Source organism: Carettochelys insculpta, chromosome 2 (genome assembly GCF_033958435.1).
Source record: "Carettochelys insculpta isolate YL-2023 chromosome 2, ASM3395843v1, whole genome shotgun sequence".
Taxonomy (NCBI): domain Eukaryota; kingdom Metazoa; phylum Chordata; order Testudines; family Carettochelyidae; genus Carettochelys; species Carettochelys insculpta.
Window position 1 is genome coordinate 19,545,848 of NC_134138.1, and position 1,153,433 is coordinate 20,699,280.

The window sequence follows — 1,153,433 nt, forward strand, 5'->3', positions numbered from 1 at the left end:
TCACTATCAGAAGGGAAGGAATTTAGCAATTAACAGGCAAGGAGGCAATGATGTATTGTCAGATGAGATTTGAAAAGAGATGAGATGAGCAAGATGTGTCAGCACAAGTGTGTTATGGAAAGAAATGCAGAGGAGAAGGCTCTTGCACTAGCAAGGGTGAGGATTGTATGTGAAACAGTTAAAAGGAGATGAGGGCTAACAGAAGAAGGAATAAGGAGGGAAGGAGAGGGCAGGCTACGAGGGTTTAAAAGCAAGAAATGTAGTTTTGAAAGGGACTCTGAAATGACACCTGTCCCCTGCGGATTTAGTAAGGAGAGGTGGGGAGGGCTTGTTTCTATGAGAAAGGAGGTCAGGGTGCTTAAAGCATTTCCTGAACTGAGGGTGAACTACTGCAGGAGCTGAGTTCGGATGCCTTGTGGGTTTTGATGGCTTTGATGAATTTTATCCAAAGGAAGCAGTTTTGCTATTACCTTCTGTGCCCAAGACCCAGGACAGGAGGGCCAAGACCTGCTCTGGCTTTGGCAGTGCAGAAGAAAGCTTCTATGCTATGTATGGTAGAACCCCCAGCAGCTTCAGAAAGCCATGTAAAAGCTGACTACAGCACATACCCAGCTGAACCAGCCAGGTCATTTGTCCAAACTGCTCACTTCTTGAGATGTATTTGATTCACAAATGGAGCCATTTGGGTAGATTTTATGGGATCACTGATACCACTATTACTGATAGTTCCTCAAAACATCCCCTGGATCATCCCAGTTCAGCCAACACCAAGACAGAAACCGTTTCAGAGAGACCTGACTTGGTGAGGTCTGGCACTCAGCAACACTTGAGCAGAGCTAGAGCTGCGTCAAAGCCCAGCCTGGACTCTCAATACAGGGCATGTTCAATGGGATGCAACAGCTTGCTGGAACTGGGGAAAGTTGTTCACCATGAAATTTGCGCAATCCACATTCTTCCAAAAAAGCACTTCAAGTCTGTTGCCAGCCTGAAATTCAAAACAACTGAACTCCAGCCAGCGGAGCCAGGGTGGATTAGTATTGTCATCCTCTCAACACTCTGTGCATGGCAGATCGATGTGCCCCCTTAACTAAGTGTAGGAAAGGGGTCTCCATTCACTTTTTAGTAGCCCATATTGGCCAACTTCATTCCACTCTAATGATTCAGAGGCCATTCACAGTTACCCCGGGAACAGTTTCTTAGACTTCCTGTAATGACTAAATAAATGAAAGAGCTGTTCTTGAGCTCTAGAATATGGGCTTCATTGGGTCATTTCTTCTGGGCCTGGGGAAGAAAGGGAATGGAAGGTGCATTGATATGATGACTTATTCAAACCATGAAAACTTTAGGGATAAATTACTTGGTTTTCCATGCAGCCTCAACTCTCCACATATGCATGCTCAATTTTGCACGCACTTTCCTACTATAAACACGTCTGTGGGGTTGCGATGGGTTTCCATGAACAAAACTGCATTGGGTAAAAGGTGTTTGTGCATGAAAATGTTATCACTGGTGCCTGTGGGTGTCTGGCTGTATGCCAGCAGTGTACAAAGTGAGGCCTCAGTCCAATTTAATGAGCCAAAGACAATGGGAGACTCCAGTGTGACATAGAGAGAACGTTTACTTTTGCGACTCCAAACAGCCACCTTTGTCAAGCAATGCATACGCAGTGGCTCTTTTAAAAAAAATGTCACTACTTTCCCAAATTCATGAAACTAAAAAAAATTACAACTGAGGGAACAGGTCCTCTCCCTATTCTGATGAGTCCAGGGAAAGTAAAATTGTAGAGTGGTGGTACTCAATACCACTGTCAGAGCTCACAAAAGGAGGAATGGAAAGATGCATGTTGTAGCAATGGCCATATTGTTAACAGGCAGCGGGGAGATGTGTTCCTGAGCAAGTATCACTTTCCCCAGATTCTTCTTGCCAGGTTTGGTTTCACATTGATTTTTCATTCTACTATATTAATCAATCCAAGAGACTTTACAGTACACTATTATATTGCATAATGTAATGGTCATTTAAAAGGCAATTAAAAGTAAACAAGAAACACCAGAAATGACAGTAGCCTCTTGAGTACAGCAATTTTACAGCAATGTTTGGAAGAGAGATCACCTCTTACAAGTGGCCACTTTTGCTAACTCCCATGAGTGGTCGTCCTGTACTACAGCCCTCAGGAGATTAAATTTTGTGTGCCACAGGTAGAGAACAGGAGGGACCAAAGTGCACTTATGTGAAGACCCTTGAACAAACCGGGAACTGAGATATACCCAGAAGATCCTAGCAAATGACCCACACACCATGCTACAGAGGAAGGTGAAAAAACTCTAAAGATCCCTGCTAATCTGACCTTGACAACACCTCATATGTGATCAATTAGACCGGGGATTCCCAACCTCTGGATCCCAACCCAGACGTGGGTCACTATTGCTAAGGGTCGCCTGCTGGGTGGCTCCGAGCCACATGTGGCTCTTTAAGGAGCCATTTGCAGCTCCAGACGTTGACACCTGACTCCTCCTTGGGCTCCCAGTCCATTCCCTGCAGTGCTGAAATGGAACTCAGTTTAATTGGTTTAACAACTGGCAGGAGGGATCCAGATGTTAAATTAATTAATTGAGACCCATTTCAGTGTGGCAGGGCATGGTACTGCTGGTGCTGCAGTTGGAGGAAGGGAGAAGGAGGGCTGGGGGTAGCCACGCAGAGGAAGCAGCTGTGGCCCAGTGAAGGAACGGTGTGGGGCAGCAGCAGAGCCTATGTGAGGTAGGTGGAGGAGGGGCAGTTTGGGGCTGCCTGGGGTTTAAGCCTGGGGCTGAGGGCAGTTTGGGGCTGCGAGGGGTTTAAGAACACCCAACCCCCAGTTTTGAATTGCCTTGGGTCACAAAGTCTTTGTCAAGATGGGTCGCCCTCTCAAAAAGTTTGGGAACTGCGAGTTAGATCCTGAGTATGCAAGCATGAACCAGCCAGCTCAGCACCTACAGCCGCGATCCCCTCTGATGTTTCAAAAGGAGAGCAAGAGATACAATGCCTTTCCTCTCCTATAACAACTTGATGACCTTGTGCAGTTTTTCAGATAACTAAAAGATGCATGCAGAGGCAATTAAAAAAGCTAAATGTATAGAAATATATCACCCAAAGATACGTCTGAAAAGGCAAAAGAAGCAGAATGCACTGGAGTGTCAACTCAAATAATGAACCAGATGCACCTCCACTCATTTCAATAACGTTACTGCTGTGTACAGTCAGGCCAAATCTTCCAGATTTCAAAGGCTGTTTCGTTTGAAGGTTCCCTCCTATTTTTCATCTTGACAAATTTGCTTGAAAGGAGGCAAGTATTAGAATGGTTAATTAGACTTGACGCCAAGTACTGTAATAGTTAACAATGTCAAATTGTTGGGGCTTTAATAAATGTCAGAATTTGACCCAGCTATATGGCCTATTGTTCTTTATTCTGTGGGGGGAGAGAAAGAATGTGCGCTAACATGAGTGTTTGATGCTTCTACTGTGGCCAAGAGGATGTGTTTATCTGGTGGAGTTTCTTTTATTCAGAGATGTAGGGAAGAGAAATTGTTCCTTTTATTCTTGGATAAAAATCAGATTTCTCCCCTTTTTTCTGAAATAGAATGGAAGTGAATGTACAGGGCAGGATTGTTCCCTGCTAGATGATCGTTATATTAGCTATCATGCTTACTGTTAACGGTTGGTGCAGTCTAGGTTAAGCATGTCCTAAACAATGGGATATTTAACTAGCATTAGGAGCAAACAAAGAATGGCCTAAGCCACAAATAAAACTCTCATTACACAGTGCCAATATTAGCACCTAGAAGTTCAACTTAAAGTTAATGTTAAATTATGTTGGGACAATGTAACCTCTGGCAGACAAAAACTAAGCAGCACTGGTTGCATTTTCTGTAAGATTCAGGGCACAGTCTCACTACCACTGTCACAATAATGCTCACTACTGCTCTAAGAAACATCCAACAACTTCAGGGTAACCAGCTTATTCACTTCACTGGGTTCATGATGTTAGATATACATTTAGAAAGGAAGTGGATGGCTGTCATCACTGTGTACCCATATTATCTGATCCCACTGCTCCAGCAACCTATTTTTATTCACAATGTGTATAGCCTACCTGATGCGGGGTCTGGTGCAGAGACTTTTATGGTGTCTGCTATAATGGGGATCTGATCTGGGTCTACAGGCACCACAGTGGTGAGAAGTGTGAATAGCAGATTAAACTATTTTGCATATCAACACTATATAAATAACAGTTATGAAATTATTTAGAGATTTGCCTGAGCAAGAAGTCAGATCTTGCTTAAGAATGAGCAGCCTCTGAAATGCCAAACAACTCCAGAAATTATATTGCAAACCCAAACTTTAAAATTAAAAATACCAAAGTGAAATAGTTTAACAGTAGAACAAAAGACCAGTGACAACCTGTGTCACTTCTACAAAAAATGCCTGGAAGTAAGCAGTGCTGTTGCTGCTGTGTTAGTACCAGGGTATTAGAGAAATAAGGCAGGTGAGGTAATCTCTTTTAAGCTACGTCTGCACTAGGGCTCTCTTTCAAAACGCGAACATTCGATTGCATTCGATCTCATTTGAAAGATCGTTTATTGAACGAGTGCATCCACACACAAAAAGCAGACGGAGCCCACAACCCCCTTTTTCGAAAGACAGGTCAGCTTTTTCGAACGGGAGCATCCACACGTGCACGTGTGCTCTTCCGAAAGAGCCAAGTGGGAAATGGCACAGACGGGGCTCGCAGCCAGCCGCACCCTTAAAGATCCCCTCTCAAATTCCCTTGCTCTTCATTTGCTCAGGCTCACAGAGGTTTCACAAGCCCCACAGATCCTCTGCAGGGGCCATACGGTGCTTGGAAGCCTGTTCCTGATGGATCCCCGCAGCAGCTCCTTCTGTTGGAGCTGGACACACTTCACACCCTGGTTGACCACCTGTCCATGGTGGCCACAGCCGCCCTCCAACTCCTCCTGTTGTTGACTGCCAACGACAGGGGCCTGAAGCTGCTCAACCCAGGATGGTGCTAAAGTTCCCCCTGAGTGCCGTGGTGCTTCTGGAACCACGGAAGCAGCTGGAACTGGTGGGAGCCGCTGATGCTGGGGTGCTGGAATGATGTTTGCTGGCTGCAGAATTTCAGAATGAGCAAGCGGACGCTCCAGGAGGTCTGCCACTGGCTCACCCCCAGCTTGGCTCACCAGGACACCCTCATTAGGCCCACCCTCCCCCTTGACAAGCAGGCAGCGATCGCCATCTGGAAGCTAGCCACCCCGGACAGCTACTAGTCTGTGGGTCACCAGTTTGGAGTGGGCAAGGCCACTGTCAGGGCTGTTGTCACGGAAGTTAGGCTTGCTCAGCTCATGCACTTGCTGCAAGGAGTGTGGAGTCGTAAACCAGGAATGGAGGAACCTTGACAGACGGGGATGGGGGGCAAGGGTATGGGGGAGGAAGGCTGGGGGACAGGGCCATGGGGTACTGGGACCAGGAACACCCCCTGAAGCCCTCATGACACCACAGGCCCTTCCTCCCATACAGGTTGTGTGCACCATCAGTGCAATGCTGCTGCACAGGATCATTCGTGTGGGGGATGAGGATGCGGCCGTTGTGGGATTCACAGTGCTTGGCTTTCCAAGCTACTTTGGTGCCTTGGACAGGATGCACCTCCCCATCCGCACCCTGGAACACAGCGCCAAAACGTACATCAATAGAAAGGGCTACCAGTCAGTAGCGCTCCAAGTGCTGGTAGACAGCAAGGGCCACTTCATGGACATTTATGTAGGCTGGACAGGATCGATGCAAGAGCCCATGTGTTCCGTAATTCCAGGCTCTGCCACTGCATGGGGGCCAGGACATTTGTTCCCTGTTGGGAGATCAGGGTCGGGGACATGATCATATCAGTGTATGGTGGTGGATGCCACCTACCCCCTCTGCCTTGGCTGATGTGGCCAGACACCAGCTAACCCAACCCCTCCCAGAAGGCATTTAACGCTCACCTCAACCGAGCCCGAAATGTGGTGGAGCCTGAAGGGCCAATAGCAATGCCTCCTCATGTGCTATGGAATGTTCCTGAAGTGGTGGGTACCTGTTGTGTCCTTCACAACATTGTGGAGGGCAAAGGTGAGATGTTCCCTGCCCCCGTGGTAGGTGGCGGAGTACAGTACCAGCCTCAAACAGCCGGTCTCCACTCCAAGCCACCAAGCCCAATAGGATGGGGTCCGTAGTCAGGCCGCTTTTTGGGGGATCTTTGCCTGTGGGCCTCAGCGACCCTAATCCACAGTCAACCCATGCAGACACCCCACCATGCATAGACCCCCTCATACCCCGCCACCACTAGACCACACACCCACATCCACCCCCAGATTTCCCCCCTACCAAGGTTACAGTACATTAGGTTGTTTCAAAAATAATGATTTGTTTCAACAAAAACTGTTTGATTTAAAACTTTAAAAACATTTTGCATAAAACAACAGGGGGAAACTATATACAAGACTGACCTGAGCAGGTGGGGTGGTTTGAAAGGACGGTGGCATTCAAGCCTTACTGGAGAGTGGGGAGCCGAAACTTGGAAAGGGGGGCAACTTTGCTAGTTGCAGGGAAGAGCAAATCTCAACTGGGATGGCGGAAGATCAGGACCTAAACCAGGAGGTGGAAACGGAATATTCTGGGGTGGGGTGGGGATACTTAAGCAGGAGCAGGGACGGGGTGAATATGATGAAAGGGTAACAGGGAATTTGACCAGTAGGGGAAGAGGGAATATTCGGGGGGTTGGGCCAAATAAAGCAGGGGGAAGGAGGGAATATGATGAGTAGGTAACGGGGAACTTAACCATGATGGAGGAGGGGTGTGCTACTGTGGAGTCGGGGTGGATGGCCCCATGTAACCCTCACACCTCTGGTATCGGGTCCATGGCGGGGCTGTGAAGGGGCGGGCAGCACAGGAAGGTAGGGCCAGGAGGATGGTCTGGCAGTATTGGGCAGTGCAGGGTGGTAATCTGGGGGTGGGGGAAGGCGGGGTCCTGCTTGGGAGGGTGAGCAGCATAGGGGGAGCGGGTGCAGTGGAGGGGCCAGGAATTGTCTGAAGAGCCCAGTGTTCTCCCTCAGGACCTCAGTGACATCCCTGAGGTGCCCTGCCATGTCTGCCCATGCCTCTCTCTGCCAGGTGTACTGGCCATGGTCCCTTTGGAGGCACTGCTGAGCAACATCCATGAGCTGATGGGGTGCTTCTGTGGCGTCAGCCCGCCATCTCAACCTCCGGTCGTGAGCTCCTCTTCTGGCAGGGTGGCGACCGTTCCCTCTCCTCCCTTTCATGGACATGGAGCACCATGTCATCGGGGGGTCTCCTGGTCCTCCTCCAGTGCGTCTGCGAGAATGGAGAGGAAAAGAGTCAGTCCCTTGCTGGTGGCTGGAGGTCCATGCCCCCCACCCCCCTGCAGGCACCAGCCTCCACCCCAGCACAAGGCATCCTTGATGTATGATGTGTCCTGTAGGGGTTCCCAACCATTCCTTCATGGTCTAGCACCATACCCAACTCCCCGCACATGTGGCTGGCAATGCTGTCCCAGGGGACCTGTGTTGTGTCTGGCACAGATGCACTGGGCATCAGGGTGGCCTGCTGGCAACTGGGGTGTTACCACCCAGTGCCCTCGGGTGCATGCCCCATCAGGTACTTACCAGAGGAACCCTTTGCACGGTCCGCGGATGCCCAGCTGGCTGTCGCCTGGCTGGAGGAGCATGACGGGATGTCAATTATGAGGTCCCCCTCATCACCAGAGACCTCGGTGGTCAGTTCCATCCCAGGCTCCTTCGGGCGTTCATCTGCTCCAGACCCCTCCCTCTTCATTGGGGTGTAGCTCATGCGACTGTGTCCAGGAGGGCTGCTGGGGCGTGGGGGAAAGATTTCCCTGGGCCCCAGGAGACAGTGGAGCTCCCTATAATAGGACAGGTTGTGGGACCCGCACCCGATAGGCTGGTGGCACCCCTGGCCTTGGCATATCCCTGCCATAACTTTTACTTTACTACACACCTGGTCAGGGATGCAGGGAGGGTGGCCTCTGATGGCAAGTTCCTTTGATAGACCAGTGAATGCAACCGAATTATGCCGCTTCCTCCCCGCCCCCATTTCCTTCAATACCTTCTTGTCCTTCTAGAGCTCAAGCAAGTCCCTTTTCTCCGGAGACTGCTCAGAGTCCTGCAGCCTCTGAGATGGATCAGGGCCGGGGGGCTTGGACTGCTCTAGAAGCTAGCTGTTTGCTATTGTTGTTGGGTTTTTTGGGCTGCCCATGGGGCATGTTCCTCGAGCTCTTACTAGAGCTGCTGCAAGCACGCTCTCAGCTTCCAGCAAAGGGCTTTCTGGGACCGTGGGGCTTTAAGCATGGCTGGATGCACACACCATAGAGCCCCGCTACAGCAGGGCAGGATGTCTCCACAGTCCTCCATGGCTGCTGCCACGGAGGACTCCTCCTTCAAAAGAGTGGAACATAGAGGCTGTGGCCAAAAGTGGCCAATTGAATATTCAGTGCCTCATTAGCATTAGGACGCTTCCGGCCACAGCACTTCGAAAGCACTGCTTTTGAAAGCGCTTGGCGTGGCTACACAGGGGTCCTTTTAGAAACGACCCCACTCCTTTCAAAATCCCCTTATTCCCGTCCGCTGAGAGTGGGGTCCTTTCGAAAAGGACCTCCGTGAAGCCGCACCGAGTGCTTTCAAAAGCAACGCTTTTGAAATGCCGTGGCCGGAAGCGTCCTAATGCTAATGAGGCGCTGAATATTCAACTCAGCGCTTCATTAGTAATCTTCGAAATAGCCACTTGCATGGTCATTTTGAAGTTTTGGCCAAGTGTGGCCACAGCCAGAAGGTCCACACGTTCTCTTTTAAAAGAGTATTTCAAAAAGGGGCCTTCTTCCTAACATGGGAACACAGGAGCAAAATCAAAAGCTGCCTCGTGTTCCTCCGATTTAATTTCGAAAGAGCGCTTTGTGTGTGTAGATGCTCCATGTGCTCTTTCAAAAGGCAGCCAAACTGTTTGATTTGCAATGCAGTGTAGACATAAGAACATAAGAACATAAGAATGGCCATACTGGGTCAGACCAAAGGTCCATCAAGCCCAGCATCCCATCTGCCGACGGTGGCCAATGCCAGGTGCCCCAGAGAAGGAGAACAGAAGACAAGTGATTTATCTCCTGCCATCCATCTCCTGCCCTTGTTATGAAGGCTAGGGCACCATACTTTATCCCTGGCTAATAGCCATTTATGGACCTGACCTGCAAAAATTTATCAAGCTCTTTTTTAAACCCTAATAGAGTCCTGGCCTTCACAGCCTCCTCGGGCAAGGAGTTCCACAGGTTGACTGTGCGCTGTGTGAAGAAAAATTTCCTTTTATTAGTTTTGAACCTACTACCCATCAATTTCATTTGGTGTCCCCTAGTTCTTGTATTATGGGAAAAGGTAAATAATTTTTCTATGTTCACTTTCTCCACACCATTCATGATTTTATATACCTCTATCATATCGCCCCTCAATCGCCTTTTTTCCAAACTGAAAAGTCCCAGTCTCTCTAGCCTCTCCCCATATGGGACCCTTTCCAAGCCCCTAATCATCTTAGTCGCCCTTTTCTGAACCTTTTCTAATGCCAATATATCTTTTTTGAGGTGAGGAGACCACATCTGCACGCAGTACTCGAGATGTGGGCGTACCATAGTTTTATATAGGGGAAGTATGATATCTTTTGTCTTATTATCGATCCCTTTTTTAATAATTCCTAACATCCTATTTGCCTTACTAACTGCCGCTGCACACTGCGTGGATGTCTTCAGAGAACTATCCACTATAACTCCAAGATCCCTTTCCTGATCTGTCGTAGCTAAATTTGACCCCATCATGTAGTACGTGTAATTTGGGTTATTTTTTCCAACATGCATTACCTTACACTTACCCACATTAAATTTCATTTGCCATTTTGCTGCCCAATCACTCAGTTTGCTGAGATCGTTTTGTAGTTCTTCACAATCCCTTTTGCTTTTGACTGTCCTGAACAACTTGGTGTCATCTGCAAACTTTGCCACCTCACTGCTTACCTCATTTTCTAGATCATTGATGAACAAGTTGAACAGGATCGGTCCCAGGACTGAGCCCTGGGGAACACCACTAGTTACCCCCCTCCATTGTGAAAATTTACCATTTATTCCAACCCTTTGTTTTCTGTCTTTTAACCAATTCCCGATCCATGAAAGGACCTTTCCTCCTATCCCATGACCACCTAATTTACATAAAAGCCTTTGGTGTGGGACCGTGTCAAAGGCTTTCTGGAAATCTAGGTATATTATGTCCACTGGGTGCCCCTTGTCCGCATGTTTATTAACCCCTTCAAAGAATTCTAATAGATTAGACAGACACGACTTCCCTCTGCAGAAACCATGCTGACTTTTGCCCAACAATTCGTGCTCTTCTATGTGCCTTGCAATTTTACTCTTTACTAGTGTTTCTACTAATTTGCCTGGTACTGATGTTGAACTTATCGGTCTATAATTGCCAGGATCTCCTCTAGAGCCTTTTTTAAATATTGGTGTTATACTGGCCGTCTTCCAGTCATTTGGTACCAAAGTGGATTTAAAGGATAGGTTACAAACCACTGTTAATAACTCCGCAATTTCACATTTGAGTTCTTTCAGAACCCTTGGGTGAATGCCATCTGGTCCTGGAGACTTGTTACTATTCAGCTTATCAATTAATTCCAAAACCTCCTCTAATGTCACTTCAATCTGAGTGAGTTCCTCAGATTTGTTGCCTAAAAAGGCTGGCTCAGATTTAGGAACCTCTGTAACATCTTCAGCCGTGAAGACTGAAGCAAAGAAATCATTTAATCGCTCCGCAATGGCACTGTCTTCCTTGATCGCTCCTTTTATATCTTTATCATCCAAGGGCCCCACTGCTTTTTTAGCAGGCTTCCTGCTTCTAATGTATTTAAAAAACATTTTACTATTGTTTTTTGAATTTTTGGCTAGCTGTTCCTCAAACTCTTTTTTGGCTTTTCTTACTACATAGCTTTATTGTTCCAACGTCTGTTAATGAGAGAGACAAGCTGTTCAGCACACCTCTACCTGTCATCTACCACCTCACATTTGAAATCATACAAAGTATCTTCAAACAACCACCACCCAAATTTGATCCAGAAATAAATCTTTCCTGGAGCCCACAACCTCTCCAGGCTCCACAGTAGAAGGAAATTCCCCACAAACCAGTGCACACAAACCCACAATGGCACCAAACCCTACCAGAATAACACATTCAAACACCTGTGGATATATTGCCACAGCTCCTACAATAACCAACACCTTCCACAATGCATCTTTCTAACCTATGGGTCCCACAAATGCATACTACAACAGGTGATGTACCTCATCCAGTGCGCTGAATACCCAAGTATCTATATGGGTGAAACCAGGCAATCACTATGTATTGAATGAAATCACACTGGAAAATGATAAAAGACAAAAATGCCACATGATCTGTGGCCAACACTTTTTACAAATCAATCACTGTATAGCTTACCTATCAATCCTCCTCAAAGGAAACACACACACACACACACACACACACACACAATCATGTTCTCATTAAAGATACTGAATTTACGGCTTATCACAACCTGCAATTGGCTAATCACCCTTTAGTCCTATGACTACAAAGGTGCTAATAGGCCACATAACCTTGAATGGTCCCTCAGAATACGTGCTAAATATTTATGATAAACTACATGTCTGATTATGTTTAACTGTGACACTGTGAATACCTTTCCCACACCTGAGGACCAGCTCTAAAGCTTAAAGTCTTGACTCTCTCTCACCAACAATAGTCCAGTAAAAGATATTACCTCAACCACCTAGTCTCTCTGACCATAATCAATGAAGGATGTGTACACAAAACTAGTTGATGAGCTTTACACAATAAAGTCATACAATTAATGCTCCAGAGTATTCAAAGCATCGATCAGCTTGTAAGTGTTAGTTCACCAAAAGGGAGCCAAGGCACTTAACCAATCTCGGTAGGCATTTATTGTGAGTATATTAGAATGCAATTAACATTATTGCTATTATAAAACAGATCATAAAACCATAGCTTGCTTCTCTTACGGCAGAATTTAAGCAGTTCAGTGCCACCCCTTTCAGACCTTTCAGTGACAATACATTGAGAAGCACTAACTGAATGGAGATGGTTGTGAGCAACTCTAAAAAAGAGACAGAGTAGCTGCTGAAAGCAAATTAAGTGATTAGGCTAGATTTTAGTTAATCAACCAATTCCTAGAAAAATGTTAACTCATCTACTGCTGATAGCATCCCAAACACACATACACGCTGTCTCGATTATAGGCTGTTTTGGAAGTTCATTATATTCACGTTTTTGCACTATTTTACATTTTTCCAGTAGTTGGGAGTTGCTCAGGCTGGTGTAGAATGTCTGCCACACAAACAGTTTTTTTTTATTTTACTGTATTTTCACCATTCCCAAGTGCTCCATACCTATTCCCCAAGCATAATAAATACACACAGTGTATACAATGCTTATTGCTAAAGTCAGACCTCTCCCCGCAATCCCTGGGTCACCACAAAGTGTAACAAAACCATTTTAAAATATACATGAAAGCACTTGTAACAAAAATCACCCTTGTTACAAGTGATCAACTATGCCCTTACACGGTGACTCAGTACAAAAGATAATACATGGTCAAAGGTCATCCCCAAAATAAAAAAAAAACTGTTAACTTTAACAGGTGGTCTGCAAAAGTAGGGAACACGCCCAGAAAGTTTTCACAAGGTATAAAGTGAGGGAGAGGTGGAAAAGAGGTTCCATACTTGAGATTATTTTTAATGAGGGCACAGACAGGTCTTGGGATCTTGTACATTTTTACTTACTGTCCGTGACCTACTGTGGCTGCTACTAAAACCAAACATCACAAAATCCTCGCCTTAGCCATCATATACAATGACGTGCTAAAGGTAAGGAACATAACTCTTTACAACCATATAGTCAAAAGACCACAGCAAAGGTACATTGTGGTATGAGGGCAGATGTGCATCAGCTTACCAAACCCATTGGGACCTGAAATAAAGTTAAGTCTGACTTGCACTTCCTGTTACAACCATGCTATTGTCAGCCCCTAATAACTTCAAAGAGGAGCAGAGCAGGACTTTATCTCGCAACTGCCTCCTGCCTTCCCTCCACCTGCCAGAGGCTGGTGGGGAACCAGAACAAAACATGGAAAACTCTCCAATGTTTTAAATGGTTTCCAAGATGACATCCAGGCAGCAGCATGAGGACACAACCTAACTTGTCTGCAAAAGCCTGAGGAGAAAAAGAGGGTAGCAACGGTAAGCAGAGATGGGGAAAAGCATAAGCTAGAGAATGGACAGGAACAACATGACAGGAATAGCCTGGAGCACAGAAAGAAGATAACTGGGGGCATGCTAGCAGATGAACAGAATGGGCCAAGCTGGGAAATGAGGAAAAGCAGCAGTACAATCTGTATCCACTTGAGAACACACCTCTCTAAAATGTTAAAGAGAACACAGTGACCTGGAGTCACAACACTCGCTGTCGAGCAAATATCCAGGAAACCCACTTCCAGCTTCCTTAGTAGCTAGGTCCAAGGAAGGTAACAGCCAGCTACTCTTTCTTGATGCGCCACCGGCTCAAGTGGCAGAAGTCTGTTGCGGGTCTAAGGGTTCTAACACTGCTAAGCAGCTGGCAGTGTTAACAAATGAGAGGTTTGAATGCTGCTGAGTTGCTATGGCTGCATCACAGGATGGCACTACAGGATGGAATTCTTTTACCATTTACTTTTTTAAAAAAAAAACCAAACCATTATGTTAAAAATAATAATCACTACATTAAAAGAAGACTTTAGAAGACTGTTAAGTCAGCAGTCCTGAAGCTAAGAAATGGAAGAATTAAGCTTGTGCAACCTTTATTCGGCCCTTATGGGCATGTGCATTGTGAAAGTCTTCAGTTACAGCACCACAAACTATTTTTTTTTTTTAACAGCGCTTCTGCCTCATTCAGTGCACCGCAGCACACGAATGGTACATTAGGAACGAAAGAGAGTCACAGAGGCTACATCTATACTAGCCAAAAACTTTGAAATGGCCATGCAAATGGCCATTTCAAAGTTTACTAATGAAGCACTGAAATACATATTCGGTGCCTCATTAGCATGCAGGCAGCCGCGGCACTTTGAAATCGACACGGCTCGCAGCCACACGGCTCCTTTCCAAAAGGACCCCGGCTACTTCGAAGTCCCCTTATTCCCATCTGCTCATAGGAATAAGGGGACTTCGAAGTAGCCGGGGTCCTTTCGAAAAGGAGACCCGTCTGGATGAGCTGCGCGGTGGCGAGCCGCGTCAATTTCAAAGTGCCGTGGCCACCCGCATTCTAATGAGGCGCTGAATATGTATTTCAGCGCCTCATTAGTAAACTTCGAAGTGGCCATTTGCATGGCCATTTCAAAGTTTGGGGCTAGTGTAGACACGGCCGTAGTGAACAAGGTAGTTGCTGGTAAGAAGCCAGCCTCAGTGGTTGAGGACACTGGAAGGCATGTGGTAAGTGAGGCAAAGCACTCCAGGAGGAGAAATCATAGTCTTCTGATCAATGACATTCTGAGAACTGGAACCTGCCCCTGCTTCTGCCATAGAGTTCCAAAGTAAATGAAAGCAAAATTCACAAGTGGCCATGAACTGTGTTTCTCTTTTTTCTAGGTGCCCCCCAGGGAATGTCTGGGGCCTGATTTGCAGAAGTGTGGAGCACTTTCGGCCATAACTGAAATCAATGTGTGCACTGAACCTGCAAAGTGCCACAAAAATGCTAAATACTCCGAAAAAAATCAAACTTGGATGCCTGTCAATTTTGGCCTATCACCAAGTTTCCCATCTTTAAGTGAGGTTGATACCAACTTGCCATATAAGGTCTTTGCAAACATAAAATTAATTAAAATTTGTAAATCATGTGGAGACTACAGTGGTGTGTGTTATATAAAAGTCCCTGGGTAAAAATGAATAATTTCCTATGCAGTGATGGATTTAAATAGCATGTCGTAAATATTATCTGTTTATCTATAAAATGAACAAGGATAAAAAGAAATTTTGAAAAGTTACTTATTCAGGAGACACTATCTGTACTGAAAAAGGCAGGATCCTGTTGGATAAATAAATGTGACACCTTGTAAGTTAAAAGACTAGCATAATGCACATGGCAGAAGAATGCTAAACTGCATAGCCAACTTTAATTCAGACATTGCCTAACTTCTGATTACTTAACTCTGAAACCATGTAATACTTTATAATAGGTCTTTTAATGTAATGTAAATGTAAAAGTGTAGGCCCTGGCTACCTTCTAGCATCTACATCTATCACCACCTCCAGGTCTTTAGATCGGACAACACCCACCTTTTAGGAATAACGGTCTCACATCTCATTGTAACTTTGCTGTTATGGGCCCACAGCATGGAACCTCCATCCCACAACTTGAAATCTCAGTTAATCTCTCCCTTCATTACATTTACAGTTATAAGGTATCACACATGCGCATACACACATTGTGTAACACAGCACCAGTATGTATTGTATCTATTATGTAAATACTATATACTTTGTTTCAAACTGTATATGAAGATTTACAATTATATACAATACATGCAGTACCACATTGAAGGATATGCAGCAAGTGAATAATATGTAACAGTATATTGCATATCCAAAGAGCACGTAGACCACTTTCAACAGCTGTTAATACTGTGAAATGAGTCTTAAGTAGTCATTTAAGCATAAAATTATATTGTACAAAACATCAGGATATTCTGTTAAACATACTAGTGGTTGTCATAAAGTCAGCATTTCTTGACAGATTCCTCATTACTGTATTTCCTCTTCGATTTACGGAGGTACCAATCCCTGATATGTAATAAAGATTAAGTTCAGTTCTGGAATTAAAACAGAACTGCAATATCTTCAATACAATTGTGTGGTAATTGCTGTTGAAGAGATCTTTTAAATAGGTATCATTTTATAATTGATGTTGAGATGTTTGTTTTAGAGTTAAAATATTAACAGCATTAAACTTTAGACATGACAGATAAATCAAAAGTTTAGCATAGGCATTTTTCAATAGGCACCCGGGCATGCTACTTTCTTTCAAAATAATGGTTCTATGAAAGCACTAGTTTCAACATCTTTTGTACATAATCCATCTTTGGCACATTTTTCAACTGTGTGAATCCTCAAAGGCATTCCAATTTTTTTTTATGGTCTATACATTATTTTAATCACTTTTATACATTTCTGTATAGGACAGGAAGAAAAATGGAAAATGTAGAGTATGCAGAATAGTTTTAATAAACAGTTTTACATACAGTACCTTACATATAGAACAGTGTGTTTGCAAATTTAAATAATTTTTGAATGTACAGTGGCTTGTACTCTTATCAAAAGGTAATTCAAGTTTACTGTCTATCGGTTCTAAAACGCATTTATACAGAAAACTAGAACTGATAAACAGTTTGAGGCATAAAATGTTCAAGTATCTTATGTCATCGATTAAATAGCCTCCTTTTAACAGTCATATTTTACAAATTCCAAAACCTGTACATACATTATTTTCAATTTTATAAACTGCTTGTTAAAAGGTAAAATTTCACGTTAACCATGAGTTCTTATAGTCTACAGTCATAAAACTAGACATGTGTAGATATAAATATGTATATAGTATGTACATATGAATATGCATGTATATACACATATACCTACACATATGTATGTAGCACTGGGTACAGAGACAACTTACATGAGCCCAGGCCAAGAGAAGATCCTGAGCTCAAGATCCAGCACGAGCTAACAGAGCAACTAGGTTGCCTTTGGTTTCATGATGTATTACTCACTTACACCAAAGCTAAATGTTTTATAAAAACATAAGAAAATGTATCGTTGTGATATTTAATCTAGTGGTTTAGTAAACCACAAACAACTTTGCTGCTCTTGTCATTCCTCATCCCAGCTGAGGTTGGTAAAGATTCAGAAGGCTAACACCAAGCTGAGCTATCCAGGACAAAAAATGTTCTTTAAATCCTGAATGCTGCAATAGAACGTAAAAAAATATAAACTAGATACAATTTTGGCTGGATTGCTGGCACCAGGTAGAACTCAGGAAAAAAAAACTTCATGTATTTCACTATCTTCAAACTCTCAGTGGTTTTTATATTTTTGGCACATCTGACCACTGTTTGCCACTTACAGTTTTAAAAGAGCCTAAGGGTGCTGTAATAAGTATTTTCATTTAAAAATATTTATAAAGAGCCCACCACATCCTGTTTCTTTCACAGGTGAAGCTAGTGTTTTCATTTTTTCTGAATAACACTTATTAGGTAAAGAAATAGTTCCCGGTTTGGAAAAGATTAGTTAACTCTCTAAAACTTAGGGGGGTGGACCACTGTAGAGAGGATATGAATCTCTCTGTGTCTGTATTTTCACTAGCAATGGGAGAAAAAATAATTATGAATGTGTATGGTTTTTCATGTAACTTGCTTTTTGTCCACTAACATTTGTCAGTTTCTCTCTTTCTGCTACTAGCCATTAAATTATAGCATTTTCAATTGAAGAGATTTCTTGAACCTTCTTGTATGACCTGAAGAAACTCTGCCACTTCAAGTGCCTTACTTATCGTATTTCAGATCGTATAAACGTTCCTTAATATGTGACATACTGTAATTTGCATTTTGGACAGAGTATTCAGATATTCATCAGTGTCTATATGCTAGATCTCCTCTCTTCTTCAAAGCTTCAAGCTAAAACGTAATCAGCACAGAACTAGACAAATGTTTGTCTTTTTGCTGTGTTCCTGCCAGTCTTGTGGCTAATATAAAATTCACTGTAGAGAGCCTATTTTTCTTTCTTTATTCTTCCTTTTGTCATACAGAGCAGAGTGTGGCTATCTGCTGTACTTTTCCCATGTCAATTAAGAGCTGTTTGATGCGTCGCTTGAGTTGAGGCAGTCTTGCAAGAGGATCTGGTGGTTCCAGTTCTCCAGTGAAGTCAAGCCAGCTTTCTAAAACTACATTGAGAAAAATATGAAAAATAGTTTAATCAGAAAGGGATCTTTGGGGAAAAAGCACTCTACCTTCCAAACCTTGGTGCGTTGAAATGCAGAAAGGGCCATATCCTAGTGCCACTGAAGTCACTGGCATAATATTTGAGGACTTCAACATAAGATTTGGTCTTAACCTGTCAGCCTAAATTAAAATTTTAACTGCCGCACCCAGAGCTTCAGGCAAACCAGGCACCTGATGGTTAATGATGCACGTCAGAATATTTCATGGCCAAAGTCTCTGCCCAGATCGAGAGCAGCCTATAATAAAAATTCAGTATACTTACACCATCTCTAAATACTCTATATTTGGATTTTTAGGCCTACACTTACATGATTCCAAACCTACTTCTTCCACATGGTATTGGACGTAAACAAGCACCTAGCTTTGTAAACAATGTTTTCTGAGATATTGATTTAAGACAGGGAAATCCAAACTTTGTCCAAAGGGCATAGCATTAGCAACTTGCCAAGCTTGAAGGCAGTAGATAACCTGCATAAAATAGAGCCATATGCATATTTAATATGCATGCCACATGCATGTTTAATATGAAGATGCAACCTACAGATATTCAAGTTCATTATTTAAATGAAGATACGTTTTCAGAAGAACCATATTATTCAGCGTTCCATGGGAATTTTGATTCTTCTAAGCTGTGTAAAATAGTCCTCCTTGCTAATCATTTCAATTGCCTTGATGGCTAAATGCCAATAATATAAAGGTACATTAGGACAATTATTTCCCTAGTCAACAACATGTTCATGACACACATAAAAAGAAGAGACCCCAGCTCAGTTTGTCACATGTCTGAGGGAGTAAAAACTCAGACATAAAAGGCTGTGAAGAGATGTTTGCCACTAGATTTGGCATATCACTAAACGAAAATAAGGAGCAGGTGGTATATGGTGGCTCTATTTTTACCCAGGCACATACAAAGTGGAACCACACTAACTTCAAAGTGAATTTCAATGCTAACGAAAAAAGAAACATGGCAAGAATCAAATCCCACTTTACCAGAATTTTTGTCAATGTGCAGGCAATCTGTTGAAACACTCCATCAGTGTGAACTCTTTTGTTTTAGACTTAACAAAACAAAACAATAAACTATCCTTTGTCCATACGGATTCTTATTACGTTTTGACATGTATGTAATTACCATCAACTTCCTTTTCAATAAGGTCCATTCGAGTGCTGACTTCATTCTGTACATTCTCTATGTGGGTAAGGAGATTTAGCTGCCACTGAAGATGTGAATCTACTTGTTCTGATCCTTTTTTTTCATTACAAGCACACATCACATTTTCTTCAACAGCGTTCTTCTCCACAGCAAAAACAAAAAAATAAAGTTAGCACTTAATAAATGTTTTATTTTCAATTTACCACTTGGATTCTGGTTTTGATTTCAATATTTGCTGGAAATGCCTTGAATGATAGAGTTATTAATTGCACCACTATTTCACAAAAACATAAATATGCATAACAGTATACAGTGTTAAGTAACATTTGTAGAGAACAGACACAATGAACAGGATTACCACAGAGACAGAAGAGTGTTAGCACAAAAAAATGGGAAATGTTATGTTCAACACCTTTTGTATTCAGTTTATTGCAACAGGAGTGGCCCACTTCTTGCCCCTTTGCTATATAAACTTCTAACTCTTAATTTAGGAAGTGTTGAATGTTCCACTAAGCCATTATTCAATATAAACAAGAGTCCAGGATTTTGTTGTTTGCTGACCAATAGCACATGAAGTGAAAATACAAAAAGTCCAAAGTCGTCCTGCTTAATTTCAAAGTTCATAGCATACCAACAGTCAAATTTAAGCTAAAAGTACATTCCCTCTTCATACTGCTGTCATCATGTGTAATTTACTATCATGAAGTCTAAAAGGGGTCAAATAATTGTGCGAACAGGTATAGTTATGAGAACCAAAAGCAAATCTAATGTTTTTCGTCACGTGTGTATTATTCCATAATATGTCAGGTACACCCCTGTGAAGTCTCAAGTAGTACATATGACCAAAGACAATGTACCTGATTTAACAGTTCAATGGGCTGAGCCAGAAGAGCAATTTCCATAAATGTATATAAATAGTTGATTTTAAGTGTAGATGCCATAATCCCACATATACTAAAACTACCTATCAGGAGATTATTGCCCTTCACAGACAAACTAAAGACAGTGTTAGTTTGACAGTATGCTTGTTAGTGACTATCAGTGCAAGCCAGCTGCCACAGAAAGAAGCAAAAGGTGGGTTTCCTCAAACATTTCTGTCTTCCATCTGATTTATTTTTCCTTGAAAAGTGACCTGAAATTATTTATTTATACATTAAAGAAAAAAAGTTGTTTTTTCTTAAACTTCAGAAATATAAAGAATATCAAATCTGGATTTCCCTGCTTTTGCTTAAAGAATCTATGGGTGGGCCCTGGAGAATGTTGGGATTAAACACCTGTGACAATTAGAGCTATGTAACAATTGGAGCTATTTAAATTAAGGGATAATGCTGACACAAGAAAAAATGAGAAGGATCTACGTAACATCTGAGATCAGGAAGGTCATTGTAGCAACAAGGGACAATGCATGAGAAACGGTGAAGAAAGATACAAAAGAAACACAATGGAAGAATACAGGGTGGGCACAGCTGTGTAAAGCCTTCAGAGTCGAGAATGAGGAAATAATGTCAATGTCTGTCTAGAAATGGCATAACATGATATGGTGAGGCAAGATAGGTAAAGCAAGATTTTTGGATCACCTTCTGTTGGTGAAAGAGACACACTTCTGAGCTCCACACAGCTCATTTTTTGGTAATTTTCAAGACCTCCAGCTCCCTGTAACACTTTGTAACACGGAAACAAACATGCAAAATTAAGGACACACCAATGCCCTGATGCAGGGCCATAATCTGATATTTTGACCACTATGCACGGTCCAAGGGCTGGTGATACTTTTTATAAGTCACTAATGGTCCTATTTACAACACCTTCATTAATAAAGATGCAGAGCTTTACTGTTCAGATGGTGGTTGGTAGCATTAGCTGGTCCACAGGTTTGTTAATCCATAGCTTTGAGCAAGCTCTTGGATGCACTGGGGAGGAGAGTTAGGCTGAGCTCCCACCTTGTGTGCCAGTCAAAAATCGGCTAGCACGCCACACTTGGGCTGACCCCTGTGCTAATGAACTATTGTAATTTATGAACAACTTACGTTGTTTCAGAAGAAGAACTAAAAAATGTGACTCAAAATTGGATATCAGCTGAGTGTGTGAAAGAAGATCTACAGCAGAACAGTGGATAGACTGGAGATGTGGAAGCAAGTATCTAAAAGGGCAAACAGTCTACGAAGGACATTGTCAAAACACAGTCAAGGGTCTGAGTAATAGGGATAAGAGGAGAGAGCAAAGATGAACGCTACTGAATTAGTTTAAAAACAGCTAATTCAATAATAATTATTATTAATAAAAATAATTCAAATACCTCAGGCCAACTTGAAAAGTCAAAACTAGAGTAAAAGCAAAACAGTTTACATTGGAAAGAAAACACATTCAATAGCGAGGTTAAACAGACAGCTATGACTCAGGGGCTGGTATGCATCAACAAAAAATTATGCGATTCCAAATGAAAAGTACTCTGTGGCGTTACAACAGTAGCAGAAAGGAAAGGCCTAGCTAACCCAACAGGTTCCCTTCCAAACCTATTAAGTAGTACATAAAAGCCAGTACACTCATAGTCAAGCTTCCCAAAGTAACCTGAATTCTGCATAAATTGACATACAGATTTTCTTCCCAAGATACGACACTATGCAGCACTAATTCATATTGCTACGTGTCCTGGCTGCATATGCTCAACATGTAAATATTATATAATAAGCAATTATCTATAAACAAGGCGAACTGTCACCAGAGCCCTTGAAAAAAAAATTGTTTTAATGGGGGAGATAGTTGGTTGAGTGTGTTCTATTTTCTAATACTTGAGTATCTCAAGAAACTGAAGAGTTTGTTAATTTTTTTAAAAATTTGTGTAGTTGTTTTTGTTTTAAAAAAGAGTTTTAGAGTTGAACCAGACACTTTCAGCCTCCTGCCCAATTCAACAGTTTCAGGATATTACAAGCAACCAAAACCAGATGGCAGTGTGGGCACAACATCACAACAACACTGCTGGTATAAAACTAAAGTAAAACCTGTAGCGTATATATAAGATAGGATTTAGCTTTCAAGGAACTCTGACATTGTTAAAAATCTTTACATGAGCAGAAAGATTTGTTACTTGTTAACCTATGTGACTGAATTCTGGGGAGGAGTGGGGAGTTTGGTGTTAAAAAAATATGACCAACACTAAATGTAACTATAAATCCAGGTTTTAAGAACCATTAAGTGACCTAAAAACAGTAGACAGAAATGAATAATTTATAGTAAACCCTCGAGATACGTGCAACTTGATTGTGTATATCTTGGGTTAATGCAACTGACACTCCTGACAGGGAAACCACTCCTGTCAGGGGCAGCAGATGCGAGTCAGGCTGCCGCCCCTGATGGAACCAGGAAACCACTCCTGTCAGGGGCAGCAGCCTGACTCTTGCCACCACTGACAGGAGTGGTTTCCCACTCCTGTCAAGGACAGCAGCTGAGAGTCAGGCTGCAGTCCCTGACAGGAGTCGGGGGAAAAACTGCTCCTGTCAGGGATGGCAACCCGACTTGGGGCTGCTGCCCCTGACAGGAGTGGTTTCCTGTCAGGGACGGCAGCTGCGAGTCAGGCTGCCAACCCTAACACACAGCTGCTTGCAGCGCTGGTTCTCCCAGCTGGGGAGCCTGGCGGGCACACAGCTGCATGTGCTATGGTTTCTCAGAAATCACACTGCAAGCAGCTGTGTGCCCCCCAGCTGGGAGAAGCTAGGGCTGTGTGACTGCCCCCTCACTTCCCCAAGCTGCTCACTCCCCCAACCTCTTACGAATTTACACAAAATTAGATATACGTGGTTGCCCAGAACGCAACCTCCGCATAAATCAAGGGATTACTGTACTCTTCAATCAATCTGTTCCTCTATGGCCATGTCTACGCTAGCCAAAAACTTCGAAATGGCCATGCAAATGGCCATTTCAAAGTTTACTAATGAAGTGCTGAAATACATATTCAGCGCCTCATCAGCATGCGGGCGGCTGCGGCACTTCGAAACTGATGCAGCTTGCCGCCACGCGGCTCGTCCAGACAGGGCTCCTTTTTGAAAGGACCCCGGCTACTTCGAAGTCCCCTTATTCCTATGAGCAGATGGGAATAAGGGGACTTCGAAGTAGCCGGGGTCCTTTTGAAAAGGAGCCCCATCTGGACGAGCCGCGTCAATTTCAAAGTGCCGCGGCTGCCCGCATGCTAATGAGGCGCTGAATATGTATTTCAGCGCTTCATTAGTAAACTTTGAAATGGCCGTTTGCATGGCCATTTCAAAGTTTCTGGCCAGTGTAAACGTAGCCTATAAGAAAAACAAGCTCCACATACTCATTTTAAATACACAGAATCTTTCTAAACCTAGCAGATATTTCAAAACGGAAAAAAAAGGTGCAACCACAAACTTTCCTTGAACAGAGGAAGAAAGAAATCTAGGTGTATTGTAACTTCTCAGTTATATCCACAGAACAATCTCCCCATAAGCAGAAATAAATAGAAGGGGGTGTCGCACAATTTTCTTATCAATAAAATATGAAAAGCAACTTAGACGGAGCCACTATAAGGTGGGTGCATAACTGGCTGTATGAACTTTTTGAGAGAGTTGTTATTAATGGTTCACAGTCATGCTGGAAGGGAATAACAAGTGGGGCTCTGCAGGGATATGTTTTGGGACCAGTTCTATTCAATATCACCATCAACAATTTAGATATTGGCATAGAGAGTACGCTTATTAAGTCTGCAGATGATACCAAGTGGGGAGGGGTTGCAACTACTTTGAAGGATAGGTTCACAATTCAGAATGATCCAGACAAACTGAAGAAATGGTCTGAGGTAAACAGGATGAAGTTTAATAAGGACAAATGCAAAGTACTCCACTCAGGAAGAAACAATCAACTTCATACATATAGAATAGGAAGTGACTGCCTAGGAAGGAGTACTGCCGAAAGAGATTTAGGGGTCATAGTGGACCACAAGACAAATATGATTGCAACAGCATCATACTGTTGAAAAAAAGCAAACAAGATTCTGGGATGCCTAAATAGGAGTACTGCGAGCAAGACACGAGAAGTCAATCTTCTGCTTTACTCAGCAGGGCTCAACTGGAAGATTATGTCCAGTTGTTGGCACCACATTTCAAGAAAGATGAGGAGAAACTGGAGGTCCAAAGAAGAGCAACAAGAATGATTGAAGATCTAGACAACATGAGCTATGAGAGAATACTGAAAGAACTGGGCTTGTTTAGTTTAGAAAGGGGAAGACTTTGAGGGAACATGAGAGTAGTTTTCAAGTACCTCAAAGAGGGTTACAAGAAGGAAGAAAAATTGTTCTCTTTGCCCCCTGATGATAGGACAAGGAGCAATGGGCTTAAACTGCAGCAAGGGAGGTTTAGATTAGACACTAGGAAAAAATTCCTAACTGTCAGGGTAGTGAAAGACTGGAATAAATTACCTATGGAGGTTGTGGAATCTCCATCGCTGGAGATATTTAAGAGCAGGTTAGGTAGACACCTACTGGGAATGGTCTAGATCAGGTGTGTCCAACCTGTGGCCCTGGACAGCTAGTAATGCGGCCCCACAAGATCGTAAACTTTTAACATTATTATGTGATTTATATACATTAACTATATTATATATTTTGTATGCGGCCCAAGACTATCCTCACTCATTGCAGCCCAGGCAAGCCAAAAGGTTGGACACCCATGGTCTAGATGGTGTTTGGTCCTGCCAAGAGGGCAGGAAACTGGACTCAATGACCTCTTGAGGTCCCTTCCAGTTCTAGTGTTCTATGATTCTATGGTTACAAATCTGCAACTAATTAACGCAACCTACTTCACCATCATTTCCCTACATTAAACTTCATTTAAGTATAATACTGATCTATATCTGCCTACCAATAGCACACACATCAGCTGATATATAAGAATACATGCCCATTACTGAACTATTTTGTAAGTTTGATCTTTATTTTCCAAATAAAGATACTTTTTAAAAACTCAATCCATGAGATTTACCTGCTCACTTGTGCCATCTTCTTTTAAAGAATATTGTAAACAGTTTTTATTATCTGAATGAAATTCCTGATCTTCCTCAAAACTACTCATATCTTCCTCATCTGAGCTCACAGGATCAGTAACTGATCTGCAGTCTTGACCAAAACTTTGTGGTTTCTGGTAACTGTGCTCGCTTATGATGTATGTTTCTTTCATTTTCTGGGGTAAGCTAGGGAGTGGCTCTTTATGGCTTTGATTATGACATGTCCTTTCAGATGGATTAACAGTATCTGACAAAGTCACTTTTTTCTTCTCTACTCCAAGAGTCACTTGTTCTGACTCTTTTCGCACTCCCGAGCAAGCCCAAAGATGAAGATCAGGGTGATATGTATTTCTGTAAAGAAAGGAAGGAGAAAAGTTAGTACAGAATCATCACTTCACCCATTAAACATTTTAAAATTTTCATTTCTGCTGAACTGTATTCACTTTAACAAGCAATTTTCTAGGGGAACATCACTGCCAAATCCAGAATTGTGTACTTCTTATTTTGCATAAATCCTGTGTGCCCCAGACATGTTTAATGTGTGCTATCGTAACCCACACATCTACTGGATGTAGTTCACCGTGCCATGTAGCAGCACTTAGACCACTTACACGGAAAAAGAATGGGTCTCCGCTACAGCCTTAACTGAGAGCCAGCAGCAGCTGGCTTTTAGCCCCAACTGTAGAGGCTCCTCTGTTAAGCTCCAGAGGTCCCAGTTTAAAGGCTGCCTGAGGACAGTTCACTACGATTAAACAAAAATGCTAATACTCCCAAACAGTTGAATGCTGTCAAGTGCTGAGCACTAGAAACTGTCATTGAAATTGAGGGTTTTCATCGCCTGGCATGGTTTACTGGTTGAACCAATAAACTCTTCAGTGAAAGCATAATTAGAAAAAAAAATGCCCCAAAATCAAGTTTCTGAACAAAATTACTATATCCCAAATTAACCAATGACATAACAGATTGATCAGAGACATTACATGGTCTACAGGCCTTGGGCTACTGACAACCAATTCGTGACTTAGTTTCCTCTTCTGTAAAACTGAGACATCAATATCTAACTTTACACCAGTATTGGAGAGAATTAATTTAATCCTATTCATTCAGCATGTTACAGCAATTAGATATATGAGAATAGATTATAGGTGGCAGATTTAGAAGCTCAGAAGATTAGTTTCACTTTCATACTGGACTTCACAGTTATTATCTCATGCAAATTTTAAATTAAAAAATAGTATTTAGCCTTTTCACATATTCTTTCTTTCTTTCTCTCAGTATTCATCAATAAGAGTAATGATAGGATCACAAATTCACATTCTCCTGTCTGATGGAGAAAGTACCTATATTCCCCCTTGAAAGCAATTTTTTTTCTGAGGCTTCATCAAGAAGTGCACACCCTAGATTCCTCCTCACTGAGCTGAGAGGAAGAGGAGGAACGCAGCATCTGCTCTGTCACAGACTGAGCTCCAGAATGCACCATCATTTATGCATGACAGTTGTGCCATGACATTTGCAAGAACATACTATGTAAATGTGTAGTGACATACTTCTGTTTGGTCTTGAATACAAGTTAAAATAAAAATAATCTTGACATACACACTAAACTTTCACCTCCTCCATCTAAGGGTACACAGATGGGGAGGAAACACCTGACCCATACTTACTTTAGTATCCCAATCTTCAGCTGCAGTCCATGTAATATTTCAGTTACACCATACACATCTGCCAGCAGGTGGTGTGTTGACACTATTTTTTTGGCATTAAGGTGAGAGTAGTTTTCTTTTATAAATGATAGTCCACACATATGCCCTTTGTTTAACCAGTCCTTATCGTAAAGATATTTGGCACTCCATCTCTGACCTATGGGTAATCAACAATCAGAATTTATTCTCCAGAAGTAACTACAACAGTCATGAGTGCTATCCTTAAAACATCTTCTGACATTCTAAGAGAACATTTCTTCAATCACGGGCTTTCAAAGAAACTGACATCAATTGCGACACCATCAATATGTGACAACATACCATCTGACATCTATAAACGGCATTTTAAATGAAAATCAAATCAGTTCAGTAACTAAAGCATCAGGAGGCAGAAAACATTCTATAACATGATACACCTGTGAGCTAAATTTGAAATTCAAGTTTTGAAGTAGAAAGGCCTTTTTAAAAAATATCTGCTTACTAAAAAGATAAGACACCAAAAACTTAACATTCAAAAAGAGATGGCACAGTTAAATAGGTATCTACACTATGAGTGATGATAATTAACACAAAAATTTGGAAAGCTATTAAATGTCACGTTTCAAAACAAGACAGTCTAACCTTTAGAAAAGAATTTAAAGCAGGATTCTACATTTTCCTCTTAAGCATTTCTTATTGACCCTTGTCAGAGACAGAATATTAGACTACACAAACCTTAGGTCTACTCCAGTCTGACAATTGCTGTTTCTATAATGCAAATATAAGTGAGCACTAAGTAACTTTACTAATTTTTATACCAATCTTATTTTTACACCAATTTAATAATCATAAAAATAACTGCATCCCTAATTATTCCTAAAACTGCATATTACTTTCACTCTATATCTGTTAAAAATGGTTATTAACATTCTTGCTATTGTTGTTCTTTCAACTGTATTGCATATGTCCATTATGCTGTAATATGTGTGCAGATATGTGCTGGAGTGTTTTTCCTAGGAGTACTTGTATGGGAGGCCCTGGGATAGCCGCTGCAACCATGCTTCTGTTCCTTTGCACTGGGATGCTGGTTATAGAGTCCAACGCTGGAATCTGAGGATGGGCCATGTAATGGATATATGCAAAACATCTTAAAGAACAGTTTCGAGAAGATGAGTATTTGAATTTTCTTCTTCGAGTGCTTGCATATGACCATTACACTGCTAGTGATTCCCAAGCCATTGTCATTGACTCCAAGGCCAGAAGAGACCATTGTGATCACCTAGGTTGACTTCTTGTGTAAACACAGGCCACAGACCTGTCCCATTAATTTCTAGAATAGATCTTAAAAAAAAAAACAAAAAAACACACCCAATCTTGATTTAGAAATGGTCAATGATGGAGAATCCACCACACATCTTGGTGAATTGTTCCAGTGGTTAATTATTTGTATTGTTAAAAATGGACATGTTATTTCTAGTCTGAATTTGTCTAGAGTTAACTTGAAGATGTGGCATCATGTTACACCTTCCAGCAGCAGTGTGGCTTGGAGTGTGAGGGACTGCTTTCCCACATTTATGACTTGCCTTGATGCTTCAGTAATTGCACAATGCCTAAAAGAGAAGACCATATCGTTGCTTTGCAGATGGCCACAACAGAAACATTTCCCCACAAATGCTGCAGGAGACAGAAATAAAGAGTTCTTGGGTCCACAACATGGACCATGGCAAGGTTGGAGGTATGAGGATTGTTGTGTCTTGAGCTTGCTTCAGCTTAACAAGGACTCTAGTAATGGGTGGCACTGGTGGTATTTTGTCTCAGAGGAGCATGAAAGCATCAAAGACTGATCTGGAGCAGTGATCTACTCTTGAACAGAACAGAAGACATTTCCTGTTTTGCCAAGTTGCTAAGAAATCAACTGTCTGAAAACCTCGTGTATGAAACACTGAATCCTAAAACAGCTGTGTAGTCAGACAGTTTGTGATTGAGGCTGAAGGATCCACTTGGATGGTCTGCTGTGGCATTTTCGGTGAGCATCTGGATGGAAAAGTAGCAGGAAATGCTGATGCAGAGAATACTGTGTGCAACCAGAGAACCTTTTAAGTGGAAGCTGGCCTCATGGGTGATCCATGAATCCTGAGCCTGTAGATTGCTCAAATAAGTTCCCCCATTCCATGGCTGATGTGCTTGTTACCAAGGTCATAAACAGGCAAGATGTACAGAGAAAGAACATACCCCCCACAAGTAGTTTTGGATTATCCACCCAGTCAGAGATGACAAAACCTTTCCTGGAACAGTGAACCTGAGGATGGTAAATTTATTTGGGTCATGGTGCATTCGCCGGAGGTGCAGCCTGGATGAGAGATATGCAGACAGGGTCTTAGGGAAAACTCCTCTCTATGGTTTATGGCTGATCTTTGAACCATGCACACAGGTCTCATATCGCCTAGAGCCTGGGATGAGGCAAGAAAGCCCTGGCAGAGGCTAAGCCAAGGACCATGCTAATGAATCCTGTTTTTAGGAGTGATAATAAAATTTACTTTTCAAAGTTTATTTTTCAGGCACAGACTACTGAACAAGTGGAGAGTCTGATGGACAGTGGTGTCTATTTGGTGACAAGAGTAACTTTATGCCATCCAGGTAGGGGTACATGTAGGTGGTCTGTTAACAGAGAATGGCCATGACCACTGCCTTGCAATCGGTGAAACCCTTGGTGCCAGCAACAGACCAAAGGGCAGAACAACAGATTCACAATAGAAGGAAATAACTGTCAATCTTAGACACCTTCCGTGGCCAGGATAGACTGGTATTTGAAGACAGGCATCCTGTATGTTGAGGGCAGCTTATCAGTCTCTCTGACCTAGACCAAGGGTAACAAAAGGAAGGCAAACCATATGGTGTTTTAGGTTTTTTTTATATATATGTTTTGAATGCCTGGAATGGGTTTAACACCCCCTCCCTCTGGCTTTAAGTATTAGGAAATATCAAGAATAAAAACCCCAAGGAAGAGGCAACACTTTCTCTAAAATCTCCCAAAGAACACAGAGTCCACATTCCCTATCTTAAAGATTCATGAGCTGGCTGCCTGAGAAAGAAAACAAAGGGGGCAGGAGGGGTACAGAATGGAACTGTAGGTTATATACCAATTCCACTTTATCACCCAATTGACCAAGGTGACAGCCTGCCACACACTTAGGAAATGGGTTAACCTCTTCACAAAGGGAAGTAAAGGGACAGTAAGCTCTAAGATGGTGCGCTATCCTCAGTGGAGAAACCAAACAACGCTACTTATGTGACTTGTAGTTGCCTGGATGGTGACTGAGGAGATAGATGGCAGAGCCCTCGCCTCCTCTGATTTTTCTTTGTGCCTAGAATAGTCAGGCTGTCTATATCAGCAGAATTGCTGTCCAACCTGAAATAGACAATATTTAATCCTCTCCAGCAGGTGCTGATATACTGAGGGACTTAAGATTGCTCTAGATACTTTTAGTGTATGCAAAGTCTCATCAGTTTGGAGACAATAAAAGCTCTTAAAATGAAGGTCTTTGAATGTCTACTGTGCTTCTGCAGGAATCCATTTCAGCTGGGACCACAAGAAAGAGCATTGTTACTAGCACTTGCTATGGCTGTAGCTTCAGAATCTGTTGTGCCCAAGCAAGCCTGCTAAGCTGATTGAGAAACTAGAGGGCCTTCCATCAAGTGGAAATAGATCTGTTTCCTAGAGTTTTCAGGCAAATCACAAATAGAGAGATTGCCTCCCAGTTTGACTAGTCGACCAGGGCCAGTGCAGTCCTAAGATGCATCTGGTGAGATATTTCCAGTAGAGATAGGGAACTGTTAGTACTATTATCTACAAAATACTGGTGAGACTTCATCTGGAATACTCTGTGCAGCTCTGGTCTCCCGTGTTTAAAAAAGATGGATTCAAACTAGAACATGTAAAGAAGGGCTGCTAGGATAGTCCAAGGAATGGAAAACATATATATCAGAGGAGACAAAGAGCGTGGCTTGTTTAATCTAATCAAAGGAAGTCTGACAGGAGAAAGATTGCTCTCTATACATTCATCAGGGGAGAAATACCAGAGAGGCAGGGAAATTATTTTAAAAAAGGACAAATATATACATAAAAACAAATGGATATTAAACTGGTCAACAAGTTTAGGCTTGAAAAGAGTGAAGTCCTAGAACAGCTACTAGTGTGATCAAAAGGGACCAAAAAACTTAACCAGACTTAAAGACTGAGGTTGACAAGTTTACAGAGAGAATGGTATGATGAGACTGCTCGTAACAGCATGTGTTTGATATGGGACTGCTAGCAGAAAATCTCTCTAGTGGTCAGTGATAAGATACTAGATGGGAAAGGCTCTGATTTACTACAGTGAATTCTTTCCCATGCCTCTAGCTAGTGGGTCATTGCTTACATTCTCAGGGTTTAACTGACTGCTATATTTGGGATGAGGAAACAATTTTTCCATAGGCCAGATTAACAGAAACCTATTTTGTTTGTTTGTTTTTCCTCAGCACCATAGGGCCTTGACAACTTTCAGGTTTAAACTGCAGGTTGAATCTCTCTAGTCCGGCAACCTCGGAACCTGACTGCTGCTGAATGAGGGAATTTGCTGAACGATGGGAGGTCAATACTGCCTAACATCATTACTAACACTTCTACTGCTTACTGGGCACTTAGAAGACAGGGGTAAGCTACAGATAAACAACAGCACAGAACACTGAGAGCCAGAACTGGTGGCTGTAAACACACTTTATGGGACCGTGGAAAACTTGGACACAGCCATGCTTACTAACATCATGCTGGATTATGGACATTGCTGGATAAGAGAGCTCCCAATTAGGAAGGTTCAACCTATAGTGTAAATTGTGCATTTTCTATAACTTATGTTTAAATTGTTTATCCTTTAAATTGTTATTTGAGGACTTCAGTAAGTTACCCAGGGGTTACAGATATATTACAGAAGAGGGTGGGAGGGATTCTGTGGTGTGCAATGTGCAGGATGCCAGACCAGATGATCATGATGGCCCCCTTCCCGGCCTTTAAAAGTCTAGGAGGAAGCACTAAAGGCTTCCTAGCTATCAGTATTATGCAATAAGATTAAGTTTTAGATATTGTCACAGAAGAGGCAGACTAATGGGGTACTGGACCAATGAGGACAAAAAAATCCTGACTGTCAGTGCCAAAATCTACGGCACCAGCCACAGTGCTGATGGAGGATCTTTGCCCTAAATGTCAGCACTCAAAGACACAACAGACCTCTTGCAGACGCACAGGCCTCTAGTATTGTCACCATGGGCTCTAACACGAGCCTTGCTCAAAGCTCTTTAAACAGGGGAGTGGGGAGGCTACTGACAGGCACTAGCAAATTATAGCTGGTGCAGGGCTTAAGAATGGGACCTTGGCATAGGCTCTGAAGGTACTGGGCAGCTCCCCAAAGCCAGACAGATTCACAAAAAACAAAATAAATTGGATTAAAGACAGAAAAGAAAGTTGAAAGTATGAACACCGATCAGGAATAGTCGACATGGATTCACCAAGGGCAAATCATGCCTGACCAATCTGATTGCCTTATATGACAAGGTAACTGGCTCTGTGGATATGGTGAAAGTCTGTAGCCCCCTTTTCGTCTTGAGAGATGGTGGTTCCAGTGGCAGTGAGGATCTCTGGGCAGTGTTTGAGTATGCAGCTTCTCTCCTGGCTTATGCATCCAATATTGGATTTGCATGGTGGATTGCACTGTGTTTCTGAATTCTGGAGTCGGAGAGCTTTTCCTTCTAAGATGAAGTTCTTTTGTGTGGCTTGCACATATACTATCAAAGGATGATGTGCCCTATCGTAGCAATTGTTGCAAAGTATTTCGATCTAATGATGTATATTCCCATGATTTTGGATCAATGTAGAATTTTTTTCATGGTGTTTTTGTATGTATCCTTGAATCTCAGCTTTGGTTTTCCTCTTATTCTCAACTCACATGACAGTACATCGAAAAGCATTTCTTTAGGAAGATGTTCGTCACCCATTCTTCTCACATGACCAAGCCAATGTACTCTTCTCCTGTTGAGGATCACTGTGAGGCTGGGTATGCCAGATCTTGAAAGGACATCTGCATTTGAAACTTTATCTTGCCAGTTGATATTCATAATTCTGTGGAGGTAGCAAAGATGGAAGCTGTTCATTTTTTCCTCCTGTTTCGAGGAAGTGGTCTGGGCCTCAGAACTATGTAGCAGGATACTCAACACATATGGCTGGTAGATTAGTATCTTTGCGTTCACTGTCACCTTAGGATTGTGCCATGCTCATTTTCTAAGTCTGACAAAAATAGTAGCTGCCTTCCCGATTCTGAGGTTCAGTTCTTTGTCCATAGAGAGGTTTGCAGTGACAGTAGATCCAAGGCAACAAAATTGTTGAACCACAACTCATGGGCTGTTATCCAGAATGACATTGGGTCGCTGAGGTATACCTCAAGCAAATACAGCAGTTTTCTTCATGCTTATGTCAAGGGAAAACAACTTGCGGACTCTGGATAGAGAATCCATCAGTGACTGTAGCATGTCTTCATTATGAGTGACGACAGCTGCAACATCTGCAAAGAGGAGTTCCCTAATGAGGACTTTCTTGACCTTAGTTTTGGCCTTGAGTCTTGCCAGGTTGTAGAGACACCCATCTAATCTTGTGTGGATAAATACGCCGCTGTGTGAGTTTTGAAATGCGCAATTGAATAGAACTGAAGAATATGCTGAAGAGAGTAGGGGCGAGAACACACCCTTGTTTGACTCCACCATTCATTGCACACAGTTCCAAGGTAGATGCATCATACCGCACTGTTACTTTCATGTTTTTGTGAAAGGATGTTAGACACTTAAGTAGGGTCGGTGGGCAGTCAATCTTAATTAATACTCTGAATAGCCCTGATCTAGTAACTGTGTCAAATGCCTTTGTTAAGTCCACAAATGCTATGAATAATGGCTTTTCTTGTTCTCTGCATTTTTCCTGTAGTTGTCGAAGAGAAAAAATCATGTCCATTGTTGACCTTTCAGCCCTGAAGCCATACTGTATTTCTGGATAGACTTGATTTGCGAGTTTTTACAGGTGTTTGATAATGACACAGGCAAATGCTTTTCCTGTGATTCTGAGTAACAAGATGTCTCTGTAGCTGTTACAGTCACTTTTATCACCTTTGTTTTTATAGAGTGTGATGATGTTGGCATCCTTCATGTTGTGTGGGACATCTCCAGCTCTCCGACATTTTAGGAGTAAATCGTAGAGGCAGGGGAAGAGCACTGCCTTGTTTGCCCTCAGTACTTCAGCTGGGATTCTATTATTTCCTGTCACTTTTCCATTGGAGAGAATATCAAGAGCTTGAGAAAGTTTCTTCTCCATAGGCTCAGCATCTATTTCAGACATTTCTGGAAGAGTTAAGATGAGGTTGTCAAGTTCAGGTTGTATTGTACGCTTGTGGGAATAAAGACTTGAGCAGTGTTCCACCCATCTGGACATCTGCAGCTTTTTGTCTGTGATCACCTGTCCATTTAAATGCTTCAGTGGGGCAACTTTGGTAATGTTCAGTCCAAGTGCTTTCTTCAATCAATCACGCATGGTTTTCATGTCGCCCAAATCAGACACCTGTAGAATATTAGAACATAGGTCAGCCCAATACTTGTTCACACACCAGCTGGACTCTCTCTGAGTAACAGACCTTGAGTGTCCAAGTTACTTTCTCGTGCTTAGAGATGGATTCTATATGCCTTGTGTTCTTCTTCAAGAAGAGGCCTAAGAATGTCAGCATTTTCATCGACTCAGTCTTTGTTGGAGAAAGACAGGTTACTCACCATAGTAACGGTGGTTCTTCGAGATGTGTCCCCGTGGGTGCTCCACAATAGGTGTCGGGCTTGCCCGGCGCCGCAGATCAGATCTTCCAAGCAGTTTCTGCCGGACCGCACATGCGCCGGCGCGCGCCGCTCCCTTGCACGCTCCTGGCCACGTGTGCGATCCGGTCCCCGCCAGTTCCTTGACCAACCGCCTCGGATGCTCCTGCAAAACACTAACAGAGATCCGAAGCGGGGAGGATGGGTGGGTAGTGGAACACCCCCGGGGACACATCTCGAAGAACCACCGTTACTACGGTGAGTAACCTGTCTTTCTTCTTCGAGTGTCCCTGTGGGTGCTCCACAATAGGTGACTACCCAGCAGTAACCCAAGATAGGAGGTGGGTAATCGGATTATGTGCAGCTTGTCCCCGAGAGGACCGCTGTCGAGAGACGGGTATCCTCTTGGAATACCCTGTGAAGGGCGTAATGTTTGGCGAAGGTGTCATAGGATGACCAGGTCGCCGCTCTGCAAATGTCTTTTAGCGCAACGCCCTTGAAAAAGGCTGTTGATGCCGCCACCACCCTAGTGGAATAAGCCCTGGGAGTGGCCAATAAACGAGTCTTTTTGAGTTCGTAGCACATTTTTATGCAGGATACGATGTGCTTCAAGATTCTCTGTGAAGAGAGACCTTCTCCTTTCGATTTGGGAGCGAGAGAGACTAGGAGTCTATCCGTTTTCCGGAAGGACTTGGTCCTGTCTACATAGAAGGCTAGTGCCCTCCTCACGTCCAGGAGGTGTAGGCGCGCCTCTTTGTTAGAGTTATGAGGCTTTGGATAAAACGAGGGTAAAACAATAGGTTCGTTAATGTGAAACTCAGAAGACACCTTGGGAACAAAGGCTGGATGCAGCCGTATGGTTACCGCCTCCTTGGAAAAAACAGTGCAGGGTGGAGTTGCCATAACTGCCGCAAGCTCGCTCACCCTGCGAGCTGACGTAATTGTGAGAAGAAAGGTGGTCTTTATCGTAAGGAGGCGGAGGGAAACCGTGGCCAAGGGCTTGAACGGTGGTCCCGTTAGCGCGTTAAGCACCAGGTCCAAGTTCCACGAAGGTGGAAGCGGTTTCCGAGGGGGGTACAGGTTTACCAACCCTTTGAGGAACCTGGTAACCATGGGATGGGCGAACACCGTGTGCCCTTCCTCCTCGTGTCTGAACGCCGAAATGGCGGCAAGGTGGACCTTTAACGAGGATAGTGAGAGTCCCCCTCTCTTGTAGTCCAGTAAATACTCTAATATTACAGGTATAGGCACTGAAAGGGGGGCCAGTTGTTTGGTAGCACACCAAGCCATGAAGCGAGTCCATTTCTGCTTGTAGGTCTTCCTGGTGGAAGTCCTCCTGCTACTTTCTAGGACTTGCTGCACTTCCTCTGTGCATGCGATCTCTAGGGAGCTGAGCCATGGATTAACCACGCTTGTAGTCGCAGGCCTTGGGGGTGCAGATGCACTATGGACCCCTGGGCTTGCGTGAGCAGGTCCGACGCCACCGGAAGAGGCATCGGTGGACGGTCCGACATGCGCAGGAGTAGGGGGAACCATTGCTGTCGATCCCACGTTGGGACTATCAGGATCATTCGGGCTCCTTCCCTCCTGGCTTTCTGCAAGACTTTGTGGATCAGCACTGTGGGAGGAAAAGGGTAAAGCAGGGGGCCCCTCCACGAGATCGCGAACGCGTCCCCCAGGGACCCCCATCCCAGTCCTGCCCTAGAGCAGAATCGTGGGCACTTCTTGTGTTGAGTGGCAAACAGGTCTATCTGGGGAAAACCCCATGCGTGGAAAATCGGTCGTAGCAGATCGGGATGGATCTGCCACTCGTGCGTGAGTGCAAAACGCCTGTTCAGCTGGTCTGCCTTCACACTGTGAGCGCCTGGTAAGTACGAGGCTTTCAAGATTATATTGTTGGCGATGCACCAGTTCCATAACCGGACTGCTTCCGCACATAAGGCACGGGACCAAGCTCCTCCTTGCCGGTTTATATAAAACATGGTGGAGGTACTGTCTGTACTGATCCCGACGACTTTGCCTTGTATATGGTCTCGAAAGTGTCTGCAGGCGTTGAACACTGCTTTGAGCTCCAGTATATTTATGTGCAGTGACTGCTCCGTGGAGGACCACAGCCCTTGAGTCACCTCTTCGCCCATGTGTGCTCCCCACCCTATGAGGGAGGCATCTGTAGTAAGAAAAACCGATATTTGTGGTTGGTGGAAGGGTACCCCTGTTAGCAAGTTCTTGGGGTTTACCCACCATTGCAGGGATTTGCGCACCTCTGCTGTGGGCGACACCACCCTGTGAACGGTGTGTGCTGCCGGTTTGTATACGCTCGCCAGCCAGTGCTGCATGCTGCACATGTGTAACCTGGCGTTCTGTACTACAAACGTCGCCGCTGCCATGTGGCCCAGCAGCTGTAAGCACGTCAGGACCGGCACCGTAGGGCTGAAGGTGATGACTTGCACAAGGGAGCCGATGGCCCGAAAGCGAGTCTCTGGTAGATATACTCTCGCTGTAATAGAATTTATGCGTACCCCTATGAACTCTATGTCCTGTGTGGGGTCTATCTTTGATTTTGCCAGATTGATAACCAGGCCGAGCGAAGAGAACGTGCCTGCTGTGACGCGTATCATGCGTAGTACCTCCTCCTTCGAGGCCCCTTTGAGTAGGCAGTCGTCCAGATACGGGAATATAAATACCCCCTGTCTGTGCAGGTAGGCTGACGCCACTGCCAAGGTCTTGGTGAAGACTCTGGGGGCCGAGGAGAGGCCAAACGGTAGGACCTCGTATTGAAAATGTTCTTTGCCTACCATGAACCGGAGGAATCGCCGGTAAGCCGGATGGATAGTTATGTGAAAATACACGTCTTGTAAATCGAGGGCTGCGAACCAATCTCCATCGTCCAGTGCCGTAAGGATGGAGGCGATTGTGATCATCCGAAAGCGTTGCTTGCGCAGGTACCGGTTGAGGCCTCGAAGATCTAAGATGGGCCTCCAGCCTCCTGTCTTTTTCTCTGTGAGGAAGTACCTCGAGTAGAACCCTTTCCCTTGCAGTTGCTCCGGCACTCTTTCCACTGCCCCTATGAGCATGAGATGGTCTACCTCCTGCTTGAGCCTCGCTATGTGGGAGGCCTCCTGGAGGTGGGGCCTGGGTGGAGGTCGTGGCGGTGGGAGCGACTGGAAGGGGATGGCGTACCCCGTGGCTATGATCTCCAGCACCCATTTGTCTGTGGTGATCCTTTGCCACTGGTCGTAGAATGGTTGGAGGCGATGGTGGAATAGCCGCTTCGAATGACCTTGTGCGATGGTAGTGATGGCGCAGCCCTGAATCTGTGTGTCAAATTTGTGGCCTTTGGCCCTGCCCCGAGGACGCACGGCTCTGTTGTGAACGTCACCTGGGAGTTCTCTACTGCTGGTGCTGTTGATGTCGCCCTTGCTCGTAACCCCTGTGGTACTGGGGACGCTGTTGCTGGTACTGGTACCGTCTTTGTTGAGGGTAGTACTTTTTCTTTCTGTATGGAGGGGTGTAAATCCCCAGGGTCCTAAGTGTGGCTCTCGAATCTTTACTGGAATGAAGGACCGAGTCAGTTGATTCAGCAAACAGCTTCTGCGAGTCGAAGGGAAGATCGACTATCTTTGCCTGCAGATCCCTCGGTATACCCGAAGTCTGGAGCCAGGACGCCCTTCGCATCACCACTGCCGTAGCTGTGGAACTTGCTGCTGTGTCCGCAACATCCAGGGCGATCTGAACTCCCGTCCTCGAGGCCGCGTAGCCTTCTTGCACAATGGCCTTGAGCACCGGTTTCTTGTCCTCTGGAAGCGAGTCCATGAGGGAGGTTAACCTAGTGTAGTTGTCGAAATTATGGTTCGCTAAATGCGCTGCGTAATTTGCCATTCGCAACAGTAGAGTGGAGGAGGAGTAGACCTTTCTGCCGAACAGCTCTAGCTTCTTGGCATCTTTGTCTGTTCCCCCTGTCCTGAATTGAGATGTCTTTGATCTTTGTTGCGACGACTCCACCACCAAGGAATTTGGTTGTGGGTGGCTGAACAGGAACTCCATGCCCTTCGCCGGCATGAAGTATTTCTTATCCGCTCTCTTGTGGACAGGCGGAATAGTCGCAGGGGTCTGCCATATCATAGTGGCGGACTCCAAGATTGCTTCATCAAGCGGTATTGCTATTTTGGAGGAGGCCGGAGGTCTCAGATTTTTGAGGAGCTTATGGTGTTTCTCTTGCACCTCTGCTGTCTGGATGCCTTGCGTGAAGGCCACCCTCTTAAACAGCTCTTGAAACTGTTTGAGATCGTCCGGAGGATGGACGTCCACCGGGGCCGTAGCCTCGTCCGGGGAGGAGAGCGAGGAACCGCTGGGGTACGCCTCTCTGGACCCTTCCGGTTCCTGTTGGTGATGGTACACCCTCTCGCTAGAGGCTTGCGAGGGAAAATCTCGGGGTTCCATAACCAGTCCCCCCTGAGATACTTGAGTCTCTGTCCCCGTTCGCGATTGCCCTCGGGGATACGAGATCGTCTGTGGGGATCTTTCCCTGGTAGATTGCCAGTGGTGTCTATGCCCCGCGTGATAGGGGCGACCATGGCAGTATAGGCACTGTTCTTGGGAAGGTGACCTAGACCACTCCCTTGGTGCATACCCTCTGCGTCTGGGGGAGCGAGATCGTCGAGAGATCTGGGACACTGGAGAGAGCGATTTTGGATAGTATTCCAGTGGCTCAAACCCCAGGAAGGGTGAAGGTGGTCCCAGCCAGGGCGAGGCTGGTTGTAAAAATGGAGACGGGAGCTCCGGGTAGGCTAGGGGGGACCCCTGCCTTCTGGTTGGAGTCTGCAGCATAAGTGGAGGGCTGAAAGAAAGCAACTCCGCAGCCCTGTCTGGAGAGGGGCTGCGGTGCCTCGTTTTGTGTGCAGCCTTCCCCCTCCCTTGAGGAGGTAACTCCGCCCCCTGGCGTGTAGGGGATCTCTGCCCCGTCCGCGCCGTGCTCGGCACGCTCATGGGCGGTGCCGCACGGGCGGTGTCCTCCGGTGCCTGCAGGCTGCGTGCCTGTGCGCTCTGCACCGCCGGTTCCCCAGGGGTCGGTGCCGCTGCTTGCGGTGCCGCCGGTACCGGCGCTTGTTTAGCCACCGCCCTGCCTGCGGTGCGGGGCGGCTGTTTGATTATCGGCGGCTGAGCTGCTTCCACGTGGCTCTCCGTGCCGCTGCCAATCAGTTGTTGCTGCGGCTGGGGGCTGCGCGCTCCTCCCGTCCCGCTCGCTGTTGCTGCCGGCAGGGATCGGGCTGGGGAGGCTTTCCTCCGTTTTTGCGCTGATGGGGTGAGGGAGGCGGCTTTCCTTTTATGAGCCCCGGAGGCTCCCTCCTGCTTCGGCCGCTCCGGCACATCTGGCTGGAGGGCCTTGTCGAAGAGCAGCATTTTAAGCCGCATCTCCCTGTCCTTCCTTGCTCTGGCTGTTAGTTTTGCACAGAAGGAGCATTTCTGCGTGACATGGGACTCCCCCAGGCACCTTATGCATAGACTGTGCCCATCAGACGCTGGCATTGCCTCTCGGCAGGACTCACATTTCTTAAATCCCGAAGAGGACATTGTTGGTGAGTCTTTCAGTTGTTAACGGGTACTTAGCACCTTCTCTGTGCTGTTTTTCCCCTTGTCCGATGGCCTGCCACGGCAGGAGGGCTGATGGCCCTAGGCTCCTGGCCTCCGGTGTTCCGCTTGTTACTGGGACTGGACTGAATGCCGTCCCGCTTGGTTTTTGTTTTTTTTTTTGAAAAATAACAACTGGCTAACTTGCAGTAGCCTAAGAACTTGAAAACTTTAAAGAAAAAACAGTTAAAACCATTGAATACGCTAACTTGGCCTTAGCCTAGTTCGGATTCCGTCTGCAGTCGACGGCGGTTAAGAGGAACTGGCGGGGACCGGATTGCGCACGTGGCCAGGAGCGCGCAAGGGAGCGGCGCGCGCCGGCGCATACGCAGTCCGGCAGAAACTGCTTGGAAGATCCGATCTGCGGCGCCGGGCGAGCCCGACACCTGTTGTGGAGCACCCACGGGGACACTCGAAGAAGAATTTACATGTTCCAAAAATAGAATTGGCACATCTGTATATTGCTTCTCTCAGCACAGACCATGTTTCATCAATGGTTTGTTGGTCAGGTTTGTGCTCCATTTTGGAAGTGAAATCATCTGCAAAGACAGAGCATTTCAGCGCACCTCTGGTATTGAACTTTGGCTTGCTGCATTCCTTTGTCATATAGTTTCTTTGGGATGATTTTCACTCTGCTGATGATCAAGGAGTGGTGGCAATCTGTGCTGTGGTACGCGCGTGTAAATTTGACAGCATTGAGATGTTTCCTGTGTACCAGTACAAGGTCAAGTTGATGCCAGTGACAAGATCTAGGGTGGTGCCACAAAACCTGTTGACACTCTTTCAAGTTAAAGACCTTATCAGTGATGCAGAGCTGACGCTGAGCACTGAATTCGAGAAGGCTTTGACCATTTTCGTTCATTTTCCCAAACCGTGATGATCAAGGCAGATGGGCCAGGACTAATAGTCGTGTCCAAATCTTGCATTTAAGTCACCAAGGATATACAGTTGTTCACCAGTTGGAAAGGAGGCGATAACTTTCTGAAGATTATTAATAAAAACGGTCCTTGTCTTCGGTGCACAATGCCAACGTGGGTGCATAAACACTGATGATGTTGACATACCCTGACTTGGTGCAGAGATTAAAGGATATAATGCATTCTGATTCAGCCGTGGGTATATGGATAGATTTCAGCAGATTGTTCCGAACAGCAAATCCAACTCCAGAGAGGCGGTGTTCCTCTGAACTCAAGCCCTTTGAAAAGAAATTGTAGTTGGTTTCTTTCACTAACCCAGCATCTGCCAGCCTGGTTTCCTGGAGAGCAGTGATATCAATGTTCAGTTTGTGTAACTGTTGATCTGACTGCTGTTTTGCAAATTGAGTCCATGTTTGTAAGGTCTTCAGCAGATTCAAGTACCAGACACATGGTCCGCGCATGCCAGCTACTGAGCTTGAGGCAAGTTGATTTATTATTTCTTTTAAAAGTGTGTATGTCATTTACATCTACTTTTTGATTTCTGGTCTATCTCCATGCACCCAATGAGGAAGGCAGATGTGGCGGGTCAGCACCTTATTGACGGGGGGCTGCCAAGCTTGAGGCAGGCAGCTGATTACCAGTGAAGCGTAATGACTTCTCCCACTGATGAGAGTGACCTGTGGCAGCATCGTCTTTGCCAGCTGAGGAGGGTTTATAACCCCTAACTGCTACTTCCCATGTTGTTTCCATGCTATCAGCAATGATGGAGTGTCCTCTCCATTTGGCACCCTATTATGCATTGCATTGCCTGGGCTAGTATTCAGTCACCCCAGCTGAATACAAAGGAAATAGTGGGCATAATATACCCTAACTTCAGCAAAACTTATGATATAGTCTCCCACAGTATCCTTGCCCGCAAGTTAAAGTAGTATGGACTGAATTAAAATGGGCTGTAGGCAGAGAGAACACTGGCTAGATTTTCAGGCTCAACAGGCAGTGGTCAACAGCTTTATGTCTAGTTGGCAGCCAATATCAAGTGGCATACCCCAAGGGTCAGTTCTGGGTCTGGTTTTGTTCAACATCTTTACTAATGACCTGAATGAGGGCATGAACTAAACCCTCAGCAAATTTGCAGATGATACTAAACTAGGAGGAGAAGTTGATACGGTGGAGGGTAGGCAGAGGATACAGGGAGACCTAGACAAACTGGAAGTGTAGGCTCAACAATATTTAAGGAGGTTCGATAAGGACAAGTGAAGAATCCTGCACTTAGTACTGAGGAATCCCAAGCACTGCTACAGGCTGGGAACAGACTGGCTAAGTAGCAGTTCTATAAAAAAAGGACCTGAGTATAACAGTGGATGAGAAGCTAGATATGAGCCAACAGTGTGCCCTGATAGCCAAGAAGGCTAACAGCATACTCAGGTGCATTAGTAAGGGAACTGCCAGTCGATCTAGGGAAGCAATTATTCCCCTTTATTTGGCACTGGTGAGGCTGCATCTGGAATGTTGTGTCCATTTCTGGACCTCTCCACTAGACAATGGATGTAGACACACTTGAGGGAGGTCAGTGGAGAGCAACAAAAATTATTAGGGGGCTGGAGAACATGACATAAAGAGAGGCTGAGGGATTTGGGCTTATTTAGTCTGATGAAGAGAAGAGTGAGGGAGGATTTGATAGCAGCCTTCAGCTACCTGAAAGGGGGCAGGCAGTTCCAAAGAGGATGATGGAGATAGGATGTTCTCAGCGGTGACAGAGGACAGAACAAGGAATAATGGCCTCAAGTTGTAATGAGAGAGGTCTAGACTGGATATTAGGAAAACCTGTTTCACCAGAAGAGTGGTGAAGCTCTGAGATGGGTTACCTATGGAGGTGGATGAATTTTCCTCACTAGAGGTCTAAGTTCTGGCTTGACAAAGCCCTGGCTTGGAAGATTTAGTTGGAGTGGTCCTGCTTTCAGCAGGGAGTTGGACTCAATGACCCCCTAAGGTCTCTTCTAACCCTACGATTCTATGATGAAACTGTAACTAGCAATGTTTAAAAGCAAATTAACTAACTTTGTTTACAAAGAAAATAGGCTGTAAGCACAGAATCAGTCTCACAAGCAACCCCAGGCAGTAAGAAGGAACTAAAGGACAGGTGGCATGGCTTCACTCTTAATACCCTCCACTCAAAGCCCCATGAAGCTGCAGTGTGGGAGGGGCTGTCCCACAGGTGTTGCTAGGGAAAACTCTCCAGTTATGGAGCACAAGAAGTATACACACCTGTAACAACAGAAATGCACAAGCACTAGAAGAACAAAATTAGATGGAAACTTGCCATTACACTAAAATGGTATGCACCAGAATTGTTTGTAGTTAAACATGGTAGCCATTAACACCTTCCAGCATAGCACCACCTTCCATTGACAAACAGGGTCAAATGCTGACATCCTGAATGACTCATCTCCTACAGAGAAAGCACAGAAAAGTGGAGTGGGAGGGGGCAAGTGGGCAGGGAGGACTGGTGGTCAAACTGTGTCATCCAATAAGCAGTTCCAAATACTTTGAAGTCTGTGGCACACACTAATTTAATACCTTCAAATGCAAATCAACAGCGTCACACACATACACCAGATTATAAAACTCAAGTGTCTTACAATCAGAAACAGAGCTAAAAATTTTCAAAATTTCTCTGTTTAAAGTTAAGACCCCCTAAACCCATAATGGAGGCATCCAAATTAAATGGCCTTTGTTTCAGAGGTACTAAGCATCTTCACCTCCCATGGAAGCTAGTGGCAGTTATGAGTACTCATCTCTACAAATTAGCCCACTTTCTTAAGACACCTAAATATATATTTTGTCCTATGTTTTCATGCTATCAGAGGAGAATAAACTATTACACAAATCTCTAAATGAGTGGGGTAATGGGGCATGTGTATATAACTTGCCAGAAAGAACTTGAAATTTTCCATCAAAAACATGTTTCTGCTTTGAAGAGGAACAGTAAAAATGGTACTGTGAAGTTATTTCTATTGTTTCAATTACTCCCAGATAAAATAAACTCAGGAAATAAGTAAAAATGTTTCCAAATTGCCAGCCCTGGAAACTCATCTTAAGATTGAAAAATCAAGCTGTGTTTCTTCTGACTTATGCACCATCATTTGCAACACAGATTCTACAGGTAAAATCCTACTGCTGGTTACACAATGAGGTTGAATAAATGTAACTGAACGCTAAAAGCTGTCCTTCAATTTGCACCTGTGTAGAATTCATGTCCACTGCAGAAAACACATTTTGCCCAATAAGCACTGCAGCTCTGCTTTGCAACCACCAGATGCCACTGTTATACCAGGACAGAAGCTCAATGACAAGTATAACAATCAGCAGCAATCATCACAGCATTCTACCTGTGGACCCAGGAGGCATGAGATGTGGGAGGGGACAAAGAAAATGAGGGCACACAGTGCTACTGGGGATAGGGGAGGGGGAAGGTGACAAACTGGGGTTCAGAAAGGCTAGTGGCAAGACTGGGGAACAGGCTCAGGCACTAGCGGTGTAACAGCACTGAGCCATGAGCTGATGGGTGCAGGGACTGCAGATACACATATGAATGGGGGCAGTGGTGAAGAGACAAGCAAATAGGCCTGTAGGAATGGAACAGACTATGGTCAGCATGGGAGAGGCTGCCCAACTCCGTAATAATCCTGAAACAAAAAAAAGAACAAAACGAAAACCCAACCACTATTCCATACTTCTCCCACCCAAACCCAACTAACCTCCAGCTTGATCACAGGCTCAATAAAGTTTGAGGAATAAAGGCACTTCAAAGTGCCCGCGGCTACACAGCATGCTGGCACTTTGAAGTCTGACACTTCGAAGTTGCTGCGGGGTAGAATTTGCCAAATGAAGCGCTGCATATTCATTGTAGCACTTCATTAGTAATCTCCCATCACCCTGATTACCATGCCCCCTTTGAAGTTGGAGACAAGTATAGACATAGTCATACAGGCAACACATTTGGGGAGTAGCAAGGTACTATTTTTACACAAAAGAGACAATTTTCTGAGTAGAAATTCTCTTTAAGAGCCTATTCTTTGTGGGAGTTCATTTCTCAGTAAGAGAGCAGAACTAATTTCTTGTAAACACATAACAATGGCAAGTTAAATTTGAATCAAATTCAAGAGTTTAGTAACAGAAAAATAAAAAAGTTGCCTTACAGAACAATACAGAAGAAAATGTTATAAAAATCACCCAGAAAAACAGCGCATGTCAAACACACAAACATGTGAAATCCTGCTGAAATCGTGACCAATGATTACACAATATTTTGTTACTGGCAAACATGTAACAAGCAAAAAGAGTTAAGAATTTTGAACAAATCAGTGATTTAATTCATACCTGGTGGGTCCCTGCAGATGTAACAGATGTACTGCTCTGGGATGCTGTCCTCAAATAATCCCATACATACGCTATGTTGCCAACACAGGCATTCTTCACACTGCCATTCAAAAGAAACAAGGTACTTAATTATTTATAAGCCACTTCTATTTCCAGCTTGTTCAAAATGCAATGAATAGCTACTTTCCTTTAACAGCAACGAAGCGTCCTGTGGCACCTTATAGACTAACAGAAAAGTTTTGAGCATGAGCTTTCGTGAGCACAGACTCACTTCATCAGATGCTGTGAGTCTGTGCTCACGAAAGCTCATGCTCAAAACTTTTCTGTTAGTCTATAAGGTGCCACAGGACCCTTCGTTGCTGTTACAGATCCAGACTAACACAGCTACTGCTCCGATACTTTCCTTTAGTAGCCAACTTGAATTATGCTATCATACTCATACAATCCGTATTTTCTGCAGCAAAATCAAGCCAATATTAAGCACAATTTTAGCTCTGAAACTGAGCCCCTGGCTACAAATTCCTGTCTGGAAAACAACATTGACGATTTAACATCTAGCAATTATTTCATTATAATATTAAATAATTTAACACTAATTATTTAACAGCTGAGCATTAGCATACCCGTATAGAACTATGGCAAAATAGAAGTACAGAATGATTCTAGCATAACAGAAAACTTCAGTTTCATTTACAAAGCACCTCTCCCTTGCCTAAGATTTTTAATATTACAGTGCCGAAAATATTTTTAAAAAAATGATGAAAAGACAAAGATGACAGGAAGGGAAGAAATACTTAAGCTAAAAGGACATAGCAGCATAAGAACAATTGGCCAGTTGATTTGCATTAAGACTAAGTGTGAAAAGTTTTCAATTGTCAGCTGAATTCAGAAAAGGATAAACAAAACACAAATGGAGTACTATTTAATGATGGGGACCTTTTGAAATGAACACTGCTCTAGGTCTAAAGCGGTAGATGGGGTATTTGAAGACAAAATGACTACTGGATGACTCTGGAAATTGACAATGGCTGGAGCACAGAGGCTGTCAACTCTAGGATGTGGATGCAAATGTATCCCAGTTAAGTCATGACTGTAAAACAGCCAATATCCACCTGACTTACAGATGTAAAATCCGGTTTAATTAGTTAACTGGTTAAACGCTAGGTTTAACTGGTTAACTGATTAAATAGATGCAGGGCAGCTGGGAATCTGGGCTGGAGTGTCCTCACTTCCAGCACTGCTGTGGGTGGAAGGTGAGCCTGGGGCTCTCCGCACCGGCAGGGGCACTCCAGCCCAGCTGGAGCACCACTACTGGCACCAGTTCAAGAGGAAAAAGGGGTGTGTGTGTCTGGGATGGAGAAAGGGGTGCCAGCTCCAGGCCCGTGTTGCGTGGGGGGGCTGCTACAGCCCCTACCAGTTAACCATAACCAGTAAGCTTCATCCACTAAACAGTAACGTCCCTAACCTCACCCTTTTCATAAATTCAGCTGCTCTGCCTTCATAGCACATGTAAAATCCTTCCTTTCCTTTCTGTCTCCATCACTGCATTTCTTGCCCATGTTCTAAATATCTATTGTCTTGACTACTGCAGCTCTCTCAGCTCTGGTCTCTGACTTCCACTTTGACCCATCAGTCTAGCTAAAAATGCTACAACCAAAGATGCCACTCTCTCCTACTATGACTACATCAATCTTCCTGCTTCCCCGCCCCACTCCCAAATATCTTCCACAGACCATCTTAATTTTTTATGATGAGTTCAATCTTCTTGTTCTCTTCTTCAAATCCTTCTGTCATTCCGTGCTCACTTATTTATCCAATCTGGTCTCTTCTTGTCTTCTCTGCCACACATCTACTCCATTCTAACCAAACCAGCCTAGATACATCCTCTCGGTTTTTCTCACTCAGTTCATTTGTCCTCTTCCATACTGCCCCATATTCTTCAAGCAGTTTCCAGCATCTTGTCACCAAGACACTATCCTCACAAGAAATGTCATCTTGAGTGAGCCCAACAGCCATCTAATCTAATATTCTGTCTTCAGACAACGGCTGGTGCCAGATGCTTCAGAGGAAATGAACATAGCACAGTAACTATCAAGTTGTCCTCTCAGTTTGTGGCAGTCAGAGGTTAAGAGACACCCAGAGCATGGAGTTGCTTCTCCAACTAACTAGTATAATGGCCATAGATGGACCTATCCTTTGTGAATTTATCTAACTCTTTTTTGAGCCCAGTTTTACAGTTGGCCTTCACAACATCCCATGCCAAGAAGTTCTACAAGTTGACTGCACATTGTGCGAAGTAAGTCCTTATGTTTGTTTTAAATCCACTGCATATTAATGTAACTGGATAACCCACTGCCTCTTGTGCTATAAGAAGGAGTAAATAACATGTCTCTATTTTATTTTCCACACCATTCTTTTGTAGATATCTATGATAGCTCTACTGAATCTATTTTCTAAGATTAATTGTCCCAGTATTTTTAGTATCTCCTCATATGGAAGTTGTTCCATACCTCTAACTTTTGTTGCTGTTCTGAATTTTTTTGTTCTAATGTATCATTGCAACTGCCAGCGCTGTTGGCATATTCTGAGGTACCATGTAGAGAATGCGCACAAAACTGTACCAGCATCAGTCTTAGAGAGGTGGTTGTGCACAGAAAGAACAGAAGCATAGTGTAGAGTGCAGACAGTGTTAACTGCTATCACCCCCTTCTTTAAGAGATGACAGAAGGCAAAAATTCACAAAGATTGTGGAGCAAGGAAGTGTCTTACCTGAATCATGAAGCCATTTTCCTCATCCATTTCACAGATGCATCTAACAATTTCATTGAGTGCATCCTCTTCATCCTGAGATTCTTCAAAATTTGTTGAATCAAAGTCCTGATTGTATTCATCACCACTCAGTAATAAGCTTTCTGTAGAGGAATCGTCTAAAAACTCCACATCTGAAAGGTCTAGTAAAAACAAATAAATCCGAAGTTGCATATGCAAACAGATTTAATGTGTTACAAGAAAGTAGGATCTTAGATGCTGAATGATCCTGCACTACACATAATGGAAGTCACTCACAGATTTACTGAAGAAAGATTACACTTCTTGGTGACCTTCACTGTATATACAGATATGCAATGTAGCCACCTTAGAGGTAGGAGTGGCAACATCCAATCAGTGACCAGAACAAAAGCATGAGGAAGTTAAACGTTTTGTTCAGTCTGTCATGAAAGTATATACATGTTGATTTAACAACATACCAGCAAAAAAATTCATATCTGTATGCCTAAATTAAATTATTTAGTTTGAATTTGGCCTTTTTTCATTCAATTTATTTGGGAAATAAGAGTTTTTAAAACAAAATATTCTAAGCCAACCTACTTTCTCCACTAAGGTCAACAGACAGAATTGCTCTTGGATACTGGTATGAACTGTTCTTTTCTGAAAACATGCTTCGCAGAGTCAGAGAGCTCCCAGAAGATCGTGTGAGTGGGGAGGAGCACCCTTCCAAAAACTCGAGAGAGCTATCTTCATAATCTGAATAATCTACAAAATAACATGAACAAAGGTTATCTGATGTTACAGTATTCAAAAAAGTATGTTTGTAAAAGTATAAAAGTCCTGAGAATGACAATTATGTAACTGTGATAACATTATGTATAAAAAATAAAGAATACACATTAGTGCATAATATACCAAAACAAAGGGAAACAAACTCCTAAACTGTCTTATTTTATACATGTATTCAATGTAAGCAATATTAAGAACATTATCGTTACCAAAACAGCAGAGCTAAAAATTACCAATTTAAAAATTTCATGACTTCAACTCTGCCTGTTTTATGTACATACACTGCAACTTACTATTTCTCACTTCATGCATATCTGAGATTGTGAAAAGTATCTTCTAAAACTATAACAAGAGAAAAAAAAAAAAAGAGAGAGAAAGAACACTGCACTATACCATAACCAGAGTTGTCTCCATCTGATTGATTGAGGCTTTTTGGGTTTTTTGTTTTTGTTTGTTTTTGTCTTTGCATGCAGGGCAGGGTTGTTTTTTGGTCAGTTCTTTTCTATCAAACTTTATTGTGTGTACTGGTTACGTTTGAAAGGATTCTCATAAATCATGCCTCTTTTGTTGCACAGTTTTTAATTTCCTTCTCACAGACAAACAGTACCCTTGTAGCAACTGCAGCAGACTTACCTGGAAAATAAAATTAGTGTTCTAGAAATTATGAGCCCCAGTTCTCATGTTTTTCATGTTTTGACATTTGGGAAAAACAGGATCCTTTGTATCTCACATTTCTCTCCTGCTTTCCAAATTTCAGGCCTAAATATATCCAAATGACTGCTGTTACGATGCTCTTCCTCTTCCAACATATTATGAGTATGCACTTTAAAAACGTTCCCAATTAAGCTATGAACTTGAGGTCTGCTGAAGGGGTATGAGCACATTTCTGAGCATTTTAGGTAAATTTTTTAAAAGATAAAACACTCAATTTTCAGAGAAAAAGAATGACACCATTGTGTGATATTGTCTTCCCTTCCACACCCACCCCCATCACCCCAACTCAATAAACTATCAATGAGAGAGCTTTAAAAAGTTCTGAAGTTTGGATAAATATCTAATTTAGATGTCTCATTGAAACTACAAAACGTTTCTGAATTCTGTCCTCGTTATCCATCCTACTGGTAACTTCTACAGTATCACCGATACATTCTATACCGTTAGTGTCCTCCTTCTTTCCCCTAGAAATGATCCTCTACACTCCTCTTATTTTTATCTCTACTCCCACCCCAGATTCATTCGGTACCTCTCCCCAGCTCCGTGCCTGCTGCTACCACCTTCTCTCCTTTTTCCTTTTATACCAGCTGGAGCTATCAGAAAGAGCTGAGACAGAAGCACTACAAAGAACACCTCTGCAGAGCCAGCCCAAGGCTGATAAACTGAAGGTTTCAGCTGACATACGTAAGAGTTTTCGAAAATACTTTAGTCCTCAGGTAAACTCAGAAAAGTAGCCTTAAACTTAAGTTAGCTGAAGTGCATACCACTTTCTATGGGATAATTTTTGCCTGTGTGTGTGCGTGCGTGATTTCAATGAATGAGCATTCGCTCACTTGAAAAATGTGCAGCATATCCTCTAAAACAGTGGTGAGCAAACTTTTTATGTTGGGCCCCACTTTTCAGCCCTGCAATTAGCTGCCCCTCACAAAAGCAACCTGTGGGAGGATCACAGGAAGGGATACGAGGGTTGGGGTGGTGTGCTCAGGAAGCGGATGGGCACCAGGGGGCACCCCAAAGCGGGAGAACCCCAGGAGGGTATATGGGAGACTCAAGGGGACTCACGGCTATGCCGTGTTGACAACTGGTAGTGGCACCAGGCTGAAGGCAGCCCTGTACCCACAGAGGCAGCAATCAGGGGACTCCTGGGGGGTCAGCGTGACACAGCCTGTCAGGACCCATGTGGCCACCTTACCAAGTCAGGAACTCACTGGCTTGGCCCTGCTGTTTGACTCGGCCTCTGAACATTCCCACTGGCTAAGCAGCAGGACAGGCATTCCCTTGGTGACAGCAGTGGTGGAGGCCGCAGGGGAGAAAGCAGAGGACTGAGGAGGCAGTGGAAGCCATGAGGGGGAGGGAGGAAGCTGAAGGTGCTGCGTGCTCCCCTACAAAATATCGCGCTGCCCACTTTGTGCACCCCTGCTCTAGAAAACCATGGTCAGAAACTGTGATGAACTAGGAAGGCATTTTCAACACTAATTTGATCACAATTCTGTTTTATTACATTGAAGCAGCAGCAAAGAATGAGTCTCACGCACATATGTTAAGACATCATCAAAAGTTGTTCCATCACCACCACTGCTTCCCCTCAATCTTTTATTTTCTTTTTTTTTTTTTTTTAATATAAAAAGAAAACCTTCTGTGGCTTTCCTTTTGCTGTCTGTTACTTGCCTAGTTAGATTGCAATCATCTCAAAAGCAGGCACTTCTGCGCCTTGAACATCGTTAGGCATACTGTCTCTAACCAAGAAGCCGAGAATTTGTACAGAAAAACAGGACAAGAAATATTGTGACATAGAATATTAAAAACAAACATGAAACCACAAGCTTAGGGCAGAAGTATGCACTAAAAATCCTTGTCTTGGGAGTTCTTAAATTATCCAGGGAGCAAAAAAACCCAGAGTTTCAGGAATCTTGTCTGGATTACACTAAATATTTCAGTCAGGAATACTATGACTGACATCTATTAAGGTAAACTGTTTGTTACATGAAGTAAATCAGTCCTGAGGGGCTTGGCTAAGGTAGTCAGTAGTTTTTGTTTTCCATTTCACAACTTTTATGTTACAGAGAAAAGAAAAGCATATGCTATAACAAAAAAAGCAGCAGAAAAGGTAATAAAAATACGTGGTATAAATTAAATGCTAAATCCCAAAACATTTATGGGAAATGGATATTTTTCACAAAATCAATATCTCATCACTGAAATGAAGAAGAGATCAGAGAAATTTGGCATAATTATTATTTGTATTACCATAGCACGTACAAGGCCTAATCACAGCCCAGGACCTTAATGCACTAGTTTTTGTACAAGCACAGAACAAAAGGACAGTGTTTGCTCAAAAGAGTTTACAATGTAAGTAGACAAGAGACAACCGATGGGACAGACAGTGGAATGCATGGAAATAATGTGACAAAATTGGGCAGCAAGACAGCCCTCACCACATCAGTGCAGCGGTCTAGCTGTTCATCATAAGCAACAAGCAAAAGGAGAATTTTAAAGCAGGATAAGTTGTTTTTGCAAATGTTTAGTGGGGGAAGCTATTCCTAAGCATAAGTGAGAAGAATGGGAGAAAGCACAGTAGTGCTTGTCTTGTGCTTTTTCTCCCTCTCTCTATTGTATCACTGTCAGAAGTCTAGTACTCCCAGCAGGGTTACCCATAGTAGCAAGGTCAAGGGGTAGGGTCTAGATGAAGGATGATAGTAAAAGTCCTCAATGACAGAATAGGCAGAGGGTAGAAAAGGTAACTACAATGGCTGTGAAGGCAGATGAAGGCTGCAGTGGACAGGAGACCCCCAGTTGTTGTGGATCCCATGCCACTAGACCTGAGCCTTCTATCTGTCGAGAACCATGTGGTGGCTGCAGTGCAGCAGTCCCCCCACATTAAAAGAAATCATGCACAGGCCTCATCATCTGTGTACTATTTTCCTAAACTTAAACCCTATGGTGACTGGTGAATAGTGACAGGAGCAGGATTGTGCAATCTGGAAGCTTTTTAGTCATAGACCAGCATGTAAGCAATGGATGTATGTATCGGTTGTTCCGTTTTGAGAACTGAGGTGGCAGAATGGTCTAGCTGCTGCATTCACAACTGAGCAGCCCGATCTGCGATTCACTCTGCTCAACCCACATGGCAAGGGGATTGGAAAATGTGCTCTAAATATAGTCTACCTCAACCCCTCTGACTGGATAACCATGTCCAGTGGGTTCACCTCTATGTGGTCAAAATCACACCGTCAACTTTGGAACATGGACTATTTGGTCTCTAATGGACAACCTAGACAGCGAGCAACCCAAAAGAGACAGTAATTATCGTCCACAAGCTGCAACCATTCAACATTGGCAGATGTGCCCTGGCGGAAACTTGTAGACCAGGAGAAGGACAGCTAACAGAAGGCAGGGGAAGGCACATATTTTTCTGGAAAGGAACCCTAAAGCTAGAAAAACAAATTCATAGAGTAGGATTTGCCATCAAAAACAAACTGAAAGATCCTATCCGAGGTCCCTGGCACCATCAATGAGCATCCCAGGACATTTCGCTTGAAGCCTGCCAAAAAAAACCAGGCAATTGTCATCAGTGCTTATGCACCACCTCTAGATGCCAAAGGGACGATCTTGCAACACTTCCTACTCTGAGTGAGGTCCAAGCTGCCATCAAAGCAATAAAGTGCAACAAGGCAACTAGACTAGATGGAATCCCCGCCAAAGTCTTCAAAGAAGGTAGGATGGAGTGCCACGAACTCCACCTCCTTATTGTCAAGATCTGGGATAGGAAGCAGATGCCATGAGATTTCAGACACGCTGATTGTCAATCTTGCCAAGAAGAGTGACAAGTCAGACTTTGGAAACTATCGTGGCATCTCCTTCCTGGCAATAGCAAGGAAAATCTTAGCTTGAATCCTTGCAAATCGAATCCTGCCACTCTCAGAAGAAATTCTCCCAGAATCCCAGTGTGGCTTCTGCCCATTCCCAAGAACAGGAGACATGGTCTTCGCTGCCTGGCAACTGCAAGAAAAAAGGTGGTGAACAAAACCAAGCCTTATAAATGAGTTTCACTGACCTGACCAAAGCATTCGATTCAGTCAATCATAGCGCTCGGTCAATCAACTTCTCAAAGATCGTCTACCCCATATAATTCATTAGCATCTTGAGGGTTCTTCACGACAACATGACTGCAACAGTATTGAGAAACAATGAGGGTCAAACAAAGCTGCGTCATTGCCCCATCAGTGTTCTGCATCTTCATCGCCATGACCCCTCACCTCATTGATGGCAAGCTTCCAGATGTCATGAAGATTGTCTATAGAATGAACGGGACTGAAGGCTAAAAGCAAGACCTCCATGACTTCAATCATGGAGGTCCAGTACACAGATAATATGGTTGAGGCTCTTCAGACCACAGCCATTCAGACTATCTTAAGTGCCTTTGCTGAAGCATATGAGAATCTCAGCTTCATGTTGAGCATCAAAAAGACCTAGGCGCTTCACCAACCCTCACCAATGGGACAATCTTAAGGACTTTCTACTGAAGTGAATGGAGAACTTGGAAGTCATCTTTCCACTAAAGTCATCACTGATGCAGAAATCCAGCATCATCTGAGCTGTGCAAGCTCTGCTTTTGCCTGCTAGGACAAAGGGTCTTCGAGAACGGGGACATCTATCACAAGACAAAGCTCCTTGTATACCGTGCAGTGGTTCTTCCAACACTACTGTACGCATGTGAAACCTGGACAATACACAAGCGTCATTTGAAGGTACAAACAATATCATCAACACTGCCTCAGGAGAATCCTAAATATCTCTTGGGAGAATAGGCACATGAACACTAGAATCCTGGAAGAGTTGAACGTGCCTAATATTGAAGCCATTACCATTCATCAACAACTTTGTTGTACCAGTCACGTGGTTCAGATGTCTGATCAGCACCTCCAAAAGCAAATTCTGTTTTCCAAATTGGAGAAAGGACATAGGAGCACTGGGCCCAGCAGAAGCAATATAAGGACATGCTGAAGGCACACATGAGAAAGTGCAGCATTCATGTCGACATCGGGGAGAACCTTGCCCAAGACCGTCCCTAGTGGAGAATGGTAATCTGTGAGGGCGTGGCACAATCTGAGAAGCCCCAAAGCAATGTAGATGAGGAAAGGCGGAGAAGAAGAATTTCAAAATATGCCTTGCACTCCCCCAACAGCTACCAACACCTGTCCCTTCTGTGATAAGATCTGCAGCTCCAGTATGGGGCTAATCAGCCATCAACGGATTCACAAATAAGAGGCTGACACGAAGATGAATGACCACCAAGAGCTTGCTTAAAAACAATGAGTGAGCTATGAAGGCTGGCATCAAGGACTGCTCAGATGCAGAAGTGAACACCTCAAAAGTGAATGAGAGATGAAAAGAGAGTAAGAGCAGGCCTTCAAGAGCCTTGACAATGAAGACAAGTAACTAATGTTGGACACAATAAAAGGGGGAACCATTGGTGATCTGCAAAGACTCAGATGAAAAGATTTAAGCAACAACCGGGGAAAATGGGCTTAGCAACAGCATTCTGACCGAATATGAGTGAGGCAATACTACATTTGTGAAGGACAGCCAAAACAACGTTGGTGTAACTGAGAAGTGAGATGATGAGGACCTATCTTCAAAATTCAGCTATCAGGATGGATAGCAATGTTATGTGGCAAGATTTGGCAAGATTTAGACAACCTAAATGTGAAGATAAATGTAAATGGTAAGACAGTCAGGATGGGACACAAAAGAGAGTCTAAGATACAGAACTGGACGGAGGGAGACTGGAGTGGTGAAGTACATCTACATGTCATTGATGTGAGAATGTTAGTTGAAGCCATGAGCGGACATGATCACCCAGAGACAGAAAAGACAGGGAGAAGGAGAGGACATCCCAAATCAAAATGCTTTTGCTATGTGAAACTTCAACACCATTTTGGTAATTTATGAAATTTCAATATTAAATATTCCAATAAGTTACAGCCAATCAGAACCAGAAGGATATCTGATCTTTACTTTTTGTCTTAATCTCTTTCTTACTGGACTCACCATGCTGTTTAGATTTCTTCTTCTTTTTCTTCTTCTTCTTTTGTTTTGATTTATGATCCTTTTCCTTTTTCTCTTTTTTCTCTTTCTCCTTTTCCTTCTTTTTACCTAATTGCAAATGAATTATTTTAAAAAATTGCCATAATCCTCAAATACCTTCTTCTGTGATTTAGCCTAAAAGTCACATTTAAAATTTTAAATATGCTGTTCCAGTCACCTGCCCAGAATGGAGTGTTTCAATTAGTTTTTCGGTGTCACATATAATGCCCTTGTATTATCTGATTCTGGGATAGCACTGGGGTTCCTCCACAGCTGAGACACCTAAAAGTTAACACTTTATTTCTAAGAATCTTCCCAGCAGAGCAACACAATTCAGCTTCTCAGTATCAAGAAGTCAACTGTATCCCCCATCTTGACAAGTAACATTATGCAGAATTCTAGGTGTGAGACACACACACACACACACACAAAAACCCAACAGATCCAGTTTAAATAAAGCTTACATTTAAAATGTGTATTTCTACATAGATACATTAGTAATACATGTGTTAGTTGGTAAAGAACAGAGTAGAGAACCCGTTTATTTTCCCAGGTTTGATCATTCTGTAGAAAAATGGAAGATCAGAACAGGAAGAACTCTTAATGGGCTATTTGAAAAGATTACGTCTGTCAGCAAAGCAGTCTAGGTGGTCAAGTATGGAGTTTATTGATAAACACCTGAAACTGCTACTGCCATAAATGCATTTAACAGCTAGCTGTCCTCTCACCCAAAACTTCATCAGCAGAGTTTGTTCTGAATAACATTAAAGCTACATTTCTGTATTTCTACTGCTTTTTAAACATTACTGACATTCTGCATAAGAATGGAGGGTTTTTTTTCTTTTTTTTTTTTTTTTTATAATCTGTCTCTGCTACTTGCTTCCCAGGTAAAACCATAATCCACAGCTTCTAATTTCACAGTGATTTCCAAAGCAGTCAATTGTGAGGTAATAAAGGGAGATTTGACTTCACTTAGAAAATAAACATCAAGAACTGACTAAGATAATACTCTTTTTTTTGTACGCATTTCTCTTAGACACATAGAATAAGAACAGATATATTGAATTAGAGCTAATTGTATTTATTTCTATTTCTCCTTCTCCAACCCCCTCCACAGACCGATCAGCAATTAAGAGACATGTAGAGTTGAATCTGTACCAAAAATGAATTTTTTGGGGGAGGGAAAATAGTCAATTGTGACAAAAGTGAGACTTTGGGAATGAGTTCTTATCTGACCATGGCCGTGTCTACACTAGCCCCAAACTTCGAAATGGCCACGCAAATGGCCATTTCGAAGTTCACTAATGAAGCGCTGAAATGCACATTCAGCACTTCATTAGCATGCGGGCGGCCACGGCACTTCGAAATTGACGTACCTCGCTGTAGCGCGGCTCGACCCAACAGGGCTCCTTTTCGAAAGGACCCCGCCTACTTCGAAGTCCCCTTAATCCCATGACCTCATGGGACTTCGAAGTAAGCGGGGTCCTTTCGAAAAGGAGCCCCGTTGGGACGAGCCGCGCGGCGGCGAGGTGCGTCAATTTCGAAGTGCCATGGCCGCCCGCATGCTAATGAAGCGCTGAATGTGCATTTCAGCGCTTCATTAGTAAACTTCGAAATGGCCATTTGCGTGGCCATTTCGAAGTTTGGGGCTAGTGTAGACGTAGCCCATAACTGTAATATTTTGAAGAGTGAATAGCCAAAACTTCCTTACATTATATTTCATTTTAGAAGGTACTGCATATTCTGTTGGACATCTAAGCCACTGGACTGTTCCTTTACTTATTCCACCTCTAGGCACAAGTTAAATACCACTAATTTGATTGATAAAGATTATAAACAGTACCCTATCATTATCCCTATCCTATTTGGGTTTTTGTCCTACCTAGCTAGTTTGGCAATGGACACATGAAATTTCTACCAATATTGTCTCTCTTGTGTAGTTAACAGACAATTTCTTAGGAATACATTGTCATGCAAGTTTATTTATGCCCATGAAGACCTTTTTCATCTATTTAAGTGTTTGGGCTTCAAGCTTTTTATTTTTTTAAAGCTGGTTGCTTTAGAAATACTAAAACCACTAAGCACTTACACCTAAAAGAGCATAATATTTTCTGTGCATACCAAATGATGATGAGCTTTTCTCTTCCAATTTCACTTTTTTTTCAGTTTTCAATACACCTACAGATTTAAGAAAAAAACACAGGCTTAGAGGGACCAATTACAAATGATGTACTTTCTTGCAAAAGTTACTTGGCTGCAATCATTCCTAATAATGCATAAATGAAACAAAGGCTCACGTAACTCACTGATTTTTAAAAAGACATTTTACAATTACTTTTTCAGCCTTAAATACTGGAAACAAAAAGCATGTTAAGTTGCCAACTTCTGAATGTTTGTCTTTCTCAATGACCTTTAACCTTTTTTCCTGAAGATTCTCAAATCATTTCTCGTTTAGAAGTACAGAGAAAAGTATCTCTCTGTCCCTTCAGAGCTGACTGAAGTAGAAGACTTTTTTTTTTTTTTAAATCCCTGCAGGTAAATTTAAGCTATTGGTTAAAGGCATTTTTAAGGCAAGTACATGGAATGAGGGTGCTGAAAATAAAAAGACAAATTTATAGGGCATTCAATAAGGATTTAATCCTGTATAGCAGCCATATATCAGGTGACTGGCTGAGTCAGGCTGCTGAAATGACAAGTACACGAAATATTTTCATTATTGTGAACATATTGTTAGGTTTGACTTACTAGCTCTTAGTCTATTTACTAAATGTTATATTCCAAAAAGGTCTGTTCTCCCTCTCTCTTTAAAATATATCAATTCCAAAAAGAGATGTTAATTTCAATTTAATTCTCTGCTATTAGACAAGTTTTCTCACTTGTCTTTTTATTTCACTGCAGTGGAAGTCACTGGTGACAGTTAAGAGGTTGATTTTACCTCAATGAATTCATTATTTTATTTTGAAGGCACAGTTATCACTACTAGATTTAAGCCTTCCATACAATTAAACTTAAAAAAAATTTTGGTTCAACAGAAATCCTACAAAAATTAAAGTTTTTACATTCAGGAGGTTTTTAAAAAAATGCTTTTTTACCTCTAATCTAACAGAAGTTTGTTAGGTTACTGCTAGAAATCACTGTCCTTTAAAAATTTAAATGAAAAGAAAGTAAATTTTAAGTGTATGTCAAGAAAGCTTTATATATAAATTAGAATTTGATGCTACACTTTCAAACTAAGCGCTTTCACAGACTTCATATTTTTTATTATCCCCTAAAGTTCTAGGATTTAAGACTTTAACTTACAATTTCCTAGCACAAAATAATGAGCAATTAACTGAGCAGAGATGAAAAAAATATATTTATGTTGCAACTCAGATATTCATAATCAAGTGCCATCAAGGCAATTTTCAAATAATTTCAACAGATAAGACCCAGAATTATTTTGATCTAACAAGCATTTCTATTTTACCCTCTGCCACAGGGAAAAAATACATTGCTCAATAAAGAATTACCAGTATCACCCAGATTTCCCACCTACCTTACCAGCCAAAGCAATGCAAACTAATTCTCTTCCCTAACTGCACAAAAGAAAAGATATAGGTGCAATCTAAATCCTCGGTGGGTAATGCTGGAAAACGATAAGGAAGATAGTCTTACAAAATTATAAAGTGGTATCTGAATTTCATAAACATTTAGAAATCCATTTATCACTCTTCAGTTTAACCATGAGGATCATAAAAGCAGCTTGACTCAATGTGTGGTTAGGATCCTCTGATTCCCCCTTGGCACAATAACAACTGTTAGCTGCTTAAATCACTCTGTTGGGTGAAGTTTGTGTGTACACCTTCTGGTAACATTCAGGCCAAGTTTTCCAGAATTTATTAGTGATTGTGGATACCACTTACAATAACACTGAATGGGGCCCACTTCTCAGAAGGCAGGTGCTCAGCACTTTCTGGAAAATTAGGTACCATTATGGTGTCTGAAAAGTTGGGCCCCCAAGAATTGCAGCACTAAAATCCTTAATGAGCATCTAGCAATAATGTAAAATATTAGCCCTACAGGAAACCTTAAAGCAGTCTGAACACACTACCTTTCAACAGAGTATGCTACAAATCAAGGACAGGTTCTTTTGGTGTTCGAATCCCCTTTCAGAGAGTTCATTAGCATAAAAATGAATTTAGTGCTCTTGAGATAGGCTAAGAGGCCTAAAAAGCAAAGTCTCCTGCTTCACAAAAGAGACTCATTATAGAAAGTGGTAAAGTTCTAGAACATGTGTGATGAGAGAGCACAAAGCCAACTCTTGGGCTAGTCATCTCTCTGCAGACAGAGCATCTCGTGCTCTATAGCACCTTCCTCTTAGCATTCCAGCACCTAAGAAGCCTACTCCCTCACATAGTAGCCAAGTCACTTCATAATGAACAGGCAGCAAGAAGAGACAGGTACACAAAGAAGCAGCAACTCTCCAACACAGAGATTGCTGGACTGTTTCAGCTGTCTGAAGTAAATCCCACTCCCCATCCTGCAGCCGTGGTCACCAGTTCTACTGGCATTAGGAAGAGAGAAGGAACCAAATTGCCTCTAGGTCTCAGGCTACTGCTTGGAGGTATTTCCTCCAGTTGCTGTTGTTATACCCTTCCAATGGCTTCAGCAGACTATTCCTGAGGCCCAATACCCTTGACACCTGCCCCAGCTTAGGCCACTCTTAGCAGCAATGATGACAAGGGAAGGAGACACATATGAAACACACTGGTGCCTAAATACCCCCACTAAATATTTTTATTAGCTATGCAAAGCATTTAAACCACCTCTTCCTTTGGGCTTCCCAGATTCTCTTTGTCTTGTAGGACTGTAAAGCTCTCCAAGGAAGTAACACTCTTCATTTGGTATTTTTACAGAGTCAGGAGCACACACTTTCAGCACATATAAAAAAAAACAAAAACAAAAACAAAACAAAACAAAAAAAAACAAACAACCCCAACCATGCTGAAAACTACTCACAGCCCATCTTACCAAAAGGCTTTGCCCTAATTCACAAGAACCATCTCTAGGAATGGAAGCTTATTTTCTGTATTCCATGAACAATTAACTAAGGCTAACTAAGATTCCATTTAGAGCCAATGTGGTGGACATACTACTATTTTTTTTTTTGGGGGGGGCGCAGCGGTTGGGGGAACAGACATTTGTAATGCAGAATCTAAACTGAGCCCAAATAACACATATTAGATAATCTGGATAGGCCACTACTAGCTTGACACAGGACACTGGGGACTCCATATCTGAACAGTCTATTGAATAATCAGGTCCCAAGCTATCTTCACCCAAAATAGGTCTGAGTTTAAACAATTTTCCTATGTTAGCTGTATAAACCCATTATTCAGAACATTACCTTAATTTTCAACATTCTAAAATTACACCACTAAAGCTTAAATATCATCTGACAACTAATCAGCTGGGTGACTAAGAAAGCTAGATGATGGCTAGGCATTTTGTTGAAGAAAGCATCATTGTAACAGAATTCTAATACCCTATCAAATGATTCACCCATGTAAACTCCATCACTACAGCAACAGGAAAGGAGAAGATAGCACATACCATTACATCAGGAGTGAACAAACTTTTCATGTCGGGCCCCACTTTTTGCCCCTGAAATTAGCAGGGCCCTCCCCACAACCTGTCTAATATAATTCAAACTGATGGAAATTTCAGTTACGGTCATATTGAAAAAAAAATTGGCATATGTAAGAAAATAAGTGTAGAACATAAAACTTTATCAATCAGCACATGAATGTGAATACACATACAAAAGAGCAACATATTTCAACATTTTTAACAAGATGGATGAGCCTGAGGTCCAACCACCAATCTTGCTGTGTCCCACCTTATGAAATTTCATGCCCCTCCATGGTGGCCCCCCACTTTGTGCACCCCTATGTTACACTGTTCCTAGTGAACAACTTCATCTAGCATTCATTTAGAGGTGCTTAAGAGGAAGTGGAGAATAATATAAAAGTAGTATATCGAGGCTTCTCTATCTGTACGTTTTCAAAATGATAATTTCATTTGTACTTAAAATAATTATTTCATAAACCCAAATATTTTAATTTCAAATATGTAAGTTACCACACTTTATAAAATGAAATGATTTGAAGTAAATAGTTGTAAAATTAAGTAAGAGGTTACCATTCTGATCCTGAAACCAATTTAACCAACAAAGCAACATCATTTGTAACATAATAATTTTGTAAAAACTAAATACTGATAAAAATGAGACCATAGCAGTTTTGTAAAAGGAGTTTTAATTGTCATTTGCTTCCTGTTCAGGCAACCAGATACCACCTCCTAGCCACACACAGCAGCAGCATCTCTGAAGGACCAGATGTGAGCCACCAATGTCTACATCGTTTTTGCCAAATTCCATGAAGTAATGGAAAGACTGATTTTAGCTCAAATATATGCAGACTACATCTGTTTTGCACTTTTAATTATACTAGCATAGTTGAAGTAGCATAGACTTTGAAATGAAAATACATGTATATTGGTACAAAACAGCTTATTCTGATAAACCCTATTCCAATTTGGCAATGCCTAAGAAGCTATACCAGTTTTGAGTGACTCATACTGGCATAACTGATTTATATAGAGGTATAGAAAAACTGGATATGAGTAAACAGCGTGCGTTTGTAGCCAAGAAGGCTAAAAGCATATTAGGGTGCATTAGGAGGAGCATTTTAAGCAGATCTAGAGGAATGGTTGTTCCCCTCTATTCGGCACTGGTGAGGCCACATCTGGAGTACTGTGTCCAGTCTTGGCCCCCCCCCCAGTATAAAAGGTACATGGACGCGCTGGTGCAGGTTCAGTGGAGGGCAACAAAAATGGTTAAGGGGCTGGAGCACATGACCTGTGAGGAGAGGCTGAGGGATTTGGGCTTGTTTAGTTTACAGAAGAGAAGACTGAGGGGCAATTTAATAGCAGCCTTCAACTTCCTGAAAGGGAGCTCTAAAGAAGATGGTGAGAAACTCCTCAGTGTGTCAGGAGCAGAACAAAAAGTTACAGAGGGAGAAGCGTGGGTTGGACATTAGGAAAAACTACTTCACCAGGAGGGTGGTGAAGCACTGGAATGCGTTGCCTAGAGAGGTGGTAGATTCTCCATCCCTCAAGGTTTTTAAGTTCTGGCTTGACAAGGTCCTGGCTGGGATGACTTAGTTGACCTCCTGAGGTCCCGTCCAACCCTAACATCCTCTGATTCCTGTGATTCTATGAACTGTGTTTAATCCAGGGCTTGTACCAAAATAACTGTGACAGTTTAAAAAAAAAATCAATGAATATATTAGTATATATCAGGGGTCAGCAAACCCCAGGCACATACAATCATGGAACACTAGGACTGGAAGGGACCTTGAGAGGCCATCGAGTCCAGCCGCCTGCCCCAATGGCAGGACCAAGTATATGTACCAAAAGTGGCATGTGAGCAAATTTTCACTGGCACCCAAGGCAGAAGCTCAGCCCCGTCCCTCCTCCGCAATGCAGCTGGAAGCTTGCTCAAAGCCATGCCATCTGTGGATTAACAGAAGACTAGCTAATGCTACTAACCACGACCTAAATAGTAAAGTTCTGCATCTTTATTTACTTATTTATTAATAAAGATGTTGTAAGTTGGACTATTAGTGACTGTAAAAAGTATAACTGGCACTCTGGCCATACATAGAGGTCAAAAGGTCAATTTTTGGCACTCTGCCACAGAAAGGTTGCTGACCCCTGGTATATTTGCTACTTTTCAAAATTGCTGCTCTTGATTCTTATCCATAGTGCAAAACCAGATCCACCCTCAAGAACATTAGAAACACAGCACTAATGTAGTTAGTTCAAAGATGGGAGAAGATAGAAAATCCAAAAGGACCCCAAGAGGAGTGAAAGACTTGAAAGCTTATAACAGAAAATGCACCTTTCATTTTGTATGAGTAAACCCAAAGAATACACTTAGAGCTTGTCTACACTTACCCCCAACTTCAAATTTTGAGGAGTAAAAGGGACTTCGAAGTAGTGCAGGCACTTTGAAGTGCCCACAGCTACACGCACACTGGTACTTTGAAGTTTGAAACTTTGACATTGCCATGGGTAAGAATTAGCCTAATGAAGTGATGCATATTCACTGCAGCACTTCACTAGTGATCTCCCATAGTGCTGATTAGCATGCCCCCTTCAAAGTTGGGGGCAAGTGTAGACCCAGCATTATATACCCAGCTGCTATAAACCTAACAGCTTGTAAGCTGAATCTCTTTACCTGACACTGTTGTAGCTATGCTTCCATCAGTTACTGCTTTCGAAGAATGATATGTAATCATCTGAGTGTCTTCCTTTTCTTTACTGGGGTACTCGTTACGGGAAGTTGAGTCTGTGGATAACGGTGATGTAACTTCTAAACTACGGCTTAAGTCAAGAGGGAGATATGGTCCACGCTTCTCAAGTGACTTATGAGCAACATCAGGTACTATACAAAAGAAAGAATGTAATATTAACAAAGACACGTAGGCCCAATAAATAACAGTACAGGTTGCAGTGTTACAATAAACACATATAGCTAAAGGTACGCAAAGTTTGTCAAAGATTTCATTAAGTGAAAAAACGTGAAAGGTCTTATATTTCTATGATTCAGATTCTCTTGGGTTGTTCTTTATTAGATTAAATACATTACCCTCTGATATTGATGGCTGTTGATTTTGAGCACTGATGGAGAACACTTTCCCATCAGTGACTGGAGAGGGAGAAGGAAGTTTTTGTATAGATTCATCAGGCAACGAGCAAGTGGCTAAACGCTGTGATCTTCTTCTCCTCTGGCTATATTTGTAGGATCTAGGGGGATTCACTGGCTGTGATGGACCTAAAAAGAGATCTTTCAATGTTCATGAAGTAGAGATAGGTCATAATCTTATGGAAATATTTTAAGATCTAGCGAAGGATCATGCTTTACATAATTTTCTTCGGCAGAACTGCTAGTCACACTGTGCTTTGTCAAAGTGATTAAAAACTATGAATATCGTATGAGTGATAATGTTGGAGGCAAGACTTTGTTGTTTGCTTAATATATATGAATTTGGGGATCTAGTCTCCATTGAGACTAGGTCCTTATGCAAATAACCTATCTGCATTAAGGGGAGCCACCCATAAAACCAATGAGAAAGTAGACAACTTATAGTGTAAAAAATAATAGGATTTTCAGTACAGCAAAAAACTGTCAGTTAAGAAGACTTTTAAAAAGCATGAAACTTATCAAGTAAATTCACAAAAAGTAATGTTTCAGTTTAGTTCTAATCTCTCCACTTTTAGCTAAACGAATATTAACACCCTGGTAACTGCAAGTATCAAAACACTGTCAAGGCACTATATAACAAGAAGTCTAAATCTCAGCAAGAAGAACCTCAAATGAAGAGAAATATAAGTAGATATGATAGGCCTGATTCATTTAAAAAAATAAAATCTAACTCACATACGTTTCATATATTGTTCTTGGGGAAATGTGTTTTACCAGCATAAATTAAAGTTTTGTAAATCATTCTTTTTCATCTTTGTTTTATCTAGATTCCTTTGCCATACTGAAGACTTGCCATAACAAAAATTACAGGTATATTTAAAAAAAAAAAATCAAAGAGGTGTGAATTGCTACAAACCACAATACAAAAATAAGTTATCTAGGCAACGAAATAAAAAATGTCTTATTAATGAAGACATGATGTGTAGTAGCTTCAGTCCAAAATACAAAACCTCCTAAAGCAAAACTACTATCCGACATCTGGGAGTATTGTGAAATGTACAGCTGATAGTGTTTTGTAGGGGGAAACTTATAACATGATTTTAAACCACTGACATTTAGTGAGAGAATACAGAAAACTGTATCGGCTTTACTCCCTCCACCAATCAATTAAAATTTGGTGCACAACTACGGGACATTTATCTCCTAAAGAAGATGTCAATTGTAGATGTAAGGATGCAACATGTGATGCAGGAATCCTCACCACCCCTTATTTTGGCACAACTCTGGGAGCAAAGCAAAAAACTTAGGCTTCTGCTTTACAGAAACCTATGGAATTTGTAAAGTTGACTTGGCCTTCTTTGAGCAACGAAGTGTCTTTAAGAGGTGAAGCTCAAAAAGAATCTGAAAGGCTACACTATCCCTTTCCAGCAAAAATATACATATTGAAAGAGCTTTTAATTGCTCAAAAATGTTATAAAATAATTCAAGGATTTTATGCAGCAGTTAACTTTCCCCAACCTATCTGTCCCCCAACAATATCTTGAAATTTTGCAAACCAGTCCCATATTTTAAAAAAGCTTAACTAGTAAGATGTTTACACCCTACACAGGACAACTTTCCTCTCATAGCACATTTAGCGGAAATATTATGCAATGTAAAGGACAGTACAGTGAACAGGTAAAGCAGTACAGTCCACTAAAGGCAAAGAAAGCTCCTCAATGATGGAAAAGAAAGATCCACAAGAAAATATACCATATTTTTAATGAATCAGGCCCTTTAAGTAGAGGTGGTTGCCTTCTCCTTTATCACTATTATTGTTAGTATGAGATTTACACAGTGGAACTTAAATCATTAAAAGCCACAACTTTCTTCAACCATAGTAATGCCACTATTACTTGCACCATAATTCATATACTGCAATATGTGACTTCACTTTTTATAAGTTTGAGCTATCCCTAATGTGCCCACTTACGTTTGATTTTTTAAAAGCCGATTCACTTTAAAAAGCAACATTAATTTACAATCAGTTATTTTTCTGTATACTTCTTATAGCTATAAGAAATTATTGTATTTTTTAAAATGTCTGTGCTCACTAGTTTTATTTATCACAGAAGAAGGAAGCTGAGAGACCAGCGTCAAATCCTCGACTTGTATTAACTCTGGGGAAAGTGGTGATTTAAGGGGCTTTATACACCCAGAAGAATCTCCAGATTCTTGTTTGCATTTCTTGCTGCACGCCTTTCCTGAAGACAAAGTTGAGGGTAACAGTGCAGGTTTCTGAGTGTTGGCAGCACTGCTAATATCAGCTTCATTTTTTTTCTGACTTTGAGGTTTAGGTGAAATCTCCTGGATAAATATAAGAAATTGATACTTTTATTTCAGTTTCTTCATTGTGGTTCTTGTATTCTACTTTGATCTTTTTAAAGCATCTTTAGTCTTCAAAAACATTTTAAAGCAACATTTAACATTTCCAGTACAAATGGAAAACAGATTCAAATGTATCAGCGTAGAAGTGCAGCGATCTGTTTTTAAAGGGACACTGCCAATAACCTTCATCCTTAAGTTGCTCTTCATTTCTCATTGCTTATAATACCCTCAAAAAAGCTTTAAAACATTATTTGCTCTCACCATTTGAACTCCATTAGACAAATAGTGCACTTTGCTGCATTCCTAATACAATCCAATCCTTTTCATGTCCATCTCTCTCACATTATCTCATCATTACCAGTGATTTCAACAATAATAAAGAATGACTTAAAGAACATTGTTGCTATTTACCAGAATGGGAAGTAGATAAGCTAGCTTTATTGTGATCACACCACAAAATAGAAGTCCAGTTTGGCAGTCATTAATTTACAAGTTAGATATTGTTTTTCACAAATTTACTTCAATTTTCATGAAGGACCTGAAAAGGTTGACAGTGCCCCTTTCAGGGAAGTCCTAGAACAACAATAGTGAAATTTGAGCACAACCCCATTCAGTGCTGGGAGTCTGGATTTCACCAATTGCTTGTGTTAACATTTCATGAAATCACAACTTCTAGCACCACAGGGTTAAACAGATTGCTAACTGTAAAAAACACCCAGGCAGAGAAAATGTAAGTTGAACACTTTTTGAAAAGAAAAATATGCTGCATATTCTAAAGCTGGAAGTTTTCACTCTTCATTTCAATGCATCTACTGAAATATTTAATAACAATTCATCTGAATTTACAGCAATTAGCATTTTACCTTTTTTGCTAGAAAGAAGTTCTGCTATGAGCTGAGTAATCTGTAACAGTGTTAGTACTTGCCCATTGCTGGCAGTTTGAAGGCATAACCTCACATTTGTTCCACCTGTTGTCCAGTTAAATATGCACTGCAGTATTGTTAGCTAACAAAACTGTATCTATTCTCCAAATAAAGATTTCACACCACTGACGATTTGGGGGCATTTCCCAGTTTCCAAACCTCCATACTCCAAAAAACTACATTTTTGGTATTGAACAGGAACTCTTTTCCACCAAAACACAGGAGATGCAAGTTCCAGTGGAAACATAAACAAATGAGCATATGCTACATACTTAAAAAATGGCACACTTGCACACTGTATAAATGGTAGGCTGGAAGTATCATGCGATATTCCGATGCAAAGTGTCACATTCAGTTATCCCCAGTTTTATTCTTGAATTAGCTCTTTATATACATGATTTAAGTGCAGTTTTTTCATTTAAATAAAATATTCCATGAACCATAGAGTACAACTATGCTGATTACAAAAGTGATTACCAGAAATTAATTAGAGCCATAACTTGTAAATAAACAATTTTATTTTTCATCTTCACATATGTGAAAGACATTACTACAGCATCCATTACTTTCAAATTACAAAGTTATTTAAACAAGATTTTAAAATTAAATTAATATTTAATAAGGTGCTCAACCTCTCAACAAGGACAAAGGAACACTGAAGAACTTTAATATATTAAAGTTATTCATCTAAGCAGGTCTTGCTCAAAGGAAATACAACATTACATAATCGTAATACACTTAAACTACTGAATCTACCTCTAATAGTCTGAGGTTTCCAGGTTTAAGACAGCTGTAAATTTTTTTTAAAAGTTATAAATATGATTTCACCAGCACAGTATGTTTTTGGCTGTTGGCTTGAATTACTACATCCTGTAGTATATTATTTAAAAACATGTTGCAGGTTGAAGCTCTCCAATCTGGGACCCTTGGGAACTGACCAGTGTTGAATGAGAGAATTTGTTAAAACCATTGGAGGTCAATACTGTCTAGCCACATAAACAACCCTTCCACTGCTCACTGAGCTCTTTGAAGACATTTATTTGTAAATTAGAGCTAAATAACAGCACAGAACACTGAGAACCAGGACAGGTGGCTGTAAACAAACTTTATGGGACTATGGGAAACCAGGCCACACCCATGATAAACAGATATCCAACTAACTAAAATCATGCCAGACAGTGGATATTGCCGAACAAGAGAGTGCTAGACTAGAGAGTTTCAACCTGTACGTGATATTTTACCCAATCAGTATTACAGTGGTAGCAAACAGTACTTTTGTATTTAAGGTCTGTCAGTTTTGCCATTTTAGGGGTTTCTAACTCAGTCATTTTAATTTATATTTGAACTGAAACGTAGGGAAAAACTGAGCTCACACATTCCTCTTCTCCCTCCCCCTCACTTAATCAGAGTCAATACGATTTCGTTATTTGTTTTTCTTTTCAGTTAGAAGGGAAGAATTAGTACATTTGTTGGGCTTTGGCGTTTTATTAAGAACTCACAACTAAAATAAATACTTTCAAAAGTTACTTGCAGACAATAAGTCAGTGAATTTTGACAATGCCTTCTGGATTTTTTGTTCTTTCTAATCAACAGAAGTAAAAATAGAACCAGCCAAGTTATTTTAGACCAAGAAGTTACTATTCAGAATTTTCTTTTAAATATGCACTGTAATCTAGACTGTTGTATACAGTCTTGGTAAATGGCAAAATCCCATGAATTTCAATGGAATTCTGCACTGTAAGATTTACAGTGCAATGATTCTTCCAGAAATGTCATGCTTTCAGACATTTTACACTGAAAGTATCATACAAAAAGTCAAAGAAATTATAGCATCTTTAATATGTAAAAATTTGGGAAGTGGAATATGTCAATATATCATAAACCATTATGCACAATATGAGTCAATCTACTGACACCATAATATCTCATTATAGTGGCAGCATTAAAAACCAGACCATAGCTTTCCACTGACAGCAACCATGATTTATGAAACTCTCAGATCTAATATAATGTCAATGGAAAACCCATAGCAAGGCCACTACATAATCAGGACTAAGGAACGAGTTATGAGCAACTTTGTACCCAAGTTTGGGGTAGGAAGAGTTTTAAGAGTGTGGTGGGGCTTACAAAGAAAGGAAGTGCTCTTTTTAGATGGTTTGTTTAAAACAAATTGTTAAAGAAAAATGAGAATTAATACAAAAAGCCATATTAAAACTATATTAAGGATCTTATTTAAGTCAACAAAAGCAAACATATCAAGAGCTAAGGGTGCCACTTCATCCTTAGCTTGCCTTACTGTGCTTAGGTAATCAGCCCTTTTAGCATGCGAGACCATGAACAACTGCGACTCAAGTAATACCTGAACATAATGCAATGGAGCCAGGGACAGAGCCAACCTTCAATTTTTCAAGTAAGTGGTTTTAAAGCAGATCCCTACCATTAATAGTAAAAGTTTCTTTTTTGTATGTATTAAAATATACACATCTTAGCAAAACTTATGGCTCATTGAACAGTTCATAAAACACAGTGTACAACACCAATTCTTACAATAGAAAAGAAACTTCTGGCAAAAGAAGTTTTACTGGAGACAAAAAAACCCTGCTTCAAACCACAAACTAAATTTGTGTAAGGGTCTTTTTCTTAGCCAACTGCGGGCAAGGTTCCAGCTATAAAACTCTAAAACTGCTGCTTCCAAGCCTTTGATTCCTTGAAGACAGTAACTCATTTACGAAAATTAAAGTTAACACTGTGATTTATGTCAATTTACTTGTATTCTTCTGGTTATGCAGCCATGTAAACATACAAGCAAACATTTAGTTCCCTATTACTATTTCTGAGGGGATGATTTTTTCATGAATACTCTATCTCCATGGTACACTCCAGTAGAAACCTTGCAAAACAATCTAATGCTACTATTTCATACCTGCTCCAGGACTGGAGCTGTTTCTTTGTTGCCTTCCTTTTTTTCAGCGCCATCTGCAACAACGGCTTTGGATGCCAGCAAACCTTAAGAAAAGTTGCACAGAGATTTTTATTTAGAACAGACTGGATTTTGATTTTACAGTTTGCTATTATGAGGATTTATAAAAAAGATTAAGTGGGGAAAAACATTTTCATGTATCAAGATGCATTCTGAAACCCTCTTGTACAGAGTCTTTTAAATAAAAAGCAAAACATATGAGGCCTGGACTACAATTTAGAGGCCCTGTATTATAAATAAGAATTAGCACTAATCACTCCAATTCCACCACCAAAGAAGGAAAAGGTGCCCCTCATTGTATTGCCACAATCCTCGATCCCAAAGTAGTTTTGCTTCAAAAACAGGCCTACAATTACAAATTAAAACAAACAAGCAGTCATGCAGCACTTTAAAGACTAACAAAATAATTTATTAGGTGATGAGTTTGCGTGGGACAGACCCACTTCTTCAGACCGTAGCCATACAAGAACAATCTCAACATATAAAGCACAGAGGTCCAAAAATTGTTGTCAAGGTTGTCAAATCAGAGGAGCAGAGCGGCAGCACAAGGGGGTGGAGGGTGGGGAAGTTAAGTGTTAGATAAAACAAAGTATGTAAGAGTCCTTATAATGGGCCAGGTAATTGCTGTTCCAGTTCAAACCACGTGTTAATGTGTCAAATTTGAATATAAATGACAGTTCTGAGCATTTCCTCTGTAAATGATGCTGTATTTCAAATACATTTGTATTTAGCAGCATTATTTCAAAATAAGTTCTTCTGAAATCGCTTATTTCAAAATAAGGCTGCTGTGTAGACAAACCTCCAGTCTCCTTCCAGCAATGCAACCGCCATTACTTCATAAGAAACTGAGACAGAACGTTTGGTTATCTCCAAAGCCAGTGGTAATGTTACTCCGCTGATCTACTAGCCATCATTTAGTGCATGTAACATCCAGAGCCCATGTAGATACCCTTCCCCAAACAATGCAGGGAATTGCATAGGAGATAAAAGCGGGTGTCAAACTAATGAAGACACTTGTTCCAGGAACAGATTTATTCAGAATGATAAAATTATAAGGACGCTGTAGTGAAGACACAGATCAAATCTTAGACCTCGTCAAAATCCTGGAACTAGGCTGGCTTTATTACTCTTTGTTAAGTGCTCTGAGAACCTCAAAAACAACAACTGCTAAATATTAGTATAATAAACAGACATGTACTGATACACTATAGCATTCTATGAACAAACGTAAACATTTGGCTATAATAAAAACAACGATTTTCTCAATAAAAAGTTAATTTACCAGTGATCTTGTTAAGACGAGCTCTCTTTGCCTGAAATGAGTTGCCTAGATTACTCTTCCTCTTGTGTGATAATGCACTCTCTGCCCTCACAAACGCCATCTTTGGAACATCCACTACTGGGAAACCTATTTTCAACAGAACAGACGTGGAAGAGTTCATCTACAAGTTCACATTTCATAAACATTTCTTATCAACTGTAAAATGTCCAAAGCAAAATTCATTTTTAAGATGAATTAATAGGCTTTTATGTGCCACAACTGGCCCTTTAAAGGCTTACAATTACAGTATGCATAAAAATACTAAACAGAAGTTATCTTGGAATTTTAAACGCAATTCTACAAGTTATAAAATGACAGATATTAACTACAGTGTAGTGAACATCAGAATTTACTGGTTCAGAGGTAAAATCCATACAGCCCTGTGGTAAGGCAAACCTTGTTCCTGGGCTCCAGGCCTCTGTTCAGTCCACTAGCTCCAGTCAGGATGCTGTTGCCCTTCTTGAGATGGGGGAGGGGGCGGGCGGAACCCACTCGTTCCAGGTTCTGGCCCAGGGACTCTGTGTCTGCTACTGGTAGGGAAGGGCTCCCCTCGCCATGGACACTGCAGCTCTTCTCCCTTGGACACTTCCCCAGACAATTCTCCCCATACCTCCTCCAGGTAGTGGTGACGGCGGCAGCAGCAGCAGGAGCTCATTCCCCACTCCTGGATTGGCTCCCCGTATGTGATCAGTCCATTCTGGCCTCACGTCGAATCCCAGGGCTGCCTGGACAGGGGCCTTAGCCTCTTGCTGCCGCTGCTCCGCCCCTCCTCTGCTGTTTCTGGAAGATCCCCCTTGCTTCTCTCCACCCACCTCCTATGCTCTCCTTTATCACCTCCTCTCCCACTGGGCAAAAGGTTTTTTTTAAAGGCAGTTTTAAGTGGGACCAGCTGTCCCCAACTGACCCAGGGCAGCTTCCTCCCTAGCTGCTCCGACTCTGCTTGTTTGCCAGCCCTGCTCTACCCTCTTGTTCTCACCCCCGCCTACCTCCCAGCCTTACCTGTCACAAGCCCCTAAAAATGGAGGCATACATATTACATTGCCTTCAAAAATATCTAGAAGTTTCCATTATAAAAAACGAATCTTTAGCATGTTAGTTTAAAAAATATTAAGGAAAATGAAATAAGATCTACAAAAATACTAACCCCTGCAGAGACAATTTGGGAGCAGAAATTTGTACATAAATCTAAGTGATTAACACTGTTCCAGATCTCAGTAGTGAAGTCTACTATGATACAAATACCACCTTCCTCTAGTCTCGAGCCACTGGCCGTACCATTTTACAAAAAGAACAAAAGAGATTCTGAGGCCAAGAGTCACTGGACAGGCAGGAAAAAAACCAAAACAAAACAGCATTTGTAGCCTTTAGAAGAATAAGCACTAGAATACGTTTTGTACCAAATGTTTCACTAGATGTAGACTGCTCTTCTTTTTTCTGGACTTCCTGTATGATTGCAGAAGTTGAGGTTTCTTCCTTTTTTGAGGGTAGTTTAAACCATTTTCTCTCCTCTTTATCTTTATTGCTGTTTGCACTGGTCCGAGGTTTACTTCCTACTTTGTTCTTGGCTGCTGCTGCCGCAGCAGCTTTGACCAAAGCAATCCAATCCTCCAAAAAAGAAAACAAAGGGGGAGCAACATTAGTAGCTATTTGTGGCATTCAAACAGAATACATTAACAAATACTGAAATAGTCAAATATTTTTATGTTTAATTTTATGATTATCCACGATTCAGTAAAATGCATTTCCCAAACTGCCTACATACTGTAACTAGAATCTAACTCATGAATTAAAAAAGCCCTGCATATGGAAACCACTTCCTATGATTAGCCTATCAAGCACGCTTGTGCCCTAATAACTAATCGGTATGCTACTAGATTTACAGAAATACAGGAACTATCAGATTTGAACAGACAACTAGACCTTTAGTGCCATTATCCTGTCTCTATCTGTGGCCTATGCTAACTTAGCTATTTCAAATGGAAGACCAGTCCCTCTGTATCCCATACATGTCTATCAAGCTACAAAATCCATGGGCAAGAAAATTCTTTCTAACCTAATCCAAGGAAAGGGTAATGACCTGAAGCAATGGTAACTTTGGTACAACAATTTCTAAAGTAATTGCAAATACTATTCATATAGTATTAAATTTTGAAGTTTCATCCAATAATCCTAAACGGCTGTATAAACAGCAATTATGTGTCACAATCCACTTTCATGGTAGGAAAAGATTAATATCCATTTTACAGATGAGTAAAATGGCACACAGGGAACTCAAGTGATTCTCTTCACCACACAGTAAGCAGTAGCAGAACCTGTGTGTCTTGACCCCAGTTCCCTCTTCTAACCACCTGACAAACTCTACCGCCCTACGTATGCCATTTCTCTTGACACTTTGCAGCAGTTTTTTCCCACAGAAAATGTGATATAAAATAACTATTGTATTGAGCAACTCAATACATTTTCATACTTTTTGGAAGATTTGACCACGTGACAATTGATCTCAAATATTTTATATCAGTACTGATCATGTCATGTTTAATTGTAGTGTGTGTGTGTGTGTGTGTGTGTGTGTGTGTGAGGGGAAGAGAGAGACAGAGAGAGAGAGACACAGAGACAGAGAGAGGAACGTGTTAGAAGACCCTAAGAGCAAAGACTACATTTTGTTCTGTTTCATGGGGAAAGCCATCAGTAAGTAATAAAATCTTTCTTTTAATTCATTTTAAATGTGCTGAATTTAATATGGATTGTTGCCCTGTTACTGTATCATAACATGCCTTTAAAAAAAGGCACCTGACTGGCCTTCACTCTTCCAATCATATTTCATTTCTTTCTAAGCAAGCCCAGCCTTTCTGTTTTCTTTACATACAACACCTTTTTCTACCCAATACCTCTGCAACTTCTTACAATTACCGTTCAGTAGACTTTTTCTATTTTCTGTGACCGCTTCGAGACATCCTGAGGACATACCTTAAGCTTAGACCTTTCTCATGAATTATTCTTTATCCCTTCCTCATACACTCCAAGCTTTAATACATATTTCTACCACCATCTTGCACTGAATATGTATTTCCACTGTGTAATAAGCCACACATTTTGTGACAGTGATAGTTTCAACACAATAGTAAGCAAGGTTCCCCCCCCGGAAGTAAGCCACAAAATTATATAATACAACAGATCTAGATGATACTTGACAGATGGGAAAGAAAAGAAAAGTCTAGTGCCAAAGAGCTTACAATTCAATACACACAACCCAGAAAAAAACAGCAAAAGGGACAGATGTTATAAAAATATTTGTCATTTAAATTAGTGATAGTGATAGTTTCAACACAATAGTAAGCAAGGTTCCCCCCCCGGAAGTAAGCCACAAAATTATATAATACAACAGATCTAGATGATACTTGACAGATGGGAAAGAAAAGAACAGTCTAGTGCCAAAGAGCTTACAATTCAATACACACAACCCAGAAAAAACAGCAAAAGGGACAGATGTTATAAAAATATTTGTCATTTAAATTAGTGATAGTGATAGTTTCAACACAATAGTAAGCAAGGTTCCCCCCCCAGAAGTAAGCCACAAAATTATATAATACAACAGATCTAGATGATACTTGACAGTCACCCTTTTGTAATTTATATTTAAACTTGTATTTAGTGCAATTTAGGTCAACAAGTTGATATACAAATGGGTGGTGGGGGGTAGAAAAAAAAGGAAAAGGAAGAAAGAAGAGGTGGTACTCAGACAGTTCCCCACCCCCTCAGCTAATGCCATGGTTGGGGCTGCCGAGGTTCCGAAACTCAGTACCAGCACATACCAGTATAAAAAAAACACTGAATATAAATAAGACTACAGGATTCATGTGCTGGATCCTTTGGGACCCCAGAGATGACACTGCCCCAGTGACATCCATAAGCTAGGGGTCCAACTGAGCCAGCCAGTGGCATGTTAATGTTGGTGTTGAAAGCCTGACCTTGATGGGATTTATATTTCCATACTAAAGTGCCACCATGAAAGGAAGGTGATTTGGTCTTGGTTTCTACCTATCCCCAAAATGGTGCACAAGCTTTTTTATGCCCAGTGCCATACAATGTTTTGGAAATGCAGGTAAGGAGGAACCACATGGACGCTGTATGACCAGAAGCCATGATAGGAAAATACAGAGACAAGACATGTCCTATTTATACTGTTTTGTTTTAGTGTTTAAAGAATGTAATACACAATGAAGGAAACTGATTAGAGACTTTGAAAACCTATTTTTATTTTGGTTGAGATCATTTCATGTTTAAGAAACTAAGGGATATATTCTTCTCTTGATAAGCACCAAAATTTCTGTTCCAAAATAAACCATCTTCAAATAATAGCAAATAGTTTATTACAACCCTTTAGAAAACTCATATAAAGAAGAATAAAAGATGAAGAAAAAAGATGGGAGTCATACCAGGTTTCTAACCTAACAGCCAGCACAGATGCAAACAGATTCTCAGTAACCTGCCACTGAAACAACTGTAATCTCATCACCAAGAGCATCTTTTTTGGAATGCGCTGTTTACACACAGCCCAGGATTCAGGTATTACCAAGTCACAACGGAGCAATTTCAAGCACAGTTCACCTGAAATAAGTTCATCCCTTTCTTCTAGAGGGCTCTAAATTAACTATTATAAATCCCTTTGTTTTGACTAGTGACTGACCTCAGAATTTCCTATGATCAAACTGTAATCAACATGGCAGTCTCCAATTCTGAATCACAATGTTCACACCAAATAACCTCCCTACACCCTGTATTTCCTCCTGCTGGATGTTCCCCCACCCCTTAAGAAAGAAAGTAAGCCTTTCACCTGCTACTCTCCTATAAACACCTTTTTAAATTAAGCTGCATACATGGCTATATGATGAAACAGAGTAATAAGAAGCAGTCAGAATATAAAGCAACAATTCCAGTTTTGGACACATGGATGGGATTCTGACAAAAGTCAAGCAAAAAGATTTCCGTAACAGCTTATTAAGGAAACTGCTGCACTCTACCTGGTTACAAATGGCCCTTGCTAGAGCTCAGGGCTACAGAGAAAAATCACATAATCTTTAAAAAAGTCAGACCAACCAAGTCAAACTTCAGGAAACTGATTAATGAAGAAATAAGTTAACAGGAACTGTCCAGCATTCCTATACACTGATTGACTAGAACAATTGTATTTTAATACAATTAAGTTTATAATTTTATAACTGCAACAGTGGGAAGGCAAAAAGCAGTAGCATTTCTAAAACCCATCCCTTCTGCCAACACCTGGACTTGTGTCTTGCTAACTATCTCTTCAGCTGTCACAACTACCTCTTCACTTCTCTATCCAAAATGCTGCAGTTGTCTTTCTCTTCTGCCACTCCTAACACATCACCTCTCTCACACACGCAAGCCCATGCACACGCACACACATTTTCTAAATCAAGACTAGATTCCTGGCCCCTGTTCAACACCTGGTACAACACTGCCCCACCTACAGCTCAGTTTGTTTTCTCGTGTCCTCTTCCATTGTCTCTCGCCCAACTGTGCCTGTTTTCCTCAGCTTCCTCTTCCTATGTAACAAGTTCCCTCCCTCTCCTTAAAATCCCTCCTCAAAACTCACTTCTTTTGGTTCGATTTCCGTCACTAATCTCAGCTCCGGCGCTATCTGCTCCCTCTCGCACGCCTAATTATATTGAAGATAAAACAAAGAAACATGAAACAGAACAAATAAGTTATCTGAATTATTGTAAGTGCTCCCCAAGGGCAGTTTTCATTCTCTCCCTTTTCCATTTCTTCTCTTCCCCACTTCAGATGCATTTCTCTCCAAACTTTAAAATGCAGCTAGTCCAAGCAGGAACCTGGTCTGTAGTTTCCTTATAAATAAGAATACAAAAATGTTTGTATAGTTTTTGCCTTTCCACCCTCACAGATGAAAATTCTGAATACACACAAATACTGTAGTATTAAAAATGTACTTCGAATGTTCCAAGTTCTATGGTATAAATGTCCTTAATCTGTGCATTTCTCAGTACATTGGGTAAAACCACTTTCACTGTTCTGATGGTCACCTGAAACACTCATGCATTGTTTTTAGATACATACAAAAACAAAAACAAAGGGAGCAGAAAGCCCCATATACAAAAATGTTAATGAATATTGTATTTTATATGAATTTACTATTTTAAAGGTGCTAGAAAATGAATTTTTAATCAACTTTTAGTGAATTAAAAATATGAAAATGCTGCCCTTGTAACGCTCAGGTCAGTTTGCACAATAAGGAAGGAATTAGTTTTGTGCACATTCAACATTATCAGAAAAAATGTTGCATGTTAATACCTTCTTATTTTAGAATTAATACAATTTTAAATATAAATGCCAGCAGTCTCAATGTGGCGTTTCTATGTACTTTTTTGGGGGTTTTTTGCAGGGAGAGATTAGAAAAGGGGAGTAATCCCAAAAGGAAAAATGTTCTGGGTCTGAATTTAACAAACAGTATTATAGGTTCATCTGATGCATGACTTTCATATCAAATTGTGTGGTTTTGGGCAGGGAGAGGTATTCTTTGGCAGAAAAAAAAATTGCACAAAACCATATGCTTGTCCAATAAGTCCTGGCAACTGCCTTCTTTTAGTGCAAAAACTGTTTTAGTTTGAAATGAAACTTTAATTTTAGATAACTTTGACCTTCAAACTAATATTAAGATGTATATTTATTTTGGCAAAACAAATCCTTTTTAAATAAAGATGGAGTATTTTTGCCATAGCATAATATGTTTACCTAGTCTTCTATCCAACACTTATACTACTACTTAAATAATGAAACCCAGAGCCTGCTTTGGGACCTACCTCCAGTTTTGAGGACTTCCAAATGTCAAGTTTTTTCATGTCTTTCATTTTATACCTGACCATTTTCTAGGCTGTCTAGAAATCAAAATTAATTACCAAAAATACAAGTTTGTGCCAGTCATTCTTCCTAAAGACCTCAATTCTTAACCACTCAGGTTTGTCCTTACCAACATAAAATTCAATACCACTAGTGTCTGAATATTTGAAGAAAACCAAAATAATATATCGCGATTATAAAAGTCCTACTGGGGCTACCATCTATGGTATTAGCATGCCTATAGACTTCATCCCAGTTACTGACTGGTTGCCTCAGCTGAGCATGTTGCACTGTGAAAAGCCACAGGGGACTTTAGCTACAGAGTAGTATTTCAGTACTGCAGTGAATAACATGACTGAGTTGCACAAGCGCAGAACGGAGAGCAAGGAACTTCTGAACTCTAATCTGAACTGACTACTCCTTTTTATTCAAATTGCAACCTTCTTGACTTACGTTTCCTATTTGTAAAATCATGTGAATGCACATAAACATGCAGCAAAGGCTCAAAATAATGAAAATATGGATTTCTGTGCTTAGCTATTTTTTTTAAAAAAAGGATTAAGTCTGAAGATGCCCAAAACAATCCATTTCTGTCCTCCAAAGTTCTACCACGCTTTGCACAACTGTCACATAATGGAGTAAAGCTATCATTCACATAGAAGCAATCACACATTATTTCGAAGGCCTTCTCATTTCTCCATTTGGAAGTATTCACATAAAACCAAATCCAGTAACTAATTCACTTTTATAAGTAATTTTCCAGAGTAGATTAGACATTTAAATTCTGTTCTTCCAAGTAAAAGAAAAATTTCTTGAAAAACTAGGTCTATTAGCATTTTACCAATTTACTAGCTTCTTCTAGTATGTTTCAATAGGCAATTACTTTGGTTTTTTTAAATTAGCTACAATATCTCATTACCAGAACAATCATTCTAAAAGGGTCATTGCTCAAAGCAGATTTCAGACAACTCAGAGACTGGACAAAACTCTTAAGTTATGGATCTTAGATTGTATCACTGTATCTCACAATCTGCCTTCCTTACTAGTTGGGTGCTACTCACTTCTGTGATACCACTGAGACTATCACATATAAAGGAGTTACTGCCCACCTGCAAAAGGGCTGGCATCAGGAAAGAAAAAAAAATAAGAACCAACTGTGAATTAACATAAGAAAGTGGCAGAAATCTGACATTATAACAAATCCACCAGTAGTAGCCCTCTGATGGACTAACACTTCTTCTAAATGGCCATAAACACCAAGGAGAAAACAATCTGTTAGCCCTGCTGTGGTCCTGAATTGGGACCATTAGAAATAGAATGGTCAGGGAACAAATGAGCCAGTGAGGAGAACATACTGCACCCAGAAGTTTCATGATTCAGATGATATCAATAGCACAGTGCATGCTAGGGCATCCCCAGAAGGTAAGAATTGGTGAACCAATGTATTGAGGTATCTAAAGAGAAGGCAGAAGCAAGTTTAAAATCACATGTGTTAAATGACCATTCCTCCATGGGGCATTCAGCAGATAATTTGTTCTCAGGCCACTGTTAATCCCACATGACCTATTCAGTAGTCAACAGAAACAAGCAAGAAAAGACGCCTAATATCCTCACCTGTCCTTTGGCATCCTCAGGCATAGATTTGATATGCATTCTTTTTAGACATCGAATAACACCATCATAGAACTGTACTGTGAAGGTTCCTAAAATAGGATTGATGCAATCACTGTGAGTTATTAGAAACATAGCTTCCTCAGGGCTTCCGCAAAATGTTACAAATACAATCATTTCAGAGCCAGTTCTGCATCTGACATCAGTAAGCGCTTTGGCTCTGAAAATACTAATTAAAAATCGTTCCTTTATAGTTACAGTTCCAAATCCTCCTTAAAGCATAAGATTAAAAGGGACACAAGACAGAAGCATTTAAAAAATCCCTTTATTCACAATGAAAAACTCAGTGTTGAGGTCTATGACATGAGGAGTAAGGGGACTTCGAAGTACCAGTGGGTGAGCCACGGCTAGACACGTGCCGGTACTTCGAAGTTTAAAACTTCGAAGTTGCTGCAGGGGGGAATTTGCTTAATGAAGTGTTGCCTATGCATGGCAGCACTTCATTAGTAAACTCTCAACACCCCAATTACCATTCTTCCTTTGAAGTAAGGTGGTAGTGTAAACAAGCCCAAAGTTTTTGTGATTTCAGGACCTTGGACAGTTGATTTAAAACTGTAAAACCTACTTTTTATGCTTACATGACACATTTCTCACAGCTTGGACAATAAGTAATGCTTCATATTGTTTATACGTTTCCAGCTTATTACATAAATGATGCCATGTTATCAGTACAGTTAAACCCACATACAAAACCAATTTGCATTAGCTTTTAAATAAAAGCAAAGCAGTGCTTTTATTCTAAGTTTATTGACAACAAACTACTTTAAACTTTGTGCCTAAGCTAGCTGGCATTTTCCTTTTAATACTGCATTTACTTTATCTTAGTTCACCGATCACCTAAGATGAAAAGTGAGATCTGGAATATTTGTAAAAGAATTGAGGTACGCTAAGGATATAAATGTTAATGCAAGCCAAGAGTTTTACGAAGGGGTCTATAATATTGAGGCAAGGGTGCTCTTCCAACTACTATAAATCAAAGCTACATTACAACTGATAGGAGGAGATTTTTAATTTCTCAGCAATAGAAGATGGTAAACACTAAATCAAATCCTTTCCTCTTCTGATAAACCATTGAATAAAACTCTATGTAAACAGATTTTGATTTTAAATGGATTATGGCAGTGCTCTTGGCAAATAAACAGAAGTACTTATAGATGCATTGAATATACATACACATACCTTCCTTGTTAATTGCTTCAATCTTGGCAGGATAATATCGACAGTCCGTCCAACGAGCCAGCACCTCTTCTCCAGCTTTAAAATCCTAATTTAAACAATTTTAATTGTTAATATCTTGCTCTGCAAACTCTTCCTAAACAAGGTTGAATTGTATAGCTTAGCAATACCAAAAAGTTAAACCTTCATAATTGTTAAAACACAAATTAGCAACTTCACCATTTCAAAATACACAAATTAGAATTTACAAAGTAAACATCCTTAAGTTCTCAAGCAGTATTTTTATTACTTTGTTTATGTGTAAGTTTTGATTACAATTAATGGAAATATTTTGTCATCAGTTTGTTTTTGCATCGTGAAATTGATGTTTACAGACATTAACCCATAAAAATCTAACCCTTCCAAGCCTAAGTACAGTTATTTACACAAGAGCTGCGTCTACACGTGCACGCTACTTCGAAGTAGCGGCACCAACTTCGAAATAGCGCCCGTCGCGTCTACACGCGTCGGGCGCTATTTCGAAGTTAACTTCGACGTTAGGCGGCGAGACGTCGAAGTCGCTAACCTCATGAGGAGATAGGAATAGCGCCCTACTTCGACGTTCAACGTCGAAGTAGGGACCGTGTAGACGATCCGCGTCCCGCAACGTCGAAATTGCTGGGTCCTCCATGGCGGCCATCAGCTGGGGGGTTGAGAGATGCTCTCTCTCCAGCCCCTGCGGGGCTCTATGGTCACCGTGGGCAGCAGCCCTTAGCCCAGGGCTTCTGGCTGCTTCTGCGGCAGCTGGGGATCTATGCTGCAGGCACAGGGTCTGCAACCAGTTGTCAGCTCTGTGTATCTTGTGTTGTTTAGTGCAACTGTGTCTGGGAGGGGCCCTTTAAGGGAGCGGCTTGCTGTTGAGTCCGCCCTGTGACCCTGTCTGCAGCTGTGCCTGGCATCCCTATTTCGATGTGTGCTACTTTGACGTGTAGACGTTCCCTCGCTGCACCTATTTCGATGTTGGGCTGAGCAACGTCGAAGTTGAACATCGACGTTGCTGGCCCTGGAGGACGTGTAGACGTTATTCATCGAAATAGACTATTTCGATGTTGGCTGCATGTGTAGACGTAGCCAAGGAGTCATAAAAAAGTTAGCTTGTTACTTACAACAAATTCTTCATCATCTTTTAGTCCTTCCTTCCTTAGTGCAGGTCGTTCCAGGGGTCGTAATCTATTGCTGTCCCAATAAATCCACTCATCGTAGCGATGACTCCAACGTTCAAAATGAACCAACATCTTCCCCTCTTCATAGTCTATTTTCTCAATGCGAGATGGATACCTTAAAAACAACAAAAGAAAAAGGTTCAACTGTGCAACTTTTTCCAGGAACATTTTGCATAAAGACGTACTCATGTAACATATACTACTTTGGTGTTTTGAATCTGAAAGAAATTGTAAGCCTGTTAAATTGTTGATATAACAATAGCTAGCCAAAAACCCCGCTGCATATGTTAAAGCTGGGTTATCATTCTGTCTTACCACCACAAAATAATTCCTTAAATCTGATTTTGCACTACTTGCTAGGGACTGTTAAGATGGATGCTTTATTTGGGTTAAATGTTGGCCCTTTCATGCCTAGCTTTGTATTCAAGGTTTTGTTGATTAAAGCAAGAAGAGATGTGTTGTTTCTTTTCCAGGAGGAACACAGGGATGGTGAACTTGATTTTAAAAAAGTGAATTCATTATTATTAATCTGCATAATAAACATTCCACATAATTGCTTCATTGATTACAGACAAATCAAAACTCTTAATTACAAACAACTGAAGTTGACAGAGCATTCCTTTTGATTTTAAACTGTTGACTAATTTGCAGATCAGTTCCACTGATTTTGTCGCTACCATTACGTAATGAACAGCCATTTTTCAGTATATTTTTAAATTGCATATTTATTAAAAAAAAGGACAGGAGCATTAATTAAGGGCTGTTGATTCTATTTGTCCCTCAAATTTACATATAATCAATAGAACCAGCTACACCTGGCCCTCAATCAGAACAACTCTTCTTCACCTAAGGTTGTTTTTTTTTTGGGCGGGGGTGGGAGTTGTTAGGATCTAACACGGATTTTAAGTATCTTCTACTTTGGGATATATATAAGCAAAATGATTACAATTTGCAAAGAGATTTCCCTTTTTTTTTAAATCTATAGTATTTATGGGAATACATAACGATCTAGGTACTGCATTTAGATACCGCAGGACACAACATCGTTTAGTTTTGGCAATGGGGGAACAGGGGATGGTGTTGTTTGTTGGTTTGGGGTTTTTATAACGGCTCTTTTGGATTTAGAGAACCACTAGTTCAGTAGAAATAAGGCAATAACTAGTATACTGACCATCAACATAACTAGATTGAATTACTTAAGTTCCATTAAGGGCATAAAAGATCGATGTGCTAAATTCTACTTTTTAAAACCAATGAATAAAAAAATAGAGCTGAAAGCAAGGAACCTTCTAAAAGTATCTGGTGAATGTTTTAAGTTTAGGACATTTCCTCCCAAGTTAATAGTTTGGAAATCCAGGTTGAAATTACCAAAACATTTATTAAAAAGAAATGTTACAGTGAAAGGAGGCCTACCTAATTCCAAAGCAGAAAACACACTCTATATTCTCTAACAACAAAATGTTCCCTCAATATTAAAGGATTGCAGCTGCTGCAGACATTTTCTATTTCTACTCTGTATTTCCTTACCCAGAAGCACTAAGCCACATGATATTGAAAGAGAGACTATTAACTTTTTTTCAAATTCCACCAGCAACTTTTCAATAATAAATCCTGACTAGAAAACAAAAACCAAAAACGTCTTCTGTGAAGTTTAGGGATTTTCTTTTCCCTTGCTACTTATCAAATTATTTTTCAACAAGGGGGAGCATACAGACAATACAGTATGTGCCTGGGCCTGTCTCACTCAGTTCCCTACTTTTTCTGTACTTATTTCTGATTGTCTTTTCTTCATCATCAGCAACTAAGATCTTCCAATATCTAAACTCCAACTACAGACCTGCACAAGGACTGAAGGATGTGAAGAACTCCCACCTCATTTACAATTACCCTAATTCTATTTTCCAGATTCCTATTGTTCCCTAGTCCCTGGAAGATATCTAGAAAAGGAAGAAAGCATTCCCAGATCAGACACATCAAAGCAGCCCTGCATCTGATGAAGTGGGTCTTTGCCCACAAAAGCTTATGCTCGTACATTTATGTTAGTCTTTAAGGTGCCACAGGACCCCTCGTTGCTTTAGCTAAGCAGATAGAGCTCTACAACTCCCAAGCTCCTGTCATTCCTCAGCCCTGTGTGTGTTTCAACAGTGCAAGATGTTTTCATTGCTGTCCTCCAGTTTTTGTTGCTCAACTTCTTACAGGTGTTCCCAGAAAAGGAGACAACATCCTGGACTCAAACTCAAAGAGCAGCAGCTTATATGCTGTTACTGCCAGAAAACTTTTTGCAGGGATGGGGAAAGAGTACTACTGAGTGAAATCACTGTCACTTGCACTTCCCGTGTCATGCAAGAATACAATCAAGGGAACCGTGAAATTGATTACATGCATTAATTACAGTGGAGTGCCATTCCTGGAGCATGAAATCAGCACACACTGGTGGGATCACATCATTTTAGTGGTCTGGGACAACCATAGTGGGTGAAGAACTTCCGTATGGGCAAGGCCATCTTAATGGAATTTTGTGATGTGCTGTCCCTCACCCTGAAGTGCAGTGATACCAGAATGAGACCTGCTTTGACAGTTCACAAGCGAATGGCAATCGCTCTGTGGAAGTAATCAACACCCGACAGCTATTGGTCTGTGGAAACTCAATTTGGGGTTGGCATATCTACAGTGGGAGGCACGGTGATGCAGGTAGTCAATGCAATCTGTCACCATGTCATGCAGAAGACTATGAACCCGGGAAATATCCAGCAAATACTGTACAGCTTTGCTGCTATGGGGTTTCCTAACTGCGGTGGAGTGACAGATGGAATTCACATACACATCATGGCCCCGGACCACCTAGCCTCAGAATACATAAACCATGAGGGGTACTTCTCCATAGTGTTGCAGGCATTGGTGGATCACTGAGATGATTTCACTGACATCACCATGGGATAGTCATGAAAGGTGCATGATGAGTGCATCTTTAGAAATTCAGGTCTGTACAGAAAGTTTCAGGATGGGTCTTTCTTCCCAGACCAGAAAAATCAAGACTGGCCACGTGGAGATTCCTAATGTGATACTGGGAAACCCTAATTACCTCTGCTCCCTTGCCTCATGAAGCCATACACAGGCACCCTATACTGCAGTCAGGAACACTCCAACTACAGACTGAGCAAGTGCAGAATTGTGGTAGAATGCGCTTTTGGTCATTTAAAAGCCAGATTCAGGTGCGTTTTGACCCACCTGCACCTCTCCCAAACCAACGTCACTATTGTGGTTGCAGCATGCTTTATTCTACATAACATTTGCAAATCACGGAGAGAAGAGTTTCACGTCAGCTTGGGCTGCAGAGGCAGATGCCATGAGCAGGGCTTTTGCACAGCCAGACACAAGGGAATTCACCAAAGCACATGCAGAAGCAACGGCAATCATGGAGGCTTTGAAAAATAGCTTTATGAATGAGCAGACAGATATATGATTCTGCTGCATTTAATTGTTGTGATACCACCTTTACCCCGCAAAGTGATGTGTGCAAACCACCCCATGTGAACCAATAAATGCGACTGGTATTCATAAAAATAACTTTTTATTTGGCAGGGAGGGGAGGGACTAAGGTGCAGAGAAAAGAAAGGATGTCAAGAGCGGTGGAATAGCCTTTTGCAGTAGAGAGGGGTCATGGGGGTGGAGTGGTGACTGTCCTTGTCCCCCTCTCCCCCATGTTCAGGGACCACAGTTGAGCTATATCAAGGGAAGCCTGGGCAGCAGGGTGTGGAGTCCACATAATGAATCCTGTGTTGGGTGTCCCTCTGCAGCGCCAGTATGGAACATAGAATCTCTGTTTGGTCTCTGACAACCATCAGGAGCTCTTCTGAGTCCTCTTTCCTGTACAGGGAGCAGCGAGAAAACACTGAATCAAAATTCTTGTGCTTCTTTAGGATGCCAAAAGAGACATCAGCCTCCTAAGAATAACAGAGTGTGAAAACTACAAGACTGGAAAATTTGCCAAAAAGCTGTGTGACACCATGATACCAGATTACTTACTGGTTGACAGGCATGGCAACGTGTGCTGTCTTGGAAGCTACAGTAAGTCAGGCCTCCCAAAAATCTCATATCAAAAATAAAAGAGTACTTGGCTGAGACCTTCACGGAGATGTCCAAAAAAGGATAAGCACTCCATCTCCAGAAATATTAACAAGCTGTTCTAAGAGGCATAGATCCACCATGCCTGCCCCACAACCCACTTGTAGCAGATAAAAAAATGTGCTCCACAGAAGCATATCTATGCTTAAACCCTGACGCAATCTGCTTTTAGCATTCTAAAAAAAAAAAAACCTACTCACCAGAAGAGCTGGTGCCCAGAAATTCAGGTGTCAATGAGGGGACCGGGTCGAGGTGAAGAGCTCCAGGCTGGCAGAATCAGCTTCGTTGGGCCCCTGCTGATGACTGTTGCCTTTCTCCTCTTAATTGGCCTCCTCCTCCTGCACCCCCTCTTGGCTCAGCTCCTCTAAGGTCGCACCAGAGTCCTCAGTAAGGCCTCCAAAAGAGTCCCATTTAAGCTTGGGGACCATGGTTGGGTCCCTCCCAAGAATGGCATCCAGCTGTTGTAGCCAGACAGAATCCCCCTGCTCTACTCCATCTTGCCCCTCTTAGGTGCCTCAGAGCACAAAGGACAAAAGGAAACAGCACAGTCTTTGATGCCTGGGAGCACAGATGTGCTGCCTCATCACGACCCTGGACAACAGAACAACACAGATAAGAGGGCTAACAGGCCAGCCGATGACCAAAGGGCCTCAAACTGCCCTTGGCTGGTACTGATAATTGATACACCTACACATCGTCCCAGGAGAGGAATCTCACACCCATACGAAAAGAATGCCCTGTCTTAATGTTTTAGTTATCTCTGTCTTACAAGTGTAAATTAAGTCACAACTCCCTTGTGAGAGCCGACGTCACAAAGGCAAACCAGTACAATTGGCACCTTTAGATAAGGAAGAGGGTACGTGACCTAAGGGGTATAAAGAAGGGTCTGGCAGCCCACTCTAACTGAGCTCCAGTTACCTATACCTGCCGGTCGGGTAAGGTCATTGCCTCCCGAGGACCCAGGGGGGACCCTCCTCGTACTCCTCTTCCCGAGGAATTGAGTGAACAACGCTGGCTATGCCGGAGTCGGAGGACGCAGGCGTGAGAATTATACCTGCAATGTACTTTTGTGCACATTTAATAGTAAGAGCTCTGTAAGCTAAGGCGTTTTGTCCTTACATGTGTAACTTGTAATCTAATTGGTATGCCATATGTATCATCCTACTAGTAGTTAAGAAGACAGAGCAATAACCTTGTAACCACTAAGATTCTTATTTTTGCTTTTAATCAATAGAAACCATTTAAGCTTCAGCCTGACTCCTTCCAGTTACTATAACTCGGCCAAACACAAACAAAGAACCCTAGCCGGTTTGGCTATATTAGCATGGTCAGCGGTAAGGTGCAGTGAGAGCTGAGCGCTGAGTCGTGTTGCCTCCATGGGACAGACTCCTGGGGCACCCGTCAGCCACCCTGGCTGCCTGCTGCGAAGGGACAGTCTGTCCTAGCAATTAAAGACTCAGGTGAAATAAGCTCTCTGCACCAACCTTTGGGAGCATCCATCAGCCACTCTGGCTGCCTGCTGAGAAGGGACTGCCGGTCCTAGCAGTTAAAGACTCGGATGTAATAAGGCTCACAGACCACTCATTACCCGGCCCTCGGCTAACAGCTGTTCATAGTACTGGCACACCTTGGGAGATGGTGGAGATTGCCCATTTACTTCTCAAACTTTATGATAGCTCTGCCAGAGCTCCTTCACCTTCACCCAGCATTGCTGAACATCCCAGGAGCAACCTTTTGCGATCATCTCCCATGAAATCTTCTTACAAATGTCCACGTTTCACTTGCAGATTCAAAGTCTGCCCAGCACTGACTCCACTCCCCAAACAGAAATGAGACCCAGGATTTCATTGGGGATCCATGCTGGCGCTCTCTTGTGACCCTGAGAACTCAGATCAGAAGAACACTGAATACTCAGGATGACAAGATTAGATGGCTAGATATGCAATAGATGTGATGCCTAATGCAACGATGGCTCCTGAGGTGCACTATCCATGCCAGTCAGAAAGAAAATAAATTTAAATTCCCGGGTTTCCTGTTGCCTACCTTTTGTGCACCTGGAGAGCACTCGAGATGAACACGGCCAGAAAGGACAACTGTGGGGCGTTGTGCGATACATGTGGGACACCTCTGGGGACAAATAAAATCAATTCTAAAGAAACGCTTTTTCCATACTAGCATTATTTCGAGCTTTTAAATTCTAACTTAGCGTTACACTGACTCAGATGGTCGATGTAAGAATGTCAACCTTAGCACTCCCTAAAATCAACCTACTGATATTTGCAGTGAAGATAGTGACATTGTAAAATTGAGCTAACTGCCTTACAACTGACTTTATACTCTAGTATACACAGCCTCAGAAGCAATAACTTGAAAATATTTGGAAGAGGAAGATGGGTGACCATGAGCTCCAGTATGCCACTCTGGCCAAAAGAGCTAATGTAGTCCTTGAATGCCTGAACAGGAAAATCTCAAGTTGGACTACAAAGATCAGTTTAATTTTCTATTTGGAACTGGTATAACCACTTCTGAAATACTGTATCCAGTTCTGGTACTACCATTTCAAGAAAAATGTTGATAAATTAAAGAGAGTTCTGAAAAGAGCCATGAGAATGATTAGAGGAAACCGTGTTTTGTAATGATAGCCTCAAAGAGCACAGGCTATTTAATTTAATCAGAAGGTGAAGGTGTGACTTGATTACAGTCTACCGGTATCTACTGAGGAACAAATATTTTAACAATAGGCTCCTCAATCTAGCAGAGAAAGGTAGCATGTGTTCAAACGGCTGGAAGCTGAAGCTAGACAAATGCAGAGTAGAAAGGTGACATAAATTTTGTACAGCAAGAGTAATTACCATTCAAACAATTTATTGTAGTGGATTCTCCATTACTGACAATTTTTACATCAAAATTGAATATTTTCAAATAAAAATATTCTGAAAATTATTTTGGGGAAGTTCTATGGCCTGAGTAATAGAGGAGCTCAGACTATATGATAATAATGGTTATTTCTTGCACTGGAATCTATTTATACATTTGTGAACGTACTACCCAAATTTCACGTTGTTTTACAGAACTGGACTATTATTGTTGAATAATAGCATCTGCCAGTTTTACAAATTGTTTGCTTTTCTCTCTCATGTTCTAACAGTTACATCCCATGAGAACTACAGAAGCTGCAGGGTGAAATTGGTAAGGACTGCTCGACATTCTCTCTCCAACCTTAATATTCACTTTCAAGTGTATTAATACAGAAACTTTATTTTCACAGTACAATAATTAAGGTTGCGAGTCTGTCATGGAAGTCACAGATGCCATGACTTTCCAGGACCTCCGTAACTTCTGTAGGGGCTGGTAAGCCCAGCCCACAGGCCACCTGAGTAGGTCAGGTAGACCCAGGGCCATCCACATAGGACATTTCTAGAGCAGTCACAGGCTGGGTGTGGAAAGGGGCTCAGAGCTAGGGACTGAAACATGGGTGGGGGTTTTGGGAGCTCCCTGCAAGTTGTGACATCCGCGTCCCTCGGTTTCTAGGGAAAGGCACAGCCTGACAACTGCCTGGACAAGACTCCTCCTAGAAGCTGAGAGATGGGGATGTCGCCGATTTTGGGAAGGTGTGGAGTCAGGCAGTGAGCCTGCTAGCCCTATCAACTCCTCCCCTCCTGTCTCTCTCTCCCACCATACCTGTACGGATACCAGGAGTTCCCCGCACCTCCACTTACTGCACCTTTGGGACACTTTGCCCCCCTCCATAAGATTTAGTCAGGGTACATACAAGTCGTGGACAGATCAGACTGCAACCTTTTGTTTACTGCCTGTCACCAACCTATGACTTTTACTACAAATACCCATTGCTAAAAATAGTCTTAGTAATAATGCATAAAGGTCCCCTTTCTGCAGTACAGCCAATATGAACAATATTCCTTATGTAAGAATAAAACTTTGAGGCTCAAAATACAAGGCACTGTAGAAATACAAAAATGTCTATAAAGAATTATTTTTCCCTAATGAGGTGGAAAAGGAGCTCCATTTTAAAGATGGGGAAACTTACGTACAGAGATAGTAGTCAATCACTCAAAGTCATATATGAAGACCAGGTAAAGTATAGAAATAGACCCAGATCTCCGATTACCAGTCCTGTGCATTGAACATAAACCCATCCTTCCTCCACATGGTATATAACCCTATATCTGTTCCCTGGACAGACCTCCTTCGTGGACAGGTCTCTCATATTCACATGCTTCTCCAACCACCTTTTCTACCCAAGCCTCTAACTCGAGTTAATTTTCTCAGTACAAGACAGATTTTTTTTCCAGATTCCTTCTTCAGTCCTATACCTTCCACCAAACAGCAAAGACAATCATGGTTAGAGTCAGATAAAAGACAAAGCAAGGACTGTATGGAACTGCTTCCTGTTTGTTGCTGTCACTTCAGATCCTACAGAAAAGATTTGGGCATCCACCCTGTGAGGAAATAAAAATCAGGACAGACAATATAGCTGCTTCAGTCAGTTCCGTAAACGAAAGATAGCATTTTTCTAATAGGCACATACTTTTTCTGCTTGGCACTTACTACTTCAGCCAATTGTCCCTTTCCTATGTCTCCATCACTACCCTCTTCTCCTGAATTTATATTCTGACATAATTATTATTTGTACTACCATAGGACACAGAAGACCTAGGCATAGACAAGGATCACCTTGTGATAGGCGCGGTACAACCACAGACCAGAAAGATAGTCTCCATCCAAGGAATAGTCAATCTTGGTATGTGAGAAGAGATGACAAATAGGAGAAAGATCAGGAATTATCAAGTTGTTCATGGGAGAAATAATGCATGCAGAGTATCAAGAAAAAAAAACCCAATAAAGGAAGGGGAAGTTGCATTAGTTTTATAGCACCCATGTGCAAACTGTCTGTCTATGCCAAAAACCTTAAGTTTAAGGCTTGATCCCATAAACATTTAAGTATCTGCAAAATCAGGTCCTGAATGGATACTGTCACAGACCAAAGCAGAACCAAAAAAGGACTTTTTAAAAACCTCAGGCCTAATGTGTACTTGCTTTGAATTGAATTTGAATTTGAAACTAAACTAATTGTCAGACTGTATTTTGTTCTGAAAACTACCTTGTGTCACAGCCATTAATAAATAAAAGGTACTCAGCTGCATGAAAACTATTGTGGCTATGTCTATGAAGTGATGAAACCATGTAAGCAATAACGACATATAAAAAAGCTCACCAACTTCATTGTCCATTGTGAAGAAGACTTCCCAGCAGTCCCAAGCTAACTGTATCAGTCATCAACTAAGCATATGACAGTTGTAAAACAGTACTTGTTCATTACAATCAAGGAAACCTAACATGGCATCAGCTAGTATATAGACAAGGCCTACGATACTTAATAAGTATGAATGGCCTCACCTAACAAAACAAAGCACAATTCATGAGATGAACTGTAAATAACTCAAACAAACTTCAGAATTTAAGATCTGATGTAGCAAGCACCAGCAACCAGGTGGAAGCTTTCCTAGAAATTTCCAGTTCTTTATTAAAATTTACATATAATTAGGCTCAGGAGCATCAGATTATATTGGTAAATACTAGAAAAGATTGATTCCAGGGTATACAAATTATCTAATGTTTTCATTTGATAATGGAAATTTACAAATAAGCAAAGTAAGAAAAAAATGTTGCTTGAGAACAGTTTAAGAATAGTTACCTCTGATGTTGACATTTTAACAGTTACAAGTGTTTAACTTTTAAATCTCAATGTCTGTCATTAAATATTTTTTAATCTTACCCAGTGCCTGAAATACATGCTGTAATTACCTGTAAATATGAAAAATTTTATCACATCAAATATTTTAAATGCAGCAAACCCTTGATTTAACGGACCTCGATATAACAGGTTTTGAAAATAATGGACACCATCTGCCAGCCCCCCAGCTCCCCTCCTAAATAAATGCTGGAGACTCACCAGGGCCGCTGCCAGGGCTGGAGGAGATGCTGGAAGGGTTGGGGCTGCCAGGGCTGGAAGGACCACCAGGGCCAGAAGAGCTGGAGGAGAGGCCTGCGACAGGGCGCAGGACCTCTCCTCCCCCAGCCCCATGTGCATGGAACATATTGGCGCCTGGCCGCCGCCATCTGAACTGGTGCTGTGCAGCAGCCATGCTGTTGGAGGCTGCTGCTTGCTGGCAGGCTGGGTGCAGCCATGCTCTACCTTTGCGTGGGCAGCTCGGAGCTCAGGGAGCCGCAGCGCTGAGAGCTGCAGGAGGTGGAAGGGGCCAAGCCAGCATTCAGCTCCTCTCCTGGTAATTGGGAGAGGGAGACAGAGATGTGAGGGGAAGAATGGGGCAAGAGGGAGAAGGGCAGGGGGGCAGATGACAGGACTGAGTGATGGGCAGGGAAGGTCAGTGCATTGTCATACAGCATAACCATCTGGATATAACAGATTTTCGGCATTAACGGACACCCCTTCCCCACACTAGTCTGTTAAATCATGGGTTTACTGTGTTTACAAATAAACCTTGGTATCTGTCTAAATTTAAAAAAAAAATTAATTCTATGAAGCTCAATTATATTTAACCTTGGATCAATTTGAAAACAAGTGTAAGGCTTAAAAACGCATGTATAAATTCAAAGGATACCAAATCTATTTTTGCGCAACTAAGAGTTGACAAATAGAAAAATTTAAATTAAACCCTAACCTGACATGCGTTAGGCCCTTCAAGAAAATATTTGTTAGACAGAAATGCAACAGAATAATTATTTGCATAAATTATATTTTTTTCTAGTAAGCTCAGTACAATTTCTCTGTATATAGGTGAGACTGATGCCTTTTAATTGGAAAACAGGCAAATTTTAAAGTCAGCATATTAGTCAGAAACCACATGGACTACTAAAATAAAGCATATCTTGGAGTGGGTCAATCTTTACAGAAAGAAATCCTAACAAGGGGTCCCTCATTTGCATAACTCCATGTTTCTTCAAACTAAAGAAGATATGCATTCTAGTTTCCACCGTTGTTCTAGCTGAACAATTTCAATATCAATTCCTGTTTCTTTGTCTACACATAAAATTTTACACTTATTTACAGAATTATGTATGTCCTGGAGATATAGGCCACATCTACATGAGCCACTTTTCTCAGCAAAACTGGGCTTTTGTCCGAAAAACCTGCGGAGTGTCTACATACAAAATGTGCTTTGTCGACACTTTCTCAACAAAACCCAGCACAAATGGCAGCAGGGTTATACCTCTCCCTGTTCAGGCAGAACGCCTCTCTCGACAGCGTTCTGTTGACAAAACAGCCATTCAGACCCTCAGAAGCCCTATCTGTTGACAGAAGGGTCCCCGTTCACCAGGCAGTCCTGTTTGCAGAGCTTCTGGTTGGCTGCTCTGTAAAGAGAGGGACGGGCACTCTGGCTGCGCTGTCAACAGAGCAGATTGAGTCTACACACAAAAGCAGGTGGAAAGAGCAATCAGTCGACAGAGGTCCTGCCAAGAAATCTCTTCTGATAGTGACAGCTGTTGACAAAGCTTCCTGTGTAGGTGTGGCCATAGAGAACCTATTTTGATATTAAATTGAAGCACAAATAGGCTATGAGGGAAAGATAGCTTAGTGGTTTGAGTATTAGCTTGATAAACCTCAGGTTCTGAGTTCAATCCTGAAGGGGGTCATTTAGGGATCTGGGGCAAATAGATTTTTGGGGGCTGTACTTGATGACCTCTCAAGGTCCCTTCCAGTCCTAATATTCTAGGAACAGCTAAAGTGCTAAAAAATGTAAACTATGAGGGGAAGATTGAAGGAATTGGTCTCATTTAGTTTAGGACAGAAGACATATGATAGCAGCTTTCAAGTACTTAAAGGAGTGCTCAAGCAGGAGGGAGAAAATTGTTCTCCTTGGCCTCTGAGGATAGGACAAGAAGCAACGCGCTTAAACTGCAGCAAGGGAGGTTTAGGGTGGCCATTAGGAAAAACTTCCTCTCTTGGTGGTTAAACTTTGGAATAAATTGCCTAGTGAGGTTGCAGAATCTCCATTACTGGAATAAATTGCCTAGAGAGGGTGTGAAATCTCCATCACTAAAGATATTTAAGAGCAGGTTGGATAGACATCTACCATGGACGGTCTAGACAGTGCTTGGTCCTGCCACGAGGGCCAGGGACTGGACTCAATGACCTCTCAAGATCCCTTCCAGTTCTAGTGTTCCATGATTCTATGGTGTCTTCAAAAAGTTTCCGTGCAGCTTGCAGGGATTTTACTTTTAGCACTAAACTACTTAACTTCTATTTAATTAAACTCATGGATATGTAGTTCCCTCTCCTGAAATTAAATGCCACAGGATTGGGCTGTTGCACGTTTTTTCCCCACCAAAAGGGATACCATACTCTCTCTAATATCTCTTAGTATTTCACAGTCACTATCACTATCTTGGTCAGGTGGTCACTACCATTCCCCTCGTGCTATATTCATATTATTAGAGCATAAAAATTACTACCCATAGAGATTTTATGGAACAGTGTGGTTCATTTCAGCTTTTTACTTCATTTGAGTCTATATTTACTTTCACATATGTTGCCACTCCCCAACCACCACAACTCTCTCTGTCCTTCCAATATATTTTGTACTCTGACATTAGCGTGTCCCATTGATTATCTTCATTTCACCAAGTTTCTACAATGCCTATTACATCTAGAGCCTCATTTTACATGAGGCACTCTAGCACACCCAAATTATTATTTGGACGTCTAGGCTGTGTCTACACTAAAGTTTAAACTACAGTGCCCTTTTGAAAGCAGAATGCAAATGAAGCAAATTGGAAATGCAAATGAAGCAATGATTTACATCTCATGCTTCATTTGCATAATTACATTTTCAAAAGAGAGTCTTTTGAAAGAAAAAACCGCAGTGTATATGGGGGTCTTTCAAAATGAAACCCCATTTTCGAAAACACACCTCTTCATTTGCATTTCCAATTTGCCTCATTCGGATTCCCCTTTTGAAAGGGGACTGTAATGTAGATGCAGCTCTCGTGTCTGTATATAAGCACTTTTAGTACTTGTCACTATTTAGCTATTCTAGGTCTAACACAGTTGGGCTACGTCTACACGTGCACCCAACTTCGAAATAGCTTATTTCGATGTTGCGACATCGAAATAGGCTATTTCGATGAATAACATCTACACGTCCTCCAGGGCTGGCAACGTCGATGTTCAACTTCGACGTTGCTCAGCCCAACATCGAAATAGGCACAGCGAGGGAACGTCTACACGCCAAAGTAGCACACATCGAAATAAGGGAGCCAGGCACAGCTGCAGACAGGGTCACGGGGCGGACTCAACAGCAAGTCGCTCCCTTAAAGGGCCCCTCCCAGACACACTTTCATTAAACAGTGCAAGATACACAGAGCCAACAACTAGTTGCAGACCCTGTATATGCAGCACGGACCCCCAGCTGCAGCAGCAGCAGCCAGAAGCCCTGGGCTAAGGGCTGCTGCCCACGGTGACCACAGAGCCCCGCAAGGGCTGGAGAGAGAGTATCTCTCAACCCCCCAGCTGATGGCCGCCATGGAGGACCCCGCTATTTCGATGTTGCGGGACGCGGATCGTCTACACGTCCCTACTTCGATGTTGAACGTCGAAGTAGGGCGCTATTCCCATCCGCTCATGGGGTTAGCGACTTCGACGTCTCGCCGCCTAACGTCGATTTCAACTTCGAAATAGCGCCCAACACGTGTAGACGTGACGGGTGCTATTTCGAAGTTACTGCCGCTACTTCGAAGTAGCGTGCACGTGTAGACGCAGCCTTGGTGTGTGACCTGGCCACGTCACAAGTTTCATACCCCATTTAAATGCACTTACCTACCTCACAGTGTTCAGAAAGAATTAAAACAAAAAAAGGCAGTCATATAGCACTTTAAACACTAACAAATTTATTTATTACATGATGAGTTTTCCTGGGACAGACCCACGTCTTCGGGTCTGGAAAATTCTGATAAGGAGATTCATAAAATTAGAATATAAACTGATTGATGATGTGTTCATTTTTAATACAAACCATAAACTGAAGCTGCAGACAGCTTGTGTTATGTCAAAATAATTTTTGGCCTTAAGCACTGCATTATGTCTTCCTTACCATTTCTGTAGGTAGTCCAGTGCTTCTAAACGAGCACCAATCTCGAATGTGATCCCTGGACGACTTGGAGGCTTTTTACTCATCCTGGTAACTTCTGTTTTCTTTTTTCCCCCACTACCTTTAGAGAAAAATGATTTTTTAAAAATATTACAAAGCAGAAAGCAGTATGGTTTAAAAATGCAAATAGCATTACAAGTGAATATATATTTAACCATGTGAAGTGATACATTTTATACATAATAGCACTTACAACTGTAGGATGCAGTGGTGCACTAAAACTGGAAATGTTTAGACTGCTGTGCCTAACATAAAAAGTCAAAAGGACTACATATGTAGCATTTCTTAATCTTCAGACACATGCACACACACAAATAGGTACACCATCAACCTGCAATCAATTTACTTTAAAAAAAAAAAGGGGGGGGAGGAGAGATAAAAATGTATTCTAATAATACACTTGGCCCTAATTTACAATCAGCTTTTATAATTTTACAATCCCTTTTCCTTAGGTTTGTGTTTTCCCCTGGCCACACAAACAAAAGGGGAAAGTGACTGACTATACAAGAAAGAAAGATGACTACAGAAACATACTGTTTAACTCAACAAAATAAAATTACAATACGTAGAATATACTTGTTTCCCACCAATCTTTCTGTCAGTAATCTTGCGTTTCATGTGTCTCCACAGCAGGTAAGAATATTTAATCCAAAAGGACCACTTCTTAATTTAACAGTATCATTATTCAAAAATCATATGGTGCAAACACATCCTCCCCAGGGCACAGGCTGGTAGGTTTTTGTGGGGGAACACCCAGGCCTGGGTCTGGTCTATATCCAGGGGCACAGAAGGAAGAGCCCCAGAAGCTGGACCACTCTGTTTAACAGTGGGATGAGTGTGAGGGGAGGCTCCCCCAGGCCCTGGTCTGCTCTGTGTGGGTGTCTTTCTGGGGGGGTGGGCGGTGAAGCAGAGCACCCAGCCCCTGGGCCAGTGTGACTGGGTTGGGGGCTATAGGGGCTGTCCCGCACTCTATCTCTGGAGAGGAAAAGGGGAGCCCCCAGGCCGCCCTTGTCTCTGTCGGACGTGAGGAGGAGAAGGAGCCCCAAGCATCGGCCAACCCTGGGGCAAAGGGAGGTTTGAAATCCCAGGCCCCGGCTAGCACCGCCGGGACCGGCCTACTGGTAACCTGAGGCCACGGTGCTGCCTGCAGGGGAGGCGGGAGACAGGCGGGGTCGGGGGGAGAGAGGCCCAGGAACCCGGCCCGAGCCACAGCCCCCCACATTCCTCACCGCCTTCGCCGTCTCTCGGGGAGACACCTGGGCCTGTGGCGGACCGGCGCCCGATTCCGGCCCGGAGCCCGAGCCGCGACCCCAGCCGACTCCACAAGCCGTGGCGCCTCCCGCTCCGACCGGGATCGGTGGGTGAGCAGCTCGGTGCGGGGTGCGCCTCCCTCAGAGCTCCATCGTCCTCCTCTCCCTACGCCCCGCCCCTCGCGCCCCAGCGCCCAGCCGCAACGTCACCACCCTGCGACAGCCTGAAGCGGACCGACGCCTCCATCGGCCGCTCACGCGATTGGGGGGCAGCCGCACGACATCCGCTTTACGGCGGGGGAGGGGCAAAAGGACTGGGAGGTGGGGGAGAGTGATGACGAATGAGAGTGGGGCCGCGTTCGAGGCTGGGTGGCAGAAGGGGTCGTTAGTTGGGGGGCGGTCAGGGCTGTAGGCCAGTAGTGCGGGGAGCTGCGCCAGTGTCGTGGGGCGGGGGAGCTTTGGGTTATGAGTTACTAGGGCGATGAGGTCAGTGTTGTGGGGAGGAAGTGGTGGAGTGGGGTGTAACAGCAGTGAGGGGGCCTGCTCAGTGCTGTGGTGGGGGGAGAGGCTCTGGGTGGAACAGAGCAGTGAGGGGGCCTGTTCAGTGCTGTGGAGAGGGAGTGGGTGAGGGTGTAACAGCAGTGAGGGGGCCTGCTCAGTGCTGTGGTGGGGGGAGAGGCTCTGGGTGGAACAGAGCAGTGAGGGGGCCTGCTCAGTGCTGTGGAGAGGGAGTGGTGGAGTGGGATGTAACAGAGCAGTGAGGGGGCATGTTAAGTGCTATGGGGAGGGAGCGGCCATGTCTACATTAGCCAAAAATTTCAAATGGCCATTTTGAAGTTTACCAACGAAGCGCTGAAACACATATTCAGCGCCTCATTACCATGTGGGTGGCCGCGGCACTTCGAAATTGAAGCAGCTCACAGCCGTGCGGCTCATCCAGACGGGGCTCCTTTTTGAAAGAACGCTGCCTACTTTGAAGTCCCCTTATTCCTTTTTTTTTAAAGGTAGTAGGGGGGAAAAAAGAAAATAGAAGTTACCAGGATGAGTAAAAAGCCTCCAAGTCATCCAGGGATCACATTCGAGATTCGTGCTTGTTTAGAAGCACTGGACTACCTACAGAAATGGTTACATGTGTTATATGTATTTCAGCGCTTCATTAGTAAACTTCAAAATGGCTATTTGCATGGCAATTTCAAAGTTTTTGGCTAGTGTAGATGTAGCCAGTAGGTCAGGGTGTAACAGCAGCGAGGGGGCCTGCTCAGTGCTATGGGGAGGGAGCGCATCTGGTGTAACAGAGTGTTGAGAAACTTGTGGAAGGACAAAAAGCAGTCAAGTAGCACTTTAAAGACTAGCAAAATAGTTCACCTAATAAACTATTTTGCTAGTCTTTAAAGTGCTACTTGACTGCTTTTTGTTTTGATAGTGTATAGACTAGCACGGCTTACTCTCTGTTACTACTTGTGGAAGGACAGTGGATTTTTAATTATTTTCATAAAATGACTACCATATCTGACCAGGCCTAACTAGAAGGGGGCTTCAGAATTGTTGAATAGCAATGTTTGATTGACAATGGTTTGTGCTCTTTGGTAGGAGGATGCTTATAGTATGAGTATAGGTGAGAAAAGTGCTGAGGGTGAGGAATAGGGTTTAATGTTCTTGTGTGATGGATTGGGGGAGGATAGAGAGAAGCTAATGGATTAGGACTTTTGGTATCTGAGGCTAGGTTTGGATGACACGAGGAAGGGACTGGGAATAAATGTATGGTTTAATATTGTGTGTTGGACACCAATGTTTTAATTTTTTTCCTGGCTCATGGTAAATAGCAAATTTACAGTAGTAGGATGACAGATAGCAGTCCATGGAGTTTTCTAGATGCTGAAGTCAGGTGAGGAAAAGGTGCAAAAGCATTTAGGTCTTCTATTGTCCCTTGAAACAGTAGCAGGAAAAAGCCTCAAGTTTTTTTTTGTGTGATCCTGATATGGCAACTTCCATTATTAAAGGATTTCACAACATGGATTAAGGGTTGTCACAACAAATTTGTGGTAGTCTCATAGTCTGGCCCAGGAGAAGCAAAGACTTCCTAAAAGGAGAAAGACATGAGCCCCTGCACCCTCCGTGGGTCCCCCTCTCCACTTCTGCCTGAGGACCTATCCTTCTTGTCAAGGTCCCTCCCCTGGCCAAATTGGAGCAGGTACAGAGCTGTGGACTTTCCTCCTGCCCAGAATAGTCTCCAGCCATATGTACCTGCTGGCCCTCTACCCCAGCAGGCTGGAGGGCTTGCAGCTCCACATGACTCTCTTGGACCCTGTTCTGCCTGGGATGGGATTTTGGAGCCTCAGTTCAGCCATGGTAAGAGCCAGGTAACCAAGCAGCTGTGGGAGGCCCTTGCGCTAGGTGGGGAGTGCAGGGGCTGGGGAATGGTCTCAGGGCTACTCAGCCATCTATCCCAGCCAAACAGGATATGTGGTGTGGTGCCCCATGCAGTTCAGACTGCAGCCAGGCTCTTGCTGCAAGGCATGCTGCATATGGGTAGCGGGGGAAAAGGCAGGGCCAGGGAGGACCAGGGTGAAAGCTGGACAGGTGAGTGGGGCTTGCTCCCTTCCCTTAGGTTCCAGTGACCTTGTGTGGCCACCAGTTCTTAAAATACTTAATTCACAATAGGGGAAAAACACAAGCATATGCACATACAGCTGTCCAAATCATTGTAATTTATGTGTAGTGTGTTTGCAAGGTCAATAATAAGTGTACAATTATCTCAATTATTTACTGAACCTGAATAGAGTAGAAAAAAGATGCTTTGAATGTTCTTGTTTCTTTTGCCTGTTTTTGTTTGTTTGCTAAATAATAAATTTGTTTGAAAATATTTGTGTGTTTGTTGTCATTTCACAGGAGCAGACTTGGTAGGTAGCTGGGAGGCAGTGAAAAGTGATATTAACAAACAGAAAATACCACATTTCACAACAAACTTATTCAGCCCTGGCAAGCATGGGGTTAGGGGAGGGGCAAATTAGTGGAGATGGGTAGGAAGCTGCAGGGAAACATATTGGGATGAATGAATTTTGAATGTTTTTTTCCTCCACGTGAGAACTTAGAAAATGTGGTAAAAGAGGATAATTAACCTCTTTAAAGAAAGAAGAAAGAAATACTTGTGCCAGGTTGTAGCCACAGCTCCCACTCAACTTACCGGGAATGACAAATTAACTCTATGTAGTCACTTTCTAGGATAATCATATACAAGATTTTTTTTTTTTTAGGACTTGATGCTACAAGGTGATGAACATTCTATTCTAATACAATTGAGCTTTAATCTATGCTATGTTTTAAGCTTATGAGTAGTTCTATGACTATTCAGATGCTTAAAAATAATCAAATGCATATGTGGTTTATTGGATCAGGTTAGAATATCCAGCATCTTGTACAAATGAGTCCTAGTTGATTCTTCACTAATTAAAGTACATTAAAGAGTTGTTAAAGGAAGTTAATTTCTTTATAGTTTCACACAGTTTAATACAAGAAGGGTCCATTAGATCTCCTAGTCCAACCTTCTATATATGAGAGGCTATTATTTTCACCAGATACCTCTATATTAAGCCTAGAGTCTTCAGTTAAACTAAAATGTTACAGTGCCTGAAAGACCTACGTGCCTTATGGAGAGACCAAGGTATCACTGGTGCCCAAGACTCTGCAAAGGCAGGGAATTGAATAGGTGAGGTAGGTCCAGATAATCCAAACAGATGAGTGACACACCATGCTGCAAAGGAAGGTGAAAAATTCCTAAGGGTCCAACCAATCTGACATGGTGGGGAAATGCATCCCAACTTCAAATCAGGTGACCAATAAGATCCTCAGCATGTGAACAAGGCACCATTTAGGCACCTAGAAAAAGGAGTGCTGTATCCAACTGTGGTCAATCTCATGCTTCATAAGAAGATGGAAAAAAAACCAACACAGAGCTCTATCCAGTTGTGCAGTAGAGAAAACATTCCTTCCTTGCAGCTGATCAGCTAAGACTGAACCATGAGATTTGATTAGTCAGATTTATGCAGGGTTGCAGATACTAGCATATGAAGTGCTATGCAGGAAAACCCATGAAAGAAGGGGATTGAATGGTAATTGCAGATTCATGAATTCCAACGGCCAGAATGGCCACTAGAACCATTCAGCCGGAACTCCCAATGCAATCTGCAGAACTCCCAGAAGATACATTAAAGTGTATCTTTCCAAAAACATTTTAAAGACAGCAAGTGATGGTGCACTGACTACTCCTGGTAAGTTGTTCCAATGCTTCATTACGCTCATTGGTAGGAAATAGCATCTCATTCCAAAGTTGAATGTGACAAGTTTCAACTTTCAGTCACTGGATCCTGTTACGGCTTTGTCAGCAATGTTGAAACACTCGCTCTTACTGGCAGATATCTTTTCCATCTCTAAGTACCTATATAAAATGGTAAGTCACCTCAAGGTTCTGTTTGTTTGATAATAAATGAGCTCCTTCGTAAGGCTTCTTCTCCAGTCCTTGAATCATTTTTATGGTCCTTTAAACTCTCTCCAGTCAGCCTACATATTTTTTTTCCAAGAGTGGATACCAAAACTAGACACAGCATTCAACTTTTACTTGGTACTTCCCTCTGTACATACCAGGATCTCACTGGCCTTTTTTGCCACAGCTTTACACTGAGAGCTTGTATGAAGGAAACTATCTCAGAAGACCCCAAGACCTCCTCTGAGTCACTGTGTTCTCCATACTGTGGGCATAGCCTATGTTCTTTTTCCCAAATACATTATTACCTTCTGTTTGGCTATATTAAAAACTCTTATTTTTTTGTTGTGACCATTTAGTTGGGAGATTCAGATCACTGCAACAACAGCCTCTCATTATTTACTATTTACCTTATTATTTAAAGCTTCAGCAAAGATTTTTACAGTGTTATTTAGATGACTGATCAAGAATATTGCTGCTCACCTACAACCAGAGATGTCTGGAGCAGGCAGGCTCCAGGGCAACACCTCATTACCCCAGGCATAGGGCTCCAGGCAAAACCCCAAGTGCTGCCTGCCCTTCCCCACTCTGCCCCCACCCTAACCACTGGGCCCTTCCACAACCAGCCAGATGGGCGATTGCCTGGGACAGAGGGGGCAGTAGCCATCTTCTCTCCCCCCAGGCTTTCTGCCCCCTTGCATTCACCATGCAGTGTTCTGCCATGTCCTCTGGGCCAGCTGAGCTTCACTGTTCTACAGGCAGCTGGGGGTGGAGACCTCCCAGACACCTGTGGTGTAGCAGTGCTCAGCAGGCTGGGAGGCAGCTGTGGAGCAGAATAAGCTGCTGCCCACTCCTCGTGGTGAGTGCAAGACAGGTGGGAGGTAGAGCGGAGGTGACCCCCTGCAGCTGCCGCTTCTACTTGTCCCCCCAATCTGCACCCTGCCGCGGGCCAGGTAATCCTCCCTTCCCATTCATAGGACAGCTGGGGTGGTTGCAGGGCCCCCAAAAGCATGGGGTCTGGGGTGGCCTCCCCACATCTTGTGGATGAGACAGCTCTGTCTACAAATGGGCATACAAAAGAGCTTGGTTTGGTTTCTCTTTAGGCATGAACAGTAGTTGTTCCCAAACTGTGGGTCATGACCCCATTTTAATGGGGATGCCAGGACTGGCTTTGACTTGCTGGGGCCCAGGGCCAAAGCTGAAACCCAAGCCCCACCACCTCAAGCCAAAGCCTGAGGGTTTCAGCCATAGGCAACTGGTTCCTGTGAGGGCCATCCAGAGGAATAGGAAGGGAGCAAGAGAGGGCACCCCATTTAGCAATTAAAATTTTGTCAGGGATGTGCTGTACCTCCTGAGTGCCACCAGGAATCACCTATTGCCAACCCTGAGGTGGCAGGGCTCAGTTTACAGTACCTCAGGCTTCAGTTCCCTGCTCCTGGATCATGTAGAAATTGCTGTTGTCAGAAGAGTGTCGTGTTGCGATGAGGTTTGAGAATTCCCAACCTAAGATAAAAATGGGCATATATTCAAAAATTCTCAGCACCCAGCAGTGCCAGTAAGAAACTGAAAAGTATTAAAGTAGTCAAGAGCACGCGAACAGGAAAATAGAACAAGAAATCCTTTCACTGGACAAGCTGAGAGAGAAGAAATCTCAAATGCAACCCAGATGAATCAGGGAAGTTAATAATCGAGCTATAAAATAGAATATTAAAAACACTCTATTATGCACCATGACTACATCTGCACTAGATCTCGTGACAGTAACGTCTGTCGGCAGAGTGCATCTACACATGAAAGCATATCTACAGAGCAATCAGCTTTGTCAGCAGAACGCAGCCAGGCTGCCTGGCCCTCTGTCAACAGAACAGCTGACTGGAAGCTCTGCAAACAAGGCTGCCTGGTGAACTGGAAGGCCTCTCTGTCGACAGAAGTGTCTGCATGGCACTGCAGGAGCGTTATTCCTCAAATTTTCACCTCAACCCCATGCCCCAGGCTTGAGTTGCTTCCCTGAGCCAGCACTCTGCCCCACAACCTGACACCATTGCCCCAGCCCTGAGCTTCCTCCTGCACCCAAACTCCCTCCAAAGCCTGAATGCTGCACTCCCTCCTGCATCGCACTCCTTGTCGCAGCCCAGATCCAGCACCCGACCCCAACCCCTGCACCAGTCCTGTGGTATCCAGTCCAAAGTTATTAACCTGATCCATTCAACGTTGCAAAAACGGGAGGAGTGAGTTGTGGGAAAAGGTGGAATGAGGAGGCAGAGTTATAGCAGAGGGTGTGTGGACTGTGGTGCACTTAAGCACACACTTCACCATTATCGTAACTGCATCACAGTCCACTCCCCCTCTGTCATAACTCTGCCTCCTCAATCCACCTTTTCCCACACCCCCGTTACCAGTCAACCCTTCGCGTGTACACACACACACACACACACACACACATACACACACACACCCTCCCTCCTAGAAATGGAAGGGACCTCAGGAGCTCATCTAATCCAGTCCCCTGCCCTCTTGGCAGGACCAAGCACCATCCCTGACATCTATTTGCCCCAATCCCTAAATGGCCTCCTCAAAGATTGGACTCACAACCCTGGGATTAGCAGGCCAATGCTCAAACCACTGTGTGTTGTACTGAAACAAGGTAACTTGGTAAAGTGGGTGGCAGGCAGCTGACATTGCAAAAGGGGCATAGTTATGACGGCATTTCAGGGATTAGGGTGTACAGCTGTCAGCAACAACTAAGTGCGTGTCTATGGGAGGAGTACGGGATATGTACTGTTTGTTGTCGTAACCTTTGATTTTGGCTTTTGTGGTTTTGTGTCAGATATGGTGTGTGTACAGAACCTGCTTAGTGATTCAACACAAAGCTTTTCATAAGTGGTGTACCTCTTTTTTTATTGCTTAAACAAAGGGTGGCCTTGCAAGTGTGAGGTGGCTGGGGGCACCCCACGGGGTAAAACTGCAAGTTGGCATAAACCTTCTCCTAGTGTAATGTTTCTGAACATGAAACTGTTTTCTTGTGTGTCTGAAATAGAATGTAAAATTCTTCCCATCTGCAGATAAAATTGAACAGAAAAGCATAGCTTTGGAGGAAGAAGCACTTACACATGAGAAAGCATGCAAAGTGTAAGTAACAGCAATCCTTGGTGCATTGATTATCATAACCGAAAGTTAAGGGCTCACATTGACCCTAAATCCAAATGATCTTTTCAAAAACTACCCATGGCACCCAGCCATTGTAAAAATGCACATACCTGCCAAATTTTGTGCTGATGGGCAATATTAAAAGATATCAGCCAACAATGAAAGATCAGGCTACCAAAGAAATAAGTCACCCAGAGCTCACTTTCAAAGACTTCCTACTGAAAATATATCAACTAAATAAAATGAAAACTACACAGAAAATTCAAAGGCCATAGAAAACATATCTACAGGCCACCTTTTTTTAGGGAAGAACGGGAATCTTTGCCTTATTATAAAATTCAATCTTAACTGCAGTAAACTCTTTCATATCTGGCATTCTTATAACCGGCATTTTAACCATAAGTAAATTTTAGTCATGTTTTCCATAAGTATGGTATAGTACAAGTAAATACAAATAAATATAGCAAATAGAGAATAAGTGTACAGTGTACAATACTACTCTTGTTGGTAAATAAAGTACTCTGTGTACATTTTTGTTTGTTTCTTAATACAGTAAACCTGCAATACAATGGACTAATGGGGCAAAGGATGTCCACTATTACCGAAAGTCAACTATATGCAACTGTTTACCTGCCCACCCCGCCTCAGATTCCCCTAGCCCCAGTCTCAGCCTTCCTCCCGCCCCCACCAAAAGCCCTGCCACTCACCAGAGGAGCTGTGGGACCAAGCCGTGTCACTGGAGGTGCCCAGCAGTGCAGCTGGAGGCGCTCCGCCATGTGGCCGGAGGTACGCTGCTGCCCGCGACTGCTGGAACCCCACCACGCATCTTGAGCTGCTTTGCCACCTGCAGTTTGAGGTGCCTGGCTTCATGGCTGCACCTGTCTCACAGCCAGAGCTGTTTCACCCTGGAGGAGCTGCCACCAGAGCCACCACGTATGCATGGCGGCTCCAGCAGAGGAGGTGGCATCTCCACCAGGCTGCACCAGGTGTATAAGTCCTTTAATTTTTTTGTGGGGGAGGGATGATTTTACGGACCCCAGAGGACTTCAGGAACAATAGGGGGACGTCCATTGTTCCTGAAATCCACTAAATCAGGGTCTGTAAAACTGAGGGTTTACTGTGTCTAATCTTGTTTTTCTTTAGTGTTGTGCATTGCTGGGTACATCTCTCTGTTATCCAGAATATTTGAATATCTAGCAACCTCCCAGTCCCAGGGCTGCCAGATATGAAAGAGTTTACTGTATAATGTCATTACCAGTAGTCCCCACAATACAGGTAAATTTTTTACAGATTGAAATTCTATAAAAAAAAAAATTGACAGTGCACTTTAACATAGATGTGTATTTTAAAATCACATTAAAGACATGTTATTCTGAACACAAGACAGATCAAAATAGATAATGGTTTTCTTTGTGTTTGTTCTACTACTGAAGAATTCATGCTGTTGGTGTTTTATTCAGACTGCAGTGAAGTTCACGGAACAAAGGAAGCATTATTCATAGGCTATGTCTACACTAGAGTGAGCTGTTGACAGACGTTGCTGTCAGAAGAGATCTTCCAACAAAACTTCTGTCGACAGAGCATGGCCACACATGAAAGCAGATTGCTCCGTTGATCCACTCTGTCAAGGCCCCCACAGAACATCCACATGGCTTTTTTGTTGACAGATTCTGTTGAGAAAGGCGTTCTGCCTCATGAGGGAGAGGCAGAAGGCTATCAACAAAAGTGCGGAGTTCGTATGTTGACAGAAGGCATTTTTCGGGTGGATGCTCCATGGGTTTTGTCAACAAAACCCTCTAGTGTAGACAGCCATATTGGACTAAGTTTAATCATTGGGGTACATCCACTGAAATCAAGGAAGTTTGACTAACAAAGAATTTGGCCCTCTGTTTTTAATATGGAATAGATTTTAAGTAAAACATTTCACATGGGTGAGACAATAATGAAATTATTTTGCAATAAACAATGCCAGATTACTGCTGTTTTTTTTAACTCAGCCACTTGCTTTCATTTATTGTGAGTATATCGACAGAAGGCAATTTTTTACCTTTTTTTCAGGAAGAAAATGAAGTCAGATATTACATATTTATTACCTCTCTCTCAGGACGTGAGTGGTGCCAAACAAGAGAATTTGCTGGCCACGATAGGTCAATAGTGTCTAGCACATTACCAACACTTCCACTGCTTACTGGGCTCTTAGAAGACATTTAGGGTAAATTACAGCTAAATAACTACACAGAACACTGAGAGCCAGGGCTAGTGGCTGGAAACAAACTTTATGGGATCACAGGAAATGTGGCCACATCCATAATAAGTGGTTGCCTGGCTAACTACAATCAAGCCGGATTACAGATGTTGCTGGATGACAGACTGATGGACTAGGAAGGTTCAGCCTGTAGTACTAGTCGTCTGATATCCTTCTGTCTCTGACACATAGGCTGTGGCCATACTTGGCTAAAACTTCGAAATGGCCATGCAAATGGCCATTTCAAAGATTACTAATGAAGTGCTGACTTGAATATTCAGCACCTCATTAGCATTAGGACGCTTCCGGCCACGGCGCTTTGAAAGCGCTGCTTTCAAACGCTCATGGCTCGGCACGGCTACACGGGGGTCCTTTTCAAAAGGACCCCACCAACTTCTAAATCCCCTTATTCCTCTCAGTGGAGGGGAATAAGGGGATTTCAAAGGGAGTGGGGTCCTATTGAAAAGGACCCCCGTATAGCTGTTTCGAGCCATGAGTGTTTAGTCGTGTCTACACGTGCATGCTACTTCGAAGTAGCAGCACCAACTTCGAAATAGCGCCCGTCACGGCTACATGTGTTGGGTGCTATTTCGAAGTTAACATCGACATTAGGCAGCGAGACGTCGAAGTCGCTAACCCCATGAGGGGATGGGAATAGTGCCCTACTTCGACGTTCAACGTTGAAGTAGGGAACGTGTAGTCGTTACGCGTCCCGCAACATCGAAATTGCGGGGTCCTCCATGGTGGCCATCAGCTGAGGGGTTGAGAGACGCTCTCTCTAGCCCCTGAGCTCAATGGTGGCCACGTGGAGCGGCCCCTTAAAGCTCCCCGCCCCCTCCCTTCCTGTGCAGGAAGCTGAGAGAGCGTGCAGGCAGCAGCAGTAACACGCGGCCAGCCTGCATGCTCCTCCGCAGCCACACACACCCCCACCTGCCGTGATGGTCGCCCCCCAGCCCCCCCTAGTGCCCCCAGAGGACCCCCCCCAAGGGGAGCCAGGGCTCCCAGCCCAGCAGCAACGCGGGGAAGTGGCAGCAGGGCCCCTCCTGGACGGAGGCTGAGCTTCGGGACCTGCTGGGGCTCTGGAGCGAGGAGGAGGTGCTCCAGGTAATGGGGAGCAAGAGGCGGAACGCGGATGCGTTCGCTCGGCTGGCCGAGGGCCTGGCCACCCGGGGTCACCCTGCCCGCACTCCTGACCATGTCCGGAGTAAAGTGAAGGAGCTGCGGCAGGGTTACGCCCAGGCCCGGGATGCAGCCGGCCGATCTGGGGCCGCCCCCGTCACTTGCCTCTTTTACAGGGAGCTCAGGGCCATCCTGGGCCCCCGGCACACCTCCTCCCCTCTGACCACTCCTGATACCTTGGCCAAGGAGCCCCAGCAGGCCCCAGAGGTGGCGTCCGCCCGGGAGGCAAGCCCCACACCCCGGGGGCCCCCCCAGGAGCCCACCCCCGGGGCACCGGAAGAGGAGGAGGAGGAGAGGGACTCCTCCTCCAGTGACGCTGGCCTCCACATCATCCTCCCATCCAGGAGCTCCAGCCGGGCGTCCGCCCCCCGGGTGTCCCCCAGCCATGGGAGTGGACCGTCAGGTATGTACCCTCCCTGGTGCACATCCCCGGGGTTGAGGGGCGGTGGTAATAGATATGGCCAGGGCCCTCCACATGCCCAGATGACCATGGCCCCAAGGACAGCAGTGGCATGTCCCTCACAGGAGTGCATCAGCCCCTGCCCCCCCCAGCACGATAGTGCCATGCCCCATCCCCGGGGCTGGGGGGAGCGGAACCACTAGGGTCCCCCGGGGGGAGGGGGTGGGACACCCAGCAGCAGCAGCAGCAGCATGTGATGGAGGGGGGGGGGAGTGCAAATGCGAGACTCAGACTAGATATGAGAAACAAGCTGAATAGCTCCCAGTGGCTAAGGATGATCCTGGGGCTACAACTGGCAGGTTACACCTCTGCCCTGAACAAAGAGGAGGGAGGAGCCGAGCTGGGCTTGAATCGGGGGCGGCAGTTAGAGGCTAGGGGAAGGGAGAGCTAGAAGGCAGCCAGCCTGAGGAGGGGGAAAGCTACACCCCAGAGGGGCACCCCTCGAGGTCTTCTCCCCAGGATGGGTTGGAAGGACTGTCTCTGACTACTGTACTGTCGCTTCTGTGAGAAACTGGTCATCTGTTGCCTAATAAACCTCCTGTCGTACCTGCTGAGTGAGAGTCACTCCTGCCAGCGGATGGGGTGCAGTGCAGGGGGACCCCAGAACCCCATCACAGCAGCATCTCCTGGGGACGGGGATGGGGAACCTGCAGCAGAGGGGTGGGGGGACAAGGGCCACGGCTCAGGGCCCACACTAACGGCTGTCTCCACTCTTCTTCCCCCCCTCCTGTGTTCCGCAGCTGCACCATCGGAAGGACCGGAGAGCGCTGGCGAGGCGTCAGTGGTCCCAGAAAGCCCTCCGGGGCCATCACTCCAGGCCAGCCCCTCGGCAGAGGACAGACCGGCCCCACGGCGGGGAAGACGGCAGACGCAGCACCACCAGCCAACGGCGACGGACCCCCAGCTGCTGGCCCTCCACTGTCGGCAGCTGGAGGTCGCCGAGCAGCAGCTGCGGGTGGAGGAACACCGCCTCCACCTGCAGGAGCGGGCACTGGCCTGGTGCCAGGAGGCATGGGGGGCCTACATGCGGACCCTCAACCGCATCACAGACTCCCTGGCCCCCCAGGCTGCGCCGGCCGCTGCAGCGCCCACCCTGCCTGCTCCACCCTCTGCTCTAGCCACTGCACCGTCCGCCATCGCACCGCCACCCGCCACCGAGGGCCATTCCGCCAAGGGGGACCTGGGGCCCGCTGACACTCACCGGCCATATCTCCCGGTCCGCCCGGCCCCCAGCCAGCCCCAGTCAGGGCTGCGGCCGAGGCGGGGATCCCGGCCGCCCACCCCCAGTGCTGGACTGTAGGGGCGTGGGGCCCAGGACATGGCCCCCCCCGCCTTTGTATATATTCCCCCCAGTTTATTGTTCTTCTCTTGTAAATAGTTTGTATTTGTGACCCATTACTATGCTGATCCTTACCCCCCCATGTAAATAGTTCTCCCCTTCCTTGTCTTCCCCTTTCATGTTATCCCGATTTTTATAATGTATATATATTTATCAGTTTGATTTCCCCTGTACATAGTTTATCTTGTTCAGAATATTTATAATAATAATAATAATAATAATAAGAGTTGTAGTAAAGATGTTTGATTTGACAAAGAACTGTCTGCTTTTATTTTTACAAGAAAGGTGGGGGGGTGTGCTCTTGGGTGCTCTGTGGTGTGGACGTAGGGGCAGGGAGTGTTGTGGAAGATGGAGGGGGTGCAGTGGGGGGGGTCTGCCAGCGTTCACCCCGCGGCCTCATCGAACTGGGCCCGCAGGGCCTCCCGGACCCGGGTCCCTTTGGGGTCCACCTGGCGACTGGGGGCAGCGGGTGGCTGCACATCGGCCCTGCCGACCTCCACAGCCCAGCTTTGAAAGAAGGCCTCCCCCTTGCTCTTCACCAGGTTGTCTAGGGCACTGCATGCACCCACAATCTGGGGGATGTGGGTGGGGCCCGCATCAAGGCGGGTGAGGAGACACCTCCAGCGCCCTTTGAGGCGGTCAAATGTGCACTCCACCACCTGGCGCGCGTGGTTCAGGGGCTGGTTGAAGCGCTCCTGGCTGGCAGACAGATGGCCCGTGTACGGGTGCATGAGCCAGGGCCATAGGGGGTAGGCCGCATCTGTGATGACGCAGAGGGGCATGGTGGTGTCCCCCACAGGGATCTCCCGCTGGGGGATGTAGGTCCCCGCCTCCAGCCGGCGGCACAGGCCCGAGTTCCGGAATACCCGGGTGTCATGGATGCTGCCAGGCCAGCCCACATAAATGTCCAGGAAACGGCCCCAGCTGTCCACCAAGGCCTGGAGGACCACTGAGTGGTAGCCGTTCTGGTTTATGTAGCGTCCTCCACTGTGTTCCGGGGTGCGGATGGGGATGTGAGTCCCATCCAGAGCCCCAAAGCAATTGGGGAAGCCCAGGGTGGCAAAGCCCGCAATGGTGGCATCCGGGTCCCCAAGCCTCACGAGCCTGTGGAGGAGCAGGGCATTGATGGCGCGGACGACCTGCAGGGGAAGCACATGAGAGAGCACCAATGAGGGGCGTGCAGGGTGTGTGTGGCCCTCCCCTCCCCTCCCCTCCCCTGCCAGGGCTGCCTCCCCCCTCTCCCCCCGTGGGTCCTCTTACCTCCACGAGGACAGCCCCGACGGTGGCCTTGCTGACGCCAAACTGCTGGCCCACAGATCGGTAGCTGTCTGGAGTGGCCAGCTTCCAGACAGCGATGCCGACCCATTTCTCGACGCTGAGGGCACGCCGCATGGCGGTGTCCTGGTGCCTGAGTGCGGGGGTGAGCCACTGGCATAGCTCCAGAAATGTCTGCCGGCTCATCCGAAAGTTCTGGAGCCAGCGGTCGTCGTCCCACTCTCCGAGCACCAGCCGCTCCCACCAATCAGTGCTGGTGGGGTAGCTCCACAGCCGGCGGCATGTGCGGCCGGGGGGGTGGGGGGGCGGCAGGGTGCTGCAGGGTTGGGGGTTGAGTCCTCCTCCCCTGCGGGCAGCTCATCCTCTGTGGCAAGGAGGTGCTCAGCTGCCTCCTGCATGGCATCGAGCAGGGCGAGCACTGCTCCTGCAGGGGCGGCTGTGTGGACCTCTGGCTGCTGCTGCTGCTGCTGCTGCTGCTGCTGGGGGTCCATGACTGCATCGCTTGAGGTGTGCGTGCCTATGGCTCTGCAGACCGCGTGCTGTGCAGGCTGAGTGTGTCTGGGAGGGGCCCTTTAAGGGAGTGGCTAGCTGTTGCCCCGGAAGCGCTAGTCCGCCCTCTGACCCTGTCTGCAGCTGTTCCTGGCACCCTAATTTCGATGTGTGCTACTTTGGCGTGTAGACGTTCCCTCGCAGCGCCTATTTCGATGTGGTGCTGCGCAACGTCAACATTGAACGTTGACGTTGCCAGCCCTGGAGGACATGTAGACGTTATTCATTGAAATAGCCTATTTCGATGTCGCTACATCGAAATAAGCTACTTCGATGTAGCATTCACGTGTAGACGTAGCTTTTGAAAGCAGCACTTTCAAAGCACCGTGGCTGGAAGCATCCTAATGCTAATGAGATGCTGAATATTCAATTCAGCACCTCATTAGTAATCTTTGAAATGGCCATTCACATGGCTATTTCGAAGTTTTGGCCAAATGTGGCCACAGCCATAAAGTCAGAGACTGAAATTTTTCATCGGATCACTTTATTCCTCTGGCTGAATAGGATTGCACCCAGCAGTATAGTAATTTGAATGGACTCAAATGCTGGGGTTTCCCTTTGGAGACCAATCCAATAATTCTGACTGTTATAACTAGTCATTCAGACTAAATGTATTCCAGTTGGAATTAAGTGTTCTTTCTTCTGTCATTTCACATATCATTATAGTGGCTATGGTTTTGTTTATAATGTTTCACTGATTGTATTTATTTCACCTCTGAAGTTCTCTTACCTAATATTTGCATAACTCTAACATGATTAGGGTGACCATCTGTCCAGTTTTGGGTGGAACAGCCCCATATTACAGACACCATCCTGGTGTCCTGATTTATTTTGCTGAAGGGGCTAATTGCCCTGTATTCCACCTTTCCCCTGCAGCTCGGGGAGCCAGGAGCCGCGACCTGGACCAGTGCAGCTGCCACCCAACTTCCCGCTGCTGAGAGAGCTGGGAGCCAAACCAGCATGATGGTGCAGCTGCCACCTGGCTTCCTGCAGCTCAGGGGAGCTGGGAGCTGGACCAGCGTGGCCGCCACGCAGCTTCCCACAGCTGGGAGAGCTGGGAGCCAGGGCAGAGCTGCTGCCACCTGGCTCCCCGCAGCTGGGGGAAACCAGGAGCTTTGCTTGGAGGGCAGCAGCCCCGCTCCCAGCACCCCAAGTCATGGGGAAGCCAACAGCCACAACTACCCCCCTCAGCGGGGAAGCACCCCCTTCCCCCAGCAGGGTGGCAGCCCCCACAGGGCAGACACCATCTGACTCTGACATAGGTGACCATCTGTCTTGTTTTGGCCAGGACAGTGTCATTCCCCCTCTCCCTCCACCCCATATTTGGCGAGGGGAGATACGGTCACCCTAGATATGATCAGCCAGGCAGTGTGGTTACTGGAAAATAACTGACCTGCTACTGAACTGCAAAATAGTAACAGAAGTTTCCTCTCTACAATAGCGATCTTGCATGGGACTTCATTAGCATTCAGGGATTTTCTGGGAGAGGGTAAAATAGGATTATTTTAGGCATAGCGATGCAATCAAATCCTTAAAGTTTCACAACATTAGTGTTATACTAAGCGATAGGAAACAAATTACCAGAAATATAGCACTTTAAAGAGTAACAAAATGATTTATTCGGTGATGAGCTTTTGTGGGACAGACCCACTTCATCAGATCCATTTTGTTAGTCTTTAAAGTGCTATATTTCTGCTGCTTTGTTTTGTTGGAGTACAGACTAACACAGCTACCTCTCTGTTACTAAGTGATATGAATACATTTGTAGATTATGTGGACTAATAAATGTATCTGATTTATAAGTAAAAGATATGCTAAAAATTGTATCAGTTGTTTTTACAAGCATCACAGACTGTTGGTTTTGTGCCCCTTGCTATAAATAGACTAAACCGTTATTTAAAGCTTGCATAGCTAGTAGTTTGAAACACCCTGCAGGGTTGTTCCGTTGCCTAATCTTAATCGTCAGGTTAGTCTTCAGAATGAATGCTTCTGATGTGAGGCTCCTTAACAGGAAAAATGACCTCATTCTGCCTCTTTGCTTCTGATTGCACAGTCTGTTTTCGAAAGGAAACAAGGGGCTTTATAGACCTGCCTTTTCAAAGACCTGAGAGCTACTCGGTTCCAGGAAGCTGCATAAGGAGCAATCTGCAGTTGCATTTGTGATTACGATATCTTTTAGATGAAAAACATCTTGCATACTTTTGTTAACAGTGAAGTGGCTTTTCCATGTTTGGAAGATTTTACACATCTTGAAGTTTTATTACCTTGATCAACAGACGAATAACTAAGCCTGGGATTTCTCCATTTACTGGCAGCTCTTCAAGAAGCTTTACATTTCTATGAATGGTTTCCTCACTACCAGTAAAGAGAAGAGACTAACATACCCTTCCAAAAGTGACATGTATGAACAAATGAAATTATTTTAATATACATTATTGTATTTCAAAAGATAAAGAGAGTAATATTTGTTATATGAATTGGTTAAATACTTGGGCTAAAATAATGTTTATTGTTGATAATGTGTTTTGGTATAAGTGTGTGTGTGTGTGTATATATATTGTTTATATATATATATATATATATATGTATGTTTACAGTGTAGGATGCAATATACGCAAGGGGTTGGCTAGCTACCAGCTGAGGAAATCATTGGTTTAAGGACCAGTTTGATTATCACCAAGTGATTAAAGTAAATTGTTTTGGACTGTGCTCATTTATGTACACTGAGTAGAAAGACACTTTCATGCTCACATTTTAGTGATTTAAATTTCAGAACTGGGCAGTGTTGCATTCTTACAAAACTTTGCTTTGAATAATTGCCATTACATGTTGCTGACTTTCTTTTAGCTTTGTTTCATTTTAAGGTAGGTTGTTTGATCACATTTGGCCATTTGTCATGTGTTACTTTAAAAGGCTTTTGCTGAACTACAGGCCTCGTTTTAACATGTTGTAGATCTCAAGTATTACTAAAATTAATTGCAAAGTGTCAATTGACATACATTATAACAGTAGTTTAAGATACTATAAGAGCACAGAAACTTTAAATCATGAATAGTTATCTTGCAGAACTGTGTTTATTTTACAAAGTGGGTGAGACAGTATCTTTTACTAGACCAAGTTCTTCTGGTGAGATAGACAAGTTTGGTCCAATCAAACAGATCAGACAGACGTTGGTCCAGTAAAAGATGCCATTTCACATGCCTTATCTCACTAGTATACTGGTACTGGCTTGGGTACAACTACACTGCATACAAGTAAGCATTTGTTAGAACTTTTGTCCATGTACATTTTCACATTTGCATGAAATTATGATTTAAGCAATTTTCTATTTTTATTTAAATTTTTACAGTGGTGAGAAATTATATGGAGCACCATGCCTTGGGGGGGCAGAAAGTTATTTACATGATAGTATTCTTTATGATTCAATACAAAAAAGCTTTATAACCATTAAAACACAAAATAGTCCTTCCTAAGTGGAATACTTTGCATTCATCCATATTAAACTTCATTCTCTTTATCTCAGACCATTTTCCAGTTTGTCCAGATCATTTTGCATTCTGACCCTATCCTCCAAAGCAGTTGCAACTTCTCCCAGCTTGATATCACCTGCAAACTTAATAAGCATACTAAATCATCCTTCAAATTATACAAAGTAAATATCCTGAAATCAAATGCTAGTAAGGTCTCATGTAGCGGTTTTCTGACTTCTACTATCTGTAATTTTGGATGTTTTTCAGTGAAAATATTTTTTCATTTACATGTGTTACAGTAAAGGCAATGTCTACTGACAGTCACAAATAAAAATCTATTTCAAGCCAAAAAATAAATAAAAGCGGTACACTCATCCCTTGCTATATGAGCACAATTGGTTCCCAAATTTCTGCTTGTAAGTGAGAACTCATAAGACTGACGCTAAATTCCCATTAAAATACATGTAAAAGTCTCCAATTCGTTCCAAGTGTTTGTAACTTGACATAAACCAACTGAGTGTAGGTACTTTTCTGATGTATTTGAATAGTTTGGCACCAGAAGTAGAATGTAGTATATGTATGTAAAGCAGGGATTTCCAACCTTTGGGTGGGGACCCAAACACGGGTCCCATTAGATTTGTTAAAGGTCACCAGCTGGGCAGTTTCCAGCTGCATGTGGCTGTTAAAGAAGCCATTTGCAGTTTCTTAACACTGCTGCCTCAGGCAGATATCTGTCAATAGCAATAACTGCTGGAGATGGCCGCGATCTCTATCACTAGGGATAGCAATTACCTTATGCCTACATGTTGAAACCTTAACACTTGAGTTAATTGCTTGGAGCAGGAGGGCTGGGGAGCCACCCAGCCTAGCAGCACCAGTGAAGAGGCTGCGGGAGGAGGAGGAGTGTCTAAGGCTGGGGCTGTTGAGGGCTGCAGCGTCTAAGGCTGGGGGAGGTTTGGGGTTGCAGGGAGGTGTAAGCCTGGGGGCAGTTTAGGGCTGCTGGGGGGTGTAAGGCTGGGGGTGGTTTGTCGCTGCGGGGGGGTGTAAGGCTGGAGGAGATTTGGGGCTGCTGGGCAGGTTTAAGGCTGGAGGCAGTTTGCGACAGTGGGGAGCAGTTAAAATCTGGCCGAGGTCTGCAGGACAGATGGTGGGGGGCTCTGCAGGGTGGGTGGTGGTGGGGGGTCTAATACAGTAAACCCTGGAGTTACTCAGAGGTTGTTCCGGCAACCCCTGCATAACTTGAATTTTCCTGCAAGGGGAGGGGAGCCAGGAACCACCAGGGCTGGTCAGTTTCCTGGCTCCCAGAGTAGCAGGAGCTTGGAACCAGGGGCAGGCTGGTTCCAGTCTTCCCATGGCTTGCAGGGCTGGGAAACTGATCAGCTCATGGCTGGTCAGTTTCACACTCCCGGGATTGCAGGGGAGGGAACCAGGTGAAAAGCCTTCTCCTTCTCCTCTCCCAGCTGAAGGGCTGTCAAACAGCTGCATGTCTGAGGGAAGGGAGGGAGAAGGCTCCAGCTGCAGGTGTCCCCACCTCCCCAGCCAGGGACCCCGGTCATATAAGAGGGGAAAGTTCACTCATATAGTGAATGAAGGTAGGTATATATGTTCCTTGTTCTAGCGAGTACTCATAAGTAAAGTACTCATTAAACGAGGAATGAGTGTACTATATGAGGAGCTGTCTACAAAATGAAGTGCACATACTTTCTCTAATATTTTAAGACTGTGGGAAAGCAATTCTGTATAAAATCATGGCACAGAAATTGCTTTGAAAATCACAAGTGCTCTTAGAGTGTTCTTGAGGTATACATAAATGAGAGAAATACATCACGTTTGCACTGATCTGCATACTGAGACGTGTGTTCTCCCTCACACCTTATCCTAAATGGATTTGCGGTGTGGCTGCCTGTTGTTAAACAGCTGTTATGTTGTCCTGGCTCTCACTGGTGGGTAACGTGATCCCTACATATAAACCACGGGCACATCAGTAATCTTAAAGAGACTACTTGCATGAATAAATTACAAGCCTAAGTGTTTGCAGGGTAAATGCCCTAGATTGTATACCAGTTGGTAAAGTGCATTGTGATACTTTCTAATGCAAGGAATTAGACACATGTAAGATGTATGTATACTTTATTTCTCACTCAGTGCTTTTTATGTGGTATAATAGTGGTTCAAAAGCATGTAGTTGAGAAAATAAAGGACATGCTATAGTACACATAGGACAACTGTAAGTCTATTTATAATATACATCATTGACTTAAATATTAGGAAAGAGATCATCGTTGCAGACTGCAAAGGGACAGTGACTGAGCAAATCTAGTTTGAGCCTCGTCTTGGTCCTACAGACCCTACTTGCATACATGGGCTTTTGAAAGTTTTGCGCTTTCTGCCTGAAAGGATGGCAGGATCAAACTAAAACTCACTTCCAACTGGAAGGCAGTATAATAAATGTACTGTCCATTCCCGATTGTGTCTACTACTCTCCATCTGCAATAAACATCAACTTTGCTTTAAAATTTCTTGCAGGTAATCGGTGACGCTTGAAGCTCCAGAGTGCGTGTAACAGACCTATTCGAGATGTATCAGATATCCCAACTAATGTCAACACCAGCAGCAAGTAAATGTCTGAACATTTCTCCAGGCTTTCTGAATTGGGATTTTGTTATTTGGGTTTTATACTGGAATTTGTTAACCACCTGTCAGGGATTATGTTCTTACACATCAAGGGTTGCCTTCTGATGTGAATATGAATTTCTTCCCCTGAATGTAATGTCTTCCCATTGGTTGAAAAAGCATGATTTTGCAGACCTTTTTGTACAAAATTGTAAAGAGGAGTGTAGCGTAGCAGCCACCAACATATGTAAAATACAAATCTATAGTGTGTAAAATTGTGTAAATATGGAAAGCACTATTCCATGCAAACAGTTCCATACAAACAGCTGAGGGATAGGCTGACAATTGCCATTCAATGTGTTTGCATTTGTTACAGGAGCCTTGTCTCATTGCCTTTTTCCCCAAAATGTCCCCCTCCATTCTTCAGTTTACTTATCCATGAGCCCCAGTACCATCTCTGGAGCAATCTCTTTTTATGGATGAATGACTCTATAGGAGTGTTCTCTGTTCAGTCCACAGGTCTAGTGGCCTAGTCTCTTCCTATTCAATGTATCAGGGATGCTCTGAATAGGGTTCAGCTGGGCCAGCCTGTAACTCCCTATTCTCCAACCCGCTCCCTCAACCCACAGCTAGGAATAGGGAATCTGGGGTGGTTAGAGGAACTATTCTACTTCACCAAGGCCTTGGAAGTATGATGGGATAAGCTGGCTTCTCACCTCCTGTATATCTTCCCCTGGATCACTTCCTACCCCACCTGTTGTCTGAGTGCCGGTCTGGGTTGCTGTCTGATGATGGTCCTTTACTCCAAACCCCAGATTCTCAGCACTGATGCAGGTTTGAATCTTGACAAAACATTTAAATCATGCTTGCTAGATATCCACAGAGTCCTGTGATAAATCATTATCCGCAAATTTTTTGCCATTGTTGCCAGATCTGCTCCTGCAGTGCCACATCTCCAGATGTCTACTTGCACAATCCATTGTGGTATTTTTTTCCACCATATAATTGTTACAAGACAGCCTGAGCCCTGCAGATAGAATCAGTGAGCAAGCTATTCATGATGCAAATCAGGCAATGCCATTAGAAATGCTGAACCTATTTACTTGTATGTGCCTGGATTTACTTCCCACAAGTCACTAAGATGTACAGTATATTGGTACTGGGATTACTGTCTGTAATCAGCTTTGATTTGTGCTACTCTTTTGGGGATGATGCTATATAAGTCTAAATTGTATGATTTTTGTTTTTATCTACCCATCATCTTTCTGTTTTCTTTCCTTTAGTGTCTCTTTTCCGAGTTTCCTCCTCCTTTTTTGCTTCTTGCAGTTTCATCAGGGCATATTGTTAGTCAAAATCAGTTAGATGGTTCAACAATCATTTGCAATGACTATGTGATGAGCCTTTGCTGGGACTTCTTGTTAGCTGGTATTTGTCTCAACAGGTTCTTCTCTGTTTGATAAAGAGCCCAGACAAAGTATATCTCCTGGAAACCTTTTGCCAAGGTATGGAGGAAACTATCTTTTGTTTCATTTTTTCCCATTGTGTTTGAAAATCATTTCTAAAATACCAATTAACACTGCTTATGATTTGGCTGCTATCATCACACTAACGCATAGCCACCTTGCATCTCACAGGTATCGCTATGCCGCAATCCCAGCCACTTGAAACTTTAAAGCTGCAGTAGGCGTAGCATTCACATACTCCTGCTGGAAAAGCACAGCCCTCAGCCACTTGAGCTAAAGCAGAGTGCCCCTGAAGTGACTGTAGCAGATGGTACATAACACAGTTGTTCATGTCAAACTCTGTCCGACAGAGGACAGTGGTGCACATCCACCTCTGATCTTTGAATTATGATGTTGTCATCTCTTGTCCTTAGTAGAGATCTTTGTATGACACGTCTTTTCCAGTTTTCAAGAACTTGATAAGTTTCTCACTGTCTTTGAGACTGTTTGCTATGCTTGCTTGTATTGATACTGACAAATGTATATCTGGATTAGTGCCTGATTCTGCAAAATGCTGAGCACCTTCAAATCCCAATGAAGTCACTCAGGACTGTGTGTACTTAGAACCTAACAGGACTGGCGCACAACTCCAAAATCAGAAATATACCTTACCTCTACCTAACAGTCTCCTTGTGTTCCAGTGGCAAAGGTTACTCACTTCTGTCTCAAACACTTGCCTAGTGTCATGTGTTATTCAACTGTTGCTACATTTCACTCCAGAGGTGGTTTCATTTCCACAGTGGGTGAAGTGATCTCTGTGGAGTTTGTATAGCTTCTCTTGGAGTGGTCTCCAGCAGCCTCATAGCCGCAACATGGTGCTACAAGCAACCCTTTGCCTCAGTTTTTCCCTTCAAGGGGCTTCTTAGATAAAATCCACACAAGCTTCCATGAGTCCTATAACAGCCCACCTTAGGCTCTGATTTTGTTCACAAGATGTTCACAAATAAACAGACTTCATTCATCCCAGTCTTAAGCTGGGAACAGCCCCTCTTCCTGAGTGCTGTGTCTTTCATCTCTCTGGGCAGCTGGAGACAGCCTGGCCTGTATTCTTCTCATGAGAAAATAAAACTTCCAGGAAGAGGCTTCTGCCCACTTGTGACTCCCAGCGACTCCAGATGGAGAAGAGACCACAGCCAAAGACTCACCTCCTCAGTTCCTGAAGCTTCTTCACACTGTCCACATCTCCTTGAGCTTTTCCCACTTCCCTGAAGCTTCTTGTTGCCCTTTAGAGGGGAATTAGGTGAGCCCTGCTCTAGAGGGCCTCCTTAGTCATCAAGACTGGCTCTCCCCATGCCTCTAGTCTGTAAGGGCAAGACATCCTGTTACACAGCTATGTCCTGTTCTGGGAACTTTTAAAATAAAAAGCAATGCACTCCTAAAACCGTTATATTTCAATCATGCTTCAACATTTATTCCCCTGTGCAAAACAGACATATACTAATTAGAAGGGTTTATTTCTTTCCTTTTCAGTTACACTTACACCTTTCTGGACAGTAACACCTCATATGAATGTTGCTCCATAAACCCCTTGACGGGCTCTCTTTTCACATGTCGCCGCAGTCCTCGGCTCCTTACAAATGGCTACTACATTTTGACGGAAGACAGTTTTCTGTCTGATGAAGATGGTAATGTAACACTGACCCCATCACAGACAAGTATTACTTACAAGGAGAAATTAGTGAGGTAAGTGAGTCACACATATTGTTTTTAATATTCAATATTGGCTTTATATCTCTGGACTTAACTTGGAAATTTCTGATTGGCTGTCAGGGCATCACTATCATGCTCAGTACATGGTCGTATCTAGTTCCTTTATCTCTATACCTAGATGCCATTTCCTAATAACAATGGAACACACCACATAGTATAATTTTGAGAGACTGCAGAGGTTAAGTCACTTGGTCTTCAGAGCCATGCCTTATCATCTTAGAAGTGTTAAGCACAGAGATGTTACTGTGGTCGGATATATTTGGTTGCCCAGGAATTCATGGTTTTGCTCTTATTGCTGAAATCTTTACTTATGTATATCAAGAGTGACTTCAGTTCTGTGCATAAAAAGGAAGATCAGAGCAAGTCCAAAAGTAGCTATCACAAAATGTTTTAACCTTTTAAGAAAATTCAGTTTTTTGTTTGTAAAAATGCCAGGATAAGCAACTGGTGACAGAGGAGGTTTTACAAGCAGAGCCACATCTACACAGCCTCGGTACTTCCAGCACCCCGCTCGCTGACAACGAAATCTCGCACAGCTATGTTAATTAGCCATGCAAGTTTGCAAATGGGCAACAATTTGCAATTTCTAGAAACCTCATTGGCATAGTGCTGCTGGCAGCAGCGCTGTGCTAAGTGCCTGCGTAGACATGGCCAGGCAGAACAGTAAACAAAAAGCTGCAGTTTTTAGAAATATAGCAAAACAAATGGTTTGCCCAAGGAAGAGGGACACTCTCTTCAGAGAAAGAAGTGTAACTCTCTGGCTCATAAGAGGTTACTACCACAGCAGAAAATAAAATGAAATGTAGGTTCTGCCCTGCAGTTCTTATGCAGGTAAAATTCCCCCATGATTTCAGCTGTGGTGTTATCTGAGGAAGGACTGTAAAATTTGGCTCTGTAGTGTTACAGTGTCTAGTGGTTTTGTATCCAAAGAGCTTAGTATGGAAACTAATAAACCTTGTATCACCCTTGTGAAAGAAATAAACATTGTTAGACCCATTTTAAAAATGAGGAAACAATGGCATTGAGAAATGTAATTACAAGCCTAAGAGTGAATGTGTAATACAGCCTGGAGAATGCCTGACTCTTAGGCTGGTACTCTAACCTCTAGAACATGTTGCTGTTTTATAAATAAAAGTCATTTGCCTGATCCTGTTGAAACATGATTATTTCTTTTCTTTCTAGAATATTCAGGAGAAGGAAGAAAATACGTCGCTCTCTCACTGGTTTTTTCGGGCTCGGGGATTCGGATTCATGGCTCAACAGCACTGTCCTTAGCCATATGGATTCTTCTCATGGAGAGGAGACTTGGAATGATGGAGATAGTAAACTAGGTGCCAGTCAGCGCCATAGCAACGGTGAGCCCACAGTAACATATCTCATATGTTCTGTCTTAGATGGGTTTTTCTGTTCTTAATGATCATTCTAGGTGGATAAGGATTTGCTGAAGGTTTTTTTTTGGGGGGTGGGCAGGAGGCTTTGCTTGAATCAGCATTTAGAAGACAGACTGGAGGCAGAATTTTGAGGAACAAATATTGAACCAGTGACAAGAAAATAAAACAGTGTTTGAGCCCATGGAGATCTTTGTAACTTAGGACGGCCTTTGAAAATTGACTTTGGATGGAAAGCCAGAGAAGGAGAGATTTACTACAATATTCAGTCTGATGATTTGGCATTTGCTGTTTTCAGGTTGAGCTTTTTATATTCCCACTGTGTCTTAATATTATGAAGTTTTGTCCTTAGTCTGCGTCTTTCCCTTGCATTTTCATACTTATAATAGGTCTGCTAGTTCTATGTCACTAACAGTTCAGGAAAATATTTGTGATTGAGTCATTTTTAGGCCAGATCTGCATTAGGAGGTAAAATCAATTTTTTGCCATCATCCACACAGTGGGAGGTTAACAGGAGAATGTCTCCTGTTGATTTCCCTTATTCCTCGTGACTGCCAGGAGTACAGGATTTGATGATAGAGACATGACAGTTCCATTTGGGGCAGGCGTGTCCAACCTGTGGTCCACGGGCCGCATGCGGCCCTGGACAGCTAGTAATGTGGCCCCACAAGATCGTAAACTTTTAACATTATTATGTGATTTATATACATTAACTATATTATATATTTTATATGCAGCCCAAGACAATTCCTCTTCACTCAATGCGGCACAGGCAAGCCAAAAGGTTGGACACCCATGATTTAGGGCATCCCTTCTAGGCAAACTAACTTAAACCCTGGAAGATCAACCATCAGCAGGTCAATCTTCCCCTAAGTGTAGACTAGTCTTAGCTTCTTTAAAATCAGCATTGATTTTTCAGTCCCTTTCCTTTACTATGAGCCCAGAAAGTTACAGATGTGTTTCTTGCAGACAACTCTGAATTTTTTTCTGAATGCAAAAGCTGGATGTCACAAAGGCAAACACCAGGAGCTGATGAATCTTCTTTTTCTAAAGATGTGGTGTTCATTCAGTCAAGAAAACAGCTCAGTAATTCCTCTCATTTCTCCCATCTTATGGCAGATGAGTATTTCCACGAAGAGACTTTGGATTATTCAAGTGAGTTATATTCTTTCCTTTCAATTTATTTTTTGAGCTAATTGAAATTTTTTTTGTTTAAATTGTATTGAAAAATGGCCTTTTTAGAAACTGGAGAATTTTTACAAAACTTTAATTTGGAAAAACAAAACAATTTTTTCACTGCATCTAAAAATGAAAAGTTTTCATTGTTCTCCCTTCTCTTATAGCACTCTTTTCCCTTGTTCCCCCAGAGTCAGATGCAAAATTGAAAGAGGAAGAACCTCAGGAAATGGAGAGGGTAGGGTAGAGGAGAGGAAGGGAGCAGACTGGAGATTTAAGAGGGGACTCGGAAAATAAAAAAACCGGAGACCAACATTTTTTGCGAAAAACTTTAAATATCCCAAAATGTATTCCCGGTGAAACCCACTGAATAAACTCATTACCTTTGTGACCAAGTCTAAATTTCATTGCAACAAAAGTTGAATTTAGGGCTTGTCCATTTGCCATTTGTTTAGTTAGAATCAACATATCAGAACCTACTTTTTTCCCTACTATAGTCCAGGCCTCTTTAGGCTCATGCCAATGTCCCTTACTCCATGTGATAGCATGGAATACGGGGGTTGACAGCTGAGCCCAGAGAGGTCAATTTTCCTGCTTCTATGCCAGACATGCAAAATCAAACTCTGGAAGATTACCCACAACATGTCAGTCTTCACATAAGTATGGATTCACACTCAGATATTTCAGTTTCTAACATTAATTTTTATATTGCATGTGTATATATATAATATAACAAATAATATAAACTATTAAATTAATAATAATATATAGATGTCTTAACTGCTTGTTAGACAGGCCTATGTTGAGATTTGCACTTTAGATTAAATGCCTTATTTAAGATTTTTTTTAATGTATGAACAGTGCAGTGTATCTTCCACAATTTTCTGGCATATTGTATGGAAGCTTAGCTCTGCTGAAGTCATTGGCAAAAGACCAATTGATGTCAGTGGAGCTAAGATTTCCCCCTGGTCTTTTACTGCAAACATATTTTTGATAATTTAAAAGTGAAATCTTTGAATAAAAATAAGTCAGTTAATTTGTTTGAGTTATGGGCATTTAAAAATGACCACTTGACATTTTTGCTTAATTTGAACTTTTTCTTAGACCCTTAGGAAGTGAATTTCCAGTTTTTGATATTTGCAAATTCACACAATTCTAGTTTTTAAAAAATCTAAAAAACAAGTAATGTTTTATATTTGTTAAAGTGATCAGTTTGCATTTCTGAATACTTCTCATCGTCATTTCAGTGTACATCCTGATGTCCATTGTTAGAAATATCTGTCAATTTAAGGAGGATTTTGTGGGAGAATATATTTTTATATAACACTTGGCTGGAGGTTATATTACAGCTTGATTCAGAAGACTTTACAGCTTTCAGAAAAGAGAATGCAGATGTATAGTCTGTCAATATAGCATATACAATAATTGGATTTGCTTGTACTGGATTTGATTTAGCCCACTGAAGACTCCCATTGTCTTCTGTGTAGCTGGTCCATGGTGAATACTAGGTTAGAGCTTGGTAAAGCATCTTTTATATCACAAATACTCCTTCTTTACTGAATTGCACAGTTAAAGGGGTCGACAGATGGAAGTAAGGAGCTACTTCTTGTTTTCCAGTATATCCAGAAAGAAGAATCATTATTTCTGATTTGTTTCTTTTCTTATTAGAATGGAATGCAGTGAGAAATGTCATTTATCAAATGATTATGCTGTCCATGTGTTTAATCATTTCCGTGTGCACAAGGTAATTTTGATTTCATCTTCATTATTATCATGCCTTAATATATATGTGAACCGGTGAATAGAACATGACATTTAAGTACACATTTTCAAAATTAGACACGCAACATTGCAAAGGTGCATTTGCAAGCAAATATTTGTCTGTATGTGTGCAAGTTAGGTGGTTGGATGCAGATTTGATACCTAAGTGGCCCTGTACAAATGCAGGATCTATATGCACGCATCAGCCATTAGCTGCATACATTAGTTGTGCAGATATATATTTCAAATTGTGCACCATAATTTAGCATCTCTGGCATATGAGCTGTGCAATCAGTTATATAGGAAATACTGTTGGAAAACACAACCATTTGCAATTTTTACTTTAATTTTATTAAGTTGTACCATATGTCTTTCAAATAAAATGTATACATAAATATCCTCTAAGATTGAACTAAATTGTCTAGTTAAGCTACTTGGCCCTTTGATTTGAGATTAGTCAATTCTAATAAAATTAAGAAGTGCAGTGTTCTGTATCTAATTTTAATTTTTTTAAATTTTAGAGAACAATTGTAGAGAACAAAGATGATCTTTGAGAGTTATTTGCTGCATGTAGTACAGAATTTCATTTTTTTAGCTTGATGCATAACCAACATCCTAATTGGCAAATTTTCTTTAAAATACACAAAAGAGAACTGGAGCTTCAAGAAATCAGCTCTTGCTTCCTTTTACATTCTTGGTACTAATTTGCTATCTGCTGTCTGTATGGTTTAGTTTATGTTTTGCATTTTTATTATTATAGGTGCAACATAGAGCACTGCTTATAGTTGAGATTGTCTAAGCAATTTCATTCTAATGGGTCATTTCAGATGCTTGTTTTGTTAAACCATTATTTTTAGGCTGAATTTTTGCACATTCATTTATGGTCTGTGAGCACTTTTTTGTTATTTGGAAGTTTGAGGGGGAAAAAGAGTTTAGCTGTTTTCAAGACCCCATGAAGTGACACCCCGACCTCTTCATACACACACTTTTGAGATTATGAACCCATTTTGGAGCGGTAATGGATCACACCCTAGTGACCCCAGCAGTGTTGGAAACTCTGAGTTTAAGTCCCTGGGAAAAGATCAGTATCAGAGAGGTAGCTGTGTTAGTCTGTAGGTTCGAGAATAAAGAGAAGTCTTGTGACACCTTATAGACTAACAGATATTTTGGAGCATAAGCTTTCGTGGGCAAAGACCCACTTCATCAGATGCATGAAGCGGGTCTTTGCCCATGAAAGTTTATGCTCCAAAATATCTGTTAGTCTATAAGGTGCCACAAGACTTCTTGTTGTTTTGGGAAAAGATTAGTTTCAGTGTCAGAGATGCAAATAGAAGAAATCCATTGAATCTAGTGTCACTTGTAATGCCAACAGATTCCAGTCAGCAGCAGACAACATCAAACCTGGGACCTTTGGAACTTAACTAACTCAGAGCTACTGCATGAGCTGAAGGACATGCATCTCTTCAAAGCTACAGCAGATGTATCAATCTCTAGCAAGCCTAGCCATCACTAAAGGAGACAAAGAATGACACACTAAGGCTGTGTCTACACTAGCCCCCTTCTTCGAAGGGGGCATGGAAATGACACGGATCAGGGAATATCAATGAGGCACTGCCATGCGTATGCAGCACCTCATTGGCCTCATGGAGGCCATGCAAATTTCGAAGCTGCTAGCTTCAAAGTGCAGACATCCAGTCTAGCCATGGGCGCTCCGAAATATATGCCCAACTTTGAAATTCTCTTACTTCCAATTTGTTTTGGGGATTATGGGTGTGGCCACATTTCCCACCATCCCATTCAGTTTGTTTACAGCCACGAGTCCTAGCTCTCAGTGTTCTCTGCTGTTATTTAGCTGTAGGTTAGCCCTAAATGTCTTCTAAAATCCCAGTAAGCAGTGGAAGAGTTGGTAATGCCCTTAGACAATACTGACCTCCTGTAGACCAGCAAATTCTCTCGTCTGGGACCTATCAGGTCCTGAGAGTGCTGGACTAGAGAGGTTCAAACTGCACAATATATTTCCTGACATTGGTTTTTTCTTAATACATACTAACCCAGATTCAGTATACAAGAATCTTATCACATGATATAAAAAATAATATACTTGTGAATGCAGAAGGGATGAGCATTGTAATGGAATTTCTGAGATACTTGTCTGTAGACAGGTGCCAAATTTTAAATTTCAGTAACGGCTTACCTGAGCCTCATAAACTACAGATTTCCCTATCTGCCATGACTTTTATTTATTTCTCCAGGATTTTGTATATTAATTACAACTAGCATTAGCATTCAGATGCTATTTTGGGATTCTGCAAGATATATATTTGAAGAAGAGGTTTGACAGTTTGCAAAGGGACCCTTGTCAGTGTAACAAAAAGTCCAACGAACAAATGTTTGAAGCCTTGCATCAGGTCTTCAGCCTCAACTCCATGTCCCATCATCCCCCTTCACTTTCCCCTTCTCCAGCCATGTACTACCATACAGTGTGCTGGTTGGGGAAACTGGGTCCTTCCAGTACATTAAGCTCCAGCCCTGGACTCTAGAATCAGCAGCTCAGTCCACATCTTTGCTGCTGATCCCCTGTGTTTCTCCCTACCATGGTCTTTCTCATGCCTACATTAACACTTCCCTGGCCTGTGTGGGGTAAAAATTCCATCACATTCCGTGACATAGGTCTTTCCCCCTAGTCCCTGCTTCACATTACCCATTCGGGAATACTGAGGTGCTTCACGGAAGGACCAGGATGGTAGCTTGCTGCAGGCTGATCTGGAAGATGTGTGTAGTACATGTTTTTTTGTGTTGGTTCAATATCTGTGCATCATACAATTTAAAAACTATGGTATTTATTTTGATTTCAGATGCTTTCTGGGAGGACGCTTTGGCACTTTGTTGGTCTTTTTGCTGATGATAATTTTAGTTTGTAAGTAGAGACTTTCTTTATACTTGACATATAATATTGTACTGGATTAGATTCAAAGGCAAAATTCTATCCTTAGATGTGCTTGCATAGTCCCCTGCCTTCTGTAAAAGCTGCACATGTGCATCTGAGGGCAGAATATTCCCTTTAATCACACGCAGAATCATAAATTTAAAACTGACTGTTCTTTTGCTCCAAAGATGCTGCCAAGTCATGTTTCATCATTCTTGCCACATCTTTCAAAACCACCACGTTACGGTAAGCGGTGGAGGAATATTTCAATATACTGAAAAGCTTTAGCTGAAGAGGAGATTCTGTCAATGTTCCTTGTGGTCAAAATGATGACAATGAGTGAACAGCAGGTATTGAAAGAGGCTTTGGCTATACTTGCTACTACTTTGTAGTCATGAAAATATTCTCCTTATATCTGAATGTTGCCTTTGCATGCTTTGCAGTAAAATCAGTAAAAAAGGAAAAAAGTAAACCTGTTAAATCATAGTCTAGTGCAGGGGTCAGCAAGTCCCCAGCACTGGTGCCAAGAGTGACATGGGCGCTGATTTTCATTGGCATGCAAAGCAGGAGCTCTGTCCCATCCCTTCTCCCTCTGGAGCCTGAAGCTTGCTCAAAGCCCATGGATTCCCCAAAAAAACAGCTAATGCTACCAACCACCACCTAAACGGGCAATCTCAGCATCTTAATTTTTTTACTAATGAAGCTGTTGTATGTAGGAGTATAGTGACTTTTAAAAGTATCGCTGGCACTCAGACCCTACATGGAGGTCAAAAGGTAAAATTTCAGCACTCTTGCCTCAGAAAGGTTGCTGATCCCTGGGCTAGTGAGACAGCATGAATAGTATAGAAGGAAGTGGTAAATTAGCCTGAGGAGCTGAAAAAGTCTGTTTCTTGATTTTTATTTGAGGCTCTGTTTCAAACTGATTTAATTCAAAGTTCTGTATATAGGCATGTCTACACAATATAGTTATTTCCAAATAATGACCATTATTGCAAAATAACTATCCTAGCATCTACACAATGCAACTGCTATTTCAAAATAATTTTGAAATACCAGTTGGTCAACCTCATTACATGCGGAACAGCGCCTATTTTGAATCAGCTATTTCAGAATAGGTGCTCTTACAACAGGGAATAGAGCCTATTTCGAAAATAATCTTATATTACAATCAGCCTCCGATGAGGCTTTTCATTTTGCTACGTACAATTAGAAGATCAGATGTCTTCTTACGTCCCAACTCATTTTGAATACTACTGTGCTCATACAGGTATTTCTGTGGAGTAAAATGCCACTGCTTGTGTGAGTAAGGTACTACTCCACATGAGTAAAGCTGGTGGAATTGGGCTTTCTTTGGCTATGTCTACACTATGGCGAAGTTTCGAAAGAAGCCCTTCTGGAAGATCTCTTCCGAAAGAACTTCTTTCAAAAGAGTGCATCCACACACAAAAGAGTGATCGGCTTGTTTGAAAGAGAGCATCCACACAGCCCATCCACTCTTTTGAAAGAATGGGCCAGGGATCAAAAAATAAGGCGCCATGAGGACTGCTCTTTCGAAAGAAGGGCTCCGCAGGGTGTCTACACATGTTTTCTTTTGAAAGAAGCTTTCAAAAGAAGGCATTCTTCCTGAAACAGACTGCTTTCAAAAGGAGTACTGCATTCTTTTAATTTAATATCAAAAGAATGCTCTTTGTGTATGGTTGCTCTGTGGGATATTTTGAAAGAGCTCCTTCTTTCAAAAAATATTTCAAAAGAACTTGCTAGTGTAGACGTGGCCTTTGTGTATTGGTCGTTACTGCAAATCCCTGTGTTAATTCCCTTCCTCCGTAGATTTTGGAAAGAACAAGAAGCTTTGAATTGCGCTGAGCATGACACCTCTGCATTAAGATGATGATTATAACCTAAGATCATGCTTCAGCTATACACCTGTATGGATCAGGAAGAAATTTTTTCTTTCCATTTACAATAGGCCAGATGTACTCAGGTGCAGATTTGCCTTTATTTGAAGCATCAAAAATTGGCTACAGCTGGAGACAGGACATTAGACAGGGCTGACCAGTACTCTGAAGTAGTACAGAGAAGCCTCTTTTCTTTAATGCCTGATTGTGAACTCTTGCTCACATGTTTAGGGTCAAACTGGTCACTAGATTTGGGGTTTGAAAAGAATTTCCTATGTCAGGTTGTCAGGAATCTTTAGCAGTTTTGTCTTCATCCAGGATGTGGTGTGGATTATCTGCTAGGATCATATAGGGATATGTCAATTTTCTGCCATTGCAGAGGCCTTGGAGTGTTGGTGGCATCTTACTCCCTCCTGCTCTCTGACTGTGGCATAACAGTTTAGCCTTGTGAGAAATGAAATATTTTGTTCTGTCTAAAGTCACTGGGTGAAGTTTAATGGTCCGTGATAGAGCTGAGCAAATTTTTTACATCAGGCCCCACTTTTCAACCCTGCAATTAGCAGCTCCACCCCAACCTGTCTAATGTAATCCAAACCGAAGAAAAATTTGGTTATGTTTGTATGAAAAAAAAGAAGCTTTTAGCATATTTAAGAAAATAAATCTGTAGAATGTAAAAACTTTATTAATCAGTGTATAAATGTGAATACACAAACATGAAAACAGTAACATATTTCAACATTTTTAATGAGATAGATGAGCCTGAGAACCAGCAGCCGATCATGCTGCCCCCACCTTATGAAATTTCACACCTCTCCATGGGGGCTCACCCCCACTTTGTGCACCTCTGGTCCATGATATTCAGGGAGAGAGATTAGATTGTCTAGTGGTCCATGTTTGTGTTAAACTATACAAAAACAGTTGGGATATGCAAAAATGTACACATTAATTTTGATATTTTCTTGCAGGAAATAATTGAAAGAATGAATCGGTGAGTAGAATGCCATAAAGGATTCAAGGGTAAGGAAAAAAACACATACTTCAGAGAAGAGTGAACCATTAGTTCCAATAACAAAGTCTGCAGACTCACCAGCTGAGCTGCAACTTTGTCAGATTGTATGAGCTAAGTTAGACTTGCTCAGTACTGGAATGGAAGGTCTTCAAAGACAAATCAGGTACTTAAGAAGTGGTTTGGAGGATTAATAACTTGCAATCCTGACTCTAAATTTGCATTATGCTAATATAATGCCATACAGCTAAAGTCATGTCCATTTGTGCTGAAAAGATCCCACAGAACTTTTCACCAGAAATGGGTTTTAGTCCTTGTAGCCTCATCAAATTTCAGTATAACCAATTCCATCTAAATCTCCTTTCAGGTTTCATTTGGATAAAGTATTCTTTATTCTCTGAAGTTAACTACTGAATAGTGTGAGCTGTTAACAGTTGCTGTGTCTCAAACAAGAGGCTGTTTCATTTCAGTGTGATTTAGAGATATGGGGTCAGGTCTCTGTGCTGCTCTATATCAGTGTGGCACCACTGAATGAACAGTTACAGTAATTTACACAAGCCAAAGATTTGGGACCCTAATAGTTTAAAAAGCCCTTTGATATTCTTCTCCCCTTTAACTTCTCTTCCTTCCAGTCTTAGCTCAACCCTGTGCCTTATTTCCAGCTTCCAGTTCTGCGGCACTTCTAATGCTGATTCAAGATATTAGATCCAGGATCCTGAAATCCGTTTCCCACAATGAGGGGACAGAAACTGTCCCTTGCAGTGTGGCCATCTTGCTCCCCATTGGAATGAGACACAGATGCAATAAAGTTAATAATCAAGATAGCCTCTAGTACTTCCTCCTCCTTCCATTCTTGGTGTAATGAGAAGCAGAAGGAAGAGTGGGGTTGTGGTCAACATTCTCAGTAAGCTGAGCACTTGGGCAGCCACCAAGGAGAAATTCAAGTGCCATCCAGCCGATTAGCAGAGCACCCACAGCCACCCATCAGTTGCATGTTTCTACTTGCAGTGCACATCTGCACATGCGTCAGTGCACAAAACAAATTATTTTCTACATATGGTTGGAAAAATTTAGAGCGACCTTTGGTTGTGGTCCAATTTATATTCCTCCAGCGCCTAGACATATCAGCCCTGTTTTATGCTCCCTAGTTATGCTCAGTTGAAAACCTGATCTCTGGTTGCATACTTGCAGATCACACTTGGAGAATCCTTGAGTCAGCAGATATGGAAAGGACTTATAGCCTGAGACTGACGCATCTGAGAATTTCACACAATGATTTGAGCCTTCTTTCGGGCTTCCTCAAGCCTAGGAAGAAAAATGTGCAACCCAGTCCTCAAGTGGCCAATTAGTTTATAGCATGTCTTGTTGTAAATTAGATTGCAAACTTTGTCCTGCAAACATTGTCCTTTGCTTTTCATAGACATGAAAGAGCAGACAGGTTCTCAATGTAATGTGTAGTATTGTTTAATTAACAAATTTCACTCTTCTCTCCTCATGAAATATAGGCTTCAGCACATACAATCGGCTAATGAGATCCATTTTTCTTTTGCCAGTGATCAACAAGCAGATTTTTCAAGGTTTTTTCTCCCACTAGCACAAAATCATTTTAATTGGACTATACTTGGATTCTTTCACAGTGTATTTTAAAGCCTGGCTTTTTAGCACTCTGTTTGAATGCAGTCCTGCAAGCAAAACCATGCAGGAAGAACTCTGGGCTCCCATGAAACCTCTTGATGCCAGTCGGCTCCGTGTAGGCACAAGCATCACTAATGCTTTTTAAAATGCTTGTTAAATTGCAGAATTTGGTGAAAAAAATGTGCGACAAGCTCTACAAATCCATCTTTTGTTGACATTTAAACTATTTTGTTTTGGTCGTAGAATATACACTGTAGTCTTGAAATAACCTGTTGTCAAATTGTTTAAAAACTGCCCCTAGCCTTTGTTTGTCAGAAGCTGGAAATGAGTGACAGAGGAGGGGTTGCTTAATGATTACCTGTTCTGTTCATTCCTTCTGGGGCATCTGGCAAGGGCCACTGTCAGAAGACAGGATACTGGGCCAGATGGATTTTTGGTCTGACCCAGTGGCTATGTCTACAGTAGCCCCTTACTTTTGGAAGGGGCATGGTAATGAGCGAGTTGGGAAGATGCTAATGAGGTGCTGTCATGAATATGCAGCACTTCATTAGCATAATGGCAGCCACATGCGATTTGAAGTCCTATTTAGTTTTAGGAAGAAGGGGCTTTCAAACTCCAGGGGGTACTTTCGAGAGGCCCCCATCTACACAGGTGGTGCACGATGCTAAAGCGGCACTTTCGAAGTGCATGCAGTTGCCATTATGCTAATGAGGTGCTGCATATTCATAGTAGCGCCTCATTAGCATCTTCCCAACTCGCTCACTACCCTGCCCCTTCCAAAAGGTAGGGGCTAGTGTAGACATAGCCAGTATGTCCATTCTTAGGAGAATGGTTCTGGATAACAGTGAATTGGAAAATACACTTTAAACTCTTCAAGGCCTTCATTGTCTCATCCTGCCAGAGCCTGTTGGCCTTTATTTCTGTCCTGGGTTCTTTCTCAGGGATTTTGAAAGCAGAAAATGGGTGTTAGAAACACAAGGATGGAAATTAATTGTGCAAGAATAGTGCTTCCTGTCACTAGAGATCAGAAGTGCTACCTTCCATCAAGTCAGGTCTTGAAAGGGTTGGACGAGAAGTTGGAGAGGCCAGAATCATATTGTTAAGGTTACAAAGAGTCCATGCCTTTATTTTTAAAGTACTGAGCTTCATTTTTCTGATATTAGGTTTAATAGATGATGCCAAAAATCCCCTCAGGTGACCAGTAACCACTGTTCTTTGACTATGTTATTTCATAACTAGTTTGTTTCACTTGCCAAATATGCCAGTTTAGACAACACAGTGTAGAATTTCATCATCCCATGCTACAAAATCATGACAATATGATTAGTAATATCGTATTGTCTACAAAATCTTTTTCTGCCACCCCTGCTTTTGGTCTGCTTATTCCCCATTGGGCTACAGCTGCCAAATCTGACCAGTAATGCCACCCGTGGAAAGGGTGACTCCACAGGTGGGATGCAAATAGGCTGGCAGCCACAGTAGAAGTATCTGTAAACTTTTGTAAAAAATAATTTAAAAAATGTAAAGGTTCAGCTGAAGGAAAAGAAGGGAAATGATAAATCAGTGCTCAGATGCCTTTTTGTACTTTTATAGTTAGTTTTATAGCCATTCGCAACCAGGATACCTCAAGTCACCAGGGCCTGATGAATTGCATCCTAAAATACTCAAGGAGCTGACACAGGAGGTATCTGAGCCCCTAGTTATCATCTTTGAAAAGTCATAGAAATCATGAGAGATTCCAGGAGACTGGAAAAGGACAAACGTAGTGCCCAGATATAAAAGGGAAATAAGGGCAACCCAGGAAATTGCAGACCCGTCAGCTTAACTTCAGTTCCAAGACAGATAATGGAGCAAATAATTAAGGAATTCCTCTCCAAATATCTGTAAGGTTATCAGGTGATTGATACGTAAGAGTCAGCATGGATTTGTCAAGAACAAATCAAATCAAACCAACCCAATAGCTTTCTTTGAAAGGATAACAAGCCTTGTAGATAAAGGAGAAATGTTGGATGTGGTGTACCTGACTTTATTAAAGCATTTGATACAGTATTGCATGACTTTCTTATCAGTAAACTAGGAAAATGCAACCGAGATGGGGCTACTATCAGGTGGGTGTGTAACTGGCTGGATGACCATTCACAGAGAGTAGTTATTAATGGTTCACAGTCATGCTGGAAGTGGGGTTTCACAAGGGTCAGTTTCACAGCCAGTTCTGTTCAATATCTTCAGTAGTGGTTTGGATAAAGTCATACCGAGTGCATTTATCAAGTCTTTAGCTGGGAGGGGTTGCAAGTGCTTTGGAGGATAGGGTCAGAATTTGAAATTATCTGGATACACTGGAGAAATGGTCTGAGGAAGGCAGGATGAAGTTCAATAAGGAAAAATACAAAGTACTCCACTTAGGGCAGAATAGTCAGTTTCACATACACAGAATGGGAAGCAACTATCTAGGAATGAGTACTGCAGAAAGGATGTAGGGGTCATAATGGACAACAGACAATGTGAATCAACAGTGTGACACTGTTGCAAAAAAATGCAAACATGATCCTTGGATACATTAACAGGGCTACGTCTACACGTGCAGCCAACATCGAAATAGGCTATTTCGATGAATAACGTCTACACGTCCTCCAGGGCTGGCAACGTCGATGTTCAACTTCGACGTTGCTCAGCCCAACATCGAAATAGGCGCAGCGAGGGAACGTCTACACGTCAAAGTAGCACACATCGAAATAGGGATGCCAGGCACAGCTGCAGACAGGGTCACAGGGCGGACTCAACAGCAAGACGCTCCCTTAAAGGGCCCCTCCCAGACACAGTTGCACTAAACAACACAAGATCCACAGAGCTGACAACTGGTTGCAGACCCTGTCCCTGCAGCATAGATCCCCAGCTGCCGCAGAAGCAGCCAGAAGCCCTGGGCTAAGGGCTGCTGCCCACGGTGACCATAGAGCCCCGCAGGGGCTGGAGAGAGAGCATCTCTCAACCCCCCAGCTGATGGCCGCCATGGAGGACCCAGCAATTTCGACGTTGCGGGACGCGGATCGTCTACACGGTCCCTACTTCGACGTTGAACGTTGAAGTAGGGCGCTATTCCTATCTCCTCATGAGGTTAGCGACTTCGACGTCTCGCCGCCTAACGTCGAAGTTAACTTCGAAATAGCGCCAGACGCGTGTAGACGCGACGGGCGCTATTTCGAAGTTGGTGCCGCTACTTCGAAGTAGCGTGCACGTGTAGACGCAGCTCAGGAGTGTTGTGAGCAAGACAACAGAAGTAATTCTTCCACTCCACTCTGTACTAATTAGGCCTCAAATGGAATAATGTTTCCAGTTTTGGGCTCCACAATTTAGGAAAGATATGGAGAAACTGGAAAGGGTCCAGAGAAGAGCAACTAAGATGATTAAAGGTCTAGAAAATATGAGCTATGAAAGAAGATTAAAATAACTGGATTTGTTTAGTTTGGAAAAGAGAAGGCTGTGAAGGGACATGATAGCAGCTTTCAAGTACCAAAAAGACTGTGGCCACACAAGCCCTTCCTTTCGAAAGGGCTATGGTAATGTAGCACTTTGGGATATCCTAATGAGGCACTACCATGAATATGCAGCACCTCATTAGCATAATGGCGGCCACACGTGCGTTGAAACCGCCGGTTTCAAAATGCAGCCACCCATGTAGCTGGGGGGGGGGCCTTTCGAAACAGACCCCTGATTTTGAAAGCCTTTATTCCCATGTGGGTTTGGAAAGAAGGGGCTTTCGAAATCAGGGGTCTGTTTTGAAAGGCCCTCCGTCTACAAGGGCAGCTGCATTTTGAAACCAGCAGTTTTGAACCATGCTTGGTGACCATTATGCTAATGAGGTGCTGCATATTCATGGACGTGCCTCATTAGCATATCCCGAAGCGCCACATTACCATAGCCCCTCCAAAAAGAAGGGCTAGTGTGGCCACAGGCAAAGGGTGTTACAAGGAGGAGGGAGAAAAATTATTCTCCTTAGCCTCTGAAAATAGGACAAGAAGCAGTGGGCTTAAATTGCAGCAAGTGAGGTTTTGGTCAGACATTAGGAAAAATTTCCTGTCAGGGTAGCTAAGTACTGGAATAAATTGCCTTGGGTGGTTGGAGATCATCACTGGAGATATTTAAGAACAAGCTGGATAGATATCTAACAGGGATGATCTAGATGGTACTTGCTCCTGCCGTGACAGCAGAGAACTGGACATGATGACCTTTTGAGGTCTCTTCCAGTTCTAGTATTCTATGATTCTATAACATTGTTGCTTGTGAGAATGATGTGTGGAAATGAGGGAAAACATAGATGCAATCATTTAAAATGAACTTGTTAAGGACTAAATATCATTCTGGTTGTATTCAGAATGTAAGACTTAGCACCAAGAACACAAGCAGAGAAAACAGTCATGTTATTTATTTTGGATATTGAAATACTGTTGCTGAATATGTTAAATATTTCCATGATAAAAAATAAATAAGAAGGGAAACTAACAGTGAGTATTTGTAATTTAAATACAACAGGGCATACTTTGGGCAGAGAATCCTAAAGCAAAGGAATATTGCTTCATATGATAATAATAAATGACAATACAATTCTAACCAAAAATAAAAAAATTGAGAGGCTCCACACAACTCCATATTTTTCTTGTAGTACAGATAAGCTTGAATAATTCTGTGAATATTACATAATTCAGCTCCTTTGTTCACTTTAACACTCCAGTCTACTAAAAATGGACAGATTACTGCATGGTATTTATATATATTTTGTGTTACTTATGATATGGTAGTTATAATTGGCCTTCTTTTCAATGCACGTTTTAACCCAATGAAAAGAAAATTCTCTTTATTTTAAAAAGTAATTTTTAAAAATCAATCATAAAGATAGAATCAAGCTAAAAAACAAAACAAAACAAAACAAAACACTGACTCACAGATAATCAAGGTTGACGAAAGAGGAAAGGCAACCCATTGTAACCTGGGTGCCTAAATCCAAATTTAGGCTACTAAATAAAAGTATTTTTGAAGTGCTGAACATTTGGAGCTTCTATCAATATGAGAATCAGGCTCAGGGTATTTTAAACAGTATTTACACCTTCAGTAATTGAGTTTTTCGTCCATTTTAATGTATTAATATATTTAATTAATTAAAATAATTAAATTAAGTAAAATTATTAATTAAAATCCAAAGAGGAATTTTCAAGATGCACAAGTAACAATAAATTTATCACTTTTTGCTCCTGTAATCCTTGTTCACCAAGCTCTGACCTTTTGTTTGATCATTTCTTCCCACGTACAATCAAATTCTAGGTCCAGTCCTTCAAACACCTCATACCAGATGTACCTCTCACTGTAGCAAGGAGGCTGGGTTCTTAATGGTAGCAAGCCTTATGCCTGGCAGTGTTTGCAGAATTCCTTAGATTGGAAGCTTTTTGAAGTACAGACAAATCCATCTGTGGCAGGTCATATACACCTATGGAACTATACTAACAATAACTATACCTCTCAGAACTAATGGGGGTAGTAAAAAAGAGTACAACTACATAAAATAAGTACAGACTTTGGATCCAGGTCTATGGGATATGGCCCTTCACTAGTTCTATACCCGTATTTTATCATAAAATGCTTATATGTTAGAATGTAAATAGAGAATAATTATTACTTCCTCTTGTTTGGATATCAGTAAAGAATCTTGCTAAGAATTGTACACATTTGTCACTTCCATGTGCTTTGTCATTCAGACTGTATGCTTTCTGAGGCAAGGAATGTTACTCACTCTGGCTACAGCTACACTGTTGCCATAACTCGAAATAACTTACACAACGCAAATTACGCAAATTGCGTTAATTATTTTGCATTAACTTATTTCAAACTTGGTGCCATCCAAATGGCACAATTTGAAACAAGCAGCTGTTCTGAAGTTTCTGCTACCCATCTCATGACGATGGGTAGCGGAAATGGAATACCACCCTCAAAATAGCGCTGCTAGTTCAGGCACGTTGTTTAGCAACAGAGTTGCTATTTCAGGTTATATTTGTATTCTCTGTTCAGCTATTGTGTAGCCATAGCCTCTGTGTTTAGAAAGCAGCTAGCACAAGAGGGTCTGATTTGGTTGGGTCCTTTAGGAACTACCACAATAGAAATGTTAAATAGTAATTAAAAGTCTAAGAGATTTTATGAAAAGAGAGAGGCCCAGATCATGCACTGGCATACACCCAGTGATGGCCACCAGCTAAGGGTCTAACCCACAGTATTTTAGCAATGGATTGCAGAGCCACATCAACTGCTATAGGTCTCTGTCTTGCTGTTCTTATTCAAATGAACAGTGTCACGATGGAACCCAATATATAGTCAAAATATGCCTAATACAGAGTGCCATTAATACGATAAAGCTTATTTTGTCATGCTGCAATATAATGGTACTTAATGTTACATTGTATCGTTTGTTTTATCAAATACACTTTTAATATATTAAAATTATATAGTGAATTTATTCAATTAGTATGTACCTGCTGTGAGCCACGATGTGACCATATCACTGTAGAACCTCCATTTGCATTCTGCTGGTTGTCACGCTACTCATTGTGTCTTCTTCGACATCTGAACTGTTAGATCTCAGGGGCAACGATTATGTTGTTCTAAGCCCTCAGGGGGTGACCCCAAGATTTCAGTAAGTGGTCCAGGGACGTACATTTCTGTGGAGGGGGTACCGGGTTTGGGATGAAGGTTGTGTGTGGAAGGGTAGGGCACTGGGGTGCTTGAGATGGTGTGGGGTCTGCAAGGCAGTTTGGATGAAGGAGGGGGTTATGGCCTGGGGCATGAGATTGGGGTACAGGTCCCGGAGGGGGTCTGGGTGTAAGAGAGGATTTTGGCCTCTGGGAGGAGTACAGGAGGGGGGTGCAGGATGTGGGAGGGAGTTGTGACCTGTGGCAGGGGATTGGAGTACAGGAGGTGGTGCAGGGTGAGGGACGGGGTATGGGTACAGGAGAGGACTCTGGCATGGGGGAGCAGTGTAGGAGGGGGTGCAAGGTCTGTGAGGAAGTTGTAACCTAGGGAAGCGGGGTTTGCAGGTTGGGGTGGTGACCTGGGGCAGGGTGTTCGGGGAAAGGAGGGGCTGGGGTACCAGAAGCAGGCACTGGCCAGGAGGTGCTTATCTAGGTGGCTCCTGGCCAGCAGCCCCAAGCTCAAAGTGTCTGGCTGTTCCATGTGGCTCTCTGCACCATGGGGTGGGGTGTGGCTTTGTGTGCTTCCCCCAACCCTCAGCACAATCTCTCTGCTCCCAGTGGCTGGTTTCCAGACAACAGGCACTGAGAGACTGTGCGGGGGCGGGGTGGGGGGGGTGCAATATACAACCCCTTCCTCTCCAGCGCAGAGAGTCACACGGAGCATGTGGTTGCTCCATGCCAGAGGGTTCTGGTGGGGTGGGCTTGGATTGAAAGGCTTGGTGGGCTGGATCTGGCCTGCAGGCTGTATCTTGTCGAACCATGTGTAACAAAATAATAAGCAACAAAAAATAGATTTATGTAAATATTTAAAACTGTTTGAATATGAAAGGCCAAATATCTTCAAAAAACTTTGCATGAGTACATACAGTATAGTATTAAGTTTTCTAATTACACTAGGTTATATTATTTTATTATGCTATGTAGAAGGGCCTACAAACCACCAGGAAGTTACACATGAATCCTAGGAACAGGGTAAAGGTGGGTGCCTCTGCAGTATGTCAGTGACTGAGGATTTTGTGTGGTAGCCCCAACCCAAATTAAGGCCCTGTTGTTCTAGGCACTGTACATATATATGGTACAAAAAGTCCCTATGCTGCAGGATTTACTACCTAAATAAGGTTCTGGCCTGCACAAGGCTGGATACAGGCTCAGATGAACCAGTTATTTGATCTGATGAGATAACCAGAAGATTCTATTTCACATGTACATTTTCCACAACATAGTCAAAACATTTAAGCATGCTGTGCTTGATCTCCTTTTCCTGATCAGCATGGGACAGCCACTAAGGAGAACCTTATTACTAGAGACACTGAAATAAGATTGGACAAAACCCTATTAATTATTATTATTTATTATTTTATTACTATGTGAGCATCAAAAGGCCTTGTTGTGCTAGGTCGCATACAAACACACACATACAGACTCCCTGCCCCGAAGAGCATACAATTAAGTTTGAAAGATGTGGATGTGACAAACAGTAGAAGACAAGGGAGGAAATAGAGTATAGGGAACAATCCTGCACAAGCAGGGCATGGTCTAGCGCATGGGTCAGCAACCAAAATCGTAAGAAAAGCCATTGAAAAACTCAATAATTCAAGTCATGATGCATGTGAATACGAGCCAATGCTTAATAAATAACATCAACCCATACTTTTGTTACCCTTATTTTAAGAACTGCGCACACACAATGATTTTAATGGGATACATGGTTACTGCACAATATTCACAAACTTTTTACATATTTGATTTTCTCACACTTTACATGTGTGTTTGTATCATTATCTTCCTGATATTCATCCCCAAACCCACTTTAATTATGCCAATTTTACTTCACATTTAATTTCAGTTTTCTTTCTTAAAATGCATGTTGCCCTTTACAGCTTTTAGATGTTCATCATTTGTCAAAAATAATCAGGAGGTTTTTTTTTTAACTTTGCAATTATAGTGTCAGGAGCCACAAAGAAGTCCTCAAAGAACCGCATGCAGCTCCGAAGCTGCAGGTTGCAGACCCCTGGTCTAGCCAGTGGTGAGCAATCTGCAGGTTGCATGTGGCCCACAGATCCCCAGCTGGATCCCTTGCCCACATACCTCTCACACACCAGAACACCAGAGCCCCACACTTTCTATGCCTACCTCCTCCCTCCCAGCACTTTTGGAGGGGGTGCAAATCACCTGAATCACACTCCTTCCCTGTCCTACCCTGCCCTCGCAGAGGTAGAAATGCCACAAATCAGCTGTTTGTGACATTCCAGCTCTGCAAGGGACAGGGAAGAGGGGGGATGGAACCTGAATCAGATGATTCATGTGCTCTGAAAGCAGTGGGAAAGAGGGTCGGAGCAGGTAAGTGCAGGCTCTTGTGCCCCAGTGTGCAAGACGTGTGGGAGAGGGGGCAGATGGGGGGCCATGGAGCTGCAGATGGAACCTCAGTGGGCTGTTGGCTGCTGTGGCTTGCTGAAGTGAAAGAAGGTGGCTCATGCCGCCTGTCCCCTATTGCTGGCTGCCCATCCCTGCTGTAGGCACCTGCCATTATCTATGGCTCTGTAAAGTATACCTTGAATCACCAGATGGAGCCATACAACTATTTTTCATCCTTTATGAGTAACAGAGAGATAGCTGTGCTAGTCTATATACTGTGAAAACAAAAAAAGCAGTCCAGTAGCACTTTAAAGACTAACAAAATAATTTATTAGGTGATGAGCTTTCGTGGGAGAGACCCACTTCTGAAGAAGTGGTCTTCTGATCTGAAGAAGTGGGTCTGTCCCACAAAAGCTCATCACCTAATAAATTATTTTATTAGTCTTTAAAGTGCTACTGGACTGCTTTTTTTCTTCATCCTTTATGAGGCATTATTAGTTTTAGGCCAAATAGAGAGAACCAACAAAGTTAAACCCAGTTAGTCTGTATCTTCACAAAAAAAAAAAGAAGTCATATATCACTTTAAAAACTAACAAAATAATGTATTAGGTGATGAACTTCTGTGGGGCAGACCCACTTCTGACCCAGCCAGATTTTCTTGATTTGTACACATACCTATCTCTCATCCTCCTCAGATCTCATCAGCTGTGCGAAAGAATAGAACATTTATATCAGTGACCTCTTAAACCTTATCCACCTGTGTGGTTATATGAGCAAAATGTTAAATTAGAAAGCTGAGTGGCTTCTTGTTTGTCACTATTTGCAAACAATTTAGGGAGTGAATTTGCATATCTTCAAAAATAAGTTGCCTATAAGTTTACTGCAGTTAACTAAAGCCATGTGGCTTTATTACTAATGAAAGGTATTGACATGGCCATCTGGAAATCCTCAGTTTGCAAGGCAGCAGTAGGGCACGTTTTCAACGTTCATTGATCTACCAACATGTCTCTAGAAATAAGGGTTCAAGAAACAGGCAGTTTAGTTTCCACACAGCTTCTGTTGCGAATTTACTAATACAAAGGTTGGTGATTATTTTGCAGTGTAGATAGTCAGGTATTATGGTGATGAGTGCAGCATAAATACAGCATTGGAGCTGAAACTGAGATCCATAAACGTATCTAATTCAGGGTGAACCAAACATCCAATAGGTGGCAACAGTTTTTATTACCTAGAGATTTGAATTAGATTCAAACTGGTGAAAGGCCCTATAGATTTTTAGTAATATCTTGAGCTGTTCAGTCTCTCAGTAAGTGTTGAGATGCTCTTTGAAAATGAGTCTTGCTTTCTTGAAAGATATGTTTATTAAATCAAGTTCTAACATTTTTGGACATTACACAGGCAGTGTTTTCCACTCTGTGTATGCACAAGCAAAATCTCCAACAACTGTTTTTAGTATTCTATAAACACACTCTACAATCACTTGCCCTACCGTGTTCTTCAAAAGAACAATTTCCATTAATCAAAACACAAACAATAAAGGTATAAAAATAAAATAAATATTAGTGCAACATCCAAAGCCATTGCTAAACATAAGAATTTGCAATTTAAAATAATTTCAACAATTTCAAATATTCCAGTATCCTATATCTATGTTTTTTGTACTTTTAAGAATATATCTAAATAAAAATATTTAAAGTTGTAAAATCAAGACTCAACCCCCTACTGCCCCAGAAAATGCAACAATTATGATCACACAGCAGCCCCAATACTATCCCCCTATACACATAAAAAGGATACAGTTTTTAATTACATGAGCACATTTTATTTTTCTCCACATGAATGCTTATAAGGTAAGATTTCCAACTTTCTTTTTGCAGAAAATTGAGCAGCCTTGCCCCTGCTCCCACTGCAGCCCTTTCGCAAACCTCACCCCAACCCACCCTTCCTCAGGCCTTGCCCGGCTCACTCTGCTCTCACCTACTTTTACTCACTAGTGCATTTTAACAAAGCTGGGGCAAGAGACTGGGGTGTGGGAGGAGGTGTGGGCTCTGGGCTGGGGGCAAGAATGAGAGGTTTGGAGTGCAGAGGAGGGTCCTAGGGCTGGGGTATGGGCTTGGGGTGCAGTGTCCAGGAAGTACTTACCTCAGGCACCTCCTGGGAAATGTTGACATGTCTCTGCAGTGCAGGGATGGCCACAGAAGCTGCATGTGCTGCCCTCTAGTGCTGGTTTCACAGCTCCCATTGAACTGGAACTGCAGCAAATGAGAATTGCAGGGGCAGAGCTGGCACTCGGGGCAGTGTGGACAGCCTCCCTGACCAGCCCTGTGCCTAGGAACCGCAGGGACATGTCAACACTTTTCGGGAGATGATTGAGGTAAGTGCTGTGGGGAGCCCAGACCTGGAACTTCCTCCTGCAAAAGGAACTCCTGTCCCATCCCACCTGCTTCTGAATGGAGGGTTTGAGGATTCACAGAATCCTTGCCTATCACTGTGATAACCCTAGCAAATCGCTATTGGGTTACACTGTGGATTACGTATATCCATACAGTTTAGCGCTTCTTAAAGGTAATATGACTAAGTGGATAACTTTTGTCATTGTCATTTTAGAGGCCAAGGTGCCAGTCCCAGTACTTCCTAAAGTGACTTTAGGCAATCTTTTACTTCTTGTCTTTCCAAAATGAAGGAATAACAGTGGATTGTCTTCTGGGAAGGGGGTGAGATCCTGCTTGACAGTAGGTGTTCCCATCTGCATAGAAAAATAACCACCAATGAGAAGAAACTTGAATTTGCAGCCTCCTGGGCCCCATCTCACAGCCCTTTCCTTTGAACCAGTGGGCATTGCATGGGATTGGTTTGTCTCCAGTGAATGACATTTTTCCTGAGATGTGACAGGCTGATATGACTGCTAAAAGCCTGTCACTTAAGATGCATGACAGCAAAGATGGCTGAGATAATATCCTTTATTAGACTAACTTCAGTTTGTGGAAGAGACAGAGTGAAGCTTTCAAGCTACACAGACCTCCTTTTCAGTATGTGAAAGGTACTCCTAATGTCAATGTGAAATACAAGGTGGAAAAGCATTTCAAGCATAAGTAGTCCTAACTGATATTTGCATTTAAAATAAAGTGGGCTATTAACACTTTTGCAAGGTCAACAAAGAGCTAGTGGTTTACACATTGTTATAAATGGTCATATCACCAAGTACCCCTATTGAATCCATGATTTTTAGCATCTAGCAAAATAATGAATTTGAACTCCCAAGCTTGTCTTTTGAAGGTGGTATGTAGGGGTGTGTCTACACAGCAGTCTTACTCTGAAATAGGCAGCTCCAGAACAGCTATTCTGGAATAGCTTATTTACAAAAAACACTGCTACACACAGGCTGTATCTATATTAGCCCAAAACTTCGAAATAGCCATGCAAATGGCTATTTTGAGGTTTACTAATGAAGCGCTGAAATACATATTCAGCGCCTCATTAGAATGCCGGCAGCCACGGCACTTTGAAATTGATATAGCTTGCAGCCACGCGGCTCGTCCAGATGGGGCTCCTTTTCTAAAGGACCCCGGCAACTTTGAAATCCCCTTATTCCTATCTGCATGGCCATTTCGAAGTTTTGGGCTAGTGTAAACACAGCTACAAAGTCTGTGTCTACACTAGCATTGCACTTTCAAAAAGAAGCATTGCACTTTCGAAAGAAGCATGCAAATGAGGGAAATCAAAAATGCAAATGAGGTGCATATTTACATATCTGAAGTCTTATTAGCATATTCTTCTTTTGAAAGAGCTTCTTTCGAAAGAAGAGCAATGTAGACACAGCTCTTTCAAAATAAACCCCATCTTTGAAAGAACCCTTCCTCCCATTTTTTATGTATTCTCAACTGGCCATCCACGAAGGGTGTGTCTATACTTGCATTCCTCTTTAAAAAGAGGCATGCAAATGAGGTAAATTGAAAATGCAAATGAGGCATAAATGTGTATATTTGACACCTCATTTGCATATTATAATTTCGAAAGAGCTTCTTTCGAAAGAAGAAAGCCAGTGTAGACATTGTTCTTTCGAAAGTAAATCCCATCTTTGAAAGAATCCTTCTTCCCATTAAATAAAGGGAAGAAGGATTCTTTCAAAGATGGGGTTTACTTTCGAAAGTGCAGTGTCTACAATGGCTTTCTTCTTTCAAAAGAAGCTCTTTTGAAATTAGAATATGCAAATGAGGTACCAAATATGCAAAGTTATACCTCATTTGCATTTTCAATTTACCTCATTTGCGTACCTATTTTGAAAGAGGAATGCAAGTACAGACACACCCTGGCTGGGTCTACACGTGCCCTTTCCTTTCAAAAGGGGCATGATAATGAGCAGGTTCAAAAGATGCTAATGAGGTGCTGCAATAAATATGCAGCACCTCATTAGCATAATGGCAGCTGTGGCGATTCAAAAGTGTGGCTTTTCGAATTGTGCGCCACCCATTGAGATGGGACCTTCCGAAAGGACCCCCCCCCAGTTTTCGAAAGCCCTTCTTCCTATCTGGTGTTAGGAAGAAGGGCTTTCGAAAACTAGGGAGGGGTCCTTTCGGAAGGTCCCATCTCCACAGGCAGCACGCAATTTGAAAAGCCGCGCTTTCAAATCACCGCAGCCATCATTATGCTAATGAGGTGCTGAATATTTATTGCAGCGCCTCATTAGCATCTTTCAAACCTGCTCGTTCACATGCCCCTGTTGAAAGGAAGGGGCTCGAGTAGACACAGGGCAAGACTCACTGCTCCTGCTTGGAAATTCACAGTCCTCCTTTTTCTGGACAGCACCACCAGAGAGGAACATTGAGAGAGGCATTATGGGTTACATACAGGACACCTCTGGAGGCTAATAAATTCGCTTTTAAGTTGTGGCACTTCAGCACTTGCCTTTAATCGAACTTCTGAATTTGAGCTTGATGCTATACCCATCAGGTAACTGTGATTTTGTAATCTTGAAATTAGTGCTCACTAAATCAAGCTAATCATATTTACATTGAAGAAAGTCACATGGGCTGTGTCTACACTAGCCAAAAACTTTGAAATGGCCATTTCGAAGTTTACTAATGCAGCGCTGAAATACATATTCAGCACCTTATTAGCATGCAGGCGCCGGGGCACTTCGAAATTGACCCGGCTTGCCACTGCACGGCTCGTCCAGATGGGGCTCCTTTTCGAAAGGACCCCACCTACTTCAAAGTCCCTTTATTCCTATCTGCTGATTTTGAAGTTGCCAGGGTCCTTTGGAAAAGGAGCCCTCTCTGGGGCTGCGTCTACACGTGCACGCTACTTCGAAGTAGCGGCAGTAACTTCGAAATAGCGCCCGTCACGTCTACACGTGTTGGGCGCTATTTCGAAGTTGAAATCGACGTTAGGCGGCGAGACGTCGAAGTCGCTAACCCCATGAGCGGATGGGAATAGCGCCCTACTTCGACGTTCAACATCGAAGTAGGGACGTGTAGACGATCCGCGTCCCGCAACATCGAAATAGCGGGGTCCTCCATGGCGGCCATCAGCTGGGGGGTTGAGAGATACTCTCTCTCCAGCCCTTGCGGGGCTCTGTGGTCACCGTGGGCAGCAGCCCTTAGCCCAGGGCTTCTGGCTGCTGCTGCTGCAGCTGGGGGTCCGTGCTGCATATACAGGGTCTGCAACTAGTTGTTGGCTCTGTGTATCTTGCACTGTTTAATGAAAGTGTGTCTGGGAGGGGCCCTTTAAGGGAGCGACTTGCTGTTGAGTCCGCCCCGTGACCCTGTCTGCAGCTGTGCCTGGCTCCCTTATTTCGATGTGTGCTACTTTGGCGTGTAGACGTTCCCTCGCTGTGCCTATTTCGATGTTGGGCTGAGCAACGTCGAAGTTGAACATCGACGTTGCCAGCCCTGGAGGACGTGTAGACGTTATTCATCGAAATAGCCTATTTCGATGTCGCAACATCGAAATAAGCTATTTCGAAGTTGGGTGCACGTGTAGACGTAGCCTGGATGAGCCGCACGGCAGCGAGCGACGGCAATTTCGAAGTGCCGCGGCCACCCACGTGCTAATGAGGCGCTGAATATGTATTTCAGTGCTTCATTAGTAAACTTCAGAATGGCCATTTTGAAGTTTTGGGCTAGTGTAGAGGTAGCCAATAGTGCTTTATTCAGTTGCTCTACTGCACCTTACCGCAGTTAATTCCCGGGGTACACATGATAAGCAAAGCACTACAGGAATGTGTATATAGATGTATATATAGGTGGACAAGAGGCGATTTGGCACGTTTAAGTCTCTTTAAAGGCCGTGTCTACACGTGCCCCATGCAAATGGCCATTTCGAAGTTTGGGGCACGTGTAGACGTAGCCTTCCAGCCCAGTGAGTTTCGGTCCTGAAACGCGTCACATCAGGGTGGCGGTGGACGTCGCTCCAGCTGGGGGAAAGGAGTCCACCGTACCCTTGAGGCCGAGAGTCCCTGGTGAAACTCAGCGGGGGCAGCACCTTCCACTGCTTTTATCCCTTTGCCGTTTGCTGGATGTGCGGATACCGCCTCAGCCCCATTTTCAGGGTTCCCGGGGGGCTGAAGCCCAGGTTGCCCTGGTTACTGGCTCCGCCTCAGGTTTACACGTCTGAAGGCAAGTGTCAGGTGCTGGGGGGAGCCCAAGCGTAGGGGGGCCAAGGCTGTCCCAGAGGGATGGGACCTGGCTTGTGCCACAGGGACGGAAGTTCCCACTCTCGCCCTTGAAGCTGGCAGCCAGGTCTGAGCTGTTACATGACACTCCCGCGGGAGGATGGCGCCGGCGGCCGCTGTTCTACCCTTACCACCCGGAGGAGAGGCACCCACAGACCAGCGCCTGCCCCCCCGCCCCCCCGCGAGAGGGCGCAATGCCAGGCAGCCCGGGCGGGTGTCGCTACAGCCGCGGCGGGCGTGAGGCCAACGGGCTAACGGGGCGGCCGGAGCCAGGCGGGTGTGGCCTGAATCCTGAGCCCGGCGCTCCCACACACGGGCGATATCCGCGAGCGCGGGGCGCCGGTGAGGGGAGACGGGGCAGGCGGCTCAAATCCCCTCCGCTCTGCCCACCGCCCAGACGCGGCGGGAAGGAGGAGAGTCCCACCCCCGTTCTGAGGCCCGCCCAGCCCCGTTGCTATGGCAGCGCCGGCAGGCGTCCGGAGCCGGGCGAGGGCCGTGAAGCTCCCGTGCCACTCGGGCCGGATTGGCAGTTTCAGGCGTTACACCGGCGCCATGGTGCGGAGTGAGTGTCTCCCTGCGCCGCCCTCGTCCCCGTCGGCTGCCCATCACCAGCCCCCCACCGCCGCCACGCGTCCCAACTCCGGGCGCCTCCCCCATCCCCAGCCTCTCCTCGCCGCCTCCTCTCCAGGCCTCGCTCGTCGACCCCGCCTCTCCCCGCTTCCCTCCACCCCAGCAGCCCCCGCCTCGCTTCTCACCCTATCTCCCCAGCTCTCCCCTTCCCCATCCACTTCCCATCCATTGGCTCCTCGCACCAGCTCCCCAGCCACTACACCTCCTCGTTCTCCTCTCCTGCTCCTCGCCTCCCCCAGCTCCCCTCCCCTCTTTCCATTTCGCAGCCTCCTCTCCCCCTGAATCTCCAGCCTCCTTTCACCTCTCTCATCGCTGGACCCATCCCAGGCTTCCCTCCCCCTTCATCCCCAGCCTTGTCCCTTTCCCCCATCCCCAGTCCCCTCCCACTTCCTAGGCACTATGCCAGGGGTGGGCAAGATACAGCCCATGGGCTGCATCTGGCCCTCCATGATCCTGTGGGCTTCTGATGTCTCCCAGTCAGTGCCATGCCTAGGCAGGCTGCCTGCCCGCTGCAGCCCTACGCGCCTCTCATGTAGCCAGTTGCTGAGGCCAGAAGGCAAGTATGTCTGTGTGCATGCCTCTTGTGGTGGTGGGGGTGAGTTGAGGGGCAGATGTTTCCGCATGCTGCCCTCTCCAGCATCATCCTCAGCTCTCATTAGCGATAAACTGGCCAATGGAAACTGCAGGGGTGTTGCTTGTAGGTTTGGGTAGTAGGTGGAGACCCCCTGCTTGCCTTCTCCCATCGGGTGTACGCAGAGAGGCATGCTTGCCCTAGCAAATGGTCGCTTGGAGAGGCATGTGGGGCTGTGGCTTGGAAGCAGCCTGAGTGCCCCGTTGTGCCACCATCTGGGAGCTACTTACAGTAAGCACATTCTGGACGGAGCCTTCACCTGGCATCTTCTCCCACCTCCCAATCCCCTGGCCCAGGTCCCAACATCCTCCTGCACCTAACTCCACCCATCTCTCCCCCCACATATTTCTCTACCTCCTGCACCATTGTCCCCAGTCAGAATCCCCTCTTGCACCTAAACTCCCTTTCAGACCCCAGACTCCCTCCTGCACCCCAACACCCTGCTTGGATTGCCCTCCTGCACCTAAACTCTGTTCTGGACCCCCTCCATTAATATAGTAAAAAGGTGTGGCCTGTGACCACTCACCAAATTCTTGGAGTGGCCTCCCTTGCTAAAATTATTGCCCAGCCCTGCACTTTTCACTCATAGCCTATCCTCTGTCCCCAGATGGTGGTCTCCTGCACTCCACATCTCTCATCCCCAGACCTCCCCTGCTCATTCACCTTTATTGCCACCCTCTTCTTCCCCTCCACAGTCTCCTCAACCTCCCTTAGCTTCTGTCCAACTCCCCATTTTCCCCATCCTTTCAGTCTTCTCTTCTTCCCACTCATCTCTAGCATCTCCCCTTCAGCCATCCCTGACTTCACCCATATCCTCAGCAGCTGTGTGTTCTCAGTCACCCCTTTCTCCCCATCTTCCCAGACTCCCTCACCTCTCCAGATTCCCTGTTTCCTTCATCTCCCCAGATTCCCCCATTCCCATTCTCCCTGCCCATCTCCATTGTCCCCAGCCTCTGCCATTACCCTTCCTTCATGTCCACTTATCCCAGCCTCCTGTCTCTTCCCCAGCCTCTCCCTTCATCTTTCTTCCATCACTCCTCCTTGCCAGCCTCTCTCACATCTATTCCACTATCACTCCCTCATCCCTATCCACTTCTCAGTCGCTGCTGACCTTTCCTCCATTCCCCAGACTCTTAGCTTTTGCTCTCTCACCAGCCTTGCCCCTTCTCCATTGTTTCCCTTCAGTTCAGCCTCTCTGTTTCCAACTTCCTCATCTCATGAGAGTTGCTGAAAGGGTGGGGTTCATGATGCACTTCTCCTTGGTTGCTCACATCTCCTGTGTACACCATTGATTCTAATCCCTTAAACTAATACATAAGCACATAAAATGACAAGTCAGCAGGAAATGCTCTGTGTTTGGCAAGAATGTATGTGCCAGTGATTCTCATCACAAATTCTTCTTGCAAACGTAACTGAATTGCTAGATGGAGAGTACTTACATGTCTAGCTGTTAGTGTTTGTTTACTTCTTTACCCATTTTTTCCTCTTGTTCAGCAAAAGTGGTCAGTTTCAGAAAATCAAACAATATCTGTACAAGGATATTTGCTAATGGAAGAGCTTCAGGGTGAGGGGGAACATATGTGTTGTGTCCTAAAGATATGACACTGACTGCGTTAAGGCTCTTTCTTCTTCCAAACCAAAAATAGATCACAGTACACCATAATTTAAAATCTTACATAAAAAATTGGAAAGTAACTGTTATAATTAATTGATGGAAACAACCTGATATAGTAACAGAGAGGTAGCCGTGTTAGTCTGTATTCTAACAAAACAAAAAAGCAGTCACGTAGCACTTTAAAGACTAACAAAATTCTTTAAAAGTCTGCTTTTTTGTTTTTTTAACCTGAAATAGGTTTCAGTCAATGTGTTTAATATGAGTGTTTAGCAATAGAGTTAGGGTTCGGTTGATATAGACCAGTGAGGAACAGGGACACTGGAAGATTCCAGACTTCAGAGTTTTCCCTTACTCTATGATTTTCCACTTTTTCTTAATTTATTTTAATTGTATATTGCCACTACTGTTGTGCTGATACTCCCCTGCTGTGCTAAACTAGTGCTTTGGAAAATAACATCTCTGTGTGAAGTTGGCAGTTACATGCTGAGAGAAGACATTGCTGTGTGAAGTAGCCTGGCTTCATCTTCTGAACCTATGGTATTTTCAGTGTTACACTAATGTTTGAAAAGTTTACTGCTGCCTTAAGTCCAGGCTTCTCATTGTGTTTTGATTTACCTGCAGCCCAACACCTTCAATTTCTTTCAGCTTCCTTGCAGCTCTCCCTGATGTCTTCTTCGTTATGAATGAAATTGTCTCGTTACTGGAACCTCACTCTTAATCATCCGCAGTATCAGTTGTCACTTCCTATATATTAACATCATCACTCATTAGTGGCAATGAATCTTTTGTCTGGCATCACCATTTTCAGCATAAACTTTCACTTCCTAAATACTACCTAATTTCTCGTCTCTCTGACATTATTAAAGTTTAAAGGAATATGTTTCTGATCGCTACCTTTACTGATTTCAGGTGACTTATAATTCTTCCACAATACTAAGACTGCTTTTTCTGGGATGCTACACAAACTCAAGCACCTTAAAGACTAACAGATTATGTACTAGTTTTCCTGGGTAAGACCCACTTCTTCAGATTGGAGTAGATCAGTGTTTCCCAAACTTAAAATATTTACATACTCCTTTTGAGACTTTGGCCTTATCAGCGTACCCCCTCTCCCAGTGCCATCCTAGTATTTATCTCCTGATTGTTAGTAATTTATTTTCTACTGCGTACCCCTTTAAATCCTTTTGCGTATCCCCAGTGGTACACGTACCACGTTTGGGAAATACTGGAGTAGATAGTAAGCCAGTGAAAGAAGTAAATTAAGTCAAGTAGGTTGTGAGCCATCCCTACAAATATCAAAGGTAGGGAAATTGCCCTTGAAAGGCATGAGATAATTGAGATCTCTGTTAATCCAAGGGTTAAATGCATCAAACTTGCAAATGAATTCCAGTTCAGGCGTATCCCTCTGTTTTCTTGTGGTAAAATCCTTTTGTAGAGGAATATGTACTTTCAAATCCTTTATTGAATGTCCAGGGAGGTTTAAGTGTTGTCCTATTGGTATATGTGTATTCAAATTCCTGATGGTAGGCTAGCAAATTAATTGATTCTGGACATAGGTCTCTGTCTTTTAGATCTCAGGGTGAATTTTTATATATCCATCTGTCCAAGCAAAATCAGGAAGTCAGTAGACTCAATTCTTCATTGCCTTTCAGTTTGTGTTGTCATGTACACTTGTACAGTGAATGTAAAATGGTATCAAGTTAAGAGTAATTATAAAATGTGCAAGGCACATCAGGCTTCATATCTCCAGCACTCACCTCTTTTGTTACGTCTTTCTTTTTTGCTTTTTATTTCTAGTAGAGGCTTTATGTTTTTCTTTTTCTTAATTTGACAGTATCTCTGCTTATATCTTTATCTGTGCCATAATCGTCTCATCTTAGTTATCACAATATCACCTTTCATTTCATAACCTTTAAACTTCAAGGTATCTTGTATGCCAGTGTTCTCAACCTGTAATCTGCTGATCCCTAGGAGTCTGCAGACTATGTCTAAAGACACTATGAAAGATTTTTATTACCAGGGGTCTGAAACCTGGAGCTCCAGAGCCACCAGTGGCTCTCTAAGGACCTCTTTGTGGCTCCCAACACTGTAATTGCAAAGTTTAAAAAAAAATCCCTCCTGATTATCTTTGATAAACAATGAACATCATAAAGCCCAAAAATGAACAACTCAGACCTAAACGGCAAACAATATGCGATCTTGAAACATTGTATAACTCCTCCTAGTGTCTGAGAGAGAGAGAGAGAGAGAAGTTTTGGGTGTGAAAGTCAGGAAGACACTGGTACAAACACACATGTAAAGTGCAAGGAAATAGAATATATAAAAAGTTTATGAACATCCTTCAGTAAACATGTATCACATTACAAATGATGGTGTGTGCGCTGTTCTTAAAATAGGGGCTACAAAAATATGGTTTGATGTTATTTATTAAGGACTGTCTCATATTCACATTCATTGCAGCTCTGGAATTATTGATTTTTTTTTTTGCCAAATTGGAAAAAAAAATGGCTCTTCTTGCTCTTTTGGTTTCAGACCCCTGGTTATTACCCAAGAACAATGGTTTTCAACTTCTGGTCTGTAGAAACTGTGTCTAAGATTTCCAAAGATGTTCCCACTTCCATCTGAAATTTTTAGGGGTCTGCAATTGAAAAAAGTTAGAAACCTACTTCTGTATGCTACAGCCTGTATTCCACTCCTGTTATAAGAATTGGACCCATGTTGGCCTCTTCTTCTGTCACCTTCAGTGGTTTCATAATCTTATCCAAAACTATTTCAAAATTATCCTACAAGTATTCAAACCTCAGTTAATTAGTTCCATTCTAGCTTATGTGTATTTGCTTCCACGCCCTTCGCAGTTCTCACCTCCTGTATGTTAGATTTATTTATTTAGTGCTGAACCAAAAGTCCATTGCACTAGGTGTCGTACAAACACAGAATAAAAGGATGATCTCTCACCCAAAGGGTTTACATCTGTTCAAGACAACTGATGTATAAAGACAGTCGGAGGAGTGCAAGGAGACAATGAGACACAGACAGCATGATAGGCTATGGTATCAGCATTTCAGTAGATTAATCTTTATTGATTTTTTTAGGAATCCCAGAAAAAGAGAGTTTTAAACAAGGAGGGGTTTAAAGGACAATGAGTTAGTTTTGTAGATGTTTATAGGGAGTTCTTGCAAGTGTAAGGAAAGTGGTAGAAAGCATAAATGTGCTTGTTTGAGAATATAAAAAGTGGGAAATGGAGATTCTCATCTCAGTAGTGAATGAGAAATGATTGACAGGGTGGGTGGAGGTGTTGATGGGCCTTGAAAGTGAAGGGGTGAACCACTAGAGGGATGGGTAACAGTTAGGCTACATCTGTACTACTAGATAAATTTGAATTTAAGGCAGTTTCTTCACTGTAAATACCATTAGCTCATTTTAGGGAGTACTAATATCGATATCATCACATCGTTGAAACCGGCAGTGTGTAGCGTCAAGTTCTAATTTAAAAGTTCGAATGAAGGCTGATGTGGAAGTGCCATGTCTTTGAATTTAATTCATTAGCCTCCACAGGCTGACTGGTGCTGTTGCACTTATCTCCCAGTTCCCATGAGTGGCGGGGAGCTGGGAAACTGACTGGCACTGATGCACCTGGCTCCCTGCTGCACCTGGCTCCCAGCTCTGGCGAATCAGGCACAGAAGCTGTAGTCAGTTTCCCGGCTCCCCCACGTTGTGAGGACCTGGGAACCAGGCAGCAGGGTGAGCACTGCCGGTGCAAGGGGTGCAGTAGGGCCCAGGGAGAGGGTGCAGAATGTGGGGCTGAGGGAACTGTGGGATAGGTTACAACAATGCACTGCTGCAGCAGTCATTGTTTGGCCATTCAATGTGGAAGCACTAACTCAACTGTGTGTGGACTTTGTGAGGAAGTGAGGATACTCAAAATCAAATTTATAAAACCCAGCATTATAAAATTAAATTTTTCTGGTAGTGTAGGCATAGGCTTAGTTTTTCACCTTGCAGTGTGAGAGTCTGATGAATGTGCCTTTAAGATACCACTCCCTCTCCCTCCATGCATTCCAATCACAGTTGTTCTCCTTGGTCAGCAAAAACCGAGTTCAGCGGAGACGTACAATACCTCTTCATCTTCCACTGCACAAATCAGCCCCCAGTCTGGCCTATATTGAAGACTATGGGGCTTGTACCAGTTTATGGCCCGATCAAATTCTAACCACAGGGAAAACTGCCATCTTCAGTACTTCTGTTGTGTCACAGATCTCTCTTATTGGCAGTCACTTGATGATGAGTAGGACGTCTTCATGTCACCCACGTATTTGTGAGTCTCTTGATGGCTGATCAGCCTGATTCTGGAGCCAGAGATCTTATCACAGAAGGGGCAGGAGTTGGTATCTGTTGGAGGGGCACGGGGCAGCTTTTGATGCTCTTTGTCAATGTCAATTTGATTCACACAGTGATAGCTATTATGGCGCAATGTGCTGTGGCATAACTTCTCTTGTTAGTTTTTTAATAGTAGGAATTTCTATTGGTGTTTATGTCGGATGTCTGTTTATTAAGGATCAAGAAAAGATATGATTAAATTCGTAAGTAGATTGTAAGTAGATTACCAGACAATTCCCTCCATAAAGTCAATTTTCTTTAAACTATGTTCCTTGCAGTCACTGTAGAGCTTCTTAGACAGCGAGCAGAACATAACAACCGTGAACTTTTTTCACTGGAAGAAATCTCCTTGCACCAGCAGGAAATAGAAAAGCTAGAATACATTGAGAAATTGTGTCGAGATTTAAAAATCCTCTATCTTCAAAATAACCTAATTCCAAAAATTGGTAAGCTTTTTATTCATTGTTATTTTTTAAACTAAGTTACATGCATGTAACTGAGATCACTAATATGGCCATAATATTTTGAATTTAAGGGAGTGGAAAGAAATGCGCAGAAAGGGAATAAAAAATGTCCTATTCCTGAAAGATTCTGAACAGTGATCATTAAGGTGCTCAGCATCTAAGAAGACTGGACCCTAATAGCTGAGAGAACATACAGTTAAGAATTATCAACATTATATGGATCTTAAATTATCTTATTTTTTAAAAATATTGATAGATAAAAAGACATTTATTAGTTAACATATTGTGCTAAAATTTTTTTTTATATCTTTCGTGTGAGGAATAAAGCAAACACTCTGATGCATGGAATCAATTATTGTGTCAGGATATCGGCACACTCTCTACTGATGCCAAGAAAACTTCAGATAAAGTACAATCCTAAGAATAATTGGTTTGATCTTGCTTGTTTTTCCCTAAATCATAAGTGACATTGGAGTATGTTGATACTTAGTGATGTACAAACAGTTTGCTTTTAGCATGTGTGAGTGAAACATGATGTCTTCACGAGTTCTTATAAGAATTACTCCATATGTTTTATAGCAAAACTCACATCAAGTAAAATAACTCCTTGCAAGTGAGTGACAAAATATTGGTTATAAGCCTCCCACCAAAGGCTGTAAAGTACTAGAATAGGTTGTGTAGAGAGGTGGTAGAATCTCCATCCTTTCAGATATTTAAGGCAAGGCTTGACAAAGTCCTGGCTGGTATGATCTAGTTGGGGTTGGTCCTGCTTTGAGCAGGGGTTGGACTAGATGGTCTGCTGCGGTGTCTTCTAGCCCTAATCTTTTCTGATTCGCTGAAGAATAAAGTGTGCTTAGTTCAGAAAGTTGAGATTCCACAAAAGACATGGCTAAAGGTAGCTTCCCAGACCGGTTTCTTAGTAGTCTGTTGTCATGCTGTTTTGAACATAACCATGGTTGCATTACCGTAGTTGCATGGCTGGGGTGGATGTAGGAATTATTTGCAAGCAATCTTAATTCTCTGGTTTGGTGTAATATGGAATTCTGCTTTTTCAAAGTAAATTATATTAATCTCTCAAAAAACTGCACGTAAGAAACATTCTGAAAAAGTGTATGTATGTATGTGTGTGTCTATATAATATATACATATATATATATACACACACACAGAGGTTAAGGGGGCCACTCTTGCATTCATGGAAGTCGATGACAAAACTCCCACTAGCTTCCAGGAGTAGGAGTGCCAGCTGGGCCTTGCCCATAGTTTACTGAAGTGAATAGAAATCTTTCCACTGCCTTTTTGGGCCTTTGGACAAAGCCTTTAATCTTCAAATGATTAAACAGCTGAATAGATGTCTGTTTTCATTGTCTTTGCTATTAGATTTTTACTACAAATATTTTGTTTTCAGTCCAAAGCATTTACTTCCAGTACATTAAAAAATTAATATCTACTATACTATTATATTTATTGAGAATGTCCCAGTTTGCATGTAATTTAATTTCTTTCAGAAATAAATTAAACAATAATTCAGTTAAAGTGTTACGCGTTTCATTGCAGATAGAATGGAAATAAATATATCTTTGTTTATTGCAGAAAATGTAAGCAAACTAAAGAAGCTTGAATATTTAAATTTAGCTTTGAACAACATTGAAAAAATTGAAAATTTGGAAGGTAAGATTTTGTAATAAAATCTTTCCCTTTTTATATTGAAGCATAACTGTGGAATGTGACAGTAAAGGAGTATATGGATTATCAAATACACCCACCAATTAAGATAATATGTAGTTATTCAAAAGTGCATTTTTGTGTGTGTGGTGACAAATAGCTTGTACATGTGATATGTACCTATAGCAAACAATAGTGTCTGTTTATATTGTCACAGAGGTTCAATGAAACATTTCAGCTTTCACTGTTCTTTACACCCTTTTTCCAAAGTAGACTGTTGTGACAGTTTTATTCCTTAGTATTCTGTGTAGTGGGAATCAAAAGTCATTCCTGAATATGGGGTCGTCCATATGGTATTGTATGTGCTTGCCAAAAAGGTAAGTCTGTTACTGAAGCTGAGTAATTAGGTATGTGTTTTTTAAAAATCCCTTGAAAAATCTTACATATGCTGTATAGTCTTTTATAGTCTCAGCAGACTTCTTCATTTTAGCAGTCTACTAAGGCATCCTGAAATAGCTGCCTGCTATTTCAGGTTAACGGGTGCATTATTCTGGCATCCCTGTACACCTCATTGCATGAGGTGTACAGCGGTGCCTCGAAATAGGGCTTTATTTCAGTATATGGTGCTGTTTAGACTGTACCACATGCCAAAATAGTCTATTTCAAAATCTACTAAATATTGTGTAGTTTATTTTGAGCTTACGGAGCAGTGTAGACGTAGCATAAGCCTCGCACAGGTGGGACATCTCTGCTAATCAACAATATCTATATCATGATCTTTTCCCTGTGGAGTTGTTAACAGAACATTTCAGGAGATTTTCTTCCATTACTACATAAAAAATTATATCTGTCTTAGTCTCAACTGTACTAGTTTAAGGGTATTCATCCCTCAGCTCACATGCCTCTACTCCATTAGTCTCACGGAGCACTGATGATCTTCCACATCATGTGAGATCAAATTCTAAGCCATAAAATAACCTATAAATACATTCCATATCATCAGAATCACCTCTGTCTTGAATTCTTCCTTGTATTGATTAACAGTTGTCCAGTCACTATAGTATTACTATCTTTTGTGAAAAGAGTAAAGTACCAAAAGGATGTGAAAATTTCTGCTTGTCTTCTGAGAAAAAAATCAGTCTGGAACAGGAGCATGCTTAAAAGATTAAACAAATGGGTGGGGAAATACAAACAAAGTTTCTCAAATAGCTTAAAAAGATGTTGGGAAAAATAGGTAGTAAATTGTATGGTTAACAGTTTGTTGAGAAATATATATCTTATTTTATTCCTGTAAAGTTTATTAGTGTGATATGTCATTTACTTACAGACCAGAACCTTTGGGAGTAAGCAAAAATTTTAACTACCTAAGTCCCCTAATAAATCATTATAAAGTTTATTCTCTTCCAGCTCCATCACACACAAGGTGCATGTCAAATAACAGATTCACAGGAAAGTATTAATTGCCCTCTTTAGATTTGGACATAGTGATGAGCATAGCAACTGTTCATATGTTTTTTTACTCTTACGGTGAGTGATATGATTCTCTCCTGAGGTGATCCTGGTGAAAGGGGAGTCTGGGCATTTTTTTAAACCTATAATTCATATAACATAGCTTCATCCATATTTATTGTAAATCAGCAAGAAAAGAGGAGAACCAACCTCATGGTCCATTGGTGATTTGATGTTTCTATTGGTATTGCAGTGTTCCAGTTCACAGTGCCATTGCAGTGTTCTTTGTGATTTTTTTTGCTATACAGCCTAGAGTTTCAATTTACAGTGAATATTTTTTTCAGCCTCAGTGAAGTTTGTTTAACTGTTCACCAACATTTGCATTTTCACACTGGCTCACTCAAGCAAAATATCGTGTAAGTCAAAGATAAGTAAAATATGCATGACAATAATTGAGTTGTGACAAATCTACATTTTCTTAGAGTGGATATATATTATTCATTTTTCATAGAAATGAGTAATGTCAGCTAAGCAAAACATTTTACAGAAATATAATTTCTAACTGGCCCCGTCTTCTAAGAAAATACATGAGTGTGTTTTGGGATGAAACAGTTCATTCTGAAATTAGAAACTATGCAGAGCTTCATAGGATGTGGATGGGACTGGTCCTTGCCACAGACACTTGGAATTTTTTTCTGATTGCCTCAGTTATAGCACACAAAATTCAGCTTTTGCCTCTGAAAAAATAGAATAGCTCCTGATACCCACACTGAGTAGGTTAAGCCAATCAAGAAAACAGAACCAAGGGCGTGTAACTTTTGTAACCAGTATCAATCAACTCATCTCCTAATCGTGAGTCTGAATAAATGTACCACAAAAAGTTTTAATAGTAATCTGACTAGTAATACTCGTTAAAGTTTTTTTCATGAATTGTGTATTTTATTGAAATTTCTTCTCTTTCATACACATTTAAAACATTTTTTTTATGAAGGAAACTGAATGAAATATGAAATAAACAAATTTCAAATGGGTAGTTGTGAATTATTTTCCCAACCGTGGTTCTGAGAAACAATGTATGATATGTGTATTTGTGTGAATGAGATCAGTAAGGCATTTGTGCCTGTGTGTATGGTATGCAAGGTGAACTCTTTTTTTTGCCCCCCTCCATTTAGGATGTGAAGAACTGCAGAAACTTGACCTGACAGCAAATTTCATTGGAGAACTGTCTGGGATTGAAGTCCTAAAACACAACATGCATCTTAAAGAACTCTTTCTTGTGGGAAATCCATGCACGGAGTTTGAGGGCTACAGGCAGTTTGTGGTGGCAACTCTTCATCAATTAAAAGTATGTCTTTTTAAAACGGATTTAGGTCCAAACAAATATCTAAAAGTGATACCATCTGAATGCAAGGAGTCAGAATTGTTCACTGAACATACTCATACAAAACAAAATTAATGGTTGTAACAGGAAATTAAATTCTCCCATAAAGGACAACTGCTCCAACTGATAAACAATGTAGTTCTGATAAAGGCTTGGTGAATATATATTTTGGGTAACTTCTTTGTTTTTATCAGAGATCTTTGAATGATATCCAGGTTTTAATTTCAAATAATTCGGTCTCTAAGGAGGGAAAATGTACTAAAATATTGTAAAAATAACAGTGTATTTCTAGCTGATTTTCATGCATAGGAAGGATTTGTAGTATGAGAAATTTAAAGCATCTGTAAAACCCTATTAAAATCAGTAAAAAAAGTATGTAAATGGAAATTGGATCATATTGTACAGTGCTTTTATTCTGGTGAAACACAGTGGAATGGCATTCTGTCACCTTTTTTCCCTAGCGCCGCCATTTTGAAAGCTGGTTGGGCAGGGTGGCTATGAGCTGCAAGTGGCTCATTAATGAGTCATTTGTGGCTGTCACCCTGCCTGCCAGCTGAAAGACTGGCATTCAATTTATTTGATTTAATAGCTGGCGGGAGGACCCCGGTAGTGCTGGGGCCAGGAGCTGGTGCGGCACAAAATTTTCCATTAGGAACATCTGCAGCACCTGGGCCAGGAGCCGGCAGGGCTGGAAGCTCTGCCAGTGGGAACCCTGGCAGCACTGGGGCTGGGAGCCATGGGGAAGATTAAGCTGGAGGGGGTGGGGAAGAGTTCTGATACCTTTTATATTAGGATCAAAAGCACTAATACCATATATGAGATGGATACTCTAAGCATCAGAAAGAATTATAGTATAGACTCCCAGATAGGATAACATAAACAGACTTTCCTACCCACAACCACAGTTTCAGGCAGCAAAAGTCATAATAAACCACATATAAGTTCAGAATTTTATACACAAAGCATGCAGTACCAGAAGATGCAAAGCAATCTGATTTGCCTGTTACTTTGGGATTTGCTCATTTATTAGGGTTATTCTTATGGCGTGGGTTTAATAATTTGATCAGTGTGTTGCTTGTGCTACTTGTGTTTTCATATGAAGCTTTATTTCTCCCTTCTGCCAGTTCTCTCCCAATGAAGCTATACATCAGGATCTAGGTTCCCTAGGACTGGGTTCCTCCCACCCTTGAATCAGATGAACACACATACTACCGGACCACCTCTAAGAGGACTGGTTAATGAGCACTCACAAGCTGACCATTACATGTTCCTAAACTCGGTAGGCTGGGGTACACAGTAATGCTAAGATGTGACTGTCATGTGCCCTTGGACTCAATGGTCTGGGTTAAAAAGCACTTTAAGCTGCCATCCTCGTACACCCCCAGATTCAGCACCTTCCTATCCCCACTCTCACACCCACAACTGTTCTGCTAGTAACCTGCTTGATGAACAAACCACACTGGATCTTTAGCTTAGGTATAAGGAGCATTGTTGCAGAGTGAACAGGGAAGGAACAACAACAGCCCAAAGAGGTGCATAGTGGGAGATAGAAAGAGAAGCATCAGGCTTAAACATGAAAGTTATTTATTTCTAGGTAGTAGCCATACAAGGGGAGTCAAACAAACAAAACAGTTACAATATTAAATCTAACTTAAAGCCAATTACAAATGTTAGGGCTAGCACGCCATAAATGATAACATAATGCTCCAAGATCAGGAGGCTGTACCTAGAGAGGGAGATGGAGAAACATTTCACCACCCTGTGAAGCTTGAAATGATCAGTGTTTTCAGCTGGTGCTGGTAGCTGGGGGTTCAGAGTGATGGACAAAGGCAAAGCAGAGCCCCCAGAATGATCAGTATGGAGAAGATGAATTCTCAGTGGAATTGATGAAGCGTTCAGACCCAGAGTTCAGTACCATTTTCTTAAGGGCTTTCTGTAGAGAAAAAACAATAGTACAAGAAGGGAATGCTACATTTGTTTCTAGGTAGAATGATGCTTCAAAGGAGTATTCTCAAGGAGTTCTGTTTAGGCTAGACAATAGACACTGAGCATTACTGGCTACGGGTGATGTTCCTTTGAGGGAGCACAAAATGGAATGAGGCAGTTTCAATATTTTGGATACCAATAGAAGATATATTACTAAAACTGGTCTGATGATTACTGATCTGGGTGTGGACAGGTATGGGTTCATTAGCACCCAAAGCAGAGATTTCCCAGAAGGCGGTGCTTTCCTGCTTTCTGTATCTCATGGGCTGCGTCTACACGTGCACGCTACTTCGAAGTAGCGGCAGTAACTTCGAAATAGCGCCCGTCACGTCTACACGTGTTGGGCGCTATTTCGAAGTTGAAATCGACATTAGGCGGCGAGACGTCGAAGTCGCTAACCCCATGAGGGGATGGGAATAGCGCCCTACTTCGACGTTCAACATCGAAGTAGGGACGTGTAGACGATCCGCGTCCCGCAACATCGAAATAGCGGGGTCCTCCATGGCGGCCATCAGCTGGGGGGTTGAGAGATACTCTCTCTCCAGCCCTTGCGGGGCTCTGTGGTCACCGTGGGCAGCAGCCCTTAGCCCAGGGCTTCTGGCTGCTGCTGCTGCAGCTGGGGGTCCGTGCTGCATATACAGGGTCTGCAACTAGTTGTTGGCTCTGTGTATCTTGCACTGTTTAATGAAAGTGTGTCTGGGAGGGGCCCTTTAAGGGAGCGACTTGCTGTTGAGTCCGCCCCGTGACCCTGTCTGCAGCTGTGCCTGGCTCCCTTATTTCGATGTGTGCTACTTTGCCGTGTAGACGTTCCCTCGCTGTGCCTATTTCGATGTTGGGCTGAGCAACGTCGAAGTTGAACATCGACGTTGCCAGCCCTGGAGGACGTGTAGACGTTATTCATCGAAATAGCCTATTTCGATGTCGCAACATCGAAATAAGCTATTTCGAAGTTGGGTGCACGTGTAGACGTAGCCATGGTTCAGTGCGATTCTTGCTTTGGAATATCTGTTCTTCTACGAGCGTCCCCGTGGGTGCTCCACAATAGGTGTCGGGCTCGCCCGGCACCGCAGATCGGAACTCTTCCAGCAGTTTCTCCTGGATCGCGCATGCGCCGGTGCGCGCCGCTCCCTTGCACTCCCCCAGCCACGTGCGCAATCCGGTCCCCGCCAGTTCCTTCTCAACCGCCATCGGCTGCAGACAGAATCCGCTCAGGCTACGGCCAGAGTCAGATTAGATAGTGTTTCTACGTGTAAATTGTTGTTTTTTTCTGGTAAAAAAAAAAAAAGAGAGAAAGCAAGAGAATATAAAAAAAAATATATATATATATAATTAAAAGAGAGAGGAGCGGAGAAGATGAGTGGACGTGAAGGCCAGTAGGCCTCCCCTTGCAGGCTGGTGTCCGCGACTCTGGTAAACAGGCACGAATTAAGTGTCAAGTACCCTATTAACAGTAAAAAAGACTCACCGCGATGTCCTTTTCAGGCTTTAAAAAGTGTGAGTCTTGCCGCGAAGCTATGCCGGCCTCCGATGGACATAGTGAATGCATCCGGTGCCTGGGGGAATCACACATTACCCAGAAGTGTTCCCACTGTGCTAAGCTCACAGCCAGGGCCAGGAAAGACAGGGAAATGCGGCTTAAAATGCTCCTGTTTGGTAAGGCTCTCCAGCCAGACTTGCCGGAGAGGCCTCGACCAGAAGGGCCCTCTGGGCTCCACAAGAGGAAGGCGGCTTCTCTCACCCCCTCGGTGCAGAAATGGAGGAAGCTCTCCCCAGCCCAATCCCTGCCGGCAGGTTCAGCGAGCGGGATGGGCGGAGCACACAGCCCCCAGCCGCATACTCAGACAAGCGGCAACGCAGCAGCACACGTGGCAGAGGCTGAGCCTCCGATTACAAAACAGCCGGCATGCGCTACACCTAGAGCAAGGGCCAGGCAAGCACCGGAACCGGCAGCACCGCCACAGACAGCACCGACTCCCGCGGCACCAACAGTGCAGGGCCCACAGGCAAGGAGCCTGCAGGCACTGGGGGACGTTATCCACACGGCACCGCAACTGAGCGGGCCGAGTGCGGCGCCGACAGCGGGGCCGAGATCCCTGGTGCAGGAGGGGGCGGTGCCAGCCCCACAGGGGAGGGGAAAGGGAAAAGGGAAAACCCGGCACTGCAGCCCTTCTTCGGATAGGGCTGCACTGTTGCTATCAACAAGCCCTCCCCTTATGCTGCACACGCCACCCAGAAGGTCGGGGTCTCCACCAGCCTATCCAGACCCCCCTTCTCCGTTCCTCCAGCCAATGTCACCATGGCTTGGGCCACCTTCGCCCTTTCTGGGACTGGATCCCTTGGAGTACTATCACAAACCAGTTTCACCGCTATCTGTGTCGTCGCGGAGATCTCGCTCTCCCAGACATCGGGGGTACACACCCCGAGAGTGGTCCAGGTCTCCATCCCCTGACCCGTGCCCGTGCTGCCATGGTCGTCCTTATCATGCTGGACACGGACACCCTAGGCCTACACCCAGGGGCAGGTCCCCTTCTGCGGTCCAACACCCACGGGGACACTCCCGGCCGGGGATGGAAACACAGCGATCTCAAGGGGAGTTAATTTTAGAACCCCGAGACTTCCCTTCGCAATCCTCCAGCGAGCGGGTGTACCATCAGCCGCAGGAACCGGAGAGTTCGAGGGAGGTTTACCCTAGTGGTTCCTCCTCATCCTCCCCAGATGAGGCCATGGCCCCCGGGGATGTTGCTCCCCCGGATGACCTCAAACAGTTTCAGGAGCTGTTTAAAAGGGTGGCTTTCACGCAAGGCATCCAAACGGCAGAAGTGCAGGAGAAACATCACAAACTCCTGAAAAATTTGAGACCCCCAGCTTCATCCAAAATTGCTATCCCGCTGGATGAAGCCATTATGGAGTCAGCCACTACCATATGGCATACCCCGGCCTCCGCTCCGCCTATGAACAAGAGAGCGGATAAGAAGTACTTTGTCCCGGCAAAGGGCATGGAGTTCCTCTTCAGTCACCCACAACCAAACTCACTGGTGGTCGAATCGTCCCAGCAGAGATCAAAGACTTCTCAATACAAATCGGGGAGATCAGACAAAGATGCCAAGAAGCTAGAACTGTTTGGCAGGAAGGTATATTCCTCTTCCACCCTGCTATTGAGAATGGCGAATTATGCGGCACACCTAGCGAACCATAATTTTGATAATTACTCCAGGCTTACTTCTCTCATGGACTCACTTCTGGAAGATAAGAAGCTGGTGTTAAAGGCAATTGTGCAAGAGGGCTACGCAGCTTTGAGTACGGGAGTCCAGATCGCCCTGGACGTGGCAGATACGGCTACAGCAGTGGTCATGCGTAGAGAATCCTGGCTCCAGACATCGGGTATCCCGAGGGACCTACAGGCGAAGATTGTGGATCTTCCCTTTGACACGCAAAAGTTGTTCGCAGACTCAACCGACTCGGTCCTCCACTCCAGTAAAGACTCGAGAGCTACACTTAGAACCCTGAGTATTTATACCCCTCCGTATAGGAAGAAAAAATATTACCCTCAGCAAAGATGCTACCCATACCAACCACAGCGTGCGCAGTATCAACGGGGCTACAACCAAGGGCGACATCAACATCAGCAACAGTACAGAACGCCCAGGCGACACTCTCAACAAAGCCGTACATCCTCGGGGCAGGTCCAAAGGCAACAAGTTCAATGGGCATGTCGAGGGCTGCACTATCACCACCATCGCGCAGTGCCACTCCCATCTCTTGTTCCATCATCGCTTCAGACCGTTTCACTCCCAATGGCAAAAGATCACCGCAGACAAATCGGTGTTGGAGATCATAGCCACGGGTTACGTGATCCCCTTCCAGTCGCTCCCACTGCCGAAACCTCCCTCCAGGCCCCACCTCAGGGACGCTACCCACGAGGCGAGGCTCAAGCAGGAGGTGGACCACCTTATCTTCATAGGGGCGGTGGAAAGAGTGCCAGAACAATTCCAGGGGAAAGGCTTTTATTCATGCTATTTCCTCACAGAGAAGAAAACAGGAGGCTGGAGACCCATCTTAGATCTTCGGGGCCTCAACCGATACTTACGCAAACAACGTTTTCGGATGATTACAGTTACCTCCATACTCATGGCACTGGATGGTGGAGATTGGTTTGCAGCCCTCGACTTACAAGATGCTTACTTTCATATAACGATCCATCTGGCACACAGACGCTTCCTCCGCTTTATGGCCGGCAAGTAACACTTCCAGTACAGAGTTCTTCCGTTCGGCCTCTCCTCGGCCCCCAGAGTCTTTACCAAAACCCTAGCAGTGGTGTCAGCCTACCTGCACAGACAGGGGGTATTTATATTCCCATACCTGGAAGACTGCCTACTGAAAGGGGCCTCGAAGGCAGATGTCCTACACATGATACGCGTCACAGCAGACACGTTTTCCTCACTGGGCCTAGTCATCAATTTCGCGAAGTCAATGACCGACCCCACACAAGACATAGAGTTCATAGGGGCACGTATAAACTCTATTACAGCAAGGGTGTACCTTCCCAACGCCCGCTTTCGCGCCATCAGTTCGCTGGTGCAAGTCATTACATACAGCCCCACGGTGCCGGTCTTAATGTGCTTGCAGCTGCTGGGCCACATGGCGGCAGCGACGTTTGTGGTGCAGAATGCCAGATTGCACATGCGCAGCCTGCAACATTGGCTGGCGAGCGTCTACAAACTGACATCCCACACTGTACGCAGGGTGGTGTCACCCACGACAGAGGTGCACAAATCCCTGCAGTGGTGGGTAAACCCCAAAAACCTGCTAGCAGGGGTACCCTTTCACCAACCACAAATCTCTATGTTTCTTACTACCAACGCCTCCCACATAGGATGGGGGCACATATCGGCGACAAGGTGACGCAAGGGCTATGGTCCCCTGCGGAGCAGTCACTGCACATAAACATACTGGAGCGCAGAGCAGTGTTCAACGCCTGCAAACATTTTCGAGACCACATATACGGCAAAGTAGTCGGGATCAATACAGACAATACCTCCACTACGTTTTATATAAATCGACAAGGAGGAGCCCGATCCCGTGCCCTATGTGCGGAAGCAGTCAGACTGTGGAACTGGTGCATTGCCAACAACATAACGTTGAAAGCCTCGTACTTGCCAGGCGCTCACAATGTGAAAGCAGATCAGCTGAGCAGGCGCTTTGCACTCGCACGAATGGCAGATCCGCTCCGATCTGCTGCGACCAATCTTTCATACGTGGGGGTTTCCCCAGATCGACCTGTTTGCCACCCAGCACAACAAGAAGTGTCCCCAGTACTGCTCCAGGGCAGGATTGGGGCGGGGCTCCCTAGGGGACGCATTCATGATTTCATGGAAGGGCCCCCTTCTTTACGCGTTTCCCCCCACAGCGCTTATCCACAAGGTCTTGCAGGAAGCCAGAAGGGAGGGAGCCCGCATGATCCTAGTAGTCCCAACGTGGGACCGGCAGCAATGGTTTCCCTTGCTTCTCCGCATGTCGGATCGCCCACCGCTCCCTCTTCCGGTGGCGCCAGACCTACTCACACAGGCCCAGGGGTCCATAGTGCATCCACACCTTCAGGGTCTGCACCTACAAGCATGGCTAATCCATGGCTCTGCTCCTTAGAAAGCACATGTATGGAGGGAGTACAACAAGTCCTGGAAAGTAGCCAAAAGGCCTCCACCCGGAAGACTTATGAGCAGAAATGGACTCGATTTACAGCCTGGTGTTCCACCAAGCAGTTAGCTCCACTTGACATTCCTATATCTGTAATACTAGAATACTTATTGGACCTCAAGAGGGGCGGGCTTTCCCTATCCTCGATAAAAGTCCACCTCGCAGCTATATCTGCTTTCCGGCATACAGAGGAGGGGCCCACGGTATTTTCCAATCCTATCATTACCAGGTTCCTGTAGGGGTTAGTAAACCTGTACCCACCTCGGAAACTGCTTCCACCATCGTGGAACTTGGACTTGGTGCTCAGCACGCTAACGGGTCCACCCTTTGAACCATTAGCCACAGTTCCCCTGCGTCTCCTTGCGATAAAAACAACCTTCCTCCTTGCAATTACGTCAGCTCATGGGGTGAGTGAGCTCGCAGCAGTTATGGCAACGCCGCCCTGCACGGTATTCTCAAAGGAGGCGGTAACCTTACGGTTGCACCCAGCTTTTGTTCCAAAAGTTTCCTCAGAGTTCCACCTTAATGAACCGATAGTTTTACCCTCGTTTTACCCGAAGGCTCACAGCTCCAGCAAGGAGGCACGCCTACATCTCCTAGACGTGAGGAGGGCGTTGACCTTCTACATAGACAGAACTAAGTCCTTCCAGAAAACGGACAGGCTTCCAGTATCTGTCGCTCCCAGGTCAAAAGGAGAAGGTCTCTCTTCACAGAGAATCTCAAAGCACATTGTGTCCTGCACAAAAATGTGCTACGAACTTCGAAAGACTCCTTTGCTGGCCCCGCCCAGGGCTCACTCCAACAGGGCGGTGGCAGTGTCAACAGCCTTTTTCAAGGGCATCGCGTTAAAAGACATCTGTAGAGTGGCGACTTGGTCATCCTATGACACCTTCGCCAAGCATTATGCACTACATCGGGTATACCAAGAGGACACCCGTCTGTCGACAGCAGTCCTCTCGGGGACAAGCTGCACATAAACCGATTACCCACATCCTTACTTGGGTTACTGCTGGCTAGGCACCTATTGTGGAGCACCCACAGGGACACTCGTAGAAGAAAGAGAAGTTACTCACCGTAGTAACGGTGGTTCTTCGAGATGTGTTCCCGTGGGTGCTCCACCACCTGCCCATCTTCCCCGCTTCGGATCTCTGTTTAGTGTTTTTCAGGAGCATCCAAGGAGGTTGGTCAAGGAACTGGCGGGGACCGGATTGCTCATGTGGCCGGGGGCGCGCAAGGGAGCGGCGTGCGCCGGCGCATGTGCAATCCAGGAGAAACTGCTGGAAGAGTTCCGATCTGCGGCGCCGGGCGAGCCCGACACCTATTGTGGAGCACCCACGGGGACACATCTCGAAGAACCACCGTTACTACGGTGAGTAACTTCTCTTTCTCCATTTTGTATGTTAATGGAGATGTTTTTCTTTTCCACCTTTAATGCAAATGAGGCCAGGGCTGCTTTCTTAATCCTATCACCGTGGCCCAAAGGGGTTAGGTGTGTATTGGTTTTGATTCAAGCAGGAGCCAGAGGAGAGGGAAGGTCTTCCATGAGTACTATGCCCTGGTTTCCCAAGAGCAAAGAGCTGGTAGGTAACAGTGCTGGTACCTCATAATGGCTGCATCTACACGTGCACGCTACTTCGAAGTAGCGGCACCAACTTCGAAATAGCGCCCGTCGCGTCTACACGCGTCGGGCGCTATTTCGAAGTTAACTTCGATGTTAGGCGGCGAGACGTCGAAGTCGCTAACCTCATGAGGAGATAGGAATAGCACCCTACTTCGACGTTCAACGTCGAAGTAGGGACCGTGTAGACGATCCGCGTCCCGCAACGTTGAAATTGCTGGGTCCTCCATGGCGGCCATCAGCTGGGGGGTTGAGAGATGCTCTCTCTCCAGCCCCTGCGGGGCTCTATGGTCACCGTGGGCAGCAGCCCTTAGCCCAGGGCTTCTGGCTGCTTCTGCGGCAGCTGGGGATCTATGCTGCAGGCACAGGGTCTGCAACCAGTTGTCAGCTCTGTGGATCTTGTGTTGTTTAGTGCAACTGTGTCTGGGAGGGGCCCTTTAAGGGAGCGGCTTGCTGTTGAGTCCGCCCTGTGACCCTGTCTGCAGCTGTGCCTGGCATCCCTATTTCGATGTGTGCTACTTTGACGTGTAGACGTTCCCTCGCTGCGCCTATTTCGATGTTGGGCTGAGCAACGTCGAAGTTGAACATCGACGTTGCCGGCCCTGGAGGACGTGTAGACGTTATTCATCGAAATAGACTATTTCGATGTCGCAACATCGAAATAAGCTATTTCGATGTTGGCTGCACGTGTAGACGTAGCCAATGTTTCTTGTGAACTACCTAGATGGCTGAAGATGAAACTGTTCCAGGCTTAAATGCTATTGACTGCAGAACTTGAGTACCTTTCCTGGTACCCTAAACACCCTGTCTCTCTGGGGTCAATTCACTTCTATTACATAGAATTTGGATACTGCAGGTCATACAGAATCTTATATAAATTGAGTGTTTAATCCTTCTTAAAATGTCAGAAAGTCAACACATATCCAAGTGTTTACAGTATTTTCAATAGTGTTTTACAGGCTAGTTTTAAGATACTCTGACAGCATACACAATGTATTAATAACAATCTTAAATCTTTCTGCTGTAGTCTAGTTTACATAATACTAAGAATGTTTTGGAAATCTTGTGAATTCTCCATTTGTATATCAAAAATGATATAATAATAATTAACCTATGTTTGATAGATTTATTGATTTGTCTGCGAAGCTTTCAATTTTTGCAAAATATGTCTTTTTCTCTTTTGGCAGTGGTTGGATAGTAAAGAAATAGAACGTTCTGAGAGGATTCAGGCATTGCAAAACTATCATGAGGTAGAGAAGCAGATAAGAGAACAGGAACAGGTATACCTTCTCAAAAGGGCCAGAGAAAAAGAAGAGTCCTTAAAAAGAATACAAGATAAGCAGGAGAAGAAGAAAGAAAAACAAATAGAAACTAAACCTGGATTTGACAGCCGTTGGTACACAGACATGAACAATACCATGTATGTACATAAAAACATAATTCCTCATGTTTGTAAATTGATATGTTTTCATATTTCTGTTTTTGGTAAGGGATTTCTTTTCTTAATGAAATAATAATTGTTTGGTACGAGGGCTAGATTTCCCATTCAGTACTGTAGGCATGTTCTTAGGTGCAGCAGCTTTCTAGGGGCAACTAATATTTCAAATTTTGCCATTCCTGGGTACCAGCAGGAGTCTTCGCCAGATGAGAGGGAGGTGGCTCCACCCAGCCCCACTGATGTGCTCTTTGCCCAGCCCAGTGTACAGAGTCACCTCCCCATGAAGCCAGTGAGTTTGTCTGGGGCAGTTAGGTCTTGGGAGGGAGGAAGGTGTTTGTGGGGGTGGGGGGTTTAGTGGTAGATTTGTGGGAGTCCTGGGCAGTGTGGGGTGTGAGAGGCTTGTATGTTAGGGTGCTGGGCACTGGGGCACTGAAGTATGTGGAGGTGTGAGTCTGTTGATGCAGATGCTTTGCATGGTGAGGTGCCTAATAGTTAAGAGTGGCAGGATACCCCTACTGCTCACAGAGGTGAAGAGCACTGATCTGTTGTAGGCAATGTGGTTACCAGGCAATTCCTGGCTGTCTCTGGGTGGCAATAACACCTGACAGCTGCTAGCCACCCTTGGGCAGGGTTCAGAGCCCCTGCACCTAGGGTCATCCAGGTGTAAATCCTGTCTTGCTTTGTACATTATTTTTTCCCATTCTCCTTTTAAAATTGTGTATATTTATCTTCATTGTTGATCTTACCTCTAATAGTTACTCTCTTCATGCACTGGTCACCACAATAGGAGAGCAGAATTGATCAGAGAATAGAACAGAGAAAATGGGATTCTTTTGATGGACCACTCTTGTTTTTTGTTTCCTTAATCCAGTCTGCTTTGTGGCCCTAAAATTATTTGGACTGTGGAAAGAGTTTTCTTAGATTAGATAGATCCAAATGGTGGAAAGCCTGTTTAGAGTGAGAACTCCTTTTATAAAAGAGTGCTTCCAGTCCACTTGCCATTCATCTTATTTATGGATAGCAATCTAATATCTTGTGATACAAAGTAACCCCCTTTTGGAAATATGAGCTCATAAATCCTAATTCAGTGAAAAAGTCAATGTGCATCTCTAATAGATCCAAAAATCCTGAAGTTTACAGTGGTTTATGTGCTAGAGAGAATTATCACTGCTGAAGGCATAATAGATTGCTTGGCTACAGTTGCTACTCAGTAATTGGTAATGCTCTGGAAGCCTTATGACTTCATTTTGCAAGTATTTGCTCTCTAGGAACACTTCCAGTCTCATTCATTATCCCCATTTCTTCTTAACTGGATCACAGTCATGGAAAGTTAAAAACTGTTTAGGAATGACAGACAGGGAGAAAAGGAGGAGGAGTTGTGTTCTGTGTGAGGGAGCAGTATGATTGCTCAGAGCTCCAGTATAAGGAGGGAGAAAATCCAGTTGAGTGTCTTTGGGTTAAGCTTATAGGTGGAAGTAACAGAGGTGATGTTGCAGTTGGTGTCTGCTATAGACCGCCAGATCAGGGAGATGAGGTAGATGAGGATTTCTTCAGACAGCTAAGTGAAGCTCCCAAATCAGAGGCCCTGGCTCTCATGGGAGACTTTAATCATCTAGACATTTGTTGGGAGACCAATACAGCAGCACATAGACAATCCAGGAAGTTTATGGAGAATGTTGGGGATAACTTCTTGGTACAAGTGCTGAAGAAACTGACCAGGAGTCATGCACAACTTGACCTGCTGCTCACAAACAGGGAAGAACTAGTAGGAGAAATAGAAGTGGGTGGCAACTTGGGCTGCAGTGACCATGAGATGGTAGATTTCAGGATCTGGACAAAAGGAAGAAGGGTGAACAGTAACATACAGACCCTTGATTTCAAAAGAGCAGACTTTGACTCCCTGAGAGAACTGATGAGCAGGAGCCCTTGGGAAACGAAGATGAAGGGGAAAAGAGTTCAAGAGAACTGTCAGTATTTTAAAGAAGTCTTACAGAAGGCACCGCAACAAACTGTCCTGCTGCATAGTAAGAAATGCAAACAGGGTAGGCAACCAGCATGGCTTAACAGGGAAATCCTTAGTCAGCTTAAACTCAGAAAGAATGCCTACAAGAAATGGAAACATGGACAGTTGACTAAGGAGGAGTATAAACACGTGTCTAGAGAATGATAGGGAGTAATCAGGAAAGCGAAAGCACAATTGGAAGTGCAGCTGGCAAGGTATGTGAAGGGTAACAAGGAGGGTTTCTACAGGCATGTTAACAATAAATGGGTTTCAGAGAAGGTTACTGGATGAGAGAGGTAACGTAGTGACAGATGATGTAAGAAAAGCTGAAGTACTCAATGTTTTTTTTGCCTCAGTCTTCATGGACAAAGTCAACTACCACACTATGGTCCTAGACAATGCAGTATGGAAAGGTGGAGGGCAGCCATCTATGGGGAAGGAACAAGTTCTGAGCTATCTAGAGAAACTAGATGTACACAAGTCCATGGGTCTGGATTTAATGCACCCAAGCGTACTGGGGGAATTGGCAGATGTCATTGTGGAACCTTTGGCCATTATCTTTGAAGACTCTTGGAGATTGGGAGAGATTCTGGATGACTAGAAAAAGGCAAACACAGTACCCATCTTTAAAAAAGGAAAGAAGGACAATCCAGGGAACTATAGACTGGTCAGCCTTACCTCAATTCCTGGGAAAATAGTGGAGGGGATCCTCAAGGAATTCATTTTGGAGCACTTGGAAGAGGGGAAAATGATCAAGAGTAGTCAACATGGATTCACAAAGGGCAAATCCTGCCTGACCAATCTGATTCACTTCTATGATGAGGTAACAGGTTCTGTGGACATGGGGAAGTCAGTGGATGTGATATACCTTGACTTCAGCAAAGCTTTTGATCCAGTCTCCCACAACATTGTTGCCCATAGGTTAAGGAAACATGGATTGGATCCTTAGACTATAAGATGGATAGAAAGCTGGCTTGACAGTCAGGCCCAATGTGTAGTGGTCAATGGCTCAATATCTGGATGGCAGTCGGTTTCAAGCGGAGTGCTGCAGGGCTCGGTTCTGAGGCCGGTGTTGTTCAACATCTTTATTAGTGACCTGAATGAGGGACAGGATTGCACCCTCAGCAAGTCTGTGGATGACACAAAACTAGGGGGAGAGGTAGATACATTGGAGGGTAGAGAGAGAATCCAGAGTGACCTGGATAAATTAAAGGATTGGGCCAAAAGAAATCTGATGTGGTTCAACAAGGAAAAGTGTAGAGTCCTGCACCTGGGGCAGAAGAATCCCAAGCATTGTTGTAAGCTGGGGATCGACTAGCTCAGCAGCAGTACGATGGAAAGGGACCTAGGGGTTATGGTGGATGAAAGGCTGGATATGAGTAAACAGTGTGCCTTTGTAGCCAAGAAGGCTAACAGCATACTAGGGTGCGTTAGGAGCAGTTCGAGCACATCTAGAGAGGTGGTAGTTCCCTTCTATTCGGCACTGGTGAGGCCACATTTGGAATATTGTGTCCAGTTTTGGGCCCCCCAGCATAAAAAGGTTGTGGATGTGCTGGAGCAGGTTCAGTGGCGGGCAACAAAAATGATTAAGGGGCTGGAACACAAGACCTATGAGGAGAGGCTGAGGGATTTGGGCTTGTTTAGTTTACAGAAGAGGAGACTTAGGGGTGATTTAATAGCAGCCTTCAACTTCCTGAAGGGGAGCTCTAATGAGGAGGGTGAGAAACTGTTCTCAGTGGTGTCAGATGGCAAAACAAGGAGCAATGGTTGGAAGTTAAAAAGGAAGAGGTGTAGGTTGGATATTAGGAAAAACTATTTCACCAGGAGGATGGTGAAGCATTGGAATGCATTGTCTAGAGAAGTGGTGGATTCTCCATCCCCAGAGGTTTTTAAGTCCCAGATTGACAAGATCCTGGGTGGGATGACTTAGTTGGGGTTGATCCTGCTTGAAGCAGGGAGCTGGACTAGATGACCTCCTGATGTTCCTTCCAGCCTTGTCATTCTATAATTGTATGATATTGTTTTTATTCACAGTTCCCCCTTTCATTTCCCTAACTTTGTTCTGAGTCTTCTCATGTGTCTTGTGTGTCTTTTCATGCGTCTTATTAACTTTTTATCATACTTAATACACCTTTTCTTCATGTACATCTCAACCCTCTCCTTAGACAGCTCTCTTTCTTATGCTATCTCCATTTTTATAAGGTCTACTATCTCTTCTTGCTTGATGAATGAGACATATTCTGTTTTAGGATTTGCACTGCCAATAGCCATTGCCTACTATTCATCCTCTCTTTTAAGTCATTCTATTGTTTTAGTACTTCAGTAAAGTTTTTGGCTTTTTTTTTAACTGAACATTTATGCTCCTCCAAGGTTATCTTTGCTGTGATATCACCTTTGTGGGTATCTAATATAATTTGGATTAGAAGAGCATTATGATTCAAGCCAATGAGCTATTGATTCTCATCCAAGAAATCAGTCAAACAGACAAAGCCAATGAATTATGAATTCAATACGGGGTGCTTATAGCTGTCTGATGTGTGTCTTTGACTTAATTGGTGTCTGCATATGTTGGCATTGTCATATAGAAGAGTTGAAGGCAGTCTGAAGATCTAATGGTTTAAGCACAGGACTGTATGTTACAAAAGCAGTATTTTATTTCTTGGGCTATGTCTGCACTGCAGGTTTTTTTCAACATTACTTATTTCGAAGTTCCATTGTCTAAATAAATAATGTTGGAAAATTGCATTCACACAGCCACAGCAATTTGAAAGGGAGTGTTCTCATTTACAGCCACAGTTCACAGCCACTTCATTGTAAAATGAGCTTTCACATGAGTCAATAATAGCTGTGCTTTGTTCACACACATTGCTTTTTGACTTGGAACAGATGAGGCAGCAGAAGTCCTTTGCAGAGCTGGAGTAATTGTTTTGAAGGAAACGCCCTCTTATATTGAATTATCCAGCTTGGCCCTGTGAATGCTTTGAGGTTCTTTTCAGAAGATGTGTTTTTTAATGGCAGGGAGGTGGCAGGGCAGAGAAGCAACAACAGTGTAAACAAGCCCTTGGGCTGCCATAGACTTTCAGAAAAATCATGGGCAAAAGTCAAGATGACAAGATGGAATCACATATTTCCATTTTTGAGTCCAGCAACTTCAAAGAAAATTAACAAGAAATATAAATTAAACATTAATGGGAAAACAGAGCAGTTAGATAAACTACCCTGAATCTAATGGAATATTTTGCTAGTGGTAGAGTGATAATTAATTGCATTTCTATATAAAGTGGTGTAAGAACAAAATTGCAGTAGGGTCTATTGCCGAGCACTGCTACTCTTTCCACATTTCAAGGAATACCATTCTGTGTATTGTCTTCTAGCCCAGATCCTCTAGAAGATGAAGAAAACCACAAGCAGAAAGAAACAGAAAAGGAATACCAAGAATGGAAAATAGATAAAGATGATGAAGAGGACAGGGCTTTTTGGGAGGAGCCCACACCTTATACTCCAGAATCTAGATTAGAAGCTCACAGACATCTTGAAGAAAAACGGAGAGCTAAAGAAAATATAAGGTATTCATTTTTACATTGGCTCTAAATTGATAAAAGGGGAAATTTTCAAAGGCACAAAGTCTAGGTGGTCACCCAAATCCCACTGAAAGTCCAGTGAGAGTTAGGTGCTTAATTCCCACATGTACCAAAATAAAATTCTGTCTACTCTGTACATGGTCACATTTTTCTTTGTATTCATGGTACTTGATACTTTTTTCCAAATAATATTTAGGTTCCAGAACACTGAACTTTTAAAAACATAAACTGGGGCTGAATGTAGAACCAAACAGTTAAAATAAAAACCTGTCTTCACTACACTTGAGTGTTTTCTGGTACCATTAAAAGCATTTACAATGGGGTTGCTGAAAAACATTCTGCAGAACTTTTACAGAAAAAGCACTTATGCACTTTTTCCATAGGACTTACAAAATTCCATGCATGTCTCACCATGAAAATTGGTCCTTGAGTAACAAGTTCATGCATATTGTATATCAGGAGAACAATTTTAAGATGCATGATCCCTGAAAAGTCATCTGAGATTTTGTTTTTAGGCTGCCACTGAAATGCCACATATACAAACTAATGCATAGATATTTTACTAGATTTTTTATAACTGTAGGCCAATATTTTCATGATGAGTTCCCGAAGGTAGGTTCCTAAATTTGTATTTGGGTATCTCAACAAAAGTGACCTATTTGTCAAATAAGCTGAGCACCTTCAGCTTCCCATAGTTGTTCTTGGGCTACTCAAGTGTTCTGAAAAATCGGGTTACTTATTTAGGTATTTTAATATGGATTTAGGAATCTAACTTTGGGCACCAATCTTTAAAAATGTCTGCTACAGTATTTGTAATAATATTCATTGAAAGATTTCCTAATAATTTGTTCAGTTCATCAAACCTAAAACACTAAAACTGGTTGGATTTCATCAGTACTGGGGAGATCTCCGGAGAAAATTCATATTCTGTAGAAAGTGTTGATGTTCATTGGGTAGTACTTTTCCTAATGTACCAGTGTTAAATCAATGTCCTAGGATAGTGTTAGAAGCACACGTCAGGTGCTTTAAGTACTGTCTTGGATGAGAAGTACAGGTTGAACCTCTATAGTCAATTACTGTCGGGAGCTGACTGGTGTCAAACCAGAGAATGTGCTGAACCAGAGGAATGCAATATTGTCTAGCAGCATTACCCACACTTCCATTGCTTATTGGGCTCTTAGAAGTCATTTAGGGGTAAATTGGAGCTGAGTAACATCACAGAAAACTGAGAGTCAGGACTGGTGGCTGTAAACAAACTTTATGGGACCTTGGGAAACTTGGTCACACACATGATAAGCAGACACCTGACTAACTAAAACCATGCCAGACCACAGGTGTTGCCAGACCAGAGTGTGCTGGACTAGAGAGGTTCAACCTGTAATTAGTTCTGGCCACTTCTCATTAAAAATCCAATGACATTTTTGAGTACTAATGCCAGCATCTATTTCAAATTCCATTTTAAATAATTATATTCTTCTTTTCTTTATATCTCATGGCATTTCAGTGAGCTGATTAATCCTGCCTCTTCTAAACGAATGTCATGATTCACTTCACTTGTGTCTGGAATCAGTCAAGTAAACACTGTAGCTATGTCTACACTACAGAGTTCTGTTGACAGAAGTCACTGTAGACAGATATTTCCTAACAGAACGTCTGTCTATAGATCACATCCACACGTAATAGAGGCTCCCGCTGTCAATGCCCTCTGTCCAAAGAGAGCAGCCAGACTGTCCAGCCTTCTGTCAACAGAACAGCCAACCGGAAGCTCTGCAAACAGGGCTGCTCAGTGAAACAGAAGCCTTCTCTGTCAAGAGAGGGCCCTCCGGAGCAGCTATGCAGTTTTTGTGTTGACAGAATCTATCAACAGAGGTTCTGTGCCTCATATGGTCAGGACAGAACTCTGCCAGGAAAACGGCTTCATTCAGTTCACTGATTCTCAACAGAACACGTTTGTAGTGTTGACACTGCCTAGTTTTGTTGACAGAAGACCTCTGCTGTCGACAGAACTCTGTAGTGTAGACCCAGCTTTTGAGGGGGAATTCTTGTAGCCAGAGAGTACTGGGGGATTTTGTCACTTTAGCTGTCTTGAAGCAGTTTAAACAATTTCCTATTTTCTTTTGGATGCCTACTAATTCATTACATTTCATTTGTAAACCATGTCAACTAAGTGAATATTGGCAAGCTGTAGATAAAGAGAAAGACTGTGGTGCAATACAAACTTTATTATCCGACATCCCTGGGAAACCAGAGTTGCCGGATAATAAAATGTGCTGGATATTCCAGCTGGGTCCACTGGCCTGTGGCAGCTGGACTCAGCAGGACAGCTGCCCTTGGCCAGTCAGCTAGCCCCATGGCAGCTGGCCCTGGCCAGGCAGCTGACCCTGCAGTAGCTGGCCCCAGACAGACTGCTGGCCCCAGTCAGTCAGCCAGCACCACAGGCCCTGGCTGGTCAGCTGACCCTGTGGCAACTGGCCTTGGCCAGAGAGCTGTCCTGTTAATTTTAAATTTTGGGGAAAAATATATGTACACATCAGTCAAATCTGAGGAAAATGTAATCTGCTCATATATTCCATGAGAAGAAAAAGAAATTAAGCTGAAAAAATAATGGAAGTGTTTGCTGACATTTATTTGTTCACCTTTATTGGCAGGTTAAATTAGGTATTCTAAAGCAAAGACACATTATATAACCTGTGTTGTTACTAGAGCACCTTGTCATTTTATAATTAAAAAACTAGATCAAATTGAAGTTGTTACTATGTTTCTCTTCACTCTTTCTGTAGTGCTTTACATAGAATAAGAATGTGAAAATAAATCTTTGTTTCCTTTTCTCTCTTTTGTTTTTAAAGAGGGCAGAAAGTGAAAGAGAAGCCATCCAAGACTTTGATCACTGCAGAAGGAAAAGTTCTGAATGTGAATGAGCCTAAGTATGTGAGAAGAAATAATAACTTTAAATAAGTAAAGTAGTACTTTGCTTTTTATAATAGGTTCAGCTGTGTAACTGAAGATACGTGATAATGTAGTAAGTCTGACAAATCTTAAAATACAGTGCAGGATTTTATTTCTGTTGAAGATACACAGGTAATTATATCAATATCCTGAATTTAGGGATCAAATGAATTGTTGATCTATTCATAATATTTAGCCACTCACTCTTTAACATTTGATGAACTATTTATTCATAAAGATAATGGATATTTAACTATTTTCCATTCTAAGATAGTAAGGATCTGTCTACTTGTAGAAAGAAAGGTTAATTATCTTTGGCCATTAAAGGTATCTGTATGAACAAATGGTTTACATATACAAAAATATTGAGAGTAATGTTTCTGGACCAAATCTTTGTTTCCATTTGTAGATGGGATGGGAACCTAGCAGATCTGGGCACGGAGTGTATAATGTACTTATTAGTGCACTGTTCCTTCCATTTAACTCCATGGAAGCCCCTCTAGTGGAATCATAGGTCAGTAGCAGGGTAGAGAGGTGAAATGACAGGACATCTGAGCTACATTTTATTACTGACATTATGTAATGTTGAAATTTTTTCTGAAAGATGTGGAGCCAATGGACCCCTCATTCCATAGTAGCTATGCTGCCTTTTTATTGGAAGAGAGGGATAGGGAAAGAGTGGTGGCACAGTAGTTCCCTACAGATTGTCTTTGTTTCCAGCAGTTTCCATAAAATCAACAGGATAGCAAGCATCTTTCTCCTTTCCTGGTTGAGGGACTGAAGAAGCCTAGTGAAGGGAACCTCATTATACTTCTTGAATCCTATACAAGTTTATCATAGAATCATAGAATACTAGAACTGGAAGGGGCCTTCAGAGGTCATCAAGTCCCATCCTCTGGCCTCATGGCAGGACCAAGCACCATCTTTATCATCCCTCTTAGCTGTTTATCTGAGGCTACATAGAATCATAGGGCTGGAAGGGACCTCAGGAGGTAATCTAGTCCCGCCCCCTGCTTCAAGCAGGGTCAACCCCAACTAAGTAATTCCAGCCAGAACCTTGTCAAGCTTAAACCTTGTCAGACTTAAAAACCTCTAGGGATGGAGAATCCACCACCTCTCTAGGCAATGCATTCCAGTACTTCACCACCCTCCTGGTGAAGTAGTTTTTCCTAATATCCAACATACTCCTCACCTTCTGTAACTTCAGGCCATTACTCCTTGTTTTGCCATCTGTCACCACTGACAAGAATTTCGCTCCATCCTCTTTAGCGCTCCTCTTCAGGAAGTTGAAGACTGCTATTAAACCACCCCTCAATCTTCTGTAAGCTAAACAAGCCCAAATCCCTCTGCCTCTCCCCATAGGTCATGTGCTCCAGCCCCTTAATCATTTTTGTTACCCTCCGCTCAACCTGCTCCAGCACATCCACATTCTTTTTATACCGGGGGCCTAAAACTGGACACAATATGTGGCCTCACCACTGTTGAATAGAGGGGAACTACAACTTCTCTAGATCTGCTCACTTTGCTCCTCGTAATGCACCCTAATATGCTGTTAGCCTTCTTGACTACAAGGGCACGCTGTTTACTCATATCCAGCCTTTCATCCATCATAACCCCAAAGTCCTGTTCTGCTGTACTGCTGCTTAACAATGCTTGGGATTCTTCCATCCCCCGTGTGGGATGCTACACTTCTCTTTGTTCAACCATATCAGATTTCTTTTGGTGCAATCCTCCAATTTATTCAGGTCACTCTGGATCCTCTCTTTACCCTCCAGTGTATCTACCTCTACAACAAATTTGCTGAGGGTGCAATCCAGGTCATTAATAAAGATGTTGAACAACAGCGGCCCCAGAGCCGAGCCTTGGGGCACTCTGCTTGAAACCAACTTCCATCCAGATATTAAGCCATTGACCGCTACCTGTTGGGCACGACTGTCAAGCCAGCTTTCTATCCATCTTATAGTCCATGGATTCAATCCGTACTTCCCCAACTTATGGGCAAGAAAGCTGTGGGAGACTGGATCAAAAGCTTTGCCTAAATCAAGGTATATCACATCGACTGACTTCCCCTTGTCCACAGAACCTGTTACCTCGTCATAGAAGCGAATCAGATTGGTCAGGCAGGATTTGCCCTTTGTGAATCCATGTTGACTACTCTTGATCATTTTCCCCTCTTCCAAGTGCTCCAAAATGGATTCCTTGAGGATCCCCTCCATTGTTTTCCCAGGGATTGAGATAAGGCTGACCAGTCTGTAGTTCTGAATTGTCCTTCTTTCCTTTTTTAAAGATGGGTACTATTTTTGCCTTTTTCCAGTCATCCAGGATCTCTCCCGATCTCCAAGAGTCTTCAAAAATAATGGCCAAAGGTTCGGCAATGACATTTGCCAATCCCCTCAGTACCCTTGTGTGCATTAAATCCAGACCCATGGATTTGTGTAGATCTAGTTTTTCTAGGTAGCTCTTAACTTATTCTTTCCCCATCTGCAGTACCACAGAAGATCCAGGGTCAACCTCTATCCCATAACTCCTTTCAAGCTGCAAGGATTAAGGAAGGTCAACAAGAGGAAAGCTCCTCTTGATCTTCTTCCATGAAGTCAGCCACAAAAGTCAATGGCTGAAAAGTTGATTTTAGCTATGCAACTGGCGTAGCTAATATTGTGTATCAGCCACCGACTGCTATGTCTAGGGTAGACATAGCCTAACTTGTTCTTAAATATCTCTGGTATGAGAGATTCTACAACCACCCTAGGCAATTTATTCTGGTGCTTAACCACACTGACAGTTAGGAAGTTTTTCCTAATGCCCATGCTAAACCTTCCTTGCTGCAATTTACACCCACTGCTTCTTTTCCTGTTATCAGAGGCCATTGCTTCTTTTCATTGCATCACCAGAATTGTGGAGAAATGGCACTCTGTGGCTTTTCCTCTAACAAAGCTGTCTAACATGGCTTTTCCTGATTAATTTAGTGAGAATGTTTTCACATCTTTGGGAGGATGAGCTAAAGTTATGCAAATATAAGGAACTTGTAAACTGCCATTATATGCTTAGTGCTCCCTGTTAGGATCTTGAATGATATGAGTGCCAGCAGTATTGGTATTTATTCCAAGTACATCAGAAGAAGATCACCCTGGTATTGATAGCTCCACTTTGTTCTAAAAATGAGTTGACTGCAATACAAAAAAGAGTAAAATTTTCTGTTGACAGTCCAGAATTATGATTTTGAGAGGTATAGACATTTAAAATAATGCTCTAGCACTATTTCCTCTGAAATAATGTTGCCCCAGAGTGTTGCCTTGTCAATAGCTACAAGTGATGTGCTATTCATACAGATCTTCTGCACTGAAATTTAGTCAGTGGATTTACGTATATGGGGTCAGATTATGATAGGCATTTTCACCTTTGTATGGAAAGCATGCAGGGAGCTTCCACCCCCATATTGCGTGTCTGACATCAGTGCCTGTGCTTATTGCTCCCTCTGGTAGGGAATGGCACTGAAAAGAATTATATGAGACACATTCAGAGCAAGGTAAGTGGAAGGCATATTTCCTCCCCAGCATAGCTTCTACATGGCTTTTACTGGAAGTCTGACTTTGCTTTACTAGACTTCTGTATTGCAAAACAAAGTCAGATTTCCCTTAGGGCTTGTCTACGCTACCTCCCTACTTCGCAAGGAGGAGGGTAAGTAAGGTGTTGGGAGTTTATTAATGAAGTGCTGCGCTACATGTGCAGCACTTCATTAAGCAAATTCTCCCACACAGCAACTTGGAAGTTTTAAACTTCGAAGTACCAGCTCGCGTCTAGCTGTGGCTCATGCGCTGGTACTTCAAAGTGCCCGGGATACTTCGAAGTCCCTTTACTCCTTCATTAATAGGAGTATCACTTCATTAATAAACTCCCAGCACCCCACTTACCATCCTCCCTTCGAAATAGGGTGGTAGTGTAGACACAGCTTTAGTGTTGCCTTTGAACATATACCAGACAAATAATACATCCTACATACAAAGGAAGGATGTTTGTTTGCAATGAAGAGAATGTTGCACTTCCTTTATAAATTGTCTGTGTACTGGGGGAGTCTGCCTTATAGGAGGGAGGCCTGGAAACGTCTTTAATGTTCATGGGAAAAGAGGCATGGAGATTTAGAATTTTTCTTTTGTAATATCCTTCTCTGCACATCTCCTTCAAAAACACTTCTAATCTAGAGAGCTCACTGCTAGATAAATCCTCTTTATTCTGATTACTGAAATAGAAAGGACTGAAAAAGTGACAAATATTACTGGTACATATATTTTACAGTTGAGACCCTTTTATTAAAATGCTTAAGACCTGCATTTTTCACACAAGTTAGCTGAAATCCAGTGTATCTAAACTAGTGTTAATCTAAATAGCAGCATGGCTAGCAGCAACAGAGACACAGCTTAGCTGTGCCATGTGCATCCGCAACAGTTTCCCCTGGGTTGTTTCTGAGCACACGAAGCTGTGCCTCTGTTGCCATTACTTATACCACTGTGGCTACACGGCCATTGAGCTAGTGCAAGTATGTGTCCAGGAACAGGGGACACATATTGCAGATGAATCTTCAGATATACCTACATTATCTACAGTAGAAAAGTTTCCACTTATTCTTGTGTTGACAGTTGAATTTCAATGTAACTGACCTTGTACTCTACTTTTTAATTAGGTTTTCAGTTAAGAAAAAAACACAATCGTATAGAGAAAATGTAGATGATTTTTGAAAAGACCATATTAAATATTTTCAAAATTACATTAGTATTAATCTAAAAATATTAGTAACTGTATGGAACTGTATGATCACACATATCAGGTGTATTTATTCTGAAGATGTTTTTATTAATGTTACTAGGCTTCCTTTCTTTTTGAAAGATGATGAAGAAAACAACCAGTTCATCCTAGATCTTGCTGTTTATAGGTCAGTATTATTAATTATTCTGATATTTGAAAGTATTTGTCATCACTGTCCTATATTGATACACAGTTAAGCCTCATTTTACACAGCTTCACATTGCGCAAAACTCACATTAACGTGAGTTTCACATAACATGAAGCTGCTGGGCTGTTAGCCTGCCTAGCTTCCGCCAGCTGTGGGCAGCCAGGCAGGCTAAGAGCTCCTTCTTCCTGCTTCCCAGAGCAGAGCTAGGCACCGCTCTGGGAAGGTAGGGGGAAGGCTTTAGCTCACCTAACTGCCTGCCCCTGCGGGCAGCCAGGTGGGCTGAAACCCCCTTCCCCCTGCTTCTAAGAGCGGTGCAGCTAAACCCTCTGCTGTTAACCCCCCGCCCCACTAGCTAAACTCCCCTAAATTCCCCTGCCCCAGTGACCCAAGCTCACCCCCTCTGCATGCCCCAGCTCACCTCCCCCTAGTAGGGAACTCCAGCCACACAACTGAGGCTCACCTGCCCCATTCCGAGGGCCCCAACACACCCCGCAAGCCCTCCCTGACTTATGCATAATTCAAAGTATGCGAGGGTTGTGTGGACCACAAACTTCGCATACCTTGAGGGATTGCTGTACGGTATTCAAAATTCACTCCTCCCTCAACACACTGGGACTTTGTGAAGGGAACAAATCATGAGTGGAATGGAATCCTCCCCCAGACCTTCATTTCTTGAATAGATGTCCTCTATGCTTCTTTTAGAGACGCTCTTTGGTTTTGGATTCATGTAAGCACAGCTCCTGTGTTTCTTTCCCAAGTCCACAGCAGGTGTATTCCTTCTGCACCAGCCTATTTAAAATTATGCAGAATCCCATCTGCCTTCCTCAGTCCCCTCCAACCCTCTCCCCACACACTCTTTAGCTCTTCTGATCAAAATTACTGTCCTCTGCATTACAGTGGAAGAATTTTACCCCATGTGAGAACCGGGTGAATAAAAGCTTGTGCTCTTATCGGTGATACAACAGGAAACAATGTATGCTCTAGGAATTATTTTGAAGGAGTTATATGGTCTGTGTCATAGAGGAAGTGAGAGTAGATGACCATCGTTTTCTTTCTGGACCTTGGAATCTACAAAACACTTGTTATTTTGGAGAACTGTTTTCCTTATATTCTGGTGCCTGTTATCACAGTACAACTTTACTTTTAAGCTGTGGAAATGCTGTTCAAGTGTTGATGGCAATACAACTTTGAAGCTGGGTATAAAGTAGTATGTACACTTCAGTGAGGATTGCAAATTTTACAAAGCTTGAAAAAGTTACCCAAGAAGTAAAGAAGTCAAAATAGAAGGAGGAATTCAAAGTTATATGCTGTATTTTCAGCGATAGGCTGAAGAGTGTATAAGTTGCTCTGTCAATAGCAGGCATTAATCAAGTGGATTCTTTATAACTTACAAACCTTATTCAACAATACTGAAATGCAAAACAAGCTGATTCTGGTGTTGGTGTAGACCATTGTGGTTCTTTGATTTCCTGAAAATGGGATATAAAAAGTTATTCTTCAGTGTAACCTCATGCATAAAGCACTGGACTGTGACTCAAGAGGCCTCTGTTGTACTGTGGTCTTGGCCACCGGCTTACTTGGGTTTCCCTATTGATAAAATGCAGATAAAGATATTCTCTTCTTTCTCTCTGTCTCCCCTACCTTGTTTGTAAACCACTTTGAGATCGACTCATGAATAGAACTACATGAGAGCTAAGTATTAATTAATAATAATTGACAGCAATAATTACACTGGCTTATCAATTAAACCTCCATAAAGAAAAGTGGCAAGATGGAAGATTTTCATCTGCAAATTAACGAACATCTACTAAGCACAAAACAGGGACCAAAATATTACTGGATTAACACAAAAAACCTGCCCACTTTTCACAGTAGCTCCCACAGTCATTGTTTATTATTTGTATTGCCATAACTATCCAATGTCTAAATAATAATGTGAGTCCCATTGTGCTGGCAGCTGTGAAATGAAAGGCCCAGTCCCAAAGAGGTTAAATTCTAAGATTCTCTCCAACAACTTTGTTACACTGGAGTGATCAAATAGAATATTTTTTCATATTGCAAAACCACAATTAATGAGTTGCATAGTCCTAATTCATTTCCCCTGAACAATGATGTTAAATTACTTAAAGTAAATTCACTTTCATTTCATTCCGAAGACATCTGGACAGCTCTCTAATTGATGTTGATGTTCAGCCAACTTACCTCCACGTAACGGTGAAGGGTAAGGTTAGTATTTTCTCATTACTTTTAAAGAAAATTGAGAATTTCATTTTTCATTTCATTTTCACTTTTATTGCTAATAAAGTCTCAAATGTAAAACAAGGCAGTGTGAAGTGTGGTGTGTGCTGATTGCACAGAACATTGGCTTTTGAGAGCTGTGCCCTCTCTGCATCCAATCAAGGTGCTGCTAACGTTCAGTCAGCATACCCCGCAAATTCTAGGTGGGTAAGCACAGTTAGCAAAACTACTCTATCATAGAATCATAGAACACTAGGACTGGAAGGGACCTCGAGAGGCCATTGAGTCCAGCCCCCTGCCCCAATGGCAGGACCAAGTACTATCTAAACCATCCCTGATAGACATCTACCTAACCTGTTCTTAAATATCTCCAGCGATGGAGATTCCACAACCTCCCTTGGCATTTTATTCCACTGTTTGACCACCCTGACAGTTAGGAACTTTTTCCTAATGTCCAACCTAAACCTTCCTTGCTGCAGTTTAAGCCCGTTGCCTCTTGTTCTATCCTCAGAGGCCAAGAAGAACAAGTTTTCTCCTTCCTGCTTATGACTCCCTTTTAGATACCTGAAAACCGCTATTGTGTCTCCCCTCAATCTTCTCTTTTTCAAACGAAACAAGCCCAATTCTTTCAACCTTTTTTCATAGGTCACATTCTCTAGACCTTTAATCATTCTTGTCGCTCTTTTCTGGACCCTGTCTAGTTTCTCCACATCTTTTTTGAACTGTGGTGCCCAGAACTGGACACAATACTCCAGCTGAGGCCTAACCAGGGCAGAGTAGAGTGCAAGAATGACTTCTCGTGTCTTGTTCACAACACACCTGTTAATGCATCCCAGAATCATGTTTGCTTTTTTTGCAACAGCATCACACTGTTGACTCATATTTAGCTTGTGGTCCACTATAATCCCTAGATCCCTTTCTGCTGTAGTTGTTCCTAGACAGTCTCTCCCCATTCTGTATGTGTGAAACTAATTGTTCCTTTGTAAGTGGAGCACTTTGCATTTATCCTTATTAAACTTCATCCTGTTTACCTCAGACCATTTCTCCAATTTATCCAGACCATTTTGAATTATGACCCTATCCTCGAAAGCAGTTGCAACCACTCCCAGCTTGGTATCATCTGCAAACTTAATAAGCGTACTTTCTGTGCCAATATCTAAATCATTGATGAAGACATTGAACAGAACCAGTCCTTACACAGACCCCTGCGGAACCCCACTTGTTATACTTTTCCAGCAGGATTGAGAACCATTAAGAACTACTTTCTGGGTACGGTTACCCAGCCAGTTATGCACCCACCTTATAGTAGCCTCATCTAAATTGTATTTGCCTAGTATTTTGATAAGAATATCATGAGAGACCGTATCAAATGCTTTACTAAAGTCTAGGTAGACCATATCTACCGCTTCTCCCCTATCCACAAGGCTCATTATCCTATCAAAGAAAGCTATCAGATTAGTTTGACAAGATTTATTCTTTACAAACCCATGCTGGCTGTTTCCTATTACCTTACCACCTTCCAAGTGCTTGCAGATGATTTCTTTAATTACCTGCTCCATTATCTTTCCTGGCACTGAAGTTAAGCTGATTGGCCTGTAGTTTCCTGGGTTATTCTTATTCCCCTTTTTATAGATGGGCACTATATTTGCCCTTTTCCAGTCTTCTGGAATCTCTCCTGTCTCCCATGATTTTCCAAAGATGATAGATAAAGGCTCAGATACCTCCTCTATCAGCTCCTTGAGTATTCTAGGGTGCATTTCATCAGGCCCTGGTGACTTGCAGACATCTAATTTTCCTAAGTGATTTTTAACTTGTTCCTTTTTTATTTCAACTTCTAACCCTACCTCTTTCCCACTAGCATTCACTATCTTGAGCATTCCTTCATCAGACTTCTCAGTGAAGACTGAAACAAAGAAGTCATTAAGCATCTCTGCCATTTCCAAGTTCCCTGTTACTGTTTCTCCCTGCTCACTGAGCAATGGCCCTACCCTGTCCCTGGTCTTCCTCTTGTTTCTAATATATTTATAAAAAGTCTTCTTGTTTCCCTTTATGCCTGTAGCTAGTGTGAGCTCATTTTGTGCCTTAGCCTTTCTAATCTTGTTCCTGCGTTCTTGTGTTGTTTGCCTATATTCATCCTTTGTAATTTTTCCTTGTTTCCATTTTTTATACAATTCCTTTTTTATTTTGAGATCATGCAAAATGTCCTGGTTAAGCCAAGGCAGTCTTTTTCCATATTTGCTATCTTTCCTACACAGCAGGATACCTTGCTTTTGGGCCCAAACTGGGATACCAGTTTGGCTACAACAATCTTGCGGCCCACTGAGATGGAGGACCACTGATGTGGCCCACTCACTAGCCTAGGTTGCCCATTTCTTCTCCAGAGTTATTTGTACACATTAGAGGACTGGGCCAAAAGAAATCCAATGAGGTTCAAGAAGGACAAGTCCTGCACTTAGGACAGAAGTATCCCATTTAGTGCTACAGGCTGGGGACTGACTTGCTAAGTGGCAGTTCTGCAGGATTACAGTGGGCAAGAAGCTGGATATGAGCTAACAGTGTGCCCTTGTTGCCAAGAAGACTTAATGGCATATTAGGCTGCATTAGTAGGAGCATTGCCAGCAAATGGACGACAGAGATCATTCCCCTCTGTTTGGCATTGGGGAGTCCACATCCGAAATATAGTGTCCAGTTTCCCCCCTTGCCACACACTACCAAAAGACGTGGACAAATTGGAGAAAGTTCAGTAGGGGGTAACAAAAATTATTAGAGGACTGGGTCACATGACTTATGAGTACATGCTGAGGAAACTAGTCTTATTTAGTCTGTGGAAGAAAAGAATGGGGGAAAGGAAGATTGGATAGTGGCCTTCAGCTATCTGAAGGGGTCTTCCAAAGAGCGTGGAATGAGGCTACTCTAAGTGGTAGTGGATGACAGAACAAGAATCTGTGGTCTCAAATTGCTGAGGAAGATCTAGGTTGGATATTAGGAAAAAAACTTCACTATGAGGATGGTGTAGCACTGGAATGGGTTGTCTAGGAAGGTGGTGGAATCTCCATCCCTTGAGATTTTTAAGGCAAAGCATGACAAAACCCTGGTTGGGATGATTTAATTGGGATTGGTCCTGCTTCAAACAGAGATTGGACTAAATGACCTCCTGAGGTATCTTCCAGTCCAAATCTTGTATGTTCTGATGATTCAGTGATTCTTTCTTAGATTTTTAGGAACTGACCCAGTGCTTGGTAAAGTTAATTGGAGTCTTGCCATTGACTTTGACGAACACTCAGATACTCAATAGTAACAGAGAGGTAGCCATGTTAGTCTGTACTCCAACAAAACAAAGCAATGGAAGTGTAGCACTTTACTCAGATACTCAGTTATTTAAGTGCCTTATTCCTATTGAAATCAATCCATTCATTCAGTGGAACATAGGCACCTAAATATTTTTTGTAACCACATGGAAAAGAGCCTCTTACCACACCAGTGCTACTTGTAACCAAGACGTGAACTGGGGAGGTGTGGACAATGAAAGATACTGAATTCTCCTCTCAAAACTTTTTTACACCAGTTTTACTTGTGTGAAGATATTGCTTGTTTATACCTCTAAGGGAGATTCAACCTGTATATTTTGCTAAAAATCCCTTCCATTTTCTGTCTTGTATAGTGATTCTTGTTTGTGTTTTTCAATTTATATTGAAAACCAGAATCCCTATTTATAATTTTATGTACAAGAACAAATTTCAAAGTTAGTCTGAAACAGATTGTTAGTTTTTCTCCTTTAATTGCTAGTATAACACAAACATCATTTCATATTTTTCTTTGTAAGTGTTACTTTTCTATGGCAGCAGTTCAGGCATGCATATTAGAGATAAACATTATACACATATGTATTGTAAATGAAGGTTGTTTAACATGCAAACCAGTCATTTGGAAAAGTATTAATATATATTAAATTAGATCATTCAGATTTTGCCTGCCTTTTAGATTAAAATATATGTTAGTGGTATTTCTGTATGTTTTCCATGTGGGTAAAAATATTTTAATATGATGTATGTTATCCTGTTTTCCTTTAGTCATTTCAACTTGTACTTCCTGCAGAGGTGAAGCCAGATAGCAGCTCAGCTAAAAGATCCCAGACAACTGGACATTTAGTTATCAGCATGCCAAAGGTATGCAAATTCATTTGGACAGACACCATACAAAGTTATTTATATATCAACAGTACTTTAAGAAATATTTATGAACTGTACCTAACATACGTTACTAGCGAATGAAATAGGGTTAACATTCACTATCAGAACTCATATGTAGTCATGTAACATTTTAAAGACTATCAAAATAATTTATTAGGTGATGAGCTTTCATGGGACAGACCCACTGATTGAGCTGAAGAAGTGGGTCTGTCCCATGAAAGCTCATCACCTAATAAATTATTTTGTTAGTCTTTAAAGTGCTATATGACTTCTGAAAGCACAATAAGGACTTGCCAGACACCCACTACATCTGCAAGAGATGCAGCAAGGACTGTCACTCTCGTGTGGGTCTTTATAGTCACAATAGACGCTGTAAATGAAGTCCTCAATTGAAACTTTAAAGGGCGCAATCCATAGTCTATGCAGACTGAAGGATGCCTACTACTACTACTAGAATACAAACTAACACGGTTACCTCTCTGTTCCTGTTAGAACTTATATGTGTTAGAAAGAGCTTTACCTATAGCCAGAATAATCATATTGTTCAGATCTAAGAAATTTTCTGTCCTTCCTTCACAAAAATAATCCTATTAAAACTATTTAACGGTATTATTCATTTAAAACAAAAACTACTGTATTTAGGATTGAAATATTTAATGAAGAATTTGGAATCCATGAAAACCAGAAAATTTCAATTAACTATAAATAAGACAAGTCCACTTTTTACTCCAAGCTGAGTGAAAACATATGCATGCTTCACATATTTATGGTACTGACTACATTAAGGACCAGATATGCTGTCCTAATCAAGCTTTGTTTGACATAGAACTGCTGGGAAGGGGCAGAATTATCTTTTTGTGCTCCTTTTCCTTTCAGTTTAAATTAGAAAATTCCTCAGGGTGCTATCATTTACTATTGCATGTTATTACATGTTCTTATGCTTTGCAACCAATAAAAGGTTGTGTTAGAACTGGCTATGCTAGCTGTTCATCTTCTTATAGAAGAGAAATCATGAGCTGCCCATCTAGGTCAGTTTTCCATCTCCCTTTGTGCCATGATTCATTGCTAATGGGATGCGACTGGGAGGCTGAGGATCTGGCCCTGTATTTAAAATACTTTCAGTGCCCATAAGATATGGTGGCAGCTGTATGATACAAATAGTAATTTTTTCAAAAAAAATCTTATTTTAACAAAGTTCTTTTTAATGTTCTTATTTTTTACTCTAGTTCCATGTCTTAGATCTAGTGTGTTTCCTTCAAGTTGTATATCATGTGTCCTCCCCTGCCTGGAAAATCTCTCATTTACTCATATTGTAGCTCTAATGACAAATTTGCAACTTCACTAGTGGCTAGCAGGAAGTACACTTATGATGTCGTTCATTTGACCAACATTCTCATCTTGGAAATGTTCAAAATTCACTTAGAGGAAAGTCTAATAAAGTTATGTTTTTCTAAACTGATTTATTTGAAACTGGGGTTCTCGTTAGGCATATTGGTTGATGCAGTTCTTGAAAATTTATAACAGAATGAATCTGGCATAGATATTCATTTATCCTGTCAGTTTAAAAAGAAAATACTTACAGATAGATACTTGTGCCCTTGGTGTCCTTACAATAAACTAAATGTACAATATCCCAGATAGTCTTTAAATATATTCAAATATACTGCCTAAAATTACTTAAGAAAGCCAATCCTACAAAATTTGGATTATATTTACATGATTAAATAACTAAAACACAAAGTTACATGAGGATTTGGAATTACTATTTGCCATGGTCATTAAGGGTGAAATCACAGCAGAATCTTAAAGAATGGGGAAGTCTGCTGAATAGGGGACCAGAAAACAGGGAAGCTGCACAGCCCCCTTCACATTGAGGACATGTATTTGTTCATTCCACATATATACTCATGAGATAGGAGCAGAATGCTGACCCCTGTTGCCTGCAATTCCGTAAACTGCATGCATCCATGCGCTTCAAAATGTATGTATGATAGGGTCACCAGTGTACATTGGTTTCTCCTGCCCATACCTTGCAGCAATGGCTGCTCAGCAGATTGACACTAGCTACTCTATGTTGCAGTGGCAGATCCTGTTTCTCATCACTAGGAGCATGTGACAGAGCATAAAACTTGTTTAGGTGGGATGTAGAATTTTTCAGAATTGCAGGAGTCCAAATGACACTATAGAGACATACCCCAGAAAGGTGTCTCTGGGCTTCTTTAGATGTTTTAAAAGCATAATTAATAAAGGTTAGCAACATTAGGGAGACCATCAGCTAAGCTCATTTAGGGCTTGTCTACACTACCTCCCTACTTTGAAGGGAGGATGATAGGTAAGGTGTTGGGAGATTATTGATGAAATGCTGCGCTGCATATGCAGCACTTCATTAAGCTAATTCTCCCCCCATGGCAACTCTGAAGTGGTAAACTGCATTTTTAGTGGCAGACAGATCTTTGCAGTGCTCGTCTTTCCATACTTTGCTTATCCCCGTCTCTCACATGGGGACATTCAGTAGTGCAAAATACTCCCCCGTCTTCAAGAAATGTGCAGCCTGCAGAGCGCCGTTGCCTGTGTTGGATGGACTTGCCTCCTACGTTAAGTGCCTAGGAGAGAGCCATGTTTCATAGCAATGCTCACATTGTCTCAAAATGACAACAAGGGCTAAAAGGGATAGAGAGCTCAGACTAAAAATGTTAATGCTCAAGAAGTCCCTACAATCAGCAGATGCACAAAAGGCCTCACAACAGGGCTCTCAGGAACAATCTTGGACCACTTGGAAAAGAGCTAACTCTTCTCTGATCAAACAAGCCTCAAAGAAATGGGCATTTCCAGCGGAATCTTTATCTGCTATCCCAACTGCATAAACACTGCAAAAGCAGGAGAGACAGCATCAGGGAAAAGTGGGCAGTTGACACCGACAAAGAGAAGACTGGCTCTGCACACTCTGAGTCACCCCCCAGCACCAAAGCTAAATTGGCCTGACATGCCACTTCCATTGGCACTGGTATTGATGCCCACCATGGCACCGGTCTCAGCTCTTAAGTGTATGTCAGCACCAGACAAAAACTTTGCACTGAGACATACAACAGCATCCATGTGCTTCCTGGCACTGACTACAAGATCCCCTCCGGTGCAGTTGTGTAGAAAGCATGTAACACACTCATCCTTGGCGCCAACATGCCTCCTCACTTCAGAGGAATTGTGTCTCTCATCCATCCAATGGTCTCCTCTTTCCAGCACCGATACTTCCCCCGTTCACAACATTTCTGGTGCTTTCTCCAGCACCATCTTCCATCCACAGTGATGCTGGCGCTAAAAGAATCAGCAGATTCTCATTTCAGGATTCCTCCCCATCTTACTCCAAGCCCATATGGGAAGCACCCAAGCTCACCATGCCAAAACACACTCAATCACCCTGGTACAACCATCCATGGCCATATCCACCACCACCATATCCAACTCAGTGGCCATCCTGGGATCCATGAGCTGCAATTCCTTTTCTAGGTCCCTCTGCACAATGATAGTAAAATAAATCTTTTCCTATTCTCTTATAAAATCATTTGTATGAATATTACAAATAGGAGCAATAGCAATGAACAAATATCTCCTATTGCAGAATTCATGTTGATAAAGTACAGTTCTTACAAATTAATTTTTTTACAATTTGTATATGGTTATTTACAACCATAATGTTTTTATTCAGTTGTTTGTCCACATGAATTTCATATCTGATGCATGTGTCACCTACATGTACAAGTACAACACTCTCACTATTTATAGCCAACTCCATAGAGGGCTGAGTAGCTAGCCTGGCTTCCAAGTCTTTATTCTCTGTGGCAGCAAGACGGAACCTCTACAGAGTCCACATCTTTGTCCAATGTGTTGTGTTTTCTCTGGTTGTTAGGAGTGTTCCATAGTAAAATTAGTTTAGCTTAGTTAAGCCAGTTGGTCAAAAAGAATGAAGAGAAGACAAGACTTCTGATTTCAGCAGGTGCCTCTTCTACCTTACCCTGCTGGACACTGTGGAGTAAAAAATTGTGTCCGTCCTGTGAGACAGCTATTCCCATTGAAGATGGACACTCAAAGTGCCTCTTCTGTCTCCGTGAAGCATAAATTGTAAATAAGTGCTTTATATAATGGTTTTTTTTAAAGAGGGTACAAACAGTGAGGGAGTCCTGCCTAAACTTCTTCCACTTGGAGAAATCCATGAAGACGTCCTCTAAGCCCAAAGAGAAGAAGACTGACAAACAGGACCAGATAATCTCTGTGAGTGCTTTGTTAAACAATGGGTCCTCCCTGATCTCCAGGGTTCATTTGTCATCTAGGGAAACACACCTGTGTCAACACTAACTTCTGAGAAGAAAGGAAAGAAAAAGCACCTTTCCTAGCATGACTGTCCAGTTCAAGCACACACAAAAATATCAAGTCAGAATGTTCTCAGATTCATGATTAATATGGCCTCCTGCAACAATGTGGTCAGTTTGTCCAATTTTACCTATTGTGCATGCAAGGGTCATTAGAATCAGTGCATCTACCCAGAAGACACTACGTAGACATGATGTTTGTGATTCTCTATGAAGCTCTCTACTAGTTAAACTGTTAAAAGTATACTCTGCACATGTGCATTGTAGTATCTTTCTCCCCACCCCTACCTACCAAGCTGTTGATAACAAACACTTCCTCTCTCAAATGGGGAACTCGTCTGGACTATCTCAGATGGCTCCCCCAGGAGGTGCATTTTTATGTGAGTGTCGTGGAGCTCATAGCCATTTGCTTATGACGCGTGGTGTGTCAGCTCATGCTACAAGGACATGCAGCAGTGTAGTATATCTATGAGCAGTACATATATTACATATGCAAGAAGGTGGGGGCTACCCTGCCACCAAGCAGTCTGCCTATGGCAATGATACGTTCATCATCACATCTCACTAGATGGGGAACATCTTTTGCAAGTGGAGTATCTGAGAATGTTTACCATGAACCAGAACAGCAATTGTCAGATGTTCTGCTATTGAGAGGGGCCAACTTAGGCTCACTATTGAATGTCTTCCTGATTCATGCAGCATCAGATTTCATGTATGCATACCCACCTATTCCACTAATACTGAGGGTCCACAAGAAGGTCAGACGTGACACATATTGGTAGTTTCTGCATGACCCACACAGTTTTGACATTCAGACCTGATGAATCTATCAGCACATCCTCCAGCCACACCTCCTGTGCTATCTGATGTGATAAAGCAGAATGAAGGTTCTGCACCTGGTTGTTGTTGGCTGACGTCCAGTGACAGATCCTGCTCCATGGATGTCTGTATCTATTCTTGTTTGTACTAGAAAAGAGTCCACTAGACTGATTTGTGTAGTAAAATAGGAAAAGTGCTCCACATGGGAACACAAAACATATACGCTTTCTAAAAACTTCAGTACCAACTATTTTGGACTACTTTAAAACATTTGACACACTCCATCCATTCCACTTGGTAGATGTTTGTGCTCATCCTCTTACTGTTGAAGGACTCCCAGTTTTCTCACACCCAACAGTTGCTAAATCTGTTATTTGTCTAATTCATGTGCTTCTTGCAAATGGAGAGTCCACCTTCCTAGAACTTTAACATTGTGTTATTGGCATTCATGTCAGCCCCTTTTTGTTCCAGTGACAATCTCTTCTTTATGTCCCATGCTTATGAAACCCACTCTCTCAATGGATATCTCTTCAGCCCAAAGAACAGGAAAGACACAGATCCTCATGTCAGAACCTCCTTGTACAGTGTTCCAGAGGGACAAGGTCACAAAAAAGCCTCACCTGAAGTTCCTGCCTAAAGTTGTCTTTGACTTTTTCACCTGAATCAAGCCATTCATTTGGCAGGTTTCTTTCCTAAGCCTCATTGTTTAGTTGTTTTGAAAAAAAATGTTTATTATGATAAACCCCAGTGAAAGTTACTGTTCTAACCCTAATCCCAAATCCCTAGTGCATGTGGTGGGGGAGTGGTGGTGGGGGTGGTAAAGTGGGGAGGGCAGCTGTGGGGGTAACTGTAGGCCCCAGGCAAAGGCCTCACACAGGGCCTCCCAGACCTCACCCCATCCCTTCAGGCCTGGCGGCATGGGGCAGCAGATGGCTGCTTGTGCCTGGCCCCCAGGTCCACAGTCTAGCCCTGCATAAATGGCTCCTGTCTGTTCTCCATGATATTGTGGAGAGCACAGGAGGTGGCCCACCGCAGGCACATTTGGGAGGCTGATGTCCAGCCACATGAGGAGGCAGCAAAACCTCAGCTTTGCCCTCCAAAACACCCATTCAGTGGTCCCTCTGCCATGGCTGAGACGGCTGTTAAAAAGGTCTTGGGATGGGGTGGTGTGTCCCGTGTACGGCCTCAAGAGCCACAGGTGCAGTGGGTATGCAGCATCAGCCACAATACATAGAGGCATCGTGATGTTCCCCAGTGGGAGCTCCCGCACCAGGACATAGGTGCCCTCCTCCATATGGCATCCTAGCCATGAGTTATGAAACACCTGGTTATTATGGGCCTTGCCTAACCATCTCATGCACATGTCCATAAAGCATCCTCTTGCATCAACCAGGGCCTGGAGAACCACGGAGTGGTACCCATTCATTTCTGTTCACATTGGCACCCACACTATGGTCTGGGGCCTGGATCACAACATGCATTCTGTCCGTATTGACATAACAGTTCAGAAATCCTAGCTCTGCAAACCCGCTGAGGGTGACGTCCAGGTCCCCAACATTGATGACAGGACAAAGGAGCAAGTTATTTATTGCTTGGATGACCTGTATGAGGTGGAAGAAAAACATCCATGAAGGCAGGGAGTTGGGCGTGAGCGCATCCATGAATGCCAAGCTAGATGGTCCCCCCAATTTCTCCCCAGCAGGACCCCCTTCCCTGCCCCCACCTTGCCCTGTTGCTCCCTCCGCATGGTGGGTCTGTGATCTGAGCCAGGCTTACCTCAAGCAGGACTGCCCCAATGGTGGCCTGGCCCACCCTAAACTGATGGCCGATGGATTGGTTGCTGTCTGGGGTGGCCAGCTTCCACAACGTTATTGCCACTGTCTTCCGCACAGGGAGCACAGGCCGCATTCTCGTGTAATGGTGCTGGAGGACTGGGGGGGCGAGCCAATGGCAGAGCTTCTTGAACGTCCGCCTGGTGATGCGGAAGTTTCTCAGCTGCCACTCGTTGTCCCAGTCCCCCAGCACTAACCGGTCCCACTGTTCAGTGCTGGTAGGGAAGGCTCATCGGCACCAGATCACTGAGGGTGATGCAGCAAGGCCCAGCCCAGAGCCCATAGGATGGGGCTGATGTGACTAGGCCTGCTAGGATCCTTAAGATCCTCCTTAACAGCAGCTGGCGAGGCATCTTGTCCTGGCTAGCTCTGCTCCCTAGCACACTGTCTGGCCTGCTGTGTGCAGCCTGGAAGCCCTGAGCACATGCAAGGTGGGAGGTGTTGGGAGGGGCCCTTTAAGGAAGCAGGCTGGCTGTGAGCCTGGAAGGGCTTGTTGGCCTTGCAACCCCATCCATGTTGTTTCCTGGCTTCTTATTTCGAAATAGGGGCTATTGGTGTGTAGACACTTCCCTTCAAAGTACCAGGACACTATTTCGAAGTAAGGGCAGGGGGCTTTGTGTGTGTGGATGCGCTACTTCGAAGTCTGTTATTTCAAACTTGAACTTCGAAATAAGCAACTTTGAAGTTACTGTGCAGTGTAGACAATGCCAAAGTCTATGTTATTAGGAGTAAATTTCAAAAGCCAAAGAGGAACCATGTCCTAATGTAAAAAATCTTGAAAATAAAAAAAAAAAAATTCACACTCTCAAGTTAGGTGTTTTCAAGGCACTCATACCACAGCAGGGAGAGGATCTGATTGAGACGTTTGTAATGGTTCAGATGAGATCATTTTGTTAAAAGCTGTCAGAAAAATATTACATAAAATGTTCATGTTTCCACAGTCCTTTATTTAAAAGATTATTTAAATGCTTTTGCACATGAATCCCAGGATGTGTTGTGACAGATATGATGATGTATTTTAATTCCAGGCTCAAGAAATAATTATGGCTAACCGAAAAGTGCCCGGTTTGGTCAAACCTTCTAACAGCAACAAATTGCCAGCAAATATAAAAAGGTAATTGTGTTTTTCTTTCTTATAGCCTATATGTTTTTACTTGTCAGAATATTGCTGCCCAATGAGTATATAATCATGCAAGTATGAAAATATTGATTTGAACAAAGTAGTTTTTATGAGATCTTTAGACTAATGGCCTGTCCAGTACTGTTTATAAAGTGACCTGTTCCAATAGCAGAGCCCAAAAAGTGTTTATTACTACAGACCATTTGTGTTCAGACTATAAATTAGAATGCAGTAAAACCAAAATCTTTATCAAGAACTGCCTCTATAGATCTTCAACAGCAGAGGTGGGGAACCTCTGGCCGATGGTCCGGATCCAGATGGCGGCTTGCCTGGATGTGGACCCTGAGGCATGGAGCTCCCTACTTCACAACCATCTGGCCTGTGGTGGGGTGGGGGATGGGCAGGCCCAGGCCTCATGGGCCACATCAGGCAAGTCAGGTCCACATTCAACCCACCTGCATCTGACGAAGTGGGTCTTCGCCCACGAAAGCTTATGCTTGTACATTTCTGTTAATCTATAAGGTGCCACAGGACCCCTCATTGCTTATCCAACCCATGGGCTCTGATGGGGTGCGGTGGGGGGTGGCAGAGTAGGAAGTAGATCCATGCAGCACTGTTGCCCCTCCCTGCTGTTCCCCCAGCTGGGAAAAAGGGAGCAGCCGCACTGCCCAGAGGCTTTATCCCACTGCTCTGAATGGCTGGAACCCCTGCCCTGGGAGCAGTGAGGGAGCGTGCAGAGCCATGTGCTTGAGGTGCTACACAGGTAAGCTGCACCCCCGTTGCCCAAACCCCATGCTTCCAGCCCACTCTTTCAGCCCTTCCTGCCCAGACCCTGACTCCTCTTCTGCTCAGTGTCCTGGTTAGACCCCTTCTCCCACCCAGACCCCAAACCCACTTTCTCACAGCCCCTCCAACACTGAATGCCCACCCCAGTGGCTCCTGATTGATTTGTCTATGGATCAGCGGCCCCAACCCTAAAAAGGTTCTCCACCCCATTGTACTTTGTGCAGTATGACTCCTAGAACCACCTAGAAAGCAATAACTTTTGGGGCCATATCATGAATGCAAATGATCAGTAGAAAGTTCTCTAGGTGCTAACAGTTGGCCTGCTATACCAGTCAACACTTCCCCTCCTCCCATCACCACAAGGAATGGTTCTTGGAACCAGTACATCATTCCCACCCATCCTGTTTTGTATAAAAGCAGTATTTGGTACCAGTTTAAAAGTTTGTAAGATTAAAAATCACTTGTTAGTATTTGTAGTAGATTATGTTTTGAGTTTAATTCCACTTTTGCTTGGCTTCATTCTGTTCTAACATGGCATATCCAGCTAAAAAGTCTAGATGCCAGTAATGTCTGTCATGATAATAAGATGTCTGTGATTTGATATCTTACTTTACACCAGAGACCACACCAGGGTTACACTCATATGCATTTTATTAAAGGAAAAAGGGGAACCAACTTTCAAGCACACACCCACATGTTTGTAACCTCCTGCACTCAGATATTTAATTTGAGTGAACTCGCACAGGTGAAGAGTTACATAAGGACAGCAGAGGAAGCCAAGGCATAGCAGGTCCAGTGTGTCTGGCTGCAAGGAACTACTACTGGTCCACTGACTGCTTCTCAGTGGTCTGCAAGATGAAATATTTTAAGAACCAGACAGTGCAGATTTGTCTATATGCCCTCACTCCTCCCGTAAGAAAGATCATCCTACCACCTAAATGCCTCACAAACATTGACAGATTCATCCTCATAGCATCCCTGGGAGGTAGGGAAGTATTATTATTCTCTGTTGACAGATGCAGAGATTGAGACCAAAGAGACTAAGTAAGTTGCCAACGTCACTCATGAAGTCTGCTACCTCTAAGAATGGGGCCTAGTAGATATAGTACAGGTAACACATAGATGTTAAATATTGTACATTCAGCACTAATGAGGCCACTATTAGAGTAACACATTTAATTTTGGATACTAATACAAGTAGTAGCTGCAGCTAGTTTGCAAAGTACCCAATCCCAATTTTTTAAATTGTATTGATTATTATTACAGAAGAAGCTTATCCTTTCCTGGGAGAACAAGGTTGCTGAATAATCAGTTTTTCCAGATAGTCATGTGAGGCCATTGGCCCCAGCCAGGGGGACCAGCTCTGCTTCTCTGGCCCCAGTTGCCAGGCTGGGTCTGGCTATCCTGCTGGTAGCAGCAGGGCCAGTGGCCCAGCCGGGGCTGGCTGCCGAGCCAGTGGATCATGGTTGGCTGCCAGCTTCCAGTTGCCTGGCCAGCATCACTGACCTGGTCAGTGGCCTGCCTGGGGCAGCTGTCATGGGGCTGGCAGCCTAGTTGGGTCAGCTGCTGTAGGACCAGTGACCTGGTTGGGGCTGGCTGCTACTGAGCCAGCATCCTGTCCAGGGCTGGCTGGTATGGGGCTGATGGCCTGTCCAGGGCTGGCTGCCATGGCACTGGCAGAGCAGGGCCAGACTTCCTAACTAGGGCTGGTGGACTTTGGAAATGTGACCCACGTCAAGAACAAATGCACCAGAACCAAAGATTGATGAGTCCTTGGTACCATCTTGGCTTCAGCCCATGCAAATGATGTGGCACCTAATATGGGTTTCTCTCCCTTCAGATGTTGACTAACTATAGGCACTGATCCTGCTTCACCTCATGGAGAAATCTCCTTCCTTTCATTTGACCAAAGGCAGTTTACACACTTTCTGTAATATGTTTGGATGTTTTAACCCAAAACTTTGCTATCATCATGGTCCATTTGGTTATTGTCCAACCTCCAAGGAACCTCTTCCTTAAATCTCAGAATATGTTCCTGAGGAACAAGCTTCCATCACTTTATCCTTTTTTTAACACAGCTTGTCTTTAGCCCTTTACTATCCTTTTTCATGCAGAAGTTCATCACAAGTTATCTACAATTAGAGTTGCGAGGCCACACAATGAACCATGATTCAGTAGGTCTCCGTCATAAAAAAGCTGAGGAGTAAAGAATGAGATGTCTTGGTCATATGAAACAGTGAGACTTGGTATATATTGGCCAGAACATACAAGAACTAGTAGTTAAGGGCCAAAATTCACAAGGAAAATATAGAAAAGGGTGGTTGAAGATGCTGAAAGAGGCTCTGAAGAAAATTGGTGTCAGCCTTGAACACTCAATTGACAAAAATGCTAGGAGATAAAATGCATGAGCCTCTGGCCTCAGTTAATGGGCCAAGGTGAAAAAGAATAAATCACAAATTAGTAAGTTAGAGTTTATCTGCTTTTTCTAACAGAGGGTGTCCCTTTTTCTCTCTAGCCATCTCACGTAGGAGTCATCCAGAATGTAGAAGTAGTGTTCCTTTAAATGTGAAGTTATAATAGGAATTAATTTACATTTCATATCTGCTGAACATTCTCAGTTAATTAATCCATAAAACAGTCTTCTTAACCAATATGCTCCAGTCTGCTGATGTTTCTTCAAAGAAAGAGATTTATTTCTATGCATGTCGACAAATTAGCTGTTTAATTGAATTAATTATTTTAAAATGCTAAGTCTAAATACTGTAGTACAGAAAGGATAAAAACACTTAATCTTTGCTGATCAAGTGATAATAATATGAACGTATTCATTCAGAAAACAAATTATGCTAAGTATTTTTTCAAAAACATCCCTAACATGGATTGAATGAATGTATTCTCCATTCTAATGTTTACTGTGCTTTGAATAATTGTTTGCTATTAAGTTCCATCATTCCACAAAAATTGTTAAGAACCATATTGTGAAAACTAAGCAACAGACATAGGCAAAACACTCAGTTTAAATATAATGTATTTGCATACTTTAAAAAGGTGCTGTTCTTCTTCAAGAGATGTCTCTGGGGGTATGCCACTCCAGATATACAGGCATCACAGTGCCTTCCCTCAGAGAGTTTTACAGCAGTGTCCACCTTATGCACAGTTGCTTGTTGAAGTATCATGTGTGCAACCCAGACTTCTCAGTTCCTTCTCAACCATCCCTGGCTAGAAATGGAGATCCATAGTCCTATTCATTTACTTAGTGAAAAAATAAATAGTTAGTGGTAACTGTTTAGATTATAGCTTTGTTCTTCCACTGTTTACTGTTCCCTCAGAAAAAAAATTATCAACCTGTTAGCCCTTGTAATGCAGGGCTTATTTGGGATTTAAACACTGCACCTCATACAGGCAGTTGATGCAATGTCGGATTAGCACTTACAATGTGTCCAATGTCTAGATAAATCCCATGTTTCCTAGAATTGCTCCCATTGCAGCAAGCTCAAGGTGAGAGCATGAAGAGAGAGGAACCTGAGAATCAAATTCATACTCGTGGAAGAGTACTTCAGAGCAGCGGCCCCTGTCTGGACATGAGTCACCATCAGAGCCTCAGTCCCTGAAACCAAAAGGCACAGCAAAAAAATCTGTCATCTTCAGTGGCTTGTACAGAACAGATCTCAAAAAACAAAAAAAAGTTACCAACCAGATTGCTTTCAACCATGCCAACAGCACCACTCTGCACCCACAGTAATCTACGCACGTCTGGCACTAGTCGTAAGGCAGCCACTGCCAGCACAGCTCAAACCAGCACTGAGACTATAGGTTCCAAAACTGCCTGCCTACACTGCAGCACCGTCTGCAATGCTGCACTATGCAGGAGAGCACTTCTGCATTGGCATTGCAACCCAAGACCTCTGGTATCACAGGCTCAGCAGTAGTGTCAGTGGCACTGTCAGCCCAGATGACACCAGCCCTCCTGTTATTCATACCAGTGGTGCCACATCCCGTCTGCACAATATTGAGTTGAGTGTCATCCACACCACAGTCTTCTCTCTTTGGTACTGACATTTCCCTGAGACTATCAGTCTCACGTTGCCAACTACCTCATTCCATCAGAGTTCTCAAGTGCTGAGGACAGTGAGGCTTGAGCTGTATTTACCTTTATCACTCTTCACCTGTCAGAATACTCGTGACAGCCTTTCTGCCCATGTCTTGATAATTTTATGATTGTGACATACCTCCCTGATATGGACATTCTTGAATGGGACACCCCTATGCCCTATCCAGGCCATTGCCTTTACTGGACTCTTAGGAGTCTTTCAAGAGACATTATACCAGACAATCTAGTTATTCTAGGGAAGTGTTGAAATCCCTGCCTCCACCTACACAAATGATGGGCAACATTCAGGAAGACCCAGGCTATGTCTACACTACGAGATAATACTGATTTAAGTCATTTAGCCCGATTTTACAAGTGCATGTCTTCACTGTAAATTCCATTAGCTCGATTTACGGTGCACTAAAATCGACTAATATCAATATAATAGGGAAGTAACTTGACGGGTGTAGCATTCAGTTCGAATTTAAAATTCTGAATTAAGGCTAGTGAGGAAGTAATGTCTTTAAATCAAACTCATTAGCCTCCAGAGATGTCCTGTATGTGCCCCACAGTTCTCCGCTCTGGCCTCTTCTGTCGCCACTACTCTCAGGTGTGGAGGAATTAGGCAACAGGAATACTGTTTCAATTTAGCACCTGGAAGCCCATGGTTGTGCAGTCATGAGAGGCTGAAAAATCTTCTTTCTTTGCTATTAGCGTAGCTGTGGAGCTGTGGTTCTGCGTCTACCTCTGCCAGCTGGCTTTTTTTTTTCTTGTGCTGCCTGTCACAGCTGCTCTCCCCCTTGTGCCCTGCACCATGTGGCAGCTAGGCTGTGGGTGGGGGTCATGCTTGTATGATAGGATGAGAAACTTCTTTTTAGCCATTTACATTTTGTCCTGCCCCAACCTCCCCTCCTCTCCCTCCCTGAGAGGCGTCATGCATTCTGGAACTTTTCCCTCACCCGCATGATGTGGCAGCTGATCTGTGGGTGGGGTTAGTGCTTGGACAAGATACTTCTTTTCAGCTGTTTACATTTTGTCCTGACCCCCACATCCCCTCCTTTCTTACTCCCCAGAGGTGCTACACAGTCTGGAACTTTCCCACACCTAGCTGCATCATGTGGCTTGATCCTAAACCAATAAAAGGATGTGCTGCACAAGATGCCAGGCAGGTTGTGCATGGTGCAGGTCCTGTAGCTGCCCAGGGGAAGTCTCCCTCAGCAGACACAATTTTGGGGGGCTGGCTATAGTCGAGGGTCTTTTAGTTGTCCTGGGGAAGTCTCCCTGGGTGGTCACAATTTTGGGGGCTGGCTATAGTCTGGGGTCTTTTATCCATCTGGAGAAAGTCTCCTTCAGTGGACACAATTTTCAGGGGCTGCCAATAGTTGAGGACCTTTTATCTGCCTGGAGGAAGTATCCCTTGGCGGTCACGATTTTTGGGGCTGGCTATAGCTGAGGGTCTTTCAGCCGCCTGGGGGAGGTCTTCCTCAGTGGACACGATTTTCGGTCAACAGAAGAAAATATTTTGTCACTAGAGTGACTGTCCTCTCACAGCAAATTTTTTGTATGAGCTTTATCCAAAGGCCAGAGTGTTGGCTATGGTTGACGGGTCTTTTATCTGCCCAGGAGAAGCATCCTGTAGCGGTCTTGGTTTTCAGAGGCTGCCTATAGCCAGGAGTCTTTTAACCACCCAGGGGAAGTCTCCCTGGGTGGTCACAATTTTCAGGGTTGGCTATAGTCGGGGGTATTTTATCCATCTGGGGGAAGTCTCCCTTGGCAGACATAATTTTCAGGGGCTGGCTATAGTCGGGGGTCTTTTAGCTGTCCAGAGGCAAGTTTCCATTTGCAGACACAAGTCACAAGAGTGTCTGTCCTTTCTGATCAAATTTTTGTATGGGTTTTATTCAAAGACCACTGAAGGCTGTGTAGTAGCTCTACAATTACCACAGTTCTCCAAGTAAGGCTTGCAGTGACCAACCAAGCCATAACTGATTTTATCATCCTCATCATCAATAACCGTGGGCTCAGTGCCCATCTCTCTCGGTATTCCTTTCCATTGTCCCCTGTCCAGGGCGGAGTCGCTTAGTTTCTGTAGACTAGCTGTGGACCAATCTACTATATCATCTATCCATTCTCTGTGGGGTCTGCCTCTACTGATTTTATGATTCATTGCATTTTCAGTGTGGTGCTCGTGTCTGCTACTTAAACATGCATTTCCAGGTTTTGCAGTGGTTGCAAGGATGAAAATTCTTGTTCTGAGGGTCTCCTTTGTCAGGTCTAAACCTAGATCCAAGCCAAGGCCCACTGGCAATAGGGGCAGGTGGTGGGTTTTGCCCCGGAGTGTTGGTGAGCAACCAAAGTAGCCATAACTGATGTAATGATCCATTGCATTTTCAGTGTAGTGCCTGTGTCTTCTTAAACATAAATTTCATTTGCAAATTCTTGTTCTGTGGGTCTTCTTTGACAAGTCTAAACCTAGATCCAAGCCTGGGCCCCCTGGTAATAGGGGCAAGTGGTGGGCCTTGACCTGGAATGTTGGACAGCATACTGGGCCCAGATGTAGCCCTGCTGGAGCTCCTTCACCTTCTCTTGGACTTCCTCCATGCTGAAGCAGAGGGTGGCCTCATTTTGCTATGGCAGTGGCCATCCACCGTAGGCTTGGACATTACGGCACTTCACTTTGGGATCTTGGAGTAGATCCTACTCACCCTGCAGGTCCAGGAGGGTCTGCACCTTTTGCCCAGTCCAGGAGGGACCCGCCTGTTGGTGCCCTGACTGGCTCTTGAGCCTTTGAGACAAAATTATTGATGTGAGGATCTTCTTTGACAGGAGGTCTAAATCCAGATTCAAGCCTTCAGAGATCCATGCTTCTGCATCCTGTTTTGAAAACCTGTCAGTTGGGAAACCCGCAATCTTTTTTATAACCTTTCCTAAGTACATTACTACCCCTCCCTTCTCATCTGTTATAAAAAGCACATCTCTTATACAGGTAAGTCAGATCCTGCCTGGAAAAAGGGACATTTGGTTAACATGGCAGGGGAATGAGGGAAATGAAATACAGGAAATGAAATGTGGGAAGATGTCGTCAGATACCCACAGCCACTTGCAGGGCATTTTTTCCCATGCTGCACCAGTGAAAATAGCCAGAGTGCTACAGGGTTCAGGGAACTGTGGGATAGATTCCCATAATACATTGCTATAGCAGTCGATTTAAGCTACTTGTGCATGGCAGCAATAAGTCGATTTTGTGGGGGGAATGTGAGGATGCTCAAAATCAAATTGATAAAACCCAGCATTAAGCTATCGATTTTAATAAATTAGATTTTAGTTTGTAGTGTAGACGCAGCCCCAGTGTTACAGCAGACAGTACCCTGGATACTTCCCCACACACCAGTTCCTCCTTTTGATGAAGCTGTAATGCCTCCACCACCTACATCAGCAGGTGATTTCTCTCAATTCCAAGACCTGTTTAAAAGAGTGGCCAATGAGCCTAAAATCACCTGAGAGCAGATGTCAGAGACTCAGCATGTGTTAATCAGCATTTAAAAATTTCCTCCTCTTTTAAGATATTCCCTCTGCTATCATAGAATCATAGGGCTGGAAGGGACCTCATGAGGTCATCTAGTCCAGCCCCCTGCTTCAAGCAGGATCAACCCCAACGAAGTCATCCCACCCAGGACCTTGTCAAGATGGGACTTAAAAACCTCTAGGGGTGGAGAATACGCCACCTCTCTAAGCAACGCATTACAGTGCTTCACCAACCTCCTGGTGAAGGTCTTTCCTAATATCCAACCTACACCTCTCCCACTTTAGATTCGGACCATTGCTCCTTGTTCTGCTATCTGCCACCACTGAGAAAAGTTTCTCACCATACTCTTTAGAGCTTCCCTTCAGAAGGTTGAAGTCTGCTATTAAATCACCCCTCAGTCTTCTCTTCTGTAAACTAAACAATTCCAAATTCCTCAGCCTCTCCTCATAGGTCATGTGCCCCAGCCCCTTAATCATTTTTGTTGCCCTTGGCTGAATCTGCTCCAGCACATCCACATCCTTTTTATACTGGGGGACCCAAAACTTGACACAAATATTCCAGATGTAGCCTCACCAGTGCTGAATAGAGGGGAACACCTACTTCTCTAGATCTGCATGAAATGCTCCTCCTAATGCTCCATAATATGCCATTAGCCTTCTTGGCTACAAGGGCACACTGTTTACTCATATCCAGCCTTTCATGCACCATAACCCCTAGGTCCCTTTCTGCTGTGCTGCTGCCTAGCCAGTCAGTTGCCAACCTATACCAGTGCTTGGGTTTCTTCCATCCCAAGTGCAGGACTCTACACTTCTCCTTGTTGAACCACATCACATTTCTTTTGGCTCAATCCTCCAATTTATTCAGGTCACTCTGGATTCTCTCTCTACCCTCCAACGTATCTACCTCTCCCCCTAGCTTAGTGTCATCTGCAAACTTCCTGGGGGTGCAGTCCAGTCCCTCATCCAGGTCATTAATAAAGATGTTGAACAAGCCAGCCCCAGAACCGAGCCTTGCAACACTCTGCTTGAAACCAACCTCCATCCAGATAGTGAGCCATTGACCATTACGCATTGGGCCCGACCATCGAGCCAGTGTTCTATCCATCTTATTGTCCACTGATCCAATCTATACTTTCTTAATTTATGGACAAGAATGTTGTGAGAGGCTGTATCAAAAGCTTTGCTGAAGCCAAGGTATATCACATCCACTGACTTCCCATCATAGATCCAATGGAAATGATTTGGCAAACACCAGCCATAATTCCTCTTCCCTGCAATGTAAGGGACGTAAATTTTTGTTTACATATACAGCTCCAATATGCATTGAAGCAGCCTGCCAAAGGGGCAAGCAACAACAGCGTAGATCCATCCCTTCAGATGCACAGCAGTCTAGACCTTTCGAGTGAGAGGTCTGCGTTTCCTCTACTTCAAGATATCTAACCATTCAGCTGTACTGGCCAAATAAGCCTATATGAACTATGCTAAGTTCATGAATTTTACTGAAGACATTTCAGAGGCAAAAAGACAATGGTTCATATCATAAGTCTTTGAAGCCCAAATCATTGCTCAGATAGCTACTACAAACTTTGCTGGATGCTGCCAACAGGACAGCCAGATCTACTGCCGGAGCTGTAGTCATACATAGGGCATTGCAGTTCAGATCTTCCACATCCCCACCCCCCCATGAAATACAGAATATAGTGGAAGATCTTTTTGATGGGAAGAAGCGGTTTAAGGCACAGACCAACAAGGCTCTTCATACAATGAAGGACTTGAAAGCTAACACTCCAGTCCTTTGGCATATATGCTCCCACCACAAGGAAAAGGGAGTATCAGTATCAACCATACCAGTGCCCCGGATACCCTTTATACACTCAGAAGAAATCATACAAACAGCAGCAACCACAAAGGCAAAGGTCACAACAGTGATGCCCCCCCCACCATCAATGGTGTCTCAGCCTCCTTCCTCTAACAAAGAAATCTGAAGATTTGGTCCAGGGTCTAGAAGATCTTTGCTGTGTGTCAATGACTGGTACCACCATCCAATTCTATGGAGATTGTTTGCACCCTTTTTACACCAACTAGGTAGAAATTATCCCTGACAAATGTGCCCTAGAAGTCATCCATTCAGGCTATATCATCCCCTTCCTCTCCGTATTTTCACTCCCACACAGAGCTTTATGGCCCCATCCCTCTTCAGGGACCTCCCTTACAAACTACTGTGGTGACAAGAGGTAGACCATCTTTTCCAGCTGGGGGCAATGGAGTCAGATCCCACACAACACAGGGGAGAAGGGTTTTACTCCCACAACTTTTTAACTCAAAAGAAAAGTGGGGGCTGTCAACCCATCCTTGGTATTAGGAGACGAAACAAATTTGTAAGAAAGCAAAGATTTCAAGTGTTGCTCTAAGGTGAGTCATGCCAGCACTGGAGCAGGGGGACTGGTTTTCAGCCCTCAATCTCCAAAACGCCTATTTCTACATGATATTATGTCCTGTTCACAGGTGTTTTCTCAGATTCATATTAGACAGACCCCTACCAATACAAGGTGCTACCTTTTTGTCTGTCTGCAGTACCCCTATATTTTCAAATATTTACACAGTGGTAATAGTGCACTGGTGAAAACAAGGAGTAGTTTCCTTACCTGGATGTTATCCTTCTCAGGGCAAACTCCATACTAGCAAAGCCTCGTTCCCTCAAGAAAAGTGCAACACTGTTCAGTTTATCACAGCCACAGTTCAGATAAGCCTACAAATCATGACTCACAAATGCCTACAGGTCTTGGAACACAACTTCATGCACATTTGTGGTCAAAAATGCACATGTCATGCCTGCAGGGTTGAATGTCAGCAGTCTTCAAACCTAACACAGCATGAATATCCATTTGATGATGCCCAACAAGATTAAGTAATCATTAATTTGGTGGACTCATTCCCACAACCAGTCTTCAGATATCCCCTTCACTCAAGAGCCCCCATCACCACTCTTCCTGATGGATGCCTCCCTCATTGGGTAAGGAGCACACATTCAGCATCACACAGGTTAGGAACTGAGGTCCACAAGACAAACCAGATATTCTGTCAACCTTCTGGAAATTTGCATAACATGCAATGCCTGCTGCAACTTTCTCCCATTCGTGCTCAGTTGACACACACAAATAATAACAGACGACAAGAAGGAGCCAGAGCCCATAAAGCTCTGGAATCTATGCATCCTTCGTAACATCCACATTTTTGCTGCATATATATCTGACTGCTCCAATACCACAGCAGATGAACTCAGCAGATGGTATCCTCAAGACCACAAATGGGAATTGAGCAATTCAACACTTCAATATGTATTCCAACATTGGGGCCACCCACATATAGTTCTTTTGCCACATCCCACAACACCAAATGTCCCCTGTTTTCTTGGGGAAGAACTCCCAGGGATATGCATTCTTAATCAGCAGGAACGGGAACTTTCTATATGTCTTCCCACCAGTTCGATTGCCCCAAGGGGCCAGAATCTTTCTAATACTCCTATCATGACCGAGACAACCATGATACCCCTTAATGACATGGATGTCAGCCCACCCCACAATCACACTTCCACTTCATCCAAATCTTCTTACCCAAAGGGAAGGACAACTTCTGTACCCCAACCTTCAAATGCTGCAGCTCAGAACATGACTGCTTTATGGCTTTCTCATGACAAGTTCAGAATATGTTCAGCAGGTATTACTTCATAGAAGAAAGCCTTCCACATGTTCCACCTACATGCACAAGTGGAAGAAATTCATGACATTGTGCATTACAAAACAAGCAGATGCTGCACCTACACCACCCCTGTCATTTTAGCCTACCTCTTAGTCTAAAATATCAGCCATACCAATGCCCAAATACCCTTAACCAGTCAGGCCTTTTTCTCAGTTCACTGAAATTTGGCTGCAATCAATGTTCCATCTCAACATCCTCATGTTGGATGGATCACCAAATGATTTCTCAAAGGCATCCAAACTTTCTGCTCTATTGTGAGACTACCTGTGGTGCCTTGGGACTTAAATCTTGTACTCACCACCTTATATGGGAAACCATGCGACACTCTAGCAACTTACTCCTTGTTGCATCTCTCTGTGAAAGTCTCCTTTCTTGTCATCACATCCATGAGGGGTGTGTGTGTGTGTGTGTCGGGGGGTGATAGTGTCTCTTATGGCTGACCCAGCATACGCTATATCTTTGAAGAGCAGAGGACTCATCCCAAATTTTTACACGGGTGCATTTATTCTTCCACATCAATGAGCCTCTGTATCTCCCAAGTTTCTTCTCCAAACCAGAACTTCCTACTTTCTTCCCCAGACCACATGCAAATTTGTTTGAGGCGACCATGTGCACTCTGGAGGTTAAAAGGCTCTGGCCTTTTATCTTGACAGGGCAAATGCATTTCAGACTATTCCAAATATCTTTATATCCATATCAGATGGTCCAAGGGAGCACCCGTATCTACACAAAATCTCTCTAAATGAATTTTGGGGTGCATTTGTCTTGGCTACCAATTGTGAAGGGCTCCCAGTCACTGCCAACCTTAGGGATGCGTTCCATTAGGTTTATATCACTGTTCACAGAGCTTCTCAAAAGAGTCTTATTGGTGGACATATGTAAGGCTGCCCCGGCATCTGAACACACCTTTGCCAAACATTGTGCAATTAACCCAGGTCCTAAATAGACACTCAGCTTGGATGAGTGGTACTCTCCACTGTTTTCCATCCTATTCCAAAGTCCTGCCACACTACAGAACTCAGTTTTACAGTCACCTGAAGTAGAGCACCCACAAGGACATCTCTCTCTCAAAGAGAAGGTTACTTATCTTGTGCAGCAGCTAAGATTCTTTGGGACAAATATTCCTATGGATGCTCCACTGTCTGCCCTCTTCCCCTCTGCTTCAGAGCTTAAATAGGCTCTGTGCTAGAGAAGGAACTGAGGAGTCCAGATCACACACTTAATACTCCAGCAAGCAATGGAGCATGAGCAGGTACTGCATATGCATGACCTGTATGGACAAGCTGTAAAACTCTTCAGGTGAAGCACAGGGTGCACCTACGCTTGGTGTGGAGCACCCACAGGGGCACTCATCTTAAAGAGCCTCAGTTACTTCACAAGGTGAATAATTTTCTGTTTATTTCTGCTTTCCAGGGACTGTCTAATTAGAGTAATATACTGAGAATATTAAATAGTTAAAGTGGAATGAGTGAGCTAAATAGATCAGAAAAGAAACATTTGTGATCAAAAACAGTGCTACTCCAGCAGTCAGAAAATAGTACTAATCGATAAGAGCTATATTTAGTCAATAAACTACAAATATCAGAAGTTCTTTTTCGAGTAAAATCCGCATAGTGCTCCACTGTAGGTTTGTTTGCATCCCTGCACTGCTGATCAGAGAACTTCAGTATCAGTTTCATTAGGACCACACATTCACTATCTTCCCTCATGCCCTGCCTCAATGCCCGTCAGCATGCAGGGGCTAACTCCCTTCATGTCCTTTTCAACCACCTCTGGCTAGAGATGTAGCTTTTAACAAAGTGTTAACATCTGTTTCCTCATGCTTTCTTTGTACCCTGAACCTAAATTTTAGTAGCAGTTAACATATAATGACTATATAGAGAGTTTAGACAGAGTAAATATAGAATGCACTTTTTAATCTCTGCCCTTCATTGGGGAACCTTCCCCCTCAGTGGGGCATGCCTTGTTGTATGGGCTTCTAGAAGTGCCTCTCCTGCAGTGAGGCTGTCCCCATCAAACACACATTTATGATGTATTCATTTCTTCAGAGAAGGATAATAGACAATAGACCTTGGTTTGCAAAGACAGAGAACTGAGGCAGAAAATTATATTTATGAGGGCATATCTCAGACCTTCTCTGGACCTACATTGAGTCTTCACACAGACAGGAGTCTTCCCCACAGCCTGTAACATCCAAAGGCCATGGTGTGAAGAAATCAGCTCCTGATGCCTCTCAAGTCAAAAAATAGTGGGAAGTCCCCACCACAAGCTCACTGCAAACAACCCCCAGCATGTTCTGTATCTTTGGTACCATGGCACTGAGACATGCCAAGTCTGGTAACCGCAGCTCAGGGAAGATTACATCTGCAAGTGCTGTTGATATGCCCACAGATCCAATGACACAGGCCCCCAATAAGAGGCACCTCAGGAGAAGGATGGGAGCAAACACTCCAAGGATTCACTGGTACACAGCGCCCCATCAGTAACAATGCCTCTTCTAGAACCTGGCCAGCTGGTGCGACCAAAATCTCTGTCTCCCCAGTACTGTCAGTGACATCGAGCTACTCCTCTGGAATTCTATCACTAAAAGGATCTCTGTTTCACTGATGTACCAGTCTCTCATCGGTTTGGTACCAGGACATCTGCACTGCGTCTCCATGCAGCATGAAAGTCTTCCCTGCTTGTCTTGCCCTATCAGCTGGAGCCCCCAGACAGATATTCAGATGGCCACATTGCTGCTGTCCTGCTATGGTCATCCATCACTGGGCTCCATGCCATACTAGGACCCCTGTCCTGCATGCTTACCCATGAGTCCCTGAGACGCATTTCCTTGGATCTGGCATTCGGGGCTTTGGAGCCCCTACAGAGAATCTTGGAAGAATGTAAGGGCAGTGTTCAGGAGGAGGCAACCCCAAAAACTGTGTTCTCCTTTCCTCCTTGTAAAGCTGTCATGCCTCCTCCACAAAGCCTGGCAGATGATTTTTGCCAGTCCCACAACCTCACAAAGAGAGTGGTTGATGCTCTCCGGATACCTGTGGGGGAAGTCAAGGACATGCACCACAAGTTCCTGGACATCTTCCACTCATCTTCCTCTGCAAAAGTGGCCCTCCCTACCAATGAATCCCTTCTTGCTCCTGCAAGAACAATATGGCAGACCCCATCAACAGTTGTACTGACTTGCAAGCAAGCAGACAAAAAGTACTATGTCTGGTAAGAGACAGAGTTCTTCTCTCACCCTCCACTCAACTCCATTGTGGTGGATGTGGTCAATTCTCGTGGCTGTCCACACCGTATGAAGTCCAAACCGCACAATATAGGCTGGAAACAGGTAGATCTATTTGGCAGGAAGGAATATTCCTTGTTCACACCTCAGTTTCAAATCACCAACTACAAATCATTGAGTGAAATACAATTACATGAATTACTCAAAATGGAACAACTTTATTAAGTAGCTACCTGAGCCATATCGTGAACAGTTTAAGGACATCATCCTTAAACCACAGTTGGTATTAAAGGATAACACTACCCTCTGCTCTCAACATGACTGATACTGCAATCAGATCCATCTCCATGGATGTGTGATGTAACATGCCTCTTGGCCCCACTTGTCTGGATGCCCAAAGGAAGTTGAAGATATCTTCCCTTTGAGGGCACTAAGCTCTGTTCAGAGAAACCGGTGCCTCCCTTCACACTTCAAAAGATTCTCAGGTCACTCTCCATTTTCGAGGCATCTCTTTGTTGCGCAAAAAGAGACAATTTAGACTTCAGCCCTGCACATCCTAATACCTAGCTCAGCAATACTAGGAGCCACAGAGGAAGAAAACCAAGCATGAGGTACAGGACCTGCTGGGGTTCTGGCAGGAGGAGGAGGTACTCCGGATCATGGGGAGCAAGTGTTGGAACTCAGCCGCCAAAGAGGGCCTGACTACCTGGGGTCACCCTGCCCACACTCCTGACCAGGTCAGAAGTAAGGTGAAGGAGCTGCAGCAGGGTTACACCCAGGCTCGGGACTCAGCTAGCCAGTTGGGGGCTTCCCCCACTTCCTGCCCCATTACAGGTCGCTCAGGAGCAGCCTGGCCCCTGGGACACCACCTCCCTGGTGGGCCTCCTGGACACCTCAGCCAAGGAGCCAGAGCTGGGACCAATGGCCAGCCCCACACCATCAGTGCCAGGCATGGAGCCAGCCTCAGCCAGGGACTGGTCAAGTGAGGACGGGGGGCTGGTCATAGACCTCCCCTCCCGCACCTTCAGGCAGGCATCAGCCAGACGGCCATCCCCCAACCTCGGCAGTGGACCCTCAGGTATGTACCCAACAGGGCACACACTCTGGATCATGGGATGGGAGCACCATAGATGACTGGGGCCCCCCACAGTCCTGGAAGACCCCAGCCTGCCAGGACATGGCCACCAGTGCCTGTCAGCACCTACTCCCATGGACAACGCCATGCCCTGCCCCCAGGGGAGGGGGTGCAGACTGCACAAAGGTTCCACAAACAGGGGAAGGGGACCTGGTGCCCACATGGGGCATGGGCCACGGGGCAGGGGTGAGTACTCACGGCCTGTTCCTCTTTTCCCCCTGTTTCCACAGCTGCACCATCCAGGGGCCAGGAGAGCCCTTGGAGAGACAGCCCCCCAGAGGCAAGGGATGATGACCAGCTGGAGCCACCACCAATGCTAGGATGGGCTCAGTCGCAGCAGAGCCAGAGGTGGCTGGTGGAGGACCCCCTCCTCTCTGCCTCCATCTGGTGCTAGATGGAGCTGGCCGAGCATCAGCTCTGCTTTGAGGAGCTGGAGGCAGCCGGGCACTAGGCGGCCTGGAGGGAGTTCCTGGCCACCTTCCAGGATGTTGTAGCCACCTACCAGGAACTTCTCGCCTGGCAGTCCCCTCCTGCTACCCCATTTGCTGCCCCCCGCTGTGGCCCCACCTGCCAGCCCCCTGGAAGTGGACCCCACGAGCCCAGACTGCAGGCCTGAGGCCAATCCCTAGCCCTTTCTCCCCGTACCGCTTGCCAGGAACCATAGGTGGTGGGGGGTGGGGCATGGGACCCGGAGACGGCATGGGTCTTGGCCCTCCACCCCTGCCCCAGAGTGATGTTTCCCTTCCCTCTGTAAATAGTTAACCCGTCCTACTGTAGTTAGCCCCCCTTACTGTAAATAGTTAGCCTTTCTGTTATGTTTAGCAATAACTATTGTGCACACAGTTTTTGCAGTTACCAATACACCTGTTTATTTTTCAAAAACTCCTGTGTGCTGTGTGTTCGATGGGTGGGGAGTGCCGGGAGGCAAGGGGGAGTATGCGGGAGGTGGGGGACAGTGTGTGGAAGGCCCACCGTGAGTGGCTGGGGCGGCGCTAACAGGGGATCCTGGTCAAAGTACTGGTGCAGGGCCTCCCGGACACAGATCCCATCCTGGTGGGCCTGGTGGCTAGGGGCGGCAGCTGGCTGGGGGTAGCCTGTGCTGGCCTCTGTCGTCCACCCCTGCATGAAGGCCTCCCCCTTACTCTCCATGATATGTGGAGCGTGAAGCAGGCTCCTATGACCTGGGAGACATTGATGATGCCCACATCCAGGTGGTTGAGGAGACAGCACCACTGCTCCTTCAGGTGGCTGAAGGTGCACTCAACCACCTGGCGGGTGTGATTGAGCTGGCTGTTGAAGCGCTCCTGGCTGGGAGTGGAGTGGCCCATATAGGCCCACATGAGCCATGGCTGGAGCAGGTATGCCGTGTCAGTCACCAGGCAGAGGGGCATGGTGGTGTTCCCCAGTGGGATCTCCCTCCGGGGCATGTAAGTCCCTGCCTCCAACCAGCGGCACAGGCCTGAGTTCCAGAAGACCCAGAAGAATGGTAGCCCTTCCGGTTTATGAATTGTCCTCCACTGTGCTCTAGGGCATGGCAAGATATGTGGGTCCCATTGAGGGCCCCAAAGCAATTTGGAAACCCCAGTGCGCCAAAGCCCGCCATGGCCATGTCCAGGTCCCCGATGCGTATGACCCTCTGGAGGAGTAGGGTGTTCAGAACGTGGCCCACCTGCAGGGGACGGACGACATAGGCACCATGAGGGTGTGCAGTGTGTGTCCGGCCCCCCAGCCCCTTCATCCCCCAGTGGGTGCATGCCCAACCCTTCTTACCTCCATTACGACAGCCCCAACTGTGGCCTTGCCTACACCAAATTGTTGTTCCATGGAGCGGTAGATGTCTGAAGTGGCCAGCCTCCAGACAGCTATCGTGACTCTCTTCACAGGGAGCATGCACTGCATATGAGTGTCCTGGTGTCTCAGGGTCAGGGACAGCCACTGGCACAGCTCCAGGAAGGTCTGCCACTGAATCTGGAAATTCTGGAGCCACTGTTCATCGTCCCACTCCCCCATGACCAGTTGTTCCCACCACTCAGAGCTCGTGAGGTAACTCCAGAGCTGGCAGAGTGCCTGGGGGTGGTCACAGAGGACCCCAAGGTCTGGGGCATTCCCTTCTGCCCCTTAGAATGGGGGCCCCTGCCAGGAGGGCGCCCACTCCTCTGGTGGCAGCCAGGAGGGTGTCAAGCTGCTGCTGCTCCATGTCTGTTCCTGTAGGCACTATGTCTGTGGGGCTTGTGGCAGCTCCACAGGCCTCATGCTGTGCAGGCCAAGGGTGTTGGAGAGGGGCCCTTCAAAGGAGTGGCTTGCCACAGCCCCAGAAGGGCTTAGCCACCTTGTGACCCACTCCAGAGCATTTTGAAAGAGGCCATTGGTGAGTGTAGACACTCTCTTTCGACATCCTGGATGGCCCCTTTTGATGTGGTATGTGGCCCTTTGTATGGTGCTCGTCAACAGTACCAGCCCCGGCCCGTGTGTAGACACTCCCCTTTGGAAGAGCGTCTTTTGACCACTCTCTGTCGAAGGGAGCCCTTTCAAAAGAGCACTCTAGTGTAGACGTAGCTGTAGTGTTGTAAGGAAGGTTTATTTATAAACGTGTTCTCTGTTACAGGGAGCAAGTTGAGAAACTAGAAGTGGATCCTAGCAAATATTCATTCCCTGATGTGGCAAACATAATCCAAGAAAAGGAGCGAATTGAGCAAGGACCTATTAGGCTTCAGCAACCAAAGGTTACAGATACTAAGTATAACTGTGTTGACATTGAGGATAACCAAGATGTTCCACCCCTGATATGAAATGTTACTGTAAGGTTTGATTTTTGTTATCAATGTGACCCAGAGTTTGCCTGAGCAGTTTTCTTGATTCCAATTTTAGCAGCAGCATCTGAAGTTACAAAATAGTATTATTTCTCTTATACTTTAAACTGACTTCTGTTATACTTGTGCTTTATCTTGCTTCTGTCTTTTGTTATATCAGCTATGCCTTTAATAAATTGTTTTCCATTTATTTATTTATACAGTGGAATGGCTTGAAAGCTCTGATCAGTACTGGCATCCCGTTGAACTTGACACTGTACAAACCCACAGTCCAATTTAAGATGAGATGTTAAGTGTGACAATGGAGCATTCATTTATTTTCATGGTTAATTATGATAAAAATAGATTCTTCTCTCAAATATGTGGATGCAGCTTTTGTTGAAGTCAAATTTTGCACATGGAAGAATATTGGCAGCATCTACTAAAATCAGTGAGTCTCTTGATCAAGGACAAAGTTTGTCTTAGAAATATAAATATGTGCTTACAAGAGCCTCATCTTTTAAGTAATGGTTACTAATCCAATCAACAGGGACCAATGTTAGTTTATGACATTATTAGATTGTTATGGTACCTTTTTTTTCTCACGTCATATTCAGGAATTATTCCATCACAGTCATAAAGAAAGTAGAAGCAGCAGATTTTTAGCATATCATCTGGATATGTTTTGTATACCCCAACATCCTAATTTTAGCTCCTGAGTCTGGGTACAGCATATCTGTCATTACACTGTTGTAAAAGACAGCCATGTTTCATTACCTTTCATTATTTTCAAAGATTATCACTAAAGCCACCCTTCCCTTCATAGTTTCTTATAGGTGTACAACCAGTAGAGTCATCAAATTGCAGGTGAACTCACAGTGGCATTATAATCTGAATAATTGTGAAATTCTGATGCATGCAGAAAACCCACTTATTTATGGTAATCCTTAAAAAGAGAGCTCCCCTGCTTCTCCATATAGAAAATTCAGAAGCAAATCAACTCACTTGCATGCCCTCTTGACACTCATACACACTTTTCTAGTGGCCCAGGATGTCAGCATGTCATAATGTAGGAATAGTGCTCACCATTTTAATAATGTAAAGTCCTTGATTATGCAAAAATTCAGAGATTGGAAAGTATCACAGAATCATAGGGCTGGAAAAGACCTTAGGAGGTCATCTAGTCCAGCCTCCTGTTTCAAGCAAGATCAACCCCACTAAGTCATCACAGCCAGGACCTTGTCCAGCCGGGACTTAAGAACCTCAAGGGATGGAGAATCCACCACCTCTCTAGGCAACGCATTCCAATGCTTCACCACCCTCCTGGTGAAGTAGTTTTTTTCCTAATATCTAACCTACACCTCTCCCTCTTCAACTTCAGACCATTACTCCTTGTTCTGCCATCTGACACCACTGAGAACAGTTTCTCACCCTCCTCAGTAGAGCTCCCCTTCAGGAAGCTGAAGGCTGCTATTAAATTGCTTCTAAGTCTTCTCTGTAAACTAAACAAGCCCAAATCCCTCAGACTATCCTCATAGGCCTTGTGCTTCAGCCCCCTTAATCATTTTTGTTGCCCTCTTCTGAACCTGCTCCAGCAAATCCACATCCTTTTTATACTGGGGGGCCCAAAACTGGACACAGTATTCCAGATGTGGCCTCACCAATGCCGAATAGAGGGGAATAACTACTTCTCTACATCTGCTTGAAATGCTCCTCCTAATGCACCCTAGTATGCTGTTAGCCTTCTTGGCTACAAGGGCACACTGTTTACTCATATCCAGCCTTTTATCCACCATAACCCCTAGGTCCATTTCCATTGTACTGCTGCTGAGCCAGTTGGTCCCTAGCCTGTAACAATGCATGGGATTCTTCTGCCCCAGGTACAGGACTCTACACTTGTCCTGTTGAATCGCATCATATTTCTTTTGGCCCAATCCTCCAATTTATCCAGGTCACTCTGGATTCTCCCTCTACCCTCCAACGTATCTACCTCTCCCCCTAGTTTTGTGTCATCTTCAAACTTGCTGAGCATGCAATTCAGTCCCTCATCCAGGCCATTAATAAAGATGTTGAACAACACCAGCCCCAGAACCGAGTATTCCAGCACTCTGCTTGAAACTGGTCGCCATCCAGATATTGAGCCATTGACCAGTACACGTTCAGCCCGACCCTCAAGCCAGCTTTCTATCCATCTTATAGTCCAAAGATCCAATCCATATTTCCTTAACTTATGGACAAGAATGTTGTGGGAGACCGTATCAAAAGCCTTGCTGAAGTCAAGGTATATCACATCCACTGACTTCCCCATGTCCACAGAGCTTGTTACCTTGTCATAGAAGCTAATCAGATTGGTCAGGCAGGACTTGCCCCTAGTGAATTCATGTTGGCTACTTTTGATCACTTTCCCCTCTTCCAAGTGCTCCAAAATGGATTCCTTGAGGATTCCCTCATTATTTTCCCAGGGACTGAGGTAAGGGTGACCAATCTATAGTTCCCTGGATTGTCCTTCTTTCCTCTTTTATAGATGGGCATTACATTTGCCTTTTTCCAGTCATCCGGGATCTCTCCTGATCGCCAAGAGTCTTCAAGGACAATGGCCAAAGATTCAGCAGGGACCTCTCAATTCCCTTAGTACCCTTGGGTGCATTAAATCCAGACCCATGGACTTGTGAACATCTAGTTATTCTAGATAGCTCAGAACTTGTTCCTTCCCTACAGATGGCTGCCCTCCACCTTCCTATACTTCATTGTCTAGGACCGTCATATGGAAGTTGACTTTGCCCATGAAGACTGAGGCAAAAAAAGCATTGAGTTATTTCAGCTTTTCCTACATCATCTGTCACTAGGTTACCTCCCTCATCCAGTAACAGCCCCACACCTTCTCTGATAACCTGTTTATTGTTAACATGCCTGTAGAAACCCTTCTACTGTAGAAACAGTAAATGTTACCTTCTCTGTCTGTGTGTAGGCTAAGATAAAAAAGGCATTATAATCTTCATAAAGTGCTTCCCATTTTTTATAGATGTAAGAATTTATGGATAGATGATCTTTCTCAAAACGCTGTTGATCACTGAGAGACTTTCCAGTCTTCTTGATTTGCTGGATGTAAATTTATATTTTTTCCTCAGTTGTAATTTGAAATGGATAAAAGATGTAAGAACAGGAGTTTCATATTTGTGCTCTGTACACTACAAGTTGAACCTCTTTCATCTGGCACTCTCTCCTCTGGCAACATCCATAATCTAGCATGATTTTAATTAGGTGGATGACCACTTATCAAGGGGGTGACCAAGTTTCCTGTGGTCCCATAAAGTTTGATTCTAGCCACCCATCCAGTCTGTCAGTGTTCTGTGCTGTTATTTACTGTAATTTACCCCCTAAATGTCTTCTAAGAGCCCAGGAAGCAGTGGAAATGTTAGCAGACAATATTGACCTTCCGTGGGTTGGCAGATTCTCTCATTCAGCACTAGTCAGGTCCCGAGGGTGCTGGACTGGAGAGGTTCAACCTGTATTAGTTGAAAGGGAAATATAGGGATGAAAAAGACATTGAGCCAAAGCATTGGAAGTGTCAGTCCCTTGAATTTAACCAGCATTGAATTCAGTGTTGCAATCTCCTTTCTGATTCAGCCCTTAGTTGAGATTTTTTTTCTAATCTTAGATTTGTGTAATGTAAATCCCTCAACCCTAAAATCTCCTTAATCTGCTCTAATCTAAAGATTGAAGGCACAAATATGGCACCTTCTTGTTCAATAAACCTATAGCCTCTTGAACAGTCACTGAGAGATAGCTTCGTTAGTCTGTATCTTCACAAAACCAAAAAGCAGTCCTGTAGCACTTTAAAGACTAATAAAATACTTTTTTTAGATAGTGAGCTGTCGTGGGACAGACATGTGGGTCTGTCCCACAACAGCTCATCACCTAATAAATTATTTTGTTAGTCTTTAAAGTGCTACAGGACTGCTTTTTTGTTTTCTGTAGCCTCTTTGCATTCAGAGTCATATCTGCTGACTTTAATACCTGAAATAAGATTGTCCTGTATTTTATGGCCATGATCACCATGGAACAATTATGGCTACAATGAGAGAGATGGATTTTTCTGGCTTGTTCATCAAAACAGTTCATGCTATAGAATCTCTGTTGTTATGTCAGTTAGGAAGAACGTAGCTTACTCCCAGATCCTCGACTGAGTAATATCATGTAGAGCGTAGGTGGAGATGATCTACTGCCATACTGGAAATATAGATGGTGTATGATGGGTAAGGTAAAACACGACTTTTGTTCTATGAAGTGGGATTAGTTAGTGGCCTTGGAATTTACCACAAAAGCCACCCCTTGCACCAGAACTGTGTAATAGAGTATAAGCTTTCATTAAAAAGTAATAATTCTGTTGTTGCATTACACAGAAACACATCCTGTTTGCTCTCTCAGAGCTCAGCCGGTTGTGTTGGGCTAATTAAGAATAGAAAGCAGAAAAATATTATTTCATAAAAATTTTGAAAAAATGTTGCAAAAGTGTTTTGTTACAAAGATATTTAAAGTATATACTAAAATATCAATTGACCCATCAAAACTTTCTGTTGTCTGTAGTCGTAGAAGTTTGGCCATTGCATCACTGAATATATTTTAGGACACAAGGGTTGCTTCTACACTAGGAACTAACTTTGAAGTTAATCTCGAAGCTAGGCACTAATTTGAAGTAGCCAGCAAAGAGTCTACACACATTTTCCCTTACTTTTAAGTTAACTTTGAAGTCGGGAGCCCAACTTCGAAGTCCTTACTCCATTCCTAGGAATGGAGTAATGCCCTACTTTGACGTTTAACTTTGAAGTGTGTGTAGACTTTCAACTTCGAAGTTGCTTACTTCCAAGTTGTACTTCCAAGAAAGCAACTTTGAAGTTATTTTTGTAGTGTAGACACAGCCAAGATGTCTGTTCCGTCTGTTTGTTTCTGATGTGGATTCCCTCAGGAGCAAGCCTGTCAATAGCAAGCAACTTTTTGTTGGCTAATGAATTTTAAAAATAACCCTAAAGGTAACGTGTTGACTATTCTTTGCAGGAACACTCACAAGACCAGCTGTCAGCTTTCAAATCTATGCTGGGTTTGAAGCTGTGATCTCATTCTACTTTCCTGTTTATCCCAAACTTTTCTATTTATGCTTTAAAAGGGCAGAATTTAAAAGTGCACAGATCTAAGTTTTGGATAGACCCCCTTCAGGTACCTTTTTGTGCATGCTGCTTTATCAATATGAGCCTCTGCTCAAAGATCAAAAATCTAATGGGCATAGCAAGACACCAAAATAAACTCACCAAGATTTCTGCAATCACATCTGAATCACAGTAGCTGCGTCTACACGTGCATGCTACTTCGAAGTAGCGGCACCAACTTCGAAATAGCGCCCGTCGCGTCTACACGCGTCGGGCGCTATTTCGAAGTTAACTTCGACGTTAGGCAGAGAGACGTCGAAGTCGCTAACCTCATGAGGAGATAGGAATAGCGCCCTACTTCGACGTTGAACGTCGAAGTAGGGACCGTGTAGACGATCCGCGTCCCGCAACGTTGAAATTGCTGGGTCCTCCATGGCGGCCATCAGCTGGGGGGTTGAGAGATGCTCTCTCTCCAGCCCCTGCGGGGCTCTATGGTCACCGTGGGCAGCAGCCCTTAGCCCAGGGCTTCTGGCTGCTTCTGCGGCAGCTGGGGATCTATGCTGCAGGCACAGGGTCTGCAACCAGTTGTCAGCTCTGTGTATCTTGTGTTGTTTAGTGCAACTGTGTCTGGGAGGGGCCCTTTAAGGGAGCGGCTTGCTGTTGAGTCCGCCCTGTGACCCTGTCTGCAGCTGTGCCTGGCATCCCTATTTCGATGTGTGCTACTTTGACGTGTAGACGTTCCCTCGCTGCGCCTATTTCGATGTTGGGCTGAGCAACGTCGAAGTTGAACATCGACGTTGCTGGCCCTGGAGGACGTGTAGACGTTATTCATCGAAATAGACTATTTCGATGTTGGCTGCACGTGTAGACGTAGCCAGTGAGGGGCAAAGTCTGGCTTCCAAACTAGAGGTGAGTAAGGGCAGGTCTACACTACAGGAGAAGGTCGAATTAGGGTATGGAATTCCATCTACATTAATTATATAGTTACAGTTGACACACCTTAATTTGGGCTTCCATCCTGTCTCCACTAAGGGTGCATCTACACTAGCCGGCTACTTCGAAGTAGCTGGCACAACGTCAAAATAGTACGCGTCGCGTCTACACGTGCCTTGAGCTATTTTGATGTTGAAATCGACATTAGGTGGCGAGACGTTGAAATTGCTATTCCTATCCGAAGATGGGAATAGCACCCTACTTCGATGTTGAACGTCGAAGTAGGGCATGTGTAGACGATCCGTGTCATGCTACGTCAAAATAGCAGGGTCCTCCAGGGTGACCATCAGCTGAGGGGTTGAGAGACGCTCTGTCCAGCCCCTGCAGGGTTCTATGGTCGCCGCGTGCAGCAGCCCTTAGCCCAGGGCTTCTGGCTGCTGCTGCTGCTGGGGGTCCATGCTGCATGCAAGGGGTCTGCAGCTGGTTGTCGGCTCTGTGGATCTCATGCTGTGTAGGCTGAGTGTGTTTGGGAAGGTTCCTTTAAGGGAGCAGCTTGGGGCTTTGCTGGCCCCTTATTTTGACAGGGAGTGCTTGTGTGTGTGGACGCTCTGCATTTCCTTCGGGGTGACTCGTTTCAATGTTCCCTGTCGCTACTTCGACGTTGAACATCGATGGCACCAGCCCTGGAGGACGTGTAGATGATATGTGTCGAAGTAGCCTATTCCGATGTTCTTACGTCAAAATAGGCTACTTCGACGTAGTGTGCTAGTGTAGACGTAGCCTAAGAGAGGTCAACAGGAGACTGGGCTCCTTACTCCAAATGTGGGGCAGGAGTACCAGAGATGACAGGGGCGCCTTGTAAATTCAATTTAGCATGGTCCCACTAGGTACACTAAATCGAACTCCAGAAGATTGGCCACAGCAGGGTCAATCTTCCCTGTAGTGAAGACCCTAAGTGGGGGAGATGGCAGTATCAATACAGTGATTGGGTGGTAGTGATCAGAAGTGCTCAGCCTGTACAGAGCTAATGCACTCAGATTACTTTGAGTGCTGTGTGGAGCATGGTGAACAGCAGCAGCATTTCACAGAAATGGGCAGCGTGCATTTGGCCTCCAGCAGGTGCACAGGTGCACTGCCCCTCTGCAACGAATTGAATTAGCTCCCTTCCCTTTGAAAAGAGGAGCCTGCTGTGTGTATTGACATTGAGCCTCAAATTTAAGATCGCTGTGTTAGTAATCTGGATTCCTTCTGTATAAGTGAGCTAGGAGAGGGGACTTCAGGACTGAATATCTGAGCCTGATAGAGGGTGAGTAATTTGTAGATTAGTTAGCATGTACAGGTTACTGTACCTTCCTTTCCATCCTCCGAACGTGCGCATGCACACACACACACACACACACACACACACGCATGCACAGAGCCAGTCATTTTGTATACATAAATGATTTGGAGGTAAATGGATTTTGTCCTGTATTCCATCATCTCACACACATTGGACCTGATTATTCTCTCACTCTGAGTGGTTGTAAAGTGGGTGTTTAATTGTATTTATCACTGTATGCTTCCAGGACCAAGATACTCAGTCACTTTTAAACCACAGTGATGGAAAAACCAGCAAAACGTAGTATAAATTATTAAATGTGACGTCAAGTCCCTGCCCCAAAGAACTTTAGAGTCTGACTCTGAAACCAAGAGACAATAGGTAGGTACAAATAGATGGTGAAGTGCCAGGAAACAATAACAAAGTTGTGTCTCTGTATATCATCAGATTAACAGTTGTCAAGCTTTTTGTAGACATTGTGGCATAGGAGAGTGAGAAATCACCTTTTGAAAATTTAACTGTTTGCTGATGGAGGCTGGCATTGTGAGGCTGATTGGAGGGAAGAGTCAACATTTCTGTAGGGATTAATAATGAATGGTTGAATGATTGGTAGGATGGGAGATGGGACTTTAGAGTGAAGAAAAGCAGCTAATATTTGTTTTATACAGTAGAGAGGAGCAGCCCATGGAGGGATGCAAAGAATGGGATGACATGGTCAAAGAGATAGGCTAAGAAAATGATCTTTACAGCTGCATTATGCATGGATATCAACAAAATAAAATTGCATGTGTCGGCAGTAGGGTCGCAATGCCAAACTCTTGCGAATGTTGAATTTTGTGACTATAGGGAAGCTACAGCTGCTAGAGCGCCCCTCCTGGAGCCCCAGCTGTAAGCGCTTCTGCCCAGAGCCCCAGCAAAGCTGCGGCTGCCGGCGCTCCCCGCCCCGGAGACCCGGGATCATGAATAATTGAATTCATGAACCTGAAGTTTGTGAATGTGAGAACTTTGCTGTACTGCAGAGATTGAGCTGGGAGATGATGAGTCTGATTGAGAGATTTAGGTGTGTGGATGGGCAGGAAAAGTTGGATCATACAGATACTAAGCACAAAGAATCAATATTGGACATAGCCTGGTAGTAAAGACCTAGAGAGAGATTTCTATCAAAGATTACACGCAGATTATGGATCTGAGAAGCACTATTCACAATGATGAAGAAAAGATTTAGCAGGGAGGATTTAGAGGAGACAGTTAAGAGATCTGTTTTAGCCAGGTTGAGCATGAGGTGATGGCTAGATATCCACAAGGAGAGGTTAGAGAGAGAAGCCAAGATTTTCATTTGGACAGGATGGGTCTGGAGTCGAGAGATAGATCTGTGAGTAATCAGCATAAGATCATAAGAACAGCCATATACAAGCCCATTGATGTGGGGGCACAAAGGGGGCAACTGGCAATGCTGTGGGCCCCCAGTGACATAGGATCTGTCCTAAGGTCCATTTAGACCAGTATCATGTCTTCCATTAGTGGTTAATGCCAGGTGTTTTGGAGGGAGTGAACAGAACAGGCAATCATTAAGTAGCTAATTGATGTCATTTTTACTCCTTCCTTCTGGCAATCAGAGGCAAGGGACACCCAGAGTACAGGGTTGCATTCCTGACTATCTTTGTTAATAGCCACTGATTTTTCAAAAGCTTCAGCAGAAGTCCTTGATGAGTGTTAACCTTGACCTTCATTTTAGCTGTGTCTACACGTGCACGAAATGTCGAAATATGTGGCCCACTTTCGAAAGAATGTGAGGAGCATCTACACGTGCAACACCTTCTTTTGAAAGAAAATCAAAAGAATGGGGCACAGACATGAAAATCCGAACTCTGATCCTGTATCAGGAAGATCGTCCCCTTTCAAAAAACTAAATCAAAAGAGCACATGTATAGACGCTCCACAGCCTGCTTTTTTGAAAGAGGAGTCCACCATGGCGACGGTCAGCTGGAGTGCAGGGCTGCTCTATCCAGCAGCAGCAGGGCTCTATGATTCCTGCACCCAGCTGCGCTTAAAGCAGCACAGATGCAGGAACCCTGTGGAAGGAAGCTGAGTGTGCTAGGAGCAGCCCCAGCATGAGCTCTAGCAGCATGCCCTCTGCACAGCCCTGGAGCGGCAGCAGGCATCCATGGCCAGTAGTCAGCCCCCATAGGAGCCCCGGGGCAACCCCTCCAGGCCTCCGCAGGGCTCCTAGGGTTCTGGGGGCAAGAAAAAATATGGGCCCCCTCCTGAACCGAGTGGGAGCTGAGAGACCTCCTTGGGTTATGGAAGGAGGAGGAGGTCCTTCACTAAATGAGTGTGAAGTGGCAAAACACCACAGCATTTGCCCACCTGGCCCAGGGCCTCCTTACAAGGGGTGAACTGGAGCATACTGCTGACCAAGTATACTCCAAAGTTAAAGAACTTCACCAGGTCTATGTCTGGGCCCAGGACCAGGCCAGCCACTCCAAGGCAGCTCCAGACACCTGCCCTACTTCCGGGAGTTACAGGCCATCTTGGGGCCCCGGGTCAGCTCCCCACCCCCAGCAGTCCTGGACACCTCGGTGGACAAGCTGCAGCCAGAAGCAGAGGAGCAGCCCAGATCGGGGACCCAGGAGGCCAAGAACACCACCGAGTGCCTGAGTAAGGAGAGGTACCTGACCATCTACATCCCCTCCCACTCGTCCATCCAGATAACCAGGAGCTGGGCATCCCTAGATGTCACCAAGGGACACTCCTGTATGTGTACTGACAAGCTGGCTATACACGGGACCACCCACCACGCTTCCCAGCCCAGCATGGTACACAGCACTCTGTGGCAGCCTGCCGATGGTGGCCAGCACCCGCCCTCAGTGGACAGTGCCATGAGCCACATGCAGGGCGATGGCTGGTTGGGGTGGACAGCACCTAGGGACCACCCACCACAGACCGGGGAGATGCCCTTGGCTGCTGTGCTGTCAGATGGGATGCCAGCCCTGGGAGCGGGGTGGGTACCCCAAGGGAGGGTGCCAGCCCACAGTCAGACCTCCTTGGCCATAAAACTTTACCAACATGCTGGCCCTCTCTCCATACAGCGGCCCCATCCGGGGGGCTGGGAGAGCCCTGTGCGGTCCCTGGTCCTGGAGAGCCCCCTGATGGTTGTTGAAGGCAGCCAGGCCCACATGGTGTACTGTTGGGGCCATGGCCAGAGGGCCCCTCGGCGGGCTCAGGAGGATGACCTGGAGTGGCAGAGGGTGGCATGGGACAGGCTGCTGACCATCCTGGAGGGCATGAGCACCACGCTCTGAGAGCATGCAGCCAATGTGGCCCACCTCCTGGCCTCCCCCAGCTGCTCCCCCACCAAGCCTGCTGCTGCCCCCCACTCCGTACTGCCCCACAGCCTTACCTGCCTGTGCTCACCTCCCCCTCCCTGCACCGCTGGGGACCCCACACCCAGGGAGGCAGGGGATCCCAGGGCCAATGGGGCTCACAGCCCACCACCCCAGCCTTGGCCTGAGCCCTCCTGCCTCTCCAGTACACTGTCTTTCCCTCTACATAGTTTCACATACCCTTCATTTGTGCATAAATGTTTATTTTCCATACAACCCCCTTGTGCCGTGCTCCTTGGGGAGGAATGGTGTGTGGTGGATGTGTGGGTGCAGTGCTGATGGGGGTTGTGGCGGGGTGGGGGTGCTGGTGGCAGGGGTGCATGGGGGATGAATGTGGGTCACAGGCCTAAGGGCCTCCCTAATGTGGAGGCAATCCTGGTGGGCCTAGCAGATGGGGGCGGTACCCAGCTGCTCGTACCCGGCGCTGTCCCCATTGATCCCCCCCAGACATAGGTGTCCCCCTTGCCCTCCACAATGTGGTAGAGGATGCAACAGGTGCCCACCACCTGCGGCACATGGAGGACCCCAACCTCCAACCTCATGGGGAGGCGACTCCGTCACCCCTTAAAGCTCTCAAAAGCCCGGTCCATGATGTTGTGGGCGTGGTTGAGGCTCTGGTTGAACACCTCCTGGGTGTGGTCAAGGTGGCCCCTGTACGGCCACAGGAACAATGGCTGGAGAGGATGGACTGCATCTGCCACCATGCAGAGCAGCATGACGACGTCTTCCCCCCCCACCCCCACCAACCAGGATTTGATGCTGAGGGACGAATGTGCCAGCCCCCATGCACTGGGAGAGCCCGGAGTTTCTGAACACGTGGGTGTTATGGGTCTGGCTGGCCCAGTCCACATACGTGTCCGTGAACCTGCCCCTAGCGTCCACCAGGGCCTGGAGGACCACCAAATGGTAGCTCTTCCTGTTTATGTACTGGCTGGCACTATGTGCTGGGGCGTAGATGGGGATGTGCATTCCATCCAATGCGCTGAAGCAGTTCGGGAAGCCCAGGTCCTCGAAGCCTGTGATGGTGGCATCCAGATCCCACAGGCGGACAACCCTGTGCAGCAACATAGTGTTGATGGCTCTGACAACCTATGTGGGGGTATGGGGACGTGCTCCCTTGCGGGTATCACGAGCCATCCCCCCTGCCTGCCTGCCCACCCCCTGCCTGCCCCCTGGCCCCTGCCTGCCTGGCCCCTGCGGCCCCACCCACCCATGGGGGGCGTGTGACCTGGGCCTGACTTACCTCCATGAGTACAGCCCGATGGTGGCTTGCCCACCCTGAACTCTTGTCCCACAAAGCAGTAGGAGTCCGGGGTGACCAGCTTCCATATGTCAATTGTGACCTGTTTCTCCAGGGTGAGAGTGGGCCTCATGCAGGTGTCCTGGTGCTGCAGTGTGGGGCCGAGCCAGTGGCAGATCTCATCAAAGGTCTGCCTTGACATGCAGAAGTTCCTCAGCCACCTTACCTCACCCCACTCCCCCAGCACCAGACACTCCCACCAGTTGGTGCTGCTGTAGTGGGTCCAGAGGCACTGGGGCAACTGGTGGGGGGGGCAGTGCCCTGGGTGGGGGGCCCCACATCCCCAGGGGGGCTGCTGATCCACCCAAACAGTTCTGGGGCAGCTGCAGAGATGGTGCACAGCAATGCCAGGAAGGTCTCCAAGATGAGGGTGTCCTCGTGCAGGAGCTGCTGCTGAGACTCCATTTTGGAGTACGAGTGAGCTCTGCGAGGCTGAGGACAGCTGGGCAGCACTCAGCTCATGTGGGGTGGAGGGAGGAGCCCTTTAAGGGAGCAGCTGGGTGAGGCCCCGGAAGGGCTTGTCGGCCATGGAATCCCGTCCGTGGCATTTCTTGCTTCCCTTCTTTTGAAGCAGTGCTTGGAACCGTGTGGACGCTCCCTTTCAAATAACTGCAGCGGCCCTTCAAAAGGGCAGATCAACCCATCAATCTGCTTTTAACATGCAGTTGCTCCCTTTCAAAAGCTGTGTTTTTGACTGATCTCTTTTGTTTTCACCCTTTTCAAGGGGTGCTCACATGTAGACCCAGCTTTTGAGAAAGCGTCACAAACTGCCACCAGCACCAATGGTCTTGTGGGATTTTCTCAGAGGAATGACAGAACTTTATCTCCTATAATTCCTCTGAACTCCCAAAAGACTTTTCAAAGTGTCCCAAAACCAAATGCTGTATAGGGCACACTCCCAAGCACAGCCCTCTTTGTCCCTGCCTTTCCTGGGACCACTAAACAATGACCCCCAGCTGACGCTGATCCTGAAACCAGTGTCTAAACTTTACTATGTTTCCCAGTCACTTATGCATGTTCTTTCAGTACCCCACCAAAGGCTGGGGTGTCCTGGGTTTCTAGATTAATATTGCCGGAGAGGATATAACAGTCATGGAAGGCACACAAGCTTAGTGAAAGAATTTCTTAACAGTCCCTTTAGTCCTAAAGCACTCAAGAGTGACAGACCTTTGAAAAAGAGTGAAGTGCTGAGACACCCTCTCCTGCACTCTGAGTTCATCCCTTTTGTGAGTATTTGGTTTGTTAGTATTCAGGCTGGCCACATTCTCTCCTGCCCTTGCTCTTTCCAGCACCCCCCACTTGCATAGGGCAATAGTTACCCCTGTACTGAGCAGAGCCCCACTTTGAAATAGAGGCTCCATCTCTGTGTCATGTACTCACTCTGTACCTGCCACTCATACTTGTCCTGCCTTTGGCATGTCTGTGGAGCAAGACTGTTGCTCCAAGAGAATGGGCCATTAGCAGAGAATCATTCAAACTCAATAGCTCCAGACTATTCTTTGCACTAGTCCTTCAAGTTCGCATCAATCCCCTTTGCCAGATAGGGCAGCTATCTGACCTGCAGTACAATCAGCTGCCCTTAGTGCCAACATTTGCACATGCAGTATCACAGAGAGATCATAAGGATACAGACAGATCCCACTCTGTCACACCATTTCCCTTTCTGTGCAAAACTCCTTATTTCAAATACAACTGTCTCTACACTAGGGGGCCTTGAACTGTTTTACCAGTACAGGTCACAGGCTACTATCTATTATATATTTGAGACAGTTTGTGGGTGTGTTTGTCTGTTGGCCTGTTTATTCAAGAACTCCTCCTAAACAGTAAGAGCGAGGACACCAAATTTAATATACAGCTTTCTCTTATCATACTTTAAAGCAGGGCAAGAGTTTGGTTGTGCTAGGAAAATGGGATGTGCCTGGAATGGGATTGCTTCTCGTAAAAGGGAAAGGGAGAGCTTTGTTATATAATGGCCACATGGAAGCAGCCAGGATTATGGGCTAGAAAGCAGGGACAGTTATACAAGGGGGTAGCAAGGGGCCAGAGATGGGGACCGGGACATCTATAAACCCATTAGGACAGCAGGATGCAGGGGTGGAGAAAGCGACAGCTATCTGCTATAGATATGAGAGAAGAGGGGAAAGTGTACCATTTGCTGCATTCCTCGCTCTGGCTGGGGAGCACAGGGAGCAGATGAAACTGGACCTGTTGCAGACGGGGGACATGTATCCTTCCTACAGCAGTGCCTGCTGGAGCTACAGTGGCCATGGAGAGACACTTCTCACCTGCCCCAAGTTGCTGCAGTGAGAGAGGACTGGGGTGCTTACTGCTCTCTCTCATGGTCAGCCTGCATACTAAACCCCCAATCCCCAGTCCCCCGCCAGAGGAATGATTTAAATTGTGCCTGTACATTTTCATTTTATTTAAAAATCAAACAAAAATTAAGAACCTGAGCAATGCTGGGTAAACCTCCTAGTTTTCTAACATGGACAAAGCCTTAGTGTATGGAAAAACACGCTATAGATTTTAGGATGGGAAACCACATACATGGTTCTTCCTTTTCCATTGTCAACTTCTGTGCCCTGGGAAGCTTCCTTTAAAAAGTGAAAGTCCTTTTAGAGCATTTGATTAGAAAATCCTGAACTTTGCCTGTGGTTTGACCCTCTGTTTAATTGCTTCTATAGCTAACAATAGGTGATACCACCTACAGTATAATTATTCCCATTATACGGTGAACATAAATAGGTCTTGGCACCTCTTGTGTAGCAACCATGCAAAAGCAGTCATCTGATGCTTTAATTAAGGTTTTCACTAAGATGGGTAATAACTTGCTAATATTTCTGCTCATTTAAAAAATGTATCAGTGAGGAAAAATTGTATAGGAAAAGATCTAGGGGAGTTTTACACAACCATCCACACTGCACACTCAGAAACTAAGTGATAAGTTAACCAGGAAATAATAGCAGCAGAATTTTGCAGATTTGTAGACTGGACTTCATTCCAGGATGGGAAATACTTTCAGTGCTTGTCACTACTTGTTAATTTTATTCAGCTGTGCGTTTCACACCAATTCCAGTGACCTGGAGTCCTTGGGCTGTATTTTTAAAGGTATTCATGCACCTCAAGCCACAGATAGAGGCACAGTGGGATTTTCAAAAAGTGCTATGGGTGTAAGCCATGAAGCAGCTTAAGTGCTTAACTCCCCATGTGCAGCACTATTGCAATCCAGGAAGCTCCCATTTCGCTGCCAACAAACACTGTTGACATGTAAACCCAGTGAGCACTTAACTTTCTACTGTAAAGGGGCACCTAAGTTTTTGACCCTGCAGGAAATGCAGTGTTGCCCATGCTATGCACTGAGATGCTTATCTCCTGCCTGTCTGAGAGAGATTCACAAACTGAAGGAAGACAGATGTTCACTTACTTAAGTCACATGAAGGCTCCAATCCCCCACCCTCTCTCCATTGGGGATCTTCCACCTTCCATGACTGTCAGTATTTATCTGTAGCGGAACAGTTAGGCCACGGCTACATGGCATTCCCCTATCAGGAGAGGAATTCAAATGAGAGAACTCAACAATGAAGTGCTGATTTACATATCTTGTGCTTCATTTGCATAATCACGCACAATCGCATTGGCAGGAGAAGGTTTGTTGCAAAAAAAAAAGCCATGTAGACAGGAGTCTGTTGACAAACACCGCCCCCCCCGCCTTTGTTGCCAGAACCCTTATTCCTCATTTTTTTTCAGGGATGAGGGTTCTAGTGATGAAGGCGGGTTTCATTGACAGAACCCTGTCTATGCAGCTTTTTTTTATTTGTGACAAACCCTCTCTCAACAATGCGATTGTGTGAGATTATGCAATGAAGCATGCGATTTGTAAATCAGCATTTCATTTGCATTGTCAGGTTCCCTGATTTGCATTCCTCTCCCAACAGGGGAATGCTGTGTAGATGTGGCCTTACTGGGCTACAGTGGGAAAATGTCTCTCTAACCTGGTAGTTTTTGCACCCACCAGAGAGGTGGAGACACCTTGTTCAGCTCCTCTCTCTTCCTCTGCCAAAAAGGAGAGGAACTAAACCTGGGTCTGCTGCCTCTCAGGCGAGTGCTCTGACCATTGAGCTAAAAATCACAAGGCAGGTGGCATCGCAATTTCCTTTGGCCATTTTATTTGAAGCAAGGCAAGTGCCAAACTCATTCCCACAAAAAGTGCTTTAGGCATTTAAGCCCTCTACTTTCTTTTCATGGATCTCTAGTTGAGAAAGCCTTCCCTGCACTTGCAGCCCAGACTTAGACAGCTATCTCCTAGATAGGAGTGGAGCTTGGCATATGCCCCTCTGGTCAGCATCTCTCATTCGCTGTCTGAGGTAACTCTCTCTCTAGTTTGCTGGCTTCTGAGGAGCCTTTCTCTCCCCATTCATTGTATGAGGTGTGTGAGTGTGTGATGCTTCACCCCCCCATATTTTATGGAAATCTGTTTCTGAATATGCATAACTCAAATATGCTTTATGTAAAACAGCTCAAGTAACCTGTCATTCAAACACCTGTAATCCCCTGGCTGTGCATATTCTATATGTGTGAATGTATCATTCTTGGATGTGAAGTTTTAAATATTAATTGGAAACCTGATTTATTAATTTGAGGTCTTCTAGTGAAAGCCATTAGTGGTACTTACGGAACTTAGTAGCCCAGTGCTCAAGACAATGATCTGTAAATAATTTTGTTTTTCCTGTAAGCCTAAATGAAGGTTGGTTGAAATCCGTCTTGAATTTGATATTTTTCCATGGGGATGGGGTGAATTGAACAAAGGATTCCTGCTGTGGGGAAATTCTACTTAAGGGAGGAAGCACAAGCAAGGCTTGTCTTCAGCTGGTGTTAACAAGCTGTTCCCCTCCACAACAGGACAAGTGAATGAACTGGGGGTGGGGGGGGGCACTAACAAGGAGAGAAGCTGCTAAACCCAAACCAGAGAAAAGATTCATTTTGACTTGAAAGATTTTACCTGAAATAAGGATTAGGGTGAGAAATATGATTTGTAACAACTTTTCATAGTATCCTAGGCTTAGCTGGCATATTTTGTTTAATTTAGCTTAGTAGCTTACTTTGATTTTCATGAGCTGCAATCACTTAAATCTCAATACTGTTTTTGTACTTAATAAAACACTTATCAAGCCCTAATGCCACTAATTGTTACCTGCAGGGAATCAACAGCTGCACATATGTCTCTTCCATTGCAGCTGATTCATGGTATTCTAGCTTTGGGAAGGAGGGAATGAAGTGCAAATCATGTGATTTGTGACTCTGAAAGTCCCAGTACACAAGAGGTGCATGGGGGAGGGAACAGCCAGGGGATCCAGAGAATGCAAGTTGCCCACCATTGTATTAAGGTTAAATATCCTATGGACCTCTTGTCACGCACATACATGGCTTATCTTTCATACATTGTTTATGTTTGCTGTTTTAATAAGAGGGTCAGAAACCTTTCTCTGTGAATATGGGGTGAGCAATCTGAAAAAGTGGAAACGTCAGTACTAACGAAGTCAGTAGCTCTCCTGCCTTTGTGTCATTGGGAGTAAAAGTCCTCAGCTGAGGGTGAAAGAATCTCTGATTTAACATTTATAAGACTCATTTGATTTATATCCGTGTTGGCTGGGACAGTCCCTTTTTTAAGCCCTGTTCCAGTCATCCCAGCTTTTTGAGCAAAATGGGCTTTTGTCCCCTTTGTCCTTGACAGCTTGATCAGTTGGCAAGAGCAAACAGGAGGAATACCCACTTTTGTTAAAAGTGAGGGCATGGAACAGTACGCCGGGGCGGGGTGGTGGAAAGAGGCCATGCCAGCCCCAGGCAGAGGAGGAAGCAGGGCTCAGGCAAACCGTGATGCCAACCCCAGTCTTGAGTGAGGGGTGAGCAGTGATGCTTGGCCCATGCAGGGATGGTGGAGAGGGCCCAGGCCAGTCTCCCATGGGGTGTGGAACAGCAATCAGCTGAGCATTTTGGACTAGCCCTGCATGCGAAGCGGGAGGGCTTGGGCTGGCTAGTCTCTCACAATGGTCCACTTTCCCTTGGGGAAATAGGGTCACCCAACTTACAGATGTGACGTATCAGATCTTAAATGGGTACCAAAGATTTGCTCTGCATCAATTCACAGGAACTGAGCCCACGCTCAAGAAGTTAACTCGCTCTTTATTCGGGCAAGCAGCTCCAGCCTTGCTGCCATAGTCTGAGTTCACCACAGCATCCCAAATGCTGGTGTAAGCCAGAGGGGAAATTCTTCAAGTGATTGGCACACAGCCAGCTTGGAATGGACAGGAGCAACACATCTCAAAGAACACCAGCTACGGAACAGCAAGTAGGGGTCTGATATTCTGAAACTGGCTGGCCTCTCCTTCCGTGCTCTGGGGCTCCATCTACCTGCCTCAAGTGCTGGTGACAAAACATAGCCTTTGCTGAGAATAATTAATCCATTCATTATATTTGAGTGGGTTCAGGTATTACCAGCCTAAGAATTAATTTAATCTTAAGGACTGGGAGGGAGGGAGGAAGGGATCTGAATTTTTAATTTCATCTTTCTGTCAGGCAGGGTACTCCTCTCCCTGAAAATCCCAAAGCATGTACAGCATACATAAAGCAGGTGAAGTTCTGTGTGGTCTGTGCTATGCAAGAAGTCAGACTAGAAATGCTTGCCGGTTCCTTCTGGCCTTAATATCTGTTAATCAAATGAGCAGGGCAAACACCACCACTCTTTGGGGTCAGGTTTAGAAGTGGGAGGGATCTGTTAGGTCCATGGATCAGTCCACTGGCAAGAGCACAGTATAGTCCCCCAGGCACACGTTGGCTATGTCTACACTAGCACACTAGTAAGGACATCGAAATAGGCTACATGTCCTCCAGGGCTGGTGCTGTCAATGTTCCACGTCGAAGTAGCAACGGGGAACGTCGAAAGGAGCCGCCCTGGAAGGAAACATGGAGCATCCACACACACAAGCGCTCCCCATCAAAATAAGGGGACAGCAAAGCCCCAAGCCACTCCCTTAAAGGGCTCCTCACAGACACACTTGCCCTGCACAGCACGAGGTCCACAGAACCAACAACCAGTTGCAGACCCTGTGCACGCAGCATGGACTCCCAGCTGCAGCAGCAGCAGCCAGAAGCCCCGGGCTAAGGGCTGCTGCATGCAGTGACCATAGGGCCCCGCAGGGCCTGGACAGAATGTTTCTCAACCCCTCAGCTGATGGACACCATGGAGGACCCCGCTATTTCGAAGTAGCGGGACGCGGATCGTCCACACACGCCCTACTTCGATGTTGAACGTCGAAGTAGGGCGCTATTCCCATCTTCAGATGGGAATAGCAATTTCGATGTCTCACCGCCTAACGCCGATTTCAATGTCGAAATAGCACACGGTGCGTGTAAACGCGACGCGTGCTATTTCAACGTTGTGCTGGCTACTTTGAAGTAACCGGCTAGTGTAGGTGCACCCGTTGTGTCAGATACTAATATGATGCTTTAGCTTTCTGTAGAGTGTTTGTGCCCATACCAGCCTGACAGCAGAGGGGACTGGAGATTATACACCAGAAGAGTCATGGACAGTAGCACTCCCATTGTTTCCATTGCATCCATCTCAAACCCCATCAGTCCAAAGCTTACCTTCCCATGTTTCCTCCTAACCCCACTTCTCTCTCTATTGGGAACACCACTATCCATCTTTTCCCTCAGCTCCACACCATCCTTGACACTGATTCTTCCCACCCCCACTGCTAAAACCTTTTTATCTGTGCACTGCCTCTTATGTTCTTGACTGCTTGGGGTGGAGGGGACATAAAGGGGAAAGAACACTCTGCCTTGCACCTCTCTAGTCCGTGTAATTGCTGCTGCCTAAGGCCTCAGTTCTGCAGTTCAGCTGGCAGTTATGCCTCTAGTGCACACTGGTATTTCTGTTCTTTGCCCTTCAGCAGGAGGGATTTTTTAAAAAGGCAAGTTGCTCATACAAAATGGTAACTGTGCATGCAGAATGAACCAGACAAATTTCAACAGCTGTTGGTTGCCGGGAAAAATGGTGAGGGTGAATACCCAGTTTACATGGAATTTTAAAAAGAATCTTTGGAGGACAGTGCTTCAAATTCCAGTTTTGTCACCTTTTTTCACAAATAGTGTCATTTATATTAAACCTACTATTAACAAGAGCTTGACTGTCATATAAAATATCATCTCCTTGAAAGTGAGCTTTCTGGATTATATAAGACTCCAGTCACATTTCCTATAGTCTTCTAACGGATTAAGCCAGGCAATTAGTTCAGTGAACAGTGACTTTTTTTTAAATAGCTCAACATATTTAGTTGCTGATTAACCAGAAGCCTTTATTTTTACTGTCCTCCAGGGTGCAATGCCCAGCCATGCTCTGATAGCAGTGGATTTCAGTGTTAACATGTGGTAATAAAATAGTGAGACATCCATGTCTGGCTAACACAGCTATGTATTCAGCACACGCCCGTCGCTAATGTAGAGTACAAATCTGTGAGATGAAAGCATACAATCCCTTTATTTTAATTGAAACCCCACACTTTTAAGGACAGCTTCCCGGGTTGCCTACTTATACTCACCCAATATGTGTTCTCAACGGCCAACTCTTCACAAGCTGACAAGTCAGTCTTACCATCTGTTCAAAGCGCCACTCTTGGTTACAACCATGTCCCATAGGACATCTTTCATGATCTTTTCATGTGTACCTGCATCCAGAATTTCCAGTGTCTCTCTTCTGCTTGTCAACTGCTGGACTATCTAATTAATATATCAAAACAAAGACAGCGACTGTGATTTCCTTGGAGGTGCTGGACTCCTGGCCCTGTTTGTATTCCACCCCTTCTTCTCCTCATCCTACCTCAGCCCTGCCTCACCTTACTGTTTCCTGCTCTTCCCATTCCTTCCCCCACCCAGAACCTTCTGCAGTGGTCACTGGCAGGTGGGTGGCGCTGGCGAAGAGCAGAAGAAGCTGATCCACTGAGCTGTCTATGGGTGCTGAGCACCCACTATTTTTTTTCCTGTGGTTGCTCTGGTCCCAATGATTAAAACAATGATGCTGGTTACAATAAAAATGAACTTTCAAACCATCATTGCTAGTAAATTGGAGAATACAAGCCACTGCCACCGATTAATGTGTAATAGTGATTGTGGGGGTACCACATAAGAGAGCTGAAAGGGGACTGACTTCCAGATGGTAGGCAAAACCTGTTCTGAAGCTGAGCACACACAGTTACTGGTCACGTCTTCAAGGAAGGTGGGCTAGAGCTCTACAAACAACTCCTTCTCCTGATTCTCAAGATTTGGGATAACGAGCAGATGCAGCGAGATTTCAGAGACACACTGATCATCAGTCTCGTCAAGAAGGGTGACAAATCAGACTGTGGAAATTATCGTGGCATCTCCCTCCGAGCAATGGCAGGGAAAATCTTAGCTCGAATTCTTGCAAACTGATTCCTGCCACACTCAAAAGAAACTCTCCCAGAATCTCAGTGTGGCTTCTGACCATTCTGAGGAACAGCAGATATGATCTTCACTACCTGGCAACTTCAAGAAAAATGTTGTGAATAAAACCAAGCCTTATCCATGAGTTTCATTGACCTGACCAAAGCATCCAACTCAGTCAATCATAGCGCCTTGTGGACCATTCTCTCAAATATGGGCTGCCCCAAAAATTCATTAGCATCTTGAGGCTGCTTCATGACAACATGACTGCCACAGTATTGAGCACTACTGGTTCCCAAAGTGACCCCTTTGAGGTCAAAATGGGAGTCAGACAAGGCTGCGTCATTGCCCCATCACTGTTCTGCATCTTCATTGCCATGACCCTTCACCTCATTGATTGCAAGCTTCCAGGTGGTGTGAAGATTGTCTATAGAATTAACAGGAAGCTTTTCTAGCTCATAAGACTGAAGGCTAAAAGCAAGATCTCCACAACATTGATCACAGAGCTCTAGTACACAGATGACAACATGGTTGCTGATCTTTCTCCTACAGATCTTCAGAACATCTTAAATGCCTTCACTGAAGCATATGAGAATCTCAGCCTTACAATGAACATAAAAAAGACCAAGGTGCTCCACCAGCCCTCACTGATTGAACAATCTCATGTACTGTCTATTCAAGTCAATGGAAAACTGCTGGAAAATGTAGAGCACTTCCCATACCTTGGAAGTAATCTTTCTGCTAAAGTCGACATTGATGTGGAAATCCAGCATCGTCTGAGCTGTGTAAGCTCTGCTTTCTCCCACCTGAGACAAAGGGTCTTCAAGAACCAGGACATCTACCACAAGACAAAGCTTCTTGTGTACCATGCAGTGGCTTTCCAACACTACCGTATGCATGTGGAATCTGGACAACATACAAGCATCATTTGAAGGCATTTGAACAATATCATCAATGCTGCCTCAGGAGAATCCTAGATATTTCTTGGAAGGATAGGCACATGAACTCTAGTGTCCTGGAAGAGTGGAACATGACCAGCAGTGAAGCCATTATCATTCATCAACAACTTCGTTGGACTGGTCATGTGTTTCAGATGTCTGATCAGTGCCTGTCAAAACAGATTCTGTTTTCTGAGTTGGGAGGAAGGACAGAGGAGCATTGAGGGCCAGAGGAAGCAATATAAGGACATGCTGAAGGTGCACATGAAACAGTGTAGCATCAATGTTGGCACTTGGGAGAACCTTGCCCAAGACTGTCCCCAGTGGAGAACAGTAATCTGTGAGAAGATGGCGCAATTTGAGAGGTCCCACCACAGTATAGATGAGGAGAGGTGGAGAAGAAAAAAGCATCAAAAACTGCCCTGTGCCACTCCAACAGCTGCCTTTTCTGTAATAAGATCTGCCGCTCCATAATCTGGCTGATCAACCATCAACAGACTCAAAAATAGGAGGGTAACATGACGACGTCCTGCTCATTCTCGAGTGATGGCCAAGAAGAACTAGTCACTGAAATTCAATATTGGAAGAAAGATGCCTAAATGTCTTCAAGGATCTGAGCCCCTCAGATGAGGTTACAAGCTGTCCCAGAAACTGCATGTCAAATACACCAAAGAATGTTCACTGCAAAGAGGGTAGAGTAGGCACAAACATCAAATAGTTCATCAAAACTATTCAAACTCTTATTCCCCGTGGGCCAATTAATATAAAAGCAATTCACAAACAGAAAATAGGGCCAATTCCAATGACTAAATTGTTTGCATGATCACTTTTGTAGATTTAGGCGATACAGAAATTAAGTACCTATAACTAGTCGTTCAGCACCTTGCATGTGAGAACATTCAAGTATTTAATAACATTCTTGCCCATAAGTTGAGGAAGTATGGATTGGATCCATGGACTATAAGATGGATAGAAAACTGGCTTGATGGTCAGGCCCAACGGGTAGTGGTCAATGGCTCACTATCTGGATGTCAGTCAGTTTCACGTGAAGTGCCCCAAGGCTCAGTTCTGGGGCCAGTATTGTTCAACACCTTTATTAATTACTTGGATGGGGGACTGGATTGCATCCTCAGCAAGTTTGCAGATGACACTAAGCTAGGGGGAGAGGCAGATATGTTGGACGGTAGAGGATAAATTGGAGGATTGGCCTGAAGAAATCTGATTTGGTTCAACATGGAGAAGTGTAGAGTCCTACACTTGGGATGGAAGAATCCCAAGCATTGTTATAGGCTGGGGACTGACTGACTAAGCAGCAGTTCAGTGGAAAGGCACTTACAGGTTATGGTAGATGAAAGGCTGGATGTGAGAAAACAGTGTGCCCTAGTAGTCAAGAAGGCTAACAGCATATTAGGGTGCATTAGGAGGAGCGATATGAGCAGATCTAGGGTAGTGGTAGTTCCCCTCTTTTCAGCACTGGTGAGGCCATATCTGGAATATTGTGTCCAGTTTTAGGTCCCCTGGTATAAAAAGGATGTGGATTTGCTGGAGCAGGTTCAGCAGAGGGCAACAAAAATGATTAAGGGGCTGGAGCAAATGACCTATGAGAAGAAGCTGAGGCATTTGGGCTTATTTAGTTTACAGAAGACTGAGGGGTGGTGTAATAGCACCCTTCAACTTCCTGATGGGGAGCTCTGAAGAGGTTGGAGAGAAACTGTTCTCAGTGGTGACAGAGAGCAGAACAAGGAACAATGGTCTGAAGTTACAGAAGGCAAAGAGTAGGTTGGATATTAGGAAAGACTACTTCACGAGGAGAGTGGTGAAGCACTGGAATGCATTGCCTAGACAGGTGGTGTATTCTCCCTCCCTTGAGGTTTTTAAGTCCCAGCTTGACAAGGTCCTGGCTGGGATGACTTAGTTGGGGTTCATCCTGCTTGAACCAGGGAGCTGGACTAGATGACCTCCTGAGGTCCCTTCTAGCCCTATGATTCTAAGTAGCCTCAGATAAACAGCTAAGAGGGACGATAAAGATGGTGCTTGAGTTAAACAGGATGAAGTTTAATAAGGACAAATGCAAAGTGCTCCACTTAGGAAGGAACAATCAGTGTCACACATACAGAATGGGAAAGAACTGCCTAGGAATGAGTACGGCAGAAAGGGATCTAGGGATTATAGTGGACCACAAGCTAAATATGAGTCAACAGTGTGATGCTGTTGCAAAAAAAGCAAACATGATTCTAGGATGCATTAACAGGTGTGTTGTGAACAAGACACGAGAAGTCATTCTCCCGCTCTACTCTGCGCTGGTTAGGCCTCAGCTGGAGTATTGTGTCCAGTTCTGGGCACCGCAATTCAGGAAGGATGTGGAGAAATTGGAGAGGATCCAGAGGAGAGCAATGAGAATGATCAAAGGTCTAGAGAACATGACCTATGAAGAAAGGCTGAGAGAATTGGGCTTGTTTAGTTTGGAAAAGAGAAGATTGAGGGGGGACATGATAGCAGTTTTCAGGTATCTAAAAGGGTGTCATAAGGCAGAGGGAGGGAACTTGTTCTTCCTTGCCTCTGAGGATAGAACAAGAGGCAATGGACTTAAATTGTAGCAGGGGAGGTTCAGGTTGGACATTAGGAAAAAGTTCCTAACTGTCAGGGTAATCAAACACTGGAATGAATTGCAAAGGGAGGTGGTAGAATCTCCATCACTGGAGATATTTAAGAAGAGGTTAGATAGATGGCTTTCAGGGATGGTCTAGAAAGTGCTTGGTCCTGCCATGAGGACAGGGGGCTGGACTCGATGGCCTCTCAAGGTCCCTTCCAGTCCTACTCTTCTATGATTCTATGACGCCAGAGGATGGGACTTGATGACCTCTGAAGGTCCCTTCCAGTTCTACTATTCTATGATAAACTTGTATAGGATACAAGAAGTATAATGAGGTCCCCTTCACTAGGCTTCTTTAGTCCCTCTACCAGAAAAGGGGAAAGGTGCACGCTATCCTGTTGATTTTATGGAAACTGACGGAAACTAAGACAATCTGTAGGGAACCACCGTGCCACCACTCTTTCCCTATCCATCTCTTCCAATGAAAAGGCAGAATAGCTACTGTGGAATGAGGGGTCTGTTGGCCAATAGAAATCTGATGCGGTTCAACAAGGAGAAATGTAGAGTCCTACACTGGGGACGGAAGAATCCCAAGCATTGTTGCAGGCTAGGGACTGACTGGCTCAGCAGCAGTACAATGGAAAGGAACCTAGGGGTTATGGTGGATAAAAGGCTGGATATGAGTAAACAGTGTGCCCTTGTAGCCAAGAAGGCTAATGGCATATTAGGGTGCATTAGGAGGAGTGTTGCGAGCAGATCTAGAGAAGTGGTTATTCCCCTCTATTCAACACTGGTGAGACCACATCTGGAATATTGTGTCTAGTTTTGGGCCCCCCACTATAAAAATGATGAGGATGTGTTGGAGCACATTCAGAGGAGGGCAACGAAAATGATTAAGGGCCTGGAGTACCAGACCTATGAAAATAGGCTGAGGTATATGGGCTTCTTTAGTTTACAGAAGAGAAGACTTAGGGGTGATTTAATAGCAGCCTTCAACTTCCTGAAGGGGTGCTCTAAAGAGGATGGAGAGAAATTGTTCTCTGTGGTGACAGAGGGCCAAAGAAGGAGCAATGGTCTGAAGATACAGAAAGTGAGGAGTAGGTTGGATATTAGGAAAAACTACTTCACCAAGAGGGTGGTGAAGCATTGGAATGCATTGCCTAGAAAGACTGTGTATTCTCCATCCCTAGAGGTTTTTAAGTCCCAGCTTGACAAGGTCCTGGCTGGGATGACTTTAGTGGACACTGATTTTGGCTAACTTTGGCCACATCTGCACTAGACATTAAAGTTGATTGTTATTCAGCAACCAATTTATGATAAGGCAATTGTGTAACTAGAATTGACTTATCTACAGTCGACTTACCTGGCCATCCTCTCAGAGGGAAGTTGATGGGAGAAATTGTCCTGTTGATCTCCCTTACTCCTTGTGATATTGAAGAGTACTGGGGTTGTCATTTGACCTCAGATAGTTCAATTTCGCATGCACCAGGCACGTTAAATTGAACCCAGGAAGATCAGCCCTGACCAGGTTGATCTTCCACATAATTTAGACATACCCTTTGTTTCTTGCTGTCTAAAATGCAACGTCTAACATGGTATCTTTGTCTCTAAGTGAGAGTTTGGGAACAGTGGCAGATTAGTCACTGGACCTATGGGGTCCGTGCACAGGGGCCCCAGCCAACTGGGCTTGGGGGGCAGAGCCCTGGCTGCTGGGCAGTGGTGCAAGCCCCTGTACCCACAACCCAGCTCCCTGGCAGCAGAGTGGAGGAAAGTCCTAGTATTCCTCAGCCCTTGCAGAAGCCAGGGGTTGGCAAGGAAAGCCCCAGCCCTCCTTGGCCCCATCCCAAGCAAAAGCCAGGAGCAGCAGGGGAAGCCCACAGTGCCTCTGTCCCAGCAGAAGTGGGTGTGGGTGGGATGGAACAAAGACCAATCTTACTCTCTGACAGAAGCACCAAATAGGTGAAGCCCCAGTGCCATGACTGTGGTCCTACACAAAAGTGTGGAGGGACGGGGTGGTGGTGAAAGCCCCAGCACCCAGAACCTGGCTACAGCCCTGGGAGTGGAGGCGCTCTTAACTCCTCATTGCACCTTGGACCTGACAGAGTTTCTCCATCTGGGGGCCACAGTGGGAGAGGGGGTTGAAAGTAACAACCAGGTTGTGGGGCCACAGGAGGGGGAAAGAATGGGGGAAATCTTGGCTGGAACAGATGTGGGGCCCTGGGGAAGAGACAGAAGGGAATGGGAGCCTCAGGTGGAGTGGATTGAAAGGGAGCAGGGCCCTGGGGAAGAGACAGAAGGGAATGGGAGCCTCAGGTGGAGTGGATTGAAAGGGAGCAGGGCCCTGGGGAAGAGACAGAAGGGAATGGGAGCCTCAGGTGGAGTGGATTGAAAGGGAGCAGGGCCCTGGGTGGAAGAGATGGGAAGGGCCCTCCTACAAGCTCTGGGCCTGAGCCCCAGGAAACCTTAGTCCACCTCTATTTTAAGGAGGGTTTGGTAGTACCAGCATTTTGCCTGAAACACTCAGTTTCAGGTTGATTGTATTCTCCTCCCATGGACCAAGAAAATTAAAAGCAACTAAAATAAAGAAATTAATGCAACATGAAGCTTGAAACATGAAGCAGTCAAAAGTCAGGGAATGCTGAAAGTTTTGCTGCTAACATTAATTCATTCCCATTGCACAGTTTTCATATTTTCAATTACTAATATACGTTATTCATAAAAGCGATCAGTGCACTCCCCCACTCTCTGGATTGTCACCTGGTCACGGTGAGTGGGCTTGCATGTTCCAGTGAACCCGAGAGCGATGCCGTAGTGAGTCTCATACTCCAGGTAGGGTCACCCATGGCAGCAAGATAAAGTGGGAGGGTCCAGATGAAGAACAATCCTAAAAGTCCTCTGCAGCAGAACAGGTAGAGTACAGCAAGGGTAATGCTACAAAGGCTGTGAAGGTGGATGAAAGCTGCAGCAGAGAGGAGACTCCTAGTCATCGTGGATCCCTTGCTATTTGATCAGGTCCTTCTACTCATCAGGGGACATGTGATGGCTGCAGTGCAACAGTCCCCACACATTAAAATAAGTCACACACAGGCATCTTCTTCTGCATTAATCTGGGACAGGTGGTGCAATTTAGAAGTCCCACCACAGTGCAGGTGAGAAGAGGAAAAGTGGCAAAACCTGCCCCGTGCCCCTCCAAAAGCTACCAACACCTGCCCCTTCTGTGGTAAGACCTCTGGCTGCAGAATCAGGCTAGTCAGCCATCAACGGACTCACGAAGAGGAGGGTGACATGAAGACATCCTACTCATTATCAAGTGACTGCCAAGAGAGGAAATGTGCAACCTGGCTACATTTATACGGGAGAAGACCTCTGAACTCTAGGAACTTGTGATTCTATGCACTCGTTACGTCATCCTTGAATTAATACTAGCTCTAAAGATAAACTCAAACGATACCATGCAATAAGTAGCAGCTGGTTATCTGCATAGTGTCTGACATCCAGAAGAACAGAAAAGAAGCCATTGATACTATGAGCTGTGTGAAGAATCCAAATGCTGTCTCTAAAAATTAATTAAATCTTGGCATATGAAGTCCCTGGAAAAATTGTTCTAATAAAAATGAAGGATAAGAAAAAATAACTCATAGAGCAAAATGCATTGGTCTCCTATGCTTTGAATTAACAGCTTGCAAACAGCAGGAGGGAGTTTCCTAATTTAGCAAGGGCTATCTTCCAAGGTCTTTCAATGCCCTAGCTATCCAAATAAATACATAAATAAAAACAGGTAGTGCTACTGTCCACAGCAGCAGAATAGGAATTGCTTTGATCAGCATCCACTGAGTACTGGGGTACTACTGGGAAAAAAAGTAAAAGTAAAGCAGACATTCCTTTTTAGAGTTTTAACACTTCCGGCGACATCCTGGCCTTATTGAAGTTAATGGAAGTTTTGCTATTGATTGCACTGAAGATATCTACCATAGGCCCTAATTCAGAAGTCATCCACATTCAAAAAGTATGCTCAAGTACCTTCTTATCTTTAAGTGTGTGTTTCTCTCACATTTGCTTCAGATCCCAGCTTGAATAGTAAAAATATTACCTTTTGATAAGCTGTACATAAGACTATGTTTTATACGTAAATTTCCTGTTACAATAGTAGTTAACATATGTTTCTATATGGTATTTGGGTTGCTACTACACTGTGTTTGGCTTTATAATAAATGAGATCTCAGGACTAACACAAGGGTCAGAAAATATCATCTCTTTGCTTCAAAATACCTTGGGGTGGTGAAACGCCATCAACACAACAACAGATCTAGGGCTGAGATTTGATAGAATTCCAGTTATTCTAAATTATCATATTACCTAGACAGATTCAAAATTTATGTCTCAAGTTCAATACCTCACAGTCAACTGTGCAGTCCCATTGGGACGCAACAGTGTCACAGGGAGCAAAAAGGTCCAATTCCAACCTTAAAATAAAACTTGGATATAAAATTGAACTGATTATGAACAATCTTCAGTCCCAAAACTATTGGGAGAAATTATTTGGTGACTAATTCTGAATAATGAATTTATTTAAACAAATCATAATGCTTGTAGATAATCCACAAACATGACCGTGTTTCTGTGTAAATTATTTTCTATAAGTTATTTGCTAAGCTCAACGTAAAAATATGATTAACATTTCACTGCAATGCCTTTGAAACAACTTGACATCTTTCAGCAAATATGTTTCTCAGGTAAAAAGAAAAGCTATTTCACAGTGACCTGACACATCTTTTCTCCTGATATCCATCAAAGTGATGAGCGCCCACCTACTACATTTTGACAGCTTTTGTTCTGTAGTTGTAACAGCTACTTATGAAATCCATCTGCCAGGTGGAGCTGACAGCAACCAGGGCTGGGTTCAATATCTAGAGGTTTCTTTTCAACAGTACAACACAGAAGCAGCTTGAGTCCTCACCCAGAAACTGGGAAAATTACACATCACCCCGGTACATCTGAGAACCAATACAAGCAAGCACTGAATCTGAGTGCAGAAAAGAAACTTAATGAAAGAAGACACCTGACATTAATTAGTGGAAGTAGCAAAAGCAGAATTCATACACATCAACCTGTGTGCAGGATTCTCACCCCAGAGTGTGTGGGGCATAGTCTTCTGCCTCATGTTTTTGAGTTTTTTGACCCCATAGTTCCCTTTCTATGTCCCTCTCTGTTCCCTCACGATACCTATGCACAGTGGTTTTCCTTGATTAGAGAGAACCCAGGGCTCAGAGATGCCTCTGTGTGAATTCTCCTTCCACCTGGGGAAGAAAGGACCTTGCTTGATCCAACATCTAAGCACCTGCTTTGGATGCTGACCTCACCAGCTGCTGCTCCTCACTACCTGCTTCCTCCACCAGCCACACCTCCTCTGTGCTGGTTGTTTTGTTGTCATGGTTCCTTGCCTTAACAACCACTCACTCATTTGCCATCTGACTGTCCCCCACTGCTGCCAGCTACCCCTCTGCTGTGATCTCTGCCTGTCAGTCTCTTAGTAATTTTCAAGTCTGTGCAGGCTGGGGAGAAATACTGCCCCATCCCAAGTGATTCCAGCTGCCAGTGATTTCTACCTCTTAGCAGCTGGACAGAAACACTGCTCCACTGCAATAGATTTCAGCTCTGACTGAGTGTTTAAAAATAACAGAGAGGCTCCTAATGGAACCTATTTAGCTCTTTCTTTTAACAGTGGGGAAGACCCTGGGGATAGATCCACACCTCCTGGTTGGGGCACATGTCTCCTCCCCATCTCTTTTACTTTCAAAAGGCTCTGGCATTGGAAGCTGTGGCTTTTCAGAGTCCTTTCAGTTGAGGGTGACCCTGTCCCTGCCTACGTGGAACAGGTTAAGCACTGTTCTGCTCCCCTTTATTCATACAATAACAACAACATTGGTAATAGCATTTCACTATCCCTGCCTACTGAAGTGATGTGTAACCCAACACCAGACACAGCTGATTCCTGTGAGCAACACACCACTCTATCTGCTGGATATCTAAGCAGAGTAGGTGTGTTCATGTAAATTCAGTTTGCTCCTGCAGTCTCTCCCCCTCCCAGACAGCTGTCAGGGAAGAATTGATTCAGATCCTGCTTACATCTGCATAATAGTAATGCAGAAACTAGACTTATCTTAGCAGATGACTCTTTAATGTCCCCATGGGAGTAGAAAGCAGAGACCTTTCTTTTTGCATAATGTCAGGAATTGGGCTTACCCTGCTCCCCTTGATGTGGATGAAACTAATTTACTGGTTTTGCATCTGGCACCAGATGTGCTGAGTTTCACAAGATGAGTGGGTTGTTGCCAGGAGCTGGGAACGATTGACAGGGAATAGATCACTGTTGATTACCTCTTCTGTTCGCACCCCCTGGCCACACGTCATTGGCCACTGCCAGAAGACAGGATACTGGGCTAGATGGACCTTTGGTCTGACCCAACATGGTTGTTCTTAGGATGGCTATCAAATGTATTGTTCTTCAGTGCCTATCAATCTCTGTATTTCCGTGGCTTTTAAATAGCAATAACTGCCATCCCTTTACGAGCTGGGCTGGAATTTATTCCCAAGCGATTTCTGTTGAAATCTGGGGGCTCAGTGGTATGCTCTCCTTTGCCAATCCCCCTTGTTCCCCTACAAGGCTTGGCCACACTGCTGGATCCTAGCAGGAGGGGCGTAGCTGCTGCTAAGCTTCCACCCACGTGGAGTAAGGGGCAGGCAGACACAGGCAAAGAGCAGAAATGCTTCAGTTCCACCTTGCCGCCCACCCCAGCAACAGGCCAACTTGCAACTCAGAACCAGCTCAAAGCAAGCAGCTGCAAAAGGCTGGCCTAGCTTACTCCTCCCTGGAGCAAGGATGCAGCACAGGATAGTGTCCCTTGGGGTCAGCGTATAGTTTCTGCCCTACTCCTGGGGTGGCTTTGGCATGTTCCACTTCTTCTTCTGGCTGGATTGTCAGGTGACAACCCAGCCCAATGAGAGTTGCTTCTATCCTAAGGAGGGAGAATGTAGAGCTGGGAGATCAAGGCTTTCATCTCACGCTAAGAGCCCCCTGAGCTATCGAGTCTACCAAAGGAATTCTTTCATAGTTCATCCACCTGTGGCAATAGAACCCAGTGACTTTAGCACAGTGCGGTTCCTCCTGAAGCTGGATTGGTCCAATAGAGTTACCATCTTTGAACTTTCAGAAAAGAGGATACCCCTGAGGGGAGGGTATCTGCATCAGTAACTACCAACTCATGTTATAATAACGTCCTCTGTATCCTATAACACATTAATACAATGTGAGCTGGTAGATACAGATACAGGTACCAACATGGTAAGCCTAGGATTGGTGGCCTTCTCGGGATTGCAATCTGTAACTTTTGCTTACCAGCTAGCACAAAACCCTTCACATAGGTCCTCCTTGCCACTCCAAGTGCTCGAGACCAGCTCCATAGTAGTGTTAAATGAAAACACAGGCAGTTGAGGTGTGTAAGCTAAAGATGACAATGACAAGTATTCGGGAGAGGAAGCTGCAAAAGGAGCAGACGTGGCATCATGGTGGTAGGAGTCACATCATACACAGGAAAGCACAGAGAGGTGACATGCCCGACAATGAAGCCCTAATTTGCCTGCAGTGTAGCAGGGAAAATCTTCCTCCTCCACACACAGAGAGTGGCAGAGGCTTTTACCTGCCTTTAGCCTGTCTGCCAGGAAAATTCAGGGATGTAAGTCAGCTCCCAGTATTTACAGCCTTTGCCAAGAAGGAAATGCCGTTCTGAAACAAGGCTGGAAGCACTGTGCTGTGGTGAGCAGAAACAAAAATACAGTCTGAAATCATGTCAGATTTAGATGAGAGACTGCAGCCTGGTGCTGTGTCCTCTCGAATCGTGACTTCTCAGCTCCCACCAGGGAAAGCCAGCTGTGGAGCTTGGATTAGTGGGTGGTGCTTTTCAGTCTGAGTCAAGAGAGAAGCAATGCCCCAGCATGGTGCTCAAGGGTGCTGGCAATGCTGTCTTTCTGAAACCCAGCTATGTGCTGTATGGGAGTTTAGATATTGTATTATATTTAAACCAAATGGTTGGACTTTCTAGTCCCGAGAACAGTCCCTTGGGTACCTTCTTAAGGAAGCTGGTCAGGGTGAAAAACTTGAAATGATAAGCCTCAAAGACAATCGTGCAATGCTGGATGATTATTTTCTTTGATAATGTCCTTTGAATCCTGTGGCCAATTATAAAAGCCTTTTCATAAATCTTGTCGCTATAATCCACTACCCTCTTGTGGGCTTCAGGAGACATTCAGGCATGGATGTGTAGCACCAGTGCCTCAAGGTAGTCCTGGCCCTGCTCCCTTTAAAGGAGAAAGAGACAAGGCCCCCTCTCAATGGGACTACTGAGGTCCTGAGGAGGATCTGATTATGGCTTTCCGACTGAAAATTTGCAAATGAGGTCTCTATGGGGATTAATCAGCATAATCAAACCAAGGCATTAGAGGGGACTGCAAGGGCCATCTAGCCCCTGCCAAGCTGCAGGAATGAATCAATACATACTGTGTGCACGTGTGGAATATATCGGGGGCATGACAAATCAGAAATAAAGGTCAGGAATGGAGGTGTACACTGCATACTACCTGTCAGTGAGCTAAGAACAGTTTCAGTCAGAGGGAAATGGAGATGTTTCAAAACACTGGATGGGAAGCAGTGCATTGAAACAGGCAGTGCAAAACTGCCAGTGGAGGGCGAAGAGACCACACTGAGAAAGCGTCAGAGTTGTGGTCCCTTATAGGTTACATGCATAGTGACGAATGAACCAGCGTGTTTTGCTCAGTAGGTATTTGTGTGTGGAAAGCATCCTAATCAGGCAAGTCTACATTCATTGCACACTTCTTAGCAAACACTAGGACAGGAAGTGCAAATATCAGGGAGATTAGAGACAATGCTCAAGCAGAGTTAAGGACTTATGACTTTAATGAAGACTGCTGATGTACTGTCAGCCTGGCACAGGGCACTCAGCTTCTTGTTGACTTAGGCCCTTAGAGGCTGGAAAGATGAGCAGAAAGTAACAAAATGGGCTTCCAGCTGTGAACAGCAAATGCATACACATGTATTATGCTGCAGCATTGTCTGTTTCTCCTGTGCGTGAGGGAAGCTGTGGGAGGAGGAAGGGATCTGAGCTGCATTCTGTGCTCAGGTGCAGAGAGCAGGGGAAAGCAACTCAGAAAGAATTGTGCTTCCTGGGTCCCGATGCCTGTAATATTTTGGATACAGGTTAAGTTCTAGCTCAGCTTTCCTTACTAAGAAAGCTTAACAGCCAGTGAGATAACTGCTGTAGAGCTCCGGTTCTGTCTGAGTGAGAGACTGGGGCAGCCCCTAGTGAGGTGAGGTGAGGTGAGGTGAGGTGATGCTTGCTTGACTTAGCCGGGCTTATGGGGAGAAGATGATGCCCAGTACAGCAAGAGCCTTGTAAAGATACAGGAAATGGATATTTTGTATACTGATCCCTATCCCTCTACCTCTTCAGATACAGACTACCGACTTCTACTTCCTCAGCAGCTGAGAGGACCAGGAGATTCTGAAGCAAGGGAGTCAGTGCTGGTGGCCAGAGATGCTGGAATTGGGTGGCCAAGGCCCTCCCACTTTTGAAAGCAGACAGGCCTGGCCCAGCTATTTATTACCACGGGCCTGGCCCCTTTCCTATCCTCTTCCCCGTGAGACTCCCTCTCTCTGGCCAGGCTAGGAACCGGTGCCAAGCCCAGGTAAGAAGGGACCAGGGAGCCCAAGCAGCTGTGGGGAGCTGTGAATTCTCCAAAGGTTTTGCGGGGAAGAGGGTGTTTTGAGAGCAGCCTCTGGCTCACGTCTCTGCCCCACAGAGTTCCCCACCCAGGCCAGATGGAAGGTCACAGTTGCCCACTGCTACTCAGGGAGCTCTTACAAAGGCCCAGCTGCAGCTCTTCAGCCCCTGAAGACTCATCCACCAGGCCAAAAGCTGGAGCCAAGTGAGAGTGAGAGCCTTGCAGGTAGCTGTGTTGAGCCGCAGAATGGGCCCAAGGGGCAGGGATACAGGCAGGGGCTGCTATCAGACCCCCCACTCTGGACTGCTCCACTCTTGCTTATGACTTGGCTTATGACAGGGCCTTGGGAAGAAGAGAAGGAGCTGGGGCAGGGTCACAGAAAGGGCAGTGCCTCATGGCCCCCCAACTTTTAGGAAGACTGTCATCTCTGCTGCTGGCTGTAGAGATCCTCACGCTTTGCTGACACAGTTTTGAGGTGTGTGACAGGACTAAGACTCTGCCATTCCTCAAGCTTGCAAGAGCCTGGGTGCCTGCTAGGATCACACCATACAGACTCGGCAATCACCTCTGAGAGAAGAGCAGAGAGGCCATATTCTGAGGTGCATTGTAAGGTGCAGAAAATATTATGCTGGAAACTTACATATGCAAGTACAGAACAGAAACACAAGGGCGAAGTCTGTGTCAGGAACACAAGTAGGTTTACTTATAGCCTTAGTTTAAAAGTTATTCATACGATTCCAAACACTATTTGCAGTGTTTTATGCTACTTGCAATGTGGGTGTGTACATTATAGACCTCTTTTTCTAAAAACTGGGATATGGTACACTCTCTAAAATCATCAGGGAAATCAGTTTGCCAGGAGTTGACATGAAATAGCTCATTTGATCACTGGTCTCAGGCAAGCCCTGTCAACAAAGGGGCCACTATTGCCAGTGGTCTTGTAACACGGACATCTGTTCACAAGGAACTGGACAGATGTCACTAACTTATTTAATCTGGGCCATTGGACAGCTCACCGGTGAGGGCAGGAACAAGCACTGCCTTGCCCCTCTGTGTAACTTCTCTTCCCCAAGCCCCATCTCCACCACAAATTGGTAAAGCCAAGTCCCTATATGATTTTGCAAAGTCTTCTTGGGTGTTTCAGGTGAAAGGTCCCTTATAAGTTATCTTCCCAGAAGAATGGCATATGGAGGCAGTGGTAATGATAGTCACTGTGGGCCCAAGGGTTACGTGCCAGGGTGGGGTGGAGCTGGCTCTGCACCCTGGAGGGGATGGGGCCAAGGGACGAAGGGGCAAGGCCAAGAGCAGTCAGTCTTAGCACTGTTGGGCCCATGACACTGGGGCCCCCCACAGCCACAGAGATTGGTGGAGCAGCACGACCCGTACTTCAAAGTGGCCTGGAGCTCTGGCTGCTCCCATTGCTGAAGTAGCAGTGGCAGTGGTGGCTGGAGCTCTGGGCCCCCTTGAAAAGCTGAGCCCCAGGCCAATTGCCCCCTTTGTTTCACCCCATCCCCATCTCAGCAGGCCTCTATGGAGGTTTATGGCGCTGACACAAATTATGGTGGCCAACTTCCAATGGCAATTGTAAAAAAATCAAAATTTTGTAAGGATGTTCCTAAAATGGTGACTAATCCTATAGAGTCATGGTGGCAGAGGTAATATCTTTTAAGGTACCAACTTCATATTTTATAGATACAGTATTTTTTTAAAATCCTGTTAGCAGAGTCTTTTGTTCTTTAAAAAAAAAGAGAGAGAATTTTGTGAAATTTAGATGACAAGGTATATCTAGGATGTGTCGTTTGGGACACAGTAGAAAATGCATACCTGTGATTATTCAGGCAGCCACTGAGTGTCATATTTGTTCCACTGTCCTAACTAAACAAGCACCTGTACAACAGAAAAAAGGTTTGACCCTTAGGCTAGAGCCACACTACCACAGAAGATCGACATGCTCAGGGTTGATCTTCTGAGGTTTCACTTTGCACGCATGCAAAACAATATGTTCTGGGGTCAAAGTCGACAGACATCGAAGTCGACTGCCAAAAAGTCGATTTTAGCTATGCAATTGGCATAGCTAAAATTGTGTGTCAGCGATTGGCTTCTCTGTCTAGTACAGACATAGTCTGAAAGAAAATTTGGATATAACAACCTTCAACAGTTAAGGATATAGTTGTAGCTGAGTTAGTCACAGGATATTAGGGCTTGTCTATACTTCCATGAAGATCAATCCAGTAAGGGACAATCTTCCAGAATTCGATTTTGCGCATCTGGTGAAGACGCATGTGAAATTGATCTGTCTGGGGCTGGCACTTGATCCCTGTACTCTTCACTATCTCTAGGAGTAAGGGAGGTCGATCAGAGAAATGCTCCCATCTGCCTTCCTTAGTGAAGACAATCACAAAAGTCGATTTCTGACACATCAGTTCTAGCTACACAATTGCTGTAGCTGGAATTGCATATCTGAAATCAACTTTCAGGTCTAGTGTAGACCTGGCCTTATTAGAGAGACCATCAGGAATGCAGTTAAAATCACCACCTCACCCTTCTTGTTGTAAGTTAGGCACATTCCTCACTGGAAGTCAGGTGGCTCTAACTTAACCACCTTAACTGTCTATGACCCAGCCTCTCTGACTTGCAGATCACGCCCTGAAATACAACAGATAACCAAACGTGTACAGCAGAGAATATGGATCTTTAAAGGGCTAAATTAATCTCTGATATGTCTTGAGTTATATCAGTGATGTTACATTAGAGCTGGATTTGACCCAATAGCTCATAGAACTGGCATGAACTCAGGTTGTCTTATTTCTCCTCCCCTACAGCTGCCTTAAACACATGTCTTCCCCCAGTAACTGATTCAATATGTTAATTACCATATAAAGGGATTCCAGCTACGCTAATTCAGAGGGCTTTGGTTCATGGCCCTTTGTTCTTGCAGCTGACACAGTCTCAGATAGCATTACAGTGAATGGTGACCTAGATTCTCAAGCTTTTTTGGGGGTGGGGGTGTGGCTTGGGTTGTGGGGTTTGTGTTTTTTGGTTTTTTTTGTTGATAGGTTTTTGGTTTTGTTTGTTTGATTTTGCAAAGGCCAGATCTTAAACCATATAGAGCTATTGATTTTTAGGTAGAACTTCCATTAAACTTGGTGGAACAACAGTGTCACAATACTGACTGATATTTAGCTTGTGGCCCACTATGAACCCTAGATCTCTTTATGCAGTACTCGTTCTTAGTCACAGAGAGGTAGCCATGCTAGTCGGTACCTTCACAAAACAAAGAAGCAGTCACATATCACTTTGAAGACTAACAAAATAATTTATTAGGTGATGAGCTTTTGTGGGACAGACCCACTTCTTCAGATCTGGAAATTCTGGTCTCATTCCTAGACAGTCATTTTCCATTTTTTGTGTGTGAAAACGATTGTTCCACTCTAAGTGGAACACTTTGCATTTGTCCTTACTAAATTTCATCTTATTTAGTTCAGCCAATTTCTCCAGTTTATCCAGATAATTTGGAATTATGATCCTATCCTCCAAAGCATTTATTATCCTTCTCAGCTTGGTATAATCCACAAATTTTATAATTGTACTTTCTACATCATCATATAAATATCTGATGAAGACATTGAACAGAATCTGTCCCGAAATTGTTCCCTGCAGAACCCTACTTGTTATGCCCTTCCAGCATGACTATGAACCATTTCATAGAATCACAGAATACTAGGACTGGAAAGGACCTCGAGAGGCCATCGAGCCTAGGCCCCTGCCCCAATGGCAGGACATAAGAACATAAGAACATAAGAATGGCCATACTGGGTCAGACCAAAGGTCCATTCAGGCCAGTATCCCGTCTGCCGACAGTGGCCAATGCCAGGTGCCCCAGAGAAGGAGAACAGAAGACAATGATGAAGTGATTTATCTCCTGCCATCCATCTCCTGCCCTTGTACTGAAGGCCAGGGCACCATACTTTACCCCTGGCTAATAGCCATTTATGGACCTAACCTGCAAAAATTTATCGAGCTCTTTTTTAAACCCTAATAGAGTCCTGGCCTTCACAGCCTCCTCGGGCAAGGAGTTCCACAGGTTGACTGTGCGCTGTGTGAAGAAAAATTTCCTTTTATTAGTTTTGAACCTACTACCCATCAATTTCATTTGGTGTCCCCTAGTTCTTGTATTATGGGAAAAGGTAAATAATTTTTCTATATTCACTTTCTCCACACCATTCATGATTTTATATACCTCTATCATATCGCCCCTCAATCGCCTCTTTTCCAGACTGAAAAGTCCCAGTCTCTCTAAACTCTCCCCATATGGGACCCGTTCCAAACCCCTAATCATCTTAGTCGCCCTTTTCTGAACCTTTTCTAATGCCAATATATCTTTTTTGAGGTGAGGAGACCACATCTGCACGCAGTACTCAAGATGTGGGCGTACCATAGTTTTATATAGGGGAAGTATGATATCTTTTGTCTTATTATCTATCCCTTTTTTAATAATTCCTAACATCCTATTTGCTTTACTAACTGCCACTGCACACTGCGTGGATGTCTTCAGAGAACTATCCACTATAACTCCAAGATCCCTTTCCTGATCTGTCATAGCTAAATTTGACCCCATCATGTTGTACGTGTAATTTGGGTTATTTTTTCCAATGTGCATTACCTTACACTTACCCACATTAAATTTCATTTGCCATTTTGCTGCCCAGTCACTCAGTTTGCTGAGATCTTTTTGTAGTTCTTCACAATCCCTTCTGGTTTTGACTGTCCTGAACAACTTGGTGTCATCTGCAAACTTTGCCACCTCACTGCTTACCTCATTTTCTAGATCACTGATGAACAAATTGAACAGGATCGGTCCCAGGACTGACCCCTGGGGAACACCACTAGTTACCCACCTCCATTGTGAAAATTTACCATTTATTCCCACCCTTTGTTTTCTGTCTTTTAACCAATTCCTGATCCATGAAAGAATCTTTCCTCCTATCCCACGACCGCCTAATTTACATAAAAGCCTTTGATGTGGGACCGTGTCAAAGGCTTTCTGGAAATCTAGGTATATTATGTCCACTGGGTGCCCCTTGTCCGCATGTTTATTAACCCCTTCAAAGAATTCTGATAGATTAGTTAGACACGACTTCCCTCTGCAGAAACCATGCTGACTTTTGCCCAACAATTTGTGCTCTTCTACGTGCCTTGCAATTTTATTCTTTACTATTGTTGCGACTAATTTGCCTGGTACTGATGTTAGACTTATCGGTCTATAATTGCCAGGGTCTCCTCTGGAGCCTTTTTTAAATATTGGCGTTATATTGGCCATCTTCCAGTCATTGGGTACTGAAGCAGATTTAAAGGATAGGTTACAAACCACTGTTAATAACTCCGCAATTTCACATTTGAGTTCTTTCAGAACCCTTGGGTGAATACCGTCTGGTCCTGGAGACTTGTTACTATTCAGCTTATCAATTATGAAAGGTGCCTGCAGGTGGAATCTCTTATGTCACTTCAATCTTATCAGCTGTCCTGTGTACTGGGACAGTTACCTCAGCCGTCTCCACCTTTCATACTGGATGGTCCCCCCAGCCTGGATATCAGTGACTGGGAATTGCAAGCCACAGTCCCTTCAAAGCCACACCAGGATCTGGGTAGAGGCATCCATGGTCAGGCAGTCTGTCTGGCTACAGGCACAGGTGGAAGAGACAGTAGTAGTGCTGGCACAGGTGTTGCGGGTTTTCCTAACCATCGCAGGTGTCCCTCTGTCAAACTCCCTCTTAAACTCCCCTGTCTGCAGCTCCCTGTCCGCTTTGCTCCCCTGGTCGCCCTTGCCTCTGGCTTTTAAAGCCTAGTGGCCTGGGTCAGGCTCTCCCCCCTGTGAGTCACACGGGGAAGGCTAATCAAGGGAACAAAGGTCAGGCAGGCAGTCCCAACTGCCACAGAAACTGAAACTGAAACTCACCCACCTAAAATCAAAATGGCAGTTCAAATTCAAACAGTTAAGCACACTCACTCACTCCAAAAGGTAGCGCTCTCATCTGGTAGCTTCTGCAGCCGCAGGATCACTTGCTCTCCCTCTTAAACTCCCCTGTCTGCAGCTCCCTGTCTGCTTCGTGGATAACTGTTTTCTGGGAATAGTTATCCAACCAGTTATGCACTCACATTACAGTAGCCCTGTCTAAGTTGAATTTCCTAGTTTATTTATGAGATGGTCATGGGAGACTATCAAAATCTTTACTAAAGTCTGGGAATACCACATTTACTGCTTCCCCCTTATCCACAAGGCTTGTTATCCTGTCGGAGAAAGTTATCAGACTGGTTTGACATGACTTGTTCTCTGCAAATCCGTGCTGTTACCAATCATTTTACCTTCCAGATGTTTGTAAATGGATTCCTTAGTTATTTGCTCCATTATCTTTCCTAAGACAGTAGTTTAGCTGACCGGTCTGAAGTTTCCTGGTATGTCCTTATATCCCTGTTTATAAAGGGCACTTCATTTGCCAATCAGGTTACTAAAGGGCCTGATTAAAAAGCCCATCTAAGTCTGTGGGAATCTTTCCATTAACTTCCATTGGCTATTGATCAGCATATGAAAATAGAACTGGCTATAAGTTGGCCATGAAATTGGAGAGAAGTATTTGAATGCATGGAGGCGGGGTTTAGGAATAAATGAGTGTTGGATGCCTACATCACCATTGCATTCAGAAATTTCCTGCAAGGCTTTTCCCCTTCATGTGATGACTAACTGATTTCATTGTTCAGTGCACAAATTTGCCTTGGCTGTCAATGGGAGTTTTGACTAAATAGCATGAGTATGTGCAGCATACCCATTATTTTGTGACTACAGGTCTGACCTGTGGCCGTTGAAGTCAGTGAAAAGACTCTCAATGATTTCTATGGGTTTTGCATTAAGCCCTAGACTGGTTAATGGGTATATATGTCAAGCATTTCCACAGCTGTATAAAAATGGAGGCCTATTATTCAGGTTTGCCCTTGAGAAACATCAAATGCAGTATGATTTACAAACATTGCCTCATCCATCCACTGTCACTTCCACTGCAGTAAATATTCTCAGACGTTTGTGTGAGTCACAAGCACTTTGGGAGAGCATGGTTCCAGTCCATTCTTGCTACCCATACAGTAGGTGGAATTCACACTCATTTTAAATATAAAATGTTGCAGGTGTCTTAAGTAACATGTCAGTGTCTGCTTTACCTTTCAAGTGTTTGAAAAGCACAGAGAAAAGATTGACAGAAGGTCAGACAGCACTTGTAAGCTGTTTTATTTATTTTTTTAATTAAAAACTATAATTACACTAACGTCCCATGTCTACCCAGACTTGCCCCTGCCATTGATGTGTGGGAAGTCATAAGTCAATTAGATCACGATATGCTTAAATACTTCATGCAAAAGTCAGACTTTGGTATCTGAATTCCCAGATGTGTGTTTTTCGAAATGTCTTTTTATTATTGGTGCACTTAAAACTAGAATAGATAATTCTTTACTTTCCACACAGTGGCAGCAAGATAAAGTCTGCAAGAACAGACAGTCTGCAAGCTAATATGACAAACAAGCCTAAATGGTGTCCATGTCATACAGGAATCTTTTTCTAGTGTTGTGCAGTGGGCAAGGTGCGTCAAGGAATTGGTTCTCTTCCCTTTTCCCCAAAAACATTGCATTGAAGCTTACGTGATGGAGTATATCAGACCCTCTGAGTCCCTTTTGAAGGCCCTGTTGTCTCCAAACATGATATCAGAGAGGAGGAAAAAATAAGTCATTTGAGCAGCCTACAGTGGTGGGGAAAAGCAGCCAATCAGAGAGGCATTGGGGAGCAGCCAATCAACACCCCCAGCATGCATACATAGAAAGAACTGCAGGGACAGTCAGCCAGTTTCCTTCTGGAACTGGATATGGTGTGCCTGGAAGAGCTACACTACCTTGGACAGAGCAGCTCTGGCAGGGACCAGCGGGAGCAAGAAGGAGCTCCAGGTGGGCTGTTGGGACTCAACCAGAGCTAGGTCCTGAGGTGAAGATGAAGAATATGCCAAGGCCAGGGGGAAGTGGCCCAGGAGAATGCAGCAGCAGCACAGTTTAGTTAAAGAGATACGGTGGATGACTGCTATCTACAGAGTCTCTGGGCTTGAACGCAGAGTAATTGGCAGGCCTGGATATCCTCTCCCCATCCCACCCCTCTTTCTCCCCATTAGCCAGTAGGGAAGTGGCCTGGACCAGGCAGCACCCCAGAAGGTGAACTGAATTCTTTTAGTGGCTCATCAGGAGATTTGAGGCCTAACAGGCCCAGTCAGGGTGAAGATACTGCCTCTGGGGGTGAGAAACCCTGGAGTATGGCTCTATATCAGGGTCAATGCCAGTGGTAGATTGTGGGACAAATTAAGGCCGTAATTCCAAGGAGTGCTACAGGGGGAGAAGGTTCAGGCAAAACAAACTGCCTAGGGGGTGCTCATGAGCGGATCCCTTGTTACACTTATTTTCAAGGAATACCAACATTACTATTGACATTATGGCTGTGTCTACACGTGCACGCTACTTCGAAGTAGCGGCACTAACTTCAAAATAGCACCCGTCGCCACTACACGCGTCGGGCGCTTTTTCGAAGTTAACTTCGACGTTAGGCGGCGAGACGTCGAAGTCGCTAACCTCATGAGGGGATCGGAATAGCGCCCTACTTCGACGTTCAACGTCGAAGTAGGGACCGTGTAGACGATCTGCGTCCCGCAACGTCGAAATTGTGGGGTCCTCCATGGCAGCCATCAGCTGGGGGGTTGAGAGACGCTGTCTCTCCAGCCCGTGCGGGGCTCTATGGTCACCGTGGGCAGCAGCCTTTAGCCCAGGGCTTCTGGCTGCTGCTGCTGCAGCGGGGGATTCATGCTGCATGCACAGGGTCTGCAACTCGTTGTCGGCTCTGTGTATCTTGTGCTGTTTAGTGCAACTGTGTCTGGGAGGGGCCCTTTAAGGGAGCGGCTGGCTGTTGAGTCCGCCCTGTGACCCTGTCTGCAGCTGTGCCTGGCACCTTTATTTCGATGTGTGCTACTGTGGCGTGTAGACGTTCCCTCGCAGCGCCTATTTCGATGTGGTGCTGCGTAACGTCGATGTTGAACATCGACGTTGCCAGCCCTGGAGGACGTGTAGACGTTATTCATCGAAATAGCCTATTTCAATGTCGCCACATCGAAATAGGCTACTTCGATGTAGGCTTCACGTGTAGACATAGCCTATGAGTGGGATTTCTGTGTATTAGCAAATGGTAGTTACCCAGCAGTGAGCACAGAAATGCCTAAATACCTTGAACACTCTGCCTGGGCTGGGGACCTGTCCTTCCCTCTGTCTCTGTGTGTGTGTGTGTGTGTGTGTGTGTGTGTGTGTGATGGGTGCAGTGCCATGGTGGTGCACATCTGAACAAGCGCACATGACCCCAGTATTGGTGCACTAGACAAAACTCACTCCACTCATGCTTGAAAAACATGCTTGGAACAGTGCCCCGCACCTCAACCCCTCCCTCCTGAACCCACCCCCACCCCATCCCTCTACCCTGAACCCCCTGCACCCCACCCAACACTTCAATTTCTTACATGCACTGTTTTATCACAGCGCCCCCACAAGGACAACCCCTGAGAATGGGGTTATAGTGAGGGAGCAGAGAGGGGCCACAATAAAGGTTGTAGAACTCAAGAACATGAGGCAGAAGACTCTGCCCCACCCAGTCTGGGATAGGTGCTCTGCTCAGAGTTTGATTATTATGAATCCTGTTTGTGGCATCTTCTCTGATTAATGTTATGTGATTTCTTACCTTTTATTTCAAGTTTCTCTCCTGTACTCAGCCTCTGTGCTGGCTTGTGGGAAGGATTGCCTCTCCATGTTGCCCGGGAGTGGTGTGTCATTTTCCCAGGGTATTGGGTAGGGGCTTGTGCTGGGTCTGTGTTCCACTGTGGAAAAGGAACCCCTAGATACTGAAACTGGCTCTGATTGCTACCAGCTCCAGCTTGGGGAAGGGTTACACCTTTAAAGGGGCACAATCACAATTCATATGGTAGGATTCAGCAGGAGAAATTATTAGGTGTGATACAAACACAACACTGTATCAGGGAGCAAACAATAAGAGATACACGTCTTAGAAAAATAAAATTGCAGTGCAAGACGTAGAAAACAGAACTTTTATAGGCTCCTCCCTCAGCCTCCCCAGATGTCAGTCTCCCTCATGTAAGAGCCAGAGAAAGGGTGGCTTCAGCTAATACAGAGCCAGATGCAATACTGGTAATTCAATTGCTACATAAGCCACTTCTGCGATAAACTCATTGTTTACTCTGGAGTCCCTTTCATTCTTTGATGTGTCATTCAGAGAGGTTTATTCTAGCCAGTCTTACAGTGGGGTGATGAAAAACCATGTGTCACATCTTTATAAACAGAAATGTACTTTTATGTTTTTGGAACATGTTTCATGCCAGTAGGTCATTGCAGTATCCATATTTATGTTACTTCTTTAGCCCATATTTTTTTCACTACCTACCTATGAATTTACTAAAGGCTACGTAGAAGGGTACTATAAGGAAACTAAAGGATTCTGTGAAAATTAAGGTGGTACTTAAAGGAATCAGTCTGTGGTTTTATTGTCTACATGCTGTACCGATACACAAAAATGAATGCATTATCATTACTCTATAATATCCTAACTCATATCCAAAAAACCAGTAAGAGGAGCAAGTATGAGTGCTTATCCAGGGTACTAAAATGCCTAGTTAAGGCTCTGGGCTGTGTCTGCAGTGCAAAATGGTAAGGCTTAGAACCTGGGTACCTCCTTGACTCAGGCTTGGACACTTCACCTTCACAGGGTCCTACAACTCTGTCTTGGAAGATGCTAATGAGGTGCTAACACGAATATGCAGCACCTCATTAGCATAATGGCAGCTGAGCACGATTCAAAAGTGCTGCTTTTGGAACGCACACCACCTGTGTAGCTGGGGGTCTTTCAAAAGGACCCCCCGACTTTGAAAGCCCCTCTTCCAAAAACCAAATAGGAAAGGGCATGTGTAGACACCTAAAGGTTTGTCTACACAGCAGACTTATTTCAAAAAAAGCCATTCCTGAAGAGCTAAACCCGGAATAGGGCTGCTACACACAAAATGAATTTTGAAATAGCACTTGGCTATTTCCAAATACAGCATCTCCACACACAGAGCCTATTTCAAAATAAAACCATTGGATGCACTATGGCTTACTTCAAAATAGGTTCTATCCGCTGTTTCAATAGCCCCTATTTCAGGTTTAGCTATTTTGATATGAGCGCTATTCCTTACGCAATGAGGCTTACTAATTTTGAAATAAGCCAACCGCTATTTCAAAATTATTTTGAAATAGTGGTTGCGTTGTGTAGACATTAGGATACTTATTTTGAAATAACTTTGCTGTGTAGACATACCCTAAGAGACTTACGGACAGGTGGAAGTAAGCATGAGGGTTTGAGCATGTGGCTGAGCCCGAGGGCAATATACATACATTTTATGTGGCTAAATCTCGTAGTTGAGTTTGAAAATCACAACCTGGAGAAGGGGAATTTTCAAAAGCACCTAAGTTACTTAGGAGCAAAAGTCAGTGGGACTCTTGAATCCCTTATGCATGTAGATTAGTGTAAACTGTGGCTTAAGTGACTTACTGAAGCCCACGCTGTAGGAGTACTGGGGTTAGAAGTCAGGAACACCAGGTTCCCAGCCCTCTGCACAGTCCATTGCTCTTGTATTGCCCCTGTGGTTTCCACCCCACAATCAATGCAGTTGCAGCTACTTTACATCAGCATCATTATTCTGCAGACAGAAAATATGAAGCACAACTGAAGCAATTAGGACTAGCACTGGTTTTTCCGAGTTGCATATAAATATTTAGGGTATCCTAATAAGCCTTCATGAATGAATGCACATGCAGTTTCCTGATTAAAACAATTTATTGTGCAGACGTTTTCCTTTCAATGATTAGTGGTGTTTATAAAGAATGAAGGCTTAACAGGAAGAGAGATGGAATTCTTCTTCTTCTTTTTTTTTTTTTTAAGTCTAGCACAGTCAAATGAGCTGCTCTGAGAGTACCTTTAACCTGCTCTGCTGCTTACCTCCACAGTGAACTGCTGAGAGCATCACATCTAGATCCAGGATTATTTTAGACTCCAGAGGCTCAGTCCAGGGAGGCCTTGTACTTAATTATAGGCATTGGTTTTGACACTGAGTTTGCTACACTGTGATAAAGCAAAGTCTCAGGGTCCAGGTCAATTGACTTGGGCTCAGGCAGTGGAGTTAACAGCAGCAGTATGGTCTCAGTGCCCAGACTTCAGCCCCAACAAGCATGTGCACACTGCTCTTTTTAGCCCTGCAGACCATGTCCTGTGAGCCAGAGTCATTTGACCCCCAGCTCTGAAACTCAGCATCATGCCTCTCAAAAGCATCATCCCTAACTTGACTGCAGATTTTCTTTACCGTGTAAACACATCCACAGAAGCCAGACCAACAGGTGCTTGAACTTAAAGCCATTTCACTTATGGAGTTCATGATGGCTTCAGAGGGCTAAGAGCACCAGTTGAGTAAGGTGAGCAAGTGGTGAAGTTAGTGGGATTTAAGCATGTGCTTCAGTGGTCTGATGAACTGATGCCCCATATCTCCTTTTGCTCAACTGCAAAACAGCTGGGCTCGGGATCTGGCTTCCACTCTGCCTCAGAAAGGCAGATTTTATCCTGGAGGGTGCCCTAGAGGTTAATTTAACCAACCTCAGTTTGAGATAACATAGAGTTAAAGAGCTTTAAAGAAAGCATTTTGAAAGATGTTCCACACATATCACATGAAATGAACGAAAAAGAGTAGGCTGAGAGGGGACATGAAAACAGTTTTCAAGAACCTAAAAAGTTGTTACAATGAGGATGGAGAAAAAATTATTCCCCTTAACCTCTGATGATAAGAAACAATAGGCTTACAATGCAGCAAGGTAGGGTGAGGTGGGATGTTAGGAAAACTTCCGAACTGTCAAGATGTTGAAACACTGAAATAAATTGCCTATGGAGGTTGTGGAGATTTTTAAGAGCAAGTAAGACAAACCCCTGTCAGGGATGGTCTAGATGGTGCTTAGTCCTGCCATAAGTGCAGGGGACTGGACTTGATGACCTTTTGAAGTTCCTTCCAGTTCCATGATTTGATGATCCAGGTATTTATAGCTGCAGAATGTCCCATGTGGTCAAGTGCACGAAGCAGTATCCAGCATGTTCATGGGTTTAAAGTTACCACCTCTCTTTCATTTCAGTCTAGCCTGCTCTCCACCATGACAGCCCAGAATGCATCAAGACTTTATAATTATTGGAGATCCCAAAGGCATAAATTGGTATGTCTCACCCTATTCTCTGGGCCATTATTGCTGCTTTGTACCACTACCAGTGGTAGTAGTGGCAGGCAAATCAGACAGCAATCTTTGGGGATGGGTGATTGGTTGGTTGGGAGGGCAACTCCCTCATGGAAGGGAGTTGGGTGTTTGCTTGGAAAAGAGATACCTTTTGATCCATGAGCTGGGCATGTCTTCCTGATTGCTGAAGGGTTTCCATAGCAACTATGAGAGCAGCTCACCCCTGGCTGGTTTAGGGGGATGTAGGGAAAAGGTTTTCAGGTTGCCTCAGACTCCATACTGGCAGTGGGCAGCAGGGCATCCTGATACAGGCAGGCTCTCTCCCAGTGTAGCAGAAACTTAGCCCTTACCTTCTCCACACTGATGCAGCTGGTATCAGGCAACCCATGTTGCCCGAGAGGGACAGGCAGGTTTCCCACGAATCCCTTTTGGACCTGCTGCAGCCACAGAAAAAGTGGTCGCCGCCCCAGCGCCTGACTGAGGTGAGCAGCCATCAGCTCACTTCCCTCCAAAGTGTTCGAACCTTTGAACAAGCTGGGCCTCCCTTTGCAGGCTCCAGTGGGCTTTGCAACACAACTTTGGGCTGCATCTCTCCTCCTGCAGATGATGCTGATTCTTGTCACCTCTGATCGCACCACTCAGCCTAGGGCTGGCTGCGGGACAATGGGGGAGGTTAGCGAGACCATCTTTTCATCACTCTAGGCTGAACCGACTCTGTGGCATGTCATGGATGGTGTCAGGAGACTGATATTCCTCCTAACTTCACAATGCACAGGTGGAACCCAGATGCCTGCCTCTCATCCCTAGCAAATGGTTTCTACTCCTCTGTTTGCAAAGGCTAGGGCCTCTTTCTCTTTTAGATGTAAATCTGGGTGCTCTCACAGTCAGAGCAAAGAGAGCTGACCAAGTGGCCAGACCTCACTGTCATTTTAGCAGGGCATATTGGAGAAGGTATAAAAACAGTTTCAGTTTGAGGGCCATAAAATGCAATTGACTTTGTTAGAAAATAAAGAGACAAGATCTCCATCCTAAATGTGTCAAGGCCTACCCTGACCATCATTGCTGCCAAGCATAGTTGGGGAAGGGAACTTGCATAGAGCTTGAGACAGGATAGAGAGGAAGAAAAGTCTGATGCTTTCTCTTGGGAATGTCTCTCTGATGTTGAGAACTCTGTCAAAGGTCCCAGATCTGTTGCTGATGTTGACACCTGGCACAAGGACTACACAAATGAAAAGTTGGATTCTCTTCCAAAGGTCCATAGTTCTGTGTTTACATAGGGCTCACATGTCCACTATCTCCAGCTCACTTGTGGAAGCTAAGCATAAATAAGGCCTGTGCAGTGGGCAGCTCCCATGGACCTCTGGGGCACCAGGATGGGTCTTTGTCCAAGCACTGTGTACAATGGCTCTTCAAGGTTAAGAACCAGGACTGAATTATTGAGGCTCCTTGAGTCCAGTTCCTGGAGATCTTTTAATGACATTGAGATTTTGGATAAAGGCCAATGCTATTGATTTTTTTTCTCTCATGATATTTAGAAGGTAAGGTTTAATTCCCCCCCTCCACCTCTGTTTCTAAAGGATCTTGAAACAGTGGACCTGAACAATTTGGCTGTAGATATCCCAGCTCTAAGGATGGCATGATGTGGGAGGACAAACCTTTTGCATGAAGATGATCCTATGGTGGGCTCAACATGGCACAGATGCACTTATGCCACCTTTCCCTTTGCTCGTCGTGGTGAGGCAGCTTAGTCCTTTCAAATTTTCTATCAGTCCCTAGTTGCTGCTGGCTACATTAGAGGAGCCTTTGGCCTGTTACCAGGATAACAGTGACAAAGGAAGCTTTATGCCAGTCATCTCTGCCCAACTTTGCATTGTGTGTTCCTCAGATACAGCTAAGAATTTGACCTAGTAATTCTTTCCCTTCCAATAGAATCTTTTTTCTCTTTGGCAAATGAATTATTTCTCGTGTTTTGAGTAATGTCACATTAAGGCTACGTCTACACGTGCAAGCTACATCGAAATAGCTTATTTAGATGTAGCGACATCGAAATAGTCTATTTTGATGAATAACGTCTACACGTCCTCCAGGGCTGGCAACGTCGACGTTCAACTTCGACATTGGGCAGCACCACATCAAAATAGGCGCTGCGAGGGAACGTCTACACGCCAAAGTAGCACACATCGAAATACGGGTGCCAGGAACAGCTGCAGACAGGGTCACAGGGCGGACTCAACAGCAAGCCGCTCCCTTAAAGGGCCCCTCCCAGATACAGTTGCACTAAACAACACAAGATCCACAGAGCTGACAACTGGTTGCAGACCCTGTGCATGCAGCATGGATCCCCAGCTGCCACAGCAGCAGCCAGAAGCCCTGGGCTAAGGGCTGCTGCACACGATGACCATAGAGCCCGGCAGGGGCTGGAGAGAGAGCGTCTCTCAACCCCTCAGCTGATGGCCGCCATGGCGGACCCCACTATTTCGATGTTGCGGGACGCAGATCATAAGAACATAAGAACATAAGAACGGCCATACTGGGTCAGACTAAAGGTCCATCCAGCCCAGCATCCCATCTGCCGACGGTGGCCAATGCCAGGTGCCCCAGAGAAGGAGAACAGAAGACAATGATCAAGTGATTTATCTCCTGCCATCCATCTCCTGCCCTTGTTCTGAGGGCTAGGGCACCATACTTTATCCCTGGCTAATAGCCATTTATGGACCTAACCTGCAAAAATTTATCGAGCTCTTTTTTAAACCCTAATAGAGTCCTGGCCTTCACAGCCTCCTTGGGCAAGGAGTTCCACAGGTTGACTGTGCGCTGTGTGAAGAAAAATTTCCTTTTATTAGTTTTGAACCTACTACCCATCAATTTCATTTGGTGTCCCCTAGTTCTTGTATTATGGGAAAAGGTAAATAATTTTTCTATATTCACTTTCTCCACACCATTCATGATTTTATATACCTCTATCATATCGCCCCTCAATCGCCTCTTTTCCAAACTGAAAAGTCCCAGTCTCTCTAGCCTCTCCCCATATGGGACCCGTTCCAAGCCCCTAATCATCTTAGTCGCCCTTTTCTGAACCTTTTCTAATGCCAATATATCTTTTTTGAGGTGAGGAGACCACATCTGCACGTAGTACTCAAGATGTGGGCGTACCATAGTTTTATATAGGGGAAGTATGATATCTTTTGTCTTATTATCTATCCCTTTTTTAATAATTCCTAACATCCTATTTGCCTTACTAACTGCCACTGCACACTGCGTGGATGTCTTCAGAGAACTATCCACTATAACTCCAAGATCCCTTTCCTGATCTGTCGTAGCTAAATTTGACCCCATCATGTAGTATGTGTAATTTGGGTTATTTTTTCCAACATGCATTACCTTACACTTACCCACATTAAATTTCATTTGCCATTTTGCTGCCCAATCACTCAGTTTGCTGAGATCTTTTTGTAGTTCTTCACAATCTGTTTTGGTTTTGACTGTCCTGAACAACTTGGTGTCTTCTACACGTGCCCTAGTTCGACGTTCAACTTCAAAATAGGGCGCTATTCCCATCCCCTCATGGGGTTAGCGACTTCAGCGTCTCGCCACCTAATGTCGATTTCAACTTCGAAATAGCGCCCAACACGTGTAGCCATGACAGGCGCTATTTCGAAGTTGGCGCCGCTATTTCGAAGTAGCGTGCACGTGTAGACGCAGCCTAACATGGCTATTCTCACCCTGTGTCACCAAGAATACCAGCTTTCAGTATATAGGCCTGCAGGCACACATCCTGAACATAACAGAACCTAGAGAGGCAAAAGCTCTGGAGTGGCACTAGAGCAGCTGAATTGCACACAGAACTAGTGAAGAGTAACAAAGAGGAAGCCGTGCTAGTCTATACACTATCAAAACAAAAAGCAGTCAAACAGCACTTTAAAGATTAGCAAAATGGTTTATTAGGTGAGCTTTCGTGGGACAGACCCACTTGGGTCTGTCCCACGAAAGCTCACCTAATAAACCATTTTGCTAGTCTTTAAAGTGCTGTTTGACTGCTTTTTGTTTTGATAGAACTAGTGAAGGTATATAGTAAATGACAGGATCTGAAAAGGCAGTGGAAGGGCCAGGACCTCTGGGGATCAGGACTTTCAACTCCCTAAAACTCACCCAGTTATCAACCTGCTACCCATGTTAACCAGTGCCATTGGTACTTGGTCCCTAGCTTCTGTTGGCTTTCAGCTTACTTTGAGCTCTTCTTCACATCAAATGCCTTCCAGAATCTATTGCATCCATACTATCACCTTTGTCAGAAAACCTGATCCAAAAAATCTCCTCCAAAAAAATACCAAGTTAGTCTGATGGGGCCTATTTTTCATAAACCCATGTTGATACTACTACTACTTAACCCTTATACTGCAAGTGGAGCATAGGTCATCTACAAGTCTACTTCACTGCACTCTGTCTTGAGACAAAGCTTCTAGCTGACTCCAGGAGCATCCAAGTTGCTGTCCTTCAGTCTCAGTACGTCTTCTCCACATTGTCCGAGGTCTTCCTCTTTTGCATTTTTCTTGAGGGTTCCATGTGAGAGCTTGACAGACTATGCTGGATGGTGGTTTTCTGATAGTGTGGCCTAGCCATCCCCACTTTCTTCTCTTGATTTGGACATCAACTAGTTCTTGTCCTGCTCTCTTCCAAAGCTTCTCATTTGTGATGAAGTGTTGCCATTTGATGTAAAGGATGTACCTCCAGCATCTGTTTATGAATATCTGTAGCTTATGATTTGGAGACTTTTTAAGCATGCCAGGTCTCGTATCCATACAAGAGCACACTCTTCACATTTGTGTTGAAGATCCACAGTTTTGTCTTCATGGGGTACTATTTGTAAACTACATATAGGTTGGGGAGTCTGGAATGCAGGTGTTGATAGGCATTACTTATATTATTCTCATTTAATCCTTTATTCATCAAGTCCCATAGTAGCCACTCCATTATCTTGCCCTGGATCAATGCCAAACTGACAGGTTTATAATTACTCAGGTCATCCCATTTACCCTTTTTAAGTATTGATGCAATGTTCTGTTAGTCTAGTCTGACCTACTGTACAACCCAGACCATAACTTCTTAAAGACACACAACCTTGATGTAAAGACTTCAAGTATTATAGAATCCATCACCTCCCTTGATAAGTGTTCCAATTGTTCCAGTGATTGATTACCTTCACGTTTAAAAATAGCATATTTATTTTCTGTTTGAAGTTGTCTATCTTCCATCTCCTAACATTGGCTCTTGCTTATAACTTTGTGTGCTGAAGAGCCCTCTGGTATCAGATGTTTTCCTTGTCTTTGAACCATTCTTGTGGCTCTTTTTGAACCATCGTCACAGTTGTCAGCAGTCTTTTTTAAAGTGTGGACTCCAGAAATGGTCTCAATGTTGGTCTCCAAACACTCATTCCACCTCTGTACTCCTCAATACTCCTCTGTTTACTCATCCAAGGATGGTCTTCTTAGCTACCACATCACACTGGGAGCTCATATTCAGTTGTCTGTCCATTATAGCCTCAAAATCCTTTCCTGATTTATTTGTCTTGAATTCTGTGTTCCTATATGTATGGCCTTGCATTTCATTCTACTGAAATCCATGTCAGATGTGTACAGTTTTCCAAGAATCAGAGGTGTAGCTGCATTAGTCTGTATCCGCAAAAACAATCAGAAGTCCTGTGGCACCTTATAGACTAACAGATTTATTGGAGCATAAGTTTTCATGGGCAAAGAACCACTTTGTCACATGCATCTTATGAAGTGGGTCTTTGCCCATGAAAGCTTATGCTCCAGTTTTCCAAGTGATCCAGAGTGTTCTATGGTTGCTTTGTCTCCAATATTATTTACCGCTCTATGAAATGTTGCATCCTCTGCAAACTTTACCAGCAATGAGTTCACCATTTCTTTAAGCTCTTTGATAATATCATGCTTCTCTGTATTCAGGTCCCTCTTCAAGACCACTGCTGCCAGGCTAACCACAAGGCACCTAGAAGATTTATAACGTCTCGCTCAAGATGCAGCCAAGAATCATCTCAACCTACTTAAATCACACGCCTTCCCCTTAGTCTATGTCTGTTCCTCTGCTTGACTTTAAACTGTAAACTCCTTGCAATCCTACTTCTGTTTGGAAGGAGCATGGTGTATCCCACTTGCCAGTGCATGAAAAGTGTCCCTCTGTGCCTAATCCACTGAGGACACAAGCCTGTTATAGGTCCCCGCTACAGAGCTTAGTTCTGCAGCTTGAGCTGTAGAAACACATGTATTTAATTCTGGAAATCCCAATTATTGGCCAAGGTGCTAGCTGCCAGAAACACATAATAAATAATCATAATGGAGCATAATGCCTCATCAGGCCAAAATGTATCGTCTCTCTTACTGCTCCAAGAGGCAGACCTCCCCAGCATCAAACAAATTTTGCCAAAAGCTATACTGAAAGCTCACACCTGTTGCATCAGCACTGTCAGAAGCAGTAGTCCAGTCCCGTTTGGCCTGATACACAGCCTGCTGAAACCAGGGGATTATCCTCTTTGCTTCTTAACTGCTTCACAGCAAGTACAAATGATTGTTTGTGGCACTTCCCACACAATAATTACTCCATTTGTACAGGCCTGCAGCAGGGCAATTCTAAACATTTTTATTAACACAGTCACGGGTTTTTGAAACTGGATCATTGAGAACCTGGAAAGTTTTCTCCCTTGGGGTATAAAGATGTTAGTGCTGCTCAGGTTTAGGGCTTAAACAGCTTAAGCATTTGTAATTTAAATGAATTTAATCTTCCTTCCCTTTGTGCTGGGTAGGGAAAGCAAATGAGCAGGTACACTTGGACTATCATCATCATCCATTATCTGACGTTCCTACGTCCCTTTGCCAGTAGGGTGCCCAGATAGCAAGTTAACACTTTTTTCAGGGTGATAGTTATAGGTGACAAAGACCCCTGAGTGTTAAGATGATCCCAACAATATTGGGATGGATGGTCACTGAGCCAGACAGTGAAAGACAAGTTGGCACTCCTATGAGCAGCTGGGTTTGAACATTTGCTTTTGCCATTTGAAATGGTGATGAACTGTTCCTCATTTTTACCACTTCCTGTGCAAGGATGTGATGAAGATTCAACTTAGCACTTTGACTTTTGATAACATGGGTGATGAACATGGTACAGGCACAACTAATTCTCAGACCTCTTCTGTGCTGCTGGAAAGTATCATCCATGTTTTACAGCTGTAAAAAATGGAAGCCAAGATGATCAAAACTTCTATACACCCAGCAGCTCTCACTGAAAATCTGGCCACAAGCGACCTGTCCTATTTCTTGGCAAGCTGTTATCAGAGACTGGTCTTCCACTCACGCAGATGAGGTGCAGTCACGCCATTTGGTGTCTCACAGTGCTTTGAAGGGAGTATTAGTAAGTGTCCAACAGGGGCCAGCTACTTTGTGCTTATGAAGGTCACAGGCTGGACAGTGAAGCTTTAGTACTTTATTAGCAATAGTCCAGGTACAGCCTGGCATATGGAGGTTACTGTCAGCAACCATGAACTGGGATGGTGCTGAGATGGTTGCACGTATCTCCGGAGTTTACTGTACAAGTTTTCCTCATCAGGAGTGAGAGGCGTGGAATGCATCAGTTAATTATTATAAATACTTAAGGACCAGCTTAGTCCTGAGCGGAGGTGACTCATGAGGCCAAAACATCTCTTTCTTGTTACCCACACAGAAACTAGAGGGGCTGCAACTTGATGGGAATCTTGGCATCCACTAAAAGGTGCATTTTAGGGTGTGAATCCTGGTTTTTTGTCCAAATGACCTGTAACAAAAAAGATCCTCTCTGTGATTCCTGCCAGACTTGTCTGTAGATACTGATGACTCAATGATAAATGCCTGGTACACAGTACTTCTCTTTGGCATTTATGGTTGGGAGAAGCTGATACTCTACAGAGGTCAGTGAGGGAGGCTCCTCCTCTCTTATTGTCTGCCTTAGGAGCCCATCTTGATGAAAAACAGGCCTCAGTCCAGTGGGAGCATTTCCTAGGCCAGAGCCAAGTTTAGGTCCCTTGACACATTACCTTAGATAGGAGAGGGCTTTAGATCCAAGCAGGTAAGATGTGGCTGGACAGAAGTGGGCTTAGGAGGGAATCATGGAAGGAGATGGTCACAGCTACTACTTTGGAACAGGGTCTGGGATAGGGGGCATCAGGCATCAGCTCTGGGGCCCGGACTGAGTTTGCGCTAGGGCAGGAGGCACCTTCTCATTCAGAGACAGAACTTGGTCTGGGCACAGGGACAGGTACCTCCCTGAACAGGAAACGAACTGGATCTGGGCTGGATAGGGGTCAGGCACCTCCCCACACACGTACAGAACCGGGTTTGGGCTCGGAGAGATCCGGCGCTTCCTCAGACGGGGACAGAACTGGGTCTGGGCTGGGGGATCAGGCACCTCCGTGTACCGGGACACAGGCGGTCGTGGGCTCCTTGCCAGGCATCTGCTGTGGCGGGGGCAGCAGCGGGGCAGGGCCCGCGGCGGGCGGGCGAGGCGGCTTGTGCAGCGCCGGCGGCTGAGCGGGGCGGGGTTCGCTGCCCACCTCCCGCAGCGGCATCCAGCTCCCCAGCTCTCCGGCCCACACCTCACTCCCCACCCGCGCCCCAGCCGCCCGGGCCGGGCGGAAGCTCCCCGCGGCTGCGGCTGCGGCTGCGGCTGCTGCAGGCTCCCCCTGCCGAGCGGGCTGTTCCCCGGGGCGGGCAGGGCCGGGCCGGGCTGCGCGGGGCGGGGGCACAACCCCTCCCCGGGTCTCCGCCGCGCCGCCATTGGCTGGCGCCGTGCCAGGGGCCCCTCCCCCGGTGTGAGGCCGGGCGGCGCGGGGACCCCGGCGGCGGGTCGGCGAGCGCACAAGCTCGGCGATGGTGCGGTGCCCCTGCCGGCCCGGGCGCTGCTGCCGCCGCCCCCACCGGCCCTGCCTCGGCCTGAGCGCCGCCCGCGGCTCCCCGCCCGGCGGGCTGATGGCCTGACGGCCCGGCGCCCCCGCGCTCGGATCATGGCAGTGGAGCTGCCCGGGCTGCTGCCGCTGCTCACCTCCCGCCGCACCGCGCCGGGCCAGCCGCGAGCATGGGGCTCAAGGGCAGGAAGGCAGCAGCCGGCGGCGGGGAGCCCGCGGGGAGGAGAGTAGGGCTGGCGGCGGGGGACCTGGAGCAAGGGGCCTTGGGCGCCGGAGCCGACAAGGATGGGACCCTGCTGCTGGAAGGCGCCGGGAAGGACGAGGGCGGGAGGCGGAACCCGCAGGGCATCGGGCTCTTGGCCAAGACCCCGCTGAGCCGACCCGTCAAGCGGAACAATGCCAAGTACCGGAGGATCCAAACTTTGATCTACGACGCCCTGGAGAGACCCCGAGGCTGGGCGCTGGTGTATCACGCCTTCGTGTGAGTGGCTGGGGGGCGCTCCCGGGGCTGTGGGGGGGGGGCGGAGATGGGCTATTGTCACTCCGGTCGGGGCTCCATTCGTGCTGCCCTTTCCGATCCCCGGGGGAGGGTTGGTGGGAGGTCCAGGCGGTGCCCCACGCTTGTAAGACCAGCTGGTGCCTTGGGGAGCTTGGGGAAATCACCCCACATCCAACCCCTCCATCCCCCCTTTGCAGGGGCAGTCTGTTGCTGTGGCGGGGATACAGGCAGAGCTCTGGAAAACAGAGAGAAAGGTGATGAATGGGATTGGCTTTGTCTTGGGGCTGGTAACTAAGGTATTCACAGCCTGGATTCAGAGAGGCTGGCCCTGCAGAAATTGACAGGACCCGAATGCTGGGAGAATGTGAAGCCAGCCAGTGCACCTGTGAGCTGGCGTATATTTAAAGGCTCAGCCCCGAAAGGGGTATGGGATTTTCTCCTCGCAGATGCATATTATGGTGCTGTTTTGCTTTATCATTGTAGGCATAATGCTCATTGGAACTTGCTCTGCAGAAAGAGAAAATTACCAGGGTCTCATTATGGGCTAAAAATATGCCTTGAATTTTTTTGCTATCATCAAATGAGGCGCTGTTTTGTTTAAAAGTCTTTCTCATGTCTTTATCTGAATACATTCCCTTGGATACACATGTCAAAGACTGTATTTTATGAAAGCTTGGGAAAAGGGATGGAGCAAGGACCCATTATGACAGATTGTAAGGTTCAAACTGCTAAAAGGGACACTGTCAACTTAATTCTAACAAAAAATGTTAACTGTGGTTTTAAATAAGCCTTTAAAAAACCTAAGTTCAGGAGAAATGTCTACATGCTTTTAAAATCAATTTTAACAGTAATTTTTAAATCAAATAAACATCTGCAGTGTGTAAAGCCCAACCACCGTAATATACTACTTGAAAGTGAAACTGGTTTCACTTGTCCAGAATGAGAGAACTGCAAAAAGTACAGCATAAAGAATGGCCAGCATGCTAGATTTCTAAAATTCTTACATCTTAAAAGCATTTAAGATGTTATTAGAATCATAGAAAAATGAATTTGTTTGCAACATATGATTTTAAGATGACAGTGTCCTGAAATGCATTTGTTTTATAGCGTTGCTTGGATGCAACTGCAGAACAACGTGCCTTGTATTGGCTTTTAAAAGCTCAGTAAAGAATAGGGTACAAAATTCTGTGGTGGAAGACTGAGGAGTGATTACTGAAGTGGGTTGCTTTTAATCAGAAAGAAGTAAAGTGCTCCAGTTTGTGTAGGTTCTGGAGCCAGATTCGCAGCCTACCAACTCTTATCCGACAAGTAATGTTTACTCCTGTGAGTAGAGCCATTGAGTTTAAGGCTCTGATCCTGCCCTTGGACAAGTCTCCTGTTGAAGCTGATGAGAGTTTTGACTAAAAAGGAGTAAAATATCAGGTTTATTATGAAATAGGTTTTTGTGTAGTGGTATACTACTGACTTGGTCGTAAACTTCTCTTTCACTCATTAACTTAGTTTGGAGCTTTTCGTGGTGTATGCCACATAAATGAGGACGTTGTTCTTCTGTTTTGCTTTGTTTAAAGTACCAAGATTGAACTACTTGGAAAAACTAAGCCTTGGGTGATATTTTTTTAGGCTAGTAGGGTAGCTTGTTTGAACTGGGCATATAACTTAGGAAAGTTTATGAAACTGATAGAACATGCATTAGGTGTAAATTAGCCCTAGGAAAACCTCTTTGTATGTAGGTTACGTCTTGTATCTATTACTCTGTGTTTTATAATGTGGTGTTTTCTGGGAGAAGAGAAGGGAAGTCCAGGTGCAATCTTCTCTCACAATCACATCCACCTTCTTTTCGGCAGTCCTGTATGATTGGAATGACTGTCCAAAATCTATTTGTCCATAATCCACTCTGCCTCACTGCTATTTAAAACCCTATTTTCACAGCAGTTGTAACTGAACTGGATTTTGCAGACATGCAAAAATCAAACAGGACCTCTTTTCCTACAAGACCTCCTCCAATAAAACTATCCTACATACAAACCTTACCAGAACTAATATATACCCAGCGCATTCCTCTATTAGTCGTAAGTTTTTCTAAGTCCCATGCCCAGTTCTAACTAGCTTTCTGCTAGCCTGGAAGAATGGTATCACATGCTAGCCCGTGATCACTTTCTACAGGTTGAACTCTCTCTTCCAGCACCCTTGGGACCTGACTGGTGCTGGACAACAGAATTTGCCAGACCACAGGAGGTCAATATTGTCTAGCAGCGTTACCAACACTTCCACTGCTTATTGGGCACTTAGAAGATATTTAGGAGTAAATTAAAGATGAAGAACAGCCCAAAACACTGAGAGCCAGGACTGGTGGTTGTAAACAAATTATGGGACCATGGTAAACTTGGTCACACCCATGATAAATGGCTGTCTGGCTAACTAATATCATGCGGGATTATTGCATGGTGCTGGGCTAGAGAGGCTCAACTTGTATGTCATACCCTTTTCCTCCATCCATCGTTTGCATTTTGTTTCTTTGCCCATTGGATGCTCTTTAGGGCAGGCATGTGTTTTATATATTTGAAAAACATCTTGCATATTCTGAGCCTGTGATACATTCTTATTTTGTATTACTCATGCAATAATTTCCTGTGTTTGAAGAGGTATCCCAAAAAACTCATGAGGTCTTCAGACACCATGGGAATGAACTCTGCATAAGAAGCATCTGTCAGTTACCCAGCACATGATGGGCTAAATGCTGATGTGATCAGAGTCCCTTCAGGGAATCGTGGGTGCTCAACATTTTTCAGATTCGGGTCTGTTCATTTCAGTGAGAACTTGATGCAAGTAAGAAATGAAGATCTGAACACTTTCTCTGGGCTCATCTACACTAGCCCCCTCCTTCGAAGGGAGCATGTAAATGAGCCGGATCGGTGAATAGCAATGAGGTGCTGCGCTGCGTATGCAGCACCTCATTAACATAATTCTCTCTGCATGAACTTTGAACTTGCTAACGTGTTAGGAGTAAGGGCACTTGGAAGTTGTGTGGGTACTTTGAAGTGCCTGCAGCTACACAGCTTTCTGGCACTTCGAAGTTAGCAACTTCCAAGTTTGTGCGGTGAGAATTATGCTAATGAGGTGCTGTGTATGCAGCACCACACCTCATTAATATTCATCGATGTGGCTTGTTTCCATGCCCCCTTTGAAAGAGCGGGCTAGTGTAGACAATCCCTCTGAGTGGCATATTTAGCCTCTTTCAGGACTGAGACCTGATTAACTAATGCCATTGATCTGAATGGGAGGTTGATCAGTCTCCATATTAACTAAAGAAGACTTCCAGGGTCTGTTATTCCCCAGGTAAATAGAATAACTTTTTATAGTTTTCATGGCTTTGCATTTTTATGAGTTACTCAAGTTTTGCTGGCGAGCACCTTTTTAAAGCCCAATGTACAGCCCATAGGGCTAACTTTGCCTTGTCTTCGTTTTACTAATCTGCGTTCATTATAGTAACAGAGAGATAGCCATCTTAGTCTGTATTCCGACAACAGCAATAAAAAAATAGCAGAAATGTAGCGCTTAAAAGACTAACAAAATGATCTATTTGGTGATGAGCTTTTGTGGAACAGACCCACTTCATCAGAGCCACTCTCATTTCCAATGCAGACTGACATTTATAAGTATAGCGGACCAAAAAAAAAAATTGCAATGAAAACTGATACAGGGGCAAGGGGATGTTAATTGTCCTGCTTGAGATAATTAAGAGCATCAGAGGAAGGGAAGCAGACCTTGTAATGCATGAGGGAATTGATGTCTTGGTTCATGCTATGGGTTAATATGTAGAATTTGAATATGAATTCCAACTCACAAATTTCTTGCTGTAATCTGTTTGTAATTCTTTCTCTTTGGTCCAGGACACAAATTCTCAGGTCTTTAACAGAATGGCCCACTCCATTGAAGTTTTCACAGATAGGCTTTTGTGTATTGAGTTTCTTGATGTCTGCTCTGTGTCCATTTATTCTTTGATGAAGGCTTTGCCCAGTCTGCCCAAATGCACACAGTGGCAGGGCATTATTGGCACACAGTGGCATATATAAAGTTGTGGAAGTGCGTGAGAATGTGCCTTTCGATCTTGTAACTAACATGGTTAGGTCCAGTGATGGTATCACCAGAATAAATATGTACATAATACTGCTTCCCTTCCTTTGATGCTCATACTTATCACAGGCAGAACAATCAACATCGCCGCCGCCCTGTGTCAGATTTTATTGCTTTTTTTTTAAAATCATTTTGTTAGTCTTTAAAGTGCTACATTTCTGCAGTTTTGTTTTGCTTTCATTATATCAAGCCATAACACAAGAAACCCACAGGCCTACATACTATAAGATGTGAGCTGAAGCATAGGTTAACCCAAGTGTGATTGAGTGGGCTGTCATCCTTGGCATTGATCAATAGGAACCATTTTTGGGAACCCCTTCGGTGATAGAAGGTAGAATGTTCCCGTAAGTGTTACCACAGAGCACATGGAAGTGAAACCTGCAGATTTGCTGAAATGGGGGAGGTGGGTAAGAACATGAGCTGAAGTGGTAGTTACACATATTAATGTGCAAACTGTTAGAAGGGGTTGACAGCGTTAGTTGGGTGAGGAGATACAAATAAAGAAAAGGGGGAAAACCTCTTCTGAATGTACATTTGATATAGTGGTGTCAGGGTAACATATTATAAAAGTTGCATGCCAGCCTGTGGACAGAGGAGGGGAGAGAGAGAGAGAGAAGGATGTATTCCTTGGAATGTGCTGGAATGATGGCCATTGATGGTGAGGAGGTAGGCGAAGGTTATGAGGAAGATGATAACTTAATATTTCCAGTTTTCCCGCAAAGTATGGTGCAAGAATTTGGATGGTCAGATGTACATTCTGTAGTATCTCTGGCTGTGCTAAGTGTACTAACAAACTGACTGTAACTGAAGAAGAGTTCCCATAGTGCAAATGTTGCAGCTGTGCCCTTTGGAGTTCCCATCTATGTAGTAATTTAAATAATACTGGGCCTGCTCTTGGGACAAGAACCTGTCTACATTCAAAGTGACTACTTAAGAATTACCAGTTATCAGAATAATTCATGCACAATCTATAGATCAGGCTGCAAATCGCTCGTTGACGTCAGTGGGAGGTGGATTGGGTCCTTCATTAGGAACCAAGACACATTAAGGGTAAAATCCTTCCTGTGCTTTACAAACCTCCAGGGGGGTTGTTGGGAGTGGAGTGGGTTTGGCAGTGCCGGTGGTCCCGGGGCAGGATATCATGGCTCAGGAGGTTCGAAGGAGAATGGACTCTGTTCTATAACTTGCTGCTCTTCCACCTGGAGTCTGCTGCTGAGAAAGTGTAAAGCAGCTCTTGAGAGCTGGCTCATTGATGTGTTCCCTAGCTGCTTTGTCTGGTTCCTGCGCAATCACTCTCCATCTTTCAGTGCACCAGAATTTGGCCCTGTTAGTGTTCAATATGGGGCCTAATCTTGCCAAGGGCAGAAATATATTAGAAGCACTACAGAGGTACAGGTGCACTGGTGCAGTGCGTCTGCTGAAGATGCTTCATGCTGATGGGACATTCTTTCTGCCTCTCACAGAAGTGAAGTAATGGAGGGGAAAGTGGGAGTGTGTCCTGCTGACAGTGTCCGTGTGGCTGGCACTTGGCTGCTGTAACTTGAGTTGCGTGGGGGCTGGTCTTTTTTCATGCTCCTGAGCGAAGCAAGGTAGATCAATTTAGGCAGTAGTGTAGACAGCCCTGAGTAAAATGGATTTTAGTGGAAGTTGAGGGCGGTGGATACTTATGATTTATTTATTTATTCATTGGGGTTACTGTAACTTCTTGGAGCCCCACTGCACTAGGCACTGTGCAAATATAGAATCAAAAAATGAAAGTTGATACATCACTTCATAGAATCAGCTCTTAAAGAAGCAAAACTCTGAAAATTGAAGAAATGAAAGATTGTTCAGGAATCTTAGTGGCTTGTAGAGCTTCACTTCTGTCATGGAAAGGCGAGAACATCAACCTACTATCAGGAAGAACAATACAGTGGGAAACACTAATATTTGGAGCTCTACATTAAATTCTGGTTTCGAGTTGCTCATGATAGAGCCTTTGAAGTGAAGGGGTCTTTTAGCATTTCTTTGTAATTCTCTCCAAAATTGGATTTACAGCTCTGTCATGAAAGTAGTACTGTCCTGGAGTGCCTCATATGGTGCCTCAGCAGAGATGCAAAGAGCTGTTTACATTTTATTCGGAGTGTGTGGGTGGGTGACTGGCTCCAAAGCATTTCAGTGAGTGCCTATTTGTTTAAATTTTTATCATGTAAAAATGTATTTTAAGGAAATGTTACTGCTTGAGCAATAAAATGGACTAGATTGGGATTGAACAGCCTCACAATAAAAAAAAAGTTTTAAAATTAAAAAGGAAATTGCAGTGTGTGCAATTTATTGCCAATAAATGATTTAAAGGCCCAACTCTTGCTTTCTAATGGGAATAGTACTGATAAACCCTGATCTAAAGCCCAGTGAAATCAATAGAAAGACTCAAATTCACATCAAGGGGCTACAGTGCAGGTCCATAACACTTATTACAGTTCTAATTCTAATTAAATTGGTCAATGAGAGTTCCTAATGCAGTAAACACTGCACCGGGTAAGTGTTTGCACGCTCAGCTGTTAATTTGGGTGAGGGGAATATTTTTTGATATGTAAAATGGAGAACTGGCTCCCAAGGAATTGGCACCTTCTTTCCTTCTGAAAATATGTAGTTTCTTCTCAGTGTTTAGGAAAACTCAGATCCACTTAGCTCTGAGAAGTTCCTTGGTGGTCTCGGACTGGCATTGTCCAACCTCATCACCATATCTTAATGATGCAGATGTTTGGAAAAATAGGATTTTTAACATGGAATATTTAAATTTTTCGGTGAGGAAGAGAAACCTGAAGATTCTTGTCTGGAAACTTCCAGTTCAAAATTCCCAAAGTTGCAATTACACATTGCCTTGTGGGAGTGTGGATATGGGTATTTATCGTGTGTATATAAGAATGGCCATACTGGATCAGACCAGTAATCCTTCTAGCCCGTTATCATGTCTTCTCACCATGGCTGGTGCCAGATGCTTCAGAGGGGATGAAAAATAGAAAGTTATTGCATTATCCATCCCATGTCATGAAGTCCCAGCTTTGAGCTGTCAGAGGCTTAGGGATGCCCAGAGCATCAGACACTTTTGAAACCTTTTCAGATAGTTGAAAACCCAATCTTCCGTCGAAATTTATGGAAAAATTTCAACCAGGCCCTCAGTAGAGAGTTTGTCTTACAGACACTTCTCCTCCTATTTGCATCCTTGTAATGCTCCTGCGGCAACTACTGCAGGCATTCAAGTGGACTAGTTCAAGTAGGAAAGTATTTTAGGGTGAGATTGTTCAAAAGAACTCATAGTTGGACTACTTCTGCAACCATGGAGCAAATGGTAAACTTCTTATCAACATCTGTGGCAGCAGAGTTAGGCTATGCTGAGCTCTATTGAAATCTCAGCCTGGTTGCCACTTGAGATTCTTTTAATACCTGTTGGAGACAAAAAGGAGCCCCCATCATGTGATCAATCAGTCATGTCTTTGTGGACTGCCCAGAAGTACCTTGTCAATCTCTGCTCACTGTCAGTAGTCCTTGGTATGGTGGCCTCATTGAGGTTGTGCTGGTGATCAGCACAGCCTTGCAAATCCTTGGATATCTGCTTTGTGTCTCTGGATATCCTCATCCATGGAAGTGGATGAGAATATTCATGACTCATTTTTGTGGATGTGGGTACATATTTTCTATCTAGAATTTACAGATTTGCAGAGATCCATTGTATAGTCATGGATGTAGATATCCATGGATCATTTTTGCCAATGCAAATGTGGCTGCAGATGAAAATTTTGTATCCATGTAGGGCTCTTGAGATCAGTTTCCTGCCCATGGCTGACTGTGTAGTGCAAGTTTTGTTACATCTTCGATTAACCACTAGATGTTGCTTATCGAACGTGTGGAAACAGTCCCCTAGTGGCATATGTGCACCTATATTTTCAAACAGTAGAAGTGTGTGAGGTCCAAGTTTTCAACAGGTAGGAACTCTGCTGTTGAGAAGTCAAGAGTTAAGCATGGGGAAAAAAATGTCTGGCCACAGCTTTGCAATCATATACCGAAGGCTCCTACTTAAAACAAGCAAATGAAGAAGTTTCATTTTTACATAATTAAAAAATAATAAGACCAGAGATCTGTAAAGCCACCAACCCCCCAAACTCGGGTGCTTATTTAAAACACTATTTAATTAGCTGGACTGTTGTTTTATAAAAATTCTAGGAACCCGGTCATCTGCCTTAAATAAACTACAGATTCTGTATTGTTAATCCAAGCCATATATAGAGAGAACAAGATTCATACCCCCAAAATTGAGGTTTATGTTTAAACAGGACTTCTTGTGTTTTTTTTTTTTTTTTGCTGTTAGAGTGCTCTTGGATCAGTTTTTCTTGGCAAGTAGAAGGTCTGGAAGTTTGCACTATAAAAAGCTGACTCTCATCTAATCACATGATTCCAGGAGCTGGGAGCTTAAGAAAATACGGCATATTGTGAGAGCTGGCAAGGCAGGTTTCACGCTGTTTTTGACCTTCAGTAGAAAGTTTGGAAAGCAAAGGATGACTCATTAGAATGAAACATTGTAGGACTGAACAAGTGTGTGACCCTGTACTCCATCAATTTAGTGCTGGACTCTGTCCTTAGGGTGATGGCTGAGTACCTTTCCAAATGGCAGAACTGGTGTGGTTCTGCTGTGCAGTAGAAGGGACTGGATGTAGATTTGCACAACATGGAGATCAATTGTTTGTTTGGAGAACAGCCCGAGAGGGACAGCATGTGGAACAGGGCAGGCTGAGGTGAAGCTTGAAGTTCTGCAACTGCATGGATCTTTCCCATTCTTTTCCCCCTGCCGCATCAGGGCATTTAGGTGTTCAGATGTTAGACTGTAATAGCCTCCACATGGTTGTTTTGTAGGTGCACTGGCATAGGAGTGGTAGAAGAAGCTTTTCTTCCCACTGCCCCTTTGCCTAGTGCTTGGGCCAGCTAATCAACTTGCATTTGCCTCCACGTGCACCAACACAATTAAAAACAGAGCTGTGCCATTAGCGAATGCTCTTTACTCAGTTATTGCAACAATTCTAGTCCAACTTTAATTATTTGTGCAAATACTTCATAATACTGCAGGATATTTCTTGGCGCACACTTTGTAAAAAGATAATGAAGATTCAGTAACTGGAGACCTTGCCACACAGCTCTGCTAATGCATCTGTGCTCAGACCTGGGAAGACAGTGTGGGTAGTAAGAATGAGCTGTGCTTTGGCTGCTATAAGCAGCCATTGTTATGGTTCAGTTGTTGGCTATAGAAAGCTGGTATGTCATTGGGATGAATGAACAAAGAAAGCGGAAGCCTAGGAGGACTCACAATAATGAGATAACCACTAAATTTATAGACGTGCCTAAGTCCGATTTCCAAAAGTTTCTTAGCCACTTTGGAGACTAGCACACTTAAGCCGTGTCTACACGTGCACGCTACTTCGAAGTAGCGGCACTAACTTCGAAATAGCGCCCGTCGCGGCTACACACGTCGGGCGCTATTTCGAAGTTAACTTCGACGTTAGGCGGCGAGACGTCGAAGTCGCTAACCTCATGAGGGGATCGGAATAGCGCCCTACTTCGACGTTCAACGTCGAAGTAGGGACCGTGTAGATGATCCACGTCCCGCAACGTCGAAATTGCCGGGTCCTCCATGGCGGCCATCAGCTGGGGGGTTGAGAGATGCTCTCTCTCCAGCCCCTGCGGGGCTCTATGGTCACCGTGGGCAGCAGCCCTTAGCCCAGGGCTTCTGGCTGCTTCTGCGGCAGCTGGGGATCCATGCTGCAGGCACAGGGTCTGCAACCAGTTGTCAGCTCTGTGGATCTTGTGTTGTTTAGTGCAACTGTGTCTGGGAGGGGCCCTTTAAGGGAGCGGCTTGCTGTTGAGTCCGCCCTGTGACCCTGTCTGCAGCTGTGCCTGGCACCCTTATTTCGATGTGTGCTACTTTGGCGTGTAGACGTACCCTCGCAGCGCCTATTTCGATGTGGTGCCGCGCAACGTCGAATTTGAACATCGACGTTGCCAGCCCTGGAGGACGTGTAGACGCTATTCATCGAAATAGCCTATTTTGATGTTGCTACATCGAAATAAGCTATTTCGATGTTGGCTTCACGTGTAGACGTAGCCTTAGACATTTTTTAAAGTTTTATCCTCCTGCTACCAACGTTCCCTCTCATTTTTTCCATCCATGAGCAGAATAATTTTTATGTGCCCCGAGACAAGTATGAATGTGTACCAGCAGAAGAAACAAAAAAACCTAGCTGTGGGTGGTCTGCTAATCAGCTGGGCAGCATTTGATCTCTCTTGAGCAGCCGCACAAGTGTACAGCCTATAGGGAGCGCTGCCTGCTACTATAAGTGGTATTTCATTGACCTGTTCTGTGCTGCGTAAGCTGTCACTTGCTGTCTTCTGACTGACTAGTGCGGTAATGAGGGAGTGTACAAAACTCCACACTGAGCCTGTAGGGATTGAAAGGCAATACTGTGCCCGGATGGCCCCACATGGTGGGACCTGCTGAGCCTGCTCAGAGTGATGGAGAGAGTTAAATGGGAGCTCAGAAGCCCAGGAAGAGGATGGTGAACAGGCTGCTGGAGAGAGAGAACTGGACAGAAGGTTGAACCTGAGAGAGGACCACAGAGTGAGTAAGGCTCACAAAAAGAGCCCTCTCCATCTATTGCCCTCTTTGGGAACCAGCAGGTATTGCACGGTCCTATTGATCTGAACTCTTACTTTGTTGCTGAGCAGCTGCTGGATTGTAGGGATTGTGTCACAAACTGAAGGGCCCTGTGGGTAGGAAATAGCTTGAGGCAGTGGATTTTGGCTTGCTGTAGGAAGAACCTTGCTGGTGTTGCTTCACACAGGGCCCTGGGACCTGGAGGACATGGAAGGCCTGGGTGCCCTATCGCAGCCCTTAGAGGCCGAGGCCCAGGTGCAGCAGAAAAGCTGAAGATTCCCAGCCTCAGATCAGGAACAGATGCTGGTACTGCCCTAGCAGAGACACGAAGGTCCAGAAATGAGATGCACTAACCCCCAAGCCCTCTCGTGGATGGGTAATGGCATCAGCCATTCATTTCAGAGTGTTAGGTGTTGTGTTGGAGGGAATAAAAGAAGACACTGGAGTGCTACAGATTGCAAATAGAATAGTTTTTGACATGAAGAGTACATCTTCTAGCGCTTGATATGAGCTACTAACCCATAATACTGCACAGTGAGCCCACATACTGCATAACAGTTCAAGGTTTCAAGGGGTAGCAGTGTTAGTTTGTTTCAGCAAAAACAACAAGGAGTCCAATGGCACCTTACAGATCAACAATTTTATTATGGTATAAATTTTGTGAGTTGCAGCTCACTTTGTCAGATGCATAAAGTGAAAGAAAAAGAAAAGATGATAGGGGTACAGAGATGGGAGTGTTGCATCAGTGCTAATTCAATCAGGGAGGATGTGGCCCACTTCCAACAGTGATAGGAAGGTGCGAATACCTAAAGGGGAAAATGCCATTGTAATATGAGAGCCATTCCCAATCTCCATTCAGACCTATTCTGATTGTGTCAAATTTACACATGAATTCCAGCTCAGCAGTTTCACATTGCAGCCTTGTTTTGAAGTTTTTGATTTTATTTTATTTGAGGATGGCAACTCTCAAGTCTGTAACTGTGTATCCCGGGAGGATAAAATGTTCTCCCACCTTGTTTTCCTGTGTTACTGTTCTTTGTCTGATTTGTGTCCATTGATTCTTTTGGGCAGAGACACTCCGGTTTGTCCAGTGTACAGTGCAGAGAGGCATTCCTGGCACATGATGGGATATATCACTTAAACAGATGTGCAGATGAACGAGCTTTTGATGGTACAGGTGATGTGGTTAGGTCCCTAGTGACGCCATCATATGCGTGGGACTGTAGTCTAGGATCTGTTTGTGGGACTTGATCTATGGCAAAGAGGGTTGTCAGCTTCCTAATTGCTAATAACCAAACCCCTGATAGCTCTGTCCTGCTTCATTCCACAAGAACTTGCCCCATCCCATCTCTTCCCCACACTGTGTCCCATCCTCTGCCTCCTTCCCCAATGCCTCACTCTGTCTCTGCCTCCTAAGGTTCTCCATCGTTACCTCATCCCCTCTGTTGCTCACTGGATTGGCTCAAAGAGCCTGCCTACCTGGCAAACGAGAAGCTGGTGTGGGTTAATAATTGGTGTCTCCTCCCATCCCAAAATCACTGGACTTTTGGTTCCGGTGCTATTTAGGATTTCCAGATCCCCTCTACAGCAAGACTTTCTGGCCAAAACCTGGACCCAGGGCAACTCTAAATGGCACCCGGGCACAAAAGACAAAAACCACACTGCTTGGCTAAAACCCAGAAGGGAGCAACCATAATGGTTAAATGAGCGTCGAGATTTTGTTGTGCTACTCAGACTATCATTACAAACCAGATGAATTCAATGAGACCTGAATTTTTATGGGTGCAGCAGCTCTCAAATGGAACCCACAAGGAAAACGTAAAGGTGGAGGGTTTCAGACATAATGGAGAAGATCTACTGAGATAGAAGAAAAACAGCTGGGGTACTGCTGGAGTCAGCTTGAAGTTTTATCCCAAAACAGACTGAAATGGAGGACACTTGTAGATGACCTATGCTCCACTCGGAGTACAAGGCTTAAGACAAGTAAGTCAAACTTTGGTTAGGTGGTACTGAGGCACTCTCATCCCTGCATATATATGTTTTCTCTGTACTAAACCTTACAGGGAGATTCCACTATTGGGTGGGATGTTCCCACCTGCTTCACTTGTTTGCAGATGCATCTTTGAATTCCAGCATAATGGTAAAAACAAATATAGCACAAAGTCTGGAGAGTTAGAGGCTGTGTGTTGTTGTCCGGTTTTAGTTTTTATTAATAGTTGGATTTAAAAAAAAAAACAAAACTTTCTCTCTCTCACACACACACTTGTGTGTGTAATGCAAAAACACAATTCTGCATTACATCATTACATCATTTAAGTCGCATCTACACGTGCCGGCTACTTCGAAGTAGCTGCGCCAACTTCGAAATAGCACCCGCCACGACTACATGTGGTGGGCGCTATTTTGAAGTTGACATCGACGTAAGGCGGTGAGACGTTGAAGTCGCTATCCCCATGAGGAGATGGGAATAGCGCCCTACTTCGACGTTGAACGTCGAAGTAGGGCCTGTGTAGCCGATGCACGTCCCGCAACATCGAAATAGTGGGGTCCGCCATGGCGGCCATCAGCTGAGGGGTTGAGAGACTCTCTCTCCAGCCCCTGAGCTTGATGGTCGTTGCGTGCAGCGGCCCCTTAAAGGTCCCCACTCCCTGCCTTCCTGTGCAGGAAGCTGAGAGAGCGTGCAGGCGGCAGCACAGTCACGCGGCCAGCCTGCACATCTCACAGCAGCCCAGAGACACACCCCCCGCTGCAATGGCCACCCTCCAGCCCCCCAAGCACCCCCAGGACACCCCCCCCAAGGGGAGCCAGGGCTCCCAGGCTGGCAGCCAGCCCAGGAAGAGGCAGCGGGGCCCCTCCTGGATGGAGGCCAAGCTTCGGGACCTGCTGGGGCTCTGGAGCGAGGAGGAGGTGCTCCAGGTAATGGGGAGCAAGAGGCGGAACGTGGATGCGTTTGCTCAGCTGGCCGAGGGCCTGGCCACCTGGGGTCACCCTGCCCGCACTCCTGACCACATCAGGAGTAAGGTTAAGGAGCTGCGGCAGGGTTACGCCCGGGCCCAGGATGCGGCCAGCCAATCTGGGGCTGCCCCCGTCACTTGCCCCTTTTACAGGGAACTCAGGGAAATCCTGGGCCCCCGGCACACCTCCTCCCCTCCGGCCACTCTTGACACCTCGGCCGACGATTCCCAGCAGGCCCCGGAGACGGAGTCCGCCCCGGAGGCAAGCCCTGCACCCCAGGGGCCCCCCCAGGAGCCCACCCCTGGGACACCGGAGGAGGAGGAGGAGGGGGGATCCTCCTCCAGCGATGGGGGGCTCCACATCGCGCTGCTGTCCCACAGCTCCAGCAGGGCGTCCACCCACCGAGTGTCCCCCGACCGTGGAGCGGACCATCAGGTATGTACCCACCCGGTGCACACCCTCGGGGTTGAGGGGCGGGGGCAACAGACATGACCAGGGCCCTCCACATGCCCAGATGACCATGGCCCCAAGGACAGCAGTGACATGTCCCTCAGAAGAGTGCATCAGCCCCTGCCCCCCCAGCACGACAGTGCCATGCCCCATCCCTGGGGATGGGGGGAGTGGAACCTAGGGTCCCCCGGGGGGAGGGGGTGGGACACCCATCAGCAGCAGCAGCATCTCTCGGGGATGGGGATGGGGAACCAGCAGCAGAGGGGTGGGGGGACAAGGGCCACAGCTCGGGGGCCACACTAACGGCTGTCTCCACTCTTCTCCCCTCCCCCGTGTTCCGCAGCTGCACCATCGGAGGGACTGGAGAGCGCCAGCGAGGTGTCAGTGGTCCCGGAGAGCCCACCGGGGCCATCACTCCAGGCCAGTCCCTCGGCGGAGCACCGACCAGCCCCAGGGCAGGGATGACGGCGGACCCAGCACCACCCATGGATGGCGATGGATCCCCTGCTGCTGGCGATCTTCCGGCGGCAGCTGGAGGTCTTGGAGCAGTGCCTGCGGGTGAAGGAGCGGCGGCTCCATCTGCAGAAGCGGGCGCTGGCCTGGTGCCAGGAGGCATGGGGGGCCTTTATGCGCACTTTTGAATGCATAGCGGACTACCCGGCCCCCCACGCCACGCCGGACGCCGCTGTGCCGGCCCTGCCTGCTCCACCCGCTGCTCCACCCGCTGTCACACCGCCGTCCACCACCGAGGGGCCTTCCGCTGAGGGGGACCTGGGGCCTGCTGACACCCGCCGGCCATATCTGCTGGTCCACCCGGCCCCCAGCCAGCCCTGGCCAGGGCTGAGGCCGAGGCGCGGGTCGCGGCCGCCCACCCCCAGCGCTGGATATTAGGGGGTGCGGGGCCCAGGACGTGCCACCCCCACTTTGTACATATCCCCTTTTACTTGTGTTTTGTATATAGTTTGTATTAGACCCCTGTTATTTTATGATACCTGCCCCCCATGTAAATAGTTCTCCCCTTCCTTGTCTTCCCCTTTTTTTGGCTTAATCATCATAGAATATATATAATATTTATGTTTGTTGTAAATAGTATAATAATAATAAGAGTTCAACATTTGGTAGTTTCACGAACAACAGGTCTATTTTTATTTGCAAGAAAAGTGTGGGGGGTGTGCTTTTGGGTGCTCTGTGGTGTGGGCGTAGGGGCAGGGAGTGTTGTGGAGGATGGCGGGGGTGTAGTGGGGGGCCTGCCAGTGTTCACCCTGCGGCCTGGTTGAAGTGGGCCCGCAGGGCCTCCCGGACCCGGATCCCTCGGGGCCCACCTGGCGACTGGGGGCAGCAGGTGGCTGCACGTCGGCCCTGCCAGCCTCCACAGCCCAGCCCTGAAAGAATGCCTCCCCCTTGCTCTCCACCAGGTTGTGGAGGGCGCTGCATGCGCCCACAATCTGGGGGATGTTGGTGGGGCCCGCATCAAGGCGGGTGAGGAGACACCTCCAGCACCCTTTGAGGCGGCCAAATGTGCGCTCAACCACCTGGCGCGCGTGGTTCAGGCGCATGTTGAAGCGCTCCTGGCTGGCTGACAGATGGCCCGTGTAAGGGTGCATGAGCCAGGGCCGGAGGGGGTACGCCACGTCTGCGATGATGCAGAAGGGCATGGTGGTGTCCCCCACAGGGATCTCCCGCTGGGGGATGTAGGTCCCGCCTCCAGCCGGCGGCACAGACTCGAATTCCGGAATACCCAGGCGTCGTGGGTGCTGCCAGGCCAGCCAACATATATGTCCAGGAAGTGGCCCCAGCTATCCACCAAGGCCTGGAGGACCACTGAATGGTAGCCCTTCCTGTTTAAGAAGCGTCCTCCACTGTGCTCCAGGGCACGGACGGGGATATGGGTCCCATCCAGAGCTCTGAAGCAATTGGGGAAGCCCAGGGTGGCAAAGCCTGCGATGGCGGCATCCGGGTCCCCAAGCTGCAAGAGCCTGTGGAGGAGCAGGGCGTTGATGGCGCGGATGACCTGCAGGGGAAGGACATGGGAGAGCACCAGTGAGGGGTGTGCAGGGTGTGTCTGGCCCTCCCCTGCCAGAGCTCTCCTCCACCCCCAGGGCTGCCTCCCCTTCCCCATGGGTCCTTTTACCTCCATGAGGACAGCCCCAATGGTGGCCTTGCCAAAGCCAAACTGCTGCCCCATGGATCGGTAGCTGTCTGGAGTGGCCAGCTTCCAGACAGCGATGCCGACCCATTTCTCCATACTGAGGGCACGCCGCATGGCGGTGTCCTGGTGCCTCAGTGTGGGGGTGAGCCACTGGCAGAGCTCCAGAAATGTCTGCTGGGTCATACGAAAGTTCTGGAGCCAGCAGTCGTCGTCCCACTCTCCGAGCACCAGCCGCTCCCACCAGTCGATGCTCGTGGGGTAGCTCCACAGCCGGCGGCGGGGGGCTGCAGGGTCTGGGGTTGCTTCCTCCTCCCCTGGGGCAGCTCCTCTTCTGTGGCTAGAATGTGATCAGCTGCCTCCCACATGGCATTGAGCAGGGCGAGCACTGCTTCTGCAGGGGCGGCTGGGTGGACCTCTGGTGGCTGCTGCTGCTGCTGCTGCTGCTGCTGGTGGGGGTCCATAACTGCGTCGCCGAGGTGTGCGTGCCTATGGCTCTGCAAACCGCGTGCTGTGCAGGCTGTGTGTGTCTGGGAGGGGCCCTTTTAGGGGAGCGGCTAGCTGTTGCCCCGGAGGTGCTAGTCTGCCCTGTTACCCTGTCTGCAGCTGTTCCTGGCACCCTTATTTCAATATGTGCTACTTTGGCATGTAGATGCTCCCCCACAGCGCCTACTTCGATGTGGTGCTGCCCAACGTCGACGTTGAATGTTGATGGCACCAGCCCTGGAGGACGTGTAGACGTTATTCATCGAAATAGCTTATTTCGATGTCGCTACATCGAAATAAGCTATTTCGATGTAGCATACACGTGTAGACGTAGACTTTGTGTCATATTATAAAATCTGTGGACAATTTGGATCTCATCTGGCAACCCAGAGGGTTTTGTTTAATCAGAAGCTTGGCTGTTTGGAACAGTTCTATGTGTTGTGGCCTGAAATGCATTGGGTCGGGACTTTAGTGATATAGATATGCTGCTGGGGTAGCCAGATACTATAATGATACACCTGGGATAAACACTTATATAGCATTTAATGTGTTATCTAACAATGCTAAATACTATTTTGCATAACACTTTAGAAAGACAATGATGATATGGAGGCGATGCTCTGGCACATACGGTATTAAAAAAGGGATAACTTAAATACGAATGTCTTTATACAGAATATGGTTCAAGAATCATTAAATGTGTGCTGCCTTCTTTCTCATTTTAAAATGATCCGTAGGAGGCTTATCCATTTATGCCTGGGAAGGATATTTTAGGCTCAAGTTGGCCTGCTTTGACAATGGGTGCTCTTGAAGGAACTTCCAGGCTGGACATCTTTGTGAGTTACCGTCTCTGTGCAGTAGTTAAGCATGTGTAGTGAGTAGTCCCATCAAAATTAGTGTAAACAAAACAACCATTTAGGCTGAAAATACTTTGAGACTGTGATAGCCTGCAGTCAGAAAAGATCCCTTGGGATGTTTCCCAGTGTGCTGAGTTGGCCACTGACACCTGCCTTCTTGCTCTCGGGGGCTCCCCACCACCCTATCCTGCTGATCCAGATTCTCTGGTCTTCCCCAACCAAGGCACAGAGTTGGTGTTACCGTCCCCCTACAGAGCAATGCAGGCACTGATTAAGTACAGTTTGGGGAAGGTGCAGTTCTAAGGCACATCGCCCAGGAATCAACCCCCAGAAAGGATTAAAAGCCCAAATAGATCTGTCTCTCACTGTGCAAAAGATTTTCACAGGGAGGGTTCATTAGGTAGTAGCCCTTTATCAATGAAAGGGAGATGTGCACAGTGGTAGCTGTCCCTAGGTAATAATTTACACTTGATTTGATTATAAGCAAGAGAGTTTCTATTAAGCAAAACCAGTAAGATTTAAGGGATTAGAAATAAAAACAGGCAGATCAAAGTGAGCCAACGAATTTAAGAAAAGAAAAAACGCATGTGATTTCTTTCCCTAAATATGAGCCTTATATCAGGTGACAGCTTCAGGTCAGAAAAGATTATGTCCTTACATGGGTTTCCAGAATACTGTAAAGCTATGCTGTTTTTCATTAGGGTGCATCAAGCAATTTCCAAGCCAGGCTGAAGACCAATATGGAGGAACTCTCGGGCCTTCTTTATATCTTTCTCCCGTGTAGGGAATTCCTTTGTTCTCTTGAGCTAAAAAAAACTCAACCCCCCGCCCCCCCCCCCCCAAAAAAAAAAAAAAAAAAGAACAGATGGGTGATTCACTCATGTTACAATCTTGGAGTGTACTTTTATACAATCTATCATTGCCTATGCGCTGGTCTGAATGTAAACAGCAAAGCTCTTCAGATGTGCATTGGCTGCTAACCCCTGACAAGCTATACTCTCACCATAGGCTAGCCACACCCCATTGAGGTCTTCATGGAGACAGACATTTGGAACACTAATATATAAACAATATTTATAACTTAAACTACAAAAATAATACATACATTAAAAAATAGGATTCAAAGATCCAAGAGATTATGCCATCAAAAATGATAGGTTACAAGCAGTGTTTTGTCCAAAGTATTTCTGAGTTATGCCTGAGTTAACCCTTCAAGGTGAGTACCCTTATAGGAGTAGAATTATGCAGATAAACAGCTGTAGTTATCACAATATTACTTCCTGTGTGGACAGTCTCTTCTGGATTAAGAGTGGCTGTTTTAGTATAAATTCCTTCTCAAGTATGTACATTGTACTTGAAAAGGTATACAAACTGGAATGAACGTTCACACAGTGACAGGTACATCTGTAATGAGTTAAAGTGACACCTTATCTTACAAACATGCAGTTTTCCTGTGTAGACAAGCCCCAACATACAACCCCTGTATGCCAAATAGTTTAGCTCATTTGTTTACAATTTGGGGAAGTGCCTGTTAGTCTACTTGGATTACCTCTGCTCCGTTCTTTTCATGCAGTTTTGTGACTCAAGTGGCACCTTTCACTGTCTACATTGCATTACCAAAATGGGCTTCATCGCGGCTTCTGTGGAGCCTTAAATAGGTTTATTGGGATCCACTGGCTTCAGTGAATTCTGTTATTGTTTTTCATACTAAGACTCCTGTGGCCTCTGTTAGCAGCTTTCAGCATAATGGTAATGGTTATGCTGAATGCTCATGTGGTTTCAAAATTAGGAACATGCAGTTACTTGCCTACATGTGTAAAGGTCTATTTGCATTTATTGAATTGCATGTCCACCTGAGGTACTTACGCATGCAGTATCAGAAAGGTAGCTGTGTTAGTCTGTAGCTCTGAGAACAAGAAGAAGTCATGTGGCACCTTATAGACTAACAGATACTTTAGAGCATAAGCTTTCATGGGCAAAGACCCACTTCATCAGATGTATGAGTGTGGAGTGGTTTCAGAGGGGTATTTAAAGAGTGGGGTGCCAGTAAAAGGGAGGGACAGAGCGGACAAGGTCTATTCAGCAAGGTGAAGGTGGCCCATTATCAATAGTATGTATCAAAAGAGGAAAAAACCAGTCAGATCAGACAGGGGGATATGAGCCATTGTCAGAGTCTAATAGGGAGATATTAACACCTCCCCATTAGACTCTGACAATGGCTCATATCCCCCTGTCTGATCTGGCGTGTTTTTTTCCTCTTTTGATAAGTACTATTAATAATGGGCCATTTCTACCTTGCTGAATAGACCTTGTCAGCTCTGTCCCTCCCTTTTACTGACACCCCACTCTTTAAATACCCCTCTGAAACCACCCCACACTCATACATCTGATGAAGCGGGTCTTTGCCCACAGAAGCTTATGCTCCAAAATATCTGTTAGTCTATAAGGTGCCACAAGACTTCTTGTTCTTACGCATACAGGTTAGGCACACAGTTGCAAGTACCTTTTTCCTTGCAAAACTGCACTTACATTTTTTTTCTTTGAAAATCAGGCCTTTTGCCACTTCTGAAATTTGTTTGAAAGATTTATAATTTGTTTTTGCTGCTGGAAAGGACTATTGTGATCATTTCACCAGCAAAAACAAACCTCTCACTCAGTAATTTCTGCAAAGGCAGCGTTCATGGTGATGATATTCCTCTTTGTCAGGGTCATAAAAGTGTTTGAGTAAGTGGAGAATAATAATGTGCCAAATGCTGAAATGATGTTTGTTCATTGCAGTGGTGAGTTCTCTGTCTCCATGTGAATGTTTTTTTTACTGACCCTACTTGCCTGTGCAAACATGAAGAATGCTCCTTCATAATACAAAGGTACATTTCCTGTCTGAAGATCTTTCCTCTGAGAGAATGGCTATGTTAGTGAAGGACAGGGTGGAGATGGAGTCAACAAATTAGACATGGCCAAAGATCCCAAAGTGCCAATGGAGGAAGATGAAGGGATCCGAATTGGTTCAGTGCATGGGTATGAAAGGAAATAACTTTCCCAGAGGATGAAAGGAAAACTGACTCTGTAATGGTTGGTTAGTAGCAGAGGGTTTTAGCTGTATATGAAAGGCATGTAGATTATTGTAGCCCTAAGTAGGGCACTTGGAGAGAGAATATATCCAGCCGCCTCATGTGATGTGATGTGATGTGATTGCCACATGTGTTATGTAGAATAAACGAGGAGTTGACGAATTTATAAGGTAGCTGGAGGCTTGCGCCTACTAGCCAGATCCTGACTGGAAAGTGGAGGGCTTGGGGCCCACTAGTCCAGTGGTGTCCCAATACGCTCTCAGTTCGCCACATGTGGTGTACGGGACACTGTGGCGTGGTGAAGAGCGGCTTTGAGTCACACATGTGGAGGGTCCTCCATCCACGGTGCACACGTGCCCCACCATTTGGTGGGACAAGTGTGTGGTGGCAGCAGTTGAGGCAGCTCCTCCTGCAGCTCTTTCCTTGGTGTGGCTCTGTCCTGGAGCAGTGCGTTTCCTGTAAGCCCTGTGGTCCTGGCTTCAGTGGCAGCTCCAATGGTGGTGGCTCCAATGAGTCCCCAGAATATACAAATAGAGCGTGGGGGTGAGCGGGGGGTGCCTGTCTCTGGGGGAGGGGGAGGGCATTCATTTAGAGCTGGGGCTGAGGGTGCCTGTCTCTCGGGAGAGGGTGGGCATTGTTGGGGCGGGCTGTGGTGAATACAGAAGGAGGACAACCAAAAGTGTGGTGATCCTTCAGTTACTATTGGACACCACTGCATGAGTCAGACCCATGACTTCCACCACATATTGGCTCTGTGAGTGTGTGAGAGCCAGGGAGCGGGAGGGTCTCTGCTATCCCTCAGTGCGAGGGTGATCCTTGCCAAAAGTGTTCACTGGTGGGTTTATTACGTGGCTGAGTCCCATTCTTGTCCTGCAGATTTTCCCACAGAGGTGACAGGTGTAATCTTGGAGGAGACCTACTTGTTGGCTTGGGTATTGTTCACTTTCTTTCCTCCTTTTGTTGCTTCTCTGACTCATAAACATGTCTGTCCTCCTCACAGTGAGCTGTGCATGGGGTGGTGCCACTATGTTCTGTTCTGTGATGAGCCCTTCCAATTTGATGGGTTGATGCCGCCATTTTTAAGGTGTACTCTCAGAATGGCTTTGAAATAATTCAGCTGACCTCCATGAGCCCTTCTCCCCTGCCGTAACTGAGAGAAGAGTCCTTGCTTCAAGAAGTGAGTGCCAGGCCTACACACAGTGGCCAGACCAGTGGAGTTGGTATTTTATGGCTCTTTCTTCCTGTAAAAGTTCATCCACTTCTTAACTTTCTGCTGCTCTTCTCTGAACTTCCTCCAGTTTGTCCATATATTTCTGTTGCAGCAAAGCTGCACTGGGAACACCTCTGATTTGTAACGTGGTGCCTCTGCAGATGTAATCTAAAATGGCCTCAATAATTTTGGTAGCATCATATTATGAACTCACACTGGCATTTCTTTTGGCGTCACTGTTGTTTTCTGGTTTACTGCCTAGTGTTGAGTTGATGTAGTTAGAATTAACTTCCTCCAGAATTATCAGCTTGCATTGGTGAAGCTGAATCTCTCTACAGGTTGAACCTGTCTGGTCCAGCACCCTTGGGACCTGACCTGTGGCAAACGAGTGAATTTGCTGGACCACGTCAATTTTGTTTCACACACTACCAACATTTTCGCTGCTTACTGGGCTCTTAGAAGACATGTAGGGATAAATTAGAGTCAAATAACAGTGCAGAACACTGAGAGCGAGGACTGGTGGCTGTCAAACTTTATGGGATGACAGGAAAATTGGCCACGCACACATAAGTGGTTGTCTCACTAACTAAAATCATTCCAGATTACAGATCCTGCTGGATGTGAGAGTGCCAGACTAGAGAAGTTCAGCCTGTATGATTTTTGACCAGGTTTCTAGTGTCTGAAAATTTGTTTTCTTACTTTTCTGTCTTCACTGGTGTTTCCAGCTTTTTTCCCAGTTTGGTATCATCTGCTTATTTGATCACTGTGCAGTTCATTTCCTTTGTTGATCAATAATGAAGCATTTAATGACTGGCCCTCATACAAATCCCTGCCGTATTTTACTGGGTACCTCCTTTGTGTCTATGCTACCATGTACTATTATTCTGTTTGTAATTGTGAATTCAGTTTTTGGGTTGTATAACAGTGTTTATATTCCAGATGGCCTGCGTTCATTTTAGCAGTTGTATTTCACAAAGCTGTGTATCAGATGCTTTACTGGAATCAATACATGAACTGTCTGCTGGTTTCCTTTCTCTTGCAGAGCCCCGTTGATTTCAACGGCGTGCCAAGCAGGCACAGCAGATTGTCCGTGAGAAAGCATCTATAGGATTGTGGCATTAATATTCATAAATGCTCCAAGACCTTTATATATCTAATTTAGATGCAGTTACTATTGTACTTTGTGAGTGAAATCCTGGCCCTGTTGAAGTCCATAGCACAATTGCCATTGCCTTTAATGGGTCAGAATTTCACCGAAACTACGTCTTATAGCATGTCATATTTTGCATGGGAGTTCACACTTTTTCCTCTGTAACATGTAGGTTTTGCTTGTATTGCTTGGAGCCACATGCAAGCCCAGTTGTCTTACTCCAAGCCTCAGCAAATTACTTCTGACCACTAACAATCCATGATAACAAGTTCAAGAGGGAAATTCCCTTTAAATTAAAATCTGCAACGTGGATCATTGTCAAGCTTTTTACCGTTCCGTATAAAAAAAGGAAATGGGTATTATGCATTATGCCATATCATAGTATATAGCAGGGAGCAGCAACTTCTGGTAGGACTGCCAAAAGTGGCACATGAGCGGACTTTTGTCGGCATGCGAGGCAGGAGTTCAGCCCCATCTGTCCTCCTCCCATGCAGCTGGGAGCCTGTTTGAAAGCCGTGTTGCCTGTGGATTAACAAAAGACCAGCTAATGCTACCAACCACCACTTAAATGGTAACGCGCCGCATCTTTATTTATTAATGAAGCTGTTGTAAGTGGGACTGTTGGTGACTAAAAAGTATCACCAGCACCCAGACTGCACACAGAGGTCAACAGGTCAAATGTTGGCACTCTACCTCAAAAACTTTGCTGATCCCTATTATAGGGGCTTTCCTCTTCTAATTTATTACATTTGTTTTTATGTTTGTGGAACAGTGTTGCTTCTGGTGCATGCATTGAAGCTGTTCCAGAAATTAGACATGTCAACTGCATGCAGTGACGGAGGCCCACTGGTGGGTCCCTACTCTTGTCAGACCTGACAAACTCAGTGTACCTCACACAGTGGTGGCATAATTTGAACCTCAAAGGTGTCCTTTACAAACTGGTAGCACACTGCCTCCTGGAAATAATTGTCTGGTGTATGTATGGGAGGTGTACGAAACACTCTAAAATGTGTGTGTGACGAACAGTGCATACGCTCTATCTGCTCTGGGTAAAGCAGCGTGTATTTGCTTGTCTGAGTAGCCCTGTCGTCAGGCATGTACAATCAAGGGACGTTTTACATGGAAGGTAACCAAAGCTAATAAGTGGGAGTAGAATCTACACCTAGCAGGAGAGGGAGACTTTACATATCTCAAAGAGCTGGAAGGGACCTTGAGAGGTCATTGAGTCCAGTCCCCTGCTCTCTCAGTAGGACCAAGCACCATCCCTGACAATTCTTCCTTTAATTTATTTGCCCCAGACCCCTAAATGGTCTGCTCAAGGAATGAGCACACAACCCTGGGTTTAGCAGGCCAGTGCTCAAACCACTGAGCTATCCCCTTTGCCTGGGCTTATCTTTCAAAGAATATATTTCAAAAGTTTACTGGACTATAAAAAGAAGGTGAGAGAACCCCTTATTTATCCATGAACTGGGGGAATTCAAGAGGCCTGAACTTTTGAAATAACAGAATATTAGTCTTTGAAGCAAGAGGCTGAAGTCTCTGGCAACTAAGTGTAGGTAGGAAACCTCCTTAGGCAAAGATTGTAGCTGAAATTAGGTTTGTCTTGGAAGTCTATCTTTACTTTTGTTTGTTTATAATGATTTATGTTCCAATTCCTTCTGTTAAGCATCACTTAACTCTTTGACTGTTGGTTTACTAAATTCATTTTTATTTTACTATAAGCTAGTTCAGTGCTGTGATTGAAATAAATGTTTGTTAAACACCAGTTAAATTTAATGAAATGCTGTGTACTGATTATTTTAAAGGTAAAATGAAATTAGAAACAGCTGTGAGTGTTACAGAAGAGGGTTGGACACTGCTGAAACAGTTTGGAGGAAACTTTAGGGGCTTTGGAGTCCACTGTACAAAATATAACTGAGTGATAGAAGTCAGGGTGTGACCTCCATGCTTGTCTGCTTACATCATCTCTCATCATGTGCAGTATTTCACATTGCATCATAGAGGATTGAAAAATACTAAATTAAAAACAACTCATCCCACTTCCCTGCTGGAAAAAGGAAGCCTGGTGCTGGGTCTGACCCTCTGGTCATTTAGGAAACCAAGGCATGGGGAGGTGTTGTCACTTGCTAGGTCACACGTCAGGTTGAGGCAGAGCAAGACTAAATCCCAAGGCTCCTGAGCCCAAATCCATACCATGCCACTGCTCTATGGTGTGGGTTCATTGTCTGAGTCTGCATCTCATAAGGTGCATTATATAGTGATGGCACTTTTCATATTCTTGGTGGTTCTTTGGCATTGTTGCTATTTTGTTGACAGACATTATGAGCAAGTTGCTCAAGATGATGATATGATGATGCCCAAATTCCTATGGAAGCTTAATCCAAAACTCCTGGAAATTCTGTATGTGCCCCCAAGACTGCCACTCTTTGATTTGAGAAGATGGTTCATTGACATATTTGCTCCTGCACTTTGCAGGATAAGGTATTTTATATATGGTCATTTTAATATTCATTTTCCCTTTCCACTTTGTATCTGGGGATAATGGACAAATGTATAGGCCCAGATCTGCCAAGTACTTGGCATTGCTACTAGCTGCACATTTGGACCAACATGCTGGGAAGTTCAGCCACTGGAGGCCAACTATAGATGTAGCTGCTCGGGAGAGAACCTTAAGTTTAGACAGGAAAGGCTGTGATCGGCATCCATGAACCTTTACTTATGCTTGAACCCAGTGTAATTTGCACCAGCATAAATTGTGATTTATGGAAGTGGTGCCAATCTATGCCTGGGGTGCAGCTATAACTGTTCCTGGCTTCTTATATCTCTAAGGTTTGGTCTACATTAGGTAAGTTGATAGTAGCTATGCGATTCTAGCTATTGCAATAGAATAGCTAGAATCGACCTCTTTGCAATTGACTTATCTGTCCTTCTTCACAGAGGGAGGTCAATGGGAGAAAAATCTCCTGTCAACCTCACTTGCGTCTCATGAGATTGAGGAGTGCGGTGGTCAACTGCTGATCCCAGATAGTTTGTTTTTCTGTGTCCCTCCCAGGTGTGCAAAATCAAACTTTGACAGATTGACCCACATAGACTAGGCATACCCTTAGTCTCTCTCCACACCACCTGCACACCTGGAGCAGCGTTGGGAAGAAAGACTTTGAACTGGGGCAGAGTGCAAAGGAAATCCAGTCTGTGAATGGAGGAACTGTAACTTGCTTGTACCCTCTGTCTGGGTGAGACACTACGTGATTCAAACCCTGCTTAGTTTGTGGAATTTAGATTGCACATTTAGTTTTATTTCTTACACCGCCAGATTAGATCTCTGTGCTTGCGAGGTATAATCACTTAAAAACCTCTCTCTCCGTAGTTAATGCATTTGTTTTATATTTTACCTAAAACAGTGTTTTTTGACGGAGGTGCTTGGGAAGTCTCAGCTCAGATTGGCAAAAGCAGTTGGTTGCATGCAGTGGTGTGGACAGCAACCGAAGGGCCAAGTGTGGAAGAGGCAGGGCCAATGGCAGTTAGCTCTTGGTGCTGCCCAGACTGTGGTACTGCCCCCTCTCCACTCCCTCAGAGCTGCACATAGCTGGACAGTGTTGCTGCAATGCTTCAATGGGGCCTGGGGGCAACTGTCCTCTTTCTGCCCCCCTCCCCCCCAACTTCCCCATTAGCCAGTCTGGCTGCACTCTTTGTTGGCATGGCATACTAAACAGTGAGTCTAACCCTATGGTTAGACTTCTGACCGGTGCAAGGTGCTAGAGTTCTGGGGTACAAGACTGGGGGTGGCGGGGAGGGAAGTGGTGGTTGATGGATCATGAGCCGCTGGGAGGTCATTCATGGAGATCATTGGGGTCGTCCCTGCCTGTGGATGGCTTGTAATCACAATGCCTGAGAGAGGCTCACAGGGGTAGTCCTGATAGGTGCCTTTGGAGGGCTCAGTGGTCTCACGGTCCTGGTTTTATCCTGGAGATCCTGTCATATACATCCTTCAGCCAAAGTGTCTCATGAAAATGAGAGCAACTGAGCTCATTAAAACAACAGCAGATCCTCAATGTTATCTCAACTGGAGTGTAATGTCATTGTCTAATTTTAGGGCTAATCCATCAAACACGTTTATGTGCTTAACATTTACACACCTGAATCAGAGTCCCTGATATCAAGGGGACTGGTCATTTGACTAAAGGTTGTAGGATTGTGTTCCCCTAGGGTCACAATGTCTATTTTTGAGCAAACTGTCAGCATCTATCAGGTTAAAAAAATCTTTTTTTTTTTAATGCTTCTGCAAGTGTAGGACTGTTCCAAATGAGCAGCTGGAATTCAGCAGGGGAGTGTCTTTTGAGTTCACATTACTATTAACATTTTTCTGGATAAAATTTCCCCTTTTTACTGTTCCCATAATTGCTTTAAGGAATTAGTATTTCTGCTGTGCCTTGCGGCCCCATTGTATTAGGCACTGTGTGAACACATAGTAGGAAGCATTCCTTCCTTGAGGACTTCAGAATCTGAATAGACAAAGCAGACAAGGATTGTCATGTTATTTCCATTTTGCAACCAGGGAACTGAGATGAAGAGCACTTAAGTGACTTGCTTACTGTCACACACAATTAGTAGCAGAGGCAGGAACTGACACCAGATCTTACCAGACCACCCTTCTTCTACTGATAGCTTAGGACTGGAAGTGAACTACCAGGGGAATGGGGGAACAATGCTTGTCAGGTGTCAAAGCTGATCCCTACTCTGGGACTCTGAGTGCAGAAGGCCCACAAGAGAGCTTAAAAATACCATGACCCTATATGCTTCTGCTTAAAAGCTTCCCAAGGTCACAGATTCCCTGATCCTGGGAGGTAGCTGCCACCATCCTAGTGAGAAAACCCAGCAAGTCACACTTAGGATGTCTCCCTGTGGGGTAGCCACAAGCTCTTAACCCTACCTTAGGAGAGAGCTTTAAAACAAAGAGGAAGAAATTAAGTTGCAAACTGATAGCTGGCCTTTCAGTTTTAGGCATGGATATACACAGACCTTTCTCTAGGACACAGGATTCAAATCATTGCCTTAAAAGAAAGGTGATTTATTAACAAAACAAAAGATAAAACAAACAAGCAAAGTAACAGAGCATACTGGGTTGCTAGGTGTTACAGAGCTACTTAACAAAAAGTAGGTTAAAGCACACAGAATCAATTCCTTGGGATTCAGTTTAAAAGTTACAGTGTGCAGGGGCTATATCAGCCAGTCTCAGAAGTTCCTCATCAAATCCAAAATAAAAAATAACCCGATCACTTCTAACTAAATATTTCCTTCTACTTATGTATCTGTATGCCCAGACTGTGTTGTGGCCTGAATATTTACTGGCTTCATTAAGCCCCGTTTAGGATTAAAACATCTCTGTCTCTCTCCTCCGGCCAGACAAAAGTAAGTCCCCCTCAGCAGGTAACTGCTTCAGTTCAAAAAATCCTTCCCTCTCCCTTGGCTCACCTGGCTGCTTGTCAACACAGAACCCTCTTTCTTCTTTGAGTGTCCCCGTGGGTGCTCCACATGAGGTGTCGGGCTTGCCCGGCGCTGCAGATCGGATCTTCCAAGAAGTTTCTGCCGGACCGCGCATGCGCTGGTGCGTGCCGCTCCCTTGTGCGCTCCTGGCCACGTGCGCGATCTGGTCCCCGCCAGTTCCTCTTAACCGCCGTCGGCTGCAGACGGAATCCAACTAGGCTATGGCCAAGTTAGCGTATTCAATGGTTTTAACTGTTTTTCTTTAAAGTTTTCAAGTTCTTAGGCTACTGTTCAGTTAGCCAGTTGTTATTTTCAAAAAAAAAAAAAGAAACAACAAGCGGGACGGCATTCAGTCCAGTCCTAGTAACAAGCGGAGCACCGGAGGCCAGGAGCCTAGGGCCATTAGCCCTCCTGCCGCGGCAGGCTATCGGAGAGGGGGAAAACAGCACAGAGAAGGTGCTAAGTACCCCATTAACAACTGAAAGACTCACCAACAATATCCTCCTCAGGATTCAAGAAATGCGAGTCTTGCCGAGAGACAATGCCAGCGTCTGATGGGCACAGTCACTGCATAAGGTGCCTGGGGGAGTCCCATGTCACGCAGAAATGCTCCTTCTGTGCAAAATTAACAGCCAGAGCAAGGAAGGACAGGGAGATGCGGCTTAAAATGCTGCTCTTCGACAAGGCCCTCCAGCCAGACGTGCCGGAGCGGCCGAAGCAGGAGGGACCCTCCAGGGCCCATAAAAGGAAAGCCGCCTCCCTCACCCCATCAGTGCAAAAACAGAGGAAAGTCTCCCCAGCCCAATCCCTGCTGGCAGCAACAGCGAGTGGGACAGGAGGAGCGCACAGCCCCCAGCCACAGCAACAGCTGATCGACGGCGGCACGGAGAGCCACGTGGAGGCGGCTCAGCCTCCGATGATCAAACAGCCGCCCCGCACCGCAGGCAGGGCGGTGGCTAAACAAGCGCCGGTACCGGCGGCACCGCAAGCAGCGGCACCGACCCCGGGGGAACCGGCGGTACAGAGTGCGCAGGCACGCAGCCTGCAGGCACCAGAGGACACCGCCCGTGCGGCACCGCCCATAAGCGTGCCGAGCGTGGCGCGGACGGGGCCGAGATCCCCTACATGTCAGGGGGCGGAGCTACCCCCTCAAGGGAGGGGGAAGGCTGCACACAAAACAAGGCACCGCAGCCCCTCTCCAGACAGGGCTGCAGAGTTGCTTTCTCTCAGCCCTCCGCTCATGCTGCAGACTCCAACTAGAAGGCAGGGGTACCCCCTAGCCTACCCGGAGCCCCCGTCTCCATTTTTACAACCAGCCTCGCCCTGGCTAGGACCACCTTCACCCTTCCTGGGGTTTGAGCTGCTGGAGTACTGTCACAAATTGCTCTCTCCAGTGTCCCAGGTCTCTCGACGATCTCGCTCCCCCAGACGCAGAGGGTATGCACCAAGGGAGTGGTCTAGGTCACCTTCCCAAGAACAGTGCCCATGCTGCCATGGTCGCCCTTATCACGCGGGGCATAGACACCACCGGCAATCTACCAGGGAAAGATCCCCACAGACGGTCCCGTATCCCCGAGGGCAATCGCGAACGGGGACAGAGACTCAAGTATCTCAGGGGGAACTGGTTATGGAACCCCGAGATTTTCCCTTGCAAGCTTCCAGCGAGCGGATGTACCATCACCAACAGGAACCGGAAGGGTCCAGAGAGGCGTACCCCAGTGGTTCCTCGCTCTCCTCCCCGGACGAGGCTACGGCCCCGGTGGACGTCCATCCTCCGGACGATCTCAAACAGTTTCAAGAGCTGTTTAAGAGGGTGGCCTTCACGCAAGGCATCCAGACAGCAGAGGTGCAAGAGAAACACCATAAGCTCCTCAAAAATCTGAGACCTCCGGCCTCCTCCAAAATAGCAATACCGCTTGATGAAGCAATCTTGGAGTCCGCCACTATGATATGGCAGACCCCTGCGACTATTCCGCCTGTCCACAAGAGAGCGAACAAGAAATACTTCGTGCCGGCGAAGGGCATGGAGTTCCTGTTCAGCCCCCCACTACCAAATTCCTTGGTGGTGGAGTCGTCACAACAAAGATCAAAGACATCTGAATTCAAGACGGGGGAACAGACAAAGATGCCAAGAAGCTAGAGCTGTTTGGCAGAAAGGTCTACTCCTCCTCCACACTACTGTTGCGAATGGCAAATTACACAGCGCATCTAGTGAACCACAATTTCGACAACTACACTAGGTTAACCTCCCTCATGGACTCGCTTCCAGAGGACAAGAAACTGGTGCTCAAGGCCATCGTGCAAGAAGGCTACGCAGCCTCGAGGACGGGAGTTCAGATCGCCCTGGATGTTGCGGACACAGCAGCACGCTCCACAGCTATGGCAGTGGTGATGCGAAGAGAGTCCTGGCTCCAGACTTCGGGTATACCGAGGGATCTGCAGGCAAAGATAGTCGATCTTCCCTTCGACTCGCAGAAGTTGTTTGCTGAATCAACTGACTCGGTCCTTCATTCCAGTAAAGATTCGAGAGCCACACTTAGGACCCTGGGGATTTACACCCCTCCATACAGAAAGAAAAAGTACTACCCTCAACAAAGACGGTACCAGTACCAGCAACAGCGTCCCCAGTACCACAGGGGTTACGAGCAAGGGCGACATCAACAGCACCAGCAGTACAGAACTCCCAGGCGACGTTCCCAGCAGAGCTGTGCGTCCTTGGGGCAGGGCCAAAGGCCACAAGTTTGACGCACAGATCCAGGGCTGCGCCATCACTACCATCGCACAAGGTCATCCGAAGCGGTTATTCCACCATCGCCTCCGACCATTCTACGACCAGTGGCAAGAGATCACCACAGACAAATGGGTGCTAGAGATCATAGCCACGGGGTACTCCATCCCCTTCCAGTTGCTCCCACCGCCACGACCTCCACCCAGGCCCCACCTCCAGGAGGCCTCCCACGTAGCGAGGCTCAAGCAGGAGGTAGACCATCTCATGCTCATAGGGGCAGTGGAAAGAGTGCCGGAGCAACTGCAAGGGAAGGGGTTCTACTCGAGGTACTTCCTCACGGAGAAAAAGACAGGAGGCTGGAGGCCCATCTTAGATCTTCGAGGCCTCAACCGGTACCTGCGCAAGCAACGCTTTCGGATGATCACAATCGCCTCCATCCTTAGGGCACTAGACGATGGAGATTGGTTCGCAGCCCTCGACTTACAAGACGCGTATTTTCACGTAACTATCCATCCGGCTCATCGACGATTCCTCCAGTTCATGGTAGGCAAAGAACATTTTCAATACAAGGTCCTACCGTTTGGCCTCTCCTTGGCCCCCAGAGTCTTCACCAAGACCTTGGCAGTGGTGTCAGCCTACCTGCACAGGGGGTATTTATATTCCCGTATCTGGACGACTGCCTACTCAAAGGGGCCTCGAAGGAGGAGGTACTACGCATGATACGCGTCACAGCAGGCACGTTCTCTTCGCTCGGCCTGGTTATCAATCTGGCAAAATCAAAGATAGACCCCACATAGCACATAGAGTTCATAGGGGCACGCATAAATTCTATTACAGTGAGAGTGTATCTACCAGAGACTCTCTTTCGGGCCATCGGCTCCCTCGTGCAAGTCATCACCTTCAGCCCTACGGTGCTGGTCCTGACGTGCTTACAGCTGCTGGGCCACATGGCAGCAGCGACGTTCGTAGTACAGAACGCCAGGTTACACATGCGCAGCTGTATACAAACCGGCAGCACACACCGTTCACAGGGTGGTGTCGCCCACAGCAGAGGTGTGCAAATCCCTGCAATGGTGGGTAAACCCCAAGAACTTGCTAACAGGGGTACCCTTCCACCAACCACAAATATCGGTTTTTCTTACTACAGATGCCTCCCTCATAGGGTGGGGAGCACACATGGGCGAAGAGGTGACTCAAGGGCTGTGGTCCTCCACGGAGCAGTCACTGCACATAAATATACTGGAGCTCAGAGCAGTGTTCAATGCCTGCAGACACTTTCGAGACCATATACAAGGCAAAGTAGTCGGGATCAGTACAGACAATACCTCCACCATGTTTTATATAAATCAGCAAGGAGGAGCTCGGTCCCGTGCCTTATGTGCGGAAGCAGTCCGGTTATGGAACTGGTGCATCGCCAACAATATAACTTTGAAAGCCTCGTACTTACCAGGCACTCACAATGTGAAGGCAGACCAGCTGAGCAGGCATTTCGCACTCACGCACAAGTGGCAGATCCGTCCCGATCTGCTACGACCGATTTTTCACGCATGAGGCTTTCCCCAGATAGACCTGTTTGCCACTCAACACAACAAGAAGTGCCCACGATTCTGCTCCAGGGCAGGTCTGGACGGGGGTCCCTGGGGGATGCATTCGCGATCTCCTGGAGGGGCCCCCTGCTTTACCCTTTTCCTCCCACAGTGCTGATCCACAAAGTCTTGCAGAAAGCCAGGAGGGAAGGAGCCCGAATGATCCTGATAGTCCCAACGTGGGATCGACAGCAATGGTTCCCCCTACTTCTGCGCATGTCGGGACATCCACCGATGCCCCTTCCGGTGGTGCCGGATTTGCTCACGCAAGCCCAGGGGTCTATAGTGCATCCGTACCGCCAAGGCCTGCAACTACAAGCGTGGTTAATCCATGGCTCAGCTCCCTAGAGAGCACATGTACCGAGGAAGTGCAACAAGTCCTAGAAAGTAGCAGGAGGACTTCCACCAGGAAGACCTACAAGCAGAAATGGACTCGCTTCACGGCATGGTGTTCTACCAAACAGCTGGCCCCCCTTTCGGTGCCTATACCTGTAATATTAGAGTATTAACTGGACCTCAAGAGAGGAGGACTCTCACTATCCTCGTTAAAGGTCCACCTTGCTGCCATTTCGGTGTTCAGACACGAAGAGGAAGGGCACACGGTGTTCGCCCATCCCATGGTTACCAGGTTCCTCAAAGGGTTGGGAAACCTATACCCCCCTCGGAAACCGCTTCCACCTTCGTGGAACTTGGACCTGGTGCTTAATGCGCTAATGGGACCACCGTTCGAGCCTTTGGCCACGGTTTCCCTCCGCCTCCTTACGATAAAGACGACCTTTCTTCTCGCAATTACGTCAGCTCGTAGGGTGAGCGAGCTCGCGGCAGTCATGGCAACGCCACCCTCTACTGTTTTTTCCAAGGAGGCGGTAACCATACGGCTGCATCCAGCCTTTGTTCCTAAAGTTTCTGCTGAGTTTCACATTAACGAACCTATCGTTTTACCCTCGTTTTATCCAAAGCCTCATAACTCTAACAAAGAGGCGCGCCTACACCTCTTGGACGTGAGGAGGGCTCTAGCCTTCTATATAGACAGGACCAAGTCCTTCCGGAAAACGGATAGACTCCTAGTCTCTCTCGCTCCCAAATCAAAAGGAGAAGGTCTTTCTTCGCAGAGAATCTCGAAGCACATCGTATCCTGCATAAAAATGTGCTACGAACTCAAAAAGACTCCTTTACTGGCCACGCCCAGGGCTCATTCCACTGGGGCGGTGGCGGCATCAACAGCCTTTTTCAAGGGTGTTGCGCTAAAAGACATTTGCAGAGCGGCGACCTGGTCATCCTATGACACCTTCGCCAAACATTACGCCCTTCACAGGGTATTCCAAGAGGATACCCGTCTCTCGACAGCGGTCCTCTCGGGGACAAGCTGCACATGATCCGATTACCCACCTCCTATCTTGGGTTACTGCTGGGTAGTCACCTAATGTGGAGCACCCACGGGGACACTCGAAGAAGAAAGAAAGGTTACTCACCGTAGTAACGGTGGTTCCTCGAGATGTGTCCCCGGGGGTGCTCCACTACCCGCCCATCCTCCCCACTTCGGATCTCTGTTTAGTGTTTTGCAGGAGCATCCAAGGCGGTTGGTCAAACAACTGGCGGGGACCGGATCGCGCACGTGGCCAGGAGCGCGCAAGGGAGCGGCGCGCACCAGCGCATGCGCGGTCCGGCAGAAACTGCTTGGAAGATCCGATCTGCGGTGCCGGGCGAGCCCGACACCTAATGTGGAGCACCCACGGGGACACATCTCGAAGAACCACCGTTACTACGGTGAGTAACCTTTCTTTCTCTGGGTTTAACCCTTTATAGGCATTCATTCATGACAGCGGGGGAAGGGGGCAGAGTATAAGGGAGGCAGAAGCCAGTGGGGAGAGACTGTAACTTGAGTGGCTGAATTGAATTCCTCCACTTTGACCCAGGTTGTGATGTTAGTTCCAATAAAACGCCAGAGGAAGAGCCCTGTCTGTTGAATCACCAGCACCACTTGTACAGTTCCCTGGAGGTTTCTTGTTCAAATACAGACCCAGCTTAGTCCTGTGTAGTCTGAGAGAAGCTATGAGCACGATACCCAAGAGTTTAATGGAGCACAGTTGTGTCTTTTGCAATAACTGGAAGAGTAATTAATTGTTGGGGGAGGGGGTTGCAGAAGGGTTTTGCTTCATAAATGGCTTATGTCTCTATAGGTATGTCTGTGCTGCGAACCTCCCAGCACTCTGTTAGTGGGATTTGTGCTAATGTGTCAAAAATAGCTGTGTGGATGAGGCGGCACCAGTGCAGGCTCAGGTCAGTTGCTTGGACACACTGGGTAGGGTGGGCGGAGCTCAGTTGTGTCCCCAGCTGCTTTTAGCATGCTTGTGCAAGTCCTGTGAGTGTGAGTCTGTTCATCTGGGCTGGGTACCTTAAGAGCACATCTACACTGCAGCCAGAGGGGTAACTTCCTATTTGGGTTGGCACACCTATTTTAGCTTTAATTGAGCTAGAGTGCTAAAAATAGCAGTGCAGCCACAGCTTGGTTAACAGTCCCGAGTACAATCCCTTGTAAAACCCTGCGCTTGTGTTACCACTCACAGACAGGCTTGAGCCTGTGACCTCTGGAGCTTAGTTTAGAAGCCTCTGCAACAGGGGTCAGCAAACTTCCTGAGGCAGAGAGCTGAAATGTGACCTTTTGACCTGTGGTTCGAGTGCTGGTGAGACATTTTAAAGTCACTAGGCTACGTCTACACGTGCACGCTACATCGAAATAGTCTATTTCGATGAATAACGTCTACACGTCCTCCAGGGCTGGCAACGTTGACGTTCAACATCGACGTTGGGCAGCACCACATTGAAATAGGCGCTGCGAGGGAACGTCTACACGCCAAAGTAGCACACATCGAAATAAGGGTGCCAGGCACAGCTGCAGACAGGGTCACAGGGCGGACTCAACAGCAAGCCGCTCCCTTAAAGGGCCCCTCCCAGACACACTTGCACTAAACAACACAAGATGCACAGAGCCAACAACTGGTTGCAGACCCTGTGCATGCACCATGGATCCCCAGCTGCCGCAGCAGCAGCCAGAAGCCCTGGGCTAAGGGCTGCTGCACATGATGACCATAGAGCCCGGCAGGGGCTGGAGAGAGAGCGTCTCTCAACCCCTCAGCTGATGGCCGCCATGGTGGACCCCACAATTTCGACGTTGCGGGACGCGGATCGTCTACACGGTCCCTACTTCGACATTCAATGTCGAAGTAGGGCGCTATTCCGATCCCCTCATGAGGTTAGCGACTTCGACGTCTCGCCGCCTAACGTCAAAGTTAACTTCGAAATAGCGCCCGATGCGTGTAGCCACGACGGTCGCTATTTTGAAGTTAGTGCCGCTACTTCGAAGTAGCATGCACGTGTAGACACAGCTATAGAGTAACATAATACCCCAGACCGTCAATCATTAACGTTCCCTGCAGGCTCTCCAGTGCCTGCATCTGGTAGCTGTAATATACTGCTGGGCTAGCACTTCAGAAATGAAACAAGCACTGTACACCCATGCTCTGATGAACTATTCAAGTAGTTGAAAGAGAAAGTCAGGCACACTGAAAGCTAGACACTGAACAAAGATGCCCAAGCAATGTAGCTGCTGTGAAGAATTCCCTTGACTCTTTGGTGTGGGGGCTGACAGACGTTAATTGGGGACAGTCTAATTATCTTATGAGAGCAACATTCCAGGTTGGAGTGGGTTGGAGGATGTATGCACTGACAGAAGGCTGAACCCCACCTGGAAAGTCTTTCTGGGGCAGGAGATATGTGCCTGCCTCTGTTTTCTCTTTCTGGTAATCTAAGGACTCCGTGCCAAGCTCTCCTGCTTCTGTGGGGCCATTTATTATTAAAATCCTAGTGCAAACAGGACCATAAAAGAAAGTCTGTATAGTCCCCAATGTTCTTAATCCTTAAAATCCTGTTAACAGAATCATAGAATCCTAGGGCAGGAAGAGACCTCAGGAGGTCATCAAGTCCAGCCCTCTTCCCAAAGCAGCACCAGCTCTAACTAAATCATTCCAGTCAGGACTTTGTCAAGTTGGGACTTAAAAACCTCTGGGGATGGAGATTCCACCACCTCCTTAGGTAATACATTCCAGTGCTTCAGCATCCTCCTAGTTTTCCTAATATCTAACCTAGACCTTCCTCACTGTGACTTGAAACCATTGTTCCTTGTTCTGCTATTTGTCACTACTGAGAACAGCCTCTCTCCATCCTCTTTAGAACCCCTCTTCAGGAAGATGAAGGCTGCTGTTCTTCCCAGCAGAAACCCCTCTCCTCACTACTGCACCCCATTCTCTCTGCTGGGAGTGCATCTTCACTATATTCTGGTGTCTCCTGCTGCATGGAGGCTCACTGTTGGTCATCTTGTGTCCTCTGATGAGACTGCCACCTCAGGCCTTCCAGCTGGAATGCAGCCTCCCTCTCCTCAGTGAAACCTGAGCAGCATTGCTGCTGGGAGATCCTCCTGATGAGGTGAGTATCTGTCACTCCCTCAGCCCTTCCACTGTCTCCCGGGTTCAGCTCTCCTCTGGCAGGGTGGTGTGTGTGGGGAAGCCCCAGCTGTCTTCACTCCTCTGCCCCAGCTGTTCAGCTTGGGGAAGTCAGTCAGCCAGCTACCTCTTCTGACCTTCAGCTTACCTCCCAGCCAGGGGCCAGACACTGTCCGGCTGTTAGCTCAAGCCGTAGAGGTGCCTGTACTAAGCTCTGGAGGTTCCCATGTTTTAGGTTGCCTGTGGGCAGTTACCCTGACAAGGGAGGCTGAACCTTGGAATGTGCCTTTAGGAAAGTAATAGAGAGCAGCCTCACTCCTTTGGCTGTGCCTTGGTGTGGTGATGAGGGAAGCTCTGCCTACGCAGAGCAGATCTAGACAACTGATTGAGCAGTGCTGGGGGATGACACCAGCTGGAGTTCCAAGAGGTGAGAACACTCTGGCAGGCTGTGTTCTGTAGTGAGACTCGCCGCTCTGTACTAGAGGCGTGTCTCGGGTCCTGGATCCCTTCCAGATTCCCAGCCACACTTCAGAGCAGCCGAAAGAGAGATTGCTGGGCGGAGAGTCAACGTGAGGAATTACACAGATAAGATGAGGCTGGGAAAAGACTTTGGGATTTAGATGGATGCTCACAAGATCAGTGAAGCTTAACAGTGTGTACCTCATTGTCATGACTCAATGCTTTGCATGAATGAGATCTGGGGATCTCATTTATATTGTGGTAATACTAATGGGCCCCAACTGAGATAGTGGTGTCATGGTGCTAGGCACTGAGCAGATACAGCCCACAGGGCATCTCTGCCTCAAAGTACTTTTGGTCTACATAGGTGAGACTAAAGGGCGTGGGACAGGAAATGGCCTTCTCCTCATTTTTACAGGCAGAGAACTAAAACACAGACGTTGATGCCTCCAAGGTTATGTGGGGAATCTTTGCCACAGCCAGGAAGTAAGTCACCTAACGGGTATACATTTCTACCAGTAAACAAAATATATTTCAGTGATGTTTATGGGATGCCAACAAAAATTAATATCACAGTCATAATGGAAGGTTGCAGTGTAATACTACTTTTATTCAAATCCAGAACAATAACAGACCATGTAAAAGCAGAGAGAGATAAAGAAGGCTGCTGCCTGAAGCAGAGAGGCACAACGATGCTCCATCTTGTTCTAGGCTGCTTTTTTTTTGAGCCTGCTTGTGGTTCCCAGATCAAACACTTCACTACAGAGTTCCTTAGCCTGACTGCAAGCTGGACCAGGAAATCTGCTTTCCCACACACTCTTAAAGTGATACCTTGCAATTCCAGAGTTCTCCATATACTACAATTTCCTAGTTTCACACTGAACTGTTGTCCTATTTGGGACTTGGGCTGCTGTTTGTCTGTGGTAGTATGCAACAACTTGTGTACGTGTAGTTGCCATTTTGCTCCCTCCCTCAGGTTCTTCATTTCAGCTTCCCTCCACAGAATCATAGAAAAATGGAGTTGGAAGAGACCTCTGCAGGCCATCTAATACAACCCTCTTCTCAAGCAGGACCAACACCAACTGAATTGGTCCCTGTGCCGCCTTGTACTTATAGTACAGTTCATTTTGCCCACTACTGTTCTTATCTCTTTTCCTAGTCAACCACTCCCAATCAACACCCTCACTAAAATTAAAACAAGACAACCAATTCATGGCACTCATTTGATACTTGTAGACCCTCACTCTGCTTGTCTTTCTTCCTTAACTCAGCTCCTTGTCTGTCTGTCTTATTTATATATATGCTGTAGTACATCCTTTGGGAAAGGGACTGTCTTTATTCCATTTGACTAGCACCTGACATAGTGGTGTCAGCTGGGGTTCCTAGGCACAAATGCAATACAAATAAATGCATACTGATAGTGCAGCTTTTTAATTTCATCGCTGGTTTGTTTGTTTTTTTTTTCCTCCATTTTTTTTAAAATCAAGGCTTTTAGCCCTAAAGCATATATGGGCTAGACAGGAATTACTCCTGCCATTTTATAAATAGGTGTACTAAGATATGCATTCAGCTGAGTAAGTCACACATTTATAAAAATGTGTGCACATGCACTGTATTTAGCTGATCATAGAGGGTATTCATGTAGCTCCAGGAAGGTAGAAAATGAATGGTCTGTATATTTCCATTTAACAGTACTCCCCAGGCCTCCCCAATCTCATTCAGTGGTCCAATCCTGTAAGGTGCTGAGAGTCTCTTGCAAGGTGCTAAATTTCTTCAACTCCTATTGAAACAGATACATAGACACACCAAACCCCGACGACTAAGCTCCAAGTCAGCAGTTATAAAGCCAAGAAGCAGACTGGAACAAACACACTGTTGCCCTCTATTCCCTAGTTGGTTAGCTCATAGAATCACAGAATACTAGAACTGGAAGGGGCCTCAAGCAATCATCGTTTCAGTCCCATGCACTCCTGGCAGGACCAAGCACCATCAAAAACTTACCTTAGCTCTGCATTTCCTGCCTTTCTGTGTGTGGTGTGGTCGGTCTCATTCCTGGGCCCCAGGCCCCCTGTTTAGTCCACTGGCCCCACCGCCTGCACCACATTACCCTTGTGGGGCAGGGGGCAGTCTGGGGGGGAACCTGGTCCCCACCCACTTGCTCCAGGTTCCAACCCAGGGACCCTGGACAGCTGGTACCTGGGTGGGCTGGCTTACTTCGCCTTGGCCCCTGCAGCTTCTCTCCCTGGGTCTCTTCCCCCAAACGCTTCTCCCTGGAATTCCCTTCCTCAAGGGGTAGTCGTGGCAGCTGGACTCCTCCTTAGTTTGGCTCCTTCAGCTGACCAGTTCCTCCAGCCTCCAGTGAGGCTCCAGGCCCCTCCCTGGGTTGGGGCAGCACAGTCCCCTGGGTTGCTGAGGCTCCTCTCCGCTTTCATAGCCCTGACTGTTTCTTTCTGTCTCCTTCCTTCTCCTCACTAATCTCCCAAACTCTCCCTCACCCTCCTTTCCTTGCCTTGCGTGGAGAAGAGCTTATAAAGGTAGCCCCTGAGTAGGATCAGCTGGCCCTGCTTGATTTAGGGCAGCCTACTCCCCAGCTGTTCCCACTTCGGTTGCTAGCTCTGTCACAGCTCTTCTTACTCCTGCCTCCCCTCTCCTGGCCCCACCCTGCCACACTGTGGTTGTTCAGAAATTCCCTCTAGCTCTGTCCTTAGTCAATAAAGTGTAATAACGATGATACAGCTGTGACGGCCAAGCTTGCACGTCGTTTACTTTGAAATCCACGGAAGCTTTGGGCTGATCCTGAAACTTTTCCTGCCTGCTTTTTTCAAGAACTATGCAAATTCTTATTTTGCACTTTATAAGGTGCTTCTCTTATGACTTCACACAGTATATCAATATTTGCAGTTTGCTTTGGGAAGCTATGATAATTCTGATTTGTTTTCTGATGGTGTCACTTACTATAATACTTTTTAATGCTTGACACTAAGATATTACCTTCTCATCTGATGATCCGTCTCTGGGTGGCCTTCTGATTGTCTCTTCTAGCCTCAGTAATTGACTACCCCAGCTCAGGTGTCCTTAAACACCACTGTGCTTTATTGTATGTCTTCCGCAATAACCAGGACGGTTCCTTACAACTACTTACCGTTCCCTCCAATGGCTTTGGGTAGAGGGTACAACATTAGCAACAGATGGTGTTGGCCATTCCTGCCTTTCTGCCTGCTTATATAGCCCCAGCTGCTGGGGGTTTCATTCAACTAGCTTCTCAGCTGTATCTTTGCTCAGTTACCTGGTGTGCTCTGCCAACTTCCTGCCTTTCACACAGACTCGTATGTTGGTGAGGGTTGGAATTATGCGGGGCTGGATCAGCTGCTGACTCAGTACACAGTGTTACAGGCTCTCAAACACCTCACAGGTATGTACCTATTATCCCTGTTTTACAGTTTAGGGAATTCAAGGGATGGCTAAGTAGAAGAGTAGGGAGATGATATTACCTGTTCGTGGCATTGGCCTCAGCTGGAGTACTCTGTCCAGTTCTGATGTCTGCACTTGAGCACAAATGTTGAAAAATTGGGCGGTTACAGAGAAGACCCGCAACAACGGTCTGAACTTCAGAAAAATATGCCTTAGATTGAACTTCTCTATGTATGGTTTATTTAAAGAGCATTGAGAGATAACTGGCACAGTCTACAATCACTTAGGCAAGGCAGAGGCATGTGATCTCGCAGGCAAAGGCATAGTATGATTCAGAGGCTCGAAACTGGCATCAGCAAAATTGAAACTAGAAATAAGGTGAACAGTTTAACAGAGCGAGTGACTAATCTCCGGAATGGATCAAGGGATTCAGTAAAAATTCCATCGCTAGGAATCTTTTGGTCAAGAACAGATGGTTTTCTACAATATTTGCTCTTGTTTAATTACCGAGTAATGGGTTTGATGCAGGAAGATCTCTGAAATCCAAAATCTGGCCTCTGCTCTGTTGGAGGTTGGACTAAATAAGCATAATGGTCTCTTTAGGCCATGAAATCAATGTATCTGACTTGCCCAAGGTAAGACAGTAAGACATTGGCAGAGTTTGGAAAGGAATCTAGGTCTGTTAACTCCCACTTCCCTCATCTAACCGGTAGACTGCTGTGCTTTGTGTAACACAGATCTATAGGCAATAGGACAAAGGCTTGTATCAGCTAGTCCAGCTCTCAGTGTCATGCTGTAGCTTTCTGGTTGCACAGTCTTTGAAAAGCCAGGAAGTGTTTTTCAAGATGAATAGTTCACAGTGAGCATTTCTGACCTGATTTTTGCTATGTGCCTTGCCTAGAGAAGTTGAAGCTAGTCACTTATCACAGATGGCTTTAAATCCAGGAGGACCACATGGGGTTTCCCTGTCCTGTTGCTTTACAGATAGTTTTGGCATGCAAAGCAGAACACCTGGACTGAATCAGGATAAACCTCCGAAGTGGAGAATGTTGCCACAGCTAAATTCTGTTTATAAAATACATAATGGCGTTAGGTATTCATATGAGATAATTCGGCTCTGCTGTGGAAAGAAAAATCTAGATTTAGATGAGAGGCAATGTATTATATTAAGATGTCGATTTTTATAGTCATTTTTGGAGCTTTTTACTTTGTTTAAAGTTTAGTCCTTTAGCTAATGTATGTTTAAATTAGATATAGTATGTAATAGTGAGACGCCAAGACTTTCAAAAGCACATACTGATGTTAGTTGCCTCAATATTTGGGTGTCCAGGTTAAAGCACCTTACAGAGCCTGCTTTTTCAGAGGGAAGATGCACTTAAGTCAGTAGCAACTTTTCTGAAACTCTGGCTACTCCTTTTTAATGGCTTGAACACAGAAATGGGATTTGACTCCTAGGCTCCTCTTCTAGCTCTGCCATGGGCCTTCAGAAGTCATTTTGGCTGCATGCCTCAGTTTACTCATTTGTAATAAAAGTTTTGTATATCCTGTATCTCTCAGTTTTGTAGGTTTAATCAGTTGATGACTCCCTAGGAGTGCAGTGGACTTTGCATGGCTTGCAGTCAGTGTTCCCTGTAGGCTGAGCTCGTGGGTAGCCACCCTGGAGAGATTCAGGTGCCACCCAGCTGGTTAGCAGAGCTCCCACAGCCTTCCACAACATTCTACTGGTGGTGGTTGTGTGCGCATGCCTTGCTGTACATGACAAAATTCATTCTGCACGTGCCTGGAAAATAGATAGAACAGTTCTTATATCAGGACTGGTTGTCTAGTGAAAAAGAGAAGCTGTAGCACAGAAGGAGGCATGCAGAAGTTCTTGAGGAATGCTGTGTCGTCTATATTAGGCAAGCGATAAGCCTAGATGATCATAATGGCCCTTTTGGGCCTTGCCGTCAACATAATCTAGGTGTATAAAGTGCTTTGCAGTTACTTTCATACATGTTTGGTGCATAAGAAAACATTCAGTTAATAAGCCTATACCCATAGCGCTCATTGGGCAGCTACGCGCCTGCTGTATCATCTTTGCTTTACTTTCTTTGCTATACATAATTGTGTAGCCTGTGAAATGGAAATATTGATTCCAGTATATTGAACTGGTCAGGGCTTCCCCTATTGTGCCAATAGCAAAAGAGAAGAAAATTGCAGACAAAAGCAGCAACATTTTACAATTTGGCTCTTGAGTGTTTTGAATTGTGCTGCATATTTAAGCTTTTATACAAACCCTGGTGAGACGCTCTAACATCTTGCATATTTTTCAAATAAGCAGGTGGCAGGCAGGTCTATGCACAGCATAGGCAGTTAGTGGCAGGTGGTAGCTCTCCAAGTGCACAGCCTTGGAAGGGTGGAGATGAGCTTTTAAAGATGAATAATTTAAACTGAACCTTGCTAACCTCATACACATCTTCCAGCAAAAGATGATAATAAACTGGCTTGTCATGGATGACAGTAAATATGTGATGAAGGTGGGGGGGGAGAGGGTGTTTCCCAGTCACGTGGTGCTGCAGTTAAAGTGCAAGGCAAGTAGAAGGGAGACTCAGAACAGGGAAAACAACCCCTTTCAAAGCATTTAGACAATAATGTTAGAAACAAAATATAAGAATGCTGGCCCCTTGGCATTTTTGTCAGTGTCTTCTGAAAGTTGCAGGTTTCAGCCATGGTCTAATTGTCCAAGTACAGGAGTGAAGGTTAGTGGGGCTTGGACCAAAGGCCCAAACTGGGTCATACCAGTGGTGCATGTAATGCAACATACTGTCTATTGACAATGGCCAATAACAGAGCTTTGTGGTTGAGGTTAGGGGAGTGTACAGAACAGGGTGATTTTTGAGAGATCCACCCTTGTCTGTTTTGCTCCTGACAATGCTGAGGTCTAGGGTCATCCTGAATATGAGGCTAACTCTCTGACCACGTTGACTAATGGCTCTTAATGAACCTATTCTCTATGAACTTACCCAGTTCTTTTTTTGAACCCAGTTATTCATTTGGCCACCACAACATTGCACAGCAATGACTTCTACAGAGTATTTGTATGGTGTGTGGAAAAAAGGGTTTCCTATTAAAACAAAAAAGCAGTCAAGCAGCACTTTATTTCCTGTTTGTATTAAATCTGTTGCATATTTTGTGGGGTGGGCTTCGGTTTATGTACTGTAGGAAAGGATAAATACATTTTCCCATTCACCTTTTCTGTCTCACTGTTGATTTTTATTATGTCCTTGCTAGCTGTCTCTTTTCTGAGATGGACAACCCGATGTGGACACACCATGCAGTTGTGTGGCATTATGACATTTTCTGCCTTATTTTTTATTCCTGTCCTAATAGTTCCTTATATTAGGCTTTTTACTGCTGCTGCACACTGAGCTAAAGTTTTCAGAGAACTATCCACAATGATTCCAAATGTCTGTCTTGTGGAGTAACAGCTCATTTACATCCCAATCCTTTTTTGAGTAGTTCTGTTCCCCACCCCCCCATTGTGCATTAATTTGCTGTTATCAACACTGAGCTTCACCTTGCATTTTGGTGCCTAGCAACTCAGTTTTGTGAGATCTCCTGAAGTCATTTTTGGATTTAACTCTTTCTGTGGGCCAAATCTGGCAGTTTTTACTCAGTCCTACCCATTGACATAGTGACTGCCTGAGTAAGGATCTCAGCATTTTGACTCTGAATTTACGATTCCTGTCTCAATTGCCGCCCCGCATTACAACCAACAGCTCAGTTTCTCATAGTGGTTATTCGTGTAGTGTCCACATCTGTGAGCAGTTACAAAAGTGCAGGGTTTGGAAATCGTTCATTAGCCAACTTTATCAACCAACACATCTTGGACAGTTCAGAGCCACTTTGCTTTATAGGAGGCTTTGCTGTCTCCTTCCAGACTGAATATCTTATAATAATGAGATAAATGCAATGTCTGTCTGGAGGCGAGATACAGAAATGTGAATTTAATGATTGTAATCTGTGAGCACAGCACATTATGATTTCTTCCCCCATGGTGGCTTCCTCCTGCCCCACCCCCAACAAAAGTGAAGGTATTAATTCTTGATGCTCAGTACAAAAGATGGTAAACCTCTGCATGCAACAGTCTGTCTTGCCAATTTTAGGAATTGTTGAAAACTGTGTCTTTGCAGGGGTGGAGTACAAGGCTCACAAGCTTGGGATGGTTCAGATTTTGTCTTTTGGTTGCTATTTTTACTTTGTAAAACCATTCATATTTATTTATTTTTTTTATGTTATGATAGTGTAACCCACACACCTAGCTGTAGTTAACCATCCCATGTAGTGCTACCTAGACCATGTCACAGAGAAAGAATAAGTGTCCTCTAAAGCCTAAGCTGAGAGCCAGCTGGTCTTTAGCTCAAGATGTAGAGGTACCTCCACTAATCTCCTCAGATCCCAGGTTTGAGTCTGCCTGTGGGTAGTTACATTAGCCCTAAAGTATCACATTGTACACTGTAAACATATAGCGAAGAGAGAGTCCTGACTCTGGCAGCCTTATAGAGGAGACAGAAAGGAAACCTGTCCCTAGGTTACAGCTGGGGAATTATGACACAGACAGATGAAGAACCTGATTCAAGCAAAGCACTCGGCCTTAAGCATGTGTATAAGTCCATCCTTGTTCAGCAAAACACATCAGAATGTGCTTAATTCTCCCTGAGTGTTGATTTTCAACAGTAACTAAAATCTTAAAACTTGCAGCAGCAACAGAACCCAGGTCTGGAAACAGCACTGAAAAGGAACCATGTAGATTGAGGGGGAGGGGACAGGCCTTTTTTGTTTTGGGGACCACTGACCCACAAAAAAGCAGTAGGCGGGGGCCTTCACAGGTGTGGCACCCAACTGAGAAGCTGAAAGCAGAGACATTCACCTCATCTTGCCAAGCTCCACCCCAGAGCCAATGGGGGACCAGAGCAGGTAGATTTTGAGAGGTCCCGGGTTGTTGAGTAGGGCCAAAATAAGAGTTCAGTGTGCAGGAAGGGGCTGTGGGTTGGGGTGGAGAGTCTGGCCAGGAGGCAGGGTGCAGGAGTAGTCTGGGTGTGCTAGGTTGAGTGGAAGGGAGAGTGCAGGTGTGGTGAGGGAGTATGGAGTCTGAACAGGCAGTAGGGTGCACGACTGGGTTGGGAGTGGGGGGGTCTGGGCAGGTGGCAGAATGCAGGAGTGGACTGGGGTGGGAGTGAGGAGTCTGTGCAGAAGGGAAAGTGCAGGAGCAGGGAGGGGGTGTGGAGTCTGGGTGGAGGGGGCAGAGGATGGGGTTGGGTACCTGGTGCAGCTCCTGGGGAGAAGCAAGTAGCATTGCACAGCTCTGTGTGCTGCAAGGAAGTGCTCTGTGCCCCGCTCCAATCCCATCAGCAGCAGGGCGTGATTCTGACCAAGAATGACATGGTGGATGTCCGTGACACTACATTCTGAGAGTGGAACTGAATCGAATGGCTGTGCTAGTCCATGGAGTTTGTGTAACTTGGCAATCAGTGGAAGTTTTTCATTGTGCCTTTGTGTAACTTACCCAAATGAGAGAACAGAGCCTTGGCTTCTTGGAATGTATTTGTGATGCCATCCCACTTAAAAATGCTTCTTTTCCTCACTTCAATTAGCATTTTGCTGGAAAAAACAAAAGCTTATGTATTTTTTTGTCATATGGTACATAAAAGGGGAAACCTCCGCATTTTTCCCCTGTCATCCTTTGAAGTTGGTGGCAGGTTTTCCTGACTGCTGCAGATGCAATTAATTCAGAGCTTCTGGCTGTAAAGAAAGCTATATTTGGTGATGCGGGGAGGACAGGAAGCCCAATTAACATACAGTGGAATGTCTGTTAGTTTGCTGTGCATATTGATTTTTATTCAGTCTTACTGGCTATAGAGCTAGGAGGAAAGAGAGAAAAAGATTAGATGTGGTATCATTGTAATTCATTTTGATTAAGGTACATGACTAATACTGTGAATTCATAAAAGGCCTCTTTTCCTTCTAGTCTGCATGATGATGTAGTCACATGTATCATATGTATGAAAGTAATCAGCATCCTTTGGCCAAATTATTTCCAAAGTCTGTTGTAGGCAACTTCTAGATAATCAGTACTGAAGAAGAATTTGGTCCTAGTGTGTAGGCACAAAGGAAGTAGTACAAATAGGCGAAGGAATGTCGTATAACCTCTGTATTTGTCATTAGAGAGAGATTACTGGAATAGAACGTCCAGTTCTGGTGCAAACACTTCAGAGAAGATGTTGAAATACAGGAAAAGGTTCAGAAAAGAAAAATGATTGAAAATCCTGTCTTGCAGTGAGAAGACTTAAGAACTTCAGTCTGCATAGTTGATTGAAGGGAAAGGTGCATAGCAACTTCACCAGTTTACCGCTACCTATAAGGGGAAGAGATTCTGTTGATAGTAAGCAGCTATTTAATGTAGGAGGCAGTAAGGAATAGCAAGATCCGGTGCTTGAAAACTGAAGCTAGTGAAATTCAGAATGGAAATAAGATCTGCCTGTTATTGTAGACACAGGCTTACTGTCTACACATCTCTGGCGGGAGCTGTAATGTAGATGGAGCTACACGCCACTGAAAACATGCGGTGCCTGCTGCAAAGTGTCAGTGAAAGGCTTTTGCAGGGAGTGGGGACCGTCTGCCTTTCCTTACTGCCTTCATGCTGCCAGAGCCTTTTCCTGCTGTGGACTCTTATCCTGTGTGGGGACACACAGCTTTTGACTGCTACAGGGCTCCAACCACGGGGAGCTGACTGTCTTTTTGCCCCTGCTGGAGTCTTTCATCCATCTCTTCAGTGCCAGAAATTTTTCCTGTGATAGGGAAAGGCTCCTACAGTAGGAGGAGAGACTCCAGCAGGGGCAAAAAAGTAACATCATGCTGCCAAAAAAGAGCAGTGTGGACAGGGAGACATAGCTTAGGTGAGCCGGGAGCGGTGCAGAGTACGTAGCTGTGTACCCACACACGCCCTTCAGGCATGTCTTTAATTGCCTAAGTTGTGCTTCACCAGCTGTGCCACTGTTCTACCCATGCTACGAGAACTGTGTGGGCATGCAAGATACGTGCAACTGAAAGATATTTGCAGGGTACGAGTCCTGTGAGGGAAATTCATCTCTGGGATAACCTACCAGGGGCGCTATTGATTCTCCATCTTTTGAAGGATTTAAATCAAGGCTGGATGTCTTTCTAAAAGACATGGTACCACTGAAGCAGAAGTTACAGTCTTGAAGCTGAGATTTCTGAACGAGGTTGTTTGACCTATAATAGTTGCTTCTGTCTTTGAAATCAGTGACTCCACAAGATGATACTGTTTCTGCTGGAGCATGAGACAATCCACCTTCCTTCAAAGGGCTTTGCGGTACCAGTGCCTTGCCAGAATACACGAAAAAACAAAAATATCCTTTCCCCTCAGCCCCATATAATTTCCTTGTATTCTAAAAATCTTAAAGCAGAATGCCAGAGCCCAACCCTGCTCCCATTGGCATAAATAGCAAAGTTTCCACTGATTTCAGTGATGAAGGACCAGGTGCTCAGACTTCAGTGCTCAAGTTCTAATGTCACATTTCTGTTTCATGTATTTACTGCTGCATATCAAAACTTAAAATAAACTTGACAGTTTTCATCAAAATGAAGCATAGTGCCAATTCAAAGGCAAATGTTTCTCAGAAAATCAATTGTATGTGTTGACATTTTTCCACAGAAATGCACAAGCTCTCCTCTTGTGGTCAGTTTTGTAACTCAGAGCAGCTGAAGATCTCACTCACCTTGTGCCTGGCTCCGCCTTTTCCTCACTCAGTCCTTTTTCCCCTGGTTTGTGTAGTTGTCAGATGTCACCAGTGTGCTGTTGGGACAGATCTCCTGCTCAGTCGATGGTAGTCACACGGCAATGTGTTTGGCCCCTCTGCGTGTTGGGTTGGCTCGTGCACGTGGCTAACACAGCAGACCCTGAGAGCGCCCCAAAGGCCACCAGATCAGATAAAGATCGAAGGCACCAGGCCAGTTTTATTGTAAATGATGTACAACAATAGCTTCCCCAGATCAGAGGTCTACAGGTAGGCTAAGAATGTGTGCCTGTGACAATGGACTCAACTCAGTCAATAGCATGGATTGACTGCTGCCTCCTTGGTCTGACCAAGATAACTCTTTGGGGCACTCTTTTTATACCCAGGTGCAAACAAGTTAGACATTACATCCTGGTGTTTCAGGTTGGCACCTCCTGTTGCTTAGTTACCACCCCTTACCTTGTACATGGCGGTTCGGTCACTACCTATCATGCTGTCAGTTTAGACCCTGTCCTCAACCCTGTCTGTTATTTGTGGGGAGTGTGTTGGTACCAATATGTTTCTTCACAAGGCATTCTGTTACAAACCCTCTGAAATGTACTTTCCAGCCTACGCCTGGTACCAATTAGGTCTGAGCATTTCTGCAATATCAGCTGTGTTCGTGCCAAGTGCTGTGAGCAGGGCCTGCCTTTTGCTTACAGTCCATCCTTGCTTTGTATTAACGAAGTCCTGACTATTGCTGCCTAGGCCTCGCACAAGGATGATATGTGGGCTTATGTCTCAGGCTCTCATCTTACTACAGGTAGCCTCTGTGGGAGCTCTTCTTGTTAGGAACACTGTCCTTGTAACAGGGGTGGTAACTGTTTATCTGGCTCAGACACTGAGACAATTAGCTGTCAACCAGCTCCCTGAGTAGGTTGGTTGCTTACAAGTGGGCTGAAAGAATGGGCCCTAACACAACTTAGAGGGGCCTGCCACTTTCTGACCTCTTTCTAGAGCTTAGTTAAAATGTTATGCCTTACATAATTACCCATATACCATCAAATCTCTGCTTTGTCCTACCATCAGAGTGGGCAGGATCCAAAGTTGAGTAGTCTGTATCTATGGCCAGGATCAGCAACGCTCAGGCACCTGTTCCAAGAATGGCACATGGGCCGATATTTATTGGCATGTGAGATGGGAACTCAGCCCCGCCCCTGCTCCCCACATGCAGCAGGGAGCTTGCTCAGAGCCATGCTGCGTATGGATTAACATCAGACCAGCTAATGCTGCTACTCACCACCTAAACAGTAAAGCTCTTCATCTGAATTTATTAATGAAGCTGTAGTAAGTAGGACTGCGAGTGACTTTAGAAAGTATCGCTGGCACTTGGACAGTGCATAGATGTCAAAAGGTCAAATTTTGGCACTCTGCCCTGGAATTGTTGCTGACCCTGGTCTAGGGCCATATAACCAAACATTTTGTAGTAACAGAAATATTTCGAGTGGGTCTTACTGTAAATGACTGCATGCTTCCTAAGGGCCTGATCCAAATCTCATTTTCTTGCACTTTAATTGATTTTAGCATCCATTCCTGGCCTATTTCTGTTCCCAGTGAAGTTGATGGGAAAACTGCTGTTAACATAAGTGGGAGCTGGAAAGGGCTCTGCAACTGTTAATGAACTGAATTTCTATGGCTTAAAAAAAAAAGTCACACGTTGTATTTTGGGGAGATTACATCACTTCAAGTGGTAACAGAATTCAGTGTTCATGTGCAAGGAGTTCTGGTTCCAGCTAGACAGGAGCAGTTGGTAGGAGCATTATCCTAACAACATCTCTGTTTCTGTTTTTTATTTAAGATGTAAAATCCTTCCTAAAACAAGGGAATCTTGAAGCCTTAAACTTCAGCTTGGCCTCTGGCTGTCTAAGGCTATGTCTACACAGCAGCATTATTTCAGAATAAGCTATTACAGAAGACGTTTTTCAGAATAGCGTATTTCAGAATAGCACGTCCACACACAAAATGCACATTGAAATAGTGCTCAGCTATTTTGACGTAGAGTGCCCACAACACAATAGAGCTGCTTTGGATTAGAGCCCCTGGAAGCTTATTTCAAAATATCCCCTATGCCTTGTCTATACAGCCCCTATTCCAAAATATCTATTTCAGAATAGGCACTATTCCTTGTACAATGAGTTTACAGAAACTGAAATAACTATTTTGAAATAGCAGTTTTCCTGTGTAGATGCTTGCAAAGTTATTTTGGAATAGTGTCCGTTATTCCTAAATAACTTTGCTGTGTAGACAAAGCCTAAATGCCTCAGTTTCTCTGCCTGTAGAGGTAGGATTACAGGAGAATTAAGAGGGTTTGAGTGACTAGTGTGCTTTACAGAGGTGGTGAGTTTATATAGTTCTGGATAACTTCAGTTGGAACTGTGTGTTACTGGCAATTAGGTTCTAATGTTTCCAAAGTGCTTTGTGTTCTTTTGGTGGCAGGTGCACTAGACTTGCAAATGGTTATAGGTGGAGGTAGTAGTGATACTTATAAACAAGGTTGCTCATAATTTTTCATTACAAGACCTTATTTTTCATTCACTAAATGTTAGCTGTTTGGGCTGAAATTTACCATGCCAGGTGACTGCCTCCAGATGAATTATTTTTAAAAGTTCAGTCTTTTCTGAGCACAAGATTAGGGAAAATATATTTTTGTCCATGTTTAAAAAAAAAAAAAAAATCTTCCATTTGTTTCATTGCAAAGTTCTAGTGTTCACGGCGTGGAGCAGGGATTGGAAACTTGTCAGGAATCTGCCTTTTGCTGTTGTTGTGGAACAAACACCTTGATTTGTCCCACTTAAGAGGCTCTGAAACTCTGTTAGCACGTGCTCAGTAGAGACTCACTAGAATTCAGCCAATTAATGTTCTAAAGATTCTGAGTCTGATTATGTTGAGTATGCATCCACCCAGGGCTGCAGAGGCTGAGCACTGTGAACAACAGGTGATACACATCTCATAAAGTTGGAAGGGACCTTGGTAGGTCATCGAGTCCAGTTCCCTCTCCTCTTGTCAGGACCAAGCACCACCGTTTTTTTTTTTTTTTTTTTTAAATCTATTTTGCCCAGATCCCTAAGCCCCTTCAAGGATTGAACTCACTACCCTGAGTTTAGCAGGCCAGTGTTCCAACCACTGAATTTCTGTGGCATCAGGATTGGTACTGAGAGCAAGAGATCCAGGCCCACCAATGTGTGGGGGGGGCGGGGGGGGCGCAGGGGCATGGTGGGTGGATAGGAGGACATTGCTTCTGGGCCTGGCATTTCAAAGGGGCTTGAAGCTCCGGGCCCCTTTGAAATGCTGCATGTGATTCTGAGAGAGTATGTGGAGGCCTAGGGTTGACTGCCCTAAACCTCACCCCTTCTGCCTTTGGACACACCTCCCACCTTGCCCCTGAGCCCTGTCGCTGAGGAGGTCTCTTCTGTGGTTTCTGGTGTCTTCCTCCTGCTAGTCCAGCTGTGAAGAGGAGCAGCTGCCTGATTAACCTGCAGAGGGATCTGATTTGCCAGGTGCTCTCAGCTGCAATTGAGTCAATGGGAGCTGTGCTTCAGACGTATTTCTGTTTTTATAGCACCTTTACCAGGCCTTAGGTGTCTCAAATTAGACACGGAGAAATAATGGACACTTTTCACATTAATCTCTGCATCTGCTCTGTCTGCAAAACAGGCATAATTCTATCCCTCATCTCACAGGGGGCTGGTGAAGATAGATTCATGTTTGTGAAGCTGTTAGGTACTACTGTGATGAGCCCCATAGAGAAGCCAGTGAAAAGTCTGATTGATTAACTTGGTTTCCAGAGCAGTAAAGAAGACATGGGGGACACCCGTTTGAATGATGACAGTAAGAGGAAGTGTTGAATGTCTATAAATTGAGTGAACGCCATCAGGCCTGTGCACTGAATGGGACAAGGGTCCTGTTTAAAGCGATGAAAGACTACATCATGATGCCTGTGCAAAAGGGGCGTGAATTAAGATTGCGTGGACAGACTTATTTTTGGTACTTCCTAACTTTTGAGTGCCTGACTTTCCAACATGAATGTTCTTTTAACATAGTGGGTTTTTTTTTGTGTGTGTAATTATTATATCATGATATGAATTTGTTAAGTCCGTTAAGAACATAAGAATGGCCATACTGGGTCAGACCAAAAGTCTAGCTAGCCCTGTTGTGAAGGGGTGCTGTCACAGGCGGCTCCTTGGGATGTTCCCCGGTGTGCTAATCAAGCCATTGACAGCCATGTCCTTGTTCTCTGGGACTCCTCACCCCACTGTCCTACCGAACCAGATCCTCTGGTCTCCCCCAGCCAAGACGCAGAGCTGGAGTAACCACTCCTCTGCAGACCAACGCAGAGCCTGGGTTTAACCAGAGCTCTGAGTGGAAGTAGTTCTAAGGCACAGCACCCAGGGAATCAACCCTCGGAAGAGATCAAAATACCCAAAAGATTTCTGTCTCTTTTTATCAGTGAAAGGGAGATCTGCACAGTGGTGGCTCTCCCCACCTAATAACAATTTGCACTGGGTTTGATTATAAACAAAAGAGTTTTTATTAAGAAGAACAATAGGATCGAAGTGGTTAGAGATAAAAGGACAAGCAATTTCAAATGAGTTATCAAATCAAACGAGAAAACGCATCGTTAGTTCTATTCCCCTGAAAATCCAGTTATGTGTTAGATCTTACCCTAAACAGCTGCTTTTATATCTGGTGAAATCTTCAGGTCAGAAATGATCTTATTCTGACTTGGGCCTCCAGTGCCATTCTGTTTTCCTTAGGGTGTTTCAGGCAATTTCCAAGGCAGGCAGAAGACAAAAGATGGAGCAGGTTGAAGACCAAAAAAATGGAGGAACCACAGAGTCCCTTTATACCTTTCCCCTGCAGAAAGAATTCCATTGTGTTCTGTGTGTAACAGTATATTCCAAGATGGAGCCGGTCACATGTGCAGGTCACCTATCCAAGTCCTTTTTAGGCAATCAGTCATTTCCTTCCTGTCTGTTGGATTGCATGTCCACAGACGAGTTCCTCAGATGGGGACTGACACCCAATAAGTTGGCTTGATACTGCTATCCCCTCTCCAAGCCATACTCATAATAGGGTAGTCCCATCGCCTACTGAGGTTTTCACAGAGACCAACATTTGGAAGATGAATATGGAGAAAATACTTATAACTTCAACTACAAAAAATGATACGTGCGCAAAAATAGGATTTTCAGACCCAGCGGATTATAACATTAAAAATGATAGGTCACAAGACACCTTGCACTCAAAGCATTTCTGAGTTCTACAGATTTAGATTCGTAATCCATTTTCCGTAAAGCACGGGGGTGGGGCACAGGTCCATCACATCTATATCCTGTCTTCCATCAGTGGCCAATGCCAGATGTCCTAGAGGAATAAATGGAACAAGTAATCATCAAGGGATCCCTCTTGTCACCCATTCCCAGCGTCTGACAAACAGAGGCTAAGTATACCACTGCTGCCCATCCTGGGTAATAGCCATTCATGGACCTGTGCTCCATGAATAGATCTAGTTCTTTCTGAATCATGTTAAAGTCCTTCTCTTCACAATGTTCTGTGGCAAGGAAGTCTGCAAAGCTGACTGTGCACTGTGTGAAGAAATAGATGTAGAAGTTAATGATGGGAAAAGATCAATTCTGTCTATACTGTTCAAGACTGTTCTCATTCCTACAGCATAATGTCATTGTTCTTCGCCTAGTCTGGATTTGCTCTGATGTCCCCCACAACATTGTCATGGCTGACATCAGTTAGACAGAGTTCTTTGTCTTAATACATGAGCAAATGTTCTGTTTTTTTTGGAAGTGCTCTCTCATTTGCTTTTGGTTATGTCAGGTTGTGGGTAGAGACAGTTTCTGGAGAGAGAGGGAAATGTGCAAGCAAGGTGGGGGAGTTTGTTTTTTTTTTCCTGAGCTCTGACTGAAATCAATTCCTGGGGCAGGGTTGCTCCCTGGGATATGGGGGTTGATGTTTTGCTGACACTCCTGGAAGACAAGAAAGCCGTGCATACTGTGAGACCATCTCATTTAAAGACTGGAGTACTCATGTAAATAAAACAAGTCACCCTTAGAACATCGCCAAACTGTGTGTGTCACTGATTTCTCCTCCTTTGGGAGGCAGGGGGCAAAGCTGGTGTCAAAACAGGACAGTAGATTCAGAAGATGGGGCAGCAGTACATCGGCCAGGATTTTCATGGGAGCTGAAGTCAGTGATGTGGAAAGTCAATGGAAGCTGGGCACCCAGTTTGCTGAGGCATCTTTGAAGACATCCTCCAGACCTGGGTCATCTGAACTGGAGTTATTAAGTTCATGGGCTCTGGAAGTATTTAGTGTAATGTCCAAAAAGAAAGCTCATTAAAGAAAGGCTATTCCTAATCTTGAAAATAGACTTTTTGGAGATTAAAAAAACTCATTTAAAAGTTTTAAAATATCTTAAGAGTTTTTTATTGCAACACTGATATTTGAATCAGGATAATTTAGGCATCAGGAGCATAAAAGCTGGCAAAGAACAGGGAAGGCTCTGAGTTACTACAGAGAATTCTTTCCCAAGTGTCTGGCTGGCCAGTCTCGTCCACATCCTCAGGCTCTAGCTGACTACTATATTTGGGGCCGGGGTGAAATTTTCCCCCATGACAGGTTGAGAAGAGACGCTGGGGGTGTTTTTTACCTTCCTCTGTAGTCTACAGTGTGGGGCATGTGTCACTTGCTGGTTGGAACTAGATTAAATGGTTCATTTGTTATAATGTAAAGTCTTTAAATTGAGATTTGAGGATTTCTGTAAGAGAGCTAGAGGTCAGGGACTTAGTGTAGAACTCGTGGTAGGGACAGGGTTCAGTGGCCTGCTAGGTGATTGTGAGGGTCCCTTATGGTTTATGGGTGTCTTTTTTGGCTGCCACTCAGTGAAAGGATGATGTCATCCAAGGGAGTTCATTGGTGAGTTTTTAAGTGGCTGAGGTCTATTTCATGCCATGCAGATTTTCCCGCAGGAGTGACAGAAGTAATCTTGGAGGAGACACAGTGGTTGGCTGGACTGTTGTGCCCTTTCTTTTCTCCTTTGTTATTTCTCTCTCTCCTTGAGCCCCTCTGCTCTCCTCCAAGTGAGTTGTGGCTGAGTGGATTGGTGTGGTACCACTATGTTCTGTTCTGCACCAAGTCCTCCCAGTTTGTGGGATCAAAACCCCTTTCTAAGGTGTACTTCTACTGCCCTCTGTGAGCTCTTTTTCCCTGACTTAACTGAGGCTCTCTCTATACTACCTGTTCCAGCTACATAAATAACATAGCTGGAGTTGGTATAACTTAGGTTGGCTACCCGTGGTATAACTTAGGTTGACTACCATGCGGAGTTGATGGGAGATAGTTTCTTGTCAATTTGCTTTTACTCTTCTCCTCTGGGGTAGACTAGTGGGGGATTGACAGGAGAGGGATCTGCGGTCAATTTGGTGGGTATTCAGTAGGTCCACTAAATCAGCCATGAGTGCATTGATCTCTTCTCCATTGAGCTCTGCTATAGTGTAGATGTCTCCTGAGAGAAGACTAGTTGCTTTGGGAGGCACGTGTCAGGCATAAGTACACAATGGCCAGTCCGACTGAGTTGGTGTTTCATGACTTGCACCTTTTATATTGCTGCTGTTGGCTGCAGAGAACGCTGATGTTAGTGTGTCAGTCTTCCCAGCAGATCCTGACAATTCTCCTGAGGTAGCAGTGCCGGAACCAGTCCAGCCATTTGGGTTGTCGTGTGTAGGTTACCCAGGTCTTGCAGACAGAGATGGGGAGGCTGACTACTGCTTTGTGAATCAAGTTCTTTGTGCCTCTTTGTAGATGGCCGTCATTCAAGACTCATTTGAGTTGTCTTCAAAAGGATGTGATGGCGCAGTGGATCCTGTATTCAATTTCTATGTCAAAGCTGAATGTGGAAGACATGGCTTCCAAGGTACAGAAATGGTCCACATTTTTCAGGTGTTCACTGATGATGATTCATGGAGTACAGAAAGTCATTTGTGCAGATGAGAGATGATCAAGCACCTTGATTCTCCTGCCGTTGAAAGACGCAGGGTACAATAGGCATCTGCAGAAATATTTAGCATACTTCAAAGGTCAGCCTCTGAGTGTGCGAGAATGATGTAGTCATCTGTATCCTGAAGTCAGTGATGTCAATTTTCATGATTGTAGATTTTGTTTGGAAACGGTGGATTTGTACAATACTCAATCCCCATTCCATCAGGAATATGTCTTGAGGGAATTGCTAAGTACTCTTTACACTGTGTCATAGCTGTTACTGTGTCTCATCAGGTAGATTTAAAAAAATCCATAGGTTTCATACTGGGCTTGAGGATTTGTACCCAGATATATAATGTAAGTATTGTTGAGAACCATTGGGGCAGAAACAGCCAATTATTTTTCAGTGAAGTCTGTGATAAAGCCTGATGGGCATACAGGTTTCACCAAACAGCTACTGAATGACAGTATAATCGAATTCAGAATAAATACTGGAGAGATACATTGGCACAAAATGTGTTTTCTGGCTTTTAGGTTTAATGTAACCCGGACTCAGCTCTGTCTCTGAGATTTAGAGCTGTTGCAGGACAGGAAAGATTTGTGTAATAGGGTAGCTTGCACTGTGGGCTGGAGAGCCTGAGGCTAAGCCAACCTGATTACAGAAACAGTCCCACCTGAGGGGAATCACAGGTTCCCTATAAGAGCGGAAGATGACTGCAGTTATGGGAACAGGCTTACGTGATGATAAAACCCACCTGAGGAAGGGGCTGGAGAGGGAGCCAGTCAGAAAACTTAGAGTAAGGAAAGCTTTCCCAGTCTTCCCTGCAGGGACAGACCCTGACTCAGCAGGGAGGAGACAGAGAGGAGAACTTAAAGAAGCTGAGTAGGAAGTGTTCCAGGGAAAGATGCATTATGGGTAAAGGCCCCGACCTAGCCATGTAGTACAGGGCCCTGGGACAAAACCCAGAGTAGAGGGTGGAACTGGATTTCCCTATTGGACCAAGAAGGGGAATCCACGACAAGGGCTATTGAGCCCAGCAAGGGAGGTTGAGAAAGAGCCCCAGAAAAGGGGAAGGATTTTGTTTGTGTTAAAGACATTTTGGGTTGTCCAGTTTGGACTTGTGACTCTGGAAGGGTTGGACATAAGATGGTGAACTGGCAGGAGAGTGGAGTCACTGAGGGTATGTCTTCACTACCAGGAAGATTGGTTCAGTCAGGGTCGATCTTCTGGGCTTTGATTTTTTACGTGCCTAGTGATGATGTGGGATATCAGATCAGGCCTTAACAGTTGACCCCTGCACTTAATCATGCAAGGAGTTAGGGAGGTCTGCCAGCAAGTCGATTGTAGATTACTCATTTCCACTATGCAAACCATGAGCAAAGAGACTAAGGGTGTCATCAGAATGAAATCAATGATATCCTCTAAGCAATAAACCGGTTCTGTGACAAAAGCAAAAGAGAAACAAGCCTCACTGGACCCCCTGCTGGTCTCTCAAAGGATGGGCCCCATGTTAATAAAGCTATGGCATTGGTATGTCAAAAGGAAGAACGGACAGTTCCTGAAGAAATATACCTCTCTCCAAATGCTGACCTCAGAGATGTGTATGGCTAGCTGGGAAAAGCCTGAGCGTGAGCAGTAGCCAGTATCTTCTCATGCTACAGACTGCACTGTGTGTGCCAGAAAACAGTGCATAAAAATGTTAGATGTCAGGAGTTCACAGTAAAACATTCATACATAACATATTACAGTTTGCTGTCAGACTGGCTGTCTGTTTGCTCATTAGCTTAGCAGCTGATTCCTTTCTGCTCTAACTTACAGCTATTTGCCTCAATTTCTGAATTATCTCCATGGAAGGAGTTGCATCTGGTTTTACAGCCATTTTGCAGAAGTGTAGCTGAATCCACCAGGTTCAAAGCAGAGGAGGTTTGGATCCTCAGTCAGTAAAGGCACAAATACAAATTAGGGGTCCAGTCTCTCATTTCTTGCAAGACTCCAACGTGTAAGGAATGCAGGATTGGGCTCTGTCTGTCAAACTGAAAACTTTTTATTTTTACTAGCTAAGTGAAATGAGATTGAAACCAGTAGTGCATTTTTAAAAAAAAAAAAACAAAACAAAAAACCTTCTTTAAACAAAAAATGGTAAAGCATTACATGACAGAGAAAAAAAGAACTTAGGGCTTTGTGACGGTGTAAACCTGTGACAATAGAAGGGGCCTGATTCTGATTTTCTTTCATTGTTGGTCTGTCTCCACTGGTTACTCATGATTTATACTGTGGTGAGTTCAGAATCTGGCTCCAGGAGTTTAAAACACAAATGCTGACTGAACCATTTTTGGGCCTGCAATAAATATTATATGAAATGACTCTAAAGGCAAAAATCTTTCGTGCCACATCAATCACGCCAAGTCTGTGTTGCTGGGACATGTGGCTGTTTTGTAAATGTTAAATTATTGATCAGATAACCGATTTCCTTTTGTATGTTTTTGGTTTTGAAAACAATGTTGTGGTGCATTTAGAACTTAAAGATGCCAGGGGTGAGTTCTGGTATTACTCTGCTTCATGCTTGTTTTCTAAACTATTTATTTATTTTGGTCCCTTCTCTTTCCCATACATTTTTCCTGAGAAATTTCCAGCCTAGGAAAGAGTTATCTCCTGTCCACCTTCCCCCACATATTTACATATAAAGTGTGTATGCCCCTGACTTTTTGCTTTCTGGGACTCCAGCAGGATTTTCAAGCTTCCCAAATCTGCAAGTTTTTACTTTCTTGAACAATCCTGGCTCCCCCAGGGAGTCATGTGCTCAGCCCTTAAGTCATTTATAGTCAGTTTCACATTCTTATATTCCTGTCTGCACTACAAGTGCATGAAGGGCTTGTTATTAATCTGCAAAATAAACCCTGTTGCATAACCAAGCAAACCCAAAATTTTGAGGAGTAAAGGCACTTTGAAGTGTCGGCGGCTACATGCGTGCTGACACTTTGAAGTTTGACACTTCGAAATTGCCATGGGGGAGACTTAGCCTAATGAAGTGCTGCATATTCACCACAGCACTTCATGAGTAATCTCCCATCACTCTGATCAACATGCCCCCTTCGAAGTTGAGGGCAAGTGTAGACAAGCCCTGAGGGTATTAAGATGTGTGCCTATGACAATGGATGCTACTCAGTGAATGGCAGAACTTTCCATTCCCCCATTGGCTAGACAGAGAGACTTCCGCTGAGATACCACTTTATACCCTATTGCAAACAAGTCTGACATAGTCAGTGCCCCCAGTGTGGCTAATTATCATCCCATTACCTTGTACATGTTGGTGTGATCAAAACATCTCTATTATGTACCGTCATCCTGTCCTTACAGGAGATGGCGGTGGGTTCCTGTTATCCTTGGAGTGTTTTTTGGCCATTTTTGATATTGGGCTGTGTCCGTGTGAGCAGCCTGTGGCTAGCCCTTCTTAAGGATGTGCATTCTGGCCTCTTCAGCCCATTCCTTTCCAACTTCTGTGGGCAGCTCCTGGCTCATACAAGGCCTCTGATACAAAGGCTTATCTCTCAGTCTCTTCCTACGATGCTGGCCTGATTGCAAAAGAGTAGCATTAAGAATAGAATAACAGTTATTGTTAGACCTCAGCCGAGTTGATTGTTGTTCGTAGTTTTGTACAACAAAACTCTAGCCCTAATCGCTGCAGACTGACATTGCTGATCTCTAGCTTACAAGGTTTGTTTCTTAGCCTTGCTGATGCTACCTGGCTGGTTGCTACTAGCCCTGCTTCTCTGGGAGAAATTGAATCTGTCCTCCTTGAATACTGTCCCGGAAAATGCTATCTGACAGTATGCTTGCTTTTCACAGGCAAAACAGCTGGTATGGCTCTCTAGTGAGCAGGTGCCATCATTATGCTTTCATTTTATAGCAGAGCACCTGCTCTGAAATGAGAGTTCCTGGATTTATGGAAAGTACAACTGTATTTATAGGAGAAAAGCACTGCTCAGGTGTCAGGTTGCTACCAAGGGTTTTAAGTTTCTGAGGGGAAATGCTATGAGGCAGGGAATTTGGGAGGTGTGGATGTATCTTGTCTAGTGACGTAACAGCTCAGCAGATGTTGCTTGTTTACTGAAGACTCCTGTTGATGAGGTAAGTTGCATACATGAAGTAACCACAGTCAGTGAATGCACTGGATTAGGAAACATAAGAACTAACGGAATGAGCAGAGAGGCTGGGAACTGGATTGCTGTACAGGTTGCACCTCTCAGATCTGGGACTCTCTTGGGTCCAATCCCAACCCCCTCTGTGTTTAATGAGGAGAAATGAGGGAGTCCTGAGGCTGGGTCAGAATGGCATCCACGGGCAGGTGTCCGACAGTTCAGCTGGAGCGGGCCAGGTGAGGGCCAGAGTGGAACCAGAGCCACTTGAATGCCCCAAGGCAGCCCAGGGGCTGCAGTCCCCATCTGCCCCACAGCAGTGTGAGGTGTGGAGCTGGAGCTCCCTCGCCTTCCCTTCAGGATTTGAATTAGGTGAGCGTGGAGCAAAGCATTCAATCTGGCTGGCCCTCCTGGGTCCCTCATACTGCTCAAAGCCAATGGCTGCTCCATGTGTCTCTCTGTGTGGCATGCTGGCAGGGGCAGGGGAAAAGGAGGCGGCTTCATGCAGTGCTCCCCCCGGTGCAGAGAGCCACGTGGAGCAGCCAACTGCCTAGAGCAGTCTGGGGCCAGGACGGGCACGGAGCCTACCTCAGGGTCCTGTTTGGATTCTGGTTGAGACCAGCTTAGCTATGTGCCTCCTGGCCAGAACCTGCCTCTGGCACCCCACTCCCTCCTGCACCCCAATCCCTTGCCCCAGGTCACCACCTAAAGGCTTTTAACCCCCTCCCACAGGCCAGAGTCCTCTCCTGCATGCTTACATCCTCCCTGATCCTGAACCCCAATTTTCCACCCCAGGTCAGAACTCCCTTCACCCAAACTCCATCTCAGAACCCGCATCTCTCCTGCACCCGTCCCCTACCCCAAGCTCCCTTTTGCACACAACCTCCATCCCAGTCCCCACACCCTCACCGTAGAAAAGCGCAGCCCTTGATCACTTTCCAAATCTTGGACTGGCCCCTCATCAAAAGTTACTGTCCACTACCAGTGATTTACACAGACTGGGCAACTGAGAGCTGGGTCAGGTGCTGGGACTTTAAAATGCAATCCAGAAGGTAGCTCAGAAATTCTTAATTCGGTACCGATATGCTAGTCATTTTTGTTTCTCGGAACAGTTAGGTGGATGAGCAAATAGCTGCCTGCTGCTAGAAAATAAAATCTAATATGCAGTTAAAATGAAAGGCGTCCCCATGAGGGTGTGAGGAGCTGTTAGATGAAATTCTAAAAGAGCCAGATTTGAAAGTCTAGCTGTTTCACATATTTACAAATCAGGATACTTCAGAGGCTAAACTAAGAGGGGGTCTGTCTTGAGAGGAAAAGGCAATTGGTGGGAAACCCCCCTTCTAAGAAGCTCCAAAATGTTTTCTCTTTTCTAGGTCATTAGGATAAACATATGGACTGGCTACAAAATGGGGTGTACTGGGGACTAGTAAAATAACAACGGTCCATTAAACAAAGACAGGGAATTTAGAATACAGTACTGCTGAGTTATTTTTCCATTACACTGGTGCATAAAGGCCTCAACTGAAATCAGGGGCTCATAGCACTAAGCACTGTATAAACACAGTTAAGAGACCAATGCCTATGTAACTGCCCACCAGGCAGACTCAAACCTGGGATTTCTGGAGCTTACTGCAGGTGCCACTACAGCTTGAACTAAAGGCCATCTGGCTCTCAGCTTTGGCTGTAGAGGACACTTATTCTTTCTCTGTGATGTGGTCTAGGTACCACTGCATGGGACAGTTAACCACACAGAGGTGCGTGGGTTACACCTGTCCTGAGGTCAACATATTCTCCATTAATAGTTTCTCTTGCGACTTGGGTCCCAAACCTCGGCACAGACCATTTTTTACTGATGTGCAGGCCCAGCTGGGGTGTGGGGCAAAGGAGGCAATTGCCCTGGGGTCAGGTGATTCCAAAGGACCCAGGGCTCTGGCCTGAGCCTTTAAATTGCTGCTGAAATGCTGCAGTGCGCGCTCTGGGTGGCATTAAGGGCTGGGGGAGGGCTGGTGTGGCACAGTTTTGTCAGTGCCAAATATCGCGAGAGGCAATGCTTTTGGGCAATGTGTGTGCACTTGGGGAAACTGAGGCACGACACAAATTAATTTTTTCCAATTTTTTTGCCTCCGAGACACTTGACCACACCCTTAGAGATGCTGATGAAGTGTCTCACTGGATTTTACCCCTCAACCCAGTGCGCTGTACACGGTGGTTGCTTCCAGTGGGGTTTACAGGATTGTGCTAGGATCTAAGTCAATGTTGCTGAACGCCGTCTGCCCTGAAAGAATGAGAGAGTCTTTGTTAAAGGTGCAACCAAAAGGAATTTATTAAAAGGAAAGGTTTTACCAACTGGGATGGACCTGAGTTGACAAACTATAGGTTTTTCCCTTTTTTCTACCAGCCTCTTAGCACAGAGTTTGTTTATTTATAAACTAGCCCTTGACTTATGTATAGCTACGATAGGCAGCACCCTTAGAGTGTCCCGCTACTTACAGTGGCTCCCAGGAATTCCATGGAGTCTTCACTGCGTGCTGTAAGGGGAAAGCAGTTAAGCACAATATTACAAGACTTCCTCTTTTAAGAGACACCAGCAGTTAATGGCTAGGTACCCTGCTGTGGGGAGTTATCCCCTTACAAGCAGGGAGGAGAACCACGAGGCTCTCAACTTTATTCCAGAATCACCTCTTACAATGATCTGGGCGCTCAACCTCCCTCTCGAACAGGGGGGAGCAGATGGAATGGGACTGCCTCCTACGACAGCTCCCGAGGTTTAGGGGTCGCCTCTTACGACGACTCCTTGAGGTGGGGTCACCCCTTCACAATGACTCCCTAAAGTGGACTGCCTGGCCAACAGCTAGTCCTAAAGAGGAAACACCTGCCCGGTAATTTCCAAGTTTAAATATCTGTCCCTATCACAGGCCAGTCAAATTAATCCTTGCCTTTTACTGGCAAAGTAATTTATGCTTTTGCAATTCTTTGAGGGTTGCAGAAATCTCAGGCTGGCTATAAATAGCGCCCCCTGTGCTTTACATAGGCTATCAGAAACAAAGGGTTACAGATTGAATTGTACTGGCATCACTGGGGCAGTCCCAGTTTACCACCTATAGCGCCTTGCTGCTACTGCTTAACACATCCAGCAGCAGGCGAAGATGCAACAACAGGTATAAAACATACACATTAACCAGGTCATTTACAAGTACAGTTGTTTGTTACCTCTTCTTCCTAAGCTCTGTTTCCAGGCGCTGGGCCTGCGATCACTTCTGTCAGGAGCTAGGAAGGTATGGCTGCACAGGCACGTTTTTACAGCGCCGCGCTGGCCTGATAGGAAAGAGGATTGAAGAAGAAACCCAGGAAGAAAAGAACCAACGTGGTCCACAAAAACCTCCTGTACAAATTTGCAGGCAAGTGAACAAATTTGTAGTGATTTCAATACAGCCTTTAGTTTTCCCCACCGGCCACGGCAATGGTCAATGGAAAGAAGGGCAGGACCGCTGCTGCGGTTTGTCCCTATCGCCGGGCATACGCTTGGTAGGCGGTGCCTCCGGCCGGAACGAATTCTCCGGCTAGACCGGAGCCTTCAAAATGGTGGTGATCAGGAGCTCTTTTCTGTCCCTCGCTGACTATGGTCGCAAAGTCCGAGTTCCTGAAGGCGTCCTCTTCGGGTCTTCGACGTTCCTCGGCGGCTGGGATATGACAACTGACACGAAGCTTGTCACCTTCTTTTCTTCTTTCTTCTCCAGCTCTTTCCAGGTCCGGGTCCCGAACAAGAGTGCCTCCAGGGCCCTCAGGCTCCTAACTTTATAGCGCCTGTGAGGACCTGTTTGAAGTCCATGTTGCATTTTGGTTGCCATGGCAACCAGCAAAGTCCTGAGTTACATATGTATGAAGGATTGAAAACTAACCAATTGAACGCTAGAATTTCAAACTGCAACTCATAAATATTAACTACCCCTCATGAATATTAACACCAACTGTCATTTCCAACCGTTGCTGCTGTTTACTCTGGTTCTAGAAAGTTCTATGGTGTTCTTCAAGGGGGACTTTTACAATGAGGGTTTATAAAGCAGTTTTATGGGCCTGATAGGGAATGAAGTCATGAATTAAACAACATAGATGTTTAAATGCTCAGTTCCTAAGGCTTTTGGTTAAGATGTGGGGAGAAACACACAGACACCACAGCCCATGGCCAGGGACATATCAAGCACCTTAGATAAGGATATTTCAACACCAAAGACTGGCTGCTCTCCACTCTGCCCCTTCATCGCTCAGCCTGCCCCTTCCAGGAGCACAGAAGTGCCCCTTGCCCAGGCACACACACAGGCTGCTGGCTACCTGCTGATGTGAATAAGTGACTTCAAGAGCATAGTTACTGGAGTACAGATTTGCCGGTTCAAAACCAGCCCAAGCTTCCCACTGGAGCTGGCTGTGTACATTTAAGGGGAGAATTTAGGGACTGGTTAGAAAAGTTATAAGTGGCTTAGTAGTCACAATTTCATGTTTGAACTATGTAGCCTTCCTGGGCGAATCCAGGCAGGGTCAACTCTCTTTGTAAGATAGGCAGCTGAGTACCCAACAGCTACTGTGTGTCCTTTGTGTAAGATTTTGAAATACCCAATGGCTTACTTGTCTGTGCTCTGTGTATGTTTGATAATCCCTGGTCACATTTGTAGCAGCAGAGTTTGGGTTTTTTCTTTAGAAGAAAGGGATTGAAGCTCATGGTTGGTCCAAAAAAGCCCCAAGACCCATAGGGATGAGCTGGGAGTCTCCAGGAAATAAAGATCAATCTTTAATCAAAGATTATGGCACAAGAAGAAACCTCCCGGAATACATCCAGCTGAAATTGGCAACCCTACCTCCCTTCAACTTTGATTAAGGGAGATGTTAACATAAGAATAGTTTATTGAGTTGGATCTTTCACTTTCATTGTGTCCTCTGTTCATTTATCATCTTATTAATACCAATCAATCAAAGTATATCACCAATTCATAACATATAGAGCCTACTGTAACTAAGATGAAAGGAGTCCAAGGTACTTTAGTGTTGTATTATTAAGCAGTTGTAGCTTTTCCTCTATACGTTGTAGCTGCATTTGCTTGAGGTATGCTTTGCAATTCTTTAGGAATTATGGTCCCCATGCTGAAGTGCATCTGCAGTTTCAGGAATGTCATAGATGCTGATGCACTTGATGGGTGCCCTGGCTTTTAAATTACAACATGTATGTCCTGTACTAAATTTACTTTCTTGAGGAAAATAGTCCCTTTGAAAAGCCTTGAATAGTCCAAAGTTGGCAACGAGATGCGGTATCAGTATCTCGTGTGATAGGTGGTCAAGCCATGTGCAGCTAAGCAGCCAGCTAATGAAGGGAATCTGGATTTCAACGGTCTCCATAACTGACATGGGTGTGCTGTGTTTTGATATGGGTTTCACTGAGGCTTGCACTTCCCAAATGTGTTTGGCAATGACCATGGAGCAATTGGATCGAACAAGAATCTGAACAGAGAGGCACTTCAGTGGTTCTCTCTATTTCAGTATTTCCATCCCCGAGTTCTCACAAATCACAGGTCTTTTGCTAAAATAGTAATGATTTGTTTAAAAAAAAAAAAAAAAAAAAAAAAAAATCATGTTGAGATTTATTTGCCATCTGATTACTGAGCCTTTAGGTTACACTCAGGGTATGTTTTTAAGCTTTCTCCATAATCATAAAGGGTAGAAACTTACTCTCTCTTTTTTCAGTAAAAGCTGAAATTCACACATAAGCTATGTCTACACTGGGATGCTACATCAAAATAGCTTATTTTAATGTAGCGAAATCGAAATAAGCTATTTCGAGGAATAGTGTCTACACATCCTCCAGGGCTGATGCCGTCGATGTTCAACGTCGACGTTGGACAGCACTACATCGAAATAGGCGCTGCAGGAGAGTGTCTACACACCAAAGCGGCCCAGATCGAAATAAGGGTGCCAGGAACAGATGGAGACAGGGTCACAGGGCAGACTAGCACTTCCGGGGCAACAGCAAGCCGCTCCATTAAAGGGCCCCTCCCAGACACACTCAGCCTGCACAGCACGCGGTCTGCAGAGCCACAGGCACGCACACCCCGTGGAAGCAGCATGGACCCCCAGCAGCAGCCTCAGCAGCCGGAGGCCCACACACCCGCCCCTGGAGGAGCAGTGGTTGCCCTGCTCAGTGCCATGCAGGAGGCAGCTGACCATCTTTTATTTGAGGAAGATGAGGTGTCCTCAGGGGATGAGGAAGCAGCCCCAAACCTTGCTGCCCTTCCAGCCCCTCCCCGCCGCACACGCCACCGTCTGTGGAGATACCCCACGAGCACGGACTGGTGGGATCGGCTGGTGCTCGGCGAGTGGGACAATGACTGCTGGCTCCGGAACTTCAGAATGAGCTGGCAGACATTCCTGGAACTCTGCCAGTGGCTCACCCCTGCCTTACAGCACCAGGACACCCGCATGCGACGTGCCCTCACCGTAGAGAGATGGGTTGGCATCTCTGTCTGGAAGCTGGCCACTCCAGACAGCTACCGATCAGTAGGGCAGCAGTTCGGCGTGGGCAAGGCCACCGTCGGGGCTGTCCTCGTGGAGGTAAGAGGACCCACGGGGAGGAGGGGGAGCTTGGGGGGAGGGGGGGAGCCTTGGGGGGAGGGCCAGACACACTCTGCACACCCCTCACCGGTGCTCTCTCATGTCCTTCCCCTGCAGGTCGTCCGCGCAATCAATGCCCTCCTCCTCCACAGGCTCGTGTGGCTTGGGGACCCGGATGCTGCCATCGCGGGGTTTGCCAGCCTGGGCTTCCCAGATTGCTTTGGGGCTCTAGATAGGACCCATATCCCCATCCGTGCCCTGGAGCACAGCAGAGGACGCTTTCTGAATAGGAAGGGATACCATTCCATGGTCCTCCTGGCCTTGGTGGACAGCTGGGGCTGCTTCTTGGACATTTATGTTGGCTGGCCTGGCAGCCACGATGCCCGGGTGTTCAGAAATTCGGGCCTGTGCCGCCGGCTGGAGGCGGGGACCTACATCCCCCAGCGCGAGATCCCTGTGGGGGACACCAACATGCCCCTCTGCCTTGTCGCAAACACGACGTACCCCCTCCGGCCCTGGCTCATGCACCCCTACATGGGCCATGTCACAGCCAGCCAGGAGCAGTTCAACACGCACTTGAACCATGCGCGCCAGGTGGTCGAGCGCACTTTCGGCCACCTCAAAGGGCACTGGAGGTGTCTCCTCACCCGCCTGGATGCAGGGCTCACCAACATACCCCAGGTTGTGGGTACGTGCAGCGTACTCCACAACCTGGTGGAGAGCAAGGGAGAGGCCTTCTTCCAGGGCTGGGCTGTGGAGGCTGGCAGGGCCAACATCCAGCCACCCGCTGCCCCCAGTCGCCAGGTCGACCCTGAGGGGATCCGGGTCCGGGAGGCCCTGCAGGCCCATTTTGAGCAGGCGGCGGGGTGAATGCTGGCAGGGCCAGCTGCTGGTGAGCCACCCACTGCCCCCCCAATCCCCCACAACACTCCCTGCCCCCACGCCCACACCACAGAGCACCTGAGAGCACACACACCCACACTTTTTTTTTTTGAAATAAATGGAAATTTTGTTTGAAACAAAACAGTGCAACCTTATTATTCAAAGAAGAAGGGGGGAACTAAGTACATGGGGGGGCAGGCCCTAAATGGGGTTAGAACAGAAACTATTTACAAAGATGGGGGGAATATGTACAAAGGAGGGAGGCCTTTCGGGGCAACGTCCTCAGCCCCGCACCCCCTACTGTCCAGCGCCTGGTGTGGGGGGGGGCGCGACCCACGTCTGGGCCGGAGGCCCCATCGAGGCTGGGCAGGGGCCGGGAGAACCGGCAGATAGGGCCGGGCGGTGTCCGGAGGCCCACGGTCATAAGAACATAAGAATGGCCATACTGGGTCAGACCAAAGGTCCATCCAGCCCAGCATCCCATCTGCCGACGGTGGCCAATGCCAGGTGCCCCAGAGAAGGAGAACAGAAGACAATGATCAAGTGATTTATCTCCTGCCATCCATCTCCTGCCCTTGTTCTGAAGGCTAGGGCACCATACTTTATCCCTGGCTAATAGCCATTTATGGACCTAACCTGCAAAAATTTATCAAGCTCTTTTTTAAACCCTAATAGAGTCCTGGCCTTCACAGCCTCCTCGGGCAAGGAGTTCCACAGGTTGACTGTGCGCTGTGTGAAGAAAAATTTCCTTTTATTAGTTTTGAACCTACTACCCATCAATTTCATTTGGTGTCCCCTAGTTCTTGTATTATGGGAAAAGGTAAATAATTTTTCTATATTCACTTTCTCCACACCATTCATGATTTTATATACCTCTATCATATCACCCCTCAATCGCCTCTTTTCCAAACTGAAAAGTCCCAGTCTCTCTAGCCTCTCCCCATATGGGACCCGTTCCAAGCCCCTAATCATCTTAGTCACCCTTTTCTGAACCTTTTCTAATGCCAATATATCTTTTTTGAGGTGAGGAGACCACATCTGCACGCAGTACTCAAGATGTGGGCGTACCATAGTTTTATATAGGGGAAGTATGATATCTTTTGTCTTATTATCGATCCCTTTTTTAATAATTCCTAACATCCTATTTGCCTTACTAACTGCCGCTGCACACTGCGTGGATGTCTTCAGAGAACTATCCACTATAACTCCAAGATCCCTTTCCTGATCTGTCGTAGCTAAATTTGACCCCATCATGTTGTACGTGTAATTTGGGTTATTTTTTCCTACATGCGTTACCTTACACTTACCCACATTAAATTTCATTTGCCATTTTGCTGCCCAATCACTCAGTTTGCTGAGATCTTTTTGTAGTTCTTCACAATCTGTTTTGGTTTTAACTGTCCTGAACAACTTGGTGTCATCTGCAAACTTTGCCACCTCACTGCTTACCTCATTTTCTAGATCATTGATGAACAAGTTGAACAGGATCGGTCCCAGGACTGACCCCTGGGGAACTCCACTAGTTACCCTCCTCCATTGTGAAAATTTACCATTTATTCCCACCCTTTGTTTTCTGTCTTTTAACCAATTCCTGATCCATGAAAGAATCTTTCCTCCTATCCCATGACCACCTAATTTACATAAAAGCCTTTGGTGTGGGACCGTGTCAAAGGCTTTCTGGAAATCTAGGTATATTATGTCCACTGGGTGCCCCTTGTCCGCATGTTTATTAGCCCCTTCAAAGAATTCTAATAGATTAGTTAGACACAACTTCCCTCTGCAGAAACCATGCTGACTTTTGCCCAACAATTTGTGCTCTTCTACGTGCCTTGCAATTTTATTCTTTACTAGTGTTTCTACTAGTTTGCCTGGTACTGATGTTCAACTTATCGGTCTATAATTGCCAGGGTCTCCTCTAGAGCCTTTTTTAAATATTGGCGTTATATTGGCCGTCTTCCAGTTATTTGGTACCAAAGTGGATTTAAAGGATAGGTTACAAACCAGTGTTAATAACTCCGCAATTTCACATTTGAGTTCTTTCAGAACCCTTGGGTGAATACCGTCTGGTCCTGGAGACTTGTTACTATTCAGCTTATCAATTAACTCCAAAACCTCCTCTAATGTCACTTCAATCTGAGTGAGTTCCTCAGATCTGTCACCTAAAAAGGCTGGCTCAGATTTAGGAACCTCTGTAACATCCTCAGCCATGAAGACTGAAGCAAAGAAATCATTTAATCGCTCCGCAATGGCACTGTCTTCCTTGATCGCTCCTTTTATATCTTTATCATCCAAGGGCCCCACTGCTTTTTTAGCGGGCTTCCTGCTTCTAATGTATTTAAAAAACATTTTACTATCGTTTTTTGAATTTTTGGCTAGCTGTTCCTCAAAATCTTTTTTGGCTTTTCTTACTACATTATGACACTTAATTTGGGAGTGTTTATGTTCCTTTCTATTTTCCTCACTAGGATTTGACTTCCACTTTTTAAAAGCTGCCCTTTTCTCTCTCACTGCCTTTTTAACATGGCTTTTTAGCCATGGTGGTTCTTTGTTAGGTCTCTTACTGTGTTTTTTTATTTGGGGTATACATTTAAGTTGGGCCTCTAGTATGGTGTCTTTAAACAGTTTCTATGCAGCTTCCAGGGATTTTAGTTTAATTACTCTACCTCCCTCAGCAGCAGGCCCCAGGATGGCTGATGGTGGAGGGACGGCGGGCGGAGCGGTGGGCAGAGTGGCGGGGTGTGTGTGTGTGTGTCAAGTGCCGCGCGATGTCCTGGAACGTGCGCATGAAGGCCCCGCAAGCCTCCTGGCACCAGGCCAGCGCTCACTCCTGGAGATGGAGCCGCCGCTCCTCCACCTGCAGGCGCTGCTCGGACACCGCCAGCTGACGCTGGAGGGTGGTGAGCAGCTGGGGGTCCGTGGACGCCCGCGGATGGCTCCACCGCTGTCGGCTCGTCCTGGGCTTGGTGCGTGCTCTGCTGAGGGGCTGGCCTGCTGCAATGGCCCCGGTGGGCTGTCTGGGACCACAGACGGCGCGCCGGTGCTCTCCGGGCCATCCGATGGTGCAGCTGCGGAACAGAGGGAGGAAGAAGAGTGGAGACAGCCGTTAGTCTGGGCCCTGACCCGTGGCCCTTGTCCCCCCACCCCTCTGCTGCTGGTTCCCCATCCCTGTCCCCCGGAGATGCTGCTGCGCTGCTGCTGCTGCTGATGGGTGTCCAACCCCTGCCCCCTACGGGGAACCTAGGGTTCCGCTCCCCCCATCCCCAGGGATGGGGCATGGTGCTGTCCTGCTGGGGGGCAGGGGCTGATGGACTCTTCTGAGGGACATGCCACTGCTGTCCTCGGGGCCATGGTCATCTGGGTGTGTGGAGGGCCCTGGTCATGTCCCTTGTCCCCGCCCCTTAACCCCGGGGGTGTGCACTGGGGGGGTACATACCTGACGCTCCGCTCCCACGGTCGGGGGACACCCATCGGGTGGACGCCCTGCTGGAGCTGCAGGAGGGGAGGTCTATCAGCAGCCCGCCGTCGCTGGATGCCTCCTCCTCCTCTGGTGTCCCAGGCGTGGGCTCCTGGGGTGCAGGGCTGGCCTCCAGGGTGGACTCCGTCTCTGGGGCCTGCTGGGGCTCGTCGGCTGACATGTTAAGGGTGGCCGGGGTGGGGAGGAGGTGTACCGGGGGCCCAGGATTTCCCTGAGCTCCCTGTAAAAGGGGCAAGCGGTGGGGGCGGCCCCAGATCAGCTGGCCGTGTCCCGGGCCCGGGCGTAACTCTGCCCCAGCTCCTTGACCTTACTCCTGACGTGGTCAGGAGTGCGGGCAGGGTGACCCCGGGCAGCCAGGCCCTCGGCCAGCTGAGCGAACGCATTCGCGTTCCACCTCTTGGTCCCCATTACCTGAAGCACCTCCTCCTCGCCCCAGAGCCCCAGCAGGTCCTGGATCTTGGCCTCCATCCAGGAGGGGCCCCGCTGCCTCTTCCCCCTCTGGCTGGCAGGCTGGGAGCCCTGGGTCCTCTTGGAGGGGGTGCCCTGTGGGCTCTTGGGGGGCTGGCTGGCTGCCTGCCATGGGTGCAGGGTGGTGGGTTGGGGCACTGGGAGGACGTGCAGGCTGGGCATGTATGTGTGCTGCTGCCTGCATGCGCCCTCTGTTTCCTGCACAGGAAATAAGGGGCGGGGAGCTTTAAGGGGCTGCTGCACACGGCGACCATAGAGCTCAGGGGCTGGAGAGAGTGTGTCTCAACCCCTCAGCTGATGGCCGCCATGGAGGACCCCGCTATTTCAATGTTGCGGGATGCGGATCATCTACACACACCCCTACTTCGACGTTCAACGTTGAAATAGGGCGCTGTTCCCATCTCCTGATGAGGATAGCGACTTCGATGTCTTGCCGCCTTACGTCGATTTCAACTTTGAAATAGTGCTTGGCACGTGTAGATGCGGCGGGCGCTATTTCGAAGTTGGCACAGCTATTTTGAAATAGCCGGCTAGTGTAAGCACGGCTAGTGAGACTGATTCTATTACTTTGTAGGTAGGGTACCAAATCAGGCTGTTTAGGGACTTGAATCTGGGTCATTTCACCTCATTTTCTATGTGGGAGGGTGGAAGAAGTTTGAGCAGTCTTGGGTTCATTCCTGTGTAGAACAAAAAAGAAATCTTGATGCTTTTTGTGAAACAGTTGAATTTTTTGACAGCCTGAGTGCATCATCATCATCATCATGAACCAGGGACTCAGCGCCCGTTGGTGTCTAATGCCTCTCTCACTATTTTGTTCCTTCTTTCCCTGTCCAGTGCAGAGTGGCTCAGTTTCTGTAGACTAGCTCCACATCCGTCTCTACTATATCATCTATCTGTTCTCTGTGGGGCCTGCCTCTGCTATTCGAGCTGTCCATTATGCTGAATAACAGGGTCTTGATTTTTCATTCATTCTGCAGATATGCCTGAATAGCTGTAACTTGCATTGTATAACCTTCTGCATATAATATATATGTATAAACCTCAGTGTATCATTTAAGTAAATGAGATGCCTTCAAAAATAAAGCACATACTCATTTGAGTTACACTGAGGCTGTGTTTCACGCTGTTTTACAAACACTGAAACCAAATACAGTAAAAACAGAGAAGAATCTAGAGTAGCCATTGAGGATCTCACAATTTTTTTTGCCTACGCTGGCTCAGGTTCCCAGCTGCAGTATACTATAAATTGGCCACAGAAGAGAACCTGACCCCATGACTGTTCTCTCATATTGGTGTGATCATAAAACCCTTTCTCAAAGTCTTTGCAAACATTTATTTCCATGTTACTGTTGCCTCTTTGCAAGGAAAGCTGTTTTATTTTCTGTCTGTAGAGTGATGAGAATGTCTTTTGTTGCTAAATAAATATGAAAGACTTTATAAAGATTCCCCTGAAATTTTCCTCCCCTTTGCCCAATATTCCCCCTGTAAGTTTCCAGAAAAGAACAGCTAGCAAATTGTGCCGTGCAAATTGCTGATTCCAGGAAGTTCCTCCTCCAACCCCTTTGTAAAGTAATTTGCTCTTTACAAGGTTTTAAACGTGCAGCTGTGTCTCTGACAAACAAACAGGATTTGATTGGCTTTTGGGAAAGATACAATAATCTGTATTCCTTCTGACTCAAAATGCTTTAATTCAATTTTTATATTATGTCTGACATGAAGAATTTGAATCATACAACTATTGAATAAGTGTTGGGAAAGATGGATTGAGACATTTAAGAGTAATGTGTCATCAAATGATGGATTGCTTCTTTACCCCATCCCCACTGTCAGGAACACAAACAAAGTGGTAAATTACTTCGATTTAATGTGTACATTAATGTTTCAGAATGTTCCTCCTTTTTTCCCAGCTAAATTCAGCCTTTTAAGAGAATTTTGGTGCTGACACAATCTTCTGTAAAAGAAGAAAATGCAGAATTGTGAAGAATAGACAGAGTGCAACCATCTATCCTGCATCTGCAGTGATTTTTATGCTTTACTGGGTCCCATTTAATGGAATCCTCTAGTTTTTTTTTTCCTGGATAATGAAGGCAATATGAGAGGAAAGACGGCACAGTGATCAGGGTGCGAACCTGGCACCTGTGAAACCTGTTCCACCACAGATCGACTCTCAGTGGATCTCTTAGTTTCTCAGCGCCAGTTCCCCATCTCTAAAATAAGGATAATACCACTACCCCACCTCACTAGAGTGCTGAGCGTACATGCTATAAACCTTAAGACTCAGATACTATCATACTGAAGGGCATATAAAATATAATATTAAACTGAACGTTCATTAGAAAGAATTATCCCTTGAATAGCACTTTTCACTTAGTTGAATTCTAAAATATTTTTTCAGTGGTGAGTGGATGTGGAGAGATCCTTAAGCCAATAGTGAAATGCGACCAGCTCTGTGGCAAAACACAGCAGTCTTAAATTGTCTTACATGGACACCCAATGAAGGGAAAATCTTTTAGCTACATCTTATTAAGAAGGTTGTTTATTTTTTTTTAAAATACGGCTTAAAAAGCTTAAATCTCCCTGAAATCGATAGGACTTAAACATGCAAATTCTTGCCAAATGCTCTGAGGAATTGGTGGTTTGTTTGTGCTTGTATGAATATCACAGCTATTTGACATTCTACTTGAGTAACCATGGGTGGTATGTACTCTTACCTCACTGGAAAATTAAAAAGCCTTTCTATTGATTCAGACACATGCTTGTATCAGGACTCCCAAAGGAGCATGTGCTGAGGGTGTAATTGATGAAGGACTGGTGCATAGGCCTCTGATGTGAAAGGGGCACATTCATCAGTTTGACCCAACCAGACTTATTCAGCTCAAGCACATGGTCAGCACTGAGTGTGTAACAGGCTGCAAGGTACATATGAAAGTCTAAGGTGATATTTAGAGTCTACATTTTGGGGAAAAGGGTGGGGGGGAAATGGAAAGTAAGAAGTATGACCTGCTGCGCTCTGAGGGGCATGGCTAGTGTTCCCTCTAAACTGAGCGCTTGGATGGCCGCCTAGAAGAAATTGAAATGCCGTCCACCTGATTAATAAAGTGCCGACAGCTGGCACCTTGGGTTTCTAATGGTGGTGCACACATGCCCGTGCATCAGTGCACATAATTTATTCTGCATCTGTATGAGGAAATGAGAGGGAATATTGGTCATGGCTTGATGCATGTGTAAAGTGTCAGTGAACACTCTGGGCTCCTTAAATTCCTAAATGGGAGGTGGCTTGTGGCTGTGTGAGGTGTGGGGGTTGATGGTATGGAAAAGAACCTTAGGCTTCGAGTGATGGGCTCCTGCAGGGTGCCCCCTGGAAGTGGGATGCTACTGTGCCCCCTGAACCACCAGCCTGGGCTCCCTCTTACACTGTACTGCTGTGACAATCTGCAAAGCCTTTCAGCTTGCACTTTCACTAGCTTTCGTGAAGGTAGGAACAGACACCATTGCAGTTACTCCGGCCTAGCACCCCAAAGTAGCACTTTCCTGTCCTAATGAAATCCAGACAGTAAAGGAGCTTAATACGTGGTCTGCCTCTCCTTCAGTGTGAAGAGAAGAATGCACAGGTGTGGTAACCAAGCAGAGATTTCCCCCAAGCACTCCAGGCAAAGCTCACAAGTTTAGAGGAAAACAAATCAAGCTTGTTTGCTATCAAAGCTAGTTATTAAGGGTTTATAAGGGATAGAATCGTGGGGCTGGAAGAGACCTCAGGAGGCTACAGACTAAATCAGATTACCCAGCAAATAAACAAAATTGCAAATTACACTTAATTCACGTACAACCTTTCTAATATATTAGAGTCTCACCCTGAGAGATGAAACAAGTAGGCTGTAGACTCTTAAGGGGTGAGCTGTATGTGCAGGCTGCAGATTATTAAGAGCTGAGTTGTACTTGCTTTACCCCACTGTGCTTCTGTTTCTTCATCTGCAACACAACCACAAATCATGCCTGCCCAGCATATTACAGAGGCCTAATTAATGTTTCTGAAGTGTCTTGAGATCCTTCAGGGAGACACCAAGAGTACAGTCTTATTGAGGTTTGTCATCCTGCTCTGTAACTTGGACATCAGTGGGAGATAAACATATTGACCAGGGCTACATCCACACTAGAGTGAACTGTCAACAAAAGTTGCTGTTGGAAACATTTCAACAAAACTTCTGTTGACAGATTGTGGCCACACACGAAAGCGGATTGCTTTACAGCTTGGATGCCCCAGCTCTTTCCAATACAGGCTAGAAATCCCTTTAGCCTGGGTCCAGTCCTTCCCCCAGGTCAGTCTTTCTTCCTCAGGAGCCTTTCGGTTTGGGGCATGAAGAACTACAGATATGTTACTCCCTGCCTCTGGCTTTAGCATATTTGAAACCCTTTGTTCCAAAGCTTGGTTCCAGGCCCAGTTTGTGGAAGAGCCCTGACATCCCAAGATGGAGTCCAGCTTTGCATGGCCTGTTGGCAGTCGAGTTATAGCAGCCGTTATTTTCAGGCTACCAGTAGTGTTCACCACTTGGGAGATAAGTTTCTCCTAAGGCCTGTTGTCTTTTTTCCTAATGGCCCCTTACGCTGAATAGGCCCATCCTGACCCACTGTCTAGGTTGAACGTGTCTTGCCTAAGGGTGTTACCCACTGCATTTGACGTAGAGATACAAAGTCAGTATTTAAAACAGGGCCACCAACAGGTGGGGCGGGGGAAGGGACAGATGCCCTGGGGCTTGGCAATTTTAAAAGGCCTAGGGCTCCCAGCTGCTACTGTGGCACTAGCTGGAGCCCTGGGCTCTGGAACTCACCACTTGGAGCCCCAGAAAGTGTGGGTTGTGCAGTACTGAAGGACTGGGTGGGAAAAGCTAGGCCTCCAGCCCTGCCTCTCCCGCCCAAGGTCTTGCCCCTTCTGGGAGCTCAGGGCCGGGCCTCTCCACCTCGTTCAGGGGCATGGCAGTTCTGTCAGCTGTCCTGTTTTATACCTTTGGGCTGAAAAAATAATGATACATGCATACAAATAGTGATAATCTTACTCAGCAAATCATATCCTTTTCAATGACATCTTCCATGACCTGTCTTGCAAAAAACACATCATACTTATGCCATAATCCTATCAGGGGATTATCAGTATGAAGAATGTGGGGATGCAGTGTTACAGTTAGAGTAAGGGAGAGAGAATTGGGATTCTTGGGTTTTAGGGAATCTGCCACTTATGCGTGTTTAACCACAAACAAACCACTTAACCCCACTGTGCTTCTGTTTCTTTATCTACAGTATAATCACAAATCACACCTGCCCAACATGTTACAGAGAACTAATTAATGTTTCTGAGGTACACTGAGATCCTTCACGGAGATACCAGGAGTACAGTATTATTAATTGAGGTTTGTCATCCTGCTTTGTAACGTGGACATCAGTGGGAGATAAACATATTGATGAGGGCTACATCTACACTAGAGTGATCTGTCGATAAAAGTTGCTGTTGGAATATCTCTTCTGACAAAACTTCTGTCGACTGATTGTGGCTACACACAAAAGCGGATCGCTCTGTTGATCTGCTCTGTCAACAGAGAGTGGGCAGATTGCCCAGCCACTTTCTCGACCGAACAGCCAAATGGAAGCACAGTGCTCAGGGCTGCCCAGAGACCTGTAAGCCCTGTCTGTCAACAGGGCGGCTCCTGCATCATCCACGCAGCCTTTTTGTTGACAGATTCTGTTGTGAAAGGTGTTCTGTCTCATGGGGGAGAGGCAGAAGGCTGTCAATGAAAGTATGTTGACAGAATGCATTTTGAGTGTGGACACTGTGAGTTTTGTCCACAAAACTCTCTAGGGTAGATGTAGCCATGGAGAGCAGAGACTCCCAGTTTCAAATTTATTCTAATCTCAGCTCATATTTTCCCACTGTTTCTCACTACAAGTTACAGTTCTTTTTGATTTGCATTCCTATGTTCCTCAGTAACCTGCGGCTCTTGGATATTTTTTTTTTTGATAGCTGAGTTCTGCATAGAGTCAGAGCAAATGTAATGTTAGTCAGAGCAGCCTTTCCAATGTCTTTGTGACATGGGTCTGCAGGTATGGACAATTAAGTGCACAAATTGCTTATGTAGATAAGCTGTAGCCCAATTTGAATATGTGAAGGTACTTCTGTCTTCCAACTGGTACATGCACCAAGAGGCTGTTAAAAAAATAAACAAAAACTTAATGCAGTCACTCAGGGGATGATATGAATGTCTGAAGAAAAGGTGCCTGGCATTCTTCGGGAGAGATAACTGATGGTTGTTTTTCCCTTTGGGCTAGACACTAGGGCTACATCTGCACTAGAGAGTTCTTTTGTTGACAGAACACATGGAGCTTCTACACGACAAAATGCGGTTTGTCGACAGTATGTCGCCAAAAGTTGGCACTGCCACTGACAGCGTTCTGCTGCTCCACCATGAGGAATAGCGCCTTTGTTGACAGTTTCTGTTAACAAAAGAGTTGCGTAGATGCTCGGGGTGGGGGTGGGGTCCTCTGTCTACAGACTGGGCTTCTGGTTCAGGAGTCCTCTTCCTACCATCACCCTGCCCTCTGCTCCCATGGCACTCTCTTCCCTAGGACATGGTGTTGGGGATTATGGGGCGGGGCACTGGTGATGGGCAGTAACAGCATTCAGGGCCCACCCTCCTCCACGCTCTTTCCCTGTAGCTCCTGCTGTCACCTGGAGTGTGAAGGGCCTGACCACTGCACTAGGCCCTCCTGGTGATGCCTGAAGCTGCATCTTTGGAGGATGGGGTGCCCTGGGGGGAGAGGGCGAGGCGATGGCAGGAAAGGGCAGGGCTTGGAGAATGGTAATGGACAGTCCCTGCCTTGGCCTGCTGGTGCTGCTTTCATTCTTCATCGTAGTCCTGCCTTTCAAGATAGTTGCTATGTCATGTTCAGGGAACAAAACCAGAAATCCATAGCCATAGATTTTAGTAGTTCCTGGTGTTTCTTGATGAAAGAAGAGAATATGATCAATGAGTTAATACCGTATTTGTCGCAGGATTATCTGCTGCCTATATTAAAACTATACTCCACCCACAGTTTTAAGGTTTACCAGCCCTATCGTAAACTATATGTTTGTAGGAACTTGAGAATGCTGAATATGAAGGTCTCTGTTAGAGTTAGTAAAATCAGCTGTCCTCTCTTTTATTTTCCTTCCTTTTGACTTTGAGCCAATATGCTAATAGCAGTGATGCTTTAAAATAATTCTGTACAGTACTGGGGGTTCCATACATCTGTTACATTAAGCTCCTTAGGGCAGGGAATCTGTCTCTTTGGCAGTATATCTGTGTAACGTGGCATATGCTTCTGATTGTATTTCCTGAAAGCAAAGCTAATTTTTTTTTAATAGTAGACCCCATCTTTTTAAAACAAAAACAGTTGCCATTATTGTTCTTGTAACACCTTGTGGGAGGGTGTGATGGAGTTCAGGGGTCCCCATGCACTGCACCCTGGTCGCAGGCAGGAGTGACTCACTCAGCAGGTAGAATAGGAAGTTTATTAGGCGACAGAGGCCCAGTTTCTTACAGAAGAGTCAGTACAGCAGGCAGAGGCAGTCATTCCAACCCGTCCTGGGGAGAGGAACCCGAGGGGTGCCCCTCTGGGGTGCAGTTTCCCCCTCGCCAGGCTGGCTGCCTTCCAGCTCCCTCTCCCCTCCAGCTTCTAACTGCCACCCCCAGAATCAAACCCAGCTCCGCTCCTCCCTTCTCTTTGTTCAGGGCAGAGGTGTTACCTGCCAGCCTAGGTTATAGCCCCAGGGTCATCCTTAGCCGCTGGGAGCTGCTCTGCTTGTCTCATACACATCCAGCCTGAGTCTCACACATACACTCCCCCTGACTCCATCACAGAGGGATAGCTCAGTGGTCTGAGCGCTGGCTTGCTAAACTTGTGGTTGTGAGCTCAGCCCTTGAGGGGGCTGTGTAGGGACCTGGGGCAAATAGATTTCAAAAAAAAAAAAAGAATCCATCAGGATGGTGATAGGTCCTGCTGTCAGGGCAGGGGATGGACTTGATGACCTGTCAGGGTCCCTTCCAGTCCTATGAGATGTATATTTTGGGGCTGCAAGGATAAGCAAGATCATCTCTGAAATTTTTCCTTTCTGGAGCCAGGGGATGCTGTGGTGCCAGGCACTGGGACAGAGATTAGAGAGAAAGGGTAAGGAGGTTCTCAATCCACCCTCCCTCCTAGTAATGTCCCCAAAGGGAAAAGGAGGAACCCAACTGGCTGGAATACATGAGGTTGAAGATGCTCTTCCACCAGACCCCTGCCTCAGTGTACAGGATAGATCGGAGTGGCCAACTCATGGCTCTGGAGCTTCATGAAGCTCTTTGAGCAATGAAATGTGACTCCTGCTCAGAGCGGCATGCCTGGAGAGCTCACCGCTGCTCTGTGCATGTGCCCCAGTGCTTGGAGATAGAAGTGTATGGCGGTGGCTGTAGTGGCCTGGAGGGGGATTGGATTAGAGCAGGAAGCTGGGAGTGCCTGGCTGTGGGAGAGAGGAGGGCAGGGGCATTGGGTTAGTGCCCCCGCTCTAACCCAACCCCCCTCTCCTAGAGCCAGGCATCCCCAGCCCTCATGCTCTAACCCAGTGTGTCCACCCCTCCCCCAGAACCTCTAACCCATAATATATTTATAGATAGATAGATAGATAAAAATAAATCTATAGTACATGGCTTTTTGTACTGTATCCACAGCTATTTGGGCTCTTAGTCTCTAACTGGTTGGCTACCCCGGGATAGATGATGCCAGTGAATGAAGTGGGTGTGGCCTTAGGAGAAGTTAGGTGGAGCATGAGTGAGGCAGCAGATTGCGGGGAGATAAAAGCCTGTCTCGTGGTGAAAGGCAGTTGAATATTGGCGTAGTGAATTGGAGTCAGTCCCTGCCTCTGCTGCAGATTTATGAGGTTATGTCACGTAAACCCAAATTTGCAGCTACTTGTTGGTTCTTTTCATTTTCTGGGTGTCCCATTTGAGATCCCAGAAGTGCTGAGCGCTCACAGTTGCAACTGAAGCCTGTGAGAACTTTGAACAAAGATGCTATAAACTAGGGAAAAAATCAAGGAAATAATAGTCCACCACCATGTTGCATTGGGCACCCAAATTTAACAGACCCTTGACATCAATGTGTCTTTGTCTCTGTTCCTCATTTTTAAAAGGGGAATACTGCTATGCACAGAGTGTTGTGCAGGTAAATTCACTGTTCTTGAACCACAGAGACTACAATGGAAAATGCCACAGAAAAGCCAGGATGAAATTAGTAATTCTCAGTGGCCTTTTTTGTAAAAAAAAAAAAAAAAAGAGGAGGTGGTACTCAGCTGGCTTCCTGCCCCTCCCCCTCAGCCACTCCTATGGCTGGGACTGCCAAGATGCCCGTACCAAGTACTGGCACAAAAAAAGCACTGATGATTCTCTATTCAAAGGCAAATATACATATTGTGTAGTACAGGGGTGAGCAAACTTTATGTGGGCCCTACTTTTCGTTCATGCAGTCAGCAGTTCCCTCCCGCCCCCCGCCTGTCTAATATAATCCAAGCTGACAGAAATTTTGGTTGTGTTCATGTTGGGGGGGAGGGAACAATTTTGGCATATGTAAGAACATAAGAATAGTCATACTGGGTCAGACCATAGGCCCATCAAACCCGGTATCCTGTCTTCCAACAGTGGCCAATGCCAGGTGCCCCAGAGGGAATGAACAGAACACGTAATCATCAAGTGATCAATTCCCTGTCACACATTTCCAGCCTCTTGGAAACAGGTTAGGGACACCATCCATACCCATCCTGGCTAATAGCCATCGATGGACCCATCCCCCATGAATTAATCTACTTCTTCTTTAAACTTTACTATAGTCTTGGCCTTCATGACATTCTCCAGCAAGGAGTTCCACAGGTTAACTGCACATTGTGTGAAAAAATATTTCCTATTGTTTGTTTTAAATCTGCTGCCTATTAATTTCATTTGGTGACCCCTAGTTCTTGTGTTGTGAGAAGGAGTAAATAACAATTCCTTAACTATTTTCTCCACACCAGTCATGATTTTATACACCTCTATCATACCCCTCTCAATCGTGTTTTTTGCAAACTAAAAAGTCCCAGTCTTATTCATGTCTCCTCATATGGCAGACGCTCCATACCCCTCATTATTTTTGTTGCCTTTTTCTGAACGTTTTCCAACTTCAATATCTTTTTTTGACATGGGGCGACCACATCTGTACACAGTATTCCAGATGTGGACATACCATGGATTTATATAAAGGTAATATGACATATTCTGTCTTATTATCTATTCCTTTCTTAATCTTCCCAACATTTTGTTAGCTTTTTTTGACTGTAAGAAAATAAGCATTCAGAACATAAAAATGTTATTAATCAGCTATAATAGGAAGATACAGCTGAAAAAGAACCTACTGCAGAAGGCTGTACAGAAGGGTCTCGACATTTGCGAATGCCTCATTCGCGAATTCAATTATTTGCAAGTGGCTTCGCTTCTCTGGGGCTCCAGGGCTGGGAGCTCCAGGGGCAGCCATGGCTTCGCCGGGGCCCTGGGCAGAGAGCACCCATGGCTGCTGCTGCTTCCCCGAGATCTGAGCCCCCGCCCCCTCATTCGCGAAATCAACATTTACGAGGCTTCTGAACACAGAACCCTCATTGAGTGTTGAGACCCTACCGTACAACACAAGTTACAGCTACTCAGGCATATCTGCAGAATGAACAGTGAACGAAAATCAAGACTATGGTATTCGGCATAATGGAAGGTTCGAACAGGAGACAAAGACCCCACAGAGAATGGGTAGATGATATAGTTGATTGGTGCGGCGCTAGTTTATAGAAACAAAGCCACTCTGCACTGGACAGAAAGATGAGAAGAAATAGTGAGAGAGACATCAGACACCAGTGGGCTCTGAGCCCCTGGATGTTGATGATGGTGATGATGATGATATAAATGTGAGTACACAAACATGAAAAAGTAACAGTATGACATCTTTAATGAGATGGATGAGCCTGAGGCCCAAGAGCTGATCTTGCTGTGCCCCGCTCATGAATTTCAGCACCCCCGCTCACCTCTGTTGTAGTAAACAAGGCATGGGGCCACATATTAACAAAAGCGATAAAATGAAGTATCAAATGCTCCTACACTGAACATCATCTAGTTGATGCACTGAATGAGGGAAAGGCTGTCTTGGGGGAAAAGCGTTAGTGATTATGTAATTAAAATCTCTCTTGCTTCATGTGTATAGGGGGCTGAATTAGGGGAATATGGGCCACCTTAATTCTGAAGCTTCCTGAGTTTTTGACCATGGAATCTAAATCTTTTTGAATGTAGGTTTTTGTAAACATCTTTAAATAGTAGAGTACTGAAGACAAAAGGGCCATTTGTGGCATCCCTTTAATACTGCTTTAACCAGATATTTTACCTCCTGTGAGACTAGCTATGTGAGAAGTAGTTTTTTTTTTCTTGTTTCATGCAACTGCTGTGTGAACATGCAATAACAAACAGTGAGATATACCAGTGTGTTTGTTTTTATTCTGCTTGAGATTCTTCCATCATCCCCTACCACAATTAATAATTCTGTCATCAAAACAAAGATCACCATGGGAAACTTAAAGACAGAGTTTAAAAACATATGAGAAACTGAAAAAAATAAGCAAGCTGCATCATGGAAATTTGTTTCCCTGCAATGTGCTAACAGCATACCAACATGCTGACAGATTTGCAAGAAGCATTTGGGTAACTTCATAAATACTCCAGACAAAATTCCAGACAGACAGGCCTCACTAAAAATCAGGCCTTCTTAGAGATCCTCAGAGGAACATGTCATTTCTGGAGGCCCAGTTCTGGTTGCATTATTCACTTGGGTTGTCCCAGAGTAGCAGCAAGGTCACTTGGGTTGTCCCAGAGTGGCAGCAGAGGCATAGCTTAGCTGTGGCAAGCTCAAACCTGTGGGTTTGTACTCTGGCAGAGCTAAGCTCTGCCTCTTCTGTCTCTGCCAGTGCTACCGCAGTGACATTGCTACGTACATTCATGCTAGATTCGTGGGAGACAGCACGTGTTCATGACACTCACAGTTCATAGAGTAGATGTAAACATGGACAAGGGTTTGCAACTAAAATAGTGAGAAGAGCCAATTTTTTCAAATTCAGTTACAAAATCAATACTTCAAGAGCCACAGTGCATGAGAATACAACATCAATACAATGAATAATGACAAACCATTCTTTTTGTGACCCCTGTTTGAAGAACAGCGCACAGACAGTGATTTGTACCTGTTAGAAATTTTAAGTTCATTTCACCCCCAGATTGGAGAGCCAATGAGGACAAGAAAAACGCTGTACCTGGGGATAGGCTCTAAAGCAAGAAGGAGCAATGTTCACATGATCCCTCAATGTCTGAATTCTCATTCCCAGGCTATACCTGCTTCAGCCACCCAGACCTCCCCCACATCCCTAGGATTAACTGGCCTCAGACAATGAGCTCCTCCAGCTGCACATGCTGCTCCTGCTTCTCTGTGGCAGCCACCTCCTTCTCAGTGTGGCTGTGCGGCTCCTGCAGGAGCAGACTCGGCCAGCTCTCCTGTAGGCTTAGCACTTCCCCCTCTGGCAGTGCCAGCGGCTCCCTGCCCTGTCGCCACTGAAATAATGGAACTAAATTTAATTGGTTTAAAGGCTGGATCCCTCCTGCCACCCTGCCGGACATTAAACCAATTAAATTTACTTCCATTATTTCAGTGGCAGCAGGGCAGGGAGCCACAAGAAGAGTCAGTGGCGACAGTACCCGGAGCCACAACTGGCTCCATAAAGAGCCTCATGTGGCTCTGGAGCCACAGGTTGCCATCCCCTGGCTTTGAACTTGCTGCTAAATGTACTGTGTGTGCTGTGCTTTTTGCTTCATACTCATTCTTGCATGAAGGACTCTCCATGCTGCACAGAGTCTGGAGTTGTAAAATGGCTTGTCCTAACCATGAGAGAATCGCTCTTCTCTGTCTTATTGTAAGTGCAGTTGATGCATGGGTTTTGTTGGGGGTTCACATTCCCAACCAACACACATCTTGGTCTGTGGGCAAATGCAGAATTCTGGGTGCATGAGACTTGGTCAAATGTGATATAACCCCCTCCAAAAATATTCTATTTCTGTAAATTAACTTCCTATTTTTTGTATGTGTGCATGGGGTGGGGGAGAGAGAGGTGGTGGGGGGACTTCATTATAGTTTTAAGTAGTTCTGGGAGAGGGAGCTCTCTGGTGCAAACCACTGCGTTATACTGATAAAGTCCCCCCAAGATCATTTAATCTGTATTAATTTGCACTCTTTTGAAGTAGGAGTGCTCAAGATGGAAGCGTGGTGTGTCTTCAAGGATGTGAACAGCTAGATAAATGGAGATTTGTACTCGTAGTTTGTCTCTTCATTGACTACTAGTGATTATGGGTAAAAAAAAAGTCCTTGGTGAAAAAACACAGAATAGAGATAATGCTAACCTTACATTCTCACATCTCCAGGCTAAATAGACCAAAACCTGCCATTTATAGCAGGAGCTGAAAATAAGCTTCATAATTGGGGCTGTGCATTTTAATTATCTGCCATGCCTTTATTTGGTAACTAAATAACAACTCTCTTGGTTTGACTTTAAAATACTGATATCTTTAATCGAGAAATCTCCATTTTGATGGCTGTTACCATCTGTCTGTTAACAGAAGCAGTATGTTTTATTTTGTATTTTTATTCATCAAGCAGGTAAATATTTCATTTTAAAAAAGCATATACAATCACTGAATATTTTTAGAAACCAGTGGCCAGATACTCAGCTGATATAAGTCAGTGTAGATCTATTAAAATCAATTATAGTTCACCAAGTTATGTCAGTTGAGACTCTGGACCCAAAGAGGCTGTACGCATTTCCAAGCAACCATATACCTTCAAGTATTAATAAAAAAGCATGTGACTGCAGGTTGAACCTCTTTAATCTGGCACCCTAGTAAGCTGACCAGTGCCGGCTGAGAGAATTTGCCAGACCACAGCAAGTCAATATTGTCTAGCACATTCTCAAACTTCCACTGCTTACTGGGCTCTTAGAAGACGTTTAGACATAAATTACAGCTAAATAATGGCACAGAACACTGAGAGACAGGACTGGTGGCTGTAAACAAACTTTATGGGACTAAGGGAAACTTGGCCACACCCATGATAAGTGGTTACCTGGCTAACTATAATCATGCTGGATTATAGGATTTTCTGGACAAGAGAGTTCCAGATCAGAGAGTTTCAACCTGTAGTGGTGCTAAAATATAAAAAAGCACAGTGACTGTTTGTTTGGGTGTTTTACTTAGACTGCTCCTTAAATACAGAGACCCCATTTCTGATTTACTTTGCACCGATGTAAATTCACTGATGTCAGTGGAGTTATTCTGAATTACAGCTATTGGTATCTGATTAAACTTTGGCCCATCAAGTGTAATTTCTGTAGGCAAGGGAGCCTGCTTTTTCACTACAGGTCTAATCCAAAGTCCCCTGAAGTCTATGGAAAGTCTCACATTGTGCTTGTCAGGCTGTGGAGTTTCTAAAAGAATGTGCAGTTTCTAAAAGAATGAACTGCTTGGAGTCCATTCCTCTAGCTTTGCAATGAATATTGGCACAATTGTTCCCTTCACTCCATCATTTCTTACCTTTGTCAGCTTCAGCACTGGCAGAATATTCTTGCTGTGGAGGATTTCAGTTCCTGTAACTGAATTCCCGTTTCCTTTATTTTTAGCATCAATATGTCTTGTATTCTAGTTGAAGGACATGATGTAATGTAATCACTTGAGCTGCAGAAAGTAATAGATATTGAAAGACGTGTCTCACTGTAAAATAGGACAATCACCTCTTTCATTTTCAGTCATTCCCTTATTTCATTCCTCCTCTCCCATGCCATATATCCAATTAGAAGCATTTGAGCAATTACAAAAAAAAGAAAAGATGATTTCAAGTGGTAATCTTGCAAGGAATAAAAAATTTCCATAATTTAAGGGCTTCAAGTTACAGCAAGTTACAGAGCCTTCTCTGTGTATAGTAGGTTAAACCTGCATGTGACCTGTGCCCCAGGCTGAAGAGGAAAGTGGAACACCTCTGCGCTCTCTCTGTATTCCCTGGGTTGTCTGTTTATGTCACCTGGGAAAAAATTCCCTCTCAACGCCAGATATGATGATCAGTTACCTGTGAGTATGTGGACAATACCCACTGGCCAGATACCTGGGACAGCAGTTTCTGTAGTAAATCAGAGTCCTCCCCAGCTGGTGTCCCATCACTGGCTGTTGGAGATATTTGCTGCTAGCAGACATAGATCTGCCATTGTATAGGCAGACTTACCATACTATCCCATCCATCCATGTTTTTGATTGGATGGTTAGAAACCTTCAGTTTCTAGTCTAAACTTCTCAATGGCCAGTTTATAGCTATTTCTCCTTGTTTCTAGATTAGTATTTGTTAAGTGACTCCTCACTCTCCCTAATATTTATCCCTTTGACGTATTACAGCAAGCAGTCGTACCTCCCCTCATCCTTCTTTTGGTTAGGCTAAACAAGCCAAGCTGAATCTCCTCTCATAAGGTAGGCTTTCCGTTGCTCTAATCACCATAGTAGCCCTTCCCAGCACCTGCTCCAGTTTGAATTCTCCCTTCTCAAAGATGGGAGACCAGAACTCCATGCAGTATTTCAGATAAGGTCTCACCAGTGCTTTGCGCAATGGTACGAATGCTTCCCTGTCTCTACTGAAAATATCTGGCCTGATGCATCCTGGAATTGCATGAGCCTTTTTTTTTTTTTTACAGCCATATAGCATTGGTGGCTCATAGTTATCATTTGAGCGACCAATACAGTAAATACAGTAGCCTTTTGACTTACGCAAGGGTTGTGTTCCCACACACCCTCGCATAACTCGAATTTCATGTAAGTTGTGGGGGACAGCTTTTTTCCCTGGTGGGATGCATGTTGTGCAGCGGGGGGAAGCAGCAGGAACACCTGGAGCTCTTATTGAAAGGTAAGTCCTGGGGTTGAGGGGGGCAGTTGGGGAGGGTTACACCTGGTGGTGGGTTGGGGCCATGGGAGAGGGGTAGGAGGGTTAAGCCTGGGGCGGGTTAGGGCAGTGGGGGTTGGGAGGGTGGAGTCGAGCTGGGGTCTTGTGGCCGTATGTGTGTGTGGGAGTAAGCCAGAGCCGCGTGGTGGAGCGGAGTGAGCCAGAGCTATGCTTAGTTTTAACAGGGGCCTTGGCGGGGGTTGAACTGGGGCCAGGGTTGTTGAAGCAGGTGGGTGGGAGGAGTTTGATCTGGAACTGCATGCGGGGACCGGGGTGAGCTGGAGCCACGTGGGTTTGAACTGGGGCCGCATGGGGGTTGAACTGGAGCCGGGGGAGTGAGATTTTGAGCTGCCTTTAACTTGCATTAATGTGAGTTAAACCCTACTCAAAATCACACATTTTGAGGGATTACTGTGCACCCAGGTCTGTCTCCTACTCTGTCACTCCCAACTGAAATCTCCAGCTTATAGCAAAATGCTTATTGTTAGTGCCTAGGTGCATGACCTTGCACTGTTGAATGTCATTTCATTTCGATGCTTCTAGTTGTCATGGTCATCCAGATCTTCTTGTGTGATATTCTGAGCCTCCTCTCCATTCGCTGTACCTCCCCGCTTTTTATCATTTGCAGATCTTATTAGCACACTCCACTTTTTGCACCAAGTCATTAATGAAAAATGGCAAACGAGATTGGTACAAAAAATGTTTGCTGAAGAACTCTACTAGTAACCTTCCTGCAACCTGACAATTCACAGTTCAGCATGACCCATTGTAGTCTACCCATTTCCCAGTTCCTTATCCATTTTTCAATTCTCATATTAATCCACATCTTTTCCAATTTAACTAGTAGTTTCCCATGTGGAACTGTATCAAATGCCTTACTGAAATCCAGGTAGATTAGATCTACTGCATTACCCTTGTCTCAGCAATGATTTCTTTTCTCAAATAAATAAACTGTACCATACTAACCTGATCTGTCTTTTGTAAAACCATGTTGTAGTTTACTCCAATTACCATTTACCCCTATGTCCTTAACTATTTTTGCTTTCAAAATTTATTCAAGGCCTTGCAAGGATTTGAGTTGTAAGCAAAAGGTCTATAGTTTCCTGGGTCACTTTGTTTTTCCTTAAAAATAGGAACTGTATTAGCAATTCTCCAGTCATAGGATTGCAAAATCTTTGTAATTGAGCTTGTGATTTCACATGCCAGTTTCTTTAATGTTCTTGGATGAAGACTATCCGGGCTCTCAGTTGTTCCCACTGAGCTCTTTGAGTTTGACTTCTATCTCTGATGTGATAATTTCTACTTCTATATCCTCGCTTCCATTAGCACCACTGTCTCTGTCCTAAACTCTTCATTAGCCTTATTAAAAAGTGTAGGCAAAGTATTTGTTGAGGTGTTGGGCCTACCCTAGATTATCTTTAATCTCAACTCCACCCTCAGTGCTTAGTGGTCCCACTTGTTTCCTTTTAATTTGTGTGGCAACTGTTTTCTGCTGGTTTTAATTTCTTTGTCAGGTCTAACTTGATAAGCAGTTAATTAAAATGAATGGTTAGCTGATTGGATTTCGAGGGATGTAACAGAATGGCCCTGTTAGTTCCTGTGCTTGCATCAGTGGAATTCCAGGGCTCATCTGTTAGCAACTCATTATCATCCTCAGCCCTGATTCTCTCTTCTGTTTCTGGGGCCAGATTCTCAGCCCCATCTTCTCCAGGGAGTGATGGGCTGGACTCCCAGTAGATGTAGTGCTACCATAGCTGGTACCAATGTCAAACTCCTTTCAGCCCATGTAGAGAGGAGGTATAAAAGCATGCTGTAGTGTGGCTACTCTCAGCTGGTGGGCAGCTGCCTGGGGACTGTTGCCAGCTGGTGCTTGTTAGAGAAGCCCACTGTGTGCCTGAACCTGTCTCCAGAGTCTGGGCAGAGAGAATCAGGGAGCCATAACCAGTTCTCTACTCCACCCTAACCAGCGTGCAACAGAGACTCCTCAGTTCAAATGAACAGATGTAGTAAGTTCCTGAAATTTCCCAAGAAGTCCCAGAGAGGTTTGTTTGAAAGAAATGGAGTCTGACAAATGTTTCAGGCGATAGTTACCTAGGTTACGCATATTATGATTGCCCAAAAAAGAGTGTGTGTTGAGGGGGAGGAGGAAATATTTCAGACTGCGAAACGCATACTTTGAAGAAATCATCTTAACCTGAGACAACGATGGTGTGGTGGTTCCTTCTGACTGAACTGTGAAGAAACAAGCTTCAGAAATACATTGCTGCACCAGCAATTGCTATTCCTGCCCCTTCAGTGGGACTAGGGTTACAGTGTTTCCTCAAAGCCGGCTGCTGCTTTACATTAAAAAACACCAGTACAATTGCACAGAGTCATGAGGGAAAGAGAAGAGGCACAGTCCCATTGCATGGCCCCATCACTGCTCTAGCAAAAGCAAAACATTTAGCCTCCACACCCTTTGCAGTCATGCTCAGTCAGGAGGTGAGCTGCTCAGAAGTCTGCCTACAGATATTTTTTTTTATTTTTGGCTGCTTCTAGCTTTCTCATTTTGTTCTGAAGGGAGACCTCAAATTACAGTGGTGATGCTACAAGCCAGTCACTTGAATTATCACTTGATAACAGCATTTCAAGGTGATAAATGAGAACGTTATGGAAAAATGGAACTTTCTTTGCAAGCACCACTCCTCATGATATTCTAATGGACTGAGCCACAGCATGTGATCATCATAATTATTTGTAATTATACTTCTAAGTTGCTTCTTGGTAGCTTTTTGAATAAAGATCAGATGTAAACAAGTGAAGATCATGTTAGTCGACAAGTTAACAATTTCTTTTTTCTTTTTAAAAGGGACATTGATTCCTTATAGGGTGAATATTATTTTAAGTTACCATTTATATTTGTCGGGTAGGCATTATTGCCTACATTAAATGGCAGGGTCAAAAATCATCAGCTTTCCTAAATTCATGAAATATTTTTAAAATAACTTTTTGGTTCATTGTCTTCTGGCTCTTAGCCTTTAGGGTACACTCAAGTCACACTTTCAGGCTTTTCTCTGCAACCAGTGACTGGAAGCATAAGGGTCTTTTTAAGGCACGAAAGCTGAGATGCTCACATTACGTGAGTCAGCGTGTTGGCACTATATTAGAGGCACCAGATACTGAGAGAATTGCAGTAAAATCAGTTTCATTTCACACACTCTGGTAGAGCTCAGGCAGTTTCTCACAGGAACTCCTACTGATGGTTCAGGAATGGTAAATAACTAACGGCATGATTCCTTTGAGATAGATTAAATAGATAACAAGCAGCACACCCTGCTCTCTCCAAGTAAGGCAAGCAAATTTGGACAAGAGTGTGAAGAAACAGAATATTTTTGGCTGACCTATCCTAGAACAAGTAAAGAACAATAGCTAGACCAATTTTGCCTTTGCCATGGTATGATTTGCTGCTTGCATATAACATTGTTGCTAATGCTGTGATGGGAAAAATCAGGATACAGACCACAATAATAGTTAAAAACGGGACTAGAAGCTACCAGCTTTACATTTCAGTCCTGTCTCTTCTGTTAACTATCTACTGATTTGTTTACTGACTGCTTCAGGGAAGCACCTTACTGCTCCATACTTTGTGTGTGTCTGCACACATATTTCAGGTTAAGAATTCCAGATGGAGGCTATGTCTATACTATAGAAATCTTTCAAAAGAAGCGCTTCTAGAAGATCTCTTCTGAAAGAAATTCTTTAGAAAGAGACCGTCCACACACAAAAAAGCAGATCGAAAGAGCGTCCGCACAACCCCTGCTCTTTCGAAAGAATAGGCCGAGGATCAAAAAATCAGACCCCAGAAGGACTGCTCTTTCAAAAACGAAAAAAGGACCTGTGGAGCATCTACACATCTTCTTTTGAAAGAAGCTTTCAAAAGGGGGCTCTCTTCCTGAAACAGGAGTGGAGGAGTGATTTCGAAAGGAGCATTGCATTGCTTCGATTTACTTTTGAAAGAACGCTTTGCGTGTGTAGACACTCCCTGGGAGCCCCCTTCTTTCGAAAAATCTTTTGAAAGAACTTGCTAGGGTACATGCAGCCGGAACGTCCAAACCAGGTTAAAACAACACAGACATATTGTGCAAGTGTCCCTTTTCCCTGACAGGAGGGATGATTACTCTCCAGTGGTGCCTCACAACCTACTAAGTCCTAAATGTAGACACTGTGTCTGACAGAGACCCAAGAGGGCACATTATTTGTCCATGCAGGATACTTAAAAATCCCGTGGGACCTGTTCCTTTAGTATAAATAATGCCACACTCCATTAGTGTAAAGAGTTCTCTATGTAATTTTAGTTTCATAAGTTCCAAGGCCAGAAAGAACGTTTTTGATGATTGAGTTTAACCTGTGTAATGCAGGCTGTAGAACTTCCCCAAAGTAGTTCCTAGAGCACATATGTGGTTTTGGAAAAAAAAGTCCTATCTTGATTTTAAAATGGTCAGTGATGGAGATGCCACCTGGACTTTCGGTAAGTTATTCCAGTGGCTGATTACTCTCACTGTTACAAAATTACACTTTATTTCCAGTCTGAATTTATCTAACATCAACTTCCAGATACTGCCCATCATGTTAGATCTTTTTCAGACAGATTGAAGAGCCCATTCTCACGTTTGGTTTATGCAGGTACTTACAGACTGTCACCAAGTCACCCATTAGGCTGCTTCTACGCATGCCACCTCTGCTCAGAGGTGCCATGGTAATGAGGCAATTCGAAGCAGGCTAATGAGGCTCTAATATGTATATTCACTGTCTTATTAGCATAATGGCAGCCATGCGAATTTCAAAATGCAGACTTCGAATTACAAATTGATAGTGTAGCTGGGGGCAGCTTTGAAATAAGCACCCCACTTTGACATTCCCTTACTCTGATCTAGTTCTGTGGGAGTAAGGGACTGTCGAAGTGGGGCGCTTATTTCGAAGCTGTCCCCATCTTCACTGTCAATCTGCATTTCGAAGTCTGCACTTTGAAACTTGCGCAGCTGCCATTGTGCTAATGAGGCACTGAATATGCACATTAGCACCACATTGGCCTGCTTTGAATTGCCCCATTACCATGACACCTCCGACAGGAGGAGGCGAGTGTAGACACAGCTTCATCTTTTCTTTTTTAAGAGGCTGTCACCTTCAGGGTGATTTCTTAATCCTTTAAATGTGTTCATGGCTCTTCTGACACTCTCCAGTTTATCAACCTCCTTCTTGAGATGTGGGATCCAAAAATGGACCCAGTAAAATCACCGCTGTACTCCTACTCCTTCCCCTCTTTATGCATTCCGCATTAGCACTCTTGGCCACAGCATTGCGCTAAGAGCTCATGTCCAGCTGATTATCTGCCCCAAGGCTTAGATCTCTTCAGTCACTGCTTCCTGGGATAGAGTCCCCTGATCTGCAAGCTTGGCCTCTGTGCTTAGGTATTTATCATTGCTTTCACTATTTACCACTTCCCCAGTTTTTATGTTATCTGTAAACTTTATCAGATGATTTTTAATTCATCCCGATCATTGATGAAAATCTACTGTATATTTTAGAGAGTTCCTCTCTTTGATCAAGAACTTCTAAACAGTAAGACCTAGGACCACCACATTTGGCACACAGTTTCTCATATAATAATTTAAATCAACCTAAAGGGTTTTCTTGTGCCAGGAAAATGGGATGTGCTTGGAATAGGATTGTTTTTCCTAAAACTGAACAGAAAAAAGACAAACACCATATCAGGTACAGTCCTCAAATTGACATAATTGAGCAAATGTTGAAAGACAATGAGCTAAGGTGAGCTAGAAAAATAGGATGAACCTGGAATACAGTTGCTTCTCAGTAAACCTTACAGAAAAATGATAAAACAGAGAAATTTGAAATAGAGCTTTGTTTTGCCATAGCTAACTCAAATCTTAAAATTTGAAAACTAGAAGAAAATGTTATTGGAAACCAAACGTATGATAGCCCTTTTTTTGTTAAAACACAGCAAATGATAAGAGTTTATAGGGATGAAAAAAATAGACTTGATGGATGGAATTCCCGTTTTAAAAAATTACTAAAAAAAAATTAAAAAGACGAATTCTTCCAGGAATAACGACGATAGCCAATCTCTCTGACTGAGAAAGAAGAAGACGGCAACAAAAAGCAGAGCCGAAATTCAACAAGTCATTTGGAATGGATCTCCAGTAAATATTTTTAAACCCGCAAGTGTCTCAGTGTCTCTTGCAGGGTAGAAGACTTAAGCCCCATTTTGCCTCATGGGATTGGAGCCTTAGCACCTCCTGTGGGCTGAAGTTTTGAATCCCAGGGCTCTGGGAAAAAGCTCTGTAAGAAGTTAAACCTCAAGTAAAAGAAACTGTGTATAAAGCCTCTGTATGCTGTTCTCTACTCTGTCTCAACTTGCTTTGTCCATAGTCCAAAGGCTTTGGAGTATACCTCTTATGAGTAGTTTTTGCAATGTCTCAAAATCTCTTGCTCAGGTTTTATACTGTCTGATTTTTTTTGTAGGTAGAAATATGCTGTTTAAAATTGTCTTGGATTATTACTCTATTTTTCAATCAGGAGAAATGATCATGCAAAGAAATTTAATTAAAAAGATTAAAATGCAGTAAATGAGTTAGGTTTATATTTTTAAAGTTCAGCTGTTGGTAAGTAGGCCTCGAGATGGTTACATTAAAAGAATAAAATGCTCTGGCATGATCAGACTCTTCAAGGAGTGACTTGTAAAATCTGAATGCAGAGAAAAGATTATTCCTTCTTCCTATTTCCTGCATTTCACTGAGGAGCTGACACAAGTAATGTTTTTCTGGTGAATCCTGTAGTAGGCGGATGCAGATGGGATTGGCAAGTCTAGACAGCTGTGACAGAAGATAATCTCAGTGAAGCTGTAAGCAGATTCCTTTTTGCTGGGTTAAAACTGCTCGAGCAATCATAGAATCATAGCAGATTAGGGTTGGAAAGGATCTGAGGAGGTCATCTAGTCCAACCCCCTTGCTCAAAGCATGACCAACCCCAACTATATCATCCCAGCTAGGGCTTTGGCAAGCCTTGCTTTAAAAACCTCCAAGGATGGATGCAGAAGGTCACCCCAATGAGGAATTATATAGAAAGATACAGCCAAAAGAGAACCAGCTGCAGAAGATTATAAAATGGACGCTACAACTATTTGGGCATATTTGCAGAATGAACAATGAACGAAAAATCAAGACCCTGGTATTCGGCATAATGGACGGTTTGAATAGGAGAGGCAGACCCCACAGAGAATGGATAGATGATATAGTAGATTGGTGTGGAGCAAGTCTACAGAAACTAAGCCACTCTGCACTGAACAGGAAAGATGGAAGGAAATAGTGAGAGAGGCAGCAGACACCAACAGGCACTGGGCCCACAGTTATTGATGATGATGATGGATAGAGATTTCACCAACTCCCTAGGCGACCCATTCCAGTTCTCCACCACCCTCCTAGGGAAATTGTTTTTCCTAATACCCAAACTACATCTCCCCCACTGCAACTTTATACCGTTGCTTCTCATTCTGTCCTCTGTGATCCAAAAGGACAGCCTGGCTCCATCCTCTTTGGAACACCCCTGCAGGTAGTTGAAGGTGCTATCAAATCCCACTTCCTCCCCACCTTCCCCTTCTTCTGCAGATTAAGTAAGTTTGGTTTCCTCAGCCTCTTTTTAGAAGTCATGTGTCCCAACCACCTAATTATTTTCATTGTTCGCTTCTGGACTCTCTCAAATTTGTCAACATCCTTTTTCTAGTGAAGGGACCAAAATTGGATGCAATGCTCCAGATGTGGCCTCACCAGTGCCAAATAGAGGGGAAGAATCACTACCTTCCATCTGCTGGTAATGCTCCTACTAAGGCAGCCCAATATGTTGTTGGCCTTCTTGGCAACAAGGACATGCTGTTGACTCATATCCAGCTGCTCATCTGCCGTGATTCCCAGGTCATTTCTGCACAACTGCTGTCTAGCCATTTCGTCTCCAGCTTATAGCAGTGCATGGGATTCTCCCATCCTAAGTGCAGGACTCTGCTCATGTCCTTGGTGAACCTCATCAGATTGATTTTTGTCCCAATCCTTCAATTTGACTAGTTTACTCTGGACACTATCCCTAAGCTCTAGCATATCTCCCTGCCCCCTGCCCCCAACCCCACCCCATCTGAGTGTCAGCTGCAAACTTGCTGAGGGTGCAAACCAATCTGTCATCCCGTTCATTAGTGAAGAAGTTGAACAAAACCAGCCCCTGGGATACTCTGCTTGATACAGGTTGCCAACTAGGTATGGAGGTATTGATCACTACACATTGAGCCTGATGATCTATCCAGCTTTATATTCCCTGTATAGTCCATTCATCCAGACCACACTTGTGTAACTTGCTGGCACAAATACTATGGGAGATTGTATCAAAAGCTTTGCTAAAATCAAGGTATATCGCATCCACCACTTTCTCCATATCCACAGAGCCAGTTGAATCATCATAGAGGGCAATTAGGTTGGTTAGGCATGACTTGCCCTTGGTGAATCCACATTGACTGTTCCTAATCCCTTTCCTCTCCTCCAAGTGTTTCAAAGTTGACTCCTTGAGGACTTGTTCCATGATTTTTTCCCAGGGACTGAGGTGAGGCTGAGTGGTCTGTAACTGCCCCCCCCACCAAAGTTTCTCCTCCTTCCCCTTTAAAGCACTACATTTGCCTTTTTCTAATTTTCTGGCCAGTGGCTCTGCAATCACATCAGCAACTCTCTCAGCATCCTTGGATGCATTAGATCCATCCCCATGGACTTGTGCATGCCCAGTTCTTCTAAATAGTTCTTAACCTCTTCTTCCATTACTGAAGGCTGCTCACCTCCTCCCCATACTGTGCTGCCCAGCACATCAGTCTGGGAGCTGACCTCCTCTGTGAAGACAGAGGCAAAAAAAGCATTGAGTACTTTAGCCTTTTCCATGTCATCTGTAACTAGATTGCCTTCCCCATTCAGTAAGGGTTCCACGCTTTTCCTGACCGCCTTCTTGTTGCTAACATGTCTGTAGCAACCTTTCTTATCCTTTGCATCCCTTGCCATATGCAATTCCAGCTGGACTTGAGACTTCCTGATTATACCCTTGCATACTTGGGCAATGATTTTGTACTCCTCCCCAGTCATCTGTCTGTTTCCACTTCTTGTAAACTTCCTTTTTGTTTAAGCTCACTAAAGATTTCTCTAGTAAGCCAAGCTGGTCGCCTGCCATATTTGCTATTCTTTTTGCACACTGGGATGTTTCTTTCCTGTGCCCTCAATAAGGCTTCTTTAAAATACAGCCAACCCTTCTGGACTCCTTTGCATCTCGTATTAGCCTACCAGAGGATCCTGCCCAGCAGTTGTCTGAGAGAGTCAGTCTGCTTTTCTAAAGTCCTATATTTTTCTCCTATCTACATTTATAGGCAGGATGTTAGGTGCTATAGCTGGAAGTTGGCCTGGTAGGATGGCCCAGTGGCAGCCATTCAAGCCTGCCATAACTTAGAGCTGTCCCAGTGGTTGTTCTAAGTTAGAAGAGAATTTGGAAAGCTGAATCCAGAGTTCAGAAGGTGGAAAAAGTGACTTGAAGCCAGCATAGCCTTGCCACCATCTGGACTGAACCTTCTAACCTATGCTTACACAACGCAGACATGCAGCCAAAGAATGTAGGTACTTTGCCTTAAATCTGGGAAGCAGATTTTTCCCTGAGCTCAATCTCACTGGCCTCAATTTTTTTACATTCCCTCTTCTTGGCTTGTATGGAGAAATCTCTAGCAAAACTTGCACTTATATGAAATGGGAGGAACAGAAGGCAACCCTTAACTTCTCTGATCCTCAGATTTCCCAGCTGCAAAAGAGAGGCAATAATACTTGCCTACAAAATGAATGCTGGGGGACACCGTTAGACATACACACCCAGTGAAGTTTAACTATTTCTTTTTTAAAGAAAATTAAAACCCTTTAAAATGTATTTAAAGTTGACGGATTTTCATTCAGTTTGCAAATACTCAGCAAGGCCCCAGCAAATTTCTCTTCCCTGTTAGTTCCCAAGGATCAGATAACATGGCCCTTGAGTAAAATGGGAGCAAGGTCCTTGACATGCCACCCATTGTTACTAATTCCTAAAATTTTCAAATTTAAGGAGTTTGTTAAAGTGTAAAGGCTGAGATATGTAGGGCTGTTTGTACAGCACTGTTGTCACATGCATGCCAGCCTGGTATTTATTGCACTATTTCTGTTTTTGTGTCTCGAGGCTAAGTTTGTTTTCCATCCCACTTTACCATGCTGCCTTTGCTAAATAACATAACTGGTCTAGTTTAGCCTGTCTCCCACTGGAATCTTACAGCTAATTGCTTCTTACAAACATTCCTCTCCTACTTCTTGTGAAGAAGTGATTCTCCAAACAAGCTAAGTGGCCCAGATTTTTTCCTCTACTCAATATTCAGTCTGTGCCTTCATGATGCGAGAGTTTGAGTAAACATTGAGAACTTCCTTTTTATTGACACTCAGGATGCATTGGCAATCTCATGGCAGTGGCTGAAAAACAGCACCTGATAAACCGCCATGGTGATAAATCCAGCATGGTTTCTTCTGTTACATTAATGTATTATTCACTGAAGTAGGTCAGAATCACCATTTGACAATTTAGCTTTTTGTGAAAGTTCAGCTTCCATGTGTTATTTGACCTACATTCCTAACTGGGGACATTTGTTTTATGAAAGGCATTCAAAATCAGTTTTGTCTAGTGTGTAAGAGACTTTTATCATGCGGTTGATTAATTTATTATTAGAACATGTGCTGACATCACTTTTTAATGGATTTCTTATGGCCTATTTTCCTCTCTGTCTTTTCAAGTAAACCTTTCTTCCTAATTTACTTAAGAGGGTGGGGGACGGGAAGCAGCACGAGTGGCTGTTGGGTCTCAGGCTCATCCATCTCATTCAAAATTTTGAATATGTTTGCATTTTTGTGTGTGTATTCACATTCATATAATGATTAATAGAGTTTTTACATTCTACAGACTTCTTTTCTTACATGTGCCAAAAGGTTTTTTGTTTTGTTAAATACAAACATAACCAACATTTCCATTGATTTGGATTACATTAGACGGGGCGTGTGTGTGTGTGTGTGTGTGTTGGGGGGGTCTGCTAATTGCATGGATGAAAAATTGGGACCAATGAAAAAAGTTTCCTCACCCCGATCTAGGGCAAGCTTTGCCATTACCAGAGGTTGAGTGTAAGTGACAGGTGGAGGTATCTACAGCAAGGATGAGGTAATGCATTCAACAGTGATTTCACCTAACAGCACAAGGTTAATGAGACATCTGCACATCTTCTATGGGTTTCTTTTGTTTCATGCCCGTTTCTCTTAGTGTCAGTCACCAGATGAAAATTCATCCTAGCCTATAATTCAACCATATTGTGCTCCTGAGCTGTCAGAGTGAGTTGAGCAGTGTGCATTTAAAGTGTAGTTATAATAAGAAAGGATCTATGTAAAAATAGTACTGACTTGCTCATTCGATCTCCTGGCGTGTGATTCAGATGCCACACACAAGTTTTCACTCTTGTAGAGCTAATGCATGTATGGGTCTAATCCATAAATGGTTCAGCTAAATTCTGATTGCAAGTATTGTTATTCCTAATGGGGTGGCAAGAGGCCTGAAGGTTACAACCTGTCTTTCAGGTCTCAGATTACCTTTCTGAGGCTAGCACTTCTGAGCAGTATGGAAGCTTTCAACTTGTAAACTGAGCCCATTTCTTTTGGCGTCCCACTGCCTCTCCTTCTCTCCTTCTTTCATCTCGTTCTTCATCAGTCTCACCCAGGTGTTCTAATGTAGACCAGGGGTCAGCAACCTTTCCAAGGTGGAGTGCCAAATTTGACCTTTTGACCTCTGTGTATATGCCGAGTGTCGGTGATACTTTCTGAAGTCGCTAATAGTCCTACTTCTAACAGCTTCCTTAATAAATAAATTAAGATGTGGAGCTTTACTGTTTAGGGGGTGGTCGGTAGCATTATCTGTCCTCTTGTTAATCCACAGATAGCATGGCTTTGAGCAGGCTCTTGACTGCATGGGGGAGGACGGGTAGGGCTGAGCTCCTGCCTCAAGTGCTGATGAATATTGGCTTGCATGCCACTCTTGGCACCGCTGCCGGGGTTGGTGACCCCTGGGGTAAACCGCTTTTCAGTAGCCTGTTAACAGTGGGGCCAATGGATGCTGCAGGGTCAAGGGGCAGGACTGAAGGCAGTCAGTCCTTTGCACTGCTTGGAGAATGATGCTGCCCCCTCCACCCTCGGTAGCAGTGGCTGACAGCTCCAGGACTCTCTGAAATACCAGGCACCTATGCAATTGCCCCCTCTTGTAAGTTAAACCCTGGTAATCCTTCCACTCAGAATTGCATGGATCATCTCTCTGATGCAATGCCATAATATGCTTGTGCTAGCCATAGAGTAATAGGGTATTACTGATTTCACTTTTAGTTGACTTTGATGTCCTATAACTGCTGGAAACTAGCTGGAGTCAGCACCATGCACTTCTGTGCTTTTCTTGTGACCCACCAGTAAATACTCTGTGGACCATTAGTGACCCTTAAAACCATCATTTGGGGAGCCACTGATCTAATCTAACTTATTTACTTGGTGCAAATCTCTGTGGACGTGGGCTGCTCCTGTTCTTGTTGAAATCAATTATACATTTCTACTGACTCCAAGAGAAGCTGGTTCTGACTTTAAGTTGAAATTTCTAGTCAAGGTTCTCAAACATTATATCCAACAGTTCACAGGAGGGTTTAATGGTGGATGGGAAACTCATTGTTTTGAAAAGGCTGTTTTTCTCTGACACTTAGCGAAACTCTAGCAGCATAGGGTACACAAACGGGTTTGTCAATGGGCGAATAACAATAAATTATCATTCTGACTTACCTCAGTGCTTTGATCTTCAAAGCACTCTTGCATCATTTAGTAATTACTCCTTGCAGCACTCCTATGAAATAAATGTGGTTGCAATTGGGACACCCTAATTTGATTCCAAAGAAGTGTTACTTCTAATTCATTGGTTTGTCTTAATTAAATTAAATAGAAAAAGTTCCAAAATGATGGGAGGTGAAATAAAGTACCATACTGCATAAGCACGGACAAATGAGACTGGCATTTGTGCTATGTTCATACCAGCTTTTTTCAGAAACTTCTGGATAGACAAGTGTTGGGAATTTCGTACTTACATTCCATCTGACTAAACATTACTTGTCTCCTTGGGACAGGCTACATGCGTCCTGTTAAACAGCTGCGCTGCTGGAGTTTTCTGGACCCATAAGCAGTCAGCATCATTCACTGCATGCGTTGACACGGTAATCCCCGTGTGCAGTCACAGGTCCTGTACGCAGGCCCTAGCTAACTTTAATCGAGGTAGCTGGGGGACCAGAGCAGTGAAACCAGGGCAGCACTGGGTTTCAATGAGGGCTAGCCATGTGAGTGATTACCCAGGGGGCTTCTGGGTAGGCTCGTGCAAGCCATGCTGCTGCAGCTGCAGTGCTCCAGTACCCAAATGAGCTCTGTTAAAGCTAGTGCGGGTGTTTGCGTGTCGACATACCCGTTCTTCCCTGCAGGGGATCCCAATAAAGGGTCAGAAGTGGCCTGTCCTACAGGCCCACGCCAGAGTGTGGGTGGGGCAAGTGTGGCTATGGCAACCACACACACACCCTTGTTCAGGATTCCATATTCCTGTGTACAAGGCGGAACCCTCTCTGTCGAGTCTGGTGCTGCCCTTCATGCAGATGGGTGTTGCATGCTTCCAGCCTCGTCTGACATGCCCAGTGACACAGTTATGCCAGCTGCATGGGGAGCATATCCTGTGACATGTCAGAGTTACTGCTTTCCGCTGAGCAGGAGGGAGACTAAGAGGAAGGTTTAAATCAGTCTCCCTACTGGGCTGCTCAACAACATATCGTGAACTGACTGTCTAACCCTGGGGTGGGCAAAATGCAGCCCACGCACTGGGTCCTGCCCACCAAATAACCAGATTTAGCCCTTTACCACTCTCTCATGCCCTGCAGGAGCCTCACGCAGGCTCCCTACCTTCCACGTGCTGTAGGCCACTCAGAGTGTGTAGGGGCAGGGGGCTGAGGGTGTGGGCAGGGGTGAGAGCAGAGGATGGAGGTGTGGGTGTGGGACTGAGGGAAGTGGGTGTAGGTGTGCTGGGGGCAGGGGGCTGAGGAGAGCAGGTGTAGGGGGGCTGAGGACAGTGAGGGAAGGTGTGGGCTGGGGGCAGAGGAGGCAGGTATGAGCAGGGGCTGAGGGCAGTGGCTGAAGGTGTATAAGGGGGCTGAAGGCAGCAGGTGAAGGTGTGGGCAGGAGACTGAGTGCAGAGGACAGAGATGTGGGCAGGGGACTGAGGGCAGGGGATGGAGGTGTGGGCAGGGGGCTGAGGGCAGGGGGTGCAGATGTGGGCAGGGGGCTGAGGGCAGCGGGTGCAGGTGTGGGCAGGGGACAGAGGGCAGGGGGCTGAGGGCAGCGGGTGCCGGTGTGGGCAGTGGCTGAAGGCAACAGGTGAAGGTGTGGGCAGGGGACTGAGGTCAGAGGACAGAGATGTGGGCAGGGGCTGAGGGCAGCGGGTGCAGGTGTGGGCAGGGGGCTGAGGGCAGTGGGTGCAGGTGTGGGCAGGGGATGGAGGTGTGGGCAGGGGGCTGAGGGCAGGGGACGGAGGTGTATAAGGGGGCTGAAGGCGGGGACGGGGGGGAAATGGGTGGGGTCGGCGAGCAGAGCCCGGATTGGGCGGGGGGAGTGGGGCCCAGGTTGGGGTGGGGGAGTCGGCGAGCAGAGCCCGGATTGGGTGGGGATGGGGCCCAGTCTGGGATGGGGAGTCGGGGAGCGGGGCCCAGGGTGGACTAGCACCCTTTGCCCCACATGGATTTTCAGCCCTTGGGGCTGGTGCTGGCAGGGGCCTGGCTGCTGCGCTGCTGGAACCTGGGGCTGGGCTCGGCGGTGGCCCCATGCCATGGGCCTGGGTGAGAGGGGCGGCAGAGCCCCCACCTGCTGCCCTCCGCCCCCCGCCCTCCCACACTTCTGTCCTCAGCCCCCCGTCCACAACTTCACTCGCTTCCCTCAGCCCCCTACACAAACACCCCCTGCCCTCAGCCCACCACCCACACCTCTACCCGCTGCCTTCTTCCCTCAGCCCCCATCCACAACTTCACCCGATTCCCTCAGACCCCTACACACCAACACCCCCTGCCCTCGGCTCCCCACCCACACCTCTACCTGCTTCCCTCAGTCCCCCCTGCCCACACCTCCGCCCTCAGCCCCCTGCCCACACCTCTACCTGCTTCCCTCAGCACCCCCCTCCGCCCACACCTCCGCCCTCAGCCCCCTGCCCACACCTCTACCTGCTTCCCTCAGCCCCCCCCCACCCACACCTCTGCCCTCAGCCCCCTGCCCACACCTCTACCTGCTTCCCTCAGCCCCCCCTCACCCACACCTCTGCCCTCAGCCCCCTGTCCACAACTTCACCTGCTTCTCTCGGCCCCCTACACACCAACATCCACTGCCCTCAGCCCCCACCCACACCTCTACCTGCTTCCTGCAGTCCCCCCACCCACACCTCTCCCTGCTGCCCTCTTCCCTCAGCCCCCGTCCACACCTCCGCCTTCAGCCCCCATCCACACCTTCACCTGTTGCCCTCAGCCAGCCACCCACACCTCCATCCCTGCCCTCAGCCCCCCTGCCTACACTTTCACCTGCCTCCCTCAGCATCCTGCCCACACCTCTGTCCTCTGCCCTCCGTCCCCTGCCCACACCTTCACCTGCTGCCTTCAACCCCCTTATACACCTGCACCCGCTGCTCTCCATCCCTTGCCCTCCGTCCCCTGCCCACACCTTCACCTGCTGCCTTCAACCCCCTTATACACCTGCACCCGCTGCTCTCCATCCCTTGCCCTCCGTCCCCTGCCCACACCTTCACCTGCTGCCCTCAGCCAGCCACCCACACCTCCATCCCCGCCTTCAGCCCCCCTGCCTACACTTTCACCTGCTGCCCTCAGCATCCTGCCCACACCTCTGTCCTCTGCCCTCAGCCCCTGCCCATACCTTCACCTGCTGCCTTCAGCCCCCTTATACACCTTCACCTGCTGCCTTCAGCCACTACCCACATCTCTGTCCTCTGCCCTCAGCCCCCTGCCCACACCTCCATCCCCTGTCCACACCTGCACCCACTGCCCTCAGCCCCCTGCCCACACCTGCACCCGCTGCCCTCAGCCCCTGCCCACATCTCTGCCCTCAGTCCCCTGCCCACACCTTCACCTGATGCCTTCAGCCACCGCCCACACCTGCACCCGCTGCCCTCAGCCCCCTGCCCACACCTGCACCCACTGCCCTCAGCCCCCTGCCTCTGTAAGCACCTGACTGCCCAGCTACTCCCTCTCCACAGCTCCCCCATCTGTATTCCTGCCCCAGGTCACACTCACCTCCCAGACCTTGTACCCCCTCTTATAGGCCCTTCTCCAGGTCAGAGTCCTCTTCTGCATGTATACCCATATCCCCTGCTAGACCCTGCACACCCTCCTGCACCTCCATGCCCTGGGCCAGATCACAACCCACTCCTTCATACTGACTCCCTCCCAGACCACCTCTACTCCCTCCTTCACTCCAATCCCTTACCCCAGGTTCCCTTCTGCACCCAACCTGCATCCCATACCCTGCACCACCTCCATTAATGTCATGGAAGAGTTCTGACCATGACCACTTAGCAATTTTTTAGAGTGCCCACCCTGGTTTATCCCTAAGAGATCCTCCAGATTGCAGGCTGGGTTGCCTATCTTCTGCCCACTTAAATGAGCAGTTCCTCTGCATCGTAGTTGCCCTGATTTCTCTATATCCTCTTGGTGCCACTACGCTTGCTCATTCATGTGAGCAAAAGGTTCACAATCTGACACTTAGTGCAGTGCTCAGTATGAGCATCTCTGTCCTACAGCTAGGGAGACCAAAGCACGGCAGGCAAGCAACTTGCCCAAAACCTCAGAGAGTGTTAGAGCTGGTTAGAGATTGGGCTTAGAATTCAGAAGTTTCTAGCTTAGATCACCAGAGCTCACTGTAAGAAAAAGGGTTCCATAACAGAATAGCGATTAATCCAACAGAGAGATTTCACAGCGGGGAAAGGCTGTTCTGCCCTCTGCGTCAACTAGCTGCCAGATTCATTGTGTTCTCTCTTCCATGCTAGTGGAGACATTAGCACCTGTGAGTAACACACTGGCTGCGTCTACACGTGCACGCTACTTCGAAGTAGCGGCACCAACTTCGAAATAGCGCCCGTCACGTCTACACGCGTCGGGCGCTATTTCGAAGTTAACTTCGACGTTAGGCGGCGAGACGTCGAAGTCGCTAACCTCATGAGGAGATAGGAATAGCGCCCTACTTCGACGTTCAACGTCGAAGTAGGGACAGTGTAGACGATCCGCGTCCCGCAACGTCGAAATTGCCGGGTCCTCCATGGCGGCCATCAGCTGGGGGGTTGAGAGACGCTCTCTCCAGCCCCTCAGCTCACTGGTGGCCGCGTGGAGCGGCCCCTTAAAGGTCCCCTCCCCCGCCCTGACTGCAGGAGGCTGAGGCAACGTGCAGGCTGCAGCCTGCACACGCGGGCAGCCTGCCGAGCCCTCAGCCCCTGAGACCGGCGATGGCTGCCCAGCAGCCCCCCCAGCGCCCCCAGGGGACCCCCCCAAGGGCAGCCAGAGCAGCCAGGGCAGCCAGAGGGCCACGCAGTCTGGGAAGCGGCAGCGGGTCCCCTCTTGGACGGAGGCTGAGATGCGGGACCTGCTGGGGCTCTGGAGCGAGGAGGAGGTGCTCCAGGTAATGGGGAGCAAGAGGCGGAACGCAGATGCGTTCGCTCGGCTGGCCGACGCCCTGGCTGCCCGGGGTCACCCTGCCCGCACTCCTGACCACGTTCGCAGTAAGGTCAAGGAGCTGCGGCAGGGTTATGCCCGGGCCCGGGATGCGGCCAGCCGATCTGGGGCCGCCCCCGTCACTTGCCCCTTTTACAGGGAGCTCAGGGACATCCTGGGCTCCCGGCACACCTCCTCCCCTCCGGCCACCCTTGACACCTCGGCTGACGAGCCCGAGCAGGCCCTGCAGACGGACTCCGCCCCGGAGGCAAGCCCCGCACCCCGGGGGCCCCTCCCAGAGGCCATCCCCGGGACATCGCGGCAGGAGGAGGAGGAGGAGGAGGAGGGGGGCTCCTCCTCCGCAGAATCCAGCCTGCAGATCCTCCTCCTGCCATCCCGGAGCAGCAGCAGGGCCTCCGACCCCTGGGGATCTCCGGACCATGGGAGCGGACCCACAGGTAGGTACCCCTCTCTGGTGGACACCCCGGGGCTTGAGGGGCGGGGGGAACAGAGATGTGTCCAGGGCCCCCCACACGCTCACATGGCCATGGCCCCAAGGACACTAGGGCCATGGCCCTCACAGCACTGCAGCCATCAGCCCCTGCCCCCCGCCACCCTGCATGACAGTGCCATGCCCCATCCCCGGGCCAGGGGGGAGCGGAACCTCGAGGGGCCCCCGGGCGGAGGGGGTGGGACACCCCGCAGCAGCAGCATGTGATGGAGTGGGGGGAGTGCCAAAGGGAGACTCAGGCCACTTATGAGCCACCAGAGCCGAGGAGCTCCCAGGGCCAAAGGAAGATCCTGGTGCTACAGCTGGCAGGTGACACCTCTGCCCTGAGCAAACAGGAGGGAGGAGCCGAGCTGGCTTGGAATTGGGGGGCGAGGGCGGGGGCCACAGGTAGAGGCTAGGGGAAGGGAGAGCTGGTAGGCAGCCAGCCAGAGGAGGGGGAAAGCTGCATCCCAGAGGGGCCCCCCTTGGGGTCTTCTCCCCACGACGGGTTGGAAGGACTGTCTCTTCCGACAGCTGGTGCTGTCACTCCTGCCAGAAACTGGCCATCTGTGGGCTAAGAAAGCTCTCCTGCTCTCAGACCCTGCGGAGTGAAGTGAGAGTCGCTCCCACCAGGGGACGGGGTGCAGGGCAGGGGGACTCCTGAACCCCATCCATCACAGCAGCATCTCCCGGGGACAGGGATGGGGAACCTGCAGCACAGGGTGGGGGGGACAAAGGCCACGGCTCGGGGCCCACACTAACGCCTGTCTCCATTCTTCTTTCCCCCCTCCTCTCCTGTGTCCTGCACCTGCACCATCCGAAGGACCGGAAGAGAGCGCCGGCAAGGCCTCGGTTGTCCTGGAGAGCCCTCCGGGACCCTCGCTCCAGGGCAGCCCCTCTGCCGAGGAATGACCGGCCCCGCGGAGGACCAGACGGTGGACCCCGCGCCTGCTACCGGCGGCGGCCACGGACCCCCAGCTGCTGGCCATCCTCCGCCGGCAGCTGGAGGTGTCGGAGCAGCACCTCCGGCTGCAGGAGCAGGCGCTGGCCTGGCGCAGGGAGGCATGGGGGGCCTATATGGAGACCATCAACCGGCTGGTTGACTACCTGGCCCCCCATGCCGCGCCGGCCGAGCCACCGCCCGCCATGCCCGCTCCTGCAGCCCCACCACCAGCTGCTCCAGCCGTCGCCGGGCCGTCCGCCGTCGCCCCACCACCTCCCCACGAGGGCCACCGCGCCGAGGGACCCCTGGAGCCACCCGAGACTCGCCGGCGCCGCTACCTTCCGGTGGAGCCTGCTCCCACCCAGCCGCGGACCAGACTGCAGGCCCGGCAGAGCTCCCGGCCGGGCACGCCCACTGCTGGGCTGTAGGGGCGAGGGGTCCGGGACGTGGCCCCCGCCCCTTGTTGGACATACTTTTGTTGGACTGCTTTATTTTGGTGCCCCTGTTTGCCCCGTCCCCCCTCTGTAAATAGTTCGCCCCATTCTCCTCCCTGCTTTGCTTTTTTGTTGATGGTGCACACTTTTTTATTTGCTTTGTGGTTGTATTGTTTTATTTGTGCCCATCTTGATTTGCTTGAACGTTTGTCCCTCCTTCTTTTTGGTTTCTGTGTCAGATATTTATTTTAAAAAAAAAAAAAAAAATTCGTTAAGACAAAAAAAACGTTTACGTTCACCCACAAGTTCGTGCTGTCATTTCTCCTGGACAAGGGGGGGGGCGTGGTGGGGTGCTCCATGGTGTTGGCGTTGGGGCAGGAGTGTGGGGGAGGAAGGGGCGGGCAGTAGGGGGCCTGGCCAGAGTTCACCCCGCGGCCTGTTGCTCGAAGTGGGCCCGCAGGGCCTTCTGGACCCGGGTCCCCTCTGGGTCCACCTGCCGACTGGGGGCAGCAGGTGGCTGCACATGTGCCCTGGCGGCCTCGGCGGCCCAGCCCTGAAGAAAGCTCTCCCCCTTGCTCTCCACGAGGTTGTGCAGGGCGCAGCAGGCACCCACAATCTGGGGGATGTTGTTGGGGCTGGCATCCAGGCGGGTCAGGAGACATCGCCAGCGTCCCTTGAGGCGGCCGAATGAGCGCTCCACCACCTGGCGCGCATGGTTCAGGCGCTCGTTGAAGCGCTCCTGGCTGGCGGAGAGGTGGCCCGTGTAGGGGCGCATGAGCCACGGCCGGAGGGGGTAGGCCGCATCCGCGAGGATGCAGAAGGGCATGGTGGTGTCCCCCAGAGGGATCTCCCGCTGGGGGATGTAGGTCCCCGCCTCCAGCCGGCGGCACAGGCCCGAGTTGCGGAAAACCCGGGCGTCGTGGGTGCTGCCAGGCCAGCCCACGTAAATGTCCTGGAACCGTCCACGGCTGTCCACCAAGGCCTGCAGGACGACTGAATGGTAGCCCTTCCGATTGAGGTATCGGCCGCCACTGTGGTCCGGGGCGCGGATGGGGATGTGAGTCCCATCCAGAGCCCCGAAGCAGTTGGGGAAGCCCAGGGTGGCAAAGGCGGCGACAGTGGCCTGTGGGTCCCCCAGCCTCACGAGCCTGTGCAGGAGCATGGAGTTGATGGCACGCACGACCTGCAGAGAAAGCACATGGGACAGCCCCAATGAGGGGTGAGCAGGGTGTGCGTGGCCCTGCCCTGCCCTGCCCTGCCCTGCTCTGGCCCCCCTGCTCTGCCCTGGCCCCCCTGCCCTGCCCTGCCCTGCTCTGCCCTGCCCTGCTCTGGCCCCCCTGCCCTGCTCTGCCCTGCCTTGCCCTGTCCTGGCCCCCCTGCCCTGCTCTGCCCTGCCCTGGCCTGGCCTCCCCCTGTGGGTTCTCTTACCTCCATGAAGACAGCCCCGACGGTGGCCTTTCCGACACCAAACTGCTGGCCCACGGATCGGTAGCTGTCCGGAGTGGCCAGCTTCCAGACAGTGATGCCGACCCGTTTCTCCACAGGGAGGGCACGCCGCATGGCAGTGTCCCGGTGCCTGAGTGCGGGGGTGAGCCACTGGCAGAGCTCCAGGAATGTCTGGCGGGTCATCCTGAAGTTCCGGAGCCAGTGGTCGTCGTCCCACTCCCCAAGCACCAGCCGCTCCCACCAGTCGGTGCTGGTGGGGTAGCTCCACAGCCGCCGGCGTGTGAGGCGGGGGGTGGAGCGGGGTGCTGCAGGGGTAGGGGCTGAGCCCTGCTGCCCTGGGGGCATCTCCTCCCCTGGGGCAAGAAGGTGCTCAGCTGCCCCCAACATGGCATGAGCCAGGGCAAGCCCTGCTCCTGCCGGGAGGGCTGGGTGGACCTCTAGCTGCTGCTGCTGCTGCTGCTGCTGCTGCTGCTGCTGCTGCTGGGGGTCTATGACTGCGGCGCTCGGGGTCTGTGTGCCTATATGGCTCCTCAGACCGTGTGCTGTGCAGGCTGAGTGTATGTGGGAGGGGCCCTTTAAGGGAGCGGCTAGCTGTTGCCCCGGAAGCGCTAGTCCGCCCGTTGACCCTGTCTGCAGCTGTGCCTGGCATCCCTATTTCGATGTGTGCTACTTTGACATGTAGACGTTCCCTCGCTGCGCCTATTTCGATGTTGGGCTGAGCAACGTCGAAGTTGAACATCGACGTTGCCAGCCCTGGAGGACGTGTAGACGTTATTCATCGAAATAGACTATTTCGATGTCGCAACGTCGAAATAAGCTATTTCAATGTTGGCTGCACGTGTAGACGTAGCCACTGTAGTACAGGGCTTACATCTCATATTTGGACTGGATCCATGGTAATTAATAGTTGAATGTGCCTCTTACTTTCTGAGTCTGGAGTCTGGTTTCAGGATGAAATAAGTCACTAAAGCTGTGTCTACACGAGGGAAAGTAAGTTGACTACAGACACGCAATTCTAGCTCTGGCAACTGTGTAGCTAGAATTGACCTACTTGTGCTCGGCTTACTTGGCTGTCCATACTGAGCAAATTTGATGGGAGAGTTTCTCCCATCAGCCTCTTTCCCTCCTTGCATCTCGCAAGGAGTATAGGGGTTGACTGCAACCCAAGAGGTCAATTTCACATGTCCCCGACAGATACATGAAATTGAACCTTGGAAGATCGACCCTGAGTGGGTCAGTCTTCTGGGTTAGTGTAGATATAGCCTGAGATACAAGTCTTGTTGTTTTTAAGAAGTTAAAACCAACACAATCTAGATGGCAGTGTAAAAGCTACCAGCCTGTTCTGTCTCTGAGTGAGGTCTATGAGCGCTATCCAGTACCCATTGGAGACATTATACAGCTAGTCTTTGACTTCAATGAATTTATCAGGCAATGTTTCAACTGGGCATGAATGAGCTGTGATGTGGACATACGTCCAGTATCATCTTCTGGGTGACATTGTACAGCAAGGCTCTCCTTAGTATGAGCAGAGCACAACCAGTGAGTAGCCATAAAACACATATAGAGAATGCCCTTGTAGAAGATTAAAGTGTTTTATGGGAATATGGTTAAAATTTAGAGTTATCTAGTGCATAAATCAGATAGGCATAAAATGTCAGGTCGTTACAGAGCACTGAATCATTCTGACTCTGTCGGTGGAGACACCCAGACATGCCAGTCTGCTCGTGCTCACTCTGATTCAAAGTGAGAATAAAAGACCTCATTAGATGCCACAACTGTGGTCGGAGCTGTTCCCTCCATTAGGATGTTTGCCTGGACCTATTCTAGTTTTTCCAAAAAGACCAATGGAAATGTGTAATAGTGCTGTGAAGCATTGCACTAGGTGATGCAGTATATCCCCTTCCTTTCTCTCCCCTCCAACCTTTCCTTTTTTCCTCAACAAATATTTTTGGGTTAGAGTCACTTTACTAACAAAACTTCAAGCACAGAAAAAGCTGGTGCATCTGTATTATTTTGAAAAATGTTTTCCCATGGCCCACAAGTTACTGCTGAGTAAGGACAAATAGGTTTTTTTTGTGACCAGGACATACTACATGACTTTTTCCAATAGTGATGTGTCAGCTGAGCCCATGGGTATTCTCTTGGGATGTTGGGGTGGGGGGAGTGCAGAATGGTCATTTGCATACATACTGTGCACGTACTAGAAATGTGTGTGTTTGTGTTACCAAAAGCAAAATTTCGCTCTGGAGATGTGAGATTTTTATAAAGACAAATACTTCAAAAATTTTACTACTAACAATGGCTGGCTTGGAGACATGTTTTATTTACAGGCAGTACATTGACTGACATTTGGCAGCCCAATTTGTGACCAAACTTACAGCGCCACGATCAGACGCTGAGTAGTGGGAACAAACAGTCAGACAGCTGAGGGTGCTAGACAGCGTGCTGAATCCTCACTGTCATCTCTCAGGGACAAGAGCTGAGTGCTTCTTTCTGTGCAGAGATTTCTAGCTACCTCCACAGATATGATTTATTTCCCTTAAGACTGATTTGTCACTTTGTGTGAGCAAATCTTTGTCAGCTTTCTCTGGGGGGGTTGTGGCTGCTTTCACTTGTTGAGGTTCTAGAATGTCAGAGACCAATGCGTGGCTGCTTATGCCTAGTGGTTGGAGCAGAAGCTCGATCTACTTGTTAGAAAAGGAGTTGGCAGCCAGGAACTGGAGCCCAGGCTCAGAGCTGGAGTCAGAGGCCAGATGCTGGAGCTGCAGGGGGGCCGGACCCAAAGTCGGGAATCTGAGCTAAGAATCAGAAAAGGGTTACTGGGCAGGACTGGGAAGAGGCAGAAGCAGGAGGGGGCAAAGCATGGTCAGCTCAATGATCACGTCATTTTAAGATTCTTTAAAACAAAAACAAAACTCACACAGTCATAAGTAAAAATTGAATCTCACCCAAGTTGTGTTGGCTCTGGTATTTTGCGACCGGGTGCTCGCGAACAGGGTGCGTGCTAACAGGAGGGAGTTTTGAGAGGCTCTCCTGGAGGAGGAGAAGGAAGGAGCAAACTAAAGCACCTTGGGGTAAGTGGCTGCTATATTTGGAGGTTTTGGGCTTGTGTGTTTGTTTGTTTGGAGTTTGGAGTTTGTTTGTTTGGAGTTTGTTTGTTTGGAGTGCTGAGCTGAGTGTTTGTTTGTTTGAAAGGCCGTGTGCTCAGGCAGGCAGGCAGTTGGAAGCTGATTGTGTTTGAATTGAAACACCGTGTGCTGATTGGCTGAGCTGTAGGCAGAGGGAGGAGCTCTCAGGGAGGCCGAGCACTTAAACCCTGCTAGTAAGCGACCAGGGAGCTTTGCGACCGGGTGCTCGCGAACAGGGTGCGTGCTAACAGGAGGGAGTTTTGAGAGGGGAGTTGAGAGGGGGAGCTTGGAGGGAGCCAGTGACTTCTATTGCCCTTAAACTAAATCCTTTATAACAACCTCTATCTGAAACATTTAATTAACCTTCATATATAACTAGAGTAGGAAATGGAGGCAGAAGCCCAGCAGCAGAGTGGGGGCTATCCTGTTTATTGTGTCGAGTGCAGTATGTATGACTACCTACCCTGTGGGCGGGTGGCGTATGTGTGCGCTCGATGCAAGATGCTCCTGGCCCTCAGAGACCGAGTGCGTGCTTTGGAGGCCAGGGTGGCTGAACTGGAGGAGCTAAGGAAGGCAGAGGTGTTTGTGGATGAGACTTTCCGGGACATAGTAGGGCTGTCCCACCTCCAATCTGACAGTCCTGATGCTGTTACGGAGGATGAAAGGCTCAGGGAAGGAGAGCAGTCAAGGGGAGCAGAGGGAAACCATCCCATAGTTGGGACCCTCCTTCCAGAGGGTGCTGTTGTATTCTCTCGTGCCGAGGATACTTCTCCGGGGGAGGGAGCGCCAGCTGTTAGGAAGAAGCAGGTTTTAGTAGTGGGGGATTCGATCATTAGAAATATAGATAGTTGGGTTTGTGATGACCGGGAGAACCGTATGGTGACTTGCCTGCCTGGTGCGAAGGTTGCGGATCTCTCAAGGCATCTAGACAGACTTATGGGCAGTGCTGGGGAGGAGCCGGTCGTCGTGGTACATGTTGGTACCAATGACATAGGGAAGGGCAGAAGAGATGTTCTGGAGGCCAAATTTAGGTTACTAGGAAAGAGACTGAAATCCAGAACATCTTTGGTGGCATTCTCTGAAATGCTTCCAGTTCCACGCGCAGGGCCAGATAGACAGGCAGAACTTCAGAGTCTCAATGCGTGGATGAGACGATGGTGTAGGGAAGAGGGGTTTAGATTTATTAGGAACTGGGGACACTTTTGGGGTAGGGGGAGCCTATACAGGAATGATGGGCTCCACCTAAATCAAGGTGGATCCAGACTGCTGGCATTAAACATTAAAAAGGTCGTAGAGCAGTTTTTAAACTAAGAGGTGGGGGAAAGCCGATTGGTGCGGGGGAGCACCTGGATCGGACGGAGACTTCTCTTACACGAGGCTCCATAGATAGGGATTCCCTAGAAGTTAGTCAGATAGGGAACGTGGGAAATAATATATGGGCAAGATCAGATGTGAAACAATCGTGCATAAAAAAATCCAACGCGTCTGTGAAAGGCGGACATATAAATAGTGGCAGTTTTCTAACATGCTTTTACACTAATGCTAGGAGTCTGTCTAATAAGATGGGTGAACTGGAGTACCTCATATCAAAGGAGGAAGTTGACATAATAGGCATCTCAGAAACATGGTGGAATGAGGACAATCAGTGGGACACTATCATACCGGGATATAAATTATATCGGAAAGACAGAACAGGTCATGCGGGTGGCGGAGTGGTACTATATGTGAAGGATAATATAGAATCAAATGAAGTAAAAATCCTAAAGGAATCAAAATGTTCCATAGAATCATTATGGATAACAATTCATTCCTCTAATATGAATATGGCATTAGGAATATATTACCGACCACCTAACCAGGACAGTGATAGTGATGCTGAAATGATAAGGGAGATTAGAGAGGCTATCAAAATAAAAAACACAGTAATAATAGGAGATTTCAATTATCCCCATATTGATTGGGTGCATGTCACCTCAGGACGGGATTCAGAGATTAAATTTCTTGATGCCTTAAATGACTGCTTCTTGGAGCAGCTAGTACAGGAACCCACAAGGGGAGAGTCGATTCTCGATCTAGTCTTGACCGGAACGCAGGATCTGGTCCAAGAGGTAACTGTTACTGGACCGCTTGGAAATAGTGACCACAATATAATAACTTTTAATATTCCTGTGTTGGGAAGAACACCGCAGCGGTCAAACACTCTGGCATTTAATTTCAAAAAGGGGAATTACACTAAAATGAGGAAGCTAGTTAAACAGAAACTAAAAGGTAGAGTAATTAAACTAAAATCCCTGGAAGCTGCATGGAAACTGTTTAAAGACACCATACTAGAGGCCCAACTTAAATGTATACCCCAAATAAAAAAACACAGTAAGAGACCTAACAAAGAACCACCATGGCTTAACAGCCATGTTAAAAAGGCAGTGAGAGAGAAAAGGGCAGCTTTTAAAAAGTGGAAGTCAAATCCTAGTGAGGAAAATAGGAAGGAACATAAACACTCCCAAATTAAGTGTCATCATGTAGTGAGAAAAGCCAAAAAACAGTTTGAGGAACAGCTAGCCAAAAATTCAAAAAACGATAGTAAAATGTTTTTTAAATACATTAGAAGCAGGAAGCCCGCTAAAAAAGCAGTGGGGCCCTTGGATGATAAAGATATAAAAGGAGCGATCAGGGAAGACAGTGCCATTGCGGAGCAATTAAATGATTTCTTTGCTTCAGTCTTCACGGCTGAGGATGTTACAGAGGTTCCTAAATCTGAGCCAGCCTTTTTAGGTGACAAATCTGAGGAACTCACTCAGATTGAAGTGACATTAGAGGAGGTTTTGGAATTAATTGATAAGCTAAATAGTAACAAGTCTCCAGGACCGGACGGCATTCACCCAAGGGTTCTGAAAGAACTCAAATGTGAAATTGCGGAGTTATTAACAGTGGTTTGTAACCTATCCTTTAAATCCACTTTGGTACCAAATGACTGGAAGACGGCCAATATAACACCAATATTTAAAAAAGGCTCTAGAGGAGATCCTGGCAATTATAGACCGATAAGTTTAACATCAGTACCAGGCAAATTAGTAGAAACACTAGTAAAGAGTAAAATTGCAAGGCACATAGAAGAGCACGAATTGTTGGGCAAAAGTCAGCATGGTTTCTGCAGAGGGAAGTCATGTCTAACTAATCTACTAGAATTCTTTGAAGGGGTTAATAAACATGCGGACAAGGGGCACCCAGTGGACATAATATACCTAGATTTCCAGAAGGCCTTTGACACGGTCCCACACCAAAGGCTTTTATGTAAATTAGGTGGTCATGGGATAGGAGGAAAGGTCCTTTCATGGATCGGGAATTGGTTAAAAGACAGAAAACAAAGGGTGGGAATAAATGGTAAATTTTCACAATGGAGGAGGGTAACTAGTGGTGTTCCCCAGGGGTCAGTCCTGGGACCGATCCTGTTCAACTTGTTCATCAATGATCTAGAAAATGGTGTAAGCAGTGAGGTGGCAAAGTTTGCAGATGACACCAAGTTGTTCAGGACAGTCAAAAGCAAAAGGGATTGTGAAGAACTACAAAAAGATCTCAGCAAACTGAGTGATTGGGCAGCAAAATGGCAAATGAAATTTAATGTGGATAAGTGTAAGGTAATGCATGTTGGAAAAAATAACCCAAATTACACGTACTACATGATGGGGTCAAATTTAGCTACGACAGATCAGGAAAGGGATCTTGGAGTTATAGTGGATAGTTCTCTGAAGACATCCATGCAGTGTGCAGCGGCAGTTAGTAAGGCAAATAGGATGTTAGGAATTATTAAAAAAGGGATCAATAATAAGACAAAAGAGATCATACTTCCCCTATATAAAACTATGGTACGCCCACATCTCGAGTACTGCGTGCAGATGTGGTCTCCTCACCTCAAAAAAGATATATTGGCATTAGAAAAGGTTCAGAAAAGGGCGACTAAGATGATTAGGGGCTTGGAACGGGTCCCATATGGGGAGAGGCTAGAGAGACTGGGACTTTTCAGTTTGGAAAAAAGGCGATTGAGGGGCGATATGATAGAGGTATATAAAATCATGAATGGTGTGGAGAAAGTGAATATAGAAAAATTATTTACCTTTTCCCATAATACAAGAACTAGGGGACACCAAATGAAATTGATGGGTAGTAGGTTCAAAACTAATAAAAGGAAATTTTTCTTCACACAGCGCACAGTCAACCTGTGGAACTCCTTGCCCGAGGAGGCTGTGAAGGCCAGGACTCTATTAGGGTTTAAAAAAGAGCTTGATAAATTTTTGCAGGTTAGGTCCATAAATGGCTATTAGCCAGGGATAAAGTATGGTGCCCCAGCCTTCATAACAAGGGCAGGAGATGGATGGCAGGAGATAAATCACTTGATCATTGTCTTCTGTTCTCCTTCTCTGGGGCACCTGGCATTGGCCACCGTCGGCAGATGGGATGCTGGGCTCGATGGACCTTTGGTCTGACCCAGTATGGCCATTCTTATGTTTTTATGTTCAGTTGTTGGAACCTCATGCCATGATGACACTTCCTTGGCAGATCGTTCTATTATGCTGTCCAGATCACACTGATGTCTCATCTATCTCAGCTAGAAGAGCAGGGTCATTCAGCCATGTCTGCAACACTGTGAAGTGCATGTAGTTTGACGCATGTTGATGTGCCCATTGCATATTCAGCTATGCTTATTCCAGTAGGGATGGGAAAGTCAACACAACACTTTCATTTCTGGTAAAACATTATCAAGAGAACTTGACACTGAAATTCAAGCAATACCAGACAAGTGACAAACTGAACATGTCTGTGTCCTTTGTAGAATACTACATCTTGAAGGACAATCTTACAAACCAAGTCTAAAGCAATTATGCATATTTTCCCATCAGTTTTATAAAGAACTCTTTGAAATCTTCTCAAGTTGTATTTTGAAGTTGTCTGGGATGGTGGAAACCAAATAGAGCAATTACCTCTTGAAATCCCTCACACTGAGATTTTAGTTCCTCTCTCCCTGTTTAAGACCTCACAATATTTCCTTCTATGGTTATTCTTCGCTTCTGATACAGAATCACCAATATGCCAATTCCATATCCATGTGGCATCCTGGTTTCTTCTTGTGGCTTGGACACTTCACATTTTCAAAACCCCATCCTGGGGTTCTTTTACAATTTCCTCATTCTCTCCTTCAGATCAGAGTTTGCTGAGCTCATTCACTGTGCTGTCATATGCCCTGAGGGCTTGGAACAGGTCAGATTTCTTGGAAGGATTCCATTTCTGGAAATAAGATCCTGCACCACCAGACCAGATTGAGGTAGAACTTCTAGTCAAAGACAGGTTTTTCGTTTTGCTCAGTGTATGTCCTCACTGAGCCTGTGTTCAGCAGCATTTTAAGCTTCCATTTTAAACTGAAGGTCTCCTGTAGTCTTGAGCAGTCTGTTCAGTTTCATTCACTGCATCACATCACCATCTTCAGGGTTATCTAATGTTGAGAGACCCTGGTCATCTGCAATTGGGATTGAACCTGAGACCTCTGGAGTGAAATTCATGGGCCTGTACTGCATAGTCTAAAAGCCACTTGCCCCTTAGCTAAGGCTGTAGGAGACTCATTAATCTAAGTGGTCTCAGTGCCATTAGAGTGCGACAGAGCACCAAACCTAGGAGGTGTGTGGGTTACACATCCTCAAGCTTCTCTTTTTTTTTTTTTTTTGCAAACCTCTTCTGCCTCAGACAAGAGCACTAGCAGCAGGAACTGGCATGCTGCTCTTCCTGGATGCCCTGACTCTGGGTCTGTTGGCAGCAGCAGCAGTAGTTTGTGGCTCTGGCTCCCACGACAATGGTTCTGGCTTTGGCAGGAGCAGTGGCGATGGTCCTCGCAGCAGCAGCCCAGGCCAGCGGGAGCCAGACGCCACAGCTTGGAGCAAGGTGGGGGTGCGGAGGCAGGAATGAGTGGGAATGGGATGGTGGGGAGGAAGCGAAAGCTTATTTGTAAGTGGGACACGTAGGAGGCCCACAATAAAAACCAGCAGTGACCTTGTGTTCCTCTGCCACTAGCAGGGGGGAGGGGGGATGGGGATGGCAAACCAGCGGCCTGGTCAGCATTTGCTGACAGTTACATCTGCCACTGGTTCAGGCTCCAGTCCCGACATAGAAGAGCTGAAGGTGTTTCAGGCCTTAACCTGTGAGCAAGTGCCATCGCCCTTGGCTGATAAAATGAGAGATGTTGGGTCCATTATTAGTGGATACTGTTCAATCAGGGCCTCTTTGGCAGCTCAAGTTTAGAAAGCATCTCTGATGCCATCTCCCCTTTTCCGGTAGGAGCAGCATCCTTCAGTCTACGCAGGCTATGGATCGCGCCCTTCGTAGTTCCATTTGGGATCATCATTTGCGGCAGGATGTGTAACAAGACCCCAGACTTGTCCTTGTGGGTCCCTGCACTGAGTGGTGGTTCAAAAGCAGCCTCAGATGCCTGCTGTGTCCCTGGCTCTGTCTCCTGTGCTCGCAGGGGCTTGGACCACAGCGTCACTGGGCCAGTATCACCATTGGCTAGTCCAAATACAGTTTGTTGTGGAGGAAGCTTGCTCCTCATCCACTGTCCCATGGGGTGGCCCACTTTTTCCTGCCCTCTAGGGCTGCCCTCATGCGTGGTGTGGTCTGGGGGGAACCTGGACCCTCCCCACACATCCTGGGTTCCAGCCCAGGGACCCTAGGTAGATGCAGCAAGAGGGGCTTCCCTCCCTGGGTCCTCCTAGTGCCCCAGTCCACTTCTACCAGACCCCCATTTTCCCAGTACCTTCCTCAGACAACCACAGTGTATGGGTGACAGGCCTTCACCCATTTCTCTTGGGTGTGAAGAGCGCAGTCTCTTAGGGTATGTCTACTCTGCACACCTGTGACTGGCCCAGGAGTGACGAGTTGGGCTCACGAGGCAGGACTCTGTAGCTATAAAACTGCAGTGTATCATTCAGGCTCAGGCTGGAGTGTGGAGCCTTAGAGCCCAGAATCCAGGTCAAGCCTAAGCATCTGTGCTGCAAAACTTGATAGCCCACAGCCCAAGTTAGCTGATACTGGCTGGGTGTGGATGTTGTTTTGCTGTCTGGATGTAACCTTCAGCTTTTTCCAAGTTGAGATGGTGTCTGGCATGCTGCTGAGGCATCCCTGCTAGTCTGTAAAGGGGTGGCACTCACCTTCCATGAGCTCCTGGGTCTGGTCAAGTGTATGTACCTGCACAATCTCAGTTTAAAGCCACTTCAGCTACTCAGCCCTCTGGCCAACTCACACTCTGTGTGCAGCAAACAAAACCCCTTCTAGGGTTCACATATTGGTGCCATGTTGGTGCCCTCTGTAGTGTCTTTCCAGTCTGTTCCCCACTTGGGTAGGAGTGATGCTCCAGGGCTTCCCCTTCTGGAGACAAAGTCCTTGCCTTTATGTCAGGGCTCTCTCACCAACTGTCCAAATCTGTAGTCCAGGATCTCTTGCCAGCATTTTTCTCTGAGCTCTCCATGGTGCTGCTGCTCTCTCAGGCAGCCAGTCATCCCGGTCCTTTCTCCTTGAGAACTCCAGTGGCACTGAGCATACACTGTTCCGCCAGCTCCTTTTATAGAGCTTTTCTGGGCCCTGATTGGCCACTTCCTCCTGCAGACATTCCAGCCTTCCTTGGAGGACTTCTCTATGACTTACTGGGATATAGCATGGCAAGGCAACAAGCCTCCAGCAGGGGCTCTGGGTCCTAGTCTGCCCTGTCAAACAGTCCTTGCCCCCACTTCCCACCTACCCCTCGAGTGGAGGTACCTCACAATGGAGAGGTGAAGTAACATGACCTCTGTGTTATCTTGCACTGCTTAGGAACCTTTTCCTCTGTGCAGACTGACACGTGTGGCTTGAGAGAAGTTGATTTGCAGCTGTGCTCTCAGATGTAACATATGCAGTGCTGCATGTAACTCAGTTCACTGTGATAACCTACAGATCTTTTGGGGGACAGTTAAAGACACTGAGCTTGGCTCTCCATTACATTGGTGTGTCTGAGTTGCTCATGAGTTGCTGCTGTGTAACTGAAAGCAGTACCAATCCCCTCATCTGCATTTCTTCCTCTGTATCACCGAACTTGATATGAAAAGCCTAATATGCTTGAAGACACCAAATGTGAATGCTTAACTTATGTTTATAAGGCCACTTTCAGAGGGACTGTTACTGCTGTTCTCTTGTGGAAATCAGGCACACGTGAGGTGAAGGACAGACAGGCCATCTTTCTGTGTTTAGAGCAATGCCTTGGTTTCAATTTTGCCTGGTACTGCAGAGGCAGCAAAATGCACCAGCTGGGTTTAGAGAGTGCAACAGCTTGGAAAGAACGTGTAAGGAGGCAGTATTAAATAATATGCAATAAAGACAAACTTAAAAAAAGTCAGAGACAAAGCCTGTGCATTAGCCTTGAATAGCCCATTCCCAGCTCTGCTTACAAACTCAGTCACTCCCAGGTATAGTCAGAATTAGCGAAGTATAAGATGTGTTTAGGTGCCTATAAATCCACTAGGGATCCAAGAATAAGCCCCTTTTAGTCTCTTTAGTACTACTGTTATTGTTCTGTGCCTTGGAAAGGAAGTTTCACCTATTTGGCAACAGCTAGTAGATGATGAATTCAATCTCCACTGTAAGAAGCTAATTTGTATTTCCAGTGCATTAACATTCATGTTTAGTTGTTGTTGTGCTCCTCAGAAACCACAACTTTCCCTGTTTGTTTGGAAAAGGCAAAGCACAAGTTCTCTCCAGTCTCATCGCAATGCCCCCTAAATCCATGCTAACCCCTCATTTGCGTTAATAATTATAACACCTTGCTTTGTTTAAATGGACATAAGATATAACAAATTTTTTGCTATTTGGGCCATTGTAGTTTAATTTGGTTTGGACAGCGGAATGCGATTGCTATGTGCCTGTTACTCAGTTCCATTCTGTTTACAATCAGTTTTACTTCCCAGTTCCTGTGTTCGTCACTTGGGTGGGGTGGGGGGTGGAATTCCAGCAGAACAGGGTCATGTTCTGTATGGAGTAGATTTTCAGAAGAGTGGTGCTTCCCTTTGGACATGTGAACAAGGGCCGGATTTTCAAAGGGACTTGGCACGCAGCCAGCCTTGCTGACAGAGGGGACTAAGGGGGCAGTTGCCCCATGGCCTGGTCTTTTAAAGGGAGCTGGAGGTCTGGCTGCCACCACTACTCTGGCAGTGGTGGTGGCTGAAGCTCTGTGCCCCTTTAAAGGGCTGTGGCAAAGCTGCTCTGCCACTCTGCATGGCTGTAATTGGGGGGCGGTGGGAGCACAGCACCTCAGTTTTGGGGGTGCTGAGGGCTGGCTGCCCGAGGCCCCACCTCTTCCTCCTGTGCCCCTCCCCCCACAACCCAGGGCCCATGGTGGCTGTTGGCCGTACTGTGCGTAGCACACTCATGCTGGCACCACATGGTACATTTTCGCAACCTCAACCATGCAACATACTGAGTTTTTCTGCACAGAGGGAGAGAAGGAGGCGTGTATGCATATTTATGTGCACCGGGGGGTGAATCCGAGCTCCTAATTGGCAGAATAATCATGAAGACATTCTGACTGATGATGATTGGGAATGTGATCGCTTTCTAGAAACAATAGCAAAGCAACGGTTGTGTCACTCAAGGCCTGATTCTAAAACCTATTCATGCCAATGGAGAGAACCAATGGACTTCTTCAATGGGTGGAGTAGAATGTGCTAAACTGTATTTACTGTCCAGCCACTAGGTGGCGCCATGTGTGAAATACCTTATTTAAAGGAACCTGTACCATACCTGGAAGAGCATTAAAGCATCTTATGATGAACACATCTGGCACGTACAGCTGAGCTCTGTGACCAGTCCTTATTGGGTGAAGGCCTGTGACAGCTGGCTTCAGGAAGGGTCCCTCCCAGTATGCATTGGGTCAGTAGTTTGAGCTATTTTTTAGAGCACTGCAAGTAGCTCTGCTGGTACATCCAGTATACTATGAGCCCTGCCAGTTGCTGGGGGTGGGGCGAGTGACTCTTATCTGGGGCCCATCCCCAAAAAGGATGTGTGGAGAAGATTCTAAATGTCAATTTAAAATCCCTGTCAGTGAACCTTTTAATAGGGAGGGTGTTTTAACCCACTATTACGAAGGTTTTTAATAAATGTTGTAAATGACTTACTTAGCAGGTCAACAGTTTATTTTACTGTTTTTAATACCAGCAACTGCAATTCTCAGCACATTTTCAGTACACCGGAGAAATGCTTAAAATTCACGGCTAATAAAATATTGAAAAGCCTATTACCTAATCTCCTGGAAACTTGTCAGCACAGCACACTGGAGCCCAAGGCCACACTGTAGCTGGATTCTGATTCTCAGGGTGTCAGAAGGGGTCTTCACTTTTACGGAACAAGGTGGCAGAGCATCTGGTGGAGGAGTTGTGAACAGACTCAGCATCTCTTGGACACTTAAAGAATTTACCCAACATTTACTTAGCTCATCCCCCTTCCTTGGAAGGGAAGTGTACACTGAATACTCCACAAGGTTCTGCCTCTCTCATAGGCCTGTTAATGAAGGAGAAGCAGCAACTTCACAGATAGAATTTGGGGAAGGGGAATGAAGTGAAGATGTTCATGGATCCACAGGGAAACTCAGGGAAAATCTGGGATAGCCACATGCACACCTGAGCTTCAGAACTCCCAGTTACACTCCCCTCTCACCCAGTCTTTTTAAACCTTGGGAAATTATAATACCTGGTTTTACTTCAACCACTGTTTTGTTGAATGACTGAAAGATGTCTAATAGACTGGAGGGGCGTGAGCAAGTGACAGTCTGGCTTGTCTCTATATGGCTACATCCACACAACAGCCATCTTTCGAAAGAAGTTCTTCTGGAAGACATCTAAAAAAACTTCTTTTGAAAGAGGGTCCAGATACAAAAAAGTGGATCAAAAGAGTGATCCAGTCTTTTGAAAGAGAGCATCCACACAGCCCTTGCTCTTCCGAAAGAACGGCCCAGGGATCAAAAAATCAGGTGCCATGAGGACTGCTCTTTTGAAAAAAGGGCCCGCGGAGCGTCTACACGTTATCTGTTGAGAGAAGGCGCTCTTCCTGAAATGAGAGTGGAAGAGTGCTTTTGAAAGGAGTACCACGTTCTTTCAAAATTCATTTTGAAAGAACAGGTTGGGTACATCTACACTTGCATTCCTCTTTTGAAAAAGGCATGCAAATGAGGGAAATTGAAAATGCAAATGAGGTGCATATTTGGTCCCTCATTTGCATATTCTTATTTCGAAAGAGCTTCTTTTGAAAGAAGAAAACAAGTGTAGATGCTGCTCTTTCGAAAGTAAACCCCATCTTCGAAAGAATCCTTCTTCCTTTTATTTAATGGGAAGACGGATTCTTTCAAAGATGGGGTTTACTTTTGAAAGAGCAGTGTCTACAGTGGTTTTCTTCTTTCAAAAGAAGAATATGCAAAAGAGGTGCCAAATATGCACGTCATTTGCATTTTTATTTTCCCTCATTTGCATACCCCTTTTGAAAGAGGAGTGCAAGTGTAGACGCACCCTTTGTGTGTGTAGACACTCAGCTGGGTATTTCAAAAAAGCCTCTTTGAAAAAATATTTTGAAAGAATTTGCTAGGGTAGATGTGGCCTCAGAGTTTCATGAAGGGCTGTATACAGCTGTCTTTAGTTATTTTTCAGTCCCATTTACCTGAAACTCACAAATCTTGAATTCCCCTGTTCATCCCTAGTCCCTTTATACCAAAGACGGCTACAGTGCTGGCTATTCTGGTACTGTGGGGCAGTTTGCCTGCTGGGTTTAAATTATCTCCATTCCACTGACTTCAGTGGAGCTCTGACAATTTACCTCTGTGCCTCATTTTAATGTTATACTTTGTATTTTAGGTCCCACTCCTATTCCTATTCCCATTGAAGGTAACTGGGGGTTTGCCACTGACTTCTCTGGCAGCCAGACTGGAATTCATGCTCCTAAGGTTTTGAAATCTCAAGGAAGCTTATTCAGCACTTGCTATAGTGCATGTAACTCTGTAAAGGAAGACAAAGGCACAGAAATTTGATCAGGAAAGGAAATAGTGTCAGTTGGGAGAAGAAGCAGGTTTTGAGATTGAGAGATATCAGATCATTGTAGTTCTTCATGGCAATGGTCCTTTCATAACATCAGTGAGTCGGTTATTACTGTCAATGCACAGATTCCAACGCACATGGTGTTCAAGATGGTCTCTAAACTTTCTTAGCAGATGCTTCTATTAAAAACACAATGTTTGGCTTTAGACATCAGGTAAGTGTATCAAACCTATGGGACACACTGAACAGCACGGTATGGTTCTGAGGTAAATGCCAAATACTTACTAGGGACCTAGAGAGAAAACCCAGTGACGCTTGCAATTTGGGATCCAGATTTGTAGGCCTTAGTTTTTTTTTTTGTTTTTTTATTTTGTTATTTTTTTTATTTCTGCTTGAAATATGTCATTTAGATTCCTAAATAAGTAAGTGATTGTCAGGAAGCCAGTTGAAGGTATGGTAAAAGCAAGATTTCAGATGCTTAAGCATCCACACAGCTATTTCTTCCCATGAACATATTTACATTACTTCTCCTGGGTGTTAATGAGATTCGTGCCTTTGCAAGCAAAGCAACTTGTAATATACAGCAAAAGAATGGAAGTCTGTGCCTGCTGTGTCATCCAGACATAGGGCAACCATATACAGGACAGGGAAATATGGGGGGAGGGGCGACTCCTCCCAGCTCCATCAAGCCCTGGGGAGCCGGGAAGGAGGCAGCAACTGCTGGTGCTCCCTGGGAAGCCCCAGGGAAGCAGCAGCCACCAGCCCTGCCCTAAAGCCCTGGCGAAGCCGCAGCTGCCAGGCTCCTGGGAGGCCCCGGGGAAGTGGCAAGGATGCGGAAGCTACCCACACTCATCCCCGCTTCCCCGAGGCTTGGAGAAGTGACTTCTGCCAGCAGCTGTGTCTGCACAGTTGCTGGTGGGAAGGGTCATGGGGGACAGCCCGAATGTGGGACAATTCGTTCCTTTTTAAAAATAAATCGGGACTCCTTTCTGGAATCCCAAATGTGGGACCGTCCCACCCAATATCGGATGCCTGGTCACCTTGCCCAGACACAACCACACTTCAGCAGGTAGGGATGGTTGTCTGCTCTGAGGCATGACACAAGAAAAGGAAAAGAGTGCAGGCATCGTCAAAATAGACCAAAATGAGAGCAGTGCTGTGTGCTCAGCAATGCACAGGCGATGCAGAGATGGGAGACATGGGTGCCTATGGGTAAAATTCTGGTTTGGAAGTCAGTAGAGTTTTTGTTCAAGTCTTAGCTTTGCCACAGTCTTTCAGGGTGACCTTGGAAAATTTACTTAAAATGTTCGTGCCTCAGTGTCCCCATCTGTAAAAAGGGGCAGATAAAACTTCTCAACTTCATTGATATTTTTGTGGTAAATTAGTGGTGGTAGTGGTTTGTGTAGTTTTAAAATTGTTGTATAAATTTAGCCCCTAGAGGCCCAGCAATGAACCAGGATCCCGTCATGCTAGGAGCTGTTACAAACACACACCAAAAAGCCAGTCTGTACCACAAAGGGCTTACCATCTTAAGTATAAGACAAGGGACAATGGATGGATACAGACAGCCCTGGCAGCAGTCTCATCACACCAGCTGTGTAACTGTTGTCAAAATGTTGGTAGGTATTGTGACAAATTTGAAATTTAAGGAGGGATTTGTAGGACCACGAGGTGGCTTTGCAGATGCTGATGCCCTTTTCTGACATTATGTCACAAGGTGGCCTGGAGGTTGGCTCCCCCTGTTGGACATGGAGGAGATAATACTATCTTAGCACCTACTGGAGCCGTGAGGATTGTTTTGTGAGGTGGCTTGTACAGCACTTTAAAGGTGGAAGGCGCTATGGCCTGTACTGTCATCTTGCTGTCTGCCCTGAGTGAGATACAGCATGTAGTTGTGTGGCCTCAGGAGTAGACCAGGGACCTGCAACAGCCTTTTTCCTGGTGTAGCTTATTTCTGCCTCCTTGTTAAGCTGGCCAGTCACATCAGCTGGCTCCTGAAGGGAGGGATGAACCCTAGGCTATACCTACTCCAGGTCCTCCTACCCAGGAGGGGAATACTGGATATGCACCTCAACCCCACCACATTGTGATGCAAATGGCCTGCCTGGAGGAGTAAAGGGGTGCACTGCTCCCCCTTAACCTTCGGTGCAGGGGCATCGTCCTTCTTGTGATCCAGACCTGAGTAAGTGCAGTGTGGTGTTAGTGCTGTGTTGCCAGTGGGGGAGACTAAGGGCCTGAGGCCATTTTATATCACCCAGGTGCCTGTGTAATCTCCCCCTCCTCCCTCCCGTCAGCAGGCCCTCCAGATCAGAGTAGGATACATTCCCCCCGTTGCCCTAAGAAGCTCGCAGTGCTGCTGGCTGTGTTGTACTAGGTTCTCTGGATAAAGATAGGTCTGCGCTCTCCACAGTTGTCATCCCGGCATCTTTCATATGTTACACTCGCCCACGCGCTCTGATCTCTTATCACTTCCAAGGGATTGGTGGGTGCTCAGTGTCCGAAAGTGAAGGCAAATGTTCATTCATAATAGTTAGCACTTATAAGGCTGATAAAAGGCATTCAATGGCACAATTAGCACTTAAAACAGTTTTTTACATAACTAAGTATGGACTCAGACTCGTAGCTTGTGGCACCCATATTTAAAAATTGGGCCCTTGAAAAGGAGATTAATTGAAGTTCTTTGCCTGTGTTTGCAAGACTAACACAGTCACTGTCCTTAGGAGGAAGTCAATGAAATGTAGTGAGCAATGACTGAAATGTGATTTTTTAGAGTAGCATCTGTCTGTTCCTCACTGTTCCATCTACTCTAGCAGTGAGCAATGCTACTAGCGTTACTCCAGATGTGAACACAAATTAACCTTGTGCAAATAGACCTCTCTTTCTGAGAGCCACTGTCATACAACATTTGGATTTAATGCTTTCCCCATGTATTATGTTACCAATTATTTTCTCCTTGTTTGTGTAACGTGGAGAATGCAGCACTATTGGCTGCTACTAGCCAAATTCAGATCCACTGTAAGTTGGTGCCACTCCAGTGAAGTCAAACTGAGGTACAAGAAAAATAAGAAAAGTTAAGGTGTAGTAGCAAAGGGGCAGAGAAGGTAGAGAGTAGGAGTATCAAGAGATGGAGACCAAGCACAGATCAGCCTTGAAGTCTGTAAAATATTCGTTGTACAATCCAGAGGAAATGCTGTAATTGCCTTATTCTAGGTGTGTTCTGTTCCTCATATTTGTGTTACTGGATTATCGTTACTTGTTGCAATGAGTTTTAGTTGTAGAATAACTGTAAATAGTCCAGTGGACAAGAAGCAAAGATCATAGCACACAGGAAGACAAAACAAAAGTCCACAGCAAACAAGATACAGGGAATTCAGTGCTTTGCAAAGTGGTAAGCAGAGCTGGCACCCAAGGGGTGGTCACGATTTTGTAAAGAGGATGCATGTTAGTGGCCATCAGAGATAATATAATAGGTATGTTGAGAAGATTGGTAGTTTATAAATGTGCACAGGGTTGGCAAAAGTCAACAAACTGTGTGCTTGGGCACTGGCCAAACTAGTATCCTCAGAAGTATAAAAAGCGGCTGGTTTAGCTCACTTACAGCTTGGAATTTAATTATTTTTGTCTCTCTCATCTCTCCAGCTGTTTCATAACAAACTGTGTATATGTATCTGCCTTCAGTTCCCTTTGTAATTGGATAATAAGACAAAGGCTGAAAAAGAAAAATATCTAGATATTTGAATCTGTAACAGGAGATAAATAGTTGCTTCAGCCTGTCTAGCTTCTAATTGTACTTGTGTTGAGCTCACAATGCCTGAATGTCAAGGATACAAATCTCACTTCCCTTTTTGCTGTCCCAATATCAAGTAAATAATTCCCAGCTCAGTTCAGTAGTGTGTTGCCTTAGCTCTTGTATTGGGTTAGAACAGGGGTTGGCAACCAAAATAGCAAGAAGAGCAATTTTTTTTCAATCCGGTAAAAAACTTAATAATACAAGAGGTGCAATGCATGTGAAAACCATACTTTTTTGTAACTGCTATTTTAAGAATAATGCACACACAATGATTTATAATACAATACATGTTCACTGCAGGACATCCACACACTTTTTATATATGCTATTTCTTCACACCTTACCGTGTGTGTTTGTACAATCTTCATGATTTTCACTCCTGAACCTATTTCAGTTTTCATTCTTAAAATGTGTGTTGCCCTTCAGAGCAGGAATGCTACAAGCTTCCTTTTCCTTTTCAAAATGAAGACTTTACTAGCAATACGATCAAAACCCAATATAGTATCATATCCACAATGCACTGCACAGATTAAAGGGGAAGCTATCCAACGTTTTGAGATCACATACTGTTTGCTACTTAGACATGAGTTGTTCACTGTTGGGCTTTTAGACATTCACCATTTATTGAAAATAATCAGGAGGGTGGTGTTTTTGTTTTGTTTTGTTTTGTTTTTTTAACTTTGCAATTATAGCATTGGGAACCACAAAGAAGTCCTTAAAGAGCTGCATGCGGCTCCAGAGCCGCAGGTTGCAGACCCTGGATTAGGTAAATTCCAGTTGAGTTTTGAATTGTCTCCCTGTTATTTATTCTTGAATAATATAAAGTTTGATGCTAACTGCAGCACTTATGCAGTCAAGGTTGTCAGCTCCCGGGAGCTGGATGAGGGATGTGATTTTTTTTTAAGTCTCTGAGAGTCCAAGTGCTTTCCTTTTTCTTTGTTATTGGAGTGTCTGTGAGATCTTGGCTCAGGCTGTCTCACGCTCCTGGGCCTGCTGCTTCACCTCTGAGTGCTCCTAGGCAGAGCAAGTGGGTTTCCAGTCAGCACACAACTGCTCCCAAACCCTTCACGATACAAGCACCAAGGGGATCGAGGACAGCCAAGCATTGAGCCACCAAGGATTTGTGGTGGGACCACCCCAGAGCAGCCAGGAGATGGGGCTTGAGAAAGTGTGTGTCTCTTCAGCCTTCCTCCCTGGCATTCAGACAGGAGGAAAGAGCTCTCCATCAGATGGGAGCTGAGTTCACATTTTGCCAGGCTGACAATTAGTGGGACAGCTTTTACCACATAATCTTCAGTAGCCTGGAACCCTTTAAGCAGTTCTGCTGATGTTGTTAGAGGAGGATCTGGGGCTGTAGGGTAGCCACCCACAGGCAGAGCTGAACCTCGGACCCCTGGGCTTAGTGCAGGAGCTGTTACAGGTTGAGTTAAAATGAGCTGGCTCTCAGCTAAGGCTGTAGAGGAGAACCATTCTTTCTCTCTGAAAGTGTTCTAGGGGCCGCTACCTGGGACAGTCACAGAATGCTAAGCGTGTTCGTCTGTATCTTCACAAAACACAGAAGCACTTCTGTAGCACTTTAAAGACTAACAATATAATTTATTAGGTGACGAGAGTTCATGGGACAGACCCACTTCTCCAGATCTGGAAAATTCTACATGGGACAAGTGAACCACGTCTCTCAGTGTATGGATTACACTAGTGCTTAAAGACTTGCTGGGGCCAGAGACATAAATTGCATTGTGCAAACACATCTGTGCTGTTGACAATAAGACTGGGAGCTAAAGAAAACAATTCCGTGCCAGTTCTGTAGGCTAGATTCTCGGCTCATTTACCAGCGCACTCCATTGACATCAGTGCAGTCAGACTAGTGAACAAGGTGAGACGAGACTCAGGCCCTACGCTTTACATGCAATAACAAAAGGCAAGGGATTGAGTGTTACTAAGCCAAAGTGCTGTGCAGGACACAAGGCTCCCCTGTGGAACATTAAGTGTACATTAAGTAGTTATTTTAAGTAGAGCACCATGTTCAAGACCTCCCTGTCTCTGAAGCCTATCCCATGGGGGCCGGGGGCAAAGACACAGCTATGCCTTACAGTGAAGGGAAATTAAAAATGGAAAAGGCCACAGAGTTATTCTAAGCAGAGACTTGAAATCCTGTGTGGAATTTTCCTCCCTTTCCTCATATCTGTATCGTACAACAGTGATCGCCCCTCTGTAACTATCCACATAGATAGATAGCACCAAGCTGCGGCAGCATGCCCTCCAAAATAATAATAAAAAACCCCTTTCAGCCCGCTCTGATATTGTGTTTGTCTCCCCTCCCCTAATACTCATTGTGTAGTGACTGGCAATCCGTATTGGAAGCTCACCTGCATTTAAAAGACAGTTAGAATCCCTGTGTGTGGATCCAATAATTCTGTTTCCCTGATAGTGTCTTGGCTTCAGGGTGAACAGCCTGATATGTTTCTGAGTGTATCAGCACTGTAGCAGGAGGAGTGAATCACTTCTGTAGCCCCATGAAGGCTGACAGTGTCTCTGAAGTGATGCTCCTGTGTTCTTGATGTGGATCGAGAGGAACATTCCTACACCTCACTGCTCTCCGGATGCTCCCCATGCAGCAGAACTGGTGCAATTCCGCTACACAAGCCAATGGGCAGGATATTGAGGGTAGGGCTTCCAGAGTTTGCCTTGGACAGCAGCGTGTCAAGAGGGGGGTGCCGGTGGGGCTGCAGAGGTGTGTGCCATTTGAAGGAACCACTGTGAACGGACACTGCAGCTGTATCTGGACTAGCCTCCAGCTTCGAAGGGGGCATGGTAATTAGGGTGTTGGGAGATTATAATGAAGTGCTGCGGTGCATACGCAGCACTTCATTAGGCTAAACCTCCGCTGTGGCAACTTCAAAATGTGAAACTTCGAAGTGCTGGCTTGCATGAAGTCCCTTTACTTCCTTTTAATATGCCGTTTCTTTTCTTCAGTGCCAACAAGTGCTATGTCAGCTTCTGTTCTTCCTTCACACCACTACCTGAGTCACCCTAAGGGTGCACTAAGAAATAGTTTATAAAGGCTTGATAAATGATTAAAAGATGTTTTAAGCATGTTAAAAACAGAAGGTGTTCTATAAATGGTTCTATCAATACAACCTTTTGGACTCTAACAATCTATAATAATTGATTAACCATTTATTAAAACATCTATTAATCATTTATGGGCCCTTTGATAAACTGCTTATAAATACATCACTAATATGAAGCATGGCTTATATTTCTTTTCTTTATAACATCAGCAGAGCACCACAGTGCACCTGAAGTGCTTTCTCTGTTGCTGTTGTTTAACAGCATTTTTAAAACCTACTCTGACTAGAAATTCATGGCAGTTATTAAACTCTTCAACATCCAGACTCCCTGTACATACACATCCTAGTCAATCTATCAGCCTTGATCCTGTTCACTCGGGGGAACGCTGCAATACTGCATGTTATATATTGAAATCCTACAAGATTCCATGTAATAGATGGGTTCCAAATAAGATCCCACGGTGCAGGCATAAATTGTGTTGTGCTACTAATTGTTGTTGTATAATGGGATTATAACTCACACTGTTGTTGCCATATGTTTAGCAGTAGACCCTGTAGGCCCCAGCATGCCAGTCATTGTATATACAGCACTGAGTAGATACAAAATTGGTATCCACATCCATAGCCGCAAAAACAAGCCATGGTTGGAGAGGCTGTTCTCAGTAGTGATGGATGGCAGAACGAGGAGCCATGGTCTCAAGTTTCAGCAGGAAAAATGTAGTTTGGATATAAGAAAAGACTATTTCACCAGGAGGGTGGTGAAGCACTGGAGTGTGTTACCTAGAGAGGTGGTAGAATCTCCACACCTAGAGGATTTCAAGTCCCTGCTTGACAAAGTCCTGGTTGGGATGGTTTAGTTGGGGTTGATCCTGCTTCAGGCAGGGGGCTGGACTAGATGACCTCCTCAGGTCCCTTCCAGCCCTAGGATTCTGTGATATAATGTGGATATCCAAAAAGTTGCAGGTTCGAGGTACAAAATTTGTATTCACAGCCACATCTGTAGTCACAAAAATGAGCTGTGGCTATTGGCATCCATATCCATGGATGAGGATACCCGCAGATACAGAAAAGTTATCCATGGATTTGCAGGGCTCTAACCAGTGTTCCATGTAAGCTGAGCATTTGGGCAGCTGCCCAGGAGAGATTTAGGTGCTGCCCAGCTGGTTAGCAGAATGCCCACAGCCACCCACAGCTGGCAGCATGCATCTCTGTTGGTGGTACACATCAGCACATGCCCTGGTGCACATTCCACTCATGGTTGAGAAAAAAATAGAAGGAACACTAACTCTAAATGTATGTAATGAAAACGGAGTCCTCTTTCCCCAGTGATCTTCCATGCAGATGAGATGCAACAGGTGGCTAGAGCAGAGTAGCATATTAATTTCTTCAAGTTTCAGCAATACCCTGGGTGAGCATTAATAAAAATAAGCAATCAATCAGCTCTATTGTCATGAAGCAATAAGATCCCAGGCTGTTTTAGTTGTGGGGACAAGACTTTAAAATATGTTGTATATATTCTGCAGCCTTAAACAAGAGAGCGTGTAGTAGCATTAATTTGTTTCCTGATCCTATGCAACAGCTACTATCGTCTTGGCTCATTAAAGCTGCTTTTCCTCCTCTAAGTTATTTAATTCCTCATGTGACTTGACCCACAAATGCCCACCTGTGCGCCTCATTACATATATATTGACAAGCTAACCTTAAACTTGCAGAATAACCCTCTTAGCACCTTTTGAGCAATGCCGGTGTGTGTACCTTTCTATTCACATGAGTCAGCAGGAAAGAATATGTTGGGTAAGAGACCCTCTGGAGGAAAATAAGTAATTCTATGTAGTAATTAACAAATAAAGAAACAACATTTTCGAGGTGGGTTGACTAGTGCTCGCCACAGCTCTGCGCGTTTAAAGATCTAATAACAAGGATCTGATCTAATTCCCATTTAGACAAAAGAGAGACTCTCATTAACTAAAGGGGATTGGATCAGGACCCAGATCACTATTGGTCAATAGCTATTGCCATCTCATGGCTTATGTAAAATGTTAGGCTGGTTACTACTGAGCAAGTACAATTATTGTACAATGGCAGCCTGGTTGGTAAAGTGGGGTCTTAATTACAGGTATAAGTCCATAACTTGAGTGTATTTGGATCTGGGATTTTGACCGAGCCCATTGTAGATATAAGGAAAAGCCAGAGAATTCCAGTCGAGATCTGGATCCCATTTTGGTCCCTCTCCACCAGTTGATGTGCTCAGTAGAGAAGTGTAAGTTTTGATTGATGTGTTCTCAATTACTTGCTTAAAGAGAAGGAATTAAACCAAACCTGGCTTGCTGATGGAGAAGGGAGAAGAAAGGGAGAAAATGCATTGGGACCCAGCAATTCAAAGGAGCCAAGAGCTCCTTGGCCCCTTTGAATTGCCACTGGAGCACCACTCCATGAAGCCCCGAGTACTTGGGGACTGGGGGCGCAAAAGGATGGGCAGCCCGAGGCCCCGCCCCTTCCGCCCAACCCACCTCTCCTTCTGGCGGCATGGAGCCAGGCCCACCTACACCTTGCTCCCATGCCCATGATAGCTGTCAGCCCCACTGAACCAAACTGACTTCTTCAAGATTTGAACCAGGACAGATAATTTAATTTAGTGGAAGGCTGTAAATGACACAAGGAATGATAAAATTAAAGACTTTATTTAATAGAAAATAATTAAGTAGACAGGCATTTTAATATGACCGATCTCCATGTTTATAATCTCAAAGGTTATCTGTCCATTCTGAGGAGAAAGGATAATACTCTCATTCTGACATACCTTGATGGTGAGTGGTATGCCTAATCTAAAATTATGTTATCCTTTTCGAAATAATTACAAGAGTTCCCCTTAATTAACATTCAATCTGTCTGTAATCATAGCTACATTTCTGCCAAAAAATTAATATTTTTTACTTTCTCATTGGCTATTTAACCTTAAGCACAGCCTCAATAAACCGCTTCATAAGTGCCATTCTAGTAACTATCCCTGTAGACTGCATTCTTCCAGAATATTCACATTTCATCTGAAACAGTCATACAAACCAGTTAGGAGGAAAACATGTTTAAAACATGAACTGGGGCTATGCTTTAACTTGCTTCTGAATTGTCTCCCTTCACTTTATTCATACTTTACCAGGCTTCCCTTGACTATTGTCAAGCCTATTTTTAGGAAATGGATTTTAGGGACTACTTACAATTCAACACAGGTATCTATAAACAGAAACAACCGGCATGTCTCTAGACTAAAACAGCAGCCGAGGATCAAATGAGTCTGGAGACTGTGTTGCCTTCCTTGTCCGTTAGTATTGGCCCTTTCAGAGCAGAACTGGGAATGCTGATGGGGAATTGCAGTGCCGAAGTGGCCTAAGCCATCTATCCTCCCTTGCTGAGATTTTTTCAAAGCCGCCTAAAGGACTGAGGTGCCCAAATCTCATGGATGTAAATGGTATTTGAGCACCCAAATGTCCAAAGCTGAACTGGAAAATATTAGCCAGAAAATATAGCTTAACCCCTTTCCTTTTACATTGTCAGAATAGAAATGGGGGAAAAAATCAGAATGAATGAGACCAGTAGCTCATGATAAATAAAAGGAACTGCTACTACTTTGGAATTCATTTGTAACTTCACATTAAATGTAATTATCCATACACTTAAACTTCATTTTGCTTTTATTGAGACAAAAAATGGGCCCACGCAAGCAATCAATTATGTTAATTAAACAGAAATATTTTAAAATATATGAACACTGAGAAGATTAAAAGTTTGCACTGCTTTTATAGCTCTGTGGTTTAGAAGCAGAATTCTTTAAAATCAAGGCATCTCCAGGCCTTCAAAGGCTCTCTGAGAATCCAGGATAGAAATAGCTCTGAAAGCTGTATGGCTTTTGCAGTTCTGAAATACTATCTCTTCACAAGACCTATAGTGGGCCACATTAAAAACAGGGACACCAAGTTACGTAGATTAATCCCAAACATTGGGCCAGATTCAGGAGTTCTCTATACGCACTCCATCATGCAAGGCACCCGACCAGAGAATTTAAAATGAAGTCCATGGATCTTTTAATTTGGTCAGCTTTGTCTTACAGGTGCATCCATGCTCAACTTCCTTGAGACTGGACCTGGGTGAAGTCTGTCAGCACAAACTTTCTTTGGAGAGAAATGCAGTCTTGGCTAACGGACACTTTTTGCAGATTTGTGCTGAATCAGCCAAATTGTTTCAGCTGACAAAAAAAAAATCCAAAAGCATCACAATGTTGGTTTCCTTTTAAGGCCTTTCCAGCCATATGTATTTATAGGTTTCTAAATAAGATATTTGGACTGAATGTCTTCATTTCAAATTGTACTTCAATTCTTTTTAAATATCTCAAATGAGATGTTGGCAGCCAAATGGGTAGCAAACCAAGGCTGTGTCTACACTAGCCCCAAACTTCGAAATGGCCATGTAAATGGCCATCTGCTAATAAGAATAAGGGGACTTCGAAGTAGCCGGGGTCCTTTCAAAAAGGAGCCCCGTTGGGACGAGCCGTGCGGCGGCAAGCCGCGTCAATTTCGAAGTGCTGCGGCCTCCCGCATGCTAAGGATTTCAGCGCTTCATTAGTAAACTTCAAAATGGCCATTTACATCATTTATTTGCACTGCTTCATTGGACCCTTCTAAAAAGCTTCTCTATGATCATCAGATTTTCTTTTCCTTCAAATATTCCTTCTCCTTCCAGGGTTATCGGCACTTCACTGCAAGGGGAGGATGTGTTTGCATCTGTACATGAGTGTGTACACAGTCGTCCCTTTCTCCTCCTGCACAGATATCTGTGCAATTTGATGGAACATTGAATTGTTTGCCTCTTTAAAACTTTTGAGCTTGTTTATCCTTTCATTTCAATCCACTTGCACTGGATAAGCATGTAACATCTGTGTTCTTGATCAGATGACTGTGAAATAATTGAAATATGAACATTTAAAAGGCCATCATTAGATTTCAGAATCAACATCCTACTAAGAAGCATTCGGTACTTCTCATCTCTCTTAGGCTCAAATCTTCAGCCACACTAACAGCCCAAATACAGGTTGAACCTCTCTCATCTGGTACCCTCAGGACCTGACCTGTGCCAAATGAGAGAAGTTGTTGGACAACAGGGCTACGTCTACACGTGCCCCAAACTTCGAAATGGCCATGCAAATGGCCATTTCGAAGTTTACTAATGAAGCACTGAAATGCATATTCAGCGCTTCATTAGCATGCGGGCGGCAGCCGCGCTTCGAAATTGACGCTCCTTGCCGCCGCGCGGCGCGTCCAGACGGCGCTCCTTTTCGAAAGGACGCCGCCTACTTTGAAGTCCCCTTATTCCCCTTATGAGCTCATGGGAATAAGGGGACTTCGAAGTAGGCGGCGTCCTTTCGAAAAGGAGCCCCGTCTGGACGCGCCGCGCGGCGGCAAGGAGCGTCAATTTTGAAGCGCAGCTGCCGCCCGCATGCTAATGAGGCGCTGAATATGCATTTCAGCGCTTCATTAGTAAACTTCGAAATGGCCATTTGCATGGCCATTTCGAAGTTTGGGGCACGTGTAGACACGGCCCAGGAGGTCAATATTGTCTAGCACATTGCCCACACATCCCCTGCTTACTGGGATTTTAGAAGACAGTTGGGGTAAATTACAGCTAAATAACATCACAGAATATTGAGAGCCAGGACTGGTGGCTATAAACAAATTTATGGGATCACAGGAAACTTAGCGACACTCATGAAAAGTGGTCATCTGGCTAACTAAAATCCTGCTGTATTATGGATGTTGCCGGATGAGAGAGTTCTGGGTTAGAGAGGTTCAGCCTGTAGGTGAATTACAACTTGAGCAAATGCCCAGGGATGAAGGAGAAACTTTTTTTCCCCAAGGCTACAGAGAAGATCCACAGAAGCTACTTCATGCCTGTGGTAGAAGTAGGTCATTTCATCCCCATTGTGCTGCTCAATCCCTTGGCTCTTGTCATTGGGCATTCAAGCATACTTACTCTGATTACCCAAGCTAACCATACCCCACTCCACCTGCCACCCTTCCTGCCCTTCTACAGCCTTGTGCAATGCAATCCTATGATGCTATTGCCAGGGAACACTCAATAGCTGCGTCTACATGTGCACGCTACTTCGAAGTAGCGGCACCAACTTCGAAATAGCGCCCGTCACGTCTACACGTGTTGGGCGCTATTTCGAAGTTGAAATCGACGTTAGGCGGCGAGACGTCGAAGTCGCTAACCCCATGAGGGGATGGGAATAGCGCCCTACTTCGACGTTCAACATCGAAGTAGGGACGTGTAGACGATCCGCGTCCCGCAACATCGAAATAGCGGGGTCCTCCATGGCGGCCATCAGCTGGGGGGTTGAGAGATACTCTCTCTCCAGCCCTTGCGGGGCTCTGTGGTCACCGTGGGCAGCAGCCCTTAGCCCAGGGCTTCTGGCTGCTGCTGCTGCAGCTGGGGGTCCGTGCTGCATATACAGGGTCTGCAACTAGTTGTTGGCTCTGTGTATCTTGCACTGTTTAATGAAAGTGTGTCTGGGAGGGGCCCTTTAAGGGAGCGACTTGCTGTTGAGTCCGCCCCGTGACCCTGTCTGCAGCTGTGCCTGGCTCCCTTATTTCGATGTGTGCTACTTTGGCGTGTAGACGTTCCCTCGCTGTGCCTATTTCGATGTTGGGCTGAGCAACGTCGAAGTTGAACATCGACGTTGCCAGCCCTGGAGGACGTGTAGACGTTATTCATCGAAATAGCCTATTTCGATGTCGCAACATCGAAATAAGCTATTTCGAAGTTGGGTGCACGTGTAGACGTAGCCAATGCCTGCCAGTGGGTGGGTAGGATTTGCTCTTAGAACTGTTCCCTCTGTTGTTCCTGTTTGAAAACACAGGAAGAGTGCACTGCATTGGTTCATATTTGGAAGCTTTTCTTTGCAACTGGGCAGGATTGTAACGCATAGACAATAGCAAATACTCAGAGGCACCAAAACTGTGCAAGCAGCGCCTATGTCAGTGAAAGCTGCAGGCATTTACTGATAACAGGTTAAAGGAGGAGAATTCTTGAGCAAGTATAGATTGAGAGAGGGCAGGCAGCACAGATTTATCAAGAAAGAGAGATTCTGCCTGTAACAGACTCATTTGATTTCTTTAAGCGGTGGTGTCCAACACGCTAGCCACATGTGGTTATTTGGCTGGTTGAATGTGGCTAGTTGATTTTAACAACAAATGTATTTTCAGAATAATGTGGCTGTTTTCTGAGTGGCTGCTAGTGGGAAACCACAGCTTTCAGGGATTGGTAAGGTGGGCAGTGAGGAGAGAAGCAAGTGAGAGTTTATTTGGACTCTCGATAAAGCAGTGCATGTGGGAGTCAACATCAAGAAAAATGCAGATGAATAACTTAAGGCAAAGTTCACAGGTAGTGTATGTGGGCTTCTTACGTGGTGAGCAATCCCCTGGTGGCAGGCAGCCTGCAAGGGAGAAGTTTACTGTGGCACAAAGCTGTTATAGTCTCCTCTTGGCTGTGGAGCTGGGGAAGCTGATATAATCATAGAATCATAGAATACTAGGACTGCAAGGGACTTTGACAGGCCATCAAGTCCAGCCCCCTGCCCTAATGGCAGGACTGCGTACTGTCTAAACCATCCCTGATAGACATCTATCTAACCTGTTCTTAAATATCTCTAGCGATGGAGATTCCACACCTCCCTTGGCTACTTATTTCACTGTTTGACCACCCTGACATAAGAACATAAGAACATAAGAATGGCCATACTGGGTCAGACCAAAGGTCCATCAAGCCCAGCATCCCATCTGCCGACGGTGGCCAATGCCAGGTGCCCCAGAGAAGGAGAACAGAAGACAAGTGATTTATCTCCTGCCATCCATCTCCTGCCCTTGTTATGAAGGCTAGGGCACCATACTTTATCCCTGGCTAATAGCCATTTATGGACCTGACCTGCAAAAATTTATCAAGCTCTTTTTTAAACCCTAATAGAGTCCTGGCCTTCACAGCCTCCTCGGGCAAGGAGTTCCACAGGTTGACTGTGCGCTGTGTGAAGAAAAATTTCCTTTTATTAGTTTTGAACCTACTACCCATCAATTTCATTTGGTGTCCCCTAGTTCTTGTATTATGGGAAAAGGTAAATAATTTTTCTATATTCACTTTCTCCACACCATTCATGATTTTATATACCTCTATCATATCGCCCCTCAATCGCCTCTTTTCCAAACTGAAAAGTCCCAGTCTCTCTAGCCTCTCCCCATATGGGACCCTTTCCAAGCCCCTAATCATCTTAGTCGCCCTTTCCTGAACCTTTTCTAATGCCAATATATCTTTTTTGAGGTGAGGAGACCACATTTGCACGCAGTACTCGAGATGTGGGCGTACCATAGTTTTATATAGGGGAAGTATGATATCTTTTGTCTTATTATCGATCCCTTTTTTAATAATTCCTAACATCCTATTTGCCTTACTAACTGCCGCTGCACACTGCGTGGATGTCTTCAGAGAACTATCCACTATCCACTAGTTAGGAACTTTTTCCTAATGTCCAACCTAAACCTCCCTTACTGCAGTTTAAGTCCATTACCTCTTGTTGTATCCTCAGAGGCTAAAAATATCAAGTTTTCTCCTTGCTCTTCATGACACTCTTTTAGATACCTGAAAACTGCTATCATGTCCCCCCGAATCTTCTCTTTTTCCAGCTAAACAAGCCCAATTCTTTCAGCCTTTCTTCACAGGTCACATTCTCTAGACCTTTAATCATTCTTGTCGCTCTTTTCTGGACCCTCTCTAATTTCTGCACATCTCTCTTGAACTGTGGTGCCCAGAACTGGACACAGTACTCCAGCTGAGACCAAACCAGTGCAGAGTAGAGCGGAAGAATGACTTCTCTTGTCTTGTTCACAACACACCTGTTAATGCATCCCAGAATCATGTTGGCTTTTTTTGCAACATCATCACAATGTTGACTCATATTTAGCTTGTGGTCCACTGTAACCCTTAGATCCCTTTCTGCTGTAGTCATTCCTAGACAGTCTCTCCTCATTCTGTATGTGTGAAACTGATTGTTCCTTCCCAAGTGGAGCACTTTGCATTTGTCCTTATTAAACTTCATCAGGTGCATCTACACTTGCATTCCTCTTTCGAAAGAGGTATGCAAATGAGGGAAGTTGAAAATGCAAACAAGACATAAATTTGTGTATTTGGCACCTCATTTGCATATTCTAATTTCGAAAGAGCTTCTTTTTAAAGAAGAAAGCCACTGTAGATGCTGCTTTTTCGAAAGTAAAGCCATCTTTGAAAGAATCCTTCTTCCCTTTATTTAATGGGAAGAAGGATTCTTTCGAAGATGGCTTTACTTTCAAAAGAGCAGCGTCTGCACTGGCTTTCTTCTTTCGAAAGACGCTATTTTGAAATTAGAATATGCAAATGAGGTGCCACATATGCAAATTTAATCAGCATTTGCATTTCCAATTTACCTCATTTGCATACCTCTTTCAAAAGAGGAATGTAAATGTAGACACACCCATCCTGTTTACCTCAGACCATTTCTCGAGTTTATCCAGATCATTTTGAATTATGACCCTATCCTCCAAAGCAGTTGCAACCCCTCCCAGCTTTGTATTATCTGCAAACATAATAAGCGTACTTTCTGTGCTAATATCTAAATCGTTAATGAAGATATTGAACAGAACTGGTCCTAAAACAGACCCCTGCGGAACCCCACTTGTTATAGTTTTCCAGCAGGATTGAGAACCATTAAGAACTACTCTCTGAGTGTGGTTATCTAGCCAGTTATGCACCCACATTATAGTAGCCTCATGTAAATTGTATTTGCCTATTTTTTTAAAAAGAATACCAAGCGAGACCATATAAAATTCTTTACTAAAGTCTAGGTATACCACATCTACCGCTTCTCCCCTATCTACAAGGCTCATTATCCTATCAAAGAAAGCTATCAGATTGGTTTGCCATGATTTGTTCTTTACAAATCCGTGCTGGCTGTTCTCTATCACCTGGCCACCTTCCAAGTGCTTGCAGATGATTTCTTTAATTACCTGCTCCATTATTTTTCCTGGTACTGAAGTTAAGCTGACTGGCCTGTAGCTTCCTGGGTTATTCTTATTCCCCTTTTTATAGATGGGCACTATATTTGCCCTTTTCCAGTCTTCAGGAATCTCTCCCATCTCTCATGATTTTCCAGAGATGATAAATAAAGGCTCAGATATTTCCTCTATCAGCTCCTTGAGTATTCTAGGATGCATTTCATCAGGCCCTTGTGACTTGCAGACATCTAATTTTTCTAAGTGATTTTTAACTTGTTCTTTTTTCATTTCAACTTCTAACTTTACCCCTTTCCCACTAACATTCACTAGGTTAGGCATTCCTTCCTCAGACTTCTCAGTGAAGACCGAAACAAAGAAGTCATTAAGCATCTCTGCCATTTCCAAGTTCCCTTTCACTGTTTCTCCCTCCTCACTGAGCAATGGTCCTACCCTGTCCTTGGTCTTCCTCTTGTTACTAATATATTTATAAAAAGCCTTCTTGTTTCCCTTTATGCCTGTAGCTAGTTTGAGCTCATTTTGTGCCTTAGCCTTTCTAATCTTGCCCCTGCAGTCTTGTGTTGTTTGCTTATATTCATCCTTTGTAATTTGTCCTTGTTTCCATTTTTTATACAATTCCTTTTTTATTTTGAGATCATGCAAGATCTCCTGGTTAAGCCAACGCAGTCTTTTGCCATATTTTCTATCTTTCCTATGCAGCGGGATAGCTTGCTTTTGGGCCCTTAATAATGTCCCTTTGAAAAACTGCCAACACTGCTCAGCTGTTTTTCCCCTCAGTTTTGTTTCCCATGGGACCTTACCTACCAGCTCTCTGAGTTTACCAAAATCTGCCCTCCTGAAATCCATTATCTCTATTTTGCTGTTTTCCCTTCTGCGCTTCCTTAGAATTGTGAACTCTATGATTTCATGATCACTGTTACCCAAGCTGCCTTCCACTTTCAAGTTGTCTACCAATTCCTCCCTATTTGTTAAAATCAAATCTAGAACAGATTCCCCCCACCCCGGTAGCTTTTTCAGCCTTTTGGAATAACAAATTGTTATTATGATATTGTTATATTATATTGTTATAACTGCAATCCAAGAATTTGATAGACTGTGCCCTGCTGTATTAGTTTCCCAACATATATCTGGATAGTTGAAGTCCCCCATCACCACCAAATCCAGTGCCCTGCATGACTTTGTTAGTTGTTTAAAAAAAGCCTCATCCACCTCTTCTACCTGGGTAGGCAGCTTGTAGTAGAGTCCTAGCAGGACATCACCCTTGTTTTTTACCCCTCTTAATCTAACCCAGAGACTCCGTAATGTTAGTGTTCCGTTGATTTCAGTGGCACTCCATTGACTTGAATGGTGTACTGAGGAATCTGCTCCATTCTCGCCGAGCTTTACCAAATGGGCAGATGTGTGGCTTCCAGTGGAAACTCCAGCTCTTCTTGATGCAGTTGTGATGGAGGATGGTGCCGTCTTTGCACTTCCATATCATGCTCTCCTTCAGGGACATCCCTTGTTCCACCCTGGGTGAAGGTGGTGGGAGTACAGACTATGCAGTCAGTGCTATTTATTAGCATGGGTTAAGACAACTTACGGATTTTGAACCTCCCATCTTCAGCTGACACTAGTCCGGGCTTCACAGGCCTTGGTTTTTCCCCCTGAAAATGACTGACCCCCACCTTCTTGTCCCATGGAGTCTGTAGTTAGTTCTGTGAAATACATTTTTGCCAAAAAAAATGCAGTTTGGGGTTGACCTAAAACTATTTGCAAATTTAACTTTGTTGTTTCTGCCAGGGAAAATATTTTCCCGGACAGGAAATGCGCTGTGTGTGTGTGTGTTTGGCAAATTTTGTGGAACCAATCCAGATATTTCCCTGATGTTTTTATTTATTTAGTTCTGGCTTGCCAGGCAGATGGAGTCACTTATTTGCCTGTCTTTACATAAAAGGTGCTGCCCTGTATCCTGCTTTCCTGTAATATATGGTGCTGCATGTGGACATTGCATTTATTTTGTTCTTTTCTGTTATTTCTTTCAATTCCTTGGTGTGAATTCTGTTTCACACTGGGGAAACACAGCAGGGTGACGTCTCTGGGTGTGCCTTCAGGCTGTGATATAATTCATTTCATTCTTCCTGTAAGAATGGGAAATGAGCAAATGACCTGCGCAGCCAGCAGAGCCCATAAACAGACCCTAGAATTATTACTAATCTCCATTTTTAAAGTAATAGAATTGCTGTTAGTTTTACAATGCTAAAAGAAGGAACTTGAGCATCTGCTCCATGGGTGGAGCTCTTGTTGATGATAATTGGGAGGTCTGTGTGTGGAAAAGGTTGTGTCCATTGTTTGCAAGTAATTGTTCCTACAGGACAAAACTATAGAGGTTGAACCTCCCTGGTCTTGCACCGTCAGGACCTGACCAGTGCCAAACTAGGGAGTTTGCTAGAACAAGGGAGGTCAGCAATGACCCCCTCTACTGCTGCTAGTTGTGGGACTCTGCTTTGAAAGTAGCAGAGGTATCGGCATTGACAGAGTGGGAACCGGGGGAGGAGGTGCTCCAGGGAAGAAGTGGGCCAGCTGCGGAGCTGTTCTCCTGATGACTGCCCACTGGGCTCCTCTCCTGGTCCCTGGCTGTGGGACTCCACAGCTGCCCTGTCTCTTCCCCAAGTGCCCCCCATATCTGCTCCTGCCCCTCCCTTCATGAGCTTGAACACTGCAAATCAGATGTTTGCAACACTCCAGCAACTCTGAGAGAGTGGGGGCGGAGTTGCTGACCTGGGGGCCCCCAGCTGTTCCCTATGACTGCTCCAGCCCTGGAGCATACTACGCATGCCAGTTCATGGATGTTACTGGATTACAGAGGTTCAACCTATATTATTTTTTAATTAGATGTATTTCCTATGTATGAGAGTCCAGAACTCCCAAATTCTAATCTCAGTTGTGAGGTTGACATATTTTGCTGCAGACTAGTTCAGGTAGTCTGTGTGGTAGGTTGCAACAGCTGTCAGTTGTGGAGGTATGATCCTCCCTTCCTTTTCTCATTCAGGGAGGGGAGCACTGGGCACAGCTCAGCTCTGCAGGAGTGAAGTCCTGGTATGATATAAGGGCAACAAAAATGATTAGAGGTTTGGAGCAGGAGAAGAAAGATTAAGAAGACCGGGACTTTTCAGTTTAGAAAAGAGGATACTAAGGGGGGAATATGTCTACAAAATCATGACAGGTATGGAAAAAGTGAATAAGGAAGTTATTTATTTGTTCCCATAACATTAGAACAAGGGGTCACCAAATGAAATTAATGGGTAGTAGGTTTAAAACTAACAAAAGGAAATTTTTCTTCGTGCAGTACAAGGTGGAACTCCTTGCCAGAGTATGCGGTGAAGATCAGGACTTTAACAGAGTTCGGAAAACTAGATAAAGCTATGGAGGTTGGGTCCACCAATGGCTGTTAGGCAGGATGGGTAAGAATGGGGTCCCTAGCCTCTGTTTGTGAGAGGCTGGGAATGGATGACAGGAGAAGGATCACTTGATGATTACCTGTTCTGTTCACTCCCTCTGGGGCTTCTGGCATTGGCAACTGTCGAAAGATGGTACGAGACTAGATGGACCTTTGGTCTGACCTAATATGGCTGTGCTTATGAGAAAGGTGGTGAGGTGGGTTAATATGTACATAGTACTTTGAAGTTGAAAGATGCGGTACAGTCAAGTGGTTTTTCTTGTTTTGAAAATCAGAAATTAAATTTATTGACTCAGTCTCCCAGATGAATGGTTAGGAATACGGTATTGCCTTTATTTTGTAGAGTCTGTTTTCAGCTCTTTCTATATCAAATGAAAATATTGAATTGTTTAGGCAGAACAGAGAACACTGAATTGGCCTATTCAAGTATTTGGGCCTGTTCTGAAACGTGGTTTAGGTTGTGCATTATTGGAAATATTCAGTTTTTCTTGTTCATATGATATGCAGAAATTCTACTTGATCTCTCACCTTCATACTCTGGGAAGTATTGAGAACAGAAATATTCCCAAGAAAAAGAAGTGAAACCTGAAAATGTGGGAAGATATGAATTATCATTGGAAAGCCGAGATGCTTATACAATGCTGGCTGTATGTTGGGGTGCTTTCTGTGTGAATGAGAAGTTTTCAGAGTAATATCCTGATGCTGGACATGTTTGACACACAAGTCTCATAGTGCTAGAGAGCTAGAATTTAAATCTCAAACACCACAGACTGACTGAATGACTGGATTATGTCATATGCTATACGCAGTGTTAAAAAATAACAAGCAGTCTTGTAGCACCTTGAGCTACAAATGTATCCTGAAATAAACTCCAAGGCCAAACACCGCATTTGAAATTGCAGCACTATTTCGAGTGGAGTATTCCATTTCCGCTACCCCTCATCATGAGAGGGGTAGCAGAAACCTCAAAATAGTACTGAGTTCAAAATAAGGTAACTCAAAGTAGCTTATGAAATTTGCATTCCACAAATTGCATGAATTATTTCAAATTTTAGCTACAGTGTAGCTATAGCCTTAGAGACTAATAAATGTATTAGGTCATGGGCTTTTGTGTGTAAGATTCACTTCTTCAGATTAAAAATGGAGTAGAAAAGTAGAATCCAGGGTTTATATTGAGGGGTTTACCAGTTGCAGGTAGGACCAGTTGATGAAGCAAATTAAGTAGGATGTGTCCCATTCCTGTGAATATCAAAGGTGGGGAAATTGCCTTTGTAATGCATAAGATAGTTGAGCTCTCTGTTCAGGCCAAATTTAAATGTGTCAGATTTGTACATGAATTCCAATTCAGATGTCTCCGTCTGTAATCTTGTGGTACAGTAAAGTCTGTTCTAACCGCTATACAAACAACTGGACTTCTCAAATAACTGGCATTCCGTCCTGTGTGTGTGTGGCTGGTGGCACCTCCACTCTTCCACCCAGTACCTGCACCCCAAGAGACTCCCCATGCGACACAGCCATGCATGAGCCACCCAGAATAGCACCTCCTTCACAGCGTCTGCCCACATGGTGCAGCCATCCATGAACCACCCAGAGCAGCACCCTGCTCAGAGCATATTGTAACCTTCCGCATATCCAGTATTTTGGAATATCCTGCAACCTCTTGTTCCCAGGGCTGCAGGATGTGAAAGAGTTTACTGTAAAATTCTTGTATAGAAGAATGGCTACTTTTAAATCCATTATTGGATTGAAGGTTAAAGTGTTCCGTTTCGGCTTATGTGTAGTACAATTCCAGATGCAGTGTTGTTAAACCATGTCAGTCCCAGGATATTAGAAACATGGGATGAGTAAGGTAAAATCTTTATTTGGACAAACTTTCTGGTGGTTAGAGAGGCAAGCTTTCCAGTTTACACAAACCTCTTCTTCAGACTGTTCAATCTGATTCTGATATGGAAAAGATTGTCCTGGTTTCTGTTTGTTTTATCTGGTATATAATTTGCATTCTGACACATTTTAAAGAGGATGGGGGAAGAATCTTTCACCACGAACTAGCATGCATCGTGCAAAAAAAGAGTTTCTGTGAGGTCAAGTAAAGGCATTTGAATAGGAGGGAAAGTGTTAAAACCTTGTATCTAGAATTTAAATGGCTTCCTTTTCCAGAAGTGATATCCCTGCCAAATGGCTGCTTATATATATATGTCAAAGCTTATTTCATTATATTAAAGATGATCAAACCCCAGTCTGGGAAGCCACTGATCTACGTATAATAATGTTCAGTTTTCCAGAACTAGGACAAGCAATGACTGATACCTGAAAAGTAGAGGTTCAACTTTAGTATATATCTTTCTCTACTTCATTTGTTCCTATTTTCAGTTGCTTTTCCTATGTCTTTTCACCTAAAAGTAGCTAAGTCATTTTGGTTAATAAGCACAAAACCATCAGAGAAGTGCTTTGGTTTTGTTTGTTTGTTTTTGAAGACAGCTTTGCCTTTGAATGTGAATATCTCACACTTCCTGGAACTGGTAGGCCATTTTTAGTCGTGGTGGCTATGGTATCGCCGGCTCTGTGGAGACGCACATGTTATCCAGCTTGACAACACTAAATTGGGAAATAAAGCTGTGAAATAATGGCTCAGTTCTGCAGCATCATCAACAAGTTATGTGTGACTGGTTGTGGGACTGGAAATGAAGGGCTGTTCCAATGTGTTTTTAAAGAATCCGTAAGGGATCTGTTTGTCTTCTAACCATTTGCAAAGTTTGGGGTGCATTAGAGTGCCAAAAAAGATCAGGCATTTATAGAGTGAGGCAGAATAATGGTTGAACTGTACTGAAAAAAAAGAAAAGCCAAGATCTTTGGAAGAGATTACAACCCAAAGGTGTGTGCCAAAATCTAACTACTGGGTGTTTGGATTCCTGTCTACCTGCTAGGGTAGAAGGCTCAAAAATCTGGAGATTGTATGCCATGATTTGCATAGCTGAAGAACATTCATTATATCATCTCCATAATGGCAACAAATGTCCTTACTTTCTAGACTTGAAAGTTAGACAAGGCTGCAGCTTGGCATGAGCTGCAGTGATTGCTGTACTCCTTGTTGATTCTGGCTTATCTCCCTGTTTTGTTGGCCTTGTAACTGGCAGCTTCTTCAGTCTCTGGGTAGGCTGCTGCCTGCCCAGGGCTGGGTGGAGTGTGATGGCAGTCAGAGGGGGAGCTGCTGGGACTGTTGCTTACCCTAACCTGGGCAGCAGGAGCAGAGAGGCGCTGCTGCCTGGCCTGGATTGGGTGGAAGCAGAGGTTCTGGGCCTGATGCTTGCCTTGGACTGCGTGGTGCTGGGGTGAGGTTCTGGGACTGCCACCTGCCTTGGGTTGGGAAATGCGTGAAGGTAGGTTCACTGGGGCTGCTGCTGGCCTTAGATTGGGAGTGGGGCCTGACTGGGCTGCTGGCTGGCACCTGGGTTCCTAGTCCTGTCTGCTCCTTGTACTGTGCTCTGAGGCTGAGGGGGCTCTCACTGCTGAATCCTGGTAACTTCCTAGTATTGCTCTTGCCATAGCTCCAGCTCTGTGGCCATAGGGTATGTTGGGGGCTATGTCTTAGGATACGTGTCTGGGGCAATCCTCCTTCTAGGCAGGACGTGGCCTAAGGATCAATGTGTAATCAATGGCCTCTTCAGTTCCAAAATCAGAGGTGCAGGTTCCTGGGAGCCATCACAGGTCTGTAAGTGGGGCTGTCCCTATGTGCAGGTCACCCCCCTAACTATCTTGCAGAGTTTCTTCCTTTGCAGAAGCTGGCATGGGCCACCATCGGAGCCACAAGATAATGAACTGGATGCAATAAGGCAGCACTTCTGGATTTCTGTGTGGAATCCAGCGGGATAAACTAACCCTCATGTTCCTCTGCAAGGGAATCCAATTTCTCATCACAGTGGGGCTCTTGTGAGGAGGGCTAGTTAAGGCATCTGCCCTTCATGGTGTGGGTGACTTGCTTTGTTGCCAAAGTGAGGCACTGAACTTGTATCTGCCTTCATTTATTCACCTATGGAACACAGGATATAATACATCTGTCCCTGGCTTACAGGGTTGATCCGAGGCTTTTGTAACCACTAAAAATCAGTGGGTGAAAGGTGGTGTGGGTAGAAAAGATAGTCTCGTAGGTGAGAGATCACTAGCTCAGGAGACCTGGTTGTTTGTTTGTTTGTTTGTCTTTCCCTAGTTCAGCTACAGATTTCTTGCGTGACCTTGGGTAACTCATGTAGTCTACTCTTTGTTTCAGTTTGCAGTCTGTCAAATGGGTTCATGCGAGAGGTACACAGATGCTATGGTGGTGAGGCCGCTATGAATACCTAGGCAGATGTGCTATGCACGTGCAGTGTATTTTCCCAGAAATTCTAATGGTGTGTTCTTGCCTTCCATACCAGCTCCTAGGGGGGTAGATGTCCTCTGGGATTCCTCATCTCTTATTTTGGTTGCCAACCATGACTTGCTTTTTTCTAGTTAAGTTATCAGAGCCTGTTGCGGCAGCTGACAAGTCACAAAACGTCAAAAGAAGCTTATTCTAAACCCATGCCCCAATCTCAATTAGGTTTGCCTCACACAAGTGTGTGATGAGTCAGAACAAGTGAATGAAAGCCAGTGAACTGGTGTGCTACAAAATTAGCACAGGAGATTCTGACAAACACATCTAGCCCTCTAGTTTCCAAGCACTACCACCTTCACCTTAAAATATTTTATATTGGTCATCAGTGCCCAATATTTCGCTGTATGTAATGTTATCCAGGTCAGTCGCAGGATATTAGAGAGACAAAATGGGAGACATAGAATCTTTTACTGGACTGACTGCTGTTGGTAAGATGAAAGAGCTTTTGAGCTACACAGAGCCCTTCTTCAGACCTGGGAAAGGTACTCAGAGTATCACAGCTTTCATACAAAGCTGGACAGACAGTTTACTGTAAGTAGTTAGCCTGTATTCTAAAGGGTGATCTTACATTAAGCTGTGAGGTTCTTGGTACCTTTCTGAAACCTGAAGAAGAGCGAGTGGACATATGCATCCCACAGAACTGGAAGGGACCTTGGGAGGTCATGGAGTCCAGTCCCCTGCTCTCTTGGCAGGACCAAGCACCATCTTTTAGAGGTTCTTTTTCAATCTATTTGCCCCAGACTGCTGAATGGCCTCCTCAAGGCTCAAACTCACAAACCTGGGTTTAACAGGCCAATAGGCAACCACTGAGCTACCCCTCCCTCTTCAAGAAAAACTCAGTGTAGATCAAAAGTGTCTCTCTTTCACCAGAAGTTGCTTCAGTTAAGTATTGTACTGATTTTCAGGCCTGAGAAAAGAGTCTGTCTTGACCCGTCTCAAGACTCATGTCCTCTGTTTATCAACAGAACAGCTATTTGACAGACAGCCCTCGTTAAAGCTACCCTATGCAGCGCTACTAGTACTGTATGTCTCATTCCTGCCACAGACAAAAAGATCTCTGAGTCTGAGATACTGGGTGTTGTGATGGTCTGTTTGTATCACAGTAGCACCTATGGACTCAAGTTTAAGATCAGGGCCACGTTGTAGCAGGCACTGAACAAATATATAAGGAGAAGACAGTCTCTGATAGTTGCCTTTTTATAATATTCTTAACCTCCAAGCTGTAAATACAGATAAAAAGTTTACTTAGTCTCACTTGTGATGTAAATACCTCTCTACATGGGACTGCCAGCTGCTAGTAAATGCAGTATTTTCTGGCTTAGGTTTGATTTGGAACTGACTCCTGTATGTAGAGGAAATGAAAGTGAGACTTTTCTGTACTGGCAGGAATCATGGTTTTCAAGACATTTTATGTTGCTGGATAGCTCCCAAGTGAATGTAGCAAGCAGCAGCTGCAGCATTCTCATGGTACTTGGGTATGTTTGATGTAATGGATGTAATGCTTTATAGCATCACATAGCACTTTTGTTCTGAGTATGCAGTCAAAAGGTACTTCCCAGCTGTTTTTCTTCTCTACTGGTCTAGTCCGATCTTTTCAAAGATTTTTCCTATCTCCCTCCCAGCCCCATGTTCTCTGTCATACCCATAACAGTGAGAAAAGAAATTACAATAAAGCATGTGCGTTATGTCACATGTTAGGGATTCCCTGCTTCTGCTTACAAATATGGTGTTTGGCAAAATTTTTGTTGTCAGGTTGTATCTTTATGACAAGCCAAAATGGGGGTGTTCAGGATTGCTGTGAAGACTATGGGCATATCATAGAAGTTAGAGGTGACATAGACATAGACTTCTTTTGTCACCTGGTTAGATGGCTCTGGGGGTGAACAGGCAAAATGATGTAACTGTCTACAAGTATTTAAAGACTGCAGAAGAGGAATAGTGTATATGGCTATGAAAATTAGGGGTAATCAGGTGAAACTGAAAACAAAAATCACGCTGGATGACACTTGAATATCAGGAAGAAGCTTCTTTGCTATGTGGTCTGTGAGTCTGAATAAGTCAACTAAAGGAAAGTTGTGGAAAGTCCATCAGAGACCGTAAGAAAACAGAACTGAGAAAACACAAGCAAATGTATTATGTGAATAACTCAGTGGGCAGGGTGACTTGACTGTCTGCCTACTTTTATGGCTTACCTTGCTGTAGTATGTACAGTAAGCGCCTTATGAAGTGGGTCTGTCCCACAAAAGCTCATCACCAAATAAATCCTTTTGTTAGTCTTTAAAGTGCTACATTTCTGCTGCTTTGTTTTGTCACCTTATAAACAGTAATTTATGTATCCTCTTAACATCCCCTTAAGGCCATTTTATAGTTAGCTGCCAGTGGGAGTGAGGGGGCATGGCGGGCAGCTTTCCGGAGCCCAGTGATTCTAGTAGTGGTGACTGGAGTTGCATGCCCTTTAAATCACTGCAGGAGCTCCACGTGGTACATTCCAGGCAGCTCTAAGGAATGCTAGAGGAGGAGGACGGCATGGAGACGCTGAGGGCTGGCTGCCTTCAGCCTCACCCCTTATACCTGAGACCTCTTCACTCCACCACCTTGCCCAAGGGCCTGGCCAGTCCGTAGGCCCCCCGGGTAGGTGATTCTGACACAAAGAACTTCAGGCCCTGGTTTAACAAAGTACTTAACTCCATGCCTCAGTCTGTTGCAGTTCAGCAAACCACATGAACTCCCACATGTGCTTATAGTCTATGGGACTGTGGCAAAGCTAAAGCTAAGTGTGTGTTTAACTGAACGGAAGTGAATTTACACGTGCACATCCCTATCTTGCAGGCTAAGTGACTAGCCAGGTTGACATGGTAGTCTGTGGCAGAGTGAGGGACTGACTCCACAGCTCTGGTGCTGTAAAACCACACTTCTTTACACAAAAAGGTTTTGTCAGCCCCATTTTTAGGGCCATGCATGGATCCAAAGCATGAACCCTCATGCAATTCCTGATCCTCAAAAATTATCTCTGGATATATGCAGATTCTCAGGGCTCTAATTACCATGGCCAGGCTGAGACTCTAAGGCCCCTCATACTGGAGTCCAGTTGGGGAGAGCCAGACAGGCAGCTGTGGGAAGCCCACACAGAGTTGCAGACTCTCCACCTGCCCTTAGCTGGGAGAGCCCGGGGGGCAGGGACATGGCTGGGGGCTGCTCTTAGCTCCTGCCCCCATCCAGTACTATGGGCAAGTGGTGGTTCCATTACAGCTCCATGCTGGCCTGGCTGGGAAAAAGGGGTGACCTGTGGGGCTGCCTGAGCTGGTTAGAGGCAGGGAGCCTCACAGGGGACATGGGCCATGGGCTGCTCAGGTCCCCTGCCCTGGGCAGCTGGAGGATCTGCTGAGCTCCCCATAGTTGCCCACCTGGCCCTTACTGTGGTCAGGCTGTGGCTCTAAGCCCTGCCCTGTGGAGGGACCTAAGCTTCCCAGAGCTGTCAGCGTGGCTCTTCCAGACCCAGCTCTGACTGGAGGGAGGGGTCTGGGGGAGGGACTCAGAGCTTCAGCTCAGCCATGGTAAGCACTGAGTGAGCAGCTCTTGGGAGCTGGGGTAGACCCTCCACCTGCCCTTGGGGAGGACCTGAGCAGCCCATGTCACTAGTCTCCTGGATCTTCCAACCAGGGGAGGTGGAGGTTCTGCAACTTGGTTTGGCACAGCTGCTCTCCTGGCTCTTACCATCAGCACCTCATGCCGATAATATCCATGAGTGCTGCTATGCTCAGAAATGGGCCGTCGATAGCTGCATCCATAGATGTGGATATCCATGGATATAAAATGGATACCTGAGGATTTGTAGGGCTCTATCCATTTTCTCTGATTCCACAAAGCTATGATTTTATCCATTGCCTTGATAACATAAGGTTGCTGTCTGTAGTAGTATCGAGTGTCTTACCCAGGGTTTTCTAAACTCAAAGGTCTTGGTAACTTTTACTCTTGGTGAGGCTGTGGCAGGAAGTAAATCAATGGAGACACAGCCTATACAGCACAAGGAGCACAAAACAAGAGTGCTCTTACTTCAGCCTACTCTTTATTCAGTCTCAAGCCCTTTCGCATGTCCACAGTAGCTTAGTAAAACACTTCAGCCCTCTATAATTATGGAAATCTGGAGTGTTTTTCAAATAGTATAGTGACAAATATTCAATGGCCCATCTTCCCTGTGCTGTTTGGGGATCATCCACTGTGTCCGTGAATGGGTCCAACTAGACCAGGGGTTTGCAACCAAAACAGCGAGAAGAGCCAGTTTTTTCAAATTCAATTACAAAATCAATACTTCAAGAGCCGCAATGCATGCGAATGAGAGACAGTACTTACGCAGTAACGTCAAGCCATACTTTTTGTGACCTCTCTTTTAAGAACAGTGCACACACAATGATTTGGACCCGTTAGCAGTTTTAATTTCTTTCACCCCTGGATTGGAAAGCAAATGAGGAAAAGGAAAACACTGTGCCTGGGGATAGGCTTTTAGCAGGAAGCAGCAATGTTTGCATCAAGCCTCCATACCAGTGTTTCCTCAACCTTGTCTTTTATAAAGCACCCCTTTTTTAAAAAAAATTCTAAGTACCCCCGGGCTTCCCCCTGGTTTAATCCAGCCCCCCTCCCCTCTTCCAGAACCAGGCACCCCAGCTCTCTCCCCACTGCCACTTTAACCCAATCCCCCCTTCTCTTCTTCAGAGACATGCACTCCCAGCCCCCTCCCCACTTTAACCCCATCCCCCCTCCCCTCCTCCGGTGCCAGGCACCCACAGCCCCTTCCCTACCCCCGCTGTAATCCAATGCCGCGGCACACCGACTCTGCCGCCGCCATCACCGCTGTCACTCGCTTCTCCCTTAAAGCGCAGGGGAGGGACACGTGCACAGCACTCCCACGGCTCAGAGCACTTGATTTCTCAAAGAGCTGTGTGTGGCTGGGGCGCGCATACCTCTTGACTTCTCTTGCGTCCCCGGTCGGCAACCTGCCAGCAGCGTGGGGAGCCCACCTCAGGCAGCTCTGTGGCCAGGCCTTGCCGTGAGGGCTCTAGTCTGGGTGGCTCGTAGGCAAGCAATTTCAACGGTGAACAAGAGGTTTCCTCAGACAGCCAATTAGACAGATGTGTTTTTGGAAAGTTCTCATGCCTGGGCTTGGGGTGCCTGACAAAAACATCCCAGAGGGGAAATAAAGATCTGTTCCTGTTTTCTAAAATCAGTTCCCACAGAGATCTTGTCAGAAAGGGTTCAGGGAAAGGCTGCCTTCTTGTGATCACTCAAACCCTCTGCCCCTCCTGTTTTAGGGTACATCTCCACTTACGGAGCTGCTGAAGAGCCATCTTCTGGAGTTTGATGTAGCCCACCTAGTGGGGACGTGCTAAAGCAAATAGCCATGGCACCATTGTCGGCCCCAGTATACGTGGCAGTTGCCAGGAGTACATAAAGTTGACGGGAGAGTTTCTCCCATCGACTTCCCATTGTGTGGACAGTAGCAAAAATAAATTCCAAATACGTCAACTTCAGCTACACAATTTTTGTAGCTGGATTTGCGTATCTAAAATCGATTTTACCTCCTAGTGTAGACCTGGCCTTAATTATGCTAAGACTGATGCACAGACCCAGTAAAGGCCTATGGACTTGATGCACAGACCCAGTAAAGGCCCACTGACTTGACCAGGGCAATAGGCATGATAATTGATAATGCAGCTATCGTTAGGGGTCCAGACAATTTACCGATCCACTAAGATCTCCCTGAACAAGTGGATAGTGCTCAAATGGTCTTTGAATTATAGAAGCTCGATGTGTTTTTGAAAATTGGTCTCTCTTTACTGAACTTACCTGCCTTGCGTTTGTGTAGGAGAATAGTGTGCTCTCATTTTCCCTGACTTTCAGAGTGCAGTCATCAAGGGCATGGAGGGAGGCAGCAGCTGATTGTTTTTCTCTCTTTACGTCTCTGAGAGATGTATGGCTCAGTCCATTTCTTACAGACAGAAAATACAAGCTGAATAGTGAAAATCCTTCAGAATTCTCTTACCCTTGGACTGATTCAGGTATTTTTATGCTGCATCTTTTTACATAGTGCCCTGGCTCAGAAAACTGAATAAAAATAAATTTTGTCACCGAAGTTTTTCGATAGCACCTGTCATTATAATACACAGTTATTGAATTCATGAGCCACCTGTATATGAACATCAAATTTAGAATATTTGTAATCAAATAGATTGGGGAGTGGAGTCGGTGCCCTATAGAGTGAATACAGGCTTATTCGTCTTAATTGCATCATGATTTTCTAGGACGGTTCTTTATTATATCTGGTGTTAACCAAGCCAGACTGAAATTTTATGAGCTCTCAAAACCCCAGTGAATCAGGTGTTCAATGGGAAACCTTTAAGTAAGTGTCCAAGTCTAGAGGTTGTAATTCAGTAGATGGAACTCTTGAGTCAGGAAAGGAACTAAGACTCCAGCATAATGTGAGGGGACACTGGCTATTGGAAGACTCTTCTTTCCAGTGAGATGTAAAACTTGTTATGAGGTTGTCTTGGGATTATTTTTTTCCTGTTAGATATTAATAGAATTTGTGGAGGACGCTGGGATTGCTATACTGGTAAGTTGCACCTCCATCATCCAGACCCTATGCCCCCAGACAGCTTCTGTACCCCCTCCCACCCAGACCCTCATCTCACCCCCCTCATGCACCGTCCCTCTTGCCCAGATCCCCAGGCCCACCTCCTTCCTGACCCCTCATCCACACCAAGACCCCTCCCTCCCAGACTCCACACCCCACATTCTCCTGCACCCTTCCTCCCGCCCAGACCCCCAGACACAACCTGCTTCTGCATCGCCTTCTGCCCAGACCTGCATTCTGATCCTGCACCACCTCCTGGTTAGACCTCCACCCCCAGCCTGCCTCAGCACTCCACTCCTGGCAAGACTCTCCAATTCCCAGCCTGCTTCTGCATCCTCCCTTCCACACAGACACCACACATGAAGCCCCACACTTCCTGGCAGCTCTTTCTTCCACTGAACCCCTCATATTTGGCCCCACCCCAGAGGGTCCCACAAAATATACTAGCTCTGGCCTCCCTAGCACTGGGGCTGATGTACAAAGGCAGGGTCCGCAACCAAAATAGCAAGAAGGACCATTTTTTCCAATTCGGTGAAAAACAGTAATTCAAGAGCCAAAATGCATGTGAATACGAGACAGTCCTTAATGAATAACATCAAACTGTACTTCTTGTAACTCCTATTTTAAGAACAGCACACACACAATGATTTGTAATACAATACAGGTTTACTGCAGGACGTTCACAAACTCTTTTCATATTCTGTTTCCTCACACTTAAGCTATGTCTACACTGGGATGCTACATCGAAATAGGTTATTTCGATGTAACGAAATCGAAATAAGCTATTTCAATGAATAGCATCTACACATACTCCAACGTTGGACAGCACTACATCGAAATAGGCGCTGCAGGGGAGCGTCTACACACCAAAGCGGCCCAAATCGAAATAAGGGTGCCAGGAACAGCTGCAGATAGGGTCACAGGGCGGACTAGCACTTCTGGGGCAACAGCAAGCCGCTCCCTTAAAGGGCCCCTCCCAGACACACGCAGCCTGCACAGCACACGGTCTGCAGAGCCACAGGCACGCACACCCCGTGGAAGCAGCATGGACCTCCAACAGCAGCAGCAGCAGCAGCCAGAGGCCCACACACCCACCCCTGGAGGAGCAGTGGCTGCCCTGCTCAGTGCCATGCAGGAGGCAGCTGACCGTCTTTTATTTGAGGAAGAGGAGCTGCCCCCAGGGGATGAGGAAACAGCCCCAGACCTTGCTGCCCTCCCAGCCCCCGCCCCCCCCGCCGCACATGCCGCCAGCTGTGGAGATACCCCATGAGCACCGACTGGGGGGAGCGGCTGGTGCTTGGCGAGTGGGACAACAACCGCTGGCTCTGGAACTTCCAAATAGGCTGGCAGACATTCCTAGAGCTCTGCCAGTGGCTCACCCCTGCCTTACAGCACCAGGACACCCCCATGTGATGTGCCCTCACCTCAGAGAAACGGGTCGGCATCGCTGTCTGGAAGCTGGCCACTCCAGACAGCTACCGATCCGTAGGGCAGCAGTTAGGCATGGGCAAGGCCACCGTCGGGGCTGTCCTCGTGGAGGTAAGGGGACCCGGGGGGGGGGAACCCTGTGGGGAGGGGAGAGAGCCCTGGGGGGAGGGCCAGACACACCCTGCACACCCCTCGCCAGTGCTCTCTCATGTCCTTCCCCTGCAGGTTGTCCGCACAATCAATGCCCTGCTCTTCCACAGGCTCGTGCGGCTTGGGGACCCGGATGCCGCCATCGCGGGGTTTGCCAGTCTGGGCTTCCCAAATTGCTTTGAGGCCCTAGATGGGACCCATATCCCCATCCGTGCCCTGGAGCACAGCGGAGGACGCTTCCTGAATAGGAAGGGATACCATTCTGTGGTCCTCCAGGCCTTGGTGGACAGCCAGGGCCACTTCTTGGACATTTATGTTGGCTGGCCTGGCAGCACCCACGATGCCCGGGTGTTCAGAAATTCGGACCTGCGCCACTGGCTGGAGGCAGGGACCTACATCCCCCAGCGGGAGATCCCTGTGGGGGACACCACCATGCCCCTCTGCCTCGTTGCAGACGCGGCGTACCCCCTCCGGCCCTGGCTCATGCACCCCTACACGGGCCATGTCACAGCCAGCCAGGAGCAGTTTAACACATGCTTGAACCATGCGCGCCAGGTGGTCGAGCGCACTTTCGGCCGCCTCAAAGGGCGCTGGAGGTGTCTCCTCACCCGCCTCAATGTGGGCCCCACCAACATCCCCCAGGTTGTGGGTGCGTGCAGCGCACTCCACAACCTGGTGGAGAGCAAGGGAGAGGCCTTCTTCCAAGGCTGGGCTGTGGAGGCTGGCAGGGCTGACATCCAGCCACCCGCTGACCCCAGTCGCCAGGTCGACCCTGAGGGGATCCGGGTCCAGGAGGCCCTGCAGGCCCATTTTGAGCAGGCTGTGGGGTGAATACTGGCAGGGCCAGCTGCTGGTGAGCCACCCACTGCACTCCCCCCATCCTCCACAACACTCCCTGCCCCCACGCCCACACCACAGAGCACCCGAGAGCGCACATACCCACACTTTTCTTTGAAATAAATGGAAATTTTGTTTGAAACAAAGCAGTGCAACCTTATTATTAAAAGAAGGGGCAAACTATGTACAAGGGGGGGCAGGTACTAAACGGGGGTTGAAAAAAAACTATTTACAAAGATGGGGGAAATATGTACAAAGGAGGGAGGCCTTGGGGGGCAGTGTCCTCGACCCCGCACCCCCTACTGTCCAGCACCTGGTGTGGGGGGGTGCGATCCACGTCTGGGCCGGAGGCCCCATCAAGGCTCGGTGGGGGCCGGGAGTTCCGGCAGATGGGGCCGGGCGGTGTCCGGAGGCCCATGATTCCCCTCGGCGGCAGGCCCCAGGATGGCTGATGGTGGAGGGATGGCAGGCGGAGCGACGGGGGGGGCCAAGTGGCGCGCGATGTCCTGGAACGTGCGCATGAAGGCCCCCCAAGCCTCCTGGCGCCAGGCCAGCGCTCACTCCTGGAGATGGAGCCGCCGCTCCTCCACCTGCAGGTGCTGCTCGGACACCTCCAGCTGCCGCCGGAGGGTGACGAGCAGCTGGGGATCCGTGGAAGCCCGTGGATGGCTCCGGCGCTGTCGGGCTCATCCTGGGGCTGGTCCGTGCTCCACCGATGGGCTGGCCTGCTGCGATGGCCCCGGTGGGCTCTCCGGGACCACAGACGGCGCGCCGGTGCCCTCTGATGGTGCAGCTGCGGAACAGAGAGGGGAAGAAGAGTGGAGACAGCTGTTAGTCTGGGCCCTGACCCGTGGCCATTGTCCCCCCCACCCCTCTGCTGCTGGTTCCCCATCCCTGTCCCCCGGATATGCTGCTGATGATGATGATGGGTGTCCAACCCCTGCCCCCGCCCCGGGGGACCCTATGTTCCACTCCCCCTATCCCCAGGGATGGGGCACGTCACTGTCCTGCTGGGGGGCAGTGCCTGATGGACTCTTCTGAGGGACATGCCACTGCTGTCCTCGGGGCCATGGTCATCTGGGTGTGTGGAGGGCCCTGGTCATGTCCCTTGTCCCTGCCCCTTAACCCTGGGGGTGTGCACCAGGGGGGTACATACCTGACGCTCCGCTCCCACGGTCAGGGGACACCCATTGGGTGGATGCCCTGCTGGAGCTGTGGGAGGGGAGGTCTATCAGCAGCCCCCGTCGCTGGAGGCCTCCTCCTCCTCCTCCGGTGTCCCAGGGGTGGGCTCCTGGGGGGGGGGCCCTGGGGTGCAGGGCTGGCCTCTGGGGCAGACTGTGTCTCCGGGCCCTGCTGGGGCTCGTCGGCTGAGGTGTCAAGGGTGGCGGCGGGGGAGGAGGTGTACCGGGGGCCTAGGATTTCCCTGAGCTCCCTGTAAAAGGGGCAAGCGGCGGGGGCAGCCCCAGATCGGCTGGATGCATCCTGGGCCCGGGCGTAACCCTGCCGCAGCATCTTTACCTTACTCCTGACGTGGTCAGGAGTGCGGGCAGGGTGACCCCAGGCAGCCAGGCTCTCGGCCAGCCGAGCGAACGCATCTGCGTTCCACCTCTTGCTCCCCATTACCTGGAGCACCTCCTCCTCGCCCCAGAGCCCCAGCAGGTCCTGGATCTCGGCCTCCGTCCAGGTGGGGCCCCACTGCCTCTTACCCCGCTGGCTGGCAGGCTGGGAGCCCTGGGTCCCCTTGGAGGGGGTGGCATGTGGGCGCTTGGTGGGCTGGGTGGCTGCCATGGGTGCAGGGTGGTGGGTTGGGGCTCTGGGAGGACGTGCAGGCTGGGCACGTGTGTGTGCTGCTGTCTGCACACGCTCTCAGCTTCCTGCACAGGAAATAAGGGGGCTGGGAGCTTTAAGGGGCTGCTGCACACGGCGACCATAGAGCTCAGGGGCTGGACAGAGCATCTCTCAACCCCTCAGCTGATGGCCGCCATGGAGGACCCCGCTATTTCGATGTTGCGGGATGCGGATCGTCTACACACACCCTACTTCGACGTTCAACGTCGAAGTAGGGTGCTATTCCCATCTCCTGATGAGGATAGCGACTTCAATGTCTCGCCGCCTTACGTCGATTTCAACTTTGAAATAGCGCTCAGCACGTGTGGACACGGCAGGCGCTATTTCGAAGTTGGCATGGCTATTTCGAAATAGCCGGCTAGTGTAGACGCGGCTTTAATGTGTGTGGCTGTACCACTGTCTTCCTGACTTTTACTCCTGAACCTTCTCTCTGTGGAGGACACTGGGGGAGTCATCCAACGTTTTGAGATCACATATCATTTGCCATTTAAATCTGAGTTATTCATTTTGGGGCTTTTAGATGATTACTGTTTAGTGAAAATAATCAGGAGTTTGGGATTTTTTTGTCGTAGTTGTTTTTTACTTTGCAATTGGTGTCAGGAGCCACAAAGAAGTCCTTAAAGAGTCACATGCGACTCCGGAGCTGCAGGTTGCAGATCCCTGCATGAGGGGAATGAGGGGAGTGTCTCTTTTTTGTTGTTTTTCAGTTGGGAGTCGAGAACCATCGCAGTGAGGTTTGACAGGGTGTATTGTTTTGTTTGTTGCTTTTCACTTGTGTGGCCCCTGACTGATTTGTGTATGGATCAGGGGCCTCTGACCCAAAAATGTTTCCCCACTCCTGCTCTAGGAAGTGTCATCAAACATCTTTTATGACAACAGCAATGTTTTGGTGTTGCTAAGGGCTGGCTGGGGCAGCATGGTCTGGGTGGCACTAAGGGCTGGCTGTCCTAAGCCCCGCCCCTTTCACCTGCAGTCCCTCCCCTTCTGGGAGTGCAGCACCACCCCCACCTTGCCTATGGGCCTGGCAGTTCTGTCAGCCCTCCACCCCCCAACAATGGCACAGTGGGTATACAGGAGAAAGCACTTTGTGGATGCACCAGTGTGCCTTGCTACCCCTGTGGGTTCTCAGCATTGTTTGCCCAGCAGCAATGCAGTGTTTACTGACAAACCTAAATAGTCAAACGTCCTGGGTGAGGACCCCTGTCGTCATAAGAGTGTCTCAAAACTCGTGATTTTCAAAACAAAGCAGGCTGGGTTCTTTTCATCTGCCTTCTCATATTGGAGTCTTGCAGGCTCACGTTTTCCGACATTTCTCCACATCTATGAAGGACAAAAACTTTAATGTTTTTGTCATTTAATGAAAGCTGAGATTCACACACAATCCTATGACTCTAGGAGCTGGGATTTAAGGAGACCACCAGGAGAGCTGCCAACACTGAAAGGGTGTTGCAGTTCTTTGGGATAAATCTTGCCCTGAGGAGATTGAATGGATTTTGTGCATCTCTGCTGGGTCATGAGAGTGAATCCGCCTGCCCAGATTTTGCAGTGTGAGCCTTGTGGTGTGGGAGACACTTCAGCCTCGCCTCAGGGCTGGAATATTTTATGCCCCTTCACGCACAGGAGGCAGTCAGCCCTATATTGCCCCAGGGAATTGCCACACAGTTAGGCCCCCTTCAGGACCAGGTTCCACATCTGTGCCCTTCCTGTTACCCTGATCCTGCTCTTGGGGCAGTGATGGAAATGGGGGAGCAAAAATTGTCTTAAGTTACCTTTGTGCTCCTGAGGCCAATCTTCAAATAGGGTCAACTGTCATCGCTCCTGGAGTAATTCCAGTTTATACCAGATGAGGACTTACATCCTTCATGTTCCAGGCCCTTTTGGGGTCTGTCTTGGGGAGTGGAGAATAGCACACTCCAGCCATGCTCCTAACACGCCCCATATGCCTGGGACAGGGAGTCTGGCTGGTGGTGAGTCCTTATGCAGATCTATGCCAGATTGCAAGGAGTATTCTCAGGACCATGTCCCTTTACACCACCAAACCAGAGTAAAGGCACCTTAATGTAACTGAGGATCAGGCTTCTCTTATGTACTCCCAGAAGCCTTCCCAGACACGCAGCGGAATCCTTTGCCTAGACAGAGTTCCTCAGTGACCAGCCCAGCTGCTCGGGAAGGTGCTGTGGTGCTTCCAGTTTTGCAAAGGTGTTTAGGCTGATGTAACTCTAATAGCCCCTTCTCTATAGCCCTAATAACATCTACTGGTTAGGAACTGGGCTGTGGAGCCCAGGGCCATCCTGAGGGGTTATGGAGCCCTATGTAGTGCTATTAAACTAGTGTCCCTATTCCCGATGTAGCAGCTGTGCGGAGGGAGTATAGTTTAAGACAGAGGTCACCAACCCCCAGCATGGGTGCCAAGAGTGGCATGCGAACCGATTTTCGTTGGCATGTGAGGCAGGAGCTCAGCCCTGCCTTACCTCCCCCATGCAGCCGTGAGCTTGTTCAAAGCCATGCCACCTGTGGATTAACAAAAGACCAGGTAATGCCACCTACCACCACCTAAACGTTAAAGCGCTGCATTAATGAAGCTGTTGTAAGTAGACGTATTAGTGACTTTAAAAAGTGTCAACTGACATAGGACTGTACATAGAGGTTAAAAGGTCAAATTTTGGAACTCTCCCTCAGAAAGGTTGCCAGCCGCTGGTTTAAGAGATGTGAGTTCACACTCTTCACCAGCACACTCATAAAATATTTGGGGGCAAATTTTAAATTAAGGTCCTGTTAACTAACACAATCTATACCTGGGGTTGGGAAATGCCCGTTAAATGGATTCATCACCATTTGAATGGCTCTGTCACAGGTTCAGTGTTCTGCTAATAGGCATGGCAGGCTTTTTCGTCTTTAAGTTAAAAAAAAATCCTCTCCAGAGGAAGAAGAGTCACAGAACAGAGACAGGAAAAGGTAGGTGGGTGGACATTATGACCCAGTGGTGCCCCAAATTTTCAAGTGCTCTACACCATTGAGTATTCTGCATATGGATTACGATGGCCCTGGTGGAGCCTTCAGCTGCCGACTGCAGGTGATTTACTACATAAGCATGTTAAGATCCCTTGTCTTCTGCTGTCTGTGAAATATCTCTTTGCCATCCATCACAGAACTATAAGTGATCCAGTGAGTTATAAGTGAAGTTAGGCTTCTTGTTTTTCATATGCTGGAGTCCAGAAACTCTGGAGTGGAAAATTTGCTAAGTGTGTTCTCATTGTGTTACATGGACTGTTAATTGATCACTGGGGAAGTGTTGATTCTGCAATAAACAGGTAGGCACAGCTTTTATTTTTATGCATCAGATATTAAAAAATATTTAATTTGAGGATGTCGGTAGGGGGTTAATGGAAGCACTGCGCTGAGAAAGCTAGACTAGACTCTTTACCTTAACATATGATCTCATTCATTATTTTCAGGGCCTTGCTGTGATTGCCAACAGTCAGATTTGTGCAAATGAGCTGCAACTGTATTTTCATCAGGACAACAAACACAAGGGAGATTGTGGCACTGTGTGCTGTGAAGAGCTCAAGAAATAATATAATTAAATCTTTGTTTACAGACACAAAAATTGCATTTTTGGTAAATCATAGTAATCAAGAAAACTGAAATATACTAGAGTCTGGATGAACCTCCACAACCAGAAATGAGAGGTCAGATAGGTCAAATGATATATGTGAAGGTATCTTAGAGATACCCTGGGGGAAGCTGTCTGAAGATCAGATATTAGGTCTGAAAGACAGATGGCTTATTTTTCCCTTCTCTGTTCTTTTAAAGACACTTTGAGGACTGTAGTTAGGTCCTTCTACTAAGCATGCGAGAATACTAGTCACCCAATGCAGCTAAACATACCACAGAGGCAGGGATATTCCATACATCTGAGGTCAACGGTAGGTGTGATTCCTAGATTATGAAGGCCAGTTGGGATTATTATGGTCAACTTCTCTGACTTCCTGTGTATTGCAGGCTGTGCAGTTTCACCTAGTAACACATGCAACAAACTCACACTTTCTGGTAGAGCAAGAGCATATTTTTAGAATGACATTCCAGGTTTTGATTTAATGAGGACAAATGATGGAGAATCCACCTGGCCTCTAAACTGTCACAATACATAATTGTCTTCCTGATTTAAAAACAAAACAAAACTGCTATTTTTCAGTCTGAATGGGGCTTGTTCATCTGGGAAAATTGCACTGCAGCACTTAATTAATAATCTCTCTCTGAACTGGGTACCTAAGTTTGGCACCTGAATTTGAAAATATATGGTCAGTGACTTGCCAGTAGTCAGCCAAGTCACCAACCGGAATCCAGAAGCCCTGGCTCCCAGCCTCATGCTAAATCCATGAAACCAATGCAATCCCTGAAGAGCAACAGTTCTCAGACTCTCTAGATTTCCTGGGGCTGAAGCCTTTGCCTCATTGTCCTGGGGCTAAAGCTCTAAGGGGCCCTAGGGTTGCAGGCCTCCTGCACGGGGCTGAAGCTCATAAGCTTTGGGTTGCCAGGCTCCAGCTGCAGAGCTCAGGTGGTCTGAGGGTTCAGTTCCCCTTCCTGAGGTCATGTAGTAATATTCTTGTCAGAAGAGTGTTGTGGTGCAATGAAGTTTGAGAACTCCTGTTTAAGAGGATATAGATATTAAAAGTAAATTCCACCCTACTCTAATGAACTTAGTCCTTATGGTTCTCATCACCAGTTGATTGTTACTGACAATCTGTTCCAAATTGTAATGGAGACAAAATTACAATTACATTATCTAACAAGTCATTACTTAACAAGTAATGAAATATTGTGTCAGTTGTGAAGTGCTGAAGGCAAATTCCCTTCCCAGATATGGCTGTTGGCTTAAGACTCTGGGGTTCCAGTCTCATCTCTGTTTGCAAATAGCTCTTTGGGCCAGATCTTGAATTCCTTACTCAGGTTTTACACAGCCATTTTGCAGGCAAAATCCTGTTGGCTTTGTTGGAATTTGGCCTGAACTAAGGTCTGAATGCAAACGTGTGTTGGAGCCAGTAGGAGTTTGACTCAGTGAAATACGAGAGAGGATCATAGAATTTGGCTTGTTACCGTTGCAATTGGTATTTGTTAGAGCAGCCCAGATTCTGCAATGATTCGGGTGGAGAAAAATGACATTTCAAGAGTGTTACAGTCCAATCCTGCATGCATGTCTGGGATATCTCCCTTTCCCACACATTCCCTATGATCTTAATGGGATTGGCTGCAAATTTACATCCCCTGTAGGTCTGTTTGCAGGACCGTAGTTTCGGATTCAACAACTTTACTTCTGCTTGCACTTAACTTTTGCTTATGTCCTCTTAACTTCATGGGAGTTAAGCAAATGCTTAAAACAACGCTTAAATCTAAATGCTTTTCTGAACTGGGTCGAAAGGCAAAATCCTGACAGTGCTGAAATCAAAGTCTCAGTCATGATTTCACCAGCTTGGTGTAAGGGAGGCGGCCGGAAACCCTAATCTCTCTGAGGTACTTAGGTACTTTGCTGATAATGGCCATATAGGTACACAGCTTAGGTCTGAGTGCAGATCTGTGAATCAGTCAGTTAAAAACAGAAGTTGTATCATATGTCACAGAAAGTCGACCAATACCCTATCCAGTTCAGTGACTCAGGACACATTTAGTGACCTCCGGTCTATTTCTAATAGGTAGAGCTTTTTATTCCAGTTTAGCAAATAGCGATACGAGAGTTCTCTGATTATTGTGGAGCTTTGGCAGAAGTGACTCCCTGAGAAAAGTTGGCATTTGCTGGCCCAAGATAGGCACCTTGCATTGGTATGGTTCATTCTGCTTAATTGGAGAGCAATCGGACACCATTTGGGCAGAAACCTGAGTTTTTGTCCTAAATTTAAGTCATGACTTCAGTTGCCAAAGTCGTCATGTTTCTTCTGGGCAAGGGAAGAGAGTGGCTCACCTGGGAAAGAGAGAATGCCAGACCAGGAAGGTGCAACATGATTCGTCCCAAGCAAGAGAATTTGCTGGACCAGGAGAGGTTTCCTGCCATGGCCCCAAGTGCCTGTTTTGGGTCTCCCTCCCCACCTCCTTGCCCACTTGCTGTGGGGCTTTGGCCTCCGCCCCTGCACTGCTGTTGCGGGGCTCCAGTCCCAGACCAGGGCTCCTCAGGGCTTCAGCAGGGTTCCTGCAAGCCCTGATCCTGGAGCTTCAGCCCCAGCTGGGGCTCTGCAGGGCTGCAGCAGGGTTCTTGCCAGCCCCTCATGGAGCTCCAGCTCTGGCCCTGTGTTCTTTCCAGCCCTGCTTGGAGTACCAGCCCAGCCCTGGACTGCAGTTGGGCTCTGGTCTGCCCTGTGTATGGGCCTCCAGCCCCAGTCTTGGGCTTCTTGAGTCTGCAGGAGGGCTCCAGCTGGCCTGTGCTGCCACAAGGCTCCATCCCCAGAGTGGTGCTCCCACATTCCAGCTCTGCACTGGACTCCTCCAGGCTGCAGTGGGGCTCCATCCCTGGCAACCAGGGGCTCTGATTCTGGATTCTTGGTGGTTCAGGCTCAGGCTCTGGTTCTGCCTCCGGCTCTGGCCCTGGCCCCTTTCGGCTGTGGGATGCCCTGAGCTGCTCACCTCCTCACAGCTGGCAGCCTGCTTCTCATCTCTGGCTCTCTCATCTAGGAGCATCTGTCGTCCTGCCAGATGACAGATGTTGTCAGACAAGAGAGTGCTGGTTTTTGGAGGTGTAATCTGTAGTAAATCTGGGTTTACTGGCTGAAGATTCATCTGATAGGTAGCTATAGTTACCCTCATTTCGTGGTGCTATTCTTCATGTCCATAATGGGAGCACACTGAAGTCTTAATAAACTTGACAAATTGCTTTATAGTGTGTGTAGTCACCTGGATATTTAAAGGACCTCAGAAAATACAACTGAAAATGCTCGTATTTTGCCAGCACTGTGCCTGGGAGTTAACTCTAGAGAAAAACAAGGGTTTATGCCCTGTTTAGGATGTATTTAAAGAGCAGCATTAACTACACAGCCATTACCGAACCCTGCTGTAATACAGAATTTGATGATATTCTTATACCGATAATGCTCTGTTTCTAAACACTAGATGGATTATTCCATTATCATGAGTTCTATGGGCACAATAGATAGCTTGGGCCAGTAAAAATTAGTAATGTCATCATTCAGGAACCAATTTGCAATGCAGCTGTGGAAGTGAATATAGCAGTGAGCTCTGTTTGATGGAGATCCTGGAATGTACTATGTATTGCTTAATTGCATGCTAGTCTCTATTCTCACATTCTGTTTGCAGTGCACATTGTGGCTACGTCTACACGTGCACGCTACATCGAAGTAGCTAATTTCGAAGTAGAGACATCGAAATAGCCTATTTCGATGAATAGCGTCTACACGTCCTCCAGGGCCGGCAACGTCGATGTTCAACTTCGACGTTGCGCAGCCCAACATCGAAATAGGCGCAGCGAGGGAACGTCTACACGCCAAAGTAGCACACATCGAAATAGGGATGCCAGGCACAGCTGCAGACAGGGTCATAGGGCGGACTAGCGCTTCCGGGGCAACAGCTAGCCGCTCCCTTAAAGGGCCCCTCCCAGACACACTCAGCCTGCACAGCACGCGGTCTGAGGAGCCATAGGCACACAGACCCCGAGCGCCGCAGTCATGGACCCCCAGCAGCAGCAGCAGCAGCAGCAGCAGCAGCAGCAGCAGCAGCAGCCAGAGGTCCACCCAGCCCTCCCGGCAGGAGCAGGGCTTGCCCTGCTCTGTGCCATGTGGGAGGCAGCTGAGCACCTCCTTGCCACAGAGGAGGAGATGCCCCCAGGGCAGCAGGGCTCAACCCCTAACCCTGCAGCACCCCGCCCCCCCCGCCGCCTCACACGCCGGCGGCTGTGGAGCTACCCCACCAGCACCGACTGGTGGGAGCGGCTGGTGCTTGGGGAGTGGGACGACGACCGCTGGCTCAGGAACTTCAGGATGAGCCGGCAGACATTTCTGGAGCTGTGCCAGTGGCTCACCCCCGCACTCAGGCACCAGGACACCGCCATGCGGCGTGCCCTCACAGTGCGGAAACGGGTCGGCATCGCTGTCTGGAAGCTGGCCACTCCCAACAGCTACCGATCCGTGGGGCAGCAGTTTGGTGTTGGCAAGGCCACCGTCGGGGCTGTCTTCATGGAGGTAAGAGAACCCACGGGGGGAGGGGAGGGGAGGCCAGAGCAGGGGAGGAGGAGGGGAGGGTAGGCCAGGGCGGGGGAGGGCAGAGGAGGGCAGGGCAGGGCAGGGCCACGCACACCCTGCTCACCCCTCATTGGTGCTGTCCCATGTGCTTTCTCTGCAGGTTGTGCGTGCCATCAACGCCATGCTCCTGCACAGGCTCGTGAGGCTGGGGGACCCACAAGCCACCATCGCGGCCTTTGGCACCCTGGGCTTCCCCAACTGCTTCGGGGCTCTGGATGGGACTCACATCCCCATCCGCGCCCCGCATCACAGTGGAGGACGATACCTGAATCGAAAGGGCTGCCATTCTGTGGTCCTCCAGGCCTTGGTGGACAGCCGGGGACGTTTCCAGGACATTTCTGTGGGCTGGCCTGGCAGCACCCACGACGCCCGGGTTTTCCGGAACTCGGGCCTGTGCCGCCGGCTGGAGGCGGGGACCTACATCCCCCAGCGGGAGATCCCTCTGGGGGACACCACCATGCCCTTCTGCGTCATCGCAGATGCGGCCTACCCCCTCCGGCCCTGGCTCATGCACCCCTACACGGGCCATCTCTCCGCTAGCCAGGAGCGCTTCAACAAGCGCCTGAACCATGCGCGCCAGGTGGTGGAGCGCTCATTTGGCCACCTGAAAGGACACTGGAGATGTCTCCTGACCCACCTGGATGCAGGCCCCAACAACATCCCCCAGATTGTGGGTGCCTGCTGCGCCCTGCACAATTTGGTAGAGAGCAAGGGGGACACCTTTTTCCAGGGCTGGGCTGCGGAGGCCGGCAGGGCAGACGTCCAGCCACCTGCTGCCCCCAGTCGGCAGGTGGACCCCGAGGGGACCCGGGTCCGGGAGGCCCTGCGGGCCCACTTTGATGAAGAGGCCGCGGGGTGAACTCTGCCCAGGCCCCCTAGTGCCCGCCCCTTCCTCCACCACACTCCTGCCCCAACGCCTACACCATGGAGCACCCCACCGCACCCCCCTCCTACTTTTCCTGGACAAATGACAGCACGCACTTGTGGCTGAACTTAAACTTCTTTTTGTTTCAGAACCTTTTTTTTGTAACTGTAAATATTTGAACCAAAAACAAACTATGTACAAACATGTGGAAAAAAACTAATATGTACAAAAATAAAACAATACAAAGGAACAAGTGTCCTCAATAATAAAAAGAAAACCAGGGAGGATAAAGGGGAGAACTATTTACATGGGGGGGATGGGGCAAACGGGGGGCAACAAATAATAACTTTAAACTATATACAAGGGGGGGGCCACGTCCCGGGCCCCTCGCCCCTATAGCCCGGCACTGGGCATTGGCGGCTGGGAGCCCCGCCGCGGTCGCAGCCCTGTCCGGGGCTGGGTGGGGGCGGGCCGGACTGGAAGGTAGGATGGCCGGCGAGTCTCAGGTGGCTCCAGGGGTCCCTCGGCGCTCCGGCCCTCGGCGGTGGGTGGCGGGGCGACGGCGGACGGGACGGCGACGGGCAGAGCAGCTGGTGGTGGGGCTGGTGGAGCAGGCAGGGCGGGCGCTGCGGTGGCGGGCGCGGCATGGGGGGCCAGGTAGTCCACCAGGCAGTTAAAAGTCTCCATGTAGGCCCCCCATGCCTCCTGGCGCCAGGCCAGCGCCCACTCCTGCAGCTGCAGGTGCTGCTCCGCTACCTCCAGCTGCCGACGGTGGATGGCCAGCAGCTGGGGGTCCGTCGCCGTCGGCTGGTGGTGGCGCGGGGTCCGCCGTCTAGCCCGCCGTGGGGCCGGTCAGTCCTCGGCCGAGGGGCTGGCCTGGAGCGATGGTCCTGGAGGGCTCTCCAGGACGACTGAGGCCTCGCCGGCGCTCTCTTCCGGTCCTTCTGATGGTGCAGGTGCAGGACACAGGAGAGGAGGGGGGGAAGAAGAATGGAGACAGGCGTTAGTATGGGCCCCGAGCCGTGGCCTTTGTCCCCCCAGCCCTGTGCTGCAGGTTCCCCATCCCCGTCCCCGGGACATGCTGCTGTGATGGATGGGGTTCAGGAGTCCCCCTGCCCTGCACCCCGTCCCCTGGTGGGAGCGACTCTCACTTCACCCCGCAGGGTCTGACAGCAGGAGAGGTTACTTAGGCCACAGATGCCCAGTTTCTCCCAGGAGTGACAGCACCAGCTGTCGGAAGAGACAGTCCTTCCAACCCGTCGTGGGGAGAAGACCCCAAGGGGTGCCCTTCTGGGATGCAGCTTTCCCCCTCCTCAGGCTGGCTGCCTTCCAGCTCTCCCTTCCCCTAGCCTCTACCTGTGGCCCCCGCCCTCGCCCCCCGATTCCAAGCCAGCTCGGCTCCTCCCTCCTCTTTGTTCAGGGCAGAGGTGTCACCTGCCAGCTGTAGCCCCAGGATCCTCCTTTGCCCCTGGGAGCTATTCGGCTCTTGTTGCTCCATATGTAGCCTGAGTCTCCCTTTTGCACTCCCCCCACTCCATCACATGCTGCTGCTGCGGGGTGTCCCACCCCCTCCTCCCAGGGGCCCCTCGAGGTTCCGCTCCCCCCTGCCCCGGGGATGGGGCATGGCACTGTCGTGCGGGGTGGAGGGGGCAGGGGCTGATGCACTGCTGTGAGGGCCATGGCCCTGCTGTCCTTGGGGCCATGGCCATGTGAGCATGTGAGGGGCCCTGGACACATATCTATTACCTCCCGCCCCTCAAGGCCAGGGGTGTACACCAGAGGGGGGTACCTACCTGTCGGTCCGCTCCCACGGTCCGGAGATCCCCAGGGGGCGGAGGCCCTGCTGCTGCTCCGGGATGGCAGGAGGAGGATCTGCAGCCCGGATTCTGCAGAGGAGGAGCCCCCCCACCCTCCTCCTCCTGCCGCGATGTCCCGGGGGTGGCCTCCGGGGTGGACTCCGTCTGCAGGGCCTGCTGGGGCTCGTCGGCCGAGGTGTCAAGGGTGGCCGGAGGGGAGGAGGTGTGCCGGGGGCCCAGGATGTCCCTGACCTCCCTGTAAAAGGGGCAAGTGACGGGGGCGGTCCCAGATCAGCCGGCCGCATCCCAGGCCCGGGAGTAACCCTGCCGCAGCTCCTTCACCTTACTCCTGACGTGGTCAGGAGTGCGGGCAGGGTGACCCCGGGCAGCCAGGCCGTCGGCCAGCCGAGCGAACGCATCCGCGTTCCGCCTCTTGCTCCCCATTACCTGGAGCACCTCCTCCTCGCTCCAGAGCCCCAGCAGGTCCCGCAGCTCGGCCTCCGTCCAGGAGGGGCCCCGCTGCCACTTCCCAGCCTGGCTGCCCTTCTGGCTGGTCTGTGAGCCCTGGCTCCCCTTGGGGGGGGTCCCCTGGGGGCGCTGGGGGGGCTGCCGGGCAGCCATCGCAGCTGGGTGGGGGGCTGAGGGAGGTGCAGGCTGGCCGCGTGTGTAGGCTGCCGCCTGCACAATCCCTCAGCTTCCTGCACAGGAAGGGAGAGGGAGGGGACCTTTAAGGGGCCGCTCCATGCGGCCACCAGTGAGCTGAGGGGTTGGAGAGAGCGTCTCTCAACCCCTCAGCTGATGGCCGCCATGGAGGACCCGGTAATTTCGACGTTGCGGGACGCACAAAGACTACACGTTCCCTACTTCGACGTTGAACGTCGAAGTAGGGCGCTATTCCTATCCCCTCATGGGGTTAGCGACTTCGACGTCTCGCCGCCTAACGTCGAAGTTAACTTCGAAATAGCGCCCGACGCGTGTAGCCACGATGGGTGGTATTTCGAAGTTAGTGCCGCTACTTCGAAGTAGCGTGCACGTGTAGACGTGGCTTGTAGGCTCACATTCTATTGTTCGGGCAGTAGAATTCCCAGTTGCTTTACCAATTGTCTGTGTTTGCACTAGCCCCCTACTTCGAAGGGAGCATGGTAAGTAGGGTGTCCAGAGATTATTAATGAAGTGCTGTGGTATATATGCAGCACTTCATTAAGCTAATTCTCCCCTCCCCACCCCTGGGGCAACTTCGAAGTGTTAAATTTCAAAGTGTCGGCTTGCGTGTAGCCATGGCTAACCCGCTGGTACTTCGAAGTGCCTGGGCAACTCCGAAGTCCCTTTATTCCTCAAAATTTTGGGTAGCTGCCACCACCCAAATGGGAAAAGAAAACCTTTAAAACCCAGGAACACACACTTGGGAAGTCTCCTGTGGGGTATCTCAAAACTCTTAAGGGAGGATTAGGAGAGAGCTTGAAAACAGAGAGGAAAAAATTAAACTGCAATCTCATAGTTGACCTGTCAGTTTTAGGCATGTATATACACACACCCTTCTCTAGGACAGAGGAATCAAATCATTGCCTCAAAAAGGTGATCTATTAACAAAACAAAAGATGAAGTACACAAAGAAAGGGATAAAGCATGTTTGGTGGCTAGGTGTTATAGAGCAACTTTAAAAAGGGGAAATAAAAGCACAGGGAATTACTTCCCTGGGATTCAGTTTAGAAGTTACAGTGTAGGGAAGAGGGGTGGGGGATTACATCAGCCTGCCTGAGAAGTCCTGCACCAAACCCAACATAACAAATAATCTGATCATGTCTGACAAAACATTTCCTTCTACTTACATATCTGTATGCCCAGATTTCCTTGTGTCCTGAATATTTACTGAATTCCTTATGCCGTGCTCAGGCTTAAACATCTTTGTGTGTCTCTCCTCTGGCCGCACAAAAGGAGAAGAAAACCTCCTCAGCAGGTAACTGCTTCAGTTCAGAAATCCTTCTCTCATCCCTTTGGCTCACCTGGCTGCTTCCCAATGGAGATCCCAGTCTCTCTGGGTTTAACCCTTTACAGGCATTCATTCATGGCAAGTAGTAAGTGTCACAATCTGGCCTTTAGGAAACTGACTGACTGCTACAAATGATGCTAAGAATCAATTCAGTCCTCACCAAAATGTAAGTACCGAGGCATAAAACTTATGCAATAGTTAGGAAAAGAAAGTGAAATCTAGCTTAGGCAGCAGCTGATTTAAATCTTATGTACCCAGGGGAGAGTGGTAGTCCGTGAGTGGAGTGGCACAATTCAAGAGATGCCACTGAGGAAAGGTCGCGAAGAAGGAAAGTGCGGCAAGAACTGCCCTTCGCTCCATCTGTGATATGCCCTCCAGCTCCAGAGTCGGGCTGGACAGCCATCAACAGACTCACAATTAGAAGAGTGAGATAATGACATCCTACTTGCTAATAAGTGACTGCCAAGAAGTACACAGGTTTCCCACCCCGACTGACAGTGTAGCTGTGCGCTGAAATGTCACCTGACTCTCATATTTGTAGCTAGGGTCATATCTGCTGACTTGATTGAACAAAGGAAGATTTACCTTTACTTTTTCATATTTTTGCTGATGCAGTGAGCAATATCAATACATTTCTGGGAGAATCAGCTGGAGTCTTTCCAGCCCAGTAGGATTAGCAACAAAATTATTAACTATACTTAAAGGCAAGACCAGCTTCTTTTGTTATTTTATATGCTTCCATCGTGTCTCCTTTCTAGACTAAACAGCCCTGAGGTGAAACCCTAACCCTGTAGAAGTCAGTGGAAGTTTTGCTGTTGACCTGCTTTGGGTCAGGATTTTATTCCCAATATTTTCACTCTCTCCTTACAAGTTGGCCCATTTCTCTTATTACTTTTGTTGCCCTTGCCCAGACCTCTTCTTTTTCTAGTACGCCTTTAAAAAAATTAGATGGTATAAGCAACATTCATGTTTGTGGTACCATGAATTTACATGATGGCAGAATCTTTCTTTATTTAGTTTTCCTCTCAGTTTCACAACACATCTTGTTTGTGTTTTTGACCCTCTCTGAGCATTGAGCTGTGCATAGTGGTGCCAAGACCCACCTCCTTTAATTTTAGGAACCAACAGGGAATATGAATAGCTGAAGTTGTTCCATCAAATAAGCATTGCATTACAGTTCAGTGAATTCCATGTGCCCATCCGTTGCCTGATTGCATAGCTATAGTGCATCATTCTGAAGTGCCCACTGCCCTCTCTGAACTGAATTAATTTCAGGGAAAGTGTCTGAAAGCAAAGGGTGGTGGGTTAGTTTGGTATATGGCATACCTAAGAGATTGTCCCCAACTGTCAGCAACCAAAATTCCTTCTTCTCAGCACAACCGCCAAAGCTTAAGCTAGTTTCCGGGTGCTGTATATTTAGGAAGTATCTACTTTCCTGAGGAAAAGTTTCTCTTGCTTGACCCTGCAGTGAAGTCCTGGTTCTGTGTGCAACCCTAGAGGTAGGCCATGTAGTAAGGTGAATGAACTCTTTGCTCTACAGCCTTGGCTGAGAGCCAGCTAGCCTTTAGCTCATGTGATAGAGCACAGGGCTTTAGTTCCTGTGGTTGCAAGTTCAATGCCTTCTGCCGAAGACCTGGGTCTCCTGGGCTGTGTCTATACGTGCCCCAAACTTCGAAATGGCCATGCAAATGGCCATTTCGAAGTTTACTAATGAAGCGCTGAAATGCATATTCAGCGCTTCATTAGCATGCGGGCGGCAGCGGCGCTTTGAAATTGATGAGCCTTGCAGCCGCGCGGCGCGTCCAGACGGGGCTCCTTTTCGAAAGGGCCCCGCCTACTTTGAAGTCCCCTTATTCCAATGAGCTCATGGGAATAAGGGGACTTCGAAGAAGGTGGCGTCCTTTCGAAAAGGAGCCCCGTCTGGACGCGCCGCGCGGCGGCAAGGCTCGTCAATTTCGAAGCGCCGCTGCCGCCCGCATGCTAATGAAGCGCTGAATATGCATTTCAGCGCTTCATTAGTAAACTTCGAAATGGCCGTTTGCATGGCCATTTCGAAGTTTGGGGCACGTGTAGACACAGCCCTGGTGTTACATGTGCTTTATGATAACCAGGCCTGTTGCCATATAAATAGCCGGCATGGTCACAAATTTTGCCTGTGGCTTCATGGAGGAGAAAGATAGAAAAGAAAGAGGCAGCCAGGGAGAATACCCTTGATTAAATATCAGTCCCTGAAACAATTAGAGAACATGACCAGCTTGTGTAAGTGGTACATGGAGCCATTCAGTCTGATGAATGTGCAAGTTTCTTCCCCAGCTCAAAGAACACCAGCTTGACATTTGGTCTCTCATTTATCAATGGTGAAGTTAATGGGAAGTTTGGCTTGCTGTAAAGGATAAAAAAAAAGTCCAAGGAAGCAAATAGTTCAGCCCATTGAAACATTGAAGTCCCATAAGGCATGTGTGATGAATATAGTCTTTAGAGAATAATATGTCACGGATCTGGCAGCTGAAATTTTACTTGGGTGGGTTTCAGCAACCCATGCTAAAAGAAGCATATACATAATTCTCTAATGGCCAGATCCAACACCCAGCAAAGCTGGCGGGAGACTTTTTGTGCTCACTCTAATGGGAAGTGGATAGGATCAGTGCGGAAGTAAGAGGAATCCCTTCCTCACAGCTCCTGCTCTTAACAGGACAGTGTGCTGAGAGAGAACTGTCCCTCTGACTACTTCGTTCACTGGGATGAGATGGATATTGAAAGGTGTCTATATGTTCCAGACTTGTAGCCAGCTGCCAACTAATCTCCGCACAGAATAGACTTCAGGTTCTTTCTTTCTTTGTTTTTCTTTTCAATTTTGAGTTATGTAGCCCTGTGTGTATCAAGATTCAAATTGTGTGCTCAGTTTTTAGTCTGTGTTGAATGCTGTATAAATCTGATGGCACACTAAGGCACTATATAGCATGGTAAAAAGAGGAGCAGAACTGCATCTGATCAGAGCAAAGCAAAGAACAAGGACTGCAAAAGATGAGAGAACAAGGGTAGAACTTTCACAGGTGGCTTGGGCTTGTTCTGTGAAACACCCTAGGGTATGCAATTGCAATTGCCATAAAATGCCATAAAATACAGCTGCTAAGTGTTGCTAGGTAAGATAGTCATAGCCACTCTCAAAACAGGGCAAATTAAGCATAATAAACACTGTAAAATCTACTGCAGGAAGAGGCACATTCATTTCACATGGCATATGTGATAGGTTTTGTGTTCTCATTCATATTGTTATACTACTTGTGGAACCGCGTTTCACCCAAAGGTCTCAAAACAATTGTCATGGTGTTCAACTCGGTGCTGCTATACGCCACCCCTCATGGCAGAAGCATGTTAAAAGACTTGTCCAAGGTGATGCAATGAGTCAGAAGAAGATCTGGAAAATGAAACTCAGGAGTTCATAGCTCCTAGTCTCTGCTCTGTGTGCGTGTGCCGAAGGACTCGCTGATAATCGGCTACTTAACATTGAGACATCCCATCAAAGCAGTTACGAAAGGCAAGGCAGTGAGGCAAACCAGGTGCCACACAGTATTTGCTATAGCAGATGATGATTCTAACAGTGCGGAAGAGGGTGGTGGTGGCTATTCCACTCCTGAGTGCCCTCTCCCAGAGGAGTTCTGGCTGCATCAGCCATTGTTCTTCCAGTTAATTCTGTTATCGTATAGCTCCATGCCAGGCACCCACCCAGGAGCAGCTTGGGGCAGGAGAGCACTGGGCAGTTGTTACGCTGCACAGCGCTTTGCGTAGCTGCGGATATTTGCAGATAGTGGAGGGGATGCTCACGCAGGGCTCTCCCCATGCTCCTGCGCGTGTGTGTGTGTGTGTGTGTGTGAGAGAGAGAGAGGGTGTGCCAGGGCAGGCCTCTGCAATGCTGACAGGGAAAGAATGCAAGAAACTGCATCCTCAATCCCGTGCAGCTCCAGCCTTGCCTGACCCCTGACTTCCCCCTTTTCCCACCCACACACTCACCTGATGAGGACTGTCATGCAGAGCCACAGCCCTGGGTCCCCGCTGTCCTTTACCCACAGCCCTGTCTTTCCTGCTGCCTGCCCCCTCCTCGCTCATCTGTGTGCCCTGCCCTCTCCTTCTCCCCTCCAAATTTTTCGTGCACAAGCAAGTAAAATCCAGATCGCAGGCTGCGACTCAGAAGAGGAGTTGAGCCTGGTAGATGCAGATCGGCTGCAGATCCATATTTTTTATCCATGCAGGGCTCTAATGATTCAAACACGTGTCAGGTGTGGTTTACAGAGAAATTAAAAACACTTCTGTCCTATGGGAAACAACATCCCTGAAACCATATACTTTGTTGGTAGCCAAGATCATATTTTGCTTTGACATGTGAGGTGACTGGCTTAAAGCTACAGTATTGGGGAAAGATTTAATGGCAAAGAACATTAATGGAACTAAAATCCAAACAGCGTCCAGAAGAACATGTTGAGATGACCTTTAAGAGCACAGCTGCACTCCCTGACAGTAGTAGCTGTTCAGAACATCTGACATAAGCCTACGCCACTGGGTGATCAGTACTGACTGTTCTTCAAATACTGTGCTGCCAGGATCTGGGCAGCATTTGGAGAATCAAATAAATGGCGATCATTTATAGTGAATAAAATATTAATCACTGCAGGCAATGAAGATGACCTAATCCCTTTGAAACTGATGCCCCAGTACTAGTTGTTTTTCCTTGTGTCTGAGTTAAGTACTAAGGAAAAATTCAGAGTTATAAATTAAGGGCTATAGCCATCAAAGTCAGTTTACTTACATCAAGGCTAGATAAGGCCCTAAAGATTTTGGCAGGATATCTTATCTCCTGAGTAGAGTTTGGTACTGCAAGTTATTGCTCTTGGAAATAGCTGGTAGAATAACTGATTGTTTGGGATCTGTGGATAAACTGGAAAAAATAACCAAATAATTTTGGGTAAATGATACATCTTTTTTAACAGAAATAAAAATTCAAAGTTTATTTGGTTTGCTGGTGCTATTATATATAACCCTTCCATCCCTGTCTCACCTTGCCCCCCCCATTAAATCTATGTAAGCTTCTAAATGAAAAGTCAAATGTTTTGTTTCTAATATGTTGAAAGGAAGTATTTGAACTTTTTTAGAATTTGTTCCTGTTTTTGTTTTGTTTTGTTTTTGTTTTTGGCTTTTTTTTCAGTCTAAACTGTTGGGAAAATCATCCTGAATTAGCAGACAGTTGTGTTCCACCCAAACCTACATTTTTCACAAATAAGCTATTTGATTAAAAAAAAATAGCCCAGCTGAGCACATAGGTCCTAATCCATAATTCACTTTTTTGTCCTCAAGTAGCTCATGTAGCAGCCCAGTTCTTCACTTTACCTGTTGTAAAATAAGTTAATAATACTTATTATTTATTACTGCCTCATTGGACATGCTGTGAGGTGAAACCCACACGTTTTTAAGTGTATATAACATTTTGCAGTTACACCTCCCTGAGTACTCTGTTTCAGACTGTAAAATCATAGCTTTTAGACTGCAAGCTCTTGGGAACAAAAACAATCTTTTGTTGTGCAGTGCCTAGCGTAATAAGATCCTATTTCATGATTAGGATTCATATGTACTAGTTATATAAAAAGAAATTAAATCAGAGATAGCAAAATCAGTAGATCATTGAGTCCTTTTGTGCTGCTCTGGTGCAGAAATGGAGAGGACAGTGATCAGAAATTTCTACACTGACTGTTGTCTGAAGCAAGGGTATTTTGGTTCAAATTGCATAGAATGAGGCATATGTACTAAAGTTTGTGACATTGCCGTGGAGGGGAGAGGTAGCTCTTAAAAAAAGATGCTGACCATTTTGTGCTTGCAAACCCTGAGCAACTGTAACATTCTTTCTGTTTGCAGTGTGACAGGATTGCATTACTAGATGAGCATAAAGAAAGATATTAAATGAATTGCAGCATTTTATCACTATTATTTATTTGTTTATACAGTGCCAAAAGTGTGCTGGGTGCTGTACAGACAGTTAAAATAGCTATGCAGCCCTGAAGCACAGGCAAGAAGTAACTAGGGACAGAAAGGACCAGGGTTAGAAGTAGTTGTTAAATTAAAAAAACGCACACACAGGTTACACTGCTTTTTAAAAGCAGAAGAATGAATATTGTGCATGGAGTGGGTTGGAAGTGAATTCCTTGAGTGGATTTGGGTTTGTCTTCTGATTTTGGACCACTTGACTTTTTGCTTGTGGCATGATTTACCACACCAGTGAGTGCTAGACTAGATGGACAGATCCCCTCAGTCCATCCCCACCTGTAGGTTATAAACTGATAACATTTCCAGCTGCCGTCTCCTTGGCTTCTGCAATTTTGATGTTAAAACACTTCCCTGCCTCCCTCAAAAGAAGCAACAGCCTGGTGAGTACATTCCAACTAGGGGATGCAAAATCCCATTTAATTTATTAACCAGTTAAACATTAAGTTTAACCAGTTAACCCATTAAATGGGGGTGGGGAAAGCCGGAGCATCACTGCCCCCAGCAAGCCCCAGGCCTGCTGTGGATGAGGACTGGTCCCACTGGGCTGGAGCACCCCCCATGTATGGTCAGGCCTGTGGGGCTGGAGCTTCCCCCTGCCTGCAATGAGTAGGGATGGGAGGCTGCTGCATGCCCACTGGTTAACTGTAGCCAGCAAGCCTTATTCATTTAGGGTGAGGTTTAACGGTTAACTATTAACATCCCTCTATTAAACTGTCCCAGCCTAAAATGTTGCTAAATTAGGATATTTCACAAGCTATGGGAGTCGTTTCTTTCAGGTTATTTTATGCCCTTGGTCTTCCTGTCTCAAAGGGTGAACTGCTCGTGATGTATTCTGATAACAATAATGGTAATCTGGAAAGCACTTACCAAGGGTGTTGAATTCCTACAATCCAGTGCATGGCTATTATTTATTCATGTATTAGACCTTGATGGACTATGTATTGTTGGATCTTACTTGAAACTGAATATATGGATATCCAGGATATTCTTCAGGTGGTCAAGGGTCGATAATGTCCTGTAACTTGAAGAGGAAGGTAATTGTGAGAGACATGGCCTGAACTTCAGCTCCACCAGAAAGTTCAATATACGTATCTCCCTGTTGGGATCTGAATGACCATGATCTAATTGGAAGCTGTAGGTGAGAGCAGAACTCAGCCTACAAGTTTTTAATATTTAAACTCTAGATGGGTGAAAAGTGGCGTAAATATTTAAAGGCATTCAGGCAGGATCTATTTTAATGGTTTTAAGCGTGGACATTTGGTTTGCTGAAGTGAGAAAAATCACCACCTGAGACGTCTTGTTTTCTACAATGTAGACTTAAAGAAAAAGTGTTCCTCTTCATCTACATGCATTGGGTGGTGGAGCAGATAAAGCAGCAAGGAGGGGTGGGAATAACTCCGAGAGAAACTTCTTATTGGTTTATCATTAGTAAGACTGAAAGATGCAAAAAATCCCCAAAATAATTTCTATAACTGTTTCCCAGCAATACATTTTCTGTTTGGTTCTTTGGATCTCCTTTGCTCACATATTAACATTACATTTACGCCTGCAACTCACAGATAACATAGGGTTATGATCATGACTTATACACAATGTTTTCTATATGGCGGTTCCCAGACAAAACTCGTAGCTACAAGGATTCAAAGTACCTGACCACTGAACTTGGAGACTAGTGGAAGAACCAAACACCAAGTGACAAGGGACAGCAGGGAAATAGCCTTCGTCAGAGGAAGAGTGAGACCATGCCATTTGATGGATTTTTAGAAGTTGAGGGTTAAGGTCCTGCTTGCTGCTGTACCTGTGTATAGATCTGCCATGTGTGTCACCGCTCCATGAAAGGATCCGTGGCCTTGCAAGAGAGTAAAATGTATACCAGAATTCTGCATTCTGACACTTGCAACACCAAATATTTTTGACCCCTCAGTGGGAAGGAATTTGGTCAAGCAGGGACAGGGATGATGCTGGAGAGGAGCTGTTTAGGACTGGTCCTGTGGCCCTGAGAGAACCACTTCTCTGTTGGTGTTGAGACCATTTGTGATGCTTTATATTTGTTTGAGAGCTGGTGTTCTCAATGGAAGAGTCTCAGTGTCATTGCTGGGGCATGGGCAGTCCAGCCTAAAGTGAATTGGGCCTGAGCCAAGGCCCAGAGTAGGAATCAGGGACCAGGGCTGAGAGTCATAACAGCATCAGAAGACAGCAGCCTAGTGGCTTGTTGATCTAGGTGCATAATTCTCCCTTAGGGTGTGTGAGCTTGGGTTCAAATCCAGGACAAGCCCTGACCTTGCTTTCTTTGGTTGGTCTGGCTTTGGTGGGGGGGCTGGACTTGAGGACCTCCTGAGTTCTCTTCCAGCCTTAGGACTCTATACTGGACTGTGGACTGAGCACCTTCCAATCTTTTTAGTTAGGGTTGATCCTGCTTTGTGATTCTATGAGACAGGGCCAAAGGTCAGAATCAGAAGCCAGGAACCAGGGGTGAAGGTCAGAGCTGGAAGCCAGGAACCAGGGACAGTGCTAAAGTTAGACGGTTGGGAATCAACTTACTTGCACAGACAACTTCTGGGTTTCTCCTCCAGGCTTCAGTAGCATGCCTGGACCGGTTAGGGACTGGAGCGCTGCCACTCAGGCCCCCTGCGAGTGGCACATCTTGTGCTGCTTGGCGACACATGGCTCACAGCTTATCAGCTGCTTCTCAGTCAGAGCTGGTGGTAGTGGCGTGGATGAGGCAGTCACTGAGGGACCAACCGACCCAAGTTCAGCTTAGTGCATAGTCTGGGCTAAGCTCCCAATGTGTTTGGGTCTCATATCCTACCGATATCTCTAGGCAGTGTGTCCAAAGAAAGGGGTCAGATGTCTTGATGTTGGCTCTAGCAGCTGAACCACTCTGTCAAGATGCTAGCAAGATGGAAGATTTAATAAATTAAGCTCCACAACACTCCTGTCGTCTGTGGCTATAATGAGTCCCAAAGCACGTGCATCTGGGATTTTCAAAGGAGTGAGGTACTTCAGTCCTGTTGAAAGTTGACAAGTGTTGGGTTCCTAACTCCCTTTGGAAATGTCCACTTAAATGGCTTCCCAGGTTCATGCGCAGGCAGTTGAAGAGCAGAGAGAGAAACCTGCGAGTCCTGACTTGAACCTCAAGGCCACATTTTCTCTCACCTAGAGTACCACTGGAGTGGAGTCCTTCCTTGACAGCTGTTTGATTGCAGTATCAAATTAAGGTTAAATTGTTGCTGCCAGTTCTGTCTGGAAATCATCCTGTTCGGCTGACTGTCACATCACATTCGTTTTCCTCTCAACGCTCCATTTTGACTGTCATGTCTTGGCTGAATTGAGCTGTAGAGTTGGCAAGCATTGGACATGTCACTGGACAGTTTCAATTTAGTCTGTACAACCTGGCCAATCATTCTGTAAAGCAGCTAGTGCAAGCATCCAAACCAATGTCTTTTTGGTAGCAGTAGGGTTGGCCAAACATAATTCATATGCCAGGAATATGGATTGCTCTCCTCACTAAAGTGCCCAGATGGGAGAAGCTGACTGAACATTAACAGTGCTAAATATACCTAATTTCACTGTTTCTTTTGTTTTAATTTTGAGTGCAGGCACCACATTTCTCAGTCTTTTTAAATTAGAGGTTCATTTAGGTACAGTATTTAAACTCTGTAATCTCCAAAATGTTATTGGCCCAGGTAGCTATGTAAGTTTGGAATTCACTTTTTCAGAGTGGGTTTTTGGTTTTTTTGGATAATGTGTCTGCTTAAATAAACATTTAAATGCCCTGCGAGTTATTCTGGATTTAGATTACATCAAGACCAGAATTGGCCTATACTGTACTCTTGGTTTGTTTCACCCAAGAGATCCATTAAGATGACAAGATGAGTTTTCTGGTGTATTACTTTAGCATTTAAACCCATTATAGTGAAAACTTCCTGTCAGACATATTAGACTTTTGGATATCATGAACGTTCTTCTGCCCTGCACTTATGGGATCTGATTTAGCAAAGGTAAGAATGTCCTTATCTTAGAGCCATGGAGAAAAAGAATGGCACAACAGTTAAGACCCTTCCTAGGTTCTTAAGTGATAAGGATCCCATGCCCAGCTCTGCCACAAGTCTCCTGTGTGACCTTGTGTAAGTCTGCCACTCAGTTCACCATCTCTACAGTGAAGATAATGATATTTCCCTGGAGGCGTTGAGAGTCTAAATTAATAAATTAATGTTAAATTCTAGGGTACAGGGGATGCTTAGCCATATGAGGATCTGCCTTAAGAGCCATTGCAGGAGTCTACCACATTGTCTGAATTATCTTACCTTGAATTGTATGGGCCAAAATCTTAAATGCACAGAACAAAAGAATAGTAACAGAGAGTAAGCCGTGCTAGTCTATACACTATCAAAACAAAAAGCAGTCAAGTAGCACTTTAAAGACTAGCAAAATAGTTTATTAGGTGAGCTTTCGTGGGACAGACCCACTTCTTGATGGTCTGAAGAAGTGGGTCTGTCCCACGAAAGCTCACCTAATAAACTATTTTGCTAGTCTTTAAAGTGCTACTTGACTGCTTTTTGTTTTGATAGAACAAAAGAATGTGTTCTGTGGCATCTGGGAGAATCTTTGTGTGCAGCTTCACACTTCCATACAGATCTTTGTAGTCAAACTGAGATACCTTTACTCTCACATTGTTGACTGAAGAGTCCCACCTATCTTGGGCAAGTTATTTAGGGTATGTCTATACTTACCAGGGGTTGGCATGCCGCGATCGATCTTGCAGGGATTGATTCACCGCGTATGTAAAAATGTGGCAAAATCGATCTCTGGGCTCAACCCTCAACCATGCTACTCCATGCTGACATGTAGAATAAGGGATGTTGATGCGAGCCCAAAAAGGACCGATCTACACCAGGGAAGAAAGTCAGTCCTAGTACATGGATTCTAGTTATGCAAATGGCGTGGCTAGAACTGTGTATCTGGGATCAACCTTGATTCCTACTGTAGACCAGACCTTAGGTATATCATAGTTATACCATCTGTAAAATGCAGCATGAGAACACTTACCAAAGGGGTTTTGCATGTTGAATAGTAACAGAGAGGGAGCCGTGCTAGTCTATATACTATCAAAACAAAAAGCAGTCAAGTAGAACTTTACAGACTAACAAAATAATTTTTAGGTGAGCTTTCGTGAGCTTTTCCCACGAAAGCTCACCGAATAAATTATTTTATTAATCTTTAAAGTGCTACTTGACTGCTTTTTTGTTTTCAGAGGGGTTTTGTGAGAGTTAGAGAGGGGTTTTTAAAGTGCCTTGAAGGTTAAATTAACTGCTGAACATGCTATAATTCTAACCCTAGATATTAAGGCATATAGAAAAAATTGACTCTCTGTTATTAGAAAGCCTCACCAAACCTACAGAGCTTATCTGTGTTGTATCTCACCAAGGTGTGCATGCTGTACCTTCCATCAGTGAGAGCCAGACTGGAGACTGTACATATGTTGGATAGTAACTTTTGCTACCGATAGTGCTTTTTTATTTAAAAAAAAAAAAAGAAAGGAAGAGCTGGTACTCAGTCAGGTCCCTGCACCCCATTCCCCCACACCAACCAGTCCCACAGCTGGGGCTGCTGAGATGCTGCTACTCAGTACCTGCAAGTACCGGCATTAAAAAAGCACTGCCCATACTTCCCTCAAACTCAGTGAGAATACTTCTGGAGTAAGATATGTGAACCAGGATGCCAGCCATATTGCCATATTTTGGCTTTAAGCAATGACCCATCAACAACCACTGATTTAGGCAAGCCAGGTTTTGTGTGTGTTTTGCCAAATATTTTTAATTAGCTGTAACAGTTAACTATTGTGCAGTAGCTTTAGGATTTATCTCCTCTGAGGAGATAAACAATGACATGCTCACACACACAATGAAATCTTACATTCTATCTGATAACTATCTCTGGAGGATGTTAAACAGCAGTTACTAAAATAGACCTTTTAAAATGAGCAGGGCCAAGATCTCTTGCATCCAACATAGGGCTGTCAGCTGTCCAGGTTTTCAGCTGGAACACCTGATCAGCAAAGGGACCCAGTTGGGTCTGGTCAGCTGAGCTGACTGGGCTGTTAAAAGTACAGTTGTGGAGTGGGCAGGCTCCCTGCCTGGATCTGTGCAGCTCCCAGGAACCAGAGACATGTCCATAGGCCCAAAGTGGACACATGACCAGGGGACTCCATGTATTGTCCCCCTCCCCGAATGCTGGGGTAACCCACACACCTAGATGTGGTTAACTGTCCCATGTAGTGGTACTGAGACCACTTCACAGAGAAAGAATAAGTGTCCTATACAGCCTAGGCTGAGAGCCAGCTGCCCTTTAGCTTAAGCTGTAGAGGTGCTTGCACTAAGCTCTTTAGGTCCCAGGTTTGAGTCTGCCTGTGGGCAGCCATGCTGGCTCCACACTTCCCATTAGCTGGGACATGCAGCCAATGTGAGTTGCAGGGGCAGTGCCTGTGAGTGGAGGCAGCAGGTGAGGGTAGTGTACAGAGTTGGTGGGATACACTGTGGGTGCTCTAGAGCTGCGCTGAGGTAAGTGATGCCTGGAGCCTGCACCCTTCACTCTCTCTGACACCCTGATCTCCTTCCCCAGCTCTGAGCCCCTTCCCATACTATGAATCCCTCAGCTCTAGCCCAGTTCCTCCAACTACTTATCACTGGCTACACCCCTGTGCACCAAACTGGAGCCCTTACCCCACTACATTCCAAACCCCTCTGTCCTGGCCCGGAGTCACCTTCTGCACCCAGGCCTCTTATCCTTAACCTCAGCCCTGAGCCCACACACCCAGCCAGAGCCCTCATTCCATCCCACACAGGAGCCCCTCTCTCACTCTTTAACCCTCAGCCCCATCCCCAAGCCTGAAGGCTCCTCCTGCACCCAAAATCCTGCATTCCTGGCTCTGCCCCAGAGCCCACACTTCAGCTGGAGCCCTCACCCCCTCCCACACCCTAACTCCCCTGCCCCAGCCTGGTTAAAATGAGCGAGTGCGCAAGGATAGGGGAAAGCATGCAATGGAATAAAAGAGGGGGGGTGGAATGAGCTGGAGGCAGGGCCTGAGAGAAGAGGCTGGGCGGAGGGCCATAGAGCATGGGGAAGGCCAAGGTGTGCATTGAGAAAGTCATCAACCCTAATCCAAAAGTTTAAAAAGAGCTAGCTGAAGAGCTCACTGGTCCATTAACATTGTTTTCAGTAAGCTTTGGAGCACTGATAAAGTCCCAGAAGACTGAATATAAGCTAATGTGCTAGTACTGAAAAAAATGGTAAACAGGGTGACCTGGGTAATTATTGTCCTGTCAACCTGATATAGAGCCTGGGCAAAATGATGGAGCAGTGATAAAGAGTTCAATTAGAAAAGAAGGAGAAGAGGGTAATGCAAGTTAACATGGGTTTAAGGAAAATAGATCCTGTCCAGCTTAATCCTTTTCTTTTTGAATGAGATTGCAGATTTGATAAAGGTGATAGTGTTGAGGTAATATATTTAGATTTTTATAAGGCATTTGATTTGCTACCTTGTGACTTTTTGATTAAAACAACTGAATGATATGAAATTAGAATGCCCCATGTTAAATAAATTAAAAAATGGCTACCTGATAGGTCTCAGAATGTAAATAGGAAAGAGTCATTGAGCAGGTGTCTTTTCAGCGGGGTCCCACAAAGATCAGTTCTTGGAAGGAAGTATAAAAATGATCACTGATAAAGTCTGCAGAAGACACAGAGATTTGGGGGTGGGGTATGCCTTTTCTAAAAGATAGAATGTGGAAACTATTTTGGAGATATTCTATGGCCTATGCTATAGGTCAGACAAATTCATTACAATTGTCCCTTCTGGCCTTAGAATCTGTGAGGTCCATCCAGTAGATAACAGTGACTTATGCAGGTTTTATTGGTGAGCAGACCAGCAAACAAATATCGTGCATTATGCATTACATGGATACTCCCGTTTGCAGCATGGCTAAAGCAACATCTCCTTAATGTTCACTGTAGAAGACAGAAAGGGCTTATTTTGTAAATCATTTTTTCATCAAAAGTGTACAGCTTTGACAGCATCCCTAGTTTAAAATAAGTATTGTTGTTGTAATCCCATTAGGTCTAATGCCCAGGGCCTAACCAAAAACCACAGCAGCAACCAACAGTGCACCTTATTCATAGAACTACTGCACACTAAATTAAAGCCCTTTTCTGTTGTAACTATCTCTTTGGACACCATTTGATTGGTTCATTCTTGAGAGATGTATAGGAGCCACATTACATAGCCTTCTGAATTTCACTCAGCCAAAAATATCCACCAACTTTCCATTTTCCCAATCACCTTTCAAGCTCCAGCTGGTTAAGTAGTGTATTTGCAGAAGTTCCTAATTGATAAAGTGCTTCTCATCCCAACAGCTACAGACTTTTTGAGTGTTCTTAGAGAAATGAATGATGACACTCGTGAGGAGAATTCAGAAATATGGACTACTAATCTCCTTCCACAGGGCAGAGAAGCTGGCTTTGCTTAGCCTTTTTCGTAATGGCTTAGTAAAGACTTAGTAAAATAACGTGTTTTAAAAATCAGCTTCACAAATGGCTAAACAGTGGAAAGTCCTCTGTAGTTTGCTAACTCATTTACAGAGTCTAAATTGCAGATAACCCCTAGCCACAGTTTGCAGCAGGCTCCACAAAATAGAAAGCAGCCTTCTCTGCTTCAGAGGGCACAGAGGAGATTACACTGCATCACCTCACGACAAACCAAAAATATAAGCCTGTTTAATTTTTTAATTCCCCCAAAGGGTGACACAACAACAAGGCCCTGTTCTGGGACAACTGGCCTGAGTAACAGACGTGAATCATATGCTTTAATTTTTCAGAACTTGCTCTAGGATCAGAATGTGAAAGTAATGCTACTGTTAAATCCCCAGATGAAGCTGTAAGAATTTACTGCGTTCTAATGTGTTTTCAGGATCAGGGCCCTGCTTCCTCAAAGTTGCTATGACAAAATATAAAATTAATTCTCTCCTGTAATAAAATCCTAACCAAATCCTATCTGCTTACCCAGTGTTTCACGGCATTAGCAGTACCCCTTATTCTGAACGTATCTGTCTGCTGGAAACTAGAGATGAAGCTACCTCATTAGCTTAGGGGCGTCTCAATTTGCCATCTGTAGTCTAAGCCATTTCAGTTTATGAAGTTTTTCTTGCCAACTGTAAGATCTTCCATTTCCTCTTCTCATACATCTGCAGGGCCTGCAAGAGGGAAATCCCTGAGTTGATAGCTGATAATGCTCTCTTTCTCTCTCTCTCTCTTTCTCTCTCTCTCTCTCTCAATATTAGTGCCTCCTGGTCATATTTAGGACCACCTACCCCAAAAAAACCATCCAGCAGGCATCAGCTGTACTTAGAATCTAGATCACTGAAGTATGAAGCTTTCACGTGAAAGGTGTTGGCTTTGGATTTAGCTAACTCAGTATAGCCTCTCCTTCCCCCTGCCTTCCCTCTTTAAAACCACACATCCTTTTCTTTTCCCTTCAGCTGGGGTGCTTCATTAGGCTCCAGTTCTGCATAATGGGAGATTTGCTTGTGACTTCAGTGAGTATAGAATCTATCCCACGATGGTTTTTTTGTTGTTTTCATTTTATTATTTTTCCAAATGTTCCTTCTCAGGTTTGATGCCCTTAATGCACTAATGTGCTCCATTTTTTGTTTGCTTGCTTGATGACTTCTTTTCTTTGTTAATTCTTTAAAGAAGAGAAGGAGGTAAGGAACCCAGTGAATAAAACAATCTGGCAGATTCCTTCACGCGTTCCAGGAAATCCTTTTTTTGACTGGGATGGTGAGCAAGCTCGTTCTGGTACGATGGCAGTCTCAGAAATAGCAAATTAGTGCCTGTGGGATGTGTAGCTGTCAGGCAGAAGCAGATGGGCCAGAGCAAGTAGGAGCCCCTCCCTACTCCTTCCACCTGCAGTCACCCGCTACCCCTCCCCAGCATTACTACCTTAGAAATGGTGCCATGGGATGTGGGTTTCCCACAGTCGGTGCTTCTGCCAGGGCGCTGGGGCTTGCCTTGCTCCATCTGCCCCCAGCACTCCTGCTGGGGCACAGGCGATGTCCTCAAACCCCAACTCCAATTCCTGGCAGGAGCACTGGGTAGGCAGAGGAAACTCCTGAGCCCGAACCCCTCTCCTCATCAGGAGTGCCAAGTGGGCAGAGCAGGCGCGGCATGGGGTTGCCCATGTTTCCATGTGCACCATTGTCCCAGTGGATAATCTGCCACTGTTGACAAGCCCTATATGTTGGAACAGATCTGACACACATACCCACTCACACAAAAATAAAGTGCATATATTTCTTAAAACATATTTCCAATTGCATTAGAAATATGAAGGCCTTGTACAGTTAAAGCTGAAAAATTTAAACTCTTCAAGAGCACTAAAACTTCCCTGACCTCACAGAGCAGGTACAAAGCATGGGTAGGCTTCATACTCATGAGTGCCATCTACTGGCATTGTATTTATTGTCTATTTACATTTACACAGAGCCCTCTTTGTAACAGAACCCATAAATATGATTGCCCCTGTGTATTATGCAGATGCCTTGGAGTATGTCTACACAGCAAAGAAAAGCCTGCAGCTGGTTTCTGCCAGCTGATTCAGGCTTGCAGGGTTCAGGCTGTTGGATTGTTTCATTGCTGTATAGACTTCTAGGGTCAGGATGCAGCTTTGGCTCTATGACCCTGCAAGATGGGAGGCTCCCAGGTGTCTAGTTCCTGTTGGTGCCATGGTTTAGATTATCTTGAAATTTGCACTCGAATTAGGATTAAAATCCTAACTTTCATGCTGTAATGACTGAATTTAGCCTCCAGGCTTAACACACATGGGCTAATTTAATTGTCTATAACAGTTTTGGTCACATATTTACCAACACTAACACTGTGTCCTTTTTGAAATTGCTTCGGAAGTTCTCATGCTTTTCTCAGGTTCTTACTTAAGAACCACAGTCACTGCCAAGCTGAGACTTCCCACACTCACTCCTCCAGCAACTCAGACACGCGACATTTTATATTTAAGCACAAGGAGAGATGTTCCCCTTACTCTTCATAAGATTGTTTTTGTCTTTGCAAAGAATAGCCAGTGGTTGCTCCAGTTCTCGGAATCCTGTAGCCTGCCTCGAACTCCCCAGCTCAGGGTTATCACAGAGACCTTGGGAAGTTAAAGAAAAAGGAATAGGTAGCAGAGAGTATGGCTCTGGCACCCATGGCTGGTGGGGAGATCTGTATCCTTCTGGCTGGAGAGGTTTGAGGCCCATTTGCTGGTGCTGCTTTTCATTTCCTCCTTTGAGCACTGGCTTTCTCTTAATGAAATGTGACACAGCTACTCCTCTCTTCAAACCCTGTCATGTGGAGTTCCATAGGTATCTGTCTCTTCTCCCTTCCAGTTGCTTATGTGTATGGGCTCATTAGGAGCTATGGGCTGTTTGAAGGATTTATTTATATTGGAGAAACTAAGAGCAGCATTTGACATGTGTGCTTGCAAAATATAGTGTGGCCTTGGATTTAAATGTATGGTATTATGTAGAGTTCTCGAAAAGGTATCTCTAGTGAGCCCTAACTAGAACAGGGAAGAAGATTTCATACAGAAATGTAGGGCTGGGCATACTTGTAATTTTATTTCAACAATGAGCAATGTTAGTTGAAACAGTTGTTAGAGCGAGCTCAATTTATTTAGCTTGTTGCACTGTGAAAGCTAGTGGAGAGGAGCCAATGTCCCCTGAAATCAAACTGGCTCTGTGAGACATCAGCTAATGTCTAATGGAAGGGACTGTTACTAAGATAACATGAAGAGGTTGTTGGATCTGATGCCCAAAGCATCAAAAACCTGCTTTTCAACTGGAAATGAAAAGATTGAAGTTGTATTACAAGACAAATGGTTGGATTTGAGCTGGACACAGTATGCTTCCTGAACTCTGCAACTGATAAACAGAGCCCTGCAAATCTGTGGATATCCACTTTATATCTGCAGGTATCCACATCCGCCAAGGTGTATGTGGATTCCTGCAGCTTATTTTTGCAGATACGGATGTAGATACCAAATTTTTACCTAGAACCCTGCAAATTTGCAGATATCTGCTTCATATCCACATATATCCACATCCACCAATGTGGATATCCACTGATCAGTTTTGAAATTGCTGATGTGGATACCCATTTTATGTCTGCGCAGGGCTCTACTGATAAAAACTGAGCTAGGAAGACCAACCAATAGGTTTCAGGTGCTGAGATAATAAACTTGTGTCTGCATACATTCGTACAAGTAGTTTCAGAAGATCTCATTAAGTACTTCCCTACCAGGTCTTTGAGTATTTTTTTTTTAAATCATCAAAGATTGAATTAAAAAGAGAGAAAGCAGTGGAGTCAGATCTTGGGATGGCACAGAAAGAAACAGTTGAATTCATGAGCTGATCATAATGTTACCAATCCATACTGAGGAAATCCTGGCAGGAAAGGTCATGCCTCTTCTCCAGTACTGCATGCCATGAGACAAAGAATTTATTGCCTAAATGTTTTGGTTCAGAAGGACTTTATATGCAAGGATTAAGTGTGACATTCCAAAATGAGGAGGGAACACAAGTTCTCTCAAGAGGTTGATGTGCGAAATATTCCCAGCCAGCCCTCTAAGTCAGATACTGGTGTATGTCAGGACTTAATTACATGCTCCGTACTAGGGGCATGTTGAATCATTGGACGTTAGATAAACTACATCCAGCTCCTCATTACAGCTGTTTAGCCTGAACTTAAAGTGGGGACCTTGAGATGTGCTTAATAATGTTAAAAGCAAGCTTGGTGTTAATGTGTTTATTTTTAAAATGTCACAGTGACTGAAATAGCTCAAGCAAATTAAAGTGCAGTGGTTTCCATTAAACTCTTTAACACTTTGTCTTTGCAAGTAAACTTCACCCAGGTTTTTGCCATAAATAGGTTGATAGTATAAATTACTTGAAAACTCAGTGTGACTGGCTCAGTCTATTTTACGAAGGGTCCTGCAGGTCCCAGTTCCAAAATGTATTGAGGATCTCAGCTTTTATTAAAAATAAAAGCAATTTACTAGCCCCTTGTGGTTGTGGAGAATTTAGAGTGCATGAATCATAAAGAAGTAGGCATAAAACACCCAATGTTCATTTTTTTCCCCAAAGATCTCATGATTTTTAAGACAGTCTCATGACTGTTTGGGGACCTTGCTCATGACGATATTATATGTCTGAACAAGAGCTGAACTGGGGGCATGATTGAAAGGTGCAAAGAGGAAGAGGAGTTGATCATGCTGGATAAATGGGGCATCGTTGGGGTAATAGGATGAGATCCAGAGAGGTAAAATTTGGGCTACGCATCAGGATGACATCTTAAAGTGTTTTTACACTGCAACATAATCTGCTGGGAAACAGTGGAGACCCCCTTGACTGGCATATGTGAAATTAGCCTAGCCAAAACCTGGGAAATGTTCTTTATGCATCATAGACTGGACGAGCTGTTTCTATTTTTGTAAAGAAGGAAATCAGAGTTTTCCAGGTGAATTGTTTGTTGCCAACAATGGAATCCCAAGTGATAGGCAAAGCCAGAAGCTGAAATGCCCTTGAATCCTGATAACGTGAGTGTCATCTACACATTCCGTTCTAGGACCTGTGAAACGGTTCTGTGCATGTGAGAGGTAGAATTTCAGCCAGATGCAGGATTGTTGCCTAAGAACCAAAGCAGACAGTGTAAGTTGGGATGATAGCTCAGTGGTTTGCGCATTGGACTGCTTGAATCCAGGGTTGTGAGCTCAGTCCTTGAGGGGGCCATTTAAAGATTTGGAGCAAATATATATTTGAAAAAAAAAATGGTGCTTGGTCCTGCCAAGAGGGCAGGGGACTGGACTTGATGATCTCCTTAGGTCCCTTCCAACACTATGAGATGTGTAATGTGTGAAAAATAATAAATAAAGAACTGGGGATGGTAGCTGTGAGTGAATTAGAGACAGTGTGCAGTGCCATATGCAGCAAAAATGGACTGTGTAATTTTGGGCTTCATACATAGAAACATCAGGTAATGAAGCAGGGAGGTGCTAGCTCCTTTCCATACATCACTGAGGAGACTGTACCAGTAGTAGTACCTTTAATTCTGGCCACCTTAGTCCCTGGAGCAGGTCAACTAACTCATGAGGAACTGTGAAAAGAGTTACACAAATATTTAGTGAGCGGGGTGGGATGGCTAATGGGGAGTGATTTAAAAGAGTCAAATAACAGCAGAGGATGGTGAACCATTGAAAGACGCTTCTGGAAATCTATCTAATAGTAAAATGTATTCAGCTGTGGAAGATGCTCCCAGGGGCTGTGGTGCAAGGGCCACCATTTGGGATGTTTAAAACAAGGCTAGGAAAAGAACCAGAAAATGTATGGTAGGGACCAACCCAACATAGTTAGATTGAGCCTTGAAAAGTGCCAGGAGTTCTTCATTGTTCTTGTAATAAGTCTCAGCAAAGCACGTAAGGATACACATAACTTTAACACAAGTGGTCCTACTAAACCTGATGGAACTGCTCATGTGAGTAAAATTAAGCACCTGCTTTAGTACTTTGCTGGGTTGAGTCTTAGCACAGAATTATGAAATCAGTTTTCATTTTTAATAAATTAAAGATTTCAAATTTTGAGATGATGGAATTGCCTTAATGGAGATCTTCCCTTTAAATAAAATAAAATAAAAAACCCTAACCACATCATGTTATGTTTTCTCCTGGAAGTTGGACAGAATTGTCTTTATTTGAAACAGCCAAGTTAAACAGGGATAATACAATCAGAGATAGTAACATGTCAAGTGAGCAAATGGAGCTATCGTATATTATGTCAGACAACATTGCTGGAGACACTGGTGAAACGTTTTAGGAATGTAATCAGCCTGCTCTGGAGAATGCTGATAACCTCCTCCAAAGACTTCAACTTCCAGATTTCAAATTAAATATTGCTTGCTTATGGATGATCCTCCTGACTTCCTGAAAAGTGATTAATTGCTTATGGTAATGCAGAGTGAAAGAAATACTTTAAAGTCAAGTCAGATTTACATAGGTACAATACCATTAGGTGTGTAAATCAGAGTTCTTGTGCTATGAAGATCTTTGAATTGCTTATCTGAGGTTTGCATTCAAGAAGGATATGATTAATTTGCCTTCCCAGACCCTCTAATTAATTCATAAGCGATGGCAGATTGGAGGTGAGGATGGAGCATAGCTGTATCATATCAAAAGGATGATCTTCAGCTGTCCTTGAGTACGGTTGTCTGGAGAAAGGAGAGAGGGCAAAGTAGCCCAGTTCTCAAATCCCAGCTCCCCTAAACAGGATGCATCCCCAATTCAAGGGAATAATCCCACCAGTGCTGCTGAAATGTCTTGGTGGGTGGCTATGGTGTGACTTCCAGCAATAACTGATTGACAGACCACTCCTGAAGTGTGTTTAAAACTTTGTCACCTTGTCCTTTTGTAGCAAGAGCTCTTAATGCTTATGCTTCCCATAGCAATTTAGGCAGTATAAGGTCTCCTCCTGTCGTTCTGTACTGCTGCCTCCAGCTGAGACCTGGGGGTGGGGAGTGGAAGAGGGGAATATGTTTCTTGTTAATTCTGCAAAGCAGTGGCCCCACGCTTTTTACCTCAGCTGTACTTCAGAACTGACGGTCTGAGATCAGGGGAGGTTGAAAGAGCACAGTCTCCTCACATGTGCCACAAAATCTAGTTTACTTTTAAATTAAGGTTCATATTGTTTCATATTTTATCCGCATTGTCTTGTGTGCCTCAAATGCACAACCTTCCCAAGCAGCACTTGAACCAAACTGGCCTAGTGGGAATGGAAGAAGCCGGGTTAGATCATTTCCTCTGTCCGTCTGTCCTCCGCTTTCGCAATAAGCAGTCAGGGTAGTGTAAACCTAAAAGAGCCGGCTGTGTGTCCTGCATTGTGAGAAAAGCACTTTCTCCCAGGAGACAAGTAGGTTTGTCCAGGCCCACCGATGGCCGGTGGGGGATGGTGGCAGTTGCTCTGGAAACTGACCTATCAAGGGGACTGGGTCACTCCAGGTCCCTTTGACGTTCCGGTAGCGCTGCTTAGCCATTTTGTGCAGCCATTTTGTGGAGGGCCCAGCACTCTGGTCCTGGTGGCTCTGAGGGTGACTGACTTTGGCCCTGCCCCTTCCACTGTTGGTCACACTCCTTCCAGAGGCACAGAGCCAGGACCCCTTCCCACTTTGCCCCAGGGCCGACAGTGGCTGTCAGGCCCTCTGGCTTTGACTCATGGTTCCACTGTCCTTGTGATCTGGGCAGCGCTGGTGAACTAATGCTAGTGAAGAGGATGAATGAACAAGAGACTTTTTGATCACTTTTGAGTGAAGGCTGCGCTTTTTATGTTGTTTATGAGACACGTAGGTTGCTTTGGAAAGGGAGCCTGTGTTGTTTTTCCTGTTCTGATTTACTGCAATGTGTGCTATGCACAGACGACAGGATGGAGTCTGTTACATCCCCAGCTAAGGTCTGACTCTTTTGTTCAAGCTGTAGAGCATGTCAAGCTCCTGCTTTTCTTTGTAGAAATCCCTGGTGTGTCTGCCAACATGGCAAAACTGCAGGTCCATCTAAAGAGTCAAGATAAGAAAACATAGTGTGGGAAGAAAATACAGAAGCTCTGAGTTCCACCCCCTCAACCTTACATATTGTAGCTGAGCTACAGAAATCCAGCACGATGCAGCCCCGGGAAGCTCCCCTGGTTGGAAAGGCATGCAAGGGAAATACTAACATGGCCTCAGACTGTACGTTTTTAGGAATTCCCCATGAAGCAGAGGAGTCCCTGTCGTGTGTAGTCCCAGGACTGCTCCCTCTCCAGTTGTAGATCCTTGACTTTGCAGAATCCAGGGAAGAGGGTTAGTACTATGGGAATGACTGACTCCTCTGCTCAAAGCCTCCTTTGATGTGAGGGTGAGCTTCTCTCCTGTGGCTACTAATGGGGGAAGCAATGGTTTGTTCATTGTTTTCAGACTTTGTTAATGCACCCAAATTTGGTCTAAATCTGCTGCAGAAGTTTCTCAAAGATTGGGGATCTGACTGTGTTTTGGAAGAGCTTAGAACAAGTTCCAGTCCTCAGGTTTGTGCTTTGGTAAAAACCAAGTCAAACTCCTCAGGTTCAACTTCCAACAAATGAAATTTGGCACCACTGGTGTGTTTCATTTCTAAAATATTTTTAAGGCTGAGGATTAAGGTAGTCCTTCCAAGCATACCATATTTGAGCGTTCTGGCTCCTCTTTTGTACCTTTTCTTATCTCAGAACAAGAAGAAGCCCTGTGGCACCTTATAGACCAGCAGATATTTTGGAGCATAAGCGTTCATGGGCAAAGACCCGCTTCATCAGATGCACGGAGGGGTGGGGTGGTTCAGAGAGGTATTTAAGGAATGGGGTCCCAGTGAAAGGGATGGCCAGAGCTGACAAGGGCTATTCAGCACTTTGCCCCACTGCGCCCACTCATGCATCTGATGAAGTGGGTCTTTGCCCACAAAAGCTTATGCTCCAAAATGTCTGTTAGTCTATAAGGTGCCACAAGACTTCTTGTTGTTCTTAAAGCTACAGGCTAACACGGCTACTTCTCTCATACTTATTCGTATCTGGGCTCTTTCACCCCATCAAGTTTCACTGTTTACATGTCATATGTTTACACCCACCAGAGGCTGTTCCAGGTGTCAACAAGCTATGGGGGGAGAAGATAAACCAACCCCAGGTGGCTAATATTTTATCAGCTTCACTTTTGCTTTTATAGCTCCATTGCAGATGGCCCATGTAGTAATCAAGACATCTAGGCTTCTCCTCTAAGAAGACTATTTGAAGCTTGTCCCGGCACCAGAAGGGAGCTATTGCCTACATTGCCTTTTTCTTTCAAGGCTGCACATGCGGGAGTTAGGAGTGGCAGCTCTTCTGAATTTGGGCAGCAGGGAGCCAAACAAATTAGTTACCATGCTCTTAGGAAAAGATTGCCTAGTGCTGAAAATCCAGAAGGCTGGTATCTGAGCAGGATACTGCTGACCCAGCCCATTTAGAGGCCATTTGTCAGGCTCTCTGGGCTTGCCTGCAGTGGTGTTGCTTTGGTCACTGAAGCAAAGAGATTTTAAGAATGTGTCTGAAGAAGAGGGAGGTGGAGGCCTTACTAACTAGTTGCTGTCACTTAGCTTTACAGGAAGGAAATCTACTTTTAAAAGCTTTTTTGACTTTGCCTTTCAATTCAACACATTAACACGTGGTTTGAACAGAGATTGGAATTTTCTGGATCACTATAGGGGCTCTTTTGTATACTTGGCTTAATCTAATTCTTGGCTTCCCTCCCTTCCCCCTTCTGCCCCTCTACTCTCTGATTTGCTCATCTTGATAATTTTTTTTTTCTGATTTGTCCACCTTGATTACTGTTTTTGGTTCTCTGTGCCTTAAATATTGAGTCTGTTCTGGTCTGGCTATTGTCTGAAGAAGTGGGTCTGTCCCACAAAAGCTCACCTAATAAATTATTTTGTTAGTCTTTAAAGTGCTACTTGACTGCTTTTTTCTTTCCCTGTGGATTTAACAATCTGAACATTTAGAATGAGGTTTTTGTGCGGAAAGAAATTCCAGGAGAGAGCAGTATCGTTTCACTCTAAGGAGCTTTGGCGCTCTCTAGTGGGTAAAACAAAGCACACACTACCATGTGGGTGAGGTTTTTAGAGGAATAAAAATCATATTGTGCCATTTAGTTTATATTTAAGCTGCACGGTAAGAGAACGTGGGCCCCAACCCTGCAACCTCCCGTTCTGTGACACTTCTGTTGATGGCAGTGCTCTTGCAGGGCAGGGCTCCCAAGTAACAGACTTCTGCAAAAGTAATGCCCCTTGAATATTTTCAACATGTATCATTAAATGTTTATCTTAGTAAATGAAAGGCGAGGAGAAGTGCTCCAGGACAGATGCTGCACAGGTCTCAACAGAACTGCATCAATGTATTTCATTAGAACTGCACTGATCAATATCAGCTGAGCTGTGACACCCCCAATTTCTGAGATATCCCGTTAGACTGAAGTAGAAATGGTATACAGTGTGTCAAGTTTGCAGCACCTACATCTCCATCATCACGGACTTGCTGTGAAGCAACAGTGCAAGGTGCTGCAGGATGCCAATTGGTGGAGGAAAATCTTGGATAGCTGCAGTGTGGATTTAAAAGAAAACACTGAGTTTAAAGAAATACGTTAAGACTCGGCTGATTTCCCCGAGATCCATCAAGGAGGAGACGTTCTGTATAGGAATCTCCTTCTTGATGTACAAAAGGGTAGGGCGATCAGCTGCCTTCTTCACATAATCCTCCTCATCTCTGGACCTCAGGAAGCATCCTGCACTGGCCCAGGGTTTTTAGTTGGGCGGGGAATGGAAACTGTTGGGTAGAGCAGGTCGAATGGGACACATACATTGCCTTTGAAGAGGGTAATACAGCAAAGAGCTGGCAAACTCTAACCAAAATACCTTATTACTACCCACAATGTTTCACCAGGGCTGCTGCATAGAAACATAGCAAAGAGGGACCCCCAGCAAGGAATAGTTAGACACTAGCAAAGCGATCTGGCTGCTGCCTGCTGGCCCTGTAAAGGATAAATTGAAAGGATGGCATGTAAACCTGGCGGAGTGATGCTTAGCACAGACAAGTTAAATGAAATGATTAACATGATGAGATCAGTGTAACACAATATCTGTTGATTACTTTTAAGGGACCATTCAGGGTAGAGTGGCCCATTAACAATTGTGTAATCACTGGGTTACAGAGGGGGAGCTGTAGGTTGGATATTAGGAAAATCTGTTTCACTAGGAGGGTGGCGAAACACTGGTGTGTGTTACTTAGAGAGGTGGTAGAATCTCCACCCCTACAGGTTTTTAAGACCCAGCCTGACAAAGTCCTGGCTTAGATGACTTAGTTGGGGCTGATCCTGCTTTCTGCAGGGGGCTGGACTCAATGATCTCCTGAGGTCCCTTCCAGCCCTTGGATTCTATGATTCTATGAACCAAAATAGCAAGAAGAGCCATTTTTTCCAATTCAGTAAAAAACTCTAATTCCAGAGCTGCAATGAATGTGATTATGAGACAGTCCTTAATAAATAATGTCAAACCATACTTTTGTAACCCCTGTTTTAAGAACAGCGCACACACAATTTGTAATGTGATACTTGTTTACTGTAGGATGTTCACAAACTTACGTATCCTATTTCCTCACACTTTACATGTATGTTTGTACCACTGTGCACTGACTTTCATTCCCAAATCTAGTGGGAGTTATCCAACATTTCAAGATCACATAGAGTTTGCTATTTAGATGTGAGTTGTTCATGTTTTGGGCTTTGAGACATCCACTGCTTATCAAAAATAATTAGGAGGGTTTTCTTTTTTTAACTTTGCAATTATAGTGTCAGGAGCCACAAACAAGTCTTTAAAGAACTGCAGATTGCAGACCCCTGCACTAAACCATCTCTTCTACCTTGCATTTTGCTGTGAGACTTGGAGTAAGTTTCCAAGACCTCAAGAAGAGCTCTGTGTGGTACAAAAGCTTGGCTTTCTCAATAGCAGAAGTAGGTCCAGTAAAAGATAGTATTACCTCATCCATCTTCCCTCTAATGTCTTGGGACCAACATGGCTACAAGTATTCACCATACATTAATACGTGTGCAAAACTGAGCACTAAAAATTGAAAAATGCCAGAATTAATGTTACTTATACAACCTTAATTTGTTTTCCTTCTGTGTATGCATTATGATCTAGTCTTTAATTACATAATATCTTCAGCCACCCAAGAATCCCACTGTGAGACTACAACCCCCCACTTCAGACTCCCAGGAGATCTGCCAGGTTTTGGGGCAATCCCCCATACTGGTTTTACAGTGCGGAGGGGTGGACAAACCCAGCTTTGGCCACAATGTTCTGGCAAGATTTCCATGCAAATGAGATTTCTCTGGTGGCTTTCATTGTTGTTCAGAGGGAGATGGATTCGGGGTGGGAGGGATTAGAGATTTTCTGGCTCTAGGCTTTGGCCAGGCTGCCCGGGCGAACAGCCCTCTCTCTTGATACAAATTATTTTGAATAGGGTGAACCTAGAGGAAGAATTGGCAATGGGGTTTGTTGTTAGGGAAAGGTTCCTGGGTCCCCTGACCAGGAGTACTCCATCTGTTACCTAAGATCCATAAAACTGGAAACCTTCTATCATCTGAGGTGTTGGCATCCTTACAGCAGGATTATCCTGCTCTGTTGGCTCCCTCCTCAAACCCTATGCTACCAGCACTCTTAGCTGTCTTTAAGACACCACAGACTTTCTGAGGAAACTACAGAACATTCGTAGTCTTTCTGAAAACACCATCCTCACCACTATAACTATAGAAGCTCTTTACACCAATATTCCACCTAAGGACGAAGCTGTCCCTGCAAGAAATCCTGCTGCTAACTTTGTGCATATATTTATGCAAGAGACACCATCACAGGAGCTAACCACATCAGCCACACCATCAGAGGGCTCATACACCTGCACATCCACTAATGTGATACAGTATCAGAGAGGTATCCAAGTTACTCTGTATCTTCAAAAACAACAGGAAGTCTTGTGGCACCTTATAGACTAACAGATATTTTGGAGCATAAGCTTTCATGGGCAAAGACCCGCTTCATCAGACGTGTCTGATGAAGCGGGTCTTTGCCCATGAAAGCTTATGCTCCAAAATATCTGTTAGTCTATAAGGTGCCACAGGGCTTCTTGTTGTTAATGTGGTATATGCCATCACGTGCCAACAACGCCCCGCTGCTATGCACAGTGGACAAACCAGACAGTCTCTGTGCCAAAGAATGGATGGACATAAATTTGACATAGGGGATTGGAATGGACATAAACCTATAGAGGAACACTTTCACCTCCCAGGACACTCAAGAATGGATTTAAAAGTACCCATTCTTCTACAAAAGAATTTTACCACAAGATAACAGAGGGCTACATCTAAATTGGCGCTCATTTGAAAATTTGATGCTTTTTAAAATCAGGCCTTAACAGGGAGCTCAACTATCTTATGCATTACAAGGGCAATTTCCCCACTTTTGATGTTTTCAGGCATGGGATACATCTTGTGTAACTTAATTTGCTTCCTCTGCTGGTGACAGGTAACACCCCCTCTCCCTACTTTCCCCTCCTTTCATCACTCTCCTCTCCCTCCTGGCTATATAAACCCTGGATTATAAGTGTCTGCTCCAGTCATCTGAGGAAGTAGGTCTTACCAGGAAAGCTTTTTACATATTGTATTTCCTCACACTCACACACAAAAAAGTTAAATTTGTTAAACTTCAAGGTGCTACAGACCTGCTTCTTTTAAGGGTTATTTGTTTCCCTAATGGCTCATTAACCTGAATGGGCACTTCCCAGTCAGCTATCTAGACATTGTCTTTTATCTAATGAGTATTCCCCAGGTGTAAACACATTAGCAATACAGATATATAGTTAATATTCCTAACTTCAGATGCAAAAGTGATGCATGCATACAAACAGGGTAATCATATGCAGTGAATAATAAGCTTTTCAGTGATCTCTCACATAACCTATCTTGCATAAAATACATTCAGTTATGTCATAATTATATCATAATTACAGCTCAGTGAAGAATATGGGATGCAGTATCACAAAGAGAAACAAATATTATGAATAGGATTAACATGCAAAGCATCCTACAGGATGAACCTCTGTAGTCCAGCACCCTCGGGTCCCTTCCAGTGTCAAACCATAAAATTTGCTGAACCACAGGAGGTCAATATTTTCTAGAAGCATTACCAACACTTCCACTGCTTACTGGGTTCTTAAAAGACATATGGTGGTAAATTACAGCTAAATAACAATACAGAACACTGAGAGCCAGAACTGGTGGCTGTAAACAAACTTTATGGAACTGCAAGAAACTTGGTCACATCCCTGGTAAGTGGAAATTCCGCTAACTTAAATCATTTCGGACCACGGATGTTGCCAGACCAGAAAGTGCTGGACTAGTGTAGTAGCAGTCCATAAAATCTAAACACATGATCAGAACTCTTAATATCTATTTTGATAACCCTAACACACAGGTGAGCCACATTGGTTTCCAACTGTGTATTTGTACGTGTTCAGTGTGGTGTAGGGACATTGGCATAAGGTGTCACTTTGTCTGCCAGCATCCCAGTCAGATTTGAGAGTTCTGCTTTTTTCATATAATTCCAAATCAACAAGTGGAGAGACCGTTGTCCAGGTATAGCCTGACTCCTCATGGCTGAAGATTTCAAGCTCTTCCCGTCCTTCCTTTTCACCCACATTCCCTTCTTCCTTGTTAGCATGTGGGAGTACCTGGCACCCAGTTCCATCTTATCTACTTAATTCCCCGCAGACCTCATATATTTGTTTAGTACTCTTATTCGCTGTTTCCATTCACCTGAACCCAAAAGGTTAAATCTAATAATTCCATCCCCAAATGTATAGGTGTTGCTCTGCCAGCTGTCTGCTTCACACACAAAGGTGCAATAATGCTCGTTACACATTTGATCCAAACTTTGGCTTGATTCAACTCTGATTGTTTAACCACTGATTTGCAAGCTGAAGTGAATGTTCAGCATCCTTAATCTAGAACTGGGCTTTTTACTGCCTTATTCAGCATCATCAGCAAGTTCTTATCTGCACTGCTCTTGTTCCCAACACTGCTTTGGAGCAGATTTATGCTCTCTTTACATTTACTCTTGATATTAACTATATGCCGCTTCCAAATTAGTTTATCAAACATAGAATCATAGAATCATAGAACACTAGAACTGGAAGGGACCTTGAGAGGCCATCGAGTCCAGCCCCCTGCCCCAATGGCAGGGCCAAGTACTATCTAAACCATCCCTGATAGATGTCTATCTAACCTGTTCTTAAATATCTCCAGCGATGGAGATTCTACAACCTCCCTTGGCAATTTATTCCACTGTTTGACCACCCTGACAGTTAGGAACTTTTTCCTAATGTCCAATCTAAATCTCCCTTGCTGCGGTTTAAGCCCGTTGCCTCTTGTTCTATCCTCAGAGGCTAAGAAGAACAAGTTTTCTCCTTCCTCCTTATGACTCCCTTTTAGATACCTGAAAACCGCTATCATGTCTCCCTTCAATCTTCTCTTTTCCAAACTAAGCAAGCCCAATTCTTTCAAGCTTTTTTTCATAGGTCACATTTTCTAGACCTTTAGTCATTCTTGTCACTCTTTTCTGGACCCTCTCTAGTTTCTCCACATCTTTTTTGAACTGTGGTGCCCAGAACTGGACACAATACTCCAGCTGAGGCCTAACCAGGGCAGAGTAGAGCAGAAGAATGACTTCTCGTGTCTTGTTCACAACACACCTGTTAATGCATCCCAGAATCATGTTTGCTTTTTTTGCAACAGCATCACACTGTTGACTCATATTTACCTTGTGGTCCACTATAATCCCTAGATCCCTTTCTGCTGTAGTTGTTCCTAGACGGCCTCTCCCCATTCTGTATGTGTGAAACTGATTGTTCCTTCCTAAGTGGAGCACTTTGCATTTGTCCTTATTAAACTTCATCCTGTTTACCTCAGACCATTTCTCCAATTTATCCAGATCATTTTGAATTATGACCCTTTCCTCCAAAGTAGTCGCAACCCCTCCCAACTTGGTATCATCTGCAAACTTAGTAAGCATACTTTCTATGCCAATATCTAAATCATTGATGAAGACATTGAACAGAACCGGTCCTTACACAGACCGCTGCGGAACCCCACTTTTTATACTTTTCCAGCAGGATTGAGAACCATTAAGAACTACTCTCTGGGTACGGTTATCCAGCCAGTTATGCTCCCACCTTATAGTAGCCTCATCTAAATTGAATTTGCCTAGTTTTTTGATAAGAATATCATGAGAGACCGTATCAAATGCTTTACTAAAATCTAGGTAGACCACATCTACTGCTTCTCCCCTATCCACAAGGCTCGTTATCCTAACAAAGCTATCAGATTAGTTTGACAAGATTTATTCTTTACAAATCCATGCTGGCTGATTCCTATTACCTTACCACCTTCCAAGTGCTTGCAGATGATTTCTTTAATTACCTGCTCCATTATCTTTCCTGGCACTGAAGTTGAGCTGACTGGCCTGTAGTTTCCTGGGTTATTCTTATTTCCCTTTTTATAGATGGGCACTATATTTGCCCTTTTCCAGTCTTCTGGAGTCTCTCCTGTCTCCCATGATTTTCCAAAGATGATAGATAAAGGCTCAAATCCTGAGATCATAAAATTTCAAACAAACTGAATTTTCTCAGCATAAAAATGCAGTTTTCATACTTCCCCAGTCCTTCCTTTTGTGAGAATCCGCCCCTTTCTTCTCTCTACTTGCTCTGTTCATGTTAATCACTCAGCTTCTTCATCATTCATTAATCTTCACCCACCCTCCAGATGCAACCAGTTAGCACAATTGCTCTCTTAGGCCCCTATCACCCTTTGGAGCCTATGTAGGGGTGCATACGCCATCATATCTGCATTATAAAAAAGAAAAAAAGAGAGCACTAAAGTTTTCTGTGCAAGCACGGTTTGTGCATTATGAATGTCTTCATGGGCTTTTGACCTCCTTTATAAAGTACTTTGAGATCTGCTGATGAAAAGCATTAGATGATATTATTGGTGCCAGAATATTAATTGCTCCAAAATGTTAAGTTAATGTTTCTTGGCTTTTAATACACACCAAGTGGATTTGCTTTATTGTTATTGCAATGCCATTTTATTAGTAAGCATTATTATATGCCTTTCTAATGTGCCCATCATGGTGGTAACACTAGAACGCTCTCGGTAAGTTAAATCCTTTTGCGGGAGGTAATACCCATAAAAGGTACCTCTCAATGAGACGCTGTCCTCTGTCTGCCAAACTTCTTCTCTCATGGGTCAGAGGCAGTGAGAATATAACTATCTTCACGTTTCCCATGCTGTGAACCCCTTTTCCACACCAGGGCTCCAGAACTCTGGGATCAAGCCAGGGTCCCCTTCCCACTTAACATTATGGGAAGGGCAGGTTAGTCTCAACGCAACACTGCTCGTGACTCCCCCAGGCTCCGAACCCTTGATCCCAGTGGCATCCCATCTCACTCTGACCATGGTTGCTGACCCCTTTCAGGCCCTGTGGGGTTTTTTCAACCATCTGTTTTTAAGTGGATGCAGTAGTAACGATGCCCCTTTTCTCCTTTTATGTTCATCCAGATTTCTGATAGTGCTGGGGTGTTTGATCTTAGCCATCCTAACAACTTTCAAGGAATATGAAACTGTTTCAGGAGACTGGTTGCTGCTGTTGGTAAGTAGACTGGGACTGCAATGTCATGCTGTTCACATTGCTCAATTGAATTCAGGAGCAATGAAAACTCATTGCCATTGGCGACTCTTCAGGGTCCCAGCCACTGTGCAGGGCAGGCTCATATCAGGTGTAAGAACTCTCTAGAGCATACTGAGGCACTTCCCAGTGTCCCTCCCAGGCTGAGGTTCTGCAACAGGCTAGGAGGCCCTTCTGGTGTCTCCCCAGCAGCCCAGCCTGGGACAGTTGCTGTTTTATAGGTAGACAAAGAAAACTAAACTCAGTGGTTTTGAGCCAGGCCTACTTGCTCCAGCGGGCTGTGGCAGACTGTGGCCTTTAGAGAGGCCCTGGGCTGTTTCTTTTCCTCAGCAATGTATAGGAGGTCTGTTCTTCTCACCAACCACCACATGAAGTCTCCTCCTTCGCTTTTAACTGCCCCTTCTTTACTGGATAGCATGGGTGGGAGTAGCTAGGCAGGGCTGAGTGGGCCCACAGCAGCTTATGAATCCTTGTGAGCTCAGTGGAAGGTTAACGTATCCCATCATGCACCCTGATTTAGTGGCCTGTGTGCAAAGAGTTGCTGGTCTTCAAGCAGTGGCTGTATTTTTGTGCACAGTTGAGAACATGGTGCACTATCAGCACTTAACAGATTACGATTACACTGGGAACAGGAGAAAATAGTGGGAGAAGGGGGTGGGAAATTGCTGGTCCTATAATTTCAGAGGGAATTTTCAGTAACACCCAATCACCATTGACCTAATTCTGCTCCAACAGAAATAATTAGTAAAACTCCCATTGACTTTAGTGGATGGATCGTTCTAAGCTAAGCACTTTGGAAAATCCAACCCCTATGGGTATGTCTAGATGTCTCCCTCCCACCCAAGGTGGACAGACTTGCTCGTAGGCTTGAGTGAGATCATTAGAAAGCTCAGTGTGGCTGTTCAGATTCTCAAGCCTACCTGCCCCTCAGGCGGCCAGCCGAAGTCTCCCCCAGTGCCACAACACCCACACTGCTAGCGTGAAATTGTCTACCTGGGCTGGGACATAAAGGTCTCTGTACCACTTTTATTTCATTCTGCAATATTCAGCTGATTTCAAGCTCTCATTAAAGAGATGCCATCCGCTTACACGTCACACATCTGTCTGAAGAGATGGTGCCTGATAGCACTGCGAGCAATGGGTAAGATGGCTATCCTTCAAAGGTTTGGAGAAAGGAATTCCTTTCCTCTGGAGGTCCTTGAGCTTACTGTGTGCATGGAAGAGCTCTGAGCATATGCTGAAGTCAGTTCACTCTATTGTTTGTCTGGGTCTTTCATGGTATGTCTATGCTGTAATTAGACACCCACTGCTGGTTCTCGCCAGCTGACTCGTGTTTGTAGGGCTGGGGCGAAAAGCCTATTTGTGGTGTAGTACAGAGGCGACTGGTGTGGGGATTACAGGGGTGCACTGTCCAAGTGTCTCTGCCTGCCCCTGCTCTGCATATGCCCCACTGCTTCCCTGCCTCTGCCCCGCCCTGCCCCTTTCCCACCCCTGCTCTGCCCCCCCGCCTCTTCCCTTGGAAGCACTGTGCCGATTCCGGTAGGTGCAGGGGGCATTTCCCCCTTCCCCTGGAGCTGTGAAGCCTAGGAGTAGCACTCTCAGGCTATGCTGCTGATGGGGAGGGGCAGAACTGCCCCCATACTCACTGGAAATGACTCATGCATGTGGCCCCCTGGGAACCCCCCCACACCAATTATGGGGGTAGATGTTTTGGGTACAGCTGCAGCCTGAGCTCTGGGAACCTCCCACCCTGCAAGGTTTTAGAGCCTGGACTGTCGCTCGAATCCAAATATCTCCGTCAGAATTTAAGAGCCCCCTCGCCTCAGCCTTATGAGCCTGAATCATCTGGCACAGACCGGCGGTAGGCTTTTGATTGCAGGGTAAACATACCCCCCACACAGCAGAACGAGAGAAAACAAATATAATGCACAAATGTTTGCCAGTGGCTCTGGGACAAGTAAAAGAAGCGGCATTGAAATCATTCCGTAAAAGTGACGAGATAAAATGAGTCCACTTGAACAAAAAGGATCTTTTTTCTATAGCCAAAGTCCAGACATCACAGTGTAATCAGAGAGCTGCTGTGAGCCCAGCCATGCATAAAACTGTCTCCTGGCAAACCACAGTAGCTGAGCAGTAGTGCTGGGACTTCCCTGTCTGCCTCTCCATACGTCCCAGTGACTGGTGAATTCTGACCTGCATTCAATGTGAATGTTATAAGAGATTATCCTTTTCCGCTGCTTCAGGATTCAGGAAAAGGGCTGGGGAAGTTTTATAGCTCCCTGCAGCATAGAGCATAGAAAGAGGCCTGTTGGGTAGAGATGAAGTGGGATGTGCTCTGGCAATCCTGCCCACCCATAAGTGACAATTGGCTGTCTGTGCAAGTTGGAGCAGCCCCCACATTAGGCCATGGACCCCATGTAAGGCCAGCTGCCTAATGGGCTGAAGAGTTAGCCCTTTAACCTAATGACCAGTGTTCCCTGTAAGCTGAGCACTTGGGCAGCCGTTCAGTGGTGTTCAGGTGCCACCTTGCTCACGTCCATCCAGAGTGGGCAGCATGTGTTTATATTGGTGGTGCATACCCGCACATGCCTCAGTGCACATAACAAAATTTATTCTGCCCAGGGATGGAAAAAAATTAGAGGGAATGCTGGTAATGACACTGTCTCCAGTGACTCATCATCAGTTATTTCAGCCAGCTCTGACAAAATTTTACATGCTACACTAAGACCAGTAAAGAAGTTTGATTTAAAAATTACCTTACCAGTGACTTATGTACTTGATCTTCAATGCCTCTGAGAGATTGGGAGGAACTCTTTGACTGTTCATCTCAGAGATGGGTCTAAATTAAAACTCTATCTCCAAATTCACCCAAGCACCGGTAAATACGAATTTCATTCCGGGTTCCAATGTCCCAGCTCAGGTCTTTCTGTATACATTTCAAAAAGTCCAGAATTATTTGTATGTACACTACAAGGACCTTCAGGGTCAGATTTTCTAAAGAGCTCAAATCTTATCTAGGGATCTAAATGAAATGGACAGATTTTCAGATGCACTCAGCACCCTGCTGCTCCCCTGGAAAACAATAGAAAATTCCCCCTCTCCATCTCTTAAAACAATGAAGAATGCCAAGTACTGAGCTTTTTGAAAATCTGGCTTTGTATGTATGCATGTTTATGTATGTATATAAATATCACAGACATATACGCATGCACACTGATCCAGTAAGTGCTGCATGTCCAGAATTACTGCAGGCCTTATTATGTGTCTAAGAATATAGTTTGTGTTCTTTGATACAGGAAACATTTGCCATTTTCATCTTTGGAGCAGAGTTTGCCTTAAGAATCTGGGCTGCTGGATGTTGCTGTCGTTACAAAGGATGGAGGGGGAGGCTCAAATTTGCCAGGAAGCCTTTGTGTATGTTGGGTAAGCACAAACTCTTTGTTCTCCATGGCTACTTCTATACTAGGTGCATCTGTTTACAGAAATTACCCTCAGAAGAGATGTTCTGACAAAACTTGTGTTGACAGATCCTGTCTACATGTAAAAGTGGATTGATCTTTTGATCCACTCTGTCGACAAAAAGGCCCCCCCAGACCATCTAAACAGTATTTTTGTCAACAGTTTCTGTTGACAAAATGCATTTTCCTGTACAGACTCTGTGAATTGTGTTTACAAAACCCCAGTTTTGTCTGCAAAACACTTTAGTGTAGACACTTCATATATATTGCCTTTTTGCGCTGAGTCAGATGCGGTTGGTTTCTAAAACCCCAGGAGAATTAAATTCAGTCCTGCCAGGGACACTGAGTTCTGCACTATTTAGAAAGAAGTATAACATGGACCTGAACACAGTTGAGAACAGTGTTCAAGGACTGAGAGTGAATCAGAACTGGATGTTTACTTCCAGAACCTTCTGGAATGTTCTGCAGGATCTCCACAACTTTAATTGACATCTTAATTATGGTTTGAAAAAGCATTTCAAAAATGGTGCATTTTTACTCAACATCATCTGTTCCCTTTGTATCGTTGAGTTCTGTCTTCTTACTTGACTAAAACAAGCTTTTACTGCAGTGAGGTCTAATGGGCACTGAACTGGGAGTCAAGAAATCTATTCCCAACTCTGTTATATGACCTGGGGTCTGTCACCAGAGATTCCTGTAAGCTGAGTGCTTCGATGGCCACCCAGGAGAGATTCAAATGCTGTCCAGATGCTTAGCAGAGCACCCATGGTGCATGTGTGCTTACTGGTGGTGTGCATCCGCACAGGTCTCCGTACACATAACAAAATTTATTACAAGCATGGATGGGAAAAATTAGAGGGAATATTGCCCATCGCTTCAGCTCTGTGCCTCTGTATCCTTGGTTATGCCTTGATTGCTTTGGCTGTTTACAAATATAACCTCTACAGGTCAGGGGCTGACAATCATGTATTTGTGCAGCACTTTTCAAGGCAGGGTCTCGCTTGTGGCCTTCAGGTGCTATTGTAACACAAATCAGTCAGAATACTTGTGTTCATATTTTAGGGCCAGTTCAGCTTTGGATAGGCAAGTTGGGGTTTGTTCTGTCTTGTGTATCCCCACAACTAGTGTCATCCAAATTCTAAGCTCAAAATATTTATGACTATAGAATCAAAGACTTTTAGAACTTGAAGAGATCTCAAGGGGTCATCCAGTCCCATCCCCTGTCCTCACTGCAGGACCAGGCACCATCTAGATCATCCCTGAGAGGTGTTTATCTAACCTGTTCTTAAATATCTGCAGTGATGAAGATACCACAACCTCCCTAGACAATTTATTCCAGTTCTTAACCACCCTGACAAGAAGGAATGAGGAAACCCCTGCTGCTGGAGAATGTTAAACGACTGTGTCAGGAACAAGAACTCAGTTGCATTTTGAAATAGTGGATTAGAAATAATCTTCTCTTGATTAGTAAATTACATAAATTCGTTATGAAATTATTGAGAGCAAATGAATAAGAAACCCACATGGTAGCATTTAAAGACACTTGATTACTTAAATACTCTTGATTACTTAAATACACTTCAAAGACAGTGTGGCTGAGAATCCTGAGAAGGTGTCTGGAACAATTGCTACCTCTTTCCACTTGGATAATTATGGGCTCATATAGGTCCACCAGTTTAAAACCAAAAGCAATCTACATTTCAGACCACTTTAATTGATTAATAAATTATTCTGTCTTGCTCACAAAAATAAACAGCCCTGTCCTGAAGAGGTTAATCTAGACAGCCAAGCAAATTGACAAAAAGTAGGGGGGAACATTAGAAAGAGGGGCCTCTTGTTCACTGACTGCTATATTTTGGCTTTCCTGCTTTTGTTATATCCCACTCAGAGAATATTTGTCCTCTGGGTTGTTTGTCCTTCTGATTTCTTAGCCTGTTTTTTGCAGAATTGAATCTCATGTCCAGTTTTCTCTGGAAGCTGAGCACTGTGGTGGCCACCAGTGTTCCCTCTAACTTTTTCCATCTGTGTGCAGAATGAATTTTGTTTCATGCACCAAGGCATATGCAGTTGTGCACAACCTGTCTAAATGCGAGTTGTCATCTGTGAACGCTCAGCTAATAAGCTGAGCAGCACCCAACTCTCTTCTAGGCAGATGCCTAAGTTCTCAGCTTACAGAGAATGCTGGTGGCCACCCGGGAGAGATTCAGGTGCTGCTCAGCTGATTAGCAGTGTGCTCACAGCTAGCAGCGTGTGTTTCTACTGGTGATGCACATCTGTATATGTCTTGATGCACACAACAAAATTTATTCCACTCATGGATCATAGACTCATAGAACTCTAGAACTGGAAGGGACCTCAAGAGGTCATTGAGTCAGTTTCCTGCCCTCTTGGCAGGATCAAACACCATCTAGACCATCCCGATAGGTGCCTATCTAACCTGCTCTTAAATATCTCCAGCAATGGAGATCCCACGATCTCCCAAGGTAACTTATTCCAATGTTTAACTGGATGGAAAAAAATTCGGGGGAACACTGCTTATGTCCCATTTCTCTTCACCAGCTCAGAACATGTTTCATGTCAAATGCGAGGTGTGTAAAATAAATAAATAAAGATACACATCTCATAAACCTGGAAGGGACCTCAGGAGGTCGTTCAGTCCCCTGCCCTCTTAGCAGGAACAAGCACCAGCCCTGACAGATTATTTTTTTAACTTCTTTGCCCTAGACCCCTAAATGACTTCCTCAAGGATTGAATTTATAAGCCGGGGTTTAGCAAGCCAGAATTCAAACCCCGGAGCTATCCTTCCCCGGATTAACTGGATCCCAAATTGATGCCACAGTTGGAGTTTGACCCACAGATGTTTGTTTACTTGATTAAGGAAAGAGTTCATTAGTGAGTTTCAGATTTTCACGGAGGAGTTACAGCTCAAGCAAACGGAAAAAGCAGCAGATGATGGGTCTGCTTCTTTATCAGGTTTCGTTCTCCTTTATGCCGTGCAGACATCTTTGTACTGATTGCCTCTGTGCCGGTGGTAGCTGTTGGGAACCAGGGCAATGTTCTGGCCACATCACTCAGAAGTCTGCGCTTCCTTCAGATCCTACGGATGCTCCGAATGGACAGGAGAGGAGGGACGTGGAAGCTTTTGGGATCTGCTATTTGTGCACATAGCAAAGTAAGTGAAGAGTTCACAGCATTCATCTGATTTGGGTGTTGCAGGGGGGGGACAAAAACAGAGGCAGATCAGACACTAATGCTTAGAGCAGCAGACTAGTAGTTGAGACCCTTGAGTACTATTCCCAGCTCTCCTGCAGACACACTCCATAACCTTCTAAAGCCAACTCTTTCATCCTTTTGCGGTCCTGTGGGATTAATGGTGATTCTGCACTATTGAAACCAATGGCCATTTTGGGTTTGACTTCAATAGGAGCTGGATCATGCCCTTATTCATAAAGTATGTCATGCTCTTTGGAAGAAAGCCCTCTATAATAGTGACATGTTAACACTGGCTTTTCAGGCAGGACTCTGCTGAGAGGGAGAATTCATCGGCTTCTCCCTAGATGGCATCCATTAAGACTTGGAATTTATTTTCCACTCAGTACATCATATTGAACTTGTGTGACTTGAGGGGCAGCTATATCCACTCGTAGTGGGCTGGGGATTTCTTTGACATCTTTGAGAAGAAATATAAGTTCACCAAGTGGCCCAAGATGACTTACCCATCACTGGAGTCCCACTCCAGGAGCTTATTTCTGATCCTTGATGGGTTTGATACCTGCATGTCAGTGAACACCTTGAGCCATCCCTAACACAGGCCTCTAAAAGGCACCCTTAAAGAATTGTCCTTTGAGAAATACTGTAAAGCGCAGTGTCTGGACCCACCTATTCCCTTACCCGTTTATGTTGGAGACGTTTGGTGACGGAGGAGGGTGGGAAAAGACTTATCCCAAAAATCACTATGGAAGTTCAGTGCATAGTGATTTGATGCTGGTTATTAGAAGCCAAGTAACTGAAAGTGGCTAATTTATGTTCACCCATAACCATGGGACAGATTGTATAGTGATGGCTGCTAATATAAGAACTTGGATGGACAGAAGTTCAGCTACAGGGGCAGACCCGTTCTGGTCCATATCAGGTAGTTAATGCTGCTCTTGCACTGTTATTGTATAGGATTAGATGATAAAGGGCCACCTGAGTGAAGAGCTCTAAGTTAGGGGCCTATGGATTTTCCTGTGACTTACCAAAGTTATAAATAACATTGGACAGTCTCATACGTCTACGACATTCTCATAAGAAAATGTTCTCAACAGTCCCACAGGTTGCTTTCCAGCAAGACACATTTGTAAACGTCTCGGCTACGACATCCCCCCGATCACACCGCAGGAAAAGCTGTCTGTAGACTGCCCCGCTCTCTGCTGAAGTGCTATAAATTAAAAGTAATAACCTGAAAGAATATCTTCTTCCCACTTCGGATGAAATGTGATAACCCAGACGCATGCTCTAATACATAAACTACATCTTTGTGGGAATCAGGACTCTGAGGTTCTGTTTTCACCTCTTCGGCTGTGTCTACACGTGCCCCAAACTTCGAAATGGCCATGCAAATGGCCATTTCGAAGTTTACTAATGAAGCGCTGAAATGCATATTCAGCGCTTCATTAGCATGCGGGCGGCAGCGGCACTTCGAAATTGACGAGCCTTGCCGCCGCGCGGCGCGTCCAGCTCATGGGAATGAGCTCATGGGAATAAGGGGACTTCGAAGCAGGCGGGGCCCTTTCGAAAAGGAGCCCCGTCTGGACGCGCCGCGCGGCGGCAAGGCTCGTCAATTTCGAAGTGCCGCTGCCGCCCGCATGCTAATGAAGCGCTGAATATGCATTTCAGCGCTTCATTAGTAAACTTCGAAATGGCCATTTGCATGGCCATTTCGAAGTTTGGGGCACGTGTAGACACAGCCTTCCAGTGTCTGACTCTGTGACTTGGGAACTACAGAAGTGGCAGATGTTCACAAGTGAGAGGCCAAGGCCGTCATGCCAGGCCCCATGCAGTGATGTGCTTTGGGTCTTAATCCAGTTTAATCCAGCTGTGAGCAAAACTGCAACTGCAAATTGCTTTTATTTCCTCAGCAAAAAAGTGCTGTATATATACTAAGTACCATAAACTCTTCCATATCCGGCAGCCCTGGGACCAGGAGGTTGCTGGATATTCAAATATTCTGGATAATAGAGGGGTAAACCTAGCAATACATAACCCTAAAGAAAAACAAGATTCGATATTAAGAAACAAAGAAAAACGTATGCAGAGTACTTTATTTATCAATAACCACATAGTATTGTACACTGTAAACTTATACTGTATTTGCTGTATTTATTTGTATTTACTTTCACTATACTGTACTTATGGAAAACGTAATTAAAATGTACTTATGGTTAAAATGCCGGTTATTTGAGTTCTGGATGATAGAATGCCAGATATGAAAGAGTTTACTGTATTATCGTAGCTCTGCAATATGGAACAGACAGCGCTTTGCTATACTGGACCCAGACTGTAATTCAGGAAGTAGTGACAGTTCTTGCTGTTCTACTCTGTGTATCTCTCCTCTTTTGTCACTCGATATCTGGTGCTGCCACCACAGAAGCTGATGCTGTGTTTAGTCTCCCTGTTTTCAGTGTGTTTCTTTTTCAGGAGCTCATCACCGCTTGGTACATTGGGTTTCTGACACTTATCCTCTCCTCATTCCTTGTGTACCTGGTTGAGAAAGATGTGCCTGAAAAGGATGCCCATGGAGTCGAGATGAAAGAAGAGTTTGAAACCTATGCAGACGCACTGTGGTGGGGGCTGGTAAGTAGTGGAAGAAACAGTTTCTTATTTGGTGGTTTAACGGAAATAAAACTGTCTGGTTGAATTAAAGTGTGAGGGGAGTGGAAGGAATTTGGGTAAAATATTCTGGAGCACCTGAGTTTCTTTCTCAAATGTGACTTGGGTTCTCAGGAGACTAAGTCTGACTGGATGTAAGCTCCTCAGTGCCAACTAAATCTTAATGACTTTTAGTCAGACTTAACTTCCTGTGTACCTAAATCATATTTGAAATTTAGACTCAAATGCCCAAGTCACTTAAGTGCTTTTAAAATTTAAACTCTGGAACTTTGTTAGCTGAAGCCTAAGGGTCAGATTTTCAAAAACCTTCAGCACCCAACAGCTTTAATTTAGGTACTTTCATGAAGTGGCCAGATTTTCAAAACATAGTGCTTTTTGAAAATCTGGCCATTTATGTGCCTAAAGACAGGCTGAGATCTTCTGTCAATCTGTCTTTAACTGTGCATGCTGAGCTCTCTGGGAAATTTGGCCCAGAATGGCCATGTCTACACGTGCACGCTACTTTGAAGTAGCGGTGCCAACTTCGAAATAGCACCCGTCACGGCTACACGTGTTGGGCGCTATTTCAAAGTTGAAATGGACGTTAGGCAGCGAGACGTCGAAGTTGCTAACCCCATGAGGGGATGGGTATAGCGCCCTACTTCGAAGTTGAACATCGAAGTAGGGCACGTGTAGACAATCCGCGTCCCGCAACATCAAAATAGCGGGGTCCGCCATGGTGGCCATCAGCTGAGGGGTTGAGAGACGCTCTCTCTCCAGCCCCTGTGGGGCTCTATGGTCACCGTGTGCAGCAGGCCTTAGCCCAGGGCTTCTGGCTGCTGCTGCTGCAGCTGGGGATCCATGCTGCATGCACAGGGTCTGCAACCAGTTGTCGGCTCTGTGGATCTTGTGTTGTTTAGTGCAAGTGTGTCTGGGAGGGGCCCTTTAAGGGAGCGGCTTGCTGTTGAGTCCGCCCTGTGACCCTGTCTGCAGCTGTTCCTGGCACCCTTATTTTGATGTGTGCTACTTTGGTGTGTAGACGTTCCCTTGCAGCGCCTATTTTGATGTGGTGCTGCGCAACATCGAAGTTGACCGTCAATGTTGCCAGCCCTGGAGGACGTGTAGACGTTATTCATCGAAATAGACTATTTCGATGTTGCTACGTCGAAATAAGCTACTTCGATGTAGCGTGCACGTGTAGATGTAGCCAATGTCTGGTGAAGATATCTCTCTGGTGAAGATTTGCAAAGGCACCAGTGGGCATTGAGCCCTTAACTGCCATTGACTTTCCTTGGAATTTGGACACACAATTGCCCATTTTGTTTCTGCAGATCTTCTCCTGAGACACAAGTCTGAACCCTAGAGAATGGTAGTATATGAAGAGTAAGGTCCCACGTTCAGTCTGAGTTTTGCTTAAATTAACACACTCTGAGTTTCAGTTAGAGAAATGTTGGGCAGATGAGGGGGCATTTGCAAGGTCATGGTGCATGCTACACCCTGGATAATCATGGTAAAAACCTGACCCATGGCCTTGCCCCTTCATTTGGAATGTCCTCTGACATCCCTCCTCTAAAAATCTCACAACGGCCGCGTCCACACTAGCCCAAAACTTCGAAATGGCCATGCAAATGGCCATGCGAAGTTTACTAATGAAGGGCTGAAATACCTATTCAGTGCCTCATTAGAATGCTGGCAGCTGCAGCACTTCAAAATTGATGCAGCTCACCACCACGTGGCTCATCCAGATGAGGTTCCTTTTTGAAAGGACCCCAGCAACTTCGAAATCCCCTTATTCCTATATGCTCTTACGAATAAGGGGATTTCAAAGTTGCCGGGGTCCTTTCGAAAAGGAGCCCTGTCTGGATGAGCCGCACGGCAGCGAGCCACGTCAATTTCGAAGTGCTGTGGCTGCCGGCATTCTAATGAGGTCACCTTCATCATCATCAATAACCGTGGGCTCAGCGCCCGTTGGTGTCTGATGCCTCTCTCACTGTTTCCTTCCATCGTTCCCTATTCAGTGTAGAGTGGCTTCGTTTCTGTAGACTAGCTCTGCACCAATCTTCTACATCATCTATCCATTCTCTGTGGGGTCTGCCTCTCCTATTTGAACCATCCATTATGCCGAATACTAGGGTCTTGATTTTTCATTCGTCATTCATTCTGCATATATGTCCAAATAGTTGTAGCATTATGCATTCAATTTTTCCCTTCCTAAGCGAAGTTCTTTGCACTTATTTTTACTCAATTTTATCTCATTGAATTCAGACTAATTCTTCAATTTGTTGAGGTTGTTCTGAATTCTAATCCTGTCTTCCAAAATGCTTGCAATTCCTTCAACTTGGTGTCATCTGTAAATTTAATAACCATACTCTTTGTTCCACGATCAAAACCATTAATGAAAGCATTTAATACTATCATAGGGGAAAAATTGAATGCACAATTAGAGAACAGGAGATTGTCTAGGAGGAAGTACTGTGGAAATGGATCTGGGGACAGGTTTAGTGGATCACAAATTGCATATGAGTCATAACATGATGCAGTTGCAAAACAGGCTAGTATAATTCTGGTGTGTATTAACAGAGTGTCGTATATAAGGCTCAAGAGATAATTACCCTGCTCTCTTTGCCACCAAGTCTTTATGAGGCCTCCGCTGGAGTTCTGTGTTCAGTTTTGAGCATTACACTTCAGAAAAGATGGAAAAGCAGACAAAATGTTTAATCTTGAGAAACAAAGACTGAGGGAAGACCTGATAACATTCTTCAGATATTGTAAGGGTTATTGTAAAGAGGCCTGTAATCAGTTTTTCTCCATGTCCACTGAAAGGACAACAAACAATAGGTTTAATTGCATTATGGGAGATTTCAATTTGATATTAGGAAGAACTTGCTAACTCTAAGGGTAATTAAGCACTGGAACAAACTTCCAAGAGAGGTTGACCCCCTTCATTGGAAGTTTTCAAGAACAGGTTGGATAAACACCTGCCAGGAATTTTCTGGGTTCTGCCTTAGCTTTGGTGCCTTCTTAAGGTCCCTTCTTGCCCTATATTGCTATGGCTCTGTGATAGGGTGAATAAACCAATAACAGTCCTTATGACCATGAGAACATTACAATTTATAACAACAGGGACTCAAGGACCAGCTAATAAGAATAAACAGCACTGTATTATTCCCGGTATTCCCATATTCCCATTTCTTCTTTTTTGGAGTCCCCCTCCTTTTTTTTTTTTAAAATACAGAAACAAGTCATAGAAACAGACACAAGTTTCTGAAATGTTTCAATGTTGGCAAATCTTCATTTTTCATTTAAAAAAAAAAGTTTGGCTAGAAATTTTTGTCCAACACCAGTCTCCAGTTCCCTGTGGCAGAGCACAATTCAAGGTCTCTGACCTACTCTCCGTAGATCACTCTACCCACACACCCTCTGTAGGCTCTGCTGCTCATGCCCTACGATGGCCTCCCTGGGGCCTGCAGCTGGTTACTCAGGAATGTCAGTCAGTGCATGACCCTATTATCTTCCCTTTCTCTTGCTGAACATGGAGCTCTTTCCCTCTGTAGGCCACATTTCAGGGCAGTCCCAGCTGTGTGCAGGATCTCTGGGGCCTGCAGTTGGTTGCTCTGCTTTTCAGTTGAGCTCCTGGCCTGGCCCCTGCAGCCTAAAACCCTAAGACCAAACTAGGGCCCATTGCTGTTGTCTTCGAGAGCTACAGGCAACTGCTTCTCTCCAGCATCCAAATGGGCAAGAAGGCCAGAGCAGACATTCCTGTCATCTTGGGTAGGAATTCATATATCTCTGTCATCATAAATTTCTGCTCATATTTCAGCAGAGGATATAGGTTTTTGTGTCCATTATGCTAGCCTATGGATACACCCATAGCTGAGAAGCTTTCTTTATTGTTATTTAAGTAGCGCCCCCTACCCCACCCAGCAGGGTTCTTTTCAGAAAAACAAGAGGATAAATTCATTAACATATATCAGACACACAAGCACTGTCATTAAAAAAAAAAAGCCCTGTATCTACAGTTTGCTTTCCAGAATGCTTGCAAAATCCATTCTTGGGAAAGCGTGTTTGTACATTATTCTATAATGTCCAGAGGTCAAAACAAAGGTTTATAAACTGGTTGTGTAGGTTTGAGGGCAAAGCTTAACAAAATCCCTTCTCCTTACCCAGTTGTGTTGTCTTTCTTATGGAATGACCAACCAATTCTCCCCACAGATTACTCTAGCAACAATCGGCTATGGTGACAAGACCCCCAAAACTTGGGAGGGACGGCTGATAGCAGCCACGTTCTCTCTTATTGGAGTTTCATTCTTTGCTCTTCCTGCCGTAAGTACTTTCCTTCTTTTTGTTTTAATAAAACACAAAAATAATGATGTAGGAGGTAAAGTAACAGCCTCCCCCGTGAAGATTCCACTAGAAATTCAGCTGAGGCCTGCCAAGCTGGACTCTTTAAAGCACATTCATGCATGGTGTGGGAAAAGCAGCTCTTTTTTTCTCTTTGTGGCTAAGATAAAATGGAGCCTAATCTGAATTATTTGGTGTACTGGGCAGAACTTCAGCACTAAGCCTTTAAAGAGGAGACTTATTCAGGTTGTGTTACAAATGTGAAACTTGGACCAAATTTTCAAAAAGGGTGACGGTAAAGTATTCAAAGGTGACTGAAGCCCTTAACTTTATTGAAAGGCAATGTGATTTGGATTTCAATTGAATTTAGGTTCCTAAATACCTTTTAAAATCCAGTATTGGATTCCTAAATTGCTTGTGAAAATGGGCCTTAGTCACCAAAGACCCCAAGTTATTTTTGACAAAGTTACACTTTATCTTCTTCTGTAAGGTTGGTCAAAGTTCTGGGCCCAACCTGTGGTTTTAAGTGGAAACAATGCAAAAAATGGAGGTTGGGATTGGTGATCTAGAGTCCACAGTATGGGTCACAAGCTTCCCCTTCAAATCGTAACCAGAGAGTTTTGCTCAGTTCCAGTGGAGAAAGGAAACAGACCATCTTGTCACTAGGAAGGCAGTAGAAGACCAAGAAACTTCTTGAAGGAGCTTGTGAAACATGGGCCTAGGTTGAAGGCAAGGTTTGTCAGAAAACTGTGAATTAGAACTACCTGAAAAGTGCTCTGTTCCCATGTGAATTACTCCCCCTAATTTCCCAGAGCTCTGATTATTTCATCCACGTTTTAAAAAAACTTTCTCCTCAGATTTTCTCTTACTCTTGTGTTTTCAATACAAAAAACACATAACAGCCATTACCGCTTCTGCTTTCAGGGCATCTTGGGTTCAGGACTGGCTCTGAAAGTCCAGGAACAACATCGTCAGAAACATTTTGAGAAAAGAAGAAAGCCAGCAGCCGAACTTATACAGGTTAGGAGTCTCTGGTTTCCATCTTGGAATGATACTGTATATTAAGGGCCCTATATAATCATTCTCCTGAAATTGTCTAGGGTGTCTCTCCAACAACCTTCATTTTAGTTGTGCAGAAGTACCTGAAACAAGAGAGCAAAACCTTCTGTGCTATGTGTTGCAAGGGGAAAACCACCTTTTACAAGGCCCCAGTGTCCACTATTTCCCTCTGGAGTCCACTTCACATACCGAGAGATGCCCAAGACTTTTCTTTGCTGTAAAAACTCACCAACATGTGGACTGTTGTTTAAGAGTGACTATAGTTTTGATTCATGAGGGCTGCAACTTAATACACGTGCTTCTGTAAAATAACCAAGAAGAAAAAGTAGTTTGTGGTAGGAAAAAAAACGTCTGTTATACATATGCTGTCTTAAGTGCTGCTTAGAAGCCCAGTAAGTTCAGTGGAAAGGCTGTCTTTGGTGCCACTGGGATTAGGTCAGAGCCTTAGAATTTATTTTGTAAAAAATTAACTGCAAAATTGGTAGCAGGAAAGTCATTCAGGTTGACAAAAATCCTATGTGCGCTGCAGGCCAGGAATCAGAAAACATCAATGGCAGAACTGTTACACTGGGAACAGGATTACTTTCTTTGATATAAATAGAAGCTGTGGGAATTCAGAGCCTCTTGGGGTCAGACTTCTTCTTTGGAGAAATAGTCTCAACAGCATACTTTTATATTAAAATTGTTAACTAACAAAGCACAAGAGACCACAGGGGACATCCGGAGAAGCTGATTTACTGACATTGAAGAATCACTACATAACAGGCGAAAAAAGCAGTCCTGTAGCACCTTAAAGACTAAAAATGTCATGAGCTTTTCCTTTTCCCCCCTTTTTTTATTCTCTTCCTCTAAGGTATCAGTTATCAGAATTCTCCAGATCTGAAGAAGTGGGTCCCAAGAAAGCTCATCACCTAAAAAATAATACTGTTAGTCTTTAAGGTGCTTTTTTTCGTTTCGTGAAGATGCAGACTAATACGGCTACCTCTCTGAGACCACATAACAGGCAGAGAGGATAACCACAATAATGCTGTTTCTGTGCTAACAAAAGCTTGGTACAAGTCATATGCCAGTGTCTAAAATCACTCAACAGAACCTTTCACAGCAATATATTAAACTAATTGCTATCTCCTAATCACGGCTGTTTCAGGTTTCAAGAAACATCAGACAGCTCACACATTATACTGTACGCTTTACTGAGCTAGATGCTCCTTTAGACTGATCAGACTTTAGAATAAAGTAAGATTAGTAGAAAGTACCATCTTCTGGGTGTCTGACAGTAATGGGAAGTGCACAGTATCTTGTCAAGTATGCTCACGGGAACATTTTTTGAGGATTACAGTTCTAGGGCATTTTTTATTATTATAAGCCTTACGTGAACTGTGGCACCATCTAATGGCAATTTACAATATTACTCTATACTAATTCAGGGTGACTCACCGAACATGTGCATGATTATCTTAATTTGAACTAAGAGGAGTGTTAACTGGCTAAAGTCACTTATAATCACAGATAAGCATTTCCCCTGATTCTACTCATGTCTCTTCTTGTGTTGTCCAGGCTGCCTGGAGGTACTATGCTACTAACCCAAATAGGATGGATCTCGTGGCCACCTGGAGGTTTTATGAATCAGTGGTATCATTTCCATATTTCAGGCAAGTGCACTGTTCCCACAGATCAGTAACACCCTATACAGCAGAACCCAGACAGGACAAGGGATGTGCAATTTATGTGGATAAACATTTTGGTAATTGGGGCTTTCTCAGTGTTACTCATGCAAATCAGGGGAACATCACCAGTTTCACTTTACAGGGAGGTTTCAGGCCTAAGTGTTTCCGCTGGTATAAGCCAATATATCTTTTTTGATGAGTTTCTCTTTGGATATTTTATTGCTTACCACCTTCCGTCACTATTGTCTATTGCACATCAATTTAATTCATGCAGACTTTTCTATTTTTTAGATAATAATTCAGTTCCATAGAGGCAGCGAAACTAATTGTGAAACCTTTGAGTTTTTGAAAAGTGGGTATGGTACATTGGGAAAAAAAATTGTGATGTTTCTCTTTGTGTTTTGATTTACAGCTCATTCTCATAGACTTCTGTAAGGATGGAGCTCTGCAACTCTCCTAACTTAATTTAAATACTGCTCATGGGTTGTGCAAATAGGCCCCTATAAAGGAGAATTAAAAATATTTAGAATAAAAACCACCCCAAGACCACTTTCTTATAAACTGAAATGTAAGGAAGGGACTTAGATATGGAGCAAATACATGACTGTGTGAAAAGCAAGTGTAAAAATGGCAAGTTATGTCATTTTAAATACATTCAGCAGATCACTACAGAGCCATACAATAATCCACTCCAGTTGATGTAATATTGTGGGCAGAAGGGAACAGTGGTCTGTGTGTGTGTGTCTGTGTGTGTAGGCATACATACACATATGTATTCATATAATGCTCACAAAAACAAATACACTTTAACCTCTTGATCTGGCCGTTTTGGGAAATAGGCTATGCCGGATTATGGAATTTTTCCAGACCAGGTGTGTTTATATAGACTTTCTGTTTTGAAGGTGAAAAAAAATGCATTTTGCAAAGTACTGCATTTTGATTTAATATGTAACATAGACAGCTATACAGGGTCAGGGAGGTAGGGGGCAGAAGCGCTCTGGGGGTGAGGGATGTAGGGTTTGGGAGGAAGGGTGTTTGAGGAGACTGGAAGTGTGGGGTCTGTTCATGAGGAGGAGGAAGATGGAATGCTTACCTGGTGCATTCTCTGCACCCCCTACTGCTCCCAGGCACTGCCCCCCACTACTGTGGGAGCAGCAGGGGAAAAACCTCCAGTCAAAGCACTTTGCTGAGCTGCCATTTCCCCAGCTGAGGGCTGGAGCAGGGAACAGGAGCCTAGAGAGCCACTTCCTCCTCCCCTACCAGGGCCCACACCACAGGGTGTTGCCAGATCAGGGACACCGCGATTACGGAGTTACAAGTATATAAATATCCACATGCGCATACTCATCATTTTCTGCAACCTGTCTCTCGAAAGAACTGACAACATGAGCCTTGCAGAGGAAATACAGCTATGGGAAAGTAAATTGGATTCTGCTGTGCTTCAGCTGTCCTTTAGAAAATGGGAAGCCGAGCTTTGATTCCTACGTATTTTGTTTCTAATGCTGGACTAAGAGGCAGGAAGAATGCCACTTGTTTTTCAGATTCAGGTTCAATTTGACAAGTTGTTAGTCTGAAAACCATTTCTGGCTGTAACATGAGCATGTGTGATTATGTAGAGAAAATAAATAAGGAACCTCCAAATGCCATTGTGTCTTAAATCACTTTTCTGGCTCGAAATTGTACTTTTGTTCATCAGGAAATGTTTCCTCTTCATAAGAAAAAGAAAAAAAAACTAAATCTATTCAGGAGGTACTATTTATAGGCTCCATCCAAGCAGGGGATTCCCTTGGATTCCAATTAATTCAGGAGGAAGAACCCAATGGAAAGAAAAGATGGGCCAGCTTTTTAATACTTCATAGAAATATACGGAGCCAAGGAGTGACCACTTTGCAATAATCTTAATACATAATGATTAAAAGAATAAAGTCAGAGCTATGCAAAGAGGGAATTCTGTTCCATTTAAGCTTGTGCTACACTCATCCCATTGGCACTGTGAGTGCCTTTGACTTGAGATGAACAAAAGACAGTAGGAGACTTATGCTAGGAAATATTACAGACCATCAGTAGAAGGTTTGTCATTTATCCATTGTGTGTAGGCATTGCATAAATCTTTGAAATTGTCCCAGTTTGGCAAGCATGCTGCTTTTCAGATGTCCATTAAGTGAACTCTGCTGTAAGGAAGGCTTTTTTGTGTGATATTACACATCTCTCAACTATTCTCTTCTGCAGATGTCAGGGGTAAGTAGGAGACAGCTTTCAGAATCAACTCTGTGCAGTTGCTCAGCTTGCAGAGAAGATGGGAAAAATCTACCTGTTTAACCGACTTTGATGTTTTTCTTTTCTTTTCTTTTCTTGTCAACACTAATAAATAGTTTGTGGCCAGGTAGGATGTGACTCTACCCCTCAAAATCTGCAGACTGTCCGTGGACCTTGTTAATGAACATTAGCAGTTTGTTAGTTAACTTTGATCTAATCCTCTTTGAAATGGGAAAATGAGCAGAACTTGGCTTTTAACAAAGGGAATGACTAAGAATCTATTATGGAGTCAATTTCTTTTTGTAGTACCCTGGATTTCATCCAGCAGGACATCTCAGGAGCAGCTTTGTGTGCCTCCATTTTGAATCCCAGTGACATTTGTAACATGGATTTTACAGGAGTCCTTGGGAATAGGTGACTGACCTGCAAACTGACAGTATTATTTATGTGTAAGGTTTTTATTAATGCTGAAGATTCTTTCCCTTCTCTCTGGAACTGTACTGGCCAGAGTGTTCTGACATTATAATTATGGGTCTGGTTCAGAACCCAGGTAGAACAGAGTAAACTGAATTAATGTTGGCCTTTTTAAGGGGGAATCTTTTATTATCTGATGAATCCAGGAGAAAGAGTCAAAGGATTTCTCTTCTTTTGCAGCCATTAGCTGAGGGTAGAATGTTGTAGTGGAGAGAGTTCAGAAAAAATACAGTTTTTTGGAAGTGAGTCCATTTTTTTCTTGCTGTTTTAAAGTTAAATCTGCTTTCTCAGTCAAAAATCAGAAGCACCACAATTGAATGGAAACTTTTGCAGATCTGGATATGAGCCTTTCTGATCTTCAGTTTCCCTGCCTGAATGTGGGGATCATAATCCTTCCTCACATTGACTTATATAGATTCGAAGTGCAATATGAATACTAAATATTACAATTACTATCTACTATCTGTATGTATTAATGTGTATTCCTGTATTTTGTATCTGGATCTTTTCTCTATCAGGCTATGTCTACATGGTCAAGTTATCTTGAAATAACAGCAGTTATTTCTAAATAACTTGGGCAGCATCTAAATGATGCACACACTATTATGAAATAAATTCAAAATAACGGGTGTGTTATTTCAATTTGGGTAAACCTCATTTCCTGAGGAATAAAGCCTATTTTAAAAAAGGCCATAATGGGTTCCAGTGGCACTATTTAGAAAATAGTGCTATGGACCAGAAATGCGTGTTGTGTGTGGTTGTGTTATTTCAAAACATTTCGAAATAGGGCTGTCATAAGCCGTGTCTACACGTGCACGCTACTTCGAAGTAGCGGCACTAACTTCGAAATAGCGCCCGTCACGGCTACACGCGCCGGGCGCTATTTCGAAGTTAACTTCGACGTTAGGTGGCAAGACGTCGAAGTCGCTAACCCCATGAGGGGATAGGAATAGCGCCCTACTTCGACGTTCAACGTCGAAGTAGGGACCATGTAGTCGTTGCGCGTCCCGCAACTTCGAAATAGCGGTGTCCGCCATGGCGGCCATCAGCTGAGGGGTTGAGAGATGCTCTCTCTCCAGCCCCTGCGGGGCTCTATGGTCACCGTGGGCAGCAGCCCTTAGCCCAGGGCTTCTGGCTGCTGCTGTGGCAGCTGGGGATCCATGCTGCAGGCACAGGGTCTGCAACCAGTTGTAGGCTCTGTGTATCTTGTGTTGTTTAGTGCAACTGTGTCTGGGAGGGGCCCTTTAAGGGAGCGGCTTGCTGTTGAGTCCACCTTGTGACCCTGTCTGCAGCTGTTCCTGGCACCCTTATTTCGATGTGTGCTACTTTGGCGTGTAGACGTTCCCTCGCAGCGCCTATTTCGATGTGGTGCCACGCAACGTCGAAGTTGAACATCGACGTTGCCAGCCCTGGAGGACGTGTAGACGTTACTCATCGAAATAGCCTATTTCGATGTTGCTACATCGAAATAAGCTATTTCGATGTTGGCTTCACGTGTAGACGTAGCCATGTAGACATAGCCTCAGTAACCTGAGAAAGAAAAGAACATGTCACATTTCCATTAATGAAAGAATACATCACAATTTGTTTTCCTCACAAAATCTTTCACCCCCAACTAGTTTTGGATGCACTGAAAAATAAATCTTCAAGGGAAAAATCCCTTTATTTAGGACTCAGTTAATTTTTCTGCTTTTCTCATTTGTCTCCCTACTATTTTCACATTTTCCTCATCATGAAGGTCATAAACAGTTTTGGATAGAGATCATGCCAGCCTTCTTTTCTGTAGGTCTAGTTGTGCAGGGAGTGCCAGAGCTGCTTCTTTTGTCACATGGGGTCACAGTATGGAAAAAGACGAGAACCTCTGCTCGACAACAATGCCAGGAAGAAAACTTCTCAATTTAACACACACTTCTTCTCTTCTTGCTTTTTCCTTTTGCTTTCAATCTTCTTTTTCACAAAAGAAAAGAGCAGTTGGATGGTACTGCCAGGTATGTAACCGTCATGATTATATCCTTGTTTTAATATTATTGTTGAGGATGTGTTATTGTTTAACATTTTGCATGTAGGCTCACATACTGCGAACCAAAATTCTATTAACACTGTAAACATTAATTAAAATAATTAATCTATTTCAATGTGATTCCTTTGTTTCTCCCCTTTAATAATGCACCCAAGATACCAGTCTACGACTGGATTTTTTGTAACTAGCCTATTTGTTTATATTTAAGGATTGTTCTAAAAAGTCTTCTGGTTAGGCTATGTTGTAGAATCAGGGCTTAGCACTCAGGTTGATGTGGTGAGAATCTGACTTTTCTAGCTAACGTTGCTGATTAATAACACCGTAATATCTTGACTCGAGGAGTCATAATTGTTCTAATTCACTATGTTCACAAGGTCCTTGTAAACAGGTGTAATGGAGTCATAAAATGGACGAACAGTTACAGGTTGAACCTCTCTAGTCCAGAACTCTCTCATCCAGCAACATCCATAACGATTTTAGATAGCTGGACAGCCACTTATCATGGGTGTGGCCAAGTTTCCCTTGGTCCCATAAAGTTTGCTTGCAGACACCAGCCTTGGCTCTCAGTGTTCTGTGCTGTTACATAGCTGAAATATATCCCGTAATGTATTTTAAGAGCCCAGTAAGCAGTGGAAGTCTTGGTAATGCAGCTAGACAATATTGACTTCCTGTGGTTCGGCAAATTCTCTTGTTCAGCACAGGTCAGGTCCCAGGGGTGCCAGACAAGAGAGGTTCAACCTGTACTAGGTCCTTTGGCAGTTCTAAAAAAAATCCCAACCTTCTCATTTAGATTTTGATGTAAAGCTCATAGATATCCCCAGTGAAAGACTCCCCTTGACCTTGATGGGCTTTGGAGCTGATCCCTGCTGAAAAGAACTGGGGTTTCTGAAATAACTGCAATGGAATGTGATATCAGTCAGATTCCAGCTCCTTAAACATGCTTGGAACCCACATATATAGCAAGGATATGATTTTCAAAAGCACCTAAGTCATTTAGTTGCTTAGTGAAACAATGTAGTCCCTTTAATGTTTTTGAAAATATCCTCAGGCATACAAGAACATATGGCTGTAGAGAAGGCCCAGAAATTTGGTGCCCCAAATTTGTGGGTGCCCTGTGCAGTCACATATTTCACATATGCCTAGGGACAGCCCTGACTATATAGATCTGGGGAGAAGAAGAAAAGACTACTGAGGAGATGGGGGAAAGATGACGGTATCCAGTGGTGAGGCTACATGAAAGCATCTATGATGGGAGAAGGCTGACATAATTTTTGTGGGCCCAAAGTTTTACTGGATCTCACCTTCCAAGCAGGGTAAAGCCATGTAGTCATGTGATGTGGTTGGATGGGAGGCAGGCTTGGCTGTCCTTGGGCCCATTGGTGGCACAGGATAGAATGAGTGGTGCTGATAAGAAGGGATGGAACTCTGGTACAAGTGCTGGGTATTGTACCTTCCTGGGAGATTCAGCTTTGTGGGGCAGGCTGTTGCTGCTCTGTGACGAACACCACCTCCCCTGTGCATACTACATGCTCACATTCTACAAGTCAGCATTTGGCCCAAACCCTTAATCTGTCCCTAGTCAGGATTTTACCTGGTTATGGCTTCATGCCAGAAGTCTTGCTCACTTGCCATTGGTTCCTCAACCCTTTAAATACTGTCTTGCTAGTTATTAAGAGTGTGATATCCCATAGCAATTTTAGCGTAGGAAGATTACTTCAGCCCTCCCTCTTTGTTTGACACAGCCTAGTTCTGTTCTTCTGTTCTGAGGTTAGGTGGTTGTCAGGTCAGTTAGCTGTCTAACCTCAGGAAAATTCTCACTAGCAACCACATGCCATCCCACAGAAATACTAATCCTCATAATTTTTCCTGCAGCAAACCCCGTTGCCAATTCTGTCCACATGTGCACGCTAGGACACATCATCACTGGACCTAATCATGTCAGTTACACAATCAGAGGCACATATTCCTGTACCTCTGCCAATGTTATACATGCCATCGTGTGCCAGCAATGCCCCTCTGCTATGTATATTGGACAAACTGGACAATCACTTCACCAAAGAATGAATAGACACAATCAGACAATAGGAATCTGAAAACACATAAACCTGTCAGTGAGCATTTCAATGGAGTAGGCCATAGCATTCAAGACCTGAAAGCCCGCACTCGAAACTAAAGTGACTTTAACACCACATTAGAAAGGGAGACATCTGAATTGGAGTTCCTTCTCAAGTTGGATATTTTACACCTTGATCTCAACAAAGATATCAATTATCTTATGCATTACAGGAACAGTTTCCCCATCTTTGATATTTGTAGTGATCTCAGGCAGCCCACTTAACTTAATAGACACTTGCATGAATAATTTTCTCACCCCCTCCCTGAACTCCCCCTCTGTCCTATGTAGCTGATTCTACAGTTTTCATTTATTTTTTTTATCTTTCTGTTAAATTCTCTTCACTTCAGTTTACTTTTATTAGAAATGTCCAGATCTGAAGAAGCAGGTCTGTCCCATGAGAGCCCATCACCTGATAAATTATTTTGTTAATCTTTAAAATGTTACAGGACTGCTTGTTTTGTTTTGTGAAGATACAGACTAACACAGCTGCCTCTTTGTGATTGTAGACCCTGTCAAGACAGGCATAGAATCATAGAACACTGGAACAGACAGGAACCTCAAGAGGTCATCAAATCCAGTTCCCTGCCCTCATGGCAGGACTAAGCACCATCTATGTCATCTCTGTTAGATATTTAAAAAACCTGTTCTTAAATATCTTGAATGAGGGAAGTTCTGCAACCACCCTATAGAATTTATTCAAGTAAATAACCACCCTGACAGGAATTTTTTCCTAATGTCCAACCTAAATCTCTCTTGCTGCAGTTTAAGCCCATGGGTTCTTGTCCTATTTTCAGAGGCTTAGGAGAACAATTTTTGTCCCTCATTCTTATAACACCTTTTTAAGTTCTTGAAAGCTCCTATCATGTACTCTCTCAGCCTTCTCTTTTCCAAACTAAACAAACTCAGTTCTTTTAATCTTGTCTCATAGGTCATATTTTCTAGACCTTTAACATTTTAGTTGCTCTTCTCTGAACCCTTTCAAATTTCGTCACATCTTTCTTAAAATGTGGGGCCCAGAACTGAACACAGTACTCTAGTTGAGGCCTAATCAGTAGTGGAAGAATTACTTCTCATATCTTGTTCACAACATCTCTGTTAACTGGATAAATAAGGCTGTCAAGTGTTTTGAATCTGATCCTGTAGCCCTTACGTAAAGTCAGAATTTTTACTGGGTATTGGGAACTAATTAGACGTGGGATTAGGGATCAGGCATTAGGAGCTCAAGGTTTTTTCCAACCTCTACCACTTTCTCGCTATCTGCTTGTCAGGAAGTCAAGTTTTCTGATCTCTAAAGTAGGATTGATATAATACATACATAATAAATAATACACATAAATATACAAACAGTTTGGCTACGTCTACACTTAAGAAAAACTTGAAAAAGGCCATGGTAATGGCCAAATCGAAAAATACTAATGTGGTGCTGAAATGAGTATTCAGCGCCTCATTATCATGCTGCCCCCCCTGCGGCACTTCGAAAGTATCACAGCACTTGTCCAAAATCTTGCAGAAACTGATGGACTAGAGACTGAATGCTCCTCTCATTGCAGAGGCGTTCTCTCCCCAAGATGGGGATGAGGCCCCCTGGCAGAACCCATGGGACCTGCATTGCCACTGGTTGTGCTGTACTATTTAATGGGGTAAGCACCAAGGATTTCAATCTCCAGGGCTGTTGAACTATTACCCTTTCATAGGCATTAAATTTACATGAAGGGTTTAAAGAGATGTCCACATTGGACTTCTAGTGAAAGAATGTCTGAAAACTGACCAGACCGGTTTCTTTGATTACCTTAATGTTCTTGACTCATCAGCTTAGCAAATTAGCACCAATGTGTCCATATAAGATGATAGGAATAAGGGGATTTTCATGTTTGCAGGGTCCTTTCAAAAAGGACCCCCATGTGGACAAGCCATGCGTGAGCAAAGCACGTCACTTTTGAAGTGCCGCAGCCAGCAACATGCTAATGAGGTGTGTTGTGAACAAGACACGAGAAGTCATTCTTCCACTCTACTCTGCTCTGGTTAGGCCTCAGCTGGAGTATTGTGTCCAGTTCTGGGCACCACAGTTCAAAAAAGATGTGGAGAAACTAGACAGGGTCCAGAAAAGAGCGACAAGAATGATTAAAGGTCTAGAGAATGTGACCTATGAAAAAAGGTTGAAAGAATTGGGCTTGCTTAGTTTGGAAAAGAGAAGATTGAGGGGAGACACAATAGCGGTTTTCAGGTATCTAAAAGGGAGTCATAAGGAGGAAGGAGAAAACTTGTTCTTCTTGGTCTCCAAGGATAGAACAAGAGGCAACGAGCTTAAACTGCAGCAAGGGAGGTTTAGGTTGGACATTAGGAAAAAGTTCCTAACTGTCAGGGCGGTCCAACAGTGGAATAAATTGCCAAGGGAGGTTGTGGAATCTCCATCGCTGGAGATATTTAAGAACAGGTTAGGTAGATGTCTATCAGGGATGGTTTAGATAGTACTTGGTCCTGCCATTGGGGCAGGGGGCTGGACTCAATGGCCGCTCAAGGTCCCTTCCAGTTCTAGTGTTCTATGATTCTATGAGGTGCTGAATATTCATTTCAGTGCCTCATTAGTATTCTTCGATTTGCCCATTAGCGTGGCCATTTCAAAGTTTTTCCTAAGTGTAGACATGGCCTTTGAGATCCTTGAATAAAAAGAGGTACACAAATATCATGCTGTGTTAGAAAGGATTGTCTGCAATCTAATATTTCTGTGTTGCTGGTAATAATAGCATGACAAAAATAAAATCATAATTTGCAAAGGGAGAGCTGGAAAATCTCGCCGTCTGCATTTCTTTTGAATGGGTGCCCCGGAAAACAAAGGGGGGCTACCTCTGATCTGCACCCTTCAAACCTAAGCCAAGCCAGTTCTGATACTTCACTGTTTTACTGGTAACCATTAACTTCTCATCTTAACAACTTCAGTTCACAGTAATTTAGTAGGGAGTCATTCTTTGGATCAAACATCACAAGAAAATTTAGGTATATACATTCAAGTAATAGGTGAGCCTAGTTTTCTCTTTTCATATTTGCCCATTGATTGGGGAGGGGGCAAAGGGGACAGTTATAATATAATAAAATAATATATAAATAATAAATAATATAATAATATAATAATTATCTCAGGTCCTGGTGATTTAAAAGGGCCTGGGGCTCCTAGCTGCTGTTGCTGCTACCACAAGCAGTGGCATCTGGAGCCGTGGCCCCTTTAAATCTCTGCCGGAGCACTGTGAAGTGCCCTCCAGGTTGTTCTGAGGGCTGGGGGGTGTGGGCAGTGTGGCAGGCTCCAGACTACACTAAGGGCTCACTGCTACAGCCAGGCCCCTCTTTCCTGAAGCCCTGCTCCTTCCTGGAGCACAGAGCCACGCCTCAAACCTTGCCTATTGGCTCACCAAGTCTGTGCCCCCACCCCCCACTGATACCTACATTCCTATTATCTTAAATGGCCACACATAGTAAAGATGAGAGTATTCCAGTGTCGCATGGCTCTGCGTTTGTCCCACAAGACACCTCTTCACCCCATACTTCAATCATTACAAGAGAATCTCTCATGAGTACCAAATACAGTTTCAGTTGTGGGTCTGACACCCGTTCAGTTTTTCACTGCATCTGACATACAGCAAATAACTTTGGGCTACTGTAAGCTGTTTTTGTGGTCTCCTCGATTATTGATAAAGTCATTTGGCCTGCAAAGAGATCACTGCTGCCAGTTCAGAGGTTAGTATGGAGGGACCCGTGCAGGACCAGCTGCAGAGTATCCTGGAGAGCACACAGGCACGCAGCATTAATGTTCTAACAGGGCAACAAAAGGAATTGCTAGTGGACTGAAAGGCATCAGAATGGTTGAATGTCTTATCAGTCAGAAAACATTCTCCTCTTTTTGCCCAGCCGTCAATAATGACTGGAATTTAAGGGATGAGAACTGCAGTGCCACGTATGCAGCAATTGCACAGGGCTGTCTTTGTGTTCTCTGTGCTAGCGAAGATAATTTATCCTCAGTCCAGTGCACATTCAGGCTTGTCTCATTCATCATTACCTGCACGGGTGGCTCATTTAATAGCCTCCCAGGGACCCTGCACTTAAAGAGGGCACTGAGCTGGAAAGGACAATTCTCTCTATCTTCAGATGATGATACTGGCTAAATACAGGTGTTTGTCTTCTTAATGATAAAGTGGATCACAGGAGCAGAAGCAGTATGGCAGAGTACGTGGAGAGGACAGTAACATTGGCTGCATTAATATTATTGTTCTCCCCCTGACCCCCGTGGAAAAACAGTGAATTCTCTACTGAGTTTACTTGTTGGTTACAAAGATGCTGATCTATTACCATAGCTCCAGCAATATTCTTCTAATATGTGAAATATTTGTTTGGGATCTCATAAATTAACAGCATCATGAAAGCAAGTTAAAGTGTACTAGTCTGCATTAACGGAGGAAAATTGGTCACTTCTGCTTATTTTGTAGCCAAAAGCTGGGTCTCTTGGATCGGGTTCGTGGTACCAATACTAAAGGAAAGCTGTTTACCCCTCTGAATGTAGATGCCATTGAAGAAAGTCCTTCTAAAGAGCCTAAGAATGTTGGCTTGAATAATAAGGAGCGTTTTCGGACTGCATTCCGAATGAAAGCATACGCCTTTTGGCAAAGCTCAGAAGGTAGCACGTCTATATTAATTCATTTTTACCTCTTCCTGTGTGGTCATAGCACCAGCACTAGGAGACAGCTCTCCTAGTGCTACAGGGAAACCACGTCCACCAGGACGTAGCTCCCAGCACTGGGAGTCTGTCTGCATTGGCAAGTTCCTACATTGAAATGAGCTTTGTGAGGAAGGATACGGGGTGAAAGTTTCAGCACAGGAACTTGCCAGTGTAGACAAGCCCTAAGACTCTCATACATTGTTAGAGTAGAGGCAGTAGTTCCAAGGAGCCTAACTGCCTGTGAAGCATTCTTGGTGTAACACAATCCTGGTTAGTGCCTGGGCATCTCCCCTGTTGCTGCAGTACCTGCCCCTTAGTGTACAGAGACATGGAAAGAAAATTCCAAATGGTCTCAGCTGATCAGGTGCAATTTGTATATTAGAATTTCAGTTATAAGTAACCTCTGATTTTAGGACCATAGTCTGGGCCCACATCTATGCCCTATAGCTATGCTGAACACTAGGCATATGCACCGAGAAAGGAGGAAGGAATTGTCACAGCAAACTCCAGGCAGCAGAGCAGAAATGCTGCTCCTCTGCTCTAGTGTGGACCCCCTAAGGTAGGGAGCTACGTACAGCACATTCGTTAATCCTGTCATCTGAAGTAGGTCTCCCTGCACAGTGGGGCTCTGTGTCAAGCAGGGGGCACAGGTCACTTGTATGCAGAGTTACTGATTCCGTGAGTGCTCAGCACCCACCGGCAACCCTACGAATCAGTGCCTCCTCCCCACCACCTCCTGTCCTCTGGTGGCTCTGCTGATCGGTCGTTCATTGCCGTGCAGGCAGTGCTGAGTGGCAGGGGAAGAGACGAGGCCAGGGTGGTGTGGTGCCAGGGTGAGAAGGAACAGGGCAGGAGTGGGGTCTCGGGAAAAGGGTGGAGTGCGGGCAAGGCCTGGGGCAGAGCAGGGGGCCAAGCCCTTCCCTGCTGCTCCCCAAAGAATAGAGGAATTCAGCACCTGTGCTCCTGTATCCCCTCTAAATCCTGTCCCATTTTGCAGGGGAACCACAGCACTTGCACTGCCCAGCAAGCCGCTGTAGTCACCAAGGCACGTGGGGGTAGGGCCTGAATTTGTACTTGACTGAATTGCTATGAAAAAGTAACTTAACTATAATAAAGTTCCATAGTGGGCCTGATCCTTCTGCACCTCTGTCTCCCGCTGAAGTCATTTTGGGTGCTCAGAGAAGGCCTGTGTCATCCTATATCTGCATTGGTCTGACGTGGGGCAAATCCAGTTTGAAGGGAGGACTTCAAGTTCTTCAGGAATTCCACCAGAGGGCAGCCTTGCGCCTGGAACGGTCCACAAATGGCCCTTTGCCAGTGGCAGCACAGTATAGATTGAGTGACCATATTTCCCTATGCTGCATATAGGTCATCTGGTAAAATTACTCGCACTCAAGCGAGTTCAATCGCAGTCAATCAGAACTAGGCCGTGAAAACATTCAAATTAACATCAAGGTAACTGAGGCCCTATTAAAAGACATAGCTGAGTAGCTGAAGTCCCTTTATTGATCTTATCTGTAAGGTTTGCATAGGGAGAGGTCTCTCCCTCTCACACACACACACACACACACACACACACACACACACACACACACACACACACACACACACACACACACACACACACACACCCCTGTCTCACACAAGGATGGGGGTAGCCAACTCACTAGATCCTCCTTGCCCTGTATGCACCACCTGCCATGCCTGGCTGGGCCCCTGGGATGGACCCACCTCTCCTAGTACCTGTCACTGCATCTCTGAGGCAACCTGAGGGGGCGTGCAGAGTCACAGCCCCCCTCCTCAGATTTCTGGGAGGGTTCAGCACCAGAGCATGGCCAGCAGCAGCCTTTCAGCACACTTCAGGAGGGAAGGGACAGCAGCTACTTCCAGCCACAGGGACTGGGGATGGGAAGTAGGGAGGACTTATCTCCAAGCTACTTCTGGCCCCTGACATAACTCAGCCACCTCTGATCCCCTGCCTACAGTATGGACAGAAAAGGGTTAATCCCTAACTATGCCTTGTGCGCCCAGGGAACCTGACTGCAGAGCCTGCAGTGAACCCAGCCAGAGAAATGGCTTAGTAGGGGAGGATGCCTGGGGGACAGAGCAACCCTGCATCGCATCGCCTAAGGGCAGAACCTAGGACAGGGGCAGAATGTGAAGAAGGTGCTGAACTCCTGGAGGGGCGGGCAGGTGCAGAGCCTGTAGGGTTGGGATGCAAATAGGCTGGAAATATTTTTCTTCTCACCAGTCCAGAGCTCAGCTGAGGAGTGGAAAATCTTCCCAGTGCCAGGGCTTTGGCACATTCAGGCCCTGCCCCTTTTGCCCGAGACTGTGGGGTGTTGAACATTCCATGGCTGCCAGCGAGGCTGTTGTTGAGCTGAATGATATGACCAGGGGGTGGTTCTCCACACAGTTCTGGGAGTAGGATGCATTCTGCCGTGGGGAGAGGGGAGCAGAATATGGAGGAGCAGCAGGGCTGAGCGGGTGAAGGAGCACAACAGGGAGGGGACAGAGGAGAAGCATGTAAAAGGCTGATAGGCCGGCAGCAGAGGTGACATGTAACCAGCCACCAGCTGCTTGCACTCACCAGCCACCACCGCAAGCAGCCAGTGCTGGCTGGAAATGGGATGGGGTGAGGGGCCTGCTGGCCAAGGGGAGGCACACTGCAGAGACTGCATTGATGGACCAGCAGGGGGAGCAACCGGCCCTGCATGCAGCAGCTGTGCCCAATGACCAGTCTTGCATGCCCACTCCAGTCATCAGCCTATGAAACCCACCCCTCCCAGACACACATACATTCACTGCTGATGGGCAAGCAGTTGCAAGCAAGGATCTGGCCAGCAGTATGACCCACCAGTACTGATAGGAGGGGAGAAAGAAAATACAGGACAATTTGACCTTTGTAAGAAAAAAGTAGGGATACCTGCAGCAGGGTTTATATACAAGACTGTCCATTTAAAAACAGGCCATCTGGTCACCCTAAGTATAGAGCGCAGAACATTTTTCCTTTCAGCTTCTCCTGATCACATTTCCTCTCTCTTATATATGGCTCATTAATGTCTGAATAATGGCTGTGAATTCACAGTTAAGGCCTGATTATCGATCACTCACATGGATGAAGTCAGTAAAGTAGCACTGGAGTTAAACAAGTTTAAGTGAGAATAGAACCAAGCCAAAGCTCTTTATCATCATTTCCCACTCAGTAGACTATTATGGCAATGATTTATTCTTAAAAACTCAAAAAGGGGAGGTTCTAAGTCTATTTGAAGAGAAGGGACATTCTAGATAGTTCACAAAACAACTAGAGTATTGGGAGAATTTCTGAAATCACAAAATGTCTTTCTTTTTCCTTGTCTGATGTAGAAGCACACAGGATGAGGCATCACCCTGTTCAGGGAATAAATGCTAGCCAAAGGAACTTCTTTCTCATGTGTGATTGTTGAATGAATTTAGTTTGTATTACTTGGCTTAATATTGTTTTGAAGAATCCTGTAAATCCTGGTCTGATTTTTGCATTATGCTGTTCAATCTACTTTACAGATGCAGGAACAGGGGATCCCATGACTGAAGACAGGGGTTATAGTAATGAGTTCCTCATGGAAGATATGATCCCCACATTAAAGGCAGCCATCCGAGCTGTCAGGTAAATCCTTTATTCTCATCAGTATTTGCTATGACCTTTAACGCTTGGCATAGAGCAGGGGTTGGCAACCAAAATAGCAAGAAGAGCCATTCTTTTTTGAAATTAGTTAAAAAACTCAATAATTCAAGAGCCACAATGCATATGAATACAAGACGGTACTTAATAAGTAATGTCAAACCATACTTTTTGCAACCCCTATTTTAAAAATGGTGCACACACAATGCAATACATGTTTACTGCAGAACATTCACAAACTTTTTACATATTCTATTTCCTCCCATTTTACATGTGTGCTTTGTACCACTATCTTCCTGACTTTCACTCCCAAATCATCTCTCTCTGGAGGGTGCTAGATTCTGAACAATTTTGTTTTTGAAATCACTGTACAGCTGCTCTAACACTTTGATAAAGCACTGCATGTTGCCCTTCACAGCAGGAATGCTGCAAACTTCCTTTTCCTTTTCAAAATCAAGACTGTATTTGCAACACGATCACAATAGATACCGTATCACATCCCACACCCAATGCACTGCACATATTAAAGGAGTTGTCCAACATTTCAAGATCACATATGATTTGCTATTTAGATATGAGTTTTTCATTGTTGAGCTTTTAGACATTCACCATTTATCAAAAATAATCAGAAGGGGTTTTTTTTGTTGATTTGTTTTTTTTTACTTTGCAATTATAGCAGTGGGCACCACAAAGAAATCCTTAAAGAGCTGCATGAGGCTCCAGAGCCACAGGTTGCAGACCCCTGTCCTAGAGGCACCTTATAGACTAACAGATTTATTAGAAGCATAAGGTTTTGTGGGCAAAGACTCACTTCACCAGATGCAATAAGCCTTAGTCTAAAAGGTGGCACGGGACTTCTCACTCTTGCGGATACCGACTAACACGGCTACCCCTCTGATACTTGCTTAGAGGAAATCATTGCATCATGTCACCAAGCAGTTCACTGTTTTTGGGTCTTTAAATAGAACAGGGAGTTAGATAATAGTAGGAACTTGTAAGAGATATAACTGAATGCAGGCAAAAATGTTGCGATAGAAGAGATTTCTGTAAGAAAATGCTGATTTGAGAATAATAAAATGTTTTGGGAAAAATCATTTATGTCACAAAAATTTTAAGAAAATTCTCCATGTTTTGCTGCAGTAATGTCAGTACACTTTGTTTTGACTTTATTCCTTTGACTTGTATATCACTATTGCATAATTTATAATGTATATAAAAATCAAAATGACATAAGAGCTTTGACCTTATTGAAATGGAGCGTTTCACTATGGTTGGAATTTTCATTTCTGCTTTTCATTCTAATTTAGGATGAAAATAAATTTTGAAAAGTCAGAATTTCCCACAGAACAAAAATTCTGAAGGTTGCCCAGTTCTAGAGATAACAGAAAAAAATAAAATGGTGTAGTGGCTGGTGGGGATGGGGAGGTGTGTGTCAGTTTTTGAGTGGCTATTAAAGGATGTCAATATTTGCATCTTGATTAATCAATGATTAGTGAAGAATAGGATGACTCAACAAACACTGAAATATTTAAACACCAATAATGCTGAGGAATTATTTAGGTATGAACTATGGGATATAATGAAGATTGGTGGGACCATGATGAGAAAGGGAAAATGTAAAGCTGTTGGTAATGAGATCTATTAGATTGTCTAGCTTCTCTAGCAATGTAGTGGAAACCTCATTTTCTGGCACCTTTTTTGTAGATTCCAAGGCCAGAAGGGACCCTTATGATTATCTAGGCTGACCTCCTGTATAACACAGACAATAGGACAACCCCAGAAATAATCCCTAGGGAATCCTTTAAAAAAGCATCTCATCCAGATTTAAAAATCCTGAGTGATACGAAATCATTGGTAAATTGTTCCAGAGTCAATGAGCTAGGGCAGAGCAGTTCCAGCTTTAGAGAACAATCCTCAAATGCTTTTTAAACAAATAGTTTCACAAATACATTTTTGCATAGTCTGCCCAGTCTCATGGGCCCTGATACACATACACCCCAGCAGTCAAATATAAACAGACTGTTTTTCAAAGCCGTTTACCCCAGCATATCAGAGAGGACACAGAGTCAGGCTCACACCATGGCAGCGTCTACACTTACTAAAAACTTCGAAATGGCCATGCTAATGGCCAAATCGAAGAATATTAATGAGGCTTCGAAAGTGCCCACAGCTCGTCTGCACAGGGGTCCTTTACGAAAGGACCCTGCACATTTTGAAATCCTTTTACTGTCTCCACACTAGCCACAGTTTTATAGACCCTCAATCATATCCTCTCCGAGTCATCTGAGTCCTATCCCCTCTGAGACAAGACAAAAGTCCATGTCTTTTTAACCTCTCTTCCTGTATAATAAGTTGAACCAAAACTCCCTATCCAAACACTCCTGTACTTTGCTGTATAAAATCCAGATACATCTCTGACTATTGTGCCCTGGAACCATGGGTAGAGGGTAGAAGAGGCAAGGGAAGGCAATGGGTCTTAGAGCCCAGCCGCTTGCTTGCTCTTATCCCCATCCTGATCCTTCCTGCAGACTCTCACCGGAGACTGTTGCTGCCTTGTGAGTCTTTCTCTGGGACAGATTTAGTAACTTAAAAGTGAGGAGGCCTTCTAGCCTGCCAGAGCTATTAGAGAGCCATTAAAGTGGTAATGAAGCAATTTATCTGGTATTTGCCAAACCACAGGTATATACCCTCAGTTTCTGAATTTACTGACAAAAGCAGTTGTGCATTACTGTAATATTGACTCAGAACATGCTAGTCTACAGGATCTTAAAGTTTGCTCTGAAATAATACATTGTTTTTTTGCTGCCGATTATGAAATCACATCTCCAAAATATCCTTCCATAGACTTATCTAGATGCACAATGAGTATTCATCTTTAGTCTTAAATGCTTGAATCTCCATATATGTTTTTAATTAAATTATTCAAAAGACCACCCTTATCTAAAACAAGCATTTTAATTTTAATGTTAAGTATTATACAGGTTGAACCTCTCTTGTCTGGCACTCTCTGGACCTGACTGGTGCTGGGCGAGAGAATTTGCTGGACGATGGGAAGTCATTACCAACACTTCCATTGCTTACTGGGTTCTCAGAAGACATTTAGGAGTAAGTTACATCTAAATAACCCATTGAGAGCCAGGACTAGTGGCTGAAAACAATCTTCATGGGACCATGGGAAATATGGCCAGCCATGATAAGCGGTCGTTTGTCTAACTAAAATCATGACGGATTACAGAGTTTGTTAGACAAGAAAGTTCCAGATCAGAGAGGTTCAACCTGTGGTACAAAAACTTGCTTCCAAAGCCTTCCTGTCTTTTCTGTCCATGCTCTCATCTTTTTCCCTTCACCTGCTGTTGAAGAGAGCCCTTTAAAGGACAATACCCCTTTTCTACCAGGTAGCTGGACAGAGGAGTTTCCTTTTCTTTATTTCTGACTAGTTGATGAACTAGTAAGTGAACCTTCCACTAAAGCAGGCGTGTCCAGCCCGCAGGCCACATGCGGCCCTGGACAGCTAGTAATGCAGCCCCACAAGATCGTAAACTTTTAACATTATTATGTGATTTATATACATTAAGTATATTATATATTTTATACGCGGCCCAAGACAATTCCTCTTCACTCAGTGCGGCCCAAGCAAGCCAAAAGGTTGGACACCCATGCACTAAAGTCACTACCTTTGTAAGATATAAAACCTTTTGTTATACCTAAAATTTTTGGAAACATATTTTTATCATAAGGATATGGTAAAATTTCATAAAGCTGCCTATTATGGAGATCACACAAAATAAATTCATGTTGTCTTTCTCTAAAAGCAGCAAAATTTGTTGTGAACACACTAAACCTCTCTCACAGATTATATTTAAAATGGTGTCTTTGTCCAATGAGTTAAATATGTAGAAATCTGGAATTATTACTTCATGAAGGCGTAAGAGTACATTTAAAATATAAAATCAGTTTAGAAATACTGGTGAAGAAAACGTAAAACAGAGAAGGCCTGCATCATGTTCCATAGTCTTTAATGTTTTATTTAGCTGTACGGCTGATTTGCCCTTACTACAAAGTGTTTGCAAATAAATCTCTGGCAAAGTTCAGAACATACCAAAAAAACTGTGACTGACATTCAGTTAGGTACTGTACACAGGTCCAGTCGCCACAGTCTGGGATGCAGTGGAGAACATGCTCCGTTCTCTTTAGAAAGAAGTTTTACAAGATTGTTTCTTCCAAATGTAATTTTCTACATTTGGGTTCCAGAATTTAACTAGGAGCGGTGAGCAGAGACATGGAGGGAAGAAACGAAGGAGACTGTGGGAAGCAGGTGGGGCCTGAGCAGAATGGGGGCAGAGCCTGGGGTGGAACAGGAGTGGAGTATGAGTGGGACCACAGGCTGTGGAACCAGCTGCCCAAGCAGCAGCTTCACCCATCAACCATGCCTGGGTCTTTGTCTAATCTGAACGATATTGGGAAGAAAGAGATCTACTGGGCCCATGTATGTCTTTCTAGGAAAGTCTAGCCTGTGAATGATGAATAGCAAAATATGAAATCTGTTCTTAACAGTGCTGTAGTATTAGATGGATGCTCCCTGAATGTGACTTATTACCATGGGTTGAAGCAATATCACGCGTTCAGTTCTTCATAATCCATATGTTGCCTGACTTATAATTGACTCTTGTGCTGTGTACACAAGGGCCTAAAAAGTGTTCTGTTTGCTTCCCAGAATACTCCAGTTTCGTCTCTATAAAAAAAAATTTAAGGAGACTCTGAGGCCTTATGATGTAAAGGACGTGATAGAGCAATATTCAGCAGGGCACCTTGATATGCTTTCCAGAATCAAATACCTTCAGACAAGGTAAGATGGCTGCAGGAATGAGATAAATGCAGGGTTTGTGTGTGTGGTGGGGAAGTGCATTTGTTCTGTTTATGTGCTAGGCAGCTCAGACTCACTCAATGTGCTGATGATGACACATGAGCAAAGGTTGTTCCTTTGAGCATCAGTCATAGAATCTTTAAACTATCCAGCTGGCATTAAAGGAAGGTTAGCATACAATAGCATGTTCATCAACTCGCCCTTTGAAAAGAGTTTGGGATTGTCACCTCTAAGAAGGAAACATCAGCAAGAACTTATGATTAACACATGTGAAAGGAATATTGATTAGGAGTTAAAGCAAGCAAATGGGAGTCAGAAGCCCTGGCAATGACTCTCAAAGCTTTGCAATTGACTTTGTGTGACTTTGGGAAAGTCACCTCTCTCATCGGTAGAGAGAACTTATGAAACTAAAGCAGTTGTATTATATGGGAGCCATTCTTTGACGGTGCTGAGTCTGATTCTCTATTGACCTGCGCTTTTTACACAACTGCTAAAAAGTGAGTGCTACCAAATCAAAGAGTAGTGGTTTAGGGTCTCTTTGCACAGGTGCAGCATAAGTGACTACAAAAGGTGCAAGGTAATGAACAGTCAGGTCTGGAGCTGTTACAGATCTTTAGGTAAAAACAAACAGCTGAGCCATCCAAATATCACAAGTGTTCTTTTGATTGCTCTTGAGCTAGGCCAATTCAGCTCAACTCTACAGTTTGCTTGGACTTGGGTGAACTTCTCTTTCACCTTTGAAAAGCAAGTTGCACTGTTTTTTCTTTCTAAAGTATAGCTTATTATTTTAATTTATTTTAATATAGTTTGTCTTTGTGTTCTGCATATTTAGTGTCTTCTGTTCCCGCCTCACTTTTACTGACTTTATGTAACAGTGGCTATTCTCCTTAATTAAAACAACTTCTAATTCGTAGATTTTAAGGCCAGAAGAAATCACTGTGATCATGTAGTCTGACCTCCTACATAACGCAGGGCATGGACTTTCAACAAGTAATTCTTGCATCGAGCCCGTAACTTGTGGTTGAACTAGAGCAAGGGACTTAGTTGCCTAAGTCCCATTTTCAAAGGTAACTTAGTTATTTAGGAGCCTAACTCTCATTGGACAGCAATGTGGGAATTGGGTAGCTAACTCCTTTCACCTCCTTTGTAAATTCCAGTTTAGAGTTTTGCCCATATTATCTGACCCTTTGGAGTCTGCACAATTTATATAGAAATTTCAGAAAAGTCAGTAGTTTCTTTAGCTTTCCAGGTCTTTCATTTCTGATCATGTTGGAAGTACCAAGCTGGCCTTTCATGCTATGTTCTAACATTCCTGATTAGAAGTGCATGGACCTCAGAAAGTAATTTCAAAAGAAATTAATGGAACATGTGAGAACCTCCAAAACATTCCATCCTGTTTGGTTCCAAATACTGGCAAATGTTCCGCAGGTGGGATTCTTTGGACAGCCTGAATGACTGATATTTTTCCCACAAAACACTAAAATAATTCATAAGAATGAAAATGATGATAACTAAGTATGAAAACTGCAAGAAATGTATTACAGTATCAAAATGGTTATGGAGGACTGCAAATCTTGAGCCAAAGTCTATTCCTATGTGGCTAGTTTAGAGCATCTCCATTGAAATAATCTGTTTGGGAGTTATTTCTGCAAATCAAGCCACTAATTTAGGTGCATAAATATAGATTTTTGGTGCTATTTTTAAAAGCCTACGTTTGAAAATTGTGGCCTACGTGACTTACCTGTGGTAGCAAAATGAGTCAGTGGCTGAGCTGGGAATTGTGGTCTGTTGCCTTAACACTAGACTCACTCCCTTGCCTGTCGAGATAATAACTTGCTGGAGGGATGCAGAGCAGTTTTCATTTCCTGTCGGTATTGAAAGCAGACCTTGTGAATTTTTATCATATCTTGTTCTTTTCTTCTTTCAGAGTAGATATGATTTTTACCCCTGGACCGCCTTCTACTCCCAAGCATAAGAAATCCCAAAAGGGAGGAGCTTTTTCTTTCCCTTCACAACAGTCACCCAGGTGAAGTGATACTGCTGAACTTTGTGCAGAGGCCGTAATAGAAATAAAGTGGCCACTCGTGTCCTAAAATCTTTGCAGTTACTTCAGTTACCTAACCAATGTGCTGCCATATTAACAGATGATATCATAAGACACTGGATTTTTGGCTGACAAATTAGACATTGGACAAACATTCTTCTCTTAATTTTACTGCCCAGAGATAGAGATGGCAGATTAAAGACTTGATATTCTGTAATGGATTGAAGGGGTGATGTAAGAATATTAGGTAGTGTCCCTGGGTTACTCCAGTTTTATTCCAGTGTAGCTCTTCTGATTTTGGTTGTTGGCTGTGTGCCCGTGCCTCCCTCCCTGCCCTGAAGGGAGGCCACCTCCTCACTGTCACACACTTCTAAGGGGAGTTCAAAGGTGGGAATTTGCTACACCTAGGCTGTGTCTTCATTGGAGAGTTTTGTCGGCAGAAGGGGCTTTTTGTCGACAGAACTCGGAGTGTCCACACCCATAGAGTCTTCTGTCGGCAGAGTCTTGACAGAACTGCACTTTTCCCTTGACAGCGTTATCCCTCAAAAATTTGAGGCACAACTCGCTGTCTACTGAGTACTGTCAACAGAAGTACAGTGTAGACACTTCTGTCAACAGAGAAGGATTTCTGGTTGCCGGGCAGCCCTGTTTGCAGAGCTGCCATTCTGCTTTCTGGCAACAGGGCGATGCAGTCTGGCAGTTGTCTGTCAACAGAGCAAGTTGTGTGTAGCGGCAATCTGTCGAGATGGTGTTTGTTGCATTTCTCTGTCGACAGATGCTTCTAGTGTAGACATAGCCCTAGTGTTCCGGTCCTCCACACAGGCAGAACATGTGGTCCTAGCACTTGGTCACGGCAGGGCAGCAAATGGTTGGTGGATTGTGACCTGCAATCAGGACAGAGCAATTAAGTGGTCCTTGACCCCAGGTCCTCAGCCAGAGCAGGGCAGCAAACAGAATATGTTCTGTCAGGGCAGGGTGACCAATCAGTCATTGAGCCCCAGGTAAGTGTGAGCACTAATAAAGCTTAGAGGCTCAGTTAAGAATAGTCACCAAGCGTAGTCTACAGGGCTCAGGTTGGTGTGCCTCAGTCCTCTTGGGCTAAGGAGAGGAAATCATGCCACCCTAGTGAGGGAGGAACCGGGGGTGGGGGGACCAACTCCATTGCTCCCCAGCTCAGGACACTAAAAATGGCAGAGCCGTATCCTGATGGTTCAGCAGGGATGCACCCAGAATATGCTGACCTTGTATCAGCTGGCGCTCTCAACCGTACAGTTACCTTGTTTCCCTGGGCTGCTTCCTATCCTCCCCTTGGGGTGTACCTGCATCTGTCATCTCAGGGACCTGTGGCCAGTCGACAGACAGCAGACCAACTGCTCCTCAGTGCCTTGGCCAGCTGGAAACCCAGGGAGCTCTGGCCAGTGCTCAGGAGGCAGCCTGGGCCACTCCTCTACTGAGATGTGTCCATCTCCTACAGTGGCTCTAGCACAACTGCAAGGCTCAATGTTTGTACTTCCCTTCCCTATCTCCCCTTCTACTTTCAAGGGTAGATGTAGCTGTTCTGGTTCAGCCCACCCAGAGGGGTGTTGTGGTCCCTCCCAGTGACTTTCAAGGGAGGCCAGGCCTCTTTACTACAGGTCACATTAAACCAACATAAAACTGAAGTGATGTGGGGTCTGTCAGGACTTGGTTTTTATATCCACTTGGCTTGTACACTCTTTTGGGGAAGGGATCATCTTTTTGTTCTGTGTTTGTGCAGTGTCTAGCACATTGGGGTCCTGGTTTATCGCTTGGGTTCCTAGGGGTTAAGATCATGGAAATAAATCTTAATTCATATTAATGGCTCTTTATTTCTGTTACATTATGCAATACAGATAACCCTGTGATAAAATGAAACATGAAGTGCTAACAAGTCTGTTGGTTTGTTTTAGAAATGATCAGTATATAGCCAAAGCATCCACAGCAGATACTGAAGACCAAAGCATGATGGGCAAGTTTGTTAAAGTTGAAAGACAGGTATGTATTTTCGGGATAAAAAGAGAGACTTGTGGGTTAGTTTTCCGTGAAGCTGCTAATTAACTGAAGACCGTGTTTTACAAAGCAGTTTGGTGCATCTTCGTTTTGTTGCTGGGATGGTCTATGACATTAGATGCAAATTTCCTGCCTCCTAAAACGTCATCATCGTTCTGCTCTGGTGCTTTGCTTTGAGTCTCTCTTTGAATATCTGGCTGTACTTGGTAATCCTTTGGCAAATGCTGATTGGATGTTCAGGAGGATGGATTCTACTTGCTAAGTGCCATTTTGTGCCTTTGGTTAGACTCTCTGTGTAGACCACAGAACTTGCACTTCTAAATATATGTCTGTGGAGGTGCAATGGCTTGGGTTTGCATCAGCATTTTATTTTGTGGAGATAAAATTGTTGGCATAAATTGTTCCCACAAGAAAAGGCATCAAAGTGGAACTCTAACCCGTACTTAGAAGCAACAAGTAGAAGTTCAGTAGCCAGGGCTAATTCATTCCTTGGCCTCTTTCTTATGCTTGACAAATAACAGCTACTAATCATGGTTTGGGTCCTTAGTGTTATGGACACTTGCCTACTGGGAAATGGACTCAGACCATCAAATGGTCACAAATGGCAACAATTTTTGATCACTTAATAATCACTATTATTTTGATCACAAATAATTCTATTTCCTGGTATCAGAGGGGTAGCCGTGTTAGTCTGTATCTGCAAAAAGAACGAGAAGTCCTGTGGCACCTTATGGACTAGCAGATTTTTGGAGTGTAAGCTTTCATAGGCAAAGACCCACTTCATCAGATACAGACTAACATGGGTACCCCTCTGATACTTGTCACCATGCAAGGCACTGTATTAGCCATATGGTGTGGAAATCACGCATCTGATGAAGTTGGTCTTTGCCTATGAAAGCTCATGCTCCAAAAAATCTGCTAGTCTATAAGGTGCCGGAAGACTTCTCATTGTTTCTATTTGTGGGGTTTAAACTACTGACTGAGAATGGAAAAATAGAAAGATGTTTGTTCTCTTTGGGTACTTAGAGTCATTAAACAGGTTAAGGTAAAGGGGCAAGGCAGCTAAAATATGCTTTGCACCAATTCCAAGAAGAAACCCACCTCATCTCCTGTAGCTGCCTTTGTGACAAATGGCAGAGGGAGCACATCATTGCTGAGGAGGATGTGCCAGTGGGAGCAACTGATGTTTGTTGCATTGAATGACCATCCAGGAACCATCTGAAATTTCACAACTGGTATTTTTCAGGTTCACGACATGGGGAAGAAACTGGATTTTCTGGTAGATATGCATATGCAGCATGTGGAGCAGCTGCAAGTACAAGTCACTGAGTTGTATCCGTTGAAAGAAGCTGCCTCTCCAGCAGAAAAGATGGGAGAGGAAAACAGATACTCTGAATTGAAAAGCATAATCTACAAATACTCGGAGCCTTGCACTCATGAAACTCCTTATAACTTCCACCAAGTTCCAGTACACAAAGTCAGTCCATACGGTTTTTTAGCACAGGATCCAATGAAATACTCACTCCCTTTTACATTAGGTGGGCAAAACTCTGGCAAGTTGCAGGCCATGCCTTCTTCGACTTCATATGCAGAAAGACCAACAGTTTTACCTATACTCACTGTAATTGACTCCCAAGTTCGGTACCAGTCCCGAGGGGACCTGCAGAGCCCTGTTTCCGACAGGATATCTCCAAGGCAGAAAGGGAGCTTGACGAGAGACAGCGACACCCCATTATCCCTTCTCTCCGTCAACCATGAGGAGCTTGAGCGCTCACCTAGCGGATTCAGTATCTCCCAAGACAAAGATGATTTCCCTTTTGGTCCAAATGGGGGATCCACCTGGTTCAGAGAGAAACGTTACCTAGCGGAGGGTGAAACAGACACAGATACTGACCCTTTTACACCAAGTGGCTCCATGCCTCTGTCTTCAACCGGGGATGGGATTTCAGATTCAATATGGACCCCTTCAAACAAGCCAGTTTGAAAGTGGTTGGGGCAGGTGGGAGGGGTCACTGGTTGACTTCTCCATGTAATGTAAACATACTTTGTATATCTCACTTACTGTACATCCAAAGCTTACTAGTTCAAAACACCAATGGCTGCATAAGATGCATGTGATATTAGTGGTAGTCATTCTGCACCATTCCATACAATTTACTAATGCAGTTTTTTTCATGCTACCAAAACTCAGCAGCATAGTTTTGAGCATGGTTTGCATGACTTTACACTATATAAATGGTCCAGCTAATTTCTTCGGTGATACATATCTATCTGAAGTTCTTCGATATAATGAGAGTTGGAGCAATGCCAGGTGAGGCATGATGGTTCATGCTACTTTTTGTAAACAGAGCAACGAAGTGAAAATAGTTTAAAGGAGCAATGTTCATATGTGGAATATATATAGAAATTGTCAGCTCCATATCAATGCCCATTTTCCACTACAAGTGAGTAATTCTCTATCCAAACTAGCCAAAATCTTCCAAAATTTTTAGCAGGGAGAAAATCAGATCAAAGTATATTACTGATTTAATTTAATTTCTGTGACTGAAACATTTCTCATATCCCCTATCATACAAGTATCAGTGTATCAAATGCAGTGCAAAACAGAAATTAGGGACAGTTTAATGGTATGTATAACCAGCAACATTATTTTGAAATAAGCTATTTGAAATAAGCAAGGTGCTCTTCAGGGAAGTAAGAGGATCAATTCATTTACATATATCTGGGTATGTCTATACAGCAGCCTTATTTCAAAATAAGCTATTCCAGAACCCTGTGTCTACATGTGCCCCTTCCTTTCGAAAGGGGCATGTTAATGAGCGGGTTTGAGAGATGCTAATGAGGCGCTGCAATGAATATGCAGCACCTCATGAGCATGATAGCGGCCGTGGCGATTTGAAAGTGTGGCTTTTCGAATTGTGTGCTGCCTGTGGAGACGGGACCTTCTGAAAGGACCCCCCCCCAGTTTTCGAAAGCCCTTCCTCTGGTGACCAGATAGGAAGAAGGGCTTTTGAAAACTGGGCGGGGGTCCTTTCAGAAGGTCCCATCTCCACAGGCAGCACACGATTTGAAAAGCTGCACTTTCAAATCGCTGCGTCTGCCATCATGCTAATGAGGCACTGCATATTCATTGCAGCACCTCATTAGCATCTGTCAAACCCGCTCATTAACATGCCCCTTTTGAAAGGAAGGGGCACATGTAGACCCAGCTGAAGAGCTTATTTTGAAGTAACACTGCTAGACACAAAATGCATTTTGAAATAGCTGAGCACTATTTCAAAATAGAGCATCTAGACAGAATGGAGCTATTTCAAAATAGAGCCATTGAATGTACTATAGTCTATTTCGAAATAGCCCCATTCCCTGTCTACACAGCTTCTATTTTGGAAATATGCACTATTCCTTGTGAAACGAGGTTTACCAATTTCCAAATAAGCCAACTGCTATTTCAAAATAATTTTGAAATAGCGGTTGCATTCTGTAGATGTTGGCAAAGTTATGTCAAAATAACAGCTGTTGTTTCAAAATAACTTTGCTATGTCAACCTGCCCTGAGATTTGCATAGTGACTTGGGGGAAGTAGAAATGTATTCCATTAATGCAAGTTACAAATCTAAATCCCCTTGGCTGCTGCTTTAAAATTTCCATCGGAGGTCACAAAACCACCACCAGTGTGATTACAATCAAACTTATTTTGCAGAAAATAGTTTTCTACTTCTATTTATTTGTAATAGGACCAAACTTCCCACTTAGATTGGTACAAAGCTACTATCAGCTGCAAAAGAATGTGTGTTTAATGTTGGAATCTCCAGCTGTGTCTACACGTGCCCCTTCCTTTTGAAAGGGGCATATTAATGAGCGGGTTTGAAAGATGCTAATGAGGCGCTGCAATGAATATTCAGCGCCTCGTTAGTGTAATGGTGGCCGCGGCGATTCAAAATTGCAGCTTTTTGAATCGTGCACCAGGTGTGGAGATGGGGCCTTCCAAAAGGACCCCCCAGTTTTTGAAAGCCCTTCTTCCTATCTGCTGATTGGAAGAAGGGCTTTCAAAAACTGGTGGGGGGGTCCTTTCAGAAGGTCCTGTCTCCACGGGCAGTGCGCGATTCGAAAAGCTGCACTTTCAAATCACCGCAGCCGCCATTACACTAATGAGGCACTGCATATTCATTGCAGCACCTCATTAGCATCTTTTGAACATGCTCATTAACATACCCCTTTCAAAAGGAAGGGGCATGTGTAGACCCAGCCCAGGGTTTTATTCATAGCTCTTTTACTGACTCATGTCATGTTGAGTAAGTCACTTAATGTCTCAGTGCCTCAGTTTCCCCATCTGTAAAATGGGGTGATACTTCCCTACCTCACATGGGGGTGGGGGCTCAATTCACTGATGTTTTTAAAGCGTTTTGAGACCCTCAGATGTAAGTGCAGAGACTATTAATGGGCGTTCCATGGTCAGGATGTTGGCAGGAAATGTCCTTGTGTAAATGTACCAATCTAAATAAATGTATGAGATGTTTAAGAGCATATTTGTAAACCATACCATGACCACGGACCCAGCCTTGAGCAACATGGGCACATCCATTTCCCCAGCTCCATCCAGGTATCTCAACTGGGCACAGCAGCTTTATTGAAAGGGAGTAGGGAAAGAAACATACCCAAAACTCCACAGGGCAGCAATGGAATCACTGCTTGGAGGCCATTCCAACCTAACAGATGGAGTCACCCCTACTGAAGGAGTAGTGGAATACAGAAGCAAGACAAGGACTCTAGGCCTAGCTTGCTCGAGCTCATTCTGACTACGTCTACACTTGCCAAAAACTTTGAAATGGCCATGCAAATGGCCATTTTGAAGTTTACTAATGAAGCGCTGAAATACATAGTCAGCGCCTCATTAGCATGCGGGCGGCCACGCACTTCGAAATTGACGCAGCTCGTCCAGATGGGGCTCCTTTTCAAAAGGACCCTGGCTACTTCGAAATCCCCTTATTCCTATGAGCAGATGGGAATAAGGGGACTTCGAAGTAGGCAGGGTCCTTTCGAAAAGGAGCCCCATCTGGACGAGCCACATCAATTTCAAAGTGCCGCGGCCGCCCGCATGCTAATGAGGCACTGAATATGTATTTCAGTGCTTCATTAGTAAACTTCGAAATGGCCATTTGCATGGCCATTTCGAAGTTTTTGGCTAGTGTAGACACGGCCTCTGTGTGCAGAGGCATACGAGCATGGAGTTGTGACTGAGCATGGCTCTCACCAGATCTGATTGCTGTCACTCCTATGTAGGGGATAGGCTCTGGCCCACATCCTCAAAGATACTTGTACATCTCATTCCCATTGATTTAATTGGAAAGTAGGTGCTTGACCTGGAGGAGGTATGCCTCTTTTACTCCATACACACCTCCGAGGGATTAGCAGTGGGAACTGGTTCTGAGTATTGGAGTGAAGACCCACAAAGACTACTGAGTTCCTGCAAAATATATCAAGTGGTTACTCTGTGTTTTGCTGAAACCTGATAAGGAAACAGTGACAGCAAGATATCACAGTGACTGCTACGGCTCTTGCCTGTTAGCAAAGGAGCTAGTGCTGGCCGCTACTGTAATTGCTTTTTTGGACCTTATCTTGTGACACAAAACCTACCCAGCTGCCTTGTGCCCTTCCCTTTGACCTGCAGAACTGATTTGCCATCACAGGGTTATTGAGAGATTGCAATCACAGTGCTGTGTGTGATCCTCAGAGGACTCTAGGGAATGCACAGGCATGAGGAGAGGCTCAGTAGGGCTACGTCTACCTGACAGCTGGATTTTGAAATAAAATATCTTATTTTGAAATAACGCAACCAAACACAAAATGTATTTAAAAGTAGCACGGATCTATTTCAAAATTGCGTCTCCGACCCACCATGCTATTTCAAAATAGTGCCATCGGCGCTCGTGATGGCCTGTGTCAAAATAGGCATTATTTGTCAGAGAATGGTGCAATCGAAATAACACCCCCATTATTTACAATTTATTTTGAAGTAGTGTATGCATCATTTAGACAATGCCGACATTGTTTCAAAATAACTGCTGTTATTTCATGGTAACTTGGCTTTGTAGACAACAGGGCATATCCACATATACCCAACAGGGCATATCCACCTAATGAGTGACACTCATTGTGACACTCCCATCTAATGAGAGTCATCATTCTTTTTTCCACAAGGGGCTCCCTAGCCATGTATGCTGTGCTAAGTTGTGGGGGCCATGCCCTGAACGATGTGTAGTCCTTCCTCAAACAAAGCTCTTCCTTGCTGTTCTGCGGGAGTCTGAGTAAGAACAGAGTGAAACCTAAAGTGTGGATTGTACAATCACAAGGGCAGTGTGGAGCTAGTCTGGCCAACGGGGAATGCCAAAAGGTTAGAAGGCTTTTTCAGGAGTCCACGGACATGCTGATCCGTGCACCTGCGTCTGCACCTTTACATGGGGTGCAACTCCCTACCCTCCCTCCAGACTGCAACCCAGCTTTCTTGGCCAGTACCTGGGAGAGATACTACCCCTGGGCCCATCATGATGCTTTTCTCCTTCACTGTGCACCTCCATAAGAACCAGACACCATCGGCCCCTTAAGCTAGAATTCTCAAGGTAGGCCTTTGCTAAGTAAGGACTTAAGGGTTTGGCCCCATGGAAGCAACAATGAACTGACCACTGTTCGTGTTGCTGGTACTGTATGGTAGAGATGAAGCTGAGTGTTGTTAGCGCACAGTCCTGCAGTGGGGTAATGAAATACTTTGTCATGTGTTTTCTTGAAGCCCAGGCTCACCTGTGACTGTTGCACACAGAAATAGCATTTCAGGGGAAAGGTTCCTAGCTGGTTTCTGCCTGTCTGCCATCTGCCATTGTTTTTATTTACTGAGATTTCAAAAAGTTGCAGATACCTCATGAAAAGCAATCTAACCTAGTGCGTGTAAGCATCCATTTGGAAGCAGAGATGGTCTTTTTTCCCTCAAGAGTTCATCTGCCCCTGCTGCTGCTTCATCACCTGAAATCCTAATCCATCACTTAGGGGACGGGTCTTTAGCTAGGGCAAATTGTCATCGTTCCACTCATCTCGATGGACTAGCACCATGTTAGCCTGGCTGAGAATCTGTTTTGACAAACTCATTTTAAACTAGAGCCTCATCTAGCGCAAATTGGGGATGTAGGTCTGTCAAAGTCAATGGAGATGGGCTAATTATACCAACTAAGGAGGGGGCTTGGTATGTGCAGATATTCTGTTCTTAGGCTAATGGCTGTCATTACCTCAGGGCTAGTTTCTGTAGCCATTTTGTGTACAAAACAGTACTGATTGCCACAAAGGTGTTCCATTACACACCCCCCCCCCCAAATTAAAGAGACAGAGAAAGTATGTGACAAAGGTAGAATTGATTTCAATGAGGGCGTTTTCACAAGTTTTCTAGGCAGTTTGAGTGATTCTTGGAAGGGCCTGCGCTGAACTTGAAGCTGTGCTTTATGTTGTGCTACTGTGTGGTAGTGGATATTTCCCTTCTGTTTTATGATTGAATGAAAAGTTCTGCCTCTGTTTATAAGATCATTGCACTGCTCCGTGACAGAATTAAATTATATGTTATTAGGTACAGGAAAAATATCCTTGATTTTTCAGAGGTGCAGAGTGCCCACAGCTCTTGTGGAAGCTGTGAAGGGGTTAGACCCTCTGAAAATCAGGACCTTTGGGTCTAAAACTCGGCAGGCAAAACTGAAGGCCAAAATTAGAGGCTGTGTTGGAAAATTTGGGTCAGAATGTAGCCACTGACTGCAACTAAAGCAGTGCACCTCTGTACTCCCCTTCTCCCCCTATCACTGCCCTATTTCATCCCTCTGCCTTGCTGTTCAGGCTTTAAAAGTCATGGCCCTGCCCCGATCCAGTAGAATAATTGAAAACAAACCCTTTTCATTGTTAAATCTATTAGACGTCTTACTGATTTTAGCGAGTTACACTACTCTTTCAAAAAAGCAGAATGTGAAATAGAGTACAAAATGCTCTGAAAAAAAGTAAATAAACTAAGTAATCTTACGGGCACTTTATTTGAATGAAACTGACTAAGTCTGGGCAAAGGTTTGATTTAGCCAGTGTTGCACGTCTATGCATGCAATGTAGTCCTAACGGAAGGAAGAGGGGAAGGATATCACTCAGTACCCTGCCATATCTGTACTAACTGCCTTAAAGATGAACTTTCAATACTGGGGTGCGAGCCTTGATTTGACTTGAAATGCAGCCTTGGAGAATTTTGCTGTTTAAAGGGGAAAACAACGAACAGCTTGGGAACACAGGGTAGGACTAACACAGCCACACATTGAAATGCTAATGATGATGTTAAAGTCAGATTAGAGCCACATCTTAATATTTGATTGTAATTACATACATGGCTAGCCAGGGCATAACTGCTGGGCTGCTCTGAGGTTGACAGAGTTGACATCTTGGGTTGTCTGTAACAGAAGTAGGAATTCTGCATTCAGAGATCTTGGTAGAACATTTTAATGTTTGTTATCCATCATACCTCACTCTTCCCCTTGGAGTAATCTATGCAGAAGTCCTCTGCATGGAGCCAATTGCTGGGTTTAGACTGGGTATATATAAATGCTGCTCTTGCATGTTGGCACATACTTACGCCCATGCAAAAAGGGCCTCAATTTAGTCTGTAATGATTAATCATTCCAAGTTTAGCATTGTTGTTGACCAGTGGAAAATAAAGATATTTTAAAATATGTAAAATAAGACCTATCAAAATAAGACAAGTATCAGAGGGGAAGATGTGTTAGTCTGTATCCGCAAAAATGAGAAGTCCTGTGGAACCTTATAGGCTAACAGATTTGTTGAAGCATAAGCTTTAGTGGGAAAAGACCAACTTCATGGGCAAAGACCCATGCATCTGATGAAGTGGGTCTTTAACCATGAAAGCTTAAGCTCCAGCAAATCTGTTAGTCTATAAGGTGCCACAGGAGTTCTCGTTTTTGCAAACTGTCAGTTAGTTAGAATGAGGATGCTACATAACAACTGCAGAATGTTTAAATAAAGCAAGGCTATCTAGAATACTGTGGACAGGAAATAGCAGTTAGTGGCATAATAATGAACAGGAAGTACTATCTCTTATTGTCTAAACTAGAAAAGCAGGTTAGTTCTTAATTTTTTTTCTTGCCTATTCGAGGGAAGCATCCAAACTTCAAGTCTTCTCTATGGGCCCACCATCACAATCCTAGACCCATTCCTGGGAAAACTTTTCAGAAAAGTCCAGATTCAAACTTTGCATCTTGAAGCCATCTGTATTGCTAAATGTAACTACATAGTAATCTGGAAGGGCACTTTTGCTACTCTGCATTTGTTGGGTATCATGTAATGTCTCCATTATAGTGTTGCCCCATCTGATGTAAATCTGCCCATCTCTTTTCAACTTAATGAACCTGCACCAGTTTACAAGAGCTGTAGTACTGCCCCGTGAGTCAAAATTTCCAAAAACCTTCCTCAAAACTGTGCCCAACAGAATTGTGTGAATCCCAGGTTTGTACATACAGACCCCATCTTTGCATGTGCCAGTTGGGAAGTTAGCTGACAATAGAACTGTAGGTGTGCGTTTCTATTTGCACATTCAAATATGGTGTGGTGGGGTGAGCACATAAACGGGAAGAAATTTAGAAATCTGCTTCTGAAAATATTAAAGTCTGAAAATTTAAGCCCATGTGCCTTTCTGAATGGATAATGTAACTAGCCCCAAGGCTCAGTTCCTGAAAGGCAATGAGGCTCCAAATGGAAGTTAACAGACTCGATACCTTTGAGAATCTGGGCCTAGGTTCCAATCATATGAATGGAGTAGGCTCAATAGTTGTAATTTGTACATTTACCAGAGAAGTGACATGATATTTATACTCATGAAATAAAGGAGATTATCCAAGATTATTAGCCTACATAAAAATAACACATAAAAAGCCATGCACAGTTCTATAAAATAGGCTCGCCACATTCTCTGAGAGGTGTTGTTCAGTGTTTGACATGACAGTGGCATCTGAAGCAGCATTCGTTTTCATATCAGGAGTGCAGCAGATTTACCCCGCTTTTCCTTTAGCACCTGGCGTTTGTTTTGCTGCTAGTAATTACAGCGAAGTCGTACCTTCTTTCAGTCTGGACTGAAACTGACTCTTTGTTTGCACATAATTAATGTTAAATAGATTAAATGTCTGAATCCACACTTCACCAACTCTACTAGGGACCAACCATCTATTGCTGTTTGAGAATGCTTCTTGCAATATGATTCACTGTGTTCATCTTCCATAACTGACAAGTACTTGAGCTTTATCATTCTCCCTAAAGTGAATTGTTAGCCTCTCTTTTCAGTGGAGCAGCAGTAGGGCCTGGGTTTACAGTGCATCAGCTAACTTCTCTTTTTATGGAGTCAATCTCTCACCATTATTTCTCTTGAAAGGGCACATTTTTGTTAACTACATTTTTACACTGGCTCTAACAACTAAACCACATCTATCATTTTTGAAAAGGCAATCTCTGTTTAAACTGTGCAGCTACTTTATTGTCCTTTAAACTCCTTTTTGCCAGATAAAAATGTAGTGTTTCATCGTTGCAGCTGCACCTGCCATGAAAAATTATTTAGTTTTATCAAACTCAGTTTCATGGCCCATTTATGGAGTTTGTTCCTTTAAGAAAATTAGCTGTAAGTTTAAGTAATGACTGTTGGCTTTTCTAAGGATTGATCATGTAGTGGTTTATTATGTATAAACCCATAAAAAGTAATATGTTTTTAACATGTGGAAGGATACCAGATCTGTCCCTAAAAGTCTTGAAGTTATGTTTGCTCTGTTTTTGTCCATAGTTTTTGTTGCTGCATTGTTTGAGATTGTAGGAGGAAATAGTTGAAAAGTTTTACTGCTGCAAATTGTGGGCTAGGATCTTGCATGCTAATTCATACGTTCATGGAACTCTTCACATGGGTTTCATGTGAGCATAAAGGTGCAGCTATGGATCAGAATGGGGAGGGCTGGGAGTTATAGCAGTCAGAAAATGGAGATTAAGGAGCAAATTCAGATCTGGTATGACTCAATGGATTACCATGGAAATGGACACCAGAACTGACTTTGGCCTTGTAAGTGCAAAATATGTGAGGAAAACCAGGTCTTGCATCTCAAGACAGCATAAACTCCCATTGAGTTAGCTCGGTGTTCCAGGTGCACAAGGAATGCAGACCTAGATTTTCCAAAGTAACTTTCAAGTTGTCTTGATTTTTGGATGCCCATTGTAAGACACCTTTGAAGGGCTTATTTTTGAGTAGACCATCGCTCAGCACTTCTGAAAATCAAGCCGCTTTGGGGTGTCTTATGTTGGGTAACCCAAAAATTGAGGTACTGCACAATCAGAAGTCACTTTTGAATGTGTAGGCTGCAGGATCTGAGCCTTAACAAGCTGTTTTCGTCATTTCTAGTTCATCTAAATGAGACAAAACCATGTAAATGGGATCCAATTCTTAAAAACTTGCTAAGATGTAAGACTACATAGCCAACTGCATTTTGTTTTCTTGTTTAGAGCATATGATAATTACTAGTATTTGTGCCTTGCTCACTGAAATCTTCTCCATGCTACAAAGATGCTTTTCAGATTCTGGCTGACAAGGGAACACAACTTTTATACAAGTGGCCTTTAGTGCTCTTTATAATATTATTTATTGTAATTTTTAAACTGTATGTGTAATTTATATTCTGGCACTATCCAATATTTGAACAACTTTAATATGTTTATTTCAATATATTATGCAAACAATACTTCTTACCTGATTTTTTTATGTTCTGTCTTTAAAAACTCGCACCACTTATTAATAAATAGAAATTTCCATTATCATGTGGTAGAAAGTGATTTAATTTTATAATCTGTGTTAGAATCAGGCAAGACTCAGGAACTGACATCAGCCCCCAGTGAACAAATTCCCATTGATTTCCTTGTGAAGGATTGATCCAGAGCATTTTCCTGGCTCCTGAAAATTGTCCCATTGACATTTGAGTGGTGGGATTAGTCCCAATATCCTGTCAGACACAATCTGAGTTTCTGCCGCACATTTAAGAACAAAGATGTATATTAAAATTAGAAAACTACAAATTCAAAACAGCTTCTTTCCTGTTAAAATATAATGAAGATGCATGTAAAATATAATATTCACACTGTAAAAGTATTATGGGCATATCTACACAGCAAAAAAATACAAAACACCAGTAGCAAGCCTAAGATTGAAAGACAAAAACTGGGGTACAGCTAGAAGTTTTGTCCCAAGACAGAGTGGAGGAGACTTGAAGATGACCTATGCTCCATGCAGAGTACAAGGATTAAGTAGTAGTACTGGTAGTAGTTTCATAAACAGCTGGTCTGGAAGCAGCTGCGCTTCACTGGGTCAGTTGCCCTGTGTTTGCTAGTGCTGTGTGGAAACATCCGCATTTGTTTCATAACACTGCAGTGGAATTGTCCTGAGAGAAAAGGGAGGTGGGCATGACGTTGAGACCATTGATTTCTGGAGGTGTGTCTACATGAGAAAAAAGGTCAGGTATAGTTAGCACAGAATCATTATTGCTGAATAACGGCTCCACTCCAGCTCCCTCTGCAGACACGTTTCTTCTGAAAGAAGCATGTCTTTGTGTGATTTAGGTTAATGTAGAATAGCTGTAGTGCTCAAAGTTCATAACCTACCTATTTCACACTAGCTTCCCTGCCTGGACAATCCCTGAGCAGTGGGGCGAACTGCCACGAGGAGCCCAGGGGCAAGGTGAGAGAGGGACTCAACTCCATACCCTGGAAGAGGGGAATCAAGGTGGAAGGGGCAAGGCCTAAGGCAGTCAGCTCTCAGCACCGTTTGAATCATGCTACCGCCCCCCCCTTCCTCCAGGGCCACATGAAGGGGTGCAGCTGCAGCATTTCAAAGGGCCTGACCCATTTTCATGGCACAAACAGTACGGCATCAAATGCATTAGACTGTTTTCATAGAAAGTCTCAACATGAATTTGACTTGCTTAGAAACCATAATCATGCCACAACAAGATGAAGCGATCAGAAAGATAACCAGCAGGCTTCTACTGCAAAGACAGCTGGAGGGGTGACATTTAAAGGGATGTTTCACAACTACAGAGGTGAACCATTAATCCGTCGTTTACAGGCCCAGAAATGTATTGCACTGAATTGTTTCGCTGGGCATCATCCAACTACAAAAGCTTGCCAAGTAAGAGAGTTTTGCTGCACAAATTTCTCTCTACTATAACGCCAATGAAGTTATGAGTTATACCGAGGATTAATTTGGCCAGAGTAGTTTAAGCACAGACTCATGGAAGTGTTAGACCTCAACACAAGTTAATAAACAGAGAAACTCAGGCCAGGTTAGGAAGATGAATCGTCTTCAAATACGCAATCATACAGAGCGTGCTACAGCAGCAGTATTAATGAGTATTTGTAGTCTGCCTCCATCCAGCTCCACAAAGCACATTATTCAGGGTTTATTCTGGACTGCCATAAAGGGGCATGTGAAGCTGTCCTAGGTCTAGGCTTAGCAGAAGGACTCCTAGAAACAGGAATAATTTGAGCAGCTACTTCCAATGTCACAGAAGCAGAAGGAACATGCCTGATTCTTTTTCCATCACTCTTCCCTCCGTGTGTCTTTCTCTTTCTTCCTATCAGCACCTTTCCTGGACAGTTTGATCTTTCACTCTTATGAGTATTTCCAAATAGATTGGATTAATCCCTTAACATATACCAGAAGGAAAGGTGAAGTGCTAGGTTGGCTCTCTTTAGCATGGATGTTGCTGATTCTATCAGTTTTCAGTCCCTTCATCTAATCACTAACTGGGGGAAGTAAAACAAAACAGCAGAAATGTAGCACTTTAAAGACTAACAAAATGATTTATTCAGTGATGAGCTTTTGTGGGGCAGACCCACCTCATCAGATCAATCTCATTTCCAGTACAGACAGACATTTTAAAGTACAGAGGTTAAAAAAAAATTTCAATAAAAACAGACAAATCAAGTATATAGGACTGAAGGGGGGAGGGTTGAGGGATGGGGGATATTACGTGCCCTGACCATCCATGGCAGTGCCATGCTAATGGTGGTTCGAGAAATTGCAAATTGAGGTCCATTTGCAAACTCGTGTGTCTAATTAGCATAGCCACTCAAGATTTCACGCTCAGCAGAGGGTGGTGTCGGCAGTGCAGAGGCCGTGTGGACATGCCTCGCCCAGATAAACCCGCCTGTTGCCAGTCCCTTATCCCTGAAAAAATTCAGGGATAAGGGACTGGCGACAGAGGGAAGGGTTAGCTGGAAGAGGCATGTCCACATGGCATGTTCACTGCCAGCATCACCCTCTGCTGAGAGCAAAATCTCATGTGACTATGCTAATGAAAAGCCATTTGCAATTGCAAGACTGCACATTAACATGGAACCACCATGACAGCAGCTCCATGTCAACATGGCCAAGGACAATGAGATCATAGTAGAGAAACTAAATTAATACTTTGCATCAGTTTCAGGGATGAGGATCGAAGGGAGATTTCCAAACTTGAGCCATTCTCTTTAGGGCTATGTCTAAACTGAAGGCTTCTGTTGGGGGACCAGAAGCCTCTTGGCGGAAGTCTGCCATGTCACGAGCATTGTGCCAACAACCCTGTCTTCCTCATTAAAAGAGGAAGAAGGGATGTCTCAGCAGAGGGTGATTTCCTGACCTTTGGCCCTGTGTGGATGGGAACTGACAGAACTGTTCGCAAGAGATATGCAAATGTGGGGTGCAATTTGCATATTGTTTTCCAACTGTTCTCAGCAGTCTAGACACAGCCTAAGTGACAAATTTGAGGTACAGCCCCCATTTGAGGTGCCATTAGAGGAGGTTTTGGAACAAATTGTCAGACTAAGCAGTAATAAGTCAACAAGGCCAGATGCTTAAAAGCTTATACAAAACAGCTTTTAAGTCCATAGACTATAAAGAACCTACAAATGATCTCTTAAATCTACGTAACTGGGCAAAAAAGTGGCAAATGAAATTCAATGTTGACAAATGCAAAGTAATGCATTCTAGAAAACATAACCCCAGCTACACATAGAAAATGATGGAGTCAAAATTAGCTGACTTTCAAAGAGTGGTGTCCCACTGACACTCTTACATATCATACTGACCGTTTTAGCAAATTTCAGCAACCCATACAAGTAACTTTTTGCTCCTGCCATCAGAACCCAGTGCTTTGTCATTACAATGGTTCTTTGATGAAAAGCCAGCATATGTCTTCTGCAGGGATATTTTCATAGTGTCCCAGTCTCTTGTTCTCCTCCATGGAATATACCTCCCATCTTCCATGGCTAAGGCAGATGCAGTCATAAGCTCATGCTGGTCCATGAGTTGGTGCAGGAAAAACTGGCTTGTTCGGGTAAGTGGCTCGTAGTTCTGTTGGTCAAAAATCTTTCCGGGCAGCAAACTTCATGTTTTCCAGGTGGACATGAGTTTCTGTCAACAAGCATGGGAGAAATGACTCACCTACTGTTTTCCGCTCATTGTACAGTCCATTGGTAGTAGTGAAAACTTTGGTCTACTTTTAGGTGAAGATTACAAGCTCCTTATCAGCTGAAATAGGGGTAAGATATTTAGCATTTTAAAGCACTACAGAATTCTAGCTTTTTAAAGGACTTGTTTTTTGGTATCCAGCCACATGGCTACACAGGTCATTTTAGCTAAGGAAACTTTTGAAAAAGACTTTTGAGCAAATTCTCTAGGATTTTAAAATAACAGATCTGGAATAGCTGGAAATTATCAATCTGTTTCATTATTAATTTCAAATAGAGAATTAGTGGCATTTTCTGTCACAAGGCCTATTCCAAAGTTCACTGAAATCAATAGAAACAATTCTGTTGCCTTCAATGGGCCTTGGAGTGGACCCTTAGTGACATTCTAAGAACTGATGTTCTGAGGCAGAGGATCTCGTGCAGAAACACCAGGGGTACACATGGTATTGGCCTTGGCAGTCTAAAGGGCTGAGCTCTAGATACTCCAGAGCTAATGCTTCGATTCAGTAAAAAGTGCTGGTTGCTTTCCAAGGGCAGGGAGTGAAACCTAAGCCCCTCTGCACTCAGGCACCTATTGTCTACAACGGGCTCCTGATTTAATACACAAAAATCAGAGTCACTTTATGAGTCACTGTGGGCAGGTGGTTCTCCAGCCCTGCTGCACCCTATGCCCTGGCCCCGCTTAACCCCTTCCCCCAATTCCGCACCCCTGCTCTGCCTCTTCCCACCCCACTTCCTGTCCCCCCCGCCACATTGCCCCATTCCACCTCTTCCCTCAAGCATTCCCCATGCTCACTCTTTCCTCCACCCCCAGTGCCTCTTCCATTCTGATGAACAGCTGATTGCAGGAGGTGTGAGGTGCTGGGAAGATGGGGAAAGAGCTGTTGGTCAGCTGCCAGTTTTCTTCCTCTAGTTTTCTTTCATGGGTGTTCCAGCCCCCAAACATCCACCGTGTCAGGGCCTAGGTGTGAAATGTTCATTACAATCCAGTTAGCTGGAGGTGATGTATTTTGAAAACACCAGTGTGACCAAGGAAAACAAATAGCTTTCAGAAATGCCTTTCTTTGAGCCTGGATTATCCAAACATGTCATGAAGTGGTCATTGGAGCCCTATGGCACCTTGGTTCCTGTGATTCCTTGAAACGATGGGATTTGTCGTTGAGCCAGCTGTAGCCCATCAGAAAATGACAAATTGGCCTACTCAGTTAGCCTTAAGTGTCCTAAGATATCAGAGAGGTAGCTGAGTTAGTCTGTATCTTCAAAAACAACAAGAAGTCCTGTGGCACCTTATAGACTAATTGATATTTTGAAGCATAAGCTTTCATGGGCAAAGACCCTCTTCATCAGATGCATGATTGTGGTGGCGGGGCGGGGGTCGTTCAGAGGAAGATTTGTCCTAAGATAATTTGATTAACATTGGATGTATTTCTTAGGTGAAAATATTGTAGATCTGACAATTTATTCCTTCTTTGGCTTGGTTTACAATACAAAGTAAGTCGATTGTAGATACACAATTCTAGCTATGGCACTTGTGTAGCTAGAATCATCTTACATGAAATCAACTTACCTGAGCATCTTCACTGAGGAAGGTTGACAGGAGAGTTTCCCTGTTGACTTCCCTTACTCCACATGATAATGAGTAGTACAGTGTTCCATTGCTGACCCCTGATAAGTCGATTTTGCAGTTCCCTGCCAGGCACACAAAATCGAATTGTGGAATATTGACCAGCTCAGACATGATTTAAAAGGCACTGACTTTTATATCCAGTGCTTAAGTCAGTGAATATGCACAGAATATGGAAAAAATCTTTCATTTGTGGGCCTGACCATTTCTTTCTTGGTAGATAAACAAGGAAATAATGACTGATTTACCCCTCATGAGGCATAGCTGAAATCTTGACTAGACCCCTGAGAAAGCACCACCTAATTCACTGGGATAATGTTTTGAGCAAGAAGTCAGCATTGTCTCTAATAATATTGCCAGTTTTAATGCTGCTGCAGAACAAGGCCATGTTAGCCAAGCATCACTCCACAGCCGAGCAAAGTTAAAATTGCAGATTTCAAAGATGAAACACTGTATGATGTAAACCATGCTGAAAGTCCCATTATCTTCATGTCCAAACATCAAACAATTTGGATTTGCTCCCAGAAAATACATTTTCTCAGGTGCAGCTGTTTTTTGGGTCACTATATTGGACACTTTCATCCTAGTCTGGTTGATAAGATATTGAGCAAGGGTCAAGGACAATAAACTCTGTATATGGCTACAGCAGATCCTTTCAACAGAAGGTGTTTCCAGGTTGCTCAGGTTGCAGCATTCAGTCACAATCCACAAAAGCCATCTTTTATTAGGAAAGTGACTGGCATGTACAGCTGGTTTGAACATTGTTGCCAAAATGAGATTTCACCCATATATATGGCTTTGCTGGTGCTTGTAATGTCTGAGGGGAATTCTATAAACCAGAGTAAGGTCCATCTAAGTTATGTAACTCCACCTATATGAATAATGTTCTGGAGTCAACGTGCCTCGTGTAAATTAGCTTATTGCAGTGTCTATGCTGCGGTAAGGTTGATGGGCAAAACTCTTCCATCAACTTATCTTAAGTGTCTCGCTTCCATGGAGTACTGGCGTTGATGGGAGTGCATTCGGCAGTCAATTTAGTGTGTGTTCACTAAACCTGCTAACTTGACCCTTTGTGGATTGATCACCATGATATTGATCCACTTGTAGCAGAGAGTCATGCATGAGAGGGACACTCATAAGAAAATCCATCACTCTGGGATATGGGAGAGAAGAGTGTTTTGTTGCCGATCACTGGCTCACTCTGAACCAGGAAGATCAGGGATTTAAACCTGGATCTTCTACATTCCAGGCTAGTAATCTAACCACCAGGGGGGAAAGCTGGATGGGTGCTTGTGTACACACATATGAGCCCTGCTTATTCTGCACCCATAGTGCCTCTGGAAAAATGTCACTTTTCATCATTATTTGTGCCAACATGACAGCCAGTAACAGATGCACAAGGTGGGAGTTGAAACAGAATTCTAGGGCTGAACGCCTGTGGACCTTGGTGACATTAACATAATTGTCGAGATTGAATCTGAGCCCAGCAAGTGTCCCCTAGTTCTGTAAATGGCCTAGCTAAATGCAATGTCTGTATATCTCCAAACTATGGATCCGGATATAAATTTAAATCCAAACTTTGTAGACTGAGCCCATCTCTAACAGGTATTTCGTATAGTCGCTGAGGAGACAACCTCCCTAGGTGAAATGTATTTGCTCAGGGGTGGGCAGATAGAGAGGTAACTGGACTGATCTTTCTACAGGTGTGCTTCGATGCAGACCTGCTGAAGAACACCAAGACACCTCACAAAGATCACGAGGCCCAATGAACCTGGAGAAGCTGAGGTGCTGACGGTCCTACTGGGTTCAACCTTTTTACTCGTATCCAGCAAAGCATGGCTTTTTGACAGTATTTTGCCACATTCATTGGGTAACATCATAGCATTCCTGTAGCTCACATAGCTAGGATACACTATGGTGACAAAGTAATGAAAAAGAGATTTACTGTAAATGGTGAATACGTGCCTTCATGACCTTGCTCAGGTCTTTTAGGGCCTGATACACAGCCCGTGGAAGTCAAAATCTTTGCATTGACTTCAAGTTCTTGGTCAGTCCCTCTAGGATAAGAATGTCAAATGCAGCCTAGAATGTTCAGTGTCTTAAATTTGGGGTTAAGACCTCTGAAAATCAGGACTTAGGTTGGGCAGTCTCCCAAAAAGAAGGCATTAAAATTGTAGGCCACATTAGGAACTTTGGATCTTAAACCTGCTGGGTGAAATACTGGCACCCTAGAAGCGAATGACAAAACTCTTGTTAACTTCAGTAGAGCCACAATCTAACCTGCCACTTGTTATTTTCCTCTGCTGCATGATGGAGAGCATAATATTTCCCTATTGCATGGGGCAGCATTGTGGTTTAATTTATAAATGCCTGGACAGCTTGTTGAGTTCTATGGACTGAGGTGATTATGGAACCTCTTTCTGAGCTTTTCATGTCTTCCCATGATGCTTTGGATGCTGTGCTAAGAGTAGTGACGTCTCACTTGAGCAATGTCTACACTAAAGAGTTTTGCCAGCAAAAGTAGCATTTTTATCAACAAAACCCAGAGAGCGTCCAGATTGCCAAGGCGTTCTCTTGACAGTAAATCGACAGAACACAGTGCTTTTGTTGACAGTCTTATCCTGCTCCCCATGAGGCATAACATTTCTATTGACAGAGATCTGTGGACAGAAGACTGGTCTGGACATTCTGGAGGTCCTCCCGTCAACAGACAGAGCTTCTGGGACTCTGGGCAGCCCTGTCTGCTGTGCTTCTGGTTGGGCATTTTGTCAAGAGAGTGGCCTTGCAGTCTGGCTGCTCTCTGTCAACAGAGTGGATTGCTATTGCACTTGGTAAGTGCCTTCTGACAAAAACTTCTGTCAATAAACCCTGTAATCTAGACATAGCATTGGTGTCATCATTATTTCATTTTACCCCTGTAGTCACACGCTAAACCATCCTCTTCCCTTTCCACTTATTTAACAAAATGGCCAAGTAGTTTTCCATATAAGCAGGCGTTTTGTTTTGTCTAGTGGGCTGTAAGCTGAGTTCAACATTCTTACCCCACTCTTCTCAAACATCTCTACAGCATCTGTTGTCTAGAATGACTAACCTGAAGCACCAAAAACATCACGATTTTTCATGAAGGGCTAAATCAGACCAACTACTGCCTGCCAACAGTCACTTCAGGCTAATTAGATTGGGAGGTGCTGTGCCTTTAAAGGGGGGAAAAAAAGTCCTTTCGGTTCTATATTTCAGTGTAAGTAATTACTGCTCAAAGTGGTTTCACATCCTGACCTGGACTGCTGCGAAGTCATTCTATTTAGGGATTCAATTCAGTACATACCACAGGCACTTTGCTTGCACATGATTCTATTTCATTTAGCCTTGGTGCCTTTGGGATTTTCGTACCGTTTTCACAAGACTTTTAAGGCAATTTTATCAAGCCTCTGCACTCACACACAATCATCTTTCACTAAGATTTTGTTAAAACAGTGTAATACACTGCTGTCTGTTTAAACTCTCTGAAGTTAATCGTCATATCAGGAGGAGCCAGGTAAGTCACTATTAAACGATTACTAAATATTCAAAATGTGAATAGTTTCAAATGGGGCTCCTAAAGAGAGGTACCTAAAATGAGCTATTCTTGTCTGTGCTATTAATAATCACTGAGGATCTTGGAAGTGAAAAAAAAGTTAGAAAATCTTTTTTTTTTAATAGCATGATTTCTTAAATTTAGCTGTATTGTAGCAAGTGTAAACTTTTGTCTAATACAAAGCAGCTGATGGTAGAAATTCAGTAAAAATCACATTATATTAGCCTGAGACAACTTCTTTAGACCTGTTTTTCAAAGTTTGCTTTAAACCTGAAAGGGTGACCTTTAAATCTTGGAACTGAACAGAGACAGAGAAATTAGTATTCAAGGTCTTTCCCTTTTCTCTCCTTCAGCCTCTCAACTGCTGTTCTGCTCTGTTTAGCACTATAGATAAGGGGGAAACCAGTTGGTATCTGATTGGAGTCCTTTTGTGTCTGCAAAAAAGAGAACATTTCAAACTGCATGGCTACTTGTCAGATTAAAGTGGGTACAAATGAAGCATAGCTAACAAGATAGTTACCTTGAGTTCTTTGTTTGGCAAGAAGACTGAAGAAGTACTTAACCCTGAATCACTAGGGTCACATAAGTGAAACCCAAATGTCTGAACCATTTTTGCTGTATCTGGGTTTTAGAAACATTGGATTGGATTAAAACTTCATGTCTTATTTAAGTGCATCAGTTACCTGGCATAAGACAGGAAAATGTATTATTCAAAAAAATTAATTTGAAATAAATAATAATAGATTGGTATCTGTATTGGTGATTAGTAGCTTGACCATCAACCTACATTTGAGATGTGGTAGGATGACAAATGGTCAATGGAACAAAGCTTTGGGGGGGGGTCTGTCCATCTGTGTGTTTATGTCATGCTCATTTCACTAGTATTGAGTGTCTTATCAATCTGACATGATGCCAGTGAAGAAGGTGTATATTTTTTGTCTGACTGTGCATTTCACTTATTGAAACATTCACCTTAGGTAAAATAGGAACAATACCATCAGAATTATAACAAGTATGTGTCCATTAAAGTTCAGGGAGCTGGGCATTCAGGGAAATAGTCATAAGAACATGGGAATAATCTCAGAAATAATATTGTTAATATATACATTGCTGTCTGATCCATTATTTTGGTTTGTAGGACACAGACTTTTCAAAGAGGGATTGCTCAGGTTGAACCTCTAAAGTCAAGACTCACCTCCAGTGTTCTTTCTAAAATGAGTGCGTGGGTGGTCAACCAGGAGAGATTCAGGTGCTGCTCACCTGAGCTGCGTCTACACGTGCACGCTACTTCGAAGTAGCGGCAGTAACTTCGAAATAGCGCCCGTCACGTCTACACGTGTTGGGCGCTATTTCGAAGTTGAAATCGACGTTAGGCGGTGAGACGTCGAAGTCGCTAACCCCATGAGGGGATGGGAATAGCGCCCTACTTCGACGTTCAACATCGAAGTAGGGACGTGTAGACGATCCGCGTCCCGCAACATCGAAATAGCGGGGTCCTCCATGGCGGCCATCAGCTGGGGGGTTGAGAGATACTCTCTCTCCAGCCCTTGCGGGGCTCTGTGGTCACCGTGGGCAGCAGCCCTTAGCCCAGGGCTTCTGGCTGCTGCTGCTGCAGCTGGGGGTCCGTGCTGCATATACAGGGTCTGCAACTAGTTGTTGGCTCTGTGTATCTTGCACTGTTTAATGAAAGTGTGTCTGGGAGGGGCCCTTTAAGGGAGCGACTTGCTGTTGAGTCCGCCCCGTGACCCTGTCTGCAGCTGTGCCTGGCTCCCTTATTTCGATGTGTGCTACTTTGGCGTGTAGACGTTCCCTCGCTGTGCCTATTTCGATGTTGGGCTGAGCAACGTCGAAGTTGAACATCGACGTTGCCAGCCCTGGAGGACGTGTAGACGTTATTCATCGAAATAGCCTATTTCGATGTCGCAACATCGAAATAAGCTATTTCGAAGTTGGGTGCACGTGTAGACGTAGCCCTACACTGCAGGAACACCAGTCCTGGAACTTTTCCTTGCAACAAAGCCTGCTGCCACCTCTGTCCACATATCTATTCTGGAGATACCATCACTGGACCTAGCCAGGTTATTCACAGAATCACGGGCACATTCTCATGTTCCTCAACTAACATCATATATGCCATCATGTGCCAACAATGCCCAGATGCTTTGTGTATTGGACAGACTTCAAACTCTCTTAGACAAAGAATTAATGGGCACAAAACAGACACAGAAACCCTCCTGATCCACAAACCAGTCAGCCAGCATTTTAATGGAGTGTGCCATTCTGTTAATGACCTGAAGGTATGCATCTTACTGAAGAGGAATTTTCACAACAGATTGGAAATACAGCTGCTGAACTCTCTTTTATATTCAAATCCGACACATTAACACGTGGTTTGAACCGGGATGGGAATTTTTTAGGTCATTATAGGGGCTCTTTTGCACACTTGACTTAATCTGATTCTTGACATCCACCCCCCCGCAATCTTCTGCCCCTCTCCTCTCTGATTTGCTCACCTTGATCATATTTTTCTGATTTGTCAATCTTGATTACTATTTTTGGTTCTCTGTGCCTTAACTGTTCTGTTCTGGTATGGCTATGATCTGAAGAAGTGGGTCTGTCCCACGAAAGTTCATCACCTAATAAATTATTTTAGTCTTTAAATAAATATAATTAGTCTTTAAAGTGGTACTGGACTACTTTTTTGTTTTGATAATTATGTTTGTTACTATAGCCTCATCTGGATCACTTCTCCAAAGCATGCAAGAACTTTGGGCTTACCATCAGCCTAAAGAAGACAAATGTACTTGGTCAGGATGTTGCTGAATCCCCATCAATCGGCATTGACAACTATATGTTACAGGTTGTCCACGAGTTTGTTTACCTCGGGTCCACCATCACTGACATCCTGTCTTTGGACACTGAGCTAAATAGGAGGATCGGAAAAGCAGCCACAACTCTGTCCAGACTCAGCAAGAGAGTGTGGAATAACAACAAGCTGTACACCCACACCAAAATGCAAGTCTACAGCCTGCATCCTCAGCACCCTCCTTTATGGCAGCGAGACTTGGACCCTGTATGCCCGCCAGGAAAAGAGGCTGAACGTCTTCCACTTGCGCTGCCTCAGGCGCATCCTTGGAATATCATGGAAGGACAGAGTGACCAACACCGCCGTCCTCGAGCAAGCTGGAATCCCAACCATGCACACCCTCCTCAGGCAGCGTTGACTCCGCTGGCTTGGCCACGTCCACAGGATGAATGATGGAAGGATTCCAAAAGACACCCTGTATGGTGAGCTAGCCTCTGCCAAAAGACCTCCCGGACGCCCCCAGCTGTGCTACAAAGATGTCTGCAAGAGAGACCTCAGAGAGGTAGACATCGAGCTGGACAACTGGGAAGAACTAGCAGATGACCGCAGCAGATGGAGGCAGGGGTTACACAAGGGCCTTCAGAAGGGCGAGATGAGGATCAGACAGCTAGCAGAGGAGAAGCGAGCGCACAGAAAGCACAATAAGGACTTGCCAGACACCCACTACATCTGCAAGAGATTCAGCAAGGACTGTCACTCTCATGTGGGTCTTCATAGTCACAATACACACTGTAAATGAAGTCCTCAACTGAAACTTTAAAGGGCGCGATCCATAGTCTATGCAGACTGAAGGATGCCTCCTACTACTACTATAGCCTCATTCAGTTGGCATGGTACTGAAGATAGTCTTATTGGCCTGTAATTGCCAGGATTACCTCTGGAGACTTTTTTTTTAAAAAAATGGCTTCACATTAGTTATCCTCCAGTCATCTATTACAGAAAGTGATTTAAATGATACATTACATACTAGTTACTATATCCGCAATTTCACATTTGCGTTCCATCAGAACTTCTCACAGTTGAAGTGGTTAATACTGCTGTCAATAAGGACAGTAGTCAGATGTGCCTTCTTTCTAGAAGGAGCAGTACTGAACCTGAAATTACATCAAACTGACAAATTTTGAAAGCCACAAAGTGGCCACTATAATTATCTCTTCTGTTCTACCACATAATACAGGTCATTACACATGGCTGAGTTATAGCATGTCTTTTACACAGCCATCCACATTTGCGATGAGGTGGTACAGATGTCACCATGTCCTTTGGCATGCTGTTCAACGGTTAATTCCTCTCACTGTTAAAAATATCTTCCTTATTTCCAGTCTTAATTTGTTTAACTTCACCTGCCACTGAATTTTGTTATGTCTCTGTCTACTAGATTAAAGACTAGATCTGGTATAAAAACAAAACAAAACAACACAAAACGAAAAAAAAACAGTTTACCATCAGAAAATTCAGTTTCATCAAAATCTAAACATTTTTTCAGGAATTTATTAATGACAACAAAAATTTAAATGGGTCAGTTGAATAATTTACACTTTCTTGTATTTCTTATGGCAAAACATTTCATCTCAATAATGTCAAAATATTACATTTCTATTTGGTAAAATGTTAGTTACAACTTTATTATATTGGTTAAACCTTTATATTTTAATATTATAGTTAATATTTTATTTTGAACTGTTCTGGCAATCACCCTATAACATATCAAAATGGAACATTTCAACATTGCCATGGCAAAACAATACAGCATTTTCAAGATATTTTGATAGTGTTAAATCAAATTTTTCTGAAATTCTGATTTTGTGGAAATTCAGAGCAAAAACAAATATCAAAATACTGTATCAGAATTTCCTGTTGAATGCAAATTTGCTTTGAAGACCAGCTATATCAAAATACTGTCTACTTCAGACATAAGTACTTACAGACCATGAATGAAATTCTGGTCGTAATTCTTGTGACAGTCAATAACAAAATGCCCATCTACTTCCGGGGTCAAGAATTTCATGCTGTGGTCAAATCACCTCTCTTCCTACTTTTTGTTCAGTTAAATAGATTGAGTGTCTTCACTTTCTCATAGTAACCAAGTCTTTTCAGAGCTTGACTAATTCATGTATTGCTGAGCCCTTTCCAATTTATTGTTAAAGATATTTTAGTACCAAAGGCTGACGCAGGAAAGTTCTCGGGATTCTAACTCGAGTATATTTAAATGGCTTACTCATCCATGACTGAATAACGGGTATGAAATAATCATCTTTTAGGTCCTCCCTATACAAACACAATGTTATGCCCCACCTGCTGATACTACCACACTCCTCACTACTGCCTCTGATACTGCAGTTCTTATACCAGCAACATTTTCCATTTACTCTGACATGGGTTTAGCGAAGGAGTGCCACATTAAATCTCCTGTTCTCAGAGATGTGCTGATGTCCCAAAAAAAGAAATTAGAAAGACACTTCTTGGCTAAAAACATACTTCAGTATAAAGTCGTCTCTCACACATGCAAGAAATAGTTATCATTCAAAAATCATACAGCATAGTTACTGTAAGGAAGAATTATGTGAATGTGAGCTATCCACTCTTCCCTTCAAAAAATCATGTCAGATGACTCTCAGAAAGCCATTGGCTGCCTTGTCAAACCATGCAATTTCATTTCAAAGACTGTAGTTTTTGTTTGTCTTTGCAGTTTTGAACACCCCTTGCCTCTCCCCAGGGCGTAGGTGTGAAATTAGTGTTGGCAATCCACCCAGATGCACAGAATAATGTGATTCCGGCATTTGCTGCTCCCTAATGATGGGGAACATAGGTATGGCCATACTGGGTCAGATCATTGGTCCATCTAGCTCAGCATCGTGTCTTCTGATAGTGGCTTCAAAGAGAATGACCAGAACAGGTAATCCAATAGTGATCCATCCCCTGTCATCCACCCCTAGCCTTGGGCAGTCAGAGGCTAGGGCGACCCAGAACATGATGTTGTATCCCTGACCACTTTGGCTAATAACCATTGATGGATCTGTCCTCTATGTACTTCTCTAGTTCTTTTCCTGACCCCCTTTATAGTGCTAGTCTTCCCAGTGGCCCTCAGCTAGAAGCTCTACAGGCTGACTGTGTGCAGTGTGAAGTACTTCCTGCTGTTTGTGTAATTCCAGCTTCTCCACAGCACTTCTAATTAATTCTGTGTCCCAACACCATCACAGCTGCCCATCCAACAGCCCAGGCATTCATTATGCATCCCCCAACCACACACATTAACTTCGGCATCCTAACATGGCAGTCAGTTCTGCCCCTGCCCCCAGACTCATATTTGCTGTCATCCCCCATCCTTACATCTCTGGGATCCATCACCCTGCTCCTCTTCAATGACCTATATTGGGTGCTACAGGGGGAAAAGAGGCAGAGCCATCCCTTCGGGACAGCAAATTGGGGCAACTGCTCTGGGCTCAATGCGATGGGAGGCCCTGAGGGCTGGCATGATTGACCAATGCAGTCAACCCCTGCAATTACTGAATGGCCCTAGAAATAACATACATGTTGCTTCTGGCCTGGATCCTGCACCTCCTGCCACCAGGGACTATTCTGTGGCAAGGTGAGGAGCAGGGAGGAGGGAGATGACTGCCTCATTTCCATGGAAAATTAAAAAGAAGTAGAGAGCCTCCCTGAGCTGAGGGGTTCTTTCTGCTGCCCTCTTCCCTCCTGTGATAACAGCATTGCCTCCTGAGGGGAGCGGGCAGAGCCCAACAAGCAGCAGCTTTGACTGGCTGCTCCTTCCCTGGAGACGGGGTGGGGTGGGCACCCATCTGTTATCATCTCAGACCAAGCTATGTAATTTGATCTCAGCTGTTTCCTCAGTGAGAGCTTATTCAACAGGCCCAGAATCCCCTCACTGGGCACTCGGGAGAGGTGGTGACACCATAACTGCCCTGCACATGAGGAGGAAGAGCTCAAAACTTAGAAAGCAGCTCAAAAATCTCAAGAGCCCTTATTATTTGTGTGGCATCTGACTCACAGTTCTGAATGTCTGGATGGTCGGCAATACTGGGAATCTCCGTCTTGTGCTTCTTGTGCCAGGCCCAAGAGCTGCAGGCCCTGGGCTGGAAGGAGAGAGCAGCAAGGACAGATTGGTTCTATGCAGCCTCAAGGTGCATGTCATCCCCAGTGGAGCAGAGCTATGGCTCCATCACTCAGTCCAGCTCACAGACCAGGCGGGGTACACTCTGAGAAATAAGCAGCACCCCAGTCTAAAGAGTGCATGAATCCAGGCAGCCTAGCGAGGGAGCATCCCTCCCTGAGCTACTGTCTGTGGGTGAAGTAGTTGTTACCAGTGCGCAGAGGCCTTTTCCTCATTGTCCTAGCAAAGCAGTTAATTGTCTTTGTTTATTTCGGGGACATATTGAGCCTGCAAAGAGAGTTTAGTCTCCTTTCTGCACAGTGAGCCTGCCTCACGCATTCGTTCAACACACACAAAGGGAAGGAATAAAACAGGAAGCAGCCTTGAGCCAACAAAATGGGGGCATTTGGCTTAGTTACGTGGGGTAACGTTATTTTTGCTTTTTGAAGAAATGTGTGAAATCCTCACAGGAACAGAGAAACTTGTGTGTTGTTAGTGTTTGTTTTATGAACACGTGATACACAGGGCTGCAGTAGGGAGATGAAGGTTTTGTGTTTTCACTTACAACTTATTCTGGATCAGGTTGCTACACTTCAGAAGGCTCTAGGTGACAGGCCTGTCCTTTCCTATAGACAGCCTCCTAACCTGAGAAAGATGCTCACCAGCAATCACAGGCTACACCACAGTAATACAAATCCTGGAACTCTTCCCTGCAACAAACCCCGCTGCCAGCTTTGTCTATTCTGGGGATACCATCACTGGACCTAACCATGTTAGTTACAAGATCAAAGGCACATTCTCATGCAATTCCAGCAACATTATATATGCCATTGTGTGCCAACAATGAGCTGACACTGTGTACATTGGACAGACTGGGCAAAACCTTTGCCAAAGAACAAATGGACACAGAGCAGACATCAAGAAACTCAATACACATAAGCCTATCTGTGAACACTTCAATGGAGTGGGCCATTCTGTTAAAGAGCTGAGACTCTCTGTCCTGAATCACAGAGAATTTAACAACAGATAAGAGTGTGAGGCTTCTGAGTTAGAGTACATATTCAAATTCGACACACTGGACGTGTCTACACTTGGCCAAAACTTCGAAAGGGCCATGGTAATGGCCAAATCGGAGAATACTAAAGAGGCTCTGAAATGAATATTCAGCACCTCATTAGCATGCTGCTGGACGCAGCACTTTCGAAAGTGTCACCTTTCGCTTGCGTGCTGCTCGTCTGCATGGGGGGGGGAGTCTTTTTTGAAAGGCCCCATCAAACGTCAGAATCCCCTCATTCCTATGAACCTTTTACACTACGGCTAAAGCGAACCGTCTTGGCAGGACCAAACACCAAGTGTGACATTTTTTTTTAAATCTATTTACCCCAGACCCTAAATGGCCTCCTCAAAGAATGACTTCCTCAAGGCCAACATTCATACCACTGAGCTATCCCTCTTTCTAAAGTATATCATTTCCTGTCTCTCTGAAACTCCCCAGTGGTCGGATTTGGAGTAGGGAACCCTCAGCAGGCAAGTGCCTTAAAAAATCTCTTTGGTTCATCATACATAACCATCCAATAGAAATGACCAGATGTTGATACAGTACAGTTCGTGTACCTCCTTAGTTAGCACATCTGCCTCCTGTTGGTACTTTGATCTGCTGACTTTAGTGAAAGGTAAATTTCACTTTTTTTCATTCCTGTCAATTCTACAGACACTATTAAACAATGGGGCTGGGTCTACAGTACAGACTTTGGTTGACAGAAGTTACTGTCCAGACATATTTCCCAACAGAACCTCCATCAACAGAACACGGCCTCACCTAACAGAGGCTCCGCCTGCCAATGCCCTCAGTCGACAGAGAGCAGCCAGACTGCCCAGCCCTCTGTTGACAGAAAAGCCAATCAGAAGCTCTGCAAACAGGGCTGCCCAGTGAACTGGAAGTCCTCTCTGTCAACAGGGGGCTTCCCAGAGTGTCTACATTATTTTTTTGTTGATAAAATCTGTCAACAGAGGCATTACGCCTTGCATGGATGTGACTTAACTCTCCCAAGAAAACTGCCACATTCTGTTGACAGTTTCTCGACAGAACGAATTTGTAGTGTGGATGTGCTGTGAGTTTTTCGATAAAACCTCAGTTTTGTCAACAAAACTCTGTAGTGTAGACGCAGCCTGGGAGAATAAACTGTTGTTAACTGTCTCATGCTTAATAGAGAGAACCAAGTTCCAAGTGCCTGGTCACCTGGCCAATGACTGTGCCTTACAGTCTGTGTTTGGATAAACCTGTTCAATGGGCTTAGGAAGGTAGGTGAAGGGACAGCTGGCCTGGACAATGGTACAGTGGCCTAAGACTTATGTGACTAGGCTCTATTTCTGTTTCTGCCACATCTCCCTGTAAATGAGTTTGCCCGTATGTTAATTGTAGATAATACTGATGTCCCCTGGTGAAAAGCTTTTAGACTGATGAAAATGTGCTATATAAGAGCTACGCATTATTGTAATATATTAGTGGAAAGGATGCATTAGGCAGAAAAAATCATTTTGACTATCAGATCCCAGTTTGAGTTTGCAAGGCTAGCAGATAGGAGAAGCATCTTTCTTTCAGAAAATAAGTAAATGTAACATGAACAAACTAAACATGGAATCCCTCAATACCATTTCATAATAGCATCTTGCTTTATTTTCAACATTTATTATAATTTCTAGCAATGTAAATATCTGGAAGACTGGGTGAATAGAAATGGCAATAATTGGTTAATCAAACACTGTTTTCTTAAGGCTAAGAGCTATGTGTGTATTCTGACCATTAACTACCAAGCATGGAGAAGGCTGCCTCTGTAAACTAAATTAGAGACCTTTTGCCTGTATTTTCATGAAATCCTGCCCCTGAGTTTCTGCAAGCAATGTAACTGGCTGACATTTTTGATACCAAAAGAAGGGGGAACAAATTAAAAGAAAAGTTGTCAAAATGTCTTCCTTTTTTTCGAACCAGCTTTATGCCTCTAATTATGATTCTTTGAAACATCTGTAAACAGCAGGATGGGCAGTTCCAATCATTCAAAAATCATGAATCAGAGGCCAAAATATCACGAGGGTGAATTAAAAATCACAAATAAGAAATTCAGACTTTTTGGTTAACTTTTATCAGGGTTAATTGTTTTGATTTTTTTTTTGCCTTCTGAATTTTTGAGTTTTCAGGGCACATTTCCTAGTTTTTCCTCTGCGAACACAAGGGTGCAAAACTTAGTTTTGTTTTGCTTTTTCAAATAAAACCTGAGATTCTCACATGAGTGCAGGATCTGGAGAGCCAGAAAAGCACAACAGAATGCAAAAAGTTGGAAACACTGAATCTACATAGGCTCACCAAAATCTTGTTTCTTTCTTCTAAAACAGTTGAAACGACTGGGAAGTAGGTTTCCAAAATGCCATGGTTCCATCAGCAGGTGCCTGTTAAACTGAGTGTGGGATTTCTCTGCCTCCTTCTTGTATGGAACTTGGGTAAGTGCAAAGTGTTTCTGAAACATTACTTTCACTGGCAATTTATTGTGATACATAAGTAATTTCCCCAGCACATGTACTTTACTATTGCCCCAGGAAAGTCCCAAATGTCTTCCCACCCATCACTCTCAAAGCCAAAAGGACATTACAACTTGCTTTCACCTAAGGGAGGTACAAAATATGGGCTGAGGCCAGGGTGCCTGATTCTCTGCTTCTTTGTGTAGTTAAAATGTTATTATTGACTGAAGCTCTGTGGCAGCACCAGCTAGACAAGGCAGGGTGGCAACTTCCACCTGCCCAAAAGGCCATCATTGAGACATACTGGGCCCAGGGACTAAATTTTACTCCAAGTACATAAAGCACAATTTCAACATAAATACATAATTCCTTAAATATTACTCATGTAGGCATCTCACATTGATTGTGAATCTTGGGAAGTTATGAGCTCTCCGTAGATATGTTACATATTCTTCTTTATACTTAAATTGATATGTGTAAGATAAGTGCTTGGAGTAACATGTCACAAAATGGTCATGGGGTCCAACCTGTTCTGAAGCAGAAGCCACTATAGTGGCTACTGCTATAGTGAACTAGCCACATTATTCTGAGAATATATTTCTTGTTCGAGCTAACTAGACAAATGTGCCTAGTGGCTAGCTTGTTGGATGTCATAGACGTAGAGATTGATGAGTTGTCTTAGCGGCAGCTGGCTTTCAGCTTGTGTAGTAGAGGTTCACACTCTAAGCTTCAGAGGTCCAAAGTTTGATCCCTCCTGCCAATGTGTGGGGATTGTTGATGTTATAACAGGCAGAGGCATGTTGGTCTGAGAGGCTTGTGCTGATGCTGTCTGGTCTACATGTGATCTGCAAATAAATACAAGAACTTCATTCTTCAGCACTGTCAAGTCTACCTGTTCAATGTTACCATTCTTATGTATTAAGGTTGTGTCTAGTGCTCCAGCTAAGACCAGGGGCCAACGCTGCCAGGCGTGGTTCAAACATAGGATAAAAGTGTCTACCTTCAAGCGTTTGTAAGGCAAACAAAGAGAGTATTATTATTCCTATTTAGCAGATAGGGAAATAAGGCACAGAGAGCTTAAGTGATTTGCCCAAAGTTACACACGACGTCTGTGACAGTGTCAGGGATGGATTTCTGGAGCTAGGCCCAGCACTTTAACGGCACAGCTACCCAGCGGAATCAGTAACTAACTGAATAGCACACTTTGGATAATCAGCATACTTGCAGCGGTTTCTTTTGTATGCCACATCATCCTTTCCTTTTTATGGTTAATGGTCCTTGCAAATCTGGCTCTAAATCTCTGTAAGACTCTGTGGCTCTCCTCTTCCATTGAGTTCCATTAAAGGGCATAAATCACTTTTATCAAGGGCCTGTTTCTGTATCACTGAAGCTGAAAAGTGCTTTTGATTTCACTGAAAGCATGATGAGGCCTAGGTGAGAGGAGTGGGAGGAAAAGAACTAATTTCTTAACCTTTGTTTCTTTAAAACCTAGGTCATTTTTAAGGTCAGATTCTTGCATGTTTGGCATGTACACACTCTGCTGCTGTGAGAAATAGCTTGTGGCTCTGAATGCTGGGCTAGTTGTCCATGCTGTTGGCCAGCCATTTCACAGCCATAACACACTAGTGCAACAGAGAAACCCCTGAGATTTCTGGTTGGTCACTGGAGCAGGTAAGTCACCACTTAGATTCCACTTTCTCCATTATACAGCTGTGGGTGTCAAAGGAGAAAATAAGAAGGAGAAGACCGTGCCTGTGCTGGCTACTGCAGGTAAGGCCTGACACCTGGATTCAGAAGTTCCTCTTATTGTGTTGTGTTAAGTGTGAGTCAGAAGTACAGCAGCTGACCCAATGGACAATGGCCTGATGAGTGCATTCCTGGTCGGGACTTTCCACTTAGGAACTGCAGCCAGGCAAACACTTCCACAGCCCCTGTTCCCAATGACCACCCACCTTGATACAAAGACCCCAGGTCCTGATGCCTGACTCCCCTGGAATCCCTGGAAAGTGACTCAGTAGACCCCTCCCTGTTTATCATGCAAACTGAAGAGCACTCCTCTGCCAGTTCCCATCATAGCCATCTTTCCACTAGCCTTCCCTGAAGTTGCTCGCTCCCTTGTCTAGTCTGCCTCCTGACTACTGGTTCACTTGGACTCTTGAATTCTCATCCTAACATGTAACCAAACCAGGCATCTCTTCCAGAGCCTGGCACTCTCCTGACCTCAGGTTGCAATCTTGTTTATGTTCCAGAACCCATCCTGCTATAACCTCTGCTGGGTTCTTAGCAAGGAAGTCATCTTATGGTTGATGCTGCTTGCAGATCTGGCTCTAAATCTCTGTGTGACTCTGCAAGCAGTCAGGATCTGTTGAGGAAGAAGAAGAGGAATGGTTTGATTTCTATAGCACATTGTGTAGCTTCTATATCTCTTCTAGCTGCTGCACTGTGGCTAAGTCTACACTAGCCCCTTCCTTTCTAAAGGGGCATGGTAATGAGCGAGGTCAGAAGATGCTAATGAGGTGATCCCATGAATATGGAGTGCCTCATTAGCATTATGGCAGCTGTGGCAATACGAAAGTGCCACTTTCAAATTGCACACTGCCTGTGTAGATGGGGGCCTTTCAAAAGGACCCGCCAGTCTTTGAAAGTCCCTTATTCCTATTTGGTTTTAGGAATAAGGGGCTTTTGAAGACTGGGGTGTCTGTTTGAAAGATCCCTGTCTACAAGGGCGGCGTGTGATTCAAAAGCAGCACTTCTGAATCACCACTACTGCCATTATGCTAATGAGGCACTGTATATTCATGGTGGCGCCTCATTAGCATGTTCCGACCTCGCTCATTACTATGCCCCTTTTGAAAGGAAGGGCTAGTGTAGACACAGCTTGTATGTCTAAATACCCCTGTAAGGAAAGCTGGGTTTTTCATTTCCACTTGTTAGAGAAGTGTTTGTAATGTGTTGGATTCAGAGCTGTTCCAAAATGGTAAAACACTGTCATAGAAAACATTTATTTTCCTGCAACTCTGATTTTTTTCCTGGTTTGTTTTTTATATCTGTGTCCCCCATTGCTCTCTCTCACCCTTCACCTCTACCATTTCTCTTGGATTTGAATTGTCTCATCTGAACTAAACAAAATGTTTTTTCCCCAAAATTGTCAATTAGGAAAAACTTCTAGTGATTGTTGGTCAGAAAATGTTCTCAGATTTAAACAAACAAACAAACAAACAAAATGACCAGCTCTACTTAGGTTATTCTCTTAGCTCATTAAAAAGCTGACTCTTCATTCTAATTTTATGCAACATTCACAGGTGGAAATCTAACAGAACTTCTCTTCTAGAGGAAGATGCTTTATAAATGGGCACCTGCTTCCGGGTCACTTTGATGGAAATGTGTGTTATCCACTAAGGTGGGGTGTGCAAAGCAGGGGGAGGCTCACGTGGAGGCAGAGCATGAAATTTCAAGCGGGGGCACAACATGATGAGCTGCTGGGTATTAGGCTTATCGCTCTCATTAGAATGTTGGAACACGTTGCTGTTTTCGTATGCGAGTGTTCACATTTATATACCCATCCCTAAAGTTTTTACATTCAACAGACTTATTTTCTTACACCTGCTGAAAGTTGTTTTTTTTCTTTTCATACGAGCATAACCAAAACCTCCATCAGTTTGGAATCACATTGGAAAGGCTGAGGGGCCCCTGCTAATTGCAGGGATGAGAAGTGGGGCCAGATGTAAAAAGTTTGCTCACCCCTGCATTAAGGGACTCCAGCTTCCCAGGATTTTACTGAGTAATCTGACATCCCTAAGTAGCACTGAGGAACATTGTCAAAAGTGCCTTTTAATTACTTATTGCATATATTATGCTGCGTCTGTATTTTGTCATAGCAGTGCCCCTGCTGTTCTCACCTCATTCTCGTATCATCCATTGCATTGCACTCACACATGGTATATTGACAAGTTCCTTGCACTGTCATAAGTCTGTTCAGAAACGCTTCCTCTTTTTCAGAGCTGCCTGCAAAATCAATTGATCTGACTGCGATTAACCTGACTGAACTAGTGAACGGAATGTTAAATACAGCCCTCAGAGGTAATACTGTACTACCAAAGAACGTGGAACATGTTGTGGACTGCAGAGGTGGAAAAAGTACCCAGAAAGTTACTTGGGTAAAAGTACAGCTCCTGTGGGGAAAAGAATATAATTAAGTAAAGTCAAAACAGCCTTCTGGAAAACTGTCGTGTCTTGATCGTACTCAAGTATCCAGAAGTATCCATGGATTTCCAAAGGGTGTCTCCTTTTTACTTCCAGATACTTGAGTACAACCAGGATGCAATGCTCTGTATTTTCACTCAAGTACTTTCCCCAGAAGCATACTTTGTCTTTTTCCTACTTACATTTCCCCAAAAGCAGTTGTATTTTTACTCAGCTACCTTTCTGGGGTACTTTTCCCATCTCTGGTGGACTGTCAGCGCCCCATAAATTGAAATATGGAGTTAAAGAAATTAGGGAACAAAGCCTTATCCCTACACTGTAATATACTACATACCTAGCAGAATACACAGCTGTATTTGAACCAGTTCCTGGAAAGAGAGACAGAGTATAATGATTAACAAGATGTCTTTAGAATGAGGTCTTTGATCCATATATATTATATTGCCATCAATGGGCTACCAGACTTTCTGTTCCCTTGGGCAAGGTGCATACCTGAAAGTGGTGAGGGGCTCAGGTGGAAGGGGTGGGGATGGAGCAGCCAGCTCTAAGCACTTCCTAGAATATGCCACATCAGGGCCCCTCCATCCCCCCTCACAGCCACCTGGAGCGCGCCATGGTGGTGCTCCGGCAGTGATTTAAAAGGCTCAGGTCTCCAGAGGCTGCTGTTGGTGTGGTAGCAATAGTGGCAGCCATAACCCTTTAATCACCTGGCCCCATGGCAATTGCCCCCTTTGTCCTCCTCCCCCGCTATCTATGGGCCTGACTGCCCTTTCATTCCTCCCGGCCACCATCTATTTTTGTAGTGGTCCCTCTTGTTTTGTTTGTTTAAAATTAAAAAAGGCTGGTTTGAAATTATTTCTGCTAGATCACAATGAAAGCCTGGCCTGCTTTAGAAATAAAATCATGGCACTGTTAGACTCAAAAGCCGGGTCACTAAATAACCCACTGAAGTCACTAATAGACGTGTGCATGTTTTTCTGCAGGTACCAAAAAATTCTTCTCTTTGCTGAGCATTACCTCTTACAGCTCCTTTGCCTTCCACAAAGTTTCAGTCGCCATTTATAACAGTGGGTACCATACCATTTTATTCTGCTCTCAAATGTGTTTTCTTAGAAGGTGAATCCATGGAGATTTCAGCTTTGCCTGTCCCTCTTTTGCAGTTTCTAACCTGAAAAATGTTGACCCCAGCAAGTTCCCCATGAGGTATTGCTACTGTTTAAACAACATGACAAATGACTTAACAGGTGGGTGTAAAAGCAGCATGACAGAGAGCGGTCTGGCATTTGAGGGTGTCTCAGCCCCAGTCCTGCAGCTAGCTTCCCTGGAGTGCTGTAGTCACAATGATGTCAAAAGCCCCGGTACGTGGTCCCTTTGCAGTACTGGAGCATCTCAGAGCACAGAGCACCAGAAGACTGCTCCCTGCTGGCACGCTTGGAATCAGACATGGGTAAAGTACCCCAAAAGTTACTTGAGTAAAAGTGCAGCTGCTTTCGCTTCTGAATACTTGAGTACAATCAAGATGTGGGGCATGTGCATGCACACGTGCATGTGTTTTTACTCAAGTAGTTTTCAAGAGGGACATCAGTGGCTTGTACTTAAGCACCCCCCACCCCAAAGCAGCTGTACTTTTACTCAAGTAACTTTTGGGGTGCTTTTCCCACTTCTGCTTAGAATGGAGCTGTCAGCCAAGCAGGCAAAATTAATTGCCACTGGAGGAAAAGAAAATCTCCATTTCCTCACAGAAAATGCAAGAGGTCGGGAGTGAGGAGGGGAAACAGCTTTGTAGCAATAGCTGATTTCGGTGGGTTTAATTTTATAATACAGTTTAGTTTCTCTTGTTGCTCTCGACTCCTTGGAGCTGAGCAGGACTTTCTCCAGACCAAGACTGCTGTAACCTCTGTGAGCTCAGCGGGATGGGAGCGCAGGACAGGACCGGGGTTTCTTTAGGGCAGGTTAGTGGGGTGAGACGCTCCATTCTACCTCTTCTCAGCACAGGTCAAATTCCAGAATGGGTGTGAAGCTGCTTCTTCCCCATTCTGTGCACCCCGCCATTCCCCAGCCCTGGTGACTTGGTATCTAGCTGTTACAGTTGTAGTACCCAGAGGCACTGAGACCTCATCTGCGGTGAGTGAAGTCTCTGCTCTACAGCCTGAGCTGAGAGCCATCTGGCCTTTAGCTTATGTGGTAGAGTGCAGGGCTTTAGACCCTCTACTTGTAGGTTCTGTCCCTGGGGCCAGCGACCCAGGTCTGTTGGTGTTACACAGTCATATGGAGCTTCCATACTCTGTGATCTTGCACCAACCTGAACCTGGTTCTGGCCTGGTGCGGTGTCCCAGCTGTGACATATGAAATAACTAGGTTTATGGGCTACCTTTTTATTTCTCCTGCTTTTTGAGGACTAGGATCCATGTCTGCACATGTGAGTGTGTAGCACCCAGCATCAGGGGATTCATGTGCACCATTTGGAAACTCTGGGCACTACTGTAGTGATTATTATTTATTGGTTATTTGTATTGTGATAGCCAAAAAGAGCACCACACATCGACCGGGGGCACAATGTTCCAGGCATGGTACAAATACGAAACTAAACCACCCCTATGAGCTTGCAAGCCAAGTAAAGATCTGGAAAATAAAGAGAAAGAAGTCAGGGAAAGGGACTAACATAAGTAATTTGCCCAGAGATGCTAAGATTACATCCATGACCTGCGTTCCTATCTCTTGTCGGTTTCACAAGCCAAGTTATATAAGTTCACTGTAATGTAAATGCCATGTACAGGTTGCACCTCCCTGGTCTGGCATGGTTGAACCTGATCGGGTTTGAACAAGAGAATTTGCTGGACCAGGCAGGTCCCCTGCCAAGGGGCCCAAACCTTCAGTAAACATCCTGCCTTGTCCGTCCTCCAGGCTGCTCACGCAGCTGCTGCAGAGGGTGGTTGGATTCCCATCCCAGCCTCCACGGCCATAGGGGGATCTAGCCCTGGCCCTGTGGGACTGTCAGGGGACCTGGCTCTGGCCTGAGCTGCCATCCTGTGGGGCTGTCAGGGGATGCTAGCTCTGGCCCTGGCTCTACACTGTTCCCCTGCAGGACCCCGCATGTTGTCTGACCAGAGATGGCTGCTTTTAGGAGGTGCAACTTGTACTGGAAAGATGCTAAAGTCAATATTACCGTGTTGGCTATGAAAGTGATTTTCTTTTCAGTGTAGCGAGCCAGTGAAGAACTGTGCATAATTTCAGTCTTATTTTGGGAATTTATGTGGCACCTAAGTGGGATTTCAGTGGCACATACGTCATGTACACACAGGGGAAATTCCCCTGCATGACATATTTAAATTCTCTGTGTTATGCTTCGTAGCGTTCCTACTGATAAGCATTTGAGTCCCAGTTCAGCAAAGTATTTAAGTTTGTACTTAAATCCATGCCTGTTCAGTGAAGCACTTTAGCACATTCTTAACTTTAAGCCCATTCTTAATTGCCTCTGAAATCAAAGGCAAAGCATGTGCCTTGAGGTTCAGCACATCTATAAGTGCTTTGATGAACAGGGGTGGCCTGTTGCATCAGGGTTTTGGGTTGTAAACTTGCTCTGTTTTGTCTTCTAGATTTCACAGCTTTACTTGTTGACATTATTGGAAACTCCACCAGTTACCTCACAGAAATTTTCAAATCTACCTCCATAGTCTCAGGTGTGCATTTCCTTTTTCATTGTCCTGTTCACTCCTGGAACATAAAAAGGGCATATTATAAACTCTAATTAAGTGGCTATCCCAACAGCTTCATCAGCTGTCTTATCCTCGCAGGTTACAGGCTGGAACTGTAAACAAAATCACCTTGGCTGTGTGTACAATGCAAAAATAACTTTGAAGTTGTGTACAACTTTGAAGTAGAGCATCTACACACACCCTACTTCAAAGTTAAACTTCAAAGTAGGGCACTACTCCATTGCTGGGAATGGAGTAAGGACTTTCAAGTTGGGCTCCCTGCTGAGAAGTTAACTTCAAAATAAGTGAAAATGTGTGTAGACTCTCTGCTGGCTACTTCGAAGTAGTGCCTAACTTCAAAGTTAACTTCGGAGACGGTTCCTAGTGTAGACGCACCTTGAGAAATATTTTAAACACTCTGCTTCATAATGTAATGAATTATTGTCAGTGTCTTTGTAACAGGTGAGAAAACATGTAAAGGGATTAATTTAGAGCTGGATTAAGGTTCCCTTGGTCAACTTTAGTGTCACATTCCGCAGCAGTCCTTCAAACTTTCTTCACAAGTACTTATTGACTTCAATGAGATAGCAATGCTGCTTAGTGCATAGAGTACTGCACTAAGACACCAAAAACATGGCTGTATTCCTAGCTGTGACACTGACCTGCTCGGTAAACTTGATTAAGTCACTTCATCACAGCGTGCCTCAGTTTTCCCATCTGTAGAATAGCCCATTTATACACCTTTATGAGTGCTTTGAGTTCCACTGATTACAAGCACTGTACATTACTTTATTATGATGATTATCACTGTTACTACTCATGGTGTAAGATATCAGAATCTAGCCCAAAATATGGCACTAACTTTTCCTGAATGTTTTAAGGGATAAATACCTCTTTGAAAACAGTTGTTACCTCAAAATCTTGTAAATTACGTTGTCATAGAATCAGCTTCTGACCCCTTTCCTTATGTCCAGTAGCAACTTGCTCTACAATCTTATTGACTTTAAAGAGACTGTTCACCTGAGCAACTGCACATCAGCCTGGCTAACTTATGTACAATCAAACCATAAATAATATTACTTTAAAAACTGCAAATTTTCTTAACTATATTAACAGATAAGATAGGAATACTTCAAATTCTGAAGTGCAGTGAATTGTTAATATTGTAAAAACAACTATTGATATTTTATTTCCTATTTTAAGAAAAACTCTTTACATTTGGGAATGAACCAGAAGCTAAACAGGGCTCTGCCAAACTAGGCTTTTTTTTATACCAGTGAGTAGGTAGCAGAACTGGTTTGAAATGGGGATATTTTTTATGGAAAGTTTGGACCAAAAAAAGAAAAAGCTGGGGAGTGGGGGATTATCTTCGGTCTATGTTTTGGAGGAAGTCTGAAGACTGAAAATTTTCATCCAGAAGCCAAAACACTTTATCTGAAAACCAAGATATTTTGATTTTGAAATGCTGTTACAGTGCCTCATGGGAGATGTAGTTCAGAAGTCTTGTGTTCCCATTGTCCAGCATAAGATGGACTCCTTGTTTGGACTACGTCTTCCATGAGCCACCACTTTTCAACAGCAGAGGAAATGCATCCTGGGAGTCCCTGTGTATGGTGCATCATGGGAGATGTAGTTCACATGGAGGAGCCTAGCCCATAGAGGAGAAAGAAAACATGAAGCACCTGCCCTATAATGCCTACAAGATACCACAAAGACATATAGGCTACGTCTACACGTGAAGCCTACATTGAAGTAGCCTATTTCGATGTGGTGACATCGAAATAGGCTATTTCGATGAATAATGTCTACACGTCCTCCAGGGCTGGCAACGTCGATGTTCAACATCGACGTTGCACAGCACCACATCGAAATAGGCGCTGCGAGGGAACGTCTACATGCCACAGTAGCACACATCGAAATAAGGGTGCCAGGCACAGCTGCAGACAGGGTCACAGGGCGGACTCAACAGCCAGCCACTCCCTTAAAGGGCCCCTCCCAGACACACTTGCACTAAACAGCACAAGATCCACAGAGCCGACAACGAGTTGCAGACCCTGTGCATGCAGCATGAATCCCCCGCTGCAGCAGCAGCAGCCAGAAGCCCTGGGCTAAAGGCTGCTGCACACGGTGACCATAGAGCCCCGCATGGGCTGGAGAGACAGCGTCTCTCAACCCCCCAGCTGATGGCTGCCATGGAGGACCCCACAATTTTGACGTTGCGGGACGCGGATCGTCTACACGGTCCCTACTTCGATGTTGAACGTCGAAGTAGGGCGCTATTCCGATCCCCTCATGAGGTTAGCGACTTCGACGTCTCGCCACCTAACATCGAAGTTAACTTCGAAATAGCGCCCGACGCGTGTAGCCGCGACGGGTGCTATTTCGAAGTTAGTGCCGCTACTTTGAAGTAGTGTGCACGTGTAGACACAGCCATAAAAATGTTTCAGTTTTTGACTGAAATATCTTGCTTCTTTGAAAAAAAATGAAATTTTGTACACACATGAAAAATTTAATTTAGTCAAAAACAGAATTTTCTGTCAAAACCCAGTTTTGATGGTGATTTTTCAACCAGTTCTAGTAATTACCCTACTAGGTACATTTTGGTTCTTTGATTTCAACACCTTTAAAGGACACTAATAGGACGCATTTGATCTACATTTGTTTTCCTTTCAGTGAGTCAGAGCAATGATTCAGACTGTATCTATATCTGTGTGATGGCAGGCCGAACAGGTAAATAAAGGACTTATCCATTCCAAGAATATAACCATTTAGACATACAGCATTGATTGATTCAAGCATCTACTGCTTTAATCCCCTTTCTTATTACTGTACATGTGTTTTTGCAGGCAGAAATATGTCTGACTTTTGGGAAATGATAGAGAAGGCTCCTGTTATTAATTACACATTTTCCAGTAATATGTCTGCACTCCTGGGTAAGTACCTCCTGAAGGAATAAATGAATAACAACATGTTTTCTTGTCACTCTAATGAGTGAAGAGATTTACCAGCCTGGTTTGAATACATGCTAAACATAGGAAACTCTGCACTCAGGCCTGCCAGTGGGTGGGGGTTGGGAGGCAGAAAAGGGGGCAGTTTCCCTAGGCCCCAGCATTTCAAAGGGCCCCAGAGCTCCAGCCACCATCACAGCCAGAGTAGCAGCTGCAGCAGCTGGAGCTCCAGGCCCCTTTGAAGTGTCATGACAGGGCTGTGTGCCACTCTTCATGGGGCTCTGAGGGAGTGTGGGGGAGTGGGACAGGGCTGACCTCCTTAAGCTACACCCCTTCCATCATTGGCTGCATCCCATCTTGGGGCAGGGAGCTGGGCCCCCCCTCCCATCTTGCCTCCCGGCCCCTGGTGGCTGTTGGCCCCATTGTGCATATGAGGTATATGCAACTCTGGCACATCACCAAATTTAGGGTCACACTCTTCATCCATTCAAGGAAAAACTTCTGTTTATTTCCTTACTACTCTGACCTTGAATTTGTTCACAGAAAGTACAAATAATTAGAAAAAATTATAAGAAGATTGATTAGATGGTCATCCGATGTTTTATTACTTAACTTTGGTCTTAAGGCCTTATTTGAGATTTAGGAGGTGTCTGTGGTTTCCCCACTGTGATTGTTATACTGTAGCCCTAGCTTGAAATAACATTGTGTTGCACAAATTGAGAAAGTTATTTCAGGGGAAATTATTTCAAACCTGGTGCCAGCCACATGGCACTGAAGTTTGAAATTAGTGACTATTTTGAACCTCCTGCTACCCCTCTCACAATGAGTAGCAGGAACAAAATACTGTGCTTGAAATACCCTGGCTATTTCAAGTGTGATGTTTGGCCAGGGGGTTTCTATTTTGGTATACAAATGTATCCAGACACAGAAACCTCAGCGTAACCATAGCCTGAGAGACAATAAAGGCAAAGATGTGCATTTGTCATTGGAAACAAAAGCATAGTCATTTAGGGGAGGGAGTTGCATTATCTCCAGTTGGAGATACAGTAGAGAATTTGCACATCTCTTTGAAAGGTGGGAGATAATGGAGAAGTGTCTAGTGGATGTGTGACCATGTTTAGGGCAGAGTCTTTTCTTCTATACCCCATGAGTGTTGTGTATGAAAAGTAGGTGTAGTCATGACTCTATTAGCTGTGTTTCCTCCAGGGATTTAGAGGACCTAAGATGAGGATGGAATGTGAAAGAGCTGGCATCTGCCTAGCAGTGAACTTGATAGTCACTGCAGTCCAGCCTCTTCCTATGGAGATGAACAAATGATATTTGGTATCTAGAAGTAGTTTGTATGACGCCTGTGTTCATACCTTAGATACACATCTGGGAAAGGAAATCTAGGTGAATTCCCAAAAATAACAAACAGTTGTATGAAAATAGGATCTCCAGAGCAGGGGACTATCAGGAACAAACCCTCTAGACTCTAGTGCACTTGAAGGATTAACTCCATTTGCTGTCAGCAGTAGTAAGTTCTTATCTTTCATGTGAGTTAGCGACCAGAGGTGCATGAGACAAACTTGGCCATTTGCAGCACTAACACCTGTTCTGGTAACTTAAAGTTCATGATAATCTGAGCTACACTTAAATGTTGACCTCATTCTGCCAGTGGTAAATTAGTCTTCTGCTCAGTATGAAAATCACAAATATTAAAGTGCAGAGAGTATTTTGCCTGTGCAGGACAAAGTCCAAGAGAATTATTTCTCCTATGTAACAAAACATTAAAACATACAAACATCTTGCCAATAGTTACTTTTCTTTCAAAGGTAATGGTTGTTTCTCTTACACTGGAACTAGACCTACACCTGTGTGTTTGACTCACATATCCAAATTTTATAGAATTTGGTTTACATTATGAGCATATCTTGGACACAACTAACTCTAACTTTTACTAACTAAAAGATGTAGACTCAATTCTTCCCAGCTTAATGACCTTACGAGAAGACCCCGACAAGATCATGGATGAGTCCCCCAAAGACATTTGGACATTTAAAAGTACGCAAGTATCCTCAGAGTTAATTTTATCTCCTAGACAGACCAATGGAAATGTATTTATGATTCTTATTTGGTTCACATCACTGTGCTTAGTGTAGTACAAACTGTACTGGAAGATGCTGCCTTTTCCTAAAGCACAAAATATGTAAACTAGAGAAACATTACAGATTAGGCTGATTGGGGATTAGAAGGTCTGTTCTCAAAGTGGCCCTAAGCTTTTTTTTTTTTTTAAATAACTTCATTGTTCACAGGAGAAGTGTCTTCTGGAGCGACATGATTAAAGGAAATGTGGTTGACGGGCATGTGAGATGGGGGAAACCATTCAACTTCCTAAATTTCACTTATTCTCCCCAATCTATCTATCACTCTTACTTACGTGGCCTCCATTAATGTAGTATTGCGCACTCTTCAGTGTATTTGTCCTCACAATACTTTGTGAGATAGGGAAGAGCTATTCATTTCCGTTTGACAAATGGGGAACAAATGCGAGAGGGTAAGTGACTTCCCAAGGTCTGTGGCAGAGCAAGGATTTGAACCACATGTGGCAAGACCTAGGTCAGACCCAAGCTACTGGACTATCTTTTTCTTCTAGCTATGTCTAAATACTCATCTTTTGCCTTCTCACAGACACTTTTCTCTCTACCCCCAAACTCTTTCCATATCCCTCTACCACACCACTCGGACCAAACCTCTATTGTCTTTCACATTCCCAGGCAAAACTACCTCTACACAATTTCCCCATCCTTCTCAAATCCTAGCTTCTGCCTTCCCACTTTCACCTGGTTAGGAAATGGTTAAGTACTTTCTGGGGAGGAGGAATGAAAATTAACATTTAGTTTTCCATTTTAACAGTAAACAGAAAAAAAATCAGTAAAAAGTTTGTCTTTGAAAACTACTTTTTTTTTGGTGGTGGGTTTCCAGGTTTTGTTTCATGGTTCCATGCATCCACCTCTCACCTGGCTTCACTAATGAGGTTGAGCAGTTGCCATTCAAAGTGCTCTAGGAGCTGACAGATTTTGTCATTTGAACTGTGAAACAACTGCTCCCTGAAGTCTCATAGGGGTAGCTGTGTTAGTCTGTAGCTTCACACGTAACAAGCAATCCTGTGGCACCAGAGAGACTAACTCATTTATTAGGTCATGAGCTTTCATGGGCAAAATCCAGTTCATTAGATGAAAAATGAAGTGGAAAAACAGAATTCAGAAGTTATGTAGCTGGAGTGAGGGGCTGGGGGGTTGGAAGGAGGGGTTACCAGTCACTAGTAGGACCAGTTATTGAAGCAAATTAAGTAGGATGGGGTCTCATTCCTGCAAATATCAAAGGTGAGGAAATGCATAAGGTAGTAATGCATAAGATAGTTAAGATCTCTATTCAGGCCAAGGTTTAAGGTGTCACATTTGTAAATGAATTCCAATTCAGATGTCTCCCGCTGTAACCTTGTGGTAAAATTCTTTGTAGAAGAATGGCCACTTTTAAATGCAAAGTGTTATGTTCACAATTTTCTTATCATTCTGGCATTAGCTGTGCTGCATGAGAAGTGGACTTCAATGTGCAATCAGATGAAAAAATCTTTCCTGTCCCTTTACAAATTTAGCAACAAGGATGCCTTCGTGGGCACAGACTATTGCCTGGAAAGGAGATGAATTCCTATCTACAAGATTTCCCACATGGCCGAAGACTGGTGGTTTGAAAGGCTCTGGGTTTCCGATTCTGCAGCTGCCTCTGTGGTCGCAGACAGATGCATCAAAAGGACATGGCACTACAAGGCCACCGCCTACTACTGTGGAAAGCTATGATATTTTAACCAAAATGCAGCCATCAAGTGAGTTCAGAGAATGGTCAGCTGTGATCAGATACCTGGGAACATAAGGGACCTTCATTCACTCAAACGACTATGTCCTTTGCTTATACATTTTCAGCAAGGCTTAAAGGCCAAGTTCTGCTCAGCTTGTCCTCCCCGCCTCTGTAGAGAGTGAATTGAGCAGGGGCTGAGGAGTGAGTCGAGAAATGAGTTTTTCTTGGTCCAACTTCCTACCTTCTGCAGAGCTTCTCAGGGGCTGTGATCTGGAAGGAGAATGTGGGTTTACCAGGGTAGGGTTGAGAGAGAAAAACAACTCAATTTAGATCCAGCCATGGATTTTCTGTGGTCTCAGTCCACTCAAATGTTACCCCATGAGGAAAAACATTAAGCTTGTGCTGCCTGCTTGAGAAAACAATCCTCAAATTCAACAAATCACACCAGCTCCAGACAATTCCTGTCATTTTCAAGCATGCTGATAGCATCATACTGGTAAGAAACAATAACAATTAACATGATATTGAAATATGCTTGGTTTTGTTCCCATAGCTGAAGTGTACCCATTCTGGACACAGCCAGCTCCTCCTGAAGTAACCAAAGTACTTATCCAAACAGAGTCAGGTAAGTGTATTTCGTATATACTTGGATAGGGCTGTTTTGAGATAGCTAGTAAAGAGTGCTGGCTGATACATTTATGACAGAGAAACTCATTAAGTTGTCCCTGCATATGGGTGCGCATGCACATGCACAGACACATGCACACGTGCACACACACACACACACACACACATACGAACAGATGCTTTGTCAAATGTGGTCTACTGATTGTTTACTGAACTGGCCATATGTTTCTATTAAAATTCCAAGGCATGTTATAGCCATTTCTTCCCTTCACTTATAACAGATGTGCCTTCATCACTGTTGTCTACCCATGTATACAAGCTCGAAGTGTTACCAAAACTTCATCCAGCTTCCAGTAAGTACCTGCTGTCAATGCAGCAAAAAATGAAGTATATTGACAACATACGTTTCCTCAGATTTTCCCATGTTGACAGAACAGATGCATTTTAAATATGTGATAGTACGTCATATATATGTATGAACTTCCAGGTATAAAAGGGGCCATTTTCATACTGGCCCCTTTTGTGAGTTATATAAGTCTAATATAGTAAAGGTATTACTAATAGGCATTCACCTACGTGTTACACGTGTTGCTTTTAACTTTGGGGAGAATCTGAAAATTCCTGACCCAAAAGAGAATAGCATGCGTCAAATGCTCTAAGGCTATGTCTACTCTAGCCTGGTAGGGATGTACAAAATCAGTCTCTCTGAGGTTGCAGTCAACCCCTTTAACCCTTGCAAGATGCGAGGAGTAAGGGAGGTTGACAAGAAACTCTCCCAATGACCTTCTTCAGTAAGGACAGCAAGTAAGCCGAGCACAAATATGTCAATTCTAGCTATGCAGTTGCTGTAGTTAGAATTGCCTATTTGCAGTTGACTTGCCAAGTTTAGACATAGCCTTCGTAAAAGTCAGTTGATTTAAACATTGCATGCTAGCTATTGAAAGAAAATCAAGACTGTTTACCTCTCCAGCAGCCCCTTACTCTCAGGATGAGGCCAGCCTCCTTTTGCAACGTAAATGTCAGCATGTCAAGGGCAGGTTTACACTAGGGAGCAAAGTTAAATTATGTTATGCAACTCCAGCTCCAGGAGTAGCTTAGCTGGAGTCAACGTAACCTAGTTCGATTTACCCTTGCATCTCCATTATGGTGGGGTGTTGACAGGAGAAACTATCCTATCAACTTCCTTTACTCTTCACAACTCTGTGGAGTACTGGGTAAATGGGATCATGAGCTGTGGTCAATTTTGTGCTTTCCTACTAGACCCACTAAATCGACCCCTAGGATTTCAATCTCTGGTGTGTTAATCTACTGGTAAGTGTAGACAAGACCTTAGGATGCTGCTCAGTGGCTACATTTTCACAAGAGCTCAGCACATTAGGTTTGGTTTAATCTGTAGCTAAGCCACAGGTGTCACAATGGGAGCTGAGCATGTACTTTTAAAACTCTGGGCCCCTTGTAGATGTCCAGAAGGAGTTCGTTTGAAAAATCTAGTCCCAGCTGTGGATGCTGAACCTGTGAAAATCTGGCCCTGAGCTCTTTTGGAAATTTAGCCCCAAACCACCTAGTTCACAGCTGACAACTAGAAGGCAGAGTAGTGTAAAAGCAGACTCAGATTAAATCTCCATCAAAAGTCAAGTCAAATCTTTCAAAGTGTTTGAGGGGCAGAAGCTAACTTCTGTTTCTAAACACAACAGATGGCCTGAAATATAGGAAATAAGAGGTGCCTCCTAGTGCATCTGATTGGCCATTCTGTCAAGAGAGCAGCCGGGCAGTCTGGCAGTTCTCTTTTGATATAGGGGATTAATAGAACAATCTGCTTTCCTGTGTGGCCACAACCTGTCGGCAGCAGTTTTGTTGGAAGATCTCTTCCGACAGTAACTTTTGCTGACAGATCGCTGTAGGGTAGATGTAGAGCCCATAGTGTGATTGTGGAAGTAGAAAGGAAAGAGCAACTCTGGTCACAGGTTTCCATACTTTTTAAGTATAGCTCCAGTTGTCTTCAGCAAGAGTGTGGTGCATGGTATGATTCTTAGAGTAGTTAGTAACATAAACACATAACAAATATACAGATGTACACCACTTAAGCCAAAACCCATTCCAATTTAACTAACCCACACTCCAAACCCCATCACACAACTATTTAGGAAGGGGGAGTGTGGATCCGAAGTTTCCCCCAAGTTCAGGAGGGAAGCTTTATTTGGGGTTTTATCTGGTCCATTTTAGAGCCAGCCACTAGCTGAGTAATTCAGAAGTGAATTTGAACTCTCTTGGAGCTCTGGGAGTGATTGGATCATGGGGTTTATTGCTGACTCATCACTGTTCTTGTTGGAAATTATTCATGGAAGCTCCACAGAAGATGAAAACAAGGCTGATGAAAATGTTATTTATAGTGTACAAACATAATTACTCCACATCTTCATAGATTGATAGAACACTAGAACTGGAAGGGACCTCGAGAGGTTTTTGAGTCCAGTCCCCTGCCCTCATGGCTGGACCAAGCACTGGCTAGAACTTCTTGAAACTTCGTGCCCTCCTGGTTCCACAGTTTGGCCTTAATATGTATAGATTATACACCTACTTGGATATCCTGGCTGCAATGAGCCATACAGAAGTTAAGGGAAACCAAACTCGACATATGGTTTCCTCAGCAGCAGTCAGTGACTAGCAAAACTCAAAGGGTTGTTGAGGTTTCAGCTAGAGAAGGACTCGAGTATTTAAACACATCTTAACTTGATCTGTGGGGCCGCCTCCGTTGGCAGAGGGGAGGTATTTGGTGGTTTGGGGTTAATTTTGCTTTTTACTTGATATTAACTCCTTCCCTGTTGTCATCTGGACTTGAATATGAATACCTCATTTTAAGATTGTATGTTGGAGGCCAGGGGTGAGCAGAATTTTTATGTTGGGCCCCACTTTTCATCCCTTCAATTAGCAGCTCTCCCCCATCCCAACCTGTCTAATGGAAACCGACAGAAATTTCAGTTATGTTCATATTAAAAATGTTTTGGCACATGTGAGAAAATAAATCTGTAGATTGTAAAACCTTTATGAATCAGTATATAAATGTGAACACCAACATAAAAAAGTAACATCTTTTAACACTTTTAATCAGACGGGTGAGCCTGAGACCTGGCAGCTGATCTTGTTGCTCGCCCCCCCTTAGGAAATTTCTCACGACCCCCAAAGGAGCCCACCCCCCTCTTTGTGCACCCCTGTTGTAGGCTAAAAATTTTCAAAGTCACTTAAGCCACTATGATTAATGGGAATTTGGCATCTAAGTCATACAGGCATCTTACAAGAACCAAACCTTAATCTCACTTTATTCAACACTTGAGAGCAGCCATTGAACTCAGTTCTCTAATGATACCTGTTCTCATAGTGCGACTTTCAATATGGAGCACTTCCGAGTACCTTTGCAACGGGGTCTCTTCAGCCACCCCTCGGGTGAGACATGACAGCCGTTTAACAATGCATAGCAATGCTCCACAGCAAGGTAGGACAGGCTGTAAAAAAGAAAAGGATGCATGATTGGAAGAGCCAAAGGGATTAATTCAGCAGCATTCAGACTGGAATCTAGCCAGGACCCCAGGGATTAATTTAGAAAGAGTGAGGGGATAGTTAATGACCCATGTGAATTCAAGACCTTTATTTTTACCCTTCATCATACAAAAGTGCAACATAATGCCCCAGACTGGTGCTGGCACCTTTGGCTAGATAGTAATGCAGAGAAAAAAGTGCAACCTACTGAATCATCAGACCAGGTACTACAGCTCCTTGTTAGTCTCCTGACTAATTGCTGACCCATCCCTGTCGAGCTTGGGGCAATATGACATGGCACAAGCTGGAAGAGCTGCAGATGGTTTGCTGTTGCTTAATAGATTTTGAATGTTTTTTTCCTTCTCCCATTGGAGAAATTTCCAGACTCATTACAAGCCAGAAAAGTTACCCCTCTTGTCATTTTTCAAACTCATTCTCATTCTTGTTTCTGGCAATAGCCCCTAACGCCTGTGTGGGACCTTATCCCAGTCAGACAACACCTCTCTCTGTCTGAAACAATGTCCCCTGTAATTGTTTGCATCATGAGCAGAATAAATTTTGTTATATGCACTGGGACATGAGTGGATGTGCACCACCAGTAGAAGCACAATATGTGGGCGCTCTGCTAATCAGCTGGGTGACACTTGAATCTCTTCTGGGCAACTGCCCATGTGTTCATTGGTCTGAGTATTTCCGCCACAAAGCACACATCCTCCTCTCCTGCCCACATGATTCTCCATTTCACCTTGTCCCCTACCTACTTTCAGTCTGCTCACCTTACTCTGTTATTTCAAAAACAGCTTTGCTCTGTAGACGCACACTTAGAAGTCAGCTCCATCATCTGGAACCGTCCTGGGCAGAATCATGGCCAAACATAGATCCCCCCTACACAGCCAGCTCTTACAGTAATTCATCTCAGTTAAACCCAGGCACATTCCTCATACACTTGCACTCATTCAATGGCACTGCTGCTAGATTGTGGTGATGATTTCTCTGTGGACACAGGATCTTATCCAGCTATCATCAGAGAAGAATACTCACTGGGTTCAGAATCAGGCATAGAGTATTAACTGATGTTTGTACGCAGCCAGAATCCCAGCTCTGTAAATTAAGCACTGAGATAGTCACAGACTTTGACTGCTTTAACATATGATTATAAAAACTGTAATGTTTCATGTTAGGAAATGGACTCTTATTACGGCTTTGGACTTTAGATTTGATCTGGTACAAAACAGAACATAGGAATATTTATGGAGGTCCTAACCATTATTTGGCATTCCTACTTTTCGTAGATTAAATTAATGGAAATTGACTAAGGCCCACATCAAGATGGAATTGCTAGTATCACCATCCTGCAATTGAATTTGTGAGCTTTGACCTTTTTCACCATGCACAGCCCCAAGGAAGTCAGTGGGCTTCTGCAGAGGTCTGCATCAGCGGATCGTGCTGCAGGAGGGAGCACTTAATGGGTATCAGTAAACTGGCTGGGTAACTTTTGATCTATGACATCAATCTAGGAATTTAGTCAGTGCTTCTCACCATCCCTATGGTAGCTGAATGCCTCTTTAAGTGTGTAATGTCATCTGTTGGCTTACTCCTGACCTCTGCGAACATTGACGAGAAGATGGAAGAAGCCTGTCTGCTAATGTCTCACCCCAGGCAAAGTCCGGCTGCAGTCCCAGTTCCTGTGCTTTCCTGGGTTCAGAGACTGCTCCCTTCTGGCACTCCTGGGGGACAAGCCACATCAAAGGGGATAAGGGAGTGTAGGAAGGAGGTAGGCGCATGGGTGGTGACTTGTTGGAAGTATTGCTGCCAATTATGTTGTGATTTTCCAAAGCATCTCTAGTGTGCTCAGTGCAGTCTGGCTCTCAGAATTAGGCAGGGACCCTTGCCAAGTATTGTTAAGAATAATTTATTTGTTCAGCATTAACCAAGTGCTTTGTACTAAACAAGGCACTAAATGAGACAGACACAGGGAAGACCAAATACACTGGAAAATGCACAGCAGAGGGAGGGAGTCTGTACAGGCTCAGATTATTCCAGTACCACACAGAGTATCCCCTTGTTTCCTCAAGATGGAGAGTTCCCCAGCAGCCAAGCCAATGAAAGTTCTGCCACTGCCTGTTGGAGGCATTACATTCACATACTCGTCTCCTAGTGCTAATGTATCAGATTGGAAGTAAAGCCATTTTACAAATTGCGTGGCAGGCAAGGTGACATTTGCAGAGATTAGTGCGCAGCCTGTTGCTGCCAGTTAACACCTACATTTTCTGGCCAATCTAAGGTGGGTCTGAAACTAGACGTGTGTGAGAAATGCTGGGCTCGAGGAGGTATGACCAGGATGCTGTGTTTCAAACACAGTCTAACTAGCTAAGATACTTGCTGCCCCCATTGCCAGGATTTGAGTGTCTCACTGCCAGGCCTGCTGATGGGACGGGCAAAGGGGACAACTGCCCCAAGGCCCAGCAAGTCAAAGGAGCCCAAGCTCCATGCTGCCACTTCTGCAGCAGCAGGTGTCACTAGAACCCCAGGCATTTAAATTTACCCCCAGAGAGGTAGGGTGCTGCTTAAACGTTGAGTGGTGTCCTCCAGATGGCACTGGAAGGATGAGCACCTGGTCCAGGTCATACTCAGGGCCAGCTTTCCTGGCCCCGCCCCTTCTGCCTGAAGTCCCACCCCTTCCTGGAGCATGAAGCCACTCCCCCTCACCATGACCAGGGGCCGGGCAAGTCTTTCAGCTTGCCTACTCAGTCTGTCCTGTATTTAATCTCACAACAAGCCTGTGAGGTTAAACAAGTATTACCCCAGTCAACAGATGGGAAATTGAGGAACAAAGTAGATTAAGTATGTTGTCTACTTTTACATGGAGGACTATGGGGGGATGGGAGTTAAAGCCAGGTTTCTTGAGTACTAGCCCAGTGGCCTATCTACTGGACCAGTGGTTTTCAACCTGTGTGCTGCAACATACCAGTGTGCCACGAGAACTGTCCAAGGGTGCCATAAACTTTCACAAGGCTGCCTGAGTCCCAGCTGGCAGGGGGTCAGTCAGTTTGCCAGGCCACCAGGAGGGGAAATGCCAATCCCACAGGACCCCGTCTGTGCCAGGGGGCAGCTGAAATGCTCCTTCCCAGTTCGAACAAGCTGGAGGGGAGCTTGCCCCCACGCTCTGCTGTAGCAAGAGGAAAGAGTGAGAGCGTCAGACCCTGTTGAGGCTGGGATGCAATTTAAATGCTGCATCCTGGCTTCAGCAGGTTGGCATGGAGGGGAGCCTGCTTTCAGTAGCTACTCATTTACTCAACATCCTTGGCATGGTGTTGAGCAGATTTTGAAAATGCAGCTGCGCTCTCTAAGATGGTGTACTCTGTGGTGGATTTGAAACATTAATGCATTTGATCCTTCTTTGGCTTGTCGTATGCACTGCTTTGTTGCAAACCTCTCTAGTAAGATGGTAGCAAAATAAATGTAAGTAAATATGATGTTTATAAGCAATTGCTTCAGCTGAAAAAAGTGGGTATGCTGTGGTATTGTTTGCTTCATTGAAGTACGCTGTGTTACTGAAACCTATAGCCAAAATTTGGGGAAACAGAGGGGAAAGGAGATAGGCCAATGGGGAACATATCCTGTTAATCTGTTGGTCTTCTTTGTAATCATTTCCGTAACCAAGAAATGAGGGGTTCTGCTAAAGTTGGAAGTGCTTATGCACACCCATGGGTTGCTTTGAGCACATAGGTAGGGTCTTACCAATTCATGACCATGAAAAATACATTGCGGACCATGAAATCTGGTTTACCCCATGAAATTTGGTCTTTTATGTACTTTGCCCTGTATGATATAGATTTTGTGGAGTTTCTCAAGCTGGGGGTTCCAACTCAAAAATGGGCCATGGAGGGGGGTGTCACAAGATCATTTTAGGAGGGGGTCACAGCATCACCACTCGTCCTTCTGTGCTGCCTTCAGGGCTGGGTGGCCAGAGAGCGCAGCAGCTGGCCAGATGCCCAGCTCTGAAGTCAGTACCTTGCCAACAGCAGCCCAGAAGTAAGGAGGGCAATAGTGTGACTCCCCCACAATAACCTCGAGACCCCCCCTCCATAATTCTCTTTTTGTGTCAGACCCCTACAAGTATAAAACTCTGAAATTTCAGATTTAAATATGGGAAATCATGAAATTTGTGATTTTTAAAATCCTGTGCCTGTGAATTGACCAAAGTAGATCATGAATTTGGTAGGGCCCTACGCATAAGAAACCTAATATGAATACCTTGGTAGTGTGGATTAATAGGTACAAAAAGGAGGTACCAATATAGTTCCAAAGGAGTACAAGAGAAGGACATTTTGGCTATGTTTACCCGAGCGATTTTTTTTTGAAAAAGCCGGGATTCTTTTGAAAAATGCTGCGGAACATCTAAACACAAAATGCGCTCTTTTGATATCAAATCAAAAGAACGTGGCACTTTTTCCAGAGGCCATCGTCCTCTCCCGGATGAGCAAGCGTGCCTTTTCCAAAAGATTCCGTTGGGGAAAAAAAAGCGTGTACATGCTCCAGAGGCCCTTTTTTCGAAAGAGTAGTCCTACATGGTGCCAGATTTTTTGATCCAAGTCCTCTTCTGGACTGTTCTTTTGAAAAAATGGCTGAGGTGTGGCCACTCTCTACTGAAACAGCAGATTGACTTTTCTATCCCTTTTTTGTGTGTGTGGTCACAATCTTTCAAAAGAAGTTTTTTGGGAAGAGACCTTCCAAAAGAACGTCTTTCGAAGGACCGCTGTAGTGTGGACATAGCCTTTGAGGTGAACTTTGTGATTAATTAATGGAAAGCACATGGAAAAACAAAAATGCAAAGTTGTGACATTGTCACAAGGAGTCATAGTCATTTGAAAAAGGGCTTTGCATAAATCTGAATATGACAGCACTTCCTATGATAATCACTTGGTAAAACAGGGAGGCAGCAATATGAAAAATTGATAGTGTAGGCTGAAATCATTTTTAAAGGCAAATACTGCTTCCTTGTGGCCCTTTCGTGCTAATGGAGCTGCCTCAGAGATGGAATTGGCATGTTGCATTCCCTCTGCAAATGTCTCCTGAGCAGCAGGCGCCGTGAAGGTTAGAGAAGAGTTATTTCAGCAACCCCTGGGTTCTTCATGCAGGGACTTGGAAACAAAACCTCATTTCAGATATACTTGGCAGTCTAACAATGATAGTTCTGATTCTGAAAAGCTCTTGTGCCCTGACCGTGTACCTCATACTGTCTTCTGCCGGCTCTCATTGATTCACAACGCACCTTTATCTAAATGTAGGTGTGTGTGTCATTCAGATGTTACTGCAAACATCCAATTTTCTTTAGTCAGGCACTGTTTGGGAGTGTTAACTCTCTAAGTACATCTTAGTATATTTTGTCCATTTGTTTTGTCCCTGTGTAGAAATTTAGAGCCAGGGTTCTGTGCGCTCAGCCATTTTCCTAGTTTTCTCAAATTGCTTGAACACTGTACTCTATTTCTTCATTTAATAGTACACTGGTCTAAATTACATAGTTAGTGTAACACAAGGCAGCTTACTCTGACATAGCTGTGGATATGTCTACACTTAAATTTGGCTTCCACTGATGTTTTCCTCTATGCCAACTTAATAATACTACTCAATGGAGTGGTGTAGAGTTAGGGCTGATGTAGTTACGTCAACACTGTGAACCAGTGATACATTTCTTATGGTGACTGTTACTGGCCTCCAGAAGCTGTCCCACAATGCCTCTTGTTGACTACTGTTCTGAGCTCTGCTGCCCAGAGGTCACTAGACAGGAAGCCGGCCTTCCGTATTTAATCCTGACAAGTTTTTGAAATTCCTTTTTCTGGTTGCTCACTTGGTAACCTTACCTGGTCATTCTCCACCATTGCATCTAACTACCCAGTAGACAATGCTGGAGCAGAGAGGAGGTATTGGCTCTCCTATGCGGAGAGGAGGCTATGCCAGCACAGCTTTGATCCAGCCATGGAAATGTGGCTATCTGTGAGCAGATTGTTTGGGTCAAGCAGGAGGAGGGCTACACCAACAATCAGCCTCAGTGCTGCATGAAAGCCAAGGAGCTACATTAGGTTTATCAGAAATCCAAGAAGGCCAACAGACCTGCTGATTTCATGAAGACCTGCAAGCCATCCTGGGTGGGAACTCCTTCATCCCAGAAACTTCCAAGGAGCCTGAGTCAGAGGCGCTTTTTGTCAACAGCAAGGAATAGGAGGTGGAGCAAGAGGAGGATGGGGGACAGGCAACAAAAGATTCAGCTGTGCAGAGAGCCAGGACATATGTTTGACCCTATTGCAGTCCAGCCAGTACCAACAATCAATCACAGGTGAGTCTGATGCAGGGGAAAAGCCTGTGCAAGTATGCAATTTGCTCTGAAATTGCAGGGATGATGTAGAAGAGTAGGGTTGTCAACCTTCTAACACAAAAACCTGAACATTCTAGCTCCATCCCCTCTCTGAGGCCATGCCCCATCCCACCCTTTCCTGAAGGCGCATCCCCTGCTCACTTCCTCCTTTGGTGGTTCACGCACTCCACATCCTCACTCACATTCGCTGGGCTGGGACAGCAAGAGAGGGTGAGGACTCTACCTGCTGGTGCAGGCTGTGGGGTGGGGCCAGACATCAGTGGCTCAGGATGCAAGAGGTGGCTCCTGCCTGGGCCGGGGGCTGAGCTGCAGGAGGGAGTGAGGGCTCTGGCTGGAGGGTGCAGACTCTGGGGATGGGGCCGTGGATAGGGGATTTGAGGTGCAGGTGGGGCTTTGGGCTGCAGCGGGGGGTGATAGCATTGGGCTGGGGGTGTGGGTTCTGGGCTGAGGCTGGGGATGCAGGGGTTGGGGTGAAGGCATGGCCTGCAGGGTAGGCCTGAAAGATTTGAAATATGGGCTGTGTGTTGAGCCGGGGTTAGAGTTTGGGAGGATGTGAATGTTCTGGGTTGGGGGTGTGGGTGGAGGGCCTTGGGGTGTGGGAGGGGACTCTGGCCTGGTTCTTGGACAATGGAAGTGTGGAGCCCGTGCTATGGTGCCCTCACCTGTGAGCTGGATCTGCTTCCAGCTTTCCAGGCACAGTGTGGTGCCAGGACCAATGGGGACTAGCCTGCCTTAACCCTACCACACTGCCAACCAGACTCGTACTGGCCCACCATGGATCAGAGCTGCCTGGGTCCCTTTTCGGCTGGGCATTCCGGTCATAAACTGGACACCTGGTCACCTACAGAGGAGTTTGTGCATCTGCTGAGAGAGGGAGGGCTCCTAACTGCTTGTCCCTTTCCTCCAAAATTAGGCAGAAGGGGGGATCACACAGAGATGTTTATGTGCACCAGCATGTCCCAGGAATAATCTATAGACATCTTGATGACACTTCCATGGAGGTCATCTGCCGTTCTCTAGAGAGGTATCGGAGGAGGGCTGCCTAATTTATTCTGCTGTGGTAGGACACTTTCCCATGCCACTCAGTAATTACTTCAGCAGGCACCATTGCAATACACAGGCTAGCAGAAGCTCTCTGCCTCTGTGACCCTCCTGGTAAAATACCAGCTCAAATCTCCACAATGGTGCCAATACAGAGGTCCATCACTCTGTACAGCTATACCCATGACTGTCGCCTATTCCTCTCTTACTCTTTGGGCCCCTGGGGCAGGTGCTGTGTCTGATGCTGTGCGGTATCAGTCCCTTTGAGAGGTGAGACAAGCGTGTTTACAACTTTTGGGAATCAAGAGTGAGTGAGGTCAGAATCCTAAGTTTTAATTTCCATTGCAAACACATTGGTCAATGGTACTCTGTGCATTGTCTACAGCTGCCGCCCTTGTGGCCTTCAGGGTCTCCCGCACCACACCCAAGGAATGCTGGAGCCAGATAAGGGGGAGAAAGAAGAGGACTCCACGTGATATGTTGCAGGAAGTCCTGAAAGCCAGTGCTACTTCAGAGAATAAGACTGGAGCCCAGAGGATCTCCCTTGCAGATGGCCCAGAGAAGAGAAAGTACCACTGGAAAATGAGAGGAAGATGCACCAGGTCATAATGGGGCATCTCAGGAAGCAGACAGAGAAGCTGCAGACCCTGGTAGAGCTACAAGTTCAACAGTCTGGTGCTTGCCCTCTTCTGAAGCCCATAGGGAATTCAGTACTGGGGCCTCCCTGCATCCTCCTCTGGGACATTCCACATGGGGTCAGCAGTCTCTGTGCTACCCCTACCACTCCTCCTGAGGGAATATTAAAGGTAATCATAACTTTGCCTGCAAAAGCCACGGATGCTGTACCTGAGACAGAAATGACTGTTCTTCCCCCTTCCTAAGTTCTGTTCCCTTAATTTTTAATCTTGAAATGATTTTAATTGCTTTGTTCACGTTCTTGCATACATTCTACTTTATTTGGGTAGAATTCAAGGCTCATTCAATGTCATTTTGCATCTGCTGAGCCTGTAGTTGAAGCACTCCTTGCTGCTGTCCAGGTGGCTTGCGCATGACTTCATGAGCCAGGGGAGCCTGGGACAGGCTGAGTCTCCCAGGATCATTGTTAACATTTCGATGTCCCCAAAGACAATCTGCTGGTTAGGAAAGAAAAGTACTTGCAAGCAGCTTTCTGCACCGTCCTGTTGTAAAATGCAGGTATCGTGCAACTTCCCTGACTAGCCCACACTGATGTCAGTAAAGGGTCTGTGGTGCTCCACCAGCACGTATATAACCATAGAAAAGTAACATGTTTTTGCTGATATACTCTGTGGCTAGATGTTCTGCTACTTAAATAGGGATATGTGTGCCATCTGTTGCTGCAAATCCATCCACTAAGCGCTGCTCAGTGTTTGGAATCACAGTCGTATGTAGCAGAAGACAACTACTGGCTCTGCACACTTGCATGACAATGGACTCTCTGGTGAATTCCCCAGCTTAGAACTGATTCCTGCTTCACCGATAGCAAACTGGTACAGCACATTTCTATAGTGCTCTCGCCACTTGCTCCTCAACCGTCAGTATTGCTCTCATTTGGGGGTCTCTGCACCAGAGGGCTGGGGAAAGTTTCCAACAAGACCCAAGAATATAGTCTAGTGCATCTAAAAGTTGTGCAGGCACTGCTTATCATCCCAAACCTGCATTACCAAGCAATCCCTCCAGTCACTGCCTGTTTCTCACATGATCACCTCCAGCAACCACGAACAGTGTATTTCTCTGTCCCACAGTGTTCCTGGCTACAAGGACACGTCATGTTCTCCATGGCTCTCCTTGCAGTTCCTCAAATACCATAGGATTGTGAGTCCTGTGCTTGCAGCACTCAAGATAATAGTGCACAGCTATGGAAGCATGGTGCTTCTGTTAGAGTTGGTGGACAGCAAGGAGGGCCATGCAGATGGGAAGGGTTCTGAAAAGAAGGTGCAAAATATTACGGGATGAAGTTGAAATCATGGGGATGGAGAAGACTGCATTGTGGGAAGCTGATCCCATGCTCCCAGTTACCTCTGCACAGCTTGTTTTGGTTCCAAAACAAACTACTGCCAGAATTTTCCAAAACACTGTGCCCTGGATAGTGGTGAGTTATAGTGCAGGTTGTCCACCCACAGGCATTGCATGCTGCACAGATATAAGTGCTCCTGGTGAGGACATGCACTGCTGACACATACAGTGCAGTGTGAACAGGCACATGACTCAGGTCGACATGCTAGTGTAAACCTAGTTCTGGAGTTCATGTTTTTTGAAGCATTCAGAGCATTGGCACATGTAGTGGAGCTAGATGGTGCGTCTGTCTTAAGCAGGTTCACTTTTCCCCTGTGAATAATTCATTTTTGTAGCTGGAGATCGCTAAAGCCAGCTGTGCAATTCAGTGGAGCTAGATGGACAGAATTAGGCATACAACCACAAATGACAGAAAACCCATAGCAAAAAAAGGCAATGACAAGAAGAGAGAGTAAACTAGCCTGGGAATTCTTGACCAAGAGTTTCTACCGATATTTACTCACTAGGAGGAAACTAATAGTAGACACTAGGAAGAAGTACTGAACATAGAAGGATTCCAAACCACAGACAATGATAGTAAGTAGCAAATGATTTTCTCCTTCATTATCTCTTAACCCTCTTAAATATTTGTAGTCCTTCCAATACCCGGTGAACCTCTCTAGTATGGCACTCTGTCATCCGACAACATCCGTAATTCTGCATGATTCTAGTCAGCCAGATGTCCACTTATCATGAGTGTGGCCAAGTTTTCCACAACCCCATAAAGTTTGTTTGCAGTCACCTGTCCTGACTCTCAATGATCTGTACTGTTATTTAGCGCTGATTAACCCCTAAATGCCTTCTAAGAGCCCAGTAAGCAGTAAAAGTGTTGGCAATGCTGCTAGACAATATTGACCTCCCATGGTCTGTCAAATTCTCTCATTCAGCATCAGTCAGGTGCTAAGGGTGCCAGACAAGAGAGGTCCAACCTGTATTTGAATACCTCTTATTCCCCATAGTACCCATTGTTTGTCATTGGAAATTAATAATTAGCATAACGGATGGATGTATTTTTGGTTTCCTTGTATCCTAGATGGTAAGAAATGAAGAAATTGAAAAGAATTAGACCTGAATACCTGAACAATAAGAGGATGAACATGTTGCAGTAGTTCTTTACTTCAGAAAGTTCACACAGAGATGTCAAAAGACTTTGGTGGTGTTTATTGTGAGCTCTGTGTTGTTTGGTTCACATCAGCTCGGTGTTGGGATTGAATAAATGCAACTTGACTGAAAAATGAATTAGGAGTCTTCAGTTCAGAGAGTCAGGAGGCCAGATCCTGATCTCAGTTATACCATTGTAAAAATCCTACTGATGCTGGGGATTGGCTTTCTCTGCGAAGACTAGAAATTATAATTATCAAGCTACCAATGGGGCCCGGTGATTTAAAAGGGCTTAGCTGTCAGCTACTTACCTCACTCATGTCAGTGGCTGGAGCCCCAGGGCCTTTAAATCACCATTACTGAGGCACATCCAGAGGCACTGAAGGGCTAGTCCCCTGCAATGACCCAGAGCCAGGACCTAATCTACCAGCCTGGTGAAGTCTGTCCTCAGCCCTGCTACTTGTTTCGAGGACCTCAAAACTGGAGACTGTCTAGGTGCCCCTTTAGGAACAGATATAAATGTTAAAAAATCTAGCTACTAGGGATCAACAGTGCTCTGGGGACCTTCATTCCAATACTGTGTACGAGTAACACGCTATATTGCAAATACAATACCAAATCGGGGTGTGGAAAATTCCTTTTCTAGACCTTTGCTTTGACCTCACGGTTGACCAGGTTTCCTTATAATCAAGAGAAACAGTCGTTCAAACAGTGCAACACCTTTAGGTGACATTCTAAGCACCCACCATTCTCAGCAATGCCAGCACCTCTCAGGATTAGACTCTTAGTAATTAATTGGGACTTCATTGAGGTCCAAGGCTATACAGAATATGGATGGCAGATTATCTCCAGCCTACCTGGTTTTAGCCCCACTAAGCTGGCATAAGACACTTTATGTGGTGCCCTGTTTGGCACTGGCTCTCGTCACGGAAGAGGCTGCACCATTATGCACTCCCGTCTCATATTTCATACAATTATAGACTCCTAGGGCTGAAAGGGACCTCAGGAGGTCCTCGAGTCCAGCCCCCTACCCAAAGCAGGACCAACCCCACTTAAATCATCCCAGCCAGGACTTTGTCAAGATGCGGCTTAGAAACCTCTGCGAGTGGAGATTCCACCACACATGGGGAAGCACTCTTCCAAGCATCCCTTCGGACAAGTATGCATTTTCTCTGACTTTGTGAGATAAGGCTGTAAACTGGCAGAGAGAAGAGGAACATGTGGCGGTAAGGAGAGCTCTCTCACATAATCTTGTTGGACAACTTCTGAGGAACCAGATCCAGTGGGCTCATTGTAAAACCATTCTACTACATGAACATAAGAAGAAGAACGGGGATTAGAGCAGGAGACTAGAAGGCCACAACTCCCGAGTTGTCTTCACAGTTCTGGCATTAACTCACTGTCTAAGGTTTCTGTGGAAAAACTGGTAAATGACAGTTCATTCTGTTCATGTTGGAATATCATGAAACATCGAATAAAACATTAGAATAGCACCTATTACATATAAAACATGAGCATAATTATAATATAAAAATTTATATGAACAGAAAGTGAGAATGTCAAAACAGAACATTTCAAAAATAGAATGAGAAGGTTGAAACAGTTAGTTTCAACTTTTGTCCATTGAACATCTCATCAGAATCGACATGTTCCCACAAAACATTTTGACAGAACTGCCTTTTCTAATAGAAAACTGTTCCATCAAAAAATTGTTTGACCCATTCTAACTTTGGCAAAAACCACTTAAGCTCTATGAAAGGGGAATAATACTTGACCACTTACAAACTAACTTTAACAACTATTTCAGTATTCAGTCTAAAATTCGGACTCAAAGTGGTGTCATTAAAGGCTATCTTTTAGAACGAGAAACTAGCGATTTTCAGTTACCATGAAATGGAAAAAATCAGAAAGTGTCAAATGATACGAAATAAAATAGTCAATACCCAACCGTTGCAAAACTGTCATGGGGCAGAGACACATTTTAAGTTGAGTTTCTGCTAGATGAGCTGATAATTACATGCTCTTTCCTCTTTGAACTAGGGCTTTTGCAATATCTGAAACACTGTTTCCCTGGTCTCTTCACAAAGAGAAGTTTTCCAGATGTCGAGAATGCTTGGGACTGTACATGCATACTCCAATTTTACTGCTAGCTTGGCCAGTGTCAAAAGGGGCACAAGTTGCTTTGTAGTAATCTCTTTCAGGTTGACAGCAAACTTATTTTCCCTGTGCCCCTGGAGGCCATTTTATATAAAACTTCCTGTCAGCACTAGACAACTCAGGCATATTTCAACAGTGCTTCATTAATCCAAGTGTAAGCAGAAGAATGTCTCTGATTGTATAACATAAAATTGCAGAAACCATAAAGAATGTGAGGTATTTGGACCCAAAAAGCTAATTATTCTTTCAAAGGGATTATAGCCTGTCTGTAAGGGAATCTTATATAGATGTGAGACCACATTCTGACCCCCAAGCCTATGTCCAAGGGCAACACAGTTGAAGGCAGCTAACTTCAACAGCATCACTGCACCGACACCATGCATTCGAGCTGCCCCACACCTCTGAGTGCCCCCTGCTGGTGAACGCCACTAAATTGTTCTCTGCAGGACACAGGATGCCCAGTAAGAATCAAAAAGCTTCCATGTTGCCTTCAGGTCTCACAGCATCTCCTCCCCACTCTTTGGTAGTTTTGCTACTAGACCCTTTCCCAGCCAAGCACAAGGCCAGGACGCCCCTTTTAATGTTATTTTCCCCACTAGGTTCCATGGGAAGTATAATTCAACTCAGGACTGCATTGCATTTTCTGCCTAATTTCTATAGGGTTAATAAAAGATGGGGAGGGGCAGTATTGTCCTGGGGCCCCGCCTCCACCACCGCAGCCACCATCTCCCAACCTAGTTCTGGTGTTGATCCTTCCGCAAGGATCCTGACTCCCATGTGCAGATTCCTTTGCCAGGTTCCAGGAAGGGGGAATGTTGTTATGAAGTGAATGGTCACCGTCTGGCTGACCCTCTCTGTCCCTGTGGGTCAAAGAAGATTGATCCATCAAGGCCCTAGCAGGAATGAGCTAGGCCCCTAAAGTTGTGGGTGATATTTTCCAGTTCCATGAAGTGGGATGACGAGAGCAGGGAGAACAAAAGAGACTTCCCCTTGTAAAAAATAAAAAATAAGCAGCAAAACACAAACAATTATTCCCTCCCCCCAGCCATTTTTAAAACTTGTCATGATTCTTTGCTGACATCTAGCTGTGGGAGTAAGTTAACTGCAAATATGTGACAAACTCTATACAAAAATTTGAAGGACACTAAATGACAGAAGATGGAGTGGTTTGTCTTCCACTAATTTGACTAAGAAAACAAAATAAAAAAAAAACAAAAACATTTTTTGGTTTTCAAAACTGAAAGGAAAAAAAGGTTCATAAACTGACAATGAAGATGTTTGTTCTTTTCTCCTCATTTCTCTTCCTTTCCCTTTTCCTTCTGTTTTGCACAGAAAACAGAGAGCATCCCGGAGTAAAACAGAATACTAAGTTTTGTATTTTTTTTCCCATGGAAAAAATCAGAAATTTGTTAAAAATAGCAGAAAATGTTCGTATTTGAAAAGAAACCCTTTATTATTAAAAAATTGTAAATAGAAAAATCATGAGCAGCTCTACTATCTATCTATCTATCTATATGCCATGCAAAATTTTAAAAACCCACAAACCCCTGAACTCAGCAATGACAACCTGGCCTTAAATCCTATTGCTGAACCATCAAGCACTTAGGCTGTGTCTACACTACAAAAATAACTTCGAAGTTGCTTAATTCGAATTACAACTTAGAAGTAAACAACTTCAAATCTGAGTGTCTACACACACCCTACTTCAAAGTTAAACTTCCAGGTAGGGCACTATTCCATTCCCAGGAATGGAGTAAGGACTTTGACATTGGGCTTCCTACTTCAAAGTTAACTTCGAAGTAAGGGGAAAAAAATTTGTGTAGACTCTTTGTTGGCTACTTCGAAGTAGTGCCTAACTTCAAAGTTAACTTCAAAGTTAGTTCCCAGTGTAGATGCACCCTTGAAGTACTATACAGTGAAGTAGACTGGAATTGTTTAAGTATTTGGTACTGCAATAAGCATCAATGGTAACAATACTTACAGTGAAATGGCCACATATAATGATGTTAAGGTGGGAGGAAAAGATTTTTCTCTACAGGCTTTGTCTATGCTGCAAGATAGCGGCACGTGTCCCTTGCTCCCATGCACCTAGTTGCACTAGCACTTATCGGCTATGTCTACACTAATAGCACCTATCTATAAGGTTACTGTTGGAAGAGAAGTTCCACCAAAACATCCATCGACGGATCCTGTCCACATAAAAGCGGACTGATCTTTTGACCTGATCTGTCGACAAAAGAGCCCTTGGAGCATCTAAACAGCTTTCTTGTTGACAGCTTCTGATGACAAAATGCATTTTGTGTGTAAACGCTCTGTGAGTTTTGTCTACAAAACCCCAGTTTTTGGCTACAAAACTCTCTAGTGCAGACGTAGGCATTGAATATAGTGCTCATACAGAGTGCATATCAACAGTGGCGTAGTCAAAGTAACCTGAAATGGGTGAGGATGTACTTGGCACAGCTCAGGTGCATCTCTGCTTCTGTTACCACTGCCATCATGTCTGCACTTCCACTGAGCACTGTCCCGGCTTGATGCATGTTAGCATGTCTATATGGTACATGAGGAAGGGAATCACAGTCCTAGCCTGCAGTGTAGATGTAGCTGATGATGATACTTCCATATACTATGGAGTGGGGGATTCTATTCTCATTCACAGTGGACTAAATTGTGGGGGAGATTCACATCTGGTGTAATGTACATGAGCTATGAATGCTGGTCCTCCATCTCCTGTTGCACCATTAAAGTCAGTGCATTGTACTAGTGTGCATTGTATAATCAGGGTGACACCACATAAAAGTGAATTCTTTTAGACAGTGCTGTAAATTTTGCTTACAGGTATTTTTGATGAATCTGGAATTATAAAATGCTCCATGCCACTGTGCTGGAATTTCCTTGATTGTTGATTTAATGCTAGCAGATGGTTTTTATTAACATATGGAGTATTTGCTGGGGATTTTCATGAAATGAGTTCCGAAGTGTCATACACCATCATGTCGAAGAGAGGCTAGTACCACATTTATCAAAGGGAAGTATAAGCACCACCCCATAATTCATAAGTATGCAATAACATGCCAATAGAGATCCATCTTTTAACCCACAATAATTAGTGGTTTGCTTCTGTTCTCAAAGATAAAGGTTTTTATCCTTGGCTCATTCTTAGCCCAGCTGATGATAGTTTCATGAAATCGTTGTGCAGCAGGCGAGCAGTATGTCTTTGATGGGAGACAGGCTGAAGAAGCCAAAAGAAAGATGAGAAAAAGATAGCCAAAAGAAGCAGGAAGACTATTAAGAGAACAAAGACAGGTTAGATTTAAATGCAAAATTGAGATGTTCCTGAAATCCAGATTCTCCACCTATGATAACCCTAGGACAGGTCTAATTTAGGGTATGTCTATACTTACCTTGCGGGGAGGACGGGGAAGGTCAGTACACTATGATCAATCTTCTGGGCATCAATTTTGCCACATGTATGAAGACATGGCAAAATCGATCTCTCTGGGCTTGACCATCAACCCTTGTACTCCACATTGACATGAGCCTGAAGATCCCTGATCTACACCAGGGAAGAAAGTGGATCCTGCTATGTCTATTCTAGCTATGCAAATAACATGGCTAGAATTGTGTATATGGGATCAACTTTGATCCCTAGTGTAGACCAGGCCTTAGTCCTTAAGGTACCATGTTTTGGTTTCTGCTGTAATAGACTAAATAAACCATCACCCCTTGCCACTACCTGGGATCTACAGTAGGAAATGACTAATCAGCCATTCACTTAATACTATAACTTCCTCAGCTTCAGTGTAACACCAATGGACAAAAAAACGTGTTTTGTCCATATCTGCTTTCCCATCTCGGTTATACTATTGTATACAGTTTGGGCAGGTGCTGATAAGAGATTGCATATTTTGGAGATTCTCTTTGAAGAAGAGAAAAGGATGGAAATCATCAAAATGCCATTTACTTATGGCCACTGCTCCATGGTAAAAGGAGCATCAGCCATGCAGCATGTGAAACAGGGTCATAAGTATGGACTGTGCATAGTGTTTAAAATGCATCCTCTTTCCACACACCTGATAAGTATGGATATGGTCACCTCACCAAAGATGGCTGTAACATTTGGCCATCAACTGACAGATCCTGTGATATTGGTACTTGAACTCACAGTTTATTTATCCCAAGTCAACCTCTGCTCCAAGTTCCTGCTTTTTTGTAGGATAAAACTTATGATCCTTTGTGCAATGTCTAATATTCACCATGCAGACCACCTCCTCATGGCTATGTCCTCTTGTGCCCTGTGAATTATCTGATTTGCAGGATGTTTTCCAGGTTTATTGAACAAAATCAATAAAAGCATTTTTAAAAGCACACTATTTACTTACAATGCCCATTTGGAGAGGGAACTATGTGTTATTATTAAAACTGTTAAAATATTAGCCCGGCTTACACTGTGCAATGCTTGAGAATGTAAATGAACCCTAGCAAGAGCTGGTATTTCTCAGTAGAAGTGAAAGGGGTACAGTCTGGAAATCTGGATGCTCATGTTCGTTATCTGATTGTTAATGTCACAAGGTGCACAGAACAGAGCTGTGTGTCACTGGGCTGCCAGACTGCTAGTGTTAAAATTTTGCCATCAAATTGAAGGGTTGTTTGAACCATTATCTGTCTTCAGAGGAATTCATTGCATCTCTGGCTACTGTGAAGATTAAAGACTCACACACATTCTTAAATACTGTGCTACACTTTCAATAACTTCAGCAAAGTTTTCAGGGAATGAAACAAACCTTTCCAGCCAAAGCTCCTAACATAACATTTCATAGCCTTTTTCTGTCTTCATTGTGAGAAAGTAGTTTCATTTCCACTGAGAAATAAGTGAAACACCACTTCTTGTAAACATACATACATCTCATTCACTTAAGTCCAATAGGGAAATTTTTGTGAAAGCTTCACCAATATAATTGCCAGTACAAAGTGATCCAGCTCTTAGTAAATGCATGTTGTATTTTCTCATTAACATTTAAATCAAGCAAAGGCACAAATGTAAAGCTGCTCCGTAATTTTTCAGGTACTATCAAAGGCTTTGTTTTCCTGTTCTTGAACACATATATTATAAAAAAGGTGCAGAAGGGTGAGAGTCTGCCGTCTGTGAGCTCCCGCAATGTAAGGGAAAAAATGTGAACCAGATAATACATTACATAACAATTCACATTGCAGCAGCTCATCACAAATCTATAGGAGATACAGTAAGACAACAGCACTGAGAAGCCTCGAAGAATCTAGAGGTTGTCATTAATCATATAGACTTGGAAATTCCTGAAGCTAGACTATTCAGTGCAGATGATTAACACATATATGGTATAAAAAAGAAAATGAAGAAAATATTATTTGATAGGCTTTGGTTCAAATTTTCAGCTTACCCTTCACCAGACACCATCTAATTCATACATTCATCTAAGCACTCATGTCTCTCTACAGCTAAGGTACATAGACTGAGATTGTCAGAGCTTTTTAAGGGACCCAGATGTCCAATTCCCATTAGAATTAAGAAGAATAAGGTGTGCAAACCCTGCAAAAACCCTGCTTTTGTCTCTAAGTGACCTCCTTAATGTATGGGTACAAAACTGTAGGTCAGGTTACTTTGTATCCTCTGCAGAGTGGAACCTAAATACAGAAAATGTCATTTATAATGAAATGGGATAAAGTTCTCATCCTTTCTGTTGCAATTTGCAAGACTGCCATTCCAGTGATATTGAACTTCCACTTACAAATGATGCTTTGTAAAAAAAAAATAAATAGGAACTGTACAAGATTATTCATCCGAGTTTTGCTAAATAGGTGCTATCGTGGATTGAACCTTCCTATTTTAAAACTTCAGCTCAAAGAGCTCCCGATTTTTGGCTTGTGTTTTCTCATTATTATTTTTTATCCACATGGACTTGATTTTTATGACAGTAGCGCAATGAACTTGTCAATACATGTCTTTCCCGAGTACTCACACTAGTTCAGAGTTATATTTCTTCTAGGATGTCCACATGCAACTCTTAAAGAGCCACTCATGAACTCCCCTCCTGTTACCTTTATGGTTCAAAAGATCAATCCTTGCGTGATGGAGCTGTGTAAATTTTTCCAGCAGTGCCTTTGTGTCAATCAAAGAAGAAATGCAAGAAAAGAAGCCATGAGGTAAATCTAGCTGTCCTTTCACCATCTTTTACCTTCTTGGGGTGTTCTGTGTTGCTCTCTCAAAGGACAGTTTCCAATCTCCAATAGTTTGTTTTGGAAGTCTGTATGCCTGGCCCTTTAGACCCTTACAATTAAGCATATAGGAAAGATGCATTTCATGGAGGCATCAGCACCAAATGCTTGTGATGATATTCACAGGGGGACGTGGAGGGAAATGGATTCTGAGAATAGGGTATGTTGCCTAGCTACAGTCAGTGACCTGTTTGGAATAAAAGCAACCTGACTGTCATGTTCACACAGGCTGCTCATTGCCTGGAAGGACCAGTTAGTGCGTTGAAGCAACTTTCTTTGGGCAGGGTGGTTTTGCTCATGACCAGAGGACAGATTCCTATTTTGGCACAGGATGCTAGGAAGGGGGCAAGGGCAACTGGCCTTAGAACTTGTTCCACCCTTCCTAGTGCTGATGTACGCTCTAGACTAGAGGAAGGGAGTGGGCACAACAGTGATGGATCTGAGAGGACAGGCTCTTATCTCAGGCCTAGAACAGGCAACTGGGGGAGGCAGGATTCTTGGGTTCTTTTCTGATGCTCAGTGGGCAAGTTGCAACTAGAGCTGGGAATAAAGCCCACCGGAGGAGAATAGCCTAAATATTGAGCCTCAGTTTCTCTGTCAGGAGAATGGGGATGGTAACGCTTATCTCCTTCAATGTGTGGGGGGGTCCATAGTTGGCTGTCACTTCAGGGTTCCTGAGTGGGACTCAGCGTAGGACTGCAAAGGCCCACATGTGGGACAACCTTCAAAATTAGCACAAAGCCACTTTCCTATGACTAAACAAGCAGGAGCCTGTAATGGCCGATGAAAGTCACTGTATGAACTGGAAAAATGTGCTCTCCAGCTTGCTGGAGATGAACGTTGGGCTGCTATTTACACTGATGTATATTACAACAGAGGATTCTCTGTCTGTGTTGTAAATTAGCGCAGAGGGGTGTTTTGGGGTTCTCTAATTGGCTGAAAACTCAAATGCCTGCTTATAAAGTCAGTTGAAATGGTGCTGAAGAAACCATCTGGGACAGCTCACAGCTCTAGCTTTCACTGGTTTTGGAGATTGTTTCCTGCATAACTTGGTAGTTTGTTTATAGCAACAGGAAAAGTTGTAGCCCAGCTGTTAGCGAGCAGAGTCCTAGTGAAGTCAGTGGCACTATATCAGCAGTGAATGTAAATGACAGAGGAGGCTGACAAATATTTGCTGATGAACATCAATGAGTTTTCGTTTTTGTCAATGGTTTTCTTTGACATTTTTCTGAGTTTTCATTTAAAAATAAAAATAATTCAGATTTCACTATTTTGCCCCAAATTGATAAAATTGGACATTGTAATAAAAAAATCATTTTTTACAAAAAAACCCATCTTCTGTTGACAATAAGGGTTCACTGCAAAATTTTCAACCATTTTGATTAAACTGCTATGCAAGTGCAGGAAGGCCTGATACAGGCTTAATGGTGGCAGCAGATCTCCTGAGTTCACTGTACTCTTGGGCTGATGCTCTGACCATGCAGCAAAAATCAAGGAGCAGTGTGCCTTTGATCTGATGTGGATAAACTTGAAGCATTCACTTATTCACATGCAAGTCCATCTGAAATCCCCATTGCAGACCTGGTGTTGAAAAAGCACTGAAGTGCTTATTTTAATAGGCTCCTCACCAGCAGGGTTTTCCCCCAGTAATTCCCCAAAAAATCATGATCTCAAAGAATAGAAACAGCAGCTGGTTCATTTGCGATGGAAATATCCTGCTGGGAATGGGAAAAAACTGTGTTTAGGCTGGTTCTGGGAAACCGTTGCCTTGAAGAATGATGCACTTTTTGAGGCATTGAACTAATCATGCCCCTTATCCTCTTTTTTATAAACTGTGCTGCTTTCCATGCTCAGAATTGTCTTTGATCCCTCCCATTATCTGCACTAGATTGTCTTTCCCTATTCCAAGAGTGTTTTGAACTCTGCTTGTAGGTGGATAATCCAGGACAATTTTCAGATTCCTTGTTGTGAGTCAGGTTGGGTAGAGGGGTGGGGAAGAGGCATAATTTTTTCCTAACTTTTAAATAGTGTTACGGTTCAGCTTGTGAAAAATCAGGCAGCAGGGAGGGGGAGCTATTTCACACCTGTAGTAGATCCACTTGTTACTTGAACTTAGCAACAACAATCAGAGTCGAAGTGACAAAGCTGGGAGTGCAATTGAGTGAAAAAGTATTTACTGTGCTGGAAGGAATTTTTATCTTGTATTCTGCCTCCCCACAGCCCTCAAGGCTTGTAGGTGTACCATGACCTTCTGCACACCCTGCTCATGCTACCTTTGGGTTGTTCCTCTGTTGAACTGTTCCATGAAAAAGGGCTCTTTCAGTGTGCTTTTGGCGGAGAGCATTTCAAAAGTGCACTGCATTGTGCTAAGGGTATAATCATAAAACAGCCATTGGGTTCACTATGGAATATTAAGTACTTTAAAAATCCTAGTCTATATACCCAAATGTTTAAATAACTTTATAGATGCTGATAAAAGCTAAAAATATAGACCCTGAGTATTTGAATAATACCTCTGTGTAAGTAGGATATGCCTGCATTGGGCTATCCCCATTAGTCTGTTCCTCAAAGACAGAGAATGTAGACAATAATTTCTTTAGACCCCTGGTGTCAGCAGTAGCCACTACTGTGGCTGTTGGTATAGTGAACTAGTCACATTATTCTGAAAATACATCCATTGTTTAAGCCAACTGCGCTCAACCAGCCAAATAGTCACATGTGGGTAGTGACGAGCAAGTTGGATACCACAGCCTGAGACAGAAGTGTGCATGCTTGATCATCATCCAGAAGACCATCAGTTTTGAAAGCTTAAGAATTTAAAGGAAAACCGATAATGAGCTAACTAAATTGCACACTTGCTCCCTCCACCACCCCAAAATAGAAACCACGGTGAAGTCTTTCTCTTCGAAAACATCTTTGACTATGGTTATACTACAGCACTTTGTCAAAAGAAGTCACTGTTGGAAGAGATTTCCCGACAAAACTTCTGTTGACAGAGTGCAACCACACGTAAAAGCCAATCGGGAGAGCACTCTGCTCTGTTGACAGAGCAGCCAGACTCCCTGTCTGCTTTCTCGACAAAACAGGCACCCCCGAGCACAGCAGACAGGGCTGCCCATTGTTTTGGATGCTCTGTCTGTCAAGAGAAGCTCCCCGAGCATCCACACAGCTATTTTGTTGACAGAATCTGTCGACAGCAGAGTTATGCCTCATGAAAGAGAGGCAGAATGCTGCAGGTGAAAGTTCTGGGTTTTGTTGACCAGCTGTTGACAAAACACATTTTGTGTGTGGACATTTCACCATTTTGTTGCCAAAACCTGGGTTTTGCCAGCAAAACTCACTAGTGTAGCCAGAGCCTTCCTTTGTTGTTTTCAATGTTGTTATAGGAACGTTGGTGCCAGCACAGTTGAGAAACAAGATGGGTGAGTAATATTTTCTCTGGGACCAGCTTCTCTTGGTGAAAGAGACAAGTTGAGCACTACAGAAAAAATTTGTCTCTTTCATCAACAGAAGTCAATCTAGTAAAAGCTATTACCTCACTCACCTTAGATCTCTAGTTAGAAACTACATCAGATTCCATTATGGACATGATCTAAAACCCACTGAAACTGTCAAGAGCCTTTTAATGACCATGAGATCAGGCCCTATAGTCAAATCTGTCTGAAGCAAATCCCTGATAGGTGTCATTGGGTAATGAACTCTGATGAAAGTGAATGTGTAATATGGCTGATAGCGGGCTGATATTCAGGTAATGTGAATCAGCATCACCTCTACTGGCTCCATGGGATTTAATGTTATTGTGCAGGCTGTATAATACTTTGCAAAAAAAAAAAAAAAAAGAATATACAATGCCAGACCATTATTGTGCATTGTTAGGGTGACAATAATGTTGGTCTGTGTGTTTATCATTGAAAAGTCTGGTAAGAACGAGCTGATCTCCAAATAGTCAGGCAGTCCCCCCATAGACAAAACTCTCATTGCAATTAATGGCAATTTTGTCTGGGAATCTGTCACCAAATGAATGAATATTAGGGGATCGTATCTAATCTGACACCTGCTGGGTTTGAATCCTGGGTAACTCCATTAACTTCAGTGGAATTATTCCAGATTTCTGGCAGAACAAAATCTGAATCCAACATTTATTTTTGTATATTTAAAATAGAACACTAACATGGTAAAAAGTGTGTATAAATCACAATAGATAAGAGGATATTAAGAGGATATTATGCCCCTAACTATGACTAAATCTTTAGGTACTGTATTGAATACTATTCCTGGTTCTTGAAAAATGCAACTTACATCTGTGAAAGGGTCAAAAGAGTGGCTTACTCACAAAGTAAGTAAACTTTCCGGTTATATTCTGCCATAATTTATTACATGTGTCATCATTTATGAAATGTGTAGCCTCACTGTCAAAGAGGAGCTATTTCAATTCACAGCCTCTGAACATCTGGATCAGCAAAGTTGCAAAATGTGCATGGAGCTGCTCATGATCTAAAATCATTAACAAGAAGCTCTAAATCACCACAGATCAATTGAGTCTTTCCTCAATAGCTATTTTATTAGTTTTTATTTAATACATAAAAAGGTGTAATTAAGCTTAGAGTATGTTTTAGAAATTCTCCTTGTAAAATATATTCTGAGTGTGACTTTCTTTTGTTCTTCCAGCGTTAAAGCAAAAATGCCTTTCAAACATCTGTAAATCTGTCTAAAGCACTGAGGGAGTTTACTACAAAAAAGAAGAGTTCTGACAGTCTTTAGCAGTCTTTTTTCCATTTTTCAATATATGAAAAATTGAATGTTAGTTACAAATATTTGTATAAAGCAGTGGTTTACTAGAGATATTTTTTCCTTCCAAAGGACTGTATAAATGAATTATAAAACCAGGTGAATCTTAAACAGTAAATTTAACTGTCATGAAATATTTTAAAAGATTTTAAAACTGTGCTTTATAAAATTTATCTATAAAGTCTATTAATGTATGCAAACAGATTGTTAGTCTTGTCCAAAATTACATTAAAGAGTTCATAATAAATGTGAAATAATTTGAAATCAGCCCAAAAAGAAGTTTAAGAAGCGACACGTTTACTATTTCATGAAAGTGAACATTTTCTGGTCATTCAGGTTTCCAAATCAAGAGATCTTCCTTATTCCACACTTTTAACTAGTGAGCTAAGTCAGCACATAAATACGACCACAGCAACCTCTTCTATATGAAAGGCTGGTACCTATAGTACTTCCACTGCTATGCTGCATCTGCTAGATCATGCCAATTCATGTCAAGTACTAAAAACTTCTGCCTTTAGTTTGCTGCATTCCATCCTCTTGTATACCTTCAGGGAACTAATGGGTCTTGCTAATAAAAGCAACCACAACAAAACCAAAATCATGTAACACTTGATCACGCATGCACCTGATCCAACTATTCACATATTCCAGCAAGGCAACAGTATTTTCCCTGTTGGTACAAATTTAACCCATATGTTTTAATAAAGGGAAGAATATTTTAACTTGAAACAATGCCAAAGAAGAACATCACAGCTGGGAATTAAAGAGCATTCTTGAGGCATAACGAGGGTTTCTGGTGCTCCTTTTTCAATGCATATATTCACCAGAGTACCTGGTGGCCGGGGGCAAGTGCTAAACTATCAATCAGCAAAGGGCAAAGGAATTTAGAATGACATAAATTACAACCGTACCACTTATGGAAAGTCAGGCCCTAGAAAAAATGATGCCTGGTATGACCACTTGAACAGTGTGTATATCCAACTAGGAATAGGAAGAGTAACTTTGGTGAGAGAGCTGGACAGTGCTTTTTGCACAATTACAAAACAGAAAACACTCCCCTGACCCCACCACTTAAAAAATCTCATAACAATGTTGAGAAAGTAAAACTGACCATTTGGGGATTTTCAAAAACAATTTTTTTCCTTTTCTCTCCCCACTCCCTTCTTTTATTTGGTGACAACATAGGGGCGGGACATGGAGAAAGAGGTGAAGTGTATGTAGACTGATAAAGAATAAAAAAATGGAAAAAAAAAACCCAGGAAATCAATTTTTCAGGTGCTGGTTGTTTGCCTGGTTTTCACTGAAAAAGCAAGATATTTCCAAAGCCACCAGCATTTTCTGTGGACTTTTTTGTTCTGGTAAACAAGCCATTTTCTCTGGGGAAAGGCTGGACAGAATTTTTCCATGATGTCCGATTTGAAAAATGGGGAAGAGCCACAGAGAGGTAGCAGTGTTAGTCTATATCCTTACAAAAGAAAACAAAACAAAAAAAATCCCCAATGCTGTAGCACTTTAAAGACTAACAAAATAATTTATTACGTGATGAGCTTTCATGGTGGCAGACCCACTTCGTCAGATCTGAAGAAGTGGGTCTGCCCCACGAAAGCTCATCACCTTATAAATTATCATGTTAGTCTCTAAAGTGCTACAGGACTGCTTTTCTGCTTTGTTTAAAACCAGTAGCAGCACCCCCCTACAACCTGTGCCACAACACCTATTCCAGCCCAAGTGAGGAGGGGCGGGGCTAGAGCGTGAGCATTCCCCTGGGGTCTGGGCCACAGTAGCTTCTATGTCCCACAGGACTGGGCCGGCCTCCTTGCTCTGGGGCCTTGTGACCCGGAACATCCCGCTCACGTTTTGCCCATCCCTCCTCCCACACCATGATAGGTGAGCAGCCAGGCCAAACCTGAGTGGAACTGTACCAGGAAAGGAGAATCAGGCCTAGCCTGGTGGGGTAGGAGCCTCCACTGTGGATTGAGTCATAGACAGAAGGGGAAAAATAATCACACTAGCTGTGACCTGTTTCCTGAGAAATCTGCAGCCTTAATCACCAGTTATCAGCCTAGCTCACATTCCATCACAAAGCACAACACTGCCATTAAGCTCCCATAAGAAGCCACCACCAATAACCAGGCTGCTGACCTGTCTGGAAGCCCCAGAAGGAAGTGCCAGAACTCACAGAGGTATGGAAGCAAAAGAGTCTTATTATCATTTGGGGGCTTTATTCTGAGGGTCGTGTCTCCTCAGTAGCACAACAGGCACTATTTAAAACAAATTTCTTTTTCTTGGTGAAGAAATATTGAAATTGAGTATTTTTAATCAGCCCTAGTTGTTAGTCTTGCTCTCTCTTTCCCTATTTCCTTGTTATTACTGGTGTGGACCCGCTTCCAAGTCCTTTTTGTGTGCCTTTTGGGCCAACCCAGCCTCTCCTGCCTCCGCACACTAACACAGTAGATCAGAATCTCAACTGGTATAAACTGGCACGTGGCCATTGGTGTCAACAGAACTATGCCAATTCATACCACTTGGCAAGGTGGCCCACTGTGAATCAAACACCTCTTTTGGCTGCTGATTTCAAACACTGGAGCCATCTGCTTCCCTGAGGAAATAATTACCTAATTCCAAAGCTGCTTCAGAGTGCCCACAGAAGCTTCCCCTGACTCCTATTCTGCACATAGCACAGAACCTGCTTACAAAATGGGACTCACTATAGCTCTCCGTAGGGCAAATAATGTGAACTGACAAATGAAGATGAAGACAAGAATGGTGAGATGAATTTTCACTGTAACTGCCTCAATTATGTACAGCCTCGCACAACTGTGTGGCTTGGCTAGTCTTGCTGCTTGCTTGACAGGAGCCAGGCCTTAGCTTCAGTCCAATCATTGGAGTAGGATAAGCCACAGTTAAGAATGCTTAGCTGTTGGTTCTCATGAGCTTTATCGCCTGTTTCGTTTTGCTCCTGAGGAGAGCAATTCTCTTTGACGGTCATGGGTACACAGAGAGGTGTCTTGGCCGAGCTGGCTCCTGATCCTTTATGGCCGTGTATATTGAGAGCGAGGCCTTGAAATGGCACTATGACTGAACTGAGGGAACACAGAACAAGAGTAATGCCAATTTGATGGCTTGCTTCAGTGAGGAGAAAAATTCTGCTACCCAGACGAACTGGAGCCTCTGGGGTTGTCAGCCTCCACCCCAAAACAGGGACTTATTAAAGCCCCAAATGGCAAAGCAGCTTTCACTACAGCTGTACATCTGAAATGAATAACCAATTCATTGTGCCAGTGGTGACTTTTAAGACTTGTTGCTAAAAGGAGTTCATGCTAAACTAAGAGAAGGCCTGGTCCCAAGCCCAGAGCAGTCAGCAAACACCTTCCTATTGACACCCTTAAGCTTTGGATCAGACCCACAGAGATGCAATAAAGGCTGGGTTTTCAACGCTGGTGAGATGCCAAAGCTTGAAATGCTGTATAAGTTTTCACTAGTCTTTCATCACTGACCACTACCTCTTATTAAGTTATTAAAGCCATAATCACATGACTGAGAGATTTGGTGGAAGAGGGAATACAGTGAAACAATTGTTATTTAATTACAGCAGCATAATATTAAGTCAGAGTGCAGCACACTGAATGCACCTGTAGAAAAGGCTCTTAATGTAGATCCTTTACATGTCTAGGGCTATATTATTAAGCTATGCTGTAGGTATACTGCCCTGCAGAAATTTCATGAAAGGACTAATTAATAAATGTTGAAGTAGGTTTGATAAAGAAGTGATCACATGGGTAAGGAACACATCCAAGGGGGTATAAATCACTTACCGCTGACTCTGTTGCAATCCATTTGTCCTCCATTCAACAGCCCTTGAATAATAGTCCCAAAGGTAAGCTCTTTTTCACATGCACTGTATTGTAGAGAAATTCTACAAAGAGAAAACAATTTAAGATCAAACTTTGTAAGACAGGATGAAGAATAAAGAGCAGACAAAATGATTTATGATATTGTATTAAAACAGGAGTATCTCCATCTTATCTAGACATCCATTCATTTGATAGATCTTTACAGGAGAATTTAAGAAATGTGAATGGCAGCATTATGTTGGGGCTCGGGATTATAAGTCGTGTTTATGGGAAAAGATCACGAAGAGTAAAAATATTTGCACATTGATAATTAAATGTTGATTTGCTCATTTGCAAAACCAGTAATGTCTGATTTAGAAAATTAAAACTTAGGATAAACCACAGCTGGAGACAGCAAAAGAGAGGCTGATTTTTTTTCTCTTGTCGTGCCAGTAAAACGCCACTGACTTCAATGGTGTGACTTCTCTTGGACACTGGTGTTAGGAAGAGCAGATGCAGCCCTGGACTTACATGCAGTATTACATAAAAATGAAAATATTTTACACGCTAGATCATGAGTCTGTAAAAGCTACAACTAATGTGTGACTGTTGTGGGGTAGCTCCTTTGGTGATTTAAATGAAGTCAGGGGAGTTGTGTTGTTTTACACCTGCAGGAAATCTGTCCCTTTATACAATACTTAGTTATACAATGTGCAATGTTTAAAAGAGTGTAAGTTAGTGATGAAATATTCATTAAAGATTTTAAAATTGATTGTAGCCAGCAATGTAAACAAATACTGTGTTCGCCATTTTGTTGCCAGATATGGCTTCCTCATTGAGAAGCGTATATTACTCGGCTAGCATTGTCCTGTAGCCAATATTATTAAACGAATTTCAATAGCTATTTTATAAATTAAAAAGCTGAGCTATCCTGTGAGACTCAGTTTTGCTATATGTGTGTTTCACAAGTGCTAGAGGGGTTGGGGACAGCTGCATGTCACATCAGAATGAAAAAAGATCAGGCTACACAAGTAATTCAGTCACAGAAAATGACCTCTCCCCCTTCCTCCCACCCAATAACAAGTGCCTTTTTACTCTTACACATAAGACATAAATATCCCACATAACATGTTACTTAATTTACCAGGTAAATGTTTCTGCTGTGTGACTTTTTCCACTCTTTGGATTAAAACAATGATTGTAATTCTGCTGGTGAATATGTTGATGATATTATGCAGTGGTAAGTAACTACATATTTTTACGTCAAAATTAACATTTACTCCTAATGCAGTACTGAGCATTTCAAGGGGACTAGTTTTTGAAAAAAAGTCTTTGGACTACTGCCCTTTGACATCACTAGAATGGATTGAAAAAGGCATAATAACAGATTAGTAGTAAAATGGTTAGTTGTGGGATTTCAAAGGCATTACAGGATTAGTATAATGCAAGAAAATACAATTAATGGGCTTATAATTTTACCACATTTGAAAACTTCCTCTTCGTCCACTGTTTTGCTCATTAGAAAAACTCTTCAAACTCATTACATAAAAACATTCCAAAATAGCTCTGAATATTTTTCAGTCTTTGGATAAATCCATATTATCCATGTACTTTGGACCATTCCTACAAAACAGAAACACAATGGGGTTCAATGGCACATGCTTCCTGAGCTATCATCATGGTATGATTATCTTCCCCTTTTGCTAAGACTGTTTTGGTCTTGTCACACAGTGTGTAGCAGGAGGTGCTCTGCATGACTGTGTCTGATGTTAGAAAGACGTACATCAATACAGTTCATGGGAAGCCAAATTCTACATTGTTACAACACCAGCCTCATTGCTATAATTTCAAGAGTTTGTTATGGTGTGACCTTTAGTGCAGAATTGAGCCAACTCAAACCACAGAAGAGTACTATATTAATCATGCTTAGTGATGAGCTTGACATGTGCATCATCAAGATAATTGTATTCTATTTTTAATCTCAGAGAATTTGTACAATAAGATTCCAAGACATTGTGTGTGTGTGTGTGTGTGTGTGTCACTTGGAAGCCTAGAAAAACTGAAATGATGGAAACAGCTACAAGCATGGCTCAGAGAACTTTTTGCTTACACTAGCACCAAGTTCAGACATCACAGAGATTCATCTTCTGTTACCATCCAATTTTTAAGTTCTCAGCTATTTTGGCTTTATACGTGAAATCCATTTGACAGACTGGGGCTTTCCACTAGTAGTAGTAGTAGCATCCTTCAGTCTACATAGACTATGGATCGCGCCCTTCGTAGTTCCATTTGAGATCATCATTTGCAGCGTCGACTGTGACCGTGAAGGTCCACATGAGAGTGACCGTCCTTGCTGCATCTGTTGCATGTGTAATGGGTGTCTGGCATGTCCTTACTGTGCTTTCTGTGGGCTCGCTTCTCCTCTGCTAGCTGTCTGATCCTCATCTCACCCTTCTGAAGGCCCTTGTGTAGTTCCTGCCTCCATCTGCTGTGATCGTGTGCCAGCTCCTCCCAGCTGTCCGGCTGGATGTCTACCTCCGTGATGCCTACCTACCTTTCCACTACTCGTACAGAAATATCTGTTACAACGTTGCTTTTAGAAAAACTGGGTGCATGTATGGCTGCGTCTATACTAGCAAGTTCTTTTGGAAAATCTGACCCTTTTTTGAAAGAACACACAGAGTGTCTACAAGCAAAATGCGTTCTTTAGATCCTAAATTGAAAGAACATGGCTCTTCTTCTGGAAGCCCTCTTCAGCTCCTGTTTCAGGAAGAGCAGCACCCTTCAAAAGCTTCTTTTGAAAAAAGGCATGTGTAGATGTTTCACAGGCCCTTCTTTCGAAACATCAGTCCTCATGGCACCAGATTGTTCAATCCCTGGTGCAGTCGTTTGAATGCGCAGGACTGTGTGGACACTCCCTATCAAAAGAGCGGATCAAGCTTTCAATCTGATTTTTTGTGTTTGGACATGCTCTGTCAAAAGAAGTTTTTTTCAGAAGAGATCTTCTGGAAGAACTTCCGAAAGATTGCTGTAGTGTAGATGTAGCCTATATGTTTACTTAAATTTTGTTCATAAAAATATTTATGAAATTGGAAATTATATAAAAACCTCATGCAAATGCTGGTTCAGGAAGTACTGCATTTCAGAGTCCTTCCCTATACTTCAGAAGGAAAATACTTCCAGAACTAGGAATCTCTCTACGGCAGGAATGAACTTATTGTGCATTCTCTTTGTATTCATGGAACAGTGTATTAGAACAAGCATGCATGTAGAAAGTGTTTGTGTGATCCTACTGATAGCTCTTTGTAGCCATGTCTACACATGTCAGCTACTTTGAAGTAGCTGTGCCAACTTCGAAATAGCGCCCGCCACGTGTACACGTGGCGAGCGCTATTTCAAAGTTGAAATCGACATAAGGCGGCGAGACGTCGAAGTCGCTATCCTCATGAGGAGATGGGAATAGCGCCCTACTTCGACATTGAACGTTGAAGTAGGGCACATGTAGATGATCCGCGTCCCGCAACACTGAAATAGCGGGGTCTGCCATGGCGGCCATCAGCTGAGGGGTTGAGAGACGCTCTCTCCAGCCCCTGCGGGGCTCTATGGTCACCGTGTGCAGCAGCCCTTAGCCCAGGGCTTCTGGCTGCTGCTGCTGCAGCTGGGGATCCATGCTGCATGCACAGGGTCTGCAACCAGTTGTCGGCTCTGTGGATCTTGTGCTGTTTAGTGCAAGTGTGTCTGGGAGGGGCCCTTTAAGGGAGCGGCTTGCTGTTGAGTCCTCCCTGTGACCCTGTCTGCAGCTGTTCCTGGCACCCTTATTTCGATGTGGGCCGCTTTGGTGTGTAGACGCTCCCCTGCAGCGCCAACTTCGATGTAGTGCTGCCCAACGTCGAAGTTGAACGTCGACGTTGCCAGCCCTGGAGGACGTTATTCATCGAAATAGCTTATTTTGATGTCGCTACATTGAAATAAGCTATTTTGATGTAGCATTCATGTATAGACGTAGCTTGTGTGTTTGGAATTCATCTGAGCAGGGTGCAGCAATACCTTTGCTTATCTAATGACCAATCTCACGCTATAAAAGGCAACAGCAAAGATTAAAGCAGGGTTTGCAACAGGTAATTCTTGAGCAACTGACAGGTAAACTATCCCTACACTGGCCCAGATGCTGCATTGAATAAAGTCAATTGGGTTTCATGTGGCCACCTGTATGGAGCTTATTGTAGGATCAGTCAGGGACCAGGGCCTTCAACTATTCACTGAATAATTCAGACTAGCTAAATTCTGTGGCACTGTGTAAGCCTTTGTGGGGGAGGGGGATTATTCTCTACTATGGATTTTGTTTAGTACACAGCATACTGGAGCCCCAACTCCAGCTGTTATTTCAAAATAACTAACTTAGCGTCTACACGATGCTACTACTATTTCAAAATAAATTCAGAATACATTTGGCTTGTTTCAAAATAGGTGAACCTCATTCCACGTGGAATAGCGCCTACTTTGAAATAGCTATTTCAAAAGAGGAGCTGTTAAGATGGGCCACTGCTACCTTATCCCTCCCTTTGGGAAGTGGTATGTAAATAGCGTGGATCGAAAATGTTAATGAGGTGATGATATGAATATTCAGCACCTCATTTGCATAACAGTGGCCACCTGTAGTGTTGAAAGTGCTGCTTTCGAATGGAAAGTTAGCTGTGTAGATGGGATTCCTTTGACAGGAAACCCCAATTTCAAAGCACCCTTCTTCCCAATTCTTTTTGGGAAGAAGGGTGCTTTCAAAATTAGGGTTTTCTTCTGAAGGAACCCCGTCTAAACAGCTAGTTTTCAATTAGAAAGCAGCACTTTCGATGCTCCAGGTGGCTGGTATTATGCAAAGGAGGCGCCAAATATCATATCAGAGCCTCATAAGCATTTCTGATCTGCAGCATTTACATACCCCTTCCGAAAGGGGTAGTAGTGTAGATGCGGCCACGGGGAATAGAGCCTATTTAGAAATAAGCCACAGCACATCCAGCGGATCTATTTCAAAACAGGCTCTATTGTGTGTAGATGCTGTATTTCGAAATAGCTAAGTGCTATTTTGAAATGCGTTTTTGTGTGTAGCAGTGTTATTTTGAAATAACCTGTTTCAGAAGAGCTGTTACTGAATAGACTAATTTGGATAAGGCTGCTGTGCAGACATATCCTCAGAGTGCTTTTAGGTGCCACTGGAATAGACATTAATTAACAAATTAGTGAAAAAAATCACTGTCTACTTGGGGAAAAGGTTAACTTTGTCAACAAAATTGTTCACTGCAGATCCTGGGCTCTCTTGTATGTACTGAAGGAAATATGTGGGGAGTCCTTTCCTTTCGTGAAGAGACATTGGTTTCCCTTTGATACTAACTGGATACTGGAAATGTCGTTACTGGTTATAAAAAGAAAAAGGACAGTCAAATAATTACTGAGGGACTGACACTATTTCCTAACATCTCCAGGAGCCTGCAGATATTCTTGTGCTAGAAATTTTGTGCCAATTAAATTTGGGGTGACCAGATGTCCTGTTTTTAAAGGGAAAGTCACATATGTGAGGCCTCCTGCAGGGTGTCCTGACTTTCTCTTAAAAATGGGCAAATTGTTCCATATTTTCCATCTCTCCTTCATCAGTCTGGGTGGCTCTGGATATTGGCCAGATTCCTGCTTTCCAGCTGCCTGCCCACCATGGGTGGTGACAGGAGGGCAGTGGCCAAGGAGGGCGAGGTTGTCCAAGGCTGGTGGTAGGATGAATATGTAGCAGGTAGGACCAGCAGCTCCCCCTGCTGGTGTCAGTGTAGCTCTTGCTATGTGCCAGCGTTCCAGAGAGCAGCCCCCGCCTCACCCCGCATCTCCAACCCTGGTTTTAGCTCACGATAGCTCGGGTCGTTGGTGAGTGGGGCAAGCAGCAGGCTGCAGCTGGCTATGTGTTGCCTTTGCTACTCACTCATCAGCCCCTTGCACTTGCCATCCTTGATCTCCTCTGCCTGCGTTGGCTGTTCAACTCCCTACTCAAGCCCTGCTCCTCTTCTATCCCCCTTCTCCTGTGACATGCATTCCACTCCAGTACTGCGCAGACAGCCAGCCCCTGATCTCACCACTGAGCTTACAATAGCCTGGCCAGCACGCTCTTTCCTCTGGCTGGGCTGGCACCCAGGAAAGCCTGAGACCCTCCAGCCTGGGGCACCTGCCAGGAATTACTGCACTCGGCATGTGCTAAAATCCTCATGCGTCACTGGCACTGGGACAGTGGTGCTGACAGCCATGGGCCCAGGTACAAGGTGAGGGGGGGGCCCCGCTCCCCATCCCCAGAAGGGGAGGGACCAAGGGCAGAAGGGGAGTGGCTTAGGGCAGTCAGCTCTGCTCCCTTCCTGCCCCCGCTTCCTCAGAGCTGCGTGAGGAGTGGTGGCACAGACCTCCACGGCATTTCAAAGGGGCTTGGAGTTCCAGCCACTCCTGCTGCTACTTCAGCAGTGGCAGCCAGAGCTCTGGGCCCTTTTGAAATGCTGGGCCTGGGTGCAACTGCTCTCTTTGCATCCCTTAGATGTCTCCCATCAGTGGCCCTGCATGGAGAAGCCTCTCTGCCCCTCAGCTAAGCTCTGGACTAGCAGGTGGGGAGAGGAGAGATTTCCAGCCTGTTCCTACCCTGAATCTGTAAGGTCCACAGCAGTCCTCAGGTCAGAGGTGTGGCACCCTCTTCACCCACCCTGCCCCTGCCAGGCCTGGTCCTGCTCCTCGGTAACATGGGGCTTCTCCATCCCCTAAGCATCTTCCTCTGCTGACTGATTTCTTTTGCTGGGTTCATGGAAGTCCCTGCAGTCAGGTTCCCTTGTCCCTGGTGCACGGCTTAATCCCTTCCTGCCCACTCTGTAACTTGGGGATAAGAGGTGTGGGAGGTTAAGTTTTGCTGGTCGGCCAGCAGCAGCCTAGACATGTTAGCTGACTTTTGATACTAGGTGGGAAGAAAAGGGCCAAGCTGCTTCCAGTCACATGGGAGCAGTGGTGGGAGGGGCAGAAATGAACTGTAAAAGATCGTCCTTTCCCCCTCCTCCCCATGGCTGGAATCAGCTCCAGTCTCTTCCCTCTTGCACAGTGCTGAAAGGCTTCTGCTAGTCTCCTTCTGGTGTAAACCCTGACAGAAATCTGGGGAGGGAGCATGTGAGCCTGCATGTCCACACTATATGCTCCCCCAGGAAGATACTGTGCCAAGTACCAGGAGAGGTGGGTTCCACTTGGGAAGGGGAGGGAGTCCCAGCAGGAAGGTTGGGTCAGTCAGCCCCCCTGAAGGCATGTGTGTGTCAGCCCTTTGCATTGGAATCCTACGCCCTGAAAGATAAGAGGTTATGTAGAAAGAATCCAGTTACACAGATACATCTTTTTAACACAGATACATCAGTCAACTCAATGTTAATTTGAATGTTTGTACAACTGATTGCTGTTGACCTCACTTGAACATAAGTAATTTTACCAGCATAGGGAAATATGTTCATCTAATTAAACTTGTTAAAAAGAATTAAGTCAACTGTGAAACATGCTGGAGCAATTGCATCTTGTCTGCAAGAGTTTAAGGCTCTTGTCCTTTATAAAAGCTTTGCTTTCAGATTCAGAATCATGGATTTGGTTTGGACTTTACAAAGGGTTACTCAGCAGCTGGATACCCTTAATACACCGACAATCAATGGGATTCAGACACCAGACTTATGCTCTTGGGAAAATGATAGCCTTAAAATATTTGAGTGGTATTTTCAGAAGTGCTTAAATGACTTGGGTGCACAAGTCCCATTGAAAGTGAAGGAGCTTAGGTGCTTTTGAAAATTTTACCCCATGATCCAGACCTGCAGCTGGTGCAAAACTACAACCGAGTGATGCTGATGAATGCCATTTGAACATTTGTCGTAACAAATGTGACATAGCAAAAGGATTTTTATCATTGTAAAAGCAGGGGAGGGACCAGCCTACAAATCAACGACAGCTTTGCTGAATTGAAAGCCTGAACTAAATCAGTTTATTCAGGTGAACTATTAAATGACACTCCTGCTAATGGGTTCCCATCATTTTAGTTAGTTATTTGAATTCCTTGTTGCTATCAAGGATTCAGGGCACTACTTCTCTTTCTCTGCAAAGGTCACATTGTATGAGAAGGACTTTGCTGGTTGGAGACAAGCAGCTGGTTACGAGCAGAATGATAATCAACCTGGGTCACTGTTTACCCCAAAGACTCTCACCGGAGCTCAGAGGAATACACGGCTCTCCTGGCACATTTGGGCTATTTCTGTATGGCGATTGCTATTTTGGGATACAATGCCATGGCTTTTCCCCACACTGAAATAGCACTGCCCTTTCGTACGAGGGGTAACAGAACTTTCAGAATAGCCCTTTTTCCAAACTTCAGTGCCATTTGGATGGCACCAAGTTTGGAATGAAGAATTTCAAAATAATTTACACCTAATGCACAATATTATTAACAGAAAAGTAAATGTGGGAAGATTCTGCTTTGGTCAAAAGGAGGCAGGCAGCAATAACCCAAATGAAGAAGCAGAAACAGCAGACTGGCGTGGACAACAAAAATGAGAGGAGCAAATTTGTAAACTGTAAGATCTTTGGGGTAGTCACCTCACAAAATGGAGCCCTGACTTTGCTGTAGTCTAGGCACGGTTGTATTATAAATGATGAATAATAATAATAATAATAGGGACTTGAAAAAAACTCAATAAGTATGTGCAAATAACTGGTGTCTAGGCTACCCACTGAAGCCATCAGAAGTACAGCGAACAAGAAATCTCTCAAGTAAACCTTGCAATGAATAGCTTAGGCCATTCGTTCTCAAAAGATATATTGGCAGATTGCTAACCTTCTCGTAATACTGCTTCAAACCATGAACTGGGCATGATATCATTTGAGTTGTAGCCAGCAAGCATTGACTTGATTCCGTGAGGAAGGACGTTAGGCCTGAAGCTCAGGGAGAATTAAGAAAAGAATTCCACAGAAAGGGACATTCACGCACAGGAGACAAAGGGAAAGGAGGTTCAAATTCAGCAAGGGAGCTTCAGAGTACATTTTCCCTAGCCATGAAAATCTAACAAAGGAAGGTCCTGGGGATTTATGAACTAAATGGGACTATGGAAACAGTCAGCTTGTCATAGCTCATGTGAATACCTCCAATGTGGTACGTATATATTCCTTTTCAAAACCTTTCTTCTTGAATATGTTTGGTGAGACAGGTGGCCAAGAATCGGTGCCCTCAGCCCATCTACCAGAACTTCCACTTGCACCTGAAAGAAATCTGAGTAAGAACTTTTAAAGTTTCCTTTGTTACCAATACTTTCATGCATGAAGAGGCACCAGGGTGTAATCCTTTTGGGCAAGATATCTAAAAACAATGTTTCGGTTGCATTCATTCATTATACTGGACCTTTAGCAGGGGTTAAATAACCTCAGCACCTGAGTTAGCTCTTGTTTGCATTTGTTTTACCTTGATACAAGTCTACTGACTTTGGTGGAACTCCTCTTGATTGACAACAGTGCAAGAGGAGGATCTGGCTCCTCTATCAAATACTGCATCATTGGTGTTGCTGGAACACCAACCAACACGCACAGAGCCAAAACGAGCTCTTCTATAGCCCAGGCGTGCTCTCCTGAGTTGACTAGTAAAGAATTTGTACCACCCATGTGAGTTTATTGTGGCAAGAGTGCTGATTTCACTGAGAAATCTGAAGGAATGCCTGACATAGAGAATGCTAGTGAAAAACGGGTAGGTTTAGAAGTTGAAATACGAAAAGAACAAATTAAAATTTACTTAGAAAAATTAGATGCCTGGAAATCACCAGGGCCTGATGAAATGCATCCTAGAATCCTCAAGGAGCTGATAGAAGAGGTATCTGAGCCTTTAGCAATCATTTTTAGAAGATCATGGGAGACGGGAGAGATTCCAGAAGACTGGAAAAGGGCAAATATAGTGCCCATCTATAAAAAGGGGAACAAGAATAACCCGGGAAACTACAGGCCAGTCAGCTTAACTTCAGTGCCAGGAAAGATAATGGAGCAGAAATCATCTGCAAGCAATTGGAAGGTGGTAAGGTGATAGGGAACAGCCAGCATGGTTTTGTTAAAAACAGATCATGTCAAACCAATCTAATAGCTTTCTTTGATAGAATAATGAGTCTTGTGGATAAGGGAGAAGCGGTGGATGTGATATACCTAGACTTCAGTAAAGCATTTGACATGGTCTCACATAATATACTTATCAATAAACTACTCAAATACAAACTTAGATGGGGCTACTATAAGATGGGTGAACAACTGGCTGGATAACCATACCCAGAGAGTAGTTATTAATGGCTTTCAATCCTGCTGGAAAAGTATAACTGGTGGGGTTCCACAGGGGTCTGTTCTAGGACCGGTTCTGTTCAATATCTTCATTAACGAGTTAGATATTGACAAAGAAAGTACACTTATTAAGTTTGCAGATGATACCAAGCTGGGAGGGGTTGCAACTTCTTTGGAGGATAGGGTCATAATTCAAAAGGATCTGGATAAACTGGAGAAATGGGCTGAGGTAAACAGGATGAAGTTTAATAAAGACAAATGCAAAGTGTTCCACTTAGGAAGGAACAATCAGTGTCACACATACAGAATGGGAAAGGACTGCCTAGGAATGAGTACAGCAGAAAGGGATCTAGGGGTTATAGTGGACCACAAGTTAAATATGAATCAACAGTGTGATGCTGTTGCAAAAAAAGCAAACATGATTCTAGGATGCATAAACAGGTGTGCTGTAAACAAGACACGAGAAGTCATTCTCCCGCTCTACTCTGCACTGGTCAGGCCTCAGCTGGAGTATTGTGTCCAGTTCTGGGCACCGCAGTTCAGGAAGGATGTGGAGAAATTGGAGAGGGTCCAGAGGAGAGCAACGAGAATGATCAAAGGTCTAGAGAACATGACCTATGAAGAAAGGCTGAAAGAATTGGGCTTGTTTAGTTTAGAAAAGAGAAGATTGAGGGGGGACATGATAGCAGTTTTCAGGTATCTAAAAGGGTGTCATAAGGCAGAGGGAGGGAACTTGTTCTTCCTTGCCTCTGAGGATAGAACAAGAGGCAATGCACTTAAATTGCAGCAGGGGAGGTTCAGGTTGGACATGAAGGAAAAGTTCCTAACTGTCAGGGTGATCAAACACTGAAACGAATTGCCAAGGGAGGTGGTAGAATCTCCATCACTGGAGATATTTAAGAAGAGGTTAGATAGATGGCTGTCAGGGATGGTCTAGAAAGTGCTTGGTCCTGCCGTGGGGACAGGGGGCTGGACTCGATAGCCTCTCAAGGTCCCTTCCAGTCCTACTCTTCTATGATTCTATGATTCTAACTAAGAAGGAATTTACCTGTGAAGCTGTTAAATCATACCTGTCTCTCAGAAGAAAAGAGAGTTCAAAAATTGAGGTTAAGTGAACTTCTTAGTTTCAAGGTCTTAACCATATCTTAACCATTGAGCCAAAAAAACTTCCAGTGGATTTGTTTTTAAATCCCAGAGATTATAGAATGGAAGAATTTCTTGATGGTCATTTGGAGTCTGTGTAGCCAAAAGACAAGCCCACTCCTGTTTCTGGCACACACATATTCACATAAAAAATCACAACTCCAGCTGATATTTTTGGCAGTTTCTAAAGAAAGGATCAGATGAGTACAGCAAATGACACATATCTGTTCCTCTAGAGGTGTTTCTTCAGAGCTGGGTTACACCAAACACCTTAAGAGTTTTGATGGACAGGACTGGGTTCACTTGGAACCTTCCTCCACCCTAGCAAGGTGTAACATCCACATGAAAGCAATTGGCCATGCCTCTGCCCCCTTATTCCTTCCTGACAGGGTCACTAGAACAGCTTGGAAGGGACATTCTAGCCACAGGGCAACCCTCACCAGATGGTGGAAGGCTCCCAAGAAATAAGTGCAATGTATATTGAAGAGAGTAAACATATTAAACAGGAAGTAAATAAAGCATAATGGGGAGATCCAGTACTCTTGCCTGTTCATGCTAATAATATCCTTGAAGTTCCCTAGACATGTGACCAGTTAGAGCAAGAGTCACATTTACTGTCCCATTGGTATGTGAACTTTCTATGGGGCCTTCATGACTGGGACGTAAATAGCTTCTGTGAAGCAATTAGTAACTTGGCTGGCTCGGTTCAGCCCGGATGACCCACACTTGGTCCCATCACAGGTTTTATAACTACAGGAAATACAATCCCCAGACCCTTCCCCTGGGCTGAAGGACACCATTCAAAGAATAGGGAGCCTCCTGAACAATTTCCCTATCTAAATGCTGGTGCACTCACAACTCCATGAATGATCCTCAGGTTCAGAGTTAGATCTGAATGCCTCCATCATCGAAGAGGGGTTGACAGTCACAGCTGGAAGGCATCCCCTTCATGCAGGAATCAGGCTGCTTCCATCTCCCCTCAATGTTGGGGAGCAGAGGTGGAAAAGGTACCCAAAAATTACATTAGTAAAAGTACAGCTGATTTGGAGGGATGTACTTGAGTTCAAGTCACTGGTGTCCCTCTGAAAAACTGCTTGAGTAAAAGTACACACATGTATCTTGTTTGTACTCACATATCCAGAAGTAAAAACAGGGGCACTTTTACTCAAGTAACTTTTGGGGTACTATTTCTGTCTCTGCTGGGGAGCGTAGCACAGGGTGCAAATTATAACTAACTCTGAGCACCTGCCCTAGTGCTTAGAGACAGTCACAGCAGGGCAGACAGCCCCAGGCTACCAGCCAGAGCAGAACTTGCCACCTGATAGCTGATTTAGCTTGGGCTAACAGCCTGGCTGGGGCAGGAGTTTTCCCAATAAAGCTCTAAAAGCAGGGACACACCATGAACAGGGAAAGAACCAGGCTTAGGGATATTGCCTCCCAACCCGCAGATGCCAGTTCTCAGGGGAACCCTACATGCAGGCCTGGGACTTCCAAGCAGATTAAAGACAAATCCTTCTCTCTGTGGCTGCTCCAGGCTCCACCAAAATGGCTCTTCACTCCTCTCAGGGTGGGCATCAGAATTCCTCTTGGACTGGCTAGTTCTTTCCAGACTTTGACTTGTCAGCCATTTGAGTCTGCCCCCTTCCTTTCTCTCTGACACTGCCCTCCTTCTGAACAGGTGGGGCTGGTGGCCATCCAGACACACCTGCTATCCTCCAGCCAGGGCCCAGGTCACTTAAAGCAGTGTCTCTCCTCTCTCCCTCACAGCTGCCCAGCAGAGCTGATTCTGCCCTGGGCCCCCAACCTGTCAGGGACAGCTGTGCTCTCTCCCTGAGTTACAAGCACACCGAGAACCTGGAAACAGGGCAAACTTGTTGCCAATTATATTGGAATGAACGGATGCTGGGAAGAAAGTTTTCACTGCTATTGAATATGCTGTACTTCTTCTAGGCATGCCAAGGCTTCAATATCCAGGGATATCAACATAATTTTCCAATTACTGTGCCTGAAAAAGTTTAAAAGGCCTGAAAAAGAGCTATTCAACTAGCTGTAAAAAATATCGGCATGCCTCCAAACCTGTCAACAACATCTCTGACCACCGAATAACATGCCTGGTGGAAGTTTCTTAAAAACCCAGCTCCTGGAGTCAGGTGATTCTATAAGTGTCCATCATTCAAGCTGCCTATTAAAAATTTGCTTTCAGGCCGCCACCACTGCAGAGCAAAGCATGACATAAGACACCATAAAGGCTCAAAAAGAAGAGGGAAAAAATTACCAAAGATTTTTGGACACTTGACTCAATTTTTGAATGCTCAGTGTAGGCTGTGCTGTGTAGGCTGTAGCATACCTGTAGATGTATTATGCCTCCCATCGAAACCAACATACTGAAATCAATAGGAGCAACATATCCTGATACAGGGGTATACATTTTCACACTTTTTATTATGCTTTTGCTTTAGACAATGTCACATTCTTCAATGGGGTCTTTCAGAATGTGGACAGCGTTGCATTGTTTTTTGGTAAGCACAGACTCATGGTTTGGTATTTTCGGCACTAAACATAGTGTGGGTTTTGTTTATAAAAAAGAGAAGAAAAATCTCTCAAAACTGTACATTTTCCTTAAAGCTACTATCTAAGGATTGAATTGTCTGCAGGTCTTGAGGCCCCACGAGAATAGCTGCTGCCCTATGTCAATCCTTAGACCTGTGGCTCCCAGTCTGTGGGGCACATGGAGAAACATTCAGGGGGGTGGAGATGCAAAATGTACAGAGCGTGTGACAGGGCCCGGGCCAGCCACTGGTGTTGGGGAGGGCATATCACCCAGGACTGCTTTTCTTCCAGCTCTGCTTTGGCCCTGCCTCCAGCCATGGCACCGCACCTCACCTTGGCCCTGCCTTCAGTCTCAGATCCTGGCTCCAGCTCCGTATCTGGACCTACCCCCAGATGTAGCTTCCCTTTCCCCTGCCCACATCCCCCTGCCCCCACATGCCAAGGCTCAGCTCCAGCCCAGGGTAACAGGAGTACAACCCTGAAAAGCTTGTGGACCCCTGCCTTAGACTCTGAGCCTGCATTTAAATCCACACGGGGGCACCCCAGGAGCTATAGTCTAATCCAGGTCTTGTCCAGTTCTGAATACCATCCTCCTGTGTCTGTTCTCTCCTAGACTGTCTAGGTTCTCACTTCACTTGGCTACAGTCCTTGTTCACTAACTTTCCTGCCCTGCTCCATTTTGTGAACAAAATGAGGTGTGTAACAGGTCTTTGCCCCCGGGATTTTGAAGACTACGGCTGCTCTTGCCGGTTTGAGATGGAAGGGCTCCCTGTGGATGAAGCAGACAGGTAGGTTTTGTTCTGGGGATAGTTCTCCTGGAGTAATGAAGAGCAATGTTGAAATCTTGCTGTGATCGTCTAAAACTTGGCTAAACTGCTTATGGTCATAACCAGGAGACCCTTTTCTTTACATGGGTGATTGGCTCACATGGGAAAAAGCCAAAGCATCCAATCTGTGCTTACCTACAACCGCACAGGCACCCCCGAGAGGCTGTCCAACTACCAGCACAACGTAAGATATAAAACATCAGTTATCCTGCCTTCATAAGCCACCATTGCCCTTTGCTGGTACAGGTTGAAACTCTCTAGTCCAGCACCCTAGGGACCTGACCAGTGCCAAATGAGAGAATTTGCTGGACCATGGGAGGTCAATATTGCCTAGCAGCATTACCAACACTTCCGCTGCTTACTGGGCTCTCAGAAGACATTTAGGGGTAAATTACAACTAAGTAACAGCACAGAACGCTGAGGCTATGTCTACACTAGCTCCTTCTTTTTGGAAGGCGTATGGCAATGAGCGAGGTCGGAAGATGCTAATAAGGCACTGCCATGAATATGCAGAACCTCATTAGCATAATGGTGGCTGCAGCGATTTGAAAGTGCTGCTTTCAAATTGCATGCTGCCTGTGTAGACAGGGGCCTTTTGAAGAACCTGCCAGTCTTTGAAAGTCCCTTATTCCTATTTGGTTCTAGGAATAAGGGGCTTTCAAAGACTGGGGGGTCCTTTTGAAAGGCCCCCGTCTACATGGGCAGCATGTGATTCAAAAGTGGCACTTTTGAGTTGCCGCAGCTGCCATTATGCTAATGAGGCACTGCATGCTCATGGCAGTGCCTCTTTAGCATCTTCCGGCCTCGCTCATTACTATACTCCTTCGGAAAAGAAGGGGCTAATGTAGAGGTATCCTGACAGCCAGGACTGGTGGCTGTAAATAAACTTGATGGGACTACTGGAAACTTGGCCACACCCATGATAAGTGGTTGTCTGGCTAACTAAAATCATGCCCAATTAGAAATGTTGTCAGACGAGAGTTCTGGATGAGAGAGGTTCAGCCTGTACCATTCACCAATAACCACAGATACCTCACAGCACACCCCTGGACCCACAGAGAGCAGTCAGTTCCTGATAGGCTCTGGTCAGTGGGCTAGAACTATTTTAGGACTTAGTGATCTCATACACTGGATTCTCATGCATGCATCATAACCCTACAGGTGGTGCTTTTCCCTTGAGGGCCACAGCCATGGGGATTGATCATCTAAGCCTTTATTTCCCTGAGTATTCCCATCTTGGAAAACGGGGACTGCTCTACTCCTGAAATAAAAAGCAGGACTGGACCATGCATCCACACCCCTGTTCCCACTGCAAGCTTGGTCGTAAAGCTGAGCTAAACCGGCTGCAGAAGGGAACCATTCCTGGGATGCGGTGGAGACTCTCTATGTACATGCTCATTGTCATAGTACCTGACCATCTAAGCACAGGCCTAGGTTACAAACCATGGCAATACCAAAGCACAAAGCTATTCTCCTCATTGTACTGGTGGGTAACTGTGGCAAAATGGGATTGCATCATTTGCCCCAGATCACACAGGAAACCTTTAGCACAGCTGGGAACAAAACTGTACACTCCTGACTCCCAGCCCTGTGTTTTAAGTCTCTGTCCCAGCAGATGGATCCTTGCAGGTGCTTCCGTCCGGGCTTTCCCTTGTTAGAACACAATGGGTCGGTGCTGAGAGCTCCACTCCTCGTGGCTACTTGGGTGCTGAGCACTGGCAAAGAAGTGCAACACAGGCCAAGTCCCACCCAGGCGTAGGTGGGGGAAAGGGCAATTTCATTTGCAAAGTGCGTGATGCAGTCAGGGTTTAAAGAGGGTTAACGTAGACTTTATGCAAGGGGATGAATCCCCTCCCAGGCCACAACCTGTGAAGGGGGAGGAAAATGGAATTTTTCATCTCCCACTTGAGAAAAGCCACACCAAGTCTGAAATCAGGGCTCGATCCTGTTCAATGAACTCAGCTCAAATGCCTCACCAGCGGCGCTCGGCCCTCACTTCTCATTTGAATGGAAAGCTGCATAAACACAGAGCCCTGAGAGGCTGTGGGACAATCAGCCAGAGTCCTTGGCCTGAGCAAGACTCCTGACATTGCTTTTTCAAACTAATGGGTTTGAAATGGGTAAGCAGCATCTCTCCCACTAACACGAAACCTGCTGTATTGTACAGGAGACACCTGTTTGCTTTGCTGTGTGCATGTTCCAGATGCTGTTCAGATTTAGAGAACCCCTTTAAGGGACAGTGATGCTGAAAACATCCTACAAAAAACACACCACTCTGCCAGTCTTGGGGTTTATGGTTTTTAGGCCTTGAGCAGTTGCTGACGTCCATTTGCTATCTAAATTCCTCTCCTCCTGATCCTATAGATGGAGACTGGCCAGGTGAGGCAGAGAGCTCCTGTCACTTGCCCAAGGTCAAAGAGGCAATCAAGTGACATCCTTAATGGGCCCTATCTCTACTCCATGACACCAATTTTATATTTGCGTGTCTGCAATGAACTTAATGGCGTTTTGCTGGCATTAAACCAGTGTGAACAAGGAGCCTGAGATGCCCACTGGGGTGTTTAAAGCAGAAGTAGGTAAATAGTGTGGTCACTGACACTTTCCCATGAAGGATCTCAGAGCACTTTGTCTTTCAGAACTTTGTGGAGGCAGGGAACTAGCAGCATCTCCACAACCTGACTGAGCCAGTTCTGTCCCAGAGACTGAGGCCTAGATTCACAAAGGACTTAAATGCCGAAGGGATCTGTCTACCCTTACTGGAAGATTGACTCATGAAGGGTCGATATTCCAGGGTTCGATTTAGCACACCTAATGGGGACTCACAAAATAGAACCATCAGGGCTCTACAGCTGACCCTGGTACTCCTCGTTGCAGGGAGTAAGGGAGAGCCATGGGAGAGTTTCTTCCTTTGGACTCCTGCTGTGGGGACGGCCAGAAAAAATCGATCTATGATACATCGATTCCAGCTATGCAATTGTCGCAAGGGGAATTGGTTCTTTTGGCTTGACTTTTTGGCCTAGTGCAGACCTGGCCTAACTCCCCGATTTAGGTGCCTAAGTGGCCTGGACTCTGATGGGGGTGGGGCTTAGCACACCGACCCTCTCATTGGCTAGGTCAGGCTGCTCCTGCCTGTGTTGGCATTTATAAATTGCAGTGTACAGCGGGGCTGACAGACACTGCAGGCCCCAAGGCAAGGCGAGGGGTGGGGGGACCCAGGTCCATGCCCCCAGAAAGGGAGTGGCTTGTGCAGAAGGGCCACAGCCTGGGGCATTCAGCCCTCAGCACAGCTGGGCTGCAGTGCTGCCCCTCCTCGCTGGCCCTCAGAGGTGTGTACAGCAGCGCTCTGGCAGCCGCTCAAAGGGGCCCCGGGCTCAGCCACAGCTCTGGGCTCTAGTGCAACTGCCCCCTTGCACTCCCTGCCTCCCACAGCAGCAGCCTGGCAGTCTACATGCCTATCCCTGCTCGTTCATGGTGCAGGAAACCTGGGCACTAAGCTCAGACTTTGGGAGTTGCCAGGCCCACCAACAAGAGGGCAGGAAGGGGGGGCACCAACGGCTGCCACTGCCGAAGTAGTAGCAGCAGCAGTGGCTGGAGCTCTGGGCCCCTTTGAAATGCTGCAGAATGCTGGGCTGCCGCTCTGCACATAGCTCTGAGGGCTTGTGGGGAAGGCACAGGGTTGATTGCTCTAAGTTCCGCCCCTTCCGTGCTTGGCCCCACACCTTCCAAGGATGGGAGGCTGGGCACCCCGCCTATTTTGCCCCCGGGTCTGCAGCAGGCTTCAGTGCTGCTGGGAGTCACAGTGTGAGCCTGTGATGCTCGGCACTGCCGCACTTAAGTACCTTTGTGAATCTAGGCCTCAGTGTCAGGCAAAGGGTTCTTCAGGCTGCCTCTGGCGGAGAAAGGCATAAAAAACACTTCTCAATGGCCTCAGTCCAGCAAGCACTTAATATCAAGCACGCAGTTAAGTGATTTGCTGAGCCGTACCTTAGTCCTGCGTCTCAGCCACAAAACAAAACCATCCTCCACTAGCATCCTCTTCTCTGACACTAACCAGAAAACCCCTTATGTGTTGCATGTGCAGACAACCCCACTAGGAAGAGTGAAAGAAAAGACCAAAACTATTGGTGTCCCAGAAAGCACTAATGCTGCTCTAGTTTTACCCCATTTTCCATTGGTCTTTCATTGTACCAGCCTGCGCCTTTGATGGTGTCAGTCTGCAAGGCAGGACTCTGTACCCAATGTAGTGGGTTTGTTTGTACATAGGCTGCTTTCCTAACGTTGCCAAGAGCCTCCCAGGAGGATTTCCTCAGCCTGTTGCTGTAACAGGCAGTTCATCTTGGAGATCACAGGCTGTCGCTGAATATTGGAAAGTGGATACAATTTTGCTTGTCAAGCTGATTACATCAAGGGTTTCCCATGCAATGTTGTCAGACCCATATTTGGTTAATATCCCCCTGGTACAACTTCAGTGTGTCTGGTACAGTCCCAACATGGAAAGGCTCCAGCAGAGACAGCAGATGGCTACCAGGGAGTGGATACAACGGATGCTCAATGTTTTTTAGAACAGATGTTTTCTTTTGACCTCTGCGCCTTTTAGAGTTAGGCTGTAATACACAAAACACCTGTCAATTGCTCCTGTTTGGTAGAGAAGATCCTTGAGATTGGGTTCAGTCCACCCAGTGTGGACACATTTTAGTAGGAAAGCTCTGTTCAGAAGCAACCCCTGGGAGCCTCATAGCACAGGAGCATAGTTTCATTATCTGCTGGATCAGCGGACTCATCAGTGATTGACCCAGCAGGGGTCAATTTATCACGTCCAGAATAGACATGATAAATTGATCCCGAAGTGCCTTCCCATTGACTCTGGTACTTCACCAAACTGAGAAGCATAAGCAGGCAATAGTAGCCTCAGCTGTAAGCAGCCCTAAGGATGTTGACTTCAGCTATGTTATTCCCATAGCTGAAGTTGTGTAACTTAGGCTGAGGGCCCACAGTAGTGTAGACAAGCCTCAGCTAAATCTTTTGTACCAAGACAAACATTCTTTGCACAGCCACGTTAGGAGCCCTCCTCCTTGCTTTGCTGCCAAGCGCCATGATGTCATCATCAGCTGTAGATTGTCATTGCCTTCCCAGGACATCCGGGGCAATGGAACACACCCACAGTGAGGCAGATTGAAACTAACTGCTCACAGGGTACAACCATCTATGGCCATAGGCCAACAACGTGCTTCTCAGCCTATTCCACACCTGTGAAGGAGGACATGGCATTCACGTTACAGCCTTAATAATTCTTCCAAATACCCATGGCCGAAAGATCATATTACCTCCTTGTAACACACAGAGGAGCCAACACGCAGAGCAGTTTAGTGACATCAGGAGGCTGTACTAAATGACCTGCAAGGTCCCTTTCAGCCCTAGGATTCTATGATTTCCTAGTCAAACAAAGGAAATTAGACGTATCCAAACACAGGACCTGGTGCCATGTCTCAGGACAGAGGGAAAGAAGTTTGCACTTCCCTGAAAGAGCTGAGGCAGCCGGGGTTTGGTTCTAATCCCCAGCGCTGAGCTGTCGTGACCCAGCGAACATCTAGGCTATAGAATGGTCTCCAGTTGGCCCTAACATACTCTTTGGGACAGGAACTCAGGAACCAGCTCTGTGCCTGACAGAGACTCTTTGGCTGTTTCTACACATGCCACTTTCTCCGAAAGTGGCATGCTAATAAACAGCTTGAAATATGCTAATGAGGTATGTATGTAAATTCCCAGTGCCTCATTAGCATAAGGTCATGTGATTTGGAGTCTGGAAGATGCTCTTCCAGACTCCAAAACAGCATGTAGCAGCTTGGCCCCTTGGAAGAAGGCCTTCCATGTGGAAGACCCCTCCCCCCGGGGTCACGCTTCTACATGCCATTTTGGAGTTAAGTCATGTGACCTTATGCTAATGAGGCACCAGAAATTTACATATGTGTCTCATTAGCATTTTTCAGGCTGTTTATTAGGAGAAAGTGGCATGTGTAGAAACAGCCTTTGTGCCTTACCAACACAGTACAAGGGGGCTGCAGTAAGGGGCAGAGAGGCAGACGGATTCTCATGGCACCCTGCTTACTCATGTTAGTTAGCCACGAGGGGAAGAAGAACCACACATCCATCTGCTGGGGTCCAGAGGGATGAATGCTCATTACTGACAAACTCCTCAGAAAAAAGGGACCCTTCTCCTCAAGCATCCTGTACGACCACTTGCTGCCCAGCATATCACCCGCCCACAGGGGAGTCAGGAAGTGAAGTGAATATTCTGCTAGTTGTAATTTTTCTTTGTTTTTTCTTTTTCTTTGTTTCTTTGATTAGGGGCTTGGAACAGGTCCTATATGAGGAGAGACTAAAAAGACTGGGACTTTTCAGTTTAGAAAAGAGGAGGCTGAGGGGGGACATGATAGAGGTATATAAAATTATGACAGGTGTGGAGAGGGTGAATAAGAAGTTATTTACTTGTGCCCATAATACAAGACCAAGAGAACACCAAATTAAATTAATGGGTAGCAGGTTTAAAACTAATAAAAGAAAGTTCTTCTTCACTTAGTGGATAGTTAACCTGTGGAACTCCTTGCCAGAGGAGACTGCAAAGGCTAGGACTATAACAGAATTTAAGAAAGAGCTAGATAAATTCATGGATGTTAGATCCATAAAAGGCTATTAGCCAAGGGTAGAAATGGTGTCCCTGGCCTCTGATTGTCAGAGGCTGGAGATGGATGGCAGGAGACAAATCATTTGATCGTTGTCTTCGGTCCACCCCCTCTGGGGCACCTGACACTGGCCACTGTCGGCACTGGGCTGGATGGACCTTTGGTCTGACCCAGTTTGGCCATTCTTATGTTCTTATGTTTTGTTTCTAAGGTGCTGTTTCCAGCACCGCAAATGTTATGAAGAAGCTGTGGAGCTGGAGTGTTCGTGGGACCCTGCAAAGATTTCTACAGACATCAGCTGTCTGACTAAAAACATTACCTGCGGTAAGGTTAAACAGGGATTGCTGGCTGGTTCCAGGGCTTTGTACTGATCAGGAGAAAGGGCAGCTGCTATTGTATTTGTACAGAACTGAGTGCATCAGGGTCCTAGTCCATGGCAGGCTCCTCAGGGCTGTGATAATACAAATGATTTATAATAATTCCAGGTAAAGTACTGAGAGCCATGTATAGACATGCAGAAATCACTCATGACAGCTTCAGCATGGAGGTATGGACTGGATGACCCCTTGAGTTCCCTTCAGGTTCTGTCTTATGGCTGTCTGGATTATAGCTGGAACTGCGACAACAATTTGATAGGAAACTTGGTGCTAGGGGTTCCTGAGGTCAGACATGTTCTACTTGGAGGCCATTTAGCATCATTTGGTTCTGCTGTGTAAATCATAAAAGTCACTGCCTGCCCAAGAATATGGAATGACTTCGGTTTTGAAGCCCTGTTTGACTTGCTGAAAAGCTGAGCTATTGGTTTCATCGTATTTAAAGATTGTGAGGTGCTCAGCCTGAGAGTTCTGGTGGCCTGGGAGAAAGGTGTCTGTACCACATCCCCCCAAGCCCTGTCCTTTCTTGCCGCTGCTCTTCCCTTTTCTCCCATGGCACCCCAAGACCTCCAAGGGACATGGCTTCAAGGATTCCCAGGGGGCCTGGTACAGGGCAGAAGCAGGTGCAGGCAGTATGGGGGACCCTGACCTTTGCTGCCACCCCTCACCAGGCCTCCCCAGTAATCCCCAAGGCCACTTCCCCCCAGGGGATTGGGATGCAATGGGAGGAGAAGGCAGGATGATGGCAGGAAGGGATAGAGCTTGGGAGATGCAGGGTGGGTGGTAAGGACATCTCTCTCCCATGCTACCAGGACTCTCAGCATGAGCCATGGTGGCACATGAACCATGAGTTTGAGACTCCTGATCTATTCCAACTGCCTGCATAGCACAGGCCATAAATGTCCTCCTAGTGACTCCAGTGTCATGCCCAATAATTTATGGCTGCACTAAAGCATCGCTTTTAGTCATGAAGCACTTACCTCAGCCATGGTAAGTCCTGGCAATAACTATTAGTGTGTCTCAACAGTGCCAGTGTGCTGCATTGGGGCTCATCATGGTTGTTGTTTGATAAGTACTTGGTAGTCTGTCCCACAACATAAACTGGAATATACTCCTTGGGAAAGCTGGATGGAATCTCTATCCCTAGAGCTTTCTAAGTCATGACAAAGTCCTGGCTGGGATGATTTAGTTGGGGTTGATCCTGCTTTGGGCCTCCTGAGGTCCCTTCCAGCCCTAGGATTCTATGAACTCCTGAGGTCCCTTCCAGCCCTAGGATTCTATGAATGCTGTATTAAACTATCACCAAAGCAAAAGTCAGGCACCTTCTAGAGGCTTTCCAGCTTATCATCAGGCAGGACTGATCCAGGAGTCTGGAAGGTAACTTTAAAGTGGTTATTTAGACCAAGACACTGCAGAGTCAGAAGAAATAGGACATTGCGTGTGACTCTGTGTGCTGGCTCCCACTTTCCAGTTCCACAACAGAAGATTAATTTCACTTGAAGGGAGTGTTGCATAGCTCCCACTACAAACCATACCGAGCAGCGAAATAAGGCCTTCAGTCATTCAGCATCCTTGCTGCATCATTCCTTTTGCTTAACCACAAATAATTCCCTTCCATCCCTCAAGTCCCTGTCCATCTACTGCCAAACAACCAACTGCTTTCCATGTCCACCATAAATACAATACACCAGCTGATTCCAGGGCTGATTGGCATGATGTTAAAAGTGCTGATGAGCCTTGTGTGAAGTGAGCCAGGAATCCCAAACCTGATAATATTGGGGCTTCCCTGAAATTAGCAACCATGGGATATCTTTGCAAAGCATGCAGATGAGCCACAACCGCTGCACCTGTCAAGGTGTGTAGAGAAAGCGAGGCTGGGAGGTGACTTTATTAGGGGAGGTCTGGTAAAATCTGAGCAGACGTTGCCATGATGTTTACACTTCCCACCAAGTACTAGTCCCCTGTAAAGACCTGGGTCAGAGTTTGGGCTGGTTATACGAGTAGAAATGTCGAGTAGCCAGGCTTAATCCAGAGTGACTCTAGCGGTTGATTCATAATAGCGTCACTCTGGATTAAGCCTAGCTGAACACTCAGATCCCACAAGCCTTCCTAGTATCAAATCACAGCTGCTTTTGCTTTAGTGCTACCTTAAAAAAACACAAAGGCACATTTGAAGGGGGAAAGCATTTTCCTCTATCCCACTTTACTTGAAAATGCTAAAGATATTTTTCTCAAACTGGGGGAAAAAAACAGTATTGTCCTTGTTGGGAGTGTGAGAATGGTAATGAATATTCTTCTCAAAGGTGGATTTGTCACAAAGCTATCAGTGTGGGAAAACAGAAAGTTGTGATGGAAATTGTCTAGCAGCCTGTACTCTAATGCAAAGCATGTTTTGTAATAATATCCCTGCCATAAATGCAATGAGAGCTGCACCAAGAACTACAATTAGCTGGCAATGACCAGTGCTAGTACAGAAAACAACATTTACTCTAAACTTAACCCTGGATTTCCCTAGGATAATTCAATCTTACTGTTTTGTGAATGCTGAGCTTTTATTTGTTTTTTTTTATTTTGGTGCATGCAGAAATAGACCATAGGTTTATGTTCTCCAAAATGAAATGGAGCTGTCGATGGAAACCCTGAGAAGCAAAGGCAGATAGTGGAAACAGATATTTCAATGGTACTTTGTCTGGATTTTTGTTTTTACTCCAGAATCTGGGGATCCTTGTGAACAGTTTCTCTGCAGTTGCGACAAAGCTGCTATTGAGTGTTTTGTCAATTCACACATTAACTCATCTTTGAACGGCCTGGATGTCTCCTTCTGTCCAGCTCTGGTTACAGGTAATAATAAAGGGCTTGATCTACTGACCATTCAAGTCACTGGGAATCTTTCCATCAGCAGAAAGGGCACCAAACTGGATCCAAGGAGAACAGTACTGCTGCTGGTGTCTTGGTTTCTTATACCACAGATGGCATCAATGTTTGCCCTGTTCTGTTTCATGAATTGTTACCATTGACTGTGACTGAGTGAATGCTAACAACAGCAGGAGGCTGAGGATTAGTTCAGGTGATTCGATGAGACGGCCAGACCTACAGAGCAAATTTGAGTGTGAGTGGCACCAGGTTGACAGCCTTGAAGGCTGAACTCTTCTCTTTGCTCACAAGTCATGGATGAGAAGGGAGACAAGCTTCCCCACTCTGCTCCACCTATATGCCCACTTCCTGGCCTGGCCAGGGGTAGGGTAATGTCAGGATGAGAGGGGAGTTCCTTTCCATTGCCATTTATTTAATCTGTCCCTCCTAAGGCTGCCAATCTGGGATATAATTTCACTACTGGGGACACTTGTCTAGTGGGATTTGGACTGAGATCCCCAAACTCTTTTCAAATACATCACTGAACAGGTGCTGAGATGGTGGCAGCTTTGGCGCACTCCAGCCCCTGGCTGGGTTTGATCTAGCAGGGCAGCTTCTCAGTCAGGTTGAGCACATGGACGTACACCTAAATAAAGTGGCCAGGTTTCCAAAAGGGCTCAGCACCCTCTGTGTGCACATACAAGTGTCTTGGCGAGACACCAGGAACTTTATCGTACCTAGTGGTTGCTATGCCAACACTTAGCTGGCCTTTTTTATCTCTGTCAAGTACTTTACCAATACTAACTACTTTATGCTATTGGGAGAGTTACTCCTCCCAGCACCCTGCAAAGCAGGCAAGCGTCATGCCTACTCCAGGGACAGGGAAATGGAGGGTCAGTGACAGGCCCAAAAGCCAGGAAGTTGTCATCGAAGTCAGGACATTCACCTCTAATGAGACCTGAATCAGAGGGCTCCAGGATTTGATCTCAAAACAGTCCTCTCAGTAAATTCTATTCCCCAAACTCATTCAAAAGATTTTGTTTTAGAGATGCGCTGAAGCTCAGAGGTGGCTGCTAAACAGCACAGTTGTTCTGCCAAGAGCGTTGCTTAGTATTTGCGCTAGAGGCTGAGTTTCACTCTGGTTAGAGATGTCCCAGCTCGACTGGTCTTCAGAGGTTTTCAGTAATATTTGTTGTGGCACAGAGCCCTCATAAATGAGGAAATATTTTCATGTGATGGCCACTGTGATGGGGGGTCCACTCACCATGCTGGAGCCTCCTGCTGGTCATCTTGGGGAATTAGCTCTGCAGGCCAATAAGCCCACTCCCAACTGGTGCCTCTCCCACTGTTGTTTCTGCTCCTGGGACCTCATCACTCCAAGAAAGATGACATTCTCTTCATGACACAACCCTTGAGCCATGATAAAATCTGTGCTCCCTCATGGTGTTGTCCTCCAACTGTCCTGCCACCTCTTCAGTGGAGGCTGCAGCTAATTGTCTGGCTACTTCCTTAGTGGCCCCAGAACCTTCTTTGCCATTGCTTCAGCTCTCAGATCACAGCAGATGGGAAGGAGCTCTTCTCTAGCTCCCTCAGTCCTTGCTAGCTGCTCTGCTCTGTCCAGGGTGCTAGCTTTTTCCTGCTGATTACCAGACACCCAGGTCTCCCGCCTTTAGCTCCAGGGAGTAATACAGCTCTTCTTATAAGGGATTGCTGATTGGCTGTTCCTCACAGCCTATCTCCTATTGGCTGCTTCCTGCACAGCCTCCCTATGGCTTTATTAATCCCATTCATGCCAGTGTGGGTCAGACACCCCCATCACAGACATTCATTTGGTTGCCTTCCTATAATGCTGCACTGGGTGTTTCAGGCTTTGGGGGAAAAAATCCTAACAGTTTATCAGCTACAATCTTTCTTTTTCTCAGAAACAACTAGCATGAAAGGATCAACAACACATCATACAGAGGGTAAGACCTGAGAACTGTCATCCTTTGCCTTTAACTTATTCCATTTATCTTGGCTTATTGAGTGCCAAAAAGCTAGTGCACATGCAACAGAGGGAGTCTTCATAAGAACGGCCATACTGGATCAGACCAAAGGTCCACCTAGCCCAGTATCCTGTCTGCTGACAGTAGCCAGTGCCAGGTGCCCCAGAGGAGGTGAACTGAAGACAATGGTCAAGTGATTTGTCTCCTGCCATCCATCTCCTGCCTTTGACAAAAAGCTAGGCACTATACCTTACCCCTTGCTAATAGCCATCTCTGGACCTAACCTCCAAATATTTATCAAGCTCTTTTTTAAACTCTGTTAGAGTCCTGGCCTTCACAGCATCCTCTGGTAAGGAGTTCCACAGGTTGACTGTGCGCTGTGTGAAGAAAAATTTTCTTTTATTAGTTTTGAATCTGCTACCCATTAATTTCATTTGGTGTCCTCTAGTTCTTATATTATGGGAACAAGTAAATAACTTTTCTGTATTCACTTTCTCCACACCATTCATGATTTTATATACCTGTGCAGCTCTGTAACAAGATGCTCAAACACAACAGGGAATATTGCCAAATGTGCCTAAGAAGCCTAAGTCCCATTTTCAAAGGTGACTCAGGCAGGTTTCTAAGTCACTTTTGCAAATGGAACACAGACTTCTCAGTCACTGAGTCGCTCTCGGGTGGTGATTGGCTCCTTTAAGAGGGAGTGGGGTCCAGTGCCCCATATTGGGTTGCCTGGTATGCAGAATGGCTTAAGAAAAAGCACCTGGGTTTTACAGAGGGGGAAATAACAGATGAGGACAGCTGCTGAAAAGTGGAGAAAGGAAACAGTTGAAAGTGCCCCCCGCCCACCGCAAGCCAAGGAACCTGACTCAGAAAAGTTTAGGAAAGGCTGATAAGGGTGAGGAAAGTTTGGAGCCAAACAGATTGAGGAATGAGGGCTGTGTCCCATAGAAAAGTTCAGTGGAAAAGAGTTTACTTTGGGTATATTTCATATTAATAAACAGGCCCAAAGAAGGGTGCTTGTTATTGGACATAAATATCTCTGAGAAAAAAAAAACTGCAGGACAAGTTGAGGCAGGATGCTGCAGAGCCATGCTTAGCCAGTAGGGGCACTACAGGGCAGACATGCCTGTTGAGAGGCGCTTTTGAAAATGTTACCCATAATGCTGATAGTTTTAAGAGGTAGTTCTGTGCTTCCACCTGAAGAACAATAGTTCGATTAACAAAAATTAAAGACTCATTCAGAGAGTCTGAATGTTTGTATTTAATGTTCATGTACAAACACCACTGTTTTAAAAGAGGTGCGCACCCATGTTCTATAAATAGCAAGGATAAAGGATGGGATTCGGGCCATTTTCACATGCAAGCATTTCTATCCCTAACCATAGCATCTTAAGCTTAGGTTGAGCAATATACTTAAAGCAAATGTCTAATTTTAAGCATGTGCATATGTTAAAAGTAATGATGTTCTTGTGTATGTTGTGGAATTGGAGCCTTGAAGAATAATTATCATGAAAGCATTTCAGTAAATGTTTTCAAATGTTGGGCAGGACCTGGATTTTTTTTTTTCATATTGTACAGCACTGAATTCAAGGTAGTGTCAGTACTGAGCAATTATTACAAGCAATAGTTATAAGTGATAAATCAGGTTTCAGTTGCAGCAATATTGCTAATGATTGTCAAGCCTCTCTAGTCCAGCACTCTCTCATCTAGCAATATCCATAATCTGGCATGATTTTAGGTAGCTGGACAATCACTTCATGGGTGTGGCCAAGTTTCCCATGGTTCCATAAAGTTTATTTACAACCACCAGTCCTGGCTCTCAGGGTTCTGCGCTGTTATTCAGCTGACATTTACCCCAAATGCTGTCAAAGAGTCCAGTAAACAGTGGAAGTGTTGATAACCCTATTAAACAATATTGACCTCCCATAGTCTGGAAAATTCTCTCATTCAGCACTAGTCAGATTGTGAGGCTGCCAGATCAGAGAGGTTCAATCCATGATCATGTCCCACTCAGTTGATGTCTCTTGAATTGCTGTGCAGTTGATTGCATTTTTATGGCTATTGCACCACTTTGAAATGAGAACTCCTTTATTTTTGCAGCACTTCTTTACCACAGAGGCGATGAACCACATCTGACCACTACTTTCACAGCAGAAGGTTTGTGCATTGACTTGTCTGAAGAAACATTTCAGAAATTTCAGAAAGAGTGCAATAAAGTAATCTAGGCAAAAGACTGAAATATGCTCCAAGTTAACCAAAAGTAATATAAAAGAACCTACCATTGGGCCTGTGAGCCAACACAAGACTAAAGTTCCTGAGTATAGTGTTTTGGATTTGTGTGTGCTTTCTGCTGGGAGGAATCACTTTTATATTTCATTTACAGCACAACAGAATGACAGTTCCCACCTGAATTGTTTCAATGCTCTGGAATGTGGCATATGTAATTGTGATGTCCAGGATCAATTGTGAAGTCGCTGTTCTCTTTAGTTCTTACTTAAGGAAACTAGTCAGAGAGCCTTGTCTTAGAAAGAACATCAGTATTTGACTGACCATGAAGTCATTGCTTTAGGATGGTAGAGGTGGTGAGGGTGGTGACCAAAAGATTTCACTGTTAGAGGGAACACAAAAGCTAATGCAGGTGAAAGCTAATGCTCAACTTAGAGGAATACAAACAAAAAGGCAAATTAATGTAGCTCTCCAAAGCCAGCCACCTCCTTTGTGTGGGAGAGGAGAGGCTGCTACTTTGAAGGATTTTCCACATTGCATGCAGGCCACTGGATTTCTTTGTATGGCTACAACAGTGCATGGTCTGCTATTGCTTCTGTTATTGGAGGATTGGGCCAAGAGAAATCTGACAAGGGTTATCAGGGAGAAGTGCAGAGTCCTGCACTTAGCACATAAGACTCCCAAATGCTGCTACAGGCTGGGGACTGACTGGCTAAGCAGTAGTTCTGCAGAAAAGGACCTGGACATTATGGTGGATGAGAAGCTGGACATAAGTCCACAGTTTGCCCTTGTAGCCAAGAAGGCTAATGGCATACTGGGCTGCATTAATAGCAGCTCTGCCACGAGACCTAGCAGAGTGATTATTCCCCTCTATTCAACACCGGTGAGGCCACGTCTGGAATAATGTGTTCAATTCTGGGGCCTTCATTACAAAAAGGATGCGGACACATTGGAGAGGGTCCAGCAGAGGGCAACATGAATGGTTAGGGGGCTGGAGCGCACGATGTATGAGGAGAGGTTGAGGGATTTAAGCTTATGTAGTCTATGGAAGAGAAGAGTGAGGGAGGATTTGACAGCAGCCTTCAACTGCCTGAAGGGGGATTACAAGAGGATGGAGAGCAGCTGTTTTCAGAAGTGACAGATGACAGAATGAGGAACAATGGCCTCAAATTACAGTGGGGGAGGTCTAGGTTAGATATTGGGCAAAACTATTTCACCAGGAGGGTGGTGAAGCATTGGAACGTGTTACCGAGAGAGGTGGTGGACTCTCCATCCCTAGATATTTTTAAGTCCCAGCTTGATAAAGCCCTGGCTGGGATTGATTCTACTTTGAGAAGGGGGTTCGACTCCATGACCTCCTGAGGTCTCTTCCGGCCCTAGGATTCTATGATTAGGAGGAGGAAGAAGTGCTGGGCAGTGAAGACAGGCTAGTCAGCCTCTGCTTTCCTGGTACAAATACAGTCTCCAGCTGCCTGATCTCCACCTGGCAGAATCCAGGTGCTTCTTCTGACTTGCGATCCCAAGTATGGCGCGGTCACTCCGAGCCATCACATCAAGCATGCATCTGTCCCACACCCCAAGGTTGCCTGTGAATGTAAAGCCAAGACTACGTGGCTTTTGTTTTTAAAGGTACTCCACCCGCAGCCAGCCATACCAGCTTGAGAACCCCCACTGCAGCATGTAAGTGATATTATTACCGGTTCACCGGCCTACCCTGGTGGTACACGACATCTTTCACTTTAAAGTATGCAGCTCACTTTTCTGATCAGACAACTCCAGTCTTGGTCTGTGTATTGACAGTTACTCCCAGAGGGCTCAGCAACGCGCAGGGGAGAACGCCCAAAGCAGAAGGTGAGTTGCAGTTTTTTTGTACTTGCACGTCTGCAGTGATCTTCTTAAAAGCATATTGATGAGGTGTATGTAATTTGCACATCAGTACAAGACCAAAAATAGCTGCAGCAAATATAAATCTTTATTCAGGTTTTTTACAAAGCTGGAAACTGCAGAATTGTAACATATCTGAAAAGTGTATCTAGTAAATCCTAGGGTGGGATTCTGAAAAGCACTGCACATTGGCCCATCAGTAGCTATTGTAGTTTTCCCCTTGACCACATGGGAATGGCATCAAGCCAGCACTAAAAGCCTTTTGTTAGAGTGCATCTGTTCTTCCTTACATCAGAATATCCCAGAAGCAAATGCTAACTGGCACCACAGTGTAAATATGTAGCTGACATTTGGAGTCATTTAAGATCAGCATTTCTAAATGATTAAAAAGCCAGTAACCCCCCCACCCCCGCTCCTCACAAGATGTCTTTAGCATGCAAAGATAGTGCTCCTCAATGGTTAGACAAGAAGGGGTGGACTCCACTTGCAGCTCTGTAACTAACTTTTCTGCTTAACTGTAGACAAGCAATTAAGAATCCAACCCAGCTGCCCAGTAATGATGGACACTTGACATCTTGGGCTTTATCACGTTTACTCATCTGTAAAATGGGTGTGCTGTTATACATCAGAGGGGTGTTTGTGGGGCTCAGTAGTAATGTAAAAAAATATTGGGAGTGCCTCATAGCAGGTGTATTTTATAATGGTATCAAAAACATTTATCATTTTATTCACCCAACACATTGTTATCTGACAGAGTGGGGCTTTGCCCATGAAAGCTTATGCTCCAAAACATGTTAGTCTATGAGGTGCCACAGGACTTCTCATTGTTTTTGCAAGAAGGGGGACTACAAACCTCCACGGGTGATTTTCCACCCAATCCCAGTACCTTGTGCGAAGGCAGGCATTCACCACTTTTGCCTTTCACCGAGGTCTGCACTTCCTTATGGTTTGTTTTCTAATGATTTACTCACTTTTGGGGGCTTCAGTAGCTATTTCTGCTGTGTCCAGGGACATGGGCCTGAGGATGCCCAAAGCAGCGGGCAGGTGGGGCTTTGTGGTGCTTGTGGGCATAGTGCAGCATTAAGGAAAGTTTCAGTTGGCCAGCATTTGCAAAGCTGCTGGCACTCTGGTAGCTCCCTGTCCCCCAACACACACCCTGCCCTGCTGATAAGGCTTGCCTTAAGGCCCTACTTCCAGCCATAGGCTCTGCAGTGGGCTTCTCCAACCAGGTAAGAAAATGCCTCCATTGCCAGCATGGCCTGTCCCTGTGGCCGTGCTTTGAGCTTACCTAAGACCTGGTACTTGGCAGACCCATCAGCTTGGAGGGCCAGACACAACTCACGAAACACCCAAACAAATGTTGGCTCACTGGGAAATGCAGGAAGGATGGAGTATGAGCAGGAGACAGAGAAAGATGGTTGCAGCTGGTAGGGCCAGGGATACCTGCACAGCTGACTTGCCTGAGATGCCTCATTTCAAGGAAGAGGTCAGTACAAGGAACCCATCTTTGATCTATCTTCTGGGTGCACCTGCTCAGCTAGATAGGTACCTCCATCCCTCTCCCTTGTATTTCATTCTGGTTAGCTTAGGGGGCTGCCAGCTCAGCTTACTGCCTGCTGAGGTTCCCTTTTTTAGGCCTTAACTCACCCATGCATTTTAAGGAGAGCCCAGGCACCTCACTCTGGGCTGAAGGGTTCATTAGCGGGTGGGTCACCCAGGGTTTAGCCAGCGCAGCACTGTGCATAGCAAATGACTAAATCTCTTTGAGGATCATCACCTTAACATCTCTGGGCCTCAGTTCCTCATCTGTGACTTGATGACAATGGTGGGTTGTTCTTTGAGAATCTCCAATAAAAGCCCTGGGACACATACTACTATCCGTATACGTACACGGATTGCTACCGCAGTGTTTCTGCTTTCCTGCCTAGTTATCACAAGAGATGATGAAGGTGTATCTGCTTCCTTCATGGCTCCCACACTAAAAGGTAAGTTAACCTTAGAGATATACTTATCTATCTCATAGAGTTGGAAGGGACCTCAAGAGGTAATTGAGTCCAGCGTCCTACACTCAAAACAGGACCTATCAGTATCCTTGGCAGACATTCCCCACCCCCCGGCCATCTACTTGCCTCAGATCTCTAAAGGGCCCCCTCAAGGCCTGAGCTCACAACCCTGGGTTTAGCAGGTTAATGTTCAAACCACAGAACTACCCCTCCCCCACTTGACTAGATACTGTCACAATCCAGACTACAGGGATGAGAATGAACCTGCAGCTCTGTGACAAAAGCAGGACACTTGGCAACACAATGGCATTTGGAACGTTTGCTATAGGAATATTATGGGTTACCTCCTTCGCAGTCTTTATATTTTAAAATCATCTTTCCTAGGGTAGTTTTTTGTTGTGTTTTTGTGTTGGCACAACTAGTCAAGTTAAAAATCTCATTGAAACTACAAGTGTTAACACGGACTTGTGCATGTCGCCATTTTAATGCTGTTTAGTTTTTTGTCTTTCACAGAATGGCTGTGTCTACACTACAAACTTACTTTGCAGTTAACTTTGAAGTAAGGAGCTACTTCAAAGTAGCCTGCAGAGGCTACGTCTACACGTGCACGCTACATCAAAATAGCTTATTTAGATGTAGCGACATCGAAATAGTCTATTTCGATGAATAACGTCTACACGTCCTCCAGGGCTGGCAATGTCGACGTTCAACTTCGACGTTGGGCAGCACCACATCGAAATAGGCGCTGCGAGGGAACGTCTACACGCCAAAGTAGCACACATCGAAATAAGGGTGCCACGAACAGCTGCAGACAGGGTCACAGGGCGGACTCAACAGCCAGCTGCTCCCTTAAAGGGCCCTTCCCAGACACACTTGCACTAAACAACACAAGATCCACAGAGCCGACAACTGGTTGCAGACCCTGTGCATGCAGCATGGATCCCCAGCTGCCGCAGCAGCAGCCACAAGCCCTGGGCTAAGGGCTGCTACACATGGTGACCATAGAGCCCCGCAGGGGCTGGAGAGAGAGCGTGTCTCAACCCCTCAGCTGATGGCCGCCATGGCAGACCCCGCTATTTCGATGTTGCGGGATGCGGATCGTCTACACGTGCCCTACTTCGACGTTCAACTTCGAAGTAGGGCGCTATTCCCATCCCCTCATGGGGTTAGTGACTTCGACATCTCGCCGCCTAACGTCGATTTCAACTTCGAAATAGCGCCCAACACATGTAGCCGTGATGGGCACTATTTCGAAGTTGGTGCCACTACTTCGAAGTAGCGTGCACGTGTAGACGCGGCCAGAGTGTCTAAACACACTTTTTCTTACTTTGAAGTTAACTTCGAAGTAAGGGAGGCTAACTTCCAGGCCACTACTCCATTCCCAGGAAAGGAGTTGTGCCTTACTTGTAAGTTTAACTTCGAAGTAGGATGTGTGTAGACATCCTGCACTCACTACTTCAAAGTAAGGGGTCCACCAAGGAGGTGGCCCTCTCCTCGAGGACAGATACAGGCTGGCCAGCCCAGGCAGGGCTCTGTGGTCCCTGCTGGCTGCCTTAAAGGAAGCAGCTCCCAGGCAACCCCAGGCAGGAAGATGAGACTGTGCCACAAGCAGGGGCAGCACGAGTTCTCCCTTGGACTGCCCCTGCTCGAAGCACCAGCCCACCTCCAGACCCTCGGCCACTATGGCAGCATGCCGGAACCTCTCTGTCTCCCCTGGGGGCCCCTGGATGATAAGTCCAAGGGCTCACAGTGCCCGGACAAGGGCCGTGCCAGGAGGGGGCCCTCCAGCACCGAGGTGGAGCTGAAGATCCTCCTCGCTGTGTGTGGAGGAGGAGGTCCTTCGGCAAACCAGCACCTGCCAGAGAAACGCAAAGAGGCCTTTCACTGGCTGGCCAGCATGATTGCTGCCCGAGGCCACCTCAGCCGTGCCAGGGACAGCATCTGAACAACGGTGAAGGGGCTGAGGCAGGCCTACATCAGAACTTAGGACACTGCCAGCCGGTTGGGGGCACGGCCTGTGCACTGTCCCCACCACCAGGGGCTGCACAGGCTCCTGGGGCCGAGCGAGGTGGCCGCCTTGGATCATCTTGTAGACACCGCTGGTCCCACCCTCCCAACGGACAGCGCCGAGGAGACGGGTCCCTCCGCCACCACCACTTCCCCACATGGAGACCGGCTCACCGAGACCGAGGGCAATGATGAGGGCTCCAGTGATAGGACCCTCGTCATCACCCTCTCCTCCAACACACCCAGCTGAGCCTCATTCACCTGAGCCTTGCCCAAGCCCCAGCAGGTCGCAGCTGGTAGGTATGGGGTGAGTGGGATGTCACAATGGATGGGGAGGGTGTCCCCATGGAACAGCCCCATAGCCCACATGAATGGGGATGTGGGGGAGGGAACACATGCTGACCCTCGCCAGGTGGGAACCTCTGGGCACCTGGGATCCCACAGAGCTCATGGGCCATCAGGCGGCAGAGGAGCAGGGTGGGGGCCAGCGGTGCATGGGCCCCAGCCCCCTGGGGTTGGGACCCAGCACTACCAGGCTATCCCCTGTTTCCTTCTGTCTCCACAGGCCCATCTCTGAGAAGCAGCCACAGCCCACCGGAGTGGGCCATAGCTGCAGGAGGCCAGGAGGCAGCCCCATTGCCCCAGCCTGCATCCTGCTGCGGCCGGGCCTCCCAGAGATGACACTGGAGGGACAAGGAGGCAGATGCCAACTGGATGGTTGTGCGGGAGATGACCAGGGTGCTCCGGGACTGGCTGGCAATAGAACGGGATGTGTGGGTGTGGCTGGCTGGCAGCCTGGACGCTGCGACCCAGGCCTTGGCCGCCCGCCTTGCCCAACTTCCCACCCCCTCACAAGCCTGACCCACAGCTACCCCCCTGCAGCAGCCTCTCCAGCAGCTGCCACCACCGAAGGTGCCCACCACGGTGGACCACTCACGGCCGCCCACGTCAAGCTGGCTCGGTGGATGCTGGCCAGGTGGGCGCACGTGGCCCATCCCCAGTGGCCCCCCATGCACACCCTGCTGAGGTCGAGCCCGTGGCATCCCTACCCCAGCCATAGCTCCCCATGGTACCAGCCCCCCATGCCACTGGGTGACTGACTCTTCTCCCATCCCAGCCCACCCACCCCCAGTTCAGTCCTCTGCACCTAGCCTCCGGCCTCCCCTCTGTGGACTGTTCCGTCTGTTCCTGTAAATAGCTTAACACTTTGCTCTGTTTTGTTTTTGCAAATACATTTATTGCCCTAAGTAAAGTTTATTGTTTGCACCCTAAACCCATGTCCCTGGTGCATGGTGGGAGGGTGGTGATGGGGGGAACAGGAGGGAAGGTGTTTGGTGGTGGAGCGTGAGGGAGGAAGTGGGCGGGGGGCGTGGTGTGGAGTTGGCTGGCAGGATCAGGGCAGGTCCTGACTGAAGGCCAGGCACAAGGCCCTGTGGATCCTGACCCCATCCCTTTGGGCCTTGCAGCACGAGGCAGCGGATGGCTGATCATACCTGGTCCCCGGGTCTGTGGCTCAGCCCTGGATAAAGGGATCCCACTGCCCTCCAGGACTGGGGAAGGCACAGCAGGCAGTGATGACCACAGGGATGTTTGGGAGGCTAACATCCAGCCTGGTGAGGAGGCTGTGAAACCTCCCTCCAGCCTTCCAAATGCCTGCTCGACTGTGCCCTGGCATGGCTGAGGTGACTTGAAGGTGTCCTGGGCTGGCATGGGGTGTATCTGGTATAGGGCTGCATGAGCCAAGAGTGCAGCGGGTACACGGCATTGGGCATGATGCATGGGGGCATTGTGATGTCCCCGAGTGGGAGCTCCCAAGGGGGGGACACGCCCTCCTGCATCCAGTGTCCCAGCCACAAATTCTGGACCACCCGGGTGTCATAAGGACTGCCTAGCCACCCCACGCGCAAGTCCAGGGAATGGCCCCTCGTATCCACCAGGGCCTGGAGTACCACTGAGTGGTTCCCCTTCCTGTTAATGTAGGTGCCCCCCACTGTGGTCCGGAGCCTGAATCACCACGTGTGTCCTGTCTAGGGCTCCGAAACAACTGGGGAAGCCCAAGCCCACGAACTCAATGAGGACAGCATTGAGGTCCCCCAGGATGAGGATGTGTCACAGAAGCACCGTGTTGATGGCTTGGATGACCTGCAAGGGGGTGAAGGAAGACAGGTCCATGAACACTTGACTGGGAGGCTCCCCTGCCTCCTGCCCACCAGGGGCCCCCTTCCCCCTGCCCAGTAGCCCCCTCCCCAGGGTGGGTCCATGGTAGGGGCCAGACTTAACTCGATTAGCACCGCCTCAACAGAGGCCTTGATGACTGCAAATTGGTGGCTGACAGACCAGTGGCTGTTGGGGGTGGCCAGCCTCCAGAGTGCGATGGCCACCCTCTTCCGCACAGGGAGTGCTGGCCACATCAGGATGTCCTGGTGCTGAAGGCAGAGGTCCTCGAATGTCTGGTGGGTCATGAGAAAGTGCCTCAGCCACCGCTCGTCATCCTAGTCCTCCAGCACCAGCCGGTCTCACCACTCATTGCTGGCATGAGACTGGGAGATGGCAATCAAAAGGAAAGAACACAAAAGGGCCTGTGATACAAAGGGCTGGCACAAAGTCATGTATCAATAGCTTAGTGAGGCAGAACTTAGAGCGCATGCAGGGTTGGGGTGTTGGAAGGAGCCTTTTAAGGGGTCAGTTGGCTGTGAGCCTGGAAGGGCTAGTCAGATGTGCGACCCCCCCCCGCATTATTACTTGATCCCTTACTTTGAAGTAGGGGCTATTGTGTGCAGACATTTTACTTCAAAGTAGCTGGGAGCCTACTCTGAAGTAAGGCAGGTAGGTAACCTTGGCAAAGGCCCATCGAAGGTTACCAGGCTCCAGCAAAACTTGCTGAGCTTCAGAAGCAAAAATAGTGTGTATGCGGGGAAGATACAATAGAAAGTAAGTGACTGGCACCACTACTTTGTGTCCTATCTTTCACAGTCTCTTCATGTTCTCCTGACTCACCCACCAAATCCGAGTGAGAACAATGTCACAATCTTCCCTGCCGCTATTCAGTTCAACATCACTGAACTACTTGAGTAGTGTGATGGATCAAGTGTAGAGGAATTATGTACTTCCTCTGAACTTTCTCTGGAAACACCCAAGTTGCCCAATCAACTATGATCTTCACTTTCTCTGGAAACAACCAGGTTGTCCAATCACCTGTTTATGACATTTAACTACGTAGGAAAATCCTCCACTGTCCAAGTGTGACATGCATTTTTTTAATCTGTAAAACACACAGGTTCCTCTTCTCAGCATCTTTAACCAGCACGTCTGTAAACTACAAAAAAGATGTGAAGAAATGAACAAGCGCGGGAACCGGGGGGTTCTTTCTATGACAGGTGGTTTAAACCAGTTCTCTCTGGGATTATTACTCTGTCCTGCTATTGAGACCAATTTACTTACCATGTAATTGGGCATGTTGTTGGTAGTTATCCTGCTAAGACTTCTCCCTGCTCTTCTTTTTCTGTCCATCAGTTCAGAGGGAGCAGGCAGGTGATCTCGTAGTAAGGGGACCATCAGAAGTTACAGAGGGTGCTTTCACTTTGGCGGGGAAAACCACCACAGCAGTAGCAGCAGGTATTAACTCAACAGGACTGGACGTGATATCCACTGAAAATGATCCCACAAGGACAATGGAACAAAGTAAGTGTACAACAAATGAAGTTCATTTTCTATTTCAATTTATTCATCTTATTCACAGTGATCCAGGGGCCAGTATATCCCAAGGCCATGGAGTGGCACCATTACTATCCTAGATATGTGGACCTTCTAGGACAGGGGTCAGCAACCAAAATAGCAAGAAGAGCCATATTTTTTTAATTTGGTAAAAAAACTCAGTAATTCAAGAGCCGTAAAGCATGTGAATATGATGTTATTAGCAGCATGATCAAAACACTGCTACAGTAACATATCCCACAATGCACTGCACATATTAATGGGGGAGGCATCCAACAATTCGAGATTACGTATTCTTTGCTATTTAGATATGAGTTGTTCTCTTTTGTGCTTTTACCTTTTACTGAAAATAATCAGGAGGGTTTTTTTCAGTTTTTATTTTCATTTTTTTTTATTTTCACTTTGCAATTATAGCATTGGGAGCCACAAAAAAAACCCCAAGCCTTAAAGAACCACACAGGGCTCTGGAGCCACAGGTTGCAGACCCTTGTTCTAGGACAACACTGGCCTTACTCACAACAGCCTGTCACTATGCAGGGCACAGATCAGCAGAGGTGATAGACCAGGGCCATATGAAAGTCTCAGCCAGCCTATGCTGCTTGGAATAAAACTCTTTGTCCAGCCACTAGCAGCACACATTTTAAAGGATTTCAGTCACATTGCTGGCCCAGTGCCTAGGCTTGTGGGTACACTATTGCTAATGGAACAAGGGAAACAACCTGTTGCCTTTGTGCAAATCTTTTGAGTGCGTATTAACATGTATCTCATGTGATCTGCAGAGACGAGCTTTCCAACAGAAGAGAGCACAGCTTCCTCTGCCCTGTCCCCAGAAGTGACACTCGCTGAGAGGGGTCCCGCTGAAGCTGTCAGACAAGGTAGACATGGGGGTTTTGTCAGTTAAATCTAATGAAAAATGGGCCACGTTGTCAAGCAAAGGTATGTTTCCAAATGGTCTGGCTGTTATAAGAATGTTGCAGGCATGGCCAGTGTGTGTTATTGAGGGTTATAAGCACCTCAGCAGTGATATAATAATTTCTCGAACACCTTCCACTGGGGTGTTTTAACGATCTGTAATGGGGTTAGACTAACATTCTATACAATTTAAAATAAAACACAGTTAAAATTGGACTTGGAGGAGGAATTTTCACTTGCTTTTCATTTTTACGCAAGTTTAACTTTCAGGCTAAATGACACTTTGTTGCCTGCAAGTATCAGAGGCAGTAAAAGGACCTTTTTCCTCTTAAACCCTCCCTCTGTTCCCTGAGAGCTCCGTTGTCCTCCTAGATTCTACATCTCAGTCTTATTTTCAGCACCTCTGTGCAGAGTTAAGAGTTCTCCAAGAAAGTTGGGAGCTGTCATCGCTGCACACCCCAGGTTTCAGCAAACCTCATCAGGATCTCCCTTGTGTGTTAGGCATGGTGATGGGAATGCCCCAAAGCCAGGGACTATGAGGGTGTGTCTACACTTTCATTCCTCTTTCGAAAGAGGTACGCAAATAAGGTAAATTGAAAATGTAAATGAAGTACAAATTTGCATAGCCGATGCCTCATTTGCATATTTTTATTTCAAAATAGCTTCTTTTGAAAGAAGAAAACCAGTGTAGACACTATTCTTTCGAAAGTAAACCCCATCTTCGAAAGAATCCTTCTTTCCATTGTGACTTTGGGTGTTAGTCATAGACTGGGACACCATTGTATTATATGAACACAGATAGAAAGCTTATGGTCTTACATAAGTCTCCTAAAGATCTTATGAAGTATGTGGTATTTGGAAATACACACAAGCCATAAAGTCACTCGCCATTTTAATGAAAATTAATCAGTACATTCACACTCATTCCTCTATAATTAACAGACTCAATAAGGTTCTGAGAAGAGACATGGATTATGGAAGGCAAAAACCTACGTAAATGAAGCTAGAATTTTAAAGAGTTTGTGGTCTGAATAGGTCAGAAAAGACACAGTCTCTGCCCTGAAGAATGTCCAGTGTCAAACTCTATGTTACCTGTTAAACAAAGTGTCTCTCTTCATAGTCTGTGACCGATTCACCTTCCTGCAAATGAGAGGGAATGGAAAGGTGAAGCAGGAGCTACCCCATCTCGGAGAAATGCTGTACTGCTTAACGGATCGATGCCCACAGGAATTTGAATTGTACGGTTGCTACTGTGGCCAAGAAGGAAGAGGTTATCCCACAGATGTACTGGACAGGTGCTGGCTTTGCAACAACCTGCTAGTTAGCACTGTCTGTAGTTAATCATATTTATTACAGTGGTGCTTAGGGCCCACCCCAGATTTGGAACCCATTGTGTGAGCTCTGGCTCCAAAGAGTTTATTTGAATAGCTAAAACAGAAATGTTAGGGAAAAGACTAGACCTTTCAAGCATAGCAGTCAAAGGGATGAAGACAAATGTAGTGCTAACATCTCAAATTTGGGAGGCAAAAGGGTTAAGAGGGTTGATAGCAAAATGGAAGAACAAGGGAAGGGACAGGGCAAGGAGGTAACAACAGGGGAAAAAAAGGGAGAGGAGGAAGGTCTGAGGAACATGCGTGACACGTGCTCATGGATCATGGCGAAGCACTGGGTGTTTCTCTTCCAAGGAGTTCACAGTCACAAAGACAAAAGCAAGGGACTCTGGCTGACTGAGAAGTAGAAAGGATGTAATAACTGGATAATTTGCTTTATTTCACAACTTGGCATAAAGAAGAGTTTCATAAAAAATGGAATAGCCAAAATAACTGTAAATTGTATGTGCTCTGGGGAGCTGTGTTACTTTTAAGAGAGGGAAACATTTGTTTTTTGCTTTAGGTGCTGTTTTTCCCACCGCTGCTGCATGGAGCAAGTTAAAAAACTTGGGTGCCAGCCAGAAGGAAGCTCACGATCTGAAGTTGTATGTTTAGATCATAAACCAAAGTGTAAGTTTGGTCAGAGAATTAAGTTTATGACCCTCCCTGTGAGCACATTGAGATCACTATAAAATCACACAACTAGATCAAGTATCAAAGGGGTAGACGTGTTAGTCTGTATTTGCAAAAACAAGAAGTCCCGTGGCACTTCATAGACTAAAACAGATTTATTGGAGCATACGCTTTTGTGCGCAAAGACCTGCTTTGTCTCATGCATCTGACTAAGTGGGTCTTTGCCCATGAAACTATTTTCATGTTCTATATCTTTACAACTTCCCTTTTAAGGCATTGGCTGGAGCATGTGTGAGAAGCTCCTGTGTTCCTGTGACAGGACAGCTGCTGAATGTATGGCTGCCGCCTCTTTCAATGAAAGCTTGAAGTTCCTCAGCAGGCAAGCATGCCAAGAGAACAGAGCCTCGTGTCGGATTGGAATAGCAGAAAGGCCCTCAGGTGCCACTGGAGTAGGCCCCAGAACGTCCAGCTCAGAAGAGAGCAGCGAGGAGGCAGGTCCAGGGAGGAGTGCTTTAAGAAGAATAAAGAGAGCTGCCCCTCATCCACTGGGAAAAGCCAGATCCACGTCACAGGAGAGATAGCTAAGTCTCTATGGCCAGTTGGGAAGGGGCATGGAGAGTTCTCTAATCAACCACTACATATTCTATGTTATCTTTGTAAATTCTCTTTTCTATATGCTTACGGACACTAGACAATTACAGATTAGGTAACGGGTTAAATACGTTAGGATATAGAACACTATAGTAAAGGGAAACCTGCCCTAAGGACCATTTCCACTTGTCTCACATGATTATTTGAAAGCATCCAGTAAAGTTTTGTTCAGCTTTTCAGTAAAGACCCCTCTGGTGGGTGCCTGATTTTTGCTAACACCTCTGTTAAAGTTAAAATTTAAAATTGGGTTAAATTTTTTTCCACTTTATATAGAATAGACCATGAAATGTCAGTCAGTGGGACTACTCAGAGGTTCCAGAATGAGTAGGGATATGCGCATTTTTTTAAAGCCAGGGTCTTAAACAGAACAGAACAGGCTATTCTTTCCTCTTTATTCTGAGCTTTGCGATTCTTGGTCTCTTAGAACTCTCAGTAGACATGGAATGGTAAACAAGAAATTTTCACTAGTGGCAGCTTGCATGAAAGGTAGAGTTTTTTTTTTTTAATTTAACTTTGAAGTGCGTGTGAAAATAAAATAGAGGTGATCAGATATTTTCTTAGTCATCCTAAAAATCAAAGATTTTAGTTTGTGCTTTAACTCAAACTGTCTCATTTTCTGATTTATGACCTATAATCTCATAGTATACATGAGAGTGAATGTTTTGTTTTAGTATTTGCGGAAGACTTCTGATAGTGCTCTCTTATTACGCTTAAACTTAAATAAAGCTATAAAATTACTGACTCTCTTTACTCCGTTAATTTGATTCTTCTGTAAATGTGAATTAACTTGAAGTAAACAGTTCACAATGTAATAAAACTAAAATGTTTTTCAAATGCCACCACTTTTGAGGCTCCTCTAGAAACACAAAGAATTTCCACTAAGGTTTTTTTTTTTTACCATAAAGACATTTGTTACTAATGTATTGTTGCGACATCTTACTTCTATCATAGTGATTGCTCTGAAATTATTTCAGTATTTCTTTTCCAGGTTCCTGTTTTAACAGTCAGTCTGCAATTTACTCATCAAAACTTTGCTCTGTTTTGAATGCAAGGAAGTTGTGTGGTACAATAACTAGGTTATGTCTAGATTACAGGGATTTGTAGGCAGAAGCTTGGTTCGGAAGATCACTGGTGACAAAACTTCTGTCTACAGGTGGCAGTCAGCCTGCCAAGCAGATTGAAAGAGTGATCCACTCTGTTGACAGAGAATGGTCGGACTGCCTGGGTGCTCTATTGGCAAAATGGTCACCCAGAAGTACAGACGACAGGATTGCCTGGTGTCCCAGAGGTCTTTTCTGTCGACAGAAGGCCCCCCCCAGAACGTCCAGACCATTTTTTGTCGACAGATCTCTGTCCACAGTGGTGAGCGGGGAACAGCTGTTGACAAAAGCACTGTCTTCTGCTGACATACTGTAGACAGAACACCTTTGGGAATCTGGATGCTCTGCAGGTTTTGTTGACAAAACAGCCATTCTGCTGACAAATTGTTCTAGTCTAGACACAGCCTTAGTGGAGAGGTTCTATAAGCAGAAGACCTGCATGTGTTCTGCCCTGTGTCAGCCTTCCATTGTAAAAGGAGGCGTACATGCCTCACTTGATGGTAATGAGGGAAGTGATTCCTTCCAACTATAGTGAGGCTTCACAACCACATATTTTTCCCTTCAGTTTTCGATGTTATTCTGTTGCTACTCCTTTGGTGGTCTTGTCCCTAAAAGCCCTGGCAGGAACCCTGGTCCCATCGACTTCAGTGCCAAACTTGTATTAATACCCATGAGGTCAGGATTTTTACCCTTTATATGTGGGACATTTCCCTAAACATTTGCTACTTTATGACCTGCAATGGTGGCTTATCTCTGCCATGAAGCCCCTATGAGCTTCATGCCAGTCCCAAGCCTGGATGAAGGAGGACGGTTGGTCAGATATGTGTCAATGCGCTCACTGTCAAACAACAATACAAACTGAATCCGATGTCAGTACAACTATATGATAAAAGATGATGGCTCAGACGTTGCCCAGATAAACAAGGTCCGCGAAACCACTCAAGTGATTGGGGTTGGGCCAATAAGTTGGCTACTGAAAGAAAACTACAGCTAAAACATATGCTATCCATTGGAACATGGAACGTTCGAACACAGTGGGCAACTGGAAAATTAGAGATAAGATCTGGAAAAGCAAAGTGATTAGCTTAAGAATGAAGCTGAGCATCTTGAAAAAGTGTGTATTCAGCAGCATGTTGTACGGATGTGAGACATGGATGATAAAAGGTTTGAAGAGAAGAATATTGGTGTTCGAAAGGAGTTGTTAGAGAAAGATTCTGAGAACAGGATGGATGCAGAAGGTCACCAATGATGAATTATATAGAATGATACAGCCAAAAAGAGAACCTGCTGCAGAAGGTTATAAAACGGAAGCTACAACTATTTGGGCATATTTGCAGAATGAACAAACGAAAAATCAAGACCCTGGTATTCGGCATAATGGATGGTTCGAATAGGAGAGGCAGACCCCGCAAAGAATGGAGAGATGATATAGTAGACTGGTGCGGAGCTAGACTACAGAAACTAAGCCACTCTGCACTGGACAGGGAAAGATGGAAGGAACTAGCGAGAGAGGCATCAGACAAAGGGTGCTGAGCCTACAGTTATTGATGATGATGAATGGTAGCTTGTGCCTCCAACCAGTGTTCCCTCTAATTCTTCCACCTGTGGGTGGATTAAATTTTATTATGTGAGGAAACACATAATAAACACCCAGTAGAAACACAAGCTGAAGGCTGGGGGTGTTCTGCTAATAAACTGGACAGCACCTGAGTCTCTCCTGGGTGGCCACCCTAGAGTTTAGCTTACAGAGAACACTGCCTGCAATATATCCATTGTAAAGCCTCTGGTCTGTCACTGGCACAAGCTTTCTCTCCACTGGTTGTGCTCCATGTTGCAAGTAATGCAGGAGTGGAAGAGGCCATACAAGGTCATCTAGTCTAGCCCCTTGCACTGAGGCAGGACTATGTGGCTGGATCTACACCAAACTTGAGTATCTATGGCTGCTACCCAATTTTAGGTACACCAATTATATACCAAAAATTGATTTTACAGCTGGCAATATTGGTCCCTGTCCTCACTGCAGAATGCCGATGGAAGTGCTCCTCTTGTTGCATTCCTTAATCCTGGCAGCTCGCAAGGAGTTCCTGGGTCGACATTGACCCCCACAACATGCCGTTTCACACATGCACAAAAGGGCACCCTGGAAGATCGAACCTAAGTGTTCTATCTTCTGTGGCAAGTGTGGACGCTACCTGTGTTTTTCTATCTTTTACTGCTTTTTTAAAAAAGATGGCAAATGTCACATAGTTCTCAGTTTTATGATAAGTCATCAAAACTTCCAAATACAGCACAGGATTTTAAAGGAATTTTGCGTACTGTATTTACCTAATGTTCTCATAATGCTGACTAAGGCAAAAAGGCCAGATAACATGTGGAAAGCCAAACAATTTCATGTTGTGGAACAGATAGAAAGGACTAAGTTTACAGCCCCTGCACTAACATTTAATTACAAAGACACACAGGTTGGCAAAGCGGAGGGCTGGGCAAATGTCTTGAGAAATAACATCCACAAGCAAAACCAAACCAGATTACTTTAAGATGTACTGTTAGGTCCGAAAATGACCATTTAATGTCCCCTTTAGCAAAAAACAAACAAACAAAGGATCAATTTATAAAATGTCACTGCCTTTTATTTTCATCTGACAGAGGATGGGTTTTGCTACTACACAATGGTCATTTGTGCTAATTTTAGAACTGGGCCTTTAAAAGTTATCCTAACAGCCTTTTTGGCAGAATGACTGCAACGTGTCTACTCCTCATCATTTGTAAATTAAAAGACGAAAAAAAAAGTCAGTCATCTAATTAGCTGAAAGGTAAAACTGGCCTTTGATAGAAATGGACCTGACAATTAGCAAATTCAAATAAGCACAAGCTAATTCCTTTGATATATATTGCAGTGTGTACTCTGAAACCCTCATCTAAAACTAACATTTCAAAGAAAGTCTTTTCTGGTAACTGTTAGGATTTAATATTAGATGCAGAATGCTCCAGCTTACAATGAACACAATACCTTCATTCAGAGGTAAAGTTACATGCCAATAATGTCTTCAGCTTTATTTACCTTCAGAGACTGCTCTATTCAAACGACCTGTACCTGTCTTATGCTAGACAGGCTACATTATAAGCATGTCACTATTTTACCAGCACAGTTAGCCAAGATATGGCATTTCAGGAACATAGGTAATAATCACCCCACAAGTCAGTAGGACTACCTTTATTTCAAAGCACGTTTGCAGTACCACAACACCCAAATGCAGATCTCTTTGTGCCAATGTATGGCCAGGTAGCAACCTGCAGTCTTGGGTAATTGCTAAACTGCTGTAACTATTCAGCTTCCAAAAGTCAAGTTGCTGTCATCAGGTTGTATGAGTTCTGGCTGCTGCTTGTAACTCCTACTGGCTTGATCTATACTTTAAAATTATGCTGACATGACTAGGGTTTGGGAAAACCCACAATTCAGCTAGCCACCAGTATAGATGCAGCCGTGTTGTTGGAAGACATTGTATTTTCCGTGGGCAGGGCCTGACCTGGCCCAGAATTTGCCTTCATTGTTCAATTTGCCTTTGTAAATGGACAGAAGCCTTTAGCTTCATGTTGTTAACACATCCCACCTCACTCAGAAAGTGGCTATCCTACCATAATCCATAAGCTACTGATCACAGCTATCTCGAGAACAGTCAGGGCTCCATGATGTAAAATAGCTACTATGACTTGAGACAGAGACTTATTTGTGAAAGAAATCCTAGGAATAAAGAGAAGGGAGCTGGTTTCTAAAGGAACCCATAGGGCTCAGCTATCTAGAACATACAATATAGTTAATACAGTAGACCCCCAACTTAGGTGGGGATTGCATTCTGGTAAGTCAAATTTCCCATGCAACTTGGTAGAGCTAGGAAACTGATGAGGACACCAGCTGGAGGAAGCTGGGGAGAAGCTGCAGTGCTGTGGCTGTCTGTTCCCTGGCTTCTCCCAGCCGGGGAAGCCAGGGAGAAGCTGCACCATTGTGGCTCTGTGCCCTGGCTTCCTCCAGCCGGGAGAGACAGGGGCTGGAGCATGGCCAAGATTTTGACTTGCATTTAACACGCATTAACACAAATTAAGCACAAGTCAAAATTGCACATATTGGGTGTTTACTGCATATGGAGATGGAAAGGACCCCGAGAGGTCATCAAGTCCAGTCCCCTACCCTCTCGGCAGGACCAAGCACCATCCCTGACCGATTTATTTTTTTAAATATATCTGCCCCAGACCCCTAAATGGCCTCCTCAAGGATTGAATTTACAACCCTGGTTTTACAAGGCCAATGCTCAAATCATTGAACTATCATGCTCCTAGAAAAGTTTAAAAAAAATATTGCTAGGTAAGAGATAGTAGGGGGCCAGACAGGCTGTGATAGTGGAAACACTGTTTTTGGACAAAAGCCCAAACATTAACTTGTAACTATAAACTATGCTACCTTATTTCCACTAAAGACCACCTCAGGGTTACACTTATAAGTATTTTATTAAATGCTATTATTGGATTAAAGGAAAAGGGAACCAGTTTTCAAGCACACACCTTCACACCCTCCTACACACACACCCTTACCCTGCTGAACTCATGCAGGTGAGAGTTGCATGGAGTGGAGGAAGCCAAGACATAGAGGTCCAGTGTGGTTGCTTATAGTCATGAATCCAGGATGGAGAACTAATCTTTTGACCCCCTTGTTAGCTTGTTCTCTCTTGTCAGCGTAGTACTCAGGAGCAATCAGTACCATCCATCCTGGGGAGAGGTGCTGGGGTCCCGAGCCAAAGCCCTGGGCCACCTACTGCCTCCCCGGACAGCTGAGACTAACGCCTGAAGAGTTGTGAGGACAAGAACAACTCCTAGCCTTATACCTTTGCACGCATCGTTTTATACTTCAGTCCCTAGCTCTTGTGCTGCCCCACGGCCCCATGACACTGTATGACCATGAGTCATCACCGCTATCCCAGGACTCTGGACAACCATAAGTCTTCAGCTAACAGCAGATGGGACTTCGATCTTCTCTTGCTGGCAGCCTCTTTCTCTTTCATGGATGGGTTCTTTTGCAGGGCTTAGCTCCTATTACACTCACCTTTGCTATATGAGCACAATTGGTTCCCAACTTTGTGCTTGTAGGTGAAAACTCATAAGGAGGGACACTGAATTCTCATTAAAATACATATAAAAATCTCTGATTGGTTCCTAGAGCTCAGCGAAGGAGTGGCAGCATGTGGCGCTGCTTTTGGAAGGTATGTGAACCTTAGGTTTGGGGGTTGGAAAAGGTTAAGGATGGGGGCAGTTTAGGGCCATGTGTGGGAGGAAGGGTTAAAACCTGGTGGCTGGTTGGGTCTGTGGGGGATTCAGGCTGCTGAAGGTTGGGTGCGTGGTCCAGCGGGAGTGTGGGGTCAGGCTGCGGTAGGTTAGGTCTACCGTGCCGGCAGAAAGGGGAGGCGGGGGTCAGGCTGCCACGGGGCCAGTCTGTGGGGCCACTGGAGGTGGTGGGGGGAGGTTTAAGGCTGCCGCAGGTTGGGGCCATGAGGCTGGCATGGGGTCAGGCTGCCGCAGGGCTGGCGGAGGTGTGGGGTCAGGCTGCCGCAGGGATAGCAGGGGGAGGGGGGGGGGGTCAGGCTGTGCCAGGGCCGGCGGAGGTGTGGAGGTCAAGCTGCCATGGGGCTGCGGAGGCGGGGAGGTCAGGCTGCCACAGGTAGGGGCTGCGAGGCCAGCGGGGGGGGTCAGACTAGGGCAGGTTGGCACCGTGGGGAGGGGATTAGCCTCGTATTAGCAGGGGGAGTTCACTTGTCAAGTGAATTAAGGTAAATAAATGTGTCCCTTGTTTAAGTGAGCACTCGTAAGTGAAGTACTTGTTTAATGAGGGATGAGCGTATGCTGAGGCCATCGAGGTATTGCTGGAAGTTGGTAAACCAGACAGGCTGGTTTTGGGAACTGATAAGGTTGCGTGCGTGCACGCGCGCGCACACACACACTTTTACTTCTAAATGAAATTGCAGACACACCTAACTTTCTAAAAGCCAGGATTTCTTACAGACCAGCTAATGGTACCAAACACCACCAAAACGGAAAAGCTCCGCATCTTAATTCATTAATGAAGCGGTTGTAAGTAGGACGATTAGTGACTTTAAAAAGTATCATTGCACTTGGACCATATATAGAGGTCAAAAGGTCAAATTTTGCCACTCCGCCAAACACTCAACACACCCAGTATGGCTATTCTTGTATACTGTTAGGGTCATATTGTAAGATTTTCTGATGCCTAGTATTTTGTTGGGACTTTTCCAAAAAACCCCAACTTTATGATGAAGTGAAATGTTTTGGGTTTGCATTCAGTGAAAGCGTGCTTTGCTTCTTAACAACAAACCAGTACTTTATTTAGGACAGCACTGATTTCTGAACCTCAAATATCTCCAGTAAATACTAAGTAAAATTAATTTGTAACCAACTTAGCCATTTCAACTTTTTGGTTTATTTTATTGCTTAAATGTACATTGCACAGTGTAGTCTTACATTTCATGAAACTGGTTTGATACCAACAGTACAGAATGAATGGCATCAAACAAACAATTAGCCCTACTCTGAATAGGCTAGTTTTGTGTCTTTTGAATTAACACATAGTTTACCTTAAAATGAACTGCTATCAAAACCCATAATTACACAAGTGACATTACATCTAAAAGATTTTAAAGCACAAGCTGGAATACTTACAAATGCAACTGGACATGAAGTTATAAACATTCAAACAGTATTCAAACAGTCACAGACTCTACAGGCCCAGTGTGCACACTTTGTATTCTAAGCTTTGCAACTTTTTTCAAGACCAGGAAGAAAAAGAATTCAAAGCAATTGTATACATTAAAACAATATTCTGAACAATTTGATTTCAAAATACATACAATTTACTACTTACAGTAAACTACCAGTACAACATATATGCAGCAGGCTTCCACAAATCCTCAAATCTCATCTGAAGCCACTTTGGACAGTACTCAATTTGTAGACTCTCTGCATTTTCAGCAAGGAAAAAAGTATATATCAAGCAAAGTCCCAGAAGATTACAGATCTTCAACTCAACATGTGCACATCCTGAACAAGACTAGTTTGAATTTAGGTCATGTGGGTAGCCTATTTTGTGATTAAATGGAAAAAAAAAATTCTTCCTCAATAGACTTCAAATGAATAGCATACAAAATGTTATAATTTTGTGCATGCAGCATACATGCAACAGAATCCAGTTAATCTGAGAATATTCTGTATTTACACCACAGTTTATGTATTACAAGAGTGCAAAGGAAAGTACATTCTTTGTTTCATATTTTTAGACTAATTCTATTTCTTCTTTGTACAAATGTGCAGTGTTACTTTATAAAAATCACATCAGTGTGAATGATGATTGTTTTACATTATATCCCTAGCTTACACCTAATTAAAAAAAATACACTCTGTTTACATAGGTGAAAATCTAACATCTTACCTTAAAAAACAAAAAGTGAAAACTAAAAACTAAGGTGACAATGAATTCTACTAATGCAGTTGATTCTGATGTGATCAGGAAGATACGCTGCAGTAGTAACAATCACAACGGAATGCTGTAGATAAGAGGTGGTTTCGTCATCCACTAACAGCTGTGATTGCACTGTCAAACTGAAAAAAAGGTCTCAATTACCTTTCTGAATTTTGTGAATGCGTCCTGAAACTCTTGATGTGTCATCTCATAAGTCTAAATAGCTGAAATGTCTCTAAAACTGCTATTTCACTCCTTTAAGGAGTTTAAAGAAACATTGTTTTAAAGTTTAAAAGGCCAGAAAAACCCTGTATTTTGCAGTGTGAAAATTGCCAGAGGCAACTAACATATTGCTAGCTTCCTAGTCAATTTCTAATAAGAGTTATTAATTGAATATACTATGTATCTCAGCCCTGACTTGTTAAATTCAAAACCATATATTTAAGTATTGAGAATGCAACTTGATTACATTTGTTGCTTCTGACAAATCCTGCTACACCCACACTACAAAGCTCACTGCTAATGGCACTGGAGTATTAGAACTTTTCAGTTTTATGCAAATAATTTCTCAATGGCTCATGAAGACAACATTGTCAATTACCACCAAGACCTAAACAACTTACTGTATGGTACAGTTTTATGTACAGAACTAACAAAAAAAAGTTATGCTCCATGTATATATTTGATATTTATACTTAGGTACCTAAACCTATGAATGTCAGCACATCTGTTTCACTAATCATAGGTAGAGATGCCAAATAAAACAAAAATATATGCAAACATATAAATTCAAAATGCTTTTTCTTGAAAATACATCTAATTTATAAACTTTCAAGAGGATTCATCCAGTTTTCTTTCAATTTGCAAAATATCATTAAAGTTTATTTTACTAAGTTACACAGAGAGACATTTAACCTTATCTTCTGTGTTTATAATCTCATAAGAACAAATATTTAAAGTACTTAACCATTTAAAACGCCCTCAGTTTGTTGCTATACTAAATATATATCATTTATTTGTCTTTCAGACACCTCCAAATACTACTGTATTTTTAAAAGCGTACTTTGTAAACTATACACATAAGACATAAAAAATATTGCACAAGTCAGAGATTTAAGAGGAGGGTTTATAGCTCTCAAGCAGAACATTGCAACTTTCGGCAGTAAACAGCACATGTACTGGATTTCTAAAAAGCACATTATGTTAATTATTCACCAGGAACAATATTTACCAGTTGTCTGATCAGTCATATTTATTACTGAAACTGAACAGGTAAAAGGTTGCCTATTTAATGTGTTCCAAAATAATGGAATAAATAACTACTGGACAGCAATCGTATAGTTAGCTAAGATGTTGCTCCATTGATACATGTGGTAAGAGTTAGCATTCCAAAAGCACTTCATTCAAATCTGGAAACCTAAGTAGAAGGAAGCCCCTAGACACTGCAGATGCAGCCCCCAATTCTAGAAAACTTTATTTCTGTAAACCTTTTAAGTTTTTGAAATTAGAGTATGCTGGTAAAAGAAAGGAAATATTTCTGACTTTCAAACTTACTGAAATATGAAAAATGACTATGTGAAACAATAAGGTAACACAACAAACCTAACTTCAAATGTTAGAGAACACTTAAAAACGTGAAAGTTTTATTAAAAATCTTTCCTATATGCTGTAGGTCCATCATTTTTCTAAAAAAACTACCAACTTAATCTAAATTAACTAAGAACCTGAAAACTCATCTTGGTCTGTTTATAGTACTTTACTCTAAATAATGTTCTGCAGACGTCAGAAGACACTTAATACACACAAAGATCTGGAAACTTCATCTCATAGACGGGAACAGATTGGTAATGAGCATGTCCAGCAGTAATGGTCATCGTTCCGGAGGGGCTTGGTGGAGGACTGTAAAGGAGAATACAAAGGCATATGATTTAAGACTTCACAATGATGTATTCAAGTAACTTATTACTGTTGATTTCAGAGAGTACCTGCTTGAAAACCTGATCTTAAATTTATTTCCATCCTTACTCTATCCTTTTCCTACATGTTTAATGAAGAAAAATTAAAGTAGCAGATTTTTGTTCATATCTTTGCCTGAATCACTAGCCTTCATTGGGTGTCTACACTTGATGTTGATGTTCTGGGGTTCACTTTAGTGAGCCTAGTGGGGTCACCCTAAATTGAACCATCATGGCTCCACCACTGACCCTGGTACTCCTCACGATGCAAGGAGTAAGGGAAGTCAGTGGGAGAGTTTCTTCCATTGACCACCCTCTGGGGAGGCGTCAGGAAAAGTCATTTTAGGATAAATCGACTCCAGCTACACAGTTCATGTAGCTGGAGTTGTGTATCTTAAATCGATTTTTCCTTGTAGTGTAGACCTGGTTACTGATGACCACATACCCATCAAAATAAGGCTTTTTAATTTAGTGTTACGTAAAGTGCACAAGTGATGTTCAAAAATGAGAGGTTTTGTGGCAACTTATAGACTAAGAGATATTTTGGAGCATAAGCTTTTGTGGGCAAAGAGAGATGCTTGCAGCACTTCACAATACATAGATTGCTAGCTTATTCCTAGACACGCAACAAAGGGAAAAGGGAAGATCCAACATTCCTGTAAGCATGAAAAATACATATATAAAACACACATGTAAAAATACTCCAGCACTATGTTGTCTATACATTATTTTTACATCATTCAGCAAATACTTTTCAAACATAGGCCCAATGCTGTTTGTATTAGAAGGGTGGAATTTCGTTGGAGACCCAAATAAACCCTAATTAAATAGGCACAACTGTCATGGAAGACCTTCAATAATTTTAGGACTTCTCTAGACTAGCAAATATCTGTGTTGAAACTATCTTGATCAGTGGTATGAAAAATCACTGCACTTAGCATAGTAATATGCCAGTGTTGACAAGCTCCCAGCACTGGGAGCTAAGACATTGATGAAGGTGGTTTTCCTAATGCACTGGGAGATCCCTTTCCCCATGCTGATGCCATGATCACGCTGTCATTCTGAAGTGAAGACAAAGCCTTAATGGGGAAAAAAATGTTTTATTTCTTAACTACAGTATCTGCAAGTATACGGTTTGAATAGAAAACAGGTTGACCTTTTTAAAACAGAAAATGTTCGATAAGCTAATAGGCTGATCTTAATACAAGATATTTTCCTCTAAATAAAAACAATTAGAATAGTAACAGTGAAATCAAATGTTTTATAAATGAAATTATTTCAATTAAGTCAACTACCATAGTGATTTAGCACATCACATGTAAGACTAGCATCTTAAAAGATAGCATCAACTATCCTTACTTTTAATTAATTCAATTTTATGCATAAAACCTTACCGAATGGTGAGCTCCAATATCTGTGCAAGTCTATCATGAAGCAAGTTTGCCTACAAGGAGGAAAATATAAATATTTTAATGATATATTATAAAAATCACAGTTTTCAGAGCTGTCAGACTGGGGTAAGGCTTAATTTCACTGCAGGAAGTCTATCAGCAATAAAATTGACTTTCTTGTTATTTTCACAACAGCTATTATTTCACAAGTCATGTCCAATTCCATCCCTGAATAAGGGTGGAGAAGGAAATGTGCAATCATAACAGCCATGAAACTAACATGAATCTCAATTTCACTGCTGGTAGGCTTTCTGCTGTGAAACTGAACCCCACCTAGCTCACAGCCCCAAGGAAGGGGCTCCAACTGCAAGACCATGAGGCTTTTAGCACCCACACAATGCCTCACTTCAGTCAGTGTAAGTTCTTGTCATGGGGCATCAACAGCTGTGGAAGTTCTCCTGCTTGAACACCCAACAGCCAATTTAATTGCTGCTGTGTTTACAGGTCAATCTAATTTTGCAATGCAGCCCAAATGAAAGACGGTTCACATACGGATCCCTAGCATGGTGGGTCCTAGTCTACAACTAGGGTCACTCCTCATTAAGGCAATGCCAACAGAAGTAATAATAAGTTCATTGGGTGTAGGGGGGCCCAATCCATTGATAGGATAAATAACTGTGATTTCCTATACAGATTAAAAACTCAGGGCACAGATAAAGGCAATAACTGTTTTCTCTGAATAGTAAACCCTGTCACAAGTCACTTTCTACTCCTGTATCTCCATATCATTACCAATTGCATGAAAGCCTTTCAAACAAAATAAATGTTCCAAATACTCACTTTTGTTTCACACTGTGCGGCAATTTCTTCAAAAGGTGCTTTCTGGAACTTTTCAATCACAAGACGCCTCCTTTCTTTCTCCTGCTCTTCAAGACCAGTGTTATCTTTTAAAAAATGAAGACAATTCTAATTTATGCTTATACAGACTTCTTACAATAAGTGAAATGACAAAACATTAAGAGGTTTATATCTTTTCACTTTCTATTACTACTTAAAACAAAGACATAAAAATTACCTTTTAAATGAATGGCAAAAAGTAGCTGCAGCTTAGACAGATTTATGGAGTAAATTCTAGCTAATCAAATTCCCTTTAAAAATGGAACATGCACGAGAGAATTAGTGTACAAAAGGGAATATATCATCATACTCTCTGGTCCCACCTTAGTTCCTACTCAGTCCATTAGGAGTAGTTTAGTCTACACAGGGACTGTAAGATTTGCCCAGTAAGTTATTGTTTCAGCACAGACAGTCACCACAGATACAGCGGAATGTGGTCCAAACATTATTCAGTGACCATGTTCCTGGGTTTATAGTATTACACTATGCAATCCACTATCCATCTTCTGTTATCTTCTTGCCCACGTGTGGCAACAGGCTGAAAATAGGTGCTAAGACTTTATGTAGATTGTTTTATCCAATATACTTAAACCAGATATTGGTACTAATTTTTTCAAGTGTACACAAGATCATGAAATCTATATACTATTCATTTTTTTCTTCCAATAGCTGGCCTAACAAATATAACCCAGGATCAGGAAGTCAATTTGGATTCTTTATTCTCATTCATCACAGCCAGCAGCAAAGTTTGCAAACCATGTTATACCCTCGTAACACCATGTTGTCTTGGTAACTACGCTCCAAGTCACACTTTGATATGTGTAACTGGGGGCACAGTTTGACTTGCATAATATTTCTTACTGGTGGTGATTTGTTAGACGGAAGAACTGAGTTGCATTTTTAGACCTTAAGTTTGCTGGCTTGGCAGTTAGAAAAACACCTGTTTTAATCATAAACTGAGCATATCTGACATGTAAGTGAGACAAAATGGCATTACTCTGAAGCTCATAATTTTAGACAAATTTAGAGAACGCCCTTTGAGGACTTGAACCTTTGTTCAAAAGGTTATTAAAAGGTGCTTTACAGATATTTCCTACTTGAAATTCACACTAGCTAAGGATAAAACATTGTATGAACTGGTATGAACTGCTTGTTTTTAAGCCTTGCTCTGAAAAGACAAAATTCCAGAAACAGTTAAAAATAAGAATCGATTTACCAGCAAGTCATATAAGATAGCAGTAAAGAGAAGAGTTCTCTAAGAAATGCTGAAGAGCATTTAAAGCCATGGTGTCCAACACGTTCGCCACTAACCACATGCAGCTATTTGGCTGGTTGAGTGTGGCTAGTTGGCTTGAACAATAAATATATTTTCAGAATGAGGCTAGTTTGCTATAGTTGTAGCCACTGTAGTGGCTACTGCTTCAGAACTGGTTGGACACCACCCCATTCAAATGGTTTGTGGTTTCAAATCAACTTGCTGCATGCTGAGAAACAAACTGCAATTTAAGTGTGCTATGTTAGCAAAGCTTTTTTGAGACAAACATTTCGTTTAGGCTACGTCTATACTAGACATAGCAGTCAACTGCTGATGTGCAATTTTAGTTAAGTCAATTGGAAGAAGGCCTATGGGAGCATTTCTCCCGTTAACCCTCCTCAATTCTCGCTGCTTGCAAGGAGTTTGGGGTCATTGTTAACCCAGGAAAGCTCCATTTCACGCATGAATGAAAGAAAACCACAGAAGATTGACCCTGACAGGGTTGGTCTTCTGTGTCAGTGTGGAAACGAGCTTACTGGAGAAGTGTAAATGTAACATTGTGATAAATCTCACCAATTGCTTTCTTCAATGCTTCAAAGGTGATTTCTTCAGCATTATTTACCTAAAGGAAATAAGTGATTTTTACTTCAGTGAAATAACATATACTGATAGGCTACGTCTACACTAGCCAAACACTTTGAAATGGCCATGCAAATGGCCATTTCGAAGTTTACTAATGAAGTGCTGAAATACATATTCAGCACCTCATTAGCATGTGGGCAGCTGTAGCACTTCAAAATTGACGTGGCTTGCCACTGCACAGCTCATCCAGATGGGGCTCCTTTTCAAAAGGACCCCGCCTACTTCGAAGTCCCCTTATTCCTATGAGCAGACAGGAATAAGGAGACTTCGAAGTAGCCGGGGTCCTTTTGAAAAGGAGCCCCATCTGGATGAGCCACGCGGCGGCGAGCCGCATCAATTTTGAAGTGCCGTGGCCGCCTGCATTCTAATGAGGTGCTGAATATGTATTTCAGCACTTCATTAGTAAACTTCGAAATGGCCATTTGCATGGTCATTTCAAAGTTTTTGGCTAGTGCAGACACAGCCATATAGAATAAGTAAAGTTACAACCACAATTGTCTCAACTAGCACAATGCTTTTTTCCCCAAGACCAAGCCCCAGATTTTCAAAGGAGTTGTTGTGTGTTTCAAAAGGGATTTAGACAAAATCCCAATGGTTACCTGAGAGCCTCTCTCTCTTTAAAAATGAGATTTAGGCTCCTCAACCAGCTGGGCACAACAATGATGAGTCACGCAACGTCTAAATACCTTTTACAGTTTTTAGCCCAAAAGAATTTTTATTTAAGAGGCAGATTAATGTGAATATGTAAAGTAGTCTTATTTCTTCACCATTGCTATGCTTCATTGTGGGTATGTCCACATAGCAGCCTTACTTAGAAAAAAAGCTATTCTTGAATAGCTTATTTCAAAATAATGCTGCTACACACAAAAATGCATTTTGAAATACCACTTAGCTATTTTGAAATATAGCATTTACACACACAAGAACCTATTTTGAAATACAGCCACAGGATGCACTATGTCCTATTTTGAAATTGGCTCTATTCCCTATCTTGACAGCACCTATTTTGAAAGTTATTTCAAAATAGGAACTATTCCTTGTAGAATGAGGTTTACCAATTTTGAAATAAGCCAACCTTTATTTTGAAATTATTTCAAAATAGCAGTTGCTTTGTGGAAATGCTAGGACAGTTATTTAAAAATAGCTGCTGTTATTTCAAAATAACTTTACCGTGCAGATATACCCTTGCGATTAAAGAGTAGTATAATGCAGAAGAAAAAAGATTTGTAGCGATCCTCCTATTTTATTACAGACAGTGTTGGCAGTTCAAGCTATACTTATGCCTGCCTGATACATCATTCATTATAAGACCCATTTTTCAGTTCATTATGGGTCTTATGCGTTATGCAAATGAGGTATAAATTTGCATATTCATCGCCTCACTTGCATATTCTGAATTTCAAAAGAGCTTCTTTCGAAAGAAGAAAGCCAGTGTAGACGCTGCTCTTTCGAAAGTAAACCCCATCTTCGAAAGAATCCTTTGTCCCTTTATTTAATGGGAAGAAGGATTCTTTTGAAGATGGGTTTACTTTCGAAAGAAGCTCTTCTGAAATTAGAATATGCAAATGAGGTGTCATATACGCAAATTTATGTCCCATGTGCATTTTCGATTTACCTCATTTCCATACCTCTTTCAAAAGAGGAATGCAAGTGTAGACAATATGTTTACAAAGTTAACTATCTGTGCTGAAATTTCTCTGGCTGGGATTTGCTTCAGGTTGATTATTATTATTATTATTATTGCTGTTTGGTAAATTTCAGCAAAAATATTTCAGCAGCTTCTGCAAATGAGATTAAGGAAAAATACATTTTATCTCGTACCTTCATGCTTTATAATATATATCTGAAATGTATCAAAGGGCAGCTTGTGTAACAGTATGTGCTTTTTACCATTTCTCCACCATGGGGAAAGAGAAAGAACAATCCTGCCAAATTATAAGCCTGTGAAAAACTGCAATTTACAAAAGCCTTACCTGGAATTCAGACTCAGACTGTGATAAAATACAGGTGAAAGAGCAGAGTGGAATAAAGAGCATGGTGTGGGTTGGAAAGAATGGGGCTGGGAACTAGGGAATGTAAAACTTAGCTCAGAGAAGTGGGAGTTGGGTGAAGAGGGGAGGATGAGACTGCGAATCAGTTTAGGGAAAGGTGGGATGAGATGTGAGGACTGAGATACACTGGGCAAGGAGACAATGAGCTAAGAGCCGTAAACACCAAGTTGCATGCTTAAAATTAGCACATACTTCTGATCTTAGCTTCTCTGCCTCGGTTCCCCATCATGCTGGGGTATGGGAAAATAGGCAGTATGTGCGATGCACTGAGACATTATATTGAGAACACCATACAAAAGCCTCCAAGGAAATTAAAGCTCATAGCAGGGTTTGAATAGTGTGATGTAAGGTATAAGCAGGGCACAATTTTAATGAAGATGAGGCAGAATATGAAATAACTACTCTTTCAGTGAGCAGAATCCCCCGTGAACTGTATGAGGCAGGAGTCCTGTGAAAAACTCGGACATGATCAAGGGAAAGAATTAAACCATGGAGGTACAAGGGAAAGAATTAAACCTGCACAGGCAACCTTTAGTTTTGTATTTCTTAACTACTCTACTGAGTTTAAATTTGAAATCATAATGTCCTCTCAACACAGGTTTAGGATTACACACATAAAACTAAATGGCATTTGGGTAAGACACTAATATTTATATGCCTGCTCAGGTGATGATGTAAATGAGCCTGCTCTTTAGTACTCACATAAAATTGTTTTTCACCTACGCTTTACACATTTCCTGAGACAAGCTTTAAGTAGAAGAAAGAGCTTACATTTTATGCTAAAGCACACTATTTTTGGCAGGACTGGGGGTAAATTTCCATCGCCGTGGGAAATGGAGTATCTGTTCAGAAAGCAGTCTAAGATTTTTCAGTTAGTCATACTGTAGCTTTCCTACAAGTTAGTCACAATCCCTGTACCTCACATCTGTATCTTTCATTTGATTCTATCAATTCTTTCCCGTTTTAAATAATTATAAATTCCTGAAAATAGAAGAGAAAAAATTAAGACTTATTTACAACGTGTGTGCAATTTGTCTCTTCCTCAGACAATCCCCTTCATATATGTTCAGTGGCATCTTACATATTTGGAGTTACCTCTATTTTACTCAAAGACGACATAAGGTCTCATAGTATATTACAAAGAAATTAGATATATAAGTAGAGTTTCCTCAGCACATTACACTGCCTGAAAGATAACTAGTCTAGAAGTTTCAATGAAAAAACAGCCCATATTAATAGTTAAAAGTAACTCACATACTGTTATGTACGTTAGCCTCAATTAAATAAAAATCTCTATTTCTGAAGAGCTGGAAAATTAGACATGCAAGACAAAGATTTTGAGAGTTTCTCTGGAAAAGTTTCATGAAGAGACAGTCTAAAGAATGAAAGAAATACTTCCTATGATCACTTTTTTCCACATACCTTATCCTCTGTGTTATTGCCTGTCAGAATATCCACCTGAATAGATACAGTGTCCACAATGCTCTTCCTTCTGGAAAGTCTATCTTCATCTAAAACAAAACGAACATCAGCTTATTTTCTGTCTCAGTGATATAAAAAGCAACTTTAGATTTCCACATACAGCTGCAGATTTGTTTTCCCTGCCTACTTCAGTCAAGTTTATCTATTTTAACAATAGGCTATTTGTGAAAAATACAATGACGTTGTCTCCTGTATTAGTGATTTTAAAATTCTTCCAAGTTTCATTTGGAACTATAACAGTTGTGTAATATCACCCCATTACAATTTATATTTCTAGATCACAAAAGCTGAATTTTGAAAATTTACCATTTACATCTTTGCTCTTAGTTTAGAGATGTCTTGAAACATAAAAGAGCTCTTCCACAATATGGCTCTGTGCAGAAAGGAACAATGTGGGATGACAAATATTCCTTCTTCCCCTGCCACCACTGATCTGATGGTTGAGTATGTGCTGTGTGAAGCAGTACATCCTTATGTTTGTTTTAAAACTGCAGCCTATCAATTTCATTGGGAGATCCCTGGTTCTTGTATTACATGAAGGGGTAACAAATAAGCAGTCCTGCGACACGTCAGAGACTAACAAATGTATTGGGTCATGAGCTTTCATGGGTAAAACCAATTTTCTCAGACATATGAAGTGGAAAAATGGAATCCAAGGTTAATACTGAGGGGAGGTAAAGAGGGAGTAGAAACAATGGAAAAAAGGGATTGGCATGCTGTGAAAGTGCTGGGCCATTCCCACTCTGACTGAATAGACCTTGTCAGATCTGGCCCTCCTCTTTACTGAGACCCCCCTCTTTAAATCCTCCTCTGAAACCTCCCCCCCACCACACACACATGTATCTGATGAAGTGGGTCTTTGCTCATGAAAGCTTATGCTCCAAAATCTCCAATAGTTTATAAGGTGCCACAGGACTTGTTATTTTTGAAGATACAGACTAACATGGCTACCTCTCTGATAGATCCACAGGATCACCTTTGCCACACATCTGTTGACTTCCTCTAAGAATTCTAACAGAATAGTCAAGCATGGTTTCCCTTTTAAAACAATTAATCATCTCTTCTGCCCAACATATCGTGTTCATCTCTGTGTCCGAGTTCTGTTTTTTGCTAAAGTTTTAACTTATTTGCCTGGTACTGAAGTATGGTTTACTGGCCTGTAATTGCCAGGATTGTCTCTGCAGCCTTACAATTACATTAACTATCCTCCAACTATCTGGACCTAACATGCTGGACATAACTTCTAGTTTGTAACAAAAGTTCCCTGTTTGGATAGAGAACCATTCCCCCTCTTTCTATTGCATCAAGAGGCAAATGTTAAAAATGCTGGAAGTTGTTTTACTTGTTAAGAGTATAATGGCTTCACTAATGTCAGAAGAAGCTGCAGAATTACATTTAATGATGAACATTCAGGACTCTGTGCCAAATCTGACTCAAATATTTTTCTATATATTCCATCTGATTTTCCATTCTCCTGAAGAGTCTTGTGACAGAGAATGGGTAATCACTTAACTATTCATATCATGTTCCAAATTTTTTTGAAGTAAGGGCTTGTGGAATGGAAAACTAAAGCCATCTAAATTAATGCACAGAAGAGTTATATCACTGGCTACTTGTAATCTTCTTTGTGTTGCTCTGGCTGAAATTCCTTAACCAAAAGGACCAATTTTACAGATAGTTAGCTCAGACTCACTCAATGTTGACCTAATTATCAATCATGATTTGGAAACCTGAGGCAGTGTTTCCCAATTTTATTTGGCCATGCAACCCTTTTAAACTTGAAACCCGGACCCCATCTCTAGACTCTACCTGCCTCAGCCCTCATTCACCAATTTCAACTCCCCATCCCCAGACTTAACCCCTCTGAGCCCCAAATTCACCCCCCCCCATCCCCAGGCTTAACCCGCCTCAGCCCCAAGCTGGCCCCCAGGACTAAACCATCTGTGATGCTGGCTGGGAAACCTAGGCTCGGACACATGCGCCCAGTGGATGGAAGGCTGGTGTGGAGGTGTTCTACTGGCAGGGTGAGCCAAGCCACATATGTCTGAGGGGTGCGGCCACTTGAGGAGCAAGATTAGTGAGCTCTCTGCGGCTCCCTGCCCTGCCACCGCTGAAATAATGGAACTAAATTCAGCTGGTTGAATGGCTGTATCCCTCCCCACCACCTTGCCAGCTGTTAAACCAATTAAATTTAGTTCTACTGTTTCAGTGGCAACAGCACAGGGAGTCGCAGAGGAGTCAGCTATCATACTGGAATTTTCTTGCAGAACCCTTATTTTCACCTCGTGGAACCCTGGGGCTCTGCAGAACACCATGTGGGAAACACTGACTCGAGGACTGGGACCACCATTCTGCTTAATTCAGGCTGTAGAACAGTCACATGGCAAAGACGTATAAATAAATAGAAGGCAAGAAAGGTCCTCCATATCCTTAGTGGAGCTCTGAATTGCTCATAGCACATGCAGAGGACTCCACTTTCTGGATTCCCCACCATTATTACTTTTTAGCTGACCTCTTGTTTGAGCACTGAGATGTTCTCTCTCTATCTCTACTGGCTTAAATTTCTGAATACTAGGCCTGAGATCCCCTACATTTTCTGAGTGTTGAACTTATTCTTGTTCCCCTCTTGATGAAGTTTTATACTTTTCTACCTTCGCCTCATTTTCCTTTGTAAACACAATGGTTTAATAAAAGTACACACTCAATTACTCCTTTCAGTAGCTTTGCATTTGCTGCATGGCTCTTCAGAAATAAACAAGAAGTGTAGTTCAGCAGTCTTGAAAAATGAGGATTAGCTTTACAGGATAAAAGGGACAGAGTGAAAAGCAAAAGACTGCAGGAGAGAGAGTAGGTAAGCCAGCCTGAGCTACCATACATGATACAGGTATTAGGTGGGATTAATTTAACTAATAACATAACATTACTTGTGCAGTGAAATATAGTTGGAGATGTGTTTTAATATAGTGCCCAGAGATACTCCACATAGTTAACAGTAATTTGAAGAAGATAGTATCTTCTAATACAGACCTGATACACCCTCCTCCTTGCATAAGACAATCGAAGAATGTACAGGAGTGTGAGGGGAGCATAAAGCAAGCTGACTATAAGCAATAAATTCAAGACAGAATTGTATCTATGCTGCCACCCGGTGCTTTATTTCTAATCAATATATGTACATTATACACACACTTTTTGACCTACTTTGATTTAGCCTGGTTCTCTGTGAAGGGATGCCTCCCCCATTTTGACACATTAATTTGATGTACTCAAACATAATAGAACAGTGGAGAGGAGTGTGCGCCCACTAACAATTGATATAATAAATGGCTGTCATGTTGTTTGTTAGAACCACTACACTTTTGCTGCGGAGATGAGGTAAGAAGGCTAGCCAAGCCAGGTGAACAGCTTGAAGCTCACACACGATGTGGAGAGAGAACTTTTCTGATGACCACATCGCCTGAGTGGTGAGATGCCCCAGATGGGCCCCCATGCCCATGATGGATGCATCTGTTACCAGAGATATGGAAGATGTAAAAGGGAATGCTGACTAGTATATTTTGGAGATTTAGCGCTCCTCATGTTGCAGCACCATGATGACCATGTCCATGCTGTCCTGGCTGGGGCAATATACACATGCCAACCATACCTCCAGGGAGCAAGCTGCAGTCTGGTAAATGGGATTACATATGTGCATGTCATCATGTGGCCCAACAGGCAGAAGCATATCCTGACCACGGTGACTGGAAAAATGGACAGGAAACATATAAGCTGGATGAGGGCCTGGAGATGATGGTTGGGAAGAAAATCCCTTGCCTTGATGGGACCAAGAACTGCCCCAATGAACTCTATGCACTGAGTTGAGGTCAATGAGGACTTTGCTGGACTCTAACGTAAGACATCTGGGCCTCCACCTGGTGCAATGAATGGTCTTGGAGGAGCCAATTGTCTAGGTACAGGTAGTTCTGAATACCACTGCCACGCATTTAGTGAACAGTCTGGGGGCTGTGGAGAGCCCAAAGGGAAGGGCCATAAATTCTAGGTGCAGGTGGCCCACAGTAAAATAGGGGTAGTGCTTTAAGTCGAGAGTGGTGTACCAGTCCCCTGCATCCAGGAAGGTAATAATGGTGCCTAGGGAAACCATATGGAACTTAAGGGAAACAATAAACGCAGGCCCCCCTTAGCCTTTCAGGCTATGAAGTACCAGGAATAAAACCCTCAGCTCCTGTACTTTGGAATCACCTCTTCCACAGCCCCAAGAGCCAGGAGTGACTGAACATCTTGGAGGAAGAGCTGCTTATAAGAAGGATCCTTGAAGAAGGAAGGGTGGGGGGACAGGAAGGCAGAGAATGAAAAAGGGATGGCATAGCAAATGTGACCATTCTAAGGACCCATCAGTCTAATGTAAAGGCTGACCAGGCCAGAAGGAATGGGCACAGCCTGTCGAATGGGAGGGAAGGGTGTGACAGCACTCATACTCTGATCTCAAGCATACCACCAAAATAAGTGCTAAGCCCCAGAGGACAGCTTGGACCAGCTCTGGTTGGTCCCAGTCTGTGGATGGGAGGGCTTATGGTGGGAGTAGCAGGGCTTGTGATGGGAGAAGTCCTATCACTCACAAGATTGGAAAGGCTTTTTCGGGAGGACTGCAACTTAACTGGCTTCTGCTGCAAAGCCAGTGTGTGCGTGCCTAAGGACTTTATGTTGTTCCCAGAGTCCTTGAAGATATGCAGATGGGAGTTGGTCTGTTCCACCAACAGCCCTGCTCTGTTGAAAAGGAGGTCTTGGATAGTTTGCTGGACCTCCAGCGGGAGACCATATGCAACCAGGCCACCCAACGCATGGCAATGACTGAAGCAATAGATCGGGCCACCGCATTCCACGAGTCCAAGGAGGCCTGAAGGCAGATATGGGACACTGGTTTTGCCTTTTTGCAAATTTAAGGAGATCAGTTCAGAGTCATAGCTGTAATGACTCAGATAACTAGCTGGTAAGCCAACGGCCACCTGTGGAGTACACCTTTCTCCTGAATAGGTCCAGGTGCTTAGCATCCTTGATTTTTGAGGCTGGAGCTTGTTGCCCCTGACACTCCTCCTCATTAACTGTGTACATGACCAAGGAGCAAGGGGGAGAATGGGTGTATAAAGTACTCAAACCCCTTGACCAACACAAAGTATCTGCACTCCACCCCCTGAATGGTGGCAAGGACGGAGGCCAGAGTTTGCCAAAATGTGGTGGCAGAGGATAAAACAGACTTGTTAAATGGAAAGGCAACGTGTGAAGGACCTCCTGAAGTGAGGATGTCTACCATGGGCTCATCCAACTCAGTGACCTCTTCCACAGAAAGGATGACACTGGTAGCCACCTGACAAAGGAGGTCCTGGAGCACCCAGCAGTGGATGGGAGGAGGACCCAACATGGAAGCACCCCGCCACAGCCTTGTCTGGAAGGGAGCTGGAGCGAGCCAATGGAGGTGCCATCTGCGCTGAAACCTACTCAGGTAGCAGGGTATGAGGAGCTTCCTCCAGAGGAGAAGAAAGATGAGGGTCCACAAGAGAATAACTGATGGTCGCCTCAGGAATGAAGGGGTGGCCAGAGGCAGAGGCTGAGGAAGATGCATGGTACACCCAAGGCATCCAGAATTGCCACTGGGATGGCGACTACTGGTGAGCGCCCATGTCCCTATGCAAATGGGGGTCCACTGGGATGGAGTGGTCAGATAGAACAGAAGCCCTCTGAAGGGAGACAGGTGAGTTGGAGTGGGAGGAACAACCCCACCTGAGCTATTGGTGGAGAGTGGTGAACGTCAAGCTGAGATCAAGAAGGGCTATAGGATCGACAGAGTGAGCAAGACCAACAAGGAGAGTGAGACCAGTGCTGAGACAAGAAGCAGTACCAAGACGGGGACTGGTGCCTCAGTGAGGATCATTGAGAACACAGAAAGACAGGGATGGTCTAGCTGGGGGGATGCCAAACACCCAGATTAACCATGCTATGCGGAGACACCCGATAGCAAACCATTACGCTGTTGTGTTCCTGACTGTGTAATCTTAAACTTTTGCTGTGTCACATGTGAATTCTCATTCTTCTCAATGGGATGCATGCACTTAACCTAACCAAGGCACTCTGAAGAACTACACTGTTTCTACCACACACACTAAGCTAATATGTTCATTTTATGAACCTCAACTGCCTCTGAAACTTCCCAGCACATCAGAAGTCCCAACTGTCCTGGATTCAGCTGCAATAACCATCATCTGCTTTTGACAACTGTGTGGTAATCATTCCATTTCAGTATAAAAACGTGGTATAACAAATATGTGGAAAAGGGTAAAAATACAGTAAAAGCTTTATCATCTTGCATCCCTAGAGAACCAGGGATGCTGAATAATAAAATGTGCCACCACCTGCCACCACCCCCATTTTCCAGCCAGGCAGCGCGCAGCTGGCTTTACAGAAGCTGGCCCCGTCCAAGACACTGGCCCATGGCCAGCAGCTCCAGCCAGGTATGCCATGTACTGGTTATCCGAATGCCAGACAACTGGGCTTTTTCTGTAAGTTGAATTGAAAGTGAATACGAAAAAAAACTGCCCCACCCCCAACAAGGGAGGCTGTGGAATCTCCATCACAGGAGATATTTAAGAGCAGGTTAGACAAATACCTCTCAGAAATGATCTTGATTGTGCCTGGTCCTACCATGAGGGACTGGGCTTGATGACCTCTCAAGGACCCTTACAATTCTAGTCTTCTATGCTGAACTAGTGAATTGACTATTATTCATGTTCACATTTCAATAAAAACATCAATTTAAAAACTGGCTGCACTCTAGAGTAGCAAAGGCCTTGCACCTGGCTGCAACTTGTTGTGGAGTACCTGGGATATGATGACAAGGCAGCATTTGGAACAATTACGTAATTAATCGTTAACAAGGTATTAAAAGTTTGTGAAAAGAAATCACTATATTTTAGAATTCCACTACAAGAAAGGAGGCCGGGGGGAGGAAAAAAAGGAAATCTGACATTACTATGACTACAAAACTAATTATAGTATGAGGACTGAGGGCGGGGCGGGTGGGCGGGGGAGAAGGAAAACCAAGAAATTAAAAACTAGGCACAACAGAATTTCTGGCCTTTGATCTAAAGGTCTTCTAAAAGCTTTTTGTTTGGAGGGGCATGTCCTATCTACAAACAAGAGCAGACCTACGGTTCAGATTTACCTTTTGATTTGCGTCTGCATTTATGAGGCTTTTTGCCTGATGGAAATAGAGCTAAATTTTTAAAAAATAGGAATGAGAGTAAAACTTATGTTTAAATATTAGTTACAAAGCAAAAGATACAGGAACAAAAAGAGAAATACAGAAATTCTATTGCTCAGATAAGAAATAGGTTAATAAAACTCTCCCCAGTCTTCAGGACTGGCATGAAAACATACCAACAATGCTCTTAAGGTTCAAAATATTTACTTCTTCCAACTTCTCTCTTTTAATAGGGATATAAAATACTAATCAGTTAACGGACAAGGCGCTAAACAGATGGCTTTCACTAATATATTTTAATTAATGATTAAACTCTACTGAATTAAAGATTTTTCTGTCGGAAATTATTCAGCTAAATTGAAATGTTTCACAGGTAAGCAGACGCTAATGAAATTTTTGATGTGAAATTAGCAAAACAAGTTTGTTTTAATTTTATTTTATTCTATTACAAAAAGTAATATAATTAAGAGTTGAAGTTTCTTGAAAAGATCAAAATGAAATACTTCAAAATATTTGATTTTACAAAAAAATTCCAAGACTTCAACTTTTTATCCCAATTTCAGATTAAACGAAATTTCTAAATCTCAGAATAGCTTCACAGTATGTGGAACTCCATCTTTCAACCAACTAATATTGCATTTGCAACCACGTCAGATTACTTTTTTGCAAAAAGTAGCATAATCAAATTTAAAAAAAAACATTGAATGAACTCACATTCAAGTATACATGAACAATTAATTCAGATGGTGATGTAATAAGTGCTTAAATCCATTTCCCACTATGAAAGCAGTTTAGCATGTTTTATTCTTACTGACCTCATGTGCTTAAATGCCCTTTCTATAGAGATGCATTTTTGAATCAAGAGCTAATTTATTAAGAGAAGTTGTGCAGTAACAATGGTACTTTGAGAGGTGTGTTCCTATGGGTGTTCCACTGTAGGTGTATGTGTGGCCCTGCGTCTCTAATCAGAGATTTTTGGTAGCAGTATCCCATGAGCCCGTGCATGTGCTCGCTCTCCCATGCGATCTGCCTCAAGGCTGTCAAGCACTGCATGGGCGAAAGCTCCTCACTTCCTTCTCTACCATAGAGCTCTATGGAGAACGCCAAAGTAGAGGGAGGGCAGGGGTGGTTGTGGAACACCCATAAGGGGACACATCTCAAAGAACCATCATTACTGCTTAAAGTGAGTAACTTTCTCCTCTTCTTCTTCAAGTAGTGTTCCTATGGGTGCTCCACTGGAGGTGACTCCTAAGCAGTACTCACCACTGGAGGCTGGGACTTTGGAGGGGATTCTGTTACTACTTAGAGTGCTATGAAGTCAAAGATGACATTAGAAGCCAAATCTTCATTGATCACAATGTTCTGTGAGTGTGTGGACAGAAGTCTAAGTAATACCATACAGATTGCTGAGATAGGAATATCTGTAAAGAATGTGAGAAGGTAGAAATTGACTTCATAGAGTGCATATGGACCTGGGATGGGAACATGTTAGCCTTTGCTAACTGTGAGTAATGCCACCAGAGACCCATTTGGATAGCCCTTGAGACAGTATCACAGCTTAGAAATCATTCTGTGGACAAAAGGAAGAGTTTAGGGGGTTTCCTACTGTCTTTAGTCCAATGTAAGTACAGTACTAGTGTTGTTCTAATAATCTCCCTGTTGTCACAAAGTGCTTTTGGGAAAAGTACTGGGAGATGGATTTGTTGATTCACCTGGAAACGCAGGTAGTGGTGGGAAAAACGTGAGATATGGCCTTAGGTGTTTCAATTTAAAAAAAAAGAGGCCATGTATGGCAGGCGTGCCATCAGGTTTACTACTTCTCTTACGTGCATCATTGAGGAGATGACAGCTACAAATTGATAATCTCCTGTATAGGTGTCTTCACAGATGTGTGTAGAGAACAAGTTGACATGGACTCAAATAAAAGTATAGTTAAAGCCCTGGGTTAACATCCCAGCCTGGAGAGGATGGTGTTACAGGTAAGAAGAAACTCCTCCTGGTGGGTAATTAAGTTTTATGAATGCCAGGGAGAGATGTTGAAGCTTTTGGTCTCTATCAGTAGGATTGGAGCAGATGCTGTTTTATGTAAGGGCTTGACTATATATGATGTAGCAATTCATTCTGGCAATAAGGGAATTTCAAATGTGGCACTTATTTCAAAGAGCCTGCAGCTATACAGCCAGTCTGCGTTTTGAAAGCAGCACTTTTGAAGTGCACCGAATATGCATGTCAGCGCCTCTTCCGAAGTGCCTCATTAACATTGCCCTTCCAAAAGGGAAGGGCATGTGTAGACCCAGCCAAATTGTACTATAACTAAAAAAATTGATATTCTACTTGAATAAGATTGGATATGGCTGACAGATCAGACGAGATAAAAAATAAATTTAGTAACTGTTGCAACATATGTAACACTGATTAGCACTTACTTACCTGTTACCTGGGGCACATATGGCACTGACAATCTTTCCACACTGTATCCGCTGCCGCCTAACGATTCTGCAATCTTGTTTGTCAGGAAAAACAAGTTTTTTTCATGCTTCTCCAAAGACTTGGGAAGACTGTTAAATTACATATATTTAACAACGAATATTTATTAATACAGATGTATGAATGTAATAAAATAAAAAAACATGCTGAAAGTCAACCACCAACTAATGAGTAGTGTTGATATTTTGACTGAAAACATCATAGCTGAATTGGTTACTGATATATTCAAAACTCTAATTTCTCTGTACATTGAAAAAATATTATGAGCGACCTTAAAAAGACACACCTCGAAAATCTGGAACTTAACGTTTCTTCTTCACCTACTCTAGAAGTTGCTAAAATATTCTTAGCCTCATTTTCATCCACCAGCTCAAAGTAATTGCAAATAGAAATAAGTTCTAATAAATTAAACAAGTTTACATTCAAGAATAACTTTCCCAGCAATCTTTCCTGGCACTGTACTTTGGAAGTGTTTCAGTTACCATGTTACTTTTTGAAATTACACAGAGTACTAATATGATATCTAATATTGCTCAGATGCTGTAGCAAGGGGCGACTTACTTCTGACCAGCTTTATTGAAGAACTTGGAAATGAAATTTCTGACTTTTTCTTTAATATTACATTTTCTTCCCCAGTTTGTGTATCATTATCGTTCTGTGCCACTTCCCCCTACTCCTGTGATTCACAAATGTTTTTTTTTTTTTTTTTTTTTTTTTTTTTAAAATTAAAGAGCGAACATGTAAAAAATATTTTTATCTACATACACGCACTTGTCTTTGAAGATATTTTCTGGTAGAAAATAGGGGGCTTCCACAGTTCGTGTTTCAATAACCTGAAAAATAAGAGAAATAATTCAGGCTGTCTTGAAATGAATGAATTAACCTTTTCATTTTTATTCTTAAATATTTAGTACTTATACATGCACACAATATTGTATACCTTATATAGCAGTTGCCATCACAATGATAAATTACTAGTTTGAAAGGTTTAAGATATATGTTACCATCAACTAATTATCTCTAAAGTTACTATTTTACTTATTTTAGACTGTTTGCCAGATCTTCAGTTGGTATAAATCAGCATGGCTTCTCTAAAGGCAATGGAGCTATGTATTTTCCACTCTGAAGTTCTAGATAATAAATATAAAATTACAATTATAATGAAAAGCAATGTAGGTGAACAAAAATAAAATGTATCAGAGGGGTAGCCCAGTTAGTCTGTATCTTCAACAACAAGAAGTCGTGTGGCACCTTATAGACTAACAGATATTTTCACAGTGTTGACAAGGTCTGTTCAGTCACAGAGGATGTGGCCCATTATCAGCAGTTAATGTGGAGGTGTAAACATCAAGAGCAGAATAGTAACAGAGAGGAAGCCGTGCTAAACACTATCAAAACAAAAAGCAGTCAAGTAGCACTTTAAAGACTAGCAAAATAGTTTATTAGGTGAGCTTTCGTGGGACAGACCCACTTCAGACCATAGCCAGACCAGAACAGAGCAGAGAAACTGCTTTTGCAACTGGCCAACCACTCCCGTCTCTGTTCAGTCCTTGGTTGATGCTATCAAATTTGCAAATGAATTGCAGCTCTGCAGTTTCTCTTTGGAGTTTATTTATGACTTTTGTTGTTGTTGTAGGATTGCTATTTTTAAATCTGTTACTGAGTGTCCAGGAAGACTGAAGTGTTCTCCTTCAGGCTCTTGTATGTACCATTCCTGATGTCTGATTTATGTCCATTTATTCTTTTACGTAGAGACTGTCCAGTTTGGCCAATGTAAATTGCAGTGGGGCACTGCTGGCACATGATGGTATATATTACACACATCTACTGGCCTTCCCCTTGACTGAGATTCCCTCTTTCAATCCTCCTCTGGAACCCCCACCCCGACCTCTGCATCTGGTGAAGCGGGTCTTTGTCCATGAAAGCTTATGCTCCAAAACATCTGTTGGTCTATAAGGTTCCACAGGACTTATTGTTTTTAAAATTAAAGTGCTACATTGAAAGAGGTGATAGTTAATGGTATGAGCTTGTGCATTTGTACAATTGTAGTATCCAATTCCTACTGAGCCAACAGAAACTGCAGTATAGTAGTATTAACATTCACATATATCAAATATCAAAGTGACTGATACACAACCTTGCTGATATGCTGGCAAAAGGCAGGAACTGCAATCATCTGACTTAGAAAGTTGAGGTAGGCTGCAACCAATGCCATGACACCACAGCGATTGAACATTGGCAAATTATCCTCATTAATTATGGCAATGTCCTACAATAAAAAGAAAAACGTAGAGTGGTCCAGTGTTTAAAAGGTATTTCAAATTTACATGAACGCTTCACAATCACAGTCAGTACCCTACAGTAGGGTCGCAACATTCATGATAGTTCGGTGTTGAGAACCCTCTCGAATTCTGAGTATCATTTAGTGAATATAATTTTATTCTGGCTGGACTTTTGGGCAGCAGTGGAGCGAGGGGGAGCCTGGTGGCGGCCGTGGGGAGCAGGTCAGAAGCAGTGCTGTCCCCCTGCCTGGCTCTCAGAGCTCTAGGGAAGCAGCCACTGGCTCTCCCCGTCTGGAGCCCCGGGGAAGTGGCGGCTGCTCGTGTTCCCCACCTGGAGCCCTGGGGAAGTGGCGGCTATCAGTGCTCCTGGCCCCTGAGACATGGGAAGTCAGCCACTGGCAAATAACTGAATCCACAAACGTTAAAGTCGCAAATGTCGCGACCTTACAGTACCAGCTAATATTTAATGCCTTCTATATGAAGGCTTCAGTGCAATTCACAAACACATCTTCTTAATATTCTTGATGTAGGTAAGCAATAGCCATATTCTACAGCAGGGAACAATAAAAGAGAATGCAAAGACTCTCGGTTACACCTTGAGCATGGTAGAGCAAAAATGGGCAACTAAAGAGTGGTAGCTGCTGGCCAGGAATCCTGCTCTGAAGGGTTGGCAATGCTGTAATCCTTCTAAAATAACCTTTTGATCCCCCTCCCTTTTGGGTCAGGAACCCCTTGTGTGAGAAATGCTGGTGTCCCCTCGATATCTTTATAGCCTATGGTAAAAGCACAATAAAGTCCAGATTTCATGGGAGGTCACCAGATTTCAGAGTCTGACGTCTTTTGTGTGGCTATAAATTTGGTAGGGCCCTACCTGTGGTGGTGAAAGGTACCTTTAGGCACCTAATCCTGTGTCTTCCCCACATGACCCCCTTTCCACCTAAATGCAGTGCTTCCAGGGAAATACAATTTTTTTAAAACAAATTCATAAGAGGATCTAAAAATGTAGATAAAATATTGGCATGAATCACAGGCAAAAATCAACCAAAACATAAATATTAGTTCTTTAATCTTCTGGAAATAAGTGGTTAACTGTTAGAAAGGAAAAACTGCTCATTTAAGAACACATGATAAATCATTAGAAAAGCCAGGACTGCATTTCAGGACTTATCTTTCCAGTGCTCCTATAACCATGGTATCTAAATTGTTCAATCCATTCTCCCATTCGTTCTTTCAAGTGACACTGCATTCCTTCTGTAATATGCAAGCAAACAGGTGGCCTGTTTTCCAAAGATCAAGACGAGGCTGGTACTCAAACCACATACTTAAGAGTTTTACACTAAAAACCTTGGCCTGTGTTTCTGATGACATGTAAATCCCCATCCCAAATTAAAATAATCTCAGTTCTCAACTTTTCACTTTATCATTAAGCTAATTTGCTATATATTTTTTGCTATATTGTAATGGGGTTCCAGGGTCCCTGGGCTCTGCACCCCATCTGCAGGAAAGAGTGACTATCATTCAGCAGGTAGAACAGAAGGTTTATCAGCCAACAGGGAGAGAGCATAATACAGAAGCAGTCAGTCCAATCCATTTTGTGGAGCCAGGGCCTTGCACTCTCCTTTGTCTCTCTCTCATCCCAGACTAACTGCTTTCCAACTTTCCACTCCATTTCAAATGGTGCCAGGTTCCACCTTCCTCCTTTGCCCTGTTCCTCAGGGAACAAAGGCATCACCTGAGGGCTCAAATTACCACTATGACACCTAGTGAAACTTGGGGAAACTGCAGGGAACTCCAGGGCATCAGAAAACACCTGCTACCTAACCCAGGGAATAAAGTCTTCACATACCCCACAATTTACTCACCCAGAAAAATTATAAAAAACAGAATCATCATCTGTAGGCGAACACTCATTTCACAGCATTCATCTTCAAAAGACAAGCCTTGGAGCTTATATTCAGAACTTTGAATCACGCACTCAATAGAATGATCAGGGATTCATGGTTCATTACAACAATCTGTAACACACCAACCTGCCTTTGTCCTAGCAGGGGAAAGGTGTCAACTGCTCACTTCCCTTGAATAGTCTCTTACATTGGGAGACTTACAACATGTGTTAACTCCTTATGTTAAGCAATTCGCCCACCGTGTTATTTAGCTGAGACAGAGGATTTGTCCTTGACCTGAAGAAAAGTTCTGTGTAAGCTTTTTTCTTACACCAACAGAAGTTGGTCCAATAAAAGATCTCTGACCCACCTTGTACCATAAATATACCATGAACAGATTAACCCAGATTTAATTCCTGAATTTTACCTGTAAAGCAATGGCCAGTTGAATGAGGTCAATAACCACTTCTTCATTAGCTAGTTCAATTGTGATAAGAGCTAGAGAAGTATACAGCAGCTCAAAATTCTTTTGGACATTATCTTCTTCTTTACAACCTAAGTAGATGTGCCTGTACAACTGCTGCCCATGCTATAAAGTGCAGAAAAGGGATATTAAGTGCAGAACAGATTATTCAGATAAAGCTTCTTTTAACCAATCACGTTATTAATCACAAGAGCACTAGGTCTTCCACTTTCAAGGCAATTTTAGAACAATATGCCATTTATTGTTTCTATCCTGAAATATCCAGGCCTAACATCACAGTTACATGCTCTTGTGGTTACCTGGTATCATTTTGTACCAACTCCGCTCCTTAAGCATGCTATTCTCAGTTCCAAGGAAAATTGGGGTGACTGTTGGGTCACTAACCTAAGACAACATTCACAGGACTCAGAGTGACTGGTCAGATTAATAGCTACAGCCCTGAAGGTTCCTTGTGTTACTGTTAAGTAAAGTAAAATGCTAAAGCTAGGTCTCTGGGCTACAAACGTTATTTTAAAAAACCAACCAACCAACCAAACAAAAAAAACCCCAACCCAAATAGCTGAAGATAAGACCTGCACTGGAGGACCACATGGAAGTTACTGGTGCTCCATGTAAGTCTGGCTGCAAGGCGCATTCTTCAATATCTGGCCTAAAGTTTACAATCCTGATTCTGCAAAGATTTACACAAAGTAACTTCATGTATGCAAGTACTCGCACAGAATTTGGGATTAAACTGTAAATTCTTCAGCATACAGATCTGTCTTGGAAATGCTGTAGTACCTTGGTTTTAAGTAGTTTCAAATTAAAACAAATTTATAAAGTAATTTCATATTGAGTTTTTTTTTAATTTCATGTGAAAATGTAGCAAAAGACAAGTTAATGATCCATCTACTTTTCAGGCTTCTTCAAAGAAAAAGATAATTGCTTCATGCTTTTACCTTCTTAATGAAGCTCACATCTTGCCTTGAAATTTTGTCTCGTTTTATCTTTAGATCGGAAACATCTGGTATTATTCTATAAAGGCGACAAGTACGTAATTTTAATAAAATAACCTATTTATAATTTTTAAGGGATGTTGTATAGGGGGAAAGAAGACTGATATACATGAGCTATTTGAAAGATTCTTGCAATTTCCATTTTAATTATACCCACGTTTAACAATCACATTCAATTTTCAGTTTAAAAGAAAAACACAAAAGTAATTATGAGTAAAACACAGACAAATGCATGAGCAAAAACTATCTTCTACAAAGCAAAAATATAATTACACACTTAATTAAACCAACAACTAATTAAAACATCCATTTAATAAATACAGGTTGGACCTCACCAGTCCCAATCAAGTACTAGCCACCCCACTGGGCTCTCTGTGGCCTGCTGCAGAGGTCCTGATGCTGCCTGCACTGCCTCTGGTGGCTCCATCGGCTGTCAGCCACCAGACCAGCTCTACTCCTGGCAGCTGGCAACCTCTGGTGCTGAAGCTCTCTGATATAGCAACATCTGTGGTCTAGGAGGATGTTGCTGGACAAAAGAGTCCTGGCCAAGAGAGGTACAACCTGTAATACATTAGGGCTTGGACATACAACTCTCTCTGTTCTTCCATCCATATAACTGTTTTCCATTTTGTTATGGCAAGACGAACTGCAGTATGCATAGTAAACAATGTAAGACATGGCAAATTGTGCGTGTAGATAACCATACCTATAAACTTAAAGCCTGGGAAAGTAATGCATTAAAATGTTTGTGCTTGGAAAAACATAATTAACTACATGCATTACCCCAGCATTTGGACATTAAACCCAAAACAAATATAATAACTGAGGCTATTAAAACAAGAATACCTTATGCCTCTAAGTTTTGCTCTGTTGTCATGCCGATCAATAAGATTGTGCAATATTTCCAGCACCAGCTGCCTTAGTTCAGAGTCTTCCATGAGTGAAGGAGACAATAAAGGATCAAGAAATGGAGGAGGAAGAGCAGCAGTCATAGTCTTTGCATTATACCCTGAAGTGACCTGTTCAGCATTCAAGAGAACATATTACCACTCTAAGCCATTGTTATGTTGCTAGATAAGACTTATTCTCAACTCTGACTCTGAGGGCTTGTCTACACTACCACCTTCCTTTGAAGGAAGGATGGTAACTAGGGTGTTGGGAGTTTACTAATGAAGTGCAGTTTAAACTTTGAAGTACCGGCATGCGTCTAGTCACAGTGCACCCGTCGGTACTCTGAAGTGCCGGGGCAACTTCGAAGTCCCCTTACTCCTACTTCAAAGTTGCCCCGGCACTCTGAAGTACCGGGGAGTGTGCCGCGACTAGCTGCGGGCCAGTACTTCGAAGTCTAAAACTTCGAAGTTGCCGCGGGGGAGAATTTGCTTAATGAAGTGCTGCCTATGCATGGCAGCACTTCATTAGTAAACTCCCAACACTCTAATTACCATCCTGCCTTCAAAGGAAGGTGGTAGTGTAGACACAGCCTGAGTGAGCAGGTTTTGTTCAAGTGTGAAATTTTCTGACTGCTTTTTCATGAAACCTTAAGAAGATTTAAAAAAAAACCTGGAATTTCTGGGTCTCCCTCTCCCCTGCTAAAAAAGAGACTGGAACAGGTTGGAGTGGATGGGGGCAGAAAGGGTCAAAAGAAGGGGAAAATGGGCAGAAAAATCTGTACCCACTGGATCACGTTCCCCTCCAGAGCCTGAAAGGGAACCCAGAGATTCTTGAGTCTCAGCATTTCTCTGCTGTCAGCAAACATCCATGACAATAGCAAAATGTGTCTCATTCTTCTCTAACATTGGTCCATACGCAGGTGACAACCTACTACTGCTAGCAACTGTTCTGTTAGCTCAAGTGGCAGAGGTCTGTGTGGTGGGTCTAAAGATTCCAACTCAGCTGATGAACCAGCAGGATGCTTATGAGGCCACATCTGGATTTTTTTTCCAGTTAGTTTCTCGTAACTTCCCAAGTTTTAAAAAAGCAATTATTAGGAGAACATTAAGGTATCAAAGCAAATATTAACCAAAAGTATTCTTTGTAATCTAACCGCTGTTTTCAAACATTTATGTTTAAAGAAGAGTCAACAGGAGAAATTCTCCACTGATATAACTCCACTAATATCAATGAAGTTACTTCAGCAGAGTATTTATTCCTTTGTATGAGCTGTGTCTATGACTCTGTACATTCATCTTTGGTGTTGCAAGAACAGTAGAACCTCATGAGGGCTGGGGACTTACAGAGTCTTAAGTTCTCAATCTTACTTGAGACACGAGACCTTAAGAAATATGTTAAGACTCTTTTACACTACTTATAAAAGAGATGCTATAGTGAGTCGACAGCGCATGGGCATTATACAGGAAAAAAGTGAGTTTTCATGGAAAAACCCCATGCATTTAGTATATCCCTTTCCCCATTCTCTTGCAGTTACCTGAGAATTTAATGCTACAGTAACCATGACTTCCTACCGTTTGATTTTATTAGTCTTTGAAGTTTGTTATAAAAAGCATAAAATCAACATTCTACAATAACAACTGGAAGAGAAATGTAACTGATGAATGCGACAGGCTTGAGACATACTGAAAATGTGTTTGCTCAGTAGATGCAAATCCTAATAACCAATGCTGAAAAAAAATTAATTCAAACTCTTTTCTCAGTTGTTCAGTTAAATAAATCCCATAGACTGTGCACAGACTATAAAATGGCAAAATTAGTTTTAAATGTATCTTGGGTTATTGATGTCAAGGCTTTTTAATGCATGCATGCCTATTAAGACTAAGATTTTATCATGTGTATTTTTAGTCAAAGTGAGGAATTAAAGAAAATTTCAAGTAACTGCATGACCTGTCTTGAACTTTGACTAAAAATATCCATGAGGGAGCTGCTGGGTTTCCATAACCCCCTCCATGGTTGGGCAGGTGTAGGGAAGTCACAGAGGTCTCTGGAAATCATTGATTTTGTGAACTGTGTGACAAAATTGGAGCCTTCCCTATTGTATAGCAACAATGATCAAAAGCACAGTCTAAGTCACTCTGCAAACACTTTGCCCCCACTACCAATAATGGCTTATTAAAACCGAATAAAACTCACGTTTCCTAGAGCCCTGAGGTGTTTAGTAAATTTCATATTTATGTGTGATGTAAATTGCTGAAGAAACTTGAAAATTTAAAAAGTATGTTTATGAAAAGTCAATGTTTCTAATTATGCTTGTTCAGAACATGAAGGAGGTTTGGGAGGTGAGGCACTTATGCAGTACTGGTGATTGAAATGCTGTTCCATTTTAAGACATAATGCCTCCTGACGCACTAGGAGCTTAATAAATGCCCACTACCATACCTCAGAAGGGTATAGAAAGTGTTCTACTAACTACAGCTCTCCTCGAAAACAAGAGGGAAAGAAGGCTCCACTTTGAGGTTGCTAGCACTGCTGGCAGAACTAGCCCATTCAACTCCCTTACATTGTATGGGCCTACAGCTATGCCTACATGAGAGGCTTTTCCTGGCAACAGTGTTTTTTTCTGACAAAAGCCCATAGATCATCTACATGCAAAATATGCTTTGTCAACTGCTTGTCAACAAACTCCGGCAAATCTGCTGGCAGTGCTATATCTCCCCTGTTGAGGTATAACACCTCTCTTGACTGTGTTGTGTCGACAAAACAGCCATGTAGCTGCTCTGGGGACCTTCTGTTGATAGGCTGGGTTTCCAGGTCACCAGGCAGCCCTGTTTGCAGAGCTTCTGGTCAGCCGTTCTGCTGAGAGAAGGCCAGGCAGTCTGGCTGCTCTCTATCAACAGAGAGGATTGCTCCTTCCATCTGCTTTTATATGTACATGCGATCTGTTGACAGAAGTTTTGCTGGGAAATCCTTTTCAAGAGTGACTTCTGTTGACAGAAGCTTCTTGTGTAGATGTAGCCTGGGTGAATGGAGGATTATATCCCTAATAATTGTAAACCACTTCTGCATGAGGAGCAGAAGTGGAAAAAATAACCCAAAAGTGACTTGAGTAAGAGTACTGCTGCCTGGGGGTGGGGGGGAGGGGAGGGACTGTTCTTAAGTACAAATCACTGATGCCCCTCTAGAAAACCGATGTCCCTCTAGAAAACTACTTGAGTAAAAGTACGTGTGTGCACCCACATGCACAAGCACATACATCACACCTCTATTGTACTCACGTACCCGAAAATGAAAGCAGCTGCAATTTTATTCAAGTATCATTTGGGGTACTTTTTCCACCTCTGTTGAGCAATCTATAAATTCTATATATCTTGGTAACGTGAACACGTGCACCAACTTTCCTAACGTCACTAAAAGAAAAACTCTGTATTCACAGAATAAGTTGTCTACAGCATCTTTTTAAAAACTAGGTTTAACAAATGAGGCTTACCATAAGTAAAGATCTCAGCAACATGATCTGAATCCGTCTGGTTCCCAAATCCCTAGAATCAGAGAGGGTTGGGGTGGGGGATTACTCAAAAGTTAGCTTGAATCAATTTCTCTAGCTAACTTTGAAGTAATATTCAACCATAAATAGTGTCTTAAATTACTTATTGTGTGCCAAGAGAAAACACCAAGATAGGAGAGCAAGGTATAAAACTAAAAGGAAAAGATGAACACCTACACTAAAGGGACAAGCAAATTGATAAAAATCTGTTTCAAAGCAATAGTTACACAACTGAGTAATCAATTAGCCACGAAAAACACCAACAACAGAATAAAAACCCTCACATAAAGTAACACAGGACAATACTGTAAATAGAAAGGGGTTGACATTTCAGAAGCATCCCAATTTTAATGCCTCCTTATATGAAGTGCTGAACTTGGTAAATGTTGAGCCTAAACGTCAGAAGTGGTAAGCACTGGTAGCGTCAAATGAGTTCAAGTGGAATTGCGGGTGCTCAGCATTTCTGAAAAAGCAAGACTTAAGTGTCCAAGTTGGACATCCAATTTCAAAATCAAAAAGAAGCCATCTGAAGTGAAACAAGTTCAGTATAATTTCCCCAGCATTCCTTCACCTTAATTTCACGTACAGAATAAAGCAGAAAATCTTCTGGATTACTCAGCTCCCTACAAAATTTGTAGCCAGAAGACAACTCTATGACTAAGAAAGATTACTTCACAAAAATGCAAAGAATTATGTAACATTAAGTGCATTGATTTTTAGCAACACCTGCATAAGTTTCAAAAGCAGGAATATTGTAGTGAATGATGCATAAGGCTTTCCAATCAACTGTAATTAAAGTTGCATAATGGACATTGGATTCATACTGCTGTCACTGTGTGGCGCTTCTCTCTCCATCACATTTGATAGAAATTTAGCAGCTGAGAGTTACTCTAAATTTCATTTTTTTCGAACTCCGTTCTGATGCTCTGCTAAAGAAAAGAACTTACGTTCAGAAGCTCTAATGAAACAACAAAGTACAAACCCAAGGTGGCTTGTATCCAGCGAATGTGAGGATGTCCCGAAAACAGGTACTTTCCCCATAATGAACATCATAATCTCTGACCGCTGGTAATCTGGGAGATTGCTCCCAAAAAACCCTAAATAAAGATGGAGAGAAAGATGACATTTCAAGCTACTTCTTTCTTTATATAGAGAGGTTCACAGATTTACGAAATAAAATACCCACTCTATCTGGGTCTCTTGTACCTTTTGAAATTTTCTATTTTGTATTATAGCTGTAGTGTAACAGGTAGCTGAATCATCATTTGTACAGCTCTGCTCACTTGCGTATACACCATCTTGTCATGACTGCCTCATTCTCCCTCTTGCCCCCAAAACACAATTTCTATTCTCATCTTTCCTGATTAATTATACTAGTTAAACCAAGGCCTTTGACATTAACTGTACGTTAACAGAGTGCTCAGGAGCTGGAAATTTTCCAAGGTAGAAGAAAATTGAATTTACATTTGCACTTTCTTATACCAATATTAACCATGAATGAGGTGTTCAAAGAACTACTAAAGAACATGAGTATGCTCTTTCCTCAACTACGAATTACATAATGTTAAATCTGTATTCTTCAGCTAGAATTATTTCTAACACTATGACAAAGTTTTGCTTTACAAAGCTGTCTTACAACAAAGTTGAGAAATAGTTAATGCATCTGTAAGGATTAAAGCATAAAGAAATTTAAGAAACATCAATTTTCTAGCAAAAATTTGAGGTACTCAAGACATAAATAACTATGGGAATTTAAAACAGTTTTCATTAAATGTATAGCAACACAAATGGTACTAAAGTAATAGGCACATCTGAAAAGAGAGAGAAGCTATGCTATGCTAATAGAATTATTTACAGAAGCAGATGCTAACACAGGATTTTATGCACAGTACTTTTTTTGTACTGGTACTTGCCAGTACTGACTACCGGCACCTCAGCAGCTCTAGCCATGGGACTGGCTGGGGAGGGGTGCAGGGAGGCAGCTGAGTACTGGCGCCTCTTTTTTTTTTTTTTAAATAAAACCAAAAAAGTACCGATTTTATGTATCTTGGAAACACTGCAGTAATCCTGTAAACACAAGCAGCCATTAGGTGTCATTGTTGCTACTACATGTCATTTTTGAACAAGTTTCCAAGCAGTAACAATTAAAATACATCCTTCTTCTGTATAATGAGATAGCCATGCAGTTTCCACGTCATATAGACATGCATGATAGACAGCACACATTAAACACAGAATTTAAGACAGCAGCTTTATATTTCAAGGATTATTATGTTTTAGGTAAGAGGAATAAGCCCATAGGTTTTATTAATATTAATAAGCAATATGATCTGCAGAAGTAACAGCATTCTATTTTTATTGTGCCTCAGCCCAGTTAACAAGTAATCCTCCATCCCACAAATCTAGCCTGTTTTCCAAAAGCTCGTGCAGTCAGACATCTCACTCTTATTTGGTTGGGAATGAAGCATAAGAAAGAAGAACTGAATAGCAAGATCTTTACATATGGAAATGCACAGTGTTTAGACTTCATACCCATGTCAGTTTAAGTTAAGTTTCTGACGTGAGTACATGTTCAACATAAGAAACGAAACAAAACAAAAAACACAACACTTCACTCACCAATTGTTTGAATAATGGCGTTCTGGACAATCCTCTCATCGCTTTCTTTGGAGCTTGTGCTGAAACTGGCACTGCCAGTTGAGCTACGCCTGTCACCTAATTCAAAATCAACACTGAGACGCAAGTGCTTCAGTAGTGTGTTAAACACTTCCAAGACTGTTGGTCCTGTGGAGTAAGAAACAATGATGGTGGTGGTTCTCACCAAAATAATGCCTCACAAAACTAGACATCTTCAGCAATCCCTTTTCAAGAGATGTGCAAGTAAAGCTGAAAAGCACAGGTGAACTTGACTTCTTTGAAGGAGAAAGTAAATTAGGCAAAAATTCAAAGTCTTCAACACAGAAACACCGCGAGCATTATGGCTATTTTAAAGATGGTGACTCTCTTTACAAGCATAAGAGTGCCAGGAAAATCTGTCCTGGAGCCTTTTGAAAATGGGACTTCAAATTTCTCTCTTATGCACACACCCTACCTAAGTCCCTGAACTTTGCAGTTGAAGATCCAATAACAGTAAAATTTAAATGTATATTCTCGCTGAAGCTTAAATCTTTGTCTACATTAGGAAAATTAACCACTGCTAACAGGTGTCATCAATGGACGTAACCGAACATACACAGGCAATTAAACTAATGGTATATCTACTAAGTTGTGTCGACAAAAAAAGTATGTTGACACCAATACTTACTAGCCAGGATGAGTTGTAATTAATGTCATCCCTAGCCTCTGTCAGAAGCTGGGACTGGACAACAGGGGCACCTCTTGATCACTCAATGATTACGATAAACCCTCCATTTGACAGACTAATGGGGGAAGGGGTATCTGTTATTCCTGAAAGTCCATAAAACGCGAGGGTTTACTGCCCTGCCCCCCTGCCTCTCCCAGCCCCAGTCTCTCCCCCTCACCAAAAAACCAACCCCGCTCCAAAACCAAAAGATAAAATAAAATAAAATAACAAAAATTAAGAAAACCCTGCCACTCACCAAAGCTGCCACTGGAGGAGCCCCCGTCCTCTGCCCTGACTCAGGTCCACTGTGCATCTGGCACCCTGCCGCCACTAGCGGCTGAGGCACCCACTGCGTGGGGCTGTGTGGAGGTGCCCACTGTGTGCCACTGGAAGGGCCACCTCGTGGTGTGAAGGAGCCGTTGCCACTGCACTCTCCTCCCAGCAGGGGGCGGTCCACAGCAGCATGAGTCTCCCTCCTTTTTTTTTTTTGGGCAGTGGTGGTTAGAATTTAGGATTTTATGGATGCCAGCAGACTTTGGGAACAATGGGGGGATATCCATTATTGCCAAAGTCCGCTAAATCAGGATCTGTAAAATCAAGCCTTTACTGCACCATGATCTGTTCATTGCTTCTGGGGCACCTGTCATTGGCCACTGACAGAAGACAGATACTGGGCTAGATGGAACTTTGGTGTGACCCAGTGTGACTGTTCTTATAACCATGTCCACTTTGAGCGTACCATCACTGACAGTATGAGCAATGCACTGAGCACATGCATCCCACAGTAGTGTTGTGGAAAGGGTAGAACAGGAGCAGTCCAATGATTTGTTCTGTTCCCCAAACAGACCAGCACACACAGCTACCAGATGCTTCCTGGAGCTTTGAAAGGGGATAGGTGCAGGCCTGCATGGCAACAGAAACTAACACCGCGCAGAGAGACCAGGGTGGGCACTGCAGGATACTAGCAGAAGCTGGTTCTGTGGATAAAACAAATGGCAGAGTCTATACTGGCTCTTTGTCAACAAGAAAGGAGGGGACAAGAGAAAAAAGTCTCTCATGGGTCAGAAGATATTTGCTACTGAAACTAGGCATTCCCCCTCCCACCCCAAGGAAAGTTGCATTGTAGCGTGCGTGCTCTCCCTGTTTTTTGTTTGTTTGGTTGGTTGGGGTTTTTTTTTGGCTACAAAACTTAGTAGCATAGACATTCCCTAAGAAACTGAGTTCAACAGTTTCAGAAACCTCAGTAAAACCTGCTTCATTTCCAGGCTGAGGGTTCCAACCCAGTTTTGACCACTCTCTCTCAGATGGTGTTGAATACAGTTTGTCTTTGTCTACCACTTTCATTAAATCTTTTCAGCTCAACCCACTGTTGTCAGTAATGGATTGTTTTTTTGTTTTTGACTTTCCATATTATAGGCAATGCTGCTAGGTCTAATTGTGCAAGAAGACCATCTTACATGAGGAAGGGTCAGGCCATTGCTTGGATTAACAATGCAAAACAAAAAATGCAAGCAACAGAGGAAAGAATGCAGAAAAAAAGGAGCTCTTAGGTTAGAGTAGTACCCATAGACTAAGGCTGCATCTACACAAGCCCCTTCTTCCAGAAGGGGCATGGTAATGAGCAGCCTGGAAGATACCAATGAGGAGTGGATGTAAATTTCCTGTGCTTCATTAGTATATACCCATGTGATTCAGAGTCTGGAAGAAGCTGTTTTGAGCTCCAAAAGACACGTGCAGAAGTGTGGCCCATGGGGATCTTCCAGAAGGAAACCCTCTTTCCGGAAGTCCCCTCTTCCTCAAAATTTTGGAGTCTGGAATCACGTGGCCATATGCTAATGAGGTGTGAGAAATTTACCAAAATTCCAAAAGAAACTACAACAACTACTTAAGGAACTCCCTGCTGCTACTCGGGACCTTATTCACTCAGACACACCATCTGAGCCCCGACCTGGATTATTCTATTTACTTCCCAAAATCCACAAACCCGGAAACCCCAGACACCCTATTATTTTGTGTATTGGCACCATTACTACTGGACTATCCAGTTATGTAGGCTCCCTCCTCAAACCCTACGCCACCAGCACTCCCAGCTATCTCCGAGATACCACTGACCTCCTGAGGAAATTACAAAACATCGGACACCTTCCTGACAACACCATCGTTGCCACCAGGGATGTAGAGGCTCTCTACATCAATATTCAACTTGAAGATGGACTACAAGTGATCAGGAATATCATCCCTGATGTTACCACAGCCAATCTGGTGGCTGACCTCTGTAACTTTGTTCTCACCTGCAATATTTTCCGATTTGGGGACAGTTTATACCTCCAGATTAGTGGCACTGCTATGGGCACCTGCATGGCCCTACAATATGCTAATATATTTATGGCTTACTTGGAACAACAATTCCTCAGCTCTCGTCCCTCATTACCCCTCCCTTACTTATGATACATCGATGACATCTTTATCATTTGGACCCACGGTCAAGAGACTCTAGAAGAATTCCACAGAAACTTTAACAATCTGCACCCTATCATCAATTTATGCCTAACTACTCCACACGAGAGATACATTTCCTGGACACTACAGTACAAATCAATGATGGCCTGATCAGTACCACACTCTACTGGAAACCAACTGGCCGCTACACTTACCTACATGTTTCTAGCTTCCATCCTACACACACAACAAGATCCACCATTTACAGTCAAGCCCTTAGGTACAATTGCATCTGCTCTAATCCTACTGACAGAGACCAAAAACTACAAGATCTCTACCACACATTCATAAACCTGACTTACCCACTGGGAGAAGTAAAAAAACAAACCAACAGGGCCAGACGAATACCCAGAAACCAACTACTCCAAGATAGGCCCCAAAAAAACCCAACAACAGAACACCACTGGGAATTACCTACAGCCCCCAACTCAAACCGCTGCAGTGCATCATTAAAGACCTACAACCTATCCTAAATCAGAATGCCACACTCCAGTAGGACCTAGGTGACAGGCCTGCTCTCTGCTATAGATAACCTCCCAACCGCAAAAGGATTCTCACTGGCAATCACAGGCTATACCACAATACTACCAATCCTGGAACTTTTCCTTGCAACAAGCCCCGCTGCCAACTTTGTTCACATATCTATTCTGGAGATACCACCACTGGACCTAACCATGTTATTCACAGAATCACAGGCACATTCTCCTGTTCCTCAGCTAACATCATATATTTCATCATTTGCCAACAATGCCCACACGCTATGTATATTGGACAGACTTCGAACATTCTTCAACAAAAAATGAAAGGACAGAAAACAGACATCAAAAAACTTCTAACTCACAAACCTGTCAGCCAGCACTTTAACGGAGTGGGCCATTCTGGTAATGAGCTGAAAGTCTGTTTTAGTGAAAACGAACTTTAATGATCGTTTTTAATGACTGTTTACAAAGAGTGCTTAGAACTCTCATTTAAATTCAAATTTGACACATTAACACATGGTTTAAACTGGGACAGCTACTACTTGGCCCATTATAAGGACTCTTTTATATACTTTGTTTTATCTAACTCTTCACTTCCCCACCCCACACCCACCTCCTGCCGCCCCTCTGCTCTTCTGATCTGCCAGCCTTGATAACAATTTTTCTGATTTGTCAGCCTTGATAATTTTTGCACCGCTGTACTTTATATATATTGAGTCTGTTCTGGTAAGGCTATGATCTGAAGAAGTGGGTCTGTCCCACGAAAGCTCATCACCTAATAAATTATTTTGTTAGTCTTTAAAGTGCTACTTGGCTGTTTTTTTTTTTTTTTTTATAATGAAATTGTATATTTCATGAACTGTTACTGGGAGAAAGTATCAAATGGTGTACAATCTCACAAAGGCTGCTTAGGAATAACTGAGGGAGAGGAGCACTTGAAAGACTAGCAAAATGTGCTAGTGCTACTTGACTGCTTTTTGTTTTGATAGCGTATAGACTAGCACGGCTTCCTCTCTGTTACTATTGAGGGAGAGGGAGTCTGATACGTCTTCCAAACAATGTAAAAATTCCTTTCTATACAAGACTGACAATAAATGTGAAGAAGTGGGTCTTAGTCATGAAAGCTCATGACCCGATACATTTGATACTCTTTAAGGTGCTAAAGGACTGTTTGTTGTTTCTCCAGCCTCACAATTAAGTGTAATACATTTCTTCATTTAAGAAAGTAATTGAAAGTGTATTTAATTCCTAATTTTTCAAATTAAAAACAATTTAATATTAACAGTTGTATGGTATGCCTATTTATTATATTTTAAATACATTTCCAATGATGAACATATCTGGAAGTGTATTTTTCAGATTCCAAAGAGCATAGTGCATTTGGAATATTACTTTCCAAGTGACAAAGCCAAAATCTATTGCTGGGTCAGCAGCAGTCTGTAGGAAAGCTGAAGAGTAGGCTTTTCGGGTGCCTTTCTTGCAGGCTAACAGAATATCAGTTACTAAGAGATTTGATAAAATGAAAGGGAACTTAGAATCACACAACCATAATTATTCATAGGTGGCTGGAGCCTAACATTGATTTTTTAATTACAGAGGATTATCATAATGGAGGGAGGCAAATAGCAGCCTCCCCCAAAACCAGTGCTCTTCAACGTATTCATAAATTATATGGAAAAGAGGATAAGCTTAGAGGTGCCAACATTTCGGGTAGCTGTTAAAGCTGACTGAATAGGATCTCTCAAAAATGGGTGACCAGGTGACCAAACAGCAGATTAAATTCAATGTGAATAAATGCAAAATAATGCATAACAGACAAGTAATCACAATTACAAAATGATGGGATTTAAATTAACTGTTTCCACTAAAGGAGGAGACCTGAGGTCACTGTGGATAGTTCCCTGAAAACATCTGTTCAGCATGCAGTGGCAGTCCAAAAAAGCAAGCTAAATGATAGAAACAACTAGGAAAGAGATAGATAACCAGAGAGAAATATCACAATGTCATTATATAAATCTGTGGCACGCCCACACCTTGACTTGGGTGCTCAGATCTGACTGCCTCATCTCAGAAAAAGAAATTAGAGTTAGAAAAAGTATGGAGGAGGGCAACAAAATGATCAGGTGGGAGGAAACAGTTTCCGTATAATGAAGGATTAAAGCTTCTGGCACTGGCTACTATTAGACAGGATTCTAGTCTAGATGGACCATTGGTCTGACTCATTCTTATATACTAAAGATCAGTATTGTAACATGTATTGTGCCCCATTCTGAGTGCCACATTTCAGAAAAGAGATGGACAAATCTGAGAAAATCCAGAGAAAACAAACAAAAATCATAAAAGCTCTAGAAAAATGACCTAGGAGAGAACACTGAAAGAACTGGGTGCTTTAGTCTGGAAAAGAGAAGACTGAGAAGAGACAATTTTAAAACACCTACAAATTTCTCACAAGGAGGGAAAAACAAATATTCTCCATAACCTCTGAGGACAGGACAAGAAGAAAGGGGCTTACATTACAGCAAGAGAGGCTTAGGTTGGACATGAAGAAAAGCTTCCTAATTGTCAGAGTAATTAAGCACTGGAATAAAATTGCAGGAACAGGCTGTGGAATCTCTACCAGTGGATATTTTAAAGAGGAAGTTGGACAAACACCTGTCAAAAAATGGTCTGTGTTGCTTAGTCCTGCGAGAGTACAAGGGACTGGATCTGATGACTCCTGTATGTTCCTGAAAGTTCTATTCTTCTATCAGAGAGGTAGCTGAGTTAGTCTGTATCTTCAAAAAGAACAAGAAGTCCTGTGGCACCTTAGAGACTAACAGATATTTTGGAGCATAAGCTTTCATGGGCAAAGACCCACTTCATGACTCACGCATCTGACAAAGCAGGTTTTTGCCCACAGAAGCTTACGCTCCAAAATACGTTAGTCTACAAGATGCCACAGAGCTTCTAAGTCTTCTACGTATCTAAGTCCATTAAAGGCATCTCCCCAAGTAGATTCACTGCTCTGCCTTAATTTTTCCTATTCAGGGCTAGACAAAGTTAGAAACAATATCAGAGAGGTAGCCGTATTAGTCTGTATCTTTGAGAACAACCAGAAGTCTCGTGGAACCTTAGAGACTAACAGATATTTTGGAGCATAAGCTTTCATAGGCAAAGACCCGCTTCATCATATGCCTGAGGGGGGGAGGGGGTGGTTTCAGAGGGGTATTTAAAGAGTGGTGTCCCAGTAAAAGGGAGGGCCAGAGCTGACAAGGTCTATTCAGTCAGGGTGGAAAAGGCCCATTATCAGTAGTAGTATCAAAAGAGGAAAAAAACCAAGTCAGATAAGACAGGGAGGACATGGCCCATTGTCAGAGTCTGATGTGGAGATGTTAACACCTAGGGCAGAGAAGCTCCTTTTGTAAGGGGTGAGTCACTCCCAGCCTCTGTTTAATTCTTGGTTAATGGAGTCAGATTTGCAAATAAATTGCAGCTCAGATTTCTCTCTCCATTTGATTTTTGAAATTTCTTTGTTTTAGGACTACTACTTTTAAATCTTTTACTGAGTGTCCAGGGAGATTGAAGTGCTCTCCCACAGGTTTCAGTACATTACCATTCCCGATGTCTGATTTATGTCCATTTATTCTTTTACGTAGAAACTGTCCAGTTTGGCCAATGTAAATTGCAGTGGGGCATTGCTGGCACATGGTTATCATCATCAACAACCATGGGCTCAGCGCCCATTGGTGTCTGATGCCTCTCTCACTATTTCCTTCCATTTTTCCCTATCCAGTGCAAAGTGGCTTAGTTTCTATAGACTAGCTCCGCACCAATCTACTATACCATCTGTACATTCTCTGTGGGGTCTGCCTCTCCCATTCAAACCATCCATTATGCCGAATACCAGGGTCTTGATTTTTTGTTCGTCGTTCATTCTGCAAATATGTCCAAATAGTTGTAGCTTCTGTTTTGTAACCTTCTGCAGCAGGTCCTCTTTCTGCTGTCTCTTCCTATATAATTCCTCTTTGGCGACCTTCTGCAGCCTTCCTTTTCTCAGAATCTTTCTATAACAACTCCTTTCGAACGCCAATATTCTTCTTTTTGAATCTTTCGTTATCACCCATGTCTCACATCCGTACAACATGCTGTTGAATACACGTTTTCAAGACGCCCAGCCTCATTCTTAAGCTAATTGCTTTGCTTTTCCAGATCTTATCCATCGCCTTCAAACTCACTCTTGCTTTCGCTATTCTAATTGCTATTTCCTTCTTACACTCTAGATCATACGTTATGTTGCTCCCCAGATATGTAAACTTCTCTACATTTTCTAGTTTAATATCATCCACACTGATCTTCCTTCCTATTTCCTTATCTCCAAATACCCTTGTTTTTGTTTTATCGATGTTCATAATCAGTCTGTACCGCTTCCCTTCTTCATTTAACACCCACACCGTTTGCTCTAGCTTCTCCTCATCTTCCTGCATGATAACTATATCATCCACGAACCTCAAGTTGTTAATTCTTTTCCCATGCACAGATACCCCTTCTACCTGTTTCTTGATCTTGTCCATCGCTCCCTCCAGATGTGTGATGAAGACACTTGGTGATATTGGATCTCCTTGTCTCATACCTCTACTCGTTTTAAACCAACTTCCCAACTCCCGGCTTGTTTTCACTGCTGCCTCTGCATTATCATTGATATCTTTCAACAACCATATTAGTCTGCTATCCACTCTGTATGACTCCAACGCCGTCCAAGTCACTTTCTGATCTATACTGTCAAATGCCTTTTGAAAATCAACAAAGCAAGTGTATATGTTTTTGTTCTTTCGTCGAGCTTTCTCCGCTATCAGTCTTAGTGACAATATCTGCTGTATGGTACTTCTATCTTTTCTGAACCCTGCTTGCTTGTCTGCTGTATGCTCTTCTATCTGCGATCTTAATCTCTCAGTCAGTATCATCATCATCAGCACCTTACCTAGATGACTCGTTATGGCAATCGTTCTGTAGTTCTTGCACTCCAATGTACTTCCTTCCTTGGGTATTGTCTCTAGCACAGATCTTGTCCATTCCGTAAGTGCCTTCCCTTCTTTCCATGCTATATTACATAGTCGGTGTATTTCCTGAATCATGCTTTCTCTGCTGTATTTGATCATCTCTCCTGTGATCTTATCATTTCCAGGGCTCTTGTTGTACTTTAGTCGTTTTTTCCACCTCCTTCTTTGAAATATCTGTCTCGATGCTCGGGGAGATCTCTCTTTCAATTCTTCAGTCAGTCTCTCCGAGACACTTGGGTCCACCCGTGCTTTGTACAGATCAGTGCAATATCTCGTCCATCGCTGCACAATCTTCTCCCTGTTCATGAGCACTTCTTCGTTCTCATCTTTTATTGCCATCTGCTTTGGTTGGCATTTCCTGCTAATATTCCTAATTGTTTTATTCACCTCCCTGGTCTTACATTCACCGTAATACCTCTCAGTATCTTCACATTGCTTCTCTAACCATTTCTCCTTATCCTTTCTGGCTGCTTTCCTTACCTCATTGCATTTCATCCTATATTGGTGTTCTGCCATCTCATAAACATCTCTTCTGATCTTCAACGCTCTTTTCTCTTGAACCAACTTCAGTGTCTTCTGGGTACTCCACTTCTTATTGATTTTTTCTTCTTCTGGAACAGTCTGCTCAATTGCCTCTTCTATAGCGATGGCTATCCCTGCAACTCTCTTATATAGGTCTTCCTCTGTGGCAATATTCTTAATCTTCTCTTCGAGCGCTGTTCTGTATGCATTCCCTGTTTTTACCTCACATAGCCTTGCCATCTCTCTTCTTTTCTTAAACTGTGTCTTACATTTTCTTTTGAGCTTTATCTTGATGTTTGCGATCATGAGACTGTGGTCTGAGTCTATATCCGCTCCTTGGAAAGTTCGGCACTGCTGTACAGATGTTATCCATCTTCTTCTCATCAAAATCATCTCTCTCATGCTCTTTGACTTCCCACCATTCGATTGCCATGTCCACTTCCTACAGTCCTTTTGCTGGAATCTCATGTTGCAAATCACCATCTCATGCTCTGTAGTAAACTCTGTTTCTCACGTCGTTCATTTCTTTCTCCATATCCAAACCTTCCCATGACTCTCTCCCAACCTTCATTATCTGTTCCAACCTTCGCATTCCAAACTCTTCCGATGATCAACACATCTTTCTTCGGTACCACCTCCACTGTCTTTGTCAAGTCTTTATAAAATAGCTCAATCTCTTCCTCCGTACTGTCCAACGTGGGTGCATACACCTAAAAGACTGAGATGTTGAACGGTTTTGCTTCGAATCGCGTGACCATCGTTCTTGCACTCACTGGTTTGTATCCTAATAATGCTCTTCTAGCTCTTTTGCTAAGAAGGAATCCAACTCCTGCTCCATGCTTCATTTCGTTTCCTGACCAAATGACTTTGCAACCGCATCTCTCTCCTGATCCCGCCCAATGCATCTCTACCAGTCCAAGTATAATCACATCGATCTCTCTACACTTCCTTCCAAAGCAGCTCTAATTTTCCAGTTGCCCACAGTGTTCGGACGTTCCAATGGATAGCATATGTGTTAGGTGTAATTTTCTTTCGGTAGCCAACTTATTGACCAACCCTGATCGCTCGATTAGTATCGCGGATCTTGTTTATCTGGGTGATGTCCGAGCCGGCATCTTTTAACATTTGATTGTACTGGCATCAGATTTCATTTGTGTTGTTGTTTAACGGTCAGCGCATCAACACATATCTGAACAACCCTCCTTCATCCAGGCTTAGGACTGGCATGGAGCTCTCAGTGGCTTCATGGCGGAGTTCGGCACATGGTGGCATATATTATATTCGTGTATGTGCAGGTAAAGGAGCCCCGATGGTATGGTTGATGCTAGGTCCCGTGATATCACTGGTGTAGATATGTGAGCAGTGAGGTTTTTGCAGGGATTCATTCCAGGCTTAGAGTTACAGTTTTGTGATCGGTAGTGGCTGGTTGGCAGGCTGGCTGTATGTACGGACAGGCCTGCCTCCCAAGGTTCATGAGAGTGAAAGATCGTTGTTCAGGATGCATTTCAGATCACTGAGGATGCATTGGAGAGGCCTTAGGTGGGGGCTGTATGTGATGGTCAGTGGTGTTCTCTTGTTTTCCTTGCGAGGCCTGTCTTGTAGCAGGTGGTTTCTGGGTAGCCGTCTGGCTCTGTCAATCTGTTTTCTCACTTCCTTAGGTGGGTATTGTAGTTTGAGAAAAGCTTGGTAAAGGTCTTGTAGATGTTTGTCTCTGTCTGACGGATCAGAGCAAATACGGTTGTACCTTAGTGCCTGGCTATATACAATGGATCGTGTAGTATGCCCTGGATGGAAGCTGGAGGCATATAGATAAGCATAGCAGTTTGTTGGTTTTCAGTATAGGGTGGTATTTATGTGGCCATCGCTTATCTGCACAGTAGCGTCCAGGAAGTGAATCTGTTGTGTGGACTGGTCCAGGCTAAGGTTGATAGTGGGGTAGAAACTGTTGAAATCATGGTGGAACTCTTCAAGAGCCTCCTTTCCATGGGTCCAGAGGATGATGTCATCAATGTAGTGCAGGTAGAGGAGGGGTGCCCGGGGACGAGAACTGAGAAATCGTTGTTCCAGGTCAACCATAAAAAGATTGGCATACTGTGGGGCCATGCGGGTGCCCAAAGCAGTGCCACTGATTTGAAGGTATAATTTGTCCTCAAATCTGAAATAGTTGTGGGTGAGGATCAAGTCACAAAGCTCTGCCACCATTTGTGCCTCAGTCTCATCAGGGATAATGTTCCTAACATTGGAGTCCATATTGGTGTCAAGGGCCTCTACATCCATGGTGGCCAGGATGGTGTTTTCAGGAAGGTCACCAATGGATTGTAGTTTCCTGAGGAAGTTGGTGGTATCTTGAAGAAAGCTGGGGGTACTGGTAGTATAGAGTCTAAGTAGAGAGTCCACGTATCCAGACAATCCTGTGGTGAGGGTGCCAATGCCTGAGATGATAGGGCATCCGGGATTTCCAGTTTTATGGATCTTGGGTAGCAGGTAGAATAAATCTGGTTTGGGTTCAAGGGGTGCCTCTGTGTAAATTTGTTCCTGTGTTTTTTTTTTTATAGGGAGGATCTTGACCAGATGCTGTAGTTTCTTTGTGTATTCCACAGTGGGATCCTGGGATAGAAACTTGTAGAATGTGGTGTTGGAGAGTTGCCTGGCAGCCTCCTTTTGGTAGTCTGTCCTGTTCATGAGGCCCTTGTTCGCCTCTTGGATGACAATGTCAGAGTTGTTTCTGAGGCCATTGATAGCGTTGCATTCTGCACTGCTGAGGTTATGGGGTAAGCAATGACACTTTTCCACAATTTCTGCCTGTGCACATCGGAGGAAGCGTTCTATATATATATAGGACCAGTTTGTCATTTCAACCATTAGAAGGAATCCATGAGGAATTCTTTTTTGTTTTTGTACTGTAGGCGTGAGGGTACCTGTGGGTCAGTGCGCTGTTCTGTGTCATGTTGGAAGTATTCCTTGAGTCGGAGACGGCAAAAGTAAGCTTTCAGATCACCACAGAACTGTATCAAGTTTGTGGGGGTGGTGGGGCAGAAAGAGTCCTCGAGAAAGGGCAGATTCTTCTGCCAGGCTGAGTGCGTAGTTGGATAGATTGACAATATTGCTGGGTGAGTTAATGGTACCACTATTGTAACCCCATGTGGAAAGTAGGAGTTTAGATAGTTTACAGTTCTTTTTCTTCTTTAGAGAAGAAAAATGTGTATTGTAAATACTTCATCACAGTGTCTCTCCTCTAGGGTTTCACTTATTAAACAAAAATTTAGCATTGCATCTGGACTCCTCAAGTCCCTTCAGGTTCTTCTCCAGAGTTTCACAACCATTTTCATATCAGGACTTCACCGAATTTCCTAAGCAAGGACTCACAACAGGCTCGCTTTCTCAGGGTGGGACCCCAGCTCCCTCTGTGGAAGGAGCTCTGCCATTTCCACTCTGGACCCTTTGCCCACTATTCTTTGGTAAATTTTCCTTTTGCCAGTCTTTGTGAAGACTCTTAGACATTGCTCCTGCCCTCTGACTAAGCAAGAGGCTTTGTCTCTCTCACGTAATTATTCAAGTCTACATTCCCCAAATTCCTGGTTGTAAAGGGCTAAAGAGCTGTAACAGTCATGGTAGGCTACAACTGCATTCATAGAACCAGAGCTCTGGAACAAGCTCCAAGTGCTGAACAAAATTTAGGCTAGTTCCACCTCTACTACAGAGAATGAAAATCTGATTAAATTTTGGATTTGGAAAAAAGTTAGAAATGGTAAAAGAACAACCATAAGTGTAAGTTTGTATTCATTCTGAAATTCATAGAAATAATTAAATGATTTGACACATTCATTTACAATGACTCACCAATGGATCCTTTAGCAGCAATGGCAACTGCTTCCAAAAGAACCTGAATAATGCCAGCTCGGACTCGAGGTGAATCCCTTTTGCGAGCATCAAGGTGCCCAAGTATCTCTTGTATTACATGATGGGAATATTGTGCCTGTAAAAGTAAAAAAATGTTGTTTTCATAATCAAAGACAGCTTCATAAACAATCATTCAGCCCTGAACTCAATCTTGCATGGTGCTCCTCTTCTCTTCAGCAGGGTTCTGTGGTACAATTATAGTTTCTAAATTCCAGTCAACGAAGAACTAGACTAAATGTGGATAAAGGATGTCAAGAAGGACCAAATTCTGTTAGTTCCCTATATCTCTCAAACTGCACATGGATGAAATGGCAACTATTAGTTGTGTCATTTAGAACAAGAGTTTGAGTTAACGCGACGATTCTCTCTCTTTTGGATATGTGCACTTTTTGTGACTTTATGGCTATGTCTACATTTGCCCCCTTCTTTGAAGGGGGAATGGTAATCAGGCTGATGGGAGATTACTAATGAAGAGCTGTGATGCATATGCAGCACTTCACTGGGCTAATCCTCCTCCATGGCAACTTTGAAGTGTAAAACTCTGAAGTGCCAGCATACTGTGAGGTGCAAAATTTTGGGGAATAAAAGCATTTTGAAGTGCCCGTGGCTACATGGCATGCTGGCACTCTGAAGTTTGACATTTGGAAGTTGCTGCGGGAGGAGAATTAGCTTAATGAAGCACTGCATATGCATGGCAGCGCTTCACCATTAATCTCCCATCAGCCTCGAAGAAGGGGGCAAGTGTAGATGTAGCTGTGTGTTTTGTTCTCTCCTTTGTCACACTTAAAAATCTGAGCGCATATGAAAATTAGATTCTTAAGTGATTCTTGGTCACAGGTATAGGCTTAAACAGCTTGACAACTACTGGTGGGTGAGAACAAATCTTTCCATTAGGTATATAAATGGCAGGGGCATTGTACATTCTTTGCCTTCACTGATCAATAGAGATCTATCATGATGAGTAAGGATGAATATAATCAAGGTAGTCAGCTTAGTTCTTATGGTACCTACAGGTTTAATAATCAAACCTACCTGTATAGAATACATGATGATTTTGAAGCAGGAGACAGCAAATTCATTGGGGTCCCAGAGTCTATGATGGTCTAAATGTCTGGGGGGAAAAAAACAGACACCAGTTTTTCCTTTTTAATATTGATTCTTGATAAAATTATGGATTGTATCTTAGCAATTGGTTTTCAATCATTTTAATCTGAAATTCCCAGTTGCTATAATGAAACTATTCTCGCGGTCCCCTTTGTCGTTGTTGCATAGCAAAAGATTTCCACGTTGTTAGCTCTGAAATGACGATTTTGTAATTACAGAAGAGGATGGGAAGTCAGGAGATCTCCGTTCCAGCCAAAATCTATAGCCAGAACATTGACATTTCAGTTTGTACAGTTGGTCACTTTAGCTTCTACTTTTGAACCTAAGTAAGTGGCTTTATTATCAGAGGTGCCAAGCATTCCAGGGGAACTCTGAAACCAATGTAAGATAAAAAAAAAAAAAAAAAAAGTATGATCCTGATCCTGTAGCTGAGGAAGCTGAGACAGGAAGGTCAAAGTTTTGAAAATTCATATTTCTAGTATGGGGCTCCGCAACCCTGGCAAAGGTGCAGAGTGGCATGTGAGCCAATTTTAAATGGCATGCAAGATGGGAACTCAGCTCCACCCGTCCTCCCTCATGCAACTGCAAGCTGCTCAAAGCCATGCCGTCTATGGATTAACAGAAGACCAGCTGATGGCTACCAACCAGGACTTAAATGGTAATGCTTTGCACCTTTATTTATTGATTAATGAAGCTAATATAAGTAGGACTTTTAAGTGACTTTAAAAAGTATTACCAGCATTCAGACTGTATGTAGAGGTCAAAAGGTCAAATTTCAGCACTTCACCTTATAAAGATTACTGACCCTTGGTTTAAATCAAATTGTTCCAAAAATCTCCTCAGACACCTCAATCTCAGCTAATTTCTCAGATTTGCCACCTAAAAGAAATGACTCGGGTTTGGGAATCTCCCACAGATCATCAGTCATTAAGACTGATACAAATAATTCATTTAGTTTATCTGCAATGGCCTTATCATTCCCGAGCACTTTAGCATCCTGATTGTTCAGTGAAACAACTGGCTATTTTTAGCAAGCATCCTGCTTCTGATGTACTTAAAGCATTTTCACTCTTACTTTCAGTGTCTGGCTAGATGTTGTTCCATTTCCTTCTCGTCCTTTCTAATTATATTTTCCACTTCACTTTATGCTTCTATTTTCCTCATTAGGATTTAACTTCCACATCAGTTATTGCACAGTCACTTAAGCTCTTTCTCAGGAGCAGATATACGAGGAGACTGCTTAGCATGCTCATTTGGTGTCAGAAATGGAGTGGGTAAAGAAATAATCTAAGTCCTGCTAAAGGATTTGGTAACTTATCAATCCAGTTGGCAGTACGTGGCATAGACGGCAGAAGGTATTCACTGATTAGCAAGACTTCATTAGTGGGAAGGGCAACACTTTCCAGGGCAGGGGCCTGTAGAGTATTAAGAATGCTGCATAGGTTGTCTTGTTTGAGCTCAGCCTGACACCCTGAGAATTAACTAGTCTTCTCATTTTGTCTTGAAAGACTAAAGTTCTCTGGAGGAAGAGACATTTAACTCTTGTGTGACTGCTTCATTTGAAGACTAAGGTGAAATACTGGGGGCCTGGAGGAAGTCTAATTTATTTTGTATTACCTTATTTTCTCTTACAGTTTCTCTTAATTTTCACAATGGAAATGCTTGGTTACGCTCACTTTTGTTTAGAGACAAGTTTCTTGGCAATTTAACTTTAGGATTCTTATGCTCTTCAGTGGTACACAGTGTTTTGCAGCACTCATATCCTTCCACTCACAATTATTTATTAAGGATCTACTTATGCTGGCTATCCTGTCACAGTGGAATGCACAGAATGTCGACCACAGGGCCAGATTAACCTGAAGGAGAGGTTTTTTTCAGCCATTTCCTCAGGAAAGGAATGTGCTTAGCAGAGCCCTAGAAGTACATAATTACCATGGCTGACAGCATGAATAGTTGGAGGAGGAGGTGCCTTTTATTCAGAAAGAAAACAAAAACAAAAAACCCCAAACCACCTGGCCTACGGGAGGCATTGTAAAAGTATAACAAATGTTTTTTTTTCCTATAACCATACTGAGAGGCCTAGAGTGCCTCTGCAGCCAGAATAAAGACCAGCCACCATTAAATGTAGAACTTTAAGTCAGATACTCGCATTCCATCTAAATGGCATTACAAAAGTGTCACATGCTGTTAAAGGAGACCACATCCTAATATCACCCACTGTCACCAGATAAAGCAAGCAGATCTCAAGATGTATAAAGAAAACTTGGTCAACAGCATTTTGTCTGGCAAGAAACAACTTATCAATAAATGAGGTTGTGGAATCCCCATGCTATGAGGATTGTCCACACTTTTCCACTGTTTTCTGTATGATCTCTGTCTGGTTTGCAATTGTTTCGATCTGCCGTATAGTTAATTTTGCTAGGTGTAAATCAATTAAGGTGGTGAGATTTGATTGGTTAGGCAATTCCATTACCGTAGGTTATGAATGGTTATACTAAAATAGTTGGTCATGGTATAGCTAAGCAAGACTCACGTTTCACTACTTAAACTGGAGTCCAAAAAGCAAAACAACAGAAAGGAAGAAGGAAAGAAGGAAAAAAGGACATCAAGAAGGGAAAAACCTGGGAGGACTCACCCCCAAGACCAGAGCTGTGAGACCGTGAGTTGCAGCAATCAGCACGCAGAGAGATGATTTTGTCTGTCCAGCAGGGGAAGTCTGTCTGCCTTTATCAGGATTGGCAAGTATGATACTGTAAGCTTTGCACGTATTCTACTTTCTTAGTAATTGTAAATAAATACTGAATAAGAACATTACTGTGCAAAGCTTTTTCAGTGGCACAGATCCTGCATACCCACAGTGAATTGTCCCTTGACCCTAGAAATTGGGTAAGGGTGGAAGTTCAAATTAACAGAGTCACACCTTGAGCCCTTGGAATTGGGTAAAAGTGTGTGGGTGTGTCCCTGAGGTGTGGAAGGGATAAAGAAATTTGTGCGGGTAACAGACATGGCTGATGTCCAACACCTAATTCTAAAGATTGGTACAAAGCCCTCTTGTCTTCAGGAACTGGCCATCCTCTACCAAGGCAAATTAGACAGTGCTTGACCAGCAAATTAGACAGTGCTTGACCAGCACAGCAGAATGAAATACCCTGAACATTACGGTCTACCTGCCTTAGAACACTGGTCACATGGAACGAAGAGGAGATCGAAGACTGTCCAGCTGCAGATACCCCAGATTCCTTCCTGCTCTGCCTGGTCATATGGGGAAAGATCTTAATTCTTGAGAAATTCCCAAGGATATGCAGAGGGACACCAAGGTGGAGCAACTGTGGATGCACTGGTGAAGTGTTGGTAATTATTAGAAAGGTACCTCCTGTCTTGTACCAATGGCACTCTTCCTCTAAAGGTTCCCTGCTTCATGTTCATTCCTTCTCTCCTCTCATGCCCGGTTCTCCACAACTTCTGAACCCTGTCTACTAAAGTGATTCCTTTCTCCTTCATCCCAGAGAAACCCAGAATGCTGGGAGAGGGTGGCTTTTACACTGCTTCCCCACTAAGACTTCAAGAGGCTTATCTCAAAATCAGTAAAGCAAAGGGCATCAGACACTGAATGGCCTAATGGTTATGTTGCACTGAGCTCTGCAGCTGCAGTAGAACAGTATGGCAGATGACCCCTCCTGCTGTAGGCTATATGGTCTGGCACACTGACTGGGACTCATTCACCAGGGATCGATTTGGAAAATTTGGAACTCTTCTAGTCAAATGAAACCACTTATATCTTCAGATTTAGCTTCTTCAGTATGAATAATGGTGACAGAATATGCAACAGCAAAAACAATAACTGGTCCAATTTCCTCCCAGGTCTTTCCATGTGGTATAAATTGCTTTCAGTAATTTTTACCACTATCAAATCATTTGAATATAGATGCCAGTGTCTACAGTTCATTCACTTTTGATATGCAGCTATTTATTCAGCAAAATGTTGAAAGAACACCCTTCCACTTCAGTATGTAATCTCTGAATATATGCAATTTGGTTAAAGTGCATTATGGACAACAAAGAATTCAGACTGCGTGAAGTATGCATATTCTGCATTTATAATGCATGAACTTCATACAGGTGGTCATAAAATACAAATTCTTTTAATAGATTAGCTGCAAGAGTAGTAGTAGCATCCTTCAGTCTACGTAGACTATGGAATGCGCCCTTCGTAGTTCTGTTTGGCATCCTCATTTGCAGCGTCGGCTGTGACTGTGAAGACCCACATGAGAGTGACAGTCCTTGCTGCATCAGTTGCATATGTAATGGGTGTCTGGCAGGTCCGTTCTGTGCTTTCTGTGGACTCACTTCTCCTTTGCTAGCTGTCTGATCCTCAACTCACCCTTCTGAAGGCCCTTGTATAGTTCCTGCCTCCATCTGCTGCGATCATCTGCCAGCTCCTCCCAGCTGTCTGGCTTGAGGTCTACTTCCCTGAGGTCTCTCTTGCAAACATCTCTGAAGCGCAGCTGGGGGCGTCCGGGAGGTCTTTTGCCAGAGGCTAGCTCGCCATACAGGATGTCTTCTGGGATCCTTCCATCATTCATCCTGTGGACGTGGCCAAGCCAGTGGAGCCGCCGCTGCCTGAGGAGACTGTGCATAGTTGGGATTCCAGCTTGCTCAAGGACGGCAGTGTTGGACACTGTCCTTCCACGATATTCCAAGGATGAGCCTGAGGCGGCGCAAGTGGAACACATTCAGCCTCTTTTCCTGGCAGGCATACAGGGTCCAAGTCTCGCTGCCGTAAAGGAGGGTGCTGAGCATGCAGGGTCTGTAGACTTGCATTTTGGTGAGAGTGTACAGCTTGTTGTTATTCCACACACTCTCGCTGAATCTGGACAGAGTTGTGGCTGCTTTACCGATCCTCCTATTTAGTTCAGTCTCCAAGGACAGGGTGTCAGTGATGGTGGACCCGAGGTAAATGAACTCGTGCATGACCTCTAACGTATAGTTGTCAATGCTGATTGATGGAGAATCAGCAACGTCCTGAACTAGTACATTTGTCTTCTTTAGGCTGATGGAGAGCCCAAAGTCCTTGCATGCTTTGGAGAACCGATCCAACAGCTTCTGAAGCTGGTCTTGTGTGTGACATGACAGCAGCGTCATCTACGAACAGCATATCTCTGATGAGGACTTCCCGCACCTTAGATTTAGCTTTCAGCCTTGCAAGATCAAACAAACAGTTTCCCGTCAGATCTTGTGTGAAAAAGATGCCCTCTGTTGAAGATCCAAAGGCGTGCTTAAGGAGGAGTGCGAAGAAAATCCCGAACAATGTCAGAGCAAGGACGCATCCTTGTTTGACGCCGCTCCTGATGCTCAAAGCATCCGATAATGTGCCATCGTATTGGACGGTTCCTCTCATGTCTTCGTGGAAAGACTGGATCATCTTGAGTAACCGTGGCGGACATCTTATGTTGTGGAGCAGTTTGAACAGTCCATCCCTGATGACCAAGTTGAAGGCCTTGGTTAGGTCGATGACGGCAACGTAGAGTGGCTTCTTCTGTTCCCTGCATTTCTCCTGCAGCTGCCTCAGAGAGAAGACCATGTCGACGGTAGATCTCTCTGCGCGGAATCCACACTGTGATTCAGGATACACCCTCTCAGCAATCTTCTGGAGTCTGCTGAGGATGACACGAGTGAACAGTTTACCAGTGATGCTTAGGAGGGAGATTCCACAGTAATTGTTGCAGTTGCTTCTGTCTCCTTTGTTCTTATACAAGTTTATGATGTTAGCGTCACGCATGTCCTGTGGAACCTCTCCCTCTCTCCAGCACAGGCCCAGTAGCTCATGTATGGATCCCAGGAGAGTGTCTGTGGCACACTTGATTACTTCTGGTGGTATACCATCCTGGCCTGGGGCCCCTCCTACTGCAATGTTGTCGATGGCTTTCTTCAGTTCATCCACAGTTGGTTCCTGGTCCAGTTCGTCCATTACTGGTAGGAGATCAACGGCATCGAGGGCTGAGTCAACCACAATGTTCTCGCGAGTACAGCTCTGAGTAGGGCTTGACCCAGTGCTCCATTTGTTTGGCTTTGTCAGTGACGACTTCACCAGATTTGGATTTCAGAGGTGCCATCTTGTTCTGGATGGGTCCTAATGCCTTCTTGATGCTCTCGTACGTTCCCCTGAGGTTACCAAAGTCAGCACTGGTCTGGATGCTGCTGCACAGCTCCAGCCAGTAGTTGTTGGCACAGCGCCTGGCCGTCTGCTGTACTGTTTTTCGGCTGCTCTGAGCACTTGCAGGGTATTATGGCTCGGTGAACGTTTGTACTCCAGGAGCGCAGTGCGCTTTTTTTGATGGCTGGAATCATCTCAGAGTTAGCTTCGAACCAGTTGTGTGTTTCTAGCTCTTCTTCCAAACACCGACAAGGCCGTGCTGTACATTGTATCCCTCAGATGCTGCCATCTGGATGTCACATCAGCACCCCCAGGGTTGCTGCGCATTCTCCTCGAGGGTCACTCTGAACTTTTCAGCTCTCTCTGAGTTAGCCGTCTTTCTGGCATCGATGTGGGGCCTTCCAGTTGGTTTAGAGCAGTGGAGCTTCTTGGGAATCACCTTGAGTTTGGAGTAAACTAATGAGTGATCTGTATCACAGTCAGCACTATGATAGCTGCGTGTCAGAAGGACGTTTTTGAGGTTATCACATCTAGCGATGACCATGTCTAGTTGATGCCAGTGTTTTGAGCGTGGGTGTCTCCATGACACTCTGTGCTGTGGCTTGGTTTGGAAAAATGTGTTTGTGATGCACAGGTTGTGGTACGTGCAAAGTTCGAGAAGACACTGACCACTTTCATTCATTTTTCCCACACCAAAGTGGCCTAAGCAGGAAGGCCACAAGTCACGATCGGCTCCAACTCTCGCATTGAAGTCACCCAGAATGTACAGTTGTTCGCAAGCAGGTATTTGCGCTATGGCAGCACTAAGCACGTCATAAAACTTGTCTTTTACTTCCGGTGCGGCGTACGGGGTTGGGGCGTAAGTGCTGATCAGGTGGATAGGACCGGCACAAGTCTGAAGTATGACCTGAAGGAGTCTTTCTGATCCACCCATGACTAATTCCACCATTTGTAGAAGGGTGTTTCTGATGGTGAAGCCAACACCATGCTCCCTGGGTTCTTCTTGGGCTTTACCCTACCAGAAAAAGGTGTAGTCCTTTTCCTTTAGAGATCCCAAATCTGAGAGACGTGTCTCTTACAGAGCAGCAATGTCAACTTGGAGCCTCTTCAGTTCCTCATCGATGACAGCAGTCTTTCGGGTGTCGCTGATGTCCTGAAAATCTTCAGTCAGACTTGTCAGCATGGTCCGCACATTCCAGCAAGCAAGCTTAAAACTTTGATGGCTTCCTTTTCTTGTTGATTTTCTTATTGGTTTGCCTGGTGCTCAGATTTCAGGTCACTTGTCAGGTTTGGAAACCTTAAGCCTCACGCACCCAGTGAGGCAGGTGAACTGTGGCGGGACAGTACCCTATTGGCTGGGGGCTGCTCAGCTTGAGGCGGGTGGTGACTGTCCAGTGAGATGCGACGATCTCTCCCACCGTTGGAGGCAACCCCGGCGCTCGTTCTCTATGCCAATCGAGCAACAGCTTATAAGCGGTATCTGTTACCTCCCGTGTAGGTTCAATGCTGTTAGCGATGCTGGAGTACCTCTCCAGGCGCGAGCTTGGGCAATTATTGGGACCCTGGGCTGCCCAGATGCCAGTGTTCCCCTCTTGGCTTTACTGATATAGTCCAAAGGAGAGGATAACCTCTACGTCTGGTACCAGCTCAGCTGCAGGAGTTGCCGGGTCAATGCCAGAAGTTGGCACAGAACCGCCTTAGGACTCCCCTCCGGCTTTCCTGTCAGGGTTTACTCCCTTAGCCTTGCTCCTTTCCAGGATAACCCACAAGGCAGTGGGGCATGGAGAACGTGGGTACGGTCCCACTACCTCTTGCACCTCCCTGGTGCCACGTCCCCAAAGCTCCCTGTGACGACCTCCTTGCCTCCCCAGGACCCTCCGCCCCACCCCTCTGCCTCTCATTGGCTACCATCACCCCCGGATCCTCCCTTCCTGTCCCCTTTTCCCCCCCCCCCCCCATCTACTCTCATGTCTCCCAACTGCACCACACTGCCCCCTATCAGTTCTCGTTGCCTCCAGCTCCCCCTTCCCCTGGCCTCTCTGCACCTGGCCACATGCTGCTGCAGCCCCACGTCCTCCAAGAAGGTGCCGAACTTGCAGCCCAGCTGCACCCTGGGTCCCAGCCAAAGCTACCAACTCTTCATCTGGCTACGGCTGTCCCTGGAGCCCCACAGATCTAGTGCGGTGCGTGCATACAGGGAGCGCAGGACGGGGCCTGGAAGCCATGCAGTCTGAGCCAGCACGCCGCAAGCAGCCTCCGTGGATGCTGCCATCCTCACAGCCATATCAGACACCCCCAAACCACTTGCCCACCACTGACATACCTCAGTCTCGCCCCCGCAGCTCCTCATGCTGCAGCAGGTCCCTCAGCTCCAGCCAGCAGTTGGGGATGATGCTGCCCCTTACACCTGAAGGAGTAACTAGCTCCCTCTAAGCTCCCCTCTCAAAACTCCCTCCTGTTAGCAACCACCCTGTTTGCATGCTCCCTGGTTGCTTGCCAGCAGGGCTTTAGAGCTCTGGCCTACCTGAGAGAGCCCCTCCCTCCCTCTGACTACTGCTCAGCCAATTGGCACGCAGCCTGAGCACATGGCCAGCCTGAGCACATGGCCTTTCAAACAAACAAACAGACAGCTCAGCACTCCAAACACCAAATAAACAGACAAACCCAGGCCCAGAACCCCCAAACCCAGGCACCCACGCACTCCAGAGAGCCACTTACCCTAAGATGCTGTAGTTTGCCCCCTCCTTCCCCAGGAGAGCTCCTCTCAAAACTCCCTCCTGTTAGCAACCACCCTGTTTGCAAGCACCCGGTCGCATGCTCCCTGGTCGCTTGCCAGCAGGGCTTTAGAGCTCAAAAAAGCTGCAAGAGTACATTATGGCTATTGGTGCTAACCGAAAATCCCAAATCTCGCCCCTCAGTGCTATATACCATGCCAATGCACACAGTAAAAAAAGAGTTAATTTCAGACCCAAAGGTCTTGTAGTTTGAGACAAAAACAGAAATGTGAAAATCAGAAGGCAGGAAAATGTGACAAAGGGAACAGTTACATCAGTTATGTTAGACTTGTATGTGGAACTAACGGAAGGTACCAAATGTACTCTAACCTAATTCGGTTTTCCCCTGACTAATGCATAACAGAACCATTATTAACTGGTTCGTTTCCTTTACGTATCATAAGCAGAGGTGTGTCCAGAAGAGGGATTTTGAGCAATGGTAGTATGCATCCATACATGTGAATTCAGAGGGGTGTTACATGAATAATCGTGCTTACTGGAATCAATCTGGCTCTGTCCCCTTCCACAGGCTGGAACAAAGCAGTTTATGAGTTGATGTAAGATGGTGACCGAAGAATGGAGTTAAGTGGGTAAGTGAGATGCTGGGAAGAAACACATGAAGGAAGGGGAAGCTCCTGATTCATACTGAGAAAGTAGGGCAATCATCCATTTATCTTAGGTGCCTGTACACGAATACAAGAAGCCTCACAAGACAGGGAAGAACTGGCTGGGGAAGTAGAAGTAGGTGGCAATCTGGACAGCAGTGGTCATGAGATGGCCAAGTTTAGGATTCTGAGAAAAGTGAGGAGAAAGAATATTGACCCTGGACTTCAGAAAAGCAGTCTGACTCCCACATGGAGTCTGAGAAGCCATCAGGGACAGGAGATTGGGCTGTATTTTAAAGAAGTCTTATTGAGGATACAGGAACAAATGTGCAGAAAGAACAGCAAATATGGCAAGTTACCAACCTGGCTTAAAAAAAATCTCTGGTGAGCTTAAACGCAAAAAGGAGAGCTTGCAAGAAGTGAAAAGTGGGACAGATGACTATAAAGAAGTATAAAAATATTGCTTGAGCATGCTGAGGTGTAATCAGGAAGGCTAAAGTTGGAATTGCAGCTAGCAAGGGATTTCTATACGTATGTTAGCAACAGGGTGGTCAGAGAAAGTATGAGATCCTTACTAAATGGGGAAGTCAAAATAGTGACAGATTGTGTGGAAAAAGCTGAAGACAAAGTTAGCTCCCAGATTCTTGTACTGAGGCTCTATGAGTAGTGATCAGATCGCTGTGTAGTTGGCAAGTTGGAATCAAGCAGAGTTTTCTACAGGATGGTACTGGCTGGGACCAATTTTATTCAACATCTTCTTTAATGATCTGGAATGATAGGATGGACTGCACCTTCAGCAAGTTCACAAATGACACTAAGGTGGGCAGTGAGGTAGATACACTGGCGGGTACAGAGAGGGTACAGAGTGATCTAGACAAATTGGTGGAGTGGACCAAAAGGTATGTGATGAGGCTCAACAATGAGAAGTGCACAGTTCTTCACTTAAGATGGAAGAATCACATTTTAGGGATGAATTACAGCTAAATAACAGCACAGAACACTGAGAGGCAGGACTGGTGACTGTAAACAAACATTATGGGACCATGAGGAACTTGGCCATACCCATGATAAGTGCTCATCCGACTAACTAAAATGATGCTGGATTATGGATGCTGCAGGACAAGGGTGTGCTGGATTACAGAGGTTCAACCTGTAGTATTAAAACAGTCCGTCATTTTACTGAAATTTTAGACACACTTCTAACTTTTAGTACAAAATCGTTTTACTCTCTACTTACGCAAAAACTGGTCTGACAGCATTGTTCATATTCCCATAGGTTGCTCGGCCCAACAGTTCTCTAAAACAATTCTCAGCGAGCACAGCAGGATTTTCTTCTTTCTCTCCTGACGTAGGGGAAGAAGGTGGACCAGTTCGGCTGAAACAAAGAAACAAAGTAAAAAAAAAAAAAAAAAAAAGCTATTCTTACTTATTACTCATATGCTTACCTCTAGGCACTTCCATGGTTCTCATCCATCTAGTATTCAGGTGCTTGACTTATGCAAAGCCAAGCAATAATACCTCTTCAAGATACCTTGCCCAACTTGTAATAAGGGCACAAAACGTATAGTGAACTATAATGCCAGGCAATAATTAGCAACAGGGACACTGCTACTATACAGTAAAAGTAGAGTGTGATTTCATCTGCTCCAATTTCATGTGGTCAGTTAGTGCACTGCATGCTAGTGCACTGCAGAGTTACACCTCAGCCTGCTGTGCACTGACTCCTCCCTAGTCAAGCCCTGTGTAGTTTTGTGGGCAACAATTTTAAATGTGTCTGTACTATGCTGAGAGACTGAACATGAAACTTTACTGTCCCCAAGTCAACAGTGGGTGCTCAATAATTCTGTATGGAGATATATCTCTCTCATAGAACTGGAAGGGACTTTCTGAGGTCAAGTCCAGTCCCCTGCCCTCACAGCAGGACCTAGCACCATCCCTCACAGATTTTTTTTTAAATCTGTTTGCCCTAGATCCCTAAATGGCCCAGATTGAGCTCACAAGCCTGGGTTTAGCAGGCCAATGCTCAAACCACTGAGCTATCCCTCCCCCAACTGAGCTATCTCCCATTTCAAAATTTCGCCCCCCCCACCCCCCGAGGGAGTCTGCTTCCCACTTTGCTCACCCCAGTCTTATGTAGCCCTCTAACCATAGCAAGAAGTGTTCTAACACACAGAATTTTATTTAATATCTTTTTTTAGCTTTTTTTCCCTCCCCCAATCAGAGTTCAAATTATTGAGCGGGCAATAGTAATTCAGCAGCAGGTGGCCTCCTCTATGGCCAAGAACTTATCCTCCTCCTTACCATCCTATCTAGGTCTCTCTGCTCTATCCCACTAACCCACTTTCATGGAAGCAGGGCACTACAAGGCTGTGTCAATTTCCATAGGGTTGGTGACACCCCAACCTTGCAGACACAAAGTGCAGAAAAGCCCAATGGTCCACACAGGGAAGACCTGAACCCTGTTATAGGCCCACAACCTCCCTTTCGTGACAGCAAGGCTGTAGAAGGCTTCTGCTGCTGCTGAATGAGCCATTCAGCCTTTCCCATGGTTGAGGGTTTGTCCTCCCCCTGGCAGTCCTGCTACAGGACTCTTCACTCTATTGTCCAAATGTCCACTTTATTCAAAGGCCTTCCTTATCCCCCAGCATGAGATACTAGTCCTTTACAGTATATAACATGCTGGGGGATCAGGAAAGGGTTCAGATAATGCGGATACTCAGATAACATGGTTACAGATAAACAGGCATGTATGGTAAACCTAACAGCCAATTTGAAAAGAATTTAAATCAAAAGTTATGTGATGTTTCAAACTGCATAACATTTTTGTTAACAAAGATTTACACATATTGTATTTCAAAGAGAAGCAAAAGCCCCAACTCTATGCAAGGACTTGGGCAAAACTCTGGTGCAAAAAACATGACTAATAACTTGTTTGCCACTTAATCCTCATTTGGTTGGTGAATGTGAAATTAAAACACCAATAGTTTTGCAAAAACAGCTGGTTTCTAGGTTAAAAAAAAAGATGGAACTAATTAGAACACCGTTGCCCACATAAGAACTAGATCCTGCAGATCTGAAAGTCTGCAAGTATATTTAATTCCAGAAACACAAAGCTTGTGTGTTGACTTTATATACAAAAAATGTCAGTCTAAAGAAGCAAGCCATATTAATATTTTTCAGTAGCTTAAAGCAATAGTCTATGAGGATTACAAAATTTTAGATGCTGAAAAGAAATGGCACTGTGGTCAAATGACTGCATACTTCACACCTCTAAGGCTCTCCAATATTCACAGAAGCTTTGTAGTTTAAGGCCATTATGATCTCAAATCATATTGTTATGTCTAAATGCCTCTGCTCTGGTCATTATTTTAAAAGCTGCAATACTAAGCAGGTTTTGGGTGCAAACGATGAGATCCTGAGGACACTTGTGAAAGAGAACAGGAAAGAACACTGGATTTGTTATTAAAGGGTAAATGTACACAGCCTGAAACAATAAACCTGCCAGGCTAGGTTGACAGATTCAAACTAGAGAGCCTTATACCAGTGCTGCTAGCCCAAGTCTATAGGCTCATTGCTGTGGGCTGTGCAGACACACTGCACAGATGGGGGGTGTTGAGCAGAACTGAGAGAGGGCATATGGGAAGGGCTAAAGGGCCAATCTGCAGAGGGGCCAAATTGATGGGACCAGGGTAGCTGCACTTTTGCATGACAGTAAAGGGAAGGATGCCTCACGTCAACCACCTTACTGTTAAGCTATACTGGTTATTTTGGTTCCAGTTTTTAAACATATACCAATTTAACACGGAATGAAAATTAAAATGAACAAAATTATTTAAATTTTGGTACGTAATTAGTAGCCTCACTACATGTATTCCTATGACTTTAATTACCTAATTACTCATAGAAGTGGTGTTAAATTACATTTTCTGATGGGTCAGATAAGGCAATGTCCAAATCTTGGTGAGCTAAAGGGCACTTTCTACGGCCAAAAGGTTTTTCATGTGCTGGCTCCCTAGTGAGCCACCCACCAGCCCACGGATACTAGACTATGTATTAAATCAACATTGAAGGGTAAGTATGCTGGTAGGCAATATTCCAATTAAATGCTGCAAACAAGTATTTATAAAAATAAACTGTAATGCTATTAAAACAGCAGGTTATTAATATACATTCTATTAAAACTACAAACTTCCAATTGGAAGTCAGACTCGTAAGAAATGATTGGACACCTAATTTTCTTTTCTTATTGTCTGAAATTTTTACATTTGCTTGCAGATTTTTCAGAGATGTTCTGCACGGCATGCAATCAAATTAACCAAGGAAAGGACGTTAATTACAGAGCACTAAGTTGCCTATCTGATGAGGCACCTGATTAAGTCAAAACGTAGCAACATAGTCTAGCCTCCATGTGTTTTAATGTACACGAAAAGTTTCTAAATTCAACACACAGTTGACCTTCCCTCCCTTTACTGTCATGCAAAAGTGCAGCTACCCTGGTCCCATCAATTTGGCCCCTCTGCAGATTGGCCCTCTAGCCCTTCCCATATGCCCTTGCTCAGCTCTGCTCAACCCCACCTCTGTTCCTACCGGATTCTTCACTACCCGTTCCCAGACCAGGGGAGGGCTGCAGGAGGGTTGTGTCTCTCCTCTTCTGCATGGGAGCAGCTCCAGGGATTCTCTTCACAAACCTCTCCCTTCTTTGGGCAGGTGTTACAGGGGAGGAAGGGGAGAGGCGCAGAAGAGCTATCTCTGCTCACACAAGTGGGGTAGGGAGCAGGTAGTGGACCAGCCTCAGCTGCAGAGCTCCTTCTGTTCCATCCTACCCTCCTGTCACTCTCCTTCCTTCCTGTGCAAATAGGCTGGATTCCTTAGAGAGGGGGAAAAGACCAACACAGTTTCCTGAGTAAGTCTAGCTGACTGCTGCTTCCCAGAAGACATGAAGGAACTACTGATGCCCAGGCAAATGGAAGACTCTTGTGGGCCAGCTGGCCCACAGGCTGCCAACTGAAAAACAATTCAGTAAGTCATATTTTGGAGACCTTTACAACCCAAGATCATAAGCCATATCCCCTAAAAGCCACTGCATTAATGCAGCCCTGAGTACACGACAATGTTTCACTGACAAGAACTTTTGTCATTTTTGCACTGCAACGACCAAAGAAAGTTACTCGTGTATATAGTAAATGCCTGTTAAGTAATAAGCTACATATAACTTCCCCTTTCAATGCCTTACTCTGAATATTTACTTTAGAAACCATGAATAGGAGGAATATTTCAGGCTTATGAAGAAGGATATATTGTACATATACACATCATGCATGTCAGCAATTAGACTGTAAATTTCTCCCTTGTAATATAGAACTACAAAGAAGTATAACCGCAGCAGGGAAAAAAGAATAAATGACTTTTAAAATTACCAAATTCAACAAGTGCAGGTTGGAGTTTGCCTAGATGTAGGTGGGATTAGGGGGTGCTACACCAGGTTGATACCATTATTTAACTTGCAGTATGTAAGATGTGCTAACAGCATGCTTGTGGGACTAGAGGTTTTTTCAGTTTGCATTGTTGTGTACACTAAACATGTAGCACTATTTGAGAAAGTTCTATGGTCCTTTGCTTTGTTGCTGAGCAGTTTGCATCTTGTGATTTTTCCCTCTGCAATATGGGACACACAGGGAAAAAAAAACAGGAGGGTTTAATTTTTAAAAAGTTTCATGTTTCTGCTTTCTTTGTTCCATGCTTCCTTCTGGGCTATTGGCCAGCCAGATCCAACAGCGTTCTAGGGTGTGCCATTATGCTGGCAACTGTGACTATGCAGATGGGGCAGGCTGGGCTGTATTTCAGCAATTAAAGATGGATGAATTTGGACTTTGCCTGCTGTATCACCCAGCAGATAACGTGGCAGCAACCAGCAGTTCTCCAGTAGCATCAACAGCCTCAGTGGCAGGGCAGCAGAGGGCTGAGGATGACAAAGAGGATGATGTACAGCAGCTGATTTTAGAGGAGCAGTTTCAGACGCAGCTTCACACTTTGCAGTGCCATTTCTGGGCTCACGAAATGAGCAGTGACTGGTAGGAAAGAAGAGGTCTCTAACCCCCTGGGTCCCTGGAATTCTTCAAGATTGTCCTATAGGTGCTCCATTGTAGATGTGCAGTGTCCCTGTGCTTTTGATCAGAGAATTTGGCAATAGTGCCTTTTTGAATAGCCCATGCACCACACACACCCTTTTGCTCCATACCAAGGCTATGTACGGCTATTTGAGTGAACCACCCTCACTTCCTTCTCCGGTGCAAAGCCCCAGAGGCAGCTCTCAAGTACTGTGGAAGAATGTGGATAATGCGGTACTGACAGTGACATACATCTCAAATAATTCAAGTTACTGCACGTGTAGAGTAACCTCTCCTTATTTTTTTTATGAGTGCTCCATGTAAGGTGACTCTAAGAGGACCCCCTTAAGGATGCAGGAACTTGGGATCATAGTCAATCACTCAAAAAAGAACTGTGCTCTCTACTGCAGATTTCAGGAGCCAGATCTGATCTAATAAAGTGCCCATTCAGTCACTTGCAGGAGAGGTGGGACATCAGCAAAATCATAACAGGTAACATTTAAAAGGCTGAAACAGAGGTCCCCTAGACCTATCTACAAAAGATAAAGTCTAGGCGTCTACCTGAATGGTCTAAGTAAAAGGCTAAAACACAACATCTAGCATATGAAAGGCAGACTCCTGTGTAGACTGAAGTGTGCAGCCCTTATCTCCCCAACCCTTTAGGCAGCAGTGATTACCACCAAAATACCTATCTTCACAAAAAAAATGTAGCAGTTAGCATGTGACTACTGGCTTACAGGTTTGTTTCTCAGACCACTTAAAAACCAAGCTGACCACCCAAGACGGAGTAGGGTCTTCAGTCTCTAGAAGAAGATTCATAAGATATTTAACAATCTTGTCGTGTTTATATAAGCAATTATTGAGAAACCTACAGGAGCATGGGAAGCTGTTACTGCTGCCCAACAGACCTTAAAAGAACAAAGAAAATCTTTAAATTTTCTATTCCATCAGGTAATCCAAGAATACAGAAAGAGAATTGTATAGAAGAAAAATGGTGCCTTGTACACCAGGGATGACATTTTCTCTTTCTGAAGGTAACTATGTTTTGTAGATTCCTTTTTCTACTATTTAAAAATACATTTGTACTTTCTTCCTGGATCCTGAGACAAAAGTTGAAGTATGATTGGTAGCAATAACTTGGCAAAGACAATCTTAGTTTCCTTACCTCATGAAACTTGCTTTGTCCTTTTGTGGTCCCAAAATGACTGATGTTTAAAATGACCTTTAAAGCAATGGAGTTGGAGAATATTCATAAGAGACATCTTTTATTTGTGTAATGAGGATAGCATTTCCTAGAGTTTAGGGATGAGCTATACCCCTTACTGAATCCACAAATGCTTCTACAATGAAAATTTGCCGTGTAAAGATTGCCATTAATTTTTCAAGATTTGAAGGTCTAATCTACAAAAATAATTAAGTTGTTTGAGCTGCCGACTGCAGCTCCTGATATGCCAAACCCTTCTGAAGCCAACAGTCAATGTAAGGAAAGAAGTTTTCCTAGATGATGGAAGTAGGTAGCTACAAACATCACGATACAGGAGACCACCTCTGGGATGGGTGACAAGCCAAAGCCAGGACCTACTAGTGCTAATGATGATTGAATGTGAAATGAAGAAACCTTTTGAGAAAGGGAATCAATCACTATGTGTAGACTCCTTTGAGGACAAGGGTCTGAAAACAATCCCATAATTCCAGTGCGGGAATTAAAAGTTGCAAGCGTCACCATTCTGAATTCCCGTTGTCTGGCATGCTTTTTCCATAGTGATACATCTAGCATCAGCCCCCAAGGCTCTTCTCTCTCATATATTGAAGAAAATACCTTGACTAGAACTCTTCTTCCCTGTGTGGATGTGGGACTGGTTCTATGGCTCCTAAACTTAGGAGTACAAACATTTCCTGCGTCAGTAATTGATTGAGAGGAGTGCCTGCAGTGGGACAGGAAGGGGTTAGAAGGGTAGAATGGAGGTAAGTTGGATAGTATAATCTGAAATAAAGGCCTACAACATGCGTTTGTTCAATATCACAGTCTTCAACACTTGATAAAATAGAGGAAGTACACAGACTGAAGAAAAGGATGTAGTAAGGCAGTGTGACCTCCCTCTGACCCAAACAGGAAAGAAAACCCCTTTGTGCTGGGGGGGCAGAGTCAGACCTGCCTCACCCACAGGAAGTGGATATGCAGGACAGGAAGGTGGGGTGGGGAGGAGGAGGAGGTGTAGCTTAGCTAAGGACAAGACAGTAAAGGAGATAGATGCATGCTGCTTGCTTCAGGCTGCTGGCTCTGCTACGGAGCCCAGAGACCCAGCTCACTGATGAGCCTCTGTCTGCAGCAGAGCTGTCTGGACTACCACTGGCCACTTACTCTGATGAGATGAGGATCCAGATAAACCCCGAGGGCAGGGGGAGGAAAGAGGAGGAAGCAGCACAAGGGGACTTCAGACTGGCTGTAGTGCTGTTGGAGGCACTGGTGGTATGTTGGGTTGAGATTCCCCATTGATCCAGTGGCAGAATACACAGACACTGTCAGGGGTCTGGTCTGGGATATGGTGGAGCCAGATGAATCCCTGTAAGCTGAGCACTCAGGTGGCCACTCAGGAGAGATTCAAATGACACCCAGCTGATTAGCAGAGCCCTCACAGGCGAAAACTTGTGTTTCTACTGGTGGTGCACATCCACACATGCCTCATTGCACAAGGCATACAGTGGAGTATCCATAGGAGGGCACATCTTGAAGAATTGTAGTTACTGCTGCCATGGTGTTTTGAATAACCAAGATAAGCTGCTGAGATAATTAGCTGGTTGGCTATACACCAATTTCAGACTTTTATTGATATGGCACAAAAAGATGGGAAGCATACTCATCACTGACTGTTACAATACAAACATGCCATGTTTTATGTCATCTTTACTGACTTTCATCTGACAAAATGAAACAGCAGTGACATAGCACTTTAAAGACTAACAAATTGATTTATTAAGTGATGAGCTTTCATGGGACAGACCCATTTCATCTTCATCATGACTTTCATCTGCTGAGAGCTAGCAAGTGGAGGCAAGCATTTTTGACTACTCAGTTTCAGACTGATGTGGAGAAGCTGCTTTTGTAGTGATCATTTGCCCTGAACCTGTAGATCCCAGATATGCCCCCCAATCCAAAAACTTAATGTTTGAGGTTATCAGTCAGTAATGGGATTCTGAAAGGATGGAATATCTGTGCAGGTTTTAGTCAGGTCCTTCCAGCAGTTGAGGGATGAGAGATTGGTAACAGAGGGAACTTGGGCTCTGAAGGTACTATCAGGTCCCTTACAGTTGAGTGAGAACCTGTGGAGGATGCCTTCAGTATTGATGCAGTTGGTACTGAATATCTGGCATGCAGGTAAACAGGTTATCATTTACCCTGTAGCATAGGAAGTTGAGGTCTCTTTGGTACCACTGACTTTCATTTTACTGGTACCAAGTATTGTTCAGGGACAGGCTTAGATCTCTTAACAGTCTCTCTGCTGGTGTTGGTACAGATACACAAACTCATTACCACGCCCATCTTGACAACTGACTCTTCTCCACTTTTGCACTACTGACATCACTTGGGATCTTTCAGGGAACTCTGTTAGGGACCTGAGGTGTGTGCACCTTCTTGTATGTTGCTGGGGACAGATTTCTTTGTAATTTACTCCTTATGTCCTCCAGCTAGCTTGAGGCAGATGTCCATAAGAACTTCACTACCATAGATATACTTCAAGCTGTGATTCTACCTACATTTTTAGTGGCCTCCGGAGACATGGGGATGTGGCCCTAGCAATTCTGAGAGGTCTATGTAGCAGAGAGTCCTCCACCATGGGATTAGAAACTAGTTCTAAAGTACTCTCCATCACTGGGAGTTTAATTTGATCTCCCTTTTTTTCTGGGATCTAGCCTTTCATGAAATCCAGATCTTGCTCTTACTGGGCATATAAGTATCGTCTAAAAAGCAAAGGGACTGGGAATGCCCATCACTGACTGGAACAGCCTCACAGCAGGAGAGAACACTTGAAAACTAGCATTCCAGAGTAAAACAACAACAAAAATCCTACAAGAGGAAACAAATATTTTTAAAATTCTTTTTAAAAGAAAGAGAAAATAATGAAGGGACACATATTCCAACAACTGCAGACACTACAAGATAACTCTATACTAGCTAAATAATTGACGAAGAAAACAGATACACAGGGGCTCCATCTCAAACCAAAGGCAGTTCTCACCTATTCTGCCTCATATTACCACAGCGAAGGGCACATGGACACGTAGGGTGCAGGCCTGGGCTAAACAAGCATCACTGCCAAGAAGTCTCAGATCAAAAGGTACAGCAGGGTGCAGGCACACCCTGAAGCGGAGCACCTACAGGTACGCTACTTGAAGAAGAGCCCATAAAAATCTTTCTAAAAAGGAACCAATGTCAAGAGAAATGTTTCATTCTCCTTTAAGATGGGAGTGTGTATTTATTCATTCCCCATGCAGCTGGGCTGGAAAATCTGTTCCTTTCTACTTAATGCTTTGGTGCCATCTGCTAGAACAATATGGTTCTTACTGCTACTCTTTAAGATGCCTCCCTCTTCTGCCTCTGCACGCATAAAGTCACAATGGCAAAAAAACAATGACAAATTATTATTTGTAGCATTTGAGGACAAGAGTCAAAAACAGATAAATGCTGTTTTCTGTTTTTATGTCATTGGTATAAAATTTAACTTATTTGCCACTTGGAAAAGCTTTAGTCTTTTTTTTTTTTTTTTTTTGCAGAGTGTCTTTGGTATAAAACTATCTTTTAAACACGCAGACAGCCTCAGATATTACTTTCCTTTGCTCACTAAATGATAAATTTTACCCCGAGGTGTATGTGAAATTACCACCTTTAAGGCCTAACTCAAATCCTATTTAAATCAGTCTTTCTACATTCACTTATTTAAAAAGCACTACATCAGTGAACCTCTCTTTGTGCTGAGAAGCAGATGTACGGTTAAGAGAGAACCTGAAATACAATAATGTAGAGGTGCCTCTGTCTACTTGCTTTGAGAAGAAGTTCTCTCTTCCAGAACAGACATCCCAAGGCCACTGGAGGCTGTTCTCATTCAGTACAGCAATACATGAGGGTCCTGGGAAGAGCTGGCTTTTTTTTGCTCAGGACATTTTCCCCAAGGGTAAAATCCACATGGAGACAGCTGTACGTCCCAAAGGACTGAACAATCTGTATTCCAAAGGCACTCTCCAATCTCCAGAGAAACAGAGAAATGGGCAAACCAACATAGACTGATTTGAAATATGGAGTGACTGATTGCAGCTTAGCTTGCAATTGCTGCTGCCAACCAGAAATGGAATGAAGCACAAGAGAATACAAAGGGCTTGTAGGTTCAGAAATAAAAAGGAAGGCAGGCACAGGAGAGAGCATGAAATGATTGAGTAGCTATAAAAAAACCTCTGCTGAACAAATGACAGGCAGGCCCCAAAGTTCCAGGTCTGGCCAGCAAAAGAAAGATTTATTTAAGCCTGCCTCCACAAATGTACCTAGCTTCACACAATTCCATAGGATTAGCAAATGGACATTTGTCTGTAAAGTATTTATCAGCAATTGCATGGCTCCAATACTATTATAGAAAAAACAAAGAAAAAAACTGATTCAGATACTGGTACATATAAAAATGTATTGGAAAAGAAACTGCTTAGTATTCTCAATAGTTAGAGTATTTCATTCATAAATATCCCGAGAGATTTTTAAAACCACGAACGGCAGTTGGATGCTAAAGAGCTATTGACAGTCATTAGCAGCTGGATGTTCAACTGCCCCAGTTCCATATCGCGCTTCTGCTTCTCCTCCTCTAGAAGAAAAACCCTAGAAACTGCTTTAAGGACCATCCAAAAACTAATTAAAATCTCAAATTGAAACTTAAGTTTGGCAAAAGCAGCTGAAACTCCAAGACAATGTTTCCTGATTGTAGTATCAGCCATTGCATGAAAGGTGATGTTAAATTTTAAAAGCTTAAGGTGGCGGGGGCTGACCTTTTTTGAGTCGGGGACCACTGATCCACGGAAAAAATAACTAGGGGCCACAAAAGTGAGAAACAAAAGCAAACAAAGTCAAGATACTCCACTCATTCCCCTCGCACACCAGCCCCAGAGCCTAGGGGGATGAGGACTAGTAGATTTTGTGGAGACCCCTAGGCTCTGGAGTGGGGCCAAAATGAAGGGATCAGTGTGGGAGGGACCTGCCAGGAAGCAGGCTTGAGATGTGGGATCTGGGAAGGTGATAAGGTACAAGGGCTGGGTGGGGGTAGGGTGCAAAAGCTAAGTGGGGGTGGTAAATCTGGGTAGGAGGAGGTGCTAGAGCAGGCAGGTCTGGGCAGAAGTGGGGCTGCTTACCTGGCACAGATCCCCCCGCTACTCCTAGGCACTGGCATTGAGGCCAGAGCATCAGTGGAAAAGCCTCTCCAGATAGCGCTGTGCTGCCATTCCCCCAGCTGGGGAAGGGGGAGCAATGGTGGCGCCCAGAGCTTGGAGCCTCTTCCTCCCCCTCAACAGGCAGAGCTGGTGGACTGGATCTGGCCCCGGCTTGCCTGACTCTGGTCCATGAGGCTCATAGCTCCACACTCCCCATCCTGCCACAGGCTGGATGCAGGGGAGTAGAGCTCCAAGCTTTGGGGCCTGGATCCAGGGAAGCTGCGGGCTGGATGCAAACGAAAGGTTCCCCATCCCTGGCTAAAAGGTATCTGAATAGGTAACCTGTAAATCAATTTGCAGTCTGATGGGATCTGGAACAAATGAAATATTGATTGCTGAATTTTTACCAAGGGAAATATTACCATTTAGCCATATCTGTGCTGTCACTACATACTTCTGATAAATGTGTGGATGAAAACTACTCTAACAAGGAAGAAAAAGCTATCTGCTCTTGGAAGAAAGTTTAAAATTTGCATAAAATCATCAGAATTAGTACATAATACCTGTCAATGTCTTCAATCTTCTGCATATTAAACAGCAGCGAGGGAACTATCTTGTCCATATGCTGAGGCTCCCATATGGTTGCTCTGAGCTCATCATTAACCGTTTTGCGTACTACACCTTGAATGCCTCTGATTCCAGCAATCCGGATCCTAGGAGAAAAAAGAATTTTCAAAAGGTGAAAGACTTACTTATGTATTTTGGTTTTAGGCAGTGTGGTTATGGAGTTTAGATTTCATTTAAATTCTAAAATGGGATTAAATTGGAAATCTGGTTAAAGTTGTTAAGGACATACTTCTTGTCTTTAAATGGACAAAAGGCTCCTACTAACATTGATGGAAGTCACGCAGACAAGGACAAAATATGTCTTTTAAAAGCTATACTGATCTGGATCTTTAGGCACACTTGCAAAAATATAAAAAATTGTTCAGCTGTACAAACAGTTTCTTACAGTGTCAAGAGTATGGCATACAAGAATAAGGAGCCACTATTTCAAGAAGGATTAGAAATGACAGAAGTAATCCAGAAAGAGAAAACAGCCTGAATTACTAGAGCAGTTTCTTGCCTCTTGATCAAAGAACAAAAGTTGAACATGAATATGAAATGGCATTTTCATCCGTCAGTTTATCAACCAAATACACCAAAGGTTCTGACTGGAAAAAATAAAAACAAAACAAAACACACCCTGATATGGTCTGGCCTCTGCTGGGAACTTACTTAATCCTATTAATTACAGCCATTTATCCATAAGTATAAACATAGGTGTAGTTTAAAGAAACTATGTAAAAACAACCTTGTACAGAAAAGGTTCATATTTGTGGCGCTGAGCTAATATTAAATATGTTGGGGTGGTGATGACTACATCTGGACTTATTTTGAAATAAGGAACACCAAAAGGAGAAAGCTACCTAGTTGTAAAATGTGAAAAGATTTAGCTTAACTGGATTTTTAAAATAAAGCTTTTGTCACTCACTGGCACCTTTAAAGCCATTTTAAATCTCAATTTCAGTAAAAAAAAAAAAGGCCTCACTTCTTACTTTTCTAAACTAATCCTTTTAGTCACATTACAATTGGTAAATGAAAATATTCCAAGCTTCACCTTATAAATGTTGCATGACTCTCTCAGAACCCAGTCAGAGGAAAAACAGGGCTACAATTTTTAATAATCTACTATAGAGCTAATCAATCAGGATTTGGCACCAAGAACTAAACATGTTTCTAGGAGCTCATACAAGACTTTAAAATGGCAGCATGTGCAAATGACTGGGATGCATTTCAAATAGTTAATGAAGTGCATGTTTATTACTTTTTGTAGAAGTATAGTGCAGTCTTGTTATTCCCATTTTAAGAAGTCAAGGAATTACAATTAAAGGGTAGTGCATTTTAATATTCCATCACAGAAACAGTTTCAGTCACAGTGTCATCCAGAACATTAACATTTTTGACATGAGATGCTTTTTTTTTTTTTTTAAACAGGAAAGTTGCACAAGTTTAAGCAAGAATGCTGCTTTAATTCTTGGTTATATCTCTTTGGTCCAAATCTGGCTCATGTACCAGCCATCTCTCTTAAAGGGAACATTTCAAATTTTACATAGCAAAGACTTGTTCACTTTCTACTCCAAAGGAAATTTTTGCATTAACTCCTATGATTCTCATTTTTGCAAAGGTGACAAAAGCCAAGTTTAAAGGTTTCTGTACAGACATCCTTTCAATCTTACCTTAGAATCAATGTAAACATTGAAAATCTGAGTTATACTGTTTCATGACCTGAAAAAATTTGTTAACTCATTTGCCAACATGAATGTGAAACTTGTCCTGGCCAGTGGAGTTCTGCAGAATTTAAGCTTTCATTTAAAAAAATCCCAGCCTTCAGGAAAATCACATTCACAATCTGAATGTAAACTGATTTGGATTACATAGGCTATGTCTACACTAGCCAAAAACTTCGAAATTGCCATGCAAACGGCCATTTCAAAGTTTACTAGTGAAGCGATGAAATACATATTCAGTGCCTCATTAGCACGCGGGTGGCCGCAGCACGTTGAAATTGATGTGGCTTGTGCAGACGGGGCTCCTTTTCAAAAGGACCCCGGGCTACTTTGAAGTCTCCTTATTCCTATCTGCGCATAGAAAAAGGGGACTTCGAAGTTGCCGGGGTCCTTTCGAAAATGAGCCCCGTCTGGAGGAGCTGTGCTGCGGCGAGCCGCGTCAATTTCGAAGTGTTGCGGCCGCCCGCATGCTAATGAGGCGCTGAATATGTATTTCAGCGCTTCATTAGTAACTTTGAAATGACCATTTGCATGGCAATTTTGAAGTTTTTGGCTAGTGTAGACACGGCCTATATAGAGTTACTTCAGGAGGACGGGGAATTTGGACATGAAAAATGCAAATAATTTAAGACCAAAATCCTGCCCTCGTATGCTGGGAAGAAAGTATACTTTCCCTCAGACTGAAGTGGGAGAAGAGCTACTTGTTTCAGAACTATAGGCCCAGCACTTGTAGCCATGTCATTGTTGAGCTGGCAAACCCCCAAGAAGCTGAGGCTTTTGTTGAGCTGGAACAGGCATCTGCAACCAAAATAGTGAGAAGAGCCATTTTTTCAAATTTAGTTACAAAATCAATACCTCAAGAGCATTAATGCACATGAATGAGGGACAGTCTTTAATAAATAACTTCAAACCTTACTTTTTGTAACCCCTATTTTAAGAATTGTGCACACAATGATTTGTACCAGTAAAAAACTTTAAGTTACTTTCACCACCCCCCAGGCTTAACCCTTCTCAGCCCCAAATTGTGCCTCCTCCCCGCCCCCACCGTCCCCAGGCTTAACCCCTGGATATGAGTCAACTGTGTGCTCTTGTAGTCAAGAATGTTGGACCACATGAGGTATGAGAAGAGGCTGAGGGATCTGATTTTATTTAATCTATAGAAGAGAAGAATGAGGTGGGATTTGATAGTATCCTTCAACTACCTGAAGGATAGAGAGAGCCTGTTCTCGGTGATGGATTTCAAGTTGCAGGTCAGGTCATCTGAGTTGGATACTAGAAAAAACTATTTCACTAGGGCTACGTCTACACTGGCCCAAAACTTCAAAATGGCCATGCAAATGGCCATTTCGAAGTTTAGTAATGAAGCGCTGAAATACATATTCAGTGCCTCATTAGAATGCCGGCAGCCGCAGCACTTCGAAATTGATGCAGCTCGCCCCGATGGGGCTCCTTTTCGAAAGGACCCCAGCAACTTCGAAATCCCCTTATTCCTAACAGCAGATAGGAATAAGGGGATTTCAAAGTTGCCAGGGTCCTTTCAAAAAGGAGCCCTGTCTGGATGAGCCACGTGGAGGCGAGCTGCGTCAATTTCGAAGTGCTGTGGCTGCCGGCATGCTAATGAGGCGCTGAATATGTATTTCAGTGCTTCATTAGTAAACTTTGAAATGGCCATTTCGAAGTTTTGGGCTAGTGTAGACACAGCCTAGCAGAGTGATAAAGCTGTGGATTGGGTTACCTATGGAGATGGTGGCACCTCCATCCATAGAGGTTTTTAAGTCAGTCTTACAAAGCCCTAGCTGGGCTATTTAGATGGTACTGCTCCTGCTTTTAGTAGGGAAGACATGATGAACCTCATGAGGTCTCTTCCAACTCTATGAGTCTAAGATATTTCTACCAATACTCCAAAGAATTCTACCAATACTCCAAACTGAGTGATTGGGCAGCAAAATGGCAAATGAAATTTAATGTGGGTAAGTGTAAGGTAATGCATGTTGGAAAAAATAACCCAAATTACACGTACTACATGATGGGGTCAAATTTAGCTACGACAGATCAGGAAAGGGATCTTGGAGTTATAGTGGATAGTTCTCTGAAGACATCCACGCAGTGTGCAGCAGCAGTTAGTAAGGTAAATAGGATGTTAGGAATTATTAAAAAAGGGATCGATAATAAGACAAAAGATATCATACTTCCCCTATATAAAACTATGGTACGCCCACATCTTGAGTACTGCGTGCAGATGTGGTCTCCTCACCTCAAAAAAGATATATTGGCATTGGAAAAGGTTCAGAAAAGGGCGACTAAGATGATTAGGGGCTTGGAAAGGGTCCCATGTGGGGAGAGGCTAGAGAGACTGGGACTTTTCAGTTTGGAAAAGAGGCGATTGAGGGGCGATATGATAGAGGTATATAAAATCATGAATGGTGTGGAGAAAGTGAATATAGAAAAATTATTTACCTTTTCCCATAATACAAGAACTAGGGGACACCAAATGAAATTGATGGGTAGTAGGTTCAAAACTCATAAAAGGAAATTTTTCTTCACACAGCGCACAGTCAACCTGTGGAACTCCTTGCCCAAGGAGGCTGTGAAGGCCAGGACTCTATTAGGGTTTAAAAAAGAGCTTGATAAATTTTTGCAGGTTAGGTCCATAAATGGCTATTAGCCAGGGATAAAGTATGGTGCCCTAGCCTTCAGAACAAGGGCAGGAGATGGATGGCAGGAGATAAATCACTTGATCATTGTCTTCTGTTCTCCTTCTCTGGGGCACCTGGCATTGGCCACCATCGGCAGATGGGATGCTGGGCTCGATGGACCTTTGGTCTGACCCAGTATGGCCATTCTTATGTTCTTAAGAAGGGGCTGGATTTATATCTGAATATTGTAAACATATATGTTATCACTGAAACCAGGATCCATCCCCGTTCCTGTAGGCATGAGGAACTAAACTGGAAAAATTACTGGACTCATTTTCCAGTCTCATATCTATGAACAGAGTGCTTTATTAGCTTGTGCAAATTAATTAGCATTTGGTCTTCGTTTCCTTATTTCTACAATGGAAAGAATAATGCCTACCCACTCATAAAGCACTTTGAGTTCTAATTAAGAAGTGCCATAAGTGTTAATTATTTTTAATGATCATGTTGTCCCATGAAGATGCACTGTGACCAGTACAGGACCTTCTCCCCTACCTGGAGCAGCAGTAGAGATCCTATTTTCATTAACAAAAATAGAGTTTTTAGATGAATATTTCAGCTACTTTTTAAAATACAAAGTCCTCTGAGAAAGAACATGCCTTTTAAACTACACCTAGCAGAGCAGGCCTCTATCCAATGCCGAATAAAAAGTATTGAACAATAACTGGTATTTTTACTGTTGAAGGAGAGCTGAACAATGTAATGCATGAAAGGGGAAAAAAAATCAACATTATAGGTTGGAATGCACCTTGATGGTGGTAAGCAACAGCTACCTTTCATTCAGAATAAAACGTAAAGGCCATCATGTTTCTTTATGGAACCTGAGAGCCAAAAGTACCAGCATCCTCTGCCCCCAAACACAGGCATAGCACTATCCAAAAAAACAAAAACAAAGGACAAGTAGGCAAGAGATTTAGCTGGCTATTGTTTTAGAAAGACTCTGTATCTTTGAAAGAAATAAAATGACCAGAGAGCCTGAGGGAGGAAGGAAGCTCCTGACAGAAGCACTGGTAGCACATCCGCCTGCTAAGTAACAATCTGCATCTTCCAAATTTGGCTAAACTCAAGTGTGAAAAAGAGGTAACAATATAGTGGAGTAACAAATCACATTCTATAAGGTCTCACAAATGCTAACACTTGAGTATGCTCAATAATGCGTATATATAGTTTACACAACAAATGAGACTATTTCACTAGAGGGAGCTAAAAACCTAGAAAAAAATTTTGCGGTTATGTAATACTAAAAAAACCAAGTCTGTGGCACAATATATTTACTTTTTATGAATGACAGTGTTTTTATACCCTTGACATGCTGGCCCTTATACTAAACTAATGTATATACAAAAATGCCATCCTTAACCACAGCTTACATCCCTCTACACAAAATGGACTAACAATGATCCTGACAAACAAAGCCGAAAAATGGTAAGCTAGCAAATGCACTCTTTTCTTCACTGAACTCTGACAAACAACACATCATCATGGTGTTTATACTTAAACTGGCTAAGGGTAATCGTTAGGAAGTTCACAACTGAAAATTCAGCTAAGCTTAGACACTTTATTTGGTACCACAACATATTTTTACATGATGGTAGTAGTAAAGGATTTTGATTATGTATACAAACTAAGTATTTCCTTTCTAAGTGCTGACTTGTTAGCAGCCCACTATGCAGGACTGAAAAGAACTTGTTGCCCTAACAGCACCATAATATCAGCCCTTTTCCTCATCCATTTCTCAAACATCTTCCTCGTATTGCTGGAAATGCAGAGGCAGAGATCTACACAATTCCCTTCTACTAAAGCAGAGGCAGCAGCATGGGGCCTTCTTCTCCCCACATCTGGAGCCACAGTAGACATCCCATGAGAAGTAGCAGGTGCATCAATAGGTCTCTTGTCTTGCTCAGAAAACAAGGGAGTTCTCAGGTACTTGTCCACATCAGCAGAGATAAATCTGCTTACATGGGTGTGCTGGGCTCTGCTGCACTCTCCTTTTCCCCATTCTGGTAGTGTGGTATTATAGGTGGAATTCCACACCAGTGACTCTTGGATTTAACTCCCCATTCTGATGCATGGGCCAATTCACAATTGTAAATTAATCAATTAGAACAAAGTACCCCAACGCCAATGTACATACTAAAACCCATTTTGGAATACCAGATTCAAAGAAAGCAAAAGCATGTGGCCTATTAAAACAAAAACATGTTTAATGAATATATTAAAATAACCTGGATTTAAAAATACTGAAAACATGTAGAACAGACCATATTACTACTTTTGATTAAAAAACTTGTGTTGTACAATAAACTCTTTCATATTCTGCAGCCCCAAGACTGGAAGGTTACCAGATATTCAAATATTATGGATAATAGAGACGTATACCTATTTACTGTATTAACTGTATATACTTTCACTACACTGTACTTATGCAAAACATAACTAAAATTTACATATGGTTAAAATGTTGGTCATCTGAGAGCTCCAGATGATAGAATGCCAGATATGAAAGACCTTACTGTAGATAAATCATAAAAACCTATTTTTGAAGGCACTAACAAACCTAGGGAAATACTTTGCATGTGAAACATTTTGCACCGTTAAGTCAGGTAACGCTACTCCAGCGTTACTTAAATTCAGCTCCTAAAACCAATCTTAAAGAGGTTCCAAATGGCTCACACTTGACAAACTAGAAAAGAGCTCACTGCAAGATGGTTAAAAGAGGAAAAAAAATATCTATTCATTTGAAAGAACGAACTGCCAAGATCATCTGATTTTAATAGGTAAAATTAGAATATATAACTACAGTAATCCCCTGAGATACACGCATTCACGATGCGCATATCTAGAGTTTACACGAGAGGAGTTTGGGGGTGGGGCACAATGCCAAGGGGGTGGGGGGCGTGGGGAGACTCTGCAGCCCCACTGCTGGAAGCTGGCTGGGCAGCGCACAGTCCACAGCTGGGGTGGGGAGACTCACAGCCCTGCAGCTGGAAGCCAGTGCCCAACCAGCAGAGTGAGCCGCAGCATCCCTGACCGGGGCAGAGGGGGAGAACCCCACAGCCCCATAGCTGGCTCTGCTCCAGCGGTGGGTCCTCGGCCAGGAGGCAGAGAGACTCGCAGCCGCATGGTTGGAGCCTTCTCCCTCCCTTCAGCTAGCTGCATGGCTGGGCCAAAGGAGGGAGAAGTCTCTTAGCCTGGTTCCTGGCTCCCCTGCACTGGTGGGACCAGGAAAGCAACCTACCATGAGCTGGTCACTTTCCCGCATCCCTCAAGCCGCCAGGAGACTGGAAGCAGGCTGCCCCCAGCTCCCCACTGGCCTGGGAGCCAGGAAACTGACCAGTCCTGCTGGGCTGGTCAGTTTCCTGGCTCCCCTCGACTTCCATGAAAATTTGAGTTACGCAGGGGTTGCAGGAACACAACACCCGTGTAACTCGAAGGTTTACTGTATCAAAAATATGCTAGTCAATCTGTACATTTTCCAAGTCATAGTATCCCCTGCTTATAACAGCATTGCTGAACCCTGATGATCACCAAAGGCCTAAAATGTGGTGGGGGCTTCAAAGAAAACAAGAAGGGGCATGAAAGCAGAAAAAGAAATGTGCCATTCATTATGGGTGATATCACTGGCAAATAACAGTGCAGAGAGATCTGTAAATTACCCATATAACAGACTTCTAGCAACCCTCTCCCAGACACTTACAATTCTCAAATTTTTCTCTCTGTCTCTTAATCCAGCAATCATCAGTCTCTCAGCTGTTCCTGCAGAGGAACCTTGAAAGACCTATTCTAAATTGAGTGGGATTCTGGATGGAGCTAACACCAAATCATGTAGAATAGCAGTTTCTGGTTTGCCCCAAGAAATGTTTTATTTTATTTTTACGGTACAATTTAAAAAAAAAAAAAAAAAAAAAAAAAAAAAATCTTACTTTGCCCTAAATCAAATCCTGAATCTCATATTTCCTTGATATCCAGTGCAATAAGTACATTCAGAGAAAGACTGCGGATGCAGCAATCTTGGACCATTTCCTCCGGGAACAAAAGATGACACAGGGTGGTATTATGGCTAAAGCATACAACATAGTCAAGGATACTGGGGGTCCTTTCCTGGCTCCACCAAATAATTTCTATATGACCATGGGTAAATCACTTAATCTCTGTCTCTGTAGCTTTGTATGAAGACAGAAGTAATGTTTACCTCTCTTCAGGGATGTTGTGAAATTAAACTGTCTTTAGATTCTTAGATGTAAGGTGATACAGTATATAAAATACAAAGCATTTTTACCTTTCATTTACCAAAAATTACTAAATTTCAGATGGCCAAGTCTTATTAACTATATATGCCTATTAGGACTAGCATGATCTTCTACTATGTATTTGAGACAGTTTGTGAGTGTGTCTGTCTGTTCAAGAACTCCTGCTAAACAGTAAGAGCCAGGATCACCAAATTTGGTATACGGCTTCCTCTTATCATAACTTAAAACAAAGTAATGCCTTGGCTGTGCCAGGACAATGGAATGTGCTTGGAATGTGACTGCTTCTCATAAAATGGAAATGGGGCTCTGGTATGTAATGACCAGATGTGGGCAACAGAAGATATGGGGTGGAAAGCAGGGACCATTATACTGTATAATGACCATGAGGGGGGAGCAAGGGCCCAGAGATGGAGACCAGGACAGCTGTAACTCCACTGGGACATTAAGGGGCAGGGGTGGAGGAAGGGACAGCTACCTACCATATATCTGAGAGAATTAGGCTGTCTGTCCCCAAGGAGGGGATGTGCAACCTCTCCACTAACTGTGCATAGTGAAGGTGTAACAGTCATGCCTCTCACCTTGCCCCAAGCTGCTACAGTGAAAGAGGTCAGGGATAGTCCTCCCTCTCCAGGGCAGCTTGCACACTCTACTCCTCAACAACAGCCCCACCCCAGAGTAATTATTTACATGAAGGAAAACAAATTACTTGAGTCCAGGACCCTGAGCAATGCTGGGTAAATCTTTTAGTACACTCATCCCTTGCTATACAAGCACAATTGGTTCCCAAATTTCTGCTCGTAGGCGAAAACTCATAACAGCGACACTAAATTCCCATTAAAATACATGTAAATGTTTCCGATTTGTTCTAAGGGCTTGTAACTTGATATAGACCAGCTGAGTTTAGGTACTTTTCTGATGTACTTGAATAGTCTGTCACCAGAAATAGAATGTAGTGTATGTATGTAGAGCAGGGATTTCCAATCTATGGATGGGGACCCAAACATGGGTCCCATTAGATTAGTTAAAGGTCGCCAGCTGGGCAGTTTCCAGCTGCATGCGGCTGTTAAAGAAACCATTTGTAGTTTCTTAATACTGCTGCCTCAGGCAGATATCTACCAATGGCGATAACTGCTGGTGATGACAACTATCTCTATCACTAGGGATAACAATTACCATATGCCTACATGCTGAAACCTTGAGTTAACTGCTGGGAGCAGGAGGGCTCAGGGAGCCACCCAGCCTAGCAGCCCTGGTGAAGAGGCTGCGAGAGGAAGAAGAGTGTCTAAGGCTGGGGCTGCTGAGGGATGCAGGAGGGGTCTAAGACGGGGAAGTTTGGGGCTGCTGGGGGGTGTAAGCCTTGGGGCAGTTTGGGGCTGCTGAAGGGCTCTAAGGCTGGAGGAGGTTTGGGGCTGGTGGGTGGATTTAAGGCTGAAGGCAGTTTGGGATTGTGGGGGGCACTTAAAACCTGGCCCAGGGTGAGGTCTGCAGGGTGGGCAGGGGGTCTAATACAGTAAACCCTGGAATTACCCAGGGGTTGTTTCTGAAACCCCTGCATAACTCGAATTTTCCTACAAGGGGAATGGAACCAGGAACCACCAGGGCTGGTCAGTTTCCTGGCTCCCAGAGTGGCAGGAGCTCAGAACCAGGGGCAGGCTGGTTCCAGTCTCCCCATGGCTTGCAGGGCCAGGAAACTGATCAGCTCATGGCTGGTCAGTTTCATATTCCCACCACTGCAGGGGAGGGAACCAGGCTAAGAGCCTTCTCCCTCTCTCCCCACAGCCGAAAGGCTGTCAGACAGCTGCATGTCTGAGAGAAGGTAGGGAAAAGTCTCCAGCTGCACGTGTCCACACCCCCAGCCAGGGACCCCACACCTGGAGCTAGTAGGAGAGCACTTCAACCTCCCTGCACACTCAGTAACACACTTAGAAGTTGCCATGCTTTGCAAAAAACTTGAAAAAACAGACTTGCAGCGTGAAACTGCAGAGCTAGAATTCATATGCAACCAGACACTATCAGAATGAATCTGAATAGAGACAGAGTGGCTGGCTCACTACAAAAAGTAACTTTTTTCCCTTTGGGTATTCTTACCTTCTCATCAACTGTTGGGGGCAGGCCAGATTCACCCTGACTGAAGTGGCCTTCTTAGCACTGGTCTTCTACATAGTAATATAATACTTTTATCTTTGGTTGTGTTTATATAGCTGGCCAATTCAAGTTTCTACTTCATGCATCTGATTAAGTGGTCTCCAGCCCATGAAAGCTTATGCTCGAAAAAATGTGTTCTCCTTTAAGGTGCCACAGGACTCCTTGTTGGTTTTGCTGAAACAGACTAACATAGCTACCTCTGAAACTTGTAGCATCTTTATAAATCTCACATTGGTACTTTCTTTTGCATTTTACCAAAATCTGTAGCGAAAGTATTCTTAAAATAAGCAATATGTGCTTAGCTATCATCCGAGACTGCTAAAACAAAATATATGGAGAATGTGGGTAATACAAAGCAGGGTACATAATTCTCACCTCAGGCATTCAGTCACAAATTGAATTTCATGATTTTTTTTTTTTTTCAAACTTTCATCATCTGAAAAGAAGCATATCCTCTGAAATGGTGGCCAAAGCAGGAAGAGGCATAAAATGTTTAGCATACCTGGAATGTAAATAGCTTGCAATGGTATCTACAAAAAGTGACATGTGAACACCTATTCTCACTTTCAGGTGAGATTGTAAATAAGCAGCAGGCAGCATTATCTCTGTAAATGTAGGCCCAGCCAAAGAATTTGTGAGGCCCAAGACAGCATGCTGACGACAGGGCCCAGCCAATGAGAGGCAATTGGAGTATGGGGCCCTGAAGGCATGGCACATAAGGCACCCACCTTGCCCTCAGGCTGGGCCTGCGGAAATGGAAAAAAAATGGTTTGCCTTGGTGACTGGCTAAACAAGAATTAGGACTGAGTGGACTTGCAGGCTCTAAAGTTTTATGTTAGGTTTCTTTTTGAATGCAGTTATTTAACAAAAAAAGCAAAACAAAAAAAAATCAACAGTTCTACATTGCACTTTCACAGTAGAGATTACAGAAATTGGATGAGGTGGCAAAAGAAACATTTAGTTTTGCAGTACAAATATTTGTAATCAGAACACTGCACACTTTGTATTCTATGATGTAATTGAAATCAATGCATCTGGGAATTTAGAAAATATTCAATGCTCTTTAATAAACTTCAACTGGTGTTGTATTGCTTAACTGTGTAATTAAAACTGCATTTAATCATAATTTATTTTTGAGTTAATCACATGAGTTAACTGGGTCGAAATCTCCCAGTTAGATGTATCCTCATAATCTTATAACACAGTGTCCATCTTTAAATACGTTCAATTTTAAAGACAGTAATGAGAATGGAAGAAAAATGGAGCTAGCAAAGACTCCCCTGCCCCAACCCCTCCCCCCCACAGGCATGTGAATAATCGTGCTTGTGTTAGTAGTACCACCAATGTCTCATGTGACTCATGTGGTTGTAGGCCTGGCCTTGAGTCACTTAAAATAATTGGTGCAATCTTGCAGCCCTTGTTCAGGTAAAGCTTCCAACCAACTACACTGGGAGTTTTAACTGAGTAAGACTTGCAGTATGAGGTCTATTTTCTAATGTTATTTCTTTGAATGGTCACTGAATTGTACAACAATTGCATACTTCTCTTCTGCTTCAGTTTTACAAGAGTACATAGCAACATAATATAAACTGGCACTTACTCAGTTCGTATTTCTGGATCACTATGACAGGAATGACACATGGCACTAAATCGAGAAACAAAAAAGTCATAGCGTCTGTGATATGAAGGTGTGTCTTCCTCAATGTTGGCAAATTTGACAAACTAGGGGACAAAAAGAACAAAAACCAAAAATAACATTAGAAAACTCTTTGCCACAGTATTTCCAAGAGCGAGCTAGAAAGCTTTCTAGATTCTAGTGCTATCATTGTCAAAAGTGACTGTTCTTTTTTTTTTTCAAAATATTCTCCTTTTCTAAACATTAGACAGAAAAAAATAATCCTTGGCTGTGTCTACACTAGCTCCCTACTTCAAAGGGAGCATGATAAGTAGGATGTCGGGAGATTATTAATGAAGTGCTGTGGTGCATATGCAGCACTTGATTAAGCTAATTGTCCCCTGCGGCAAACTTCCAAGTGTTCAACTTCGAAGTGTCAGCTCACATGTAGCCACGGCTAACCCACCAGTACTTTGAAGTGCCTGAGCAACTTTGAAGTCCCTTTACTCCTCAAAATTTAAAGGAGAGAGCTAGTGTAGACACAGCCCTTGCGTTTCAATGCAGCGTACAGTACTGTTGCACATTATGAGAATTATTAATTTATCCTTATTTGGTTAATGTAGTAAGACAAAAAAGGAACATGCAGAGTGGGGAGAAAGCAAAGAGGCCTTGCTCCACAAACTATGCTCCAGAAAAATATTAGCCCTGCTCAGAAAACTGGTTCATGGCTGGCGCATAGCTCCTAAGTGATTTCCTCTTATTTTGAATTAAAGTACTAGTATATTTATTTTTTTCAAGTGTGCTCATGAAATTTTCCATCGTTTTGTAAAATCTGAGAAGACCATGACAGATAGCTTTGCAATCTAGGGCTAAGCCAAGAAGCTGTACTAAAAATTGACCAATTTTGTTCACAAGCTTGGTCTTCAGGACAGCAGAGGCCAAAGACATTGTGCAGACAACGTGACCAGAGCCTGGGGGTTAGGAAGAAGGAATGCTGCCACAGGTGTTTCACTTTGTGTCACATGGAACAGCACTGACATGTTGCAGAAGGAACTACTTTAATCCTCAACTGCTAAAGGATAGATGGTCACAAATATTTCCTTTCAAAGAGTGAGTAAACATGGAAAAATCTAGTGGAATCTTCCTCTTCAACTCTGTGAAGTTAGTTGTGCCAACCTTGAACAGCTAAACTTTTGTTCAGCCCAAAAACATGATACAAAAGAGCCATGAGTTTAAGCCAAAATATTAAATGATGGGTTCTTTTTAGTATTGTCCTAACAAAAAAGTTAAATTACAGTGCCTTTTATTTTCAAAAGCTGTTCCAATAGCAGCTGCATTATTTCAAAATTATCTAAATGCAATTATATGAACACCCTGAGGGTAGCTGCACTGTGGGACAGCTATTTGCAGTGGATTGCTCTGTGCATCAATGCAAATTTGCAATCACGGCTAATACAAATGCACGCCACTGACACAATAAGCATGGTACAGACATGCACAATCAACTTTATAAATGCAAAGACTCAATGTCAACTGATGTGAAAGTCAACTTAAATTTGTAGTGTAGGCATGCCTTGGGTGAAAGAGAAAACAGCTTCCTAAAGAAGACTGGTGCAAACCCTATAACAATAGAAGATGATGAAAAGAAGGGAAAAAGGAGCGCTCATATAGCACAATATCATGATCATGATAAAACCAATCATGATACCATAGAATATGACGAGATTATATGAACTGTCTATACGCTGATCTCAGAGTCTGGGTAATGAACAAAAGGAATCGGAATAGCTCATTTATTAGCACAAATTGGATCTAGCTAGTACTACTGAAACCTGCTGTGATGATATGAATGGTAGATATGTTAAAAATATTCCAGGGATTTTATGTCCTTTTAAATAAATATCAAGAGAGGAAAATGGAGTGGTACCATGTAAGAAATTACATTCACATGGGTCATAAAGGTACTGACTAAATAGGGCAACCGTATTTCCCTGTCCCAAATACAGCACAGGGAAATATGGGCAGGAGAAGCAGCTCCTCCCAGCTCCACCAAGCCCCAGGGAAGCGGCAGCCACCCACAATCCTGGGAAGCCCTGGAGAAACCACAGCCACTGGTGATCCTGGGGAGCCCCTGGGAAGCCGCAGCCGCTGGCCCTCCCCACAAGTCCTGGGGAAGCCACAACTGCCAGCCCTCCTCGGGAGACTTGGGGAAGCCGCAGCCGCCAGTGATCCCTGGGAGCCCTGGGGAAGTGGCAGGGAAATGGCAGGGGCCACACTCCTCCTGCTTCTCCAAGGCTCAGGGAAATGACTCCTGCCAGTCAGCAGGGGCTAGCCTGAATATGGGACATTTAGTCCCTTTTTAAAAATAAGTCAGGAGGACTTTTTGGCATCTCAAATACAGGACAGATGGTCACCCTACAACTACATGCAAACTGACACAGTTGTTAAAGGTTTTTTTCCTTCCATTGAATATGAGCTGAATAGCTGCAATGACAATCTCTCACCACCTACAATCTTCAGTTAACTTGATGTGATAAACTGTTCACTCACAGAATTGGTTCCAAGAACTTGCAGCTTTGGTTCTCCTGATTCTAACAGCTTTGCTACCATATGAAGGAAACTCTCCACAAAGGGTTTAATGCTTTGGGAATGGCAAGCCATTAAAAGCTGGTCCAGTGCCTCCATGGCAATTAAAACATATCTGAAAACAAACAGAAAAAAGATCCCTACAGATGCACATTATATGTTCATATTTACTCAAAATTTTATATTTTTATTTAAGCACATAAGAAAACTGCAAATAAATAAACAAACTGTCAGATAGGTGTAAGGCACAGAACCTTAATATTCTCCATTTATTTCAGATGTCTGTTTCTCAAAACAAATCAAAGATAATCATTAGTTTTCCTGCAGAGATATTTTTAATCTTATCTTTCCTATTTTGTTTTATTAAAGGCACAATTCTTCCAGTCAGTAGACTGCCTTCAGTCTATGAAATCCTAGGTCAGGAGATCCCTGACTTACACGATTTCAAGTGGCGTGATTCTTGGAATAATGCAATATGAAATCAACCAGTGCTGCTGCACCAGTCAGTCAGTTTCCTGGTTGCTGGAAGTGGCAGGGAGCTGGGAACCAGACAGCAGTTGGGCCCTTGCACTCCCAGTTCCCAGCAGCTGCACCCAGCTCCTGGCTCTAAGGAGCGGCAGGAGCCCAAAGCCAGTCACAGCAGCTCTGGTGAGCATCCCAGCTCTCGTAAGCGGATGGGAACCAGGAGTCAGGTGCAGCTGCTGGGAGCCGGGAACGCAAAGGCCTGGCTACTGCCTGGTTCCTGGCTCCCCACCACTCACAGGAGCCAGGAAATTGACCAGCACAGCAGCGCCGGTCAGTTTCTCAGGTCCTGCGTGAGAGGGGAACCAGGAAGCAGAGTGAGCAGCGTGAGAAGGCACGGAGCCTCCACCATCTTTGCTGCAGCTCCCAAGTCCCTCCACCACTTGCAGTCCTGGCCCGGGGGATCTGAAGATGGTAGGGTCCCTCCCCCTTCCTGATTTATGCAAATTTTGATTTATGCATGGTTGGCCAGGAATGCAACCTATGCATGAGTTGGGGGGGGTCTACTGTATGACAATACGACTGTTTACCTTAGTGTACATCTCAATCTACATACAGCATGTTGGTGAGAGGGAAGAGTGCTGATCAGGAAGTGTGTGCACTCTCACTCATATAATGTCAGTTTACATAAAAAGTCTTCCTGTTACTTTTATATCTGTATTCCTTTATCAACAACTATAACTGCCTTGCAGCAACAATGTTCTCTTCTAGTTCCATGTATTACTTCATTTTTTCAAATCTTTCAATTATATATTTCTCTCCCCTACTCCCTCCTTTGACAATTGTATGTTCTGTACTTTCCCACTGTTCCTCCTGGGTCACGAGGATTAATTTAGCTCAAGTATTAACAATAATTATCCAGAAAGTCAAAAAAGTTAGCTAACATACAACAATTATATCTCCAACAGAACTACTGACATATATATTAAATGAAACAAGCAAAGTATAGTAGACAGTATTATCTTGCTGAGTCCAAAAGTCTAACATATAAATCCAGATGATTTTCATATCCAACATGGCCAACAACTTCATAATTCACTTTATGTTTGAAAATATTTTGATCTCCTGCCCCCCAGAACAAATAATATCTGAGGTTCTGATGCATGTACCTTGTAGACTGACTCCCAATAATAACAGAGGGAAAACAGCTAACCATCAGCATCCGTATTTGGGTAGTGACCGAATCTCTTACCCGTAACGATGCCTGACCACATCTCTGCTTAATCTCTCTGCTAGGTAAGCTCCAATTCGATCAAGTTTCTCTGGTGCAGAAACTGCATAGAAAGTCAACTTCTCCATGTCAGCTTTAACAAGACCATCCTAAGAATAAGAAAAAGTTTGCTTTTTAATTAATACAAATACTTTTAAGCTTCTGAAATATCTAATTTTCCAATTACAAGTAGAATACTGCTTGGGGCTAATACAAACTAGAATAGTCCACTTGGACAGAATATGTGAAATTATTCATGAACAAGCTCATCTAGGGCCTAAAAATACAGAAAAGGCAAAAGTAAAAGATTAAGTCCAGTACTTCTCAGGGAAGTACACTGGAAATGTTCCTCCTTCCAAGAGGAGTAGATTGTGGGTGAGCTGTGATATTCTTGTGACATATTTTTCCCAAGGACTGATTTCTATTACTTCAGAGTCCTTCAACAAGCCACTAATTACTTCATTTAAACACTACCGAAGTGAGTGTGTCAAGTTAATCCTTTTAGTCTCAAATTGTTGTCTGAATGTTTCATTGCTCCAAAATCCGACTTTAGCAGTTCTAACTCTTCTTTGTACCAGACCACTGCTTTCACATTTGTCCGTATTACAGCTGGTATTTTAAGGAGATGAAGCAATCTGATAGGTAGAAATCTCAATAACAATTACATTTATTGACATATAAAGAGTACTAAGCCTTACCATAGGTTAATTTTTAGAGCAGAGATAAAACAGGGATTAAAATCTATTTCCCATTTGAATAACTAATTAGAGCTGGTAAACACACATATTTCTTAAATATTTTTCAATGGAAAAAGGATTATTCATGAACATATTTAAAGCTTTTTGTCCAGTTCTCTCACTGACATGAAGGTGAAAGTCCACCTGCAATCAGGGCCTCAAGCACTCCCTCCCACCCCCATTTTCAACCAGCCCTCTTTCTCTAGAGTGAGATCTTTAAAATCATGGTTCTTTTTTGTACACCTGCATCAGCCTCTAGGGCTGTTTCTGTGCAGGCCACTTCTTTTAGAAGTGGCATGCTAAGTGAGACAGGGAGCAAAATATGCTAATGAGGCGCAGATACAAAATTTCCCGTGCCTCACTAGCATAACATCATGTGATTTGGAGTCCGGAAGACTGTTCTTCCGGACTCCAAAATGCCACGTAGAAGCACGGCCACTGGGGGGGGCGCTTCCGGAAGGAAGTCCTTCTTCCGGAGGCCCCTTCTTCCCGAAAATTTTCAGGAAGAAGGGGCCTCCGGAAGGAGGACTTCCTTCCGGAAGCCCCCCCCAGTGGCCATGCTTCTACATGGCATTTTGGAGTCCGGAAGAACAGTCTTCCGGACTCCAAATCACATGATGTTATGCTAATGAGGTGTGGGGAATTTGCATCCATGCCTCATTAGCATATTTCACTCCCTGTATTAGCATGCCACTTCCAAAGGAAGTGGCCTGTGTAGAAACGGCCTAGGAGAGAATGACCTGATAATTGTGTAGGAACTTTTCTTCACCTCTTCTACTTTCTGATAATTTCATGTTTAAATTAACTAAGAATATCGGGATCAATTACAATGGAAGAACATATGTAATGGTGATTAGATCCACCACACTGTAACCCTTAGAGTGGTAGCTACGGTCCTGCAGCTGATATTTTACAAAATTTCAGAAGCTAGCCCACTCCGATAATGGTAAATCTTCAAGGAAGAACACAAACGTGCTCTATATTCTGTCTCATACTTATGCCAGACATGTTCACATGATATTTTAAAGGGAAAAATAAATAGAAAAGGTAGTACACAAAGCCGATAAGACATTGAAAGTAATCTTCCACCACTTCAAGAAACTCTGTATTAGTTTCAATCAAACATTCAGCTATATTAGATTTTCAGCCCCATCAGTACTCAACAGTCAAGAAGAAACTATATTTTTCAAGGAACAGCATATGAATGGGTTTCTACTCTGTATATCCAAATGAAGTCACAATAAACCAATATATATGAAAAACTAGAAAGGAAAAACAGGTAGATCATAATCCATGGGGTAAACCAAATTACATACTTCAGAAAAAGTCAGAAAACTCAGAAATGCAAGGCCTACATTTAAAAGGAAATATCTTCAAATCTGTAGTCATATTTGAACAAAAATTCTATTTAATATTTTTCGTCAAATGACTGGATTACAATTTTGCATCTTGATCTCTTACCGGAGAATGCTCTGGCAGATTAGAACTGAATGTCTCTTGTTTGCCAAAAAGCATGCTAAAAGTTAACAAAAATACTAGTATTTTTGTTACAATAATATTTTGTAAATTAGTAATTAATAAAATAAAATAATAATATTTTAGTAAACAAATGTTTCAAATTCTGAATTTTGGTTAAGGTTTAATTAAATCATTACTTACTTTGGGATCTTCAGGGAATATGTTATCCACCAGACGTTTGTAACGAGGGCGCAAAGCAGCACAGCAACAGCATACTCCTAGCAAAAATATTTTCCAAAAGTAAATTAAAAAAAGGTTATTCGGAGATTTTTTAAAAAAGCTTTACAGTCATGAGACAAAGAATACTAGAGTAGTACTGACAGACCCTGGTTGTATGTGGGTAGGATCAAACCCAAAAGCTCGGTAGCTTAGCACTTGAACCTATACTGAAGGGGATGGCAATAATTTTTGACATGCGGGGGGGGTGGGGGGCACTCCAAGAACTGGGAAAATCAACTAGTGCTGTACTCTACCATATTAATGGAGACTGAACTGGGATGGAGGCTGGGTGCAGAATGGAGCTTGGGAGTAAGGAATTCAGGTGCCGGATAGGGCGTGGACTCTGGGAGGGAGTTTGGGTGAAAGATGAGATTGTGACGTGGAGCAGGGAATTGGTATGCAGGGTTTAGGAAGAGGTATGGGTGCTGGAGTGGGCATGCAGAGGCTTTGGATTACGTGGGGCAAAGCATTGCTGGGGGAGGGACTGGGGTACGTGATGCCAGAGGCCAGGAGATGCTTACCTATGTGGCTTCTGGCCAGCAACCCAGCTGTGGGGAGCTCATGTTCTTCTCTGAACACCACCGTGACTGGGAGGGTGGAGGAGAGAATGTGCTTGGGGCGGGTGCAGTGCACAAAGCCTTCCTCCCATTGCTCGTGACAGTGCTCACAGATGCACGCAGCGCACACAGCCAAGCTGTTCTGAGTAACGTGAGGATGGAGCAGGGAGAGGGAGCCTGCACATGGCTCCTGCTGGGCCACGAGTTGGACCTGGTGGCTTGGCAGGCTGGCTGCAACCCAAGGCTATATTTTGCCCACCATTGGGACAGATCAGCATACCCAGAAGGCGTATGGGTTGCAGATACAGAAAAAAAAATAGCTACAAAGTTAAAAGGAACCATACTCATCAACCTCACTTTTCTAGAAAGTGTCATTTGTGGACAGGTACTCAAAACTAGTTAGCCTAATAAAAATTAAAATTGTAATTTCGCTCATTTTTTGCACACCTCCCCAGGTTCTCCTTAGCAAGGAGCATCTGCCTCAAAGATAAGCATAAGTACATTCCACCAAAAGATAAGGTGCATAAGCATGAAGGCTTGTAAAATATGGTCCTATCTTACTCTAGGATCTGCAAGTGGGAACTTCCATCTGGAGCAGTGTGGCAAGTCTCATGATAACTGGGTTAAAACAGGAGCAGTCAATCGGCAAAACCACCTCCTTACAATAACTTCTTGATTTGCTGCCAGGAAGGAGTGCTGGTAGTTTCCTCCCTAACTTGCATTTTGGGGCAGATTTACTTCAACAGCAAGGAAGTGAACAAGTGTACTATGGAGAAAGTATCAGTAGGTTAGACAGAGCAGTGGTGGGGAAGATGTCTGATGAGGGTTTGAGGGAAGGGGCGAGGGCAAGGCCTGAAGCAGTGGCGAGGGTTGAAGACTGGCAAAATGAGAAGTGACAGATCTAAAGTAATGGCATATGTGAGGTGCACACTGACTGAACACACAATTCTGAGATCTTTGTGCTCCTTCTTCTTTTTGCATTATTTTTGCTGAGCACTTAATTTGCCCCTAATATAGGATCACTGTTGAAAAAGCATGAGAAAGGCGGCAAATTGTGTATTTAATCTTATTGTTAGGGTCCAAGTGCACATGCCCATTGTAAATCTTGCAGCCCACTCTGTGGCCTTGGTTGCCCATCGGCAAAGGAAAGCGTCTCCAGGAGCACAGGTTACATCTAGCAGCTACTGGAAACTCTGCAGCAGGAGAGGGAATCAACTCAGCTGGGGGGTGGGCACAAATTCTATTACTCACCACTTTCAGCCTCCCCACCACCCGCGAGACTGAACAAAAGGGTATGTTTTCCCATTTCCCCAAGCCAGATCTTGTTCTTCTCTCCCACGTCCCCAATCAAGCCACTGTTTTAGAAAGTAAATATTCTAGTATTACATATTAAGTATCCCTGCCTGAAGTTTATCAGAACATACTTAAACGTTTTTATGTTTCAGCATACCATGCATTTTCTGTTATGGAATAAATACTGTTCTCCTGTTGGTATGACAACTTTTAATGGCTCTTACATCAAAGTACACTAGGGAACTGACTTCATATATACCATACGACACCCTGTACCATATGTTCTCCACGCTTACATAGCTATGGTATATTTTGTACAAAGTATACCTTGTGGGGGTATTATTTATATTTAAAAATGCGTAATCTACCAAACATTACTGTGTGCTTGAAATGCGTATAGCAACATTGTGTATGGAGGTGAAGGTTCTATTGGATGATAGCTTCTGAAATATATTGTAACTCTGAAAAATGTCCACAAACTAGCTCCTCTGTATCAACAAGGACTGACCACAGGTGTTCAAAACCATGTGTGTGTGTTTCTGTGGTGTGTGCCTTGGGATGGGGAGAAGCAGTGGGCCTCCATGTGTTGCACACACTTGCAGGCTCTAACTGGCTGGTTTCCAACGGGAGCTGTGAGAATTATGCTGGGAACAGGGGTAGCACATGGAGAGAGAGGGCCCCTCCCCACCCCTACCCACGCACAGAAAGAAGGAAAAAAAAAAAAAACTTCTTGGCCCCAGCAGCTGACTTGCTTTCCGTGAAGTGGGGGACCACAGCAGCCAGGTAAACTGTCCAAGGGTCCCACTGGGCTGCAGCACCAGATCCAATCCACAGGCTGTATTTTGCCTACCCCTGCATTACATGCTAGTGGCTGTGAGTGATTAGCACCTGGACAGCTTTGTTGCTCATCAGCAAAGCAGCGTAAATAGCATACCAGGCTGGAGAGCTAAGAGGACACTGCAGCTATTGTTGCATCCTGGGGAATGTCACAGGAAAAACAATGTTAAATGTCATTTGGCTGTTAGTGCCAACTTTATATTTTGAAATGTAATATGTAATGCACTTTCATAGTGGCAACAATTTATTAAGTCACACATTAGAAGAAAATCATTTCTTGTAATGTTAATCTTATGTTCAGGGTACTCCCACAGTCAAAACCAGCATTCTTATATAACCAAAACCCATTAAAAGGAAATACTGCTGAATATGTATCATCTCAGAGCTGGAAGGTACCTTGAGAGGTCATTGAGTACAGTCCCCTGCATTCACAGTGGGACCTAGCATCATACCTGACAGGTTTTTTGTTGTTTGTTTTTTCCTAACCTGCCCCAGACCCTTCAAAGGCCCCCTCAAGGGTTGAACTCACAATCATGGGTTTGCAAGACCAATGTTCTAACCACTGCGCTATTCCTACCCCCCCAGTAATGAATACTTTTCTGTTAACCATAAAAGCAACTGTTGTGCTGTAATACTGTTTTAATCCTTTTTCAAATATTTCAGAGACAATAAATAAATTTCTTAAGCACCGGGAACCAGTGTATCCAATAAATGTTTTTGACATTGTAAGTTACATTAAATGTGAGTTGAGGGGGAGGCCACAAGGAAAATGCAAACATCTACAAATGAATTGCACCAAAACTGCTCCATTTTGGTTTATTTTGGTCCTTTAATAATATAAAGAAGGTACATATTAAGTATGTACATACACACTTTCTTCATACAGACATCTGTAAATTACAGTAAGCATAAAATTAGTTTGTTATTTAGTACCCAATTATTCTGTGAATTACATAAGTAAAATTAAAATGTAACAAAATCCTCCCTTTCCTTTTGATCTTTCTACCATTTGTGGGTTATTATGACAACTAGATGAAATTATACTTTTAAAAATGCTCATTCCTCTATCTTCTTGCCCCATTTAAAATGTCAGTAGCAGTAACTGACAATGTTTGACTTACTTGACAAGAAATAGCCATTATCGTAATAAAACACATTGAAAAATCAAAAATGGAATACAGTAGAGACAGCCAGCCATCTATTCCCTACAGTATTTTAAGTGCTTTATCCACTCTAGTTTTAAATTATTACAGAAATGGGTCAGATATAATGCAATTCCAACTCATTAATCAAGTCCCAGATCCACAGTAGAGCAACAAGGAAGCACATGAATCATTGAGAGGTAAGCTAATAATTGTCTACAAAAATCAGTAGGAGCTTGAATACCTACTCAAATACCTACTGAAGCTGAATATTTACTCAAATACTAACAATATAATGGGGATGACAGGTGGGCAGTGTCTACCAATTGGATCCCCTTCCTAATACCTAATTTAAGCACACAAAAACTTGGTTAAACCAGGGAAGGCTGCTAAGGAAAAACACCACTCATGTTAAAAACAGAACTAAGACTGTCTTGGTACAGTAGACCCTCTCCTTCCCCCCACTTATGCAGAGGTCGCGTTCCTGTGCAATCCTGTGTAACTCAAATTTCGCGTTACTTGTGGAGAGCCAGGAAACTGACAAGCACAGCAGCACTGGACAGTTTCCTGTCTCCTGTGAGCAGCGCAGAGCCTGACTCTCACCGCCTTGACAAGAGTGGGGAAGTCACTCCTGTCAGAGATGGCAAGAATCAGGCTGTCACTCCTGACAGGATTGGTTTCTTCACTCCTCCCACTGGTGGCAGCCACAAGTCAGACTGTGACAGGATCAGGGAAACCGACCAGCGCTGCTGCATTGGTCAGTTTCCTGGCTCCTGAGTGGCGGGCAGTCCAGAGCCCAGAGCCAGCTCCCTGCCACTCAGAGTCAAATTAACCTGAGATTTGCACAACTTGAGTGCACATATCTGAGGGTTCTTCTGTACTATCTTGATGGCTACAATTCTTTTGGTTGGGGACAGCTACAGCATTTATGAAAGAATAAGGTATGTACGGTAAAGGAGATTATATTTGTAATCATTTCTTCGTGTTTTACCCTGTTGAATGCTCTCTCATAGTTGAAGCACAAATACATGTCCTTTTGAACTTCCAGTGCTCTTTCAATTAGTGACCTTAAAATGTAAATTGCGTTACCAGTACCTCTGTCTTTCACAAATCCACCGTTCATCAGAAATCTCGGACTGTATCTGATTTCAAATCCAGTTCATAATAATCTTCAAAAGAATTTCGGGCATGTGACTCATGAGACATTGTCCTATGCTGTTCACATTCAGTTGCCCTGTACCGTAAATATCATTTAAGAGTTTCGTAATTGCGTCAATACCAAAGTCTAAGACTTGACGTCCTGAATTTGTAGTCATGTGACTCTACTCAACATGTTGATCTCTAAGCAACTTAGAAACTTGAGAGATGCACGGGAGATCTGAGTATGAGCTATGTGCTAGTTTCAAACAACAGGTGGTCAGAAATTTTCCCCCGTTCCCATCAGTCAAGAGCAGCTGTAATAGATACTTTGTATAATTGTGCTTTATCCCTCTCCTTTACAGAAACTGTACCGCATAAGACATTGTTACTCTAGCCACCTCTTCTCTAATTCCAAGTAATTAGTTTCCATTTGAGAAAGAAGAATCCCATTCAATTTCAGTTACGCCACTTTTCCAGCAATTAATAGCTTTTATCTTATGTAACTAGCAAATAAAAATTGACATTTACAACAATTTGGTCTTTAAACACCTGGTCCTTCAGTTTATCTTCATCAGTACTTTGATTTACTCAAGAATACACAATTGAAAACACAGCATAACACAATTTCCACAGCAACAGACTGGTATGGGAACAGAAATATTACTTCACTATAGGACTGAGGGAAAAAACAAACAAAACAAATTTCACAAGAAGTTTTCACAGCAAAATATCAACTAAGTAAGTGGCTTATGTAATTTTAAAAGATATCTCCATATAACAAAGAAACCCATTTTGTACAATTCAATTTGTAATATGTGATCTTGATTAAAAAAGGGGCATAAGACTGAATTTGCAGTGACTGGCTAGATCAGGTATATACTATAGAACAGTGCTTCTCAACTTTTTTTTATAAAGTGCCCCTGAAAAAAAAAAAAAGGAACCTTGCCATACCTACAATTTCCGACACACATTATTTCCCTACCTTTGCAATGCATTTATTTAAACAATTTAATTGTAACTGGTTAATTGGAAGAAATAGCCTATAGGCAACAAACCTGCCACCATACCTATGACTATGCAAAAAAGGATAAATAAAAAAATCAGATGAACATAAAATAAGTCCAATTTTTTTAATTTATAAAAAAGGTTGAGAAACTCTGAGTACCCTCTGAAAGAGCTCTGCACACTCCCAGTGTTACAGAATATGGAAAATGTGAAGTTAATATCACTATAAGCAAACATATAAATGTGGTCCCTATGAAGTTAATCATAAACTGGATGTAAAGCTGGTTGAAAGACTGTACTCAGTTACCAGTTTGACATCAAATTGGGAGGAAATATCTAGTGGAGTCTTGCAAGTATTTGTCCATTTTCACTAACGACTTGGATAATGCAGCAGAGAGCATGCTTATAAAATTTGTGAATGGCACCAAGATGGTAAGAATCAAAAGCACTTGTAAGGAGACGATTAGAATTAAAAATGACCTTGACAAATTGGAGAACTTGTTCTGAAATCAACAAGGTGAAATTCAGTAAAAGCTATAAAAACTTGTGCAAGACAAAACAAAATTAGAAAAGAAAAATCCAACAACTAAAAATGGGGAGTAATTTGCTAGGTGGTGGTAGTGCCGAAAAGAATCTGGGAGTCATTTTGAATTTTAATCTTGTCCTCGTAAGTGCTTGACATCCTTCCTATCTTGGTGCCATTCTCTTAAACAAAAACAGCCAGCAACCACCACCACCACCACACGAAAAAACAAACAACCCCCCATCAACCATAATATAGTAGTTACTGCTTCAGAACTGGTTGGACACCACAGGTGTAAGTATACTTGGTCCCGACTCAGCATAAGCACTTGAACTGCATGGCCTTATGTTTCTTGGAGTGCTACAAATCCATGATTCTGTAACTATGAAACCCATAGGAACACTCATCTTATTCTAAGGTCATGTTTACATTAGAGAATTCTTTTGACAAAAAAACTTGCACTGTCCACTTTACAAATGCGTTCCATCGACAACAAACCTGGCACAAGCTGGAGCTGCTGATCACCCGGGCATCAAGTGCCCAGACTGACCACCCGACATATATGTCGATGAACTGTTCATGGTGGTCACCCAGGACCAGCAGCACGATGGAGTAATAACCATTGCAGATGATTATCCTGGCTGCGCTGTGGGCTGGGTCAAGGATGTGGTCCTGTTGATGACCCCAAAGCAACTGGGGAACCTCAGGGCAGCAAATCCAGCCACTATCGCATCCATGTCTGCAAGATGGATGACTATCCACAGCAAGTATGCTGATGGCTGCCAGGACCTGAAAGGGGAGGAGATCCCACACACACATCAGAGATGGGGGGACACAACCCTGTGCCCCAGTGGGATCCTCTACCCTTTCCTGTCCCCTCCTGCCAAGCTCTCCGGGTGCCTCTCCTGAGAGGTCGCCCCCCTGACCCTTGCCCCAGCAGCTTGGCTGTGTGAGGGTGGGACGGCACAGTTCCTCAGAGACAGGGTTTTCTCCCATTCCCACCCATCACACCCCTGACCCCACTGCCCAAAGTCCCCCTTGCGTGGGACACTCCCCTCTCCTTCCCAATGCAGGGCCTGCAGCCCAAGAATGCCTCACCTATGTGAGGACAGCCCCAGAAGTGAGCTTCCCTACGCCGAACTGGTTCCTGACAGAGCAGTAGCGGTCAAGGGTGGTGAGCTTCCAGAGGGCTCTGGCAACCTGCTTCTCCAGGGGGTTGGCAGGCTGCAGCCAGGTGCCCTTTGTCCAGAGGACGGGGTTAGGTGTATGCCCTTCCACATGTGGAAGCTCTGAAGCCACTGTTGGTTGTCCCACTGCCCCATGACCAGGTGGCCCCACCAGTTGGCACTGGTGCTAAAACTCCAGACCCACCTGATCACCTGGGGGCGAATGCAGGTGAGCCTTCATGGCACCGAGGTTGTGTCCCTCAAAGCTGGTGACAGGCGCTTACCCCAGAGCAGATGGAGGACAGCCGTGATCAGGTTCAGCAGCAGCTGAAGCAACTCTGAGGCCAGTGCAAGCCTAGGGGCTCATGTGACACCATGTCTAACTGGAAAGTGCAAAGTCTCTCTCAGAAAGTGTGGGAACCCTGCACTGGCTGTGCTGTCCTCAGCAAGGCAGGCAAGCCTCAGCATCGGCAGGAAATGGCCATGGGGAGCAGAGACGTGGTGGAGGCTTTAAGGGTGTGCCTCACTGGGGCTCATGTGACCCTATCTGACAGGGTTCCAGGGCCCATCCTGTTGAAAGCAGATGGGCAGTCTGGCTACTCTGTCAGCAGAGCGGATTGCTTTCTGACCCGCTTGTGTGTCAGGCCACAGTCTGTCGACAGGTTTTGTCGGAAGGTATCTTCCAACAGTGAGTTCTGTCAACAGATTGTTGTAGCATGGACGTAGCCTACGATAAACACACTTCACACATTTATGGTCTCTATATGGATTTTTCTTCAATTTTTTTCTCCTTCATGTATCGTTAAGCACACTAGAGTGAAAACAGTAATTTGTATTACTACCGTTAGCTGAAAGCCTGTGAGTCACAAATTCATGTACATAAAGAAGTAAAAAATGGCAGAACTTAAAACTGAAAGGTGGAAGACCACATATCTGATGATCAAACCCGTCGATATTCCACATGAAAAGTACTCAGACTACATTTGCACTTACTGGAGAAGACTGAACGCTCCAGGTTGATCTACTGGGGTGCCATTTCACGCATGTGCGAAACAGCACATTCCAGGGTCAACATTGACCCCGGAACATCTCCTGAGCCACATGGTAGTAAGGAAGGTCAACGGGAGCAGCGCTCCCATTGACCTTCTGCTGTGAAGCCAGGCAAAGGAGTTGATGTCTGCAAAGTCCATCTTTGGTATGCAACTGGCACACCAAAAATTGCATAAAAGCCATCCATTTTCAAGTTAAGTCTAGATGCAGTCTTAGCTGATAGCTGGTTTTATCACTTCACAAAGACTCAGGCATTTTAGGCATAATTTCCAACAACGTCACTCTTATTAAATTATTTGCCTAAATTACAACAACTGCATAGTTCTAAGGAGAATAACTTTAGTAACAATTTTAGATAGTTATCTATGTAATATAGATCAATACAGAAAATATTATCACCACATATTTACCTTACAACTGTCACAATTTTCACAATTAATGAAAACATTTTATTTCAGTAAAAGTTTTTTGATCATCTTTCACGTACTTGTATTCCTTCATCCCACTTACTGTTAAGAAAGGCCAAATAAAAAGTTCAGTTCCAAAGTAAGCTGTTCTATACCAAGAGCTGCAACAAACCTAAAAACAGCATTTCAATAACTGAAGCTCTCATAGTCTGTACGTACATTAAAAGAGTATTTTATCTTGAGTCATTTAGGAGTTATTTTGCCGACTCATTCTGGCAGCCATACCATGTGATCAACTGGACACAATTCTTGCTTATGTGTTGTAGCTATCCTCTCCATATGGAATTTGTTCAACTAAATGAATTTACCAAACTAAATATCAAGCTAAATCTGTAGTACAGAAGACCTGAAATATGTTGGCTTGAAGTTTTTCCCCACTCAGATTTTCCACAGTACTTTTGAATTGTATTGTAGCTACTGTATATTACCATCTGTGCAACAGGAACAAAAAAAGATTCTGGAATGCTTTTGTGCCTCAAACTGGTTTGCTTATAAAAAAAGTGGATGGAGAAAATAGTCATAAGGAAATAAATATATGAGGCTTGATATTTGATCAGTGAACAAAGCTATGCCAGTACATTTTCCTCCATGTAAGTTTTAAACATTAGAGTTATACTAGCTTTAACAGTACACATTTTTCTAGTATTCAAATGTTCTCTTAAATCAAGATTTCATAGTTTACATTTTAAGTTATTAAATAACACAGTATTGCTTTTTGTTTAATTTAAAACATTCTAAAAACCACACAGTGAGAAACGTTGAAAAATATTAAGTGATTTTTTTTTCCCCCCACCTACCGAAATATATACATGGGCTTGGCTCCCATGCAGGATTGTAGTTGTAAGCTTTTTCCTGCTCAGCTGTTGGAACTTCAACATATTGACTCATTCTGTACGCGATGTTACTTTTCAGGTATGCTTTTTCAGTTGTCCTCTTTCAGCAATTAAGCATCTTTTCAGCTCAGTTTAGCAATACTTTGTTATTAGCATTTTCATGTAATGTACTAGAAGGCTATAAACTTATCCAATTAGCTCTGCGTCACATCCACATGAAACTACCAAACAAGAGACAACTCATGTATCAAATTCTATTAACAGCACCTCCTGTAAACTAGATGTATTATGAATGAGCTGCTACAACCAGTCTGATTAAATTAAACTTTCATGTAATCTATAACCTTCCATTTGTATGAGAGATGACAAATAGTTTAGTTTTAGGAAAACCATGCTTATTCAGGTGCCGTGTATCACTTTACAGTGGTTGTATCTGAAACTACAGACATCTGGATTTCTTTTATATTTAGCAAGTTTACCACAATTTTAAATAAATTCCTGGCTAATAAGAAAAATTACAAAACAGACTTTTAAACAAGATTACATTTTAAGAACAGGAACATCTATTTAAAATTGAAAAAAATTACTTTACCAATAGAAAAAGTAAAAATTCTAAATTGAGAAACAAGGTGGGTGAGGTTATCTTTTATTGGGCCATGTTCTGCTGAACAATGACATGTTTTCAAGTTTGAGGTTAAGTTTCAGCAGTTGTTCCAAAAATATATTACCTCTTCCACAGTCTGTCTCAGATCCTGAGACCAACAAGGCTACAATACCATAAACAAAATTCTTTTCAGAAATTCTTGATTGTGGATTTATTTTAAATAACAATTTTGTACAAACACAGATTGTTGTAATTTCTACCACCATCGCCTCATTTGTCAGCAACCCTACTATTACTGCTAAGCTCCTCATTACTTGTACTAAAAAACAAAAAATTTACTGGCTTACATGTTGAACAATTCGTAGGTTATCTTTACTGTCCATCCTGATCTTGGTGCTTAGCTATCCCACTTGTTTCCTCAGAGCATTTTATAGCATGCATATTTTTCTCTCTCTAAGGCAGCGGCTCCCAACCTTTTTGAGACAGCAACCCATTTTGACAGTTCAGTAAGACTTTGTGCCCAAGGCAATTCAAAAATGGGGAGAGGTTTCCCCCGGGAGAAAAAAACATTATAAATCTTGATTCACCCTTCCCCGCCCCCAGGCTTAAACCCCTGGCAGCCCCAAAATGACTCCCACCTAACTTACATGAACACCACTGCTGCACCTTCGCTAGGCCACCGCCACTGTCTCCTCTGTGAGGCTCCCCCCAGCCCTCCTACTCCGCTCCTCCACCTGCAGTGTGGGCAGTTCCCTGCCCTGCCACACTGAAATGGGACTCAATTTAATTGGTTTAATGTCCAGATCCCTCCTGCTGGCTGTTAAACCAATTAAATTGAGTTCCATTTCAGAGTGGCAGGGCACTGACCAGGAGCTGGAGGAGTAAGCAGCTGCAGAGGTGGGATCTGCAAACGGGTCCTTAAGGATGCCCAACCAGCAACCCTTAAAAACAAAAAAAAAAAAAAAAATCTAGTGGCGACCCATGTTTGGATCCCAACCCATACTTTGGGAATCCCTGCTCTAAGACGACGTCATTTGCTCAGCCTCCACAAAATTATTACACTGAAAATAGTTTAACATTGTCCTAGTTTGTATGGTTTATTTTCATATTTGTTATATTAGCAGTATTTGAAACTAAGAAATAAAGTGCATGACGTGGGCAATTCTGTACAGCCCTGAAGACTGAGGTTCAGAGACTCTTATGAAATTGTTTTTTAAAGGCATGAGTTTTCAAGATGCTGATGCAGTAGTAGAAGAGGAAGAAGGCTGTGGGAAGGAAAAACAGTTAAGACTTGAAAGAAACAGGTAAACCAGGAAAAAAAAATGAATATGAGGGTATCAAAACCAAGGCCGAGGAATAGGAGGGAGAGGATGGGTTGATATCATGGAAGTAGAGCAGCAAACAGAACTGAGCAAAGGGAATGTAACTGGAGAAGAAAATCACTTAATATAATTGAATATTTCTGTATAGTGGATTGAAATTCTTGAGAGACCATGAAGAAAGATGAAACCTGCAGTGGGGATTTTACTGCTCAATAGATTTGAAAGAAACATTTGGTTAAAGAAACTTAACATTAAGCCTCACAGAGAGACATTTTTGTACTTGATCTAAATTTAGCTTACTTTTAAGTTTGTCATTACTTTTTGTGTAGTATGTTGGGTTTTGTGAATTTTAAAATGTCTAATATTTAAAAATTTCTAATGACATGTACAGATTGCCTTTGACTTGAGAAAGAGATAAGCACAAATAATTTGCTTGTAAAGAAGTAATTCCTCAGGCATTAGGGCAACCATATCTCCCTGTCCCAAATATGGGACAGGGAAATATGTGGGGAGCCGGGAAGGAAGCAGCAGCCACCAGCGATCCCACTGGAGCCCCAGGGAAGTGGCAGCCACTGGCAATCCCACCGGAGCCCTGGGGAAGTGGCAGCCGCTGGTGATCCCTGGCTTCGCCAAGGCTCGAGGATGGGGCCAAATACAGATAATTTAGTCCCTTTTAAAAAAAAAAAAAAAAAAAGTCAGGATGCCTTTTTGGGGTGCCAAATACGGGACCGTCCCGCCCAATATGGGATGGATGGTCACGCAACCTGGCATGCTATGTTTTAAAAAGTGGTTTCATTTCGAGTGAAGCTTGCTCAAAGTCTTAAGCCTCATGTAAGACTCCTGTAATGAAGTAAATCTTTTAAAACTGTATGATTTGGGCAATATGGGTAAATACTTTTTTGCAGCAAGGACTGTATAAGCAAATGAAATATATAATTGATTGGCTTTTTGTAAAACTCATCATATTAGAAAGAGGTCAAATAAAAATCTGATCTCACTTCCAGGAGAGGTGAGAATGACCATAAAACAAACTACTTTGAATTAATTGTAAATCTCATTTCTTTAGTTTTTTTCCTCCTCAGTTTCTCCATGAACACAAAACACACAAGCATGAACTAATCATGTTATCCCTCCCTCCCCCCACAATCAATCTATCAAGGACTGAGGGTGTTGCTTCTAGGTAACCAAGAAATAACACCGAGTTATACTTTATTCAGATTGTTAATAAAAAGACTCTCGCAAAATTAAAGATTATTTTGATAGGAATTCTTATAGGCAAAATGCCAAGAAAAAAAATCTAGCATACGATGGGTCATTTTTTTTTTTTTTTTTTTTTTTTTACTTAGCTATTTTCAGTTAAGGGAAAAAACTGCTATTTGACTGTGCAGATCTTCTTTGTATATAGCTTAACTTAAAACAGGAACACAAAAATTTGCAGTATGCCATAATAAAGCAAGGTTAAATTTAAGATGTTTCCATTCAGGGACAGTAGTTAAATATTTAACTATCATTTTTCATTAAGCCACATTTAATGGACTGGGGGCTTACTCTTGTGATTTACATCATCATGGAATTTATTCATATGGGTCTGCTTTCTGGACAAACTAAGCAGCTGTCGCTATGAAATTAACTATTTATACTCAGTAAGACTGAGAAGTCAATAATAGTTCTGAAGGAGCTTCTAAAACAACTGGGTGGATGTTCCTTTTAGTCTGCTATGTGTGACTATCATGGTAGACAAAATGATAAAAATAACACAAGGAAATAGGAATGCCTTAAAAAAAACCCCTAAAATATTTAGCCCAGCATTGCTTACAGTCTTAACTCTTCATATTTTTAAACAAAAGGAAAATGTACATGCTTTATTTAAATAATTGTATTTTTAAAAAAGTGGTTTTGCTATGTTAATTTTTATTTTGGACTTCTTAAAAAGGTTGTTTAAAATTTGTTTTTAGTGTTTTGTAGTAAATTTTTTTAGAATGGGAATTGCAGCAAGTGCATATTTTTCTTCACCCCTGGAAACTCTCATAATTGGCTATGCTTTAACAAAAGAGGCCTACTGTGAATTTAGTTTCACATAACATTTTCTTCTAGTTTTCAAACTTCAATTATTGATTTAGCAGTTCCAAAACAGAGCATTACTCAAAATTTCTCTATTTTTATTCTTTTCTGTAAGGTTATTGAGAAGCAATCCTATTCCAGGTTCACCCTATCTTTCTGGCTCACCTTGGGTCAGTCTCTTTGAACATTTGCTCATATATGTCAATTTTGAAGCATGCACTTTGATTCTTGATTATAGTAGACAATAATAGTGGAATTTCACTCAGCCTTCCAACATATCTGTGAGAAGGGCCTTAATAATGGATTTAAATTCAGTAATACCTCATAAGAGCACAAGAACAGTCATACTGAGTCAGACCAAAGGCTCATCTAGCTCAGTGTTCATTGTTCCAACTGTGGCCAACTCCAGGGGCTTCAGAGGCAACGAACAGAGTAGGTAATCAGTGTGATGTTTCCCCTGCCACCCAGTCCCAGCTTCTGACACACAGACACCAGGGATACCATCCCTGTCAATCTTTGCTAATAGCATAATAACTCTTGCATGAGTTTATTTTGTTTTTGAATCCTGCTGTAGTCTTGACCTTCACAACATTCTCTGGCAGAGTTCCACAGGTTGAGTGTGTACTGTTTGAAAAAAAATACAGTAGACCCTTGAGTTATTCAGGAGTTGCATTCCTCATAACCCCCATGTAATTCAAATTTCGTGCAAGTGAGGGGCTCCCAGGATGGCAGGGAACAGGGAGCCAGACGGTAGCTGAAAAATTGCTCAACCCTGCTCTATGTTACTATGCTTTGTTGACAACAAAGCTGACCAACTACCTTTGTTAGTGAAAAGGCCCTTTGGTCCTTTCCCAGTGAAAGATTTTTGCTTTAACTGTTGTGGGCCATGTGCAACTTGACCTGCTGCTCACAAACAGGGAAGAACTAGTAGAAGAAATAGAAGTGGGTGGAAACCTGGGATGCAGCGACCATGAGATGGTAGATTTCAGGATCCGGACAAAAAGAAGAAAGGTGAGCAGTAACACACAGACCCTTGATTTCAAAAAAGCAAACTTCGACTCCCTGAGAGAACTGATGAGTGGGATCCCTTGGGAAACGAAGATGAAGGGCAAAAGAGTTCAAGAGGACTGACAGTATTCTAAAGAAGTCTTACTGAAGGCACAGCAACAAACCATCCGGCTGCATAGTAAGAAATGCAAACAGGGTAGGCAACCAGCTTGGCTTTACAGGGAAATCCTTAGTCAGCTTAAATGCAAAAAGGATGTGTACAAGAAATGGAAACGTGGACAGTTGACTAAGGAGGAGTATAAACATACGGCTCGAGAATGCCAGGGAGTAATCAGTAATGCGAAAGAACAATTAGAACTGCCGCTGGCAAGGGATACGAAGCGTAAGAAGAAAGGATTCTACGGACACGTTAACAGTAAACGGGTTATCAGAGAAGGTGTGGGGCTGTTACTGGATGAGGGAGGTAGGATGTAGGAAAAGGTGAGTACTCAATGCTTTTTTTGCTTCAGTTTTCATGGACAAAGTCAACTTCCACATGACAGTCCTAGACAATGCAGTATGGGAAGGTGGAGAGCAGCCATCTGTGGGGAAGGAACAAGGTCTGAGCTATCTAGAAAAACTAGATGTACACAAATCCATGGGTCTGGATCTAATGCACCCAGGGTACCGAGGGAATTGGCAGAAGTCATTGCTGAACCTTTGGCTGTTATCTTTGAAGACTCCTGGAGATCGGGGGAGATCCCAGGTGACTGGAAAAAGGCAAACGTAGTGCCCATCTTTAAAAAAGGAAAGGAGGACAATCCAGGGAACTATAGACTGGTCAGCCTGACCTCAATCCCTGGGAAAATAATGGAGGGAATCCTCAAGGAATCCATTTTGGAGCACTCGGAAGAGGGGAAAGCAATCAAAAGTAGCCAACATGGATTCACCAGGGGCAAGTCCTGCCTGACCAATCTGATTAGCTTCTAGAACGAGGTAACAGGCTCTATGAACATGGGGAAGTCAATGGGTGTGATATACCTTGACTTCAGCAAAGCTTCTGATATGGTCTCCCACAACATTCTTATCCATAAGTTAAGGAAATATGGATTGGATCCTTGGACTATAAAATGGATAGAAAGCTGGCATGGTGGTCGGGCCCAACGGGTAGTGGTCAATGGCTCAATATCTGGATGGTGGTTGGTTTCAAGCTGAGTGCCACAAGGCTCAGTTCTGGGGCCGGTGTTGTTCAACATCTTTATTAATGACCTGACTGAGGGACTAGATAGCACCCTCAGCAAGTTTGCGGATCACACAAAACTAAGGGGAGAGGTAGGTACGTTGGAGGCTAGAGAGAGAATCCAGAGTGACCTGGATAAATTGGAGGACTGGGCCAAAAGAAATCTGATGCGGTTCAACAAACAGAAGTGTAGAGTCCTGCACCTAGGGCAGAAGAATCCCAAGCATTGTTATAGACTGGGGACCGACTGGCTGAGCAGCAGTACGATGGAAAGAGACCTAGGGGTTATGGTGGATGAAAGGCTGGATATGAGTAAACAGTGTGCCCTTGTAGCCAAGAAGGCTAACAGCATACTAGGGTGCATTAGGAGGAGCATTTCGAGCAGATCTAAAGAAGTATTTATTCGGCACTGGTGAGGACACATCTGGAATACTGTGTTCAGTTTTGGGCCCCCAGCATAAAAAGGATGTGGATTTGCTGAAGCACGTTCAGCTGAGGGCAATAAAGATGATTAAGGGGCTGGAGCACAAGACCTATGAGGATAGGCTGAGGGATTTCGGCTTGTTTAGTTTACAGAAGAGAAGACTTAGGGGTGATTTAATAGCAGCCTTCAACTTCCTGAAGGGGACCTCTAAAAAGGGGGGTGAGAAACTGTTCTCAGTGGTGTCAGATGGCAGAACAAGGAGTAATGGTCTGAAGTTGAAGAGGGAGAGGTGTAGGTTAGATAGCAGGAAAAACTACTTCACCAGACGGGTGGTGAAGCACTGAATGCGTTGCCTGGAGAGGTGGTGGATTCCCTGTCTGTCGAGGTTTTTAAGTCCCGGCTAGACAAGGTCCTGGGTGGGATAACTTAGTGGGGGTTGATCCTGCTTGAAGCAGGGGCTGGACTAGATGACCTCCTTAGGTCCCTCCCAGCCCCATGATTCTATGAAATACCCCAAACCAAAGGCTTGCAGAAAAAACTTTTGGAAGGGGTTTAAAACTGGAAAAAAAAACCTGTAATTCTTAGAACTGGCCATAAAATGGGTGGTGACAGTATAAGGAGCTTTTGGAATGCATAAAATAGTATGCAGTGTTAAGAGTAAAAATGTAATTAAATAAAAAATTGATAAGATTTAGGAACTCTAATATGGCTCATTAAAGTGACAGACAATGGAAAATTCCATTTCTTGCAAATGAGGCAGTAAGTTACGTCCTTGGAAAAGTCAGGGTGACACAGTAATTCTCCTTCCTGCGATGTAGTAGATTCTATTGCTGATGGGAATGATTAAGCAAAAAGCCCTCTTGATTGACAGCTGACACACCCTAGACATGGGACTTCTGGCCATATGCAGGTACACATGACTGGGCAGGATTTGTAACGGAGACAGTAGATGCTGACTGCTCACCCAAACTAAGCTAGCCAGTATATAGGGGCAACAGCCAACAGGCTGAACACAGTTGAACTGGGACCTCAGAGGAAAACAGAAATTGCAAGCTGAGTGTGCAGCAGTAGCAAACTGAGAAGCGTCACCAGCAATAGAACCCTGAAGAGAAAAAGCTGCCTGCAAACAGCAGCAACCAAAGAATTCTTAGTTCACCACAGTAACAGCTTTTTCAGCTGCCTAGCCAAAGACTGGTCTACCTCAACAGGAGCCAGCGACAGTGGAAGCAGTCAGTGCTTATTAACAGAACAGAAGGACCAATAGATGAATTAGACGGAATTTGATAAGGAGAACGCAAGTCTGCCTATTTAATATTAAAGAGTGTAGAAGTTTTGTCTGTCAGAGCTGGATCCTTGTTCTGAGTAAGATCTTCCGCTACCTAATAACTACTGTATCAGCAACGCTACCTAATAACTACTGTATCAGCACTTACTGGATGTCTATTGTTAAGTATTTAGGATTGAATGTTCAGTGCAGCATGTCTAATAACAAATGATAAATGCTGGGTTAAGTATATGTTTACATGATACAGGATTAGTCTCTTATTTGCCACATTGCTTTATTCTTTCAATTGTAATTATTACTTCCTTACTTTTCCTCACACTACTTCATTCTTCTATGTATGTTCTTTCCTGCTTTAACACAAACTACTGACTAAACTGTTTTTCAGATTACATCAGTGTAATACATTTTGTTTAGATGGTTTAAAGCAACAACAACTAATTCTAGGAAAATGTAGAATTTCAAGTGAGGGTAAGGGGAGAAACAACCTGTTAGTCTTCAAATACGCTAAGGGCTGTTATGAAGAGCACGGCCATCGCTGCTTCTTTATATGCACTGAAGGTAGAAAAAGAACTCCAGCAGCAGTGCGGCTCCAGCAGCAGCTCTGGTGAGTCACTGGCAGTTTGCCTAGGAGTATGGGTTGGGGGCGGGGGGGGGAAGTGGAGAGACATGCCTGGATCTGGGGGAGGGGGGCATTTATTTTGAAGGGGTGGGGGGCTGTGACAATCCTTAAATTTCTATGGACACCACTAGTTTATTTGGTCCTGCCTTAGAAAAAGGGGATGAACTAGATAACCTCTCAAGGTCCCTTCCAGACCTACCTATGATTAACTTTTCTTTCCAGACAGTAAGAATCCAACACAAGTACAGTAAAAGTATCTTCACTTCTTAATGTAGACTTCACAGCCAGTCCTTCACCACTGTACATTTTCTATAAGTCTACAGAGAAAACTTCTGAGCAACTTCTGCCCCCTTTACTTCACCCCCTTTCCAATGCTGTTGTCCTGGCTCAAAATATCTCCTCTTCTTCAGCACACTTTCTTAGCTCTTCAGCAGTCCCATTTGACTTCTTTCCTCCTCATTTATCCATAACCATCCACAAAGCATCTGTCAGCACATCCTGCTCCCTTCAGGATACATGCTCTTCTAAGGAAGGGTAGACTTTTTAATACATCTTTGCTACTTTTTCAGCATTCTTTCACTATAACAGGCTCCATTCTGTATGAAATCTAGTAAGAGGCCTGTGATGGACCTGGCTTTTTCCAAAAAGGGCCAGCATGCCCTATCACACGGGCTTCAAAATATTCCATGGCAACTAAGGCTTTGATCCTGCAAAGACACATGCAATCGCTTATCTTAAAGCATATGAGTAGTTCCACTGAAATTAGTGTCAAAGGGGTAACTGTGTTAGGTCTGTTTCACCAAAAACAATGAGGATTCCTGTGGCATCTTGAAAACTATGAAAGCTTATAACCAAATAAATTTATTAGTCGTTAAAGTACCACAGGATTCCACTGAAGTGAATGGGGCTATTCACACATATAAAATGAAGAGTGTCTCTTTATAGGAGCTGGACCTAGTCTCCTGGGACAAATCCAGCCTGTCACTGTAACTTCCTACCCTGATGAAAGAATGAAAATGGATATGTGCATGTTATTAATTTTTTTAAAAACAAAAAGCCTTATACCAACTAAGCTAAAATACTGATGTTACCAGTGCAAGTCAGCAATTCAAAGATTTTGAGATCATATTTAATGCACAAAATGCAGTACATAAAAAAAACTCATCCCCTGTTCATGTAAAACTACAATTGTATCAATTAAGTGTAAAATGGGCCCTTATATAGAAGACATTTACAACCTAATCCTGAGGAATGTCTCTTAACCAAATGAGCCCATCTAGCCTATAACACAGAATTCAATAACAAATAATGTTGAACATGAAGATCAGTCAGTGGTGATCAACATGAAAAGCAGTTGCAAAGTAATGACTAATCCACAACGGCAGATAAGTGAATAAAACTTAGCAATATTTTTACAAAATACTCCCTGCAAAATTTAGATTTTGAACCTGAGTATGCTTTTATCAGGCATTTGCTTCTGACCTAAAACAGGAAGCATTAGCTATATCTTGTAGACAGCTTAGAAAACGAAAAATAAAAAAAAAAAAAAAAAATAATCAGAGGCATACATGACTTTTTGGTAGTGTGGCGGGGTGGGACCAGAGAGGAAAAGACAGAAGTAAAAACACCAGAAATGGAGCTGACAAAGTGGAAACGGCTGAGGAGTAGGCTTCCCTAAACCAATTAGGGCCAGCTGATCTCACTCAAGGCTACCTTTATAAGCCCTTCTCCAGGCAGGGCAAGGGGAGGGTGATTAAGGACAGTTTAAAAGGCAAGCGAAGAGCAGGAAGGAGACTTAGAGGAACACCAGGGACCACAAAAGAGGAGAGGAGCCTCAGCAACCTGGGGGGCTGGACTGCCCCAGTCCAGCAGGGGCCTGAAGCTCAATCAGAGACTGTGAGGAAGTGGTCAGCCGGAGGAGCCAAACAAAGGAGGGGACTTGCAGCCACAGCTACGACTATGAGAAGGAGGTACCAGGGGGAATCATCTGGGGAAGTGGCCCAGGGAGAGGAGCTGCAGGGGTAAGGGTGAACAGAGTCAGCCTTCACTGGCAGCGGCCACCCAGGATCCGGCTGGAACCCGGAATGAGTGGGTGGGGAGTAGGTTCCCCCCAAACTACCCCCTGCCCCAAGCAAGGGTAACTGGGTTCATATGGTGGGGCCAGTGGACTGAAAAAGAGGACCTGGGGCCCAGGAATGAGACTGACCCTGCCACAGTACGTAATGAAAATAAATAAAGGCATTAATGAAATCAGATACTGAAAATGCAAAAAATAAATTGAGATAGCACTCAGTTTTAAATTGCATAGATTTTTAGGTAAGTTTTGATTGCATTTACTTGCACAGCCCCTTTCCTAATGTGGACCACTAGACAATCACCATCAGCTAATTAGGAAATGCAAATCCATGCGACAAATAAAAATATTAATTGGCATAATATGTTCCAGGGGTCAGCAACCCCCAGCATGGGTTCAAAGAGCAGCATGCAAACCGATTTTCATCAGCATGCAAGGCGGGAGCTCAGCCCAGCCCCTTTTCTCCCATGCAGCCAGGAGCGTTCTCAGAGCCATGCTTCTTGTATATTAAGAAAAGACTATCTATCAACCACCACCTAAATGGTGAAGATCTGCATCTTCATTTATGAATGAAGCTGTATAAGTAGGACTATTAAAAAGGGTCACTGGCACAAGGACCACGCAGAGGTCAAAAGATTAAATTTTGTCTCTCTGCCTCGGAAAGGTTGCTGAGCCCTGAGTTCTGACTATCAAAGGTCCACCTTCTGCCAGAACATATTTTGAATAAGTACTCGTATAACCTACTAAGAAAGATAATTTTCTGGGTAGAGTCCTCGTTGGGCAGATGTAGTCTGTTGTTTTGTATTTTACAGATTGTTTCATATCGTCTAGTGGACCCAAAACTGTTTAATGTTTTTATGTATACAGATATAAAGCAAAGATCAAACTCCAGAAGAACGTTGGTTGCAGTGGTGTCTGTTTTAAAATCACCTGAATAAAAATACTCAATAAGTACTGAAATGACACTTCACTTTATACTTGTGTACACATCACTTATTTTGTCACTTTGTATTCTGTATATTGAAACCTGCACTGTACACACAACTGAGAGGAAAACTTGAACAACAGTTTTTAACCATAATAATCAACAAAAGGATTGCAAAGGCAGACTGATAAATTGCAAGAAAATACTAATGAAAATCGGATTAAATTGTTCTCTGTCCACAATTTCAAGGAGAAATTACAATCTATGTCAAGATTCCTTTCCTATTATCCACAATCAGTAAAGTTTTGTTTTGCACGGTTTTAAAACTGCTCTATTAACTACTTCATACTGAAGCACAACTTTCATGAATAATTAATCTGAAGATTCTCTATACAAGTGAGATTTAAGCACTTGGAACAAAATATATGTATTAATATTTTTTTTCCCCCACTGAGTAGCTCAAATCCATTTTTATTTGAAAGGAAATCTAAGGCCTTGTCTACACTGCCCCTTCCCTTTTGAAAAGGGCAAGCAAAGGCAGCCGATTGAAAATACAAACAAGGCACTGATTTCTGTATTCAGTGCCTCATTTGCATAATGGCCACTTGCCATTCCTGAAGTGCTGTTTTTCAAAAGCCAAAACAGACATGTAGATTGGGTTCCTTCAAAAGGAAGCCCCTTTTGAAAGCACCCTTCTTCCTATTTTTTTTCACCAGGGAAGCACAACCCATACTTATACAAAGGAGACTGTTCCTTTTCTTTATTCCATAATGTAGAAAAATAATGCAAAAACATTTATAGAAAGTCATTCCATAATTACAAGGGACCAACAAATAGTATCAGACATCCAAATTTCGCTTCAGCTATAGACCAGCAATTTACAAAAAAAGCTGTGGCACTGTAATACAAAATACCTCTAATATATTTTATAGTAAGTAACAAGCAGTAACCAGATGGCAAAATACCCACCAAATTAAGCGCTTAATTTATGTTTTGCTACTTGTCATCTCAGAAACCTTGAATAGAAATGTTATGTTTCCTTATCAATCCAGACTTCTGTGAAATGCATATTCAAAATGATATCTGTTTCATAATTAAAGGGGGGAGTGTCTAATTTAAATTCCAACAATCCTGACTTTGGTTGTGGAAGACTCATTACGAAAAAAGATATTCACTTGTTATAAAGGCTACTTTTTTCCTCCTGGAAAAAAAGTTACCTACCTTAGCTGGTATTAACTGTGCAGTGGTTCATTTCCTTTCTGAACTTAAAGCTTTTACTTCCTCCATGTATGTGATCTTTTTCAGTCTTAAAAAAGATGCTTTTTCTATCAAAATGTTAGCTTTCAAAAATGTTTAAGCACTCGACATACTATTTGATAAGGTAACAATTCTACATGCTATGCAATATAACTATTTTGAAATATCTTTGAGGTAGTTACACTTGAGTACCACAGGCTTCTTTTGAATTTTCTTTGGCACCACTGCACCCTTCCAAAATAAATATACTTTAAGTCACATACTAAATTCAAAATAATTTTGGTATGCAATTTTATAACTATAAAAGATTTCATGATCACTGAGATTTCATGTTTAAAAAGTACTCAACAACAGAAATGCACTGGTAAATCAATATATGGCAAATCATATGGTCCTGAGCGAATGAAATTCCATTTTAAACTCAAAATACCTGCATTAGTTCCCTTATTTTTCTCACCCCAATTAAGAAATATTTAAGACACAACATCATATTCTTCAGTGTTGCTCAAGGTGATTAAAGGTTGCAATACTTACTACCAGGCATTTTTGCTAGCAAGGATTTTGTCTTCAGTTTTGCAAGACGAAATAAGCTATAAGGAGATAAAAATACATTTCAATAAGAAGTTGAGACATGGCATACAATGCATTAAGTTTAGTGCATTAATATAAAGTGTATTATTAATAAATGCAAAACCTGCTTGAATAAATCTTTTCTTATGTGTACAGCACACTGAAGCAGTTTTATGTAACTAAAAAGAATTACATTGCCATTTTGGTGCATTTAATTCAGTGAGGTGGAACCTAGGCTAGTTGATTGGGCCACATGAGCGGCCCTCCGTCATCCCAGTGGGCCATAAAACTGTCGTAACCAAGATGGTCTCCCAGGATAAGGTAGTTTTGTTAACTCTGCTTGCATTCGTGGAATTTGTGGAGTATGATGATTGAACCATAGTAACACTTTGAATGGATGCAGAGGGCGTGCATGATTTCAACAAGGTTTTATTCAATCAGTATACACATTTCATATGCCCTTGCTTAAGTGCATGTCACTTTTGTAATACTGGTAGGAAAAAACTTACATGTACAAAAATCAGTGGAATCTGGCAATAGTAAACAAAAGGTCTTGTGGGCCATGTATAGAAACTTAATGGGCCACTGGAAGCCCTCAGCCCACAGGTTGACCACCACAGATTTAATACCAATTTCAATACAAATGTAGCTTGACAGGTCACAAGTAAAATAAAATGAATTAAAAATCCCTCAGTAATACTTAATTCATCGTTTTCTAACATAAGACCAAAAATTACTAGGCTATATGAATGCTGAGCTGTATTATTGGATGTACAGATAGAGTACCTTTCTATTAGCAAAAACTAAGTTTTATAGATTAATAAGACTGATTTGCAACTAAATGTAACATTTCAGTGGTTAGAACAATCAAGGATACTAACTGAAGAATAAAATACAAAATATGATTAAAACCAAATTATTTAAATCAAGGTTTTAGTACTTCTTTCTCCCCTTCTATAACCCCTTCTCATTTTAGTTTATCCCCTCCTAACTAGACCCACCAGAGACAGAAAGCAAAATTGTGGAACTACAGGTTGAATCTCTCTAATCCAGCAACATCAGGACCTGACTGGTGCCAGATGAGAGAATTTGCTGGACCAGGGAAAGTCAATATTATCTAGCAGCATTATCAACTCTTCCAATACTTACTGGGGTCATAGAAGACATTTTGGGGTAAATTACAGCTCAATAACAGCACAGAACACAGAGCCAGGACTGGTGGCTGGAAACAAATTTTATTGGACCATGGGATACTTGGCCATAACCATGTCATCTAGCTAACTAACTATTATAATCGTGCCAAATTACATATGTTGCTGGATGTCGGAGTTCCAGGTTAGAGAGATTCAACATGCAGTGCATTTGCTGCCATCAGACTGCACACTCTGCTTGTGTGATGTATGTCAGGTTGTTTTTTTTTTCCCTTTTTCAGTTTGTAAACATTTGGGGCAAGGGATTACCATTTTGTTCTGTTTGTACAGTTCCTAGCGCTTTGTGGTATGATCCTCAAACTAGGACTCCTATCACTCCAGTAACAAAAATAATAAATAGGGAGCCCAAGTTTGATCTAATTACAATTGTCTCAAACTGTGCTGTTTACACACTTCCAGGAAAGTGATGTTAGAGGCCAACAAATAAATTCTCTGAAGATTCCATCTTGACTAGTAGGGCTCCATGCCCAGGGTGACCATATGTCCTGTCTTGGCCATGACAGGGCTTGAAAAAGAGACTACACTCATCCCTCATTTAAAGAGTACTTTACTTATGAGTACTCGCTAAAACGAGGAACATATATACCTACCTTTATTCACTATATGAGTGAACTTCCCCCGCTTATATGAACGGGGTCCCTGGCCAGGGGGCGGGGAGACCTGCGGCTGGAACCTTCTCCCTCCCTTTCCTCAGACACGCAGCTGTCCGACAGCCCTTCAGCTGGAGCAGCACAGGGAGAAGGCTGTCAGCCTGGTTCCTTACCTTGCAATGGCGGGAGCGTGAAACTGACCAGCCATAAGCTGATCAGTTTCCTGGCCCTGCAAGCCATGGGAAGACTGCAACCAGCCTGCCCCTGGTTCCAAGCTCCTGCTACTCTGGGAGCCAGGAAACTGACCAGCCCTAGGGATTTCTGGCTCCCCTTCCCTTGCAGGAAAATTCAAGTTATGCAGGGGTTGCAGGAATAACCCCTGGGTAACTCCAGGGTTTACTGTATTAGACTCCCCCCACCACGTGCCCAGAAGAGCCACGCCCCACCATCCATCCTGCAGACCTTGGCCATAGTCCCAAACTGCCTCCAGCCTTAAACCTGTTCAGCAGCCCCAAATCTCCTCCAGACTTACAACCCCCCCAGCAGCCACAAACTGCCCCCAGGCTTCTACCTGTCAGCAGCCCCAAACCACCCTCAGAATTACTCTCCCTGCCACCCCAAACCTCCCCCATCCTTAGACCCCAGCTGCATCCCTCAACAGCCCCAGCCTTAGACACTCCTCCTCCTCCCACAGCCTCTTCACCGAGGCTGCTAGGCTGGGTGGTTCCCCAGCCCTCCTGCTCCCAGCAATTAACTCGTGTTAAGGTTTCAGCACCTAGGCATAGGGTAATTGCTATCCCTAGCAATAGGGATAGCGATAATTGCTGGAGATGGCAGCTACTGACAGATATCTGCCTGAGGCAGCAGTGTTAAGAAACTGCAAATGGCTTAACAGCCACATGCAGCTGGAAACTGTCCAGCTGGTGACCTTTAACAAGTCTAATGGGGACCTATGTTTGGGTCCCGACCCAAAGGTTGGAAATCCCTGCTCTACATACATATACTACATTCTACTTCTGGTGCCAAACTATTCAAATACATCAGAAAAGTACCTAAACTCAGCTGGTCTATGTCAAGTTACAAACACTTGGAACAAACTGAAGACTTTTACATGTATTTTAATTGGAATTTAGTGTCACTCATGAGTTTTCACCTACAAGCAGAAATTTGGGAACCACTTGTGCTCATATAGCAAGGGGTGAGTGTATCCTGGATTTTTTCAGGGGAGGGGGGTTGTTAAAATGGGCATTTATCCTGTTTTTCCTTTCCGACCTGATTGAGCAGCAACAGCAAATGGGACAAATGCGCACTTCTGTCAAAACAATGGGATGCAGTGTGGTCAAACATGCAGGGGGCAAGCAGTAATGCCATGCAGTGGGGAAGGCAGGACTTGGGTAAGTCCCAGTCTCAACCTCACATGCAGCGGGGTACAGGGGAGACACTGGACTAAGGACAGTGGCCATGTGTACTGTCCCATTTTCCCTTAGGGTAATATTGTCACCCTGTCCATGCCCAAAAACCTACCACGTTGCCCAGACCACTCATGCACCATCCCTATTAAATTAGTAAGCCCATTTCTTCCTAAGGTTGTGGAGGCTAAGCAAAACTTTCCCTGCAGTGCCTTGGGACTGCCGTGACTCTGATTATCAGTACTAAGAGGTATGAAAGCCTTTCTTCTCTCAGCAACTAACTCAATGGAACCCATTGATTCAGGCAAGGGTCAGGTTTTTCTAATCTTTGAGTGCTTGACTTAACAACCTTACTATCCTTCAATGGTAGTTTTTGTATGTAATTTATATACTGTCCTAATGTGTACTAAATCTCTACATACATGGAAAATAGGTCACTTGCTCCAAAGAGCTAACACGTAACAAATGCAGTGTGAACTTTGGGTATTTAGCTCTTCTGGGGATTGTTGAAGCCCTAAAAGGCTTTTTCCAAGCATGGCAAAACATGACTGAGATTTACATCAACTCCCTGAGTGACAAAGCTGCTTCTTGCCAGACGCCATCATCCAGAATAGGCCGGCTTCACCGTTGAAAGGTCAGCAATAGACACTATTCTTATCCTCTGCTGATTCAAACGAGGACTTTAATCTCTCACTTCTTGTTGGGTATCTCAACAAAGCCATGTTGATTTAGTTCCCAGGTTAGCACTTCCACTCTATGAAAAGAAGCAATTGCCCTAGACACTCTGATAAATATGTTGCATGGTCTTCATACCTGTGTGAAAGTGCACGCTGGTTAACATCTACTGCATTTCTATACAAGTTGGTATGCAATAGAAATGCACTCTTGCCCTGTCACTTTTTGTGAAGTTATTGACTAGATTCAACATGACCAGGGAACTTTTCTACACAAGTTTAGTGACAAATCTGAAGAATTGTTGAAAATGGAGAGGTCAACATAGGTAGTTGTGGAATTAACTGGTAAATTAAACATAAGTCACCAGGACCACAAGCTACACGCAGAAGTTCTGATGGAACTTGAATACAAAACACACACATCTATTAAATGTAACCGATTATTAGCTGTCTCTAGTCATCGGCTACAGATGTTGATTTAAGTATAATATGTATTTTGAAAAAGCACTGAAGAGCCTACCCCTGCAAGTACAGGCCAGTAAGACTAATCTCCAGTATCAGGTAAACTGGCTGAAAATATATTAAAGAATGGAATTAATGATGCACATAGATCAACAAAAGATAATGAAGAATGGTTAATATGACTTTTGTAAAGGGAAATCATACCTCACCAATCTCTTGGCCATGTCTACCCTAGAAGCATCTGTCTACAGAAGTTACTGTTAGAACAGATGCTCCGACAAAACTTGACAAAACAGGTCTTATCTACACACAAAAATGGATCAAATCTTTTGATCCACTCTGTTGACAAAAGGGCTCCCCAGAGCATCTACAGGGCCTTTTTTGTCAACAGCTTCTGTTGACAAAATGCATTTTGTGCGCGGATGCACCACTAGTTTTGTCTACAAAACTCTCTAATGTAGGCGTAGCCTTAGAATCCTTTGAGAGTGTCAAGTTGTATGGACAAAGGTGATCAACGCCACTTGGTATACTAGGACTTTCTGAAAGCCTTGACAAAGCCCCTCAACAAAGATTTTTATGAATAATAAGGAGGCACCCAATGAAATTAAATAGGCAGCAATTTTAACAACGTAAAGAAGTACTGCTTCACACAGAACACAGTCATCATGTGGAACTCAGAGAATGTAGTGAAGGCAAAAGCATAACTGATTTTAAAAAAATTACAACGTGATATGTTCCTCGGATAAAAATTATGTTATCAATAGCTATTCAACAAGACAGTCAAGGACACAAACCCATTCTCTGGATGTCCCTAAGCCTCTGACTGCAAGTAGCTGAGACTGAACAACTGTTCTATTCATTCCCCCTGAGGCACATGGCAATGTTGGCTAGATCATTGGACTTTCTGCATTAGTCAGGCTTATGCACGGCACTATCCCTGCTCACTCTGGCTCACCCAGTAGTCCTCAGTGGACTATGCATGTTTATTATGTGTACAGACTTTCAGTTTTAAGCACTCAAATGTAGTGTCTACCCAGAAAAAAAATATAACACTTCACAGCTGGCCCATGCAAAGTGACTGGTGCTAGTGTGGCTCAAACCACAAGGCTGTTTCATTGCTAAATAGACTTCCAGGCTCAGACTGGAGACAGCTCTGGGACGCTACCATCTCTCAGGGTCCTAGAGCCTGTGCTCCAACATGCACAGCTACAAAGCAATGAAAATGGCTCCACAGGCTGAGCCGGAATCAGCCAGCACAAGCCAGCATTAGCTTTCTAGCTGCTGTGTAAATGTATCCTTAGAGTTATGCCTCTGCCCAAACACTATTCTACTCTGATGAGAGACAAACTGAGATGTGGATTAGAAAAAGCACAGTTTAACTGTCAGATTGCACGTTCAAATTGAAGAGCAGGCCGTTAGACAAGCCGTTATTTAACTTTTAGTCATACCAAAGAGCTAAATCTTTCCATTTATTTAATACCATTCATTTAATAGATTTTTTCATTATACATGGGAAGAAAATATGTATTTTAATATTCCAGTCAATTAATATTATTGTCTTGAAAAAACAGATCTCATCCACCTGAAAATATCTGCATTATAAATTCTAGAAAGCCACAAACACTGAATTTATTACAGTCCAAAGTCTTTTGATCAGCATGTCCTGGAAGACCAAATAGCACTGCAGCAGAAGGTTAGTATGACATAAGCTCTTACAAGCAAATAAAATCTCACACAGCATATGCCACAAGTCTACAGTCTCACAATAGTCAATCTTCCCTCCTGTTGCCATACATTCCAGGAGAACTACTACAGCCTTGGGCTGAAGTAAATCCATCAGTGCAATGCCCAGTAATTACAGCTCCTGACTCAGCCTCCAATTAACCAGATTAGAAATTGCTATTCTGATTTAAAATGTGCCGGTATGTGGAAGACAGTAGTAATACTTTCCTCCCCCTATTTCTTTAGCTAACTAATCCATTTGATCCCACAGTGAAATCACAATCCTGAGTCTGCTGGAGTCTTGAGATAAGACTACAAAAATGGGATTCAGAAAATCTAAATTCTATTAACAGCTCTTTCAGAAGCCTTCTGTGGTACTAATTTTAGATTTCCCAACTTGATTTCCAATTGTTTTTCAGAATGGATGAAAAGCCCCCAAGTCCAAATAAAGAGCACAATATAGGTACTTAGTACCTCCGAAAAATCAGGCCTCAGGTATCTCTGATTGTGCCCTCAAGAACTGATGCATTCAAAATTACTGTTCACCAGTACACTTTGACACTCACCTCTGTTCAAGTTCTCCATCTGCAACAGGTACTACTACTGATATTACGAAACTGTTGCCATGGAAATGTGCTGCAGAGTCAATTCAAGGGTGGGGGGGGGAAATGACTCAAAAGGAACAAGCCCATTTTTGAACAAATCTTTAATAATTACAAAACAGCAGGAAAAAGTAGATTTAAAAAAAAGAAAATTTTCCTACAGTCAATCACTTTATTTCAACATATGATACTCCTAAACTACTCACACCACGCACTAGTTTCCATTTCTCTCAGTAAGGCCCATCTCTGCAGTGCAACCTCAGATCTGGCTGCTAGCATATGGTAGAGAAACTGTCCTGTTGCAGTTAAAAAGAATAACAAAATAATGTATTAACTGACTATGTTTTGTGGAACAGACCCAGTTCTTCATATCTGAAAAATTCTGTTCAGAACAAAGAAAAACAACATGGGGAAGAACTTTTTTTTCCCATTATAATATTTGAAATTAGAAATCAATCTTATTTGCAAACTAATTATGTTCAGTTTCCACTTTTAATGCTGTTTTCTCTGAATGAGCAGTCATAGACCTGCTAGGTCTTCTCATTTTGCATTTTTAGAGTATCTTTAACATACTATAAAAGATGTAATAGTTTGTTTCAAAAAGCAATTTCAAGTCTCACTCACTGATGTTCTTCCAGTGTAATCACTCTATAATCTGTATTTTAATCCCCTCATCAGTAATTTCTCAGTGAAATTGTAGTAAGTATTTTGATGGCTATTTACGCTCAGTCTTTCAGCAAATTCTTTACCACCATACCATAAACAAATTACTCATCCCCATCCCGTACCCCCAGAGGTCAGGTATTGCCATGAAACATAAACATAAGAATGCCAAAGTAAGAAAAGATATTTGTTAGCTGATTTACCGAACAATCGCAGCTTGACAACATGCTACCACAGTTGTATCAACGTTTTGTCAATTCTAGACAAGTCAGACCTGCATCTAAAGGCCACCAAAGAAAACACTCAATGAAAAGCAGGAACAGAGACCTGTCCCCAGACACTACAATCACTCACTGTGGTGACACAGGCCTATTTAAACATATTAGTAGAGCCAGTGCAAAAATCACAGGGAAATAGCCATGCTTAGTCGGGGATCCCTTTCCGCAACCGGGTCCAGGGGACATCGCGGTGTCGCAGAGGGGTACGAGACTGGGCAGGAGACGGCTAGCAGCCCGGGCAAACTTCGCCACGCAACCCGGAGCTGTGTCTGGCAGACCCCCAGAGCGCTCTGTGTGGTGCTCTCACGCCAGAGGACACAAAGCGGGGCACCAACTCCGGCGCCAGGGGCACAGGGCCCGGACCTCGGGAACTGCCGGGCTTTCAGTTGGGGAGGGGTGGGGTCCAGCATAGGGATACAGGTGGCTCCAGCGGGCGTCCCTCGTGCCCCGCAAGTCCCATTAGGGAATCGCCTCACACCGCCCGCCCAGCTGCGAAGTGCCCAGCCTCCGTGCCACAGTCCCGACTCCCTCAGCCTCGCTTCCCTGCTACCTCCCCCATCCCAGGCCCATCCCCCAACTCCCTCCCGCGCGCGCTTCCGTTCCTCTGCTCCCACAGACTCACAGCAGCCACCTCGGCCCCTCGGATTAGCCACAGCCATTTTGCCCCCCCCTCCCCCATTAAGAGACTGCGCTAGCGCGCGGTGCACTGTGGGAGTTGTAGTTCTTTGGGGAAGGCTCCTCGCTTGCCGGGTCACTAGGGCGGCCCACTCTCCCAGTTACCCCGCTTGCACGGAGGTTGCTAACCCCAAGCGCAGCTCCCTGCCGCAGCCGAGTGACTCTGCGGGGAGCCGGCGGAGGGGAGCCGCTCCGGGACACAAATCCCAGCATGCTGAGCGAAGGACGCAGGGGAATCCTCTCGCAGCACCGCCTCCGGCCTCGTCCTTTCCCCGCCCCCTTAGTCTGGCCCCGCCTATTTCTGAACGGATGGGGCTTCTTTCGGCCCACTGTGCCCCTCTCGCCTCTACAAGCTGTTCATAGATTCATAGACTCCTGAGGCTGGGCATTAAGTCCAACTTCTTGCCCAAAGCAGGATCAACGTCAACTAAATCATCCCAGCCAGGACTTTGTCAAGCCTGGACTCAAAAACCTCTAGGGATGGAGATTGCCCCACCTCTCTCAGTTGTGCATTCCAGTGCTGCACCACCCTGCCAGTGAAATAGTTTTCCTACTATCCAACCTACACCTCCCACTGGGTAACTTCAGAACATTGCTCCTTGTTCTGCCATCTGACATTATTGAGAACAGCCTCCCTCCATCCTCTTTAGAGCCCCCCTTCAGGAAGTTGAAGGCGGCTATTAAACCACCCCTCAGTCTTCTCTTCTGTAAACTAAACAAGCCCAAATCCCACAGCCTCTCTGTATAGTTCTTGTGCTCTAGCCCCTTAATCATTTCCATTGCCCTCCACTGAACTGCTCCAATGCGTCCACATCTTTTTCCATACCGGGGGGGACCCAGAACTGGATGCAATACTCCAGATGTGGCCTCAACAGTGCCAAGAAGAGGGGAATAATAACTTCTCTAGATCTGATGGAAATGCTTCTCCTAATGCACCCAGATGTGCCACTAGCTTTCTTGGTGACAAGGGCACACTGTTGACTCATGTCCAGCCTCTCATCCACTCTAGACCCCAGGTCCTTTTCTGCTGCACTGCTGTTTAACCAGTTGGTCCCCAGCCTGTAACAGTGCTTGGGATTCTTCCGTCCCAAATGCGGGACTCTGCACTTCTCCTTGTTGAACCTCAACACATTTCTTTTGGCCCAGTCCTCCAATTACCGTAGCATCACACCAGGCCGTTAAGAGAGAGACCACACCCTAATGCCACCCCCATTACCAAATTTTCTTGACGGTCACTCAATAATAAATAGGACTTCGTCATGTCACCCTCCTACTTGTGAGTCTGTTCATGGCTGATCAGCCCAGTTCTGGAGCTGCAGATCTTATCACAGAAGAAGCAGGTGTTAGCAGCTGTTGGAGAGGCACGGGGCAGTTTTTGACACTCTTTTCTTCTTCTCTGCCTCTCCTTGTCTGCTTTGCAGCAGGACCTCTCAAATTGTGCCTCCTCCTCAGGGATTACCATTCTCCACTAGGGACTGTCTTGGGCAAGGTTTTCCCAAGTGTTGACGCGGATATTGCACTTTTTCATGTGTGCCTTCAGCATGTCCTTATATCACTTCCTCTGGTCCCCAACACTCAACTGTCCTTACTCCAATGCAGAAAACAGAATCTATTTTGGGAGGCCCTGATCAGGCATCCGAACCATATGACCAGTCCTACAAAGTTGTTGATGAATGGTAGTGACTTCAATGCTGGCCATGTTCAACTCTTCCAAGACATTAGAGATATTTAACATTCTCCTGAGGTAGTATTGATGATACTATTCAAGTGCCTTCAAATGACACTTGTATGTTGTCCGGGTTTCACACATATACAGTAGTGTTGGAACAACCACTGCTTGTATACAAGGAGCTTTGTCTTGGCATAGATGTCCTAGTTCTCGAAGATCCTTTGTCTCAGGCGGGTGAAAGCACAGCTTGCACAGCTCAGGCAATTGTGGATAGCTGCATCAATGTTGACTTTAGCAGAAAGATGACTTCCAAGGTATGCGAAGTGCTCCACATTTTCCAGCAGTTCTCCATTGACCTCAATAGAAGCTCCATGTGATTGTCCCATTGGTGAAGGTTGGTGGAGCACCTTGGTCTTTTTGATGTTCAGTGTGAGGCGAAGATTCTCACATGCTTCAGCGAAGGCATTTAAGATTGTCTGAAGGGCTGTGGGAGAAAGCAGCAACCATATTGTCATCTGCGTACTGGAGCTCCACTGGAGCTTCAAGGTTGTAGAAGTCTTGCTTTTAGCCTTCAGTCTCCCAAGACTGAGAAGCTTCCCATTCAATCTATAGACAATCTTCACACCATTTGGAAGCTTGCCATCAATGAGGTGAAGGATCATGGCGATGAAGATGCAGAACAGTGATAGGGCAATGACGCAGCCTTGCTTGACTCCCATTTTGACCTCAAAGGGGTCACTTTGGGACCCATTGTTGCTCAATACTTTGGCAGTCATGTTGTTGTGAAGCAGCCTTAAAATGTTAATGAATTTTTTGGGGCAGCCGATCTTTGAGAGTGTAACCGTTCTTCTGGAAGGAGTCGGCAGCAAGGAAGGGTGGGTTCAACATCTAGGGGTTCCTTTTCATCCATCTCACATTGAACTGGCTGAAGCCCCTATCCAGTAGCCTGGGAAATTTACACACCCCTGGGCACATCAGAGAAGCAATGCTTCCCCACTCGCAAGCACAGAGTCTGAGTATAGAAAAGAAATTTTTAATGAAAGAGGCAGAAAAGTCATTTGGCATTAGCTTGGGAAAACACCACACCCCGAGTTCATAACCAGTCCTCAAGTAATCATCCCAGCTCAAATGGATTGAGCAGTATCCTTTGCTTCTCAGGCTCACCAGTCCAAAACCGTAAACAGCCAATCCACACACTCAAACTTTCTTCATACCCCTCTTCAAATGCCCCACTTACAACTCTGTCCAGTCCACACAGACCCTGACACATCACCCTGATGCATTCCCTCATTGAACCTGAGGCAATACCACCTTTGTGCTGATCCAGTGTTCTGCTTGCCCTTGCAGCTGCCTCACCAGCCATGCCTGCTGGCTGTCCACTGCTGTCTTGGGGGTTTTGCTGTAGGCAAAACTCTGTGATGCTAGCTCTCCATGGCTACATCTACACGTGAAGCCTACATCGAAGCAGCCTATTTCGATGTGGCGACATTGAAATAGGCTATTTCGATGAATAACGTCTACACGTCCTCCAGGGCCGGCAACGTCGATGTTCAACTTCGACGTTGCGCAGCCCAACATCGAAATAGGCGCAGCGAGGGAACATCTACACGCCCAAGTAGCAGACATCGAAATAGGGATGCCAGGCACAGCTGCACACAGGGTCACAGGGCGGACTAGCGCTTCCGGGGCAACAGCTAGCCGCTCCCTTAAAGGGCCCCTCCCAGACACACACAGCCTGCACAGCACGCGGTCTGAGGAGCCATAGGCACACAGACCCCGGGTGCCGCAGTCATGGACCCCCAGCAGCAGCAGCAGCAGCAGCAGCAGCAGCTAGAGGTCCACCCAGCCCTCCCGGCAGGAGCAGGGCTTGCCCTGACCCATGCCATGTGGGAGGCAGCTGAGCACCTCCTTGCCCCAGGGTAGAAGATGACCCCCAGGGCAGCAGGGCTCAACCCCTACCCCTGCAGCACCCTGCCCCACCCCCGCCTCATACGCCGGCGGCTGTGGAGCTACCCCACCAGCACCGACTGGTGGGACCGGCTGGTGCTTGGGGAGTGGGATGACGACCACTGGCTTAGGAACTTCAGGATGACCCGGCAGACATTCCTGGAGCTGTGCCAGTGGCTCACCCCCGCACTCAGGCACCGGGACACTGCCATGCGGCGTGCCCTCACAGTGCAGAAACGGGTCGGCATCGCTGTCTGGAAGCTGGCCACTCCGGACAGCTACCGATCCGTGGGCCAGCAGTTTGGTGTCGGCAAGGCCACCGTCGGGGCTGTCTTCATGGAGGTAAGCGAACCCACGGGGGGAGGGCAGGGCAGGGGGGCCAGGGCAGGGCAGGAGGGCCAGGGCAGGGCAGGGGGGCCAGGGCAGAGCAGGGGGGCCAGAGCAGGGCAGGGCAGGGCAGGGCAGGGCAGGGCAGGGCAGGGCCACGCACACCCTGCTCACCCCTCATTGGTGCTGTCCCATGTGCTTTCTCTGCAGGTTGTGCGTGCCATCAACGCCATGCTCCTGCACAGGCTCATGAGGCTGGGGGACCCAGATGCCACCATCGCCGCCTTTGCCACCCTGGGCTTCCCCAACTACTTCGGGGCTCTGGATGGGACTCACATCCCCATCCGCGCCCCGCATCACAGTGGAGGACGATACCTCAATCGAAAGGGCTACCATTCTGTCGTCCTCCAGGCCTTGGTGGACAGCCGGGGACGTTTCCAGGACATTTACGTGGGCTGGCCTGGCAGCACCCACGACGCCCGGGTTTTCCGGAACTCGGGCCTGTGCCGCCGGCTGGAGGCGGGGACCTACATCCCCCAGCGGGAGATCCCTCTGGGGGACACCACCATGCCCTTCTGCGTCATCGCAGATGCGGCCTACCCCCTCCGGCCGTGGCTCATGCACCCCTACACGGGCCATCTCTCTGTTAGCCAGGAGCGCTTCAACGAGCGCCTGAACCACGCGCGCCAGGTGGTGGAGCGCTCATTTGGCCGCCTGAAGGGACGCTGGAGATGTCTCCTGACCCGCCTGGATGCGGGCCCCAACAACATCCCCCAGATTGTGGGTGCCTGCTGCGCCCTGCACAATTTGGTCAAGAGCAAGGGGGAGACCTATTTCCAGGGCTGGGCTGCGGAGGCCGCAGTCGGCAGGTGGACCCCGAGGGGACCCGGGTCCGGGAGGCCTTTCGGGCCCACTTCGATGAACAGGCCGCGGGGTGAACTCTGCCCAGGCCCCCTACTGCCCGCCCCTTCCTCCCCCACACCATGGAGCACCCCACCGCCCCCCCCCCGCACTTGTCCTGGACAAATGACAGCACGCACTTGTGGCTGAACGTAAATTTTTTTTTTTCTTTCTGAAACTTTTTTTTTTTGGATGTAAATAAATATGTGAACCACAAACAGAAAACTATGTACAAACGTTCAACAAAAGCAATATGTACAAAAATAAAACAATACAAAGAAACAACTGTCTGACATAATAAAAAGAAAACGAGGGAGGATAAAGGGGAGAACTATGTACATGGGGGGGACGGGGCAAACGGGGGGCCGAAAAAAACAGGGTCCAACTATATACAAGGGGGGGAGGCCACGTCCCGGGCCCCTCGCCCCTATAGCCCGGCACTGGGCGTGGCCGGCCGGGAGCCCCGCCGCGCTCACAGCCTGGTCCGTGGCTGGGTGGGAGCGGGCTGGACCGGAAGGTATGGTGGCTGGCGAGTGTCAGGTGGCTCCAGGGGTCCCTCGGTGCTCCGGCCCTCGCCGGTGGGTGGCGGGGCGACGGCGGACGGGACGGCGACGGGCGGAGCAGCTGGTGGTGGGGCTGCAGGAGCAGGCAGGGCGGGCGATGTTTCGGCCGGCGCGGCATGGGGGGCCAGGTAGTCCACCAGGCAGTTAAATGTGTCCATGTAGGCCCCCCATGCCTCCTGGCACCAGGCCAGCGCCCGCTCCTGCAGCTGGAGGTGCTGCTCCGCGACCTCCAGCTGCCGACGGTGGATGGCCAGCAGCTGGGGGTCCGTCGCCGTTGGCGGTTGGAGGCGCGGGGTCTGCCATCTAGCCCACCGTGGGGCCGGTCGGTCCTTGGCCGAGGGGCTGCCCTGGAGCGATGGTCCCGGAGGGCTCTCCGGGACGACTGACGCCTCGCCGGCGCTCTCTTCCAGTCCTTGTGATGGTGCAGGTGCAGGACACAGGAGAGGAGGCGGGGAAGAAGAATGGAGACAGGCGTTAGTGTGGGCCCCGAGCCGTGGCCTTTGTCCCCCCAGCCCTATGCTGCAGGTTCCCCATCCCCGTCCCCGGGAGATGCTGCTGTGATGGATGGGGTTCAGGGGTCCCCCTGCCCTGCACCCCGTCCCCTGCTGGGAGCGACTCTCACTTCACCCTGCAGGGTCTGAGAGCAGGAGAGGTTTCTTAGGCCACAGATGGCCAGTTTCTGCCAGGAGTGACAGCACCAGCTGTCGGAAGAGACAGTCCTTCCAACCCGTCGTGGGGAGAAGACCCCAAGGGGTGCCCCTCAGGGATGCAGCTTTCCCCCTCCTCAGGCTGGCTGCCTACCAGCTCTCCCTTCCCCTAGGCTCTACCTGTGGCCCCCGCCCTCGCCCCCCAATTCCAAGCCAGCTCAGCTCCTCCCTCCTCTTTGTTCAGGGCAGAGGTGTCACCTGCCAGCTGTAGCCCCAGGATCCTCCTTTGGCCCTGGGAGCTATTCGGCTCTTGTTGCTCATATGTAGCCTGAGTCTCCCTTTTGCACTCCCCCCACTCCATCACATGCTGCTGCTGCGGGGTGTCCCACCTCCTCCGCCCGGGGGCCCCTCGAGGTTCCGCTCCCCCCTGGCCCGGGGATGGGGCATGGCACTGTCATGCGGGGTGGGGGGGGGCAGGGGCTGATGGCTGCAGTGCTGTGAGGGTCATGGCCCTGCTGTCCTTGGGGCCATGGCCATGTGAGCATGTGGGGGGCCCTGCACACATATCTCTTACCCCCGCCCCTCAAGCCCAGGGGTGTCCACCAGAGGGGGGTACCTACCTGTCGGTCCGCTCCCACGGTCCGGAGATCCCCGGGGGGCGGAGGCCCTGCTGCTGCTCCGGGATGGCAGGAGGAGGATCTGCAGGCTGGATTCTGCGGAGGAGGAGCCCCCCTCCTCCTCCTCCTCCTCCTCCTGCCGCGATGTCCCGGGGGTGGCCTCCGGGGGGGGCCCCCGGGGTGCGGGGCTTGCCTCCGGGGCGGACTCCATCTGCAGGGACTGCTGGGGCTCGTCAGCCGAGGTGTCAAGGGTGGCCAGAGGGGAGGAGGTGTGCCGGGAGCCCAGGATGTCCCTGAGCTCCCTGTAAAAGGGGCAAGTGACGGGGGCGGCCCCAGATCGGCTGGCCACATCCCGGGCCTGGGAGTAACCCTGCCGCAGCTCCTTGACCTTACTACTGACGTGGTCACGAGTGTGGGCAGGGTGACCCCGGGCAGCCAGGCCATTGGCCAGCCGAGCGAACGCATCCGCGTTCCGCCTCTTGCTCCCCATTACCTGGAGCACCTCCTCCTCGCTCCAAAGCCCCAGCAGGTCCCGCAGCTTGGCCTCCATCCAGGAGGGGCCCCGCTGCCGCTTCCCAGACTGGCTGCCCCTCTGGCTGGGCTGTGAGCCCTGGCTCCCCTTGGGGGGGGTCCCCTGGGGGCTCTGGGGGGGCTGCCGGGCAGCCATCGCAGCTGGCTGGGTCGCTGAGGGAGGTGCAGGCTGGCCGCGTGTGCAGGCTGCAGCCTGCACTTTCCCTCAGCTTCCTGCAGAGGCAGGGAGGGGGAGGGGACCTTTAAGGGGCCGCTCCACGCGGCCACCAGTGAGCTGAGGGGCTGGAGAGAGTGTCTCTCAACCCCCCAGCTGATGGCCGCCATGGAGGACCCAGCAATTTCGACGTTGCGGGACGCGGATCGTCTACGCGGTCCCTACTTCGACGTTGAAAGTTGAAGTAGGGCGCTATTCCGATCCCCTCATGAGCTTAGTGACTTCGACGTCTCGCCGCCTAACGTCGAAGTTAACTTCGAAATAGCACCCAACGCGTGTAGCCGCGACGGGCGCTATTTCGAAGTTAGTGCCGCTACTTCGAAGTAGTGTGCACGTGTAGACACAGCTCATAGCTTCAGCTACCAGTGATTTGACGTCATAGTGACATTCAGCTCTGGACTTACCCACAGAATCTCACCCTCCTGCAAACTAGATTCTCACAGAAAAACTATAAACCTCCTCTTCGGCCTACTTTTGAACAACACAGAGAGAACAAGTTAAACCAGTCTTAGAGCTGTATAACCAAACCACTTACAGCCAACTGGACCAACCATTATCCCTTCTCTTTTTCTCCCTTGCAAGTCTTTGAGGGAGGGAGTCCTCTGCAATCCGTATCTTACTCAGTAATGATGACTGCCCTGTACCCCCATAAAACTTCAAGCATTCATGTGACTCCACAATTCTTACACTGGGTGATAGCATAAACTGTGACTTTACAACATGTTGTTTACAACAGACAAAAGATCATTGCTTCACCTGCTCCCATCAGGCTTTGTTTACAAGGCATTATGTATGCACACCTTTGCATTTTCATGCAAATGATCTCTGAAGGACACATTCCCCAAATCCTTCAGCAGTATTGAGCTTCTCCTGGCACATTCCTTACATCAGGAAGGTCCACAGGGTGTTATGCTTGACTGAGTTGGATGCTTTGGTCAGGTCAAAGAAATTCATGTGTAAGGCTTGGCTTTGTTCACTACATTTTTCTTCCATTTGCATGGCAGTGAAGATCATGTCAGCTGTTCCTTGGAATGGTTGGAAGCCACACTGGGGTTCTGGGAGAATTTCTTCTGAGAGTGGCGGGAGTCAGTTTGTGAGGATTCGAGCTAAGATTTTCCCGACTGTTGCCAGGAAGGAGATGCCATGATAATTTCCACAGTCCAGTTTGTCACCCTTCTTGAAAAGACTGATGATCAGTGTGTATCTGAAACCTTATGGCATCTACTCCCTCTCCCAGATCTTGAGAATCAGGAGGTGGAGCTGTTTGTGGAGCTCTAGCCTACCTTATTTGAAGACTTTAGTAGGGATTCCACCTAGTCTGGTTGTGTTGTTGCACTTCATTGTTTTGATGGTAGCTTGGACCTCACTCAGCATGGGAAGTATTGCAAGATCTTCTCTAGGCAGTTGCTGAGGCATTTGGTCAAGGGATTCTAGGACCACAGTGGAGGAGTGGTTCAAGAGCTCATTATAGTGCTCCTTCCAGCAAGAAGCAATAGCTTCATTGTCTTTCAAGAGTTGGGTTCCATCCTTTGATCTCCAGGGATTGATTCCATGGTTTCTTGGTCCATAAACAGCTTTGGTACCATTGAAGAAACCTCTTGTATCATTGCTGTCTGGGAGATGCTGAAGTTCTCATGCCATCTCAGTCCACCATTGGTTTTTCAGAGTCCTTGTTTTACATTGCACTTCCACCCTGGCCTTTGAACACGCTTCTCTCTTCATCATGCAATCGATGTTGCTTTGCCAGGCCCTAAAGGCTTTCCCTTTTGCCTCAATCAAGCATTCAATTTCCACAGCGTTCTCATCAAACCAGTTCTGATGCTTCCTGGTCTGGTAGCCAATGGTTTCTCCACAAGCTCCAATGATGGCATTTTTAATTGACACAGGTGTTCTTCCCCATCTTCAGGGTGTACTGTCAGCAGTTTCCTTTGGAGCACTATCTGAAAGTCACTTCATCTGATGGGGTCCTTCAAGCCTTGTACATCGATATTTTATCAGATCTGTTTCCTTTGACTTCTTTGTTTGGTGACGACTAGCACAGTCACCAGCACTGGTCATTGTATGTGTGAGAAAAACATCATGCCGATCCCGAGCGCAGATGATGACATAGTTTATGAGGTGCCAGTGCTTCAATCAAGGATGTTGTCATGAGGTCTTAAATTTATTTTTCTGGTGGAACAGGGTGTTCATGATGACTAGCTTATGTTCCACACATTTTGTAAGGAAGAGCACTCCTTTGGAGTTGGTGTTGCCAACTCCTTGTTTCCCAATGCTGGTCTGTCAGAAATCCACATCGCTTCTGACCCTGGCATTGAAAACCCCGAAGAAAATAATCTTGTCTTCTTTGGGTATGTCTTTCAGGACTGTGTCCAGTTGAGCGTAGAATTTCTCCTTCACATCATCTTCAGCATCTAGAGTTGGTGTGTAAGCACTGGTGACAGTTTCCTGTTGGTTTTTGGCAAGCTTGAAGTGGAGAGTCATGAGACACTCATTGATGCTGACAGGGACTTCAAATAGGATCATTGTCAGTTTGTTCTTGATGGCAAATCCTACTCAATTAATTCGTTTTTCTTCCTTTGGTGTTCCTTTCCAGAAAAATGTGTACCCTCTGCCTTCTTCTCTTAGCTGTCCTTCTTCTGGTCTACATGTTTCTGCCAGGGCAGCGATATCACTGTTGAATGATCACAGCTTGTGGGTGGTAATTGCCGTGTGCCTTTCAGGTTGCTCACTGTCTGGGTTGTCCATTAGAGTCTGAATATTCCATGTTACAAAGTTTACTGTTTGATTTTGACCGCATGGAGGTGAACCCACTGGACGCGTTTATCTAGTCAGGGGGATTGAGGTGGACTATGTTCAGGGAACTTTTTAGCAAGGGCCAGGATGAGGCTGAAGAGGAGATCCTGCAACTTTGTGGAGCCACGGATGGATTGGGCATGGGTAAACAGGAAAAGTGCAGCCAGAACTTCAGGAGCAGGTTCTGGGGAAGCCAGGACAAGGTCTGCAAGGTGGTGCACTCAAGGTAGGTGTGTGCCCGGTTTTCCTTCACTCCACAGAAAGGGCAGGCATCAGGGAGGGTGCATGGACGAGGCTGGTGGGAGGGTAAAGCAGTGGTTCCCAAACTTTTCGGCATCATGCCCGCTTTTGATTTCTGAGAAACCCTCATGCCCCCCATCTCTTCTTTACCATTATCCAACCCCCCTTTAACAAAAACTTCAATCTGTAATTTGAAATTAACACAAAAGCTTGATATAAAAATGTTATTTAAAATTAGAAATAAGCACAAATAATTTTTCTTGACCCCTTGTGGTTGCCCGTGCAGCACCAGCTGCCTGAGCCCCAAGCCAGCCTCCAGAGCTGTCTGTGCCAGCCACCCGCCCACCTGAGACCTGCACTGCCAGAGCTGCCCACCTGAACCCCACGCCGCTGGGGCCAGCCACCTAGCCACCAGCCAGCCACCAGTCACGGGCCAGCTGCCCAAGCTACCTTAGCCCCACGCTGCCAGGGCCAGCTACCTGAGCCACACATTGCTGGGGCCAGCCACCCACCCACCAGCCTGAGCCACCCAAGCTCCATGCTGCTGGGGCCAGCCGCCCAAGCCCTCTAGGGAGCAAGCTACTGAGTCTCACCCATTCCGCAAGCTGGCTGGCCACCCAAGCCCCACAAGCCCTGCGAGCCATCCAGCTGAGCACCTCCCCTGCCCTCCCACAAAGCCAGCCGCCCTCAGCCCTGCATCTAACCTCATCCTTCCCCTCCTCCCGCGCAACCCACACTCACTCTCATTTGCAGAAGGCAGCTAGCTCCACGTGTTTCTTCGCTGGCTGCCTGCTTTTTATAGAGGCTGCGCTGGGTCTCTCACATAAAATGTCAGGTGCTGAGAACTGGAAGCAAAGGCTGCATCTTCCTTAAGGTGGGAGGGTGGGTGGGTCATCTAGAGCCCCCTCTGGGGGGAACGCCCCCCCCAGTTTGGGAAACCTTGGGGTAAAGCTTCAGTGTGCAGGACTGGCTGCTTCCTCTGCTGATCCCTCAGTGGCAGGGCACAGACTGGAGCACAGGCCTTGTGAGTCTCTCGCATGAACACTGAAGAGAATGGTAAATAAAACAGAATGACCATCATCCTTTGTGCACCAATACAATAGTCGTTGAAAGCTTGAAATCACTGTGTGACGCAAAAACTACTGGATGTTTCACCCACTATGGCCAATATGTTTGCTGCTACTAGCATTTACCAGACTGTCAACCAAACTTACAGCTGAACTAAGCACAAAAGTGGCAGCAGAAAGAAACGGTGAAAAAACTCATCTGTTCCTGGAAATTCTGTTGATTCAAGGACACAAGAAAACCAAAAAATACTTGAAAAATTCAACTCGGTGCCAAATGGGAGATTATTGTGATTCATAATTTGAACCCCAAAGCATTTGGTGTGGGAGGTTCTTTTGGCAATGCCGTTTTCTAAGTATTTCTTCCCCATTCTTCAGATGAATTTTGCAACAGACTCGGACCATTATACCAGAGTGTTTTGACCATTTGCCATTAATGATGACATTTCAAATGTGAAAAGAGAATTTACTATTTACGACTTTGCCTAACCCAGACAATGCAAAACTGGATGTGCTGGCTCTTTGGAACAGTCATCACAGCACAACTTCCCAATTTCAGCAAAGTGCTGTGGCAAGCTTTGAGTGTACTTGCTGGCTCTACTCATGCAGGGCACATATTTTCAAAGCTGCACTACTTCCAAGCCAGCAAGAAGAGCAACATAATTGAAAAAACTTATACAAGCCTATGCAAATGAGGATTTCTGGAAAAACGGCTAGCTCAGAGAGAGGGAAAACTTAGTTTTGTGCATTTTAAATAAATAATGGGAAGAAGGATTCTTTCGAAGTTGAGTTTACTTTCAAAAGAACAGCATCTACACTGGCTTTCTTTTTTCGAAAGACGCTCTTTTGAAATTAGAATATGCAAATGAGGTACAGAATATGCAAATTTATGTATATTTGCATGTTCAATTTACCTCATTTGCATACCTCTTTCAAAAGAGGAATGCAAGTGTAGACACACCCACCAGAGAGACTGTTCCACCAATCTTCTTCCTGTTCTACAAAGCATAAAACAGCAATATGCTAACTGGCTAAGCCGAAAGCTCTCTAGAAACTACAACATATGCAGCTTTGGACTCCCAGCACATTTTTCTTTAGCACCAGAGACCAGAACAAAGTCATCAGTGGGGAGCCAGGCTCTCCAACTTGGCGTATTTCTTGAACTTGTAGTCCAGTCTCACTATTTTCCAGGGAGCATGGGCTCCTAAATTTTTTGGAAATGGTACTAGAAATTTTGACTTAAAAGCAAGTGTATAGCCATAGGCTTCCCTTTGCACCTGACCAGAGATTAGAAGATAAACACCAGCCGAATTTCAAATTAGTGTTCACCTGTGTGATCTGAGCTGCTTATGGTAACGCGCACTGAAGATGCCAAGGTCAGGTTTTCAAAAAGAAGAGCAGATTCTCCCAAAACTGGTGCTTAACAGGGTCACTGGCTCTGCTCCTGATCCTGCACATTGCTTATCAAGAGGAGTGTAAAGAAAGAAAGAAATCACAAGGTGCTGTTATTGCAATCCAGTTTCTTTCTCCCTATCAGCAAATAGGTCCAGTAAAGTGAGAAGTGATTTAATGTTCTATATACTATCTAAAATGTTCTGATCTTCAAAGGGCCAGCCACATTATCAAGCTCAATAATAGTTTGGATCTTTTCCAAAATACTGCACTTCCAGCCAATCCTTTAGCATCTAAAATCACATATTTTATTATAAACATAAAGAAAACAAGGAGAAAAGAGTTGCTAAATCGTTAAAATAATTGGATATATACATACGACTTTGTAGTTCATATATCAGGTTCTTTATAGCATTGGTGAATTCACTTGCTTGTTAAAGACCCTCTGGAACCCTTCCAAAGTCTGGATGGGCTACTCAGTCCATTGTTCAAAGCTTCAGTTTCGTCTATAGAGACAAGGTATTTTTTAGATCTCTAGTAGGCCCCCACCTTCTGCACTCAGAGGCTGTGTCTAGATTGCCAAGAACTGTTGGCAAAAGATATACAAATTGTGCAATGCATTTGTGTATCTTTTGCTGACAGTTCTGTCAGGAAAGGCTTTTCTGACATTTGGCCAATCCACATGGGCCCAAATGTTGGAAAAACACCCCCCATCAAGACATCCCTTCTTCCTCATGGAATGAGGTATAAAGGCACGTCAACAGAATGCTCCCGACTGGCAGATCTCTTCTACAGAAGCTTTGCAGACAGAAGCCTTTAGTATAGATCTAGCCAGCATGTGAGAACGGGGAACAGCCCTGATAACAGGTGCCAGTGAGAGAGGAACTGTAAAATGTAATGGTGGAACAGAAAAACTCTGAAATTAAAAGAAAATAAGGAAAAAAAATCCTTTCATAGTAAAAATACTGACTACAAAGACTGGAACCAAAGGTGTAACAAAGATAAAGCATAAATGCAAAGAGAGCCCTTCTCTAAAACCTGCTGAAATATGCAGCCTAATCATAGAACAAGTATTTTACTTAAAGACTCAGGCTATGTCTAAACTGCAGGCTTCTGTCAAGAGCCTGGAGGTCTCCTGACAGAAATCTCCCCATCTAGATGGGCCAAATGTCAGGAAAGCCTCTCCCAGCCGAACTATCAGCAGGAGGTACACAAATGTGGTGCGCAATTTGCATAACTTTTGCCAGCAGTTCTCCTCAATCTAGACATAACCTCATGTATTCAACACACTAAACACAAAGGCCTTTTCCACACAGGCCACTTTGTTCGAAAGTGGCATGGTAATACACGGCCTGAAATATGCTAATGAGGTGCGGATGCAAATTCCCCGTGCTTCATTAGCAGATGGTCATGTGATTTGGAGTCTGGAAGACTGATCTTCCGGACTCCAAAACACCGTGTAGAAGCACGGCCCCTAGGGGGTCTTCCAGAAGGAAGTCCTTCTTCCAGAGGCCCCTTCTTCCCAAAAATTTTTGGGAAGAAGGGACCTCTGGAAGAAGGACTTCCTTCCAGAAGCTCCCGTGGAGCCACGCTTCTACACGGAGTTTTGGAGTCCAGAAGAACAGTCTTCCAGACTCCAAATCACATGACCATATGCTAATGAGGTGTGGGGAATTTGCATCCACATCTCATTCGCATATTTTGGACTGTGTATTACTATGCCACTTTCAAAGAAAGTGGCCTGTGTAGAAATGGCCAAAGGGTGCATCTACCCTTGCATTTCTCTTTCGAAAGAGGTATGCAAATGAGGCAACTCAAAAATGCAAATGAGAGATACATTTGCATGTTTGGTATCTCATTTGCGTATTTGAATTTCAAAAGAGCTTCTTTCTAAAGAAGAAAGCCAGTGTAGACGCTGCTCTTTCGAAAGTAAACCCCATCTTCGAAAGAATCCTTCTTCCCATTAAATAAAGGGAAGAAGGATTCTTTCGAAGATGGGGTTTACTTTCAAAAGAGGATCGTCTACAATGGCTTTCTTCTTTCAAAAGAAGCTCTTTCGACATTAGAATATGCAAATGAGGGCTGTGTCTACACTAGCCAAAAACTTCAAAATCGCCGTGCAAATGGCCATTTTGAAGTTTACTAATGAAGTGCTGAAATACATATTCAGCGTCTCATTAGCATGTGGGCGGCCATGGCACTTCAAAATTGATGCGGATCGCCGCCGTGCGGCTTGTCCAGACGGGGCTCCTTTTTGAAAGGACCCCGGCTACTTTGAAGTCCCCTTATTCCTGTCTGCTCATGGGAATAAGGGGACTTCGAACTAGGCGGGGTCCTTTCGGAAAGGAGCCCTGCCTGGACGAGCCACGTGGAGGCGAGCCACGTCAATTTCGAAGTGCCGCGGCTGCCTGCATGCTAATGAGGCACTGAATATGTATTTCAGCGCTTCATTAGTAAACTTTGAAATGGCCATTTGCATGGCCATTTCAAAGTTTTTGGCTAGTGTAGACGTAGCCAAGGTGCCAAATATGCAAATTTATACCTCATTTGCATGCCTCTTTCGAAAGAAGACTGCAAGTGTAGAGGCACCCTTTCTTTTGAAAGAAGCTTTCAAAAGAAGGTACTCTTCCTGAAACAGGACTAAATGAGCGCTTTCAAAAGGAACGCCACACTCTTTCAATTTATTTTTGAAAGAACACTTTTTGTGTGTAGACGTTCCATGGGATCTTTCAAAAGAGCCCCCTTCCTCTGAACATGCTTTCAAAAGAACTTGCTAGTGTAGACACAGCCTACCATGTGTAAATAAAGAAACTGAATATAGCTTTTAAGACTTATACTGCTTTTGGGTATGTCTATACTTGCATTCCTCTTTTGAAAGAGGTATGCAAATGAGGTAAATTGAAAATGCAAATGAGCTATAAATTTGTGTACACAACACATCATTTGCATATTCTAATTTCAAAAGAGCTTCTTTCGAAAGTAGAAAGCCAATGTAGGTGCTGCTCTTTCGAAAGTAAACCCCATCTTCAAAAGAATCCTTCTTCCCATTAAATAAAGGGCACCCCAGGAAGCAAACTTCAAAATGGCCATTTTGAAGATTACTAATCATAGAATCATAGAACACTAGGACTGGAAAGGACCTCGAGAGGCCATCGAGTCAAGCCCTCTGCCCCAATGGCAGGACCAAGTACTATCTAAACCATCCCTGATAGATGTCTATCTAACCTGTTCTTAAACATCTCCAGGGATGGACATTCCACAACCTCCCTTGGCAATTTATTCCACTGTTTGACCTCCCTGACAGTTAGGAACTTTTTCCTAATGTCCAACCTAAACCTGCCTTGCTGCAGTTTAAGCCCATTGCCTCTTGTTCTATCCTCAGAGGCCAAGAAGAACAAGTTTTCTCCTTCCTCCTTATGACTCCCTTTTAGATACCTGAAAACCGCTATCATGTCTCACCTCAATCTTCTCTTTTCCAAACTAAATAAGCCCAATTCTTTCAACCTTTTTTCATAGGTCCAATTCTCTAGACCTTTAATCATTCTTGTCGCTCTTTTCTGGACCCTTTCCAATTTCTCCACATCTTTCTTGAAATGCGATGCCCAGAAAGGAACACAATACTCCAACTGAGGCTAAACCAGTGCAGAGTAGAGTGGACGAATGACCTCTCGTGTCTTGTTCACAACACACCTGTTAATGCATCCTAGAATCATGTTTGGTTTTTTTGCAACAGCATCACACTGTTGACTCATATTTAGCTTGTGGTCCACTATAATCCCTAGATCCCTTTCTGCTGTAGTCATTCCTAAACAGTCTCTCCCCATTCTGTATGTGTGAAACTGATTGTTCCTTCCCAAGTGGAGCACTTTGCATTTGTCCTTATTAAACTTCATCCTGTTTACCTCAGACCATTTCTCCAATTTATCCAGATCATTTTGAATTATGACCCTATCCTCCAAAGTAGTAGCAACCCCTCCCAACTTGGTATCATCTGCAAACTTAATAAGCGTACTTTCTAGGCCAATATCCAAATCATTGATGAAGACATTGAACAGAACCAGTCCTAACACAGACCCCTGCAGAACCCCACTTTTTATACTTTTCCAGCAGGATTGAGAACCATTAAGAACTACTCTCTGGGTACGGTTATCCAGCCAGTTATGCACCCACCTTATAGTAGCCTCATCTAAATTGTATTTGCCTAGTTTTTTGATAAGAATATCATGAGAGACCGTATCAAATGCTTTACTCAAGTCTAGGTAGACCACATCTACTGCTTCTCCCCTATCCACAAGGCTCGTTATCCTATCAAAGAAAGCTATCAGATTAGTTTGACAAGATTTATTCTTTACACACCCGTACTGGCTGTTTCCTATTACCTTACCACCTTCCAAGTGCTTGCAGATGATTTCTTTAATTACCTGCTCCATTATCTTTCCTGGCACTGAAGTTCAGCTGACTGGCCTGTAGTTTCCTGGGTTATTCTTATTTCCCTTTTTATACTATATTTGCCCTTTTCCAGTCTTCTGGAATCTCTTCTGTCTCCCATGATTTTCCAAAGATGATAGATAAAGGCTCAGATACCTCCTCTATCAGCTCCTTGAGTATTCTAGGGTGCATTTCATCAGGTCCTGGTGACTTGCAGACATCTAATTTTCCTAAGTGATTTTTAACTTGTTCTTTTTTTATTTCAACTTCTAACCCTACCCCTTTCCCACTAGCATTCACTGTGTTGGGCACTCTTTCATCAGACTTCTCAGTGAAGACTGAAACAAAGAAGTCATTGAGCATCTCTGCCATTTCCAAGTTCCCTGCTACTGTTTCTCCCTCCTCACTGAGCAATGGCCCTACCCTGTCCCTGGTCTTCCTGTTGTTTCTAATATATTTATAAAAAGCCTTCTTGTTTCCCTTTATGCCTGTAGCTAGTTTGATCTCATTTTGTGCCTTAGCCTTTCTAATCTTTCTCCTGCATTCTTGCGTTGTTTGCCTATATTCATCCTTTGCAATTTGTCCTTGTCTCCATTTTTTATACAATTCCTTTTTTATTTTGAGATCATGAAAGATCTCCTGGTTAAGCCAAGGTGGTCTTTTTCCATATTTTCTATCTTTCCTACACAGCAAGATAGCTTGCTTTTGGGCCCTTAATAATGTCCCTTTGAAAAACTGCCAACTCTCCTCAGCTGTTTTTCCCCTCAGCTTTGCTTTCCATGGGACCTTACCTACCGGCTCTCCGAGTTTACCAAAATCTGCCCTCTTGAAATCCATTATCTCTATTTTGCTGTCTTCTGTTCTACCCTTCCTTAGGATTGTGAACTCTATGATTTCATGATCACTTTCACCCAAGCTGCCTTCCACTTTCAAGTTCTCTACCAATTCCTCCCTATTTGTTAAAATCAAATCTAAAACAGCTTCCCCCCAGTAGCTTTTTCAACCTTTTGGAATAAAAAAATGTCTCCAATACAATCCAAGAACTTACTGGATAGTCTGTGCCCTGCTGTATTAGTTTCCCAACATATATCTGGATAGTTGAAGTCCCCCATCACCACCAAATCTGGGGCCCTGCTTGACTTTGTTAGTTGTTTGAAAAAAGTCTCATCCACCTCTTCCACCTGGCTAGGCGGCCTGTAGTAGACTCCTAGCAGGACATCACCCTTGTTTTTTACCCCCCCTTAGTCTAACCCAGATACTCTCAACATGTCCATCTCCTACGTCCATCTCCACCTCAGTCCAAGTGCGTACATTTTTAATATATAAGGCAACACTTCCCCACTTTCTTCCCTGTCTATCCGTCCTAAGCAGGCTGTACCCTTCAATACCAACATTCCAAACATGTGTATTATCCCACCAAGTTTCTGTGATGCCAACGATGTCATAGTTATATTTATTTATTAGCACTTCCAGTTCTTCCTGCTTATTACCCATACTTCTTGCATTTGTATACAGGCATCTAAGATATTGATTTGATCTTGCCTCCCTGTTTTGCCCTGACCCTCTTTTTACTCTGACATTGTTGCCCATGCTGCCTCCCATTTCTGACCCATCTCCCAGGTTTCCATGTTCTCCACTTACCTGTGGGCTTTGTGCCCCTGCCCCTGTCGAACCTAGTTTAAAGCCCTCCTCACTAGGTTAGCCAGTCTGTGTCCAAATACGGTCTTTCCCCTCCTCAAAAGGTGAACACCATCCCGGCCCAGCAGTCCTTCCTGGAACAGCATCTCGTGGTCAAGGAAGCCAAAGCCTTCCTGGGAACACCATCTTTGAAGCCAGGTGTTCACCTCTAGGATGCACCTGTCTCTGCCCGGGTCCCTACCACTGACAGGCAGGATTGAGGATAATACCACCTGTGCCCCAAACTCCTTCACCTGTGCCCCCAGAGCCGTGAAGTCACTCTTGACCTGCTCAGCATCATACCTCACAGTATCATTAGTGCCCACATGGATGAGAAGCATGGGATAGTAGTCAGAGGGCCTGATAATCCTCGACAATGCCTCCATAACGTCTCGGATACGGGCCCCAGGCAGGCAGCATACCTCCTGAGATGAAATATCAGGGCGACAGATGGGCGCCTCCATCCCCCTCAGAAGAGAGTCCCCGACCACCACTACTCTACGTTTCCTCCTCGTAGTGGTGGCAGCAGACTTCCCAGCCTTGGGGGTACAAGGCTTCTCCTCACATTCGGCACATCCTTAGCATTAGGACACTTCCGGACACGGCGCTTTGAAAATGCTGCTTTTGAACGCTTGCAGCTTGGCGCGGCTAAACGGGGGTCCTTTTCGAAAGGAAACCACACCTTTCGAAATCCCCTTATTTCTCTCAGCGGAGGGGAATAAGGGGATTTTGAAAAGCGAGGGGTCCTTTCAAAAAGGACCCCCATGTAGCCGCGCCAAGCCACGAGCGTTTGAAAGAGGTGCTTTCGAAGCGCCACGTCTGGAACCGTCCTAATGCTAATGAGGCACTGAATATTCAATTCTGTGCCTCATTAGTAATCTTCGAAATGGCCATTTTTGCATGGCTACTTCGAAGTTTTGGCCAAGTGTGGCCAAAGCCTGTGGCTGTGTCTACACTTACATTCCACTTTTGAAAGAGGTATGCAAATAAGGGAAACCGAAAATGCAAATGACATGCGGATTTGCATATCTTGTGCCTCATTTGCATATTCTTATTTCGAAATAGCTTCTTTCAAAAGACGAAAACCAGTGTAGACACGGCTCTTTCGAAAGTAAACCACATCTTTGAAAGCAACCTTCTTCCTTTTTTTTATGGGAAGAAGGATTCTTTTGAAGATGGGGTTTACTTTTGAAAGAGCAGTGTCTACACTGGTTTTTTTCTTTCATAAGAAGCTATTCTGAAATAAGAACATGCAAATGAGGCACCAGATTTGCAAATTTGCACATCATTTGCATTTTTTGGTTTTCTCTCATTTGCATACCTCTTTCAAAAGAGGAATGCAAGTGCAGACACAGACGAACAGAAAGGTCCACTGCAGCTATAACAGCAAAACACTAGTAACAACCCAACAACAAACCTGTATTAATCCAAAGTGCACAAAAAAACAATAAAGAGCGAAACTGGCGCCAATAGATAAATTCCTTACTTTTGTATGTCTCCTGTCCCCTCTCCTTCTTCTTTCCCTTTCTTGAGTGTTTAGCACACACTTGGCACTGCTGAACTGGGACGGAGGCTGGCAGAGGCCTGGTGGGTAACAGTGGGTAAGTTTATCCTATCCAGCTATTATTACACTCCCACTGCACAGGCCACTCAATTGTGGACTTGCCTAAATTGTTCCTGGTCTGCAGCGCGTGGCAGATGCAGTAGGAACTTTTACTCTGGCAATCATTAGTGCAAGCAATCTCTCCAACAGGTCTTTTGGCTGTGCTCCCACTTTTCTCTCTTATCTGACAAACCTGCTGCCAGTCTCTACTTGCACGCTACTTTTCTGTCCTCATACTCTGCAGCCTGTCTGTGCGTCATGCATCCTTTCCCATGTGGTACTGCACTTGCTTGTTGTTCCTGATCACAATGTCCACCACAAGTGTCATCATGGAAACTCTTCCTCCTGGACCAGTCCACAACAGTGTGAAATCTAAGGCTTCTGCCTGTGACCGAGCTGCTGAGGCCTGAAGGCCTGCAGAGGTGGAAGAACCTGAAAGCATATATCAGACACTGCATTATTGCCTCAGTATGTCAGAAAAGGTTCAGTGTATTCACACAGGAAAGGGCCTTGTGGAATGTCAAGACCAAAGAGTGATACTTTGTAAAACTCAGCTTCAGTGTATTGCCTATGGAAAACTGTGGTCCCCACAGGCTTGGTGGACGCAACTGAGTTAATCAAAGGGCATGTCTATACTTACTGGAAGATCAGCACTCCAGCGTGGAACCCCCTGGGTGTCAGAGCAATTGGCAAGGGCACCTGATAAACTGTCATCAACTCCAGTACTCCACTGGAATGAGGTGCACAAGGGAAGTTGATGGGAGAGTTTCTTCTGCTGACACCCTGAAGTGGAGACCCGTGGTAACTCAACCCAAGGTTCATCGACTCCAGCGATGGCATCCACATTGCTGTAGTTGTGTAAATTAGATCAACTTTGCCTCATAGTGTGGACCTTCCCAAAGTGATAAAAGAGCTCAAACAATGGTAAGTTAAAATATACAAATGATGGCTGTTTGAAAATTGTAGATTATCTTGGGCTTTGGGAGTGACGTGGGGTCCAGGGCATGGTTTACTAGCTCCACCTTCTCTATCCTTTCAGGTATTACACATTCTAGAGGCAGGCCTGCTGACAGGGGAGCAAAACTTCTCCTCCCTGTCACTAGCCCCTGCTTAGCCAATCAGTATTGAAACTCAGAGACGTGGGAGGCTGACAGGTCTCAGCAGATGTCCTTAAGGATGGCCCAGGTCACTGCTAGAGGGGATCAGTTTTAGAGCACTATTCCAACCCCACCTCTTTAGGAAAGCCCCTCACAAAGCTGTAAATGGTGGGTGGAGGTGTACTCTGAAGTTGCCCCTGCCTTGCACTTCTGTCGAGCTGGGCTCACATCAGGGTCTCTTGGTGAATTCACCACAGCCCCACCACCACCTTTCCAACGTAGGCTGAGGCCCTGTAACAGGCCTTTGTGATGTCATTGCCTCCCCACCCCTTCCCTGCAAGGCTGATATCCTGCCCCTACACAACCCCTTGGGGGACACAGACTGATTAGGTCTCCAGTGACCTGCTGATCAACAATTACTCATAGTTATCATTCAGCAAGTATTCAAGAATTGGCACATTAGATCGAATCAGGAACCATGCAGAAACAATAATTGGAGAGAAGAAGCTCAATTAACCAAATACAAGATTGCCTGTGGCTTATTTGTTTGATCTTAAAAGAGAAGAAAAGGACCTGAGTCTTCCCTGTCAATAGCCACCTGCTTGACCAATCAGCACCCGAGACTCTCAGAGGTGTGTGGCAGATGGGTCTCATCTGAAGTCCTGAAGGTGTGGTCAAGGTCAGCTCCACGTTTTTGAAAGGGCCTCCCACAGCAACAGCAACCCTGCCCCACCCCCCAGACACACCCCTCTCCTTGTTGGAAGGAGGAAAGAAAAGAAAAGGGGCAAAAGAAGCAAGAGAAGAGAAAGAGGGAGAGAAAAGGGAAAAGTGAAACAAACAGGACAAACCCCCAATGTCCCCAGTAATTCTACAGGACAGAGTGTTTGGTAGGAAATCAAATTGTCTTAACTGAGTGATTTCTATGCCTAGAATTAAGATGGTACCGGGATAATCAGATAGAACAGGTTCCCTGCTGCTCAGCCCCCTCCCCCATCTCCTGAAATGGCACCTTTGCCCCCTCACACTCAACCCTATACATACCTTAGCCATCTGTTCTGAGACCCGTCCCACCATCAGCACCCCACTTCCTTCTGCCCTGAGTCCTCTCCCCCTCCCAATTCCAGGGATACTACAGTACCTGTAGGAAACTGGTTACTTTAACCCCTGAAGGCAGCCCTCCCTAGAAGCCTCCAAGACTCTTACCTTCTAAACGGGACTACAAAATCAGAAGTAGGGGAGGAGAAAACTCTGATGAGGTTCCTGGCCAGTGGGAGCCACATAGATTAATCCTAATTCGCTGTCACTCCCCAAGGAGAGACCTTGTGAAGGAGCCTTGCTGCTGCAGAGCCACAGGAATCTCTGAGGTTGCCCTGCCTTGCACAGGGTCCTGCCTGGCTGTTGTCAGGGTCTCTCTATGAGGTCACCATCTCCTCACCACTTTTCACAGGCCTTTGTGATGTCACTGCCATCACTGACACTCCCACCCATCTCCTGCCAGGCTGGTGTCCTGACCTTGGCCAGGTTCTTTGGATGTTTGAGTTCCTTCCCCTGGATCATCCCAGTTACTGATAGCTGAATCTGGGGATGAAGCTGGCTGCATAGCAAAGCACCAGAGTTTGTTCCTTATGCCACACTCAGGTGTTCATTAGTCAGTAGACTTTAAAAGGCCAGAAGGGACCATTAGAGCATCGAGTCTGACCACTGCACAACTCAACTCTCCTGTACACCTCAGTGGCTAAGTTTTGATCCAAGCACACACCAGAAGGCACCTAGTCTTCACTGGAAAATATCTAGAAATGGAAAATCCATCACTTCTTTGGTTGATTGTTCTGAAGGTGAATCGTCCTCATTGTGAAACATTTGTGCCCTATTTCTAGTATGAATTTGTCTGATTCCCCCTTCCAGCCACTGGTCTGTTTTGCCTTTTTCTGGCCAGCAAGTACAGCACAGCAGGACAGTGGCAAGCTCCCTGCCTGCCTTGGCTTCATGTAGCTCCCGGCATCAGTATCATGTTTTCCCTCCAGTTCCTATGTGTAGCAGCAGCTAGAGGCTCCACATGCTACCCCATCCCAAGTGCTGAATTTGTATCTTCCATTGGACAGGAACCCCATCCAATGGGCGCTGCAGGGGCAGCATCTGCAGATAGGGCAGTGTGCAGAGTGGTCTCATGGCACCTCTCTACCCAGCAGCCAGAGGGGAACATGCCACTACTTCCAGAACTTGCTCAAAATAAGAACTTCCCACAGCTTGCACCCCTAGCCTGCTTGCTTGAGTGCCCCATGTGGTGCCAGCTACAAGCTGCCTATGTTATGTGCCTCCTGGACAGGGCTAGAACCTCCACCTTATTTTCCCTTTTGCACCCCAAGTCTCTGCTCCAACTCAGAACCCCCTCCTATACCCAACCTCCTTCTCATACCCCACAACTCCTCCTACACACCTTCTCCATGTAAGAACATCATTGGGCCACTTCATCAGATGCATGGAGTGGTTTTCACCCAGGAAATCGTAGGCCCAAATAAGTCTCTTCGTCTTTAAGGTGCCACAGGACTCTTCATTGTTTTTCCATAATACACCGTTTTTCCCTTGACTTTTTGTTTATATGAATTAACAAGCGTTTTATTGCAACATTTTATAAAAAGTTGAATTTTAGACCAGCACAGAAGTTGAGCCTACAGATAATAGTTAAAATGCAGGAATCAGATCTACCAGGGTTGCTTCCCTCTGGCTTTGTATTCCAAGAGCTTCACAGTCAAGATCCAGACAGCGGGGAGCTCTTGCATATGTGCTTTCATACTGCTTTCCAAATACCCTCCAAAAGCTCCCTGCTGAGCCTCAGCCCAGTCTTTTCCCTAGGTAGCACTCTCAGTGATATCAACACCCTCCTCCCTTGCCAGCTATCAGTAGGGGACAGAAGAAGTGAATGGGAGGCACAACTCCAGGATTTTCAGGAAGCACTGAGCACTCACCTTCAGTATCCTCAAAGCGATTCAGACTGGGTGACCAAAATTACAGTTAGTATCACTAATCACTTTTGAAAATGATAGTCATACATATTAAAATGCACATATTCACACAGAACACAGTTTATATGTATTACAGTGGAACAGCTTTTTTATTACACTGTATTGATGGTCTCTGGAATTTCTCTAGTAATCTCTTCTTTACAGCCCAGTACTATTTTTATTATATAAATGATTCAAATTTTGTAATATTTTGTTATGTTTTGTAGGTTTTTGGTTTGCTACTAATTCCCCTACAGTCACAAGAAAACTCATTGTCAATTAGTCAAATGAGGGAAAAGGTCATTCTAGTTATGTTTCACTAAGGCTGTGTCTACACTAGCCCCAAAGTTCGAAATGGCCATGCAAATGGCCATTTCAAAGATTACTAATGAAGCGCTGAAATACATATTCAGCGCTTCATTAGCATGCGGGTGGCCACAGCACTTCGAAATTGACGCGCCTCGCCGCCGCGGTTCGTCCCGACGGGGCTCCTTTTCAAAAGGACCCCGCCTACTTCGAAGTCCCCTTATTCCCATGAGCAGATGGGAATAAGGGGACTTTGAAGTAGGCGGGGTCCTTTCGAAAAGGAGCCCTGTCGGGACGAGCCGCGCGGTGGCGAGGCGCGTCAATTTCGAAGTGCTGTGGCCACCCGCATGCTAATGAAGCGCTGAATATGTATTTCAGCGCTTCATTAGTAAACTTTGAAATGGCCATTTGCATGGCCATTTCGAAGTTTGGGGCTAGTGTAGACACGGCCTAAGACTGCTTCATGTTTTCCTCTGACATCTGAAATGATTGTTAAAATAACTTTGATAAATTTAGTTTTACTTTTTTAGGAATGTTTGTTTCTAAAAGATGAATGGTTTCATTATAAAATATTTAAATCCAGAGTAAATTGTAGTAATTTAATTTGCTGGTTTGGTGGGCGCAGGTTTTGATTTGAAATTATAGTTGCTTCATCAGTGGATAATGGGGTAAAACATAAGATATTAAATACGATTTGTTATATGTAGAGTTCCTGCAGTGTTAGCCATTACTAGAGCTAAGTAAGTGCGGATCACAATACATTCCCCCATCTCCCATGAGAGATTTTATATTATATTCAAGTTTCCAACCCCTTTTCACAGAAGCTGAAACTGATGTACTAGTGCATATTCTACATATCTCCATCTGAAGCAATTTCTTCCTCCTGCTGTGCAGTAAAACAGTAATGTCAGAATTTGAGTACCATAACCTCCAAAAATAGAAACTAATTATTCTCCTCCATGTTCAGTATCAACTAGACTCTTCTGAGAATTAATTAAATCCTTGTAGAAAAGAATAGGCAAAATCCTTTTTGATGCCAAGGCCATTTCTTTTGCACTGTTTTGTATGAAGAATGCAAATATTCTGCATTATGTGCTGTTAAACAAAAGTTCTTAAAAATTAAAGAAAAACAAAGAAAGAAACAAACAAACTGCCTGTATAGTTATAGCCTATTGCAAGAAAGTACAACATTTAGACAATATAGTGTCAGGTAAAACATGGTAACACACTAGATATTTCTTAAAGGCTTGCAGAATACAATCTGCACCGATAAAAAAATGTTGCTTTACAGTACTGTGGTCCATATCCTCAGTAAATGCAAATTGGCACAGCTCCGGTAAATTAATGGGGTTATGCTGATTTACATCAGCTAACAGTCTGACCTGTTAAATCAGAACACTTCTGACATGCACCCTGATATTGAGGCAAGGAAATTTAGAGGAGTTTGGTTTTTTATGTGTGTGAATGTACGTATTCAATAATGTCTGGTAGCAAAACTGAAGGAATAACCCCCTTGCAGCTTTCTTAAACTGCTATCTGAAATCAAAGCAGTTTAAAGGATAAAAACTCTTTTTTTCAGCCTGTTCCCTTGACTCAAAAAACTCTCCTCAGGTTTCTTTCAAGGTCAGAAACCAAGTTTTCAGCTCATTGCTCCTGTATGCTTGTTTTCTGCTTCCTTTTGCACACACCCAGTCAGCCAATATAGTATTGAAAAAGATAACAACCACTAGCATTCTGATTATTGTATCAGCCAGGAGTTCAGCTAAAGTAAGTCCCTCATGACCCACACCAAAATATTTATTTTTGAAAGCAATTGCTTTGAATCATAGAATCATAGGGCTGGAAGGGACCTCAGGAGGTCATCTAGTCCAGCCCCTTGCTTCATTTTATTTTAGAGCAGGATCAGCTCCCACTAACTCATCCCAGCCAGGATCTTGTCAAGCCGGGACTTAAAAACCTCGAGGGATGGAGAATCCACCACCCCTCTAGGCAACACATTCCAATGCTTTGTGTAACCTTTAACTCCAATTCTGGAATCCAGCAACAACAACGGAGATTGATTGTATGATGATTGTTAGTGCACTGCTGGGGTGGTCTCTGTCCTAACCCTGTCATAGAACAGTAAACTGAATGAAATCTTGACCCTGCTGAAATTAATGAAAGATCGGCCATTTTCTTCATCTAGGCCAAGATTTCACCTAATTAGAGAATGAATATGAATGGAATAAAACAGGTGACTGGGTTTGTTAATTTTCTTTTATCATTGAGTCTGCTGAGTAGGAATTCTTCACTTTATTTATGCATTTCTGTTCATAAGTTGCAAAATGACCCACATGATCCTGGGAAGAATTATAAATAAATTGTGACTACAATAAACCTTTCATTGCAAATGCCATTATGCCCAAAATATCCCAACACACTTTACAAATTTAATCCACAATGGGCATATAAAATGTTGGGTGAAATGCAGTGGCTGTTCAAACAGTGCACAGCAACACTGCAAAATAATTTTGGGTAGAAAGTACAAAAGAATACTGCATGTACTTAGAGAGACAGGGTGTCTGAGATACCTTTCATAGGACCAACACCTCTTAGTAAAAGAGACAAGCTTCTCAGCCACACAAGAGCATTTCTTTAGGCGTGAAGAACTCTCTGTGGCTTGAAAGATTGTCTCACCAAGAGAAGTTGGTCCAATAGAAAATACTACATCACCCACATTGTCTCTCTGATATCCTGGGACTGATATGGCTATAACTATACTGCATCCTGTGCACATGACATTTCAGGAGGAATCTGAGAGTGGTACAACACTATGGGGGTTCTCAACATCTTTCGTAGTTCTCCTGTACACAGGAAAATTGTCTGGCTTAGTTTATTACACTGTATCTAATATAATAATATATGGAGATACACATTTCATGGAACTGGAAGGGACCTCAGGAGGTCATGAAGTCCAGTCCCCTGCCCTCTTGGCAGGACCAAGCACCATCCCTTTTTTATCTTGAAAATCTATTTTAACCTAGATCCCTAAATGATTCCCTCAAGAATAGGAATAAGGGGATTTTGATGTTGTCAGGGTCCTTTCAAAAAGGACCCCCCGTGTAGATGAGCTGCGGGCAAGCAAACTGCAGCACTTTCAAAGTGCTGCGGCCGGTGACATGGTAATCAAGTTTTCTGTAAGTGTAGACATGGCCTTTATATTTTATTTTAGAGCAATGGGCTATTATTTTCACATGCAACTAGAGATGGAATTCACAAGAAGTGTTTGGATCCAGATTAGATTTAGGACAGGGATCAAATTCCAGCAAGGAGACTTACAGAAAGCCTATGTTAAAATGGCCATGCATTGCTTGCATTGAAAAACATGGCTGATCAACAGTGAAACCATCTGTCATGTGGCTTTTGGGTCTGAGAAGCCATTTTAATGCCCATTGTGGCTATTGGCCCAAATATTGGCTGAGGGGGTCATGTGAGGTGTCAAATGAAAGCTAATGATGCCCTGAATCTCTGTATGCTACTCACATGTCTGTATCATGTATGTAGGTAAAGTTATAGATTTTAGCTCTGTAGCTGTGTTAGAAAATGTTTCAGTGCTAAGCTTCACCATAGGAGGTGTGAACTCAGCCCCAGCCAGGACATTGAGCTGAAAAATAGGGTGGAAACCAGGTGCTCAGACATCAAATCCACATTCCAGATGCATGGGACATGTCAATGGGAGGGAGCCCAACGGTCAAGTGACCTGGGCTGAAACAATGGAACAGGTCCAGTTCAGAAATCTGAGAATGTCTCCTGGGATTTATCCAATGGCTGTTTGCCAGTACAGCCCACCTGAGTCAGGTGGGGATAGACCCTCAAGGGACTATGGGGAGAAGAAAGGGCTTTGTCCCTGAACTGAGGAGAACTGAACACATAAGACAACAAGAGAAAACCATGCTGTGGACATAGCAGTGTCCATCTTGAATCCTTTGTCTTTTGGTCTCCAATGGTCCATGTCCTAGCATGTGGACCCCAGCAAGATGGATCTACAATGCTTTGACAACTGAATCTATATAACCTGAAATGAACGTTCAGAGACTTTCAAGAGTCAGCAAATAACATCACTGGCCTGCATTCAGTAGTTATGACTGATGCATGTGAACTATTGCTTTAACAATTCTTCTGTCTAACCATGTTCTTTCTTTTTTATTAATAAATCTTTAGATATAAGATCTAAAGAATTGGTGAATGTGTTGTTTGGGTAAGATCCAAGTATATATTGACCGGGGTCTGTGTCTGGGCCCTTTGAGGTCTGAAAGAATCTGTGTGGTGTTGGGTGAAACAGGCTTCAGAGTCTCTCACCGGGATTTGAGGGTTGTTGGTCTGGGCTGGTACAGCAGCTGAGAAGTCTGTAGGTTTGCTTGGTGGCTTCTGGCTGACCAGTGGGGCTGGCAGAGGTGCTGTTGAGCATGGTTGGATTTGCATCAGTGAGAAAGAAATCCCAGCCTGGGGTATAAGTGGCTTGCATTTTAAGCCAAGGAACCCTGGATTGATTTCTCTAGCTGTGCCCAGAAATCCCATCCTATTACACCATCCTGCCCACCAAAATGGGGTCTACCATAGAAAAGAGGCCAAAAACTTCAAAATTATTCTATATGTGTGTTGAAGACAGAAATCTCATTAACATTACTTTGTACTAGTTAAACCTCTCTAGTCTAGCACCCTCAGGACCTGACCAACACTGAACGAAAGAATTTGCTGGACCATGGGAGGTCAATATTATCTGGCAGCATAACCAACACTTTCACTGTTTACTGGGATCTGAGAAGATATTTAGGGGGTAAATGACAGAGAAATAACATCACAGATCTCTGATTGCTGCTCCTGGTGGCTGTAAACACACTTTACTGGACAGCAGGGAGACCTGGCCACACCCACGGTAAGTGAAACAAAGCAGCAGGAATGCAGCAATTTACAACTAACAAAGCGATTTCTTCAGTGATGAGCTTTTGTGGAACAGATCCACTTCCTCAGATCAATTTTGTTTCCAATACAGACTGACATTTATAAGTACAGAGGACCAAAAAAAATAAAAATAAAAAAAGATAAAAAAATTGCAATAAAAACTGACAAATCAAGTAGGATTGAAGGAAGGGGGTGAGAGGTGGGGGGTTGTTAATTGTCCTGTCTGAGATAATTACAAGCATCAAAGTGGTTACCTGGCTAACTAAAATCATACCAGATTACAGATGTTGCCAGAGGAGAAAGTGCTGGACTAGAGAGGTTCAGGCTATAGTACCCTCTGACATGCTTTGTGATGGAACTGCTGAATTTTGGGTGAAAGCTATTAGGAAAAGGTAATAGCTTGTGAAACTAGGCCGTATCATTTAAAGGCGAGGGGAGTAGGCCTGCAAGATTCTATTTATAGCTCTTACTGTATGTCTTGGGTAAGCCATGTAATCCAGTGTGCCTCTCTGTATAATTTGGACAACAACACTTACCTAATTCAAAGGAGTACTGTGCAGTTAATTAAATTACACGAATATCAGTGTAAAGATGCACACACAAAATGTCTGCAAATTGGCACAAACCAGGAGCTTTGAAATAAACTTCATGATTTATATCTTTTCGTTGATAACTGTGTTGCTCTGTTGTAAAACCGCTGGGCCCGACGCACATTCAGCAATCATCACAAGTAAACAGATCGAGTGCTTTTGAAAATGAACTTCCAAGATCACAAATTTCTCCTAAGCGTGGCGCTCTTTCAGACAGGTGGGGAATGAAGTTCAGAACTGAGGGCCCTCTGCCAAGCACTGCCTGCTGCGTGTCCCCAAGAATTCCAATCTGGGGAAGGATGACAGCAACGCTCCAGCTGTACAGACCGTGCACAGGCAGAGAGTAATCAGAATGCAAACTGCATAAGAACTTAATAGATCAAAATCATCACCTTTAATTGTGCCCAAAAGCCACTGCAGTCTACAGAGCTGTAGTGTAATGTGTGCCACATTAGTAAGGGAGCGACTGCATTCTGCTCTAGCTGAAGCGTTTGCTTCCTCTGTAGCCTTGTATAGCGCATATTGCAGAGCTTCTATGAGGACCAGTGTTTCTCAGCCTTTTTGATACCAGGGACTGGTTTGCTGCCTTCCTAAACTGTAGCACTTTAAAGGCTAACAAAATGATTTATTTAGCAATGAGCTTTTGTTGTACAGATAGGTCTGTCCCATGAAAGCTCATCACCGGATAAATCATTTTGTTAGTCTTTAAAGTGCTACATTTCTGCTGCTTTGTTTTGTTGGAGTGCAGACTAACACGGCTACCTCTCTGTTCCTAAACTGTGTTAGGGAGATCTCTGGGACAAGTGCTGATCCACAGACCAGTTGCTGAGAACACAAAAATAAGGCTAATTTGTATGTTTCCACCTGGGATAGTTTTCAACCACCTAGCTAAATGGAGGTGGGGACAAAATAAAACCAATGAAAGGAGTTTGCGGGAGTAATACCAACTTCGTATAAGCAATACTTGTAACTACATTTAAAAAAAATTATGGACTTCGGGACATATAAAATGCTTTGAATCTGCAGAAGAAACATCCTAAGTGCAATGTCTTCTTGTTAGCTCAAAAGGCTGATAAAAGACCTAACCTGGCTATGTTAACAACACTCTGTTTCTTTCCCCTTAAATGGTTATTGCTGTCTACACTCTGTGGATGGAGGCAGCTGATGAGAATGATATGTAATTGCCTAATCTTCTGCCACGTACTGTACATGTAGGACAGGAGCTCAGTGTATTCTATACATAATTAAGAACATGTTTTGTCATAGCAAAGTAAATGGAACAACTTATTTAAATACCAAATACATAGTGCTTCTAAAGCCATTGGGAAAAATTATAGGCCATTCTGGGCCAAATATATTCCAGCAGGACCTTATTAAAATCTTTGATGGTGTTATCGAAAGGCTGTCCTGTTTATTATGCTTTCATGGCACTGGGATTAAGAGTCCCCACCTAGCTGCTGACATGGAGAGTGTGCATAATAAATTAAAAAGGGAGATGCATCTGCTTTGTAATGTATTTTCATCCTATAAATATTAATTACATTTTAGTATTGGGAAGGGAGCTGATAGATTCACCCTGGAGAATTAGGTACTCTGCGTATCCACATACCAGGTTCGGCACAGGTGGCGCTGCTTCCTCAACATGGCCCTGCCAGTGAGAGTCAGGCTATATCTAGATTACAGGGAAGTGTCAACACAAGTTTCTGTTGGAAAGCTTCTGTCAACAGATTGTGGCCAAACTGCCAAGCAGATTGCAAGAGTGATCCGCTCGGTTGACAGAGAGAGGCTGGACTGCCTGGTTGCTCTATTGGCAAAACAGCCAACTGAAAGCCCAGCAGCCAGGGCTGCCTGGTGTCCTGGAAGCCGTCTGTCAACAGAGGGCCCCCCAGAGCATCCAGACCGGCCTTCTGTGGACAGATTTCTGTTGACAGAGGCGTTACTCCTCGTGAGAAGTGGGGAACAGCTGTTGGCAAAAGTGTTGTGTTCTGTCAACTTACTGTCGACAGAACGCCTTGGGAATCTGAACGCTCCACAGGTTTTGTCGGTAAAGCATCTGTTCTGCCAGCAAAACCCTTGAGCGTAGACATAGTCTCCGAGGTATTCTCCACTGAATGCCTGGAATGGTGAGAGAAGTCAGTTTGAATGCCCATCAATATTTGATATTTTTACTGAGATTGATGACTGACACTCAGTTACAAATATGATGGCTCACTCAGGAGCAACACTGGTTCAGGGGTGGTGTACTAATCCTGTCATACATGATGTCTGAATGGCAGAGCAGGAGTTAACCAGCATTAACTCCTGATGGAAAATCTGCTGATTTTACCAGGGATGGAATTAGGAAGAGGACCTTGTCACCTGCCTCATCCATCTGGCCAATAGAGATAGACTTGTGTATATTTTATTCACTAACTGGAGAGAAGTCATCCTTAGGACAAGGGGGCCAACATGACGAGATCCTCTCTTTTTAAAGGGTTATTGTCAATTTGGTTTCCAATATCATTTTCTTCTGTTTTCAAACCTTAAGCACTGAGTTAGCTGTGCCAAAACAGAGCACCATTCCAATTTCTTTCATTTTATCTCTTTTCTGTAAGGTTTATTGAGAAGCAATCCTGTTCCAGGTTCATCATATTTTTTTGGCTCATCTTGGTTTGGTCTCCTTTAACATTCGCTTAGTTATATCAATTTTGAGGACTCTGCTAGGTCTGGTGACTTTGGTTTTAGGAGAAAATCCCACTCCAGGCACATGCCATTCTCCTGGCACAATCACACCCTTACCTTCCTTAAGTTTTAATAGGAGGAAGTGGTATACCAAATTTAGTGGTCCTAGTGCTTATGGTTAGGAGTTCTTAACCAAACAGAAAAACACTCTAAAATATGTAGTAGATGTTACCACTGCATAGCTGATTGCAAACTAGAGCCCAAGTCTGTAAAATGCTTTGGGACTCTGGCTTGAAGTGTGCTGTATAAAGTATTAGATATTGGGCTTGTAAGCACCCGTTGACTTCAGCTGGCACCCGGATCAAGAAAGTGTATTATATAAAATTACTCTGTAAAACTCTACCAGCCCATAGATGTTGCTAGATCACAGCCCCAGTTTGAGAGGCTCAACCTGTGTTTGTAAACTAAGTATAGCAGGAAGTTTTGTTGTCTCTTTTGGCTTTTCAGTGGATAAGGCTCAGATACACCATTTAGCCTTGTGTGTTCCTAAACTAAGGCATCTGCTACTTCCAGCCTCATCCAGCACATTTCAAAGAGAACTGGCCCATAAAATTATTCCTTTCCAATTGGCTGGCAGCTGAATCATTTTGCACATTTATATACAGCACATTTATTCCTTGATGTGAAGGAAAAAGGGGGGAAAAAAGCTTTTGTTGTAGACTTCTGTGGCATGGTAATGCCATAACAGCTTTGTTTACGTTGCCAGTAGCCAAACATTTAGCATGTAATGGGCAGAGAAACAATTCCTTCCTTTCCAGCTTACTTTAATTCATATTTAGAGTTATCTGTCATTGTTTCAAAGGAAGCCAACACCCCAGGATTCCATTTGGAGCTTATCTTCAACTTCCCAGACAACAGGTCATGAGACTTCAAAATGGATCATTAATTCAGATGGAAAAGCTGATTTTCATGGTCCCTTTGTGCCTGGCAGCCTCCTTTCTCCATGGCAAGAATGAATAATGAATAGATGTGATTACATATCTAATTAAGGCTGAAGAATGTTTGTCTGTAATAGTTCTCTTTGAAATGCTCAATGTACACAAATATAAGTTTGCCTCCTGAGTACTTTCAAAGGATGATTTCCATATGTCTGAGAACAAATCATGTACTTCACTAAAATATCAACATTACTTAGAGAGACAATGTGAGTGAGGTAGTCTTTTATTGGACCAAAACAATTACCTCACTCACCTCATTTCTCTAGTATTTTGAGACCAACCCCACAAAAAACATTATTTCAATGACTTAGGAGCTGGGAAAAGGTTGCAGACTAATTACCCAATAAACCCTCTATTTATCTGAACACATTTAGTAAAGCTTTGATGACTGCTGGACAAAGTACCCACCATGAGCTTTCCATTGTACTTCAGCCATGTTCTGGACTGACCTTCCTTAAGGAGAGATGTTTTTATGCCCACAGAATCCATGGAGATTCTGAATTGTTCAGTGGTTCACACTACAACCAAAGTTGTGTCTTGTGAGTCAGGCCCCTGTTAGCATTTTTGAGCTACAGGAATACCTCACCAGGGGGGCCAAAATAATCCATTACAGGAACAGATGGAGATTTATGAACTCAGTGAAGAGAGATTAAAAAGACTGGGACTTTTCAGCTTAAAAAAGAGGAAGCTAATGGAGGATATGATAAGTCTATAAAATCATGGGAGGTATGGAGAAAATTAATAAGGAAAAGTTCTTTACTTGTTCCCATAGCATAACAACTAGGAGCCAGCAAATGAAATTAATAGGTGGAAGTTTTAAAACAAACAAAATGAAGTTTTTATTCATGCACCACTAAGTCAGCCTGTGGAACTCCTTGCCAGAGGATGTTGTGAAGACCAGGACTTTAACAGGGTTCCAAAAAGGACGAGATAAATTCATGGAGGATAGATCCATTAATGCTTAATAGCCAGGGAAGGAATGGACTAAAAGGGTTGTGAGGCAGATGTCTACACAGCAGCTTTATTCCTGACTAAACTCTTCCAGAAGAGGGATTCCAGAATAGCTTATTCTGAAATCGCGTTGCTGCACACAAAAGTAATTTCAAAATAGTGCTCAGCTATTTCAAAATACAGCATCTATACACAATAAAGCCTATTTTGAAATACAGCCATTGGACGCACTATGGCTTATTTCTGAGTAGGCTCTATTCCCTGTCTACATAGCCCCCATTTCAAACTACCTATATTGAAATAGGCACTATTCCTTGTACAATGAAGTTTACCAATTTTGAAATAAGGCATCCGCTGCTTCGAAATTATTTCAAAATAGCTGTTGCATTGTCTAGACACTCACGTAGCTATTTTGAAGTAGTGTCTGTGTGAATATATGTATCGCTTTTAATTTCCTTTTTAACATGCAAGAGCAATGCCCTACTTAGAGCATGAGGTAGAGAAAGAGCACGTCGCCCATTGTGTTTTCCTAATAACTGGAGACTTAAGAGCAGCCTTCCACTTCTCCCCAAAGGCCCAATCATGCAGGATACTGAATATTCCTTACAAATTGCACACCTTCAGAGTTAAAGTTGTTCAGCCTCTTACAGGCCTAAATCCTTAAAGCTCACTTAAGCATCTCATTCCTACTGACTTAAAAAGAGAGTTAGGCACCAAAGTACTTTTGAGGCTGTGAGCCCAGCTGCTGTGTGCTGACCACACTGGGTGATTAAGTATATCTTTAACTGCAGTTAAAAACCTGCAGCTGACCCGTGCCTAACTGATACAGGGCTTGGGCTAAGGGACTGTTTAACTGTGGTGTAGATATTTGGGCTCAGACTGGAGCTGCAGCTCTCAGATCCTGTGGAGTAGGAGTGTCCCAAACCTCTGTTGCAGCCCAAGCCCAGATTCAAGAGAGTGACTTAAACAAGGGTGTATGAATTCTGGGCCATTGTTATAATGGACATCATATCTACTATCTGTGTTCTAGGGACACTGGTGAGTATAGTTAATACACTAAATCCTTGATTTAGTGGACCCTGGTATAATGGACTTCAGAAATAATGGGCGCGCTCTGCCAGTCCCCTGACCCCTGATAAATAAATGCCAGAGACTCACCAGAGCCACTACCATGGCTGAAGGAGCTGCCAGAGTGGCTGGGACCACCAGGGCTGGAGGAGCCAACACAATGGCTGGGGCCACTGGGGCCAGAGGTGCTGGGGGGAGGTGGCTGCTGCTGGGCGCAGGAGCTCTCCTCCCCCAGCCCCATGTGCACGGAGCATGTCAGCACCCAGCTGCCGCTGCCTGCGGTGGTGCTGAGCAGCAGCCATGCTGTCAGAGTCTACTGCCCCCTGCAGGCTGGGGGATGGCCACGCTCTACCTTCGCGCGGGCAGCTCAGAGCCGGGGGCTGGAGGAACCACAGCGCTGAGAGCTGCAGGAGGTGGAAGGAGCCATACTGGCATTCAGCTCCTCTCCTGGTAATTGGGAGAGAGGGACGGAGGTGTGAGGGGAGGAATGGGGCAGGAGGGGGGAAGGGAAGAAGGAGGCAGAGGGCAGGAGTGAGTGATGGGCTGGGTAGGTCAGTGCGCTGTCATACAGTATAACCATTTGGCTATAACAGACTTTTGTCATTAACAGACACCCCTTCCCCCCATTAGTCCATTAAATCGAGGGTTTACTGTCATTTCTATTCATATGCAGAGCATGATTTAAATATCTTGACAACAGCAGGACTGAGCGATTTAGATGAGCGTAGCTACTTAAAGAAATTAACTGACCTGAAATCACAGTGAAAAACTCAGGTTAAAATTAAAGTTATAATTTTTGATGTTGCTGGCAGTAAAAACAACAAACATTAAAATTGTGGAGCATTGTTTAGTTCAAAAAGAGCACACTGGGCCAAATTCTGCAGTGATTTATACCCGGGTTCTGCTATTGTAATTAATGAGAGTTATCACATTACATTTACCAAATTTAGACTATCTGTTGACCTTCCCCTCCACAGAGGCAGAGGTCTGATGAAGATGGTTGGCCCTTGGAGACTGATGGACCTGGAGGGCTTCTTGAGGTCCCTGAGAGATAACTCAGCTGTTATGGCAAATGGTCCTGGGGATGCCCTAGTCAACATATGGAAAAATGAGGTAACCTGAGCAGTTGACGTGATTGCTCCCCAGCAGGGAGCAAACTTGGCTTGGCTAGCTCAAAGAGGGCTCTGTGCTCTATAAGGGGTGGACAAGGGCAGAAGGAGCAGGGCGAAAGCCAGTCAGCGGCCCTGCCCCCACACTCACGCAGACCAGAGCAGCTGGCACTTCAAAGGAGCCAGGAACTCCAGCTTCTGCCAAAGTGGGTGACCAGAGCTCCGGCCCCTTTGAAATGCTGGGCTTGGGGGGAAGTGCTTCCTTTGTCCCCTCCCACCCTCCTCCGTTGGCAGATGTGAGCAATGGAACACAAGCATTCTTTGCTCCTCATAAAGACGGGACATATGGAAGAGTAAACAGGGACTTTGGGGTGGCAAGAAACATACAGTTTAATCAGTATAAGCGTCAAACAAACCTTGCCACAATTCAGCACTGTAAGAGTTTTAGCCGTCACTTTATAAACTTATGCTGATAAAAGCAACAGCTGACAATTTGATTTTCATTTTAAATTACACCAGTAGTCATAGAAGTCTCAATCATCTCACATGAATTTATTATGTATATGTGATTTTTTTAAAAAAAAATAGGTTGCTTTATAGGTTATTAGGAAATTTAATGGTTAATTAGACCTTGCAATTGCAGCTTTAATATGCATTACATTAATCTGTATGACACAACACTATTGCCGAGTTCTAGGAACAACAACTGTTTGAAATTCATAACCCCCAACTTGCAAGGCTCTGAAAAATGCATATGAATAATTAATCTCAGAGAGGAATACAAAAATCAAAGCAAACTGGAGTCAGTTCTGAACATGCATACAGAGCTGTAATCTCCAGTCCTTAAGCAACCAATGCTCCTCCTGAAGTCAATGGGTAGTTTGCCTGCGTGGGAGCAGCAGGTCTTGGACCCTAAATAGAGGGAAAATCTGAAATAAGACTATATGATGTGTTTGTGGAAATGGACACTCTCAGAAAAACTTTAGGTACCTCTTAGCCTGGAGGTATCTCCTCAATGAATTAGGCAATTGCCCAGACCCCACGGGCAAGTTTAGATTTTCGCGGAACCTGATACTTCCATCTCTTCCTTTGACGTAAATCCAAGTGCAGAGAGTGCCTTTGGTGCCTGTTCAGACACTGGATTGATACCCTCATTATTGTTTGTTTGCTTGCTATGCCTTAAGCATCCTTATCCCTCCTTAATTTTTCAGGGCCAATTTCCCCCTGTTGTTGCAAGCGTAGAAGATAAAAGAGACAGGTGAGATGGAAATGGAGAAATATTGAGAGACATCTATTCCCAGCAGTGCTGTATCACAGGAAAGCAGGATTCTTCCTGGATAGAGGAAAACCTTACCCATGTCCAAAGAGGATGTCTTCAGACCCACTCCGCTCTTCATATTCTGCAGAGGGTGACCAACTTTCTAATGTCTGAAAACCAGATGTCCTGCCCCACCTTTTTTCCTCAGGCTACTTCCTGCTCCATCTCTTCTGTAGAGACCCAGACTTTACTTCAGCTCTTCCCTTAGTTTCCTCAAGGCTCCCTCCCTGCTTGCTCCTCGAGCCTGAAATCATTGATTTGTATGGGACAAGGCTGGGCTAGCCCTGTGCCCAACTGATATCTAGGTCTAAGAATTAGACCTCCTTTGGGATAGTAGGCCTTAATGCAAGAGACTGTCCAATGTGTGCCAGCAGTGATGCTCCCACAAGAACTGCAGGCCTATGCGCAGCAGGGGTGGTGTGGAGAGGGGTGTGAAGGGTTCAGTTTCTCTCCTTTCCTTCTTGTTGCGTTGTGCTGGAGGAGCCTGTATGGCGTGATGGGCGAAACACAAGGCACCTTAGGAGCAGTAGTTCCTTGGCCAGCTCCCTGTCTGTAGAGCTGGCCGTGGAGTAGAGATGGGAGTAACTGTTTCACCTAGAAGACTGTAAACCTTCACTAAGGGTCCTCCATGGTCTGGTTTAACCTGGTCTTCCCCCACGTGTTCACAGAAATAGCTAAATAGGCTTCATTGGGAGCCTCTTTGCTTTGCTAAATATTCAATCAGTGCTGAAATCAGTTGTGCAAGAACTGTGTTTCTGCTCTGCATGTACAGAGCTGAAATTTACTTTATGACTGATGTGCAGAGGTCGTACCCAAGAGACAGGTGGCAGAAGAAGGTGACTGACAGTCAGCTGGCCCATCAGTGGTTGGTGAGGTGGACAGAAATAGAAAGTAGCCAGTAGGGCAGCTAGTGGCGTGGTGCAGGGAGAGCAGTAAGTAGGGTGACAGCAGAGGAGTGTGAGGGTGTGGTGAGAGTTGGCAGGAGCAGCAGGGTGGCTGGCAGAGAGCGGCAGCAAATGAACAGCAGAGCATGTAAGGTGCCACTTTACCTTCCCATTCAGGGTGGGAGATGAACTCTGCAGATGCGCCCCTGAACTCTGGGTACACACTGACCGAGAACAGCCCCTCTGAATGGGGTGCAGAGAAGGTCAGCACATGAAAGGGACTTTTGGGTTGCTGGATTTAAGAACCAGAGAGGAAAAGGACACCTGAAAGAAGGAGTACATTTGAAAACATGTTTTAAAAAATGTAATCCCTTAACAATACCCATGGATTTACTTGCAGAGAACACCACTTCCAGCTTTTGCTGTGCTGCCTTATTATCCATGTAAATACTTTCCTGGTTATGGTCACTTAGGCTGCAGCTACACTATCTTATTTCAAAATGACACAACTACACACCAAGTCTATCTAGAAACAGCACCCAGCTATTTTGAAATTGCGTTTCCAGGTCCATAGTGTTATTTCAAATTAGTGCCATCAGAGTCCATTATGGCTTATTTCAAAATAGTGCCATTTTGTGTCTTAATAGCACCTGTTTCAAAGTAGGCATTATTCCTCGTAGAATGAGGTTACCAGAATCGAAATAAAGCACCCACTATTTCGATTTTATTTTGAAATAGCCTGTGTGTTGTTTGGACACTGCCAAAGTTATTTCAGAATAACTGCTGTTATTTCAAAATGACTTTGACATACAGGTACAGCCTTGCTGTAGATTTTCAAATTCATCCTCTGCTTACATGTTACTAAGATTATTGTGAGGCTTAAGTAGAACTGATGAACAACTGCATCTTGGGATGCATGTGCTAGGGAAACACAACATTCCCCACACCCCTCAAAATCACATGTTATTCAGTCATTCATGCCCTGGATTTGTTTTTGCATTTTGTTTTGTTTTTTTACTTATTAGCATTGTGAAATCCATTTTGTGTGGAATTTTCAAAAGCATGTTGGGAAGCAAGCAGGAATGAAAGACTCACTGACTTTTAATATGACTTGTGTTCCTAACTCTTTCATAAGGTTTGAAAATCTCATCTGAGTTTCAAATACAATAAAGATAAAAACAGATGGCTGAACTAGCATTGGCAAGGAAAGCTCATTAGAAGTAAAGACGGTGGGAGTTCTAGAAGAGGAGAAATGGCTTGGTTTCCTTTTGTTTATTTAGGATAGCTCATTGAAATCTAGATCACTTTAAATGTCAATAAGAAACCAATCTATTTACTCGCCCATATAATGTGATTTTGATTGTGCTTCTTATAGCACAATGTTGAAAATCTGTTCTTGAACATTAAAATGATCTTTTCGGGGAATTTATATATAAGTTTGGAGGCTTTTGGGGAGATAAAAATAATTTGGATTGTAAAAGCTGCCTGCAAAGTCCTAGGCAACATGAAACTGTCCGAGACCCTGATCACAACAGAGAACATAGTGATAGCTGCATCGCTGTGACACCATGAATGGACACATCAGTGATCAGCTCAAAATATTATCCATGAAGAGAAGTCCCAGAGCAAAGTACAACTACTTCATCTCATTCAGGGTGCGTCTACACTGTCCGGCTACTTCGAAGTAGCTGGCACAACGTTGAAATCGTACGCTTTGTGTCTACACGTGCTGTGAGCTATTTCAATGTTGAAATCGACGTAAGGTGGTGAGATGTCAAAATCACTATTCCTATCCGAAGATGGAAATAGCACCTTACTTCAATGTTGAACATCGATATAGGGCGTGTATAGATCCGCGTCCCGCTACATCGAAATAGCAGGGTCCTCCATGGTGGCCACGCTGGTCCTCCATGGTCCTCCAGCTGAGGGGTTGAGAGACGCTCTGTCCAGCCCCTGCAGGGCTCTATGGTTGCCGCGTGCAGCAACCCTTAGCCTGGGGCTTCTGGCTGCTGCTGCTGCTGCAGCTGGGGGTACATGCTGCGTGCACAGGGTCTGCAACTGGTTGTCGGCTCTGTGGATCTCGTGATGTGCAGGGTGAGTGTGTCTGGGAGGGGCCCTTTAAGGGTGTGGCTTGGGGTTTTGCTGGCCCCTTATTTCAACGGCGATCGCTTGTGTGTGTGGATGCTCCGCATTTCCTTCTGGGGAGGCTCCTTTCGATGTTTTCCATTGCTCCTTCGACGTTGAACATCAATGGCACCAGCCCTGGAGGACGTATAGATGATACACGTTGAAGTAGCCTATTTCAATGTTCTTACATCAAAATAGGCTACTTTAACGTAGTGTGCTAGTGTAGATGTAGCCTAAGAGAGATTATGCCTTTTTTTGTAATTTTAAAAACAGATGGCATGACAAGATGGATGGTGCTGGAAGGTGGAAGTTTATTGTAGCTCATGCAAATCTGAGCAGCAGAAGAAAAGAAATTCAGTGTGGGAAACAAAAGTGAGCAAGTTAATATATGTGTGAGGACATACTGAAAAATGAAGATGCGTGAACGGAGCAAGAAATCTGGCATACACTGGTTCTAAAAGCGACTAGGGAGGAGAGTGGATTGTAAATCAGATAAAAAGTTTACATCTAGTTGAAACTATAGAGGGAATTTTAGTTAGGCAGAATGCAATTGTGCATATTGGAATTTGGTCAAGGCACTGGGATTAACAGCCCTATGCTTAAGGTACATAGTTAGCCAAGGAGTTTTTAATGACCACAAGTGGTAAGGAGCTCAGTTATAAATATCCTCCAGAAGGGACACATCACTAAATTCTATTTTTCAGATATAGTCAAAATTGTTGATTGTAGATGCTGCAGACTCTGTTTTTTGGTTTTGATGGTTTAAAACTCAGTGCAGTGTTACCTCCCTAGCATCCTAGTGAGGGAATGATATTATAGTGCAATAGTCTGCTGCCACCTATTGAAGCATTAGCACTGTTCACTGCAGCTCTCTGGCTTCTTTTTCCATGTCACAGGCAAGTGCTTACTAGATCCAGCTTTGTTTAGCTTCTTTAGCCCACCAAGCTGAAAGCCCCAAAGTGGTGTGACATTCCTAACCTCACCCTAAGTGCCCCAGCATGGCTGTCTCTTCATGTCATCTTTTTATTTATTTATTGCCATATTCGTTACTTATTAAATCATGCATTGTAATGCAACATCCACTACGCAATCTTTTGTGTCTTTTTGGGTGAAATAATGCCAACAAACCCCACACTGATTAACTAATGGCTTTATTTTACTGTAATCTGGGTTTTGACTGCGGTGATTTCTAAATCATGCATTGAGATATGAGTTGTAAGTAATTCTACAGGTGCCAGCACCATTGATGCTCTGGGACTGGAGCTCCCTCGGAAAAATTGTATGGTTCGGCACCTACTAGCAGTGCAGATCAGTTCCTCCCCCTCCCCTGCTGGAATCCGCTGTTCAACAGCATGCAGAAGGCACTGGGAAGGAGAAGAAGGAGTGGGGAAGAAAGAGGCAGGGGAAAGGGGCACAGTGAGTGGGGAGGAGGTCAAGAGGCAGGGCAGAGGAGAAGGCTTGAGGGAAGGTGTGGCATGGGGGTAGAGTGTAGGGCAGGGTAGGGCTTGAGCAGCGCTTGCAAATCACAAAGTTGGTGGTTCTGATTAACTCTAATGCTCAATTTCTGAGACATTTTTTTCCTGATTCCTTCTCATTTTATTGCGTCATCCTATTACCACCTTCACTGCCACCTCCTTCTTATTACTATTAGGGCAAGAGCTCTCTGAAAGTTAATGATTTGCTAGAAAGAAATCAGAGAGAGTTCACTTTGTTTTCCTCTGTGTTCACTGGTTGTCTACATTTTCCTATTATACAAAAACTTCCCCCTCAGCCACCTACAACTTAATTTTAAAGTGGATTATCTGAAAATTAAGGCTCTGATTCACATCTGGAGTAATCTGATGAACACTATTACAGATCTGAAACGGTACCATGGTGAATCAAGCCCATAATCTTGAGTTTCACCCAGTTGCAATACAGCAAATACATTTCGTTAGTCAGCGGACAACCTGATTTCCTTCAAGGATCGGAAAGGAATCCTCATGTGCCGCCTTCCCATGCCTCCTCGCCCTGCTTGTGCATCATGTACACAATTAACCCCAGTAGGTACATTTCGTCTGAGCATCAAGTACAGGAAACCTTGAGCATTTGCGGTGGATACATTCCTGCCACCATTGCAGATTATGAAATCCATGAATACTTGGGGCAGGGGAAAATGGAGTGAGTGCCCTGTTTCCTGCAGCTCTTGGCTGTCACAGGCAGCATCTACACTAGCATGGTCTTTTGAAAGATTTTTCAAAAGAAGCGGGCTTTTTTGAAACATCCCGCAGAGCATCTACACATAAAACACGTTCATTAGAAAGTAAATTGAAAAAATGTGGTACTCCTTTTGAAAGCTCTCTTCTACTCCTGTTTCAAGAAAAGAGCCTTCCTTTGGAAGCTTCTTTCAAAAGAAAGCATGTGTAGATGCTCCATGGGGCCCTTCTTTTGAAAGAGGAGTCCTCATAGTGCCGGATTTTTCGATCCTTGACCAGTTCTTTTGAAAGAGCTGGGTCTGTGTGAACGTTCTCTATTGCAAAAGTGGATCGATCTCTTGATCCACTTTTTTGTGTGTGGACGCACTCATTCAAAGGGAGTTTTTTCAGAAGATATCTTCCAGAAGAACTTCTTTTGAAGAATCTCTGTAGTGTAGACATAGTCATAGTGAGTTCCCCGTGAGCTCTTGGCTCCCACAGTGTGTGTTGGGGGATCCTGACAGCTGCTGTACCCCGCAACAATCTCTCTTTGGCCATGTCCCTCTGCCAAGGCTGGGGGATGGAGTGCAATGGCGTTGGGGTGGCGTGGGATGGTAGGGCAGGTTGGAAGCAGGAAGGGCAGGGTTTGGGGATGGTAGAGATCTATGAATACACAAAATTGCAAACAGCAATTCCATAAATCATGACGATGTACTGTGTTGATGTAACCCACACTCCACTGGGTGTGTTTCACTGTCCCATGTAGGTGCACTTAGACCCCTTACGGAGAGAACAAATGAGTCTCCTCTACAACCTGCAGTGAGGGACTGCCAGCTGTTAGCTCAAACCCTACAGACTCATGCCTTAAGCTCCAGAGTTCACAGTTTTGAGTCTACCTATTGGTGATTACATTGGTTCCTGAGGTGGAATATTGAACTCTGTGTACCTGTGGTCTGATCCAGTACCACACATCCTGTTTGGATGCTACAGAATGATCATAATGGCATTAGAATAATAAATGACATTTCCTTTTTTACTATTTGTTTTCATTTCACAAAATTGGTACAAAGGAAGGAAGAACTCACCTTGTGTAACCTTATGCTTTCTTACCTAATTCAGCACCCAAGTTTGAACATTGGACCAATGAAATTATATTTATCACATGACCAGTGTAAGATTTCTTACTTCCTCAACTATACATTTCCTTGCATTTTAGTAACTGCATAGTTGTAAATAGTGGGGCCAAGCACTTGTAAATGATAAGACAATAAATACATTGTTATGACTTAGCAACCTTGCTTGGTTTTCAAAAGAAATGTTTCATTGGGAACAAAGATTATAAGCAAGACATTGCTTTCTTTGTAACTCTAAATGAACAAGAACTGTGGATTAAACTTTTCCACAAAAAAGCAGCTATTGAAAAAAATGCTTTTGTTCTAGGTCTGTGCAAAAAAACACAATATGAACAATATATTCTTGATGTTTTCAGAATAATACTGTCAGTTTTCAATTAAATTTGGCCCTGAATAGAGAACTTCATTTTCTTACTTGAGTTTAAGTCAAGATTATGACCCATTAAAATATATTGTTTCAAAAAATTCAATGAGGCAGAAGATGAACTGTCATACACAGATGTCATCCCCACCTGCATTGATATTAATATGACTTTTCCAATATACCTTTATTTTTTTACAGCATCTTACATGCATAATTTATACTAAAACTTTACAGCGTGAAAGAAAGCTTTGAAGTGATGGAGAACTCCTGTTTTATTGAATAAATACAGAGAGAAATAATCATGGAGTTATATTCTGACATTGCAGTCCAACCTGTACATAATTGTGTATACACTGGTGAATCCTCAAAAATTCACACTGTGCCTGTGCCTGTTCATGCATTTGCAGAACTTGTGTGTGCAAAAATCTTTGATATATCTAATATGCCACTTGTGTGTGCAAATGTGAATCGTGCTTTTGACAGTGGCCCTTAAAACCCGGGGAGGGCAATAAGGAGTCTGCAGGCTGGATGCAGTTCTCTCAGGTTAAATGCTGTCAGGCCACGAGATGCTTTGTTTATTTGAGCATCCACAGATACAGCTGTCCACAGCTCCCCATGGCTGCCATTCATCATTGCAGGCCAGTGGGAGCTGTGGGAAGTTGTGGCCTGGCCACCTGGTACTCGACCTCCCCTACTCTTTATGGAATGCTGCTGTTTTTCCACTGGCAGACAAAAAGTTCACACCTTACACAGAGCTGTATAAGGCAAAGGAGTGACATCATCAGTTCTGTCCTCTGTCTCCTCACCCACAGAGACACTGCAAAATACCTGGAAGCAAGAAGTGACCTGGGAGGGGAGAAAAGAGTTGAACCCAAGCTGGAAGGGCGTCTAGCTTGTGAGTGATAACACCAGAAGTCTCAAGCTGCAGGACAGTGCAGCTATCTTTTAAGACACTGCAATTGTCTGTGACAAATTTTAGGGTGATAAATTACATTTTGTAGACAGTGTCATTAGTGAATCAAGCTAGTACACTCATTCCTCACTATGTGAGCACAATTGGTTCCCAAATTTCTGCTTGTAGGTGAAAACCCATAAGAGCAACACTAAATTCCCATTAAAATACATGTAAAGGTCTCCGATTCGGTCCAAGGGCTTGTAACTTGACATAAACCAGTTGAGTTTAGGTACTTTTCTGATGTATTTGAATAGTTTGGCACCAGAAATAGGATGGAGTGCATGTATGTAGAGTAGGAATTCCAGACCTATGTGTCAGGACCCAAATATGGGTCCCATTAGATTTGTTAAAGGTTGCCAGCTGGGTAGTTCCCGGCTGCATGTGGCTTTTAAAGAAGCCATTTGCAGTTTCTTAACACTGCTGCCTCAGGCTGATATCTATCAATAGCAATAACTGCTGGAGATGGCCGCTATCTCTATCACTAGGGATAGCAATTACCTTATGCCCACGTGCTGAAACCTTAACACTTGAATTAATTGCTTGGAGCAGCAGGGCTGGGGGGGCCACCCAGCAATTAATTCAAGTGAAGAGGCAGCAGGAGGAGGAGTGTCTAAGGCTGGGGCTGTTGAGGGATGCAGTGGGGGGTCTAAGGCTGGGGGCAGTTTGAGGCTGCTTGGGGGCTTTAAGGTGGGGAGTAGTTTGTGGCTGCTGGTGGAGGTCTAAGGCTGGGGGTGGTTTGGGGCTGCTGGGAGGTGTAAGCCTGACGGCAGTTTAGGGCTGCTGGAGGGCTCTAAGGCTGGAGGAGGTATGTGGCTGTTGGGGGGATGTCTAAGGCTGGGGATGGTTTGGGACATGGGGGGGTTAAAAGCTGGCTAAGGGCGAGGCCTGCAGGGCGGGTGGTGGCAGGGGGTGTCTAATACAGTAAACCATCGAGTTACCCAGGGGTTGCTCCTGCAACCCCTGCATAACTAGAATTTTTCTGAAAGCGGAGGGGAGCCAGGAACCCCCAGGGCTGGTCAGTTTCCTGGCTCCTAGCGTGGCAGGAGCTGGGAACCAGGGGCAGGCTGGTTCCAGTCTCCCCATGGTTTGTGGGCTGGGAAACTGATCAGCTCATGGCTGGTCAGTTTCATATTCCCACCATTGCAGGGGAGGGAACCAGGCTAAGAGCCTTCTCCCTCTCTCCCCCCAGCCAAAGGGCTATCAGACAGCTGCATGTCTGAGGGAAGGGAGGGAGAAGGCTCCAGCTGTGGGGCTGTGGGTCTCCCCACCCCTGGCCAGGGATCCCGCTCAAATAAGCAAGGCAAGTTCACTCATATAATGAATAAAGGTAGGTATATGTGTTCCTCATTTTAGTGAGTACTCATTAGTAAAATACTTGTTAAACAAGGGATGAGTGTATGTGCGTTTAGTTTGATTTGCTTGGTAATCTGTTTTCTTCTGTTTTCTATCCCTTATATTCATTTAAGATTCACCTTTTGTCATTAATACACTTATTTCTTGTTTATAACATAATCCAGTACAGTTCACACCTGCTGGAGGAGGGCAGAGGAAAGGGAAATCTGTGAATAGCTCACTCCACATTGAGGGAGAAGGCAAATTTAATGTAATTCCAGTCTGCACTCCATGGTGGCGGGGGGTGAGCACCTAAGTGCTTGGGCAAGTTACATTTCAGGGAGCTGGAAGGTCATCATGTCCAGCCCCTGCCTTTGTGGCAGGAATAATCACCATCTTTTTGTTTGATTTTAGATCTATTTGCCCCAGGGCTCCAAATGGCCCTCTCAAGGCAATTGAACTCACAGCCCTGGGTTTAGAAGGCTAATGCTCAAACCACAAGTCCCTTAAATGGAACTTTCCCAGAGCTGAGCTCAGAGAGTGTGGCTTTCTGCGGTGGGCTGCAGCCCTGCCTGCCTGTGTGCTGGAAGAGACTTAAGAGCCTGGCCCAGCAAGCCAGGGCTAAAGGGTGCCCATGCTGGCAGACGGGCAGGCTCAGGGATATCTCAGCACATCAAAGGGCCCCTCACAATGCTGGCAACCCACCACTGCTTTAAGTAAATATTGTGACCTCAGTGTGTGAGGTGTAGTGAGTAGGTCAGGCCTGACGTGAGTTAGAGACACTGAGTAGTGAACCACCACTGGGACAGAGACTGGGAGCGGTTTCTCCACTCTTGATGTTCACTCCTTCACATTGGCAACTGACACTGGGCCACACGCCCCCTTACTGAACTGACTTGATTTCTCCTCTCTTGCTGTTCACAACTCCACATTAACTGCCGATAATGGGCCGCATCCACCCTGACTGAACAGACCTTGGCAGCTGTGGCCCTCCCCTTTACTGAGCCCCCCTCTTTAAACCCTTCTCTGGAACCCCCCACTTATTGTTCTGATGAAGGGGGTCTTTGCCCATGAAAGCTTATGCTTCAAAATATCTGTAGGTCTACAAGGTGCCACAGGACTTCTTGTTGCATTGGGCCTTTGTCATGCATGCTAGTTGCATGTAGTCATCTTTCTGTTTGGTAAATGACCTGTATCAAGGGTGACATCCTGTAACTTACATCCAGAAAGTAAAGTAATAGCCCTGCTTTGCCTAATGCCTTAAAGAGCCCATGCTCAAGTGCCTGTGTCCTTAGTGCACTCTAATGATTGGCACACATGAAGGATAAAAGCTTTCTAAGCTCCGCTTACTCCCAGATATCATAGGTATTTCTTTAGCTGAAATGGTAGATGTGCTGTGGATGGTGAAGGCTTGATTGATCATGTTGAACAGTTGCCAGAGTTGGCCTTCGGGGCCAGCAAGCTGAGCAGTCGCCTGGGGCTGCCACTTTCAAGGGGCCTCCAAAAAGCCGGTCTGGTGTGTTGGGCTCAGCTGCTGCCGTGGAAGCCAGATTTCCCCTGTGCTGTGTACTCCTGGGCAGGTGCTCTGCTGTTGGCTGGCCCTGCCTCACCGCACGTGCTCCTGGGTGGCCTCCCTCACGCTGCGTGCTCCAGGATTGGGCTGGGTGCGGAGCTAGGGCAGAGTGCTGGGCTTGGGGTTATTGTGGGGGCTGCCATTTTCAATGGGCTGCTGAAATTAGCCCAGGGCTGCCAGTTGGCTCGGACCGGCCCTGCCACTTGCTGTAACTGTGCACTCAGATTAGGTGTCTGAATTTACACCCAGATGTACTTTGGAGAACCTGGGTCTATGTTGTGATGTTGCAGCTCAGTGCCATCAAGTACTGAAGCAGTGCCACTCTGCAAAGGCTGACGTGTCTTGTTGGATATCATGTCATACTCATTTTGTTGCCCTTGGCTATTGGTTCTGACGTGATCTAGTCTCCTTTGCTACCCACTCCTAGCTGTTGTCTTTCATCCATGTGTATCCTTCCTTGCTGTCTTCCAGGGTGCCAAAAAGACCTATCTCTGTTCCACATTTTGTCTGCTTGCCAGGATTATTGCCTCTTTGAGCCATATGCTCAATCCTGCCCATATTGCCTCACACTTCTGTGCCAATGAAAGCAATAGGCAACACAAGAGTCCTATGTGGTGCTTTGCAGAGCCTTATGGGGCTCTAGAGACCTAGACTGAACATTGCTGCTTGTTTGTTCTACAGAATTGAATATTACAATAACGGAGTTGGATAAAAACAGAGTCATTAAGAGGCCCAGCAAAGGAGAACAATAATTAAGATTTCAAATGAGAGGGTTAGCCATGATATGGAGAAATACACCAAGGCTGTTCCAGACGGCCAGAGCTGTGCAGGAGAAGGCATTTCCCTTACAAGATGTAGAACCATGTACAAGACCAGGGAGAAAACTCTTGTGAGAAGACAGTCAAGGAGAGCTAGAAGGTCAAGAAGCATTACTGTGCTTCACACACAGATAATTCTGTAGAGTTGAATGAAAAGGACGATCCCATTATGAAAATGGCAATGGCAACAAGGCTCCAAACTCAAGAAAAAGCTCCATTAATCACACTCAGCTGTTCCTGGCAGTTCACAAAAGCATCTGATTTTTATGCAAAGAGTAAAAATGTTATTAAAATGTTTAAGCATAAATAATTACTTATCAACTCAGCTGGAAATGGACTCGGAATCATTCAAATTGGTGGTACTTGAAAATTATTTAGCACAGGGGTGGGGAAACTTTTCTGTGGTGGGGCCACTGAGCCACAGAAAAATTAGCTTTCCCCATATCCTTTCAGTTCCTTTAAGTAAACAAGGACATTGCCCACAAACTCTAATGATTCACTGAAAAGAGAGCAAAATTTGTTCTCCAAAGTAACTACTACACATGTACATAGCACTTCTTATCTGAAGATCTCAGAGCAATTCTCCATGGTTAGTGAACCAAACTATCACCCTTGGAGTCAGGAAAACTATTATTAACCCATTTTCCCAGGAGAAAACCAAGACAGAGAGACTGGCGTGGTGAGAAAATCTAAAGACGCGCAAGAGGTCTGTGACAGGCAGAGGTGAAAGTAAGAGGGTATACCCATGTGCACAGCTCTGGCAAGTGCTGTCTGAGCTGTGGCAAAACCAGCAGGGAGCTACTTGAAGAACTGGCAGGAACCTGGATTGCAGTAGGATAGTACCTGTAAGGAGCTTCAAGTTACTTTCACCATTCTCTAAATTCCTGGACCTCACAGCCTCATTACCATCTCTGAGGAGGAAAAATAATTTTTAATTAGGACACTAGCTTAATATTCAGGGAGGTGTAAGTTTAAGTCCCTGCACCAGCAGAGACTTCCTGTTTGATGGTGGGGGCCCTTTGTCTCACGGAGCCTCAGTTTTGAGCCTCAGTAAAATGGGAATAATGGTACCATCCTACCTCCCGGCGATGCTATGAATAAAAATACATGGAAGATAATGAGGTGCTTAGATAATACACAAACGTACCATATATATATATATATATATATATATATTGTGTGTATATATATGTATCCTTCCCTTCATTTGCAAATTCTGGTCTGTCACTGTGTATCTACTACAAGACTCTGGAATTGGTGGATTTGAACAACGTAAAAATAAATAGAACGGAATGGTTTGCATTACATGTGACACAATATGTTGCCATTGGAAAAAGTCATGACCAAGCTCTAGTGTCTTTTCAGACATCATCCGCGTTTTCAAGACTGTGAAGAAAACACAATAACACAACTTTCTGAGAGCAGCATTTTGAGCTTTGGTTTGTTGTGGCAGCTTTCAGCCAATCTACGGTAGGAGTGTACATTTGCTGGTTGATGGTGCATGATGCAGGAAACATCTCTTGGAGTAATATCACAGTAAAGTCTGAAAATAGATTCATTCAGATAGCCTTAAAAGAAATTCTGACATGAACATCAGCTTGTAAATGAAGGGTGTTTGTAAGCAAAATTGTTAGTTTCCACACAGCTTTTAAAGTGACTTTAGGAAGGTGAAAAAAGAGAATCATAGAGTCACAGGGCTGGAAGAGACCTCAAGAGGCATTGAGTCCAGCCCCCTGCTTCAAGCAGGAACAACCCCAATTAAGTCATCCCAGCCATGACGATGTCAAGCTGGGACTTAAACACCTCTAGGGATGGAGATTACTCCTTGTTCTGCCATCTGTCACCATTGAGAACAGTTTTTTTCCATCCTCTTTAGAGCTCCCCTTCAGGAGTTGAAGGCTGCTATTAAGTCACCCCTCAGTCTTCTCTTCGGCAAACTAAATAAACCCAAATCCCTCAGTCTCTCCTCATAGGTCATGTGCCCCAGCCCCTTCATCATTTGCGCTGCCCTCCTCTGAACCTGGTCCAGCACATCCACATCCTTTCTGTATGGAGGGCCCCAAACCTGGACGCAATAGTCCAGATGTGGCCTCACCAGTGATGAATAGAGGGGAACAACAACTTCTCTAGATCTGCTCGAAATGCTCCTCCTAATGCAGCCCAATATGCCATTGGCCTTCTTGGTGACAAGGGCACGCTGTTTACTCATATCCAGCCTTTCATCCACCATAATCCCTAGATCCCTTTCTGCTGTACTGCTGTTCAGCCAGTTGGTCCCCAGCCTATAACAATGATTGGGATTCTTCCATCCCAAGTGCAGGACTCTACACTTCTCTTTGTTGAACTGCATCAGATTTGTTTTGGCCTACTCTTCCAATTTATCCAGGTCACTCTGGATCCTATCTCTAGACTGAGCAAGCCTCTAGACTAAGCATGTTGGTGACTGAATTATTCTCCTTCTCCCATGAAGCCACAGACTGGTAATTCAAAATTCCTTGCGCCATCCTACTAGAGCTGGGAAGGTTGTTTAACCTCTCTGATCATTATGAGCAAATCTATGATCCTTTCTATGTGTCCATAAATGATGCCATAGATTCAGCAAACTAAAAATCATCTATTTCCACAGCTGTATTAGCAACCACAGTTGTGATGCATCCTCTGGCAGGGAGCATAGAATGCATGGGTTTGCTCTTTCATTCCAGTGCTCTCTATAATCTTCATTAGGAACCACTATGCAGTGAGCTATCCCACTCTATTCAAGTATTACAAACATGGAATATATTGTCCAGTCTGAAGGCTTTAATTCAAGGGGAGTGTTGTCTAGTGGTCATGGTGTAGGCACTTGAAACTGTAGAGGTGGGGGGAAGGGGCTTGTTGGGGATCCTGGGCTCTGCAGCCCAACAATCTCTGATCCAGGGCTCTGTGAAGGCTACCAAAGATCAGACAGCCAGGGGCACCTTAAGGCTCCTGTCCCTGGGCAGCTTCTTATCTCAGTTATTCAAAGTTCATTGTCTGTGGTGTATTCAGTACTTAATACGTGGCCTGCGTTGATCCTGTCAGGTAAGGTGCCAACAGGGTGGCCTACTGGTCAGGTGGTCATTGGGCTGCCATGGTTACTGGTTCAACTGCTCTTAAGAAGTTCTCCCAGTTGTTGAGATGTTCTCAGACCCGGCAGGGCTGCCTCCTGATTTTCCTCTCCTTCGAACCAGGAGATGACCAGAATTTCGAAGTGTAAAAATGTGCCCTTGCTAGAGGGATCTAGAGACATTGTTGTTCCCCTCTATTCAGCACTGGTGAGAGTTCAACAACATCTCCTATAGCAAATGTCTGCCCAGCAGCAACAGCTGGTCTGGGACGTAGGAGTACAACAGCAGGAGCACCTGCAACAATTGGTTCAACAGGTCATAGTCTTAATGCAGCTTCAGGGTCCTCCCTGGGGCTTCATCTCCAGGGTCTATAAGCCCGAGTCTGGAGGGACCTGCCCATACCTATGAAACTCACAAAGATGGGGCTTGAAGATGACTCATAGGATGATAGAATCATAGATGGTGGTGCATGATGATCATCGATTCCATGATTCTATGAGTCATCTTCAAGCCCCATCTTTGTGAGTTTCATGGGTATGGGCAGGTCCTCCGACTCAAGGACCCTGAAGCTGCATTAAGACTATGACCTGTTGGACCGATTGTTGCAGGTGTTCCTGCTGTTGTACTCCTAAGTCCCAGACCAGCTGTTGCTGCTGGGCAGACATTTGCTATAGGAGATGTTGTTACTGGCCTTCCTGATGCTGGTAGTTCATCATCCTCTTAAACAGGCCCTCTAGGTCAGTATTGTCTGACCTACCAGCTCACATCTTTTAATCTTAGGATGTTTGACTATCTGGGTCATTCAGCCCTCTCCTCTGCCCAGGGATGGGAAAGTGCCAGTGTTCTCCACCAAACTGTGATGCTCTTCACTAACAGGGAATGTTGGTTAGTGGTTAGGGCTTAGGCCCTTCAAACTGCAGGTGATGCAGGGGATTGATAGTGGAGTCTGGGCCCTCACACTTCACCAGATTCTGGTCCAGGGCCACATGTGGGCTTTAAAAGGTCTGATGCCATCCCTGGGCCACTTCATGCCACCCTACAGTTGTCCACAGCTTGCCATCTGTGGCAGGAGATGTGCTGATGAGGTCAACTCAGGGCAAGGTGCCCCTTTGTGCCCGTGTGTGGTGTGGTAGTACCTTCTTGCAGGGTAATGGCTGCATCCTCCAGTGGTTTCAAGATTACGGGAGGTGATGTTGGGGCAAGATGGGAGACCTGTAACAGGTGGGTGATGTTTTGGAGAAGTCACTGAGTGAGGGCTGAGGAGAACCATGTGGGTGGTGATTCAAGAGAGACAGCTGTTGAGAAACGCCCACATATACTTTCCTGTATTTTTTCAGCCTGTCTCCCAAAAACTCCCTCTAGCAAGGGTATATTTTTGCACTTTGAAATTCTGGTCATCTCCTGGTTGGAAGGAGAGGAAAATCAGGAGGCAGCCCTGCAAGGCCTGAGAAATCCCCTGCAGTCTCCTGAGGCTAGCTTGTTCTGCCTGGGGCTGTATTTAAAAATGGTGGGCCTGGTTCCTCCATATTTGCTGGTTGTGACATCACAGACACCACTGTGATTTGGCCAGCCTCTTACAGTCACCTATAACTGCTTGTGTGGTGAAAGGCAGGGGAGAAACTTAGATTATAAGGCTGGCAATTCAAACAAGCCTGTGGGAGGTAGGAACCCAAATATAATTGACCATCTGTGGGAGTTGTGCATCTTCCATGTAGGTTGCCTTGAAAATCCTAGCTTAAAACTCTGTAAGCAAATTGTTGCTTTTCCAAATCCCTCTCCCTATAGAATGGAACTGTTATTTGCTGTTTTTCCACCACAGTGTTTAGTCTTTTTTTCTGCACCCCACCATAAACTTCATTAATGGGGAGTAACTGTGTACAATACAGCTTGCCATTGAGTGCATTGTATTATTTAGCTTTCCATGTGGTAATATCTGCTGTCAGCTCAGAAAGTGTCTGAACTGACAGCAGGTTTTGTCTCCGCAAAGCTCTTACAACATTATAGATCGGTCTCTAGACGGCTCGAAGATGACCTCAGAAACACTCTTTGAGCCACAGATGTTTGTTTGCTCTACCATGAAGAGATCTGAACATTTCACCTTTGTATCTGCTTGCACGCTGAATGCTTTGACGGAATGTCAATACAGCATGTTATTTGTCAGGCATTTTCAGACAGCTTCTCCCTGAAATCATTTAATTGGGGCAGACTTGAGAGAAGAGCGATTGTTTTCATTGCAGCATTTATGATTTCAAGATCATGGTTTTCCTTTCAGGGATAGCTAAGCTCTGATTGCTCTTGATAAGAAACTATTAGAGACTATCTTCAGGAACTCATGAAGGACAGGCAATGGCGATGGGGGAGAGAATGCCAGTGGGGCACCGACCACTTGTCCCACTTTCTCTTTCCCAAGCCTCTCCCTGCTCTACCCTTGCCCCATCTCCCCAACCCTGACCCATCCTCTCTCCAATCCTGCATTGCACTCAGGCCACACTGCTCTGGGAGAGGTGGGGGACCTGAGGGTGAGTGCAGGGGAGGGGGACTGGGTGCTGGGGAATCCATGTGACACCTTGTGGATCCTCCACACATTGCCCCTGAGGACAGGTGAGAGCCCAGAGGAATGAAGGACAAACATAATAACTGTCTTTAAAACGGGAAGCAAAGTAAAGCCAGGGAATTATACAGCAGTCAGCCCTTGGTACCTGGATAGATACAGGAACAAATTAAAGAGCCACTTTAGCTGCGTCTACGCTAGCACGGTCTTTCGAAAGGAAAATCGAAATCTGGGGCTGTTTCTGAAAGAGCACATGGAGCATCTACACACCAAACACGTCCTTTCAAAAGTAAATCAGAAGAACATGGCACTGCTTTCGAAAGGACTCCTCTGATCCGGGGCAGGAACAGCAGCCACTTTTGAAAGAACACACGTGTAGGCGCTCCATGGGCCACTCTTTCGAAAGAGGGGTCCTCCATAGCACCAGTCAGCTGGCTCACGGAGACCCACTGGCCAGTGGCAAGCGGGGCTTTATATTCCCTGTGTCCTGTGGCGTTTAAAGACGCAGGGACCCAGAAACCCCGTGGCAGGAAGCTGAGAGCGTGCTAGGAGCAGCCACAGCATGAGCTCCCCCAGCAAGCCCTCTGAGCAGCCCCAGAGCAGCAAGTGTGACCCATGGCCAGCAGCCAACCCCCACAGGAGCCCCAGGGCCCCCCTGAGCCCTGGTAGGGCTCACAGGGGCCTGCACAGGCCCCCCCAAAAAGGGCCCCTCCTGGACAGAGCCAGATATCAGGGACATTCTGGGCCTCTGGGTGGAGGAGGACGAGGAGGTCCTCCAGAAGATGAGGGCCAAGTGCCACAATATGGCTGCCTTCTTCTGGCTCATCACCAGGCTGGCCACACGGGGACACCCTGCTGGCAACCCTGACCACGTGACTCCAATGGCCACTGAGGGGTAGGGCCTGTGTCCTGCCCCTTCTACCAGGACCTCCAAACCCTCCAGGACAGATCCCCTCTGCACTCTGTTGTGGACACCACGGTGGACAAGCTGCACCCTGGGGACATATAAGAGGCCAGACCCCAAGGCAGTCAGGCATCACCAGACCTCAGTGAGGGACTCTATGGTAAGTACCCAGTGGGGTGCACACCCCAGCTTGCAGGGTGGGTGTACCACAGCTGCCAGGGGGCCACCCGCACGTCCGGCTGACCTGGGCCAGACACAGCCCAGATGGCTGAGCCCCCAGCAAGCTGCAACGGCCACTGGTGACGCTCAGCACCCACTCCCATGGACAGCACCATGTGCATGGGGAGAGGTTGGTGGGGCCAGACCTCACACAGGGCTGGTCCCACAGGGGCACGGACCCCATCAGCACTTGCAATCCCCCATTGCTGCCCTGCTATTGGATGTGGGGTGAGGGGCTGCTGACCAAAGAGGGCAGGGGGCATGATCCCCAGGACACTGGTACAGGACTGAAGTGCTGTCCAGCTCTCACTTTCCATCACTACAGCTGTGCTGCCAGAGGGTCAGGAGAGTCCTGCCCTCTTGGTCATGCTGGACAGCCCACCAAAGGTGGAAGACCGGGACATGGCAATGCCCCGCCCCCATCAGCATCAGGGTGGGCCTGCATCAGGAGGGTCCCGAAGCAATCTGTGAGGGGGGCCTGTGGGAGGTGGCCAAGGGGTGGTTAGTGGGGCTTGTAAGCAAAGTGCTTGTAAAGAGCCTCCCAGACACAGAGCCTGTCCTGGTGGTGCCTGGTAACTAGTGGCGGTGGCCAGTTCGTATTGTGGGCTAGACTTGGCTGCCCACCGCTGGTCGAATGTCTCACCCTTGCTCTCCACAATATTATGGAGGGTACAGCAGGCACCCACCACTTGGGGGATCTTCTACAGTCCCACCTTGAGATGCACAAGGAGGCAGTGGAACTGGCCCTTCAAGCACCCGAAGGCCTGCTTAACCATGTTGCAGGCATGGTTGAGCTGGGCGTTGAAGACCTCCTGGGTGGGCTCAAGGTGGATGGTTTAGGGCCACAGAAGACAGAGCTGGAGAGGGCAGGCAGCATCTCCCACCTTGCACAGAGGCATGGTGGCTTCCCTAAGTAAGAGATCCTGCTGGACAATGAAGGTCCCTGCCTCCATGTGCTGGCAGAGGTCAGAGTTTTGGAACACACAGGCATTGAGCGTGTGACCCGCCCAGCCCATGGATACATCCATAAACCAACCTCTGATGTCCACCAGGGCCTGTAGCATTACGGTGTGGTAGCCCTTTCTGTTAATATAGCAGTCCGCGCCGTGTTCCAGGGTGCAGATTGGGATATGGGTCCCTTCCAAGGTGCCAAAGTAGTTCAGGAACCCAAGTGATATGAAGCCAGCAATGGCTGCATCCAGTTACCCACACAGATGACCCTCTGCAGGACCATGGAGTTAATGGCCTGACAATCTGCATGGGATGGAGGGTGTGTGCAGTTGTGAGGGCATAACAGGGTGGGCCTGTCTCCCCTCCCCATGTCTCCTCCTGGCTCCTGGTCCCCCATGTGCCCTCCTGGCCCCCAGTCCCTGATGCTCCCACTTTCCTGGGAGCCCCTTCCCCCTCCCCCTGTGGGGGGGGTGTGGGACCCGAGCAGGCCTTACCTCCATGAGGATGGCCCTAATGGTGGCCTTGCCCACACCGAACTGGTGCTCAGCAGATAGCTGTCTGGGGTGGCCAGCTTCCAGATGGTTCTGGCAACTCTGTTTTCGAGGGGAGGGCAGGCCGCATGCTGGTGTCTGAGTGTGGGGGCGAGCCACTGGCAAAGCTCCAAGAAGGTCTGCTTGCTCATACGAAAGTTCTGCAGCCCTGCTTGGTTTCATCCCACTCCCCCATCATCAGCCGCTCCCACCACTTGGAGCCACTGGGGTAGCTCAAGAGTCTTGTGGACACCTGGTGGGGGGTGCATTGGCAGAATCCTGGATGGTGGGGTTCCATGGGCCTGGCAGGGGGTCTCGCCCTCAGGAGGAGGTCGAGGAAAGCTGCAACTGCCGTGGCCAGCAGTGGGACCATGGCATTCATGATAGCCACCGTGAGTTCTTGGTGTGGGTCCACTGGGCTGAAAGAAAGCCATCCAGGCTGTGCAGCTCTCAGTGTGTGCAGGGTGAGGGCGTTGGGGAGGTGCCATTTAAGGGAGCAGCTGGCTGCGGCTCCCAAAGGGCTTGTCAGCCATGAGACCCCATCCATGGCATTTCCCAACCCATTCTTTTAAAAGGGTGCCTGGGGCTGTGTGGACACTCTTTCGAAAGAGCGAGCCAGTCTTTCAAAAGGGAGGATCGAAAGGACGATCGGCGTTTTGTGTGTGGACACGCTGTTTCGAAAGACCATCTTCTGTAGGATATCTTCCAGATAATCACCGTTGAAAGCACACTGTAGTGTAGACATGGCTTTGGTGAGCACCTACAGGATAATAGAGTTATTAGTAATAGCCAGGTGCACATAAGACATGGGAGATAATTGCCCTGCTCTACTCGACACCTGCGGACCCTCAGCTGGAGTCCTGTGCCCACTTGCACAGGCAAGCTTTAAAAGCTGTGTGGACAAATTAGACAACTCCAGAAAGAAAAACTAATCAAGGTTTAGGAAACAAGACCTCTGAGGAAAGGTTAGAAACAGGACATACTTAGATGTAAGAAAATAACATTGAGCAGGGATTAGATGACAGTCCTCATGTGTGTTAAGTGCTGTTGTAAAGGGGGAAATGACAAACTGATTTCCATATTTATTTGAAGACGGACAAGAATGTGTGTAGCCAGTGCCTTCCCAAGGGCTGGGCTAGGTCCAGGGATGCACCCACCCAGTACCCCAGGCACGGGACTCTGGGGTACTACAGGCCCTGTCCCTACTCCGCTCTGCCACTGCCCTGCTGCCTTACCTTCCACCCAGCCAACCGGGCCAGGGATTACCAGGGGTAGGGCTTGGTGGCAGAAGCAGCAGGGGCAGTCGCCTCCCCCCAGCTGCCCCCCTCCGACACCCACCTCCTGGCACAAGGGGCAGCCTGCTCTGCTCCGCTCTGTCTTCCTGGCCTGCTGAACCCTGCTTCTGAGGTAAGTGGGGAAGGAGGAGGGAAAAATTGAGCGGGTTTCATGGGAGAAGAGGAGAAAGTAGGTCAATTGGCCCCTTCTCTAAGATGCTTGTACACTAATGCCAGAAGCTTAGGGAACAAACAGGAAGAATTAGAGGCCCCGGCAAGGTCAAAGTAGTATGAGGTGGTTGAAATAACAGAGACTTGGTGGGATGATTCGCATAACTGGAGCATGAGCATGGAAGGTTATAAACTGTTCAGAAAGGATAGATGGGGAGGAAAGGAGGAGGAGTTGCACTCTGTGTGAGGGAGCAGTATGGACTGCTCAGCACTCCAGTATATGGAGGGAGAAAATCCAGTTTAGTGTCTTTGGGTTAAGTTTACAGGCGGAAGTAACAGAAGTGTTGTTGTAGTTGGTGTCTGCTATAAACTGACAGATCAGGGAGATGAGGTAGATGAGGATTTCTTCAGGCAGCCAAGTGAAGCTTCCAAATCACAGGCCCTGGTTCTCATGGGAGACTTTAATCATCCAGACATTTGTTGGGAGACCAAGACATCAGCACACAGAAAATCCAGGAAGTTTTTGGAGAATGTTGGGGGTAACTTCTTGGTACAAATGCTGGAGGAACTGACCAGGGGCCGTGTGCAACTTGACCTACTGCTCACAAACAGGGAAGAACTAGTAGGAGAAATAGAAGTGGGTGGAAACACGGGCTGCAGCGACCATGAGATCATAGATTTCAGGATCTGGACAAAACGAAGAAGGGTGAGCAGGAACACACAGACCCTTGATTTCAAAAAAGCAGACTTTGAATCCCTGAGACAAATGATGAGCAGAATACCTTGGGAAATGAAGATGAAGGGGAAAAGAGTTCAAGAGAACTGGAAGTACTTTAAAGAGGGCTTACTGAAGTCACAGGAACAAACCATCCCGCTGTATAGTAGGAAATGCAAACAGGGTAGGCAACCAGCTTGGCTTAACAGGGAAATCCTTAGCTTAAACTCAGAAATGATGCATACAAGAAATGGAAACATGGACAATTGACTAAGGAGGAGTGTAAACATATGGCTGGAGAATGCCGGGCAGTAATCAGGAATATGGAAGCACAATTGGAAGTGCAGCTGGCAAGGGATGTGAAGATTAACAAGGAGGGTTTCTACAGGCATGTTAACAATGAATGGGTTATCAGAGAAGGTGTGGGGGCGTTACTGGATGAGAGAGGTAACCTAGTGACAGGTGGTGTAGGAAAAGCTGAAGTACTCAACACTTTTTTTGCTTCAGTCTTCACGGACAAAGTCAACTCCCACACGACGGTCCTAGACAATGCAGTATGGGAAGGTGGAGGGCAGCCATCTGTGGGGAAGGAACAAGGTCTGAGCTATCTAGAAGAACTAGATGTACACAAATCCATGGGTCTGGATTTAATGCACCCGAGGGTACTGAGGGAATTGGCAGATGTCATTGCTGAACCTTTGGCCATTATCTTTGAAGACTCCTGGAGATCAGGGCAGATACCAAATGACTGGATAAAGGCAAACGTAGTGCCCATCTTTAAAAAAGGAAAGAAGGGCAATCCAGGGAACTATAGACCTGTCAGCCTTACCTCAATCCCTGGGAAAATAATGGAGGGGATCCTCAAGGAATCCATTTTGGAGCACTTGGAAGAGGGGAAAGAGATAAAAAATAGCCAAAATGGATTCACCAGGGGCAAGTCCTACCTGACCAATCTGATTAGCTTCTATGACCACAAGTTAACCACAAGTTAAATATGAGTCAACAGTGTGATGCTGTTGCAAAAAAAAAAGAAAACATGATTCTGGGATGCATTAACAGTTCTGTTGTGAACAAGACATGAGAAATCATTCTTTTGCTCTACTCTGCACTGGTTAGGCCTCAGTTGGAGTATTGTGTCCAGTTCTGGGCACCACATTTCAAGAAAGATGTGGAGAAATTGGAAAGGGTCCAGAAAAGAGCAACAAGAATGATCAAAGGTCTAGAGAACATGACCTATGAAGAAAGGCTGAAAGAATTGGGTTTGTTTAGTTTGGAAAAAAGAAGATTAAGAGGGGACATGATAGCGGTTTTCAGGTATCTAAAAGGGTGTCATAAGGAGGAGGGAGAAAACGTTCTTCTTGGCCTCTGAGGATAGAACGAGAAGCAATGGGCTTAAACTGCAGCAAGGTAGGTTTAGGTTGGATATTAGGAAAAAGTTCCTAACTATTAGTGTCGTTAACACTGGAATAAATTGCTTAGCGAGGTTGTGGAATCTCCAACTCTGGAGATATTTAAGAACAGGTTAGATAAATGTCCATCAGGGATGATCTAGACAGTACTTCACATTAGGAGGAGCATTTTGAGCAGATCTAGAGAAGTAGTTATTCCCCTCTATTCGGCACTGGTGAGGCCACATCTGGAATATTGTGTCCAGTTTTGAGCCCCCCCAGTATAAAAAGGATGTGGATTTGCTGGAGCGGGATCAGTGGAGGGCAACAAAAATGATTAAGGGTCTGGAGCACAAGACCTATGAGGAGAGGCTGAGGGATTTGGGCTTGTTTAGTTTACAGAAGAGAAGACTGAGGGGTGATTTAATAGCAGCCTTCAACTTCCTCAAGCGGGGCTCTAAAGAGGCGGGTGAGAAACTTTTCACAGTGGTGTCGATGGCAGAACAAGGAGTAATGGTCTGAAGTTGAAGAGGGAAAGGTGTAAGTTAGATATTAGGAAAAACTACTTCACCAGGAGGGTGGTGAAGCATTGGAATGCGTTGCCTAGAGAGGTGATGGATTCTCCATCCCTCAAGGTTTTTAAGTCCCAGCTTGACAAGGTCCTGGCTGGGATGACTTAGTGGGGGTTGATCCTGCTTGCAGCAGGGGGCTGGACTAGATGACCTCCTGAGGTCCCTTCCAGCCCTAGGATTCTGTGATTCTGTGATTCTCTGAAGGTGGTGGGGAGCGGAGGCTGCCTCCTACTGCAATGGAGAACTGGGGTTCAGCAGGGCACGTTGTAGCAAGGTGAAGTGGAGTAAGCTGCCGCTGGTGCTGCCTGCATGATAAGTGTAGCGGAGGGTCCGGGACGAGGCAATCCCTACTTCTGCTGATGACTTCTGCCTGCCATGGCTGCTGTGACTTGTTCTAGGTAACCCCCACCCCCTTCCCATCTCCTCCACAGGATGGCTGAGGCATCCACTGTGCGGCCTCTAAAAGCACAGGGCCTGGGATAGCTGCCTCACCTCAACCTATGGATGGGATGGCTACATGACGGAGATTTTAGGTTATACAGGGAAACACTTTCTAACTGCAAAGAGAGTAAAGCTCTCAAACAGGGCTTGTAACAAGTCCAGTGACGCCCAGCCCCTTGGTCTAGGGAGGGCAGCAGCAAAAAGGGGGTTAGGGCACCAGCCCATACTCAGTTCGGGCGGTCAGCGGCTCACCGCTACAACACCATACAGGCCCCAGCCCTCAATCTAGGGCGGGGCAGCAGTTCACAAGAGTTGTATAGTTCTGGGTCCAGCCCTCAGTCCAGGGCAGGGCAGCAGTCCCCAGATAATAGCACAGTTCTGGGCCTGGCCCTTAGTCCAGGGCAGGGCAGCAGTCCCAAGTAATAATACAGTTCTGGGCCCGGCCCTCAGTCCAGGGCGGGGCAGCAGTTCACCAGGGTTAAGCACCAGCCCAGCCCTCAGTTTGGGGCGGGGCAGCAACACAAGGGTTAAACACCAGCCCAGCCCTCAGTTTGGGGCGGGGCAGCAACACAAGGGTTAAACACCGGCCCAGCCCTCAGTTTGGGGCGGGGCAGCAACACAAGGGTTACAGACAGGCTCAGGGTGGGCTGGCCCTGTCAAGGAGGGGGTAGGGGGTCGCAGGCCCTCCCACTCCACTGTGACCCGGCCCGGGGCCCTGGGGGTCGCTCACACGCAACCACGGCAGTGGGGATCTAGACCGCAACACACTGCCATGGGTTCGTGAGCGTCATTCCCTGGGCCACTTCCTACCTCAACCTCTGCTGGCGGGAAGTCCCAGTCCATCTGGTCAAGGGGTCCCCCTAGGTCAGTCTCCTCCAGGTCATCCACCTTCGGGGGCTCCGGCCAGTCGTCCATCACAATGTCATTGGGGTAGTCGGGCGGCGGTAATACAGGAGACCTGAGGTGATCCTGGGCCTGAGTGCTGTAAGGATCCACCGGGACTCTGGGGCAGACCGCTCCTGGGGCTTCTTCCAAGGCAGGGGGTCTCCGCCGGCGTGAAGGTCCTGGTAGGTCTGGGAAGTCCGGGTAGTCCCCTTGAGGCATACGGACCCGGGATTGCTTGGAGACGCTGGGGGCCTGCTCCTCCGGCCTGGCTGGGCAGCAGCAGGCCCTCTCCCTTTGGCGCTGAGGAACTCGTGCAGGCACGTCCTCCCTGCCCGGAGGCCCAGCCCCGAATGGGTCCTGAGTCCCGCCTTTGGCTCTTCTAGCCCTTGGCCCCGCCCTCTGAGGGGCGGGCCTCTGGTCTCCTGGCTCCGGCCCCGCCCACCAGGGCTTCTGCATAGTCTCCTCTGCCTCCGGGTCTGCAGGAGGCTATACTGACTCACTACAGGGCTCCAAGGGAGACTGTGGAATCCCCATTACTAGAGGTTTTTAAGAACTGGTTGGACAAACATCTCTCCTGCGTGGCTGAGGTTTACTTGATCCTGCCTCAGTTCAGGTAACTGGACTACATGACCTCTTGAGGTAATTTCTGTATTCTGTGAAAATTTAGGCTTTCAGAAGATACATGTATATATTTGCAATTCCTTGTTCAAGTCTGTTTATTTTCAATAACAGTTATATCAATTGATGGCTGTAATGTATACTGGAAAATCAATGGAAGAAACATCACGTGCGACCAGATATGAGATTTGTATTCCCATCTCTCCTGCTGAGTAATGTTGGTCATATAGAATTTATAAGCAGAACAGAAATGGCATGGACCAAATAGAGAAACGTGAGGTGAATGGTCAATGAAGAGAAAGATTTCCAAGATAGTAATTCATGTTTGTAGGGCTCTGAATGCTGGGCATGAAGGAAGAGCCAGGAGCAGATCCTGAATGCAGTGGAAGTGAAAATGCAAAGATGGATGCTTGCATTACAAGGATAGACAATATCTGAAACAAATTAATTAGAGAAAGTGGGAAGGTGATGCCAATTAAAGAAAAGTGAATGGAGGCCATTCTTTTATGGTTTGGCAATAAGAAAAGAAGACTGAGAGAATATATAGTAAACAGGGCATTAAATTTAGAAGTGGAGGGTACAAAAGGGGTTGGAAGACTAGATGGATGGATGTTATACCAAAGGGTTTGATTATCTGCAGAGTTTCCATGGAAGTGTTTCAAAACAGACTGGAATGGCAAAAAGGACTTGAGCTCATTTTATGTAAATGTGACTAGGGCTAGGAGAAGGAGAAGAGTGATGTTGATGCTACTTAATCTGCTAGCACAAATGATAATGTTAAAGCATAGTAGGTCATTTAGACCCAGATTTTTAAAGGTATTCATGTGTTGCTATCCTCAGCATTTGCAATGCTTAACTGGTTTAAAAGCCTAAATCTCATTTTCAATTTCCATCAACTGCCAATGTGATTTAGGCTCCTAAATGACAACATCCATTATGAAAATGAGTTAGGTTCTAAATCAATTGAGCATTACAACACTGAGTGCAAAATGACTGTTAAGAATCTGGGATGTGGTGCCTGTGATTATGTCTCCCCTTAATGGCTGATGGTAACAGTAACTCTAACAGTGTGATACCTAACCATAGGAAGCCCCCAAAGTGTGTGATTTTGAGTTGTGCTTGACTTGCCTTAACACAAGGTAAGAACAACTCAAAGCCTGCCCACCTGGCTCCCCCAGCGGGGGGAAGCCAGGAAGAAGCCACACCTGGCTCCTAGAGTGGCTGGAGCCAGGAAATTGACCAGCACTGGTCAGTTTCCTGTCTCCTGTGAGTGGGGGGAGCTGGAGCCTGGTCAGTTTTCTGGCTCCTGAGTTACATGAAAATTCAAATTATGTGGAAGCTGCCAAGAATGCAACTTCTGTGAAAGTCGGGAGTCTACTGTGTAAGCAAGATAGATACTTTTCACTATAAAGTGATTACATAATATTTAACACTAACAATAATAATTCTCCTTAACTTTTAACATATTATATTAACCCTCCCACTGGAAAAATATTGGAGAGAGTTAAAATATATATTCCCATCATATATGATTTCTGTGAGAAACTGGAATCTCCATCACTGGAGGCTTTTAAGAAAAGGTTAGATGAACATCTGTCCAGCATGATCTAGATACATTCAATCCTCCCACAGAACAGGGGGCACGTTAGCTCAGTGTTTCTTATCCTTTCCAGTATACTGTACCCCTTTCAGGAGTCTGATTTGTCTTGCGTACCCCGTTTCATCTCACTTAAAAATGAATTGATTACAAAGTCAAACATAAAACCACAAAATTGTCGCAGCGCACTATTCCTGAAAAATTGTTAACTTTCTTATTTTTATGGTATAATTATAAAATAAATTGATTAGAATATAAAATTGTGCTTACATTTCGGTGTGATATTTGAGCCCATTTTTCACTTTTGCACCTTGTCAATTTGAGAGGCAGTGTAGTAACACCAGCAATTATGTTCTTTCTCTACATTGAGTCGATTCCCGCTCTTTATCATAATAGCCGTCCTTGTGAAAAAGAGACTCCACAAAGATCTGTTGATCCAGAAAGGAATGAACACCCAAACATGGTTCTGAAGCTCCAGGTACTCTTTGGGCTTGTCTACACTACCACCTTCCTTCGAAGGAAGGATGATAATTAGGGTGTTGGAGTTTACTAATGAAGTGCTGCCGTACATAGGCGGCACTTCATTAAACAAATTCCCCCCGCCCCCCCATGGCAACTCCGAAGTTTTGAACTTTGAAGTACCGGCACGCATCTAGCCGCGGCTCACCTGCTGGTACTTCAAAGTGCCAGGGCAACTCCGAGGAGTAAGGGGACTTCAAAGTTGCCCTGGCACTTCGAAGTACCGGCAGGTGAGCCGTGGCTAGATGCGTGCTGGTACTTCGAAGTTTAAAACTTTGGAGTTGCCACGGGGTTGGGGGGAGGGAGGAATTTGCTTAAAGAAGTGCTGCCTATGCACGGCAGCACTTCATTAGTAAACTCCCAACACCCTAATTACTGTCCTTCCTCTGAAGGAAGGTGGTAGAGTAGACAAGCCCTTTCTGTCCTAAACAGCAGAACTGTGTTAGTGTACAGTCATTAAACTTCATTTGCAGATCATGGGTTATATCTACATTACAGCGATCTGTCGACAGAAGTTACCATCGGAAAATGTCTTGTGAAAAAAACTTCTGTCGATAGATCGCGGCCATATAGCAAAGTGGATTCAAAAAGCGATCGTCTCTGTCAATAGAGAGCAGCTGGATTGCCCGTCTGCTCTCTCGACAGAACGTCCAACCAGAAGCACAGCAGACAGGACTACTCTGTGACCTGGAAGCTCTGTCTGTCAACAGAGGGCTTCCCAGAGCATCCACATGGCTTTTTTGTTGACAGAGTCTGTCAAGAAAGGCTTTCTGCCTCATGTGGGAGAGGCAGAAGGCTGTCAACAAAAGTGCCATGTTCTGTCAATTTACTGTCAACAGTATGCATTTTGAGCATGGACGCACTGGAAGCTTTGTTGACAAAACTCTCCAGTGTAGATGTAGCTATGGTTTGAGGACATCTCAAGAATATTTTCTTGCCCAGTGGCAGGAGAGTTTACTACTGCTAACATCTGACAAAATGAATCTGTTGCTTAGCCAGTTGAGGTTAGTTGAGTTGTGCTGAATATTGGGAAAATATAACTTGAACTTACATATCAATTGGACCAAATGATCTCCATTTGAATCTTCAAGTGCTTTTCTATAAAAGTTAAAAAAGTCCTTTTTTTTTTTTTCATTTTAAGCTCTTAAATCCAGAACTCAGAAAACTTTGTTGGAAAATATTATCCTGGCTTACCTGCAGGCACAGGGTTTTTTGTCTTCATAAATTATGGCAGATGTGCTTGCTTCATATTGTTATTTTGTAGAGTTTCTCCACAAAAGAAACACAAAGCTTGAGTTGGATAACTATTTTTAGACGTGAATCCAAAAACAATATATTCCTTGCAGAACTGACAATTTTTTAAAGCCATTTTCAATTTCTTAAAATGTTCACTGTTGCAACAAGTGCTACTTCCAACTCCTCATTTTAAACAATTATCCGTTTTTACATTGCAACCACATATACACCATGATAACGTCAATGTCGTTAATGCACTTGCACGTATCTATAAATGCCATAAAATGCCTACTACAGTGTGTACGTGCACTTTACCTTGCTATATACTGTACAGAGCAGTATTAACAGCTCATTATGTTTATGAATTTCTAGTTTGTACAGACTTCACTGGTTGTTTTTACATACCCTGTTGCAAAACTAGGCAAAATCTAGATGAGTTGATGTACCCTCTCACAGATATCTGCATATACCAAGAGATATTTGTACTCCTGGTTGAGAGCCATTGCACTAGATGACCTCCTGAGGTACTTTCTAGCCCTACTTTTCTGCGACTCTCTAGTGTCACATGCAGAGCTGGGAGCATACCGAGATGCCTAGGCCCCAGGCTGTAACCGTCAGATCATACTGTCCTTAACTTCACTGACTAACCACCTAGCAGTTAATCAGTCTAAGATATTCTCATGTCATGTAACATTTTTTTAAAAAAAAAGCAGTAAATGCAGCACTATCAGATTTCTGTTTTCTTGAAAAGCAGCTAAAATGTTTATTGCAAGAAAACCCACCAGACGAAGCACTGTTTCTTTTCTCGGAAACCTGGCAATACAGACCCTTTGCAGTTAAGACTTCAGAAAGTTTGCCTTTTTGCTGGTTTTGCACAGAATTTATAAAGTTCAATTCTTCCATATAAACCAAGTAGTCCACTAATCTTTTTCTGTAAATATATGAGAAAAAATCAGTTACTTCAAACCAGACAAAAAAGAATAACAACACTGATCCAGAAAATAGATAAAGTGGATGTTTACTGGAAAAAACCTAAGTAGATTATGCTATCCAGTTTCCAGAATGTTAATAAAATATATACCCTCCAAGTTCATATCCAGTTTGCTGTGATTTTAGAAGTCAGCCTCCCAGGCTGGCAATAACAATTGTTCTGTGACAATCGTGATTTATTATTTCTGGGGTAGAAATCTGAGATAGTATTTTCATTTGTTAGACAGACCTCTCACAGAATAAAGCCAACTTGCTTGCAGGTTTTAGACTTGATCTTTAAAGGCCTGATTCTGCACAAGTGAAGTCAATGGCAGTTTGGTTATAACATTAAAATACAGCCTGATTGCAGTACAATTTATGACACTCACCACAAGGCAACTAAACAAAAGTCAACTGTTCCTCCTTTCAAGACTATCAGACCTCTTGTCCCCCATTTTCTGAAGGGGTGGATAGCAGCCCTGAGCTGCAAATCCTCATCTCAGTTAAGGAAAGCACTTAAGAATGGACTTAATATAAAGGATGTTAGGAATTGCATTCCTAAATAAGGATACTTTCCTGAAGCCAGAGCTCTATCAGCAGTCAGTCTGGGAAGAAAGTTTGAACTAAACTTTAGGGCATCTTATAGTTCCTTTGTTTATCAAGAAATGCAATGTCCAGAAAAGGAGTGAGTTCTGAACCTACACAGGGCAGGATAATTGTTCTTACAGTGAAGAAGAAGAGATCAAACCTTTAGATTTCTTTAATGCACACTTCAGTTTTTACATGTGTCTCATAAGAATGGCCAAACTGATTTCACCTAGCCCAGTATCCTGTGTTCTAATAGAATGAACAGAACAGGTAGTCATCAAATGATCCATCTCCTCTCAATCATTTTCATCATAAGAAGAAATTTCAGTGGAGGGCAGAAATCTGCTATAGCCAGATCAAAACATTCTCTCTACACTTGACAGGTGAGCTGTTGAGAAAGACACTACTTACACCAATAGACTCTTAGCCACGAGTAGCTTCAGTGCTAAATTTCAAGCCACCATAAAGCCCTAAAGGTTGCTTGAAGAAACTCCGTAAGTCTGCATTTGAAGTGAAACATTTATTTGTTAATGTGTGGGTTTTTTTCTACACTAATTTAAGCTGTTAGAGTCCTGCAATTTTCATTTAGGCTTATTAAACTATTACAATATGTGATCTTCTATAAATAAAGATGTAGATTTGCTTCAATTCAGCAGTAGAAGCAAAACCAACAGATGCAACAGATATATTTAAACTAATTACTGACACATTACTGTAGAAACAGGCACATGGAGTGTGGATTCAGTTTCCTGTACTAAATGCCTTATGTATGTCTGTGATCGTTAATTTAGCACATCTTGAATTGTATCTGAAGATATCACAAATAAACCAACATGTAGCTCAATTAGTCCATTCCAAGATGTCAATCATTCTGTATGGAAATATTCCATAGAACTTATTTTTAATAACAGTTGTCACAGAACTTGATTTGAATATCAAGGGCCTTCGGGCCCAATCCTGCAATGTGGTTTTCCCCTGAAAACTCATGAGCAAATTTACTCAAACAAGTTGCCATATTCACTTCAATGAGACAACTCTCACAAGTTGCTCATTTGCATGAGTCTGTGCAAGATTATGTCCTTAAAGAGAGAGCAGATTTCTTCTCTTTCAGGCTGATTTGCTCAGAAATTACAACTTTTTGCAGTTCTTCAAGCCCTGGAGGTCTCTATGGGTATGTCTACACTTATGGGAAGATCAACTTGCTTGCGGCCAATCTTCTGGAGTTCAATTTAGTGTGTCTAGTTGCTAAACTGAACTGTGTGTTTCTCCCATTAGCCTCCCACTGTGTGGATGGTGGCAAAAATCAATTTTTGATAAGTTGACTCCAGATATGCAATTCTAACAGCCAGATTTGTGTATCTAAAATCACTTTTACCTCCTAGTGTAGTCCTGGTTTATGTAATACAGAATATACTTTACTTTCAGTAATGCTGCTGATCTGGTAATATTATATTCATACACAATACTGTGGAGATACTCCAAAAGTCAGCATTGGCCTGTGAGACGTCCCAGGTCTACATGTCTAAAATGGATTATGTTTTGCCTAAATACAATATAATGAGATGTATCTATCTTTTTGGGTGTCTATAAGGCTAACTGCGGCACCTAACAAACTTGAACAAATTAAGCCTCACACAAGGCATGTGAGGTAGGGTAGAATTGTTCCCATTTCACAGATGGAAATACTGAAGCACAAACTGAATAGGATATTATGGTACAGGGAGTTTTGAGGGGAGACTGGTAGTAGGACATTACAGATTTTAAATGGGGGTTTATCCCACACAAAGGGCATGACGTGAAAGAGCATGAAAGTTTTTATGGGTGAGTGTCAGAGGCTGAGAAAAGAATGGTTGCGAAAAGAATGGAGCTGAGCTGACCTCCACTTAAATGACAGAATAGATAGCGAGGCTAAATTGTGGGGGTGCTTTTAATGTTAGGACAAACAGCTGATATTGAGAGCAGTGACAGAGTCAGAGCAACAAACCAGAAAGCCTGTTTTAGCTAGAGCCTAGATTATGGTCAAGACAACCCTGAAAGTATCGTGGGTGAGGATCTGATCGACTGCATTTAGCCAATGATTAGCAATTTTCATAGCAAATTCCTGTATTACCTGTAGCTCTCCATTGATCACCACTATACAGGGTTTCCTCCAATATTTTCCACCCATGGGTGGAATACATTTTGTTATGTGCACCAAGGCATATGGGAATGTGCACCACCAATAGAAACACACGCTGTCAGCTGTGGTTGCTGTGTGCGCTCTGCTAATCAGCTGGACAGCACCTAAATCTCTCCTGGGCGGCTGCCCAAGAGCTCAGTTTACAGGCTTTATAGTACCTACTCACAATTCATTATAATGCAGCATCAGTACCCAGTGTTCCTGATGTTTTCTGCCTATCCACTTAATTAAAATACACTGTTTGATTCAATGCCATCATCTGCTAAAAGCTCATTCTGGAAACAATCTCAAAATGCCAACAATCATGCCTAGCACCGAGAAAGAGCTGCATCTCGGAGCTAAGCCGGCTAGTCTGCTGCTTCTAATTTGACACAAAGCTATGTTTCTAACGACACTGCAGGTGATTGCACCAGGTGTTGTTGCAACAAATGCCTTTTCTGAAGCAAAACATAAATCACACATGCTAATCATTCTCTTACCTGAAAATTCATAAAGTGGGACTATGGATAGTTTACAGATCACTTAATTGGAGAGCAAATATTTTGTCAGCCTAAAGAGACTTTCAACAAACACTGTTTACCGCCTCGCTCGATAGCAGAGCACTAAATCTTCCCCACACATTGCTCTTTTCTGCTGAGGACACAGAGCAGAAAGGCAACAGATGCTTCTTTATAATGAAGGGAAAAGAACATGAGGGGGTATGCAGCATATGCTGCTTAGCTGTCAGTACAACAGAAGAACTAAGAACCCCCTTACCAAGGCAGGACCACAGTTGATATTACCACATTAATTTTCAGTGTCATTTTAGTGATATGGGAATTGGGAAAGAGAAAATAAACTGGAAAACGCTTGGTTTTGTTGCTTACTTTGTGGGGGTTTTGTACATATTATTAAACCTAAGTTTTGTTGGTTGGTTAATTTGATTTTGTTTTCAGTTGCTTAGGTTTTTTTTTTGTCTAAACTCTTTAAAGATTTTATTTTTAAAACTTAAAATAGCCTTCAGTTTCAGACAGGGAGCTGGGATTTAGAGTGGGACTGTATGTAACTCACTACCAGTTTTATTGAGAGATGAATAATAGCTTCTTTCAGACTTTGAAACCACATAATGTCAGCAGTGTAACTTAATGGCTTATTAGAAGGAAACAGAATAGTTGTTTTGGGAATGAGTAAAGGTCCCTCAGACCATCAAGGCTTAGCCTGCTTTTGTACTCCTTTTCCCTCAGGGCAGCATGAAATTGTTTTCCGAATGATCTCATTTTTTCACCTCAACAACCTTGCCTGGAAGTTTGGTGTACATTTATGGGTCTGTTTATCACATGAGCCTGAAGTTTGTGTCTTTTGTAGAAACAAGCCCAAGGCAAAACTCTGGATCCAAACACCGTTGAGGTTTGAGGGGCAGCTCTAATGTGGAGCTGTCCTTTCAGGCTAGAACTTTGTCTGGGTTCTCCATCCCACCGGTGGTCGTTCCAGCCAACATAAATTAGGTGCCCATGGTGGTGACGTCTGAAAATGCAGTTTATCCACATGACATTTTGGAACCACAAGCCATGGAAATATCAATATGAAAGTTTCTTTTCTATTTAGAAGATTTCAGGATTACCCTTAAATATGAGACCTTGAGTGCCACATTCTGCTTCCATGCGCTGGCCAACCTCCCTGATTCCAGTGTGATTTCACAAGTCATGCTCAGAGCAGGCTGTGACCCTTTGAGCTAAATTCCAGCTCAACAGGATATTTTTAATGGCTAAATTGGAAACAAAGTGGGAGGAGGCTGTCATGGTGAATAACATTTTTTATGAACAATAGTGGTACCAATTTTCTTGTATAATGAGTGCATGCTGTAGCATGGCTGTAGCTCAATCATACCTGGGTTAATTCACTCTTGTTACAAGTGGCATAGAGGTAGCTGTGTTAGTCTGTAGCTTTGAGAACAACAAGAAGTCTTGTGGCACCTGTTAGTCTATAAGGCGCCACAAGACTTCTTGTTGTGGTCACTCCTGTTGTGCATGTTACATCTGCTGCTTGAGTACTGATGCAAAATATCCTTTAGAAGCCTATAAACAGCCACTTTGCTCCTTGTAGGAAATTTCCCCCTACAGAAATATCACCTGACTGAAGCAAAATAAGGTAAGTCCCCTGAATTAGAATTCTTCGTTTGTCTGCTCATGCTTCGTTTCAGCTGGAGGGAGATAAGGACTTGCAGAGCCACAGATGAGGGAGCAGGAAGGGCTGCACCTCTCCTGGAGAGAAGTTCTGCAGGAAATGCCCCTCTGCCCATTTTATTTTAATTTTCCACTGAAAACTCAGAGAGAAAAAAATTAGAATTTTTTTTTTTTTTTTTTTTTAGAAAAAAGTTCCTGGCTGGCCAAAGCATTTAATTTTTGATGAAAACTGAAAAAGTCTCCAGAAAATTGAATGAAAAATGCTTTGCTTCTGCTAAATTTTTTCACAGGGAGAAAATATTTAGCTAGCCAGCTCCAGAAATGAAACTACAATCCTGGATATCACAGGGGGAGAGGTTGATGTGATGGAGGGTAAGGATAGGGTCCAGAGAGATCTGGGCAAATTGGAGGATTGGGCCAAAAGGAATCTGATGATGTTCAAGGACAAGTGCAGAGTCCTGGACTTAGGATGGAACAATCCCAAGCACTGGTAAAGGCTGGGAACTAACTGGCTAAATAACAGTTCTTCAAAAAGGACCTGGGGATCACAGTGGGTGGCCTTGTCTACACTAGCCCCAAACTTCGAAATGGCCATGCAAATGGCCATTTCGAAATTTGGGGCTAGTGTAGACACGGCCGATGAGAAACTGGATAAGAGCCATCAGAGTGCCCTTGTATTAGGAAGGCTAATGGCATACTGGGTTGAATTAGTAGGAACATTTCCAGCAGATCTAAGGAAGTGACTATTCCCATTTATTCAGCACTGGTGAGGCTGCATCTGAAGTACTGCACCCAGTTCTGCCCACCCTCTTACAGAAAGGATGTAGATATACTAGAGAAAGTCCAGCAGAAGGCAACAAAAATTATGAGGGGGCTGGAGCACATAACTTATGAGGAGAGGCTGAAGGATTTGGACTTATTTAGTCTACAGAAGAGAAGAGTGAACAAGGATTTGATAGCAGCCTTCAGCAACCTGAAGTGGAGTTCCAAAGAGGATGGAGAGGCTGTTCTCAGTGGTGACAGATGACAGAAAGAGGAGCAATGGTCTCAAGTTGCAGTGGAGGGAGTTCTAGGTTGGATATTTGGAAAAACTATTTCAGTAGGAGAGAGATGAAGCTCTGAAATGGGTTACCTAGGGAGGTGGTAGAATCTCCTTCCTTCTAGGTCTTTAAGTCCTGACTTGACACAGCCTTGACTGGGATAATTCTGTTGGGACTGGTCCTGCTTTCAGTGAGGGGTTGGACTAGATGACCTCTGGAGGTCTTTTCCAGTCCTAGGATTCTATGATTCTCAGATGCAGTCTTGGATCTCCTGAACTAAAATTTCTCTCTCCCTTCACCTTTCTCAGCGTTATGGTTGTTGCGTCAGTGGCACCCTCTCCGCAAGATATGCCTGCAGGGAGAGGGAGTGAGTGCTGGTCCAAACATTAGTACATAATTATGCAAACACACACACACAACTTTTACCTGGAATCTTCCTGTTTCTAATAGGAGAAGGCAGTGCTCACGGTTTGCTTTCTGGATCTCCCTTTCCCCGGGATGTGCTGAAGCCCCATTTTACCTCAGTACAGACAACTTCAAGCATTCAAAATTATGAGATACTAACAAACAAACAAACACCCCCAATCCATTTTGGTTCTTTTTATTTACCTTCTATTTTCTGAGCCATTAATGTTTATGCTGTCAAGCTTTTTTTTTTTTTTTATTTTTTCTCCCACCCAATAATTATAAGGGCTTTTATTTTTAAATAAAACTTGATATTCACATCTAATCATGATGGTTTGAGGAGTGGGGGCTTTTTGGAAGCATTAACTATGAACAGACTTACAGTATCAACTTCAGAGTTGGCAACAATAAGTTACCTGTAGATCACAAGTTTCATGTTTGTCCCGTGGAAGGGCCGAATCCAAGATCATCACTGTGGTCCGAGCCCAGAACCATTCTGCTTCCTAGCTTTTCTGCCCTGCTTTCGCCTTCTCATGTAGGGATTTGTGTATACCACTATTTTTTGTCATTAAGATTACAGCAGTGCTCAAAACACGTTAGCAGCTTGCTAGAGACACAGGAAGCAGCTGTTTGCTGTTTGCTTTCGAATCTTTTCCAGTCTACAAGGAGAAAAATATGACAAAGAGACATAAGCCTCTGCTTAAAGCAAGTCTATAGAAGAACCCTGACTCAGAGTTCAGACTTCTTTGGAGAGGTCCTGCAGGCACTTGCTTACAAGGGGGAGGGATAGCTCAGCAGCTCAAGCATGGGCCTGCTTCACCTAGTGTAATGAGCTCAGCCCTTCAGGAGATCTGGGGTCAATAGACTCTTTTTATTTTCCTTTTTTAAAAAGGAATGGTGCTTGGTCCTGCCGAGAGGGAAGGGGACTGGACTCAATGACATCCCAAGGTCTCTTCCTGTTCTATAAGATGTGTAAAAGGCACAATGCTACAGGTACTCAGTGATTATGGTACACACCTTTGTGCTTTTGCTGTAAGTAACCAAATCAACATGAAATGAAAGAATTCTCCTTCCCCCACCCAATTATTTCAATCACTGTGCTTCTGTAACAGTGAGAAACACACACACACTTCAGCTGGCTAGATTCATTTTCCTGCCTGAAGGTGTCAGCAAATAGTTGGAATCCTGTGAACCAAAAGGAAGCGAACCAGTAAAATCATTTTGTGAGCAGTTTGTTGGCTCTGCAATGTTCAGAAAAAAACAACACCCTGTGTCCTGTATGCACCAATCAGCATAGACTGATCCCTTGAAATATTTGCCGATGAGACCAAAAGGAATGCAGGACTTTCTGAAGGGCTAAAAATATTCAGAAATATTAATCCATTTGGGATTCAGTCTTTTAATACAACAGCTTTCTGCACAATCTCAAATCCCTACATATCAAAAGGCCTTTGTTGATACCATGGATGTGAATTTCAGTAGTTCCAATAGCTCCTCATAGTCCCTGTGCTTTGTTAAAAATTTGAATGGTTTCTGAGCTTTTTTTCTGGCTTCGTCACACCAAGTGTGTCCCCAGATGACTATAACCTGGGGAAATCGGGGAGCATGGAAATGTGATGACAGACACTGACAGAACAGATTTCCAGGCTTGCTGTGCCTCTGTCACAGATGTGGCAAACTAGCAGCAAAGTTATATTTGGGACAGGTTTCCGTCTGAAAATTTCAGAACCTGAAGGGCCTGGAATTTGGTCAGGAAGGAGAAGAAGCAAAATGATTAATTTGGTTTTAGTTCTGCAGAAAAGGTTGATATCTTCTGTGTATGTGCTCCAATTCACAGGCCTGACATATGATATTATCTTTCTTGGATTTTTTAATGAACTTTCTTTTGACTGTTACTCCTCAATTTCTTTCTGTAATGTTTTCAACTGATCCCATATGAGTCAAGAGCAGTTCATTTAAGATTTTACTCTGAAGTCAATATATTCCCCGCTGTTTTAAATATATGTCTCTTATATTAATATGTTCATTTCTTATTCCATTGTTTGTTTCATCTTCTTCTTTAGAAACCTGGTGGCTCGGGCTATATGAGTGGGGTTTCTGACAAAACTGGGCTTTTGTTAGAAAAGCCCACAAAGCATCTACACACACATCTGCCAGCAGCATTGTGCCGTTCTTCTTCCAGGAATATCACCTTTGTCAACAGTTGCCTGTCAACAAAAAAATCCGTGTAGACACTCTGGGGGCTCCCAGTTCACTGGGAGCCTTGTCTGCTGTGCGTTCTGTTGGCCATTCTGTCGAGAGAGTGGCTGGGCACTCTGGCCTCTCTCTGTCGACACAGCAGACTGCTCTTTCAATCCAGTTGTGTGTGTAGATGTGAGCTGTTGACAGAAGTTTTGCTGGAAGATCTCTTCTGAAAAACAGATTGCTGTAGTGTAGATGTAGACAGTACGTGACTACATACGTAGATGGTATGAATCTGTAGCTATACTCAAACTGGGACATTTTGTTAAAGTCATACTTCCCACATTGTAAACTGATTTTTTCAGATTGTCAGTTTCCTTTAGTAGGAAATATTTTTATAAGGCACTCTGTCATCTTTCCAATCCAATGCATAAATAAAATCTAAATTCTGCATCAAATACATCTCATGGCATGCAGTCACAGCTTATATTTTGTGTTAAATTACTGGGATAGGTTTCCAGAGGGTAACCTGGGAGCCTTGAGATATTTCAAGCTTGAATCCCCCAATTTCAAAGTGAAGTTCAAGGAATAAAACTCAAAGTAGCAACAAAGAGAGGTTTGAACAAATTAAGTCCAAACCATGCTTCTTCAGAAAGCTGTATTGACAACGCTTGTCCTAATGTTTAACTTTTCAGGCTATGTCTAGACGAGAGGGATTTGTCGGCAAAAGTTTTGGTCGGAAGGTATCTTCCAACAAAACTTCCGTCGACTGATCGCAGCCGGAACACCAAAGAAGATAGAAAGAGTGATCCACTCTGTTGGCAGAGAGCAGCCAGCCTTCCCAGCCACTCTCTTGGCAAAATGGCCAGCTGGAAACACAGCAGACAGGGCTGCCCAGTGCCCCAGAAGCCCTTCCTGTGCACAGAAGGGCCTCCAGAACATCCAGACCAGCTTTTTGCTGACCAACAAAAGTGCTGTGTCCTGTAGACTTACTGCCGTCTGAGCACCCTTGGGAATCTGGGAACTCTGTGGGTTTTGTTAAACTCTAGTCTGGACATAGCCTCACTTATGTTCAGTGTTGACAATTTTTTCCTCATTACTGTGCATTTTAATTCACTATAATACACTCATTTGGAAATTAGATTGAGCCCAAATTGAGAAATATTAATGCAGAGGCTTATGATGAGGGAGAAATGGTATTAAATCCACATATAAAGAGCTTATCTTTCAATGTCTCCAAATGCAGACATCAATTTAAAAGGCAAAGTCCCATCAGATGTAAAAATCTATCTCCTATGAGTTTAATCAGCCCAGTTTGTGTTGCACTATTATAACATTGCTTGTTATGGTATCAGCTTGGGGTTGTGTAATGCCTTTTCTCTGAAGATAAGAAATCAGGGGAAAGCAAAAGAGATGACTGTCTCCTTGCAGGTGGGGTGGATATTTGGGCATTAGTGCCTTTAACCATACACACATGGCTCCATTCTCCCTCATTTCTCATCAGTTCTGATTCTTTTGAAGAGGTCCATGCAGAAATCCCAACATAGGAACACAGAAGTAGCATTGAAGTGATTACTGCATTGGGAATTCTGCATAAAAATTGAAATCCTGAACACATATCTTATTTTGTCAAAACAACACAATATAATCATGCCAGTTTCAATTATTTTGATAATTTACTTCAAAATGTCTGCCAGCAAGTATGTCTATAACAATTGGGACACCAAAAAAGATACAGGAAACGTTTTTTGACAAATTGATTTCTCGCTAGGTGTATTAATACAGAACGTTTGAATAATAATTAATTTAAGCCACAATACAGATGTGTATTCCCTCAGCACCTAGAAGCAGTGCTGGGGGGAGTCAGAGGTAACAGAGAGGTGAGAAGGAAGGAGCTGGGAGTGAACGTGGAGGATTGTTAGGTGTGGTTGGGAGGAATATGTAAGTTTTTGGGGGAGAGGGATGGATAAGGAGTTGGGAACCTCCCCCCTGAAGATTCTGGGTCACTCCAACTCTTCTATTAAGTCAGGCACAACTTTCCCTGGCTGTTTGTCCCCACACCCTCTACTCCTCTGTGTTCTTGCCTTTCTGTACATTCTCTTCTGTGTCCCAGCACATCCACTCAGTCACCCCTTCCCTCATACCCAAGTATCCTGCACCCCATTCCCATTCTGTCCCAGCCTCAATGCTGTCACTCAGCTAACTCCTGTTTCTCCACTGCAATCTAAGTCTCTCCACTAACCTCTCTGAAACTCTTCCAACAAACATATGTGCCCCATGCTGTCTGTCCCCCCATATCCTGTGTTTTGTCCCCTGGAGCTGTGGCTAAGACACAAGGAGCAAAGCAACTTCTGCCCCTTGTCCTCTGCAGCTGGCAGCCCCAGCCCTTGATCCAGTTTCCATCTTTACTTGAACCACAGTGGCCACTAGTGTGCAAAAACTGTAATTGCAGTGCCTCCTCAGCAAATTGCATTAGTCAGGAGAAGCAGTCCAGTAGCACTTTAAAGACTAACAAAATAATTTATTAGGTGAGCTTTCGTGGGACAGACCCACTTTTTCAGATCACAGCCATACCAGAACAGACTCAATATTGAAGGCACAGAGAACCAAAAATAGTAATCAAGGTTGACAAATCAGAAAAATATTATCAAGGTGAGCAAATCAGAGAGCAGAGGGGAAAAAGGGGTGGGAGGTGAGTCAAGAATTAGACATCATATGGCTATGGTCTGAAGAAGTGGGTCTGTCCCATGAAAGCTCATCACCTAATAAATTATTTTGTTAGTCTTTAAAGTCTATTGTACTGCTTTTTTGTTTTGATAGTATATAGACTAGCACGGCTCTCTCTCTGTTATTATTCGGGAGGTGTGGGGGGGGGGGCGGGGGGATGGATCTGTGAAGGTGCAGAATTCCCCCCAGAGTAAGTGGTATGACATAACAGGAGATGATTTTTCCTTGAATGCTGTGACAGTGCAATGAGGCCAGAATTTAAATATTGCCAGGGGACATAAGTGGGTGTGATAATAAGCTTTAGTACATGTTGACATATTTGTTAGATCAAAATAGCTATTTTAGAGAGGGATGGAAGGTCTCATATCCACAGTATAAAATTAATGCTGGGAATTTCTTCAATGACATATAGGTAGAGTGGATGCAAGTGCCACAGCAGAAGGAAATTAAATGGTAGGCTTGTATGGACTTGAACGGGGAATTTGCCTCTTCTTTGCTAAAGTTGCAGCTAAAACACAGCAACACCACCACTAAAACTCAGAAGCAGAAGTGAAAGTAAACATGTGAAGCAAGAAGCATAAATAGGAGGATGTTCAACAAATGTTCCTTGGTGTTGCTTAGCAATACAACCTGCATGGCCATGAGGCCCTCCCTGGAACAATCCGTGTTAACATCTACAAAGGAATTATTCCTGTGCTTACTAGGTGCCATAAAGGCAGAGCGTATTTGTTAAGCCTGGGGAGGCATAACAAAAAGCAGCATAGGAAACTATCACAGGGTCATTTCAGCTTCTCAATGGACAGGGAGCAGTTTCATTAGCAAAAATGTTCTCACTAGTTCTGAAGTGTTCCTCTCAACTAGTGGGGAGACTTTTAAAGGCACTCGTGGAATTTAGGTGCCTGCTTCTCATTGTATTTCAGTAGGCACTGGATGCCATTAGTGTTCTTTGTGCTTTTGTCAATATCTCCCTATGTGCTGGCCAATCATAGCATCAGCTGAATATTGCTGGATTGGGACCTGCAAACGCTGTGCTAGGTTAACCTGCCCCCAGAAAATAGACGGTAGAGCTGGAAAACTCCCTGAGGTTTTCTCCTCTCCACATCTCTAAGTGCAGCCTCACCAACAACCCCTCGAGCAAGGTGACTGCCCTCCAATAGACCTGTGAAAAGATGAGCTGTACAAAGGTGTTGAGTCTGTGTGAAGATTATCTTACCATCTTGTGGATCTATGGCACATGAACTGCTGTAAGCATGAAACAGGCTGTTTTTTCAAAGGGGTTTTCCAAGGAGGACAATTCAGCCAAGGTATTTTCCATACCCATCTCAAAGGATGGAGAGTTACTGAAATGACCTGCAGAAACGTCTAGAACCAAAGTTCCCGTGCAAGCTACTAAGTGAGCACAGATCTGCCCTGGGTGTTTCATCATCCATCAGAATCCTTTGGAGATGTCCTGATGGCTCATATTGTAAATGTATGGGAAAACTAATGGTTGCAGAACTTTTAAAGACTGGATTTCACACTGGATGGAAGCAAGGTGAAACAAGTTCTTCTCTATTGTGAAATGTATCTAGTTCATAGGGGAAAATATATCCTTGATGATGCTTGGGTGTAGTGCATCAACATAACAAAACTCAAATGTCCCAAAATCAGGAATTTTCCCTTCCTCTCCTGGTCTGTGTCTACAATCACATTCCTCTTTCAAAAGAGGCATGCAAATACGGGAAATCAAAAATGCAAATGAGGTGCATATTTACAGATTGCATGCCTCATTTGCATATTCTTCTTTTGAAAGAGCTTCTTTCGAAAGAGGAAAGCAGTGTAGACGTGGCTCTTTTGAAAGTAAACCCCATCTTTGAAAGAACCCTTCTTCCCTTTTTTCTATTTTTTTTAAATAGGAGACAGTGCTCTGCATGTAAACCATATTCACCAGGCCTGTTTCCAAGCTTGCACACTGGGGCAGTTTTTTTTCTTTCTTCCCTGTCTCCCACAGATGATTTAGCACAAATGTGAAACCATTCCCAGTGCCAATTAAGCATGTCACTCTCCCACTACGAAACACACTTGCAGCTCTCGTTTGTTAGTGCAATTATGTTTTGTAGCTGACTGAAATGGCATTCTGCAAAATTGCAGCTTTTGCTTTTCATCCTCTTTTGCCTCATTCAGAAAGAAAGATTATGGAGGAACACTGCTGTGTTTTGCCATTATCTTATGTCAGTGATGATAGCCACATTGGATTCATCTGTCAAGCCATGAAGGATGAACTATACAAGCAACTATCAACTTGCTTTCTCACTCAGTGATACCTCTTTTAGGGTTGGATTCTGACCTTCCTTACACTGCTATAAATCAGGTGTGACACTGGCAGAGTCATTGAAAGGGAGCTTAGGGTCTGTCTGTTGGAAAAGAAGACCATGGCTCACAAAGATGAGTATTGTAATAAATCCATAGACACTTATGACTTCATAGTTTATGTAGTTCTGTACAGCATGATCATTCAGATCTAAACAGTAACAGAACTGAGATCCTTTTGCTCCAAAAGCACAGCTATTTTGAAATATGGCTACTACACCAAAAAATTTAGTTTGAAATAGCACTTAGCTATTTCAACATACATAAGCTGGACCCATAATTCTTATTGCAAAATAATGCCTGTGTCGAAATAACAATTTTGAAATAGTTACTGTTAAGACAGGACACATCTACACTTCCCTTTCCTTTTGGAAGGGGCATGTAAATGCAGTGGATAAAAAAATGCTAAGGAGGTGCTGATCTGAATATACAGCACCTCATTTGCATTATGACAGCCACTTGCCACATCAAAAGTGCTGCTTTCGAAATGCAAAATAGATGTGTAGACGGGGTTCCTTTAATGAGCCAGGTGAGTTTGCAAATGGTCCTCTATTTGCAATTTCTTAAACTATCATTAGCATAGCACAGCATCCAGCAGACCTGTGCTAAAGGCCCATGTAGCTGTGGCCCTTGTGCCCCAGTGTCTCTTCTGTAGAATGCAGATTATAGAACATACTTACTTCACAGGGCACTGTGGGGTGCTTTGATAGCTGGTATCAGGGTATATAAGTACATAGGAAAGACAAGATTTTTTTTCTTTGCATCTAAATTCCTTCCTGAATTTCAGTAATTCACATAAACTTTCTAGCCAGAAAATAGAGCTTCACATCTCATCTCGTAATTAGTTAATGTTTATACTTTCCTTTGAAGTGCTGAATATTATAATGTCTTTCCCATTTCGGAATTTCACAGATGAGTTGCTGGTTATTGTGCAACATCATACAGTAGATTAAGTGCAAAATGTAAGATAGTCTTTATTATCTAGATCAGTTGTTCCCACACCATGGCCTGCGAACCCTTCAGGATTCATGAAATGCTACGGGGGTGTCTAGGGCAAAACTTCTGTAATAGCAGAAGAAAAAGCATTTGCCTGCCTAACCAGAACCAAAGTCATTGCAGCCAGTTATCACAGAGGTAGCCAAGTTAGTCTGTATCTTCAAAAACAACAAGAAGTCCTGTGGCACCTTATACACTAACATATTTTGGAGCATAAGCTTTCATGGGCAAAGACCCACTTTGTCAGATGTATGTCAATGCAGCTATTGCAGCCAATGTAGTTGCAGTAGCATCTCTCAATCCATATCAGTCTCTCTGGCTTGCTCTAGTGAGATGTGAGCGAATCTCCTCATTTACTAATGTGTTAATTTGTTAGTATGCTCAGAGTATTATTTTTATTTGAACGGTTGAACACCCATTAATGGACAAGTGGGTGAAAACGGAAAGTGTAAAAACACAGGAAAATGAACATTCAACATCAGCTACTATTTTACCAAGTCCAAAGTGCGGAAAATTTAAGTCGGATGATCATGATGTTCCTAGAAAGTTGCTTATGAAGAAAAAAGATGATGATATAAAATAAGGTCGAGTGTCAAGCAAATCTTGAAAGAATGTTATTTTAATACTGTAATACAATTCTAATGTAATAATAGTGTGTAATGTGTGACACAAAATGATTTTGATTTCCAAGATAATTGCATTTAAAATTTATGATCAGGTAAGGGAGAAAATCCCAGAAACTATTTGTATTTGAAGGGTTTGCTAGATCCGATGATTTTGTAAAAGGGTTTCGTGGGTTGTGAACCACTCAGTTAGATTCAAGCTGGTGTTTGGACAGTGCTATTAAAAGAGACTAGTTCAAAACATAAGAATACAGTTTGTTTGTTTGTTTTTTTTCCCATGGCATTCATGGAGCTGAATGCTTTATTTTACAGATGGAAGGATCTCTTTTGAGGAAAATGGCTCTAGAATCACAGGGTTGGAAGAGACCTCAGGAGAACACTGAGTCCAACCCCCTGCTCAACACAGGACCAATCCCAACTAAATCATCCCAGCCAGCACTTTGTCCATCTGGGATTTAAAGACCTCTAGGGAAGGAGATTCCACCACCTCCCTAAGTAACCCATTGCAGTGCTTCAGATTTTTTGATTAAATCAATCTTCATTCAGGGTTCAGATGAAGAGCAACTTATTTTAAACGACAGTGATTTCCATGAAAGTGAACAATTGCTGTACTGTAGTACAGGAGATACAACAGCAGTTGCTATTCTAAGTAGAGGGTTAAATATTGGTATCTCGGACCACAATGAAACTCTAATTACTTATGGCAATCATACAGCAAGCCCACAAACCTTGGACAGGATACACAAAGGGGCACAAGGATGCCACAAAATGGAGAAAGCAAGCCCAAATGTCAGGTTAGGCCTTCTCATAGGGCATGACCTGAAACGCTAGGTCGAACCATTTGGGTTTTGAGAATAAGTGGAAAGAAAACACAAAGATCCTCTCAGCCTTACATTGCTACCAAGTAGGGCTTGAATAAGAACAGTCCTAGCCAATTTATAGGTTTGTGAAATTTCTGCTTCTCCCCAGTCAGCAGGTCACAGAGAATTTAACACTAATTAGCTGTAAAATGTACTCTTGTTTATGACCTTATGCAATAATAGCTTCCATCAAGATGCTGGAGTTTTCCATCTTTGAAAGCCAAGAGTATCAACACATGGTTTCAAACTTCCTTTGATCATGGCCTCTGGATATTCCCACTTGTGGGATTTGATTGCCAGGTCAGAACTGCCTTCAAAAACCTCTTGCTCTTAGAGACAACTTTGGCAGAACAGCTCCTGCTGAGTAATTATTTTTTATTCGTTATCACTCCCATGGACCGTGTAGTGGGGTTGACTCACTGATGCAGTGCATCCTGCTGGTCTCCTGGTCTGGGTCTATGCTGCAGAGTTTTGTTAACAAAACTCATGGAACATCCACACTACAAATGCGTTCTGTAGAGAAAGTGCGGACAGAATGCAGCAGTTTTCTCGGGAGAGTTAACTTGCTCCCATATGAGGCATAACATAATAAAACAAATATAATAAGACAAAAGATATCATACTTCCCCTATATAAAACTATGGTATGCCCACATCTTGAGTACTGTGTGCAGATGTGGTCTCCTCACCTCAAAAAAGATATATTGGCATTAGAAAAGGTTCAAAAAAGGGCGACTAAGATGATTTGGGGTTTGGAACGGGTCCCATATGGGGAGAGGCTAGAGAGACTGGGACTTTTCAGTCCAGAAAAGAGGCGATTGAGGGGCGATATGATAGAGGTATATAAAATCATGAATGGTGTGGAGAAAGTGAATATAGAAAAATTATTTACCTTTTCCCATAATACAAGAACTAGGGGACACCAAATGAAATTGATGGGTAGTAGGTTCAAAACTAATAAAAGGAAATTTTTCTTCACACAGCGCACAGTCAACCTGTGGAACTCCTTGCCGGAGGAGGCTGTGAAGGCCAGGACTCTATTAGGGTTTAAAAAAGAGCTCAATAAATTTTTGCAGGTTAGGTCCATAAATGGCTATTAGCCAGGGCTAAAGTATGGTGCCCTAGCCTTCAGTACAAGGGCAGGAGATGGATGGCAGGAGATAAATCACTTGATCATTGTCTTCTGTTCTCCTTCTCTGGGGCACCTGGCATTGGCCACTGTCGGCAGATGGGATACTGGGCTGGATGGACCTTTGGTCTGACCCAGTATGGCCATTCTTATGTTCTTATGTTCTTATTAACATCTCTGTCGACAGATTCTGTTGACAAAAAATAGTGCAGACACTCTGGGGGCCCTCTGTTGGGAGAGAGGGCATCCGGATCACTGGGCAGCCCTGTTTGCAGAGCTTCTGATTTGTTATTCTGTTGACAGAGGACTGGGCAGTCCGGCCGCTCTCTGTTGACAGAGGACATCAACGGGGGAACCTCTATTAGGTGTGGACACATTCTGTCAACAAAGGTTCTGTCAGGAAATATGTCCTGCCAGTAACGTCTATCGACAAAACTCTGTAGTATAGACCCAGGCCTTGGGAATTAGCTCTTCCAGCCTTGGAGAACACCCTGCTGACCAGTGTTGAATCCTGAGTTACCTTCTGCACTACTTCAGGCCCTGTATCTCTTCCAGCCCCTGGTGCCATTTCCTCATGGTACTGCCCCTCAGCTATGCCCCTGAGCTCTGGGGTCCTCCCCTCTCAGGGAACCACATTGCCCTATATGCACCTTGTCTCAGTAACCCACTGTTAGTCATCATCTATTCCCTGCCTCAGAGGCAAACAGCAATCAGAAATGGCCACTCACACTAACAAAGGAGCATGGACGTGCCGCCCTCCCCTGCCCTGGCTGCCCCCTACAACCTTAATAGCCCTCAGACCCCTGTATCAGGCCTGCATCCTGGGAGTTAGGTCAGGCCAGAGCTCCTCAGTACTTATCTGTTTCAGGCACCCTCTGTAGCTTTCAATGCAGCCAGATCCCTCCCATTCCACAGTTGAAGCAAGAGTGAGCTCCTCTCTACCCTTGCAGTCTTTTATACGTCCCAGCCCTGCCCTGACTGTCTGATGGCTTCCTGCCATAATTGACTAGGGTTGCGCAAGCATCCTCTGGTTTGTTTATAACTCTCTCCTTGCTGGCATGGAATACAGCACCACTACAAACTGGCAGAGACTGATTCAGGGTGCGACCACAAGACCCCATATCCATTCTGCTGAGCTAAGCCCCATATCAGTCATGGCTGTTAACACAGCTCGGTTATTCATGGTGCAACAGAACAGAACAACATTGCCAATCTCAGAGGCAGATCTTCATCGTAAGTGGCACTGCATAAGGGATGTGAGTCTGAGAGATTCCAAACCCAAGAAGGCATGCATTTTCTTCTTTAAATATTGTAATAAAGACTCCAACTTACCTTCCTTCCTCAGTCTTGTAGAACTGAAGGAGAAAAATACTGGACACCACCAACAGGTGTTATCGGACATAGCTGAAAACTCAAGATCCTACGTTGGGAAGAGTGAACAAAGTACTAACTTTACCTCTGAAAAGCACCTCACTATAACTGACCTCTTTTATTCAGTCCTACAATGTTACCTACATTCCATACTGTCTCCACACACATAAAGAACCTGGGCATTAAGGGTAGAGGAAGAGTCATTTACGCTAAAGGAACAGTTATTCACATTGAAGAACAGACATGCATGTTGCCTTCTTTGGGTATTTGTCATATTCTGCATATGGGCCTTGGTGGGATGCAGGGTTTGATACGCAGGATAGTCTATAAAGTGGTGCTGTGGTAGTAACACCACAGTAGCACTGCTGAGGCAGGCATTCTATGCTGATGGAAGAACTCCTGTCAGCATAATTATTCTCTTGTTAGTATAAATAGTCCACCTCCCCAAGTGGAAATTGTTATGTTTGGAGCAATTCTCCTTCCAAGATAGCACTCACTGTCCACACTGGTGCTATGTGGGTATAACTTATGATGCTCGGGTGGGGTGGTTTTTTCAAACCCCTGAGTGACTGAAGTCATCCTGAGGTAAACTATAGTGTGTACAATCCCTGAAGGCAGAGAAAACACACATCTTCAGGAGCGGCTTCCAGCCTCAGTTAAATTCCCATGTGACTTGAGTATTTACTGTACTTGCACCACTGCGAGAGGAATGAGAAATCATGCTGTTCAGAAGAGGCCTATTATTTATTTAAAACACGGAACAGTAGTCAATACTTTTGAAATCTGATCATGTAAAATAACTGACTGATCAAAACCCTTCTCAAAGCTTAAAGTTGAATGGGGGTGTTTGTGGTGACTCATCTGGATCTATCATTTGTTTTTATGTATTAGTTCGTGAGAAAAATATTCAGGTATAGAAAAAAGAGAGAGCAGAGGAGCAGAAACTGTGAAGATAGATACTGTGCTGTGTCTTTAAAGCATAGCAGCAAGGGAGGGAGGAGAAGAAGGGGAAATTTCTGGCAGAAGCTGGGCAGCAAAGCAAAGGGAGGGAAAGGGAAGAAGAATCGCCTTAGGAACAATACTGCTGTCTCTGCAGTTCTTTATTTGGTGTGAGAAGAAAGTGACTCTCTAGTGCATACCGATTCGCCCAAAAAGACTGGAAATGAGAAATTCACCCACTGGAGATTGAAATGAGTTGGGTGCTCTCGGTACCCATGGGCAGTCAAATGTCCATGTGACAGGAAAGGTTTTTGGTTACCAGTGAAGTATGCTGGAGTTCAAGCTTCATCTGATGTAAAAAATGCCCATGAAAACTTATGCTCCAATATATCTGTTAGTCTATAAGGTGCCACAGGACTTCTCATTGTTTTGGCGAATACAGACTAACTTGAGTACCCCTCTGATACTTGTAAATGATGCTGTATTCATAGGCATCAAATCCAGGGCTCCTCCTGCCCTGGACTACTCTTAAAAGAGAAATGGGTGCTCAGCACTCACTGGCAGCTCTGGGGATCAGCTCCTCTCACCTCAGCTCTCCCACCTGATGGTGGGCCTGGTCAATCCACTTCACCCTGTCCCTCCCAGTGCCTCCAGCCTGCTGCAATCAGCATTAGGGAAGGGGGAAGCATGGGGAGGGGATGTCATGAGAAGATGGGGTGGAACAAGGCAGAAAGGGGCACTGTGGAGGTCAGAAGAAGGGGTGTAGCAGTGCCAGGGCCTGGGGTGGAGCAAGAGCAGCCCCAGGGAACTGGAAAGTCAGCACATCCGGATACATCTTATTAGTAATTCTGCACACAGTGGCTAATGTCTGAGGATTTTAACTTCTTTAATTTTGGTGCTTTAAAAGCAAAAAAATAAAAGTAATGAAAAAGAAGCTTTTTCTTTGCTAGTGCAGTTTCACATTTTTAATGTCATCAGCAAAAAACAAACCAAACCAAACCCTGAACTATTTAGGAAGGCTATACAAAAGCCAGTGAAAATACTAAGGATAATAAGAAAGATACAAAAGCCAGAAGATAAATGATAGGAGGAAAGACAGAGGGAGTTGAATTTATGTAGTCTATTACAGAGAGGATGCAGGAGGGACATGATCACCCTTTATAAATATCTTCAGGGTAACCATAAAAATAAAGAAAGAGAATTCGAATTCTTTGACCTCAGAAGATAGTATGACAAGGAAATATGGTCTGAAATTAGGGATGGGAATGTTTAAAGGAGATATTAGGACATGGTTTTTAACAAGAGGAGTAACCAAGGGAGGTGGCTGAAACACTTTCTTCCAAAGATTCAAGAAGAGGCAACTTCAGCTGTTTGCATGAATGATGAACTGAATAGTCAAAAGGTCCATGGTGCTTCTTTAAATAGGAGTTTTGTTCTAGTTTTTTCTTCCTTTTCTCACTGTGGTGGTTGCTTTTGCAGAAGTGGTTGCACTTCAGTGGGACTGTATTTATAGCTGATATTCTATAATGTGCTTTGTGATCCTTTGGGCTTGTCTACACTTGCCCCCAACTTCAAAGGGGGCATGTTAAGCAGAGTGATGGGAGATTACTAATGAAGTGCTGTGGTGAACAAGCAGCACTTCATCAGGCTAATTTTCCCTCATAGCAACTTCGAAGCTTCAAACTTCAAAGTACCGGCACGTGAGTAGCCATGGGCACTTAAAAGTGCTCACACTACTTCAAATTGCCTTTATTCCTCAAAATTTTGAAGCTTCAAAGTTGCTGTGGGGGAGAATTAGCCTAATGAAGTGCTGCGTATTCACCATAGGACTTCATTAGCAATCTCCCATTGCCCTGATTAACACGCCCCCTTTGAAGTTGGGGGCAAGTGTAGATCCATCCTTTTTGAAATGAAAAGGGGATAGAGCATGTGTGTGTGGATAGAAAGAGAAAGAGAAAGAGAAAGAGAGAGAGGGAGAGAGAGAGAGAGAGAGAAAGAGAGAGGCAGAGAGAGGCAGGGATCTAGCTGTATATCCCCAGCTGAGTTTTCTTACCTTTCTGAATCTGGACACACAATCTGGACAGTCCCCTTCAACCTTCTCATTGTGGTTGTTTCAACTGCAGCTTTAAGTTTTCAAGAAATACAGAAAGAGGTAATTGTGACCAACAGTCTGCTTCCCTTCAGAACTTCAGCCATCCACAGGGAAGGTCAGAGCGTAAATACTCCACCTACACTGAGATTTACCTCAGGCTTAGCATCTGCTTGAAAGTTACCAGACCATGTAGCACCTCTAAGGTTAGAAGACTTCATTCTTAGTGTTACCATATTTGAACTTTCAAGAAAGAGGACACCCCTGAGAAGGAGTGTATCTGTACCAATATTTGCCAACTCACACCCTGTGTCTACATGTGCCCTTTCTTTTCGAAATGGGCATGTTAATGAGCAGGTTCAAAAGATGCTAATGAGGTGCTGCAATGAATATGAAGCGCCTCATTAACACAATGGCGGCTGCGGCAATTCGAAAGTGCGGCTTTTTGAATCACGTGCCGCCCATGGAGATAGGACCTTCTGAAAGGACCCCCCCAGTTTTCAAAAGCCCTTCTTCCGATCACCAGATAGGACGAAGGGCTTTTGAAAACTGGGGGGTCCTTTCGGAAGGTCCCGTCTCCACAGGCGGCACACAATTTGAAAAGCCGCACTTTTGAATAGCTGCAGCCGCCATTGTGCTAATGAGGCGCTGCATATTCATTGCAGCGCCTCGTTAGCATCTTTCAAACCTGCTTATTAACATGCCTCTTTTGAAAGTAAGGAGCACGTGTAGACCCAGCCACACTGTATTAATGTGTTATAGTATCTATAGTACATTAACACAATGTGAGTTGGTAGATACTAATACAGATACACTCCCTTGCAGGGATGTCCTCTTTTTTGAAAGTTCAGATATGATAACCCTATTTACTCTCACAATAATAAAATCACAAATGGAAATGGCCTTCTAAGGCCATCTCCTCTATTCCCAGGTAATACAAGGTTATCTTTTTCTATTGTCATAAACTTTTGTCTCTGCATTTAACCACTGCCCATGACTGGACCTGTGGTACTGAATGAAACCCTTCTTTTAAGTGAACATCGGCCCAGACAGACAGATTGTTGCAAGGGCCTATAGCATTACCACAGCTTTAAAGGGGAGGGATAGTTTTACCTCAGGGAATAAATTTAAGACTCAATTGACAATAGTCACACTCCAGCCCTACTATGAACTTTTTGCATGACCTTGGGTAAGTCACTAACCCTTTGTGTGTTTCTACATCTATAATATGGCTATAATCTGCCTTTCCCACATCTTTTTTTTTCTGTGTTCAGGCAGGGAATAGTAACACTGCTACTAAGGGCTTGATTTTCAGAAACAGTTTCTAATTTTGCACCTGCAGAAAATACACAGATATTTTTACACCTGTGATTAACTGTGGGCGCAAATGACAACATTTCAGTGTCTAAACACCTGATCCATCAGCACAGTCAGTCAGCTGATTTATACGTGCTTTCAATTGTGCCTGTGATTAATTGCAAGTGGAAGATTGTGCCTGCAGTAATGGAGACCAGTCTGAAAACCTTTCTCTGCAGGACTGTTTATTAATTCAGAATTAATTATTATTATTACCAACTAAATAATTAAGAGCCGACTGCAAGCTGAAGTGCAGTCATGCTGCACAGAGAGAGCAGCACCAGACAGAACTGACAGCTTTGCAGGTGGCTCTATAGCTACTGCTCTCTTGCAGATGAAAAAATGAATTATACAGTAAAACAAAGAGCAGGTGAAATAGAAAACCAGGAATTGTTTTTGGTTAACATTTGTGTAACAGATTCTGCTTGGGCTCTGTCTAGACTGCGTGGAACTGTTGGCAAAACATGCAAATTGTGCACCTCAAGTTGTGAATCTTTTGCCCACGGTTCTGTCAGGAGAGGCGTTTCCAAAACTTAGCCCGTCCACATGGGGCCAAATGTCAGAACCATCCCTCTGCAAGACATCCCTTCATCCTCACGGAGTGAGGCGTACAGGAATGTCGACAAAATGCGCCTGACTGGCAAATCTCTTCGGACAGATCTGCACAAGTGCTTTGTCGACAAAACTTCTGTCAAGAGAAGTTTTGTTGATTGAAGGCTGCAGTCTGGATATGGCCTTATGTCTGTGCCTTTTGGTGCAAAAATCACAAGCCCTTAATAGCTCAGCTAAAGCTTTCCCTTCGCTGTTGCCTGTAGCAGGCTCATTAACCTTATATGTGTACCAGCTGCTGGAAGATAACAAAGACACTCACTGCAGGTCACATTAGTCTCAGATTTGTAGCCAAGCAGGCTGGGATTTTCAACTGCTCTTGAAGTCCTGGCGATATCTGTGGTGATAATTCTTTTTCAGTCTCGCACTTTTAATGTGACTCAAACAGGGAATGGTCCATTCTGCCAAAAATCTCCAGGAGCCAAGCCTCTGATCCAACGCATTCCTCAGCAGCCACCTGAAAGCTGTTGAAGAAGAAAGTAATTGTCAAGTCTCTGTGAGAAAACAGTGGGGATATTGTTTTCAACATTATACACAGCCAAATGAATACACCACATTCTGAGAGAAAAAACAAAAAGATGAGGTTGCATTGCAGTGACCAGGACACTTTTCAGCATCAGGGGGTAGCCCTGTGAGTCTGTATGGCTACGTCTACACATGCCCCAAGCTTCGAAATGGCCACACAAATGGCCATTTCGAAGTTTACTAATGAAGCGCTGAAATGCATATTCAGTGCTTCATTAGCATGCGGGCTGCTGCGGCGCTTCGAAATTGACGAGCCTTGCCGCCGCGCGGCACGTCCAGACGGGGCTTCTTTTTGAAAGGACCCCGCCTACTTCGAAGTAGCTCATGGGAATAAGGGGACTTTGAAGTAGGCGGCGTCCTTTCGAAAAGAAGCCCCGTCTGGACGTGCCGCGCGGTGGCAAGGCGCGTCAATTTCAAAGCGCCGCAGCAGCCCGCATGCTAATGAAGCGCTGAATATGCATTTCAGTGCTTCATTAGTAAACTTCGAAATGGCCATTTGCGTGGCCATTTCAAAGTTTGGGGCACGTGTAGACACGGCCTATCTGTGAAAACAATGAGAAGTCCTGTAGCACCTTATAGACTAACAGATATTTTGGAGCATAAGATTTCGTGGGCAAAGACCCACTTTGTCAAATGCACCTGATGTTCATCTGATGAAGTGGGTCTTTGCTCACAAAAGCTGATGTTCCAAAAAATCTGTTAGTTTATAAGGTACCACAGGACTTTTGCTTGTTTTTGTTGTGAGGATGTCACTAATGCACTTATGTAGCGAAGAACGTAGATTTCTGAAGATCAATAGATTGTGCTGGGGACTGCCATTACTTTGAACACAAAAGGAAGGTTTGCCAAACAGCTTGGGAACAAATTTGTCTGCCTCCTGCATACACTATGTGTCAAGGTGGAGTTTCTTAACTGCTCCATCAATTATCTCTACCTGTCCAGCAATTTAGTGAATAAGCTTGTTCTATGAAGATGAATAGCTAAAAGCATTTCCCCCTTTAAAATCACATCTGTTGTTATTTCACAGTTGTAGTGTTGCCGTAGCTTTGTTGGCCCCAGGATATTAGAGAACCAAGTTAACTAGGGTAATATCATTGATTGGACCAGCTTCTCTTGATTAAAAAAGAAACAACATTTAAGCTTACGCAGAGCTCTTCTTTAGATCTGGGAGAACTAGAAGTGTCATACCTGAACACAAGGCAGAACAGACTGTTTAACATAAGGAATTAACAGAGGTGGAAAAAGTACCCAAAAGTTATAAGAGTAAAAGTGCAGCTGCTTTCATTTCTGGGTACTTTAGTACAATAAAGACATGACATTTGTGTGTGTTTGTGTGTGTTTGCGTACTTTAACGCACATAGTTTTCCAGAAGGACACAGGTAACATATAATTAAATACAGTCCTCCAAAAAGCAGCTGTGCTTTTAGTCAAGTAACTTTTTGGGTACTTTTTGTACCTCTGGGAATTAACACTTTCTTTTCAGAGATCAGACAAGGTGGAGTGGTCAGTTAGCACCTTTGCAGTCATGGGCAAAAGGAGAGGGTTAGTGAGATACTGATTACAGAAATAAACCATAAAGCTGGTGTCTTTATTCAGTCCATAATTTATAGGGTCTAGCTAAGCAATGAATTTAAGTTCTCGGGCTCATCTTTTGAAGGTGTTGTACAGATTTCCATTGAGGATGAGGAGTGAGAGGTCAGATATGAAGTGATTGCTCTGTGAAAAGAGATTAACCACAGGTGACATGGTGGTTTTGTCTTTTATTATGTTTCTAGGGGAGTGTATTCAAGAGCATAGTGTTTCTCCTTTCACACATAATTATTGGGGCACTGAATAAGGTACACCCCATGGTGGTGATAGGCATGTGTAGGAGACATGGATCCTTTTAGGTGTTTTGTTTAGGGTGTTGAGTGTCTTAGAAATGGAGGCATATCTGCAGGTATCTCATCTGTTGTTCTGGTAGGGTCTGGTGCTGCTTTGAGCTGGTGTGTCCTGGTCTATGGAGAACTTAATTCTTTGGTGATGAATGTGGGCCTTACACGTGGCTATTACAACTTGTGATGTGTTTTCTCTAGTGCACCAAATGCCGCAATAATAAGTAAGGGGTGAAACAAGACAATTGCCACAATCTTGTAGGAATTTGTGCAGAAAAATGATAAAGAAAAAATACTTTGTCACTGACCACTCTCCGTCTGATCTTTCTGTCTCCATCCCCAAAGGAAACCTGACCAACGCTTTCCAAAGATGAGCCTGAGAGTGTAAATTCATAACTTTGGTAGAAACTAAAAATCAAACACTCCAATAAAGACACTTGGGGCAATGCCTGCCTGGTGCACAGGGAGCCACAACCAGTGTTCCCTCTAATTTTTCCATCTATGTGTGGAATGAATTTTGTTGTGTGCACTGAGGGATGTGGGGATGTGCACCACCATTAGAAACACATGATGTCAGCTGTGGGTGCTCTGCTAATCAGTTGGGCAGCATTAGAATCATTCCTGAGCAACTGCCCAAGTACTCAGTTTAGAGGGAACACCGGTCACATGTCCCCGCCCCCCAAATTCCCTCTTGACTTCACTCACCATCAGTGCCACACTGCTTCCCATCCCTGCACTCACCAGAAGCAGAAGGCAGGGGGCAGAGCAGGGGTAGGAAGGGAGCAGAATGTGGGCCAGGCATGGGTGGAGCAAGGGAGGGAAGGATGGTAGGACAGGAGCATGTTTCCTCTGCCCTCCCAGAACTCCCCTTACCAGTCACCAATGAAGATATTTGTTTTATGGTTTTTTTATAATAACCTGTAATGCACAAACCTGCCTTTTTCCCCCTGTGATTGAAAAGGTGTTAACTGGCTGCTTCAGCTTGCCTGGTCTCTTATAACACAAGTTAACAGCTAATATTTAATGGTGTGTTCTATCTTGTGTTTAGCAGTGACATGCTGAGCAGCTCTCCAGGACCTGAAGAACAGCTAACCTCAAATCTTGGTTTTTTTCACCTGCAGAAGTTTGGTCCAATAAAAGATATGACCTCACCCACCTTGTTCCTCCACTATTTTGCATGGTAATTTTTTACGTGAACAGAAAATAACGTGCTGACTCACAACAGTAAGCTGAACTGATTGTGATCTGATTTGTAATTTCTTTGTTATAGATAAGAGATGAAGGCTCCTTTCATTTATTTTTAATTCAGCAGCTATCATTACAGTCAGTGTATCTGAATACAAAGATTCACTTTCCTTTTCTTAGAGGCTTCCAGAGCCGAGGCAGGTGATTTTATCAGTACGATGGAAAGGGACCTAAGGGTTATGGTGGACGAACGGCTGGATATGAGTAAACAGTGTGCCATTGTAGCCAAGAAGGCTAATGGCATACTACGGTGCATAAGGAGGAGCATTTTGAGCAGATCTAGAGAAGTAGTTATTCCTATTTATTTGGCACTGGTGAGGCCACATCTGGAATATTGTGGAATATTGTGGGCCCCCAAGTATAAAAAGGATGTGGATGTGCTGGAGCAGGTTCAGTGGAGGGCAACAAAAAAGATTAAGGGGATGGAGCACAAGACCTATGAGGATAGGCTGAGGGATTTGGGCTTGTTTAGTTTACAGAAGAGAAGACTTACAGGTGATTTAATAGCAGCCTTCAACTTCCTGAAGGGGAGCTCTAAAAAGGAGGGTGAGAAACTGTTCCCAGTGGTGTCAGATGGTAGAACAAGGAGTAATGGTCTGAAGTTGAAAAGGGAGAAGTGTAGGTTAGGTATGAGGAAAAACTACTTCACCAGGCAGGTGGTGAAGCATTGGAATGCGTTGCCTAGAGAGGTGGTGGATTCTCCAGCCCTCGAGGTTTTTGAGTCCCGGCTGGAAAAGGTCCTGTCTAGGATGACTTAGTGGGGGTTGATCCTACTTGAAGCAGGGGGCTGGACTAGATGACCTCCTGAGGTCCCTTCCAGCCCTGTGATTCTGTGATTTTAGGTGCAATTCCCAGCTAGTCAAGTCTCCTGCAGTTTAAATTTGATGGCACTGTAGATAGATTTCAGCTAGTGGGATGTTTTGTCTCCCAATGAGCTATTCTGGGTTCTTGGTTGCTTTTAGTTTGCATACTTCTCCTGGGCTGATTCATTTCACAATCTCTGCATTTCCATTTTTATTCCCTCGGTACGCATCCTTGTTTTCTGACACTCCTAATCAAAGCACAGCTTCATGAAGTCTTGACAATGTAAGAATTCCTTGCAGCTAAATTTAACTAAGATGCAATCTCCAGCGGGGGGCAGAGGAGGGCAGGCGGGTTCAGCAAATTTCTCTGCAAAGGTTTGGTTTTAGTCTTTTAAGTTATTTAACAAGGAGTTTTGACCTTCTGGTTCAGTGTTGCTTCAATAGAAATTCTACTTTTTTAATCTTTCTCTTTCCCTATCACACGAGCTATAAGTTTTTAAAGTGTAAAATACTTCATTGATCTAAAAATGCTGCATACCAGTAAGATGAAATCATTACACTGCTAGCAGTCTTGGGCCAGTTCCTCTGGTCTGATGGAGATGTGCTTGATATAGGCCCTGTCAGGGAAAGGCACAAAGATAATTGTAGATCCCCTTTACTCCCAGTGGCTATGTCCACACTAGAAGCACTTGTCAAGAGAAGTTACTGTTGGAAGAGATGTTTCGACAAAACTTCTGTCAACAGATCAGTCTACACATAAAAGCGGATCAATCTTTTGATCTGCTCCATCCACAAAAGGGCCCCCAGGAGCATCTACATGGTTTTTTTTTTTATTGACAGTTTCTGTCAACAAAATGCCTTTTGCGTGTAGACGCTCCATGAATGTTGTTGATAAAACCTCAGTTTTGTCTACAAAACTCTCTAGTGTAGACATACCCGTGTGTAAAATCACACCCCATATTCTTCATAATGATATTATTATGGTATGATTATAGCATTATTAGGATGCATTTCATGCAAGACAAGTTATGTAAAGATGTCATTGGAAAAGTTATGATTTGCTGAATATAATTATCCTATTTGAATGCGTTTCATTTTTTGTCTCTGAAGTTATGAATATTAACTTTGGATCTGTATTTCAAATGCAGTTACACGTAGGTGACACCCAATAGGCAAAATGCTTTCAGTCTAAATAATGGGTGAAGAAGGGCCTGTTCAGAATAAAGAACCGTTATAGAATATATAGATAGATAGATAGATAGATAGACCTTAGATGATATAGATCTTATAATATAGATCTTATTCATCACCTGGTGAACTTTTCTGAAAATATTCTAATTTGCTTGTAAGTAATGGCTGCTGTGACTCAGCAAAGTATACAAGGACCTGTGACCTCATGACCAGGCCTCATGACTCTGGAATTCATCTGGGATGTCAATGTTTATTTCACAAACTAAGGTCTGGAAAACAAGGTGTCCACCATATATTAAAACTATACAAAGCAGGAAGTGATGTCAGCTATTCTTCACTCCCTACACAGGACCATAAATACTAGAGCAACAAAGACACAGCAGCACACAGACAATCCAGGAAGTTTTTGGAGAAAGTTGGGGATAACTTCTTGGTATAAGTGCTGAAGGAACTGACTAGGGGCCACGTGCAACTTGATCTGCCATTCACAAACAGGGAAGTACTAGTAGGAGAAATAGAAGTGGGTGGAAACCTGGGCTGCAGTGATCATGAGATCGTAGATTTTGGAATCTGGACAAAAGGAAGAAGGGTGAGCAGTAGCATACAGACCCTTGATTTCAAAAGAGCAGACTTTGACTCCCTGAGAGAACTGATGAGCAGGATCCCTTGAGAAATGAAGATGAAGGGGAAAGAGTTCAAGAGAACTGGCGGTATATTAAACAAGTCTTACTGAAGGCACAGGAACAAATCATCCCCCTGCATAGTTAGAAACGCAAACATGACAGGCAACCAGCTTGGCTTAACAGGGGAATCCTTAGCCAGCTTAAACTAAAAAAGGATGCTTTCAAGAAATGGAAACGTGGACTGTTGACTAAGGAGGAGTATAAATTTATGGCTGGAGGATGCTGGGGAGTAATCAGGAGAGCAAAAGCACAATTGGAACTGCAGCTGGCAAGGGATGTGAAGAGTAACAAGAAGGGTTTCTACAGGCATGTTAACAATAAGCAGGTTATCAGAGAAGATGTGGAGTTTTTACTAGATGAGAGAGGTAACCTAGTGACAGATCATGCAAGAAAAGCTGAAGTACTCAATGCTTTTTTTGCCTCAGTCTTCACAGACAAAGTCAACTCTCATATGACGGTCCTAGACAATGCGGTATGGGAAGGTGGAGGGCAGCCATCTGTGGGGAAGGAACAAGTTCTGAGCTATCCAGAAAAACTAGATGTACACAGATCCATGGTTTGGATTTAATGCACCCAAGAGTACTGATGGAACTGGCAGATGTCATTGCTGAACCTTTGGCCATTATCTTTGAACACTCTTGGAGATCGGGAGAGATCCTGGATGACTGGAAAAAGGCAAACACAGTACCCATCTTTAAAAAAGGAAGGAAGGACTATCCAGGGAACTATAGACCCGTCAGCCTTACCTCAATCCCTGGGAAAATAATGGAGGGGATCCTCAAGGAATCCATTTAGGAGCACTTAGAAGAGGGAAAAGTGGTCAAAAGTAGCTAATATGGATTCACCAGGGGCAAGTCCTGCCTGACCAATCTGATTAGCTTCTATGACAAGGTAACAGGCTCTGTGGACATGGGGAAGTCAGTGGGTGTGGTATACCTTGATTTCAGCAAAGCTTTTGATACAGTCTCCCACAACATTCTTGCCCGTAGGTTAAGGAAACATGGATTGTATCCTTGGACTATAAGATGGATAGAAAGCTGGCTTGATGATCAGGCCCAATGGGTAATGGTCACTGGCTCAATATCTGGATGGCAGTTGGTTTCAAGTGGAGTGCCACAAGGCTCAGTTCTGGGGCCGGTGTTGTTCAACATCTTTATTAATGATCTGGAGGAGGGACTGGACTGCACCCTCAGGAGGTTTGCAGATGACACAGAACTAGTGGGAGAGGTAGATATGTTGGAGGGTAGAGAAAGAATACAGAGTGACCTGGATAAATTGGAAGATTTAGCCAAAAGAAATCTGATGCAGTTCAACAAGGAGAAGTGTAGAGTCCTGCACTTGGGGTGGAAGAATCCCAAGCATTATTATAGGCTGGGGACTGACTGGCTAAGCAGTGGTAAAGTGGAAAGGGACCTAGGGCTTATGGTGGATGAAAGGCTGAATTTGAGTAAACAGTGTGCCCTTGTAGCCAAGAAGGCTAATGGCATACTAGGGTGCATTAGGAGGAGCATTTTGAGCAGCTCTAGAGAAGTGGTTGTTCCCCTGTATTCGGCACTAGTGAGGCCAAATCTGGACTATTGTGCCTAGTTTTGGGCCCCCAATATAAAAAGGATGTGGAGGTGCTGGAGCAGGTTCAGTGGAGGGCAACAAAAATGATTAAGGGGTTGGAGCACATAACCTGTGAGGATAGGCTGGGGGATTTGGGCTTGTTTAGTTTACAGAAGAGAAGACTGAGGGGTGATTTAATACCAGCCTTCAACTTCCTGAAGGGGAGCTCTAAAGAGGAGGGTGAGAAACTGTTCTCAGTGGTGTCACATGGCAGAACAAGGCGTAATGGTCTGAAGTTAAAGAGGGAGAGGTGTAGGTTTGGCATTAGGAAAAACTACTTCACCAGGAGTGTGGTGAAGCATTGGAATGCGTTGCCTTGAGAGGTGGCCGATTCTCCATCCCTCGAGGTTTTAAATCCTGGCTTGACAAGGTCCTGGCTGTGATGACTTAGTGGGGGTTGATCCTGCTTGAAGCAGGGGGCTGGACTAGGTGACCTCCTGAGGTCCCATTCAGCCCTCTGGTTCTATGACTGCACTGGGGGCAGAGTGGGTGCCTGGCTGTAGGGATTTCTACCCTGTGTACGGAAACCAGAGAAACTCAAGCTGCAAAGTATCAGAGGGGTAGCCACATTTGTCTGTATTTTCAAAAACAAGAAGTCCTGTGGCACCTTATAGACTAGCAGATATGTTAGTGCATAAGCTTTTGTGGGCAAAGACCTGGTTCGTCAGGTGCATGAGTTGCGGGGGGTGGGGTGCGGATTCAGAGATGGGTTTTCTCAGTCAAGGGGAGGGCCAGAGCTGACAAGGTCTATTCAGTCAGGGTGGATGTGGCCCATTATTGGGAGTTAATAGCCGTGTCTGCACGTGCACGCTATTTCGAAGTAGTGGCGCCAACTTCGAAATAGCGCCCGTCACGGCTACACGTGTTGGGCGCTATTTCGAAGTTGAAATCGACGTTAGGTGGCGAGACGTCGAAGTCGGTAACCCCATGAGGGGATGGGAATAGCGCCCTACTTCGATGTTCAACGTCGAAGTAGGGAACGTGTAGACGATCCGCGTCCCGCAACATCGAAATAGCGGGGTCCTCCATGGCGGCCATCAGCTGGGGGGTTGAGAGACGCTCTCTCTCCAGCCCTTGCAGGGCTTTATGGTCACCGTGAGCAGCAGTCCTTAGCCCAGGGCTTCTGGCTGCTGCTGCTGCTGCTGCAGCTGGGGATCCATGCTGCATGCACAGGGTCTGCAACCAGTTGTCGGCTCTGTGTATCTTGTGCTGTTTAGTGAAAGTGTGTCTGGAAGGGGCCCTTTAAGGGAGTGACTTGCTGTTGAGTCCGCCCTGTGATCCTGTCTGCAGCTGTGCCTGGCACCCTTATTTCGATGTGTGCTACTTTGGCGTGTAGACGTTCCCTCGCAGGGCCTATTTCGATATGGTGCTGCGCAACGTCGATGTTGAACATCGACGTTGCCAGCCCTGGAGGACGTGTAGACGTTATTCATCGAAATAGCCTATTTCGATGTCGCCACATCGAAATAGGCTACTTCGATGTAGGGTTCACATGTAGACGTAGCCAATATGGAGTTGTGAACATGAAGAGAGGAGAAAACAAGTCAGTTCAGTCGGGGGGATATGGCCCATTGTTAGATGCTAATGTCGAGGTGTGAACATCAAGAGCAGAGAAACTGCTTTTGTAATGGGCCAACCTCTCCCAGTCTCTCTTCAATCCTTGGTTGACGGAATCAAATTTGCAAATGAATTGCAGCACTGAAATTTCTCTTTCCATTTTATTTTTGAAACTTTTTTGTTGTAGGACTGCGACTTTTAAATCTGTTACAGAATGTCCAGGCAAAAAAGCAGTCAAGTAGCACTTTAAAGACTAACAAAATTATTAGGTGAGCTTTCGTGGGACAGACCCACTTCTTCAGACCATAGCCATACCAGAACAGACTCAATATTTAAGGCACAGAAAACCAAAAATAGTAATCAAAGTTGACAAATCAGAAAAAAATTATAAAGGTGAGCAAATCAGAGAGCAGAGGGGTGGGTGGGGAAGAATCAAGAATTAGATTAAGCCAAGTATGCCAAAGAGCCCCTATAATGTCCCAGAAAATTTGCATCCTGGTTCAAACCACATGTTAATGTGTCGAATTTGAATATGAAAGAAAGTTCAGCAGCCTCTCTTTCTAAAGCAGACTGAAAATTCTTCTTCAATAAGACACAAACTCTTAAGTCATTAACAGAATGGCCCACTCCATTAAAATGTAGACTAACTGGTTTGTGGATCAGGAATGTTTTGATGTCTGTTTTGTGCCCATTAGTCGTGTTAGTCTGTATCCACAAAAACAACAAGTCCTGTGGCACCTTACAGACTAACAGATTTTTTGGAGCTTAAACTTTCGTGGGCAAAGACCTACTTTGTTGGATGCACCAATTGTTTGTTTGTGAAACCAAATTCTTGTTTTCCAGCCAGCCCTGTAGAGCATGGTCTCATTACAGAACCACAGGCACACTTCCAAGTTGAAATGTCTCATGCTTCCCTGTGGGAACCAAAAGCACCAGCCATCCTTTCAGAGCCAGTGCAGTGTATTTCTAATATACTGTTAGCATAGTGTAAGGTTCTCTGTACAGACCGACCTGTTATTCCTAGAATATAGAGAAAGATATAATTCCCTGGAGCTGGCTATCTACACTGAGCACAGATGCAGGGAGGAAGTGGGGAGTCCATAATCCTCCTTTCAGCTCCCCTCGTTTTGTAGCTGTTGCCTAAGAGCTGCCATAAATTACGTTGTTAGAAACACCACCTAGGGCCGCATCCTGTCCTGTACTTGGATATGCTCCCCTTAGACCATCATAATACTCCCAAAACAAGTACTGCAAATAAAAATGGGTATGAAAATTACGGTGGTCTTCCTCTGCAACACCAGTGGGACTGGGCAAGACCCCTCCCACAGGCAAAACATAAGGAAGCTTGTGGATGCTGGTGAGTGGGCTAGGGATTAGATTTAGTGACGGGCTCTTCCTGTTAGTTCTATACAAAAGTCAGCTGAAGTTATTGGAGTACTAGATGACTCACAAAGTTGTTTCAACATTATGATTCATGGAGCCATTTCAATGCCATGACTCACTGAAGATCCACTGTTGCTCAGAAGCATCTAATCAGCAGGTGCCTGAACATACTCTTGGGAAACCGAAAAAGAGCCTAATTTGACAGGACCTCCAAATGTAAACCAAGGACCTTTGCCTGAGAGATACATATGGTTCAGCCTAGGCTTATACTGGCAGAATTAGAAATATTTAAGATTGGATGAGTAGATAGCCCCTGCCAATTTGCACAGGTGAATTATCGTTCTGCACTTATACAGTGCTATTAATTATTTAGATTATAGTCATGTCTAAGGGCCACCTTGGGGATCTAGACCCCAGAATGCTAAGCACTGAACAAACATCTAGGCTGCATCCACACTACAGTGATCTTTCGAAAGATGATCTTCCGGAAGAGCTCTTTGGGAAGATCCTCTTTCGAAAGAGTGTGTCCACACACACAAAAGGGGATCAAAAGATTGAGCCACTCTTTCAACAGAGATGGTCCACGCAGCCCCTGGTTTTTCATAAGAACAAGCCAGGTACCATGAGGGCTGCTCTTTAGACAAAAGGGCCCATGGAGTGACTACACATGCTTTTTTTCAAAAGAAGCCAAGTGTGGCCACAGACTGACTGTCCTTGGTCAGTGAGGACCCTGGGTTCAGAGGTGCCCACCAACATGTGGAAGAAGGCACTCTGCTTGCTGCCATATGAGCATTTGCTCTGCTCAAGCAATTTCAACTCTTACTGAGTACTTGAAATAACTAAAGGTTCCTAGTGAAACCTGTTTAGCTTTGTGACAAGTATCAGAGGGGTAGCCGAGTTAGTCTGTATCTTCAAAAACAACAAGAAGTCCTGTGGCACCTTATAGACTAACATATTTTGGAGCATAAGCTTTCGTGGGCAAAGACCCTCTTCATCAGATGAAGTGGGTCTTTGCCCATGAAAGCTTATGCTCCAAAATATCTGTTAGTCTATAAGGTGCCACAGGACTTCTTGTTATATTTTGGAACATAAGCTTTCGTGGGCAAAGACCCACTTCTTGTTGTCTATTTAGCTTTATCTTTGAGCCATGGGGGTGTGGGGGGCAAAGCAGGAATACTAATGAGGTGCTGAAATGCATATTCTGAGCCTCATTAACATGCCAGTGGCTGCTGCATTTCAAAATGGCCACATTTTGCTGCCATGCAGCTCGCCTACACCAAGGTCCTTTTTGAAAGGACTCCACTAACTTTGAAATCCCCATATTCCCATCTGAGTCACATCCACACGTCTTTTTTCTTTTGAAAAAAGCTTTTTTGAAAGGAGAATATGCAAACGAGGCACCAGATATTTAAAACTGCTCCTCATTTGCATTTTTGATTTCCTCATTTGCATGCCTCATTTGAAAGTGCAATGCCAGTGCAGACACAGCCACAGTGAGATTTAAAAATTTCAAAATAAGCCATCTGCTATCTTGAAATTATTTCAAAATAGCGGTTGCGTTGTTTAGACTCGAGGATAGTTATTTTGAAATAATGGCTCTTGTAACGTTCAGATAACTTTATTGTGTAGACTTACCCTAACTGGCCAGGGCGTGTGGGCACAGGAATTGTCCTAGTGGCTAATCCAACACTGCATCTAATAAATTAGAAAATTCGTAACCATTGACATATCTTTTCCTACAGTAGCTGGTCTGTTCCCCCCCCAAGAGCTACTTATTTTCCTATAAAGAGAAAATCTATAAACATCCCCACAGTGTCTCAAAAATAGCTATTAAATATTTTTAGCTGATTGTGGGCAACAAAACAAGAAAACAACAACAAAAAGCCCATGCTAATCTTTTCCTAGGTACCGCAATCAACAGCAAGGGATGGGATCAATCTGCATAGGGTCAGTTTCCAAAATAATCAAATCTACAGATCAAAAGTGCGGCGTTTCGCTAACACACAGCTCTTCTACATGGGACTCCTTTTCAAAAGGGCCCAGCAGACTTCAAAATCCTCTTATTCCTATCAGCTGATAGGAATGAGGGGATTTCGATGTTTGTGGGGTCCTTTCAAAAGGACCCCCATGTAGGCGAGCCACACACAAGCAAAACACAGCACTTTCAAAGTGCCACTGCCAGCAGCATGCTAATGAGACACTGAATATTCATTTTAGTGCCTCATGAGTATTCTTCGATTTGGCCATTAGCATGGCCATTTTGAATTTTGGCCAAGTGTGGCCACAGCTTTAGTGAGAGTGCGATGTGATAGTGGAGAATAGGGGAACATAGTAAAAAAACTTCAGGTTGTGGACCATGAGGCAGAAGATTCTTCCCCACACACTCTGGGGTGAGTGTTCTGCTCACAGTTTTATGCTTATAAATCCAGCTGGTGGCATTTTTCCCTAATTAATGCCAGGTGACTTCTCGTCTTTCAGTAAAAGTTTCTTTTCTACACTCGGACTCTTGCATGTGGGGAAGTATTGCTTCTCTGAGGTACCCAGAGGTTGTGTGTAATTTTACCAGATTACTGAGTAGGTGCTCAAGCTGATTCTGTGTTGTATTGTTGAAAAGGAACCCTCGATATTGAACTGGGTCTTGGTTGCTGCTGGCTCCACCCGGCAGAAGGGTTGCATCTGATTTATGAAGGTCCAACCCTCCTAAAATGCCATTCACAGGGCCAGTTAGATCCTGTGATAATCAAGAGGTGGCCTCCTGGGGTTTAATCTGCCACCAGGTCCCAAAGATCTTCTCCACAAGGTTCTGCTCCAACATGCAGTGACCTGTTCCAATTCAGTGATACCAGCACAGTTTCTGTTGGCCTGGGTGCTGTAAAGTTAGCTCAGCAGTGGGACTGTCTGTTGGGCAGCACTGTCCTTAGGCATATGCAGATTCCTAGGGCACCAGTGGTGCTCCAAAATTTTGTACTGCCCTGTGCTGTGTATGCTTAGGGCCACTACTGGATGTGGGCAGCATCACGTCTGATGGCTCCAAGCCCTCAGACCTAAGTCTCCTGCTCTGGTGCCCAGCTGCATCAGCCCCAGTCTCCCAGTCTACCCCTTGCTCTGCCTCCCAGTCCGCAGTCTCCCAGCTTTCTACTCCTCCACCCAGTCCCACTGGACATGGCCCCAGTTTTCCCACCCCCATGTTCTGTGCCACCTGCCAGTCCAGAGCTCCAGCAGACCACACTGCTCCCCCTTCCGCTATCTTCGCTTGCAGGCCTGCAGCTCCAGCCAGCTATGCTTCTCAGTATGCATGGTCCCCCACCAACCTCCCTGCCTTCCTCCCACCTCCAGCTCCTGCCCCTACAGTTCTGAGCACAGCCATGCACCATGGAGCAGCTGCCCCACCCTGAAAGGAGATGGAGGGTGCAGGTGCTTAAGGCACCAAAATAATAAAGACAGCCCTGCTGTTGGGTCATGGCTCAGCTTACTATGTGCCACCATTAATGCAAGTGGACCTTACTGTGTCCAACCCCCACGGTAGCTCCACTCCACACAGGAAGCAGAATCCCCTCAGTATAATCCCTGTGGTTTGGGACATGGCTTCAGTTCTGTCACACAGAATCTGTTTCCCAACGAATATGAGTTTTATATAAAACCAGAGGCCACTTAACACGCTGCTAGTGTGCTCCACTCATTCCAGACATCCTTGCACCATCCCAGTGACATTCCGTGAGCACAGTGATGGGAGGCATGGATCAGCGTTCACGTTGTATTCACTGTCCGGACCCAGACCCAGCCTGGGCACTTAACGATGCTATCAGTGGACCAAATACAGTGAGGAATACACCTGAGGCACATTGTGGATGCACTAAGAAGAAGAAATACAATAATAATATAACATTATTATAATTAAAATTTATTATTATTTATCCAATCAAAATATACACTGATTCCAAGCAAAGCAACTTGTCATGTAGTATTACGGGTAAGCAAGATTAAAATCATGCAAATAAATCTGTCCAGAGATGACTTTTCCTTTTAGCCCATAAGGAAGGAGAAGATAGTTCCCTCCACCTCAGACTTCTGGCCCTGGAGCTAAGAATCCAATCTTTGCTATGACTGTGTAATGACCTCCTACTATAGGCCAATAGTAGGGTTTGGCCGTTCATCACTACAGTCCAGACACCTACTGCAATTTATTATACACTTGATACTAGAGATGTGTTCCAACCAAATCCCCAGTAAATGATCCCTTAAACCAAAGCTGTTATGTATTATAATGATGACATATGTGTTCTGTTATAGCACCCAGAAGCCCCCATCAGGCAATGAACGCCAATGTACAGTGATTAAAACAGCTTTTGGGTTGGCAGAGAATCAAGGGTTGTCATAAAGACTTCAGAAAGAAACAAAGCACATGGCACTAAATGTGTTCCACTGAGCCAATAGAATTAAGACATGGATGGGTTTGTCTCAAACAGCATAATCCAACAACAGTTTATGGATGGGACTGGGCAGGTACTAGCAGTGGCAATTAGGGGTAGCTCAGTGGTTTGAGCTTTGGCCTGCTAAACTCAGGGTTGTAAGTGCAATCCTTAAAGAGGCCAAGTGGTTTGGGACAAACAAATGAGGAGAAAAAAAAACCTGTGAGGGATGGTGCTTGGGCAGGGGACTGGACTTGACAACCTCCTGAGGTACCTTCTGGTTCTATGAGATGCGTGCCTCCATAACTGTTTTTCTGTATCAAAACAAAAAGCAGTCAAGTGGCACTTTAAAGACTAGCAAAATAGTTTATTAGGTGAGCTTTCGTGGGACAGACCCACTTCTTCAGACCATAGCCAGACTAGAGCAGACTCAATATTTAAGGTACAGAGAACCAAAAACAGTAAGCAAGGAGGACAAATCAGAAAAAGATAATCAAGGTGAGCAAATCAGAGAGTGGAGGGGTGGGGGGGAAGGTCAAGAATTAGATTGAGCCAAGTATGCAGACGAGCCCCTACTGTGACTCAGAAAGTTCCCATCACGATTTAAACCATATGTTAATGTGCCGAATTTGAATATAAAAGCCAGCTCGGCTGTTTCTCTTTCCAGAGCAGTGCGATAATTCCTTTCCAGTAACACACATACCTTTAGGTCATTGACAGTATGCCCCATTCCATTAAAATGTTGACTGACTGGTTTGTGGATCTGGAGTGTTTTGATGTCTGTTTTGTGCCCATTGACCCTTTGTCTAAGGGAGTTAGAAGTCTGTCCAATATACAAAGCATCTGGGCATTGTTGGCACATGATAGCCTATATGATGTTAGTAGAGGAGCATGAGAAAGTGCCCGTGATTCTGTGAGTAACCTGGTTAGGTCCAGTGATGGTATTTCCAGAGAAGATACGTGGACAAAGCTGGCAGCGGGCTTTGTTGCAGGGATCCCCAGGAATACCAGTCCTGGAACCTTTTTCTGATTTGTCCTCCTTGCTTACTGTTTTTGGTTCTCTGTGCCTTAAATATTGAGTCTGTTCTGGTCTGGCTATGGTCTGAAGAAGTGGATCTGTCCCACAGAAGCTCACCTAATAAACTATTTTGCTAGTCTTTAAAGTGCTACTTTACCGCTTTTTGTTTTGATAGTGTATAGACTAGCACGGCTTCCTCTTTGTTTTTCTGTATGTGATGTTGCCCTCTACTGGTCAACACTCAGAGTGGATAAGTGGCTTACTACAACTAAAAAGCAGTCCTGTAGTACTTTAAAGACTAACAAAATGATGTGAAGAAGTGGGTCTGCCCCACGAGAGCTCATCACCTAATAAACTATTTTGTCAATTTTTAAAGTGCTACAGGAGCGCTTCTTTGTTTTGTGACGATACAGACTAACACAGCTACCTCCCTGACTACTTACTGTAACTAGTCATAAGAGTTCTATAGCTCCAGGGACAGGCATTTGCTAACAACCACAATGCCAGACTGACTCCCTAGGCATGTGTGTAAGCTGTAAACAGTAAATGTTGATTTTGCCAGCAGCATAAGAAATTGCAACAGCTGCGCTGGTGTGCTGGACCTTCCTACATAGGGATCACATGGATTTCATCAGATTCACAGCATGCATTTCCATAGGACTGTAGGCCTTGTAACTGTGTAGGTTTGGACTGAATTCTGACTCAAACTCTACCAACTATTTGGTTGCTTCCATATGATCAAAGTGCTGGAAAATAAAAAGGCTGGTTGGGCTTTGCTGCAGGGGAATCAGAAGTTTGAACATAACATATGTTCCTCATTTTCATGTGGGTCAGAGACAGTCGTGGTCAGTCAGCCAGAGAGAAACAGAAGTTACTCCACTGCCATTTTGAAGAAGAGCTTCAGTGGAGAAGCATCACTGCATGTAAGATCTGTACAAGTCAACCACAAATAATGGATTAGCTGATTCATCTTTCTGGAAAGAACTGAGCACCACAGCGGCAGCATCATCTTTTTTGACAGAAGTTCAGCTTGGCTGCCAGCCAGACCCAGGAGGGACGTGGAAGAAAATTTAAAGGGAAAAAGCTATTCAGGTAGGATCGGGGTTGATTCACCAAGTGGGAGTGGACTGGCTGGTTAGGAAGCAAAGCTGGGAAGGCACTAACTCTGAGCTGTGGGGGTAGGCTGAGTACCCTGCTTTTTAAAGGCATATACATATGTTAGTGAGAGACATTCACTGCTTCATGATATGGGACCACTAATTGTCCTAGAAGTCAAAAACACAGAGAAATGGCCAGGGCTGCAGAAGCAGTGGGACTGTGGGTTGGGAGGGTCTCTCCAGAACTGGTCAGTTCGGACATCTCCTCTTATTCTTTTATCACAGCATATGGAAGCACTACAGCAGAGTAGTTAATACGGATGCTCACAACAGGTGGCTGGGTCTTTGTCATCCTTGTGAGCAAGCCTCACTGAAAAGACATTGCCCACTCGCTGGTAAAAAGAAATGTGTATGTTTTCACCCAGAAAAATAATACTTCCCTGAGTTTTAAGTCTCTGAACAAGCCGGAAATTAGGACAATTGCAAATGGAGAGCTCCTGTCTGTACAGCCCTATAGATGAATGGATATCTGTGGATATTAATTGGTATTAGCAGAACCACAAGGCTCTCCTGGGAACCGCAGTGGTGAAAGGAGAAGAATGTGGAGCCACTCCCTTCAGGAGACAGCATCTCGTCCAGGCATCTCCTCTGATGCAGCTGTTTCAGCCCAAGGCCTGCCCCTATCTCTTCCACACAGCTGTCTGCATTGCCTGTCCTGGGTCTGCTGGTGACCCTGGTGTCAACCATGGTGGATGGGGCTTGGGAATGCTACAGCTGGATTGGAGGAGCTGCCAGCATTGCCTGGGAGCAGCAGCTCCATGTTCTGCTCCTTTTACTTCTGCAGTTCCTGGGAGACCCCTGGGGTTCTGTGGATACTAATTTATATCTGCACATAGCTGCATCCACTGGTGTAAATCTGTATCCACACAGGGCTCTACTTGTCTTGACCATCAGCCAGATGTGGTGAGAAAGGCACTCAGCTCTCAAGGGTCACGGTCAGTGTACAGCGTTGTATGTCCCTGACTTTATTTAGGACAAAATCAAGTGTTATGTTCTAGAACTCAGTGCATGGCATGTTCCTTTTATTTCACTCAGGTCTGACTAGTGAAGCTCCAGCCAGAGGACAGGCAAACGTACAGGGCCATGTGTGTTCTTGTTTTCCTAAGGAATAATGCTGGCACATTTGGGAAACAGCCCAGACTGGGACATGCTCTCATGTGGCCTCTCTCCCATGCTCTGGACAAGAAGAGGAGGCCGGTGCAGAAATGATAACAGAATCCAGAAGAAAGCATTGCCTTTCATGTGTGTTCAAACCACCCCTTAAGGGGCAGACCCTGGCTCCAATCTCATTGTGACAGCCAGTTCCAAGAGGATAATAATTTCTTATCTCCTTTGGGACAATCCCCGTGTTAAGCGGACGATAATCCTACAGCATTTGCCAATTTGATTAAAAAAAGAAAAAAGCCAGGAGACGCCATAATAGCCTCAGGAGATGAGCATGATTGATGTCAGGTGCCAGAACGCAGGAGGGGACTCAAGGCAGGAACTGACAAACAGAAATAATGTATGCAGGTAAAATGGAGCAAACTGTCATGTAAAGTGGAGCTTGAAAGCATGCCTGGGCACTGTGTGGGGAGAGCAAATTCTGTATCTGTTACAAACAGAAACTGATGCAATGGAATAGAATATAATAGTGACTCTGAATTTCACCTATGTCGGGTTAAGTTTACCTGGCCAAATTCTTTGTTAATACATATGGGGTGCGTCTACATTAGCACTCTTCTTCGAAGGGGCATGCTAAGCAGGCAGGTCGGAGGAGGCTAATGAGTTGCTGTGATGCATATGCAGCACCTCGTTAGCATAACAGCCACCGCGGAAACTTCGAAGCTGCTAACTTTCAAGCACTGATAGGCAGTGTAGCCACAGGTGCTTCAAAGCACACGCCAAACTTCGAAGTTCCCTGACTCCCAAAACGTACGCATCACAGCACCTCATTAGCCTCCTCCGACATGCCTGCTTGGCATGCCAGGGGGCTAGTGTAGATGCACCCATGGAGATTACCCATGGAGTAATTCCACTGACTTCAGTGGAGATAGCATAGACTACAACTGGGGTATCTGAGAATAGAGTTTATCCTGATAACTTCATCAAGATTCAAAATTTCTCTCTCTCCAGGCTCTGATTAAGCAAAGCACTTAAGTTTGTGATAAGCTTTGTGTGTATGCACAAGTGCCCTTGAAGTTAATGGGATTTAATCCTATTTTAAGCATTAAGTGCAGACTTAAGTCCTTTGCTGGAAAGGGGTTCTTTGCTGAATTCAGGGCATAGTAAGTAAACCCCTTAGGGGCCCTTTGAAAGGTGCTATACGAATCGAAGCCATTGCCAGTGTTCTGGTTTGCATTTTTGTTCATCTGAGAGAAGCCACAAAAGGCAAAGAAGAAGGTGGAGGCAGGCCTGTTGCTGGGGGAAGGGCAAAAAGGACAATTGCCCTGGGGGCTGGTAATACAAAGGGGTGCGAGGCTCCCAGCCATCACTGCTGCTCTTGTGGCAAGCCAGAGTGCTCTGGGTAGCTCTGGGCCCTGTATGGGACTCCTGTCATTGACCACTGCTGGAAGATAGGATGCAGGGCTAGATGGACCTTTGGTCTGACCTAGTACGGTCATTCTTATGTTCTGATGTTCATTGTATAAACCATAAACATCTTGTGCTTGATAGCTGTATTTTATGTGAAGAAGCACTTTATTTTGTTTGTTTTAAACCTGCTGCCTATTAATGTCACTGGATGGCCCCTTGTTCTTGAGTTACATGAAAGAGTAAATCACACTCTTTATTCACTTTTCCCACACTATGCAAGATTTTATAGACCTCTATCAAATCCCCTCTTGATCACTGATTTTTGCATGATGAAAAATCTCATACTTTTAAATCTTTCCTCAAAGGGATGGGGTACCATGCCTTTAAATATTTTTATTTCCTTCTCTAAATCTTATCTTTTTTTTTTTTTAAGATATCATTCTGATATGGAGTACCCAGAACTACATTTGGTATTTAAGGTGCAGATGAACCATGGGTTTATATAGTGACATTATGATATCGTCTGGTCTGCAATTGCCAGGGTTGTCTCTGGGACTCTGTTTTTTTAAATAAAATAGGTGTTACATTAGCTATTCTCCAGTCATCTGGTACAGAAACTGATGTAAGTGATAGGTTAGATACCCCAAATGATATTCTGCATTTTCATATTTGAGTTTGCTCAGAACTTAAGAGAGAAAACCATGGGGTCCCAGTGACTTGTTAGCATTTAATTTATTGATTTGTTCCTCAACCTCCTCTGTTGCCATTAGCTATGTCTATACTAGCACACTACATCGAAATAGCCTATTTTGAAGTAAGAACATCGAAATAGGCTACTTCGACGCGTATCATCTACACATCCTCCAGGGCTGGTGCTGTCGATGTTCCACATCAAAGTAGCAATGGGGTAGATTGAAAGGAGCCCCCCCAGAAGGAAATGTGGAGTGTCCACACACACAAGTGCTCCCCGTTGAAATAAGGGGCCAGCAAAGCCCCTAGGCTATCCCTTAAAGGGACCCTCCCAGACATACTTGCCATGCACAGCATGAGATCCACAGAGCTGACAACCGGTTGCAGGCCCTGTGCACGCAGCATGGACCCTCATCTGCAGCAGCAGCAGCAGCCAGAAGCCCTGGGCTATGGGCTGCTGCACGCGGTGACCATGGAGCCCCGCAGGGGCTGGACAGAGTGTCTCTCAACCCTTCAGCTGATGGCCACCATGGAGGACCCCGCTATCTCGAAGTAGTGGGATGCGGATCATCTACACATGCCCTACTTTGATGTTGAACTTCAAAGTAGGGCGCTATTCCCATCTTCGGATGGGAATAGCGATTTTGACATCTCACCACCTAACGTCGATTTCAACGTCAAATTAGCACATGGCACATGTAGACGTGATGCATGGTATTTCGATGTTGTGATGGCTACTTTGAAGTAGCTGGGTAGTGTAGACGCACCCATTATGTCAAGTTAAACTTCGAAGTAGGGCACTACTCCTTTCCTGTGTATGTAGTAGGCCGTGTCTACACTAGCCCCAAACTTTGAAATGGCCATGAAAGTGGCCATTTCAAAGTTTACTAATGAAGCACTGAAATACATATTCAGCACTTCATTAGCATGCGGGCAGCCGCGGCACTTCGAAATTGACGCGCTTCGCCACTGCGCAGCTCATCCCGACGGGGCTCCTTTTCAAAAGGACCCCGCCTACTTCGAAGCCCCTTCATTCCCATCTGTTCATGGGAATAAGGGGACTTTGAAGTAGGTGGGGTCCTTTCGAAAAGGAGCCCCGTCGGGACGAGCCGCGCATCGGCGAGGCGCGTCAATTTTGAAGTGCCGCGGCTGCCCGCATGCTAATGAAGCGCTGAATATGTATTTTTCAGCGCTTCATTAGTAAACTTCGAAATGGCCATTTGCATGGCCATTTCAAAGTTTGGGGCTAGTGTAGACACGGCTGTAAGGACTTCGAAGTTGGGCTCCCAACTTAACTTCGAAGTAAGGGAAAATGTGCGTAGACTCTCTGCTGGCTACTTCAATGTAGTGCCTAACTTCCATGTTAACTTTGACGCTAGTTCCTATTGTAGACGCACGCATTCTATATGTATACTTGGGATAGTGTTTTCCAAAGTGCATGACCTTGCATTACTTTGCATTTATTGACATTGAATTTTGTCTGGCTCTTTGTTGTCCAGTCACCCAGTTTTGTGAGATAGCTTTGTAACTTTCTGGATTTAGCTACTTTGAGTAATTTTGTAACATCTGCAAACTTTGCCATCTCCCGTTACCCTTTTTCTAGGTAATTTATGAATACCTTGAACAGCACATGACCCTGTAAATTTCCTTCTGGACACTGCTATTTACCTCTTTTCCATTTTGAGAATTGACCACTTATTCATAGTTTTCTGCCTTATAACCAATTATTGATCCATGAGAAAACCTTCCCTTTTATCCCAGATCAGCTTCATTTGCTTGATAGCCTTTGGTGAAGGACCATTATAAAAGTTTTCTGAAAGTCCAAGTACCTTATATCCACATAATCACCTTTGTCTACATGTTTTTGAGCCCGTCAAAGAACTGTAGTAGATTGGGAAGGCTTAATTTTCCTTTACAAACAAACAAACAAACCATGTTGACTCTTTTCCACCAAATCATGTTAAGCTATGTATCTGATCATTCTGTGCTTTTTGTAGTTTCAACTAATTTTCCTGGTGCAGGTTAGGTTTACTGGTCTGCAATTGCCAGGGTTGTCTCTGGGACGCTGTTTTTCAAAATAAAATAGGTGTTACATTAATTATTCTCCAGTCATCTGATACAAAAACTGGTGTAAGTGATAGGTTAGATAACCCAAATGATATTCAGCATTTTCATATTTGAGTTTGCTCAGAACTCTAGAGAAAACCATCAGGTCCCAGTGACTTATTAGCATTCAATTTATTGATTTGTTCCATAATCTCCTCTGTTGCCATTATGTCAAGTCCCGACTCCACTCCATGAAGCTGACTTGCAACTCCATGATGCTAACTTGCACTGTTTACTTAACTTTTCAAATAACCAATTTCATGCTTTTTCCTGAGTTGCCTCTTATGCTTGATATTCAGGTCCCTACAAACGTCTGGCAAAACACCTCCTTGTCCTTCAAGAACTCCTTCCTTAAAACTCTCCTTTTTCATGATGCCTATGAACATCTAGTCAGCTGGCATGCTGAATCCATTATGTGCAGAGACACCCAGTTTGGGAAATGTATGCACAAAATTTGGCATGCAATAATGCACCTCAACAGTCTGAAAATAAAATCCTTCCCATTGAGCTTTTATAAATATTTTTCTTAGCTCTTTCTATTTCTGAGCTCTTTCTAAAAGAGTCATGATGTTTAAAGGGAAAAAACCAATCACTATTTCCCCACTCACTAACCTAACATGCAAATGACTGAACATATTTTGCTCAAATAGATACATACCTACATACCTCAATTTTTAGTTGAGATTAAGCATGAAACATCCACCCCAAAGTCAACCTGGTTCATTCTGTTTTTGAAATCCAGCTCTAAGCAAGTGAAATTGAAGTAGGTCAGATTCTGCTACATCAGTGCACAGAATCATACATTACCCAATTATGGCCACTGGGACTGTTTAGGGAGTGAAATGCTTCTGAACCAAAGGTGAGCTACCAGAATCTTGTGTTATGAAAAGTGATTTGTAACCTTAGCTATAACTATTGCAGCACTTGGTATGGCCACTCGTAACATACTCTGTTACAGGTTGAACCTCTCTAATCCAGAACTCTGTCATACAGCAACATCTGTAATCTGGCATAATTTTAGTTACCCAGATGACCATTTATCTTAGATGTGACCAAGTTTCCCCCAGTCCCATAAACACTGTTTACAGCCGTCAGTCCTGGCTCTCAGTGTTCTGTGCTGCCAGTTAGCTGTAATTTACCCCTAAATGTTGTCTATGAGCCCAGTACACAGTGGAAGTATTGGTAATATGCTGGACAACATTGACCTCCTGTAGTTCAACAAACTCTGTCCTCTGGCACTGGTCAGGTCCAGAGCGTACCAGACTAGAGAGGTTCAACCTGTATTTGGATACACAGCCCTGCTATTCCAAAAGATAATTTGGTAAATTTCTGAATATATCACATTGTGTCGCACATAAAATGACCTGCTCTGGGGTGACGAAGAAGGAACTGCGCATGACAGCTTTCAGTCATGTTCATACACTGCTGGCACGTACTCAAGGCTTGATTTTTCAAAGTATTTAGGAACCTAATATTGTGGGTAGGCACTTCCTGGCCTTTTCAAAAGTGCCTGGGTACGTATCTTCCATTGATTTCAATGGGAGTCAGGTATGTAGGTGCATTTGGAAATCTCATAGGCACATATCTTCATCTTGAGGCACCTAAAGAAATTTAAATTTGCCCCTCAGATACTATAGTGATGAAGGGCAGATTTGCATAAGAATCTACATAGGACTGAGAATGAATTATAATACACTGGCCATGTTTACATGAGGGGAAAACTTCAAGATGGACATGCTAATGGCCAGATCAGGGAATACTAATGAGGCGCGGCTTGTCTACATGGGGGTCCTTTTTGAAAGGACTCTGCAAACGTCAGAACCCCCATGTAAACAAACCACGTGCGAGCGAAATGCAGCACTTTCAGTGCCTCAGCTGGCAGCATGTTAATGAGGTGCTGAATATTCATTTCAGCGACTCATTAGTATTCTCCGATTTGGCCATTAGCATGGCCATTTCGTAGTTTCGCCGTAGTGTAGATGTAGCCACCATGTACTGAAACAAAATAGCAGTAATATAGCACTTTAAAGACTAACACAATGATTTATTTGGTGATGAGTTTTTGTGGGGCAGAAGTGGGTCTGTCCCATGAAAGCTCATCACCAAATAAATCATTTTGTTAGTCTTTAGATTGCCACATTACTGCTGTTTTGTTTTTTCAGAATACAGACTAACAAGGCTGCCACTCAGTTGCTATTATATACTGTGCAGAGTTCCCAGTGTTAATATTATGTACTGAGCAGTGACCGCTCAGGAGAGATTTGGGTTCCACCCAGCTGCTTAGCAGAGAACCCACAGCTTCCCGCAGGCATTAGCATGTGCTTGTACTGGTGGTGAACATCCACACATGCGTCAGTGCACAGAACAAAATATATTCACCCAGGGATTATAAAAATTAGAGGGAACACTGGCACTGAGTACTGACAATGTGCTCACTGCCCTGCAATCATAGGTCCTGATGCTTCCAATGCTGCTGATTGTAGTTCTACTATAGTGAATAGCCCGGTGGACTGTCTGTCTATGGTAGCTAGTTACTGCATATGGGGGTGTTTTCTATCACAAGCCTAGAAGGAGAAAAAAGGCCTTGCAGGTCCCCCTGTTGAAAGTCAAAACTCTGATTAACTCTGGCGGGAACAGGACTGGGTTTGCTGTCCCTCTCCAAAGAAAACAAAGCAAGCAGTCCTGCAGCACCTTAAAGACTGACAATTTTATTCATTGGGTGATGGGCTTTTGTAAATAAGACCCACTTCTTCAGACTCTGGAGCAGAACTGAGAACTCAGTGAAATATAAAAAGCGGGGGAGGGGGGGAAGGGAGAAGAAGGAGAAGGAGGAAAAAAAAGAGAGAAATAAAGAAAAAACAGGAGAGGAGCGGGAGTCACTTATTGAGAGGACCTCTGGGAACTGTAAATTAAGTAGGATATGAGCCATTCCTGCAAGTACCAAAGGTGGGGAAATTGCCCGTGTAATACATAAGATAATTGAGATCTTTGTTAAACCCTAGGTTAAACGTATCAAACTTGCCAATGAATTCCAATTCAGATGTCTCTTTCTGTAATCTGTTAAAATCTCTTTGTAATAATACACTTACCTTAAAGTCCATTATAATGCGTCCTGCGAGATTAAAGTGCTCACTTACAGGTTTAGGTGTATCCAAATTCCTGATGTGTGATTTGTTTCTGTTCATCCTTTGGCATAGGGACTGCCCAGGTTGTCCAATGTACATGGTAGTTGTACATGTACAACCCTCTCCAAAGAGTTTACAGTCTAATGCAGAGGCAGCAAGACTTTCAAATGCTAACAGTTTGCAATGGTGCAGGAGTGAACTGAACAGGACTCAACTGACTTAAATAGAAGCAAAACCAAAACTCCATTACTATGTTGGTGTAGTCAGATCAATTGTGTGTAATTTTGACCCTGACTCTGTAGCTGGACCTGTAACAATAGATCCTTGTGCCCATGTGGAACCCTACGGAGGTAAAATATCCACACAGATCCTGTCACATCATCATGGCTTTCATGAGTATTTACAGTGTTACGAAAAATATCAGTGATTCAGCTGAACGAGCCCCTGTATGAAATAACCTCCTGCAATTTGGCTTCCCGTCAGGCAAGTTATATAATGTATTACACCAGCAAGTAATTGTCCAAATATTTATTTAAAGGGCAATTTAAATTATTTGATTTATATTCATGAGTAATTAAGCAGATATGCTGCATGCTCTACATATATTTCTCCTTGCCATGATAGTTAATCTAAATTTCACTGCAGATCCAAAATATATCTTCCTTATCCCCCTCTCTCTCCAACAAGCCCCCTGTCTCCAAAGAATAGCAATTATCTAGTGCGTGACAGTGAATAGATAATTGGGACAATACGGTCTTATGGCTCCTGATGGCATTTTGTTATCTTGCTGAAACAGGCGATGCAATGTGCTCCTGACGAGAGGAAGCGAATCCAGCTTGTTAGTGGTGGATAAATATGCAACAGTGTCTACTCTTGGGGATGGAGACCAATGATGTCGACCTGTCACACTGTTTACATTGGCTGGTGTGGAGGTTCCAGTCCGTAAAAGGACAGTCAGTAACACTGACTCTTGTCCCTGGGAGCAATTCAATTGCTGGGCCACTGGCCTGTTTGGTCAGCATGTTTCAATTTACGTACATAATATAAAGAACTGGAAGGAGTCTTCCTGACACTCCACCCATGAGAGCTGTTAGCCGAGTCTCAGAAGAAAATGCCACCCACCATTTCAGAACGAATTCCCCCGCCCCCAGCAGTTACACGGTCCTGTGTGCGGAAGGGAGATGACTTCCAGAGCCCTGCTGTGGTCACAGCACACCTTGAAGCACTCTCATCTCAGCATGAAGGACACTGGATGCTGCCACTTCCACAGCCACTGCTTTCTGGTTCTTTCACTAGGAACTAGGACAGTAGCATGGAAACAAGGTGTGGGTAACCTGCCTGTTTGTGTACTGCAATGTAGTGAGTCTTCCCATTGCACAACACTGCCTGCAGTGACAGCTGGTATGGGGAGTTCCAGGTGGGGCACCAGCCATGTGCCCCTGCCCCCCATCCCCTGATCTGCCTGTGCCCCCTTCCCACCAGTGCCCCACTCTCTGCCTGCCCTGCTCCTTCCACACCTGCCCCTTCCTCCAGAAGGGCTGCACCACTTCTAGTGAGTGTGGGGGGCAGTCCCCACCTCTCTCCTGGAGAGCATGGCCCAAGAGCTGCAGGGCCATACCATTCTGTGGGAGGGGCAGGACCACCCTTGCACTAACCGGAAGTGATGTGTCACGGATGGTGAGAGTGAGGGTGGCAGGTGCTGGGGAATGCATGTGAACCCCTATGTACCTCCGCATGTTGCCCCGGTTAACTGCTCCAAAGATAGGTTAGTAGGAACCCCGAGTCTGGTGCAGGGTTGAGCAATAAACATCTGGCAAGACAGCTGCAGTTTGCCAGATTTACCTCCCAATACTTTATTTGTTAGTGTCTGAAGGTACAGTCACTCACATCCCCCATTTGCTGAGGTTTGCCATTCCCAGCCAATGGTAGCTGAGGCCCACACCACTTCCCACATCTCCCATTGCCTGGGAATTGCAAATCTCAGCCAGGAGGAGCCATGGGCTCTGTGCCTGCAGATGCTCAGGTGAATAAACAATCTGGCAGTCCACGCTGGGCTAACCCTGGCAAGCCACATCTGGCCCATGGGCCATTTATTGCCCACTCTTGGTCTGGAGTATTAAAACACACAGTACATACTGTAGGCTAATAGCTTCTCTAGTGAGTTCTTATGATCTGATGCATCTTGCATGAGCACCCTTAGTGTGTTTTGGATTAACCCAGATGCTCTGAGATATGATTGAGTAAAAATGGTGTTGTGGGATTCTAGGGGCTTTTCTTTTTCATTTTCTGTTTCAGTGACAGGAAGACAAATAGGTTTGGTGTATGGGAACTAAAGAGATGGTTCTTCTAATTAATGGTGCTGTATTCTGTCTGGTTCATACATCATCACCATTGGTATAGCACTGGCAATATTAATTCATTCAAGTTAGCAGCATCTTTTATTATTAAAAGCCATAGAAAGGGGGTGATCTGGCAGAAGCCAGCAACAGATTCATAGATTTTGAGGACAGAATGGATCACAATGATAATTTTGTCTGATCTCTTACATAACACAACTCTGACAATTTCACCAGGGGTTCCTGCAGTGGAGGGAATTATCCTTTCTCTGCATGGCCGTGCAGGGCATCTATATCTGATCGCTGGTTGCTTTGTCTTGACACAAAGCTGACGTAGCATCTTACACCCATGGGGGGATTTTCCAGTGATCTGCAGGATAGTTCTAATGAGCACTGGATGTGAGAACTCTTCATTCATCCTCACCTGAGGCTGGTGGCCAGGATATGGGAGAAGTGGAGGCCAGTGGGAGAAAATACATCCTGGTGGGGTTTTAGTGAAGAATGGGCCCTTTTTTCCCCTGCAAGGCTTGGAAATATTCGTCCTGTGGTATTTAAGCCTCTAGTTTGGAGACAGAGGCAACTGTTCTGAGAATTCTGCCTTCAGCTAGATGGAAAGAATAGATCAGAAACAGAGCATTCTTCATGCTATTGTAACCTCAGGCTTTGTTTCAGTGGATCCTTGATTCACTAAGCCCATTTCCTTGTCTGCACAAGATGCTAATTTCAGATTTCTACCTCTTCCCTGTAATTCACTTGACCAACCGTTCCATGGTGTGTGTGTAGTGATATGCCTACCTGACCCCTACTGTGACCAGCACAGACCCTGGGCTGTGTCTACTCTACAAAGTCTACTCTACTTTGAAGTAAGCAACTTCGAAGTTGAGCGTCTACACACACCCTACTTCGAAGTTAAACTTTGAAATAGGGCACTGCTTCATTCCCGGGAATGGAGTAAGGACTTCAGAGCTGGGCTCCCTGTTTCGAAGTTAACTTCAAAATAAGGGAAAATGTATGTAGACTCTTTGGTGTCTACTTTGAAGTAGTGCTTAACTTCAAAGTTAACTTCAAAGTTAGTTTCTAGTGTAGACACACCCACTACGTATAACATCACCTGGTGACAGTGATCATGAAAAATGGCTTCTATGGTTTCTTATTTTTAATTTAATCTAGTATATATAACAGAATTATTTATCCTAGATAACAAGGCATGATTATTTCAGAGGGTTATTGGTTCACAAATTGGTTTGGAAAGAATAGTAAGTAGTAAGGAGTGTTGCAATCTGCTGTAAGAGGAGTGGTATTTCCTCATCAGAACTGTGTTAATAGACAGCAAAAGCAGTGTACTGCAGATGAATGTAGAATAATGACTCTTGGAGCACAGAAATAAGAAGAGGAATATTTTTCCAAATGGTGAAATGATATAGCAGGTGTGCCAGAAAGAAGGTTTGCAAATCATTATAGGCAAATCCCTTGAGGCATATAGCAGCTGTGAAGCTGGTGTCTGGAATTCTAGGCTACGTTTCTAAAATGATAATTTGTTACTAAAAGGAAATTATATCTCCTTGATATAATGTACACGGTAAAGGTTAGAACTCACCCCAAAGCAGTATGTTGTATTTTACTGGCCATCCTAGGTCATCTCTAAACAGCAGAAGGTTAGTGTTTTAATGGAACTTGATTAAGTACAGAAAAAAAGGTGTAATGGTAATCCTGGAAAAACACTGTGTAGCCCATAAGTGTAATTGTCCACAGGCAGACTCAAACTTAAGCACTTTGCAGCTTAGTGCAGGCACCTCTACAGCTTGAGCTAAAGATCAACTGGCTCTTACCTGGGGTTGTAGAGGACACACGCTTTCTCTGTGACGTGGCGTAGGTACCACTACATGGAACAGCTAACCACAGTTAGGTGGAGCAGAAATATAGCACTTTAAAGACTAATAAAATGATTTATTTGGTGATGAGCTTTCACGCGACAGATCCACTTCAAAAGCACAAAATGTGTTTGCTCCAGTATTGAAACAGGGAAACAAAAGTAAATTAAAAGCAGGGAAGGAGGGACAGAAGATGGTCTTGTAGCTCGCACGCTGGCGGAAGAGTCGAAAGTCAATATTCTATCATTGGGTGACTTTGGTAAGTCATTGTGCCTCAGTCTTCCTGGATGTGATACTTGTCTTCCCACCAAACCCTTTACAAATAAAAGGGTTTGAGTTATGTAAGTGGGGTCTCTCAAGCTGGGGGCGGAATCGCCTAGACAGGACCTGAAGAAGACAGAAATAAGGCTGGCTTCTTGGTGTCCATCTGCAAGACCTGGAAGAGGCATGCTGGAAGGTAGAAGGGTGTGAATTGGAGGCAGGAGCTTAGTACTCCACACTCCAGTCCATAGGTCAGCCCAGTGAGTCTGCTGTAACTTAGACAAGCCCTCAGGTTTGTTTAAACTAGCCAGAGTCTTACCATGGAGCAGCCTGGGGTCAGGAAGTACAAAGGTGGCTTAAAACCACCTTAGCCTGGTGGTGGGGTAGTTGCCCTGTACACATAAATGGAAAGTTAAAGCAGGCCTTGGGGATGCTGTGCAAAACTCAAATGGGAGGGCTTGTAGAGAGCCAATCGGGAGAAGTCTTGGGGGATTACCCAATCCAAGCCAGGGGTGGCCATATAAAAGCACTGCTCAGCAGATCTGCTGTAATTTGTCACTGGCATGTAAGGGGAAGGACTGGCTTCCTTGAAGGAGTACCTGAGACAGAGCAGTGCCAGGCAGCATTAGAGGAATAACAGGGAGCTCCCACCTGAGGACTGCTAAACTGAGGCCCCAGATACAAAGGGATGGGAAGGTGCTGGGACCATGGGGAAATGGTCAAGGGATACAAATTGCAGGAGATGGAGGAGGGGCAGCATGTGGCTACCAACTATAGGATCCCTGGGTTGGGGTCTGGAGTAGCGGTTAAGCACCTTTTTATTGTCTGATTTTTATCAAGGAATTCTGGATGTCTCTAGTGTATAAGACTTTCACTCTGCCTTCTGAGACTTTCTAAGTAGTCTGAACAGACAGAGAGTCTAGAAAAATAAGATTAAAAGATTCCTGGGGAACCCCAGAAGTTTATTCAAATTCTGTGTTTCGTGACTATGAACCGGATGGTTAAGAGTAAGACCTTACAAACATGTTGAGAAAGCTATCTGTATAATTTTCCACTGCTCGAGGAACACCCCCAGCTTATTATTCTCAACTAAGAGGTCCCTGTGTCACTGACCCACTGAATTTGCATGAATCTGAATGTTTTCAGAGGGAAAAAACAGAGCCAAAGCAATGTGTTGTTGTGCAGATTGGATTTGGAGAGCACAGGTCCTCTACAACTTTAGGTGAACATTCAGTTTGCCAAATGATGTAGAAGACTCACAAGTCTCTGTAAACCATCCCACTAGACATAGACATATTGAATATCTGTGAGTCCGACCAGGAAATGAATTTTATATGCATCATTAATTGCACATTTCAGCAAGCATTGTTTTCGTGAACAGGCCAGGATGAATTGGGACTACTCTGACTAGATGCTGTACCGGAGCACGGGGACAGTGGGTAGGAGGAGCACCACTCCAGCCTTCCCTGGAGCATGGGGAAGGAGGCTCCTGGCTCTGGAGGGCACATGGAGGGTGGCCCCCACCTCAGAGTGGAGGGGATGCCTGGATTTATCCTCCCTAGCCTCAGAAGGGCTGGCGGTACAGCCCTCAGCGTTGGTGGGACTGAAACACAGGCTGCCTGGGAAGACCAGGAGGGCACTCTGAAGGGGGTGGGCCTAGGGGCACACTGTGTGTGGGGGGGGCTGGGCTGGCAGTTTAGGAAGGCACTGCATTCCCCTTCCTCCTCTACCCACCACCCAAGCTGCCAGCCCAGGGATTAGGTGGCAGGGGTATGGAATGCAGGCTCACCTCATTTCACTGCGTCCTAACACAGAGCCCTAACAGGGGCATGGTGTCCTGCCGCCAAGTCAGTGGGGAATTCTCCAACAATACACTGACTGTTTGTTATGCCACAAAACCATCAACCTCAAACCCTTGCACTACTTCCCACTCAAAGTTCATGTCAGGCTCCTTGGCTCTGTCTAGGTATTTTGCCACCAAGGCCCACCAGGTCAACAGTGGTGAGGTGACATCTGGAATATTGTGTCCAATTCTGAGTCCCACATTGCAAAAAGGATATGGACGCATTGGAAAGAGTCCAGCAGAGAGCAACCAAAATGATTAGGGGGCTGGAGCATATGATTTATGAGGAGAGGCTGAGGGTTTTGGACTTAGTCTACAGAAGAGAAGTATGAGGGAGGGATTTGATACCAGCCTTCAACTTCCTCAAGGGGGATTCCAAAGATGATGGATGGAAAGAGGCTGTTCTCAGGGGTAACAGATGACAGAATGATAAGCCATGGTCTCAAGATGCACTGGGAGAGGTCTAGGTTGGATATTAGGAAAAGCTATTTCACTAGGATAGTGGTGAAGCGCTGGAATAGGTGAACTAGAGAGATGATGGAATCTCTGTGCCTAGAGGTTTTTAAGTCCCGGCTTGACAAAGCCCTGTCTGGAATGATATAGTTGGTATTGGTCTTGCTTTGAGCAGGGGATTGGACTTGATGACCTCCTGAGGTCTCATCCAACCCTATGATTTTAATGCAACATATATTTTTATACCTAGCAGCTGCTATAATACAAAGCTTATGTAACAAAATCTATATAACTACATAAAACAAAACTACAAAATAAAGCCTATGTAACTACTATGTGTCAGGCCTGCACAGAGCAAGCTTGTTCTGCCTCCATCCACTCAGCCAGAGAGCATGGGTCTGGCTCAGAGGGAAGCCACACAGGCTTCAAAAAGGGACATTTTCCCCTAGTATGGTTCAGGATTGTTTCCTAGCTGTAGATGTTTTGTGTGGGTAGAGCATGGGGATTAATTTTTACTCATGTTTTCAGGTTTTTTTTTGTTTTTTTTTTTTTGTTATTTTGTTGTTGTGTCCCTTTAAGATTTTATGAATCCTCATTGTATTGCTCATTGTAAATTCACCTTGACACTTGAAAGCAGATTCTCCTGAAACTGTCACTGACTCTTAAAATGTTGTCGTTCCAAAATTATATGCTCTAAAAATAGAGGAAAAGCTTAAAAGGAATTAAACTGACTTAGACAAGCTTAATTAATCATTGTGGTTTTACAAAGAAAGTAAGTCATTGTTCCGCGGGAGCAGAGAAGTAGCTCTGATATAGATTCATGACCGCTGAGGTGTCAACATACTGAGCATGGAAGATCCTCACTCCTTTTAGCCTTCTGCTGTTCTGAAAGTGCTTATAGCAGGAGATTTCAACATGTGCCATGAGATCCAGGAAAGAACTTATGCTGAATTTGCTTAAATTTAAACACACAAGTGTCCCCTTGAACTCATTGGCTGTGTCTACATGTGCCGCTTCTTCTGGAAGCAGCATGTTAGTGATCTATCTGGAAGATGCTAATGAGGCGTTGATGCAAATTTTCCATGACTCATTAGCATATCAGCACGTGGTTCGGAGTCCAGAAGAAGTTCTTCTGGACTCAGAAGTACATGTGCAGACGCGTAGCCTGCAGGGATCTTCTGGGAGGAAACCCTCCTTCTGGAAGCCACTTCTTCCCCAAAATTTTCCAATCCTTTGATCATTCTTGTGGCTCTTCTGGGAATCCTCCTCAACTTATCAGCATCCTTTTTGAATTGTGGACAGCAGAAGTGGACATAACATTCCATTAACATTTTCACTCTCTCTAATTCTACTTGAGATTTTCCTGTTTACATATACAAGAATTGCATGGCCCTTTGGACCTCAGCATTTTACTTCGTTTAATTATTATCCTCTCTCCCATCCCTCCAAGGCTGTGGCTACACTAGCTCCCTACTTCAAAATTTTGAGGAGTAAAGGGACTTCGAAGTTGCCCAGGCACTTTGAAGTACCGGCAGGTGACCCGCGGCTACACGTGAGCTGGCACTTTGAAGTTTAACACTTCGAAGTTGCCATAGGGGAGAATTAGCTTAAAGAAGTGCTGCATACGCAGTGGCCCACTTCATTAATAATCTCCCGACTCCCTGCTTACCATGCTCCCTTTGAAGTAGGGAGCAAGTGTAGACACAGCCCAAGTCTTTTGCTCAGAGTCACTGTTTCCCAGGATAAAGAATCTGCTGTTCAGTAAGCATTGTCTGCATTTGTTATTTCTGTACATATGACTTTATATTTGGCCGTATCAAAACTGTTTTGTGCTTGTGCCCAGCTTAGCAACAGATCCAGGTCACTCTGCATCACTGGCCGGTTTTCTTCATTCTTTGCCTTAATTTCTGTGCCATCTGCAAACTTTTTCAGTGATGATTCATGTTTTCGTCCATGTCACTAATGAAATGTTTAAAGCATATGGACAAGAACCAGTCCATGTGAACCACATGCAAAATGTGTCAGTTTGATGACGACTCCCTGTTTACGATTACTTTTTGGGACCTGCCAGTTGCAATTCATCTAATGAGTGCCATGTTTATTTTGTATCATTCTAATTTCTTAATCCACATGTAATGTGGTACCAAGTCAAATGCCTTACAGAAGCCTAAGTCTATTACATCAACCTTGTTAGCATTATCAGCCAACCCTGTAATCTCATAAAAAATATGTCAAGTTAGTTTGACAGGAACTATTTTCCAGAAACACATGAATTATATTACCCCCTTTTAATTCTTTATTGATCAAGTTCCAAATCATCTACTCCATTAAATAGGAAACAGGCTCCCCCCTCCCCCGCACTCTCAGTGTATCTCACTTATGAATTATAGCCCCAAATCAGTAAATTAAGCACATATTTATTAATCAGTAAAAGTATAAATTAGACACCTGTGTAAGTTCTTTGCAGAATCAGGGCCTACCAAATGAGTATGAAAAATGGCAACCCCTTCCCAACAAAACATTAACGCATCTAACCTCAGGCTTGCTATACAAATGAATCTCGCCAGTATCTATCTGGCCCTCATCACTGTGGTATCCAGTACCTCTCTGTCTTTAAGCAGTTGTTCTAACAATACTCCTTTGTGGTAATAAAGCACTATTGTTGCTATCTTTCAGATGGGGAACGGAGGCCCAGAAAGACCTGGAGCTTATGTAGGCTTCTCCAGAGTTTAGACTATGAAGAAGTGCACATGCTCCAAAGTGTTGCACTGTAACTCCTTGGCATGGACACTGCAGGCATGGACAGGTTTTGGGTTTGCATTAGCATAATCCTCTTCAACCAAGACTCCATTAATGCAAAGTAGGAATCTTCTAATTCATGCCTGCAACATCCACATGAAGGAGCTACAGCACAGTATATTTTGACATGGGCTGTTATTCACATCCCCATAGTCCAAACTGCAGGACAGTGTAGATGTAGCCTAAGTGACCTGACTCAGGTTACACAGGAAATCTATGATGGAGCTACTGACCTGAGTTCTAGGCTAGCATCCTGATTGCCTTGACTCTACACACCAGTCCTTTCGCTTCTCTGCTGGATCACATGGTGAATCTGTACTGCACTGTAGTCCTTTGAAAAACAGAGTGGAAATACTGACAAATCCTCAATTCTGATGGTGCTGAGTGCTGCTGTAATAAGGTAGTTTATTCAGTGTAAGGATAATGGATAAGGAGATATTTATAACAAAGTCGTAATTCAATAGACAGGGTCTAGACAATATCATGAACCGCAGCAGTGAAGCCTGATTGATCGATGAGGTCATTAGAACACTGAGATTGAATTACAGTACTAGTAATTTGTCAATCTCCCCTCTCATCATCTGTACGATGTTTGAAGAAGATTTATGAGCGGCACTGTATTTTTCCCCCTTCAGGTCTGTGTGATATAAACAGGGTGCCTTCAGAAAGCTTTTAAAGTGGTGAGATGCTTGGTTTTGCTTCTGTCTTCCCCTGTAATAAGAGTCACAGGCATACAGCAAATGCAACTTTTGAATTATTTAAGATGTAGATCACTGTGGAATTAGAACTGGGCTATTTTTTTTTAATCTTCCCCACCCTGCGTGTTCAGCACAGCAGTGGAAAATTCCACCACCAGAGGCATAGAAGGTGAGTATATCACTGGGCTAGCAATTATTTTCTATGTCAATGTAATTGTGTATTGTATTCCATATAAAATACCATATGGCAGTTCTTCTGAGATAAAATAGTTTTACAAGAGAGTTAGTAGCTCAGATTTATTGTATAGCTGTTGTTCTGCCGTACATTTTCCCTTCAGTTTGACAGGGGACACTAGAAGATGAGTGTGATATTAGGGACTGTGCCTTTAATGCTCTCCCGTTGGACTCAGAGGCCGTTTCTACACATGCCACTTTCTCCGAAATTCCTGAAAATCCCCTCCTTCCTGAAAATTTTCAGGAAATCCCCCCTCCGGGGGCTGTGCTTCTACATGCTATCTTGGAATCCGGGGGAGCATCTTCCAGACTCCAAATCATATAACCTTATGCCAGTGAGGTGTGGGGAATTTACATCCATGCCTCATTAGCATATTTTGGGCCATTTATTAGCATGTCACTTTCGGAGAAAGTGGCCTGTGTAGAAACAGCCAGACAGCATGGGGGAGAAGGAATCAGACTGACTGGAATACAAAGGGGACAGTGCTGGTGAGAGTGGACGTGAAGCAGAGAAAGTATGGTGTTCTCCTCACAGGATCTGAGTGCTTCACAAATACTAATGAATTTGTCTTCAGACTACTCCCATCTGGTGAAGAGTTTTAGGTTAAAAGTGTCTTAAGTTTGAAACCATCAAGGACCTGAATTTCAGAGTACTTAGCATTATAAAGCATTATATATTTTCAACGCACAGCTCATTTTGACTTCAGTTAATGCAGGGATCACTCTGCACTTCTGCAGTTCAGATCTAGGTCTCAGGTCAGTCTCACAGGGTATGTCTACACTGCAGGGTTATTCCAAAATATCTTATTCTGGAATTATTATTCCAAAATGAACTATTCTGGACTGAGGAGTCCACAATACAGAGAGGCCTCAAAATAAGCAAAACTTATTCCAAAATAGCATGTCTGCACACAACAGACCCTATTTTAGATTAAAGCCCCCAGAAAACATAAAAGATAGGCACTTGCAACCAGTGTTCTATGTCTACGCAGCAGTGTTATTTCGACATAAACTATTCCAGAATACTTGATTTCAAAATGTCCCCTATTACCTGTATATACAGCCCCTATTCTGAAATAGGTATTTCAGAACAGGTGTTATTTCTCATAGAGGTTGGCTGTGTCTACATGTGCACCTTCCTTTTGAAAGGGGCATGTTAATGAGCGGGTTCAGAAGATGCTAATGAGGCACTACAATGAATATGCAGCACCTCATTAGCATAATGGCGGCTGTGGCGATTCGAAAGTGCGGCTTTTTGAATCGCAGTCCGCCCGTGGAGACGGGACCTTCCGAAAGGTCTTCCCAGTTTTCCTATCACCGGATGGGAAGAAGGGCTTTCAAAAACTGGGTAGGTCTTTTTGGAAGGTCCCGTCTCCATGGGTGGTGTGCGATTTGAAAATAGTATATGATTATACAATTGCAGACTGACTGTAGTGGGGCAGAGTGGCTACTCCACTATCCGGAAGGGGAAGATCCCTTCCGGTAACCATTTTGTATGGAGCCTGGCCCCTCCCAGTCACCTGACCGGAAGTCAGGAGGTGGAGCCAGGCCTAGAAAGGTCCCGCCTGAGGACTCAGTCTGGGCTGAGCCCCCAGCGGAGCCAGAAGACAGCTCTGGGCTCCCTGCTGGGGTGGCTGAGGACTGGCTGAGTGATGCCAAGGCCTGGGCTGGGCTGCCTTGACCCCTGCCGGTCCTGACACCCTGTAGATCCCATTGGAACCAGCCTGCCTCAGAAGATTTGCTGGACCTGGAGGGCCGTCCAGAGTACCTGCCTCAGCCTGCACCCAAAGCCAGCCTGAAGCAGTGGAATCAATAGGTTGCATAGGCCTGGACTTTGGTCACCTGGGCCCCAGCTGGACCTGGAACCTTGTGAGCCCCGAGACATTGGGTGGGACTGTGGGCGTGTGCTTGGGAGGAGACTGGGAGTGGCCCAGGGGATAGAGAGGGCCATTAAAGGTCTGAGGGTCAGTGCGTTGCAGTGTGCATTCCCTGCTGACCTGAACAGCAGGCGGTGCTGATGCGACCAGGGCCCCTGGGCCAGGACATGGAGAGGCGTGTAGGCCCATGTCCCCCCTGACACCCACTTGATGGGTGGCAGTCTCCCCCAGCCCACCGGCCAGCACAGGTGAAGTGGCTGTGCCCGGTGGCAACTGTGAACTGGGATGTTGGCCTCCCCCTGCGCTAGGGCCTGGGGTCCCTGAACTATGGTAGGTCTCCCCGCCCTAAGGTCTGGCTTGGGTCTCCCTGCCTTGCTCCAGGGCTTGGGCTCCTTTGGATGTGGACTGCCCTGCCCTGAGCTAGGGCTAGAGGCCACCTAAAGACTGTGGTTGTTTGCTGCCCCACCCTGTACCAGGGCCTTGGCTTTTTCGATGCTGGCTGCACCAACCCGACCTACAGCCAGGAGATGCCTAGTACTGTGGGTTTGCTGCCCCTCCCTGAGTTAGGGCCAGGGGCTGCCTAAAGATGGTGGATTTGCTGCCCCATCTGAGCTGCGGGCCATCTAAAGACTGGGGGCTTGCAGTCGCCCTGACCTAGGGCTAAGCCAGGGCGTGAGAGCTAATTTTCCCTGAACTGTTGCCTTTCCCCTGAGGCAAGACGGGAACCCCCAACCTAGGGACTTGGGGGCTATCTGTTACTCATGGCAGTGGGGCGGGACAGCCGCCCACTGACTCGAAAGGGGAGGAGCTCTTCCGGGAGCCCGCACCCTGTCACACTGACTCATAATCTGTACACACAAGTGGGCTGAACAGGCAAACTGCCCTCTGGCATTTCCTAGCTTCACAGTGCTTGACTTTGCAATCTTCACGTTCTTGTACTGTCATTTGCATGTGTAAAAAAAACTTTCCCTATAGCCTGCTGTGAAACAGGGGCAATCATACTCCTCGGCACGCAGAGCATGATGATTGTAGAGAGCATTATATCGAATTCAAATTTCAGCTTTAGGGTGTTACGTTTAGTTGGATGGCCTCACATTAACACTGAATTGGAGCTGGAGTACTCTTGATCTTAATGGTCTTTTCCAAATCTTCCTTAGTATTCCAACATATTCAAATTATGAAACACTTCAAGCTTCAGAGGTTTAACTTTCTTTTTTTTCTTTTGTATTGCAGTAGTGCATAGATGTACCAACCAAAATCAGAGCTTCATCGTGAAGGCTGCTATACAGACCTTTAGGCTGCCTCTACATTAGCAAGTACCTTCAAAATTGAGGTCAGAAGACAGCCTTCTTTTGAAATAACTCACAGAGCATCTACACACATCCCGCGATCTTTTGAAAGTAACATAGGAAGAACGGGGCCGTTCCGTCGAAGCTGGTCCTCCGTTTCCGTGATGGGAAGAGCACCCCCACTTCGAAGGACAGCAAGCGTAGACGATCTGTGGATGGCTATTTCAAAAGAGGGAGTCCCCCATGGTGGCGATCAACTGGCAGGTGGCGGTGCTGCTCTCAGCATAAGCAGAGCTCTATGGCTCCAGCGTCCACCTGCGTTTAAAGACACAGACACCCACAAACCACAGACAAGAAGGTGAGAGCATGCAGGCAGCAGGGAGCCCGTGCTGCTCTCCAGCTCGCCACCTCCTGTGACACCTCAGCCGGCCCCTCACCCTTCCCAACCCTATGGCCAGCTATCCAGACCCGCCCCCCGCCCACCCCTGGGCCCCCCCAAGGACAGCAGGGAGCCCTGCCAGGAGGCAAGCCAGGCCCTGGAGCTGCAGGCCCCCTTCTAGACAGAGGCCAAGTTCCAGGACCTCCTCTCCCTATGAGAGGATGAGGAGGTCCTCCCCGAAACAGGGGCCCAACACTGCAAAGCTGTGGCGTTTGAGCATCTGTAGAAGGGCCTAATCGGCTGGGGCCACCGCACGTGCACCCTGGACCAGGTCCGGTCAAAGGTGAGGGAACTCTGTCAGGGCTATTGCAAGGCCTGGGATGTGGCTGGATGGTCAGAAGCAGACCCACGAGCTGCCCCCACTATGAAGAGCTACACTGCCTCCTGGGGCCCAAGAAGGCTGGACCCCCAGTCGTTTTCCTGGATGTGGCTGAGCCCGAGCCCAAGATGGCAACCAAGGGGGAGGAATGCCTGGGACTGGCAGCCAGCACCAGGTGCCTGCAGACAGTCCAGCGCGTGGACCCTATAGGTGATTACGAGGGCTCAAGTGATGGGGCCTTCGTCATAGACATCCCATCTGGCCCATCCAGCCAGGCCCTATCTGCCCATGCCTCGCCTGACTGTCCGGAGGGACCCACAGGTAATTGGAATGCACGCTAGCCACCCCGGGGCCTGGGAAGGGGGCACTGACTCTCACCCAGGGTGGCCACAAGCCACCCACATGGCCACCAGCCCCAGTGCCTGTGGACTCTGGACAGCTACGCTCCCTGGAGCATGACACTCAGCACCACATATCCAGGACAGCACCATGGGCCGGCCAGCTGTGGAGGGACCAGCGGGTAGGGAGCCTGCACCCATGGAGCGGCAGTCCTAAGACCGGGTTGTGGCGAACGTGGACACCCTGATCCAGGCCATTGTTGGCCGCCTGGGCCCAGCTGCTGCCCCCTCATGAGCCACTGCTGAACCCTCCCCTCCCACTTCCATCCCACCAGCTGTGTCTACACGTGCAGGCTACTTCGAAGTAGGGGCACTAACTTCGAAATAGCGCCCGTCGCGGCTACACGCGTCGGGCGCTATTTCGAAGTTAACTTCGACATTAGGCGGTGAGACGTCGAAGTCGCTAACCCCATGAGGGGATCGGAATAGCGCCCTACTTTGACGTTCAACGTCGTAGTAGGGACCGTGTAGACGATCCGCGTCCCGCAACGTCGAAATTGCCGGGTCCTCCATGGCGGCCATCAGCTGCGGGGTTGAGAGATGCTCTCTCTCCAGCCCCTGCGGGGCTCTATGGTCACCGTGGGCAGCAGCCCTTAGCCCAGGGCTTCTGGCTGCTGCTGCGGCAGCTGGGGATCCATGCTGCAGGCACAGGGTCTGCAACCAGTTGTCGGCTCTGTGGATCTTGTGTTGTTTAGTGCAAGTGTGTCTGGGAGGGGCCCTTTAAGGGAGCGGCTTGCCGTTGAGTCTGCCCTGTGACCCTGTCTGCAGCTGTGCCTGGCACCCTTATTTCGATGTGTGCTACTTTGGCGTGTAGATGTACCCTCGCAGCGCCTATTTCGATGTGGTGCCGCGCAACGTCGAAGTTGAACATCGATGTTGCCAGCCCTGGAGGACGTGTAGACGTTATTCATCGAAATAGCCTATTTCGATGTTGCTACATCGAAATAAGCTATTTCGATGTTGGCTTCACGTGTAGACGTAGCCACCGTCTCCCTGTCCCCCCCCGTCACCTGGCCGCCCCACCACCTACCCCTCTCCTATGTCCCTCCTGCCTTGGTCCCTCTGTCAGCATACCCCTGTCTGACCGCCCCCTGCCTCATTTTCCCCTCTCACCTAACCCTCCACAGTGAACCCCCCCACATGAGCCCGACCTCACTGCCCTGGTCCCGACTAACCTGGCCCCAGATGACCTCATACTGCTGGCTCATATATTGCTGGCTGGGCCTGGCCAGGAGGAGGCTGCGCCTCCTGCCCCCCGACTCTACCCTTGCTGGCCCCAGGGAGGCTGTGGTGGCCTTGCCCCAGCCATGCCTGTACCTCCCCATGCCACTGGCCCTGGCCCAGCCCTGATGGAGCCCCCGGACATAGAGGGAAAGGGGCAGGTGTGGGCCCAACCCTTGACCCCTGTCTACGGATAGAGCTCCCTTCCCCAACCCTCAGCCCTCCTCTGTATATAGGTCCCCCCCAGCCCGTTGTTTGCAGCTCCCCCCATATATAATTCCCTCAGTCCCCCATTTGCAGACACCATACCCCCACATATATAGTTCCCTGGAGTTGGCACAGGCACAGACTGGTGTCGGCTGCATTTAAAGAGTTTGAGGAGTGTAACCTCATGTCCCCTGTGCATGTGGGGGAGGTGGGGAATGCATGTGCATGGGGGTGGTGGTGGGGTGCGTGTGCAGAGTGCGAGGGTTACTGCATTCCCCGCTTGAAGGACTGGCACAGGTCCTACCATACCCACACCCCGTCCTGCTAGGCTGCGTGACACATAGCTGCTCATACCTGCACCGCACCTCGATGGCCCACCCCTGCATGAATGGCTTGTGGTTCGCCTCCACCCGGTTGTGCAGTGTGCAGCAGGGTGCAGCAGGCTCCCATCAGTGCCTGGAAGCTGTGGAGACCCAACTCCAGCCTGGTGAGGAGGCATCGGAAGCGCCCCTTCAAGCGGCTGAATGCCCACTCAACTGTCTTGTGGGCCCAGTTCAGCCACTTGTTAAAAATGTCCTGGCTAGGCTGCATGTGTTCCATATATGGCCCCATCAGCCAGGCCTGCAGAGGGTAGGCTGTGTCCACCATAATGCAGGGCAGCATTGTGGTGTCCCTGACGGGAAACTCCCGCCAAGGGATGAAGGTCCCCTTGGCTATGCGGCGTCCCAGGCCTGAGTTCCGGAACACCCTGGCGTCATGGGCATGGCCGGACCAGCCCACACAGGTGTCCTGGAACAGACCATTGGTGGCAACGAGCGCCTGGAGGACCACAGAATGGTAGCCCTTGTGGTTTATATAGGCCCTGCAGCTGTGCTCCAGGACCCAGATGGCAATGTGTGTGCTGTCCAGTGCCCCAAAGCAGTTTGGGAAGCCCAGCTCGTCAAAGCCGTGGATGGCACTGTCAAGGTCCCTGACATGGATCAGCTGCTGCAGGAGGGCCCTGTTGATGGCCTGGATGGCCTATAGGGTATGGTGGGGTGATGTGCTCGTGAGTGTGGGGTGGGGTTCAGTGTGACCACCTGTCCCTGTTGGGCAGACCTCCCTGGGGCCCCCACCCCTACCCTCTGCATGCCTGCCTATCCCTGTCCCCGCCCCATCCCCGGTGGGGGCCGCCTCCCGGTCCCTGATGGTGCCCCTGCCAGGGTGCCCTTTGGCCCCCACATGTGGTGGGGGTGTGACACAGGCATGGCTTACCTCATTGAGTACAGCCACGAAGATGGCCTGCCCACCCTGGATGGGTGGCTGATGACTGTCCAGGGTGGCCAGTTTCCAGAGGGCGATTTCCACCCTTTTTTGGACCAGAGGCGCTGGCCTCATGTGGGTGTCATGGTGCTGGATGACTGGGGCGAGCCAGTGTCACTGCTCCAGGAATGTCCCCTTGGTCATCCTGAAGTTCTGCAGCCACCAGTTGTCACCCCAGCCACCAACACCAGCCAGTCCCACCAGTCGCTGCTTGTGGGAAGGCCCCACAAGTGGTGGATGACCTGGGGGACTGGCTGGGGATATTGCACCCTGAGGATGGCCTCCAGCAAGGTGGCTAGTAGGGTGGCCACCCGGGGCCATTGGTGCACAGCAGCTAGGACTCTGGCCAGTGCACTAGCCACAGGCTTGATTGGGGGTGGGGGAGCTGCTTGGGGTCTATGGGGGCCAGGGTGCCTTCTCCACTCACTTCCCCTTGTGTGCCTGGGGTCATGTAGCTGGCCCTCAGCCTGTGCAGGCTGAGGCTTTGGGTGGGGGGGCCCTTTAAAGGCACGGCAGACAGCAACCCCCAGAAGGGCTCGTCCACCATGCATTGGAACAAAGTCTGGGCACCGTGCATGAAGCAAGCAGGAGGGTTTATTACACACAGCACTGGTGGAGTGCCACTTCGCCCATCAGGACTCAGTGAAGCACTGCCAGACAATAGATTACAATTGATTATATAGATTGTTGGTGGGCAGGGGGAAACTATGACCTGGGTGTCACCCACGTCTGGATAGGTTCTAGCAGCAAGATGAAATGAGCACAGTAAGCCAATAATCTAAAAAGGTTACGGAGTATCCCCGCCCATAGCGTATCTCTAGTACAGGTAGTTTCCGCTACATGTTAACCAAAAGAGATACACAATGACCAGTTTGTGTCAAGGTAGGATAGAGAATGTGGCGATGTCTCCACACTGGCACCTCTCGTGGTGTTATCTAGAAGATTTAAAGCACAAGCCATTAACAGCACGAACAATTGGTTTCCACCCACAGGGCCTCTCCTTGGAATGTAGTTGCTGAAGCAGCTATTCCTCCCTTCAGACTTCAAGGCCCTTCCTTCCCTTCTCTGGGTATTGAGAGGGAGATAGGGGAGAAGTGGACCCAGTGAGGTATCTTTCCACTCATGCTAGCTGGGTTTCTACATTATAGGCCTACTCCAGACTTTAAGAATCAAATAGGGGGTCTTTAGCACAAACAATGGCCTGCCAGAGGAATTGTCACCCTATACTATGCGACCCTGCCTGTGGCACTTCCTGCCCTGTACTTTCAAAAGAGCGCCCTGGCACGTGCGGTGCTCTTTCGAAAGTGCGGTGGGGGCCATTCAAAAGCGGGGGGTTGAACCTTTGCTCCCCGTTTGCTTGTGTGGACACTCCATTTCAAAAGGCCCTCTTTCGACGTTAAGTTTCAAAAGCCCTCCGTTTGACGGGGAGCTGTAGTGTAGACGCAGCCCTCGTGAGAGACATTCCCTGTTTTGAAAATGTTGCAGTGTAAATAGGTAAGACTTGCAGTGGAAGGAGGCAGAGATGAAGTGACTTGCCAAAGACCACACAGGCGTTGCTGCCTGTGCTGAAAATGCAACCCTGCTCTCCTGATCATAAGGCCTGAGTCCCGCTTATCCCCCAACCATGCTGCCTTCTCTTAGCCATATGGTCTATTAGTGTGAACGCAGAACTGGGTTCCAAGGATTCCTGGGGTCTGGCTACATCTGTGTGTCATCTAGTCTTTTTCACGTGCATCATGATGGACTTGATGTCCTAAGAAGGGATGAAGGGGTGGGATTAGAAATTTCTAAAATCATATGTTGTGTAAGGATTTGCCAGCTCATGAATATTCAAGAATTTCTCATGAAGAACCACTCCATAATCTGGCTGAAATGCATTATAGTTTTTGAAGGGAGCCTTATAATTGGCAGTTTTTCCCTTTCAAATTTGAAATCTGCTTATGAATATTCACATCTATTTGAATATCTTTACCTGTGTAGATGCTAATAATTTTTAATACATTCTTCTGGCACTTCAATAACTTTATGCTTTCCTTAAGTAATGAGGTGTCCATTGGCAATCACATAGTATCTTCTGTTTGACTCTGGCACACAGATAAATTGACCACCCTGTGGCTATTATTTTATGGAGTTCTCATTCTCTCTTGGCCTGCTATGTGCTTTCTTTTTGACTGGAAAAGTACAAGAGCTGTGTACAGAGGCATGCGTTAGGGGTTTACTGCCTAACGGGGCAGGAAATGACCACAACACCTCACAAGAGTCTAGGAGAAGCCCAGTTCAAGGCAGGGCAGCAGTCACTACAGAGCTCAGTTCCCCTTTAACTGGGCTAAGCAGGCACAGAGTATGTGCATACCTAGGTCTGGGCAGGGTGGGCCTCAGTCAGGCTAAGGCTCAGCCCCTTGAAGCAGGGCTGAGTGAACAAACAGTATATGAGCACCTCGCCCTGGGGCAGGGCAGGGCAGCAGTCCATAGAAGGCTCAGCTCCCCTTTAACAGGGCTGAGCTGGCGAACGGCATGTAAATAGCCTCGCCCTGGAGCAGGGCAGAACAACAGGCAAACAAGCAAGGCAGTGTGGGCGTGGAGAGGAGAAGGGCTGTCATTTTGTGGGAAGGGGTAGGGAGTCGCAGGTCCACCCACCCTACTGCACCCCAGCCCGGGGTCCTAACAACAGCTGATACTAGCAGTTGGTCAGTGTGGAGATCCAGGCCACAAGACACTGACAAGACACTGACAGTGGCTCTGGTGGGTTGTCCCCTGGAACCTCCAGTTCCACTGGTGTAGGGTCCACTCAGGGTCACCTGGGAGATCGGGCAGGTTCATGTCTTCCGGGTAAGTGGCAGATGGCAGGTTCAGAGACTCAGGCATGTCCCTGTCTTTGGGTAGGTGGCTGATTGCAGGTCTGTAAGCTCAGGCAGGTCCACGGCCTCCAGGTATCTGGCAGGTCTGTAGGCTGGCAGGTCAGGGCCTTCCAGGTAGTGAGCCTGCAGCAGGACAGTGGGGCCAGTTAGACTGGGGGCCTCTGGGTAGAGGGCAAGCGGCAGGCCTGGCCATACCTCTGGGGTCAGGTCAGGGCGGCTGGCCAACTGATCTGGCCAGTCTGTTGGTCTGGCAGGGGCTTTTTGGCTCCTGCTCTCAGGACCCTGGCCAGGGTCCTCTGCTCAGTTCAGAGGCCACCTTTCTAATGAGGTCTGTGATCTGCTTCTGGCACTTCCTGCCTCAAGTGCCAATCTCAGCAGGGGAGAGGCAGGGGGCAGTGCATGGGTTCTCTGGCTCCACCCACCAATGGGGGGTGCATGGGGGCCCTGTCCCCACCCACCAGGGCCCCTGGGAGGATTATTCTTCTGTTTCTGGGGCAGGGAAGGCCCCAATACCTCACCACGAGCTGTTTCAGGCTGTCACCATTTCTAACAAGAGGATTTTCTCAGCTCAACTACTTTTCAAAATATTAATGATAATATTTTTCTCCCATCCTGTTTAATTTTTCAGCCATGAATCCTTTTTCACAGCTTAACTATGAATACTGTATAAATGAATAGTACTACATTACGGATACTACATTACTGCAACAAAGCTTAGTTCCATCACCCTGTTAAACAAGGATTCAAGGGCCAGTTACTGAATCTATGACTTACCGATTCATTTCCTTCTTGGCCAAAGGGAGAGGAGATAGGTAAGAACATTAGACTCCTGAGCCTTACAGGAAACTGAAGGTAACTCAGTAAGGAGATGACTGTGTGATGTTTTGTCCATTTAAATATCTGGACTCACAGTTACTTTCTGTGGAGAATATGAGTGACCATACCTGATATCCCTTCACTCTTCTGTTTTAAAAAGCCTTCAGGAGAGTCATTTCAGCACTGTACAAGTGAAGGCCATAGACTGGAGTAATGTCTGATGTACAGAAATTGACAAAAACATTCAGAGGAAGGCAAAGTGCAGTTCTCTGTTTCAACTGACAAAACATGATCCTGGCTACATCTTTGCTTGTACCCTCTGGCTTTTTGGACACGTATTCATGAACTTACAAATTGTTTTGCTAATGTGTTACCATTCAGTTTTAGCTTTTCCTCATTTAAATGATTGCTGTTATCCAGTCAGCAGTCATGGGATAAGAGGGAAGTGCCTCTGATGGATTAATAACTGGTTAAAAGGCAGGAAACAAAAGGTAGGAATTCATGACCAGTTTTCAGAACGGAGAAGGATAGCTGGTGGTGTCCCCCAGGTGGTCTGCACTGGGAACAAGCCCAGTCAATATGTTCATAAACAACCTGGAGAAAGGGATAAACAAGCCAGTGGCAAAATTTGCAGATGATATTAAAGTGCTCAAGGTAGTTAAGTCCAAAGCAGACTGCGGAGAGCTTCCAAAGATGACAAAACTAGTTGAGTGGGCAACAAAATGGCAAACTAATTTTAAAGTACATAAATGCAAAGTAATGCATATAGGAAAGCATAATCCCAACTATATGCATAAAATGATGGGGCCTGGAAGGATGCTGGGAGAAGTTGAGGTCTTCACATACCTTAGCAGCAGCATCAATAAAGAGGGGGCACCGATGCTGATGTGAGAGCAAGGTCTGGGAAAGCAAGAACAAATTTTCCTTTCATGAAAAACATCTTTAAGCAGATCATCACTCAGACAAAGATCAAGTTATTCAACTTGAATTTCAAATCAGTCCTATTGTATGGAGCAGAAAGTTGGTGAACAACAAAGATGACTTTCAAAAAAATCCGCACACTTATGAATAACGGCCTCTGTAAAAGCCTCTGGATCCATTGGCCACTCACCATCAAAAACCAAGACCTGTGGCAACTGACTCACTACCTTCCTGATAAAGAAGAAATCTGGGAGAGAAGATGTTGGTGGATTGGACATATGCTCAGAAAACCAACCATCAACATCACAAGGCAAGCCTTAAGTTGGAACCCACAAAGAAAAAGGAAAAGAGAGCACCCGAGAAACACCTGGGTTGTGTTCCCTTTGAAAGGAGGATGCTAATAAGACACTGGCTACGTCTACACTAGCCCCAAACTTCGAAATGGCCACGCAAATGGCCATTTCGAAGTTTACTAATGAACCACTGAAATACATATTCAGCGCTTCATTAGCATGCGGGCGGCCGCGGCACTTTGAAATTGACGCGCCTCGCCGCCGCACGGTTCGTCCCGAATGGGCTCCTTTTCGAAAGGACCCCGCCTACTTTGAAGTCCCCTTATTCCCATGAGCAGATGGGAATAAGGGGACTTTGAAGTAGGCGGGGTCCTTTCGAAAAGGAGCCCTGTCAGGACGAGCTGCGCGGCGGCGAGGTGCGTCAATTTCGAAGTGCTGCGGCTGCCCGCATGCTAATGAAGCTCTGAATATGCATTTCAGCGCTTCATTAGTAAACTTCGAAATGGCCATTTGCATGGCCATTTCGAAGTTTGGGGCTAGTGTAGACACGGCCACTTTTGGATATGCTAATGAGGTGCTGCAATGAATATGCAGCCCCTCCTCAGCATAATGGTGACCATGGCACTTCGAAAGTGCCACTTTCAAGCACGCGTGGCTTGTCTACACTGGGTCCTTTTCGATAGGACCCCTCACACTTTGACATCCCCTTATTTCTTTTTGGTTATAGGAATAAGGGGATTTTGAAGTGTGGGGGGTTCTTTCAAAAAGGACCCCGCGTAGATGAGCTGTGCATAATCGAAAGCAGCACTTTCGAAGTGCCACGGTTGCCATTATGCTAATGAGGTGCTGCAATTAGCATATCCCAAAGTGTCTCATGAGCATCCTCCTTTTGAAAGTTGGGGGGCTAATGTAGACATAGCCCTGTTGTAGAGACCTGAAGGCAGACACCAAATAGATGAGATACATCTGGTCAGAACTGGAAAAGATCACCTAGGACAGGGGACACTGGCAAATGGTCATCAATGGCCTATGCTCCAAGATGTAGGCATGGAAGACACTTACTACTACTACTACTACTACTCATGAGAGAGATCTGGGAGCCATGGATGGTTCTTTGAAAACCTAAGCACTCAAGGAGCAGCAGCAGTCAAAAAGCAAATAGAATGTTAGGAATCATTAAAAAAGGACAGCAAATAAGACAGAGAATATTTTATTGCCTCTGTATATATCCATGGTATGGCCAGATCCTGAGCATAACATATGGATGTGGCTGCCTCACCTCAAAAAAGATATTTTATCTTATCAGTCTTAAAGATTAAAAAGACTAGGACTTTACAGCTTAGAAAAGGGGACTAAGGAAGTATATGAGAGAGGTATATAAAATAATGATTATTATTGAGAGAGTAAATAAAGAAAAGTTATTTACTTGTTCCCATAACACAAGAAATGGGGGTCACTAAACTAAATTAAGGGATAGCAGTTTCAAACAAATTGAAAAAGTATTTCTTCATGCCGTGCTCAATCAACATGTGGAACTGTTTGCCAGAGGATGTTGTAAAGGCTAGACCTTAACAGGGTTAAAAAAATAAGAGAGAGATAAATTCATGGAGAATAAGTCCATTAAGGGTTGTTGCCAGGATGGGTAGGAATGGACCTCTAGATACAAATATTCCTGTTCCAGGAATTTCATTGAAGATGGCAAATAAGGGCAAATCACTAGGATCAAAAGAAATAATCACTTGGGTAACATTTGTGCAGCTAGAATGTGAATTGACCTAAAGGTCTGTTCAACTGACCAATCTCCATTTACCTCCCAGAATTTTTGGCTGACCCTGTAAGTAGTAATGTCTTCATGATGGACAGTAATTGATTACATTTGATGGGGAACAGGATGGGAAAAAACTGTAGGCCCTCCTATACGAGTGCTTTGGCTGTGGGTCTGGATTATCTAATACAGGGGCAAGCAAGAAACAGCCAGCCTGCCAAGCCTTTTAATCTGTTCCACCATGGCCAGCCTTTACCGCTGCAGAGGGGGAAGAGCTGAGAAGCTGCCAACACCCCTAACAAAATCTCTCAGCTCCCATTAGACAGTGTCACATGCTGCCCCATCCCTGCAAAATCTCTCAGGTCCTATTGGCCTGATACTGGCTAATGGGAGCTAAGAGATTTTGCTGGGGGTGGGTGCAGAACACACAACTGGCCAATGGGAGCTGAGAGGCTTTGCTAGGAGCAGGGGTAGTGAACCACAATGCCTAAGCTCCCCTTGGCCAGTTTCTGGCTAATAGTAGCTGAGAGATTTTGCTGGGAACAGGAGCAGCATGAAAAGCCCTACCCCCTGTGCACAGAGAGCCACATGGACTAGCCAGTGGGCTGGGGCTGCTGGCGGGAAGAGAAGGCTGGCTGAGAGTGGTTTTCTGGCCAGGAGCTGCTTAAGTGAGTGCCTCCTGTCAGGAGCCTGCTTCTGGCACTGCAACCCACTTCCCTCCCAGACCCTGCATCTCTTCTTACATCCCTCCCCCAGACCAGAACCCTCCAGGACCCTGCACCCTAATATCCTACCCCAGGTCACCACCTAAGCCCTCTGCATGCTCCTCCATCCTACTCCAGCTTCCAGTTCCCTCTCAGACCCTGCACACACTCCGATATCCCTCCCCCAGAATCCTCTCCTGCACCCAGACCCCCTCCCAGTCTCTGCACTCCAATACCCTGCCCCGAGTCACAACCCCCTTTCACCTAGACTCCCTATCAGAGCTCACACCATGGCCTGCACCCCAATCTACTACCCTGAGTTCCCTTCTGCACCCAACCTCCGTCCCAGACCCTGCTTTGCCTCCGTAGAAAAGTGCAGCCCTTGGCTACTTACCAAAATCTTGTAGTGCTCCCTGCATCAGAGTATTGGCCACCAGTGGCACCAACAGCCACCAAGGACCCCAGGGCAAGGTAAGAATGGGGCCCGGCTCTGCACTCCAGAAGGGGTGAGGCCAAGAGCACAAGGGGGAGGGCCAAGGGCAGTCAAGTCCAGACCACAGCAATGCCCCACCCTCTACTCCCTGACAGACATGCACAGCTGGAGCAGTGCTGCCATGATGTTTCAAAGGGGCCCAGTGCTCTGACTGCTGCCACTGTCAAAGTAGCATCGGTGCCAGTGGGAGATCCTAGCCCCTTTGAATATAGGGCCCAGGGCCAACTGCCTTCTTTGCCCACCCCCACACTTCGGCAGGCCTGTTGACTGCCCCAATCTCTTGAGACTTTCCATTTCCCTACCAGCTGTGATACGATGCTTCCCTCATACTGACACTGTAAACAGAAGCAAATAACTCCAAACTGCAGGAAACACAAGCAGCATGAAAATAAATGAAAACGGCTCCCCAGAGTATTTTCTAGAGTGGAATAACTGATATTTGGAGATGCTGTGTAAGTGCTGGTTGGTCTTTTGTAAACCGCTGTCACTAAGTCACATGATAGATTGATGTACATTCTGATTCTTTCCAGCGGGTCATCAATTGCCTTTAGCAGATATTTGCTCTTGGCAAATGAATGGATTTCCACAGTGTGCATGGCACAATGTGTCAAAGCAATGCTGGGTTACAAAGAAGCATGGCAAATATTTCTGGTGTGACATAATTCTACCTCAGACAAGCGAACAAAGGGTGTGATTGGAGAGGGTTACATTAGCCAAATGTTCTAAAAATGTTTGTATTCTGAAATGGAACAGGGCTGCTCTGTGGATCTGTTTTAATTCATGCATCCCCCTTCCCTACCCATCCTCTGGGAGTGCTTTTCTCACAAAATCTAGCAGAAAGTCAGCAACTGAAGTTCTAAGAAGCAAACAACAATTCCAGCAGCCTTTAGCTATTCAAACGTATGGCCCCTTTATGAGGAGTCAGAAAATAGAAAGCCAGATTGGATTTTCCTGAAGTGCATTAAAGGAGGTCGTAATAAAATAAAAAGGCAGTTTTGTAAGTGTGTGTTTTGAGTATGTGCTGGTGCCAGCTGCTGTGCATTTCTTATTGCTGTGAGTTTGGGATGGATGTACAACTGGCAGGAGTCAGGCTTCCTAAGCAGAAGCTGGTAGAAACCCCACAGCACCCAGCACTGTTCCTTTGTTTATGTCCTTTCATGCCAAGCTTGAAGATTTTTAGTCTCTTTGTCTTAACCCTCGTTATTGTGGCTTCCTTCCTGTCCCTTCTGTACCTGAGGAAGGGGCAGTACTCAGGAGAATTAGGGGTAGCAGTGTCCTCCCTCCAGGCTGAGAAGCAATAGCAATCGTTGCCAACTGCCCACCCATCAGCTGGTCACATCTACCTGAATAACTGTGGGCTAAGTGCAATGGTATGAGGCATGGACCCTGGTAAGGAGTTGGTTTCCGGTTTCTCCCAAAGCTGTAGAAAGGAATTGCAAATATCGGTTGGGAAGGAATTAAGTAGAGGTCTTCCTGTTGGAACTAAAGAGCAAAGACTACCAAGCAGAACTGGTAATACGCCTCCCCCTGCAGCCACTATTGCAGCCACTCACCTCTTCAGCTTCCCCAGCTCAGAAGCAGATTAGTCTTTTGTAGGGCCCTGGGTCAGAGTAAGGCATCTTACATCTTCTGCTCCCCCAGCACCCCTGCCCTGGAATGGGGGTCAGAGTGTGGGGCCTTCCCCTATTGCCCAGCTGAAGCACCAGGCAGATGAAGGATAGCAAGTCCTCATACCTTAACCCCACATCTTGGCAGGAGCACCAGGCAGGCAGAGCAGGTTGGGGAGGCTCAGTGATGCCCATTTTCCAGGAGCCCCCAGTTGGTCAGGGCTCTGGGACATGGACCCTGCTGGCTTAGTGGATAATCCACCACCGCCAAGGTCAGTAGGTTAGGCCCACAAAGCTGCCAGTGGATTCACAAGTCACCCACATGATAGGATGTACGGAGCATTGATTCACCCTCTGCCCCCCAAAAATAAACTCACTGAGGAGGGTCTCCAGTGAGGACACTTATCACTTGATGCAACAGATCTCCGAATTCGTGGTGCCTCTCCAAACTCTTCAGTTGCTGTCAATAGCCGCGTCTACATGTGCCGGCTGTTTCGAAGTTGAAATCGACCTAAGGCGGTGAGACGTCGAAGTCGCTATCCCCATCAGGAGATGGGAAAAGTGCCCTACTGCGATGCTGAACGTCGAAGTAGGGCACGTGTAGCTGATCTGCGTCCCGCAACATTGAAAGAGCGGGGTCCACCATGGTGGCCATCAGCTGAGGGGTTGAGAGACGCTCTCTCCAGCCCCTGAGCTCTATGGTCGCCGTGTGCAGTGGCCCTTTAAAGCTCCCCGCCCCCTGTGTTCCTGTGCAGGAAGCTGAGAGTGCGTGCATGCAACAGCATTGCCATGCGGCTAGCTTGCACTCACCTCTGCAGCCCCAAGCCACCCCGCCGCTGCGATGGCTGCCTGCCAGCCCCCCAAGCACCCCCAGGGCACCCCCCCAAGGGGAGCCAGGGCTCCCAGGCATCCAGCCAGCCTGGCAAAAGGCAGCAGGGCCCCTCCTGGACAGAGGCCGAGATCTGGGACCTGCTGGGGCTCTGGAGTGAGGAGGAGGTGCTCCAAGTAATGGGGAGCAAGAGGCAGAATGCGGATACGTTCCCTTGGCTGGCCGAGGGCCTGGCCACCCAGGGTCACCCTGCCCGCACTCCTGACCACGTCAGGAGTAAGGTCAAGGAGCTGCGGCAGGGTTACGCCCAGGCCCGGGATGCGGCCAGCCAATCTGGGGCCGCCCCCACCACTTGCCTCTTTTACAAGGAGCTCAGGTCCATCCTGGGCCCCGGTACACCTCCTCCCCGCTGGCCACTCTTGACACGTCGGACGATGAGCCCCAGCAGGCCCTGGAGGCGGAGTCTGCCCTGGAGGCAAGCCCTGCACCCCAGGGGCTCCCCCAGGAGCCCATCCCTGGGATGCCAGAGGAGGAGGAGGGGGAATCCTCCTCCAGCGATGGGGGGCTGTGGATCATCCTGCTGTCCCGGAGCTCCAGCAGGGCGTCTGCCCAGAGGGTGTCCCCTGACTGGGGGAGCGGACTGTCAGGTATGTACCCCCCTGGTGCACACCTCCGGGGTTGAGGGGCGGGGACAACAGACATGACCAGGGTCCTCCACATGCCCAGATGACTATGGCCCCAAGGACAGCAGTGGCATGTCCCTCAGAAGAGTGCATCAGCCCCTGCCCCCCCATCAGGACAGTGCCATGCCCCATCCCTGGGGATGGGGGGAGTGGAACCTAGGGGCCCCCGGGGGGGGTGGGGGTGGGACACCCATCAGCAGCAGCAGCATCTCCCGGGGATGGGGATGGGGAACCAGCAGCAGAGGGGTGGGGGGACAAGGGCCACGGCTCAGGGGTCACACTAACGGCTGTCTCCACTCTTCTTCCCCCCGTGTTCCGCAGCTGCACCATCGGAGGGCCCGGAGAGCACCGGCGAGGTATCCGTGGTCCCGGAGAGCCCACCGGGGCCATCCCAGCAGGCCAACCCCCCAGCGGAGCACCAACCAGCCCCAGGACGGGGCTGACAGCGGAGCCACCACCACCCGAGGATGGCCACAGACCCCCAGCTGCTCGCGACCCTCCAGCGTCAGCTGGAGGTGTGGGAGTGGCGCCTGTGGGTGGACGAGCGGTGGCTGGAGTTACAGGAGCGGGTGCTGGCCTGGCGCCAGGAGGCATGGGGGGGCCTTTATGTGCACATTCGAGTGCATAGCAGAATACCTGGCCCCCCCATGCCGCACCACCCGCAGCTCTGCTCACCCTGCCCGCAGCTCCACCAGCTGCTTCAACTGCCGTCCCACCGCCGTCTGCCACCCCAGGGCCTTCAGCCAAGGGGGACCTGGGGCCTGCTGACACCCGCCAGCCATACCTGCCGGTTCGCCCAGCCCCCAGCCAGCCTTGGCCAGGGCTCAGGCTGAGGCGAGGGTCGCGCCCGCCAACCCCGGGTGCCGGACAGTAGAGGGGTACGGGGCCCAGGACATGGCCCCCCCCCGTGTACATATCCCCCCATATAATATATTTGTATATAGTTTGTGTTACACCTGTTCTGTTATATGGTACCTGCCCCCCCATGTAAATAGTTCCCCTCGTTTGTTTTGCTCTCTCTCTCTCTCTATACATATATATATTTGTTGTTTGAATAATAAGACAAATCACCGGTTTTTGGTTTCAAAAACAACAGCTCCATTTTTATTTGCAAGAAAGGGGGGGTGTGCTCTTGGGTGCTCTGTGGTGTGGGCGTGGGGGCAGGGAGTGTTGTGGAGGATGGGGGGGTTGCAGTGGGGGGCCTGCCAGTGTTCACCCTGCAGCCTGGTTGAAATGGGCCCGCAGGGCCTCCCAGACCCGGATCCCCTCAGGGTCCACCTGGTGACTGGGGGCAGCGGGTGGCTGCACGTCAGCCCTGCCAGCTTCCACAGCCCAGGCCTGGAAGAAGGCCTCCCCCTTGCTCTTGACCAGGTTGTGGAGTGCACTGCATGCGCCCACAACCTGGGGGATGTTGGTGGGGCTTGCATCAAGGCGGGTGAGGAGACACCTCCAGTGCCCTTTGAGGTGGCCAAAAGTGTGCTCAACCACCTGGCGCACATGGTTCAAGCGTGTGTTGAACCGTTCCTCGCTGGCTGAGAGATGGCCCGTGTAAGGGTGTATGAGCCGGGGCTGGAGGGGGTACGCCACGTCTGCGACGACGCAGAGGGGCATGGTGGTGTCCCCCACAGGGATCTCCCGCTGGGGGATGTAGGTCCCTGCCTCCAGCCGGCGGCATAGGCCCGAATTCCTGAACACCTGGGCGTCGTGGGTGCTGCCAGGCCAGCCAACATAAATGTCCAGGAAGCGGCCCCGGCTGTCCACCAAGGCCTGGAGGACCACAGAATGGTAGCCCTTCCTGTTCAGGAAGCGTCCTCTGCTGTGCTCCGGGGCACGGATGGGGATATGGGTCCCATCCAGAGCCCCAAAGCAATTTGGGAAGCCCAGGCTGGCAAACCCCGCGATGGCGGCATCCGGGTCCCCAAGCCGCATGAGCCTGTGGAGGAGCAGGGCATTGATGGCGCGGATGACCTGCAGGGGAAGGACATGGGAGAGCACCAGTGAGGGGTGTGCAGGGTGTGTCTGGTCCTCCACCCCAGGGCTGCCCGCCCCCCCAGGGCTGCCCTCCACCCCAGGGCTGCCCACCCCCCCAGGGCTGCCCTCCACTCCAGAGCTGCCTGCGCCCCCAGGGCTGCCCTCCCCTGGGTCCTCTTACCTCCATGAGGACAGCCCCAGTGGTGGCCTTGCCCACGCCAAACTGCTGCCCCACGGATCGGTAGCTGTCTGGAGTGGCCAGCTTCCAGACAGCAATGCCGACCCGTTTCTCCACCGTGAGGGCACAGCGCATGGGGGTGTCCTGGTGCCTCAGTGCAGGGGAGAGCCACTGGCAGAGCTCCAGGAGTGTCTGCTGGCTCATGCGAAAGTTCTGGAGCCAGCGGTCATTGTCCCACTCGCCAAGCACCAGCCGCTCCCACCTGTCGGTGCTCGTGGCGTAGCTCCACAGCCGGTGGCATGTGCGGCCGGGTGGGGGGGGGTCGGAGGGCAGAAAGGTCTGGGGCTGCTTCCTCCTTCCCTGGGGGCAGCTCCTCTTCTGTTAATAAAAGGTGCTCAGCTGCCTACTGCATAGCACTGAGCAGGGCAAGCACTGCTCCTGCAGGGGCGGCTGTGTGGACCTCTGGCTGCTGCTGCTGCTGCTGCTGCTGCTGCTGCTGCTGCTGGGGGTCCATACTGCTTCGACGGGTGTGCGTGCCTGTGGCTCTGCAGACCGCGTGCTGTGCAGGCTGAGTGTGTCTGGGAGGGGCCCTTTAAGGGAGCGGCTAGCTGTTGCCCTGGAAGTGCTAGTCCGCCCTGTGACCCTGTCTGCAGCTGTTCCTGGCACCCTTATTTCGATGTGTGCCGCTTTGGCGTGTAGACGCTCCCCTGCAGTGCCTACTTCGATGTGGTGCTGCCCAACGTCGACGTTGAACGTCGACGGCACCAGCCCTGGAGGACGTGTAGACGCTATTCATCGAAATAGCTTATTTCGATGTCGCTACATCGAAATAAGCTATTTCGATGTAGCATACACATGTAGATGTAGCTAATAAGTCACAACCCTAAAGGCTTATAGGAATAACAGTTATCTTATAAACCTGTATATTGGTGTACTGCAGTAGGTAACCACATGTGAAAACACATGAGAATAATTTCCCAAAGGCTGAACTTATGCACCAGTTCCTGTGCTGGATCTCATTGTCAAGCTTTGCTTAATGCAGATGGGAAAACAAACAAAATATTACACCAGCAGAAGAACAAATCCAGCAGCTCCAGGCTGAAGCCCAAAGAAAAACTTGCAGTGACAGTAAGCGTGTTGTTGAAGTTCAGCACATTTGAGTGCTTTGCAGAATGTGTGCCCTGCCACATGATGTTAGGCCTGAACTAAGTAAGGGTTCACATTATGAAGTCCTTGGCATGGTGATGCGATGACATGATAGTTGAACAGAGCTCTCAAATGAGAAGTGAAAGGGACATTGCTCAACAACTCGAAGAGGAAGATTTGCTGAGGCCTGTGCTGCAGCTGGTGTGAAGAGAGGCCGTTCTGACAAACACTCTGGAGATTTCATTGCTACGTTCTGACAAAGAGATCGGTGGGTAGAAATGGACCAAAGTGATACACTGCACTTAGCCCACAGTTATTTATTCATCTGATTATGTTTTCTAACCCCCTTATCACTAAAGGTATTTATAGAGACTGGATAAAAGGGCAGAGAGAGACCTCAATAATTAATGGTAAAATGCCTTGCCTTTTATCCCAAAGCTCTTTACAGATTGCATACAGGAACCACTTCACCTACCACTGAATCAAAATGCCTTTATTGCTGGCTGGGAGCACAGCCACTGTTAATAAGACATAGTTCACTAAACAATATTTAGGATAGAAAGTGCAGAACAGTATTGGTAGCCAAACTCCAAGTAATAAGCAGGGCAGAGGATGGTGATAGATGGTTGGGGAAAGGTTCAGGAGGAAGGGGAACCTTTGAAAATGTAAATAAGACAGCTGAGTGAATTATTCCTAGGGCTTGCTGTGGTCAGTATGTCCGTCCTCTGTCTGCTCATGGATACAGACCAGCATATCCCAATTTCCTCACCTTTATGTGAATGCACTCAGTGGATTTTCCCTGTGGTTTTCAATCCATCCTGTGGTTTGTTCATGAACAGGTCTTTGAGTATTGGTGCTATTTGATGTTCAAAATTAGTATTACAAGACTTGTCGAAAATCAACATTGATGGTCGAGTCAGATCCTCAGCCAGCTGTAAGGCTTGGATGCGGATTATGTGGACCTGCTGATTTAAAATATCTGTATGCAGAAACTGCTTTTTAATATCCTGCTGAGATACCAGTGGAATGGAAAAAGTGTTATTATGTAATATGACTACATCTACTTCATCCCCCAACACAGAACAAAGACATTTACTGAAAACTTCTGCCTTTCCTGCATTATTGATAATTCTCCCATTTCTATCTGGTAATGGAGCAATACTGTTGTCAAGATTCTTCTTATTTCTAATTGTAAAAGGGTCCTCAGTGGTCTAAGTCAATGGCCAGTTGTGGGGAACCTAGGTCCACCTGCTCTCCTGGGTTCTGACCTAGGGCCCTAGGTAGGTCAACAGCATTTGGCCTTTGGGAGGGATCCTCTGAGTTACCTTCCCAGGGCTGCTTTCTACTATTGCTTCCCTCTGTCCTTTTTGGCCTTCATGTTAGGTCTGTACTCCTCCACTGCTACCCACTTCTAAGCTGGGTTGCTCCCATTTCAAACCTGTCTCTAGTGGGAACATGAAGTGAAGGGTTAGAAGGGCAGGTCTAACTGGGACCAGTTAGCTCCTTTCATCCTAGTGAGGGGTTTGTATGCCCAGTCATGATAATATATTTAAAAAACAACAACTTTCTATTGTCCTGAATTTTGCTGGCCTTAGATTTCTCCTTGTGTCCTTTTGCTTCCCTTATTGCAATTTTCAGCCCTAACTAGATTGTTTCACAACTATCAACTTACCCTTTCCTCCATTCACTTTTTCAATTTTTTATAACTGCTTTTAACTTTCCCTCTAAACTGAGTCTTGATTTAGAAGTACTGCCTTCTTGCTTACGTCACCCCAGAGGCACTGAGACCACTGACAAAGGAGAGTGAAGTCTCTCTTCTCCATCCCTAGCTAAATAGCAGCTGGCTTTTAGCTCACGTGGTAAAGCACCTGGTTTTAGCCCCTGAAGTTGTAAGTTCATTCCCTCCTGCCAATAACCTGGGTTTGTCAGCCTGATGCTTGTTTGTGGCTATTAGTTAACTAAATACCAAAGTCCTGATCCAGTATGTTGATCTGATATGAAAATTTTGCTCTTCCAGAGCTTGTTCTGTTTGAAAAATGGTGTATCTGCATGCAGGGTTATAGCTTGGACCAACCCTCCATCCACTCCAGGCTCTGCCTTTGCCTTACCCCTCTCCCCAACCTCCTTCCCAGAGTAACATGGCTGGGAGTTGCAGGAGTAGAGTGAGCTGGGGCCTGGTCATTGCTTCCCGCCAACACCAGTTGTTGTAGGGGTGGTCCCAACCCTGCTGCTGGCTCCCCAAAAAACAGGGCCAGGGATGGTTGGTGCGAGCCATCCAAAGGATGGATATCTCTGACAACAATTTCCAGCAACTAGTTGTGACTAATAAAAACTTCATCTTCAGAAAGAGAAGTGAATATGTCCGTTTTTTTTTTTTGCATCTGCTTATGCCTGTTGTGGTCAGCACCATTTCACCAGCATCCACTGGTGATTCTCATTATCAGCAATAGGACATTTTCCCAATGGAAACAAGGTCCAAGTTACCAACATAGTTAACCTCTTTATGGTCAGATCAACACTAGGGTAGAAAATAGAAGTAAGATGTGCAACTCCAGCTATGTGAATTGTGTAGCAGGAGTTGACAAAGCCTACACAAATTTTGTGTGCTGTTTTAAGGGGAGGGATAGCTTGGCAGTTTGCACACAGGCCTTGTGAACCTACGGTTGTGAGTTCAGCCCTCAAGGGGAGCCTTTCAAGGGTTTCACACAGGTTAGATTTAGGTTTTTAAGTCCTGGCCAAGATGACTTAGTTCAGGTTGGTCTTGCTTTAGACAGGGGGCTGGACTCAATGACCTTCTGAGATCCTTTCTAGTCCTAAGATTCTATGATTCTAAAATGGGAGGTTGACAGAAGAAACTCTTCCATTGACTTCCCTTACTCCTCATGACTCTGAGGAGTACCAGGGTTGATGGGGGAGCCCTCAGCATGTGATTTAGCACATCTCTACTAGCCCTCCTAAACTGAACCCAGAAAATCGACCTCTGGACCGTTGACTATCCAGTAAGTATAGACAAGCTCCATGCAGCAGCAGAATGAGTGATTTTAAAAGTGTCTCCCCCTACTACCGTGTTGCTTGCATTTTCATCGCATGCACTTGAACATGAATGATTAGTTTGTCTTTCAGTGAAAATAAACTGTAATTGAGGCCTATGGAAAAAAATCCAATGACTCAAAAAATAAAAAGACGAGTTGAAGAACTAGAGCCATTTCTACATTTTCATTTGAAAGTTTTCAAGAGAGCAGAAAGCACATTGATATTTAACTTACAAATAACCCTTTCAAGACTTCCTTGGTGGTACCTTTGCAACTGCATATTTCACTCATCTGAAATCATCAAACTTATTTTTTTTTTACGTTAAAAGTCTGAAGAAAAGTGGGAGGAGCACCTGTGCTCTTCCTGAGTGAGGGGCTCTCTGGAACATAAACAATTTGAGAGGTCGTTCAGGCTAAACATTCACACACAAAGGAAAAACAACACAAGGAATAATTGTACCAAGGGAGGAGACCCTGTGAATGCGCACTTACTGCTCAACTGCATCTCTGGACCCTTCAATCTAAGGCTACGTCTACATGAGTCCCAAACTTCGAAATGGCCGCGCAAATGGCCATTTCGAAATTTACTAATGAAGCGCTGAAATGCATATTCAGCGCTTCATTAGCATGCGGGCGGCTGCGGCACTTCGAAATTGACGCGGCTTGCCGCCGCGCGTCTCGTCCCGACGGGGCTCCTTTTCGAAAGGACCCCGCCTACTTCGAAGTCCCCTTATTCCCATCAGCTCATGGAAATAAGGGGACTTCGAAGTAGGTGGGGTGCTTTCAAAAAGGAGCCCCATCGGGACGAGACGCGCGGTGGCAAGCCGCGTCAATTTCGAAGTGCCATAGCCGCCCGCATGCTAATGAAGCGCTGAATATGCATTTCAGCGCTTCATTAGTAAACTTTGAAATGGCCATTTGCGCGGCCATTTCGAAGTTTGGGGCTCGTGTAGACACGGCCTAAGAGGGAAGGGGATAAGAAGAGGCAAAGGCGGGAGATGGAAGCCAGACACATTCAAACTGGAAATAAGGTGAACGTTTTAGACAGTGAATGTAAGTGGTTATTTGGATTTACCCAGGGTTGCAGATTTTTTATCACTGACCATTTTGAAGAATTATTGGGGGTTCTGTGTCCTGTGCTATAGAGGGAGGTCAGACAATAGATGATTACAATGTTCTCATCTAGCCTAGGAATCCATGAATCTGAAGAACTTTAAATGGATGGAAGTAGCAGTCCTATTTATGGTGGGAAAGTACAATGCCTGAGTAGAAATACTCTCTGAGGGAACAGAAAGCAGAACTTTCCTCAATGGTCCTCAGAATTCAAACATGCATGCATGGACAAGTGACATACCTTGCCTAACAATCAAATTCATTTACACTGCACCACCTTAGGACACATTTAAGTACATTACATTCACTTCCAGGCATCTCAAAAATTAGAATGAAAAGAACAACAGTAAACAGGACTTAAGAGTTGAGATGAAATGAACTAATCATATATTTAATTTTGGATGAAATATTGCTTTTATAGCTGGATCATGTAAACACTCATGCATTATAATTCTTAAATATCCCCAATGGTATTTTAATGACCAGGTTGGCTCTCATATGCTGTGGTGATAGGGGCCAAATAAGTACTCAGATGTCTGACACTGGTCATCTGAACTAAGCTATTCATACAGGCTACATCTACACTAGCCTGAAAGTTCGAAGTGGCCATGCAAATGGCCATTTCGAAGTTTACTAATGAAGCGCTGAAATACATATTCAGCGCCTTGTTAGAATCCCGGCAGCCGCAGCACTTCAAAATTGACGTGGCTCACAGCCATGCAGCTCGTCCAGATGGGGCTGCTTTTTGAAAAGACCCTGGCAACTTTGAAATCCCCTTATTCCTAACAGTGGATAGGAATAAGGGGATTTCGAAGTTGCCAGGGTCCTTTCGAAAAGGAGCCCTGTCTGAACGAGCCGCGCCGTTGCGAGCTGCATCAATTGTGAAGTGCCGCGGCTGCTGGCATTCTAATGAGGTGCTGAATAAGTATTTCAGCGCTTCATTAGTAAACTTCGAAATGGCCATTTGCATGGCCATTTCGAACTTTTGGGCTAGTGTAGGCATGGCCATAGTGGGGACATGATAGCGGTTTGCAGGTGTATAAAAGGGTGTCATAAAGAGGAGGGAGAAAACTTGTTCTTCTTGGCCTTTGAGGATAGAATAAGAACCAATGGGCTTAAAACTGCAGCAAGGAAGGTTGAGGTTGGACGTTAGGAAAAAAGTTCCTAACTGTCAGGGTGGTCAAAGACTGGAATAAATTGCCAAGGGAGGTTGTGGAATCTCCATCTGTGGAGATATTTAAGAACACGTTAGATAAATATCTATCAGGGATGGTCTAGACAGTACTTGGTTCTGCCATGAGAGCAGGGGGCTGGACTCAATGACCTCTCAAGGTTCCTTCCAGTTCTAGTATTCTATGATTCTATGATATACATATTCACATAAAATTAACAACCTCCACACCATTGCAGCTTTGCATGGCCTCCAACACTGATCAGCTCTTGATTTAGCTCTCAATTAAATGAGAGATTTTCTTGAATGTAGTTCTGTTCACGAGCATAACCTTTACATGTCTAAAAGCTGTATATGTGGTATATCTGCTTTTGTTTTCATATAGGTTGAATTACAATTGTATCTGTTTGTGGCCCTGCAGAGGATGATAAAGTATGCAAGATGGTGAAGACATCTTTATCATGTCTGAAATTATTGTTAATAGACTACAAAAGACAGCTACTCAGATGAATCAAAACACAATCTGTGTAACCTAATTTCAGGTTTATAATGTATTGCTAGTAACACTAGCTTCAACGCTGGCATGATTTACGTCTCTGAAAGGAAATTGTTCTCTTACAATCTAGCATATAATTGGTTGTGAAAGCTGCAAACGCCCTATTGTCTTCTAATTATTTATATGTCTAATCTGTCTAATTGTATTTCAGCTAATTTGCCCAACTGTCTCATTGTTCGTAGGGATTCTAGCGCATGGCAGGCACTGTACTACCAGAAGATGGTCACTGATAATTATTTAGGGTGACTATCTGAACGAGTTGCTTGCTGAAGAACTCGTTCACTGTAATGAATTTCAAATCCCTCTGTTGGAATCTGATAAGAGAAATGTCATCTACAGTATCATTGAATGTTTATGAGTATAAATTATTTCAGTGACTCATTCTGTGATGATAAGATTGTCATAGACTTTACCCAACCAATAATACCCTTGTCATTCACTAATGGGCATTGTTGAATATGTAAGGGAAAAGGCCCTACCTGGGAAATGTAGTGTTTAGACAGGCAAACTAGGGACCAGTGTTTCTTAAACTGTTGGAGACCACAGAATACCAAATAATATTTTTTCTGTGGAACACTTTCTTCAACTACAAAAACTTTCCTCAAAAAATTAAAAAAAAAACCAAACACAAACAGCAACACATACAACAAAAACAAAATGAAGAAGTAATGTAATCAGGTATTCTAGCAATGAAGAAATAACATTTTATCTGGTTTTAGTAACAGCAGTTATAGACCATCTGCGTATTTGTATTTTTCCAAACACTCGCTGCACACCTGCAAGTTGTTCATGGAACACTGGGGTTCCATGGAAGAAACACTGATGTAGAGCAACTGAAGGAACTGGTGGAAAGCCAATGACAGGAATGGAAGATGTAAGTGACCATGTTGAAAGAGAAATACCCAAGTCTCATATGTAATTTGAATACCCAAATCTTGCTTGTATCTCTTGGCATCAGTTGAGTATTCCCCATCCAGAATGTAATGTAGCACTCCCCTAAAAACAAAACATGCATGATGTCGAATGTGACTTGATATACTCCATTAGGAAATGCCGCTGAATTACTCTTTATGGCTACGTCTACACTAGCCCCCTGCTTTCAAAAGGGGTATGCTAATGAGACAATTTGGGATATGCTGATGAGGTGCTGCAATGAATATGCAGCACCTCATTAGCATAATAGCAGCTGCAGCACTTTGAAAGTGCTGCTTTTGATCACGCATATCTCATCTACAGGGGGTCCTTTTCGAAAGGACCCTGCACACTTCTAAATCCCCTTATTCCTATTTGGTTATAGCCTATAAGGGGATTTCGAAGTGTGTGGGTCCTTTCAAAAAGGACCCCGCCCCGTGCAGACGATCTGTGCGTGATCACAAGCGGCACTTTCAAAGTGCCGTGGCCGCCATTATGCTAATGAGGTGCTGCATATTCATTGAGGCATCTCATTAGCATATCCCAAAGTGTCTCATTAGCATCCCCTTTTCAAAAAGGTCGGGGGGGGTAGTGTAGACATAGCCTGTATGATTACTTTCTAACACTAAAATTCCTTTCCAGAAGCTTTGTGGTGTGTTGATGGATGCTGTACAGGGAAACATTCCCCAAGTACTTTTCCAAAAGGTGTGAAGTAATACAGCTAGTAAGGAGAGAACTGAGTTAATTCTTCCAATTCTTCCTGCAGTTAAGGAAATGGCATCTAAAGTCATGTAGTCACATTCCCACTACTGCAAACAGCAGATACTCTTCTTTTACAAAATAAATGCACAGAAGACAGCAACTGGAGGATAGTTCATATGAAAAGTTTACATCCCTAAGCTACCCTCTTTTTTGCTTCTGGAATGTTTGCCAACAGATTGTGACTTTTTTCAGATTTATTATCTGAAATAATTCTCTGGCTATGTTTTTGAATTTTACCTGCATGAATTACTTCTTAAATATTCAAAATCTGCATTGTGTTGTGAATAGTTAGACAACTCACATGGGTTTTCTGATTCCTGGGTGGATAGATAAACACTCTATCATATTAGGCACAAATACTCATGTATACAAATTGACAGTTGTGTTCTTGAAAACCCAGCGCATGAAACTCTGAAATTTGCATTAAACCAGCACTAAACTTCAATTGCTTGAACATTTGCCGACAGAAACATGAAAGGTGTATGAGCACACTGGGAATTAATTCATTTAATATTCAGACAAATGTTTTTTGAGTTCTTTCTATTCAACCAAATCTTACCGCAAAAGCAGCAGAAAACAATACAAATAATATGCCAATATTACTTCCTATTGTATCTCATAGGCTGTGTCCACACTTGCATTCCTCTTTTGAAAGAGGCATGCAAATAAGGGAAATCAAAAATTCAAATCAGGTGCAGATTTACATATCTGGTGCCTCATTTTCATATTGTTATTTTGAAAGAGCTTCTTTCAAAAAGCAGTGTGCACATGGCTTTTTTGAAAGCAAATCCTATCTTTGAAAGAATCTGTCTTCTTATAAAAGGAGCTCTTTTGAATGAAGAATATGCAAATGAGACACTAGACATGTAAATCTGCACCTCATTTGCATTTTTGATTTCACTTATTTGCATGCCTCTTTCAAAAGAGGAATGCTGGTGTAGACACAGCTGAAGGGTATGTCTACATTAGGAACTAACTTCCAAGGTAACTTCAAAGTTAGACACTACTTCAAAGTAGCCAGAAGAGAGTCTATATACATTTTCCCTCACTTCAAAGTTAACTTCGAAGTAGGGAGCCCAACTTCAAAGTCCTTACTCCATTTCCGGGAATGGAGTCCTATCCTATTGAGAAGTTTAACTTCAAAGTAGGGTGTGTGTAGATGCTCAACTTCGAACTTGCTTACTTCCACGTTGTACTGTGAAGTAAGCAACATCAAAGTATTTTTGTAGTGTAGACACAGCCTAACTGTTAGACTCATGTGAGACAATGTGTGTTTGGCTTTAACAAAAGCTGATGTGGAGATGAGAATAGAGAATAGAGAATGGTTGTGGCATTATTCTATCAGAAATATACGCTGTGGTTTTTGGATCTGTTTAGGTTGAGGATATCAAATTTTCTCTTTTGTAATTCAGAAAGGCCAAGGGTCATGACCATGATTTTGAGAAGGTACAGTAGTGTGCAATGGTTTCCATCTGCCTGAGTTATACATATATTTGCTTTTTCCTTTGTGTTATCCTGATATTTCAAAGATTTGCTGTAGTGGTTTTAGCTTTGGGTAACAGTAGTAAAAGTGCTGTGTGCAATAATCTCTGCCCCAGGAGAGGTCCCACTCCAGTCACAGCAGTAGGACAAACAGCCACTGCATGCCAAGGGGCAAAGTGGGTGGAGGGCCCAGCAGCATGCTTCCAGAAGGGGCGTGGCCTTGGTGGAAGGGGCGGGGCAAAAAGCCATCAGAATTTAGTGCTGTCTGGTGCATGGTGCTGGCCCCCCTCAGCCCTCAGGAGCTGCACATAGCAGCGGTGATGGTCCCACAGTGTTTCAAAGAGACCCAGAGCTCCCGGTCACCTCCAGTGCTTCATTAGCAGTGGTGGCAGCCAGGAGCTCCGGACCCCTTTGAAACACGGGACCCCCATTGCAGTTGCAGACTTTGCCCCCATCCCACTGGCAAGTCTGAGCCACAGCCTCATGAGAGAATCTGGAGTGCATTTCCACTCTGGTTTCTTGCTAGGTTCTAGATGCTAAAGAGGCAAGCTGGAGCCCACCCCACCCAAACTGCTGACTGTTGTCAGCACACAAAATCTGCACAGCATTCCACATGCAGCATTCTTTAAAGCTGCTGTCTAAAAGGTCCCCAAAGGTGCATGGTCACCTGTGAGAAGGTTAATGAGAGTGATTGTGTTTGATGGGTACAGCAAGGATATACACTGTGTGCTCCAAAGTTCCTCTCAGGCCATTTGGAATCAACTTCCAGCAGGTGTGAGAGCACTCTCACCCCCTTTACCTGTGGTTAAATCTGAGACAGATCTCCGTTCCATATACACAGGGTAAGAGCTAACTCTGATATCACTCTGGGATAGCTTTGGTGGCATGTTGTCAGTTCCGAGTTAAACACCACAGTGGTGGTATTGTTATGATTCCCCATGTTAAAGTAATGCTTAGGGTCCTCTGTCAAGAAGCAGGGCTCCAGTGTGGTAGGCACTGCACAGATGAATAAAGAAGACAGCCTCACCCCCAGAAAGCTTACAGTCTTGGTGTCAGCAAGGCAATGACAAGTGAACCAAAGTGATAAATGGGTTGGGAAACCCAAGTAACCGAGCAAGCAGAGTATGGGAGAAAAATGAGAGCCTCGTCCTGCCGCTTGACCGGTGATAAAAAAAACAATCACTCTGGCACTGTGATTTGCAGGACCCCTAAGCAAAATGTTGAAACTGTCTGCGGAGCCCTGTGCAGATGCAAAAATGTGGCTCCGCTTCCGATCAACATCCACCAGACTGAACCCTTCCTCCCTAGCTGGATTTTACCTTCATCTGTATTTGCACCACAGCAGCAAAGCCGTCTGGCAGCGAAGAAGAACCAAGGAATGAGGGGACACAACTTGCAGGGAAGAGGCAGGCAGCACGAGAGCAGGGACTGCAGGTAAGGGGTAGCACAGGGGCGGGGTAAGGATCTTGAAAGGGGGTGGGGGAGAAGGGTGTTTCATGGATGTTTCATCGTGTGCTGCTGCTGGGAGCTTGTGAGCAATGGCACCCAGCAGCCGCTGTTTCTATCTAATCACAGAAGGGCAGAGGGGAGTAGCGTTTGGATCCTGCCCACTCCAGTCCCTATGGCTTGGGGTTGGCCCTGCTGCCCAGGATCTGGTCTGTGCTCAGGTGCTACCTCTGCTTCCTGGTAGCTCCAGCTCCAGCCCCCACAGAGCTGAGCCCTCCCACTTCAGAGCAGGGCAGCTCACAGCCTTGCTGGGAGTCCTCCTCCTCTCCTGGAAGCCGTGACTCCCCACCCCCATGCCCCCAGCTATGCTAGCCTGCAGCAGAGAACAGCTATGAGGGCTGGATCACCGTTGGCAGGGGGTCCCAGGTAGGGCTGGACCTGGGCCCCTTGTGCACAAAAGGGCATTTGGAGGGAGTGAGAGGAATCTATTGTACCCCATCTCCACTGGCAATGGGTGGCCTGCGCAGTGGTCTCTCTCTTCTCAGTAGCTGTTTGAGGCTGGGACGAGCCCTCTGTGGGTATTCACACCACTCCACTGTCTGTGAAAATGATGCACATCCATGGACACGGTTACTTAGAATCATAGACTCATTGGCTATGTCTACACTAGCCCCAAACTTTGAAATGGCCATGCAAATGGCCATTTCGAAGTTTACTAATGAAGCACTGAAATACATATTCAGCGCCTCATTAGCATGCGGGCGGCCGCAGCGCTTTGAAATTGAAGTGGCTCGCTGCCGCATGGCTCATCAGATGGGGCTCCTTTTCGAAAGGACCCCGCCTACTTCGAAGTCCCCTTATTCCTATGAGCAGATGGGAATAAGGGGACTTCGAAGTAGGCGGGGTCCTTTTGAAAAGGAGCCCTGTCTGGACAAGCCACGCGGCAGCGAGCCACGTCAATTTCGAAGTGCCGCGGCCGCCCGCATGCTAATGAGGCGCTGAATATGCATTTCAGTGCTTCATTAGTAAACTTCGAAATGGCCATTTGCATGGCCATTTCAAAGTTTGGGGCTAGTGTAGACACGGCCATTAACTGCAGGTATAAAGTAGATACCAGTGGGTATGCAAGGCTCTACCCCTCTGACTTCTTAGCAGAACAGCCACTTTTCTCTGCACGGTTTTCACAATGTATGTTTGGCTGAGTGCAGACTGCATGTTAAAACGTGATCCAAGAGAGACAAGTGGTCTTGGAGATGATTCAGGTTTAGGGTTAGCCACAAGCATCTTGCTAATATTGTGACATGAATACTTCTATCCCATTAACTTTGCATTTCTCCTTGTAGCCAAGGCAGCAGCAACGTCCACTCCCATCTGTCACTTCACTGTGGCAAATTAAAGTGGAGAGTGTCTAGTCTAGCTCATTGCAGTTGGGGACCAGTGACCGGAGACAGGGAGATGAGCAAAAACCATGTCAGGAGTGATTGTAAGGGCAGTTGTAGTGCACTCTCACAAAGATGGATGAAGATGGTTTGTCCATACGGGCTCGCCTTGGATCACTTCAGCATGGCAGGTAAGTATGTTACTTGGTCTGTGTAGCAACAATAGATGTGTCTGATCCAGACCGGAGAAAGTCAAAAGGAGAGAGATGAAAAATGTAACAGGGGACACACAAAGGGAAAGAAAGGGGAGAACCAGGGCTGCATTTATCTGCTCATTGGTTGGTGTATACAGAGAGAAAAATAGAGCGTTCCCTATAGAGTGATTTTTTCAGCCATCAGTCTGCAGTTTTGTCAGTTGACATTTAAAGTTGAGAGGAAAGATTTTCCTTTCTCTCACTAACAGAAAAAAACCTCCTCGCCCCTTTGTATCTCAGCATGCACTGTGTCCTGTCTCAGTTCACAAGGGAACTTGGGACAAGTATGCAGAGTAAAATGTGATGCACCCAGTTATTCTGTAACAGGCAGTCTTGTGATCACTGATACCCTGTCTTCCCTTGGAGCCCCCTCTATCACTTATTTGTTGTTAACTATGTCTCCATCTTTTAGTACCCCCATTTAAAGGTCATTAACAGGCAATGAAAAGACTCTCCTTTACTTCAGTCAACTTTGGATCGGGGGGCAGATTTATCATTAACGCCAGGGGAGCCAGAATCTCATCCTTAGGGTCTGAAGTTAATTGAAGTCATTCCATTTGTTTCCCTGGGAGTTGACATGGACGCATGGATCGTAATTCTTTGGGGCAGAGATGCCATTTACTGTATTTACCATATGCTTTACATCCTCCTAGCACAAAGGGGACTTGACCTGTGTAAGATCTCCAGGTGCTACTGCAATTTCCATAATAAGAATGTGAAGCTCATGATAAAATCTTCACATAACATCTGTTGACAGTACTTCCTGCTGGATAAAAGAAGCATTCAGATATGACCAGTAGTGACAGTGTGGTTGGATAAAATGCAAGACAGAAAGAAGAGAGCAATCGCTTTTCCCCATCCCTACAGGGTGGAACTGAGTCTGTGACTTAGTTCCACATTTGTACTACCATTGAGCTTAGAAGAAAAGGTATGTTTTAGTGATTCATGCTGATGTGGGTGAGTTGAAAATTTGAGTTCACAGTTCCAGACATAGAACAAGTCACTTGGTAAATGCAAGTCAATAAATGTATCTACTATTAATTGGCTTCAAGTGATGGGAGACTTAATTTGTTTGGAAACAACAAGGAGTCTTGTGGCACCTGATAGACTAACAAATATTTTGCAGCATTTTGTGGGCAAAGACCTGCTTCATCAGTAGTCTGAGTTTTGCAGGTGAAAGATGCTATGGAAACAAAAATAAGTATTTATGTAGCTGTTGCACAACAGAATTTAAATATTGCACCAATAGGTGTCTTATAAATTAGATACCTGTGGTAGTTAATTAGATTTTGAGGAAACTTCACTAGCGCTTTGGCCATCTGAATCCTATAGGTGGGATATTAAATTCTGGAACTGTATATGAGTCATGAGGTCTAGAGGAATTTGACCCACTGATGGGACTATAAGACCTCTAAACTCTGAGGTGTATGTTTGAATGTTTTCTTATAAAGCACCATTCCCAGAGGAACAGAGAAAGCTTCTGCTGCATCCATTTTGAGTGTGACTTAACTTGAGTCAAACCCTTGTACTCTAAATGGAGCACACATCATCTTCTAGTCTTCTCCACTTCACTCTGTCTCAGGACAAAACTTCTAGCTGACCCCAGCAGTACCCCAGTTGCTGTCATTCAATCTCAGTAGATCTCCACTTTGTCTTTGGTCTTCCTTTTTTGTGTTTTCTTTGTGGATTCCATTTGAAAGTTGACAGACTATGCTGGATTGGCCATAGGTGATACCCAGAGCCACGTGGTATCCAGCTCTCCTGAGACTGATTCCAGTGGTCTATCTTCTAGGCCACATGGTTTCCCATGTACTCAGCCCCTATACAGGAGATTGCATCTGAGGCATATCTTGGTTAATGAAACCCTTGATAAATAAACTGCCTCTATAGCCAAACTCCCTAGTAGCTGTGCCTCTTCATGAACTCCAGACCCAAGGCTTTTACAACTGCAAGAAGAGCCCAAACAGCCCAGAGCTGAACTGAGCCCTTCTCTTGCTCTAGCCCCATCAAAAGGAGATGGACTAAGTTGAGAAACTTTGAGAACAGTCACCATAGTCTCTCTATAAGCTCCATCTGAAACATTAACTCTGCTTATGGTATCCACTAGGTCAGTCCCACCCAGCTGAATTGACTAGCAGTATTAGACAGAGCTGGGCCACTTGCATATCTAAGATGATCCCTCAGAAGCTGGACTGTGGTTGGTATTGTGAGGATGCCTGTCCTTTGCTTCTTGTGCCTGATCACGTGGGGGCAGCTGCAATATATCAGAGGAGCAGAATCACTACTTCATTACTTGGAAGTAGGGACGGAGATAGGAGGAGGCTGGCTGGGGCTATGATTCCCTGGCATGTGGGCCCTGGGACTTCCAAGAAGTATTCTGGCCTATGCCACCAGATTTCCTTCTGGCACTTTCACTGCAGCACTCCTACTTCAGATTTCAAAACAGTTCTTTAAAACACAAGCTGTGGAGCTGGTGCTCCCATCCAAATCATCCCATAGAGTGATGATTCACTCCGCCCATGCTGTATTTGGATGGTTATTACAGTAAGCCTGTTCTGATGCTTTTCAGTGTAAGCACAACAATATATAAAGTATCTGATGCTACCCTGCAATTTCTTTGCTGTTGAGAATTTGGACACTTGTTCTGCCTGAAAAAATTGCTGTCACTTGATACCACCAGATACAATTGAGATATGAGACACTGATTTATCATGCTTCTTTTGGCCAGATAGTATAACAGAGATTTGCTCTAATGACATACAGTTGATGACAATACTTCTGTGCTGAGCCATGCTTTTAGCAGCCGTAATCAGCTGTTTTGTCTGACATCAGAAACCATACATCAACTATAGACTGATGAGTTACAAAACAGCCTGTCATATCAGAGATGTGACCACTCTGAGTATTTCAGAACATATCATCTTAGATACATGATAATTAACATGTATGGAGCTCCCTCCATCCAGAAGGATTCCAAGGCACTTCAAACTGAAATAAAAAGTGGTACCTAAAGTCTACAAACCTCTGGGTTGAATGCATCCATCTTGGAGTGTATCAGTTTAACAATTGGTAATAACTCTACCCAAGAGTACTCTCTCAGCTCTATGCTGACCTTTGTGGCAAGTAATTTCACATTCTGTGCCACAGTTTCCCCATCTGCAAATTGTCCATAGTCCTTACTCACTAGAGCTACGTCTACACGTGAAGCCTACATCGAAGTAGCTTATTTCGACGTAGCGACATCGAAATAGGCTATTTCGATGAATAACGTCTACACATCCTCCAGGGCTGGCAACGTCGACGTTCAACATCGACGTTGGGCAGCACCACATCGAAATAGGCGCTGCGAGGGAACGTCTACACTCCAAAGTAGCACACATCGAAATAAGGGTGTCAGGCACAGCTGCAGACAGGGTCACAGGGCGGACTCAACAGCAAGCCGCTCCCTTAAAGGGCCCCTCCCAGACATAGTTGCACTAAACAACACAAGATCCACAGAGCCGACAACTGGTTGCAGACCCTGTGCATGCAGCATGGATCCCCAGCTGCAGCAGCAGCAGCCAGAAGCCCTGGGCTAAGGGCTGCTGCCCATGGTGACCATAGAGCCCCGCAGGGGCTGGAGAGAGAGCGTCTCTCAACCCCTGAGCTGATGGCCACCATGGCGGACCCTGCTATTTCGATGTTGTGGGACACGGATCGTCTACACATGCCCTACTTTGACGTTCAACTTCGAAGTAGGGCGCTATTCCCATCCTCTCATGGGGCTAGCGGCTTCGACGTCTCACCACCTAACGTCAATGTTAACATCGAAATAGCGTCCAACACGTGTAGCCGTGACGGGCGCTATTTCGAAGTTATTGCCGCTACTTCGAAGTAGCGTGCACGTGTAGACGTGGCTTAGATGAGGCCAGGTGAAGTGAGTGACATTATTTTGATCAAGTGATGTTGCTCATATGGATCAGATTTGCAGGTTCTCTCTCTCCATGTACATACTGATACCTTGTTCATCATGGAGTATGAGAACTATGGTTTTAAGGTAGAGAAAGTGGCAGTCATCATTTCTATAGAGCTATAGCAAGTGCATTCCTTGCTATAACATTTATTATTGCTATGCTCCTGCAAGGCAGGTAAAAACAGTGTTATCCTGACTTTACAGATCAGAAAACTGAGGCAGAGGAGCTAAGGAACTTGGCTGGGACTGCAGAAGGAAGCAGGGATCACTTGCTTTCAGACATGTGCTTAGCCCTCTGCAATGAGCTGTCTCCCATGCTATCAAGATGGCTGCCCCTTTGGCCGATGGTCACACTGAATATAAAAATGGCTAAACTGAGTCAGATCAATGATCCATCTTGCCCATGTTCTGCTTCCCAACCGTGGCCAGTGGCAAATGCTTTGAAGGGAATGAACAGAACAGGCCAATTATCAAGTGATCCACCCCTTGTCATTCAGTCACTGTATCTGAGAGTCAGAGGGTTAGAAACACCCATAGGTTGCACTGCTGAACATTTTGGCTAATAGCCATGATGCAGCTGTCCTCTAAGAACTTACCTGATTGGTTTTGGAACCCAGCTATATTGTGGTCTTCACAACATCTCCTGGCAATGAGTTCCACAGGTTGATTGGGTGTTATGAGAATCAGTACCTCCTTTTGTTTGTTTTAAACCTGCTGCCTGTTAATTCAATTCCTTGACCTCTGGTTTAGTGTTAGGTGAAGGGGAAAAACAACACCTCCTCATTATTCACATTTTCCACAATATTCATGATTTTATGAACCATCACCATGTCCCCCTTTAGTTATCACTTTTCCACACTGAACAGTGCTAATATTTTTAGTCTCTCCTCATAGTGAAGTAGCTCCATATCCTTAACTATTTTTGTTGCTGTTCTGTTTACTTTTACAAGCCTACTTTGGAGATGGGGAGAGAGAGCTGCGTGCAGTATTCAAGTTGTGAGCATCCCATGGCTTTATATAGTGACATCATGAAACGTACTGCCTCATTATTTCTCTCTTTCTTCACATTTCCTATCATATAATTAGCCTTTTTGAGCGCTACTAGATATTGAGCTGATGTTTTCATAGTAGTATCCGCAATGATTCCAAAATCTCTTCCTCGAGTGATAACAGCTAAATTAGACCCTCCCTCATTTTTTATGTATAATTGGGATTATGTTTTCTAACCTACTTTAGTTGGCATTTAACAACATGGAATTTTGTCTTCCATTTTGTTGTCCTGTCACACCATTTAGTGAGATCCCAACTATTATGAATTATTTTGCAATATCTGCAAACTTTCCCACCTCAATGGTTACTCGTTTTCCCAGACCATTTATGAATATGTTGAACAGCACTGGTTCCAGTAGACTCACTACTGAGGGAACCTCACTAGGTACCTCCCTCCATTCCAAAAATGATTCATTTATTCCTACCCTTTTGGGAGTAAGGGCACTCCAAAGTTGCACACGTACTTCAAAGTGCCTGCAGCTATGAGGCTTTCAGGCACTTGGAAGTTGCTAACTTCCAAGTTCGCACAGCAGGAACTAGGCTAATGAGATACTGTATATGCAGCACAGCACCTCATTGCTATTTACCAAGTGGGCTCATTTACATGTCCCCTTCGAAGGATGGAGCTAATGTAGACAACCCTTTGTTTCCTTTCTTTTAACTAGTCAGTGATGCATGAGACCTTTCCTTTTATCCCATTAGAGCTTAGTTTGCTCAAGAGTTTTTGGTGAAGGGTATTGTAAATGCCCACTGAAAAGTCATGCAAAATATATCCACTGGATCACTCTTGTCTACATGTTTTTTTTTGATCCCTCAGAGAACCCTAATAGATTGGTGAGGAATGATTTCCCTTTACAAAAGAATTCTGTTCTTTATTATAGTTTCAGCCAATTCGCCTGATGCTAATGTTAGGTTATTCATCTGCAGCTGCTTTGATCATCTCTGGAGTCTTTCAAAATAAGTGGTATCACATTAGCTATCCCCCAGTCATCTAGTAAAAAAAAGCTTATCTAAGCCATTTTTTATATTGTGGCAAAGTCAGCCTCACTCTTGGGCCATGTCTACACGAGCCCCAAACTTCGAAATGGCCACACAAATGGCCATTTCGAAGTTTACTAATGAAGCGCTGAAATGCATATTCAGTGCTTCATTAGCATGCGGGCGGCAGCCACACTTCAAAATTGACGCGCCTTGCCGCCGCGCGTCTCGTCCCGATGGGGCTCCTTTTCTAAAGGACCCTGCCTACTTCGAAGTCCCCTTATTCCCGTGAGCTGATGGGACTAAGGGGACTTTGAAGTAGGCGGTGTCCTTTCGAAAAGGAGCCCTGTCTGGACGCGCCGTGCGGCAGCAAGGCGCGTCAATTTCAAAGCGCCGCAGCAGCCCGCATGCTAATGAAGCGCTGAATATGCATTTCAGCGCTTCATTGGTAAACTTCGAAATGGCCATTTGCATGGCCATTTCGAAGTTTGGGGCACGTGTAGACGTAGCCACAGTAGCTTGGGCCCCATTTGCACTAGCATGGGTTTCCTCTTGCCCTTTTGCTGAAGAGGGTTGAGGGAGGGGCCACTCTCTGGCTGCGACAACTCTACAGCAATCTGTTGATGGAAGTTACTGTCAGAAGAGATCGTCCAGCAAAACTTCTATTGACAGATTGCATCCACACACAAAAGTGGATCAAAAAAGCAATCAGCTTTGTCAACACAGAGTAGCCAGACTGCTAAGCTGCTTTCTCAACAGAAGGGCCAACCAGAAGCTCAGCAAACAGGGCTGCTTGGTGAACTGGAAGACCTGGCTGTTGACAGCGGCCCCCTGGAGCATCTACACAGATTCTGTCAACAAAGGCATTATTTCTCATCATGGAGAAGCAGAACACTGTCATTGGAAATACCAAGTTTTGTCAACAGACTGTTGACAGAACTCATTTGGCGTGAAGACATTCTGTGGCATTTGTCTAAAAAATCCTGGTTTTGTTGACAAAACTTTCTAGAGTAGATGTAACCTCTGTGGGAACTCCTCAACTCTCCCCAGTGTCTCTGTCAATTTTGGTGTCCTTTTTTGCTTTCTATTGCACGCTCTCCCTCTCTGTTCTCACTCCAGCTTCCTCTCCCACTCTCCTCCCCTTGTCCCAGCAGGGAAACTGTCTTTTAAACAGTCCTGCGGCAGCCTCAAGTGAGCTCAGCTGGCCCTAATTCATTTGTAGCAGCCCCTCCCCAGCTGCTTTCCCAGGTTAGCTGCTCCTCGCTGCCCTGAGGGATCCCTCTGTTCATTAGCCAGGTGTTGCCACTCTCCCCTTCTAAACTAGACCCCTGGCCTGACCCTGCCACAACAAACCACAGTTAGTAGTTCCGCTATTTCATTTGCGAGTTCTCTCAGAACTCTGGGATGAATTCTATCTGGTCCCAGAGAAATATTACTGTTTAAATGACCAAATTGGAACCAACTGACAAATTTTTCCTTGAATTGGGCAGTGCTTCCCCCTCTCAGCAGAAGCTTGGGCAGCAGTTACCTTTCCTGGATACAAAAAGGTCCTGCCAAAAAACAGGGACATGGTCCTATGAACTCCATAGGTCCAACTATCCTATCACTTTAGGATAAAAAAATCAATTACTCAATCAATCATGGCTACATCTACACTAGGGGAAAACTTCAAAATGGCCATGCTTACGTCCAAATAGGAGAATACTAATGAGGTGCTGAAATGAATATTCAAGCACCTCATTAGCATGTTGCCAGCCTTGGAACTTTGAAAGTGCCGCGTTTCGCTCGTGTGCATCTCATCTACATGAGGATAGGAATAAGGGGATTTCAAAGTTTGCAGGGTCCTTTCAAAAAGGACCCCCATCTAGATGAGCCACATGAGTGAAATATGGCACTTTCAAAGTGCCACTGCCGGCAGCATGCTAATAAGGTGCTGAATATTCATTTCAATGCCTCATTAGTATTCTCTGATTTTGCCCTTAATATGGCCATTTAGAAGTTTTCCCCTAGTGTAGATGTAGCCCATATGTTTAAGATTTTCCAGGACAACTGTTCAATGCCCAATCCCGGTGTTTCTTTTTCCCAAATGTTAAACCCAGGCCCTAAAGATTGGCTTTGTTTCCCAAGTAATGATACTTAGCTCCTACAGAGCACTTTTCTCCTGTAGGTCTCAAAGAGCTTTGCAAAGGAAAATAAGAACATGACCCCGCTCTTACTGATGGGGAACCCAGGTACAAAGCAATGAGGAACTTTTCCAGGATTACCCAATGGTCAAGCCAGGAATGGAACCTGATAAACTCTGAGTCTCAGATTAGATCACAAGACACTAGCCCCCAGTGCCTCTCCAATAGAAGTTTCAAAAGCAGCTCTTTTTAAAAAGGGGGTAAAAGTGTAGTGTTATGAAATCCTTTAATTTCTTATCGAAATTTCTGAGTCAGAGTTATTTTGGCTGTTTGTGTGTGGTTGGGATGGTATATTCAGCAACCTCATTCTTTCAATATCTTCCTAAAGGCATATGGTTAATTAAAATGTAAACTGTACAAAGAATTGCACAGCAAGAATATTACTTGCTAACACTTAAGCCAGTTACTAGATGCATGCAGAAGCATAAGCATGGGACTATATTTGCAGTTATTGATGCCATCTGGTCTTTTTTCCTATTCTGACTGGCTAACAGATTCTGCATTTTAACACAGATAAACAGCCTTCCAAGCACAGAAAATTCACACAGTTAATGATGGGAAAATGTACGAGAGAAATGAGACTGGAGCAGTGGTAACCATTTCATAAATAGAGGTAACACAACAGCAACAGAACCAGGCATTTATCCTTCTGAAGACTGAAGTTTCTCAGCTTAGGAAAATATATGAAAATCTACAGGAAGGAAATCAGCGTAAACATGACTTCTTTAAGAAGTATATTAGGCATGTTAATATAATATATTAGTATAATAGTATATTTGAACTTTCAAATAAGAGGACACTCCTGAGAGGGAGTTTATCTGTATCTACCAATTCATGTTACATTAATTTGTCATAATATATGTTACTAGCAATACGATGTGAGTTGGTATATACTGATACAAATACACTTCCTCACATGGGTGTACTCTTTTGAAAGTTCCAATATGGTAACCCTAAAGAAGGGGCTGTCGTTTAGGCTTACAGCTCATCATCCTCAACATCCATGGTGTCAGAGCCTATTAGTGTCTGAGGCCTCCCTCACTATTTCCTTCCATCTTTCCCTGTCTACTGCGGAGTGGCTCAGTTTCTGCAGACTAGCTCTGCACCAATCTACTACATAGTCTACCAATTTTCTATAGGGTCTGCCTCTCCTATTCAAACCATCCATTATGCTGAACACCAGGGTCTTGATTTTTTGTTCGTTGTTCATTCTGCAAATATGCCCAAATAGTTGTAACTTCCACTGTGTAACCTTCAGCAGTAAGTTCTCTTTCAGCTGTATCTTCCTATATAATTCCTCTTTGATGACCTTCTGCATTCATCCTATTCTCAGGGTCTTTCTCTAACAACTCCTCTCATATGCCTATATCCTTCTCTTCAGATCTTTCATTATCACCCATGTCTCACATCCATACAACATTCTGCTGAATACACATTTTTGAGATGCTCAGCTTTGTTCCTAAGCTAATCATTTTGCTTTTGCAGATCTTTTCTATCACCTTCAAACTCGCTCTTTCTTTCGCTATTCTTACAGTCTAGATCATATATTATGTTGCTTCCCAGATAAGTGAACTTCTCCATGTTCTCTAGTTTGATCCCATCTACAGTGATCTTCCTTCCTCTGTCCTTATCTCCAAATACTATTGTTTTTGTTTTATCTATGTTCATAATCAGTCCATACCACTTCCCTTCCTCATTTAGCACCTGCACCATTCTCGCTAGCTTCTCTTCATCTTCTTCAATGATAATTATATCATCTTTGAACCTCAAGTTGTTGATTCTCATCCCATACACAGGTATCACTTCTACCTCTTCCATGATTTTGTCCATCTATCTTTCTAGGTGTGTGATGAAGAAACTTGGCGATATCAGATCTCCTTGTCTTGTACCTCTTCTCATTCTAAACCAACTTCCCATCTCTCCTCATGTTCTCACCACTGCCCTACATTGTTGTTGATATCCTTCAACAACTGTATCCATCTGCTATCCACTCCATATGACTCCAACACTGCCTAAGTCACTTTCTGATCTATACTGTCAAATGTCTTCTGAAACTCAAACAGCAATTGTAGATGTTCTTGTTCTTCGGTCAAGCTTTCTCCACTATCAATCTTAGTGGCAATATCTGCTGTATGGTACTTCTATCTTTCCTGAATCCCACTTGCTTGTCCACTAGATGTTTTTTTATCTGTGATCTCAGTCTCTCCGCCATTACCATTATTAGCACTTTGCCTAGATTACTTGTTAGGGCAATCATTCTGTACTTTTTGCACTCCAATGGACTTCCGTTCTTGTGCATTGTCACTAGCATGGACCTTGTCCATTCCTTAAATGCCTTTCCTTCTTTCCATGCTATACTACATAGTCGGCATATTTCCTGAATCATACTTTCTCCACTGTATTTGATCATCTCTCCTGTGATCTTATCATTTCCAGGACTTTTGTTGTTCTTTAGTTGTTTCACTGCCTTTTCTACTTCCTCCTTTGAAATATCGGTCTTCCTGTCGAGGCTCGGTGGAGATATCACTTTCAGTTCTTCAGTCAGTCCCTCTGAGACACTTGGGTCCACCTGTGTGCTGTATAGATCAGTGCAATATCTTGTCCATCGCTGCACAATCTTCTCCTTATTCATGAGCACCTTGGCATTCTCATCTTTGATCATCACGTGCTTTGGCTTGAACTTCCTACTAATATTCCTGACCATTTTATACAATCCCTAGTCTTCCACTGTCTGTAATACCTCTTTATATCTTCACATTGCTCCTCTAACCATTTTGTTTTATCCTTTCTGGATGCTTTCCTTACCTCATTGCATTTCACACTATATTGTTGTTCTGCCCTCTTGGAAACATCCCTTCTGATCTTCAAATGCTTTCTTCTCTTGGAACAAGTTCAGTGTCTCCTGTGTAATCCACTTTTTATCGATCTTCTGTTCCCCAAGTCTGGGTAAAGGAGGGGGGTTGGTCAGATGAGTGTCGATGAGCTGATTGTGAAACAGTATGAATGAAATCTGATGCCAGGATGACTAACTAATAAAGGATTCTGGCTCACACATCGCCTGGATAAACAGGGTCTGTGGCACCAATTGAGTGGGTGATCAGAGTAGGGTCTAAAAGTTGGCTACCAAAAGAAGATTACAACTAATGCATATACGATCAATTGGAATGTGGAATGTCCAAACACTGTGGGTAACTGGAAATTTAGAGCTGCTTTGAAAGGAGATGGAGAGATACCAATGCAATACTCTTGGACTGGTGGAGATGCATTGGACAACATCAGGAGAGATGAGCAGTTGCAAAGTCATTTGGTCAGGGACCAAAACAAAGCATGTGGCAGGAGTCAGACTCCTTCTTAGCAAAAGAGCTAGAGGAGCATTGTTAGGATACAAACTGGTGAGTGTGAGAATGATGGTCGTGAGATTCAAAGTAAAACCATTCAGCATCTTGGTCATTCAGGTGTATGCACCCATGTGGGACAGTATGGAGGAAAAGATTGAACTATTCTATAAAGACTAGGCAAAGTCGCTGGAGGAGACACTGAAGATGTGTTGATCATTGGAGGATATTGGAATGCAAAGGTCAGAACAGATAAAGGTGGGGAGAGAGCCATGGGAAGGTTTGAATACAGAGAAAGAAATGAACAAGGTGAGAAATGACTAGAGTTTGCTATGGAGCATGAGATGGTCACCTGCAACATGAGATTCCAACAAAACAACTGTAGGAGGTGAATATGGGGATCGAATGACAGGAGGTCCAAGAACATGACAGATATGATCTTGATAAGAGGAAGATGGGTGACATCAGTACAGTAGTACCAAACTTTCCAAGGAACAGATATAGACTCACACCTCAGTCTAGTGATCGTAGACATCAACATAAAACTCAAGAGAAAGTATAAGACACAGTTTAAAAAAAGAAGAGACATGGCAAGGCTAAGCAAGAAAGAAATAATGCATGAGTACAGAACAGCACTCGAAGAGAGGATTAGGAATGCGGGCACAGAGAAAAACCTACATAAGAGAGTCAAAGGGATAGCCAAGGTGATAGAAGAGGCAATTGAGCAGGCTTACAGCTGTTCACAGTTAATTACAGAACAGGTGAGAGTGGAAAAGGGTAGAGAGTAAGGGCTAAATTGTCATACAGTAAAGGCATCTACAAAAACTCAGGTGCACTATTTGGCTATGTCTACACTACAGAGGTATTTCAAAATAAGATATTTTGAAACAGCTCTATTGAAATACCTTGTTTCAAAGCAACAGAGCTACACACAAAATGCATGTCAAAATAGCACCCAGCTCTTTTGAAGTAGCATTTCTGGACACATAGTGCTATTTTGAAATAATACCATTGGATGCCATTATGGCTTATTTCTAAATAGCGCTATTCTAGCCATGTCTACGCTAGCCAGGATTTTCAAAATTGCAGTCTATCTTTCGAAAGACAGCACAATGAAAACAAAATTGATGGAACATGCCCAGTTTTCAAAATTGCTCATCCAAACTTGAAATGGGAAAAGCCTTACATTTCAAAAGTCTCTTTCGAAATAACACGTGGGTAGACGGTCTGCAACCCGCTCTTTGGAAAGACCGGGGTCTGCCATGGCATCGATCTGCTGGGAGGCTGAGATATGCTGCCCAGTGACTGTGGGTCTCTATGGTCTGTGTGTGCATCAGCCCTTAAAGTTGCATGGACCCAGAAACCCCACTGCAGGAAGCTGAGAGTGTACAGGCAGCAGCCTTTATATGTGGTGCTCCTGCATGCCCCAGCAAAAATTCAAGCAGCTACCGGAGCACCATGGCCAGCAGCCAGCAGCATGAGGAGCCCTCCCGCACCACCCCCGAGCATGCCCAGGGCTTGCTGAGATCCACTCAGTGGGGAAAAGCAAGCCCCCACCTGGATAGAGCATGAGCTCTGGGACCTGATGGGCCTCTGGCAGGAGGAGGAGGACCTGCATGAAATAGGCACAAAGTGGCGGAACGCGGCTGTTTTTGCCCAGCTGGCCAAGGGCCTGGGTACACTTGGCCACCCTGTCTGCACTCCTGATCAACTGAGAAGCAAGATCCAGGAATTGTGGCAGGGATAGACCCGGGCTCAGGACTCAACCAGCCAGTCCAGGGCTACCACCCACTTTGTGCCCATTTTACTGAGATCTCCAGAGCCTCTAGGCCTAAGGGACACCACATCCCCACCCACTGTCCTCTGTACCTCAGCTGAGAAGCCCTATCCTGGGAAGGCTGATGGTCCAGGACCGTTGGACAGTCCCATGACCCCAGGGCCAGAGCCAGAGCCAGTTGCAGTGGAGTGGTCCAGCAAGGAAGGGGAGCGGGTGATAGACCTCCCCTCCTGCACCTCCATCTGGGCCTCAGCCAGCCAGGCACCCCCTGACCTCGGCATTGGATCCTCAGGTTCATACCCAACAGGGCACACACCCCGATCCAGGGTGGGGGCACCATACATGCCCGAGGGCCCCACACACACTCAGCAGACCCTGGCCAACAGTGGTGGCCACCCGGCACCTCCTGCTGGAAGTCGCCCCCCCACGACACGGCTGTGGACACCCTAGACTGGCGGCTCCTCTGGTGCCCTACCCCCAGGGTGCTCTGCCAACTCCGGAGTTACCCCACCAGCTCCAAGTGGTGGGAGCATCTGGTCATGGGGGAGCAGGACAATGACCGGTGGCGCCAGAATTTCCGGTTACAGTGGTAAACCTTCCTCAAGCTGTGCCACTGGCTGTCCCCCATCCTGAGACTCCAGGACATCCAGATGCGTCGCGCCCTCCCCGTTGAGAAGAGGGTTGCGATAGCTGCTGGGAAGCCAGCCGCGCCACACAGCTACTGCTCTGTGGGCCACCAATTTGGTGTGGGCAAGGCCACAATCAGGGCTGTAGTGATGGAGGTAAGGAAGCCCAGGCCACCCGCCCACTAGGGGGAGGGGAAGCCCAGGAAAGGAAGCCCATTGATGACCGAGAGTGGAGGGATCTGGGGGGTGTCTGAGGACCTGGGGGGTTGGGGTGGGGCCAGGGTGGGTCCTGGGGGGGCTGAGGAGGTCTGGGGGCAGTATGGGAGGCAGCAGGAATGGCAGTGGGAGAGACTGTGGGAGGGGGCATCCAGGGCAGCAGCTCCCAGAATGTGCCTGCCATGTGCTGGAGGGGTCCCATGCGCTCCCCCCAAACTGCCCAGCGCCGGTGGCCTCACCTTCCTCCAGGCAGAGGCACTGCTTTGCCACCTCTACCTGCTGCCAGACAAAGGTGGTGACCTGGAGGTCCTCCACCACCTGCATCTGGCCCCTCCCAGAGTGGAGACACCCTGGTGCTGGCGGTGGTACTGCCCAGTCATTGTTCCTCGCCTCTGGGGGGCTGTCTGGCACAATAGAGGGTGTGAGGCTCTCCTGGCCCTCTGATCATGCAGCTGCAAGAATTAGAGGGAAGAGAGGGACAGGCTGTGAGTCCCAACTCCTGCACCATGGCCCATGCCCCTGTCCTCCAACCCACCATGGGCATCAGGTCCCCGCTCCCTGTCTGACAGCAGGATGGCCCTGGGGGACCATGGTGGTGGAGGGCATCCCTGTCCCCCTGTGAGTGACCCCCTTGTGTGGGCTGCCCCCTCTTCCCCCAGGAGCAGGCTGCAGCACTATCCATGGGAGTGGGTGCTGAAGGCCACTGGCAGCCCGAGAGCCACAGCCTGTCCCTCTTTCCCCTCCGATTCTTACAGCTCTTGCTGCAGCTGCTGCTGCTGCCCATCCATGTTTGTCCCTGCAGGTAATGCATCTGCGGGGCTTGTGGCAGCTCCGCATGCCTCGTGCTGTGCAGGCCAAGGGTGTTGGGCAGGGATCCTTGAAAGGGGCGGCTGACTGCAGCCCCAGCTGGGCTTTTCTGCCATGCGACCCCATCCGTGGCATTTCCTGGCCCTTTCTTTCAAAAGAGAGCGTGGGACAGTGTAATTGCTCTCTTTCAAAGGAATGGATGCCCTTTTGAAAGTGCAAATTGACAGCACCAGCCCCGGCTCGTGTGCAGATGCTATCTTTCGCAAGGGCATCTTTCGACTCCTCGTTTTCAAAAGAGCTTCTTTCGAAAAAGTGCTCTAGTGTAGACGTAGCTTCTGTGTCTTAATAGTGCCTATTTTGAAATAGGTGGTATTCTTTCCGAAATGAGCATTACCAAATTTGAAATAACGCAGCTGCTACTTCGAATTTATTTCGAAATAGCGTGTGCCTCATGTAGATGCTAGCAAAGGTATTTTGAAAGAGCAGCTGTTAGAACAAAATAAGTCTGTAGTGTAGAAGTAGCCAAATTGTGTGTGCAGTTACGTTTGTACATAATTGCCTGCTTATTATATGCAAATAACACATAAAAGGCTTACATATCTTCTTGTGAATGCCTCCATTTTAATCTCAGTTTAAGTTTTATCCTAAATATATACATAACTGCCCTAATTATATATTTAGCAGTTACATAAGGTGCCAGAAGGAAGGTTTTGTGATTAACACACTGGAAGAGACTCAGGAGATACAGGATAAGTTCTCTGCATCCTCATAGGCTACCTGAGCAATTCTGAGTGAGTCACTCCTTCTTTTCCGTGCTTCAGTGCTGCATCTGTTATACAACACTTCACAGAGATTTAAGAGGTGCTCAGATAATACTGTGATCACAGTAGACTTGATATAAGTGCTCAGAGAGACTTTTCAGGCAATGCTGTCAATGGTCTAGGATCTCAAAGGTATTTAGGTGTATAACTCCTATAGCTTGAAGTGGTAAATTATCCTCTTTTTACAGCGTTGCTCATGGCTTTATTATGAATTGCTTAAAGCATTTGTTTACGAAAACCTTTTGCATGAATTTTTGCAGGCTCTTGACCTACTGACTTTGGGGGTTGAGTTTCTGTTCTTCTGTGGACTCACAGATGCCGGCTGAAACATATTCATGTTAAACACCTGGGTAATGGAATCAGACACTCCAGAGTGGTACCTTATAATGATTGTTTCAGGAATTAGTTTTTTCACCAGTGTGCCTTCTCTCGTCTCTTCTCTTAGTCAGCATCAGTCTCCTTGTGTCCACTGTCCTCACAGTTAGACCTACATCGCTATTGGACCACGGCCACTGCTGGACACTGCCCTTCAGCTGCACCTGCTCTCCTGGGTCTTTCCCAACCTTTCCAGGAGACCAGAAGCTCTTGGTTCTATCTCTCGCCTCAGGGACTCACTGCAGTCCTCAGTCTAGCCCCATGTTCAAGGGCAAACTGCAGTCTGGCTTAGCCACTCACCACTGGGGACTAGAGTGCAGACCTGCCCATTACTCTGGGCCCCAACTCGCGGACTTTAGCAGCAGCCACTTACTGCACTCCTCCAACTCTCCTCTACTGCCTGCTTCCCTGGCCCTCTTCCCTGCAGCCCCAGCCCTTTTTCTCCCCTTCCTTTCAGGACCCCAGTCTTGCAGTTATCAGCCAAGGGCTCTCCCAGCCTCTGTTAACCCTGCTCAGGACCCCTCTGTTTTAGGTGCTTTCTCTGCCAACCAGTTCTTCTCCCTTTCCTCTCTGAGAAGAGACTTAATTTCTGTTTACCCAGCAGCCTTTTTATAGGGTCCAGCCTGGCCCCGAATGGCTGCTTTCAAGCCTTGACTTGATTGTCTACCTTCAAACCACAACTCTCCATAAGCCCTTTCCTGGTTGGCTACATCTTTGCACAGACTCTCTGGCCTGCTGTCATCCCTTTCACACCAGTGTGGGTCAGCTGCCCCACGAAGAGCTTGTACAAAACCCTTACTCCTTCTGACAGCTCAGCAAGCTTCATTTGCTTTGAAAATTTAATTGCTTTAGTTTCTCTTGATCAGCTCATGACAAGTTACCTATGTCATGCCCAGAAATATATCTTTTTATTATTCTTTCCGTCTTTCAACACATATTTCTTTCTAACTGATACGGCAGCAGCAGGGAAGAAATAAACACCTGATGTTACTGTCTTATGTTCTGGAGAGAGAGAAAGAAAGAGGGAGAGATAGAATGAGTCACCAGTCCACCGACACTTTCCAGCCCACTTATGAAATCCAAGAACACTAACCACCCATTTGCTGCCCTATAATTTTTCCTCAGAACGTCCAGCCTCAGGTAGGTTACTGGGAAGCTATGAAGCTAAATCTTGGCACTTTGTTGTGTTTCGTGATGGCAGCCCGTTGCTGCTATTACAAAACAGTTGCACATGGACCTTGGAAATATTAAACAGAAACTTTTTTCCAGTGTTAGCATACTGAGTGTATCTGTGGAAATGAGTCTCCGCACATTGGGCTAGACACTCAGCTGTACCCAACAGGTTTGGGCACAATAAATAGCTATTTTCTATGTCCTGTTGCAGGGCCCAGTTATGTGCTGGGCCTGGGATAGCCCAGAGTAACTTTAAGGCTACTTCTACCTACATTGTCTGTCTAGGGCCTTCGAGGCCTGAACGACCAACTGGCAATAGCTGGGTGCGGCAGAGCTCTGGGTTTACACGCTTTCTTTCCTTCCTGTTCCATTTAACAGCCATGTTAAAAAGGCAGTGAGAGAGAAAAGGGCAACTTTTAAAAAATGGAAGTCAAATCCTAATGAGGAAAATAGAAAGGAACATAAACACTCCCAAATTAACTGTCATAATGTAGTAAGAAAAGCCAAAAAAGAGTTTGAGGAACAGCTAGCCAAAAATTCAAAAAACAATAGTAAAATGTTTTTTAAATACATTAGAAGCAGGAAGCCTGCTAAAAAAGCAGTGGGGCCCTTGGATGATAAAGATATAAAAGGAGCGATCAAGGAAGACAGTGCCATTGCGGAGCGATTAAATGATTTCTTTGCTTCAGTCTTCACGGCTGAAGATGTTACAGAGGTTCCTAAATCTGAGCCAGCCTTTTTAGGCGACAAATCTGAGGAACTCACTCAGATTGAAGTGACATTAGAGGAGGTTTTGGAATTAATTGATAAGCTGAATAGTAACAAGTCTCCAGGACCAGATGGCATTCACCCAAGGGTTCTGAAAGAACTCAAATGTGAAATTGCGGAGTTATTAACAGTGGTTTGTAACCTATCCTTTAAATCCACTTTGGTACCAAATGACTGGAAGACGGCCAATATAACACCAATATTTAAAAAAGGCTCTAGAGGAGATCCTGGCAATTATAGACTGATAAGTTTAACATCAGTACCAGGTAAATTAGTAGAAACACTAGTAAAGAGTAAAATTGCAAGGCACATAGAAGAGCACGAATTGTTGGGCAAAAGTCAGCATGGTTTCTGCAGAGGGAAGTCGTGTCTGTCTAATCTATTAGAATTCTTTGAAGGGGTTAATAAACATGCGGACAAGGGGCACCCAGTGGACATAATATACCTAGATTTCCAGAAAGCCTTTGACACGGTCCCACACCAAAGGCTTTTATGTAAATTAGGTGGTCATGGGATAGGAGGAAAGGTCCTTTCATGGATCGGGAATTGGTTAAAAGACAGAAAACAAAGGGTTGGAATAAATGGTAAATTTTCACAATGGAGGGGGGTAACTAGTGGTGTTCCCCAGGGCTCAGTCCTGGGACCGATCCTGTTCAACTTGTTCATCAATGATCTAGAAAATGAGGTAAGCAGTGAGGTGGCAAAGTTTGCAGATGACACCAAGTTGTTCAGGACAGTCAAAAGCAAAAGGGATTGTGAAGAACTACAAAAAGATCTCAGCAAACTGAGTGATTGGGCAGCAAAATGGCAAATGAAATTTAATGTGGGTAAGTGTAAGGTAATGCATGTTGGAAAAAATAACCCAAATTACACGTACTACATGATGGGGTCAAATTTAGCTACGACAGATCAGGAAAGGGATCTTGGAGTTATAGTGGATAGTTCTCTGAAGACATCCACGCAGTGTGCAGCGGCAGTTAGTAAGGCAAATAGGATGTTAGGAATTATTAAAAAAGGGATCGATAATAAGACAAAAGATATCATACTTCCCCTATATAAAACTATGGTACGCCCACATCTCGAGTACTGCGTGCAGATGTGGTCTCCTCACCTCAAAAAAGATATATTGGCATTAGAAAAGGTTCAGAAAAGGGCGACTAAGATGATTAGGGGCTTGGAAAGGGTCCCATATGGGGAGAGGCTAGAGAGACTGGGACTTTTCAGTTTGGAAAAGAGGCGATTGAGGGGCGATATGATAGAGGTATATAAAATCATGAATGGTGTGGAGAAAGTGAATATAGAAAAATTATTTACCTTTTCCCATAATACAAGAACTAGGGGACACCAAATGAAATTGATGGGTAGTAGGTTCAAAACTAATAAAAGGAAATTTTTCTTCACACAGCGCACAGTCAACCTGTGGAACTCCTTGCCCGAGGAGGCTGTGAAGGCCAGGACTCTATTAGGGTTTAAAAAAGAGCTTGATAAATTTTTGCAGGTCAGGTCCATAAATGGCTATTAGCCAGGGATAAAGTATGGTGCCCTAGCCTTCATAACAAGGGCAGGAGATGGATGGCAGGAGATAAATCACTTGTCTTCTGTTCTCCTCTCTGGGGCACCTGGCATTGGCCACCGTCGGCAGATGGGATGCTGGGCTTGATGGACCTTTGGTCTGACCCAGTATGGCCATTCTTATGTTCTTATGTTCTTATATGCTGAGGCAGGAGGCTGAAGCTGTGTCTACACTATGAGATAAAATCAAATTTAAAGGCATTAGATCAATATTAAAATGTCACTGTGTTCACAGTTAATGCTATTAGCTCGATTTATTGAGCCGTAATACCAATAACAAAATGTCGATTATGGAATGGGTATAGCATCAATTTTGAATTTAAAATCTAGAATAAAGGGTAGCGTGGAAGCACCATGTCCTTAATTCGAATTTATTAGCCTCTAGAAGTGTCCTGTATGTATCCCACAAAGCTAAGCAGTGACCCTCCATGTATGGGTGCTTCCTTGTGTGCTGCTCTCCATCCAGATGTACAGGAAAAAGTCACAGAAAGCCTCCGAAGTTTTGATTGAATTTGAATTTGAATTAGAATTGGAACTGAAATTCAGCAATGCCCAGCACCCATAAAAGGCGCCCATTAGGAAAAAATTCCTTTGCCCATCGCATCACACTGCATCAGTAGTCATCACACCACATTGGTAGCAATTGCATCATTACCCATCTCCTGCAATCATGAGCACTCAGTGTAGTGATCTGCCTAGTACTTCTCAGAGTCACGAGAAAGCCCCAGCATGGACTCACCAGGAGACTCTGGATTTTCTTCTGATTTGGAGAGACCAATCAGTGGCAAAGAGATCTTGGTTGGCCAAGAGTAACTTGATCAGATGTCTCACAAGATGACCACCTGAGGTTACTCCTGGGACTCAGTGCAATTCCATGTGAAGGTGAAAGAACTCTGGCAGGCCTATCAAAAGCCCTGGAAGTCAACAAGCAGTCAGGGGCAGCTCCCTAGACCTGCCACTATTAGGAACAACTGGACATGGGGAGAGAGCCCACCATGGAGCACAGTCAATTACAACTCTTCTGGAGGCCCTGATATGGAGTTTGGGGTGAACTAAGAGGAGCTGGGTGCCCCAGAAGAAGAGGGCAATAGAAAGGAGGAAGGGGGAAATGAGCAGGGGACCGAGGAAGTTGCTCCCGACAGACTGAAGCTCTTCATGATAGGCCTGGAACTGGTCCCATCCATGGCATTCCTCTGCATGCCAAGCCCCTCCACAGCAGTCCCCTCCGCACCAGTCACCTCCGTGCTGGCCCCTGAGTCCTCTGCACTAAGCCGTTTGGGTGAGTATTTATTCTGCATTCTAGAAGCAGATTGGGAGTGGGTATCGGTATAGGGTTGTGTATGAGTACAGGTTTGCTATGGTTCTGTGCCCCTCAGAACAGTGTGTTAATGTTTCTTGGAATGGAGCACTTCTCCTTTTTGGAGATCTCCTTGAAGGCCTCAGCCAGGCACTCATATTTTTTTCGCAATGTTCTTGGGTGGTCCTGACTTATTGAGGCTTCCACAGTGGCGCACCTTGCCACACCAGGCAACCAGATAGTGATCTGATGTCATGGTGCCACACAGCATTTTAGTAACTTTTCCAGGCTTTTGGTCACGCAGCAGGAGGAGGTGTTCTTTCTCCATATCTGTTAGTTTTAGGAGGGTGATGTCTTCTTTGGCAACCTGCAGAAGCATGGGAATTTGTATGGTTTTTTTCCTAACATGCTTCCTTCCCCTTCACATTTGCCTGCAGCAGCCAGAGGCTGTTCCCCACCCCTGAGGTGGTTTACAGGCTCTGCTGAGTGTCTCCCTTCCCTTGTCCCTTTCCAACCATCATTTCTTTTTATTTTTCAGGAAATCCTCTGTGTCATGTGGCTGGCTGGCTCTGATGGGTGTCTCCCAACCCATGTCCCTTTCCAACAAGCATTTCTTTTCATTTCTCAGGACTCCCTTGTGCCACACAGCTGCTTGGCTCTGATGGGCATGTCCCCTCCTATGTCATTTTCCACCCAGCATATCTTTTCATTTTTTCTGGACTCCACACAGGACCCCAGCATTTCTTTGGAGTATTTATTGTATTTTTTTAAAAATTTGTTCTATTTTACATTGAACCCCACTATGCAGCCATCCATGCAGCTCTCATTGAACCCTTCCTCACCATCCCCTCTACGTGGCTTGATCATTGCTGAGGATTGCTCAAGGAAAGGCTGATATTTTTTTCCCTGCCCAAGGACACCTGGCAGCTTCCCCTCCTTTCCAACCCTTCCCTTCCCCTGAAAAGTGGACAATTGCTTATAGCTTACTATGTCCACAAAACAATTGTGCTGGATAAGTGATGGCAAATGATGTATTGTGAAATGCACACTTACTATCCCATCCTTAATAAGCCTTTAGCAGCCTTCAAAAAGGCAACTTGCCCTGAGAGTAGACACAGAGACCCATTCATTCCATTTGAAAGCACATGATGTGAATTGTTTTTTTAATTTTGACTTTCACTTTCCAGAGGCAATGCCCAGCATAGCAGAGAGGAACAGAAGGAGGAAAAGGTGAGTGGAATGAAGCAGAGCAAATGGAGGTCCTACGCTCCCTGTTACATCTGCAGAGGGACTCCCAACACAGCAGTGCAGGAGCTGATACCTGCTGCACGGAGTCCCCTGAGAAGAGATCACCAACCCCACCCCCTGCCATCATCATGGTCCCTGCATGCTCAGAGGGCCTGCTGCTCCAGCCCAAGGCCACTGCAAAAGGCTATTCAAGCGCCTTTGAGAAGGCTTCTTCTTCTGGCTAATTAAACCTATCCTCCACCTCAATATGAACTCATTCCTTTGAGCTCAGTGTGGTTTTGTGGTCTGCAGGAGTGGTGGGGAACACAAATCAAAGTGGGGGTTGGAGGAGGGCTGAAGGCACAGCTCTCTCTGATACTTCCTGGTCCACAGTGGACCTCCAGCTGAGGAAACTGAGCTGGCTGGGGGAGGGTTAAAGGTACAGCTGCCTACTGAAACTCCCTGGTCCACAGTGGATGTGCAGCTGAGGAAACCTGGTGGGTTGGGGCAGGTCTGAAGGCACAGCTGCCCACCACATGCATTTTATGTATTGCAAATTAACCCCCTGCCACCAAGAAAAAACATTCATTCATTGAGAGACAGAATGATTTATTGGTGTTATGTCAGAGGAATATATCAGTAGTATGTGCATTACAGATCATTCATGAAGCTAATTTTTAAAGTGTCTCATATTGCTGCTGCCTCAGTGTAGCTAACTGGTGGATGGTCGAGTAGATGGCTGCGAGTAAGCCCTGCCTATGGCCTCAGCTTTAGAATTCCAGACTGACGGGTAAGTGTAGCATCTGGATTGACATATGTCGGGCAAAATAGTGCATTCTGTAATCACAGTGGGGAAGTTTCAGAAAGGTCCAAATGGGTCAATAAGCATCTGAACCTTGCTTTTAAATGACCAGAGGTGCATTCAACCACCATCCTGTACCCGCTGAGTCTGTGACTGAAGATTTCCTTGCTGGGCTCCAGAGCTCCTGTGTAGGTTTTCCTAAGGCAAGGGAGCAGAGGGTACTCAGGATCATCCAATATAACAATAGGCATATCCACATTGTCACTGTGATTTTCCAATAGGGGAAAAAGAGTCCCATCCAGGAGCTTTCTGTACAGGTCAGAATTTCGGAAGATGCAAGCATCATGAACTCTCCCTGACTATCCCACATCGATGTTGGTGAAACAACTTTTGTGATCTACCAACCCCCGCAAAACCATGGAGAAGTACCCCTTTCGGTTTATATATTCAGAAGACAGGTGTTCCAGGGCCATGATGGGGATGTACGTGCCATTTATTGTCCCATGGCAATTAGGAAATCCCGGGGCAGCAAAGCCATCCGCTATCGCCTGTACATCTCCCAGGGTCACGGTCTTCCTGAGGAGATGCTGACAGATTGCATAGGTCACCTGCATTGCCACAGACCCCACTGTAGATCTGTCCACCCCAAATTGATTTGCCACTGACCAGTAACTGTCAGACATGGCAAACTTCCACAGAATGATTGCCACTCACTTTTGGACTGTTAAAGCCAGCCTCATTCATGTGTTGCTGTGCTTAAGGGCAGCACATACCAAAGTTCCATAGAAGTGGACTTGTGCATGCAAAAGTTCTGTATCCACTACTGGTCATCCCAGGACTCCAAAATGATGTGGTCCCACAAGTGTGTGCTGGTCTCCTGAGTCCAAAACCACCTCTCCACTGCCACCAATGCATCCAGCGCAGCCAGCAGCTCTGAGTTCTTGGACCACTGTTGGGAGATTTGCTCTTCCAAATCATCATCATCATGAGCAGCACCATTATGATACTGAACCATCACTAATCCTTGTAATTAAAGGAAAAAAATGCGCAACAGCCAGTGTGGTTGCTGAAATGATGTGTGCTATGAGTTGAAGCATTTGGGGATCCATGCTTATGCTGGAATGCTGCGGCAGCAACTGGTGCGATCTCCAGTTTGTTTTCGCACAGTTACTGCTGCTCTGAATTCTGGGACAGTGCTTTGCATTCTGGGATTCAAACATGAAACCCCCGCAAGCAACCTGAGCTAAGGCACCATGGGATAGGTAACCACAATGCACTTCTCGTGCTGTCAGACTTGCACAGGCAATGGGAACACAGCAACTCAACATTGAAAAAAGGTGGGTCAAATTTCAAGAAGCTTTGTGGACATTTAATTCAAATTCATAATAATGAGGTTAAGAAATCAAATTTATTAAATATCGAATTTATCTCACAGTATAGATGCAGCCTGAGAGAGTTATGGAGTGTGTTGTAATATCTAGCTGGTAATTCCTGCACCTACAGAGGCAGTGAATAACAACAGGATTGTGTGCACATTGTGTTAGAGGACTTCTATCTGTTCTGTTCCAATTCATATCTTGCCCTCATCATCAACAGCATCTGAAGGTCTTTCAGTTATGCAAGAAGCAAGATGACTAGTATTTGTCATTCTTTCTCCCTGATGGGAATATTGTGAGGGTGTTTATTTAACGTCAAATATAATATGCAAGCAAGTTGAAGTTATGCACCTGAATGTTGGTATAGAAAGTGATGAAAGTCTGTTTCTCAGTGGGGGATTGGTCTTGGTAAAACTGCTTCCTGCACAAATGAGATTTAACCTCACTGTGGACAGCTCTATTGTATCTGAACAACAGAGCTGTTGACCACAATCCTCACCCTGGAATTTCAGGTGATCTTTTGGGAATCCTGGCCTTAGAACATTGGAGTACCCTGAAGATAACTTGAACTTGACTTGATACTCTATGGAGATGAAGAGGACATCTAAGCTGCGTCTACACGTACACGCTACTTTGAAGTAGCGGCACCAACTTCGACGTTAGGCGGCGAGACGTCGAAGTCACTAACCTCATGAGGAGATAGGAATAGCGCCCTACTTCGACGTTCAACGTCGAAGTAGGGACCGTGTAGACGATCCGCGTCCCGCAACGTCGAAATTGCTGGGTCCTCCATGGTGGCCATCAGCTGGGGGGTTGAGAGATGCTCTCTCTCCAGCCCCTGCGGGGCTCTATGGTCACCGTGGGCAGCAGCCCTTAGCCCAGGGCTTCTGGCTGCTTCTGCGGCAGCTGGGGATCTATGCTGCAGGCACAGGGTCTGCAACCAGTTGTCAGCTCTGTGTATCTTGTGTTGTTTAGTGCAACTGTGTCTGGGAGGGGCCCTTTAAGGGAGCGGCTTGCTGTTGAGTCCGCCCTGTGACCCTGTCTGCAGCTGTGCCTGGCATCCCTATTTCGATGTGTGCTACTTTGACGTGTAGACGTTCCCTTGCTGCGCCTATTTCGATGCTGGGCTGAGCAACGTCGAAGTTGAACATCGACGTTGCCGGCCCTGGAGGACGTGTAGACGTTATTCATCGAAATAGACTATTTCGATGTTGGCTGCACGTGTAGACGTAGCCCTAATGTCCTCTTGATTATGTGTTTTGCTGATGAGACATCCTGTGATAGCCAGAGAGTCTTAAGGGCGTTGTCTTCATGACCATATATATAGCATTTCTTTACTTCAGACAAGAGCTACGTCTACACGTGTATGCTACATCGAAATAGCTTATTTCGATGTAGCAAAATCAAAATAAGCTATTTCGATGAATAGCGTCTACACATCCTCCAGGGTTGGTGCTGTCGACATTCAACGCCGATGTTGGGCAGCACCACATCGAAGTAGGTGCTTCAGGGGAGCGTCTACATGCCAAAGCAGCCCACATCGAAATAAGGGTGCCAGGAACAGCTGCAGACAGGGTCACAGGGCGGACTAGCACTTCCTGGGCAACAGCTAGCTGCTCCCCTAAGGGGCCCCTCCCAGACACACTTGCAGTAAACAGCACAAGATCCACAGAGCCGACAACTGGTTGCAGACCCTGTGCATGCAGCATGGTCCCCAGCTGCAGCAGCAGCAGCCAGAAGCCCTGGGCTAAGGGCTGCTGCCCACGGTGACCATAGAGCCCTGCAGGGGCTGGAGAGAGAGCGTCTCTCAACCCCTGAGCTGATGGCCACCATGGCGGACCCCGCTATTTCGATGTTGCGGGACACGGATCGTCTACACATGCCCTACTTCGACATTCAACGTATCTCCTGTTGGGGATAGCAACTTCAAGATCTCGCCGCCTTATGTCGATTTCAACTTTGAAATAGCGCTTGGCACATGTAGACGCAGCTAAGAAGTGACAAAAGCTTGAATACAAAGGTCAGGTCATCATTTGCAAAAAGATCTGGGTGTATCCAGTTCAGGAAAAGATTTGAGCCAACTCATTGAAGCATTCTGTTCAAAGCCCTATGTAGAAAATGACCTAGAGTGAAGGACAAATCTGTAAGCTAGTTACATTTCCTCATGACACCAAATTAGGGGAGAGAAGTGAAGACACTAATTTTCACGTCATCATTTCACAGTATCGTGTCATTACGTTGTGAAGCCTAATGTAACAATGTGTCAACACCAAAATGACAAACTGCCACCAGCTTTCCAGAACTTGTGGAGATACTTAGCACACCTGTTTCCAGATGAGAAAAGCTGTAATTAGAGCTGAGTGGTTATTTCCACAGCTGAAAGGATGATGCAGACCAGCACTTACTAGCCACAGTAAATAGATGCAGCATTTTCAAAGTACGGATTTGTTCATCCTTAAGCTGCTTTGCATTTTACACTGCTGAGAACTCGCCTACAATAATAAAAAAATTGTACATTTTTATAGCACCTTTCCCCCACTGTTCCCAAATGCTTTACAAATAAGAATTAATTCAGCCTCACAATGTTCCTTTGAAGGGTGGATAAATCCATTCTGCAGATGAGTAAACGAGGCAGAAGAGTTTGTGACTTTTCATGAGCTAATTACTTCCTTTGCTGCCATCTCTCTCTCTATTAAGGATCACTGAGCTGCACTTGAATGTAACTGAGCATCCATTCGTGGAGTGTATAAAATACAGTAGGACAAGAGCCTGTAAAAATTATCCATTTTACTTCGACCACTTCTGAATCACTCTGCTTGGCTTTTATTGCTCTATTAGCACTGCAGAGCCCTTACAGCTATAAGGGAATGAGCTGAATTTTATTTGGCTTATTCGACCAAATTCCCAGGTCCATATATAGAGCAGGAAAGTTGAATCCTTATATACATTGAGTAAAAATTGCTCAAAATGTAACGGTTGAGACTTTGCTGATTCAGATTTGAGTAAACCTTAGTAAAGAATTCAGGTTTGTCTCTCAGATGATAGAACTGTGAAGTAAGGGTCAGAATCTTTGGCACTAAGAACTTAGGTAGTTGGGTAGACCTATGAGGATAGGCTGAGGGATTTGGGCTTGTTTAGTTTACAGAAGAGAAGACTTAGGGCTGATTTAATAGCAACCTTCAATTTCCTCAAGGGGAGCTCTAAAGAGGAGGGTGAGAAACTGTTCTCAGTGGTGTCAGGTGTCAGAACAAGGAGTAATGGTCTGAAGAGGGAGAGGTGTAGGTTAGGTATTAGGAAAAACTACTTCACCAGGAGCATGGTGAAGCATTGGAATGCGTTGCCTAGAGAGGTGGTGGATTCTCCATCCCTCGAGGCTTTTAAGTCCCAGCTTGACAAGGTCCTGGCTGGGAAGACTTAGTGGCAGTTGATCCTGCTTGAAGCAGGGGTTGGACTAGATGACCTCCTGAGGTCCCTTCCAGCCCTACGATTCTGTGATTCTGTGGGTAGCATTTTGTTTTAGAAATTCTTCCATATGATAGTTACAGACATACAGAGCAGTGCCGAGGAGCCACATCTCTTACTGGGTTATTGTGTAAAGAGCAGCTGCTCAGCTCACATGGAGATTGATATTTATTTTCTTTAAGTGGATCCCAGAGCCAGGACCTGAGTGTGACAGCCTCCTCAACAGCCCCTGGGTATCCCAACAGTATTCAGTGGGAGATAGAGAATAGTCAGAACCCCTCAGGAACAGACGCTTCATCTGGACTACATGAAGAAGTGGGTCCAATCCAACAAATCTTTTTGCCTGTGAATAACTTTATCCAGACGAACAGTCTCATTGTGTTCACCTAAATGAAATTATTTGTCTTATGTGTAGGATCGGATCCTGTTACTGCATATAAAGTGCAATAAAATTATGACTAAAATGCTTCACAGTATTGGCTGGAGAGCCCCAACCCAAACTGGAGCCCTATTGCGCTACAGCAGGGATCAGCAGAGGTGTCACACAAGATGATTTTCATCAGCATGTGTGGCAGGAGCTCAGCCCTGCCCCTTCTTCCTCATGCAGCTGGGAGCTTGCTCAAAGCCAGGCCACCTCCGCATTAATAAAAGACCAGCTAATGCTGCCAACCACCACCTAAACAGCAAGCTCTGCATCTTAATTTATTTTTAATGAAACTGTTGTAATTAGGACTATTAGTGACTTAAAAAAGTATCACCGCAACTTGGACTGTGCAGAGCAGTCAAAAGGTCAAATTCTGGCTTCCACCTCAGAAAGGTTGCTGACCCCTGTGTGAAACAGTTGACACACACACATGTAGTTAGACAGAGTCATTACCTGGGGCACATTGCAATCTATACCAATAAAACATGGGCGAAAGGACATATCATTACCTTCACACACAGATGAAGAAGAGGCACAGTGAAATTACATTACAAATTACATCTGGCTATGGTCTGAAGAAGTGGGTCTGTCCCACAAAAGCTCACCTAATAAATTATTTTGCTAGTCTTTAAAGTGCTACTTGACTGCTTTTTGTTTTGATAGTGAATAGACTAGCACAGCTCCCTCTCTGTTTCTAGTGAAATTACATTCTAGCATGCAGCCAGACAGGATGTCTCTAGCAGAGCCAAGAAGTGAATCTCTCCTGAGTCCCAGTCCAATCACCACTGAGTGCCAGTCCAGTGTCTCATACCTTTTGCAGTCATACCTTTTGCATAGCTGTCTGACATTACTATGTGGTAGGTAAAAGAGGTTTATTTATTCCACCAAGGATTTTGCTCTGTGCTGTCCCTCAGGGCCTGTTATTTTTATCCTTCTTGAGTGGATAGTCTGAAAGTTTCTCTTTTCAGCTTTGTAGACATGAAAAAACTAGAAAGCTTAATAGAAGTTGGGGCAGGCAGAGAAATCCTGTGATTAAATGATGGACTCTGCAGAGAATGTGGCTTGTATAGTAATTTACTGGACAATTTTTAATCACAAACTCTCAAGGTCATTCGGGAAATGAGGAAATGGCCTTCTTTGGGATTAAAGTACTAAGTGGGTAACAAGGACTGCCAGGTAGAAACCTTTACTAATTATCTTGCCCTAAAAGTACCTCATTTTTTCAAATTTATTCATTTCCATCTCTCCTGTAATTAATGGAGTGGTAGGAAAGGCAATAACTTTCCCCAGAGTAAATGAAGGCAGGAAGAGAAACCCATTCAGAGAATGATGTGCATGAGAATATCCCATTAAGGAGTGGCTAAAAAAGCTTTCAGTCTCTATTGCCACTCCAAACTAAAACATAGAGGCTATGTCTACACTTGCGCTGTACTTTGAAGGAGGCAAGGTAATCAGGCTGATGGGAGATGATGAATGAAGTGCAGTAATGAATATGCAGCACTTCATTAGGCTAATTCTTCCCCATGGCAACTTCAAAGCTCTTTTACTCCCCAAAATTTTGAGTAGTAAAGGCACTTCGAAGTGCCTGTGGCTACATGGCATGCCAGCACTTTGAATTTTGACACTTCAAAGTTACTGCAGGGGAGAACTAGCCTAATGAAATACTGCATAGTTATCCCAGCACTTCTTTAGTAATTTCTCATCAGCCTGATTACCATGGCCTCTTTTAAGTATGGGGCAAGTGTAGACGTGGCCAGAATGTACCAAAACCAACTGCTCTAGGCTGCTGCTGATTATAGAGGTGTGGGCTGGAAGTGACCTTGAGAGATCAGCTAATCCAACCCCTGTGCTGAGGCTTAACTATCCCTTTCCTTAAAGAGTTTTTCCTAATATTTCTAATTTAGCTCATATTTCTTGTTCTCCATGTGCACTGAAGAGGAGACAATTGATTACTTTCTTCTTTATATCAGGCCTTCACATGCTTGAACACTGTTACCAGGTTCCTTTTCAGTCTTGTTTTCTCAGGAGTCTCTCCAGTTTGTTCACATGTCAGGTAAATTATAGTATTCAGAACTGGACACAATCCTCTAGCTGAGGCTTCATCAGTTCTGAGTGTAAAATTATGAATCTGTGTCTTATATATGACACTCCTGATACAACATCCTTAGCCTTTTAAACAAGTGTATTTGCATGGTTCATGCATATTCAGTTTGAGATCCACTATAATTTCCAGATCCTTTTCAACAGTGCTGCCACCTAAAGAGTTATTCCCATTGCATAGTTGTTCCTTTTATCGCTGTATGATGATGTTAACTCTCTGCTTTTGTCTCTACTCTTGCCTTTCTTACTTCCCAAGGTCACACAGCAGAATAGTGTCAGAGAAGATTGGAACTGAAGGGAATTAACTTTCAGATCCCTGAGCTAATCACAAGTCTAAATCTTGAAGGGTCACTGCAAAAAAACGGTGTATTTGTTCAATTTAATAGAATGATTCCAGCTGGATGAAATGAACTATTGAAATCCTTTAAAGTTTAATCAAACTACAAAAGTAGCCCAATTTGAACAGATTCTTTCTGATTTTTGTGATCATTGGAAGATGAAGGATAACTCTGCTGTAGAAGACTAGTCCTAAGAATATGTCTCCCACAAATTTGTTGGAATAAACTATATTGCTGAAATATGACACAAGTATTTTAGTCCCTCTCGTTAAAACAGCAACAAATATTAATTAAAACGGCTTTTCTTCCTTTGAGGGATATTTTGTAGTTTGTTTTAATCATCAGCAGTCCAACAGTTAACTCTGCCATGATGCCTCTGGGGGTTCCATGCGAGTCCCAAGCCTGGATAAAGAAGAGTTGGTCAGATGAGTGATGATGTGCTGACCACAAAACAACATGAATGAAATCTGATGCTAGTATGACTAAATGATAAAAGATGCCAGCTCGGACATCACCTGGACAAACAAGGTCTGTGACGCCAATCAAGCAATCGGGGTCAGGTTGATAAGTTGGCTGTCAAAAGAAAATTACAACTCATAATGGACGGTTTGAATAGGAGAGGAAAATTCCACTGAGCATGAGTAGATGACACAGTAGATTGGTGCAGAGCTAGTCTACAGAAGCGAAGCCACTCTGCACTGGATAGGGAAAGATGGAAGGAAAGAGTGAGAGAGGCTTCAGACACCAACAAGTGCAGAGCCCAGGGCGGTTGATGATGACGAGTCCAACACTCAACTCAGATGGAAGGATAATTCCTGTTGCCTAGTGAGTGACTCTAATTTCACTGTCCAAAAGTGAAATACAGTAAATCAGTGAAAACTACAGAAGGCTAAAAAGTTAAGAAATGAATGGAACACACAATGTGGAGTGTTTATGCCTGCTGTGAATTGTGTTATCAGTGGAATTACGTGTGAAATGAATGATGAAACTGATGGTGATCTACCTGAAAATGTGTGTCTTTTCTTTGCAGATCATACCCTTAAAATGCAACGTGATAATTTAATCTGCATTTCTATTTACAGTACAATTAGCACAATGCTGAACAAAAAAGAGCACAGTTTGGTATGAGTTAAACTGGGGAGCAAAGGATGAAATGCTACAGATATAAATGCTAGTGATATGTCAATAATGCCCATTCATACATCTCTTTCTTATGTTCAGATGGTACATTTCATCCTGTGGGATCTGGATCAGGCCCCAAATGAATAAGAATGTTGTACTCTAGCCAGTGGAAACTGGGGGTAGGGTGGGAACAATGTAGTAACCAAATTGGATTTGGCCAGCGTGCCAGCATCAATATCCTTAGAGTTACTAGCAGTGTCCTGTTGATTTTGGGCATATTGTTAGCTCACTGGTCCCAGTCAGTTACTGTGAATTAAGTTACATGCTCCCAAGTCATTGGTGAGTCTAAGGCTACTCCAGCTTGCCTGCACTATGGGCAAGTGAGAGGAGAAATTGCCTACGGTACTGACTTTTCATACCCTGGCACTTTCAGAGACATATCAACCATTTGGCAGCCAGTGGTGGGGGATGCATAGCAAGAAGGGATTGAAGACCATGGACCTGCTCCTTAGAGCCAAGCTGTGGGAGTATAATAGAGTAAACTCATAGGAGGATCAGCTCTAACTAAATCATCTCAGCTAGGATTTTGAAACAGGGACATCAAGCCGGACTTAGAAACCTCTAGGGCTGGAGATTCCATCACCTCTGTAGGTAACACATTCCAGGGCTTCGTGACCCTCCTAGTGAAATAGTTTTTCTGAATATCCAACCTAGACCTCCCCCACCTCCCCCACTGCAGCTTGACACCATTACTCCTTGTTCTGCCATGTATCACTACTGAGAACAGCCTAGCTCCATCCTCTTTAGAACCCCGCTTCAGGAAGTTGACTCTTCTCTTCTGCAAACTAAATAAGCCCAAATCCTTCAGCTTCTCTTCATAGGTCATGTGCTCCAGCCCCTAATAATTTTGGTTGCCCTCCACTGAACCTGCTCCAATGCATCCACACCCTTTCTCTACTGGGGACGCAATACTCCAGATGTGGCCTGACCAGAGCCAAAGAGTGGGGAATAATAACTTCTCTAGATCTGCTGAAAAAGCTCCTCCTAACATACCCAAATATGCCATCAGCCATCTTCGATATAAGGGCACACTGTTGACTCATATCCAGCCTCTCATCCACTGTAATCCCCAGGCTGTTTTCTGCTGCATTGCTTTTGTGCTCCTGGGGTTGCTAGCAGGAGAAAGGCCTGCACTTCCCCAAACACAGGGACTGTTATTGTGCCAGGTCTCCGCTTTGAATGTTTATGTGGGAGGGTGTCTTGAGCTTTCTCCCAGTTCATGCAACAGTACTAGCATTAGAAACGATCTATCCTGAGAGGAATTAGAATCATAGGGTAGGAAAGGACTGCAAGGGTCATCTAGTCTAACACCCCATCTAATCTAGATTTTTTGCTGTTAAACATGTTGGCTGTCTACACTGAGCCCTAGCGCTGACAATTTGATGCAAATAAGCAGTCTCAAATATGCAAAATGGTGACTCATTTGCATATTTGCACAGCTAATATACATTTCCATGATAATAATTTGCATATTCACAGCAGAAATCAAGTGGTGTAGACGTGGTTCTGCTGGCAGAAACCTGATTTTTTTGCAGGCCTAAGGATCTGCTGACAAAGGTTTGTTTTTTTTTTTGTTTCCAGAATCACATCTACACTGCTGATTTCTGCTGTGGATATGCAAATTACCTGTATGCATATGCACATTAGCCACATGCTATGCAAATAAGCTGCCATTTTGCATTTTTGAGACTGCTTATTTGCCTCAAATTGTTGGTACTAGGGCTCAGTATAGACACAGCAGTTTATTTTTAACGGAGAATAACTCAAGGTTGCTGTAGATATCTCAGAATACAGTTCTATTCATTAGGTGGCTTCACTGATTCTAGTTCTTGTGTGATGAAATTTAGCCCTGTGTAGAAGCCCATCATAAAATGTAATTCCTGCAGGTCTGCATATTGCCCCTGTGCCCCAGCCTCTCCACTCAGCACAGTGACAGATTTCATCCTGGGAGAACATTTTAATGCAGCAAGAAAAAAAAGAGTAAGTAGACCAGCTTCCCCCCAATAGCATACTTCGAACAAAAGGAACATGACGTGTGAGAATTTATAACGTTAAAAGCCTCTGACAAAGGTGACACAGGGAGGGGGACACCAGCAGATAGTGGAATAAAATCTCTCCTGAATAGGAGTTTTTAGAAATTAGTTATTTAAAAGAGACAGGTGGAGGGTTTTTTTTTTAAATAGCTTTTATTAAAAAATGAAGCTCTTCCTGTAGCTGTAGCCCAACTGCAAAGTTAAAAGCAGAGAGCCAATTAAGGGCTGGAAGTGTTTTGATAACAGTCTTCATGGGCTTAAAATAGCAAGCTGTTTCTTCCCCCCAGAAGGCCGATGCTATGCACCACAAAAAAGATTTGCAGGCAATGAAGCTTCCAGACTGCAAATGGTTTCAAGCTACCCACTTAATTGTGATAAAATTTTGCTCATCAACCACAATTTTGGATCAGATCCCTTTGGCGTTAACTAATTATCTTTTTACGTAATGCCTTTAATTCTGGAGGAAAGCATTGCCTATTATTGTGTGTGCCTGATCCAAAGCCCCTGGAAGTCAATGGGATTCTTTCTATTGACTTCAAATCAGTTCCCATCTGTATTTTTCCAAGTTTTGACATATTAATAAAAATATGCAGTAATTTGTTAATTATAGCTCCTCTGGATTTAAACTTATAATTAACCAACATAATTAGGCACTTTGAACAATGAGTTCTTATTTACTTAACATACCATAATTGCCCAATTACATTCAAAACTATGAGGTTTTTTGAGCAACTTAACTTGGATATTTTTTTTTAATTTTCATTAGCAAGATCCTTAGTGATTTTTTCTTAAATGAATCTATCAGTCCAAGTGAACAAAGTACTAAGTAGGGTAATGTAGGAAATGTAGATTAAATGATAAATATTTTTAAGAACTGGAATGTCTTGACTGGAGCACACAACAGTTCTGCATCCTTGGTTCTCTGGAGAATACAAGTGTTTTACTGTCATAACATATTAGATTAATCTAAGATGAAAACATCCACATGCAGTGCTATGGGCTACTGAATCTTTAATATGAATATTAGACTTTTTATTGCTGATCTCTAGCTTGCTGAAGTCAATGGTAAGACCCTCATTGGCTATGGCTATACGAGCCCCAAACTTTGAAATGGCCATTTCGAAGTTTACTAATGAAGTGCTGAAATGCATATTCAGCGCTTCATTAGCATGCGGGAGGCCACGGCACTTCGAAATTAACGCGGCTCGCTGCTGCGCAGCTCATCCAGATGGGACTCCTTTTCAAAAGGACCCCACCTACTTCGAAGTCCCCTTATTCCCATCTGCTCATAGGAATAAGGGGACTTCGAAGTAGGCAGGGTCCTTTCGAAAAGGAGCCACGCAGCGGCGAGCCGCGTCAATTTTGAAGTGCTGTGGCCCCCCGCCTGCTAATGAGGCGCTGAATATGTATTTCAGCACCTCATTAGTAAACTTCGAAATGGCCATTTGCATGGCCATTTCGAAGTTTGGGGCTAGTGTATACATAGCCATTTTGTTGTAGAGACAAAGCTGTAGTAGAGAACAGTAGTGACCTTCCTATCTCTGGAGGTTTCACAGAGTAACATGACAGAGTGAAGGATGGTCCAGTGGTTAAGACCTCCACCTAGGATATGGGAAATATGGATTTAAATTCCTGGTTTGCCCCGGAATTACTCTGTGACCCTTATATAGGTCAGTTAGCATCTGTCCCTCCTCAAGTATCAGAGGGGTAGCTGTGTGAGTCTATATCCACAAAAACAGTGAAAAGTCCTATGGCACCTTATAGACTAACAGATTTTTTTGGACCATAAGTTTTCCTGGGCAAAGAACCACTTCATCATTCATCTGACAAAATGGGTCTTTGCCCATGAAAGCTTATGCTCCAAAAATCTGTTAGTCTCTAAGATGCCACAGGACTTCTTGTTGTCCCTCCTCAGTTCTCCATCTATAAAACAGGAATGATAACACTTCCCTATCTCATTGAGATGTGAGGATAAATATCAATATGTTTGTGAGGTACTCAGATACTTCTAGTCTTAGAATGCTTGGCAACATCTGTGCAATGTATTGAATCTGACCAGAGAGCTCATAAACAAGCTCCAATCAAACAGTCAACGAAATCCTAACACTCAGTTTTCACTGAAGGTAGTTGGTCAAGTTTATTACTGATGATGCATGGTGTCAATGTCCCAGCTCTCTGGTTACAGGTACAGTAAGGCATGTATCCCCATGACAATGGACTGGCTCAGTGAATGGTGGGACTTTACATTCTCTTCTTGGCCAAAGTCATTGCCTCTGAGATACAGCTTTATACACAGATGGAAATAAGTTCCATATTACTCCTGTCATACTAGGGTGCCACCCAGACCGGCCGATAGGGGTTATTGACCCCAGGCCCAGCTTTTCAAAGGGCTCCAGAGCTCTGGCCACTGCTGAAATAACAGTGGAGGCGGCTGGAGCTCTGGGCTCCTTTGAAACACCATGCAACAATATGCCACCCCTCCAAATGCAGCTTGAGAGAGTGTGGGGGTGGAGGTTGCCACCCCTTCTACCTTTGGGCCCTTCCCCAGGTCCATGGTGGCTGTTGGCCCTGCTACTGGCACCCATTCCCTTGTATGTGTTGGTTGGAGTAAAACACCTCTATCCATCATGCTGTTAGCCTGACATCCTTTAGATGGATCAAAGCATTCCTGTTATCTTTGGAGTATGTGTTTGGTATTGATGTATTCTGATACCCCCTTTCTTGAATGAGCAGGATCTACCTCTTGCTCACAGCTTAACATTGCTTTAGGTCAGCAAAGGTTCGACTACAGTAGCCCACGACCCAGTCCTCACACCAGGCCTCTGATACTGGGATTTATGTTTCAGGCCCGTTTCCTATTACATAGTCTATGTAAGTTGACAGCACAGCTAGGTCAACTGATGCCAGCTTCTAATGTCTGTTGTGTCTTTGGCAGAACTCTTCTGGAACAAAAATAAACTAGAACGGACAAGAGTTTTGCCACTTACATCCTCCTTGGAAATTAGGGTTAATCCTTCCCTGCCCCTCCCCGCCAGTGTTTTCATCATACAGAGGCAGATGATCCAGGTGGGACTAGCCCAAGCTTGTTTAGTAAGCATTCCTTCAGGTTTTCCTAAGAAGCAGCAAGACTCCAATAAGATGGCAGAGTCAAAAACGTCACCATTGTAGGAGACAGGGAGGAGCTTCCAAAGGAACTTTACACTGACATCCACTCCCAGTGAATGTAATGGGAAAGCTCCTGTTGACTTCAGTGGTGCAAGATCAGGCCTTTAATAGGTACATGTGACAGAAGCGAGGAGATGGGGCCTGACTCGGTGACCTCTCAGTCACACTGTACTCAGGCACACTCTGTGAAGTTCAGGGGTGAGGGGAAGACTGTGGTATGTCTTGTAGCTAAGATGCTGAAGCAGGGACCATTTTGCTCATCTAGCCTGACCTCCGGAGCAGCTCAGGCCTTAGGATTTCCAATAATTTATTCTTGCTTGAATAGAGTATCTCAGAGAAAAACATCCAATCTTCATTTAAATATGCCAGTGATGGAGACTCCACCGTACCTGCCACATGGCCTTGGGCATAATACTTCATTTTTTGGTATCTCTTCGACCCAACTATTTAGGCAGTAAGTTCTCCAGGGCAGGGACTGTTTCAACAGTATCTAGCTCAATGCAGACCTCATCTTGGTTAGGGCCTCAGCGCGTGCTTCACCTTATATCACTATGTTACCCTAATATCACTATCATATCACTATAATAACTAGTTAGAGTAACTGCTTTAATAATACCTTAACACTGATTCAGTTCCATACACTGTGTTTAAATGGGGCAAAGTGAACACTGCAAATGACATGGCAGCAGCATCTCGTTATCCAGTGTGAAACTGGAAAGATTTCAAGGGTGGGCAATATAATTAGATGGGCTATGGAAATTTGGTTCAAGCTGGACAGTAATAAGGTAGAAGGACTTTTATTATGTTTTACCTATAAGGGTTACTCTTTTTTCATCCTTTGTTCATTCAAGCCTACCAACTGTCAGCATCCACAGCCTCAGACATTATCTTTCTACTTTTGAAATGTCATTTCCTCTGGACCTGCAAAGGCAAACTTTTGTTCCCATCTGAGTGGTTGGACAACAGCAGGGCACTCACATTCTTTAACAGGTTGACAACATAATCGGACTAAGCCCTGTCAAGGTTTATCTCTTGCTGATGATTATGCTATCTTCCCCTCTACTTTCACCTCACATGCCATTCACTCCCGGTTGCCATAGAGATGCTACACAGGATTAGTCTAACTTTAGGGTAGCCTTGTAACCTCACATACTTAAAAATACTTCATGTTCCCTAGCAACTCAGCTCAATATCTAGATATTTCAGCTGTGCTCTCAGCTACTTGCTTTTCTCCCTCAAGCATCGGTTTGTCTGCTTGTCCCTGGCCTTCATGACAGGACCTAATTGATCCTGCAACTTCTATTCATGTGAGCAATTGATACTTCCCCAAGTGCTCTGACTAGTGTTCAGTGGGGCTACCTTCATAATCAGGGTTCCTCTCATCAGTACATGTTCTGGACTCCAGACCCATGTTTTTATGGTATGTTTAGACTGATGCACCGGTCTCTTTGTAAATTACAGGAAAGAACAACCATGATAAAGATCAGGACATAGACTTTCAAAAATCTTACAGAAATGTAAATTGAGTAAAATGTGGATTTGATCAGAAACTAGAATGTAGATCCATCCCTGAACCTGAGGGGAGTTTAAAAAAAATCAATTTCAGGAATTCATGACATTACAATGATGAATTTATTAATTATTTGTCTAACAAAGAGAAATGCAAACAACATTAAGGCTGTGGCCATGCTAGCCCCCTCTTTTCAGAAGGGCATGATAATGAGGGTCTTTGGCAGATGCTAATGAGGAGCTGTCATGAATATGCAGCATCTCATTAGCATAATGGCAGTTGCACGCGCTTCCAAAGTGTTGCTTTTGAAACACATGCCTCCCATGTAACTGGGGGTCTTTCAAAACAACCTTGATTTCAAAAGCCCCTTCTTCCCATTTGGTTTTGGGAAGAAGGGGCTTTTGACATCGGGGGGTCCTTTTGAAAGGCACCCAGCTACGCTGGTGGTGTGTGTTTCAAAGGCAGCACTTTTGAATGAGGCACTGCACCTCATTAGCATCTGCCAAACTGCCTCATTACCATGCCCCTTCCGAAAGGAGGGGCTAGTGTGGCCACAGCATTGTCTGCAAATTCCTCAAGGGTGTAATTTGGAGGCAATGTCCTAAAACATTTAACATCATTGCAATTTTCTGACTGCAGAGGAGTGACACCAGGAATTGGGCTGTCAAGCCATTAAAAATTAATGTTGATTAATCATGCGCTTAAAAATTAATCTCAGTAATCATGAGATTAACAGAACTGTTAAACAATAATAAGAATACAGTTTGCAACATAAACACACAGAAAACACACAGTGTGTAGCAACACAAACATGCAGACACAGTGTATAGCAGCACAAACACACAAACAATACACGTACACCGCGTGTAACAATGCAGATAAACATTCTTCTTCTTGATGGTCACTCGATAACTACTAGGACAAATTCATGGCAACCTCCTATTTGTGAGTCTGTTGATGCCTGATCAGCCCAGTTCTGGAGCCACAGATCTTATCACAAAAGGGGCAGGTGTTGGTAGTTGTTGGAAGGGCATAGGGCAGTTTTTGATGCTCTTTTCTTCTTCTCCGCCACTCCTTGTGTGCACTGTGGCAGGACCTCTCAAATTCTGCCATCCCCTCATGGATTACCATTCTCCACTGTGGGGATGCTGGGTTTCCCACAGCCCTGGTCAAGTTCCATGCAGCCCCAGATCCCCAGCCTTGGGCAGCCCCGTGGCCGGTAGCCAGCTGGGGCATAGAGCCCTACTGGCAGCCCCAAAGCCTCAGAGCAGCCAGGGCAGCCCCACAGCTGGGAGCTGGCTGGAGCAAGGAGCCCCGTCAACATTTTGGACCTGGCCCAGACAAGGAACCAGCAGCCCTGGCTGCAAGCACTGTGGGAGCCCCTCCATCTGCCCTCGCTGTTAATTAAGGCAGCATTAAAGCCTACGATTAACACATTCATTTTTTTAATGCGCTAATTCTACCCTGCATTAATCACAGGCGTTAATGCAAGTTAATTGACAGCCCTACCAAGAATGAATTGTGTTTAATCCATGCCAAATAGTAGGTCTCTGCTATGTAATGGTTCAGGGTCAAACTGTCTCCTTTGAAGGAAATGAGACAGGAAATCCTCTGAGTTCTCATTCAATGTTTGCCCCAGACTGCACCTTTGGGTTTCATGGTTGACCATGTCTCTATGGTCCCTATGGCTCTTCATAAACATTTCCTTTTGAATTGTGGCGAAGGTGGGGAGGGCACCCGAGCAAGCAATGTTGATTGGGCCACCATTATACAAGTGTAACATTCACAGGGAGATAATAAAACAGAGAGAGAGGCCCTTCTTTCTTGCTTGTAATCCACACGATCCATCTCCTCCCCTGCCTGTTGTGGAGAATTCCATGACTATTTTCCAGCGATGCTTCCATAGTCCTGGAAATATGTGGGAACAGACTATGGAGACAATGCTCCCACTCTCCTTCAGATAAGAGGAATTTCTGAATCATTTCTCTCCTCTCAGTTCCACACAGAAGAGATGCATGTGGTCTTGCACCTTTCAGCAGTATGTGATATCTTTACAAATGAGTAGTTCCACAGAATTCCAGGCTTCTTACTTGATCTGGCACCCCTGAAGCCATTGAGAGCTGCACCATTGATTCCACTGGGTGCAGGGTCAATCCTTGAAAGATTAGTAGTATTTAAAATTTTTTGATCAAAGGTGAGTTTCTATTACACAAAATTTATTGATATTATCAATCTTTGGTCCTGGCTACACCGCCCCTCCCATTTGGAAGGGATATGTAAATATGGCTGTTCGACAATGCTAATGAAGCTTGGATTTAAATATCTCATGTCTCCTTAGCATACTCCTGCAGGATCTCAATGCTATTGCGGAAGAATGGTGTTTTCAAAATTGGGGTTTTCTTTTGAGGGAACCCCAGCTACACAACTGCTTGCATTTTGAAAGCAGCCCCTTTTGAAAGTGAGATCCCGTGGCAGTATGCTAATGAGGTGCACAATATTTAAATCTGTGCCTCATTAGCATTTTTGTACAGTTATGTTTACATGCCCCTTCCGAAAGTCTTTACGTTTCATTAATTTTCAAGTTGAAATTGTTGTCAAAAACAATTTCAGCACCAAAACACCTGCTAAAGAACTTTTAAAAGATGAGAAGTATTGAAATTGCTGTAGAAGTGATTATCAAATTTCTTGTTCACACTAGAGTTTGTTAAATTTAAAAAGTCTCTCAATGTTTAGAGAGATCATGCAATAAAAAATTAAGCAAAATATTCAGTGAAAAACCAAAAATGGCTGGAATTTAAATCCCAAAGATCACAGACCAACTTGGAAATTTTCATTCTTGGAACAGCTCTAGCTGTAAAATTTCTTAATTTCCTCTTTTCTTTTGGAACAAAACCTAAAGTGCAACATTCAACTGCAATTACTGTAAGCCCTGAATGTTGTTATAAAATCATTCATGGGGGACTAACTGCATTAGGAATAACTCTGAAAAACCAGATGTTCTTAATCCAGTGATCCTGGATATCAGCTTTCTGCATCTATAGTCTGTTTACCCAAATGACTGTTGTTTTATCAATGAAGTTTTGCAGAGAATGTAATGAAGCTACATTTATATAATCCAGGTATCTTTACATTCAGACCTTAAAGGATGGTGGGCTCAGGAGTGACAATTTCAGGGGACTGAGGCCCCTTCAGAGAGGGTTAGCCACAGATGGATGGGCAGAGAGGGGAACCTCAGCTGACAGGGAGCTCTTAAAATAAAAACAATGTCAGTCAATTTTTCTACTTTATTTTTAAAGGCCCATAGATCGTCTTTGGGCTAATTTAATGTAAGATGAGAAGCTCTTGGGAAAAAAAAATAAACAGACTATTAAATGGAAGGGGAACCAGTTTGGGTATTGGTCCTTATGCCCCACCATGGCAGGGAGATGGATAACTAGGGTCTGTGGACACAGCTAAACTCACTGTGCTACATCTGCAGCAGTTGTCAGGAATAGAAAAGGAACTTAAAAGGAACAGATCCAACTCAGGGCTGGTCTTCACTTGCTGGTAGATCAGCACTGCTGCTATCAATGCAGTGAGTGTCAATTTAGGTGGGTCTGGTAAGTAGAACATAAATGGATGGTAGAGCACTTTCCCATCAATTTGTGTAACCCCCCTCCATGAGACGCATAAGCAGAGTCAATGGGATATGCTCTCCTGTGGATGCACTTCAGTGTAGCTGCCACAACAAGTGGATCTAACAACATCAACTGCATTTGTTATTCATGTAACTGAAGTTGCATAAGTTAGATCAGTTTATCAGGATAGGGTCGATTTGTCCTTCGTCAGATTTGACCAGGAAGCCGAGAAGAGAATTTCTTCTTCATGGTGAGAAAACCGTGATTCCAGCCAAGAGCCTAAGACAGCTTGTTACCAGTGACGGTATATCCAGGCCCATGACGACTAACCAAAAAGACTAGCTGGATGGCGACAAGTCCTGAGCTAACAGCTGGAGTTCTGTTGAAAACTTCTCAAGCAACTCTGGTGTTTGAATTCACTGTTCTTTCTTTTTCATTTGGACTATAGTTATAAAAAAAATCAAGATGCAAATAAAATTAATCAAAGAACCAAAGGCCATAAAGAGAAAATATTCTTGAATTGACCATACATCAATGACAGAAGCCACGGTAACTAGAGCACAAGAATAATTGGAATTGTTCATTTAGGAGCATAAATTGGGTCTAGTTTGTATTTCAGAAATGTGGAGGGATGATTTACATTATTAAAAGCAATGGTTATAACCAATTTAGGAAGGACTGAGGGGACAAAAGGAGAGAGGGAGTAGAATGCTGTGTCAAAAATGGCATTACCTGTTTCTGGGTCTCATAAAATGGAGGAAAATGATTGTGAATGTGTATGGATCAGTGTGCTAGCACAGTAAAGCACAAGACTGGGTACTAGTGTCTGTTAAAGTCCACAGTAGGCCACAGATAACTGACTCCTTGTGCACATATCTATAATGTGTATGGAAAAAACTATGTGATCACGGCAGACTCCAGTTAGAGTGACGTATACTGGAGGTCTCATTCTCCCAGTGCTAAAACATCTTAGGAAACTGTCATCTCTAATATCTAGAAATTTCAAACTCAAAAAGTGTTTCATCAGTTCTATATTAGAGCTTGTTTTGACAGATGAAGAACTGATCACAGAACTAGAAATTAATTGTAGCTTTGATAAATGTGGTCTTGTTCTGATTACATTTGTAATATGCAATGATAATAAAATAGAGACAAGTGATGGCTCCAATTAGTGGATTCTCCATCACTGAGAATTTTTAAATCAAGATTGGATGCTTTTCTAAACAATCTGCTCTAGGAATTGTTATGGGGAAGTTCTGTGGCCTGTTTTATGATGATATCATAGAAAGCAATGTCACCCTGTCATTAATAATCAAAGATATGCTTCAATAAGCTTTGAAAACCTGTGCTCACCACTTGAGTTTCGGACTGGCAGTGTGAGAAGACTCTTCAAAGTGATCCACACATTAGGAAAAGTGCCCTTCTGCTCTGCTTCATGAATAATTGGAGAACTTGTAGAGGAGTAATCTCATCTTGCAAAATGTGATGGATGTTTTCCAATTCAACATCAAGATCTTTATCATCGATGTCCAAACATATCCCATGTGATCAGCATCCAACAAAAATCCATAAAGTTGTTCAGGAGCATTTTTCTGTCCACTGACAGTTTCTTAAAGTCATACAAAAACTTCCAGACATTTTCATGTTGTTTCATTGTCCAAACCTTTCTTTGATGGACACTGAAGCAGCATCAACAAAAAAGCTAAAATATCCCTCTTGATTTTTTCTTCTAGGCCTCATCTCTGCTCACATAACCAACCTGTTTGTTCCTCTGATGAATATAAGTTTTCTTGAAGACAGGCTCATCTCCTGAGTTTTCCATCACTTCTTTGGCTGCAGTGATAACTTCTTTAAATCCTTTGTCTATGATGAAATCAAGACAGCTTCTCATTGAAATGGCAGTAGCTAAGGGATTCATTATCTGAGTTTGTAATGCCTTCTTTGTAATATTTACTGGGGTCAGGATATCATGCCAAATCACAGTTAAGACCAGAAATTTGAAGACAGGGATCTATCAATGTGTCTGTCTCAGAAAATGTCATTTAGCAACTTCACAGCCAGATTTTTAACATTGTCCATGACTATTTTCAACCTGATAGTTGATGCTGAAAACAGGGTGTATATCCTTTGCAGTTCTCCACAGAGAGATATTGAATCTAAAGATGATACTGCATCTGACACAACCAGGTTGAGGGCCTGGCAGACACAAGACAGGAAGAAAGTTATCAGATTCAGTGCAATGATCCTTGCTTGGACGATGTAGTTTCTTCCCTTCATGATGGCCTTGTTGTTTTAGCCTTGGTCATGGCAATCCTGAAGCTTTATTTTATTCTAATTCAAAACGTTCCTAAATGTTTCTGAGTCTAGTAGAACTTTCTATAGATCAGAAACAAAGGAAGTGTTCCTTTACTTGAATACAGTCATCTTCAACAAATTTGTTAACAAATTTCACTATAAATAACATCTTTCCAATACGACTAATGTTGCAGGTCCTGTTTATTATTAGGGTGTAGTACTTTGCTTTGCCAAGCTACATTAATATATTCTTATCAGGCACCTTCTTTACAATAAGGTCAACCAATTCATTTTGAATTGTTTTGCTGCAGCAGTGGTCCATAGCCTCTTTATAAGCTGCTTGATACAGTTGCTCATGCACAGCATTGTGATATTTCTCAAGGAGCTCTAACAAAGCAAGGAAAATTATACTTGTGTTCAGTGAACAACTTATCCAGTTAGCCCCAGAAAGACAAATTATTCCTTGCAAGGAAGAGGATAAGTGAGATGAGATGTTTGAGCATTTCCTCAAATGATGGATGTTGACATTAATAATAAGCTAGTTTTCTGCACTTCTCCAGCTTGAGTCTAGACTCGACTTTCATCCATTTGGATTAGATATAAAATAGTCAAATGACTTTTCATGTTGCTTCAGATCATCAGCTATGTTTATGCCAGGAATTGTACCTAGGAAGTGCAAGCAATGATACGTATTCTTGTCAAAGCCTTTGCAATATTAACAGAACACTTTGTCAGTTGATTTCAATTAAATTAGCCAATGCCAATTCAGTTTCTCACCATTCTCGAGCACTCTTTTGCAGTGTGACTTTGAGAAGTGTTGCTGCTGCTCATTTATTGGACATTTCTTATCCTTGATTTTGCCTAGCCTATACAAAATTGTACAGTCAATGTTGGCATAAACCAGGATCTGGTCCACTGATTTATGGCATGCAATTTTTCTCATGGCTGTTTCTGTCATCATATGAATCTGATTTTTCTTTGTTTTTTCCTCTCCTTTTCATGTGTAACCTCAGAGGCACTGGGACCATGGGAGATCCAAGTCTCTGCTCTACAGCCTTGGCTGAGAGCCAGCTAGCCTTTAACTCATGTGGTAGAGCACAGGGCTTTATCCCCTATGGTAGCAGGTCCAAGGCCATGTCTACACAGGAAGCTTCTGTTGAAGAAACTGGGCTTTTGCTGAAAAAAACTCGCTAAGCATCTATGATCTGTTGAGAGTTTGTTGACAAAACTCAGTGTTCAGTCAGCAGCGTTATCCCTGTTTCTGACTATGTCTAGCACTTCTGTCAACACTGTTTTGTCAACAGAGTGCCTGGGTAGACACTTCTGTCAACAGAGAGGGCTTCTCTTTCCCCAGGCAGACATGCTTGCAGAGCTTCCACTCAGCCGTTCTGTCCAGAGAGGGCAGGGCAGCATAGCTGCTCTCTGTCAAGAGAGTGGTTTGCTTTTTCAACCTGCTTTTGTGCGTAGATGCTATCCATTGACAGACGTACTGCCAAGGCTTCTCTATCGACAGAGGCTGCCCTTGTAGACATGGCCCAGCAGACCCAGGCTGTCAACAGAAGGGTTTGAACCTGTGACTGTAAGGGCTGAAGCCCTTTACTCACCACACAAGCTAAAGGGCAGCTGGCTTTCAACCAAACCTGTAGAGCAGAGACATCACTCTCCATAGTAAATGGTCTCAGTGCCTCTGGAGTTACACATGCAAACCAGATTTTTGTCATTAATCTTGTTTTCTTGTGAGCCATATTCTTTTTTATTATCACTCTCATTTACTGTGCCAAGAAAGCTGGGCAATTCTCCATCACTTTTTTTAAAATTTCCATTCCTTATGTATAGGTAAATCTGTTATTTCCTCAGTAATAAGACTTCCATCACTGATGCTTCACTCTTCAATTTCTTCCACACTGGGATGATCACCACTATGCAAAGCCTGATTTATAGTGTTCTGTTTCAGATATTTTCAATAATTTTTTCCCCTTATTTGAAAGTGGATTGCAATGGAGCATTTCACTTCCTGTACTGAACTCCTGAAAGCTTCTTCAGAGCAGTCTTCTAGTTTCTTGGGGGAAAAACAGACACTGTTAGGGACAGTGAAATTCTATTCCACAGTCTTAGGGTAGATCTACACAGCAAAGTTATTTTGAAATAACAGTCTTGATTTCAAAATGACTATCCTAGTGTCTACTGTGACAAAGTCCCTTGCCAACCCCTGTGGGTCCCTGCACTTCTTGGCAATTTTCTCTGTTGTGACTCATGGAGACCCCTTATCTGCCCAGGCCTTTCCAGAGGCAGGGGTCTCCGCTTAGCGAGCCATCCTCATCATAGACAAGTCCAACTGGGGACAGAATAAAGCCAATCCCCTTGCAGGCCTGAGCCTGGGCTAGTGGAATAGCCCTCAGGGAAGGGTTGGGGGGAGTCCAGACCCACCCTCTACCCTGGATTCCAGCCCAGGGTCCCTACAAGGTCAGGTGGCTGCTGGCAGGGCCTTCTCCCCTGCCCCAATGTAGCAGCCTACCTCTGGGCCACTTCACCCACTGCTTCCCTGTTTTACCTCTTGCTCTTGCTCTTGCCATGCGCCTTCCAAAACCTTCCCCCCTGCAACCAGCTAAGGGGGGACCTTTTATAGCAAGTGCAAAGCCTCAGCTAGCCAATGACTGCTGATTAACCATTAGCCACAGCTGAGGCTAATGAGGCCTCCCGCTGTCTGCCTTAATTGGGAAACAAAAATGCATTCCCCCACCAGCCCGTATACCAGCCCTTCTGCAGGGTCCTATAGCCCCCCAGCAGTGGTCTGTCACACTATACAACACAACTGTTATTTTGAAATAATTTCAAAATAGTTGTTGGCTTATTCAAAATTGGTAAACCTCACTGCACAAGGAATAGCGCCTATTTCAAAACAGCTATTTTGAAATATGGTCTGTTTAGACAGGCCATGTCTACACTCGTGTCCTCCCTGCTTTCTGGAAGGGGTGTGGATTAAAATATCTCATACCTCATTAGCATATCATTGTGAGATCTCGCTTCCAGAAGCTCCCTTCCAGAAGCAAAGCTGCCATGTAGACGGGGGTCCTTTGAAAGGACGTAGGAGTCCTTTTTTCAGGAAGAAGGGTGCTTTCGAAAGAGGGGTTTCCTTTCAAACAAAGGCTGTTCTATATGGCTGTTTTGGCTTTCAAAATCAGCTCTTCCAGAATCAAGATCCCACACGAGTATGAAAATGAGGCATGAGATATTTAAATCTGCACCTCAGTAGCATTTCCAATCGGCTGCATTTGCATGCCCTTTCCAAATGGCTCTATTTCGAAGTAAGCTCTATGACGATGTCTATACTACAGCGATCTTTTGAACGAAGTTCTTCTGGAAGATCTCTTCCAAAAAAACCATTCTTTCAAAAGAGTGAGTCCACACAAAAAAAAAGGGCATCAAAAGATCAATCTGCTCTTCCGATAGAGAGTGTCCACACATCCCCTGCTCTTTCAAAAGAATGGGCCAAGGACTGAAAAATCCAGCGCCACGAGGCCTACTTTTTGAAAAAAAGGGCCTGTGAAGTGTCTACACCTGTCTTTTTTCAAAAGAAGCTTTCGAAAAAGGGCGCTTTTCTTGATCCAGGACTGGAAGAGAGCTTTCGGAAGAAGAGTTGTGTTCTTTCAATTTTGGGTCAAAAGAGCATTTTGTGTGTAGACGGTCTGTGTGTTCTTTAGAAAAAGGGCCAAATTTTCTGAAATAACTTGCTAGTGTAGACATAGCCTTTGTATGTAGATGCTGTATTTCAAAATAGCTATTTCAAAATGCATTTTGTGGGTAGTAGAGTTATTTTGAAATAAGCTCTTCTGGAATATCTTATTTTGAAATAAGGCTGCTTTGTAGACATACCCTTAGAAAGTCACCAAACTTTGTGTGTTAAAAATGGCAAGAGAAATAACAGTTTTTCTTTTATATTGTTGTGTAGATAATGGTTCAATAGATATCTCTGCCTTCTCAGAAGGTTTTAGGAGGTTAGTGAAAATGAGTGTACATACAGAACATCTGAAATAATTTTGTTCAAACATTCTATTTTCCTTTTGTTGCTCATAACAAAACTGGCACTCTTCTCCAAAAGCACTCTCTGCAAAACCCAGCACCCCAACTGTTCATCTGGGTTGCTGTTTATAAGTCTAGAGAATGGGTTGGAAATTGAAAAAAATAACAGTCCAAATGAAAGCCCAGCTTCAAACCAAACTTCCACCCTTTCCAAGGCTGTTAATTTTCATCTATGATAAACAGGTTGTTGCAGATCAAGGAGAACGGATGAGAGACAGGGTTAGCAAAGGATCAAACTGTCTCTAGGTCCCAACATTCTGGCAATCTTCTGAATTGGCAACTGTGTTCAGTCCTAGTGAATTACAGCTCCTTGCTTTCTCTGTGATCTCTGACTTGAAGAAGGTCCAGAACAAGAAAGATTTGAAAACAGCAACTGTCCAGAACCAATAAAAGTCAGAACCGAGTAGAAGGTATTACTGGTTATATGGAATACTTCTATTCTTTTGGGCAGTGGTGTGTGTGTGTATTTATTGCAAACTGAGATTGATTAAGAAAATAGCTAAGATTATGCACATTGTAGTTGCTTAGTAATTACATTAGAGGAATTGCAATTGATTAATAAATTACGATGCCATAAGTTTCAAAGCATTTTACCTGTTATGGAGTATGCACTCTTCTAAAATTATCACTGCCCCTCCAACCCTGGCCCTCATTGAAATTGCCCCCAGAGCCCTACTGAAGTTTGAGAAACTAGAAAAAGAGATTAGTGTCATGGCACACAGGTGTTGGACTCAGACCTGCAAATTTAATCGGAAAAAACTATGCTTCATCTCTCCTTCTGGCAGCCTGCTGACAACAGATGACTAAGCCGCACTCCAAGTCCCATTGTGAGGCTCGACCTTGTAGGTTCAATTGGTGGCATTCCAGAGTGTCTGATTGGCCTTGTGACCCTATTTATGCTAGCAGCAAGAAGAGGCTGTCCAAACAACTGGCTTCTAACTTGCTCTCTCTAAATTGTGTTCCCTGCTACTGCTCTCAGTTCCTATTACTAGCTACCATCTACTGCTTCCCTGATTTGATTTCCTGACATCCTGGCCCAGCTTGACTCCTGGCTTCTGACTTACAGATCTTAACCTCTGGTTTTCTCCTGCTTCTGACTACCTGGCACAGGTGGCTGTGGACTCTGGTTTCAAGTACAAGGATTGGCTACCCATAACTCCATTGTAACAATCTAGGGAAAGAAGTTGATAGAGTGTAAATGTGGAAAACAGAAAAAAGTGCTGACAGGCAACTAAACTTCACAAAGTTTATCCCAAGTGAGCTCTCAAGTTTATCCATCAGTAGTAAGGACCCATTAGTAAATCTCAGGAGTATTATTTCCATGTCTACTTCATGTGAAACAATTTAATTTAGGTTAGTTAATACCAATCAACCAAAGAACACTATTTTTAATGCAAGTTTTTTATCACACTGTGCAGCTAAGGTCACAAAATCCACCTTTAACCTTTTAATTTTGCCTGTATAGATGAGCTTTCTAATTTCAGCTCTGCTTGTAAAGAAAATTAAGCATACTTTTTTAAAGCAATTAATTAATTGGAACAAATTAACATCTGTTGAAAATGGCTAAAACTCTACCGAGATGAACGGAAATGCATTTGCTAACATGAGGTCTGAATTTCAGTCAATCTCTCAAGTTTCAGCAAAATATAATGTTCCATCCTCAAGTAAGAAGACACACAGAGGACCAAATAAATTGCATCTGTAATGCCACATATTTTAATACAGTTACTCTGGATGTTAATGTGCCTCAAAATTATGTTGGAAGAAAAGGGTGAAACAACTGAAAAGCATGCTTGTTAAAAGATCCTGAACTGTAGGGCTATGTCTACACTAGCACATTACGTCAAAGTAGCCTATTTCGAAGTAAGAACATCGAAATAGGCTACTTCGACCATTATCATCTACACATCCTCCAGGGCTAGCAACGTCGAAGTTCAACATCGAAGTAGTGACAGGGAAGGTTGAAAGGAGCCGCCCTGGAAGGAAATGCAGAGCGTCCACACACACAAGCAGCCTCTTTAGAAATAAGGGGCCAGGAAAGACCGCGGACCGGGTCACAGAGCACACTAGCCCTTCCAGGGCAGCTGCAAGCCACTCCTTCAAAGGGCCCCTCTCAGACACACCCGGCCTGCCCAGCACGAGGTCTGCAGAGCAGTAGCCACTCTTTCGCAGACCAAGTCACAGCAGATATGGACACCCAGCAGCAGCTGGAAACGGAGGCCCTCCAGGTAGTCATCAAGGGGGCAGGCGCCCTGCTAGGTGCTGCCCGGGAGGCCGCCCAGTGGCTTCTGCCAGAGAAGCCCACCCCAGAGGCAGTCAGAGATGCCCCTGACCACCAGGCTCCCCTCCTCCTCCCTCACCAGCTGCTTCCCCGCCTCTGGAGCTACCCCACCAGCTCCGAGTGGTGGGAGCAGCTCGTCATGCGGGAGTGGGACGACGATATGTGGCTCTGGAACTTCCGCATGCACCAGCAGACCTTTCTTGAGCTCTGCCAGTGGCTCACTCCAGCACTGAGGCACCACAACACCTGGATGTGGTGCGCCCTCCCCATCGAGAGGGCCCCTCTGCCTCGTGGCAGATGTGGCCTACCCACTCCAGCCCTGGCTCATGCGCCTGTACACCGGCCTGTACACCAGCCACCTCAATGCCAGCCAGGAGCAGTTCAATGCCTGCCTGAACTACGCCCGCCAGGTGGTGGAGAGAACATTTGGCCATCTGAAGGGCTGCTGGCGGTGCCTCCTTGTGCGACTGAATGTCAGCCTCCAGAACATCCCCCAGGTTGTGGGTGAGTGCTGCATGCTCCACAACATCGTTGAGAGCAAGGGGGAGGCTTTCGTCCAGGGGTGTGTGGTTGATGCTGGCACAGGATTCCCCCAGCCGGTTGCCGCACCCAGCCGCCAGGCCCACCATGAGGGGGTACGGGTCCACGAGGCCCTGCAGGCCCACTTCGATCGGGGAGACCTCTAAGCACCTCCCTGGCCTTCCCCAGAAGTCACCCCCCATACACACAGCCCGCAATTCCCACACACCACCCCCAACACCTGCACGCCACACCCCCAACAAGCACACGCCTCCAGCTTTTTGGAAAATAAAACCTTTTTTTTTAACCGGATAACTTGTTTGATTCAACAAAGAAACTGCAACTAATCTACAAAAAGGGGGACAACTATATACAAAAAGGAGGGCAACTATATACATGGGCCAACAGCCGAGCTGTCCGCCGGGCCCCCATCAGTCTGGGGCGGGGGTAGAGGGGCGTGAGCCCCGGTGGGTACGGCTTGCAACCCCACCTCCCCGTGTCCACGGTCCCCGGCGTGGCCGGTTGGGGGCTGGGAGGACCGGCAGGTATGGCCAGGATGCCTCCACTGGCTGGTCTTCAGCCCCAGTGGGCTCTGTGGAGCTTGTGGGTGGGGCAGCAGGCAGGGCAGCAGGCGGTGAGGTGGGTGAAGCGGTAGGTGGGGCAGTAGGCGGTGAGGCGGGTGGAGCAGCAGGTGGGGCAGCAGGCGGCGAGGCGGGTGGGGCAGCGGAGAGGGTGGCCTGGGGAGCAGCAGGAGGTGGGAGCCGGGTGACGGCCTCCTGGATCAACTCAGCTATGGCCCTGAAAATCCCCATAAAGTCTTCCCATGCCGCCCACCGCCGGGTGGACTCCTACTGCTCGAAATGGAGTCTTTCCTCCGCCACCTCCGTCTGCTGCAGGAGAGCTGCCAGGAGGTGAGGGTCCACCGGGGCCATCCCCAGAGTCCAGCGGTGGCAGGACCGTCCCGCTGGCCTTGGGGGTGTCTCCGGGTGCTGGCTGTGGCTGGCTTCCGGCGGGCTGTTGGGGACAACAGAGGGTGCCTGGCTGCATGAGGCGTCAGATGCTGCAGCTGGAGAGAGGGAGAGAGGGAGGGGAAGGCTGGTAGTACAGTGCCCTGGCCCGTGTCCCGTTCTCCCCGCCCCCTCTTGGGTGCTGGGTCTCTGTCCCCATCAGTGGGTTTGATGTCCCTGTTGGCTGTCGCCATGGCATTGTCCCCCCGCCCCCGGGATCAGGACTGAGTTCTGTCCATGGGTACAGGTGCTGATGGGCACTGATGGCCGTGCCGCCATCCTGGGACTGTACTGTGACTGGACATCTGCGGGTTGGGGTCCACTGGGGGTGTGTGAGGCTCCCGGCCATGGCTGGTGCCCCCGCCCTGTGGCCCATGGGTGTGTGCTCTGTAGGGTACGTACCTGACCATCCATTGCCACTGTCGGGGAAAGCCCAGTGGGCAGATGCCCAGCTGGTGCTCCGGGAGGGGGGGTCGATGAGGAGCCCCCCTTCCTCACTGCTGGACTCCTCCTCCGCTGTCCTGAGTCGGGGGGAGCTCCTCGGGTGGGCCCCGCGATACGGGGCTTGCCTCTGGGCCAGACTCCAGCTCCGGGGCCTGCTGGGGCTCGTCGGCCATGGTGTCATGGCTGGCGGGGGAGGAGGTGTCTCGGGGGCCCAGAATGGCCCTGAGTTCCCTGTAATAGGGGCAAGTGGTGGGGGCAGCCCCAGACTGGCTGGCCAATTCCTGGGGCCGAGCGTACCCCTGCCGCAGCTCCTTCACCTTACTCTGGACGTAATCCAGAGTGCGGGCAGGGTGACCCCGGGCGGCCAGACCCTTGGCCAGTCGGGCAAACGTTTCTGTGTTCCGCCGCTTGCGCCCCATCACGTGGAGCACTTCCTCCTCTCCCCAGAGCCCCAGCAGGTCTTGGAGCTCAGCCTCCAACCAGGAGGGGCCCCACGTCCTTTTGGCCCCCTGCCTGGCTGCTGGGGGTGCCTGGGTCCCCTCAGGAGGGGAGCCCTGGGGGCACTTGGGGGGCTGGCTTGAGGCCATAGGTGAAGGCAGTGGGGATCGGGGCCTCTGAGAAGTTTGCAGGGCTAGCACGTGCCTGTGCTGCTGCCTTCACACTTTCAGCTTCCTGCCACAGGAAATCCGGGTCCATGGTGCCTTTAAGGCTGCTGTGCGAGGGGACCATGGAGCCCCGCAGGGGCTGGACAGAGAGTCTCTCAGCCCCTCAGCTGATGGCCGCCATGGAGGACCCCGCAATTTCAAAGTAGCGGGATGCGGATCGTCTACACATACCCTACTTCGACGTTGAACATAGAAGTAGGGTGCTATTCCCATCCGAGGATGGAAATAGCGACTTCAACATCTCGCCGCCTAAAGTCGATTTCAATGTCGAAATAGCACCCGGCATATGTAGATGCGATGGGTGCTATTTCAACGTAGTGCTGGCTACTTCGAAGTAGCCAGCTAGCATAGACGCACCCTAGATGATGTAATTATTGAGAATCAGAGCAGTTTTTTATTGCAATTTTTTTTTTGGTCGTCTGTACTTAAAAATCAGTCTGTATTGAAAATGAAATTGATCTGGTGAAGTGGGTCTGTCTCATGAAAGCTCATCACTGAATAAATCATTTTGGTAGTCTTTAAAGGGCTACATTTCTGCTGCTTTGTTTTCTTAAAAACACAAAAAGAGGACAAAAAAAAAGAGTCATCACAGCTAAACAACAAAATAAAAGAACAGGTTAGAGCAAAAAGGCATCTGATAATAACTGGAAGTTAAACTCTCCTGAGGAAAATAGTGAGGCACATAGACTCTGAAGAAGTGGGTCTGTCCCACGAAAGTTCACCTAATAAATTATTTTGGTAGTCTTTAAAGTGCTACTTGACTGTTTTTTTGCTCTGACAAGTCAAGTGTAATCATATAATTAGGCAAGTAAAAAAAAATTAATTGAAGAACATCTAGCAAAAAAAGTTGAAACTGAACAGCAATTTTAAAGAAAAATACAGCATAAACAGGAAGGCAGCTAAACAATCAGTGGCAGCAGCTAAAGGAACGTTCATGAAAACTAAGGTCATTGCGGAGAAACTAAATTAAAACATTTTAATCAGCCCTCCCTGCAGAGCGTGTGAGGGAGATTCTTACACCTAAGTCATTCTCTCCAGGTGACAAAGCTGAAGAACTATCCAGACTGATCTGCCCTTGGAGGAGGTTTTGAAACAAATGGGTAAATTAAACATGTTACCAGGACAAGACAGTGTTCAACCAAGAGTTCAGAACCAAGATCCTGGGGAAGGAGTGAGGATACACAGCACTTGGGGGAGAGGGCAAAGCCAGGCAACAAGAGGCAAGGCTACGGTGCAGTGGGGGCAGGACAGGGGTGGGGGGGAAGATGAGCCTTGCGGGAGGGGATGGAGTGGGGTCAGGGGCTAGGCAGAGCCAGGGGAGAAGCATCCCTAGCACTTTGGAAAATCAGCAACTAGACAGACTATTGGTTTGGCTAGTGTGGTTGTTCTTATCTTCTCTCTGTATGAGGTGACATTCTTAGATCAGGAGTAAAACTATAATACCTATCTCAGTGTTTGCAAGAGTGGGAGCTCTGATTCTCCCTTGTATTGTGCTGAGCAAATGATCAGTGATTAGTTTAAAAAGAAGCTGCAGCTGTCAATCAACATGCTATGGCACAGATGCTTTCTACTCTCAGTAGTGGAGTAAAATTACCCTTCTGATCCATGTGAACAGCAGTGCACATAGGCCAGGACAGTGCAGTACGACATACCAGCAAGACATTTATAACCAGTACGGCATACACAAAAGACGCCGTACGACACCCAGCGCCTCTCCTCTGGCCCTCTCTGTACACAGCCCCACAGGAGAACAGGGCTTGCGGGGAGCTGGCCAGCCAGCATTTTGCTTCTTTCCCTGCTCCCTGCTCCCTGCTCCTCCCAGTGGGGAAGGGAGCAGAAACCTCAGTCCCTCCCACCCCAGCCCTGTCCTCTGGCTGAACTGCAGGTGTACAGAGCAGGAGGAAATTCAGGAAAGGGCAGAAACGAGGACTTTGCATGTGCTCCTTTCTCCTCTGGCAGGGGCAGCTCAGGGAAAGCAGCAGAACTGCCAGCAGCTCCTCCGGCTCTTGTACCTTCCCCAGCACCTCCCCAGGTGCAACATGGGATGGAGAGGAGAGGGGAAGAGTGTGGGGTCCCCAGATTTGTGGAAGGCTAAAGTCACAAGGGCTACGTCTACACGTGCACGCTACATCGAAATAGGCTATTTCGATGAATAACGTCTACACGTCCTCCAGGGCTGGCAACGTCAACGTTCAACTTCGACGTTGGGCAGCACCACATCGAAATAGGCGCTGCGAGGGAACGTCTACACGCCAAAGTAGCACACATCAAAATAAGGGTGCCAGGAACAGCTGCAGACAGGGTCACAGGGCGGACTAGCGCTTCCGGGGCAACAGCTAGCCTCTCCCTTAAAGGCTCCTCTCAGACACACGCAGCCTGCACAGCACGCGGTCTGCAGAGCCACAGGCATGCACACCTCAAGCGATGCAGTCATGGACACCCAGCAGCTGCAGCAGCAGCAGCCAGAGGTCCACCCAGCCGCCCCTGTAGGAGCAGTGCTCGCCCTGCTCCATGCCATGCAGGAGGCAGCTGAGCACATCCTTGCCACAGAGGAGGAGCTGCCCGCAGGGGAGGAGGACGCAACCCCCAAGCCTGCAGCACCCTGCCCCCCCCGCCTCATACGCCACCGGCTGTGGAGCTACCCCACCAGCACTGACTGGTGGGAGCGGCTGGTGCTCGGAGAGTGGGAAGACGACCACTGGCTCCAGAACTTTCACATGAGCTGGCAGACATTTCTGGAGCTATGCCAGTGGCTCACCCCCACACTGAGGCACCAGGACACCTTCATGAGACGTGCCCTCAGTGTGGAGAAACAGGTCGGCATCGCTGTCTGGAAGCTGGCCACTCCAGACAGCTACCAATCCGTGGGCCAGCAGTTTGGCGTCGGCAAGGCCACCGTCGGGGCTGTCGTCATGGAGGTAAGAGGACCCACGGGGGGAGGGGGAGGCAGCCCTGGCGGGGGCGGGAGGGAGGCTCTGGCAGGGGAGGGGAGGGGAGGGGAGGGGAAGGGGGCCCTGGCAGGACAGGGCCACACATACCCTGCACACTCCTCATTGGTGCTCTCCCATGTGCTTCCCCTGCAGGTCGTCCGCGCCATAAAGCCCTGCTCCTCCACAGGCTCATGAGGCTTCGGGACCCGGATGCCACCATCGCGGGCTTTGCCACCCTGGGCTTCCCCAATTGCTTCAGGGCTCTGGATGGGACCCACATCCCCATCCGCACCCTGGAGCACAGTGGAGGACGCTACTTAAACAGGAAGGGCTACCATTCTGTGATCCTCCAGGCCTTGGTGGACAGCCGGGGCCGTTTCTTGGACATTTATGTGGGCTGGCCTGGCAGCACCCATGACGCCCAGGTATTCCGGAACTCGGGCCTGTGCCACCGGCTGGAGGCGCGGACCTACATCCCCCAGTGGGAGATCCCTGTGGGGGACACCACCATGCCCTTCTGCGTCATCGCAGATGCGGCATACCCCCTTCGGCCCTGGCTCATGCACCCGTACACGGGCCACCTGTCAGCCAGCCAGGAGCACTTCAACCTGCGCCTGAACCACGCACGCCAGGTGGTGGAGCACACATTTGGCCACCTCAAAGGGCGCTGGAGGTGTTTCCTCACCCGCCTGGATGCGGGCCCCACCAACATCCCCCAGATTGTGGGCGCATGCAGCGCCCTCCACAACCTGGTGGAGAGCAAGGGGGAGGCCTTCTTTCACGGCTGGGCTGTGGAGGCCGGCAGGGCCGATGTGCAGCCACCCGCTGCCCCCAGTTGCCAGGTGGACCCTGAAGGGACCCGGGTCTGGGAGGCCCTGCGGGCCCAGTTCGACAAGGCCGCGGGGTGAACACTGGCAGACCCCCTTCTGTACTCCCCCCATCCTCCACAACACTCCCTGCCCCTACGCCCACGCCACAGAGCATCCAAGAGCACCCCCCCCACCTTTCTTGTAAATAAAAGCAGACATTTGTTCATCAAATCAAATATCTGTGGAACTCTTATTATTATTATCAAGACTAACTATTTACAGGCAAAATCAAAATTATATATATGTATTATAAATAAGATAAGATGAAAGGGGAAGACAAGGAAGGGGAGAACTATGTACATGGGGGGCAAGGATCAGCATAACAACAGGGGTCTAATATAAAAACTATTTACAAAAGAACATTAAACTGGGGCGGAATATATACAAAGGGGAAGGGGGGGGCACGTCCTGGGCCCCACACCCCCTAATGTCCAGCGCTGGGGGTGGGCAGCCACGACCCACGCCTTGGCCTCAGCCCTGGCCGGGGCTGGCTGGGGGCCGGGCGGACTGGTAGATATGGCCGGTGGGTGTCAGCTGGCCCCAGGTCCCCCTCAGTGGAAGAGCCCTTGGTGGCGGGTGGCGGTGTGACGGCGGATGGCGCAGTGGGTGGCGCAGCGGGTGGAGCAGTGGGTGGAGCAGGCAGGGCGGGTGCAGCGGCGGCCGGCGCGGCAAGCGGGGCCAGGTAGTCGGCGATACGGTTGAATGTCCGCATAAAGGCCCCCCATGCCTCCTGGCGCCAGGCCAGTGCCCGCTCCTGGAGTTGGAGGCGGTGCTCCTCCACCCACAGCCACTGCTCGGCGACCTCCAGCTGCTGATGATGGATGGCCAGCAGCTGGGAGTCTGTCGCCGTCGGTTGGTGGTGCTGGGTCCGCCATCGTCCCTGCCGTGGGGCTGGTCGGTCCTCCGCCGAGGGGCTGGCCTGGAGTGATGGCCCCGGTGGGCTGTCCGGGACCACTGACACCTCGCTGGCGCTCTCCGGTCCTTCTGATGGTGCAGCTGCGGAACACAGGGGGGGAAGAAGAGTGGAGACAGCTGTTAGTGTGGGCCCCGAGCCGTGGCCCTTGTCCCCCCACCCCTCTGCTGCTGGTTCCCCATCCCCGTCCCCGGGAGATGCTGCTGCTGCTGCTGATGGGTGTCCCACCCCTCCCCCTGGGGTACCCTAGAAGTTCCGCTCCCCCCAGTCCCAGGGATGGGGCATGGCACTGTCGTGCTGGGGGGGGCAGGGGCTGATGCACTCTTTTGAGGGACATGCCACTGCTGTCCTTGGGGCCATGGTCATCTGGGCATGTGGAGGGCCCTGGTCATATCTATTACCCCCACCCTTCAACCCCCGTGGTCGGGGGACACCCGGTGGGTGGACGCCCTACTGGAGCTCCGGGATGGGATGGTGATTCGCAGGCCAGCGTCGCTGGAGGAGGACTCCCCCGCCTCCTGCTCCTCCTCCTCCTCCTCCTCCTCCGGTGCCCTGGGGGTGGGCTCCTGGGGGGGGCCCGCGGTGCAGGGCTTGCCTCTGAGGCAGACTCCGCCTCTGGGGCCTGCTGGGGCTCGTTGGCCGAGGTATCAAGAGTGGCCGGAGGGGAGGAGGTGTGCCAGGGGCCCAAGATGGCCCTGAGCTCCCTGTAAAAGGGGCAAGTGGTGGGGGCGGCCCCAGATCAGCTGGCTGCATCTCGGGCCCGGGCGTAACCCTGCCACAGCTCCTTCACTTTACTGCGTACATGATCCGGAGTGCAGGCAGGGTGACCCTGGGCGGCCAGGCCCTCGGCCAGCCGAGCGAACGCATCCACGTTCTGCCTCTTGCTCCCCATTACCTGGAGCACCTCCTCCTCACTCCAGAGCCCCAGGAGGTCCCGAAGCTTGGCCTCCATCCAGGAGGGGCCCTGCTGATGCTTCCCCGCCTGGCTGCTGGGCTGGGAGCCCTGGCTCCCCTTGGGGGGGGTCCCCTAGGGGCGCTTGGGGGGCTGGGGGGCGGCCATCGCAGCGGGTGGGGGTGTGTCGGCGCAGAGGAGCGTGAAGGCCGGCCTCATGGCTGTTCTGCCGCCTGCACGCTCTCTCAGCTTCCGGCACAGGAAGGTAGGGGGCAGGGAGCTTTAAGGGGCCGCTGCACGTGGCGACCATCGAGCTCAGGGGCTGGGCAGACCATCTCGCAACCCCTCAGCTGATGGCCGCCATGGTGGACCCCACTATTTCGATGTTTCAGGACGCGCAACGTTCCCTACTTCGACGTTGAACGTTGAAGTAGGGTGCTATTCCCATCCCCTCATGGGGTTAGCGACTTCGACCTCTCGCCGCCTAACGTCAATGTCAAGTTCAAAATAGCGCCCAACACGTGTAGCCGTGACGGGCGCTATTTCGAAGTTGGCGCCGCTACTTCGAAGTAGCTGGCACGTGTAGACGCGGCCAAGGAGAGTCAACCCACTGCTCCTTTTTTATGTTGTCCCCCTCTCATGCCAGTAACAAATTTAGTTTACTTGCACCACTGTGTCAAAGAACCATATAACCATACCATGGTCTTTTAGCACAACATTTCTTAAACATTTTGCGACCACAGAACACCACAGAACAATATTTTTATGTGGAACGCCTACGAAAATTTTCTTCAACAAACAAACAAACAAACAAACAAACCTAACCTAAACAGCAACATATACCGCAAAACCAAAATGAAGTAGTTTAATCAGCTGTCATAGCAATGAAGAAGTAACATTGTATCTGGGTTTAAGAACAGAAAATAGTTACCGTACTTTGAAATTATTTTTCCAAATCCTCACAGCACACCAGCGAATTGTTCATGGAACACCAGTGTTCTGCAGAACACCATTTAAGAAACACTTTTAGCGAGTCATAAGCTCTAAAGCCAGAGGATCATCTAGCCTAACCTCCTGTATAACACAGGCTGTAGAATTTTCTCCAGAAGATAGCTAATCTCCAGCAAAATCAACGGCAATACACAGGATAAGAGGGAAGTGAATTGGCTTCTATTTGCTCTGAAGCAGCAGTGGACAAGGTCACTAGCTGTTCTGTGGCCCTTTTTTGTACTTCCCAACCAAACAAACCAGACAAACACCATCTCTAAAAACAATTTTCAGTAATACTTCCCTGTTGTTACAAATAAAACTAGTGGGAGCTCTATTCTCTCAGCTCAGTTCTTACTGCCTTGAGCACAACCACCTATTTATCTTCCCAGGAGACCATTTACTTTCATAGTGACTGACATTCTATTTATACACAAACTCTGGTAAATAAATGCTTTGTTCACTTCCCAGGAATGGGTCAGCACTTCTTGGCACAGATTCCATCTGCTGCTGGATTCATTCTATCAGCTAATAGTTAAAGTCAGACTGTAAAGGAAAGCAGCAGAGGAAGTTTACTAGTGTCTAGGATAGTCAGTGGCTGATTCCATAATATTGTTGCAGTAGCCCTGAGAGATGCTTCTACAAATAGGCTGCGGTTTAAAGTTTGGTTCTATTAGATGGACGAAAAAAAGGAAAACAGCTTGAACAGTGTGTTAAATGAAGAGTTTTGTGTAACACGCGACATTTACAGCAGACATTCTTTACATTGCTTTTACTATGTTAGTAAAAGTAGCTAGTTAGCCTGATTCTGCAGGGCCCCCTCACATCTTCTGGCCTCAGGCCCCACAAAATGGTAATCAGCCTCTATAGTAGGCAAAGACTCCTTGAGTTCAGATTTTCACATTCACTAATACCCAGAGTGAGAGGCAAGACAAAGGAGAACACAGTCTGTTTCTCACATACACCAGTTTTTGTCTCAGGAATTCAAAAATCAATGCAAGTTATCTACGTAGCCTGCTTGAGAGATTTTGTAACACCCACCTCCGGCACCTCGCCCTAAAGCTAGAGTCACGTACCTTAGAACCAATATTTCCCTTTAACTGGAAGAGCAAATAGCTGTTTACTCTCTCAGGCCTCATCCCCCTCCTAGCAGCTACAGGGGGTTGGTTCCTGTCATTGCTCTCCGAGCTCCTTCACTCAGACTTCAGAGTGAGCCAAGGTCACTCAGCACTCTGGAAGATGGAGCCCAGCCCTCCCTTTTACCCGGATCCCACTCTTTAAATACATCTGTGAAACCCCCCTCCCCTCACTCATGCATCTGATTAAGCGGGTGTTTGCCCATGGAAGCTTATGCTCCAAAATATCTATCAGGTGCCACAGGACTTCTTGTTGTTCTCAAAGATACAGACTAACATGGCTCCCTCTCTGATACTTTAATTACACATATAAGTATAGTCATCTCTTTCCTGACACGGTCACTTTCTCACACTGTTCCTGTTAAAATTGTCCATTAATTAATTACAACCAAAATTAACGTGCCACGTTTCTGCTTAGGGTGTTTTTAGATCCTTCTCATGTCATCTTTGATGTCATGTACTCTTCTTTCTCATTCTGTCCTCATGTGACTGGGAGTAGTCGCCCCACACTGGAGAGGAAGGCGTTCAGACAACCCTCTAAGTAGTGGGAACGCCATCCCCTTCACTCTGCTGGACACAGTTCATCTGCTGCTGCAGGATAAAAGGGAATGGCACAGCTCAGTCTGGGCAGGTGGCTGGAGGGAAAGAGCTTTCAGCGAAGGCTTCAGCTGAAAAGCTACCACAGCCCTTCCCTATAAAGAGCCAGAGACCCTGTGAGCTGGACTGGAGCCCTGGAGGGCCAGCTACACTGAGGAGCTCAGAAACCTCGACGCGTCATAAATGTCAGTTGCTGGATCTACTGTAGGAAATGATCCAGGGAGTGTGAGCAAGTGGTATGTCCTGCCTGTGTGATGCCAGCATGTTTTGGTGGGGTTCCACACTGACCCACTGACAGATTGACCCATCACTTTTAGGGCCCTAAGTCAGGGCCTGATGGAGCTGGATGGGTCTGCCCCACCACCACCTAGGCTGTCATCCTCACGGTGGTGGCTCCCCACATCTCTTGCTGTGCTGCCCTGTGACTGAGGGCTGCCATATTCACTCCAGCTACAAGGCAGTGCTGCCCCATGTCTGAGAGCCATTATATTAACTCCAGTAATTAGACTGTGCTGCCGTGTGCTTCAGGGCCAACCTATTAACTTAGACCATTGGGCCACATTACTCTGCAGATAGGAGGAGACCCTGGAATTCAGACCATTGGAATTACATGACCCTGAGATAGCGCGGCACCTCAGATAGCTGCACCAAGGGGCTAGCCCACTCTTGCTGTAGCCCAAGGTGAGGGGTGTTCTGGCTCCAGGACACATCTCAAGCTTCCCTCTGCTACTTCTGTCAGCTCGGGTCTGATTAATTCATTCCACTAATCCCCATCTCTTCAACACTGTGGCTGATGTTTGGTGTTGATGGAAAGAATTACATAATCAGGACACAGAATAGGGCTCATCTGTTATGATAAGATGGGTGTAACCAGACGATTGCTTTGCTATTATTACAGATGGGTTGGGATTATGGGGTCTGTCTTTCTTGTCTTCTTTTCCTATGAGTTGTAGCATCAGGTTTGGTGAAGACATGAAATAAATTATGTGGCCCTGCTCCAAATCTCATAGCCTGGAACAGGAAAACATCTGAAGCAAAGGTTCCACATCAGTGTGCTTTCTATTCCTGAGCAGTCTCGGGCACATCAACGTGCTGTTTCACTGAAATACTGTGTAACAGCAGCAGCCAGGTAGGAAAATGAATACAACGCACAAGACTGCACGTCACTTTTTATTGGAGCTTAACAATCACCGGGACTAGTTTTATTTGCTGATAAAAGATGCCCACATAGGAAATCAATGCCACCCAAACATCTTCATGTGCTTGTGATTAAGACGCTGGCCTGGAACTCACAGGTGTCTTTAGAGGCAGGGAGTGAAGAGAGGGACACACACAGCAAGGTCCAGAGCCACAGCTATATTTTGAGGGTATTCAAATCTCAGGTTTTGAATAACGACTCTTTACAATGAGGTATTTTCCATAGAAAGCTTTGGTGATAGAATGAATGTAACTAAACTCTAGCTGGCCAAGAGCAAAAACAAGTAAAGTGACTTAGTGATTTAGCTACCCCTGAATTACATTCACTACGTTCATCAGCACAGCAGGGGATAAAATATATTCTTTGCTTTGTGCAGTCTGTAACACTTGGAAGCTCTTGAATTGGTTAAATCTCCCCTCTGCAGCCAGCCTCTTAGAGTTTTTTTAGATTTCCAAGCTAATAGAAAAGCAGTAACGCATGCCTAATCTTTCAGAAAGTCAAAGAGCCTGATCAAAGGGCTGGAGATGTCTTTGTTTTCCACTTTATGGGTGGGAGTTTCAAAGGAATCAGAACTTGAGTGGGAGTTGGGAACCTAACTTGAAAGAAACAGCAGTCTTCACTAAGCATCATAGGAGATGCAATATAAAGAGTTGTTTTTGCTCGGAAGCACACAACACCCTCTCACACACTGAAGTCACGAGGATTTCTCAAAAAACAGTGGCTCAAGGTAAGTGTAGGGTTTGGATCTCGAGCCAATTCTTTATATTTGTGCTGCATAACTAAAAAAAAAAAGCACATAAACTCAGCTCCTCATACTGAGCAATTTTTTCAGGACAGCGCTACCTAAAGTATCTCCTTTAGTTGGCAATATGTTTCAGGAAATATGTCATAGCTTAGCAACATAGCCCCTAATGAGCAAGTAGCAGGGAATTGATGTAGCAGTGTATCAGTATAGGCCGTGTCTATATGTACTAATGCTAATACAGTATTAACCAAGATTTTTTTTAAAGTCATGTTCTCTAATAATATAATAGCAATCATATGATTTTTTAAAGAATTGGTTTTGTATACATTCACTTCACTAATTTTTAATAATACAATCTTTTGTAGATTCCAGGGCAGAAGGAACAATTGTGATCATCTAATCTAACCTCCAGCATAACACAAGCACAGGACTTTCCTGACATTTCCTCTCACTCTTCTTCACCTTTGACTTCTTGCCATCTTTCCTAGTTATTGTACCAGCTCTAATGTCTCCTTTGGCTCTGGTCTCCTTTCCTCTCCAAGACTCACAAACTTTGCTTTCTTTTACCTCCACAGTTCTTTCTAATCATAGGCCACATCTATATGGGCAGCTTCTGTCAACAAAACTGGGCTTTGGTGACAAAACTCATCAAGCATCCACACAATGAAAGCACTCTGTCGAGAGTTTGTCGACAAAACTCAGCTGTTCTTTCGGCAGCATAATCCCTGTTCCCGATCAGGTATAACGCCTCTGTCAACAATGTTTTGTTGACAGATTGCCCGTGTAGACGCTCCTGTCCACAGAGAGGGCTTCCAGTTCCCCAGTTAGCCCTGTTTGCAGAACTTCTAGTCAGCCATTCTGTCGACAGAGCAGCTTGCTCTTTCGATCTGCTTTTGTGTGTAGACACAATCTGTCAACAGAGATACTGCTGAGATTTCTCTGTCAACAGTGACCTCTGTTGACAGAAGTTGCCCATGTAGATGGGGCCATAGATTCTTTTCAATGCCACTGGTTTCAAAGAAGAGCCAAAGAGCATTGATGAGACTATCGAAATGGGCCAGATTGGAGCACCAAATCTCTCACATTTTGGAGAAGGTTCAGCTCAGAAGTGACTCCTCTTCCAAATGTCATGATTTGGACCTATTTGTGATATATATGACTGAGGTAAAACCTGTGAGTCTAAGCTATACTTTCGGTATTCAGGGGAAGCCAAACTGTCTCAGCAATAATTTGAAAGTGCCCTCTCCAGAAGGTGTTCATATCCTATCTGTGGAACTTATATGGCTTCTGTTCCCATAATATCTGTGCACCTCACACTCTTCAATGCATTTACCTTCACTGCATCCCTGTGAGGTAGGGAAGGACTATTACTGTATCCCCAATTTACTAAGGACCTTACCAAGGTCATACAAGAAGTCTTCAGCAGAGCAGAGAAATAAATATGGTTCTCCCAAGTTACAGACTGACACCCTAACCACAGGGCCATACTCTCACACTTAATAAATAAATAGATAAATAAAACAAAACAAAACAAAACAAAATAAAAAGAGGACAAGAAAAAAGCTTTCTCCTAATTTCAGCTACTGATTAGTGTTTGTACTAAAAGCTGAATGTAAGTGGCCCTTATATTTTTCATCTTAATTAGCATAATTACAATTGCTGTTCTTAATATACATCTCTAATCCTATGAGTGTGAGCTATATTCATTTATGTGCCTCAGTAATATCTTACAGTATAAATGTAAGACTCTGTTAAAGTCAGACAGGGCTTGCTAATGCACCAGTGTAGCCAAAGGAAAAGAAATAGCATGTTGTTCTCATTAAAATAGTATCGATATATAACAGTGTTGAATAAGCCTATCCCTAAAGAGGATGTACTTTGCATGATTAAGGGCAATGTATGAGTGCGGTGCAGACATCCAAAGCAGTGAATTTATATACAGACTGTTCCTCTGAGCTCCCAGAAGAAATGAAAGTATTACAGTATCTCTCTATCTTTAATCAGTTTCCAGCGTTGGAATAGGCCTCTTTAAGCCTGATCCTGCAAAGTGCTTCTTGTTCAGAGCTCCCTTGGAAGTCAGTGGGAGTTCTGCCTGCAGTAGACTTGCACTACCCAGACACTTAACCCTTTAAAGGTTCTTCTAATCCGGGTTCCGCATCTTCTGATATGGTGCTTTTCAAAAGTCATGGTTCCCCTTTTTATAGACGAGAGAACTGGAAGAGAACTGAAGTCCTTGGCTAAGCTCAAATAGCAGGTCAATAATGAAGCAGAAATAGAACCCTGATCTCTCTCCCAGTCCCTGCCCCAGTCACTGCCTCAGGCTTACAGAACAACATTCTGAATGCTGCTTCATTTTGAGCAGTGCAGAACAATAATACTTGGCATATATAGAATACTCTCCACTCAAGGGTGTTAGAATATTTGATGAACATTCATGAATCAGGCCTCACATCAGTCCAGATACTTGTGGATGTATTGTCCCCATGTAACAGATGAAAAAACAAGGCAGTCATTTGTTATTGCCACATTTCCAGAGTAATCACTAATTTTGGAAGGGCAACTGGAGATGGCCATCACGTGGGTTTTCAGAGGTGCTAAGCATCCACAGCTCATTCACTTCACTTTATTTCAAGCCCAAGATGTCTGAAAGCTGGGCACAAGTAGACAGAGGGATGCATGTTGGAAAACTGAGGCCTTAGTGAATGGTAGGGTTATAGGAAGACTGACAGAGCTGGGAACGGAACCCAGATCTCTCACATTGCCTTCTGGGATTTATTCAGAGGACCATCCTCTCTCATAGAAAATGGCTATTCTGGGTCAGGTCAATATAGCCATGAGTTCTGGCTTCCAGCAGTGGCCAATACCAGATTTTTCGAAGGAAAGTAATGAAATGGGGCAGATACGAAGTGATCAGTCTCATGGTGGGCAGTTGCTGCATCTGACAGCCAGAGGCTTTGGGACACCCTGAGCTTGGGGTTATATTCCTGACCATCTTCCCTAATAACCAATGATGGATCTAACTTCTAGGCACTTACCTAATTATTTTTGAGCCCTGTTGTTCATTTTAGTCTTCACAGCACCCCTTAGTCGTTAGAGCTACACCTGGGATTGTGCTATGAGAGGAGAAATTCTTCCTTTAAACCTGTGGTCTACTCATTTCATTGGGTAATCCCTGGTTCTTGTTATCATGCTATCTGGATTGGCTCACAACTGTGAGCACCTAATTCAGGGCAGATTGTCAGGAAACAGGGAAGATACCTCAAATTAGTGGTGCGTTATACAATTAGATTTCACCAAGTAAGTTGATGTGGATCCTGGATCACTATAACAGCCTTGCTGTGGGTTCACAGTCAGTCTCCTTGACCTCTCCTGCCTATTTTGCCATCCAAAAAGAAGTTTGTCAAAAATGGTTGCTTAAACCAAAGTCTCACCACATCAGGTTTCTCACAGTCCTTGGTGACCAGTTACTCATCTCAGACCAATTGGTACTCTAGATCTTGCATCAAACACAGTGCTGGCAGACAATTCGATAGTAAACTAACTCTATATTTTTAGCTGAGAAAGAAAAACAATATCTATTGAGAAGTTAAAGCACATAAAATATAACAACAAGCGAGTCAAGTTTTGGAAAGTGCAAAATGGCAGCAGAGATGTAGTAATTTGCCAGGTTCCCAAAAGTCCCTCTGGGCTAGCCAGTACGACTTTGTCTAGACTTGAGGGTTTTGTTGACAAACTGGCTGTTTTATGGACAAAACCTGAAGAGCATCCAGATTCCCACAGAACTCAGCACTTTTGTTAACAGCCGTACCCTGCTTGCCATGAAGAAGAATACCTCTATGAACATAGATCTGTTGACAAAAAGGCAGTCTCAACATTCCAGGGGGCCTTTGGTAGACAGCAAGGGCTTCTGGGACACCAGGCAACCCTGTCTGCTATGCTTCTGGTTGGCTGTTTTGTCAATGGAGCAACCAGGCACTCCGGCTGCTCTCTGTTAACAGAATGGATCGCTCTTTCAATTAGCTTGGTGATCTGGCCACAATCTGTCAACAGAAGTTTTGTTGGAAGATATTTTTCTACAGGAACTTCTGTCAACAAATCACTCTGATCTAGACATAACCTATAACTGGGGATCAGTCTTCTAGCTTTTTATCCTAACCAATGAGAATCCAGACAGTTGGGAGATAAAGGGTGCCTCTTTGAATCAGTACTTATAGCTTCTTTTCACAGACTACGATCTGACAAGTATCTGTACCCACATGACGCCCTGTTACTTTGAATTTGGAATTCTTCATTTGCATTCAAAGAGTTACTTCGGGTATGCCTACACAGGAATGTTATTTTCAATAATGGCCATTATTTCAAAATAATTTCCCCAGCATCTACACAAGGCAACTGCTTTGGCTTATTTTGAAATAGATAAACCTAATTGCACGAGGAATTATTCTGAAATAACTTTGCTGTGTAGACATACCTGCAACTTTGCCATTGTATTCACGCTACATCAGTGCACCTGCACTGCTGTGAATGCTGTAGTGTAGCCAAACCCTAAGAAAAGGAATTTAAGATTTTACAGGCTCTGGTCTACATTTTCCACAGTGACTAGTGATTTTGGGGTCCTCCAGTTCTGGATCCTAACTCAGATATTATAAAAGCTCAATTACCAGAAGGTTCCAAGAACCTCCCTTCATACAAACATGTGAGTGCACAAGGTCACTTCTAGATATGTGTCAATACTTAGTACTCATGTAACAATTTTATTGAATGGGGGTGTCTTGCTGTAGTGGCATTCTCTTTTACCAGTCCTCACTTGCAATGAGCATTCAATTTGGGAAATCAGTTCTTACACTGGTGATGTGATAGGTTCAGTAACAGAGATACCCTTGAGATTGCCACCTGATATGCCAAAATTCCTCTGAGCCAACATCAGGTGACCTGGCCACATATGTTGGCAGGACCAACCATAGTCCAGGCTCACAGGAAAAATAAGACTATTCACAGCTCATTGTCCCAAGTACCACACCACTGAATTCCTGGAGTACTATTGAGGGCCCTCACCGAGCATGTCTAGTAAAACAGGTATACATTTTGTATTTCTAACTTCAAATACAGGAATGATACAAGCACACAAATGGAATTTACACAGTCAGCAGATTTGAACTTTTCTAATGATATGTTACATTCAGTATTTTGCATCAAGTATATTTGAGTTATGTCATATTCATAAACACCTTTCAATAAAGATATGGCATACATCATCACACTTGGTTAAACCCTTGTTAGGATTTCAGCCTGGAAGAGCATCAGCTGGACTGACTTTTTTTCTATTTTCTGATGTTTTCAAGGGGAAGAAGGAATTTCACTCCCTTCCAAGAGCTACTTGGCTGCAGATAAAGATAGTTACTTTTGCAAGGGTCCCTATGAGAACTAATTATAACTTACCTGAGCTGACTTGCTATTAAGATGTCTGTGAGCCAATACTTTTCCTTTTAAGGAAGAGATTCTGCTTGTGTTCTTAGGAAACCCATTGTTCTGTGCACCTGCATACAGGGCTCATTTGGATGGAGTCAGCAAGAGAGGAAGATGCTGTTTAGTTTGGTCCCAAAGGCAGCATTCCGGTGTAATATTCATGTGACACATCCCAGGAGAAAGACAAGGTGTGGAAATCAGCACAGTTAATGGCTCAAAAATGCTAATATCAGGTAGCATTTATATTTCCGTCTAAATTCAGAAACATTAATCCCCACAATAGGCATGCAACCACTGTAAGTATTATTAATCACATCTTGCAGATGGGAAGCTGCAAAGGGCAGATTAAGTTCCACATACAAGCTTACAGAAGGAAGTCATAGAGACGATTGATTAGGACTCAAGAGCTGCCAGCTTCCAGTCACATGCCTAGATCACAATCTTTTGTGATTTTTTTTTTCCACTTCTGTGGCACTTTTTATCCTGGAAGCACAGGACAGACATTACTTGTTCAGCTAAAGCCATGCCCATGCCAAAATCCTCAGCTGTTTGCTCTTCTGAATGCTACCTGTTATCTCACTGTGTGTTTTTGCAGTGATAGAAAGAATCAGTTTGGCCATATTGTTTCAGGCTGTGTGTAGGGGATGGGGGATTTACAGGGAGAAAAGGAGGTGAGCCTTGCCTCTCAAACCACTGTGCCACTGAAAAACACCAAGTGGCTAGGTCACGTTTGACTAGAACTGCCAGCAATATGAGCCTTTCCCAAAGGAATGGGTGGTGGGTGCAGCTTTGAGAGGGGAGGCAGTAGCTCTCCAGTCTATCTTTTCTGCATGTGGCCACCCTTCATCTGCCCAGGACTTTGCCCTCTGCTCCCCCACACCTTGCCTCCTCTCCACTGCCGCCCTCCTCTCTTTCCTGCTTCCCCCTCACTCCCACAGAATATCAGTGTACTCACTGGAAATCACATGCTCAGGCTACCTTGCCTAATGCACTTCCGAATGTGCCACCCCAGAAGTTTCACTACAATGCAAACAGAACATCTTTGCTTTGGGATGGCGTTCTTGGTCGTCTTTTAACACCTTCAGCTGTCATGACATGAGCATGCTCCATATGAACCCAGGGATTTCCCATCTCAAAGTCTGCATGTCCCACATGACATAATTAAGTAAATTGCCGGGCGGAGAACTTGCTTCACAGGAAACAAACGTGCCTCCTGCACACATATGAATCACGATACTATGACAAACAACAATTTCCCAGACAGTGAAAAAAGCTGAGTGCTTTGTCTTCTTGCTATGATGCTCTAGCTTAATACACCAGACACAAAATAAGTACCATGAGACCTTGAAAACGGTACAGCGTTTTACCTGGTGATTATTCATTAGCGAAATCATGCTGCATTGTGTGTTTTCCATGTTAAGAAGTGCTGTGAGGTTATGCTGATCTGTACTAAAAATCACCAAACATTTTCAACTTACTTTGAATCCCTGAGGTTAAAAGCAGCTACTTGGTGGATGGGATCCTGAGTTCACATGTAATATAATTTTATAGAACCAAAGTATAATTTAGCTATACATCAATGCACAAAAAACACCATGTAAGAAATTTTTAGCAGTCTAGAAAAGGGAAAAGAAACCTGTTAGACTAATCCTACTATGAACTATGTGAAGGATGAAAGCTTAGCCTTTGTTCTCCAATGTACATTGTTCTTCTATTTCTTTGATCTTTTGCATGAAGCCCTAGAACTGCAGGAAGATTCTGAATTGCTTTTTATTTCTGACTTGTGTAGTTATTAAATCTAATATGCTCAGGACTTGGTACTGGCTGTCGCTGCCATGCTCACGATGGAGAAGAAAAGGAAAGTCACTAATTGGGGCCAGTAAGGTGCTCAGAACAACAGCTCTCTGGAGCAATTGTTAGCATTTCGACCCCAGTTCAAAAGCATCTATTTTTGTGATTAATTTTTATTGATTTTCATAAAGATATAGACAATGAACAGTACAAAAAGGACTTATAGCTTGTATATGTTTCCAAATACACACGCTTCATGGGGTCTTCAATAACATTTTGTAATCACACAATTTTGTGACTTGTCAATGCTGCAAGAGCAGACAACGCAAAACCAGACAACGCAACATAGACAGACCATGTTAGGATGGGAGTAACAGAAATAAAACAGAAGGGCCATGTCTACACTTGCAAAAAACTTCGAAATGGACATGCTAATGGTCAAATTGAAAAATACTAATGAGGTGCCGAAATGAATATTCAGTGACTCATTAACATGCCACCGGCCATGGCACTTCGAAAGTGCCTTGGTTCGCTTGCCCATGGCTCGTCTACATGGGGGTCCTTTTCGAAAGGACTCCGCACACATTGAAATCCCCAGCTGATAGAAATAAGGGGATTTCGATATTTGCAGGGTCCTTTTGAAAAGGATCCTCGTGCAGACAAGCTGCAGGTGAGCGAAGTGCCGTGGCCGGCAGCATGCTAATGAGGCGCTGAATATTCATTTCAGCACCTCATTAGTATTCTTCGATTTGGCCATTAGCATGGCCATTTTGAAGTTTTTTGTAAGTCTAGACATAGCCAAGATGAATATGAATAGGGAGAGGAGAGAAAGAAGGGACTGGGGAGAGGAGCAGAGGAGGGATTCAGTGGAAAGGTGGCCTGGCATGCTTTGAAATATCACAACATTTTCATCAAAATAGACCCAGAAATGGAGTCCAAATTTCTTTGAATTCATCAAATTTATCTTTGTTGGGATGTGATTTTTTCTCTGCTATCTCAGGTTCTAATACTAAAGCTCTAGTCTGGATAGAGGCCCATTCTCCCATTTGTGCTAAATCATTCAGTCTGACAGTGCATGGCCATTTTTATGAACTAAACTGTAATCCCTTTGGAGATGGTACTCCTGAAATATCATTCTGATTCTCGAGGGGATTCACTCCAGACAACTGCAGCAAGGGTGACAGAAGGTCACTATGGTTTCTCAGATTACCTACGGTTCAGGACTCTGGTGACCATATTTCCTTATTCTGAATATGGGAAACCTGGTAAACCTGCTTGTATTCAAGTGATTTAAATGGCAGAACTATGCAGTATGTATGTTCATTTAACATCAAGCTAAGTGAGCCCGTTAAAAACAAACGCTGCATAGCTGGATTCCTTTATTTACCTTCTTGTCTTTAAGGGAGGGGTGACACGTATTTCCCTACCTGCCCAGACATGGGGAGAGGTGACATATGCACACTATTACGGTACTGTACACCTCTCTCATGGGGGCAGGGGTGATCAACTAACCCAAGTCTCGTTGCATGATGTTCTTGGCCCTCCATGCCTGGCTAGCTCCTCAGGACAGACCCATCATCCCTCCTTGCACCTGGTGCCGCCTCTTCCTGAGGTAACACATGGGGGCATAGGAGGCCACATGCTTCCATCCCCTGCTTGCTTTCAGGGTTCACACCAGACGCGTCAAGCAACAGCCTTTTGTCACTGCCTGAGAGGGAAGGGATGGGAGCTGCTTCAAGATCAAGGGAACAAAGCAGGGGAAGGGATGACCTGGCCCTTGTCTTTGCAGAGCTCATCTCTCCCCTCCCCCACATATGGCTGAAAGCAGCTTGTTCCTTCCAGTCTGCATGGTGTTGAAAGACAGGTAACGTCTCCAGGCTGCTGCTGGCCACCAACGTAACCTACTTACCTCTGCCTACAGTGCAGGCGGGAATGATTTAAACCCTAAGGACGTATTGTGCACCAGGGCCCAGGGAATCTGTCTAAAGGGGCTTCAGTGACCCAGCCAGAGGGTGGCTCAGCAGGGGAGGGTGCACAGAGGACAGAGCAACCCCATGCTCTGTGGGACAGGACCCAGGTTGGGAGAAGCTGGTAACAACGGTGTTAAATCTCTTGCCCTGAGGGCTGCTGTGGATGCTGCAGTTTTGGGCATAAAATGCCAGAAATCACTTCCCCCTTTAACCCGTGCCCACCATGCCAGACCTGGGGTGAGGGGCAAAGGGGTTTCTTCATGCCAGTGCTGTGTGTGTGGCTTTGTCATGCGCAAAGTTTGGGTCCTCCTGACCAGCACCCTATGCTGGAGGTCTTGGACGATGGCCTGGCATGTGGACTATGTGACCAGTCCCACAGAGTTGCTGATGGACGATCATTGCCTTGATACTGGTGATCTTTGCCTCTTCCAGCAAGACTACCAGAACTAATCATAAGTCAGATCTCAGAAACAAAGTGTTGGCTCTATTTTTCGTCTTGATTGTGTTTGGAGTAGGCTGGAGGATAGAAGCAATAAATCCAGAGAGGAGTGTTCAACCCTCCACATTCCTTCTGAGGAGGCTGAGGAGAATTACGACCAGGCTTCTAAAAGCCTGCCTATCTATTTATTGGAGTCCAGAGAACAAAGCCACCATGATGCTTTTATGATCCATGGTGTCACTACTTTGTAAGAACACCCTTGTTTATTTGTTTTGCTATTTTGATTTAAGGTGGGCTCCAGATTTCAGTGCTGCACCACTCCTCAGAACTGAGCATACACTCTCTATTTCCCTAGGCACTTGGTGGAAGGGAACACAGGGTGCTTTGTACTAGCTGTAAATATTGGGAGGTGTGACGCTTGTTTTGTTGTTTCCCTATTTCATTACACTAAATCCTTTCCCACTGTCATTTACCCTGAGTTCCCGATAATCAGTGAAGCCTCACTTATTGTTTTGTAACTCAAGTTATTTTATTTGTATGTGCCTTGAGTGACACTCCTATGTAACAGATTGTGTACTGGATATTTTTGCGAGGGCAAAGCCTTCTATGGTCTCTGTGCGAAAGGGGTTTCCTTGGGTGAAGGCAATATAATGCTGTTATAGGTGAACCTAGACCCATAACAATGAGGAGAGAAAGGAGAATGTTCTGCCACATCTGAGAACTGGGTTAGAAAAGGAACACTAAATGACATTAGAATAACAGTATATCAGGTTCTATCCCTTTAAATAAAAGATAGTCCAATATACTTACTCAGGGATATCGGAGTAGCTCAAGGGGTGAGTAAATCTGAAGATATTTGAATCTGGTTAAAGGAGTTTTAAAAACTTGTATCTAATCCTAAATCACATCTAGTTCCCAGTGATAGAGATTCTGCAGCTGGAAGTTCATTATCCTGATGATGCCTGATCCAGGCTCATATTCCTAGAGCTATATCAGCTCTGAAAGTGCATTCAGAACTAAAAAATACTAAAGACTCATGTTAGTCATTTAAATAAAGGGCTGTGACTCTGAGTACATGCTAGAAGTGTAGAGAAGGTCCCACTTGTAGCCCTAGGGCTAACTTCCCTTTATAATGCGTGACATTATGTTCAGTAGGAACACAAGGAACCAACAGGTCTGTATCTTGTAAGACACCAATTTCAGTGAGTTGAAATAAGGCTGAGGCCTATGAACTTTGAACAAATGCTCCAGTGGAAAGCCCCATGCACTGGGGCTGAAAATGAAGTGGTTAAGGGGAATTTCTGACCACAGGAAAAAAACAACCACAAAAAGGTCCAAGAGTTCAAATATAAAAATACAATGGAAAAAAATTGACAGACGTAATAGGTACATGAGCTACATCCTCAGATATGTAACCACAAGAGAGCCATGGTAATGACTGTGATAATAACTTGAAGTCATGGATATACTGACTTTTAGGAGGACACTCCAACATTATTAAGGAGAGAACATCCAAAGAAGGAAAAGGGGAAATAACCCTGCTGAATATGCATCAAACCTATTGGCATGAGCAAATCACATTATGAAAGTTACATCTCAGCCTAGCTGTAGTAGGAGGAGATGTAGTCCTTGGAAGGCACCAGAATGATGGTCATTGGTGGTCAGGGCAAGGAGATGGTGATGGAGATGATGGCTAAAACTTCAGAGTGTTCTACTAGAGATGGTGTGGATATATGGATGTACAGATGTACATTCTATAGTATGTCTATCTGCCTTACTGAGTTAGGATGTTTGTGACTCTGCCAAATGTATTAATAAACTATCTGTAAATGTAGAAGAGTTCCTAATATGCAAGTGTTGCTGCTGGGCACATTGAGGTTCCCAGCTATATAATAATTTGAATAATACTGGGACTGGTCTTGGGACAAGAACCTGGAAACCCTCAAAGTGGTAACTGGGGATTCTTGAGTAATCCATAACATACAGCTCTATCTACATATAGATGTAAAAAGGACCACACATGGCTGGTGGCAGAACGGGCAACTGACCCAGGACCTGGCAATTTAAAAAAACTAGGACCCTTAAATTGCCTTCCAGGAACACAGAGTTGCCCTCATCTCACCTTGCTGAATGGCCTGGAGAGAATGTCAGCTCCCTGGAGATACAGACCTGGCTAAATGCTCAAGTCTTATTTTAAGCCTGAGATTTGATTCCTTTCTATTAATACTGTGACATAATAGCACAGAACATGACTGTGACTGCCCTTTGTCTTTTTATGAGTTTCTGATTTCTGTTCATTATATGTTTCAGGTTTCTTTGGTTCTATGCTTCCATTTACAGTTTCATTGACACGCCAGCAACTGTTTCTCCCATTTTTTCCCTTGGACATCAACCAACTCCCTTTTTATTTGCTTGTGAACCAATTTTTTCATAGATTAAAAGGCCAGAGGGGACCAATTTAATCATCTAGTCTAGTCCCTGATGCAACACAGGGCCTGGAAGGTCCCAAGCATAACTCCTAGATCAGTCTTGGTTTAAAAATTGCCATTGATGGAGCATTCACCACAACCCAGGGTCACTTGTTCCAATGGTTACTTATTCTGCCAGTAAAAAAAATCTTATTTCCTGCCTGAATTTGTGTAGCTTCAGCTTCCAGCCATGGGATTATGTTAAACCTTTCTCTGCTAGAGTGAAGAGCTCGTTATGAAATATTTGTTTCCCATGTAGGCACTTATAGATCGTAATCAAGTCACCCTTCCACCTTCTCCTTATTAAGCTAAATAGATTGAGCTCTTTGAGTCTACCAACATCACATTTTCTAAGCTTTAGTCTTTCTTATGTTTCAGTCTCTGAACCCTCTCTAATTTATCTAATTTATTTAACATCTGCCTTGAATTGTGGGCAACAGAATTAGGTGTAGTATTTGGCAGTGGTCACACCACTGCTGCCTGTAGAGGTAAAATAACTGCTCTATTTCTACTCAGGATTACCGTCTTTATGCATCCCAAGACTGCATTAGCTGCTTTGGCTACATTTTCACTTCCAGAGACTGGGGCATGCACACAGAGGCTGGAACAGAAGTAGGGGCAGTGTCAGAGTTGGCAGCCAGGATTAGGAACCAATGGTCACAGCTGCAATCAGAAGACAAAGGACAGAACCAAATGTCAGAGCTGAAGTCAGAGGTTAGGAATGAGAGCCAAAGATCAGAACTGGATTACCTGACATCAGACAAGAAAGAGGCTATGCTACATCTAAGGTAACAGCAGGGCTGACCCCAAGGGAGAGGAGATGGTCAGGACCATCACTGCAACAACGCAGGGGCAAGACTGTGAACAAACACAGAGAAGTTGCTACAGCTATGAGCAAAAGCTGGTTGGCTGATTTTTCCCATGAATTAGGTAGTATAGCCAATGAGGCAGCCTGCAACAGGTGAGCTGTGATTGTTGGGTTGCCCAGAGACTGAATCGGCCACAGATCCTGATTCCTGACTGTCACTCTGGGGGATCATGTTCAACTGATTGATCACTTCAATCCCTGAATCTTTTTCAGATTCACTGGTTCTCAAGATAGAGTCTCCCATCCTGTAAATAAGGCCTACAGATTTTGTTCTTGGATAGGCACATTTGTTCTTAGGTGTATACATTTGCATAAATGAGGCTTTCCTGAGACAATGAAGAGATGATTCCAGATCACAGGCCCTGGTTCTCATGAGGGACTTTAAATCCCCTTGACATCTGTTGGGAGACCGATACAGCAGTTCACAGACAATTCAGGAGAATGCTAGAGATAACTTCCTGATACAAGTGCTGAAGAAAGCTATTGGGGCCCATGTGTAGCTCATTCTGCTGCTCACAAACAGGGAAGAATTAGTACAGAAAGTAGAAGTGGATGGACACCTGGGAAGCAGTGATCATGAGATGGTTTAGTTCGGCAACCTGACTAAAGGAAGAAAAGAGAGCAGCAAAATACACATTGTGGATTTCAGAAAAGCAGACTTTTACTCTCTCAGGGAACTGGTGGGCTGGATCCTCTAGAATGCTGGACTTCTCAAATTGTGCCACTCCCTCACGGGTTACCGTTCTCCACTGGGGATGGTCTCAGGCAATGTTCTCCCAAGTATTGACATTGAAGCTGCACTTTTTCATGTGTGTCTTCAGCATGTTCTTATATCATTTCTGCTGGCCCCCAACACTCCTCTGTCCTTCTTCCAACCCAGAAAACTCTGTTGTGGCAGGCACTGATCAGGCACATGAACCACATGACCAGTCCACCACAGTTGTTGATGAGTGATAATGGCTTCAATGCTGGTCATGTTTGACTCTTCCAGGACTCTCATGTTCGTATGCCTATCCTCCTAAGAGATATTTAGGATTCTCCTGAGACAGCATTGATTATATCGTCCACTTGCCTTCAAATGATGCTTGTATGTTTGTCCAGGTTTCACATGCATCCAGTAACATTGGAACAACCCCTGCACAGCATACAAGGAGTTTTGTCTTGGGATAGATGTCCTGGTTCTCAGAGTCCCTTAGTCTCAGATGAGTGAAAGCAGAGCTGTCACAGTTCAGACAATGCTGGATGACTGCATCAATGTCAACTTTAGCAGAAAGATGGTTTCCAAGGTATGCAAAGTGCTCCACATTTTTCAGCAGTTCTCCATTGCCTTCATTAAAAGGGACATGAGATTTTCCTGTCAGCAAGGGCTGGTGGAGCACCTTGGTCTTTTTGATGTTCAGTGTGAGGCCAAGATTCTCATAAGCTTCAGAGAAGGCAATTAAGATAGTCTGAAGGGATGTGGGAGAAAGAGCAGCAACGATGTTGTCATCTGCTTCCTAGAGCTCCATGATTGAGGTCTTGTTTTTAGCCTTCAGTCTCCTGAGACTGAAAAGCTTCCCATTCATTCTATAGACAATCTTCACACTATCTGAAAGCTTGTCATCAATGAGGTGAAGGGTCATGGTGACGAAGATACACAACAGTGATGGTGCAATGACGCAGCCTTGTTTGGCTCCCGTTTTGACCTCAAAGAGGTTGCTTTGGGATCTGTTGCTGCTTAATAGTGTGGCAGTCATATTGTCATGAAGCAGCCTCGAGAAGCTAATGAATTTTTGGAGGCAGATGATGTCTGAGAGCATGAGCCACAGGTGATACAACTGACTGAGTTGTCATGTCAATGAAACTCATATATAAAGCTTGGTTTTATTCATGGTATTTTTCTTGAAGCTGCTGGGCAGTGAAGATCATGTCTGCTGTTCCTCGAAATGGTAGGAAGCCACACTGGGATTCTGAGAGTTTATTCTGAAAGTAGCAGGAGTCAGTTTGAGAGGATTTGAGCCAAGATTTTCTCTGCGTTTGCCAGGAGGGAGATGCCACAATACTTTCCACAGTCTGACTTGTTGCCCTTCAGTATGCCTCTGAAATTTTGTGGGGTCTGTTCCCTATCCCAGATCTTGAGAATCAGGAAGTGGAATTATTTGCGGAGCTCTGGCCTGTCTTCTTTGAAGACTTTGGCAGGGATTGCATAAAGTCCAGTTGTCTTGTTGCTCTTCATCATTTTGATGGCAGCTTGGACCTCACTCAAAGTAGAAAGTGTTGCAAGATCATCCATAGGTGGTTGCTGAAGGATTTGGTCAAGTGATTCTAGAACCACATTGGAGAGGTGTTAAAGAGCTCATTATCATGCTCCCTCCAGTGAGAAGGAATGGGTTCATTGTCTTTCAAGAAGTGGGTACCATCCCTTGATCTCAGGGAATTAATTCCATGGTGTCTTGGTCCATAAACAGCTTTGGTAGCATTGAAGAAACCTTTTGTATCAATGTCTGTGAGCTGCAGGATTTCTCACACCTTCTCAGTTCACCACTGGTTTTTCAGAGTCCTTGTTTTATGTTGGACTTCTGCCTTGGCCTTGGCATGCGCTTCGCTCTTCATTGTGCAGTGACTGGTGCTTTGCCAGGCCCTGGAAGTTTTCCTTTTTGCCTCGATCAGGCAAAACTTTCACATCGTTCTCATCAAACCATCCCTGATGCTTCGTGGACTGGTAGCTAATGGCTTCTCAACAAGCTCAAATGATGGTATTTTTCAACTGGCACCAGTGTTCTTCCCCATCTTCAGGGTGTACTGTTGGTTGCTTCCTTTGGAGCACTACCTGGAAGTCACTTCATCTGATGGGGTCCTTCAAGACTTGTATAATGATCTTTCATTGGACCTGTTTCCTCTGACTTCTCCATTTGGTGAAAATCCTAACCGCCATTGTGCACCGAATAAGGCGGTGATTGGTGCAGCAGTCAATGGCACTCACCAGTGCATGTGTGAGGAAGACATCACATTGATCCCAAGTGCAGACAATGATGTAGGCTATGAAGTGCCAGTGCTTTGATCAAGGATGTTGCCATGAGGTCTTACATTTGTTTTTCTGATGGAAGAGGGTGTTCGTGATGACGAGCTCGTATCAGCATGGGTTTAAGAACTTACTACTCATTCTTTAGTGAGAGGAGAATAGCAGGAAAGGGAACCAGTTTATTTCCGAAATTTTAAGTGATCCTGTAATGGTCAGTACAGACAGTACCTCCTGTGGTTGGTGGTGCTTCCCTCAGTGTTCAGTTGTTGTCTTATTGAGTTATTCTATTATGGTATCTGGTCTGGGGGTTAAACTGTAATCTCAGAGCTGCCTGTGTGTTCTGGAGTTGGTACTTGCCAGGTTCCAGTGAACCCCAGTGATTTCATAAATGAGTAGTCCAACCAGCACACTCCACGTTTCAGTCAGAAGTGTAGTTTCACCTTCCAGTCAAAGGAATCAGAAACTTCTTCCTCAAAGTCTTCCTACCATCAATATTCACCCACCAATGAGAATCAGCATGGCATCTTTCATTAAAAAACCATAAAGTATAATTTTAAAAGCTATCCATGGCTACCTGGGATGTTACTGCCTGGCAAACCGAGGGGGACTCTATGGCTCATTAGCTCGCTGTGCAATAACACCCCATGAGGACAATATTGCTACATGCCACACTCTGGATTTTCACAGCATTGTAGCAGCGGCCACACAGGATTTCCATGGAGTAGGCAAGTTCTTTGTTGTCTTCCCCAGTCCAGTGTCTCAAAGGAGCCAGGAGCTCCAGCTGCCGCTGCTGATACTTTAGCATTGATGGAAGTTGGAGCTCCAGGCTCTTTTGAAACACAGCAGCTGTGCTGCTCTGGCTGCCCATGGTTGTCAGTGAGAGCTGACTGCCCTTAGCCCCACCCTTCCACTCTTGGCCCCAGCTTGCCCAGCACCCATGGCACCTCTTGGCCCTGCTGAGTACTGGATCTGTGAGTGCTTTCAGCTCACATATTATATAAGCTATCAGGGCTAACAATATATGTTTTAAAAGTATAATAATTGAGGCTATGTCTACACTAGAAGCATCTGTTGACAGTAACATCTGTCGACAGAATTCTACGGCCCCCTTTTTTTCTCGAAAGACAGTGGTCAGCGGTGGTGGTGAAGATCTATCGGCAGTGTTTGAATCTGCAGCTTCTCTCATGGCTTATCCGTCCAATATCAGATTTGCATGGTCGATTGCTATAACTGCATGTCAGTCTATTACCGAATTCTCAAGTCAGAGTTTTTGCTTTTAAGATGAAGTTCTTTTGCGTGGCTTGCACATATACTGTCAAAGGATGATGTGCCCTGTTGTAGCAATCGTTGCCAAGTATTTCAATCTGATGATGTAGATTCCCAGGAGTTTAGATCGATGTTGAATTTTTTTGTGGAGTTTTTGCATATATCCTTGCATGGTAGCTTTGGTCTTCCTCTTCTTCTTGACCCACATGACAGTTCACCAAAAAGGATTTCTTTGGGAAGAAGTTTGTTGACAGAAACTCTGTTGACAGAGTTCATCTGCACACAAAAGCAGATTGACAGAGCAATCCACTGTGTCGACAGAGAGCAGCCAGACTTCCCTGCTCTCTGTCAACAGAATGGCTGACCAGAAGCTCTGCAAACAGGGCTGCCCAGTGAACTGGAAGCCCTCTCTGTTGGCAGCAGTATTGTTCCTCAAATTTCTGAGGGATAACACTGTCAAGTCAAATGCAGATTTCTGACGCGACTCTGTCAACAGAACACTTTAAAGCTGGGTCTACACATGAGCACCCTTTGGGAATGGCAAAAATCGACATTCGGTGGTCAAAATAGCAGCCATCGATGACCATAAACTGTCTACCTGTTGAGCACAGGAACTGGCACTTTGCTGGTATAATTCTGCATACTTGAGGCAAACTGATATGAAGCCGTATGATGCAGAACAGTAACATATGGAAATTTCAAAGTGGGGCTGTAAGGGGGCCATGGATGTGGTCCATTGGCTGTATAAACAGGGTATTAGCTAGTACAGAGTATGATCCTTAGATTGGCTTCTAACACTTAACATAGCATTTGTAGGCTACGTCTACACATGAAGCCTACATCGAAGTAGCTTATTTCGATGTAGAAACATCGAAATAGGCTATTTCGATGACTAACGTCTACACGTCCTCCAGGGCTGGCAACGTCGATGTTCAACTTCGACGTTGCGCAGCACCACATCGAAATAGGCGCTGCGAGGGAATGTCTACACGCCAAAGTAGCACACATCGAAATAAGGGTGTCAGGCACAGCTGCAGACAGGGTCACAGGGCGGCCTCAACAGCAAGCCGCTCCCTTAAAGGGCCCCTCCCAGACACAGTTGCACTAAACAACACAAGATACACAGAGCCAACAACTGGTTGCAGACCCTGTGCCTGCAGCATGGATCCCCAGCTGCCGCAGCAGCAGCCAGAAGCCCTGGGCTAAGGGCTGCTGCCCACGGTGACCATCGAGCCCTGCAGGGGCTGGAGAGAGAGCGTCTCTCAACCCCTCAGCTGATGGCCGCCATGGCAGACCCCACTATTTCAAAGTTGCGGGACGCGCAATGACTACACGGTCCCTACTTCAACGTTGAACGTCGAAGTAGGGCGCTATCCCCATCTCCTGATGAGGATAGCGACTTCGACGTCTCGCCGCCTAACGTCGAAGGTAACTTCGAAATAGCGCCCAATGCGTGTAGCCGTGACGGGCGCTATTTCGAAGTTAGTGCCACTACTTCGAAGTAGCGTGCATGTGTACACACGGCTGTAAAGTGCCAGTACAGATCTTTTTGGTGTAATTAGTGATATTGGATTGTATCCATTGGGAGTCGGTTGGGTTTTATTTGATCTGATGGTAGAAATCAAAGGAACACTAAGTTACAGTTTGTAGGTTATATCAAAATGAAAGATGCTGCAAATACAAAATAAGACAGACAAGACTGATGATGATATAAACAGGAATTCAGACATGAGGGTTAACAAATGTAGGTTAATGCAATTGGGTAAGAATAGTCTCAAGGCAGGCAGTAGGTGATTAGAGAGTTGTAATGAATAGAAACCTGGAAGTCAGAGGGAATAACAAATGCAAGAGGTGTCTGTGTGCTGTGGTGGCTAAAAAGGACAGTACAATATTGACTGGGTTTCATCCAGAATCAGACATCGCATTAAGGACTAAGAAAATCGCTTCATACGCTGCTGGAGCAGCTAGTGTTGGACTGTAACATGTACCTTGTCATCTCAATTTGTAAAGGACAAACCTCACGGAGGGGATCCTGGGGGTCCACATTCTTCTCCTCACATCTTCGTCTCCCTCTCCCAATTACCAGGAGAGGAACTCTGTGCTGGCCTGGCTCCTTCCATCTCCAGCTGTCAGTGCTGTGGCTTCTCCAGCCTCCGGCTCCAAGCCACCTGTGCAAAGGTAGAGCCTGGCCGCCCACCAGCCTGCCAGGGGGCAGCAGCATCTGACACCATGGCTGCTGCTTAGCACCACTGCAGGCAGTGGCAACCGGGCACAGACATACTCCACGCACACGGTGCTGAGGGAGGAGAGCTCCTGCATGCTGCAGCAGCCCCCTGCCCCAGCTCCTCTGGCTCTGGTGGCCCCAGCCACTGCAGTGATTCCTCCAGCCCCGGCTGCCGCAGCCACTCCCGCAGCTGCTCCAGCTCTGGTGGTGGCTCTGGTGAGTCTCCGGCATTCATTTAGGGAGGACGGGGGTCGGGGAGGAGCTGGCAGACAGCATCTATTGTGTCTGAAGTCCATTATATCAAAGTCCATTAAATCAAGGGTTTACTGTATAAATATATATTGTAAACAGTCCATAGGTGCAGAAGAAAATATATTAAACTAAGGGATAATTAACAAGGAGCAACGCTTACAATATTTATTTAATATGAAATCAAATAAAAAGAAAAGAAGAGGAACACTACTCTTGGAGTTCCTGTATTATCATCCTTTCTAGCAACGGAAGCTAGTGAACACACCACCATGCATATTATTCACACACAGCTCAGCTTTAAGATGTTAAGCAAATCTACGAGTCAATTAAAAATATTTCAAATGTTATGGGCTGGCACGTGGGAGGCTCAGGGCAGTGGGCTGGGGGTGTGGGGGTGCAGGAGTCAGGGTTGGAGTGCATGGGTGGCTCAGGGCAGGGGGCTGCAATGTTGAGGTGCAGATGTTAGGGTAGGTGCTGGGGATGTCAGGGGTTCAAGAGTCAGAGTTGGGGCATGTGAGGGGCCCAGAACAAGGCATCAGGGTTTGAGGGGCTCAGGGCAGGGTGTTAGGGTGGTTGGGTACAGGAGGCAGGGCAGCGGGGCAAGAGGGATGACCCTGGGGCCATGTTAATTTACCTGGCTTCTGGAGCCTGGATTTCTGGCGACCCTCCCCACCACCCCCACCTCAGCCAAAGGATCCTTCACATCCCCTGCTCAGGCCAACTCCCCAGCCCCAGCACCCCCCCACACACTTGACCCAAACACACTCCCTCCCTCAGCCCAAACACCACACCCTCTCCCACTGCTCAGCCTGAACACTCCACCCGCCGGCCAGCACCAGGCCCAAGTGGTGCAGAGCCTCCACACCCGCCCCTCCCTGGAGCCAGCTGAACTTTGCATGACAGCCAGGAGACAAGGTCTGAGGTACGGTTCAGGGAATATTTTTTATGTAACTATTAACCACAGCCACTCTTCCTTTGAGGAAATGTCCTATTTGGTCTATCATGAGTCCTCCCATGTGCAGGGCTGAGCAGCCATTTCAGTCTCAGTTATTCTAAGCTTATACCACAGGAGGAGATGGATACCTAGATATAGTCACTCCTGGAGAGATTGCTTGTGTTCTTTGTGTAACTTAACCCACACCGAAAATAAAGTTATTGACAAATTATATGATTGATCTTTGCTGCATGATCACATAACAGTATAGACAATATACCCACTTGGCTCATGTGCCATGTGGAAGGCAAGACACCTTTCTTACAAAGCAGGCTTTTATCACTCACTGGATACTCCACAAATCAGACTATTTCCCAGATGTACCCGGAGAAAATGACAGAGGCATCTGGAGCCATTTCTTGTATCACAGAGAACAACATTGATATTCACTCCAGCTGCGTCTACACGTGCACGCTACTTCGAAGTAGCGGCACCAACTTCGACGTTAGGCGGCGAGACGTCGAAGTCGCTAACCTCATGAGGAGATAGGAATAGCGCCCTACTTCGACGTTCAACGTCGAAGTAGGGACCGTGTAGACGATCCGCGTCCTGCAACGTCGAAATTGCTGGGTCCTCCATGGCGGCCATCAGCTGGGGGGTTGAGAGATGCTCTCTCTCCAGCCCCTGCGGGGCTCTATGGTCACCGTGGGCAGCAGCCCTTAGCCCAGGGCTTCTGGCTGCTGCTGCGGCAGCTGGGGATCTATGCTGCAGGCACAGGGCCTGCAACCAGTTGTCAGCTCTGTGTATCTTGTGTTGTTTAGTGCAACTGTGTCTGGGAGGGGCCCTTTAAGGGAGCGGCTTGCTGTTGAGTCCGCCCTGTGACCCTGTCTGCAGCTGTGCCTGGCACCCTTATTTCAATGTGTGCTACTTTGGCGTGTAGACGTTCCCTCGCTGCGCCTATTTCGATGTTGGGCTGAGCAACGTCGAAGTTGAACATCGACGTTGCTGGCCCTGGAGGACGTGTAGACGTTATTCATCGAAATAGACTATTTCGATGTCGCAACATCGAAATAAGCTATTTCGATGTTGGCTGCACGTGTAGACGTAGCCTCCAGTGCACACATTACTGTATGGAATCACCACAACACATTTAAACCATGAGCGGGAAATCTCTCGGACTAGATCAGAAAATGCATGCTCATGAAAATCCCAATGCTGTGGCCGATAATCATCTGAGCACAGCTTTAAGCACCACTGGATTGACTAATAAAGTAGTCACATTTGATTTATTTCATTTAAAATTCGTAGCAGGGTTCCTGGCTAGGTGATGAAAAATGTGTTATTTTAATACAATTAGAGCCAGTACCTTTAGTTATATCCACCTAACTGTTGATTATGAATCACCTGCTTCCTAACTGTGGAAATCAGTCACTGATGCCATTTAGAGACAGAAGCTATGGGACCGAACTCAGCTGGGAGCTACACTGGAGTTAAAAAAAAAAAAAAAAAAAAAACTACCACTGTAGTTACTTCCATGTCCATGGAAATGAGAGTAAAATGTAGCCGTGTTCCATATATTCTTTATAATAATGTCTCTAACACCTTGTTAGAATTCTGTGCAAATATTGATTCATTAGTGTAGGAAATGTGAGCAAAATCCTGCAAATATAATGGGCTATACCCTAAAATGGTGTAAATTTTAGCACATAGCACCACTGACTTCAATGGAGCTTCAAGGAATTACACTAGGGCTGTTTCCACACATGCGACTTTCTCCTAAAGTGGCACGCTAATAAACGGCCTGAAAAATGCTAATGAGGCATGTATGTAAATTCCGAGCGCCCCATTAGCTTAGGGTCACATGATTTGGAGTCTGGAAGAAGCTCTTCTGAACTCCAAAACAGTGTGTAGAGGCACAGCCCCGGGGGATCTTCCAGAAGGAAATCCTCCTTCTGGAGGCCCCCCCTTCCAGAAGATCCCCTGGGGCCATGCCTCTACATGCTGTTTTGGAGCTTCTTCCGGACTCCAGATCATATGACCCTACTCTAATGAGGCACTGGGAATTTACATCTGCACCTCATTAGCATTTTGGGCCATTTATTATCATGCCTCTTTCAGAGAAAGTGGCATGTGGAGAAATGGCCTGGTTGAAATTCTGTCTCCAGTCCTGACGTATTAGTAGCACGAATCCTTTGCACATCTGGCCAAAGATTCCCATGCCCTTCCAAAAGATGGATGAAGATAGTCATTTCTGGATGAGTAAACAGAGACAGAGACCAATTCAAGTGAATTGTACAAAGTTACAGAAAAAACCATTGGCAATGTAGATTTCCTGACTCCCAGGCCTAGATTCTAATGACTACACCCCATTCCGCTGTGTATCTATTTCTAGTAATTTTGGTGCATTCATCAGTGCTTTTCAAAACAAAGTCTGGAAAGTGAAGAGACAAGCTAAGACATTCACTTCTGACTGTAACTGTTCTACCATTCTCTGCATGTTAGGTAAACACACAGCTGCTAGCTTGTTTGGTGCTTGCAGCAGGGCACTAAAGATAATGCTCACGTTTAGTTCTCCTCTCAGCTCCCTCAAATGGGCTTTTTTCCATCCTCAGCTATAAAGAGAGTCTTTAAATTCCCCTTTTCAGGTTGACTTAGTACTCCCTTACCAAATACACCACACCAACCAACCAAACCCCAACAATCACTTCCAAGTAACCTGAAGAATTACATGTATATCTTTTCCTTTTTCACCAAGAACTTTGATACTTTTGTATTTAAACACCATGCTGATCTTTCTCGCTCTCAGAAGATATTATGAACATCAGAATGTTCTTTCCCTTAGATGTCCTGTGTAGAGCACGCCCCTTGGCTGAAGGTACTCTTTACATAATAATCATAAACTTAATCACAACACCCTGAACAGTGTGAGGAACATTTTATTGGCTACATCAAGACTAGCATTCCTCTTTCGAAAGAGGCATGCAAGTGAAGGAAAATGCAAATGCAAATGAGGCACAGATTTACACCTCTGGCGCCTCAGTTGCATATTCTTCTTTTGAAAGAAGAAAATCGGTGTGGACCTGGCTCTTTCTAAAGTAATCCCCATCTTCAAAATAACCCTTCTTTCTATTTTTTAGGAGGAAGGATTCTTTCAAAGATGGGGTTTACTTTCTAAAGAGGAGCGTCTCTGCTACTTTTCTTCTTTTGAAAGAAGAATATGCAAATGAGGTGCCCGATATGTAAATCTGTGCCTCAGTTGCATTTTCAATTTCCTTCATTTGCATAGCTCTTTTGAAAGAGGAATGCTAGTGCATACCTAACCACTATCTGTGTTGACATTTTGTATTTTCTTTACTACTATTGATCACAGTTGTGAGATCTATTTTGATTGTACAGTGTTTTTCTGTTAGTATTCTTCTGCCAAGGGACTGGCTAGAGAGGTAATGCTTCATCTTGTTATGTTTATTAAATAATTTTTTCTTTAAAAGCTATTGCTCTAAGTTAACCATTCTACTTACATTTACAGCACTTTGATAAAGGCTCAGGAAACACTCTGTTTGAATTAGGATCTGAAAAAACAGATGAGGCTGACATTTGGGGATTGTACTAAGAATTGGGCTTTGGTTCAGGTACAGAAATCTCATGAGCTGTTTGCATGACCCTTATTAAGTGGAAGCTGAAATCTTCTGAGCAGATGAAATTTCCACCATCTTAATGGGGGAATCTCACAGGGCAGAACTTTCTTAAGGCTAGAAACATAAGGACTGTGATATCAGATCTGATGAATAAATAAATTATTCCAGAAGTCTATCTCTGAAAATGGCCATCATAAAATGTCTTAAAGGGGGATGAAAAAAATACAGTAGCAGAGGGTTGTGAGATAACTTGCCTTTTGGGAAAGTTCTGTGTTAACTCTTAATAATTACAGATTGGTTTATGCCTGAAGCCGTAGGGTTTGTGCCTTCCAAAATTCTCACTGGTTTTTATTTTGGTTTTCATTGTGGTGCTCTTGTTTTTCACATACACATCCAATCCTTTTATGAGTCTTATAAAGGTCATGGCCTCATTCTTACCTAGCTTCATGTCTTCACATGCAAGAATTTGCTTCACTTATGTCCCAAGTTTATATTACAACCAATTTATTCAAAGTGGGCTATTTGGGGAAAACCTCACACAAGATGCAAATCTGCTAGTGTGTGTATGTGTGTGTGTGTGTGTGTGTAATTGCATAAGCACAAGCGTGGGTAGATGGAAGGAGAGGGAAGCATTCTTTGACTTTGATTTTGTTGTTACTGTTCTCCCAAGCTTCTGTGCTTGGAGCAGATGCCACATATTCATCTGGGATGAGAGCAGTTCCCTTAATTTCAGACCTGACATCTGCTCTTTCTCGACTGAAGACCTGCTCAATGACTGCACGTCAGTTTATTTGCTGTGAGAGGCAGAGGACAAGACAAGGCTATCAGTCACATATGCCACAGGGAAGCTTGGTATTTTTTCCCTGCGGCTATGATACATACCAAGAACAGAAGTCTTTTCCATTTGTATGAAAACTAAGACTGCCTATCTCCCTGCCCTAAGAGGATGGACTGGTATCCAGACTGTTGGTTTATAGGGAGCGTATACATTTATATAGCACCTTTAGTCCCAGAGGGTTTTAAATTAAAGACTTTGAATATCTCTTTTCACAAATTTCATGGAACCCCATAAAATGACACACCATCTGGATCTGAATCTGAGTTTTTAGGGCAGGGGTGGCCAACCAGTTAGAGACAAAGGACCAAAATAGCTGTGGCGAGAATGTAGAGAGCCATGTATTATATATTTACTTTAGCTATACAGATTTATAAAAACAAATGTAGACTACGTGGCTCAGTGCCCTCCCCCTCCCCCAGGGCCAGACACCCCCAGTCACCCAACTCTAACCCAATCCCCCATACCTTCCCCAGAGCAAGGCACCCACAGTGCCCCTCCCTCTCTCTAACCCACTGTCCATTATGCCTGGGACTCACCATGGCCACCGCTGCCATGTGCTTCTCCCTCCAGGCACTGGGGTGTGTGGGCAGAACAGTGGTAAGTAGTCCCAGCACTCAGCTCCGAGCACGAGCTGAATTTCATTGATTAAAGAGCCACACGTAGCTTGAGAGCTGTGGACTGGCCACCACTGTTCTAGGGGACATAGATAAAGAATAACCTCTCCAGTTTGCACTAACAATCCATTTTTATGAGGTCACGATTAAGGGAACAACTGCAATTTAAAAGAACCAGGATCTTGCATCAGAAGAACTATTTACACCTGTCCTTCACTATGCTAGTAAATCTGGTGCCATTGTAGAAATCTTTCAAAGAGGCAGTGAGGGTATTGAAAGGATGTGTGTGGATTAGTGAAGTGTGAGTTGCTGGTTGCTGCCTGATGCTAAGAATGCTAAGCCATCCCTTCTGCAATAGCCCCAATCGCCAAGCTCCAGGTGAGAAATATTGACATATAACAACAGCTGAAGTCAGAGAGCTAACAGAGCACAATGTAGGCTCTTGCACATCTCATTTCTCCAAGTCAGGCTTCCCTACCTCACCCCTTTCATAAAGCCATGTAAAAGAAGATCCATTAATAAGTTCTGAGCCTCCCAATTGCTTTTTATTGATGAATTAGTGTTAGAGACCTAACGCTAAAGGGAAAAGCATAATCATCCACTGGTGAGAGGAAGCTCGCTAATTAAGATACATAGCCAGAAGCAGGGGCCTTGTAACAATTTGTACAGGGCATGAGGGGAGTGCTGAAAGCTACTGAAGGAAACAGTAAACCCTGTATAGGATGGAGACCACCTGAAAAGAGCAGGGTGCTGCCTAGAAGGAAGGGACTTGAGCAGAGTACTGTAAAATCAGTGCTGCAAAACCAGCTGTGCTCTGTGCTATGGGAAAGGCTGCAGAGATTAACGCTGTCTGCCACAGAGCAGACACTGCTTGGTGTTAATTGGAGTTACAAGCCAGGGAGGAAAGAGACAAACATCTGTGAATAAGCCACTGGATCAGGTTCATTTTGTAATCACCAGGGCTAATTAAAGACAGAGATAGCACTGATATTTTAACCTGCTCAGCACTCAGCATCTGATAATGGCAGTAGTCTCAGAGGGGCAGCGGTGTATGTTTTGTGAAGCTACAGACAAAGCAAGAAGTCCTGTAGCACCTCAAAGACTAGCAATGTTATTTATTTGATAATGAGCTTTCGTAGGTCTTACCAATGAAAGCTCATTACCTAACCAAAAAATAGCTAGTGTCTAAGGTGCTACAGGACAGTTTGCTTTGTTTAATAATGCCACTGCTGTCTTTTAAATTCCCAAGTCCCCATTCAGATGGGACAAGGTCATTAAGTAGAATCATCAGTTAAGAGAGCCAGAGGTAGTTTAAGCATCTAACCTCCAGTGCTTTCAGTGGAAGTGCAACATCTCAATACTTTGAAAAATCTTGTCCTATCTCTTCAAGCTGCATCCCTGACAAATTGCAAACACAGGTCCAAGCCTGGGTAGAGCAGTGCAGAGCTACAGTCAAGGTTGATGACTTGGGGGGTGGTTGCCCTAGGGCCTAGCATTTCAAAGGGGCCCAGAGCTCTAGCTGCTGCGGCCCCTTTGAAACACCATGGCAGCGCTGCTTCACTACACTACGGCTATGTCTACACTAGCCCCTTCCTTTTGGAAGAGGCATGCTAATGAGGCAGTTTGGAAGATGCTAATGAGATGCTGCCATGAATATACAGTACCTCATTAGCATAATGGCGGCCAAGGCAAGTTAAAAGTGCCGCTTTCAAATCGCGCATGACCCGTGTAGACAGGGGCCTTTCGAAATGCCCCCTCTGCCTTCAAAGCCCCTTACTCCTAAAACTAAATAGGAGTAAGGGGCTTTCAAAGACTGGGGGGTCCTTTCCAAAGGCCCCGTCTATATGGGCAGCTCATGCTTTGAAAGCGGCACTTCCGAACCACCACGGCAACCATTCTGCTAATGAACTGCTGCATATTCATGGCAGCACCTCACTATCATCTTCCGACCTCGCTCATTATGATGCCCCTTTCAAAAGGAAGGGGCTAGTGTAGACGTGGCTCACGTGGCTCTGCGGGGCAGTGCCGTGGTCTGTGAGGTGTTAAGGGCAGATGCCCTGGGCTCCGCTTCTTCTGCTGTTGGCCCTGCTCTTCTGGGGGCATGGAGATGCGCCCCCCACCTTCCCCAGGGCCTGCTCTCAGCCCTGCTGGCAACAGCACCTGCACTGGAACACATGGAGGTGGTGAGCCCAGGGCACACATCCCTTCCGCTAGCTCATTGTATGTGGGGATATGCTGCTGCACTTGTCCTTGGGAGGCTGCTCTCTCCTCTAGGGCTGGTGCATGGAGAGAGTGGCCATAAACCTACTCAGCTTTGTCTCTTTAGGGTGGCTTGCCACCTAGGACACAGCAACAGGGGACGTTCCATGCACAGGGATGAGTACCATTCTCGTGATCTCCTTCTAAGCTGAGCATTTTCACAGGGGCCTTGCCAAAAGTAGCCCCTTATTCAACAGAGCTCTGCGTACAGCTGAGGGGACTCTCACTCATTTGGGTCAGTTTTCGCTGCTTTTAAACCCCTGTGTAATGGGGTCCACCCCCGTTTGAGTGCCCTTCTGTGGAAAAGGGGTGCCACACAAGGCCTTTGCCTGATCATCTTCAAGGGTCTAGGGTTAGGATCTGACTAGTCCTGTCCTTGGCGCTGTCGCTTCTTGGGTTAAGCTTGTGGCTAATCTTCAGCCACTGGACTTGGGCCTTACTGACATGTAAGTTCAGCTAGCATTTGGAGCTGTCCATAGTGCTGCTGGTCTCCCAGGCAGTGTATATACCTGCCCAGCTCAACCTACCATGAGGAACTGCCAGGCCCTAGCCCATCAGCTTCTTTTATATGAGCCTGCTGGGTCCTGATTGGCTGCTGCAGAGACAGTCACTCTATCCTGCCTGGAGGAGCTCTTTCTACTCCTCTTGCTGGGGTGAGAAGGGGCAAGGCCTCTGGTCTCCTGTAGGAGGCATTGGGGCTTCGTCCACTCCATCACACCCTGCCATATATTTAACTGGTTACATACACAGTGGCCAAACCCTATTGCACAGAATGGCTTTAGGTGCCACAAACATTTAGGGTGTGTCTACACTTGCATTCCTCTTTTGAAAGAGGTATGCAAATGAGGTAAATAAAATGCAAATAAGGCATAAATTTGCATATTTGACACCTCATTTGCATGTTCTAATTTTAAAAAAGCTTCTTTCGAAAGAAGAAAGCCAATGTAGATGCTGCTCTTTCGAAAGTAAACCCCATCTTTGAAAGAATCCTTCTTCCCATTCTCCAGGCACACAGAACTAAGGATATAAAACAGAATGCAGCGAGCCATGCTTTGCTTTTCTCTTGCCCCCACCTATGCTACAAGCAATTAGGACACTGAGAAGACTGAAGTCTCCAACAGCGTTAACTGGCCCAGATTTTGGGGGTGACCCCTGTGTACTATAAACTGCAGTATCCAGTTTGGTAAGAAAAACTGCTTGATCTAGTTGTTGCCCCGTCTAATAGGGCTGAGCATTTAGACTGCATGCTGATGTTTTACTTCCTTGAATAACAGCATCTGATGAAGTGAGTCTGTGCTCACAAAAGCTCATGCTCAAAACTTTTCTGTTAGTCTATAAGGTGCCACAGAACCCTTCATTGCTGTTACAGATCCAGACTAACACGGCTACCCCTCCGACACTTGAATAACAAAGTGATTTTTTTGCCTATCACTTATAGGCTACGTCTACACGTGAAGCCAACATCGAAATAGTTTATTTCGATGTTGTGACATCGAAATAGGCTATTTCGATGACTAACGTCTACACGTCCTCCAGGGCTGGCAACGTCGATGTTCAACTTCGACGTTGCGCGGCACCACATCGAAATAGGCGCTGCGAGGGTACGTCTACACGCCAAAGTAGCACACATCGAAATAAGGGTTCCAGGCACAGCTGCAGACAGGGTCACAGGGCGGACTCAACAGCCAGCCGCTCCCTTAAAGGGCCCCTCCCAGACACAGTTGCACTAAACAACACAAGATACACAGAGCTGACAACTGGTTGCAGACCCTGTGCCTGCAGCATGGATCCCCAGCTGCCGCAGCAGCAGCCAGAAGCCCTGGGCTAAGGGCTGCTGCCCACGGTGACCATAGAGCCCCGCAGGGGCTGGAGAGAGAGCATCTCTCAACCCCCCAGCTGATGGCCGCCATGGAGGACCCGGCAATTTCGACGTTGCGGGACGCGGATCGTCTACACGGTCCCTACTTCGACGTTGGACATCGAAGTAGGGCGCTATTCCGATCCCCTCATGAGGTTAGCGACTTCGACGTCTCGCCGCCTAACGTCGAAGTTAACTTCGAAATAGCGCCCGACGCGTGTAGCCGCGACAGGCGCTATTTTGAAGTTAGTGCCGCTACTTCGAAGTAGCGTGCACGTGTAGACACAGCTATAGTCACTTAAAATCTGTCTTTTATAGTCAGTAAACTTGTTTTACTGTTTATTGTCACCAGTGAGTTTGCCTGAACTGACTGGTAATTTGCTCAGGTTTTTACAAAGGTTTTTATAGAGCTCCTTTCCATTGATGAAGTGGTGAACCAATTCATAAATTTGCACTGCACATCATGAGCAGTGCAAGAGGGTATACTCCTGAGGTACAAGGCTGGGAGCTGGAGGCATTTGACTGGTGCCCCTCTCTGAGTGATTCACGAGTGGCTCTAGAAGCATCCATGCATTGTAGCTGCGTGTGGAGCTCAACATGCTGTTGTGCTGAGTGATCACAGCAGTTGGATGGAGTTGCTGCTTGTTATTAGCAAAGCATTGCACGGGACAGCCCAGGTTGGAGAGTTAAGGAGGCAGTGGCCCCACATTCCCAAGCTACTCCCTGGGGATTCTGTCACAGTATCCTATCATCCAATGGGTAATTACAACAGCATTATCAAACCCTGGGGGCCAACTACTGCACTGATTTACCCCAGCACAAGTCCACACTAACACTGTTGAAGTCAATGGCATTTCTCCAGGCTTACACTACGGTATGAGAGACCAGATTTTGCCCTTTAATCACTTCAGAAATATTTTTCAATAATAGTAACTTTTCCATTATCCTTTCGTTACCTTCATGACTTCATGACCCCTGTCTATCTGTAAGCCACAGCGCAATGTGTGTTGTGTCCCCCTTTGTGTCCCATCCACAGAGTACTGGAGTTTGTCACAGTGCCCAGCTCGAGCCCTCGCTTCTCTAGCTCAAGGGTTAGAAATTTATGTTTTCACTTCGAAAGCCACTGTTCATACCCCAAGGCAAGATGGTGGCTGTCATGTTCCTAAATTGCTTCCGTATCTTTTATATGTAAGTAAACCCCCACTCTTAGTAACAATTCGTCACTAGTAACCTGAATGTTTTAATTAGCTACACAATTAACATAGCTACAGAGCATCTTAACTCAGCTCAATGTCAGTCTAACTAAAAACCAACAGACTCTTCAAGCTTCCCACTCCCAGATGAGTCTGTCCATTGTTTTCAAGCCTCAGTAACACCACCTCTCCTTTCCTGAATTAATTTTATATCACACATGTATTTGTATATAGATATATATTAGAATTATCTGACCAGATTTTTCTAAGTCTTTTCACAGGTCTCCTTTGGCACAATGGACTTCTATATTTGTTCTGTTATTAAAGAGTTGTTATGACTTACAGGACTGATGTCAGGTCCATTATGTTGCCGCTCTTATTGCTGTGCTTTATCATTTCTTCTCTCAGCTGGGTCTGGAAGCTGCAGAAGCTTCCACTTCCAATGCCTAGATTTTTGACCATCTCTAGCCATACCATCTTAAGATGGAGGAGCTATCTTGTTTATCATGGGGCTTGCTGAAGCCAATTTCTACCATTACAGATCTGTACTCAATTATTCAGTTTCAAATAAAGCAGTTTACGCACTCCTCTCTCATAACAATTCTTCTCAAGCAAACACCCCCATCTCTTCTTCAAACAGCATAGGGAATCTGTTTCTAGGTAGTCTGTAAAACAGCAACAATGCAGGTAAAAATACTTGCTGTAATGCAATGTTCTGGAGTTCAGTCACGCCATGTGCAAATCAGCATTTGTTGTTTCCGATTTTGTTAATAATTGTTTGACTATTTTAAAAGCATTTCCAACTAGCCCGCTAGATTGTGAGTAACCTGGACTTCACGTAATATGTTTCAAATCATACACTAGGCCAGGGGTCTGCAACTGAAATCGCAAGAAGAGTCATTTTTTCAAATACAGTTACAAAATCAAGACTTCTAGAGCTGCAATGCATGTGAATATCAGGCAGTCCTGCATAAACAATGTCAAACTGTCCTTTTCATCACCTGTTTTAAGAACAGCCCACACACGATTTGTACCAGTTAGAAAGTTGTTACCCCCATCTCCAGGCTTTACCCACTTCAGCCCTCAAATCCACCCCAACCCCAAGCTTTACTCCCATCCCATAAACTGCCCCACACCCCAGGCTTAATCCCCATCAGCCCAGGACCATCCCCCCCTCATTGCCAGGATTTACCTGCCTGAGGCGACTGCCTCTCCTGCTGCTCCCCTGCCACCTGAGTGTTTATTTTCAGAACTGTTCAAAGAGAAGTGACTGATTTCAGCTGGTATAAGATAAAAGCCCAGGGTGTGGGGCAGACACCCTCCAGCCCCTCAAGACAGGAGGGAGTCACGGTGCTGGGTGTGCATCCCAGGTTAGACATAACTTCAGCAAGACATACAATCCAGCCCTGCTTGCACTGATTTGAGTGTGGCAGGAGGTTCGAGCAGCCCTTCACAATGGACAGCAGTTCCCACGTGACTGGGAGGCAGATCCCTCTCTCCCTCTATAGCTGTGAGAGGGAAGGCTCAGCTGCTCTTCCCTCCAGCTCTCCTTCCCCAGTGCGCAGTGCATGGGAAGCCTCCTGCTCTCCTGGCTTTCTCTTCTGGGGCTCCTGGCTGCTTCTGCCATTGTTGTGGCTCTGGAGGCTGCCATCACTTTTAAACAAAAAAACTAAAGCCTGGTTTAACGGCGGGCTTCATTTAGTTGGTGACAGCCTCCAGAGCCACATGTGCAGTCAGAGGTGGCAGCACTCGGAGCTGCAAGTGGCTCCTTAAAGAGCCACATTTGGCTCCAGAGCCGCACGTTGCTGACCCCTGCACTAGACAAAACCTTTGAACTGTTGGCTGTGAAACTGAAGACCATTCTGAGTCACTACTGAAAATGTAAATGCTCTAAATCAGGCAGGGTGGGAAGCTACACCAGAGAGCCTTACAGCCCAGATGTGTGCTACAACTCTTTTCCGTTTTATCCTCCTAGACAACTCTGAAATTTTAGCAGCTTAAGTACTATTGACTTTCTGTGGTTACATCTACTTGGGCAGCCTCTGTTGACAGAAGTCACTGTCAGAAAAACGTTGGCAGTATCTTTGTCAACAGACTGCATCTGCATATAAAAGCAGATTGAAAGATCAAGCCACTTTGTAGACAGGGAGCAGCCACGCTGCCTTGCCCTCTCTCGACAGAATGGCTGACTGTCCAGGGAACCAGAAGACCTCTCTGTTGACAGAACTGTCTGCATGGGAACTCTGTCAACAAAATACTGTAGACACAGGTGCTATTCCTCATTGGGAACAGGGATAACACTGCTGACTGAACAGCTGAGTTTTGTCAACAAACTCTCGACAGAGCGCTTTAGCTATGCAGATGTTCAGAGAGTTTGTTGGACAAAAATCTCATTTCTGAAAGAGCTACTTTTGAAAGTGAAAATGGCCGTGTAGACGGGGTGCATTTGAAAGGAAACCCCGCTTTCAAAAGCACCCTTCTTCCTGAAAAAATGAGGAAGGGTGCTTTCAAAAACTGGGTTTCCCTTCAAGTGTACCCCATCTACACAGCAGTTTTGGCTTTCAAAAATAGCTCTTCTGGAAGTGAGATCCCGCGTGATTATGCAAATGAAGCATGAGATTTGTAAATCTGTGCTTCAGCATTTCCATTCCACTCCCAAAAGGGGATGGCATGTAGCCACAGACATACAGCATATTTTGAAATAGAGCCATTGCACACAATATGGCTTATTTCAAAATAGGCTCTATTCCCTGTCTAAACAGCTTCTATTCTAAAATATCTATTTCTAAATAGGTGCTATTCCCTATGCAATGAGTTTTACCATTTTCAAAATAAGCCAGCCTCTCTTTTGAAATTATTTCAAAATAGTGGTAACATTGTGTTGACAATATGATAGTTATTTTGAATAAGGGCTGTTATTTGAAAATAACTTAACTGTGTAGATCTACCCAAAATGCCTTAGATAGTGTTAAAAATAAAAAAATGGTTTCATGTCTATTAGGCACTCGTGAAAATTTTAGTTTTATTGTCTGGCATTATGGGAGAGACAGATGTGTTAAAATACCAAAAGGAAAAAACATTTTTCAAATAAATATAAGAGGAAAATACAAACTCGCACAGTGCAGCCATTCTTGTCCCTAAACTGGATAAACTCTTACAAAATACTTGGCTGAATTATGCACATTTCTCATATGAAGTCAGGCCCATTCTCCACTGAAAATGGCTCAGAGTTAAACAAAACCAATGTGGGTCTTCAGCGCAACAATAACCATTTTGCTGAAAGGAGGAAGAAAGCAAAATTGAAAGAAAGTGATGTGGAAAATCCACAAAAGGATAACAAAACAAATACAAATTTTCAAGACTCTAATTACTGTACTACTGTGCAAAAATGACCAGATTTGAGAAATATCTCTTTCCAAAGACTCTGTGACAGCTGCTATAAATGTCCAGGCTTCATAAACACAACCTGACAACTGCCTCCCTTATCTGCCTGATACTTTGTGGATTCAAATAGCCTTCCTGATGATACCATTCCCTCAGTGCCACACAGCATTAGCTAGGCAGCCAAAACACAAGCAGCGTGTGCCAGCTCATTTCATTAAAAAGTTTTATGGTTCAGAGCACCAACAAAGGAGGAGAAAATAAAAATATCTTGCCATCCGTTTAGACAGAACAGAACAATATGGAGGCAAAAGGTTTAGCAGCTGGATCTGGCTGCATATAGACAATTAACGAGATTCTATCAAAGCCTGTCATATCCTAGAGAAGACTTAAGCCTTGATTCATCTCTTGTAGCTATCAGTATGATGTTGGAGTAATCTGGTAATGGAAGAGACCTTGAGAGATCATCTAGTCCAATCACCTGCACTTAAGACAGTACTAAATATTATGCAAACTATCCCTGAAAGGTGTTGGTATAACCTACTGTTAAAATCTCCAAAGGTAGAGATTCAATAATGTTCCTTGGCAATTTATACCTACACTTAACCAACCTGACAGCTTAGGAAGTTCTTCCTGAGATTTAACCGAAACATCCCTTGTTGCATTACTTATGCTATCTTCAGAGTTAAGAAGAACAATTTTTCTCCCACTTCTTTTTAACAACCTTATATGTACTTGAAAACTGTTATCATGTTCTCTCTCAGTCTTCTCTGCTCCAGATAAAACAAACCCAGTACTGTCATTCTTCCATTAGAGGTCATAATTTCTAGACATTTAATTGTTTTTGTTAGTCAGTGTTTGCAGGCCTCAGCGGCCTAGTCCTTCCTAACAGGTCAGTGCTCTCCCTTTCCTTGGGGGAGGAGGGAAGGTAGGAGAGCCCAGACCTTCTCACTCCACCAGGCTCCAGCCCAGCACCCTGTCAGTGGTGGACATGTCTCTCTGACCACCAGCTTAATGGGGATTCCCACTGCAACATGCTGAGTTCTCCAAACACCTCCCGGCTCCCTGCCCTGGGCTGCTTCCTACCCAGTTCCAGATGAGACGTGCCATCCTGGCCCTGGCTGCTCCTCCTCGGGCAGCTGCTGATGCCTGCCACTGCTGGAGCAGTCCTTGCTGCCACTGCTGCTGCTCCCTGAATGGTGGCAGCAGTGGTGGTGGTGGTGGTGGTGGTGGCGGAGGCGGCGGCGGTTGCGCTTGCTGCTGCTGCTCCCAAGTTCTATCAGGAGCTCCTTCTCCCCTGCTGGCCAGCTCCAACTGACTGGCCTCCCTGGCCTTTATACTTGGGCTGCAGTTGGAGCATGCCCAGCAGGCTTATGGGGGTGGGCCTTTTCCATCCAGCAAGCATGGCCCCCACTCTCCTGGCTAGTGTGGGGTTGGTATACACCGTCACAGTCACTAACCATGCATTCTTAAGAACAGTGGATTGTGTAAATACAAAACGACATATAGTGCCAAGAAAGTGATAAAAGAACGGGAAGAATTGAAAAAAAAATAGGTAGAAGTTACTGAGAAATGAAAAATAACTATGATTGAACTAAGATCAATTAAACGTTCCCACATTACTGTTCATGTGGAGAAATGCTGCAGAAAACTGGAAAATATTTAAGCAAATACTTGATTATTATTGATAGCATCAGGATCTACTCATAAGGAAAATGAACAAAAACAATGCCATCTTTTAGAATACTGCAGCTGCTGAAGCAATTTCATTATATAATTCATGTAAGTTTCATATTAAAGAATAAACTAGGAGTTTGTCACAGAAAATTGAGGAATACTGTTCACCAAAAAGAAGCACAGTATTTGAGCAATTTTAGTTTCATTCAAGAAGTCAAATGGAGGAAGTAAATTTTGACTAATTTTTAACAGATCTAAACATAAGATGTAGGTATGGGTAATTTCTGGAATCTATCAGAGTCAATGATAAGAGATGAGTATAAAAGCTATCAAGATAACATAAAGACTTTTTGAAAAGCCAGATTTAAATGTGCAAAAAGCAGTAGAATTTGTCAAATTGATGATGTCACTCAATGAAAATGGTATGTTTTAGAAAGAAAAATGTATTTGAATAAAAAAAAGTAACAAAATGCCCATGAAGGAAACTGAAGTGAAAGTATTAAAGTTAACACATATGAGCATATGAAAGAATATTTTCGATGTGGAAGGATGCAGCAACTGAAACAATGCTCAACATAGGCTCTGTCTACACATGTCCCTCCGTTTCAGAAGAGGCATTTAAATGACACAGATCGGAACTGGTTAATGAGGCATTGATATGAATATTCAGCAACTCATTAGCATAATGGCATCCAGTCACACTTCAAAAGTACTGCTTTTGAAATGCAAACTGGCCATGTAGACGCAGGAGCTTCAAAATAAACCCCAGACTTTGAAATTCCCTTATTCCCAAAATGAATTGGGAATAAGGGAATTTTGAAGTCTGGGGTTTATTTTGAAGTGCCTGCATCTACACTGCCAGTTTGCATTTTGAAAGCAGCACTTTCAAAGTGTGACTGGCTGCCATTAGGCTAATGAGGTACTGAATATTCATATCAGCACCTCATCAACCAGTTTTGATCCACATAATTTAAATGCCCTTTCATGTGTAAACATTGCTATAGGGTTCAACTTGGCATATTTGAAATAAACAGAATGGTTTTGCAACATTTCTGAAGTGAAATCTGAAAAATCTTAGAAATATATATTAACTGAAAATGCAAAATCTCAGAGAAGATATTAAATACGGAATATAGAGCTGGCATTACAGATGAAGAAACTTCAGGTATTTTGAAACAGAGCCAAGCTATGAATTAGAAGGAGAAATATTCCACTAGTAGATACATTAACTGTCCAATCCTCCTCATAGGCTATAAACTACCAGGGAAAATGGACTTCAAATGTCTACTAATGGAAAATTTCTTTCATATGTAGTAGATAATGTAATTTTAGAAGAAATTATATAATGTCCTGTAGTAAGTAAGGAACTAATACATACTAATTTACAACCTTATACTGAACAAGTTCCCATGGCAAGTATTTGTGAATAACAGGTCATTATTAAAAGTAATTTAGAAATCTTAAAAGTTGCAGTAGCTAAGGTATAAGGTATTTCTATTTTAAGTTTAGACATGTTTTGCACGAAGTCTGATTGGAGGGATTCAGACTATTCAGGATTCCGAAACACTGCAAATAGAACATCAATTTACAGATTTATTCACTATTGTTGGTAAATTGGTAAACTTCTAACTGTTGCCTGGCTCTTTATGGCACTCAGGTGCCCTCTCTCATACCCCTTTGGGAGGTAGCAAAAGAGTCCCAGGTGAAATGTAACTAGAGACCTTGTGACATACACTTTTGCTGACCCTCACAGCAGAGACATCAAGAATTGAACAGCTGTGGGCATTTTCCATGCTCTTTTTTGTTGTTGTTGTTGTTGTGTGTCAAGGCAGAAGCATCTTGGTTGGGTTGAGCAGAAGAAGTCGGTGCCACTGCTGAGGTACAGAAACATCATATGGGTAATAGGACAACCAAAACTCACTGAAGTCAATCAGAGCCTGTCAGTTGACTTCCCAGAGTTTTGGGTGATTCCTTTTATGTGAAGGAGGTACTTTAGCTGCTGTTTAACTAAAAGCAAAAACTAACATTCTAGAAAAATTCATTTTTGTTCCACAGACTTAGCCCAAGAGAACCTGGTAAAAAATTACCTCAGGCCTTTCCAAGGAACTATTTTTTTTAAAAGAGACACTGTCAAATACAGACGGCTAAATATAGTGCCTTGCATGTTGAATAGTGACAGAGTTTTACATGCTATTATATTTCAGCTAGTTTGCACTGCTGAGGCAGAAAGTCTCTGGAGCAGCCTAGGTAGTTGGTCAAATATTCTTAAAACCTCTGGCACTTATTACAATAGGAAAACACTAAGCTTTACAAGTTTAAGTAACATTATTGTTTCTCAGTTGCTATTATTGTTATTAATGCATTGCAGTTGCTAGCACCTTTCACCTGGCATTCTCAAAGCACTTCACAAAGGGCTAAGTATTATTATCTCTATTTTGCGGTGAGGGAAACTGAGCCACAGAGCCAGGACATGATTTACTCAAGGTGACAGTGACTAAATGGAAGTGCTGAAAACAAATCCTATTGCTCCAGTCAATTTGCTAGTTATCTCCCACCAAGACAGTATCGCCTTTGGGGAGGGTTTACCAGCCATTAAAGTGCTATGTGTATTTAAGGTTCTTAATATTCCAGTTTACAAAAGTTTTATTAAATATATATTGGGGTATCTTAGTTATAGAAGCACTCACCTCTGGAGGAAAACTCTTTTCACATAACAAAAAAACAGTAAAGTAGCCCTTTAAAGACTAACAAAATAATTTATTAGGTGAGCTTTCGTGGGACAGACCCACTTCTTCAGACCATAGCCAGACCAGAACCGACTCAGTATTTAAGTCATAGAGAACCAAAAATAGTAATCAAGGTTGACAAATCAGAAAAAAAAAATTATCAAGGTGAGCAAATCAGAGAGTGGCGGGGGGGGGGGGAAGAGTCAAGAATTAGATTAAGCCAAGTTTGCAAAAGAGCCCCTATAATGACCCAGAAAATTTGCATCCCAGTTCAAACCACATGTTAATGTGTCAAATTTGAATGTAAAAGAGAGTTCAGCAGCTTCTCTTTCCAAAGTGGTGTGAAAATCCCTCTTCAGTAACATGCAGACTCTTAAGTCATTAACAGAATGGCCCACTCCATTAAAATGTCGACTGACTGGTTTGTGGATCAGGAATGTTTTTATGTCTGTTTTGTGCCCATTAACTCTTTGTCTAAGAGGGTTTGAAGTCTGCCCACATACTAATGCATTTCAACCATTTGGAGATACACACTTCAGGCCAGATCCTCTGCTGGTGTAAATTGGTATATCTCCATTAAAGTTAATGGCATTAAGCCAGTTTACACCGGATGAGGATATGACACATAAACCATGATATTGAGAGGTATTGAATTCCAGATGGAGCTGTGGGCATCAGTTCCTAAGTGACTTTTTTCTTGGGACAGAGTGTCATTCACTTCTCTGTTTATAGCCACCAATGTTTTATGCATCACAACACTCTGCAAGAGATTTTTGTCAAATATCACTGAATTCCATAGCTTCATTTCTTGTAACTGCATTACAGCTTAACTGCTTTGATTTTGTTACAGCAGAATGTAAGTAGCTCTGTCTTTTCCCCTTACTTAACTGCCATGGGGATATTTTTTCTAGCTTGAGCTACATGAGTGGAAATTATACCTTCTCCATCATTACCTTTCGCATCATGATTTCTTTACTGTTCCACTTTGTTTTTCATGTGTAAACTTTCCATATCACTAATCTTTTAAGTCTTCATTCTCTTCCAATTTTAACTCCTTCTGATTATCATTAAAAGAAGAAAAGACAATAGAAGGAACGGATGAGCAAGTATAATAGCTTTAGAAATCCTTTTTACCAAATTGTTAGTTCCAAATTTGTTGGTAATGTGTCAAATAATAATAAAACAATTATAGATACTTTGCTATCACAGAATTTTCCATTCATGGATTGCAAAATGTCTTACTAAGGAAGTAGAGTAGTCACCCAGAATGGGTCCTGAGATACAAAAGGACAAATCTAAGTGGTGTAAATGAGACTCTTACACAAACTTACTCTTCCTTCTGCTCAGTTATTTGCACTAAGACCTATATCCACCCACTCAAAATTAGTGGAACTTACCCCAGCAAGTAGCATGTATTTGTAATGAGAGCAGTAGACTGTGAATTGTGAAAAAAAGCTGTTATTACAATAGATTTGCAGATACATACTGAGTTCAAGAAAAGTTCTACTGATTTACATCAGTGTAAGTCAAAGAAAACTTTGGCTCATTTTAAAAGCTCACTATGCAACCTTGTGTGTGTGTAAAGGAGGGTTTGCTTCCATAGTAACTACAGATGCTCTCCCCTGTCTTTCCTGGGTTGCCCAGTGTTTCACCTATCTAGCTGCTGATGGCAGATTGGCCCAGGTTCTAGTTATGCTAGCCATGGCAGTAAGAGAAATGGATGCCTTTCTCACTCAGACCTGCCATGCATGTACCATCTGAGGCCCTGAGCCCTGATAGCCATGTTAAATTAGCCTTTGGAGGGATGCCCGCAGCAGGGGTGCCCTGCTCTGGCACTCTAGCTATGTCTACACTACAGCTCAACATGGGGGCACCCCAAGCGGGTGGGGGAAAAAGGGGTGGGGGCTGAGAGGGGACTCCTGTTCCTGTCCCACCCTAGCACATACCCATCACAGGGGATAGCCCCAGGGAGGGCACGAGGGCTCCAGGGTGGGTGGGTGGGGGACAGGGAGCCAGGACTCAGGCTGCGACGTGGTCATCAGGGGCAGTCACAGCCACGTACCCCTTTTACAAGGAGCTTCACTATCTCCTGGGGAGCAACAGTGGCTCCCCCTGCCAGGGAACATTGGACTCTGGCAAGAAACATTCTGAGTGTCTGAGCCCCCTGGGCAGTGGGCATCTTCTGGGACTCTGGGTCTGGCTCCTGCTCACTCTGGAATGGGGGGAGGGGTCAATTTGCCAGTGTCCAATGTTCGCTTGCAGGGGGAGCTACCGTTGCCCCCCAAGAGATGGTGAAGCTCCTTGTAGAAGGGGTACATGGCTGTGGCTGCCCCCAACCACCACCTCACATCCTGAGTCTTCAGACAGCCCTGGTGGAGTATTTTCACCTTTGTCCACACTTGTTCCAAAGTACGGGCATGGTGGCCATGCTCTGCCACCGGGCTTTGGCAACATGGGTGTAACCCGAGGTGTTATGCTGCCTGGCTGAGGTATCTGGCATATGGACTCATGGCCTTAGAGGGCCAACATATCTTTGATCTCTACCCTGGACCATGATGGTGCCGGTTTTTTTTTGGCCCGGGGTGGGTGCTGTGTCCCCTCTGGTAGGTCCCTGGAGGTTGTGGGGGTGGGCTCTGAAAGCCTGAGCCATCACTCTGGCTGCTGCAGCTGTGTGCTGTGGTGTGGGGAATGGGTTTTCCTGGGCCTCCTATGCCTTTAAGGGCACCTGGAGGACCAGACCATAGAACCCTGATCGTGGTGGACAGAGCACCTCCTGGCCCCAGCTGGCCGACACCATGGAGGACCCTCTGTGTCAACTGAAGAGTCTACAGTACACTTCTATCAACAGAGCATTATTCCTCAAATCGGAGAGGGGTAACTGTGCCGAGGCGAATGCAGAGTTCTGTTGAGATTTTGTCGACAGAACGCTTTACGTGTATAGACGTTCCCTGAGTTATGTTGACAGAAGACCCCTTCTATTGACAAAACTCCATAGTGTAGACGCAACCTCCCAGTTCTACTCACCTATCTGTAGTTTCAAGGTTTTGTCCTTCCCTAGGCACGGATGTCTTTGGATTCTCCATGCCTGATTCCCAGGCTTATTTCATATCCTCTCAGGCTCTGTGCTGGCAACACAGCAGGATCAGGAAGGCCACTGCTTCCAATGAAAAGCCCACACTCTGTTTCCATTATCGGAGGGGTAGCCGTATTAGTCTGGATCTGTAACAGCAACGAAGGGTCCTGTGGCACCTTATAGACTAACAGAAAAGTTTTGAGTATGAGCTTTCGTGAGCACAGACTCACTTCATCAGATGCTGGTCATGGAAATCTGCCAAGATTTCCATGACCAGCATCTGATGAAGTGAGTCTGTGCTCACAAAAGCTCATACTCAAAACTTTTCTGTTAGCCTATAAGGTGCCACAGGACCCTTCGTTTCTGTTTCCATTGGCTTTCCTGGCCTTCCGCCAAGTCACTTCCTGTTTCCTAGCATTCCTGGGGACTATCTGGGACCCACCGTCTGTAGTTTTAACCTTACAGGCAAGACAGTCACGGTTAGGTCTTAACATTTAACTACTGAATAAATAAGTAACTGACTGGCTGCAATGTCCAGAAAATTTATTCCTTGTCCCATTCATCAAGAGAGGACACAGCCTTTGGCAAACAGGACCTCCCTGTGAAGGCATCCACAGAGCTGATGAAGCCTTTCATGTTGCAGCATGCTCCCCTTCTGAACAGGCCTGATGTCAACAGGAATTAACTGCAGGGCACAGAGGAGAGAGGAAAAGTGGTGTTTCAGAGTCTGAGACAAGGTGGGCGCATGAACCTGAACTCGCATAAAATTGTCAGTTGCTCCCCTAAAAGGCTGTAAATCAAGATTTCAAAATGTGCATTCTTGAAGAAAGGGCCTTGGTTAGGTGAAACACTGGCAGTGTATCCACTTGCTTTAAAAAGCTTGTTGCTTCTAAAGGTGTTAATTCCACATAACACATTCTGTCTCATGAGATTTTAACTGTGAATGTCACATTGGCTACATTTAAAACAAGTGTTAATTATTAATGCTGGTTTTTTTTAGAATGCTGCAACTTACCACAACTATAGGCCAGTATAAAATGTTCCACCAGAGTTCTGTGTTGCCATGTGTCAGCTTCCAATACCACCTTGAAGAAGGTGACTAAAGTACACCTGACAATTCCATTGAACTTTTTAGGGGACTGATCCTTCCACCATGAAAAAGTAGTTCCCACTAGAGGCATTGGGGACCATCACTTTAGAAAAGTTTTTAAATACTCTTTCTCACCTACTTGGTATGTGCTTATTTATTTATTTATTTATTTATTGCCCTTTCTGCTCTTGGTAAGGTTCTCTGAGCTATTTGGACAGGAGTTTCCCTATTCTGGAGGCCAAAAATCCAGGAGATCTTTTGGCCGAAGTATATCAAAACAAATTCAGACTAATGAGCTGACCCCAGTGTAACATAAAAAAGTGAGTGACGTAAGAGCAAGAGGGCACAGGCTGCTCTTTTAAAGACTGTGTTGGGGACGGGACTATTAAACTGTCTCTTTTCTTTTCCAGGCCTAGCTAAATATCAGGAGTTGCTTTTTGCAGACCCAGAGCCTCAATATCCATGCAGAGGAAGATCCTCCAGATTGTCCCTGGTTCTCCCAAGCTTCAGTCTCTCCTGCTCCCCTTCCCATGTGGTATGCACCTTTATCTGTCTTGCCTCTTGACAAAGAAAGAAGTTTTGCAGTTCTCATGACAGGTTGCAGTGGAAAGAGTTGGATTTGGCCTTTACAGCTGGTCTAGGATGGTGTCCCTGATCTCTACAACTGATAAAAGTCCTCCTTCCCAGACTACCCTTACTTCTGCACCACTGCTGGCAATGGCACTACCTTCAGAGCTAGTCAGCCAACAAGCCATCAGCACTTTCACAAACCTTCCCACAATAATCTTGTAACCCCTTTCTGGGTTGGGATCCCCTGGTTAAGAAATGCTGGACTAAATGATCTAATTGTCCCATCTGACATTGAACGCTGAATCTATGATCTGAATCTATCATTATTAATTAGAAAAGCCTGGTTTGAGCAAAGGCTGTCTGCAGATTTTCTGCTACAAAGCTTGCTACAAGGAGGCAAATGCACCCATTGAAATTATGGTACATGGTGCCATATTGCAGTTTAATGACATTCTGCCAGAATTCTCCAGAGTTCTCAAGACTACAAAGACATGTCACATGGACCCCGCAGTTTATGATACAAAATTTGCATCCTCTGGAATTCATCACTTTCAGTTAGTTGCATCATTAAATCATCAGTGCCATAGCCAGTACCTGCAACACAAGAGGGAATTAGTTACAGCTGTTGCAATTATCCATGTGCATATTTAGAGTCATAGCTTTTGAACACTTAATGCAATATAAACGAGTTTCTCAGCAGGACAGGCAGGACTTTTTACAGCAGCTTATTCTAAAAAATGTTTTCGAACTGCCAGTTTGACTTGTTGTCATTAATTCCACAACAAGAATCTAGTCTAAATTTAAGATGATTGTTGATGTGCTCGTCAGCTAACTAGACAACCAATGGACTTTGATATCTATTAGCCTGGAGACAAATTTGCCATTATCAATTTTTCATTCATAATTATTCCGCTCATGTCATACCAAGTTATTCATTTTTACAACAAACGTAGAGAGATATCACAACATCTTTTATTAGCCCAATAATTGTACACGTTCTTTTGGGCCATAAATAATAGAATTTTCTGGCAAGATAAATCTATATGACCATGTTGATCTTGATTCAGGAGTGGAGAGGTGTGATGGACAGGAAGAATGCTGGTCTTTTCTGAACATCCCAGCATTCAGGAACCAAGAGTTTAAATTCAGGTAGCTAGGAGGTATTGGCAAGGAGACAGAAGAGCCAATGAGGGGAAGGTGCGAAAACTGGAAATGAAAGAAACCGAGCTTGCTTTTGCTTCTTTGGGTAAGTGGGGGAGCCTGGGGGAACAAGATACATTGAAGCAGGCAGGACTACCATGCCTGCAAAGAATACTGGGCATAGAAATAGGCTGGACTTTGAAGTATGGTTCTATGAGTAGACAGGGAATGTCCATTTAGATGCAGTCAGGTTATTTTCTTTGATTCAACTTCTCTGTGTTAAGTCCATGTGTCTCCCCTCCCCACTTCCTTTAAGCTGTATCCCAGGGATGGAATTTCTCATTGTTTATAAATTGTTTTTGCAGTTGCTTTAAAACCTGTAGCAGCCAAGTACGCTTTGTCAGGTATATCTTCGTGCTTTGTTAATAAAATCACCTTTTCAAAGGCAATGATTTGATTATTGTGTCCTGGAAGGTAATAGGTGGTCTGTGTGTGCATGCTGAAGACTGAGAGGTCAGCTTAAGCTCTCTTGTGGTAAAAGGGCTTAGGATACCCCTCTGGAAGAAGTTCCAAAGTACTTTCTTTCTGGGTTCAAGAAAAAAGGGGGTTTTCTCATTGGGATGTCGGCAGCTACCTCCCAAGCCAGGAAATCTGTGATCTTTGGAAGCTTTTGAACAGAGGCCTATAGAATCCGAGTATTTTTAGAGTCTCTTGCTAGCCCTCGCTGTCTGTATCCAGAGTGCCAAAATGCAGAACAGAAGCAGCCTTAGCAGGAAGAAATTGCATTTCAGACACTTGTGCACCCACAGCTCTTAATGGCTTCAAAAGAGCTTTGCTGTCAGTGTTTTTAAGGTACCTTCTCAAACAAGTGTAATTGGGCATCTTCTCTTGCAGATCAACAATAACAACTATGAGTACTAAGACAGCTGGTGCTAATAAGCACTTGTTTAGCACTTTTCATCTTTTACATATTTTAACTAGATATTTCTCCCCACACTCCTCTGAGAGAGAGAAATAGTATTGCCCATGTTCCAGATAGAGAAAATAAGGCAGAGAGGTGAACTGATTTGATTAGGGCTACAAAGAGAATCAGTAAAGCTGTGTCTACACGTAAGCACCCTTTCAAAAGGGCGAAAATCGAAGTTCGGCTTTCGAAAAAGCGGCTGTCGAGAGAGAGCCCCCACCACCATTTTTCAGATCGGCGTTCTGATCCGCTCTTTTGAAGTGCCATCGTGGTCTTTTGAAAGAGAGCGTCCACGCAGCTCCAAGCCCTCTTTCGAAAGAAGGGAGGCAGGAAACGCCACAGACGGTGTCCCATGGCCGACAAGCCCTTCCAGGGCCGCAGCCAGCCGCTTCCTTTAAAGGGCCCCTCCCTCAACCCTGCCCTCCACACGAGCCGAGTGCTGCCCAGCCTGTCCCAGCCCGGCAGAGCCCACTCGTGCCCACCATGGAGGCCCAGCAGCAGCTCCTGCAGGAGGACACCCTCATCCTGGATGCCCTGTTGGCAGTGCTGTGCACCATCACCACAGCTGCACCCGAGATCATCAGGTGGTGCACGGTGCCCCCAGGGCCAAGGGCTCCCCCCACCAGGGCACCACCAGGTATCCCCCTGGGTGCCCAGATGCCTCTGGACCCACCCCAGCAGCATTGACTGGTGGGAGCATGTGGTGCTAGGGGAGTGGGGCAAGGAAAGGTGGCCGTGGAATTTCCGCATGTTGAGGCAGACCTTCGACGAGATCTGCCACTGGCTCACCCCCGGCACTCCAGGACCAGGACACCTGCATGCAGCCAGCCCTCACCCTGGGGAAATGTGTAGCAATTGCCATTTGGAAGCTGGCCACCGCAGAGTCCTATTGCTCCGTGGGACAGCAGTTCGGGGTGGGCAAGGCTGCCACTGGGGCTGTACTTATGGAGGTAAGGTGGGGGCAGGTTGGGGCAAGGGGAACCTTCCCCTGCGATGGGGCAGGGGGTGGACAGGAGGGGGCGGGGACTGCACAGGCCAGGGGCTGGATGGAAAGGGGGCAGAATAGGCCCGAGCCGGGGGGCAATGGCCACCACACCCGCACTAGAACACATGTCCCCCTTTCCCCTCTGCAAGTCGTCAGGGCCATCAATGCGACGTTGCTCCATAGGATCGTCCACCTGGGGGATGTGGACAACACCGTCGCTGGCTTTCAGGACCTGGGCTTCCCAAACTGCATCGGCGCTTTGGATGGCACACACATCCCCATCCGCGTCCCACCACACAGCGCCGGCCAGTACGTGAACAAGAAGGGCTACCATTTGGTGGTGCTGCAGGCCCTGGTGGACACGAGGGGCTGGTTCACTGACCTCTACGTGGCCTGGGCCGGCCACACCCACGATGCCCGGGTCTTCCACAACTCCAGCCTCTGTCACCGCATGGGGGCAGGCACCTTTGTCCCCCAGAGGGAGATCCCCGTGGCGGAGGACGTCACCATGCCGCTCTGCATGGTGGCAGATGCAGTGTACCCCCTGCAGCCGTGGCTCCTGAGGCCCTACACAGGACACCTCAACCTCACCTGGGAGGCGTTCAGTGAGCGCCTCAACCATGCCCGCAATGTGGTGGAGTGCACGTTCAGGCGCCTAAAGGGGCGGTGGAGGTGCTTCCTCAGCTGGCTGTAGGCCAGGGTCCCAAACATGCCCCAGGTGGTGGGCGCCTGTTGTGTCCTCCACAACATTGTGGAGGAAAATGGTGATGACTATGTCTCCGGGGGAGAGCCCTCCGGCTCCCACACAGTGTGGCCAATGCCCTCAGGGGTGTCCAGCAGTCTATCCCAGGCCACCCTCCACCACTCCATGTCAGCCTGGGCAAACTGGAGGTGCTCCTTGGCCACCTCGGCCTGGCGTTGGGTGGCTGGGTCTTCCTCTTCCCGGCGAGGGCCCTCCAGCAACGGCCCCAACAGCGCACTGCCGATCCATAGGGCAGCAGTTCGGCGTGGGCAAGGCCACCGTCGGGGCTGTCCTCATGGAGGTAAGAGGACCTGGGGGAGGGGGAGCACAGGGGGGATCCCTAGGGGAAGCCCGGGGGGGGAGCCCTGAGGGGGTGACCCCTCAGAGGGAGGGGGGGATCCCAGGGGTGGAGGCCCAGACACACACTCCACACCCCTCACCAGTGCTCTCTCATGTCCTTCCCCTGCAGGTCATCCGCGCAATCAATGCCCTGCTCCTCCACAGGCTTGTGCGGCTTGGGGACCCGGATGCCGCCATCGCAGGGTTTGCCAGCCTGGGCTTCCCAAATTGCTCTGGGGCTCTGGATGGGACCCATATCCCCATCTGTGCCCCGGAGCACAGCAGAGGACGCTTCCTCAATAGGAAGGGATACCATTCCGTGGTCCTCCAGGCCTTGGTGGACAGCCGGGGCCGCTTCCTGGACATTTATGTTGGCTGGCCTGGCAGCACCCATGATGCCCGGGTCTTCAGAAATTCAGGCCTGTGCCGCTGGCTGAAGGCAGGGACTTACATCCCCCAGCGGGAGATCCCTGTGGGGGACACCACCATGCCCCTCTGCGTCGTCGCAGACGCGGCGTACCCCCTCCTGCCCTGGCTCATGCACCCTTACACGGGCCATGTCACAGCCAGCCAGGAGCGGTTCAACACGCACTTGAACCATGCGTGCCAGGTGGTCGAGTGCACTTTCAGCCACCTCAAAGGGCGCTGGAGGTGTCTCCTCACCCGCCTGGATGCAGGCCTCACCAAAATCCCCCAGGTTGTGGGCATGTGCAGCGCACTCCACAGCCTGGTGGAGAGCAAGGGAGAGGCCTTCTTTCAGGGCTGGGCTGTGGAGGCTGGCAGGGCCGACTTCCAGCCACCCGCTGCCCCCAGTTGCCAGGTCGACCCTGAGGGGATCCGGGTCTGGGAGGCCCTGCGGGCCCATTTTGACCAGGTTGCTGGGTGAACGCAGGCAGGGCCAGCTGCAGGTGAGCCACCCACTGCACCCCTCCATCCTCCACAACACTCGCTGCCCCCACGCCCACACCACACAGAACCCGAGAGCACACCCCCCCACACATTTTTCTTTGAAATAAATGGAAATATTGTTTCAAACAAAACAGTGCAACCATATTATTATAACAGAAGAAAAGGGGGGGGACTATTCACATGGGGGGGCAGCTACTAAAACAGGGATCCAACAAAAATTATTTACAACAAATGGGGGAATATGTACAAGGGGGGGGGCACGTCCTCGGCCCTGCACCCTAATGTCCAGTGCCTGGTGTTGCAGGGCGCGACCCACGCCTCGGCCGGAGCCCTGGTTGAGGCTGCTTGGGGGCTGGGAGAACCAGCAAATACAGCCGGCCGGTGTCCGCAGGCCCATGGTCCCCCTCGGCGGCAGTCCCCAGGGTGGCAGACGGTGGAGGGACGGCAGGTGGAGTGGTGGGTGGTGCAGTGGGCACAGCGGCAGGTGGAGTGACGGGCGGTGTGGCGGGGGGGGGGGGGCAGGTGCTGCGCAATATGGTCAAAAGTACACATGAAGGCCCCCCAAGCCTCCTGGCTTCAGGCCAGCACTCACTCCTGGAGCTCTAGCTGCCGCTCCTCCATCCGCAGGCGCTGCTCCAACACCTCCAGCTGACGCCGGAGGGTCGTGAGCAGCTGGGTGTCTGTGGCCGTCCGTGGGTGGCTCCTCCGCTGGCCGCATCCTGGGGCTGGTTGGTGCTCCGCCAAGGGGCTGGCCTGCTGGGATGGCCCCGGTGGGCTCTCTGGGACCACGGACACCTCGCCAGTGCTCTCCGGGCCCTCCGATGGTGCAGCTGCAGAACACAGGGGGGGGACAAGAGTGGAGACAGCCGTTAGTCTGGGCCCTGACCCGTGGCCCTTGTCCCCCCACCCCTCTGCTGCTGGTTCCCCATCCCCATCCCCTGGAGATGCTGATGACGATGATGAGTGTCCCACCCCCCCACCCCCCGGGGGGGCCTAGGTTCCTCGCCCCCCATCCCCAGGGATGGGGCATGGCGCTGTCCTGCTGGGGGGCAGGGGCTGATGCACTCTTCTGAGGGACATGCCACTGCTGTCCTTGGGGCCATGGTCATCTAGGTGTGTGGAGGGCCCTGGTCGTGTCTCTTGTCCCCGCCCCTTAACCCTGGGCGTGTGCACCAGGGGGGTACATACCCGACAGTCTGCTCCCACGTTCGGGGGACACCCATTGGGCAGACACCCTGCTGGAGCTGCGGGATGGGAGGGCGATTCAGTGCCCCCCGTCGCTGGAGTAACCCCCATCTTCCTCCTCCAGCGTCCCAGGGGTGGGCTCCTTGGGGGGGGGCCTGGGGTGCAGGGCTTGCCTCCGGGGCGGACTCCATCTCCGGGACCTGCTGGGGCTCGTTGGCCGAGGTGTCAAGAGTGGCCGGTGGGGAGGAGGTGTACTGGGGGCCCAGGATGGCCCTGAGCTCCCTGTAAAAGGGGCAAGTGGCGAAGGCGGCCCCAGATCAGCTGACCGCATCCCGGGCCTGGACGTAACCCTGCCGCAGCTCCTTGACTTTACTCCTGACATGGTCAGGAGTGCGGGCAGGGTGACCCCGGGCAGCCAGGCCCTCGGCCAGCCGAGCGAACGCATCCGTGTTCCGCCTCTTGCTCCCCATTACCTGGAGCACCTCCTCCTCGCTCCAGAGCCCCAGCAGGTCCCGGATCTCAGCCTCCATCCACGAGGGGCCCCGCTGTCTCTTCCCCCATCTGGCTGCCAGCCTGGGAGCCCTGGCTGCCCTTGGGGGGGTGCCCTGGGGGAGCGTGGGGGGCTGGCTGGCAGCCATGGGGTGGAGGATTTTGCCTTGGGGCTGCGGAGGTCCGTGCAGGCTGCGCACGTGGCAGTGCTGCTGCCTGCACGGGCTCTCAGCTTCCTGCTCAGGAAATAAGGGAGTGGGGAGCTTTAAGGGGCTGCTGCACACAGACACCACAGAGCTCAGGGGCTGGAGAGAGCATCTCTCAACCCCTCAGCTGATGGCCGCCATGGCGGACCCCGCTATTTCAATGTTGCGGGATGCGGATCTTCTACACGTGCCCTACTTCGAAGTTCAATGTCGAAGTAGGGCGCTATTCCCATCTCCTGATGGGGATAGCGACTTCGAAGTCTAGCTGCCTTACGTCAATTTCAACTTCGAAATAGCGCTCACCACGTATAGACGCGGCGGGCGCTATTTCGAAGTTGGCATGGCTACTTCGAAGTAGCCGGCTTGTGTAGATGTGGCTTGGGTATGATTCCATGGCTGCTGAAGTCAATGGGGATCTTTGCATTGAACTCAATGGGCTTTTGGGTCAGAGCTTCAGTAGCTAAATTAACATTGTTGTTTAAAAAGTAATTGTATTAAAAATACTTCAGAAACATTACAACAGTCATCAGCCTTATGGAAATTATTAAAACACTACTTTAAATTTACATGCCTAATGGGAAACAAAGGAAACAGCTTAGTTGTATTGTGTACAGTATATTTTGTTTAAAAGTTCCTATTATATCCAATAATGCCTTGGATTTATATAGCACCTATCTTCCCCAAAGAACACAAAGCACTTTACAAGTGAAAGACTAGTGGCACAGAGAGGTGGGATGAAAAGGAAATAATCATTGTGTGGCGTGTGCTTCTATGTCATGGTATGGTATGGTATGGTATGTGCATCTGTACTCCACACAGGCTCAGCTCCTCTATTGACTGCACCAACTGGCAGGAAGGGTATATAGAGGCCTGCCTCAGTTCTGCTACAGATTTCCTTTGTGGACTTGGTCACATCACTCCATCACCCCTGTTCTCTGCTTCCCCATGGAAAAGTATGTCCACCCTCATTTAAGAATGAGGGAAAGCAAAAGTTAAGGGAAAACATTACAGGACCTCAGCTATTTACTAAATGGTGGAGAGGATGCAATGCTCCAAAACAGTCATTTTAGGGATGCAACTGTTTGTTTCTTCAGATTAAAGGGCTGGAGCACAAGGCCTATGAGGCTAATCTGAGGGATTTGGGCTTGTTTAGTTTACAGAACAGGAGACTTAGGGGTGATTAAATAGCAGCCTTCAACTTCTGAAGGGGAGCTCTAAAGAGGAGGGTGAGACATTGTTCTCAGTGGTGTCAGATGGCAGAACAAGGAGTAATGGTCTGAAATTGAAGAGGGAGAGGTATAGGTTAGATATTAGGAAAAACTACTTCACCAGGAGGGTGGTGAAGCATTGGAATGCGTTGCCTAAAGAGCTGATGGATTCTCCATCCCTTGAGGTTTTTAAGTCCCGGTTTGACAAGGTCCTGGCTGGGATGACTTGGTGAGGGGTTGATCCTGCTTGAAGCAGTGGGCTGGACTAGATGACCTCCTGATGACCTTCCAGCCCTATGATTTGGTGATTCTGTGATTAATGGAGCTGAAGGGGAGCATGACAGGGAAGGCCTTTATAGAAGATAGAACTCAACAATTTGATTCTCTCATGCAGTAACATCTGTTGCATTCCCAGTGGCTTATCAGAGAGAAAACATAAAGGACAGCACTCCAGCTAATTAAATGGAAGGTGCAAATTTCCCAACTCTCTGGCTGCGTCTACGCTGCAAAAATAACTTTGAAGTTGTTTAATTCAAAGTACAACTTCAAAGTTGAGCGTCTACACACACCTTACTTCAAAGTTAAGCTTCAAAGTAGGGCACTATTCCATTCCCAGGAATGGCGTAAGGACATCAAAGCTTGGCTCCCTGCTTTGAAGTGAACTTTGAAATAAGGGAAAAAAAAAATGTGTGTAGATTCTCTACTGGCTACTTCAAAGTAGTGCCTAACTTTAAAGTTAACATCAAAGTTAGTTCTTAGTATAGATGCACCCTCTGAGAGTAAAATGTCCTATGTTTGCTTCAAGTGTGAGGGATATTTAATACATTCTGTTTCATACTTGGTTATTCAGCAGAAATCCTTGTGCCATGTTTTGCCATTATTGTCTTTATTAAAAGTATACACCCTCTACCCCCTTGGGTCTACATTCTTAACCCACTTCCCCGTAACACAGAGGTAATGCTAAAGTCATTAGTGTCTCTGCAAGGCTTTGAGATCCTCAGAGAACGTGCTATGGATGTCCAAAAGTTCATTACTTTGGGGCTAGTCTCAAATGGGGATCATATGCAGTTGATGGAGAATCCTTCTGCACACAGATGGAGGAAAAAAAAAAGCATTTGTGAATGCTTGAAAACCTGCTACATATTCCTTTCAGGGTCAACAACACAAATTGGTTCCTCTTCTGCATCTCTTTCATCTTGATTGAGTGCCGTAAGTCCATATGATGAAGTGTATTCCAGGTCAACATGTCAGAGGGTTTCTATTTATGCCACAGTGTTGTACTTGGCATCGCAGCAGTTATCCATTCAAAGAGATCCTCTTCCCTCAGATCATCCTGGAGACCATTTGCACAGTTTATGTAAAGTGTACAGTGCGGGAGGCTGGGGCGAGGAGCTTGGAGATTTGTGCCTTTGCAGACTATTCTTAGGTTCCTTAAAGGGATGTTTTCTTCAGCCTCCACAGCCATTTATTATCTCGTTAGCACTTTCATTGGAGACATTGATAAATGGGCTTCCCTGCTGCAAGAAATCGCAGCATTACTGTTCCTGCTAGAAATGTAATAAATATCTGAAAGCGCTTGGATAACATTACATATTACAGAGCGGTTCTGTCTTCCCTAGAAGTGTTAAAGCTATTAGGTTAAAGCCTCTTGGGCCTGATTCTCATTTCTACTAGGGGCTGCTTTATACTCTCTGCCTGGGTAAACTAGCTTTTGGTTTATAAAATTCATTCCCTGGCAGGAAGGCAGATAATGATAGACACAGGGGTTCCATCGTGTGCCCCCATACAGCTGCGGAACCCCGTGTATGAGAAGCAATCAGTATTTTTCTGAGCACTACCAAGCTGCATGACCTAGTTAGGCAGCACCTTACCATAAGCATAACAGAACTGCGTGAGACTGATATATAGATTGGCTACAGGTGGTATCATTCTTGAGTAGTCATCTTCCAGATAGTAATGGCAACCTGTTTCTCCCCAGGTATGGGACACCATCATTTGGTGCACCATTGCTGAGCTAGCAGGGTCAGTTCTGCACAGATCTCAAAACAGGGTCACCTGCATCTGATGAAGTGGGTCTTTGCCCATGAAAGCTTATGCTCAGACATTTCTGTTAGTCTATAAGGCAACACAGGACCCCTTGTTGCTTCAACCCAATTAGTTTTCAGCAATTTACTTTAAAACAATCCCAGGATGCACATTGCTGAGCAGTGAAGCAAAGGATCGTGGATACTGTTGGGGCAGAGGCAGCTCTAAGCAGGAATATTTTTGTCCTTCCCCCTTCAACACATATTGAAAAAGTGAGTCGGCAGTTAAGCACTCCCTTAATCTGCTTGTGCCTCACTCTGGCTCTGCTGCAGAGAATGCTACACCCCCACGTTGCAGCAAAGTGCCATTATGTGTTCACAGGGTACAAAGTGAACAACCCGTGTGCATGTTATTGGTGCAACTTGTATACTGCAAGTTACCTGATATGCATCAAAAAGATTCAGGTCAAATCAGCTAGGTAGATAGCTGAAGTCACTTTTGAAAATTTTACTCTCTCTCTCTGTCTCCTTAGATGACCATCAGCCAACCCTCTACGAGTTAGCCCCTCTCAGAGAGACACAGATAGTTTAGAGTTCACTTAGCTTCAGCAATGCTCTTCTGACTTGTGCATATTTAACTGAGGGAAACTTGGATGGTCTGAGGTTTCAAGATCTAAGATGGATAGTAGAACCCCAACCATATGGAGAGGCTAAGACAAAAAGTCTGAGCCTGGGAAGGTGCCCCATAGACTCAGAGCTAGAATGCTAGAAACAGTGACTAGTCACAGCCCAGACCCACTGGGTGTAAGAGCAAGCAAACTAAGTCCATTCTCAGCAGTCTGGTGACTGAGCTGAGTGGCTCTGGGCCAGGTTGCAGTGCGCTCATCCTTGGAAATGGTCTGTCTTGGAATACAGTTGCAGATTATGGACTTTCACTCAAACATTCTTAAAATCCTAGGTCGGGCCCTATATGGTTTGAGACCTGGTTACTGGACAGACTCTTTTTCTGTGATACTGTGGCTGATGGAGGCACTCAATTCAGATGCCTCTTGTTTTAAAACAAGAGTATTCACAGGGTAAGTCCTTTGGTTTTGGAATTCCTTTCTTAATTTCGGTCCAGTAGGCATCCTTCTGTCTGCATAGACTATGGATCGCTCCCTTTATAGTTTAAATTGAGGACTTTATTTACAACGTCTACTGTGACTATGAAGACCCACATGAGAGTGACAGTCCTTGCTGCATCTCTTGCAGATGTGGTGGGTGTCTGGCTAGTCCTTAGCGTGCTTTCTGTGCGCTCGCTTCTCCTCTGCTAGCTGTCTGATCCTCATCTCGCCCTTCTGAAGGCCCTTGTGTAACCCCTGCCTCCATCTGCCGCGGTCGTCTGCTAGTTCTTCCCAGTTGTCCAGCTTGATGTCTACACAGATTTGATTTGTTATCTTTCTCTGCCTGCTACCTAAGATGCATTGGCTATGAGCAGGCCATTGCCATTGCTACATAGGGGTTCATTCTAATTCCCATAGCTCAGTGGTTCCCAACCTGGGGTCAGAGGATCCCTGGGGTCCACAAGTGAATTTCAGGGGATCTGTGAAAAAATAAAAGATACATAAAAATGATCAGAGAAGATAAGTTTTAAATAAATCGGAAAGTGTAGCCAGTTCGGGCTCCCTGAAGGGCTCCTCCCCTTCCAGGTCAGCAGGCGGCCATCCTGCCTCACTGCCACAAGTACCAAACAACCCCCAAGTCACTAGTTCAGAGGGTTCCCACCTTGCCTCAGGTGGGTGAGAGGCAACAGTTCAAAGCCCCCTGCCCTTATGTCAAGCAGGTGCTGGGGAAAATTAGCTCTTGTCAGGGCCTAGTCCCAAGGTCTGGGCAACAACAAACCCACCAACTTAGAAGGCCCTCAGTCCTACCTCAGAGCGGGGCAACAAACCCAACACAGTCTTTAGGTGGCCCCTGGCCCTAGCTCAGGGAGAGGTGACACACATCCAAAAGAGCCCAATCCCTGGATCAAGGTGGGGCAGGCCCAAGCCCTGCTATGGGGTGAAGCAACAAACAAACAGCCTTTATAAAGGGAGCCCAGGTCCTAACTCCAGGCAGGGCAGCAAATACCCAAAAAAGCCCAAGCCTTGGAGCAAGGTGGGACAGGCCCAGGCCCTGGTGCAGGGCGGCAACAAACACACACAGAGTCTTATAAAACCCAGGCCCCGCTTCAGGGCGAGGCCGCACACAATGGACGCTCTGCCCATGCTGGTAGAGAGCGGGAAACTGCCATCCAGAAAGTGGGTGGCAGGTGGATGTGGGCCCTCCCGCTCTACCACATCCTGGCCCAGGGGCCTGGTAGCAGCAGCACAGTGCGCTGCATGGGTCAGCAGGGAATGCAGATCACAACATGCCAACCCAAAGTCCTTTAACTGTTCTCCCTACCGCCTGGGCCACTCCCATTCTCCTCCCCCAGCACATACCCAAAGTCCGTCTGACATCTCGGGGCTCACAGGGCTTCAGGTCCGGCTGTGGTCTGGGTGGCCCAAGTCCAGGCCTATATTGCCTGTTGAGTCCATTGCTTCAGGCTGGCTCAGGGTGTAGGCTGAGGCCAGTTCTCGCACCCCCTCAGGCTGGCTTGCAGGGCAGGCTGAGGTAGGTACTCTGGTTGGTCCTCAAGGTCTGGCTGGTCTTCTCTGCCAGGCAGGTTCCGCTGGGGTCTGTAGAGTGTCAGGCCCGGCAGGGGCCCTGGTGGCCCAATCCAGGTCTTGGCCTCCCTCAGCCAGTCCTCAACCTCCCAGGCAAGGAGCCCAGAGCTGTCCTGTGGCTCCACTGGAGGCTTAGCCCTGACTGAGTACTCAGGCTGGACTTTTATAGGCCCGACGCCACCTCCTGACTTCCAGTCAGGTGACTGGGAGGGGCCAGACTCCATACAAAATGGCTGCCGGAACAGATCCTCCCCTTCCTGGTAGTGGGGTGGCCATCCCACCCCATTACATAAGGTTATGATTATTTCAAAATTAAATATCTTCCAATAATGTTATTAATTGCTGTCTGAAAATCTATGTTATGGTTTCCTCTTTCATTTAATGAAGTGTATATAGTGATTAGAATTGGCTTTGTTGGGGGTCTGCAAATGGTTTGAGTAGATTATTTGTAGGTCTGCACTAGTGAACAGGTTGGGAACTGTTGGCATATTCCATTGCACTAAATTAATATAATTTATTGATTGTGTTGCCAATTTTAGTTGATATTATATTAAATATTGTTTGCTTTGCTTTGTAAAGTGCCTGGTGCTCAAGAGAAGCACTTCAATACAAGACAATAAAATCAATAAATACAGAGCTACCACTGTGGGACATTATCCCTTGTCTTCAGCGCCTCTCACTTTCGAAAGGTCCTCGTCTACACCGGCAGCACGCTTTTCAAAAGTGGCACTTTTGAAATGCGTGCAGCTGCCATTATGCTAATGAAGCACTGCATACACATGGCAGCGCCTCATTAGCATCCCCCTTTTGAAAGGGGGTTGCTAGTGTAGCCACAGCCATAATGTGTAACAACCCTACTTCAGATGTAGTGAGGGAGAACCATATCATCTATCACTGTTAGTGGATTTGATTTTTTATTAAATTCACCTAATGGGGAAAAAAAGAGAACTTGTTGTTCAAATCAGGAGAAGAAAGTGGGGATGGCTAGGCCACACTCTCAGAAAACCATCACCCAGCTCCAAATAGACCTGCAAAGGAAATGTAAAAGAGGAAGACCTCGGACAACATGGAGAAGGTCTCCTGAAAGTGATGGACAACAACTGGGGTACTCCTGGAATCAGCTAGAAGTTTTGTCTCCAGTCAGAGTGAAGTGGAGGAAACTTGTAGATGCCCTGTGCTCCACTCAGAGTTCAAGGCTTAAGTAGTACAAGATGAAAAAAAATACAAAAAACTTTTTTTATCCCTTCTTAACTAAAGTCCCAGTTAATTATGTGCCTTTCCTTTTCAGCTAAGTTATGACTAGAGTCAAATAAGACAGTATTTTCAACAGTTTCAGATAACATGAAATAGAATCATGTCTTCTTGAACACAAGCCCAGTTTTCCACGGAAAATTGCTCACAATCAGGATTTGTTTACCACAGGCATGCTAGTTAACATTTTTAAATATTGTGTGCAACTGGGATTTGCACACAGCAGGGTTGGATACATTAGCATATTTTTCCATTGCATAAACTTTCAACAAAGACAAATAATTAAACATCTTTGATTTGCATGGTGAAATGAAAGACTGATCAAGTTGCAGAGGTATAATGATATTAGACTGGCTGGTGAAAAGGTAGTGAACTGACTTTATCTAAATGGACATAGACTGACTATAGAAATGCCTATATAGGAATGGACTGAAAGACATAATCTACAGCTCCAGAGCTTCATTCTGTAACTACTCCAGACCATTTATTTAACATACTTCTGTCAGTCTGTAAGTGCTATGTGATAAGGGGCTACGCACAATAAGGCTACGGTTACACTAGCAAGTTTTGCCGACAAAACCCCTGTTTTGTCGACAAAACTGGTAGGACATCCGCACACAAACTGTGTTTTGACGACAAAACTCAGCACTTTCGTAGGCAGCCATGAGGCATAATGCTGAGGTTGACAGATTCTGTCAAAGAAGAAGCTGTGTGGACACTCGGGCTGGGGGTGGGGACCTTCTTTCAACAGACAGGGCATCCAGAACAATGGGCAACCCTGTGTAATGTGCTTTTGGGTGCCTGTTTTGTCAAGAAAGAAGCCAGGCAGTCCGGCTGCTCTGTTGACAGAGTGGAGCACTCTTCTGATTGGCTTTTGCATGCGGCTGCACTCTGTCAACAGGTGTCTTGTTGGGAAATCTCTTCCAACCGTGACTTCTGTCAACAGATTGCTGTAGTGTTACTGTAGCCTAAGACCAGTTAGAGTTAAATTGCAGTGCCCAAGTGCCATCTGCACATCTAAACATGCTAAATAAACCTGGATTTATGGGAATAAACAAAATAAATGGGATTGCTGTGACTTTATAACGGGTAAAAATAATCTCTCTATGCCTCAGTTTCACAATCCATAAAATTCAGGCAATAATATTTTCCTACTATTTATCTTATGCCCATTTGCATGGTATTGTACCCAAGTGCCCCAATAATACATTTGTGATCTTCACACTACACATTGTCTTAATGTAATATATTATTATAGTAATAGAATTTATCAAAGTTGGCATTTTTGTCCCATAATGATATCTGAATTTACTAGCGTTTTCCGTGTTATTCTTAGAATAGACAACATCCGTAGAGAAGATGAAGGGACAGTTAGCACACATTGGCTACGTCTACACGTGAAGCCTACATCGAAGTAGCCTATTTCGATGTGGCGACATCGAAATAGGCTATTTCGATGAATAACGTCTACACGTCCTCCAGGGCTGGCAACGTCGATGTTCATCTTCGACGTTGTGCAGCACCACATCGAAATAGGCACTGCGAGGGAACGTCTACACGCCAAAGTAGCACACATCGAAATAAGGGTGCCAGGAACAGCTGCAGACAGGGTCACAGGGTGGACTCAACAGCAAGCCGCTCCCTTAAAGGGCCCCTCCCAGACACAGTTGCACTAAACAACACTATATCCACAGAGCCGACAACTGGTTGCGGACCCTGTGCCTGCAGCATGGATCCCCAGCTGCCGCAGCAGCAGCCAGAAGCCCTGGGCTAAGGGCTGCTGCACACTGTGACCATAGAGCCTCGCAGGGGCTGGAGAGAGAGCGTCTCTCAACCCCTCAGCTGATGGCCGCCATGGCGGACCCCGCTATTTTGATGTTGCGGGACGCGCAACGACTACACGGTCCCTACTTCGACGTTCAACTTTGAAGTAGGGCGCTATTCCCATCCCCTCATGGGGTTAGCTGCTTCGACGTCTCGCCGCCTAACGTCGATGTTAACATCGAAATAGCGCCCAACACCTGTAGCCATGATGGGAGCTATTTCGAAGTTAGTGCCACTACTTCGAAGTAGCGTGCACGTGTAGACACGGCTATTGTCTTGCCTTCTTCTAGAAATGCATGTGTTTTGGTAAAGCGTAAGATATTTTCATACATTCAGCAGCAAAGGTAAATGCTTCTAATTAGTTTTCCATTTGCAATGTACATTGTGTGAACCATTTAAGTTTTCTGGAAATTTAGATTAGGATCTAACCAAGAGTACATGCTGGCTAAATGGCTACATGAAAGAGACACAAGTAAGCAGGAATTCACAAGACACGGGCACTAGAAATACAGCTCCAGAAATATCAGAGAGGTAGCCATGTTAGTCTGTAGGTTCAAGAGCAAGAAGAAGTCTTGTGGCACCTTATAGACTAACAGATAGTGGCTATGTCTACACTAGCCAAAAACTTCGAAATGGCTATGCAAATGGCCATTTCGAAGTTTACTAATGAAGTGCTGAAATACATATTCAGCACGTGATTAGCATGCAGGCGACCGCAGCACTTCGAAATTGATGTGGCTCGCTGCCATGTGACTCGTCCAGACGGGGCTCCTTTTTGAAAGGGCCCCGGCTACTTCAAAGTCCCTTATTCCTATGAGCAGATGGGAATAAGGGGACTTCGAAGTAACCAGGGTCCTTTTGAAAAGGAGCCCCGTCTGGATGAGCCGCGCGGCGGCAAGCCGCGTCAATTTCGAAGTGCCGCAGCCACCCGCATGCCAATAAGGCGCTGAATATGTATTTCAGCACTTCATTAGTAAACTTCGAAATGGCCATTTGCATGGCAATTTTGAAGTTTTTGGCTAGTGTACACACAGCCATTTTGGAGCATAAGCTTTCGTGGGCAAAAATGCCTACGAAAGCCTATGCTCCAAAATATCTGTTAGTCTATAAGGTGCCACAGACCTATAAGGCAGTATTGGCACAACACTGGTGTGCTGTGAGAACTATCCAAGTCTGCTGTGAACTGTTGTTAATTCCCCCTCTCAATGGTTCCTTGCAGAGTCACCCCAGGAAAGGTGGGGATGAGAACTGATGACCCTGTGCCACCGGGGGCTCAAGCAGCAAGGCTGCCTGAGTCCCAGCTGGCACAGGGGTCATCAATTCCCCTTCTGCCGCGATGGCTCTTTGCAGAGACTCTGTGAGGGGCAATGCCGACTCCGCAGGGCTCCATTCATGCTGGGAGACAACTGAAATGCTGCTTCCTGGGCTGAAAGAGGTGACGGGGAGTCTGTGGCAAGCAGGGGAGGGAAGGAGGTAGCCTGTTGGAGCTTGGACGTAGTTACAATGCCACATCCCAGCCCCAACGGGTTGTCATAGACAGGAGCCTGCTTTCAGTGGTTACAGATTTACTCAACATCCCTAGCATGGCATTGAGCAGATTTTGAAAATGTGTCTGTGCTCGCCGTCAAAGATGGTGTATTCTGCAGCAGATTTGAAACACTAATGCATTTGATCCTTGCTTGGCTTGTTGTGTGCACAACTGGCTTGCAAACCTCTCTAATAAGACTGTAACCATAGTAAATGTGAGTCAATGTGATGTTTATGAGCAATCAATTCAGATGAAAAAAAGTGGGTGAGCAGTGGAATTGTCTGTCTCATTGAAGTGTGCCTTGTTACTGAACAGGTTGGGAACCACTACTATAGGGGCCTGATCAAAAGACCAGTGGAGCTAGTGGGAGTTTTAGTATTAATTACTAAGCAATTTTGTTTAACTCCTAAGTATATTTCTGGAGATATGGGTGAGATCTGGCAATAATACATTGTCACCTTCAAGGGACATCATTATCTTTTTTCACGGTCTAACGCCTCACTATGGTGAAATTGAAAACATACACAATATCTTGACAATTAGAATAATATAAGTATACAGTGTTATTGAACATATTATGACACATATTTCTGGAAATGGGGTGATAATACTCAGAAATAAACAGTACGAAAATATGATTATATTTTCAGTCTGTAGGCTGAAACAAGGCAGAGTAAATATTGTATATTTATCCTCAACTGTCATAGTTCCTTGTTTGACAACTTATATCTGCACCATTATTTAGAATAGACTTTACAATATAAAACATTTTGCTCACTTTTATACACTATAATGCCCTGAGATCAATTTTTATCATCAGCTCCAATATCTCATTTTTATATGTATTGAATTAGAACTTAGCACCCTGTTAGCCGGTGGCCAGGTAATGTGCGGTGAGGTACTCCCCTGGGTCCTAAGTAACCCAGTTTTTTACTGTTAGAGGAGGCAGCTCCTAGCACTCTCACCCACGGCCAGGCTGTAGTAACCAAACGGTTAAAGTTCTTTTTGTTGTGCCGGCTGTGTTGCAGTGACAAAAGGGTTAACAGGGTCAGGCTCAGAGCTTAACTAGTTACAAGTTTATTTAAGCTACAGTTATAAGCGTGCGGTTACAAAAGGCTATTGTTTACTTCTTATATGCTAGCAAAGTACAGGTGTTAACAAGTTACATTACAATCCAATACAAAGATATCTGTTACCATCTAACACAATGATATCTTGACACAATGACATCTAGTTACAGAGCTCTAATTCTTTAGCTGTGCACAAAAAAGTCGGAGACCTAGCATGGGTGTATCTTACCCTCTCTGCGTCTCTCGATACCAGCGTAGCCAAGCCGGATCAGTCACTCAATTCCGTGGAAAGACGAATACGAGGTTGGGCGTCCCCAGTTGTGGACCTCGGGAGGCAATCACCTGACCCGACCAGCAGGTAGTTGGTAGAATGCACTCAAAGTTAGAGTTCTGCTGGGCCCATCTTTTATACCCCTTTGGGTTACGTATTCTCTTTCTTATCTATGGTGCCAGATCATACTGGTCTGTCCTTGTGATGCCAGTTTGTTACAAGGGCATTTCTTACTTAATTTGCACTTGTAAGACTGGAGATAAGCAATTTGAGAGTACAGGACATTCTTTTTGTGTGGGCGGGGCACTTCCCCTTCTGGGATGGTTGTGTGTGTGTGCATCATATCGATCAATGCCAGCTGGGGTGATTTCTTGAGGGTCCCCCCCCGTCTCATGTTGACAGTTTGGCCTGTTAGCCTTCTATCTGTACTTTCTGCTTCCCAGGGTCACGACAAGCCAGCACATCTGGGCCTCAATGAGGGCATCAAAGACTGTGCTGTCAGCAGCCGCCTCCATGCCCTGTGCGCTCCTCAGTGGGGCTGGGGGGCAGCGAGCAAGCTGGCTTGTGAGGGGGAGACTTTGTCTGGCTACACACCCCCAGCTATGGACCAGGACTCCCCCATGCTTGTTGCTATACAAACAGAACAAAAAATTGATGCCAGCCCCAAAAGGTTACAATCCAAGTAAAAATGATAATATTCAAATCGGTGGGACAAAATTATTCTTGATGATGTATTTCTGATTAATTTGGCACCTCTTGGAATATTTTGCATCTCTGCCTCAATGAATTTCTTCATCTTTAAACTGCCTTGCAATCTACTGTAAACAATTATGTATATTTTCTTAAAAACTCATGAAGAATTAACTGTGGACTTCTATTAGCATTACTCCATAACATTTCATTTCATTAAAACTCAAGTCAGATAAATGATGCGTTTCTAGCAACATGGTCAAGCTCTTGTGTATCCTTTACTCTCCTTGTTTGGTACTTTAATAGAAACATTAGAAAGCAACACAGAAAAATAACAAGACTAAAATGCTAACTATAGCTAAAAATATAGAGCAGCCTGCAAATATGGGTGTGCACAGTGTCAGTGTGTATATATTAACCAATTAGCAAGTTCTAAGAAGTGTCAATGTATTTGCAACCAGTAACACTAGGAAACTCAATTAACGATTAGAAATTAAAGCCAGGTTAAATTTTTGGATTTCACTTTGTAAAACTTTTCTGACACCATACTTGCAAAATCCTTCAAACATTTTTCCACGGCTTTTCAAAATTATGCTGCCATTTTCCCCAACATTCGAAAGTACCATTTAAATATCCCTTTTCATTCCAAGATGTCAAAGCATTTGACTAGGCCTGGATCAATGAGACATCAAGCATTTCTGTGAGGCAGGTGGGGAATCACCAGATTAAATCAGACCTCTGGTCTTTCTTGTTTAGTGTTTTGTCTCTTACAGTGATTGACACCAGAGCTGCGTCTACACGTGCACGCTACTTCGAAGTAGCGGCACCAACTTCGAAATAGCGCCCGTCGCGTCTACACGCGTCAGGCGCTATTTCGAAGTTAACTTCGACGTTAGGCGGCGAGACGTCGAAGTCGCTAACCTCATGAGGAGATAGGAATAGCGCCCTACTTCGACGTTCAACGTCGAAGTAGGGACCGTGTAGACGATCCGCGTCCCGCAACGTCGAAATTGCTGGGTCCTCCATGGCGGCCATCAGCTGGGGGGGTTGAGAGATGCTCTCTCTCCAGCCCCTGTGGGGCTCTATGGTCACCGTGGGCAGCAGCCCTTAGCCCAGGGCTTCTGGCTGCTTCTGCGGCAGCTGGGGATCTATGCTGCAGGCACAGGGTCTGCAACCAGTTTTCAGCTCTGTGTATCTTGTGTTGTTTAGTGCAACTGTGTCTGGGAGGGGCCCTTTAAGGGAGCGGCTGGCTGTTGAGTCCGCCCTGTGACCCTGTCTGCAGCTGTGCCTGGCATCCCTATTTCGATGTGTGCTACTTTGGCGTGTAGACGTTCCCTCGCAGTGCCTATTTCGATGTTGGGCTGAGCAACGTCGAAGTTGAACATCGACGTTGCCGGCCCTGGAGGATGTGTAGACGTTATTCATCGAAATAGCCTATTTCGATGTTGGCTGCACGTGTAGACGTAGCCCAGATGTATTAGATGAATATGTGAGAAGCCCCACAGTAGGCAAATGTGGGGTTATCCGTCTTCCATGAATATCTCATGAACTATACTGGTTAGACTTCATCAGACAATGATCTTCTAGCTGCTTTATGATGTTATTTTAAAATTTTCATGTCAACCAATTGGTGAGGGGCACATATAAGGTTTACTGGTTTGCAGGCCTACTGATGGGGAGGGGGGGTCAGTTGCCCTGTGCTTGGAACTTCAAAGGGGCCTGGCAATCCAGCTGCTGCTGCTGCTACTTCATACAGCTGTGTGAAGCTGTGAGGGACTGCAGGGGCTCAGCACCATGGTCAGGACAGTGCTCAGGGCTGAATGCCCTAGGCTGCACCCCTTCCATCCTTGGCCCTGCCCCTTCTGGCTCATGGAGCCAGGCCCCCTCCCATCTTTCCCTGGGGCCCTCAACAGCTATTGGCCCCTCTGCTGGTTTGTTATGCCCCAGATGACCCTAGGGTCAATGTATGTTGAGGGATTTCAGCCCCTTGCAGACTCAAGCCCTAAAGGATGCACTTCATATCTACCGTTTTACATGCAGGCCATTGGAGGTAGAGAGAGGTGACGTGATTTGCTCACACCAAGACTGTGGCAAATCCAAAACCAGAATATCAGGGCTGAAAACTCGACACTACTGAAATCAGTGACACTTCCTGACCCCTAGGCCAGTCCTAGGCTCATAACACCCCTGCAATACAATGTCCTAAAAGCAGAGGAGGTCCAGGGATTTGTAACTGCACCATTTATAACTTGAAATTTGGACACAGCCTATCCAGAGAGCAGTAAGGAAGTGCCATTTTGAAGCATTTGGAAGAGAGGAAAATTATCAGGAATAGTCAATATGGATTTGCCAAGGGCAAGTCATGCCTGACCAGCCTGATTGACTTCTACGATGAGGTAACTGGTTCTGTGAACATGGAGAAGTCAGTGAATGTGATATACCTTGACTTTAGCAAAGCTTTTGATATGGTCTCCCACATAATTATTGCCTTCAAGTTAAAGAAGTATGGATTGGATAAATGGACTGTAAGGCAGGTAGAAAGCTGGCTGGATTGTTGGGCTCAATGAGTAGTGATCAATGGCTCAGTGGTGGTTAGTTTCACGCAAAGTGCCCCAAGGTACTAGCATTGGTTTTGTTCAACATGTTTAATTGTATTCTGGACGAGGGGATGGACTGTGCTCTCTGCAAGTTTGTGGATGACACTAAGCTAGGGGAAGAGGTAGATAAGTTGCAGGGTAGGGATAGGTTCCAGAGTGACCTAGACAAATTGGAGGATTGGGCCAATACAGTGAGAACCTGGGCAATACAGTGTATGAGAAGCTGGATAAAAGTCAACAGTGTGCCCTTGTAGCCAAGAAGGCTAATTGCATATTAGTTTGCATTAGGAGGAGCATTTCCAGTGGATCTAGGGAAATGATTATTCCATTTTATTTGGGACTGATGAGGCCACATCTGAAGTATACAGGAAGAATATGGACTCATTGGAGGGGGTCCAGTGGAGGGCAATAAAAATTACTAGGGGGCTGGAGCACATGACCTATGATGAGAGGATGAGGGATTTGGGCTTATTTAGGCTGCAGAAGGGAAGAGTAAGGGGGGATATGATAGCAGCCTTTACATGAAGGGAGGTTCCGAAGAGGATGGAAAGAGGCTGTTCTCTGTAGTGACCGATGACAGAATGAGAAGCAATGGTCAAGTTGCAGTGAGGGAAGTCGAAGTTGGATATCAGGAAAAACTATTGTCCTAGAAGAGTGGTGAAGCTTTGGAATGGATTACCTGAGCCAGTGGAGGTTTTTAGATCTTGGCTTGACAAAGTCCTGACTGGGATGATTTAGTTAGTGTTGGTCCTGCTTTGGGCAAGGGACTGAACTCAATAACCTCCTGAGGTCTCTTCGAGTCCTATAATACTATGAAAAACAAAGTTTCCCAATTTTATTTGCGACTTGTGCTTTTTATGGATCTTGTGTCATGGGTTCTGTTTCATTCTGTAGGAGTACTGGAGAGCTGCATTTAAATTCCCTCTTATAGCCCCTTCCTCAATCTTATTGCCATATACATTAGTTAGTTACTATGTCACTTTTCTCATAAGACTTCTGCTAATGTTCCTAACTTAAAACAGCCCAAGCTGGTACAAACTAGAGTCTCATGCTCATCTGTAAAAGGTTTAGTCATTACAGAATTCCTTCTTGAGATTTATAATATTGGGTTCTATATAAGGCTAAGGCTTTTTGAGCCTTATGCCCTGTTCAGCTATGTTCATTGTTTTACAGACCTGAGGCTTTCAGGCTTTTGCATCAATGGTTCAAGGCATATCTATACATTATTGTTGTATTCCGCACTGATTAGGCCTCAGTTGATGTACTCTATACAGTTCAGGGTGCAACATTTCAGGAAAGATGTGGACAAATTGGAAAAAATCCAGAGAAGAGCAACAAAAATCATTTAAAGTCTAGAAAACAAGTTCTATGAGGACAACAAGAAGTCCTGTGGCACCTTATAGACTAACAGATATTTTGGAGCATAAGCTTTCGTGGGCAAAGACCCGCTTCATCAGATGTTCTGTGAGGGATGATTAATAGAACTGGGTTTGTTTAATCTGGAAAAGAGAAGGCTGAGAGGGGACATGATAACAATTTTCAAGTACCTAACAGGTTACAAGGAAGAGGGAGAAAATTATTGATGATAGGACAAGAAGCAGTGGACTTAAATTGCAGTAAGGGATGTTTAGGTTGGAGATTAGGAAAAATTTCCTGTCAGGATAGTTAAGAACTGGAATAAATTGCATAAGGAGGCCATGGAACCTCCATCACTGGAAATTTTTAAGAAAAGACAAAATAGTTGTTACATGATCAACCAAATCATGTATATGATGATTCATCATGCCATGAGTGCAGAGGATTGGATTTGATGACCTCTTGAAGCTCTTTCTAGTCATATGATTCTATGGTTACCTATAGGCTATACTTGCATTCTCACTTCAGCAGGGAGGTTAGCATTGCTTTGTGCTAGACTCTACACACAGGTCTTTGCATGCCAGGAGCACAAGAACTGAGATTGTATTTGGACAATATTCAAGGGGGGAAACAGAATTCATCTGATTTCAAGCTCTTCTACCCTACATAGTTCTGCTTAATTGATGTAGAACAGTGATTCCCAAACTGGTCCCTGGACTTCCTGGGGTTTACCATGGCATATGTGGGAGACCCATCCCTTGACCAAGGCTATAATGTTCCAAAACAGCATTCAAGCACTTTGTTGAATGGAGGACAACATTTTGATCTCAAAATGGCAACCCCCACACACCATGTGACCATCATGCCCAGAGCAGCATTCCCACACTGGCTGGAGCATTCTGGTGGCACCAACAAATGAAAGAATTCTAGGACATTTAGTTATAATCCCAGGTGATTCTTTGCTGAAAAATGTTTCGGAAGCATGAGTACAGTCTGCTTTAGCTGGAAGAATCTAACAGCTTCCTTGCTGAACAGCTTCCTTGCTGAAATATGCAATTAGTCAAAGGTTTGATCTGGTATGATCTGGCAATTTGTCAGGTCAAGAAGAGTGCATGCAAGCTGTAGAGGAACAGTGCAGAACGTAAGAGAGAGAAACAGACAAAACAAACCAGAGAGATAAATACAAAACCTGGCTTTAAAGATCTAAAATGCAAAGGTTGCGATGGACAGAACTGATGTCCTGTTATGCTATAATTTAGTTATGCTGCAATTCTGCCACTAACATTATTGATTTCCCCACTCCACTTTATTTTTTAATTCATCTATTAAACAGCACCTATTATGAAGCACCTAAGTTCTGTGCATTAAAATGAATGATGGGGTCATTAAAAATCAAAGGATGATATGCTGTGTCATATTTTCCCATCACTAAGATGGAGATAATTGTATTTCTTTACCTCCAAGGCATGTTGTGACTAAAGACTGTGATTGTATGGTAATGGAGACCATATACCAACTGAAGAGAAACAGACTTTTTTAATCTAAGGTCCAGATTTTTAAAGGTATTTAGACACGTAGGCACTGTTGAAAATCCCACTAGACATCTATCTGCATGTTTAGAGGTCTAAGTACCTTGGTGTATCATCTTTAACCAGCAGGGCCAACAGCCATCATGGGCCATGAGGCAAGGTGGGAAGGGGGCCCAGCTATTTACCCCAGAAGGGGTGCAGACAAGGGTGGAAGGGGTGGGGCCTAGAGTAGTCAGCCCTTCATGTTTCCTGGACTGTGGTTCTGGAGCGGCCAGAGCTCCAGGCCCCTTTGAAATGCTGGACCCTAAGGTAACTGTTCCCTTTGCTCTCCCATCAGTGGGCCTATCTTTAACAAAGAATTAATATGGGGGATGTTCTCTGCATTTAGGACTAAGCTTTAACATTACACAGCATCTGAGTTGCATAACCAATAAGTAACATTGTCACCACTCACGAGGTCTCTATCTACCATATATTTTAGAGAGTTTGTCTGTCTACTTGATCAAGAACTCCTCCTGAACAGTGAGAGCTAGGATGACCAAATTCGGTAGACTGCTTCCTTTTATGATAACTTAAAGCATTGTAAGAGTTTGGTTGTACCAGGAGAATGGGATGTACCTGGACTGAGACTGCTTCTCCTAAAACCAAACAGAAAAGAGACAGAATCACCAAATCGAATACAGTCCTCAAGACTGGAACGACTGCATAAATGCTGGAAGACACAGAACCAAAATGAGCCAGAAAAATAGGATAAATCTTGAATAAGATTATTCATCAACAAAGCTTATAGAAAAGAGATAAAAGAGAAAATTGGAGGAGTGCTCTGTTTTTGTCACAACTAAATCGATGCTCAAGGTTTGAAAGCTAGATGAAAATGTTATTGGAAAACATATTGACTATAGCCCTGCTTTGTTAAGCACAGTGAGTAAGAGTTTATAGGGATGAAGAAAAAATACAATTTGATGGAATTCTCACTTAAAAAAAACTAAAACAGTACATGTTAAAATTTGTCCAATCACCCTTTTTAAGAAAGCTGAAATAAAATTTTAATAAAAATAACATTATGTTCTTGTAAAATACAATCATTTAACAAAAGCAAGTACATTTTCCTTTTATTTTCCAAAAAAAGTTCACCTTCACTGTGTTAAAGATCCGAGCAATGCCAGCTAAGTGTGCTCGTTAATAATATTTCAAAGCACAGCTCTCTCATAATTTAGCTACCATAACAGTCACCACCCTTTACTGTAGCCTTGCATAAACTGAAATGTTACATATGAAGGCTGTGTCTACACTTGCATTCCTCTTTTGAACGAGGTATGCAAATAAGGTAAATTGAAAATGCAAATTAGGTACAACCTTGCATTTCTGACACCTCATTTGCATATTCTTATTTCAAAATAGCTTCTTTTGAAAGAAGAAAAGCAATATAGACATGCTCTTTCGAAAGCAAACCCCATCTTCGAAAAATCCTTCTTGCCATAAAAAAAGGGAGGAAGGATTCTTTCAAAAATGGTTTTTACTTTCGAAAGAGCAGTGTCTACACTGGTTTTCTTCTTTCAAAAGAAGCTATTTTGAAATAAGAATATTCAAATGAGGTGTTAATATGCAAATATGTACCTAATTTGCATTTTGATTTACCTCCTTTGCATACCTCTTTCGAAAGAAGAATGCAAGTGTAGACACAGCTGTAGTGTTTTCTGGTATCAAGATATGAGAGAGATGAGGTATGTGAGCTCATATCTTTTGTTAGATCAATTGTGGTGGGTGGAAGGGGCATGTTCTTCAGATTTGCGAAGGTGAAGAAGCTAAATATAATTTGGGAGAGACTGGTAAACATAAAGGATTAACACGTGCTTTAGGAGACCATTTAAAATGAGGTGGGAAATTAAGGGTTAAGATTAAGTCGGTTCATGAAAGATTTCTTTTCAAGATGTGGTTCCCAATAAGTATGGTGTAGCTGTACGATGATTCTCCCTATGGTTTCCGATGTGGGGTGGTAGGTGACAAATAGAAGCGTGAGGTCAGTGGGTTTAAGTTTTCCATATCAAAGCAAGTTCTTCTGTGCTATTTGAGTGGCCCATTCCATGATATGATCTACTTCTCTGATGGAAGATCCTTGTTGAGTGAAGACTATTTTAAATATGCTTAAATGTGTACCCTGAACCTTCCCATATCTCCAAATGAATACTTTGGGAACTTAAATTCAGAACTCTGCTAGGCACTGATAAACCTGCATTAAATAGTGACACTGGTATTCTGGTTCATTACACCAATTTATAAGTCAAGCTACTGCTTGCTAATTTTAAATTGCCCAATTTATTTTCAGGGGTTTCTTACAGCATGTGTGAGCATCTTATGATTATCAAGCTGTCCCAACCTGTATTTAGCTCAGACACTCTACTTACATGTCCCAAGCCTGAAGAAGAGCTCAATGAAGCTCAAAATCTTATCCCTTCTATCAACACAAGTAGCTCCAATAATATTATGATGTCATTAGATGAAACTCAGCAGAAATTGCAAAGCAATGCAAAAGTTATACCAGTAAGCTCTGTTGGACAGAGAATGAACATTCTGATTTTTCGTTGGAGGTGGGGAGAACAGCTTGGAATTTATTATCTCCAGTGAGTCATTTCACAAACAAGTAACTAGAAGTTAGAGATATCCTTGGTTTCTCAGAATTTCTTTTGTAGCTATTTATAGTTCTTGATTCTGGTTAATGTGAAGGTCAACTATTACTACTCTTTTATGTAACATTGTTTTCCTTTCTATGATTCTGCCACGCAGATAAGATGTTTTGTGACCTAGAATGTGTCCCCAGCACATTACATTTGCAACAAATCAATTCCATTTTGCTGCTTGACTGTCACACTATGTAAAATTTTGTTTACATAAGCTGGTGAATTCAGGCAGAGAGAGTCTACAGAAGTAATAATTCTGTATAAATTAGCTGTTTATGCAAAATAAAATTATTTAATTACTATTAAATGACTTTAAAACAATCAAAGCATTGCCTTGAGCAAGAAGTCTGCAGACTGCACAACCCCCAAAGAGTAGTGCTGGAAGACATTATGAAATAAGAGATCATTACTAAAAGGGATTACAGTGTATGAGAGGCTGGATATAAATCAAGAGCGTGCCCTTGTAGCCAAGAAGGCTAAGCCATATTTGGGTGCATTAGGAGAAGCATTTCCAGCAGATCTAGAGAAGTTAGTATTCCCCTCTGCTCAGCACTGGTGAGGCAACATCTAGAGTATTGCATCCAGTTCTGGGCCCCCGGTATAGAAATGAGGTGTACGTATTGGAGCAGGTTCAGCGAAGGGCAACGAAAATGATTAAGGGGCTGAAGCACATGACCTACGAGGAAAGGTTGTGAGATCTGGGCTTATTTAATTTGCAGAAGAGAAGACTGAGAGGCAATTTAATAGCAGCCTTCAACCTCGTGAAAGAGGGCTGTAAAGAGGTTAGAGATAGACTGTTCACAGTGAAGTCATATGGCAGAACAAGGAGCAATGATTTGAAGTTACAGAGGGGGAGGGGGAGGTTAGATATCAGGAAAAACTATTTCACCAGGAGGGAGGTGAAGCACTGGAATGCGTTACCAAGACAGGTGGTAAAATCTCTATCCCTAGAGTTTTTTTAAGTCCTGGCTTGACATGGTCCTGGCTGGGATGATTTAGTTGGGGTTGATCCTGCTTTGGGCAGAGGGCTGGACTAGATGACCTCCGGAGGTCCCTTTCCGGCCTAGAGTTCTATGGTTCTATGATTCTAGGATGACAAGTCTGGAAACCAAGATTTTAGTGAGACACAACAGAATCCCAATTCATTTGCATGTTGAAAAGAAAATTAAGAAGTGACTGGACTGTGATCTTCAAGTTCCTACATGGGAGAGAAGTTTCTAAGACAGCTCTTTAATCCAGTAGAAGAAAGCATAATGAGCTCAAATGGCTTGAGTTGAAATTAGACAGATTGCAACTAGAAATATGACATGTATTTTTAAAAGTGAGGATGACTAACTATTCACACTAGTTGCTCAGGGATGTGGTAGATTCTTTATCACTCACTGGCTGTGTCTACACTAGGCAAAAACTTTGAAATGGCCATGCAAATGGTTATTTCGAAGTTTACTAATGAAGTGCTGAAATACATATTCAGAGCCTGATTATCATGCAGGCAGCTGCGGCACTTCGAAATTGACGTGGCTCACCACCGCGTGGCTTGTCCAGACGGGGCTCCTTTTTGAAAGGACCCTGCCTACTTCGAAGTCCCCTTACTCCTATGAGCAGATGGGAATAAGGGGATTTCGAAGTTGCCAGGGTCCTTTCGAAAAGGAGCCCCGTCTAGACAAGCCACGCGGTGGCAAGCCGAGTCAATTTTGAAGTGCTGCAGCCGCCTGCATGCTAATGAGGCGCTGAATATGTATTTCAGTGCTTCATTAATAAACTTCGAAATGGCCATTTGCGCGGCCATTTTGAAGTTTTTGGCTACTGTAGATGTAGCCATCCTGTAACAATTTGCTGCTGACGTATGCCTGTACCAGGTCACAACACCACTGTATTTGTATCCCTGTAACTAGCCAGTCTGTCTGGTGCATAGAGATGTGGACAGAAGACTCCCTCCAGCCTCCATGCTCCCTTTCCGGCTATTTCCTGCCCCCAAGATTCAGCAAAACTGTGCAGGACAAAAGCGGTGTTGTTACCTCCCCTGGAACCTAGCCTTCTTGAGTGCTTTGAAATACTCGGCCATTTCACATGTTATGATAATTAGAACCAAAATAAGTACCTGGGCAGAGTGAATTGAGTGACTGGGTAAAATTTTACTCCACTAAACATTGATCACACAGTAAAAGACAAGACAACTCACTAAACTCTTGGCAGACATGGGATCTGCCAAGAGGACAGTGCCTAGTACAATGAGGTCCTTGTCCCTCACTAGAACTTCTATGCACTACCACAATGGAAACAATAAATCAAGTAAAATGAGGAAGGCACCTATCAGAAGATTATTTTTAAATTGTATTCACAAATATGTCCTCACTCAGGCATTTTAACAAACAATTAAATTACAGCAATCAGAAAGGAAAGAACAATTCAAATAGAACACCAAAATAAGGCCAGATTAAAATCTGGAATTGTAGGGGAACTCTGTAAAGATGCCCAATCTGTCAGTAACCTATATTGCCTGATAAACCTATAGCAATAGATTCTAAGAAGGAAGTTCTACATGGTGATGTTGAGTGCAGAGGGAAATCAAAATACTTACCTCACAGAACTTCATATAACATCATTTAAAACATTTGACTTCCCCCAGGTACCGAGAGTACACATTGTTATTTCTTAAAATAGAGAAGTCTTTTGAGAGACACTAGATGTTCACGGTTAAAAAATATTTACCGAAGGCCCAATACTACAGCCAAAATTTTAAGTCAATGTGCATTTTGCCTAAGCAAGAATTAAAGACGGACGTGCTAACAAGGACTATGTATAATGGTGAGAATAGCTGTTCACAGTACTGAACTCCATGGTGATAATCGGGCTTATAATTTTACTACGACTGTGATCTCAACTGTAAAAAGTATATACAAATTCATAAAACATAAACATAAGCTGCAATAAACTATAACAAAAAATCTTTAATGGGAAAAGCTGCAAAAGAGAAACAGATTGATTTAGTGCAAACACAAAAGCCTACTGATATAAGGACTGTTAAGGCCATGATTGGTAAACAAGCCATTGTGAGTCCAAAAATCAATGATCCAGAACTGATTTGTCAGAAAATAGGCTTAATTAGGGGAGCAAAATAATGAGGGAATGAATTATTCCACCAGACACTCCTTTTGTCGTTCTTAAACAAAGACTATGGGGAGAAAAATTAATGCCTGAAGAGATTTTCACTGCCATGGCTGATTGTGCCTTCTCCTGGGATCCTTTATCCCAGTCCTGAGATATAGTCTGATCAGACCAGACCAAATATGACATAGCAACCTCTAGTGGCCCCAGGTACATCCTGATCATCATCTGGGATGTGAGACTCTCTCATAGAATCAAAGAATCGTAGGGCTGGAAGAGACCTCAGGAGGTCATCGAGTCCAGCTCCCTGCCCAAAGAAGGATCATCCCTAACTAAATCATCCCAGCCAGGACTTTGTCAAGCTGGGACTTATAACCTTCTAGGGATGGAGATTCCATCAGCTCTCTAGGTAACACATTCCAAGATTTCTAATATTTTACCATCCTTCTCGAGAAATAGTTTTTTCCCCAATATCCAATCTAGACCTCCCCCACTGCAACTTGAGACCATTGCTTCTTGTTCTGCTATCCATCACTACTGAGAACAGCCTCCCTCCATCCTCTTTAGAGCCCCCCCCACAATTAGGAAGTTGAAGGCTGCTATCAAATCACTTCTCATTCTTCTCTTTTGCAAACTAAATAAGCCCAAATCTCTCAGCCTCTCCTAAGAGGTCATGTGCTCCAGACCTCTAATCATCTTTGTTGTCCTGCGCTGAACCCTCTCCAAAGCATCCACTTCCTTTCTATACTGGCAGGTGCAGGGGCAGAGGGGGCAGACCTGGATGCAGTACTCCAGATGTGGCCTCACCAGCACCAAACAAAGGGGAAAAATAACTTTCCTAGATCTTCTGGAAATGCTCCACCTAATGCACCTCAATATGCTGTTAGCCTTCCTGGCTACAGGGGCACAGTGTTGACTCATATCCTCTCTCCTCTCCTTTTCCCCTCTCCTTTTCTTCTCCATCATTTTTCTTCTCTGCCTGCCTCTGTTTTTGCCTTCTGTCCAACAAGAGCCTAGCTTTGCCAGCCAAGACAATATCATTTGCAATACTGCTCTGAGCCTAAAGCAATGACCTGAACAGCCTGATGGTGGTACAAGTTTGCCAGGTGTCTGATCAGACCTGTCTGTTGTGCCTTGGCTTCTCCACCCGTGAGGTTACAAGTGAGCATAACCATGAGAGACTGGCAGTTTCAGTCTTGGCTGCTGTACTTATCTCTCCTCCCTTTTGTCTTTGTCTTGTGGAGGAAATGAAACTGAACTCTGACAACTGCAACAATGACAGCACCAGGACATCTTAACTAGCCTTATCTTTTCCCTCAAAAGGACAGTAATTACCATGTTTAATACCATCTAAGAGCGTATCAGTGAGGGGGAGTGGGGGTTTCCTTTCAAAAAGAGCAAGGGATCTTGTTAACGAGATCATTACTTAATATTTTACATTTCAAATGTTTTCATTGTCTTCCCTTCTTTTATCTATCTCTAACAAAAGGTTAAAATTATGTTTAATGGTGCATTTTCCTTGGGACTAAGTAGTAGGCTGAGGTCTCTGTTTATCAAAATCTTGTTTAAAACAGTACCAGGTTTATGTTCCTACCTTTGATTTTCTGGGCCCATTTTTTCCCTCTAAATACAACAGCCCTTATCAGGACTGACAGCTTTTGTCTACTGAATTGATGGCTAAATTTAATATATCTTCCATGACTGATCTTAGAAACAATTTACCTTATAAAATATCTGTTCATGTACTCTACAATGATGCACTTTGAATGGATGTTTTGGGAAACATGGAACTGATCAACTGGCAACATTTTCATGGATTAACTGTTGAACTTTGAAAGGCTGTACTCTTTATTGTTGCACTTCACTATGTTATAAAACATTTGCAGTGTTGAAATATGAAATACATAGTTTTTTAATGCTAAAGGGTGTAATTTAAGTCTTGAAGAAAGACTCGTAAATAAAGAAGCTACGATGACCTACAGTCATTTCTCATTAAGCTCAACATATATCAAGAAAATCATCTTTGCAGACATCAAATGGCAATAGAACCAATTTCAATAACTGATTACCAGTGCACTACTGTCCTGCCTTTGTGGGGAAGATGACTGAGAAACAAATCCTAGTTAACCTATGACTCAGGAGATCTGGGGTTCATGTACATGAGGACATCAACAGAAATTAATACAAATAAATTAATGGTATAAATTTAAAGAGGATTAATTGAACCACATTACACTCCAGCATGAGCACCTTCAATTAGAATTAAGGTGAATTAGAATTAGGCAAGGATGGCAAATATGGCTAGCCCAATGTACAGCAAAACCCAGGATGGACAAAGGTAGTTTGGTTTAATTTAACTCACTTTGGAAGTGAGTTTAAACTAAACCAAACCTCTGCCTTGGTGATTTATTCCAATTACATTGCTATAATGTGTACAGTATGAGACACTGAAAAGCACTTGGTAGTCTCTGGCAAAGCAAAATGCAAACTACTTCCACAAATTATCTTGAGGAACATCTTACATCTATTCTACAAACTGAACAGGCTGGGCGATCACTTAGCCAAAGAATGATTGGATACAAATTGGACATTAGGAATCTGAATCCGCATAAACCTGTCAGTGAGCATTTCAGTGGAGCAGGCCATAGCATGAAAGATCTGAAAAGCTGCATCCCAAAACAAAAGACTTTAACACCAGATTACAAAGGGAGACATTTGAACTGGAGTTTATTCTCAAGTTGGACACTTTGCACCTAGGTATCATCAGAGATAGCAATTACCTTGCACATTACAGGGATAGTTTCCCCATATTTGATATTCGTAGAGATCTCATGCAAGTCACTTAATAGACATTTGCAGTAAGTAATTTTCTTCCCCACCTTCCGTTCCCTCTCCTCCTGTCCCATGTAGCTGATTTGTCAGTTTTCATTTCATTTCTTTTCTATCTTTCTGTTAAATTCTCACTGTGCCAATTTGCGTTCATCACAATTTCCATATCTGAAGAATTGGGTCTATCCCACGAAAGCTCATCACCTACAAAGTTTGTTCTGCTTTCAGCTTTACTTCTGAATGCAAATCAAGATGTCAGTTGTGATTTACAAAGCTCTACATTAAGCATATCCCAAAGTAATTGTGATCACTTGGGGCACTATAACAAAAGCCCCAGGATTTTGAGGCAAAATGGAGCAGAGATGTGTTAGCATGTGTAAGTAATTGGTCAGGCTGCATCAATGGCTATAAGTGATAGGGCACTTGTAACTAATCTGCTACAGTGTCAGAGAAGGTGAAACATGATAAAATATGTAAGAGGCAGATGTAAAATCAAGGAGGGGTGAAGGCTCTGCTTCACAAACTCTGAGAGCAAAATCCGGGCTAATTTTGTTAGTGAAGGTTACTTATACCAATAAAGACTATAGGTACATATCTGAAGGCAGAATTTGGGTCTCAAAATGAACAATTGTGTTTGTTTTATTCACAGTGATCAGAGTTCAGCAGAGACAAAGTAGTTGCACCAGTTAGCTCCTTGAGTTAAAACTCTCATGCAGGAAAGGTTATTTAGTTCTGAACTGTGGTATCTATTTGACTTCCTTTTCACCCTGTCACAGAATGCTACTCAGTTTTATGCCCAGGTAGTTCCGTAAAATTGCAGTGCAATGAGTTATGCGAAATATCTTTTGAAGGCTATGATTTAAATTGGAAGACTAAGAACGGACCTTCTGGAAACTATTTTTTTAAAATGTAGCTATTATGTCAGCATATTAAATTTATGAGGGAATGCAAATGGCTTCTTGCTGACAAATTTATACACGAATCTGAAAGGCTACATTTGGATCGGTGCTGCCTTTTCACTCAGAACTCCTGATTTGATTACTGAATCCAATTTTGAAATGATACCCAGGTAACAATATATTAGTTCACTCTTACCACTGAAATCTCCCTCTGAATTGACTGTAAACTGAGGTTTAATAATAGCGCAGTCTAAATGTATAAATTATGTATTCACTTTTGAAGTACAGCGGACAAATTTTCATCTAGTTTCCTTGAAAGAGCTCCAGCTTTTTTTTTTTACTTCATAAATATTTACACAAGGTGCACTGAAATAGTCTTCAGAAAACACCATGCCAGACACTAATAGAAAAATTTTACACAGTGTATGCAGATGAAAAACGAATTGCTTTTTCTAAGTGTAGTAGAATAATTGTTAATGTTTTATTCATCATTTCCGAGCCTCTGTAATTCTCTTTCCACAATAAACGCACACCTATAAATTACAGATTTAAGACCCATTCTTGCAAGGAGCCAAGCAGGGCTTTGAGCTGCTTTTGACATTGATGGGAGCAATTTTTAGAGAAGTTAAAGAGCTCTTTATTACTCTTGGGCAGACAGATGCACTACAAACTCAACTTACTGAAGTCAAATTAGACTCCAAACATTAAAGGAATTATTTGTTAGTTTGAAAGTTTAAAATGTAAAGATTTCCATGTGCTGTTAAAAGCATGCAGAGCTCAGACTTGGGGCCTTCGTCTCTACAATGTGCGGAGATAATAAAGCTGTATGACTGTGGGTGTAAGGTCTGTCTGGGTATTGTAAATGATTTCCATCCCCATAAAACTAGGCTATTTTAAGAAAGGGGAAAAAAGAAGACAGAGCAAAGGAAAAAAGAGACAGGGCACAGGGAAAGAGAGAGGGTGACAGAAAGGAAGAACCCTGACTTTAAAGACTCAATACCAAGTCCAGCCCTAGGTGAAATGGGAATTAGAAGGCCCAGACTCAGTTTTCTGCTCTGCTACAAACTTCATGTATGACCTTGTGGAAGTCATTTGGTCTCCCCATGCCTCAGCTCCCCACCTATAATATGGGGATAGTGGGATTTTCGTATCTTGCAGGGGTACAGTGAAGATAAATATGCTGACGATAAGTATCGGAGAGGGAGCCATATTAGTCTGTAGCTTTGAGAACAACAAGAAGTCTTGTGGCACCTTATAGATTAACAGATATTTTGGAGCATAAGCTTTCATGGGCAAAGACCTGCTTCATCAAGCGGGTCTTTGCCCATGAAAGTTTATGCTCCAAAATATCTGTTAGTCTATAAGGTGCCATGGGACTTGTTGTTGTTCATGCTGATGATTGTGATACACTCAGACACTCCAGTGAGGAGGGCCAGATATGTGCCAGAGATGTATTTAGGTGCCAAGAGTGAATGGAATTTAGGAGATACCAATGCTTATTTCCACCCCTGCACACTAATCAAGAAGGATCTGAGCCTCACCTAGAAGAGCGGAAGCCAAGCATGATGAGGCTAGCAGAGATCATGGCAGAGGTCAGCAACCTTTGGCACAGGGGCCAAGAGTGTCACGTGAGCCCATTTTCATTGGTACGTGAGGCAGGAGCTCAGCCACACCTCTTTTCCCCCATGCAGTGGGGAGCTTGCTCAAAGTCATGCCACCGGTGGATTAACAAAAGACCAGCTAATGCTACCAAACACCCCCTAAATGGTAAAGCACTGCCTCATAATGTATTTATTAATGAAGCTGTTGTAAGTAGGACAATTAATGACTTTAAAATTATCACCGGCACTCAGACAAAAGGTCTAATTTCGGCACTCCCCCTCAGAGAAGTTGATCTGCCTCAGAAAGAGTTCAGAGTGTTCTTGAAAGCTGTTAGCTAAGATGGTCAGGGATGCAGCCCCCCTCTTCTGGGTGTTCCTAGACCTCCAATTAACAGAAGCTGAGACTGGACATGATGGGATGGATGACTCTACATTTGCCCTGTTCTGTGCATTCCTTCTGAAGGCCCTGTCACTGGCCATTGCTGGAAGATAGGGTCTGGGCTCAACAGACATTCATCTGATGGAATATGTTCTTAACATATTTGCAGAGTCTTCTGTGAGCCCCACTTTATTCTGGTGACTCATGAGAGCAGCGCTCGTATTATGGGCGGAGCTTGGAAGAGTTCCATTGCTCTTTTCTCCCTGGTTCAAACCTGTGTAAAGACGACAGATCACTTCGAGCTGGCTGTGCTTTAGGGCACAGGCCCACATTAGAGGTGTTCTAAGTCACCATCGCCCCAATGCCAGCCAACATGCATGGGGAGCCTCCATGCTGCACCATCTGTTTCATTGTGCAACCAGCTCCCATTACAGGGCAGTGCCAAGGCCCCGACTTCTCCTTGTCTTCTTTGGGACAGGTGGAAGTCTAGAAGCACATTTTGGGGGAGAAGTCATTGCACTCAGTTATCCCTAGTGTTTGCATGGGGAGAGCATCAGAGAGGAAATCTTCTTGTGTCCTCCCCCATCCACAATCTTTGGCCTTTGCTTGTGCCTCTCTCGTTATTTTTATTCTAGATGTCAGGTCACAGTTGTACTATTCACGAGAGGGTCTATGGTTCAGGCACTAAGGAACACCCCATTGCTTTATTGGCAAGTGAGCAGTCAGCTGTGGGCATTTCTATCACAGTTTATTATTTTCCACCTGATTTGTCAACAAGCCAACTGTGTTTCTTAGAGTCATATTCTGCTTCTGCCGATGCTGTGGATGGGCAGATACAGCTGACAGCAGCCTGAGCTGATTGCCTTGGCTTCTCAAAGATGCATCAGGTAAAGTTCTTGTTCACATACCTCTTCCTCAGATTCACACCTCCAAAAGATAAGGCTGATCCGGGAAGCAGTGAATGACTGAATTTATTCATAAGCAATGGACTATACGGTCTCATTCAGTCTCTGAGAGAACTCTGTGATCTGCAGAAAAAAATTGCTGCTGGATTGGTAACTAGCAAATACAGGCTGACAGTGTGCTAGCCAGGAAGAGTAGCTCAGTGCTATATGCGTCCTGCTACAGATGCTTTGGCAAAGTGCGTCACATACCCAGAGTTCATTTTAGGACGTATGGGAGACAGAGATAAAAATGAGCTTCAATGTATTTCTCCTTTCTAACCTCTTTATCATGTTTCTGGGTAGGTTTCCTTTTTTCTGCAAGGCAGTATTTGATTAAAGCCAAGAGCATCAGGACTACTCCTTGCTGATACAGGCAGGACAGCCAAAGAAACTAGCCATGAATATTCCTAAAATGAAGTGATTATAGTGACCCATAATTTTGCTACATGTAGCAAGGAGATAATTTCCTGAACAAATAAGTGCAAACGGATCCTGCTGAATACCTCATCTATGATCCCCAGTGAATTTTGAAAACAGGCTCACAGTCTGCACCTAAATCCAGATCAAAATTCTGTGGCTGCTCCATGGGCATCTCTTGGGGGCTCAGTTAACCATGAAATCCAAACACCCCAGACATTTGAAAGGTTGAAAGTCTCCATCTAGTTCAAATTTTGTGCTAGAGGCCCTTGTCAAGGTCTATCCCAGAGACAAATTCCGTCTGGTTTGTGAATAGGCTGAGCTTCTATTCTAACAAGCTGTGACATGGAGTTAAAAATCACACACACAACATAAACCTCACCTTAATCTTCCTTCTCTGAGCTTGGCTGTTGTTATGGCTTCCCTCCTGGGTTTACTTTACCCTGCCTCTCTAACTTTATTGCTTCCAAGAGATATCCCCATCTACCCTATATCCAGGACATCAAGCAATAGTGGACACAATGAATCAGCAGAATTTCATGCTAGTTTCTGCAACTGCAGATACAATGAGTCAGCGGAAATCACCTAACATCCCATTACATGTTTATGCCACTAAAAACACATACTAAACTTTCATAGAAAATACCTATTTTTTATAGTTTTTACACTTAGCAATTTAATTAATGATGAGGTTAATGATTTGATGTCATCAGTCAATGAACACACATGCTCATATTTGTAAACTGTTAGTAGTATATTTCCTTTCTAACCAGACCCTATTATATTGCAAACTGCAATGTAGAGATGTTGTCATGCAGGCTCCTGGATTTTAAAGGTCAGTGGAATTGTAGCTATTTTCAAGGATCATTAAACTGATGTCGCTTTGGGAAACTATGCCTGACTCATAAGCTGCAGTTCAGCTGGACCATGGCTGAATATGAGGAGGGAGGAAGGCAAGGAGAGCATGGAAAACAGCAGCACATAGATTAAAATAGGATCATATTGTGGTCATTGCAACAGCTGATCAATACCATATGATAGCCTTCATCAGAAGAGTATTAATGGAAAGTGATTGCGAAAGGAAATACAAAAGTCTCTCTGTGAGAGTTCGAAGACAACTTCTGGAAGAAACTGACATTCAACATTGACTCAAAAGCCACCTCTGGAATGTTATGTAGCAAGCTCATGTTTTTCTATAGCTTTTATATCAGTCCCTAAAGTTATTACCTATACATCCAGAAGTCATTACACATCATGTAGATACAACGTTTGGTTCTGGATTCAGTTTTAGAACCACCATGAAGCCTGGATGAATTCTGATACAATTCTTTGATCTGAGCCTTAAAGACAGTGGCCATTTGTAGAATTTAGATTTGAATCCAATGTCTATAATTTTGGCTTGGAATGCTGCCTATTACTGGAAACAAACTTGTGTCTGTGGTCATGATGGGTTTGGCTGGTAAACAATCCAAACTGAGTGAGAACTGAGACACTCATTTTCATCATCCACATCAGATGCCACCAGCAGAAGAGCAGAAAGCTGATTTTCTTATTTAGTGGTTCGGATTTTGTAGTTTCTTCATCAGAGTGTTGCTCTTTTAAGACTTCTAAAAGCATTCTCCATATTTTGTCCTTCTCAGATTCTGGAAGGCACTTCAGTTTCTTAAGCCTTGGATCAAGTGTCCTATGTTCCCACTTTATTGTCCATCCCACCTTACAAGTTTGATTTTCTTCTTGCTGTCACAGGTGTAAATCAGGAATAAGTACATGGTGTAAGACTGAAGTAAAGGGAGAATCAAAACCTGCAACTTGAAAAAAATACTAGACGGACATGCATTGGCAGACAGAGGGATAGCTGATCTAATAGATTCTGTCCACTTCTGATTTGTAATGTTATACTCTTCTGTTACTCATACTGAAACTCTATCTAAAGTGAAAACAAATAGTGTTCCCTAGCTTTAAATCCATCTGAAAATGAGAAGATACAAACACAGAAATATTTTCATTCCAGATGAGCTGTAATTTGTCATCAGGAAGCCATCCTGGGAATATTTCACACTGCCACCTAGGTAATTTGATAATTTGATTATATTAAAGTAATTGCTGAGTGTGTTCTTGCTGACTGCTCTGTATTTCCCTGAAGTAATCCCAGCTCAAACACACACGAGGGAAAGAGATTATAAAGTAAGCTTTCTGCCTTGAAATAGTGATATCATAAATACCACAGTCCATTCTAACTGGCTTCCGTAAACATGCATCAAGCAGACAAAAAAGCATCAGAAATAACTAGCGAGTAATAGAACAAAAAAATTCTTAACGGCATCCAAACTTTGAAATATTGGCTCAAATAACAGAATTGCAGAAATACCGCACACCCTAATTTATATCTCCTTTCCTGAGTGTAGTGAAATGCATGGCGGCACATCAAACCTGCTTTTTAGGCACAAACACTCAGAGCTCCTCTTCTGGTGGCACAGGTCTGCAAAATGTGGAAAAGAAATTTCCAAGCAACTATGAGTGCTTTTCTGCTATTTTGCAGTCCAGCAGAGACATACCTCTCCAATGACCCTCATTTTGAGGAAGAGCATTTAGTATAGTCCCAAAGTTGTCTGCATTCCTGTCCCATCACTTTTACTTGAATATTGACATCAGAAATAAAGAATAGGGGACCAGATGTTACACAAGGACATAGTTTTCTGTAAGAACAGTTTTTGGTGTCCATAGTCAGGGTGCATGGCTTCTCTCAGAAATAAACCAGGGAGGAACCACAAAATACTCCTTGGGTTGCAGAACCAGAAAAGCCACACCTGGCTTGCTGAAGCCTAGGCGGGCAGGATGATAAGAATAAAAGACTCACCCTCCAGCTCAGGTAGGCTGGAGCTGCCAAGGGATATTTCTCTGCCACTGCTGGATCAGGACTATAGAGGTGTTTGTTGGGGTTTTCCCCTTCAGGGGCAGGGGAAGGCCACAACACTTAACTACAGTCAGTCTTTGGAGCGGTCCTCATTCAGAGCAAGACAGCAGTTTTTGATTCAGTTCCCTTCAGCAGGGTCAGAGCAAACAAATCATCAGTAGCCCTAGCTCAAGGTGGGACAAGAATTACTTCAAAGCTCAGCTCCTCTAAGCAGGGCTGAGCAAATGGCAGTCCAGGTGTAGGCCTGGAGATGGGGAGACTGCCACCTCTGCAATGGGTGACCAAGGGGCACAGGCCCACCCACTGCACCAAGCCCCATCCTGGGGCACTAACAGCAGCCATCAATAGCTGCTGGACAATGGGTATCCAGACCACAAACACACTGACATTGGTTCAGACTGTGCAGCAGCCCCACTAAGGTAATCTGCTCCAGGGCTACTTCCTATCTCCCCCACTTAAGTACCTAGTTCTAGGCCAGGTCATCAGGAAGTTCAGATGCTGAGGATCACTGCTGTCCTGAGGTCTTCCCTGAGCTTCCAGAAAGCCCTGCCAGTCTAAACACTGGAAAGCTGGTGAGACTATCATTGGGAGGGTATTCCAAGGAGACAGAAAAAGTAGCCCAGAGACAGCCAACTGGTTCTTGGCTGTGTCAGCTCTTGAAGCTGGGCTCCCCTGCTGACCCTAATAGCGGAACGCTCCACCAATGTTAGCGCCCTGACCTGTGACCTGATGGAGTTAGGCTGGCCTGGGTCCCTCTACCCACTGGCACTCCATCCCGGGGTTGGCAGCCTCACCAATGTAGGCCAAGAGGCCTGTGCTAATCTACCATCTACCAGAAGTAGAATGCTAGATTCTTTGTAGCTTTGCCCTTATTGCAGGCCAGAGCCACTAACAGTTTTCTGCTCCCTCCCTGCCTGAGGACCAGGGGTCATAGACTATTGCTCATCCTAGATCAAACAGCCTGAGCTTTTCCCCCATTATTGATTATAGTGCTAAGGGCAAGACAGCAAGGAGGCATGGACACCCTTCAAAAGTGGACAGTCATGTTTACAGTGTTCCTTGCTTTGAGTTCTTAGCCTATATTGCACCCCAAATTTAGGCCTCGAAGACTAAGAGGCATGTGTGCAGATGGTTCTTGGTTCTTAGCGTCATTGGGGCATATCTGGCGTAACCAACCAGGCTCGGGTTCCCCAGAAACGAGGCTGCACTCAGAAGGCGAGTGCTATATTTGGTTTATTGAAAGCGTGTGACACCCGCGACGGGAGCCCCGGAGACACCACAGTCACCAGTGGGGGAAAACCCGACACGTCGGAGCTTCGCACGGGGAGAGGCTCTGTAACAGGCCTCCTAACACTAGCTGATAAAGCTCAACTCATTAACATGAGATTTCCTAAAATTGCCTATGCATTCCTATCACTATCTCTTGTGGGCTACTGCCAGCGTAGCCTTGAAGTCTTGGCAAGCGTGCCTTGTTCTGCAGTAGTTCCCATGGCAGGGTTAGTTATTTTGCAGCTTTTCACCTTGCACAGACTGGTCTGTTTAGATTCTCCTGAGGATTCACAGAGGGGTCGGACTGCACTCTCGACCATTACAATGTTTCCTCACACCCTACATCTGGGAATGCTCTTGTGGTCAGATTGGAGCTCACACTCTGACATCTGGGAAGTGGGCTTGAGATCCCAAGTGGCATGATCGGAGCACCATCTGCACAGTCAGAGGTCCCACTAACATGAATCTTGGTTGCTGGGAGGCATACTCACAGATGGCATGTAGACATACCTACACTGTGTAAGGCAGGCAGGCAACAGATCATCTGACCTCCTGTATATCACATGCCACCAATGTCATCCTGAATGCCCACCTGAACCCAAGAATTAAAATGAAAACAAAATATTACAGCTCCCTGGAGACTAAACAGTCATGTGTTACAGGCAGACAATAGGAGCAACTCAGGTGCACCAGGGGTGAAGGCTTCTACAATGGCAGAGAACTGTTTTAGGGAGCTTATCAAATATTTAGTTGACTACAATGCCTAGTTCTCTGAAATACTGTTATCCCAACTCAGACTGGCATACCAAATACATTTCAGTTTCAGAACTTGTTCCAGCCTGAAGATCCCAATATTTAGCAAGACTCACAAAACATGGTCTCTGGTACATTCCAGGGTGTACTTATTTTCTATGCGGTGTATGACAATTGGGATAGTCAGAAATTTGCCTTCTCTGGTATACTGTGTGACGGTGTTCAAGGCTTAATATAGCACTTTCTGATGAATGATAGACAAACTTGTTACTAGAGGCATGTTGTGAATCTATCAGTGTTCCAGATACCTTGACCATTTCTGCCGTTCATAACTTGCCACAAACGCAAAAGCAGTGGTACCATGACATGTGGTTTTCCTTCTGAGAATTCCAGCCAGAAACCCAAAGTTGGAGCCTGTTTGATAGTCAAGTTGAAAATTTAATGACTTGTTATTTAATGATTTCCCTGCTGATTTGAACCAAAAGGGCCAATTTTAAAACCCATTGAAGCCAATGGAAAATTTCCTCTTGACTTCAGTAAGGTTTGGATTGGATCCTCCAAGAGGTAATCATGGAAGGAGGGAGTAAAATCAAAGATGCAGTCTAGTGGAAGGTTAATGCAGGGAATGAAAGTAATTAAATTATATACTGAAAGAATGATTTGCCAATTACAAACCCATCAAACAGATAAAGTCCATCTTCAAGCCATCCTCCATAATGGCACAGGTAGGCTGCAGATGCCATGGTTTGGAAGAGCTCAGCTTGCAAATTGATAATGTCTTTTTAATTTCTAAGAGAGGGAGTTTCTCATGCCCTTTTTGTAAGTAACTAGTGCTGTGCCTACTATTCAAGACAAATTTGATTTTTAATAAATTCAAATTTTTAACCTCTATATTATGAATTTGAATGAAGTGTCCACAAAACTTCTTGAAATCTGACCCACCTTTTTCCATGTTGAGTTTCTGCATCCCCTTTGCCCTGTGCAAGTTCAATAGCATGAGCACGAGCAGTGCATTGTGGGTACCTATCCCACAGTGCCTCAGCCCAGGTTGCTTTTAGGTTTTTATGTTTGAATCCCAGAATGCAAAGCACTGTCCCAGAATTCAGAGCACCAGTAGCCACACAAAAATGAACTGGAGCTTGCACCATTTCCTGCTGTGGCATTCCAGTGCAAGCATGGATCCCCAAATGCTTCATCTCATAGCACACATTGTTTCAGCAACCACATTGGCTGTCATGCAATTTTACCTTAAATCGCAAATATCAGTGACCTTTTACAATCATAATGATGAGGAGGAGGACGAGGATGGTTTGGAAGAGCAAATTTCCCTACTGAGTCCAAGAACTCAGAGCTGCTGGCTTCCCTGGATACACTGGTGGTAGTGGAGAAGTGGTTTTGGACTCATGAGACAAGCACACACTGGTAGGACATCATTTTGGAGTCCTGGGATGACCACTAATGACTGTAGAACTTTCACATGTGCAATTCCACTTTTATGGAACTTTGTGATGTGCTGGCCCCTGCCCTGAAGCACAGAAACACAAGAATGAGGCTGGCTTTAAGTGAGTGGCAATCACACTGTGGAAGTTTGAAATGCCCGATAGTTATCAGTCAGGGGAAAATCAATTCAGCGTGGGCAGAAATACAGTGGGGTCCATGGTGATGCAGGTGGCCCATGCAATCTGTTGGTGTCTGATCAGGAAGACCATGACCGTGGGAGATGTACAGGCTATAGTGGATGGCTTTGCTGCCCAGGGGTTTCCTAACTGCAGTGGGACAATAGATGGTAAGTACATCCCCATCATGGCCCTGGACCTCCTGGCCTCTGAGGAAATAAACCAAAAGGTGTACTTCTCGGTGGTGTTGCAGTGATTGGTAGATTACAAAGGTCATTTCAACGCTGGATGATCAGGGAGGGTTCATGATGTGTGCATCTTCCAAAATTCTGGCCTGTACAGAAAGCTCCTACATGGGACTTTTTTCCCTGATCTGAAAATCATGATTGGCAATGAGGAGATGCCTATTGTAATATTGAGCAAAGCGGTTTACCCTCTGCTCCCTTGCCTTTTGAAGCCCTACACAGGAGCCCTGGACCCCAGCAAGGAAAACGTCAATCACAGACTCAGCAGGTACAGCATGGAGGTTGAATGTGCCTTTGGCCATTTAAAAGCAAGGTTCAGATGCTTATTGACCTGTTTGGACTTTTCTAAAACTAATGCCCCCGCAGTGATTACAGCACACACTATTTTGCCCAACATACATGAATCCAGGTGGGAGACTTTGCCATCAGTCTGCAATTCCGAAACTGAGGCCATAGGCAGAGCTTACTCGCAGCTGCCTACACAACCATACCCCAGTAGCCATTATGAGGCAGCAGCAATAAGGGATGTTTTTAAAAATAGCTTCATGAATAATCTGTAATGAATATATTCTACCTATGTACTTTTCTGACATCATGCCAATAACTCATACCATGTCTGAATGAATGAATGCTTTTACTTGGTGGGAGAGGGTTAAGTTGCAGTACGTAGAATGCAAGTGGTGAGCAGCTGTGCCTTCAGCCCTTCCCCAACCTTCCTGGTTCCATCAGCCATGTATCCACTGCAGATCTGGATGTATTGGTGGGCACCTATGCATTCAGCCCTCCCCCAGCCCACCCGGGTTCCATGCGCCACACATCTGCTGCAGACCTTGGCATATTGGCAGGCAGCTGTGCCTTCAGCCCTCCCTCAACCAGCCGGTTCCCTCAGCTGCACATTTGCTGCGGACCTGGGAGTATCAGTGGGCAGCTATGCCTTCTGCCCTCCCACAATGATTTGTGTTCCCAACCACTCCTGCATGCCACAAAATCACACTGAGCTCAAAGGAATTATTTTATTTTGGGGGGAGGAGAGGTGTCAGTGGCAGGGGAAAGGAGTCTTCTCCAGGGTGGTTGACTAGCTTTTTGCAATGGACATTGGGGCTGGAGTGTCAGGCTATCCTTGCCCTCCCTCCCGCTTTTGGGGACTGTGATGTGGGGGGCAGTGGGAGACCTCTCCTCAGCAGACTCCGGGCAGCAGGTCTTGGCTGCTGTATTACCGTGTTGTGAGTCCCTCTGCAGCTGTAGCAGGGAGTGCAGGACCTCCATTTGCTCCATAACTGCTATTATGAGCTTTGCTGCAGCCTCAGTCTGCTTTGCCACTTGTTGCTGCTGGAAGTCAAGCATTATCTGCTGCAAATCAGCTTGACACTGACACCACTAAGCTGTACTAGGGCACCACTGAGCAGTGTCCTTTGTCAGCTTGGTGTTCTCTGCTTCATTCTGCTCCATGTGCTGCAGGATAACATCCTACTTGCACCACTTTCTCCTTCCGTTCTTCTCTCCTACGCTGGGCCTTGCCTCTGGAAAGTAGAGATCAAAATTAAGATACAATTCACATAATGTATTTTCAAATGGAATGAAGGGGTCTCTGTGTCTACTATCAGAGAAAGTTGCCTTTCTGAAGGCCTCTAACAGCTTACTAAGGATGGGATAGTAAGCATGCATTTCACAATACATCATTTGCCATCACTTATCCAGCACATTTCTTTGTGGACAGGGTAACCTATCGGCAATTGTCCACTTTTTGGGGGAAGAGAAGGGTTGCAAAGCAGGGGACATTGCCATGTGTCCTGGCCAGTTGTTCTGGGGGTATTCTGGTCAAGGAAAAAAAAATTCAGTCATTTCTGGAGCAATCCTCCCCAATGATCAGGCTGTGTAGAGGGGATGGTGGGGAGGGGTTCGATTACAGCTGCATGGATGGATGCATTGCGGGGGTGAGGTGGTTCAATGTACAATAAACTAATGTACAAAAAATAAGCAGTAATAAGTAATCCAAAGAAATGCTGGATGGAAAGGGACACGGCAGGGCAGACACCCAGCAGAGCACAGCAGCAGCATGGCACCAGGGAGTTCTGAAAATCAAAAGAAATCCTGGGTGGAAAGGGACATGGGAGGGGAGATGCCCATCAGAGCCTGGCATCTGTTGGGCACAGGGGATTCCTGATAAATGAAAAGAAATGCTGGCTGGAAAGGGACATAGGAGGTGGAGATGACCCAGAAAGTCTGCAAACCAAGTTGATTGGCAAGGGACATGGGAGGGGAGAAGCCCCGCAGATCCCAGAAACTGTGATGGGGGTGGGGAACGGAGTGCCTACTCACTGCTGTGGGCAAATGTAAAGGGGCAGGAAACGTGAAAAAAATCCAATGCAAATTCCCGTGGTTCTGTAGGTTGCCAAAGAAGATATCACCTTCCTAAAACTAACAGATATGGAGAAAGAACACCTGCTTATGCTGTGTGACCAAAAGCCTGGAAAATGTGCTAAAATGCTGTGAGGCACCATGACACCAGAGCTCTATCTGGTTGCCTGGAGTGGCAAGGTGTGCTACCATGGAAACCACAACAAGTCAGGCCTGCCCAAGAACTTTGTGAAAAAACATACAAGAGTGCCTGCCTTCGAGGAGATGGAGAAACATAAACATGGTGTTGTGAGGGGCACAGAACCATAGCTAGCAAACTTGCACCCATACACAACCCTGTACCTATACCCACCCACAAAACCCTTTTAGCATGCAGAATAAGTACTCACTCGAACACCTTAGTACGGGGGGTTAGGGGACTGCCGTGGAAGGGCCCAGCATAGAGGGGGCCAGTTCCAGGTCTATGGTGAAGACCTCCAAGCTGTCAGGAAGAACTTCCTTGGTCCCCTGCTCATTGCCTCATTCTTTCTGTCTGTTGCCCTCTTCCTCTGGGGCACCCAGCTCCTCTGGGCTCACCCCAAACTCCATACCAGGGCCTCCAGAAGTGCTGTAGTTAAGACGGAGCTCTATGGTGGGATTGCTCCCCATAAGCATGTGCAGTATTGGTAATAGCAGCAGGTCCCTGGAGCTGCCTCTGACTGCTGGTAGGCTTCCCAGACTTTTTGATAGGTTTGCCAGAGTCCTTTCACTTTCATGCGGCATTGCACTGAGTCCCAGGAGTAAACTCAGGTGGTCATCTCATGCAACCTCTGATCATAGATTGCTATTTTTTTCTTGGTCATCCAAAGTCTCTTTGCCACCAATTGGTTTCCCCAAATTGCAAGAAGATCCAGAATCTCCTGGTGGGTCACAGTGGGGCTCTCTTGCAAGCCTGAAAAATACTAGGCAGATCATTACCCTGAGTTCTCATGATTGCAGGAGATGGATAACGATGCAATTGCTACCAATGCAGTGCAATGGCTACTGACACGGTGCAATGCAATGGGCAAAGGCACTTTTTTGTAATGGGCGCCTTTCATATTTACAGGGCTGGGTGCTTCTGAATTCCCATTCAAATTCTAATTCAAATTCAAATTCAATCAAAAATTCATTGGGCTTCCTGTGACCTTCTTTCTGTGCACCTAGATGGAGAGCAGCGTACAAGGAAGCGGCCATACATGGAAGGTCACTGAGTAGCTTTGTGGAATACATATAGGACACTTTCGGAGGTTAATAAATTCAAATTAAGGACATGGCACTTTCACACTACCCTTTAAAATCTTTAATAAATTCAAAATTGAAGTTATAGCCATCCCGTCATATGGACATTTTGTTATTGGTATTAGGGCTCAATAAATCAAGCAAATAACATTAACAGTGAAGACAGTGAGGTTTTGATATTGAGCTAACTCCTTTAAATTCGATTTTATCTTGCAGTGTAGACACAGCCTAGAAGAATGGGCACTGCTTAAACTTCTGCTACCCTATTGACATTATGAAGGTCTATTGACATCCTCCATCCAGAGTCCACCACAAGTGCTATGTACCTTGTGCACAGTCAGCACTGGGGCCTTTGCTTCTCAGGCCACCTATATCCCAGAAATGGAAAGTGACTGCTTAAGTTTCCAGAGTCACGTTAGACCTTTCAGTGGGGATGATGCTGGCCAACACATGGAAGTGCAGCCTGTACAGAGGAGTTGCTTTAGTAGCAGAGTTGAGCCCCAAGATCATGATATGAAGGCACTGGAAAACAAGCAGGTTGGAAACAAACAGCATCTGGTCCCAGAGTCCATTCCCTTTTGCCAAAGGGAAGAGAGACAGCATGGTTCTGTTAAAAGAGGAAGAGGTGGCTTCCGTTCAGCACTGTGAGTTGGGGTCACAGCCACACCAGAGCCAGACTTCCAGCAGACAGGAAATTGGCAAAGGCTAAGGCAGCCCATGCTTCCTGTCACATGCATCTCCATGTCCAAATTGTCCTGATATCAGCACAGAAGAAACCACAGCACTGATTCCTCCACATCCCTTCAACTCATCAGGGCAACACTCACAAGAAACCTAGGCATATTTCAGAGATAATCTGAAGTAACATTGATAAATGAGGCTCCTGTCTATTCCCAGTTTTTCTTGGAGATTTAATAAATGGATTAACATAAAGCCGTAAAGCCAAGTCACTTATTTTCTTTGAATAACACCAACTTGATCCCCTCTCAAATTTCACTGAACTATTGGCAGGAATGTGAAAGTAGTACGAGTAATCCTGATCTGGAACTTCACTCAGAACTTGAGCTGAAACTTTTTGTACTGCTATAAATTCATTCAATAATAAGAATAATTTATATTTTTATTCTTACTACTCACAATTTTTATCTTCAAGGATCCACCGCAGACCACAGCTGAAAAGCCAGAACATATAAGAAAGCCTATTCTTGTCAAATTTCCAGGTCAGATTTACAAGTCCACAGCCCTGATGCAAAGTCTACTGATATCAAGGAGTCCTTTGTCTGTTGACCCTGTTGATCTTTGGATCAAGGCGTTTGGAACGTATCCAGACTTGTGGATGATTATCCAGAACACTGGTGGTTGGGATATCAGTAATTTTAAGTCACAGATAACAGTAAAATGTCTTGGTAAGAGCGCACACAATGTCTGGCTGCAATTACACAAAAAGAATTTTGTGAGTGTAGGAAATAGATATCTATGCTTTGAAGCTCATAAATGAGAGATTAAGAAATTGGCCAGAATCAACCAAAAAACATTCTTCATACAGCTCTGCCACACTGGACATGTTTTATTTTTTCCCCAGTTATGGTTTGTTGCCAGTTGTTCAGCAGACCAACAGCCACTAGAGAGCATGATGAAACCATTACCCTCCTTTATCATGTGTGATCTACCTAAGAACTTGAGCCTATGCTCCTGAGGTGAAGACTAGTGCACTATGTCCTTTACTATACATCTAAGCTATGTCAACATGGGGTGCTGCTACCAGCAGGGTCATACAAATGAGGGCACTCAACAATGCAAAGGGATGATCATTTGCATAACCACACATGTCGTTTGCATATTTATGAGAGATCGCTGTCCTGGCAGAGGCTTCTGTTGTAACAAAACAAGCTATGTAGATGGGGCTCTGTCGACCAAAATCCACCTTGTCAACAGCCCCTTATCCCTCATCTTTTTCAGGAATAAGGAGCTTTCAACAAGCAGGGGTTTCACCAACAGAACACCACCTATATGGCTTGTTTTATGATGACAGAATCCTCTGCTGGGATAGCGATCTTACATGACTATGCAAATGAGGTGTGTGACTATGCAAATGACCATCCATTTGCATACCCCTGCTGACAGGAGCACCCTGTGTAGACGTAGCCCAAATGTGGGCAAAGAACTAAAAGCCAACTAGAAGTGCAGCTCTTCAAAGGAAAAAATAAGAGTGATACCTTTCAATAAGGGTGTATTAAATGAAAGAAAATATGTATCACTCATCTCTGTTTGTTTCTTTTATGTGACAATGCACTAAGCACATTATATGTATGTATATATGCAGTTGAAGAAGAAACTTCAATGCAGAGTACACATTAATATTTATGCAGTGTTAGAGAACCCCTCAATTTTACTTCTTTATGGTTATTTATTTTGTGTAAAGCAAACTAAAGTACAATAAAAAGGAGAATGGGGATATAAACGGATGAAGACACACAGATGTAGCACTTCATGCATATGATTGGTGACAAGCTGAAGGAATGGACCACAGGACTTGGTTCAAGAAGTGGAGATAGGTGAATTACTTGGAAGTAGCAGCCATAATGTAAAAAAAAAAAAATCAACTTTGGGGAAGAAGGGGACACTAAAGCAGCCCATTATCATAGCATTTAATTTCAAGAAGGGAAATTACACAAAAATGAGGAACTCAGCTGAACAAAAATGTAAAGTGAAAGCCTTGCTAGATGCATGAATATTTTAAAAGAGAGCACAACAAAGACTCAATTTAAATGTAGACCCCAAATTAAAAATCATACTAAGAGGGCCAAAAAATGCCAGTGGGGCTAAACAAAATAAAAAAAGCTGTTAGAGGCAAAAATTTAACTTAAAAAATGGAAGTTAAATCCTATTAAGGAAAATAACAAGGAGCATAAAATTTGGAAAGTGACATGCAAACATATTAATTAGGAAAGCCACAAAAAGAATTTTAAAAACATCTCTGTAAAGACTCAAAAGGTAACAGCATTTTTTAAAGTAGATCAGAGGCAAGAAGTTCTGTGAAACCAATTAGCTGTTAAAAGAGCACTCAAGGAATATATTATTGCTATAGAGAAACTAAATAAATTCTTTGCATTGGCCTTCATGGTTGAGGAGGTGAAGGAGTTTCCCTAACCTGAGCCATTCTGTTTAGGCGACAAATCTGAGGAGCTGTCCATGTTGAGATGTTATTAGAGAGGGCTTTGGAGCAAATTGATAAACTAAAAAGTAATAAGTCACCAGGACCACATGGTATTCACCCAAGAGTTCTGAAGGAACTCAACTGTGAAATTGTAAAACTACTTACTGTGGTATGTAATCTAACATTTAAATCAGCTTTTGTACCAGAGGACTGAAGGATAACTCATGAGACACCATTTATTTAAAAAAGGCTCAAGACCCAGACCCAGTTATTACAGGCCAGTAAGCCTAACTCCACTATCAGGCAGATTGGTGGAAACTACAACAAAGAACTGAATTATCAGACACACAGATAAAAAAAAGTTTGCTGGGGAAGAAGCAGCTTGCTTTTAGTGAAGGGAGATTGTGCCTCACTGATCAACTAGAGTTCTTTGTGGGGGTCAAGAAGTATGAGGACAAGGGTGATGCATTCGATATATTGTACTAAGATTTTCAGAAAGCTTTCAAAAAGTTCCCTCACCAAAGACTCGGAAGCAACCTAAGCTGTCATGGGATAAGCGGGATGGTTCTCTCATGAATCAGTGACTGGTTAAAAGTTAGAAAATGAAGGGAAGGAATACATGATTAGTTTTCAGAATGGAGAGGGATAAATAGTATTGTCACTGACGTCTGTATTGGGATATGTACCACAGATTGAACCTCTCTAATCTGGAACTCTCTCATCCAACAAACTCTGTCATCTAGCATTATTTTAGTTAGCAGAATGACCACTTATCATGGGTGTGGCCACATTTCCCATGGTCCCATAAAGTTTATTTCCAGCTACTAATCCTAGGTCTCAGTGTTCTGTGGTGTTATTTAGCTGTAATTTACCCTTAAATGTCTTCTAAAAACCCAGTAAGCAGTGGAAGTGTTGGTAATGTTGATAGGCAATTTGACCTTCTGTGTTCCAGCAAATTCTCTCACCAGCCACCCGTCAGGTCAAAGGGTGCTGGATTAGAGCATTTCAACCTGTATTCAATATATTCACAAAGGATCTGGAAAATGAGGTAAACAGTGATGTTGGAAAATTTGCAGATGATACAAAAATATCAGAATAGTTAAGTTCAAAGTAGACTGAGGACAGTTTAAAAGGGATATCACAAAATTGGGTGACAGGTCAATAAAATGACAGATGAAATTTAGTGTTGATAAATACAAAATAATGAACATTGAAAAACAATCTCAACTATATATGTAAAACGATTGGTCTAAACTAGCCGCTACTACTCAAGAAAGATCTTGGAGTCATTGTGGATAGTTCTCTGAAAACATTCACTTGGTGTGTTGTGGCAGTAAAAACAAAAGCAAAATTGTTGGGAATCATGAGGAAAGGGATAGATGATAAGACAGAAAATATATTGCCTTTATATAAATTAATGGTACGCCCACATCTTGAATACTGCCTGCAAATGTAGTTGCCCCATCTTGAAAAGATACACTTTATTTGAAAAGATACAGAAAAGGACAACAAAATGTGTATGGGTATGGAACAGCTTCCACATGAGGAGTGATTACTAAAACAGGGATATTTCCACTTGGAAAGGTGATGACTTGCGTGGAGGGTAGAAATATGGTAGCAGTCTAATTCGTGACTGTTATGGAGAAAGTAAATAAGGAAATGTGATTAGTTCTTTCACATACCACAAGAACTAGTGATCACCAACTGAAATTCATAGACAGCAGGTTTAAAACATATCAATGGACCTCTAACAGAGGATGTTGTGAAGGCCAAGATTGTAACAAGATTCCAGAACAGAACTGGAGAAGTTCATGGAAGATAGGTCCATCGATAGCTAATTGCCCTGATGGGCAGAGATGCAAAACCATACTCTAAAATGTCACTAGATTCTCGATGCCTCTAACTAGGGATGGGTGACAGGGAATGGATCACTTAATGATTACCCAGCCTGTTCATTCCTTTTTATGTACCTGACACTGACAACAGTTGGTATGCAAGATACAGGTTGAACGTCTCTAGTCTGGTGCCCTGGGAACCTGATCAGTGCTGAATGAGAGAATTTGCCAGACCGCATGAGGTCAATATTGTCTAGCAGCATTATCAATGAGTTCACTGCTTACTGGGCTCTTAGAAGACATTTAGGGATAAATTAGAGCTAAATAACAGCACAGAACACTGAGAGACAGACTGGAGACTGTAAACAAACTTCATGGGGCCATGGGTAACTTAGCCACACCCATGATAAGTGGTCATCTGGCTAACTAAATTCGTGCCGATTACAGACATAGCTGGATGAAAGAGTCCTACACTAGAGAGGTTTAACCTGTACTGGACTAGATGGACCATTGATCTGACCCAGTATGGCTGTTCTCATGTTCTGAACAAAGCAAAGATTAGGTGCGAGTCAGCTATAAAACAGTTTAATTAAATAAATGTTACCACCATTCATTATCAGAAAGAGAGACCGAAGGGCCTGACAGTTTAAAGAAAGAGCTACATCTCTTCCCCTCTGTAATTCACTGGCTACAGTATAGTCCAGGTTGTCAGCAGTTATGAAACACTACTATTTGATGTCTATATGAAGTGAGTTGATGTTAACAGTACATTTCCTAACAGGACAGTTCTTCATATCATGAAAGCCATTATCTCAACTGGAAGTCTCAGCCTGTTAATGCAGGAATGGGCTTGTAGAGAAACATACTTCTTTTCCCTTGCACTTGAGATATCCCCTCTGGAATGTGGTGTGCAAGGGTCATATTAGGCAGACACACCTCTGAATCCCGCCAGCTTCAGAGATCAGGACCGTTTTACTTCTTGAAGAATGAGGCAAGAGATTCTCAATGCTGGATCCTATACTATGGAAAACTTCAGCAGAAGGCATCGGAGTAAGTCCAGTGTCACCCCTTTTTAAGCAGCAATTTTAACAGAGAAATGAAGTGAAGAAGGGAGAAAAAAGAGAATGGCACTGCTACAACAATGGAAAAATTGAGATGTTTAGGGTAGATCTCAGAGTAAATATTGTGGAAAAAACACAAGGGTCTTCTTCCAGCAGAGGTGAAGTCTGAACCACCAGAGTCAAACCTGAGGAAGATTACCCCAGTGCACTAGAAGAGTTCACAGCAGGTGACAAGGCAGATCCTAATCCCTCTTTCTCCTTTCACACAGGCAATGAGAAGACTACCACTTCATTCACCCTTTCGGTCAGAGGAACGAAAGGAGTCTGGTGACAGGGGTTCAAGGCGAGCATCCGGAGTCAGCTCTTGTGCAGAGGTTACGGTATTTCTGATTGTCAGCAGGGAGTTTAGTATGTTTTCAGCCTCCTGAAGGACAGCTCTATTGTGGAGCCTTCAGCACCCTCTGGTCACTGCAATCCAGCAGAGGAGCCCATTCTCTTCAGGCAGAAGCATCACATCCAAGACTTTCTCACCTGACATTTATTTCAGCACCTCATGTCATGGATAGCAGTGACCCATCAGAGTTTGCTCCCCAGGACCCAGTGTCAGTTGAGTAGCCATAAGGTACCTGTTTTGGTTGCAGAGGGCAACTAAAATGATTAGAGTGTGGGAGAAAAAGACCTATGAGGAGAGGATGTGCATATTAGTTTGCAGAAGGCAAGAGTGAGGGGTGATTTGATAGCAGCCTTCAAATTCCTGAAGGTGGGCTTCTAAGGAGGATGGAGAGAGGCAGGTCTCAGTAGTAACGGATGGCAGAACAAGGAGCAATGGTCTCAAGTTACAAAGTGGGAGGTGTAGGGTGGATATTAGGAAACAATATTTCACTAGGAGCATGGTGATGTACTGGAATGTGTTACCTGGAAAGGTGGTGGAATCTCCATCCCTAGAGGTGTTTAAGTCCCACTTGACAAAGTCCTGGCTGGGATGATTTAGTTAGGGCTGATCTTGTTTTGGTCAGGAAGCTGGACTCAATGACCTCCCCGTGTCTCTTCCACCCCTAGGATTCTAGGAGTCTACCTCTTGGAATAGCCTCTCTCAGAACTGGATTTCCACTGATGTGGAAACCAGCAAAGTTTGTAGACCTAGTTGGGCTCTTACTGCCTCCAATAGCAGCAATATTCCTTTATACAGATTCTGACTCTCTCTGCAATTTTAAGCTGACAAACTAATTCTCAAGGATCTGAATCTTCTTGTCAGCTTAAACTTGGAGGAAAGCACTATTAATTGTACATGGTAGCAATTTACACCCACTTTGCACTGATGTGAATATCTGGACACTTGATGCCAAGAAATGGAGAGTCAGGCCCTAATTTTTCATCAGTATTAGTTGATGTGGCTGGAACGCAATGCTTGATGGCAAGAAGATTCTAGCTTAGAACAGAAACATGAAAAGCTGCTAAGTGGCCAGCAAAACAATCAGAAAAAACCACTTAACTACCTTAAATCAGGGCAAACAAAATAACTCAGATGTGAACTATATGGACATGTTTTTGGCTTTGTTATTCATATTTGCATTCATGAAAATACTACAACAGACAGCCTTCTAATGCTCTCAAGAATATTGAGTGACAGAGTATGGAAGAATAAAAATTAGAACATTTAATGCATGGTGAAGCACAGACATTGATGTATGATGGCTCGTTCCAAGGTTCTCAAGACAGATTCACTCCAATTACAAGATTTTGCCAATCACTTAAAAATGTCCAGAAGCCAAGATGCTTTACTTTGAGTACAGGAAAGAGAGAAACAGACAGTAGGACAGCTGAAGAATATAATGCGAATTATGGCCCTTTACATGCCTAGTAAACTTAATGTTGCTGCGATATTGATTAAAGATTTGAAGTGGGCCATAATGCTCTCACAGCACCGCAGTATAGATTAAGTATCAGAAAGGTAGTCTTGTTTCTCTGTATCTGCAAAAACAAGAAGTCCTGTGGCACCTTTTAGACTAACAGATATTTTTGGAGCGTAAAGTTTCTTATAGTCTATAAAGTGCCCCTGGACTTCTTTTTTTTTCAGTAGAGATTGAAAGGTATTGTCAATTGTTTGATTGCCCTCACAGTCCATTCTTAAACTCTTCAAGAGATCAAACAACTGAAGATAGCCAAATTTATTATCCCAAGACAAAGACACCACAAAATGGAAGTATATACATATCCTTCTTCCAGGAAACAATTCTTATCCTGCAGCATGTTCACTTTATGCAGAATTTGTGCTTCAAAGATACACATTTCACCTTTTAATATTTATAGAATGATTTAAAAGTTAGAGTTGCTCACACATGGTTAATATCCAGCCCATCAGTTTGCAAGAGTCAGTTAAATAGTTCTGTTCTGCACTTTCCTTGGGTTCTGCATTCCAAACCAGCTGAGTATAAAAGTACTTCCCAAAGGATGCACAATTCAGGTATAGGACAAAATTCCATAAGGACAAATGCAAAGTACTCCACTTAGAAAGGCACAGCAATTGCACAAACATGAAATTGGAAATGACTGTCTTGGAAGGAGTACAGCAGAAAGGGATCTGGGGTCATAGTAGATCATAGGCTTAATATAAATTCAGCAGTGTAAGACTTGCAAAAAATATCAACATTCTGGAATGCATAATCAAGAGTGTCATAAACAAGGTACAAGATGTTATTTTTCTTCTCTATTTTGATTAGGACTCAACTGGAGTATTATGTTCAGTTCTGGGGACCACACCAGAGGAAAGATGTGGACAAATTTAAGAACATGTAGAGAAGAGCAACAAAACTGATTAAAGGTCTGGAAAAATGACCTATGAAGAAGATTGAGAAAACTATATTTATTTCGACTGAATAAGGGCAACTAAAATTTTGATGATCCTCTCAAAGTTTGTTACCAGGATGGGGAAAAACATTCTCCTTAACTTCCCAGGACAGGACAAGATATAATGGGCATAAATTGCAGCTATTTGGTTGGACATTAGGAAAAAAATCCCTAAGTAACAGGGCAGTTAAGTACTGGAATAAATTGCCTAGGGAGGCTGTGGACTCTCCATCACGGGAGATCTTTAAGAGTACATGAGACAGACATCTATCAGGGATGGTATCAATGCTGGGGGAGGGAAACATTTTTCTATCAGGGGACTAACTGTCCTACAGAAAAAAATCAATTTTAGGCCACATACAGGCATGTGAGGGGAATGCAGAGGCTTAGGGCTTCTTCCCCTTGCCATGGGACAAACCAGCACAAACAGTTCCAGCCTCATAGGACATGGAGAGGTTTTGGGTGGCCCAGAAATAGTGGGGGAGTTAAGGGTGCAGGAGTGGGCTCAGGCCTGGGGCAGGGATTTGTGGAGTGGAAGGGAGTTGTGACCCAGGAAAGGGGTTCAACGGTCCAGACAGGCAGTGATTACCTCAGCCAGCTATCAGTTAACTGCACAGTGGGGCTAAGACAGGCTCCCTGATAAACCTGGCCCTGCCCTACTCCCCTAAGTGCCCCCCATGTCCAGCAACTAGGCAGAGGGGCCAGGTCGCTCTGTGTGGTGGCTCTTGCTTGTGCCTGCAGGTATCACCCTCACAGCTCCCACAGACCAGGAATCTGGCCAATGGGAGCTGTGGAGCCAGCACTGCGGTCAGAGGTAGCACACAGAGCTTCCCTGATTTCCCCTGCATCCAAGGTTTCCCTCCACAGGCCAGATGAAATTAAGTGATGGGCCAGATACAGCACGCAGGTGAGAGGGTCCCCATAGTCAGTGCTCCCATGAGTGCAGAGGGCTCATGGATGACCTCTAGTGGTCCCCTACAGTTCTGTGATAAGGCCCATTTTTAAGGTGTACTCCTGTAGTTCTGAACTGAGGGTCTATGGCCCTCTGGATGGCAATGAACAGGTTTTAGGGTATCTGCCAAATAAACCTGATGTCAGAATTGGGTGGCGGGCCTCAAAATTTGCTTTCAGGTTTATTTTATTTTATTTTATTTTATTTTTTTAATGTACCTATATATTTCCTATAAGCCAACATTTCACCAGGGGCTCTCAACCTTTTTCTTTCTGACAAACCCCACCCACTCCAACATGTTATAAAAACTTCACAGCCCACCTGTGCCACAACAACTGTTTGTCTGCATATCCAGTAGATTAAATGCCCTATTTAGTTGACAGCTGTAGAGTTAAATACGCCCTCATCCAATACAAAAGAGAAAAATAGTGTCAGTACAAAAGCAAAACACTGGATATTGCCTGTATTTCACTTACTCAGTGTTGCTTGTGTTCACTCACTGAGAATTTCTGAGCTGAGTTTCTGCCTCTGGAAGTCTTCTCCGCCAAGCCTGGCATGACTTGCAAGTAGGGATGTCTGAGCCAACTGCTGCTCTTCAGTCTCTTCGTGACTGGTGTGGGATTCAACTGTTCCATCCCAGATAGCAATAGATGGTATTAGCCTTGTGATTAGTGATGGTCAGGAGAGGTCTGTTGAAAAGCCAGGGCAATGGAAAATGGAATTTCTGTGACATAAAATGATTTGGGGGAAAACTTAGAATTTGCTGAATTTCTTCAATTTTCTATGAGGAAAATTACAATGAAATAGTTTGGTTTGGGTTGGGTCAGCTTAAAATGAAATTCTTCGGTTTCTCAGGCTGAGTCACAACACTTTGTTTAGGATCATTTTGACATTGCTCTGTGTCTGCCAGTGTCCACCTTGTGTGGTACCTAACTGTCATTATGATGCCATGCCTCTACTTTTCTCTATGGGCTGGCTCACATCCTGGAGCACCTCTCCCATGCTGCACTACAGACTGTCCATTGGTTGAACCTCTAAATTGTTGAAGACATATGCCCATGGTCCTTCATGGGAGATGTAGTCCAGCCACAGGGCACAATGTATAGGACAGTATGCGCATAAGGAATCTTAACTACAGTTCCCATTAGGTACAAGGGCAGCTCAAAAATGCAGATTCATACTGGACCAAGTTGGAACAAAATGTTTTGACATTTCAATTTTTAAACTTTCTGTCCACGGCAGGGGGTTGAGGGGGATGATGAATATTTTGACTTTTTGTCCTAATTCAGGAGAAACAAAATTTTGAAATATTTGAATTTACATTCTAATCTTTGAATAGTGTTACTAGGGAGGAGTATTAACATTATCTATGTTTTAATTCGAGATGGCTTTTATTCCAAATACTCCTGAATTTAGGAGTTTAAATTCAGATGATTTGAATCCAGCAACCATCTTTCCACAGAAGCAATCACTCACTTGGGCTATTGCAGCCATATTTGAAGTGTGGTTCAAGTAGCTAGAAGTGTACTGGTTTGGTCCCCACAATTGATTTGCAATCCCATAATTATGAATGTAAACAGACCGCAGAAAAAAGGTGAGCTGGAAATGTATACCTGACTGCGTCTGTATTTGCGTACTATGTCTTATTTTCACACTTGAACAGAGAATCATTGAATCACAGCAGATTAGGGTGGAAAAGAATTCAGAAGGTCATGTAATTCAAACTGTGCTCAAAGCAGGATCAACTCAAACTAAATTGTTTCAGCCAGTGCATTGTCAAGCCTGGCCTTATAAGCCCCTAAAATGGTGATTCCATCACCTCCCAAGGCAACCCATTCCAGTGCTTCACTGCCCTACAAGTAAAGAAAATTTTCCTAATGTCCAACCTAGATCGGTCCCACTACAACTTGAGACCATTGCTTCTTGTTCTGTCTACTGAGAATAAGCTGGCTCCTTCCTCTTTGGAACACTTCTTGAGAGAGTTAAAGGCTGCTATCAAATGTTACCCTCATTCTTCTGTTCTGCAGACTAAATAAATCCAAATCCCTCAGCCACTCCTCATATGTTGTGTGCTTCAACCAGCCTAATCATTTTCATTGACCTCTGCTGGTTTCTCTCCAATTTGTCCACATCCTTTCTGTAGTGTGAGGTCCAAACCTGTATGCAATACTACAGATGTAGTCTCACCAGTGCTGAATAGAATGGAATACACACTTCCCTTGATCTGCTGGCAATGCTCTTGCTAATGCACCCTAGTATGCAATTAGTATTCTTGGCAACAAGAGCACACTGTTGAGTCATATACAGCTTCTCATCTGCTGTAATCCTAAGGTTCTTTTCTGTGCAACTGCTACTTAACTGCTACTTACAGTCTCCAGCCTGTAGCAAGGCATGGGATTCTGCTGTCCTAAGTGTAGCTCTGCGCTTGTCCTGGTTGAGTCTCTTCAGATTTTTGGCACAATCCTCTGATTTGTTTAGGTCACTTTGAATCCTAGCCCTAACCTCCAACATCCCTCTCTTCCTCCATCTTAGTGTTGTCCCCAAACTTGCTGAGGGTGCAGACCATTAATGAAAATGTTGGACAAAACCAGCCCCAAGACCAACCCTGGGGGATACTCTGCTTCATACCAGCTGCCAACTAGACATCAAGCCATTGATCAATCTCACTGAGCCCAAGCATCTAGCCAACTTTCTAATCATTTTATAATCTGTTCGTCTCAGCCATGCTTCAACTCACCATCAAGAATACTATGGAGACCATTTCAAAAGCTTCGCTAAAGTCAAACTATATCCCATCCATCACTATCTTCGTATCCAGAGCCAATTATCTCATCACAGGAGGCAATCAGGTTGGTCAGGTATGACTTGCCCATGGATCAGGAATCCATGTTCCTGATCACCTTCCTCTCCTCCACGTGCTCTGTATTTCATGGATGGAATGAACCATAAAGCCTGCTTTGTTCACACTCTGCATCCTTTTCTACCTAGCAGAGGATTTTCAAGCCCTTTTTCAAAGTCTTGAAGATCCTATAGATTCCTTTTAGCATTTTCTAAGTCACTTTCAACTACATTTTCCCTTTATCCCCCCATCCCGAGTCAAAAAGCCCCCCAAATGCTGAGTAGTCAAGGGTTGTACATAACTGAATAGACATCCCCTGAATAGACATTAGTGCCATGGAGAACTCACTTTATCCATTCCCTGCACCACAAAGGCTGATTCTCATGGTCAGTACATAGATCTGTGTGTGTGTGTGTGTGTGTGTCCAACTTACACTCATGGTATTTCTATTTGTATCATGTGTTTGTATGAACAGATGACCACGTAGGTGTGTAATGGGTTACACAGAGACACGAGCTATACCATACATACAGCTGTCTCACTGGGATGTGAATCTTAGATTAAAGCAATTCCCCACATATGTCCTTAAAAATCTTGTCCAAGGTTGAATGGAAAATTGTTGTTTTCCTCCTTTTGAGAGAGGAACTGTTAAACTTGGAAACAGCGCTGTGTTTACTGAATCAAGAAAATAATCATGCCACACAGTATGGAAGCTTTACTGTTTACATTTCAGGTTATTGTAGAAACATCATTGCTAAACAGTTTGCAATAAGGTGTCATGGAGTTCACAATAATTTTTTGTAAAAAAATTTGTAAAAAATTAATTGCATGATAATTATAATCTACTTTACAATATTTTCAGTGTGCTTTATTACCCACAGCATGATGTTTCTTTGTGAGAATAACATTGATCAATGAATCCAGCATTGTTAAATGCATTCACAGTATGTGCTGTATTGACTGGGATGAAAGAGAAAGTACGTGCTGGGGTATTTTAATTCTGTTTGATGTGCTGTTCAATTGCTCATTGCCAATCAGACATTGTAGTTTATCTAGTCCAGATGCTGTTGAGATAAAACTAAAGCTGCCTGTTCTGTATGTGTTAGAAAGGCAGCAAGCACAGTTTACATGAGATTTCTTTTCAGTCATTATTAAATCCTGGCATAATTTGTGCATTGTGGGTGGGAAGAAGGGCAGTCGGATTCCTCTTGGTTTAGGACTGAATCCATGAAGAGTCACTCTTGCCTCCTCACAGAATCCCTCTGAAGGCCGCACATCACCTGGAAAAGGGGAGGAGATACATCAAACACTCAGCCAATGGGTAACTAGGTGAGCTAATGCTTGGTGAATCTTGAGGACCTTTTAACTGGCCAGTGCAAATGCAAGATTACTAGTCTTTTAAACCCCTTTCAGACTCACCTCCCATTACTAGTTCATTCTGGAACCTGGGGGATCTCTAAGGAGTGAGTTAAGAACATACATCTATCATAGAACTGGAAGGAATCTCAAGAGGCCAGGGAGTCCAGGCCCCTGCCCTCACAGCAGGACCTACCACCATCTCTAGCAGTCCCCCTTTTAAAGTCACCTCAAGGATTGAGCTCACAACTCCTGCGTTTACAGGAGCAATACACTAACCACCAAGCTATTCCCTCCTTCCTGAAATCATCAGCAGCATGGACTTAAGGCAGTGCAGCAGGTCATCAGGTGCACTCCAGCACTTCCTGAGCTGGTTCTGTCCCCCAATTCTGCTATCTCCTACTCCTGAATTTTGCCAGTAGGTATAATGTAGTGCAGGGGACAAGGAGGTGAAGGGACATGGTAGCTTGAGTTATACATGATTTCCTGAAGCTTTGTGGTCTCTGGAACATACACTAAGGATGTAGGTCAAATTGCTGCCCTATGGCTTCATGACAGGCAAGCTGAGAATGAAGGAGCAGGGGTGAGCTTTTTGTTCCTTCTTTCCTACTCCCCTCCCCTAGCTCTTTCCACTGCTCCTTATCTCTGCTTTCCTCAGTGGAGACTCAAGCCCAATGTCTCGCACAAAATCCAAAATACTCTCTCAGAAGACACGTCTTACTGGAGTACCTAAAATAAGCGGAGCAGTAAGACTGATATACGTTCCATGCCCTTTCTCACCACTATGGAAAAAGCCCATATCTGTCTATAGAAGGCAAACAGTTGAGTCAGATCTTATAATTTAATTAAGTGAGAGACTGACTCAAGAGGGGACTATATTAAATAAAACATCAGGTAGAAGGTATAGACGTCTCCTTAATCACACTGTCTGGACTTAAATGCCAAGAGGCTATACCCATCAGAAATAAAGCAAATGGCAAGTCTGACATACATCCTAAGGTAATTAACATCAGAAAGTGTTACTTTGTAGCTTAGCAAATAGTATGTCAGAAAACCAATATCTTTACCAATATTCACTGGCTTTTCTGACAAACTACTCACAATTAGCCAAAATGGCCACCTGATATTAATTAAGCTTTAGGGGATATGTTCTGTTTTAGACTTCCTAGGTTTACTTCTGATCCATAGGTCTCTTTAGCAGTGGAAATGTATGGAATAGAGGCAAAGGAAAGTTTTTGAATTCCAAAGCCCTGTAAAATCATCTGAAATATGTGGGTATCACCCATCCACTTCCCTTTTGGACCACTCCTTTGAAAGAACTCCTTCCTCACTCACAAGGACTGAATCACAGCTTGAGAAGGGTCAGAGGTGTGTATCTTAGGGTATATTTATACTTGCCAGGTGGTGAACGGGCTGCAATTGGTCTTCCGGAGTTCAACTTTGCTGTGTGTGTGAAGACGCAGCAAAATTATTCTCTCTGGGCTCATCCATCAACAGTGGTACTCTGCACTATCTTGTAGAGGGACATTGGCACAAGCCCAAAGAACCCTGCTCTACACAAGGCAGGAAAGTTGATTCTGGTACGTCAGTTCTAGCTAAGCTAATGACATAGCTAGAATTGAGAATCTGGGACTGCCAGATCCTGTTGATACATCTCTGGCATTGCTTGCTCCCATGATTTCTGTGATGTGTTTGTTTGTTATTTCTTATAACCTCAACCTGTGGAGCCATGGGATCACAGGAAAATGTCAGCTTCCACTTAAAATTAGGATGTTTCTCACCCTCCTGGATATGCAGAAAAGTCTGAAATCCTAAGCCATAAAGACTCAGAAACAGAAGTGAGTTGCACTGCTTTTAAACAAATGCTCCCCCTCGCCCAATATCCATTTCATGATTTAAATCAGTGAAATGATCTTCACAGCCCAATTTTGAATGCTTGGAATTGGCATTAGAGCTGCTGCTTCCCCAGTTGTAGCACACTATGTGTACACCACAAAGTTTTATTGACAGAAAAGGCCTTCTGTTGACAAAATTAGGGTGTGTGCACTCTATAAATGTGTTCTGTCTAGAATCTGTCAATAGAATGTGACCTTTTTTCCCAGCAGATGTATGTCTTACAAGTTTGAGGCATAACGCCTCTGTAGACAGATTCTGTCAACAGAAAAATAGTGTAGATGCTCCGGGGGGGTCTTCTGTCAATAAAGAGGGCTTCTGGTTCATCGGGCTGCCCTGTTTGTAAGAACATAAGAATGGCCATACTGGGTCAGACCAAAGCTCCATCCAGCCCAGTAGCCTGTCTGCCAACAGTGGCCAGCGTCAGGTGCCCTAGAGGGAGTGGACCGAAGACAATGATCAAGCGATTTGTCTCCTGCCATCTGTCTTCAGCCTCTGACAATCAGAGGCCAGGAACACCATTCCTACACTTGGCTAATTACCTTTTATGGACCTAACCTCCATGTATTTATCTAGCTCTTTCTTAAATTCTGTTATAGTCCTAGCCTTCACAGTCTCCTCTGGCAAGGAGTTCCACAGGTTAACTCTGTGCTGAGTGAAGAACTTTCTTTTATTAGTTTTAAACCTGCTACCCATTAATTTCATTCGGTGTCCTTTAGTTTTTGTATTATGCGCACAAGTAAATAACTTCTCTTTATTAACCCTCTCCACAGCTATCATAATTTTTGTATACCTCAAGAGCTTCCAGTTGTCCGTTCTGTCAACAGAGGGCTGGGCACTGTCAACGGAGGTGTTGACAGGGAGAGTCCCTATCACTCGTGGATGTGTTCTGTAGACAGAGGTTCTGTCGGGAAATATCTGTCAACAGTGACTTCTGTCAACAGAACTCTGTAGTGTATACACAGCTTATGTTTATAGGGAAGGAGGAGAAAGCAGTGCACTGAATTAAAATGCGAGTCTCTCTTTTCCCTCACAACCAGCTTTGGAGGAAGCATTTTAAAGTGCTTAATGAGCCCAGAACTCCTCTACGCAGCCATAGATCCAAATATCCATCTCTGCTAGAAACACACATTATCTGAGTTCTCAGAAAACAAATGGTGCACATTTCACACAGCCTCGCAGCTCCAAGGGAAACAAATCCAGATGAACAGATGTGGTAAAGCCATCTTCCAACAGCACAGGGCTGAAATACTGAAGGTAACATCTGCATCACCACTTTTCCCTCCTGAGAGCTGGTAGACTTTGGTGAATGGCTAACCTACTCTCTTTCATGGGAATAGTAACAGAGAGATAGCTGTGTTAGTCTGTCTACTATCAAAACAAAAAAGCAGTCCAGAAGCACTTTAAAGATTAACAAATTAATTTATTAGGTGGTGAGCTTTCGTGGGATGGACCCACTTCTTCAGATCATAGCCTTACCAGAACAGATTCTCTTACGGGAGACATTCTACTGACCACTATGAAAAAAAAATGCTGTTCTGACCTGTGCTTAACACGTCATCACTTGATGTCAAAGCACCACCCCTCACCTCTGCTGTCTGAAGTGGGTTTCGCCCATGAAAGCTCATGACCTCATACATTTGTTAGTCTCCAAGGTGCCACAGGACTGCTTCTTGTTTTGGAAGCTACAGACTAACACAGCTGCCCCACCAAGACTCCAAAATCTTTGAGATTCAAGCTGGCTGAAGATGCATCTTGCCTCCACTGATACTCAGGATGTTTTCCCATGTGGCTGCTGACTATAGGCATTGTCAAGATTGCCATAGGAAGCTTATCCATCAATGCAACCAGAGCTATGGGCAGTGTTCACACACCCCAAAATACTCCTTATGCACTACTGTATGAGCCATCATTTGATCATAATCTTGTCTTGCTTTCACTCTTCTCCTCTAAAAAGGGGAAGTTTCCCACTGAGGATCACCTGAACTTCCATTTTCTTGGGTATCTTCCACAGCCTGGCACAATCTCCCTGGATATGTACTAGTGAGAATCCAGTTGTATCATTTATTTGTGTGTGAAGGAAATATCGGAGATTTCTTTTCAGCTAACTTGAGTCAGTTAGTGACACGATGTAATTGTGTTACAAGATTTACTTTCCACCTCTCAAATTATATTCTTACTGAGGTGCAAGAGATAAGAACATATGCAAATACTTGCATATTTTGGTATCTTTTTCCTTTTCGGAAACATATGCATCACCTTCTCTTAAGGTTAAAGTCATTGTATGATCCATGACTCAGAGATGACAGTAGTAAAATGTCAGTACTGTAGCTAAAAGCAAAAGTTGGTCTTGATGAATATACCCAACTTGTCAAAAGAAGCAGAACCCAATTTAATTTCTCCATGGATCCAGCAGATCCCCTTTTTCTGCACCACAATTTTCCTGAAATCAATTGAGGCAGGATGACAGATCATGATTTATTGATCTGTCATTCGTTTAGGGCTCAACGTTTTGCAAACATATCACCTGGATCATAAAACAACCTGCTTAGACTATTTTCCAGGTTCACTTAGCTTTCAAATACTTTTGCCATTTTTCTTTTGCTTATGAAAGCCCTTTTTGCTTTAGTTATTCTTTAGGTGGGGGAGCTGCACTCAAAGTTCTGCTTGTTTGGCTTCCGTTGCAGAGTGTCGAAAAGCAGGATAGAGCAAATAAGACAGGTGGCCATTTTAACAGCATTCTGCAGAAGTATTTGAGAAGACATATGCTGGATGATGTTATATTTCCAGCTGAAAAAAATAATATTAAAATAAACCAGAGCTTGTCTGCAAACCTACTGTTGAAGGCAGTAGAGTTAGAAAAAAGGGGAAAATAACAGAAAAAACAGGAGAAGTTATGAAATGTCTTAAAGCTGTGAGCAAGAAATAGACACCTAAAACAACATCTGAAAGGAAGATATTTACAGAAAAGAAAGGTCAATAAGAGGGTTCTTGTCACCTAGGAGCACTGTGGTATAATCTCAGCTCTGCCAGATTTGCTGAGTAAGATGGAGCAAGTTACTTCACCTTTCTGTGCATCATATGCCCTGACATCTCAATTTCGTAGCTTACAGTAGTGGGTTGTGTTTGTTTGTGCTTGGTATTTTTGGTTAATATTTTGTATTTGAATTTATTTTAAGGGAGTGTGTAACTGCAGTCCCAGGAGATAGTAGAGACTGATCAGTCAAGTGACTGGCTTTTTGAAATGTTTGAGATTCTGATCCTGACTGTCAAACAACTGTGTCCAGGCAAAGTGAGGTTCCCTTACTACTAAGGCTATGCGTTACGCCATTGTTACATTATGTATGCACAGAGATGCAATAGCTATGTATACGTATATACACAGAAGGACAAATCAATGTCTTACTTTTAGGTTTTTCGTTCTTTTTTGACTCCTCATTCACTTTTTGAAAGCTCTTAAGGCTCATGCCCTAAGCTGTATTGGTTATTTCTCACAATAGTTTTCTTCATCTGTTCATAAACCTTTCAGAAAGCCTTGAGTGAGGACTTCTCCATCTAATCCTCTCCTTTAGATCATTTTGTTCTGGAAACGGGGCTTTCAGTGACATTTGTGGCAAGGTGAAAGGAGCTGGCCTGTATCTGAATGACATATTGTTAAAGGGTATCCCGTTGCTTTTCACTGCTAATTGCCACCTCCGATGTATTAATTTGCTGGAATACTCTCATTAGGCATTTTCTGCAGTAAGATAGGAACTTCAGCAACGAACAACCACTGTGTTCTACCCTCTTCCAGCACACACACCCTTTGCACATCCAAGGGCAAGTGGGCATATAGCCATCTGCTGGCTGTTAATGCACCAAAATGGCTCCCCCGAAGTACAAAGAGTTCACACCAACCTGCAATAAGGCTCATTTTATTTCTCCTCCCATATCATAATCAGGAGCAAAGTAACTTAAATTTCTTACAGGTGCTGTTGCATTGTGCACCCATGTGGGGGAGAGGGGGTGCACAGCTCACTGTGGGAGGTTGAGGGAGGTTGCAATATGATTGTGCCTGTAATTAGTTAATGTGGATTGGCGTGTGAGGGGTTGAGGGCTGGGACCTGAGGTTGGGCAGGGGCAGGAGTCAGGGATGGCGGGTGTGAGCAGTTCAGAGTTCAGTAGTCCAGGCTGAAGGTTTAAGAATCAAGGGGCTGTAGGGAGGGTCATAGTTTACAGAAGAGAAGACTGAAGGGTGATTTAATAGCAGCCTTCAACTTCCTGAAAGGGAGCTCTAAAAGGGATGGAGAGACTGTTCTCAGTGGTGACTGATGGCAGAACAAGGAGCAATGGTCTGAAGTTACAGAAGAAGAGGAGCAGGTTAGACATAAGTACACTGAATTCCAGTGTTATCTGGAATTCAGTGTACTCTTACTTCACCAGGGCCAACAAGAAGTCTTGTGGCACCTTATAGACTAACAGATATTTTGGAGCATAAGCTTTCGTGAGCAAAGACCCACTTCATCAGATGCATGAGTGGGGGGTTGGTTTCAGAGGGGTATTTAAACAGTGAGGTCCCAGTAAGCGGGAGGGCCAGAGCTGACAAGGTCTATTCAGCAAGGTGGAAATGACCCAGTATCAACAGTACTTAACAAAAGAGGAAAAAACAAGTCAGATCAGACAGGGGGATGTGAGCCTTTGTCAGAGTCTAATGGGGAGATATTAGCACCCAAAGCAGAGAAACTGCCTTTGTAAGCTGCGGGCCACTCCCAGTCTCTGTTTAATCCATTGTTAATGGAGTCAAATTTGCAAATAAATTGCAGCTCAGAGATTTCTCTCTCCATTTGATTTTTACAATTTTTTTATTTCAGGACTGTCACCCTTAAATCTGCCACTGAATGTCCAGGGAGGTTGAAGTGTTCCCCCACAGGCTTCTGTACATTACCGTTCCTGATGTCTGATTTATGTCCATTTATTCTTTTACAGAAAGACTGTCCAGTTTGGCCAATGTAAATTGCAGTGGGGCATTGCTGGCACATGATGGCATATATTACATCAGTAGATGTGCAGGTAAAGGAGCCCCTGATAATATAGTTGGTATTAGGTCCTGTGATGATGTCACTGGTGTATATATGTGAGCAGAGTTGGCAGCAAGGACTGTTGCAGGGGCTGGTTCCAGGCCTAGAGTCACTGGTTTGTGGTTTAAATGGGCCAAAATATGCTGATGAGGCATGGATGCAAATTCCCCATGTCTCATTAGCATACGGTCACGTGATCTGGAGTCCAGAAGATGTTCTTCCGGGCTCCAAAACGCCGTTAAGAAGCACAGCCCCCAGGGAGTCTTCTGTTAGGATGTCCTTCTTCCAGAGGCCCCTTCTTCCCAAAAATTTTCAGAAAGAAGGGGCCTCTGAAAGAAGGACCCCCCCGGGGGCCACACTTCATAGTCATGGCTGGGATGACTTCGTTGGGGTTGATCCTTCTTGGGGCAGGGGTCTGGACTTGATGACCCATTGAGGTCCCTTCCAGACCTATGATTCTGTGATTCTATGGCAGGGCATTGAGGTATGGGGAAAGAGCAGTGGGGAAGGAGGGGCTGAACTCCCTCCCATGAGACTCCTATCCAAATGCTGCTTGCTGCTCCCCTTCCATCACTCTCAGGGAGTGAGAAGCAAGCACACAGCATGGGTCATTCACTCCTCCGCTGCCTCCTTGCCCTGCCAGAAGGCAGAGGAATGCACCAAGCTCTGAGCTCTTTCCCTACCAGTGATGGAAAAGGAAGAGCAAGCAGTGTCCTGGTAGGGAGCTGGAGGTGTGGGTGGCTTCACCTCCCTGCCCTTTCTAAGGGATGGGGCAGTCCTGGACCAGTGGTGGGGGAGAGGGGCTGCATCCCCAACCAGACCCTTTAACCTGCCTGGGTCCCTATTGCTGAGCACAGCAGCCTGTAGAAGAGCCCCAGGAGCATGGCTGGGAATGCCCCCTCTTCTGCAGTAGAGCACCCCAGCTGGCTGTACCAGAGTGGCACACTGGGGCTCTGTCATACTTTCACCTATGTTCATAATTCATCGTTTTTAAAGCAAAATTTAATTTTTCAGCTTGGTATCACTGAAGAGGGCCTGACCCACTGCAATGTTATATTAGACATACAGCTACATGAAATAACATCTGTCTCTAGGATACTCAGCAAAGCACAAGTCATAGTGCATCATGTGCTTATAAAATATGGCAATCACTGTTCCTGCAAAGATATAAAACCCTGCCTAGGTGGAAGCATTGACTTTAAAAGGAATTACTCATGACTTTTTATAAGATAGATGCCTTCCTGGAGATCTTATCTACATGACTAATATGATTTCCCCTTCCTTCTAACACCAACATCTCAAGCTCACAACATTGGCAGCCTTCTGGTAAGTTGTGGTAAGTGTGCGGGCCCTTGTAGGCTGGCTTTCCAGTGGCAGAGAAAACAGGGATGCATTATATTGTAAGCATAACTTGCTTTACCTACACATATACAACAATCCTGAAACAGAGGGTCAAACATACATGGCAACTCTTTATTCTGGAATCTCAGCCCAATACCAATGCCTCACTTCCAGTCAGCAGCTCTTCCTCAAGAACTGATTCTAATCAGAAACAAAGTTGGATTGCAGATTGTCCTACTGTCTGTACATCTTTTTCTCCATGGATCGTTGCCTCTCCACAGAATTTTGGATAACCAAAAATTAACACCACGACAGCATATCTCCCTAGAACTGAACATCTGCTCACACACAGTGAAAAAGAACTTGGAAAAACATGTATACGAGTGCCACCTGTTGATGCTTGCCATAAGAGTACACTGAATTCCAGTTTTATCTGACAGTGGTATAACCCTTCTGCAAGGTGGAACCAGAAGCAACCAGGGCTGGGTTCAAAATCTAGGGGATCTTTTCCATTTCTACAACACAGAACTGTCTCAAGCCACTACCCAGTAATCTGGGAAAACTTCTCACCATGCAGGGTGCCTCTGACAGGCAACTCTTCACTCACAAGCAGAGTCTGAGCATAGAAGAATTTTTAGTGAAAGAAGGGAAGTCATGCAATATCATTTAGGAAAAATGCCACAAGCAGGATTCAAAATCATAAATCAGTGAGCAGGACACCCATCCCAGAGTGTGTGCAGCAGAGTCTTATTCCTCATATTCTTGAGGACTACAATCAAATGCTCCTTTCTGAGCCCCCTTACCATCCCTCCTTCACATACAGTGGTCATCCTCACTCAGAGAGCACCCAGGGTTCAGAAGCACATCCATGCAAGTTCATCTCCCACAGGAGGAAGAAGGCACCTTGCTTACACCATGCCCAAAGCACTTGCTTTGGCTGGCCAGCCACCACTTCTTGTCACTAGCCAACCTGCCATGGACTGACTCACCAACCACTGTTCTCACTGGGTGGGCCTACCAGCTCACCTGCTTTTAGCAACTTTTAACTTTTAACCAGTAGGGCAAAAACATAGTTCTAACACAAGCAATTTTAGCTCTGACAGAGCTTTTAAAATAACAGGGCTCCTAACAAAACCTGTTAAGTTCTTCATTTAAAAAGAAGAGTTAACCAGTTAAACCAAACCTGAGGAACCCCAGAAGGAATCTCCACCCCTCTTATTTTGCCAGAGGCCAGATATTGGAGCCCCTGGCTTTGTAAGACCTTTTCAGCTGAGGGTGACCCCCTTATTTAGAACAGATTAAGCAGTCCTGCTTCCCTATATTCCCACAAGAAAGATAAAACTGAATCAGCATTTCCCTATCCCTGCTCTCAGCACTAAAATAATTTGTAATCCCACATCAGCTAGTTTATCCCTTTCAGCAACGTCACTCTATTTGCTATATATTTAGGCAGAGTTCATGTAAATATGTACCACAGAGTTCATGTACATATGGATTGCTGCTGAATCCTCTCCCACTTCCATCCAGCTGTCAGGGGTATTCATTCATAGGTAGTCCGTCGTGTCCAATGATGACGTCTTGAATTTGCACAGGCTCATCAGATGTGGACTGTCATGTGGCTGAAGAGTCCAAGCTTTGAACGACATGGGCGTTCACAGTGGGGGCAAGGGAATTGTCCTGGCTCTGTGGTTGTGGCTGCTGCTGTTGCTTTCTTCCTCTCACGAGCATCAATGGCTGTGGCCACCCTTGGCCAAAACTTTGAAATGGCCATGCAAATAGTCATTTTGAAGATTACTAATGAGGCGCTGAATTGAATGTTTAGCGCCTCATTAGTATTAGGACGCTTCCAGCTGTGGCCCTTCGAAAGTGCCGCTTTTGACTGCTCACAGCTCAGCGCGGCTACATGGGGCTCCTTTTTGAAATGACCCCACAACTTTCGAAATCACCTTATTCCTCTCAGTGGAGCAGAATAAGGGGATTTCGAAAGGTGCAGGGTCCTTTTGAAAAGGACCCCCATGTAGCCGCGCTGAGCTGCAAGTGGTCGAAAGCAGCATTTTCGAAGCGCCGCGACTGGAAGTATCCTAATGCTAATGAGGCGCTAAATATTCAATTCAGCGCCTCATTAGTAAACTTCGAAATGCCCACTTGCATGGCCATTTTGAAGTTTTGGCCAAGTGTGGCCACAGCCAATGAGGTGTATGCGTCGCTGCACTTCAAAGTTGTCATACACGTGTCGTACGAGAGCACCCCAGCCTGTTTGGTCTTTTGCATGCTGCTCTAGCTGATCTGGCTTTAAACCAGCATGAGCAATGTTGACCTTCATGCAGTCTTTATATCTCTTGCGAGGCCTACCTTGATTCCCTTTGCCCTGGGAGAGTTCACCGTAGAGGAGTTGCTTAGGGATTCTTGACTCCTCCATTCGTATGATGTGACCTGTCCAGCGAAGCTGGGCTTTCAGAATCATGGCTTCGATGCTCTTGGTTCCTGCTCTGTCCAGGACTTCCAGGTTCGTAACTCTGCCCTGCCATCGAATGTGCAGTATTGACCTCAGGGTGAGTGTTTGGAAGCACTCCAGCAGTTTTATATGTTTTCTGTACAAAGTCCAGGTTTCACAGCCATACAGGAGACCAGTCAGGACTACAGCCTTGTACACATTCAGTTTAGTGGACTGTCAGATATTGTGCTGATTCAACACGCACGCCCTCAGACGTCCTAGTGCCTGGCTGGCCTGGCAGATTCTGGCATTGATTTCTTTGTCGAGGGAGCCATCATTGGCTATCACACTGCCAAGATGCTTGAACTCCTCTACTGTTTTTAACTCTCTTCCTTCAATAAAGATTTAAGCGGGGAGAACAGCAGATCCTGGAGCAGGTTGAAACACTACCTCGGTCTTTCCTAGGCTGATGGTCAAACCAAAGAGGTGAGTGGCATCAGCAAACTTGTTGACAATGAGCTGAAGATCAGATTCCTTGTGTGCCATAAGTGCGCAGCCGTCAGTGAAAAGGGCTTCAAGGATGAGCCTCTCAAGTGTCTTGGTTTTAGCATTCAGATGACAAAGGTTGAAAAGTGACCCATCAAGTCTGTATTTTATGTAGACTCCATGGTCCAGGTCCCTAACTGCATGGCTGAGGATGCACATGAAAAAGGAGTTGAATAACACTGGGGCCACCACACACACTTGCTTCACTCCATTGGCTATCTCAAATGGATCTGAGGACTCGCCATTTGAAAGAACAAAGCCAGTCATGTCATCATGGAACAGGCGTATGAGGTTAATGAACCTTCTCGGGCAGCCAAGTTTTGACAGGATTATTCACAGGGCTTCTCTGTTCATGGCGTCAAATGCCTTGGTCAGGCCTATAAAGACAGCGTACAGATCCAAGTTATGCTCTCTTCACTTTTCCCGGACTTGACGAACAGCAAAGATCATGTCAATGGTGCTGTGGCCGGGGCGAAAACCACGCTGTGCCTCTGGTAGGTTCTCCTCTGAGATGCTGGTGATCAGATGGTTGAGGATGACTTCAACCAAGAGCTTCACAGCAGTACAGAGAAGGGAGATGCCCCGGTAATTTCCACAGTCATCTTTGTTGCCCTTGTTCTTGAAGAGCGAGATGATTGTGGCATCCTTAAAGTCTTTGGGCATGTCTTCTTCCCAGATGCTGATCAAGATGTTGTGAAAGGCTTCAAGTGACACTGGTCCTGCCGCTTTGAAAATTTTGGCAGGGATACTGTCCATCCCAGGGGCTTTGCCAGAGCTGGTCTGGCTGATTGCCTTTTTGACCTCATCCATTGTAGGGGGCAGGTCAAGACCATTGATTGTGGGTTTCTGAGGGACCTGCTCTAGGGCCACAGGGTTGACAATGGAGGGTCTGTTGAGAAGGTTGCTGAAGGGCTCTCTCCACCTATTGTTGATGCTGTTCTTCTCCCTCGGAAGGGTCATGCCATCTGCAGACAGGAGAGGTGTAGTACTTGGCTTTCAAGGTCCATATATAGCTTTGATAGCACTGAAAAACATCTTGGAGTTCTTGGTGTTAGTGTAGTATTGGACTTCATCAGCTTTACTCTCCCACCACTCATCTTGCAAAGTGCCATTGTGCCTGGCTCTGAGGGTGAGATACATACACATATCCTAAAACTGGAAGGGACATCGGGAGATCATCTAGTCCAGTCCCCTGCCCTCTTGGCAGGACCAAGCACCATCCCTGACATCTATTTACCCCAATCCCTAAATGGCCTCCTCAAGGATTGAACTTACAACCCTGGGTTTAACAGGCCAATGCTCAAGCCACTAGCTATCCCTCCCCCTATAGTTTGAAATGATCATGTTTGGAGATTGAGGACTGATTGTTTTTCCATAGCAGAAATGAGTTCTATTTTTCCTCTAAGATCTTCATGATGGCCTCATCATTTTCATCAAACCAGTCTTGGTGAACTCTCTTTTTCAGTCCTACTGTTGACTTGGCTGACTCCATCACCAGGGTTTTGAACTGGTCTCACTTTTCTGTTAGGTCTCTAGTCAGAGGTCCATGGGACGTCAGCACTTTGTCAAGGCAGGCTGCGAATTTCTCATGGTGACCAGTATGTTGCAGCTTCCCAATGTTGAAGGAGGGTCTGACAACCTTGAGCTTCTTGCACTGCAGTGGTGTGATGTACAGCATAAGGACTAATCTGACGAGTCTGTGATCAGTCCAGCACTCATCTCTACACATGGCCCTGGTGATCTTAACATCTCGAATGTCCCACCTGTGACTGATGACATAGTCAGTCAGTTGCCACTGTTTTGATCTCAGGTACATCTATGTGGTTTTGTATTTATCAGCTTGCCTGAAGAGAGTGGTGGGAATTGTCAGGTTGTTTCTGCACAAAATCTCAGCAGAAGGCGGCCATTGGCATTCATGTTGCCAACACACCATGATGCCCCAGCATCCCTTTCCAGGTCCTACAGTCCTTGCCTACCCTGGTGTTGAAGTCACTGAACAGGAGAAGCTTGTCACTAGGAAGAGTTACTTTCACAAGATGGTCAAGGTCCTCATAGAAACTTTCTTTTGCTTTGTTGCTGGTAGTCAGTGTGGGGGCATAAACGCTGATGGCTGTAACATGACGAGAGGTGTTGAGGGGGAAGTGGAGCTTGATCAGACGCTAACTGATGAAAGTTGGTAGGTCAGGAAGCTGGTGCAGAACTGATGTCTTGATGGCAAGTCCCACTCTGTGGATTCTGTCTTAATTTTCTGGCCCACCTTTCCACAAGAAGGTGTTACCTCCTTTTGGTTCGCAGATGGATCCTTTCTCTGCTAGTCTGGTCTTGCTCAGGGCAGCTATGTCAATGTTATAATGTGTCAGTTCTCTTGCTACGAGGGCCGTTCTTCTCTCAAGCCTCACAGCATTCTCCCTGTCCAAGAGGGTGCGAACATTCCATGCTGCAAATATCATCTTTTCACTGTTTTTTGACTGCTGTGAGGGTAAAACTGCCAGCTGCAGCATGCTGGCCATTTTGGTTGGACAATCAATTTCTGGGACACCTTTTCTAGTCCCCTCCTCATTTTGATGGTGAGCTGCTCTGTTCCTAAAAAACCCTGTTCAGTGGCCTGGGATACTGCCAAACTCCTCTGTTGTCCCGGGGTCAGAGTCGAGCAACCAAAGTCCATAGGCCGCAAACATGCAGGTTTGGAGCTACGACTCCCAGTGGTCACCTCCACCTGTCACTTCACCCCTCTGCCATCGCCACAGGACTTTGAGGTAGACAGGAGTGATGAGAATGTGCAAACAACCTGTGCTGGAGAATGTTTAAAGTGGAAAAGCCATTGCACAGGAGCAGTTCCACTCTCTCGACTTCAGAATCCTGGGTCCAGTGGTATGAAAAGTCCTCATGGCTGGGACTTCCTAGGCTGCAGTGGATGGCCATGCCATCTTTGATGCCTTGTCATGCCCTTCGCACTCCACAGAGTGTCGCAGAACGGCCTTCCTGGTCTTTGGATCTTGCTGTTGATCTCATCTGTCCAATCTGCCAGGGCCAACTTTGCATGCTGGGATAGGCAATTCCCTATCTCACCACAGGTTTCAGACCTACCGACTACCCTCACCTGGTTTAGCCTGCCTGTCGAAGCAGTTTATCGGGGTGTGGCTGCTGCATGCTACCGCTTCTTGGAGCCGCAGGTGAGAGCTAGGTGCCAGGTGGGGACCAAAGGTGCATGAACTGCCCCTGAAGACACACGACAAGGCCCCACAACAGAGGACACCTCCCTGGACACCCCACACACCCCGGGGTATTCATTCAGACCCTGCTTATGGTGGTTATAGGCAATGATATATTATGATCAAGATTTATAGCATCCTTTTCCCTTTTACAAACATTAACTAGTTCTACTCACGTAAGACAGAAATGGTTTTGCCCATGTTATTGATGGGAAGCCACACCAAAGTTATTAAGCCAGATGTGTGCTTCTCTGAGCATGCAAAACAGCTGTACATCCAGTTTAACTAGCCAGTTATGCCATATTTACAACTGTCTGGCATTACTGGAAAGATTCAGAGCAGATTATCAGTGAACTTGGCTCATTAAGTAGGTGATGTATTTGTTAGTCTATAAGGTGCCATAGGACTTCTTGTTGTTTTGGCTCATTAAGTGATTTGTCCAAATCCAAGGACTGAGTCAATGTCAAACCTCAAATTAGAACTCATGGGTTTCACTCTCAGTTCAGTGGTTAGAATACAGCAATGAATCCCTCTTTAGGCCCAATCCTGCAAGCAGTTGAGTATCTTCATCTCCCATTGTCTTCCAGAGGCAACCTGCTGCCCTAGTTCGTCCTTTCCTGTCTGCAGTCTCTCTCTACTCCTTCACAGGAAAAACGTTCACAAAAGACATAGAACAGTATATCTACGTCATCTATAACAGGTCACTGAAGCATCTCTAAGAACCAAACAGTTACTCTTTAGTCTGGCAAGAGCCATTATTTCAGGAGAGACCTTTGTTGTATTCACCCAATTAACATAAAAATGAAGCAAACCGAAACAAAACAAAAAACTTCTTTGCATGGGCACTGAAGTATGGAGAAGTTTTCTCTTACCAGGAGAGCTGAGATTGGTTTTGGACACTAAATGTGGGCTTCTAAGAAATACTGCAGTAATGACTTTCTGGCAGAAGTTAAAGCATCTGTTGTACATTAGTATATTGGCATTGTAATAAATTCATTTATTACAGTAGATACATTTCTAGCTATAATGTGACAGGGAGAAATATTGGGTTTTCAGCCTGGCAATTGTAACATTTCATCTCAACAAATAGTAAAAACAGATTTTTATTCAATTAATGGCAAATAAGTCTTAATTCTCAACCTTTTCCAGGAGCTACTTTTTCATCTCTGAGGAGGATTTTTGTATTACTATAGCACCTAACATCTTAGTCAAAATCACGGGTCTGCGTGTGCAGCAGTTTCTCGTCCATACAGCCATGGGGCCATTGGAAAGCTTGACAATATTTAGACCAAAGATATGCTGAGATCAGAGGTGACTTGTATGAGGATTCCAGTGGGGCATGGGCCACATGCCCCTGCCCACTCACGCCCCTTTCCACCCGCTTCTCTGCTCATCAGTTTCCAACTCTTTAGGCTCAAGTGTGCTCAAAGTCTGCGTAAAACATATTGGCCCATTTTGTGTGTTATTCCTCCCCACGTTGCTCCTATTCCAGTTATCTCCTCCCATTTGAATGGCTGAGTAACAGAGCTTAAAGAACAGTCACTCTACCCCCCCGCCATCAATTCCAGCTATTTACAGAATGTGACAGCCCTTGCTCAGGACTGGTTGGGAGCACCCCTCTATTATTTAGGTGATATTCAGTGAAGCTGTTGGTAGGGGAGCCCAGGCCCTGCTGTCCCACCAGGCTCTCACCTAACGCCCTTTGAGGGCTATCACTGCACCAGTAGCCAGTGATGCTTAAAGAAACCCTCCATAGGCCACTTCCTATTACCTTCCTGAAATTGTCCCAAGGTCTGGGACAAGGAAGTATGACAGTTGTCCACTCACCCCAAGGCACTTCCTGGTGGCAGCATAGCAAGTGCCTCCTCCTGTGATATGGCCCAGCTCCCTGGGCTAGCTCAGTACAAGGGCTTTTCCTGCTTGAGTAGCCCACATAAAACTAAAGGGGATCAGTGGTGTCCAGGGTTCAGATGGGCAGGGGTGCTTTTTTCTCAGGCTGTTGCTGCAGAAGGACACCCCCCAACCTTTCTCTCAGGGCCTACAGGCCTTTGGGCAGCTGTTTAGGGAGAGAATTTTGCCCGTCCTCATCTCTTCTCCTTCCCCTCCTCCCAGAGCTTGTTGGTAGCAGATCTACTCTCTTCCCTGGTCTTCCACAAATAAGCTGCTCTCTTACCTTGTAACTCCTCCCCCAGTTGTTGCAAGTGTGACAAGGTGAACCTGGCTGAGCCCAGAATAGCTCCTTAACCTCTTGTTGCTCAGTTTGGAGTTTATACATTTCATCACAGGAAGAGACAGCACGAGAGAAGCACTTGCAAGTTAGGGTTACTTTTTTTTTTGGTGGGGGGGTGGTGTGGGAAGGCAGAAGCTGATTTTAGTCAGAGGGCTGTAATTCTGGAGTAACTCAGCTGATTCCAAAGGAGTTAGTTCATGTTTCCTTGAGTTTAAGTGAGATCAATATGTCTCACTCTAGTATGTCCAACAGAGTGGATATTTTTTATTGTGTCTGTTACCACCGCTAGCTGCAAGAACCAAAAGAGTTCTCTGAGGGGCACTTTATCATGAAGAAAAAAGATGGGATGATTGCAATTAAGTCAAATCATCATGACAGATTAAGTAGTTATATGTAAGCCATACATAGCCACCAGAGACTTTATTCAGAGAGTTAAATGGCTAATTCACAGGAGCTTTACAGTCTGAAGAACTTCAAAATGAAAATCAGTTTAAAAAAATCACAATGCATGCACTGCAGGGGAATAACTTATATAAGTGCTATTAATGTTAATGGGAGATGAATGATAGTTAATTTCATATGCACTACACTGGGACTTTTTCCCATCCACATAATGATTTCTAATAACATTAGGTGAAATCTGCACATGCTAATTTGATATTATATACATGGAAGAGAATATCAGAAACCAAAAGGGAATATTTTGGGAAAAAATACATTTTGACAACATAATATGAAAATTTCAAAGTTCTGTTCCATAGGAAACAAATTCGAAAAGGGGTGTATTAGTTAATTAGAAAGCCTAGTCCTTGATATAATGCAAACAGAGGGTAATGCTGTACTACCATTCTCATTAATTATGAAGTAGCAGCAGGGTGAATGGTTGGCCTGGTGGCAGCAGGGTAAATGGTTGGCCTGCTTTTTTCTAGGTTTTTTTTTTTTAAAGCTAACGGGACGGTGTTCTGGTTCCAGAGTACGAGTGAATGATTTGTGTAATATGTTGTATCTGCAATTCATTACAACACATTTCTGAGCGGACTATGGATATGTGTAAAGAGAGTGAAGCTCATCAGTTCCTTTAAAAACCTCATGGCAGTTTAAAATATCCAGTATTCCTGCCAATTTCTATGTTTGTGTCTCTGTCTCCCTCCAAGAACATTATTCCCCTGGTGCTGTTCTGTTGCACTGGGAGGAGTAATCAACTAGATAAGCCTATTACAATCAGTTCCACGTTTCTTACTCCATTCACCTCTACTGGACAGTACTATTTGCAGTGTGGTCATCTCAGACCATCATCTCATGCATCATGTGCCTCTTTCCCAGATGATGGTCTAACTGCAAAGTAGTGCAGATGACTTTTGATCCTGTGACTTCTAATGCACTTTTTCCTGTGGTATGTTAATACTGATCCTTCCAATTGAGGAAGCAAGTCAAAAGAAGGAAAGGAGCTGGTGCACAAGAGGTTCTAAGCCTATAGACTGCTTCAGGAGGTAAAGGCAACAGGGAGGAGCAGCAGCAGATCAGTAGAGATGGCTAGAACTGTGAAAAGCCTTGAACTTGAACATGGGCAGTTTGAAGTAGTTGTGGCAGACAAAGAAAGCAGAAAGTAACACGATTCAAGCAGTGCACAGACTAAAAGGTACAGCCAGTTGTTTAATTACTCTCATGAATCATTCTTAAAAACTTTCAAGAGAACAAATAACCAAATTAGCCAAATTTATTATTTAAAAACAGAAGCATGATATGGAAAGGAGACACACATGCCTTCCTTTCAGGAAGCAACTCCTATCCAGCAGCATGGTCACCTGACACAGAAGATGTGCTTCAAAGACACATGTAGAGGAAGATTTTACAAGTTTTAAAACTCCTTCCACATCACAAACATCCAGCCTGACAGTTCATCACCACTCCTCAACTTGTTGATTTGTTCTCTACTTCCCTCTGTTTTCAACAATGAATGTCAAACCAATTGGGAATAAAGAGACATCCCACCCCATGATGGGAGGCACCATCATGTATCTTGGCTTTGACAGGTTTGCTATTTTAACACGAAAAAGCAGACTTTAGCTTGTGGAATAGTTGACATATATGAAGGAAATTGTTGAGAAACCATAATGTGTTCAGTTAACATACCTTTCCAGATTGTGCACACACCAACACATGCACCCACCCACCCACATAGCAAAGTTGTGGCCTTCCTGAACTCCTAGGGTGTGTGTGTTCAATTCCTCACTCTGCCCCAGACCCTAGCCCCAACCCTCCATTTCCCCCATCCTCTGCCCATCTCTGTCTCTTCCTCTCTCTACTCCTGTCCTTCCTTCCCCCCACAGTGTCTCATGCATACCGCCGAATAGCTAATCGCAATGGGCAGGAGCTGTTGCAAGAGCAGAGGAGGAGCTGAACAGCAGGGCCTGCCAATGGGTGCTGAGCACTTGCTATTCTTCCCCCTGGGTGCTCTAGTCACATAGCACTCACAGATTTGGGACCTAGCATCCACCACCCTCTCCCCACCACACACATATATATGGACTGTACATGTAAAACCTATTATTGTAGCCTATACCAGTGGTTCCAAACCTTTTCAGTATCCCGGCACACTTCAATGAGGCAAACAATTCCACAGCGCACCCACTTTTTCTGGCAGAATTAATTGCTCATAAATGCAGACCCAGGCAGAAGGGAGGGGGAACTGACGACCCTGAGCCAGCTGGGGGCTCACACAGTACGGCTGCCTGAGTCTGAGCTGGTGCAGGGTCATTGGTTCCCGTCCCACAGCCGCTTTTCAAAGCCTCTGCAAGGGGAAATTGACCAATCCCCATGCCAGCTGGGAATCAGTCAGCCTTGCTGCCAGCCTCCAGCCAGCCCAGGATTGGTCAATTCCCCCTCTCCTCAGCTGTTTGCAGAGCCACAGGAAAAGGGAGGGAACTGATGATCCCAAGTGAGTGAGGAGCTCAAGCTGCAAAGCTGCCTGATTTCCAGCTTGCTTGGTGTTGGCCAGTTTCCCCTTACAGAGGCTTTGCAAAGAAGCTGCAGGAGAAAAATTGATGACCCAGTGCCAGCTGGGGCTCAGGCAGCCTTGCTGCCTCAGCCCCCAGATGGCACGGGGTCATCTAGGTGTGTTGTGACATTGCATCAGTTACCCACTCCCCAACTCCTTGACAGTGCAAAGAGCTGGCAGGAGGGAAAATTTCCATGGTACACTCATGCAGTTCTCATGCAGCAGCACACCAGTTGAAAACCACTGGCCTACAATACACCTAACATATATGTGTTGGCTAGCAAGTGGGAGAAGAAAGTTATTTTAGTGGCTATTTTCAGAACAGATGACTTGGGATGCAAGGATTGCAGTCTTCAAGGTGAAGGATAACCAAGACTTGGTCAAGAAACAGACATGAAAGGAAGGGTGGTGTAAAGGAACGATACAAAAGCCTCTCGTGGCAACTTGAACATGGCAAGGAAAAGACAGACTGGCGCATATTGTGTTCACCTAGGTTGCAAGTCTGGGTGGCAGGTAGGACAGTGGAGATTTTGGTGTGGTGGAGAAGGGAAGGCGAGTGCACAGTTCTATGCTTAGCTAGATATGGAGATGGGCAGCTACAATGACTGAATGGGAGAGGGTAAGGAGTAGAGAGAGATGCAGTGGATTTCAGAACCATCAGTATAAACGTGGTGGAGACTTCACTGAAATGGAAGTGGTGGCCACAGGACACCGGTATGTAAAGATTTTCTAAATAGTTCTGATGTGACAGGTAGCCTCTAATCAACTTATCTCCAGGGGATTCTATTGTTGCAACAAAGTCTGGACACCGTGTATGAAGCAAGCAGGAAGATTTACTACACACAGCGCTGGTGGAGGGCCACTTTGCCCACCAGGACTCAGTGAAGCACTGCCAGACAACAAGTTACAATTGATTATATAGATTATTGGTGGGTGGGGGAAACTACAACATGGGTGTCACCCACGCCTGGATAGGTTCTAGCAGCAAGACAAAATGAGCACAATAAGCAAATAATCTCAAAAGGTTACAGCGTATCCCTGTCCACTGCTTATAGAACATCTTATCTCTAGTACAGGTTGTTTTCCTACATGTTAACGAAACAAAACAAATATGCGATGACAGGGTTAGAGTGGATAAGGCAGTTGTAGGAGTAATGGTGGCACCTCCGTACTGGTATATTCAGGGGTGCTTACCTAGAAGATTGAAGCAAAAGACATTAACAGCATACAGCACTAACAACTGGTTCTTACAAAAAGGGCCTTTCCTTGGAATATGGCAGTGGAGGCAACTATCTCTCTCTTCAGACTTCAAGGTCCTGCCTGTCTGATCTGAGACAGCTTTCTCTGGGTCTTGTGAGAGAGAGAGAGAGAGATGAGGGAGGGGAGCCCACTGAGGTATCTCTCTACTCATGCTAACTGGGTTTCTGAACTATAGGATTATAGGCCTATTCCAGACTTTACAAATCCAACAGGGGGTCTTTAGCACAAACCATTGCCTGCCTGAGGAATTGTTTCACCCGACACTATATTCTTCTAGATCAGCATTTCAAGTTATATCCCCTTATATCTCACACTAATAGCTTTCATATTAATATGGAAATGTCCTCAATACTGTCACAGTTTCGCTCCACAACAGAAGGAGGTCAATGAAAAAGCCCTACAGATAAAGGAGGCTAGGAGCAGACATGGCATTTGGCCACAGAGCCTGCTGTAAGTTGTAGCAAATATAGAGAATAAGTTTGAAGAGCAACGCAGAAGGTAAACAAAAGGAGCCTTGGATGGTGAAGACCAATCAGGCTGCACAGAGAAGACACTAAAATTAAACAGTGAGTTGAAAACCTAGGAATTCTTCAACAAGACACATGTAGATAATTACATGTGGTAAAGTGTGTTGCTTGTGCAGTGTTAACCCCCACAAATAGAGGGACAAAGTCACAATGTAGGTTTGTATCATATGACAACATTTTACAGTTTCCACACTACCTAATCCTTGCTTTAATTGATTCACACATCAGGTGAAGAATGTAGCAGATTTGTGTAATGAACTTCTCACAGGAGTAAAAAGGAGTTGAAGGCACACAGCGCCTATACCATTTGGACAAGTTAGCATCACTGCTAGGATTAGAGTTCAAATGTTTCCAGTTCCCTGGCCTTATGATCCCAATTCCTGTGGGTTTCAGATTCTGTGTTATGCCAATATCACTAGCAAAATCCTCAAGCAGTTAAGAAAAGCAGTTCCCAGTTCTGGTTTCAGTGTTTGGATTAGTATGCAAAAGAAAGAGTCCTGAAATTAGGTCTTGGTAAGCAAAAAGCTTTCCAGTTTCTTTTGATAGGGAATCAAATCAGAATTTTAAAATGCCAGCTGGGTTTACGTCTGCTCAAATTTATATGTTGCCCTGTAAACTTGTCCAGAATTTAAATTTAGATGAGCTTGTCCAGAGCTCTCCCAACCTTAATTATAATGTTGTGATTAGAAAAGGATGAAAGATAACAGTAAATTATTAAGTGCAAAAAAAAAAAAAAGAAAGTCAGAATATATATCATGACTTTTAAAATTACATACTGATAAGAGACTCCAACCTTCAGGTAGTGTTTTAAAGGCCAGCTTTACTCTGAGAAAGCAAGTGTGTAAAAATAGCACCATTTTCCTCAACAGATCTGTCCCCTTTGTGAGTTCAAAGTTGTATCTACTGACTTTAATGCCTAACACAAATTATTACAACTCTTTGCATGCTACAGAGATAACCCACATCAAAAAGACTGAAGTAAAGATTTTGTTGCATCCTGTGGATCATCAGTAGAACTCATTACTATGTTCCAGTCAGTTAAACCCAATAGAAGTAATTGGATTTACACAGGTATCACTGTGTAAGCTGAACAGATTTAACTGAGCCTTTGCCTTTGGTGATGGTGTATAGGATGGAAAGACCCCAATCTGATTTTTGGATCCCATGCTCAATATACCTGGCTGGCTTTCAAAAGAAAATCTTCTGGAAGAAATCTCCTGAAAAAAAATTCTTTCAAAAGATTGCATCCACACATAAAAAAGCAGAGAGAGCATCCACACAGCCCCAACTCTTTTGAAAAAACGGTCCAGGGATTGAAAAATCTGGTGCCACGAGGACTGCTCTTTTGAAACAAGGACCCATAGAGCATCTACACATGTTTTTTTCATAAGAATCTTTGAAAGAAGGCACTCTTCCTGATCCAGGAGTGGAAGAAGGCTTCTGGAAGAAGAGCCGCATTCTTTCAATGTACTTTCAAAAGAGTGCATTGTGTGTGTGGATGCTCTGTGTGTTCTTTCAACAAAGGACCAGATTTTCCAGAAGTACTTGCTAGTGTAGATGCACCCCAAGAGACCAAACTCCAATTGAAATGGTTCAGGAATTTGGCACAATAAACACAAAGGCCGTGTATACACTTGTCCCCAACTTTGAAGGGTCATGGTAATCAGTGTCATGGGAGATTACTGATGAAGTGGTGCAGTGAACATGCAGCACTTCTTTAGTAACAGAGAGTAGGCCGTGCTAGTCTATACACTATCAAAACAAAAAGCAGTCAAGTAGCACTTTAAAGACTAGCAAAATAGTTTATTAGGTGAGCTTTCGTGGGACAGACCCACTTCTTCAGACCATAGCCAGACCAGAACAGACTCAATATTTAAGACACAGAGAACCAAAAACAGTAAGCAAGGAGGACAAATCAGAAAAAGATAATCAAGGTGAGCAAATCAGAGAGTGGAGGGGTGGGGGGGAAGATCAAGAATTAGATTGAGTTAAGTATGCAGACGAGCCCCTATAGTGACTCAGAAAGTTCACATCGCGATTTAAACCATGTGTTAATGTTCCGAATTTGAATATAAATGTCAATTCGTCCACTTCCCTTTCTACAAAGGAGCGATAATTTCTTTTCAGTAACACATATACCATGAGGTCATTGACAGAATGGCCCATTCCATTAAAATGTTGACTAACTGGTTTGTGGATCTGGAGTGTTTTGATGTTTGTTTTGTGCCCGTTGACCCTTTGTCTAAGGGAGTTAGAAGTCTGTCCAATATACAAAGCATCTGGGCATTGTTGGCACATGATGGCATATATGATGTTAGTAGAGGAGCATGAGAAAGTGCCCGTGATTCTTTTCCCCCACGGCAACTTTGTAGCTTCAAACTTTGAAGTGCTGGCACATGCGTAGCTGATAGGAATAAGGGGATTTTGAAGTTGGAGGGGTCCTTTCGAAAAGGACCCCCGTGTAGAGGAACTGCAGGTGAGCAAACTGCGGCACTTTCAAAGTGCCGTGGCTGGCGGCATGCTAATGAGGCACTGAATATGCATTTCAGCGCCTTATTAGTATTCTTTGATTTGGCCATTAGCATGGCCATTTCAAAGTTTTAAGTAAGTGTAAACATGGCCCAAGTCATCTTCCGTGAAACTCAAACAGATACTGTACATTAAATGGTGAGCAGAAAGTACAACCAGACCGGACAGGCAGAGCTGGATGGGAGTTGGAATAGTAACTGCCTCCTCTGGTGCACTGCAGGCAAATGATGTGTTTAGTTGCTATTAGGTTCACAGAAGACCTGTGGCCTGTGGCACCAGATAACAGGAACAGGAAGCAAATCCAGGATGATTAGTGCTATGACCCCAGGCAAAACATCAAATATATAAAACTTCCAAAATAAAAATATTATTACTATATATATATATATATATATATATATATATATATATATATATATATATATATATATATATATATATAAATGCAGCTGGAGAAGCATCAGCAAGAATTCCCAGGTGATCTTTTTTCTAATCCAAACTAGATTACTTTTAAAGTCAGACAAAAGGAAGCACAGTCATATCAGCAGAAGCTTCTTGTGTAAAACTTCTAACCACTGGACTTTTGATTGCAACTTACAGTGAAACCCAGCGGTTATCCATCCCAGGATACACTTCTGTGTCTGCAAGATTATTACTGAAGTTGTTATATCATGACTTTTAAAATTATATCAATGATTCCTATTCCCGTTGATCACAGTGGACTGGATTATGAGGAGGACAACAGATGGCCATCAATGAGGCATTCAGTGGATACTTTTCAAACAGCTAGAGGACATTGATTTTGCTGACGATGACACCCTCCTTTCACACCCACATGAAAGCACGGAAGAAAAGGTCTCAACACTAGACAAAACTGACTCAGTGACTAGACTGAACATAAAAAAGGGAAAAACCAAGACAATGAGGATCAACCAGCCAAACAACAACACCATCACACTGGGAGGAGATGACCTGGAAGATCTGGAGCAGTTCACCTAGTTGGGGAGTATTATGGGCTGAGATAGAGGAACAGACAAAGATATCAATGCCAGAATAGGGAAAGCAACAGCTGCATTCAAGACTCTTTACCCCATATGGAGATCACATATTTTATCTGTGAAGATGAAACTGCAGATAGGAATAAGGGGATTTCGATGCTGGCAGGGTCCTTTCGAAAAGGACCCCCATCTGGACGAGCTGCGTGGGAGTGAACCACGGTACTTTCGAATGCTGCAGCTGGCAGCATGCTAATGAGGGGCTGAATATTCATTTCAGCGCTTCATTAGTATTCTTCGATTTGGCCATTAGCATGGCCATTTCAAAGTTTTGAGTAAGTGTAGACAGGGCCTCAGTGTCAAACTAGCATCATGGTCACTTGCTTACTGTGCGTGATGATGTCTCCCTCTACTGTCTGTCACTGGGAACTACAATGGGCTGCTCTTCTGTAGCAACAGGCATTTTCTTTCAGGTCCCAGGTGCAGGCCTTTGTTTTGGGTGTTAAAGGCTCCCAGTTAATTGCTGCCAGTAACCAAGGTGTCTGTGTGCATGTTCTTCACCTTCTGGGAGTCTGATTTAAAGCTTCTGGGCCCACTAAAGTTATATACCTACCTGTAAAGAAACTGAAAGGGAGAAAGAGCATTTTCACAACATCTAACAAATAGGTGTGAAGATAACTCTTCTGTTCCTGGAAATCATCCCTTGCAGGGGTGTCAGCCTCTTCCCCTCACTCCTATGAGTAGTCCCATCCATATCAATGGGATTGAGACTAATCGGTGCGTAGGTGAGTATGAGTGGTAGAGCAAGATATGATAATAAACTAATAATAGCCTCAAATCACAAAAGCAATTCAGAAAACTTTCTGTAGATACTATATGAGCAAGCAGCATTACCAACAGAACATCTCAGGAGTCAGTCACTTCAGACAGTTCATAATAATTGCAGGGACATGAACAGTGAAAAAGGAAATGAGTTGCTCCTTAGCGTGCTGTGTACATTAAGACAGTGTGTAAACTGCAGTCTGAAGTGTGAGTGCAACACAAAGAGATCGATGTAAGTGTAGACACAGCAGAATGGGCATCAGCACAATCTGTACAAGCACCCTGGGTACGATACACTCCTGCTATCCTCTGCAAAAGCCGGTGCTGCCATCTCCAGCATTTAGCCATGCTAACATGGAAGAAGTTAGCTTGTACCTCTGCCCGTGCTCTTAGACCTTAGACTCAGTGCAGACATACCTGCAATTACCAGAGAATTTCTGCCTTTGATAGAAGTGTTACTGATTTAACTCCTTTTGCCCCCAGAAGAAAATTCTGTTTCTTGGTTCTTTCTGGGGAATAATGGTGGTGCCATCAAAACACTATCCATCATGCTGTCATTCCGACCTGTTCCTGAACTTTGGTTGGAATGTACCTGGTGCTAAGCTGTTATGTATGGGGAGGGTATAGGGAGAGTGAGTTACTAAGCAGGATGTGCTTATGTGCATCATGGAGTACCTGGCTCTGGGTGCTTTTAGGTGTTATGTGCTTTTAGGCCCTGTGACGTATCAGCTCTGTCTCTTTCTGCATTCCTGGGGGCAAAATCTACTGAGCACAGTTTTTGCTTTAACCTACCATTGTTCAGGCTTGAGGCCTTTATCTTTCCTAATGTTCACAAAGCAATGACTGTTGTCCTCAACCTTTAGCGTTACACCAAGCCTCTCATTGTTACACCTTGCAGCTACCGCCATAGCTGACAGCTCAACCTCTGCACCAAATGGCCAGCACCCCCTTAACCTCCAGAGAAGCCCCAGCAAGCTGGTTGAGGGCTCACAGTACCCCACCCAGGCCACTAAGAAGAGGGCCCTGTCCAGGGAAGAGGCCGGCTGCTCAGGGGCAGGACCCACTAACTGCCCTCCCCCACCAGAGCTTTTTTTCTACACAAAAAGGTGCTGGAATTCAAGCCCCAAACTGCCCCACTACAGCCCCCCCCAGCTCAATCTCCTCTGCAGCTACAAACCACCCACCTACAGCCCCACACCCGCTCAGCCCACCCGCACAGCTCTGGCTCAATGTACCCCTCCCCCCAGCAAAACTCCCTGCATGGCTGCATGGCCCTGGCTCAACACCCCCCCAACTCAACCCTGCTGCGGCCCTGGCTCAACCCATCCCTTATTTAAACCGCCTCATGGCTGTGGGGCCTCAGCTCAACTCCCCAGGTGGCCGCTCGACCCCAGCTCAACCCCCTGCATGGCCCCACAGCTCCAGCTCAACACCCACCCAATCCACCCTCTTCCAGGTCTCAGCGCCACCCACCGCAGCCCCGGCTCAACCTACCCCCAGCTCAACCTACCCCATGTGGCCACACAGTCCTGGCTTATTCCCCCATGTGGCCCTGGCTTAGCCCCCTACAAAGCGCCACTCAAACCCCTGCACGGCTTCACTGCCCCGACTCAACCCCCCGCAGGGCCCTGACTCCAGCTAACCCCTCTGCCCCTCCCACCATGGCTCAAGCCCCTCCACAGCCGCACGACCTTGGCTCAACTCAACCACCTGCCCTGCCGCAGCCCTAACACCACCAGGCTTAACCCCCCAGCTGCCTCCCATGGCCCCAACCCACCACCAGGCTTAACCCTCTCCAACTGCTCCCGAACTCAGGACTTACATTTCAAAAGGAGCTCCATGTGCTCCTGCTGCTTCCCCAGCTGTGCGGCTCCCTCCAGGTACCCTGACCTGCGCGCGGAAACAGCAGGAGTCAGTTTAATTGGTTTAACTGTCCGGCTAGCTGTTAAGCCAACTAAGTCGAGTTTTGCTCTTTCCTCTGCTGACAGGGAGCTGGAGGTGGAGCGGCTCCATGAAAAAAGTTTTGCCGGTTTCCTAGCATTTTGCCAGAAAAAAAATCCCTGGCCCTAACTACCAGGAACTTGACATCCTCCTCAGGGCCAAGTACACCTCCCCCACATAATGCTGGACACTGTTTAGCACAGTCAAGGCGTTGGGGAGTGGGTAACTGATGAAATTTCACAACACGCCTCCACCACAGCTAGCAGTGGGCTGGCCACATGGCCACTGGCCCCAGTCCAGACACAACCTGGATGGCCACTTCTCCTAGCCCACCAAAAGAGCTGCGGGTGACATTCAGCACCCACTCCCATGGATAGCACTGCAAGCTGCACCCATGGGGGAGCCAGACCATGCCCAGCATGTACCCCACCCATGCAGGGACACCTGAGAGCCCGGGATCCCTCCAGGCCACCAAGCCATCGAACAGGGGGGTGGGAGGCTTGCTCCCCATGGGCTGGGGACTGGGCTGAGGGACTGATGTGTCATCTCTTTCTCCCCTTCTCTCCTTACAGCTGCATCATCCAAGGGCTGGGCAAGCCCCATCCAGAAGCTGGAGAGTCCAGCAGCAGCAGTGGAGAGGGCCAAGCCACCCTTGTTGCCACAGGTGGGATGATGAGGCCTCCACCTACAGAGATGCTCTCTGCTGGAAAAATGCCCTCCTAGAGGAGTGGCTAGGACTGGAGTGGGCTGACCTGGCCTGGTATCAAGAGGCCTGGGGAAAGGTGGTAGAGGTCCTGCATACCCTCACTCAGCTGGCCCAGCCTTCCAGACCCTTTACAGTGCCCCCCAGCCACTCCCATCAAGCCCAAGACTGCTGCACCTCTCCCACACCCCTACCACTCTATGCTCCCAGCCCCAACATGCACCCTGGACCCAGGGCAGTAGGGGCTCCTGTACTTGCTATGGCTTGCAGCCCTCCATCCTGTCAGAGGACTAAGGCCCCCCAACCCTGTCCCCATCCCCCTCATTTCAGCTGCCCCTCCCATCCTAGGCCCCCCATATATGTAGTTAGCCTCTTTACCTCTCTAAATAGTTATGTGCATAGTTTTCATTGCTGCAAAAGGTTCTACGGTTCTGTAAATGCTCTATTTTGTTAGCACCCCTCTGTCTCTTGTTATGCAGGGAGCAGTGCAGAGTGGATGAGTGGGAAGGGTTATGGAAGTGGGTGCCTGGGGGGGTCATTGGGGCCTGTAAGTGAAGGCTCCCCCAGATGGCCTCCCTGATATCCACCCTGTCCCTGTGCACCTAGTGGCACGGGGCAGCAGCTAGCTGTTCTTAGCTGGGGCTGGCTTTGGCAGACCACTCCTGGATGAAGACCTCGTTCTTACGCTCCACCACATTGTGGAGAACACAGCATAACCCCATGATATTGGGCACATTGTGCAGGCCAACTTTCAGGCACATCAGGTGCCTGAATATGCACTTCACAGGTTGCCGGGTGTTAAAAAGCTCCTCTGTGGGGTCCAGGTGGCCAGCGTAGGGCCACATGAGCCAGGGCAGGAGGGAGTAGGCGGTGTCAGCCACCATGCACTGGGGCATGGTGACGTCCCTGACCAGGAGCTCCCTCTGGAGGAGGTAGGTCCCCTCTTCCATCCATCAGCTGAACCCCGAGTTCCAGAACACCTGCACATCATGGGCCTGGTCCAACCAGCCCATCCAGATGTCCATAAAGCATTCTTTCATGTCCCACCAGGGCCTGGAGCATGACATAGGGGTAGCCCTTCCGATTAATGAACCGGCCTAACATGACTACCTCTCTGATGCTGGCCCTTGCTGTGGTCCTAGGCACAGATAGTGATGTGGGTCCTATCTCGGGTGCTGAAGCAGTTGGGGGAATAGTAGCATGGCAAATCCAGCAATGGCTGCATCCAGGTCCCCAATGTGGATGACCCTCTGGAGGATCATGACATAAATTGCCTTGATCACCTGCATGGGTTGGAGAGTGTGTGCTTTTGTGAGTGCCTGGTGGGGTGCTCCAGGGCCCCCATCCCCCACCCCCTGCAGGACCCCCCCATCCCCTGCCCCTTCCAGCCCCCCGTCCCCTGCCTCCAGTATCTGAGGGTCCCCCTTGCCCAGGAGACTTCTTCCATTCCCTGTGGTGGGTATCTGACCAGAGCATGCCTTACCTCCATCTGGACAGCTCCATTGGTCAACTTGACCCCTGAACTGGTCCCCCATGGACCGGTAGCTGTGTGGGGTGGCCTGCTTCCACACCACCATGGTGACTTGCTTCTCAAGGGGAAGACTGGGCCACATGTGGGTGTCCTGGTGTTAGAGGGTGGGGGCAAGCCAGTGGCACAGCTCCAGAAACATTCGCTTGGTCATGCGGAAGTTCTGGAGCCAGCAGGAGTCGTCCCACTCACCCATCATGAGCTGGTCGCACCACTTGGAGTTGGTCGGATGGCTTCATAGGCACCAGAGCACCTGGGGTCATGGCTGGGGCCCCGTGGTAAACGCATGCATAACCCTGGCGTGAGGGAGGCGTTGCCCACTGGAGGAGGTGAAAGGCAGCAACAACCACAGTGACCAGAAGGCTGACCATGGCATCAAGGACATTCTCATCAGGGAGCTGCTGGGGATCCATGTCACTCTAGACTGGGCATCTGGTCCCCACACCTGGTCTGTTCTGCTGTCTCTGGCCAGGCAGGCCTCAGCATGTGCAGGGAAGCGGGTGTTTGGGAGGGGTCCTTTAAGGGAGCAGCTGACTGAGGCTCCTGGAAGGGCTTGGCAGCCATGCAACCCCCATCCACGGTGTTTCCTGCTCCGTGCTTTCAAAAGAGCATCCAGGGCTGTGTAGCTGCTCTTTTGAAAGAGCAGGCCAACCTTTCAGAAGAGCAGATGGCAAGATCAATCTGTTATTTGTGTGTGGACGCACTCTTTCGAAAGACGATCTTCTGGAGGATATCTTTCAGAAGATCTTCCTTTGGAAGAGTGCAGTAGTGTAGGCATAGCCAAAGTGAGAGGAATAACGTCTGCTTCAAAATTGTTATTTCATAACGGGTGCTATTAAGGCTCGGAATAGCACTATTACCAAATAAGCCCTAATGGGTGCCAGTGGCAGTGTTCTGAAATAGTGCTACGGACCTGCAAATATTATTCCGAAATTGTGGGGTGCTATTTCAAAATGCTTTTTGTGTGTAGTTGTGTTATAGGGCTGCAGGGTAGCCATAGCCTTAGACAGTAGCATTTAATGACTTGTTCTCTGATGTCTATCAATATTACCAATTTTTGGCTATTACAACCCTGAGTTCTCATCTGTTTCTCTTTTGAATATAAATATTTAATGTTAACTTTTCAGCATAGCACTGTTTTTGGCTCACCCTGTTGAGCTTAGCCATGTTATGATTATCACAGTATGTTACTCCAAACCAAATTATACAACTCTGCCTTTTTCTTTTTATCACAGTTCTATTTATAAAGAGAAAATACCCAGAAACCCAAAAATTCATTAGTTTCATAGCTACATATGTCACCCTGAGAACTCAGAGGAATAAATGCATTAGGAAGGTGCATGGGTGGGCTGATAGGATGGTTTTAGTACTGTTATTTCACTAGGTGATGCCTGTTTATAAACCCTTACTGATTTTTTTTTCAAATGTCTCTTTTCCTTATCATCATATTTGGCAGCAGGATTCTGTACTGTCCTTCCAGGTTAATAGACCTTGTTATTATGGCTAGCTACATTCATAATACACTTTATCAGCAGGAACAGTAGTACCTCTAGGACTACTGATAATGATGTGTCTAACTAGTCTTTACACTATCCTCCTTCATCAGACTCACCACTTGACATCCATTTATTCCCCAAGGCTAATCTGCCCTCACTGCTTAGACTCTTGAGAGTGCTGAAAATCTGTATTTGTTAATGGAATAAAAGCTCTCTCCTTACGCATGGCATCAAAGGGGAGACACTTTCAACTTCCATCAGTTCAGGTTATTGCAGCTCGATACATCTCCCCAAGAACTGCTTCATATGTCTGCTCAGACAGGATTTCACTTGAAGTTAGTTACTAATTCCCAAGCTGGCTTTGCAGCCAGCAAACCAGACCAAAGGCTGGTTATTTCTAAAGGCACTCTGGGTGTGCATGCGTTGGGTCTGGAGGCGTATTTTCCAGCTGGAGCACACATCACTGCAGTAGTTCTCATTGAGCTAGTGCAGCAAGAATAAAAGTCTGGCTTGACTGATGGGAAGGATAAGCCACCCCTGTATGTACGTACCTAGCATTTCAGATGGGACTGTTCACAGGCAGTCAGCCCAGCCGGCTACATGCTCATGCCACAGCAGCTACACTTTTTTTACAGTGCATGACTCAATCATTACCGGATATGCTAGTATGCAGGTCTGCACAGGAACAGAAAGCCTGGCCATTCCAGTAGGTATGTCCACCTAAACTGGAAATCACATCTTCCTGCTCCTTTGCGGACAGGTCTTTCTTTCATACCTTACAAATGTGGTGGCTGTTCAGAAATATGATCAATTACCAGACCCAACAACTTCCTTTATAAACAAAACTAATCACTCAAGGGCTACGTCTACACGTGAAGCCTACATCGAAATAGCTTATTTCGATGTTGCGACATCGAAATAGGCTATTTCGATGAATAACGTCTACACGTCCTCCAGGGCTGGCAACGTCGATGTTCAACTTCGACGTTGCGCAGCCCAACATCGAAATAGGCGCAGCGAGGGAACGTCTACACGCCAAAGTAGCAGACATCGAAATAGGGATGCCAGGCACAGCTGCAGACAGGGTCACAGGGCGGACTAGCGCTTCCGGGGCAACAGCTAGCCGCTCCCTTAAAGGGCCCCTCCCAGACACACTCAGCCTGCACAGCACGTGGTCTGCACAGCCATAGGCACACAGACCCCAGGCGCCGCAGTCATGGACCCCCAGCAGCAGCAGCAGCAGCAGCAGCAGCAGCAGCAGCCAGAGGTTCACCCAGCCCTCCCGGCAGGAGCAGGGCTTGCCCTGCTCCATGCCATGCGGGAGGCAGCTGAGCACCTCCTTGCCACAGAGGAGGAGATGCCCCCAGGGCAGCAGGGCTCAACCCCTATCCCTGCAGCACCCCGCCCCCTCCCCCCGCCTCACATGCCGGCGGCTGTGGAGCTACCCCACCAGCACCGACTGGTGGGAGCGGCTGGTGCTTGGGGAGTGGGACGACGACCGCTGGCTCAGGAACTTCAGAATGAGCCGGCAGACATTTATGAAGCTGTGCCAGTGGCTCACCCCCGCACTCAGGCACCAGGACACCGCCATGCGGCGTGCCCTCACAGTGGAGAAACGGGTCGGCATCGCTGTCTGGAAGCTGGCCACTCCCGACAGCTACCGATCCGTGGGCCAGCAGTTTGGTGTCGGCAAGGCCACCGTCGGGGCTGTCCTCAGGGAAGTAAGAGAACCCACAGCGGGAGGGCAGGGGAGGGGAGGGGAGGCCAGGGCAGGGCAGAGGAGGGGAGGGGAGGGCGGGGAAGGCCAGGGCAGGGCAGAGAAGGGGAGGGGAGGGCGGGGGAGGCCAGGGCAGGGCAGAGGAGGGGAGGGGAGGGCGGGGGAGGGCAGGGGAGGGCAGGGCAGGGCCACGCACACCCTGCTCACCCCTCATTGGTGCTGTCCCATGTGCTTTCTCTGCAGGTTGTGCGTGCCATCAACGCCATGCTCCTGCACAGGCTCGTGAGGCTGGGGGACCCAGATGCCACCATCGCCGCCTTTGCCACCCTGGGCTTCCCCAACTGCTTCGGTGCTCTGGATGGGACTCACATCCCCATCCGCGCCCCGCATCACAGTGGAGGACAATACCTGAATCGCAAGGGTACCATTCTGTGGTCCTCCAGGCCTTGGTGGACACCCGGGGACGTTTCCAGGACATTTATGTGGGCTGGCCTGGCAGCACCCACGACGCCCGGGTTTTCCAGAACTCGGGCCTGTGCCGCTGGCTGGAGGCGGGGACCTACATCCCCCCGTGGGAGATCCCTCTGGGGGACACCACCATGCCCCTCTGCATCATCGCAGATGCGGCCTACCCCCTCCGGCCGTGGCTCATGCACCCCTACACGGGCCATCTCTCCGCTAGCCAGGAGCGCTTCAACGAGCGCCTGAACCACGCGCGCCAGGTGGTGGAGCGCTCATTTGGCCACCTGGAAGGACACTGGAGATGTCTCCTGACCCGCCTGGATGCAGGCCCCAACAACATCCCCCTGATTGTGGGTGCCTGCTGCGCCCTGCACAATTTGGTGGAGAGCAAGGGGGAGGCCTTTTTCCAGGGCTGGGCTGTGGAGGCCAGCAGGGCCGACATGCAGCCACCCGCTGCCCCCAGTCGGCAGGTGGACCCCGAAGGGACCCAGGTCCGGGAGGCCCTGCGGGCCCACTTTGATGAAGAGGCTGTGGGGTGAACTCTGCCAGGCCGCCCCACTGCCCGCCCCTTCCTCCACCACACTCCTGCCCCAACGCCCACACCATGGAGCACCCAACCGCACCCCCCTCCCACTTTTCCTGGACAAATGACAGCACACACTTGTGGCTGAACTTAAACTGCTTTTTCTTTGAGAACTTTTTTTTTAACTATAAATATATAAAACAAGAACAAACTATATACAACGTGTGGAACCAAAGTAATATGTACAAATAAAACAATAGTAAGAAAAAAGTGTCCTCATTAATAAAAAGAAAACCAGGGAGGATAAAGGGGAGAACTATTTACATGGGGGGGATGGGGCAAATGGGGGGCACAAAATAATAAGTTCAAACTATATACAAGGAGGGGGCCACGTCCCGGGCCCCTCACCCCTAAAGTCCGGCACTGGGCGTGGGCGGCTGAGAGCCCCACCGCGGCCGCAGCCCTGTCCGGGGCTCGCTGGGGGTGGGCCGGACCAGAAGATATGCCCGGCGAGTCTCAGCTGGCTCCAGGGGTCCCTCGGCACTCCAGCCCTCGGCGGTGGGTGGCGGAGCGACGGCGGATGGGACGGCGACGGGCGGAGCAGCTGGTGGTGCGGCGGGAGGAGCAGGCACGTCGGGCGCTGTGGCGGCCGGCGCGGCATGGGGGGCCAGGTAGTCCACCAGGCAGTTGAAAGTCTCCATGTAGGCCCCCCATGCCTCTTGGCGCCAGGTCAGCGCCCGCTCCTGCAGCTGCAGGTGCTGCTCCGCAACCTCCAGCTGCCAACGGTGGATGGCCAGCAGCTGGGGGTCCGTCGCCGTCGGCTGGTGGTGGCGCGGGGTCCGCCGTCTAGCCCGCCTTGGGGCCGGTTGGTCCTCGGCCGAGGGGCTTGCCTGGAGCGATGGTCCCGGAGGGCTCTCTGGGACCACTGATGCCTCGCCGGCGCTTTCTTCCGGTCCTTCTGATGGTGCAAGTGCGGGACACAGGACAGGAGGCGGGGAAGAAGAATGGAGACAGGCGTTAGTGTGGGCCCCGAGCCGTGGCCTTTGTCCCCCCAGCCCTGTGCTGCAGGTTCCCCATCCCCGTCCCCGGGAGATGCTGCTGTGATGGATGGGGTTCAGGGGTCCCCCTGCACTGCACCCCGTCCTCTGGTGGGAGCAACTCTCACTTCACTCCGCAGGGTCTGACAGCAGGAGAGGTTTCCTAGGCCACAGATGCCCAGTTTCTTCCAGGACTGACAGCACCAGCTGTCAGAAGAGACAGTCCTTCCAACCTGTCCTGGGGAGAAGACCCCAAGGGGTGCCCCTCTGGGATGCAGCTTTCCCCCTCCTCAGGCTGGCTGGCTTCCAGCTCTCCCTTCCCCTAGCCTCTACCTGTGGCCCCCGCCCTCCCCCCCCAATTCCAAGCCAGTTCGGCTCCTCCCTCCTCTTTGTTCAGGGCAGAGGTGTCACCTGCCAGCTGTAGCCCCAGGATCCTCCTTTGCCCCTGGGAGCTATTCGGCTCTTGTTGCTCATATCTAGCCTGAGTCTCCCTTTTGCACTCCCCCCACTCCATCACATGCTGCTGCTGCTGCTGCTGCTGCTGCTCTTGCTGCTGCTGCTGCTGCGGGGTGTCCCACCCCCTCCTCCCGGGAGCCCCTTGAGGTTCCGCTCCCCCCTGCCCTGGGGATGGGGCATGGCACTGTCGTGTGGGGTGCGGGGGGCAGGGGCTGATGGCTGCAGTGCTGTGAGGGACATGGCCCTGGTGTCCTTGGGGCCATGGCCATGTGAGCATGTGGGGGGCCCTGGACACATATCTATTTCCCCCCGCCCCTCAAGCCCAGGGGTGTCCACCAGAGGGGGGTACATACCTGTCGGTCCACTCCCACGGTCTGGAGATCCCCGGGGGGCGGAGGCCCGGCTGCTGCTCCGGGATGGCAGGAGGAGGATCTGCAGCCCGGATTCTGCAGAGGAGGAGCCCCCCTCCTCCTCCTCCTCCTCCTCCTGCCGCGAAGTCCTGGGGGTGGGCTCCGGGGCGGCCCCCGGGGTGCGGGGCTTGCCTCCGGGGCGGACTCCGGCTGCAGGGCCTGCTGGGGCTCGTCGGCCGAAGTATCAAGGGTGGCCGGAGGGGAGGAGGTGTGCCGGGGGCCCAGGATGTCCCTGAGCTCCCTGTAAAAGGGGCAAGTGACGGGGGCGGCCCCAGATCGGCTGGCCACATCCCGGGCCTGGGAGTAACCCTGCCGCAGCTCCTTCACCTTACTCCTGACGTGATCAGGCGTGCGGGCAGGGTGACCCCAGGCAGCCAGGCTGTTGGCCAGCCGAGCGAACGCATCCGCGTTCCGCCTCTTGCTCCCCATTACCTGGAGCACCTCCTCCTCGCTCCAGAGCCCCAGCAGGTCCCGCAGCTCGGCCTCCGTCCAAGAGGGGCCCCACTGCCGCTTGCCAGCCCGGCTGCCCACCTTGCTGGGCTGGCTGCCCTGGCTCCCCTTAGGGGGGGTCCCCTGGGGGCGCTGGGGGGGGCTGCCGGGCAGCCATCGCAGCTGGGTGGGTGGCTGTGCTGGCTGAGGAATGTACAGGCTGGCCGCGTGTCTGGGCTGCCGCCTGCACGTTCCCTCAGCTTCCTGCACAGGAAGGGAGGGGGAGGGGACCTTTAAGGGGCCGCTCCATGAGGCCACCATGGAGCTGAGGGGCTGGAGAGAGCGTCTCTCAACCCCTCAGCTGATGGCCGCCATGGAGGACCCGGCAATTTCGACGTTGCGGGACGCGCAACGACTACACGGTCCCTACTTCGACGTTGAACGTCGAAGTAGGGCGCTATTCCTATCCCCTCATGGGGTTAGCGACTTCGACGTCTCGCCACCTAACGTCGAAATTAACTTCAAGATAGCACCCGACGAGTGTAGCCGTGACGGGCGCTATTTCGAAGTTAGTGCTGGTACTTCGAAGTAGCGTGCACGTGTAGACACGGCTAAGATGTGCTGTGCTTCTATGGTAAGAAACTACCTTCTACAGTGCTAGCATACAATCTTACAGTACTTTTTGGAAGCATATGTTTCCAAGTTGTCTGCTGTCTAAGTTGTCAGTTTCCCGCTCCCAGAATGTTGATTAATTTAGTCATTGTTAAAAATATTTATGACATACACTGACAGGGTAAGCGTTGTTTAATTTTTTCCATTTAATATTTTTAATATCAATTATGAGTCCTTTGTGATGAATTTTAAGACTTTTTTTTTAATCTGGCAAAAGCCCAGATCAAAATATTATCTGCTTTAACACACGTTCCCATGAGACTCAAGTCTCCACAGAGCAGGGAGATATAATCTTAAAAAGGAGAAATGACAGCGGACAAAATAAAGCAGTTTGGCAACTTGACCAGCAGGCAGCCTGAAATCATTGCTCATGAAATTTTAATACAGCAGAAGCAATCATAAACTGTTATCTATAACAAAGTCCTTGATTAGCTCAAGTTTTATCTTACTCTGAAATACAATCCCCACTTTGATTCCTTGTAAATTTAAGTCTCAGCCTTCAGCCTTTTTAATAGAGATGTTTTCATAAAGGTCAATTTGGCTTATTATCTATGGTATCTGAATTCTGAATTATAGAGAGGGAAGATTTATAGGATATTCAGTGCCACCACCCTCTCACCCACAAAAATTGCTAGAGAAGAGGATTATTATTATTATTATTATTATTATTATTTTTAATTTCCATAACTGGAACATGGAGACATACATATCTTGTAGAACTGGAAGGGACCTTGAGTCCAGTCCCCTGAATACACAGTAGGACCTATCATCATCCCTGACCAATTTTCCTTTTTGAAAATCCAACCTATCCCAGGTGTTTGAACGCCCCCTTCCAGGACTGAGATACAACACTGTGGTTACAAGGCCAATGCTTTGAAAACTGAGCTATCCCTCCCCAGTTGTTTGGGCGAGGTCATCATCATCATCATCACCAACAAGTATGGGCTCAGCACCCATTGGTGTCCGATGCCTCCCTCACTATTTCCTTCCATCTTCTTCTGTCCAGTGTGGAATAGCTTAGTTTCTGTAGACTAGCTCTGTACCAATATACTATATCATCTACCCAGTCTCTGTGGGCTCTGCTCCTATTCAAACCATCCATTATGCCAAATACCTGGGGCTTGATTTTTCATTTGTCATTCATTCTGCAGATATGCCCAAACAGCTGTATCTTCCATTGTATAACCTACGGCAGCAGGTTCTCTTTTGGCTCTATCTTCATATACAATTCCTCATTGGTGACCTGCATCCATCCTACTCTCAGGATCTTTCTATAACAACTCCTTTCAACTGTCAATATCCTTCTCTTCAAATCTGTTGTTATCACCCGTCTCACATCCATACAACATGCTGCTGAACATGCATGTTTTCAAGATGCCCAGCTTCGTTCCTAAACTAATCGCTTTTCTTTTCCAGATCTTATCCATTGCCTTCAAACTTGCTCTTGCTTTTGCTATTCTGGTTGCTATTTCTTTCTTACAGTCTTGATCATATGTTATGTTGCTCCTCAGATACAAGAACTTCTCTATATTCTCTAGTTCAATCACATCTACATTGATCTTCCTTCCTACTTTCTTATCTCTAAATACTGTGGCTTTTTGTTTTATCAATCTTCATAATCAGCCTGTATGGTTTCCCTTCCTTGTTTAGCACCTGCACCATTCTCACTAGCTTCTCTTCACCTTCTTCAGTGATAACTATATTTTGCAAACTCAAGTTGTTGATTCTCATCCCATGTACAGATAGCCCTTCTATCTCTTCCATGATCTTGTCTGTTATTCTCTCTAGGTGTGTGATGGAGATAGTCGGTGATATTGGATGTCCTTGTCTCGAGCTTCTACGTGTTCTAAACTATCTTCCCAAATCTCCACACGTTCTCACGGCTGCCCCTGCATTGTCATTGTTATACTTCAACAACTGTATCAGTCTGCTATCCACTCCATACTACTCCAATACCACCCAAGTCACCTTCTGATCAATACTATCAAAAACTCCTTCTGAAAATCGATGAAGAAATTGTCGACGTGCTTGTTCTTTCATCAAGTTTTCTCTGCTATCAATCCTAGTGCAAATATCTGCTGTATGGTACTTCTCTTTTTCTTGAATCCCTCTTGCTCATCTGCTAGATGATCTTCTATCTGCAATCTCAGTCTCTCTGTCACAATGTGAATATATGTAATGACATAAATATCAATCATTTATGCAACTAATATTTATAAACAAGAAGAACTGGACCACAAAAAAACTGGAGGTCTAAATGCCCTAGATACTTTCCTCCTTTGTCTAAAGAAATCAGTTGTCGGGGAACAGGGGAAGATGAAGATATCTCTTCTGCGCCTGTCCCAAATAAGACAGGATTTTTCTGTATGGCTGTAGCATTAGAAGTCAAGGACCCAACCCTACAGTCTTTAAGCAATTTTCTTAGGAAAAAAAATCTATTAAAGGCAAAGGAGACCTCCCAGATTAAAAATGTAGAAGTACAGGACTTGACCCAAGATTAAAAATCTGTATTTGACAGATAAGAAAAAATGAGGCAGAAATATTTTGATAATTCTGGAAATTTTATTGTAAGTCATGTGGTATTTAGTTTCTTGCTTAAGGTTGCAAGTGAGAATTAAAGCTTTCTTTTCTTTTCTTTTCTTTTCTTTTCTTTCCTAAAGAAAAAAACTGAAAATGTGTATAACCTAAACTTTCAGAAACCAGTATGAAAATAGAAGGAACCCAATACTATTATAACTTTTGGCTGAAAAAAAATCACATAATACTTTTAAATCTGATGATTTTTGGAAACAGATTCAATTCTTAAATGCTTGGTTTGGCAACACTGGGTTGTTCCTGCAACTCAGACTGAAGTCAATGGGAACAATATGTAAAATAGCTCCTATGGAAATTGTTTCCTCCCTGACTCACCATGGCCTACAGAGTAAATCAATAACAAGTGAAAGGTGCTCTTTGTTAAAATGACACCTTCATTTTTCACTTTTGCTGTTGATCAAATACACTTTGCCCCAATAATCAAGAGTAGAAACTAATAACGAACAACTCAATCTTTTTTTCCTGGAGCAGAGTAATGTGTTTAGTTCTTAAGAGTTAGACTAATAGTTTTTCAAGGAGCAGAAGCCAAAAGAATATGATCTCCTGAACTGATAGGCTAGGTCTACACGTGCCCCTTCCTTTCGAAAGGGGCATGTTAATGAGCGGGTTCGAAAGATGCTAATGAGGTGCTGCAATGAATATGCAGCACCTCATTAGCATAATGGCAGCCGTGGCGATTCGGAAGTGCGGCTTTTCGAATCGCGCACCACCCATGGAGACGGGACCTTCTGAAGGGACCCCCACAGTGTTCTAAAGCCGTTCTTCCGTTCACCAGATAGGAAGAAGGGCTTTCAAAAACTGGGGGGGTCCTTTCGGAAGGTCCCATCTCCACGGGTGGCATGCAATTCAAAAAGCCGCACTTTCGAATTGCTGCAGCCGCCATTATGCTAATGAGGTGCTGCATATTCATTGCAGCACCTCATTAGCATCTTTCAAGCCCGCTCATTAACATGTCCCCTTTCGAAAGGAAGGGGCACATGTAGACCCAGCCATAATGTAGTAATTTTTTTTTTAAAGAATCACATCTCCTAAATTAGGAAAAATATAGAATCATAGAATCATAGGGCTGGAAGGGACCTCAGGAGGTCATTGACTCCAGCCCCCTGCTTCAAGCAGTCCAGCCCCCTGCCTCAATGAATGCCTTCCTCCGTCCATTTCTTGCAATGGTCTTCATTAGAGTCTTAACGTATATCTTAAAATGTCTCTCATCGTGAAGCAAAATACTCAAAATCTCCAAACTCATTGCAGTCTATCAGATGATCTCTGTCCTCAATAGAGAGAAGGGCATCAGTATGCAGCAAGGAAGGAGCAAATCAATAGATTTCTGTTGTCAGAGAAAGTTGAATTATTTGATGGAATGGTTCGGAAACTTATTGGGAGGGAAATAACTTATTGGGAGGGATTTTATTGGGAGGGAAATAATTTGAAAAGGTACATAAGGAGCCCTGAAGCTTATTAGACTAATGTGCTCACCTTACTAACTGAGTAGACCGAGTGAAGTCAATGGGATATTGTGGGTGAGTAAAACAGTATGAATGGACTTGAGCCTGCACTAGTTGAGACTTGTGGTATTCAGCTAATTGCCACCTTTTATGGACTTCTTTTAAAATTGCCTGAGCAAGTCCTGGCCACTACTATGAAAAAATGAGCATAACTTTCAGAGACTGGGAAATCTAGCTCATGCATGCAGCCGCCATGACTAAGGACTGACCTATGCCTACAGTGGCTGGTGTCCAAAATTAGTAACGGGTCTGGAGGTGGCAATTACAGACCACCTGAAAAATTATTTTTGACTATATGTGCACATACTCATTTTTCTTCTCCCAACAAAATGGACCAGCCCAACTTAACAATTGAAAGCTACTCCAGTAGCTATAGGCTTCCTCCAACAGATATTCTGCAACTCCTTCCCACTGCTCTCTTTCGCCTTTCCAGGCCCCTGTCACCCAGCTTTCTACCCCTATTCATTTAGCAGTCACAAGCTCCTCCTTTCACTCACACATCCACATTACACTTGCTAACAGTCCCATATTATGTAAGGAGTGTGGAAGCAGGATCTGAAGGAATCTGAGGCATGTGTTTTTACAGATCATTAATATGGAAGTGGGAAGAGTTTCAGGTTGCATCTATGAAAATAGCTGATTTGTTTGCAAGATCTACTGGGTAGCAGATGAAGCAGTGGTGTTTTGACTATTGTAAAAAACAACTGGTTGTAAAGTCACAAATTATGTTTTCACCCAGTGTAAGAACTCTGGAATATCACCAATGCTTGAAATTATTATGGGGATACAGGGCAGTCATCCTCGCTGTGTAAGATGTGGATCACACAGGACTCACCTCAGCAGAGCACTGTAGGGTAGAAAGTAGGAAGAGTTACTGGTCGAGTCAGCTGAGAGCCTGCAGGCCCTGCAGCCATAAGTCTGCTTTGACTAGACTTTCCCAACATTTTTCAATTACAAAACTAAAGCACAGACCAGCGCTGTGGTCTGTAGTTATTTGGTGAAACTCCACCCTGGTGGATACTGAGATTCTTTATAGCTCAGCCCAGAAGTGAAGGCACTGAGACTATGTCTGTACTAGAGTGATCTGTCTACAGAAGTTACTGTCCAAAGATTAGAGAGGGAGCCCTGTTAGTCTGTATTTTCGAGAGCAACAAGAAGTCCTGTGGCACCTTATAGACTAACAAATATTTTGGAGCATAAGCTTTCGTGGGCGAAAACCTGCTTCATCAGAAGCAGGTCTCCACCCATGAAGGCTTATGCTCCAAAATATCTTTTAGTCTATAAGATGCCACAGGACTTCTTGTAGTCCAAACGTTGTAGCCAGGCTCCAAAGCAGATTGAAAAAGCTATCTCCTTAGTCGATAGAGAGCAGCTGGACTGCCTGGCTGCTCTCTTGACAAAATGGCCAACCGAAATCTCATCGACCAGGTCTGCCCAGTACCTTGGAGGCCCTTTCTGTTGACCGAAGGCCCTCCGGATCATCCACACTTGCTTTCTGAGGCATTCTGCCTCATGCAGGAGCAGTAGACAAAAGTGCTGTGTTCTCTCAATTTACTGACAACAGAATGCATTTGTAACGTGGACATTCCTCTAATTTGTAGACAAATTGCCAGTTTTGTTGACAAAACCATCTAGCGTACATAGCCTGAGAGCTGAAATCACAGGGTTCTGCCGAGAGCCAACCCCTCGATGCAGCAGTGGCGGCCAGTGGAGAGCAGCAGGAAAATGGCAAGCAGGGGCGGTGGGTGAGGCAGCAGACAAGTGGCTGACAGGAGCAGCAGGCAAGCGGCCAGCGGGTGATCCTGCCTGTGTGTGGCAAGTGTCTCTATGCTAATGTACCCATGAGCTCTGGGTTGGTGTGCACTGTGAGTGAAGAGTTGTTGCAGAAGTACACTCTATAGCTGCATCTACACGTGCAAAACCCTTTGAAAAAAGAGGTCCCTTTTTGAAAGAGCGGGCGGAGCGTCTACACGTACAAACCCGTCTTCCGAAAGAAAATCGAAAGAACGGGGCTCCGAAATCGAAATCCAAACCCTGGTCCCATATCAGGAAGATCTCTCCCTTTCGAAATAGTAAATCGAAAGAGTACATGTGTAGATGCTCCACAGCCCACTCTTTTGAAAGACAGGTCCACCATGGCGCCGATCAGCTGGAGCGTGGGGCCGCTCCAGCCGGCAGCAGCGGGACTGTATGGTCCCTGCTTTCGGCTGCCTTAAAGCCCCATGCACACAGGAAACCCATGGCAGGAACCTGAGAGCATGCTCGGAGAAGGCTGTACATGTGCTCTAGCCACACACTCGAGCACCATCGTGGCCAGCAGCCAGCCCCCCCCTGCGAGCCCCACAGCCCCCCCACTGAGCCCTCCACAGCCTCCCAGGGCTCCCAGGGGAGAATAAAAAATGAGCCCCCTCCTGGATGGAGTGGGAGCTGCGGGACCTCCTCGGCCTCTGGCAGGATGAGGAGGTCCTCTGGCACATGGAAGGGAAGTAGCAGAATGCCATGGCCTTTGCCTGCCTGGCCACAGGCCTCCAGGCCCAGGGCCACCCGGAGCATACCCTGGAGCAGGTACGCTCCAAAGTTAAGGAGCTCCGTCAGGGGTATGCCCGGGCCACAGACCAGGCTGGACACTCTGGGACAGGTCCAGCAACCTGCCCCTTCTACTGGGAGCTCCATAGTATCCTGGGGCCCCAGGAGAGTTCCCCCCCGACCGCCTTTCTGGACACCTCTGGGGAGGAGCTGAAGCTGCCTGAGGTGGAGGAGCAGCCCGCATCGGGGACCACAGACTGGTCGAGTGAGGAGCGGGAGCTGATGATCCTGACCCCCTCCCGCTCCTCCATCCAGGCAACCGAGGCCCGGGCATCTCCGGACGTCGCTGGGGAACTCTCTGGTATGTACAGGGAGGAGCGCACACCTACTCCAAGTTGGGGGGCGGGCAACACAACAGCTAGGCGCCCACACATGGGACTGCTGGTACCGGGCTGTACACAGGCCACCCCCCACATGGGATGCAGCACCCTGCGGTGACACATCAGCCACACCCAGCACCCACCCTCAGTGGACAGCGCCGTGAGCCGCGCAGGGGTTGCAGCTGGTCGGTGCCCGATGGCGCCCGGGGCCCACATACCACAGCCTTGGAAGGGCCTCCTGCGGGAGAGCCCCTGGAATCACACCCAGGCTGGGACGCCCGTTTTCAGGGGAGGGTGGGGGGGGTGGGTCGGTGCTCCTTGGGGGGTCAGTGTTCCTTGTGGGGGGCGGAGGCCCCATGGGGTCGGCTCAGGCGGGTACACCACAGCCGAGTCCTGTCTGTTTGGGGCACACTACTGACATGATCCCCTTCTCTCCACACAGCCACACCACCCAGGGGCTGGGACAGCCCTGCACCGTCCCTTGTGCCGGAGAGCCCACCAGCAGCTCCTGTCCAGACGTCACCCCAGGCAGGGCGCCGTTGGGGCCGTGGCTGGAGGGCCCCCCCAGAGACCCAAGGAGGACCCAGCCACCCAGCGGTAGGCCAAGGTGGCCGAGGAGCACCTGCACCTAGCCCGCGCTGACATGGAGTGGTGGAGGGCAGCCTGGGATAGGATGCTGGACACGCTCCAGGGCATCGGCCAGGCCATCTGGGACCACACTGCCACCGTGGCCTGGCTCCTGCCCCCCCCCGATCCTGCCCCCCGCCCCCCTGACCCTGCCTCCGCTGCCGTCACCAGGCTCACCCACCGCCGGTACCTGCTGGTGGTACCTGCACCTTCCCCCCAACCAGAAACCCCGCATCCGGGGAAGCAGGGGCTCCAGGGGCCAACAGGGCTCGCAGCCCAACACACCTGCCCCAGAATAAGTGCCCCCCTCCCCCCTCCAGGTTACATGCCCCCCTCCGCCCTCCAAGTTACATGCCCCCTCCCCCCTCCAAGTTAGGTTCTCTGATATGTAAATAGCCACAAAACATTTTTTTGACAAAGTTTGTTTATTGTTCACCACCCCATGCTGTTCTCCTTGGTGGATGGTGGGTGGTGGATGTGTGGGTAAGGTGCTGGTGGGGGAGGAGGTGGCAGGGAGGGTGGGTTACGGATGTGTGTGGGATGTGGGCGTGCATGCGGGTCAGAGGAGGCCTTCGGCAAAAGCCTGCCTGAGGCCTCCCGGATGCGGTGGCCATCTGGTGGGACTGGCGAATGGGGGCGGTGCTCAGCTGCTCGTAGAGGGCGCCGTCCGGAGGGACCCCCCAGGAATATAAGCGTTCCCCTTTCCCTCCACAATGTTGTGGAGGACACAACAGGCGCCCACCACCTGGGGCACGTTGGGGACCCCGACCTCGAGGCATGTGAGGAGACACATCCATCGCCTCTTTAGGCACCCACAGGCCTGCTCCACCATGTTGTGGGCACGGTTGAGGCGCTCATTGAATGCCTCCTGGGTGGGGTCGAGGTGTCCTGTGTAAGGCCTCATGAGCCACGGCTGCAGGGGGTACGCCACATCTGCCACCATGCAGAGCGGCATGGTGACGTTCCCCGCCACCGGGATCTCCCTCTGGGGGACAAATGGGCCAGCCCCCATGGGGCAGCAGAGCCCGGAGTTCCAGAACACCAGGGCATCGTGGGTGCGGCCGGCCCAGCCCACGTAGAGGTGCGTGAACCATCCCCTCGCATCCACCAGGGTCTGAAGCACCACCGAATGGTAGCCCTTCCTGTTCACGTACTGGCCAGCGCTGCATGGCGGGGCACGGATGGGGTTGTGTGTGCCATCCAAAGCGCTGATGCAGTTCAGGAATCCCAAGTACTGGAAGCCAGTGACGGTGTTGTCCACATCCCCCAGGTGGACGACCCTATGCAGCAACATGGCATTGATGGCTCAGACAACCTGCAGAGGGGGAAGGGGGACACATGCTCTACTGTGGGTGTGGCGGCCGTCGCCCCCCACCTCAGGCCCATCCTGACCCCCTTCCATCCAGCTCCTGGCCCATGCAGCCCCCACCCCCCTCCCATCTGGCCCCTTGCAGGGGAGGGTTCCTCTTGCCCCAGCCCCCCCCACTCCTCCCTGGCCCCACCTTACCTCCATAAGTACAGCCCCAGCGGTGGCCTTGCCCACCCCAAACTGCTGTCCCACAGAGTGGTAGGAGTCCGGGGTGGCCAGCTTCCAGATGGCGAAAGCGACCCGTTTTTCCAGGGTGAGGGCTGGCTGCATGCAGGTGTCCTGGTGCCGGAGTGCAGGGGTGAGCCAGTGACAGATCTCATCAAAGGTCTGCCTCGACATGCAGAAGTTCCACAGCCACCCTTCCTCGCCCCACTCCTGTAGCACCACATGCTACAGTCGGTGCTGCTGGGGTGGGTCCAGACATGTCGGGGCATCCAGATGGGCGCCTGGCAGTGGCCTGGGGTGGGAACCCCATAGCCCTGGGGGGACCGCCCAGCCACCCGATGAGCTTGGGTGCAGCTGCGGCAAGGGTGCACAGCACTGACAGCAGGGCATCAATAATGACGCTGTCCGCCAGCAGGAGCTGTTGCTGGGCTTCCATGAGCACGAGTGAGTGGGCTCTGCCGGGCAGGAACAGGCTGGACAGCACTCAGCTTGCGCGGAGGGGAGGGCGGAGGGAGAGGCCCTTTAAAGGAGGTGGCTGGCTGCTGCCCCGGAAGAGCTTGTCGGCCATGGGACCCCGTCCGCGGCGTTTCCTGCCTTCCTTCTTTCAAAAGAGGCCTTGGAGCTGTGTGGGCGCTCTCTTTCGAAAGACCAGGCCGGCATTTTGAAGGAGCGGATTGGAACGCCCATCTGAAACATGGCGGCGGGGGCTCTCTTTCGATCGCCTCTTTTTCGAAAAATGAACTTCGATTTTTGCCCATTCGAAGGGGCGCTTACGTGTAGATGCAGCTTATAAGTGGAGGTGTGTGGATAAAGAGCTCTAAGCAAGGGACTCATCTGAGTAGACTCTGGGTTGGTGACTTGCTCAAGGGGGTTTTCCTTTCCTTTGTTTAGGAATACTGCATGTGTCACTGTGTAAATTTAAGTTAGGCTACTGTTATTAAACAATCTGTGTCTATGTCAGACTCCGTTCTTGTGTGAGGGGAAGAACTGCCTTTAAAGACACGGAGCAGGTTGGGTGAGATTTTCCCAGGTTACTGGGTAGGAGCTTGAGAAGGTTGGTTGCATTATTGATGGAATCCCCAAGGAACTGAAGGTGGCCTTTTTGTGGTCACCTGCCATTCTCAGAAGACTTACTTAAATAAAACATTGCCTGACCCATTCTTAAGGAGCACAGCACAAGACACATTTTAGCTCGTATTTCAACAAGGAGGGTGCCTCTGATTCACAACTTGACCTGGTGTGCAGGGCTGCAATGCCACTCAGATTTGACTCAGCCTCCTCTCCATCATGCCTAAATGGCTCCTGAACCTCTAGATTTCTCCTGTATTTTTGAATTACTATATTGGAACTGGCCTCACCAGCTGCCTGGTCACCTATTGCCTCCATGAAATCACAGGCCAGCTAATCACTAACTTCCACTGGGCCCCCATGTGCTGGTGGAATAGGGTGGAGATCTGCACAGGGGCTGTGCCTGTGCTCAAGCTCCAGAGCCGCCCAGAATCTCCCCATGAGAGGATGAAAAGCTAAATGGAGAGCTCCAACCTCAGAGCTGCTCTATGCTTCCAACACGGAGAGGAAGCCTATCTTAACAGCATCGCCACCCTTCCCTGACAGCAACCTATGGTGCAGCACTGAGGGATTAGAATAAGGATGTCCAATCTTTTCAGCTGAGGGGGTGAACACTTTAGTTCAAAGAGAACATGGGGGCTTTAAAAGCATACCCTGGGGCAGGATCTCTGACTCTCTATGCTCC

The 1,153,433-nt window shown here is 44.9% G+C and overlaps 6 protein-coding genes across 23 annotated transcripts; 4 read left to right on the plus strand and 2 right to left on the minus strand.

Annotated features, from left to right (window-relative positions):
- Positions 1–14,328: 14,328 nt before the first annotated feature.
- PHF20L1 (PHD finger protein 20 like 1) lies at positions 14,329–99,153 on the minus strand. 7 transcript variants are annotated; one of them, XM_074986637.1, is made up of 21 exons: positions 98,981–99,153; positions 97,695–97,808; positions 83,380–83,551; positions 82,238–82,322; positions 81,002–81,090; positions 78,126–78,188; positions 73,906–74,113; positions 72,470–72,595; positions 71,131–71,213; positions 67,011–67,263; positions 64,861–65,046; positions 64,450–64,656; positions 58,290–58,346; positions 56,133–56,237; positions 49,179–49,343; positions 48,579–48,760; positions 45,810–45,909; positions 26,995–27,190; positions 25,309–25,681; positions 19,298–19,460; positions 14,329–18,107 (listed from the first exon to the last, which is right to left on the minus strand). In XM_074986637.1, the coding sequence occupies exons 2-21, from the start codon at positions 97,775–97,777 to the stop codon at positions 17,965–17,967; spliced, it is 3,039 nt and encodes a 1,012-aa protein (XP_074842738.1). In that variant the 5' UTR covers positions 97,778–97,808; positions 98,981–99,153; the 3' UTR covers positions 14,329–17,964. The 7 variants fall into 7 exon arrangements, with proteins under 7 accessions (XP_074842738.1, XP_074842737.1, XP_074842743.1 ...); XM_074986636.1 differs by having other exon boundaries at positions 97,695–97,812; XM_074986638.1 differs by having other exon boundaries at positions 14,330–18,107; positions 19,298–19,457; positions 97,695–97,812.
- A 16,515-nt stretch (positions 99,154–115,668) lies between these two features.
- TMEM71 (transmembrane protein 71) lies at positions 115,669–135,468 on the plus strand. Of its 7 annotated transcripts, none has more exons than XR_012644138.1 (11): positions 115,669–116,076; positions 119,672–119,762; positions 121,200–121,260; positions 122,731–122,943; positions 124,153–124,325; positions 125,328–125,513; positions 127,203–127,278; positions 130,151–130,212; positions 130,410–130,571; positions 133,082–133,104; positions 134,628–135,468. XR_012644138.1 is itself a non-coding variant. In XM_074985609.1 (11 exons), exons 2-10 carry the CDS (start codon positions 119,723–119,725, stop codon positions 133,086–133,088), a joined length of 876 nt encoding a protein of 291 aa, XP_074841710.1. In that variant the 5' UTR covers positions 115,669–116,076; positions 119,672–119,722; the 3' UTR covers positions 133,089–133,104; positions 134,628–135,468. The 7 variants fall into 7 exon arrangements, 4 of the variants coding, with proteins under 4 accessions (XP_074841710.1, XP_074841711.1, XP_074841709.1 ...); XR_012644136.1 differs by having other exon boundaries at positions 130,410–130,467; positions 133,082–133,288; XM_074985609.1 differs by having other exon boundaries at positions 130,410–130,467.
- Positions 135,469–158,031: 22,563 nt separating this feature from the next.
- DNAAF11 (dynein axonemal assembly factor 11) lies at positions 158,032–220,875 on the plus strand. The gene is made up of 11 exons (XM_074984815.1): positions 158,032–158,212; positions 159,824–159,901; positions 162,517–162,689; positions 173,211–173,443; positions 178,838–179,029; positions 181,891–181,968; positions 186,852–186,917; positions 189,095–189,164; positions 193,247–193,342; positions 201,410–201,495; positions 220,625–220,875. The coding sequence occupies exons 1-11, from the start codon at positions 158,032–158,034 to the stop codon at positions 220,806–220,808; spliced, it is 1,437 nt and encodes a 478-aa protein (XP_074840916.1). The 3' UTR covers positions 220,809–220,875.
- A 57,164-nt stretch (positions 220,876–278,039) lies between these two features.
- KCNQ3 (potassium voltage-gated channel subfamily Q member 3) lies at positions 278,040–527,220 on the plus strand. The gene is made up of 15 exons (XM_074985612.1): positions 278,040–278,482; positions 484,567–484,657; positions 487,990–488,116; positions 491,151–491,323; positions 493,831–493,986; positions 498,214–498,324; positions 499,267–499,362; positions 500,959–501,053; positions 505,760–505,786; positions 512,410–512,597; positions 516,183–516,285; positions 521,015–521,146; positions 523,092–523,190; positions 525,137–525,221; positions 526,483–527,220. The coding sequence occupies exons 1-15, from the start codon at positions 278,172–278,174 to the stop codon at positions 527,218–527,220; spliced, it is 2,532 nt and encodes an 843-aa protein (XP_074841713.1). The 5' UTR covers positions 278,040–278,171.
- An 18,515-nt stretch (positions 527,221–545,735) lies between these two features.
- LOC142008421 (otoconin-90-like) lies at positions 545,736–645,810 on the plus strand. The gene is made up of 28 exons (XM_074985613.1): positions 545,736–545,946; positions 556,353–556,457; positions 558,186–558,245; positions 560,475–560,555; positions 561,662–561,745; positions 561,839–561,922; positions 564,275–564,358; positions 567,047–567,103; positions 567,220–567,306; positions 569,272–569,364; positions 570,959–571,186; positions 571,712–571,783; positions 572,067–572,138; positions 612,171–612,236; positions 616,878–616,937; positions 617,582–617,756; positions 624,687–624,799; positions 627,562–627,690; positions 629,625–629,666; positions 631,791–631,847; positions 633,546–633,596; positions 633,717–633,767; positions 635,729–635,785; positions 641,324–641,491; positions 642,304–642,399; positions 643,557–643,731; positions 644,330–644,436; positions 644,713–645,810. The coding sequence occupies exons 2-28, from the start codon at positions 556,382–556,384 to the stop codon at positions 645,018–645,020; spliced, it is 2,733 nt and encodes a 910-aa protein (XP_074841714.1). The 5' UTR covers positions 545,736–545,946; positions 556,353–556,381; the 3' UTR covers positions 645,021–645,810.
- A 6,847-nt stretch (positions 645,811–652,657) lies between these two features.
- On the minus strand, positions 652,658–773,770 carry EFR3A (EFR3 homolog A). Of its 6 annotated transcripts, none has more exons than XR_012644337.1 (25): positions 773,571–773,610; positions 765,302–765,357; positions 741,879–741,955; positions 739,465–739,592; positions 737,715–737,865; positions 735,150–735,271; positions 722,692–722,841; positions 710,854–710,991; positions 700,012–700,090; positions 698,920–699,055; positions 685,820–685,984; positions 684,183–684,297; positions 683,144–683,195; positions 679,612–679,784; positions 678,709–678,784; positions 677,714–677,875; positions 675,259–675,390; positions 673,887–673,954; positions 673,065–673,192; positions 663,323–663,411; positions 659,781–659,829; positions 657,896–657,999; positions 657,059–657,108; positions 653,680–655,608; positions 652,658–653,210 (listed from the first exon to the last, which is right to left on the minus strand). XR_012644337.1 is itself a non-coding variant. In XM_074986651.1 (25 exons), coding segments are annotated over exons 2-25 (2,451 nt in total). In that variant the 5' UTR covers positions 765,312–765,357; positions 773,571–773,610; the 3' UTR covers positions 652,658–653,208. The 6 variants fall into 6 exon arrangements, 5 of the variants coding, with proteins under 5 accessions (XP_074842752.1, XP_074842751.1, XP_074842749.1 ...); XM_074986651.1 differs by having other exon boundaries at positions 655,514–655,608; XM_074986650.1 differs by having other exon boundaries at positions 652,658–653,849; positions 655,514–655,608.
- Positions 773,771–1,153,433: the final 379,663 nt, after the last annotated feature.

Coding starts and splice junctions, on each gene's coding strand:
- PHF20L1 (XM_074986637.1), bottom strand. CDS start 97,777: ATGAGTAAAAAGCCTCCAAGTCGTCCAGGGATCACATTCGAGATTGGT. Junction 48,761..49,178: donor TGTTGACCTTAGTGGAGAAA/GTAGGTTGGCTT, acceptor TGTTTTTACTAG/ACCTTTCAGATGTGGAGTTT. Junction 25,682..26,994: donor CTGAAGATTGGGATACTAAA/GTAAGTATGGGT, acceptor CTTTCTTTACAG/AAATACATATCACCCTGATC.
- TMEM71 (XM_074985608.1), top strand. CDS start 119,723: ATGTATCAGATATCCCAACTAATGTCAACACCAGCAGCAA. Junction 119,763..121,199: donor AATGTCAACACCAGCAGCAA/GTAAATGTCTGA, acceptor TTGTCTCAACAG/GTTCTTCTCTGTTTGATAAA. Junction 121,261..122,730: donor CCTGGAAACCTTTTGCCAAG/GTATGGAGGAAA, acceptor TTTCCTTTTCAG/TTACACTTACACCTTTCTGG.
- DNAAF11 (XM_074984815.1), top strand. CDS start 158,032: ATGTTCCTTGCAGTCACTGTAGAGCTTCTTAGACAGCGAGCAGAACAT. Junction 159,902..162,516: donor AAAAATTGAAAATTTGGAAG/GTAAGATTTTGT, acceptor CCCTCCATTTAG/GATGTGAAGAACTGCAGAAA. Junction 201,496..220,624: donor TTGCCAGCAAATATAAAAAG/GTAATTGTGTTT, acceptor TCTCTGTTACAG/GGAGCAAGTTGAGAAACTAG.
- KCNQ3 (XM_074985612.1), top strand. CDS start 278,172: ATGGGGCTCAAGGGCAGGAAGGCAGCAGCCGGCGGCGGGGAGCCCGCG. Junction 516,286..521,014: donor GCAGCCATCCGAGCTGTCAG/GTAAATCCTTTA, acceptor TTTGCTTCCCAG/AATACTCCAGTTTCGTCTCT. Junction 523,191..525,136: donor CCTTCACAACAGTCACCCAG/GTGAAGTGATAC, acceptor GGTTTGTTTTAG/AAATGATCAGTATATAGCCA.
- LOC142008421 (XM_074985613.1), top strand. CDS start 556,382: ATGCCATGGTTCCATCAGCAGGTGCCTGTTAAACTGAGTGTGGGATTT. Junction 631,848..633,545: donor CACTACTTTCACAGCAGAAG/GTTTGTGCATTG, acceptor TTGTTTTTAAAG/GTACTCCACCCGCAGCCAGC. Junction 633,768..635,728: donor GAGAACGCCCAAAGCAGAAG/GTGAGTTGCAGT, acceptor TTTCCTGCCTAG/TTATCACAAGAGATGATGAA.
- EFR3A (XM_074986648.1), bottom strand. Junction 735,272..737,714: donor AAGTTCTTGGAACCAATTCT/GTGAGTGAACAG, acceptor TTTGTCCCCTAG/TTTGTCAAATTTGCCAACAT. Junction 677,876..678,708: donor ATGTGAGCTTCATTAAGAAG/GTAAAAGCATGA, acceptor TGCACTTTATAG/CATGGGCAGCAGTTGTACAG.